This window comes from Lithobates pipiens, unplaced genomic scaffold (genome assembly GCF_037356315.1).
Source record: "Lithobates pipiens isolate NorthernLeopardFrog02 unplaced genomic scaffold, aLitPip1_a1.2 Scaffold_27, whole genome shotgun sequence".
Taxonomy (NCBI): Eukaryota; Metazoa; Chordata; class Amphibia; order Anura; family Ranidae; genus Lithobates; species Lithobates pipiens.
Window position 1 is genome coordinate 136,651,866 of NW_027507788.1, and position 982,040 is coordinate 137,633,905.

Consider the following 982,040-nt stretch of genomic DNA (forward strand, 5'->3'; position numbering starts at 1 on the left):
CTCGTTTCGCCGAGGTGGCCGCCACCAGGAATGCAGTTTTCAAGGTGAGTTCTCTGATGGAAAGAGCCTTACTGAGAAGAGAAAAGAATCCCAGCACTAGAGGCAGATCCCATTTAGGGAATCTGGGCTTTCTCTGGGGCCTCAATCTTTCTGCGCCTTTGAAGAACTGCTGGATAAGGGCATGCTTAGCCCACAGAACCCCTGTAAATGTGGAAATAGCCGAGACTTGAACCCGAAGGGAGCTAACTGATAAGGGTAAGCCCAAGCCTGATTGCAGGAAACCCAAAACGTCTTGAACTGTGGGTAAAACGTAGGAACTGGTTCTGGAGGACACATAAGATAAAAATTTGGTCCAGATCCGTTCATACATCTTATTAGTACTTCTTCTCCTTGCACTTAAGAGGGTGGAAAAGGCTTCCTAAGGACACCCCAGTGCTTCCAACCTTCCCCTCTCAAGAACCAGACCCTCAACTGAAGGTGAGGCGGACATGGATGGAGAATCGACCCCTGGGAGAGCAGGTCCCCTCCGGACGGAAGAGGAACTGGGTCCTGAAAGCTGAGGAGGGATAGGAGAGGAAACCAAGGCCTGTTGGGCCAATGCGGAATTATTGCCAACACCTCCACTTCTTCCCATCTGAGTCTCTTCAGGAACTGAAAGATAATTGGAGGGAAGGCGTATGCCTTGTGGAACCACCACTGCTCTGTTAGGGCATTTATCCTGTAGGCCTGCTGATCCTTGAACCTTGAATAAAACCTTGTTAGCTTCCTGTTGAAACAGGAGGCGAAGAAATCCACTTCTGGAGACATCCCCAGGGATAGAACACACTGAAACACATCTTCGTGAAGGGTCCGCTCATTGTTGTCCAAGTGGACTCGTGATAGAAAGTCTGCTTGGACACTGAGAACTCCAGGCACATAAGCTGCTGTTAGGTTGGCCAGATTCCTCTGGGCCCAACGCATTATTGGATCCACTTCCCTCAGCAGAGACCGACTTCTGGTGCCCCCTTGCTTCCTTACGTATGCGACCGCAGTCGTATTGTCCAGCCTGAGGACTACGGATGCACCCATTATCAGATGCGGAAATGCCAACAGCGCTAGGAAGGCTGCTCAAAGTTCTAACACATTTGACACTATTCCCCGAGAGGGAAAGACCCCAAATGCCCTGAGCCACTTCCGATAGACAATGTGCCCCCCAGCCCTTATTGCTGGCATCTGACGTTACTGAGATCCATTTGATTGGAAAAAGAGAGTGGCAATTCAATAGATTCTCCCGACGAAGCCACCAGAGGAGGGAACCTCTCATGGTCTGAGTAATTTCGCTGGACTGGACCTTTTCTCCCGACCATTGGCGAAGAAAACCCATTTGAAAGGGACGCATCCACCACTGTGCCCCCTTCACCATCGGTATAGTAGACACCATGGTGCCTATGATCTTTAGGCAATGAAGAGCACTGAGACGAGACGAAGAGAGAGCGAGGTGGATCCTGTCCCGTACTACTGCAATCTTCTCCTCGGGCAGAGAGATGGTACCTTTTGCCGTATTGAACAGGGCGCCGAGGAACACGAGAGACTGTGTAGGAACTAACTGGCTCTTCTCTAAATTCAGGAGCCACCCGAGTTCCTTGAGGGTTGCAATGACTTGATCCCTGTGTTTCAAGAGACAATCCTTGTCCTGAGCAAGAAGAAGCAAATCGTCCAGATAATGATGAATCCGATTTTCCTGACTCTCAACCATGCTACAACTGCTAGAAGGACCCTCGAGAATGTGCGAGGAGAGGTTGACAGACCAAAAGGAAGGCAGGTAAACTGTAAATGAAGCTGGCCAATGGAGAAACAAATAAACTGTTGGAACTCTGTGGCCACTGGGATGTGAAAATAGGCGTCTTTGAGGTCTATTGAGACAAGCCAGTCTCCTGGCTGCCCTGAATGTTGAATCGTGGACAGCGTTTCCATTTTGAATTTCTTATGAAGCAATTTAGACGCGTCAAGTCTATTACAGGTCTCCACGTACCGTTCTTTTTCTGGACCAGGAAAAGAGGGGAGTACATTCCCAAGCCGCGTTGATCGTCTGGAACAGGAATAGCAACGCCTTGATCCAACAAAGATTTTATGTAGGTTAGAAGAATTTGTCTTTTTTCTTCCAACTCTGAAAGGATGTGGGAACACACTTGAGTTTGGGGACACTTCTGAACGACCACGTGTGCCCGGAGGAGACCGTCTTGACGGTCCAAAAGTCCTGGATCAAGGCCACCCAGACGTGCCGAAAGCGGAACAAACGAGCTCCTACCCGGACCACCTGGACGGGCACGATCTCAAAAGGAGTTAGTAGGCTCCTTTTCCCCATCGAACTGCCCTTTGCGAATTTTTTGAGAGATGTCTGTCTGGACCTCCAAGATCTGGAAAATTCCCGTCCAGGCCTGTAAGTGCGTGCCTCCCTGGCAAGATCTTGACCCTGCTTTCCTGGGAACAATCTCCTTTGATTCTGCAGGTGCCTATCCTGGGGGAGAAATCCCGACCTACCCCCAGTGGCTCGAGTCATAGCACTATCCAGCTTATTGCTGAAAAGGGAAGAACCATCAAAGGGAATACGGCACTAAACCTGCTTAGAAGCAGGATCGGCTAGCCAAGGACAGAGCCACAGGGCACGCCTGGCAATTACAGAAGAGAGCATAACTCGAGCCACCAGTCGGATAATATCGATCGAGGCCTCTCCTAAGAAGGCTGAAGCTAGTCTTAGTTCTTGAATGGGAGAACTCTTGGTCAGATCTTCAGAAACATTCCTGAGCGTTTCATCAACACTATTGGACCAAACTTCCATCGCTCTAGACAGAGCCGCTAAGGCCAGGGTCGGCTTACAGGCCATGCCAGCCGTAAGATAGATCCTCTTCAGGTCAGAATCAAATCTCCTATCCAGAGTGTCCTTACCTTAGAAGGGAAAAGTCTCTGAATTTTAGATAGAAGAGAATTCTTTTTCTCTACCTTACTCCAATCATCCGAGATCACTTCTCCCAACTCTGAGAGGAAAGGGAAGCTAATACACTCCTTCTTTAACTGCTTAAAAAACTCTCTTTGTTTCGCCGGGGCCACTACCGGCTCCTCCCAGTTCAGTGTTTCCTTGATAGCTTTGACCAAGGGAGGGAGCAGGGCAAAGTCAAAACCCGAACCAGACTCTTCCTCCTCAGATTCACTCTCTGAGAGGACAGCAGACGGATGGCTAGGCAACGAGGAATCCCATGTGTCCTGGGCCTGAGCATCCCTCCCCGGAGACCTTGGAGACTCTATGGGAGACAACTGGGGGGCTTCAAATTTCTTTAGACTGTCCTTGACCAATCTTTCCACCATAGACCTCAGCTGTTGGTCAGAGTCACTCCTTTCACCTGTCGCTTTAACATAACAGGCATCACAAAGGGACTTGTCAGCAGGAACCTGCGTCCTGCATCCCCAGCATAAACCTTCAGCTGCGTTACCTGGGCAGGCTGTTGAAGGGCGGGAAGATTCCCGGCTATGGAGACTGGATCTCGCAGGAGAATCATGTCGTCTGGATCTGGAAGAGGAATGCCGGTGGTGGGATTTAGACGAATCACTTCCTCGGTGAGAACTCCGTCGCTGAGTAGACCTAGAAGGGCTGAAAAAGGGAAAACCCCAGCAGTGTTAGTGGAACATTCCCTAATGTTCCACTGTCGCCCCCCCCCCCCCCCCGGCAGGTAACCCTAAAAAAAAAAGTACCTTCTCCGAGAGGGCTGGCCACTAGCAGGCGGTGAGGTATCCAAAGGATCCATCAGGGCTGGAGATAAAACAGCCTTAATTAAACACAGAAAACAGCTGAGGAGGCAGAGATAAACTGACCTTAACAGAGACACATACCTAATGCTGAAAAACCAGGGCTCAGGAATGGCACTGCAGGCCTTACAAGTATCCCAGAATCACTGCAAGTTGTTCTCTGTTTTTAAAACTGCCGCCTTAATGACGTCACGAATTTCGTCATAAAAATGCTAGTGCGCATGCGCGAAGCCCGCAACGCGCATGCGCAAACCAAGCCTCGTCCTCGCGCCGGTCTCGCGCATGCGCAGAACAACCGAGCGGCGAACGAGGAAGTAACTGGCCGGCTGGAACGCAAGGAAACCAGCCGCCCAGCAAGCCAGATACAGCGCTGTGCGGTGTATGGGGAAAGAAAAGACACTGCAAAACAGCAAAGAAACACACAGAACTGACACAGAAAGGCTGCCATGGAAAAAAAAACAAACAGCTCACCACTCCTGTAGACGGACACCAGCCGAGGTAGGTCCCCACACATGCCGGACTTCTGGGAGGAGGGGGGGGGGCGAAAGTCACCTGCTAGTAGCTAGGCTCACGACTAATCACGCGGCTTCACCTGTCAGTGACCAGGCATACACCTCTTCAGCGCCTCTTCCATATGCCCCTTTTCCATACTCCGCTAGTAGCTAGAGCTTATTGGAAATATGCGACTCCAAGTCGCTCGGCCGGTCTGTATCGCAGAAAAAAATGCAAGTCTTCAGGGTAAAAAGACACATGTTAGGTCCTATGGAGGAGGACAAAAAAAGAACACGGCCTCTGGCAGGGAGCAAAGATTTATGGGAGTATCGTCCTATAGGGTAATGGAGGCGGGACTAAACCCACACGTAGGCTGCCATGGAGTCTGTCAGGAAAGAGGCATTTGAATCGATGCTGCATCATCCACCTAGGTGAGTGTAAATATGTGTTTTTTTTAATCCCAAACTTCTCTTTGAATCAAAGTTCGGGCAGTTCTGTCCATTTGGCTGCAAGTTATGTCGAGCTAAAGTGCTCATAAATGTACTTACCCTTTTGGAAGTTTTCATGTTTTTTATCATACAGTCACAATTGTAATTCATTTTTTTACAATGATCAACAGAAAAGCGAAAGCAGATTTCTGCAAAGTGATTTAAATGTATTAAAATTAATAAAATACAAAATAACTGAATACATAAGTATACTGTCTATTCAGGATAGTAATTAGTAGATTCACCTTTAGCAGTAATTATAGCCTAAAGATTTTGTGTCTACGTCTTCCTCAGCTTTGTAAATCTGAACATTGCCTTTTTTTTAAGCTAAAGTTTAATCTGCTTATATTTGCATTCCCTGGTTCCTTTTCATTAGATACCTTATGTAAGACCCAAAGAGGTCATCACTGGGGTTCAGGTCCGCTCAGCACAGGACCTGGAAGCAAGTGGAGATCGCTGTCCAGCAGTGCCCTCTAGAGTGATTTCCAGTTTTCACAGGAATCCCACAGGTATGGCACATACATACATGTATTGGTTCAAGCTGGACCCATGTAACTATGAAAACACTACCATGACTAAACTTCAGATGCATAGTTTGATTTTAGTGATCCATTAGTAGTAGAGCACTAGATCAGATTTCAGAATACTGATGTAATGGTATAATCAGAGCATGAGAAAACCACAGTACTAATATATCACACTTCAGTAAATGGTTGTTTAAATAAGATGTTGTTGAAGATGTATGAAACACAAGAATTCACACATATGCTTTTGCACTGCTTTCTTTTATTTAGCAAGCAAACTATTTGGAGCAGTTGAATTCCTTTGAGTTGGTTTTCTTTGCATCCCTATATCCATAATGGAAGGTTACTAGTAGGCTGAATTTTGAAGATAGTCTAGAAGAAAGTACAAGATGAAGACTACAGAAAAGAATGTCCATCACAAGGCACTTCAGGGATGGCCAGCAATTATCATGGCTGCTCATTTCCAGCGTCCTCCAACACGGCCTTTTCCTGCCCCTTTCTTGCTGTATGTGTAAAGAAGACATAATCAGTTAAAGATATTCAATTTTGTTTTCAAATATTCTAGCAAAACTGTGCCTATTTTAGAATGACTGAAGTTGGGGATATCACAAACAATGTTAAAGTGTCTTAGCAAGCATGATGTGCAGGAGATTATTACAGAGGGTCAGGGCCGTCTTTAAGGCAGGGCAAAAGGGGCAGCTGCCCTGGGCCCTGTCATTGTTGTGGTGCCCAAAGCAGCTGCCTCATACTTGCCAACTATCCCAGTTTACATTCCCTTGTCCTTTGAGATTTTAGTCCTGTTGTTGTGTACAGACGACTCACCTGCAGACCCTGTGTTTACATGTAAATAACCAGCATTCATATGTAAATAGAAGTGACATGCATATGTAAATAGCTGAGACCAACGGCATTGATATGTAAATAAGGCAACATTCATATGTATATCGTGCCCCCTGCAGAGAGGAGATGATGTGCTGTAACCTACAGCAACCAGTGAGCAGTATTACTGTACAGTAATCTCTAGCAGCCAATCAGCAAGCCGAAATCTTGTGCTGTAACCTCTAGCAACTAATCAGTGAGCCAAAAGGAGTGCTGTAACCTCTAGCAACCAGTCAGTAAGCAGTAATGATATGCTGTAACCTCTGGCAAACAATCGCAATCGCTGCTTGATCTGATACAGTAAACTGATTTTAAGTCTAGCTCCTATTTATTGTATGTCCCAGAGAAGGTGTAGAGCGAAATTGCATGGTGGGAGGGGGGCCCTAAGCAAATTTTTGCCCAGGGCCCAATCAATATTAAAGATGGCCCTGCAGAGGGAATGATGGCAAGCAGTATGCATAGAAGTGGATTGGATAAAATCTAATTGAGGGCAGTATGTTCAGGGGGGAAACGCAGAGGGTATGATGGGGAACCAATGCATGAGAGAGATGGTGGGAAGAGATGGCTGTGACAGTGCACATAATGTACAGATGGGGTGTTTGTGACTTAAAGCGGAGTTCTGCTTAAAAAAAAAAAAAAAAAGAATTAAAAGTCAGCAACTACAAATACTGCAGCTGATGACTTTTAATAATAAGACACTCACCTGTCCAAGGTCCAGCGATGAGGGGGAACAAAGCCCCACTTGTTTCCCCCTCATCTCTGCGGCGCCGGCATTGTTACTCCGGGCGCCATGCGCAAGCCGTGTGACGTGTCGTGACTGGCCGGGCAGTCATCTGGGACCTGTGATGTGTCCCAGATGATTGCCGAGAGGGAGGGGGGAGAGGTTGTCTCCCTTCTGATGCCATGGTGCACCGGGAGGAAGTGCGAGCTGAGACCCTCTAAAAAAAAGGGTATCCGCTCCCCCCCCCCCCCCCCCAAAAAAAAATGGCATGCCAAATGTGGCATGTCAGGGGGTCACCTTCCCTTAAAGCGTGAGTTCCATTTTTGTGTGGAACTCCGCTTTAAGGAAAAGGGAGGGTAGAGTAGTATATGGTACGTCATTATTATTTGGTATATATTTTTTAAAAGGTAACATTTTTTATTGAGTTTCACGCAAGCACCAGATTCAGTGCACTAGTGAATCGCACTGCTTATACACTCTTGCCAATACCTGCCTGGGTCAAAGGTCCCTCCCCTCTCCACTGTACACACTGCTACTCTGGAAGTGAACTGCTAGCCCAAGGACATCACAGGGAAGAAGTATGTACAAGGGCTGCTGCTTCTTACATCTAGGCTTCTCCTGTAAGGCAAGCCAGGCACCTGAGCATGTTGTGTGTCTAAGGCCGCGTACACACGGGCGGATTGTCTGCCCAACTTAGTCCGCTGAATCGTGTTTCAGCGGACAATCCGCTCATGTGTGGGCTTCAGCTGACTTTTTCAGCGGCCAGTCTGACATACTGAGTCTTTTGGAATTTCCGTAATTTTGTCCGTCCAAACTTGGTTTTGTCCGTCCAAACTTGGTTTCAGCGGACAGTCCGCTCGTGTGTAGGCAAGTTGGACGGACTAAGTATGGCGCATGCTCAGAAAGGATTTACACGGCCGAAGGTTGCATTGCAGTGTATTGGACGTCGTTTTTCTAGTCCCGTCGTACGTGCTGTACACGTCATCGTGCAAGCTTTCAGCGGACTGTCTGTTCATCGTGTGTGGTCAAGTCCGTTTATTCAAATGTTGGACGGACTGTCTGTCGGATTGTTAGGAACTTAGTTGGGCAGACAATCCACCTGTGTGTACGCGGCCTTACTATAACAATGCCCACCTGCCACACTGCTCCCCCACCTGTCAAACTGCCCCCGTCCTGTCAACCTGCCCCCCACCTGTCACACTGCCCCCCCACCTGTCAATCTGCCCCGCTATTATCACAGGGCCCCCCCACCTGTCACCCCCACCTGTTACACTGCCCCCTCTTATGACACTGCCCCCCCCCCCAACCTATCACACTGCCCCCCACCTGTCACAATTCCCCCACCTATCACACTGCCCCCCCACCTGTCAAACTATCCCCCTCTTATGACACTGCCCCCCACCTGCCATACTGCCCTCCCATCTGTCACAGCACCCCATCACCTGTCACACTGCCCCCTCTTATCACACTGCCCCCCTGTCACACTGCCTTCCTACCTGTCACACTGCCCCACCACCTGTCACACTGCCCCCCACCTGTCACACTGCCCCCTCACCTGTCACACTGCCCCCCTACCTGCCACACAGCCCCTCTTTTATCATACTGCCCACATCATATTGTCCCCGTTACACTGTCTCAAGTCACACTGTCCCCTTGTCACAATACCCCCCTGTAATACTGTCCCCCTCCTGTAACACTGCCCCTCCATCATTCTGCCCCTTGTCACACTGCCCCCTTCTGTCATTTACCCCTCTCCTGTAACACTACCCCCTTCATACTGCCCCTCTCTTGTTACACAGCCCCCCTCCTTTCACAGTGCTCCCTTATTACACTTCCCTCCTCTTATCACACTGCTTCCCTCTTATCACACTGCCCCCCTCCTGTCATACTTTCCAGGTACCTTTTTCCTGTCACACTGCCCCCCTCTTGTCACAATATCCACCTGTTATACTGCCCCCATGATATTGCCCCTTCTTGTCACACTGCCTCCTTCCTTTCACAGTACCCCCTCTTATCACACTCTCCCCTCCAGTCACACTTCTCAGATACCCTTATCCTGTCACACTACCCCCTACCTGTCACACTGCCCCTCCCACCTTTCAAAATACCCCCGTCATACTGTCTTCTCCTGTCACATTTCCCCCATAATACTGCCCCGTCACACTGCCCCCTGGTCACACTGCCCCCCTCCTGTCACAATACCCCCCATCATACTATGGGTCAGGGGCCCTTCATGGGTTCTTGCACTGGGGCTCTGAAGGTTCTAGTTACACCTCTGACTTCACCCCAAAGTATTTGAACTCATCTACCTAGCGAAGTGTTTGTCTTGCCTTTTGGTTGTGAGGGTGTAAGCAGGAACCACAGGGATTTATTACAGTTAATTGTTATCCCCGAGCCAAATCCAAAAATAATGCTTCCTGCAGAGCTTGGCATTGACGCTTTGTAAGCTCCTCCATTTACTTCTAATGAAATGCACCATAAGCCAGCCGTAAACGCACTGTAAACACCCCTGTGGCATTTACAATGGGTTCAAGGTGCAACTGAAAAGTGTTAAAAGTGGTAGTTTTTTCCATTTTAACCTTTTAAAAAAAAAAACATCACAGGGCGTTTGAGGAGTGTCGCTTAACTTGACTGTGGATGCTTGTGCAACATGTCAAAAACCCTCATTAATGCTATAGGTGTGTTAACACATGTCAAAGGCTGGTTTTGAATTCAACACCTGTGTGAAAGAGCCCTTATACGCAGCTCGGTGTGTGTCTACTCTCTTGCAATTGCGATGCTGATACACATGACTTAACATTATCATGTAGAGCAAGTAAGCAGTAAGCTTTCAATAATGTTGACAGGAAAAAGGCTCTTCTGTAAAGGACAGCTGAATGAGTGCAAAAAACATCCAGTACTTTTCTCTTTTTATAGTTCAGGAAGGATACTGGGTACTGGAGGGACCATCCCTTATGCTGGCACTGATACAGGGAACAGAGGTGTGTATGCTGGGGACAGGATACAGAGGAACAAAAACACTGCTAGAGCATGCTCTGTTCAACTAAATTTAGCACTAGAGACAGAATTCACCATGTCAGAGTGAAAGTGACGATTAGCTTTAATCCTACATGGAATATTATATAGGACAGGATTCTTGCACAAACTTTAAATGTATTGATAACCATACTTGTGCAGATCACTTACTGAGATCTACTCCAATAAAATATACAGAGATTTTTCTTATTTAACACAGTTAAAGTCATGCTAAACTCTGGTTTTAAAAAATCCATTCAATTATGGATTAAGCCTCTTCCAAATCTCCAGATTCCTTTCATTTGCAGCTGTGATCTGACTTTCTGTTAGAGGGTGTCTACATTTGTTCTCCATGATTCCATTATAAATAGGAAGGAAGGGACTAATGCCCTGTACACGCAGTCGGACTTTCCGACGACAAAATCCGTCAGATTTTTTCCAACGGATTTTGGCCCAAACTTTTCCCGCATACACAAGGTCGCACAAAGTTGTCGGAAAATCCAATCGTTCTGAACGCGGTGAGGTAGAACATGTACGACGGGACTATAATGGGCCAGTAGGCAATAGCTTTCATCTTGTATTTTATTCTGAGCATGCATGGCAATTTGTCCGTTGGAATTGTCTACACACAATCGGATTTTGTTGTTGGAAAAAGTCAGATGGAGCCCACACACGATCAGCTTTTCTGACAACACCACCCGATCGCACATTTTCTGTTGGAAAGTTGGACCGTGTGTACAGGGCATAAGGCATGTACTGTATAGTGTAGGCAGAGCAGTTCACACGACTGTGACCAATGAGTACTGCTCATTCCAAACAAATGGAAAGGAGGGAAAAAGGAGAGTTTTAATGCCGTGTACACACGAGCGGACTTTTCAACATCCAAAGTCTGAAGGACCGAGTCCGTCAGACTATCCGATCGTGTGTGGGCTGCAACGGACTTTTGATTCACCAAAGTCTGACGGACTTTAGAATATGGAACATGCTTCAAATTTTCCCGAAGGAACTCAGCCGGACCCGGTCCCCTTCGAAAACTCCGCTCGTGTGTATGCTACTCCGACGGACTAAAACCGACGCTAGGGCAGCTATTGGCTACTGGCTATGAACTTCCTTATTCGAGTCGGGTCGTACGTCATCACGTTCGAATCCGTCGGAGTTTAGTGTGATTGTGTGTGGCCAAGTCCGTTCGGCCGAAAAGTCTGTCAGAACTCCGTCGGAATTCCAGCAGAACTCCGACGGAACTCCTTTGGAAGTCTGTCGGACTTAAGTCCGCTCGTGTGTACGGGGCATAAGAGTTCATAAAGCACATTACAAGGAAACAGAAAAACACAATAAGAAACAGTTTAATGAAAAATGGCTTAGAGGTATGCATTTGTACTGATTATTTTTGGAGAATAAGGATATTGTTTAGTGTCATTTTAGAGAGTAAGTAAACTTCCATTTTTGAATTTTACTTATAAGTAAGCCTTACCTATAGGTAGTGTAAATATCCCTTAAACATACACCATTTAGGAGATATTTAGTGTACATGCAGCCAGTGATATCACTGGCGCATGTGCTCTGAAGGAATGGCCACCCGTGGCGTTCCTTCAGAGCCCTGTGCCTTGACCGCCAACTTCCGCCTGCAACCGTCGACTTCCGCGAGCAAGAGTCCGCGAACCCGGAAGCAAGACAGGTGAAGATAGAAGAGGACTAAAGCAATGACATTGCATTGCTGGAAGGCTTCGTTTTCAGGTAAGTTTAACATAATGTACTAGTATGTGATGCATACTAGCACATTATGACATTACCTTGCAGGTAAAAAAAAAAAAAGTCCAGCGGTTTACATCAGCTTTAAGGCTCATTCATTGCTTTATATCCAACTTCTGTGCACGCTCAGCACTGACTGATACATTTTGGTGCTCTCCTAAAAGAGATGTGAGGACTTGTATACAAATCTGAGGCAGCCATTTATATCGCTATCCACTCTCAGATATGCACTGCTGCGTTACACACACCATGGCCCATCTCATTAAAAATAATTAGGCTGTGTGCCATAAAGTTCTTCTTGATTGCAGGAAAACAGGTCAGGGGGCTTTGACGGGTAACATGACCAGGCTATCTGCCCATCTTTTTGTTGTTTATAGTCAATTATTATTATTAGTCAATTAAATGTGCAGCGCTTTTTTTTAAGCAGTGGTATGGCTGCCATGCCCAAAGTTCTTTGACAGCAAATTGCATTAAAGTCAATGGGGGGCAAATTTTGATGGTGACTTTGGAGCGCTAGGAAAGCTATTTTTACTAAAATTGCACGAGAAGCCGGACACAGCTGAGAAGGATGTTTGGCACTGCAAGAAAAAAACGTTTGTAATGCAAGGGTGGGGGGGGGGGTATTTTTTATATGCCTATATGAGAACAAGTTTAATGCTAATGCAGCACACTCTAGCTAGTGAGTGCTAGGAGTGAGGGTTTTTGACAGGGTAGGAAAACTTGGGCAGGCCTAGCTGTTGGCTAGGCCGGTTTGTTTTCATTCTGGGCTGTGAGTGGCTCAGGGAGAGAGTTGGGCGACTGACAGGTGGCATCACCATCACCTCCCTCTTCCTTCTAGAAGGTCCTGGAAAGAAAGGAGGGGAGGAGAGGTGGGGCTGCCTGAGGTATCTGGGGAGCCTTGACCAATCCCCAACTTGGATTGGCAGGGGACAGGTCTCCTTACATAGCTGTGGTCAGCCTAGCTGGGGAGGCGTTGTCGAGTGGAAGAGCTGGAGTGAGAGGGTGTGGAGGCTGTCAGGCCTATGGGGAGTTCCCCAGGCTGAGGGGGGGTGTGACCCTAGGCTGAGGCACAGGTGCAGGAGTGAAGAGATCCCGGAATCAGGGGCACATGAGAGAACAGGAGAGAGGACAGCGGGAGAGAAGTCTCCAGGAGTCTCCGGGAGGACTACGGGTCGCAGCCAGGAGGACTGGTGAGTGAGCACAGTCAGGAGGACGGGGGAGGCACGCCTGAGAGAACTGGAAGATTGCAGTTTGAGAGATGGGTGCAGAACCAGAAGAGAGGGCTGTGGGAAGGGCAGTGGAGAGGGGTCTTAGCAGCCAGGTTGGCTTGCAGGGCCTGAAGAGAGCTATCTGGGAGTGGTAGCTGAATAGAGGACAGCTAGCATCTGGACTATTCTACACCACAGGGGCCTGAGGTCACTGCCCACAAAAGGCAGTTCAGTGAGGCCTGGCAGAAGTAGCATCAGGCCTACCCATTCAGTGCTAGCTGGTCCGGAGGAGTGATAGTCTGCAGCAAGGGAAGTGCTGGTGGAGGAACAGTCTGCAGCAAGTGAAGTTCTGGAGGAGGAACAGTGCTCAGCAAGCAAAGTGCTGGAGAGAAGATTGAGGTGTATGTACATGGAGTGTACATAGTAGTCCCAATTGATGGATCTACAATTCACAACTGATTGTTCTGCAAGCCACAATTGATTGACCTACAATTTACAATTGTATGTTCTGAAATCCTGGGCATCCCCCAATAAAACAAAACAAGCTATGGACTGGTCTGTGTTACTGAGTGACTGTAAGATGGCCATTGGGCTGTGCAGGGTGACGGGTGAAACACAACTTTCAGCAACCCCCAAGGGGGCATGGCTACACTTGTAGCCGAGTCGTTCCTCATAGCTGATGTCCTCTAGTCCCTTATTAGCTTTGTTGCCCTTCTGTGGACTCTCTCCAGTTCCACATCCACAGAGTTTTGTAAAGTGGTAGAATTATTGTTTTATCTCTTGAGTAAACATACTTAGACATATTCTGAGTTTTTCTGAGTGAATACGCCCCAGAGCTGAGATCAGAAACTTCTCTCAGTCCCATTAATCACAGCTTCATACTTTTGCTTCAGGACACTTTTTACTTCAGGACATTTGGGAATTTAGCAAAACTGGAGCAGAGAGTACCCAGAGCAGCTGTGAATGGCAACTGATCAGCTTCCATTTTTAGACTACCAACATTATTATTGTGAATCCTTCTAAAATTTAGTGCTCCTATTAATTTCAGAAATATATGTGATCACATATTTTACAAGCCTTAAAGTGGTTGTAAAGCCGCAATGTTTTTCACCTTAATGCATTTTTTACCCTGCAAAATAAAAGCATAATGGGCTAGTATGCAAACAATGCGATCGTGCCTTTTCTTTAGTGCGCATGCACCGATGATGTCGACGCAAGCGTATATGGTAAATATCTCCTAAACTGTGCAAGTTTAGGAGATATTTCCAGTACCTACATGTAAGCCTTATTATAGGCTTACCTGTAGGGAAAAGTGGTGCGTAAGGGCTTACAACCAATTTAAGATGGAAAGCCCTCTGTAGTACAGCTCCCCCCAGATTCCCCCTTTTTTCTTACCTGAGCCCAGTACAATCAAGCGATATGTACAGGTGCAGCGGCTCCAGACGCTGTCTCTCTCCTCATTGGGCAGATTGATAGCAGCAGGAGCCATTGGCTCCCGCTGCCGTCAATCAAATCCAATGACACTGGAGCAGTGGACGCAGCAGCGGGACTCGGGAGCGAGCCAGCACGGGTGTCCCCAGGAAAAGTGGCTTTCCGTGGGGGCACCCAATGAAGTGGAGGGGCCTGAAGCATCGGTGGGGCACCTAGGAAGAAAAGAATCGGGGCTGCTCTGTGCAAAACAACTGCACAGAGCAGGTAAGTATAGGCATATTTGTTATTTTTATAAAAGAAAAAAAAAAAAGAGGGTTTGCAACCTCTTTAACATATTTCTTCAACCTCATTGTGATTTTTACCTGTGGAGATAGCCAGACCCTGTGCGCAATGTGATGAGACCCGCATTACCAGGCCTACATACACAACACATTAGAGAATCTTGCTGTTACCTGTAAGTTATGCCTATTGTAATCCATTTACCATTTAATGCTTTATGGTAGTCCATACTTAATCTTTGGTGTTATTTATGAGTTCAGTTGCTGATGTCAGGGCTGTCACCATATAGTGCTAATGATCATGAAGATACTTTCTGTATGATATGGGTATCAGTTTTTAACAAAAGATACAATAGCAGGTGATTTCTGTAGGTTGCATAGAGCTGTTGTTCATGATTCATGTCCCCTACAGTTCTCATAGTAATATAAAGCATGTGATTCACATAGATTTTACATAGGGTTAATTTTTTACTCGTATATGCTCCAGGTGGACTCAGGGTTGCTTTGCTAAGTGGATGGCAACCATTCCTACTTAAATATTCTATAATTTTTTTATTGGAACCCTAATGCCGCGTACACACGGGTGGACTGTATGGCGTACTTAGTTCGTCATACAATCCGACGGACAGTCCGTCGTACTTTCGACTGAACGGACTTGACCACGCATGGATGCACAAACAGTCCGTCGAAAGCTTGCGCGATGACGTGTACAGCACGTACGACGGGACTAGAAATAGGAAGTCCAATACACAGCAAAGCACCCTTCCGCCGTGTAAATCCTTTCTGAGCATGCGCCATTCTTAGTCCGTCGAACTAGCATACTGACGAGCGGATTGTCCGCTGAAACCAAAGTACGACGGACAGAATTTAGAAAAATCCGAAATTCTTAGTACGCCAGACTGCACGCTGAAAAAGTCCGCTGAAGCCCACACACGAGCGGACTGTCCGTTGAAATGTGTTTCGACGGACTAAGTATGCCATACAGTCCGCCCGTGTGTACGTGGCATTGGACTATTCATACTATTTTTTTTTTTCTACTGTTCATGCTTGTAAGCCCTTGTACACACGGTCGGACATTCCGACAACAAAATCCGTCTGATTTTTTCTGACGGATTTTGTCTGAAACTGGTGTTGCATACACACGGTCGGACAAAGTTGTCGGAAAATTGATCGTTCGTAACATGATGACGTTATTTAGTTACGACGGGACTACGTTCAGGCTAGTAGTCAATAGCTTTGATCTAGGAATTTGATCTGAGCATGCATGGTACTTTGTCCGATCGGAATTCTCTACAAACGGTCGAACAAAGTCCGATCGGATCAGGTTGTCGGAAAGTTTTTATATCCAGCTCTCAAACTTTGTTGGCCGGACATTCCGACGGAAAAAGTCAAATGAAGCCCACACATGGTCGGATTATCCGACAACACGGTCCGATCGGACATTTTCCGTTGGAATGTCCGACCGTGTGTACAAGGGCTAAAACATGCTCGCTCATAGCTGGCATATTCTATAAAATGTGTATGTGGTCCATAAGGGAATATGTATTCTCCACATTGTTTTCCCTTATATTTATGTGATATTATTACATCCCCTTGGGGAAGACCGCCTAACTCTACCTAGAAATTATTTCTTGTTGCCAGTATTTTTCTAAATGTCCCATCCTCTGCAAAAGTAGATTTCCTATGCTCCTATAGTCTGTCCCTCACCACTAGAGTGATAGGGCTGAGACATGGATAAGGCAGCCCATACATTAGTCATTTTTCCATTCAACCAGGGATTGAACAAAAAAATTACCTGAATCGTTCCCGCAGAGTTATTGTATTTTGACATCAGGGAGTCTTCAGAATACACTGATATGTGCTGCCGGCTATATCCAGCTATACTTAGGCCAGTGTGTTTCAAACGTTATTTCCATCAAGGCACCCTTTTAAATTATAAAAAATCTCAAGGTACCCTTTAAAATTATGGACAGTCTCGATTCTAATAGTTTTACATAATGCAGCAACATCCACATGTAGGACACCCATTGTTAGAGGTGATTTATTCTTCCAAAGAAAATACACTTTTGCACACTTGTACTGACTAGTATTCCTATGTTTCACTTCTGCCTCAATTTCTCCCCATCAGTCAGCTAATGTGACCCCCAGTGCTGAGGGAAAGAAGCACAGGAGGGGGTCAAACAAGGATGCTGTGGAGGCAACAGACATCCTCCTTATCAACTGATGATGTCATTGGTTGTTAGGATGCCAGTGTCTAGAGAGTCATAATAGTGCATAATGAAAACCTGTGGCTTTGTGTGACTAAAAGACAGTCCTGATCCACCTGCTGGTTTGTATACACTTTTTGATCATTTTTTAGGCATTTTACCAAGGCACCCCTGAAAAAACCTCAAGGAACCCTGGGGTGCCCGGGCACCCTGGTTGAAAAAGGCTGACAAAAATCAGCTCCCACTCTGCTCCTTCATAACTCTGCCCATCTTCAACCCTGTTCCCCGAAGAACAATTGAAAGCAATTGTAATCCCTCACCTTGTAAAACAACCCATTCGGTTTAAAATAGAAATAATAGGCAAAACATTTGTGTATACTAGAAGTACCTTTTTTCCTCCTGTTTTATAAGTGATCATATTCCCTCTGTTCTCAGCTGCATAAGAGCTGGGGGGGAGGAGAAGCAGCAGCACACTGATCTTCCCAGTGAAAGGTTGAGTTCCCAGCATGGCTAGAGAACTGACAATGGTGTGCTCTCATGTCTAGTGTGGTCAGTGTTTAATACGAAAGCAGAGAGACTGGTAGGAACACCAGGGAGTTCACAAAAAGGAAGCAATACAAAGAGAACAGGATACTTTTTAATAGAAGTACATGGTACAGCAGGCACATATCAGAAATATAAAATGTTGGGATTACATTCTCATTTAAGTGAGAAGATACACTTGACTAAAATATGCCTGCAGCCTTAAATATTGTGTTATTGGACAGCAATGCATGTTAGTATGTTATGCACTGCTCAAAGGCCAGAAATCATTCAGCCTCAATAAACCTGCAATTAATATGCTCTAAAAGAAGGCTAACACTACTTACAACTTCTGTGCATGGCTGATGCGATTGTAGAGGATATTAATCTAGAAGAGAAGCATAAAATATGATTATCCTAGAACTGCACAGTTTATTAATGTGTGTATTTTTAGATGTAAATAGTAATCATACCTCATATCTCTGAGTTTTCATTTTCTCCATAAGATCGAATTTATCAGATTCCAGTTGATACATCCAGTCTAACAGCTCCTTAGCTTGTTCCCTGTCATTTAAAAGAAGACACTGTTGAAAACTGTTGTTGCTCTGCAGTAGAAACACTACTAAAGATTCTTCATTTGGTTTTTAAAGTGTCTCTAAAGGCAGACATTTTTTTATCTTAATGCATTAAGATCAAAAACCTTACGTGTTCAGCAGCCCCATCCAGCCCCCCCCTAATACTTACCTGAGCACCATCCACCACAGAGACTGAGGAATATGAACACAGGGGCTGCTGGGGAATGTACAGTGGTGTGAAAAAGTGTTTGCCCCCTTCCTCATTTCCTGTTCCTTTGCATGTTTGTCACACTTAAGTGTTTCGGAACATCAAACCAATTTAAACAATAGTCAAGGACAACACAAGTAAACACAAAATGCAATTTGTAAATGAAGGTGTTTATTATTAAAGGTGAAAAAAAATCCAAACCATCATGGCCCTGTGTGAAAAAGTGATTGCCCCCTAAACCTAATAACTGGTTGGGCCACCCTTAGCAGCAACAACTGCAACCAAGCGTTTGCGATAACGTGCAATGAGGCTTTTACAGCGTCCTGGAGGAATTTTGGCCCACTCATCTTTGCAGAATTGTCCTAATTCAGTTACATTAGAGGGTTTTCGAGCATGAACGGCCTTTTTAAGGTCATACCACAACATCTCAATAGGATTCAGGTCAGGACTTTGGCTAGGCCACTCCAAAGTCTTCATTTTGTTTTTCTTCAGCCATTCGGTGGTGGACTTGCTGGTGTGTTTAGGATCATTGTCCTGCTGCAGAACCCAAGTTCGTTTCAGCTTGAGTACACGAACAGATGGTCGGACATTCTCCTTCAGGATCTCTTGGTAGACAGCAGAATTCATAGTTCCTTTTATCACGGCAAGTCTTCCAGGTCCTGAAGCAGCAAAACAGCCCCAGACCAACACACTACCACCACCATATTTTGCTGTTGGTATAATGTTCTTTTCAGGGCTCGAGTCCTGCGGGAACGCGTGGGAACGGCGTCCCCGCACTTTTTTCACAGCAGGAACGCCGTTCCCTTTGCAGGACCAGAGCCGCCCGAGGCTCTAGCACAGTCTGCTAGCTGCTTTGTCTTCACAGAGCTGACATCGGAAGAGCAGCACAGTGATGCACGGAGGGGAGGGGCTGGCTCAGTTAACTGATTGGTTAATAGAACTGCTCTGCATTCTATCAACCAATCAGTTAACTGGGGCAGGTCCCGCCCTCTGTCCATCCCTTTGCTGCACTTCCGATGTCATCTGCTGTGTCCTGTGTAAGGTAAGACAGGGAAGAGGGCACTGTTATGAAGGAGGGAGGGGGAAAGTATCAGAAACAGAAAGGAATGAGGAGGGGTGATATAAAAGGGAGGCAGGGCAGGAATGTGAAGGGGGGTTCTACAAAGGGGGTGAGGACAGGAATGTAAAGGAGGTGCCATAAAGGGGCTGAGGACATGTTTAAATTTTAAAACTAGCTACTTGGTCATCTTCTGTACTATGTCGCATTCGCAGTCTGATCATCTCCTGTAGTATGTCGCATTCGCAGTCTGATCATCTCCTGTAGTATGTCGCATTCACAGTCTGGTCATCTCCTGTAGTATGTCGCATTCGCAGTCTGATCATCTCCTGTAGTATGTCGCATTCACAGTCTGGTCATCTCCTGTAGTATGTCGCATTCGCAGTCTGATCATCTCCTGTAGTCGCATTCGCAGTCTGGTCATCTCCTGTAGTCGCATTCGCACTCTGGTTATCTCCTGTAGTCGCATTCGCAGTCTGATCATCTCCTGTAGTCGCATTCGCAGTCTGGTCATCTCCTGTAGTCTCATTCCCGGTCTGGTCATCTCCTGTACTATGTCGCAGTCTGGTCATCTCCTGTAGTCGCATTCGCAGTCTGGTCATCTCCTGTAGTTACATTCGCAGTCTAGTCATCTCCTGTAGTTACATTCGCAGTCTGGTCATCTCCTGTAGTTACATTCGCAGTCTAGTCATCTCCTGTACTATGTCGCATTCGCAGTCTGGTCATCTCCTGTAGTCACATTCGCAGTCTGGTCATCTCTTGTAGCATGTCGCATTTGCAGTCACTGTATTTTATGTGAAATATATATATGCATATGAGCGTATCTTCTTTTTTTTTTTTTTTTTTTGGTAGGGGAGTGGATCTTGGGTGGGAGTTCCCACACTTTTTTCCCCAGGACTTGACCCCTGGTTCTTTTTCTGAAATGCAGTGTTCCTTCTACGCCAGATATACTTGGACACACACCTTCCAAAGAGTTCCACTTTTGTCTCATCGGTCCACAGAATGTTGTCCCAAAAGTCTTGGGGATCATCAAGATGTGTTGTGGAGAAATTGAGACGAGCTTTGATGTTCTTTTTGCTCAGCAGTGGTTTTCTCCTTGGAACTCTGCCATGCAGGCCATTTTTGCCCAGTCTTTTCCTGATGGTGGAGGCATGAACGCTGACCTTAACTGAGGCAAGTGAGGCCTGCAGTTCCTTGGACGTTGTTGTTGGGTCTTTTGTGACCTCTTGGATGAGTCGTCGCTGCGCTCTTGGGGTAATTTTGGGCGGCCGGCCACTCCTGGGAAGGTTCACCACTGTTCCATGTCTTCGCCATTTGTGGATAATGGCTCTCACTGTGGTTCGCTGGATTCCCAAAGCTTTGGAAATGGCTTTATAACCCTTTCCAGACTGATAGATCTCAATTACTTTCTTTCTCAATTGTTCCTGAATTTCTTTGGGTCTCGGCATGATGTGTAGCTTTTAGGCCGGGTTCACACCGCTGCGATGCGGGAACGCAGCGAATCCGCGGCGTTTTCCGCATCGCATTACTCCCGCCAGCAGTTCACACTGCCCTATGTGGACGGCTGGGAGTGTCAATGATATGTTAATGACACCCCCAGATCCGTCCGCATATCGCAGTGCGATCTGCCGACTCGCACAGGAATCGGATCGCATGGTGTGAACCCCCATGCGATCCGATTCTGTTGCGGACCAAAAAAAGGGTCCCGTGCGAGTTTGCTGCGGGAGCGATGCGAATTCAGCCATACTATCTGTATGGCTGTACTCGCATCGCTACGGAGATCGGATGTGATTTGCGGTGCGAATCACATCCGGATCTCCCCCCGCAGCAGTGTGAACCCAGCCTTAAGGATCTTCTGGTGGACCTTACTGTGTCAAGCAGCTCCTATTTAAGTGATGCCTTGATTGTGAACAGGTGTGGCAATAATCAGGCCTGGGTGTGGCTAGAGAAATTGAACTCAGGTGTGGACAACCACAGTTATAGTATGTTTTAACAAGGGGGGCAATCACTTTTTCACACAGGGCCATGATGGTTTGGATTTTTTTTCACCTTTAATAATAAACACCTTCATTTACAAATTGCATTTTGTGTTTACTTGTGTTGTCCTTGACTATTGTTTAAATTGGTTTGATGTTCCGAAACACTTAAGTGTGACAAACATGCAAAGGAACAGGAAATGAGGAAGGGGGCAAACACTTTTTCACACCACTGTAGTCCCCAAGGTGGCATGGTCTGGGCACAGAAGAGAGAAAGAGAAGGATTACATCTCCCAGGGTGCCTCGGGATTAGGGGGTGTGCATGGAAGGAGAAAAAAATATCTGGAAGACAATGCTGGGAGCGATAAGACTAGGAGGGTTGTAATAATGGACAGAGGAAGATGAGTACCAAGCTGATACCTGTGGTGGGCTGCTACTGTATTCTGTTCTAGGATCCCTGCATGGACTTTAATGCTGATAGCTCAAGTTGTGTCATGTTTTAGGTAGGGTGACCACATTTCCAAACTGCCATTTAGGGACACCCGCCTACCAAAAATCAGCTTGTGCTGTAGCAAATCACAGCACAGCTGGGGCGGCGGGTGCGCGCTTTACCCAGAAGCACTGATCACGCCCCTCAAAAAAGGCAGTTTCATTGCCACTTTACTCACTGACAGTACTTGTCCTGACCGGCCGAGATCGGTTTTACCTTGTTCCAACGCTGGCTCTACAGTGATTACATTCAAGAGGTGGGATTTGTGATTTCTCCAATCACAAGCAGGGGGTGGGGATTGTGCCTCTCTAGACATTCCTGGCCAGGACAAGTACTGTCAGTGAGTAAAGCGGCGATGTGGCGGTCTTTTTTGGGGGCATCAGATCAGCCCTGGGGGTGGGTGCCAGTGTCAGTTTCATTCCGGGACACTGTATTGTCATGGAATGAAGGTGCCTGGGAAAATGCGGGACTGTCCTGGGCAATTTGGGACGTGTGGTCACCCTAGTGCTAGGACCCATTATACATAGGCCTCGCATTCATGCCTGTGATAGTGACACTAAGGGGGCTGTCTGAAAGTTGGGCTCTGTGTGCAAAGGGCAAGATGAAGACTGCAGCTGTTCCAAATCTTGTGAGGGAAACAGATGATGTTTGTGATGTTTGTGATCCTACATGAAGAGGACCACTTGGTACTGGTGTGAGAAGATAACAAAAACAAGAGAAGGGCGCACCTACCTATTCCATTATAAACATTTATTAATCACTTGCTGCCCGCCATATAGCAAAATGACAGCGGCAAAGTGGTTACGATATCCTGACCGGACGTCACATGATGTCGCCAGGATATCAAGCCGCTGCGTGCCCCCGGGGGCGCGCACCGCTGCAATCATTGTTGTCAGTCTGATAGAGACTCTTTACCACGTCCAATCATGGCTTATCTCAGTGTAAACAGGAAGAGCCGTTGATCGACTTTTCCTCACTTGCACCTGTCAAGTAGAGGAGAGTCGATCGCCTGCTCCTCTGACGGGGGGGGTCTGTGCTGATTGATTATCAGTGCAGCCCCCCCAAGGATGCCCACACTGGACCACTATGGATGCCACCAGGACAATCAGGGATGCCAATCAGTGCCCACAATGGGTGCCAATCAGTGCCCACAATGGATGCCAATCAGTGCCCACAATGAACATCACTGATTGGCAGGCATTATTGTTTGGCACTAATTGGCATCCATCCATATTATCTATTAGTGTACATCTGTGCCACCTATCGGTGCCCATCCATGCCCATCCGTGCCACCTATCAGTGCCCATGTGTGCCACCTATAAGTGCCCATCTGTGCTGCCTATCAGTGCCCATCTGTGCTGCCTATCAGTGCCCATATGTGCCACCTATCAAAGACCATTCATGCCACCTATGTGTACCCATTAGTGCTGCATATCAGTGACACCTATCAGCGCTCTGCAGTGCCGCTTATCAGTGCCTATCATCAATGCCACCTCATCAGTGCTACCTCATTGGTGCCATCAGTGCCCATCAGTGAAGGAGAAAACTTACTTATTTACAAGGTTTTGTAACAGAAAAAAAAAAAACATTTAGTTTTTTCAAAATTTTCTGTCTTTTTTTGTTTAGCAGAAAATAAAAATCCCAGTGGTGATCAAATACCACCAAAACAAGACTCTATTTTTGGGAACAAAATGATAAAAATTTAGTTTGGGTACAGTGTTGTATGACCACGCGATTGTCATTCAAGGTGCGACAGCGCTGAAAGCTGAAAATTGGTCTGGGCAGGAAGGTGTATAAGTGCCCAGTATTAAAGTGGTTAAAGAATAAAAAGTGACACACAAGATACAAACGTATGTTGTATATACGCATGTCAAAGCATAATGTAAACAAGTTGCCTCTAGGATTGCTGAAATGCTCCAGAGATGCAAAGAGACCAGATGGCATCCGCGATGGCTAGGCTGACGCGTTTCAAGGGAGAGCCCTCTTCCTCAGAGGCAAAGAGCAAATGATCCACCATATATTTATATATGTTTAAATACACAGTCAGGACCATCCTCCTTAATAGGCCCACCCCTCATACATCACTGGTGGTGTGTGTCCCTCCAGGATCCAATTACAAATTGAGATCCACCCTCTGTGACAGGAATGACTCCAATATAAAAACATAGTAGTACATACATAAATACAGGTGGGCTTGAGAGGGGGCCCCAGGTGTGGATTTTGGCCAACAGTGTAGTGAGGAACTTTGGTCAGTTCTGGGTGGATCATCACTGGAGCAGGACAGAAGAATTGAAACAATTGATTGGCTCCACCAGAGGTGAGCGCTATAATGGCAAATAGATCAGCTACAGGGAGCCTAGAGCAATACTGGTGACTAGTCCTTTGCCATCTGCTTGCCTTTTCTGGACACAGCTTCCACAGTTGAGTTCCTCTTTATGTCCTTTTGGATATCCTTCATAAATAAGCACTATATTCTACTTAGATTTTACTAAAGTTCTTCTTTGAATGGACGAAAATATTAATTGATATAAATTTTATTTGCCAAGTGCTTTTTCCCAACTCCCTGCCTTATATAGTTACAATTACTACTGCAAATCATAATCCGCAAACAGGAAAAAAGTGTGTGGTTTGTTTGTAAAAAATTATTTGTTCTACCTGCAGGACGTTTAACCACTTCAATACCAGGCACTTAAACACCTTCCTGCCCAGACCAATTTTGAGCTTTCAGCGCTGTCGCACTTTGAATGACAATTGCGCGGTCATGCTACACTGTACCCAAATGAAATTTTTATCATTTTTTTCTCACAAATTGAGCTTTCTTTTGGTGGTATTTGATCACCTCTGCGGTTTTTATTTTTTGCTAAACAAATAAAAAAATACCGAAAATTTTGAAAAAAAAATGTTTTTTTTTTGTTTCAGTTTCAAAACTTTGCAAATAAGTAAGTTTTCTCCTTCACTGATGGGCACTGATGGGGTTACACTGATGGGCAATGATAAGGCGGCACTGATGGGCACCGATGAGGTGGCACCAATGAAGTGGCACTGATGAGGTGGCATTGATGGACACCGATATGTGGCACTGATAGGCGGCACTGATGGGTGGTCTGATGGGCGACACGGATGGGCACTGATAGGTGGCACAAATTGGCCCTGATAGCTGGCGCGGATTGGCATGGATGGGCATGGATAGGTGGCACAGGTGGGCATGGGTTAGTCGGCACAGGTGGGCATGGGTAGGCGGCACAGTTGGGCATGGATGGGCACTTATAGGTGGCATGGATGGGCACTGATAGGCGGCACAGATGGGAACTGATAGGCAGAATTGTATTATAATATATTGTACTAATGGATGCCAATCAGTGCCAATCAATAATGCATGCCAATCAGTGATTGGACACGGCTGATCACGTGGTAAAGAGTCTCCGTCGGAGACTCTTTACCGAGATCGTAGTTGCCTGACTGACACCCCGCAACAACGATCGCCGCGATGCGTGCCCCCGGGGGTGCGCAGCGGCTCATAATCCTGATCACGTCATATGACGTCCGGTCAGGATTATGCAACCACTTTGCCACCGTCTATTTGTTATAGGGCGGGCGGCAAGTGGTTAATTATAGCACATAGTGTAATTTATATTTTTCTTAATATATTAAGAGATCCTGTTGAGCTGTGTAGCTGTCACAGCAGTGCAGTAATGCCGCGTACACACGACCGGCCTTTCCGTCAGAATAAACTCTGACGGTCTTTCCAACGGAGTTCTGACTTAATGGACTTGCCTACACACGATCACACCAAAGTCTGTTTATTTAGAACGTGATGACGTACGGCGGGACTAGAAAAGGAAGTTCAGTAGCCAATAGCTGCCCTTGCGTCATATTTGGTCCATCGGAATAGCATTCAGACGAACGGTTTTCCCAATAGGTATTGATTCCATAGGAAAGATTTAATAACATGTTCTATTTCTAAGTCCGTCAGAATTTTTGAAGAAAAAAGTCAGATGAAGCCCACACATGATCGGAATATCAGATGAGATTATTTTGTCTGACCTTTTCTGACGGAAAGTCCGGTCGTGTGTACGCGGCATAAGTCCTGAAAGATACACACATAAGTACCTTAGCTGATTTTCATTCATGTGATCAATACATAAAGGTTTGTGTCTCTCGCTCAGCATCTTTCTCTTCATTTCACGTCCTGTCTGTCTCTTTCCTCTCTTCTGCTCTGCCTGTGAAACGAAGAAATTCATGTTACCAACAGAAAGGCATTTAAAAAGAACATGTGCTTTGCTCATGCAGCTTTATTGCCCCCAGCAGCACATACACATTCATCATAAAACAATAAGATACTGGAAGTCACAAGTGTAAATTAAGTGTATCACCATATGTAAGTCATCCATGGTTGTGTCATTTTTCATGTGCAAAGGTAAACTTATGCCCGGTACACACGATCGGACTTTCCGACAACAACAAAACCATTTATTTTAAAGTCAGACAACAAATGTTCGATGGAGCATACACACGGTTGAACAAGCTCACATTCAACATTTGTTGTCGGAAAATCTGATTGTGTTTACATGGCATTACTCTTTAAGTACAATGCTTTTTTTCAGAAGCCTGACACTTATTTCACTATTAATCTTGTAGACAGGTTTCCCCATTTAATTTGCGGCCACTCCCCTCAGGAGGTGTGTCCCCTGGGTTAGCCCAATCCTTTACCTTTGCATTTGGAGGGGAGGAGCTAAGTCAGGTATTTATGATCAGCAGAGACAGCAGGGTACAGCTGTAAAGGAGAAGTTCTTCCCCTGGGGGCCTGGAAAAGAAAAGTGGTTTGGTCCTAGGGCCTGTAAAGAACATACTAGCTTGTAAGTAGCACCACAGCACACCCTCTTGTACAGTTGGATGGACTTGTTGCTCTCATTGCCATTGTATGACTTTTATCTTGCAACTATTTGCCAATTTGTGGAATTTGTTTATATCCTGTGCAGTGAACTGTATACCAGCTTGTGGAACGGTTTATATCCTGTTTGATTGTTAAATAAAGTTTAAAGCACAGTCATGTAATGCTTCATCCTTGTCTAAGTCAACAAAGGAATTGTGATGTTCTGGGTTAAGCAACTATGGAGAGGAAGATGAAGATTTAGTTTCTGTGCAAACCTGGTCGGCTCAGGAGCAGGTGGTGATTAGTAAAAAGGAATCACCCTCCTAGTGGTGGCAGCTGACACCCTCCAGGAACACACACTAGGTAACCTGGGCCCCTGTGGACCACAGGCCACTGATCAATGCCATCTGACAGTGGGGAAGACTCCCGCCAAGAAAATACAATAGTACAGAGGGAATGATTACCCCATCCACCTCAAATGAGTGGATGGAGTAATCAGATTTTTTTTTTGTTCAACCCACTGGTTGAACAAAAAAAAAACTTAAACCATGTATGGCCAGCCTTACAGGTGCACTCAGATCTCAGTGTCTTAACAATAGATTTATATTAGATGATATCAATAACTTATGCCGCGTACACATGAGCGGACTTCTCATCGGACTGAACTCAGAAGGACTTTTCGACGGAGTTCCGCCGAAACTGCCTTGCCTACACACGATCACACCAAAGTCCGATCGTTTAGAAGGTGATGACGTACGACGGGACTAGAAAAAGGAAGTTCAATAGTCAGTAGCCAATAGCTGCCCTTGCGTCGTTTTCGGTCCTCTCAATAGGAACTGGTTCCGGTGGAAAGATTTGAAACATGTTCTATTTCTAGGTCTGTCAGAATTTTAGAAAGAAAAAGTCAAATGAAGCCCACACACGATCGGAATGTCCGACAGAATGATTCCGTCTGACCTTTTCTGCCGGAAAGTCCGGTCATGTGTACAGGGCATTAGAGACCCTCCAGACCAAGAAAGTACTGACACCTTAGACAACAGTCAAAAAAAGAAAGGAAAACGTAAAGATGAAAGAAATGTTCAGACCATGTTAACTTGCTACCACCAGTGCTTGTGCTTATTAGTAAAATGGGTAATACAGCTTGTTGGTATTTAACTCAGGGTTCCCAAATATTTTCATTGCTCATTTTGAATGCTTGTTAGCTTTTCATGGGCTAAGTTTCAAGAGATGCTAGCTATTTTTAAAGTGAGTGAGATGTTGGGAGTTCTCCAGTTATTTGCAATAGAGATTTTAGCTGAGAGCAGAAATATAAATAGCCTCTGGGAGCTGTGGGGTATATCTATGACCGATTCATTTAGTAGTGCATAGTGAGAGTTTTTTTGTGATTTGTAAGCCTGTGACTCTGGGAATAAAAGCAAAGAAGCCATTACAAAATCTCCTAAACTTAGGGCCTTCCCACCATATATGAAACAATGTAACCCGATGGTTGCAAACTTTAAAACATAATAGTGAGAACACTGGGAAGGGATCAGGTACCATTGTGTTAGTTTCTTCAAGTTCGCTTCAAGATCTGTGTCCTAAGCCATCATATATAATAATAAGCTTCCAATAAAAGCCAATATATTGTGGAAGTTCCTCCTCGCTGACCCTCCTCTTGTGTACACAATTTCTCAAAGGGGTTGAAGTGTGGGGTGTCAGATGGTTTAACAGAATGCAAAGAATAGAAAATCTGGTGATGCCTAAAGGTTTATGTTTGGCCCATGTCACTTTATCCAAACAGCTTTTAGTTGTCAGGGGTCCCTTAGGGGTGATATAGTCTCTAATCGATATATAGACCTTTATTCAGCCACCATTAAAAGGCTTTGGAGTCTAGGCATGCTGGAAAAATTGGATTATTAAAGATGGATGCCAGCGGGGTCGATTTGGATGTAAAAGTGTCAGATTTTTTTTGAACTGCTAATGGAAGAGAGGACAGAGGCCTCTGATGCCATTTAAAATACTTACATACGGAGCACAGGGGGAGCGCTCTCTGCTAGGGGAGATGAAGATCCGATAAGTAAAAGTTCTTTTACTCTCCCTTGTAATAAAGTGCAAGGGAGAATTTTCAAAATTACCCAAGTTGGGCTTTAAGAGTACTTACCATTTGCTAGGGGGAGATCATTTGTTAGTTGTTCAGCTGGGAAAAAAGATTAATTTCCAATTATTAAATTACTTATTAATTTAGTTTTATTAATGCCTTGCCTTCATGAGATAACCTCCTCCAAATTGTCCACCCATATTGGAAAGTACTTTTTTCTTCTTGGCGTCATCATCAGCACGTTTTTTGGCCTCTTCCTCTTCTTTTCTCATTTTTTCTTCCTAGGAAATAAGAAAATAAAATTGGGTGTATATTTTTCATTGTATGTGCATTATTAGAACAATGAGGGGGAGTAGAAAGAGATGCATGAACTTTGTACTCAGGTTTTCCTTATATGAAGTAGTTTGTCCCATTAATTTGGTTGTACCAATGGAAGCATCATAACAGTGTATTTAGAACATTTCCTTCTTCTTTGTTTATTTAATTGCATGATTAATTTGTGTTTAGTAATAGTGAAACTATAAAGGTTGTGAACATGGTTTACATTTTGCATTGCAACCAAATTTAGCTACCCAGTCCTTCAAGCCCAGTTTTGATCTCACCTTCCCCCTTCTCAGTTCCCTTCGCTTTGCACCCTTGGATGCCCCATAGCCAATATTTTTTTCTTGGTTTAATACATGGAAGTCTTCAGGAAGATTACATAGTGTTATGGTGGTCCTCTTCCTATTTGTCTCCTTTCTGACTCTTGACAATAGTCAATAAAGCAGGGATCACCAGTTATGAGATGATGTCATTTTTGCATCATTATACTGTGGTGGATGGGCCCATGATAACCTTCACCAAAATTAAGTGGTTTAAATGACACTGGATGGATTGAACCTGGAAGATTGAGGGCATCTAGGGGCCATCAGGAAATACTGCAGGGAGATAGGAGTATTGCAGTCAGAGCAATTTTTTTTTTATATAACTGAGCAACACATTTTTTTAGCTGAGTTGGGGTTGTATAAGTCAACTAGCCCTAACAATTTTATATCATCTGCTGAAAAATGCTTGATTGTGCTTCTGTACAACAAATAATCCTATAGGTTAGTTACACTTTAAATATATATAAAAAAGTCATATTTATATGACCCTAAATTTACATTTTTATATCAATGTATTTTTTTTTCATGAAAATGCTACTTTTGCTCTAAAAGGATCAATAATGTTAAGTTCTTACCACCTTCCTACCACCCACCTAAAACCAAACATACAGACGGAGGGGGTTGTACAAAAGGCGTAGCAAATTTAACATGGTTTGTCGAGTTGACAGGTGGATTGCCTCCCACATGCCTGGAAGCTGCTGCTTAGCCACGCTCTCCAAAATGATCCACACTTTTTAAGAGGTGGCTACAGTGTAAACCTAGCCTTACTGTTTGTTTAGAATATTTAAATATCTGCGTGTCCATTGCCAGCAGCAGATACATTATACTCCTCTACCTAAAGTGATTGTGTAGCACTACCCTGGTAGAAAGCTGCTGGAAAATTGCCCAATAGATTGCCCCGCAGCCAGGCACACTTTCACACTCACTTTTTGGCTCAATAAGGCTTTATGTACACTGCTGCTGGTAAACGGACATTAGGAGCAGTTGGGCGTTTTTTTTTCCAGCTGCCCCTGAACTTTCCTCTATGTTATCTTATCAGTACATGTACACATGGTCTTTATAGTCGTTTCCAGGGAGTTTAGAAGCATTTTTTGGAAAGCAAAAAAGCATACAGGAAGGATGTTCAGAGACATTTGAAATGCCAAACGCCTGTAACATCTTGTAAATGCTTGTAAACACAGTAACTCACGTTAGCCGCATTTCGTTTACAGGCGCTTTTAAAGAAAAATAATTTTTGACTATTTGAAGAAAAACAAAAGAACTCCTAAATGCAAACGCAGCTAAACTGACATTTTCAAACGTCGTTTACTATCTGTCCAGTTTAATCGTTCAGGGGAGGTTGTAAAATGTCCAGTGTACATTAAGCCTATCAAGCCCATATTGTTCTTTTTGTTGTTTTTATTTTTGGAATAACTGGGAAGGAATTGAGTGGGATAACAATGTGCGGGATAAGGACAGTAAATTCCTTTCTGAAAAGCTGAAGCAGAAGTCCCTGCAATAGTAAACTGTGGACTTGGCTTGTAGTAGAAGCAGTTAAAACAAGCTTCTTTCTTTAGAGCACCAAGAGTCTTCACAAAGAACTAGATATAATGAGCTCTTCAGGACACCAGCCGATGTCCCCTTTGGTCAAACACACAACTGACTCTCTAGCACAAGAGTGGTGACAGCAGCCCAAAAGTCTCTAAAATCTCTTACAGCAGTCTGTATTCACAAAATGTCCAGGGACAGTTGGTTGCCACCTTCCAACTTCCAAGCGACAACTTTGCCCAGTGATACTACTGTAAACTAGATCTTCAGCAGACAGCCCCACAGTCAGTGCTCGTCAGCATTCAGAGGCCTCATGGGTAGCAAGCCTTCCAGACTGGACTTCCCCTCTGCAGGCAAAGACCCAGCAGTTCTTTGTCTCAGAGTTTTTATACATGCTCCCAGAAGCATTCAGGGCAATCCTCTCTGGAATTGGCCAGGGCTGTATAAATACTCATACTGCTGTTTGCATTGCTACATGCCTATGGTCCAGAGACTTCTCCATTTATTTGAAAAGCAGTCAAACAGTCAAAACTAGCAGCAGCTGAAACACTGAGCAGACCTAACTAATCACATGCAGCTGCAGTGGTTACAGTGAGTAAATTTACCTAACACAACAATTACAGCCACACTGGTTACAAACGAAACTTACCTAGCAAACAAAAACACAGCTCCAATGGACACAGTGAGCCAGCACTAAATCTAACTAATCCTAGCACCTATCGAAGATGGGTGCTACAATTATAAAGGCTCAATTTTTTTTAAAGAACTAACATGTTGTACTTACCTGCTCTGTGCAATGGTTTTGCACAGAGCAGCCTTGAACCTCCTCTTCAGGAGTCCCATGCCAGAGTGTTCGGCTCTCCCCCCCGCCGAGTGCCCACCATAGCAAATGGCTTGTTATAAGGGGACTTGCGTGGGCTCGATCCTGAGCCACACTCAGTGTGTCTACTGACACACAGAGAATACCTCAGCCCCCCTACTCCTTGCTCACTTGCTATGATTGACAGCAGCAGATGCCAGTGGCGCCCACTGCTGTCTCTGAGTCTTTGAGGAGGGAGAGAGTGAAAAGAGCTCAGCCATTGTTCACAGCGCTGGATTGAAATCAGGTTTAGGAAAGTATAATTTGGGGGTGGGGAGCTGCACACTGAAAACTTTACCTTAATGTAGCTTTTAGAACCACTTGAAGCTACATCCTATATTCACATTGCCTGGGACTCCACCAGTAACTCTGGGTGCATAGTTACTCCAGTGTTCCACTTCGTGTTCCAGCAGCATTCAGTGAGCTCTACAGGTGTCTGAGATTAGGCCTCAGTTTTTGCACACATGAATAGACCTTCATCAAATGGTCTCACTAACAGCTCAGGGGGCCTCTTACCTTACATTCCTCGATGAGTCAATCGCACATGACTCCCCGCGGGCAATAGATTTGAGAAGCACGCCACCCTATGTAGCCATTTTGGTATGGCTGCTGTAAACTGAAGTTCTGATGCACTTACATCCCAAACCCCTTACTGATTTTAATTTTCATCTGTACTAGTACTTTTTTTGTTCAGTTGGACATTTCCCTTCTTGTTGCAGAACTTCACTAACCTCCCATAGAGCATAAATTGACCAGCAGATCGGGCCTATACTGAACAGCAGGAGCATAATTACTTCAATTGTGGTTGATGCATCTGGGATAACATAGCAGTCCTTCTCCTCAAGAGTATACCACGAGGCATTAGAATTCACTGGGAGTACACGATCCCTACTCCATGAACAGAACTCCATCGAGCAATCACATGGTCGTGTTGTTGTTTCTCACACCAAAAGAAAGGTACCGTATTACTCCAACTGTCTCTGAAGAATAACAATCTCCACCCTACAGCCTTCCTCCTGTTTAGAGGAAGATTTTCTCAAATTATAAACTAAATTACAGTGGGAGATTGGGGCCAAAATACTGTAAACACCCCTTATTTGTGCAGTTCTTGACTGTGCAAAGCAATCTGATATAGATCTTTTCCTATTGCAGGAGGCTGAGTGTAGGGCATTAATGTGACATGAAAAATATCAATCACTGAAGGGAAACTCAGTATACTCTGAAATACAGACTCCTAGTTATGTCCTTCTGGGTATGCATCCCATGCCAGGAGACTGTATGGCTCATCTTCCATTCTCAGTGCAATATTCATTTCATTCCCCTGCACACTAATTATTTTATAACAACACTGAACAAACACCCCAGCCCTCATGCTTGCAACTTTCCAAACTTTTAAAAGAATTATATTTTGATCCATGGATCAGCACACTCTTGGAGGTAGAATACCTTTTCACCTCAGGAGCCTTGGTTTTGTAAGGTAATACAAGTAATACATTCATAGAAGGGTCCTGCACTGTACTGCAAGACACAAATTTTAATGGTAAGAAAAAAAATCCTGTTTTCTTAGTCGTATAGTACTTGACACAGGACCTTTAGTCTTCGACCATGGGACATCTAAAAGCAGTCCAACTTAGGGGTAAGCAACACAGCAAACAAATGCCAACAGGTCAAGAAACATTCAACCGACTCAGACAGCAGCTTATAGCACCCTGCGTCCAAAACTGGCATCAGGAGAGCTGAATATCCATCTGGTAATACTTAAGAAATGTGTGAACAGGAGACTAGGTAGCAGCTTTGAATCTGAGACAGTTGCCTCCTGCTGAGATGCCCATGAAGCACTATTGGACCAAATAGAGTGCTATAAGAGCAACACTATCCTTTAGATCATAGACCCAAGATATGACTTGTCTAATCCACCTAGCAATGGTGAGGCAAGAAGCATGAACCCCTCCTGCGGATACCCTCAGGAAACACAAAAATGGAATCAAATTGCCTAAAACAGGCTGTAGCCAAGAGGGAGACTCTTACACCACATACTGCATCAAGGTAATAGAGAAAAAATATTTCAGAGTAGGACACAAGGGGGTAAAGGCAATGTCCTGGTTGAGGCAGAAGGAGGAAATCACCTTCAGAAGAAAAGAGCACATGAGCCTCAGGTCCTTAGCCACATGTGCTTTCAGACACTGCACACCAGGATGATGTTTGGGAATAGATAACATAGCAGAGACCAGAGGTTGCCCTGTCTTAGGCCGCGTACACACGCGGGGACTGTCTGCCGAAACTAAGTTCGTCAAACAGTCCGCTCAAACTTTTGAATGAACGAACACGCCCACACACGGCACTTTTTGAGCGGACAAATACGGCAAACTTTGTTCGTCGTACTAAGTCCGCGCAACTTTTGAAATGAACGGACTCGCCCACAAACGAGGCAACAGTCCGCTCATTTCGAGCGCGTGTGCAGGTAGGCGGGGCCCGCGACGGAGACGTTGCGGGCTCCGCCGCCTGGAATGTACTTAAAGGGGAACTCCAACGCCGAAAAAAATCGGCGTGGGGGTCCCCCCAAAGTCCACAACAGACCCTTGTCCGAGCACGCTACCCGGCCGGCCAGGAAAGGGGGGCGAGCGAGCGCTCCCCCCCTCCCGAGCCGTACCAGGCCGCGTGCCCTCAACATGGGGGGTGCCTTGGGGAAGGGGGGGCCGCGCGGCCCCCCCACCCCAAAGCACCTTGTCCCCATGTTGATGAGGACAAGGGCCTCTTCCCGACAACCCTAGCCGTTGGTTGTCGGGGTCTGCGGGCGGGGGGCTTATCGGAATCCGGGAGCCCCCTTTAATAAGGGGGGCCCCGGATACCGGCCCCCCACCCTATGTGAATGAGTATGGGGTACAATGTACCCCTACCCATTCACCTGTAAAATAAAAGTACCCAAAAAAAAAACACAACACACGAGATAAAATATTTTATTGCACAGCTCCGGGGGTCTTCCGTCTTCGGGGGTCTTCTCGCCGGACTCCTCCGCTATCTTCTTGTAGCTCTTTTGCTAGCGGAGGAGTCCGGCTTTCTTCCTCCCCGCCGCCGGCCTCTTCTCCCGACTTCGGGGGTCTTGTCCCCCTCTTCGGTTCTTCTGCCGGGCCACCGCGCCTTCTTATAGCTCTTTTGCAGGCGGTGGCCCGGTCTTCTGTCGCCGCCGCCTTCCGTTCTTCTGCCGGGCCACCGCGCCTTCTTATAGCTCTTTTAGAGGAGGTGGCCCGGTCTTCTGTCGCCGCTGTCGCCTTCCGGTCGCCTTCCGGTCGCCTTCCGTTCTTCTTCTTGTTCTTCTTGTTCTTCTTCTCCAGGAGATGTTGACACGTCGCTCTCTCCGGCCGGAATGCCAGAGCCGCGCTGTGCGGCCACTTATATAGTGACAATGGGGCGGTGTCACATGGTATATGTCACATGGGTTGGTCACATGGTGACCCCGCCCCCTTACGATGTCATAGCCCCCATGTGACATCAACCCATGTGACCAACCCATGGGAAAGCCTTTTTCTATTGTGGTTCCAAGTAGGTCCCCAGAGAGGTTCTAGAGATGCAGCCAAAAATGAATAACAGTAGCCAAACTGCCTGGGGGAATGCTTCTCAACCTTATGGACCATCTCTTCTTCGTCACCCAGCCTCCACCGTTCCTGCCCCAAGCTGGCTGCTTTATTCTCTCCAGTGGTATTGACTGTGGTCCCTGTGGGTGACTTGTCGGTCTGTCATTGGCTACAGTAGAATAAAGTGAAGGTTCTGGAGTGGCCATCTCAGTCTCCTGACCTCAATATCATTGAGCCACTCTGTAAAATCTCAAACATGCAGTTCAAGCAAGACAGCCTCATCCACAAATACCACAAAAGACTTCAAGCTGTCATTGATGTTAAAGGGGGCAATACACGGTATTAAGAACTGGGGTAAGTAAACTCAGGGTCAAATGATCAGGGTCATTTGGGTAGTTTCTGTTGTGATTAAGATTTAAAAAGAGTAAACCCAGTTGATAATAAATTGCTTCAGCCAAACACTAACCATGAGTTAAAGAAAAGTCTTTGTGTTATCATTCATATTCTCAGAAAAATGGCCAAAAATAAATAAATTCTGCCAGGGTATGTAAACTTATGAGCACAACTGTAAATACGAAAGGGATCCATATAGTGAACTTGGTGTCAAGTAATTCACTTTAAGGTCATTACAAAGGACAATGGGCACTTTTTACCTCTGGAGGAAAAGAGATTTAACCTCCACATATGGAAAGACTTTTTTTACAGTAAGCCTCTCAAGAACTAATTCTGGTCAGTTCAGTAGATTGCTTTCTTTTTTTTTTAAAGGGAGCTTGATGCATTTCTACATTAGGGATGAGCCGAACACCCCCCGGTTCGGTTCGCACCAGAACTTTCGAACGAACTTTAGAACGCCATTGAAGTCTATGGGACTCGAACGTTCGAAATTAAAAGTGCTTATTTTAACGGCTAATATGCAAGATACTGTCCTAAAAAGGGTTTGGGGACCTGGCTCCTGCCCCAGGGGACATGGGTCAATGCCTAAAATTTTTTTAAAAATGGCCGTTTTGGCGGGAGCACTGATTTTAATGACGATTAAAGTGAAAAAAAAGTGAAATATTCCTTTAAATATCGTGCCTGGGGGGTGTCTGTGGTATGCCTGTGAAGTGCCACGTGTTTCCCGTGTTTAGAACAGTCCCTGCACAAAATGACATTAAACGGAAATAACATCATTGAAAACTGCTTGCGGTTTTAATGTTATATCTGGTTCCTGCAATATGGTTGAAAATCATTGAGAAAAATGGCATGGGTAGCCCTCCCTGCCCATTACCAGCCCCTTTGGGTCTTGTACGCATAAGGGGAACCCCGTACCCATATTAAAAAAAGGAAATGCGTGTGGCCCCCAGGCCCTATATACTCAGAACAGCAGTATACAGGCGGTGCAAACAAGACAGGGACTGTGTAGGTTTGTTGTGTTAAGTTGAATCTGTTTGTAATTTTCAACTGGTACATTTTTAAAGTGTAGCTCCAGTCAAAAAAACTATTTTTAAGCTTTTTGGAAAACATAGGGAAGAGTTATCACCCCTGTATAATTTGTTTTGTCGTCCATCTTTTTTCATCTCACTTGCTGTTGTCTCCTTCCGTTTGCAAGTAGGAGATGTTTGTAAGTTGGATGTTTGAAAGTAGGGGCCTGCCCTATATGCTCTGCAGGAATGGCGGAACAAGGTGTTGGTTTTGCCACAACATTGTAAGCCCTCAAAGTGACTCTTGGTGGGCGCTGGAGCGCCCTGCTGTGAACGATTATATCAAGAATTGTAATTACATGCCATTGTTGAACAGTGGTAGAAAAATTTACCTTTGGTGGTTGTGGTGCTGGTGCCACAACACTATAAGTCCTCACAGTTACTCTGGGTGGGCACAGGAACAGGCCCTCCTGTGAAATATTATATCAAGAATTGTAATTACATGTCCCTGTTAAACAGGGGCAGAAAAATTGGGCCTTAGGCACTGGTGCTGGTGCCACGACACTGCAACCTCTCCCATATACTCTAGTTTTATTGCAGGAATTAGCCCTGCTGCAAAGCATTGCATCAAAAATTGTAATTAAACGCCCCTGTTAAACAGGGGCAGAAAAATTGGGCCTTAGGCACTGGTGCTGGTGCCACGACACTGCAACCTCTCCCATATACTCTAGTTTTAGTGCAGGAATTAGCCCTGCTGCAAAGCATTGCATCAAAAATTGTAATTAAACGCCCCTGTTAAACAGGGGCAGAAAAATTGGGCCTTAGGCACTGGTGCTGGTGCCACGACACTGCAACCTCTCCCATATACTCTAGTTTTATTGCAGGAATTAGCCCTGCTGCAAAGCATTGCATCAAAAATTGTAATTAAACGCCCCTGTTAAACAGGGGCAGAAAAATTGGGCCTTAGGCACTGGTGCTGGTGCCACGACACTGCAACCTCTCCCATATACTCTAGTTTTAGTGCAGGAATTAGCCCTGCTGCAAAGCATTGCATCAAAAATTGTAATTAAACGCCCCTGTTAAACAGGGGCAGAAAAATTGGGCCTTAGGCACTGGTGCTGGTGCCACGACACTGCAACCTCTCCCATATACTCTAGTTTTATTGCAGGAATTAGCCCTGCTACAAAGCATTGCATCAAAAATTTTAATTAAACGCCCCTGTTAAACAGGGGCAAAAAAATTGGGCCTTAGGCACTGGTGCTGGTGCCACGACACTGCAACTTCTCCCATATACTCTAGTTTTATTGCAGGAATTAGCCCTGCTGCAAAGCATTGCATCAAAAATTGTAATTAAACGCCCCTGTTAAACAGGGGCAGAAAAATTGGGCTGATGGCATCACCCAGAACCAGAAATGTTCTTCCAACATATCAGCGGAGGAGGAAGAGGATAGACAATCAACATAACAGGACAGTCACTCAGCATCAGCATAGGCAGTCTTGAAGGGATGTGATATTTAAAAAAAAAATGATTCGGTTACATCAGCTTCAGGTGCTTGGTAGCTGTGGGTGATCCAAGACTGATTCATCTTGATGAAGGTCAGTCGATCAACTGATTCGGTGGACAGGCGCACCCTGTGATCAGTAATAAAGCCACCAGCAGCACTGAAGGTGCGTTCCGAAAGAACGCTGGATGCAGGACAGGCCAGTAGCTCTGCACTTGCATACTGTGCAAGCTCTGGCCAGTGATCCATCCTCAAGACCCAGTAAGCCAGAGGATTTTCGGTGGGAAAGGTGTCCAAATCTGACCTTGCCCCTAGGTATTCCTGCACCATGTAAATCAGACGCTGGCGATGGTTGCTGGAACCGATCATACCTTGGGGCTGTAGACTAAAAAATTGTCTGAAAGCATCAGTCAGACGGCCACCTTCTCCACCGCTCCTTCTGACCGATGCCTCAGCAACATGTTGTCCAGGACCAGGAGTTTGTAATCTCCCAGTCTCTGGGAACGCGTTGCACAGACCTTTCTGCAAGGCCTCCCGGAGATGTCTCATCCTCTGCTCCCTCTGCGATGGCAAGATAAGGTCGGCAACCTTACCCTTGTACCGTCGATCAAGGAGAGTGGCCAGTCAGTAATGGTCCCTCTCCTTGATCCGAAGAATACGAGGATCCTTCCGCAGGCTTTGCAGGATCAGGGAGGCCATGCAGCGTAGGTTAGCTGAGGCATTCGGTCCGGAGACCTCTGGGTCACTAAGGACAACATGATCCGCAGCTACCTCCTCCCAGCCACGTACAAGTCCACGTGTTTCTTGGGACTGTAAATCATCCCTACAAGACTGCTGCTGCTGCTGAGTGCCAGCCTCCACCTCCATGCTGACACAATCATCCTCCTCCTCCTCTTCCTCCTCCTCATCCTCTTCCTGTGTGATGGGTGGCACAGCAGGAACACTGTCTGGATAAAGGGGGCCTTGAGAGGCAAGGAAGTCCTCCTCTTCCTGCCTCTGTTCTGCCTCAAGTGCCCTGTCCATTATTCCACGCAGCGTATGCTCCAAGAGGTGGACAAGAGGTACAGTGTCACTGATGCATGCACTGTCACTGCTCACCATCCTTGTGGCCTCCTCAAAAGGTGACAGGACAGTGCATGCATCCCTGATCATGCCCCACTGGCGTGGTGAGAAAAAACCGAGCTCCCCTGACCCTGTCCTGGTGCCGTAGTCGCACAGGTACTCATTGATGGCCCTCTGCTGCGTGTGCAGCCGCTGCAGCATGGCCAATGTTGAGTTCCACCTGGTGGGCATGTCACATATAAGGCGGTTCTTGGGCAGGTTCAACTCCTTTTGGAGCTCAGCCAGCCGAGCACAGGCATTAAATGATCAGCGGAAATGCACACAGACTTTCCTGGCCTGCTTCAGGACATCCTGTAAGCCCGGGTACCTGCCCAAGAACCGCTGCACCACTAGGTTAAGGACGTGAGCTACACAGGGCACATGGGTCAGTTGTCCCTGTTGGAGGGCGGAGAGGAGGTTGGTGCCATTGTCGCAAACCACCATTCCTGGCTTAAGCTGGCGTGGCGTCAACCACCTCTCGGCCTGCCCCTGCAGAGCTGATAAAACATCCGCCCCAGTGTGGCTCCTGTCCCCCAAACAAACCAGCGCAAGCACGGCATGGCATCGTTTTGCCTGCGTACTTGCGTAGCCCCTGGAACGCCTATGGAGCACCGCTGGTTCTGAGGACAGAGCACTGGAAGAGGCCATGGAGGAAGAAGAAGAGGAGGGGGTGGAGGAGAGAGGTGTGTCACAACCAATAGTAGCATTTTGGAGGCGTGGTGGCGGAACAACCTCCAACACTACTGCACCTTGTCCTGCATCCTTCCCAGCTGTCAGAAGAGTGACCCAGTGGGCCATGAAAGACAGGTAACGTCCCTGTCCATGCCTGCTGGACCATGAGTCAGTGGTAATATGCACCTTACCACTGACCGCCCTGTCCAGCGAGGCAAGGACATTGCCTTCCACATGCCGGTAGAGAGCCGGAATCGCCTTCCGTGAGAAAAAGTGGCGTTTGGGGACCTGCCACTGAGGAACCGCACATTGTACAAACTCACGGAAGGGGGCCGAGTCTACCAACTGAAAAGGCAGCAGTTGAAGTACTAGCAATTTAGCCAAGCTAGCATTCAACCGCTGGGCATGTTAATGGCTGGGAGTGAACTTCTTTCGCCGGTCCAGCAGCTGAGGCAGGGACATTTGCCTGCTATAATCGGACGTGGGTATACTGCTAGCAGAGTGCCTGGAAGCACTTGGTTGTGACACACCTAATTCTACACCTTCATTCCTCTCAGAGCAGGTTTCAGAGAGGACTGAAGGTCTAGTGGGGTTTGAGATGCCAGCTGATGAGGAGCAAGGAGAGGTCCGCTTTGTTCTTTGGTGTGGGTCTTTGAGGTACGCTTGCCAACGAGCTGCATGGCAGGTCAACATATGTCTGATCAAGCATGTGGTGCCCAAGCGGCTGATGTTTTGGCCACGCGAGATACGCTTGAGACATATGTTGCAAATAGCAGCGGTGCGATCTGATGCACTCGACTCAAAAAAGGCCCACACCAAAGAACTTTTAGAATAACGCGCAGAGGCAGCGCCCTGCACAGGCGGAGCTCTGCGGTGTGATTCAGTCGGTGTGCTGGCCCTAAGCTGGCCCCCGGAGGGCATCCTGCCTCGTTGGACATGTGCCTCCTCCTCCTCCTCCTTCTCCTCCTCCTCTCTCCTACAAGGCACCCACGTGGAGTCAGTGCCCTCATCATCCCCTCCCTCTTCATCGCTGTAGCAAACCTGGCAGTATGCTGCAGCTTGTGGAACATGACTGCCAGATTGCTGTCCTTCTTGAGCATCCCCTCTCTCTGCATTCACGCTACTGCCTTCCTCTAGCTGAGTGTCATCATCAGAGGCTACAAAACACCGGGCATCCTCCTGGAGCATGTACCCAACACTGTGCTCAAAGAGTTCAGGAGACTCCTCAGGAGGACGTGGTGGGTCTAGGGAAGGAGTCACTGATGATGACATTGAGACGAGGGAAGACGATGCGTTGGCAGCTGCTTTGCTAGTACCCTGAGACTGGGTGAGAGAGGATGAGGAGGATGAAGAGGGCTTGGTCATCCACTCTACCAAGTCGTTGGCATGTTGTGGCTCAACATGTCCAGCTGCCGAAAAGAAGGACAAGCGTGTCCCATGGCCACGTGCTAATGACAATGCACCGCGTCCATGACCAGCACTGTTGTCTCTAGGCACAGAGCCTGTGTGCCCTCTTTAATCGGCTCGCGCCTGTCTACCTCTCCTTGCTGGCCTTCCAGACATGGTAATGGCCTGAAGGGAGTTGGGTAAAACAGCAGTTGGGTAGTGTATATTGTGCTGGAGGCACACAACACCCACTAACTCCTGCAGATGCCTTTATTATAGAACACCAGCAATAAAGGGTAGATAAAGGGGTATACTGTACTGGAGGCACACAACACCCACTAAGCCCTGCAGATGGCTCTATTAGAGAACAGCAATAAAGGGTAGATACAGGTGTATATTGTGCTGGAGGCACACAACACCCACTAACTCCTGCAGAGGCCTTTATTATAGAACACCAGAGATAAAGGGGTATACTGTACTGGAGGCACACAACACCTACTAAGCCCTGCAGATGGCTCTATTAGAGAACAGCAATAAAGGGTAGATACAGGTGTATATTGTGCTGGAGGCACACAACACCCACTAACTCCTGCAGATGCCTTTATTATAGAACACCAGAGATAAAGGGGTATACTGTACTGGAGGCACACAACACCCACTAAGCCCTGCAGATGGCTCTATTAGAGAACAGCAATAAAGGGTAGATACAGGTGTATATTCTGCTGGAGGCACACAACACCCACTAACTCCTGCAGATGCCTTTATTATAGAACACCAGCAATAAAGGGTAAATACAGATGTATACTGTGCTGTGCTGGAGGCACACACATCTTCCAATAACTCCTGCAGATGGCAGATGGCTCAAATAGAGAAGAGCTACGTAGGTGGATATAGCGGTGTGTACTGGGTACAGAGCACGCAGACAGCACGCACAAGCTCCTAACACTGACTGCAAGCTCTATTGTAAAAGATAGATATATCGCTAGCTATATAGATGAGGTGAATATAGCGGTGTATACTGCGGTCAGGGCACGCAGACAACAACCACTACAGAAGAGCAAGATCGAAAAATCGGCCGATAACGATCGGTGTATACTGTGTTGAAGGTACACAGAACACCCACTAACTGCTTCAGACGCCAACACACTACACAAGGCCGGCGCGCTGGCGGCCTTATATAGTGTGGGGCGTGTACTACACAGCCTGAGCTATGATTGGCCACAGGCATCCTGCCTGAGGCCAATCATGGCTCTCCTCGCTGCCGACGCTGTGATTGGCCAAGCATGGGGGGTCACAGTGCATGCTTGGCCAATCATGAGCCAGCAATGCACTGCGCCATTGCAGTGCTTTGTGGGCCGTGAGCGCCACACGAATTTGGCGCGAACGGCCCATAATGTTCGGAATTCGCCGAACGGGCTAACAGCCGATGTTCGAGTCGAACGTATGTTCGACTCGAACACGAAGCTCATCCCTATTCTACATGCACAAAACAGAATTGGATACTCACATTTATAGGTAATAACATCAGATAGTGTTGATCCAGGGAATACCCAATTGCCTTTTAGGGGATTAGAAGTATTTTTTTTCTGCTGAAGAAAATTGCACAATGCTTAATAGGGGCTTTATGCCTTCCTCTGGATCAACTGTGGATATAGGATTCTATATATGAAGCCTTTCTGTTTTTTTCTATTTATTTATTCTATTTTTTTTATAAATATATTGGTTGCACTACATTACAGTACTAGTGTCTATTTTTCAACCAGACACACTATGTAGCATAACTATCACATGGAGGCATGAATCCTTGCAAATTAACTTGTTTTAATGTAATATAACCCAAACAGTCCACATGGTTGGTATAGCAGCATAGTTCCAAAGATATGGCAGAACTTGTAAAATTCTTCAGTCCACATTAATGGTATAAAGTCCCATCATAGGGTAAGTAGAAAGTAACTGTTCTCAGGGTGTTAGGTGGGGATTTTGAATTACTGACTCATCAGTTGTTAAGTCTGTTGTGCAAAGATTACTTTTCCCACAATCAGACTGGAGGCTTTGAGTTCTAAGCTGGGTTCCCCAAGGGAAAACACACTCTAACAAGCATCCACATCTTGTTTCAGCCTTGCCTTCTTCAAGACTCTCTCCTTTCTAAAGACCCTCCCTTCCTATAAATGCTATGGGAGAACTAATCCATGCCTGCAGGGCAACCATGCAGATTAAAGGGAACTAACCCCCCTCTACAGTCCATTTTGTGGCTGAACAGCCTGTGACACTTCCAGCTGCTGCAGTGTAAATAATAAGGTCAATGCTGTGATTATATATGCTGGGGTGTAGGCAGTGAAGGTATTGATGTGACTCCGGGGACAGGTGCTGATGTAAAGATCACCAGTAACCATGGCAGCACATAAAGTAACCACTGTGCTGCATTTGTCAAACTTAACCGCCAAATCATTGCTACCCGCCTGTATGTGTGCCACCTAGGTGAGCAGAGCAATGGCTGACTGAGGTTATAAGACTCTACAAAATGACAGTATAAAAATCTGTTATCCCATCTAGGAACAGGTAATCAATAGAATTAGGTAGGAAGCTGCACATTTACAGAGACTGGGTAAATGTTCACAGTGTGTCACCTCTATTGTCTAGGGAAGGGTTAATAGAGGTGCAAGGGACAATTAGAGGCATCTCCCATACTATGTTGTGTGCAAGACAGCAGCTAGATATTTTTATGTAGCATAATGCCCCATATTCAGCTCAATGAAAACCACAACCACTTTTTGCCATGGCGCATTGCATTTTCTTTTTCTTGCGCAAGGAGTCCCATCTTATGCACTTGCACACAAACTCAGTGCATTCAGAAAACATCCTTGTTTAAGAGGGACTTTCTACCAGTTATCCCCTGCCAAAGGAACTAATAGAATTTAATGATGACATAAATGAGTTTAATACTTCATTATCTGAAATAACGCATAATTAAATACTAATCCTTACAATTGTGTATATTGTTATAGTTTTGCTTACCGCCATTCTGGCTTGCCTCTCCCGCTCTTTTTCAGTTCTAAACCGTTGTTGCTCAGCACGTTCAGCCCTGCGATGTTCCTAAGTCAAATAGTTACATAGTTAAGCTAAAAAAAACAAAAAACTGTTCATCAAAAAAATTAGAAACCCTAACACCACAGTTAATCTAGAGCAGGGGTGTCAAACTCAATTTCATTGTGGGCATCAGCATTAGGATTGCCCTCAAAGGGTCGGTTGTATTTGTAAGGCTACATACATTTATCCTGGGCTTTTTTTTCTTAGAATAGGTGCAGGAACTCAACCAGACACCCCTCACCAAACCACATCAAATGGTGGGTGTTGCCATATTGCACTTCTAGTGGGAGGATCTTAAAGGATCTTAAAGGGACAATACAGAGTGCAGAGTTCAGGGGTGCGTTATGTACAGAATGCAGAGTTCAGGGGTGCGCTATGTACAGAGTGCAGAGTTCAGGGGTGCGCTATGTACATAGTGCATAGTTCAGGAGTACTCTATGTACTAATTGCAGGATTCAGGGGTGCGCCATATACAGGGGGCAGAGTTCAGGGGTGCGTTATGTACAGATTGCAGAGTTCAGGGGTGCACTATGTACCAATTGTACAGAGTGGAGGGTTGAGGAGTGAGCTACATACAGACTGCAGGGTTTAGGGGTGTGTTATGCAGAGTGTGAAGGGTTTTGGCTGACAAAAAAAGCCCTGGGTGTGAGGGCCACATGAAATGGCCTGGCGGGCTGGATTCAGCTTGTGGGCCTTGAGTTTGACAGAGTGATCTAAAGGAAGCAAACATAATTATAAAGTGTGGTCAATCCTCTTGGGTGATAGGATAAATCCATGGGTTAGTGCTTATATTTTGTGAATTTAGAAACGTATACTGTTTTTTGGAGGGGGAGCCGTGCAGGCTCACACATGTCAAATTGGGAGTAGCGACTGTGACCATGCAGCCATTGCCTCTCAGTTGACATGAATGGAACAGCCTGCATGGGGATGCATGGAATACCCATGCACCCCATGTGGACAAACACAGTCCTTGCACAGGCATGCACTATATTACGCCTCTGTGAATGACTCCTTAATATGCAGTATGTATTTTCACACCTTACTTCAGTGTAAAAAGTTGTGTAAAAAGTTGTATAAATTACTAGGTGAAAATTTTGACCCCCTTTTATAAAAACAGATAATACATTTGCCTTGTGCCATTTGGTACTAAGCTGGTCAGTAAGAAGTGTCTCTCTAAAATGAGAAACGATGTTCCCCAAGTATTATACTGTATCGATAGTTTATAGAAGCCCCAAATGCTTTGTTTAAGCTTGTAAAGGCACCCACCCAACTACACCACCAATTGAACACAGACCTAAGATTGACCCTGACCCATGAGGACTGGTACGGAATTTGGTCCAACATGGCTAAATGCTCCTTCAAAATACAAGTCTGTAACAGGATAGGTAATTAGCTAAATGAGTAACTGTAACTTTTAGTTCACTAAAGATGTGCACATTTAAGCAATAACGCAAAACAGGATCAGAATGTATACACTGCAGAATAATGCAAAAGAGATTATGAATGCTACACAAAAATGGACTCTTTAAAGCAACGTCTCTGTGGCTCTATCAGGGTAATGTGTGGCTGCATAGAATTGTCTTTATAAGACTGTAGAGAATCAGGGGCCAGATGTGGCCCTGGGCTTGCCTTTATCCAGCCCCGGGCGACCCTACTCCATCCATTGACACTAACGATGGGGCACAATTCCTTCTGCTGACACAGTGGGGCACTATTCCTTCCACTGACACATTCAAAAGGGAATAATTCCTCCCATCGACACCATATACTGATACCAGTCACATGAGAATTTTGGATGGCAGAATTATACAGAGGTGGATCTCCTTGTATCCCTCAAACTCAGATAACACATTTTGCAAGTTTGATGTGATTGCACATCCAAAGATGAGCATTATCTAATTGAAATGTCTGAACTACAATTTACTGATACTGTTTAGAGGTTTTTGGCTGCTTTTTTTGGCTGTTTTTTTGTTTTTGTTTTTTCGCAGCTTCTAAAAGAAATCAAAAGGCAGGAGTAGATTTGGCACTGATAACCCAAGTACTGTGTGTAAAATCCCACACACCAGAAGGTGGTTTGTTGAACAAAAGTTTTGGATTATCACTCCACACTGTGGTGGTGTATGGAGGGTACAGATTATGCTACATAATGCTGTGAGTACTTTAATGAATGTGGTTAGAAGTAGTATTAACTATACATACTATTCTATCTTTTAATCCAATCAATTCTTCCTCCTCCTTTTTGCGCTGCTCAAAATGGACGTCAATCAATGTCTGAAGTTCTAAAAGATCTTTTTCCATGCGTTTCCTATGGATGTCCTGTTGATGAAGAAATATAACATTATCATGTGAAATTCTTCTCCATGCTAACTTTAGGAAAGTTGTAATTATGATTTCCCCTTCTACATGCTGTGAAATTGCATATCTTGATATATGCTAACATTATTGGCCATTAAAAATCTATTTTTTAATATTGCGGAGGTGATATATTTTTGCATTTTACTATGTGCACTCAAAATAAAAAACACAGTTTTGTATAAATAAATAATTGCCACCAAAAATCAGTGACATGACTTATTAATAATTCATGGGGTCCCCTGTGTTGCTGGCTCATTGTTTCCTTGAAATTCTTCTCCATTGACACAACCCCTGCCACCATAATCTTCATAATCTTCCAGTGGAGGGTTAATAGAACTGAAGCAGTGCACTACTACTCGAGAGTGCCTGACAATGCCTGCTCTGATGCCCAGCTCCTCCATTCATAGCAGTCAGTACTACAGCTTCTATAAATGAAACATGATTTATGAATGGAGGAGATGGACCTTGCAATCATCAGCTTGTCCTCCATTCATAAGTCCTGTTGGCCTCACTTAGCAAGGTATGTGGCAATCTGCATAGAGGCAGTTTAAAGGCCTAAATCTTTCTAAAAATTATTTTTTAGATAGCCAATGGCCTGGAACAAATATGCCAGACTGATTTGTATACTTGTTCTAGGTCAGTGAATCAGAAAGTGCAGAAATTGAAGGCAACGCTTTAACATGGCAACCAGGTAACTAATATTTTCAGAAGAAGTTTAGGAATGCTGCACTTTACACGTGATCAGCACTTTCCCACTGCTTTTCTAAGGAGTTTGAATGGCCTTTATTGGGTTTTATTGGACAATGTGCTCACAAAAACAAAACAGAAACCTTTTTCTCACTAGTCAAGAAAATAGTAAACTGTTAAAAGCAGAAATCCATTTTGCTTCTATGGATATTGCACACAATAAAAATTAAAGGCAGTGTAAGCTTTTTAAATATTTATGTGGTTTTAACTAGGTACTGTATTAGTATAGTCATATTCTCTGTGCCAGTTGTTTGCCTTCCCTTGTAATGATGGGTTCATAGTTGTGACTTCCCCTTTGTCCGTATATTCATTCACCTAGCTCAATACAGTTCACTAAAGGGACAAGTAACTTCTTGTTCCAGGTCAGGCAATATCCTATTCATGTCTTGCCATTTCATCTGTGTTGCATCAAAAATGTAGGAGTGCTAATGAGATGAAACAATTCTCTTTTAGCATGGTGATCTCTCTGTGAATGCTCTGCCTTTTTGTTAATTACGAATTACTGCATCTGCACCAGTGCTAGACTGAGAAACCCAGGGATTGTGGGATATATAATTTCTTTACAGGAAGTGTCAGTTCTTAGACTACAGACAGAGGTCATGCACTATCCATGTAGGGTCATGCCAAATGTTTGAACACAAACAGAACATCTGACATCAGAATGTGAATATTTACTTTACTACAAGCTGTGCATACAGAGCAACACATGACACCATGAAACTACATGATCAGAAAATGGAGCTCTGCTAGATCACTTCATGCTGCCTCCTTTTAGGTATAGCTATGTAAAACAATAAAAATAAGTGCCTATACTGTTTAAAATCCAGTAATACACTATGGTTCATTTACTAAAACTAGGGAGTGCAAAATCTGGTACAGCTGTCTAACCAGCTTCTAACTTCAGCTTGTTCAGTTAAGCTTTCACAAAGAAACCTGGAAGCGGATTGGTTTCTCTGCAGAGCTGCACCAGATTTTGAACTCTCCAATTCTAGTAAATAAACCTCAGTGTCTCAACCTGCTCTGCACATGCTCAGTTGCTCTCTATTTTTTGGTACTATCCTTAAAGAGGAAGTAAACCCTGATGAGTTTACTTCCTCTTTCATTCCCTGCAAAGGTAAAGCATAATGGTCTACTATGCATCGCATAGTAATCCATTATGTGTTACTTACCTGACACAGGAGCCAGCAAAGTCACCGCTGTCCCCTGTAGTCCGGTGCATCCATCTTCTCGGTGGGTCTCGCTGCTCCGCCGCTGTCATTCGGCGAAGCCGCGATTACGTCACTCCCGCGCATGCGCATGGGAGCTGCCACGCGCGGCATATCACTCAGTACGCCTGCACACCGCTGTCTTTCGGCAAATATCTCCTAAACCGTGTAGGTTTAGGAGATATTTCTTGGACCTACAGGTAAGCCTTAATCTAGGCTTACCTGTAGGTCAAAGTGTGTTGTAAGTGTTTACAACCACTTTAAAGTGGTTGTATAGTCCTTTTTGGGACTTTTACATACAGGAAAGCCTCGCAATGCGCCGCTGATTGCAGCGGCGCATGTGCACAGGGGATTCTCGGCTGAAAGCCTGGCAGATGCCGGACCCTGCTGGGAAGGAATCTCCCACGCGCTTGCGCGGGAGTGACGATATTGCGGCTCCGACCACTCACAGCGCCGGAGCCGCGATACCCAGCAGAAACGCAGAGGGAACGTGTCAGCTCCCTCAGCGTGGATCGGGACAGATGTCGGGGGCCTCGTTCTAAGGTAAGTATTTCATAATGAGCTAGTATGCCGTGCATACTAGCTCATTATGCCTTTTCCTTTGCAGGCAGGAAAAAACAAACAAACACATCAGCGGGTTTACAACCGCTTTAAGGTTTTCTGCTTGTCAGGATCTCTGGGCTTCAGCAAAATGGCAGCCTCCGGAAAGAAGAATCAGGAACAATGCTGGAGGCAATTGTGTGTATACACTCATTTTGGTAGCATAATAATTAATGTGGGATGTATGTTACTTGCTAAAGAACATTATTTTTTAATAAGTTGTTATGGGTAAAGTTCCACTTTAAGTAATGGGACACATGGGTTAAAATCCCCAAATTCAGATTATTTAAAAACTTGTACTTGGCTGTTTTATAAAGAAAAATGATAATTACACTGAGAAAGATAAGTAGGTAGCCTTTTATTTACAGGTATGTAAATTAGTGCTTGCCTTAGAACATTTTCCCATGTCACAGGGTCTCCTTGAATCAAAAAAATGAAAGCCTTCATAAAGGATTACTTACATCAAAGTCAACTCGTTCTCCCTCTGGGATTTTTGGGGGGGCAAGCTGTGGCATCATTGGCCTGCTGTTTAAAATAAACAATAATTGTATAATGGGAAATCATTTTAATTTACAATGTTTAGGTTCTTAAAGTGAATTTTCATTTGATTTGTTAGAAATGCAGAAGGAAATGTGTTTTTAAAGGAAATCAGTCCATTCACACAGGGGCAATATGACTTCGAGGGAGACTTTGGGAGGCAACTTGGACATGACTTGAGTATGAATGACAGCACGACTTGAGGCAACTTACAAGGCAACTTGAAGTTGCTTCCAGGACAGGGGACTTTACCAGTGGTCAATCACATAATAATCAGCTCTGTGGGAGGGAGGGGTTTGCCTAGAAAACTATTTTTACTTCCTGGAAAGTTGCTTCAGTTAAGACAGGGGATCCGACTTGGAGGCAACTTCCATTGAAATCAATGGGTACAAGTTGCCTAGAAGTCGGATTGAAGTAGTACAGGAACCTTTTCTGAAGTCGGAGCGACTTCAGTAGTGTGCATTAAGATGGCTCTCATTCACTTACATTGATTTGATGATGTTACGTGACTTGAGGCAACTTGGGACGACTTCAAGTCGGATCCAAAGTTGCTCCTGTGTGAATGGACTCTTAGTAAGAAGGATATGCCTAAAAATGGTGTACACAGAATCTGGTGCAGCTGTGCATAGTAACCAATCAGTTTCTAACTTTATCTTGTTCAAATAAGCTTGGATAATAAAACCTGGAAGCTGATTGGTTACTATGCACAGCTACACCAGATTCTGTGTGCACCAGTTTTAGCAAATCCCACCGTGACTCATTTAGATACTGAGGCCTGATTTTCCAGTTCAGAGGCCAGTAAGGGGGCTCTCATTGGACAGGAGGATGGCAGTTGCTGGGGGCCCAGCTGTATAGGAAGGAAAATTCAGGTCCCAGAAACAATATAAAACTAAAGAGCAAAACACAAACACAAAAGTGATGTTTCTTGCTTATGATGATTTCTGCAATTGTTTTGGTGTATTTGCTGTTAGACAGGGATTTTACTTTTAAAATGGTTCCCTTCAAAAATGGTTTCTAGTCATCTACGTCATAACTGTACTTTGTATAATTTTATTTAATATCCCGAACAGACCACTGGCAACTTCTCTACAGGAGACTTTTTGTCTTGCTGCTTCAATGTCACGCCATATTCTGAATACCACTTGCTAATATGCCAACCCTTTATCAGTCTGACACCTGGCAGAGCTTTTGACCTTATGTCTGCTTCTTCTCACTCACTGTTCTATATATTCCTCACTATCACTTTGGAAGGGTGCCATTTTTAACCACTTCAGCCTTGGAAGGATTTATGCCCATTCATGACCAGGCCACTGTTTGCGATACGGCACTGCTTTACTTTAACTGACAATTGCATGGTCATGCGACATTGTATCCAAACAAAATTGATGTCCTTTTTTTCTCACAAATAGAGCTTTATTTTGCTTGTATTTGATGACCTTTGCGTTTTTTTTTTTTACTTTCTGCTATAACACATATCTAATAAAAATATGTAGAAATATGTAAAAAATCGAATTTCTTCATAAATTTAGACCAATTCGTATACTGATACATATTTTTGGTAAAAAAAATCCCAATAATTGCATATTGATTGGTTTGCGCAAAAATTATCATGTCTACAAACTAGTAATAGTGGTGATCAGCGATTTTTAGCGGGACTGCAACATTGTGACAGACAAATTGGACACTAAGTGACACTTTTTGGGGACTAGCGACACCAATACAATGATCATTCATAAAAAAATGCACTGGCACTATATAAATGGCACTGGCAGGGAATGGGTTAACATCAGGGGCAATCAAAGGGTTATATGTGTTGTGTGTGCTTTCTAACTGTGTGGGGGATATTCACACTAGACAAAGAGAGAGATCGTGTTCCTGATTAGTAGGAAATACAGATCTCTTCCTCTGTGACAAAATGATGGTCTGCCTTGATTACAAGTCCGCCGTTCTGTCATTCTCCCAAACGATCGCGGGTGACTGGATGCACTGATTGGCTTCTGCTGTATCCAATCACAGCTGGAGCGGGTTGCCGGCGGCTCGCGCCCCAGACCAGGAAGTGCGAACAACGTACAGGTACGTTGTTTCGCGCAGCCGAGCCCCCTTGCTGCAATATATGTGTGGTGGATGGTCCGGAAGTAGTTAAAGTGTAATTAAAGGAACTTTTACCTGGAGCCTATCCATGGCAGCATACGTATGATAGTAGCCCCTTCTACTTCTGCCCACAGGACCACTGCATAGCTATAAAAAGTTAACACCCACACAACAGCCCATTCCTTTTTTGTCCTCAATGAACTCACAGCCAGTGTGAAGAGAAGAAACACTTACCTGCCACCTTTGGTGGTTTTCCGCTCAGGTTCGGCCTCTTCTGTAAGCGCAGTCCCTGACCTTGGGATGCTAAATGCTCTGATAAGGCAAGGAGCCCCTTCTGTGGATATTTTGGGTGAAAAATTGGGTGCTAACTAGCCCCAAAAATAGCATTGCAGCCAGAACTTTGTTCCTCAGAAGAGCTGTCCTTGTCTGGAGCCTGCCTCCCAGAACAGAGTGGATCCATTGAACTGTGACACCGCATTTTCAAGATAAGTATGTTTTCTAATTTTTTGGAATTTATCTGTGAATGGCCTCATAAGTTGTGTTTTACATCTCCTCTCGGATGGGCTGCAGCTGCAACGTGTTCCAGTATGCAATCTAGTGGCAATTGTGGAAGAGAAAGATAAGTGTCTACATTCAAGAGAATAATGTATTATGCTGAAAAAGTAAAGTGGATAGAGCTCACATGGGGACCATCTTTGGTTTGGGCAAAAACTGCCCCAGTAACCATCTTGGAGCAGGACAAGACTACCTGGAAACCATCTTGGAAGTGGGCAAGGTGAGAAGTTTTCCAGAAGTAGGAGACAGGCAAAAGAGTTGAGGAACATGGGGTTAAAGATCCAACAGCTTACAGATAGGGCATTTGCACGCTTGGACTGCATGCCAGCACACTCATAGCCAAAAACCCTGCATCAAGGGCTATTTCCTACTACCTAGTGAATAGATATGTCTTACTCGTGTCTCAGGGTGACAATATTATTTTACCTGACTAAATGTCAGTGTTCTAGCTGCATAGGCTCACTGCATAACAAAGATCCACATGGTTCCTATAGGTAAAGGTCATCAGACCAGGTATTTGCTACTAAAAGAGTGCATTCAGGTGCTAACTGACCTCTCCCTTGGCTAAGGAACCCAGCCTGTCCCACTGACAGGATAATTTTGTGAGAGGAGCACCAGAAATCCAGTCCAAGGTAGAGAAAATTCTCTTCTATACTGCAAATGCCAGCACTATGGCCTAAAGTGTGTGTCAGGACCAGTGTTGGTCATCTTACTTTAAAAAAGTAATTAGTTAAGTTACAAATTACTTCTCCCAAAAAGTAATTGCGTTAGTAACTCGGTTACTACATTGGAAAAGTAATTAGTTACTCAGCAAAGTAACTGTGACAGGGGTGGCAGCGGTTGTACTTGAGGGGGTGGCAGCGGTGGTACTTGAGGGGTGGCAGTGGTGGTGGTGTACAGTACTTGGGGGTGGCAGCGGTGGTACTTGGGGGGGTGTAGCAGGAAGCGGTGGTACTTGGGGGGGGGTGGCAGCAGTGGTCCTCGCCAACCACCACCTCTGCCTCTTACTGATCCCATCCCCCACCACCACTGATCTCATCCCTACCGTAACCCCCACATCACCTCTGTTGTAGAAGTAATGGGGGGTGGGTAGGGATGGGATCAGTAAGAAGCAGAGGTGGTGGAGGACTTGGGATGGATCAATTGCACTGCAATTCCAATCGTCAGACAGTCACTTACTTGAATGCCTCCAGGGATGCCTTTCCTCATGGGGAGAGAGACCCTCCCCTTCACTCGATTGGTGTCAGCTGGTCAGCTGACTTCATTTTCAGTGTCCGCCCCACCTCCCTACATTCTCTCTCTCTTGATAGGCAGGCGGGATGGGGCGGTCCAGACAGTCTCTCTGAGTCTCAGCCTCTTCGCAGCTCAGCGGGTGAAAGCCACCCTCCCCGCAGCGGAACGAACGGCCAGGCAGCGCGGCCACGGTAGGCCTCCCGAGCGGTAGATGTAACTGAGGTAACGCTGCCCAAGTAATGAGAACTGAGTTACCATGAGGGGAAGAGTAATCAGTTAGATTACTCGTTACCCTCTAAAGTAACTGCGTTAAGTAACTCAGTTTATTTTAACTGAGTTACTTACATCACTGGTCAGGACTGCCTTAAAAAGGCAGACAGAAGCTCTCCGGCCCATTATGTGTAGCTGCAAAGAATTGCTGTGAATCCTGGGTAAAGCTGCATTTACAGAGTAAATAATGTGTCAAGCTTGCTTTAAAGAGGATGACAGAAGCTCTTCCATCCCACTATTCATAGCCACAAAGGATTGCTGTGAGCTTGGATGAAGTTGCCTTTACAAGATAGCGTGTCAAGATTGCCTTAAAGGGGTAGACAGAAGCTCTCATGCCCACTGATCATAGCTGCAAAGGATATCTGTAGGCCTGGGCGAAGTTACCATATCCACTGCATTCCAATACTATTGCTACCAACTGCATAAAGCCTCCCTCAGCAGAGAGCAGGCCAACTGCTGGCAAGGAAGAACAGAGAGGATAAGCTAGTACTTTATGTTCAGCCTAAGGCTTTGCCTCTGTTGCCCATTTTCTTTAAGGTAGGAAAGTTTACCATGAGTGGAGAAGAACCAGAGGGACAAGGTAAGAAACCAGAGCAGGCACAAGGTAAGAAACCAGACCAGGCTCAAGAAACTTGCTAAAGCATTTCCACTGTCGGAAGAAGTAGCCTGCATGGCCTTCCAGGGACAAATTTTCTTTGAGGCAGTCCAGGTCAACAGCATTAGAGATGTGGCTGAAGTTGAAATCTTGTCATTACTAGCGGAAAAAAGGCTAGAGTACAGATTGCAAGGTCTTTTTCTCCTTCTAATTGGTAATGAGCATCTTTTCTCCACTTGTGGTCTCTGCATATCCTCTGAAGGTTTTCAGGGTCAAGGTGTTTCTGCCCCAATTGTGGTGGCAAGCAGTTTAATATCCAAAAGTCCATGGTGGCAATATCTTGTATGTATCTTAAAGATGGTGCTGCATTGAGGAAGTCCCGCCCATAGGGACAATACGCGTGCGGACTGGAAGGCTCTGGCATCATTACAGCCACCTTTCAGACTTTTACTATGAGACGCTGTATTGTGTTACAAGCTTCAGTTGCTAGCACTGGGGATTCAGTGATTTATTTGAAAGTAACATTTTATTTGAGTAAACATTTTTTTAAGTACAAGCAGAGAGCACTATGTATGCCCTATTGATTTTGCATGAACAACAATGATATCTGCTACATACGTGAGGGCGTTGTTGTTGCCATATATCTGAGGCTGGATTACGATGGTTGGAATATCTTAGAGACAGGATCTCATCCTCTAACTGCCCCTGTAGGGAATGCTTGCATGACCTTTCTGTTAATTTAGAGGTTCAGTAAGGTGAGTGGCCTGTACTAATGGTGGTGAAAGCACAGATAAGGATGCACATTAACTATGGTTATATTCGAGCACCCTGACCACTACTGAGGACTTTTATCTTGCTTGTTGGTGCCTCTCTCTACGTTCACTTGGTGTTTAAGCTATATTTACTGGGACTGTCCATATATCACAGAACTGTCAGATATTATCTATATGAGTTTTTTAGAATTATTGTTTTTTTTTTTTTTAGCGCTGCACTATTTTTTATTCTATGTCTGTTCAAGGAGTGCAGTATATTGACCTTGAGTGTTCAGCTGCGTATGATAGGGGAAATTGATTTGTATTTGCACTGACTGAACTCACTTGCTTAGTTTTACCTTAAAGCTTTAGGCTCCATTTCCACTGGTGCGACTTGTCTTGCCACTTTGGACACATAAAGTCGCATGACAAGTCACAGCCCATTGATTTCAATGGCCCCCTTTCCAGTTTATGTGATTTAGGGTTGCAGCGACTTTGAAAAGTTTCCTGCGCTACTTTGATGCAACTTTAATCCAGAGACTGTAAAGTTGGATCAGAGTTGCACTCGGGGTCGCAATAGTGGAAAAGTTGCCTTGGCTGGGTTCAGATGCAAGTTTTCCATCAAAAAATACATACATTGCATTGCCTCCCTTTGCCTTTTCTGGCTTGGCAGGCATCAAAGATAATAAATGTTCCCATCCTTTAAGTAATTTTTGTGCTTTGCTTTTGGACCTATGCACTGCCATTCTGGGATCCTGCTCCTTGTCTATTGGTTAGCACCTCATGTATTAGGATGCTGGACCTAGTACAAGCCTCGGTGGCTTCTTGAAATAGTTTCACAGAGAGATCCTTAGATGGAGAATTATTGGTACAAGTTCTATCAAGCAACCTGACATGGTCCTCCAGATATTCCAGTAATTTGGATAGGTTCGGAGATCGTCACTGGAACTGACTCACCTTGGGAATGTCTGGATGGCCCTACTCACAGCTCAGGACAGAGTGTTTTTTCTCATTGATAACTTTACACACGCTAGTCTTAGATTCAAACTGTCTGTACCAGGAGCGATCTGAATCCCTACTTTTGTGGGAGAAGCCTAGAACTGAGGGTATCCTCATGGGTGGTAATTCCTTTGGCCTGGTTTCACCCCAGGTTTTTACAGGCCTCTGTTTTTCAAAGGACAATTTGAGTCAGTGGTCAGGTGATTTCCCTATTGCTGAGACTCAGGGGTCTGGCTCTAGATCAAGCACATCTTCTCTTCATGTTTTAAGGAATCACAATGGAAAGACACCTCAGACAGTGGACCATTCTGGGGGAGAGACCTAGACATCCTTGATATCAAGGGGGTTGGTTGTCTTTGGCGTCTTGTTTTCTAAGGTAACATCCAGAAGTTCTGGGCTGTTTTATATAATCTGGATCCATGCAGACAATGCCATAAAGGTGGCATACCATTTTCAGGTGGATTCAGAGTTTTGCAGTAGCAAAAGGCTAGATTGGTATCCTTGGCAAAAAGTCAGGCTCCAGCCTTATCAGGCAGACTGCATCTGATGGCAGTGTCTAAACTTATGAGATTGATTTCTACCCCTGGAGTTATTCCTGGTAGAGGACCAGGTAGGCAACTTCAGAGGTTGACTATGGGACCCCTGAGGTAAAACTAGAGGCTAGTGAGTTTTGGCTTAGGTGCAGTGGTCCTCTGGTAGGATGCTCCTGTGATTTTCAGTACTTCCTTATCTTGTTTGTCTCGCATGTATGGAATGGAAAATGTTACGGCTGATTGAGGCAGATGTGGTACTCCAACCTAAAAGGGGTGCTGGACAGTTGCTCTGAGGATTCTACTGTATCAGGATCATCTGTTCCCAAGGAATGTGTTTTGCCATCCAGCTTCAAACTGCTTTTGACAGCTTGATAATTGAAGCTGAAATTCCAAGACCGGGCATCATAGAGACTAGGAATCCCTTGATGCTAAGCAAGGAGGTCTACTACTACTTCATGTTAAATCTATTGCTAGACATGTGGCGATTGATTATGTTGGTGTAAGCCTCAGGACTTTCTCCCAAAAAGTTTATTTGCTGGACAAGTCCTCTCCTGCAGCTGGGCCTAGGTTAGATTTGGCTCTTAATATTGCTGCCTATGTGACTTTGTGGGATCTTAAGTAGTTTACTCATAGCCTTCTCTTGAGGAGGTGACTGTTTGAGGCTGGTGTCTGGCATGGAACCTTTCACAGGTTTAACATAAGACAAGGTTATTAGAAACCAGTTCTCCATTTTGCTATGGTTAGTTTCTATTGGTCTCCTCAAACAGAACATCCTTATTCAGTTCCTTGATCTGTGTCCAGTTCACGCAAAGGAAGTTTCCATTGCTTAGTTGGATGTGGTCAGGATGGAAAGTTTTATCTTTCAGCCTTCACTTTCCTTTTTTGTATTTCAAGATGGATCCTGTACTGATGCTTTGATTTCTAGCTCCGTCATGTCAAGTCGACTCAGCAGACCATCAACCAACTCCATGGTCTAGGATTCAGGTTTCATCCTGTACTGACAAGATGCACTCCTATCTAGCTTTTGGCTACAGACTAAAGTTTAACAGATTGGCAAGGCTGCTACCTAGGCTTCTATTCTCCCTTTCCCTGTGTTCTACCTCTACCAGGGGCTTGGGGCGATTGTGGCCAGATAAACGCACTTGTTGCAGGAGCATTTGGGTGATGTCTGTTGTACTATTTCTGTCTGCGCTGTAATTTTTGGGGCAGGCTTTGGGAGGTGCACTCGGGGGATTGTCCTGGGGATTTGAATGTTGGTGCAGATGGGAAGGGTATCGCAGATGGTGCTCAATTTGTTTTATACCAGGTAGACCTTCACCTTTATCTGAAGCCAGCTTCTCATATAAGAATCATTGGGGAAGCTCTTTGAGCTGCCGGAAGTTCACAGCCTTGCTGTTGTCATGGCATCAAGAGTCTGTGGGAATTTGCTTGTCTATCCCATAGTGAAATGTCAGCTAACATGGTAGGCAGGGGACCCAATCCAGTTCTCTTATGGCGCATTCTTTCAGCACTACTGATGGGCTAAATAGTCCTCACTACACCTGTTTTTGGCAGACAGCCAGTAGCTTACTCACTTTCTTATGATATAATTTGCTGAAGTCCCCCCCCCGATTAGCTGGTTATTGATCTATCAGACGTATGCTGCCATGGAGGCACCATGAAAACAGAAAATTGTATCCTACTTACTGTAATTTTCTTTTCCTGGTTCCTATCCATGGCAGCATAGCGAACCCACCCAGTTTGTTCCTAGCGATATACAAGGACTGGGCTGTTGTGTGGGTGTTACCTTTTATAGCTATGCACTGGTCCTGTGGGCGGAAGTAGGCGGGGCTACTATCATACGTGTGCGGCTACGGATAGGCACCAAGAAAAGAAAATTACAGTAAGTAGGATACAATTTTCTGTTTTAAAAAAAAAAATTGGTCAAAGTAAGACCTCCCTTAGTTTTTGTTTTTCTTGCCCTCTGTATTGTTGAGGTTTTCCTTTCACCAGAACAAGTGTCTCTATTGGAAGATTTCCCCTTTATTAGTATTCTGATGTCAACCTAAATTTGAGATTTTCTTTTTCTTAAAATAATAACGGTGCGTCAGACAAAACACAGAGAGTGAATCTCCCTAATGGGAACACAGACAGCAATAAATCTAATCCCTCTCCACTCCAAAATAAAAAATAAGCCTTCATTTACACTTTAATTTCAGCAGCCAGTTGTGCCACTTAGACGGGGGTTGTCCTTTTTCTTTTTTCTTTTTTTTTCTTTACAGAAAATACTCCAATTTATGGGATTTTTACATGGCAACCAATATAACCAGAAACATATTATATAAAAAAATATACATTTTAAATAATAAATAAATAAACTTCCATGGGGCTTGTAACATTCCATAAAAACATCAATGACAGTGTTTAACCAGATGTTTTTATAGGATGTTATGAGCCTCATGGAGGTTTATTTTAAACTGTGAACAATAACATTTTTATATATAGTTTTTTAAATATGTTTCTTGTTATATTGGTTGCCAACTGGCATCTCTGATCAAACACTGATTGAATTACCATTTTGATCATCCTGATATTTTTTTTTTACAGTGCTTCTCTAAATACTAAAATGCTGGCCATTGTGATAGGCCCATCCCTTTTAATATTTTACTTTTACATATTACATTTGTTATAAAAAAAAAGGATGTTTTAAAACAGTAATGGCTGAAGTGTTAATATGACTTTTACGATTTAACAGGACACAATGTACTGTGAGAGATGTACCTGTCACTTTAACATATTGACAAAATCAAATATTCTTACCTTGGCCTAGGGCGCTCCTCCTCTGTTTGAGAAAGAAAGAGAGATACATTTATTTCAGGATTGAATGCATGATATGTGACATTATTGTAGTATGCAAAACAAATACTTATTTTTATTACAGGTATTTATATAGTGCCAACCATTTACACAGCACTTTATTTACTGTATGTTCACATTAGTTCCTGCCCTCAAGGAGCTTACAATTTAGGGTCCCTATGTCACTTCAACATCATATATGCACACAAATGCTAGGGGGTCAATTTAGACAGGAGCCAATGAACCAACCAGCAATCTGTAGAGTGTGGGAGGAAACCCATAGAAGCACAGGGGGGGACATGGAAACGTCACGTAGGTAGTGTCCTGAGTGGGTTACCAACCCAGGACTCCAGTGCTTCAAGGCAGTGTTAACAACTAAGGGCTTTTTCACACGTGTTGAAAATAAGTGGTTGGGTCGTGTTTTTAATGCGTCCCGAGCGACTATCAATGCCACACAGAATTGTTACAATAGGGAGCGGATGGAGGTGTTCACACTGTAGTGTTAGCGTTTACATTGATTTGAGGATAAAACAAGGCTGCCCATAGAGTTTGGCAGGCGGTGATGCTTTGCAACTGCATCTTAAACACTCCGTATAAAGTGGATATAGAGAAAATGGACTTTAATGGCACGACACTACTCAAACAATAGGTAAAGTGGAGTTCTACACAAAAATTGAACTTCTGCTTTTCGCAAACCCTCCCCCTTCCGGTGTCACATTTGGCACCTTTCAGGGGGGAGGGGGAGCAGATACCTGTCTAATACAGGTATCTTGTTCCCACTTCCATGCATAGATACCCACGCCACCCTTGGGTATCTACACCACTTCCCGCTCCCCATGGGTCCCAGGAGACAGCAGGGACCAGTGATAATGAGCAGCGCGACCTGCACATGCGTAATAGGGAACCAGGAAGTGAAGCCGCAAGGCTTCACTTCCAGATTCCCTTACCGAAGATGGAGGCAGCAGCACCTGAGAGCCGAGGGACAGATCGGCTTCTAGGTGCCGACATCGTGGGCGCCCTGGATAGGTAAGTGTCCATATTTTATGCAAATACTGCAACTGCTGACTTAAAAAAAAAAAAGATGGAACTCCGCTTTAAAATACAAAATGTTTTATTTAGTAGGCAAAACATGATTAAAAATTATAAATTGGTTTCAACAATATTTTTTTCAACATACATAAATTTGTAACTGGTGACCACCATCAACACTCATCACTAAAATAGACCTACTAAGGTAGTTCACAACAACAGAGGTCATAGGAATTTTATCCTCAATTTCCTAATACCCAAGGGTGACCGCTCGACATGTTTCGCGACAACCACACTTCTTCAGAAGCTTAAGTGTTAAAAATATTTTTTTCTAGACAAAATTAAAATAGTACAATGACTATCACATAACATACTAAAAAAGTTTTGTACATAGTTTCCAATGGAAAGGGCTATACTCACACTATAATATACAGTGGAGGAGGGGCAGCCAGGCGGAAAGAACACCTCAGTTACCAATGGTGGATGAGGGAATTGAGGTATTCTTTCCGCCTGACTGCCCCCTCTCCACCTGCGCTTTTCATTGGTCACTGTGTACAACACTTTGTTAATATGTTGTTATGTGATATTCGTTGTACTGTTCTCATTTTGTCCAAAAAAAATATTTTTAACCCTTAAAGCGGAAGTAAATCCATCCATAAAACAGTTACATTTCTGGCACGTGCCAGAAATGTAACACTCCCATCGGTTGTACTCTCAACCAAACTGTCAAACTATCCAATGGCTGGTGTCATAACTGATCACATGTGCAGCATCATGGCAGTTGTAAATTAAACAGAGGCAAAGGTGGCTGCTTCCTTGGCTGAAACCCATAGGGGGGTTTACTTACACTTTAATCTCCTGAAGAAGTGCGGTTGCCGCAAAACATGTAGAGCGGGACCATCAACTGGACATCATTACCCCACACAGCAGTCACCCTTGGATATTAGGAGATTGGGGATATAATTTCCACGACCTCTGTTGTTGTGAAGTACCTTGGTAGGTCTATTTTACTGATGAGGGTTGATGGTGGTCACCTGTTACGAATTTTTGTATGTTGAAAATTTTTTGTTGAAACCGATTTATAACTTTTAATCATGTTTTGCTTACTAAATAAAACCTTTTGTATTTTAACTATTGTTTGAGTAGTGTCATACCAATAAAGTCTACTTTCTCTATATATCCACTTTATGCTGTCAAATCTAGGACAGGACATAGTGTACAAGGCTATGTCCACAGTGCCAATCTGTGCTGACATGCAATATTTACAGTGTGGTTGCAAAGCTTCAAAAGTGAACATATACCATTTAGGCCCTGTAAGAAAAAAAAAAAACACACACGGGCGTTCAAAAAGTGTTGCTTGACGCACCATGAACTCCTGTAAAACATATCCTAAATGCTCATTAACGCTATAGGTGCGTTAATGTGCTTGTAGGCTTCTTTAAACCCTAAGCCACTGTGCTATCCAAAGTGAGTCATGAATTGGTAAATGGAAGGATTTCTTTTTTCAAATTCTTTATTTATAAAAAAAACGACAGCAAGGTTACAGACACAGCAGTTGGAGTTAGCACAGAAAATGTTACATACATTTACAAGAAGCCCTATTTGGTCAGAACTTTATCATATCAATTCTTGTTAGATCTATATATATATTCGGCTTTTATCATTACAGAAATGGTTGGTGTAAATCATACAGTTCATAAATATCCAATGCCATTAGATCAAATGGAAACATTTAAGTATAGTTGGTATGAGACAAGAACGGTGCTTCAAAGCAAATAAAAGTTGGGTACATTGGGGTATAAGGGTATTAACTAAGGGGGAAACATTTAGGTAAAATCTCTGATTTGGAGTTTTCCACATTAGGAAAAAAGGAGGGGGTTCAGAGTAGCGCTAAATAGTAGATGGTGGGCATAAATGGAAGGTATTAACATGGCTCTGGTGCCAGATTTTACAAATTACTGACTGCTTATTATGCAAAATAATGTCAACATTTTCCTGTCCCTTCAACCATTAAAATCCTGTCAAATGTCTACAGCAGCATAATAATTTGTGTGGGCATTAACAGCGGTGTGTGTTGTAGTCTACAATTCTGTCTGTCTGTTTTGTAAATCGGTAATATAGTAATGCATGGCTAAACCCAAAAAATTTAATATGTTGCAGCCTGCCAGTCCATAGATGTGGTGGCTGCATTGTTTTTTTCTTTTTTTTCTTTTTCTTTTTTTGCTATGGTTGTGACTTAAACAAACTATCTACAATTTAACATAAGATATAAATCTCTGTATAAGAATGAGGTCTTGCAGGGACTTCCTGTTCATTCATAAACTGAAGCATAGCAAACACAGTTATGAAAGAACACTGTGATCACTGTTTTCATTCTGAAAAGGAACGGGCTGGTAAATGATATATTTACTGCCCCCCCCCCCCCTCCACACTCTCCATCCTGAGCATTGTGTTTTTTGCAGCAGCTGACAGGAAAGGAAAGAAAGAAAGATGGCAGCGCTGCAGGCGGTGGCACATGGGGGTGCTGGCCAGTGGCGGAGAATCCAATAGTGCACAGGAGGAGGGGGTGATCGGTGCAGAAGTGGGGGGGGGGTAGTTATAGGAACCAATCCCCTGTATGGTTCTCCATGCAGCAACTGACAGCCACGGGAGAGGAAGCCAGCTTTCAGCTACGGCATGGGGAATAAGTTCTTGTAATTGCTCTGCCCCCCATCCCTTAAAACCTAATGTGACTGGGTCTGGAGCACGGGTGGGGTTGCTGTTGGGACCCCTGTGGCCCCCGAAGCTCCTCCGGTAATAGGTTAAAGGAAAGATAACAGTATTTGGGATTTTGGTTCAATTTACAGGATGTTACAAAGACAATGCATCTGTGGCATAAACAACAGTTATTTTCTGAACCTTCCAAAATTGTAAATATAAACAATTAAAACTAATGCAGATACAATATCTAAGAACTGGTAATCTGCAATCAGTCTGCAATCTACAGTATCCAATGAAGTGTATTTCCACTTTTTTGGCCAAATGGGGATAATACCTACTTTATATTTGTAAATGTTCTGATTTGCGCAGCGCATCTTATCATTTTACTTGCTCTTTTTTGGAAATTCCAAAGTTGATGTTTTCCTCTTCTGTTTTTTATGTAGTGTTAAAAAGGGGTCTGGAGAGCTATATTTATCATAATTAGCCCAGTGTTAATAATTGGCCCTAGTGTTGCAAAAGGGGTCTGGAGAGTTATGGTTATCATAATTAGCCCAGTGTTAATAATTAGCCCTAGTGCTAAAAAGGGGTCTGGAGAATTATGTTTATCATAATTAGCCCAGCGTGTACTGTAAAAATCTTAATTTTCATTTGTAAATTAGAGGTACACACTGCACTGTCTTAACAAAGGATTATAAACCTCAAGTCTTGGTTGGCATATTGTATATTATTGTAAGGTTACCCTACTGCATATACCTCATTTGAAGAAACAATCATAAAGCAATGCCTCCCAATTTTGGAATAAATGGCAGAGATTCAATGTATAAAATGTCTTGGGTGCCATGAGTAGAGAAATGATGCAGTCCAGTAAAGCACAAAGTGCAGAGGTCTGGAAAAAGTGATGCAAAGAGTGCAAAGGTCAAGAATAAGTAACACACGGAGTGCAGAGGTCAGGAGTAAGTAATGCACAAAATGCAGTGGGCCAGGGGTAAGTAACACTAGTAAGTAATGTATTTGGGATTTATATATTTAGTAAATAGTGTGATCTTGCAGCTTGCAAACCATGGAATACACATATGCACACTCTATTACATACATATGGAAAATATACACACTCACATATATACACACACTCACATGCTGACCTTGCAGAGTACAGAGGTCAAGATTAGGAAATGCATCGAGGTCAGGAATAAGGAATGTACAGAATGTAGAGGTCAGGAATAAGTAAACAATAAGAGTACAGAGGTCAAGAATAAGTAAGGTCAGACATAAGTCAGGGCTTGACAAACCCTAGGCACCAGGTTGCATCCGCAACTTAGTATTTGGAATTAGTGGCCTGGTACCTGGGCTACACTGCGGCAGGTGTCTTGTCCCCATGCGGTCCCCACTCCCCCCCTGCGCACGCTGGTGCGCAGACTAAGATGCTGAGCCAGATGGTAATTAAGGCCGCTGCTTTGTGGTCTGCTGGAGTGAGATGCTTACATTCGCCGGGGAACTTGCAGCCTCTTTTGGTGGCTGGAGCTATGACAAGCAGTCACTGGTGGTGCTGAGGGCTTCCCCTGCCTGCTCTGCCTGCCCACCTCCGACATCTGCTTCCTAAGAGGCAAGAGGTTGAAGATGTTGCGGGCTTCATGTGGTGCCCTTAATGGCGAGTGGACAGGGAGTGTGGGGCAACTGGTTGGAACGGCCTCAGTTCCATTTACACCCCCACAAAGATGGAAACAGTTTTCATTAAAATAAATTTTTATTCTTTTTCATTCTCTTCAGTTTTACACTCTCTCCCTGTCATGCCACAGCCACACAGGCGAAGGCCCCTTTCAAGTGGGCTGTCTGATCAGGTCTGCCTGTCAGTTTTTGTAGGCGAACTTGACCCTCCAGTCTCCTCTATGGAGCGGCGGATGTCAGCAGACAGATTACCACTGACATCTGCCGCCATCCAATCTTATCCACCAAACACAGACGGATGGTGGTCCTATTTTCCATCCGTCCGGCGGATCGGATGCAAATGAACAGGCGGTCTGTTTCCATCCGATTACCCCATAGAGGAGAGTGGGACTGTGTCCGTGTTCACTCTGCACAGCTGAGCGGACATGGACTTGTCATCCGCCTGCTCAGTGGGGATCAGCAGAGAGATCCTCCACAAAGCAAGCGGGTTGCCCTTAGCAGAGGCACCCGTGTGAAAAGGGCCTAAGGTTGCATGAGTCAATGGATCTCCTATCGCCCCCACGTTGCTGCACTGTCCTTCCCTAGAGAGCCGCTGCCCATCACACCATCAAGCCTAGTATACTCGGGCCATGTTTAATAAAAGCTGCCTGGAGTATGCCAGTCGGTCCGACAAAAGCCAGCCATTCAGATGGCTTCTGTCGGATGAGCATGCTAATGCAGCAGCTGACCGGCTCTCATTGGCTGATGGCACTGACAGGAGTGTTCTGGAGGAGGGGCCGTCCCCCTGTCAGAACACAATAGCTCTTACCCCTTTCCCCAACCCTGATAAGTTAAATGAAAAAAAAATTGTGTGTACTAGGCTTTATATGCATTTAGTGGCCAGGTCATAGCCAGGCTGTGATGCTGCCTTTTTGCCTTGTGCCTGTGTCCTACTGGGGATGGTCCACATGTCTTCTGCTGTGTAAAGAGCCCCCCCGGCCTGCGTCCCACTATGTATCCTGGGCTCCACTTACCCATCTCTGGGATCAGGACTGGCATAGCAGGCGCCACAGGGTAGAGGGGAGGGAGGAGAACAGACACACATGTGCTCTCCTCCATATCTTGTTCCTGACCCAGAAGCGATGTATATGGCGATGTATATGGCGTCACTTCTGGATCCCTGTTGACAGACAAATTTGGCAAGCCCTGAAGTAAGTAATACACAAAGTGCAGTGGCCAGGGGCCAGGGGTAATAAGTAGTGTATTTTAGACATGTGCAATTCATTTAGTTCCAAATTAGTTTTTTAATGAATTTTGACAAATTAGTTAATTTTGAATTTCTGAATTTCCAAACTTTTCAATTTCCTAATTTCAAAATTTGCGAAATTATGAATTTACGAAATGTAGGAATTTACAAAATTATGATTTTACGAATTTCAAATTTACAGAATTTTCGAAATTACGATTTTCCAATTTTGGGATTTCCGGTTTTCCGAATTTTCAAATTTCCGAATTTCAGATTTTTGGGTTTTCTGATTTCCGAATTTTAGAATTTCAGAATTTCAAATTTCGGATTTCCAAATTTTCGAATTTCGGATTTTTGAATTTTCAAATTTCCAAATTTCAGATTTCTGAATTTCGGATTTTCGGCATTCTAAATTTCAGAAATTCAAAAATGTGAAAATCAGAAAAAAGAAAGAAAATCTGTTTAATTCTAAATAATAAATAAGTATTGGAATTCCCTTTCAAATTTGTCTGTTAGTGAACATAACAAGTACGAATTTATCCGAAGTTACAAATTATCTGAAATAACGAATGCCACATCTAACCAAATGGACGTAACAATCTAATAATAATAATAAAACCTTTTTATTATTACTAATTATTTATTATTAATTATTAATTTGTTCTGTTCCGTTTGTTTAGATGCGGCATTCATTATTTCAGATAATTCATAACTTCAGATACATTTCTACTCGTTAATTTAATAGTTAGTTATTAATTAAATTGATTTTCTTTCTTTTTTTCAGATTTTCACATGTTTGGACTTTCAAATCTTTGAATTCCCGAATTCCGAAAATTCGGAAATTCGGAGTTCCCGAAAATCCAAAAATTTGGAATTCCGAAAATCCAAAAATTTGGAATTCCGAAAATCCAAAAATTTGGAATTCCGAAAAATCTAAAAAATCCAAAATTCAGAAATTTGAAAATTCGGAAATCTGAAAATTCGAAATTCGGAAATCCAAAAATCGTAAATTCGGAAATCGAAAATTCAAAATTCGGAAAATCGAAATGTGCAAATTCCTGAAATTTCCAAATTCCGAATTTCCGAATTTTCAATTTTCAGAATTTCCGAAAAAAGCAAAAAAACTAATGAAATGAAAACGAAAATGAACAAATATTTTGTCAGTGCACATGTCTAGTGTATTAGGTATTTACATGTTTAGTACATATTTACATTTAGAGTGCACTTGCAGCTTGGCATTCATGGAATACACATACACACTCAGCCTTGGTTTGTGGTGGTAAAGCCCAAAAACAAGTATTTAAAGCGGAGTTCCACCCACTTTTGAGAGATGGTCTTATGCCCTGTACACACGATCGGACTTTCCGACAACAAAACCGGGGAATTTTGTTCGAAGGTTGTTGGCTCCATTTTGTCTTGCATACGCACGGTCACACAACTGTTGGCCAACAACTATGAATGTGGGAACGTGGTGACGTGGTGACATACAAGAAATGCGACAAGCAGAGAAAAAGGAAGTTCAATAACCAGCGCGGCTCCTTCTGCTTGATTCCAAGCATACGTGAACTTTTGTGCGTCGGACTTGTGTACAGTAGATCGGAAATTCCGACTACAAAGTTTTGTTGGTGGAAAATTTGAGAACCTGCTATCAAACATTTGTCCGACACCAAATGTCTGATGGAGCATACACACGGTCGGACTTTCAGCCAACAAGCTCACATCCAACATTTGTTGTCTAAAAATCTGATCGTGTGTACGGGACATTACACTAAAAACCACCTCTCCACCCCTCGTTTTTGGATATTCATTTTTTTAAATTTTATTCTATAGTACCTTTTATTGAAGTACAGCCTGTACTTCCGATTCATCTTTTCCTCGGCGCAGGACGTCATATCCTTTTGTGCAGCGAGCCCCCCCCCCCCTCTGTCTTCTGGGACCTGTGTGTGTCCCAGAAGACAGCTGGCCATTCACAAAGCACCGTGTGAATTACACATGTGCAGTAGGAAATAGGCAGTGAAGCCACAAGTTAGAATGGTGGTGCCTGCACCCAATCCGATGGACGGATCAGCCTTGGGGGCGACATCGCAGGCTGCCTGGACAGGTAAGTGTCCCTATTAAAAGTCAGCAGCTACAGTGTTTGTAGCTGCTAACTTTAAAAAAAAAAAATTGCGGGTGGAACACTGCTTTAATTTATTAGAGCTTACCAATTATTAGATGTGATGGCTGCTTAATTCTTTTTTTTTGTAGGCTATTTTCCTGTTGATTTGGCTAGTAAGGGCTTGCTTACATGAGTGGCACTCTCTACTGCCTTTCTGAAAAGCGATTCATGGTGAATTGCTTTTGAGACGATGATGAAGTGGCTGCCAGGCATTACTGCCACTTCCTAAATGCCTCTTTTTGTTCAGCTGTTTGCCAAGGCAGTTAACTCCTTGCCAGCTGCATTGTCAGGTGGCAGTGGAGCAAGGAGGGGTGCACTGTCCAACCTCACAGCTTGCCCTACACAGGACATAGGAAGATGGTATAAGGTGCAGCATGTGTCACAAATAAATACAAAATAATAAACATGGAAATGAGACTTAGTCTCTGATTTAGTACAACTGTGCTTGCCAGTGCTGACTTAACTATAACTACACTTGCTGCATACCTAATCCTGATCATGGGCTCAGAAAGTATTGAAGCCAGGGCCAGGCAACTAGCATTTTAAAATGGAAGTCAGTAATGGCATATTTCTCTCAGTCCTTTAAATGGGAAACAGACAATATAAAAAGGTTTTCGCGATCTTGACAGTGTAATGATCACAACAAGAAGGGGCAGATCTGTCATTGTTTATCTAGTATTCACTCATCTATGGAAGACTCATATCACAAACCCTAAAATGAAAGACTTTAAGACCAACTCCACCCGAAAACTGACATTTCAGGTTTAGACTGTTCTGGCAATTTGATTCACATGCTGATTTTTATATCTCCTGTACTAGCATTTCTGTAATGATCTGATACAACAGAATATAAAGATATAAGGTAGTTTTGATGTTTTACCTTCTATGTGTTCTCCATACTCTTCTGTAACATCAAGCAGACACATTGCAAAGCAATGATGAACATAGAAAGAAGCACAAGCATTTAACACAAGCAACAATCAATGCTGTCATAACAGATGTAAACAAAGTGTAAGCTAAGCAATGATATACAATGCAGTGACATGTAAGTATTAAAACTAATTTAAATGTAAATATGACATACACATATAACTGTAATGCCGCATACACGCGACCGGACCTTCTAGCAGACTAGGTCCGACGGTCTTCCCAACGGACTTTCGGTGGAGTTCCGACAGGCTTTCTGAACGAACAGACTTGGCCACACACGAACGGACTAAGTCCGTTTGTAAGTCTGTTAGTTTTGAACGTGATGATGTAAACGAGACTAAACAAGGAAGTTCAATAGCCAGTAGCCAACAGCTTCCCTTGTGTCGTATTTGGTCCGTTAGACCAGCACACAGGCGAACGGTTCTCCTGATTTTAGTCCGTCGGAATTGAGTCCGTCGGATAGATTTGAAACATGTTCTATTTCTAGGTCCGTCTGATTTTTTTCTTTGAAAAATGATCGGACTAGTCCACACACGATCGGATTGTCTGATGGACTAATCCCTTCAGACCTAGCCTGCCGGCAAATCTGGTCGTGTGTACGCGGCATAATTATTTCACTGCCAGGCCAATTCTTTTTGTTCGCGCGCACCTTTTTTACATGGAAAAAAAATTGATTTTCTGAATTCAATTGACCTTTGGTGACATTTTACAATTTATGTTGTATGAACTTTGAGCAACCTATATTTTCAGGAATAATTACACTCAAATAAATTTTAATGAACACACACACAGTAATCTCCAAAAGGTATTTTAAAAACTTAAAAGATGAAATGTTGTCACGTTCATGGATACCAAATATGTCAAGCCACAAAGAAACTACAGAAGTGATGACACCCTAAATTGTCAATACTTTAAAAGCATTTACAGTTAGTTTAGCTAACCTTAAATAATAGCCCTAGATTTGTTCCTCTCATTCTAGCATGTGTAGAGCTGGGTCGAACACCCCCCTGTTCGGTTTGCATCAGAACTCACGAACATGTAAAAAGTTCGTACCCGAGCCGGTTCCTGAACTTGAAAAATAAAAAGTCCCCATTTTGAAGGCTTATATGCAAGTTATTGGCCATAAAAAGGGTATGGAGGCCTGGGTACTGGTCTGGGGGACATGTATCAACGCAAAATGTTTTTTAAAATAATATTTTTTACAGGAGCAATAATTTTAATGATGCTTAAAGTGAAACCTTTGGGGTCCCCTTAGTCTGCCTGTAAAGTAGCACATCTGTACCGTGTATTGAAACTGCTGTAGCAAAACTGACATTTCTAAAGAAAAAAAAATGACATTTAAATTGTAGGCAATACAATACCATTTCTGGCAATACAAAAATGTAAAAAAAAACGGTGTGGTGCTCCCCCCAATCCATACCAGACCTGGCAACAAGTCATTCACCAAAAAAGTGTCAAAAAGAAATAAAAACACATACACACAGTTTTCAACAATTTCTTTATTAAAAATGTAAAAACAATGTTCCCCCATGTAGCTCCATCGTCAATCACACCGCCCGCCACCACCGCCAGAACTCAAAAAAAGGAACGCTCCACCCACGACGGAGGCTAACCGCTAACTACCTGCTCTACCGTTTGACAGCCCTTATATAGGTAAGGGGCGGGGCCGCCTGTCAACGTCACCTCGTGACACTGCCCCCAAGTGACATCACCAACTGGTGCATGCTCGTCGTGGGTGGGTCGTATTTTTTTTCTTTTTTCGTATCTGGCAGTGGTGGCAGGCATATTGAATGATGATGGATCTACATCAGGGGACATTGTTTTTTTCATATTTAATAAAGGAATTGTCAAATACTGTGTGTGTTTTATTTCTTTTTGACACTTTATTTTGATGAATGAGTAGGGGTACAATACAACACCCCATACTCATTCACATGGGGGGTGGGATCTGGGGGCCCCCCTTGTTAAAGGGGGCTTCCAGATTCTGATAAGCCCCCTGCCCAAATACCCCCACAACCACAGCCCACGGTCATGGGGAAGAGGCCCTTGTCCTCATCAACATGGGGATAAGGTGCTTTGGGGTGTGGGGGAAGAGTCCCCCTGCCCAAAAGCACCCCCCCATGTTAAGGGCATGTGGCTTGGTATGGTTAAGGAGGGGGGTGCTCACTCACTCCCCTTTTTCTAGCCTGCCAGGCTGCATACTCAGATAAGGGTCATGTATGGCTTTTGGGGGGACCCCTCTGCATTCACAAAAAAAATCTTGGCATGGGGATTCCCCTCAAAATCCATACCAGACCTAAATGAACAGAATGGGGATCTTTTAAAAATGTTTTAAAAAAATATTTTATTGTTTTGCAACACTTTTCAGAAGGGGCTGACAAGTTGCCAACACTGCACACTGGATCTCATAACTCTAAACCCAGAAGTGCTCAAAGCTAAATAAATGAGCACATGACAGAGACCAGGGCTGCATTCCTGTGTGTATATCACAGACCAGGGACAAATCAGTGAGTGTATTACAGAGACAATGCATACATTTTCTAATACAATGTGCTGGTGAAGGGCAGATACAGCCTTTTTGGCAAAATAATTGTAACCATAGCATTAGTAAGACCTCCTACTGAATAAGAAGTTCAGTTATGGGGACGAGTTCACAAAAAGTAAGTTCTCTAGCTCCATCACATCTGAAGCCCTACCCCTACACTGCAAGACCCATGTTATGAATCTTTCTTCCTTGTACTTATATTCAGACTTTAAAATAAGGAATGAAACAACAGGTAGCCTAGCTCAGTTGTTATGATTGTCCATTTTCTGCCCATATACTGTTATGATTGTCCACATTTTGTCACAATTGTTCATTTGTTGTCCATACAGTATATACCGTCAGGCTTGCATGTTTATTGTGCATATAATCCCAAACTTGCCAGTTTGTCAGGTTTACTATGTTTTTTTTGTCTATGGACTGTCAGTTGAGTATTGTTTGCTAAGAAGACCATGGTCCTAAGAGGAACATGGGGGTTGGGTGTACAAACATACAATATCACAGGAAATCACTGAAAGTAATGCTTACTACCCAGTATAAGTGTTGTGTCAAAGAAAACAGACACTAAACTGGGCAAACCTAATATATTATCACGCAGTGTGGTTGGCATGTAGGCAAGCATAAAATGGATTAACAGTGATAATAACAAATAGAAAAACATGATGCACAGATTGCTGATGTGGTACCACATCCATAAACATGTAAGAAAGAGAGAAAATTAAGAATAAATTAAGAATAAAATACTTTTTAGGTGCCATACTTAACTCCAAGAGAGTGAATACATGACTGATTTAAAATTCAAAACAATTTTATTCACAATATAATTGCTTAAACATTCCTATGGTGTGTCCATAAAAACATCTCAATACAGTTTCAAATTGAATATAAAAGGCTCCCTAAAAAAGGTGCTCATTCTGCTCAGCTATAGCCAACAGTTGCCAATAAAAAGTGGTATACATTCAATATAACAAATATCTTATGTCAGACTTCAGAAGACAATTTAGGCACTGGTCTCTTGGTGGTTTATCAATTACTGGCTTCCTTAGGAGACCATAAATGTAGCCAAAATGTTGCATGTATCCACATGGAAGGAATGACCCAGGTCACCTTAATGCATGTAAAGGACACATTGAAGTTTCTGTTGCTAATGGGAGCCCATAAAGGACAGTGCGTAACACTGTTTCAATAAATAGGCATCATACGAAAATAATATTTTTGGCTGATGGGCCCTCCTCCCGCAAAGCCGAGGACCGGGCAGCATAAGAAATACTTAATATTACGTTAGTTGGTCCAACAGTGCAGCTCCACAGCTCCCTAATACAACTGTAAATGATAATAACAATAAGGACTAGTCATAAGGTGACATTTGACATCCAGATCAGCATAAAAAAGTAGCATAGCCACCTGAAATGCAGTAGTGAGCAGTAGTAAAGTTTAATCTACATAGTGCTGAAACTATACCACCAGAGCGCATTTATGAAGGTGATGCTAGTCCTAGACCGACTAGGTATGCACTAAAAGAAAGAGGGGGCAGAGGACCAAAGGGAATTTGCAGAATAGTTTCTATGGAAAAGGCAATCCTTTGAGATGTTCTTCTGCTAGCTAATATTTGGCCTTTTTAAGAGCATGTGTGCACTTAACAACAATGGCAAAAAGCCCCCTCACCAGTCCCCGGGATGATGCAATGATTTCTTGCTGTCTCTCCCTGGAAGCCTCCAGTGATCAGGGGTGGGAAGCAAAGGGTGACTGCACACTCCAATCTCCCTGCAGCAGTGGTGCAGGTGCTATGATGTGGGCAGTGCTGTGCTGCCCCCAGGTGTCCTGTTTCCCAGTCTCAGGCTCAGATCTCCACTGGTATGCTCTCCCGCTGCCAGGTGAATATCCAGACAGAATTGCTCTCTCACTAACTCACTCTGCACTAAGAAGGAGAACTTTCCCGGGCAGTTTAATATAAATCATCTCTCCATTCATCCTGCTGCGCTGAGCCTATTGGGATCTGTAGTGTAAGGAGACTGGGCCTATGGTCTCAAACCACAACTCCCAGGATTCTCAGCATAGAAGTCTATGGGCTAGCTTTGCTTTAGCTCTCTCTATGGTGGCTGAAGGAGAAGCAACACATCAGTATTTTAGTAGAGGGAGAGAAGAATTAAAGGCAATGTTACCTTCTCCATATTGCTGTAGACCAGCACCTAGTAATTAGAACATGTTTTTTGTGATTTGGTACTTCCTTCCTATTCAGTGCTAGTGGTACATTCTTAGCTAGACCCTCCATATTTAGTTCCCTCAGTCAGCAAAGGAAAAAGGTATAGAAAGTACTTTTACAGTTCAAAAACTGGAAAAACAAACTCTTATGTACTTTGTGAAGTAAAACTGCATTGGATTCAACTTCTGTGTCTTGGACCATTAGGATGCCTGTGTGGATGGTGCTTTAATTAGCAGGTGACCATAAGGTTTGGACACACTGGGGCTATGGAGTTATGTCAATCCATAAGTGGAATTTGAAACAGAACAGTAAGAAGACAGATTTATAAAGCCTTTATACTCTCTGCTGCATTTGAGGTTTCCCTGTGCCTTAGTAAGTGTATAGCCTTATTTTGCCATATCATTAGAAGTAAATCTTTCTACAGTTTTTGAAAGTGGTGCCAGCATTGGAATTTTTTATTTTGAACAAGCACAAGAACTGTGGTTTCTATAACTATCTTTGCTGTTGGAATTGATGTGCTGTGATAGACTGTTTACTTTCTGTTCTGCACTAGCACCGGTTTTCTTGTCTGACTCTGCACACAGATATAGTTGCTCACATTTACAGCAACATATTTCAGCAAGGGCCTGTGCACACACTAGACATAGCCCTCCAAGATGGATCTATTTGCAGCAGGCAAAGATATTTGATAGACCAAAATGCACAATTAAGTTTTGACTGGTCCACTGTTCACTTCTCCTTAAGATTAATCTAAAATAATCATACGCACAACAAAATTATTTTTCGACTGGGTTGATACTTTTATTACTTAGGTATCGGCCACAGCTTGCCAACTGTAAATTAAACATCAAACCAGTAAACATCTATAGCCAACACCAGATCCCTTTAGCAGTGCTGAGTGGCAAATCTAAACTTTCCTTACTTATTAGGAGCCAATTCAACCCCCAGCCATCCAGGTTAGGCTCAGGGGGCTTACCAAGGGCTTCCTGCTACCCATTCAACTGACTCCATCAGCCACCTGCCACCTCAGCCGGCAAAAGGGATAACCGCCACCATCAGGAGATCGATGATTACCTTATCGACTCCCTGACCGCCACAAAGACAGAGCCCATTCATCCAGTCCTGTAGTAATCAATTGAACATGTCAAGGCCCACGTCATTTAGATGAACCCCATCTGCATGAAAAAAACAACGCCTACCCTCCAAATCTACATGACGAGCGACCAGGCCATTCCTTGACGTGGTAAACTTGGAAATAGCCCTATTCACTTTAATATGCACCTTGTCAAGGGCTCTGAAGTCCCTGGCATGACGCCAGAAAAAACAAGGGAGGATCTCCGACCAGACCAGAGAGCATGTGGATGATCAACCAAAAAGGCAGTCAAGTCATGACGCATTGCCCAAAGAAGTGCTCGGAAGGAAACAATCCCAAGGTCATTACCCTCGATATACAGCAGCAAAACATCTGTAGGTCCCTCCAGCATCACACGATTGTGAAGTAAGGGTAGAACCTTGGCCCAGAGCCTACCCCAGACCCCCAGCCACACCAATTTGACTTGGGATGTCGGGAAAACTCTACGAGCCGCCCAGAAAACGAAAGAACGTCCCATGATCCAGATCACGGTTTGCCGCTGACCTAAAAAGAAACAAAGCAAATACAACATAGTAACGTAATAATTCAACAGATGGAACCCAGAAGGCAGCAGCCAAAAACCCCACACCTCCTGATCATACAGAGTCGCCCTCTGAACTTATCATATGTCCATTCTGAAAAGCCTCACATATGTGCGATAGCGAGAAGACCCCCCTCTGGCCGAACCTCTGAACTGCATTACTGGACATGCCCAATTTGGCAGCCATACTCTCTGTCAGAAACCATTGCAGCCACACCTTAAACTATGCCGACCAGGTAGACAGGGCTAATGAACACTGAATAAATGTTCACATACCTGTTAGACAAGGGTCCATAACCAGTCTGCACAGGGGTCACTCTCCTCCTGTGCCTCTGGCGCCAATTTCCTGAAGCAGTCCCACTTGAAGTGAGAAAGAGCGTCAGCTATGTCATTAAGCAACCCAGGAACATGAATCGCTTTAAACAGCAAATTAAAATGCAAACAAGAACAAATTGTCTCAATAGGTTTACCACAGTAGGAGAAGAGGTCGACAAAGTAATGAAAGAGGAAACCACCCCCATGTTGTCAGAATGAAATAGCACCGATTTATTGCAACCGCAATCTCAACCACCACCACTAAGGGAAAGAGCTCTAGAAGTGTCAGGTTTTTTGTAAAACCTGCATCAACCCAATGCTGAGGCCATGCAGCCGCACACCATCTATCTACAAAGAAAGCCCCAAAACCCAAGGATCTTGCCGCATCAGTGAACAAATTACAGTCCGCATTAGTCTGGGGGAACTCCAGCCAATAAGAAGTACCATCAAAGGTACCCAAAAATTGTGCGGCTCCCGAACCTCCACCATGGCCAAAGACAAACGGCGTGAGAAAATTCAGCCCACCGACAATATTCTGCAAGAAAAATTTAGTTTACCAAGCAGCGATTGCAACTGTCATAGGGTGACCTTTCTAACCTGCAACGCTAATTCGATGCTGACGATCACATCCGAGATTTTGTCAACAGGCAAGCTACAGACACCCTTGACAGAATCAATTTCAATTCCCAAAAATGTTATGACAGTGGAGGGTCCCTCCGTCTTGTCGGGGGAGATGGACACCCCAAATTGTGCAAAAATGCATGTGAGACTAAGCAGCGGGAGCTCACAAACCTGCGAACCGCAAGGACTGATGCACAGGAAGTCATCAAGATAATGGACTACATAATTGAATCCTGTGTGAACCCTGACAACCCATTCCAGGAAGGAGCTGAACAACTCAAAATACACACAAGAAATAGAGCGAACCATCGGAAGGCACCTGTCAACAAAATAGGCCCCATTGATGTGACACCCCAGAAGGAACAAGCTGTCCGGATGAACTGACAAATGGTGGAAAGCTGCTTCAATATCTGTCTTTGCCATAAGTGTGCCCGGCCCCAATGATTTAACTAAAGAGAGGGCTGCCTCAAAACATGTGTATGAAACAGAGGAGAGATCTTTACTAATGCCTAATTTACCAAACTCCTTCTTGGGGACCACCTCCAAAGGGCATACTACCAAATTGGGAAGAGGAGGCTCAGAAAAAGGGACTGCCATACGGCCTAAAGCAACCTCCTTGGCCAACTTCTTAGGGAGAACCACAGGGTGTTGTCTAGCAGGTTTCAAAGGGGAGGATGGTAATGTGGGAGGGAGGTCGCAAGGGATACAAAAAAACATGATCAAAGCCATGCCCCAATAGCGCAGTAGACTGCCTGTCAGGATACCTATCGAGCCAGGATCGAATCGCCTCGATGTTCACTGGCAACCTCCCCTTTTCCAGAGCTGTCTCCTGGTTTACGGAACAAGCCCTTCCTTTTTTGAGACAGCGACTGATGGGGTGGTTACCTCCACATCCTGAGTATTCATGCCGGAAGCGGCAAGTAGAACCCCACTTGCAATGGGAATCATTAAAAAACCAGAAGGTGTCTCTTTTAACAGTTCAATGGGCCCCTGCTACTGCAGAGGTGGTGCTCGACTGAAAGGGAGAATCCGCAGATGTATTGGTATACACACCTCCTTTATAATTCATAACTAGCATGAGTATTCAAGTAGCAGAATTTAGCAGTACTGATTGTATAAGACTGTATCAGGACTGATGGTAGCAGACTGGAGCTTGGGTAGCACTGAGCACTGAAACATTGTGCTTGAACAGAGACAGTGTCTCCCACTTGAGCTTAAACTTCCTGGTGACATGGTCAAAAGAACCTAAGGAATACCTGAAAGTGTCCATGTGACTATGACACTGCTCCTTCTTCCAAGGTCTCCCCACTGCAAGGGTCTAGTTTCAGAGGGAACTGACAATGTAATTTCCATACAAGGTGAGGAGTGTAAACATCAGAAGCTAAGGTCCAAGAATGTGCCTCTGGGCTGTATCCTTTTCAATCCAAGAAATAATACAACTTGAGCCTGTAGATTTAGATTTTGGAAAGTAGAATTTGTTGAAATTGAAATTGAAATTTGCTGATCTTGGGTACATTTTGTGGGTTTGTGGAACAAGTGTTTTTCTTTGAGGAATAGAACATTTTCTGAGGGAGTTTTCTGAGGGAGGTTGGGACAGTAATGAGGTCAGGGCATCCCAAAAGCTGAATTAGAAAACACAATGGCACCCTTACTATGCTAAACTCCACTAGTCTGCAACACAACATGGATTTAAATCTTTTGTCAGTAGCATCAGCAGTCTATATATATCACCCACCATATATTCCTTTAAACCTTCTTATCAGAATAGAAGCAGGCAACAATCAATCAATTAAGACTTAACACGGCTATATTCCGAGATGAGGAATGCCAGTTAAGCACAGAACTTCTTCTTAGGGACGCTCATTAACAGGGTATATCATGAGTGATCTTGTTTAAGAAGAACTACTATATTGTAAAACACTGAACTATCCTTGCCTGGTACGACTTGTGTGTCTTACAAACATTTCTTAAAAATTAGAATTGTTGACGTAGATATTTGATTGGTTTGTGTTTCCATTTAAATACAAACACGTGGTGCAAGCAATTTTGATTGTTATTGCAGGTTAATCGCGTAGCTAATCAAACCTCAGTGTTGATCACTCTGTCTGCTGGCTTTTAGATTGTAATCCAGCAAACTGGAAAATCTCTGTGCCGGATAAAGCTAAGAGTCCCATTATATACTGGTGACAGCATGTTGGGTTTAACGCCATGTCCTTCACACATTAGATGCAACACAGCAAGTTCTGACCTGTCATTTGTCACATTTTTGTGGCAGATTTTTGTCACAGCCAGTAGCCGTGTGGCAGAAATGATGGGCTCTTGTTTAGAAGTTTCTAGATTCTGAGAATCAAAGGAACGAGAGAGAGAGCGAGAGAGCATAATTTTTGGTATTGTTTGAACCAAGTATGTACAGAATGACAAATGTAAAGTGAGAAAATAAATGGCTTGTCTTGGATAGATATAACAGGCAGACTGTAAGTACTGTAGGTTGAAAAGAAAGCACAGGGGAGCATCTTGCATTACACACTCTGCAACAATATGGCCCAAACCCCCACAAAAAAAAAAAAGATTGGCTTTCAGGAAGAAAGATTTGGCAGCATCAGGAAGGTGTAACGCTGATCCAGCCAGAAAGGCTTGTTTCAGGGCATCAAAAGCTTCCATGGCCTTAGGAGGTCAGTTTTTGGGATCGGCAACTTTATAGGTTAGGGTGGTTATGGATGCTACCAGTGAAGAATAACCCTTGGTAAAAAAAGATAATAATTTGCGAAGCTCATAAATAATAGGGAGGCTTTTAGACTAGCAGGACACTTTGTTGGGATCCATTCAGTGACCATTTTTGGAAACCAATGTTCTCTGAAAGGGCACCTTGTTGGTATCTATTCAGTGGCCATTCTTGGCAACAATGTTCCCACTTCCCAGAAAGAGCATCTCCTGATGGTTGAAGAAGCACTTTTCAGATTTGACATAGAGCTCATTTTCTGCAGTTGTTGCATAACCATCCGCAAGTGATGACAATAAACAGAATATTGCTTAGATATACAAAATATTTGAAGACGTATCGGATGACTGCAGGAGCACAAACTAGAGGACATTACAAGGTATTCATAAGCCCACCCCTGATGTTGAATGCAGTCTTCCATTCATCTCTCTTCTTTATTTAGATCAGGTTGTAGGCCCCCTCAGGTCTAGTTTGGAGAAGGTCTCCCCGCAAATCAAACATGTCTTTCAAACCCTGGAAGTCTATACAGGACTCTAGTGTCCTGTCTGTCTTAGCAACAAAGGAAAATCCTGCTGGCAAGGTTTATTTATAAATGAACCAGTGTTACAAATGATGTCCTGTAGGAGGGGCGAAATGCGTTGACACACTTCCGGTTCACGCTAACTATTCATGTAATTTTCCCCTCCGTGGACAGCACGCCAACCAGCGCTAGACTTGGATGTTGTTAATGATGCCTGTTTTTTGCCAGTTATCCTGTAAGTGGCGCCTAGTTTGTGCTTTATACTTTTTTAAGTGGTATTTCGTTTCCTCTCTGTCTCCCCATTTATGGAGTGTGGCAAATTCTCTCTGGTATAAAGCAATTGCTCTGGAGGAGCCTCTAAGCAGCCATCATTCATACCCCAGATTAATAGACCACAGCCTATTTCGACTGCAGACTGGAAAGCTGAGGGTCCAATATTTCTGGTGAGTGGGGTCACCGAAGGGGGAGTGTGGCACCTCACACTTTACAAGTTTGGAGCACCGTTGCACTTTATTCAATCATTATGTGAGCACCAATCACTTTATAGATTTGTGTGTATTTTATGTTTGCTTATTGATTCATATGGCACAAGCCATTATGTCATTGAATTGTTTAGATTAATATATATTCTGTTAGCGCTGTTTTATATTGTTTCACTAAACCAGTTTATGGTTAGCGTATGCCACTGCAGACAGTAAATGCCCTGGATAACATATGTGGCAACTTACAGCAGGACTAAGTATGCAACGGTTTACCTGTGCAGCACTCCTTTGAGCTTCTTGCTGGTGTATGGGGCCCACATTAAAGCAGGGGGCAATTAATAGCCAGGATCAAAAGAGGTGTGGAGGCAGGTTTCAAGATGAGGACCAGATCTAAGGCTAGGGGTGCCCCAATGAAGTTGGCTACAACTACACACAGGTTAAGAAAACCTCTGCAGGCTTTTGGGTCACCAGAGTAACATGTGTAATGGTACCCCCATGGGGGCTGCTGATTGACTTTATATCCCACTGGCTACCCCGACTCTGCAGATCCTCTCTTACCTCTGACACCTTGGGCTCCATTCTGCAATGTGACGTTAGCAATGAGAAACTCACACGATATCACTGAACCACTCAGAAAAGTTTACTGAGATAAGTAATGGAACACAATAAAGAGCATGAATGAACATAAGTTATGATTAACAACGGTTATCACTTAATGCACATATACAGAACTTATAACCTTATAACCACCTTAAAGAGTATATGTGAACAGGTGCACAGAGGGATAGGTACTTTAATATCTTCAAGACATATATTAAATACCTTCCCACTGAGGCCTCAACATACAGACCAAATGCAATATATAATCTATACATCCAGGAACAAAGTGTAAAATCTAACATATACACAAATGGCTCCTCCTAGGCTATAATTCAGAGATCAACTTGTGAGTAGAGATGGACGAATTTCCGACAGGACGTTTTGCGAATGCGAACCGCGAACGTGGCCGAAAGTTTGCGAACCGCAAAGTTTGCGGCGGGCCCCATTGACTTCAATGGCAGGCGAACTTTAAAAACCTACAGGTCATATTTCCAGACACAAAATAATTACTAGCTGTGCACACATAGTCCCACCACATGGCCACTGACATAACACATGTATGAAGTGAATCTGGGATCGACAACTACAAGCATTCTTTTTTTATATGTGAAATTTTGACAATTCAGGACTCAGAAGCGCATGAAGGCAATGGAGGAGAGGAAGGGTCAGGGTAGGCTATGACAAGGGTGCAGGAGATGATCACCAGCACTGTGATATAGAGCACTGATACCAGCACCGTGATTGAGTGCACTGACACCACACCAGCACCGTGTAGCTAGTGATTTGCAGACTGCACCTCAGTCCCTACACTGATAAAGGACTGCTGCAGAATAGGGCAGCAGTCAAGTATAATATTCTTTCTATATTTGGAAGAAAGTATATTATACGTGTACAACCCTATATACTGTACACCTATACCAGTCCTTAAAAGGACCTTTGTGGCCCTAATAGTAATAGCTAGCTAGTGATTAAACTGACTGTCCCTGCTGCACACAGCGTCCTGTCCCTCCCTGCACTCACAAAAGACAGGCTGCTGCAATCACCAACACAGCAGTGCACTCAACCCTATATACTGTACACCTATACCAGTCCTAAAAAGGACCTTTGTGGACCTAATAGTAATAGCTAGTGATTAAACTGACTGTCCCTGCTGCACACAGTGTCCTGTCCCTCCCTGCACTGACAAAAGACAGGCTGCTGCAATCACCAGCACAGCAGTGCACTCAACCCTATATACTGTACTACACCTATACCATACCAGTCCTTAAAAGGACTTTTGTGGACCTAATAGCTAGCGATTTGTGTCACTACAGTCTCTCCCTGCTCCACACAGCCTCCTGTCCCTACACTGAAATAAGACAGAATGTAAAATGGCCGCCAGATCAGGTCTATTTATAAGGTAGGGGGAATGTCCAATTGTCCATGTGCTGAAATGTCTCAATTAGCTGTCCTGTACCCCATGATGGATGTGTCATCATGGGTCAAAGTTCTTTCACACTGTAAACACATATATCCGCCGGGGGCGAACAGCGGCAATACTCCGCCGATCGGGTGAATCGCAAACACGCAAAATTCGCCACGAAACGACCGCCGTGTGACAGTTCGGCCATCCCTACTTGTGAGTAGAGGAGCAATGCTTAGTAAAAGAAGAAAACGGTGAAAGTTCTTTTAACTCCAGATATCTTCAGCTAGCCTGATGGTTAAACTGCAGTATAATGTTGTAATTTGTAATCCACAGAGACAAAAGGAAAGAAATTACTGTAGAACAAAAGATGTGCTGATGATGGCTTAACTGAAGAAATATCACCACTTGTAGACTCCTCTTTACATGTGAGTACAATACAGTACTGACCTTATAGCACAGGGGAGAAAGACAAGGCCCCAAAGTCCAGCTGTATGATGCCTATGAAGAAGTAGATTCAGCTCTGTGGAACTACAAGTCTCACCAGTAGTAGAAATAACTCACTCAGTAACACTGTAATCTCTACTGAAATGGGCAGGTGCCCTCTCACCGCAATAGGCTCTATCCAGAATCCCCTCCTGGTATCTCCGTCTGGTGAAGATGGCGCTGCCACGCCATGCTGCAACACCCGATGGGCTGAAGTGCAGGTGGCTTCCAGTTGCTCTGAAGCACTGGCCGGTCCGCTTGCTAGAATAGCAGGGCTGTCCTCCAAGATCTCTCAGAGGTGGAGAATCACCTTTCCGCTGTATAGGCCTCAGTCTCTCACTCCTGGTCACACACAGACCTCCTGCTGGAAAGTGTTGAATGATGTCCAGAGAGGCTGAAAACAGGCCGCGCCTGTCCTTTTATCACGCCTCCCAGCAGGCAGTTCTGAGCACTTTGCATTGTCTGTCCTGTAGTTCAGGGCTGATTCAGCTACAGAGTGACTTCCTCCTCCAAACGACATCTCCCACAATACTTTTCTGCATTTCTTCTCAAGAGTGAGGAATAATCCGAACAGAGTCCAGCAATCACTAGGGGGAGCCAAACTCATTTGCAAACAAAAACTAACTGTTCAACTATAATGACTATAGTAGCAAACCCTTGGCTACACATGTATGTGGAGGAAGATGCAGGGTTAAAGGTGCAGATTTAGGCAGAGATAGTGTATGAAGGGAAGTTAAGGGCGGTGCTGGCAGTTTGCGTGAATTGTTGTACTTCCAAATTGACAAAGGGATATTCCATAGGATCACCAGCTGGCAGAAGCACATGGGGTTGATTTACTAAAACAGGAGAGTGCAGCTCTGCATAGAAACCAATCCGCTTCCATTCTTTTTTTTTTTTGTCAAGGCTTAATTGAACAGACTGAAGTTAGAAGCTAATTCACTACTATGCACAGCTGCACCAGATTTTGCACACTCCAGTTTTAGTAAATCAACCCCTGTGTCTGACTAGAGCATGCTGTCACAAACTGTGGGTATTGATCCATATCTCAAGTTGTCTTAGAGCATGGAAGTAAACCTTACCTCAGTACTACTGCTGTCCCTGTGGGTGGAGTCAACCTGCCTGGTAGAAGAGCTGCACTGGCAACAGGACTGTTGCAGGACAGTACTAGTAGCTGAGTGTATCGTTAGTGACTTTTGAAGGACTGTTTGAAACACACTATAGTAGGATTGACCATACCTACACTGACTGACCTACACATACACTGACATTTACATACTCTGACCTACCTACACTGACATTAACATACACTGACATACCTACATTGACATACCTACACTGATATTTACCTACACTGACTGACCTACACATACACTGACATTTACATACACTGACCTACCTACACTGACTTGCCTGACCTACATACACTGACTGACCTACACATACACTGACATTTACATACACTGACCTACCTACACTGACTTGTCTGAACTACCTACACTGACTGATCTACACATACACTGACATTTACATACACTGACCTACCTACACTGACATTAACATACACTAACCTACCTACACTGACATACCTACACTGATATTTACCTACACTGACTGACCTACACATACACTGACATTTACATACACTGACCTACCTACACTGACATTTACATACACTGACCTACCTACACTGACATTAACATACACTGACATTAACATACACCGACCTACCTACAGTGACATTAACATACACTGACATTAACATACACTGACCTACCTACACTGACCTACCTACACTGACATTAACATACACTGACCTACCTACACTGACCTACCTACACTGACATTAACATACACTGACCGACCTACACTGACCTACCTACACTGACATTTACATACACTGACCTACCTACACTGACCCACATACACTGTCTGACCTACCTCAGCCCTGGTGTGCAGTGTCACAGCAGCCAGTCCTCAGAGGAAGAGGAGAAGAGGAGAGGAGAGCGGCTCGCCCGAGCGCCAAGCGGGGATGTGGCGTGGTAGCCGCTTTGTAATTCCCGCTTTCTGGAGCCAACAGTGCCTATGATGGATGTCACACATCCCGTGGTCCCGTCATTGGACCAGTGGGACGTCCATCATAGACATGCAGGCTCCAGAAGGCGGGACCTGCTACTGCACTCGGCCGCACTTGGCCACACTCGGCGGTGCTCGGTATCAGAATGGTCCCAGCGCTCACCGCGGCGCTCGGGGCTAGCAATGGAGATCCTGCAGAGCCTCCCCCTTGCATCAGGGTCTCCAGAGAGCCCCCCACATACATCAGAGTTCCCAGAGAACCCCCCTTACATTAGGGTCCCCAGAGAGCCTCCCCCTTAAATCAGGGTCCCCAGAGAGCCTCCCCCTTAAAATCAGGGGTCCCCAGAGAGCCCACCACTTACCCCTGCAGAGACTCAGGGCTATGGGCCCCAGATTCAGGGCTATAGCCCCAGAAGCCACCCCCTAGTGACGCCACTGCAACTGTCTATGGCCAGCTTAAAGCCGGGTACACACGGGCCGAATGCCAGGAGACATTTGAGGGTTAAAAAAAATAACAGCCAACTTTCGGCCTGTGTGTATGTCGGTCTGTCTATTTGGCCAGCTTCTGTTGGATGAGCATGCTGGAAAACTAGCACCCGACTGACTCCCGATCAGCGATCTCATCCAATGGCATTCCCACATCAGAACACAGCAGCTCAGCGGGGGAGATCGCTTTACCAATGTCGGATGGTTGGTACAGCGGCTCTGTCAGCTGTTAGTGTGTACTCGGCTTTGGGCCACTTCATATAATGTAACATATATATGCTAAAAAATCCTTTATGGTGATAACATTTTTCCAAACCATTTGTCTAAAGAGAAAGATTTAACAAAAGGTTGGAAAATCATTCCAACAAGTATCTAATTTCTGTTGGAAACAGGCAATTGTTTACATGTCTAAAATGCTACAATGTAATTCAAGTTCAATTAATATTTTCTGAGTATTCTTTATACATTCAAAGAGTGTCTGCTCAATCTTCCCCATAAGGGTGACATATATAGCCACCTTTAACCCTATTAGTCTGCTAAGAGAGTTTTTATACTTTGCCTACACAGCCACTTTTAAAAATAAATCTCTACAAAATGCAGTGAACGTGTGTAAAGTGCGGTAAAATACAGAAACCAATCAGAACTACTTTAATCAGATCACTAAAATATAATATCAGATTGATTCCTATTACTGGACTTTGCACAAAAATTACATGGTAAAACATAAGAGCAAATATTGATTTCTACGATCTCTGGCTACGGCTTCTTCAGAAATTGCAGGAACAGCAAAAACACATATGGTAAATTGTTTTTGCAGACAGCTTAGAAGTCAAAGCATACATGCTCTAATATTTCAAATGACACTCTATTTATACAACAGCAATGACATGCAAACAAACTGCCTTTTGCTACAGCCAAATAATAGAAATTTTGACCCATCAGTCTAGGGCAGCTGCTGCCATTTTTCTGCAGCCAAGTTCCTATGTTTCTCTATAGTTGAGTCTTTTAGCTTCCATGTCCTATGCACAAAAACATAGGAACTGGGGTGTAGAAGAAAGGTGTGTATGTGTGTGTGTGTTTGTGTATATACAGTATCTCACAAAACCTCACATTTTCATGTGACAACACTGAAGAAATGACACTTTGCTACAATGTAAAGTAGTGAGTATACAGCTTGTATAACAGTGTAAATTTGCTGTCCCCTCAAAATAACTCAACAAAAGTGAGTACACCCCTAAGTGAAAATGTCCAAATTGGGCCCAAAGTGTCAATATTTTGTGTGGCCACCATTATTTTCCATCACTGCCTTAACCTTCTTGGGCATGGAGTTCACCAGAGCTTCACAGGTTGCCACTGGAGTCCTCTTCCACTTCTCCATGATGACATCACAGAGCTGGTGGATGTTAGAGACCTTGTGCTCCTCCACTTTCCGTTTAAGGATGCGCCACAGATGCTCAATAAAGAGCTGTACACTCACTACTTTACATTGTAGCAAAGTGTAATTTCTTCAGTATCGTCACATGAAAAAATATAATAATTTTTTTTCAAAAATGTGATGGGTATACTCACTTTTATGAGATACTGTGTGTGTATATGTGAATATATATATATATATTGAGAGGAACTGACAAACAGGACTGTCAAAGTTGTGTAAATGTCCCCTGGGATTGTCACCTACACATGGTGAGAGGCTTGTTTGTGATTGATATGGGGCATACAAACTTCCCTTTCTTTCAAATTGTAATAAGTCCTGTACAGGGTCATGGAGCCCTGAGACTTTGTAGAGCTTTGGGTGGAAAATGCCTCCATTCCTAGTCTGAAATCTTACCTTGTAGTAGGACCTCTTATTAGTCTCAGCTGTGGACAGGCCTTTATATATGTGAACGGACAGAACAAAACATCTCACAGTCTTTACTCTCCTAGTAAATTAGCCTCACTGTGTGTAAAAATATGTGTAACCTCACCTTCTTCTTCCTGTTCCTCTTCTTTTTTAATCGCAAGAAAGAAACAAAAGAAAAAAAAATAATAATTCTGTTTTATTGTTGCTTTTATAAAATTTAGGTGGGGATGAGCAGTAAAACTGAAAAGGTGTTTTGGAAAAACAACTGTTAGTAAAAACTATAGAAAAAGAAAAATGATTACAAAGAAAAACAATTGTAATGGATTCAAATGAGACCAACGCTGTGGAATAAGTGAAGGTAGAAGTGTATTTTGCCTGTTCCATTCTTTATAGTCAATATGTGGTCTGTCAAATACAAAATCAAATGAAATTAGACAGAGTGGAATGGGATGTACCCGTACTGCAGGGGCAATGTTCTATTCAAGTCTATGGGACATTAGTAGACAGGCGCTGGCATCCTGGCAGGAGATTTTTACATGTGGGATGTAGAGGGGCTGCCATCACCATCAGAGGTAAGTACCTGCAGGGGTGGGGGGGGGGGGGGATGTGGTTTAGCTTAGTTTATTAAGGGGGCTAGAGGGCAGGACTGTGGGATTTTTTGATAAATACAGAACTTGCCATTCAAGAATGCTGTTTTAAACCCATGACAAGAATATTACATAGGTTGCTCATGCTTAATGTTTCTTCTAAAAATGTATATCATTATTATACAGGATTTATATAGCACCACCAGCTTGATCAGTGCTTTACAATATAAAGGGAGACAGTACAATTACAATACAATTCAAGATGATGAGAGCCGAGGGCAAGGAGGGCTCTGCTCGTGAGAGCTTACAATCTAGTTACCTGGCTTCCATGCCGATCCAAAAGCTCCACTGCTTCCTGAGTCACTGACTCAAGAATTTCTTACCTCTTTCTGAAACCTATTTTACAGAATGCATGTTCTAGGTCTATGACTCAAAAACTGTTGACAACAGACAAAGACAGCCAATACGTATTTTTTTTTAGAAGTAGGCATCCCTGAAATTTACTCATGTCGGGGGTCACTATTAAATGCTAAAAGGGTGTGTACAGTTATTTCAGTTGACTTTTTTATTTGAATGTAACCAGCCTAAAGTAAGTAGCATTACTGTGCAAATGCCTTAAAAGCATTTGCACGTACATTATATTGCTCATTACCCATGAGCACCGTACTTCCTGTCTGGCAGGTCAGTGGTTATGCTTCATCACTCCTTTCTCAGTGCAAATATATGGGCAGCTGTTTACTGAGCGTAACCGATGCCACATACAGTAAATTAAGCTTAACCACTTCAATACTGGAGACTTTCTGCCTGGGCCAATGATCAGCTTTCAGCACTGTCCCACTTTGAATGACAATTGCTTGGTAGTGCAACACTGTACTCATATGAAATTTGTATCAACTTTTAAAAAAAGATAAAGCTTACTTTCGATGGCATTTAATCACCACTTTTTTTTATTTTTGGCTAATCAAGCGAAAAATGCATAAAATTTTGAAAAAAACATTATTTTTCTTAGTTCCCGCTATAAAAGTTTGCAAATAAGCCATTTTTCTTTTTCACTAATGTGCACTGATGAGGCTACATTGATGAGCACTGATGAGGCTACACTGATGGGCACTGATGAGGCAGCACTGATGGGCAATGATGAGCACTAATGAGGAGGCAATGATGGCCACTGATGAGGTGGCACTGATGGCCACTGAGGAGGCGGCACTGATAGGCACCGATGAGGAGGCACTGATGATGCTGCTCTGATAGGATGCCCTGATGGGCACTGATAGGCTGCACTGATTGGGTTGCACTGATAATCAGGGCACAGATGATCAGTGACCTGATTATCGGTGTAAATGATGTGCTGACAGGCTTGCCAGTTAGCTGCTCTCCCTCCCTCCCACAGACAGAGTGAGTTTACAAATGATCAGCTGTGATTGGACACAGCTGATCACATAGTAAAGGGCCGGTGTGAGTAGTCCCTTACCCTGATCTGTGATTAGCTGTGTCCTAAGGACACAGCATTCACAGAGTGCACCTGATGCTCACTGCAGGAGGCACGCAGAGGGCAGGGATTTGGGAGGACATTTATGGACTCCCTCTCAGAACTGGACAACTGAGCTGTGGCCGTCTTTTGGCTTTAGCACGTTCGGGAACTGGTTATTTAACAGATCTGGCTATATACAATCCAGAACACAATAGTTAATAATTGATCCTCCATTGTGACGGTGGGCAGGGGATCGTCTCCTCGCACCCGCTGTCACAATTTTAAACAGTGCGGTTGTGCAGGGCTTTGCCCAGCCATTTCATTCATTCACAGGGTTCTGTGAATGAATGAACTACAGGTCCTGTCTGCCACTGTAGAAGTTGAATTGTAGTTCTCAGAGAACTGAGAGTGTGCTGGTGAGTGCCCTTGTAGTTTATTGAGTCTTCCTGTATTTCAGTAACTATCTGCACATACAGCAGGCACCTGTACTGAGTGTCTGCAGGAGCTTGACATTGCAAGATCACGAGTGCAATGCTCTCCGGATCCTTAAGAAAAAATGAAATGCTCTTTATTTTCCTTTTTTTACCTGCCAAAATTATTATTATTATTTATTTATTTATTTATTTTTAGAAAAGTGAACTTATGGGCTGAATGGACTGTTCAGTCTCCCATTAGCTGACACTTCTTCTTTGCACTATTTTCCCCTCATTCTGCCAGAATAGACCTAACATTTAACTTGTCTTTAGAAGTAATAAAGTTATAGATACAGAAGTGTGACAATGGCTTGACCTAAGATAGTCAGAATATAAAGTTACCAGTCTGTCAGCATAATAAATAAATATTGTGTACATTGAAAATGAATACATGAGCAGGTAAATGGGACAAAAAGCAAACTTACCCTCTTGCTGTTCCCTATAGGAGGAAAAACAAGTAGATAAATTATCACACGTAGGTATCCATAAGTATGAAAACAAATTAAAAGGAAAAACATACACTGTTCCCTTGTCAGAAGACAATAGCTCAGCAGGGAGATCGCTGTACTAACATCAGATAGTTGGTACAGCAAGCTCCCCCTTAGCTCCTCAATTTTTTATTGTTTAGCCCGCTAAGTTGAACAACAAAAAAGGAATAGTGTGTACCAGGCATAACTGTTCCCTAAAACAAACTCCTTAATCCAGGAACTTGAGGTGAGCGTGTATGTTAATCATCTATGTTTAAAAGTTACAGTACATTCCAAGTCTCTTTTTTTTAGCAAAGAAAACTAAAGAAAGCCTTCTATGACTTCAGAACTCAGAGTAATTCAATATTTGTTCCTTATAAGTATCTGATTCCTGTTTTTACCCAAGACCACCCAACATTTCTGTTATTTCTGAATACATTAAATATTTCACCAAGCCCCTACTTAATTGGCGCCTGTCATAAAGAATGCATATTCTTTCTGGTGACACCCAAATCTGGAGCCCCATTATTCTAGGACTGCTCTGGCATAGAGCTCATAGTATATTGCCAACTCTACTTGCCTATTGAACTATTAATCCCTTTAAAATCTCTATCTCTAATTTAAAAGGTAAACAAATAAACTATAAGGTCTAAAATTGTAATTTATTTACCATCAATAATTCTCAGTTTGATTTCAGTATGCAAGGTTGAGTGGTAAAGTGCTATAGTAGTGTTCTTCTAATAAATATAAATCATTTATGTTCATAGGTATAACTCAGGGGTGAGTAAATATCAATTCACAAAGTATTTATAGCCTTAAGCAGCCCATAGATTATGCAATTTTCTTTCTATCCACCATGGGTAGAAGGAAAGAAGACTGCTTGATTCCTCCATCAACACATTTAGTGTTGATGGGGGGAATAACTCCTGCCCCGCTATTGTGTTCTGACAGATTGGTTGCGCTGAATTTATTTGATGGATCAACTTCAATACAACCAGTGTGCACATAGATGGGTCAAATTTTGGCCTGTCCCTGCTGAACCAGCTGAGATTTAATCCATCAATGGCTGGATTTACTCCAAAGATATTATTCTAACGCAGAGTTCTCCATGAATTAAACAAACTAGGCATATATGGCAGTTCAGTTGCTGCTTGTAGCAAAAGACCTACATCAGCGTTTTTTAACCCTGTTAAGGAAACCTCCATTCATGGCTTTCTGTCGCTCCCAGCCCTAATGATTGGTGGGGAACCATAGTGAAAGGGAAAAGCCTGTATGTCAGGGCTGGGCTCAGCCCTTCCTTCTCTGAGCTGGTCGCTCAGCTGTCGACTCGACTAATTTCCAGCTCCTATCTCTCCACAGTGGCACACCTGTTGATGATATCCTGCTCGTCAGTCCTGCCTACTTAAGACCCCTTTCACACTGGGGCAGTTTTTAGGCATTTTTCAGGCGCTTTAGCGTTAAAAAAGTGCCTGTAAAGAGCTTGAAAGAAGCCTCATCTGCAATCCCAATGTGAAAGCCCAAGTGCTTTAAGACCCCTTTCACACCAAGGGCGTTTTTCAGGTGCTATAGCGTTAGAAATAGCACCTGCAATCCGCCCTAAAACAGCTGCACCATTGTCTGTAGTGTGAAAGCCCGATGCTATGGGCGCCATGGTGTGAAAGGGGTCTAAGAGCCCTTTCACACTGCCAACGCCCGAAATCAATGGGAAGCGCCTGAAAAGCATCTGCAAAGTGCCTGCAAATCGCTGGCAGCAGTGCTTTGTGGGTGCTTTTAGCCCTTTATTTGGCCACTAGCAGGGGTTAAAAGCACCCCACTAGCGCTTGAAAAACGCTGGTAAAGCGCAGCTAGTTTAAGTGGCACTTTACGAGCGTTTTTCGGGCTTGGCAGTGTGAAAGGGCTCTTAAAGCACTTGGGCTTTCACATTGGGATTGCAGTTGAGGCTTCTTTCAGGTGCTTTACAGGCGCTTATATTAATGCTAAAGTGCCTGAAAAACGCCATAGTGTGAAAGGGGTCTCAGTGTGAAAGCACTCGGGCTTTCACATTGGGATTGCAGATGAGGCTTCTTTCAGTCGTTTTACATGTGCTTTTTTTAACGCTAAAGCGCCTGAAAAACGCCCCAGTGTGAAAGGGGGTCTAAAGTGGATGTAAACCCGAAAAAAAAATCATAATATAGAGTATTCAATTTTCTATAATTTGAGCCCAGTCTTGCTACAAAGAGTTAATCCAGCTCTGAGCAATCTCTTTTATTGTTCAGTGAGATAAATCTTGACAAACAGAGAAAAACTTTGTCAAATCCTCCCCCTTTGCATTGAGTGACAGGTGATTTACATATCCCCTGCACTAGTCTAAGAGACATGCATTATTTTTTAATTCCCTCCCACTCCTTTCTTCTGCTGCTCTGCAAGGATTGGCTGTTCCACATCTCAGCATGATTTGGCATGCTGAAGTCATGTGGGGACTTTTCTGGGTTTTGACTTGGATGTTAGTGATCATAGCAGAAGTTCAGTGTAAGAAGTACACAGGAGAAAATGCATGTTGATAAAGGGAGTGTAGAGGTGGGCGGGGAGTCTACTGACATCACGACTCCACCCACTGAGCCCTGGAAAACAGACCCACCCACAAAATCTGCAGTTTTTCGGGTCTCATAGCAGACAGAGGGGAGACATTTGACAGATAAGTATACATGCAGGAGGCATGTACATCCTTCTAGATAACCAATATTGCAGTAGTTTGGAAAGGATGAGAGTGGGTTTAAATCCACTTTAAGCTGTCCAGCCCAGATGATCTCTGCCTTCACCTTTGGTCACATTTCTAGAGACACTCTCCTGTGTTCCTGTTAAAGACTTGCTCGGCTGACATTCCTTCTGGCTCCAGATTCTGCTTGCTGTTCTACTACTATGCTCATCTCTGGCTCCCTGATGCTTTGGCTTGTCTGACTATTCATTCCGGTTCTAGAACTCTGGCTATGTTTTGACTATGTGACTCTGTTTACCTTTTTTTATTATGATTAAACAAGTGAGATTTAACTGTACTTCTGTCTCAGTCTGATTCATGGTTTCTGACACTGTAGCAGTCAGCCTTGAGACTTCACCATGTTTTGGTCAATACTTGGCAATACAGAACACTTTTCTGAAGTGCACACCTGCCCTAATCAAGAGTGTTTAAATAGACTAGTGGACATTCAGCCTGTTTGCTTATGCCCTAGATTCAGGTCTGTCTGACTTTTGCCTGGTCATGTCTTGGATTAGTCCTGCAAATTGTTAGCACTCTATTTGTATACCCAGTTTGCCTGTGCTTGTTCTGATCAATGGCCCAACATCTCTGCTGATGTCGGTTACTGCTCTGCCTACATGTCAGTAATGTGGAGTCTGTTTAGGATCAATATAGTTGATCAAACCATATACATGTTGGCTTTGCTATTGTCTGCTCTATTCTTTAAGCATCTTATAACTTACGCTAATCACTAAAATGTTTATTATACTATACATTGTGCCTTGGTAGTTGTGTATTTAGGCAGGCTTATAAAGTTACCAATAGTTATGCTTTAATGACAAAGACATGTAAACATAAACTGTTGAATATAATCTCAGAGACCTATTGTACCAGAGTTTAAGTTGTCAGCATTTATTTTCAGATACTGAAGGTAAACCAAGATCTTATGTGGCTATAAAAAGGTGACTTACTCATAATCCACTTCTTCTGTGTCAGACATGCTGTCAAGCGCTGAGCTCACCTGTAGATAAATAACTAGAGTTCAGAAACTCACAATTTGTTAAGGATGATATCATTATACATACATCACAATAAAACAAGTACTGAACAAAATCTACAATATTTTATTGTATCAAACAACATTTCTAGAATTAAAGTGGTTCTAAAGGCAGAATATTTTTTTTATCTTAATACATTCTATCCATTAAAGTAAAAAATCTTCTGTGTTCATCTCCCCTCACACCCCCTGATCACCTGGCAGGAGACATCAGGTTTTAGCTTCAGTTAGGGTCAGCGTCAGTCCCAGGCAGCGTCAGATTTGTGCCAAAAGCGCTAACCCATGCATGCACCATACACCTCCCTTACTAGTATAGTGTCTGAACGGATCAATATCTTTTATTTTGATCAGAACTATATTAGCTTTCCCAGTAGTTTAGGTGTTCCCAAAAATGCGGCGTTAGCAGGATCAGCCCGGACACTTGCTAGCACCTGTGCTTTGCCCCTCCGCCCAGCCCAACCCAGCCCACCCAAGTGCAGTATCAATCGATCCCTGCGTAAGCTAAAAAATTTTTTGGTAGCGATTGAAGCAGGCTCTGACAGTCAGGTGCTCTTTTGCTTGTGAGTCGCGCTAGTGGTACCTATAAATTTAAAGCCAAAATGTCCAAACAGAGGTACACTAGTGAAGAGGCCTACACATTGCGGAGAATGACAGATGAGAGCAATGGGGAGGCAGCCTCACTGTCAGGACCAGTAGAGAACAGTGGTACCCTGACAGATAGCTCTGATGACAGAGTAGGGGTCCCTGCTAAGGTCAGGCGTACCCGACCCCGTTCTTCTGGCTCTCGTATGGAGCAGAGAACCAGCACTAGTGCCGCTCATCCTTCTGGTGAACTAGCAAGCACCAATGGCCTAGTACATCCTGGTCGTAGACAAACCAGCACTGCAGTATCATGTGGTGACACGGGGAGTCCCATAAGTGTAGTTCAAGCTGGTGCAGTGGCTAGCACAAGTAGTGTCCCGCAGCCACCAAGATGACAAAGCCCATGAGCCCAAAGTGCCCTTTTGCCAATCCTGATTGGGAGCCCACCATTTCTGCAGTACTTCCCTCATTCACTGGCCAACCCGGAATTCAGGTGGAAACAGTTAATTTTACCTCACTTGATTTTTATTCACTGTTTTTCACAGAGGATCACTATAGCTCTATTGTGGACCGAAGCAATTTGTATGATGGTTACTTCATCACCACTAATCCCCAGATTATGCTAGAGAATGGAAACCTATTATGGTTTCTGATTTTAAGATTTTTCTGGGCCTATCCCTCCTCATGGGCATAACGTAAAAATGCGAGTTGCAGTCATATTGGTCCACTGACCCAATTCACCATATGCCCGTGTTCTCTGCTTCCATGACCAGGGCGCGATACGGGCAGATCTTGCGGTTCATGCCTTTTAATGACGATGAACTCTGTTCTCGGGGTGACCCTGAATTTGATTGGCTCCACAAACTTTGGCCCCTGATAAACCACTTCAACCAACAATTTGCAGCCTTGTTTACTCCCAATCAAGTTATCTGCGTTGATGTCCCTGATTACGTTTTCTGGCTGCTTGTCTTTCAAACAGAATCTCCACAGCAAGCATGCCAGCTTTGGGGTCAAGATGTATAATCTCCGTGACAGGGCCACAGGCTATACATATAGTTTTATGGTTTACAAGGAAAAAGACAGTCACATGGACCCCCCCCCCCCCCCCCCAACTGCCGAGACTACATAGAGAGTACTGGCAAGATTGTTTGGGACTTGGTGTCACCCATATTCGGAAAGGGGTACCACTTGTACGTGGACAATTATTACACGAGCGTGCCACTTTTTAGTTACCTGCTGGATTGTGAAATTGGCACATGTAGCACCGTGCGATCTATTCACCGGGGCTTCCCCCAGCGGCTTGTAGAATCACAACTTAGAGAGGGGGAGAAAGCCTGCTTGAAGTGTAATAATTAGCTTGCATTGAAGTGAAGGGATAATTGGAATGTTTTCGTTCACGCAGATACAACTGTCCAAATTTCAACGGCGACTGGTATTGTTGAGAAACCCCTCTGTGTCCATGAATACAACCTTAATATGGGAGGGGTGGACTTCAACGACCAGTTGATGGCGCCTTAATTAATTGCCCGTAAGGCCAGACGCTGGTACAAAAATGTGTCTGTACACCTATTTCATTTGGCTCTGCTGAACGCTTATGTGCTATACAAAGTGTCAGGACAAACTGGATCCTTCCTTAAATTCCAGGAAGAGATTGTCACAGCGCTTCTGTTTCCAGACAGTGCTGTGTCCCAACTTCTCAATGCAAATGCATACATTTTCTGTATGCTATCTCTGGTACCCCTACCCAACGAGCCCCGCAAAGAAGATGTGGTGTCTGTAGGAAACGCGGATATAGGAGTGACAGCCACTATTATTGTCCCTTATGTCCTGCTCGACCTGGTCTTTGCATCTGTGAATGTTTCCAACTCTACCACACACTAGTGGAGTATTAGTGTAGGGTACGGCACTGCACAGGGCACACTTTCACAGGGTCTCCAAAGATGCCATCGCATTTTGAGAGACCTGAACCTGAAACCGTTACAGTTACAAATAAAAGTGTAAAAAAATATATATATACTGTATATACTCATGTATAATCCAACTTTTTTCAGCACATTTTTTATGCTGAAAAAGCCCCACTCAGCTTATACTCGAGTGAGGATCTCCCGCTGTCATGCAGTCTTAACTGTTCGGCGGCTGTCCACTGTAAAAAAGCCCCGCCTCCTCATTCGTGATAGACAAAACACTGAACACTGATACAATGCTGGGAAACTGAATCAGTGTTCTGTCTATCATGGATGAGGAGGAGGCGGGGCTTTGTTGCAGTGAACGGCTGCCGAGACTCCATCTTTTTGTGTTAAAATTAGGTGCCTCTGCTTATAATCAGGTCGGCTTATACTCGAGTATATACGGGTATATATATATATATATATATATATATATATATATATATATATATATATATATATAATTTAAAAAGCCAAAAATAGTTGTAGTTTTATTGTTCTTCTCTCTCTATTGTTCTCTCTCTAGTGTTCTGCTCTGTTTTACTGTATTTTATGCTTAACTGCAATGTTTTAGTGTTACTATGTTTTATCATGTTTGTTTTTCTTGTCTGTTTACTGTGTTTTATTGTTAAACATTATTTTCTTTTCAGGTACGCCACTGATTTATTTACAGTATCTTGACAGCAACAGCGTTTGCTCTCACGACACGTAAATCAGCGACTCCATCGCTGTAGAAGGGGATTTCACCACCACAGTTAAAAAAAAGAGCATATATGCGAAGCATGGGGGCAGGGATGGAGGGGCGATTTGCCCCTAGCATTAGGGGCGGATTGCCCCCATGCTTTGGCATATATTTTTTACTCTTTTTTTTGGCACAGATTGTTGTTATTTTATTGAGTTAACGTTTTATTGTTACCATTGTTTGCTCTTCAGGTAGCCCATTCAGCTGCAACACATATTTATTTATTTTGACAGCAACAGGGTTTGCTCTCATGATATGTAAATCAGCGACTCCAGCGCTGTAGGAGGTGATTTTACCACCACAGTTAAAAAAAAAATGGTGCATATATGCCCATCATTATATTTGGTTGGATGCAGGGCGGTATTCTAATGGTGGGCATATCCACCGATCCATCCCTTTTTCGTTCAGCCCATAGGTTGCATGAAAAAAAAGAACATTACAATATATGTCCAACAAGGACCAGTGACTTACTGGTATTGAGAGGTTATGAGTGATTATACATGAATGATGCCTTCAGGTTCTTTTCAGCCGGCGGTCGGCTTTCATGTAAAAGCAATCCTAGTGGCTAATTAGCCACTAGACTGCTTTTACAAGCAGCAGGAGGGAATGTCCCCCCCCCTCCCAGGCGTCTTCCATGGTTTTCACAGGTTCTCCTGTCCCACCAGGAAACCCGAGAATGCAGCCAGTGGTTCCGCCAGCTGACCACAGAGCTAATCAGAGACCAGAATGGCTCCAATCATCTCTATGGCCTAAGAAATTGGAAGCTATGAGCATTTCATGACTTCAGTTTCACTTGATATAAACAGTGCCATTGGGTAATTGGGAAAACATCTTATCTCACTAATCTTGGTGTGGTCAGATGCTTTGACAGCAGAGGAGACATCTAGAGTCTAATAGACCCCAATTTTCTTCAAAAAATAGTACCTGTCACTACCTATTGCTATCATAAGGAATATTTACATTCCCTGTGATAACAATAAAAATTATAAAAAAAAGAAAAAAAAAGAAAGGAACGGTGTAAAAATAAAATAAAAAAAGCAAAATAAATAATTAAAATAAAAAATGGCAAACGCAAACGTCAGTCTTGTGTCGTATGTAAACAGCAATTGCACCATGCATGTGAGTTATCACTGTGAACATCAGATCGAGGGCAGTAATTCTAGCAGTAGACCTCCTCTGTAAATCTAAAGTGGTAACCTGTAAAGGCTTTTAAAAAGGTATGATTGTCACCACTGCACAGTTGTGCGCAATTTTAAAACATGTCATGTTTGGTATCTATGTAATTGCCATAACATCATCTTTTATATTGTACCAAACATTTGGACAATATAGTGTGTTTTAGTGCATTACAATTCAAAAAAGTGCAAAACTAACCATTTTAATCCGTAAGGCCTTTTCTATAACAAAAATACTTAATGTTTTGAGGTTCAAAGTAATTTTCTAGTAAAAAAAAATATTTTTATATGTAAACAAAAGGTGTCAGAAAGTTCTTTGTCTTCAAGTGATTAGAAGAGTGTGCCAAAAGCTTCTAATGTTGTGCATAAAATGCCAGGACAGTTCAACCCCCCCCCCCCCCCCCAAATGGCCCCTTTTTGGAAAGTAGACAACCCAAGCTATTTGATGATAGGCATGTTAAGTCCATGGAATATTTTATATTTTGCCGTGCTGCCATTCATGTCTAAACCGCTGGCAACAAAAATGAGTACACCCCTAAGTGAAAATGTCCAAATTGGGCACAAAGTGTCAATATTTTGTGTGTCCACCATTATTTTCCAGCACTGCCTTAACCCTCTTGGGCATGGAGTTCACCAGAGCTTCACAGGTTGCCACTGGATTCCTCTTTTACTCCTCCATGACGACATTACGGAGCTAGTGGATGTTAGAGACCCTGCGCTCCTCCACCTCCTGTTTGAGGATACCCCACAGATGCTCAATAGGGTTTAGGTCTGGAGACATGCTTGGTTTGTCCATCACCTTTACCCTCATCTTGGAAGTGTGTTTGGGGTCATTATCATGTTGGAATACTTCCCGGCAGCCCAGTCTCTGAAGGGAGGGGATCATGCTCTGCTTCAGTATGTCACAGTAAATATTGGCATTCATAGTTCCCTCAGTGAACTGTAGCTCCCCAGTAGTGGTAGCCCTCATGTAGCCCCAGACCATGACACTCCCACCACCATGCTTGACTGTAGGCAAGACACACTTGTCTTTGTATGCCTCACCTGGTTTCTGCCACACACGCTTGACACCATTTGAACCAAATAAGTTTATCTTGGTCTCATCAGACCACAGGATATGGTTCCAGTAATCCATGTCCTTAGTCTGCTTGTCTTCAGCAAACTGTTTGCAGGCTTTCCTGTTAATCATGTTTAGAAGAGGCTTCCTTCTGGGATGACAGCCATGCAGACCAATTTGCTGCAGTATGCAGCGTGTGGTCTGAGCACTGACAGGCTGACCCTCCACCCCTTCAACCTCTTCAGCAATGCTGACAGCACTCATATGTCTACTTTCCAAAGACAACCTCTGGATATGACGCTAAGCACGTGCACTCAACTTCTTTGGTCAACCATGGTGAGGCCTGTGCTGAGTAGAACCTGTCCTGTTTAACCACTTGCTTACTAGGAACTTTAACCCCCCTCCTGCCCAGACCAATTTTCAGCTTTCAGCGCTGATGCACTTTGAATGACAATTGTGCGGCCATATAACACTGTACCCAAATGAAATTTTTATCATTTTTTTTCCCCACAAATAGAGCTTTCTTTTGGCAGTATTTAATTACAGCTGGGAGTTTTATTTTTTGCTAAACAAACAAAAAAAGATGCAAAAAAATATAAATCATGTTTCATAGTTTGTTATAAAATTTTGCAAACAGGTAATTTTTCTCCTTCATTAAAATGCGCTGATAAGGCGGCACTGGTGGGCACTGATAGGCTGGACTGGTGGGCACTGATAGGCTGCACTGGTGGGCACTGATAGGCACAGTTAAGGCGGCACTAATAGGCACAGATAAGGTGGCACCAATAGGCACAGATAAGGCAGTACTGATGGGCACAGATAAGGCGGCACTGATGAGCAAAGATGGGTACAGATAAGGTGGCACGGATGGGTGGCACTAAGGGGCACTGATAGGTACCACTGATAGATGGGACTGATGGGCACTGATAGGTGGAACTGATAGGTGGCTCTGATAGGTGGCACTGCTGGGCACTGATGGGTGGCACTGATGGGCACTGGTAGATGACACTGATGGGCACGGATATGTGGCACCTGTGCAGACATCGCTGTAACAGCTTCCACTTGAATTGCTGTGTGTTCCCATAGCTCGCTGTCACATACAGCCCCACCTCCTGGCCCGGGTACTTTGATTTACGTCACACGTCCCGGGATTGGACAGATGATCTGTCTATCAAAGTACCCAGGCCAGGAGGCAAGGCTAGAGCTGTATGTGACATCAAGCGTCGGGAATACACGCCAATGTGAATGAAAGCTGTTACAGCGATGTTCCCCGCTCTTTGATAATCCGGCCATCTGTTTTCAGCAATCACTGGGAGAAGGACTCCCATTCAACGCTGCCTGTTGGCACTGCTCGCCCACCCGCTCCCAGGCAGCCTACGCTCACCAGCCATCATTTTCCACTGCCTAATGTGTGTAGGTGAGTGGAAAATTTGAGGGCTGCTGTATGTTTGTGTGTGTATATCTTAGAGCTGCACTATTAATCGTTAAAATATCGCGTTTTGGATTCAACCCCCCCTCATGATCTTAATCCGGCATTTCCATGATTCTTTCATGTAACAAGTGCGGAGCTGTTCTCTGCTCACTCACATCTGTCAAAAAACAAACAACCATTCGACAAATGTTTATCAACATTGCTCCGTGCTGAGATGAAAGGAACAATTGTAACATTTAGTTCCTTTAGATCAAAGGAATAATCTTCGGTCTCTAAATTAGGTCAGTTTACCACTTAAAGCTGAGTTCCACCCAAAAGTGGGACTTCCGCTTATCTGCTTTCTCCATATTTGGCACCTTTCAAGGGGGGAGGGTGGAAATCGTACCTATTTTTGACAGGTGCCCTTCTCCACACCGGGGAAACACAGCACCGTCCCTCAGAAGTTCGGTCCCTTTCCTCCTTCCTTCGCTGCTTGGCCGGTTCGTGCATGCACAGTAGGGTAACGGCTGTGAAGCGGAAAGGCTTCACTGCCGGTCTCCCTTACAATGAATGGCGGTGGCAGCACCCGACAGCCAATCCGAAAATCAGCTGGGGTGTCGACATTGTGGGCTCCCTGGACAGGTAAGTGTCCACATATTAAAAGTCAGCAGCTACAGTATTTGTAGCTGCTGACTTTTATTTATTTTTTCCCCAGGTGGAACTCCTCCTTTAAGACTAAGCCTTTTTCTGACACTTGTTGCTTACAAGTTAAAATCAGTAATTTTTTGGTATAATGTGAAAGAAGATGTTACGCTGAGAATCGTGATCTTTATTCAAATTTTTTCCAGAATTGTGCAGCTCTAGTATATATATATATATATATATATATATATATACACACACTAGAGCTGCACAATTCTGGAAAAAATTTGAATCAAGATTTTTTTTCTTTAGAATAAAGATCAGGATTCTCAGCGTAACATCTTCATATATATATAGTAGATTACCACTGATCCAAATAAGCAGTGACTCTATAATTAAAAATCCCCAAAATCAGAGCACAAAGTTGTGTTTTATTGTTAAAAAGCTTATTTGGTAAGGGATCTGAATTTGGCATTAAAGCAATCCTAAAATCTCAGCTTACCATGGGGCTAGACACAAAGAAAGATTAGTCTGACAGCTGCATTAAATGTCAAGTTTATTTTGAAGATGTGTTATTGCTATTGTAATATGCTCCGTTGTAATCTCACATCTCTTTATATATATAACGCATTCCATTCTCCTGTGTGTTTCAGTGATGATGTAAGGTTTATTCATCAACGCCTACTATAAACCCATGATTCATATCATCAAATTGTTTAACAAAGCTAGTATGATCATCTTACCAAATCATTTGTTCTAGCAGAACATATATTTTTAGTACACAGGTTATATCAGTGATCTGCTGTACTTTAATCCCAAACTGAACCTGGTATGTAGCTTCGCTGTCTCCTTGCCCAAGTCCTGATAAGGCCCTGGCTGTTGCTTTTGCATTGCAGTATTCTCGGTATATTGCCGCTGTGCTTGTGGAAATGCCCTTGTTTACTCCTTGATAAACCTTTTTGCTGCCAGAGCCATGTTTGTGTTTTTTTGCATGTTTTAAAAAAAATTAAGGCCCAAAGATTACCAAAAAAAAACAAAACATTATATATTTTATGATACCCTGGAGAATAAAATAGTGGTAGTTACAATTTTTTAGGTCGCACAGTATTAACACGACAGTTTATCAAGTGCATGTAAAATTTCAGTAAAAAATACACTAATGTTAATTTAGAGCTAACACAAACGCAATATATTACCCATTTTTGGTAAAATGTAAAAGATGAGGTTGTGCCAAGTAAATAGATAATCAACATGTCGAGTCCTAAAAATGCATACAGCCATAAAATTGCAACAAACTTTGGTACCCTAAGTTTTCCACAGGGAATGCTTTAAAAGCCACTACAGGTCCTGTGTCACTTTCACTGGCTGAGAACCTGCACTTCATTTGTTTCAACAGAGAGCAGGTGAGACATCTTTAACCAATTCCCGACCAGCGCACGCCGATGTACGTCGGCAGAATGGCACAGGCAGGCAAATGGGCGTACAGGTATGTCCCTTTAAATTTGCCGCCCTGCCATCGGGAGCGCGTCGCCGGTTGGCGCGCTCCCGTGCTGGTCGGGACCCCCGTGAGTCCGATCGTGGGTCCCGCGGACTCGATCGCCGCGGGCATACCCACGATCGTCTCACGGGGCGGCCGATTGAAGAAATGCCGTTGGAAACATAATTTCTCTATTCTGAATAGCAACTAGTGACGCTGATCTCTGCTCCATGTGATTGGAGCAGAGATCAGTGTTCACTAAATGAAAGCCCATCCCCCAACAGTTAGTAACACACCCCTACGAACACTTAACCCCTACACTGCCACCCACTGGTTAACCCTTTCACTGCCAGTGTCATTTACACAGGAATCACTGCATTTATATACAGTGATTGCGGTATAGATGACAATGGTCCAAAAAATGTGTCAAAAATGTCTCATGTGTCTGCCGTAATGTCGCAGTCACAATAAAAATCGCTGATCGCCGCCATTACTAGTAAAAAAAAAATATTAATAAAAATGCCATAAAACTATCTCCTATTTTGTAAACGCTATAACTTTTGCGCAAACCAATCAATAATCGCTTATTGGGATTTTGTTTACCAAAAATATGCAGAAGAATACGTATCGGCCTAAACTGAGGGAAAAAAATGTTTTTTTATATATTTTTGGGGGATATTTATTATAACAAAAAGTAAAAAATAATGCGTTTTTTTCAAAATTGTCGCTCTATTTTTGTTTATAGCGCAAAAAATAAAAACCGCAGAGGTGATCAAATACCACCAAAAGAAAGCTCTATTTGTGGGAAAAAAAGGACGTCAATTTTGTTTAGGAGCCACGACGCACGACCGTGCAAAAGTCAGTTAAAGTGACGCAGTGCCGAATCGCAAAAAGTGGTCTGGTCTTTGACCAGCAAAATGGTCCGTCTGTAAGTGGTTAAAGACCCCTGATGTCTAATTAACAAAAACTTGTCATGAAAAAAGGCATAACATAGGGGACTTTTTTCCCCCATGTGATGAAAAATAATGTTTACTGAAAAAGAAAATGTATAAAAAAAATGTAAGTTACACCCAAGCACTTAACCCCCCAAAATAATCTTTGGTCCCCACATACACGCACCTAAAACATTGATTTCATTACACAGGTTGCACATCATTGCACATGCCGGTATGAGAGCTAAAACTCTTGATCCAATATTTTGTATTTGCAACATCACTACGACAGAGGTTCATTCAGTAAGACAAGGAGGAAGAGGGAGTTGCCATGAGTAATCACAAGGAAGAACAGCAACCATTCTTTGGCATGGTACCTGGTTAGGTGATAGGTCCTCTGGTGCTCTGACTTCCTCCCTAGCTGCTAGTCATCGGGAGTGGACTAGCGTTATGAAGATCAATGGCCTGATCACTAGGTATGGGAAGAGACCAGTTAAGTGTGAGCATGCATGAGGTCTGTGTGTGTGCTCTGTGTGACCCCATTCTGTTACTGGGACTGAGGTAACAGAGGTATGCTGACTGGTGGAGTGGGCAGAGGCTCAGCCTGTCTCTCTAAAAGAAAAACATATATCACTACACCATATATCACTACAAGTGTGTAGGACATGGAACGAAGCAGCTTATGGAGGAACATCATATTTTTTGTAGTACACACATGTGGTTCATCTTTGGGTCGGAGAGCTGCCTTGATGTTTGACTCTTCACATGACCATGGCCATGCCTTATCCTGGGCATTGGTGAGCATGCCTTCGGGTAAAGTTACCGTGCAGGGGTTATTGACCCAGTTCAGCTCAGAGTAGCACGGGTGTTCCACCGGACCTCCCTATGCCTGGTACTAACCCCCCCCCCCCCCCCCCCCCGCCCCCTTACATGTTCTTTAAGCAGCAGGACAGCTGCTCAGAATGAGTCCCCATGAGATTGCTTATACCGTAATATATATCCTATAAAGCCTGTGCCTCCAATGCATAGGAAAGTCGGACCCTAGCTCTCACACACCTACCTCTCCTTTGGTCTGACACACCCTATTAAAGAATATTGTTCCTGGGGGGGCATGTTTGAGAGTTATGCTGCTGCTTCAGAGATCACTTATCATTTTCTCAATAAATGCAAAGCATTCTCTGATTGGACAAGATGTAAAGACAGTTGAGGATCTCACACTATGCACCTTGTCCAATAAGAGAATTGTTTGCATTCATTGAGAAAGTGCAAAGTAATCTCTGAATGGTGCCCATGTTCAGTGGCCGAACACCTGTGTTCAGAATGCAGCAGGGTGGATGATTGACATGGGTCCTCAAAGCAGGTGAAGATCACTGGAGTAGTCGTGTCTATTTCAGTCATTTCCAGCTTCTAGAGGGATCCCAAGGGTATGCTATATGCATATTTACAGTGGTCCAAGCTGGACCAATGTAACTACAAGTATGGAACAATATCCATACCTGAAATTCTTCTTTTAGACCCCTTTCACACTGGAGGGTTTTTTCAGGCACTTTATCGCTAAAAATAGTGCATGTAAAGTGCCTGAAAAAAGCCTCAGCTGCAATTCCAGGGATAAAGCCCGAGTGTTTTCACACTGGGGTGCTGCACTGGCAGGACGTCAAAAAAAGTCCTGCAAGCGGCTTCTTTGCAGCGATGTAGGAGCAGTGAATACACTGCTCCTAAAGTTCCCCTGCCCATTGAAATCACTGGGCAGTGCCACCGAACCGCCGGTGCTTTGCAGGTGGTTTTATTTATCTGGTCACCTACCCTTTTTAACCGCTTGCCGACCGCCTCATGCCAATATATACATCGGCAGAAGGGCTCTTACAGGCAGAATCACATACCTGTACGTTGCCCTTAAAGAGGCGGCCAGCGGGCACGTGTGTGCGCCCGCGGCAAGCTTTGTGAGTTGGGTTGCGGGTTGGATACCCGCGATCGACGCACGGGGAGGAAGAATGGGGAGATGCTAATGTAAACAAGCATCTCCCCGTTCTACCTAGTGACACTGTCACTGATCTCTGCTCCGTGTGATCGGAGCAGAGATCAGTGACATGTCATACACAGCCACCCCCCCACAGGTAGAAACACGTCCCTAGAACACACTTAACCCCTACATTGCCACCTAGTGGTTAACCCCTTCACTGCCAGTGTCATTTACACAGGAATTAGTGCATTTGTATAGCACTGATTGCTGTATAAATGACAATGGTCCCAAAAATGTGTAAAAAATGTCCGATGTGTCCGCCATAATGTCGCAGTCACTATAATAAAATCGCTGATCGCTGCCATTATAAAAAAAAATATTATTAAAAATGCCATAAAACTATCCCCTATTTTGTAAACGTTATAACCTTTGCGCAAACCAATCAATAATCACTTATTGTATCGGCCTAAACTGAAGAAAAATATTTTTTTTTAGATATTTTTGGGGGATATTTATTATAGCAAAAAGTAAAAAAGAATGTTTTTTTTTTTAATTGTCGCTCTTTTTTTGTTTATAGCGCAAAAATAAAAACTGGGGTGATCAAATACCACCAAAAGAAAGCTCTATTTGTGTGAAAAAAAGGACGTCAATGTTTTTTGGGTGCAACGTTGCACGACTGCGCAATTGTCCGTTAAATCGACGTAGTGCCAAATCGCAAAAAGTGCTCTGGTCAGGAAGGGGGTAAATTCTTCCGGGGCTGAAGTAGTTAATGAGGTAGTGTAGAGCAGTGCTTCTCAATCTCAGACCTCAAGTGCCCCCAACAGGCAATGTTTTGGGAAATTCTCTTATATAAAATAGCCGTCCAAAATACCAAGGCATTGACTCTGATTTAAAGCACCTGTGCCAGATAAAGGAAAAGCTGCAAACACGGGATGTTGGGGGTACTTGAGGACTGAGGTTTAAACCTCTGGTGTAGAACACATTGGTTTACAAATTACATTTGAACTGTCCTATTGAAAAAACCCTTACTACAGATAAAAATGGTTAGATAATTTATAAAAAAAACATCCATGTTCGTAGCATAGTCTTAACCTTCTTATTAAAATTCCATTTATCTGTTTAATTTAATGGAAATCACAAAGGTAATTGTTATGTACATCACCTTTTTTATTAGCGAGTAAAGGTGCTAATTAAGCAGTTATTTTTAGTTGTTTGATATGCAAATTATTTTGGGCATGTTGCTTGCAGTCTTAGCTGAAAATAGCAGATGACTGTATACTTCAAAAATGTCAAAAGTGAGGAGACCATCCACTTCTGTTTATTTCTATGTGTGTTCTTCAGAGTCTGCTACTGCTGGTTAACCACTTGCTTACTGGGCACTTAAACCCCCCTCAGTCCCAGACCAATTTTCAGCTTTCAGCGCTGATGCACTTTGAATGACAATTGCGCAGGCATACAACACTATACCCAAATGAAATTTTTATCATTTTTTTCCCACAAATAGAGCTTTCTTTTGGTGGTATTTAATTACAGCTGGGAGTTTTATTTTTTGCTAAACAAACAAAAAAAGATGCAAAAAATAAATAAATCATGTTTAATAGTTTGTTATAAAATTTTGCAAACAGGTCATTTTTCTCCTTCATTGAAGTGCGCTGATGAGGCGGCACTGATAGGCTGCACTGGTGGGCACTGATAGGCTGCATTGGTGGGCACTGATAGGCTGCATTGGTGGGCCCTGATAGGCTGTACTGGTGGGCACTGATAGGCATAGTTAAGGCGGCACTAATAGGCACAGATAAGGCGGCACCGATGGGCACAGATAAGGCGGCACTGATGGGCAAAGATAGGCACAGATAAGATGGCACGGATAGGTGGCACAGATGGGTGGCACGGATGGGTGGCACTAAGGGGCAATGATAGGTACCACTGATAGATGGGCCTGATGGGCACTGATAGGTGGCACTGATAGGTGGCTCTGATAGGTGGCACTGCTGGGCACTGATGGGCGGCACTGCTGGGCACTGATATGTGGGCACTGGTAGATGACACTGATGGGCACGGATATGTGGCACTGGGGTGCAGCACCTTTGTTGAGGCAGATTGTGGGCACTGCTGGGTGGCACTGTGGGCACTGCTGGGTGGCACTGCTGGGTGGCACTGTGGGCACTGCTGGGTGGCACTGTGGGCACTGCTGGGTGGCACTATGGGCACTGCTGGGTGGCACTGACGGGGGGCACTTATTTTTTAATGATCTTTAGTGATGAGGGAGCAGGTGGGCACTGGCAGGGGGCAGGTGGGCACTGGCAGGGCTGGCCGTGATCGGGACTGATGTCCCGATCACGGCCGCCGGTGATCAGCTCTTTTTTTTTCTCCTCGCGCTGTCAGCGCGAGGAGGAATAATAGCCGATTACCGGCTCCATTATATATCACATGATCAGCTGTCATTGGCTGACAGCTGATCACGTGATAAGGGGTCGGGATCGACCCCTTGCTCGGATCGGTGATCAGGCGAGTCTCATAGACTCGCCAATCACAGAGCGCGCCGCGTGCCCCTCAGGGGGCGCGCAGGCCGCTCGTGCACGGGACGACGTCAATAGACATCGTCCCGGCAAAGGAGATCCGCGCTGTAGCCGTCATTCGGCTATAGCGCGGGTCTCAAGTGGTTAATGACATGTCTTTAAAGTCATTATAAATCTTCCTACCTGCACCTTGTATTTTTCACCAGCAGAGGATGTGCAATGATCGTGTCGTTTCATTTGTTACCCTGTACACGCAGTCTTAAGTAGAGTAAATCTTCACATTCTGGTGTCAGAGGTTTCAGTTTGTGTTTAAACATGGGGTGTGCAACATGGCACAGCACAGGTTAATACATGAACTCTCTCTCTGTAGTGTGAAAATTGACACTTCCTGTGAAAAAACGACATATCCCACAATCCACTTTCAGAATGTACAAATACATATCTGCAAATGGAGTTGGAGATCTGGTCAGGATTCATGGTGTCCTCAATACCGAGAAATACAAGCAATTACTTTTCCATCATGCTATACCATCAGTGATTGGCCTCAGTGTGTGATTGGCCCCAAATGTATTCTGCAGCAGGACAATGACCTTAAACATATAATCAATGTCATTAAGAACTATCTTCAGTGTTTATAAGAATAAGCACCCCTGGAAGTGATGGCTTGGCCCCCCACAGAGCCCTGTTCTCAACATCATTGAATTTGTCTGGGATTACAGGAAGAGACAGAAGGATTTGAGGTAGACAACATCACAGGAGATCTGTAGTTGGTTGGAACAAATACCTGCCGAGTTCTTTTAAAAACTGTGTGCAAGTGTACCTAGGAGAATTGATGATGGATTTAAGGGAAAGGGTGGTCACACTGATCATTCAGGTGATCAGGTGGTCATTCAGATTTCTCTTCTGTTCATTTACTTTCCATTTTGTAGATAAAAATAAACCATTAAAGTAGAAGTAAAGTCATTTTTTTGCCTTGTACCTACAGGTAAGCCTATAATAAGGCTTTAAAAACTGTAAAACAGTGCAGCGTAATTCTTGAAAGTCCGTAATAAATTCCTAAATATATACAAAGTCCAAGTAAGTGCATGTGAGAACAGCACAAATCTTATTCAGTGCGGTGAAGAACAAGACGATATATCTGGTGATAGTGATCCCTCCACTACAGATAAAATGGCCTCTCACCTCATATATTCGACCTGACACAGGTCACAAAGCAGTAAGCAGATCACCAGGCAGTAAACACACACTCTGGATACCGTCCTCGAATCCACACTTTTTGTATTTAATTTGGTACTCCACAGCATAAATAAAACAGAGGGAAAACGATCTAATGCTCTCTGTCTGTGCATTTATTTGTAAAAGGATATGAAAATCTACTCAAATTCAGCAGCACTCAGATCCGAGTGGCGGCGCATAAGCATACAATGTTATCAAACCAACAAGATGGCCATGGGTGACATCACAGGTGACGCCTGACTCCCATACGCGTTACGTCTGTGGACGGGACTTCATCAGCGCGGGGAAGGATACACGTAGACGGTCTGCATTGTATATATGCTGTCATGGTAACCATCAATAAGCAAATTCATCTCCCGGATAAAGCAGCCCAATCACAGCTTGTATCACATAGAGAAAACCTCAATATGCACCAGGGGAACGATTAACTGAGAGATGAAATAACAGACAGAAATAGAGTGCATAAAATTATAATAAGGTTATGTCAATAAGACTGGCGGTAATTTAACAATATATAGGGAACAGTTAGATCCTCATAAATACATTAAACAAAGTGCACACAGATCTCAATTCTTTTAAAAGAAACACATACAATGGATAAAGGAGCACGCTACCCAAAATTTAAAAATAATTTTAAAATAAAAATGACATCAATCCACGACCATCTTCCTGATTTAAAAAAACAGACACATAAATAGACAATAAAAATTCCATATAACATTAAAAATTGATACAAAAAATTCATAAAAAATTCATAAAAAATTCATACAACACTAAAAACTTCATGCAGCACTAAAAATTCCAGAGTAAAGGTTAATACCACCTATCTATTGGAAATAAAGCAATTGAGGTCAAAATGAACATTAATCCCTGCAGGTGACATCACCTTGGTCTCATAAATCCAAAAAGATTCCCTGCGACTTAGCTGGGGGATGTACTGACCTCCTCTTCAATGTCTAGGGACCTTCTCAATACCCCAAAACTTTAGACATTTGGGGTCTCGTTGGTGACACATTCTAAAATGCCTAGACACACTATGGGTTTTAATTCCCCTTTTAATATTACTAATGTGCTCACCTATGTAATGCTCTCAAAGTATGACCAACATACTGCAAACCACAGTCGCATTTGAGCATGTACACCACACCAAGTGATACACATGTAATGAGACCCTCAATCTGATACTGTTTGTGTGTAAACGTTGAAATAAAATATTTTCGCTTCTTAATATTATTCCTAGCATTCCTGCAAGTGGCACATCTGCCACATGCATAAACACCAGATAAAAATCTGAATAACCTGTTATCCACTAACTTAGGCGTATCTACAACTCCTGGTGCTCAAAGCTAAGGTGCTTTACGATAAATGAATTCAGGTCGATTTGGAAGCACTGGGCCTAGTATCCCATCATATTTCAAAATTGGCCAATTTTTTCAAACTTCTTGTATTGAATACTATAATCCATTACCATTTTAAATCCAGCAGTACCATCCTGAACATTAGAAATCCTGTCTACAGTAAGCCTTGTCCTCTCAATTTCAGAATTAATCTCAGAATGTGCATATACTTTCTGTCTAAAATGGGTTGCTAAACCCTGGGACTGAGATAAAAACTCATCCTCCGATGTACAGTTACATTGGAGCCGGATAAATTGTCCTCTAGGAATGTTGCACAACCATGACCTGTGGTGGCAACTATTTAGAGGAATATACGCATTGCGACCGGTGGCTTTAAAATGGTTTCTGGTTTGAAAGCAGTCATCTTTCTTAAAAATTTCCAAATCTAAAAAGGTAATCTGTTGTTGGTCAATATTCCAGGTGAGCTTAATATTTTTGATGTTACTGTTTAACCACTTTCAGACCGGACCATTTTGCTGGTAAATGACCAGAGGTCTTTTTACACTTTGGCACTGCGCTGCTTTAACTGGTAATTGCGCGGTCATGCAATGTTGTACCCAAACAAAATTTGCGTCCTTTTCTTCCCACAAATAGAGCTTTCTTTTGATGGTATTTGATTGCCTCTGCGATTTTAATTTTTTGCGATATAAACGTAAAAAGACCGCAAATTTTGAAAAAAAATGATATTTTCTACTTTTTGTTATTAGAAAAATCCAATAAACTCAATTTTAGTCATACATTTAGGCCAAAATGTATTCAGCCACATGTCTTTGGTAAAAAAAAAGTCAATAATTGTATATTTATTGGTTTGCGCAAAAGTTGTCACATCTACAAACTAAGGTACGTTTTCTGCAATTTACGCAGCTTTTAGTTTACGACTGCCTATCTCATTTCTTGAGGTGCTAAAATGGCAGGGCAGTACAAAACCCCCCCAAATGACCCCATTTTGGAAAGTAGACCCCCTAAGGAAATTGATAAGAGGCATGTTGAGCCCATTGAATATTTAATTTTTTTGCCTCAAGCGATTGAATAATGACAAAAAAAAAAATTTTTTTTTTTTTTTACACAAAGTTGTCACTAAATGATATATTGCTCACACATGCTATGGGCGTATGTGAAATAACACCCCAAAATAAATTCTGCTGCTTCTCCTGAGTACGGGGATACCACATATGTGGGACTTTTTGGGAGCCTAGCCGCGTACGGGGCCCCGAAAACCAAGCACCGCCTTCAGGCTTTCTAAGGGCGTACATTTTTGAGTTCACTTCTCACTACCTATTACAGTTTTGAAGGCCATAAAATGCCAAGATGGCACAAAACCCCCACAAATGACCCCATTTTAGAAAGTAGACACCCCAAGCTATTTGCTGAGAGGCATGTTGAGTTCATGGAATATTTTATATTTTGCCACAAGTTGCGGGAAAATTACAAACTTTTTTTTTTTTTTTTTTTTTTTCACAAAGTTGTCACTAAATGATATATTGCTCACACATGCCATGGGCATATGTGAAATGACACCCCAAAATAAATTCTGCTGCTTCTCCTGAGTACGGGGATACCACATATGTGGGACTTTTTGGGAGCCTAGCCGCGTACGGGGCCCCGAAAACCAAGCACCGCCTTCAGGCTTTCTAAGGGCGTAAATTTTTGAGTTCACTTCTCACTACCTATTACAGTTTTGAAGGCCATAAAATGCCAAGATGGCACAAAACCCCCACAAATGACCCCATTTTAGAAAGTAGACACCCCAAGCTATTTGCTGAGAGGCATGTTGAGTCCATGGAATATTTTATATTTTGCCACAAGTTGCGGGAAAATTACAAACTTTTTTTTTTTTTTTTTTTTTTCACAAAGTTGTCACTAAATGATATATTGCTCACGCATGCCATGGGCATATGTGAAATGACACCCCAAAATAAATTCTGCTGCTTCTCCTGAGTACGGGGATACCACATATGTGTGACTTTTTGGGAGCCTAGCCGCGTACGGGGCCCCGAAAACCAAGCACCGCCTTCAGGCTTTCTAAGGGCGTTACAGTTTTGAAGGCCATAAAATGCCAAGATGGCACAAACCCCCCCCAAATGACCCCATTTTGGAAAGTAGACACCCCTAAATTTAGGGGTACACTAGTGAGACTAGGTAATAAATGGCGGGTGCCCTGAAACTATAAAAAAATAACTAACCAACCAGCGTCACCTGTAACAGTTATATGGTGATCACTGGTGAAAGGGTTAACTAGGGGGCAATCAGGGGGCTTTATGCGGTAGTATATGGGGGTCCCTGGCGCTATAAAAAGCTGCGGCGAACCTAAATACCTACCTGCCTAACTAGCGTCACCTGTGACACTAATACAGCGATCAGAAAAACGATCGCTTATTAGGCTGGGTTCACACTGGAGCGATGCGGGAACGCCACGAATGCGCGGCGGGTTCCCGCATCGCATGCCTCCCGGCGGCAGTTCACACTGCCCTATGCGAACTGCTGGGAGTGTCAGTGAAATGTTAATGACACCCCCAGATCAGTTCGCATATCGCAGTGCGATCTGCAAACTCGGATCGCATGGTGTGAACACCCATGCGATCCGATTCTGCTGCGGGCCAAAAAAAGGGTCCCGTGCGAATTTGCGGCGGGTGCGGCGGGTGTGGCGGGTGCGGCGAATGGCTGAACTCGAATCGCACAGAGATCGGATGTGATTTGCACTGCAGTGCGGTGCGAATCACATCCGTTCTCATAAACCGCTGCAATGTGAACCCAGCCTTAGTGACACTGGCGACGGGGGGTGATCACGGGGTTAAACCTTTATTGGGGGGGTTAGGGGGGTACCTTAGAACTAAAGGGGGCTAACCCTAACTGCCCTAACAGTTATTAGTCACAAATGACACCCGCCGGGTGATCAGGGGGTTAAACCTTTATTAGGTAATAAATGGCGGGTGCCCTGAAACTATAAAAAATAACTAACCAACCAGCGTCACCTGTAACAGTTATATGGTGATCACTGGTGAAAGGGTTAACTAGGGGGCAATCAGGGGGCTTTATGCGGTAGTATATGGGGGTCCCTGGCGCTATAAAAAGCTGCGGCGAACCTAAATACCTACCTGCCTAACTAGCGTCACCTGTGACACTAATACGGCGATCAGAAAAATGATCGCTTATTAGGCTGGGTTCACACTGGAGCGATGCGGAAACGCCGCGAATCCGCGGCGGGTTCCCGCATCGCATGCCTCCCGGCGGCAGTTCACACTGCCCTATGCGAACTGCTGGGAGTGTCAGTGAAATGTTACTGACACCCCCAGATCAGTTCGCATATCGCAGTGCGATCTGCAAACTCGGATCGCATGGTGTGAACACCCATGCGATCCGATTCTGCTGCGGGCCAAAAAAAGGGTCCCGTGCGAATTTGCGGTGGGTGCGGCGGGTGCGGCGAATGGCTGAACTCGAATCGCACAGAGATCGGATGTGATTTGCACTGCAGTGCGGTGCGAATCACATTCGTTCTCATAAACCGCTGCAATGTGAACCCAGCCTTAGTGACACTGGCGACGGGGGGTGATCACGGGGTTAAACCTTTATTGGGGGGGTTAGGGGGGTACATTAGAACTAAAGGGGGCTAACTCTAACTGCCCTAACAGTTATTACAGTCACAAATGACACCAATGCAAAAAAAAAAAAAAAAAAAAAAAAATGACATTGGTGTCACTGTGACTGGGGGGCAGGGGTAATTGGGGGGGTGATCGGGGGGTAAAGGGGGGGTGTGAGTGTGCCTGGCATGTTCTACTGTGTGTGGGATGTGTTGGTGCAACTCACTGATCCGCTCTCCTCCGTGTCGGAACGAAAAATACCGACACGGAGGAGAGAATACATCACTTCCTCTCCTGTGTTTACATTACAGGAGAGGAAGTGATGTCACGGGGGATTCCTATTCGTCGGGAGCGATCGCGAGGGGGTGGCCATGAACGAATGGCCGTCCCCTCGTCCGGGATCGCTCCCGCACGAATACCGACCGCCGCAGGCACCGGGCGGGGGCCCGATCGGGCCCCCGACCCGCGGGAGGCAAGGGACGTACATGTACGCCAATATGCCTGCCCGTGCCATGCTATCGACGTACATCGTCGTGCGGCGGTCGGCAACTGGTTAATTTATCCATGAATAACTGTAAACTAGACATATCACCTTCCCAAACATCACTAAATCGTCTATATACCTCTTGTAACAAGGCAATTGGGGTGGGCGATCGCGGAATACCACGTCTTCCTCCCAGTGGGCCATAAAAAGATTGGCCACACTGAAAGCAAAACTCGTGCCCATTGCCACACCATGTGTCTGTAAATAATACTCCCTATTAAACTAGAAATAATTATTTAGCAGACAAAACTTAAGACTCTCTAACAGGTTTAATATGGAGTATTATTTACAGACACGTAGTGTGGCGATGGGCGCACGTTTTGCTCCCAGTATGGCCAATTGTTTTATGGCCCACTGGGAGGAAGAGGTGGTATTCCGCGATCGCCCCCACCCACAATTGCAGGAGTGACGTCATCACGTGGCAGCCAATCAGATGGCCGGAGGACATGAATGAAGATCAGGTAAAGATGGAGGCCCCGGGGGCGTGGCCTGGACGGAGACCGAGATGGCTGCCTAACTTGGGAGCTCCCGCATTCCGGGGACGTTTTAGCTGCACATACGGGAGCCTACCACCCTTCCCTGCTATGCACAGATCCACCAGAAGCTCGTCCGTCTCCCGCACCCCTAAGGATCCCCAGACCCCACAAGGGAGGCACATTCCGGAGATCTTTCGGTCTCAGAAACACCAGGCCCGCGTGCTTCTGCAGGCCCAGTCCCCGGCCTCGCCTGACGAACCATCGCCTGCTACCATGCCTGGAGCATCCTTGTCTGCGGCCGGAGGGACTCATCCGCCGAGCCTCCTGGATCTGGAGAAGGTGGCACAGGACATTAAATGTACAGTGACAGCGGCGATTGCAGATCTTAAGGCCGACATCCTTGCGGTGGCCCACCGCATGGACAACGTGGAACAGACCACACAGACGCATGCTGCCGCCATTCGCCAGGTACAGTCTGCTTATGATTCCCAACTTGCCCAAGTTTTTGAGCTTCACAGGCATGTCGAGGACCTCGACAATCGGGGCCGCCGGCACAATATTCGGGTGCGAGGGATCCCCGAAACCGTCGAAACTGACGCCATCCAGCCAACACTATGCGCCATTTTTAACGACCTCATGGAGCGACCGGCGGACTCCCCCATAGACATGGAAAGGGCGCACCGTGCCCTCCGTCCTCCACCCAGAGACTCTGAGCCCCCCAGAGACATAATTTGTTTCCTTGTGAATTTCCCCCTCAAGGAAGAAATACTCCGCAAGGCACGTATGAGAGGCCGTATACTGTTTAATGGAACTGAGGTGAAGCTGTTCCAGGACCTTTCGCAAATCACCCTCCAGAACAGGAAGGCATTGCGACCATTACTGGAAGCCCTGCGCACCAGGAACATCCAATATCGTTGGAGATTCCCCTTTGGCCTATCCGCATCCGCCAGGGGGCGCTCGGCTCTCCTCCGTACACCTGAAGACCTGCCGGCTTTTTGTGCTCAACTTGATCTCCCTTTTGTTGAACTTCCAGACTGGTATTCCATCTTCTTCCCAGCTGAACCTTGGAGGCCGGTGACGCTCAACCCTTCACCGAAAGCGGTTCGTCAGCGATCCCGTCATCGTAGGCCTGGACCGGTGTCGCCGAATGCCCGCCCGGTACGCCGCGACCCACGTCAGCGCAGCCCCTCTCCTCCGTTAATGAGAGGGGAAGATTTGGTGGAATGAGGAACTCTGTTGCTGCCGAAGATCTGCCGTCCGTGAGTACCACACCAGCCTCTCCACCCCTCCTTCCCCGGGACCTGCCTTGTTTCTCCCTCTACCCCCCCTTCCGTTCTCACTGACGGCCCGGGTTGTTTGTTTTACCCACAAGATCCCTTCGTTCTCTGACCTTGTGCCTATCCTCGAAGTTGTCCTTCAGCCCCTCCGAACGACTCCACCCGCACGGACCACCGTCTAGTTACTTTGTGCCCGCTGCTTGCCACTACTGCCGACTCGTTTTGACCCTTCGTCTCGACCCTTTGGAAATCCGAGGGGAGACTGGATTGACCTATAGCTTAAATGTCGCTGGGGACGGCGTTCCCTTCGTATAATGCGCAGTGGAGACCTTACCTGCATTGACTTTATCGTGCCTCCGCCTCCTCTCCACGCGCAGCTCCCGGCAATAGACTTAATGCACAATGTTCCTGCGATGGATTCGTTCGTTCTTCTCTGCCGCTCACTCCCCTTCCGAGAACCTGTGACACGAAGCCTTTCACGTCTCCCGAGGAACTGCAACATGCGCCTTCCTACCCACTAGCTATTGGCTGTCCTGTGATCTTTTCATTTGCACCCATCACCATACCTGGAAGCTTGTGGACCCTGAACGCCCCCATCTGCTGGGCTCTCTCTGGAGAAGATCTCTAATGGATATGCCCTGGCATACACCTTACCCTCTGGATGGGGCTACTGCACCGAGGGGGGGGGGGTTGTTGGGGGTTTTCTCCCCCCCCCCTTCCCCCCCCCTTTTTTTTTTTTTTTTTTGGTTCTTCTTCTTCCCGCACCCCCTTGAACTGGCTGGTGCATGGACTTCTTTCACCTTGGCCGGCTTCCGGCTTTCCTTTTTTGTGCTCAATTTGTAAGGCGATCTAGGCTGTTTGAATGTTAGCTGAACTCTCTTCCATGTTTTGTTTGCAATTACTGCATGATATTATGTTCACAGTTTGTTCCTGCTGTTTCCATATGTGGTCCTCCCTTAGGATCCCCCCTTTCTCTTGGTAGGCTCCCCACTACGCTCGGGCCCACCTTGCAATAGGTGGAGTCCCCCTCACCTCCACTCTCCCCCCCAGGACGCGGCCATCCTGCGATCCCCGCCTGTTCTACAGTCCCCACACAGCGGTCTCTTTGAAGACCAAGCTGACATACCGGAATCCCCCCTCCACCCCTTTAGGTGGGTAGCTGGTCTAACCCTACCTCTGGTTATCCCCCCTCCGGATCCCCACCCTTGTCTCCTTTTTCTCTCCTCCTCTCGCTTCTTTTCCGGCTCTTCCTTCCCCTTTCTGCCCTCCTTGTCTTCTCCTCTGTCCCCTCCCGGCCCTCTCTCTCGATCTCGCTTTTCTAAACCCCCTCCCTTCCCTTTCTCTTTCCTCCCCTTCTTGCCCTTCTCATCCGCTTTCTCTTAGGGGTGTAGCCCCCCCTCTATCCCTACCCCGTCTAGATCCCTACTCCTACTGACCCCGGGTACGGGTCTTGTTTCCGTTTGCCTCTGATGATGCGGCCCTCTCCCCCGATTAGTAGCCCTCTACAGCTGAAATGTGTATCCCTTAACGTGAAGGGCCTAAACTTACCGGAAAAGAGGTCCCAGGTGCTCTCATCTTTAACCAAATTCAAGGCTCACTTTATTTTTTTGCAGGAGACGCACTTCCGCTCCGATGCCATTCCGAAACTGTCTAACCACGTATACCGGTCTGCCTTCCATGCCACCAACCCTGTTGCGAAATCAAAGGGCGTCTCTGTCCTTATCTCCAAGCATGCCAATTTCCATTTGACTGACTCCCTGGTGGACCCTGAGGGCAGGTACGTGTTTCTCAAAGGTACTTATGCATCCACGCCAATCACGTTGGCCAATATCTATTGCCCCAACGAACACCAGGTCACCTTTTTCCGCAAAACTTGTGCCCTTCTGTCCTCCTTCCGGAACGGAATGCTCCTTCTGGCGGGGGATTTTAATGTACCCCTAAACCCTCTCCTAGATACGTCCACCGGAACCTCATCGTTGCCCTACAAGGCCTTACGCCAGATTAAAGCCCAACTGCAAGCCCTGTCCCTCCACGATGCGTGGCGCACCCTCTATCCCTCGACTAAAGACTACACTTACTTCTCGGCCCCCCACCAAAAATATTCCAGAATTGACTTTCTCTTCCTGTCCCAAGCCGACCTCCCCTTCCTGCACCATTCCTCCATTGAACCCATGTTCCTCTCTGACCACCATCCCATTACGCTCACACTATCTTTCCCCGAATCTTGCCCTAGGACAAAAATCTGGCGGTTCAACCCGTCCACTGTTAAAGACTCCCTCGCCCTGGAACGCATCCGCACACGTCTGCAGCTCTACTTTCAGGAGAACTCAGGCTCGGTAGTCTCCCCGATCTCCCTCTGGGAGGCGCACAAATGCGTGATCAGGGGAGAGTTGTTGGCCTTGTCCTCGCAGGCCAAAAAACTTCACCAGGAACGTGTATCTTCCCTTATGCAATGGCTGAACTTGCTCGAACTCGCCCATAAACAATCTCAGGCCCAATCCACCCTCCAGGACCTGATCCAAACTCGCACTCTAATCGCGGAGGAGTTGGGCAGACGCGCTAAGAGGCGATACATCCTTGGCCAACGAATCTTTTATGAACATGGCAACAAATGTGGCCGTCTCTTGGCGCGCTCTGTTCAGTCCGCCAAACTGTCCCCCACTGTACACAACCTACGGTCCTCTAAGGGCCCCCTATTGACTAAGAATGCTGACATCGCAAAGGAATTTGAAACCTTTTATACCAAACTTTACAACCTCCGACCGCCCCGACAGTCCCAGACTACGCGTGACACACACAATGCCCTTATTACGGAATTTCTTTCCCTCCATGGCCCTAAATCTATCCCCCCCCAATGCGTACAGTCTCTAGAGGCGCGGTTTTCGCCCCTTGAGCTGGATGCTGCCCTTAAACAAATGAAAGTTGGTAAAAGCCCGGGTCCTGATGGGTTTTCCCTTCAATACTATAAGACTTTCCAAGATGTCCTTTCCCCTAAACTACTCCACACGTTCAATGCCTTAGCTGATCCATCTGCGCAACCAGGTGAGATGTTGAGAGCTCACATTTCGGTAATACCGAAGGAAGGCAAGGACCCCCTTCTACCGTCTAGCTATAGACCAATCTCGCTACTAAACGTAGACATAAAAATCTATGCGAAGATTCTTGCCAACAGACTGCTGCCCTTGATTCCTGACCTCATCCCTAATGACCAGGTGGGTTTTGTCCCGGGTAGGGAAGCCAGAGATGGCACCACCCGTGCTTTAAATCTACACCACTGGCTCACCTCGTCCAAGACCCAGGGCTTTCTGCTCTCCCTTGATGCCGAGAAGGCGTTCGATAGAGTGGCCTGGGACTACATGCAAGCAGTCCTGACATCCATGGGACTGGGGGACCGCATGCTCGCTTTCATCATGGCACTGTATTCCGCCCCCACTGCGGCGGTGAGAGTAAATGGCCACCTATCGAACGCCTTCCCCATCACCAATGGCACCCGCCAAGGCTGCCCCCTCTCCCCCCTAATTTATATCCTTACTCTGGAACCCCTCTTAAACAAACTCAGGACAAACCCGGATATCAGGGGGGTGGCGGTGGGGGACAGGGAATATAAGGTCTCCGCGTTCGCTGATGACGTTTTGCTCTCCCTGACGTCCCCGCGTACCTCCCTGCCCTCTCTACTCCAAGACCTTGAGGCCTTCGGGAGAATCTCCAACCTCAAAATTAATTATACCAAGTCTCAGGCGTTAAATGTCACCCTGCCCCCTTCCGAAGTCACCCATTGTCAGGACGCCTTTCCCTTCAAGTGGGAACGGACCGCGATCTCCTACCTAGGTATTAAACTCCCGCATCACCTCCCGGACCTTTACTCTCTCAACTTTCATGCTACTTTGATCCAAACCCAAAACTATCTTAAAGATTGGCAACATTTAAACGTGTCATGGTTTGGCCGGGCGGCCTTGCTTAAAATGATTGTACTACCTCGCTTCCTTTACCTATTCCAAACCATCCCTATAGCCCTGCCCCATTCTTTTTTCTTATCTTATCGGCAGATGTGCTCTACCTTCTTATGGAAAGGTTCGCCCCCGAGGATCAAATATGCCCGTCTTACGTTACCCAAATCAAAAGGTGGTATTGCCCTCCCGGACCTTTACAAATATTATGTAGCCTGCCATCTCACTAGAATCGCAGACTGGAACATTCACTCCCGCGACAAACTTTGGGTTCTTTTAGAAAATGCCTTTTCTCCTATACCTATCCACCTTCTTCCCTGGTTGCTCCAGTCACAATGGCCCCCGGCGCTGGCCAGGCACCCATTTATCCACACCTCCCTGTTACTTTTCAAGAAACTCCCTGTTGGCTTAGATTTTGCTCCGACCCCGGGCCCCTTGACCACGCTACGAGGCAATCCGGATTTCCCCCCTGGCAATTCACCCACATTTCTTCGGCGAGAATGGCCTTTCGAGGACGTTCTGGCCTCTCACTTCTACCCAGGGGGTAAGGTTGCCTCCCATGCCACTCTCGAGAGCCTCTCCAAGTCCTCCTCCTTTCCATTCTGGACATATCGGCAAATTCGCCACTTTCTTTCCACCCGAGATGCGCCTAATTGCTGGACGAGACGACTCACCCCCTTCGAGGACTTGTGTAATCGCAAGACACCTCAGAAGCACCTTATCTCCCTCCTGTATGCTCTCATTTCGGACCCAGGTGTCCTGGACCTCTCCCCATCACAATCCTCCTGGCATAGGGAACTAGATACTTCCCTGTCACCCGGAGATTGGACGAGAATTCATGAATATGCACACGGTGGCTCGATGAATGTTGCTGTCCAGGAGAATGGATACAAAATCCTCACACGATGGTATAGGACCCCCTCTCGCCTCCACAAGTTTTCCCCCGCCGTCCCAAATACCTGTTGGAGATGCAATGCTGATGTTGGGACGATGATTCACGTCTGGTGGACTTGCCCAAGCCTCCAACTATTTTGGAGGGAAGTCCACAGACTTATCCTGGCAATTACCACCTATAACCTGGATTTTACACCGGAGCAGTTTCTTCTCCATCACACGTCCCTGTCTAAAAAAAACTACTATAAATCCCTAGCTATGCACATGGTCAACGCCGCAAGATTGTGCATCCCCAGACACTGGCGGACCACACACACCCCAACTCTGGGTGAGTGGTTTGCCACTATCTCCAGGATTGGTGACATGGAAGAGCTGATTCATATTGCGCAGGAAAGGACGGAGAAATTTTCGATCACCTGGGCCTGTTGGTCACACTTTACCACTACCGCAGATTTCAAGCAACACGTTCCCTCCTCTAGTGCCTAAACCCATTCCCGGGCTTCTGGAACCTTCCCCTGCTCCCCTCCCCCCGATTGATTCTGGCCGAGGGGCTGCACCCCCTCCCCTCTTTTTCCTCTTCCCTCTCCTTTTCCTCTCCCTCTTTATTTCCCTTCTTGTCATGTCTTTCCCTTTCTTTCCTCCCCCTTCCTTCTCTTTTTTCCTTTCTCCTTCTCTCACCCCCCCTCTTTTCTTCTCTCCCCCTTCCGTTACCCCCCCCCCCTGCCTTTTCTTCTCTTTCTCCCTCTCCCTCATACCCGGCTGTGCCGTTTCCGCCATAATTGACCCTTCCCCTCCGCACATCTACTATTGGGAGGTCTGGACGCGTGCTGGTCGCCGTCCGACTTCCCTCTCCTATCGCCTGTGCTCATGAGTTGTGACACTTGCACTTACCATAAAAGAATGTTGGAACGGACTCCTTCCCCCCTACCTATTACTGGGTTTACCCAGGAGATATTTCCTGCCCTTTCGTAAGTCTTGCCTTGACTTGTATTGTAAGCTAAGCTTGTTTTGCTTATGCATGTTTGTACCTGCCTGTGTTATAACCTTAATAAAATCTTTATGGAAAAAAAAAAGATGGAGGCCCCTTCAACAGTGACAGCGCGCCGCTAGAAGGCTTCGTGCACATTATGCAATTATGCAATTGTCTTACAGGGTTTAAAAAAAATGCAGTTTACTACTACTTTAACACTTATATTTTTTGAAAGCGTTCCTAATTAATACAGCATTTTCACACCTGTAACGTTTGCACAGTAATATATATATATATATATATATATATATATATATATATATATATATATATATACACACTATATTAACAAAAGTATTGGGACGCCTGCCTTTACACGCACATGAACTTTAATGGCATCCCAGTCTTAATCCGTAGGGTTCAATATTGAGTTGGCCCACCATTTGCTGCTATAACAGCTTCAACTCTTCTGGGAAGGCTGTCCACAAGGGTTAGGAGTGTGTCTATGGCAATGTTTGACCATTATTCTGAAAGCACATTTGTGAGATCAGGCACTGATTTTGGACAAAAAGGCCTGGCTCACAGTCTCTATAATTCATCCCAAGCGGTTCTATCAGGTTGAGGTCAGGACTCTGTGCAGGCTAATCAAGTTCCTCCACCCCAAACTTGCTCATCCATGTCTTTATGGACCTTGTGTAAACGCAGGCATTCCAATAATTTTGGTAATATAGTGTATATACAGTATATATATATATATATATATATATATATATATATATATAAAACACGCACACACCAAACAGCACGGTTATAAAAACAAAAAATCTGATTAAAAAGCTACATACTTTATAAATTACAGAAAATTGAGCCAAAACCATTACCAGCATGGATCCAAAATCTTTAACAAAATGTGAAATGCTTTTGCTTGCACTAGCAAAACTATGCCATTTGTTAAAAATCAAAAAGATGCCTAATTCCTAAAACATTTGCTAGTGGTATAGACGTACAGTATAAGTACATACTTCAGCAGTCTGTGAAATGCAATGTATGGCACAGTATACACAATTTGTTTTACTTAGTGTGCTCTTATATGTGCTGCAGCCGTTGGAGAGTTGTACAGTTACTGTATCCTTCTGGCAGTCAGTGTAGAAGTGCACAGGTACACTGACAGGGATGATGATTATTTACACGTTAGAACCTATTCGATAAGGCAGAGCAAAGAGCAGTGATGATGGGCAAAGCCTGTTTCGCGTGGACTTCTACTTGTACAGGAGCAGCAGGAACATTAAGGTTTGGCAAAGCATTCGCAGAGTTTTCAGATGCTTTTGAAGCTTTTAACCACTTGGGATCCGCGCTATTGCCAAATGACGGCATTAGCGCGGACCTACTTTTCCGGGACTACGTCTATTGACGTCGTCCCGTGCACGAGCGGCCTGCGCGCCCCCTGAGGGGCGCGCGCGGCGCGCTCTGTGATCGGCGAGTCCATGAGACTCGCCTGATCACCGATCCGTGCAAGGGGTCGATCCCGACCCCTTATCACGTGATCAGCTGTCAGCCAATGACAGCTGATCATGTGATAGAACGGAGCCGGTAATCGGCTATTATTCCTCCTCGCGCTGACAGCGCGAGGAGAAAAAAAAAAGCCGATCACCGGCGGCCGTGATCGGGGGATCAGTCCCGATCACGGCCAGCAATACAAGCGACCACCTGCCCCCTGCCAGTGCCCACCTGCCCCCTGCAGTGCCATCCTAAATAAAAGTAAGTGCCCCCCGTCAGTGCCACCCAGCAGTGCCCATAGTGCCCACAGTGCCACCCACAGTGCCACCCACAGTGCCACCCAGCAGTGCCACCCACAGTGCCACCCACAGTGCCCACAATCTGCCTCAAATGTGCTGCACCCCAGTGCCGCCCATCAGTGCCCAGCAGTGCCGCCCATCAGTGCCCAGCAGTGCCACCTATCAGAGCCACCTATCAGTGCCACCTATCAGTGCCCATCAGTCCCATCTATCAGTGGTACCTATCAGTGCCCATCCGTGCCACCCATCCGTGCCACTTATCCGTGCCACCTATCCGTGCCATCTTATCTGTGCCCATCTTTGCCCATCAGTGCCGCCTTATCTGTGCCCATCAGTGCCGCCTTATCTGTGCCTATTAGTGCCGCCTTAACTATGCCTATCAGTGCCCACCAGTGCAGCCTATCAGTGCCCACCAATGCAGCCCATCAGTGCCCACCAATGCACCCCATCAGTGCCGCCTAATCAGCGCACTTCAATGAAGGAGAAAAATGACCCGTTTGCAAAATTTTATAACAAACTATTAAAACATGATTTAATTTTTTTAATTTTTTGCATCTTTTTTTGTTTGTTTAGCAAAAAATAAAACTCCGAGCTGTAACTAAATACCACCAAAAGAAAGCTCATTTGGATACAGTGTTGTATGACCGCGCAATTGTCATTCAAAGTGCATCAGCGCTGAAAGCTGAAAATTGGTCTGGGACTGAGGGGGGTTTAAGTGCCCAGTAAGCAAGTGGTTAAAGTACAATTCAACTCCAGTGCGTAATGTTGAACACAGACCCTAATGGGACTGTTGATTGTCACTTTAATCAAGCTGCTAGCAGGCTTCAGCAAGTTTTCAACAAGATGTGCTGAAGTCAGCTAGCAGCTTACTTAAAATTGCAATCAATACTCCTATTAGGATCTGTGTTCAACATTTACAAACTGGAGCTTCAACAAAGCTTGCTGAAAGCTCTGCATATGCCTTGTCAAATCTTGTTGTTCACACTGCTCTTATACAAGCTGAAGCCCTTATGAAACAGCCATAACAAGTAACTGCCAAGAATATTCCACTCTTCATTGGGTTACAGTAGTCCAGGCTAGGGAATAAGACTTTTAATTTGTACCTACTGGCTATTATATTTTACAAATTAATTTTACCTTATTATATCCAAATTTGCTTGTTGAGAGCAACCAAAAAGCAAGGATATTTAATTAGTCTGAATATAATAAAAAGTTGTAGCTCAGTAAGGTTTTTTTTCTGGGTATCTGTCCATTAATACACTTTGTACTATGTAACTTCATAAAATCAATTGTCAAAGATGGGAACAAAGGTATCATACTCATGGGGTAGATGGGCAGTAGCAGCAACTGTATTTTTAAAAGAAAATTTAAATCTAAGGAATAAAAGGGGATCATTGCATCATCATATACATCACATACTAGCACATTATGAGAAACTTACCTTAGAACAAAGCCCTCCAGCGCTGAAAGGGCTGACATCTTCCCCTGGTCTTTCCTTCTGGGTTCACGGACTCCGGCTACATGAGTGGCCAGAAACGTGATGACATCACTCCCGCGCATGTGTGCGGGAGCCACCGTTTATGGCATGGGTTCTGAACATCTGGCACTGTATGCTGGACCTTCAGAGCGCATGTGCCAGTGACGTAATTGGCTACATGCACTCTGAATATCTTCTAAACAGTACAAGTTTAGGAGATATTCACTGTACCTACAGGTAAGCCCCATTATAGGCTTACCTGTAGGTAAAAGTGGCCTAGCAGAGTTTAACACCACTTTAAGATACTTATTAGTTCTTTGGCCAAAATAAGCTAAGAGCAGATATGATGGGGAAAAAAAATACATAAGCGCCATGTAGACATGCATTGCTGCATTTATCAAAGCTTCACAACATCACAGACAGCTAGAATTGACATGATCACCATTACAGACAGGCAGCTAGAGTTTTCAGAGAGGAAGATTAGATATGGTAGTCTCCGTATTTCTCTTAGCACAGCTTTCCTTTATATGTCTGGAATGGGTATATTTGTGACATATATGAGCTCTTCTCGGCATTATCAACCCAGAGAAACATTAAGGGGCAGTTCACACAAGATGCAGTTCCGTGCAGTTCCGTTGTTTTTGCACCAATACAGTCAGTTCTGGTCAGTTTCCGGTTCTGCACCAGAAACTGACCGGAAACTAACCAGAACCTGACTGCACGGTGTGAACTAGAGCCATTGGAATACATGGAAAACACTGTGCATGCATTTTTAGTGCAGAAAAAAAGCGCATGGAACTGAACGGAACTGCGTCTGTTGTGAATTGCCCCTAAAAGAGGAAATATTTCAACCCGACTGCTTGCATCATTAGCGATGATCTCCTCATATGATCATTTGTACAGCTAACGATGTTGTAAAATATACTTTACAGTGTTTCAATATCCAAAAAGTTTTGTTGTGCTTTGTTTCAGAACTTTATACATAAAACGTGAATGACAAAAAATGGCCATAGATAATGTAATGATCTGTCAATACTTTGAAATCATTCATTTGCTTCACATTACCTGTACATTTGTCATTAATCTGAGCCTATAAATATGACATATACATAAATTACAGTATACATGGCATATACATAAATGTCAGTATATTTTATGTATTATAATTATTAAATAATTTTGCTAACATTGAGAATTTTAAAAGATATAATGCTCATTAACTTACCTACTGGATGTATTCACAGTGGCAATGGAATTAACTGACAAAGAAGGCACACTAATTCCAGTTTTGTAGTTGGGCTGGCCTCAGTAAGTGTAAGAATTTAGTGGGAGAAATCAGACACCCCTGTTCTGTATACTGAGATTGTATTGGATCAGTGGGATCTCCAGTAACAATGAAGCTGCATGTGCTATACTATTTATGTCATCAGAATCCAATGATGTGATTAAACTTGAAATAGAAAAAAAAACATTGAAATGTAGGCTTCAATGGCAATTTCATCTAACTTTCTGAGCATTATGCCCTGTACACACGGTCGAATTTACCGACAACAAAATCTGTCAGATTTTTTCCAATGTATTTTGGCCCGAACTTGTCTAGCATACACACGATTGCACAAAGTTGTCGGAAAATCCAATCGTTCTGAATGCGGTGACATAGAACAGTTACGACGGGACTATAAACGGGCCAATAGTTTTCGTCTTGTAATTTATTCTGAGCATGCGTGGTGCTTTGTCCGTCGGAATTGTCTACACACGATCAGAATTTAAACGATCAGATTTTGTTGTCGGAAAATTTTAGATCCTGCACTCAAATTGTGTTGGAAATTGCGTTGCAAAAAGTCCAATGGAGCCCACACACAATCCGATTTTCGGACAACACGATCCGATCGCACATTTTCCGTCGGAAAGTCTGACCGTGTGTACAGGGCATAACATTGTATAGGACTGCAGTGAATAAAAGTGTGTGTGTGTTTAGTACAATTCAGTTCTTGAATTTTTCAATATATTTGAGCAGGCAAACATAAAATCTCCATCAGATAGTGATAGCACGGTAAAGGTCATACACAGTATCTCAAAAAAGTGGGTACACCCCTCACATTTGTGTAAATATTTTATTATATCTTTTCATGTGACAAAACTGAAGAAATTACACTTTGCTACAATGTAAAGTAGTGAGTGTACAGCTTGTATAACAGTGTAAATTTGCTGTCCACTCAAAATAACTCAACACAGCCATTAATGTCTAAACCACTGGCAGCAAAAGTGAGTACACCCCCTAAGTGAAAATGTCCAAATTGGACCCAATTAGCCATTTTCCCTCCCCGTTGTGTCATGTGACTTGTTAGTGTTAAAAGGTCTCAGGTGTGAATGGGGAGCAGGTGTGTTAAATTTGGTGTTATCACTCTCACTCTCTCATACTGATCACTGGCAGTTCAACATGGCACCTCATGGCAGAGAACTCTCTGAGGATCTGAAAAAAATAATTGTTGCTCTACATAAAGATGGCCTAGGCTATAAGAAGATTGCCAAGACCCTGAAACTGAGCTGCAGCATGGTAACCAAGACCATACAGTGGTTTAACAGGACAGGTTCCACTCAAACAGGACTCGCCATGGTCGACCAAAGAAGTTGAGTGCATGTGCTCAGCGTCATATCCAGAGGTTGTCTTTGGGAAATAGACATATGAGTGCTACCAGCATTGCTGCAGAGGTTGAAGGGGTGGGAGGTCAGCCTGTCAGTTCTCAGACCATATGCAGCACACTGCATCAAATTGGTCTGCATGGCCGTTGTCCCAGAAGGAAGCCTCTTCTAAAGATGATGCACAGTAAATCCTGCAAATAGTTTGCTGAAGACAAGCCGACTAAGGACATGGATTACTGGAACCATGCCCTGTGGTCTGATGAGACCAAGATAAACTTATTTGGTTCCGATGGTGTCAAGTGTGTTTGGCAGCAACCAGTCAAGCATGGTGGTGGGAGTGTCATGGTCTGGGGCTGCATGAGTGTTGCCGGCACTGAGGAGCTACAGTTTATTGTGGGAACAATGAATGCCAGCATGTACTGTGACATACTGAAGCAGAGCAGGATTCCCTCCTTTCTGAGATTGGGCCGCTGGGCAGTATCCCAACATGATAACGACCCCAAACACACCTCCAAGATGACCACTGCCTTGCTAAAATTTTGTTGCCAGCAGTTTAGACATTAATGGCTGTGTGTTGAGTTATTTTGAGGGGACAACAAATTTACACTGTTATACCAGCTGTACACTCACTACTTTACACTGTAGAAAAGTGTAATTTCTTCAGTGTTGTCACATGAAAAGATATAATAAAATATTTACAAAAATGTGAGGGGTGTACTCTCTTTTGTGAGATACTGCATGTGAACAAATGACACAAAAAATTAACACGGTGTATCCATTTTCATTATCTAAATAATGAAAATACACATTTCTTCCAAGGAAATTAGAATCAGGTTATACATAAATGATTGTAGCCTGAGATAAGAAGAAGACCACCCTTATACCCTTGATCCAGACATCCCTGGAGTGTAGCACATAATGGTATGGGTGCCAAAAGTCCAGTCCATTGAAACTTCCTTCAGGAGGAAGACTTGGCTGTGAGGCAGACAGGAAAGTCCCTGGGAGCAGGTAGAGCAGAGGGCAGCTGTCTGAGATACTGAAAAATACACAGTAAGCTGGATGCAAGGTCTGGGCAGGTGGTGGACAGTAGCTGACAGTTAGTTAGTTAGTTAGTAAGGTTGAATAAAGACACCAGTCCATTCAGTTCAACCTGAGTGAGTGTCTACAATTTTCCCTATCCCTGTACATTGTACACTCACATTGGTCCCTACCCTCAAGGAGCCCACAATCCAAGGTCCCCATTCATATACTAGGGCCAATTTTGGACAGAAGACAATTAACCTACCTGCATGTCTTTGACAGGAGACAGCAGAAATGGTAGAATGGAGAGTTGTGGCCAAGAAGCAAGTCATGGTCACACCAAAAGGTCAGCAGACACAAGCTGTACTAGTCGAGGTCAAACTAGTAATCAGCAGAGACAAGCCATTGAACGGAACTAGCTAAGGTCAATAGCAGGAAAGCAGGGCAGAGACAATTCCAAGGGAAGGCCAGGTCAGCAAAGGGGAAGCAGATCTAAAGAACAGGTTAAGGGTTTGCAGGGTAGCAGATGAAGTATTCAGTAAGTTCCTAACTTAGCTCTGTTGCCTAATTAGACCATGTGGCACTAAGACTGGGATTAGATTTGCATGTCCATGCAGTGTGCCCACATGAGTTAGTGTGATCGTGTGAATTAGTGTGTTTGCACAAATATGCATACACACACAGTACATTCTAGCAAGACTACAGTTTTCTATTGGACATACAGGCAAAGACCAGGCCTTCTGGAACATTGTGCAGAAGAGTGATTAATCAAAGGTAGAGTTGTTTGGTCACAGTAACAGTAGATATGTTTGCCCTAAGCCAAAGACATTTGGTGAAAAGAACCTCGTAACAACTGTGAAGCAAGGTGGTTGAAATGTTATGGTCTGGGGTTGCTTTGCTGCTTCAGAACCTGTTCAGCTTGCATGCATTCAGCTATACATTCTGCATGTTGAAGTGTGCTTGATGAGAACACTGTCACGTACCTGCCTGATGAGCCTGACGTGCAATGGGAAGGCTTCACATACAACCCTGGCTCAAGGGCCACCAGTGTTGCCATAGTGGCCACAAGAGCCTGACAGTGTATGGGTGCCTGGGTCGTCTTCGGTGTAGCAGATGTGTCACCAGGATGGACCAGCAGGTTGAATGGCAGGTGTTGTCAGTTAAGCTAATGCAGCAGGAAACAGGAACACAAAGCAGGCTGGTAGGTGCAAAGCTGAGGAGACATGCGTGGTTAGACAAGCCAGGTTTGGTAACAGATGATCAGATGCAGATACAGACAACAGGCAGAGAATGGTCAGGATACAAGCAGAGTTCAGCAACAGGATATCGAGCAGTAGAGAGGTAATCGTAGTCAACAAGGCAAGCCAGGGTCAGGGTAACAGAGAGCAAACGTAGTCAGAGTGAGCCGGGTCCACACAGGAATCAGAATCAGGATCTCAGGAATAGGTTTCACAGTTGAAGCTTTGGGGATAATAGCTCAGCGGGACTAAGTGCATAAACTGCTTAAACTTGAAACCAAAAGATCTTTATTTATAAGCAAATCAAAAATAAGGCTTTCTTCGGCACATAGGATAAAAAATATAAAACAAAGTCCGCTTATCTTCAGCATAAAACAAAGTCCACTTTATCTTCAGCACAAAGCAAAAATTAAAGAAAAACACATACAGTTTTGTAGCCGAGTCTTCGCCCCAGAATTTTGAGAGTCTTATCGAATCTTTAGCAGCCTCCTCACCACCACCTCTTCACTACTTCCTGTCTTTTATGAGTTGTTTCCCAGAGGCCTTTAACCCCCTGTATGCTGAATCCCTGTGGTCAGGGAGGGAGGCTCTTTCCCACCCGAATATCAATTCAGAGCCCCCCAAATTCTGGGTCCCAACTAACTTTCTATTAATATAGAGAGGACTGCGAGTCAGTCCTCTCCTGATTGACTAAACCCGGAATTCCTCACCCATTCTGGGTGACCCCCTGAAGTCTACCGTGACTCCATTAAGGGGGCCAAAACCCGAATACTGGTGCTACATAGCACCCGTCCAGGACCCAACCTTGGCATCCTGTACAACAGGTACAAGCTGCAGATCAGACAGCAAAGTCTCTGTGCAGCTGGGAGGTTTAAATAGGAAGTCTCTGCAATTACTCTGTGCTCTTGTTAACCCCTCGGTAACCACTGCAGTGGTGGTGAGTCCAGGACAAACACAAAGCCATCTGTCCAAAAGTTGAAGCTGAGCTAGAAATCAGTCTTTCAAAATGTTAAACAAAATATTAGCACATTGTGTCAAACTGGCTGAAAAGGAAGAAATAGAAGGTTATGTTTTGCCTTAGTCAAAGCCTTATTTGATTCCTACTAAATTTTTTGTAAGGGGATTTTGAAACTGGCAATTTACGCAAGGAAAACTACAAACATCTTGCGACTGAAACATTTTTACGAAGAGAAGTGGACCAAAATTTCACAAAGATGATGACAGAGACTGTCAGGCAATTATTAAAAATGATAAAGAAATCTGCTGAAATGGCAATACCAGCTTCTGATGACAAGGGTGTACTTGCATTTTCAACAGTACAACATTACATCTATTAATAATGAATAAATAATTGTTGAATAAATTACTGAAAAGACAAATTTGTTCTTGTGTTTTTATTTAAGTATCACCTTTATCTGTAGACACTGTTTTAATAAAGATCTAATGTTTGCCTGTTCAAATATGTTGAAAAAGTCAACAGTGTACATATGTGTACTTCATTTTTCACTATTGACTAAAAGGAAACCTGTACTGAAGAAAATATGAAAGCTGCCGATACTGACTCATTGACTACCACTCCATTCAATACTTTCCAATTATGGCTCCCATGTTTTGTTAGCTTAGCAGGAACACGGGTTTAGTTATAAAAAAAACACTACAAAAAAACAGTGTCACCATTCACCAAGGTGAATTTACAATTTTTATTTTTTAAGAAAATATTATTGAAATCACAGCATGAATTTGAAAAAAAAACTTTTAACCTGTTAGAATAGGTGTTCCTTTTCGGAGACTTCCCCTGCACACAGCGGCGCCTCAAATTGTCCTGACTATATTGTGCATGCATAAGTGTTAGAAGAAAATTTGAGGCAGTCCAAAAGACCTGGCCAAGGTAATAACATAATTAAGGATCTTATTAAAAAAGTAGATGGTTTAGGCTACACAGCACAAAGCAATCGGATATGGTAGATTGCAGTAAGCAAGGTAAACAAGGTGGTAGACTGCACAAAACAGAGCACGTAATAAATGACAGCTACTGTACCAGGCAAAACAGGCAGTAAGTGACAGAAAGCACATCAGGCAAAGTAGGCAGTAAGTGACAGATGCTGTACAGGCAAAGTAGGCAGTAAGTGACAGATGCTGTACAGGCAAGCAGGAAGTAAATTACAGAGAAGGCAGATTAACGCCAAGCTGAAGGGTAATTCATGGATCGCTCATGACAAATGGCATGATCAGGGACAGAGTGGCACCAGACTAAGTGCAGCATTAAAATCAATGATTTATTTTAAAAGGACAAGACAATTGGCAACTCACAAGATGGTTAACAGAACAAGCATTTAGGGCAAATAGCTTCTCCGGATGTCCGTCCCAAAGCTTTTCCGGATCGTCCTAATTCTAATCTAATGATCTGGAGAAGCTTTCGGATGGACATTTTTACCCTAAATTCTTGTTCTATTAACCATCTCGTGAGTTGCCAATTGTCTTTTAATGCTGCACTTAGTCTGGCGCCACTCTGTCTCAGTCTAAACTTTTATGGACTTCCTTCATGGACTGAAATAAAAAAATGTTATGCTTTTACATGATGTGCTTTATATTTCCCATCCTTTCAAACCTGTAATTGTCTGATTCTATTATTATTATATTGTATGTGTTTGTATACATCCTCTAGCGCCACTATACATCCTCTATTCCTTGTACTTAAAGCGGAGGTCCATCCTAAAGTGGACCTTCCGCTCATCGGAACCCTCCCCCCCTCCGGTGCCACAATCGGCACTTTTCAGGGGGGAGGGGGGTGCAGTTACCTGGATAATCCAGGTAATTGCACCCACTTCCGGGATAGTTCTCTGCGGAAAGGGGCCCCTTTCCGCAAGTGCCCGCCCTTTCCCGCAAGTGCCCCGCTGCCTGCTGGGAAACACACAGATCCCAGAGGCAGCGGGGAGCGTCCTTATTGCGCAGCGCGATTCGCGCATGCGCAGTAGGGAACCGGGAAATGAAGCCGAAAGGCTCCATTTCCTGATTCCCATACCCAAGATGGCGGCGGCAGGACCCGACAGGCGACCTAGAGATCGGCTTCGGGTACCGACATCGCGGGCGCGCTGGACAGGTAAGTGTCACTATTTTAAAAGTCAGCAGCTGCAGTATTTGTAGCTGCTGGCTTTTAAAAAAAAAAAAAAACGCGGAGTCCCGGTGGACTCCCGCTTTAATGACATGATCATATTGGCAGTCAAAAACAGGCCGTTGGCTGGTTTAGCTCCCTGGAATCAGCCAATATTTAAGACACATCGCCATATCTGTGCACTTCAAATTTAATGAGGTAGGTACAAAGTCTTCATCCAGGAGAAAAGAAGATAAAACAAAGAACAACTCTGTTAAGATGGGACTTTAATTTATAGATCAACATCATGGAGGTGTTGAGCAGGGGGTGATGTTAACTTGTGTGTGATGTCATTGAGAGGACAGACAGCCTGCATGCTCAAAACATTGAAGGAAGAACCCCAACTTTGTGGGGGCTAAAGTGTCTAGTTACTGCTGTCCCATTAAGCAACTTCTCTCAGAGTACCTAAGGGTGAGAAACAGTGCAATTTTTATTCTCTAGGTATGTCCGGGAGTCCTGGAAATTGCGGGAGCCAGCAATTAAAGTGGCCTGCCTTACTACTTTTTACAGAGCTTGCACTACTTCTCCCTCACAATGCTTTAATTAGATATTTAGAAATTTCACAGCTATAAAAAAAAATTTCAGCCTTGGGCTTGGAAACTAAATTGAATCTGTCCACCAAAGGGTAAAGGACAAGCTCACCATTCCAAGGAAATTAATTTTCGAATTTTTTTTTTTTTATAAATTCTTTATTTATGCTGGAAACATAACAGTATATAGAATAACAGTATAGTAACAGTTTTGCATACCCCCACGCAGGGGATAACACAATTATGTAAGCAGTGGGGGGGGGGGGGGATCAATCTCAGTCCATTGGTACCAACTGGAAACTTAAGTGCTCTCAACTGTCGGCCGAGGCCTCCGCATGCCAGCTAGAGAACTAAGTCTCCGTCGCAGCAGCGTTTCGTGTCTTCCATACTAACAGTTTCGAAATTTTCACTTTTCGAAAATTTTAATCAGGATGAGGAAAAATAATACTTAGCAATATGAAGACCGGAAATGCTATTGCTAAACTAGGAGTTAACAAAGAGATAATGTACTGCTACAAGGGTAAGTATGATTCTGTTAAAATCGTGTCTGTTTGAAGGATAGCAACTAATGCCTGTGGTTTGGATGCCTGTGTTAAAAGTTACAGAAATTCTTAATAGCAGAGCCAGCCCTAGAGCTCTGTCACATTTTTACAGCTGCCTGCCTCCCTGTTCTGAATATTCACACTCAATTTCTTTCCCAGATACCACTGTAATGGATGCCACTGTAACAGAAGCATAAACTTAATATGTTACAGATGTCATGAGAACAAAAGTAGAGAGGAATATCTGCTCTGTTGACTCTCAAAGTAGGATTTCTACTCACTTAATTTTGTGCCACTAAGATAGCTTATGTGGTCAAATCTTCCCAGTGGGAACATAATAAAAAACCTGAGAGAGGTTCTAACCCTTCACACCTTTGTCTAAAACTACAAAAAAAATAAAAAATTTGGATGCAGTTTCACCTAAAAAGAACAGAAATAATCTTTCCCATGGTTCTGTGTCTGTGCACCCACTTTGTTCCAATAGACAACAGTGAGACTGCCAAACACCTGTGCATCCTCATGCCGGAAAACTTGGCCCTGTCCAGGGCACAGATTAATTTAACCCGTGTAAACGAGGCCTAAAAGGAATTAGCAATAAAAATGATAGGAACAATAATGTTTTTCCAGGTTACATGCTTCAGTAGCTGATAACATAATGTAAATAATGAGAGATCCAATCATTTTTTTTAGACATTTTGATGGTCAAGAAGGCTTCTGGGAGCCACGTGATCTTCACAGGACCAATCAGAGACACTCTATTGTCTCTTAGAGACATCCCATTTCCTCTGGTATAAAAGAAGCCATCCTTTCAGGTTTTCTTACTCACTGTGGTTGAGGAAAATGGCCCTGTAAGGAGAGTTTTTTGCAATTGTAGGAAAAAGTGTGTTGGGGATAGAGTGAAGGCTAGAGTATCAGCATTTGTTGTTTATGACAAGGTTTTCCCACACATGCATAAAATACTATACAAGCAGAAAATACCCAAGCTCAACCGCACAATTAAGAAATACTGTACAAATAATTATTATATATAATTTTTAAGGTAAATTACTATACTATCAAAAACTATACTCAAGCATGTGGCTTAACGGACAAATTAATGAAGTTTGAAGTTATAACTTTAAACCACTAATTTCACAGTAAATAGATAAGTAATAATTTATTATCTTATAACATATAGCATAATAATATATGATTTAGCTTGTACCTTTTCAACAGCAGCAGATTCACATTCTACCTCTTAACTGTGTGAGAAAAACATGGCATTATGGGTAAATCTTATACACATAAACACATGTTTTTCCTTGTAGTTATGAGGGTGGGGCTGGAAGGAAGCATTTGTCTTTTAGACACATGCCCCCCTTCTATGACACTGCAGTGAGAGGCCAGCCTCCACTGCAGAATTTTCTTAACCATAATCTTGTATTTAAACTGGCTTCCCTGTATGTAGCTTCTGACAGGCTGCATGAGGAGCCCCGTATCTCTGGAAACATAGATGATAGGAGCCCTAAATTTTGTCCAGTGGTGGAATAGTACTGACTTCAGCTAGCTACCCCCACCCCCCCCCCAGGTCCATGAGCTACGACCCTCGAAGTCGATCATTTTTTTTTTAATGGCAGGCGAAGCACTGCCTCACCTGCCTCCCATGACTGCACGTCCCTGGAAGACATAGGCTGTCTGCATCCGCGGCTGTACATTCGCAAGTAATCACTGCTTGAGCAATTATATGCAAGAGCCCCCAATTAGCTGTGGGAACTTTGGCCATTATTTTCAATACTTTTGCCTGCAGCTGTTCACCAGGAACCCCCACTGGGTCTTCCACGTATAATCGCTAAAGCCCCTTTTCACTCATGTGAATTACATTTTGTAACTGTTTACTTGGGAAACAGCACCAAACAGCAACAAACACATTAGTTATATGTGATTTTGTGTATCTCATGTCCTGCAGACCTATCATGCCCCCTTTATTGGCAACACGTATTGCCCTGAGCAGCTATCTTCTGATGTTGTAAGGTTAACCACCATAGTACCTGTCACTGTGAAGAGCTATACTACTTACCTGCCCTCTTCTGCCCTCTCTTCCATTCAGAGATCTTGAACTACTTTTTGCCCACAACACATTGTATTCTGCGAATTGAGGAGTGTATGAATGATACGATCTCCACTGCCCAGTCTCTCAAAGGCAGAGAGGGAAAAAGGGAGCAGGCAAGGAGTCCATCTCTTCACACTAGCAGTGGCTGCTGTTAACCCAACAGCACCGGAAGATAACTGCTCAGGGAAATATCTGACAGCTAATGAGTGGTAAGCTGCAATATATTACATTTTTGGTTTTGGGTTTAATACAGCTTTAAGAATGCTGGCAGATGCAGGCACTGCCAAGTCTTTAACACCCAGTGACGCCAGTCGCCCCATTCACTTAAATAACCGTCAATCCCCACCACATAAGTGAAGGGGTGGGATAGTTTAAAAATAAAACAGCGTGCGATCCCCCCTAAAAATCAAGACCAGACCTTTATCTGAGTATGCAGCCTAACTTGCCAAAAAAGGGTTGGAAGAGCATGCACCCCCTCCCTGGAACATACCAGGTCACATGCCCTTATTATGGGGGGTACCATGTTGATGAGGACAAGGGATGTTGCCTCACAACCCTGGTTCAGTGATTTTGGGGAATTGCGGACAAGAAGCTTAGTGATATCTGGAAGTCCCCTTAACAATAAGGGTGTCCCCAGATACCGCCCCCATGTGAATAAGTAAGGGGTACATAGTACACATACTCATTCACAAAAAAAAAATGTAAACAATAAAGAAAACACACACATTGTTTTTGGCAGGTCCTTTAACCACCTCCCGCCCGCCCTATAGCCGAATGACAGCCTTAGAGCAGGCGGGTTCCTTCGCCTGGCCGTCCCTGGACGGCCTTGTGCTTACTTCCACAATGCGCGCCGCCGGGGGCGCGCATCGCGGAAGTATTGTATTCGCCGTGTCTCCCGGAGACAGGCAAATACAGATCGCCGTGAATGGCCAATCAAAGCGGCTGTTCACAGCGCGATCGCAGCTGCCAATGGGAGATGATCTCATATGTAAACATATGAGATCATCTCCCATTGCCGTGTCTCTCCCTCCTCACACAGAGACAGTGTGTGAGGAGGGAGAGCGATCTGTGTGTCAGCCCCAGTGCCATGTGTCAGCCCCAGTGCCATGTGTCAGCCCCAGTGCCATCTGTCAGCCCCAGTGCCAGTGCCATCTGTCAGCCCCAGTGCCATCTGTCAGCCCCAGTGCCAGTGCCATCTGTCAGCCCAGTGCCATCTGTCAGCCCAGTGCCATCTGCCAGTAGTGCCAGTGCCGTCAGTGCCACCTGCCAGCGCCAGTGCCTGCCGTCAGCCCCAGTGCCGTCAGCCCCAGTGCCGCCAGCGCCAGTGCCACCTGCCAGCGCCAGTGCCACCCGCCAGCCCCAGTGCCATCCGTCAGCCCCAGTGCCATCCGTCAGCCCCAGTGTCGTCAGTGCCATCAGCCCCAGTGCCGCCAGTGCCGTCAGCCCCAGTGCCACCTGCCAGTGCCAGTGCCACCTGCCAGCACCAGTGCCACCTGCCAGCGCCAGTGCCATCCGTCAGCCCCAGTGCCATCAGCCCCAGTGCCGTCAGTGCCGCCAGTGCCACCTGCCAGCGCCAGTGCCACCTGCCAGCGCCAGTGCCATCTGTCAGCCCCAGTGCCGCCAGTGCCACCTGCCACCACCAGTGCCACCTGCCAGTGCCACCTGCCACCTGCCAGTGCCACCTGCCAGCGCCAGTGCCACCTGCCAGTGCCAGTGCCATCCGTCAGCCCCAGTGCCGTCAGCCCCAGTGCCGTCAGCCCCAGTGCCACGTGCCAGTGCCACCTGCCAGTGCCACCTGCCAGCGCCAGTGCCACCTGCCAGCGCCAGTGCCACCTGCCAGTGCCATCCGTCAGCCCAGTGCCATCAGCCCCAGTGCCGTAAGCCCCAGTGCCGCCAGTGCCACCTGCCAGTGCCACCTGCCAGTGCCACCTGCCAGCGCCACCTACCAGTGCCAGTGCCATCTGCCAGCCGCAGTGCCATCTGCCAGCCCCATTTGCCAGAGCAATTAGCCAGAGCAAATAGCCAGCACCATCTGCCAGTGCCATCTGCCAGTGCCAGCCCCAGTGCCATCTGTCAGCGACATCTGCCAGCCCCATCTGTCAGCCCCATCTGCCAGCCCCATCTGTCAGCCCCATCTGTCAGCCCCATCTGCCTCCAGTGCCATCTGCCTCCAGTGCCATCTGTCAGTGCCACGTGTCGTCAGTGCCACGTGTCGTCAGTGCCACGTGGGGTCACTTTGTGGGCATTTCCATTGTCCTGGTGCTCCAGGGCCTTCAAAACTGTAATAGGTGGTTGAGAAATAAGATGTGTAATTTATGCTCCTAGAACGCCTGATGGTGCTATTTCAATATTGGGCCTCTGTATGTGGTCAGGCTGTGTAAAAGTCTCACACATTTGGTATCGTTATACTCAGGAGGAGTAGTAGAACATATTTTGGGGTGTCATTTTTGCTATGTACATGCTATGTGTTGGAAATGTCTTATAAATGGACAACTTTGCGTAAAAAAAATGCGTTTTCATTTTTTTTCCACATTTTCCCAAAACTTCTGGAAAAAAAATGAACCATTCAAACGACTCATTATGCCTCATAGATTATACGTTGGGGTGTTATCTTTCCAAAATGGGGTCACTTTGTGGGCATTTCCATTGTCCTAGTGCTCCAGGGCCTTCAAAAATGTAATAGGTGGTTGAGAAATGAAATGTGTAATTTATGCTCCTAGAACGCCTGATGGTGCCATTTCAATATTGGGCCTCTGTATGTGGCCAGGCTGTGTAAAAGTCTCACACATTTGGTATCGTAATACTCAGAAGGAGTAGCAGAATGTATTTTGGGGTGTCATTTGGGGTATACACATGCCATGTGAGAGAAATAACCTATTACATTGAAAATTTTGTGAGAAAAATAAAAATAAAAAAATCTTCATTTTGCAAAGAATTGTGGGAAAAAGATGACAACATCAAAAACCTCACCATGCATCTTAGTAAATACCTTGGAATGTCTATTTTCAAAAAAGGGGTCATTTGGGGGGTATTTGTACTTTCCTGACTTGTTCGGGTCGCAAGAATTTAGATAGGCCACCAGTACATCAGGTGTGATCAATTTTGTGCGATTCGCACCACAGCTTGTAGACTCTCTAACTTTCACAAAGACCAAATAATATCCACTAATTTGAGTTATTTTTACCAAAGATATGTAGCAGTATAAATTGTGGCCAAAATTTATGAAAAAAAAATTATAATTTGCAAAATTTTATCACAGAAACAAAGAAATATGCGTTTTTTTTCAAAATTTTCGGTCTTTTTTCATTTATAGCGCAAAAAATAAAAACCCCAGAGGTGATCAAATACCACCAAAAGAAAGCTCTATTTTTGGGAAAAAAAGGACACAAAATTCATTTGGGTACAGTGTTGCATGACTGAGTAATTGTCATTCAAAGTGTGAGAGCACCAAAAGCTGAAAATTGGTCTGGTCAGGAAGGGTGTTTAAGTGCCCAGTAAGCAAGTGGTTAAAGTGGAATTAAACAAAAAAAATTAAAAAATAGCTGGCAGGTAGGATTTTTATGACAGAAGAAACCCTGTCGTCAGCAGTTCAGTGTACATTTAAGGTACCACTCTGTGAAATCCGTGTGCATGTGCAGGAGGGACATCATTGTGGCCTGGTCAGTCAAATGGCTGAACAGAGCAAACGTTCTAAAATTATGTACATACTAGCACATTATGGCAAAAAAGTCCCTGGGACCCATGTACTCTATTTAAAAATATAGCAGAGTTTAACTCTAAAAAAGTCCCACAATGTACATCCACTTTTAATCATGTCATCCCACAATGTAGATCCATGTCAATCATAAACCTTGCTAACTTGCCAACATCCTGCCTGGTGATGCACATCTTGTCCCTTTGCTTCACTTCTGCTTAATGACAGGTCCAGCAGATGACAGTGCCTTGAAAAAGTATTCATACCCCTTACAAGTTTAGCTTTGCACATCTAAAGAGTGAAATTGCTACCCTTTCTTCTTTGCAAAATAGCTCAAGCTCAGTCAGATTGGATTTAGGGGGTTATTTACGGGCAAATCCACTTTGATCTACAGCGACTTTACTTCCAAGTACACTTTCAGTGCACTTGCAGTGCAAAGTGGATTTTTCTTTAGTAAATAACCCCCTTAGAGTGTCTATGAACAGCAATTTTCAAGACTTGCCACAGATTCTCAATTGGATTCAGGGAAGGACTTTGACTGGGTCATTCTAACACATGAATGCTTTGATCTAAACCAGTGGTTCTTAACCGTGTCCTCAAGTACCCCCAACAGGCCATGTTTTGGGAATTGCTCTTAGATAAAATACCTGTCCAAAATACCTAGCGATTGACTCTGATTTAAAGCACCTGTGCAAGAAAAAGGAAAACCTGAAAACATGGCCTGTTGGGGGTACTTGAGGACAGGATTGAGAACCACTGATCTAAACCATTCCATTGTAGCTTTGGCTGTATGTTTAGGGCTGTTATCCTGCTGGAAGATGAACTTCCACCCCAGTCTCAAGTCTTTTGCAGACTCTAACAGGTCCCCACAACATAATGCTGCAACCACCATGTCTAACGGTGAGGATGGTGTGTTCAGGGTGATGTACAGTGTTATTTTTCTGCCACACATAGCGTTTTGCTTTTAGGCCAAAAAGTAAAATTTGGTCTCATCTGACCAGAGCACCTTCTTCCTCATATTTGCTGTGTCCCCCACATGGCTTCTAGCAAACTGCAAATGGGACTTCTTATGGCTTTCTTTCAACAATGGCTTTTTCTTACCACTCTTCCATAAAGGCCAGATTTGTGGAGATCCAAATCCTGTGGACAGATTCTTCCACCTGAGCTGTGGATCTCTGCAGATTCTCCAGAGTTACCATGGGCCTCTTGGCTGCTTCTCTGATTAATTCTCTCCTTGCCCAGCCTGTCAGTTTAGGTGGACGGCAATGTCTTGGTAGGTTTTCATTTGTGCCGTACTCTTTCCATTTTCGGATTATGGATTGAACAGTGAGCTGTTCAAAGCTTGGGATATTTTTTATGCTTTAAACTTCTCCACAACTTTATCTAACAAATCTCTGAGGGCTTCACAGAACAGCTGTATTTATATTCAGATTCAATTACACACAGATGGACTCTACTAATTAGGTGACTTCTGAAGGCAATTGGTTCCATTAGATTTTGGATAGAAGTATCAGAGTAAAGGGGGCTGTAAATGCACGTCACACTTTTCAGATATTTATTTGTAAAAAAAATTGAAGACCATTTATCAGTTTCTTTCTACTTCACAATTATTTTCCACTTTGTGTTGGTCTATCACATAAAATGGAATTTGGGGTGAACCTAGCACTATTTTTTTAAGGGCTCCCCACAAAATTTATTTCAGACCTGAATGGCCTCATATGAATTATAGGGGAACACCCATGCAGATTATTTGTGGGTGTTCACCTTTTACATTTAGAGCAGACCCTCATCTAGGATAATGCCTGCCATAGATTGATCGAAATTTGACCAGTTCAACAGGAACCTGACAAATTTTCATCAATGTATGGGCAGACTGGAAAAACTGCAAAATACAACCGAATGTTCTTTGATAAAACGTTATTACAAAAAGGCACAACTTGAGCATATTAAGCACTCTTGCATTGCGCAGAATGCAGATAAAAGAAATGTGTTGTAGGTCCCTCAGAAACATAAGAGGCCATTAGGAAATAACCCTCCAGCAACTAACAAAAATGGAAAAATCACTTTTTGTGAAACGAAGTTCTTAAAAATTATTGTGTTTTTTTGTTTTTAATAACTCTTTATTGGTGAAAGCTGAGTTGCAAAAATTGCTTCACAAATCAAACCATGCATTACGTTTCTTTACAGTATTTAAAGCGTAGTGCTGCTAACTAACCGGTAAGTGGCAGGAAATCATTTTGTTTAAGACGTTGTTGATCTTTTTCTTGTGTTGGAAACACCATCAGCAATTTGTCAAATCTTTCAAGTGGCCCCCTTTATAAGAATAGTGTGGTAATCATTTTGTCTGCATTGTATGCTCTGTGTTACAATGATGGAATGGTGAAAGCGTTTGTCAAGCCACATTGTCTAAAAACTACCGGGATGGCACTGTAACTGGAGTCCAGGCAGCTGCTGGGCAGAGTGTAAATTTAGCTTGTAGCATGGATTCTGATAATGTTGGAGGATTATGAAAATCCAAGGAGCTTAGTTTTCTTTATCAACACTGGCCCAATTGACAAGTTTTTCAAGTACAATCACATACTAGGAAAACTTTGTGGTTACATCATGGAGTGCAACTTAGAAGTCCATAAGTGATGAACTGTGACTACGCAATTCAGCGTAAATGCTTGTATTCTTCCTTTTTTTTTTTTTTAGGTGTTAGGAGTTGGGAAGGAGACCCTTGACAGTTTTTTTACTCTGTTTCTGTCCCATCAGGAAGATTTCTAATTACTTCCTGTCTCAAAGACACAATAATTAAGAAGAAAAAAATATTACAACCTTCTTAGAAGGTTATGGCAAGAATAGATCTCCATTAGAAGATTTCCCCTTTCTGTCCTTCCTATGAAAGTTCTGACATTTAAGTTCCCCATTACTTTCTGTACCAGTGTCAATAGTAAGTAGGACATGTATTGAGGGAGGATACCTCACAGCAGAGATGAGCGAATCTGCCCATGTTCAATTTTCTGGGGTTCGGAGAGCCCTGTTTGAAATTCAGTGAATCTAAACTCAATCCCATTAAGTCTATAGGAGCAGGATACTGTCTGGGATACCTTAAAATGAAATTCCAGGCAAAGCTTCACATTCTGACTAATCTCTGTAAGAAAGATGTATATATTTACCTATTTACAGGCTGCTTAGGTCTGGTCAGGTGATCTCCCCTGTATCAGACAGTGACTGCTGTAGGGGAGAGAATGCTAAATAATGGTTGTTTATGCCTGGCAGCAGTGATGTCGCCCAAAGGCACCTATGGCCCATCTGTTGTTAGCACTCCCTCCTCTCCTCTGCAACTGCCATTGGCTGATATAGGGAAGATCACATGACCAGAGAGCAGTGGCCTTTAAATAGATAAATATACAGATCTTTAGTCAAAATAGTTGTTAGGCGGTGGGAAGGGCACATTATTAAGAGTAGTTAGGATTTGCTGGAATTCTACTGTAAACGTATACATAGTGCTACGAAACAGTACAACCTTTCACGGACAGCCTCAGTGACGGCTTACTCTGGCAGTGGAATTGATTTTTGCAGTCAGCTTGGTTTACATAGAGCAACAGTGGCACCCTAAACTGATTCATTGCAGTAAAAAAGACTTTTTCGGCTAATGTTTGTAGCTATACATCATTTTTCATCAAGCAGCATTGTGCCTGTTTTGTCCGGGGTATAGAAATTAGCCAGTGATTTGCTCAGAATGTCCATATTCTTTCTCATGCAAAACTGTCCTGCCACTGGTCAATTTTTTATCAAACTCTCATTAACAACTAAGAGACCACAGATGATGCAAAAGTGTAAAATTGGCTTGCAGCAGGACAATTTTTTGAGCAAGGCTCAGCTCAAATTTTAGGGGGTGTGGCCGTACTGGGCATGTGAGTGGACCCACATTATGGAGCTTCGGATCCTCTCCCTGCCCGCTTTACCACTCAAAACTGGCACTGATTGACTCAGCTCCTTGTCAGCTATCCAGTAGTACCCTCTCATCCACATCTCCTTAAGCCATGACAAGATTTGCAAAATAATTATAGAAAGAATTACAGCGGCAGAAAGTTGCATCAGTGACTTGGAAGACAAACTTCCTCCCCTGATTGCTGAATCCTGTTCAACCACTCGTTTAGCCCACAACAATAGAGATAATGCTGATGACATTGAAACCAGGCTGAGATGCATTAACATTCACATTGTGGGCCTGCTAGAGACGGTGGAGGGTACCGAGTTTGTTGATAAGTGGCTGCTGGACACTTCTGGCAAAGATGAGTTTACACTCCCCAGACCAATTCTGGCTCACCATCCCCACTGCCGTGACAGAGAAAAGACACTACGCCTGGCGAGAGAAAGACCCAACATTCAATGTAATGGGACAAAGGTCTTCTTTTACCCTGACTTTTCTGCTGCGGTGCAACGCAAAAGAGCCAAGTTTGTGAATGTCAAGCAAAGGCTGCATCACTTGGGATTTCTGGATGCCATGCTATACCTGGCTCGCTTGTGAATCACTACTCGGGGTCTGGCATACTTTTTCAGTACAGCAACAGAGATGGTAGATTGGCTAGATGTGAGTGAGCCCTCACTGCGGGCACAACAATTGGAGAATGCAGATACTTTACTGCAGATTCTCTACTACCACTGCAATGCTGATCTGCACCTGGATGCCTAAGTAGTGTAAGAATGCCCTGGCTGGTGATGTAAACAGGTTGTTTTTTTTCTTCTCTGCTCCTGACTACCTATATAAGTATATAAGTGTATTTCCGAAGAGAAAGAGACTTCACCAGTATGATGATACCATTGGAAGCTATCTGCTGGGTGGTACATTATTTTCCTGGCTGTTTTCTGTTTTTTTGCAGCACAGTTGTGCCTCACCAGACTGTTTTTTGTTTATAATATTGTTTTTTGCTGGAGATGTCCCATAACTGTTTTACTCTGGTACTGCTGGGAATGCTTTACTCCCCATTGAAATTCCTATCTGGGGTTCCCCTCTAAACTTGCACTGACATTGGTTCCTGGTCTTTTTTTGCCTATCTTTGCTAAACCATTGATAATGCATCAGTGGTAACTTGGAATGTCAGGGGCTTAAATAGCCCCTTGAAAAGAGAAATGGTGAACTCTGCCCTAAGCAAGTATCACCCAGCAATTATTGGGATGCAAGAAACACATCTTAAAAGAGACACTTTGTGCTGTCTGTGATACTCCTGGGTAGGACACACATATCACTCAACTCACACATCCTATTCCAGGGGTGTGAGTGTGTTAGTGCATAAATATTTTGATTTTCAGGAATTTCAGTCAGCAGTGGACACTGAAGGCCATTATATATTTCTCTACTGTGGATTGTATATGATCACTTGTATAATATCTGTGGTATATATCCCTCCTTCATTCTCCACGGTGGTTCTGAAGGAGTTTATGTCCTTTATGTTGACTCGATGTCCCTCTTTACATGATGGGGACTTTGACGGTATTTTGAACCCTAGGTTGGATAAACATCCCCCAGCTTCCCTGGATCCCACAGTTATTACCTCTTGTATCTCTTGATCTTCCCTCTTAGATTTTTAGCTCTAAGGAGCAGGGCCCTCTGATTCCTACTGTATTAAAGTGTATTGTATTTGTACTGTCTACCCTCAAGTTGTAAAGCGCTGCATAAACTGTTGGCGCTATATAAATCTTGTATAATAATAATAATTATTATTATTAATTAGGGGAGCTACCTTGTTTCGCTTTATTGCTGAATTGGGATGGGTGGATCTGTGGCAGCTGAAATACCTATTTAACCCTCCAATTTTCCTGCTTCTCTAAAACACATGCCTCGCTTTCCTGCATTGACCTCTGTCTAAATAAGGCATCTGCTTTCCCCTTAGTGTCTATAATACAGTATGACGCTAGGTGTCGGAGCATTTTCCGAGGGTATTGTGGCTATCGGCTCAACTACACAATACCTTGCTGAAGGCCCCGTGGCACCTGAATGCTTTCTGGTTGAAAGGGCTCCCATCTGGCAATACCATCGAACAAAATTATAGAAAGAAAGATTTTTTTTCAAGACAATGCTCCATATGAGGATGGGTTTGACGGATGGGACGCTTTTAAGCCTGGGTTCACACTGATGCGAATTTACAGCGGGTTTGATGCGTTTAGGAACACACAGATTCACGTAAGTCATGTAAAAAGCATAGTATACCATGGCTTTGGTTCACATCCATGCGTTGCCAATTTGGTGCAAGAAAAAAAAGGGTCCTGTGCCTGTTGACTGCATGTGTGATGCAAATTCCTATGGTGCAGTGAGAATTTTATCTTCATAGGCTTCAACTGAACTTGCAGTAAACTCGCAGCACATAATACACATCTCTGCAAATTGTTCACTGTCTGCCTCCTGAAATTTGCGGAAAAATCATGGTAAATTCACTCCTGTCCACCTCAAATGCAAGGTAAAGTCGCAACTTTACACAGGACATAAAAACTGATCAAATTCGCAGTACATCGCATTGCAGTAGTGAGAACCTAGGCTAAATGTTATCTAAGGGGTGTCTTTATTTTGGCTATAAATGCTATCAAAATTGGCACTAAAGAACACAAACTGAAACTGACTAAGCACGTCCGGAGGTTAGGATAGAAATATATATCCAACCCTACAGAGCATTCCAGAGCATCCTGGTTATCTGCCCAAGATTCCTTGACCAATTTGATTAATTAAATTTTCAAGGCAGAGAAAAAATGTTTTATGAAGAAGGGAAGCAGACTGGTCATCTCCTTGCCAAGCTGTAAATGTTAGTTCCCATTATCGGGGCACTAAAACTTCCCTGGTCAACACACCGAATACTGTTATGAGAGAGTTGCTTTTTATTTGAACCTTTATGCCTCCGAGATGTCCTACATGCAAGAGGATATTCTGGGATATTTACGGTCCATTCAACTGTCTCAATTATCAGACTCCATGGTCCCAGCAGTCACATCTAGATGCACTGTTTACCTTAAAGGAGCTTTAGGAGGCGACCAACCAGTTCATTTCCTTCGGGTTACCGCTAGAAGTGTATCAAAAATACTTTGAATTTCTTTTGCCAAGGCTGTTAGAGATCTATAACGAAGCTCTTGATCGACAACAATTACAATAATCCAGGTTTAGGGCTAGTATAAGAAAGCTAGGCCCAAATTTTACTAGACAGTAAATTTATTGTAGGGCTACACCAGGGACTTCTTTCCAATGTGTTTGCAGCTTTCTTTGCTGGTGTACACCTTTGCACTGGACTAGCTTCCAACTTTCCTTGCTGTACCCATAATCAGTCTTTAACAAGCTGTTTAACTTCATGCAGGCATTGTTTCCTCCCAAGAATCCAGGAGGTTGGAGTGTGTTCAAGTTCTTATGTGGGCTCTGTGACCCATAGGTCTATGGGTCGCACAAGAGTATGGTCAAACACAACATGGAAGAGTAGGAAGCCTGTTAAGGAATGTGTAATGTGTGGTTGTATTTCCAGACCAGACTTTGGTTAAGTAATGGTTTAATTTCCTTACCTAATCACAAGCTAAGCCTCTCAGCAGTTACATCAGGGTGCAAATGAACCACTTACATGCCCCAATGCACTTTGGGTCATACGGGATAGTGACGTTTTAATGGCTAGTGAGTGGCACCATTGTTGGAAAATATACTTTTGAAAAAGGGGATCTTCTGTGGATAAGCAAAGTGAAGGTAGAAATGCCTCCACACCATCTGGGTAGTACTTGGTAATGCCAACGCAAACTTGGTAAAGTGGTCCACCATAGGATTAGTCAAGGGGGAACATTATTTTGCAAAACAGTATAACATCTCTCATAATGAGATGTGGGCCACTGATTTCTGGTCACTGCTTTGATCTTTCTTTAAAAATAGGCCACTACCATAACTGTAATGCCTCTATTAGGGGGGCAACCAATGCCTTTTCTCTTGGTGTCCCTGCACAGATAAAATCTTCTACTACATGGATGAGGTTCAACTGAGACCCACTCTTATGCTGCATACACACGATCAAACTTTCCGACAACAAACCGTGGATTTTTGTTTGAAGATCGTTGGCTCCAACTTGTCTTGCATACACACGGTCACACAAATGTTGGCTAACAATTACAAATGTAGTGACGTACAAGACTTAAGGCGAGCCGATAAAAAGGAAGTTCAATAGTCATGTGTTATCTCCATTATGAATGCTAGTTTTACAAGACCAAGCGATTCCAGCTCATACTTGATTCCAAGCATGCGTGAACTTTTGTGCGACGGACTTGTGTACACACGATCAGAAAGTGAGACAACAAAGTTATGTTGGTGGAAAATTTGAGAACCTGCTAGCCAACATTTGTTGGCGGAAAGTCCGACAACAAATGTTCGATAAAGCAATCAGGATGACTGGGGGTTGGGACTTTAAATGAAGCAGGCAGGTGTAAAACATTTAAATTCATTGGAAAATCAATGGTAAGTTGCATGAGGGTAATCATGAGTACACCAAGAAGACCAATATATTCCATTCAATGGATAAACATACAGAAATAACAATTGACCACTAAAAATACAAATCACATATTACAAGTGATCATTACGTAAGTAAAACATATAGTTGGCATAAAACATGGCATATAGTAGCTCTATGCATTTCGTGGATTCATCCACTCTTCAGGAGCATGCACGTGGAAAACTGAATGCTGTAGTATAATAATAAGAATATCTGTAAGGTCTGACCCCGTCACGGAAAGCAGAGATTAAAATAAAGTAATTAGAATTAATATTGGCTAGGATAAACCCCCCAAAACCACTCTCAAAAGTACTTACATTGTCTATATCTATGCAGTAGCAATGTGCCAAAATGAATCAGAATAACCCCATATGGGTATCACTGGTGGGAGCTGAGGTGGTTAAGGCAGACCAGGACTGGACAAAGATGGTTTCCAAAAAAGGAAATTCCAAAAATTAATCATGGTCAACAGTGACCATATGTGCTAAAAATAAAAGAAACAAATGTTCGATGGAGCATACACACGATCGGGCTTTTAGCCAACAAGCTCAAATCCAACATTTCCTGTCGGAAAGTCTGATCATGTGTACGCGGCATTAGGCATTCCTCCAGTCAAATTAGGGATTTCTATCTCTTCAGCTTCTTCATTCACATCTTTGGTCTTTGGATGGGGAGTTGTTCCACTCCTCCTGGCAGCAGGGTATTTTAGTTTGAAGGGTTTGACTGTGTATGGTTGGGGTAGTTTCTCTTGAGATGGCCCAAATCAATTACCCAGCATGGGGACTTTAACAAGGGACAAAAAGGGCAGCTCTGGGCCCTGTCATTGTCAGGGGGCCCGCCAAAGAGCTGCTCCTTGAGCCAACGCTGCCCGCAAATTGGGGTCCCATGATAATACCACTGATCGCAGAAATGCATCGCTGTATTCCCCAGCCAGTAGGGCAGAGGTGGGGCTGGGGCCAGGAGCTCCACTGCCGTTCTGGCCCCGCTCCATTCAGCCTGTATGCTCAGAGCTGAGATTGAAATAGGAGCACCGAGAGACACACCTGCTGACATCTTCGCGTCCCACCCCCAGACCTTTGCAAGCCCTGCTTCTGGACCACTGAGGGCCCCATGCCTTGTCCTCCGAGGGCCCTGCACCTGGACCTCTAAGGGCCCCACACCTGGACCCCTAAAGGCCCCGCACCTGGACCCCTGAGAGAACCTTCCCTTGATCAATGGGAGTGGGTGATGAGCCTGGCTGGCTAGGTAGGTCCTTCTCCCCATAGACTGCTTGTTGACTGTTATCCTAACCTTGACCTGTTGTTTATGAACAGTATAGTTGTCCACTGCTGATAGGTATAATTTTAAAATGGTTACTTAGTTGATCACCTCCTGTACTCTGGTCTCTGGTTATCTCCTGTATAAGATCCACAGTCTCAGGTTATCTCCTGTATTAGATCCACAGTCTCTGGTTATCTCTTGTATTAGATCTGCATTGTCTGGTTATCTCCTGTATTAGATCTGCAGTCTCTGGTTATCTCCTTTGCTAGATTTGCAGTCTCTGATTATCTCCTTTATTAGATATACAGTCTCTGGTTATATCCTGTACTAGATTTGCAGTCTCTGGTTAACTTCTGTATTAGATCCGCAGCCTCTGGTTATCTCCTGTACTAGATTTGCAGCCTCTGGTTATCTCCTGTACTATATTTGCAGTCTCTGGTTATCTCCTGTAGTACTTCCCTCAGTGAGCATGACCTCTGTATTGACTGACACCTCACCTCAATGTCACTCTTACCCAAAATACATCCACCTCTCTCCAAACCCAACACCCCCCCCCCCCCCCATAAACCAGACCAGACTATGTTTGGAGTAAATGGCTGACAGGCCTTGATTTATTAAACCAAAATATATATATGTAACAAAATATAACTTTTAATAAATAACCATAATTAACATGTAAACAACTTTCCTGTAAAACTGTATCCTGGGTCATAGCCTAAATAGACCCTACTGGTCACTGCACATAACCTTTAACCTCTTGACCTCCAGACGGAAACCCCTGTCTCGGAGGCTATACCCAACCAATGCAGTGACCTACCCCTTTTACTCTTCCCGGTTAACCCCATGTAACCGTGAAGTACAAATCCAACCACCCCCATCACCATGGATGGGTACCACCTATTTTCCACCTGCACCACTTGACCTTCTCAACTGACCCCAAAAAACTGCCAACCCACCTAATAATACCCCGCTGAACATCCCTGAAAAACAAAAAGGGGAGGGTGGGTGGGAATCACTTCCTCCTCCGCTCTCCGACTGCCCCTGGCTTCCTCTGCCCCGTGACTGTAAAACGGCAGGCTCCGCCCACCGCCCCGCCTACTCTAGTCTTCTTAAAGCGGCCACTCTCCTTACCCACATTAAAACGGCGACAGTGCATTCAAAGCAGCTGTCATGCCGTCCCTACGCCCACATCCTGCTGCTGCGGCTCCGTGGACGTTCTGTAATGATGTGCAATAACCGCTAACAATAAATGAGCAAGCAAAAACGATGTGTTGTAACCTCTAACAACCAGTCAGTGATCAGTAATAATATGCTGTATCCTCTGGCAACCAATTGCAATTGATGCCTGATCTGCTGCAGTAAACTGATTTTAAGTCTTACTGCTATTTGTTGTAGCGCTGACATCATTTTTTATTGATGTTATTATACATGCTTTAATGTGAGGTATATGGACATTACTGTGGTTTCGCACTAGAGCCATCTAGTGGCCAAATATGGGTAACACACCTGTTTATGATTTACCTCAGAAAAACCTAGACTTGTACAGGAAGTGACTGTTTTGGATTTTGAAGGTTGACCTCCTTACCCAGGAGTCCGTGTGTGACCTACCCATGAACACTCTCTTACCCAGTGCATGCTGGGTAGGGGATATAAGGGACAGCTGCGGTCATTTTAGGTCTCTTGGGACCACGCTGCCTGCCTGTGCGGATCTGTGAGGAGGTTTCCGGGAGACAGCTGCAGATAGTCACTGCAGATTGCAAACCTGCTTGTTTGCAAGGTTATTTGACGGAGCCTGAGAGCTGGTGATCAGATTGACGAGGCCCGGAGATGCTTATCGGAGTATCGGAGGACCAGATCCTGTCAGCAGAGTGACACAGAGCATCTGCCCAGCTAATACAGAAGCAAGCTACAGTTGCCGGATCAAAGTCATCACCCAGAACTCCGATCCAGTTGGTGAGCTGGTTACAGCCCACCGTTTGTTAATTTGCTGCACACAGTTAGACTCACTTACAGGCCTCGCTGGAACCTGTTGTTCCACGGAGGCGTAACAGAGCAACTGACATTGAGCAGGCTTGAGGCCTACTTCACTTTAGTTCCCAAGCTTTGTGTATAAGTTCTTGGAGTTATACCTGGAGTACCTTAAGCTAACTCTTACCTACCTTTTGGATTACAAATATCAGAGGAGTCATTTTAGCTAGCGAAGAAAGAAGAGTACTTTAAGTGAGGCCTCACGTATAACTTTAAAGTAGCGGGAGCTCCCAGGTTTAGATACATAGAAATATATATATATCTTTCATATTGCATTTGTCTGTTGATTTATATTGTACTGACATCCTACGTTGGGATGGCAGTACAATCTCCGTAACCACCTGCTTTAATATACTATATAATAGACTATGCTGCATGCTGCTGTTTGGATGGCCAGGCCTCGTGATCAGAACGAGGCTTGGTTATGACACAGGACGGATGCTAATTTATGCCCAAGATGTGGAAAATCTTTCATATCCAAATATTCAGTCTCGCTTATATTTTGGATATTTGGCGGGCATCTCTGATGGGGATGATGCTATATGTAAGGATAATAAATATACATGGAGGAGTTTTTAATATATACACTTCCGGAACATGTGACCGGAAGTGGCAAGTGCTTCCGGGGTCATTGGTTATTTTGGGGTCATTTTGTATTTATAAGCGATGCTGTTTGGGGGGGTCCACACCCCAGAGGACGGCTGTTTAGTTGAAACGCGTCGGGTGGACCCCCTTACAGACATCGCTACTTTCTGACTATGTTATTACGATTGAACCAAATGTGAGTGTAATTTTATTATTATTTTTTAATAAATTGGATGTTAAAACGGTATCACGCTATGCTAGTTTTCTACTTCCATGGTCTTTGATACCTGAGCCCCCTATTTTCGTGGGATGAGCACTATAGGAGGATCGCTACGGATGATTTCATGACCTGAAGACTTGCGGGAGATTACATACTAGATGTATGATTATCTGGTTTGCTAACCTACAGGCCCATATGACTCGAGAGGCGTAAGCCTTCCTCTGAGTCCACGTCATTTGGTAAGCCTCCTCTCCCCTTCTTTATCACGGTGGTGGTGGTATTATTCTACACATCAGAAGTTGAATTTCACCTTTTTTCACGTCACCTCAAGTTTGGAATTGTGATTGATATTACAAATTTCAAGGACTGTTAGACGTTCACTTGATGGACTATATATGTTAAATTAATTTTATTTACCTTAATCTTTTGTGTGCATGAGGTTCATGCACTCTTCCACCTGGGAGTAAGATCTCTTAATATACAACGGAATTTACACATAATTTCTTTTTTTTTAAGTGTATGTAATTTTCTTTGCTTGAATTAGTGCCTTACTGGTTCATGTGGTTTGTTGCCACCTAAGCGCCACACTTTTTTGTTTTAATTTTTGTATGTTACTGTGTAGTCTTCAGTAGTGTTGGCAGCTTGGTAGAACACATCTTTTCACAGCGCAGTATTTTTTTACACCTATATTGCATTTGTCTGTTGATTTATATTGTACTGACATCCTACGTTGGGATGGCAGTACAATCTCCGTAACCACCTGCTTTAATATACTTGCAGTAAAAATATTTCTGGTGCCCAGTTGTGTGGCGTGCTGTTTTTCCCCACCAGGTGGAGCCAGAGGATCCTGAGGTTATTATACAGGTACTTTACATTGTTTTATATTGTACTGTATTACATTGCACCACAGCTGTGCCAAGGGGATTGAGTCAAGTTAGTGGGGTTTCTTGGTAGAGTGCAGGCCCAATTCAAACCAGCAGCTCTTTTAGGGGTCAGCGCTACATCGTTATATGTCTAAGAGCAGTTGGGGGCCCAAGAAAATGTTTGCCCAGGGCACAATCAATATTAAAGATGGCCAGCCTCTAAGGCAGTGTTTTCCTTATCCACAACAGGGAATCCCCCCTTGCCCTTTAGAGGAGTATTCCTGTTTGTGTTTAAACACAGATAACGCTCTTTGGAGCTGAGCCATCCCTTTTGTCAGTTTCCAGATTACCAACTCACATGGAGAAGTCTGTTTGATTGCATGTGGGTCTATTTGTTTCTCACCTACAATGGTCATAGGTGCATCCAAGGCTGTACCTCTAGCTGACATGGTAAAACTTCTTGTAAGAGTTTACAGTACTTTAAATTAGGATTGATTTTACCTTTCCTTTGCAAGGTTTCCCTGATCTTGTCAGACAGCAGTCTATCTACCAAATTTTCCTTTATCCATCTTTCAATACCACCCAAGTCTTACTTGGACCCTTTCTCTAAGGCCTATTTCTGCTGCAATGTCTTGCAATTTAAGGACAGTGGCAGGGCAATGTAATGAAACTGTTGCTAAATGCAGTGTGTGAATTGGGCCATAGGAAAGCATTGTGTGAGTTTAGCTGTGGTAGATAACTTGATCTATCCGCAGCTAAATGCTGAATTCTATCCACCCGTGCGAAAGGGGCATTAAAACGTCAGTTTTGCCACATTTGCATTTAGAAGTGTTTAAAAAAAAAATAGCCAAAAATGAAAAACGCCTTTAAACGAAACGCGGCTACACACGCGTTACCGCATTTAGCCATGTTTAGCGAATGAAATGCCTCTAAACGCTTCTGAAACCATTTTTTTTTCATTCCAAAAAAAGCCTCTAAACTCAACTGCCCAGAAACTACTATAAATGACCCTGTGTAGATGTACTGATAAGATAACATAGAGGAGAGTTCAGGGTCAGTTGAAAAAAATGCCCAACTGCTCCTAAACGTCCGTTTAGCAGCAACAGTGTACATGAGGCCTTAGAGACACAGGGATTGTGGGATGTGTAATTCTTCACAGGAAATGTTATTTCTCAGAGTATACATGAAAGTCATGTGTTAACCTGTGCAGTGCCATGTCGCATACCTCTTGTTTGAGCACAAACCGAAACTTCTGACACAGGAAAGTGTAGATTTTCTCTCTTATAATAAGATCACAATATTGCGGGTGGGGGGAATTCATGTAAATAGCATGCGTTCCTACACTCATAGCCAAAATGCTTTGTTCTTTAGCACGGCGGTCGCAAACCAGTGGTCCGCAGACCACTGATGGTCCACGAGAAAATGTTGGTGGTCCCCAGAGGCTCTGCCACAAATCAACATTGTGGCTGATGTATATAATCCAGTGTTATTTCCATTGTTGTTCTCAATGTGCGCTGAAAGTTAATACTGTCAGCGTGCATTGATACCCGATGCCACCTCTGTAGTTTTGGCTCCTGTGCTCCTGTGAACTCAGAGGGAGGCACCAGGAGTATTGCAGAAAGCAGAATGTGAAGAAGGAGGGGACTTCCAATGGCAGCGCTGATCACAGGCTGTGGGAGGGAGCATGGAGCTCGAGGACATGGCTGAATAAGGCGGTAAGATCCAATGATGTGTCTGTGTAAGGTGTGATACAGAGTGCGGATTGGGGGGGGGGGGGGCAGAGAGCCAGAGCATTGTGTGTATAAGACAGCAGTGTAAGCCAGTGGGAGGGGGGCAGAGAGCTGGAACAATGTGTGTATAAGGCATGTAAGATTCATATTAGTAGTCCGCGGGAAATTTTAAGTTGTGGTCTGTGCAGCTCATTTTCAGGTGCGTGGCACTGTATGCTTCTGTGCAGCTGCCCTGCAGATGCGCGTTTTGTAAAAATGGTCAGGGATCTCTTTCCTGCGTTTCCCATAGGTACAGCAGCCTTTTCTTTATCTGTTCTAGTGTTACAATATGGTTAAAATAATCTGCCTCTTTATGTGTAACTTAGCAAAGCATAGACTTGTACATTGTGGAAACAAACTTCTACCAGAGTCAATGAATGAAAGCAGACCTTTGTAATAAAGCAATATAGTATATTGTATATGGGATGTTTATTTGTTGGTAACTGTCCAATTTTTCTCCTTCTCAGCTGTTTGATGAAGACAATTGCACTGTGCTCTTTGCAGGCAGAACGCTGACAATGGTTGGTATGTGGACTGTGCCCAGGGGAACTTTCAGTACCTTACAGAAGGCTTTTCATAGTCAACAGAGTTAATACTCTGCTAAACTGAACCAGTGGACCTCATTGTCATAGAATGAGGGTCCTGGCTTTTGTTCAGGCTTTACATGGCATTGTAGTGATATAAGTTTCCAAAAAAACTGCTGCAATAGGAACAGGATCATTTTCAGTAGGATTATAACCCATATTTAGACATATACTATATTGTCAAAAGTATTGGGATGCCTGCCTTTACACGCACTTGAACTTTAATGGCATCCCAGTCTTAGTCTGTAGGGTTCAATATTGAATTGGCCCTTTGAAGTCAGGACTCTGTGCAGGCCACTCAAGTTCCTATACCCAAAACTCGTTCATCCATGTCTTTATGGACCTTGCTTTGTGCACTTGTGCGCAGTCATGTTGGGACAGGAGGGGGACATCCCCAAACTGTTCCCACAAAGTTGGGAGTATGAAATTGTTCAAAATGTCTTGGTATGCTGACGCTCAAATGCTGCATACACACGATTGGAAATTCAGCCAGCAAAAGACCGATGAGAGCTTTTGGTCGGAAAATGCGACTGTGTGTATGCTGTATTGGACTTTTGCTGGCCAAATTCCAGTCAGCAAAAGATTGAGAGCTGGTTCTCAATTTTTGGTTGGAAAAAGTTCCCATCAGAAATTCCAATCGTCTGTAGCAATTCTGATGAGCAAAATTCCTATGCATGCTCGGAAACAATTGAATAAGCATTGAACTTCATTTTCTCGGCTTGTCGTGGTGTTGTACGTCACCGCGTTCTTGACGATCAAAAGTTCAGCAAACGTTTGTGTGACCGTGTATATGAAGCCAAGCTTGAGCGGAATTCCGTCGTAAAAAACATCCAAGATTTTTCAAACGGAAAATCCGCTCATGTTTATGGGGCATAAGAGTTCCCTTCACTGGAACAACCCCTGAAAAACAACCCCACATCCAGGGCTTGAGTCCTGCAGGAACACATGGGAACTTTTTCTACAGCAGGAATGACATTCCCTTTGCACTGTGGCTGCAGGGGGCCGACCCTGCCCTCTCTCCTCCTCTTGTGTTAAACATGATGTCCCTGTCAGTGGCGGAGTGTAGCATGTGTAGTACTGCAGCAAGGGTTAATAGATCATTGGGCACTCGCCGAGCTCATGCTGTTCACCGCTAGATTGTTGGGCTCTGGCTGGCTGACATGGTTCTACACCTCCAGGCAGCATTAAACACAGCAGGAGCATTGCCTGTAGTCCAGCCCACCCTGTCAGGCAGCACTGAGCACACTGGGAGTGGTGCCCATAGTCCCGCCCACTACTCTCTAGCGGTGGACGGGACTATGGGTGCCGCTCCCACTGTGTTCAATGCTGCCTGGTGGTATAGAACCATGTCAGTCAGTCTGAGCCTGACAATCTGACAGTGAACGGTGTGAGCTTGGCGAGTGCCCAATGATCTATTAACCATTGCTGCAGTACTACACACGCTACACTACGCCACTGAGAAGGACAGCATGTGTTTAGATTTTTGCAAATTCCCATTGGCTTGCAGCGCTTCCCACCTTGGGCTTGGGGGAAGCTGCAATGATGGGCAGGGTGAGGATGCATTGATGGGCACAGTAAGGCTGCAATAATGGGCACAGTGAGGCTGCATTGATGGGCACAGTAAGGCTTCTATAATGGGCACAGTGAGGCTGCATTGATGGGCACAGTAAGGCTGCAATGATGGGCACAGGTGAGGCTGCAATGATGGGCACAGATGAGGTTGCATTGATGGGCACAGGTGAGGCTGCATTGATGGGCACAGGTGAGGTTGAATTGATGGGCACAGTAAGGCTACATTGATGGGCACAGTGAGGCTGCACTGATGGTCACAGTGAGGCTGCATTGATGGGCACAGTGAGGCTGCATTGATCGGCACAGGTGAGGCTGCATTGATCGGCACAGGTGAGGCTGCATTGATGGAGCACAGGTGAGGCTGCATTCATGGGCAGAGGTGTGGCTGCATTGATGGGTACGGAGAGGCTGCAATTATGGGCACAGTGAGGCTGAATCGATGGGCACAGCGAGGCCGCAATGATGGGCACAGTGAGTCTGCATTGAACCATTATCACACATTGTGTTTTTTTTTTGTTGGTATAGCACGTAGGTTAAATTATTTTGTTGTTAGATCTGTTTTCCATATTTATTTTTTTGATGCATGTGAATTTTGGAGGTATCCTCGTAAACTGTCACTTTACAATAAATATTGCACTTTATTTATTAAAAAAGGAGTGCGTATATTTACACACAATTCCCACACTTTTTTTCCCAGGACTTAACCCCTGCCCACATCATAATCCCCCTTCCAACAAAGATTTGGACCAGTGCACAAAGCAAGGTCCACAACGACATTGGACAGCAATTGCCTCCCAGGATGATCTGCAGATGGCAGATCATCCTGGGAGGGAATTGCTGTCCAACAATTCGAATCTAAGGAGCATATCTATAGTTGGGGATACCGGTATTTTTATACCGTTAGGTCCAACTGTTGTGGACCTTCCTCTGTGGATAATTTGGGTGCAACTCTTTAACATCAATACATAGAAGTCCAGGTTTCCACCAGAAGTTTGGGCATCTTGACTTAATTGTAGATGGATCCTGAAGGATGTAGTTCTCTATAACATATCCCTCTCTATGGTATCATCATATGATCTTTGCTTTTATCCAGCCACTTGTGGATTATCCATATCAGTTCAAATGAAATGTACAGTGATTATATGCTTATGCGAGATAAATGAATTCTCTTGAAGAAGCCCTATGATGTATGGTGAAACATGTTGAGATGTTTCCGCATTGCAACTGTTTATTTTCATTTTGTGCTATTTCTTTACTAATTTCAATTATGTATTGGCCACATTGTTGCAGCGTGTCTGACATACAGCAACTCCGACCTAGGTAAAGAGTCTCTGACAGAGACTCTTTACCACATGATCAGCCATGTCCTACCACATGATCAGCCATGTCCAATCACTGCTAATCACGATGTATACAGGAAAAGCTGTTTATCCTCACTCGTGTCTGACAGACGCAAGTAGAGGAGAGACGATCTGTGCGGATTGTTTATCAGCGCAGCCCCCCCTTGTATGCCCACCCCAGGACCACCTGAGATGCCACCAGGATCACCAGTGCTGGCCAACACTGATGACCACCAGGATGGCATCCCCGGTGGCCATGGATGGCAATGTGTGCGCACACATGATGCCAATCAGTGCCCACCAGCAATACCTGCCAGTGCCTCCTAAGCAGTGATGCCAATCAGTGACATCTATCAGTGTCAATCAGTGCCACTCAGTGTCCACCAGTGTCACCTATCAGTGCCCATCCATGCCCATCAGTGCCCACCTATCATTGCTCATTAGTGCTGCCTATCAGTGCCCATCAGTGCCACCCATAAGTACCCATCAGTGCCACCTTTTAGTGCCCATCTGTGCTGCCTATGAGTGCCCATCAATGCTGCATATCAGTGTCACCTATCAGTGTCCATCAGTGCCTCCTATCAGTTTCCATCAGTGTTGCATATCAGTGCCCATCAGTGCCACCTCATTAGTGCCACCTTATGGTGCTCATCCGTGCCACCGTATCAGTGCCCGGCAGTGTAGCCTCATCAGTGCCCATCTAAAAAAAAAATGATAACATTTATATACAGTATTGCATGGCTGAGTAATTGTTTTTCAAAGTGTGACAGCACTGAAATCTGAAAAATAGCATGGGCAGGAATGGGGTGAAACAGTCTGGTCTTGAAGTGGTTAAAGGGGGGTGGTGTAAGGTAGGATTTTTACCCCCTGGTGGAGGTTTGTTTTCAGCTATTTTTCACATCCTATTTGTATCCTCTGACTTTACCACAATCACTTCATAGTACCACTGTTATTTTGGTGTCAGATAATCTGGTTATATCCTGTGGTTCAGTCTGATTAGACCATATTTTGACAACATTTTTACAGCCTTTGACTGTATAGTATATTTAAAGCCAAAACTTTTCTCTTCAGTTTTGGATAGAGTAGGAATATTGATAAAGCCCACCAGTTTTTTTAATTATTGTGTCACTGAGACGATTTTCCTTCCCTTTCTGTCCTGTTGACACCATAGTAAGTGTAAGAAAATCCCCTCTTTTAGATTTTTTTTTCTCATTTTGGGGTTGATTTACTAAAGGTAAATAGACCAGGACTCCTGGACTTAAATGAGGTAAAGCTTCAGTTTGCAAAGAATACCCAATCATGTGCAAGGAAAGTAAAAAAAAAAAAAACAGCATTTTTGCTTGCACATGATTGGATGGTAGAAATCAGCAGAGCTTCTGTTCATTTACTAAGCTCTGGAGCAACTGCTCTTGCAGAGTGCAACTGCAGTCTATTTGCCTTTGGTAAATCAACCCCTAGGAGTCTATGGGGTTGATTTACTAAAACTGGAGAGTGCAAAATCTGGTGCAACTGTGCATGGTAGCAAATCAGCTTCTAATTTCAGCTTAACAAATAAATAAAACCTGGAAGCTGATTGGTTTCTATGCAGAGCTGCACCAGATTTTGCCCTCTCCAGTTTTAGTAAATCAACACTCTTGCGACTAGGGAAGGGTTGAACACCGCCCGTTTTGGTTCGCACGAGAACATACCAAACAAGCACAAAATTTGAACACTGTTAAAGTCTATGGTACACGAGCATGAATAGTCAAAAGTGCTAATTTTAAAGGCTTATATGCAAGTTATAAATGCAGTATATGCAACGGCTGTTTTTTCGAAAGCAGTGATTTTTTTAATGCTTAAAGTGAAACAATAAAAATTAAATATTCCTTTAAATATCGTGCCTGGGGGGTGTCTATAGTATACCTGTAAAGTGGTGCAGTTTTCCTGTGTTTAGAACAGTACCAAAATGACATTTCTAAAGGAAAAATTGTCATTTGAAACTACTCGTGGCTGTAATGAATTGTTGGGTCTTGACAATGTAGATAAAACGAGCATGGGATCCCCCCCCCCAGTCCATTACCAGGCCCTTTGGGCCTGATATGAATATTAAGGGGAACCCCGAAACCAAAATGAAAAAAAAATTGCATGGGGTCCCCCTAAAATCCATACCAGGCCTTTCGGGTCTGATATGGAAATTAAGGGGAACCCTGCGCCAATTTTTTTTTAAAATGGCATAGGGTCCCCCCCAAAATCCATACCAGACCTAGCAAAAAGTAAAAAATAATGCATTTTTTTCAAAATTGTCGCTGTTTTTTTGTTTATAGTGCAAAAAATAAAAACCACAGGGGTGATCAAATACCACCAAAAGAAATCTCTATTTGTGGGAAAAAAAGGATGTAAATTTTGTTTGGCAGCCACGTCGCACAACCGCGCAATTGTCAATTAAAGCGACGCAGTGCTGAATCGCAAAAAGTGCTCCGGTCAGGAAGGGGGTAAATTCTTCCGGGGCTGAAGTGGCAGAGGCGTATCTAGTGAAAAGGGTGCTTATGGCAAGCACTGAAACTGCACCCCTGTCAAAACATTTGAAACCCATCTTTCAGATAACCTTAACAAAAAAAAACAGCTAACAAAACTACAAGTCAAGCTCTTTAATCTTTCCATTAACAAATTATATTATATACAATAGTGTAGTATATCCTCCTCTGTCCAATTCACCCCCCACAATGGTGTAGTGCCCTGACCTTCCTTTCTGTAGGGGAGTGCCACTGCCCCCGAGTCACCAAGACCGTCACCGAGTGCCTTGCCTTTCTTTGATCTTCCATGATCCATCCCTCCTGCCTCCATCACACCATCCCTCCTGTCACCATCACACCATGCCTTCTGCCTCCATCACACCATTCATCCTGCCTCCATCACACCATTAATCCTGCCTCCATCACACCATCCCTCCTGTCACCATCACACCATCCCTCCTGCCTCTATGATCCATTCCTCCTGCCTCCATCACACCATCCCTCCTGCCTCCATCACACCTGCCTCCATCACACCATCCCTCCTGTCACCATCACACTGTCCCTCCTGTCACCATCACACCGTCCCTCCTACCTCCATGATCCCCCCATCCTGCCTCCATCACCTACTCTATGTATTACCTTAAGATGTGCCTGCCTGCCCTGGGCTGGTCCGTTCGTGCTGTGGATGCCTGGCCTGGGCTGTCACGCTCATGCTGTCACTCTGTCCCTGACTCTCTGGATCGTCAGGACACTCAGACCACTATGAGGGCTCCTCCGTTCCTCCTGCACCTCTCGCCTCTTGCTCCTGGTGACTGTTTTTAAATTCTGGCATGCTTGGCGGGATGCACCATGACATCACTCACCTACCACCAGTAGTAGCACGCCGCCTAGCCTCTGTTATGTCTGCCCTCGGGACTGGGTGGCCCTGCCCACTGGCCAAATACTGGATCGGATTGAGCTGCTCCGGAGACTGCTGAAAAATGCGGCGGCCGCGGTTGGCAACACTGCTTGCTGCCCAGACACTCACGAGCATCCCCCATGGCACTTACCATATGTGCCATACCCTAGATACGCCACTGTGAAGTGGTTAGGTATTAAAACTCACTGCTGCCGAAAAAATGGACGGTTTTAAAAAACGATTTTGCATTGATACATGTCCCCTGGGGCAGGACCCAGGTCCATAAACACTTTTTATGGCAATAACTTGCATATAAGCCTTTACAATGAGCACTTTTGATTTTTCATGTTAGTGTCCCATAGACTTTAACGGTGTTCCGAATTTTCCCCGAACACCGTATTTTGTTCGGTGTTCGCAGAACATCCGAACAACCAATGTCCGGCCCGAACTTATGCTTGGTCTCAACCGTTCGCCCATCCCTACTTGTGACAGTGGCTACTGGTACAAAATGAGAGGGCGAATCTCCCAAGGACACAAACAGCAATAAAATCTTGACATAGGTTCTAACATTTGCCCAGTCAATTTAAAAGTAAAAAAAATAAATAAAAGCTGCTGTATATGAGCCACAAAAATGCAAATTTTATATTTCATTTTATCAGCAAATAATATGCTAGGATGTAGCAATATAACAAAAGAAGGCAAAATGTATTTTAAACAGTTTATTTGTTAATGACAAAGAGACAGAAGTGGTGTGTAAATGTAATTTGGAAAAGGTGAGTTTCTTTTATAATGATCACTAAATATAAAAAATGGTAAAAACACCTCCACGAAGGGGCGATGGGTCCTGCAGGATGATGTTGACGATCCATCTTCTGACCTGAGATAAACATACAACAATGTATAAAGGTTTATGCAATGCTGGCATATTCTACAGTTCCTTAAGATGATTTCCTAAACAAGAGATCCAAAATAATTTGCAATATGTGTCCGCCCTTCTTCAAGGAAGTTGTTCTAAATCTGTGCATAAACCAACTACAGACAGCTAAGAGAAGTAGAAGGTCATGCAAAGCTTTCGTTCTTTTTGAAGTTGTAGTAAACCGCATAAAAAAAAAAATAGGCACCGGGCAGTAGTGATCAGCTGAATATACCATAGATGGACTACGGATAGGTCCAGAGAACTTTACTAAAGTGTGGCTGCAGAATCTGAACCCCATTAAAGCCAAAAGGAGGCAAATTTGTAGAAATCAGTAATAACCTTTTTTTTTAGATTAATAGACCAGGGATTATCAAACAAGTGGTGGGAGGCTGGGCACTGCTCTGGGGAATATGTATCATAGCAAAAACAATTTGTAAAAAAATGTATTTGGTAGGGAGAAGCCATTTTAATAATGCCGGAAAAGAAATATTATGCCGCATACTCACAACCGAACTTTCCGGCAGAAAAGGTCTGACAGTCTTCCCGACTGACTTTCAGCGGAGTTCCGACGGATTTCCGAATGAACGGACTTGCCCACAAACGAATGGCCTAAGTCTGATTGAAAGTCCATTCATTTTGAACATGATAACGTAAGACGGGACTAAAAAAGGAAGTTCAATAGCCAGTAGCCAATAGCTTCCCTTGTGCCGTATTTGGTCCGTCGGACCAGCACACAGACGCACGGTTTTCCCGATAGGAATTGAGTCCGTCAGACAGATTTGAAACATGTTCTATTTCTAGATCCATCTTATTTTTTTAATGAAAAACAATCAGATTAGCCCACACACGATCGGACTGTCCGACGGACTGATTCGTTGGACCTAGTCTGTCGGAAAGCCCGGTCATGTGTATGCGGCATTAGACATGCAAAATTCCTTTAAATAACATGGCTCAGGGATGCCCTTAACCCGCTTGTGAACTGACTCATCTGTACGATATATACAACCTACTACAGCAAAACTGACATTTACAGAGAAAAATAAATGAAGTTTAACCACTTGGGATCCGCGCTATTGCCAAATGACGGCATTAGCGCGGATCTACTTTTCCGGGACTACGTCTACTGACGTCGTCCCGGGTACGAGCGGCCTGCGCGCGCCCTGAGGGGCGCGCGCGGCGCGCTCTGTGATCGGCGAGTTTGTGAGACTCGCCTGATCACCGATCCGTGCAAGGGGTCGATCCCGACCCCTTATCACGTGATCAGCTGTCAGCCAATGACAGCTGATCATGTGATAGAACGGAGCCGGTAATCGGCTATTATTCCTCCTCGCGCTGACAGCGCGAGGAGAGAAAAAAAGCGCCGATCACCGGCGGCCGTGATCGGGACATAAGTCCCGATCACGGCCAGCAATACAGCTGACCACCTGCCCCCTGCCAGTGCCCACCTGCCCACCGCAGTGCCATCCTGAATAAAAGTAAGTGCCCCCCATCAGTGCCACCCAGCAGTGCCCATAGTGCCCACAGTGCCACCCACAGTGCCACCCACAGTGCCACCCACAGTGCCATCCAGCAGTGCCACCAACAGTGCCACCCACAGTGCCCACAATGTGCCTCCAAGGTGATGCACCCCAGTGCCGCCCATCAGTGCCGCCCATCAGTGCCCAGCAGTGCCGCCCATCAGTGCCCAGCAGTGCCACCTATCAGAGCCACCTATCAGTGCCACCTATCAGTACCCATCAGTCCCATCTATCAGTGGTACCTATCAGTGCCCATCCGTGCCACCCATCCGTGCCACTTATCCGTGCCACCCATCCATGCCATCTTATCTGTGCCCATCTTTGCCCATCAGTGCCGCCTTATCTGTGCCCATCGGTGCCGCCTTATCTGTGCCTATTAGTGCCGCCTTAACTATGCCTATCAGTGCCCACCAGTGCAGCCTATCAGTGCCCACCAATGCAGCCTATCAGTGCCCACCAATGCAGCCCATCAGTGCCCACCAATGCAGCCATCAGTGCCGCCTAATCAGCGCACTTCAATGAAGGAGAAAAATGACCCGTTTTCAAAATTTTATAACAAACTATTAAAACATGATTTTTTTTTTTTTTTTTGCATCTTTTTTTGTTTGTTTAGCAAAAAATAAAACTCCCAGCTGTAACTAAATACCACCAAAAGAAAGCTCTATTTGTGGGAAAAAAAATGATAAAAATGTAATTTGGGTACAGTGTTGTATGCCCGCGCAATTGTCATTCAAAGTGCATCAGCGCTGAAAGCTGAAAATTGGTCTGGGACTGAGGGGGGTTTAAGTGCCCAGTAAGCAAGTGGTTAAAGAATGTGTAAACCCAATATTTCATATTCCTTATATGTCCCTGCTGTACCATGTACTTGTATGAAAAAATATCCTGTTCTCTTTGTAATGCTTCCTTTGTGTGAAATACCTTGTGTTCCTGCCAGTCTCTCTGTTTTCCTATTAAAAACTGACCACACTAGACATGAGACAGTTTTCTAGCTGTGCTGGGAACTCAGCCTCCTCTGCACAGCACGCCTCACCTGCATAGCCATTTTCTGGGAAGCTCAGTGTGCAACCAAAGGGTCCCTGCCCCCACCTATAACTGGCCTTCACAGCAAGGAGCACATGGAAGGGCAGACACATGAAAAAAAAAGCTTGGTGTGCTGCTGTTTCTTCTTCCTAGCTCTTATGCAGCTGAGAACAGAGGGTATGCGATCAATTCTAAAGAAGGAAAAAAAAGGTATTTATGTTTTTATTTTAAACTAAATGGGTTGTTTTACAAGGTGAGGGTTTACACATACTTTAAATTGCCTGAAAATGACAGCTCCTGTCTGCTATCTTATGTTTGTAAACAAACAGCCAGGGTTTTACTACTTCTATACCAGACCCTTATCATAGATATGATAGTATGACATTATTGGGGGACACCATGCAAAAAGTAAAAAAAAAACAGGTTCCCCCTAAAAATATATACCAGACTCTTATCCTTGATGTGATTCTAAAGATGTCCAGAAATCTCCATACATTTTAAAGCCATTAAACCCTATTTTTTTTGCATCCCATTCTTGTTTGTGACTAGTTATTTCCCATTTGTATGCTGCCATTCAGTTATTCTGGAAAACAGAAAATTGTTATGAAATATTTACCGTAAATTTCCTTTCCTGATTAATTCCATGGCATTTGTGTGCTACCGTGGAGTTAATCAGGAATGGAAAATTAGGGTAAGTATTTGATAACAATTTTTCGTTTTCTTGGGAGACTCAAGCCCCATACACACTATCAGATTTTCTGCTGATTTTTGTCTTCAGATTTAAAAAACCCAGGTAGTAGACTGCCTGATTGCATACACATTGAAACTCCTAAGGTTTGACCTCATATTATATGGTTTTGGTAAATCTGAAGGAAAAAAATCTGCAGAAAATCTGATAGGCCGCGTACACACGCGGGGACTGTTCGCCCAACTTTGTCCGCTGAACAGTGCTTCGGTGGACAGTCCGCTCGTGTGTGGGCTTTCAGCGGACAGTTTCAGCGAACAGTCCGCTGAACAAGGTTTTTCGGAAATTCCGAAAAACTGTCCGCTGAAACTTTGTTTCAGCGAACAGTCCCCTCGTGTGTAGGCTTGTTCGTCAAACTAAGTTCCGCGCATGCTCAGAAAGGATTTACACGCCGAAAGTTATAATGCAGTGTATAGGACGTCGTATTTTTCGTCCCGTCGTACGTGCCGTTCACGTCATCGCGCACGGTTTCAGCAAACTGTTCGTTCGTCGTGTGTGGCCATGTCCGTCCATGCTAATTTTGAGCGGACTGTTTGCTGAAACTGTTTGACGGACAAAGTTGGGCGAACAGTCCCCGCGTGTGTACGCGGCCATAGTGTGTATTGCTCCAGAGTACTTGGAAGAAGACAAATAAAGAAAAAAATATGAAAAATGTACAATGGACAAAAATACATTAGGATATTAGTTTCAGAAGCCACCAGATATCTGGTATACTCTGCATCCAGCTATGATTTCTAAAAATGCCAAACAATTCAGATATGTTTTTGTTTTATAAGAGCATTCTGGACATTGTTTGGTGTTCAGATTTCTCCCAGGAATGTAATATTTTGCTCATGTAATCCCTGCTGTTGTCTGAATTTTTTTTTTTAAATGACAACAATGGACTTAGACTTATCATGTGACTATAGCATGACTTATTATTCAGGTAGAAAAGCCTGCAGGATTTAAGAAGTTAGTGGAATTATTGTGTGAGTTTAAGTACAGATAGCAGCTGTGACACTGCAATTAAATTTTCTGATATATTTGCAATATATTGCATGCACCTAGGCAAGGAAAGTTGGACTTACACTTTACAAAAATACACGAAAATTTGATTATATTTGCTCGAGATTTGGCTATTTTTTGGGGATTGTACACAATCGTCCTATAGCACGTGTGTACTTCATTAATTGTCAGTATAAATGATCAAGCCAAATGTAATAGAGAATTGGAGTAATTGAGCTGGAGTAAGTCATTTTACATTTTTAAGAGGCCATGATATGCAATAACACCTGAGAAAAGCAGAACAATGTAGGAGTGTAGAGAATCCAGCAAGGGACTTGAAGTTAGGCTGTGGTGGGTGCTACCATGTACAGGCCTACACCATCCTGGGGACCAAACACATGATGGTGTACTTGTTGATGGCCATTATACTGACACCATGCCAGCAGTTAACATCTAGTATTAAGCTATTTATTTTGCTACCCTCTGTTTTATTTTCCCATTAAATGCCTGCTTGCCATTGCCACAACCACCAAACATTCTGAATGGTATTTCATTTAGGGAGGTCTCAAACTTTCGGCCCTCCAGCTGTTGTGAAACTTCAAGTCCCTTCATGCCTCTGCCTGTGGGAGTCATTGTAACTGTCAGCCTTGCAAAACCTCATGGGACTTGTAGTTTCGCAACAGCTGGAGGGCCGCCAGTTTGAGACCCCTGGATTACAGGCTACATAATTAACTGTTTAACTGTAATGGTACCTTTTTAGGACTGCACAGTGCCAGAGGATTCAAATTTCTTTTTCCTGCCCTCCATTCCGCTCAGGGCATCAACATTTTTTCTCCAGTCACCAACTTCCAGTTTATCCTGTGTGACACAGGGAAACACAGATATTGTTCTCAATAAAACATAATAAGTATAGGTAACAGGCCAGGTGTACATCCACCCATATCCACATTTTATTTTTTTATTTTTTTTAGATACTGTAAGTTTTTTAACATTTGTTATAATGCATTTTCACAATTAATTTGGACAATACGGTGTGAAAATTCACAGAAAAATAGACAAGCCCCATTTTTCAAAGCCCAACACACTGCAGAGATCTGAACATGCCTTATTCAATAACATTGTTTTTTATGACACAAGCAATGTTTTGCTTTCCAAAGCATGCCTTCTGTCTGCTCAGGTAGAAATTAACCCCCTGTTGGAGCATATTGGACCATACTTTAAATATGCTTTTTTTTGTTGCTTTTCTTTGGATCAACTGCAGTTATAGGATTCTGTATATGGAGGCTTTTTATTTATTTATTTATTTGTTGTGTTTTTTTTTTCTGTTGGTTGAACTAGATGGCTGTGTGTCTTGGGTAGATCGGATCTGTACTAAGGGGGAACTATATTGGGGGGCTGTACTAAGGGGAAGAGATCTGTACTGGGGGAGCTATACTAAAGGGGGTAGAGCTCTGCACTGGGAGGAGATGTAGTTAGAGGGGATCTGTACTAGGTAGGAAGATCTGTACTGGGGGGGGGGGGTGATTTACTAAGGGGAGAGGGTAGATGTACTAAGGGGCAAGATATGTAGAGGGGAAGCTGTACTTTAGGGGAGATTTGAAGTGGAGAGGAAGATTTGAAAGTATTTGTTGAGAGATTTAAGGTCCAGAATAGGAGGAATACCTTAGTCGGGCCTTGGTATGAATGAAAACCTGAGTCTGTGTTGTAGGGGGTACTGGCACAACTACTCCCTAGGACCAGAGATGGTTCATGGCATTCTGCAAATCTGACTTTTCTTGGGCAGTATTGGTTTATTTGAGTTAAGAAACTGGTGCGAGGGTAGAGTTTTTACTTTACTTTGTTTTCCTTTGAAATCAGTGATTGAACCCACAGGGCTGGGATTCTAGAGAAAGGCAAACTGTAACAGACACCCCCCACTCTTAGAATTGACAGCGTATCTTCATTGGTAAGTGGGATTTGTGGAAGATTTGGAAGGCTTTGTGGGTCAAGTCTTGCGCCCAAATCCCCTGGTCTCAGCTCAGGCTAATCTATACTTTCTCCCCAGTGCACATTCTACCTCATCTGCTCCACAAGATAGAGCAAAAGAAGGAGATGGTGGTTTTCACTCAATCATACTAGCCCAGAAGAACCTGGTACACAAACATACTAGGACACGGCTTCTGGCCTCTTCCCAACAGGCCAAACCTGCATCAGGGCCCCCTGCTCCATCCTGCTTCACAAACCCTGGCTTTAACAGTATGGCTATTGAACCCCTGGGGTCAGAGTCTTTAATTTATACCTTGCAAAAAACAAGAAAAGCCACTGCTAAAAAAGCTCTACTATTGTACCTGGAAGTGCTGGTGTGAACAGAGGCACTTAAATCCCAGAGATTACTATGTGCCTGCATTCTGACCTTCCTAAAATTAGGTCTTCACCAGAACTTGGCCTTAAGAACTCTGAAAGGATAGATTTCGGCTTTGTCCATTCTTTTAAAAAAAAAACTTCTGGCTTTGCTCTCCCTTTTTAAAACTTTTATTAGCGGTGTATCTTAAGTCAAATGCCCTTGAAGTGCCCACTACTTTGACATATTTAGACATCATGGTGCCATAAGCATATAGAATTATGTACACTCTTTTGTAAAGTTTCACTTTTTTTCCCTCAGTTTAACTAGAACAAGAATCTGTTATATTGTACAGCCGCAGCGTATCCAACAAAAGAAAGAGATGTGGCCTCTGCAGTGCTTCAATTCACAGATTTGCTAGATGTATCCTTAAGTATCAAAAGATGGCAATGCAAGGAAAATGTACAAATAAAATAACTATAACTTGTACGTTGTTACCATTTCTAATGGCAATAACTGCTTTATGGAAAATTTAGCTCTGCAAACACACAGCCATACAACAATACAACACTTACCTTATCTGTTTCATCTTTTTTGGCTTGCTTCACTTGTTTGAGGTTGGCCCTTAGATCCATGGCTGCCTTGTGTTTTGTGCCCAGAAGTGCTCGCATCATGGCATCAGCTGACAAGCGTACCCTTCGCAGTGATGGGCGTTTGAACTTCCCTCGGAGGTCCAAAATCTTCCGATTCAAGTCCTCAATCTGTAAAATAAAAAAGGCAACATTATTTGAGATCAGAACTATAAGTTTCTTTTTACTTAAAAAGACATCGTCACTTGCTAATTTAGGGCAAAATTAGAGTATCCTCTGATAGTCCACCCCTCACCAATCCACTCTCCCTCACTGGTCCCTGCTGCCAGAGTATACCCTAAGTATGCTCCAGTGTTGAAACTTACAATAGTGGATGACGCCACTGCCATCACCTGCGCTGACTGGAAAAAAAAAAAAACTACCTCTAGCAACCTACTTGAGATAGAGGGTGCTACAGAGTAGTTGAGTGACTTATGTTAAACTAATTGGTTCATTGGTGAGTTTTCCATTGTAATGGAGATGACTGTGTAAATGATACCTCTTACGCGGTGCAATGGAACATTTTGTACCAACATTGTGAACTACTCTCAATAAATAGCTTGTTTGTTTATTCTGCAAAGTCTGATCTAGTCACCTAATGAAGATAAGCTTGTGTGTGCCATCTCAGTGTGTGTAATGAGGGGAATAATGTGTAATTAAACCAGAGTCTATACAGTATATAACATCAGTCTACAAAAGGAAGATCAGATCATTACTGAGGGGGATGGGCTATCAGGATATAGTGTTGCTTTACCCAAAAAGGGTAAAGTGTTAGTGGGGGAAATTCAATAAAGCTGCTGTGACACTTTTCTGGCGTTAATCCCTCTAGTTTCTCCTCCCTTCCTCTGCTTTCTCCTTTACCTTTGGTCTCTCTTGTGTTATAATTTGTTCCCCTGACCTAGCAATATTCTATAATAGCTAGTTGTATGTTTGTCATGCATTTTCTATTTTTAGTTGTTGGTTCATGTGATTGTCTTCAGGCCCACTGCATGCCCCCCCCCCCTTCTGCCGTGGGGCAGTTGTGTTGGCTAGTCAGCCTTGGCCATCTCCAGACACTGGTCCTCGTTGGAAAGGTAGCTTGTGGTCACCCCATGCAATATTTGCTGTTGTATCATTAATTATGTATTTTTTGTTTGATTGTCTTTACAGTATATATGCTTTATTATAGATAGTATCTCACATTATTCCTCCTGAAGAAGTGGTTTGTTCACAAAACTTGCAGAAGACTCACCATATACTGAGGATCAACTAGATCTTATACCTTCAGTTTTTCACATCTCTGAAGGTACAATATGACCAGTAAAATTTGATTTTATATGTTTAATACTATTTGGATTGACATATGAGTTTAAAATCTCATAAATCGGGGGGCACGGCTGCATTGTATTCCGGGAGTTGTAGTCCGCGCTCAAGCTCCCAGTGTGTGGCGAGAACTTAGAACAGTGCAGCCAGGAAACTACAATGCTATAATTATTTTTCTTTTTAAATTGAATGGTTTATTTGACCTATGTTATATTTGAACATGCTTAACCACTTCCGGACCGCCCGCTGTTAATTTACGCAGGTCCTTTGACGTTAAATACCGTTGTTATGGCAGCAGATAGCTGCTATAACCCCGGTATTTTCTTCAATGGCGGGCGGTCCGCTTTAGGATAAAAGTGGTCTCTGCAACGGATTCACCATGCGATCACTTTTATCGGTGGTGGGAGAGGTGCCACTGTGTCCCAGTCCTCCCTGTTTCTTTCTGGAACCATTGGTAGCAGCAGGGACGATCCGATGCTGTCTCCTGAGAGGCAGGAGGTCGAGGGAATATTGGCCCCCACTCGAATCAATGCCATTGGATGACCGAAGCGATCTCAAGCGTCACTTCCGCCTAATGGCCTTAAAGGGACAATATTTTTGTCATTGAAAAAAAATATATTTTTTAAATGTGAGATCTGAGATCATTTTGACCCCTGATCTCACATTAAAAAGGTCCTGTCATGCTTTTTTCCTATTACAAGGGATGTTTACATTCCTTGTAATAATAATAAAAGTGATCCAAACATTTTTTTTCAAAGGGATAGTGTAAAAATAAAAAAATAAAATAAATAATAATAAAAAAACAACAAAAAAAAAATGTAAAGTGTGCTCGCGCGCAGAAGCGTACGCATAAGTAAGTCATAGGGCCATAGGGTCCTGCATCTGTCAGTCAAACTCCTGTGTTGAGGAAGCAGAGGTGTGGCTTACAAGCGCTGTGTGCATCCATAGATTCCTGGCTCAGGAGAACGCCTGCATGGGTGTCCCCATAGCACACAGCTGCAAAGATTAGCTGAATATATACTGCTGGTGGAAGGATGGACTTTACTTAATTTTCACATCTTGAAATTAGCACTTGGCACTTTGATAATTATGAGCTCCATATTGTGGTCGATATGTAATTATGACATAAAAAAACAGTTTCTTGTGCACATCAGCTATCTCACAAGAACAGAAACATGGGAAGTTGCAATGAGAAAAGCAGATATGAAACTTGGACTCCTTTATATCATAAAAAACAAAGGCCCTTCTGGTAAGCACTTCCCCTCAGGATGTGGTTGTAATTTTAAGAAAGACAGTGTGGCATCATTTTAGAATGAGACATAGATAAAGTTCCCAATTTCAAATTGAACCTCTCTCCACATTCATGACACAAAAACATTAGTGCAAACAGTTGTGAATTTTAAGTTAGACTAATTAAAATATAGCGTATATTGTATGTTTGTATTAGGTGATAGCGGTATTAGGTGAAGACAAAATAGGGCTTCTTTAACCACTTAAGACTCGGAAGATTTGCTCCCTTAATGACCAGGCCATTTTTTGCAATACAGCACTGCATTGCTTTAACTGAAAATTGCGCGGTCGTGCGACGCTGTACCCAAACAAAATCAATGTCCTTTTTTCCCCACAAATAGAGCTTTCTTTTGATGGTATTTGATCACCTTTGCGGTTTTTATTTTTTGCGCTATAAACAAAAAATGAGCAACAATTTTGAAAAACAAAAAACAAAACAGCAACATTTTTGACTTATTGCTATAATAAATATCCCAAAAATTAAAAAACAAAAATAAAATTTCTTTATCAGTTTAGGTCAATATGTATATGTATTCTTTTACATATTTTTGGTAAAAAAAAAAAATCACAATAAGTGTAAATAGATTGGTTTGCTCAAAAGTTATAGCGTCTACAAAATAGGGGACATATTTATGGAATTTTTATTATTTTTTTTTTTAACTAGTAATGGCAGTGAGCTGTGATTTTTAGTGGGACTGTGACATTGCGGCGGACAGATCGGACACTTTACAGTTTTTTGGGAACACTGACATTCATACAGCAATCAGAGCTAAAAAAGGCCACTGATTACTGTATAAACGTCACTGGCAGGGTAGGGGTTAACACTAGGAGGCGATCAAGGGTTTAAGTGTTCCCTGGGAGGTGTTTTTAACTGTTTGAGGATGGGACTGACTGGAGAAGGAGGGAGATCGTTGTTCCTAATCACTAGGAACAGACGATCTCTCCTCCCCTGACAGAACGAGGATCTGTTTGTTTACACTGACAGATCCCCGGTCTGCCTGTCTCTGGAGCGAACGCAGGTGGCCGGTGAACATCGACTCCGCCAGACCCACTGGTTGGCTCTCCCACTAATGAATGGGCACACATGCTCGACATACAATGACGCAGATTCTTGCAGGGGAGCCAACTTGCCGCAGTACAACTGCAGCGGATGGTCTGTAGCTAATTAAAATGGTTCTAAAGTAAAACTGTTTATAAACCTAATGTATTCCCTGCATTAAGATAAACAACACCCCACTATCTGTTCCCCCATCATCCCTAAACAATTTATTGATTCCTCTTACCAATCCTGTGCTGTCCTGGGTGTAGCCCCGCTCTTATTGGTCTTACAGATGTCACTGAGGGCAGCAGGAGCCATACGGTTCTGCAGCTGTCAGTCAAACTCCTGTAGCTTACTAGCGCTGTGTGCATTCATACACTCCTGGCTCAGGAGCACGCCTGCATGGGTGTCCCCATAGCATACAGCTTGCTAAGGGGGCACCCAAACAAAGAAAGAGTGGACAGCGCTGGTGGGGGACTCAAGAAGAGGAGGTAAGGGACCGCTCTGTGCAGTATTGTTGTACAGAGCAGGTAAGTAAGACATCCTTTTTATTTTAATGAAAAAAAATGATTTTATTTTTATCTCTTTAATAAGGCAATACAAATAGCAAGCCTAATATAGAAAATGCAGCAATCAATAGTCATAAGCAAGTTTACATTTTATTGAAACTAAATCAATTAAGAAATTATTTTAATTCATAGCCAACAATTTTATGAAATTTTTTTATAGCATCAGTTTTTGGTAGTTCCTTACTGCCTAAGACCTAATTCCATGAGTGTTGTGTAAGCTACCAAACATCCCTCCAAACCTTGTGTCTGGTAGAGTGTAAAGATCCCAAAGGTTTAATATGCAGCTATACAGCATGTGGGCATGGCATGGCATTACTATTGCATATGAACTGCAAATGCCTTATGATTTCTATCGATTTTCTCCATCTGGCCCCCTACAATACAGAAGTCCAAATACACTATATTGCCAAAAGTATTGGGACACCTGCCTTTACACGCACATGAACTTTAATACCATCCCAATCTTGTCAAGTCTGTAGGGTTCAATATTGAGTTGGCCCACCCTGTGCAGCTATAACAGCTTCAACTCTTCTGGGAAGGCTGTCGACAAGGTTTAGGAGTGTGTCTATGGAAATGTTTGACCATTCTTCCAGAAGCGCACAGTCTCCACTCTAATTCATCCCAAAGGTGTTCCATAGGGTTGAGGTCAGGACTCTGACCTCAACCCTATTCCTCCACCCCAAAGTTCCTCCACCCCAAAGTCACTCATCCACACTATATTGCCAAAAGTATTGGGCCATTCCTCCAAATCATTTGGTGGAGGGGGGATTATGGTGTGGGGTTATTTTTTGGGCTTGGCCCCTTAGTTCCAGTGAAGGGAACTCTTAAGGTGACAGGTTAAGATATTACACAGAAAATATGTTACTGGGCAGATCACCAGGTGAAGTAAAGATTCAAATAAACTAAAAAAGAAAAGTAATGCTGTCACCACATTTGAAGGTTGGCAAGCTGTAATATAACTTTTGTTTTTGGATTTTAGGGATTTAATGCATATTTTAAATGTAAGTATTTGCCATGGATATTCAGGGGCCTTTAAAAGCAATTTATATCAAAACTATAGCCAGTTATGAAGTGTTTCCTTCTATGCATCCCAGCAAATAACATAATGTTAAAGTGATGCCATTTTTTGGCCATCTCAAATACCTGAGAATGCAAGCATTTAAAAAATGTTGGGTTGTTTGATAAACAGATCTGTTTCTTTCTATATACAGTATATCGAACATGTTATATTTTACTGTTGCTATTTAATTTCTGTGTTTGTATCATTTATGTACTATAGTGTGAAATATTCAATTACATATTAACTTTCTCTATTTACATTTATTAGACAGAAAGCAATGTCCAGCATAATGCAAGCTTGTAAACCAAGCAATATCGCCATCTTGTGGTTCATTTCCAGAATAGTTACACATTGACAGGTAAAATTAAATTTCCTATTCTATGTATGAAAATGGTAACCACACACACAGATGTTAATAGATTACGATAGATAAAGCCTCCTTTTTTATTTGCAGAGTATTTTTTAACTATGAAGATGTTTGATTTTGTATATTTGTAAGAGAGATCAACAGAATATCCTGCAAGGTAACTTTCCTTTTTTTTCTACTGTTCTTTTTTATAAATTGTATCTTTATTAAGATTTTTTTTTTCAATATCAAAAAACAAACAAACAAACAAGCAGGTAGTAAATGTCAAGCCAGAACACCATGGTATCCCAAAAGAAACAGATTAATAGAGATGGGAGAGGATAAAGTTCAACATCTATATTTAAGAGAGTGCCAGATAACCAGAGGGTGATAGAACAGTTTCTGGGTTAAGCTCTGAGTGATCCCACAAGTCCCAATTTTTTTTTAAATTGAGGAAGTGTATCATGAACTGTTGCAGTTAGGTGAAAAATTCTGCGGATGTATTCCAATATTTGCAAAGTCTGTTGAAAACCATCTCAGGCGCATAGCCCTTTTTGCTGCCAGAAGAATATAGGCAACTCATTTTTGGGGTGTGTCCAGGGATGCCACGGAACGGCAGACCCAGAAGAAACTGGATCGGGTCCAGGGGTAGAGTGATTTCAAGGAGTTTCTGTAGATGGGCATTTATAGAATCTGTTAGAAGTTTTTGAGTTAATTAATATTTTAAGTGATAAAAGTTTCTGAACAAAAAATATGATACACATGAATGTTATAATGTAATGCTAGTCTTTGAAGGTCACAGGGACATAGGACAGAGAGATATGGTTCTGCTGTATAGGTACTTCTATTTTTGAGTTACTATGTCAGGACAATCAGTGGTGTTATATAACTTAACTTTAGACTGAAGCCATATAAGAATGGGTGTTATTCTAGGATATGCTGACATAACATTATGAAACAGTTAAAGAATGGATAATGGTTGTATGGTAGGGAGGGAAGGAGAGGAAGAGAGGTGGGAAGAGAAAGAACTCTACACTTTGGAGAATGTAACATCATATGTCCCTTCCTCCTTCTGAGGCCATCACCATGCCATATGTTACCAGATGTCAGTTGTCTTTGCTTATCTTTCTGAACAATAAAACAACTCTTCTTGAAGTATTGAATGAACAAAGGATTCTTCAATTTCTACTAAGAAACTAATTCCTAATAGTACGTTGGAAAAGCGGCCTTGGATAAAGACACATACATTTCTCCTCTACACACCCTTTAGGAGAAAGGACACTGACATATTACACAAAGACTTTGCTATTCATCCAGAAACGTCCCTGTGAGTATAATAGAATACTAGAATATGTAGATTTTAGATATTTCTACATTTCTTTCAGAAGCCCAAAAAGATTGGATAATGGGGCGCTCCCAAAAAATGTGAAAGTGGGAGCCAGTATCTTCCCAGCATCGCCAACACACCCAGGGCGTCATGGGGTCGTATCTTTGTTAGATCTCTGGGGTGTAAGATCTCTGGGGTTCTATACCAAAAAAAATAAGTATTTTATATGTCGTCTCTCTGTTCCACACATCTTGAAGATTTGGAAGCTGTCTCCCATACCTTCTGCTATTGCGGAAGTTGAATAGGCTGCTTAATAATCCAGGACCATTTCTGCATGTAGAAATGATACGTGTTAGTGAGTGAGAGAGCTTCATGTAGATATCTATAGATATCATAGATAAGATGGGTTTGGTATGGGCCTTGGAAACACAAAAGTTCAAATGGGGTGGGCTTGTCCAAAGTTAAATCAGAGCCTTTAGAGAAAAAGTCGCGTTTAAATTGAAGGTATGAATAGAGTGTGTGGGTGAGTGGATGTACCAAGTTTCGGAGCTGAAAGATTCCAGCCTGTGTCCATGGGAGCATTCGGGTGTAGGAGAGGCTATTCTACTGTTCTTTTGTACATGTTTTATTATTTTTTTAATTCTGTTCTAACTAAAAGGCTGCATGCAGTATACATAATTTGCTGTAGGATATTTTACAGAGCCTTGTAAACTCCAAAAACACTAATAAAAACCTGATTTTAGACTCAGTCCCTTTTCTAATGTAGAAAAATTAAAAAAATATGAAGAGGAAAAACTCCTTCAACCACTCACTGGACTATATGCAAAAATGTATAATATACTTCATTCTATTTAGTTAAAGTTAAAATAACACAAAAAAACCCCACACATACAAAAACACACATTGGAAACATATGCCCATCTCTCTCCAATACTGATCACTCATACTCATAATATACAGTATATATATAAATGTCCTGTAATGTTACTCTGTAAACACAATAACGATGGTAATAATGGTGTTGGTGAGTCCAATGTGATTATCCAAATGGAAAGTAACTGTATAAATACTTTCGTAAACCAATGAATGAGCTGGTAAATCCAATGTATATCTGTATCCACTGAAAAGATAGTCCTCAAAAGTGACCAGAGTCCCAGAATCTACTTAGAGTATTTACTGCAGAACCCAAATTAATACCATATATTTGCTCTTCAGATTCTCACAGGGCACTGTAATCCAGAGGAGAATATTTTACAGAACATACATGCTTCCTTTAGATATTGGGATTATGACCCAATGTAAATAGCCCAACATAGGCTTCAAGGCTGTAAAAACCTCCCTTGCACCCCAGCGGGAGCTTAATCCATCAAGACCACGGACACGGAGGCTTACGTTTTAAAAAGACTTGAATAATCATGTATCCATAGCTCTGGTCCATAATGTCCACAAGGTTACACAGGGACTATTGCAACCTCCATAAAGCAAAGGCTGGCTCAGGTCAAGATAGAACAAGGGACATATGCATATAAATGATACTTATATCAGTCCATATTGGAACAGCGGGGAGAAGCTGGTCTGCTGAAAGGACTTTGCCTGACTGGTTTTACTGGATATGGACCGGCTGCTTCAGAGGCAGCCATTTTATCTACCTTATACATAACCTTATACATAACACGTATGTGTTTAGTACAGCCAGTGAATATACTGAAATGTTGATGCCAAGACCATTGTCAATAAAAGGAAATTAATAGGAAATCCAAGATTTGACAGTTGTCCCCAGATAAAACAATGAAGGTAAATCTTCCAATGGGAACATTTATTCCACTGACAACTGTCTAAGAGTGGACATTTTCATCACCTTTTAGAGATTTCCCTTTAGTTCCTGTTGTGTCCTTAGGACACAAACAACCAAAACGAATCAACTAATAGGGGTATTAATTCACCCCTACTCCATCCAAAACTGGAAAAAAAATGTGTGGGCAATACACGCACTTTAAAGCATATATAAATATTTAACCCCTTTCTATTCCCACCACAATTGCATTCTGGAGGCCATACAAATTTTCTAAATGTAGGCTGAACTGAATGGGGTGAACTGAATTCAGTGAAACAGTTTAAATTAGCATTCTGCATAATACCAATACAAATTGACAGGTTAGCACTTCAATATCTAAACAAAATATATTGCAGTTTTTAATGGCAACCTGTACATTCAATGTATGAATTCTTCATAGGATCCTTGGATACCAGTGGTCAGTACAGTAGCCATATTTTATACACTAGCCAGTCAAGTTTAGCCAGAAATATAATTATTGGGATGCAAATTGAAGCAGATTGAAACATGTTGAGATGTTTGGAAAGGTACATCAAATGATATTTGTTAAATACATTTAGTTTACCCAAATGTTTTATAATGTTAAGCAACTCCAATTTGCACTGCTACAATCCTAAATCAAATTTTTTTCCTGTAAGGACTGATGTATTAAGTTAGCATGTACCATAGCTAGGGCAACCAAATAGGGGTACAGAGGCAGTCCCATCTTATTCTACTCTTTCTATGAAAATATCTGCAAATTCTGTTTCTGGCATGAATATAAGCAACTGAAGTAGCGTACAAGAGAGACATCCATGAAAGAAAGCCAGGCCAAAATTATATGTGAACAGCCTGAATGTAGCGACATTCAATAGAGTTGACGGCCTTTATGGATGTTAAGTGACATCAATTCCGCTGATTGTCATTACCCCGATCAACCCTTTGGTAAAACCATAATCGAAAATTTAAATCATTTAATTGTTGCAGTTGAAGCTTTTAATAATAGTTTTGATTGATTTGTTCAGTAGCTTTTGTGACTATAAGCTAGATTGAACTTGAATTTTTTGTTAAAAAAATGAAAAAAGACCGAAAATTTTGTTTTATATTTTGTTCTAAAATTTTGAAAACAGGTAATTTTTCTCCTTCATTAATGTACACTGATGAGGTGGCACTGATGGGCACTAATAGACTACACTGATGGGCACTGATAGGCTGCATTGATGGGCACTGATAAGGTGGCACTGATGGGCACTGATGAGGTGGCACTGGTGGGTACTAAGAGGTGGCACTGAGAGGTGGCAATTATGGCAATGATGGAGGGCACTGATAGGTGGCACTAATAGGTGGCACTAATAGGTGGCACTGATAGCTGGCACTGATAGCTGGCACTGATGGTCACTTATAGGTGGCAGTGATGGGCACTGATGGGTGGCAGTGATGGACAGTGATGGCCAAAGGTAGGTGACACTGACAGGCAGCACTACTATGTGGCAATGATGAGGCATTGATTGGTACCACTGGTGGGCATTGATAAGTGGCACTTATTGGTGACACTGATATACACTGTGGGGCACAGATTGGTGGCACTGATATGCACTGTGGGCACTGGCAGGTGGCACTGGAAGATGGCCCTGATGGGTACAGATGAAGTGGCTGTGCCTCTTCCTCCTTGGGACTGATGTCCCTTACACAGCAGCCAGTGATCGGCTTTTTTTTCTCCTCACGCTGACAGCTTCTGTTTACATCTCGTGATCAGCTGTCTTTGGTAAGGGGGTCGGGATCCGATCTGTGACTCATTGACTCGAGGATCACAGCATGCACCTCGTGTGACCTGCAGGGGGCGAATGGGGAACGTGCAAAGGGGGAGGACGTCTATTGACGACCTCCTTGTAATGTAGGTCCACTCTGTAGCGGTCATTCGGCTATAGCGTGGCCAGGAACTGGTTAAACGCTGCCTATGGAGATTTTTAAGTACCAAGGTTTGTTGCCGTTCCACGAACATGCACAATTTTGAAGCATGACATGTTAGGTATCAATTTACTCAGTGTAACATTATCTTTTACATTATAGAAAAACATTTGGCTAACTTTACTGTTTTCTTATTTTTTAATTAAAAAACATGTATTTGTTCTGAAAAATGCGTTTGTAAGACCGCTGCACAAAAGCAGTGTAACGTAAAGTACTACAACAATCTCCATTTTAAACAACAAGTGTCAGAAAAGGCTTGGTCCTTAAGTGGTTAAAGGGGTTTGGTTAAATAATGCCTGAAATTTTATATTATAGGTTTTGTACTATTATATTTTAAAGCTTAACTTTAACCATAACAAGTTGATAAATGTTTTTTTTTTTTTTTTAGCAAGGAACATACATTTCACATTAATAGTTACTGTATGTTACCAAAATGAATGTGTGCTGTAAATTGCCTCCAGCATTGCTCTTGTTTCTTCTTGCTGGAGGCTGCCATTTTGGTAAAGCCCAGTACCCCTAAACAGCAGTACATTTTTAGGCTGTCAGCAGATCTGCCTTTTACAAATTCAGCACAGTGCCTAAAAATAGAGAGAAACTGAGCATGTGCAGAGCAGGGTGAGACAATGTATTCCTTGATTTTACACAGTATAGGCACATATTTATAATGTTTTACATACTGAAACCATACCTGCAAAAGGGGCCAGCCTGAAGTTATCTAGCAGGACTTTATGTTTTGACTAAAGTTCCAATTTAAGTTCAGGTCAACTGAAGGCATGCACAAGGCAGTACTAAATATAAACTCCTGCCTATACACCCCTGGCTCTATACCTGTTATAGATATAGCACTGTCCCTGTAGGGCATGCTGAGTGTTGACTTCTTAGGCCTCTGGCTGGTTACCACCAGCTGGTTGCTGAGGGTTCCCACTTGGTCGCTAGGGGTACCCGCTTGCCCCACCCTTCTGTTGCTTGCTTGTTACTCAATGACCAGTCCAGGGTATTTGTGTTTTTGTATTTTATTTTGGAACGTGGATGGGAGAAGGGATTAGTGGCATACTCTCACTTGACCTCACCGGATTACTTGCGGAAGCAGTCACACTACTTTAACCATACTGTCATGATTATGCAGTGATTTTCCCGTGTTTGCTTACCTCACCTCATGTCTTCAGCCTACGAGGCCAGCCACTTCCACCTGGTGGTTTTTATAACCTCTCCTCTAAGCATGGCTCCACCCCAGGCCCTATCAGGGAGCCCTATATTAACCTGTGCACTGCAGGCCATCAGGGCTGATCAACCATTGTGTATTCCTTTGTGTGTTAGCTTCCTGTTTCCTGCCGTGTGCTCTGCTACTGGTTTCCGTTACCGACTTCAGCGTGTTTTGACTATCCCTGTTTGCCTGTGATCCTGACCTTTTGGCGTGCCCCTGACTATTCTTGTCTGCTTGTGGCCCCAACCTTGGCTTTGTCCCTCACCATCCCTATCCTCCTGTTGCCTACTGTGGGTGTGAGCTGGGGGACCCTGGGGGTCACGACCTGGAGCCAGTTGCAGCCAAGTCCATCCTCACCACCAGAGGGGCTGGTGAACGCCTGCTGGCTCTTAGACTCCGCACCCCAGGGAATCTTACGCTCTAACCCCAGTGGGATCTGTCCCCCATCTGCAGCAGTCAGCCGTAGGGTCCACAACCTTGCGGTGCACTCCTGATCCCTACGGGGTGCATCTGTCACCTCGCCTCAAGGTGACCTGACAGTTTGATCAGCCATGGACCCGGCTGACGTGCCGCTTCCTGCAGATGATCCATTGCAGAGCTTAGTTCGGCGACTTGAGACCCAAGAATCGCATCAGACCCAGGTAATGCGATTCCTTCAGGATTTGGCATCCCGTGTTGAACAGGTTCAGGCCTCATTAGGACCCCCGGTTCAACAACCTCAACCGCTATCTGCCGCTGCACCTATCGCATTAGTCGCAGCCACACATTCATTATAACTACCAGCTCCGGTCCGTTTCTCTGGGGACTCCAAGGCTTGCAGGGGGTTCCTTAGCCAGTGCACAATTCATTTTGAACTTCTGCCCCAAAACTTCCTATCCGATCGGGCAAAAGTCACATATATCATATCCCTCCTGTCCGGCGAGGCGTTAGCCTGGGCCGCCCCTCTGTGGGAACTGAATGATCCAGTGGTTTCTAGCCTGTCTGATTTCTTGAAACTTTTTCGGAATATCTTCGAGGAACCGGGTCGTGTCTCCTCAGCGGCTAGCGCTCTTTTACGTCTCCGTCAAGAGTCCGCGTCTGTGGGACAGTATGCTCTTCAGTTCCGTATCCTCACAGCTGAATTGAGCTGGAATAATGAGGCCCTAATTGCAACCTTTTTACATGGCCTCCCTGATAGAGTGAAGGATGAATTAGCAGGAAGATCCCTTCCTGCTGATCTGGACAGTGTCATCACCTTGTGTAACCAGTAGACATGGGCACCGTCAATAAATTTGTTTCGTTCTGTTCCGTTTCGTAATAAAATTAATTCGTACTTCGTATTTCGTGTCCGAAATTCCGTTCTGTTTTGTACGAAATACGAATTGTCGTTAACGTGTACAAACGTTCTTTACGATGAATTTAAAAGCAAAAACATTGCTCATTATGCTTATTATGACTTGCAAAAGACTTCTGTGATAGAAGTCAATGTAAATTGCCTGAAGACATCAGTGAAGGATTTTCATCCTCTCTGGGCAGGCTGCCAAGAAAAGAACAAAATGATACAATGTTTCTTCTTCAATGGGCTGAACTCCGTGTGTAGAAGTTCTCAGTTTAATCATTTAAAGACTAAATCTTTTCTGACACTTGTTGCTTACAAGTAAAAATCCAGTATTTTCTGCTAGAAAATCACTCAGAAGCCCCAAAAATTACATATATATTTTTTAGCAGAGACCCTAGGGAATAAAATAGCGGTTGTTGCAATATTTTATGTGACGCGGTATTTGCGCAGCAGTCTTTCAAATGCAAGTTAGCCCTTTTTTTTTCCGGTGGACCTCTAGGGAGCAGTGACATTAGCAGCGTGACATACAGCAATGACACCTGCACCGTGATAGAGAGCACTGACATCAGCAGCGTGACATACAGCAATGACACCAGCACCGTGATAAAGGGCTAACTTGCGTTTGAAAGACCTCTGCGCAAATACCGCGTCACATAAAATATTGCAACAACCGCTATTTTATTCCCTAGGGTCTCTGCTAAAAAAAATATATATAATTTTTGGGGCTTCTGAGTGATTTTCCAGCAGAAAATACTGGATTTTTACTTGTAAGCAACAAGTGTCAGAAAAGATTTATTCTTTAAATGGTTAAACTGAAAACTTCTACACATGGAGTTCAGCCCATTGAAGAAGAAACATTGTATCATTTTGTTCTTTTCTTGGCAGCCTGCCCAGAGAGGATGAAAGTCCTTCACTGATGTCTTCAGGCAATTTACATTGACTTCTATCACAGAAGTCTTCTGCAAGTCATAATAAGCATAATGACTGAGATCCGGAATTTGTAAACAAAAGTTCGTATTCCGTACAGAATTCGGACGCACGGCAATTCGTATTTCGGATCCTTCCGAACGTACGAATTTTGAGAAATTCGTACGAATTTGGAGATTCGTGCGAAACGAATCGCACATGTCTAGTAACCAGATCGATATTCGCTTTCAGGAGAGGGCCCTGGAAAAAAGACGCCAGCACTCCCCGTTCTTTAGGCAGTCTGAGCCCCCAGTCCCTTCTCTTCGATCCGAGGCGTACCCCCTGCCTGCTGAGGAACCTATGCAGTTGGGCCGGACAAAGTTATCTCCCAAAGAACGTGCTAGGCGCAGAACTCTGGGCCTATGCCTCTATTGTTGGGTCAAAGGTAATTTCCGTGATACTTGTTCTCTTCGTCCGGAAAAACGCTCAGGGCTAAATACATCTGGAAGGTGGAGTATTAGACCCTGAAATGTCACCTTCACCTTCTCGTCTTCTCCTTTCCGTGTTGCTTCATGACGATGCTTCCTCTCGTTCGGTCTCAGCACATCTGGATTCCGGAGCCGCTGCCAATTTCATGGATTGGGAAACTGCATCCTCCATGAGACTTACCCTTTTGCCCCTTACAACGCCATTGGTGGTCTTGGCGATTGATGGCACTGTTCTCCCAGGGGGCCCTATCCGATTCCAGACTCTTCCTGTTAAGATGTCAGTAGGGACACTCCACCAGGAGTGGATATCCTTCCTTGTCTTACCTAAGGCTTCATCTCCTATCATATTAGGTCTTCCTTGGTTACGACTCCATTCTCCACACGCTGACTGGTCTGCCGGTCAGGTCCTGGCTTGGGGTTCCTCCTGTTCCTCTTCCTGCCTACTCAAGGGTACCCCAAAGGAGAAATTTCCTGTTACCAACATCCCAGTATCTTCTGCTCTTCCCGCTGTATATAGCGATCTCTGGGATGCGTCCTGCAATAGTCGGACTGATGCACTCTCTAGGTCATGTGGTACTCTGGATGAGGGGCCCACCTATGAACCTGAGTCGATCATTCACTCCAGTTCGCATAACCATTTACCTTTGCCTGTCCCTAATTTCCCTTGGACGCACAGCCAGACTAACTTGTCTGCAAGTTCCACAGTTGCTATGCCCTGTGATGCGATTGAGATGGTCGCTACACCTGACAATACTATTCAGTCGACCCCTTCACCAGTTATGCCAGTCCAGCCCATGCCCAATGAGCTTCCTGCTTCTTGTTTAGCACCTTCGGTGACCTGGCCTCACCCTACTGCTACTATGTCCGTTCAAACCCGTTTAAGAGGCTCAATCCATCCTTTGGATAGAATACCTCATTCGGCCAGGAGGGGTTTTCAATCTTTTTCTCAGGGTTCTCTGCATTCTGTTTGTGTTGCAGCTACTCAGCTTGACTCTTGTGACATGTCACTTTCTAACCAACATGACCTTAGGGATCCACTGACCTCTGCCCAGTCTGGTGGTCCTGTTATGGATGCCCAGCTCATCTTTAAGGGTGTGGGGGTCCCTGCTCAGACTCCTGATCTTCTCATGCCCTTACCCATTCCTTAAAAGCCTTTTGTCCTCAAGTCCTCTTGTCCTCTCCCTACCTCTGTTTTGGTCTCTGAGGATAATCTAAAATACGAGGTTAGTCAAGTTTTGGATTCCCGGCTCCGTAAAGGCATTCTTCAATACCTTGTACTTTGGAAAGGGTTGGGTCCTGAGGAGAGGTCTTGGATCACTGCATCTGAGGTCTTTGCTCCCTGTCTGTTAAGGAGGTTCCATCTGGAGTTTCCCTTTAAGCCTGGACCCAGACGGGGGAGGGGGAGGCCTCGTAAGAGGGAGGGTACTGTCATGGTTATGCAGCGATCTTCCTGTGTTTGCTTACCTCACCTCATGTCTTCAGCCTAAGAGGCCAGCCACTTCCACCTGGTGGTTTTTATAACCTCTCCTCTAAGCATGGCTTCACCCCAGGCCCTATCAGGGAGCCCTATATTAACTTGTGCACCGCAGGCCATCAGGGCTGATCAACCATTGTGTATTCCTTTGTGTGTTAGCTTCCTGTTTCCTGCCGTTTGCTCTGCTACTGGTTTTCATTACTGACTTTGGCGTGTTTTGACTATCCCTGTTTGCCTGTGATCCTGAGCTTTTGGCGTGTCCCTGACTATTCTTGTCTGCTTGTGGCCCCAACCTTGGCTTTGTCCCTCACCATCCCTTTCCTCCTGTTGCCTACTGTGGGTGTGAGCTGGGGGACCCTGGGGGTCGCGACCTGGAGCCAGTTGCAGCCAAGTCCATCCTCACCACCAGAGGCGCTGGTGAACGCCTGCTGGCTCTTAGACTCCGCGCCCCAGGGAATCTTACGCTCTAACCCCAGTGGGATATGTCCCCCGTCTGCAGCAGTCAGCCGTAGGGTCCACAACCTTGCGGTGCACTCCTGATCCTACGGTGTGCACCTGTCACCTCACCTCAAGGTGATCTGACACATACAGCCAAATGTAAGGATGGGAGTAAGTGTTCTTGCACTCACTAGCAGCAGACTTGATGCACTACATTATCTTCAGGATACTCTCTCTAGAATCCCCTTTACTGACACCTGTCCACCAACTCTGCTAGCTGAAGGAGGTGGCCCTCACTCGACAGACCCCAAAGACACAGATCTGTCCTCACAGTAGGCAGAATCAGATTTTTCCTGGTGTCTTCCTTCCAGTCAGATCTGCAGGACCTCCGGGTTCAGCTTCTATCTCTCTCTAGCCCCCTGAGTCGACCACCCAGGGCCATACGACCACCTCCACAGAGGAGAGGGCAGCCACCCACTCCCTCCTGGATTCTGTTCTCTGCCTCAACTAACTCTGACCACATGTGCCCGGGCTTTAAATACAGTATCCCAGCATGCAATGCAGCACTTTTCCTCTGCCAATGGCCAGGACTGTTACAAAGCCTGTGCACTCACTTGTCAGGTCTCCTCTCACTGTCCAATATGCCTCCCTATTGGACTAGTGAGGGACAGTCAGAACAAACTGAGCTGCACCTGAGTACAATGAGCAAACCTAACCAATAGATCCTGCTCCCTAGTAGGCAGAGAGCACTCTACAAACCAGCAGGATAAGTACATGTGGAAGTCACCTCGGCGGATGATACTGACTCACCCAAAGCACAGGGTCTTAGCACTAATCAGCCCTAACCAGAGCTCCTGATGGTGGGGATGGGTTTTGCAGCATGCTATTGCAAGGCCACAGTCCTCAGCATTGCCCCAACCAGGAGGTAAAAAGCATTTGTGGAATTCAAATTACAAGTAGTAAAATAAGTACATTCCAACTGGTAATAGTGGTGTAGCGCCACCCCCGCAAAGGGCCACTAATGTATGGGTCTTCTGTCCCACACCAGTGATGGCTCACCCTCCCCAGCATCTCAGTAACACTAAAACACGGTTTAAACTTTTAGCTGGGCTTTATTAGAACTAGCAAAAAGCCCTAAAAAGAGATAAACTGATTAACAGAATACAAATATTAAGTGCAATAATATACTACAACTTCTCAGTAAAGGAAAACAGGATTTGTGTTCATTCACTAACCGCCAGTGGGAGGCCTTGCCTGAAATGCACTGAATGAGTGGTGAACAAAACTGTACAATACAATACAAAGAATAATGTTCAAAAATTTCCCAAAAGTGATATTACTGACTAGTGATGGACGAACTTCCGACGGGACGTTTCGCGAACGCGGACCGCGAACGCGGCCGATCGTTCGCGAAACCGAACGTTAGCGGCGGGCCCCATTGACTTCAATGGGAGGCGAACTTCACAAACCTTTAGGTCAAATTTGCAGCCACAAAATAAGCAGCGTGACATTAAGCACTCACACCAGCACCGTGATATACAGCACCGACAGCAGCACCGTGATAGAGAGCACTGACATCAGCAGCGTGACATTAAGCACTCACACCAGCACCGTGATATACAGCACTGACAGCAGCACCGTGATAGAGAGCACTGACATCAGCAGCGTGACATTAAGCACTCACACCAGCACCGTGATATACAGCACTGACAGCAGCACCGTAAGCAGCCCCAGGAGGAAGTCAGCACAGCACAGGGATGGTGTGATCCCCTCATAATGAGCATAGCACAGGGATGGTGGGAGCACCTCAAAATATGCACAGCAGAAATACAGTCCCAGGGGGAAGTCAGCACAGCACAGGGATGGTGGGAGCCCCTCATAATTTGCACAACAGAGGTACAGCCCCAGGAGGATGTCAGCACAGCACAGGGATGGTGGGAGCCCCTCATAATAAGCAGCCCCAGTAGAAATATGACACCGCTCAACCTCTTCAAAGAGGAGGGTGCAGGCATATAGTACGGTGTGCTTTTTTTGGACAAGGAAGTGAGCCAAATGAAGAAAGAAGGTCTCTGTGCTCGATTAAAAAAATAGTTTATAGACATATACATGGTCTACTGGTCACATGTGTTAAATTCCTCCGAGATCCATGCCTCATTCATTTTTAGAAATGTGAGGTAGTTAACACTGTCGTGAGCTAGGCGAGTACGCTTATCGGTCACGATCCCCCCTGCTGCGCTGAACGTCCTTTCGGACAGGACACTGGATGAGGGACAAGCCAACAGTTCCATTGCAAATTGGCCAGAGGTCAAGCCTGCCCACCCAGTAGTCCAGGGGTTCATCACTCCTCAGAGCGTCCACATCGGCCGTTAACCCGATGTAGTCGGACACCTGACGGTCTAGGCGTTCCCTGATGCTGGATCCGGATGACACCCGTCGATGGGTCGGCTGAAAGAATGACCTCATATCCGAAGTCACCAGCACATCTTCAAACCGGCCTCTTCTTGCAGGTGCTGTTGGATTGGTACCCGCAACTCCTTCTCTGGGAGTGGGAATTGCTCCTCTGCCAGCGCACGCATAAGCAGAATGCAGCATTTCTCGAAGCAAGGCCTGGAAGTGCTGCATTCTGACAGCCCTCTGTGACGGCGGTAACATTTCTGCCATTTTGTGTTTGTACCGGGGGTCTAAGTACGTTGCCACCCAGTACTTGTCCTTGACCCTTATGCTTTTTATACAGGGGTCCCTATTAAAACACTGGAGCATGAAGGCCCCCATTTGCACTAAAGTGGAAGCGGTGTGGTGGCCTGGCTCCTGCTCATCATCCAGGATAATGTCGTCCTCTTCATTCTCCTCTCCCCATCCACGCACAACAGGGATCCCAGAAAGGTTTAAAGCAGGGGTCTCAAACTGGCGGCCCTCCAGCTGTTGCAAAACTACAAGTCCCATCATGCCTCTGAGTGTGGGAGTCATGCTTAAAACTGTCAGCCCTGCAAAGCCTCATGGGACTTGTAGTTTCACAACAGCTGGAGGGCCACCAGTTTGAGATCCCTGGTTTAAAGCATGCTCTTCTTGCTCCTCCTCATCCGCCCCGGCACCATCCTCCTCTGACTCCTCTTCAGACTCCTGTTGTTGACTTGTCTCAGATAGAGTAGCCCCCCCTGGGAATTCATCCAGCATTGTGACTTCCTCATCTTCCCGCTCCTGCTCCTCCACAGCTTGATCAATGACACGACGCAATGCACGCTCCATAAAGAAGGCATAAGGTACCATGTCACTGATGGTGCCATGGCTGCGACTGACCAGTTTGGTGATCTCCTCAAATGGGCGCAGAAGTCTGCATGCGTCGCGCATGAGCAGCCACTGGCGTGGTGAAAAAAAACCCAGCTCCCCAGAACCGGTTCTTCCGCAGAGTTCATACAGGTAGACGTTAACTGCACGTTTCTGCTGGAGCAGCCTATCAAGCATATAGAAGGTTGAGTTCCATCGCGTCGGGCAATCGCAAATAAGATGTCTGACCGGCAGATTGTGTCACCGCTGAATGTCAGCAAGGCAAGCCATGGCCGTGTAAGATCTTCTGAAATGGGCCGAGATTTTCCTTGCCTGCCGCAAGATGTCCTGGACCCCAGGGTATTTGACAAGGAATCGCTGCACGACCAAGTTTAAGACGTGTGCCATGCATGGCACGTGCGTGATTTTACCGTTTCAATGCGCTAAGCAGATTGGCACCATTGTCACACACCACTTTACCAACTGTCAAATTGAGCGGTGTTAGCCACTGATCTGCCTGTGAACGCAAAGCTGAAAGGAGTGCCGGGCCAGTGTGGCTCTTGGCTTCCAGGCACAACAGACGCAGCACGGCATGGCAACGTGTCACCTGGCATGTCGAATAGGTTCTGGGGAGCTTGGGTGGCGCAGCGGAAGAGAGGCTAGCAGCGGAAAAGGAGGAGTCAGCCGAGGAGGAGAGGGAGGAGGATGGAGTAGGAGGAGGAGGAGAAGAAGAGTCAGGCCTGCATGCAATTCGTGGCGGTAAAACCAAATCTACACAGGTGCCACGGGTTACATGCTTGACGGCCATCAGAAGGTTCACCCAGTGGGCAGTAAAAGTGATATACCTTCCCTGCCCGTGTTTGCTAGACCACGTGTCTGTGGTCAGATGTATCTTGGCACCGACACTGTGTGCCAGAGATACATTCACTTGCCGCTGAACATGGCCATATAGCTCTGGGATGCCCTTCTCTGAGAAATACTTCCTTCCTGGGACCTTCCATTGTGGTGTTCCAATGGCCACAAATTTGCGAAAGGCCTCCGAGTCCACCAGTTTATATGGCAGTAGTTGGCGGGCTATCAGTTCTGACAAGCCAGCCGTCAACCTTTGGGCAAGAGGGTTATCCGGCGTCATCATTTTTTTACGCTCGAACATTAGGCCCACGGAAGCCTGCCTTTTTGCAGAAAAACGTGAGCTTGGCGTGATGGGAGGTGGAGTGGAGGACAATTGTGAGGAGAGGGAGAAGTAGAAGACGAGGCTGGACGGTGAGAGCCTGCAGTGTGGCTTTGTGTGTTGCGTTGCTCCCACTGGGCTCTGTGATGGCTGCTCATGTGCCTTCTTAAGGCGGTCGTCCCTAGGTGAGTGTTGGGCTTACCGCGACTAATGCGTTGACTGCAAAGATTGCAGATGGCAACGCTATTGTCAGCAGCAGACACCTTAAAAAAAGCCCACACTGCGGAGCCATGTGCCGGTGTCCTGGGAGCGCCAGATGTGACCATACATGGTCGATGACTCGCTCCTGATACATTTGCAGTCTGCTTTGTCCCTCCTGTGCAATGTAAGTTATTCCTGCTTCTCCTCCATATCTGCTGGTCCATATCTCCCTCTGAACTCCCTTCCTCTTCCTCTCTTGTGGGCACCCACGTGACATCACTAGACACGTCATCATCAACGTCACCTTCCCCACCCCTATAAGTAGAGATCTTGGAGTAGGCAGCAACACCGGGGACCAACCTCCTCCTTGGGCTGATCTGGGTACTGTCGTCAGACTGCTGAGTAGCGGTTGTTGCTACCTCCTCTTCCTGATCCAATGCCAAGAGTGGCTGCGCATCAGAAATGTCCTCTTGATATGGATCGGAAAATAATTCCTGTGACTCAAGCGGAAGGTATGTGGTGGTGGTGGTGGTGGTGGTGTTGTTGGTGGTAGTGTCTTTGGGGGTGCACATAGCAGAGAGTGAAGAAGAGGGCGCAGATCGGGAGGATGAGGAGGGTGCAGAAGAGTAAGGCTGAGCGAGCCACTCAACCAAGTCTGGTGCGTCCTTTAAAGTAATTGAACGCACCTTCTGCAACTTCCCACTTTGGCTCAAGCCTGTTGCTCCTGCCCTACCCCTACCCTGCCTCTTCCTCTGCCTGTCATTTTTTAAATGACCCTGTGACAAAACTCTCAGTCCCTATACCAATGAAGGACTGCTGCAGTATAGGGCAGCGGTCAGTTAGCAGTAGTGCACCTCAACCCTATGTATTGTGGACCTATACCAGTCCTTATAGAGTAGCAGACTGTACCTCACTCAACCCTATGTACTGTAGCACCCTATACCTTACCAGTCCTTATAAGAACTTTTGTGGACCAAGTAGGTTGTGTGTGAATGATTAGCAGACTGTACATCAGTCCCTATACCGATGAAGGACTGCTGCAGTATAGGGCAGCGGTCAGTTAGCAGTAGTGCACCTCAACCCTATGTATTGTGGACCTATACCAGTCCTTATAGAGTAGCAGACTGTACCTCACTCAACCCTATGTACTGTAGCACCCTATACCTTACCAGTCCTTATAAGAACTTTTGTGGACCAAGTAGGTTGTGTGTGAATGATTAGCAGACTGTACGTCAGTCCCTATACCGATGAAGGACTGCTGCAGTATAGGGCAGCGGTCAGTTAGCAGTAGTGCACCTCAACCCTATGTATTGTGGACCTATACCAGTCCTTATAGAGTAGCAGACTGTACCTCACTCAACCCTATGTACTGTAGCACCCTATACCTTACCAGTCCTTATAAGAACTTTTGTGGACCAAGTAGGTTGTGTGTGAATGATTAGCAGACTGTACGTCAGTCCCTATACCGATGAAGGACTGCTGCAGTATAGGGCAGCGGTCAGTTAGCAGTAGTGCGCCTCAACCCTATGTACTGTGGACCGATACCAGTCCTTCTAGAAAGGCAGACTGTACCTCACTCAACACTATGTACAGTAGCACCCTAGACAGACCAAGTTACCAGTCCTTATTTATAAGGAGCTTTGTGGAACAAGTGGGTTGTGAATGATTAGCAGACTGCAGCAGAAGGGCAGCAGTCAAGTATAATATTCTTTCTATATTTGGAAGAAAGAATATTATACGTGTACAAGCCTATTACCATACCACTGATACCAGTCCTGAAAAGAACCTTTGTGGAACTAATAGTAACAGCTACTGTTTAAACTGACCCTCACTGCCTGACACACTGCTTCCTTCCTGTCCCTATACAAACTGGCAAAACAGAGGAGACTGGAACTATAACTGGTTACTCGAATAGCACTTTTGTGGACCTGATAGTAACAGCTAATGATGATGATGACTAATCTGGCTGTCCCTAAAATAGCAGCAAACACAGGGCTCTGTCCCTTTCTCTAAACTGAGAAAAGACACTCAGGCTGCTGCAAGAATCAGTAGCACAGCAAACCTATATACACCTAACACCTATACCAGTCCTGAAAAGAACTTTTGTGTACCAAATAGCTATCGTTTTATCTGTCCCTGCTCCAAACAGCAACCTTTCCCTATAGTGACAGAAGAAAGAATATAAAATGGCCGCCGGATCGGGTGTATTTATAAGTTAGGGGGAATGTCCAAGTGTCCATGTGCTGTCATGTCTGAATTGGCTGTCCTGTACCCCATGATGGATGTGTCATCATAGGTCAAAGTTCTTTTACACATTAAACACGAAAGTCCGCCGGGCGAACGACGCCAATAGTCCGCCGAACGAGCGGACCGCGAACGTCCGAAATTTGCCGCGAAACGACCGCCGGGCGAACCGTTCGGCCATCACTATTACTGACTATAAGATCCTACCTAGGTCTTGTAGGTTCTAGCTTACCACTGGCCAGTGGGAATTCTATTCACACAAACACAGGGGTATCTTCGCAAAGTGTCACAAAGATTAACAGATGTGGAGATCCACCTTCAGATAAAGCTGCATTAACAGTAAATAGGACCTAGCAGCTAGATTCACATACACAAGGATGGCAGAAGATCTCTCACCATTAGATGCACTTGATATATCTTCCTTCCAGCAATTGGTAGATTGATCGCTGTCTCAGTTGACTGGACGGTGATGGGAACAACACATGCCACAGAAACCTCCAAACAGTATAATGATGATGATTGCTGCAGCACTGAAATTGGTCTCTAGATTTCTCTGCACTGTTAGCACATCTTCAGTAATCAGGCAGAATAACACACTGCAAACTCCCCTCTCAAGTGTGCACCTTCCTTTAGGAGAGTCACAGGCTCTGGAAGTGCTCAAGAGATAAACACATGGGATACTTTTTTCTGTCTGCCTGCCACAATGGCCGTCTGTCTCTCCTCCTGTGTCCTCCTCTCTCTCCCCCAATCACAGCTCTCCTGGGCAGCTATCCAATCCTGTCTTTCATTGCTTTTGTTGTTAGGGGTGGGCTTCTTTCTTAGCTACAGCAGGACCCAATCTGCCTTCAATCCTGCAGCTGTACCAAATAGAGTCTCTCCTTCTGCTATCAGTTTAGCCAGAAAATGCAATGCAATGTTTCAGAGAGCAATATTCTGCATATATTACAGGGGCAATACTAAGCCTGTGCTACATCCACCCCCTTCTAAAAAAATGTTTGGTCCCCCAAAGAGAGAGATGAGTGCAGTTAATAATAACATAGCATTTGTACAGTAACCTTACACATGGACCAACAAATTAGGCCTATGATCTTAGGCTGATTTTATGACATTTCCTAACAAATGCATTAGGTAATGGGACCTGCCACCAAAGTGTGTTAGGCGATGGGTTGGGGACATCGGTCACTGGTACCACCATAGAATGTGCCTGAGAATCAGGAAGTCTGTGAACAGTGGGAATAGCTTCTTCTGAGCTTGTTCCAGGGGTGTCATATGTTAATCTGAGTGGGGGTCTCACTGTTCTCTTAGCAGCTGTACCCAATAGAGCCTCTCCTCCTGCTATCAGTTTAGCCAGAAAATGCAATGCAATGTTTCAGAGAGCAATATTCTGCATATATTACAGAGGCAATACTAAGCCTGTGCTACAGGGGGCTTCTGCAACTTTCACTTAAAACAGTGTTCCACTTGTTTTTAAGTTGATTAAAAGCCAGCAGCTTCAAAAAGTGTAGCTGCTGACTTTTAATAAACAGACACTAACCTGTCCCATGGTCCAGCGATGAGGCCATCCGAAGCCTCGTTTGTCTCCCTTTCCTCGCCGCGGCACCAGCATTGCAAGTGTGGGCACTAGTGATGGCCGAACGGTTCGCCCGGCGGTCGTTTCGCGGCGAATTTCGGTCGTTCGCGGTCCGCTCGTTCGCTCGCCTTTTCCCGTCGTTCGCCCCGGCGGACTTACGTGTTTAATGTGTAAAAGAACTTTGACCTATGATGACACGTCTATCATGGGGTACAGGACAGCCAATTGAGACATGACAGCACATGGACACTTGGACATTCCCCCTAACCTATAAATACACCCGATCCGGTGGCCATTTTACATTCTTTCTTCTGTCACTATAGGGAAAGGTTGCTGTGTGGAGTAGGGACAGATAAAACGCTAGCTATTTGGTACACAAAAGTTCTTTTCAGGACTGGTATAGATGTTAGGTGTATATAGGTTTGCTGTGCTACTGATTCTTGCAGCAGCCTGAGTGTCTTTTGTCAGTTTAGAGAAAGGGAAAGGACGGTGTGTGCTACAGGGACAGCCAGATTAGTCTTTCATCATCATCATCATCATCATCATCATTAGCTGTTACTATCAGGTCCACAAAAGAGCTATTCCAGTAACCACTAATCGTTCCAGTCTACTCTTTTTTGCCACTTTGTATAGGGACAGGAAGGAAGCAGTGTTGTCAGGCAGTGAGGGTCAGTTTAAAGACTTGCTGTTACTATTAGTTCCACAAAGGTTCTTTTCAGGACTGGTATCAGTGGTACGGTAATAGGCTTGTACACGTATAATATTCTTTCTTCCAAATATAGAAAGAATATTATACTTGACTGCTGCCCTTCTGCTGCAGTCTGCTAATCATTCACAACTCACTTGTTCCACAAAGCTCTTTATCAGGACTGGTAACTTGGTCTGTGTAGGGTGCTACAGTACATAGGGTTGAGTGCAGTACAGTCTGCTGTTCTGTAAGGACCACTATCGGTCCACAATACATAGGGTTGAGGTGCACCACTGCTGACCGCTGCCCTATACTGCAGCAGTCCTTCATTGGTATAGGGACTGAAGTACAGTCTGCTAATCACTAACACACAACCTGCTTGGTCCACAAAAGTTCCTATAAGGACTGGTAACTTGGTCTAGGGTGCTACAGTACATAGGGTTGAGTGCGGTACAGTCTGCTGTTCTGTAAGGACCGCTATCGGTCCACAATAGATAGGGTTGAGGTGCACCACTGCTGACCGCTGCCCTATACTGCAGCAGTCCTTCAGCAGTATAGGGACTGACGTACAGTCTGCTAATCACTAACACACAACCTACTTGGTCCACAAAAGTTCCTATAAGGACTGGTAACTTGGTCTAGGGTGCTACAGTACATAGGGTTGAGTGCGGTACAGTCTGCTGTTCTGTAAGGACCGCTATCGGTCCACAATAGATAGGGTTGAGGTGCACTACTGCTGACTGCTGCCCTATACTGCAGCAGTCCTTCATTGGTATAGGGACTGACGTACAGTCTGCTAATCACTAACACACAACCTGCTTGGTCCACAAAAGTTCTTATAAGGACTGGTAACTTGGTCTAGGGTGCTACAGTACATAGGGTTGAGTGCGGTACAGTCTGCTGTTCTGTAAGGACCGCTATCGGTCCACAATAGATAGGGTTGAGGTGCACCACTGCTGACCGCTGCCCTATACTGCAGCAGTCCTTCAGCAGTATAGGGACTGACGTACAGTCTGCTAATCACTAACACACAACCTGCTTGGTCCACAAAAGTTCCTATAAGGACTGGTAACTTGGTCTAGGGTGCCACAGTACATAGGGTTGAGTGCGGTACAGTCTGCTGTTCTGTAAGGACCGCTATCGGTCCACAATAGATAGGGTTGAGGTGCACTACTGCTGACTGCTGCCCTATACTGCAGCAGTCCTTCATTGGTATAGGGACTGACGTACAGTCTGCTAATCACTAACACACAACCTGCTTGGTCCACAAAAGTTCTTATAAGGACTGGTAACTTGGTCTAGGGTGCTACAGTACATAGGGTTGAGTGAGGTCACACCATCCCTGTGCTGTGCTGACTTCCTCCTGGGGGTTCTTATTATGAGGGGATCACACCATCCCTGTGCTGTGCTGAGTTTCTCCTGGGCCTGCTTACTATGAGGGGATCACACCATCCCTGTGCTGTGCTGACTTCCTCCTGGGGGTTCTTATTATGAGGGGATCACACCATCCCTGTGCTGTGCTGAGTTTCTCCTGGGCCTGCTTACTATGAGGGGATCACACCATCCCTGTGCTGTGCTGACTTCCTCCTGGGGGTTCTTATTATGAGGGGATCACACCATCCCTGTGCTGTGCTGAGTTTCTCCTGGGCCTGCTTACGGTGCTGCTGTCAGTGCTGTATATCACGGTGCTGATGTCAGTGCTTAATGTCACGCTTCTGATGTCAGTACTCTCTATCACGTTGCTGCTGTCAGTGCTGTATATCACTGTGCTGATGTCAGTGCTTAATGTCACGCTTCTGATGTCAGTACTCTCTATCACGGTGTTGCTGTCAGTGCTGTATGTCACGCTGCTGATGTCAGTGCTTTATGTCACGCTGCTGTCAGTGCCCTCTATCACGGTGCTGCTGTCAGTGCTGTATATCACGGTGCTGATGTCAGTGCTCTCTATCACGGTGCTGCTGTCAGTGCTGTATATCACGGTGCTGATGTCAGTGCTTAATGTCACGCTTCTGATGTCAGTACTCTCTATCACGGTGCTGCTGTCAGTGCTGTATATCACTGTGCTGATGTCAGTGCTGTATGTCACGCTTCTGATGTCAGTACTCTCTATCACGGTGTTGCTGTCAGTGCTGTATATCACTGTGCTGATGTCAGTGCTGTATGTCACGCTGCTGATGTCAGTGCTCTCTATCACGGTGCTGCTGTCAGTGCTGTATATCACGGTGCTGATGTCAGTGCTTAATGTCACGCTTCTGATGTCAGTACTCTCTATCACGGTGTTGCTGTCAATGCTGTATGTCACGGTGCTGGTGTTAATGCTTTATGTCACGCTTCTGATGTCAGTACTCTCTATCACGGTGCTGCTGTCAGTGCTGTATATCACTGTGCTGATGTCAGTGCTGTATGTCACACTTCTGATGTCAGTACTCTCTATCACGGTGTTGCTGTCAGTGCTGTATGTCACGCTGCTGATGTCAGTGCTTTATGTCACGCTGCTGATGTCAGTGCCCTCTATCACGGTGCTGCTGTCAGTGCTGTATATCACGGTGCTGATGTCAGTGCTTAATGTCACGCTTCTGATGTCACTACTCTCTATCACGGTGTTGCTGTCAATGCTGTATGTCACGGTGCTGGTGTTAATGCTTTATGTCACGCTTCTGATGTCAGTACTCTCTATCACGGTGCTGCTGTCAGTGCTGTATATCACGGTGCTGATGTCAGTGCTTAATGTCACGCTTCTGATGTCAGTACTCTCTATCACGGTGTTGCTGTCAGTGCTGTATGTCATGCTGCTGATGTCAGTGCTCTCTATCACGGTGCTGCTGTCAGTGCTGTATATCACTGTGCTGATGTCAGTGCTGTATGTCACGCTTCTGATGTCAGTACTCTCTATCACAGTGTTACTGTCAGTGCTGTATGTCACGCTGCTGATGTCAGTGCTCTCTATCACGGTGCTGCTGTCAGTGCTGTATATCACGGTGCTGATGTCAGTGCTTAATGTCACGCTTCTGATGTCAGTACTCTCTATCACGGTGTTGCTGTCAATGCTGTATGTCACGGTGCTGGTGTTAATGCTTTATGTCACGGTGCTCATGTCAGTGCCCTCTATCACGGTGCTTTTGTCAGATGCCTCTATCACGGTGCATGTGTCATTGCTGTATGTGACGCTGCTGGTGATCATCTCATGCACCCTCTTCTTTGCCTACCCTGGTCCCTGACCTTCCCTCTCCTCCATTGCCTTCATGCGCTCCACAGTCCTGAATTGTCAGAACAATTTCCCAAATAAAAAAAGAATGCTTGTAGTTATCGATCCCAAATTCACCTCATACATGTATTATGTCATTGGCCAGGTGGTGGGACTATGTTTTCCCTGCTAATAATTACCTCGTGGCTGCAAATTCGACCTAAAGGTTTGAAACGTTCGCCTCCCATTGAAGTCAATGGGGCCCGCGGCGAACGTTCGGTTTCGCGAACGGTCGGGCTCGTTCGCGGTCCGCGTTCGTGAAACGTCCCGTCGGAGGTTCGGGCCATCACTAGTGGGCACCTAGTGGTGACAGCATGTGGCTTTGCAGCCGGATGCGCACTGCACATGCACAAGTCACTCTGCGCCTTCTCAGTCCCAGAAGATTGCAGGAAGGGAGGGGGAGAGGAGGAGTCACCTAGACGGCAAGAGCAGAAGTGGGAGCTGGGTACCTGTCAAAACTAGGTACCCAATCCCCCCCCCCCCCCCCCCCAAAAAAAAAATTACCAGCCAAATGTGACATGTAAGGGGGCGAGGAGTGCTTAAAGCGGAAGTTACACTTTTAGGTGGAACTCTGTTTTAAAGTACCTAGTATCAGTTATATTTTTCCTATGCATGTATGCTAAGCATTATGTAAGTACAGGGGTTGGACAAAACTATGTAAACAAGTATGGTAAAATAACAAAATCCTTACCTAATATAATGTTGGACTGGGAATTGACAAATATAAGTATTATATAAGACATAAGACAAATATAAGGACAGTGGATAATGGAATTTGATACCACTCTTCATGTGGGTTACAATCCTGGGCAATGTCCTTTTGTTTCTTTTGGTCAGTTGGCCATGTTGACCGCACTTATCAGACGATGTTTTGCCAGAAACGGTATATGCCATCATAACCTGTGATACTGTACCTCATGACACTGCAAATAAATTAGCAACTTCAACAATTTACCCTCTTTGAAACCCAAAAGGCTCTGACACGACTCCCTATTTCTAGCAGCGCATGCTGTGAATGATGAAAGTGGGGCTTCTCACCTGTTAGCTAGGCGTCTCTTCACACAGCAGAAGCAAAAGAATGTTACATCACTTCTGCTTTCAAAGCAATACATGCAATCACTTTCACACCTGCAAATCATGTAGTGTTTCCATATTTTGGTCCACCCCTTGTAGAACACTTACAGGTATATAATATCTCTTACAAACATCACAATACAGCTTCTTCTGCTAATATGCTGGCCTAAGGATGACACTGTAGTCTTTATGTTCTTGGTTGCGTGTTTACAGGTTGTCTCCCACAAATCTCCTGTTTGCTGCAGCCTCTCACTAGACAATTTTAATGCTACAGAGCAGGGATGGATTGACAACTCATGGAGCCCCTGGGCAAGAGGAGATTATGTGCAACTCAAATGCATAGTCGTGCATATAAATATAGTCTGCATGGAGGTTCCTGGCTTCTTTCCATAGAAGCCGCTGGGAACTTCCAGGTTTAAAAGAGGCTGCCACAATTTTTTTTTCCTCACAAAACCAAGATGGTTGCCACTTTTTTTCCCCTGACAAATCATGGAAAATCTACTGACAGCTCATTTCTTACTAAGAACCTGGAATATGACAGAAACTCCTATTAGAAACTAAGAGGGGGTGCAGGGATAGAGACATAAGGGAGGAAGGGGGGGGGGGCAGATGAGGGGAGAGCAGGGATAGGAATGGGAGGGAGAGAGAAAAGTGGAAGAGTAGGAGAGAGGTTCAGAAGGAGAGAGAGGGAGGGGGAAAGAAGTGGGGAGAGAGAGAGGGAGGGGGGAGAGAGGGGGTGTGTGAGAGAGATGAAGATGAGAGACAGAGGGATGAGAGAGGGGGTGAAAGAGAAAGGGGGGAGAGAAAGGGAGGAGGTGTGAGAGAGAGAGGGGGGTGAGAGAGAGAAAAAGGGTTGTGTAAGAGAGGGAGGTGAGAGACAGGGGGAGAGAGAGAAAGAGGGGTGTGTAAGAGAGGGAGGTGAGAGACAGGGGAATGAGAGAAGGGGTGAGAGAGAGAAAGGGAGGTGATAGAGAGAGGGGGTGAGAGGGAGATAGGGGTAGGAGATAAAAGGGGAAGTAAGGAGAAGTGAGAGAGACAGAAGGGGGTGAGAGAGAGAGGGGCTGAGAGAGAGAGAGAGATAGGTTTAAGAGAGCGAGGGGAGAGAAAGGAGGGGTAAGAAAGAGAGGGAGTTAGAGAGAAAGCGAGAGAGGGACTGAGCGAGAGGTAGGGTGAAAGACGGAGAGGGGGGTGAGAGAGAGAGGCTCCTCTATTCACGCCATCCTACACCATGAGACCCCACATGTACACTGCTGTGTCTTCTGACTGCAGGTGTTCTGTCAGATTAGCAAACCTTGTAGTGGTGGACACATGCACTGCTGGCGGAAAGTCACTTCCATTACCTAATCTGATGTGTCACCAATTCTGGTGGAACACCGGCTTCATCACCAGATGTGTCTAGTAAGGCATGAAAGCCGAGACCATGATTCGCTCCGCCAGTACATAATGTGAGAGTTACATCCGGGATCAGAGGCCGCCACCGACTCCGCTTCCCTCCCTGTCACTAGCATTCCCCTGCTGGTTGGGTAAACGCTTCTTCCACCCCCTCATCTGTTCCCATCCTGGGCTCCCCTCACCCTCCCATTAAATATACTGTGTTGAGCTTCTAATGGGGCCCCCTACTGACTCTGAACCCTCGGGCAGTGCCAGAGTGCCTGAATGGTCAGTCCGCCCAAGTAAAGGAGTCCCTATGAGTTAAATAACTAGGGGAAGGGAAACTGAGAAGAATCGTTTGTTGCCTGCAAAAAGCACTTTTTAACGCCTAAACAGTCAAATGACTTAAAATTAAAAACTGTTTTTTAGGGATAAAAGGTACATTTTGTAAAGGATACTGTTTCTTTATATTTTATAACATGTGTATTGACATACAACTATTCAAGCAGATCTGTAAAGTTACAATGCAAATAAATGCAATTTTTATGGCTTTTGGCACTAATTTCTCATCAAGTTATTGTTTTCTGAATGAAAGATTGTACAGTACCTCAATAATACTTTTATTCACTTTAGCTTCCATGTCATATCTTTCTTCATCCACAACATCAATCCTGGCGTGAAGCTCTCTGCACATATCCTACAAGAACGACAATGTAAAATAATTATATAACAGCACAATCACTTCTGCTTTTATCTAAAACAAAAGCAGGAGGATGTTTTAATATGGCATCCCCAAGTATTATATCTCAGCTTCATTATCCCATTTGTATACATTCTCTCCCTAGAACACATGTCAAACACAAGCTGCAGGCAAATCCGACCTGCCAGGCCATTTCAAGTGGCCCTCTTACCCAGGGCTTTTTTTCAGCTGGAACATGGCAGAACTATCTTCTGTCGCCTCTAAATCTCGCCCTTTGCTCCCCGTTCAGCACCGTCACTTGTAAACACAGAAGCCTTCTGTGTTTACAAGGACAACTTTCCTCTCGGTGGCTCTCACAGATCCCTTCCTGCCCTGCACTCACTGAGGGGACAAGGGAGATGCAGGTGCAGTGTGGGATGAGGCCAGGGCCGTCTTTAATACTGATTGGACCCTGGGCAAAACTTTTCTTGGGGCCCCCCCATGCAGTTTTGCTCTCCACCTGCTCTGAGACATACAATAAATAGCAGCAAGACTCAAAATCAGTTTTCTGAATCAAATCAGGCAGCTATTGCGATTGTTTGCTTAGGTTACAGTGTATCATTACCGCTCACTGACTGGTTGCTAGAGGTTACAGCACACATTACGGCTCACTGATTAGTTACTAGAGGTTACAGCACATGATTTCTGTTTGTTGATTGGTTGCTAGAGATTACTGTGGATATGACCTCAGGGGGCATGATATACATATCAAGTCCGCCGGCCACCGCTATTTACATATAAATGCCGCCGCTATGTACATATGAATGCCGGTAATTTACATGTAAACACAGAGTCTGCAGGTGAGTCATCTGTACACAACAATAGGGCAGAGCATTAGTAGCAGCACTTCACACTCAGATATTGGGACACAGCACAGGACCAAAACCTCAAGGGACGAGAGAATTTAAACCAGGATGGTTGGCAAGTATGAGGCAGCTGCTTTGGGCCCCACAACAATGACAGGGCCCAGGGCAGCTGCCCCTTTTGCCCTGCCTTAAAACGGCCCTGGATGAGGCATCACGTAGTAAATATTGAAGAGAAAAATTATATTTAGGGACTTTAAATGATCGCATGGCCTGGTAGGGCCAATTGTTCCATCCCTTGGGACTTTAAATGAAACTGTGGCCTGGTAAGGTCACACATTTCCATCCCTTGTCATGTCAAAGAAGGGGGAGCAAAGAAGTGGGACTTTATATGATGCACTTGGTTGCAAAAGAGGTAAATTGATAAACATATTGGAATTTTTATTGATTGCCCTGAAATACAACTAAGCATAGCAGGTAGATACACATAACAATAATATAATGGTAATGCACTAATACAGTACATAAAGTCATAAAATAATATCACATACTGTGGCAACCAAAAACCTTCCAAAATTCACCGAAATAAATATTAAATAAAGAAGTAATGTCTAGTTATACTTGCAAAGCCTATGAACTCCTTGGTTCCATAATAGAATATTAAAGGTAAACTTGGTATTCAGATAGTGTTGATTGAAAGAATAGTGTATGGCAGCTCTTTTGCAACCACATGCCTCATATAAAGTCCCACGTCTTTGCTCCCCCTTCTTTGGCATCACATAGTAAGTTGAACTGGGATGCCCACCTGTGTCTGGGGTGCACCGATGCTGACCGATGATCTCCCTGCAGGCGAGAGAGAGGCAGAGCCGCCGATAATGCTGGGGGGCGGGGTTACTAGAGCCAGGCTGGGTAGGGGAGATGTGAGGAAGCTTTTTGGGGTGGGGGGGTGTGGAGGGAGATATGTGCAGAGGTTGAGGATGGAGAGAGTGGAGCAGAGGTCAGAGCCAAAGAAGAGTGGAATTGGACAATGGACAGCCTATGAAAGAGCTGAACTCTGCACTCTGTATGTAGCACACCCCTTAACCCTGCACTCTGTACACAGCACACCAATGAACTCTGCACTCTGTTCATAGCACCTGGAGAAAGTGCCATAAGGGCAGCCAAACTGATAAGAGGCATGGAGGAGCTCAGCTATGAGGAAAAATTTAAGGAACTGAATTTTTTCTCTCTTGAGAAGAGAGAATTAAGGGGGGATATGATCAACATTCATAAATACATAAGGGGTCCATATAGTCAACTTGGTGTTAAGCTATTCGCTTTAAGGTCATCACAGAGGACAAGGGGGCACTCTTTACATCTGGAGGAAAAGTGATTTAATCTCCAAAAACAGAAAGGCTTCTTCACAGTAAGAGCTGTCAAAATGTGGACTAGACTCCCTCAAGAACCGGTTCTGTCCAGCTTAGTAGATTGCTTCAAAAAAAGGCCAGGATTATTTCCTAAATGTACATGATATAACTGGGTACTGACATTTATAGGTAAAGCTGATCCAGGGAATAGCCGATTGCATCTTGGGGGATCAGGAAGGATTTTTTTCACCTGCTGGAGCAAATTGGATCATGCTTTGCTGGGTTTTTTTTTTGCTTTCCTTTGTATCAAATATGGGTGAAGGATTGTGTATACCAGACTAACTATGTAACAGTGACAGCAGAGCTTACATATCACAATACAAGGAAGTTCCTATTGCCTCATTGCCTACTTTAGACAAATTCAACTGTGACAGACAATTTTTTCTTAATGCTTCCATTTGTACCTGAGTAATAAAGTCACATTTACCCCATAGACTATAAGAGCTTTTGTTCTAAGAAAGGATTATCTATCTTTTTACAGCTCATTGGCCAAATTTTAATACGTAAAAACCTTTGTGGAGTTGTTCCTGAATGACAGACTGATCTTCTCAGGGATTACCTGGTAATGTATTGTCGTTGTCAAGAATCATTTGGCTATATAAAATGACTTCCACATATGTCTAAACTTTTAAGGTAATAGCAAAATTTCTCATTTTCAATTACTTGGAAACATCAGGAATCACCTCAAGACAAAGACACCAAACTTTAAAAAAAAAAAAAATGCAGAAAAAGGTATTTTAAATAATACTTTATTTTTTCAGTTTTGGACTAGATCATTTAAGAGTGCTTCCTTATTTACTGTATGTATTGTGTGTGTCTATGTACTGTGTGTATATATACTGTGTATTATACATATATGTATGGTTCCAAGGGCTCTCAACCCTGAAATATCTTATTTATTATTACCATTCTTTACCTGAAGCTCAGAAATTGACAATCCAGAAAGTTGAAGAGGTTCACAGCGCTCAGCCAAGACTCTCTCTTTCTCTTGGGCTCTAGCTTCCTCTTCCTGTTCCATCTCATGCTTAGCAATTTGAAGCATCAGACCCTTAATCAAAATAAAGAAAATTTTACATTCTCTTATTGACTAGTTAGAGAAGGCATATAAGACATGCACAGGGGGTGTGCTGGATGTGCCTGGGCACACCCTTATCACCCCCTGCACATTAGCATTATCTTTCTGTGTGCCAGCAGGTAGATGGGAAATATCTCCCTCCCGCCATTTATGAGGGCTACCGTACTTCTCTTTCACTGTACTGGCTCTGCCATAAGAGAGAGAGTGTGTGTATGTGTGGGTGTGTCTGTGTGTGTATGTATATAAATATATATACAGTGCCTTGAAAAAGTACTAATTCATACCCCTTAAAAATTTTCCACATTTTGTCATGCTAATTTTATTGGGATTTTATGTGATAGACCAGCACAAAGTGGCACATAATTGTGAAGTGGAAGGAAAATAATAAATGGTTTTCAATTTTTTTTACAAATAAATATCTTAAAAGTGTGGCGTGCATTTGTATTCAGCCCTCAAGTCAATACTTTGTAGAACCACCTTTGCTGCAATTACAGCTGAAAGTCTTTTTGGGTATGTCTCCACCAGCTTTGAGCATCTAGAGAGTGACATTTTTGCCCAATCTTCTTTGCAAAATAGCTGCCAACGGGACTTCTTATGGCTTTCTTTCAACAATGGCTTTCTTTTTTGCCACTCTTCCATAAAGGCCAGATTTTTGGAGTGCATGGCTAATAGTTGTTGTCCTGTGGACAGATTCTCTCACCTGCGCTCCTCCAGAGTTACCATTGGCCTTTTTGGCTGCTTCTCTGATTAATGCTCTCCTTACCCGGCCTGTCAGTTTATGTGGACGGCCATGTCTTGGTAGGTTTGCAGTTGTGCCATACTCTTTCCATTTTCAGATCATGGATTGAACAGTGCTCGGTAAGATGTTCAAAGCTTGGGATATTCTTTTATAACCTAACCCTGCTTTAAACTTCTCCACAACTTTATCCCTGACTTTTCTGATGTTCTAGTGTTCCTTGGCCTCCATGATGCTGTTTGTTCACTAAGGTTCTCTAACAAATCTCTGAGGAACAGCTTTATTTGTATAGAAGTGATTTCACAAAGCTTTACTCACCCATTCCCCATTGAGAAGCAGACATAAGACACTACCTCCAGTATCTTTGAACAAATATTAAAATACTCTCCGATTATAATATACATAGTTTACTCCAATATATACAAATAAAATCACATTACCTTCAACTGCAGTTTCCGGGATGCAGTAATCTTTGGTTTTCTCTGTTAAAATAAATCACATTTGGTTCATTATTTAGGCAGTTTCAATAACACAGTAATATGCAATTTTTAAATGGAAAGCTATATTAAACATGATTGGTGGTCAAACTAAGAAGAGCCCTCTTATTTTTTCAGTCAGTGGGAGAAGGGTCCTCTTACATAGGTGGCCAGTGGAAAAAATACCCCTATTGTGGGTCAGAGTAGTTCCCTGTTACGTTGATGATCATTGGTATCATTGATTGCTTATATGATAGACAGAAACGTTAATGGGAATGCTAGCAATCATAGAAGGAGCCCTAGGCTTCTGCATAGCTCTGGTTAAAAAATGCTGGTTTTGCATCTGTAAACTGAAACCACTAAATCAACCTGGTTATCAATCTCCTGCAGCTAAGTAAATATTACATTTTTTGTTTTTATCTGCATTGCATTGCACTCGTATTTGATTATTTGCTATGAGCTCCATGCATTTTTTTCCTGTTAAATAAAATATGTGAATCATTGCCCAGGACAGTTAGTAGACAAAGCACACATTAGGGTTCAAGTCCAGACTAGCAGTCCAAATGCAACCCATAAGTACCATTCAAGTTTAATTTCATGGAGGTCATCTCATTCCTCATTCTTTTACAGCACTGTACTCAATAAGCTTGATAAAGAGTTCTAAGATGTAAATGCTACAGATTAGTACTGGTATTACAGAATGAATACCAGTTTATCAGGAAAAACATTTGATTACTGTCACATAGGATAGAAATGAGAATACTTTTAAAATTAGCAACACCGTTCGGTTCTCATGTATTACCAGGCTGGAAGCTGTCTTGACTTGTTCGAACAACCCTTTTAAAAAGACAGATTTATTTCCAATAGGCACTAAATAGCAATAACAGAAATGTATGTATGTATGTATATATATATATATATATATATATATATATATATATATATATATATATATATATACACATTAGGGCTGTGGAAATTAAAGATTAATTCCTTGATTAATCGATTAATTTTTTTGATCAATAAAAATTCTTTTGATTGGTACTCACCTCTCTGCTGGCTTCTGGGTCTTCAGGGAGTTCCGTCGGAGATCCAGTGACGTCATGGACATTGACGTCACTGGACTCCTCCCCCCTTTCCCAAGTGCCTCCGTCTGCTAACGAAAGGAAGGAGGAGTCCAGTGATGTCGAAGTTCTGATTGAAAGTAACCGTACGGGGGAGGAGCTATTTAAGCGGTGAGCACTTAGATCTTTTCTTTCTACCTATGACCTGGCGTCCTTGCTGAAATCTAAGGAGATGTGAGAGAAGTTTATGGTGCATGTTAACCCTTTTGATACCCGCTTGCATGACCACCTGTTTGCACAGGGGTCCATGCCATAAGGTGAGAGTGATTAGTTAGACCGGAGGTGGAGGGATTGTCACGCAACTGTGGGGAAAAAAAATTACGTCAGTGCTACAGTTTTAATTTAAAATGCATTTGTGTGAACTGTGAAGTTAAGTCATGGATTGTGGAAACTAACTAGTGTCGGGTGATTGTATATAGTGTATACCACATTTACCACTGACTAATGGAGAGTTGCAATGCAAGGAGATCAGCTAAAAATAGTTGGATCTGTATGTGCGTTATAATTAATCAAAATTAGTCAATGAATCGATGAAAAAAAAAAAAACAGGAAAATTTTAATCAGTAACAGCCCTAATATTATATATATATACTGTATACACACACACAGCACAATTTGTACAATTTGCTGCCCCCGTTTTGTTACAATTGCATGCATTGCATGTGTAGCACCCTGATGTTTAGACAGAGTTGCTATCAAATTTAGTTGTCAGGCGATAGTTGTCTTGGCTAATTGTTAGAAGATTCTCTTCTGTCACTGGGTGTCACTATAGTAGTGACATTAGACAAGACAGGGGCTTTGAAAGCTCAGACATAAATGGGATGGGTTGTCTCAGCTAATTGGCAGGGATGTTCTTTGGTCCCTTGGCCTGCTGGGAGAGCCTATTTATTTAGGTGGAGCCAGGTTAATGGGGTTCTGTGCCACCTGGATGGCTGTCTGGGTGAACTTGTGTAGTACTCCCCCAGGCTGCTGGGGCAGAAGCCTGAGACCTATCCCAGAGACATCTGGCTGCTAGGCTATCTGTGGCCTATCCAGAAGCAGGAGAGCAGCATAGGGTTGGGACTACTTGCTTGCAGTCCAACCAGAATAGCGTTTCAGCCGGACAGAAGACCAACTATGGTCAGAGGTAGAAGGGGATGCTGTCGCAACTAAGGGACTATCCACCTTTTTACTGGAGACCACTGAGTAATCTGAAGTCAGTACCAGAGCAGTTTTCTCACCAGTTGGGGACAGTGAAGATGTGGGAAAGCTTCAGTGAGTGCCAAACCAGGGACCCAGCTGGACAGCAGAGGTGATGCTTGCGGAGCATCAGAGGGGGCCAAGCAGGGGTGACGCTTGAAGAGTATCTGTGAGTGCCAAGCCAAGGACCCAGCAGGGATGCGGGGTGACGCTTGAGGAAGATACTGAGTGCTAAAAGTGGAAGAGCTCAGGGGATCCAGTGGCTATGGGAGTTTGTTGAGTGAAGATACACAGTGAGTGATTGTGGAGTAAACAGAGAACTGTTTGTGTTGCCAATAGTTGAATTTACTATCATGAGTAACTACTACAAGACTGTTGTCATAGGAGACAGCGGTTCTACCTATGCAGAAGTGGTGTCTGGCTGGAGGCCTTCACCTGTATAGCTGTCTTCCTATAGAAGTCTCAGAGCCTGGCAATTATCATTGCATCTACTTAAGGGTGTCCTGTCCCTAACCCTCTCTCCCACTGTTCTGTTCAAGAGACAATAAATCTCTTTGCATTCAAAAAGTGTCTGTCACCCAACATTTCATCTTGCATTACACCCACCATGCCTTGCAAGCCACTCTATACAGAAGGATGTCAGCTGTCCTTCACTCTGGAGGTCACCATTATGCTTCAAGGGACTCGGCACTTTGCTACACATGGCATTATTCGAAAGATTCTATACCTGATGCCCACATACTGTATATCATAATTTCCTGTTTGTTGCCATGTATTGCTACAGCTGCCTGTTTGTAGCCTATGTATCTTCATTTTCACATATTGTTGTTTGATGCCCATGTATTATCAGGATTGCAATTTATGTCCATGTATTGTCAAGTTAACATTGTTTTTTTTAAAGGAAGATATTACTATAATTTATTCATCTGTAGGTCTTTGTTATGAAACCATGTTAATATTATTCACATATTTTGCCCCATCTACTATGTGCACTATTACATCCTTTTATTTGTTGCAACATACTACTTACTAACTGGATGCAAAGGTAGCTTGGGGGGAGGGGGGGGCATCACAGGGCATGCAAAGCAACATGGAAAGGTTTTCAAAAGGTGGCTTATTTTTTTAAACACATTTCAACTAAGCAGGGCCACAATGGGTAATTAGAGACCCATTTCATTGAAATTTTGTCAAAGGCAAAATTAGTAATTTTACAATGAAATATATTTTGCTGCAATCATATTTCTCATTACTACCCTGGAATAGGGAACAATGTCTTGCCTTAGCATGTGGCTCGGTGGCATAGGAACGGTAATTGGCTGATGATTTGCGTCGGATAAGTGGTGGCGCAGTGACAGGAGGAGGCGCAGGCTCTTTCTCTACAACTTCTTCTTCTTCATACTCTTCTTCCTCTTCTTCATACTAGATGGGAAAAAGTGTTGGATCTCTATTATTTCCATGTTGGTATATTGGAATAAATATAAATAAATAAAAAGCGATATCACAATACTGAAAGTCCTCTTCTTATGGTGGAAGTGCTGGAAGCTGATGGAGAGTTTGCTGAGAGCTGGATGGAGTGGTGGAAGGTGATGCACGAGCACCAGAGTGATTGTGGAGCAGGTCACTGGTTAAAAAGCACTTTTTTGCAATCACAGTTTTATGCACTTTGAATGAACTTTGGAACTGCTTTGGAAGATGCACATGAGAAGATGTATTTTTAATTGGACATTATAATATTGCACTTTAGGATTAATGTACTTTATTATTGCACTTTAGTTTGATTCACTTTATGTTCTGCATGGTAGCAAAGAATCATATATGATAATGTGGCAGATACTGTGAAAGAGAGATACCCCTGGGTGGGGTGAGTGGTTTGGGTGAGTGCAATACCTATAGGAGCACCATAAGGATCACAAAGGCATGGATTTGAAGAGCACCTGTCACTTTATATTTGACAATTTGGATTAATTAATGGACAATATATGATCGCAGATTATTAATTTAATTTTCACATGAATTGTATATAAGCACAACATTATTTAGCATATGTGTATTACTAGCACTAGATAACACCAGTGAAGCACTTTGCACTTGCCACTTTATGCACATTTATATTTATTTCTTGATGCAAATTTATTGTTTTCCATTAATTGAACTGGGAGTTTGTATGTTTACACTTGAGATATAATATAGGGTCATATAGAGTGTCACACTGTTATATCCTAACTCATGCTGATATTCCACCCTTGAACAGCGCCATACCTGCCCTTCTTCATTTTTTCACTTAAGTATAACACTGCATAAACTGTGTGGATATGCGTGGGGGCAGCATCCAAAGTAATTTTTTCGGTGTGTGGCGTAGAGGAGATAAAAATTATAAATACAAAGTTAAATTATATTTTCTGGTTGGATATATTACACCAATATTGTACAATTTTGATACACCTGTAGAGGGCCCATGCACCCTGAGGGGCCTGGGAGTACTGAGGGACCCAGGCCCCAAGTTCTGTCGCTGTCAAAATATTGGTTGCTAGGACGATCTGGCTTCTAGCAACCAGTGACATAATGCAGAGGCCCCAGCATTCAGAGCAGAGGAGAATGCAACTTTCTCCTCCTAGTGCTCAGCTCCACCTCAGCTTTTACAGCTTCTGCACCCCTGCTCACAAAGGGAACTGAGTCTGACTGAAAGGCTGTCTGTTAGTGAGGGAGCCAGGCAGAGATGGAGGGACAACGAATGGCAGATGCTGAAGGACAGATTATAGAGGGAGGGAGGGAAAAGGGTGCAGGAGGAGGAAGCGGCCGGAGGGAGCAGCTGAGAGGCCACTGCATAAGTCTTGCCTTTTTGAAATTCTGGCCCATCATTTTAACACAGAGACAACCATATTTTTCAAATTTACAAAAAAGTTTCACCTGCAAAAAATCCAAGCTGATCACAGACAAAAAGAGTCCCATTTTACACCATACAATAATAATAAATACGGATACAGTGGTGTGAAAAAGTGTTTGCCCCCTTCCTCATTTCCTGTTCCTTTGCATGTTTGTCACACTTAAGTGTTTCGGAACATCAAACCAATTTAAACAATAGTCAAGGACAACACAAGTAAACACAAAATGCAATTTGTAAATGAAGGTGTTTATTATTAAAGGTGAAAAAAAATCCAAACCATCATGGCCCTGTGTGAAAAAGTGATTGCCCCCTAAACCTAATAACTGGTTGGGCCACCCTTAGCAGTAACAACTGCAACCAAGCGTTTGCGATAACGTGCAATGAGGCTTTTACAGCGTCCTGGAGGAATTTTGGCCCACTCATCTTTGCAGAATTGTCCTAATTCAGTTACATTAGAGGGTTTTCGAGCATGAACGGCCTTTTTAAGGTCATACCACAACATCTCAATAGGATTCAGGTCAGGACTTTGGCTAGGCCACTCCAAAGTCTTCATTTTGTTTTTCTTCAGCCATTCGGTGGTGGACTTGCTGGTGTGTTTAGGATCATTGTCCTGCTGCAGAACCCAAGTTCGTTTCAGCTTGAGTACACGAACAGATGGTCGGACATTCTCCTTCAGGATCTCTTGGTAGACAGCAGAATTCATAGTTCCTTTTATCACGGCAAGTCTTCCAGGTCCTGAAGCAGCAAAACAGCCCCAGACCATCACACTACCACCACCATATTTTACTGTTGGTATAATGTTCTTTTTATGAAATGCAGTGTTCCTTCTACGCCAGATACACTTGGACACACACCTTCCAAAGAGTTCCACTTTTGTCTCATCGGTCCACAGAATGTTGTCCCAAAAGTCTTGGGGATCATCAAGATGTGTTGTGGAGAAATTGAGACGAGCTTTGATGTTCTTTTTGCTCAGCAGTGGTTTTCTCCTTGGAACTCTGCCATGCAGGCTATTTTTGCCCAGTCTTTTCCTGATGGTGGAGGCATGAACGCTGACCTTAACTGAGGCAAGTGAGGCCTGCAGTTCCTTGGACGTTGTTGTGGGGTCTTTTGTGACCTCTTGGATTAGTTGTCGCTGCGCTCTTGGGGTAATTTTGGGCGGCCGGCCACTCCTGGGAAGGTTCACCACTGTTCCATGTCTTCGCCATTTGTGGATAATGGCTCTCACTGTGGTTCGCTGGATTCCCAAAGCTTTGGAAATGGCTTTATAACCCTTTCCAGACTGATAGATCTCAATTACTTTCTTTCTCAATTGTTCCTGAATTTCTTTGGGTCTCGGCATGATGTGTAGCTTTTAAGGATCTTCTGGTGGACCTTACTGTGTCAAGCAGCTCCTATTTAAGTGATGCCTTGATTGTATACAGGTGTGGCAATAATCAGGCATGGGTGTGGCTAGAGAAATTGAACTCAGGTGTGGACAACCACAGTTATAGTATGTTTTAACAAGGGGGGCAATCACTTTTTCACACAGGGCCATGATGGTTTGGATTTTTTTTCACCTTTAATAATAAACACCTTCATTTACAAATTGCATTTTGTGTTTACTTGTGTTGTCCTTGACTATTGTTTAAATTGGTTTGATGTTCCGAAACACTTAAGTGTGACAAACATGCAAAGGAACAGGAAATGAGGAAGGGGGCAAACACTTTTTCACACCACTGTATACTGTCCACTGAGGATTTCTGAGGACTTTAGGTCCATCGAGTTTGTTATTTGTTCAGGTAACAAACCACATCTAGGCCATTAAAAAAGCAGAACAATTCACCAATAGGTGTTTAGGCATCTTGAAATACAACTTTAAGGCACAGGAGAAAATGTTTTGGTTTACTAAAAACAATATATTTTCAGTATCAATCGTTTTAATTAGTTATCACATCTGCAGGAGAAATATAGATTAATAAAAAAAGCTTACGACTTTCTCTGAGTATTATGTAAATGACTTGTGTTATAAAATACAGACAGATCAATGGTCCTGAGGCATACTGAACTTCAAAGACAAGCTCATGCAAACTACTTACTGTTACTTCTTCCCTGCAAGAGAGAAAAAAAATAGCATTAGAAATCAGAGTTGCTCAAGGACCTTACTGTAATAAGAAAAAAAAAAACTTCCTTTAAACTTGCTAAAGAGACGTAAAAGAGAACTTAAAGAGTAACTTCACTTTTGTTGAGAAAAAAACAATCCCATCTAGTTGATCTATGTAAATTGCAAAGATTTTAAGAAACTTTGTTGTAGATGTCTGCAGATTGTTATGCAGGCCATACAGGAATCAATTTCTTAACAAAAGTTCTTTTAAACATCAGAAATTGAGTGCGTTTTGTGAACCATTGATTTTTAAATTCGAGCAACCAAGCCTTCAATTTCACCTTATGTTCTACAGAAAACAAATTTTGTGGCTGGGAACCTTCTTTTCTTTCCAGGTCACAGCTCATTCTCATTTCTTTTATGATTACTTTTCTCACGCAATTCTTCCATCATTGATTCATTCACAATCAAATGAAATTCATTTGTTTTTCAATAAATTTCCAACGTGCCCGATCACTCAAACTCGATGGCTGCACGAAAATTGGCCGTTGCTGCGGCCCACTAATGGTGCAAAGTTTGACAAAAAAAAAATTCTTAATTTTTGTAAGAAAATTATTTTGGATGTCAACCCATGTATGGCTGGCATTAGCCCTTGTACACACGGTTGGAGATTCCGACGGAATGTGTCCTATCGGACCGTTTTGTCGGATATTCCGACTGTGTGTGGTCTCCATCGGACTGTTTCCGTCGGAGCATCCAACGGACCAAGTTTTCCAACTTGTTGGTAAAATTTTCTGACAAAATGCTCCGATCAGACATACTCCGATCATGTGTAGAGAATTCCGATTGGACAAAGTGCCACACATGCTCAGATCAAATTCCTACACCAAAGCTATTGGCTACTTGCGTGAACGTAGTCCCGTCGTAACGAAATAACGTCATCACGTTCTGAACGATCGAATTTTCCGACAACTTTGTCCGACCGTGTGTATGCAACAGTTTTGGACAAAATCCGATGGATTTGGTTGTCGGAATGTCCGACTGTGTGTACAAGGGCTTAGACAATGTCAAATGCACAGTTACCAGAAGATTAGAAAAGTTGCATTGTCTGCATCACTTTAGAAATGATTAGGGAATTTCTCAGCAAAAATGTAATTTTTGTTGCAGAGGAAGCATAAAAACTGACCTGAATCTTAGTGCAGAGTTCTTCACACAAGCAGGAAATGACAAATGGCAGTGTACAGAACACCTCCAGGTTGCCATATTGAATTGAATTTTACAGAAAATTACAGCAGCGCAGTTTAAAAAGGAAAGTTATTTTTATTAATGCTTGTGAAGCACTATTCTATGCTCTATTAATTTTTTTATTTGTTATATTTTTGTCCATGAAAGTAGAGTCACCCTTTAAGCAACTATAAATCTACATAACAGTTTGATTGTTTTTCTACATTTATCTGGTTTAAAAGTCATTCATCCAAACCTGATATTTCCATTTTTGCTAAATGTCAGTGGGCTGATTCAATAAACATCTCTTATCTCTCTCCAAGTCTAAGACTGGTTATAAATAGCACACAATGAAGTTTACTGCAGGGTAAGATTGATTTTACTACAGCAGGAGCAGTGAGAAAGGTGGGGCGGACACACATTTTCTGGGTAAATGACCATGCTGGTTTTTCAATAAGATCTAAGCAGCCAACATGTGGTTTAGTGCTAAAGAGAAATGCTAATACTTTGCGGTCAGTTTGATTTTTTGAAACTTTACATATTTATTAGCTGGTTTTGTATAGTTTTTTTTTGTTTTGTTTTTTTAGTAAAAATGTTTATTTTCCCAATATTCGCTTCAAGATGCATCCATAACATTCACTTTAAAAAGCATTCTATGGTTTCCTATAGGGTTATGCTCAGAGGTTTTAAAATTAAAGCAGTAGTAAACAAAAAAAAAAAAAGAAATTACCCCTGTAAGTTAAGAGGATAATGTGCTAGTATGCACCACATACGAAGGACTTACCGTATATACTCGAGTATAGGCCGACCCGAATATAAGCCGAGGCCCCCAATTTACCCCCAAAAAAACTGGCAAACTTATTGACTCGTGTATAAGCCGAGGGTGAGACATGCCTGTCCATCCCTGTGTGTGTGTCCGTCCATCCCTGTGTGTCCGTCCATCCCTGTGTGTCCGTCCATCCCTGTGTGTCCGTCCATCCCTGTGTGTCCGTCCATCCATCCCTGTGTGTGTGTGTGTCCATCCATCCATCCATCCCTGTGTGTGTGTGTCTCCATCCATCCATCCATCCATCCCTGTGTGTGTGTGTCTCCATCCATCCATCCATCCATCCATCCCTGTGTGTGTGTGTCTCCATCCATCCATCCATCCATCCCTGTGTGTGTCTCCATCCATGTGTGTGTGTGTGTGTGTGTGTGTGTGTGTGTGTGTGTGTGTGTGTCCAGCCTACCTTTGTCCCGAGCCTCCGTCCCGTGCCTTGCCTCCTTGCCTCCGTCCCGTGCCGTGCCTTGCCTCCTTGCATCCGTCCCGTGTCGTGCCTTGCCTTGCCCCCGTCCCGTCCCGTCCCGTGCCGTGCCGTGCCTTGCCTTGCCTCCGTCCCGTGCCCTCTTCGTCGGCGGCCATTGTAAAATTCAAAAGCTGCGCCGCCGCCTTCGCCTGTGATAGGCGGAACACTGAATTTCCCAGCAGCCTGTGTTCCGCCTATCACAGACGTCGTATCATCCTCGTCCGTAGTACGAGGATGATACGATGTCCGTGATAGGCGGAACACAGGCTGCTGGGAAATTCAGTGTTCCGCCTATCACAGGCGAAGGCGGAGCCGGAGGCGCGGCTTTTGAATAGAATGGCCGCTGTCTGTCTGCTCGACACGCTGATCGAGCGGGCAGACAGCGATGACTCGAGTATAAGCCGAGGGGGGCACTTTCAGCCTCAAAAAAGAGGCTGAAAATCTCGGCTTATACTCGAGTATATACGGTACCTTAAAACAGATCCCTCCAGCGGCTTCCTGTCAATTCTGACAGGGCTTCCGTCTTCATCTTCCTTTTGGGGCTGCGGGCTCTGGCCGTTTGAATGGCCGAGCCACGATAAAGTTGCTCTGGCACATGGCTGTGGCACTGCTTTCTCAATAAACGGCATGCCGGTCATTGAGAGCGCAGTGCACATGCGCCAGTGGCATCCCTGGCTACTACCAAAGTAAATATTTCCTAAACAGTGCATGCTAAGGCCTCATTCACACCTATGCATTTTCAGTGCTTTTTGCATTTTGAAGATTTGCACTACAATCCAGGTGTTACATTACCTACAGGTAAGCAGTATTATAGGCTTACCCGTGGGTATAAATAAAAAAGGATACTTTACTGCCACTTTAAACAAAGTACATTCATACAGAATATGTACAGTATCTCACAAAAGTGAGTACACCTCTCACATTTTTGTAAATATTTTATTATATCTTTTCATGTGACAACACTGAAGAAATTACACTTTGCTACAATGTAAAGTAGTGAGTGTACAGCTTGTATAACAGTGTCAATTTGCTGCCCCCTCAAAATAACTCAACACACAGCCATTAATGTCTAAACTTCTGGCAACAAAAGTGAGTACACCCCTACTCCAGGACAACATCACGGAGCTGTTGAATGTTAGAGACCTTGTGCTCCTCCACCTTCCATTTGAGGATGCCCCACAGATGCTTAATAGGGTTTAAGTCTGAAGACATGCTTGGCCAGTCCATCACCTTTACTCTCAGCTTCTTTAGCAAAGCAGTGGTGTGTTTGGGGTCGTTATTATGTTGTAATCCTGTCCTGCGGTCCAGTCTTCAAAGGGAGGGTATGTCACAGTACATGTTGGCATTCATGATTCCCTCAATGAATTGTAGCTCCCCAGTGCCGAAATCACTCATGCAGCCCCAGATCATGACACGCCCACCACCATGCCTGACTGTAGGCAAGACACACTTGGCTTTGTACTCCTCACTTGGTTGCCAAAAACACATGCTTGACACCATCTGAACCAAATAAGTTTATCTTGGTCTCAGGACCACAGGACATGGTTCCAGTAATCCATGTTCTTAGCCTGCTTGTCTTCAGCAAACTGTTTGCAGACTTTCTTGTGTGTCATCTTTAGACAAGGCTTCCTTCTGGGACGACAGCCATGCAGACCAATTTTATGTAGTGTGCTGCGTATGGTCTGAGCACTGACAGGTGACGCCCCACCCCTTCAATCTCTGCAGCAATGCTGGCAGCACTCATATGTCTATTTCCCAAAGACAACCTCTGCATATGACTCGCACGTGCGCTCAACTTCTTTGGTCGACCATGGCGAAGCCTGCTCTGAGTGGAACCTGTCCTGTTAAACTGCTGTATGGTCTTGGCCACCAGGCTGAAGCTTCAGGGTCTTGGCAATCTTCTTATAGCCTAAGCCATCTTTATGTAGAGCAACAATTCTTTTTTCAAATTTTCAGAGAGTTCTTTGCCACGAGGTGCCATGTTGAACTTCCAGTGACCAGTACGAGAGAGTGAGAGCGATAACACCAACTTTAACACACCTGCTCCCCATTCACACCTGAGACCCTGTCACATTAACGAGTCACAAGACACCGGGGAGGGAAAATGGTTAATTGGGCCCAATTTGGACATTTTCACTTAGGGATATACTTACTTTTGTTGTCAGTGGCTTAGATATTAATGGCTGTGTGTTGAGTTATTTTGAGGGGACAGCAAATCTACACTGTTCAAGCTGTACACTCACTACTTTACATTGTAGAAAAGTGTAATTTCTTCAGTGTTGTCACATGAAAAGATATAATAAAATATTTACAAAAATGTGAGGGGTTTACTCACTTTTGTGAAATATTGTTTTTTATTTTCTTTCCTCAAGATAACATGATAACATGACCCACTCCAGTGGCTCTATAGTTTATGTCCTTCCAAATTTGGGTTTGCCTCTCCTTTAGATTTGCCAACAACGATGTAGTGCAAGGTTCTGCATGACTGGATACATATATAGATGGAATAGTTTAGGTAGGTCCTGATATATATACCCACACCCAAACCTAGTGGTGTACCATTCATTATGAGACAGCATGACACCACTTCCTTCATCTTCTTGGCATTCCCAATAAGTGTTTAAAGGACAGACAGTCCAAGTTACTGGGTAAGTAAAACTTTGCAGATTCGGGTGGAGGTCTGGACTGGAGCCCTCAAAGTCGCTGGTATACACCAGGGCAAGTTGTTTCTAATCCCAGGGCAACTGGGCAAGTGACCAACAGGATTTGCGAATGCCATTCCTGAGAGAGCGGCCCCAGGAGCAATGGGTGTCCGAGTTTGATAGGCTGGTCCAGCAGGAGATAGAGCTGAACAATCAATATTGGGCCCTGTAATGGCATGCAGAGCAGCAATACTTAGGAGAGACAACAGAATTCTCTCCGGAGGGATATGACTTTAGCGGCCCTGGATTGCTGTGGGAGAGTCCTACAGATGGTATTGTGTTTGGCGATGAAGGGGAACCTGCCTTTGAGAACCTGTGAGAATACAGAGAGGCTATGCTCGGTCTTGCAGGGGCCTCAGAGCTTAAACCTGATTTGGAATATTTGCTAAGGAAAGAACAGCACCTGGAAAGGGCTTAAAGGGAACTGCTAGAACACGTTCAGTAGCATGTCCAAAAATTACCAGCGGAAACTCCAGAGATTGCTGTACCCAGAGTTGAAGTGCTGACAACAGGGCAGAGCTCTGCTAGCCTCTGTCCAGCATTGATAACATCTTCTGGGTACCACAGACAGGAGATGGTGAACTCTATACCCAGACGCCAGTTCCAGAGACTGGGAATTTAATAGATTTTTCTGCTGAGATGGAACAACCCAGTGAGCCTCTAGCAGAAGAGCTGGCATCAGAGAATAGCGCTGTTGACCTCTGCCCACAACAATCAACTCTGCAGGAGCTCCAGGGGGACAGTGTAATCATCACCTCACAACTGCAGTTTGAGCTGATATCGGTGGATAGGACTGAGGTCTCCACTGATAGCAACCCAGCAGAACAGCTTGCAACAGGGCAGATTGCTGCTGGCTCGTGCCCTCAACTAACAGAAGATAGATTTCCTGTGGTAGTGGATGGCACTGCGGTCTCAAAAGGCACAACCCCAGAAAAAGGTCTGACATTGGGACAGGAGGATATCAGCCTGGTTCTGCAAACACTGGGGGATTTTCATCTAGTAAAAGTGGATGGGACTACAGTCTCCACCTGTATACACTGGGGATGCAGGGTAGCCGGCCCAGATCCCCAACAGCATGATGGAGTGAGCCCAATCACTCTGTCTTCTCTCCAGCGGCTGAAAGAACTCCAGGGGGAAGGAACCAGTCTGCACTCCTCCCCAGCAGTGGGTATGTTCTCCGAGAGAGGCAGAGGTTGGCAGGGTGAGTAATGCTCTGTTCAGGACAATTTGTTTGGGGTACTGCCTGCATACAGGCATTGGGGGACTGGAACTACGCATTAACTTTGAAGGCAACCCATTTGGGGTCTCCTCCTGTGTTAGTCTCCTGTCAAAAGTGGAGATATGTGACGAGAGTCACTTTGGGCGGGGGGGGCTTGTGGAACCCAGCTTACCTTGGAGAGCTATGGCAACCTATTTTACAGTTCCCCTGGGCCCTCTTATGTGTAAGTCACCCCGTGTGTATTAGGTGTACAGAGTGACCAAGAACCCCAGTCGGGTCTGTCCTAACCAGACTCCCAGTACAACCACAATGGACTCCGCATTTACCCCACCCTGAGTCATTATGCAGAGAAGGGGGGATTGTCCCCTGAGTGAATATCTCTTTGTACCTGTGTTTGAACAAATAGCCATATGTTTCTTACCACCCTACACTGAGTTACTAATGACTGGGTGGGCTAAGGGATCTTGGATCGTGCTGGTACTGGGCAAGGGAAGTTTATATGGCGGATATACTCCTCTTGAGTACGGGGTCCGTCACATTTACCATAAAGGTGACAGTAAATGACAAATACAAAAAACAAAGTAATACTTACCCATCAGACATCTTTACTTCTTCCCTAGAGGAGAAAAAATAAAATATGATTGAGGAATTTTTACAGCGTACATTCATGACAAATTTGATATTTTAACCACTTCAGCCCCAAGCCTCTTTTTACACTTGTTGTTTAAAAAGTTAAAATCATTTTTTTTGCTAGAAAATTACATAGAACCCTTAAACATTATATATATTTTTTTCTAACACCCTAGAGAATAAAATGGTGGTCGTTGCAATACTTTCTGTTACACCGTACACCAGTGGTCATCAACACTGTCCTCATGGCCCACTAACAGGCCAGGTTTTATGTATTACCTTGGGGAGAGGCAGACTAGAATAGTGAAATCACTGAGCAGCAAATTATATCACCTGTGATTTATTTCAGTTATCTTTCAAACCTTGCCTGTTAGTGGGCCCTGAGGACAGGGTTGATGACCACTGCCGTACACTATACTAATGCCACTGTGACAGGGGGTGAAAGGGATAACTTGGGCGTGATCAGAGGGTTAAACCTTTATTAGGGGGCTAAACCTACCTGGACCTAGTACTAACTGCCCTAACGCTGATTAGTGACACAAGTGACACCAGTACAGTGATCAGTGAAAAATCTGAAAACTTCACTTTGTGACACAGTGACAGGGAGTGAAAGGGTTAACTGGGGGGGGGGGGGAATCAGGGGTGACAAGTGTGCCTATGTGTACTGGTGTTAGTGTAGTGTTGGTGCAACTCACGGTTAGATGTCCTCTCTGTTCTCTCTGGAACCGATAAGGGCTCCACAAGTGAAGGTGACATCACTTCCTTTACCTGTGTTTACATCAATATGGGGACAGGGTGCTTTGGGGGGGGGCTACTCCAAAGTATCTTCCCCATGTTTAGGGCATGTGGCCTGGTATAGTTCAGGAGGGGGGGTGCCTGCCAGCTTGTGTGCTCAGATAAGGGTCTGGCATGTATTTTGGGGGGACCCAATGGAGGAAATGAAAATACAGTTGTTAGGTGTGGGTAGAGTTGGCTTCTCTGAGGAGAAAGGGACCATCTAAAAGCTAATAGGGTAGGAGATAAGCGGACAGATTGGGGTAAGGCTTTTCATAGGATTGAAGAGGCTTTGGAAAAGTCCTGGAGGGGAGCAGGAGGTCCTGAGAAGAACGAAGAGAATGAGTAGGTTGGTATTTAGAGACTAGGCTAGTGATGTAGCTAGGGGCTAAATTGTGAATGGCTTTGTAAGTAGTTGTTAGTATTTTGAATTTAATTTGTTGGGTGAGTGGAAGCCAATGGAGGGATTGACAGAGAGGGGTAGCAGGCACAGAGAGATTGGTAAGGTGGACGAGTCTGGCAGCAGCATTCACGATGGATTGAAGAGGAGATAGACTAGTTAGCCAATGAGAAGGGAGTTGCAGTAGTTGAGGCGAGAGATGACCAGCGAGTGAATTAAAGTGGTTGTAAACCCTTTACAACCACTTTAAACTACAGGCAAGCCTATAATTAGGCTCACCTGTAGTTACACTGGATATCTACTAAACCTACACGGTTTAGGAGATATGCCTGTATTTGCATGAAGCAACACTGAAGCAATATGTATGTGCCGTTGCTTCAGTTGTACTGTGCCTTTCCCGGCGGCTCCCGCGTGGGAACGACGTCATCACGGCTCCGGCCAATCACAGTGTCAGAGCCACGATACCCGGAAGTAACCCCTCGGGGAGATGTCGGTCGCCGGAGCAGTGAATGAGAGCCGCTGTGGGCGCGTCGATCTCAGGTAAGTAATTCATAATGAGCTAGTATACTATGCATACTAGCTCATTATGCCTTTGTCTTGCAGGGTTTTTTTTTTCAGTTTTTTTTCAATAGGGTTTACAATCACTTTAAGAGCTTTGTTGTGTCATTGGCTAGAAAGGGGCGTATTTTTTGGAGATGTTGCGGAGGTTGAGGCAGCAAGATTTGAACAGTGATTGGACATGGTGCTTAAGGAGAGTTCAGAGTCCAGGACTACACCTAGAACCTTGGTATTTGGGGATGGGCTTATAGTTGTGCCATCAATTTTGACAGAGAGATAATGGGAAGGGAAAGGAGCCTATAGGGGAGGAAAAAAATTATAACTTCGGTTTTGGATAGATTGAATTTGAGGAAGTGGTGTGACATCCAGACTGATATATCGATGTGAAGTTAAGAGCTTAACTACGTAACATATCTTTGCTTTTGTAATTTAAACTGGTAATGTCCAATTTTCCATGTAGGGTAGGGATAGGGGAAAAACATGGTAGAAGTGGGAAAATCTGACAGGGGTAGAGAATAATCAGGATAGAAATGTGGGGTTCTATATGTGTACTAATTTGCCAGAGAATAAAGAGGAAATTTAGAAAGTGGTGGTGGTGGGTGGGGGGGGGGGGGGATTGGGGTAGAAGGAGGGGATAAAGAAAGTGGAAGAAAAATAGATTCAATTAAAAATGAGCAGGCAGAGATTTATAGAAACATGTATACATGTATCCTTCGGGTGAAATTTAGGACGCTAAATGGCAATTTAGGTGTCTTCAAACATAAGGGCTTTGCCTTCCTCTGAAATTGTGAAGCCTTTCTAGTAAAATCAGTTCTTTTGTCTAATTGTCAGTGTCTATTTTGGGAAGAGATAATCAGGTCCTCCATTTTTCTTACTTCCTCCACTCTACACAGCCCAAAGGATATAGAAGGGGGAGGGGGGCAGTCTCTGTTTAGAAGATTAGGGAGAATAAATGTTTTATACATTTTTGTGGGGATGGTGCAGGAGAAAAAAAAAAGGTCATCCGGAAGGACAAAATTTCTTTCATCTTAATCCAACAGTGTTTCAGCTTCAGGTGGGATCATAAAAACTGTTTTTAACTATAAATGATCAAATTGGCAAGGTGGCAGGAAAATCAACAACAAACAAGTAGGTCCACACCAGAACAGAAGATGATGGATTAAAAGTTATCAAAGATAGGTATTTAAATGTAATAAAATGGCTCAATACAGCCGTTTAGTATAGATTCCAATAATCATGGTTTATGATTTTTGATTCGCAATTCTGAATGTCTCCACCAGGGGTCGTGCAATCCGGGTTTAGCTTAGTGCTGGAGGACATTCATTAGTTGCGTTCTTTTATCCCCTTTTTTTTGTTTAGTTCCATGTTTTTAGGTCTAGTATAGGTCTCGGGCTGCCAGGCAACTTATTTAAAAAGTTTTTTGCCATTAATAAAAGTTTTTTTAGTCAGTTATACTATATGGGTTTATAACCCTATAACTCGGCGCAGTATTGGCATGCTTTCCCACAGCCAATATGGCGCTGTTTGGCCATTTCCTTGCATTCAAAACGAGGCGTGGTTCTATATAATGCAGTTAGTCAGTGTATCGCCCTAACCCCCATTGAAAACGTTTGCGTATGACGAAACGTGTCTGGGAGGGCATGCAGTGATGTCACTGCATCCATTTGAAGGAGGAAGGGTTTTTGGAATGCCGGCCGGCGTTTTCCTTTTTTATGCTTTTAACTGTTTGTAAGTACAACTTAATTTTATAATAAAACATCTTGTGTTACTGTACTATGCTATGGTCCCTCTTTTTTTATATACCCTACGATCTTATGGACCACAAGACATACGGAATAAGCCTAGCACGTTGAACGCCCTGAGAAGCTTTCCTGAGTTTTCCAATTTGGATGTTAAAGGCCACGGCTGGGCTATAGCCAAACACTGTTTGTGCTTGCCCTCTGGTAAGCGGCTTTGCATTCGGTGGTGGTTTTCACTTAATTGCGGATCACGGTGGTGTTTTTACTTCCATTATATCAAGGGACACATGTTTACTAAGAGACTGTATTGAGCCGTTTTATTATGTTTAAATACCTATCTTGGATAACTTTTAATCCATCATCTTTTGTTCTGGTGTGGACCTTGGTGGACTTATTGGTGGACTCAGTGTTTTTGCTATTCTTTTTTTGTTTGCTGTGTTTATCCCATTCACACTGCAGCCTACCAGTGTTTTTTTTTTTAATTTTAGGGATAGCGTAGTTTTTTTTGTATACCACAACAATAAACAGGTGACTAGAATCCTACCACTCCACCTTCCCCTTCCTCCCTTAAGCTCCCTCTTTCCTACGTCTCATTTCTGAAAAGGTTTATAAAGTGTCCAAATGTTATTGAAAAGTCTTAATTCATGCTGTGTTTAAGTCTTCATTCACACTGTCATCTAAGATGAACTATGGATGGAGTATTGACTATCTCAAGGGAGACCTGGCAGCAAACTGGTCTTCTTAAGATCACAATGAAGATCATGAGGTGGCTTTTGGATTGGGCAAAAAATACCCCAATGTAAGAATGGCTGCCTTAAACTTAGTGATGGGGAGAGACTGTCTGTACATTTATAGAAACCACAGCACCTCCATCTACAGTGCCTTGCGAAAGTATTCGGCCACCTTGAACTTTTCAACCTTTTGCCACATTTCAGGCTTCAAACATAAAGATATAAAATTTAAATTTTTGGTGAAGAATCACCAACAAGTGGGACACAATTGTGAAGTGGAACAAAATCTATTGGATATTTTAAACTTTTTTAGCAAATAAAAAGCTGAAAAGTGGTGCGTGCAAAATTATTCAGCCCCTTTACTTTCAGTGCAGCAAACTCACTCCAGAAGTTCAGCGAGGATCTCTGAATGATCCAATGTTGTCCTAAATGATTGATGGTGATAAATAGAATCCACCTGTGTGTAATCAAGTCTCTGTATAAATGCACCTGCTCTGTGATAGTCTCAGGGTTCTGTTGAAAGCGCAGAGAGCATCATGAAGACCAAGGAACACACCAGGCAGGTCCGTAATACTGTTGTGGAGAAGTTTAAAGCCGGATTTGGATACAAAAAGATTTCCCAAGCTTTAAACATCCCAAGGAGCACTGTGCAAGCGATCATTTTGAAATGGGAGTATTAGACCACTGCAAATCTATCAAGACCTGGCCGTCCCTCTAAACTTTCAGCTCAGAGAAGGAGAAGACTGATCAGAGATGCAGCCAAGAGGCCCATGATCACTCTGGATGAACTGCAGAGAACTACAGCTGAGGTGGGAGAGTCTGTCCATAGGACAACAATCAGTCGTACACTGCACAAATCTGGCCTTTATGGAAGAGTGGCAAGAAGAAAGCCATTTCTCAAAGATATCCATAAAAAGTCTCGTCTAAAGTTTGTCACAAGCCACCTGGGAGACACACCAAACATGTGGAAGAAGGTGCTCTGGTCAGATGAAACCAAAATCAAACTTTTTGCCTACAATGCAAAACGATATGTTTGGCGTAAAAGCAACACAGCTCATCACCCTCAACACACCATCCCCACTGTCAAACATGGTGGTGGCAGCATCATGGTTTGGGCCTGCTTTTCTTCAGCAGGGACAGGGAAGATGGTTAAAATTGAGGGGAAGATGGATGCAGCCAAATACAGGACCATTCTGGATGAAAACCTGTTGGAGTCTGCAAAAGACCTGAAACCGGGACGGAGATTTATCTTCCAACAAGACAATGATCACAAAACATACAGCAAAATCTACAAAGGAATGGTTCACAAATAAACGTATCCAGGTGTTAGAATGGCCAAGTCAAAGTCCAGACCTGAATCCAATCAAGAATCTGTGGAAAGAGCTGAAAACTGCTGTTCACAAACGCTCTCCATCCAACCTCACTGAGCTCAAGCTGTTTTGCAAGGAAGAATGGGCAAGAATTTCAGTCTCTCGATGTGCAAAACTGATAGAGACATACCCCAAGCGACTTGCAGCTGTAATCGCAGCAAAAGGTGGCTCTACAAAGTATTAACGCAAGGGGGCCGAATAATTTTTCACGCCCCACTTTTCATTTATTTATTAGTTTAAAAAGTTTCAAAAATCCAATAGATTTCGTTCCACTTCACAATTGTGTCCCACTTGTTGGTGATTCTTCACAAAAAATAAAAATTTTATATCTTTATGTTTGAAGCCTGAGGCAAAAGGTTGAAAAGTTCAAGGGGGCCGAATACTTTCGCAAGGCACTGTATCTGAAAGTGATAAGAAAAAAGCTCTCCATGCGTTACAGAACCATATTTTGCCTGCCCGAAACATCATATATGACAGATACCTTTCCAATACCACAGATCAAGATAAGTCAGGGAAGATAGTCCAACATGTGTCGAGGCTGAGGCAGCAAGATACTTGTGAGAAAAAAAGTTCACCCCATCATAAGAGCAAATTACAACTGACTATAAAAATGTGTTCCATGGCCTGGGATGTTTATGAGGAGAATATCATTTGGAGGTGGATACAACTGTGACACTAGTGCAACATGAGCCACGTAAAGTGCCAGGTCCAAGAGAACCTTGGAGTACTCAAAAAGGTAACAGTACCAACAGCATAGATAAGCGCTACACAGTAGTTGAAGTTAAGAAGCTAAAAGATTTGAATAAGGCACTAGAAAAAAATTGAAGTTGGGGGCTGAATATAGTGTGAAATAATACTGCCAACATCCCAAATATTTAGAACGAACAATATACAAATCAGTGCAAAAGTGCGCCTCTGGCCCCATGGACAGCTCGGTGGGCCTGATGGCGCCAACTGCACAGCATTACATTGATCGGAGGACATGGTTCCTCCCCAATCAAGATGGGATGTGCAGCCTCTGCCTTGATGGTTCTGGCAATTTATTTCACTCATGACACAGTGTCCACGTGGTAACGTATGTCCACTCTGTGAATTTTGTGTTTTAAGCGACCTTGTCATTTACTATTTGATGGGTCCATGTTGGTTCTTTGGATAAATTTTATCTTTCACCATATATACTACTTATTGAATTTACTATCAGCACCCTTTTATAGCCTGCTATCCAATAAAATGCTGAACTCCCGTATTTGCTGTATATATAAATAAATACCATACATATCGACCTTCCTCCATCTAAATATATTTACTTGTGCTAAGGATTCATGTTTTTTTTTTCCTGCTGTCATTCTCTGGAAGTTCCTCAAACAAAATATATGTCATGACCAATACAGGCCTTGACCTACAGAATTGCCAGGGCCTCAAATATGCTGCATGTCTGGATAAGAGTTCTAATTACAGAATTGCCATATTTGTTTAGTGATACAGTGAATAGAGCTATCACAGTTCTTAGTGTTACCTTTCAAACTTCCTTTTACATCCCCATATTTGGTCCAGCCGGCAGGCTTTAAAGCAGAAAAGAGATAAGAGACATCAAGTTCCTGCTGTGTTTATTTTATCTGCTAAATTTGGTGTTCTGGATTCCTTGTTAGTGTGTACAGCCCATGGGGCACTGATGCCCTTTGAATGGCTGATAAGTCTGTGACTACTGATCATAATTTAAAGTGTAATTCCACTTTTTCAGACGAATTGGGATAACAACTATTCTATATTTGTTACATATTCCCATTACCATTGCATAACCTAAAAACAAAATTAAAATGCTGGTTACCGTTTTAAGTGTTTTTTACATAAAAATTCTCTCCCTGCTTTCTAATGTTTAGAAGGGGTCTGTAGGGTAATGTTTAACAGGATTAAAGTGGTTGCAAAGCCTTAAGGTTTTTCACCTTAATACATTTAATGCATTAAGGTGAAAAACCTTCTGTGCTGCAGCTCTCCCTGGACCCCCCCCCCCCTTTTTTTGCTTACTGAGCCCAATCCGATCCAGTGATGTGCATGAGCGCAGCAGCTCTAGCTGCTGTTGCACTCCTCATTGCACAGATTGATAGCAGCGGATAGCCAATAGAGCCACAAAAGAGCCATATTAATCAGTAGAGAACTTTAATGGCGTGTACACATGACCGGTTTTCCCTTCGAAATAAACTCCAAAGGTTTTTTCAGACGGAGTTCTGACAGAGTTCCGCTGAAACTGTTGTATGTACACACGATCACGCCAAAGTCCGATCCGTGATGTACAACACGTACGACGGAACTAGAAAAAGGAAGTTCAATAGCCAGTAGCAAGCTGCCCTTGCGTTGTTTTTGGTCCTTCGAAACAGCATACAGTCAAATGGTTTTCCCGGAAGGAATTGGATCCGTCGGAAAGATTTAAAACATGTTCTATTTCTAGGTCTGTCAAAATTTTTGTAAAAGAAAAAATTTGGATTTTTTGTACTCACCGTAAAATCCTTTTCTCTGTAATTCACCGACCGACACAGCTCCTCTCTTAGCCATTGGGTTGTTATGCCCACCACTAGGAGAATACTAGGCATTACTTGTTATGTAACACTCAGAACTTTCCAGTTCCGCCCAGGGGGAGGTCCCTTGGGCAACAACCCTCCAGCCTGCCATGCAGTCATCAGTACATCAACAAGTAGTATAACGTAATGGAAAAAAGGAGGGGCGGGTGCTGTGTCGGTCGGTGAATTACAGAGAAAAGGATTTTACCGTGAGTACAAAAAATCCTATTTTCTCTTATATTCACCGACACAGCTCCTCTCTTAGCCATTGGGACATCCCCAAGCAGTGCCAAACGAGGGGTGGGAAAACAGCATAGAAAACTTCATCCACCGTGGCAAGTGGCAACTAGTGAAACTTTACCTACAAAAAACAGTTCGTGGAGAAATCCACCACAAAACCAGGGTACCCTCAACAGGAGTGACTACCCACAACCACACCAAAACTGCGGAATGTAATGCAACAGCACATTAACTTAAGGGTACTGCATTTTTATCGAAAAAACGGGAAAAAATAAAATATATTGCATATTCAACTGCAACTATACGGCCGCCTGCAAAACTTTGCAGCCAAAACAGGCATCAGCCGGTGCACTGACGTCTACCTTGTAAAACTTGGTAAACGTGTGGACAGATGACCAGGTCGCCGCTTTACACACCTAAGCAACAGACGCTTGGTGTCGGAAGGCCCAAGACGTTCCGATTGTCCTTGTGAAGTGGGCCGTGACCAGAAAGTGGGGCACCTGTCCCTTCAATCTGTTTGATCCACCTGGAAATGGTGGCCGACGAGACCGCCATGCCTTTCTTTAGACCAGCCACCGAAACAAACAATGAGTCTGACTTCTGAAAGGGAGCAGTGGCAGACAAATACACCTTTAGCGCCCGAACCACGTCCAGAGCGTGAAGGGCCACTTAGGGTGTTTCGGCTTAGGACACAGACATGGTAATACAATGTCCTCATTGATATGAAAAGCCAAGACCACTTTTGGCAGAAAAGATGGTTGCGGACGCAACACCACCTTATCCTTGTGGATAACCAGATAAGGCAACTTGCAACACAAGGCCGCCAGTTCCGAAAAGCTCCTGATCAATGTAATGGCCACTAAAAAGACCACTTTCTGGGAAAGAGTCAACAAGGGAATTTCTCTGATGTTCTCAAACGGCGGCTTCTGAAGTGCCGATAACACCAGGTTCAGATCCCACGGGGATAACGGTGGACACACCGGAGGAACTACATGTCGGACCCCCTGAACATAAGTGCTCACTAGAGAGTGAGATGACAGGGGTCGCTGAAAAAAGACAGCCAAGGCTGATATTTGCCCCTTAATGGTGCTTAACGCCAATTTCTGGTCTACTCCTTGCTGAAGAAACAGCAGGATCCTGGATATAGAAAAGGAGTGCGGATGCCATCCTTTCTCTTCACACATGGGGATGTAAGCCTTCCAGGTACGATGATATATCTTCTGAGAAGAAGATTTCCGTGCCCTCAACATAGTTGGGATCACAGAGTCCGTCAGACACCGTTTCCTCAACAACTGGCTCTCAATAACCATGCCGTTAAAGCCAGCGATGGTAAAGCAGGATGGAGAATCGGACCTTGAGACAGAAGGTCCTCTCGTAACGGCAGTCACCATGGGGCGTCTGCCACCAGGCGCACTAGGTCTGTGTACCAAGGCCACTGAGGCCAATCTGGGGTGACCAGAATCACTAGGATTCGCTCGACTTCTACTCTGTGGAGCAGACGTGGTAACAGTTTCAGTGGCGGAAAGGCGTAGATCAGCTGGTACCGATCCCACGGAGCCACCAACGCATCTGACGCATCTGCTCACGGATCTCTTGTCCTGGATACAAATCTCGGCACCTTCCGATTGAGACGGGAGGCCAGAAGATCCACGTCTGGTGTGCCCCACCTCAGGCACAGTAGCCTGAACACCTCTGGATGCAACGCCCATTCTCCTGGGCCTAGCATCTGGCGACTCAGATAGTCCACCTGCCAGTTCTCCACTCCCGGGATGTAAATGGCCGACAGGGTTGGCACGTGTCGCTCTTCCCACCGAAGTATGTGAGTGACCTCCCGTGTGGTGGATGAGCTTCTTGTTCCTCCTTGGTGATTGACGTATGCCACAGCCGTGGCGTTGTCTGACTGGATCCTGATCGGACGCCCCTGTAGTCTCATCGACCATGTGGAGAGGCACAGCCTGATCACTCTGAGCTCGAGCAGATTGATCGGCAACTTGGATTCTTCTGTCGACCAGAGGCCCTGAGCTGACTGAACCCCCATCACTCCACCCCAGCCAGATAGGCTGGCGTCCATTGTGATCACTGTCCACTTCAGAGGTAGGAATGACTTTCCGGACTGAATCACCAGGGACCTCAGCCACAAGTTCAGGGAATCTCTGACTAACTGGCTCGCCTGGATCTGTCGATCCAGGGACAACTGAGATTTGTCCCATTTCATCTCCTTCTGCAGGACTCTGGTGTGGAACTGGGCATATGGTACTGCCTCAAAGGAGGCTACCATGAGTCCCAGGACTCGCATGCAGAAGAGGAGCGACGACCACTTGCGGTTCATCAGCAGTTTTACAGCGGATCTGAGAGTCTGCAGTTTGTCTGAAGGGAGAAAAACTCTTGCTTCCCTGGAGTCCAGCAGCAAGCCCAGGTACTCCAGATGCTGGGTTGGTACAATCACTGACTTCTTTAGGTTCAACAGCCACCCAAATTCTTGCAGGGTCTGCATGGTGATTGCCATATCCTCCTCTAATTCTGAGGTGGAAGATGCCCTCAGAAGGAGATCATCTAGGTATCCCGCTATCGCGATCCCACTTTGCCGCAGCAATGCCAAAATTAGAGCCAATACCTTGGTAAAGACTCGGGGGGGCTGATGCCAGACCAAAAGGAAGAGCCACAAACTGGTAGTGGGCTTCCCAGACTGCAAATCGCAGAAACTTTTGATGCCAAAGGCATATGGGTATATGCAGGTACACATCCTGGATGTCTAAGGATGCCAGGGAGTCCCCTTGATGGAGTGCAGCGACTACTGAGCGAACTGATTCCATTCTGAACCTCTGCACTTTCACAAATTGATTGAGGGCTTTTAGGCCCAAGATTGGACATATCCCTTCCTTCTTGGGAACTACAAACAAAACCGGTACAACCACCCCGCAACTCAGCAGATCCCTTACTGCCCCCAAGAGGGCCTCCCGGTGAGCCGGGGATACGGGTATGCTGGAGGGGAAGAATCTGTTTGGCAGCCAAGAGAGAAACTCTATCTTGTAGCCTGAGGAAATCAGATCGCAGACCCATTGGTTGGATAGTCGAGAGGACCACCGGGCTGAAAACTCCCAAAGGTGACCCCCAATCCGAGACATGGGTGGGGGCAAACCTTCATGTGGTAGCACTTTTTTTCGAAGGCTTGTTAGGCTTGCGGTTCCAGGGATGTTTCTGTCCTTCTTGTTGGGCTGGGGATGTGTAGCCGAAGCTCCGGGCGGACGAAAAAGAAGTTTCTGAGCAGAAAAATAGGGCCCTTGCCTATGGCGTGGCTCCTTAGCCTTCCTGGCCTGTGGGAGTAGGGTACTCTTACCACCGGTGGCATTTTTAATAATGTCATCCAACGAGGCTCCGAAAAGCCGGTCGCCAAAAAGGGAAGATCTGTCAGGGCTTTCTTAGATGCCTGGTCAGCAGACCAGAATTTTAACCAAATCAGGCGCCTCAGAACCACCGCTGAAACTGAAGCCCTGGATAACAGAGGAAGAGTATCCACGGCACAAATGTACTTAAGGCCTTGCACTAGTTGGTCTGCTAGTTCCACGCAGACAGGAGAAGCCTGTTGCTCTCCCAACTCGCGGTGCAACAGTTTTGCCCACTCAGTGTCTGCGACACAAGTGCGGATGCCAGTACTGGTCGCATGGCGGACCCCACCACCGTAAACAAGGAACGAGCCACTGCCTCGGCCTTCCTGTCCATGGGATCCTTAAATGCAGGCGTCCCCTCGTAGTTACTTTATTTAACCTGGATACTGGGGGGTCCACGACCGGAGGAGCCGACCACTTCTTGGGAAGGCTCTCCTCAAAAGGGGTAACGCACCACTATGGATTTGGGGACCGAAAAGCTCAGTTGCAGGCGACCCCATTTCTTGTAAATGAACTTGTCAAAATAAGTCAGATAGGGGAACACCTTAGGTGAACGGGCTGGCTTACGGGACCCAAAAGGGACCGCTACATCAGCAGAGGGATCTGCTGGCTCCTGAATCTTCAGAGTATCATGCACAGCTGTGATAAGTGCTCCAACAAGCACTTTGTCGTGGACGGACCCGGACGGGGACTCATCTTCACTGTCCGAACGGTCCTGGTCAGCGACGTCTGACAAGACAGAGCAGGGGTCACCAGCCTCAGCAGGGCCAAGTCTGCATCAGAGCTCTCCCCAAAGGACCCTTTTGAACACGTGCTGCCTCCATCTTGGCAACGAACGAATTGAGGACCGCCGTCAGGGTGTCCAGGGGCACTGCGCAGTCCGCAAGTGACCTGGTTGCAATTTCCTGGATTTCAGGGGAAGAAACCAGTTTCTAAAGCCATGCTGACCCTACCCTGTCTGCCACCCGAAGGGGACTTAGGACAGTGACAGTCCCACCCTCCTTACTGCTGCTGGCTGAGGGGCTCTTTTCCGCAGGACTCACCTCCCTGAGGGGTTCTGCACTATCCAGAAGGTAGTGCCTGTAGTCTCTGTGGGCTCCCAGGTGCAGAGGAGACAGTGTCGGTGGAAGCAGCTGCAAATGGCGCTGAAACCGCTCTGAAGTGTGCTCAGGCTTCAAGAAAATGGCCACCCCACGTCCAGCATAAGGACATAAAACACAGGGAAAATGGCCGTTAGAGCACAGGAGCACATGCCACCGCTAGAGAACACTAAAACACGTGTTCAGGTTTCAAGAAAATGGCCGCTGGCGTCCTTTATAGGGAAAATCACAAGGAAAATGGCCACCGAAACCCAGGAGAGCATGCTTTCCCTTGCCCACACCTAAGATGGCCGCCGAATGCTAGAGCCATGAGGGACAGGGAGAAATAATGGCGGTGAGTACAGCGCTGCACAGAACACCAAGGACATGAAAAAACAGGACCCAGGACTCAGCCAGCCAGCGCCACCCCCCCAGGTGAGAGCCCCCTGAGAGAGCCCCTGCACAGACACACACACACCTCTCAGCAGCATCCCCTGGGGGGAGGGGGAAAGGGACAGGGAGAGAAGTGAGGGACCCCTGAATTGACCTGCCAGGGAATGCCCAGCTGCTCAGCCCCACCGAGGCAGGGAGAGCTGTACTTACCAGTTCTGCAGAGCTGGGAGACATTCCATTACAGACCCACTCACTGATCAGTACAGGGTGGCTGCTGGCCCGGTACACTGTGACGCAGACATCAGTAGCCCAGTCATATGTGTGCCCCGGAGCATAAAAGCTCACCGACCACCTCTGGAGCTGAGGTTTCGTCGTGGCCTGCCTGGGGAGACTACAAGAATAAGAGTATCCAGCCTGTCACCCAGCCGGCTGTTGACAGCAGATCACAGGATCAATTATCTTGCACAAAAAGTCAAGCTTCTGCAGAAAAAAGCACGGACCGATGGGCCCGCAGGGTTTCTAGGTCTTTCTCCTTCACTAGGCAAAATAAAACTGATGACTGCATGGCAGGCTGGAGGGTCGTTGCCCAAGGGACCGCACCCTGGGCGGAACTGGAAAGTTCTGAGTGTTACATAACAAGTAATGCCTAGTATTCTCCTAGTGGTGGGCATAACAACCCAATGGCTAAGAAAGGAGCTGTGTCGGTCAGTGAAGTATAAGAGAAAGTCTGATGAGGCATACAAACGATCGGAATATACGATGAAAAGATTCCGTCTGACCTTTTCTGTCAGACATTTCGCTGGTGTGTACATGGCATAAGAGTTTTTGTAGTTGTGCTACTGTGTACACAACGTAATTGTTACCACAAAACCAAAACTTTTGTAGAAAACAAAGAAAAATTTTTTTGAAGACTCCAAAGAAGAAAAAAAGTGCTTAAAAGGTGTATAGAATTGAACTGGCCCTACAATTCACCTTTGCTGTCTTTGTCGGGCCATAACTACTTTCCGCCTGGTAATATGGGCCCTCGCTCACACTTTTCTTGGAGTCTTGGGGATAAGACTCTCCTCCATCAGTTCACTGGCCCCTCCGGTGTTCTCCCACTCTCTGTCATCATGGGGGAGTTACCTATCTCATTCATGGACCGCTGGAAATACTGTCGGCCTGACGGCCTTTGTTCGCTCCCTTCCTAAACCTCTACGTTCCATAAATGACCTTACGCTTCTAGAATCTGCTTTCTCAGATGCCTTGCCTGTGGAGAAACCTGTCTTATTTTTATCACACGTTGCTATCCCTGGAGTCTCACAAGACCCCTACTTTTATCCGAAACTGGGAGCTGGATCTGGATAAGGAACTCACTCCTACCCAAGTGTCTAACATTCTTACCATGGCACACACTGCTTCAGGCTCCTCCAAAACATCTGAGATGACCTACAAGCTGCTAACCAGGTGGCACTACACGCCTGTGACACTACATCAGTTTTTCCCCCAAACCTCCCCGCTCTGCTGGAGAGAGTGTGGTGAGCGAGCCTCTCATGCTCACATCTGGTGGTTTTGTCCACGAATACGCCCGTTCTGGCTCGCAGTCCTGTATTGGATTAAGCACATTCAGGGTCGGGAGGTCCCTAATGATCCATGGTATGCTTTGTTTCATTGTTCGGGTGAGCCAGCAGGCTCATATAAACGCTCTATTACACCCCATCTCCTCAATGCTGCGAAAACTCTTATCCCGCGGTATTGGAAGCAGAGGAGGATCCCTACGCTCCACTGCTGGCTGCTCAAGGTCGATCAGCTATATTACATGGAAGACTTGACACTCTCTCTGAGAGGCAAGTCTGACCTCACCAAAAAAATATGGGCCTGCTGGGTCGCCTTCAAGTACACCTCTGTTTATGCGGATATTGTATCTCAACCTGTGTGATGTAATGTAACCGTGTCTTAGTAAAAGAAGCCTGTTTTAATCTCTAATCTTCAATCTGATGGTTGGGGCAGTAATTAGACTCTGCTGAGGCGAATGGACAACCCCCCCCCCCCGCTTTCTACTTTCTAGACTTTTCTTCTCTCTTTTTCTGAGCTTGTTCTCCTCTCAGAGCTCACTAGACTCTTATAGATAAAACTGGAAGGAGTTATGTGCACTTTTTGAAATGTTAATATTGGAGTCTTAATGCATTAAGTGTGGTTACTGCTGATGCTAAGGAGACTCTCTGAGGTACTTAGTACCTTGTGGCTATGGATACCCCCCGCTTTGTGAGGTGGGCCATCGAGACCTTGTCTGCTGTTTCCTCTACTTTTGTTTATGGCATTGCTGTTTATACTACTCCTCTGATAATTTGTTTGTGATGAGTTGTGTGTGCTCCTTTTCATTAATAAAAACTAATAAAAAAAAAAAAAAAAGGTGTATAGAATTGGAAAAGTAAAGAGTCAAAGGAACAATATAAACTTTTTGTAAAATATAAATATAACGTGGGGAGTTGAATGAGTAATTTTTTTTTTAAAGCAAATATGAAGTGAGGAGATTGTGTGAGAAACTGAAGCATGTATAAGTGATAAGAGATTCAGGTTTTATGTTCATTCAGATCTTCATATGAATGTTTCCTCTAGTAAGTCATCAATTTGTTTTGTTTTTTAATTCATATTAAATTTTTATTCTGAAGGCCCTCATTAATGAACATAAACCAAAATCTGGATGAACATCTTTTTCCTTTAAAAATATATCATTACAATATTCAAGAGGGCCTGTCACTTTCCAGGCCGGTTTGTGCTCTTGGCCTTAAAAAAGTTTGAGCATCACTGTCTTAGTAATAGTACTGTGCTTCCTGCATGATAACAAGTTATCATATACAAACAGAACAGTGCCTTAGTAAATGTTGGAAAATTAACTGTTAATCAGTTATAGCTCAGTGGAATAAATGAAAATTATATAAGTGACTTAAAGTATAACTTTACCCATAACAGCTTGATGAAAAATAATGTTCTTTAGCAAGGAACATACATTCCACATTAAGAATTATGCCACTAAAGGCTGCCACAGAGCCCCTGAACAGCAGTAAATCATAAAGCGGAACTAAACCCATTGATTTAACTGTTTCAAAAAACAGGTACATTCCAGGAATGCCAGGATTGCTAACTGACACATTTGTTTGTGTCCTCAACCAAACTGTCAAACTATCAAATGTCTGGTGTAATTACTGATCACATGTGCAGAACCATGGCAGTTTCAGATCAAACAGAAGCTGCTTCCTTGGCTGTCAGCAGATCAGCCTCTACAAACTCAGCAGTGCTTAAAAATAAAAAGCAACTGAGCATGTGCAGAGCAGGGTGAGGCTGTGTATTACTGAATTTTAAACACTATAGGCACCTATTTGTAATGTTTCACATAGCTATACCCACAAAAGACGCCAGTCTAAAGTCATCTAGCAGGACTTCATTTTCTAACTAAAGTCCCGCTATAAGTATTCTTTATAACTCTGACTCCTCAAGGTCATTAAAGTTATTGTAAGGGTTTGTTTTTTTTGTTTTGTTTTTTAAATAACAAACATATCATATTTACCTCCACTGTGCAGTTCGTTTTGCAATGGCCCCTTCTTCTGGGGTCCCCCGGTGGCTTTTGCAGCTCCTCCCCACATCAGATGACCCCCTAGTAGAAGCTTTCTCCCGAGGGGGCTACCATGTGGGCGTGCTCCAGAGTGCAGCATTTGCACCCCCCCGGGGCCCGCGTCATTGGATTTGATTGACAGCAGTGGGAGCCAATGGCTGCGATGCTATCAATTTATCCAATCAGGACACGAGACACTGACCGGAGCTGGTGTACTCGTTCCTGTCACGCAAATTTTGTGGATCAGGTAGGTATAAGGGGGGCTTGGGGGGCACTGCTACATTAAAAAATGTTTTTCACCTTAATGCATAGAATACATTAAGGTGAAAAATGGCGAGGGTTTACAACCCCTTTAACCACTTCATTACCGGGGATATAGTCATATGACATCCTCAGATGGGATCTCCCATCCTGGGATGGGCGTCATATGACGTCCTCGGTTACTTGCTGCTCCTGTGGGTCCCCAGGGGCCCACAGTGTGGCGATCGGGGATGAGATGTGTCCCTCAGAAACAGCCCATCCCAGATCCGAACAAACATTGGAAGTTTGCTTTATACTTGCTAATAAGGTGGGTAATTCCAGTGAGCTTAATGTTCCTATCGCACCTATATCCGCTAGCTTATACCCCCCAACCTTTTAATGACCCGTCTTTCTAGGCTTTATGTGTATTCCGAAGCTGCTGCTTATCAGCTCGTAGAAGTGATATATACTTGATACACTTCCTTGCTGCTTCGGGATTGGATACACTAATCCCAGTGTTTGGCAAGCATAATACATAATGCACTCCAATATGAAGTCTATATGGGTCTATGGATATCTCTGGCTCCTTACCTTGCCCTCCTTGTTCTTTTGCCTTCCCTTTCCTATATTTCCGATATCATCATATTTGACAAAATATCTGATATACAGCTTTTTCCCCCCTCCATATAGTCAAATCAGACTGAATGACAATTAGGTAACAATGAAATATATAATTTATATTTTTGCTAAATTACTGCCTCATGTTGTCCCGGTAAAGTCTGCCATGCTTTGATGGAGTTTGTAACTCATTCAGTCCTTTTATACAATAAAATGATGTTGGCATAGTGGGGGGTCTCTTTGTAGGCTTTTAACATACATTTCCGATAAATACTACACTATGGAGACTTCATCTGTCTCCTGGTGAGCTTTATTTACTACAACTACATCTGCATGGTAAGAGTTGCTGAACAGCCTTCCCCACAACAGATGGCGGATCTACACTGAGTGTGTATTTGCTGCTGTAATGGCAGACAGGTTTTCCGGTGAGTGTCCATTTAGCAGGGGATCAGTGGATGATTTTGGAGCACTGTACTGGACCACCTCTTCACTTTCCAAGTACATTTTTGTGCATATCTTTGCACTGAACTACTGTGTTTCCACCAATAAGTTTATATTGCTAATCCTATCATGGGGCTGTGCATTTAAATCTATATTTGTTACTACATTGTTTTTTATTGTTGATTTCCATCCACAAGATTGGACTTATATATATTTTTTTTCACTTTAGTATTTTTCACTTTAACACTTTTTTGTACTTTATTTCAATGCTGTCCATTTACAGTATAACACAGTATTCTCATCTCATCGCTGTTCATTTACTTTTGGCGCTACACACTTTTTCTCAAGATTATTTATAAGTTTGGTATATTACTTATCTGTGTCAGCTGCCACTCCTCCACAGCCCAGAGATACATCTTTTTTTTATTACTAATAATATGCATGAGATATTCAGGTCCTACACTGGCACTTAGCAATAAAGACTGACAAGTAGGCCAACATAGGGAAGCACTTTACTAAAAATTGATTATTAAAGCTGTTTCAAGTGACAAATTATTAATACATTACTTCCTAAAATAGAGCTAAACCCTAACCTAACATTAACCTTTTACTGACCATGTAACACTTATGTGTGGTGGTAGGGAGGGATTCCAGCACAGTGACTGAGTTATTCTGGACAGCTTCCGGTCTCTGTTTATGATCAGAAGCCAGCAGGGTGGGCTCCTGATTATATGACCACTGTGACAGTCAATCACACTGATCATATGATTTGGAAATCCATCTCGTCCCTCAGCTTTAGGACCCAATAAAAGGGCTGCAGGGAGGGGGCAGGAAAGGCTTAAGTTTACTAAATCAATATCATTTTATATCTTTTTTTTCCCCATCTTAGTGCTTCTAATTTCCTACAGTTTCTTTCAACTACTACAACTGTCTACATGTGCATCAACATCATCTGTCCATCTTTCCAAAGGACCCTTCCTGATAGTAACAACAATGGTCCATCCATGCAAAATTTATGCTGGCACAGCTGGATGTAGGCTACAAGTCTCTATATGGGCTGCTTGCAATAGGTTGACAATGCAGGAACAGTTGATAGACAGTTACCGCAATGTAAAAGACAGGGGGTGCCTGAACAAGGACCTTCATGGCAGGATCACTAAGTACCAATTTAATAAAAGCTGTACATTGAAAATAACTTTATTTTTTTTTTATGATATTTTAGTGATTTAGAGAGAGAGACAGAGAGAAATAGAGATATAAAAAAATTAAAATTAATTATCTATATAATTTATAGTAATGTTAAGTTTATTATTTGTTAATATATTGTCATCATCATCATCTATATGAACTATTATTTTAATAATCTATCTATTGAGGTGATTAACTACTTCAATTGTAGCCTAATTATTCATTCTTGTACAATTTTTTGAATGCTTCCAATAATAAATACTAATCTATAATTTTCCATTCGTTTCAGATGAATAGTGATTTGAAATCAATGCTTAGAATTTTTTTTTCTAAACATAAGTTGGAACAGGAGATATGAGTACCAGTATGTGTTTGTTTTTATGTATGTGCGTGGGTGCCTACAACATAAAAAGAACACCATCAGACTATGCAATGCTAGATTTACATCTGATCCAAGATAACGTAAACTTTAATGTCCAATTTTTTTTTTTTCATCTTGTGAATTTTTTTTTTAATTCAGCTATTAAAGACAGTTGCATTTTTAGTACAATTATCTTTTTTCCACATCTTGTCCCTTTTTTCCAGCAATGCTTTTAGTATATGTTTTGCTTATCAATAGCACCACTACCCTTCACTGTGCACCCTGCCTGGCACTGAACATGTGCCCTGTGGTCAAAGATCACTTCAACAGAAAGCTACATCCCCAACTGGATTGCTTTTCAAATATTTGGGCAAACAGGTATAGCAGAGCAGTACTGCTAATATACAGAATTTGCTAGGGGTGGTAAGGGAAGGGGGTTATAAATTAATCGTACAGAACTTTCACTTAAGCCTTTAAAATTTCAAGGGAAAAAAATCTATGCTTAAGGTTTCTTTCACACTGTTCAGTTGGAAAAACACATCAAAAACGCATATACAAAAAAAAAAACAAACAAAGCATGATCTAATTCCCTCCAGTGGGGGAAAATAAATTCTGTTGCAATGCTAATATTTCTTAAAATCTTGTGTAATTCTAAAACAATTAAAAAGGTGGTTTTAACAGGACATGGTGAATTTGTTATTGGTTAATTAATCACAAAAAAAAAAAAAAAATCTTATTTCCTCGCTCTACCAGGTCGCACAAATTTGCTGCATTATTTTTATTGTGAGAAACAGAATTTTCTTACTAATGTAAGGTTACCATTGACAGTTACCATCTACATAATCAACTTCAACTTGTTGATTGCGGAAATAATAGCTAAATTGTAGTCTGGGACCTGTATGTACCTGTACAGAATATTTCCTAAAGCCCCATATACACTATCAGATTTTCTGCTGATTTTTGTCTTCAGATTTACCAAAACCATATAATATGAGGTCAAACCTTAGGAACCCTTGCACTACATGGTTTTGGTAAATCTGAAGACAAAAATCAGCAGAAAATCTGATAGTGTGTATGGGGCTTAAGACAGCCTTTGCACACGCACACGGAATATAATTGCTGAAAGTAAGTTGTTCTCTATACTGTTATTCACTATATATTTTCTAATCCAAAATAAATTATGATAAACTTGAAAAAATAAATACATTTAGTGGTTTCTTTCTAATTAAAGTGACTGCTGGTTTTACCTGTATATCTCAGAAGGTCCAGATAGTTGTATAAGGTATGTTCTCTTTGAAGGATTCCAGGAGAAAGAAGCTGAAGCCAATAGATCAGAACCTCTTATAATGATTTGGAAAGCAGATCTCTCCTTGTAAGGTAAAGGCAGTAAGATCTCTTCAGCTTGTTATCTTGCTGGCTTCCTTATCACACTCCATTATGCCAGAAATTCCTTTGTCCTCTATAGCAGGACAAGTTGTGATGACAAGGAGCCATTTTACTTTATCAAAAAAAAAATACCGGCTGCAGAATAGAGCAATACTCACACTGTATAAAACATTTTCAAAGGACATTAGAGATCACGGCTTAAATGGAAAGTAGCCATTACAGTGAGCTTACGTTCCGGGTTATTACAAAAATGTACTTGTAATTTGTGGTGTGACTATTTTTGTATTCATATCAATATACAAATTTGCACTTCATCAGGTTGACTCTATAAGCCCGAACATTTCCTGGGCATTCTGGTCTCTCATAACTAACAGCAGTTTTGCCCTGAGGATCATATATTGTTTATTTTGCCACAAAGGGGAAAATAACTAGTCCCTTATCCAACTACCCAAGTGGGATTCATTTTCTGGATCAAAATATTCAGTTTTTTTAACAGCTCTGTAAATTATTATTATTATCAGTTGTAAAAAAAAGATTTTAATTTGTATCAATTATTATTTTTATTTCATTTGTTTGTCGACTCTAGAAAAGAGGTAAGTAACCGCTGAGAGTTGGAGATCTATCTGCGATTCTCTGATTGGATGAGGTGGAGAGCATGACAGCTTTTTGAGATGAGAAGGAGGGACACTTATTAGCAAAAGTATGTAGACATAGGACACACCCCCTGCCATGTCCTGTTAAGACCCCTTTCACACTGAAGGTGCTTTTCAGATGTTTTAGCGCTAAAAATAGCGAGTGTAAAGTACTGAGTCCAGCCCAGAGTACCCAAGTACCTGTCACAGCCCATCAGAGTACCCTGAGTACCTGTCACCAGTCAATAAGAGTACCCAAGTACCTTTTACCAGCCCAGAGCACCTGAGTACCTATCTGCAGACCATTAGAGTGCCCGAGTACCTGTTCCCAGCCCTGAGTACCTATCTACAGGCCATCAGTGTACCTGAGTGCCTGTCTCCAGCCCAGAGTACCCGAGTACCTATCTTCAGCCCATCAAAGTATCTGAGTAACTGTCTCCAGCCCAAATTACCTGAGTACCTATCTCCAGCCCATCAGTGTACCCCAGTACCTATCTGCAGCCCATTAGAGTACCGGAGTACCTGTCTCCAGCTCATCAGAGTACCCGAGTACCTGTCTCCAACTCATTAGAGTACCCAAGTACCCATCTCCAGCCCAGGGTACCCAAGTACCTATCTGCAGACCATCAGAGTACCCCAAGTACATGTCTCCAACCCAGAGTATCCGAGTTCCTACCTGCAGCACATCAGAGTACCTGAGTACCTGTTTCCAGCCCATTAGAATCCCAGAATACCTATCTGAAGCCCATCAGAGTACACGAGTGCCTGTCTGCAGCCCATCTGAGTACCCGAGTACCTGTTTCCAGCACCATTAGAGTACCCAAGTACCTATCTGCATCCTATCAGAATACCCAAGTACCTATCTGAAGACCATCAGAGTACCTGAGTATCTATCTGAAGCCCATCAGAGTACCCGAGTACCTAACTTCAGCCCATGCCTCATAGAATATAGGTTGGGGATGTTTGCTTTCCAAAATGGGGTCATTTTGTGGGTAATTCCACTGTGCCGGTGCTCCAGGACCTTCAAAATATGATAGGTCATCAGGAAATTAGATGTGTCATTTATGTTCCTTGAACACCTGACGGTGCTCCCTGCATGTTGGCCCTCTCTATGTGGCCAGGCTGTGTAAGGCTGGGTTCACACCCCACATCCAATTTGCATAGCTGGAGATTGTGACTGGCTCTCTATCACATATCTCTGGGGCAGCTGTGGAGTGCAATGCACACAAACGCTGTGTGTCTTCAGCTCAGTTTCAAGGCCAAATTCACGCAAAGATTTGTTTCTGATTTGTCCCTGAACCAGAGAATGGAGATGCACAGCATTCCTGTGCGTTCCGCAGCTGGTTCCAGTGTAAACCCAGCCTAAAAGTCTCACAGATGTGTTATGGCCATATACAGAAGGAGTAGCAGAATGTATTTTGAGGTGTAATTTTCGCTATGTACATGCTGTGTGTTGGAAATATATTATGAATTGACAACTTTGGGTAAAAACAAATACGTTTTAATTTTCCTTCCACATTTTCCAAAAAACTTTTGGAAAAAAATGACATGTTCAAAAGACTCCTTATGCCTTATATAATGTACATTGGGGAGTTTTCTTTCCAAAATGGGGTAATTATGTGGGTAATTCCATTGTTCTGGTGCTCTAGGACCTTCAAAAGTGTGATAGGTAGGAATGAAATTAGATGTATAATTGATTCTCCTATTTTGTGTAAAAAAAAAAAAAAAAAGTCTTTGTTTTCCCAAGAATTATGTGAACAACTTGAAAAAACCCACCATGCCTCTTACTAAATACCTTGGACTGTCTACTTTTCAAAAAGGGGTCATCTGGGGGGTAGTTGTACTGCCCTGGCATTTTGGGGCCTCAAGAAATGAGATTGAGAAGGGTGTCAATGAATCAGGTGTGATCAATTTTCAATGATTGGAACCATAGCTTGTAGATTCTATAACCTTCACACAGACTAAATAATATCCACTAATTTGGGTTATTTTTACCAAAGATATGTATAAATTTTGCCCAAATGTATGAACAAAATGAACTCATTTGCAAAATTTTATAATAGAAACTAAAAAATGTGTTTGTTTTTTTTCAAAATTTTCGCTTTTTTTCACTTATATCGCAAAAAAAAAAAAAAAACAGTGGTGATTAACCACTTGCTTACTGGGCACTTAAACCCCCCTCAGTCCCAGACCAATTTTCAGCTTTCAGCGCTGATGCACTTTGAATGACAATTGCGTGGGCATACAACACTGTACCCAAATGAAATTTTTATCATTTTTTTCCCACAAATAGAGCTTTCTTTTGGTGGTATTTAGTTACAGCTCGGAGTTTTATTTTTTGCTAAACAAACAAAAAAAGATGCAAAAATAAAATAAAAAAAATCATGTTTTAATAGTTTGTTATAAAATTTTGCAAACGGGTCATTTTTCTCCTTCATTGAAGTGCGCTGATTAGGCGGCACTGATAGGCTGCATTGGTGGGCACTGATGGGCTGCATTGGTGGGCACTGATGGGCTGCACTGGTGGGCACTGATGGGCTGCACTGGTGGGCACTGATGGGCTGCACTGGTGGGCACTGATGGGCATAGTTAAGGCGGCACTAATAGGCACAGATAAGGCGGCACCGATGGGCACAGATAAGGCGGCACTGATGGGCAAAGATGGGCACAGATAAGATGGCACGGATGGGTGGCACGGATGGGTGGCACGGATGGGCACTGATAGGTACCACTGATAGATGGGACTGATGGGCACTGATAGGTGGCACTGCTGGGCACTGATGGGCGGCACTGCTGGGCACTGATGGGCGGCACTGCTGGGCACTGATATGTGGCACTGGGGTGCAGCACCTTTGAGGCAGATTGTGGGCACTGTGCGTGGCACTGTGGGTGGCACTGCTGGGTGGCACTGTGGGCACTGCTGGGTGGCACTGTGGGCACTGCTGGGTGGCACTGACGGGGGGCACATACTTTTAATAAGGGCGGCACTGCAGGGGGCAGGTGGGCACTGGCAGGGGGCAGGTGGGCGCTTGCATTGCTGGCCGTGATCGGGACCGGCGATCGGCTTTTTTTTTTTCTCCTCGCGCTGACAGCGCGAGGAGGAATAATAGCCGATTACCGGCTCCGTTATATCACATGATCAGCTGTCATTGGCTGACAGCTGATCACGTGATAAGGGGTCGGGATTGACCCCTTGCACGGATCGGTGATCAGGTGAGTCTCATAGACTCGCCGATCACAGAGCGCGCCGCGCGCGCCCCTCAGGGGGCGCGCAGGCCGCTCGTACACGGGACTACGTCTATTGACGTCGTCCCGGAAAAGGAGATCCGCGCTGTAGCCGTCATTTGGCTATAGCGCGGATTTCAAATGGTTAAATACCACCAAAAGAAAGCTCTATTTGTGTGAAAAAAATGATAAACAATTTGTTTGGGTACAGTGTTGCATGACTGAGTAATTGGCAATCAAAGTGCGAGAGCACTGAAAGCTGATCTGGGTGGGAAGGGGGGTATAATTGCTCTGTATTAAAGTGGTTCATGACACTGGCTGGGAAGGGGTTAACATCTAGGGCGATTATTGGGTTAAATATGTGCCGAACAGTGCTTGGTGCATTTACTGTGTGCTGGTTTTCCTAAGGGATGTGCCGTTTTTAATTCCCTGTTTTGCAGGTAAACAAAAACCTGCCTCTGAGTGAGTACACTAAGATAAATCAGGGTTCTCAGAGCACCCCTTACATCAGAGTTCCCCTTTACATCAGAGGCCACAGTGTTCCCCCTTACATCCGAGTCCTCTCTGTACATCGGAGTACTCAGTGTTCCCTCTTAAATTAAGTTTCCCAGTTTAGAGTCCCCAGAGTTCTCCCTTACATCAGAGTCTGCAGAGTCCCCCCTTGCAATGAATGAGAACTCAAGTTCAGATGTAAAAGAGGAACTCTGTACACTCAGATGTAAAGGGAGACTCTTGTTATTAACGTCATATGATTAGAAATGTTATTTAATAGCAAAATATATGTACTGTATAGTTCATATTAGAAAAAAAAATGTCTGTGTGCCGATAAAGTGTTTGGGTTTGACTTAAATAAAAAGGTGGCAAACCTAATCGAGCGCCGGCCGCTTTCATCAGCCAGGTCGATATGATGGCAGCCCTGCGCATGCACATTAAAAATTTCAGTTCAAACTACTCCCCCCGTGCATGCCCCTTGGATGTGATGTCACTACGGTGTGTCAAGTCTGTGCTGGCACCCAGATGACAGTGGCAGGAGCCAGCTTAGGCTTCTGTTGTATGTACTTGGTACTAGTGCTGGTGAAACACTTTTTAATGTTTGTAATTTGTTATTTTTTATTTCTACATATGACCTGTACATGAGGCTCTGTTCACATGTCTGCATTTCTGAATTGCATGTGGATTCGCTGCGATTCTGCCCACGATTCGCAATAGAGGCAAATCCCAGGACGCCTATACATACCCAGTGCATTGCCCGTCGATTTCAATAGCACCCCAAATGCAGGGCGATTTTCCTGCAATTCGTCAGGTGACAAACAATCGTAGGACTCCTGTCACCCAAAAGAAGTACATGAGCTTTTGGATGATGGCCGTCCCACGATTCTATTTGCGCAATTTTACCACAATTGTTGCCCCCATATGCCTAGATGTGAACGGAGCCTGAGGCCGCGTACACACGCGCGGACTGTTCGCCCAACTTTGTCCGCTGAACAGTGTTTGGGCGGACAGTCCGCTCGTGTGTGGGCTTTCAGCGGACAGTTTCAGCGGACAGTTTGACGGACAAGGTTTTTCGGAAATTCCGTAAAACTGTCCGCTGAAACCTTGTTTCAGCGAACAGTCCGCTCGTGTGTAGGCTTGTTCGTCAAACAAAGTTGCGCGCATGCTCAGAAAGGATTTTCACGCCGAAAGCTATAATGCAGTGTATAGGACGTCGTATTTTTCGTCCCGTCGTACGTGCCGTTCACGTCATCGCGCACGGTTTCAGCAAACTGTTCGTCCGTCGTGTGTGGCCATGTCCGTCCATGCTAAGTTTGAGCGGACTGTTTGCCGAAACTGTTGGACGGACAAAGTTGGGCGAACAGTCCGCGCGTGTGTACGCTGCCTGAGTGTATTTCGTTCCCCATTCTCAAACTCATTTTCAAAAAATTGTAGCAAAGAATTAGATCACCTTGGGGTGTCTCCTTTCCAAAAGTCTTATTTCAGGGTTTTTGTGCTATTCTGGTATTTTTATTTTAAAGTGGAACTTTTGTCAGAATATAGAGTCCTGCATGATCAGTTCAGGCTGGTCCCTTTTGCAGGTATAGCTATGTAAACCATAAAAAAGGAATGTTTATACTGTATAAAATCCAGTAATACACTGTCTCATCCTGCTCTGCACATGCTCAGTTGCCCTCTATTTTTAGGCGCTGTTAGGCCAAGGTTCACACATATGCGATGCAGGAACCACCGCGATTCCTGTGCTGGTTCCAGCATTGCATCTCCCTCGCAGGCAGTTCACACTGCCCAATGCAAACCGCTGCGAGTGTCAATACAAAATTAATGACACCCCTCAATTGGTTCGCAAATCGCAGTGTGAACTGTGAATTCAGACAGGAATCGGATCGCATAAGTGTGAACACCCATGCGATCTCATTTCAATTTGTAGAAAAAAAAGATTCCTGCCCCTTTTTTGTGCAAATGTAATGGGAGTTCTGCCATACAACTGTATGGCTGAATTGATATTGCACAGACATTGCATGCGGTCAGCACAGCAATGTGGTGCACATCACATGCGATGTCCCTGTTTGCAATAGCGTGAACCCAGGCTTAGGCACTGATGAAATTGCAAAGGACAATCTGCTGACAGTGTTAAAGTGTAATTGAACCTTCCTATCCTTAAGCCCTGGTTCACATTGATGCAATTTGGCATTCAATTGGACATGTCAAATCACATGCCAAATCGATGGCAGCGTCCGATTTGACACCGCACTGATTCGCAAAAGTAGTTTCTGTACTACTTTTGTTGATTTCTGGGTGCCATTTCCATTGACTGTTTACATCGGCATCTCCCCGTTCTGCCTAGCAACAAGTGACACTGATCTCTGCTCCCTGTGATTGGAGCAGAGATCAGTGATCTGTAAAAGACAGCCACACCCCCCACAGTTAGAAACACACCCCTAGGACACACTTAACCCCTACACTGCCACCTCCTGGTTAACCTCTTCACTGCCAGTGTCATTTACACAGGAATCAGTGCATTTATATAGCACTGATTGCTGTATAAATGACAATGGTCCCAAAAATGTGTCAAAAATGTCCCATGTGTCCGCCATTATGTCGCAGTCACAATAAAAATCACTGATCGCTGCCATTACTAGTAAAAAAAATTTTTTTTATAAAAGCGCCATAAAACTATTCCCTATTTTGTAAACTTTTGCACCAACCAATCAATAATCGCTTCGATTTTTTTCGCTGCGATTTTTTTACCAAAAATATGTAGAAGAATACGTATTGGCTTAAACTGAGGAAAAAAAATGTTTTATATATTTTGGGGGGTATTTATTATAGCAAAAAGTAAAAAAAATAGCATTTTTTTCAAAATTGTCGCTCTTTTTGTTTATAGCGCAAAAATAAAAACTGCAGGGTTCATCAAATACAACCCAAAAGAAAGCTTTATTGGTGGGAAAAAAGGACATCAATTTAGTTTGAGAGCCACGTCACACGACCGCACAATTGTCAGTTAAAGCGACGCAGTGCCGAATCGCAAATAGTGCTCTGGTCTTAAGCCAGCAAAATGGTCCAGTCTGAAAGAACATTATTATTTATCAAGTTTTTGGTGGGTAAAGTTCCACTTTAAGTTGAAGGGGTTAGTTCTGCTTTATGATTTACTTCTACTCAGGGGCACTGGGCTTCAACAACAGCTTCCAGTAAGAAGGAACAGGAACCATGGTGGAGGCAATTTACATTTACAGCACACACATATTTTGGTAGCATAATTATTATTGTGGGATGTATGTTCCTTGCTAAAGAAAATCTTTTTTTATGACATTGTTATGGGTAAAGTTTAGCTTTAACAAAAGATGAGGAAAACTGAAAAAAAAAATGTTTGATCTGCTTTCATTTTATAGTAAAAAAAACAAAAACATGATTATTTAATGCCACCAAAAGAACACTCCAGTTGTCCAAAAAATAAATGCTAAAATTCATTTGGATGCAGCATTGCAGGGTAGAGTAATTGTCAGTCAAACTTTTAGAGCTCTGAAGACTGGAAATTACCTGGTACTGAGGAGGTAGTACAGCCTGGTATTTAACCACTTTCGGGCCGCCGCACGCCGATATACGTCCTAACTTTGAAGAGGGATATCTTTGTTATGGCACCAACTAGCTGCCATAACCCCAGTATCCTCTTCTTCAGCCAGCGGTCCGGTTTCCGATAATGGTGGTCTCTGTGGCAGATTCACCTTGAGATCACTTTTATCGGTGGCGGAAAAGGGCACCCCGCCCGCTGTGCTCCGGTGCCCTCTGCTGCTTACCAGAACCATCAGCTATGGCGGAGGTGATCAGGTCCTTCTGCTGGCTGGGCATGGAGATGAGTGAGGGGAAGATGGCCCCCACCTGTCTCCATACCACTGCAGGGCGGAAGCAACGTCAAAACGTCACTTCCACCCACAGCTCTTAAAGGGACAATTTTTTTTATTTATTTTTTAAATGACAACATTTTTATTTATTTAATTTTTTATTGCATTTTAGGGTCCTTTCACACGGGACAGATCCGTGGTGATCCGGCCCGTGAACATCCGCTTGCTCAGCGGGGATCGCTCCGTTTATCCCTGCTGAGCCGGCGGATGACAGGGCGGTCCCTGCACACTGTGTCAGATCTCTGCTCTCCTCTATGGGGGATCGGATGAACACAGACCGTCTGTCGGTGTTCATCCAATCCGCTCTGCAGATGGATAGAAAAATAGTGTAGCACTAACCCCCGAAGGAGCTGCTGGTTTGATTGGGCTTACCGTTACCTTCTTCACCTCAATTTGTGTCTAGGGGTTCCCATGGTAGATGGCCCAGAAACTTTAGAGACTGACGACAGATCCGCTTAACCACTAGAGATCCGTGCTATAGCCAAATGACGGCTACAGCGCAGACCTCCTTTGCCGGGACTACGTCTATTGACGTCGTCCTGTGCACGAGCGGCCTGCGCGCCCCCTGAGGGGCGCGCACGGCGCGCTCTGTGATCGACGAGTCTATGAGACTCGCCTGATCACGGATCCGAGCAAGGGGTCGATCCCGAGCCCTTACAACTTGATCAGTTGTCAGCCAATGACAGCTGATCATGTGATACAACGGAGCCGGTAATCGGCTATTTTTCCTCCTCGCGCTGAGCCGATCACCGGCGGCCGTGATCGGGACATCAGTCCCGATCACGGGCAGCTTACCAGTGCCCACCTGCCCCCTGCCATCTCAGGAATAAATAAGTGCCCCCCGCCAGTGCCACCCATCAGTGCCCATAGTGCCACCCAGCAGTGCCCATAGTGCCACCCAGCAGTGCCCACAGTGCCACCCATCAGTGCCCCAACAACGGTGCTGCACCCCAGTGCTACATATCCGTGCCCATCTGTGCCATCTACCAGTGCCCATCAGTGCTGCCCAGCAGTGCCACTTATCAGAGCCACCTATCAGTGCCCCTTAGTGCCACCCATCCGTGCCACCCATCCGTGTCATCTTATCTGTGCCCATCTTTGCCCATCAGTTCTGCCTTATCTGTGCCTATTAGTGCCGCCTTATCTGTGCCCATCAGTGCCCACCAGTGCAGCCTATCAGTGAAGCCTATCAGTGCCGCCTCATCAGCGCACTTCAATGAATAAGAAAAATGACCTGTTTGCTAAATTTTATAACAAACTATTAAACATGATTTTTTTATTTTGCATCTTTTTTTGTTTGTTTAGCAAAAAATAAAACTCCCAGCTGTAATTAAATACCACCAAAAGAAAGCTCTATTTGTGGGAAAAAAATGATAAAAATTTCATTTGGGTACAGTGCTGTATGCCCGCGCAATTTTCATTCAAAGTGCATCAGCGCTGAAAGCTGAAAATTGGTCTGGGCAGGAGGGGGGTTTAAGTGCCCAGTAAGCAAGTGGTTAAAGGGATTTTTATTTGCAAAAACTTAGTTAACGAACAGTCTCTTAGTATAGGATCAGAGGGTTAGAAGGAAAAGTTCAGGTACTCTTATGCCGCGTACACACGACCGGAGTTTTCGAGGGACTAGGTCCGGCGGACTTTCGGCGGAGTTCCGATGGACTTTCCAAATGAGCGGACTTGGCCACACACAATCACACCAAAGTCAGACGGATTCGAACGTGATGACGTACGACCGTACTAGAATAATAAAGTTCATAGCCAGTAGCCAATAGCTGCCATAGCGCCGGTTTTTGTCCATCGGACTAGCATACACACGAACGGATTTCTCAGTCCGGCGGAGTTCCGGTGGAAAAATTTAAAACATGTTCTATTTCTAAAGTCCGCTGGATTTTTGGCAAGCAAAGGTCTGATGAAGCCCACACACGATCGAATTGTCCAATGGAATGAGTCCGTCGGACCTTTGCTGTCAAAAACTCTGGTCGTGTGTACATAATATGCGGCATAAGTGTCAAAGTCAATAATAAAGAACTCTCTTACTTTGACTAAATCCAGAGAATAGCCATTCACAGCTGAATGTTCACTGGATAGTCTCTCTATCTAAAGGCCTAGCAGCCAACAAGGTGCTTAAAGTGGAGGGCCACCCTGAAAACAAAAAAATATTAAAAATTACAAAAAAATATAAAAAACAAAAAATGAAAAAAATTTTTTTTTTTTACTTACCAGAAATGCCTGTTGCTAGGCACTTTCTCCTAATCTTCCTCTTCCTCCTCCGCGGAGATCTTCTGTCTTCTGTCTTCGTCGCGGCGTCTTCTGGGTAATGGGTCGCGCTGTGTTCTGGGAACTGTGTGTTCCAGAACACAGCGCGTCCCATTCAGAAAGCGCTGCGGGACTCGCGCATGCGCAGTAGGAAACGGGCAGTGAAGCCGTAAGACTCCACTGCCTGTTTCCCTTACAAGGAATGGCGGCGCCGGGACCCGAGAGCTGAGGGACGGGTCGGCCTCGGGCGGCCGACATCGCGGGCGCCCTGGACAGGTGAGTGTGTTGATTAAGTCAGCAGCTGCAGTGTTTGCAGCTGCTGACTTTTTTTTTTTTTTTTTCGTATAACCGACCCTCCTCTTTAAATCAGGAACAAGTCTCTGCCACAGACATTGTTGTAGAACATGCAGGAATAAATCTCTGCCACAGACATTTTTGTAGAACATGTAGGAAACTAGAACTTGTAGAACACTCATGTGATACCTGGATCTTTCAGCCAGTTTGGCGATACCCATAAGATTGGATTCACTTAGGTCCCTCAGCCTCACCAGGCTCTTGCTAAGAAGCCAACCTGTACGTGGCCTTCTTCTGAGTCCTCCCCTGGATAGCTACGAAGTTGCTGGGCCTCTCCACAACCGGTGACCACCTCGGAATCCTTTCTTTAGTTTCCTTGCCTCGGGCTAGCCAGCCCCGAGACATAAAGTCGGGGGGTTCCCCCCCCTCAGGCTATAGCCTTCCTGGGGGCTGGTCAGGAGGACCAGGACCATTGATTCAGACTATACTTCTGGACCGGAACCCCCGAACCATATGACAATATGACATCCACATCTTAAGTACTCTCTCCCAGAAAGCACAGCAAGAGTGACGCTCCCATTGGGCGGGCTCTGAGAGAAATTAACCTTAAAGCACCCAACCAGACTGTGGTTCCATGCCTGCCAGAAGAGACAGTACCCCCGGTGGCCAGGCTGAACACCCTATAGTCCAGTCAAACTGCAGTTTAGGTGTAACCTTAAATTTCAAAAACATAGCGCGTGCTCTTCAGGAGCCGGCGCTACAATAGGATTTTTCTCCGTCTGCAGAATTGGACCATAGCGGGGACGGATGATATTGGGTGTCAGCGGATGCTCCACTGACACCTGCTATCCCATAGGGATGCATGTATGTCCGTATTTTATCCGCAAACGGATGGATGAAATACGGACATACGGTCCGCACGTGTGAAAGGGGCCTTAGTGTAAATATGAGATCTGAGGTCTTTTTGACCCCATATTTAAGAGGTCCTGTCATGCTTTTTTCTATTACTTTTTCTAATAATAGGAATAAAAGTGACACAATTAAAAAAAAAAACAGTGTAAAAAAGAAAAAAGAAAAGGTAAAATAAAAAATAAAATAAAAAAACATTTTTCAACACGTCCCGCCGAGCTTGCGTGCAGAAGCAAACGCATACGTGAGCGAGAGCAATAATTCTAGCCCTAGACCTCCTCTGGAACTCAGAACATGTAACCTGTAGAATTTTTTAAACGTGTCTATAGAGATTTTTAAGGGTAAAACTTTGTCGCCATTCCACGAGCGGGAGCAATTTTGAAGCGTGACATGTTGGGTATCAATTTACTCGGCATAACATTATCTTTCACAATGTAAAACAAAAAAATGGGCAAACCTTACTGTTGTCTTTTTTTTTTATAAAAAAAAAAAGAGTATTTTTTCCCAAAAAAGTGCGCTTGCAAGTTCGCTGCACAAATACTGTGTGACAGAAAGTATTGGAACGACCGCCATTTTGTTCTCTAGGGTATTAGAAAAAAATGTATAATTTTTGGGGTTCTAAGTAATTTTCTAGCAAAAAAACAAAACAGTTGTGAACTTGTAAACAACACATCTCAGAAAGAGGCCCGGTCCTTATGTGGTTAAGAAGGCTGTTTGTAGGAGTTGATTGCCTGAGCTCAGGAGGTTGTAATCAGAGAGACAGATGAGGGATGTGTTGGAGGAGCTGCAGGAGACAGTTTATTAAGCCCTGCTAAACAAGTCCATGTCCAGTTCATTGCGGTGCGGTTATGATTATAAGCGGAGTCATTAATAAACACAAACTTGTTATATTCTATTGTCACTGCCATAGAAACAACAGGCGCAAAACAGTCAGCAGCCCAGCGTCACCATGGCGACACCAAAGCTTGACGGCACGCAGCCTAGCATGATAGAACCCATTGCTTTACAGCCGGCTCCTCCTATTGCTCGCCGTCCCTGTCAATTATAGATACTCCCTGTTTATTGGACGGCTGTCGGCTTTGTTAGGGTGACCTGTAGGAGGATGAATTGGTCATTTAAACGATTGGTCGGAGCGGTGTAGTGTTATTATACTTGTATTGGGTGTGTGGAGTCCACATATCGTTTGGTGTGTGAGTATATGTGCGGTGTAGTCCTTCTATAGGGGGTGGGGTGACTGACTGCTAACATCTATCATTATTTCCAGGCTCCATGGCTTCTGGAGGGAGTGGAGAAGTTTATCCGACTCTATGGGGCTTCAGTCCTGCCTTGGACCTGCAAATGCATTGTAAGTCCAATTATCTACTTCTGTGCGCTGCTTGTAATGAGAAATAATAGGTCTGTATAGAGTGATTACACCCCAGGCTCCTGGGCTCACTGAGCGTAGACTGTGCGATGTGAGTGAGCGTCCGGCGCGTACACCATATGCGATCTGATTGTACCACCTCCTTTACATCTACCATGTGGTGCAAGAGGTTGCTGTGATTAGGGATGAGCTCAGGTGTGTTCGCACACTCCACATGCAGAGTCTGCCGGGAATTCGGCACAGCTCTGCGCTAATCACAGGCAATGAGAAGTTTCACGATCTGTGCGTGGGGAAAATGTCTCAATGCCTGTGATTTAGCGCCGTGCTGGCTTCCTGACAGTCTCTGCATGTGGAGTGTGCGAACACGCCGGAGCTCATCCCTAGCTGTGATACTAGGTGAAAAGATTGGGTTGTTTTCATCCTCCAATTACATCGCTTTGGCAGCTCTAAGGCCATGCCTCTGAAAAGTGATCTGTGTTTGGATCACCCTTTAGTAAACATTTGACAGGCCATGATGCCAGTTTTAACCCTCTAAATGCTGCACCAGTGCGACATTTTCAGCACATCCCTCTTCCCCCTGGTTGCATTTAGCAGGCAGTACCACCACCAGGAGCGTTGCTGGGTCTACAAAAGATCTGGGGTTAAATAGAGACCATAGCAGTGTAATAAAGGAAGTCATACACTTGGGCGAGCATACAAGTGTGTGTGTGTGTGTGTGTGTATGTATGTCCCTAGAGAGCCTCCCCTCCCCTTGGTGACCCCTGCAGAGACTTGGGGCTATAGCCCCAAAAGCCACACCCTAGCAACGCCACTGACCACCACCATCGTCGAGAGCGAGAGAGACACAGGCGCATGGGAACACCCTGGGTGCTGCCTTTGCAGCTTCAGGGGGTGCTAAAAACTTGTCTCAAGCCAGGGCCGGTGTTCTGTCCAAAAATGTCTGCCTATCGAATAGTGTCCACCCCGTACTGCGCAAGCGCTTGCGCAGTACGGAGCACAAGGAGATTTGGAAAACCTCCAAAGATGAACAGCGCATAAGGACATAAGGCTGCACATAGAGGGCCCCTCGTGGGCTCGCTTCGCTTGGCTCTTTTTTTTTTTTTTTTTTTTTATTCTAACTCTGTCCACTTGGATGGTGGGGCTTTAACCTGGACTTGCGGTGCAGGCGCCGTTCATCTTCGGATATGTTCGGAATCTGCTTGTCATGTGTACTGCGCATGCGCAGTAAACAGCGGACACTATCTGACGGGCGACAGTATTTGACAGGACACCAGGACAAGGGGTGGGTACCATGAAGGTAATTTTGAGGGGGGGTGGCAGGAGGTAAGAATTGTTCTGGAGGAGATGGGTGAAGATTTGGGTGGGATTGGGCTACAAAAGGTAATATGATGGGGGATTTGTGCTAAGATCGAAGTTTGCACGTTAAGTCTAGTAGTGGGGGTATTTGTGCTGTGAAGGGAGAGGATTTATGCTAAGAGGGGGAAGGGGTGGTGGGGTGTGGTTGGGGGTATTTGTACTGGGGGCATATGGGGAGAGGGAGGATTTGAGCGGGGGGGGGGTGTTTAAAAAATCTGCCAGGAGGGTGCATTTCAGCAGAATCTGTACTGGGAGGAAGGGGGGAGAATGCAGACTAGTGCTTAGAGGGGATTTTAGCTGACCCACCCAAATCTAAAGGCAACGTTGTACAGATTGTACAATCAGACTGTATAGTATATGGCCATCCTTGCAAATGATGGTTTCTAGAGAAGGGAGACTGGCAGATTTATAAATGTATGCTTTCAGGCTGAATATAATTTTGTAGGCCATGTAAAAGTTAAAGCGCCCTTAACATGGACATTCACATTGGAGAGTCTTGTCATGCAATTTGACTGGTCAAATCGCATGACAAGTAGAAGCTTTTGCCGGCAATTGCACTGTTCAAATCGGTGCGACACCGACTTTGCAGTGCCGCACACATTTTGCATAGACGTGGCTTGCATAAAGCCGCACAGTTGCACTGATATCTGGCTTTTAAATTGTTTCAGATGAAGTCGCACGGTTTCAAAGCCGAAGTCAATGTGAACGGGGCCTCAAGCTTGATTTAACAGATTTGGACTGAACTACGATGTATGTCTATGGGCGGGCAGAGTTCTTCTCCCCTTTCCCGGCCAGTGTCCCAGAAGGCCGTGGGACCATTCCCAAAGCACTGGGTGAAAAGCGCAAGGCGTCAGATGGCTGCCCACAGTTAACATGCCAGCACTGAAGACTGGTTATGAGGACCGCGGTGGATCCTGGGACAGATGAGTGCTTGTTAAAAGCCAGCAGCTACAGTTTTTGTAGCGGCTGACTTTTAATTTTTGCATAACCTCCTCTTTAACCTCTTCCCTCCAATGGTACGCATATATGCAGCCTCTTGGTGGGTGGGCTTTAATGTCGTGAGACCGCGTATGTGACCCTATGTAAACACTTTTATGTGCCGTCGTCAACTGGGACCGGAAAGCTCCATTTTCACCCCCTTCCTGCCCAGGCCGTTTTTGAGCTTTCACACTTTGAATGACAGTTGCGCGGTCAGGCAACACTGTACCCAAATACATTTTTAATCCTTCTCTTCACACAAAGAGAGCTTTCTTTTGGTGGTATTTAATCATTGCTGGGTTTTTATTTTCTACTAATTTTCTCCATTAAATCAATCTCTGGAGCTATTACCTTTTGTATCAGCACCCCCTCCCTTTAGAATATAAGCTCCTATGAGCAGGGCCCTCCTGTACCTTTTTGTATTGTACTGTAATTGTGTTGTCTCCCCTATACATTGTAAAGCGCTATGTAAACTGTTGGCGCTATATAAATCAATAATAATAATTTTTTGACTGTACTGATGGGTGGCACTGACTGACATCACTGATGGACACTGGGGGCCTTTAATGTAATCAGGGCACAGATTATCAGTGCCCTGCTTGCCTGTCCGGATGTCCCCTGCGAGGAGCTGCCGCTGATTGGTTCTCCTCTCAACACACTGGCATTGTGAGGCGATGAGACAATTGCCAGCATTTACATGCGACCGGTTTACATATACTAAAGGCAGTAGGTTTTTTTATGGGCCATTGGCTCCTGCTTCTGTCAATCAGTCAGTGGGCCAATGGGGAGAGAGCAAGGGTGGCCGAGCTGCACTGTGTGATTGTTCATGGGAGCATGGCTTGGGAGCGAGCCTGCACAAGTGCCCCCATGGCAAGAAGTTTGCTATTGGGGAAGGGTGTGGGGGGTGGTCTGGAGTGAGCAAGGACTACCAGCTGGGCCCCATAAAGAGGACTAGGGCTGCTCTGTGCAAACTGCTACCCAGAGCAGGTAAGTATAATATGTTTATGTGGGTTTTTTTTTTTTTTTATCACAGCTTTTACAATCCCTTTAGCGGCACGCCACATGAGGTACAATTCTCACAGGATTCTTGCACGTTAAACATGCATTTTAAAAATTGTGTTAGGCCCCTTTCACACGGAGCGGATCAGTAATGATCCGCCCCGTAATGATCCGCTCGCTCAGCGGGGATCGCTCCGTTGTCCCCGCTGAGCCGGCGGCGGACAGGGCGGTCTCCGCAAACTGTGCAGGGACCGCCCTGTCAGCTCTCCGCTCTCCTCTATGGGGATCGGATGAGCACAGACCGTCTGTCCGTGTTCATCCGATCCGCTCTGCAGACGGATAGAAAAATAGGATTTTCCTCCGTCTGCAGAATCGGACAGTAGCGGAGGCGGACGATATCGGGTGTCTGCGGATGTTCATCCGCAGACACCCGCTATCCCATAGGGATGAATGTATGCCCGTATTTCATCCGCAAACGGATGGATGAAATACGGACATATCGTCCGCATGTGTGAAAGGGGCCTTAAGCTTGTCCCTAAAAAGGAGCAGGAACTTTTTTGGACAAAAAAACTCCCTCATAGGGCAGCCTATTGAAGTGAATGGGCTGCTTTATGCGCGATATGGCTCCTCCCCTCTTAGGAAACCCGCCTTCAATTTCACAATTTAAGCCTCCTCCTCTCTCCGTTCCTCAGTTATGGTGTTTCCTCCGGTGGGGAGACACCGCTAAGGAACCTTAGCCTCAGTTTCGCCAACTGATTTAGCTATCTGGAGCGGAGCTCTGGCCCCGCTCGGCAGTCCGATCGTCTATCGGACTACTTTTGGCAGTTCGGTCAGCTAGGGAGCTGGATTTTCGTACTGACCATACACTCTAAACTTCGCTTGGGGAAAGCAGGAAGTTTGAAAGGTCCATCGTTCGTTCACCCAGGAGGGTGCTACAACAGGATAGGCAGTCCGGTCGGCTGGGGAGCTGAATTTTTGTACTGACCTTTTTTACACGCACTCTAAACTTCGCTTGGGGAGAGCAGGAAGTTTGGGGAGGTCCATCCCTTCGTTTCGCCCAGTGGGGCACTGCAACGAGACGTCCAAGGTCCCCCTGTGTTTGCAGTCGGCTTGGAGCTGGAGGCTGGACCGGATGATGGGCGACGTCAGTTCTGGTGGGAGCGGACATCTCGTTGGATCCGCGTCTTCCGGTTCCGGACGCGGTCGTGAATGGGGACCAAGCGTTCGGCTGGTGCAGCCTCTCTTTCTAAGTTGTACAGGCAGCTGTTGGAGGCACGTTCGTACCACTCTTCCTCAACAGGAGAATGTCCGAAGCAGAGTCTTCAAGAGCTCCTGGGGTTAACGGCACCAGCCACTCAAAGGTAAGGGGAACCCTGGGGAGGTGTTCCCTTACTTTATAACCAGTAGCTCCACTGGTGTTTTTTTTCCCCCTAGGTGGTTGGGGGGAAGGGCAGTGCGTCTGGGATCCAGGTGGTGATTGATCCTAGGGGGGGGGGGGGGCACTCCCGGTGGTCCTCTAAGTAGCGCTGGTGTTTCTTTTCTTTTTAAATTTAATGCTGCTCTCTCTTTTTTTTATTTCTGTGTTTCAGAAAGACACGAGTAAGTCCCCCCATGGTTCTAGGTGGGAGTATCCTTCATGTAGAGCCTCTATGGGGAATTTCTGGTTCAAGGCACTTTGTAAGGAGTGTATTGAAGGGTTGGTTAGGGAGCAGGCAGCAGAACAGGGTGCAGATCTGGCGGCTTCTGTGAAGGTTCCAGTGGCCTTGGCCCCAGAGCACTCTTTCACCAACGCAGCAGAGTGTTCCACCTAGCCCAGTGGATGTTCCTCCCGCGGATAGGGAGAATCCAGAGGGTTCCAGAGAGGAAGTTGAGGAAGAAGCTGACAGTGCCATCTCAGACTCTCAAGGGGAATCTGATGGTGAGGGCTTGGATGGGGAACCCAAAAGAACCTCACGGTATAAACTTCCCCTGGATGAAGTGGATAAGCTCTTGGGAGCTATTCATACCACTTTAGGCATACAAGAGAAAAAGAAGGCATTGTCACTCCACGATCAGATGTACTAGGGTCTGGGGGAAGCGGGTGTTCCCGGTTCATGACGTCTTGATCAATACCATCAGGAATGGCAGGATCCCGAAAGAAAACCTTTCTTTTCTGGTGCATTAAAACAAAGGTTTCCTTTGGCGGAAGAGGAGGCTCTTGTCTGGAATAAATCTCCCAGGTTAGATGCTGCCTTTTCTCAGATGTCCAGGCACACTGATCTGCCCTTTGAGGACATGGGAGTACTTTCAGACCCTATGGATTGAAGGATGGATTCACTTCTGAAGAAAGCCTGGGATTCTTCATAAGGAAATCTTAAGCCTGACATGGCAGCCACAGTGGTGGCTCGTAATATGGAGTATTGGCTTACCCAGATTAATGCGCATATTGAAGCAAGGACAGCAGAGGAGACTATTCTATCCTCCTTCCCATGCTGCTTAAGGAGATAGCATACACTGCGGATGCTTCGGCTCAATCCATGCAAATGTATGCAAGGTCCTCGGCTCCAAAGCAAAGCTCTGTGGAATCCCTTTTACAGGAGACCTGCTGTTTGGGCCAGGTCTTGAAGCAGTTCTAGATCGCACGGCTGATAAGAAAAAGGCCTTTCCCGTTAAGAGGAAATATGGGGAGCAGTCAAAAAAGGGACTTCCTCCCACAGTGGGAGATGATCACCTCCAATCAGTTTGTGTTGGGGATCATCAGAAGAGGTTACCGTTTGGAGTTTTCAGAGCTCCCCCCTTTGAGACTCCTTGTCACCGAGCTGCCAAAATGTGCCCTTCTTTCCTCTTCAGGAGCTAGAGGAACAGGAAGTGGTAGTACGGGTCCCAGCAGGATAGACGGGCAAGGCTTCTATTCTCACATTTTTGTGGTTCGCAAGCCTTCGGGAAAGTTCAGGCTCATCCGGAACCTGAAGCTTCTGTGTGTCTTAGTCACCTACAGAAGGTTTCGGATGGTCTCAGTTACTTGGTGAGGGCACCTCTTCCACCAAACTGTTTCAGGGCATCGATAGTTTTAAGGATGCATACCTGCATATTCCCATCGCAGAGAGCCACCAGCGTTTCCTCTGGCTGGCAGTGAGAACCTCAGTAGGGGTGCTACACCTTCAGTTCAAAGCACTTCCCTTTGGGCTATCCTCTCCCCCCCCCCCCCGTATCTTCAATCAAAGTGATGGCAGAAGTTCTGGCATTCCTGCATCTCAGGGGAATCTCGGTGATCGAGTATCTCGATGATCTTTTCCTGTTTGCCCCTTCTCTGGCGCAGTTGATTAGGGATCTACAGGTAGCAAAAGACCTGTTGGTGAGCCTGGGTTGGCTTCTGAACCTAGAGAAATCCAACTTCATTCCTTCCCAAAGGGTCACTTTCCTGGGGTATGTGTTGGACTCAACAGAACAAAAGGTCATCCTTCCCTTAGAGAAAATCCAAAAGGTAGACAAAGCGCTGTTGTTTCTCCAGGGCAGCCATCAGATCTCGGTGAGGAAGGTCATGTCAGCCTTGGGCTTGCTAACATCCATGCTCCCAGCAGTTCAGTGGGCGGGGTTACATTACCGTCCTCTGCAACTATTCATCTTGAAGGTTTGGGACCACAGCCAGGACTGGACTCTCTAGTTTCGGTTCCAACTCGGGTAAAGAAGTCCCTTTGGTGGTGGAGAAAGGGCGCAAATTTGTCACAAGGTCTAGAGTGGATTTTACCAATATCCAGGGTGGTTACAACCGATGCGAGCGGCTCAGGTTGGGGTGCGCAACTAGACTCCCGTTTGGTACAGGGTACCTGGGAGAGGAGAGAGTCAAAGAGATCCTCGAATTGGAGGGAGCTGAGAGCAGTAGAGCTGGCTCTTGGGACCTTTCAGAGAGAACTCCGGGGACATCATGTCAGGTCGGACAATTCCTCAGTAGTGGCTTACGTCAACAGGCAGGGGGGCACCAGGAGCGGATCCTTATGGGCCCTAGCAAAAGCCATCCTCAGGTGGGCCAAAGAAAATGTCCTGTCCCTTTTCAGCGATCCATTTGAAAGGAGAGCAAAATCAGGTAGCAGGTTTCCTCAGCAGGAGTACACTGAGAGAAGGCAACTGGGTTCTCAAGCAGGACGTTTTCGAAATAATCACCCAAAGGTGGGGGATTCCTTCAATATACCTCTTTGCCTCACGGGAAAACGCGAAGGTAGCCATCTTCTTTTCCATAAACGGGGGAGACGGGGAGTTGGGGGTGGACGCACTAGCACAGAGTTGGGGATTCTCCTCCAGGTGCTATGCTTTCCCCCCTCCCGTTCTGATTCCTGCAGTGTTAAGGAAGTTTCAGGCGGAGAACACTACCCTTATTCTAATCGCGCCACACTGGCCCAGGAGGCCGTGGTTCTCCGTTCTGAAGGGCCTGTCTGTGGAACCCCCCTGGATTCTCCCAGTCCAGGAGGATCTCCTTTCTCTGGGTCCAATCTGCTGTCCTCAGGTAGAGCGGTGGAACCTTGCAGCTTGGCTACTGAGGAGGAATTGCTGAAGGGCAAAGGTTTCTCGGATCGTTTAGTAGCCACTCTAAGTTGCAGGGAAAAAGGAAACTCGGACCATTTACTTGAAGGTATGGAGGCGGTTCAATAGCTGGTCCTCAGAGAACTCCTTCAATGTGCGCAGCTCGGCAGCCGTTCTAGAGTTCCTGCAGGCAGGGGCAGATAAAGGTTTAGCCCTTGGAACATTGAAGGGTCAGGTATCTGCTTTAAGTGTATTTCTGGAAAGGCATCTAGCATCAGACCCTTGGATAGTGAGGTTCTTTAGAGCCTTAAGTAGGCAGAGACCCGTTACAAATTCCCCCTTCCCAGTTTGGGATCTTTCATTAGTTTTACAGGTTCTCACAGGAGAACCTTTTGAGCCATTGGAATCTTGCTTGTTAAGATTGATCACTCTCAAAACAGTGTTTGTTTTGTGGCGATCACTACGGCAAGGAGAGTGAATGAACTCTAAGCCCTTTCTGTTAGGTAGGCTTATGTGGCAGGGGGGTTAGAACCCCCAGTGGGGATTAGAGCACACTCAACCAGGGCAGTGGCAACTTCTCAGGCAGAGGGGGCTGGGGCTTCTCCTGAACAGATCTGTAGAGCTGCGACATGGTCCAGTTTTTCTACGTTCGTGAAACACTATAGACTGTATCTTCTGTCAGCCAAAGACCAAGCCTTTGGTTGTAAAGTGCTGCAAGCAGTGGTCCCACCCTAAGGTAAGGTGCTCGCTTATCCTCTCTAAGGTGGCTGTCCTGAAAGACGGACTTGGGGAAAAACTGAGTTACTTACCGGTAACATCCTTTTCCGGGAGTCTTTCAGGACAGCACCGGTTCCCACCCAGGTTTTTGGAGATCTTCGGAAACTCATCACATGAGACCGTCAGGTAAGCTTAAAAGTTTGCTTGTTTGATGTGTTCTTGTGTCTCCCCAATTGGCCGTAGGTACTCTGGAAGAACTGAGGGACGGAGGGAGGATGAGACTTAAATTGTGAAATTGAAGGCGGTGTTTCCTAAGAGGGGAGGAGCCAGGGTCTCTCTAAGGTGCCTGTCCTGAAAGACTCCCGGAAAAGGATGTTACAGGTAAGTAACTCAGTTTTTTTTTTTTTTTTGGTTGATAGTAGATGGTATGGTAGAAGTTCTGGCATTCCTGCGTCTCAGGGGAGTCTCGGTGATCATGTATCTTGCTGATCTTCTCCGGTTTGCCCCTTCTCCGGCGCAGTTGATTCGGGATCCACAGGTAACAAAAGACCTGTTAGTGAGCCTGGGTTGGCCTCTGAACCTAGAGAAATCCAACTTAATTCCTTCCCAAGGGGTCACTTTCCTGGGCTAGGTGTTGGACTCAACAGAACAAAAGGTCTTCCCTCCCTTGGAGAAAATCCAGAAGGTAGACAAAGCACTGTTGTTTCTCCAGAGCAACCGTCAGATCTCAGTGAGGAAGGTCAGGTTGGGCTTACTGACATCCACGCTCCCAGCAGTTCAGTGGGCGGGGTTACATTACCGTCCTCTGCAACTATTCATCTTGAAGGTTTGGGACCACAGCCAGGGGTCTCGGGACTCTTTGGTTTTGGTTCCAACTCAGATAAAGAGGTCCCTTTGGTGGGAAAGGGAGCAAGTTTGTCACAAGGCCTAGAATGGATTTTCCCAATATTCAGGGTGGTTACAACCGATGCGAACGGCTCAGGTTGGGGTGCACACCTAGACTCCCGTTTGGTACAGGGTATCTGGGAGAGGAAGGAGTCAGAGATCCTCGAATTGGAGGGAGCCGAGAGTAGTAGATTTTGTTCTCAGGACCTTTCAGAGAGGGCTCCGGGGACATCATGTAAGAGTCAGGTCAGACAATTCCTTGGCAGTGGCTTACGTCAATAAGACAGGGGCACCTGGAGCAGATCCTTATGGGTCCTAGCGAAAGCCATCCTCAGATGGGCCGAAGCAAAAAGTCCTGTCCCTTCCAGCGATCCTTTTGAAAGGAGAGCAAATTCAGGTATTATATTTCATCAGCAGGAGAACACTGAGAGAAGGCAACCAGGTTCTCAAGCAGGAAGTTTTCGAAATAATCACCCAAAGGTGGGGGATTCCTTTGATAGACCTCTTTCGCCTCGAGGGAAAACGCGAAAGTAGCCATCTTCTGTTCCATAAACAGGGGAGATGGGACGTTGGGAGTAGACGCACTAGCACAGAGTTAGGGATTCTCTAGGTGCTATGCTTTTCCCCCCTCCCGTTCTGATTCCTGCAGGGTTAAGGAAGTTCAGGTGGAGATTACTACCCTTATTCTAATCACACCTCATTGGCCCAGAAGGCCGTGGTTCTCCATTCTGAAGGGCCTGTCTGTGGAACCCCCCTGGATTTTTCCAGTCCAGGAGTGTCTCCTTTCCCAGGGTCCAATCTGCTGTCCTCAGGTGGAACTTTGCAGCTTGGCTACTGAGGTGGAATTGCTGAAGGGCAAAGGGGTCTCAGATCGTTTAGTAGCCACTCTCCTAAATTGCAGGTAAACAGAAACTCAGACCATTTACTTGAAGGTATGGAGGCGGTTCAATAGCTGGTGCTCAGAGAACTCCTTCGATGTGCACAGCTCTGTAGCCGTTCTAGAGTTCCTGCAGTCAGGGGCAGATAAAGGTTTAGCCCTTAAAACATTCAAGAGTCAGGTATCCGCTTTAAGCGTATTTCTGGAAAGGCATCTAATATTAGACCCTTGGATAGTAAGGTTCTTTAGAACCTTAAGTAGGCAAAGACCAAGCCTTTGGTCGCCCTTTTCCCAGTTGGGATCTTTCATTAGTTTTACAGGTTCTCACAGGAGAACCTTTTGAGCCATTGGAATCTTGCTAGTTAAGTTTGATCCCTCTCAAAACCGTTTTTTGTGGCGATCACTACGGCAAGGAGAGTGAGTGAACTCGAAGCCCTTTCTGTTAGGGCACCCCTTTTTTATTTTTTTATTTATTTATTTTTTTCCCCGGAACGTTTGGTTTTTAAGACGGATCCGCCCTTTTTACCTAAGGTAGCCTCTACTCTTCATAGAGTCCAGGAGATTGTGCTACCTACTTTTTGTTCAAATCCAGTGAGAGAACAGGATAGATTGGATGTTAGAAGATGTGTCTTTCGTTATTTAGATTGCACAAGTCAGTTCAGGAAGTCTGAGTCACTTTTTGTGTCTATTTCAGGGGCTAGGAAGGGTTCCAAAGCCTCTAGATGTATGATAGCCAGATGGTTAAGGTCAACCATTGGGCAGGCTTACGTGGTAGGGGGGTTAGAGCCCCCAGTTGGAATTGGAGCACACTCAACCAGGGCAGTGGCAACTTCTTAGGCAAAGTGGGCTGGTGCGTCTCCTGAACAGATCTGTAGAGCTGCAACGTGGTCCAGTTTTTCTACATTCGTGAAGCACTATAGATTGGATCTTCTGTCAGCCAAAGACCAAGCCTTTGGTCGTAAAGTGCTGCAAGCAGTGATCCCACCCTAAGACAAGGTACTCGCTTATCCTCTCTAAGGTGGCTGTCCTGAAAGAAGAACTTGGGAAAAACTGAGTTACATACCGGTAACATCCTTTTCCGGGAGTCTTTCAGAACAGCACCGGTTCCCACCCAGGTTTTTGGAGATCTTCGGGAACTCATCACATGAGACCGTCGGGTAAGATTAAAAGTTTGGTTGTTTGACGTGTTCTTGTGTCTCCCCAGTTGGCCGGAGGTACTCTGGAAGAACTGAGGAACGGAGAGAGGAGGAGGCTTAAATTGTGAAATTGAAGGCGGTGTTTCCTAAGAGGGGAGGAGCCAGTGTCTCTCTCTAAGGTGGCTGTCCTGAAAGACTCCCGGAAAAGGATGTTACCGGTACGTAACTCCGTTTTTTTTTTTTATAGCGTTAGCCATGCTGGAGAACCTGCTTAACCCCCCCCCCAACAGCCAATCACAGCAGAGCCATACCCTTTCACACGGAGGCCCTTTGCAGGAGCTAAAGTGCTAAAAATAGCACCTTCAAAGCGCCCCGAAAGAGCCGCTCAGTGCACTCCAGTGTGAAAGACCTGAGGGCTTTCACACTGGAGTGGTGCACTTGCAGGACGGTCAAAAAAGTCCTGCAAGCCACATCTTTGGAGCGGTGTATTTAGTGCTCCTAAAGCGCCCCTTCCCATTGAAAACAACGGGGCAGCGCTCCAAACCTGCCTGCAAAGCGCCGCTGCAGCGGCACTTTGCGGGCGGTTTTAACCCTTTTTTGGCCATTAGTGGGGGTTAAAACTGGCCCGCTAGCGGCCGATCAGCGCCGCTAAATATAGTGGCACTTTACCGCCAACGTGCTGAGCGCCCCAGTGTGAAAGGGGCCTTAGGAACCATCCAGATCATTAGAACTCTGACTCTTAACTCTATAGCTGCTGTTGACGAGTGCCATGAGCCACTGGTGACAGCCTCCTAATCCCTACAGCGCAGCAACCATGGCAACCATTGGCAAAATTTAAAGAAACCTTAACAACTGGTAATGTTGCCACCTTCAGCAACCTGTGATCGTAGCATTGTAACTCCCAGCAATGATGATACTATTGTTCTATCAGCCCTTGTTGGTACTTTCACCCATAGATGTCAGTAAATGCCATACCTCCCAACTTTTTGAGATGGGAATGAGGGACACCTATCATGCCCCCTTAAAGGAGAATTGCACAAAAAAAAAAATATTTATATTATAATTTTTATCCACTACTATTCCTTTTTATATTGGCTTTTGGAATTTACAAATGCAGTAATTTAGGAATCTGATGAAAGGTTTAGTGCTGGAAAACACTTTTTGATAAAGTGCATTTTATATACGTCCTATATATATCAGACAAAAAATTAGGGACATTGCTCCAAATTCGGGACAGGCCCTCGAAATCCGGGACAGTTGGGAGCTATGGTAACCACTCCCATAGCCCTAACCAACTAATGACAAGTGTCAAAACATACAAAACTATTAAGTGATAAGCCAGTACAAACTGATAAAAGCACCATAATAACATCTAGCGCAGTCATAATGCCTTGAAACCAGGAGGAACCTCCATACTTTTGTAACTTCTAGTAACCAGTAATGCAACCCCTGGCTACTCAACACAAATGACGTAACCTGTATCAACCTTTTGCCAGCAGTGCCATAACCTCCTAATTACTATGCATAATGATGCTCTAGAGTACTGTTATCCATGTTACATTTTATGTGGACTGATAGCCCTGTGCAGAATATATATTATAATTCTTCTTCTTTTTTTTTTTTTTCCTACATTTTTGACAAACTGTTGCTTTTATTGTTGGGAGTACAGGAGTCAAACAAGAAGTTCTGTACACAGTTGTTCACAACCACTAGCTTGGGAGCCATGTGTGGATGTAGATGGTCTCCATGATGTTGCCTGCATTGATGTCTAAAACATGATGCGTTGCATGAGACCACTTTTACAGACAATATAACAAAGGGCGTGTTCACATGGTAGCTAAATTCAGTAAATTCAGGTTGTGTTCCAAATGGTCTTTGAGTGTCTACCATCCCTTTTTAAATATGTTTAATTTTGAATAAACAAGCCTATGTTCAATCATGCATCATTGGGCGGCACAGTGGTTTAGTGGGTAGCATTTTCGCCTAGTAGTAAGAAGGGTCGCTGGTTCGAATCCCAACCACAACACTACCTGCCTGGGTTTCCTCCGGGTACTCCGGTTTCCTCCCACGCTCCAAAGACATGCTGGTAGGTTAATTGGATCCTGTCTAAATTGCCCCTAGTATGTATGAATGTGAGTTAGGGACCTTAGGTTGTAAGCTCCTTGAGGGTAGGGACTGATGTGAATGTACAATGTATATGTAAAGCACTGCGTAAATTGATGGCGCTATAAAAGTAATTGAAATAATAAATAAATGTGTTTTTATGTCTTATATTGAGGTTATGTTTCTGTATGTTTGCTATTTAATAGTGGTTTTGGACCACTAGAACTTTACTTTGTGATTTTGGCATCTTCCTCTGTCCTCCCCCCCCCCCCCCCCTCCTGTTTAGTGCTAGTTAGTTTAGTCTTAACTAGACCCTCCTCATTTTTTCTGTGTCCCCTTAGTCAGTGTTGGTTATTTAGCAAATATAGGGCTCAGGAAAGTCAGTGGGGTTGATTTACTAAAACTGGAGAGTGCAAAATCGGGTGAATCTCTGCACAGAAACCAATCATCTTCCAGGTTTTGAACTCCAGTTTTAGTAAATCAACCCCATTATCTTCTTACACTTCAAAAAACTGAAAAATGGTCTGTACTGCAATTAGCTGAAATTTGTTTGAACTTCTGTGTCTTAATGAAGCGTTAACCACTTCCCGACTGGCGCACGATGATGTACGTTGGTGTACAGGTACGTCCATTTGTATTTGCTGCCCTGCCATCGTGTGCCCACCGGTCGGGACCCCCGTGAGTCCGGTTGCGGGTCCTGCAGACTGGATTGCCGTGAGGATACCCGCAATCTCCTCACGGGGAGGCTGATCGGGGAGATGCCAATATAAACAGCATCTCCCCATTCTGCCTAGCAACAAGTGACACTGATCTCTGCTCCCTGTGATTGGAGCAGAGATCAGTGTTCACTAACACACAGCCACGCCCCCCACAGTTAGTAACACGCCCCTAGGACACACTTAACCTCTACACTGCCACCCCTGGTTAACCCCGTCACTACCAGTGTCATTTACACAGGAATCTGTGCATTTGTAGAGAACTGATTGCTGTATAAATGGCTGGTCCCAAAAATGTCCGCTGTGTCTACCATAATATCTGTCACAATAAAAATGCTGACCGCCGCCATTGCTAGTAAAACATTTTATTTTTATATATATATATATATATATATATATATATATATATATATATATATATATATATATATATATATATATATATATATATATATATAATTGCCATAAAACTATCCCCTATTTTGTAAATGCTATAAATTTTTGCTCTTCTATATGTAGAAGAATACGTATCGGCTTAAACTGAGGAAAAAAAATTTTTTTTTTTTTTTACCGTATATACTCGAGTATAAGCCGAGATTTTCAGCCTCTTTTTTGAGGCTGAAAGTGCCCCCCTCGGCTTATACTCGAGTCATCGCTGTCTGCCTGCTCGATCAGCGTGTCGAGCAGACAGACAGCGGCCATTCTATAATTCAAAAGCCGCGCCTCCGGCTCCGCCTTCGCCTGTGATAGGCGGAACACTGAATTTCCCAGCAGCCTGTGTTCCGCCTATCACGGACATCGTCTCATCTTCGTACTACGGACGAGGATGAGATGATGTCCGTGATAGGCGGAACACAGGCTGCTGGGAAATTGTGTTCCGCCTATCACAGACAGGGAGGCGCGGCATTTGAACAGGGGAATGGGCGCCGACGAAGAGCGGTGATCCTGGGACGGGACCGGACGGAGGCTCGGCTCGGGACGGGACGGGACCGGACGGAGTCTCGGGACGGGACGGGACCGGACGGAGTCTCGGGACGGGACGGGACCGGACGGAGGCTCGGGACGGGACGGGACCGGACGGAGGCTCGGGACCGGACGGACGCTCGGGACACAGGTAGGCTGGACACACAAGGCCACACACACACACACACACACACACACACACACACATGGACACACACAGGGATGGATGGATGGACACACACACACACAGGGATGGATGGATGGATGGATGGACACACACACAGGGATGGATGGATGGATGGACACACACACAGGGATGGACAGGCATATCTCACCCTCGGCTTATACACGAGTCAATAGGTTTCCCAGTTTTTTGGGGGTAAATTGGGGGCCTCGGCTTATACTCGGGTCGGCCTATACTCGAGTATATACGGTATATATATTTTTGGGGGGTATTTATTATAGCAAAAAGTAGAAAATAATGCTTTTTTTTTTTTCTTCAAAATTGTCGCTCTATTTTTGTTTATAGCGCAAAAAATAAAAACGGCAGGGGTGATCAAATACTACCAAAAAAAAAGGACTTAAATTTTGTTTGGGAGCCACGTCACACGACCACACAGTTGTCAGTTAAATCGACGCAGTGCCTACTCGCAAAAAGTGGTCTGGTCTTAAGCCAGAAAAATGGTCCGGTTTGAAAGTGGTTAAAGTGGCTGTAAACATCACATATGATATATGAACAAAGCACGACCCTCTATAGCAGGGGCACTGAATTTAAAATTCACGGGGGTCCAGACAGTAAAATCTTCCAGCGGAGGTCTGAGTGTCCATATTGGTACTATGACTCGGATCCTTCACATCACATCCTCCCATGCACATCGCAATCATTTTTATTGTTCTTGCAGAGACCTAGTTTTTCTAGTGCAGAAAAACATAGATCAAGTGTGAACAAACCCTTACATCAGTCAGTTTCCTCAGCCCCTTCCTCACAACACAGACCCCCTTTTACATCAGTGCTCTCCGTCCACCTACCCAAATTGCTGGCTGATCCATCACGTAATCCACTCTCCAAGTTCTCACTGAGTTCTGAAGAGTGTAAGTTTAGCTCTCCGCCCCCTGTTTTTTGAACTCTCAAACTGAGACATTCAGCACTTGGACAGGTACAACTCATGCAGGAGGATTTGTTTCATCTCTCTGTCACACAAGGACAGTCACTTCACTGGCTATATGTAAGGGTTGCAAGCACTTTAAGCTGCCTGTGAATGGAGCCGAGTCAGCAGGTTACTATTCCATGCAGGCAGACTGGATCTAAGGAAATATATCCGTGCATAAATTTACTTTTGAAATAAAACCACATCCATAGAAAATTGGGCATCCTAAACAAACTTGCTGTTGCAGAATTATAGATTAAATTCAGTGTTTTTTTATTTATTTTTCTCCCCACTCAGGTCGGCAGAGTACCCTTCAGTACCTGACTACTTGTGATGACATCCCTGAACTAAATATTCTTCTTGTTGGATGTGGTGATGGAAGACATCTTCTCAAAACAGTCTGTCAGGCTCGCAGGTGGCCACATCGAAAACTTCATGTGAGTTAAAAAAAAAAAAAATGATATACAATATACAATGGCTTTAGCGTTTTTTAAAGGGACTGTAACGTAATTTCTAGCTTGAAATTACTGTGTGTGTGTGTGTGTGTGTGTGTGTTTGTACCCTCCCCCCCCCCCTCTCTGTGTAAGGCCAGAAATATGTAGCGGTGCCCCGTGGGGTCACTACACGTTCTAGCATCCACACATTTCACCCTGCTGGTCAGACATCTGTTTTGGCACCCTTTTCCAGACAATGAACATTCTCTTGCTTGTTTTTTTTGTTTTATTAGGGGATTAAACTGGGATGGGGAAAGGGACATGGGATGCCCAAATGTTGAATACTTTTTCAATGAAATCAATATTGGTTGAGTCTAAATTTTGACAGTCTCTTCCTCTGCACATCTCTTCCAGCACACTACTTGAGATCACTTGCTTCACTTCACTGTCCAAATCGAGGTTCCTGTTACCATTGGCACATGGCTAGGCCTCACTCTGAATAAGTCCTGACATTTTTATAGTAGCCTATTACAGGCAGGGGTCTGCGTTCCCCTTTGCGGTAGCAACCGTTTTAGTTGAGAAGAATAAATGTGCTAACTGACACTTGGTGGATATATAGGAGGCTTGCCCCCTGCCAATCCTAGTTGGGGATAGGTCAGGGTTCCCACATACACCCCATATTACTCCAGCTCCCTGCCCTGCCTCTTTTCCAGAACCTTCTGAAAACCAGAGGAGGCTCCCAAGAGCTGACGCACATTTCGGTCACCTGCTGCTACACTAAACCACTCCCCTGCCCCCAGATCAAAAACAAACTGGCCTAACTCACAGCACAGTCCTGCCTAAATTTACCTGCGCTGACAGTACAAAACAAACCCACTACTCTAGCGCCTACCTACCTAAGGTAGAGGGTGCTACACATACATAGTTCGAATTTTGAAAGCTGATTTTCATGCAGCCATCAAATTTGAGTAATCGAGCATGTTGAAGATAGATAGATAGATAGATAGATATATTATTTTTTTTTTTGAAAACCGAACTATTTTCTAATCGCTGATGGAAGAATCATGTGAGAAATATGATCAAAAAAGAAATGTGCAAGAAAAGATTCCCAGCCATGAACACTTTCTATAGCAACATGAGGGGAAATGGAAGGCTTGTTTGTTTGAATTTCAAAATCAATGATGGCACCATCAGATTACCAAAAGAACTAAATTTCTATAATTTTTTATTTATTTATTTATTTTTTTTTAAGAAAATTTGTTAAATTCGACCATGTATGGCCTGCATTGCACTTGCATTTATGAGGTAACTATACATTAGGGCTGCAACTAACGATTATTTTCATAATTGATTAGTTGGCCGATTATTGTTTCGATCGATTAAATCAGTTAATAACCTTTAAAAAAAATAGTTTGGTGTATAATTTGGTTACTATGTCTGCCTTTAAAAAAAAAAAAAAAAAAAAAAAAGTCTCAGTGGTAAATATAAATAACCAACTATATGGTTAGGGAGCAAAATATCTAATCCACTCTGAGAATAACAGACATAAGAGATATACTGTATATACTATTAGAGAGTGAATCTGGTAAATATCATCAGACTCAGATCATTTTTTTTTTTTCTTTTTTTTTATTTTTTTTATAAAAACAAAGTCTTCCTTCAAAAAAACAAAAAAAAAATGTTATTTTAAGAACGTTCTATTTTCTAATCACTAGTGGGTCAAATCGACGTTCATTTTCAACCACAGTGATGGGAAAATTTGGAAATAGAAAACTGCTTGGTCAAAGAAATTTTCAGACAGTGTATGCGATTTTTCATTCAGAAATTACATTAATGTTAAAAACAAGTGAGAATTTCAAGCATTCTTTCATTGGCTCGGTACACACCTATGCAGTTTGCGTTTGATCTGTTTCTGCTGTGCGTTTTGATTTTTGCACATGTGATTTTGCTGCGTTTTTTTTTTTTTTTTTTTTTTTTTTTTTTTTTTTTTTTTTTTTTTTTTTCAGACTAAATACAAATTGCTGCAAAAACGCATTACATCTCTGTAGCTTCTCTATTGATGTATATTGAACCAAAAAAAGCACAGTTTTTTTTTTTTGCGTGAACGTGTCCCATAGGAAATCATGTAAATGAACTGTAGTGCGTTTCTGCAAAAAACACATAGATGTGAACCAGGTCTAAGACTTTTAGTAACATAATGGGGTTAAAAAAACTAAAATTAGCCCTTTTTATAGTACAAAAAAAAGCAGATAATCACTACTGTAAGGGGTTAATTTTTTTTTTTACTGTAGAACTGTGAAAGTAATATTTACATTAGCAATTATTCTTTTTGTACTATAAAGGGCTCCTTTTTTTACCCCATTATGTTACTGGCCGATTAATCGATTATGAAAATAGTAATCTATTAATTTCATAAACCGATTAGTTGGCGATTAGTTGTTTCAGCCCTGCTATACATTTATTAATACAGGTGAAGGCTCTGCTTCTCACAGTGTAGTGCTACACAAAAAGATTGTGTTAGGCCAGCCATACATGGGTAGAATTCTGAAAGCATTTTCTTTCAAAAATCTTTGTTCGAATTTTGCACCATTAGTGGGATGACTTTCGTGCAGCCGTTACATTTGCGTAATCGGTCATATTGGTAAAACAAACAATTTTTCTAATCCATTATGAGGGAATCCTATGAGAAATGCAGGGTGGTTCATAAAGAAGCATACAGTTTCAACGCGCTATGAAACAGGAACATTGTAAGCAATTTTATGTTACCTGTAACAGAATTGTAGAGAAATGTTTTTTAGAGACAGTCATAGATGTTCTATGTGTGCATCCTTGGTCACACGACACACATCGAGCTGGTACTTCATTTCTGCTCAAACATGAGTTAAGATATCTTGATCAAGTGCAGTGATGGTGGTTGTGATGCGCTGGTTCATCTCCATTAGATCAACAGGAAGGGGAGGGACAAATATCTTGTCCTTTTATGTACCCCCCCACAGGAAAAAGTCACAAGGTGTTAAGTCAGGACTTTTGGGTGGCCATTAGGTCAGTGGCATGTTTGTAGTCCGCAGCTCATCCAATCTATCGGTGAGGAAGCTGTTCATTGAGGTAATCTCGTGCGTCACCTTATTAGTGTGGTGGTTCAAAATACAGTTGGAGAATAAATTGTCACTGTTATCCTGCAACTGTGGCATCAACCAAAGACTTAATATATAGATTTTCCCAAGTCCGTCTTTCAGGACAGCCACCTTAGAGAGACCCTGGCTCCTCCCCTCTTAGGAAACACCGCCTTCAATTTCACAATTTAAGTCTCATCCTCCCTCCGTCCCTCAGTTATGGTGTTTCCTACGGGAAGGAACCTTAGCTAAATCAGTCGGCGAGACTGAGGCTACTTTATCTGGAGTGGAGGAGACAGGGGTCTCTCTGGCTCCGCTCGGCAGGCCGATCGTCTATCGGACTACTTTCGGCAGTCCGGTCGGCTGGGGAGCTGGACTTTCGTACTGACCGTCTTCCACGCACTCTAAATTTCGCTTGGGGAAAGCAGAAAGTTTGGGAAGGTCCATCCGTTCGTTCGCCCAGTGGGGCGCTGGAACAGGATGTCATAGGTCCCCCTGTGTTTGCAGTCGGCTTGGAGCTGGAGGCAGGACCGGATGACGGGCGACGTCGGTTCTGGTTGGGGCGGACATCTTCGTTGGATCCGCGTCTTCCGGTTCCTGACGTGGTTCGTGAAAGGGGACCAAGCGTTTGGCTGGTGCAGCCTCTCTTTCTAAGTTGTACAGGCAGCTGTCGGAGGCACGTTCGTACCACTCTTTCTCAACAGGAGAATGTCCGAAGCAGAGGCTTCAAGAGGGGATAACAGCACCAGCCACTCAAAGGTAAAGGGAACCCTGGGGAGGTGTTCCCTTATAACCAGTAGCTCCACTGGTGTTTTTCCCCCTTGGTGGTCGGGGGGGGGGGGGGGGAAGTGCGTCTGGGATCCTGGTGGTGGTTGATCCTGGGGGGGGGGCACTCCCGGTGGTCCTCTAAGTAGCGCTGGTGTTTCCTTTCTTTTTAAATCTTATGCTGCCCTCTTTTATTTCTGTTTTTCAGAAAGCCACGAGAAAGTCCCCCCCATGGTTCTAGGAAGAAGTGTCCTTCATGTAGAGCCTCTATGGGGGATTCCTGGTCCAAGGCACTTTGTAAGGAGTGTATTGAGGGGTTGGTTAGGGAGCAGGCAGCAGAACAGGGTGCAGATCTGGCGGCTTCTGTGAAGGAGCTTTCTAGTACTTTCCAGTCCTTCAAAACGCTCTTCTCTAGTTTCCAGTGGCCTCAGCCCCAGAGCACTCCTCCACCAGCGCAGCAGAGTCTACCACCTAGCCCAGTGGAGGTTCCTCCCGCGGGTGGGGAGAATTCAGGGGGTTCCAGAGAGGAAGTTGAGGAAGAAGTTGACAGTGCCGTCTCAGACTCCCAAGGGGAATCTGATGGTGAGGGATTGGATGGGGAATCCAAAAGAACCTCACGGTATAATCTTTCCCTGGAAGAAGTGGCTGAGCTCTTGGGAGCTATTCCTACCACTTTAGGCATACAAGAGGAAAAGAAGGCATTGTCACTCCATGATCAGATGTACAAGGGCCTGGGGGAACAGAAAAAGCGCGTGTTCCCGGTTCATGACGTCTTGATTGATGCCATCAGGAAGGAATGGCAAGATCCCGAAAAGAAAGAAAATCTTTATTTTCTGGTGCATTAAAAACTAAGGTTTCCTTTTGCAGAAGAGGAGGCTCTTGTCTGGAATAAATCTCCAGGTTAGATGCTGCCTTTTCTCGGGTGTCCAAACATACTGATCTGGCCTTTGAGGACATGGGGGTACTTTCAGACCCTATGGCTCGAAGGATGGATTCACTTCTGAAGAAAGCCTGGGATTCATCACAGGGAAATCTTAAGCCTGCCATGGCAGCCACAGTGGTGGCTCGTAATATGGAGTATTGGCTTACCCAGATTAATGCGCACATTGAAGCAGGGATGGCAAAGGAATCTATTCCTCCTTTCCCATGCTACTTAAGGGGATAGCATACATTGCGGATGCTTCGGCTGAATCTGTGCGAATGTCTGCAAGGTCCTCTGCTCTGACCAACTCAGCCAGGAGAGCCTTCTGGCTGAAGACATGGCAGGGGGACAATGCGCCCAAAGCAAAGCTCTGTGGGATCCCTTTTACAGGAGACTTGCTGTTTGGGCCAGGTCTTGAAGCAGTGCTAGATCGCACGGCTGATAAGAAAAAGGCCTTTCCCGTTAAGAAGAAATATGGGGAGCAGTCAAAAAGACTCGTCCTCAGAAAAAATTTGAAGCCCCTAGAACTGATTGGCAGAAGAAAAGTTGGGGCTGAAGGGCAAGGGGCGTGGGGGAGCGATTTTACGCCCTCCTGAACAGCCCAAAAAGTCTCAATGACAGGGTCACAGTGTGAGGAAGGTTGGGGGCCTTCCTCCCACAGTGGGAGATGATCACCTCCAATCAGATTGTGTTGGGGATCATCAGAAGAGGTTACCGTTTGGAGTTTTCAGAGCTCCCCCCTCTGAGACTCCTTGTCACCGAGCTGCCAAAGTGTGCAGAAAAATTGTCTGCCCTTCTTTCCTCTCTTCAGGAGTTGGAGGAACAGGAAGTGGTAGTACGGGTCCCAGCAGGAGAGACAGGCAAGGCTTCTATTCTCACATTTTTGTGGTTCGCAAGCCTTCGGGAAAGTTCAGGCTCATCCTGAACCTGAAGCCTCTGAATGTCTGTCACCTACAGAAGGTTTCGGATGGATTCTGTTTACCCGGTGAAGGCACTTCTTCCACCAAACTGCTTCATGGCATCGATTTTAGATTTAAAAGATGCATACCTGCATATTCCCATCGCAGAGAGCCACCAGCGTTTCCTCTGGCTGGCAGTGAGAACCTCAGGGGGTGCTACACCTTCAGTTCAAAGCACTTCCCTTTGGGCTATCCTCTCCCCCACCCCCCCCCCCCCCCGTATCTTCAATCAAAGTGATGGCAGAAGTTCTGGCATTCCTGCGTCTCAGGGGAATCTCGATGATCTTTTCCTGTTTGCCCCCTTCTCTGGCGCAGTTGATTAGGGATCTACAGGTAGCAAAAGACCTGTTGGTGAGCCTGGGTTGGCTTCTGAACCTAGAGAAATCCAACTTCATTCCTTCCCAAAGGGTCACTTTCCTGGGGTATGTGTTGGACTCAACAGAACAAAAGGTCATCCTTCCCTTAGAGAAAATCCAAAAGGTAGACAAAGCGCTGTTGTTTCTCCAGGGCAGCCATCAGATCTCGGTGAGGAAGGTCATGTCAGCCTTGGGCTTGCTAACATCCATGCTCCCAGCAGTTCAGTGGGCGGGGTTACATTACCGTCCTCTGCAACTATTCATCTTGAAGGTTTGGGACCACAGCCAGGACTGGACTCTCTGGTTTCGGTTCCAACTCGGGTAAAGAAGTCCCTTTGGTGATGGAGAAAGGGAGCAAATTTGTCACAAGGTCTAGAGTGGATTTTACCAATATCCAGGGTGGTTACAACCGATGCGAGCGGCTCAGGTTGGGGTGCGCAACTAGACTCCCGTTTGGTACAGGGTACCTGGGAGAGGAGAGAGTCAAAGAGATCCTCGAATTGGAGGGAGCTGAGAGCAGTAGAGCTGGCTCTTGGGACCTTTCAGAGAGAACTCCGGGGACATCATGTCAGTCAGGTCGGACAATTCCTCAGTAGTGGCTTACGTCAACAGGCAGGGGGGCACCAGGAGCGGATCCTTATGGGCCCTAGCAAAAGCCATCCTCAGGTGGGCCAAAGAAAATGTCCTGTCCCTTTTCAGCGATCCATTTGAAAGGAGAGCAAAATCAGGTAGCAGGTTTCCTCAGCAGGAGTACACTGAGAGAAGGCAACTGGGTTCTCAAGCAGGAAGTTTTCGAAATAATCACCCAAAGGTGGGGGATTCCTTCAATATAACTCTTTGCCTCGAGGGAAAACGCGAAGGTAGCCATCTTCTTTTCCATAAACAGGGGAGACGGGGAGTTGGGGGTGGACGTACTAGCACAGAGTTGGGGATTCTCCTCCCAGGTGCTATGCTTTCCCCCCTCCCGTTCTGATTCCTGCAGTGTTAAGGAAGTTTCAGGCGGAGAACACTACCCTTATTCTAATCGCGCCACACTGGCCCAGGAGGCCGTGGTTCTCCGTTCTGAAGGGCCTGTCTGTGGAACCCCCCTGGATTCTCCCAGTCCAGGAGGATCTCCTTTCTCTGGGTCCAATCTGGTGTCCTCAGGTAGAGCGGTGGAACCTTGCAGCTTGGCTACTGAGGAGGAATTGCTGAAGGGCAAAGGTTTCTCGGATCGTTTAGTAGCCACTCTCCTAAGTTGCAGGGAAAAAGGAAACTCGGACCATTTACTTGAAGGTATGGAGGCGGTTCAATAGCTGGTCCTCAGAGAACTCCTTCAATGTGCGCAGCTCGGCAGCCGTTCTAGAGTTCCTGCAGGCAGGGGCAGATAAAGGTTTAGCCCTTGGAAAATTGAAGGGTCAGGTATCTGCTTTAAGTGTATTTCTGGAAAGGCATCTAGCATCAGACCCTTGGATAGTGAGGTTCTTTTAGAGCCTTAAGTAGACAGAGACCCATTACAAATTCCCCCTTCCCAGTTTGGGATCTTTCATTCGTTTTACAGGTTCTCACAGGAGAACCTTTTGAGCCATTGGAATCTTGCTTGTTAAGATTGATCACTCTCAAAACAGTGTTTTTTGTGGCGATCACTACGGCAAGGAGAGTGAATGAACTCTAAGCCCTTTCTGTTAGGTAGGCTTACGTGGCAGGTGGGTTAGAACCCCCAGTGGGGATTAGAGCACACTCAACCAGGGCAGTGGCAACTTCTCAGGCAGAGGGGGCTGGGGCTTCTCCTGAACAGATCTGTAGAGCTGCGACGTGGTCCAGTTTTTCTACGTTCGTGAAGCACTATAGACTGGATCTTCTGTCAGCCAAAGACCAAGCCTTTGGTTGTAAAGTGCTGCAAGCAGTGGTCCCACCCTAAGGTAAGGTGCTCGCTTATCCTCTCTAAGGTGGCTGTCCTGAAAGACGGACTTGGGGAAAAACTGAGTTACTTACCGGTAACATCCTTTTCCGGGAGTCTTTCAGGACAGCACCGGTTCCCACCCAGGTTTTTGGAGATCTTCGGGAGCTCATCACATGAGACTGTCAGGTAAGATTAAAAGTTTGCTTGTTTGATGTGTTCTTGTGTCTCCCCAATTGGCTGTAGGTACTCTGGAAGAACTGAGGGACGGAGGGAGGATGAGACTTAAATTGTGAAATTGAAGGCGGTGTTTCCTAAGAGGGGAGGAGCCAGGGTCTCTCTAAGGTGCCTGTCCTGAGACTCCCGGAAAAGGGATGTTACCGGTAAGTAACTCAGTTTTTTTTTTTTTTTTTTTTTGGTTGGAGGTTCTTTTCCAAATCGTGATCAAAAATGCTGTTCCACAACAGTTAGACTCTGTTTTGCTCAATTCGAGAACCCAAAACGCCTTCACTGCAGACGCTTCAGTTTTTGACTGACTAGTCACGTGACACATACGCGCTGTCGTCTACATCACTTTTCTCAGTAGTGGGACAAAAAAACGTTGACCGAACGGTTCGCCGTTTTAGTCCGTGTCTTCAACTGTTACAATTTCCAGATGCTGGAAACCAGTATACTTTTATGAATCTCCCTAGTCAAAAAAAAAAAACGCGCAAGAAAAGCAGATTTCTGGCCACAGATTTCTTTTTCTGTAGCAACATGAGGTGACATTGAAAGCTTGGTTGGCCAGATTTTGAAATCAATGATGGCACCATCGGATCACAATGTTTGAAGGAAAATTGGTTCGGAATTCGACCCATGTGTGGCCTGCATTCGTTTTGCTGTTCCTTTCTACGGTGGAAGTCGACCAGTAACAAAAAATATGCTCCTTTTTTTTAAAATGTTCCTGCATGCATCATAGTGTTTGTACGATTTTAAATACAATACTTAAAGTATTGTCAAAAGAAAACTTTTTAAATCTCCTAAGGGACACTCTGAACACAGATCAAATCCATGCTGTAGATTGTAAATTAAGTGATTATTTTGTTAGGCCTTTTTTACTAGTAAAAACAGTTGTCTGAGCTGTAGTTTTACCATGCCTGGTCACTCGCCTAAAGTGTAAAGCCCTGTTCACACCAGAGCAATTTTCTGATTGAAGCTTGTAGCTCTAAACTGCTCAACAAGCCCAATCCCATTTACTTCAATGGCCCCTGTTAAATAGGGCGCACAGAATTGAAGCTGACGGTTCTACCCAGTTACCCTAGAGAAGACTGGACTGTCCCTGATCATCTCTATGGTCTAATACAGGGGTCCCTAAACTACAGCCCTCCAGTTGCTCAGGAACTATTCCCGTCATGTCTGTGAATGGCAGAGTTTTACAATGCATCATGGGAATTGTAGTTCCACAGCAGCTAGAGGGCTGGCGTTGGGAGATCCCTGGTCTAATAAGCCGGAAGTTACAAGTACTGTCACTTTGGATTTGGCAGGACATAAACAAGCCATTAATGGCTTGTGAAAGCACCCAATCTTAATTTAATCAGATGCTTTTAAGGGCAGAGGAGAAACGTAATAGACCTCAGTTGCCTTAGTAAAGTGGACCACTGCCCATGCTGTCACAGAAGATGTTGTCCATCCCTTGTGATGGCAGTAAAGGTGATTTAAAAACAACACATTTAGTGCAGATCCTGAACAAGAGCCCCCCGAATTTGAAATGGAGATAAATGTAAATTGTTGCTGTGTGCCTAATTAATTTTGCTTTCTCTAAGGCTGCTTTCACACTGGGGCGGGAGCAGCGTCGGCGGTAAAGCGCCGCTATTTTTAGCGGTGCTTTACCGTCGTTTTAGCGGCGGTGTGCGGGCGCTAGCGGGGTGGTTTTAACCCCCGCTAGCGGCCGAAAAGGGGTTAAACCCGCCCGCAAAGCGCCGCTGCAGCGGCGCTTTGCCGGCGGTATTGTCGCGGTGTCCCATTGATTTCAATGGGTAGAAGCGGTATAGGAGCGGTGAATTCACCGCTGCAAAGATGCGGCTAGCAGGACTTTTTTCACCGTCCTGCCAGCGCATCGCTCCAGTGTGAAAGCCCTCCGGCTTTCACACTGGAGTTAAAGGGGCTGTTTTTTTTCAGGCGTTACACAGGCGCTATTTTTAGCGCTGTAACGCCTGAATACCGCCCCAGTGTGAAAGCAGCCTAAATGAGAATGCTGTATAAACAAACTAGTTACAGTTCTTGGAAAACATTACAGGAGACGGAGTGCTACAAATATGCATACAACACACATGCTGCTTTGGGAATTAGATTTTTCAGGGGTCCCTCAAACTTCCCTATTTTTGGCATGTCCTGTGCTTGCAGCCTCCTAGTATGCAATGATTTTGGGATGGTCACCAATTCCAGGAGGTCATGGGGTACTCTATGCCACATGTTCTTCGCTGCGTCACCAGGGAAGGTGACTGTTTCTTTTTTTGCAGCCACTCCCCTAATGATGTGGCACATGTGCATTATCCTGGGGTTGCTGTACAACCTAGAAGAGACAACTGGCCCTCCTGGTAGCATCGGAGAATGGCAGCATGGGACAGGGTGTGTGCTGCGGCGAAGAGTAAACTCTGCGAGTATGTTTTTAGGGAACAACCTGGTTATGCAGATGGAGAAGAAGCTTTATTCATTATTTTTATTCATTTGTAACCTTATTAGGAAGGCTGTGTGTGTCTGACCAACATTAATTTAGAGTATCTCGTAGCAGTTTTAATTTTTGACCCTTTTTTTTTTTATTTATTTTTTAACAATATATAAACGTACTTCCCACAGTAAAACCTTGGATTGTGAGTAACTTGGTCTGCGAGTGTTTTTCCAAAATGAGCAAATTTTTTTTATTTTTTTTATTTTTTTTTTTAAATAAATTTTAACTTGATAAACAAGCGAGGTCTTGCTATATGAGTAGCGTCATGTCGGCTCCGTTCACACTGCTGCGGGTTGGGATCTAACTTGTGAGTCTCTAAGTTGCGTGATGTCTGACATCCCATTTTGGTCAATGAGGGATGTTTTTAATTAGCACTAAAGTTGCTCCAACTTTAGAAAAGGTTTCTGTACTACTTCAAGGCGACTTCTATCCAACTTGTACCCATAGACTTTAATGGAAGTTGCCTCCACGTTGGATCCTTATCTTAATTGATGTGATTTGGATGCGACATTACAGGAAGATTACCCAGGCATTCCTCGAAGTTGCCTCGCAAAGCTGACTTTCAGGTTGTGGCAGTGTGTACCTCCTCTTCTTTTATACTCTGAGGCTCCTGAAGTGCAGGTTCATTTTTGTTTTATTTTTACAGTACACTTTATACTGTATTTTGTATTGCTGTAATACATTTTTTTTTATATGAATAATTGGTTGTGGAACAAATCATTATTTCTTATGGGGGGAATTTGCTTCGATATACAATCACAAGCATGTTTCTGGAATGAATTATGCTCACGATCCAAGGTTTTACTGTATATTTAAATAAATCCTCATTGTATGCTCAACACCATTTTGTATTGCTCTTTGAAAGCTGTTCATGTCCAGCATAATTTTGGTTTATTAAAATATATATTTTTTCTTATTTCACTTTCCAGTTCTTCATAATCGAGAGTGACCTGGAGCTGTTGGCTCGGCAAATGTTGTTTTTGACTTTAGCACTGGAAACGTCAGAACAAATGGGTTTACAAGGTAAAATTGAGATGTACACGTCAAATCAAAGTCATCTGTGGTCCAGGTAAAATGAGCTACAAAGGTCATCCTATGCACATTTCACAACGCTTGCTCTTCAGGAATCCAGTCAAGGCTCCTATAAATAAATAAAAAAAAAACATACAATCCTCCCAGTGCCAACATCCTCCCACCCCTTCCCCTTCCCCTTTTTTTTTTTTTTTTTTTTTTTTTTTTAGACCAACAGTGTCTTATCAGTCCCCTTCACATCATCCTATATCTCCAATAAAACCTTTTATTTGAAATATCTTTCCTTTTTTCATGGTGTGAGTGCTGTTGACTGCTGGTCATCTTTTCACAACTTCCTGGATTCCCTGCATGCTTTTCAGCTTCTCCTCTGCTGTTTGCAGTGCTGGGACAAGGTCATCCAGGGCAAAGATAGCAACCTGTGTGCCCCCCATCCCGATGTGTACTTGCAGTTACCATCTCATTCTCCAGTGTGGCACACGCTGGGCATGGAAACAGCTTCTCCGTCTTCACCCTCTCTGGTTATGTGATGTCACATCACAAGTGGAGACAGGAAGAGGGGCAGTCTGTCCCCCACTCTGAGACTGAGGTGCTCAGCTCATAGTTCAAGTTGTACAGTCAGGTAAAAGACATACTGGGTGTTATTTACGAAAAGAAAATCCACTTTGCACTACAAGTGCACTTGAAATTGCACTGAAAGTGCAGTCACTGTATATCTGAGGGGGACATGCAAGGAAAGTTAAACAGCATTTTGGCGTGCACATGATTGCATGCTAAAACAAACAGCCCCCCCCCCCCCCCCCCGTTTCAGGTCTACCTCTCAGATTAACAGCGAGTGCACTTTGCACTTGTAGTGCAAAGTGGATTTGCCTTTCGTAAATAACCCCCACTGTATGCCTTTTCTGCATCAAAAATCAAGCTTTTTTTGCCAATTTTCCTCTAAAGTTCCACTTTCATTTCACAAAAAAGCCAAAAAACAAAGCCTGTGCTCCTTTCTTTTAAAATGATTCCTAGCTGCTATATAAAAAGGACAAATGCTATTGACTACATAATAGTTAAAAGAAAGGGAAAAAATAAAAGTGCTTAAACACTAAAATAAGGGCTGGTCAGTGTGTACTATAGTGTACACCTGTACAAGGGCTGTTTACTTGTATGGGGATGTACAGGTGTTGATTGTGCCCCCTTCATGGACACAGCCACTGCTCCCAATTCGATGTGGGTGCATGGCTCCAAATGCAGCAGGACGCCCTGTATCAATGAGGCCTAATGTGCTTTAGCATACATATAAAATCACTATCGTGATATGGTTGCTTGCCCAGCACTAAGGATGATGCGCCTCATGGACACAACACCCCACAGTGCAGCTTGTTTACACTTGTTGCAAGGAATGCTGCTTCTCTGAAAAGCGATTCAACTTTCAATTGCTTTTCAGAGGCGTTTGCCAAGCAATGTGTTAATCTCCTAAATGCAACACTACTGTACTGCAAATGCAGGCATTGGATGCAACTATGCAGAGGTTGCAGCATGGCCCATTCACCAGGTTGAAGGGTATACTGAAGGTGGGAGGGGGTATAATTCTTGATGCACCCTCAAAGAATCACTGGCAATCGAACACCCCCAGATGCAGATGCAGCTTAAGGGGGAGAGGAAGGGAGTGGTTAAAATGAGGCTCAGCCACACCTGCAAAGTGGAAACGAGCCCTAATAGTAAGCTCTTAGCAGAGGCATAAAGTATAGTGCCTCCAACATCCAATAGCACAAAGTAACGTTAGGAACCATTAAAGTCCCCTGAATACTCCTTAATTCAGCAATCAAATTGACAGTGCTCAGAATAATAGCAGAACAAAACCTGCAATACTACAGTATACTGGTTTAGACCCAGCATGACTATTTCTGTCCCCACCCACTACCTGCAGTGCTTCAGCATTCTTTCATTATTCCAGGTCTAGCCCTGGCATTTTTTGATAGCTTATGGCCTGCCCACCACCTGAAGTGCTTGCTTCTGTATTCTTCCATCATTACCCAGCATTTTCTGATGGCTTCTGTCTCTGCCCACCACCTGTCAGACCTGTAGCACAAAGTCTAGGGAAAGTGCTACAAAAGGTGGGCATGGACAGAAACTGTTAGATATTTTGCCAGTTAATCGTGATGAAGGAATATTGAAGCAAGTGCTGCAGGTGGTGGCTGGGCCGGCCGGCAGGCGGGGACTAGTCCCGGATTGATAAAAGAATACTGAAGCATTCGCGGCTGCGGAGAGACTGCATTGACTTCGGCAAGGTCATTTGGGTGACAACCACACCTGTCACTGAGGTGCAGGAAGAACTGAATCTCCCGCGCCCTCCTCAAAACTCTGCCCAAGGCAGGTGCCCCCTCGGGCTGCAACCCCCCCACGTACTGCCCCTGACTGTTTCCTTTCAATTTCCAAAGACTTCATATCTAATGGTACCTTACTGCCTGCAAGCAGTGATTCCTGTACTGACTCCGCCTCCTGAAACTCCTCCTTTTCTGGGCCTTTTGTAGTTCAGAAGGCAGGCGAATGTGTGACGCAGCAGTGCCTAATCTTGGGGAATAGTGAATGTGTCACAGAATGCGCCATTGGCTCCCACTGCTATTAGTCAATGAGCCAATTAGTTGAAAGAAGTGGTGGGGCCAAATCGTAGCTCTCTGTCTGAATGGACACACAGCAGCGGCTTAGGTGCCCCTATAGTGTGCTGCGGGGGCACTCAGCAGGAGGGAGGGGCCAGGAACGGTGAAGTGGGACCTGAGAAGAGGATCTGGGCTGCTCCGTGCAAATAAAGTATAACATGTTTGTATTTACCCAGCTCTCATTAATCTGAACAATCTTAAAGTGATACTAAAGTCTTTTTTCTTTAAAAATAACAATGTGAAAATATAGTGGGGTGTTTTTTTTTTTTTTTTTTTTTTTTTTTTTGTTTGCATTTAAAACTTTTTTTTTAATGCTTCCCATATTTCTGTCTACAGAAAAGTGTGAAATGTTTCTTGAGCTTTTTGGAAATAGCCTTGTTCGTAGTAAGACTGCCGCCTTCCTGCAAGAGAAATGTGGAATGTTTATTCGTTGTGTCACCGATCCAGAGTACCAGCAAAGTGTCCTTCCACAACTGGACATGTCATCCATCAAGGTGTGTCTCGCCTCTATGTGGAATTGTAAAAACAAAAAATTGGATATCTTGATTGTAATTTGATTTTAATTTGTAAGGGTTTATTTTAATTATGGGGATCTGATGGATCCCGAATGTCCTATTCTGGCACTATCCACTGTACAGGTCTCTATTTATTTCTCCAAATTATGCCCCTGTGTCACATTATTTTTATTTTTTTTTTCAATGCAGTTGGTGACCTACATATGGTCATTTAGCCCTGGTTCTCACTGATCCTTTAGCGGCAATGGGACAGTTCTTATCGGTGCCACTCAAGTCGTTCCGACTTAGAAAAAAAAGTTTCCTGCACTACTTTGGGACGACTTCAACACGACTTGTGTTGACTTCTGTTAAAGATGTAATTCGCAAGCCCCACAGGGATGTTGGCCTCAGTCGTGCTGGTGTGAACCGGCACTTGAGGTCCCATTACAGGTGTGGTCCATTGTGCTAACCATCGGGAAACTCTCCCCAGGAAATGCATCGCAGACTTACAGTGACAAGGTCACAGAGGGACAGATATCGCATCCTACCCAACTTTTACAGAAGTGAGAAGAATTTTATTTTTATTCTAAAACGTATAGCAAATGTTTGATAATTAGTGCTTTAGTTCACTAAATGCAGTTCAGTTTTGGGTTAAATGTACTTTTTCGTCCATTTGAATTTTGGGTGGATTAACAAAATATAGTGATTGATATTTTCATGCCTTATTAGGAAATCTCGCTGGAGATAATGAATCCGTTTGAATACAACAGCATTTATTTTTCCTCTTAGATGGAAATCTGTCTTGGACCTGTTTTCAAAACAACTTGGCTGTAATGTTAAGTTATCCCCTGACAATCATTTGTGTGGTCCACTCCGGTCAGCGGTGGTTTAATGATTTGGTTGCCATTGATGGATTGAAATTCCTCAGGTTCAGCAGGAAATTTTTAGATGCATTTCTGCAACCCTGAAATGTCATGCTTTCATATCTGATGTTTTCAGTGTAGTATGTTGTACTACTCCGTCCCCTTATTTCTCTTGATCCCTGAGCCATTAGCTTTCCCTAACAAAGTGACAATTGGGGGGGGGGGAAATGGAATTAGCGAGTGCAGAACACAAAGTACTTTCATTTGCAGATGAAAAATTGTAGGTTTACAACTTTACAACTAGGTTGCTTAAAATCTTGTCCCCTTCTGTCTTTTTATACAACAAACTAATGTTTAGATCTACTACCACTAGATACTGCAGCCTAATGCTCTTATTTTTTATATAACCCATTTTAACACTTTTATCATGGTCCTTCCCCATTTATTTATTTTATTTATTTTAGTTCAAAGAGCGGGATGAGCTGGAATACATCTTTAAGTTCTGGCAGTCTCCAGAGCCCAAGCTCTTTCCTATTGAACGGTACTGGGATGTTAAGAATCGTCAGTATTTGGGAAGAAGGTATGACTCCAGAAGAGGCGCCTATGACTGGGATTTAAATATGAAGCTACATGACCATGGGGTAGGACTCTTTCCGATGTTGTTTTTTAAAAGAGTGTGTGTGTGTGTGTATATGTGTATATGTATATGTGTATGTGTATATATATATATATATATATATATATATATATAATTGTGTGTGTGTGTGTTTTTGAAAGGCCACAGATCCATGGACCAGCTGTGGAGGAGAAAAAATCCTTTTGAACTTTGAGCTATTTTCTGTTAATATTTTCTTGACTGCATAATACATAAAATCTGCTATGGACCACTTCTGCCAGCTTTCTTAAATTTGCTTTATGGTGTGTGGTTTTTTTTTTTTTTTTTTTTTTGTAGGCTGTAACGATCAACGCTATTGATTATAATCGTTGGAGAGAAAACGGCGTTGCATTTACGATACGTGAAGGAAACTATGATGTCCCGAATAAAACCTTGGCTTCACAAATGATAGTGACGCACGTGAGGAAAAACACTTGGCCTCTGTTATGCATTAAGCTAATTTTGCACATTGTCTTTCCAGTAGGATTTGCGAAATCTCCTAGAAGCCTTTGTTTACAGACAAATGTCGGACTTCTTTTTTTTTTTTTTTTTTTTTTTATGTGTTTAGGCCCTTTAAAACTGTCAAGCACTTGGGTGTTAATATTTCATAGGCCAGAATAATCTTTTCTGCCCATTGAAATGAATTAATGCTAAAGCGCTATTTTGCACTAGCGTGCGTTTACACGCATCTAACTCCAAAGACATGCTGGTAGGTTAATTGGCTTCTGTCCAAAATTGGCCCTAGTAAATGAATGTGATTTGGGGACCTTGGCTTGTGGGCTTCTTGAGGGTAGGGACCGATGTGAATGTGTGGAGTGCTGCGTAAATTGATGGCGCTATATGGGAACCTTTTTTACGTAAATATAATAGATGAGCATTTTAATGAGACACACTGTACAGGGCTAGGGACAATTGTAGACACGCATCCACACTCAGCAAGCTCTCCTGCTTGGTGCAAAGGGTAATATACTGGTGCACAAGATACTAGTTAAACATGTAACTAGAAGGAAATTAAACCAATCGGTTTATAAAGTACATGGAGTAAAGGAGGCAACTGCCAAATTGGCACGTATAAGGTTGAAAAGCAGTCGCTAATGGTTAAATCTCTTCTCAGGAGTGAAGCCGACTTTGGGAAAATACCATAAAAACAAAAACTCTAAGTGCGATATTTATTGAATGCAAGGGCATCTGTGGGTAACGATCCAACGGGAAGTCACCAGTGTCTCCAGAGAAGGATGGAGGAAGATCACTTGACAAAGGAGTGCTGTATGAGCCTTGCGCATGCTCTGAAACTCATTGTGGTTTCCTTTTCTCTGGTGACGTCACGCGCTGACCGGTGTCCGTGATCCCAGCTGCTCTCCATTCAACTTTACTTGGATGTACTGGCCATCTCTCTGTCATGCTGCAGTCTTCCTCCATCCTGCTCTTGAGACACTGGTGAATTCCCATCGGATCGTTACCCACAGATGAGCCACTTTATTATTTCCGTGTGAGTGTTCATTTGGCTGACTGCTCTTGCATTCAATAAATATTGCACTTTGAAGCGTTCTTCTGTGTTTTTTTTATTTTTTTATTTATTCTCCTGCTTAATGTGGTCAGTTTTTTTTTTTTAATAGGAAAGCCAAGGGACTTACAGGAATACCAGGGATTTCACACAGGGGAAGCAATACAAAGAGAAAAGCATGCTTTCTCATGCAGGGACATATAAGGCATTCAAAGTGCTCAGATAACAAACGCTTTAACCTGCGTGGAGTTTATGGTTGATAGACACAGTGACGCATTGTAGTAATTTAACTTCTATAAAAAGCACCATGTCATTTCTAGCGCTGTGGAAAGGTCCGTGCTCGAGGTTACTGGGGAGATATAACTACAAGTCCATACATAGCATACGGCATAGAGACTGAAGAGAAGAGCTTGCTGAAGACTGCAAATGGCGTACATACAAAGGTTTGTTTCTCTTGATCTTCTTTTTTAATTATTTTTATTGTTGGTGGAGCTAGAAATGAGGAGGAAAGGATACAAAGCATTTATTTATTTTTCTCTTCTGCTGGTTTTAAAAGCAGTGTTAAACCCAAAAATTGTATTCTATTGCAGCTTGACAATCGTTAGATGTGTTGGCTGCATCTACTTCTCCCTCCCCGTGTTTTCACTTGGTGATCTGGTCAGTAGACCACCTCCTGTATTAGCGAGACACAACTCTGGAGCAATAAGAACAGGAGGAACAGTATCACTGTCAGTCTGGGGCAGAAGTTATAATTGCAGCATACGGTTGTGTGTTTTTTCTTTTTTTTTGTTTTTTTTCCCCCCTTTTTGGGACAAAAGTCTTCCATGAATAAATATGATCATTTTATTCACCCCTGCCAGTGTTAAGTGGTTTGTCTCATCCATGTAAACTGATACATTCTGTTGGAGAACTTGAGTATTTTTTTTTCTCTTAGGTTTAATACTGCTTCAAGGGATTCAAGAAGATGTATGTGGGCCAAAAAAAAAAAAAATCAGCAACTTTTTATAACTTTCATATAAGGCCCCTTTCACACAGACAGACAAATCGGGTCCACCTGTCAGTTTTTGAGGTGGAACTGATCAGACCATATGTTGCTCTCTATGGAGCGGTGGATGTCAATGGACATGTGTCTGTTGACATCCGATTCTGTCCACTTAAAACAGACAGATGAGGTCTTCTGGTTGATTGGATGACAGGCCATTTGTTTTCCATCTGACAGACCTTAGAGAACAGTGGGTTGTGTTCATGTCCACTCTACATCAGCGGAATGGATAAAGGCTTGTCATCCACCTTCTCAGCAGGGTTAAGATAGGTCCACTAGTGGACTCCAATAGTGTGAAAGGGGCCTAAGGGTTGAGTAGTTGGATCAATGTCACGATAATAGAATAGCTAGTTGCTTTCTGACAGTTTTGATTGCCAGGATATGAGTCTTCCCCCATTGATCTTTGGAAGTTGCCTCGTTTAAAAAAAAAAAAAAAAAAAAAAAAAAAAAATGGTTTCAGAGTCAAAGAAGCTCCTGCCTGGTCTAAACAGCTAATTTCGGCAGTGGCTGCTTGGCTATGCAGTTGGGTGAATAGTAGTTGACAGATATGTTTGTGTTTGATCTAGAAGAGAGTTTAGTGGGACTTTAATGAGGAATAAAAGGGGCCGTTCAAATCCCCTCTTCCATCCCGGTTCAATATATTAAATAAAAAGGCACAAATGACGGGACTTTAGGTTTTAATTGGTTCAAATAATCACAAAATATTCATATTAATTTGGTTCTATGCGTTTTGCTATATATTAATAATTTTACAATTATACAATTCATTAGAAAAGATTGCACAATGATTGACATTCCAACAAGAAGTTAATGCATATATTATGAGATACATACATACATACAAGATAATTGAGACATGGTTTTATAAAATTAAATTACTAGCTGTACAAACATCTCTAAAATACGCAGACATTTTTTGTTAAAAATGCAACGAAACAGATGAAAAAGGAACGACCATCAAGAGTATTCATACGTGTGTACACTCGGTTGTTATCTCTACGCGTTTCAAGGCCTTATAGCCTATCATCAGGAGCAAAACCGTGGTAGTGATCTATGAATGAATAAAGGATATATGATATTTTGGATAATTGAGTTCAAGGGGGGAATCTCCCTTGTCTGGGTTGGCCCTTTTGTTTTTTTTTCTTTAATATCCAAATATCGTATGTCCTGTTTTCATTCATGGATCACTACCACGGTTTTCTCCTGATGATGGGCTATAAGGACTTGAAACACGTAGAGATAACCGAGTGTACACACGTATGAATTCTCTTGATGGTCGTTCCTTTTTCATCTGTTTTTATTTTATTGTCGGCGTATTTTAGAGATGTTTGTACAGCTAGTAATGAAATTTTATAAAACCATGTCTCAATTATCTTGTGTATCTCATAATATATGCATTAACTCCTTGTTGGAATGTCAATCATTGTGCAATATTTTCTAATGAATTGTATAATTGTAAAATTATTAATATATAGCAAAACGCATAGAACCAATTAATATGAATATTTTATTATTTGAACCAATGAAAACCTATTTTTGATTTAATTTACTCCTATATTGCTCCCGTGTGCTTCATGGGGAAAAGTCCCCTCATTTTGTGTCTCTTTATTTAATATATTTATATGGTAAGTTCTTGCAATCCCTAAAAAAAACTAAACGGGGGTGGGGGGAGAGATTTAAGTGGGGATTGGGGCTGGGGTAGGATTCGGATGTATAGTGTGGAGTAAAGAGGGTCGCATCCCGTTTTCTGTATTCCTGCCCTCTCTCCATTGATGGATTAATAGGAAGCAGTTCAACTCATCGCTATTTGTAACTGAAGGGTGTGTGTGTGTGTGTGTGTGTGTGTGTGTGTGTGTGTGTGTGTGTGTGTGTGTGTGTGTGTGTGTGTGTGTGTGTGTGTGTGTGTGTGTGTGTGTGTGTGTAATTTTTTTTTTTTTTCCTGTCTTGCACAGACTGCTCAAGATCTGTCAAAATTCAACATCACAGCAATGTTTCATGAGTTGGTCACTGGACAGAAATACACTCCATCAGTACTGAGTAAAGATGAGGCTGAAGACAACAGTGCTTGCAATGTATCTACTAGTCGTGAAACTGAAGCTACTATCCAAGAAGAAGTCACGGAGGAAAAAAATGGGAGTACAGACTGTGAGGATTTCGGCCAAGTTTCTAGTAGTTTTTATTTTTTTTAGTCTATAGAAAATGGTTTGCATCTGTGCTAGAACAAGGTCACTTTGGCAGCTAAAGTTACATATTGGGCTGCAACAAAGCAGAAGTTCATCTAGTTCAACAAAGTGCACTCCTTTGACCCACAGGAAAAGAATGGTCAAAAGAGCTTGGCTTCCACATTTTCGCATCTCTTTTCCTTCAGATGTAACAAGTGCCCCCTTGTTCTCCTGTAATGACCAATTGCACCCCATTGCCGGCAATGGAACAGTTCAAATGGCTACGACTCATTTCTCCATGACTTTGAAAGTCCTGCACTACTTTTTTTTTTCCCCCAATTTCATTGCAACTTGCATAGACTTCTCTTACACGAAGTTGCAAGCCACAATAAAAACTGAGGAGCAAATTGCAATGATCTGCGGCTTTGAAATTGCTCCGAAGTAGCGCTAAACAATTTTGAGGCTTATGTTTGGTATCTATTTACTTGGTGTAGAAAGTTTTCTAGGGCTGATCATTTGCAGGTATTTGCCGCTTGAGCAATTGCGTGCAAGCAGCTGAAATTCGCTGTGGGAGCGGTCAGCCTTCCATTGCTTTCAATGGAGCTTCTCCTCACCGTTAATAGCCAGGAACCTCTGCAGGGTCTCCCGCATGTAGTTGCCAACAGCTCCATTCGAAAGTTTTAAGTTGGCCCTAAAATTAAAGTTTTTAGGACTGAAAATTAAAATGAGTTCACAATCCCAAACACAATATATAAATTTTGTAGTGTGTGTGTATAAAATATATATTATAATTTTTTTTTCACACAATATAAGTACACCGGTTTATCAAATGCATATTTTCAGTATAAATGCGCTAAAGTCAATTTTGGTGCAAAATCTAAAAGGTTGTACCAAGTAAAATTGCAAGCATCCATAAAACAGCAACACACTTCACACAAAATTCGCAAGTGTGATTGGAGCCTAATGTGGGCAAAAAATGGCTCTGAGGCAAAAGGAGTGAGTGACCCGAGGCATGAGTAGTTTGAAAACTGTAGTTTTGGAGATGAGGTATACTTATATTTTGTACATTTTAATTGCTTCTAGATTTTATGAAGATTGACAACATTGAGATCCATTTTCTGCCTCTCAGCTGGGTCAATGAACTTCACAGGAGAAGCAAATTCCTTAATCTTTTCAACCTGGTCTTCTTCTCTTGCAGGTAATGAAACCAGTTGAACCTGCAAGTTTTTGGGCTTTGCCATATGTCCTTTTTATTGTGTTTCACTTTCCTTTTTTTAGTATGTTGCTTTGAAATTATTTTTTTCAACCATTACAGTATGATGGCGTGTTCACAATTTCATCCATCCTATCAAGTAGAACAGTTAGTAGTAAATCTGTTTTCCAATTATTATAAATTTTATGTTGGCATTATACAATTTGGCCATAATGGATTTTGGGTGGGTTTTTCGTACCGTTCTGAGCTGGCATACCACTCGGTATACCTGTGTGATGGGCCTGCAGGATGCACAGGTTTTTCCGTGCAGCCCTGTGTCCTGATCCATACACCAGACCTGCATAGATGTACGCATGTGGAGGTCTGTGCTTCAGACACCTACCAATTATTTAAACAGGCTGCCTACAATGGACTGCATAGAAAGTGTGTGTGTGTGTTTGTCGCGGGGTAGAAATTAAATGGACCTGTATGCTTTCCATACATTCTGATTGAGAATTCACTAAAGATGTGAGGAAAATTGCTATTAGGTGGACCTCTCCTCACCCTCCAACTATATCCGATAGGAGATGGATCTATTCAGACCAAATATCCAATGAGAGGCATGTTTTCTTTGAGGAATTTATCTATAAGAGGTTTGATACTATTTGGAATCAATGGCTTGACCATATGGATATGGGACTGAGTTAGGAAGTTACCTTTTTGCCACATAGATGTATGGATAGGGAAGGTGTGTGTGTGTGTGTGTGTGTGTGTGTGTGTGTGTGTGTGTGGGTTTTTTTTTTTTTATTTTTTTTTTTTTTTTTTTTTTTGGTGTAACATGTTGTGGTATAAAAGAATAAAATCTAATCTTAAAAGTAAGGAAACCATAAATCCTGAACCATCGGTCCTCTAGTTCATTCCTCTTTTGCAGCTGGTGGATTTTAGGGCACTGCTGATTATAAACTTAGTGATAATAAACTCGGAGCTAAAATATATTGCAGCTTCCCAATCATTAGTTATGGCGGCGTCCTCATTTTTTTTTTTTTTTCTTTTCCAAGGCGGTTTTCCCCCTGGTGATCTGGCCAGTAGCACACCTCCTGTATTATGTATTAATGAGACACCACTCTGACGAAGGAGCACAAGAGGCACAGCAGTATTATCAGTCTGGGGGGAGGGTAGTGATAAATGTATTTGCAAATTTAAATACATAAACAAACTGAAGACCAACTCCTGCTCACACTTTATAATCAGTACAAAGAGAAAATGCTCCACCACCAAATTAAAGACAACAACTAAGAATAACGGGCATGGGACTATATATATATTTTATTTGATTGTGCCTTTTGTTTATGTATACAATGAATATTATACATTTTTAATTTATAAACTATGTTTACTTGGAGGTGAGCATACAGAGTCCCACAGGCATTTTATTCCTTCATACACGTTATCAGTTACAGCAAATGGGTGTGGGGTGTTTTATACCCCCGAAAAATTTTTAAAAAAAGGGTTCGCTTTTATGTATTCATATAAGGTTTTATATGAATACATAAAAGCGAACCTTTTTTTTTTTTTTTTTTTTATTTTTTTTCTTTATTTTTTTTATCCTGTCGTCCTTGCAGAGCCACTAGCTGATGTGTGTTCATCTATGTTGGAGCTGCGTGCAGCCCATAGAAGTGGATGTACACACAGTGGCTGCACGGACACAATCACATTTCAACGTTTTTCTGTGTTGGGTCCACACTCCCGCTCCTTCCTTCCTTCCTTCCTCATGCAGCCGCTTCATGTGCATCTACTTCTGCACACATGAGCCAGCTGCTGAAGCCTTGTCAGCAGTGACGCAGTGCCACTGGAGGGCTTTGTTTTCAAGGAAGTCTTTCATAATGTGCTAGTATACAATGCATACTAGCACATTATGGCTTTACCTTGCAGGGTGAGTGTGTAGTGTGTTTGTTTTTATTTATTAATCTTAGCTTTTTTTTTTTTATGCATTTTGCATGCTTTCATTGGTATTTATATAGAGCACCATGTACATGTTTCTAGTAGCCACTAGGTGGCAAAGTTTACCTTTTTCTGTCAGTCTGCTCATTTGCTGTACAGCAATCCACCTGAAATATATTGCATTGTGAGCTGTATGGTGCTTAGTGATTAGCACTCCTGCCTTTCAGCACTAGGGTCCTCGGTTCAAATCCCAACCACAACACTACCTGCATTGAGTTTACAATTCTTCCTTGTACTTGAGTGAGTTTTCCCCCCGGGTACTCCATTTCCTTTTACACTCCAAAGACATGCTTGTAGGTTGATGGTTGCTGTCTGAACTGGCCCTAATTTGTATGTATGCGAGATTGGGATCTTAACTTTGTAAGCTTTCCAAGGACAGGGACTCATGTGAATGTTCAATATGTAAAGCACAGTGTAAAATTGTTGGCGCTATGCCTGTAATTAATAAAATACATTTCCCCTTAACTAGTTTTAATTGGCTGCTTTCCCACGACTTAAAAAAAAAAAAAACAACAAAAAACAATTACACTGACATGTTGTAGTCAGTGGAGATGGCAGGAGAATGAAGGTAGTACTGAATAAATGCCTGTGTGCCCAGATTTTAAATTTTCACTATTTGGATTGTATTAGCAGCTTAATACAGCTTGGGAGGTCGTGAGCATGATGGTAGAAGGTCACAAACTTCTCATTCATTTCAATAAATTTGATGCACTTGAAATCATGATACAGATGGAAAAATGCATCAACTCTAAAATGCTTGGCTTACAGTCAAATGGTTTTTATAATTATTTTTTTTTTTTTTCTCCCTAGCATGGTTCATTATTTGAATGCAGACTACAAGCTGATTACTGCCAGAAAAGCAACACTTATTGTGGAACTTACAAAGTAAGGAGATTTATTGTTCATCTCTAACTTCAAGGTTTGCAGGATGAGGTGTTGCCAAAGACAGACCTGGCTTCATGACTTGCTTTGAGCATGAGCAGGCTCCATGGTCAGCCATCTTATTCCTGACTTATCAACCTAGTGTGTGACTGGCTGTCCTAATTCAAGCAGAAATTGAATGTAAACCCTAACCAAATGCTTGCATCTTTCACCACTTTTTTTTTTTTTTTTTTTTTCTATCCTTTTGTTGCATCCCACCATTTAACTCATGAAACCCAGAAGAGGGAAAGCAGAAGGACCAAAAGGTCCAACAAGCCCACTTCTATATATAAAAAATTTCCGGATCCCAGACCGGATACCTTCACTGTATGAGAGCCGCCGTTCTCCTAGCTCTCATAGCAGCAGTGCTGGAAGTACAGCTTTGGCTTCACTTTACAACCTGATTTTTTTATCTTGCGCATAAGCAGCATTACTACTGATTTGGATCCACGTTTTATGTTGTGGCGTCACAGCATGCAGCATTTTGATCTTTTAAGGCAGGGTTATCAAACTCCTTTTTAATTGTGGGCCGCATCAGCATTATGGTTGCCCTCAAAGGTTTGTATCTGTAAGGCTAGATGTTGAGCACTCCACCTCCCTTATGTCAGATGTCAAGTTCCCCACCCTCTTACATCTGTGTGCACCCCCTTACTTTGTGCTGCTGCTGGGAAGAAGAGTGCAGTGTCTGAAATGCCTGAGAGTAGGGGAGGTGGAGAATAGGGGGGTGCTGGGCCTGCACAGAAAGGCGCAGGATCTGTAGGAGGCATTCTGTCCCCTCTGCTGAAACAAACAAGGAGGGGGGCAGACAAGGAGGGTGCCGCAGCCCCAAAAGAGGTGTGAGGGCCACATGAAATGGCCTGGTGGGCTGGATTTGGCACCTGGGCGTTGTTTGACACATGTTTTTAAGGAGTCAAATGCTGCTACTGTAGTGCACAGGAACAGTGCTGGGCCCAAAGGAATGAAAGAAGACTTCTCACCATGCTCATATGCCTGCAAGATGAAAGTAAAACTACTTTTAGTTTGTTGGCCTTCAGGGTTTTTTACTCCCTGCTTTTCTAATAACCCTGCCATTAGATGATGGGGTTGTTTTTTTACTCATTTGGGGGAAGACAATGAGTTGAGTGGGCATTTTGTTCCTTTTGGGTTCTTGGGTTTTCTTACAAATCCCAGACTAGTTCTCAGTGGGCTTTCTTCAGTTCTGTATATAGTAAATACATAATTTAAAAAAAATCTCTGTATAATGGACCAAGACCAATGGCTTACAAACTAGCAGTCACAATTTGTACACCGTTGAGTTACAGCTATGGCTATTGTAAAAGGGAACATCTATCAACTATCACACTAAGTTGTAAATCTCCAACGTTTGCTGCTGTTCTTTTCCAAGTCAGAAATATTCAGCTACCTACTATGTTAGAACCTTTGGTTATGTAAAAAGGATTGAAAAAGATTTCCAGGCATGGCGCCTCTTTAACTCATCCAGTTGGAGCACTTTGCATGCAATAAGATATAGCAATTTTTGAATGGGGCCTGTGCCCAGCGGCAGAGCACCTGTGTTTAGAATGCAGCAGGGCAACTGCTGGGTACACAACTCTAAAGCAAGTGAAAAATGATTGGGGTAATGATTGGGGTAATGATGTCTGCTGCAGTGATTCCAGTGTTTAGAGGGGTGCCACAGGCTTGGTAACTGCAGTTACATTGGCCTACGATGTAAGAAATGCCGTACCTGAAATTCTTCTTTTTAAAATGTTTTTGGGAGTATTTTGTTCCTATAAAAGACTCGTGAGCTCAGTGAATAGAAAAGAACCCAGATCAGTGGTCAGCTGCTTACAGCATATGTATGTCTGTCTCCCAGCATAAAGGAATGACCATTCATACATGACCCAAATATGATTTATTGCTCCGTACGACATCGACCACATCAAACGCAGCATGCGGCAATGAACAATTTGTGGACTGCAGCTGAGCATAAATCTCTATATGGAAAGGGATGGTCGGCACTCAGGATGACCTCCAACAAATGGTATTCCTTTATTGAAAAGACATATACAGCACTTTAAAACGGCCTACACATTTTGGACGTTTGTCATTAGTCATGTTATGACTAAGCACTAATATCAAAAGCGTGTAGGCTGTTTTTACAGTGCTGTACATGTCTTTTTCAATAAAGGAATACCATTTGTTGCAATAGTGGGTAAAAGATAGTGGGAAAGCTGCTAACGCTCAAACCAAGTTAATCGTGAAAAGTGAATCCAAAAAGTGTAGCGCTAATGTGTAGCAAGAAAAATAAGATCATACACCTCTCAAGATGTAATGAAAATAAATGGTGTGAAAACTACAACAAAAAACACGAGTGTGCAAACGCATGAAATGCATAGGAACACTTCACGCTAATAGTCCATAGAATAGTGAAAGTGAAGAGATATCTTCTTGTTCAGGTGATACCAAACAATCAAAAGCAGAGCAAAACAACTTGTCTGTAGTCGCTCTCAGCGGTGCTTCAATGATAAATAAGTAAACACTCTTACCCACTGTGGTGGACGCACCTGTCGTATGACAGTGAGTCAGAAAGGCTCGTAATCCAATAGGGGCTGAGGTTGGTGCTGTACCCGGGAAGAAGTTGGTTCAATTTGGTGTGGGATCCACAACTTTTGATTACAAGGCTCCACAAACCGTTCTCGCGACGGGTAGGTATAATTCCAAGGCAATTCCTCAACCCCGAAAAAGCATGCAGACGGCAAAAAAAAAATGAAAAAGGAGGGCTCCAAATAGTGTGGGTCAAACCAAGAGGTTTATTAAAATGTCATATAAGGCAAAATTACAAGGTAAAGGTGATCCCAAATCAAAAAAAGGAGCGTAAAAGCAATGTGGGCTGTCGGACGCGTATCGACACTAAAAGGTCTTCAACTGGGGGAAATCTCTGACCCCTCACATTGCTATTGAATGAATACATTTCCCACACAGTGCTCCAGCCCGGAAGGGCGGGGCTGGCACACAAAAAGTACAAATAACACATATTTATAAATATATGAATTCAATGAAACGAAGTGTGTGTCTTAAAATTAACAAGAATTTGTTAAAATACAATAAGATCAATTGCTTGTATCAGATTACGAAAAATGTATTTTTATCAAGAGATTGGGTATCCTGGAGTGCACTCCAAGCCTCATTTCCAATCCTATCATGTGACGCAGCTCAACCTATAAAAAAAGGTTATGGTTGGTGGTAATAACTGCGCAAAAATATGCCGTACTTAGCCTGATGACAGGTGGAGTCAGTGCGCATACCTGTACGAAAGACTTACCACGCCTATTCCCATTGGGGATCCATTAGACCGAGTGACGGCGTCATTACTAACCACACGGACGCACTCGTGCAATGTGCATCCTAGCATGGTTATCACGTGGCACCCGAATATGCTGTCGCACATGTTCATGATCACATGATACTCCTCCACTGGGGATATGACGTTCGATCACATGACATGGTTCACCCATAGTCGTGTGATGTACATTGGCCTTGTAAACAGTCATGTGATGGGATGTCACATGACTGTCTCCGCTTGCTTTCTACGAGCCTAAAATAAACCCTAATTACGGGTAAGGAATCGTCGCTGCATCATCGTGACAATTGCAACACATGTAAAATCTGGAATACCGTTGGCTGTGGGCAGACCTTGCGCCACATTAAGTTAATATTTAATAAAGGGCATCCATAAAGGCCCCAACTGCTGTCAGAGTGCCTACAAAAGGTAACCGGCAGCAGGAGGGGTCGGTCATTTCTCTCTACGAATTTGAAAAACCATCTTGAAAAAAGAGAGATCAAAGGAATAAGAAACAGAAGCAATACAATCGGTTCGTCAATGATTATAAGGCCAATCTGGTCTTTAATTGGCAGAAAAAAAAACTTATTACTGACCAAGCTACATCTGACAATACTGTGCCAATGGAGCGTTCAGTGCCTATACCTTACAATCCCGATAGGAGGTTAATTTACGAGCCCCCTCCCCCTCCCTCCACTCCTGCACCCCCAGGGAACAGGTTTGTACACTACCCAGAATAGGACTCGGGATGCCCACCACCAGGGTGACGAGGTACGGGGTAGAGATCCATCATACAATAGAGGTAGGGGCAAGTTTAATCGAGTTAGGGTTAATCTGTATGGGAACAAAGGAGGTCCCCATCACCCCGGATATCCTGGAGGGTCACCTAGAGTCTGGCAAGATGATAGATCAAGGTATTATGGTAGAGGTGGATATCAACAGTGCACCCACACACGCCTATAATCGATATGCCCCTCTTCGTGATGAAGATTCTTATGACGCACACCAGGACTCTATTCTTATATGAATCGGGGAGAGGAGGATTACTCCAGAACTCCTTATTATAATCATGATTACCCAGAGCAATCCCAATACCAGGATTTTCACAGGCCCACCCCAATCACTCAGGAAGCCTAAAACCAAACGAGGCGCCAGAGGGGGGTGATGCCTCCAACAGAAAAAGAGAGAACTCCGTAGGAGCAGGCATTTTCAATCTAAGCACAGTGGAACTATCTGATGATAAAAAAACGTGCCTTGGATAAAGGTCTTAAATTCATCCCACCTAGAAAAATGAATACATTTTCCACATGTTATACGTGCAGAAATATATTCGGAAGCTAAACATCCAAAGACATTTTTTTAACTTTTACCTTTGAATAATTCCAATGGGGTTAATCCGAGTAATAATACACACTCTCTGGATTATCCAATCCCTCTCCTTTTAATCCACCCAGCAATACAGCTCCTGCCATTAACGTTTTTCGCAAATTTAGTGGTAGACGACTTTGGTAGTTTGCCTAACAAAAGAATTCATCAGGACCCGTCTATTCAGATGGGTTTAAAAAAAATCTCATCATCCGCCCCGCAGACAAAGGGGGCGGCATAGTTGTACTGGATAAAGATATGTACATTGGAGAAATTAATAGATTACAGGACTTTACCACTTATAGGCCATTACCAGGAGATCCTACTTCCAAGTATAAGAAGGCCTTAATTGAGATTGCAGATGAGGGTTTTGCCCTTAATATCTTGAATAAAAAAGAAAAGGAATTTTTGATTCCACTAGCACCACGGATTCCAATAATATCAATTGCCCAAAATCCATACGAACTCTGTTAACCCTCCTGGCCGCCCCATTGTAACCAGGATGGATTCCATTACATTCAGGATTGGGAAGTATATAGATCACTATCTCCAACCTTTGGTGAAATTGATCCCGTCCTACTTGAAAGACACTGGAGACACAATCAGATTACTAGAAGGGGTCCAATACCATAAGGATCTTATTCTGGTAACTGCGCATGTGTCTGCTCTATGTCCATCCATATCGCATGATTTGGGCCTTTCAGCAGTGGAATTCTACCTGACTAAAAACTCAACTCTTCCTCTTATACATAGGAATTACATCATGGAACTTTTAAGACTTTCTACTGAACACAACTACTTTTGGTGCTGTGGGCCAGGTACATAGACGACATTCTCCTATGGAGGGGAGAGAGTGCTTCTCTCGATGAGTTTATGGCTGTCCTCAACAGGAATGACTGAGGTATCATTTTGAACTTTGAGACCAGTATTACAACTATACATTTTTTTAGATTAAGAAATTACAACTATTAATGACTGTCTGGAGCTTAAAACCTTTTTTTTAAGCCAACGGACAGGAATGGTTTTACCCCGGTAGATGCCACTATCATCAGTGGCTCCGATCTGTTCCTCAAGGTCAATTTCTTCATCTTAGACAAAATTGTACGAGAGAGAGTGATTTCCTTTCCCAGTGCCATATTCTCTGAAAGAGATTCATAGATAAGGGCTATAAACCCTCGGATTTAGATGCGGATATTGGTGCTGTCTCTATGGTAGAACATGCCACTCTTTTGGAAACCAAACCCAAAACCATTAAGGATGATCTTGACGCCATCCCGTGCCCGAGCAGCCTGCGCGCCTCGCTCTGTGATCAGCGAGTCTGAGAGTCACTGGATCACAGATTGGAGTAAGGGGTCGATCCCGACCCCTTACCATGTGATCAGCTGTCAGCCAACGACAGCTGATCATGTGATGTGTAAACAGCCGGCAATCTGCAATTTTTTTTTTCTCCTCACGCTGATGGCGTGAGGAGGAAAAATTTAAGTCTATCACCGGCGGCCATGATTGGGACATCAGTCCCGATCAGGGCTAGCTGCTACAGATCCTTAGTGCCCACCTGTGCCACCTAGCAGTAAGCAACAGTGCCACCTATCAGTGCCTCAACAAATGTGGCACTAATCAGTGCCCATCGGTGTTGCCTACAAGTGCCCATCAGTGCCACCCATGAGTACCATCTATCAGTGGTACCTATCAGTGGCCATCAGTACTGCCTATCAGTGCCGCCTCATCAGCACATATCAATGAAGGAGAAAATTTACCTGTTTGCAAAATGTTATAACAAACTATGAAACATGATTTTTATTTTTTATTTTTTTCAAAATTTTCAATTTTTTTTGTTTAGCAAAAAATAAAAATCCCAGCAGTGATTAAATACCACCAAAAGAAAGCTCTGTTTGTACCATGTTTTATGACCGTGCAATTGTCATTCAAAGTGTGACAGCTCTGAAATCTGAAAATTGATCTGGGCAAGAGGGGGGTTTAAGTGCCCAGTAAGCAAGTGGTTAATTATGACCTATTGAATGTCCATTGTATCATGACATGTGGTATGTCCATCTTTGCTCCCCATCTATAGTAGCTTAGATATTGATATTTATTTATATAATCTTATTTTTCTTCCCTTCTGGAAAAAAATTAAAAATCCTTTTTATATTTTCTTAATGTATTTTTGGGATAGATTCGTTTTTCTTCAGTGAGGTCGCGTGACCAACCACTCCTGCTGCCAGGTACCTTTTGTAGACACACTGACAGCAGTTGGGGCCTTTTATGGATGCTTTTTATTAATTAAATATTAACTTAATGTTGTGCAAGTTCTGCCCACAGCCAATGGTATTTCAGATTTTTCATGTGTTGTAATTGTCACGCTGATGCTGCGACGATGCCTTACCCGTAATTGTTTTGTTTTTTCTTTGTTTTTAGTTTTTTTTTTTTGGCTCATAGAATGCAAGCGGAGACAGTCATGACTTTGTTTACAACAAGGCCAATGTAGTCACCGCCGTCACATGACTATGGGTGAACCATGTCATGTGATCGAACGTCATATCCCCAGCGGAGGAGTATCCTGTGATCATGAACATGTGACAGCATATTCGGGCACCACGTGATCACCACACTAGGACGCACATTGCACGAGTGCGTTTGCGCATCCGTGTGGTTAGTGATGGCGCCGTCACGCTGTCTAATGGATCCCCAAAGAGGAATAGGCGTGGCAAGTCTTATGTACAGGTATGAGCACTGACTCCATCTGTCATCAGGTGAAGCACAAGTATGGCATCTTTGTGCAATAATTATCCTCCCCTTCCCTTCCTCTTCCTCTTCTTCCTCCTCTTCTTCCTCCCTCTTCTTCCTCTTCTTCCTCCTCTTCCTTCTTCCTCTTCTTCTTCCTCCTCTTCCTCCTCTTCCTTCTTCTTCTTCTTCTTCTTCTTCTTCTTCTTCTTCTTCTTCTTCTTCTTCTTCTTCTTCTTCTTTCTTCTTCTTCTTCTTCTTCCTTCTTCTTCCTCTTCTTCTTCTTCTTCTTCTTCTTCTTCTTCTTCTTCTTCTTCTTCTTCTTCTTCTTCCTTCTTCTTCTTTCTTCTTCTTCCTTCTTCCTTCTTCCTTCTTCCTTCTTCTTCTTCCTTCTTCTTCCTTCTTCCTTCTTCTTCCTTCTTCCTTCTTCTTCCTTCTCCTTCTTCCTTCTTCTTCTTCCTTCTTCCTTCTTCTTCTTCCTTCTTCCTTCTTCTTCCTTCTTCTTCCTTCTTCTTCCTCCTTCTTCCTTCTTCCTTCTTCCTTCTTCCTTCTTCCTTCTTCTTCTTCCTTCTTCCTTCTTCTTCCTTCTTCCTTCTTCTTCCTTCTTCCTTCTTCCTTCTTCCTTCTTCTTCCTTCTTCCTTCTTCCTTCTTCTTCCTTCTTCCTTCTTCCTTCTTCTTCCTTCTTCCTTCTTCTTCCTTCTTCTTCCTTCTTCTTCCTTCTTCTTCCTTCTTCTTCCTTCTTCTTCCTTCTTCTTCCTTCTTCTTCCTTCTTCTTCCTTCTTCTTCCTTCTTCTTCCTTCTTCTTCCTTCTTCTTCCTTCTTCTTCCTTCTTCTTCCTTCTTCCTTCTTCTTCCTTCTTCTTCCTTCTTCTTCCTTCTTCTTCCTTCTTCTTCCTTCTTCCTTCTTCTTCCTTCTTCCTTCTTCTTCCTTCTTCCTTCCTTCTTCCTTCCTTCTTCTTCCTTCTTCCTTCCTTCTTCTTCCTTCTTCTTCCTTCTTCTTCCTTCTTCTTCCTTCTTCCTTCTTTCTTCCTTCTTTCTTCCTTCTTTCTTCCTTCTTTCTTCTTCTTTCTTCTTCTTTCTTCTTCTTTCTTCTTCTTCTTCTATAAAATGGAAATGAGGCTTGGCGTGCACTCCAGGACTCCCGATCTCCATTTCAAATTTGATAAAAAAAAATTATTTTTCTTAATCTGATACAAGCAATTGATCTTATATTCTAACCATTTCTTGTTAATTTTAAGACGCCTTTTTAGTTTCATTGAATTAAAAAAATTATGTGTGTGCCAGCCCCGCCCTTGGGGGGCTGGATCACTGTGTGGGAAATTTATTTATTCAATAGCAATGTGAGGGGTCAGATTTGTACCTGTGGAAGACCTTTTTAGCGTCGGACAGCATTTACTGCACCCTACTTTGCTTTTACGTTCCTTTTTTGTTTTGTGATCACTTTTATCTGGTCTTTGTCTTCTTACATAATTTTAATAAACCTCCTGGCTTGACCTGCACTATTTGGAGCCCTCCTTTTTTTTTTTTTTTTTTACGTTTTTATTATTATTATTTTTTTTTTTTTTTTTTGCTGTCCGTATGCTTTTATCGGGGTTTATGAGTAATTGCCTTGGAATTATACCTACTCGCTGAGAGAATGGTTTGTGGAGCCTTGGAATCAAAAGTTGGGGATCCCATATCAGATTGAACCAACTTCTTCCCAGGTACAGCACCAACCTTAGCCTCTATTGGATTACGAGCCTTTTCTGACTCTGTGTTGTATGACATGTGCGTCCACCACAGTCGGTAGGAGTGTTTACTCCTTTTATCTTTGAAGCACTGCTGAGAGTGACTACAGACAAGTTGTTTTGATTGGTGTCACCTGAACAAGATTTCTCTCCACTTTCACTATTCTATGGACTATTAGTGCAGTGTTCCTATGCATTTCATGCACACACTTGTGTTTTTTGTTTTTCACACAATTTATTTTCATTACATCTTGATAGGTGTATGATCTTATTTTTCTTGGTACACATTAGCGCTACACTGTTTGATTCACTTTTCATGAATACCATTTGTTGAATGAATGTCATCCTGAGTGCCGACCATCCCTTTTCCTATTCTGGAAAGTTGATGTCAGCAGCTTTGAGGTCTGAGCTCCAGACACAGCTGTTCTGTGGGAAGGTTGTAGTGCCCACCCAGTTGCAGCTTCAACTCTATATCCACCTTCTTTTGTTCTCTCTACACAACACCCCCCCCCCCCTTTCCGCAATCTGCTTCGGCCCTGCCTCACTTTGTCATGCCTACATTTCTTCCCAACTCCGTTAGTTAACACCTCTGCTTCACTTCTGCCGCTATGATTTTTTTGTATCCTGTTCATTCCTTTTTGTTTTCTGTATTCTGCAAAAAATAAGGTTGATCCTGCTGTTCTTTCTCCACCTTCTGTTATTGTCCTATAATTCAACTAGGAATTTTGCAGCTGTGGTGGCAACTCTGCACATCCTCAGTTTTCAGTGTGTTTCTATGCTGAGCATTTCCTCTTGATTACATCTGAGCAGTCCATGTGACTATAGAGTCACATATGTGGGCATATACAGTGCCTTGCGAAAGTATTCGGCCCCCTCGAACTTTTCAACCTTTTGCCACATTTCAGGCTTCAAACATAAAGATATAAATTTTTTTTATTTTTTGTGAAGAATCACCAACAAGTGGGACACAATTGTGAAGTGGAACGAAATCTATTGGCTTTTTGAAACTTTTTTTTTTTTTTTTAACTAATAAAAAAATGAAAAGTGGGGCGTGCAAAATTATTTGGCCCCCTTGCGTTAATACTTTGTAGAGCCACCTTTTTGCTGCGATTACAGCTGCAAGTCGCTTGGGGTATGTCTCTATCAGTTTTGCACATCGAGAGACTGAAATTCTTGCCCATTCTTCCTTGCAAAACAGCTCAAGCTCAGTGAGGTTGGATGGAGAGCGTTTGTGAACAGCAGTTTTCAGCTCTTTCCACAGATTCTCGATTGGATTCAGGTCTGGACTTTGACTTGGCCATTCTAACACCTGGATACGTTTATTTGTGAACCATTTCTTTGTAGATTTTGCTGTATGTTTGGGATCATTGTCTTGTTGGAAGATAAATCTCCGTCCCCGTTTTCAGGTCTTTTGCAGACTCCAACAGGTTTTCATCCAGAATGGTCCTGTATTTGGCTGCATCCATCTTCCCCCTCAATTTTAACCATCTTCCCTGTCCCTGCTGAAGAAAAGCAGGCCCAAACCATGATGCTGCCACCACCATGTTTGACAGTGGGGATGGTGTGTTGAGGGTGATGAGCTGTGTTGCTTTTACGCCAAACGTATCGTTTTGCATTGTGGCCAAAAAGTTCGATTTTGGTTTTATCTGACCAGAGCACCTTCTTCCACATATTTGGTGTGTCTCCCAGGTGGCTTGTGGCAAACTTTAGACAAGACTTTTTATGGATATCTTTGAGAAATGGCTTTCTTCTTGCCACTCTTCCATAAAGGCCAGATTTGTGCAGTGTACGACTGATTGTTGTCCTATGGACAGACTCTCCCACCTCAGCTGTAGTTCTCTGCAGTTCATCCAGAGTGATCATGGGCCTCTTGGCTGCATCTTTGATCAGTCTTCTTGTCTGAGCTGAAAGTTTAGAGGGACGGCCAGGTCTTGGTAGATTTGCAGTGGTCTGATACTCCTTCCATTTCAAAATATGAAATATGAAATATAAAAATGAAGGATCACTAGTGTCATTTAAATGTTACAAAGAAATTAACAGAATATGTAAAAAGGAAATCAAGGATGCAAAAATTCAAAATGAACGACGGATTGCAAAAGATAGTAGGACAAACCCCCAAAAATTCTTCAAATATATTAATAGTAAAAAGGTCAAGTCTGAGCATGTAGGCCCTTTACAAAATAATCTAGAGTTGGTGACGGGAAAAAGAGAAGGCTAATTTATTAAACCCTTTCTTCAGCTCTGTGTACACAAAAGAGCATGGGGGAGCGCATGTCCATAATGGGGGTGATGGTGACCCAGCCCCAAGTGATCCACAATGGCTCAAAAGTGATATGGTCCAGAAATATTTAGACAGAATAAAGGTGGATAAAGCACCTGGCCCTGATGGCATCCACCCACAGATCCTAAAAGAATTGAGCTCTGTAATTTCAGAGCCATTGTATCTAATTTTTAGGGACTCATTAATTCCGGAAATAGTCCCACTGGATTGGCGCAGGGCGAACGTGGTGCCTATATTTAAAAAGGGATCAAAGTCTTTACCAAGTAACTATAGACCTGTTAGCTTAACTTCTATAGCTGGGAAGATACTGGAGCGTTTAATAAAAGACCACATCGACGAGTTCTTGCTGAACAAAAACACTTTAAGCAGCAGACGGCATGGATTCATGAAAGACAGAAGTTGTCAGACAAATCTGATTTCTTTTTATGAGGAGGTAAGTAAAACCTTGGACAGAGGGGTGGCGGTGGACGTGGTATACTTGGATTTTGCAAAAGCGTTCGATACAGTTCCGCACACACGGCTCATGTGTAAGGTAAAGTCTACAGGTTTGGAAATATCAGTTTGTAAATGGATAGAAAATTGGCTAAAAGACAGAATTCAGAGAGTAGTGGTTAATGATTCTTACTCTGAATGGTCTAAGGTTATCAGTGGTGTACCCCAAGGTTCATTGCTGGGACCCTTACTTTTTAACATCTTTATAAAGGATATTGGGTCTGGGATCAAAAGTAACATTTCTGTCTTTGCAGATGACACCAAGATATGCAGTGGAATAACGTCCTTACAGGATGTCTCTAATTTACAAGCCGACCTCAATGCTCTGTCTAATTGGGCGACTATGTGGCAGATGAGGTTTAATGTTGATAAATGTAAAGTTATGCACTTGGGGGGGCTAAGAATATGCATGCATCATACATGCTAGGGGGAGTACAACTGGGGGAATCCATAGTGGAGAAGGATCTGGGGGTTTTGGTAGACCATAAGCTCAATAACAACATGCAATGCCAAGCTGCTGTTTCCAAAGTGAGCAAAGTCCTTTCTTGTATTAAGAGAGGTATGGACTCCGGAGAGAGAGATATAATTTTGCCCCTGTTCAAATCATTAGTAAGACCTCACCTGGAATATGCAGTTCAGTTTTGGGCACCAGTTCTCAAAAAAGGATATCGGGGAACTGGAGAAAGTGCAGAGAAGGGCAACCAAACTGATAAGAGGCATGGAGGAGCTCAGCTATGAGGATAGATTAGAGGAACTAAATTTATTCTCTTGAGAAGAGGAGAATAAGGGGGGATATGATCAACATGTTCAAATATATTAGGGGTCCATATAGTGAACTTGGTGTTGAGCTGTTCTCTGTACAGTCAACCCAGAGGACATGGGGGCACTCTTTACGTCTAGAGGAAAACTGGAGTTAGTACTTACCGGTAACTCCTTTTCCGGTGGTCTTCCAGGACAGCCCTTGAGAGATGGAGCTCCTCCCATCGACACAGGAAACACATTGCCACAGTTCAAAAGGCGGTCCCTCAGGTCCCTGGTCAGTCATTCACCAAGAACCGAAGGATGGAACTGAAAAACATATAAACCATAACAGGTAATAACATTAGTACATCACTACAATCAAATAAAGGGTGGGATCGTGCTGTCCTGGAAGACCACCGGAAAAGGAGTTACCGGTAAGTACTAACTCCAGTTTTCCCAAGTGTTCTTCCAGGACAGCCCTTGAGAGGATCCCCAAGTACTTACCAGATTAGGGGGGGACCACGGCCTGGTGGACTTTCCTCCCAAAGGCCTGATCCTGACTAGACATTAAGTCCAGTCGGTAATGCCTTGTAAAGGTGGAAAAGCTTGACCATGTGGCTGCTTTACATACCTGCTCCGGGGTGGCACCAGCTCTTTCTGCCCAGGATGCAGACAACGCTCTTGTGGAGTGAGCTTTAACACCCTCAGGAGGATCTCTATTCAAGGCCTTATACCCCTCTGCTATAGCTAGCCTAATCCATCTGGCTATGGTTACTTTTGAAGCTTTCTGTCCCCTACGCTGTCCGGAAAAAAGGACAAAAAGGGAGTCTGAGATTCTGAATGGATTTGTTATTTTAAGATATTCTAGAATACACCTCCTCACATCCAATAAATGAAAACGTTCCTCTTTCTCATTTGCTGCATTTTGACAAAATGAAGGGAGGACAATATCTTGGGACCTATGGAAGCTAGATGCTACCTTTGGTAAGAACCCAGGGTCTGTCTTTAGAATGACTCTGTCTTCTAGTATCTGTAGGAATGGTTCCCTGATGGAAAGTGCTTGGATTTCACTGACCCTACGGGCTGAAGTGATTGCCACCAGGAGAACTGTCTTAAAGGTAATAAGCCTTAGGGAGGCCTCTGAGATAGGCTCAAAGGGTGACCCCCAAGAAAGCTTTTAGCACAACTGCTAAATCCCAGGATGGGACTTTTGTGATTCTGACTGGCTTGCGTCTAGCGACTGCCTTACAGAATCTAGCGACAAAAGGATTTTCCTGTAAGCGTTCATCTAGGTATACACTTAAGGCAGCTATCTGTACCTTAATAGTACTTAGGGTTAAACCCTTGTTTACACCTTCCTGTAAAAACTGTAGAATATTAGCCGTATTTATGTCCCGGCTATTCAGCCAGCTATTGAATTTTTTCCAGACTTTTTTGTAAATAGCTCTCGTGACTGGTTTGCGACTCTGTAGTAAGGTCGCAATTACCTCGTCTGACAGGCCCTTACTCCTTAAGATTTCCTCCTCAGTAACCACGCTGACAGCTTCAGTGTGGCGACCTGCGGATGGTAAAGAGGTCCCTGCGACAGGAGGTCCTGTCAGTAGGGAAGTCTTAGAGGTGGATAATCTGTCAATTGTAGCAACGTTGTGAACCACGGTCTCTTGGGCCAAAAAGGTGCTACTAGAATCAAACAGGTTTTCTCCTTGAGGAATCTTGCTAGGACCCTCGGAATGAGATGAAGAGGGGGAAATGCATACGCCAGACTGAAAGTCCATGGAGTTTGCAAGGCATCTACCGCCAGGGGTTGATCTCCTGGGTTTAGCGAGAAAAAATTGGGAACCTTTGCATTTTTCTTGCTCGCAAAAAGGTCTACCTCTGGTTCTCCCCAGTGAGCTGTTATGAGATTGAATGCCTCTGGATGTAAGGACCATTCTTGGTTCGAAATCCTCTGTCGACTCAAGAAGTCCGCCTTGTTGTTCAGCTCCCCTTTCAGGTGAACTGCAGAAATGGATTCCAGATTGGCTTCTGCCCACTGGAGAATGCGTCTGGCTACCAACATCAAACGAGGACTTCTGGTTCCTCCTTGTTTGTTTATGTATGCTACAGCCGTCGTATTGTCTGAACGGATTTGTAGATGGTGACCCTGTATTGCGGGGTGGAAAGCTAGAACAGCTCTCAGGATTGCTGTTAGTTCTTTCCAATTGGAAGAGAAACATTTCTCCTCCGGGGTCCACTTGTCCTGGACCCAGCTTGAGCCTAGGTGGGCTCCCCAGCCCCAACTGCTCGCATCCGTTGTTAGTGTTGAAGTGATAGGAAGGACCCAATGAACCCCTTTGTTTAGGTTCTCCCTGTCCTTCCACCACCAGAGGGAGCGTTTTACCCTTGAGGGGATCAATACCTCCTCCTCCAGATCTCTGCCTTTTTAATTGTTCTAACAGAAAACCCTGAAGTTCTCTTTGATGGAACCTGGCCCATTGTACGGCTGGAATGGCTGCCGTCATAAGACCTAAGACCGACATTACTTCCCTCACCGTACACTTGGGGCTGCATTGAAGAAAAGATATTCTCTGCCACAGATTCAAAATCTTTTCTTCCGGCAGTATAATTTTCTGATCTACAGACTTGATCCAGTACCCCAGATACAGGATCTCTTGTGTTGGGGTTGTCTTGGATTTCTCCTGACTGACAATCCACCCTAATCGACTCAGACTGAGTTGAGTCAATTCTAGGTCCTGAGAAAGACTACTCTCTGAGTAGGCTGTTAGGAGCAGATCGTCTAGATAGGGGATAATTGAGACTGATTGAAGCCTCAGAGGAACTAAAGCCTCTCCGAGAACCTTGGTAAAGATTCTCGGAGAGGATGATAGACCGAAGGGAAGTGCTCTGCACTGAAAGTGGTAAACCTTTGTGTCTATCTGCACTGCCATCCGAAGGAATTTCTGGCATTCCTCCCTTATTGGAATGTGCAGATAAGCGTCCCTTAGGTCCAGGGTTGCCATAAATGTCTCTTTCTGCAGGAGATTCTTTATGGAATAAATGGACTCCATCCGAAATCTCTTGTAACGGATGGAGCGATTCAGTGGACGGAGGTTCATAATTAGTCTGAATCTCCCTGACTGTTTTCTTACCACAAAGATGTGCGAGTAAAAACCGTCCCCTTGTTCCTGAATAGGGACTGGTGTCAATACTTCTTGATCTACCATTTCCCCTATTAGTAAGGGTAAGGCCCTGGCCTTTTCTGAGTGACTTGGAAGCTTTGTCACCAGAAACTTGGAAGGAGGGTTGCTGTGAAATTCCAGCGCATGACCCCTTTTTATTATATTTAAGACAAACTCGTTCGAGGTTGTCTCTTCCCATTGAGGAAGAAATTTGCTTAATCTTCCTCCCACAGGAACCCTGACGTCACTGGGGTTTGGGATCCTGATTGGGGCGGCTAAACAGTATGCCCCCTTTTCCTTTCCCTTTATGTCCCGACCAATGTTTTTTGGGGGTTGAACTCTTCTCTGGTTTAGAGGGTTCCTTAAAGGGACGAAAAAATTTTCTTTGAAAATTTTTCTTTTTTGTGGGAAAGGTTTTCTTTTTGTCCGCCGTCCTTTCTAAGGCGGAGTCTAATTCAGGCCCGAAGACTAAGTCTCCTGTAAAAGGGACGCTGCACAGGCGGGTTTTAGACGCCGTGTCTCCCCCCCAGGTTTTCATCCATACTGACCTTGCTGCCACTGAAAGTGCTGCAGATTTAGCCGTAAATTTAACGGAGTCCGTGGAGGCGTCAGAGATGAAACTGGTGGCCTTAAAAAGCATAGGGAAGGATGTCAAAAGCTCCCCCCTAGGAGTGCCTGCCTTTAAGTGTTCTTGTAGTTGCGATAACCAGAACTCCAGGTTTCTAGCTACACAGGAAGTGGCTAGAGCTGGTTTTAAGCCTGCCATAGAGGCATCCCAGGCCCTCTTTAAGACAATGTCTGTTCTCCTGTCCATGGGATCTTTCAGGTGGCCCATATCCTCAAAGGCCAGATCAGCCTGCTTTGAGATTTTGGACAGAGGGGCGTCTAGTTTTGGATTTTTATTCCAGACCGCCTCTGGGCTCTCATCAAAAGGGAACCTTCTCTTAAGGGATTTAGGAAAGAAAACCTTCTTGTCTGGTTCAGACCACTCCTTAAGGACAAGGTCAGAAAGCACCTTATGTATAGGAAAAACCCTTGCTTTCTTTTTCCCCAGAGCCTCATACATTTGATCATGTCTGGATAACTGAGTTTCTTCCTCCTCAATTTCCAGCGTATCATAGATAGCCCCCATTAGCTCATCTACTTCCTCGAGAGATGATCTATATTTTGAGGCTTTAGATGCTGCTTGATCCTCTTCCTGACCCGAGTCAGTGTCAGAGGATTCGGGGCTAATCGACGTGGGGCTAGGCTCCCTGACCATACGGGGCTCTCCTGAGCTGGGTGTTGTAAGGCATGGTGAGGATGAGATTATAGTTGTTTTACTCGTGGAGGCAGCTGCAGCTGATCCCACGTCAGTGATTAACTCCCGGAGGGACTTAAAGGTCGACGCCATTTCCTCTTTAAAGGAGCCCAAAAACTTTGCTAAAGGGGAATCTGCCTCAGATTTAAGCAAGCTTGCAATGCATTGCTTGCATAGGGCTTTGTTAGAGCCAGAGGACAACCTATTCCCACAATTAGGACACTTTTTGCGGCCTGTCTTGTCTTCCCTTGGCATCTCTTTAGCCTGAAAATAAGAAGACAAAGGATTTCTTAGCGTCAGCACCATGTCCCTCTTAGAATCACCACTAACAAACAACCTCACTGTGAGTAAACCGCCACCGTGGGGCACTACAGGGCCCAGCCTACAAACACCACCACTCCACCAGAGTAATAGCATGCCCAGCAGCCTACCTGGGTTTGGCTGGTGCCTGTCTCCGCCGGAGTATCCTGGGGAATAGCCTCCATGGTCCCCCTCTGACGCTCCGAATCCCGCCGCTAATCCGGTATAGCTGGACGCTGGTCGGGCTTCACAGGCACAGCGCTGGCTCTCCCTCTCCTCCTTGTACCCTAGAGACCCGGAACCGGAAGTCTCGGCACGCAGTGATGACGCGGTTCCGCCGGAAGTGAACGCTCGGCGTCTCCGACCCCCTGCAACGAGGAGGGAAGATGGAAGGTTCCACTCACCACTCCTGGGGGAAACCGGCGTCATTCTGCCCCTGGCCACCTCGGCACTGGAAGGAGGAGGGTAACGGGTCTGCTCCGGTTCAGCTGGACGGTACCCGAGCCAAAGAAAAAAGGTATGGACCCAAACTGCAGCCATAAACCAGGACCCGGTCCCTTAGGCTTGCAGGTTCTCAGGCAGCCCCTGAGAGGGGCCTCCAGGTTCCTGGCAACATGTTCCTCCGACGGAGGAAACACAAATGACTGACCAGGGACCTGAGGGACCGCCTTTTGAACTGTGGCAATGTGTTTCCTGTGTCGATGGGAGGAGCTCCATCTCTCAAGGGCTGTCCTGGAAGAACACTTGGGAAAAGAGATTTCATCTTCAAGTACGGAAAGATTTCTTCACAGTTAGAGCTGTGAAAATGTGGAATAGACTCCCGCCAGAGGTGGTTCTGGCCAGCTCAGTAGATTGCTTTAAGAAAGGCCTGGATACTTTCCTGATGGTACATAATATAACTAGGTACTAACATAGGTAAAGTTGATCCAGGGAAAATCCGATCGCCTCTTGAGGGATCAGGAAGGAATTTTTTCCCCCTGCTGTAGCAAATTGGAGCATGCTCTGCTGGGTTTTTTTTGCCTTCCTCTGGATCAATTGTGGGCATAAAATTGGGTATTTGGATTGTACGATTATTTTTTTATTTTATTTGTTTTTTAAGGTTGAACTGGATGGACTTGTCTTTTTTCAACCTGACTAACTATGTAACTATGTAAAATGATCGCTTGTACAGTGCTCCTTGGGATGTTTAAAGCTTGGGAAATCTTTTTGTATCCAAATCCGGCTTTAAACTTCTCCACAACAGTATTTTTACGGACCTGCCTGGTGTGTTCCTTGGTCTTCATGATACTCTCTGCGCTTTCAACAGAATCCTGAGACTATCACAGAGCAGGTGCATTTATACAGAGACTTGATTACACACAGGTGGATTCCATTTATCACCATCAGTCATTTAGGACAACATTGGATCATTCAGAGATCCTCGCTGAACTTCTGGAGTGAGTTTGCTGCACTGAAAGTAAAGGGGCCGAATAATTTTGCACGCACCACTTTTCAGTTTTTTATTTGCTAAAAAAGTTTAAATTATCCAATAGATTTCGTTCCACTTCACAATTGTGTCCCACTTGTTGGTGCTTCTTCACAAAAAATTAAAATTTTATATCTTTATGTTTGAAGCCTGAAATGTGGCAAAAGGTTGAAAAGTTCAAGGGGCTGAATACTTTCGCAAGGCACTGTACACAGTGGTAAATGACAGCCCACCTTCTCCCTCCCCGTGCCCACTAACCACCTAAACACAACAGGGCGCTGGATAATACAAGGAGGCCTCGCCACCCTCCTTTTCTAAGACACAGGTTGGAAGTGCGTGACACAGCCTGTGCTTGACAGAATTTCGCCCACACCATTGTTTGTTTGTTTTTTTTTTCTCAAAATTAAGATATTGCATTTTAAATTTATACAGTACCTTGAAATGTTCCACATTTTGTCATGTTACAGCCAAAAACATAAATGTATTTTATTGGGATTTTATGTGATGGACTAACACAAAGTGGCACATAATTGTGAAGTGGAAGATAAATGGTTCAACTCCCCCCCCCCCCCCCCCCCCAACTATCTGAAAAGTGTGGCGTGCATTTATATTCCGCCCCCTGGGTCCATACTTTGTAGAACCACCTTTTGCTGCAAGTCTTTTTGGGTATGTCTCTACCAGCTTTGCACATCTAGAGTGACCACAGATTCTCACTTGGATTTAGGCCTGGACTTTTGACTAGGCCATTCTAACATGTGAATATTCTTTGCTCTAAACCATTCCATTGTCACTCTGACTGTAAGGTCGTTATTCTGCTGGAAGGTGAGCCTCTGCCCCAGTCAAGTCTTTTGCAGGCTCAGACAGACAGGTTTTCTTCTAAGATTGCCCTGTATTTGGCTCCATCCATATTCCCATCAACTCTGACCAGCGTCCCTGTCCCTGCTGAAGAAACTCCTCCCCTCAGCATGATGCTGCCACCATAATGTTTCACAGTGGGGATGGTGTGTTCAGGGTGATGTGCAGTGTTTTTTTTTTTTCTTGTTACTCCACACCTAGCATTTTGCTTTTAGGCCAAAAAGTAAAATTTTGGTCTCATCTGACCAGAACACCTTCTTCCACATGTTTGCTGTGTCCACCACATGACTTCTCGCAAAATGCAAATGGGACTTCTTATGGTTTTGCTTCTTGCCACTCTTCCATAAAGGCCAGATTTGTGGAGTGCACAACGAAATAGTTGTCCTGTGGACAGATTCTCTAGAGTTGCCATGGGCATCTTGGCTGCTTCTCTAATTTAATGCTCTCCTTGCCCAGCCTGTCAGTTTAGGTGGATGGCCATGCCTTGGTAGGTTTGCAGTTGTGCCATACTCTTTCCATTTTTGGATGATTGATTAAACTGTACTCCATAATATGTTCAAAGCTTGGGGTATTTATTTTTTTTATAACCTAACCCTGCCTTTAAACTTCTCCAACTTTATCCCTGACCTGTCTGATGTATTCCTTGGCCTTCATGATGCTGTTTATGCGCTAAGGTTCTCTATCAAACCTGAGGGCTTCACAGAACAGCTGTATTTATACTGAGATTAAATTACACACAGGTGGACTCTATTTACTAATTTGGTGACTTCTGAAGGCATTTGGTGCCACTAGATTTTAGTTAGGGGGATATACACATACTTCATTTTTATGGTATTGAATATAAAGCGGGCATTATCCTAATTTGGCTGCAAAAATTTTAATATTGTTTAAATTCTTGTTTTTGGGTTCCAATCTTTTTGCATTGCCATAAAAAAGCCAATTCTTCTTCTTCTCCTTTTTTTTTCTTTTCAGATTCATGGTTGATCTGCATGTGGACAAAGTAAAAAGCTATGTTACCATAGTGACCAAAGTTGCAAAGGAGGCTGGCTTTACAACTACTGAAAATATAGACTGGAAGAGAGATTATATTGCCACGTTTGAACGTTTGGAGGACTATGTAGAGGAGAAAAATGGACATTGAAAGTTTTTTGCTTATATGGTATTAGACTTGGACTTCTGAGGTTTTCTGCTAATGTTATTACCCACAGAATGTTAACAGGTTATTGAACAGACCATCCTTAGACTTTCATCTAGCACAGCTGATAGACCAAAGACCTTTTTTATTTGATGTATATAAAAACCAAATGTTCAGTTTCCCTGATTCCATCCTCTTGCAAGGAAATCCTGTAGCACAAAGCTGCAACTAAGCAGCACCTTCTGAAGCTGCTAGTTCCCTGGCTGACATGCTTATTCTTTTGGTTTCCATACTGACCTAAAACAAGAGTGGAAATGACTTTGCTTGTCAAATGTTCTGGGATTTAAGAAAAAGCTAAACCAGAGCTAGCCAGGTGACTAGTATGGATGTTGGCAGTGGCAGCCTATATTTTGTGCGAGTCCTCCTCCTTTTTCCAATTCTGGAAAATGGTCTTGTATTCACGCCCATTCAGTGCCACTACTCGGCTTATAAAATGACCTCCGACAGAATAGGGGGTCAAGAAACTCAAGAAATGCACACCTCCCAACTGCTTACATGCCACAGATCTACTATCCACTTGTGAAACACCACTGGAATAGTCAAGATGTGCACTCAGTGAAAATGGAGACCTCACTGCATCTGTTGAGGTTAGTATGCGCTTTATAGTGCTGGCACGTTAGAGAATGCAAAGGGATCATTTGCAACCACAAGTAATCCACCCACTGATGTAGTCAAAAGAAGAATTGTACAATTCTAAAAACCATCAAATAATAACATATAAAAAATGCTATCACTCGAGACAAGCCAGCAGTGACTCCAGTATGCAAAGCTCTGCCCAATGCATTTCGTCCTAAGTGATGTCATCAGGAGCTGCTGATAGCCCTTGATGTCCCTAACAATTTAACTCATTGGGTCGTGCTTTACATACTGACTTGCACAATGTTGGTTTGTCTCAAACAGCAGCATTTTTATGTAAGTTACTAATTGATGCTATTTTTTTTTATTGTACTAATTTAAATAAATGACATTATTGCAATACTTCTCTTTCATATGAAACACCAATGGGTGAATTACTCAGGGTTGTAGAAGTTCACATTTCCAACTTGCTGGGACTAAGTGTATTTTGACCTCTAGATGCAGTGAGGTCTAGTTTTGGTGAGTATGCATGCTGATTATTCCAGTGGCGGTTTCTATTATAAGATTTTATTTAAGGCTGAGCATCGATCAGCACATACAAATGTACTAATAAGTAATTACTGGCTCATCTGGCCCATATTTAATAAAATGCTTCCTTTTTAAACTGGGCCTTACACTACAAGCAAGGTCTTGCATTTTGTGTTTGCACTTCTCTCTCCCCACCCCACCACCCCAAAATTCCAACTCCCGACTTAGTGATGAAAACAAAAAACCTAAAGTCAAAAATGTTGGTTAATATACTGTAAATCCTTGACCACTAACTTGTATAGAGTATGAGGTGCTGTCGCCATTTTTTTCTTATGAGACCCAGGGAACATGAAGTGGTCTAAAGAGCCCAGTATAGCAGCATAAAGCCAACAGACATTTATATCCTCCTCCACTCTAAAGAAAGAGAGGTTTTGGCTGGACATTGTGATCCCTAGTTATTCCTCAGCTTAACCAAGTGTGTAAAATGGCTGTGCATAGTCAAACTCTGTAGGGCAGAGCCTGATCCCAGAAGTTGCATGCGGCAGCTCGTAACTATAGCTGTCTGCTAATCTGTTGAAATAACCAGAATTCTTCAGTTCCTTATGTGGTGCTATGTCAGTGCATTCTTTTCACCCAAACTTTGGCTATTGCTGGTTTTTGGGCATCTAAAGCCTTGTAGGGCATCCTATGCAGCGGGAAAATCTGCCACAGTAAAAGCTATGAAAGATGTAATTTTTTCTCCGTTCTTGCTGTGAGGAAAGTCTCTCTGGGGACACAGGCAGTAATAAAACTTCTAAAAGTAGAAAAAATGAAAATAAATTGGCTTTAGTTCTACTTTTATTGGAAGGCACCTCCAATTGCCCGAGCATTGCTTAGGTTTTCTTCCTATGCCCCCCAGGGGCCCAGACACCTAAGGAGCTCCTTAATATAACTACCATGCAGAGCTTGGAAGAGTAGAGTGTGTGTGTGTGTGTGTGTGTGTGTGTGTGTGTGTGTGTGTGTGTGTGTGTGTTCGGGATGATCTGGTCAAATGAAACCCTGCCTGTTTTAATTTGCTGTCGGTGTACAATTTGAGGCGCTTTTTTTGTTGACTGTCCCTGGAAAATGTAAAGCAAAAAGGTGATGAAACTGTAAATCTGAATAGGGGAAACATTGTTCTACATTTGTAATGTCTTGCAATGTACAGTTTGCATATGTATTTTGGATTTTCCTGGAAATTGTACCTTCAGTAAAAGTGACTAAATAAAACCACGTAGTGGAGCACAAAGTTTTGTGCTACTTGGGACTTAAAGCCATGGCCTCCGAAAAATTGCTGTAGGTAAAAACTAGTTTGGGAAGGCTACTGCTGACTAGGATAAGTGTGAGGACATTGGGGACCTCCTCATCTCTTCAAGAAATGTAAATTAGGGGTCTGCTCTCATTTTAAAGAAAACCTCCACTGAGAACCTTTTTAGTAGTAGGTTGAAAATACATTCTGGATATATTTTTGTACTACGAAGCTTATTCCATTTACTTATTGTTTAAATTATACTTTTTCCTGCAGTATATTTTGACGTTAACTGCATAGTTGTATAATGATGAAATATTTAACTTATAGTTGTTTAAATAAATTTTTATGCCCATAGGAAAAATACTTCTGATCTTTGAGGGGCATATAGCTTATGACTAAAAAAAAGTATTTATCTTCTTATTTATTATGTTGGTGGAATTGGGTTTTTTTTTTTTTTTAAATAATAAAATATTTTCATGTGAAACCATGTTCCTTTCATGTCTTAAAACAAATAAAAAAAAAAAGTATAAAATATTTCAATGAAATTCCTCCCATAGTGTACAAAATTTAGCCAAATGCATTTGCAAAACAAGGATGGACTAGAGGCAGTGAAAGGAAAGCTAAAGCAAGACCGATGAACATTCCTCCAAGAACCTAACTCCTGCCTTGGGCAGGAAAAGCAAGCTGCCACCATGGAGATAGAATACTAGAGCAACATGGTTTGAAACCAGAATGTTGGCGCAAGGAAGGCTCAGTTGGTACAGGGATGCAGGCATACCACTCTCCACACAGGTCTTAAACCAGGCTTGAGTCTCTGCATCTGGATGCAGTTGTGTGCACTCCATGACATCTACACCTGGTGTCCATACACACTTGCACACAGGCAATACTGGTGCTAATGAAGCTATCTAAAGCCATTCCTCTCCTTCCTTCTTGCCAGGTAATTGTCAGCTGTTCTTGCTCTGACATGTATACCTGTGAGCCAGCACTATTGATTCAGCTTGTTTCTGACTATTGTGATCCCATATGCTTGGTTGTGTAGATGGAAACCCATGGGCATAAGTGAAACCGTAGAAGAAGAAAAAAAAATTATCTTTGGGTTATTCACCTAGTCAAGTACATAAAAACCAAACCAAGAACTAGACAGACTATATCCACAGGTGAAAACTCTCTTGGAGCAAAACTCTTAACTGGTTTATAGTTGAGATGAGCAGTTCAGTGTGGTAGCTTTTTTTTCATTAGCGCTACTTAAAGTGAAAGTCCATGAAAAAACTAAAATCCCTTCTTCTATAGTATCCACCAGCATTCTAACACTAACCTCTCTACCCCTGAAAAGAAAAAAAAAATCGGTATACATTTTCTACAGGCAATCCAACCTGGGCTCCAGTGGCAGAAGCTCTGATCCCACGCTGAGTTGTCAGCTGGGGTTTCGCTGTGTGGGTGGGTGCAGAGGACACGTCCGTCAATGGAAGCCCCATAGTAACTCTATGGGTGATGTCCCTTCCCATTAATTTCACAGCCATTGTCAGATGTGTACTCTGCAGAGCTTCCCCTGCTGGAGATCAGGTTGGATCCTGCAGAAAAGGTATGTATACTGATCTATTATTTTTCTTTTCAAGGCTAGATAGGTTAGTGTTAGAATGCTGGTGGATAAAGATGCAGGGATTTTCTTTTTTTTTTCCATGGACTTCCATTTTAAGTTTTAACTGTGCAGCATTGTTCAACATCAGTTTTATTGGAGCTTGTGACTGAAAGGGACCACCTTTTAAAAAGGTGGGGAAAAAAAGCATATACAAGTCTGTTTGTTTGTTTCTCTGTGTAACGTCTGTAAGGCAGAGGAAGTCTTGTACATAACACAGCGTATAGAGTTTTGCTTTAAAGTGATTGATTGTAAAGTCTCGTTTAGTTATTTTTAATAGAAGAAAAAAAAAAAAAAAAACAACATGTTTTGCTTACCTGCTCTGTTGCAGTGGATTTGCACAGAGCAGCCCAGATCCTCCTCTTCCCAGGTCCCTCTTCTGTGCTCCTGGCTCCTCCCTCCTGTTCAGTGCCCCCACAGCAAGCAGCTTGTTATGGGGGTGTTGCAGCTCCCTGTATCTGTTCAGGCATGGAGCCCCGCCTCCTCTCATGATTGGCTAGCTGACTTTGGTGCCAGCCAATGGCTCTGCTGTTGTTTCTCAGCCAATCTAGAGGGAGAATATCATGTGGCTGAGACACTCATGGACTTCACTGGACAGTGAGGGATCTAAGGTAAGTGTTAGGGCGGCTGCTGCACACGGAAGGCTTTTTATAAAAGATTAAAAAAAAAACCTTCTGACTTTATAGAGATTGTAAAGTTTACTTGTGCAGCGGATCATCAAAAACGATGGAATAGCCTACTTCTGTTATGCTTTGTTGATTCAGCCTTCCTGATATCAGGGAATCTAGTAGATGACTCTAAAAGAGCACATAGGAGGGCACACATGGCTAGTGCATTTCTGAATTATCGTGTAAAGAAAAAAACGCAGCATACAGCCAAATACTCACAAAAATAAATGTGTACTCGTGTCATATGACACTAAATCTCAAACCAGTGAGGGAATAGCGTGGCCAAATGCACTGTAATGCTGCACTACCAAGCTGATGAATTTCGGGGGATGCACCCACTTCTTTATAGCTGTACGCTCTTTTACAGAGGCACTCTTGTATCACAATGGGTTCCTTATAGCTAAAGAGACTTGGCAACTTCCTTGGCTTGTCAGTTGGAGAATGTTCTTCCTGATGGAAAGTTGAAATGGGTGGTCTCATTTATAGGCCATATCATAATCTTTTAATATATACAAAAGCTTCAGTGTCTGTATTTATAACGTGGGCTGTGACACATCTTGTGAAAGGATCTGTTTTCTTATACAGCTGAATTACTGGTATATTGGACCCCCCCCCCCCCCCAAGACTTTTTGTGTAGGAAGCCTTCTTTAGTACAAATGGATTAGGCACAGATGTAATGCAGCCTAATTGGTAGCTATTGAAGGACCTAATGTTTGGTTTACAGTCCTTTTTCCATTACTGCATTTGGTGGTTTGTCTAAAGCTGGGTACACATGGATTGAAATTTGGCCAGTTCAGCAGGGACTTGACTGCTTTTGATCTGTGTATAGCCCTTTGTTTAACAGAAGGCAATCCTTAGGCTTGGTTCACACTAGTGCAGGCCGTGTTTGCCTAGGCATGATAGCCCATTCATTTGAATGTGCTGCATGAACTACAGAAAAAAAGGTGCATGCACCTTTTTAAACTGTGTATGCAGGGAAGACCATGCAGTTCTCATACTCCCAATTATGATGCGTGGGGGTGCCCCTCAAAATGAACGGCCGCTTGGCGGTTCTCGCAGGAGCATTGTGATTCGATGCGATACCTACAACCAGAACGCACAGTGCGGGCTAGTGTGAACCAAGCCTGAGACTGGCTTCGGATTAACTGTAAAGGAAAATGAGGTGTCCCCTGGATGCCGCATATCTAAGAAATCCTACAGAGATAGATGGAGTGGCAACCTCAGCCTGGATTCCGACCAGGCCACACCACTGTCCTGCTGATGGGGAAAAAAATAAATAAGTATTCGATTTATAAAAAAAAAAAAAGTAAAATGTCTGTTCACGCTAGAGCGATTTCTGCTCGCTTTCTGTAATGGCAATATGACCAAACCTAAGAGGATATACACGCATACATTGAGAAAAATATGCCAACTTTTCTAAACCTTCCCCATTGTAGGAAAAACAAAACAAAACAAAAACAATGGATGGAGGTGTACTTGAAAACTCCTAAAAAGAGAAATCTAGATTTTCCGCATTCAAGAAAACTGGAGGCACATTTCTTTTAAATATATAGCTTTCATTTATTCATTAACAGACAACGTTTCATTCAAATACATTAATATTAAAATATGTTCAAAAGGGAACCTTTTATAAATTACGGCATCACTGCTAGAACAAGAAACAAGAAAACCACAGGAGGAGAGATGGGTCATAAAGCTCTAGTTGGTTCATCCACAATGGTCCACCACATGCAACAATCTCAGTGTTTAATGATTTGCAGTGGGTGGTAAATTAAGAAAACGAGTAAACTGCTATGAGATAATGTACAAAGCCATTTAAAAGGTGGCTGAAAACACTTAACATACAATGTTTTATACCCCACAGTATTGATACCACAAGAAGAAATGATGGTCTGCAAAGTAAAGTAACCAGTGGCCGTAAATGTTTACTTTTGATTGGTTGCTTTAGATCTTATCCGAATAACTTTTTTTTCCATTTTAAAGATTTTTTTTTTTTTAACAAAAACATTAATGTTCATAGCGCAAGCTGATAAAAATACACATTTTTGGTGTCGCAACAGCAAGATTCGGTGTACTGAATGGATGTGGATGAACGTCTTCTAGAGCCTTATATACACAATGCTAAGCAGTTTTCTATTTCCTGACCTTGTACAATAAAAAACAGTGTTTAACAATAACAGCTTTAGAGATTGGTGCCACGCCTAAAAGAAAGATAATAAGTAAGAAAATGTAAAGAATAAGCTAGATTTAGAAGGCAAAATGACAAAAGAACAAATTAGGGGTCATTTACTAAAGTTTAATGTGGATTTGCCAAAATTGAGCCAACCTGTCTTTGTACAGTGAAGTGACATTGCATGTGTTCCTGCAGATAATTAACCCGTCATGCTCTATTGCAATAGTACCCACACGCGCACACACACCCTAAGCCTATGAAAGGGTATAGGAAGTGCAGATAGATACTAAACTTCCATTATCCTGAGCGAGGACTGACTACCATATACACACATTAATCATAAAGTAAGCATGCAAAGGCACTATATATGCCTCACTTAGTGCAGCTTAGTGGATTAGCTGGCAGTGCCATCAGCGCACTTTGTAATACTGCAGAAGCTGCTTGTCTGAGAGTCCTCATCTGAAAAGCAATGGATGTGGTAAAGGTGAGAAACAATCAGAGGGGTGCCTCTAAGTATATATTAAAAACACTTTATTATAAAAGCAATATCCACTCACATGGAAGTAAATGACGTTGGGTACATCTCTGGTATGAGCAGATGGGACTACAGGTAGCAGAGAGAGTGTTTCTACCTGGCAGAAAGCAGCAGGTCAGATCCCAGAGAAGATGAGGGCAGTGAGTCGTCTAATCCTGCAGAAGACACTGCCACAGCTCCAGAACTCCCGCCTGGTCACCACAAGAATGGAAGACGGCCGTGCGGTGACCAGACGGGAGTTCTGGAGCTGTGGCGGTATCTTCTACAGGATTAGACGACTCACTAGCCCTCATCTTCCCTGGGATCTGACCTGCTGCTTTTTGCCAGCTAGAAACTGACTCTCTGCTACCTGTAGTCCCCCCTGCTCATCCCAGAGATGTACCCAACGTCATTTACTTCCATGTGAGGGGATATTGCTTTTATAATAAAGTGTTCTTGATATATACTCAGAGGCGCCCCTCTCCTTGTTTCTCTCCTAGCCCTACTGGAATTTGCTTCTGGTCTACTTTGGTGGCAGCCCTGACAGACTCCCCTCATTTTTCTCCCCTGATACCTGCTGTTTGAACTATTATGGATATTACATGAGTAATATTGAGGTATCTGAGCATTGCGCTTTTTCCTTGTTAGATATGGTAAAGGTGAAGTGTCATTGGTTGGTATTTTCATATGCATACTATGATAAACAAAATAATTGAGAGAAGATAACATCTTGCTTACCATAATGTTATTGTTAATCCTTTTCAGATTAAGATTACCATTCATCCCCATTTTCTGGGCATAGGTCCCATTTTGAGGGGTCTGTCCTTAGGAAACAAATTGTTCCTGCCATTGTACCCAGGCACTTTATGAATGCTGAGCAATTATTTAAAGGAAGCTGCATCCATGTTATATATTTTTTCAGCTCCCAAAAAACTTTGACACGTAAAAGAGGCGCTCCATGATTGGTCCTTCTGGATGTGTACCCAGCCTGGGTTCATGAGCAAGTATTTATAAACCTTGATGCCATGTGTGACTGACAAGGTAAACAAGTGGCCTGAGCAAGTCTACCCTCACGCAGCATTTGGTAAAGAAAGGGCTATTGAAGGGCACAGCTGCTGCAGAATTTCCCAGAGCATGGTAGTGTGTGTGGTGGGCAGAGCGGAAACCTCTTTTAGTCAGGGCTACTGGCGTACATTTTTTTTTTTTTGTAATTTAATTATGGTTAATATTGTAATTTAATATATAATAATAAAAATACAACAATTTGTTGAACGAATTAACTTTACCCTGAATAATTTTTTGGTGCCCAAAAGTAACCTCTTTTGCAGTTTGAGTCTTTTCAAACTGTGTTTTTTCTTTTTCTGGTGTACATTGTATTTGTGTGTGTGTGTGTGTGTGTTGATTAGAGAAGCCAGGTAAGAACTGTCAGGATGTAGGCTGAAGTAGTGCTTGCATGGTGGAATACATTTGAGGGGCCCAATATTGTATAGCAGTATTGTAATGGACCAGTAAGGCTGCAAGGGTTTTAGGTTGTGTGATCAGACATATAGCAGACTTCAGCACAACCTCAGTTTGCTATATACAGTGGGTATAGAAGTTTTGAGGTCGGTAGTAAATAATGCAGAGTTCAGTAGTAACGTAGAGGTCAGTAACAGTCCAAGAATGCTGTACCTCCATTACGTTTCTTCTCTTCACCACCTCTACAAAACCTTATCAATTAACAGGTACGGTTGGTATAGAAAAGAAATGAAGGCAGGCAAAGTTTTTGTTTTATCCAGTTGTATTTACTAGTGCAAATTATAACATCCAATTTAAAGATATAACACCACCATGTCAGAAACAAAATGTAACAAACTCAGTTTGAGTCACTGAGTTGGAAAAAGGATCATCCCCCCTTATGTCAGTATTTTGTTGGACCACCATTTGCTTTAATTACAGCCTTTAGTCTGTTGGGATATGTCTCTACTAACTTTGCACATGTAGACTTCACAATATTTGCCCACTCTTCTTTGCATGACTGCTCAAGTTCAGTTAAATTTGATGGTAACCGTCTGGATTGCAGTCTTCAAGTCATTCCACAGACTTTCAATGGGTTTTAAGTCTGGGCTCTGACTAAGTCATTCAAGGACATTCACCCTTCTCTCCTTCAACCACTGTGTGGTCATTATTGCTGTGTTCTTTAGGTCACTGTCATGTTGGAAGGTAAACCTTCTTCTCATTGACAAATTTCTGGCACAGATTAGCAGATATTCCTCAAGAATTTGATGGCATTTTTCCCCATTCATTTTCTTCTATCCTGGACAAGTGCTCAGTCCCTGCTGCATGGGAACACCCCTATAACAAGATATTACCACCTCCATGCTTTACTGTAGGAATGGTGTTATTTGGATGGTGAGCTGTATTTCATTTTCACCAGACATATCATTTGGTGTTGAGGCCAAATAATTGTAGTCTCATCTGACCATAACACCTTTTTCCATGTGGCCTCAGAATCTTCAAGGTGCGTTTAAGGTGGTCAGATGACTACATTTTTGTTATTTGTACAAATATTGCAAAGTCCAGATATGCAAAGTTAGTAGAGACATATCCCAATAGGCTAAAGGCTGCAATTAAAGCAAAGGGTGGTTCAAAAAAATACTGATATAAGGGGGTGATCCACTTTCCGACTCAGTGCTTCTGTTTTTGATTTTATGTTTTCTGACATGTTGGGGTTATATCTTTCACTTGGATGTTATAAGTTGCACTAGTAAATACAGCTGTATAAAACAAAAGCTGTGTCTGTCTAAAGGTGGGTATGGTCAGGGTGTTCCTGGATTTAATTTTGACTATGTAGTAACCTTCTTCTAGACACATCTTTGACTATTCGTTAGAGGTCTTTAGATGGGTTGCAAGCTCAAGTCACAACCAGCCTCCAGAGCCCAGTTATAAATATACTTCTTTGACTGGTTCTTTATGATGCTGTTTTGGGGTATTCATTAGATTTGATCCCTGCATGTTAAGAGCTTGGGCAGATTGCATAGGGTTCTGGTTCAATCCAAGATGGACAAACCAGTTTTATGTAAGGACAGGTAAACAAAATTTTTATGGTCTTCATAAGAGGCTGGCGACAGATCGGGAGTAGATTTTTAGTGGTATCTGCACAGTGAAATATGAATTGTAAAACACTTTGTATAAAGGGCCTCATGTAACATGTTTGAATATGTTTGTTTTTAACTCATACAAAAAATTACTTTTGTTGTCAAAGTCTCATTAGCCCTTTCCACTTTCACACCAATAAACTGCTCCCACTATGAACTCTGAATTTCTACTGGTGAGTATTGGGACACCCTTTTGCTTAAAGAGGAGGTTCCATAAAAACAATAAAAAAATAAGTCAGCAGCTACAAATACTGCAGCTGCTGACTTTTAATAATCGGAAACTTACCTGTTCCAGGGTCCAGAGATGCGAGCGGATCGACGCCCCACTCGTCCCCCCTCCGCACAGCGGTGCAACTGTGGGCACCCAGCTGTAGCTTCACAGCCGGGCACCCACTGCACATGCGTGAAGCGGCGCTGCGCGCCGTGATTGGCAGTGCAGTCTTCTGGGACCTGTCAGGTGTCCCAGATGACTGACAGGAGGGAGGGGGCAGAGCTGAGCCTTTCCTGTGCTGAGGGGAAGTGATGTCACCAGCCCAGGCACTGAAGGAGGCAGACCATGAGGGACCCCCTAGCAACAGGCATTTAAAGGTGAGTTAAAATTTTTTTTTTTTTTTTTTTTAATTTTTAGGAATTTTAATGATTTTTTTTTTCTGTGGAACACCACTTTAAGTTAATCCACATATTTTTATGAAGAGAGGTACCAGAGTTTTGACTGTACTAACAATAGCTATCTCCAAGAAATGTACTACATGTGAAAAATTGATAGCCTAAAAGTTTGCTTTATACCTTAGCATCAAATTTGTAAAAGTCCTTAGAGAATGAATGTTTTTACAATGCATGTATTTTACAGCTAGCAAATAACCCCAATATAGAATAGAAACCATGGAAGCAAAAAAAACTAAGAAACCTAAAAGCAGACTATTAAAAGGGATAAGGATATTCATACGGTGAGTAAAAAGCAAAAATAATAAAAAAAAAGTATAATGTTAAAACAGGGATGATAATTTAGAAAGAGATAAGAAAGACAAAGTCAGTCTGCAAACTAGTGTCACAACAATGCCATCTTCACAAAATAATTATTTACGTATCAAAAAGATAAAATTTGGTCCACTAAATCTTGTACATAAAAATGTACCAGTTTTACCACAATTTTTGCCTTCTACAGAATCCCCATTAACATGCAGAATATTGTGGAAATTGTAATCCACAGCAACCAGTTAATCATTTATTAACTGCTATAAAGTGAAAGGTGAAATATGATTGGCTTTCATAAATTACTGCATTTTGCTTTTATTTTTGTTATTTAATAAGCTTGTATGTGTTGTTGTTTTGTGTTGGAATTGTGTACTATGATGTCATTGTTCTGTGTACTCTAAACTGATGAAAAGTAAGTGAAGAAGCAAACTGGTTACTGTGGTTTACTGCCATTTACAAGTCATTAATGCATTGCCTTTTTAAATAAATCGCTTCTACAAGTTTACTGTGCTAATGCAAGTGTAGAAACTCTACTCTTTACTAAGAAATGCTTTTCTTTGAATACATGAAATTTTAAATTCTGAATCCACAGCTAGTGCAAATATTTTCTCAGTCATTACTCAACTAGGGGGTTGATTTACTAAAGGCAAATAGACCATTTACTTTGCAATTATCCACAGAGCTTAGTGAATGAGGTGAAGTTTTGCTGACTTCCATCAACCTATCAAGTGCAAGCAAAAATTCAGTTTTTTATTTGCTTTGTGTTTGTTTGAGCTTTCTTTGCAAAGGGAAATTTCCCCCCATTCACTAAGCTCTGGGGAAAAACTTCCCTTGCAAACTTAACAGCCTATTTGCCTTTAGTAAATAAACTCCTATGTGTAATCTTGAAGTACAAACATAATTGCCAATGCATAAAATTAAGGACAATGCATAACTACATATAGAAAAATCGGAAATTTAGTGAAGAATTCCCTGCCCACATTAGCATACACTCTAAAGGGATTACATTCAAAACACGCATGTTTTTAGCTGAAAAGCTATTTTTGTACTTAACCCCTTGGCGCTGACCACACGCAAATATTAAACCTCTTGGCGTCTGGGCCTAGGCGCTGAGAGGCCGCACATTTGCTTGAATTGCGGTCAATACAGCTGTGCCGAGAGCGTGTGCCCTTCGGCGCCTCTTGATCGCTGCTAGCAATTGGGAGTTTTCAGATCGCGTGACAGCTGTGACAGCCAATCGTGTGATCTTAAACCCTGCCTCCTGGCATCCTAAACCTCTTAAAGGGCCAGGAGGTGCCAGCATGAAGAGGTTATGGTAATATTAGACCCAAAAAATTGCAAGCTTACCAATGCCTTAAATGTGGAGGCTGCAGTCCTTTTCTTCTTTTAGGCTCTGTTTGGATCACCTGGTGATTTAGCCAGTAACACACTTCCTGTCTTTGGGTGGCTCCACTCTGGATGGAGGAGAAAATGAAACCCCTTTGGGCAGCAGAAATCTGGGGAGAGGGTATTGTTTAGATGCACTAGCAGATTTAGATGGACTTGACTAAAAAATAAAGCATAACTAAATACATCGATTTAACGGTTTCTCAAAACAGATGTCTGTTACAGTTGCTTATTCTCACAACCAAGCTCTTATTCCATCAAATAGCTGCTGTCATAACTGATCAAACAGATGCTAAGATGGCAGCTTCCTTAGCTGTAAAGAATAGGAGGGTTTAGTTCCGCTTTAAAGCCAAACTCTAGCTAACACTTTATAGGCAGTTACAACAACAATTTTTTTTCGGGGTAAAGGTACCCCTGTCAGTGTTAAATGGTCCAACTGCCCCTTTTGCTCTACACCTTTGTCTGTTAAAGGAAGTTGAAAAATAATAGACTTACTGGCCAAGTCACCAGGTAGAAATAAAGGGAAAAAAGACTAAAAACAAACGAATGTGGCCAGGATTGTTAAGCTGCAAAATAATATGTATGTTTTTGGGTTTAATACCGCTTTTAGAGGGGAGCTATAGCTCAAATTTTTTTTTGTTTTGGATAAAATGGGGAAGAGTTAAAACCCCTGTCAGGATTGACTGCTTTCTGATGATGCCATTACAGAGATTTCCCCTTACTCAGGAAGGTGAAGGAAACACTTCAACAGTAATGCCACGTACACAAGATCGGACTTTCTGGCAGACTTGGTCTGGCGGATCAGAATCCATTGGACAATTTGATCGTGTGTGGGCTCCAGCTGACTTTTTTTTCCCCAAAAATCCGATGGACCTAGAAATAAAACATGTTTCAAATCAATCCGACGGACTACAAATCGGGAAAACCGTTTGTCTGTGTGCTAGTCCGACGGACCAAATGCGACGCAAGGGCAGCTATTGGCTACTGGCTATTGAACTTCCTTGTTTAGTCCCGTTTATGTCATCACGTTCAAAACGAATGGACTTTCGAACAGACTTAGTCCGGTCGTGTGTGGCCAAGTCTGTTTAGTTGGGAAAGTCCGGAAGTCCATCAAAGTCCAGTCGTGTATATGCGGCATTACACAGACAGAAAATGCTTAAATGTTATTTAAGGGAATGCCAGAACCCCATGCCAGCATTTTATTGTTGTTTCTTCCCTTGTTACAGATTTCCCCTCACTTCCTGTCTGGTAAAATGTTGTCCCCAGGGCAGGGATTGAGGGAAAACGGAGCCTGGATAACAGTACAAACACAACAGGATTTCAAATCTTTCCCCATTCTATCCAAACTAGAAATATACATTTTGTCTGGACATACACTGTACGATTTGCACATCCCGTTAATTAAAGCATTTCCCACATTTTAAAATTTCACTTTTTTTTCTAGCAAGTGCTCCCATGAAACAGATGCAGTTATTTCCACGTCAACTATTTCCAAACATATTTTAACAGATATGTCTTCCTCCTTATGCATATGACCTCTCATTATCTAACAAACAAATAAAATAGGCAGAGAAAACATCTAGATATTATACAGTAGGGATCTGATGGGATCAGAAGTATTTAAATGAGCTCTATCACCTAAATATCCTCTGCTACGTCCTGATCCTGAAACCAAACTCCAATTATCTGTGGTGCATTTCCCATCAGTCACAGTTGTGCCACAGCATATTTAAAAATGCAGACACAGTTGGGTTGATTTACTAAAACTAGAGATTGCAAAATCTGGTTCAGTTGTGCATGGTAGCCAATTAGCTTCTAACTTTAGCTTGTTCAATTAAGCTTTGACAATAAAACCTGGAAGCTGATTGGTTTCTCTGCAGAACTTTACCAGATTTTACATTCTCCAACTTTAGTAGATCAACCGCAGTTTAGTAATGCAGATTCTGCATTTCTGATCTATTTCCTAAGGTGGTGGAAATTTTTTTCCTGCAAAGAAATTTGCACGATTCCCCCATCAACTCAGTGTTGACAGGGCAATCCTTCCTGCCAAGCAGCAAATCCGGCAGGTTGGTTCTACCTAAGTTGATTGATCGATCAATCAACTTGGCACATTTAGCCTGCCTATTACTTGTTCGAATCTCGTATGGCTGGCATAAGTGTCTAAGGTGGAATGAAGCCCCTGAGAGAGCACAAAGTGATAACCTCATATGAAGTCACATGGTAGGAAGGGCCCTGTGGAAAGCATTGTCAGTGATTGCCTTGCACCTTTTTCAAGGGCTAACCAAGCTGAAAACAAATGAAACTTGCAAATGCTTAGAGAAACTTCTTAAAACAATGACTGGGAATCAATCCAATATGCTTTTTCATGTTCCCTGCTTTCAAAGACATTGTGCTTGACTGCTCTCCTACACATTTAGTTAACACTAATTGTTAAAGAAAAACAAAATATAGTGTTGATTGTCACAATCGGTCCTGTGCACCAAATGCACTTTTCAAAACCATTTATGTGTTAATGTTTATGTTATAGTGATACCCCAGCAATGATACCCTTGACAGCTTTAGAAAGAGGCATAATCCTTTCTCTCTCACCTCGACCCTCCAATTATTTCTTTAGGCAGTACTGACTACTTTAAAAAAGTGGCAGTGAGTAGCAGTTATAAAGTGGGTCCATTTTTTTTATTTTTTTATTATTATTATTACATATTCCTATTCCCTGCATTTCATATTTATTGTAATGGTGTCAGTTAAAACGAATATACTCTTGTCACTTTTTCTTTCAGAGACAAAACATACCCCTGGAGGCCCTTGTGCAGTGGCTGACTTTGGGTCACCCCACTTGTTTGAAACCTTTGGCATACAACGTACATTGAAAAAGAAAATGTAGTATAATTCTTTCTGCTCACTGGTTCATACCATCATGGATTTCCACTAGATGTCACCCCAGCAAAGTATTACCATTCTTTCACCCCACTTATTATTAATGAAGGAGCTAGCCAACAATCAAAGAGAATAGCATCCGTTAAAGCCCAAATGTTTTGCAAGGAAGGTCCTCATCCCTAAAAGTAAGGACCCGATAGCAGCTGCATCCTATAGATTCTCTGTTCCTAGGCCACTGTCCTGTAGTTAAAGGAGGAGGACTAAAATTCTATAATCAAACAGAAATCAAGGTTTTATAAAGTGGACTCGTCATTAATTATGAACATATAGTATTTCATAAGTTCTAAAAAATCTATATAATAGATAAATGTTCCTTGTACAATTCTGGTTTAATAAATTAATTTCATTTCAGATCCAAATATACCCTAGATCAGTGTTTCTCAACTCTAGTCCTCAAGGCACCCCATCAGGTCATGTTTTCAGGCTTTCCATTATTTTGGGTGATTTGATCAGTTTCACTACCTTAGTAATTACCACAGCCGTTACATCTGAGGGAAATCCTGAAAACATGACCTGTTCGGGTGCCTTGAGGACTGGAGTTGAGAAACACTGCCCTAGGGTATATTTGGATCTGAAATGAAATTAATTTATTAAACCAGAATTGTACAAGGAACATTTATCTATTATATAGATTTTTTAGAACTTATGAAATACTATACTATACTATATACTATAATGAAGTAGATATTGACAAATATCCTCAAGTAAATCAACTAATTCTTCACATGAATTGTGTGAATATTCACTTAAATTATCCAAATGTGAAAAACAAACCCCTGCTACTTCTTTCATCTGATTGTATCATTTAAGTAACTAATCATACATTATAATTTGTGTGAAGATTCACAACTTCTTTAGTAATTAAGCCCAAATAAATAGTTGTATTCTACTTTACATGTGATGAGTTGTCATTTTCCTAATATTTTTCCATAAAGACACACATAAGAAAGATATGTGCAATATTTTGCAGTTCACCACCATTTTATATGCTGCCCTAGCAGTTTTTATTGCGTTTCCACAGTTCTTTATGCAAACACTTGTATTGTTGGATATTCCTCTCTAATATCACTGGCAGTCTGTAAAATAAAAGTGAGTTCATCAGGTCCTGTGTTAAAACTGTAGAGAATAATGACCAACCAACAAAAACTGACTGCTGAAAGCAGGCTAGATGCTACATACAATTTTTTGTATTTTCCTTCTATATTTATAGATCAGCCCAAAGTGCCTACTTACTTAACCAAGAGGCTTTTGAACACTAACTGCTATAAAGAAAAGTGGAGTTAAAGTGTTACTAAACCCACAACAGTAAAATCAGGCTGTATATGTAGTAAAGCATGCTTGTTATACTCGCTGTGGAACCTAAGCGGTTAATTCTCTGCATTGTGTAAAAAGGCCGTTTTGATCAAGTTTTTTCTGATCCTCCCCTTTTACCACAATCCCCAAACCATGTCCTGATAGAACAGAGCCTTGGGGACAAGCTGTACATGCTCAGTTTAATGTGTATTGCTAGAGAGTGCATGTGATCAGCACAGGGCCAATCAGCATTGTGTGCAGAAAGAGGGTCGGGTTCCTGCCTGCCTCATGGGACAATCAGGGAGAATGAAAACTCTTCCTACAAGCTTTAACCAGACAATGATAAAAGTCACAAGGCTGCTCTAACTGCTGATGGGAAAAGGTATTTTGCAGTTTTTTTTTACTGAAGCTTTTGCATTTCCATGTTCTGTGGGAGACCAGATATAGAAAATGCAGGGTCCTGGGTTTAGTAACACTTTAAGTGAAGGTAAGTGTTTGCTATAGTGACACCCCTGCAATGATAACCTTGACAGCTTTAGAAGAAGGCATGATCCTTTCTCTTTCACATTGGCCCTCCAATTATTTCTTTAGGCAGTACTGACTACTTAAAAAAGTGGCAAAGAGTAGCAGTTATAAAGTGGGTCCATTGATTTGCTGCCCCTCCCCTAGTCGTATATTCCCATTGGATTTTTGCAGCAGGAGTGGCCTCAATCTTTTTTCTGCAATTGCCTTAATGTAACAATAACTAAGTAGGAGAGTAAAATCCTCCTGTAATGGTCATGGCAGGATTGAGCTGATAACTCCTAATGAAAAGGTCTTCCGCAGTAACTCCTGAAGATACACAAAGCTAACAAGCCTCTCAGTAGCATCTATCCATATACCAGTTTTGGATTGTCTGACCCACCTGACTACTTTCTTTGTAGTATACAAACATAGTAGAAAATACAGTATAAAAGAGAAGTAGTTACATCTGATAAAGTGTACTAATTGCACGTTTTACCACCACTGCGTAACTGAGGATCACTGCATTATATAAACATCTTATTCTTTTCTCATTCATAATGCTCAGTCAAACCCTTATTCTCGTTGGCATAAGGAAATAAATATAAGGGAATATAACAAGTTGCTTTATATTTTACATCTTGGTAACATTAATGAAAGAGTTTGCTAAAATAGAAATTTTCGTTTTGGATAAATGTTGATTAGTTGAATCACATACCTGTGTCTTATGGCTTTGAGAGATTCCAGTGGTAATACTTGTGCTCCTAACTTCTCAAGTCCAGAGACCTGCCATGGCCATTAAAAGTGGCTTTACTTTCCCTCTTTTTTTTTTTTTTTTTTCTTACAAAATGTAGCAGAAATGCAAAACTGAGAATCCTGCCAATGACAGCAAGAAGAAAGACTCCAAAGTGGAAAAGTATTTCATACCTTCACTAGGGAAATCTTGCTGCTGTCCAAATCTTGACCAAGAGACATAAAAAGCCAAATTCAACCAATGTATGTCTAACCACAGTGAAAGCATAATTTGTGATGGCTAAGCAGATTAACAAAGTCTACTTTTCAAGATGTTAATATCATACGGGGATGACATCCACTTTGGATTGTTTTCCATCAAGGAATCTATTTTGGTCCTCCATTTTGGTATGTGCCTTGAAATTCTGAGTTCAAGTGATACAGTATACAAAAATAGACAGTCAATTCAGATCTCTAAGAGATTTTTTTTTTCACGGTTTATGCCAAATCCCGTCAGGGTGCTGTTTTGTTGTAGGTAAAAGTATCCCCTAACCTGGCTGAATTTCAGGAAGAACAATCTTCGCAAAATCTGTTCTCAAATATCCTTTGTGTCCCTGATCATTCTCAACAAATAAACGTATCTAAAAGTTACATATTTTCTTCACCTGTAAGCTTTCTAAGGCAAAGTTTTTAATGCTATCTCGGTGAAAATTAAAAATTTCTAAAAATTTGTTGTAAAAATGCATACAGGAACCATACCGGTGCTTCTATGCTTCATAACCTATAAGAAAAGATTACTTTAAGTGATCAGTTCAAGTATTTTAAATTTTAATATTAACCAGCTGAGATATTTTGAAAAAGGATACTGCCTCTTGGCCAAGTCCTATAAATATTTTTAGTAATTTACAAATAACCACAAAACAGGAGGTTTCTCAAAGCTATTTCACAGCTACAGCTTTGAACAGGTATATACACACACAGCAGCATGTGGAGCTGTGCTTGCAGAAGCACCATCAAGCACCCACATACACTCCCACTAATTCAAACAGAAGAAATGCCATCATGAAGTCTTCAGTCCAAGGGAAGCATCCACTTCCTCCTCTGGCTGTAGAGTGTGCCACTGAGCAATTGGCCTTCTTGGATTGGCTAACATATCAGACCAATGACGCAACTCAGTTCCTGTAGCATTGCAGCCAACAAAGACCTTTCCAATAGCTTCATTTTTGCCAAGCTTGTCATAATCAAGCACCGTGAGGACGACTTGTACTTTCTGTGGACATAAAACAGGAGAATAAGGAAATAAAGTTAATAAACCATATGGTGTCCCTGAAGTCATTGCTGCTAATAGTGTCCCCTGAAATGTATCCATCCTATTCTGTGGCCAATGAGACACTTGTACATTAGACTCCAGTAAAACAATGATTTCTTTCTTGCCCAAGCATATAGATGCTTAATGCAGAAATGTACCTATAAACCACAGTTTAAATACAAATGAAAAGAAGTCTTAAAAATTAAAATGATTGTGATTCAGTGAAACTTAAAAAATTGCAAAAAAATTGAGCCAGAAGTCCCATTGACGTTAATGGGAATCCACCAAACCAGGCTTAAAAAAATTATGCATTATGGAGCGGCAAATAATGTAAAATTGTGTAGAATGGTTTAGGAAGTTCCTGCCAACCATGCCTGATGAAGCAATGGGGCGAAACAATGAAAAAAATGGGCTTCAGCCTGAAGAAATCAGAAAATTTTGCAGCTGCTCCTGGAAGCCATGGAAGGCCTTAACCATTGTGGACCAAAAAGATGATTTCAATGGGTTTAGGGGACATAACAGCTTTGGCAGGAGCGGTGGGAATATCTCCAGAAGACGTTTAAGCATCGAAAGTCCTAGGAATAGGAAAATATGGTTTAGAGTATGGGCTAGTAGGTGGCAGGAGCCTTGGGCTTGCAAGTTAACTACAGCAATAGGCATGAATGCATAAGTAGCGAGAACCACTTATTCCAGAAATTCTACCAGGAGTTTGGACCTGGTAGATGGAGGGAGCCTAGAGGTGGCATGATAACTAGAGCAGTATGCGTATGTGCATAAGTAGTCTTAGACACTCATTGAAAACATTGTACCAGAGATAGTAAAATAATACTCAGAGTTTGGTCCTGGTAGGTGCCCCAAACCTCTCTTTCTACACTGCCCTCTACCTCTCAGCCACAGTGAAGGGTAACACTGGATGGTTCCCTTTTTAAACCAGCAGAATAGGAATGTTTTAGCAACTCTAATTGGTCATGTGGAGGCCCCAGTAACTAATTGGAAGCTAAAATGAAAATTGGATTTTTGGTCCACTAAACTCATTACATTTGGTCTGAATCTAATGTTGTCTGCATTTTGGGATTAATTCTACTTGTAGAATATGTTCTCATGCTGGGTGGGGGTTCTATGATTGTGAAAGACCTGGGGCATCACTAGGTACTCAAAAGAGTCCTTGTACCTACATAATATGCTTTTAATTACTGTGCCATAATTGAGAGTATAACAGACAAGCATAATCATCAGCACAATCAGTTTTTAAAAATAAAACACTTCCATTAAATTTGCTTTTCTACACATAGTCTACCTTAAAAACAAATTTCATTAAAATAGTCAATGACTACTTAGCAACTACCTACCATTGAGACAATAAGAAAGAAGGTTCTGTCTTTGAATGAGGCCAATCACTATGTAGAGTAAGCACGTGGGATATAAAACACAGTATTGCTTATATGGGTTCCAACAAAAAAGGGGGGAGATTTGGGGACTTTGAATGAGAGATGTATACCAAAGTCTTAGCAAAGAACATTTTATTACACCTTGTAAGATCATATACAGCATACTGAATGACACAAAAAAAAATATTAATGCCATGGTGCTTGGCATATCATAAGGTAAAGATGAGTCCTGCACAACATGGGCCACTGGAAGGGCTGGATGGTATTGGAAAATCTAGAGTAAAACAATATAAAAAACAAAAAATCATTTGTATGGATTTTATGTTTTTTATATTGTTTTACTCTAGATTTCCCCCCCTTGATCTTACAAGGTATAATAAAATGTTCTTTGCTAAGACTGTTTTTTGGTATACATCTCCCATTCAAAGTCCCAAAAAAATTCCCCCCTTTTTTGTTGGAACCCATATAAGCGATACTGTGTTTTATATCCCACATGCTTACTCTACAGTGACTGGCCTCATTCAAAGTCCCGCCATCCAAACCTTCTTTCTTTTTGTTTAAATTTGGGAATGAGGCCAATTACTTCTGGTGCCTTGAACCACATCATTCTCTTTTGCCATTGAGACAATAAACACTTTGGTCAAAAGTATGTAATGTACAATATAGTATTGAGAAAATAAACACTTGTGTCAACATTATTTAATGTACAATTTAGCATAAATAGTGCAGAGGTAGGTAATTTAAAACATATTATATATTGTAGGGATCAGGAGTGCATAGCACACAGTAAGGTGTAGGTAGCACATAGAGCTTTGGAGTATGAGTATGTAATGCACACAGTGCAGGGGTCGTGTGTGTGCAGCATACTATGGAATGTAGGGGTTGAGGGGTATGCAACATACAGACTGCAGGGGTCAGGAGTAGGTAATGCACATAGTGCAAAAGTGACAAATACACAATGGACAGAGTGCAGGGGTCATGTGTGTGTACAGAAAAGAGTGTAGAAGTCAGAAGTATGTAATGCAAAGAGTTCAAAAATCAGGAGTGTGAATTTGCACAGAGCACAGGGGTCAGTAGTGCTTAATGCACAGAGTGCAGGGGTCAAAGGTGTGTAACAGTCAGAGTGTATGGTTCAGTAACACAGTGAGTGCAGATCTCCCCCCCCCCCCCCCAATTCCACCAGTTTACATCTCTGCCCCCTCCAAACCCCCTAGTGCACAACTTTCCTGTCCCTCTCACCCTACCGAATGCACATCTCTTCTGCTTCCAATGCCAACAGTAACACCTCTACTGCCTTTAGTAAAAATCTCTGTATACACCTTTCCCTTCCATCCCCCAAGGTCACACCTTTCCCCCTCTACATATCTCACTCCCTCTTACGTCATTTAGAATATCAGAATCCATCTCTGCCCCCTTCAACACCCACTCCAGTCTACACGTGACCCCTCCACCCCCCCAGTGCACATATTTATCCCCTCCATATCTCTCCCGCTCAAACTCCTCTGGAACACATCTCTGTCCTCTCCAACCCCCTGCATCTGCAACTTTTCTGGTACACTTCTTTGCACCCTCCACCCCAGAACACATCTCTCCCCCCTCCTACCCCCCAGTACACATCTCTGCCCCCTCTAACCCCCCAGTACATATCTCTGACCTCTCCAACCCCCCAGTACACTTTTCTCTCCTTTCAACCCCCTCCTTGTACACATGTCTGCCCCCTCAAATCCCCCCCAGTACACATCTCCCACCTCCACCCCCCAGAATACATAATTTCCTTATCCAACACCCGGTAGCAACAGTCCACAATAAATTAGTGCATACCTGCACTATACCATGGTCTCAGTTTTTTTATGCCTCAGATACTCAACTGTCTAACACATCAGAGCCGAGGAGGAGTTTGTGTCACACATCAGAGCCGCCAAACAGGCTTGCAAGCCTGCCATTAATTTTTTTTTTTAATTGCCGGAGGTCACAGCATTTTGGACTAGGGGCCCCTTAGGTGCCCGACACTCAACATCATAACACATTATTTATAGTTTTTTAAAATAAACATAGCATTCCAGTTTAATAATGTAGGGTATAATGTATTCTTTTTCAATAAGCCTATTAAACTCCTAAACAACAAATAATGAAAACGGAGAAACAAAACCTCTAGGCTTTAGAAAATATCTGATATATCAAAATAATTTCTGACTGCAGTGTTTTTACTGGTTCCCCACCTGGATTTGTTCAAAAGGAACTTCAAAACTGAATGATTCATTATAGTAGGGATTCAAGGTGTTTTTCTTAATAGTGGTCTTTTTCTTCTTTAATCGCTTGCCATTCTGCATGAGATGAATCTTCACATATGGATCTAAAAATTGAGTAAAAAATAAATAAACATGAAAATAACTAAATGGATAACTTCTAACAATTTTTTTTTTTTTTTTAGCAATTAGTCAGAAATTTTGCTGAACTCATTTTCATTTTCTCATTTTGGAAACATATGTTGGACTAATACCATTGTAGACCTACAGAGGCCATACTTTTATGTTTGGGTGGACTCCCTCTTAGCCCTTGTACACACGGTCGGACATTCCAACAACAAAATCCGTTGGATTTTGTCCAAAGGATTTTGTCCGAAACTGGTGTTGCATACACACGGTCGGACAAAGTTGTCGCAAAATCCGATAGTTCGTAACGTGATGATGACTTTATTTAGTTACGACGGGACTACGTTTAGGCTAGCAGTCAATAGCTTTGGTCTAGGAATTTGATCTGAGCATGCGTGGCACTTTGTCCGATCGGAATTCTCTACAAACGATCGGACAAAGTCCGATCGGACCATGTTGTCGGAAAATTTGTATGTCCAGCTCTCAAACCTTGTTGGTCGGACATTCCGACTGAAAAAGTCAGATGAAGCCCACACATGGTCGGATTATCCGACAACGTGGCCCGATCGGACATTTTCCATCGGGATGTCTGACCGTGTGTACAAGGGCTTACACTTCTTCTGTTTATTTAAAATTAGGTTTCTTCCTAAATGTTTGTATATACTTTTTACAACCCCCCCAAAAAATGTACATAAAAACATCATGCATTGATTTGCAGATCTCATAACCCATATTTTGTATACAATAGAGAATAGAAAATATACAGTATCAAATGTTTAAAATGAGAAAATGTACTCTTTTAAGTAAAAAATTTAGTCATTTTGATATTGATGGCAGCAACCCATCTCCAAAAAGTTGGGGGCAGGGTAATGTATGATGTAGTATCCCCTTTTCTTCTATCAACACTCTGAAAATGTCTGGAAACTGAAGTGACCAGTTGCTGAAGATTTGGGAGAGGAAAATTGTCCCATCCTTGCCTAATTCAGCAACACTGCTCAATGGTACACACTCAGCTTAACCACTTGGGTACCGCGCTATTGCAAAATGACGGCAATAGCGCGGACCCACATTTCCGGGACTACGTCTATTGACGTCATCCCGGATACGAGCGGCCTGCGCGCCCCCTGAGGGGCGCGCGCGGCGCGCTCTGTGATCGGCGAGTCCGTGAGACTCGCCTGATCACCGATCCGTGTAAGGGGTCGATCCCGACCCCTTATCACGTGATCAGCTGTCAGCCAATGACAGCTGATCATGTGATAAAACGGAGCCGGTAATCGGCTAGTATTCCTCCTCGCGCTGACAGCGCGAGGAGAAAAAAAAAAGCCGATCGCCGGCGGCCGTGTTCGGGACATCAGTCCCGATCACGGCCAGCAATTTAAGCGGACACCTGCCCCCTGCCAGTGCCCACCTGCCACCCGCAGTGCCATCCTGAAATAAAGTAAGTGCCCCCCTGTCAGTGCCACCCAGCAGTGCCCATAGTGCCCACAGTGCCACCCAGCAGTGCCCACAGTGCCACCCAGCAGTGCCCACAGTGCCACCCACAGTGCCACCCAGCAGTGCCACCCACAGTGCCACCCAAAATCTGCCTCAAAGGTGCTGCACCCCAGTGCCGCCCATCAGTGCCCAGCAGTGCCGCCCATCAGTGCCCAGCAGTGCCGCCCATCAGTGCCCAGCAGTGCCACCTATCAGAGCCACCTATCAGTGCCACCTATCAGTGCCCATCAGTCCCATCTATCTGTGGTACCTATCAGTGCCCATCCGTGCCACTTATCCGTGCCACCCATCCGTGCCATCTTATCTGTGCCCATCTTTGCCCATCAGTGCCGCCTTATCTGTGCCCATCGGTGCCGCCTTATCTGTGCCTATTAGTGCCGCCTTAACTATGCCTATCAGTGCCCACCAGTGCAGCCTATCAGTGCCCACCAATGCAGCCCATCAGTGCCCACCAATGCAGCCCATCAGTGCCCACCAATGCAGCCTATCAGTGCCGCCTAATCAGCGCACTTCAATGAAGGAGAAAAATGACCCGTTTGCAAAATTTTATAACAAACTATTAAAACATGATTTTTTTTTTTTGCATCTTTTTTTGTTTGTTTAGCAAAAAATAAAACTCCGAGCTGTAACTAAATACCACCAAAAGAAAGCTCTATTTGTGGGAAAAAAATGATAAAAATTTCATTTGGGTACAGTGTTGTATGCCCGCGCAATTGTCATTCAAAGTGCATCAGCGCTGAAAGCTGAAAATTGGTCTGGGACTGAGGGGGGTTTAAGTGCCCAGTAAGCAAGTGGTTAAACATTTCCCATGTTTTCTATTGTGAATCAAATTAGTTTTTTTGAGATTTGCAAATCATTGTATTTTGCTTTTATGTAGATTTTACACAGTGTCACAACTTTTTTGGAATAGGGGCTGTAACTCCCCTATTTCTGGAGTGCCAAGCTAGGACCCAGCAGGGAAGCGTGGGTGATGCTTGAGGGCGATACCGCCGTAAAGATTGTAGGAGATCAAGGGATTCAGAGTCAGTGAATCAGAAGGTCTAGTGAGAGACCGGGAGCTCAGTGTTGAACTACAAGAGACAGTTGTAGTGAAGCTGAAGGAACTGTTATGTTTGAGTTGGGAACTGTAAAACACTGTAACCATAGGAGACAGCATTCCTGTATGTACAGATGTGGCACCTTGCTGGGGCCTTTATCTGCACATCTGTCCTCCTATTGAAGTCTTGGCGATGAGCAACTGAATTTACAGCTACTTAAGGGTGTCCTGGCCCTAACCCTCTTTCCCCCAAAAATACAAAAAGGACTGTTAAGAGAAATAAAACCTCTTTTACATCCAAGAAGTGTCTGGCGCCCAATAACTTTGTCCATCTTGCACCCACTATGCCTCACAGCCCACCACATACAGAAGAATGTCAGCTATCTTTGGCTTGGAAAGTTCTCATTAAACTGGACAAGACCAGAGACCTTGCTACAGTATTTTTGGGGACATAGATTTGGTGCAACTTTCTATGCTAAGAAAACCATAGTACTGAACTGGACAGCTACAGTGGCCTTAGAAATCAATTAATAGAACCATCTGGTGCTGCCTCTTTATAGAATAGCTTACGAGGCCAGGGGATAGCACACTAATATTGATAAATTACAGAGGTAATGGGTCTCATGGCCAGGTACCTGAGAACCTCAGATCTAAGAATGAAACTCTCATACACCTCCAGACAAACACACACTAGTCACCTTAAAGCGGAGTTACACCCAAAAGTGGAACTTCCACTCATCTGATTCCTCCCTCCCCCTCCGGTGCACCTTTCGGGGGGGATAGGATTCCTGTCTTTGACAGGTATCATTTCCCACTTCCGGGAGCCTCAGCTGTGGCTACGAACATCATGGCTGGGGCCCCCTCCTCCTTCCCCTGTAGCCGGGCCAGTAGGAGAGAGGAGCGGGTTTCACACATGTACAATAGGGTTCCCGGCGTGAACCAGAAAGGCTACACTGCCGGGTACCCTTACCCGCAATGGTGGCAGCAGCACTCGACAGCTGATGGAAACATCAGCTGAGTTGCCGACATCGTTGGACTCCAGGACAGATAAGTGTCCTATTATTAAAAGCCAGCAGCTGCAGTATGTGTAGCTGCTGGTTTTTAATTTATTTTTTGGGCGGACCTCCGCTTTAACAGATTTCCTTTTATGAATGACACAACATGAAAAATCAATGTGAATCTTCTTTTACAACTTTTTTGACGGGTCAACAGCTTTCTGATATCTGCACAGAGCTGCTCGTTCTGTTTGGTATTGTCCACTCCTATGCCTATTTTGATAAAGGGTAACTCCACTTTCATGGGAAAGAAGTAGCAAATAAATAAAAAATAATATAGCGTGTATAATTGCGATGCAAATCATATTGTAATTGAATGTTATCAAAAATTACCTTTCCTTTTCAATGTGCAGTCGCTGTACTTTTCTATAAATGCAATACAATATGGCTACCTGGAGTTGTTCTGTGCACAAAGTGTATACTGACCACTCCCTAGAAACATAATTTCCTGCTTGTGTGATTGATTTACCAATTTTCCCAGAAGTCTGCCTAAGATACAAGTCAGATTTTAGGCATCCCCTGCAACAAAACTGTAATTTTTGGTTAGATATTTCCAATAGGAATACGTCTAAAGAGATGCAGGCCCAGCATCTTTCCTCATTAGTGTCCTGCAGTTGCCACAGCTGACTGATAATTAGGAAACTCCTCCCATTAGACCCACTTAGCCCAGAGGCACAGTCAAACACACAGGGATTTATTTATTTTATATTATATATATGATTTATTATTATTATATATTATTGAGTATGAAAGAGAAGAGAGGCACCTCTAAATGTAGCAATACGGTTACATTTAATGAAGGTACAACATTTAGCAACTCACATGGCTGATGATTAAAAGAGACACATCTAAGTATGTAGTCATCCAGGGTAAAGCTGTCCACATAGACCATCCTCCACACTGCCATCGACATCGTACCCTCCACGCTACACTCCACAAGTGCTTTAAGCCTCGTTTTCAGATGGCTCTACTACAGGGTGGTCTTCCCAGTCATGATTGCAGATTGGCAGCAATGAAAGCCAGCGATGTGGAGGATGGTCTATGTGGACAGCTTTACCCCGGATGCCTGCATACTTATACACCGCTCCTGATTGAAATCAATGAGGCAGCATGGCTATACCGCTGGAAAAGCGCCTCTGCAGAGGTGCTTTGCGGTGGTTTTTAACCCTTTCTGGGCCGCTAGCGGGGGGAGGTAAATGTAAATGTGCCCCGCTAGTGGCCTAATAGCACCACGAAATTGGCGGTAAAGCGCCACTAAAAATAGTGGTACTTTACCACCGACACACCTCCCGCCCCAGTGTGAAAGGGGTCTCAGAGGCGCCTCTCTTCTCTTTTTTATACTCTGCAACGCCTGCTGGATTTTGCTTCTAATCCCCTTGTGAAGGCTGCCATTGGATGGACATTTTATGGTTACACAAACTATCCCATTGCTATAATCTTTTTATATGTACTATAAACTGAAGGATTTATGAATAAATGGTTTCCATTATTTCTTATGGGGAAATTTGCTTTGATATACAAGTGCTTTGGATTACAAGCATGTTTCCAAAACAAATTAGGCCCGCAATCCAAGGTTTTACTGTACTACCTAAATTATCCAATTCATGTGTATCTAATTAGGCACATTCCCCTGTAGCCCATTCCATCATTGGATTTTTCCTCTGTGTAGCTTCCAGCTTCCAGGTTCCGCCATCGCTGCAGCAAATTTCCAGCACACATGTTGCTCGGCTTTCAAACAACATGTCACTTTTTTAGCTGCCGAGCCCCCCGGTGCCTCCTAAATGTCTTTCAAAGACTTTCCCCATAAACTCGGTGCTCCTGTGCACACTAGCAAACCTTAGCTTCTCCTGTGTTTCCAGTGCTCTTATACACTCTAGCAAACTTTAGCTCTTTCCAGAGCTAACCTCAGTGTATCCTATGTTTCTAAGAGCCCTGTGTAAATGTAGTATTTGCAGAGTTTACAACACTCCTGTGCATGCCAGGAAACCTCAGTGTCTCCTATGCTGCAAATGTTCCTGTGTACCCCACTGAACCTCTGTATCTCTAGTGTTCACTGCATATCCTATTCTACAGAGACCATATTCATGCACACTTCAGTGTTCCTGGTTAGGGATGAGCTTCGTGTTCGAGTCGAACGTATGTTCGACTCGAACATTGGCTGCTCGTCCGTTCGGCGAAATCCGAACTCTTGGTCCGTTCGCGTCAAAATTCGTGTGGCGCGCACGGCCCACAATGCACTGCGATGGCGCAGTGCATTGCTGGCTCGTGATTGGCCAAGCATGCACTGTGACCCCGCATGCTTGGCCAATCGCATCGCCAGCAGCGAGGAGAGCCATGATTGGCCACAGGCATCCTGCCTGTGGCCAATCATAGCTCAGGCTGTGTAGTGCACGCCCCACACTATATAAGGCCGCCTTTGAGGCGGCCTCGTGTAGTGTGTTGGCGTCTGAAGCAGTGGGTGTTCTGTGTACCTTCAACACAGTTACACACCAATTGTTTTTGGCTGATTTCCTATCTTGCTCTTGTGTAGTGGTTATTGTCTGTGCCCTGACCGCAGTATACACCACTATATTCACCTCACCTATATAGCTAGTGATCTAGCTTTAATAATAGAGCTTGCAGTCAGTAGTGTTAGGAGATAGTGCGTGCTATCTGCATGCTCTGTACCCAGTACATACCGCTATAATCCACCTACATAGCTGTTCTCTATTTGAGCCCAATTGCCATCTGCAGGAGTTATTGGAAGTTGTGTGTGCTTCCAGCACAGCACAGTATACATCTGTATATACCCCTTTAACTCTGCTGTTTTCTGGTTATTGTCTGCGTGCCCTGACCGCAGTATACACCGTGATATTCACCTCACCTATATAGCTAGTGGTCCATCTTTAATAATAGAGCTTGCAGTCAGTAGTGTCAGGAAATAGTGCGTGCTGTCTGCGTGCTCTGTACCCAGTACATACCGCTATAATCCACCTACATAGCTGTTCTCTAGTTGGGCCCAATTGTCATCTGCAGGAGTTATTGGAAGTTGTGTGTGCTTCCAGCACAGCACAGTATACATCTGTATATACCCCTTTAACTCTGCTGTTTTCTGGTTATTGTCTGCGTGCCCTGATCGCAGTATACACCGTGATATTCACCTCACCTATATAGCTAGTGGTCCATCTTTAATAATAGAGCTTGCAGTCAGTAGTGTCAGGAGATAGTGCGTGCTGTCTGCGTGCTCTGTACCCAGTACATACCGCTATAATCCACCTACATAGCTGTTTTCTATTTGGGCCCAATTGTCATCTGCAGGAGTTATTGGAAGTTGTGTGTGCTTCCAGCACAGCACAGTATACATCTTTATATACCCCTTTAACTCTGCTGTTTTCTGGTTATTGTCTGCGTGCCCTGACCGCAGTATACACCGTGATATTCACCTCACCTATATAGCTAGTGGTCCATCTTTAATAATAGAGCTTGCAGTCAGTAGTGTCAGGAAATAGTGCGTGCTGTCTGCGTGCTCTGTACCCAGTACATACCGCTATAATCCACCAACATAGCTGTTCTCTAGTTGGGCCCAATTGTCATCTGCAGGAGTTATTGGAAGTTGTGTGTGCTTCCAGCACAGCACAGTATACATCTGTATATACCCCTTTAACTCTGCTGTTTTCTGGTTATTGTCTGCGTGCCCTGACCGCAGTATACACCGTGATATTCACCTCACCTATATAGCTAGTGGTCCATCTTTAATAATAGAGCTTGCAGTCAGTAGTGTCAGGAGATAGTGCGTGCTGTCTGCGTGCTCTGTACCCGGTACATACCGCTATAATCCACCTACATAGCTGTTCTCTATTTGGGCCCAATTGTCATCTGCAGGAGTTATTGGAAGTTGTGTGTGCTTCCAGCACAGCACAGTATACATCTGTATATACCCCTTTAACTCTGCTGTTTTCTGGTTATTGTCTGCGTGCCCTGACCGCAGTATACACCGTGATATTCACCTCACCTATATAGCTAGTGGTCCATCTTTAATAATAGAGCTTGCAGTCAGTAGTGTCAGGAGATAGTGCGTGCTGTCTGCGTGCTCTGTACCCAGTACATACCGCTATAATCCACCTACATAGCTGTTCTCTATTTGAGCCCAATTGCCATCTGCAGGAGTTATTGGAAGTTGTGTGTGCTTCCAGCACAGCACAGTATACATCTGTATATACCCGTTTATCTCTGCTGTTCTATAAAAAAGGCATCTGCAGGAGTTAGTGGGTGTTGTGTGCCTCCAGCACAATATAAACTACCCAACTCCCTTCAGGCCATTACCATGTCTGGAAGGCCAGCAAGGAGAGGCAGACAGGCGCGAGCCGATAAAAGAGGGCAAGCAGGCTCTGTGTCTAGAGACAACAGTGCTGGTCGTGGACGCGGTGCATTGTCATCAGCACGTGGCCATGGGACATGCTTGTCCTTCTTTTCTGCAGCTGGACATGTTGAACCGCAACATGCCAACGACTTGGTAGAGTGGATGACCAAGCCCTCTTCATCCTCCTCATCCTCTCTCACCCAGTCTCAGGGTAGTAGCAAAGCAGCTGCCAAAGCATCGTCTTCCCTCCTCTCAATGTCATCATCAGTGACTCCTTCCCTAGACCCACCACGTCCTCCTGAGGAGTCTCCTGAACTCTTTGAGCACAGTGTTGGGTACATGCTCCAGGAGGATGCCCAGTGTTTGGTGGGCTCTGATGATGACACTCAGCTAGAGGAAGGCAGTAGCGTGAGCGCAGAGCGAGGGGATGCTCAAGAAGGACAGCAATCTGGCAGTCATGTTCCACAAGCTGCAGCATACTGCCAGGTTTGCTACAGCGATGAAGAGGGAGGGGATGATGAGGGCACTGACTCCACGTGGGTGCCTGGAAGGAGGGAGGAGGAGGAAGAGGAGGAGGAGGAGGAGGCACATGTCCAACGAGGCAGGATGCCCTCCGGGGGCCAGCTTAGGGGCAGCACACCGACTGAATCACACCGCAGAGCTCCGCCTGCGCAGAGCGCTTCCTCTGCGCGTTATTCTAAAAGTTCTTTGGTGTGGGCCTTTTTTGAGACGAGTGCATCAGATCGCACCGCTGCTATTTGCAACATATGTCTCAAGCGTATCTCACGTGGCCAAAACATCAGCCGCTTGGGCACCACATGCTTGACCAGACATATGTTGACCTGCCATGCAGCTCGTTGGCAAGCGTACCTCAAAGACCCACACCAAAGAACAAAGCGGACCTCTCCTTGCTCCTCATCAGCTGGCATCTCCAACCCCACTAGACCTTCAGTCCTCTCTGAAACCTGCTCTGAGAGGAATGAAGGTGTAGAATTAGGTGTGTCACAGCCAAGTGCTTCCGGGAACTCTGCTAGTGGTACATCCACATCCGATTATAGCAGGCAAATGTCCCTGCCCCAGCTGCTGGACCGGCGGAAGAAGTTTACTCCCAGCCATCCACATGCCCAGCGGTTGAATGCTAGCTTGGCTAAATTGCTAGCACTTCAACTGCTGCCTTTTCAGTTGGTAGACTCGGCCCCCTTCCGTGAGTTTGTACAATGTGCGGTTCCTCAGTGGCAGGTCCCCAAACGCCACTTTTTCTCACGGAAGGCGATTCCGGCTCTCTACCGGCATGTGGAAGGCAATGTCCTTGCCTCGCTGGACAGGGCGGTCAGCGGTAAGGTGCATATTACCGCTGACTCATGGTCCAGCAGGCATGGACAGGGACGTTACCTGTCTTTCACGGCCCATTGGGTCACTCTTCTGGCTGCTGGGAAGGATGCAGGACAAGGTGCAGTAGTGTTGGAGGTTGTTCCGCCACCACGCCTCCAAAATGCTACTATTGGTTGTGACACACCTCTCTCCTCCACCCCCTCCTCTTCTTCTTCCTCCATGGCCACTTCCAGTGCTCTGTCCTCAGAACCAGCGGTGCTCCGTAGGCGTTCCAGGGGCTACGCAAGTACGCAGGCAAAACGATGCCATGCCGTGCTTGCGCTGGTTTGTTTGGGGGACAGGAGCCACACTGGGGCGGATGTTTTGTCAGCTCTGCAGGGGCAGGCCGAGAGGTGGTTGACGCCACGCCAGCTTAAGCCAGGAATGGTGGTTTGCGACAATGGCACCAACCTCCTCTCCGCCCTCCGACAGGGACAACTGACCCATGTGCCCTGTGTAGCTCACGTCCTTAACCTGGTGGTGCAGCGGTTCTTGGGCAGGTACCCCGGCTTACATGATGTCCTGAAGCAGGCCAGGAAAGTCTGTGTGCATTTCCGCCGATCATTTAATGCCTGTGCTCGACTGGCTGAGCTCCAAAAGGAGTTGAACCTGCCCAAGAACCGCCTTATATGTGACATGCCCACCAGATGGAACTCAACATTGGCCATGCTGCAGCGGCTGCACACGCAGCAGAGGGCCATCAATGAGTACCTGTGCGACTACGGCACCAGGACAGGGTCAGGGAGCTTGGTTTTTTCTCACCACGCCAGTGGGGCATGATCAGGGATGCATGCACTGTCCTGTCACCATTTGAGGAGGCCACAAGGATGGTGAGCAGTGACAGTGCATGCATCAGTGACACTGTACCTCTTGTCCACCTCTTGGAGCATACGCTGCGTGGAATAATGGACAGGGCACTTGAGGCAGAACAGAGGCAGGAAGAGGAGGACTTCCTTGCCTCTCAAGGCCCCCTTTATCCAGACAGTGTTCCTGCTGTGCCACCCATCACACAGGAAGAGGGTGAGGAGGAGGAAGAGGAGGAGGAGGATGATTGTGTCAGCATGGAGGTGGAGGCTGGCACTCAGCATCAGCAGCAGCAGTCTTATAGGGATGATTTACAGTCCCAAGAAACACGTGGACTTGTACGTGGCTGGGAGGAGGTAGCTGCGGATCATGTTGTCCTTAGTGACCCAGAGGACTCCGGACCGAATGCCTCAGCTAACCTACGCTGCATGGCCTCCCTGATCCTGCAAAGCCTGCGGAAGGATCCTCGTATTCTTCGGATCAAGGAGAGGGACCATTACTGGCTGGCCACTCTCCTTGATCCACGGTACAAGGGTAAGGTTGCCGACCTTATCTTGCCATCGCAGAGGGAGCAGAGGATGAGACATCTCCGGGAGGCCTTGCAGAAAGCTCTGTGCAACGCGTTCCCAGAGACTGGGAGGTCACAAACTCCTGGTCCTGGACAACGTGTTGCTGAGGCATCAGTCAGAAGGAGCGGTGGAGAAGGTGGCCGTCTGACTGATGCTTTCAGACAATTTTTTAGTCCGCAGCCCCAAGGTATGATTGGTTCCAGCACCCATCGCCAGCGTCTAATTTACATGGTGCAGGAATACCTAGGGGCAAGGTCAGACTTGGACACCTTTCCCACTGAAAATCCTCTGGCTTACTGGGTCTTGAGGATGGATCACTGGCCAGAGCTTGCACAGTATGCAATTGAGCTACTGGCCTGTCCTGCATCCAGCGTTCTTTCGGAACGCACCTTCAGTGCTGCTGGTGGCTTCGTTACCGATCACAGGGTGCGCCTGTCCACCGAATCAGTTGATCGACTGACCTTCATCAAGATGAATCAGTCTTGGATCACCCACAGCTACCAAGCACCTGAAGCTGATGTAACCGAATAATTTTTTTTGAAATACCACATCCCTTCAAGACTGCCTATGCTGATGCTGAGTGACTGTCCTGTTATGTTGATTGTCTATCCTCTTCCTCCTCCGCTGATATGTTGGAAGAACATTTTTGGTTCTGGGTGATGCCAGCAGCCCAATTTTTCTGCCCCTGTTTAACAGGGGCGTTTAATTACAATTTTTGATGCAATGCTTTGCAGCAGGGCTAATTCCTGCAATAAAACTAGAGTATATGGCAGAGGTTGGAGTGTGGTGGCACCAGCACCAGTGCCTAAGGCCCAATTTTTCTGCCCCTGTTTAACAGGGGCGTTTAAGTACAATTTTTGATGCAATGCTTTGCAGCAGGGCTAATTCCTGCAATAAAACTAGAGTATATGGCAGAGGTTGGAGTGTGGTGGCACCAGCACCAGTGCCTAAGGCCCAATTTTTCTGCCCCTGTTTAACAGGGGCGTTTAAGTACAATTTTTGATGCAATGCTTTGCAGCAGGGCTAATTCCTGCAATAAAACTAGAGTATATGGCAGAGGTTGCAGTGTGGTGGCACCAGCACCAGTGCCTAAGGCCCAATTTTTCTGCCCCTGTTTAACAGGGGCGTTTAAGTACAATTTTTGATGCAATGCTTTGCAGCAGGGCTAATTCCTGCAATAAAACTAGAGTATATGGCAGAGGTTGCAGTGTGATGGCACCAGTGCCTAAGGCCCAATTTTTCTGCCCCTGTTTAACAGGGACATGTAATTACAATTCTTGATATAATATTTCACAGGAGGGCCCCTTCCTGTGCCCACCCAGAGTAACGGTGAGGACTTATAGTGTTGTGGCACCAGCACCACAACCACCAAAGGTCAATTTTTCTACCACTGTTCAACAATGGCATGTAATTACAATTCTTGATATAATCGTTCACAGCAGGGCGCTCCAGCGCCCACCAAGAGTCACTTTGAGGGCTTACAATGTTGTGGCAAAACCAACACCTTGTTCCGCCATTTCTGCAGAGCATATAGGGCAGGCCCCTACTTTCAAACATCCAATTTACAAACATCTCCTACTTGCAAACGGAAGGAGACAACAGCAAGTGAGATGAAAAAAGATGGACGACAAAACAAATTATACAGGGGTGATAACCCTTCCCTATGTTTTCCAAAAAGCTTAAAAATAGTTTTTTTGACTGGAGCTACACTTTAAAAATGTACCAGTTGAAAATTACAAACAGATTCAACTTAACACAACAAACCTACACAGTCCCTGTCTTGTTTGCACCGCCTGTATACTGCTGTTCTGAGTATATAGGGCCTGGGGGCCACACGCATTTCCTTTTTTTAATATGGGTACGGGGTTCCCCTTAATATGCGTACAAGACCCAAATAGGCTGGTAATGGGCAGGGAGGGCTACCCATGCCATTTTTCCTCAATGATTTTCAACCATATTGCAGGAACCAGATATAACATTAAAACCGCAAGCAGTTTTAAATGGTGTTATTTCCGTTTAATGTCATTTTGTGCAGGGACTGTTCTAAACACGGGAAACACGTGGCACTTCACAGGCATACTACAGACACCCCCCAGGCACCATATTTAAAGGAATATTTCACTTTTTTTTTCACTTTAATCGTCATTAAAATCAGTGCTCCCGCCAAAACGGCCATTTTTAAAAACATTTTAGGCATTGACCCATGTCCCCTGGGGCAGGAGCCAGGTCCCCAAACCCTTTTTAGGACAGTATCTTGCATATTAGCCGTTAAAGTTAGCACTTTCCATTTCGAACGTTCGAGTCCCATAGACTTCAATGGGGTTCTAACGTTCGTAACGAACGTGGGGTCCATTCGAAAGTTCTGGTGCGAACCGAACTGGGGGGTGTTCGGCTCATCCCTATTCCTGGTAGCCCTGTGCATTTTTTTGTGCTCCTGTGCTTTCAGTGACCCTTGCATCCCTATGCTTTCAGAGACTCCTGCACTCTTGTGCATCTAGTGACTCTTTCACCCCAGTGCTTCCGATATCTCCTGCACCCCTATGCATCATATGATCCTAGCACATCACTGTTTCCAGAGACTCCTGCAACCTTGTGGATCCGGTGACTTTTCCACCAATGCTTCTCAGAGACTCTTGCACTTCTTTGCATCCCATGACCCCTTGTACCCCAGTGCTTCTAGAGACTCTTGCACTCCAGTGTATCCACTCAGTAGTAATTGCACGGGTGTGTCAGAGTGCTGCAACCTGGGAGCTATCCTGTAGCACGGTCCATCACCCCCTACGGGGGTGCTTTAACCAATACCAGGTGGCTCCTTAACTCCTATGCCTCAGCCCTTCTTAGGGCTCGCTGCTTTGCTATACATATGGACATCTAAACGTGCCAGCACTCTGTTTCTTCTGAGCATCCAGTGTCACTCCACATCTCCTCAGCATCTAATCTTACTCTGTGTTTCCTCAGCATCTGATTACACTTTGTGTCTCCTCAGCATGCAGTCTCACTCTGAGCATTCTGTGAGTCTCTGTGTTCCCACAGCCTTCTGTGAACTTTCTAGACCTTCCGGTGTCACTGTACACTCTAGGTATCCAGTTTAACCTGCATCTCTGTTGCACCCTCACTGCCTCTCTCACCTGAGTCTTAAACTGAGCTAGATAGTGGAAAGACCATGCTCCCCAAAAAGAGCAAGAACACAATGAGTGAAACTGATTTTAACCTGTCCCAGGAATATAGTAGTGACATAAAATATAGGGTTGACAGACAGCCTGGTCTTCTAAGTAATCACGATGATTTAGAACAGGGATATGCAATTAGCGGACCTCCAGCTGTTGCAGAACTACAAGTTCCATGAGGCATAGCAAGAGTCTGACAGCCACAAGCATGACTCCCAGAGGCGGAGGCATGATGGGACTTGTAGTTTTTCAACAGCTGGAGGTCCCCTAATTGCAAATCTCTGATGTAGAAGATGTAGCTAAGATGATGTTCACACCTGTCCCTAAAAGAAGAACATTTCTGACAAGAAAAATTAAGAGTTAAATAACAAACCAGAAAGTCCTCCTACATCCATCTTCTTCAGGTTCTTGGCCTCCAGCACAATCACAGTGAGCTTGCCTGCTGTGGGCACATATCGCAGAGAGAAGCAGATGTCTCCCAACTTCTCTTGCTGTGACAAAATAAAATACAAATGTTAAAAAGTGACCATGCAATGATAAGCATCAAAGGCTAATAACAGTTAAGCTAGACATTTAGTTTTGAGCCTAATATAATGCCTGTCGACATCCCTCAATATTAACAAAAAGGTTTGACCCCCGTCAGAGTTGGTATATTAATGGTAAGCATTAGACCGTATTGTATAAAAATATAATTAATTTGTTTTTTTTTTAAATCATGAGGCAAAAAACATAAAATAATACACAGCATGGCTTTACATATAATAAAAAACGATTGGCGGAATCACTGAAGCTGCTGTTTTCTCCCTTCACCCGAAAACACCAGTTTAAGTGATTTTCTGACACTTTCATGTCTGTATTCAACCAGTCAATTGTTTTTTTATTACATGTAAAACATTGCTATGTTATGTTTTTTTCTACATTTATTTTTCCACGTGATTTAAAAAAATCATAAAATTGTATTTTTCATATAATACGGTGTAATGCTTGTCAATAAAATCCCAACTCTGACAGGGGTCAGACCTTTTTGTTGAGCCTAATATAAGAAATAAAATGTTAAAGTGGTTGTAATGTATAATTTTCTTAAATTTAAATAACAAACATGTTATACTAGCCTACCCTGTGCAATTGTATTGCACAGAGCAGCTCCAAACCTCCTTTTCTGGGTTCCCCTGCCTGCATTGTCTGCTCCTCCTCTTTGTGTCTTCCCCCACAGCAAGCGCTTGCTGAATAGTAGACATATGGGCTTGATCCCGAGCCCGGCTGTGTGTTCCCATAGACACATGCGGCATGGTTTGGACCCACTCCCAATCCCTCCTCACAAGATTTGATTGACAGCAGAAGGAGCAGAAGGAGCCAATGAGGAGAGGAACACTGACAAGCGCCGCTGCAGTTGGGCACAGCTTTGGATCAAGAAAGGACTCGACAAGTAGGCAGGTGAGAGGATGATACAATTACTGGGACATTTTTTACCCAATACAGGGAATGCATTTAAGTAAAATGCCCTGGCTTTAGAATCACTTCAAATATTTATTTCAATAGTACTCACTCCTCTGCTAATCTTAATTTGCATACAAAGAAACAGTATCACATACAGTATCTTACAGAAGTGAGTACATCCCTCACATTTTTGTAAATATTTTATTATATCTTTTCATGTGACAACACTGAAGAAATTACACTTTGCTACAATGTAGTAGTGAGTGTACAGCCTGTATAACATTGTAAATTTACTGTCCCCTCAAAATAACTCAACACACAGCCGTTAATGTCTAAACCGCTGGCAACAAAAGTGAGTACACCCCTAAGTGAAAATGTCCAAATTTGGCCCAATTAGCCATTTTTCCTCCCCCCGGTGTTATGTGACTCATTAGTGTTACAAGGTCTCAGGTTTGAATGGGGAGCAGTTGTGTTAAATTTGGTGTTATCACTCTCAATCTCTCATATTGGTCACTGGAAGTTCAACATGGCACCTCATGACAAATAAATCTCTGAGGATCTGAAAAAAAAAATTGTTGCTCTACATAAAGATGACCTTGCCAAGAACATGAAACGGAGCTGCAGCACGGTGGCCAAGAACATACAGCAGTTTAACAGGTCAGGTCCCACTCAGAACAGGCCTCGCCATGGTCGACCAAAGAAGTGCATGTGCTGAGCTTCATACCCAGAGGTTGTCTTTGGGAAATAGACATATGAGTGCCAGCATTGCTGCAGAGGTTGAAGGGGTGGGTCAGTCTGTCAGTGCTCAGACCATAAGCCACACACTGCATCAAATTGGTCTGCATGGCTGTCGTCCCAGAAGGAAGCCTCTTCTAAAGATGATGCACAAGAAAGCCCGCAAACAGTTTGCTGAAGACAAGGAGGCTAAAGGCATGGATTACTGGAATCATGTCCTGTGGTCTGATGAGATCAAGATAAACTTATTTGGTTCAGATGATGTCAAGCATGTGTGGCGGCAAGCAGTTGAGGAGTACAAAAACAAGTGTGTCTGCCTACAGTGAAGCATGGTGGTGGGAGTGTCATGGTCTGGGGCTACATGAATGCTGCTGGCACTGGGGAGCTACAGTTCATTGAGGGAACCATGAATGCCAACATGTACTGTGACATATTGAAGCAGAGCATGATCCCCTACCTTTGGAGACTGGACCGCAGGGCAGTATTCCAATGTGATAACGACCCCAAACATACCTCCAAGAGGGCCACTGCCTTGCTAAAGAAGCTGAGGGTTTCCAGACCTTAACCCTATTCAGCATTTGTGGGGCATCCTCAAACGGAAGGTGGAGGAGTGCAAGGTCTATAACATACACCAGCTCTGTGATGTCATCATGGAGGAGTGGAAGAGGACTCCAGGGGCAACCTGTGAAGCTCTGGTGAACACCATGCACAAGAGGGTTAAGGCAGTGCTGAAAAATTAAGGTGGCCACACAAAATATTGACACTTTGGGCCCAATTTGGACATTTTCACTTAGGGGTGTACTCACTTTTGTTGCCAGTGGTTTAGACATTAACGGCTGTGTGTTGAGTTATTTTGAGGGGACAGCAAATTTACACTGTTATACAAGCTGTATACTCACTACTTTACATTGTAGTAAAGTGTCATTTCTTCAGTGTTGTCACATGAAAAGATATAATAAAATATTTACAAAAATGTGAGGGGTGTACTCACTTTTGTGAGATACTGTACATCTTCAATTAACCATAATAGAAATAGGTCTCACTACCTCACTGTTGAACAAGCAATGTATTGAGGTGGGAGAGACAAGTATAAAGGAGTGTTGAATAAAAAAGGGTTCTCAAACAACTGCAGGGACCCTGTCTTAAACTGGACTATCTGTCCCCAGTCTAACTCTCTAAGTATGGATCAGACCAAAATGAGGGACAAATGAGGGGGAAAGAGGGACAGAGGGATATTTCTTGAAATCAGGGACAGTTGGAAGCTATGGTGTTTGTTATGTTTTGTCCAAAGTCAAGGACATTGTTTGCTCATGTCTGCTACTGGGGAGTGTTCTCTAGTAGACAGAGAGACGATACAATGCTCTAGGTTATGAATATATGTTTCACTTTTTGCACAATTAGGCTCTGGTCACACCACAGAGGTATGACTGAGTGTGCATGCTTTTTTTAATGTTCACACGCTTTGCGTTCAAGGCAGCTCATTTGATGGGCTGCCCTATGCACAAGAAGGTACCATTTTAAACATCTGCACAAACATGCATGGTAATGCCCGTGAGTTTTCAAGATGCCCGGGTTGCCATTAAAAATTACGGTAAATGGCACTGCCACACCACTGCAAAGGGGCTGCTCCTTTTTTGCGTTGAAGGAAAGTGTGGGATTTTGTGTGCGTTCCTGCATTGCACAGTTGTGAACAAAGTCATACTGAAGGTCTACTGAATCTGTATTAGCTTGCAGCAGAGATAGAAATAACACAAAATACAAGAGCAAAGGGGATTTTTGCTGCTGTTTTTAGGTATCCCATATGCCCAACTCCTCTCCCTTGTATAAATGAGCCAAAACAAATACCAAAAACAATATTGACTATTGAGTAGAAATCTGTTTTTATGCCATCACTGGTGAGTGTTTGGGTGCAGCTACAGGGCGAATCACCAGTAAGAAAGCTAGGAGGGCTTTCAAAATTCAGCAGATCCTTCGGGAGTCACTGTTATGCAACCATAATATCAAGCAGTGCTTGTGGAACAAAACACTCTAGGGTACTTTGTACTGAGCAGGTACATAAACATAAACACCCGAAAAGGTTCTCTTTAACTTGACCACTTTTGGTATGCTCTTTTTTATTGTTGAGATTTGAGTATCTAAACATACCTGGAGGGTCAAAAGCTATGTCACAGCTGGACCTTTTAGGTAAATGCTACACAGTTTGACTGGGTGAGCACTAATGACTTTTGTATAATAATTGGCAACATAACCCCATTATATTTTCAGAAAATCTACAGCCTTTTCTGTGCAGACACTGTCATTATATTGAAATGTCATGCTTTACCTGCTATAAGCCATGTAGAGAAGATGGAATTTTTCTGTGTGGCAATTCATCTTCTCAGAATGTCATAATGATAAGTCAGACCAGGAAAAACTCAGCTTCGATAACCCAATGCTATAGTTTACTATCAATTAGTATAAAGGGTTTAGACATAGGCACAAATAATCAGGGTGCCATATACAACATTTAAAATTAGCTGTTCTACCAATAAAAAGGAAAAAAATATATGTTAATTGTTATATCTGCCTGTGTTTTCGTTTTGGATAACTAAACAAGGACTATAACCCCTGTCAGGTTTATATTGCTTCCTCAATCCCTGCTGGGGTTATTCACCTCCCCATTTCCTCTGGGGACATATGTCTAAGAAGGGGATTCTCCTCATTTCATTAGAGATCTTATCTCAGGCCGCGTACACACGCGGGGACTGTTCGCCCAACTTTGTCCGCTGAACAGTGTTTCGGCGGACAGTCTGCTCGTGTGTGGGCTTTCAGCGGACAGTTTCAGCGAACAGTCTGCTGAACAAAGTTTTTCGGAATTTCCGAAAAACTGTCCGCTGAAACTTGGTTTGAGCGGACAGTCCCCTCGTGTGTAGGCTTGTTCGTCAAACTAAGTTCCGCGCATGCTCAGAAAGGATTTACACGCTGAAGTTTGCATTGCAGTGTATAGGACGTCGTTTTCTAGTCCCGTCGTACGTGCCGTTCACGTCATCGCGCACGGTTTCAGCGGACTGTTCGTTCGTCGTGTGTGGGCAAGTCCGTCCATGCTAATTTTGAGCGGACTGTCCGCTGAAACTGTTTGACGAACAAAGTTGAGCGAACAGTCCCCGCGTGTGTACGCGGCCTCACAGTTTGTCTCCAAACAGGAAATGAAGGGAAATCTCCAAATGGAACACAGTTGGCAAAAAAGAAAACAATAGGTCGGTTTCATCCTTTTTGCTCTATCGGGAACCCTTGTCAGATTCTGCCTAACTAAATCCTAAGGGTGGAGTTGGCTTTTACTGACTGAAAGGCTTGGCTTGCAATTGCTTTAAGAAAGAACTCTCCTTCTGTCACTCAGTGAAAGCAAATACTTACAGTACTATGCGTGGACCTCTGTAATGATACCCTCCTAACCAAAGACTCAAAAATGAAGTTGGAGCAACACCCATTACCACTACACCAATCAATGAATCAATAGGTTTACTAATGGAACAACTATTGAGTGCCCTTATTTCTACAGTTTTAAAACAAATATCAATATTGAGTCCTACTTAGTCTAAAGGACTCATTGAAATGTATAGCTCCAGCATTATTAATTAATTTAATAAACCACTCAACAAAAAGAATGTTACTAAACATGAATCTAGATCCCCTAAATTTGCAGAATAAAAACTGGTATTGTAATACGCAGAGATTCTAAGAGGTGCAGTATAGTTATTTAAAACAACACTGACAATATCCTCAAAGCCAACAGAATAATAAATGATCGAGATATGTACCCATTGCAGAGGATCACACATCAGTTTTTCAAAAAAAAATGTTATCATGTTCAATAGACAAAAATATACTAATAATTTTATCACTAAAGATGAATAAATGTCATTCAAATATCAAATCCTAATATTGCATATGATTACCATTTACTTAAGATAAACAAAACCTTTATCTAGCCTCAAGACAACTGATTATTTTGGATATAAACTCACTGACTAGTAATCTTTACATATGTAGATATACCACAAAAAGTCAAAAATATGATTCATAATCTTCCTTCATATATATATACAAGATTCCTTTAATGTCATAAATATCTTTAACGATATCACATGTAATGTGTTGTACAATCAGCTGACACTAGACGTCACAGCTTTATATTCTAATATTCTCCTTAATATAGGCTTAAAGGCAGTTAAACATTATTTAGATTTTCATCTACATACGTCAGAAACAATTGGGTTCATTTCCTACTAGAAGCATTTAAATTTGTTCTGACAAGGAGTTTCTTCACTTTCAAAGACCTGTTTTACTTACAAGTTACTAGAACATCTATGGGGACAAGGTTCGCACCAAATTTTGCACACCTAGTAATTGGTTGCCTTTAACAAGGGATGATTTTTTTTTTTTTGCAACCAATTTGGTGTGAACCTTTTCACCCATAAACAATTTGATTGACAAAATCGGCAGAGTGAACCAGCACTTATCCATGATTATGTTACCTACTTAAAGTCTAATGATGTGGGCCCTAAATGTACATCTTCTGTGACTGCTAAGGAGATAGAATCTAAGAGTCTAAGCATGAACCTGGGTAAACTCCACCATTAAGCACTATAATTTGTATGAACCTCTCGGCAATGCCATACTGGGTAATTACACTGACAAATCTAGAATATGTTTAATACTAATCCTATTCGATAGATTTATTAAGTTGTATCTTGTCTCTCTATCAACAGACTTTCTCTGAAGAAGACCCTAGTGGTTGAAACGCGTTAGAACTATAAATTTATTTTTTTGCTGTTACTAATCTTATACAGTATATTTATAGTTAGGTCTGCTTAGTGTATGCCCAATTGTCATTGTAATTTTTGTATGTACAAGTTTGGTTCTATTTATACCTTTTTATTTTAAATACCTGGGTGAAGCTCATGTTTTTACCACACAATAAAGTAATCTTTTTTATATAGTATGCTACGCTTACTGTTTATTGCTGCCTAAAAATCCCGTTGGTGGGGGAATTCGTTTTATTTTTCTGATTTATAGGGGTGAGCAGCACCCTTTTTGCTCTTGTTAGCAGTGTGTTCCTTCCAATACTATTCAAACTAGGTGGTTAAACACCCTTTTTCTTTTCTCGTCTTTCTTCTCTTTTCTCCCTTTCCTTTTCTTTTTCTTTTTCTCTCTTATTCACTCTTCTTTCATACTCCTTTTTCTTTCCTTGATCTTCCCTCCCCCGCAATTGAACACTCAAGGGTTTAAACATGAGCTTGACTTAGTAGTATTTTGATGTGATTGAGGTGTATATATATATATACTCTGTTTATGTACACAATATGTCCACAGTGAATATGAATATGTTTCAAGGTCATGAATGGGACACTTTGATGTTAGGGTATGAAACTGAGTTTGAGAAGAACGATCGAGCTGACACAGAGATTACCACTCTCACTTTTAAATTGATGAAATTACTTGAGAAAAAATCAGCACTGTTCTGGCATATAAAATCTTTTGATAGATACAACAAGGAGAAAATTAACCCTTTGGGCCTTCGGGTCCAAATCTTTCCCAATGTAGATTCAATTAGTAGTGAATGTAAAACTGAATGGGAGGCAAACTTGAATGCTTGCTCACAGCAAATGATGGTTATTCTCACCAATGAGTATACCAGGCAAATTGCACTCCTAGACAAGGAGATTTGTATCCTAGAAAAGGCCCTACAACCGTTTGCCTCTCATGCTCTATTTGTGGAATCCCGGACTAAACTCCGTGCTGATTTATCTTTCCACAATAAGAGCATTTTGGGCAAGAAGGAGGCCAAATATTGGAGGGACAAGTTTGCCTTCTCAGAAGGACGGGCATACAAATGGAATACGAATATACCATCTCATAATAATACTAGTGGGAAAGTGCATCCCGCTATAAGAAACACCACTAAATCTAAAGCCATGCCCAACTCCAATGAAGGAGCTAAATCTATGCAGAAACCTCGGGGTAAATTTAAAAGAAATAGAAGCAATAAGGATTCCCCGGAAGGAAATAGTAAAAAACGTATCACTGACAACATTCCAACAGAAAGTTCAAGTACATATAAGGAATTGCAAGCTATATCACATGCCGTGTTGGCACCATTAGACCCCCCATACACATATTTTGATGAGATGGCCGACCCCGTCTGCAGCAATGGGACATGTAATGAGAGAGGAAGGGAAATTATGCTATCATCTATGGAAGTTAGCCAGAAGGCTGACGTCACCAATACTAATGGGATAAGCAGTGGCAAGAATAGGGAAAACCATGTATCCGATTTGGAAACTGGTCAGAACTCTTTAAACCCGAAGCGGGGATTTCCCTCACCCCGACTAAACAAGGGAGTAGGAAACTTGGACGCATTTGTCACACGGATCCAAGCGAATCCTTCAGTGTGATCAACCTTTCGTCCTACGCGCTATCACCAGTGGAAACTGCGGTTCTGGCGCGTGGTTTAACATTTTGCCCACAAGAAAACTGTGATCCCTTTGGGACTATCACAGACATACAACTCTTTGCACGCAGGCTGTTGTTAAAGAGCCTGCACACTAGGAATGCTCACCTCTTTCCCAGGCCTGAACGAATCGGTCTCTTTTGCTCCCTTCCTAAAGGGGTTCTCCTCAGGGAGGACACAGTAGAAACCGGGTGTACCTGCCCCCTTTCTTTGTGAGCCCGTTCTCCTTTATGTTCCCTCTTTTTCTCCTCTCTAACTCTTTAGTAAGTGTCTAGGAACACCTCCTGACCATGCCCCTCTCATAAATTGTTGATAATCTCTAATTATTATGATTACAACCTAACAGGGTACCATGGTATAGTGTTCGCAATTGAACACCATATTTTTCTGTGATTCATTGTATAATTATGTTATCACTTCATTTTTGCTGTTTGTATATATTCTCTTAGCTATATATTTACTCTGTCTGTCCTTGAATAAAGACGTGCGTTTTCACGTCGGGACATGCATGCTATATGTGTATATGTAATAATCTGAAAAAGATGTTATTTTATTCTTGTCTTTGGTTAAGCAAATGGCTTCTTTTAGCTAATGGTGTGTTAGGATCGGTCGCCTGTCCCTTTCCCCCCCCCCCCCCCTTTTTTTTTTTTTTTTTTTTTTTTTTTTTTTTTTTCCTCCCCGCCTTCTACCCACACACCTTTATCCCATCCCTGTTCTGGGGGCCAGGGGAGGTATTGGACAGTAGCGACATATCCCCACATTGACCTGACCCGGGTTTATGCTTGTCCCCCACTTTTATGGTCCCTCCGCACATTGCTTCCAATGCCCTTCCGCTTTTATGTGGAGGAGGTGGTGTGTGGGGGCCGTTTTGCCTCTTTTGCGCGACTCCCCGACAAGGGTAGGAGGGACCCCTGTCTGTGCACATGCAGGGCTCTCTCCACAGATGTCTCCCTATATGACTGGTGCGGGCTGGTCCCGCCCAGCCATTGGAGACACGTATTTCCTTGTCGGTGGCGTCCCTGAACACTTCCGGACGTGCCTCACGTTCGTCTGACCCTTCGTACGGACGTGACGCAATCACGTCGTGCATTTGCGTCGGAAGTGACGTCGTTTCGGGGTCGCTTTACGACCTTCCGGGACGCCGGGGCGTTCACACGAGGTCGACCTGTTTAGGCGGCCAAGCAATAATAGGCGGTACCAGCCAATGGGTGGGCGGCTATGCCTGTGATGCAATCCCGGGGCACTATATAACACAGTACACTTGGCAGCAAACATCAGCTCCTGTACACAAACAAGGACTCTCGTACCTTTGAATCCCTGGTTGGTAAGTTTGATTATTTGCTAACCTGGCTGACATGCCCCCATTTTACTTAAATAAACTTCTGAAAAACTAGCTTTTCTAACAGCTAGCTCGCTTTATCATTCTATTTATTCTTAGATGGGGGTGCCCCTATGGACTAGGAGTTATTGACCGTATCTGGCACTCTTCCCGGGATAGTTTCCCAGCTGCTGTCTCCCCTTTTCCATTTTGGGAATCTTTTGTTCAGCCCAGCTATCCAGGTAACTGTTATCACTTTCAGTATAAACATGGTTTATCACATCTGAAGGGTTTTTTTTTTTTTTTTTTTTTTTTTTTTTTTGTCACCTTTCACCAGTTCAACATTAGCATTTCCATGCATTTTCATTTTCACCTCTATCCGTCACTAGCACCCCTATGCACTCCTCCCATTGTCACTCTGATTTCCTAATATGTTATCCCTCTAATTCTTTTCATCACACCAACACCCACACTTCTCACCTCATTATTCACTTCACCTGCACATCATTCACTCACTTATTCACTCCAGTCACCCAATATCGGGTTGTCATCACACACACTATTCCTACCATATGTCATCTCACGTTTGTTTTCTTTTGATTTCAACCACGTTTGTTGTTTCTGTTTCTTCTTTTTAATACGTGTTTGCCTTTTGAGTTTTGTTTTTCTTTCCCCCCCTTCCCTCCCCTTTCCCCCCCCCCCCCTTTTTTTTTTTTTTTTTTTTTTTTTTTTTTTTTTTTTTTTTTTGGATGTGAATACAGATATCTGGGGATATTCCCTTTATATGTACACAAATCATATATAAGATATCTCCATACCCCATATGTGGGTCTATATATATATAATATAGAATATAAAAAACAAATATATAAATATATATGTCTAATTGCGACTATGTTGGGATTTTCATCACAGGCGTGACTTACCATACAGGCAGGCTGCCTACGCTTGCACCTATTCCCTACAACCTTTGTGGGGCATAGGGTTTTGTCGTGTGACCGCTCGTGAGCCGCGCCTCTGGGCTTCCGACCCTCACCCCACTGCTGGATTCTGTGGCGAGATGCATGGACCATATATCTTTTGTAACTTGTGAAGGACGTCTAAGCATGAACCTGGGTAAACTCCACCATTAAGCACTATAATTTGTATGAACCTCTCGGCAATGCCATACTGGGTAATTACACTGACAAATCTAGAATATGTTTAATACTAATCCTATTCGATAGATTTATTAAGTTGTATCTTGTCTCTCTATCAACAGACTTTCTCTGAAGAAGACCCTAGTGGTTGAAACGCGTTAGAACTATAAATTTATTTTTTTGCTGTTACTAATCTTATACAGTATATTTATAGTTAGGTCTGCTTAGTGTATGCCCAATTGTCATTGTAATTTTTGTATGTACAAGTTTGGTTCTATTTATACCTTTTTATTTTAAATACCTGGGTGAAGCTCATGTTTTTACCACACAATAAAGTAATCTTTTTTATATAGTATGCTACGCTTACTGTTTATTGCTGCCTAAAAATCCCGTTGGTGGGGGAATTCGTTTTATTTTTCTGATTTATAGGGGTGAGCAGCACCCTTTTTGCTCTTGTTAGCAGTGTGTTCCTTCCAACACCTAGTAATTGGTTGCCTTTAACAAGGGATGATTTTTTTTTTTTTGCAACCAATTTGGTGTGAACCTTTTCACCCATAAACAATTTGATTGACAAAATCGGCAGAGTGAACCAGCACTTATCCATGATTATGTTACCTACTTAAAGTCTAATGATGTGGGCCCTAAATGTACATCTTCTGTGACTGCTAAGGAGATAGAATCTCTGGATTTAGTATTAATCAGTAGCGCAGGGAATCATGTTATAACTAAAACACATTTCAAAACTGTAGATATTAATAGTTAGCCTCCAATTTGAGTTCACACTATAAACCTTGGTTATGGAACTTGTATGCAACAAATAAAGTCTTTGAAGATTAAGCTACACTGATATATAATTGATATGAAGAACAGAAGTACCCAACAAAATGAATAACAGAAGCATTAGAGAGAGCAAAAATACTGACGTGTGATGAAACAGAAAAACAAGAAAATGCCATTTTATAACCTTTTTTAATGAACAACAAATAAATCAGAGATATTCTTAATAAATTCTGATTCCTACTACAACAGGATCCTTTTTGAAAGAAACAACTATTGAATAAACCCAACATTAATTTTAGAGGATCAAAGACCTTGGCTATTATCATTGCTCAAAACAAAATAAGACATGAAAAGTTAGACCAATATAGATCTGATAAAACAGCTTCAAATGTTCTCAAAAATGATGCCTATGCTGTGGATCCATTACTCATGGGAAAACTTCTATCTTTTTTCAATCTAAGAAGAAATCCTCGCAAATAGAAATGTATATGGATTGTGGAACACAATATGTAGTATTTGTTATTGAGTGCACAAAATGTCTCAACAAACTCAAGGTTTAATATTAAAAAACAACTTGCAACAGTATAGTTTATCAAGGCATTTTTCACAACATCGTATACATTATCCATCAGCTTTCAGGAAAACATTCATTTATAGTGTTCCAGAATCAACTATATATAACAGGTTTAATAAATTGAGTGACACTAAAAGAATGTGAATACCCAGATTTGGAACCCTCTGCCCAGATGATCTAAACCAGTGATTTCCAAACTGTGACCCTTGCCTTTATTCAACCCTTGGGGCACTATTCCTCCCAGTGCTACTAGACACTATTCTGCCCCCTGACACCATTAATGGGCACTATTCCTCCCCCTATTACCAAAGATGGGACACAGTTTACTCCCACTGATGCCAGAAAAAAAATTCTATTCCCGCTGGCCAAAGTATGAAGGACAGTAATTTGGCCCTTTGTTTAGAGAGTTTTGAGACCCTTGATCTAAATGAAAGCATTCATTCAAGCATTACAGTAAAATGATAGAAAGTTATTTATTTATTTTTAATTTATAATTTTTATTATTTTATTGTGTTTTGTCCTTCATTTAAGAATACTACTAGAGGGTCCCAGAGAATTGCTTGTCAAAACTTGTTACAACTCGATACATTTTCTGTTATGAGTTAAAGCGGTATAGCCCCCAAAACAAATATTTATTATATTACAGCTTACTGATCCTTAGGTGTGGTGGTTGAATTCGTTTTTTTTTCCCCCCTCTGTTTTGGCTGTTGATCTGGCTGGTATCGTACCTCCTGTATTGGAGTGGCTATACTCTGGATGAAGGAGCAAGAGAGACACCTCTGGACAGCAGCACTGTCAGTCTAGAGGGAGGGTATTTATGCAGTTACATGGTTAGGTTGACTAAAGACACCAGTCCATGCAGGTTAGTGTGTATGTGTGTGTTTGTATGTGTTTATGTCACTACCATTTCCCATGCCCCTGTATATTGCATTCGCTAAGAAGCCCATCTAAAAGTTTTTTGAATTTACTGACACTCTCCACTGACACCACCAACTGTGGAAGGGGGCTCTACAGCCTTACCTCCCTAACAGTAAGAGAATAGACATTGAATTTTAGAAGTATTTAAAAGGGACATTACATTCCACAGACATTGCACCAGTGGTAACTTTCATGGTGCTCCATAATCACTTCAGTCCCAGGCTAAATGGAATGGAAGCATGCAGGAAGAAGCAGCTGTGCTAACTAAAAAATACATTAGAGTGCACCCCACTAAAGCCTGCTCCCCCCTCTAATACACCCTAGCAGCAAAGCATGCTGGGAATGCTGTTACTACACATTGGAGGTTTTGAGAGCGGTCTTCTAGGTCGTTATGTGGCAATAAGTCAGGAAGGAGGAGGTGATTCACACACAGGATGATCACTCGCCCTGCATCATAGTATCCAAGCGATTATACTTTGTACAATGGCAGTGGTGGGATTCTGACAGCAGCAGTATTCCAGGAAATGTTTCAGCCATGCAGTGGCAATGAGTCAATGAGGAAGAGTGGGCACACACACAGAATGTACACTCTCCTGTGCCCCAATGTAAACAGATAGAGGTAAAGAGGTAAACGGGGGTATGATTTTGACAGGAGGAGGAGTGGCTGTAATTAAGGTAAGTGGGTGGGTGGGGGAGTATGTAAACAAGAGCATTTAAATAGCAGTGGTCACTACAATTTTAAGATGGGCCGAGCAGCAAGGCACCAGCACTGTTGGTCATGACACCTTAGTTTACAGCAGACAGTATGTGGCCAAGTAAGAAATCTGATTGAAAATCATATCACCACAGAGTGGTGCTGTGGATACGAAATTTATGTATATAATGTCACTTCCCGATAACTGGAGTTGTTAAAAAATTGGTTTGTGGATGATGGACTTTATAGGCATAACACAGGTATAGATTAAAAAATAAAATGTATTACAAAAACATACAAGATAATTACATAAAATTAATCGACTATTCAAAAGAGTGCCTTAAAGTTCAATCAGCACATCACCTATATACATATACAGCTATAATATGACACACCGCCTTCATATTTCCACATAAAGTATTGGAGAATGACTAGTTTGGTCCCCCATCTCTCGGAAATTACTGTATATGGTGGTGTGCTGTTAGGTATGCCAGGTATGTCTATACAGCGCACCCAGCGTACACACCTGTTAGTGAAGACATTTTTTTTCTGTCACAACGTGTTAGAGTGACAGTAGAGGTGGAAATCAGCTTTAACTGTGCAACAGCCACCCAATCATGCTTTATCCAGTGCTGTTTTTAAACTGCACTTGTTAAAAAAAAACAAAAAAAACAATTTTCGTTTAGAGGTAGTGAAGCAGTTAAGGGTCAGGAATGATGAAACCCTCCAGCATGGTGCTCATCTTTAATGGATTACCTTTTGACTGTCACTATTCAAGCTGTGTAACTTAGTATTTGTTCCAAAGTAAAGTGTCTAGCCATTGAAACTTCTGTGTCTTTTTATGGGACCTCGAGAAAAAGCATTCCAACCTTTGCCCAACTGGTTGTACAGCACAAGCTTTAAAAATAAAACACTGACAAACTCAGATTATTATGGTACCAGGGGCGGACTGACCATTCAGCCACTCGGGCACTGCCCGAGGGCCCTGGGCCACTAGGGGGCCCCATCAGGGTTGCCAGCCTCAGTAAAACCAGGGACAGTATGTAAAAATCTGTGTTTTGTTTTTTTACACCTGTCTCTGAAATGTCCCTTACTGACATCCTTTTGGTCTAAAAATCCCGAGATTATAGCTGCCCCGCCTCTCCGGTACCTTCTCAGCCAATCGAAACATGTCTGTGTATACTGTGTGATTGTATACTGTGTGTGTGTTTGTGTATATTATGTGGTCCCATAATCTCTGATTGCCTGGGGGCCCCAAAATCTCCTATTGCCCGGGGGCCCCATGAGTTGTCAGTCCGCCCCTGTATGGTACTGATTTAATGTTAAACTCCAGGCAAACATTTAACACACAGATAAAATATGTAAATGGAAGCTGTTTCGCCTACCAAAAGATTTCTATTTCTGTCCATCCAGTGATGAGGTTTACACAGCCTTAAAGAGCAGCACAGCTTGGTCAAAAAGGGCTGGAGACTCAATTAGGTTTTGTTCCTCCCTCCAGTCTGAGACTGGACACTGAAAGGAGAAGCAGTACCTTGATTAGTTCATCTCTATCACTCTGCTCTCTCATTCTATCAGCATGCTGCTTGATAGCACAGAAAACACTGCAGTACAACTGTCTCCTTGTGATGCCTGTCCCTCACCCAATCTGAGTGCTGCTCTATAGGGGATTACAAGAGGGACCAATGCCAAGTCAGTTCAAATATTTACAAAAAATTTAAAATAATACATTTATGGATGTGTTCATGAATCTTGTGCATTAATGAACACATTTTCACTTGGAGCTGTTCCTGCTGCTTGTCTGGTTTAAATGTTCAAAGCTACTACAGTTTAAAAAAAAAAAAACAATAAAATAATAGAGATCAATGTCTGAAATATAATTAAGCTTGCAGAAGAACGACTGTTAGGACATGGTTTATTTTTAACTGTCATTAGATCAATGGACATTTGTTGAACAACATACTCATTTGTAAGGTTCTAAAATAACCTGCCTGCGTAAAACAGCAACAGGAGACAAGAAGCTGATGCAAGCTATGTTTTTCCCTCCCTGGAGTAATAACTATGTTATTATAAAGCTCTTAAGAGACCCTTTTTAACTCTAAGAACACCTGTGCTCAATAGAGTCAATATGGCCTCTTGGTCACAAAATGCTAGGTATTATAGAAAATGAGGCAATAAGCCAGCACCTGGTGTTCCAGTTCTGAGGAGAGTTCTAGACCCACATTTCCACCTGGAGCGGTGATCCCCTTCCTATGTTCTAGAAAATGGTTTCAAACATATAAACATGTCAGATGTTTAGAAAACTCTAAAGGCTAGTATGGTTCCATGAGCACTGAATGTCCACAAGATGAAATCCAGCTGCTGCTTGGACCTATGTCTACTAACGCCCAATATTTTTATACGGTGTATCTTGAAGATACAGAGCACTATAAAGACCTCAGAAAAAAAAGATATTACAAAATACAAGAAAATTTGCCAAAGGTTTTGTCCAACAGGGAATGACAAGATTATTGTATCCAGGAGTTCCAGCAAAGGCTCATACAAATTGCTCAAAAAGCATATGCCCCACCAATAATTGACCAAGATCCAATGGAATATCCAATCATTAGGAACCCAGAAAATGCACAAAAGTGTTATATCTTCCCTGGGTAGACTGTCTCAGGTATCAAATGTTCTTCTGAAAAATGAAAGTATATTGTTTGACCAACACATTTGGATACATTACAAATTCTTATAATCCTGGAGGGTATAACCATTGCTATAGGGGTGAATTGAATTGTCCTTTACATCAAGGAACTCTAATCAAGCATTCAGCATGATCTAGTTTTATGGCCTCCACTATCTCCAGGTGCAGTAGGCAGCAGGAGGTAGTGGTGCCCATCGTATGCCAGACTGTAGCAGGGAGGGGACCACCTGTTTACAAGCAAAGCCCCCTCTATGTACCAAATATTTGCATGGCACAGCTACATAGATTATGTTATCATTATCTGGACTGGCAGAATGGAACTGGTGACATTATATCTCTTCTTGCACAAAATTAATGTAACTTGAAATTTACAATTAATGCCCTCTAATGACATGTATCCTTCTTGAATAATGAGATTCAGGTAGGTCTACCCTATATACAGGGGTGCATCTACCTTAAGGCAAACAAGGGGTTAACCTTGGGTGGCATTTTCAGGGGGGTGGCGCTCCCCCCAGGCTCCCTATCCCTGGCACTTCACCCCGCTACATTGATCCCCACTCCTCACATACCTGATGTCCTGCAGCTGTCAGCTTCCCTCCTCTGCCCCTCCGCCAACTTTGGGAGCTACAGGGCAGCCACAGAGGGCTCTGATTGGCAAAATAGATCTCGCCCTTCAGTGCCCCCCACTTCCCTGATTGCAGGGTACCCCCTCCATGCAGCTGCTGGCTGGTTCTCCCTCCTCCCTTTCCCGCCTGGTGCAGTCTTACCTAGGGGGCAGCACACAACCAAAATACATCAATGCATATTGAAAACGAATACAACTCTGCATGCCACTAGGGCATGACCATTCCCCCTGATACAGAGCATACCATACAGCCAATATTTAAGGCCTTTTTTTCTTGTTCCAGAAGTTGTTCCTTAATAAACCGATGGCATGTGGTTTTTAATCTGATCCCTTCATCACTTTCTTTCTATGCAGAGGTGTAACTAAAACATTCAGGGCCCTGGTGCAAAAAAACATGAAGAGCCCTTACCTCTGAGTAGGGATGAGCCGAACACACCCCGTTTCGGTTTGCACCAGAACTTACGAACAGACAAAAAATTTGTGTGAACATGCAAACACCATTAAAGTCACGAATGTTAAAAATCAAAAGTGCTCATTTTAAAGGCTTATATGCATGTTATTGCCATAAAAAGTGTTTGGGGACTCGAGCACTGCCCCAAGGGACATGTATCAATGCAAAAAAAAGTTTTTCTGGAGCAGTGATTTTAAGAATGCTTTAAGTGAAAGAATAAAAATTAAATATTCCTTTAAATATCGTGCCTGAAGGGTCCCCTTAGTCTGCCTGTAAAGTAGCAACTTTTTCCCATGTTTAGAAAAGTACTGCAGAAAAATGACATTTCTAAATGAAAAAATATCATTTAAAATTGATCACTAGTGTAATGTATTGCCAAATCCCGGCAAAATACATAAAAAATCATTTAAAAAAACAGCGGGGGTCCCCCCCACTTTGGGTCCGGTATTGATATATAGGTAAGCTCCATGCCAATTTTTTTCTTAAAATGGCGTGAGGCCCCCCCCCCCAAAATCCATACCAGACCAAAAGGGCCTGGTATGGAGGGGGGAACCCATGCTGTTTTTTTCTTAATTCTGTCATAGGTCTCCCCTTAACCACTTCAATACACTATATTATATATTGTATAACACACTATATACCCTGCACTGTATTATATATACTACACTGAGGGCACTATATACGCTGAACTGCAGTATATATACTATACGGACTGCACTATATACTCTGAACTGCAGTATATATACTATATGGACTGCACTATATACTCTGCTGAAAAATTGGGCCCTAGGTGTTGGTGGTTGCAGAACATGGTAACCCCTCACAGTTACTCTTGTTGGGCACAGGAACGGTTCCTGCTGTTGAATATTATTTCAGAGGCTGCTTGCCCTCTTTTAGTGGCCTGTGAGTGTCTCCCTCTCCTTGGAGGCCTTCCGGACATGATGGGTATTTTTTTAATATATAGAATTTACACTTTATATATAGGCTACGCTGAATGCAGAGTTTATATATATCAATCAAATACACTGCCTGTACTGACTGAATATAGAGATTACATTGTATATATAGACTATGATGAATGCAGAGTATATATATATATATATATATACTAGTCTGACTGTATATATACAGTATATCAAATACACTGCCACTAACTAATGAACTTGCCTGCCTAATCTAGCTCAATCTCTCTATGTCTGTCCACTATAACACACTATACGGGTGCTGTGTAAGCAGCCTTATATAGTGTGGGGTGTGGACTTAGTCCCCCTGAGTACCCTGCCTTTGACCAATTATGGCTCTTGCTGAGGAGCGTGATGTGGTTGGCCAAAGCATGCAGGTCAGGTGTATTCTTTGGCCAATCATCATACAACAATGCACTGCGGGCTTGAGGTGCATTATGGGGAGCTCGAATTTGCCGCTAACGCCCCATAAAATTAGCTGTTCGGTGAACGGGTGAACACCCGGTGTTCAAGTCAAACTTACATTCGACTCAAACTCGAAGCTCATCCCTACCTCTGAGCCCAGTGGCGGAACACCTGGGCCCGATCGTAAGTGCGTCCCTGGTATTTCCGCCACTGGTGTCAGTAGTTTTTTATTTTTTACCATTTTATTATTTCGTTTTTTACAATATTATATTTTACAATTTTTTTTACAATTTCTTTAGGAGCCCGGTTGGGGGGCTTTAGTGAGATATCAGAGCTCTAAACAGACCTCTGATGTTTCACATTTGAGACAGGAGATCTCTAAATGTTATGTTGTTTCGCCTGGACCTGTCCTCGAGGTCTGCGAGCTTCAGTTTTATTTTCTGAATTTCATCTGTGTGGTGATCATGTGCATCAAGGAGCTCGTTGTGAGCTTTACTCATGTCAGAGAGATGTTCTTCTGTCATGTCTGCTCTATCTTCCAGGCAGTCCAGCCTCTCATGTGCCTGGGATAGGGAAAGCTGCAGCTCCCTGTGGAGATCTTTCTGCAGGGTGAGCAGCATGGATTTTAGCATGCTTTCTGATACAGGGTTGTCAGTCACCGGTATGGTAGCCAGGGTGGACAAAGGGACTGGAGTAGCAGGAGCAGGGCCAGGGTCAGTGCCATGGTGCTTTTTAGACATGTGAGCTTTGTGAGGAGAATTACAGGGGGAGGAGGCCAGCCTCTTACCTCTCTCCTGTGGCATGTCCCCTGTGTTTAGCGAAGGAGGGGGTAGGCTATCCATCTCCTCAGCCTCCTCTCTGACATTCCGGTTTGCTGAAGATTGTTCGTGTGGCAGATTGCGCTGCGCTGGCTTGTGCGGAGCGGAGCCTGTGTTGTGGCCAGTCCAGTCAGCGCCATCTTGGCTTCCTCTGTGATCCATGCGGCCGAAATATTCGGTCATGCGGCGCGGTTGTGGTGGCGGATGGCGGCGTCCGGGCATGCCGCCGCGTGTCCCACAACCTTCCCCTCTCTTTTGAATGAGAGAGGATAGGTCGGTCGGTCCGAGGCTGATGTTTAAGCCTGCCGTGGAGCGGAACCCAGTATTCAAGTGGCCATCTCGCTCCGCGGCTAGCCACGCCCCCGACTGGGCCATTTTAACACACGTATATGCTTTGACGTAAACCATTCCATTGTAGCTCTGGCTTGATATTTGGGTCATTATCCTGATGGAAGATGAACCTCTGCCCCAGTCTTACGACTTTTGCAGACTCTAACAGCTTCTCTTCTAAGATTTCCCTATATTTGGCTCCATCCATCTTCCCATGAACTCTGACCAGCTTCCCTGTGTCTACTGAAGAAAAGCAAGCCCACTGCTGCATTGCTGCCACCATGTTTTACAGTGGGGATGGTGTGTTCAGGGTGATGTGCAGTGTTAGTTTTTTCCACATATAGCGTTTGGCTTCTGGGCCAAAAAGTTTAATTTTGGGCTCTTCTGACCAGAGCACCTTCTTCCACATGTTTGCTGTGTCCCTCACATGGCTTCTTGCAAACTACAAAAGGGACTTATGGCTTTCTTTCAACAATGGCTTTCTTCTTGCCACTTTTCCATAAGTAAATCCTGGTTTGTGGAGTACACGAGTAATAGTTGTCCTGTGAACAGATTCTCCTACCTGAGCTATGGCTCTCTGCAGCTCCTCCAGAGTTACCATGGGCCTCCTGGTTGTTTCTCTGATTAATGCTCTTCGTGCCCAGCCTGTTAGTTTAGGTGGACGGCCAGGTTTTGGTATGTTTGCAGTTGTGCCATATTCTTTCCATTTTCCGATGATGAATCAAACAGTGCTCCGTGAGATGTTCAAAGCTTGGGATATTTTTTTTATAACCTAATCCTGCTTTAAACTTCTCCATAACTTTATTCCTGACCTGTCTGGTGTGTTCTTTGGCCTTCATGATGCCTTTTGTTCACTAAGGTTCTCTAATAATCCTCTGAGGGCTTCACAGAACAGCTTTATTTGTACTGAGATTAAGTAGACTCTAGTTACTAACTAGGTAACTTCTGAATGCAATTGGTTCCACTAGATTTTAGTTAGGGGTATCCGAGTAAAGGGGGCTGAATAACATCGCACCCCACATATTTCAGATATTTATTTGTAAAAAAATTGAAAACCATTTATCATTTACCTTCCACTTCACCATTATGTGCCACTGTGTGTTGGTCTATCACATATAATCACAATAAAATACATTTATGTTTTTGGTGGAAACATGTCAAAATATGGAAAATTTAAAAAGGTATGAATACTTTAAGACACTGTATATGTCACCCCTCCTGTCCAGGTGTAGAGGGGAGCCGCACAAGCCCCCTGGAGCATGTGGCCGGGTCGCAATGGTGACCCCTGCAACCCCTGTAGTTACGCCTCCTGTTTCTGTGGCATATGTATTTATATAAGCTACAGTTAACTTCAAATTATGGAAAAAGACTAGAATGAGAATGTAAATTCATACACATATTCAAAACTTTAGAAAGTTCTCTAAATAGGGGCAGATTTTATGTCCCGTTATAATATAATTTTAATTAATTGTCTGACCTCTGGCAATAAGGATGGACAGTTCAAAAGGACGTAATCAGGTGATAAGCTCAAGGTGACAATAGTTGTACTTTATTGCTTCTGTGAACATTTCAAATAGACTGTCGTTTAAAGTGAGACTTGTGCCTGTAATCCTCATCTTTAAAGCTGGCCATAGCACCAGTGGGTTGAATAAACAAAATGTAAAAAAATTACTTGATTCCCCATCCATGCATTGGAGGTGGATGGAGGAGTCCTCCCCACTGAGCTAATGATTTCTGACAGCGAGGAGACTTCCCTGTTACCAAGTAATACTTCTAAACTCTGTAAGTAGACTAGAAACAAAATCCTGTGGCAGCTGTTGATAAAGGTATGTGATTACCATTTCAGCAGATGTTTCCTTTTGCTGACAAACTTTGTGAAATTATTCTGGAGAAACAGAAACAGCTGCTGGTTCAGGCATTTCGGCGGCTCCTGACCATATGGTATGGGTTGGGGTCTTTTCAGAGTCTGCACTGCCTTTGTGACATCAGCTGACAGCGGGCTTTAGCCCACTGTCTGCTGAAAATGGGTTATAGGAGTGCATAACTGAGTGCACTCTTGTGACCTACAGGTGAAGTATAGCCATAATAGCTTTGGTCTTACTTATCCCTTAAGCAACATTTCTTGTTTTTTTTTTTTTTTTTTTTTTAGTAAAGCTCTTCCTATGCAATTGGGCTGCTCTCACACTGCAAGGGTTAACTGCTCATTTATGTCTAGGGGACCAGTTAATGCAGTCTTACTTATCTAATTTCTTTTCTCCCACAGGCTGCTCTGCCTTGCTAGACTGCTCCCTATAACCTCTTTTCCCCTGCACTGTGGCAGTTAGATGCCCTCTGATGTCATAAAGACCAATACATAGCCCTGCATTGGATGTGAAGCTACTGATGGACAGTCCACTTCTTAAGCATAGGGAAGCACTGTTTTCTAGGGGAGCAGAGGATTGGGTACTATCCCCTAGACTTAAATCAACATTTAACCCTTGCATTGCAGACACAGCCCCACTGCAAGGGGGGACTGTAACTTTTCTCACAGTTGGGCTTTAAAGAGAATTCAGTACGTCAAGACCTACTGTCAGAATTCCACATTTCTGCCTTCATCTCACTCCTCCTTTTGTTTTCTACAATCTTGTAAAGTACATTTTTTTAAAAGGAATTTACAGTGCTTTTGGATATATTTTCATTATGATCTAAAAATAAAACATTTAAAAATATCCCATTCTTTTTTTAGTGTAGAAAATATTGCATGTGAACATTTTACATTTACTGTCTCCAGCCAGCAGGTAGAGCTCTAGGCTTCCTCCAAGCCTGTTTTCGACCTCTGTAAACCCTTGTTCTAACATATAGATCAGTAACTAACACCAACCTAAATTAGATTTAAAAGAGTATTTCAGCTTGAACTGAACCATTTTTAGTATTTATTTTTATTAAATAAGATTATTACATTGAATGTTATTTTTATTCTGCTTATTGTATTTACCCAAACAAACACAAATTAGCAATATCATTTTATAGTATATATATTTTTTTAATATGCAAGATTCGTTTGGGGAAAGCGTATGGTTCCCTTGCAGTTTAATATAATAATTTCCTGAAATACATGTGAGGAAGCTATGAAAATCACCCAGCATTGCATAATTGGCGATTAAGTCTGTAGTTACTCATAACACTGAATAAATATGGGAAAATCTAATGTCACAGCAGGGGAAAAATACAGAAAGTAAACTCCATAGGGAGCCTATTAATTTATAGGTAAATAAGGAATCATTGCTCACTGTGGATCCTGTAAATGAAAAATGTTGTGAGCAAGCATGTACCAGAGCTTATTTATACAGCAGGTGAAGAAAAGGACATAGGTTTTCTTTTATGTAATTTAATATGTGATTTAGAAGTGGATTGCTGTATGAATGACTGAATCTGTTTTTGGAGCAAGTGTTTGAAAGTTTCAGATTAAGATATGTACAATTAGGAAAGGCTTAAAAAAATGTATAGCAAATATAGTCTTGCACAGACAACCTTACATGCTTTTTTTCTCCAAATTATCCCTTCCCATCCTTGTCACAACACCAGACTTAGACCATTTATTCCCAGACATAGGGCAGCAAAACTTAACAAAAGCAGCAGGCTAACCATGTTTTACTATCACCATTAGTACCTCCAAAAGGTGGCTTGCATTTAAATTCAACCTATTTGCCCTCAGGTGAAGGTGAACAAGGTGTTACTCTTTACCCTTGTGATTTGGAAAAGATATCTTTACTATCCCATGCCGAGTCTCTATTTAAAAAAAAAAAATCCACTTAAGGTTAAAGTCTGGCAAACAAAGATACTTACATCTTTATCCTAGGGCTTCCAGAGCCAGAATTACATGGGGTGTGCCATCATTTATACATGCAGTATTTTCTTTATTAATCAACGTTGGTATTAAAAATATTTTTGTTAACATTTTTTGTTAGATAAATGTGAATTATTGCATATTTATGTTTTATATTATTTTAAGACTGCAGATGGAATTTTAGATTAATTTACCAGATTCCTTACTTCTTGCTGATAGGGGACCCAGCAATTTAGTCATTGTTAGACATTCGGGGTATATGCTGTGGCAGCAGTTTGGTGTGGGGGATACATGAAGGTTTGCAGTGGGGGTTACGCAGGGCTGTCTTTTTTTCCATTTGCCAGTGTAGGCATACAGAAGGTTTGGACACTGGCAAATTAAAAAAAAGACAGTCCCTGCGTAACCCCCACTGCAAACTGTCATGCCTCAGTTTTGCCAGCCAATGGGTCAATACCTGTGTCCCTCAATGGATTTCAAGAAAAAGCTTTTATAGTACGTACAAGAACCTAATCTTCTTTGTTGTCCATTACGGAACATAGGCATTTAGTAATTCTAATGCCACGTACACACGATCGGAATACTCATCGGAAAAAGCTCTGATGGTTTTTCTGTCGGAATTCCAACGGAATTGTTATGCCACTGGTGGCTATGTTTTTTATGCCTTGTGAACCGACAGCTGTTATATATGTCTCTCACTATATGTTCTGTATACTTTGTTCTGTTTTTTCTTTCTCAATAAAAACAAATAAAAAAAAAAAAAGTCCCCCAACCTAAAACTTACCCCCAGTAAAGAAAAAAACAGAAGGACATTTTTAAAATAGAATCCAATAGTACCAACTGTGAGGTAGCGCATGCTGCTTCAGCCGTACATGCCTTGCTCACAAAGTGAGCCTTCACAGACATGTGTCACAGCCTGTGCTAAGGTTCTGGACCCAGAAAGAGGCTAACTAACTAAGGTCTAGAAAACTGCCACAGTGCAGTGTCCATAGGTTACATTCACACCAGGCCAAAAGGCCTACTCACAGATTGAGTCTTCAGACACTGTGTCATATCTGTGCCACAGCTTTGGACCTGGAGTGTGCTCCGTGGCTAATAAACATAGTACACAAAGGTCTTGAAAGCAACACAAACAGAGTTTGCTCTGTGGCTAATAAACATAGTACACAAAGGTCTTGAAAGCACCACAAACAGAGTTGATTGCCCGAAGGCCACATTCCAAGGCAGCCCTGCAATCTACCAATTCAGAAGGATCCAGGTACTGCCTCCAAAACTATTATTGAGAATACATGCGACCCCTGGGTTACAAACAAGATAGGGTTTGTAGGTTTGTTCTTAAGTTGAATCTGTTTGTAAGTGTAGCTGCAGCCCAAAAAACGGTTAACACTCCTGTAATGTTTGTTTTGCTGTCTGTGACCCTGTTCATAAGATTTTACCTCACTTTCTGTCCCAATAACAATTGGATTTTGAAAATTTTGGGTTGTTGTAGAAACAAGCCTTGGTGATAAAGCATCAGTGGAGGTAACTTTTTCCAATAATAACTCTTTTGCCGCGTACACACGACCGGACTTTTTGACAGCAATGGTCCGACGGAACGAGTTCGTCGGACAATTTCATCTTGTGTGGGCTCCATCAGACCTTTGCTTGCCAAAAATTCGGAGGACTTTAGAAATAGAACATGTTTTAAATGTTTCCACCGGAACTCCGCCGGACCGAGAAATCCGTTCGTGTGTATGCTAGTCCGACGGACAAAAACCGACGCTATGGCAGCTATTGGCTACTGACTATGAACTTCCTTATTCTAGTCCAGTCATACATCATCACGTTCAAATCCGTCGGATTTTGGTGTGATTGTGTGTGGCCAAGTCCGTTCATTCGGAAAGTCCGTCGGAACTCTACCGAAAGTCAGTCGGAAAGACCGTCGGACCTAGTCCCTCGAAAAGTCCGGTCGTGTGTACGCGGCATTACAGGAGTGAATTTCCCTTCCTAGGGGTAGATTTCCTTCCTGTTGTCTCCCCCGTTTGTAAGTAGGAGTCGCTTGTAAGTCGGATGTTTGTAACTAGGGGACCACCTGTACACCAATTCGAGTGGCTACTGTGTATAGGATTTGCAGTTTTGACTAAAGACACCAGAGGAAAATAAAATTGGACATTTTCTCAGCAGATAAAAAGTTGTCCAATCTCTTAGAACACTATCAAAAAAGCTGAGGCATAATGGTTAGGGGCAGGGTGGGGTCAGCCATACATTTTTTTTCTGTAGGCAGTAGCATATAATCCAAATGCCTATGAATGACTGACTAAGTTCCTGTGTTCATCAATGGATGATAGATAAAAGTTTTTATTCCAATAAAGATACTGAAACCTGGTAAGGATCACGTGCAGACCCTTTTCTTATAATAGATGAGCACATATTAAAGTATGGTGTGGCAGCTGTGTCTCTACGCTCAAGTCTGGAATCATCGCTGGGCTCCCCAACAGCAGAAACTTATATTTTATTCTGTCTGAAAGGAGATCATTACTGCTGTACTGTAATTTTGCTAACCCAAATGCTTATATATTAATGTATATCGTAAAAGAAAATATAAAACATATCTGTTTAACAACTTATCAATTAAGAAATTGATTAGAATAAAACTGCCCCAGTGCCATTTAGTTTTACATTAGAGATGATTCACACTCCATTGTGAAGTGCTACCACACTGTATGTGCAAAAAGAAAAGATAAATTATCGGGCACGCATTAGTGCAGTAAGCCTAACCATATGGAGAAAAAAACACATAATAATAGTTGCACCCACAAGACTTTCATGTAAATTGGGCTTATCATGGTAACCAAGGCCCAAAACAGGTGCAATTCAAGTACTAATGTTGACACTCAGGTACACAAGGGATCCCAGACTGCCATTGCCATTACATAAATATCTGTGGACCCAAAAGAGGATGCAGAGGATGCAGCAGCTGAATTAAACAATTTATTTGTGTATTACACAGGTTTTTTTTTTAAGCATACCATTTTTTTACATTTAATGCACTATCCCTGTGCCTGCCTGTGCTTACATTTATATGGTGGTGATAGTGGGCGTTGTGCTTGTGACTACCATGCCGCTTAACAGTTGTTAGAGGACTTTACAGTCTGTCACCCTTAATGTACCCTGAGTGCTGCTTTCAATACCTAAAGTGTACCTGAAGTGTTTTGTCTTCAGTGACCACAATGAATCCAATTTATTTGGAAGTCTTATGAGTGCAACTACTATTGCATTTTTCTTTGTTTTCTCCAACCGCTTATGTTCACTGACCCAAGGTTGTGTCTTATTCTTTTTTGTATTTACACAGCTAGGTTATTTCCCTACTGTTATAACATTGCTGTTGCTACAGTAGTGCTTTGTGTAACACCGAACTATCCATCAAAATGTGCACATTTCTGTCTATCTATTGTAGGACTGACAAAACTCAAGACCAAATATTCTTATCTGAATGCCCAGTTTGGTAGCTATGATGGTGCCATATCCCGGAAAGTAGATACAGAAAGGAGGTTTATAGAAGGAACTTTTGGAAAGGCACTACTATGACAAATATATATAAAAATAGAAATATTTTTATTAAATACAATCTTAATAAACTAATAAAGAACATGCAACAATAAATGCAAAATTTGCACAGGATGATAGTACTTTCTTCATACAAGGAAAAGCTCTAGATCCCCCAAAAAATTGTGGGTACCCCAAAACCCTAGACCATTGGATGCTCAGTATAAATTGATTTCTATTTGTACAGTATGTACATTCATTTTGAATATGCTGCCAATGCACCCCAATACACCAAAAAACACACATGACTTTTTTAACAATACAGAACACCACAAAGCATGGTAGCCCGAGAGTGAATATGTTAAGAGGTTTTACAGAGACCTGGTGTGGCTGAGTAGAGATAGAATACCCTTGCAATTAATATTATGGCCCCTTTTACACTTTAGCGGTGGGTGCGCAAGCGGTAAAACTACGCTATTTTTAGCGGTGCTTTACTGCCAATTTTGCAATGCTTTTATCTCCCCGCTAGCGGCTGAGCGGTATAACCGCACTGCCCCATTGATTTCAATGGGCAGGAGCGGTAAAGGAGTGGTATACACACTGCTCCTTCACCGCTCCAAAGATGCTGCTAGCAGGACTTTTTTTAGTGTCCTGCCAGCACACCGCTCGGGCTTTTACACTGGAGACACAGGAGCGGCTCTTTCAGGGCGCTTTGCAGGCGCTATTTTTAGTGCTGTAGCACCTGCAAAAAGCCCCAGTGTGAAAGGGGTCTAAGACTTTTGTTAGAAAATACAAATTGTGTAAATCCTAATATTGAATGTCTCTTATTTGCTCCCTTTTTGTATGCTATATATATATATATATATATATATATATATATATATATATATATATATATAATATATGTTTGATATTTCAAAAATACCAGTTGAAAATATCAGAGAATCAGAGCTGTCAGAACTAGAATTTATGGATGTTTTTTTAACATTGTATCAAGTGTACAGGAGATCTTATCACTCCATCATCTTGATTTACAATTGTGGTATACAAGAGCCCTTGTTTTTTTTTGATAAAGGCGTCAGATTTTTTTTTAGCCTCCGCCAAATACACACCTGATACTTAAAGTGGAACTACATTGCAACTGAGCACCACAAAAAACACTATTTAATTCATTTTTAATATTCAAAGCAAATTCACCCTTCCATCAATGTCTCCGTGCTTTATTTTGTTGAGAAATCACTTTGAAAAACACTCCCCCTAGTATATCTAGCCATGGCCATCTTGAGTAAGGGCAGATGATTCATGTAACATTTACTTCCTGGAATCCATCTGCCCTTAACTCAAGCATGCATGCAGGAGAGTGTGTTTAGCTGAGAACCCCCCTGCCTCCTAAAGACTCCTGGAATGTATAACATCATTTGCCTAGGCAAGAAACCGGAAGGTAACAGAAGAAATGTAAAAAAATAAAGTAAATATATACTTTATCTATCTATTTACTAATGCTAGCAGCATGAGGATTAAAAATAATAAATGTTGATTGGGGGAGTGAGGTTACACTGTAAGGACATACAAATGGATGTCAGCTTAGCAAGACAATTGTGCCTTTCTCTTTATGGCTGCTTGACAGTATGCATTATGTGGGGGGTCTAGTATTTCTGGAGAAACAGAGGGTAATACAATGTTTTTCTTTTACATTTTAATTTAAAAAAAATTAAAAATGGAAAAATACCAGTGGATTGGCAAATTCAAACCCACCAAAACTTTAACAGTAGGAACTTTATTCACTTGTTCTCCCCACTAAAATGTTTTAACCATTTGCCAACCATATACAGTACATATACAGGAATACCCCACTTTTAAGTACACAATGGGGTTTATTTACTAAAGCTGGAAAGTGCAAAATCAGGCTCACTTCTGCATAGAAACCAATGAGCTTCTAACCCCAGCTTGTTCAATTAAGCTTTGGTAATAAAACCTGGAAGCTCATTGGATTCTATGCAGAAGTGAGCCTGATTTTTCACTTTCAGCTTTAGTAACTAAACCCCATTGTGTACTTAAAAGTGGGGTATGTCTGTACAGTGGCAAGGCGGATCTCCTATGTCAGATCATGTACCTAGTACGTGATCCATGCACCGGGCTAGGGAGCACACCTGTGCGTGCCCGCCACCTCAACTGTGCTGCAACACAAACCAATAAGTAAGTGCCGGCCGCAGACTGGTCGCTGGCACCCAACGATCAGCTCCAGAGATTACCAAAGACAGCCCTGTTTAAGTAAACAAACACAGGGCTCTCTTCTGACAGCAGCAATGTGCTGTTATATATTTCCTGTAAAGCACATTGCTTAGTAAAAACATCTCACACAGTACACAGTAAAATATGTGTCATGAAGGGGGGTAAACCTTCTGGAGCTGAAGTGGTTAATATTTAGTACTTACATTATTTTATGCTAAATTGTTTTACCATCGAAGCATTTTTTCATAGAAAAAAATGTCAAGGTTTTTACAATTGTTTCTTAAATAAGATGTGATGTGACTTACCTCTTCCTTTTCTGCTGATTGAAGGTCCTGCCACTCCTCAATGACATGAGCCAGATCGATAGTGTTCATATGTACACGGACCTCCCCAATGGCATCATGTTTTGAAAACCGGTCAAAATCATATACTGACATCACTAATGTCTTACCTCCCAGCTCTGCATAGGGAATCTGGAAAAAAGAGAAACATGAACAGGTGGATAATATTCCTTTGTGTATATAATATATTGTTCTCAGAAGCTAGCATGTGTTCAAATAATAAAATATAGTTTTCTTTTGCTCAGTGCATACTAAGGGACCAAACACACTATTCAATTTTCTGCAGATTTTTGTCTTCAGATTTACCAAAACCATTTAGTGCAAGGGCCTATCCGATTGCATACAAATTGAAACTCTTAGCCCCCGTACACACGGTCGGAAATTCCGACAGAAAAGGTCAGATTGGATTATATTGTTGGAAAATCCGATCGTGCTCAGATCAAATTACAAGACCAAAGCTATTGGCTACTAGCTTGAACGTAGTTCTGTCATAACGAATGAATGTCATCACGTTCCGAACGATCAAATTTTCCGACAACTTTGTCCAACCGTGTGTATGCAACACCAGTTTCGGACAAAATCCGTCTGAAAAAATCTGATGGATTTTGTGGTCAGAATGTCCGACCGTGACCTCATATTATATGGTTTTGGTGAATCTGAAGACAAAAATCTGCAGAAAATAGTGTGCAAGGAGTCTAAGGCCCTCACATCCAATTCGCATGACAAGAGAGTGTGAGGAGCTCTCAATGGAGCTGGTTCACACATCTCCGCAATGGCCGCAGAGCGAATTGCACAGGAGTTCTGTTCGTCTTTGGCCCTGTTTCAGGTCCGAATTCAGACAAAAATTCGGGCCAGATTCGTCCCTGAAATGAAGAACAGGGACGCATCAGACCCCTGCTGTGATCCGCATCCAAATTAGGTGTGAACCCACCTTTAAGGATCTTTAAAAGGCAAAATGAAAAAGCTGGATCTTCAGTCAAAACTCAAATATAAACTCTAAAGCTTCGTACACACGATCGGACTTTCCAACAACAAAACCGTGGATTTTGTCCAAAGGATGTTGGCTCAAACTTGTCTTGCATACACACGGTCACACAAATGTTGGCCAACAGTTATGAACGTAGTGACGTACTAGACGCACTGCGTGGTTATTCAGCTCTTTAGCACCACCCCTTTGGCTCCTTCTGCTAATTTTTTGTTAGTAGAAGTTTGGTGAGTGTTGATTCATGCTTTTCTTTACGCGTTTTTCATTTAGTGCTTTTCATTTCATGCTTTTCAGTTCGTTTCTGAACGGCCGTTTATCAACCAGACATGTTGCGGAATCGGAGGAGATAACACGATATTTATTATTGGCCTTGGAGTTATTGCTTTGACATTATTTTTTTGGTTGCATAATGATTTGATTTGGTAAATTTTCTATATTTTTGGATGCATAGAATTCACTTTTTGGTTATTTTTTATTGGCAGAAAGCATGTCTATTTTTTTTTTTAATGCACAATAAAAAAAAATTGTGGAGAATAATACTTGGCTATGTGTTTTACTTCAAATGACAGTTAGGGTGAAGGCAGTTACATTTTAAAAAACACAATGTAAAATTAACAAGGAACACCAGCATAGTTGTATCTTTTTTCTTAAAAACTATGGGATAATGGTGTTGTGGTAACTTGCCCAAAAAACAAAACAAAAAAAAACATAATAATATTATTCTTGATATCACTAGAAAAAAAAAGGCTTTGAAAATTTGTTTGCAAAAACTCCATCAGTATCACAAGCAAAGTAGCTTCATTATTATCCCATTAAAGAAGAAGAGAATGTGCGCTGCATTTGGAGATTTCATAATTTGCCACGTCACAAATGTTAATTCTCCATTATGAATGCTAGTTTACAAGACTGTCTGCTTCTGGGCATGCGTGTTTGTACTTTGGACTTTTGTCCGATGGACTTGTGTACACACGATTGGAAAATCCGACAATACACATTTGTTGGCAGAAAATTTGAGCGCATGCTAGCCAACATCTGTTGGTGGAAAGTCCGACAACAAATGTTCGATGGAGCATATACACGTTCGGACTTACTGCCAACAAGCTCACATCCAACATTTCCTGTCGGAAAATCCGATCGTGTGTACGCGGCATTATTCTATAAACAAGGATTCCATCTTGTATATATTTAGTCCACATACCATTCCCTGCACACATTCCTAATATTTATTTTAAAGGAAAAGTAACTGTCGTTACAAATGTTTTTGAATTACGGAACTAACTTCTAAATAACTGTAAATGTATGTGATTCTTGTATAATTTTATTAATATTAATAATTTCCAATTTGCGGTGTGTTAGAAAACACAAAGAAAGTGCAGAAGGTGTGGGATCTTTTCTCTACATTTATAAAATACAACCCAGTGGAAAGTGACATATCCTATTCAATTACCTATGGCTTATACGTATACCTTATACCTTATACCTATACCTATCTGAGATGATCCAGATGGATAATCTGCATTGTGGCATCATCTAATATGGCAAAACTTTCTTGTTTCTTGTTCTTCTTTATAATTTGTTACTTACAATGCAATCATCAGAAGAATTTTTAGTTTCTTCTCTTGCATAAGCAATACAACATTTTTAAAAATATTTTTGGATTGCCAAATTTTAACATTGTTAAATAAGGTTTCTGTCCAGTCTATTTCCCCATCTGTCTACCCTGTCTCCCCCAAACCCTATTTGTTCTCTTTTCAATATCTCAACATTGTAATTCTCTATAAGCTGAGACCTATTCCACATATTTTAGGCTCTGTTCACACCTAAACCGTCCGTGGATCGCACAGCAACGCTGTCGGTCCCTGTTCTCCATTTCAGGGATGAATCAGGGCAGAACCTTTGCCTGAATTTGGCCCTGAAACGGAGGCAAAGACGCACAGCATTTCTGTGCAGTGCGCTCCCCGAGATTTGTGAACCAGTTCCATAGAAAGCCGATCACATTCTCCTGTTATGCGAATTGGACAAGTTTCTTTTTTTAAATAATCAGGATGAGCATTTAAAGTGATATTCCTACCATCAAGTAGGATATATTAGTGCAAGCAGGTAAAATAAATTATGAAAAAAATATATATAAAATTTATGAAATTAATCAACTTGATAATTACAAATTCATTGCTGTTAAAATCTGTTAAAATCTACAGAATATGCAGATTTGGTATATTCACAGATGACTGACAGTCATTAAAATGGATGTAAACCCAATTAATTTAATTTGAGCTGGGCACATATATCAGCAGTATTTTCTTATCTCTCTTCATAGTACATGTCCCGTAGCTGTCTTCTGCTCCGTTCTTCTGTTATCAGCCTTATAACCCCTGACAAGTTCTCTGTCACATATGATAAAAGCAGCTGGAGTTTTGTGTTGGGGAGGATGCTGTAAATAGATTAGCAGAGTCCTGAACTATTCAACGAAGAGAGCTGAGAGTCTCTACCTATGAGGAGAGAGGATGTACGCATTTCCTCCAATGCATAGGATGCATTAAGGTGAAAAAACAAGAAGCTTTACAACCCCTTTAACCATGAATGATGGCCCCTAAATGTGTTCCTTGTTTGCATACATATGGGTATGTACAGAAGTACATTTTTAACTTCTTTTCATGTGTTTTATTTTATTTCATTTTATTTTCATTCTTAAAACTCTTTCCTTCTTTTTTTTTTACTTGCCATCACAGTGAGGCTTACAAACCCCTTATGTAATAGAAAAGCACAGGGGCTCTTTAAGGAGAAATCAGGGGTCAATTAGACTCCTTATGTCACCTCTGCACTCCTTTACATACTTAGTTAAAGCGGGATTCCACCCTAAAGTGGAACCTCCGCTGATCGGATCCCTCCCCCCCTCCGGTGTCACAATTGACACCTTTCAGGGGGGAGGGGGGTGGAGATACCTGTCAAAGACAGGTATTTACACCCACTTCCGGGCATAGACTCCCGTGGGAGTCTACGCCATTTCCTGCCCTGCCGCGCTGTCTGCTGGGACACACACGGGTCCCAGTGACAGCGCGGAGATTTCCTATTGCGCGGCGCAACTTGCGCATGCGCAGTAGGGAACCGGGAAGTGAAGCCGATTCGCTTCACTTCCTGATTCCCTCACCTAGAATGGTGGCGGCAGCAGCCGAGGGCCGAGCGATCGATCGGCCTCGGCTGCCGGCATCGCTGGAACCCGGGACAGGTGAGTGTCCATTTATTAAAAGTCAGCAGCTGTAGTATTTATAGCTGCTGGCTTTTAATATTTTTTTTTTGGTGGAATCCCTCTTTAAGTTGAAAAAGGTGTTGGAAGAACAACAGCAATCTGTTTACATACTGTGACTGTGTATATGCAATTATACCTCACTATCCAGCAGGTGGCGCTTCAGTATTATAGTGTGTTATCTATGGTAAGGTAATCAGAGGAAGTACCATCCTTATTGTGTTATATGCATTTGTTTGTTGTTCTCTTCCTCTCCATGCGAGTAAAGCTATCCTCTGCATACAAAAAGCTTCCTTCGCTTAATTGAAATACTCTGCACAATAAAAGATCAATCTAGTTCAGCCAATAAAAAATCTATTCCTACCTTTTGAAGCTAAATGACAATTCTGAACCTGGAAGTGCTCAAAGTTTGCTGCTTCCCAGTTCATTCTATTTAGGGGAGATTAGTGAATGGATGTCTGCTTTCCCTCTCCTTTCCCTGACATAACTGCAGTTTGTCATTGACATCCTGGCACCCAAGAGGAGAGAGGTGAGCCTGGAATGCATGGCTTAGGTGGGAAGCAGGAGGTCATGTTACTACACACTTGGAAGTGATTGGGAGGCTGTAAGAATCACTTCCACAATAGTCAACAGAGAAGATAGAAACAAACACCTGGCTGCTATACTTACCAGTGCTGCTTCTAATGTATGAGACCAGTGCCACATTGAGACTAGTGCCTGGTGGCTATGGTGCCCTATGCTATGGGCTATGTGGCCTAGTTCGAAATCCAGCCTTTGCCACAGCCCCTTCAACTACATCCACATCCTATGTACAGCATCAAGCAACTGCCAACAGTTTAAATTATTTCTGGTTTGCTTTTATAAATAATATTCCTAAAGAGAGAAACAGACAGAGAAAATACCTTAAATGTGAACGTTTCATTAAAGGTTGGGTTGAGAGTCTTGCGATGTACTTTCGTTTCATGCTTCTTCTTTTTGTCTGGGAGAAGAAAAACTTTGACGTAAGGATCAGATGTTCCACCAATATCCAATGCTGGAAGATCTGCAGCCTGTATAAGTCCCACAACCAACTGTAAAAAATAACAGAAGAAGAAAGACGTGTGTTATAACAAAGACCAGGAAGGAGATTGAGAAAAATGAGTAGCGTAGAGTAAAATAATTTGTGCAATTTTACATACCATGTTTCCCCAAAAATAAGCCTGGGTCTTATATTCATCTTGGCAACAAAAGACACAATAGGGCTTATTTTCGAGGTAGGTCTTAACATGTAATATGTTGTCTTCTCTCCCCCTCTCTCTCCCTACCTGACTGGGATCCCCAGTGTGAACTGAGTTAAAATGCTTGTAAAATCCTATAATCCACTCTATTGCAGTAGTATATAATGTATAATGTGTGTGTATTTGTAATATAATTGTGCCAAATTCCTTCGTTACACCACAGAAGACCTACATATGTCATCTATGTGACTTTATTTTGTGTGATTATTTATTCACCTGTAGTTTTTCATTTACATTTGTTGTATTTTTTTTACAATTGTAAAAATTTGATTTACATATGGAATATTGTTTTTTGTGAGCACTATTTATGGCGTGATAATTTGATGTTAAAGGTATAGGATCATGTTTAGAACACATTGAGGCAGCACAACACAGTTTGTTTCAACCGCATGCCGACCAGCCGCTGCAGTTATACTGCGGCAGCATGGCTCGGCTGCGCGAATCACCGTTATGCTACATCGGTAGCATAAACAGCCACTGGGGGGCGATTGCACACTGCCGGAGGCGCGTGCCCCCCACTCGCTCCTTGAGCCAATGCGAGTGCCTGGCAGTCTCGATCATCGTCGGGCCCCCGCGGTCGCTCGGGGCACATGGAGAACCGGCAGCTGTGTGTGTAAACACAGTTTCCAGTTCTCTAAGCAGTGAACTGACAGATCGTCTGTTCATACAGAGTATGGACAGTGATCCGTTAGTTTACCTGCAAAGTCCCATCCCCCTTCAGTTAGAACACAAACTAGGATACATATTAACCCCTCCCCTGCCCCCTTAGTGTTAACTCTTTCACTGCCAGTGATATTTTTACAGTAATCAATGCAATTTTAATCACACTGATCGCTGTATTAATGCCAGTGGTCCCACAAACGTGTCAAAATTGTCCGACGTGTCCGCCATAACGTTGCAGTCATGACAAAAATCGCTGATTGCCGCCATTACTAGAAAAAACGAATTATTAATAAAAATGCCATAAAACTATCCCTTATTTTGTATGTAGAGGCGGCTCCTGAAGAGCACGCGCTATGCGGTTTTTCTAAAATTAAAGTTGCCTAAACTGCAGTTTGGTTTGGGTGTAATTATCTAAATTGGCCCTTAGCATCAGTCTGACTGGACTGTGAGATGTTCAGCCTGGCCACAGGGGGCACTGTCTCTTCTGGCAGGCATGGAACTGTGGTCTGGTCAGGCGCTTAATTTACTCTCTCTCGGAGCCCGCCCAGTGGGAGTCGCGCTCTCGCTGTGCTTCTGGGAGAGGGTACATAAGATACAGATGTCATGTGGTTCAGGGTTCCGGTCCAGTATGATGTGCTGATTACATGGTCCTGGTCCTCCTGACCAGCCCCCAGGAAGGCTATGGCCTGGGGTGCGGATTCACCCGACTTTAATGCCTTGGAGCTGGCTAGCCCAAGGCACAGAAACTAAAGGAGGATTCTTTTTTTTTTTTTTTTTTGCACACATCAGCGAATTTCTCTATTGAGACATAAATCAACTTTCCGTTCAATATTGTCTCCTCATTTATTCACATCATTGTGGCATAATAAATATTTTTTCACATTATCATCGGAAAATAGAAAATTCTTTTCTTTTTTTTTTTTTTAATAGAAAAATACAAATCATTTATTCCTCATAACTCTTTATTATTTTTCCCCATCCCCTCCCCCCCCCCCCCCCCCACCCAATTCCCTAGTTATCTGTCAGTGTTTTTTTTCTTCCTCCTTTTATTCCTCCTCTTATATGGATTATGGTCTTAAATATTCTACATAGCTCCAGTTTTTTTTAAAAATCCCTCCAGCATTTCCATTTTATTTCTACAGCTTCTCTTTCGATATCCTCTCCACCAATTAGTTTTTCCATCTTATATGTCGCTTCGACCGCATCCACCCACTCCCACATCGATGGGGTTTCCTTTTCCTGCCATTTTTTAGGGATTAATTTTTTCGCTGCATTAAGGAGGTGTGGGATTATGGTTTCTTGATATTGTCTTATATTACTCTTTGTGGCGTGGAACAATATAATCCAGGGATCTGTTTTCAACTTTATTTTAGTTATCTCTCTTATTTTTTGTAAGATTTTCCCCCAGTAAGATAGAATTTTTGGGCATGTCCACCATAAATGTGCCATCGTGCCTTTGATTTTACAACCTTGCCAGCATTCCGCTGATCTTCCCTGCTGAAATTTTGCCATCCTATCTGGAGTATAGTACCATCTGGTAAGGCATTTATAGTTCATCTCAGCTGTTTTACTATCTTTTGCCGAACTATGTGTTAATCTCATTATTTTGCTTATTGTGTCCTGGTCACATTGTGTACCTAGATCATTTTCCCATTTTCTAATGTATGGCGGGACCTCCAGCTCTCCCAACGTCATCAGCAGTCCGTACATCCTTGAAATGATTCCTTTCGGATTATTTGTTGTACAGAGTCGCTCCAATTGCGTCAGCTCATTATCCGATCTTACTGGTTGTGGTAAACTGCCAATAAAATGAGTTAGCTGGAGGTAACGCCACCCGTCCATTAACATTAAGTCCTTGTGCTCTAATTCACCTCGTGTTATAAGTTTACCTCCTTTCATAATGTCTTTTATTTGTATATTTTCATTTTTTATCCAATTACCACCTATTTCTTTTATCCCCGGTGGAAATAATTCGTTCTCTTTCAATGCAATAAGCGGTGAGTTATAGTGTCCATTTAATTTTTTATACACCTCATTCCAAACTTTTAGTGCTATCCGTGTCATCTCATTTGTGCTCCCTTCTAAAACCCTATATTTTGGAGGATTCCACACTATTTTTCCTAAATGTGTCCCACTATATTTAAATTCTAAGTTAACCCACCTTTTCTCTTTACCTTTCTCTCGCACCCAATCTACAATTCTGGACAACACTATTGCCTTATAATAATTCAGCAAGTCAGGGACAGCTAGTCCTCCTCGCTTCTTCTCCTGTTTTAATACTGAAAAAGAGATCATGGATTTTCTATTTTTCCATATAAAGTTAAGTAATAATGATTTTAACTTTGAAAAATAGCCAGCAGGGATTTCGATCGGCATCATCTGGAATTTATATATAATCTTAGGGAGAATAACCATCTTCAGTGTGTGTATTCGCCCCAGCCAAGAAAGTGGTCTTTTGGAAAGTCGTTTAAGTTCATTTTTGATTTCGTTTAATAATGGGATGTAGTTTAATTGGTAAATTTTTTCGTACGAATTGGCCAGTTTTATTCCTAAATATTTCAAGTTTCCTCTCCATGTAAATTTACATTCATTTTGGATCTGCTGTATCTCTTGTTTCCTAAGATTAATATTCAATATCTCGGATTTTGTTTGATTTATTTTAAAATTCGACATTTCCCCATAATGTTCTAGAGCTTTGTTCAGTTTGGGTAGAGTATCCCTAGGGTTACTTATGTAAAACAATACGTCATCTGCGAAAGCTGCAAGTTTATGTGTTTCTTTTCCCACTTTAATTCCTGTAATTCCAGGGTTGTTTCGAATCGTGGAGAGGAGAGGCTCTAACGATAATATAAATAAAAGGGGCGATAATGGGCAGCACCGTCTAGTCCCATTTTCCATCTCAAAAGGCAGGGAAGATGTTCCGTTAATCTTTATGGTTGCAGTCGGGTGGAAATAGAGCGTTTTAATCCACTGGATCATTCTAGGTCCTATGCCCATTTTTTCCAGTGTTAAAAACATAAATCCCCAGTCCACCCTGTCGAAGGCTTTTTGAGCGTCCGTCGACAGTAGTAAGACCGGGGCATCTAGTTCCTCCCATTGAGTTATCAACAGGAGGGTTCTCACCCCATTGTCTTTACCTTCCCTCCCTGTTACAAACCCGACTTGGTCCGGGTGGACCAGATGGTTCATCAGAGTTTTCAGTCTACTTGCTAGTATTTTAGCAAACAGCTTAGTATCTACGTTTTGTAGTGATATAGGTCGGTAGCTAGAGCAGATCATCTTGTCCTTTCCTTCTTTTTGGATCACAGTTATTGAGGCAGTTAATGCCTCTTTACTCATTTCATAATTTAGCCCTAGGCCGTTCATATATTTACACAATCTTGGGGTCAGGATATCTTTAAACTTTTTATAGTAATTTATTGTAAATCCATCGGGTCCGGGGCTTTTCCCTGGGGCTGAGTCTTTTATGGCTTTATTTATTTCCTCCTCCGTGATGGGGCTTTCTAGATTTCCTTTTTCATTTTCAGTAATCTTAGGCAAACCTGCTTTATTTAGGTATTCATCTATTTTTCTTTTTATTTTATTTTTTTCTCCTACTTCCTTTTCTTTTTTTTTACTGCGTATAAACGTTTATAGTAGGTTCTAAATGTTTCTGCTATTTCTTTAGTTGTATATGTCATATCTCCATGTTCTGTTTGTATTCTTTCAATATAGTTTATAGCTTTTTTCTTTTGAAGGATTTTTGCTAGGTGTTTAGTAGGTTTATTACCTTCCTGATATCTTTCTTTAGCTAGTTGCCTAAAGATTCTGTTTGTTTCCTGTTCCATTAACTCATTTAGTTCTTCTCTTTTATTTCTTAATCTTTGCAAGGAATTTCTATCAGGGGTACCTTTTTTGTGTAGTTGTTCTATTACAAAGATTTCTTCTCTTAGTTTTTGTTCCTTAGTATTTCGATCTTTTTTTTTTCGCACCCCAGGCTATCAAGATCCCTCGGATGTATGCCTTGTGGGCATCCCTAAAGGAGTATTCTGAGGTGGTTGGGTGCCGTCTCCGGTTCGGGAGAGACACAGTGTACTTTCAGCATTCCAGGGGAGGACTCTTCAGAAGAACACCACGTACGGGTTGGTTTTCTTGGCAAGAGCCTGGAAGGGCTGAAGTAACCAAGATAATCTCATCTTGTGGATATCGCCAAGCAGCCTGAAAGATCCAGGTATCCCACAAGTGTTCTAAAGCTTAGTTTCCTACATTTCTACAACAACGTCTGTGGCAGAGACATTATCTTGTACATTTCTACAACAACGTCTGTGGCAGAGACTTGTTCCTGAGTAAGCACCAAGTTGGCTGCTAGGCCTTGTGAGAGAGGGACTGTCCAACCTGAGTGATCATCCAGCTTCAAGTGGCTATTCTCTGGATGCAATCAAAGTAAGCAAGTTCTTCAATGTGTTTTTGACTTTGATACTAAGAGTACCTGAATTTCCCTTCCAACCCTCTGATCCCAAGTTGAAAGACTGTTCAATTGTCTGAGTTTTGCAAATAAAGTCCATTCAAGAGGATCTATTGTCAGTCTCAAGTTACTGGGCCATCTACCACGGGACATACCCTAGACGTGCAACAAGGAGAACGCAGGGTAACGGTAAGCCCAAAAATAACCAGCAGCTCCTTCGGGGGTTAGTGCTACATGTAGATACTATAACTTTTGTATAAACCAATCAATATGCTCTTATTGTGTTTTTTTTTTACCAAAAATATGTAGAAGGATATGTATCGGCCTAAACGGAGTTAAAATATTGTTTTATTTATATATTTTTGTGGGATATTTATTATAGCAAAAACGTAAAAATTATGTGTTTTTTTCAAAATTGTCGCTCTTTTTTTGTTTTGTTTATAGCGCCAAAAGAAAATTGGGAGCTACGTCGCAGGACCGCGCAATTGTCAGTTAAAACGACGCAGTGCCAAATCACAAAAAGTCTTTGGCCAGCCAAATGGTCCGGGGCTTAAGTAGTTAATATTTACCTACTTGCCGCCCCACTCCTGCAGATATACTATGGTGAGAAAGGATAGGCAGGCTCAGTCGTGTATATATATATATACATGATTGAGCCTGCTTTGATTTATAAGTGGGCATGCAGTTTGCCTCTCCTGTGACCACTGTGTTACCAACAGTGATCAGTATGTAAAAAAACATAACCTCTGGCTTTCCATTCATGAACAGCTTGCTTACTGTTGTGATCTGTGATTGGACCAAAGCAATCACATAGTACCTGGCTACCTGACCTGTACCATGTGATTAGCTTAGCCAATCATAGATCACAATCAAAAGCAAGCTGTTCACGAATGGGAAGCCCATTCATGACAGCTAAAGCTATTGCTTATACAGTGAAAAAAAAAACTAAAAAAATAACGCTCCCAAATTTGTCAGACTGTCTCCAAATCTATCCACCTTTAGGCGATCCCTGAAAACGTTTCTCTTCAGAGAAGCCTATACTGCTTCTGCATAACAACTGTACTTTCATTTTCTTCATTAGTCCATCCATCATAGTTTTTTTTTACCCTTTCGTATCACTTGATCCTCCCTCCTAGATTGGACTGAGAGGGCTAAAGAATATGACCCGAACAGCATGGGCATGTGGCTCCCCCCCGGACAGATATAATATTTATTTATGAAAAAAAGTCATGTCACTTTAAGAAAAATGTACAGTAGGTCAGGCGGAAAAATAGGGTCAGGTAACACTGGAGTATAGATAGGGAAAGTCATTGATCCAACCAGGAAGGTTCAAAAGCTTACATGACCAGTGGGAACATTCTAGAAGTGTGACAAGGTTATATAAAGGGGTCCTCCGTGGGAATCTCCTCACAGCTGATAAGATTACAGCAACAAGCTCAGCTCAATTGAGCTATTATATTTTGTGTGATGGCTGTCCTGATCATGAAGACTCTAATGTGCCGAGTGCTGGAGCGAGCAGGGGACAGAGGAGGTGAAGAATGACTGAGAAGATGCCTGGAGTTGGGGGAAGAAGAGGACGTATGGCGGGAGCAGGTGCCTGAAGAGGAAGGACCGGCAGTGGCAGAGGTACCTGGCTTAATTAATGGAAGAGGCAGACCTGTAACTCGCAGCCCATGTCCTCGGCAGCAAAATCAGTGCTGCCCACTATAGCGTCCCCCCCACCTCAGACCCAAGGGAACCAGACATGGCACCGCCAGAAGACGTGGCTTCCAGTGTGGGGACCAGAAGAACCAGCCTCAGAGAGAAGAGGAGGAGGAGAACACTATCGCCTTCACCTCCCAAGAACAGAGGAAGGCGGGCTCAGGTATCAGAATCCACTGTGATGGCTGAGGAGGCAGTAGCTTCCACACAGAGCGACAATCAGTCAAGATTACCTCATACACAAGAGCAAGTGATACCTACTGTGACCACTGGAGGCTTTAAGAGAGCAGCAGCTGCTGAGTTCTCCTAGGCAAGCTAATGCAACAGTGTCATCTAGTGGTCAGGGTGAGTTGGCACAGGTTTTAAATAATATAATGGTTTCTATTAATAGGCTTAAAGTGGAGTTCCAGGCTTATTAAAAGTCAGCAGCTACAAAAAGTGTAGTTGCTGACTTTTAATAAACAGATACTTACCTCTTCCACGGTCCAGCGATGCGGCCGAACGGGGTGTCGCTCCTCTCCCCCTCCTCTTCGCCGGCGCCTCCATTGCCACTCTGGGCACTCAGCCATGACAACTTTTGGCTTCACGGCGCATGTGCGAGTCGAGTGGATAGGCGATCTCCTGGGACCTGTTGCGTGTCCCAGGAGATTGCCTAGAGGGAGGCGCCGCCTAAGGCGAAAGGAGGAGTCGCCTTGGCGGTCCCTGGGTGGAAGGAGGAAGTGGGACAGGAAGTCCCCCTTCTAACGAAGCCCCCCACTCCCCCCTAAAAAAATGACATGCCAAATGTGGCATGTAAGGGGGCGAGGAGAGCTTAAAGCGGAAGTTCAATTTTTGGGTGGAACTCCGCTTTAATGACAGCATTAACACACATAACAATGATAATGTTAATTACTGTAACGTATGGGTTAATGAATCCGGGAATAGTTGTGGAAATGTTTCTAATACTAATAACACTTCTTCTATTTCAGCAATTAACACCAATAACATTAATAGTTTCCGAGGTGAAATTAATATTAATAATTCTTGAAATGTCACCATTCGGGTATCATCTGTATGTTCAGGTAAAAGAAAAAATATGGAAAGGGCAGTTCATTGACATTTTGTCCTTACTGCCCTCAGCAAAAGAGTTTATTAACAAGCCTGACAAAAAATCTGAGGATAAATCTGAAGAAGATAGGCGTAGACTCGTGGCAAGGTCTTTTCATAATTGGGTGCAGACATTTAGCGTTTATGCCAGTGTGTTAGAAGAAAAACACCCAGAATACCGTAGCAGTCTTTTTCAACACCTTGAGCATGTGCTTGAAGCATATAAAAGCTTTGGTGGTTTAGGCTGGTACCAGTACGATGAGTATTTTAGACAAAAATTGTCCATATTTCATTTTTGAAATGGGGTAATAAAGATATAGATTTATGGCTAAACCTTATAGTGCCGCAAAAATTGGCTTAGTGTCCCATTATAAAAAGGGGTTACTATTTTACATTTAATGAGAATCAGTGCAAATGGTGGGGGGGGGGGGGGGGGGTCATGCAATAACAAGCATGAGTGCTCGCACTGCTCAGGCCCCCACTCATTGCTCAAATGTTTTAAAAGGAATACCAACACACACGGGCAAAGAGATAACTATTCAAAAAGCTTGCACACCGGTGAACCTACAAAACATGCAGCAATGGATGGAAATTTATCCAGACCAAGAGACAGCCAAGTTTTTAATTTAAAGTTTCTCCAGTTTTCCTTTGCCAGTTTTCAAAGGTATAGGATGCAAATTGGTTCATAATTTTAAATCAGTATTATAATTTCCACACATTGTTAAAGAAAAATTTGATAAATAAATTAAAGAGGGTAGAATAGAGGGACCATTCAATTTCCCTCCATTTAAAAAGTTTATAGTATCTCCATTAGGAATTATCCCAAAAAAGGATCACAACTAATTTGGCCTAATACATCATTTATCCTTCCCGATAGGTGCATCATTAAATGACAAATAAATGAAGACCTAGCATCCGTCTCATACTGTACATTTGAAGAAGCTGTTTGCCATATCAGGGAATTTGGGAAGGCTGCGCTACTCACGAAAGCTGATATTAAAGAGGAAGTAAACCCTAATGGGTTTACTTCCTCTTTCATTCCCTGCAAAGGCAAAGCATAATGGACTACTATGCATCACATAGTAGTCCATTATGTGCCACTTACCTGGCACAGGAGCCAGCGAAGTCACCGCTGTCCCATGCAGTCCGGCGCATCCATCTTCTCGGTGGGGTCTCGCAGCTCCTCCGCTGTCATTCGGCTAAGCCGCGATGACGTCACTCCCGCGCATGCGCACGGGAGCCGACACGCGCGGCATCTCTGTCATTGAAGATGCCGCGCTCAGTGCCTGTCTTCCGGCAAATATCTCCTAAACCGTATAGGTTTAGGAGATATTTCTTGGAACTACAAAGTGGTTTGTAAGGGTTTACAACCACTTTAAAGCAGCGTTTAGATTTCTTTCGATTAGCCCAGCTTCTTACAATTTACTTGGCATGGTTTTCGAAGACAAATTTTACTACTGTAATAGATAAGATTAAGAGTATCATGAAATGTCTATTCCAATATATATATATATATATATATATATATATATATATATATATATATAAATAAATATATGTACATGTTTTATATGCCTGACATATCAGCTTCAGTTTATCAGCCTTAAAGCGGGAGTCCGCCGGGAGTTCCGCCGTTTTTTTTTTTTAAAAGCCAGCAGCTACAAATACTGCAGCTGCTGACTTTTAAAATAAGGACACTTACCCGCCCAGCGCGCCCGCGATGTCAGCACCCGAAGCCGATCTCTCGATCGTCTCTTGGGTGCTGCCGCCGCCATCTTGGGTATGGGAATCAGGAAGTGGAGCCTTTCGGCTTCATTTCCCGGTTCCCTACTGCGCATGCGCGAGTCGCGCTGCGCAATAAGGATGGACCCGCTGCCTCTGGGATCCATGTGTTTCCCAGCAGGCAGCGGGGGACTTTCGGAAAGGGTCGTAATCTACGCCCCTTTCCGCAGAGAGCTATCCCGGAAGTGGGTGCAGATACCTGTACTGTACAGGTACCTGCACCCCCCTCCCCCCTGAAAGGTGCCAATTGTGGCGCCGGAGGGGGGGAGGATTCCAATGAGCGGAAGGTCCACTTTAGGGTGGACCTCCGCTTTAAGACATATTCAGATATTTTGCAAAGCTCACCCTTCCCTTGCTTGGGAACTGGACTGACTGCAACAGTTAACATAAGTTTGTGCCTGCTTCTGAGAATACATTCAAAATATAACAACATAACACCAACGGTTTAAAAAAGAAGCAAGAACATGGCCACTTCCTCATGGACGTCCCAGCTAAAGGCCAAAACTTTGTCACATATTTTGTCCTAATGTATTTTTATATTTGTGGTTTGTATGGTTTATTGCATTTTATTGAAAGCAGAAAAATCATGTTCAGGACTGTAGTTTACTGGCATTTCAAATGTCAAATGCTTTTAACCATGGTATAAATGCGTTTATAAGCATTTTTAAAGGGGAAACCATTTCTGATAATTTTTGAACATAGAAAAAACACAAATTTCACCACATGCTATTGCCTGCATCAATGGATGAGTCTAGTAGCGATGAACTCTAGTCTTCTCATGCAATTTTCTACTTCTTCGCAGCCTCAGCAACAGCAACATCAGGAGAATTTCTCACACATGCTCATGATGAGATCCATAGTGAAAACACAAAAAATAAGACAGCTATCTACAAGCAGACTGTTCTCTCTGATTTTCTCTCTTCTCTCGCAGAATGGCTGAAATTGTTAATAATTTACTTGCTTTTCATGCATTTTTGACATCTGGGAGGGTCTCCGGAGGGTATCTTTAAAAAACGCTTTTAACCTCAGATGCTCATAACCCCTGCTAAACTCTGTATGTAAAAGCTGTAAAATGGACAGTTAACAGCTGCCAAGTTTACAGCATTCAGAAACGGTTTTCAACTGCCCTGTGTACATGAGCCCTAAGAAACTGCCAAAGCTGCCACAGTACTTCTTCTTTGCCACATGATATCACCAATCTAGTGTGCTGAATGATGCCCAGCATCTTTCAAATCCCTTCCTGTAAACTCTGGTGGTCCTGGTCAGAATATGAACCTCCACAGAAGTAACGTGTGTAGTACATGGTGCAAGCAGGAAAGCTCAAGGCTATGGCTTCTAAGAAATGCATGCAAATATCCCTCTCCAAAAATGAGAAAAGGGATTATGATCAAGTGGCATTTTTTAATGTCAATACTTTAAGTTTTAGTTTAAGTTGTAGTGGTAGTAAACTCTTGGAAGAAAAAAAAGGTTCCTCCTAAAATGTAATATCATAATGTGCTTGTATGCACTGCATACTAACACATTAAGAAATACTTACCGATCTAGAGGCTTCCATCTTCACCTGGACCTCCTTCCCAGCTCACGGCTGCGGATGCTTAATTGGCTGAGCCATGATTACGTCACCTAAGTCTCGGCCACAGCACACAGCTCTGAAGGAACGGCATGGTTATGCCGTTCCTTCAGAGCGCATGCACCGGTGACGTCACCAGCTGATGCTCACTAGAATATCTCCTAAACAGTGCACGTTTAGGAGATATTCATTGTACCTACAGGTACAGGTACATTACAGTTAACTAATACAGCTTAGTTTAGACCTGGCCCAGTCTGGACAATGCTGATAAGGTCACCTTTATGCTTGCTCACCCCCAGCATGTTTACATGTCAATCACTAGATTAACTACATTGTGCAAAATATTAGTATTAGTGTTGACTATACCGACCTTGAGGATCTTAAAGCATTACTCAGCTTTGTTTTACCAAAATACTGACCAGTGTACCATCTTGTTTTAGCCTGCTGGGGCTGATCATCATGGGGCAGATAGTTCTGCTCAGCATGCCATACTGTAAAAACATTTTGCACATACCTGCCCATTTTGGAAATCATAATCCAAGGAATACTGCAGCTTTCCGAGTTTCTCCTCAGGCTTCTCTTCTTTGCCTTCTCCTAACAGAGATGGATCCAAATCCTCCACATCTGGCTGCACCTGCACAGAAAAATATAATTGCATTATTTAACTGTTTTATTATACAGAGAGGTAACAGTCGATAGTGGCAGTACCTACATAAACATGCTTCCCAAGCTGTGGATATCTTGATGCAAATCAGGTAAAAAAAAACGTATTTACATGGTAGATTAGTCAGATTAGTGGAAGGCAATTTCTACCTGGTTGCTATAGGTTACAGCTACTTTGTTATGATTTAATGAATAATCCCAACTGCCTTCCAAAAATAATTCTAATTTGTCTGGTTATATGAGACAAAGGTAGACAAGAAAAAAGATACGGTACTTGGAAATGATGGGTGGAAAACAAAGAGAAAGAGTTACCAAGGAGAGTAAACATTATGAACAGCACTATACACTGGTAAAAACAAAATTGAAGAGGACAAAAAATAATTAAATTTACAAAGAAAGGCAATTGCTCTGAAATCTGATACAACTCAAGAATTGCATTTCCTCTATGTCATATGGATACTCCACTTAATTCCATCTGCAAGAATGACCCTGACTCCTTTGGAATAATTATTACCCTTAGTAAGTTATGTCTCTTTTGCTGATTTTTCAGCTTGTAATTTAGGCTGCACGTAGACTTTAATCAATATTAATAAAATAGATGTGACATGATTGGTATAAAATATATATATAGGTATAAAGAATATATAAAAAAAAAAGAATATATAAAATTGGTATATATATAATTTGTACCTTAAAACTCCAGTTTTTGTTGGCTTTGGTTATTGTAGATTGGGGATGCAGTTAATTAAAGCTGCAGTTAAGCTGCAGTTAATGCAGCTAATTAAACATTTGACAGACACCTTATATGTTTTATATCAATAGTATGTGATAAACAATATACTACTTTGCATCTTGCAGAGAAAAAATGCCCTGATTAGAGATTAAAAATGCAGTATAAATGAATGACTACTGAATAAGTGCAATGGGGGTATTTATCAAAAGGTACGCCAGTTGCTCCATTTGTGCACAGTTCATAAATCTGTCACAGATGTGCAAGTGATTTATTATAATGACACACTTCATGTAACAAATGTGATACATTGAACATTATTTTGTCACATTATAGGAAATTGTGGCAGATTTGCCATACATTTTCCAACTTGTCATCTACCTGACTCTCCCCCTTAACTATTCAGACGAAGCCTTGTATGTCTTGATAAAATACAAAGCTTCCTGTGAGTGTGTTGAGCAGTGTTCAGCCAACTCAACTTTGTTTAGGAACAGGATGGGAAATCCCCGTACCACTATCAGAACACAGTACTGTATACTGTATGTAGCTGAAGCTGTATACAGTTTAAAGTGGTTGTAAACCCTTACAGACCACTTTTACCTACAGGTAAGCCTATAATAGGGCACGGTTTAGGAGATATTTACCATACCCGATTGCACCGACAAAATCGGCGCATGCTCACTAAAGAAAGGGCACGATCGTGCAGTTTCTATAGGGCCCATGCCATGACCGTTGGCTCCCGCGTGCTAGAAGAGGGGTGGAGATGGACGCGGCCACTAGCGGGGACATTGGGGACATTGAGGGCTTTGTTTGCAGGTAAGTGGCCCATAATGGGCCACTTAGTATGCGATGCATACTAGCCCATTATGCTTTTACTTTACAGGGGAATAAAGAGGAAGTAAAACCCATCAAGGTTTACTTCCTCTTCTTCTGTCGATCCCCTCCCCAGATTCAACAAAACCATGCCACTTGAGGCCAACCTTGAGGCCCTCAATTTGTATGCAAATTGGGCAGGCCCCTGCACTACATGGCTCCGGTAAACCCAAGGAAATCAGACAACAAAGTCGCACAGTGGGTATGGGTCTTACAGCTGCTACATCCCCCCTCCAAATCGAACAAATACCAACCACCCAGCCCCGAGGCTAATCGGATGCAGACAAGGCACCAGGTGGGCTAATTACCACCTCAATGAGCCACAGAACCTGTGCAATCTGCTGGCTCCAACCCCATAGACTATGAAACCTGTAACCAGTGACGCCTGTGCCGAGTAATGTCAGGCAATAACTGACAGCGACTCAGCGGCCCAGGTCTACAAATTAATTGTATGTTCGCAGATGAGGTGACGAACAAACCAGGGGGAACTTACGAATGCACTGACCTGGCTAACTACGAAAAGAATGCGGGATAGGGCACGAAACAAATCGCAACTTGCGTAAAATATGAAAAAGGTTTGAATCCTAACTGAAATAGAAAGCGAGACCCGCTGAGGAAGACTATGAACGGAGATGCCGTAACACACTGGAATCGAATGCACTGACTGGTAAGCATGAGGTGAACTGGGAAGAGCCAGCCTGGAGACATGAGGTATCACTAACTGGAACCGACAAAGACCACAGGTATACTTTAAATACACCCCGGGCTCCTTCCATAAATCCAGGCCACCATACTGGCCTTCCTAAATATATGTATATATATATATATATATATATAGTGACAAAGTGGGGTTTTGTAGCTCGGTATTGGTGCCGAAACATGCCAAAAATAGTCTTCAGGGCTTTCCTACCCACTTTTATTTAAAATAACATACAGGTATGTCTTCCCACGCAGGGGGTTCTCACCATCAATACAAACAAAACATAGCATTCAGCCTTCTGGCTCTCTTGGCAGCTTTACAGCTCCGATTAGTACCTATTGGTCTTCCTGACCATTAGTACCTTTTGGTCCTCCTGACCATCAAACACGTCCCAGTGTTTGTGCACAGATGTTGTACCTTAGCTCTGCGTCTTTTCTGGCAGACCTCTCTGCTACTTTCTCCCTCATGGACTCTCTCCCAGGCTCGGGCCTTGGTCTGTCCTGACCTGCACACCACAGTGCATATGAGCACCTATTACTGTTCCCTTCACACATTGACCCCCTAAGGAGGGTGGGGCTTTGAGCTCTAATTCTGGCTCTCATATAAAGCCAACACACATCTGTGCCATTTGTGTACCTGCTTTTTCCAAAAACTGGTGTAAACCACTATTTTAAACAGTGGCATGGGCCTGACCTGCCACAATATACATACAATGAGTCCCTTAGTACCAAGTGAGCATAACTGAGAGAGATGCTATTACATCCATCGCGGAGACTGCAGAGGAGACCACTTAGGAGCAGATGGATACTGCTTCTACCATTCTTTCGGAAGTCACCATGCCTCCATTGGAAACAGTAAAGCGCACAAAATCTTCCAGGAAGCCACGTAAAGTTCCGCCACCGAGTCCAGCTGGATCCAATCGGCGGAAGAAGGTTGTTGCGGATAAAGTCTGACCGTGAGTACATCCTTGTCTAATTATTTACTGGCAGAGGAATACAGAGATTCAGAGCTAGAGACACTGTCGGATCTAGAAGATGGGGACATATTTGGGGTACTGTCCGAAGAACTGTTGTGGGCAGGGGGAGATCGTGTGGCTGCCACTTGTGCAAATGTTACAGACTGGTTAGAGTTGACCTCCAGGAATGGAGTGTTGAACGTGGCGGTTCCTGTCACGGTGAGTGTGACTCTCCCAAAGCCTGTGAAACTGTCCACACTGAAAAGGGGCTCTGCCGTGCTGGTGCAGTGGTCCCCAAACTCCTGCATACCGTCTGGAGAGGGAAATGCTCATGGGCTGCCAAAACTCGCAAGGTCACAGAGACTGTTACACAAAAGGGTGGCTGCCGAGTATGGGTTGGAGTTTCCCTATGTCCCCAGGGATGTCATGACTGTGATTGATGAAAATCGCAAGGCTTGGTACGAAGATGATGTTTGGAACTACCTTAAGGTACCAAAGTCACTTCGGAAAATGGCCTTTTCACCAGAGCTTTATGACAAATTTCAAGGCTGTTTGTTACACTGGAGCTACGGTCGGCACATCTACAGTGATAAAATCATAATATGCTGACCGGATAAAGAGAGCGCCATTTACTTCATCACTACCGTTGATGCTCAAGGGAAAGATCTGACTTTACCTGACCCAAGGTTCTATTGGTGAGCTGTTCTTGGAGTCAAGTTTCAAAAAGTCTGCAGAAAGAAAAGGAGAAGAGTTTCCTTGTGTCTTTTAAAATTTTCAGTGTTTCTGCAATCCACAAAGACTCTGTGTGTTAGACAGGTAGTTCTACAGCAAAACGCATGTCAACTTCTTCATGCTTTTGGCCCAATGTGTTCACTTGTTAAAGGACTTGCAGTTACAGCGGCTCTGACCACTAGGTGGCATGAGTTAGCAGAAAATAGTGGTAGTGCACAGAGACTTTTCTTTTCACCAGTGATTACAGTGTGTTAGGAAAGATATTTCACATGCTTGTGAAGGAGGAAATTCCACTGTGACAACACCGGAATTTTGCCCTTCAAAAACTTAGAGTGTACAGTATTGGTTTTTGCTTTATGTTTCTTTTTCAGGATGCATCGAGATCGGCTATCGAGGTCATCGGAGGAGTCCGAGTGGGCTTAGATAGTTAGCTGGGTGGTATGCATACAGTATTCAATGTGTCATTGTGATAAGTGTTGATGTTTAAACATGTTTCCCTTTCTTTCCCTTCCCCAACACCTAAATTAAGAACTCAGGTGCTACTAGTTTTTTTGTTTGTTGTTGCATAGGATTTTTACCCTGGTTGTTACCTGGACGATGGGGACATCGTCTAAATGGCTGGGGGGATGTGTAGCGGATGAGATTTTGGACAAAATGTCATACGCATGTAAATTTAGTTTTTGTCTCAGAACAATAAAGGTTCTGAGGGTTGATTATGTAGGTGGGCCTCAACACCAGTCTGGCCAGGCTGTGTTTAGAAGTTCTGCCTGCTCATGTCTGGTTGGATGTTTGGGTATCGGCCTTCTCTGAGGCAATCAGTGGGCCCGCTGAGGAGTCTGGGAAGGAGGTACTTAAGCGGTGTGGGTCACATGGTGAGGGAGAGGTGTTCGTGAGACCCGTGGGGTCTGGTTCCAGGACAGGGGTGGCCCCATGAGGGGCCCCTGTCACGGGTTGTTCCACATCCCACAACATGTTTCTGTTAATGGTCCCTGGTAGACCCGTCTGGTTGGGGGTAGGGATCCGTCTGTTCCTGAGTCTCAGACCCGGCCGGAGCCCATTAAGTCAATGCCGCCCTGCAACGGGTTATGGCCGCTACACACACATATATACATATATATATATACACATATATATGTATATATATATATATATATATATATATATATATATATATATATATATATATATATATATATATATATATATATATATACAGGGCTCGACAAACCCCGGGCGCCTGGTCGCATTTGCGCCTAGAATTCGTGTCCTGGCGACTGGGGCAACGCTGCTGGGGTATCCCGTCTCCATTTGGACCCCGAACTCCGCCGCGCAATTGCATCGGGCCGCGCCGGCCAGTAATTGAGGCCGCGGCTTTGCGGCCTTCTAAAATCTTTCGGTAGTCTGGCGCCATCTTGTGGTGGATGTAGAAATTACACCCTATTCCAATAATGCTAATTCCTAATGGAGTGAAGCTCCCCTGCCTGTTTTTCACTGCCCGCCCATTTCCTTCCCAAAGTGAAGAGAAGGAAATGATTGCGGGCGTCATCTGGCGCCTTTTGCCCAACGGTGAGTGTGGTGGCTGGTAAATGGCTTCTCATTATATTATATATATATATTATTAATTAATTTAATTATATATATATATATATATATATATATCATTTTTTTTTTTTTTTGTAAAAAGTAAAAAAAAAAAAATTATTTTAATTAAGGAAAAAAAAAAGGGGGGGGGGGGGAGGCTGCGGCGCTATCTTCCCCTCACTCGTCTCCATGTCAGGCCAGGGACAGGTCCGGATCGCCGTTACCGACCTGGCTCCTAACTTTTTAAGCTGGCTCCTAGATTCCAAGCAAATTTGTCAAGCCCTGTATATATATATATATATATATATATTATAAATTCTACTTTCACTTTGCCACTGTGAAAATCCTTTCCTGCAAATACTGCCTGCCTTGACACCCTCCACCCTCCTCTGTTGCATATACCGCCAACTAAGATACTTTGTCATATTCCTAACCTTTCCCATTTTGGAAATTTTTGCACAGCAAGGCAAACAGAAAATAGAAAACAGAAGCAGTGAGTTAAAGCAGGATTAAACTCAAAACCAAAAATATAATATATTGCAGCTTACAAATATGATGTGTTGGCTACATTATTCTTTTCTCCTCTGCTTTCACCTGGTGATCTGGCCAGTAACGCACCTCCTGTATTAGACCCCTTTCTCACTGAGGCAGTTTTCAGGCATTTTAGTGCTCGAAATAACCTCTAAATAGCACCTGAAAACCACCTCCCATTCATTTCAAGTGTGTCTTTTCACACTGGGGCGATGTGCTTGTGGGACCTTAGGAAAAGTCCTGCAAGCAGCATCTGTGGGGCGGTTTGAGAGCTCTCCCAAATCGCTCTGCCCATTTAAATGAATGGGCAGCGCTTCCAAAGCGCCTGAAAAGCGCTTCGGAAATGCCGCAACACCGGTGTTTTTAACCCCTTCTTTGGAGTTAAAAGCGCCCTGCTGGTGGTCGAAAAGTGCAGCTTAAACAGCGTTAAAGCAAAATTGAAGCGAACCTTGTTTTGTCCATTTTGAGATAAAGGTTTTACATAAATAAAATCTGACCATTGTGAGAACCTATGTCAGTGGTCAATGATTTGTCTCATCCCTCTAACTGCTTGTTCTGTCGAAAAACAACAGATTTACTGGCAGGATCACCAGGTGAAAATAAAGAAAGCCCAAAAAAGAAAGCTAATGGAACCATCACATCTAAGAATTGGTAAACTGAAATTTAATAAATGTTTGCTTATCGATTTAATAATTTAATACCATTTTAAGGATTATAATGCAGATTCAGTAGAGAATTGTAGCTTGATTCATAAATGATAAGATGTTACATGTCAAAGACGGAGTATTGCATACTGTCCCACTCATTCTGTGCCTTCAGAACTCGCTTCTCACACGTTTGCCCAAGGCTACTCTAGTTGCTAGGTTACTAGCCCATAGCTGCTTTTGCTGCCTAGTGCAGGCACAGTACATACAATATCACCAATATGTTATATATATATATATATATATATATACACGTCATCAATATATTCCATACATGCATGAGAAACATGACATTATTAAAATGACTCACTATGTAACAATATGTTAAGACCCCTTTCACACCAGGGCTATTGGCGTAGAAATAGCGCCTGCAATCCGCCCAAAAAAAGCTGCACCGTTGTCTGTAGTGTGAAAGCCCACAGCGGTGCGCTGGCAGGACGTCAGGGAAAAGTCCTGCCAGCAGCTTCTTTGGAGTGGTTAAAGAGCGGTGTGTTTACCACTCCTCCACCGGACAGTGAAAAGACAGTGACAGCTGTCTATGGTGCATGCGCCGTAGACAGAGGCGCGCAGGTGCACTATCACCGTTAGCAGCATGCCACTGCTAATGACAATATGTCGTTAGTGGCAGCTCCCATGCGCATGCGCGGGAGTGACATCATCACTGCTCCGGCGCTGTGAGTGGCCAGAGCAGCGATACTCGGAAGAAGATGGATGCTCCGGACTACAGGGGACAGCGGTGACATCGCTGGCTCCTGTGCCAGGTAAGTGACACATAATGGGCTACTATTGGATGCATAGTAGCCCATTATGCTTTATCTTTGCAGGGAGACAAAGAGGAAGTAAACCCATCAGGGTTTACTTCCTCTTTAAGTGTTTAAACAACAAATGAGTAGAAGTAGGTGCTTGGGTAGATTACCACCATCCTGCACAAATGGCCTACCTTCAATAGGCGCAGTATTGATGCAAGTGAAATCAGGCTTGATGGCAAAAAAATAACCTTCCCTTAAAAGACAAGTATTTTTTACCAGTACCTCCTCCTGCATTATTTTTACCAGGTCGGTGGGAGCCCCAACTATCCACCCCCTCCTGATTTCCGCACAATAAAGTCTATAAAAGAGTATGGATGTGTAACCTATCCTCATACATCATCCACACTTTTCACTCTTGTGTCCAATACTGTTGTTGGATTACTGACTAACACAGCATGAAGGTGATACTCTGGTGGTGATAGAAACATAAACGAGTGAGGCATGATAGATGAGATGTACTTTAAAGCAGGGGTGTCAAACTCAATTTCATCATGGGCCACATCAGCATTATGGTTGACATCAAAGGGCCTATTATAATTGTAAGACTATATAAATTTATCCAGGGCTTTTTTTCTCAGGGACAGGTGCAGCAGTTGAACCATGCCCCCTGCCAAACTGCAGCAAACAGTAGGTGTGGCCAAATTACAGTGGGAGGCAAATAAGTATGGGGGGTAATAAATAAGAGTTCAGAGGTGTGCTATGTACAGAGAGTGCAGTTTCAGGGGTGCCCTATGCACAGTGCAGAGTTCAGCTGTGCGCTGTGTACAGAGTGCAGGGTTGAGGAGTGGCTACATGCAGAGTGCAGGGTTTAGCTCTTTCATAGGCTATCCACATCTCCCTCCACAGCCGTCATCTGTCATCTCCCCCCCCCCCCCCCTCCCAAAAAGCTTCCTCACATCTTACCTACCCGGCCCAGCTCTAGTACATTCCAGCAGTGCAGGCGGCTCTGCCTCTCTCTCACGCAGGGAGATCATTGGTCAGAATCTGTGCACCCAGTCACAGGTGGGGATCACAGTTCAGCATACCTTGTGATGCCCCATTCCATACTGCACCTGCATCTACATCTCCCTTGTCCCCATCATGAGTGAAGAGCAGGCTGGAATCTATGAGAGCTGCCAAGAGGAAAGCTGCAGACTGATCTCCTGTCTAATAGTATCTACACTGTTCTGGAGCTAAAGTTACTTGTCTGAGACAGCAGGAATTAGTGGAACATCTCCTTTTATTTTGCAATTAAGTAAAGACAGATACCATTACCAGATTACAATTTTTGATCTAATATTTCACAGAAGGCCTGTTCCTGTGCTCAACAAATGTATCTGTGAGGCTTTACAGTGTTGTGCCACCACCACCACCACCTAAGGCCCGATTTTCTGCCCTTGTTTAACAGGGGTATGTAATTACAATTCTTGATATAATATTTCGTAGCAGGGCCCGTTCCAGCACCCACCAAGAGTAACTGTGAGGGCTTACAGTCTTCTGGTACCACCAACACCTAAGACCCAATTTTCCGCAGAGTGTATAGGGCAGGCCATATAGTATACACAGGCGGGCCCCTATTTTTAAAAATCCGCCTTACAAACGACTCCTACTTACAAACCGAAGAAGACAACAGGAGGTGAGAGGAAATCTACCCCTAGGAAGGGAAATTCTCTCCTGTAAGAGTTAATATGGGAAAAGGGCATCTCCTCCACTGATTTATCACCAATCCTTGTTTCCCTTAACCAGTTGCCGACCGCCGCACGCCGATGTACGTCGGTACAATGGCACGGGCAGGCATAAGGACATACATGTACGTCCCTTGCCTCCCGCGGGTCGGGGGCCCGATCGGGCCCCCGCCCGGTGCCTGCGGCGGTCGGTATTCGTTCGGGAGCGATCCCGGACGAGGGGACGGCCATTCATTCATGGCCACCCCCTCGCGATCGCTCCCGACGAATAGAAATCCCCGGTGACATCACTTCCTCTCCTGTAATGTAAACACAGGAGAGGAAGTGATGTATTCTCTCCTCCGTGTCGGTATTTTTCGTTCCGACACGGAGGAGAGCGGATCAGTAAGTTGCACCAACACTCTACACACACAGTAGAACATGCCAGGCACACTCACACCCCCCCTTTACCCCCCGATAACCCCCCCAATTACCCCTGCCCCCCAGTCACAGTGACACCAATGTCATTTTTTTTTTTTTTTTTTTTTTTTTTGCATTGGTGTCATTTGTGACTGTAATAACTGTTAGGGCAGTTAGAGTTAGCCCCCTTTAGTTCTAATGTACCCCCCTAACCCCCCCAATAAAGATTTAACCCCGTGATCACCCCCCGTCGCCAGTGTCACTAAGGCTGGGTTCACATTGCAGCGGTTTATGAGAACGAATGTGATTCGCACCGCACTGCAGTGCAAATCACATCCGATCTCTGTGCGATTCGAGTTCAGCCATTCACCGCACCCGCCGCACCCGCCACACCTGCCGCACCCGCCGCAAATTCGCACGGGACCCTTTTTTTGGCCCGCAGCAGAATCGGATCGCATGGGTGTTCACACCATGCGATCCGAGTTTGCAGATCGCACTGCGATATGCGAACTGATCTGGGGGTGTCAGTAACATTTCACTGACACTCCCATCAGTTCGCATAGGGCAGTGTGAACTGCCGCCGGGAGGCATGCGATGCGGGAACCCGCCGCGGATTCGCGGCGTTTCCGCATCGCTCCAGTGTGAACCCAGCCTAATAAGCAATCATTTTTCTGATCGCCGTATTAGTGTCACAGGTGACGCTAGTTAGGCAGGTAGGTATTTAGGTTCGCCGCAGCTTTTTATAGCGCCAGGGACCCCCATATACTACCGCATAAAGCCCCCTGATTGCCCCCTAGTTAACCCTTTCACCAGTGATCACCATATAACTGTTACAGGTGACGCTGGTTGGTTAGTTATTTTTTTATAGTTTCAGGGCACCCGCCATTTATTACCTAATAAAGGTTTAACCCCCTGATCACCCGGCGGGTGTCATTTGTGACTAATAACTGTTAGGGCAGTTAGGGTTAGCCCCCTTTAGTTCTAAGGTACTCCCCTAACCCCCCCAATAAAGGTTTAACCCCGTGATCACCCCCCGTCGCCAGTGTCACTAAGGCTGGGTTCACATTGCAGCGGTTTATGAGAACGGATGTGATTCGCACCGCACTGCAGTGCAAATCACATCCGATCTCTGTGCGATTCGAGTTCAGCCATTCGCCGCACCCGCCGCAAATTCGCACGGGACCCTTTTTTTGGCCCGCAGCAGAATCGGATCGCATGGGTGTTCACACCATGCGATCCGAGTTTGCAGATCGCACTGCGATATGCGAACTGATCTGGGGGTGTCAGTAACATTTCACTGACACTCCCAGCAGTTCGCATAGGGCAGTGTGAACTGCCGCCGGGAGGCATGCGATGCGGGAACCCGCCGCGCATTCGTGGCGTTCCCGCATCGCTCCAGTGTGAACCCAGCCTAATAAGCGATCGTTTTTCTGATCACTGTATTAGTGTCACAGGTGACGCTAGTTAGGCAGGTAGGTATTTAGGTTCGCTGCAGCTTTTTATAGCGCCAGGGACCCCCATATACTACCGCATAAAGCCCCCTAATTGCCCCCTAGTTAACCCTTTCACCAGTGATCACCATATAACTGTTACAGGTGACGCTGGTTGGTTAGTTATTTTTTTATAGTTTCAGGGAACCCGCCATTTATTACCTAGTCTCACTAGTGTACCCCTAAATTTAGGGGTGTCTACTTTCCAAAATGGGGTCATTTGGGGGGGGTTTGTGCCATCTTGGCATTTTATGGCCTTCAAAACTGTAACGCCCTTAGAAAGCCTGAAGGCGGTGCTTGGTTTTCAGGGCCCCGTACGCGGCTAGGCTCCCAAAAAGTCCCACATATGTGGTATCCCCATACTCAGGAGAAGCAGCAGAATTTATTTTGGGGTGTCATTTCACATATGCCCATGGCATGCGTGAGCAATATATCATTTAGTGACAACTTTGTGAAAAAAAAAAAAAAAAAAAAAAAGTTTGTAATTTTCCCGCAACTTGTGGCAAAATATAAAATATTCCATGGACTCAACATGCCTCTCAGCAAATAGCTTGGGGTGTCTACTTTCTAAAATGGGGTCATTTGTGGGGGTTTTGTGCCATCTTGACATTTTATGGCCTTCAAAACTGTAATAGGTAGTGAGAAGTGAACTCAAAAATTTACGCCCTTAGAAAGCCTGAAGGCGGTGCTTGGCTTTCGGGGCCCCGTACGCGGCTAGGCTCCCAAAAAGTCCCACATATGTGGTATCCCCGTACTCAGGAGAAGCAGCAGAATTTATTTTGGGGTGTCATTTCACATATGCCCATGGCATGCATGAGCAATATATCATTTAGTGACAACTTTGTTAAAAAAAAAAAAAAAAAAAAAAAGTTTGTAATTTTCCCGCAACTTGTGGCAAAATATAAAATATTCCATGAACTCAACATGCCTCTCAGCAAATAGCTTGGGGTGTCTACTTTCTAAAATGGGGTCATTTGTGGGGGTTTTGTGCCATCTTGGCATTTTATGGCCTTCAAAACTGTAATAGGTAGTGAGACGTGAACTCAAAAATTTACGCCCTTAGAAAGCCTGAAGGCGGTGCTTGGTTTTCGGGGCCCCGTACGCGGCTAGGCTCCCAAAAAGTCCCACATATGTGGTATCCCCATACTCAGGAGAAGCAGCAGAATTTATTTTGGGGTGTCATTTCACATACGCCCATAGCATGTGTGAGCAATATATCATTTAGTGACAACTTTGTGTAAAAAAAAAAAAAAATTTTTTTTTTTGTCATTATTCAATCGCTTGAGGCAAAAAAATAAAATATTCAATGGGCTCAACATGCCTCTTATCAATTTCCTTAGGGGGTCTACTTTCCAAAATGGGGTCATTTGGGGGGGTTTTGTACTGCCCTGCCATTTTAGCACCTCAAGAAATGAGATAGGCAGTCGTAAACTAAAAGCTGCGTAAATTCCAGAAAACGTACCTTAGTTTGTAGATGTGACAACTTTTGCGCAAACCAATAAATATACAATTATTGACTTTTTTTTTACCAAAGACATGTGGCTGAATACATTTTGGCCTAAATGTATGACTAAAATTGAGTTTATTGGATTTTTCTAATAACAAAAAGTAGAAAATATCATTTTTTTTCAAAATTTGCGGTCTTTTTACGTTTATATCGCAAAAAATAAAAATCGCAGAGGCAATCAAATACCATCAAAAGAAAGCTCTATTTGTGGGAAGAAAAGGACGCAAATTTTGTTTGGGTACAACATTGCATGACCGCGCAATTACCAGTTAAAGCAGCGCAGTGCCAAAGTGTAAAAAGACCTCTGGTCATTTACCAGCAAAATGGTCCGGTCTGAAAGTGGTTAAAAACCCCAAATTTTCAAAATCCAATTGTCTTTGGGACAGAAAGTGAGGTGAAATCTTCTGAACAGGTGCACAGATAGCAAAACAAATGTTACAGGGGTGATAACCCTCCCTATGTTTTCCAAAAAGTTTTAAAATAGATTTTTTTGTAGCTGGAGCTACACTTACAAAATTTACCTGTTCCAAATTACTGACAGATTCTACATAAGAACAAACCTTCAGTCCTTGTCTTGTTTGCACTGCCTGTTACTGCTGTTTAGAGTATATAGGGCCCATCACCTTTTCTTTTTTTAATTTGGGTGCAGGGTTCCCTTAATATCCATACAAGACCCAAAGGGCCTGGTAATAGGCTGGGGGGGAGGGGGGGTACCACATTTGACTACAGCTCCCGGACACCCGTGAGAGCCACGCCACAGAGCAGCCCGAGTGGCCGAATGGATTACGGCTGCCACTGCTGCTCAGGGTGCTCTGTCTTCTGGCTGTGGCTGAGTGACATGCAGATGTGATGATGTTGTCGCCAGGGAAGACCAGTCTGTGTGAGCAGGAGGACTGTAACAATTGATCCAATGCTGGGACATTGAATCAGGGTGACATGTATCATAGGAGGTGGGACTTTGTTACAGTGGCCACTGGGATATTCAAATCGAAGGTCCGTGACAGAGCTCTGTGCGATCAGGCTGCATTTCATTGGCACTGGAAGGCTGAATTTAATTGGAACTGGTAAGGCAGCATTTAAATGGCACTGGTAAGGCTGCATTTCATTGGCATTGATAGGGTTTCATTACATTGGCAGTGGTAAGGATGCATTTCATTGGTAATGGTAAGGCTGCATTTCATGGGCACTGATCAGGCTGCATTTCACATACTGACTCCTACCACCATGTCCACTTCAAATCACTGAAGTGGTCATGGTGGTTAGTGTTCCTTTAATATCTCTCAGAAGAAGTTTGCGATGCGCCACCTTCCTGAAATTAGTTTTTGCAGGTTGGGATGTATGTCTGCTTATGGGAACAAACCACCACTGTAGTAGAAAACGTCTGGCCTACCCAAGAACAGGTTTTAAATTCAAGAGATACTTTTCATTTTTTATTTTTGTTTTATTATTATCTTTAACATATGCATTGTGTTAATGCTCTCCAGAGTCCAGGTTAAAGTGGTTGTAAACCATTAAACACAACTTTTACCTACAGGTAAGTCTATAACAAGGCTTACCTGTAGGTACTGGAAATATCACCTAAACTTGCACGATTTAGGGGATATTTACCATATACACTTGCGGCGATGTCATCGGCGCATGCGCACTGAAGAAAAGGCACAATCATGTTGTCTCTATAGGGCATGCGTGGGAGTGACGTCACGCGACTCTGGCCAGTCACAGAGACGGAGTCCATGGCCCCAGAAGGAAGAGGGGTGAAGATGGACACCACCACCAGCGGGGACATTGTGGACATCACAGGCTTCATTTGTGGGAAGTGCAACATAATGGGCTAGTATGTGATGCATACTAGCCCATTATGCTTTTACTTTGCAGGGGAATAAAGAGGAAGTAAAACCCATCAGGGTTTACTTCCTCTTTAAAAGATTTGAAAAAAGGCTACACAAGATTCTTCCATCTCAGGTGAGTTGTTTACATCACTGTATAACAAGAACTGGCAATTCCTTTTGTTTAGCTTTAAACAAATATGAAATCATACGTGAGAATTAAGAGACAAGTGTGCAGTCTCTAAGATTAATGCTTTTAATTAAACGACTTTCTTATGCACATATTTAAGAGCCCTTGTGTACACTTTATACAAACACAGACTCCCACAGGAAAATCAAAGGTACAGAGTCTCTCATCTAGGGCACAAATCCAACCTGTTACGGAGTTCTGATTGGTATGAATTGTACTTAAGCATAAAAGGTCTAAAAAGCAATTCCATGGTGAGAATTCATCCAATCGGGTTCTCCACTTACTTTAGTTTTAGATTTTAAATTTGATTGCTCGGAGAATTGGAACCTTTCATTTTGGCTCTTTAACAATATAAATAGATAACAAAGCTTTTATAGCAAGACATTTTTTTTTACAATAGTGTATTCATGTTCATATTGCCATGGTATCATTTATTACCATAATATACTGTAGTATTTTTTGCTATCACTGTACAAATTTAGGTTTAATAGCGTTTTGACCGAATCACACATCAATCAGATTATAAAATTGTAGCATGTATGACCATTATTACTTTGCCGAAACCTACCAGCATATTGTTTAAAATCACCTGGGCCTGGTCACTTATAAAGGGATTTCCTAAACGTAAAATTACATTTAAAGGATGCTTTTCATGAGAAAATTTGAGAAATAAAATGCCATGGGTTTACTTCTTTGATTCCCTGCAAAGGTAAAGCATAATGGACTACTATGCATCGCATAGTAGTCCATTATGTGTCACTTACCTGACACAGGAGCCAGCGAAGTCACCGCTGTCCCCTGTAGTTCCAAGCGACCATCTTCTTGGTGGGTCTCCGTGGGTCTAGCTGCTCCAGCGCTGTGATTCGCCGAAGCAGCGATGACGTCACTCCCGCGCATGCGCACGGGAGCCGACGCTCGCAGCATATCGCCGCGATCTGCGGCTTACCCAGTGCGCCTGCGCGCCGCTGTCTACGGCGCATGCACCGTAGACAGCGGCGGCTGTCTTCAGGTAAATATCTCTTAAACCGTATAGGTTTAGGAGATATTTCTTGGACCTACAGGTAAGCCTTAATCTAGGCTTACCTGTAGGTCAAAGTGGTTTGTAAGGGTTTACAACCACTTTAAGGTTAGTAACAATGAAGTATTAAAGTGATTGTAAAGTTTATTTTTTTTTTAAACCCCATTTATTTTAAAGAATCAGCATGACAATTCAAAATGCAGTACATAAAAGTGATTCTCGGGGGGGCGTGTCCGGAATGGCCGACTGAGAGGACGCACAGTGAGTGAGCTCCGGCCGAGTGCCCTGTTCTAATACTTTTATCCCTGCAATTTGGCTGCCCTGCTCGGTGTACCGCCGCACAACTGCTCCCTAAGGGGGATGACCAAAGGACGGAGCTCGTCGAACACCCGGAGGAGCTCCGCGGCAGCTAAATCTAAGCCCCGGACTGAATCGGGCCTTCTCACCGGGCCGCAGCCCCTGCAGCACATGGCGTCCCAGACGGAGGGTCCGAACCCTGCCTTGACGGACCAGTCCAACTTCGCTGCACTCATGCAGGCGATCGCGACCTGCCAAACCGCCCTGACGGGTAAGATTGAGTCCGTCCAGATGGATGTCGGATTGATCCGCCGCGACATGGATACCTTTCGCCCCCGGCTGACGGAGGCGGAACGTCGGGTGGGAGACGCGGAAGACACCCTGCGGGAACACTCCGGTGCCATCCGCACGCTGCTCACCAGGGTTAAGAGTCTGGAGAGCAGGGCAGAGGACTCCGAGAACCGGAATCGGAGGAATAACCTCCGTATTGTGGGCTTACCAGAAGGGGTGGAAGGTGCGGATCCCCAGGCCTTCACGGAGCGGCTGCTGCGGGATCTCCTGCCGTGTGCACAGTTCTCACAGTTTTTTGCGGTAGAGAGGGCAAATAGAATGCCTGCTACCCGGGGTCCCCGGGGAGCTCCTCCACGCGCGCTTATTCTCCGCCTGCTGAACTATCGAGACCGGGACCAGGTCCTACGGGAAGCGAGGAAGGCCGAGAACCTGCGCCATGCGGACACACGAATTATGATATTTCCGGACTATTCCGTTGATACGCAGAAACTGCGCCGCTCTTTTGACCATGTCAAGTTGAACTTGCGGAACCGCCGCATTAAGTACAGCATGATGTTTCCTGCCAGACTCAGAGTCCAAGACGGCGAGACGGTGCGATTCTTTACATCACCGGAGGATGCATCGCAGTGGCTGGACTCCCTGCCTAGGGGCTGAGGTGGCTCTGAGGTACCTCATGCCTCCTTCGTGTTATTGGACGCATGTTGCAACATATGCAGATACTACCGGGATTATTTGGCGGCTGCCACCACCTCTTGACTGCGGATACCTGGTGACTATTCCTCCTTTTTTACGCTCTTCCTACTGGACGAGGGGTGGGGGGCTCCCCGGTCTTAGCGGGGATTGGGAACTGTTGCTGTTCAAGGAATAAGGTACCCGGGGTTTTCTCCGCTTTTTTCTTTTTTGGATTTTTTAGTTTTCTCCTCTTTTCTTTACCGCATAATAATTTTTTTTTTTTTTTTTTATATATCTGGTTGGTAACGGGGTTTTTTTGGTTGAAGTATGTGCCCCCGATCTCGATCGGGAGACTTTCTAAACTTTGCAGGGATCGTCTATCCTGAAGTGACTGAGCTGGAGTCGGTGTGCTAGGACTAGACTCTCAGGGAGCTGGGTTTTACACGCACCCCCATGGTTGTTACCGGGATGCTAGGTTTTGGGTGTAAGGCACGCCGAAGTTTGGGGGGTGGTGTCGGGGAGGGGGGAGGAGGGGGGTGGGGGGGTGGGGGTTCTGGTCATGTTTTTATTCACAGCATATGGTTCATGTATAGGCTCATGCATGTATTGTATGTCATGTTTCAACATTGTTTTCAATTTCTGGTGGCTGACATGTCACTCCTTCTGCTCCACTGGTGGGGGGGGGGGTTCTGGTATAGCATAGGTCCTGGGTCCTTGGTGATAAGGGTAATGTGTAGTTCTCCGATATCTATGTTCACGGACTTGCCATGGCACCCCTGAAGGTTCTTTCCTGGAATGTTAGGGGGATGAACTCTAAACATAAGAGGTCCTTAGTTTTCACTTATATTAAGAAATATGCGCCCCACCTCTGTATACTCCAGGAGACGCATTTAGTTGGGAGCAAGGTGCTGGCCCTTAAGAAGCCCTGGGTGGGCTCGTACTATCATGCCACCTACTCTGTATACTCTAGAGGGGTCAGTGTTCTTGTGCATAGGTCCCTTCGCTTTACTCTCCTTGATCTCCATCTAGACCCAGGGGGGTAGGTATGTGGCCCTACATGCGGTATGTGAGGGCACGGAGGTGCTGATTATTGGACTTTATGCTCCCCCCGGGGCTACCATGGAGCTCATGCATCGGCTAACCCCTGTTATGGCGCTATACCCAGGGGCTGGGGTGCTGCTGGCCGGAGATTTCAACATGGCGCCTGATCCCTCGGTAGATAGAATGCAGGCTGGCGGGGCGGGGGACTCCCCACTGCTGCGGTGGATGGGGGTGTACGGACTGACTGATGTGTGGAGATGGAAGTGTCCGGATGTTAGGCAGTTCACGTGCCACTCTGCCACGCATGCCACTTTCTCCCGTATTGATCTAATGTTAGCTTCGGATACGTTGGTCTCTCGCACTCTGGGGATAGAAATCCTCCCTAGAGGCATATCGGATCATGCACCCCTGTTGATACAGCTGGAGATGGGTCTTCCACCTGGGATGGCCCTATGGAGGCTTTCGGGGTACTGGGTAACTGATGAGAGAGTGGCCCCGGAGGTGGCGGTGGAGTTGGGGACCTTCTGGGGACATAATAAAAACTCAGCTGGACCGCCTATACTGTGGGACGCATTTAAAGCCTTTGTTAGAGGGCAGAATCAAACATCCATACCCAGAGCTAGAAGAGATACCAGGCTGGCACTGGAGGTGGCGGAGGGTCGGGCGTTGAGACTTGAATCTAGTTATGTGCAAGGGGGGGATGAGGCGACCTATGCGGATCTCATGAGAGCTCATAGGGAAATCTCATTTCTCCGTACCGAAGCCACTAGAAAACTCCTTCTTAACCAGTCCCAACGCATATTTGAGCAGGGTGAGAGGACGGGTCGGCTTCTGGCTTGGTTGGCCAAGGAGCGGTCGAACGCCTCCCATATCGCCCATATTAGAGGGGAACAGGGGGAGCTGATTTCCAGCCCGCAGCTTATAAATAGTCGTTTTGCAGATTACTATCGAGCCCTGTACACTTCTAGGGCTACGGCCGCCCCCGAGGCTCTGGAGGACTTTCTCAACCGTATGGCCCTTCCGGTGCTCTCTGCGGCGGATCGTATTAGATTAGATGCCCCCATTACGCTTAAGGAGGTACAGACGGCGGTGGCTACACTTCAGTCGGCAAAGACCCCGGGCCCGGATGGGATTCCCGCGGAGTTCTACAAAACTAATGCTGAAATGGTGGTGCCCCAGCTACACGCCCTCTTGCTCTCCATGCTGAGGGAGGGGGGGCTACCGGCTACGATGTCCGAGGCAATCATTGTGGTGATTCCCAAACCTGGCAAGGACCCGGGTCTGTGCTCCTCCTACCGACCAATCTCACTACTTAATGTGGATGCTAAAATTGTCACTAAGATCCTAGCAACCCGACTTAATTCGGTCATTCTAACACTGATTCAGGGTGATCAGACGGGGTTTATGCCGGGTAAAGGCACCGACATAAACCTCAGACGTTTATATACTCACATCTCCCTAGCTGCTGCTGAGGACTCGCAGAAAGTCGTCGCCTCCTTGGACGCCGAGAAGGCGTTTGACTCGGTTGAGTGGCAGTTCCTATGGAAAGTCCTGGAGAGGTTTAACTTCGGACCCCAATTTATATCTTGGGTTAAACTGTTCTATAGTGCTCCCACTGCTAGGGTCCGCACTGACGGCCTACTGTCCGAAAGCTTCTCATTGGGTAGGGGTACTAGACAGGGGTGCCCTCTCTCCCCGGGCCTGTTCGCACTTGCCATTGAACCCCTAGCGGTGTTGTTGCGTGACTCAGTGGAATTGGGGGGGGCTGTGGGTAGGACCGGTGTGTGAAAAGATTTCGCTTTATGCGGACGACACTCTCCTGTATCTTCCGGATGCTTCCACTGCGCTGGACACGGCCCTTGGGCTCATTGACGAGTTCGGCTCCCTATCTGGGGTACGTATTAACTGGGACAAGTCTCTACTATTTCCCCTGTCTCCCGCTCCCCTGGTTGTATCTGCCCGTACCTCCTTGCGGACGGTAGATACATTTCGCTACCTGGGCATAGAGGTGCAGAGGGGGTCCAGGGAGTATCTCACGGATAATGTCTATCCTGTCCTCCAGAGCCTGATGGCTAAGTGCCAAGTGTGGAGGGCCCTACCCCTTACCCCGGTGGGGAGGGTCAACCTGCTTAAGATGAAGTTTCTTCCAAAGTTTCTTTATGTTTTTCGTAATACCCCAGTTCCGATCCCAAACTCCTTTTTCAAAAAGATAGATCAGGTGGTGTCTACCTTCGTTTGGGCTGGGGCGACTCCAAGGATAGCGCGAGCTGCCCTCCAGTTGCCTCTGTCCCGGGGGGGCCTGGCCCTTCCCTGCTTCAAGGAATATTACAGGGCGGCTGTACTGGTCACGGTGCGGTGGTGGTTCCAGCGGATCCGCTCTAACCCATCTGTTAATTTGGAGGCGGCGATTCTAGGCTCTCATGCGGAATTGAGTGCCTTGGTATACAGGGGACCGAGGGCTCACCCTGAGGTCACTACCCCTATGCGAACCACGCTTCGGGTCTGGGCTCAGGTTGCGGCTCGGTTGGACCCACCCGCCGCACTGTCGCCACATACCCCATTATGGGGGAATCCACGACTGAAACATCTCCAGTCGGTCCCTGACCCTGCTCTATGGACTAGATATGATGTCACTACTCTGCAACAGGTGATGCCTGGGGGCTCCCTTATTCCCTTTGATTCCCTTAGAGAAAACTGCCAATTCCCCTCCAGAATGATTTTTCGCTATCTACAACTACGCCATGCCCTTAGGGCTCAATTTCCTGCAGGAGTAATCCTGCACTCCAACAATGTTGAGAGATTTCTTTTGGCCCCGGATGCAGATCGTGTTCTATCGTCTCTCTACCTTAGGATCTCGGCGGAGTCGCCCGGAGGGGGAACTGGCCTCTTCCAGAAATGGTTGGCGGACCTCCCCACCCTGGCGACGGATGATTGGGAGGAGGGTATACAACAATATTTGCCACTGATGATCTCGGCTAAGGACAGGTTCATTCAGTTAAAATTTATCCACAGGGCATATTATACCCCGCAACGTCTAGAATATATCCGGGACACTCGGATAGGTGCCCGAAGTGTACCGCCGCAGTGGGCTCTTTTTTGCATGTGGTATGGGAATGTCCGGTTATCTATCAATTTTGGGAGGGGGTGGTGTGGGAGATCAACGAAGTCGGGAGCCTCTCTGTGGGCCTGGATCCGGTAGTCTTATTACTAGGTGTGTGTGACAGGGTGGCACCGAACATACATAGTCAGTTGTTTGTATTCTATGCAGCATTTTACGCCCGAAAGGCTATCCTCATGCAGTGGAAGAAGTCGGACCCACCTAGCGTAGCCCACTGGAGGGCCTTGATAGATGCTGCCCTTCCGTTGTATAAGCTTACTTATATGAGTCGTAAATGCCCCAAGAAATTTACTAAGATCTGGGGTTGCTGGGTACAGGAGTGAGGCAACAGCCTGTCCGCTCCTGTGCGCATGGTCCTTAGTTTTGTGGAACCCTCCCATTTCCGGAGGCCCCCCTTTTCCATCCTTCTTATGCATTGGAGTGGGAATCTGTGTTTCTGCTCGCTCTCTTGCCCTGGAACTCTGTGACAACTACATTTGAGTGTTGCTCCTCTAGATAGTGGCTCGGGCAGGGCGGAGGGGTGCTCCAGGGGCTGTGACTGCTGAATGTGTCTATATGAAACATGCTAATGTATGATTTTGCTGTGATGATTCTCTGAGTTTTCCTTTTGTTTCTATCTAATGCTTGATATGCTGTAATTTCTACAAAAAAAACGAGCTGTGATGTATTGGTGTATCCGTTTTATGACCAATAAAAACGTTTCTGTTAAAAAAAAAAAAAAAAAAAAGTGATTCTCAAAAAAATTTGAATATTTCAGTAATTCAATTCAAAAAGTGAAACTCATATTTAACCCTTTCATGACTAAGCCTATTTTTGGAATTTGGTGTTTACAAGTTAAAATCCATATTTTTTGCTAGAAAATTACTTGGAACCCCCAAACATTATATATATTTTTTTAGCAGAGGCTCTAGAGAATAAAACAGCGATTGTTGCAATATTTTATGTCACACGGTATTTGCGCAGTGGTGTTTTAAACGCAACTTTTTGGGAAAAGGGACACTTTCATGAATAAAAAAAAAACAAAACAGTAAAATTAGCCCAATTTTTTTGCGTAATGTGAAAGATAATGTTACGCCGAGTAAATAGATACCAAACATGTCACACTTTATAATTGCGCGCACTTGTAGATTGACGACAAAGTACGGTACCTAAAAATCTCAATAGGCGACGCTTTAAATTTTTTTTACGGTTACCAGGTTAGCGTTACAGAGGAGGTCTACTGCTAGAATTATTGCTCTCGCTCTGACGATCGCGGCGATACCTCACATGTGTGATTTGAACACCGTTTACATACGCGGGCGCGACTTCCGTATGCGTTTTCTTTGCTTCGCGAGCTCGCGGGGACGGCGGGCGCTTTGAAAAAAATTTTTTTATTTTTTTATTTATTTTATTTATTTAAAAAAAACTAAATTGTTTTAAAAAAAAAAAAAAATTTGATCACTTTTATTGCTGTCACAAGGAATGTAAACATCCCTTGTGACAGTAATAGGTGGTGACAGGTACTCTTTATGGAGGGATCGGGGGTCTAAAAGACCCCCCACCCCTCCTTTACACTTCAATGTATTCAGACCGCCGAAAACGGCGATTCTGAATACCGGATATTTTTTTAAAACCGGCGCCATTGGCAGCCGAGTAAACGGGAAGTGACGTCATGACGTCGCTTCCGTGTTTACGATGAGGAGACTGGAACGAAGCCGATTACGGCTTCGTTCCAGTTCCTCCCCAGCAGCCAGAGCCGACGGATCACTAATCGGTGCTCCCGATCGAGCGGGAGCACCGGTAACAGCGGCGAGAGGCGGCGGGAGGGGGGGATGTCCCCTCCCGCTCCTCCGGCATAACAGCCGAGCGGCTTTTAGCCGCATCGGTTGTTATGGCTGGAAAGCCAATCGCCCGCTGTAAAAAACGGTACCGGGATGATGCCTGCAGGTGCGGGCATCATCCCGGTATACCCCCCGGAAGCCGAGTACGCAGATCTGCGTACGCTCGGCGGGAAGGGGATAATATAGATAATATAGATTCATTACACACAGAGTGACATGTTTCAAGCATTTCTTTCTTTTAATTTTGATGATTAGGGCTTACAACTAGGGAAAACTCCAAATTCAGTATCTCAGAAAATTTGATTACATTCAGTAAGACCAATAAAAAAAAAAAAAAGATGTTTAATACAGAAATGTTGGCCTACTGAAAAGTATGTCCATGTACAGTATAGTATGCATTCAATATTTGATCGGGCTCCTTTTGCATTAATTACTGCATCAATGGGTGGCACACTGGTGTAGTGGTTAGCACTCTCACCTAGCAGTAAAAAGGGTCGCTGGTTCGAATTCCAACCACGACACTACCTGCCTGGAGTTTGCATGTTCTCCCTGTGCCTGCATGGGTTTCCTCCGAGGTACTCTGGTTTCCTCCCACGCTCCAAAGACATGCAGGTAGGTTAATTGGCTTCTGTCCAAAATTGGCACTAGTATATGACTGGGGACCTTGGATTGTGGGCTCCTTGAGGGTAGGGGCCGATGTGAGTGTGCAATGTACAGGGATAGGGACAATTGTAGACACTCATTCAGGATGGACTGGTGTCTTTATTCAACCTTAGTAACTATATAATGCAGCGTGGTATGGAGGTTATCAGCACTGTGGCACTGCTGAGGTGTTATAGAGGCCCAGGTTGCTTTGATCGCAGCCTTCAGCTTGTCTGCATTGTTAGGTCTGATGCCTCTCATCTTCCTCTTGACAATACCTTACAGATTCTCTATGGAGTTTAGGTCAGGCGAGTTTGCTGGCCAATAAAACACAGTGATACCATAATCATTAAACCAGGTATTGGTACTTTTGACAGTGTGGGCTGGTGCCAAGTCCTGCTGGAAAATGAAATCAGCAAATCCATAAAGCTGGTCAGCAGAGGGAAGCATGAAGTGCTCTAGAATTTCCTGGTAGAGGGCTGCGCTGGCTTTGGACTTGATAAAACACAGTGGACCAACACCAGCAGACAACATGGCTCCCCAAAACTTCACGCTGGACCTCATGCAACTTGGATTGTGTGCCTCTCCCTCTTACTCCAGACTCTGGCACCTTGATTTCCAAATGAAATGCTAAGAGGACTTTGGACCACTGAGCAACAGTCTAGTTGTTTTTCTCCTTAGCCCAGGTAAGATGCTTCTGATGTTATCTCTGGTTAAGGAGTGGCTTGAGACAAGGAATGCGAAAGTTGTAGCCCATGTCCTGGATTCGTCTGTGTGTGGTGGCTCTTGAAGCACTGACAGCAGCCATAGTCCACTCCTTGTGAATCTTCCCCAAATTTTTAAATGGCCTTTGCCTCACAATCCTTTCAAGGCTGCAGTTATCCTTGTTGATTGTGCACCTTTTCCTACCACACTTTTTTCCTTCCACTCAACTTTCCATTAATATGCTTGGATACAGCATTATGTCAACAGCCAGCTTCTTTAGCAATGACCTTTTATGACTTACCCTCCTTGTGGAGGGTGTCAATGACTGTCTTCTGAACAACTGTCAAGTCAGCAGTCTTCCCCGTGATTGTGCAACCTACTGAACCAGACTGAGAAACAATTTAAAGGCTCAGGAAACCTTTACAAGTGTTTTTTTTTTTTTTTTTTTGTTTACAAACAATTTTTAGTGTTTTGAGTTAATTAGCTGATTAGAATGTGACACCATGAGTCTACAATATTTAACTTTTTCACAATATTCAAATTTTCTGAGATACTGAAGTTTCACTAGTTGTAAGCCATAATCATCAAAATGAAAAGAAAGAAATGCTTGAAATATATCACTGTGTGTAATGGATTTATATAATATGTGTGTTTCACCTTTTGAATTAAATTACTTAAACTTTTTCGATGATATTCTATTTTTTGAGATGCACCTGTATAACAACACAAATAAAAAATAAAATAAAAAAGGTGATCAGCGCAAACTATATACCAAATATTACTACAAAGATGGAAAATCCTGTATTCTACTTCATAGATAAAGTGCAATAAATTAATAATTAAATCAATACTATTGGTGAATCCTAATGCAAATTGCTGCTGTGCATGCAATTATTTAGCTGCTGTGCAAAACAGCTACTGTGCAAACTACAAAAATAAATAATTTGCTGTGCATGCAATTATTTAGCTGCTGTGCAAACTGCTACTGTGCAAACTACAAAAATAAATAATTCGCTGTGCATGCAATAATTTAGCTGCTGTGCAAACTGCTACTGTGCAAACTACGCAAATAGATTATTTACTGTGCATGCGATTATTTAGCTGCTGTGCAAACTGCTACTGTGCAAACTACGCAAATAGATTATTTACTGTGCATGCGATTATTTAGCTGCTGTGCAAACTACGCAGATAAATCATTTGCTGTGCATGCAATAATTTAGCTGCTGTGCAATCTGCTACTGTGAAAACTACGCAAATAAATTATTTGCTGTACATGCGATTATTTAGCTGCTGTGCAAACTGGTGCAAGATTATCATAAAGTTCTGAGTATCAAATGATCCTTTGTGTACACCTTTAAGTGTGTAGGTGTACCAATACAGTCCTATTTATATTGAGTAGTGATACCCATAAAAGTCCATCCATAAACAGTAAACATGCAAATTAGTGCAAAAAGTGTTGGTGTGCAGCAATGTGACAGGCAAATTCTTCAGGTGACATCCACAGTGTACTCTTCATGTGCTCCACTCAGTGCTCTCTATGCGTTTACCTCTAAATGGGTAAGAAATGGCACTCAGATATTTCTAATGATGAGCCGTCCTGAGTGTGGTAACCAGGGATGATGTCCTTAAGAGTGCTGTATTGCAATAATGGCTCCCAGTTGGTTAGTTCGTCCGTTCATCCACGACAAATGAAAGTGGGGAATAAGCAGGAAGATCCCATAGCGTAATATGTCTCAAATAGGTTTATTTATGTTTAAAAAATGGCTACTTACAACAATGCTGAAAACGACAGGCAGATCAAACAATGTGCGGTGTTTCTGGCTTATTCCCCGCTTTCATTTGCCGTGGATGAACGGGCGAACTAACCAACTGGGAGCCATTATTGCAATACAGCACTCTTAAGGACATCATCCCTGGTTACCACACTCAGGACGGCTCATCATTAGAAATATCTGAGTGGCATTTCTTACCCATTTAGAGGTAAACGCATAGAGAGCACTGAGTGGAGCACATGAAGAGTACACTGTGGATGTCACCTGAAGAGTTTGCCTGTCACATTGCTGCACACCAGCACTTTTTGCACTAATTTGCACTTTTACTGTTTATGGATGGACTTTTATGGGTATCACTACTCAATATAAATAGGACTGTATTGGTAGACCTACACACTTAAAGGTGTACACAAAGGATCATCTGATACTCAGAACTTTATGATAATCTTGCACCATTTTGCAATATTTAGTGTTCATTCAATTATTATTTCATATTTAGCACCTGATGATGATTTGCATGATTTTGCACTATATCAACTGTTGGCTTTAATTATTTGCACAGCAGCAGCTATTGTATTCACTTTATGAATTTATGGTAATGTGTTGTGCATTTTTTGAAAATAATTTATTTGCGTAGTTTGCACAGTAGCAGTTTGCACAGCAGCTAAATAATCGCATGTACAGCAAATAATTTATTTGCGTAGTTTGCACAGTAGCAGATTGCACAGCAGCTAAATAATTGCATGCACAGCAATTAATTTGTTTGCATAATTTGCACAGTAGCATTTTGCACAGCAGCTAAATAATAGCATGCACAGCAAATTATTTATTTTTGTAGTTTGCACAGTAGCAGTTTTGCACAGCAGCTAAATAATTGCATGCACAGCAGCAATTTGCATTAGGATTCACCAATAGTATTGATTTAATTATTGATTTATTGCACTTTATCTATGAAGTAGAATACATATCAAACAAGGATTTTCCATCTTTGTAGTGATATTTGGTATATAGTTTGCGCTGATCACCACATTCAGATATTTTTCACTTTGATAGCACAAGGGAACCCCATTTTTCTGTATAACAACGTAGGGTACAATAAGTGAGACACTGCGTGACACTTTACATAAGCATAAATATGGTAAGGGTCCATGAACCTAATGAGTGCAAACATAAGCTAGGTGGCCATGCAGCAAATCCTCTCTACAAAGGTCATTCCAACCCTCCCCTTTTATTTACTTATTTTATGAGATGTAAACATTGAAGCCCAAGTCAATGGTTGAATAGGGAGAAAAGGTGGGGGGAGTAAAGAAAAAAAGGAGGGGCCTAAGAGAACCTACCTATTGTTGAGAAGCAAGAGGTGTTTGGTCTTTATAGAAAAAGTATGGAGTCCAGATTTTCCAATATTTATTTTTATGCTTTTTTAGTGTCATAGTCAGTAAGTAAATTAGTAAGTAATCAGAGAAAGCCATAAAATGTTGCCAACATCCCCACACAAAAACTTACATCATGACCCCCTCAGGTCAGAGGTTGACTACTTCAGCTGAAGGCGGAGTTTAAGTCCTTCTATGAGGGCCTCTACAACTTAGATGGAGCCCCCCCTGCAGCCTCCCCCTCCGATGGTAGCACAACCCCGCAGTTATACCTAACCTCCTCTGGCATGCCTTCGCTCTCTAGCAGTACAAGAAGAGCTAGAAGAGCGTATCACGATTGAGGAATTGTGTGTCGCTCTGGCCTCACCTCAACCTATTATAAGGCCTTTTTTGAGATGCTCTCGCGACCCCTGGCCTTGGCCCTTAATTCTATCATGGAAGGGGAGACACTCTGAGAGCCCATATCGCTCTGATTATTCCAAACGAGGGGAAGGATCCACTGCAGTGTGGAGACTATCACCTGTAAGCACCCCTGAACACTGATTTGAAACTGTTCCGAGTGTCCCCAAAACATGCCATGTGGAATACTTGTGCAGGCTTGATCTTAAGTTGAGCTGTGTGCGTCTACAGACATACACAGCACAGCTTAGAACCTCATGCCCTTGGTCCCTCCTAACAGGATTTGATTGACAGAAGCAGGAGCCGATGGCTCTTGCTGCTGCCTTCATGTCCAGTGAGGAGAGAGAGAGCAGAATTGGCTCAAGAACGGGCTCAGGTAAGTATTTGGAGGAAGGGGCTGGGGGGAGCTGACCACGAAAGGTATTTTGCAGAGAATTTATCAAGGTAACAAAACCTTAAGCCTTTACAACCACTTTGAAGCTAGGCACAGTCAGGGAACTAGCATCTGGAGACAGAGGTCAGCAATAGCCACCTTAAGATTCCACTCATAACATGCGTAGAAAGAATACGGTGAATTGCTGCCGTTGATGAGTATATTTGTTCCTCAGGAATTAGATAATATTTAAACATTTTTGTGGCTCATGATAGAAATTGCCCTACCTGCATAGACTTTTCAGAGGCTGGTAGCCACCCCCCCCCCCCCTCCATTTTTCAAAATCAACACATTTTCAACCAGTGTGCACTTTAATTAGCTTACAATTTCTGTTGCTGTTCATATTCCAACTATGTATCAAAGTCCTTTGTTAACTCCTCAGCTCTGTGTTAAACTTTGATGCATTATAAATAGGGTATAATAATGATAATTTATAACACCTGTATCATGGCCACCCATCGAAGTAATTGCATAGGCATCAAACTGCCACTGGGATCTGGCGGGCTGAGTCACATTATATGCACCAGCTTGCCATTTTATCTCAGAACACGGGTGTCACTGCAGCTTTCACAACATATTGCTAATTTACCGCTGTCTAACAAATGGTGACAGTAATGAGACATCACAAAGATGGATGAATAGTGGAAAACCAAATTTCCACTCCTCGGGGTATCATGGAGCAGAAGTCATCCAACTGGAGATGGCATCTGATACCAAAACAAAGGTCTCCATTCTTTATCTGAAAATACCTCTTGAAAGCATATATTCTGGAATTTCTCCAGGTATCCTGAATATCAAAATAAAAAGGCAAGCATTTTCATTTAGACACAATTACAATATCTGGGATGCATACAAAAAAAAAAGAAAAGAGGGAAAAGATTCCAGAGAATGTAAGTAATTTTATATAAAATAATACTGTACAGATATGAATACATGGAGAATACACTTTTTGGGGATGTGGTAATTTGCTATGGTAGACCATTACAATTAGTCTTATAGCCACAAGTTGTCTATCTGTCTCTGGCTTAAAGGGTCATTCTAGTAAATATAAAAAAGAAAAAAAATACAGCATAAACAATTGCTACACAAGCTATAATGTCATTTAATCTTGCGACCATACCCTGGCATTTCACCACCATGGGGGGCCCCAAGATGGCAGAAAGTAGGATCGTTGCAGAAAATTTAAAAGGGCCCCACAACAGGAGTACAGTGCACCGGTATCAGTGGAAGGGTCCCAGCCGGGGGTTGGAGGGCCTTCATGGTTTCTTGCACTGTGGCCCTGAAGGTTCTAATTTGCCTCTGAATTTAATGCTATTGAAAATGACCTTTCCTTAACAAAAAAAAAAAATTGTTTTAGGCATCCTCTGCAACAAAATCTAATTTTTGGTGAGATACTGGGGTTGGTTGCTAAAACTGAGAGTGCAAAATCTGGTGCAGCCGTGCATGGCAGGCAATGAGCTTCTAACTTCAGCTTGTTGATTTAAAGGGTAATTCCACTTTCATGGAGGAAAAAAATAGAAAAAAAAAAGAAAAAATAATATAGTGTAAATAATTGCAACACAAGTCATATTGTAATTGAATGTTATTAAAAATGACCTTTCCTTTTCAATCTGCAGCTGCTGTAATTGTCTGAAAATGCAATGCAATATGGCTACCTGCAGTTGTTCTGTACACAGAGTGTGTACTGGACACACCCCATAAACATAATTTTCTGCTTGCGTGATTGGCTCACCAGTTTTCCCAGAAGTCTGCCTAAGATACAAGTCAGATTTCAGTTATCCCCTGTAGCTAAAAATTTCATTTTTGGAGAGATACTTTCAATAGGAACACGTCTAAAGTGTTGTAGGCCCAGCAGATTTCCTCATTAGTGCATTAGTGCTCTGCAGCTGCACAGCTGACAGATAATTATGAAACCCCTCCCATTAGACTCACTTAGCACAAAGGCTTCAGAGAAACACAGAGGGATTTCTTTAGAATAACAAAAGGTAGGAATTTGCAACAAATGTTGTTATAATCCGTGCAAAGTACATAGATCCCCCAGAGGGGAATGTTTTTTTCAACAAAAGTGGAGTTATGCTTGTGGATCAGGGCTCGTGCAAGGATTTTTGACACCCTAGGCGAAACCTCACTTTGACGCCCCCCCCGCCCATCAAATGCAGCCTCACCAGTGCCCATCAATGTAGTCTCACTAGTGCTAATCAAGGCAGCCACACCAGCGCCCATCATATGCAGCCTCACTAGCGCCCATCAAATGCAGCCTCACCTGTGCCAATCAAATGCAGCCTCACCTGTGCCCATCAAATGCAGCCTCACCTGTGCCCATCAAATGCAACCTCACCAGTGCCTGTCAGATGCAGCCTCACCTGTGCCCATCAAAAGCAGCCCCACCTATGCCAATTAATGCAATGCCACCAATGTCAATGAATGCAGTCTCAGCAATGCTAATTAATGCAGTCTCAGCAATGCTAATTAATGCAGCCTCACCAGTGCCCATCAATGCCACTTCACCACTGCCAATCAATGCCGCCTCACGGGGAGGGACCCCTCGGTCCACACTTGGCACTTGGTAGATCAGTCAATATATACATATACACATTTGCAAATTGCATGTGATAATACAATCTCATATCTCAGCCAGCGACAGTTTTTACTCACCACACCAGCTGACAGTCTTTGGCTAAGCAAACTGCTTTGTACCCGACAACGTGACCCTGTGCTTGGTGTTCCTCGCTCACAAAAATGTTAAACTCTGCTGTGCCTGACTCAATCTGTGCCTCCTCAAGGCTCCACCTGTCACCAACCCCGGAGCACCCCCACCAGGCGCCACGTTATAGTCCATGAGTGGCTCGGCTCCAGTGACACTGCCAGGACAGACTAGGAGAGCAGCCCCCATATTATGTACATTTAGGAAAGAATCCAGGCCTTTTTTAAAGCAATCTACTGAGCTTGCCAGAACCTTCTTATTAACGATATACACTGTATTACCAAAAGTATTGGGACGCCTGCCTTTACATGAACTTTAATGGCATCCCAGTCTTATTTCGTAGTGTTTAATATTGAGTTGGCCAACCCCTTGCGGTTATAATAGCTTCAACTCTTCTGGGAAGGCTGTCCACAAGGTTTAGGAGTGTGTTTTTGGGAATGTTTGACCATTCTTCCAAAAGTGCATTTGTGAGGTCAGGCACTGATGTGGACGAGTTGAGTTGAGTTGAGAGGTATCTTGATATAGCGAGGTCTTACCTCAAAGGATTCCCAACGTGCTTGGCGGAGTCCCTGGAAAAACGAGAAGGCCTTGCTCTCAGTCTCCACTCTTATTTATCCCAAAGGTGTTCTATCGGGTTGAGGTCAGAACTCTGTTGTGCACACCAGTCAAAGTCCTCCACCCCAAACTCGCTCATCCATGTCTTTATGGACCTTGCTTTGTGAATTGGTCCAGATCATTTGGTGGAGGGGGATTATGGTGTGGGGTTGTTTTTCAGGGGTTGGGCTTCTGAATTCTTAAGGCATCAGCATGCTAAGGCATTTTGAACAATTTCATGCTCCCAACTTTGTGGGAACAGTTTGGGGATGACCCCTTAGGCCCCATTCACACCTGAGCATTTTGTAGCTTGAAGTCTGAAGCTACAAAATGCTGGAGGGGAAAAAAAACAATTATTGTCTATGGAGATGGTTCACATCTCTACTCCAAAACGCCTGAAGCCAGAAGCTACAAAATGCCTGAAGCTCAAACAAGTTCTGGAACCTTTTTTTTAGGCAGAGTTGGGTGTTTTTCTTCTTTTTACATTGGTGACCTTTTGCCCTGCACAAAATCATGGCAAAACACTGTAAAAAAAATGCTGCAGAAACGCCACAAAAATCACGGCAAAGTCGCTGTAAAATTGTGCGATTTTCTGCCTGAAAACACTACGCTCAGGTGTGAATGGGGCATTAGTGTTCCAATATAACTGCGCACCAGTGCACAAACAAGGTCCATTAAAGCAGAGACAGCAAGCCGGGCCTTCTTGTTCACATCAGTGCCTGACCTCACAAATGTGCTTCTGAAAGAATAGGTCAAACATTCCCATAGACACATTACTAAACCTTGTAGACAGCCTTCCCATAGTATGTTGAAGCTGTTAAGTTGAAGCTGTTATACAGTGCCTTGATAGAGTATTCATACCCCTTGAAATTCTACACATTTTGTCATGTTCAACTAAAAATATAAATGTATTTTATTGGGATTTTATGTGATAGACAAACAAAAAGTGGCACATAATTGTAAAGTGGAAGGAAAATGATAAATGGTTTTCAAATGTCTTTACAAATAAATATCTGAAAAGTGTGGCGTGCATTTGTATTCAGTCAATACTTTGTCTAACCACCTTTGGCTGCAACTGCAGCAGCAAGTCTTTTTGGGTATGTCTCTACCAGCTTTGCACATCTAGAGAGTGACATTTTTGCCCATTCTTCTCTGCAAAATAGCTCAAGCTTTGTCAGATTGGATAGAAAGTGTCTGTAAACAGCAAAGTCTTCCCACAGATTCTCAAAAGGATTTAGGTCTGGACTTTGGGCAATTCTAACACATGAATATGCTCTGATCTAAACCATTCCATTGTAGCTCTGGCTGTATGTTTAGGGTTGTTGTCCTGCTGAAGGTGAACCACTGCCCCAGTCTCAAGTCTTTTGCAGACTCTAAAGCCCCATACACACGAGAGGACTTATGTCCGACAGACTTCCGAAGGAGTTCTGTCGGAGTTCTGCCGGAGTTCCGACAGAGTTCTGACGGACTTTTCGGCTGAGCGGACTTGGCCACACACAATCACACTAAACTCCGACGGATTCGAACGTGATGACGTACGACTGGATTCGAATAAGGAAGTTCATAGCCAGTAGCCAATAGCTGCCCTAGCGTCGGTTTTAGTCCGTCGGAATAGCATACACACGAGCAAATTTTTCAAAGGGACCGGGTCCGGCGGAGTTCCTTCTGAAAAATTTGAAGCATGTTCCATATTCTAAAGTCCTTCAGACTTTGGCGAGTCAAAAGTCCGTTGCAGCCCACACACGATCGAATAGTCTGACGGAATCAGTCCGTCGGACTTTGGATGTTGAAAAGTCCGCTCGTGTGTACGGGGCTTAACAGGTTTTCTTCTAAGATTGCCCTGTATTTCACGTAATCCGTCTTCCCATCAACTCTGACCAGCTTCCTTGTGCCTACTGAAGAAAAGCATGCCCACAACATGATGCTGCCACCACCATGTTTTACAGTGGGGATGGTGTGTTCAGGGTGATGTGCGGTGTTAGTTTTCTGCCACACATAGTGTTTTGCTTTTGAGACAAAAAATTTAATTTTGGTCTCATCTGACCAGAGTACCTTCTTCCACACGTTTGCTGTGTCCCCCACTTTCTTCTTGCCACTCTTCCATAAAGGCCAGATTTGTGGAGTGCACGACTAATGGTTGTCCTGTGGACAGATTCTCCCACCTGAGCTGTGGATCTCTGCAGCTCCTCCAAAGTCACCATGGGCCTCTTGGCTGCTTCTCTGATTAATGCTCTCCTTTCCCGGCCTGTCATTTTGGATGGACGGCCATGTCTTGGTAGGTTTGCAGTTTTGCCATACTCTTTCTATTTTCAGATGATGGATTGAACAGTGCTCAAAGCTTGGGATATTTTTTTATAACCTAACCCTTCTTTAAACTTCTCCACAACTTTATCCCTGACATTTCAGGTGTGTTCCTTGGCCTTCATAATGCTGTTTGTTCACTAAGGTTCTCTAACAAACCTCTGAGGGCTTCAGAGAACAACTGAGATTAAATTACACACAGGCGGACTCTATATACTAATTAGGTGACTTCTGAAGGCAATTGGTTTCACTAGATTTTAGTTATCAGGTTAAAAGAGCCTGAATATAAATGCACGCCACACTTTTCATATATTTATTTGTAAAAAGTTTTGAAAACCATTTATCATTTTCCTTCCACTTCACAATTATGTGCCACTTTGTGTTGGTCTACCACATAAAATCCCCAAAAAATACATTGAAATTTTTGGTTGTAACATGACAAAATTTGGAAAATGTCAAGGGGTATGAATACTTTGTCAAGGCACCGTAGCTGCAAAGGGTAGACCAACTCAATATTGAACTCTACGTACTAAGATTCGGATGTCATTAAAGTTCATGTGAGTGTAAAAGCAGGCATCCTAATACTTTTGGTAAAATAGTGTATATATTTATTCTGTTTGTTTTAGAAGCAGACATCAGGTTTCTTTGAGTGTTTGAGTAAACACTTCTCAAACAAATGCTGTTGGAAACCTTTGCACAAGTTCTCCTCAAATATAACAGGAACATAAGTAATATTGTATGTAGAACAAATGTCAGTTGGCAGTTGAATGCTGCCATTGTCTTTACAGGGATATTGGGCAAACTATGCATTCAAGTAACCAAGGTCAACAATAGCATGACCTTTTGCCATATTTGACCTATGGCTTATATGATACAATAGTGCAATCTAGAGGTTGAATTTGGAAATGTTTCACCCATAGAAAGTTAATGTAAAGGAAGTAGTGAGAAAGGGGGCACACCCATATGGGTATGGTAAAACTTCCAAAATAAAAGGCCAGCAACATAAGCTGAAAGGGGGACTCCATGATGACATCAAGTAAGGTCTGTGCCAGAAACTTCATCAACTTCATTATGCTAGCACCCGATTTCTGCAATCACTCAAATAGCTAGGGCATGCAGACAATGCATTTTTTCTCATCAGAATATTGAGGGCTCATACACACTGCAGCTTAAAAAAAAAAGCTGCTTTTTAAGGCATTTTGAGCATTTATTTCTCTTAAGCCCCGTACACACGAGCGGACTTATGTCCGACAGACTTCCAAAGGAGTTCCGTCGGAGTTCTGCTGGAATTCCGATGGAGTTCTGACAGACTTTTCGGCCGAACGGACTTGGCCACACACAATCACACTAAACTCCGACGGATTCGAACGTGATGACGTACGACCCAACTCGAATAAGGAAGTTCATAGCCAGTAGCCAATAGCTGCCCTAGCGTCGGTTTTAGTCCGTCGGAGTAGCATACACACGAGCGGAGTTTTCGAAGGGGACCGGGTCCGGCAGAGTTCCTTCGGGAAAATTTGAAGCATGTTCCATATTCTAAAGTCCTTCGGACTTTGGCGAGTCAAAAGTCCGTTGCAGCCCACACACGATCGGATAGTCTGACGGACTCAGTCCTTCGGACTTTGGATGTTGAAAAGTCCGCTCGTGTGTACGCGGCATTAAAGCTTGAGGAAGCTTGTGCTTTTTTGCACGTTTTTATTGAGCTTTTTTGAGCATAAACTTTTTTTTTTCACAAACCCTCCCCTCAGCTCATTTTATCTTTTATTGTGCATTCTCAAGCTTACTTGAGCTTTTCTGAGCTTTTTTAACGCTGTTTTGGGCACTTGGGCATCTTTTCTGCTCAAATTCCGCTCAAAAACGCGAGTTTGGTGGGGGGGGGGGTCATGGACACATTGGCCAGCATAGGGGGGAGTCTCCAGACAGAAAAAAAATGAGAGCTCATAAAAGCTCAAAAGCCAGTAGGAGCAGCTTCTTTGAGATGCAGTATGCATGAGCCATGAAAGTGCCTAGTGAATTAGTAATTCAGAATCAGTCCTGCACAAGACATGATCCAAGAAAGAGCTATTCCTTCAGAGCAGACGCAGGTAGGAATCTAAAAAAAAGTTTGATAAAATCCCTGCAATGTTCAGAAATCATCCAGAGGGGGTTGTTGTTTTCTCAACAGAAGTGGAGTTACTCTGTAAGTACTTTAGATTATTGATCTGAAAAAAGCATGCAGCAGTCAGGGTCAATGTGAACTCAGAACTCCTAACCTGCATAATTGCTGCAACCTAAAGTTCAGTGAATCAGAAAGAAGTTCTTATTGATACTATTCTCCGCCTTACTTGCTTGGCTTTGTATAGTTTTGTGTGGACTGGCTTAACCACTTAAGGACCAGGCCTCTTTTTCAGATTCGGTGTTTACACGATTAAAACTGTTTTTTTTTTCTAAAAAATTACTTAGAACCCCTAAACATTATATATTGTTTTTTTTCTAACACCCTAGAGAATAAAATGGCGTCATTGCAATACTTTTTTTCACCCCGTATTTGCGCAGCGGTCTTACAAGTAGACTTTTTGGAAAAAATTCACTTTTTTGAATAAAAAAATAAGACAGCAGTAAAATTAGCCTATTTTTTTTTTATATTGTGAAAGATAATGTTACGTCAAGTAGATTGATACCCAACATGTCATACTTCAAAATTGCGCCCGCTCATGGAATACCGTCAAACCTTTACCCTCAAAAATCTCCATAAGCGACATTTAAAAAATTCTACAGGTTGCACATTTTGCGTTACAGAGGGCTAGAATTATTGTTCTCGCTCTACCGATCCCAGCGATACCTCACATGTGTGGTTTGACTACCGTTTTCACATGCGGGCGCTACTCACGTATGCGTTCCTTTCTTATTTATTTTACTTGATTTTATTTATTTTTACACTTAAAAAAAAATGGATCACTTTTATTCCTATTACAAGGAATGTAAACATCCCTTGTAATAGAAAAAAGCATGACGGGTCCTCTTAAATATGAGATCTGGGGTAAAAAAGTCCTCAGATCTCACATTTGATCTCACATTTGGACTTAAATGCAATAAAAAAAAAAATGTCATTTGAAAAAAATGTACCTTTAAGAGGTATGGGCGGAAGTAACATTTTGACATTGCTTCCGCCCTCCTATGGTATAGAGACGAGTGGAGGCCATCTTAGCCTCACTCGTCTCCATACTCAGCTGAGGATCACCTGAAGGTGGCACCTCTTCCACCGCCGATAACGGTGATCTCACGGCGAACTCGCCATGGAGACCACCATTATCGTACACAGAACCACTTCCTGTAAAGAGGGATATCTTGGTTGTGGCAGCAGCTGCTGCCGTTACCGAGATATCTCTCTTCAAAGTACCGACGTATATGTACATGAGGCGGTACTTAAGTGGTTAATCCCACATTGCTTGTACCAATTTTATACTTGACCATACAACGTTTTCTCCTGTTATTGTAACATATATATATATATATATATATATATATATATAAAAAAAACGTAGTGCTATAACCAAATAAGTTAAATACCAATGAACTGTGACAAAATTAATATATTAAATACATAAAAATTGAATAAAGAATCTAGAAGAATCTCATAAAGTCCACAAAAGTCCCAATAATTAAATCTTGTAAATCCGGGATGTAATGCTCTTTAAGTAAATTCAACACCGAACTGGTGTCACCAGCAACGACCACCTGCTTACCAGATTTCCAAAACCCACTTTCTCAAGAGAAGTTATGTAGTGCATATAGAATCACCTAAAAAAATTTAGATCAAAATCCCAAGAAACAAAAAAACAAAAAAAAGGAGGGGGACGAGTTTGGAAATGGAAGGGAGACAAAAGAATAAGTATGGGACTGGGATCTCATGCATTATTGATAAACGCATTGACATCCCAGTAAATCTTCAGGCTGTGTGGGACATAAGACTTAATCTCATAGATCCATTGGGTTTCCGGTTTGGATATCTCCCTTCTAATAACACTTCCTCTCCAATCAGGGACAAACTTGTCAATCTCTTGGGAATATGATATAAACTTTTTTTAGCTTATAGTATAGACTTTTAAGGTATGAACATTGTGCGGTTGCTTAACATTGAATATTTTAATTCATGTAATATTATTGATGTCTATATGCAATACTCTATATTTTTCTTATCAAGCAGTAATTTTGTGTTGTTTTCTAAATAACCACTAGATGGTGCATTTTGTGCCCATCATGGAGTCTTTAATTTGTTTATTTATTTATTTTTAATTATGTACAGTATCGGTCTCCACTTGGTTTATTTTGATGTGTTTTTATTTCCATTCCGGATAATTTTTAATGATGAGTATTTGTGGGCTCTAGAATTGTAAAGAGGCCTGACTTCACCTTTCTAGCCTTGATCTGTTTTATTTCTGACTAAGGTTTGGCCTCTGAGTCGACAGAGCTTGGTCCTGGATTACACAGGACCAGTAGCGATATTCAGATCAAGGCTTGAATTTAGTGGAATTGATGCTGTATTTGAGCTCAAATTGGTGTGAGGCTCTTAATGAGAACAAGGCTTGGTTTCTTGGCTTTTGTATATTATACATGGTGATGCCCTGTCAAGATGTCCTTTGATGAAACGCATTGAGCAGAGCCGACATCACTGCGGTCCTGGAACCAGAGGTCCTTGCCAGCAATGGTGATATCTTTTTAAGTGTGCATGTTTTTTTTTTAATGCAGGACTGTTCAACATAAGCTGATCTAATGATCATCTTCTGTATAGACACTGTCTTAGATTTGAACTTACATTTTGTGATTTCATTACTTTGATGCTCATTGTTTTCCTCCTTGGAGAAAATACTATAACTGAAGGCCTGCAGTGCAAGGATCCGCTTCTGCAGCAATAATTAACCTCCCTGGCGGTATGATTCAGTCTGGATTTAGGTGCTGAAAGCGGTACAATTATTTTGCATGGAAATTTGGCGTCTTATATTGTAGTCCTGTAATTCTTAGGAATAACGCTCTTAAATATGTTCAAACCAGAGTCTAGCAGACATCCCGTGTATGATAAAGTTTATAATATAATAAAGAATAATAAAAAATATTCAATAATGTAATCAAATCCTAAAACACTGAAAAAGGGACACTTTTTGGTTGCTATGGACAATCTCCAAATTCCAGGCAGAAAAAACAGTATTTATAATAAAAAAGTGCATGCAGGGCACTGTACAGACCACTAGGGACAAAGGGGGTGTGTAATTTTGTAATACAGTACTGTAATCTGTAAGATTACAGTGCTGTGTGTGTTTTGAGTACTTTTACTTTTTTGAATTTGCCACCGTTCTCTGCTCCCGTGCGCCGTAACGTCGCAGGGAACGGAGCTCAGCGGCATTCGGCACTGTGTGAATCGAGCGAAGGACAGCTCGCTCACACAGCGCGGAGGACATCGCTGGATCCAGGGGAAAAGGTAAGTAACCTCTCCCTGTATCCAGCGATGCGATCCCGAGTCTGGCTCGGGGTTACCGCTCCTATCAGTAAAATCCTAACCCGAGCCAGACTCAGGATTACCGCTAGGGGGGTTAATTCTCCTGTTGATTTTTGAGAATTTTCTCAAAAGTCATTCGATCACCAGTCTTGGGGGGGGGTATTGGGCAGCTCTGACATAATGAAGAAAAAACCTGTGTCTACTAAGATGGTTGCCTCTACTGAAAAACATGCAGAATGTAGAGCAAGGCATGATAGGTCAGCAGGGAAGTGCAGTCAGGGGAGGAAGGTGAAGCAGAGTCTCATCTGCCATGAACATAAAATAAAAATCGATTTGGAGGGCTTTAGCTCGCCGACCTGGGGTCATAGAATTCGGGCTCCTATGACCTATGGTTCCAGAGATATGGGGCTCCTTGCGCAGCCTGTCAGAAGCTACATACAGAGTGGCCAGTTTAAATACAAGCTGGCACACTCTGCAGCAGACTGAGAGGATGAGCTCACAGTGCCTCTCCTCACTTCTTGTCAGAGGCACTGAGCTTAATGGACAGCTTGGAGTCTTGGACCAATGGTAAAGTACCATTGGCCCAAGCTGTCCAATAAAAATGCTGCATTGGAGGCATGCCTATTACCGCAGTGTCATAGAAGGGGGGCATGTGTCTAAAAGATAAATGCTCCCTTCCAGCCCAGCCCTCTTAACTAGAAGGAAAAAAACAGGTTTATGGGTATAAGGTTTAACCATAATCCCATGTTTTTCTCACACAGTTAAGAGGGAGAATGAAAATCTTTTGCTGCTGAAAAGGTACAAGCTAAATCATATACTATTATGCTATATGTTATAAGATAATAATTTATTATTTATCTATTTACTGTGAAATTACCGATTGGAAGTTATAACTTCAAACTTCAGTAATTTGTCCATTAAGCCACTAGCTTGAGTACAGTTTTTAAAAATATAGTAAATTACCTTAAAAATAATATATAATAATTATTTGTATAATACTTACTTATGTTAATTAACCCCTTGCCGCTTCTGACACTTCTCTCCTACATGTAAAAATCACCCTAGGGCAGTGATGGCAAACCTTGGCACTCCAGATGTTTTGGAACTACATTTCCCATGATGCTCAACTACACTGCAGAGTGCATGAGAATCATGGGAAATGTAGTTTCAAAACATCTGGGGTGCCAAGGTTCGCAATCACTGCCCTTGGTAATAAAATGGTGGTTATTGTAATTTTTTATGCTACACAGTATTTTGAGCAGCAATTTTTCAAACGCATGTTTTTAGGAAATAAACCATTTCATGAATAAAAATAAAACAAAAAAAGCACTAAAGTTAGCCTGATTTTTTTGTAAATTATGAAAGGTGATGTTACGCTAAGTAAATAGATACCTAACATGTCACGCTTTAGAATTGCGCACACTTGTGGAATGGCACCAAATTTCAGTACTTTAAAATCTCCATAGGCAACGCTTTAGATTTTTTTTACATGTTACATGTTTAGAGTTAAAGAGGGGATCTAGTGCTAGAATTATTGTTCTCGCTCTAACGTTCGCAGCGTATGTAACCTGTGTGTATCTGGCTCTGATACTAGCCAGTGCCACACCAGCCATTGGCCTCATTGCACGTCCCTGAAAGTCAGTAATGTACAAAAGATTGGCTGCAAAGAGCTCACAGGCAATATGTGTGACTAGTTTTTTGCCTTCTGCTTGGCCATAGACAACAGGTCCTACTATGCTTTTACCTCTGTGTTTGCATAAGTACTTAATAGAAGGGAGAGGGACATGACTTTTACTGAATTTTCTGTACTGTTAGGTAGTCAAAAACCAAGCATAGAATTAAAAATACTTCATGATAGCCACAACAGGCAGAAAGAACAAGATATTTAAGAAATGTCCTGGCTCAAGTCCTCCACAACTAAAATAAGCCAATAAGTAATTCATGCACTTAGTATTGAACTTATATCCGTGCACAGTGAAACTAACCTCTAAAAGATATATATATATATATATATATATATATATATATATATATATCCTGTTTTATTTTTTCTAAATTGTATTTATTTATTTTTTAATATTTTATAAAGTGTTGTTTATTTTTTTTAAATACTATACTTATTTTACAGATAAATATTTATTAAGGGCCATTTAGAAGAGTCTGAAAGCGTGCTGGACTTTCTAATAAGAATATCCAGCATTTCCTTGATTTCCAGCAAACTACATCAAGGAAGGTAAAGGGGGAAGAAAAATAAAGAAGCTATTAAAACACTATACACTAAAACATTGTATATTAATAATATGAAATTGTAATATGGTAAAGACTAAGTTACCTTATCAATGTAACTCTTTCCCAAGTCTTTTACTTCCTTCATGTTAATCTGGGCTTTGACCTTGTCTTTACCTTTTTTGCCTTTCTTCTTTTTCCCAAAGCATTTCTTACAGATACAGAAACAGCAGCAGAGCAGAAGCAGGCCGGCCACAATCAGAATGGTAGCCAGAGCCCATGGAGGAACTGCAAGTGAAAAAATAGAAAACAAACATTTTAGCAATTACACAGTTCATTGCAAGCAAGTACTGCACGACAATACTTGTACATCTCTATACATTCTAAGTATTCCAACTAGGATACAATGCATTTGCACAACGCCAGAACATCCTGAAAGGAGGGTCTTGTGAAACCTCAAACTATACAGAAAGCATTAGGGCTTGTGTAATTTATGATTTCAAATATGGCTGAACTCAAAGAAATAGAAAAATAGTTTATTTGTAGAATATAAATATATCATTAGGCAGTTGATGCATAATCTGTGCTACATAAATTGTTTATAATTCTGCCAAAACTGTTTATACAGCATAGAGCAACTCAACTGGAGGAAGAGTGGGAAGACACCCATGGGCAGACTGAACATTCGGGCACTCGGGCACTGCCTGAGGGCCCCATGCCACTAAGGAGCCCCATCAGGGTTGCCAGCCTCAATAAAACAGTATGTAAAAATCTGTGTTTTTTTTAAAATCCCAAGATTATAGCTGCCTCCAGTACCTTTTCAGTGTGTGCGTGTGTGTATTCTGTGTGTGTATTCTGTGTGTGTATACTGTTTGTGTATATTGTGTGTCTGTGTGTGTATATTGTATGTGTGTGTGTGTATATTGTGTGGCCCCATATTCTATTGCCTGGGGGCCCCATAATCTTCTCCTATTGCCTGAGGGCCCCATGAGTTGTCAGTCCGCCCATGAAGACACCATTCCCACAAAGCCTTGGTTAGAGAGAGATTTTTTTTGCCTCTGGTGAAAGCAGCAAGAAGCATGTGGAAGGGTGACGCATGTCCAAAACAGCAAAAATAAATTCCCAGCTCACTTATCAGCCAGCTGGTAAGTGGGTTGGGAATTTTTGCATGTTGTTTTTTGACATGAAACATCTTATACTGGTCACTTGGGAAAAGGTTGCCGCTCAACCCAATGTGAGTGTGTTTCTGATGAAGCATGACTGCACCTTCTACTGCCAAGTTTGTTCAACAACCATTTGTTTTTTCATAATAGGCGATGCCAGTAAGCTTGGAACTACTCCCCAAGGGGTCTGTAGAGTTACATGTATAAGGCATGTTTAACAACAGATCAACATGAAGATGACCACAACTTCCAAACATTAGAGAGAAAGGGATGTAGCTCACAACATCCCCCTCATACTGCAACCAATGTTCTTAATGCTTTTTGTGTGCACAGACCATGCCCAGCAAGGTATGGTTAAAGCATTCACACACTCCATTCCCTTGTAGGGAATATAGGGTAGTGTGTGACTTTTTAATTCCACAAGGTGGCACAATTCAGAAATCACATTAGAATGGAAGTTAGGGATGTTTGATTTAGTGGGCACCAAAATAGAGAATTCTGAGAAGTGTTTGACAAACACAAAGGCATAATGATGCACTGAGAAAGTCTCAGCCATTGTGAAAAAGTCCATAGTAAGTAATTCAAATAGTGCTCTGGTGTTTACCACAAATGGATTTGTGTGTTTCTCTTGTCCCCTTTGAACAGTACAATTTGGGATTTCTTGACAAGCTTTCTGTACCCAGGTGAATAATCTAAGACAACAGAATTACTGAACATATGCTACAGTACATTCTTCACTGAAATATCGTCCATTGCAATGCAAGATCAGACAACTGCCTAGGGCAGATAACTCTGGGATCACCAGCTAGTAAATGTCCTTCTGCTCACTGTGTATTTGTACCTGTTGATACAAGAGATCATTGTGCTTCTGAACTTATCCAACTAACAATTCCTTTACCAATTCCATACCAATATCTCAGAAATGGAAAGGTATTGGGGTCTCTCTGTATCTCAGCTCACTACATCGAAGTAAGGTTGTAAGGTTGGCTGTTGCAATGTGTGTGCCTAGCGGGTGTCTACTTGCAAAGGACCAACCCCATACCCCCCCCCCCCCCCAGCAACTGCTCAATGCCCCTTTTAAGGTTGTTTATGGATACTGGGAAGGTTCATTGACATTGCTGTTTGAAAGCCAAGGCTTTAAATGAATGATGTTGTTAAATCAAGCTAGCCTTGCCACCCAATGCCATTTTAGTGCAGCTAGCTTGACCTTCTCCAGATAAACAAGTGGATTATTATAGATCTCCATTCATCCACCAAACAGATGCTCAGCAAACATTTTGGTTACTGATCATACCACTGCTAAATGACTAAAGTTTGATAGAACTATAAATGGCAAGATTGCATTCAATATGGCATAGACTCTGGCTAGTGTATTCTATTTCTCTTTCTAACCCTATATCATTCCTGAGCCAGTACAGGTCCCAAGCCTTGCAAACTTCCATCTGTATACACCTGAAAGGTTTTTTTTTTTCGTGATCAGCTTTTACCAGGCTATAGTCATTTTATTCTTTAGCATCCCTAAGGCTTTTATTTGAGCTACCTGCTATTTGGTCTCAATTAAAGGGAAGGTTTTACCCACACAAAGCTGCCTATGAGCAGCAGCAATCCAAGCAAAGTTCAGAATGAAGCATCTGTAATAACTGTCCTCTGGGAATGGGCCCCAGACCTCATTAAAAATAGTAGAAGTATTTAAATATCTAGGAATAAATATTACCTTGGACCCAGCTGAAGCCTTGGAAGCCAATATATACCCCATGTTGGATTATGTTAAGAGTAAACTGGGGATATGGATAAAATTACCCTTATCAATGCCAGGAAGGATACAGTTGATCAAATCTATCATATTACCCAACTGTTTATATGTGTTCTTGCACTCCACAGTAAGGATGCCTAAACAGATATTTAAAAAATAAAATTCCCAGATCACTAAGTTCATATGGGCACAGGGTAGATGTAAACTAAAACTCACAATGTTACAACGACCCAAAACAGCAGTAGGGTTGGCACTGTCAGATTTATATTTATATTATCTGGCAGGCCAATTAAAACACTTAAGAGTGTGGGTAACGCAGGAACAAGAAAAGGGGGTGGAACAATACTTATTAAGTAAGATGCAAGTAAATGATCTCTTGGCGGGTCTGGAAGCAACTGACTTGAGGAGGGTTGGAGCAAAAATTCCTCTTCTTATACTGGCTGGGTCAGTATGGAAGGAGGTAAAAAAACTAACAGGATTTATTGATATCCCGCCAGAAACCGCTTTGTGGATAACCCAACATTTGAACAGTTAGAAGCATTTGAGGATAGTACATTTTGGGAACAGAAAAAGGTAACAACAATTGGACAGATATATGATAAAAATACAACACAACCATACAACAACTTGTGTAAACAATATAACCTCTTGCGTAGACAGTTGTATAAGTATTTGCAGCTCCGACAGGTATTACGGGCACAGTTTGGAGGGGAGGAATTTAAAACTATCTAAAGATTTTCTCTACTGAAAAAAGTTATAAATAGACTCATTACAGATACAATTGAAGTATGTTTACTGGGATTATTACAAGAGTAGAGATGGTCCAGATACACCAAGATATTTTTGCAAGAGGTGTTCTTTTTTGCACGAAAACAGATTGGAAAAATGGATCCAGCTAATACCACCAATACCACCACCACTTAGCCATTGCATGAGAGCAGTAAATCAGTTCCTGCCACATGATATAATAATGTATGCGCAAAGGGGAAATGTGCAAAAATATGAAAATATATGGGCAAAGTGGAGTACATCATATATAACTATGGATATAGGAGTATATGAAAATACTGTATAGTGTGAATAATAGGTGGAAGAAAAGGGTGATAGTATGGATCTGAGGGAATGATATGAGAGTTAAGAATGAGTGAAGATGAAAAAGGAAGTATATGTAAATTTTTAAGATACTAAAGTAAAACAAAATGAAAAAGTATGTAAATTAATATGTAAGAAAAAATTGTAACAAAGTGTATTGAAAAAAAAAAAAAGATAAATCATTACACAGTCAAAGTTCAGATCTCCAAGATACTGCTTTATCAGTCTCTGAAAAGTACTGGGTGCATTGGTTAGGCTAAAGGGTGTTTGATTAAATTTGAAAAACCTCAGAGGCGTAATTAAAACAGTCTTTTTTTGCAGTTCTTCTCCTTGATGGGGAAATTTGCCAGCTTCCACTGACCAGGTCTAGTATTGAAAAGCAACAAGACTCAACTCCCAAACCCCAAGTAAATGAGAAAATCTACTACCCTTGGAAGGGGGTAGGCATTACGATAAGTACAAGCATTGACTTTTCCATAATCCATGCTGAAGCTTAAGTTACCATTCTTTTTCCAGATGATGATAACGGAAGCAAACCCAGGAATATGGTTTTCTTGGATCGTGATAAGGAGCTGGAGGAATATTCTGGTATCCTTCTCAAATAGGGCAGTGAATAGGGTGATCTATAGCAGAGATTTATCTGTAGTCGCCCAGCCCTTTAGCAAAAGTAAATGTATTTCTAAAAAATTTAGCTTTTACCAAGCTGCAAAGTCCATATCACAGTTTAAACCAATTCATCTCAATAGACGGGGTGCCTCCACAACTAGAAGTGAGTCAAGCTAAAAATCTGGACAAAGAGTTGCATATGGAGAACCAACAATTGTACATCTTGTGATAAAAAAGGCTTTTTTATTGCAAAGTTATCAAAATAAGAGCAACACTGGCCCACCCTGCCATACACCAATAAAATGGTTAAAAAATACAATTGTCACACAGAATAGGCACAGCAGGACCTCACACATTTGTGCAGATGGAAAGTAATGATTTTCCCAGTATGTTTCCTAGTGTTTTTCCACTCAAGATAGGGAGTCCTTGGTTGCTAGTGCACTACTTGTCACTAATAGGGCTTGTTGTAGGCTATATGCAACACTGACACCTCCTACACCCAATAATGCTAATGCTTTAGCAGCCTTTTAGGTTTCATGTAAACAGCCACTAGAGGGCCTCTGTGGGAAGCACTTGGATGACGGACTCTGAAGGGGACTTTTCTCTGCTTTAAATAGTACATCCAAACTGCGTCATTATGTCCTGAGGAAGCATAGAGTCATTATGCGAAATGCATTGAAGTAACAGGACACAGTAGGATTCCAAACCTCATCTTACATGCCACCCTTCTTGCTCTGACTGATGTGCAGCTTTGGAGGGTTGATACAGCTCCACTGAAACACAGCAGGAGTTCTTTCTGCGAGGCAGCTGGGAACAGAGTGAGCTCTTCGCTGGAGCCAGTGTTTGGAGCCATGCCAACGTGAGCCAGTGAATGGAGGAGGCTGCAGCCGCAAACACCTACACCAGGGAATGGTGAGAGCCTTTGGGCAGCCATACTACTTTTCCCTATACCTCACCGGGGCGGATATTGCCACTATCATAAGTGCCCAAAAAACTCGCCATCAATATATGACTGCGCTGTAATTAATCAGACAGGGAAGCGGTCTGCTTTGGAAAGTACTCTGTGTGACTGTTTAGTTCTGCTTTGCCCTTCAACAGTTCCACTCCAATCAGTCACTATTGGGGAGGAGAAGGACTGAGATCTTTGTTGCTGAGCGGCCATCCACAAACTTTCTGTATCACAAATAGATGATTTATGCCTGCTGCAAAAATGGGGATTTCTCTTTCTTGGGTTCATCTATAATGGATCATCCGATGTCTCTGTATGTGATGCGGGGAGGCTAATGACCTGCCCTGCGGTAGTCAAGTAGACACGTTAATGTGATACCACCACTAGCCACTAGAAACAAAGGTCAATTTGTCAGACTGCAGCTGATGGTTGTTTAAGCAAAAGTTTAACATGCATTCCCTTTTCAAACATGTATAATCCAGCCAAGATCCTTGACAAACAGTGGTGTCAGTGGAATAGGTGTCAGTGTTGCACATAGCCTACAACAAGCCCTATTAGGGACAAGTAGTGCACTAGCAACTAAAGACCACCTACAAGATCCCTTGAGTGGGAAAACACTAGGAAAACATACTGGGAAAATCATTACTTTCTATCTGCACAAATGTGTGAGATCCTGCTGTGCCTATTCTGTGTGACAATTGTCTTTTTTAACCATTTTATTGGTGTATGGTAGGGTGGACCAGTGTTGCCCTTATTTTGATAACTTTGCAATAATAAAATCTTTTTTATCACAAGATATACCATTGTTGGTTCTCCATATAGAACTCTTTGTTCAGATTTTTAGCTTTAGCAAAAGTAAACATATGCCATTTGCTCAGGCGTAATCTCTTACAAGGTAAGAGCGAGTTGTTCTAACAATAGGAGGAAGCAAGGGTCCTTCGAGTTTTGAATGGAATCCTGTAAATAGGCACATGCAGCCTCTAGGTCATAACAAGCTGTGGTGATTCTGTTCTTTGATATGAAGTAAAGATCTGCAAAAGCCAGTTGACAGGGTAGCTGAACAATGGAAGTCCCAAGATTGTATACCTAAACTAAGACCTTCCCACGATAGCCAGCTGACAGGGTGGCTGAACAATGAAGGTCACTAGATTAGATTTTATCTAAACTAAGACCTTCGCTCAATCAACATTAAACTTAATTTGCCACCTAGTTGCCCAATTAAACAGAGCATTAGGGTAGGAGATATCCCGTAAGGATGGTATTCCACTACATAGCTCGGTGTCATCTGCAAACACAGAAACAGTATTTTAATCCCAAATTTTATATAATTTTTAAATAGGTTAAAGAGTCCCAACACAGAACCCTGGGGTACATGTAGACCATTAGGAGTATGAATCAATAATCACTAATCTTTGAATATGGTCTCTTAGACAGTTTTCTATTCATTTAAAAACTGATTTTTCTAAACCTACAGACTTTAATTTACACATCAGCCGTAGTGGGGAACTGTGTCAAGCACTTTTGCAGAGTCTAATGCCCTATACACTTGACCAGTTTTCCTGTCGGAATAAACTCTGAAGGTTTTTCTGAAGGGGTTCCGACGGAATTCCGCTAAACTGGCTTGCGTACACACGATCACAATAGAAAAAGGGAGTTCAATAGCCAGTAGCCAATAGCTTCTGTCTCATACTTGCTTCAGAGCATGCGTCGTTTTTGGTCCGTCGGAACAGCATACCTGTTCTATTTCTAGGTTTGTCAGAATTTTGAACGTAAAAAGTCCAATGGGGCATACACACAATCTGAATATACGATGAAAAGCTCCCATCTGACTTTTTTTGTTGGACATTCCTCTCATGTGTACGTGGCATAAGTATACTAAACGGTATGCATAGCCACCCTTTTGTTTAAGTTTTTGCTTACTTCCTCATATAAAAAAAAGAAGATTTGTTTGACATATTTGGTCTTTCACAATTCTATGCTGTCTGTTGCTTAAATAAATTTGATCACTTTTTAAATATAGGCATCACATTGGCCTTGCGCCAATAGTGGTACTGAGAAAAGAATCTCTGATTTAAAAAAAACAGAACTTAAAGCAGTGGCGGCAGGTGCTCAAAATTTTTGGGGGGGGTTGCAAACAAAGTGAAAAATTCTGAAAAAAACCCCATCAATTGCAGCCTCACTGTACCATCAATCGCAGCCACTGTGCCATCAATTGCAGCCAATGTGCCCATCAATTGCTGCCACTGTGCCATCGAACGCAGCCACTATGCCATAAAATGCAGCCACTGTGACCATCAATTGCCCTCACTGTCCCATCAAATGCAGACACTGTGCCCATCACATGCCACCACTGTGCCCACCAATTGCTCGCACTTGGCCCATCAATAGCCTCCACTGTGCCCATCAATTGCTCCCAATGTACCCATCAATTGCCGCCACTGTGCGCATCAATTGCTCCCACTGTGCCCCATCAAATGCAGCCAATATGCCATCAAACGTAGCCACTGTGCCCATCAATTGCCGCCACTGTGCGCATCAAACGCAGTCACTGTGCCATCAAACACAGCAGCAATCCACTGTGACCATCAATTGCCCTCACTGTGCCATCAAATGCAGACACTGTGCCCATCAATTGCCACAACTGTGCCCATCAATTGCTCGCACTTGGCCCATCAATAGCCGCCACTGTGCCCATCAATTGCTCCCATTGTACCCATCAATTGCCTCCACTGTGCCCATCAATTGCCGCAACTGTGCCCATCAATTGCTCCCAATGTACCCATCAATTGCCGCCACTGTGCCCATCAATTGCTCCCACTGTGCCCCATCAATTGCCACCATTGCACCATCAAATGCAGCCACTGTGCCCCATAAAATGCAGCCACTGTGCCCATCAAACGCAGCCACTGTGCCCATCAATTGCCACCACTGTGCCCATCAATTTTCACCACTGTGCCATCAAAGGCAGCCACTGTGCCATCAAATAGAGCCACTGCGGCCCATAAAATGCAGCCACTGTGCCCCATAAAATGCAGCCACTGTGTCCATCAATTGCCGCCACCGTGCCATCAAACGCAGCCACTGTGCCCATCAATTGCCGCTACTGTGCCCATCAATTGCTCCCACTGTGACAATCAATTGCTGCCTCTGTGCCCATCAATTGCTCCCACTGTGCCAATCAATTGCCGCCACTCTGCCCATCAATTGCCCCCACTGTGTCCCATCAAACGCAGCCACTGTGCCATATCAAATGCTGCCACTGTGCCCCCCCCCCCCCGCCGGCCCACCATCTGCGCTTACCGGTCTCGGTGAGTCCTCGATGTCTTCTTCCATCCTATGCTATGATTGGACACCTGGCGTTCAATTACAGCGCCTGTTTCAGCCAATCAGGTGACGGTAACAGATCTGAGCACCTGATTGTCAGAGAGGTGGTTTAGTGTTAGGAAAGCGAATATTGATTCGCTTTTCTAACACAGCTGAGTGACCTGTGAGCATAGCGCTCGCAGGTCACCTTTTTTTATGCCTATTAGAGCCTATGGCTCTAAACAGGTGCTTCAAAAACACCCCCCCCGCCACTGTAATTGAGAAGCCCTGTGCCCAATGCATGAATCTATCTATTGGTGCTAGAGGGAGTGGCGCCCGTGCACCCTTATGGATGCGCCACCACTGGCCTAAAGTGTAAGTTCACCTTTACAGAAAATCTGTAAGGTGACCTTACACTGGACTCCCCCCTATCCCACCCAGTCCTGCTGTACCTGATTGGCGCAACCCCCGCTGTCAGACACCGAAAAGCCACTTCACCGGTCCAGGGATTTGGAACCCCCACAGCTTAATCTCATGTATGGATTACTGGCAGTCTACTAGGTCAGCACCTTCACATGGATGGTGCTGATCAATCAGAAGCCATCTAGCCTGTACTGTCAGCACTATGAGGAGAGGAGAGAAAGTTACCAGAACTTCTAATCCCCAGACCGGTGAATCTGTGTCTGACAGCAGAGGATTGCGACAGTCTGGTACAGCGAGACCGGGGGTCCAGTGTAAGGTCACCATACAAATTTTCTGTAAAAATGAACTAACACTTAACGTTTTTGAGGAAACATGGTGTACACCATCTTGTCCAGGTGCTTTATTCATCTTTATTTTGCCTAAATGTTTCTTCACCATATCAATTTTGAGCCATTAGAGTTCTTTTGGAGCTATGTCAGTATTATCTCCTTTATGGACCTTAGCTCCCCCATTTTCCTTTGTATACACAGAGCTGAAGAAGGTATATAATGAACTTGCCTTCTCTTTGTCCCCAGTCACCAACTCTAAATTATTTTGTAGCTTCTCTAAGTTCCTGTTTAACTCCCAGCAGTTATCCACTTCTTTGACTGAGGTATGGTCATCAAATGGTGAGGTAGAAGACATACCACTTCCACCATTTCAGTCTCATTGTTATTCTGTGTCTGTTGTCTGCTAAAAATTACTAATTATTCTGCAGCTGAGCCAGTTGGTTTGTAGAGAATGGATTTGCTTGAAAAGTGGCCATGCAATATCTAGTTCCACCAAAGCATTCATGCCCATACCACTTCTTCAAAACACTGAGTCACCAAAACCCCAATATGCTCAACAGTCTAATTTTATATCCACAGGGTCATCAAAATGACCCCCACCACCAGGATCTGCAGATTATTGGCAACGAGCATATTTTGCGAGACTTACTTGAAAAACAATGCCCTCCAGTGGTGCTCTGTCACCATTGACAGGGCTTCCATCTTTATCTGGTCTTCCTTGTGGGTTTGCATGCTCTGGCTGTTTGAATGACAGTGCCGCAATGACGTCACTCCTGGGCACAGCCACGGCACAGAGCTTTGGATTGATGGAACATTCACTGTGCTCTTGATTCAGAGTGTAGCGCACATGCGCCTGTGATATCACTGGCTGCAAAACAAGCAAATATCTCCTACAGGTAAGCTTTATTATAAGCTTACCTGTAGCTAAAAGTGATAAAGCGGAGTTTACTACTGCTTAAAGGTACAACCACAGGAGCTGAAAGAAGTGTACTAATTTAATAGAATAGGTCATTGGCTGAATGATCAGACAGGGACAGAGGCGGACTTACAACTCATGGGGTCCCCGGGCAATAGGAGATTATAGGGCCCTCAGGCAATAGGAGAATATGGGGACCCCAGGCAATAGATTATGGGGCCACACAGTATACACACACATACAGTATACACACACAGACACACAATATACACACACAGAATACACATACACATACTGAAAAGGTACTGGAGAGGCGGGGCAGCTATAATCTTGGGATTTTTTTTTAAAAACACAGATTTTTACATACTGTCCCTGGTTTTATTGAGGCTGGCAACCCTGATGGGACCCCTTAGTGGCATGGGGCCCCCGGGCACTGCCCGAGTGCCCGAATGGTCAGTCCACCCCTGGACAGGGACTAACTGTGTACACGAGGCCTAAGACTGTATAACAGAGAGTCTAGCTGAGAATTACTACATTCTGATAGACAGAAACTCTCTCAGCGAAGTTCAGGGCAGCTCTGGTAATCAGAATACACTGACAGCAATTGGAGAGGGGCTCACCACAATAGTCTGGCTTCCTTCACACAGGTTATGACAATGGAGGGCTGCACACCTGGTTGCAGATCACATGCCAATCTAGCTCTGCCTCATCAGGTGTGTTCTCTTTGGGCTGATAAAGGAGGAAAGCTGAGAAACGCATCTGCCCTGTGCATGTCCAGGAGGGAATTGTGGGAAATGAAGTGAAAGGGGCACATGCCTGCATCTGAACATGAAGAGCAGATGGCATCCTGCTACACTTCACCCCACTTGAACTTTTTGTCCCTTGCAGATTTTTAGACTATTCAAATTCATCCTGCACATAGTACACAGGGGGTCTTCCAAAAAGGGGTCTCTGGAAATGCCTTAGGGGAGGAGTCTTTGTTCCATTTTCTAGGGCAAAAGGTCCTGGAGAAAAGAGAAAATGATGGAGGAGCAGTAGGCAGCCACCATTGAACCTCTGATGACAGAGATGTTTGTGTCTCATGCACTGGGACAGGTTCTTTCATAATCACACTTACAGTGCCTTGAAAAAGTATTTGTACTCCTTGAAATTTTCCACATTTTGTCACGTTACAACCAAAATCGTAAATGTATATTATTGGGATTTTATGTTTATAGACCAACACAAATTTGCACAAAATTGTGAAGTTGAAGAAAATGATATGGTTTTAAAAATGTTTTACAAATAAATATCTGAAAAGTGTGGCGTGCATTTGTATTCAGCCTCCTTTACTCTGATTCCCCTAACTAAAGTCTAGTGGAACCAATTACCTTCAGAAGTCACCTAATCAGTCAAATAGAGTCCACCTGTGTGTAATTTAATCTCAGTATAAACACAGCTGTTCTGTCAACCCCTCAGAGGTTTGTTAGAGAACCTTAGTGAACAAACAGCATCATGAAGGCCAAGGAACACATCAGACAGGTCAGGGATAAAGTTGTAGAGAAGGTTAGGATTAGGTTATAAAAAAAAAAATATATCCCAAGCTTTGAAGCTTTGGAGCACTGTTCAATACATCATTCCAAATTGGAAAGTGTATGGCACAACTGCAAATCTACCAAGACATGGCGGTTACGTTTTTGGTCGTAACTTGACAAAATATGGGAAATTTCAAGGGGTATTTTCAAGGGGTATGAATACTTTTTCAAGGCACTGCATGAGCTTTTCTTTGACTCTCGATGGGTGTGAGGAAGTTACAGTGTAGACGTCTTGGTTTTTCTTGCGTTTCTTCTCTTTGCATAGAATGGCACGTCTGGAATGGGCCATTATGAGACAATTCCAGAGACTTTTTCCCATTGTGCTTGCTTGTGTGTGTGCTTTAAATCAGACTAGCCCTCTGTCCCAGGTTGAAGGTCAGACTCAAGACGCTTCTTACTCTTCATGTACATCTTTAAAAGAAAAGTACAGCCAAAGCTGCATAAGAAGGCATTTTTTTTCTTATATCTCTTCAGAAATAGTGTAAATGAGATCCATGGTGATTTCAGGCTCACTTCTCTTGATCTCTTGGCTGTGGAAGCATCCACACACAAATGGACAGTCGAACAACACATCTTCGGGGTTTTAGATGGGGAGTCATTTGCTGTCCTACTGCTTGACTTCTAACATTGTAGTATTCTAGTTTAATGGCCATGTATGCTTGAGTCAGTCTCCACAAAGAACGCAGTTTGACAGCCCCAGGACTGAATTAGTCTCATTGCCCACCTTAAATCCCTCTGAAGCAGCAGTGTTCACCTTCTCCACGAGGGTGGCAACCCCTTCTTGCCCCTTAGATGAGTAGTCTTTTCTGCACTTCAAAGTGGATAACTTTGTTCTGGAGCTGCAACATCCCTTCTGTCAATTTCTGGATGGCCTCCTCCCATGAAGCCATCTGTTTGGTTGCAGGTGAGTCTATTGATTTCCCACCGTTGACAGCCATGGTTGAGTTCAAGCCTGTATATCTATGCTACTGACCCTATGGCCACTTCTAACAGTTTGTGAGAATTCAAATTGGGGCAGCTTCTTTTTCTTGCAAGATTTCCCTGACCTTGTCAGACAGCAGTCCATCTAGAAATTGTTTCTTCAGCCATCCATCCGTATCACCCCAGCTCAAAAACTGAGGAACTTGTCTTCCCTGGTCCAGGAAACCAATGGGTTGTAGAAAATAGAGGTACAGGGGCATATGCCTACACCTATGCATGGTGAGTAAATAGGCGCTCTGCTACACTAATAAAGAATGATGTTACTTGTGTAGTGCAGAACAACAGGTTTTTATTGGTGTATTTAGCCTAAAGATCAGGATATCAAATATAAAATGGCAGTATAGGGACATAACCTTTTTATCCTCCATTGACTAGGTTTAATAACAATTAAATCTCTACCTCTACTTTACTCCTTGAAGTTATTTGTCTACTTCAGGTTTGTATAAGTAGTTCACCCTCTATAACCTCTACGGAGAAGTAGTTAATAGATCAAATAAGCTTTTAGCTCAGACAGAGACTTAACTCATAATCTCTAGTTTAGGAGAACATGGACCTATCAAAATGTTGTAATACCAGTATGTCCTGTGTTATAGTAGTTTGCAAAGGTGTTCATAACTTAATATTATTTTTACTCTGTTTTCTTATATACAGTATAGAAATAATAATAATAATAATAATAATAATCAAGACAAATTGATGTTTTTTAATATAGCATATTAATATTTACCATGTTTGTGAGCAATTTCTGTTTTATGCTGGGTATAATGTCTGTGAACTACACCATACAAAATTATGTTTTATATTTTATATTTCAGAAATTTCTTATAATTGAAAAGCAATTACATGTAAAATATGACCCCCCCTCCCGGGACTAACTTGACTTTGTGCTAATGAAAAAGGCTACAACTCTATTGCACGTTAATACCAGGAGGAAAATTTTAGGGTATTTATATTTATCCATTCTGATTAATAGAAACACTTTGCTAGTCCTCAATAAAGCCCCCTCGTATCGTTTGTCCCCCAACACATCTTGGAATGTATTCATTACACTGGCTGTGGAACAAAACAGGGGCACAGCATCAAGTTGAAAGAATATTACAGAAGAATACTGCAGAAACAAACCCTGCCCCAATAAACAGCACTCTCAAACAAAACTGGTGCAATACTTGTGATGGGCACTGACTGGGGGGGAGACAGTCTGTTTGCAAAGGGGACCAGAAACTAGGAAATAACTGACGCAGGGTATAGTGGAGAACATATGCATAATTCACCCTGTTGGTGACATTTTAAAATTGAAAATGGATATAGAGCATGTACACAATGAAATCAGACGATCCTTTACAGGGGTGAGTAAATCTGCCCAGGTTCAAAGGGCATGAGGAGCTTGCCCTGGAGCCCTGGCAAGTCAATTTTTAAAAAAATATACTATTTAGGGGGAAAGGGGGTGCAGCTCTTTAGAAAAAAAAAAGGGGCTTAAAGGGCAACTTCAAAAATACACAATTCCTTTAATATGCCTGAGGGATGCCTTAAACCTGCACGTAAAGTGGCACTCCTGTACGATGTATTAAAAGAAAAGTGACATTTCGAAATAGAAAAAATACAATCTTAATTGACGCTAACCCTATGTTCACATCTCTGCGTGTGGCTGCGGGCACGGGAATCGCATCAATTTAGGCACTCGCAACTACCCTGAGTGAAAATGCACTGCTCTGCGGAATTGCGTGGGGCTGCCATTTATTCTAAAAAAGATAGTCAAAAAATAGTCAAAAAGACCATGTAGCAAGCTATGTTATGGGGGCACCTGAGCAGGCTAGCTCCTGAGCTGCACGCCTATAAATGGACTGTGTCCATCCACACACAGAGCGTGACCCCTGTCCCGCCCCCACTCTCTCCTCATTGGCTGTGATTGAAACACATTACAGTCCATTTAATATGGTTTCCTATGGGTCACGTTCACATCTGTGCATTTTATGGTAAGGGCCAGGTACTTTTTTCTGTTTTTTGGTTCCATAGACCTCAATGGATCCAAAACGTGTATTGAAAAATGCAAAATACACCTGGAATAAGCAAACTGCAACCTGCATAGGTATGAACTAAGCCTAAGGGACAGTTCTGTGCAATAACATTACACAGAGTAGGTAAGTATAACATATTTCTTATTTAAAAAAAAAAAAAAAAAATATATATATATATATATATATATATATATATATATATATATATATATATATATATTTATATACAGTATCTCACAAAAGTGAGCACACCCCTCACATTTTTGTAAATATTTTCTTATAACTTTTCATGTGACAACACTGAAGAAATGAAACTTTGTACAATGTAAAGTAGTGAGTGTACAGCTTGTATAACAGTGTAAATTTGCTATCCCCTCAAAATAACTCAACATAAACCGCTGGTAACAAAAGTGAGTACACCCCTAAGTGAAAATTTCCAAATTGGGAACAATGTGTCAATATTTTGTGTGGCCACCATTATTTTCCAGCACTGCCTCATGCCTCTTGGGCATGGAGATCACCAGAGCTTCACAGGTTGCCACTGGAGTCCTCTTCCACTCCTCCATGACAACATCATGGAGCTGGTGGATGTTAGAGACCTTGCACTCCTCCACCTTCTGTCTGAGGATGCCCCACAGATGCTCAATAGGGTTTATGTCTGGAGACATGCTTGGCTAGTCCATCACCTTTACCCTCAGCTTCTTTAGCAAGGCAGTGGTTGTCTTGGAGGTGTGTTTGGGGTCATGCTTTGTGTCAGTATGTCACAGTACATGTTGGCATTCATTATTCTCTCAATGAACTGTAGCTCCCCAGTACCGGTAGCACTCATGCAGCCCCAGACCATGACACTCCCACCACCATGCTTGACTGTAGGCAAGACACACTTGTCTTTATACTCCTCACCTGGTTGCCGCCACACACGCTTGACACCATCTGAACCAAATAAGTTTATCTTGGTCTCATCAGACCACAGGACATGGTTCCAGTAACCCATGTCCTTAGTCTGCTTGTCTTCAGCAAACTGTTTTCGGGCTTTTTTGTGCACCATCTTTAGAAGAGGCATGAGAGCCATGCTGACCAATTTGATGCAGAGTGCGGCATATGGTCTGCGTACTGACAGGCTGACCCCCCACCCCCTCAACCTCTGCAGCAATGCTGTCAGCACTCATAAGTCTATTTCCCAAAGGCAACCTCTGGATATGACTCTGAGCACATGCACTCAACTTCTTTGGTCAACCATGGTCAGGCCTGTTCTGAGTGGAATCTGTCCTGTTAAACTGCTGTATGGTCTTGGCCACGAATCTAAAACTGTAGCTTAGTTTCAGAGTCTTGGAAATCTTCTTAGAGCCATCTTTAGCTAAAGCAACAATTCTTTTTTTCAGATCCTCACACAGTTCTTTGCCATGAGGTGTCATGTTGAACTTCCAGTGACCAGTATGAGAGAGTGAGAGCACTTTAACACATCTGCTCCCCATTCACACCTGAGACCTTGTACCACTAACAAGTCACATGACACTGGGGAGGGAAAATGGCTAATTGCGCCCAATTTGGACATTTTCACTTAGGGGTGTATTTACTTTTATTGCCAGCAGTTTAGACATTAATGGCTGTATGTTGAGTTATTTTGAGGAAACAGCAAATTTACACTGTTATACAAGCCGTATACTCGCTAATTTACATTGTAGCAAATTGTAATTTCTTCCGTTTTGTCACATGAAAAGAAAGAATAAAATATTTACAAAAATGTGAAAGTGTACTCACTTTTGTGAGATACTGTGTGTGTGTGTGTGTGTGTGTGTATATATATATAAAATCTATCATGCATATATAAAATATTTATATTGTTTACAATCACTTTAACACAGATGGCAAATGGTGATTTGACAGAGACCTGACAATTTAGGAAAGCACAACCTACAGCAAAAAGAAAACACATCTTCTGAGGAAGGTTAATGATTTGCTGGCTGAATTGGCAGAGACTGAGAGTGAAGAGACTGTTATGTTATTTCCACAGACAACTAAGCAATGCTGTTTTTTTCAAACATCTAAGCAATTCTATTTCCACAAGCAACTAAGCAATTCTTCTCTTTGTTAGGGAAGAGAAAACACCAAGCAGCAGTTGGGAAAATTGCAGATTTTAACAAAAATTTAAATTTTAGAGACAGCCATGCAAATGAAGAACCAGTTGCCGGTACATTTGCGAAGACCCCTCTGATTACAATCAAATAGGACTAACTAGGTAAACACGGACAAAACTACAAATTGTCCTAAACTAACCTCATGTACTAGATTGACATGGGACTACAGAACGAATACTATGAATAAGAGATTGTAGAATCTCTAGTCATGCCCTGTACACACGTTCAAACATTCCGACCACAAAATCCGTTGGATTTTTTCCGACGGATTTTGGTCGAAACTTGTGTTGCATACACACGGTCGCACAAAGTTGTCGGAAAATCCGATCGTTCAGAACAAGGTGACGTAAATCAGGTATGACGGGACTATAAAGAGGCCAGTAGCCAATAGCCTTCGTCTCGTAATTTATTCTAGGTATGCGTGGCACTTTGACCGTCAGAATTCTCTACACACGATCAGAAAAAGTCAGATCGGATTTTGTTGTCAGAAAATTTTAGATCCAGCTCTCAAATTTTTTCCATCGGAAATTCCGACGGAAGAAGTTCGATAGAGCCCACACATGATCAGATTTTCTGACAACATAATCTGATTGGACTTTTTCCGTCGGAATTTCGGACCGTGCGTATGGGGCATCAAAGCCTTAAATCCTAGTCATATGCCGCGTACACACGATCAGAATTCCGGCCAGAAAAAGACAGATGAGAGCTTTTCATCGGAAAATGCGACTGTGTGTATGCTCCATGGGAATTTAGCTGTCTGAATTTCCACCAGCCAAAAATGAATAGCATGTTCTCAATTTTCCAGACGGAAAAACTTTCTATCGGTAATTCCGATCGTGTGTATGCATTTCCGACACGCCAAAAATCACGCATACTCAGATTCAACTACGAGACAGAAGCTATTGGCTACTGGCTATTGAACTTCGTTTTTCTAGTCACGACGTGCGTGTTGTACGTCACCGCGTTGTATAAATGATCGGAATGTGATGTGACCGTGTGTAGGCAAGACAGCTTGAGCTGAATTCCATCGGAATTCCGTTGGGAAAACCATCAGAGCTTTTTCCGACGAGAATTCCGATCGTGTGTACGCAGAAACATGGTTGAAATGTAAAAAATGCTTAGGGCTCACACTGCCTGCATGCTAAACACCCTCATTTAGCAGGTGAATAACTTTCAGTTTTAGTTGCAGTTAGCTGCTGGGAGATACACATTTCAGCACATTGCACTTTGCGTTGCATATTTAACTTTATTTGAAGAGTCAAAAAGTGACACTTTAATAACATCAATAGAATAAAAATATACCAGCGCAAAAAATAATAATATAAATAAAATCTAACAGCTGCTGAACGCTCTAGGCAAATTTACAAAGAAATTGTATTTAAAGTATTTAGAGTACAAAGAATAGTTCAGTGCTAAATATCACAAAGGGTTCATCTCCTCATTTGATGAAATACATCAAGGATATATTCACTGAAAAAACATTTTTTAGTAATTCATGAAAAGATAAAATCAGGATTCCAAATAAAGTGACAATGTGCATCAATGAAGACTGAAATTCCACACCAAAAGTGTATCCTCCACCATAAGACATTCTGTGCCACTCACCTCAACAGTAGGACCCCCTGAGTCAACAAAGTATCAAAAAGGCTTTCCCATAAGGGCCGGTTCACACAGCGAGGCGCGGCGAGGCGTCTCCGACTTGCCTCGCCGCGACCTGCGGGGACCTCAGCGGCGACTTGCAGAGGACTTCTGTATAGAAGTCAATGCAAGTCGCCCCCGAAGTCGCCCCGAAGTAGTACAGGAACCTTTTTTCTGAGTCGGAGCGACTCGAGTCGCTCCTCTCAGAACGGTTCCATTGTACAGAACGGGGGCGACTTGCGGGAGCGAGGCGAGCCGTGTCGCCTCGCGTCGCCTCGCTGTGTGAACCGGCCCTAAGGGCAAAATCCTGGAGAGTAGCTATACACCGCTTCACAGTGCAAAGCTCATGGATCACCATATCAGCTCATATGCAGGGGATCCCCGCATCAGTGTCCCCGGTATATGCAAATAAAACAGGAAACATCTTGTGCTCTCTGCTAGCATATATTTAATAAAATTATAAAAGACATAAAAGGCATTTCCATTAAGTGACAGCCAACAAGCGTTCTGTCACATAAAACCACATGGTATAGATGGAATAACATGGAATAAGGAGACGGCCACAGGTGACGTAGCTCGCTTTTGCATGCGTATTGTCCCAGAGGGCAGGACTTTATCAGTGGTTCACACCTGTTAGCATATAATAAATATATGATAACAGAGAGCACTAGATGTTTCCTGATCTATTTGCATATACTGGGACACTGATGACCTTATGCTGCGGGACCTGAGAAAAGGAAGATCAGGGCTGCTTTGTGCAAAACCACTGCGCAAAGCAGGTAAGTATAAAATGTTTATTATTTGAAAAAAAAAACATGAACCTTTCTTATTACAGTACTTACTAGAGAAGTATGGGAATCTAAAAAAAAATGTATACTCACCTAGAAGAAAAGAAAAGAAAAAGAAGAAAAGAAAAGAAGACACTTTTATTTCGCCCCTCGAGATAATAGATATGGTTAACAGATTTGTCTTAATATAGTGTGGTATGGCACACTCATCACATCATAATATGCCACAGCCGCCCATCGCTGTTGGTGGTATAGCGAATATATAACCAGTGATTATGTTTAATGCCTGGTGTGTTTTTTTGAATATGTATATCCTGCTGACACTCCAGGAAGGGGCGTCAGTATTCGATTGTGGGGCGGTTCGTCCCCGCCCAGTCCTCCTTTATATTGCACTTCCTGCCCTATGCTCCTCTATCCCAGCTGAAGTCACTGGAAGTGATGTAACGCGTAGGATACGGAGACCGGAAGTGACGCTCGCACCAGAGCGGTCGATTTGAACTGTTTTGCTGCTAATGCTGCCTATTTACCCCATTTCGTTTGTGAGTAATTTTAACCTTTTAATAAAGTAGTGATTTTGAAAAACATACTACACTATGGTTGCTCTTATACTTATTCTATGAGCTATATTGGAACATCTTGCTGGAGTATATTGTGACGGAGATCTGAGAGTGACCCCCTGAGGCCCCCCCTTCCACCCCCTTTCCTGGGACTCCTGGTATATCCAAGAGGAGGCTGCATATACGCTATATTCCATATAGCGGGAAGGTAATTACCCAGTGTGCACACTTATGCGTGGAATCACTTATGTGGAGGAAGAACCTCTGAGACATTTCCCAGCACAGAATCACTTTAGATGTTTATGTGACATCATCACGGGACTGTGTTCACGTCATTAACAGCTGAATATAGTCCAATTTTTTGCACTCAGCACTTTCTGTTTATGGAGTTTTGTTCTATAGCTCGATTATTATGTTTTTTATTAATATTTTGTGTTACACTAAGCACTTTGCTTGCATTTTTTGCACTTTATTTTTGCTTGCTTGCATTTTTTTGCACTGTAGTTTTGCATTTTTTGCACTTTATTATTGTCACTAGTTTGCGTTTACGTAGCCAGTAACTGTTTATATTTCAGTCACTTTGGTTTTGCTGTGATGCACTCAGCACTTTCTGTCATAGAACTCTGATTTATAGTTAGACCACTATATGTGGTTTTGCACTTAGCACTATTTTTATATCATAGAGATATAAGTTGCACTTGGGATTGTGATAGTTATTATTGTGTACACACTGTTGCAGGCACTATTGATAGAAGAATTTCTACATTAGGATAAGAGTTCTCCCTTACTACTTTACCATACTAGTTTGAATATATACCATCTGACATATCTCCATCTGAATAATTAGCTCTATAACATTTTCATGTAAGGTCCCATTTTTTGGAAGCGCAGCACCACCATTTTTTCTTTTAGTCTATATACATGAGCTGGTGTCTCATGAAAGTGCTTGCGGCATCCACTAAATAAGATCATTCCTCACAAATCCCATTTAAGCGCAGGAGTCCATTGAATATTTACGTATACTCACCTAGGTAATTGGGGCATCCAATGAATGTTGCATTGCTACCAAGTCAGCTCTAAGACCAAGAACCAAGTGATCACATGACCACTGATTGCTCAGTTCTCAGTCATCAGTGTGCTCTCATTGGAGCACTGGGTTCTGGAGGGGACGGGAGCTGCTGGCTCAGTCTCCCAGTGGCACGCTGAGAGGCTGAGCCAGCTGCTGGTCAGGCATCTGGGTGGATCCTGACACTAAAGTCAGGATCCCTTCTAGAGTCTGGCCTGGCTGAATATGAGTCACAGGAGTGCAGAATTAAGTGCACTCCTGTGACCCACAGTTGAAGTAAGACCAAAAGAGCTTTGGCCCTATTTTTCCTTTAATTCCTTAGTTAAGTTCATCTAAATTTGTTGATGCACCTGGCCTGACTTAATGCACCTGACACTCCCCACAGAATGACAATGTGGGTTCTGGCAGTGTGATGTTTCAGCATTAGCCCCTCCCCAAGGAGCTGGTGCCATCATGCTGCCAGACCCGCTGGTGGTTCATTTGTATATTGCTCTTTGTTACATTGTACAATGTGAGTGCCTCTTTTATTACAAATAAATAAGTAATCTAGTTTTAAACTATTGAGCTTCTGTTATGTATATCTTTGACAGTATTGTGATACATCTCTGCTGGCGAGGTATGTGGTTCCCATCATCTGGTTTATATACATGACAGTGCGTTTGATCGATCTCTAATTTCCCTGAGTGTTATATAGACTTCCTATAATTATTATTGTTTTTATTACGGTAAGCCCTTGTACACACGGTCGGACATTCTGAGAACAAAATCCGTCAGATTTTGTCCGACGGATTTTGTTCAAAACTGGTGTTGCATACACACGGTCGGACAAAGTTGTTGGAAAATCCGATCGTTCATAACGTGATGACGTTATTTAGTTACGACGGGACTACGTTCAGGCTAGTAGCCAATAGCTTTGGTCTAGGAATTTGATCTGAGCATGTGTGGCACTTTGTCCGATCGGAATTCTCTACAAACGATCAAAGTCCCATCGGATCATGTTGTCAGAAAATTTTTATATCCAGCTCTCAAAGTTTGTTTTTCCGATGGAAAAAGTCAGATGAAGTCCACACATGGTCGGATTATCCGACAACACGGTCCGATCGGACATTTTCCGTCGAAATGTCCGACCATGTGTACAAGGGCTAAGAGGTTGGTGTTTCTGTGTGGTGGTGGAATTCGCAAGAAGTCGCAGAGGAACAAATGAATTATCAGCGGGGGACTTTTTACTTTATGCATTTACAATTTTGGCATTATATGCACATTTGTGGTGTTTGCACAATTTAAAGACTTTTATGGCAGACTGAGTTTTTAGGGCACAGCGCAACATATGTTTGGTATTATGGGAGGGTTATAAGCCCTGTAAAAAATGTTGCCATCTTTGTCCCATTGGGGAGATTTCCCTTCACTTCCTGTCCCATAGCCAAAACAGGAAGTGGAGGAAATCCCTCCAAAGTGAGGGAATCCTGGGGTGTCGCCAGAACTAGTGTGCCCATGGGAAGATATCCCCTCTATTACTTTTCTGGGGATAACCCAAAATTTGTGATTTTCATTTACTTTCACTTTTGGTAATAAGGGTGAACAGGACAAATAGACAGGGGGAATCTCCATAGTGGAGATACTGACAGCAATAAAAACCTGACAAGGGGTCTAATCCCTCTCCACTCTATACAAAATTGAAACACGTTTTGCCTTTAGGTATACTTCAATATTATTTTCCTTACTGTATGTGCTCAAATAATAAGAAAACAATAAAACTTGACATTTAAAAAAAAATGACTACTAATTGCTTCCTTACTACTGCCATTATTTTTAATGATTGCAGTAGAAGTAATCACAAGTGGTTTAAAGTGCAGCTGACATGCACATAATTAGAACATTCTGTTATATCATCATTTTACTGAGAATTTATACGTACAGTATGTGACAGGGATATGTACAGTATATGTACAGTATCTCAGAAAAGTGAGTACACCCCTCACATTTTTGTAAATATTTAATTATATCTTTTTTTGAGACAACACTGAAGAAATGACACTTTGCTACAATGTAAAGTAGTGAGTGTACATCTTGCATGTGTATATTTTCTGTCCCCTCAAAATAACTGAACACAGCCATTAATGTGTAAACCACTGGCAACAAAAGTGAGTACACCCCTAAGTGAAAATATCCAAATTGGGCCCAATTAGCCATTTTCCCTCGCCAGTGTCATGTGACTCGTTAGTATTACAAGGTCTTAGGTGTGAATGGGGAGAAGATGAGTTAAAATTGGTGTTATCGCTCTCACTCTCATACTGGTCACTGGAAGTTCAACATGGCACCTCAGGGCAAAGAACTCTGAGAATCTGAAAAAATGGATTGTTGCTCTACATAAAGATTGCCAAGACCCTGATACTGACCTGCAACACGGTAGCCAAGACCATACAGAGGTTTAACAAGACAGGTCCCACCTAGAATAGGCCTCACCATGGTCGACCAAAGAAGTTGCGAGCACATGCTCAGCGTCATATCCAGAGGTTGTCTTTGGGAAATGGACGTATGAGTGCTGTCAGCATTGCTGCAGAGGTTAAAATAGTGGGGGGATGAGCCTGTCAGTGCTCAAACCATACACCGCACGCTGCATCAAATTGGTCTGCAGGACTGTCATCTCCGGAAGGGAGCCTCTTCTAAAGATGATTCACAGGAAAGCCTGCAGTTTGCTAAAGACAGGCAGACTAATATAATAATATAATTATAATGGGAAAGGGAGAGAGTTTGGCGAGAAAATATTAGTACTTGGGGCACCTCATCCCAAAATATCTGGAGAAAGGGGGATGGCAAAACACGGGGGATTATTGCGGTGCCTAATGATAATAAAATATATCAGAGTAAAGTACTAAGTACACTATAGGAAAATTGAAAAGTGCGAAGTATAAATACAATACATGATTTAAAATAAAAAATATGTGTTCTTTATTTGATAGAAGAGTGATGTGAAATATATATCACCAAAATTGATTACACAACAGTACACGATACATCAATATAAAATCATTGTCTACACAGCATAGTGAGATCAAAAATTTATTCGCTGGTCAAGATAGTCCCAACATGTTTCGCCATTACAATGGCTTCTTCAGGGGAACCAATTTTTGACCCAAGGGGAGACGAATAAAGACCCTGGCTCACCTCCAAGCCCACAACTGACGGGAAACCCTCAGGGGGGTAAAAACGTCCAACTCTCTAAATCACCAATGGCGACAGATAGGTGAGGACGTTACGTGAAGTTGGGACACCGAAAATTGAAAGGAATATGGAAAAGTAGTACATGCGCTTACATCCAACCTAAACCAAATAAAGGGTTCTGTATTAGTTCAAGGACCAAACTTAATGATGGGTTTCGAACCAGGAAATCCAGCCTGAACAGAGGCTGAACACTGGACACAATGCTTAATGATAAAGCCCCTTATTCCAATGCACGCAGCAAGTCGGTGTCTCCACAGAGCCGGCCCTTAATTATAATATAAACACAGGGTCTGCTGGTGAGTCATCTGTACATGGCAATGGGGCAGAACTGGGCAACAACAACAGAACTTTACACTAAGATATCTGGACACAGCACAGGACTAAAACGTCAAGGGATAAGGGAATTTAAACTGGGATAGTTGGCAAATATGAGATAGCTGTTTTGGGCCCCACCACAATGATGGGGCCCGGGGCAGCTTCCCCTTTTGCCCTACTTTTAAAATAGTCCTGGGTACAACTTCCACAGAGAGGTTTACAGAGAGGTTTACAACCTCTTTAAGAAGTATTTTTTCAGTGCAAAGAATTTGGCAAATGTATATGGTGTATATTGCGTGTAGGTTAAAGCTTTATTAAAGTAGAACTATAGGCAAAGCAAATTTTGGATAGAGCAACCAAGGGTTATAAGCCAAGTTAGATTTTTTTCACCATCTGTATCTCAACCACTGGCCCGCAAGCCACATGTGCCCTCTGATGTGGCCCGCCACCTCCTGGTCTTGGATGGTGGGTCGGCAAACCCAGTTTGTGGGTTCCCGACCCGCCATCCCCAAGCATTAGTGTGAAGAACACAGCCAGAACTAGAGGAAGTAGAGCCGATGCTTCCTGTATAGTGCCAGCTCCTGCCACAGGCTGAGTGATACCAAAAATACTCCGCCTGTGACAGTTGCCGGCATGATACAGGAAGCATCGGCTCTGCTCTCTACTGCAGCCGCATGTTCCTGTCACACGGATGCTCAGAGATGGCGGGTCAGGAACCCACAATCTGGGACAGCAGCCACAAGGGATACCTCCAGTAGTACCCACCAGCAGTATCAGCCAGCAGCGCCCACCAGCAGTACCCACCGTCAGTACCAACCAGCAGTACCCGCCAACAGTACAAACCAGCAGTACCCGCCAGCAGCACCCACCAGCAGTATCCGCCTGCAGTACCAGCCAGCAGTACCCACCAGCAGTACCAGCCAGCAGTAGACACCAGCAGTACCAGCCAGCAGTACCCACCAGCAGTACCAGCCTGCAGTACCCACCAGCAGTACCCACCCTGGAGGACAGCCAGCAGCAGCCGCCAGCCATACCCGTCTGGGGAGCAGCAGCAGCCAGTGATACCTGCAGGAATCCTGAGGAAGAAGTGAATATTGAGGTCAGTTGAGGTGAAGGTAAATCCCAGTGCATCAGTGTAAAAGCAGCCTTGGGTCCCTTTCACAGGATTGGTCCGATCGGGTTCACCTTTGTGTTTTTCATGCAGACCGACATATTTTGCGTCCAACACATCTAATGATTGGTATGCATTGTCTGGTGGAATGTGGCTGTAGCTATCTGGAGGTCAAAAGACAATTTCTTATATTGAATGTGTTCATCTCGAGTGGTAGATGTAGTTTTCTCCCTAGCGGCCTTGGGTAGAGGTAATTGCCAATAAACCTGTGTGAGGTCCAAGCTGGTGACTAGTTGGAGCCTAGTCTTTCAATGAGTTCATCCACTTGTGGGCATAGGGTAGTTATCAAATTTTGAAAGTTGATAAAGTTTTTGAAAATTATTGCAGAATGGGAGAGTTCCATTGGGCTTTGGAACCAATACTTGACCATTCATGCTTCAATGATCCCCAGTGCAAACATTTCCTTATTTCACCTTCCTTGCAGCTTCAGAGAGAGAATAAGATAAGGTCTTACACACACCCTGGCACCAAGCTCAGTGATGATATAATGCTCTATGACAAATAATTACATACATAGCTCATAGGGTTGAATAAAGACATTGGTGCATCCAATTCAACCTGTGTGTGTGAGTGTGTGTTAATGGCACTACGAATTTCAATATCCCTGCACAATGTGTTCACTAATGCCGCGTACACACGATCAAACAAGCGGGTGGAAAAGTCCGGCAAACTCAAGTCCGCCGGACAATCCCCCCCGTGTGTAGGCTCCGGCATACTTTTTTGACCCGAAAGTACGGCGGACTTAGAAAGTAGTTTTGCACTCCAATCTTCCCGCCGGACTCGCATTTCGGCGGACAATCCGGCCGTGTGTGTGCCAGTCCGCCGTACTTTTGAAATGAACGGACTTTTCCCGCCTGGAGAAAAGTCCGCTCATTTCGAGCAGGTCTCCAGGTAGGCGGGGCCCGCGAAGGAGACGCCGCTGGCCCCGCCACCTGGTATGGACTTAAAGGGGAACCCCAACGCCGAAAAAAATCGGCATGGGGGTCCCCTCCAAGTCCACAACAGACCCTTGTCCGAGCACGCTACCCGGCCAGCCAGGAAGGGAGGGGCGAGCGAGCGCCCCCCCTCCTGAGCTGTACCAGGCCGCATGCCCTCAACATGGGGGGTGCCTTGGGGAATTGGGGGCCGTGCGGCCTCCCCCACCCCAAAGCACCTTGTCCCCATGTTGATGAGGACAAGGGCCTCTTCCCGACAACCCTGGCCGTTGGTTGTCGGGGTCTACGGGCGAGGGGCTTATCGGAATCCGGGAACCCCCTTTAATAAGGGGGCCCCCGGATACCGGCCCCCCACCCTATGTGAATGAGTATGGGGTACAATGTACCCCTACCCATTCACTTGTAAAATAAAGTACAAAAAAAAAACACAACACACAAGATAAAATAATTTATTGCACAGCTCTGGGGGTCTTCCGTCTTCGGGGGTCTTCTCGCTGGACTCCTCCGCTATCTTCTTGTAGCTCTTTTGCTAGCGGAGGAGCCCGGCATTCTTCTTCGTCGCCGCGGCCTCTTCTTCCGACTTCGGGGGTCTTGTCCCCCTCTTCGGTTCTTCTGCCGGGCCACCGCGCCTTCTTATAGCTCTTTTATAGCTCGGTCTTCTGTCGCCGCCGCCGCCGCCGCCTTCCGTTCTTCTTCTTCTTCTCCTTCTTCTCCTGGAGATGTTGACTCGAAGCTCTCTCCGGCAGCAATGCCAGGGACGCGCTGCGCGGTGACTTATATAGGGACAAGGGGCAGGGTCATCGGTTGATGTCACATGGGTTGATGTCACATGGTGACCCCGCCCCCTTACGATATCACAGTCCCGGAGGATGCTGGGACTGTCGCCATGTGACATCAACCCGTGTGACATCAACCGATGACCCCGCCCCTTGTCCCTATATAAGTCACCGCGCAGCGCGTCCCTAGCATTGCGGCCGGAGAGAGCTTCGAGTCAACATCTCCAGGAGAAGAAGAAGAAGAAGAAGAACGGAAGGCGGCGGCGGCGACAGAAGACCGGGCCACCGCCTGTAAAAGAGCTATAAGAAGGCGCGAAGAGGGGGACAAGACCCCCGAAGTCGGAAAAAGAGGCCGCGGCGACGAAGAAGAATGCCGGGGTCCTCCGCTAGCAAAAGAGCTACAAGAAGATAGCGGAGGAGTCCGGCGAGAAGACCCCCAAAGACGGAAGACCCCCGGAGCTGTGCAATAAACTATTTTATCTTGTGTGTTGTGTTTTTTTTGTACTTTATTTTACAGGTGAATGGGTAAGGGTACATTGTACCTCATACTCATTCACATAGGGTGGGGGGCCGGTTATCCAGGGGCCCCCTTATTAAAGGGGGCTCCTGGATTCCGATAAGCCCCCCGCCCGCAGACCCCGACAACCAACGGCCAGGGTTGTCGGGAAGAGGCCCTTGTCCTCATCAACATGGGGACAAGGTGCTTTGGGGTGGGGGGGCGCGCGGCCCCCCTTTCCCCAAGGCACCCCCCATGTTGAGGGCACGCGGCCTGGTACGGCTCAGGAGGGGGGCGCTCACTCGCCCCTCCTTTCCTGGCTGGCCCGGTAGCGTGCTCGGACAAGGGTCTGTTGTGAACTTGGGGGGGACCCCCACGCCGATTTTTTTTCGGCGTTGGGGTTCCCCTTTAAGTCCATACCAGGTGGCGGGGCCAGCGATGTCTCCTTCGTGGGCCCCGCCTACCTGGAGATGCGCTTGAAATGAGCGGACTTTCCTCCGCGTGCGTGGGCGAGTCCGTTCAGTAGGGCAGATAGTACGGCGGACTTAGTACGCCGTATTAGTCCGCTGAAAAAGTGCTGTGTGTGGGCAAGTAGCCCGTTCGGAAAGTCCGGCGGACATTCTGCCGGGAAGTCCGCCAGCAGTCTGGCGGGAAGTCCGCAAGACTAAGTCCGTCGGATAGATGGCTACGTGTGTACGCGGCATTAGAAACTCATATAATAGTTTTTTTTTTTTTTAATTATCTATACTCCCGGCTGACACCACAAACTGTGGATGGGCGATCCACATTCTTACCACTCCAACAGTAAAGAACCCCTTACGCAATTTAAGACTGAACCACTTATCATTGAACTTCATTGTGTGGTTGCATGTCTTTCTACAGGGAGAATAAGTACAGTATAATGTTTGTAGTCGTTCCTCATAACTGAGGTCCTCCAGCTACCTTATTATCCCTGTTCCCTTCTCTGGCCTCTTTCTACTTCACGGACATCATTCCTGATGATCGGTGTCCAAAACTGGACAGTATACTCAAGATGTGGCAGAGTTTTGTGGTAGACTTGTAGTTTAAAAAGGGTACCCTTTTTAGTGCATGCTTATAGCCTGCTAGCCTTGCTTACTGCAGCTTTGAATTGTGTGATTTGCTAAATCTGAGATCTACTAGGACCCCAAGATCCTTTTCCATCCTCAATTCCCCCCAGAAGTCCTCCCCCTAGTGACTAACTTGCATGCCTATTTTTAGCTCCCAAGTGCATTACATTACATTTTTTCAATATTAAACTTCATCTGCCATATAGCTGTCCACCCCTCTATTATAAATAGGTCTTCTTGTAAAGTTGCTTTGTATCTTCAGGACAGAGCCCTGGGTACTCACATATAGCAGGTATGTTGGGTTTGGGGTATTGACAAGACATTCAACCACATGGATGCAAAGGCATTTACCGTTTCCCTGTTTCTTCAGGGTTTCAAATACACATAGCATATACACATGGAATAGCTGGAAAAGTTTTCTTTAGTGAATTTGGTGTAAAATGTGGTGAATATTATGGGTCACCTCTCTAACTGTTTTTTAACCACTTTAGCCTTGGAAGGTTTTACCCCCTTAATGACCAGACCATTTTTTGCGATACATCATTGCTTTACTTTAACTGACAAGTGCATGGTCATGCAATGTTGTACCCACAAAAATGTATGTCCTTTTTTTCCCCCACAAATAGAGCTTTCTTTTGGTGGTATTTGATCACCTCTGCGGTTTTTATTTTTTTGCGCTATAAACAAAAAATTAGTGACAATTTTGAAAAGAAAAACAAGTATTTTTTACTTTCTGTTATAAAACATCCAATAAAAAAAAAAAAAAAAAATCAAGTTTCTTCATCAATTTAGGCCAATATGTATTATGCTACATATTTTTGGTAAAAAATCCCAATAAGCGCATATTGATTGGTTTGCGCAAACGTTATCACGTCTACAAACCATGGGATATATTTATGCCATTTTAATGAATTTGTTTTTTTACTAGTAATGGCGGCGATCAGCGATTTTTAGTGGGACTACAACATTGCGGCGGACAAATCTGACATCTAATTGACACTTTTACAAGGATCAGTGCTAAAAATATGCACTGTTACTGTACTGACACTGGCAGGGAAAGGGTTAATATCAGGGGTGGTCAAAGAGTTAAGTGTGTCCCTAGTTGGAGCTTGCTTACTGTGTGGGGGATGATTTGACTGGATGAAAACAGAGATCTGTGTATCTGCTTAGCAGGAACACAAGATCTTGATCTTCTTCCCTGTAAGAACGTCAATCTGCCTTGTATACATAGGGGATACATCCCCCAATAGAGGGGAAATCTTTCAATGAGGACACTAGTGACTTGGAGGACCCCAATGGATTCCCTTAACTTACAGGGATTTCCTCTCACTTCCTGTTTTGGTTATGGGACATGAAGTGAAGGTAAATCTCCCCAATGGGACATAGATGGCAAAAGAAATCTGACAGGGTTTATAACCCATCTGTACTCTATCCAAAATGAAAAAATAAAGTTTTGCCTATAATTCTGCTTTATTCTCCAAGGTCTTATTTACCAGGTCAAGCAAACCCCAGTGCTTCTGTCCATAAATAGTGATGGACGAACTTCCGACGGGACGTTTCGCGAACGCGAAACGCGAACGGGCACAAACGTTCGCGAAAACGACCGTTCGCCGCGGGCTCCATTGACTTCAATGGGAGGCGAATTTCGCAAACCTTTAGGTCGAATTTGCGGCCACGGGGTAATTATTAGGGGGTAGCACGTAGTCCCACCACCTGGACAATAGCATAATACATGTATGAGGTGAATTTGGGATCGATAACTACAAGCATTTTTTTTTTATTTGGGAAATTGTTCTGACAATTCAGGACTATGGAGCTAATGAAGGCAATGGAGGAGAGGGAAGGTCAGGGACCAGGGTAGGCAAACAAGAGGGTGCAGGAGATACAGAGCACTGACAGCAGCACCGTAATACAGAGCACTGACATCAGCACCGTGACATACAGCGCTGACAGCAGCTCCGTGACATACAGCGCTGACAGCAGCTCCGTGACATACAGCGCTGACAGCAGCTCCGTGACATACAGCGCTGACAGCAGCTCCGTGACATACAGCGCTGACAGTAGCTCCGTGACATACAGCGCTGACAGCAGCACCGTGACATACAGCGCTGACAGCAGCTCCGTGACATACAGCGCTGACAGCAGCTCCGTGACATACAGCGCTGACAGCAGCTCCGTGACATACAGCACTGACAGCAGCTCCGTGACATACAGCGCTGACAGCAGCTCCGTGACATACAGCGCTGACAGCAGCACCGTGACATACAGCGCTGACAGCAGCTCCGTGACATACAGCGCTGACAGCAGCTCCGTGACATACAGCGCTGACAGCAGCTCCGTGACATACAGCACTGACAGCAGCTCCGTGACATACAGCGCTGACAGCAGCTCCGTGACATACAGCGCTGACAGCAGCACCGTGACATACAGCGCTGACAGCAGCTCCGTGACATACAGCGCTGACAGCAGCTCCGTGACATACAGCGCTGACAGCAGCTCCGTGACATACAGCGCTGACAGCAGCTCCGTGACATACAGCGCTGACAGCAGCTCCGTGACATACAGCGCTGACAGCAGCACCGTGACATACAGCGCTGACAGCAGCTCCGTGACATACAGCGCTGACAGCAGCTCCGTGACATACAGCGCTGACAGCAGCACCGTGACATACAGCGCTGACAGCAGCTCCGTGACATACAGCACTGACAGCAGCTCCGTGACATACAGCGCTGACAGCAGCTCCGTGACATACAGCGCTGACAGCAGCACCGTGACATACAGCGCTGACAGCAGCTCCGTGACATACAGCGCTGACAGCAGCTCCGTGACATACAGCGCTGACAGCAGCTCCGTGACATACAGCGCTGACAGCAGCTCCGTGACATACAGCGCTGACAGCAGCTCCGTGACATACAGCGCTGACAGCAGCACCGTGACATACAGCGCTGACAGCAGCTCCGTGACATACAGCGCTGACAGCAGCTCCGTGACATACAGCGCTGACAGCAGCACCGTGACATACAGCGCTGACAGCAGCTCCGTGACATACAGCGCTGACAGCAGCTCCGTGACATACAGCGCTGACAGCAGCTCCGTGACATACAGCGCTGACAGCAGCTCCGTGACATACAGCGCTGACAGCAGCTCCGTGACATACAGCGCTGACAGCAGCTCCGTGACATACAGCGCTGACAGCAGCTCCGTGACATACAGCGCTGACAGCAGCTCCGTGACATACAGCGCTGACAGCAGCTCCGTGACATACAGCGCTGACAGCAGCTCCGTGACATACAGCGCTGACAGCAGCACCGTGACATACAGCGCTGACAGCAGCTCCGTGACATACAGCGCTGACAGCAGCTCCGTGACATACAGCGCTGACAGCAGCACCGTGACATACAGCGCTGACAGCAGCTCCGTGACATACAGCACTGACAGCAGCTCCGTGACATACAGCGCTGACAGCAGCTCCGTGACATACAGCGCTGACAGCAGCACCGTGACATACAGCGCTGACAGCAGCTCCGTGACATACAGCGCTGACAGCAGCTCCGTGACATACAGCGCTGACAGCAGCTCCGTGACATACAGCGCTGACAGCAGCTCCGTGACATACAGCGCTGACAGCAGCTCCGTGACATACAGCGCTGACAGCAGCACCGTGACATACAGCGCTGACAGCAGCTCCGTGACATACAGCGCTGACAGCAGCTCCGTGACATACAGCGCTGACAGCAGCACCGTGACATACAGCGCTGACAGCAGCTCCGTGACATACAGCGCTGACAGCAGCTCCGTGACATACAGCGCTGACAGCAGCTCCGTGACATACAGCGCTGACAGCAGCTCCGTGACATACAGCGCTGACAGCAGCTCCGTGACATACAGCGCTGACAGCAGCTCCGTGACATACAGCGCTGACAGCAGCTCCGTGACATACAGCGCTGACAGCAGCACCGTGACATACAGCGCTGACAGCAGCTCCGTGACATACAGCACTGACAGCAGCTCCGTGACATACAGCGCTGACAGCAGCTCCGTGACATACAGCGCTGACAGCAGCACCGTGACATACAGCGCTGACAGCAGCTCCGTGACATACAGCGCTGACAGCAGCTCCGTGACATACAGCGCTGACAGCAGCTCCGTGACATACAGCGCTGACAGCAGCTCCGTGACATACAGCGCTGACAGCAGCTCCGTGACATACAGCGCTGACAGCAGCACCGTGACATACAGCGCTGACAGCAGCTCCGTGACATACAGCGCTGACAGCAGCTCCGTGACATACAGCGCTGACAGCAGCACCGTGACATACAGCGCTGACAGCAGCTCCGTGACATACAGCGCTGACAGCAGCTCCGTGACATACAGCGCTGACAGCAGCTCCGTGACATACAGCGCTGACAGCAGCTCCGTGACATACAGCGCTGACAGCAGCTCCGTGACATACAGCGCTGACAGCAGCTCCGTGACATACAGCGCTGACAGCAGCTCCGTGACATACAGCGCTGACAGCAGCTCCGTGACATACAGCGCTGACAGCAGCACCGTAAGCAGCCCCTGGAGGAAGTCAGCACAGCACAGGGATGGTGTGATCCCCTCATAATAAGAACCCCCAGGAGGAAGTCAGCACAGCACAGGGATGGTGGGAGCCCCTCATAATAAGAACCCCCAGGAGGAAGTCAGCACAGCACAGGGATGGTGGGAGCCCCTCATAATAAGAACACCCAGGAGGAAGTCAGCACAGCACAGGGATGGTGGGAACCCCTCATAATAAGCAGCCCCAGTAGAAATATGACACCGCTCAACCTCTTCAAAGAGGAGGGTAGGGGCATATAGTACGGTGTGCTTTTTTGGGTCAGGGAAGTGAGCCAAATGAATTAAGAAGGTCTGTGTGCTTGATTCCAAAAATTGTTTATAGACATATACATGGTCTACTGATCACATGTGTTGAATTCCTCCGAGATCCATGCCTCATTCATTTTTAGAAATGTGAGGTAGTTAACACTGTGGTGAGCTAGGCGAGTACGCTTATCGGTCACAATCCCCCCTGCTGCGCTGAACGTCCTTTCGGACAGGACACTGGATGAGGGGCAAGCCAACAGTTCGATTGCAAATTGGGCAAGCTCTGGCCAGAGGTCAAGCCTGCCCACCCAGTAGTCTAGGGGTTCATCACTCCTCAGAGCGTCCACATCGGCCGTTAACCCAATGTAGTCGGACACCTGACGGTCTAGGCGTTCCCTGATGCTGGATCCGGATGACACCTGTCGATGGGTCGGCTGAAAGAATGACCTCATATCCGAAGTCACCAACACATCTTCAAACCGGCCTCTTCTTGCAGGCGCTGTTGGATTGGTACCCGCAAATCCTTCTCTGGGAGTGGGAATTGCTCCTCTGCCAGCGCACGCAAAAGCAGAATGCAGCATTTCTCGAAGCAAGGCCTGGAAGTGCTGCATTCTGACAGCCCTCTGCGACGGCGGTAACATTTCCGCCATTTTGTGTTTGTACCGGGGATCTAAGTACGTTGCCACCCAGTACTGGTCCTTGACCCTCATGCTTTTTATACGGGGGTCCCTATTAAAACACTGGAGCATGAAGGCCCCCATTTGCACTCAAGCGGAAGGTATGTGGTGGTGGTGGTGTTGTTGGTGGTAGTGTCTTTGGGGGTGCACATAGCAGAGAGTGAAGAAGAGGGTGCAGATCGAGAGGATGAGGAGGGTGCAGAAGAATAAGGCTGAGTGAGCCACTCAACCAAGTCTGGTGCGTCCTTTAAAGTAATTGAACGCACCTTCTGCAACTTCCCACTTTGGCTCAAGGCTGTTGCTCCTGCCCTACCCCTACCACCCCTGCGGAAGGGCCTGCCTCTTCCTCTGCCTGTCATTTTTTAAATCACCCTGTGACAAAACTCTTAGTCCCTATACCGCTGAAGGACTGCTGCAGTATAGGGCAGCGGTCAGCAGTAGTGCACGGCAACCCTATGTATTGTGGACCGATAGCGGTCCTTACAGAACAGCAGACTGTAACGCACTCAGGCCTATGTACCGTAGCACCCTATACCAAGTTACCAGTCCTTATAAGAACTTTTGTGGACCAAGCAGGTTGTGTGTTAGTGATTAGCAGACTGTACGTCAGTCCCTATACCAATGAAGGACTGCTGCAGTATAGGGCAGCGGTCAGCAGTAGTGCACGGCAACCCTATGTATTGTGGACCGATAGCGGTCCTTACAGAACAGCAGACTGTAACGCACTCAGGCCTATGTACCGTAGCACCCTATACCAAGCGTAGCACCCTATACCAAGTTACCAGTCCTTATAAGAACTTTTGTGGACCAAGCAGGTTGTGTGTTAGTGATTAGCAGACTGTGCGTCAGTCCCTATACCGCTGAAGGACTGCTGCAGTATAGGGCAGCGGTCAGCAGTAGTGCACGGCAACCCTATGTATTGTGGACCGATAGCGGTCCTTACAGAACAGCAGACTGTACTGCACTCAGGCCTATGTACCGTAGCACCCTATACCAAGTTACCAGTCCTTATAAGAACTTTTGTGGACCAAGCAGGTTGTGTGTTAGTGATTAGCAGACTGTACGTCAGTCCCTATACCAATGAAGGACTGCTGCAGTATAGGGCAGCGGTCAGCAGTAGTGCACGGCAACCCTATGTATTGTGGACCGATAGCGGTCCTTACAGAACAGCAGACTGTAACGCACTCAGGCCTATGTACCGTAGCACCCTATACCAAGTTACCAGTCCTTATAAGAACTTTTGTGGACCAAGCAGGTTGTGTGTTAGTGATTAGCAGACTGTACGTCAGTCCCTATACCAATGAAGGACTGCTGCAGTATAGGGCAGCGGTCAGCAGTAGTGCACGGCAACCCTATGTATTGTGGACCGATAGCGGTCCTTACAGAACAGCAGACTGTAACGCACTCAGGCCTATGTACCGTAGCACCCTATACCAAGTTACCAGTCCTTATAAGAACTTTTGTGGACCAAGCAGGTTGTGTGTTAGTGATTAGCAGACTGTGCGTCAGTCCCTATACCGCTGAAGGACTGCTGCAGTATAGGGCAGCGGTCAGCAGTAGTGCACGTCAACCCTATGTATTGTGGACCGATAGCGGTCCTTACAGAACAGCAGACTGTACTGCACTCAGGCCTATGTACCGTAGCACCCTATACCAAGTTACCAGTCCTTATAAGAACTTTTGTGGACCAAGCAGGTTGTGTGTTAGTGATTAGCAGACTGTACGTCAGTCCCTATACCAATGAAGGACTGCTGCAGTATAGGGCAGCGGTCAGCAGTAGTGCACGGCAACCCTATGTATTGTGGACCGATAGCGGTCCTTACAGAACAGCAGACTGTAACGCACTCAGGCCTATGTACCGTAGCACCCTATACCAAGTTACCAGTCCTTATAAGAACTTTTGTGGACCAAGCAGGTTGTGTGTTAGTGATTAGCAGACTGTGCGTCAGTCCCTATACCGCTGAAGGACTGCTGCAGTATAGGGCAGCGGTCAGCAGTAGTGCACGTCAACCCTATGTATTGTGGACCGATAGCGGTCCTTACAGAACAGCAGACTGTACTGCACTCAGGCCTATGTACCGTAGCACCCTATACCAAGTTACCAGTCCTTATAAGAACTTTTGTGGACCAAGCAGGTTGTGTGTTAGTGATTAGCAGACTGTGCGTCAGTCCCTATACCGCTGAAGGACTGCTGCAGTATAGGGCAGCGGTCAGCAGTAGTGCACGGCAACCCTATGTATTGTGGACCGATAGCGGTCCTTACAGAACAGCAGACTGTAACGCACTCAGGCCTATGTACCGTAGCACCCTATACCAAGTTACCAGTCCTTATAAGAACTTTTGTGGACCAAGCAGGTTGTGTGTTAGTGATTAGCAGACTGTACGTCAGTCCCTATACCAATGAAGGACTGCTGCAGTATAGGGCAGCGGTCAGCAGTAGTGCACGGCAACCCTATGTATTGTGGACCGATAGCGGTCCTTACAGAACAGCAGACTGTAACGCACTCAGGCCTATGTACCGTAGCACCCTATACCAAGTTACCAGTCCTTATAAGAACTTTTGTGGACCAAGCAGGTTGTGTGTTAGTGATTAGCAGACTGTGCGTCAGTCCCTATACCGCTGAAGGACTGCTGCAGTATAGGGCAGCGGTCAGCAGTAGTGCACGGCAACCCTATGTATTGTGGACCGATAGCGGTCCTTACAGAACAGCAGACTGTACTGCACTCAGGCCTATGTACCGTAGCACCCTATACCAAGTTACCAGTCCTTATAAGAACTTTTGTGGACCAAGCAGGTTGTGTGTTAGTGATTAGCAGACTGTACGTCAGTCCCTATACCAATGAAGGACTGCTGCAGTATAGGGCAGCGGTCAGCAGTAGTGCACGGCAACCCTATGTATTGTGGACCGATAGCGGTCCTTACAGAACAGCAGACTGTAACGCACTCAGGCCTATGTACCGTAGCACCCTATACCAAGTTACCAGTCCTTATAAGAACTTTTGTGGACCAAGCAGGTTGTGTGTTAGTGATTAGCAGACTGTGCGTCAGTCCCTATACCGCTGAAGGACTGCTGCAGTATAGGGCAGCGGTCAGCAGTAGTGCACGTCAACCCTATGTATTGTGGACCGATAGCGGTCCTTACAGAACAGCAGACTGTACTGCACTCAGGCCTATGTACCGTAGCACCCTATACCAAGTTACCAGTCCTTATAAGAACTTTTGTGGACCAAGCAGGTTGTGTGTTAGTGATTAGCAGACTGTGCGTCAGTCCCTATACCGCTGAAGGACTGCTGCAGTATAGGGCAGCGGTCAGCAGTAGTGCACGGCAACCCTATGTATTGTGGACCGATAGCGGTCCTTACAGAACAGCAGACTGTAACGCACTCAGGCCTATGTACCGTAGCACCCTATACCAAGTTACCAGTCCTTATAAGAACTTTTGTGGACCAAGCAGGTTGTGTGTTAGTGATTAGCAGACTGTACGTCAGTCCCTATACCAATGAAGGACTGCTGCAGTATAGGGCAGCGGTCAGCAGTAGTGCACGGCAACCCTATGTATTGTGGACCGATAGCGGTCCTTACAGAACAGCAGACTGTAACGCACTCAGGCCTATGTACCGTAGCACCCTATACCAAGTTACCAGTCCTTATAAGAACTTTTGTGGACCAAGCAGGTTGTGTGTTAGTGATTAGCAGACTGTGCGTCAGTCCCTATACCGCTGAAGGACTGCTGCAGTATAGGGCAGCGGTCAGCAGTAGTGCACGTCAACCCTATGTATTGTGGACCGATAGCGGTCCTTACAGAACAGCAGACTGTACTGCACTCAGGCCTATGTACCGTAGCACCCTATACCAAGTTACCAGTCCTTATAAGAACTTTTGTGGACCAAGCAGGTTGTGTGTTAGTGATTAGCAGACTGTGCGTCAGTCCCTATACCGCTGAAGGACTGCTGCAGTATAGGGCAGCGGTCAGCAGTAGTGCACGGCAACCCTATGTATTGTGGACCGATAGCGGTCCTTACAGAACAGCAGACTGTAACGCACTCAGGCCTATGTACCGTAGCACCCTATACCAAGTTACCAGTCCTTATAAGAACTTTTGTGGACCAAGCAGGTTGTGTGTTAGTGATTAGCAGACTGTGCGTCAGTCCCTATACCGCTGAAGGACTGCTGCAGTATAGGGCAGCGGTCAGCAGTAGTGCACGGCAACCCTATGTATTGTGGACCGATAGCGGTCCTTACAGAACAGCAGACTGTAACGCACTCAGGCCTATGTACCGTAGCACCCTATACCAAGTTACCAGTCCTTATAAGAACTTTTGTGGACCAAGCAGGTTGTGTGTTAGTGATTAGCAGACTGTGCGTCAGTCCCTATACCGCTGAAGGACTGCTGCAGTATAGGGCAGCGGTCAGCAGTAGTGCACGGCAACCCTATGTATTGTGGACCGATAGCGGTCCTTACAGAACAGCAGACTGTACTGCACTCAGGCCTATGTACCGTAGCACCCTATACCAAGTTACCAGTCCTTATAAGAACTTTTGTGGACCAAGCAGGTTGTGTGTTAGTGATTAGCAGACTGTACGTCAGTCCCTATACCAATGAAGGACTGCTGCAGTATAGGGCAGCGGTCAGCAGTAGTGCACGGCAACCCTATGTATTGTGGACCGATAGCGGTCCTTACAGAACAGCAGACTGTAACGCACTCAGGCCTATGTACCGTAGCACCCTATACCAAGTTACCAGTCCTTATAAGAACTTTTGTGGACCAAGCAGGTTGTGTATTAGTGTTTAGCAGACTGTGCGTCAGTCCCTATACCGCTGAAGGACTGCTGCAGTATAGGGCAGCGGTCAGCAGTAGTGCACGGCAACCCTATCTATTGTGGACCGATAGCGGTCCTTACAGAACAGCAGACTGTACCGCACCCAAGCCTATGTACCGTAGCACCCTAGACAGACCAAGTTACCAGTCCTGATAAAGAGCTTTGTGGAACAAGTGAGTTGTGAATGATTAGCAGACTGCAGCAGAAGGGCAGCAGTCAAGTATAATATTCTTTCTATATTTGGAAGAAAGAATATTATACGTGTACAAGCCTATTACCGTACCACTGATACCAGTCCTGAAAAGAACCTTTGTGGAACTAATAGTAACAGCAAGTCTTTAAAATTATCCTCACTGCCTGACAACACTGCTTCCTGCCTGTCCCTATACAAATTGGCAAAAAAGAGTAGGCTGGAACGATTAGCTGGAACAGCTCTTTTGTGGACCTGATAGTAACAGCTAATGATGATGATGATGATGATGATGAAGAAAGACTAATCTGGCTGAGCTGTCCCTAAAATAGCAGCATACAGCGCTCTGTCCCTTTATCTAAACTGACAAAAGAAACTCAGGCTGCTGACCTAACACCTATACCAGTCCTGAAAAGAACTTTTGTGTACCAAATAGCTAGCGTTTTCTCTGTCCCTACTCCACACAGGATCCTTTCCCTACAGTGACAGAAGAAAGAATGTAAAATGGCCACCGGATCGGGTGTATTTATAGGTTAGGGGGAATGTCCAAGTGTCCATGAGCTGTCATGTCTCAATTGGTTGTCCTGTAACACATGATAAACGTGTCACGAAAGGTTAAAGTTCTTGTATACATTAAACACGTAAGTCCGCCGGGGCGAACGACGGAAAAAGGCGTTCGAACCCGCGGACGGCGAAAGTCGGAAATTCGCCGCGAAACGACCGCCGGGCGAACCGTTCGGCCATCACTATCCATAAACCAATGTGAAAGGCGAGAACCCTGTAAATGTTTGAATAACCTCATGTATAGGAAGCATCAATGCTGGCAACAGGTCCTTTATGTTTCATTGTATCACCCTTATCAACATAGATTTCAAGGTCCTTACGAACTGTATGACCAGGCCGTCCATCTGTGAATGGTATACAGACATGTACAAATGCTTAATTTTGGGCAATCTGCACACATCTGCCATGAACTTTGACATAAACAAAGTGCCCTGGTCAGTGAGAATCTTCTGGAAAAAACTTGTTAATGTCAACACCAGGGCCGTCTTTAAGGCAGGGCAAAAGGGGCAGCTGCCCTGGGCCCTGTCATTGTTGTGGAGCCCAAAGCAGCTACCTAATACTTGCTAACTATCTTGGTTTAAATTCCATTGTCCCTTGAAGTAAAGGGGTGGAGGGTTGGAGTAGAGAGTATGGGGGAGGTTTGGGGTGCAGGGGTTAGCAGGGGTTTTAGGATGCAAAGGTGGATAAAGATGTAGGTCACGTGTAGACAGCCCAATTATTTGAATTATTTTGAAATGCGGAAGAAAGTCCCTAACGCTTTTTCAAATTCACACGGTTGCACAGCACATCAGCAGATGTGTGAGGAGGTCATTAACAATTAATGGCACTGCTGTGTATCTGCTAAAGGGCAGCACGTTTCTGTGGTGTCAGGAAAGTGATTTTGCATGCATTCCCAACACTCACAAATCTGAACGCAGGCTAAATGTTTCAGTTACATTGGTGGTCAGTGTAAATCTTGTCATTACATTGGGGCTTGGTGTAGAATCCTTTCATTCACACTAGTGGCCAGTGTGAAGGTCCCCCTTACACTGGTGGTCAGTGTAAATCCCTCCTTACATTGGTGGTTACTGTGAATGCTCCTAATACATTAGTGGTCAGTGTAAATCCCCATTACAATGGTGGTCATTGTAAATCTTCTCATTACATTGGGGCTTGGTGTACAATTCTTTTACTCACACTAGTGGCCCATGTGAAGGTTCCCCCTCCTTACATGGGTGGTTACTGTGTATGCTTCTATTACATTAGTGGTCAGTGTAAACTCCTATTACATTGGTGGCCAGTGTTGAAACGCCACTTTATACTGGCAAAAAAAAAAAACAGCATTGCCATTGATCAGAGGAGTTCTAGGATCCCTAGGAGTTTTCTGTCTATTGATGGGTCCCCTCACCACCCCAGTCCATGGTATGAAGGCAAGTGGAGAGCGAAATTGCATGGAGGGGGGCCCAAGAAAATGTTTACCCAGGGTCCAATCAGTATTAAAGATGGCCCTGGTCAACACTAAAATAAAAAAAAAAATCTATAACTTTAGATGACATATTTCTCAAGGAAGTCACCTCAGGGTACTGTGTGGCCTAGTCTAGGATGACCAAAATATTAGTGTTACGGGTTATGGAAGTATGACACTGGTGTGGTAAACTGTCATAAAAGACAGGACCATCCTGGTATGGTTGTGATATTATACCATGTCTAAAAAGAAAATTCTCATCAATTCTCAGAAACTATCTGAAAGTCAGAATCATTTAAAGTACAACAGTGCGAAAAGAGTCAGATATGAACACCAAAGGCTAGTGATGAGACTCAGTTTCAAGCCATTTGTCAAACCCAACATAAATCACAAATTGGAAACTTAAATCTGAACCCCTGTGAAGTCTATGGGGGACAAATCTGGACATTTTCAAGGCTAAAATGCAAGGGATTGTCAAACAAAGGGTCATAGGGATCTGATCACTGTCCTGGGTATGAAGGGAGTTCCATTCAGCAGGGAAAGTGTCCTCCTTATGCACTTTTAAGGGCGAATTTGAAAAATAAAAAACATAAATCCTTTGATTGCCTGCTTGAGAGATGTCCCTAAGCTGTATGTTATGTGATAAAGCAATACAATTTTCACAGAGAGCATCAACAACAGTGCATCTGGTATCACATAATTTGCAAACATAATACTTTCTTTTTACTTTTCCATTACTGCTTGGAGTTAATATAGCAACAGCAGCACCCCAATCTGATATTTTGAAGAAACACCACATTTGTAAACCAGTGGTAACAGGCATACATTGATCAGTGGGCATAGAAACCAAAACAGATCTAAAAGGTATACAGGAAAGTGTATTCTCTTAAAAAGCAATAAAGCTCAAAGTGGTAATAAACCCAATTGCAAACATTTATTATAGTGCAACTTCTTAGATGAGATGGCTGCAGTCATTTTCTTTTTTAGTCTTTCATCCTTCTGTTTTCATCTGGTGATCTGGCCAGTAAGTCTGTAGTTTTTAAAAGACATGAGCTTTCCAGCAGAATGTATCAGTTACAAAGATGAGGCAAATCAATTAACACTAGATGGGGTGCTTACAGTGATTGGCTTTACTCCATAAGGAAAAAAACTGTTGCTGTAACTGCTTTTAACCTCCCTGGCGGTATGATTCATTCTGGTTTTAGGTGCTGAAAGCGGTACAATTATTTTGCATGGAAATTTGGCGTTTTATTGTAGTCCTGTAATTCTTAGGAATAACTCTCTTAAATCTGTTCAAACCAGAGTCTAGCAGACATCCCGGGTATGATAAAGTTTATATTAAATAAATAATAATAAAAATTATTCAATAATGTACGATAATCAAATCCAAAAACACAGAAATGTGCTCATTTGCAGAGATTAGATTTAGTGTTTGATGACGAATTTCTGCACAAATCGCTATCGCTCAATTCTGCAAGTGATTATAATTTATTATCGCTGTTTTCTAGTGGGTTTAAAATCACTTTTGACATAAAGGGACACTTTTTGGTTGCTATGGACAATCCCCAAATTCCAGGCAGAAAAAACAGTATTTATAATATAAAAGTGCATGCAGGGCACTGCACAGACCACTAGGGACAAAGGGGGTGTGTAATTTTTTTTATACAGTACTGTAATCTGTAAGATTACAGTACTGTGTGTGTTATGTGTGTTTTTACTTTTTTGAATTTGGCGCCGATCTCTGCTCTCCGCTCCCATGCGCCATAACGTCGCAGGGAACGGAGCTCGGTGGCATTCGGGCACTGTGTGAATTGAGCGGAGGACAGCTCGATCACACAGCGCGGAGCACATCGCTGGATCCAGGGGACAAGGTAAGTAAGTCTCCCTGTGTCCTCCCTGTATCCAGCGATGCGATCCCGAGTTTGGCTCGGGGTTACCGCTTATGGTACTGAAATCCCAACCCAAGCCAGACTCGGGATTACCCCTAGGGAGGTTAAAGTGTTAACTGGAGTTTGGCTTCAATTTGTTTAGTGTATTTAAATCTGCTAGTACATCTAACACTCCCCTCCTCCTAGATTGACAATGCTGCTGTCCAAAGGCACCCTCTGTGCTCCTTCATCCAGAATAAGGGCACTCTAATACAGGAGGTGTGTTACTGGCCAGATCACCAGGTTAAAACAGTGGGGGGAAAAAATAAAAATAAAAAATAAAAATTTTGCGCCCACCACATCTAATGATTGGTAAGCCGCAATACAGTATATTACATTTTTGGTTTGGGGTTTAAAGTGGTTGTAAACCCTTACAAACCACTTTGACCTACAGGTAAGCCTAGATTAAGGCTTACCTGTAGGTCCAAGCAATATCTCCTAAACCTATATGGTTTAGGAGATATTTGCCCGAAAACGGGCACCGCTGTCTACGGCGCATGCGCCGTAGACAGCGGCGCGCAGGCGCACTGAACGCGGCAGTTCCAAAAATGGAGCTGCCGCATTTGTCGACTCCCGTGCGCATGCGCGGGAGTGACGTCATCGCGGCTTCGCCGAATGACAGCGGCGGAGCTGCGAGACGCCACCAGCAAGATGGATGCGGCGGACTACAGGGGACAGCGCGACTTCGCTGGCTCCTGTGTCAGGTAAGTGACACATAATGGGCTACTATGCGATGCATAGTAGTCCATTATGCTTTACCTTTGCAGGGAAAAAAAGAGGAAGTAAACTCATCAGGGTTTACTTCCTCTTTAATACCACTTTAAGTCCTCAACTTTGTAGAAATTAGCCAGTGGCACAATAGTTTGATGGTATAGTTTGTGTATGTCTTCTTTTACAGTTCCAAACTGCATGGTCTTAAATGTTCCATAAACAATCAAAACCAGGCCAGGACTGGGACAAAAAATAGGCCCGGGCATTTTGCATTGAGCAGCCCATGACATGTTAACCGGCCCCTTCCCCACTATCCTCCCTGACAGATCCCCTGAGAGGGAGAGGGGGTGAGGTGGGACCAGGAAGGAGCATGGGGGGATGGCGGAGAGCATGGGGGGATGGCGGAGAGCATGGGGGGAGGGAGAGAGTAAGGGGTTATGGCAGAGAGCATGGGAGGAGGTGGAGAGTATGGGGGGAGGTGCAGAGCATGGGGGGGTGGCAGAGAGCATGGGGGGGAGGCAGAGAGCGTGGAGGGAGGTGGAGAGTATGGGGGGATGGCAGAGAGCATGGGGGAGGTGGAGAGTATGGGGGGATGGCGGAGAGCATGGGGGGAGGTGGAGAGCATGGGGGGATGGCGGAGAGCATGGGGGGAGGTGGAGAGCATGAGGGGTGGCGGAGAGCATGGGGGTGGCAGAGAGCATGGGGGTGGCAGAGAGCATGGGGGGGAGGCGCAGAGCATGGGGGGAGGCGGAGAGCATGGGGGGGAGGCGGAGAGCATGGGGGGGAGGCGGAGAGCATGGGGGGAGGTGGAGAGCATGGGGGGAGGCGGAGAGCATGGGGGGTGGCGGAGAGCATGGGGGGAGGTGGAGAGCATGGGGGGAGGTGCAGAGTATGGGGGGAGGTGCAGAGCATGGGGGTGGCAGAGAGCATGGGGGGGAGGCAGAGAGCATGGGGGGAGGTGGAGAGTATGGGGGGATGGCAGAGAGCATGGGGGGAGGTGGAGAGTATGGGGGGATGGCGGAGAGCATGGGGGGAGGTGGAGAGCATGGGGGATGGCGGAGAGCATGGGGGGAGGTGGAAAGCATGGGGGTGGCAGAGAGCATGGGGGTGGCAGAGAGCATGGGGGGAGGCGGAGAGCATGGGGGGAGGCGGAGAGCATGGGGGGGGCATGGGGGGGAGGCGGAGAGCATGGGGGAGCAGAGAGCATGGGGATGGCAGAGAGCATGGGGGTAGCAGAGAGCATGGGGGGGAGGCGGAGAGCATGGGGGTGGCAGAGAGCATGGGGGGTGGCAGAGAGCATGGGGGGAGGTGGAGAGCATGGGGGGTGGCCGAGAGCATGGGGGGTGGCCGAGAGCATGGGGGGTGGCAGAGAGCATGGGGGGTGGAGATTATGGGGGGGAGGTGGAGAGCATGGGGGGTGGCAGAGAGCATGGGGGGTGATGGAGATTATGGGGGGGTGGCCGAGAGCATGGGGGGTGGCAGAGAGCATGGGGGGAGGTGGAGAGTATGGGGGGGTGGCAGAGAGCATGGGGGGTGGCAGAGAGCATGGGGGGGAGGTGGAGAGCATGGGGGGTGGCAGAGTGCATGGGGGGTGGCACAGAGCATGGGGGGAGGTGGAGAATATGGGGGGATGGCAGAGAGTATGGGTGCCTTGGAGAACATGGGGGGAGGTGGAGAGCACGGGATGGCAGAGAGTATGGGTGTGGTGGAGAGCCCAGGGGGGAGCAGCAGAGAGAAGCAGGATATGAGGAGCGGTGGGGGCGGCTGCATATAGAAGAATAATTCTCTCCATCCTCCTCCTGCAGTCTCTGAATGCTTCTCCTCTCCCTCTCGCAGGCATTCCGCTACTGCAGGAGGAACATGGAGAGAATTATTCTTCTATATGCAGCCGCCCCCAGCCCTCCTCCTATGCAGTTTACGGGGGGGTTGAACTCACATTTTCACCGGCTCCAAGGTGTCTGCTCTGGCTCCTCCTCCCGACACCAACGGCTGACCTGTACAGGCGGCCGCGCAGCTGCGCAGAGGCCGAAGGAGTCTCGTCTAGCTCCTCCCCCCGGCGCCGATGGCTAAACAGCCAGGCGGCTGAGGAGAGGCTGGATGAACGGCGCCAGCTCAATCCCCACAAGGACTTGCAGCCTGGTGGCTCCCGGCGGCCGCGGCCCACCGGGCAAGTGCCCGGTTTGCCTTATGGTCAATCCGGGCCTGATCAAAACAGATTGTACCAAAGCACTTTAAAACCACAATCCCACATTCCATGACCCCCTTCCCACCATTGAATCTTCAATTATTCCCCAAATATTCAAAATGTAGATTTTAGATACAGTATGTGTTTGTTGGAAATTGGCTAGCGTTAGGACAGTATTTGCACACCTGTATAGGCAGTAAATTGAATAAACTCTGCAGTGTGGGCCTCTGCTGCCAACAGGACTATTGTGAACACTTGTGCCAGGTCAGGTCATGTGTGACAATGGCACCATTCTGATGGCTTCTCTTTAGCTGGACAGTTCACACACATCTACATTACTAGGCACATGTCTTGAACATGGTGGTGCAGTGGTTAATGGGTAGATACCCTGCCTATCAATATGTACTGTAGCAGGACAGCAGAGGAAGAGGGTTGAGGCACTGGTGGTAAAACGGAGGAGGAGATTTGGGGTGCTGGCAGTGACAGACGGGAGGGTTGTGGTGCTGGTGGTGGTGAGGAGGGTTGTTACACTGGCGTTGAGAAGCAGGAGGAAATTTAGATTGGCTTCAAGATGGATGTTTAACCATTTTCTGATCTAAGGGGAGATTCATTCTTCCCAAGAGGGATCGCAATGTGCCCCACCCCAAGGTAGCACAGCAAAGAACCTCTTTGCTGCATCTGCTGAGAGTGGTTGGATCCACTGGCCTGTAGGCATTCATTAGGTGGGAACATGTAATAGGAAAAGGCTAACTGTCCTTCCATAAGGTGACGTTAAAAAAAAGAGGAAAGTTCTAGGACTTAACACCACCTTCACCCTATTCAAAATTAGGGAAAAAGAAAATAAGGCTGCCAGCTCAGGCACTGGTCTGGCAGAGATAATGGCTTCAAAGAATTCCACCATGTAGATGAGAGTAGAAATGTTTGAAATGTTAAAAAAAAATCATTGGGGATGTAGCTGTGCTGCTTATGAAGTAAGACACATGATACTTAACCTCGGCAATCTAATATTCTCCAGAATGATCCTTTAGCTACTATGTGACTCCCTAAAAGAGTTTCAGAGATCGTGGGTATGCTTGTCTTTTCTGCCTGCTGTGGCATGATCTCTAAAATCTACACAGCTGGTTAATAGGGTGACTCACGTTCAGTGTCACCTACAATTCAACTTCCTCTTCTCCTCTTCCTTTCTCTGTCAGGGTCCCCCAAGGTTCTGTTCTTGGACCTATCCTATGCTCGATTTACACCTCCTCCCTGGGTCAGCTGATAGCCTCCCATGGCTTCCAATACCATCTCTACGCTGACGACACCCAAATTTATCTCTCTATCCCTCAGCTCACTCTCCTCATATATCACTAATTTACTAACAGACATATCTGCCTGGATGTCAAACCACTTCCTCAAACTCAATCTATCCAAAACTAAGCTCCTACTTTTTGCTCCCCCGTATGCCCCTTGCCCTCATTTCTCTGACAAGATCGATGGCACAACTATCAGTCCATCCCTGCATGTAATCCTGGACTCTGAACTATGCTTTCGGCATAATCATGTTCGTTCAATCATAGTCCAAATCTTGCCGCTGCAACCTCTGCAACATCTTCAAAATACACCCCTTTGTAACCAATGACACAACAAAGCTCCTAGTTCACTTCCTGGTCATCTCTAGCCTCGATTACTGCAACTCTCTTTTCACTGGCTTATCTTTACATAGGCTGTCAGTCCATCTTGAATGCTGCTGCCATACTCATCCACCTTACCAACTGATTAGTGTCTGCTACGCCTCTCTGCTAATCCTTCCATTGGCTGCCACTCACCCAGCAAATTCAATTAAAAATACTAATAATAACTTTCCAAGCCATCTACAACTTGGTCCCCAGCTACGTCACTAACCTAGTCTCAAAATACAAACCTAATCCTTCTCTTTGTTCCTCCCAAGACCTCCTGCTCTCTAGCTACCTCATCACATTCTCCCATGCTCACCTCCAGGACTTTTTCCGAGCTTCTTCAATTCTATGGAATTCCCTACCCCAATCTGTCCGATTATCTCCTACTCTGTTTGCTTTTAGACAATCCCTGAAAACCCTCCCCTTCAGAGAAGCTTATTTTGCCCACACCTAACAACTGTACTTTTATTTTCTTCATGTGCTCATCCACCAAAGCTTTTACCTTATGTATCAATTGATCCTCCCTCCTAGATTGTAAGCTCTAACGAGCAGGGCCCTCTGATTCCTCCTGTATTGAATTCTATTGTAACTGTACTGTCGGCCCTAATATTGTAAAGCCCTGCTTAAAATGTTGGCGCAATATAAATCCTGTATAATTATAAATATAATAATAATAATAATGGGTCAGTGACTTGGAGGACTCCCTCCCTACGGCTTTCGGCTGAAAATGCCTGTCTATCTGCCCAATGACCATGAGATTCAGGTTCACTCTTCCAACTTGTGTGTGGTTGGTCTGCCTGAAAAAGGCTGACGTTGACAACCATAAGGCCTTCACAGAGTCCATAGTTATTCTCTTTGCTCTGCTGTTTGGAGCACCACCTTGCACCTTTATCGTGAAACTGCTAAATTATAAAGACCATGACTCAGCATGCCAAGCGGCCCAGGAAATGGGTCAACTTACTTTCTAAAATCTTCACAATTTCTCTTTATCTGGATTACTCCAGTGAGGTCCAGTTGCATAGATGCCTGTTTGAAGTGGCTAAAAGAAAGCTATGGGGATGGAACATTTTTCTATGCTAGAGTGTATTGCTCCAAGTTATGAATCTTAAACTATGGTAAGACATTTTTTTTTCAAACCCTGCTTGGCTAGAATCATGCCAACCCCCATAACCCTCCAAGATATTGAATAAAACCTATGCCAGGTTCATATTTTGTATTCAACGCCTCTTTATTCCTTGCTGTTGAACATTTCTGTTTTATATGTCACTTTGGAGCTTCCTTTTCAAACAGGGAGCATTGTAGTGGTGCTATTATGACAAGATTTTGCCTTAGCTTTTATCTCTGCAGAGTCCTGAAACAAGTGCAGTATTCACCTTCGCAATTTTTTTTTGCAATGTGTAATCCAATTTTACTTTTCTTTGCTGAAGGTCCTTCATGGCCTCTACAACAATTGGTGACTCAACCCATGGATTTCTCTCCCTACTGTGCATGCACTCAGCTAACCTTACCATCTATAAAACTGCTATAGTGTGGGAACTGTTGTGTCTTTGTTCAGCATTTAACCATAATCTCTTTATGTACATGTCCCTTTGAACACTGTCTGTAACACTCTGTGTCAGAACATTTGCTCTGGGTTGATACATTCAACACTCTTGTTAAGGGTATAAGTCTGTGTCAGTGCCCCACATAAAAGGTTTATACTTACTTGTTTGTTAGTTATGTGTCTTATTGTGTAAGGATGAGCCGAACAAACGAACACCGTTAAAGTCTGTGGGACACGAACATGAAAAATCATCTGATGGTGTGATAGAAGATGAATGGACATCGTGGGACATTTTTATTTTTTTATCTTTTAATAAAGGACTTGTTCCTAAGTGTCTCCTATCTTTATTACTATTTTTGACACTTTTTTGTGAAATGGTAGGGCTACAATGTACTCCTTACCAATTCACATTGGCAGGGCCAGGATCTTGGGGTCCCTTTGTTAAAGGGGGCTTCCAGATTCTGATAAGCCCCCCGCCCACAGACTCCCACAACCACCAGGCAAGGGTTGTGGGGATGAGGCCCTTGTCCCCATCAACATGGGGACAAGGTGCTTTGGGGGGCTACTCAAAAGCACCCTCCCCATGTTGAGGGCATGTGGCCTGGTACCGTTCAGAAGGGGGGGGGGGCGGATAAGGGTCTGGTATGGATTTTGGAGGGGGGACCACTACACAATTTTTTTTTACATTTTTGGTTCGGGGTTCCCCATAATATTCATACCAGACCCAAAGGGCGTGGTAATGGACTGGGGGGGGGGGGGGCCATGCCGTTTTTTTCAATTAGTTTTATCTATATTGGCGAGACATGACAATTCATTACAGCCGCAATCAGTTGTAAATTACTTTTTTCCTTTAGAAATGTAATTTTGCTGTGGTACTGTTCTAAACATGGGAAAACGGTGCCACTTTACAGGCATACTATAGACACCTCCTAGGCACGATATTTAAAGGAATATTTCATTTTTATTGTTTCGCTTTAAGCATTATTAAAATCACTGCTTCTGAAAAAACTGCAGTTTTTAACACTTTTTTTTTGCATTGATACATATCCCCTGGGGCAGGACTCAGGTCCGCAAACACTTTTTATGACAATGACTTGCATATAAGCATTTAACATGTGCACTTTTGATTTTTCATGTTAGTGTCCCATAGACTTTAACATTGTTCCACGGCTTTCTAATTTGCCATGAACACAGCTTATTGCTCAGTGTTCGCCGAACGTCCAAACAACCAAAGTTTGGCCCGAACTTATGCTCAGGTCGAACCGTTCGCCCATTCCAATTATTGTGTTCTCCACTTTTATACTCTGCAATGTTTATTTTTGGTAAATACTGGTATCCTATGCAATGTACACTTCTAATCAATGATAGGGGGTAAGTCAACTGTCTATTCTGAGTTTAAATATGAGGGGCTTCAATGACATCCTTAAAAGGTCCGCAATGCTTGCATTTATTATTGTAGCAAGGTCCCAGGCCTCCTTCAGTCTGATGAGAACCTCCAGGGCCAGAGATAGCTGACATCCTTCTGTATATGGTGGGTTGTGAAGCATAGTGGGTGCAAAGTAATTCATTGGGTGCCAGACACACTGAATGCAATAGAATCCTTATTTCTTCTAGATCAATTTTTCAAATTGTACAAGAACCTTGGCAAAAATACTTAACATCCAATGAGTTTTTAAGATAAGCAGGTAATAGAATTCTGGTCTCACTATGTGCCCAAAAAACCTTTAATTCTGCGGAAAGAACTTATTTATATGCTGTACATTGCAGGTTAGGCATTCTGAATGGGTTTATTGCCTTGGTTAAGTTGTTATATTATTTGCCCATGGCTGGAGTCTGTATGGTTGAACATCCCCTGCCTTTCGTCTTCAATGTCAAGGCTGCCCCATTGCCTTTACTCTTTCAAAAGGACCACTGGCAGCTTGAATATAGTCTTAACCCTGTATTGAATTTCTTATTTACATTCTGCAGCTTATAAAGTTGAAAAAATATAGTTACATACAGTATAATGGATAATAACTTCCGTGTTGTATGTGTGTGATTTTTATTCTCTAACAATTCCATAGCCCTGTATATTCTACTTTCTGAGGAAGACATCTAAAAGTTTTTTTGAAGTTGTCAACACTGTTAGCTAGTACTACTTTCAATAAAGAGCCCTTTCCACAATTTAAGGTTAAACCTCTATTCTTCTAACCTCAAATTGTGGCCTTGTGTCCTCTTTAGAGACCTTAGAGTAATGTTTATTACAGTTACTGGAGTCACTTTTGATATATTTGTACATTATACTCATATCCCTTCATAACCCTCTTGCACCTCTTCTCCAGAATGAATAACTGTAATCGATGTAATCAATCCTCATAGTGGAGGTCCTCCATCCATCTTGTTAACTTTGTTGCCCTTTGCTGGAGTCTTTCTAATTTAAGACAGTATTTTCTGGGGACCTGTCTTACTATTTACCAATAAAAATCTGTTTTAAATTTAGATTTAAAAAAAAACTACAAGGGACAATACTTACCATCAGTGTGATGAGTCCCTTGTGCAGCTGTCTCCTGGTTTAGGTGAAACCTTCCTCCTCCAATGCCCTCTCCACCATTGCTGCCATAATCTTCTTGTGCACCAGGGGGTTAACAGAACTGAAGAACTGACACTTGACAACATGTCGGAAAAAAAAAACATGCCAGTATACATGCCAAGTCTGCTCCCAATGTACTGCTCGCTGTGAATGACAGCTCCCAGCCCAACAGCTGAATGTAAACAAAGGCAGTGGGTACGTCTCTGTCTTTGTTATGTCATTAACTAAATATAGTTATCTCCATATTTAGTTAATGATGTTAATGATGTCACCCAGGATGGCCCACTCCTTTGTTTACATTAAAGAGGTGTTCTGCCCCCCCCCCAAAAAAAAGTAGAAATACTGTAGCTGCCACCGCCATTCCTGGTAAGAGAATCCGGCATTGAAGCCTTTCAGCTTCACAGACGGTTCCCTACTGAACATGCACGAAGAGCGCTGGCCTTTCTAATTGGCCCGGTGCTGGAGGAAGGAGGAGGGGGCCAAACTTCCAAGGGACAGTGTCGCAGCGCCATCTCCGGAAGTGGGGAAAGGGCACCTTTCAGGGGGAAAGGGGGACAGATAAAGTGGAAGTTCCACTTTTGGGTGGAACTCCGCTTTAAGTTGCAGGGTCAGGAACTGTCATTTGCAGTGAAAGGTCTCTTGGGAGTGCACATTTTTTTCTTCAGGGGTCGTCATATATTGTTTATCATGTTTGCCAGGGAACTACATGACTGGACATTGTTATTGACAATAGATTTACATTGTGGGACTTTTTTGTTTAATAATGGCTTTTGTCCTCGGTATTTGTGTTTTTCTTTCCAATAAAGGACTGTAAAATGTCAATGTATTTATTACGATTACATTTTTTTGTGAGAAAATAACCAGCGCTATTATATACCCCCTTACTTGTTCAGTGAGGAGTCTTCTTATTTCAAATGAAGCTTCCAGAGTCTCATAAAGCCCCTCTGCAGATTTCCACAACCACTATGACAGGAATGTAGAGAGTATCCCTTGCCCTCATCAACACTAGGATAAAGTGCTTTGACAAGGTACTCTCCCCATGTTAAGGGGATGTTGCCTGGTATGGTTTAGAAAGAGGGAACCCCTTCCATTTCCTGGGCAGCCAGGTTGCATCCTTGGACAAGGGTCTACTATGGATTTAAGGGGGGGCACCATGTATTTTTTCCCCTATGCTTTTCATGGGGTTCCCCCTTTAAATCCATACCCAATTCTCATAAATGATAAAGGTCTGGTATGAATGTTTTAGGGAACCCTGTGCAGTTTTTTTTATTCATAGTGTCCCACCTTATGTCCTGTAGCAGATCCCTATGTATGCATCTGGTATGGATGTGGAGGAGAATTCTGTCTGCCTTGCTTATACAGGTGCATCTATAAAAATGTAATATCATCAAAAAGTAATTTTTTTTGCAGTAGTTCAAGTCAAAAAGTGAAACTCATATATTTTATATAGATGCGTTCCACATATATTTCAAGCATTTTTCTTTTTTTCTTTTTGATGATTATGGCTTACAGCTAGTGAAAACCCGAAATTCAGTATCTCAGAAAAGTAGAATATTACATAAGACCAATAAAAAAAAAGATTTTTAATACAGAAATGTTGGATTACTAATATGTCTATGTAAGGTATAGTATGCACTACACCAATACTTGGTTGCATGAATTACTGCATCATTGTGGCGTGGCATGGAGTTTTACTTTCTGAATTGAATTACTGAAACAAATTACATTTTTGATGATATTGAAATTTTTTGAGATGCACCTGTAAATACAAAAGGAAAGATGTATTTTAGTGATTTAGTGATTAGCAAATGTCACTTGCTAAAGTACAGCCTACAGATGCACTCTTTCTTAGGCAGGTTTAAGACATCCCCTAAGTATGTTATTTAAAGGATTGTGCATTTTAATGGTGTCATTAGGCCTTATGAAAAGGGTTTCTTTTTTTTCTTTTTTTGCATTGGTACATGCCCCCCTTTGGCAGTGTCCAGCTCTCCATGCCCTTTGTTTAACAATCCGTAGCTTATTAGCCCTGAAATTAGACAGAATTCATTCCCAAAATTTGTCTCTCATTGACTTCAAAATCATTAGATGTTCAACGAACCCACTTTAACACAAATGCAAGCAAGTTCACGTATCACTAAAAGATAGACATCCAATTAAATTTCTAAGGTTCTCAGTTCTTTCAAGTTAGATTATATATTAATCTATGGTTTACCTAAAATCTAATATTACTACTAGGTCTAGCGGATGGATGACAATTACTTACCTTTACTTGCATGACCTTAATGTTAGTAAATGAAAGCACACAGAGAAGAAGGAAATTAATAAATGACCACATGACAGAATTGCTTGGATGAAATGAAAAAAAAAATCTATACAAAGCTATAATTTTGAAGCCTAAAATGTCTATCTACAATTAGCAGATACAGTGCCTTGCGAAAGTATTCGGCCCCTTGAACTTTTCAACCTTTTGCCACATTTCAGGCTTCAAACATAAAGATATAACATTTTTATTTTTTGGGAAGAATCACCAACAAGTGGGACACAATTGTAAAGTGGAACGAAATCTATTGGATTTTTGAAACTTTTTTAACGAATAAAAAAATTAAAAGGGGGGCGTGCAAAATTATTCGGCCCCCTTAATACTTTGTAGAGCCACCTTTTGCTGCGATTACAGCTGCAAGTCGCTTGGGGTATGTCTCTATCAGTTTTGCACATCGAGAGACTGAAATTCTTGCCCATTCTTCAAAACAGCTCGAGCTCAGTGAGGTTGGATAGAGAGCGTTTGTGAACAGCAGTTTTCAGCTCTTTCCACAGATTCTCGATTGGATTCAGGTCTGGACTTTGACTTGGCCATTCTAACACCTGGATACGTTTATTTGTGAACCATTCCTTTGTAGATTTTGCTGTATGTTTGGGATCATTGTCTTGTTGGAAGATAAATCTCCGTCCCAGTTTCAGGTCTTTTGCAGACACCAACAGGTTTTCATCCAGAATGGTCCTGTATTTGGCTGCATCCATCTTCCCCTCAATTTTAACCATCTTCCCTGTCCCTGCTGAAGAAAAGCAGGCCCAAACCATGATGCTACCACCACCATGTTTGACAGTGGGGATGGTGTGTTGAGGGTGATGCGCACTGGTTGGCTGTGTTGCTTTTATGCCAAACATATCATTTTGCATTGTGGGCAAAAAGTTCGATTTTGGTTTCATCTGACCAGAGCACCTTCTTCCACATGTTTGGTGTGTCTCCCAGGTAGCTTGTGGCAAACTTTAGACAAGACTTTTTATGAATATCTTTGAGAAATGGCTTTCTTCTTGCCACTCTTCCATAAAGGCCAGATTTGTGCAGTGTACGACTGATTGTTGTCCTATGGACAGACTCTCCCACCTCAGCTGTAGTTCTCTGCAGTTCTTCCAGAGTGATCATGGGCCTTTTGGCTGCATCTCTGATCAGTCTTCTCCTTGTCTGAGCTGAAAGTTTAGAGGGGCGGCCAGGTCTTGGTAGATTTGCAGTGGTCTGATACTCCTTCCATTTCAAAATGATCGCTTGCACAGTGCTCCTTGGGATTTTTAAAGCTTGGGAAATCTTTTTGTATCCAAATCCGGCTTTAAACTTCTTCACAACAGTATTACGGACCTGCCTGGTGTGTTCCTTGGTCTTCATGATGCTCTCTGCGCTTTCAACAAAACCCTGATACTATCACAGAGCAGGTGCATTTATACAGAGACTTGATTACACACAGGTGGATTCTATTTATCACCATCAGTCATTTAGGACAACATTGGATCATTCAGAGATCCTCGCTGAACTTCTGGAGTAAGTTTGCTGCACTGAAAGTAAAGGGGCCGAATAATTTTGCACGCACCACTTTTCAGTTTTTTATTTGCTAAAAAAGTTTAAAATATCCAATAGATTTCGTTCCACTTCACAATTTTGTCCCACTTGTTGGTGATTCTTCACCAAAAATTTTAATTTTATATCTTTATGTTTGAAGCCTGAAATGGTTGAAAAGTTCAAGGGGGCCGAATACTTTAGCAAGGCACTGTATTTGATTGAAAATGCACTACTACTGTTTATGCTTTGGCATGCCACTATATACCCGACAATGCCACAGAACATTAGAAGGATGTAGGAGAATGGAGGAAGCGGTGTCCAAGCTTGGACTTTCTAAATGAAACATGTAGGACCGTTTTATACACAATGCACTAGTGCTAGCCAGGACTAGATTTTTGCATAGCCAAAATATGTCCTAGAACAGCAGGGCTATCAGGAGCAGCACAAAGTTGACTATACATCACAATGCTTACTTGCAGTAACATATTGACATGTGTAAAACAAAGTTCCAGATAGCTGCCCTGCCTCTAATGCAATAATCAAAAGTCTGGATATTGGTTATTATGATCTATTAATTGTATCTTGTTGTTGGAGCTTAATTGCTCTGAGTAAGAAGCTCACTTGCACTGTTTAATTGGGCAACTATGTGGCAAATGAGGTTTGATGTTGATAAATGTAAAAATGTGTTTGAGGCTAAAAATATGCATGCATCTTACATACTAGGGTGAGTATAACATAGAGAATCAATGGTGGAGAAAGATCTGGGGATTTTGGTAAATCATAAGCTTAATAATAGCATCCAATGCCAAGCTGCGGTTTCCAAAGTGAGGAAAGTCCTTTCTTGTATTAAAGAGGAAGTAAACCCTGATGAGTTTACTTCCTCTTTCATTCCCTGCAAAGGTAAAGCATAATGGACTACTATGCATCGCCGTTGTCATTCGGCGAAGCCGAGATGACGTCACTCCTGCGCAAACGCGCACGGGAGCCGCCACACGCGGCATATCGCCGTTGACGGGTGCCGTGCTCAGTGCGCCTGCGCGCCGCTGTCTACGGCGCATGCGGTGCCTGTCTTTCGGCAAATATCTCCTAAACCGTGTAGGTTTAGGAGATATTTCTTGGACCTACAGGTAAGCCTTAATCTAGGCTTACCTGTAGGTCAAAGTGTGTTGTAAGGCCGCGTACACACGCGGGGACTGTTCGCCCAACTTTGTCCATCAAAGGCCGCGTACACACGCGGGGACTGTTCGCCCAACTTTGTCCGTCAAACAGTTTCGGCAAACAGTCCGCTCAAAATTAGCATGGACGGACATGGCCACACACGACGGACGAACAGTTTGCTGAAACCGTGCGCGATGACGTGAACGGCACGTACGACGGGACGAAAAATACGACGTCCTATACACTGCATTATAACTTTCGGCGTGAAAATCCTTTCTGAGCATGCGCGCAACTTTGTTTGACGAACAAGCCTACACACGCGGGGACTGTCCGCTGAAACAAGGTTTCAGCGGACAGTTTTTCGGAATTTCCGAAAAACCTTGTTCAGCGGACTGTTCGCTGAAACTGTCCGCTGAAAGCCCACACACGAGCGGACTGTCCGCTGAAACTTGGTTTCAGCAGACAGTTTCAGCGAACAGTCCCCGCGTGTGTACGCGGCCAAACAGTTTCAGCAAACAGTCCGCTCAAAATTAGCATGGACGGACATGGCCACACACGACGAACGAACAGTTTGCTGAAACCGTGCGTGATGACGTGAACGGCACGTACGACGGGACGAAAAATACGACGTCCTATACACTGCATTATAACTTTCGGCGTGTAAATCCTTTCTGAGCATGCGCGGAACTTAGTTTGACGAACAAGCCTACACACGAGGGGACTGTTCGCTGAAACAAAGTTTCAGCGGACAGTTTTTCGGAATTTCCGAAAAACCTTGTTCAGCGGACTGTTCGCTGAAACTGTCCGCTGAAAGCCCACACACGGGCGGACTGTCCGCCGAAACACTGTTCAGCGGACAAAGTTGGGCGAACAGTCCCCGCGTGTGTACGCGGCCTAAGGGTTTACAACCACTTTAAGAGATGTATGGACTCCAGTGTGAGAGAGCTATAATTTTACCTCTGTACAACTTATTAGTAAGACCTCATCTGGAATATGCAGTTCAGTTTTGATCATCCTTTCCTTAAGAAGGATATCGGAACTGGAGAAAGTGCAGAGAAGAGAAAGCAAACTGATAAGAAGCATGGGGGAGCTCAGCTATGAGGAAATATTAGAGGATCTGAATGTAGTCTCTCTTGAGAAGAGGAGATTAAGGGGGATATGATCAACATATACAAATACATAAGTGGTCCATATAGTGCACTTGGTGTTTAGTTATTCACCTTAAGGTCATCACAGAGGACAAGGGAGCACTCTTTATGCCCTTTTTTACTCTTTAGGAAAAAAGATTTAATATCCAAATCCGGAAATGTTTCTTCACAGTAAGAGCTGTGAAAATGTGGAATAGATTCCCTCCAGAGGTGGTTCTGGCCAGCTCAGTTGATTGTTTAAAAAAAGGCCTGGATTCTTTCCTTAATGTACATAATATAACCGGATACTAACATTAGGTAAAGTTGATCCAAGGAATATTGTACTGCCTTTCGGGGGATCAGGAAGGAATTTTTTTCCCCTGCTGTAAGCAAAGTAGATCATGCTTTGCTGGGCTTCCTCTGGATCAACTGTGGGTATAGGATTGTGCATGTGGGATTGCAACTTTTTTTATTGTTTTTCTATTGGTTTAACTAGACAGACGTGTGTCTTTTTTCAACCTGAATAACTATGTAACATATATACCAAGGTCCTAACCAGGACACTCTGGACAGGGTACTATATTGAAGAATACAATAGTAGATTCAAACCATTGATTTTAGAGTCCACGATGATCTTTTAAACCATAAACAGGATATTACGTTGTAAAAATAGCCAACATGTTTTGGGGAATAAGAACAATTCACCTTTCATTAGGAAGGTTTGACAATTGCTCTGAGTATCAAGCAAAATACATCTGCAAAAAGAAAACTAGGAACTTGAAACAAGGCTTTCTTGCCAGCTGTTGCATTTTGCTTGAAACTGAGAGCAATCAGAAAACTTCCTTAATAAAGGGGGAATACTTTGCCATCATCATTTTGGATTCTAAAGTCAGTGGTTTGATGCCATCATTCCTTTATTCCTTATACTATTTTGGTGCAGTTGGGCTGGGTCCTCATTGTTGCTGATCTTTCATGGTCTCATCATTTTTAATGGTGGGTCTGTACACCTAGAACTAAATTGCAAGCAGGGCCAGGACATCCCTTTGCATGTGTTACTGAAGACATTTTGTACATTGCACCAAGGCAGACCATTTGTTTTTAATGGGCTCTCACCATGCCTCAATTGAATAACAAAATGCATCTACACTATCTACACTGGAAATGCAGTGCACCACAGTGAACAACTTTGCATTGTAGTGTGCTATAGCACAGGTGCATATAGGTCTACTGTATATGTGTTTACAGATGCCATTCAGAATGATTACTGTACATGAATACTGTGCATTACCCGGGAGGTTTGAACATGGATATTAGCAATGCAAAGATCTGGAGTGAACATTAGAGTTTAGCCTACTCTTCTAGTCATTCTCTAGGTATACCACAGAGTGGCAAAACTACCAGCCAACTGGAATAGGATGGGGGTACATCACAAGGAAGTGGTTCCAAGTTGTTTGGGGGGGGGGCAGTAAATATAAATCAGTGCTAGTAGCAACAGTATTAGAAACTACAGGGTTGATTTACCAAACCTGGAGAGTACAAAATCTGGTGCAGCTGTGCATGGTAGCCAATCAGCTTCTAACTTCAGCTTGCTCAATTGACAAAAACCTGGAAGCTGAATGGTTTCTGTGCAGAGCTGCACTAGATTTTGCATTCCTTAGTTTTAGTAAATCACCCCCTGTGTATTTTCTGATGTACATGCATGTTTGCTTATTCTGCAAAATGCAATATGAGAATGCATCTGTTAGAAATGAGCCCTGAAATAAAAAATACCCCAGTTCTGTTGAAAAATGTCTCAATATTAGCCCTATAGGCAAATGACGGCTGCAAAGTGGTTTCAAAATCCTGACCGGACGTCATATGACGTGATCAGGATTCTGAGCCGCTGCGCTCCCCGGGGGCACGCATTGCGGCGATCATTGTTGCGGGGTGTCAGTCTGACACCCTGCAACTACGATCTCGGTAAAGAGTCTCCGACAGAGACTCTTTGCCACATGATCAGCCGTGTCCAATCAAGGCTGATCACAGTGTAAATAGGAAAAGCCGGTGATTGGCTTTTCCTCACTCGTGTCTCTCAGACGCGAGTAGAGGAGAGCCGATTGGCTGCTCCTCTGACAGGGGGGGTCTGTGCTGATCGATTATCAGCGCAGCCCCCCCGAGGAGGCCCACACTGGACCACCAGGGACGCCACCAGAGCACCAAGGATGCCCAGCACAAGGTAATCCTCCCTAGACCAAAAGGGATGCCAGTCAGTGCCCACAATGGATGCCAATCAGTGCCCATAATGGATGCCAATCAGTGCCCACAATGGGCATCACTGATTGGCATCCATTATTGTTTGGTACTGATTGGCATCCATTAGTACAGTATAACATAATACAATGCCGCCTATCAGTGCCCACCTGTGCTGCCTATCAGTGCCCATCCATGCCACCTATCAGTGCCCATCCATGCCCATCTGTGCCGTCTATCCATGCCCATCTGTACCACCCATCCATGCCAATCCGTGCCAGCTATCAGTGCCAATTTGTGCCACCTATCAGTGCCCATCCATGTCACCCATCAGTGCCACCCATCAGTGCTGCCTATCAGTGCCACATATCAGTGTCCATCAATGCCACCTCATCGGTGCCACTTCATTGGTGCCCATCAGTGCCGCCTTATCAGTGCCCATCAGTGTAGCCCCATCAGTGCCCATCAGTAAAGGAGAAAACGTACTTATTTACAAAGTTTTGGAACTGAAACAAAAAAAAATATATATTTTTTTCAAAATTTTCGGTATTTTTTTTTGTTTAGCAAAAAATAAAAACCGCAGAGGTGATCAAATACCACCAAAAGAAAGCTCTATTTGTGGGAAAAAAATGATAAAAATTTGGGTACAGTGTAGCATGATCGCGCAATTGTCATTCAAAGTGCGACAGCGCTGAAAGCTCAAAATTGGTCTGGACAGGAAAGTGTTTAAGTGCCCGGTATTGAAGTTGTTAATAGATGTTTACCGTATATACTCGAGTATAGGCCGACCCGAATATAAGCCGAGGCCCCCAATTTACCCCCAAAAAAACTGGCAAACTTATTGACTCGTGTATAAGCCGAGGGTGAGACATGCCTGTCCATCCCTGTGTGTGTGTCCGTCCATCCCTGTGTGTCCGTCCATCCCTGTGTGTCCGTCCATCCCTGTGTGTCCGTCCATCCATCCCTGTGTGTGTGTGTGTCCATCCATCCATCCATCCCTGTGTGTGTGTGTCTCCATCCATCCATCCATCCATCCCTGTGTGTGTGTGTCTCCATCCATCCATCCATCCCTGTGTGTGTCTCCATCCATCCACCCATCCCTGTGTGTGTCTCCATCCATCCACCCATCCCTGTGTGTGTGTGTATCCATGTGTGTGTGTGTGTATCCATGTGTGTGTGTGTGTGTGTGTGTGTGTGTGTGTGTGTGTGTGTGTGTGTGTGTGTGTGTGTGTGTGTGTGTGTGTGTGTGTCCAGCCTACCTTTGTCCCGAGCCTCCGTCCCGTGCCTTGCCTCCTTGCCTCCGTTCCGTCCCGTGCCTTGCCTCCTTGCCTCCGTTCCGTCCCGTGCCGTCCCGTGCCGTGCCGTGCCTTGCCGTCGTGTCGTGCCTTGCCTCCGTCCCGTCCCGTGCCGTGCCGTGCCTTGCCTTGCCTTGCCTTGCCTTGCCTCCGTCCCGTGCCCTCTTCGGCGGCCATTGTAAAATTCAAAAGCCGCGCCTCCTCCTTCGCCTGTGATAGGCGGAACACTGAATTTCCCAGCAGCCTGTGTTCCGCCTATCACTGACGTCGTATCATCCTCGTCCGTAGTACGAGGATGATACGATGTCCGTGATAGGCGGAACACAGGCTGCTGGGAAATTCAGTGTTCCGCCTATCACAGGCGAAGGCGGAGCCGGAGGCGCGGCTTTTGAATAGAATGGCCGCTGTCTGTCTGCTCGACACGCTGATCGAGCGGGCAGACAGCGATGACTCGAGTATAAGCCGAGGGGGGCACTTTCAGCCTCAAAAAAGAGGCTGAAAATCTCGGCTTATACTCGAGTATATACGGTATCTATTATTCACTGCTGCTAGTACTCACAATTGGAACATTTCTGTAGTTTAAAAGACAAGTTTGCTCTCCAAGTTGGGTGCTCACCGCCTGTTACAAAGTTACATTGTTTTGCATGGAAATTTGGCACATGATCGGACTTTCCGATGAGAAATGTTCAATGACAGGCTGTTGGCAGGAAATCTGACCGTGTGTATGCCCCATGGACAATTTCCACCAATACAAACAATGTTGGCTAGCAGGTTTTCAAATTTTCTGTGGACAAATGTGTGTTGTCGGATTTTCCGAGCATGTGTACACAAGTCCGTCGGCCAAAATTCCAAAGTACAAAAACACATGCTCGGAAGCAAGGATGAGCCAGAAGCTGTCGGTCTTGAAAACTATCGCTTGTAATGGAGAATTAACATTTGTGACATGGCAAATTATGAAATCTCCAAATGCAGCGCACAATTCTGTTCTTCTTTAATGGGATAATAATGAAGCTGCTTTTCTGGTGATACTGATGGAGTTATTGCAAATTAATTTTCAAAGGCTTTTTTTTTCTAGTGATATCAAGAATAATATTATTATACTTTTTTTATTTTATTTGGGCAAGTTACAAAAACACCATTATCCCGTAGTTTTTTAAGATTAAAGATACAACTATGTTGGTGTCCCTTGTCAATTTTACATTGCATTTTTTTAAATGTAACTGCCTACTCCCAAACTGTCATTTGAAGTAAAACACATAGCCAAGTATTATTCTACACAATTTTTTTATTGTGCATTAAAAAAAGAAAACAAATAAAATTAGACATGCTATCTGCCAATGGAACTTAACCAAAAAGTGCATTCTATGCAACCAAAAATATAGAAAATATACCAAATTAAATCATTATTATTCAATCAAAAAAAATAATGTCAAAGCAATAACTCCAACGCCAATAATAAATAACATGTTATCTCCTCCGATTCCGCCACATGTCTGAAACTAACTGAAAAGTATGAAGTGAAAAGCGCCAACTGAAAAGCATGAAATGAAAAGCACAAATTAACACTCACCAAACTTCTACTAACACAAAATTAGCAGAAAGAGCCCAAAGGGTGACGCTAAAGAGCTGAAAAACCACATAGTATGTCTAGTATGTTACTACGTTCGTAAATGTTGGCCAACAATTGTGTGGCAGTGTGTATGTAAGACAAGTTTGGGCCAATGCCCTTCAGACAAAATTCCACAGTTTTGTTGCCCAACAATCCGATCATGTGTACGAGGCTTTAGGAATAACTCACTTAAATCTGTCCAAACAAGAGTCTAGTAGACATCCTGGGTATTATAAAGTTTGAAGCACAAAATCATAAATTATAATATAATAAATAACTATAAATAATAAAAAAAAAATAATATAATAGTGATATTTATTTAATAATGTAATTAAATAAATAAAAACTGAAATTTGCTCAGTTGCTGAATTGTAGCTGTCACTACTTTCACTGTTTGATGACGAATTTCCCCACGAATCCCTATCGATCAATTCTGCAAGTGATTATAATTTATTATCGCTGTTTTCTAGCTGGTCTAAAAACGCTTTCGACGTAAAGGGACATTTTTTGGTTGCTATGGACATTCTCAAGTTTACAGGCAGAAAGAACAATAAATATAATATAAAACTGCATGCAGGGCACTGGACAAAGCATTAGGAACAAAAGGGATGTGAAATTATTTGATACAGTTATGTAATCTGTAAGATTATAGTGTACTGTATGTGTTTTGTGGTTTTCATTTTTTTCATTTGCCGCCAGGCTCCAACCCCATGTGCTCGCAGGAAACGGAGCCCGGCACTGTGATAGATCGAGCGGAGGACACAGCTCACACACACAGCGGGGAGACATCGCAGGATCTTGGAGACAAGGTAAGTAACTTTGCCTGGATCCTGCGATGCGCCGCTTTTGGTAATGAAAATTCACCCCGAGCCACACTCGAGAATACCGCTAGGGCAGTGAAGATTACACAAGTTAGCGGTGATACCTCATATTTGTAGTGTAATCACCGGTTACAAATGTGTCTGGGACCTACATATGTGTTTGCATTTATGTGTGAGCTTGGGGGATGAAGGTCCTTTAAAAGAGGTTTTTATTTAAATATTTATTTTGTTTATATTTTTTCACACTTTCCCTTAAAAAAACATTTTTTTTATTGACTTTTTTTGCTATCACAAGTGATGAATCTGGGGTCAGATCTCTCCTTTGCCCTCCAAAGCAAACGATCAAACAAAGATCAGTTTCATTGACTGCTTTACTAGCTGGCAGAAAGACAGAAACCATAAGTAACACAATCCTTGTCCCTTTTCATACATCATACAGTCAATTGGGGAATGAAAACCCCTCCTTCATCTCTATGGCCGTTGGGAAGGGAAAGCCTGGAAACAGCAGTACGCCCCCCTTTTGCCACTTGAAAAAGTTATTGAGTGGCTGTTCAGTCATTTCAGTAACTTTTACTTAAATAGTTCAACGTTGGAGCTAAATAATGATATCTGGATGATCACTGCAGCTGTATTCAGATTTCTGCACCACCAAAAGCATAAGTTGGTTGGGAAGTGGTTGAATAACATGTTTGAGGGATGCCTTAAAGCGGTATTAAACACCACTGGGATACTTGTATCTACAGGTAAGCTTAAAATAAATCTTACTTGTAGGTACAAGGAATATCTCCAAAATGTGCACTGTTTAGGAGATATTTACTGTTTCTACAGCCAGTGTAGCATATGTTGAAGGGAAGGGATACTCATGCCATAAGAGCTTTGTGATGTATGCGTGGGAGTGATGTCATCGCAGCTCACAGCTTGCGGCTTTACAGCTGGGTGCCCACTGTGCATGCACGTGCTGTACATCGTGACTGGTCGATGCAGTCTTCTGGGACCTGTCAGTGTCCCAGAAGACTGCGGGGGGAGGAGAACTTCCATTTCCGACTGCCTAGGTATATTTTTTGGGATGTGAATATTAATTTTCTGAATAAATGAATGAATAACTTGTATAGCGCTACATATGCAAACTAAATTGCCTCAGGGACTGAAAGTCAATATTTAGAATAATAAAGTTATTACTAACTAATAATAGCTAGTAATATTAGTAATATTAGTTATTACTAAAGGATATTGGAAAAAAACAGTCACTAACCCACTCACACACTTTACTATACTAGCTACCATCTAGCACATGTGAAATAGTTCACTAAATACTGTCAGTTAGTAAGATTACACAGAACAACAAAAGTATTAATCTGGACTTCCATGAACAGGTTGTAGAATTTACACCTAGACCTGACTTTCTCAAATTTTTCAATGCAGGGGAGCCCTTGAAATAACTTCCCAGTGTCAAGGAGCCCCTGCTAAGAATGACTATATCTACTACTCATACATTAGTGTGATGGTCAGTGGGAAGAATGCTCCTTAAACTTGTGGTCATTGGAAAGAATTGCCTTCTTTCAGATAGCTAAAATAAGTGGGACCTTATTTGAGAGACAGTCATTTCAATTTGCACAAGGAACCCTTAGCAACCTCTGAAGGAACCCTAGTTGAGAAACCCTGATCTAGACTATCAGCATATGCATAAAAAGGCATTTAAGAGAGTGGTACATTGGAATAGAAAACAGGATAAAGACAGATTTTTCTATACATTTTAAGTCTCACAGATATCGATTGCGCACAGGATGTATGTTTGGAGTAGAGTAAAGCCCCCCCAACACACCCTGGAGTTGTGCAAATGCAAAACAATAAAAGACCACTTCCTGAGAAACTAATTTTTTTTTAGTCAAAAATGAAGACATACCATCTTAAAAAATAAACCGCACAATTTAAATTTGTGAGCTTTTTTTTCCCTCAAGTCCATTCGTGCTTAAACAAGTATAAGACGTACACAGAGGAAATATTAAATGCTTAATGTTTTCGGGTATTGTAAACTGTCAAAAAACAGGAGGCTCACTGGATAATAAAGTAGAATCCACTGGTGTCCTGAGATTCAATAAAACAAATGAGCTATGTTCCTGTCTTTATTATAAGAGTTAAATAATTAAATAATGAGGATTACATTTGACAAAGAGTAAGTTTAAGATGTGGGTACTTATCTATAAAAACTACTGTATGCAATGTCGTTTCAGGAAAAAGTTTTTTGTAAAGAAAAAAATTATTATTTTTGTGTACCAATTCTTTTTTATAACTTATGTTGAGAAACTTTACGTAGGCTGGAAGGGGCTAAACGTTTTCCCTCCCTTGGGATTTTAAATATAGTACTGGTTGCATAGTTATAACTACAGATACTTTGAGAAAACATGATTACTAAAACTGTTCTTGGTAACCCAGACATGTGATGACTGCTATTTGATTTTTATCTTTGCCGCAATAAAGATGTTCTCAGATGGACATGTCCTACACCAATTCTTTGATGAAAAAACAGCACCTTCAATTGCCACTGTGCAGTGCATGCTGGTCGATCAGCAGCACTGTATCCCCGGAAGAGGATGCCTGTGGGCTTCACATGCCCACAGACAAGATGAGAACGGCCAAAAAAGAAGATTTAAACGTTTTTTTAAACAGAAAACTGACATCTTAACAGCATAACAACTGAAACAAGTGAGCTTTAATTTTAAATAATTGAATCTGTGACATTTTAGCAAAAAAACAAAAAAAAACGATTTAGGCAGTGGAACCCCGCTTTAAAAAAAAGCAAGAATTGGATTTTTTGCCAATTTTAGAAACTCTTATGTAAACCAAAATTGCAATTGATATTGATTTGTGCTAAAAAATAAAAACAGCAACAGAGCTGTCAGCTGTGTAACTTGTACTCCAGTATATAGCCACATAAAATGCAAAAAGTTCATAAAGAGTTCATATGCTATGCCTTGTAGCTCTGGAGAAGCAGAGAAGAGCACTCTGTGAACTAGAAAAGATCCAAATACAGGTCAAAGCACATGGGCATAGTGTATTATTTCAGTTTTATTGAAAAAAGGTAAAAGCCATACACTCACATTATAAAATCCTCATGCAGTAGCTTTAAAAAAGGAAGCTGTATTTATCTAGGAACTGTCGCTGCAACCACCAGCATGGATTGAGATCAGGCCCATGGATCACGAGAGTTGGAGAACATACTCCTCTTCGTCAGTCTCCCTCCTCTTCCTCTCGTAGAACTTTTCTTCCTCTGCTGCATAATCACAGGGTTCCTTTGCTTGGATAATGCATTTTGAGGAAAAGTATCCCCTTCATCAGCCTTGCAGCTAGACAGTTTAAGTGACTATATATGGATCTAGCTCTAGAACTTAGTGGTAACTGATTGTATGAATAACTAGTGCTGCAGCCTGAAAACTTACTACTGACTCACAGCTTAAAAAAGTTTTTTCAGTACTCTAAATTCAGTACTCTAAACTCTACATTATAACTACTCTGATCACATTGTGTGATAAAGGATACTATGTTAAAATCAGTATTTAAAAAAATGACTTAGAACCCCCAAACATTATATACCGTATTTATCGGCGTATAACACACACCGGCGTATAACATGCACCCTAATTATAAGAGGGAAGTTTAAGGAAAAAAACTTTTAGGAGGGAAGTTTAAGGAAAAAACTTACATTTTAAATGCCCATCAATGCAGCCACTTCAGTGTCCATCTGCAGCATTGCAGCCTTGCCATCCATCTGCAGCCTTGCCCCCATCCATCTGCAGCCTTGCCATCCATCTGCCACCTTGCCATCCACCTGCCGCCTTGCCCATCCAGTGTCAATCTGCAGCCTTGAGGGAACGAGCACCTCTGAGATACACAGAGCCGGATGTCCTGTGTACTCGGATCCTCTTGCAGCCCCGCCCAGTCCCACCCCTTGGCCCGGCTCCTATGATGGACATAACACATGTCCAATGGCGGGACTGGGCGAGACCGCGAGTGGAGGCAAGAGGAGCCGAGCCTAGCCAAGTACACAGTACGCTCAGCTATGTGTATTTTGGTGGCGCTCGCTTCTCTCCCTCTCACAGTCAGCGGGGATTGGCATATAACACTCACCCACAATTTTCCCCTGATTTTAAAGGGAAAAAAGTGTGTGTTATACACAGAAAATAAATACGGTATTTTTTTTAGCAGAGACTCTGGAGTATAAAATGGCGGCTATTGTAATATTTTATGTCACACGGTATTTGCGCAGCGATCTTTTTAACGCAATTTTTGGAGAAAAAATACACTTCACTGAATTTAAAGAAAACTAAACGGTAAAGTTATGCAAATTTTATTTGTATAATGTGAAAGATGATGTTACGCCAAGTAAATAGATAGCTAACACGTTATGCTTTAAAATAACACGCACTCCTGGAATATCGACAAACTAAGGTACTTAAAAATCTCCATAGGCAACACTTTAAACATTTTAAACGGTTACCAGTTTAACCTCCCTGGCGGTACGATTATTTCGGATTTTAGGTGCTAAAAGCGGTACCATTATTTTGCATGAAAATTTGGTGTTTTATATTGTAGTCCTGTAATTCTTATGCCGCGTACACACGGGCGGACTGTATGGCCTACTTAGTCCGCCGAAACACATTTCAGCGGACAGTCCGCTCGTGTGTGGGCTTCAGCGGACTTTTTCAGCGTGCAGTACGGCGGACTAAGTATTTCGGAATGTTCGAAATACTGTCCGTCGTACTCGCATTTCGGCGGACAATCGGCCCGTGTGTATGCCAGTCCGCCGTACTTTTGAAATGAGCGGACTTTTCCCGCCCGGAGAAAAGTCCGCTCATTTCGAGCGGGTATCCAGGTAGGCGGGGCCCGCGAAGGAGACGTCGCTGGCCCCGCCGCCTGGTATGGACTTAAAGGGGAACCCCAACGCCGAAAAAAATCGGCGTGGGGGTCCCCCCCAAGTTCACAACAGACCCTTGTCCGAGCACGCTACCCGGCCGGCCAGGAAAGGGGGGCGAGCGAGCCCCCCCCTCCTGAGCCGTACCAGGCCGCGTGCCCTCAACATGGGGGGGTGCCTTGGGGAAGGGGGGGCCGCGCGGCCCCCCCACCCCAAGGCACCTTGTCCCCATGTTGATGAGGATAAAGTATTTTATCTCGTGTGTTGTGTTTTTTTTGGTACTTTAATTTTACAGGTGAATGGGTAGGGGTACATTGTACCCCATACTCATTCACATAGGGTGGGGGGCCGGTATCCGGGGGCCCCCTTATTAAAGGGGGCTCCCGGATTCCGATAAGCCCCCCGCCCGCAAACCCCGACAACCAACGGCCAGGGTTGTCGGGAAGAGGCCCTTGTCCTCATCAACATGGGGACAAGGTGCTTTGGGGTGGGGGGGCGCGCGCCCCCCCCTTCCCCAAGGCACCCCCCCATGTTGAGGGCACGCGGCCTGGTACAGTTTAGGAGGGGGGGCGCTCGCTCGCCCCCCTTTCCTGGCCGGCTGGGTAGCGTGCTCGGACAAGGGTCTGTTGTGGACTTGAGGGGGACCCCCACGCCGATTTTTTTCGGCGTTGGGGTTCCCCTTTAAGTCCATACCAGGCGGCGGGGTCAGCGACGTCTCCTTCGCGGGCCCCGCCTACCTGGAGACGCGCTCGAAATGAGCGGACTTTCCTCCGCGTGTGTGGGCGAGTCCGTTCATTTCAAAAGTAGGGCGTATAGTATGGCGGACTTAGTACGCCGTATTAGTCCGCTCAAAAAGTGGTGTGTGTGGTCAAGTCCGTTCATTCGAAAGTATGACGGACTGTCCGTCGGATTGTCTGGCGGACTAAGTTGGCCAGACAGTCCGCCCGTGTGTACGCGGCTTTAGGAATAACTCTCTTAAATCTGTCCAAACCAGAGTCTAGCAGACATCCCGGGTATGATAAAGTTTGAAAAATGAAATCATAAATTATAATATAATAAATAACTATAAATAATTGTACCAAATAATAATATAACAATAATAAAAATTATTCAATAATGTAATCAAATCAAAAAATTTCACTAATTTACACTGAAATTTGCTCAGTTGCAGAATTGTCACTGTCATTACTTTTCAGTATTTGATGACGGATCTCCCCACAAATCGCTATCGCTCAATTCTGCAAGTGATTCTAATTTATTATCGCTGTTTTCTAGCTGGTCTAAAACCATTTTTGATGTAAAATGACAGTTTGGTTGCTATGGACAATCTCCAGTTTCCAGGCATAAAGAACAGTTTTTGTTATATAAAACTGCATGCAGAGCACTGGGCAGACCACTAGGGACAAAGGGGATGTGAAATATTTACATACAGCAATGTAATCTGTAAGATTACATTATACTGTATGTATACTGTGTGTTTCACTTTTTAAATTTGGCGCCGATCTCCGTCCCCGTGCGTCGCAATGCTCGCAGGGCACGGAGATCGGCTCCGTGATAGATCGAGCGAGGCACGGCTCGCTCGTACAGCGGGGAGACAACGCTGGATCCGAGGGAGAAGGTAAGTAAACCTCCTCCTGGATCCAGCGATGCGGTCCTGAGTCTGGCTCTGGGTTACCGCTAATGGTACAAAAATTCCACCCCGAGCCAGACTCGGGAAGACCGTCAGGGGGGTTAAAGTTACAGAGGAGGTATTTTGATAGAATTATTTTGAACTCTTCCTAACGATTGCGGCGATACCTTACATGTGTGATATGAACACTGTTTACATTTGCAGCTGCGACTTATGTATGCGTTTATGGGAGAGCTTTAAAAAAATAAAAAATTACATTTTATTTATTAATTTATTTTTACACTGTTCTTTAAAAAAAAAGTCTGATCACTTTTATTGCCATCACAAGTAATGTAAACATCCCTTGTGACAGTAATAGGCAGTGACAGGTACTCTTTATAGAGGGATCTGGGGTCCAAATGACCTCTACACTTCAAAGTATTAAAAATGCCCAAATCTGCCTTTTTGAATACTTTGGATTTTTAAAATCGGCGTAGTTGACTCCTGAGTAAACTGGACGTGACGTTGTTTCCGGGTTACTATATTAGAGACCTGATTGAAGCCAATTCTGGCTATGTTCGGATCTCCAGCAAGCCAGCGGACGTACCAACTGGTCACTCGGGTCATGGAGACCATGGCAGAGCGGCAGGGGTGGGGGGCATCCCATCCTGCTGCTTGTGATAACGGCCAAGAGGCTGCTTAGCAACATCGGTTGTTATCACAGACCATCTACTCTAAAAAAACAGCACTGGGGTGATGACTCTAGCCGCAGGCATTAGCCTGGTACATCCACTTCCTCAAAATGATGTACATAAATGTGTGGGAAATGGTTAAAAAAAAGCACATTCTTACATGAAAGACATCATTCATGTGGGGCATGCATAAGAGTACACCCATGGAGGGCCATGTTTTTCTACACGGGGAAGCACAGGTGTTCAATCCATTCCTGTGCAAGCAGTCCCATTGCTGTCAATTGGTACATGGACACACACAGCCACTGCTCACAATGTGACACCCATGCAGATGCACCCACATAATGTTACATTGGGAGCATCTCAAAGAATGCAATCTATAATATATATGTAGCACCCTCTACCACAGGTAGGTGCTAGAGTGAGAATTTTTGGTAGGTTCTGTCAGTATAGGTAAATTTAAGCAGGTCTATGCTGCAAGCTAGGCCTGTTTGTTTTTGACCTGGGGGCAGGGAGTGGTTAGTGTAGCAGTGGGTGTGACCACCTGTATTTTAGTTCTGAGGCTCCTCCCCTGCTTCCAGTGAGAATGTTCTGGAAGAGGGGCAAGGCCTAGAACTGGAGTGGCAGGCAGCTCATGTGAGGAGCCCTGACCAATCCCCAACTGGAATTGGCAGGGGGCAGTCTTCCATATAAACTAAGGTAACAGGTCACTGGGAGGAGTTGTCAGCTGGGAGAAGTGGAGAATGGAATACTAGACAGCAGCAGGAGGGCGCCCCCATCTGGGGGGGAGGGGGTGCACTGATCGTGGGAGGAGAGCGGTGAGAGAGCTTCACCCTTACACGGTCATGGGTGAAGTCCTCATCATTACACAGTTATTGATGAGGAGTTCCTGGAGCAGAGCAGCAGGAGAAGCTGTCGGAACGTACGGTCCGGTTAAGTTCTTCACCATGAACTCGGGGCAGAGAAAGGTCGGTGAGTGTACCACAGTGGAGTGCTGGATGTGGAGACATGCCAGGGAGTCTGTGAGGGAACTTCATCCTTACACGGTCATGGATGAAGTCCTCATCTTTACACGGTCATTGATGAGGAGTCCTGGAGCAGAAGATAGACTGCAGAGAATAGTGTCAAATCAATGCGGCCCGAGGGCGCAGGATTTGCAAGCTGGGCTAGCTGGGAACAGTAGTCCACCGTTCAGCACATGCTATTAAACTACAAGGCCTCAGGGGAGAGGTACTGCAGGCCTCTGGCCTAGTAGCTGCAACCAATCAGAGTCAGCATTAGAGACTATTCAGAGTGTGATCTTTTGCATATAGAAGCAGATGTGACAGGAAACATAATGTGCTACAGAATAAGTTTGTGCAGGAGGGAAGGGTTCCTGGGAGCAATAGTCTGCAGGAGTTACAGAGAGGAGGAGCAATGATCTGCACGGTGATGCAGGGAAGAGACTGTAGATGTTATATATGTGCATCATTTCTTCAAGGCTCAATTAAAGTTCTAATTTACAAATATGATGGCAAAGTAATTTGATCTATAGGCATCCCATATACCCTTTCCCCAACCAAGTTATATCAACCCAAGAAACAAAAACAAAACAAAGCAAATGACTGTTCATTGTCTCAGAAGTGATATATGAAGGTCGGGCAGCAATTCGATATGGTGGATGTTAGTAACTAGTGGCAACACACCGCTACATATATAATACAGTAAATATGCATGCAAACAAATATGTCGTTATCTAGGGGAGGAATAAATACAAGACATGTAAAAAATATATAAAAAATTATATATAAGTATAAATAGTACATGAATGAAAAAAATAAAACTTTTTTGTAAAACATCAAGAAAGTATAGGTAGTTACATGGCTACCACTTATACACATCAATTGTCCAAAAAAAAATGATCAAGAGTTCCCATAAAATGTGTGTAGGTGAATATGTCTGCTTTTTAAAGCTACTGCACAAGGATTTCAGCATGTGAATGTATCGCTTTTACCTTTGTAAATTAAAACTAAAAAATCATACTGTGCCAGTGCAGTTTCTCTTGTATTTAGATCTTTAGAAAATCATGTCTAGCTTCAGATGAACATAATATTAAAGGGTTAGTTCACCTTTCCAAAAATATTACCTATGCAGTCAAGGGGCACCTGTTTTTAAAAAAACAAGCTGTGAGCTTTGACTAAAGTTGAATAATGCCCTTGCTATAATTGTAGACTAAAAGTCCTAGAGTTGGCATCCCCCATCGTGCCTTGTTGTTAGACATTGCTAAGACACTCCTAGCCATTACTGCTTGCCCCCACCATAACAGGAGTGAGCTCTCACACCCTCACACATGTTTAGTCCACTATTTTCTCCAATGCTAAGCTTAGAGCTACTGCTAAGGGGGGCAAAGCGCATGCAAAAGGTTTTGAATTGGCTGATAGTGATTTAGAAAAGCCCTAGCAACAGGGCAGGACAAGATCATGCCATCTCTGAGATCTCTGTACCTCTTCACCAGGCTGAGGGAGGTACATACATTGGTGTACCTTTAAAGCAAAGGCATTATTTAACTTTGGTTAACTTTGTCCAAACCAGAAGTTCAGTTTCTTTCCAATAACCAGTTAAGCTTATAAAAGCAGATATTTGCAGTAAGTGAATTAAATGGAGTGGGTGGATATAGCACAGCATATATAACAGAGTCATCCAACAGGCAGTGACTCACTGCTCATTCAATGATGTGTAAATTCCAATCTAAGATACTGAACTTTGTAAACAACAAAGAAGTAAAGGAAGTAGTGGAAGACATGTGAAAAGGGAGAATAAAATTCCCCCTGCCTTCTTGATTAAAATTAAATAAAGTCAGTCTTGATCATACTGCACAGAGAAAAAAAATATAATAAAACACCACACAATTCTTTTTTAGGTTGCATTCACACTTCAGCGTTTTGAATTGCGGGCAGATTTGCTGCAAATCTGCCCGCGATTTGAAAGCGCCGATGTGTGAATGACAAATCGCGGGACTCGCATTTGAGATGCCATTCCTTTGAATGACACCTCAAATCGTGGTGCAGGTCTGCCGCGATTGTCACGCGATAAACCATGCTGCAATCACGGCAACACACATCGTGGGAAGCATGTCGCCCAAAATTAGCTCCTGAACTTGGATACAGCCTAAAGTCTCTAAACTGAGCTTTTCTTTTTAGGCTATACAGTATGAATCAGTATTTGTTCTTGTTTTCTTAGCTTATGTTGCCTGAAAAGACTAAATACGTGAAAATTGGATAGAATGTTATCCAATTGTCTATTACTGAAAGGTATTTAATTTTAGGAACATTTCCTAGCTTTAGTGGTCATTAGCAAGGTGTTTCTGTGAGATGTCTATTGAGCTGATCAAGAAGACCTTTTGCAGTGTTGATGAAGTACCTTTGATAAATTCCACCTCCCTTAATGCAGTCCACCTAGTGAAAGACTTACCGTACCTTTTTTAGCAATCTTTACTGTGCAGCCATGTCTGTTGCAGAAAACCCTTTAGAAGAAAAAAATTCCCAGTGGGTTCCTCCTTCCCATGCATAGCACGCCCGCATTTATTCCTCCAAGGCAGGGGTCTCCACACTTTTCAAACAAAGGGCCACTTTATTGTCCTTCAGGCTTTAGGAGGGCCGGATTGTGGCTAGCATGGGCAGAAAATGTCATGGGCCCAGCATCAGTGAGAATAAATATGGCCTCAGGGTTGGTGGTCATTAGGAGGAGGAGTATACCCCCAATTAGTAGAAGGAATAGTATCCCATCATTGGTATCGGTGGAAGATATAGCGCCCCATTGTTGGTGTCAGTGGGAGGAATTGTGCCCCAAGGGCTGGATAAAGGCTAGCAAAGGGCCACATCTGGCCCTCGGGCCACAGTTTGGAGACTCCTGCTCCAAAGGATGAACCAAACTCCGCTGGACAGTTGGTGGCCATAAAGGTGCAGTTGTTTTTAAAATTTTAATTTAATGCATTTAAATTAAGCATGCATATTACTTAATATTACTTAATGCATATTAAGTTAATGTCATTTCTTCTTTTCGTTCTTATATATTATTAATGGGTAAACTATGCAGGATTTGAGTCCATTTTGTATGCTTAAAAAGTGATGTATTATATCTATTTTCACTATATATTCTTACATATAGTAAAAACAGATGCAATACATAAAGTATGTGGGTTTTATAAAAACAATTTCAAAGAGCACTGTGAGTTTTTCTAGAAAGACAGCATAGCAGAAGCAACCTGTCTTAACCACTTCAATACCCGGCCATAGTCATATGACGGCCACAGATGGGATCTCCCATCCTGGGTGGACATCATATGACGGCCTCGGTATTGTGCCGCTCCTGCGGGCCCCCTAAGAAAACAAGAACAAATACTGATTCATACTGTATAGCCTAAAAAGAAAAGCTCAGTTTAGAGACTTTAGGCTGTATCCAAGTTCAGGAGCTAATTTTGGGCGACATGCTTCCCACGATGTGTGTTGCCGTGATTGCAGCACGGTTTATCACGTGACAATCGAGGTAGACCTGCACCACGATTTGAGGTGTAGGATTTTTCGACATGTATTATCAAACCACTCCCAACCTGCTCAATACCAATGTTTTTGTTAATGTATATAATTTAAGGGATGCTGGTGCCATTCTTTGTTTGTGTGCACTATTTCCTGGCCCAGTAATATTATATAAGAAACAAATGCTTTTGTTAAGTTTATCCATGTTCTGTCTGTTAATTTTTCTCGAGCTGAAAAAAATAGAGAAATTAAAAAAAAACGGAAACCTCGGATGGTGCCCCCTCATAAAATATACGTCACTGCAGAGTTTTCATGGCAGATGGTAAAGAGAAGTTAATACTGTTGAAAAAGTTGTTTTTCCTTAAATTATCCCCACTGCCTTCTGACTGCCATGATGGATCTCCAAAGTACGTATGTAATGTCTCCTTCCATTCTGTCCCTTCTCTAAATCTTTCCCTTTCATGATCATCTTCTCTTCTGCCCTCATCCCCATTCTGAGTTCTCAGTGGTCCATGAACATGCTCAGCCTCTTCTATTGATCTAAGTTGCCAACCGTCAGTATTTTTACTGGTAGCCAGTAACAGGAAAAGGTTGCCAGTAAAAAATTTGGGTCTGACACTCTGCATGCGCAGTTCTGGTCCAGGGCCAGCCGAGACCATCCAAGTGCCTGAAACAATGTGTTTGGACGTCACTGGTGGGGGGCGGTGAGTCTGGCCAAGGCGGTGCCTGAGCGTGTTGTGTGATGTCATGGTGCATGGGAGCCCAGCAGAGCAGCCGGAGCCTCGTGTGTGGGTCTGTGCGACGGGAGCAAGGCAAGATGGGAGCAGGACTGTCAGTGCTGTTTGGACTGGAGTGGACTGAAGGGACCACCTGGCATGGAGATAGACTGTCACTGTGACTCAGGAGGGGACATGTCGTGTTGGTGAGGTGTCATCATCATCCGTGCTGATGCACATTGCTATCAGTGTCACTGTGAGAGTCAATTTCATGTGTGTCCACCGCCCATTCTAATTTCTTGCCCTCCTGAGTCTTGTCCCTGAGCTACTTACTTACTATATTAAAAATAAAATAGGAAATATGTTTTTTGTCTTAATATCTTGATCTTAAATCACATTGCTAATTGCATAGTGTACTTATTTGTAGCCTAAATACTAAAATTTGCACTTAAAACTGTAATTTTGTAACTTTTGGTAATGCCAGTAAAAAACTTGGCTGTACCAGGTAAATTTGGGTGTTGTGTCAGTAAATTTCAATCTGGTAGGTTGGCAACCTGCAGTCAACTTCTGCTCTTCTTTACCTCATGGTATTCCATAGTCATTTATCACTCTTCTCATTTTTTTATTCCCTACGTTGATCAATGTGCACTCTGTCTTTTATTGCTCTCCGGCCCATCAGTTGGCACTGTGCTTCCTGTATATCCTCCCAGTCTACAGTTAGCTGCCACTCTTAATGCCCTTTATTACCCCCTGTCCATGGTCAGCTCTTCCTCTGCATCTTTACTCAATGGCTTTCACCCTCCCACCATGATCAGCTTCCACTCTATTCCCCCACAATCACTTTGAGTTAGTCAGCACACCTGACCAAATCTGTCTCCAGATGTAATATTGTCTGATTGAGCTGTAAGCCATACCAATCATGCACATTCATGGGTATATATGTGCTTGTTTTGAAGCGAAAACAATTTATACCGTAAAGTAACAAACCAACTATGAAAAATAACTAATGCAACTTTGTGAATTAAACCTATTCAAAAGCAGGTGTAGGCAATCTTTTGAGCCAAGCGTTATGAAAAATATTCAGAAGAAATTGAGAACGCCAGATATATAATGCAAAATGTCTATTTCACAATTTCAATCACAGAAAGGAATGTTTAGTAAGTAAATTGTAATGGGAATAATAGCAATAAATGAACAGCGAGGCTTTTCTGTAGAGTTTGAATAACCATAAACATCTGTGTTAGTGACTGCAATAATAACCTTGAACATTGGTGTCAAAGACAGCAATAAAAACCCCATCGTTGTTGTCAGTGGCTTTAATAATAAACCCTAGGGGTTGGTGTTAGTGCAGTGAAATATTTTTAGGATTGGTGTCATTGCAGCAAAAAAAAAAAAAAACAACAAAAACATGGATTGGTTTCAGTGCAGCAAAAGAAAGCCCAGGATGGGTGTCGGTGCACCACATATCTGCAGCAAAAACAGCAATAACAAGATTGTCAGTGCAGCAAAATAATAATCATAAAAAAAAAAAATGATGGTTCACTAAGGGTCAATAATCACCATACAGGACTCCTCTGTACACCTGGGGCCCCTCCATCACTAGGCAGGATCCCTATGTGCACCAAGAGCCACTTCATGACCCCCATACGACCTCTCTAGATACCAGGTGCCTTACAATCACCACGCAGGGCATCTCTGAGCACCAAGGGCCTTTCCACTGCACAGAACCCCTCTCTGCACCAGGGGCCCCTCCATCAGCACACTGGGCCCTTCTGCAGGGAAAGATCTTTGGGAGAGACTTCTATTACTCTACTGATGTATGCTCTCTACAACGTGAGTCTGTGTCTGACCAGACCTGATTGGGGTTGTGCCGGTCACATAACTAAAATAAATGTTTCATATGTGCAATTCAAATTAGATCATTATCAAATAACTGTTTTACAGCTCCTTATAAATTTTTATTGAATTTCAAATGTGTATTTTTGGCCAAAATATGGTATAGGCAGTCAGACATGATTGACACTAGCTTTCATTTTGTTCAGACGGGATCTGCATCCACGGCTCCTTTGTTTTACTTTACAGGTATTATTATATATATTTAATATTGCTTTATCTTAAAACGAAGTGTTTTTTTTCATTTCCTCTGAGTACTACTGTATATCCTACCCCTATAGCGTTTACCAATAGGAGGACATGGAGGAGAAGGGAGGGAGGGGAGTGTTATTTACCACTGTATACACACCCATATGTATGACTTTATAGTAATGTAGGCTGCACAGACAAGAAATGAAAAGCTTAGCTAAGTTGAAATTGAGCATGCTCTGTAGAGGACAACAGCTGATCTACACAATCTTAGACTGCAGTGGGGACATAGAGAAGATTGGAGGGATAGCTGAAGGCAGGATCAGCCAGGTATTTCACTCTACACAAAATAAATGCTTTGTGAGTATGAACACTCTTTTATATAGCATGTAATTAAGAGTTTGTCATAGTCTGGGTTTAGCTGCACTGTGAGTTTATTTTGTTAAAAAACTTGCCTCTGCTGTGTTCACCAGCTTCAAACTGCAGGTCACATGATCGTTGTCAGCTCCACAGCAATGCACGGACCTGCCGATGGGCATGTCCAGTGTCGGGGGAGTAAGTCAAAATCAGAAGTGACATTGCCGTTGAGGTCCTGTGATTCCATGGCAATGGAACACAATCAGGCTTAGCCGTAAACATCACATCCCCCTCCCTTTCCCCATCTGAGAGTTAGGATTGGTGGGGATTCTAAGTGACCATGGAAGATACAGGCACGCCTGTGTCTTTGGCGTGATGCCACAAGATGCAAATTGACTATGGTAGCTTGGATTGGCTGCCATGCTACCATGGCCAGTTTACTTGTAGAAGGAGCAGCACAGGCAGGATCCACAAGGTATATTACAGCATATATATATAGCAGGAAATACATTTTATTTAGAGACAGTGCAATGTTTTTTATTTTTGATTTTACAAACACTTTCACTAACTAGGTTATGTTAGAAGCTGATTGCCTCCATGCACAGCTGCACCAGATTTTACACTCTCCGGTTTTACTAAATTAGATACGTTGGGAGCTCACATTTAGGGTTCCTAAAGTATCTAATAATTGTGCTTTTGCATGCCATTCTGTGTACCAGAAGGAGAGACGTTATTCTCTCAAATGTCTTCAATATATTGAAGTTGCAGTCACTGTAGAAGCTCTAAAATTAGGGGCATCTCTGCTGATTTCTATTATCCAATCATGTACAAGCAAAAATGCTGTTTTTTATTTTCCTTGCATGTCCCCCTCAGATCTAAAGCGGATGCACTTCAAAGTGCTCTTGAAATGCACAGTGGATTTGCCTTTAGTAAATCACTCCATTGCCTCCAGAGCCCGAAAAAGCTGGCGGTGTGTATTTTTTTCTGCTTTTACCTGTATCATTTTTTACACATGAATATTTGCACTTTAAACTGGTTGTTTAATCACTTTTATATTGTTTGCAAATATAATATTAGATGGTAGTCTCATATAATGCCAACAATACCCATATTCTATGTAAATCTATCAATGCACAAGTCTATCTTCATTGTTAATTGTTATTCTTTCCATTGTTGAGTATTTGAAGGTTGGTGAATCACAACTGACGGTATTGGTGGTAAGAAACACCATAACAGATACACCATAAAATAAAAGTTGGGAAACAATGGTATATAATAGTAATCTGCAACAAGGGTCACAAAGAGCACACATATTACCTCCCATTTCCAAATTTTTACCAATATCCAGACATTATTTCTAATATTTTCTTTATTATTTTTTCTATCTGTATGCATTTTTAATTTAGGTGAAAAATATGGATGAATACAACAGCAGAGCGAGAAATGAACATGTGTGTTTTGCTATCATCTATTCTTAATGAATGTAGATAATTCAAATCAGTGCTCAGTAGAAGCCATATTAACTGGGAATGTATTGTTAAATTATTAAAAGCATAAAGCTTGTCTGTTTAATGCATTTTCAGTGCATCCCATTCACTGAGCCAAGCAGCTAATGCATCAAAGCAAGGATGATGGTGTGAAGATTCATTAATTTATATGGTTTTGGTCATTTTCAATTTTCTTTCTCTGCCAATTTGCGATGATACAGAGGAACCATTTAAATTATAAATCAATTTTACCAAAATGTTGAACATTTGATATGAGATAGTAACATTTCCAAACATTATTATTTATATATTCCATAATACTTGTAGTAGATGTCTGTTTCCCAACTTTCATGATTCTGTTGTTACTCCCACACATCTCCCACCCTCTCATTGATCCTTGGCATTCCTCTGCAGTTTAAGAAGTTTAAAGATACTATAAGAAGACTTGTGACTAGTGGCGGCCAGTCTATTAGGAGCGCACGAACACTGCCTCCTAATCTACATGCAGGGCTCCAGACACATGGATTCCAATGGGGGAGGTGTTTTTTTCTTGAAGCACATGATTAGAGCCAGAGGCTCTATTAGGCTTCAAAAATGGTGGGCTCGGGGCGCAGAGCACTGTGCTCCGAGGCCACCCAGTTGTGTGAAAATAGTGAATGAATATTTGCTACTGTAACACTGATTCTCCTCCCAGACAATCAGGAAGCGTGTCCATCACCCAAAGGGCCTGGTATAGATGGGGGGAGGGGGCATGCTGTTTTTTTCTTTTATTTTTAATTGCCGGCATTTTACATTTAGCTGTCTGTGGGGAAACCTGCTGACAGCTGAGGAGTCATTGGTTGTTAACCAGTTGCCGACCGCCGCACGCCGATGTACGTCGGCAGAATGGCACGGGCAGGCATAAGGACTTACATGTACGTCCCTTGCCTCCCGCGGGTCGGGGGCCCGATCGGGCCCCCGCCCGGTGCCTGCGGCGGTCGGTTTTCGTCCGGGAGCGATCCGGGACGAGGGGGCGGCCATTCATTCATGGCCACCCCCTCGCGATCGCTCCCGACGAATAGAAATCCCCCGTGACATCACTTCCTCTCCTGTAATGTAAACACAGGAGAGGAAGTGATGTATTCTCTCCTCCGTGTCGGTATTTTTCGTTCCGACACGGAGGAGAGCGGATCGGTGAGTTGCACCAACACTCTACACACACAGTAGAACATGCCAGGCACACTCACACCCCCCCTTTACCCCCCGATCACCCCCCCAATTACCCCTGCCCCCCAGTCACAGTGACACCAATGTCATTTTTTTTTTTTTGCATTGGTGTCATTTGTGACTGTAATAACTGTTAGGGCAGTTAGAGTTAGCCCCCTTTAGTTCTAATGTACCCCCCTAACCCCCCCCAATAAAGGTTTAACCCCGTGATCACCCCCCGTCGCCAGTGTCACTAAGGCTGGGTTCACATTGCAGCGGTTTATGAGAACGAATGTGATTCGCACCGCACTGCAGTGCAAATCACATCCGATCTCTGTGCGATTCGAGTTCAGCCATTCGCCGCACCCGCCGCACCCGCCACACCCGCCGCACCCGCCGCAAATTCGCACGGGACCCTTTTTTTGGCCCGCAGCAGAATCGGATCGCATGGGTGTTCACACCATGCGATCCGAGTTTGCAGATCGCACTGCGATATGCGAACTGATCTGGGGGTGTCAGTAACATTTCACTGACACTCCCAGCAGTTCGCATAGGGCAGTGTGAACTGCCGCCGGGAGGCATGCGATGCGGGAACCCGCCGCGGATTCGCGGCGTTTCCGCATCGCTCCAGTGTGAACCCAGCCTAATAAGCGATCATTTTTCTGATCGCCGTATTAGTGTCACAGGTGACGCTAGTTAGGCAGGTAGGTATTTAGGTTCGCCGCAGCTTTTTATAGCGCCAGGGACCCCCATATACTACCGCATAAAGCCCCCTGATTGCCCCCTAGTTAACCCTTTCACCAGTGATCACCATATAACTGTTACAGGTGACGCTGGTTGGTTAGTTATTTTTTTATAGTTTCAGGGCACCCGCCATTTATTACCTAATAAAGGTTTAACCCCTGATCACCCGGCGGGTGTCATTTGTGACTAATAACTGTTAGGGCAGTTAGGGTTAGCCCCCTTTAGTTCTAAGGTACCCCCCTAACCCCCCCAATAAAGGTTTAACCCCGTGATCACCCCCCGTCGCCAGTGTCACTAAGGCTGGGTTCACATTGCAGCGGTTTATGAGAACGGATGTGATTCGCACCGCACTGCAGTGCAAATTACATCCGATCTCTGTGCGATTCGAGTTCAGCCATTCGCCGCACCCGCCGCACCCGCCGCAAATTCGCACGGGACCCTTTTTTTGGCCCGCAGCAGAATCGGATCGCATGGGTGTTCACACCATGCGATCCGAGTTTGCAGATCGCACTGCGATATGCGAACTGATCTGGGGGTGTCAGTAACATTTCACTGACACTCCCAGCAGTTCGCATAGGGCAGTGTGAACTGCCGCCGGGAGGCATGCGATGCGGGAACCCGCCGCGCATTCGTGGCGTTCCCGCATCGCTCCAGTGTGAACCCAGCCTAATAAGCGATCGTTTTTCTGATCGCTGTATTAGTGTCACAGGTGACGCTAGTTAGGCAGGTAGGTATTTAGGTTCGCTGCAGCTTTTTATAGCGCCAGGGACCCCCATATACTACCGCATAAAGCCCCCTGATTGCCCCCTAGTTAACCCTTTCACCAGTGATCACCATATAACTGTTACAGGTGACGCTGGTTGGTTAGTTATTTTTTTATAGTTTCAGGGCACCCGCCATTTATTACCTAGTCTCACTAGTGTACCCCTAAATTTAGGGGTGTCTACTTTCCAAAATGGGGTCATTTGGGGGGGGTTTGTGCCATCTTGGCATTTTATGGCCTTCAAAACTGTAACGGCCTTAGAAAGCCTGAAGGCGGTGCTTGGTTTTCGGGGCCCCGTACGCGGCTAGGCTCCCAAAAAGTCCCACATATGTGGTATCCCCGTACTCAGGAGAAGCAGCAGAATTTATTTTGGGGTGTCATTTCACATATGCCCATGGCATGCGTGAGCAATATATCATTTAGTGACAACTTTGTGAAAAAAAAAAAAAAAAAAAAAGTTTGTAATTTTCCCGCAACTTGTGGCAAAATATAAAATATTCCATGGACTCAACATGCCTCTCAGCAAATAGCTTGGGGTGTCTACTTTCTAAAATGGGGTCATTTGTGGGGGTTTTGTGCCATCTTGGCATTTTATGGCCTTCAAAACTGTAATAGGTAGTGAGAAGTGAACTCAAAAATTTACGCCCTTAGAAAGCCTGAAGGCGGTGCTTGGTTTTCGGGGCCCCGTACGCGGCTAGGCTCCCAAAAAGTCCCACATATGTGGTATCCCCGTACTCGGGAGAAGCAGCAGAATTTATTTTGGGGTGTCATTTCGCATATGCCCATGGCATGCATGAGCAATATATCATTTAGTGACAACTTTGTGAAAAAAAAAAAAAAAAGTTTGTAATTTTCCCGCAACTTGTGGCAAAATATAAAATATTCCATGAACTCAACATGCCTCTCAGCAAATAGCTTGGGGTGTCTACTTTCTAAAATGGGGTCATTTGTGGGGGTTTTGTGCCATCTTGGCATTTTATGGCCTTCAAAACTGTAATAGGTAGTGAGAAGTGAACTCAAAAATTTACGCCCTTAGAAAGCCTGAAGGCGGTGCTTGGTTTTCGGGGACCCGTACGCGGCTAGGCTCCCAAAAAGTCCCACATATGTGGTATCCCCGTACTCAGGAGAAGCAGCAGAATTTATTTTGGGGTGTCATTTCACATACGCCCATAGCATGTGTGAGCAATATATCATTTAGTGACAACTTTGTGTAAAAAAAAAAAAAAATTTTTTTTTTGTCATTATTCAATCGCTTGAGGCAAAAAAATAAAATATTCAATGGGCTCAACATGCCTCTTATCAATTTCCTTAGGGGGTCTACTTTCCAAAATGGGGTCATTTGGGGGGGGTTTTGTACTGCCCTGCCATTTTAGCACCTCAAGAAATGAGATAGGCAGTCGTAAACTAAAAGCTGCGTAAATTCCAGAAAACGTACCTTAGTTTGTAGATGTGACAACTTTTGCGCAGACCAATTAATATACAATTATTGACTTTTTTTTTACCAAAGACATGTGGCTGAATACATTTTGGCCTAAATGTATGACTAAAATTGAGTTTATTGGATTTTTCTAATAACAAAAAGTAGAAAATATCATTTTTTTTCAAAATTTGCGGTCTTTTTACGTTTATATCGCAAAAAATAAAAATCGCAGAGGCAATCAAATACCATCAAAAGAAAGCTCTATTTGTGGGAAGAAAAGGACGCAAATTTTGTTTGGGTACAACATTGCATGACCGCGCAATTACCAGTTAAAGCAGCGCAGTGCCAAAGTGTAAAAAGACCTCTGGTCATTTACCAGCAAAATGGTCCGGTCTGAAAGTGGTTAAGGCTTCCTGGCAAGCTCCTTAACAGCCAGCTATTCTTCACACAGAATTCGGATCGGTCAATCAATTTTTGTCTGTTTCAAATTTGAATTGTTCAGCAAAATTGGAATTCGGTAGAAAATTAAGAAATTAAACTAAGCAAGTTTTTTTATTCTGCACGTCAAGCGACTTTGTAGAGCACAAACAAAACAATCACATTGGTCAAAACCAAAGTCGTACCAAAGTCACACTCATCCAAAGTTGCATCAAAATTGTATCAAAGTTGCATCAAGTTGCACTGTAAAGTCGCAATGAAAATTACACAATTTTGAAGGCGCACAAGTGTGAACAGTCTCCTTCTGTGCCACCCAGCAGTCACTAAGACTTCTGAGACATTGATTAGTATGACACCCGCTGACAATAAGGAAAAATTATATTTTCATTTGGATTTATAAAGCACCAGCAATACCTTCAGTTTCTAGAATGTGATTGCCACATGATAGATGAGCAAACTAAGTCTTTGTTTTCATGAGAAAATATTGTAAATACATAAGGGACCTTTAAAGCTATTTAACTAACACCTCAACCTTTCAATTTTACATGCCCCTTCAATAACCTTTCAGCATAGCTGCCTTTACATGGCTTGTGATTAATGTCCTCTCTAAGCTCAGGCTTCCTTTGAAACTACATAGTTGTAAAAAAATTCAATGTGACAGTCTCTCCTCCAGGACAAATGGAGATACATTGATTCTCAGCACATAGGATCCCAGGAAAAATGAATACTTACTTGGTAGTTTGCTCAGTTCATTCATAAATTTGTCCTTCATGTCGGAGAAGACATTATGCTTGGTTGATATATCTGTGCCATTTTGATGGGACTCCGGCAAGACTGTTGAATGCGTTGTCTGCTCAGATGCAAACTCGGCAGATCTACGCTCCTGGCTCATTCTGGAGCTGTGAAAAAAAAAGAAATAACAGTAATTAGGTGGATAACACATAAGAAAATATAATGTATTTGTCAATCTAATGTAACAAATGCATTCTGCCTAATACACAAAATGAGGAAGGAAAAAGGAAGTATTCTAATTAGTATTATTCAGGATTTAAATAGAGCCAACAGTTTGGCTATCAGGGGTGAGCTGATGGAAGAAGTGGAAGTACAGTTGTTCGGTGGAGGTGGGATAGGCTTCTTTGAAGAGAGCGATTTTCAGGGGTCGCCTAAAAGTGGACAGCATAGGAGATTGCTGGACAGATTGGTGTAGTGAGTCCTATAGGATTGGAGAGGCTCAGGAAAAGTCCTGGAGGCGAGCAAAAGAGGAGACGACAAGGGAGCTAGAGAGCAGGAAGTCTTGGGAGGAACGAAGAGAACAATTTGGTTGGTATTTTGAGACTAGGTTGGTGATGTAGCTTCGGGCCAAGTTGTGGATGGCTTTGCAAGTTGTTGATATTTTGATTTTAATTTGCTGCGTGAGTGACAGCTAATGGAGGGATTGGCAGAGATAGGTGGCAGATACTGAATAGTGGGTTAGGTGGACAAGTCTGGCAGAAGCATTCATGATGGACTGAAGGAGGGATAGCCTATGTAAAGGTAAGTTAATGAGGAGGGAGTTGGAGTAGTCAAGGTGAGACTTGGTTGGTGATGTAGCTGCGGGCCAAGTTGTGGATGGCTTTGCAAGTTGTTGGTATTTTGATTTTAATTTGTTGCGTGAGTGACAGCTAATGGAGGGATTGGCAGAGATAGGTGGCAGATACTGAATAGTGGGTTAGGTGGACAAGTCTGGCAGAAGCATTCATGATGGACTGAAGGAGGGATAGCCTATGTAAAGATAAGTTAATGAGGAGGGAGTTGGAGTAGTTAAGGTGAGAGATAACCACCATTTTGCCTTTGCAACATTCATAGCAAGAACCTTAGTCTCTGCACACCAGAAAACCTACCTAGTTTCTGCACAAACCTTTATTACCTTTCGACTTCTAGAACTTCTAGACTAGTTTAAATGTTATAAACTACAAGGGCATCCACAAATCAAAGTACCTTCTCAGGTTCCCCATACAAGCTACCACCTACACATGGTACATTTCCTGAAAACAAAGGAGCTGCAAGGCTTGAAATCACTTTGCCTAAGCCCCAGTACACACTGCAGTCCACACAGCTAGAGACTGTGTTGTACTACAGTTATTGGTGAGACTGTTTTATGTAACATATAACTCCTGGATTGCTCACCAGTTCAAAAGCCTGCCTTTTTAAAAACACAGTCTAGTTCAGCATTTGATGACCAGACTGTACACTTTGCAATAATATTTCCAAAGATGTCAATTCTGAGAACACAAAACTGTTCCCCCACCAGGATATAGAATGACAGACCCTGCTCACCGTGACATTAGACACCAGTTTTACAGCTCAAAACACACTGGGGATCAGTTTCCACAGGAACATAACAAAGAATCATTTGCTTCAATTTAACTAGTGAGTCAGACACCCTACGGCCCCATTATATACCGCCTTTATTATTAGAGTTTTTTGACATCTCAATTACCAGGAGAGAGTACTGTAATATTCATACTAGCTTCCTTCTAATATGTACTATAAAAAGCTACAGTAAAAATAAAAAATAAAAATACAAAACGAAGAAAGGTATAGGGTCCTGTAATGTCACAAAACTCATCCGTTACAGTATAAAGAGCCTGTTAGCCTCTAAAAACAATTTAAAAAAATACACCAAATACACCAAAAATAAACCAAAAGTTCCAAATGCCATTATAATCTCCTCTTTGGTGGCCCATGTCTCCTACCTTCCTTCTATTCTAGCACTGCACTCTTACTTATGACTTTGCAGCATTCAACACTTTCATTGTCAAGTGCTTGTGACTGCTTTCTCTGACCCAAATGTCACTACAGGTCTTGCAGCGATGCAGAGGTCAGAAAATAGCATTTTCTGCAGCATGGCTGTGACTCCCGGGTGTCTTGGATGCTGAAGAGACTGCAGAGCTGGACAGGGAGAAAAGGTAGAGGAAACAGACCGCAGTGAAAATAATGACTCTTTCTTGCACGAAACGAAGTCCCCTTTCACACTGGCACCACTCGTTTTAGCGCCGCTTTATCGATGTGTTAGCGGTGCTTTCAGGCTGCTAGCGTGCAGCTTTTAACCCCTGCTAGCGGCATAAAAAGGGTTAAATGCTCCCAAAAAGCATCGCTACCAAAGCGCTTTGCAGGCACTTTGCAGGCGCTTCAGCAGCGGTGCCCATTAATTTCAATAGGCAGGGGCCATGTAGGAGCGGTGTATACACCGCTCCTAAACCGCTCCAAAGGTGCTGCTTGCAGGACTTTTTCTAACGTCCTGCGAGTGCACCACTCCAGTGTGAAAGCAGTCGGGCTTTCACACTGGGGCTGCAGGGGAGGCATTTTTCAGGTGCTTTAGAGGTGCTATTTTTGGCCCTTTAGAGCCTGAAAAACGCCTCCATATACATTCCACATTAATATTTATACTATCACCGTGAAAAGGACTACGAAGCCCCCAATGCAATGTGGTCCCGCATTGCATTGTTGGAATAGCAGTAATTTTCACTGCATGATGCAGAGTGTTTTTACTTATGTATTGTGTGTTTTTTAATGAAGTGTTATTGGCGATTTTACACTATACGAGCCTGGTGCTCTACAACTTTTTATTTTTGGTAACCCTAAGACCCCTTTCACACCACACTGCCGATAGCGTGGGCGGTAAAACACCGCTATTTTTAGCGGCGTTTTACCGCCGGATTTGCGGCGCATTTCGGCCGCTAGCGGGGCGCTTTTAGCCCCCGCTAGCGGCCGCAAAAGGGTTAAAATGGGGAGCAGCGGTGGAGGAGCGGTAAACACGCCGCTCCTTCACCGCTCCAAAGAAGCTGCTGGCAGGACTTTTTTCTGATGTCCTGCCAGCGCACCGCTGTAGTGTGAAAGCCCTTGGGGCTTTCACACTACACACAATGCTGCAGCTTCTTAAGGGCGTTTTGCAGGCGCTATTTCTAACACTATAGCGCATGCAAAACGCCCTGGTGTGAAAGGGGTCTAAAATGGAGGAGCATCTGTCAGTGGAGGTTGCCTGGAGGATCCTGGCTAATATAGTCAGCGTTCACTCACATAAGCGATTCCTGACGTCTGTGATACCCACATGTGGGTTGAAAGGACACGTGGTGTTTTTCTTCTGTTTGGACTTCATATTTGGGTTCCAGAGATAAATGCTTGTGTTGCTGTATGCCAGAATTTATCTTGAATTAAGGTATATTATTTGGTGTTAGACTTTCCTTATTTTGGTGCATAAACTTTATATATTTTTGTATTTATTCTTTATGATATATGAACTAGCTGCACATTTATGTCTATAATTCACTTCATTTAAGGTAGTGTGGCACTTTATAGACATTCCCTTCTGATAAGAAGAAATCCAAGGTTGAAATGAGCAGTCAATTCAACATTAAACCTTTTCAAACCATGCACCTACTAACGCACCTGTGTCCCTAAACTCTTCATGACTTGGTGATAAATGAAAATGCAGAAATTTTATGACTGCAGTTAGCATATTTTATGAAGCTGAAATAAAAAGTGAAATTTCGGCCCTAAAATTACAACACAAACAATTTCTAGAATCAGCTCATGCAACAAAGTTCACACCAACCCACAAGGATTTACTGAAAAGTCAGAAGCAACCTGTTTTTGTACTCCAAAGTATTCTGCAGATGATTCTACAGAAAAAAACATTATCCAATATCCTTGAAATAAGCAGCAATCAGGATAAAATCTCCCATAATCCTTTATAAATGAAAGAAAAATCCAACAGTATAACTTAAAACTCTACAGTCTTCTCCCTGAACACCGTCCTTCCTTTCTTTTGAAGACAGTCAATAAGGCTAAATTCATATGGTTGTAGGGGTGCAGATAGTTTGCTGGACGAAGCAACACTCTGTGCTATGGCAGCATACAAACTGGCTGATTAACTCACTGCTCCTCCACCGCTCCTCCAACGCTGCTCCCCATTGAAATCAATGGGGCAGTGCTGCGATACTGCCGGCAAAACGCCACTCTGGTGGCATTTTCTAGGCGGATTTAACCTCTTTTCGACCGCTAGCGAGCCATTTTACTGCCGACGCCACCTGCGGCTCGGCGTGAAAGCCATCTGACAGTCTCTCTCTACACTAGGTGCTCCCTTCAGTCCACTCCAGTCCAAACAACACTGACAGTGCTGATCCCTGGCAGTCAGATAATCTTGTCTGCAGAAAATGATATTCTCTGACCTCTACATCTCTGCTAAGTCTTGTCCTGTGAGACCAGGAAGTGATGGGAACGGTACAGCAGCTGAGAAAGCGCCAGAGTGGTAACAAGATACAGGGAAAGCATGTGGGTGGTAGTGGGCTGTTTTTTACCTTAATGCAGAAAATGCCCTAAACCTGAACTTCATCTTTTGTTACACTTTACATAGTTTGTTTGTTGTAAGAAATAGTGTCATGTAGTATGGAATTCAGCTTAATAAAGTTGGCTTCTTTGAAATTTAGTTTTCTTGTCCTACCCCTGTATCTCTTTTTCCTATTTATTGCAAATGTAATTACTCTGTGTTCATGGTTTCCTAAGTTCTGCCTTATGCCGCGTACACACGACAGGACTTAAGTCCGGCAGACTTTCGACGGAGTTCTGACGGAGTTCTGACAGAGTTCTGACTGACTTTCCGAATGAACGGACTTGGCCACACACAATCACACCAAAGTCCGATGGATTCGAACGTGATGACATATGACTGGACTAGAATAAGGAAGTTCATAGCCAGTAGCCAATAGCTGCCCTAGCATCGGTTTTAGTCCATCAGACTAGCACACACACGAGCGGATTTCTGGGTCCGGCAGAGTTCTGTCGGAAAAATTTGAAACATGTTCCATTTCTAAAGTCTGTCAGACTTTTGCAAATCAAAAGTCCGCTGCAGCCCACACACGTTCGAATAGTCTGCCGGAATCATTCCGTCAGACTTTTGATGTTGAAAAGTCTGGTCGTGTGTACGGGGCATTACTTGTACATCTGCAATCATCTTTGTGTTGTTTGTAATTAGTAGGTCCAGAAGAGCATTTTTTTCTAGCGGAGTTTCCAACACTGCGTTTACTGTCATTGGAGTTTTCTACTTAAAGTAGAGGGCCACCCAAAAAAAAAAAAAAATGCATTAATAATCTTAAAAAAATAAATAAAAAAATAAAATAAAATTTTAACTTACCTGAAACCGCTCTTGCTAGGCAGTCTTCCTAATCTGCTTCTTCTTATTCCGCTGCGCTTCCTCCTCTTTAGTGAGTGGCCTCATTGCCTTCTGGGACATGTGTGTGTCCCAGAAACAATGGAGCCATTCACAAAGCGCTGCGTGACTCGTGCATGTGCAGTAGGAAATGGGCAATGAGGCCACAAGGCTCCACTGCCTGTTTCCCTTTGTTAAGATGGAAGCGCCGGCAGCTGATCCGATGTACGGAACGGCCTCAGGGCAGCAGACATCGCGGGATCGCTTGACAAGTAAGTGTTATTATTAAAAGTCAGCAGCTACAGTGTTTGTAGCTGCTGACTTTTAAAAAGAAAAAAATCTTGGCCGGAACGCCCCTTTAACTCATTTAGTTTGAAGATTATATTGGTCACTGTTTACCATTATCTTATAATAATTCTAAAATTATGTTTCAATACCTAGCATTTGACAGATATAGCCAGTATTTGGAGCGCTTGACTTTTTTTGTCTTTTGCATATTTGTTGCATTGGTTTCACAATTTAAAAAGATTCTAAATAAAAATTATTGAAGCACAAAACAATACACAATAAAAAAATAACGTAGCACAAGAAAACATTCAGACACATTTGGATATATGTAAAATGTAATGCCGTACATAATGGATGATTGCTCCCCTTTAATGTTCTCTTCATAAGAAAAAGACACTAAAATTATTTAATACATCTTGGATATTACAAGCCATGTCTTGACATTTGGTGCCTTTGGAAAAAGTTAAGTAATGCAACATGCAAAAGTGGTTATTATGCCATTCTAACCTGTATACACCATCAGCACTGCCTCCTATTGTAGTATCCCCCTCTGCGTGTGATTTATAAAAATAAATACTGCAAATACCTAATTTCACTGCAGAGATTGCGATCATATGACCAGCCAGCTTTCTCCTTTCCTCCTCTGAGAGATGCAGCAGGCGGGGCTGAGATTCCCCTACTGATGTCAATCTGGGGGGGGAGGAGGAGGGGGGGAGAGGAGAAGAGAGCTGACTGGTCATGTTATTGCAATCTCGGCTCTTATATAAAGTATTTAAAGCATTTATATTTATAAATCATTCACAGAGGGGGACACTGCAATAGGAGGCAGTGCTGATGGTGCATACAGGTTAGTGTTATGAGAGGAGCAGGAAGGGGGGGGGTCTCACACACAGACAGAGAAGGGAGGTGGGAAGAGGACACAAGAGCAGAGAGGAGAGCAGATAACAGGCTGCTGATGACGGAGGCACGTAAACTGACCACGGTGTCAGGGCTCACCAGCCATGGTACATCGTGGTCAATTTACAGAGGGGTGGGTAGAAACTGGTAGGAACAGACAGGTTTTTTAGGTGTTACAGGGAGTGAAATGACACAGTACAAGCACTGTGTCATATAACGTCCTTTAAAGGGGCAGGATCCTCTTTTGGGGGGATTTCTAGGCCTTAAGCTATGTATAGCTATGTATATTCAACAGGGCATTGCTAGTTTTATATGGAGAAGCAGATGCCCTAGAATCAACAGATTCATGGTATACACTCCTAAAACGAAGTATGGTCTGGGAAAACCGAAACTCAGTATTTATCACCACGCAGCAAAAATTGCCCACTTAGCACTTACCACAATTTAAGTAGTTCACCCTAATACTAAAATCTCTACATCTACTAGCATCCACAATCTAAGACTAACCTATCTAGTCCTGTAAAGAAGAAATCGCCATACATATCTTTTCTGAAGCCGCTCTGGTCCAGTCCTATGCTAAGCTGTCAGCAGTAGCTTCTCTGTGGAAGCGGGTGCAGAAGAGGTAACTGACAACGAAAGCCCCATAGTAACTCTATGGGTGATGTCATTTCCCATTAGTTTCCCAGCCATTGTCAATTGTCTCTTCTGCAGAGCTTCCAGTGCTGGAGACCAGACTGGTTCAGAAAAGGTATGTACAGTATAGCGATTTCTTCTTTACAGGGCTAGATAGGTTAGTCTTAGATTGTAGATGCCATTAGATTTACAGATTTTAGTATTAGTGTGAACTTCTACTTTAAAGACCCAACTACACACTTGGTTGATATGGAGGCATTGTCCTGCTCTGTAGGCTTGTTAGTGGCTCTGATCTGGATTCCTAGTAGCTTGTGTTCTCTAGTGTTATGTCCTACTTTCTCATGCTCCTTGGCTATATGGGATAGACATAAGGTGAGAAAAAGTTCTGCTAACTTCCCAAACCTTTGTCTCCTCTATTTCATAATCCAGAGTTTATCCTGGGACTATTCCCACACGTCTTTCGTTGGTGGGTTAATAAAGGCTTGTTGTGAGTAGGACATTTCTTATCAGGCGATAGTTTCCACCCTCTGAATTATTATAAAAGTAAACTGCCAATGCCTCCTTCAAAAATGGTGATATACAACCAGATTTCCTCTTACCTCAGGGATAAATTTACAAGAGTCAATTGTCCTTCATCCCTGATGTTATTTGAAAACTCCTGTAAAACTAGAGATCCGTTGAAGGGTCGAATTTGTAGACTTGGACTACAATCTCTCTTATATGGAACACTAGGAAAAAGACCTTAATATCACCTTCAACCTACAAGATTGACAAGACGTAGCAAGTAATCTTTCTATGATCTCTATCAACGCGGTCTTGGTGGAGCTAATTATAAAACTCTAATGAGATGTCAAAGACTAGCAAAGATGAGTGCATAGGCTTAGCCCCAGTGTTTCAGGAACTGCGGCCAGTCAGGCCCCATTGTTCATATTTTGTAACACGATTTTTGGATTAAGACATTTAATCTTTTTCAGTTAATGGTGTGAACATTTTTAGATCACCAGAGATCGCTCTCTTCCAGAAATTGGATAATGAATTCCGGAAAAAGTCTAACCGTTTAATTTCTTATATGATATTAGCTATAGCTATAGTGCTATTGGAACCAGTCGATGATAACATTTGACTATGTTAAACAAAAACTACACTGGATCATAATTAATGACAAATTAACACGCACACAACATAACAACCAAAATAAATTTGACAAGATGTGGTAACCATGGATGCAATGTGTTTTATTTACTAAAGGAAAAAAAGATTGTGCACTTTGTAAATGCAGATGCACTCTTTTTTCTTAGTAAATGTAAAATGCAGTTAAACCTCACTTTGTAAAGAATACCCAATCAGGTGCAAGGAAAAAAAAGAAAAAGCATTTTTGCTTGCACATGATTGGATAATGGAAATGTTTTTGTTTACTCTTTATTATCTAAACTGGTGCAATACCAGTTATTTACTACATCTCTACTCTCTGTTGTATACGGTTCACATGAATATTATGCTATATTTATTATGAGACCTCCATCTCCCCAGTCTAAGTGGGTGAGGGGTTACCAAGCAGTTCATATTGGTTTACCCTAGGCTATCCTTTTTTACTTATATTATCCGAGCCGGGATATGATGTAATATTGCTTATTGTTATGACACAGGTTCTACCCTGAAATCAGTTTCGCAGTGTCTGTTCTGTGCCCTCCTGGGGCCTTTGGTTAGTTGGATGTCTGTCTAGAACCTATAGTTTAGACAGGCATTTAGCAAAAGTGATAGTTCATCTGTACCTTACTTTTGTTTTTTTTCTGTTACGATGGAATTTGGTAAATATATTGTTTATTTGCTAAAAAACTGTGGTCTTGACCATTTCAAGGTAATTGGCTCCAGTGTCATTTTCAGATGAGGCCCAATTGAATGTCCCTTATATGTGTTCTTCATGCCTATGCTTTTTGGCAGTCATCATGTTTTTATCCACAGTCTCTGACAAATATTACACCTAATCTTATCCAGAAGTCTGTTACTATTCCAGCAAAGAAAGTGTTGATATGCCAGACTATTTTTGGATGGTTTAAGTCCCTTAGGTGTATATCTGTCTGCTACCAGACTTCCAGGCACAAACATGTCAACAAAACACTAGGTCACAGCTGTTGCTCTCCGACTGAGGAGCATAGACCTATGTAGGAGAAACATAATAGGAGAATATACTTGGGTCATGACAGAGATCTTTAAATCAATTAAAGGAATCAACCTAATTCACATTTAATTGAAAGTACTACGTAACTTAGACCAACACTGACCCACACACAGACTATAATTTTTGCCCTGTAAAATGATTTAGCTCACACTAAGCCCTTGTACACACGGTCGGAGATTCCGACGGAATGTGTCCGTTCGGACCGTTTTGTCGGATAATCCGACTGTGTGTGGTCTCCATCGGACTATTTCCATCTGAGTATCCGACGGACCAAGTTTTCCAACTTGTCGGTAAAATTTTCCGACAACATGGTCCGATTGGACTTTGTCCGATCATGTGTAGAGAGTTCCGATCAGACAAAGTGCCACGCATGCTCAGATCAAATTCCTACATCAAAGCTATTGGCTACTAGCCTGAACGTAGTCCCATAGTAACGAAATAACGTCATCACGTTCTGAGCGTTCGGATTTTCCGACAACTGTGTCCAACCGTGTGTATGCAACAGTTTTGGACAAAATCCGTCGGACAAAATCCGTTGGAAAAAATCAGACGGATTTGGTTGTCGGAATGTGCAACCGTGTGTACAGGGGCTAAGAATTCCAGTGTAAAACAAAATCTGTGGATGCAGTAGTTATTAAATCAATACATTTGTCAGCTACAGGTGCTTCAGCACACCTTATTTTATTTCCTAATATCTGTATTTTTTTTTCTTCTAAAGTTTGTGTCTAAACTGCTGTGCCTCTGAAATGCAATCCACTTTTCAGAAGCATTTGACAGAAGGTGACACCTCCGCGCTGCCTGTTTTACCCCATAATTCATGCACCAATGCACTGCAACCACATGCATGGCACACGGGTTGTTTGTGGCACTGCCCAATTTACTTGATTGGGTCAAGTTCAACAGCGGCACTGCCCGCTAAATACAACAAAAGCAATAGTTTTTTCCATAGTCACAATGCTTAACTTTGAACACTGTGACTTTGAACTGACTTTGCAGCTTGGGGGGGGGGGGGGGGTGCTAAAAACACAGCCACAAGTCTAAACAAGCCCTTAAAAATAATAATTATTTAATTATTTATTTAATTATCAACGGAAGTCTTCCTACCTCCTCTATCTGGTAGTCTTTATCGCATCCTCCAAAATTCAAAATACTAACAACTATGTACAAAGCCATCCACAATTTCGCCCCAGCTACATAACTAGCTTAGTCTGTAAATACCAACCTACTCGTTCTCTTCGTTTGTCTCAAGACCTCCTGCTCTCTAGTTCCCTCATCACCTCCTCCTATACTCGCCTCCAGGATTTTTTAAAAGCCTCTCCAATCCTATGAAATGCCCTACCCCCAATCTGTCTGCCTATCTCCTACTTTATTCGCTTTTAGATGATCCCTGAAAACCCTTCTCTTCAGAGAAGCCTACCCTACCCACACCTAACAACTGTATTTTAATTTTCTCCATCAGCTCATCCCTCACAGTTATTACCTTTTTGTTTCAACTAGACCCTCCTTTCTAGATTGTAAGCTGTAACGAGCAGGGCCCTCTAGTTCCTCCTGTATTGATTTGTATTGTAAGTGTACTGTCTGCCCTCATGTCGTAAAGCGCTGCACAAACTGTTGGCGATATATAAATCCTGTATAATCATAAATAATAATGGAAAACAATATTCACAGAAGTACCAAATATTCTGGATGGGAAGGAGATGGTAGCCCTGAAGAGGACAATGCTTCCTAAACAGCTCTAGGCATTCGTAGTTTTATCAGTTAATGTTCCTTTACACAGTCTATGGTCCATTCAGTGGGCATGTATAAGGTTTACCTGGCAGGATTCTATATCCAGAATCTCTCTAAAAAAAGCTATATTTTGCCCAAAGAGGAACTGATGATACCACATAATATCAGCTACTATCGCACATGGCAAATAGCCCCCCTGATTTCACATCACACAACTTCTAGCACCCCATTATGAATCAGCATTGAGGCATATCTTTTCATACCTTTGGTGATAGACACAGTTCTATAAACTGCTCCTGACCTCTGTAAACATATTACTAATAGTGCGCAAACATTGGTTGAAAATATTGGATTTCGTAAACTGTTATCACCCCATGTGTCCCTTGCAACTTTAGCAATTTCTTCCTCCAGGACGCGAAGAGCTACATTGATTTTTGTGGTGGTTTAAAGTAGGTTTTTGTCAGCTCTTGACTTGTTGACTATGTGTGATATATTAACCTCCCTGGCAGTACGATTATTTCAGATTTTAGGTGCTGAAAGCAGTACCATTATTTTGCATGGAAATTTGCCGTTTTATATTGTAGTCCTGTAATTCTTAGGAATAACTCATTTAAATCTGTCCACACCAGAGTCTAGGACATCCTGGGTATGATAAAGTTTGAAAAATGAAATCATGAATTATAATATAATAAATAACTATAAATAATTATACCAAATAATAATATAACAATAATAAAAAATATTCAATAATGTAATCAAATCAAAAACACTTAAATTTGCTCTACTTTTGTATTTGATGACAGATCTCCCCACAAATCCCTACTGTTCAATCCTGCGAGTGTTTCTAATTTATTATCGCTGTTTTCTAGCTGGTCTAAAACCATTTTTGATGTAAAGGGACAGTTTTAGTTGCTATGGACAATCTCCAGTTTCCAGGCATAAAGAACTGTTTTTATAATATAAAACTGCATGCAGGACACTGGACAGAACACTACGGACAAAGGGGATGTGAAATAATTACATACAGCAATGTAAACTGTATGTAATTACATTATACTGTATGTAATGTGTTTGTTTTACTTTTTGAATTTGGCGCTGTTCTCCGTCCCCGTGCGTCGCAACGCTTGCAGGGAACGGAGCCCGGCTATGTGATAGATAGAGCGGAGGATGGCTCACTCGTACAGCGGGGGGACATCGCTGGATCCAGGGGACAAGGTAAGTAACCTCTTCCTGGATTCAGCGATGCAGTCCCGAGTCTGGCTCAGGGTTACCGCTAATGGTACAAAATTTTCACCCTGAGCCAGACTCGGGAATACCGCCAGGGGGGTTAAGTTTCCCCTTGTTCAAATCCCTTCAGTTTTGTGATTATGTACAATCAACCTCTAAACACACCGGATTCACTTCCTGAATCTTACTCCCTTTGAAAACATATGTTCAAAGTATTTGTTATTCTTTGAAAAAGTAATTTGGTGAAGCGGGTCAATCGTGACATCAGACGCACTGCTGAGAGTACCTGCTTGGACATCTTGGATGTGTGCAGTGCATTGTTTCCGATTTATGTAAGCATATTGGTGTGGAATAAATGCTTCTAGCTGATAAAATACTACCTTCATTTAACTCTTTTTACATGATATTACCATTCATGTTGTTTGGGATTGGGAACACCTGTTGATAAAAACTATGGATTACTTTGAATTTCAAACCACATATATAGCCCTTTATACAGTGGGCAGCTGGTCTGGTAAAGTAAGAGTGGAAGCATAAATATACGTATTTTCACACAGAAAGTGGTTGGTTTGGCACCTTTTTACACAGAGGAATGTGAGCACATTTTGTTGTTGTTTAATATTAATATTTATAATGGTATTACACTATCACTGAATTTAGTTTTTTTGGTATTACGACACTAGGTAGTTTAACAGTATGGATGACTGATGGGAAGAAAGCGTTTAGGGAGGGAATTTTTCTATTTGGTAAGGTAAATTGTCCAAGGGGAAAATTTCTGCACAGATTGCACTAGGTGATAATAAAGCACACTCACCTATCAAATGTGAGCACAATATTTAGTTTTGGTTTGTGAATTTTTGAAAGGAACTATACTATCTATTTTTTGTTTTTTTGGTTAATCTTGCCTTTTTGGATATAACAAATAATCTGAGGATTTTTTTATTTTATTTGCCCCAGGGTTGAGGGAGGGGGGTAAGAGGGGAAGTTGAGGGTAATGGAATTTGATGATAATGTGTAGAAGGAGGTGGTGTAAAAAAAAACTCTTAACAAATTGTATGTAATGTTTTTATAAATGTGACATGTATAAAGATGAAAATGAAAAATAAAGAATATAAAAAACAAATAATCTGAGGAGGAGTGGAATTTGATGAAGTAAAGACACAACACACACGGATGGTTGTTCCCATCAAGCTTTAGTTTGACCCATATGTCATTCTATCTGGTGGGAGCATATAATAACCTTTTGGGCTATTTTGAACACTGGGACATATTACTTAAGCCCTGTTTTTATTTATATCTCACATAACAAAGTAGAACAATTAAAAAAGGTCTGGAATGTATAGATCCCTCATTATTTTGGGGGTGATTTCAATGATTCTCTATGGAATTTAACCCTCCATAGATTGATGCTCAACTGTTTATCCAGTCCCCCCTCCCCTCTCCCCCACTTTCCTCTCCACTACTCCACTACTTCACTACTCCACCACTCTAAAAACATGTGCTTGTCTTTTACTTTATAGTACACATCTTCCTTGCCTTGGAGAAGGCCTGAGGGGGGATGCATTGTTAGGGAACTCCCCTACTACAGTACTCAAACATTTTTGACAAGGGTACCCTACATCTACTGTTACCATAGTGCCCCTTTGAAAGAAATGCTCACCACTTATGCTGTAACTGGGACTGTATACAGTATATATTCTCGTCATGTGCAACACCTTGATTTTTATATTTATGTATTTGATGTCTACCCAAGATGTGTATCCTTATATGTTTGAAGTTCATTTAAGCTTTTGTGCTCAAAACTCAAAACTCTTTCAATAAAAATACTAAGTAAAAAAACTGTTTGCACAAAAAAGCACCTCACACAATCTTCCACATTTTCTGCACCCACCTACAGTATCTCACAAAAGTGAGTACACCCCTCACATTTTTGTAAATATTTTATTAAATCTTTTCATGTGACAACACTGAAGAAATGAGACTTTGCTACAATGTAAAGTAGTGAGTGTACAGCTTGTATAACAGTGTACATTTTCTGTCCCCTCAAAATAACTCAACACACAGCCATTCATTTCTAAACTACTGGCATCAAAAGTGAGTACACCCCTAAGTGAAAATGTCCAAACTGAGCCCAAAGTGCCAATATTATGTGTGGCCACCATTATTTTCCAGCACTGCCCTAACCCTCTTGGGCATGGAGTTCAACAGAGCTTCACAAGTTGCCACTGGAGTCCTTTTTCACTCCTCCATGACAACATCACGGAGCTGGTGGATGTTAGAGACCTTGCCCTCTTTCATCTTTCGTTTGAGGATGCCCCACAGATGCTCAATAGGGCTTAGGTCTGGAGACATGCTTGGCCAGTCCATCTCTGACACGTCGCATCTCCAATCGTGATAAGAAGCCTCTGGCAGAGGCTTCTTACCACGTGATCAGCTGTGACCAATCACAGCTGATCATCGCGAGAACCAGGAAGTGGCAGTAAATGGCATTCCTCGGTTTGCGCTGACAGGGAGAGACGATCGGAGGCTCTCCCTGTCAGAAGGGGGGGGTCTGTGCTGATAATCAGCACATTGATTATCAGCACAGCCCCATCAGATGTGCCAATCAGCTGTCAACCAGTGCCCCAATAATAAAGTCTTTCAGTGCCCACCACAGTGCCAATTAGTGCCTATAACAGTGCCATTCAGAGCCCACCACATTGCCAATCAGTGTCCATAACAGTGCCCAGCATTAATACCTGTCAGTACCTGCCCAATCAGTGCCGCCCATCAGTGCAGTGCCATCTATTAGTGTCCATCAATGCTACCTGTCAGTGCCAATCAGTGCCGCCTATCAGTGCCAATCAATGCCACCGGTCAGTGCCCATCAATGCCACATGTCAATGCCCATCAGTGCTGTCTGTCAGTGCACATCAGTGCCACATGTCAGTGCCCATCAATTCCACCTATCAGTGACACCTGTCCGTGCCCATAAGTGCCGCCTATCAATGCCCATCAGCGCTGCATATCAGTGCCACCTATCGGTGCCCATCAGTGCCACCTTATCAGTGCCAACTCATCAGTGCCCATCGGTGCCGCCTCATCAGTGCCCATCAGTGAAGGAGAAAACAAAATTTTATAACAGAAACGAAGAAAAACTTTTTTTTTTTTAAATGTCATCTTTTTTAGTTTGTTTAGCAAAAAATAAAATCCCAGAGGTGATGAAATACCACCAAAACAAAGCTCTAATTGTGGGAAGAAAATTATAAAAATTTAGTTTGGGTATCATGTTGTATGACCCCACAATTCAAAGTGCGACAGCACTGAAAGCTTGAAATTGTCCTGGGCAGGAAGGGCAAAAGTGCCTAGTATTGAAAAGTTTAATGGCTGTGTGTTGAGTTATTTTGAGGGGGCAGCAAATTTACACAGTTATACAAGCTGAACACTCTCTTCTTTACACTGTAGCAAAGCGTAATTTCTTCAATGTTGTCATATGAAAAGATATAAATTTAAAATATTCACAAAAATGTGAGGGGTGTACTCACTTTTGTGATATTCTGTATAGAACTTAATGTTTTCATATGTAACAGTGCGGTTCAGTTCATTTTGCAACAGTTTTCAGTGGCACAACATACGGTAAATACTGCACTGAAAACAGCGTACCGTTTTTTTTTATAATCATGCTCTCATATCTGTGTATGCAGCCTGCATGAATTTTACTACACGGTGCATGCTCTTGGCGCCCATTGAAATGACTAAAAATACCCTATAACATGCAATTCTAGCTTAGGTGCAAACTGGAACTAACTTTATTGAAAACTCCCCCTTAATTTACACGAAACAAAATCAGATACGAGCTTGATCACATTATCCTAAACAATGCAAACTTTAAACAGTAATATCATTAGTGCATCTAACAGTTCATAAACATAAACATATAAACATCCCACAATGGTTCAGTAACAAGGTAAAGTGCACACAATATTAATTACAGCTCCAAGAGGATTAGCAGACAGACAGAAGCAATAGGTGACTTAATTAAAAATGGGAATTCACACAATGGGGGATTTATATTATGAGAGAAAGACACCTTAACAAACAGATTTCTACATAGCAGGAGACCTCAGCATCAGGTTGTTTTAATCTGATTATAATCTTCTGCCTAGAGTCTAAATCTGGGTGGGGGGGGGGGGGGGGGTTTGAAGCAGTCATTGCTGGTTTGGGCACAGAAGCCCCAAATCTGTATGTGGGTCCTAGGTTCCGGAAGTCTGTGTGTTACGGGGAGACATGGACCCAAATCTGAAGCAAAACCACTCCAAAGGTCCTCTAGGCAAACACCACTCAAAGAATAAAGCCCCCCTGAAAGACCAGGGCCCATAGTCGGTAGGCAAAAGGCTACCCTGCAGTCAACTCCAAAGCCCCTGTCCCAGTTGGGTCTGTCACAATGTATATTAGAAACATATGTCAACACATAAATAAACAGGAAAATTAAAACCACATGCATTGTTTCACAATGTAAAGCCTAAATATAGCCCATAGGTAGGATATAGCACATCTCACAAAAATTAATTTTAAGATTTATATTGAAAATTTATTTTCAGAATTAATTATATAATTATACTTATAGGTAACAGCACAACATGCATCAGGTATGAATGTGTGTATATACAATTATTTAATACCAAAATGTAAGCATCTATACCGACCTATCAAAATTATAATTCACGTAACTAACAATTCGAAAAAGCTTAATTCTGTCTGGTTACCATGGGTGACTGGTAACAACTGTTCATGTGAGATAATCCTATAAACAAAGCAAATTTTAAACAATCAAGTAGATTTAAAAAATTAAAGGACTTACATTTATAAGGCTATATCCTTGGTTTTCAAACACTTAGATAAATATACTTCATTTTTATTCATTTCCAGTAAACAGGAAAAATATCAGGAGCCCACACGCGTCTGCAGCCATAGTCAATGTATATTACCTAGACACCGACAGACACAACAAGGTGTGACCTATTTCTGCTATATTTAGTTAGGTGTGCACCACTGATAAACAGCTAGTATATGTCTTAGTAGCAGTAGATGTAAATTACAAATACAGATCTCAGAGCAAAATTCCTAAATCTATTGATTAGAAATAGACAAACGTGCTTTTTGACTTACGAAATCAGAACTAATTAGACTGTCCCCATAATCTAACTTAGATCTGCCTTCATATAACAGGACCTATCTTCTAGAGTGCACCAGTAGACCCAAAACCTGTAGCGCTCCTGTATGAAAATATTGATTTTGTCTTGGATTTTGGACCTTTGGCCCACTGTCTTGTATCACCCATATTTCAGTAAGAATGAAGACAAGCTGCCTAGATACTCCCCAGCCACTGTGCTATATGTCTTGCTATTGTCTCTGCAACATAGCACTGTCATTTTTTTTCAGTATAACAACTGCCTTATCTCTGGAAAATGGTTTTGTGGTTTTGAGATGTTTCAATGAACTCTGTGTTGACATTTTATTAAATGTTTTACACTGTACAGTGTGGTACTAAAAAGAACATGACAAGTTATGCTCTGAAACTTGTTTTTCCACTGTTTGACAATTGATACAAAGTTGATGGTATAAGCTTTATTTATTAGTATATATCATTTGACAAAATTTAGAACTATGGTGTCTGCTCCTTCCACCACCAAATTGTGGCCTTTTACTGCTACAAAAAATCAGACTTTATTTTAGTACAAATTAGTCATATTGGGTTGCTGTATGTGTATGTAAGCCAAGTAATAATGAAAATGTAAATACAGTTATTACATATAAAATGTATGTGATGCCAGAATACAGTGTCACTGATGCTGCCCCAGAGAACCAAATCACAGCTTTAAAGTAATATTAAAGGCTTTAAAAAAAAAAAAAAGAAACATGTTATACTTACCTGCTCTGTGCAGAGATTTTGCACAGAGCAGCTGCAATCCTCCTCTTCTCAGGTCCCTTGTCAGCACTCCTGGCTCCTCCCTCCTGCCCAGTGCCCAGAGCAAGCAGCTTGCAATGGGGCACTCAAGAAGGCTTGCCCCTGAGACGCTATTCTGAGTGTCCATTGCCGCTCGTCCCAGCCCCCTCTCTCTCCTTACTGGCTCACAGGATGGCTACTGCTGCTGTCTCAGCCAATAAGGAATGCAGGTACCCAGAGAGCCAAGGCTTTTGTGTACATTACTGAATTGCAATGGGGCTAAGGTAAATTTTGGGGGGCTGCTGCACAGAGAAGGTTTTTTACCTTCATGCATGCATGAAGGTAAAAAACCTTGAGCCTTTAGGATTTGTGTAGTTTCATTGTCCTTTAGGTCACCTGAAAAGACTTGCTGTTGAACATTAATTTTTGAAATTCTTTTTTGCATAGGTACTTGTCTCCCCTGGTGGTACCCAACTCCCTGCTTCCTATGTATTACTTACCACACATCTTCAATTGGATGTATCCAAATATCCAAATATCAATAATAATGAATTTCAACAAATCCAAAATAAATTTTAATGAACAATAAAATTAATTCCTTTCATTCGGATGTTTGAAGAATCTGAAATAATGAATGATCCAAATGGATTTGTGAATAGCTTGTTGTTAAGGAGTGGGCGGCCGCCTTGTCCTTAACAACTATGACTCATCTGCTGTCAACGGGCTTCCCCACAAAGAGCAGAATGTAAACAAAACAGTCCGGAATAGCTGGTTGTTAAGGAGAGGGCGGTCGCCCACTATGACCCATCTGCAATTAAAAAAAAACAGCATGACACCCCCCCCCCCCCAATCCATACTAGGCAGGGGGAGTCCATGCCAAAAGAAAAAACAATTGTGGGTTCTCCCCCCCAAAATCCAAAATCCATACCAGGCCCTTAGGTCTCAGGCCTTAGGATTTTAAAGCAAACTCTATGGCAAAAAAAAAAAAAATTTGCAGGGCCCCCCCAAAATCTTTACCAGACCCTTATCCAAGCATGCAGCCCAGCAGGCTAGGAAAAGAGGGAGGAATGAGTGAGTTTCTCCCTCCAACCATACCAGGCCACATGCCCTTAACATGGAGGGCAGTTCTCTGGGGGAGGGGGCTCCCCCCCAAAGCACCTTATCCCCATGTTGATATGGACAAGGGTCTCCTAACCACAATCCTGGCCCGGTGGTTGTGGGGGTGCATCGGTGACTTATCGAAGCCCCCATTAACAAAGGTACCCCTACTCATTTACTCCAAAAACATTTCAAAAGTAAATAAAAACCCAGAGATACAATTTCCTTATTTAAAAAAAAAAATAGATCCAGCATCACTGATGATAAACGCTGACTTGACAAAAAAAAACCCCAAAACCCCAGAACCCCCCCCCTCCCCAAAAAACTTGCTGCCCGCAAAACACAAATTTTTACAAATTTTCTAATACCGGCTTTTCTTTGTTTACATTCCCTGCCGACAGCAGATGAATCATAGTTGCGTCCGCTGCTTAACAACCAGCTATTCAGGGCTGTTTTTTTTGCAACATACTGTAATGAAAATTTACGAATCAATTCAGAACAACGACTCCGAATTTATAAAACAAATTCTGAAAAGGAATCACTTTAACAAAACAAATATGATGAAACAAAATGATTTACTTAAAGGATACATTAACCTTTGGGAACATGTTACATGTTCCACTCGTTTTGTTCCCTGCAGCCACATCCCGCTGCTCTCCCTGTGATAGGGGAGAGGTTCCCTGTACTAGCTGTCACTTTTTGGAAGCCAGGTAGCCGTGCGAGGCTCCGCCCACACAGCCGCATTATTCATTCACAGAGCTCTGTGTATGAATGAACTACAAGTCCTAACATCCTTGGCGGATGTTGGCTTGTAGTTCTGAATAAACGAACACAACGCTGTTGAGCGCTATGTTGGTTCATTGAATCTTCCTGTCAGTGTGAAACGGCCTATCTGTATGATGTACAGGGCAAACAGCTCACACTGACAGGCCGCAGGAGACCTGCATGGCAGCAGCAATATGCTGTTTGGTGGTGTAATGTTTTCCAGGCTCCTAAAAAAAAAAAAAATAGTAAGTGAACATTTTTACCTGCAAAAAATGTGCCTTTATTATTATTATTTTTTTTTTTATTAACGTGACTGTATCCTTTGACAAATGAATTTGAAATGAAACAAATTATTTTTCTTCCGCGTATCTCTAGTATTGCAAGTGGAGTGGAAAAAGTAATCCTCACTGTTGATCTCTTTCTACATATCTAAACCACGTTGTTCTATTTTAGAAAGGTTAAGAGGCTGTAAAATAGGTTAGGAGGCCTGTGGAAGAGACATATCAGCTTGACATTTGTATTAATAATATTTTTGTCAAGCCATAGGGAAAGTGATGACAATTCATTGATGCTGGTCATATTGATTACATTATTAAAGTAATTGCTTAGAAAGTGGACGGAGAAAACAGGACTTCATATACGTCATATCATACATCTGATTTCCAGATTGTTGTCAGTGGGCTCATTTGGGGCTATGGGAATAAAGCAGAGGAAAAACAAGCTATTTGGAAGTTGGTGGGCCAAATGGAGATCAGTTTCCAGTTTTCTAGGTACTGGGTTAAAGAGGAAGTAAACTCTCCCACTGATGCTTCTTTTCATTTAGCCCATTATAATAAGTAATTATCAGACCATAGCCACTGTAATCCAGCCCAAATCTCATATTACTTACTGTTTAAAGAAACTTTAAAAAAACTTGTTTCCAGGGATTAGGCAGCGCCATCTTAAGTATTGTTTTCTGAGTCCACAGTGGATTGTATTTCCACCCTTACATTGAGTACTTCCTGTACTGTTAACCAAGCCTCCTTCTCAATCCAACATTTCTATGGCAACCCTGCTTCCCTGTTCATAGCTGACTGGTTTTATTTCATATTATTTACTTGTGCCGATTGTCTAATGTTTGCCTGTGTCAGTCTTATCAGCTTCAGCTGATTCTAGCCCTCCTCTGTAACGCAAAAAATGCAACCTGTAGAATTTTTTAAATGTCGCTTATGGAGATTTTTGAGGCTAAAAGTTTGACGCCATTCCACGAGCGGACGCAATTTTGAAGCGTGACATGTTGGGTATCAATTTACTTGGCGTAACATTATCTTTCACAATATAAAAAAATTGGGCTAATTTTACTGTTATTTTATTTTTTTATTCAAAAAAGTGAATTTTTGTAACTTGTAAGACTGCTGCGCAAATACGGTGTGAAAAAAAGTATTGCAATGACCGCCATTTTATTCTCTAGGTTGTTAGAAAAAAAAACAATATAAAATGTTTGGGGGTTCTAAGTAATTTTCTAGCAAAAAATAATGTTTTAAACATGTAATGTAGTCTGAAAAAGAGGCCTGGTCCTTAAGTGGTTAATGAGTATATTGACTATTTATTGAGTGTGTATAGTTTTAATATCTTTTTTTTCTAAAACAACAAAAATGTAGTGATGTCACTGTACCATGAAATAAACACAGAACATTACTCATACAACAGCCATTTAAGACCAATATTCATCAAGGCAGTAGAAACATGTCACTATTGTGGGTTTACTTTAAACCATTTGAAGTGAACCCACAATGGTGTGACACTGAATAGCTGTCACCAGTGTTACAACTGATAACTATATATTAAAGTCTATATATAGCTGATTTTTTTTCCTTTTTCCATGAGTAGGGTTGGAACTGTAAGAGACTCTGAGTGCAAGCATCCAGCTGCAGCAGGGATGACTAGATCAATGGGCTACACTTCAGGAAAGTGGAATCAAACCAAGTATGAATTACCAGTTCCGGGCTGCCCACCGCACATATACTGAGGCAGGGTGGCCCGGCTGCGCAAAACAACACACCTGTATGTTGTCCACGTGACCTGGTCTGAGGCGTGCCACTGGCAACCCGCTCCTGCTGTGATTGGATACAGCGGGAGCAACTCAGTGGGCCCGGTGCCCACGATGGCCGCCGGCATCCCGCAATCACTCCAGGGAATGACAGAACAGAGGTCTGCTGTTGTAAACAAAGCAGACCGTCTTTCTGTCAGACAGGAATGAAATGAGAACACAGATCTCTCTTTTCCTGCAGTGAGTTCATCCCCCACACAGTTAGTAAGCACACTGAGGAAACACAGTTAACCACCTGATCGCCCCTGATGTTAACCCCTTCCCTGTCAGTGTCATTTATGTAGTGATCAGTGCATTTTTGTTAGCATTGATCACTGTATTGGTGTCACTGGTCCCCAAAACATGTCACTTAGTGTCTCATTTGTCCAACGCAATGTTGCAGTCCCGCTAAAAATCGCTGATCACCATCATTACTAGTAAAAAAGAGAAAAAAGTCCCTAAATATATCCCATAGTTTGTAGACACTATAATGTTTGCAAAAAAAAAAAAAAAAATCAATATATGCTTATTGGGATTTTTTTACCAAAAATATGTAGCAGAATACATATTGGTTTAAATTGATGATACATTTTTTAACCAGGACTGAAAGTGGAAACAAGAGGAGCAGAGATGGGGGAACAGGATACAAGGTACAAGATACAGGATAAGACAGGGATTGGGATCAGGATAATTAGAAAGCAGGCATATGGCTAAAACAATGAAGTACTGATGTAAATCAGGGGGGGGGGGGGGGGCATTATATACTTTCCCAACATCCAGGATCAGGTGCAGCCAAATTACAAGGATCTGCTGGCTGTTGGGAGACACCCACTGAGGCATTTTTCAGGCGTTTTAGCGCTAGAAATAGTGCCTGAAAAACGCCTCCCATGCCTCCCTATTGTGAAAGCCCAAGTCCTTTCACACTGGGGCAGTGCGCTTGCGGGATGTTGGAAAAATCCTGCAAGCGCAGCTAAAACGACAGTTTGTTGAAATTCCTTCTCAATTCTAATGGTCAGATTTCCTACTAATGTATAATATATTTTCAACAAGGTGTTTAAACAAAAGATTATAAATATACTTCCTTGGCAGTATTGCAATTTTCAAATATATTTTTCTCTGCAAACAGTAGTAAAACAAATTCAAATAAATATTAGCTCATTACACATTTGAGAAGTGATTAATTACTTTGATAGGCATCTCCTTGACAAAGGTGTGAAGATAGAATAACTTCTCTCAAGGAAATGGAGATTAATATTTATACCTAATATACTGTACATGGATTCACTAATGTGCTGCTTCCACTCTCTAAGCATATTTTTGCATTTCCTGTCTTATGTAACATATTAAGATTTGTCCTAGTGTATGAGAGTTTCATGATAACTCAAGTTTTAAAGCAAAACACCACCAAATTTTTATTAATTTTTTTTACCTCCCAGTATGCGATGGTGAGCTCTATGGTGGCTGTAAATCTCACAAGCCCTAAATATTTTATTCACCCCGGTAAGGGGTATGCTATAGGGCCTCACTCTTTTCTAGACCATAATCCCCAAGTTTAACATTATTTTAACCTACAATTAAATTGCATATCTAGGGTTTCAAGAGTCCATTCAATAGCACTCAGGAACATGGGCACTTGTTACTAGCAAGTACCCTTCAGAGCTGTTGGGGCTTCCAAGTATTTTTTGGACATTTTATGGCTTTCCCTGACTTTTGACTCTTGAGACTTGGATTGACTAGTTCTGTTATAGTGGGCTCAGCCTGTACTCAGTGTCCCTTGGAAAACCGTGCAGAGATTCACATAACCTACATGAACCAGGTCTTGCGATAGAACAGGCTTGGTGCGTGTGCCCGCTTGGCCCCCTATTTCCCCTTGTGCTTGTTTTTGGGTGGAGGAAGTAACATTTCCTGCTTCCTTTTTCAAACACAGTGAAAATGAGTATGCAGCATTAAGGGAGTGGCTTGTGGCTTTGCCTTTGTGGCACCAAATTTTAATGATAAGCTAAATTTTAAGGTAAGGTACTAAAATGCTGTTGCATTGGATGTGGGTTCAGTGAACAACTGGGCAAATTCTAATAGAGTAATGTGTAATCCGATTAGTATTTAAACTCTGCAGAATGATGATCATTTATTTATTATGTTTCAGGGGCAGAGCTGCATATATACACTCTGCACCCTATTTTTTAATTTTAATGGTCCTAAGTTGTTTTAGTATTTTGCAACAATGCGTAGCGATCTCATATGAGAAGTTTCCACTTATAGCCTAGTTTCCACTAATTATAGCAAATAAATGTGTTGGCAATAACAATATCATCTGCACTGCAGCTTCCAACTCTAGGCAAGGACATATTGGGGCTTATTTACTAAAGGAAAATCCACTTTGCACTACAAATACACTGCAAGTGCACTTAGAAGTCGCTTTAGATATGAGGGGGACATGCAAGGAAAAAAAAATAGCATTTTTGCTTGTACATGATTGGGTGATAAAATCAGCAGAGCTTCCCCTCATCTCAGATCTTCCCCCCAGAACTAATGCGACTGCATTTCCAAGTGCAATTGCAGTGCACTTGTAGTGCAAAGTGGATTTGCCTTTAGTAAGCCTTTAACCTCCCTGGCGGTATGATTACCGTATTTCAGATTTTAGGTGCTGAAAGTGGTACAATTATTTTGCATGGAAATTTGGAGTTTTATATTGTAGTTCTGCAATTCTTAGGAATAACTCATTTAAATCTGTCCAAACCAGAGTCTAGCAGACATCCCGGGTATGATAAAGTTTGAAAAATTGAATCATACATTATAATATAATAAATAAATATAAATAATTATACCAAATAATAATAATAAAAAATATTCAATAATGTAATCAAATCAAAAACACTGAAATTTGCTCAGTTGCAGAATTGTCACTGTCATTACTTTTCAGTATTTGATGACGGATCTCCCCACAAATCGCTATCGCTCAATTCTGCGAGTGATTCCAATTTTTTATCGCTGTTTTCTAGCTGGTCTAAAACCTCTTTTGATGTAATGGGACAGTTTTGGTTGCTATGGACAATCTCCAGTTTCCAGGCAGAAAGAACAGTTTTTATAATATAAAACTGCATGCAGAGCACTGGGCAGACCACTAGGGACAAAGGGGATGTGAAATATTTACATACAGCAATGTAATCTGTAAGATTACATTATATTGTATGTAGAGTATGTGTTTTACTTTTTTAATTTGGTGCCGTTCTCCGTCCCCGTGCGTCGCAACGCTCGCAGGGAACAGAGCCCGGCAATGTGATACATCGAGCGGAGGATGAGCCGCTCGCAGTGTGGGGGGACATCGCTGGATCCAGGGGATAAGGTAAGTAAGCTCATCCTGGATCCAGCGATGCGGTCCTGAGTCTGGCTCGGGGTTACCACTAATGGTACTGAATTTTCACCCAGAGCCAGACTTGGGAATACCGCCGGGGGGGTTAATAAACCCCATTGAGCCTAATTATAAATCTGACCTTGGTTTCACACCATGTTCATTCTGACATGGAACTGAACAATATGAAGTGATTCATTTGGCAAGTACTTCTTTGTATCAAAGTTGAATTCCAGATGGACCAGGAACATAAGACCTTGATGTTTGCATAATTATGCTGCCTTGGGTCATGGTTCGTAGGACACTCGGCAGTCTGGGGCTTGGCTTTAAGCCACTAATCTCCCTTTAGTTTTACCATCCCCAGAAGGACAGTGTGTTTGAGGAATGCCTACCAAGAGCTCTATTTTGATGTCTATATGTACCTAAGTTTTGACCTCACTTTACTGGCCATATAAGTAAAAATGAAAATACAAACACTGATGTTAGTTTTTTAATATTCAAAATATTTCTTAAAATTATTGTAAACCTCAGTCATGGAATCTGAGCAAAGCGTATATATCTGTAGTGTTTACATACATCAGTGCCCTCCTCTGCATCATCAAGTGGACAGAACACAGATGGAGAAAATCGTAATACGAATAGAATCCAGCCTGTCACATGATAGGCCTAAAGACATCCGGAGAAGGTAAGAATATTAAAAAAAAGCATAACATACACTATATTACAAAAAGTATTGGGACACCTGCTTTTTCATGAACATGAACTTTAATGGCATCCCAGTCTTAGTCTGTAGGGTTCACTAACGAGTTGGCCCACTCTTTACAGGTTTATCAGCTTCAACTCTTCTGGGAAGACTGTCCACAATGTTTAAAAGTGTGTCTATGGTAAAGTTTGACCATTCTTCCAGAAGCGCATTTGTGAGGTCAGGCACTGATGTGGACCAGAAGGCCTGGTTTGCAGTTTCTGCTATAATTCATCCCAAAGGTCAGGACTTTGTGCAGGCCAGTCAGGTTCCGCCACCCCAAACTCACTCATCCATGTCTTATGGACCTGGTGCACAGTCATGTTGGAACAGGAAGGGCCAACCCCAAACTGTTCCCACAAAGTTGGGAGCATAAAATTGTCCAAAATGTCTTGGCATGCTGACACCTTAAGAGTTCCCTTCACTGGAACTAAGGGGCCAAGCCCAACCTCTGAAAAACAGCCCCATGCCATTACCCCCTTCCTCCAAATTATTTGGACTAGTACACAAAGCAAGGTCCATAAAGACGTGGATGAGCGACTTTGTGGTGAAGGAACTTAATGGACCTACACAGAGTTCTGATCTCAACCCAACAGAACACCTTTGGGATGAATTTGAGTGGAGACTGTGAGCCAGGCCTTCTAATCCACATCAGTGCCTGACCTCACAAATGCGCTTCTGGAAGAATGGTCAAACATTCCCATAGACACACTCTTAAACCTTGTGGACAGCCTTCCTAGAAGAGTTGAAGCTGTTATATCTGCAAAGGGTGGGCCAACTCAATATTGAACCCTACGGACTAAGACTGTGATGCCATTAAAGTTCATGTGTATGTAAGGGTAGGCGTTCCAATACTTTTGGTAATATAGTGTATGTTGGGGAAGCACCGAAGTGTAGGTAGCTAAGCGCAGAATTACACTTTCCAGAGGGCATGTGCAATTTTACCACTAAAATAACAATGCACAAAACCAGTTGCTGCCTCTTGACAATATATGAACCTAATGATAATTACTAGATACAGTACATGCAGGTTTTCATATATTGATATTCATCCCAAAGTAACATAATCTGCAGACAAAATTCCCATAATTTAAGTACAGCAGTTTAGTATTTGAATACTTTGAACGACCAGCTAATTATGCAAAAAAGTACAGAAAGGGCACCAAAGAGCACCAGAGTTGTTTAATTCTGACAGACTCCCAAACTCCGCTGGTTCCCAGTGTGCAGAATTTGCTTGCTACTATGGAAGATGCTGTCACTACAAACCTCCCACACAGACATCTTGCCAAGGGGAAAATGCCTTGCTTACTCTTCTGCATGCTAAGATTTCAAAATCCAAAAATTGTGCATTGTTTATTAGAAGCCAGCTCTGGCAGAATAGCAGAATGCCTTGCCAACAGCATTACGAAAAACACGGATCTAAAAAATACTTTTGCTTTCTTCGCGAGAAACCAGTAAACGTTAAACGTTTTTAAAAAGCAAAATGTTTCGTTCTTTATATTAGCATACACATTTACAGTAGAAATGAATTTCATATAGATTTTACTTGTCCAGCCAAAATTATTTTCAAGTCTTGGGCAGAGAAGAGAAGAATTAGATCCCCAGTTAAAAAGATTTTCAACAGACAGAAAGTGAGAGAAAAATCCTAACAGCAATAAAAAAAAAAAAAATATATATATATATATATATATATATATTTTTTTTTTTAGAATAGGAGAAAGCTGGAACCCCTTGTCAGTTTTTTATTGCTAGAAGGGTTGGGGTCCAGATGCAACTTTATTCTATTAAAGGTCAGGGGTACAATTTAAGAAATAGCCAACACTTTTTGAGGGTCTAAGTGTCCTCTTCATTTGGGCTAGAAAGACATTTTCTTATGATCTTTCTAGCCCTGATGAAGGGGGCACTTACACCCCTGAAACGCATTGGCTATTTCTTGAATTGTATCCCTGACCTTTAATGTAATAAAGTAGCATCTAGACCTCTTAGCAGTGTTGTGGCACTTTCAATCCTTCCTACATTACACTACAAGCCAAGGAGACTGCAGAGATCCTCTGGGGTGTACAACCTGCATTCACAGGAACCATATTATTTACACCAACAGTAATACCTTAAAGATGAACTGTCTGCTCACATAATTTGCAATTAAAACATCTTTGCCATTTTGAAGCTTCCCTCCAACCACTTTGCATATTATTTTATATATACAGTGGAACCTTGGATTCCATTCCAGGAGAATGCTTGTAATCCAAAGCACTCGCATAACGAAGCAAGTTTCCCCATAGAAGTCAATGGAAATTAAGATAATTTGTTCCGCATTGACTTCTATTACATGCAATACCGCATGTGGCCAGAGGTGGGGGGGGGGCACCGGAGAGCTTCAGAAATACTTGGGGACAGCTCAGCTGAATTCGGAAAGGCCTCGGAAACACTCGGGAACTGAGTATTTCAGAGTGTTTACGAGTATTTCCGAGTGGTTCTGAGTATTTCTGAACAGCTCCGAACCTCTCTGAGTGTCCCCGTTGCCCCCACACCTCTGGTACTGCACACCCCATTAGCTTGAATCCTGCTTGTTTTGTGAGACAACAGCGAGTCAGAATATTAAAAAAAAGTTGCTCTTCTTTCAAAACACTTGTTAACTGTGTTAACCAAGGTTCCACTGTACTGCCATTCTGTACTTGCCTAATATGCTTCAGAAATCTCCCTCCACTAAGTCTGGCTACATCCTTTATAACTGTGTGCAGCTGAAGCTGCTACCTGTTCACTTCCTGTATTTACACAGACACACAGAGGCACACCTCCAACTCTGCCCGCTCTCTTTGGTCCTCTTATGACTCATTCCCCTCCCTTCCTGGCAAACTCTAGAGTGAGAGTGAGAGAGAGAGAGAGAGCTGTGCATGATGTTATAAGCCTAGGCTTTTTACCAGAGAATAAACAGGAAGTGGGCTGTATAAGGTATTTACTGGCAGAAAAAAAAATGTTTAACTATCCAAAGTTAAAACAACAAGGGCAGAAGATTTAATAGATGGAAAGATGAAAAAATTACTGAAGTTCCACTTTCAGATAACAATACCAGTAACTAAACCTACGAGTCCAGCGCTATCTTTCCGGTTTCATTAACAGTTTTGTATTGCTGAATGTATGTCTTTGCCCATCAGTTGTATTGTTACCAAGAACCCTGCCATGTCACACACTGCTCAAATGACAAATAATATCACAAAGCAATCAGACTGTGCATGGCTCTGCTGTGTGATTAGGTTGCTTTTTAGCCCATTAGATGGCAGTACCCAATGGTGATACTAAGCTACACTGGGGCATATCAAATCAAAGGCCAACCAACTCAACTGAATCAACATTTAGTAGTGACATTATAAGGAGGGACAAACCACAACAGCTGCTTGAGAGTCCCCAGTTTCCTTAAAGGGTTAGTTCACCTTTACCAAAAAAACTGCCTATACAGGTAAGGGGCACCTTTAGATAAAAACAAACTGTGCAGCTTTGACCAAAGTTGAATTATCCTTTGCTTTAGGCCATTTACGTATCGTAGCCTTGTTGCTAGGACATTGCTAAAACACTGCAAGCCAATTCAAACCCTTTACATATACTCTCTTCCCTGCTGCAGTAGCTCTGAACTCAGCATTGCTGCACTGTAGATAGTGGACCAAACATGCAAGGGTTACAGAGCTTACTCATGTCATGATGGGGTGAGAAGTAATGACTGATAGTGTCTTAGCAGTGTTCTAGCAACTAATCAGAATGGGATGCTGCCATTTCTGGGAGTTTTTTTGGCCAGGGGATACGTTAATGGCCTACCCCTACAACAAGTTGTGAGGATATAGAGGTCTGATGAACCCCAAAATGTGAGGGGAGAAAAGGGGACTTGTATGAACAGCATGCCTCCCTTGTTTTCTTGAAATTTGGAAAAAAAAATAACAAAAATATTGAGATTTAAATATTATTTAGGCATTCATGGGAGGTGACATCTTTGGCACAAAAAAGTCCTGCTTAAAAGATGTTTGATATACCATTGGCTAGATAGAAAGGATGCAGAGATGTCTAAACCTCCACAAGTCTTCAAAACACTTTTAGCTCTCGCTCACATTGAACACGGCTTTGAAATCATACAACTTCATCTGAAATCGCACAATTTCAAAGCCGCATGTGACCTATCAAATTGCATGACAAATTGCTCCAATGTGAATGAGGCCTAAATGATTCTTGATGTAAATATTCTGGCAGAGCAGCTAAGCAATACACATCCTAAGTCTATTTTTTTGTAACCGTCAGAGCCAAACTTTACAAATAATCCATAATTCCTTTTGTGATTGAGTTACCTTCAGTAAAAATGGTCAAATTATTGTAGGAGAAGATACAATTTAGTTAGATACCAAAAATGCCTATATTACATGGGTCTGAATGCTAATGTTCTAAGTGAGACATGTATAATATCTATATTGTATTTAGTATCTAACAAATTGTTTCAATCATTTCACTCTGCTAATTATTGCTTGTTCTTGGGTTGTGAAATCTTGTCCAATGGAAATATAATGTATTATTAGATTACATGGCATTAAGGGTGTGTCCATTTAGCACAAAAAATACTCTCTACCCCCCTGGACTCTTTGGGTATTCATTCTATAAAATCCTCTTTAGGCTGGGTTCACACCGCTGCGATGCGGGAACGCCGCGAATCCGCGGCGTTTTCCCGCATCGCACACCTCCCGCCGGCAGTTCACACTGCCCTATGCGGATGGCTGGGAGTGTCAATGTTATGTTAATGACACCCCCAGATCCGTCGGCATATCGCAGTGCGATCTGCCGACTCGCACAGGAATCGGATCGCATGGTGTGAACCCCCATGCGATCCGATTCTGTTGCGGACCCAAAAAAGGGTCCCGTGCGAGTTTGCTGCGGGAGCGCTGCGAATTCAGCCATACTATCTGTATGGCTGAACTCGCATCGCTACGGAGATCGGATGTGATTTGCTGTGCGAATCACATCCGGATCTCCCCCCGCAGCGGTGTGAACCGGGCCTTAAGGACCAAAAAAAGATGGCTACATTTGCAGCTTTAAACTCTCATTTGACAACAAAACCACTATAGATACTGACAGTCAGTTTTTTTTTGAGGGCCTGTGACTCTTGAAAAAATCAGATCAAATTTACTCTGCAAGCGAATTAGCCTGCACAAAACCAAAGACCAGGCAAACTAATATTATGAATCCATTTCTGTGTTGCTTACGTATGTTTTGTATTATCTCTGTTACATTCTTGTCTGTGTGTGACAGCGAGCAATACAAACATCTTTACAACAAGAGGAAGTAAACCCAGACTAGTGGAGTAGGGATGTGCTGACCAACTTTGCCATCTTATCACAGTGGACAAGTGGTACTGCGTTCCCTTAAAGGGGTATACACCTACCTATCCTGGGAAGTGTCATAAGAGGAAAGAGTGACATCTGAGGCATTTTGGTACCCCTGGAAGTGTCCTTAAGCATTATGTGACATATGTGGCGTGGGTCATAGTCTGAAGGTGTGGGCAATACCTGCACCATGGTGGAGCATGTGTGTTTCTGAGCATTGGTGTGCAGCACTGGAGTTGTGGTGACACATCACATAAAGAAGGGAAGAATACAAAAATGTAATTCACATTGTGGACTTTGTTTATTCACTATTGAATGGGAGATTAAGTGGAAGTTCACATTTTATTGTGATTTACTTATATGAATATTTGATCATTTTATACATTTTTGTTAGTATATCTCACTATGGTTGAATTTTTTCACAAAATTTGTGTGTTCACAAGTGTAGCACCACAACACCACTTGATTTTTATTTATATGTCTTTGTACATGGGAACACATATTGGTTGCCAGCAGCATCATTCATTGTATTTTATTGTTTGATTGCCAGGTTCCGCAGGAGTGTTATATACATACTGTATATCTTGGCTCTTTTTTAGAGTCAAATATGTTTTTATTGCGTTTAACATAATATAATTACATACATATCGTTCAGATGTCAGTATTAAGAGTTAACACAAAATACAGCACATTTCTTTAGTACAGAACGTATCAGTGTTAATGAGAGTACCAACGTCCCGTCTTCAGCCAAAAACAAATAATGGTATCTTGTTGAAGTACCGGTAGGGGTTAGTACGGTTAAAGGGTGTGACATCTGATTGCGGGCCATTGGCTTGTTTTTATATAAATTGGGACTTTAGTCTCTTAATTGCTCTATTTAGATCAGCACATGTGAATATTTTATAGCAATGTGAAACGTAGGTCCTATATAAAATGTGAAAGTTGTATCATCTATTCATTAAAAGCAACGGTAATAACAATAATATGCACCACATAAAATTATATGGTTTCCATTCAGCTCGTGAAGAATATGATTTTATCTGGATTTTATTAAATCATGGTTGATCTATACTATGTAAGATTTTATTTTCCACTAATATTTTAGTCTATATTTTTTAACTAGATGACTTTAAGGTCTGAAAGGATAATTTGCCTTTAACTGTAGTCTGGACACAGGTGCTGGGATCAAGATCACATATTGGCCTCTTATCGTGTTAAAAAAAATAAAAATAACAAACATGCTATACTTACCTTCTCTGTGCAGTGGATTTGCACAGAGCAGTCCCGATCCTCCTCTTCTCTGTTCCCTTTTCTGTGCTCCTGGCCCCTCCCTCCTGTCGAGTGCCCCCACAGCAAGCAGATTGCTATGGGGGCACCCGAGGCGAGTCACTGCCCCCTGTGTCCATTCAGCCCCGCCTCCTCTCTCTTCTGATTGGCTGACTGAGAGCATGGGGAGCCAATGGCACCGCTGCTGTGTTTCAGCCAATCAGGAGGGAGAGTCTCAGATGGTCGAGACACTCGTGGACATCTCTGGACAGAGATGGGGCTCAGGTAAGTATTAGGGGGTGCTGGGGTGGCTGCTGCCCACAGAAGGCTTTTAGAATGCATTAAGATAAAAAAAAAAAAACCTTCTGACTTTACAACTCTTTTAATTCTGTGAGGTCAATGTATCTAGTGAAGTTTTTCAATTTGGATGGAGGCATGCTATTTGTATCTGATTAAAGTCTGAACACAAGCATATGATTGATCTGAAGCACCAATTTACTGGAGTCTGAAATGCACTAAATTTAGGTCTCTAATTGAAGCTCTTTAGTGTGGCTATGTTTAAAAATAATTCAACATGGAAATGTAAGGTGTTAAATTACACCTTTGGCCAGAGTTCACAAATTAAACTACTAGTCACATTTAATAGCAAGCACCTCCAGGTGCTTGTATATATAATTGTTTATTTGTAGAACAACCTGGGAGGTCAGGGGTAGGTGACTCACATTGGTTAGACCACCCATCACAGTGAGGGGTCAGTAGTGAGGCACAGGAGTTCGGAAGGGCATAACCAAAGCCTTTGTGAACAAAAGTTGTCCATATTCATGTATCACATCACCCAGGTATTTAATACTGCTCTGGGTACCTGGGGTGCATGCTACTCAGCCTAAAAAAAAATAAAGTGTCTCTAAAGGCAAAAAGGTCTTTTACCTTAATGCATTCTCTGCATTAAAGTGAAAAACCTTTATGTGTCTCTGCTCCCCCCTCAAATGCTTACTTGACACCACTTTCGATCCAGCGCTGTCCCCAATGGCAGACCCACTCTCCTCTCTTTCTGCTCCCGCTGATGTCATACGAAACATGTGGGGTAAGAGGGGCCATGTGACAACAAACATGCAAATTAGCTGTTTCAAGGCAACATCCGACTGTGTGTATGCTCCATCGGACAACATTTTTCGGTTTTCATCAGACTTTTGTTGGCTGTGCGAACGGACAAACTTTCTGGCAACAAAAGCCAGATGGAGCAAAGTCCGATCGTGTATACAGAAAACCATAGGACTTTTGTACAAAGTACAAACATGCATGCTCAGAACCAATGCAAAAGATCAGACAACAATACAGAAGTTGACCAAAGGTGGCGGTAAAGAGCAGAACACCCTTTGTACAAAAATCCACAGGAAAGTTTGTACAAAGTCCGATTGTGTGTATGAGGCTTTAGACAGTTGTAGCAATTAGTAAATTTCTCCTCATCTCTTGTCCTTGGGACAACTCTAATGTCCTGTACACACAATTAGACTTTCTGACAACAAAACCATGGATTTTTGTTCGAATTATGTTGGTTCCAACTTGTCCTGCATACACACGGTCACACAAATGTTGGCCAATAATTACAAATGTAGTGATGTACAAGACGTGAGTGATATCTCTATTACGAACGCTAATTTTACAAGACCGAGCGCTTCCGGCTCCGACAACAAAAATTTGTTGGCAGAAAATCTGAGAACCTGCTAGCCAACATTTGTTGGCAGAAAGTCCGGCAACAAATGTTTGATGGAGCATACACACCGTTGGACTTTCCGCCAACAAGCTCACATCCAACATTTGTTGTCGGAAAATCTGATTGTGTGTACGGGGCATTAAACTTTAGATTTTCCTCTCATCTTCTTTCTTGGTGACACAGACACCAATGGACAGTGATGGAAATCACATGGACAATGATGGAAACTTGACAGTGGTTCTAACCCTATTCATACTCAGACAGCTCCCATCCTCTTCACATATTAAGGCAGTTATTAGAAGAAAGCAACCACAATGTTTGGCATCCTATGGTGGAGTTTGTAAGTACTGGGAACCTCATACACATGATCGGACTTTGTACAAACTTTCCTGTGGATTTTTGTACAAAGGGCGTCGGCCATGAACTTGTATTGCATACACACGGCAGGACTTTTTCAGCCAACTTTCACCAAATCACGTGTTTTTTTCTGCTCTTTACTGCCACCTTTGGTCAACTTCTGTATTGTTGTCTGATCTTTTGCCTTGGTTCTGAGCATGCGTGTTTGTACTTTGTACAAAAGTCCTATGGTTTTCTGTACACACGATCGGACTTTGCTCCATCAGACTTTTGTTGCCGGAAAGTTTGTCCATTCGCAACAGCCAACAAAAGTCCGATGAAAACTGAAAAAGTTTGTCCGATTGAGCATACACACAGTCGGATGTTCCCTTAAAACAGCTAATTTGCATTTTTATCAAAAAGTCAGATCGTGTGTATGATGCTTTAAAGTGGTTCTAAAGGCAGAAGATTTTTTTTACCTTAATGCATTCTATACAGTAAAGTAAAAAACCTTCTGTATAAAACTCCCACCCCCCCCCCCCCAACTCCCTTTTGCTTACATGAGCCCCATCTTGATTCAGCAATGTGCATGAGAGCAGTAGCTCTTCTGGGTCTCTCTCTCCTCATTGGCTCACACAGCAGTTGAAGCCATTGGCTCCTGCTGCTGTCAATCATGGCCAGTGAACTAATGAGGAGAGAGCAGGGGGCGGGGCAGAGCCATACTCTGTATGTAATCGAACAATGTCTATTCAGAGGAGCGTAGCTCCTTCACAGAGGAAGCCTGCATTAATGCTTCCATAGCAAGGGGGGAGGAGCCAGGACCCCCGGCAGGGGACCTAAAAAGAAGAGGATCGGGGCTACTCTGTGCAAAACCATTGCACAGAGCAGGTAAGTATAGCATGTTTGTTATTTAAAAGGAAACCATTATATCACTTTAATGTCCCTGGCCTTTCCTTTTCATCTATTGGATTTTAGTTCAGTGAAATGAGCAAGAATACATTAATGGAAAGGATCCACAGAAAGAAGCATGAGGCTGCACTTTACCCAGCTGTATGGTTCAAATGAAACTACTTTCAGACCTCTACGGAGTTTTTCTGATATTTATACATTTTTGACCTATCTTCAGAAGATCCACAGAAGCTCCATGTGCCATTCGGGAATCCAAAGGGGCAAGAATAGTTCCTCTCGCTGCTTTCTCCCTTTTATGCTTTTTTTTATTCTACTATCTACATGTACTACTATACATTTTTTAACCACTTGGGTACCGCGCTATTGCAAAATGACGGCAATAGCGCGGACCCACATTTCCGGGACTACGTCTATTGACGTCATCCCGGATACGAGCGGCCTGCGCGCCCCCTGAGGGGCGCGCGCGGCGCGCTCTGTGATCGGCGAGTCCGTGAGACTCGCCTGATCACCGATCCGTGTAAGGGGTCGATCCCGACCCCTTATCACGTGATCAGCTGTCAGCCAATGACAGCTGATCATGTGATAAAACGGAGCCGGTAATCGGCTACTATTCCTCCTCGCGCTTACAGCGCGAGGAGAAAAAAAAAAAGCCGATCGCCGGCGGCCGTGTTCGGGACATCAGTCCCGATCACGGCCAGCAATTTAAACGGACACCTGCCCCCTGCCAGTGCCCACCTGCCACCCGCAGTGCCATCCTGAAATAAAGTAAGTGCCCCCCTGTCAGTGCCACCCAGCAGTGCCCATAGTGCCCACAGTGCCACCCAGCAGTGCCCACAGTGCCACCCAGCAGTGCCACCCACAGTGCCACCCAAAATCTGCCTCAAAGGTGCTGCACCCCAGTGCCGCCCATCAGTGCCCAGCAGTGCCGCCCATCAGTGCCCAGCAGTGCCGCCCATCAGTGCCCAGCAGTGCCACCTATCAGAGCCACCTATCAGTGCCACCTATCAGTGCCCATCAGTCCCATCTATCTGTGGTACCTATCAGTGCCCATCCGTGCCACCCATCCGTGCCACTTATCCGTGCCACCCATCCGTGCCATCTTATCTGTGCCCATCTTTGCCCATCAGTGCCGCCTTATCTGTGCCCATCGGTGCCGCCTTATCTGTGCCTATTAGTGCCGCCTTAACTATGCCTATCAGTGCCCACCAGTGCAGCCTATCAGTGCCCACCAATGCAGCCCATCAGTGCCCACCAATGCAGCCCATCAGTGCCCACCAATGCAGCCTATCAGTGCCGCCTAATCAGCGCACTTCAATGAAGGAGAAAAATGACCCGTTTGCAAAATTTTATAACAAACTATTAAAACATGTTTTTTTTTTTTTTTTTTTTGCATCTTTTTTTGTTTGTTTAGCAAAAAATAAAACTCCGAGCTGTAACTAAATACCACCAAAAGAAAGCTCTATTTGTGGGAAAAAAATGATAAAAATTTCATTTGGGTACAGTGTTGTATGCCCGCGCAATTGTCATTCAAAGTGCATCAGCGCTGAAAGCTGAAAATTGGTCTGGGACTGAGGGGGGTTTAAGTGCCCAGTAAGCAAGTGGTTAAACCCCTCATTTTTCTCCCCCTTTTTCTTTATTGTACAGTGCTTAGAACATTTTTGAACAGTTGTTTTTGTTGATAACATGATATAGTTTAACAGATATCAGTATCATGGTGATGTATATTTATTGTATATTTATACTGCTCAATATACTTAATCGTGACAATGGAATTTTGTAAACTATTTCTATCACCACTGTACTATGCCATTTATGCAATGTCTACTGCATGTATATTCCCAAGTCTTATTTTATTATACTACATGAAACATAATAAAAACGTGTTATACATAAAGATCTTCTCTTTTGATAATAATAAAAAAAAGGTTCTCATATTGGATTAAACATCTAGTTATAAACTCATTCATGCAATTTATATAATATAGAAATCATATCACATAATGCAAATCATAAAATATAATCAAATATATTGGCACTTTGTCTGGGTCTACAGCTCAGAAAGGGTTTAAAGGGATTTAAAGTTCAGCTACAAAACTTGATTTGTACAGAACATCAACGTTCACATAAATGGCAGTTGCTCTAATCAGAGATACATCCTGAGGGGGAAAGCTGCTGTGTCTGAATTAGAAATGACATTTTAACGGCTTATTCAGCTGGCTGTTGTTGACTGTAGATGACATGTGTACAGTCATTTCCTTGTGCCTAAAATTCTTCTGTCATCTTCTGCTTCCAGGGAGAAAAGGAGGGGTGAGCTGGCACTCCTGAATGGGATGAGTGTAAAGAGCAAAGGACAAGCTTCTTCTATGTATGAAAAATCTGTAACTTTTTATAATCCTATGTCAAGCTCTACTAAAATAATTACACAATGTTCCTACAGTTTAAATACATAATTCATGGTAAAGAACAGCAGCTTTAACCGCTCCAGCCCTGGAAGATTTTACCCCCTTCCTGACCAGAGCACTTTTTGCCATTCGGCACTGCGTCGCTTTAACTGAGAATTGCACACGTGGCACCCAAACAAAATTGATGTCCTTTATTTCCCACAAATAGAGCTTTCTTTTGGTGGTATTTGATCACCTTTGCAGTTTTTATTTTTTGCACTATAAACAAAAAAAGAGCGTCAATTTTGAAAAAAAAAACATCCTTTTTTACCTTTTGCTATAATAAATATCCCCCAAAAATATATATATTTTTTTCCTTGGTTTAGGCCGATATGTATTCTTCTACATATTTTTGGTAAAAAAAAATCGCAAAAGAAAGCGTATATTGATTGGTTTGCGCAAAAGTTATAGTGTCTACAAAATAGGGGATAGTTTTATGGCATTTTTATTTTACATTTTTTTAATTAGTAAAGGCAGCGATCTGCGATTTTTATCGGGACCGTGACTTCTGCAACTGAGTAAATTTCTGTGTTTTTGATATGATTACATTATTAAATATTTTTTATTATTATTATATTATTATTTGTTATAATTATTTATAGTTATTTATTATATTATAATTTATGTTTTCATGTTTCAAACTTTATTATACCCGGGATATCTACTAGACTCTTGTTTGGACAGATTTAAGTGAGTTATTCCTAATGCCGCGTACACACGACCGGACTTTTCGAGGGACTAGGTCCGACAGACTTTCGACGGAGTTCTGATGGAGTTCTGACAGAGTTCTGATGGACTTTTCGAATGAACGGACTTGGCCACACACAATCACACCAAAGTCCGACGGATTCGAACGTGATGACGTACGACTGGACTAGAATAAGGAAGTTCATAGCCAGTAGCCAATAGCTGCCCTCGCGTCGGTTTTTGTCCGTCGGACTAGCATACACACGAGCGGATTTCTCGGTAGGAACTGGGTCCGGCGGAGTTCTGTCGGAAAAATTTGAAACATGTTCCATTTCTAAAGTCTGTCAGACTTTTGCAAATCAAAAGTCCGCTGCAGCCCACACACGATCGAATGGTCTGCCGGAATCATTCCGTCGGACTTTTGATGTTGAAAAGTACGGTCGTGTGTACGCGGCATAAGAATTACAGGCCTACAATATAAAACGCCAAATTTCCAATACAAAACAATGTACCGCTTTGACATTCAAAAATCTGAAATAATCATACCACCAGGGAGGTTAACCGGTTCCTGACCGGCGCACGCCAATGTACGTCGGCAGAATGGCATGGACAGGCAAATGGGCGTACAGGTACGTCCCTTTAAGTTTGTCACCATGCCATCGCGTGCACGCGTCGGCCAGGACCTCCGTGAGTCGGGTCGGGGGTCCCACGGACTCGATCGCTGTGGGGATACCCGCGATCGCCTCACAGAGAGGAAGAACGGGGAGATGCTAATGTAAACAAGCATCTCCCCGTTCTGCCTAGTGACAGTGTCACTGATCTCTGCTTCCTGTGATTGGGAGCAGAGATCAGTGACGTGTCACAAGTAGCCACGCCCCCCAAAGTTAGAAACGCCCCAGGACACACTTAACCCTTACTCTGCCCCCTAGCAATTGTCAATTAAAGCGTCACACTGCCGCATCGCAAAAAGTGCTCTGGTCAGGAAGGGGGTAAAATCTTCCGGTTAAGAGGGGGCTGGGCAGCTGTGTTTGCCATAATTGACCCTGTCTACTATATGCAGGCAGCTCTTCATTATTGATTGTAAGTAGATTTGAATAATCTGTCCTAATAAAGGGTTTGAGATTTAGAGGATACAGTGCTACAGCTTTACGAAAGTCAGATAAAAAAAAAAAAATAACAAACATGTTGTACTTACCTGCTCTGTGCAGTGGTATTGCACTGATTCTCCTTTTCTGGGGTCCCCGGTGGCGATCTTAGCTCCTCCTCTTCTTTATATGTTCACCATTGCCAGCTGCTTGCTATGGGGAGAAATACTGTCTGCACGCTCCATAGACTTAAACAGCGGAACTTAGGCCCTCTTCACTGCATTTTGCTGACAACAGCAAGAGCCAATGGCTCCTGCTGCTTCTCGAATGCTGTATGAAGAGGATGTAAGGGGAGAATAGATGCAGCCATGCACAGTGCTGATCTCTTCTCCCCTTTTTTACTCTTCACACAGGTGAAGGGGGGCACAGGGAAGTTGAAAACTTTTTTTACCTTAATGCAAACAATGCATTAAGGTAAAAAACGTTTTTAGGTTTAGTAACACTTTAATGAGGACAGACTTGGGACAGGCTCACTTTAACATTCTTTCATGTAACATAGTACTTTTATAGACATCTCATATACACTGAGAAAAATTATAAATGCAACAATTTTGTGTTTGCCTCTATTTAACATGAGCTGAACTCAAAGATCTACAACTTTTTCTATGTACACAAAAGGCCTATTTCTCTCAAATATTGTTCACAAAACTGTCTATATTTATGCTAGTGAGCACTTCTCCTTTGCTAAGATAATCCATTCACCTCACAGGTGTGGCATATCAAGATGTTGATTATTGCGCAGGTGTGCCTTAGGCTGGCCACAATAAAAGACCACTCTAAAAGGCACTGATTGCTGCCACTGGTGAGCAATCATTGCTGGCACTGGTGGGCACTTATTGCTGACACTGTGGGGGCTTTATTGTAATCAGGGCACTGATGATCTTTTTTTATTTTTATTTGTATTATTCTTTAATAATATTACTTTTTTATGTATTTATTTATTTATTACAATATTAGTATTATTAGTATTATTTTTTACAATGTTTTAAAGGTTGGGGGCTTTGGTGAAATATTAGGGGTCTAAAGAGACCCCTGATGTCTCACTTTTGAGACAGAGAAATTGATTAAGGACAGATTCCCAAGCCCCCTTCTCTGTAGCATCATCTGCACTTGAAAGTACATGAATGGTAAGTGTCCTGTGCTGAGCAGCTTCCTATTCATTCATAAGCTGAAGCATAGTAAGCATAGTTCCATAAAGACCACTTTTGGTCAGACTTCTCTGGACAGTAGCTGGGTCCCACTGCTTTCAGCCAGTTCTATGCTGATGGCACTGCTGGACATCTTCTGATGTTGAAGGGAAATAAGCATGATGTATCTTTCATCTGTTGCATTACATTTTCTTGGCCAATCACTGCATCATTAGCTTTCTTTGTGCTTCTTCAAAAGAGCTTGAACAGCACATCTTAAAACCCCAGTCTGCTTTGAAATCTATGCCTGGGAGAAACCTTGCTGATGCAGTATGTGTCTTGTGCCTCGTTGCTGTGCTAGCGCATTGTCAAAATAAAATTTATTGAAGGATAAAAAACAGCAGATATTGTATTCCCAAACACGTTACCTACCTATTTATGTCACATGTTTGTGAGTATAATACTTGTTTTTTATTCTTTATTACATTTATTATGGTAATGTGCTAGGTCGGTGCGCCCTCTCTTTATTGTTGTTTTGAGGATCTTACCCTTCAAAATCCCTGACTTTGTGCAAGTGAAGAAAGTAAAGTGTAAGAGCCGGTTCACACAGCGGGCGATGCGAGGCGACACGACTCGCCTCGCCTCGCTCTCGCAAGTCGCCCCCGTTCTGTACAATGGAACCGTTCTGAGAGGAGCGACTCGAGTCGCTCCGACTCAGAAAAAAGGTTCCTGTACTACTTTTGGGCGACCTCGGGGCGACTTGCATTGACTTCTATACAGAAGTCATCTGCAAGTTGCCGCTGAGGTCGCGGCAGGTCGCGGCGAGGCAAGTCGGAGTCGCCTCGCCTCGCCTGCAGTGTGAACCGGCCCTAAGGCTGGCCATACATTATACAATTTTATTGTTTAATTTTCCTTTAGATTTACCAAAACCACATAATATGAGGTCAAACCTAAACATTTTTGATTTGTGTGCAATCAGGCTGCCACTTGCACTACATGGTTGAAGGTAAATGTAAAGGAAATTGAACAAGAAAATTGTATAATGCATGGCCAGCTTAAGAATTGATGCTGGTTTGAAGCCAAAGGGTAGTCACACTAAATATTGATTTGATTTAGATTTTTATCACTTGGTCACTTTGCACTTTGTAAATTGATAAAAATAAGCAATTAAAATTTATATTTTTAAAGGCATTCTTACTTTATATCAGTTCTTTACACCTGCCTAAAACTTTTGCAAAGTACTGCATGTGAATGGAAAATGTTGAAGTTCACACTGAGCTGCGGGAATGAAGCTGTGCAAATTCAGCTGAACTCGCACGATTTCACTCCCACATATCAGTCCCCATTTGGGTTGCGATCACAGACATCTGTGCAGATATCAATGGAAATCGCACCCTGAAAAATCGCAAAAAGTAGTACAGAAACTACTTTTTGCAATCATTGTGGCACGGCAAGTGTGGCATTGCACTGATTAGGATAGTGGCATTGCCGGAAATTGCCACCGATTTGACATGCGATTTGACATGTCAAATCGCACCAATGTAAACCAAGGCTCCCTATCACTTCAAATCCATAAAATTGGAAATAGGTGCTCCAGATTAGATGCCACTGGTTGAATGCAGCCTCTCCGTGGGTGGGCCTTGGCACGAGCAGTCGAATATTTGAGTGAATTTGTGTAAATATAGCTGTGCCGAAAGTGAGCACCCTGCACGCTCCTGCCACAGTTACCAGCGGCTAACGGAAGTGACTGGCTGTCACATGATCATAAACCCAGCCTCCCGGTATCCTAAACCTCTTAAAGGGCTGTGAGGCGCCAGCACCAAGAGGTTAAACCTCAGACATCCAGGGTCTGCTGTTCTTTTTGCTATTGACATGTGTTGTGTCATCATGCCAAGATTAATGGAGCTCTATGAGGCCCTTAGAAAGAAAGGTGTAAATTTGTCCAGGACTGGCCAGCCCAGAAAATTCAACCCAAGAACTGACAGTTTGGTGTTAAATTAAAGCGGAGGTCCACCCTAAAGTGGACCTTCTGATCATTGGAATCCTCCCCCTCTCCGGCGCCACAATTGGCACCTTTCAGGGGGGAGGGGGTGCAGATACCTGTACAGTACAGGTATCTGCACCCACTTCCGGCGTAGATTCTGCAGAAGGTACGCCCCTTTCCGCAGAATCTACACCCCTTTCCAAAAGTCCCCCGCTGCCTGCTGGGAAACACAAGGATCCCAGAGACAGCGGGGACCATCCTTATTGCGCAGCGCGACTCGCGCATGCGCAGTAGGGAACCGGGAAATGAAGCCGAAAGGCTCCACTTCCTGATTCCCATACCCAAGATGGCGGCGGCAGCACCCGAGAGATGATCGAGAGATCGGCTTCAGGTGCCGACATCGCGTCTCACTATTGCGTGTCACTATTTTAAAAGTCAGCAGCTGCAGTATTTGTAGCTGCTGGCTTTTAAAAAAAAAACGGCAGAACTCACGGCGGACTCCCGCTTTAAGTTTCCAAGAACTCCAGAATTTCATTATGGGGTGTTCATGCACCTCTTGCAACAGTTGGGTTCAAGTGCAGACATCTACAATCTGAGATTGCAATAATACTTCAATACTTCAATACTCTGCATGAGAGATGCATTAAGAAGAAGCATTTACTTTAGGGAATTTACTTTAGGGCCTTGGCAGCTTGAAGTCGTCAAGTCACCTATACATTCTGCATCATATTAAAATGTGCTTGATGAGGCCATCTGTCATCTGCCACCTGATATTAGTCTTTCAACACGATAATGATCCAAAGCACACTAGCAAATTCACAAAGGTCTGCCACATAAAGAAGAAATAGAGAGTTATGAACCACTCTAGTCAATAGTCCTAAATTGATTCCCATTGGAATTTTGTAGGGGGATTTTGAAAATAGCAGTTCATGCAAGGAAACTCACAAACATCTTGCAATTAAAGGGATTTTGCCAACAGTAGTAGTCATGAGATTATGTCAGAGACTGGTGGGCAGTGATACAAATCGCCCCCAAGAATTCACTTCTGCCATGGGGCTAAAATCAGCTTTTAATGTCAAGGGGGTAATTGTTTTTTTCCAAAGTACAGTAAAACCTTGGTTTGAAAGTAACTTGGTTTGAGAGCCTTTTGCAAGCAACATTTTTATATAAACTCGATATACAAGTGATGTCTTGATATACAAGTAGCGTCATGTCACAACAGGGTATAAAAGAGAAGAGAGGAAGCCTCTAAGTGTAGCAATATGGTTACATTTAATGAAGGTACAACATTTAGCAACATATTGCTACACGTAGCGGCAACTCTATTCTCTTTTATACTCTGTAGCTCCTGCTGGATTTTGCTTCTAATCCCCTTGTGGAGGCTTCCATTTGTGGATGGACATTTTATGGTTACACAACCTGGTCACATTGCTATAATCTTTTTACATGGACTATAAACTGAAGGACTTATGAACAAATGGTTGTGGAACGAATCATCTAAGTTTCAATTATTTCTAATGGAAAAATGTGCTTTGATATATAAGTGCTTTGGATTACAAGTATGCTTCTGGAACGAATTATGCTCGTAATCCAAGGTTTTACTGTACACAATTACATCTATTTCTATTTTTGTTGAATACATTTTTCTTGAGTTCGTATTCAACTTTATCATATTTATGTAAAGGCAATGTTTAAAGAAAGTCTAATGTTTGACTGTTCAAATATGTTGAAAAAGTCAACAATATACATGTTGGGACAAACAGCCACAGCTGGCCAAGGGCATGGTTCAGGATGGAATGTACACACCACCCATAATCTTGAGTTTTATCAGGTAGATGGGTTGGGTCCATGTAATCTGACTGTTGTTCAGAAGACAGGGGGTTAATAGCTGGACACACCCTTGTACACCTGATTAACAAAATGGAGTAATGAAAGGCTGGGGAAAGAAAGTGATTCAGTCTGTGCTATATATATTTACAATATAATGTACCTGTATAAATGGATGACGCATATGTATGTTTATATGTGTAAAACATACAGTTGTGCTCATAAGTTTAAATACCCTGGCAGAATGTATGATTTCTTGGCCATTTTTCAGAGAATATGAATGATAACACAAAAAAAACTTTTCTTTAAGTCATGGTAATGCCCTGTACACATAGTCGGACATACCGATAACAAAATCCTCCAGATTTTTTGTGACGGATTTTGGCTCAAACTTGTCTTGCATACACACGGTCACACAAAGTTGCCGGAAAATCCGATCGTTCAGAACGAGGTGATGTACAACATGTATGATGGGACTATAAAGAGGCCAGTAGCCAATAGCATTTGTCTCGTAATTTATTCTCAGCATACGTGGCACTTTGTGCGTCGGAATTGTCTACACACGATCGGAATTTAAACGATCAGATTTTGTTGTTGGAAAATTTTAGAACAAGATCTCAAATGTTGTGTGTCGGAAATTCCGACGGAAAAAGCCCAATGGAGCCCACACATGATCGGAATTTCCAACAACACTGTCCGATCGCACATTCTCCATCGGAAAGTCTGACCGTGTGTACAGGGCATTAGTGTTTGGCTGAAGCAATTTATTATCAATCAACTGTGTTTAATCTTTTTAAATCATAATGGCAATGGAAACTACCCAAATGACCCTCATCAAAAGTTTACATACCCCAGTTCTTACTATTGTGTATTGCACCCTTTAACATCAATGACAGCTTGAAGTCTTTTGTGGTATTTGTGGATGAGGCTTTTTATCTTCTCAGATGTTAAAGCTGCCCATTCCTCTTGGCAAAAAGCTTGCAGTTCCTGTAAATTCTTGGGTTGTCTTGCATGAACTGTACGTTTGAGATCTCCCCAGAGTGGCTCAATGATATGGAGGTCAGGAGATTGAGATGGCCAATCCAGAGCCTTCTCTTTATTCTGCTGTAGCCATTGATAGGTCGACTTGGCCTTGTGTTTTGGATCATCGTCATGTTGGAATGTCCAAGTACGTCCCATGTGCAGCTTCCTGGTTGAATAATGCAAATATTTCTCCAGTATTTTTTGATAACATACTTCATTCATCTTGCCAACAAATTTTGACTAAATTTCCTGTGCCTTTGTAGCTCACAAATCCCCAAAACATCAGCGATACACCTCCGTACCTTTCATCATAGGCCTTGTTGCCAAAAAGCAAAATTTTGGTCTCATCACTCTAAATGACTTTGTGCCAGAAGTTTTGGAGCTTGTCTTTGTGCTGTTTGGCATATTGTAAGCAGGATACTTTGTGGCATTTGCCTAGTAATGGCTTTCTTCTGGTGACTTGACCATGCAGCCCATCTTTCTTCAAGTGCCTCCTTATGCCGCGTACACACGAGCGGACTTTTCAACATCCAAAGTCCGAAGGACCGAGTCCGTCAGACTATCCGATCGTGTGTGGGCTGCAACGGACTTTTGATTCACCAAAGTCTGACGGACTTTAGAATATGGAACATGCTTCAAATTTTCCCGAAGGAACTCCGCCGGACCCGGTCCCCTTCGAAAACTCCGCTCGTGTGTATGCTACTCCGACGGACTAAAACCGACGCTAGGGCAGCTATTGGCTACTGGCTATGGACTTCCTTATTCGAGTCGGGTCGTACGTCATCACGTTCGAATCCGTCGGAGTTTAGTGTGATCGTGTGTGGCCAAGTCCGTTCGGCCGAAAAGTCTGTCAGAACTCCGTCGGAACTCCGTCGGAACTCTGGCGGAACTCCTTTGGAAGTCTGTCGGACATAAGTCCTCTCGTGTGTACGGGGCATTATTGTGCATCTTGAAACAGGCACACCATATGTTTTCAGAGAGTCCTGTAATTCACCTGAAGTTATTTGTGGGTTTTTCTTTGCATCCCGAACAATTTTAGTTGAATCTACCTGACCATGGTTTGGTTTCAACAGAACCCCTCATTTTCCACTTCTTGATTAGAGTTTGAACAATGCTGATTGGCATTCTCAATTCCTTGGATATCTTTTTATATCCCTTTCCTGTTTTATGCATTTCATCTACCTTTTCCTGCAGATCCTTTGACAATTCTTTTGCTTTCCCCATGACTCAGAATTCAGAGATGTCAGTGCAGCACTGGATAAAAGATGCAAGGGTCATTTGGGTAGTTTCTGTTGTGATTATCATTTAAAAAGAGCAAACACAGTTGATTGATAATAAATGGCTTCAGCCAAACACAAACCATGAGTGAAAGAAATGTTTTTTTTTTTTTTCTGTGTTTTCATTCAGATTCTCTGAAAAATGGCCAAGAAATCATAAATTCTGCCAGAGTATGTAAACTTATGAGCACAACTGTATATTATGTATATATACACACTAACCACTTATGTCAGGAAGTTTTTCTGACAACTGACATTAATGCTGTATTCTTTTCTCACCACTGACACTAGAGGCCTGTTTAGAATGGTGCATGCATACTGCCTGGGCTTTTTTTTATGACCACTGACACTGAAGCAAGAGCATTTTGTTTTTCTAAACACTAATGTCAGGACACAGCGGCATAACTAGAACTTCAGGACCCCTGTGCAAGAAATCATAAAGGGCCACCTGACCTCCTGCCTTGGCCCCCCCCCCCCCCCACACGGTGGCAGAACACCAGGGCCTGGTAGCAATTGCGACCTTTGTAACCATGGTAATTCCACCACTGGTGTCATTCGTTTTTTATTTTTATTTTATTTTTTGTTATTATTTTTACCATTGTAGTTTATTTATTTATACAATTTTATTTTTTATTATTTTTAACATTTTTTAGGAGTTCAGTGGCCTTGGTGAAATAAATATTTGATTTAAACAGACCTCTGAAGTTTCACCTTTGAGACAGAGAAAGGAGATTGAGGACACAGCCCTCAGCAGCACAAAATTAATGAATTTATTCACAAACTGAAGCATAATAAACTCAGTCGGAAAATTGGAACAGATCACTGACTCATTAAGACAAGGAAGGGACCCGGTAAATTACATATTTCAAGCATCAGGAGGGGCCAAGGGAGTACATAGGAGCCTGATCACAGCAGGAGGTGGATAGGAGGATCAGTGGGACAGCATGTAGAGAAAACGATCCCCTCCATTTTCCTCTTGCAGCCGCTAAAAGGCTGCAGGAGGAAAATGGAGGGGATCAGTTTCTCTATATGCCAACCCTGTCGCCCCTCTTATATAGGTGTACGTTCCCTCTGGATTATGGGGTAGGGTCACAATTGTGACCCATGTGACCCCTGTACATACATCCTTGTCAGGACATTTTTTACCAATCATTGGTGCTGCTCGTATTTTTTCTTCCCATTGTGACACGAATGCTAGGGCAATTTTTCTTTCCAACAACAGTAGGGCAAATTTTCCCTAACACTGAGGCCCCTTTCACACTGGGGCAGTGCAGGCATTGCCAAATTTTTAGTGCCGCTTTACCGTCATTTTAGCGGCAGTATTCGGCCGCTAGCGGGGCTAAAACTGGCGGTATAGCCGCACTGCCCCATTGATTTCAATGGGTAGGAGCGGTTTAGGAGCGGTGAATACACCACTCCTTTACCGCTCCAAAGATGCTGCTAGCAGGACTTTTTTTACCGTCCTGCCAGCGCACCACTCCAGTGTGAAAACCCTCCAGCTTTCCTACTGGAGTGAAAGGAGGCGTTTTTTTCATGCGCTATACAGGCGCTATTGTTAGCGCTGCAGTGCCTGAAAAACGCCTCACCCCTGTGAAAGGGGTCTAACATTGCATTTTTGCTTCTCACTGATGCTAGGGCATTTTTTCCTCACCACTGTCACTAAGACATTGTTTTCTCCCACACTGACCACTGACACTAGAGCTTTTTTTTTCTTCCAACTGACGTCCAACTTTGTGGTATTCTTCCGCAAATTGACACTAATTACATTACATATTCCTGACTAACGTTTTTATTATCTCAGCATTTTCCAAATTCTTCTTTAAAGTAGGCTCAGACTGAAAAGTATACAGTATGTAATAGAAGTGTTTCAATTTTTAAAAATTACATTTTGTTCTGAGGTGTGTGTCTGCAGGAGTGTGACTTACAATACAATAATTACAGAGTATTTTTTGGGTACAAAGACTGCAGTTTGAAGTTATACTGCAAGTAGCCCCTCTATTTACTTATGCCTCTTTAACTAGTTCCATCATTGTACACAAGATATGTGTAGCATGTTCAGTCTTTCTGCCCTGCTCCCCTATCCCGTACACAGCAATTTTGCTCTGATTTATCAAAGCCGGCATTGCTGTGTACACAGAGAAGTTTGGCAGCTTTAGTTATATATAAAAAAAAAAGCAATCTGACAGTGTTTATAAATAACACTTGCTAAGACAAGGAAAGATACAGTGTACCACATTGTTACTTTTATATAGTTCAGTTCATTCATCTGCAGATTACAGGAATAAACTTTGATCTGCAGATTAATAGTGGTTGTAAACCCTTACAAACCACTTTGACCTACAGGTAAGCCTAGATTAAGGCTTACCTGTAGGTCCAAGAAATATCTCCCAAACTTATACGGTTTAGGAGATATTTGCCCGAAGACGGGCACCGCTGTCTACGGCGCATGCGCCGTAGACAGTGGCGCGCAGGCGCACTGAGCGTGGCATCGCGATGACAAAGATGCCGCGCAATGTCGCGCGTCTCGGCTCCCGTGCGCATGCGCGGGAGTGACGTCATTGCAGCTTCGCCAAATGACTGCGGCGGAGCTGCAAGACCCACTGAGAAGATGGTGCGGCAGACTACAGGGGACAGCGGTGACTTCGCTGGCTCCTGTGTCAGGTAAGTGACACATAATGGACTACTATGCGATGCATACTAGTCCATTATGCTTTGCCTTTGCAGAGAATGAAAGAGGAAGTAAACTCATCAGGGTTTACTTCCTCTTTAAGTCAGTTAAAGCAACCTGAAAAGTAAAAAAAATATATATTTAAAAGGTTTCTCTATTTAACACCTTATTAACCTTTAGTTTACTCTAATCAGCACTATTTAATTCATTATTCTCTTCATACATTCAATGATTACTTTCCTACAATTTTTTTTTGTTAATTTCTATTTTATTAATATTTACATTTCTTTGCTTTTATTTGTTTTGTTCATTCATATATACACCTCTAACATAAATTTACACATTTCACATTTAGAAAAGCAAAAATTGGAAAAAAATAAAATTTTATTTCATTTGTAAATAACTTTGCAATGTTTTTTACTAGAATTATATACCCTGCTATATTATGTCATGAAAAAAACTGTTGCTGAAAAAACAGGTCTATAGCATAATTGTAAAAATTGCTCTGGTCCATAGGAGGTGAACAGATGTTAGAGGTGCAGTAGTTAAACCATGTCCAATATTCAGCACTATGTAGCTATATCTACTTTATGTGCACCACATACCCTTACTCTGTGCTGTCTCTTTTCTGGGATTCCAAAGTTGGGAAGTGTGGTTAACTTTAAAACTGTACAAAACGGTGATAGGTTGGTCATTAAATTTGATATTTAACATAGCTGACATAAGTTCGGTTACAGATAATTAGTAAAGCTCCATTGTGAGTCAAGGCAATGTTCAGTGTTGATGCTGAACGACTACTGCTGTTCTAGCATTGGTCTACTGGTTGACAGAATCCAATAAAGCTACTTTTAATTATAAGCTGCTTTGTCAATTGAGTCTTTGCCAGGACTACTAATCCAACGAATCTGCAAATTAAGGGAGATTGAAGGCAAACCAAAACTGATAGGGGTTTTAATCCTTTGTCTCTCTAGCAAAAAAAATAAAATAAATAAGTGTTGCTGAAAGTTTAGATTTCAAAGTTGTGCTACAGAAATGCAGTGGTGTTAGTGTGTCAGAGCTAATAAAAATTTATTTCTACGTAGTATTGAAATAAAACCAACATATGTGCAGTATATTTCTTCTCTGTTCTATACCTTTGTGTTCATTTTATTTAGTATTACTTCTATGTATGACTTCATTTGTAAGTAATTATACATTATATAACCCTTTGTTATGGTAACAAGAAAAAAGACTTGGAATTGGTGCATAAGGAACAATTAAATCCTTCCACAATTGTTTTTTTTATCTGTCCTGTCCATCCATCGGCTGTTTTATATGAGAAGTTCAGCGTAAGGTATAATGCACAATGCTATTTAAAAAAAAGAGAATCTGCCCAAATGTTTTATTAATATGCCCCTTTGACTTCTTGAAAACTGTCTGCTAAAAATTTTTTGCATCAATACACAGACTGTTGTTTACTTGTGTTGCCATTGTATGGATAGTATAACCATTTAATGCATGGAGTGCCTTAATTTTACTAATCATATATAGGTGAAAATGCTGGTTTAATGTCAGTCAAACATTTTTGTTTTTAATCATTTATTGATTTAACCATTTTATATGTAGCTGGTCACATAATCAGCAAGATGCTATGAACAACCACTCTTTGATACCCTCATGTACGTACACTATATTACCAAAAGTATTGGGACACCTGCCTTTACATGCACATGCTCTTTAATGGCATCTCAGTCTTAGTCCGTAGGGTTCAATATTGAGTTGGCCCACCCTTTGCAGCTATAACAGCTTCAACTCTTCTGGGAGGCTGTCCACAAGGTTTAGGAGGGTGTCTATGGGAATGTTTGACCATTCTTCCAGAAGCGCATTTGTGAGGTCAGGCATGTATTTCCCCACATGCAATTCGTATGAGAGAAGTGTGTGACTGGTACTCAACTGAGCAACCGCAGAGCGGATTGCACAAGGATCCTGTGCATCTTTGGCTCTGTTTTAGGTCCAAATTCAGGAAAACATTTGGGCCTGATTCATTCTTGAAACGGAGAACAGGAACGCACTGGAACCCTGCTGTGAGCTGCATCCGAACACAGTGTGAACCCAGCCTGAAAGTTTTGTTATTTGAATTGTTATGCAATTCTATGCATTCTGGAACACATCAGAAATCACAACAGTGTAAACCAAAGCTTATGTTATTGGATGCAAACAACAGAAAAAAAGCATGATTCCCACCTGTCATTTTAGACAGTCTCTCTTTTTGGAACTAAATCAACCTGATATATGGACCTATAAAAAAGTGTATTATTAACTACCAAAAGTGTTATGCCTTGTACACACTGTCGGACATTCTGCCAAAAAAATCCATCTGATTTTTTCTGACGGATTTTGTGCCAAACTTGTCTTGCATACACACGGTCGGACAAAGTTGTCGGAAAATCCAATAGTTCGGAACGTTTGTTGCGTACGATGGGACTACGTAGAGGCTAGTAGCCAATAGCTTTGGTCTCGTAATCTAATCTGAGCATGCATGGCACTTTGTCTGTCGGAATTCTCTACAAACGATCGGAAAAAGTCCGATTTTAGATCCAGCTCTCAAACTTTTTCCGTCGGGATTTCAGTTGGATGACAGATCGGCATCCGCTCCGTAGATGCAGAGCAGACTCAAAAACACCCCACTGTTCTCTATGGGGTGGTCGGATGGAAATTAATCACCTGTCCATTTCCATCAGATAACATCGGATCCGCTAGATGGATGGCAAATGGAGTCCCCATCCATCTGTTTTTAGCAGACTGGACTGGATCGGGTTGCAGGCAGGTGTAAACGAACACATCCATTTACATCAGCCTCTCCAGAGAGAAAAATGGGTGGTTACACTGGGCCCATCTGAAAAACGGACAGGCAGACCCGATGGGTGTGCTTGTGTGAAAGGGGCCTAAGGCCTTGTTCACACAGGGCATACGCAGCGTACCTTTACGGGGATGCACAGGTGTTCATCTCATTGATGTAATTTGGGATGTAAAAATTACACAAACTGAGCCGTTGCTCCCAATTTTATATCCATGTAGGTCTGCATGCATGTCCCTGAGCTCACACTGTCTGCGTTTGGGGGTCATGTACCCAAAGCCAGATGGATGTAAGATTGGGAACAGCAGCTATGCTTGTGCAGCCATTGCATCCCAATTGACATAAATGGGTCTGCCTCTACTGGGATGCACGGAACACCTTTTCATCCCTGTGCAGGTAAATATGGCCCTCCATGGGTGTACACTTTAGTATGCCACATGTAAATTATGCTTTAGTAGTAATTTAGCAGGATTTAGTAAGTTACTTTGTGTTAATGTGCACTATTAATGATTTTAGTGTATTTTTAGTGAAAATAGCGATATGATGAACATTTGCACAATTATTGTGGGCCCAAAAAATCAATAGCACTTTTTTTTATTCTACAGATCAAGTCCTATCGGGAAGTATTGTCTAGTTTGAGGGGTCTTTTCAAATTCTGAAAGCTGTAAGTGAAAAATGGTAACCTCTGGATTTTTTAGAGTAAATTGTTTTTTTTTATATTGTTTTTTATTGAAAAATGTTCACAATATAAAACAGGGTAAATAACTGTATACAAAGTACAAAAAGGTAAGTATAGGTACAACAAATAGCTGCCATAAATAGTTTTATATATTGTAATAATATAATGGTTGATTGTAATACTAAGCACATAGTGTGTTAGCGTGAAGGTATGCATTAAGATATAAAAAAACTTAGATAAGTAAAAATTTAAACTAGATTACGGAAGCCGGGAAACATAAAGGAAGAAAAATAATAAAGTAGTGAAAAAGCAAAACAAAAGGAAAATATGTGACGTTAAGCCAGGGTAATGGTTGGGTTCAGGTGAGATGGACAACCTTGAGTATACACTTAGGTGAGTTGGAGTAAATTGTTTTTATTTACAGTTTTGCGAACCTTCGGTTTTCACCATTTCACAAAAAGGTGCAATTTAAAATGTTCAAATATATTTGTTATTTATTAACTCAATACAGTTTTAACTTTTATATTTACTAGGAATTTAGCAGGACGTTTGTACATTTTGCCATGTATAAATCCCCTATTAATGATTTTAGTGTATTTTTAACGAAAATATTATTTTGCCAAACATTTACAATAATATCACGGTGCCTTCAGAAATTCTGAAAGCTGTAAATGAAAAAATAATGTTTTGTGTACATCCGATTTTCACTATTTCTTAAATAGGCACAATTTAAAATTTACAACTATTTGTTATTAACTCAATACAGGTCAAGCTTTTATATTTAGTAGGAATTTAGTAAAATGTGTTGTGTTTGTATCTGCTAATAATGATTTTAGTGGATTGTTAGCGAAAATATTGCTTTGGTAAACATTTGCGCAAATATTGTGGGGCCTTAAAAATCATAAGCACCTTCTTTTTAATCTACCGGTCCTATGCTTTCAGAAAATATATGGTTTTGGGATTCTTTAACAAACTCTGAAAGCTGAAAGGGAACAATGAATACCTTCAGATTTTTTGAGAAATGTGGTTATTTACATTTTTGCGTATGTTCAGTTTTCACCATTTTGCAAACAGGCGGCTTTAAAAAATTACAAATATTTGTTATTTATTAACTCAATACAGGTTAAGATTTTATATTTAGTAGGAATTTAGCAGGAATTTTGTAAAATTTGCTGTGTTTATATCTGTTAAAGATGATTTTCAGAATTTTTTTTGTGAATACATTGTTTGATAAACATTTGTGCAAAAATTGTGGGGCCTTAAAAATCAGTAGCACCTTCTTTTTAGTCTACTGGTCCTGTGCTTTCAGAAAATATATGGTTTGGGGGGTCTTTAACCTCCTTAGCGGTAATCCCGAGTCTGGCTCGGGTTGGGAATTTCATTACAATAGCGGTAACCCCGAGCCAGACTCGGGCTTGCACCGCTCGATGCAGGGGAGGACACAGGTAACGTCACTTACCTTGTCCCCTGGATCCAGCGATGTCCGCCGCGCTGTGTGATCGAGCCGTCCTGCGCTCGATTCACAGTGCCGAATGCCGCCGAGCTCCGTTCCCTGCGACGTTACGGCGTACGGGAGCGGAGAACGGCGGCAAATTCAAAAATGTAAAAAGACACAAAAGACACACAGCACTGTAATCTTACAGATTACAGTGCTGTAGTAAAAAATACACACCCCCTTTGTCCCTAGTGGTCTGTGCAATGCCCTGCATGCACTTTTATATTATAAATACTGTTTTTTACTGCTTGTAATTTGGAGATTGTCCATAGCAACCAAAACATGTCCCTTTTTCATTTTTTTTTGGATTTGATTACATTATTGAATAATTTTTATTATTCTTTATTATATTATAAACTTTATCATACCCGGGATGTCCGCTAGACTCTGGTTTGAAGAGATTTCAGAGCGTTATTCCTAAGAATTACAGGACTACAAAATAAAAGCCAGATTTCCATGCAAAATAATTGTACCGCTTTCAGCACCTTATTCCAGACTGAATCATACCGCCAGGGAGGTTAACAAACTCTGAAAGCTGTAAGGGAATAATGGAAATCTTCAGATGTTTTGAGAAATGTTATTTATACGTTCAGTTTTCACCATTTTGCAAAAAGGTCTTATTTAAAAATTACAAATATTTGTTATTTATTAACTCAATACAGGGTAAGCTTTTATATTTAGTAGGACATTTGTAAAATGTACTGTGTTTTTATTTGCTAATAATGATTTTAGTGTATTTTTAACGAAAATATAGATTTGGTAAACATTTGTGCAAATATCATTGTGCCCGAAAAATCAGGAGCAACAGCAATGTGTCATTTGTCTACTTACTTACTGATAAAAGGTTTCTTTCTTTCTCATGTCAAAATGTTAGAAGATACAGACTAGTCAGCGCAATGTTTTGTTCTGAAAGACAAGTCTACTTCCAAGTCTAAAATCAGTAGCACCTTATTTGTATTCTACTGGTCATGTGTTTTCAGAAAATGGTGGGTCTTTAACAAACTCTAAAAGCCGTAAGGGAAAAATAAAAAAGCAATGGAAAGATTGCAAAAATGGCCTGGCCACCTGAGTGTAAAAATGGAGCACAGGGCCTGGGAGTGAAAGGGTTATTGTAATATATTTGATTGTTCACTTTTCAATGCACTATATTCCCTTTATTGTTAGAGCAATATGTGATGCACAGGTCACCGTATACAATTTGTGAGTGCCGACTTCCTTTTATATTTGAAATTTATGCACTAAAGGTAGATCATTCACCTTTTTAAAGGGGCAGCTGCACAATTTCACTGCACATATAATGATTTACATTTGTCTCAAAATCACAATCATTTTTTGCACATGAATTTATCACGATCCATTTAACAGAAGGAGCAACAGCAATGTGTTATTTGTCTACTTACTGATAAAATGTTTCTCTCTTTCTCATGTCAAAATGTTAGAAGATACGGACTAGTCAGCGCAATGTTTTGTTCTGAAAGACAAGTCTACTTTCAAGTCTATAAAAATACATTGTTGATATGTACTAGTCAAGATAAAAAGTAATATCCTCATCCCTCGTGCAATCATGCTTACAAACACAGACTGATTAGTTTCAGTGGTATGTGTCCACACTCACATTGACTGTGTATTTACACTTGCCCAGAGATAAACTTGTGAAAAGCTAGGTAGGCCTGTTTATATTCTATTGCAGGTTCAGTTGGCTTACTCTGATGGTTATACAAATGGAGATTTTTCCTATTTGCTTGCTTGTCACTTCTGGAAACATTCTCAGAGCTGGGCCCCAGACCACACAATTGATCTTTAATGAGTATTGACAGATATGAAAATGAGTGCTTAACGTGGAAACCAAGAAATGAAACAGCAGTTACAAGGGCTCTGCCAAGTGCTGACTATAGACATGGAAATATCAGGAAGGATTGCATTTGTTGGGGCCTCCCATTTTTTTTTTACTTTAACTGTGAATTGCATTAGATAAGTAGTGGTCAACATTCTTTAAAAAAGGGGGCTCAGGTGTGTTCCCTGGCATTGCCAAAGGGCTACACATAACACGTGAATGTAATACTACACAAAGCTGTTGGAATCTACGAGTAAGAAACAAGAGACAGGCAAAGACTATCCAGCTTTCTACAAGAGATGGTCAGAGACTGTGAACATGCCATACTAGTTGTTGGAGACGAGCTTTAGGAGACACAGGAGGTGATTTACTAAAGAAAAATAAGCTACTTACTTTGCAAGATAATCTTCCCTCAGCTTATTAAATGTGGTGAAAATGCACTTTGCAAAGAAAATCTAATCACGTGCAAGGAAAATATAAACTATGGTAAAAATCAGCAGAGCTTGACCTCATTCACTAAGCCAACAGAAAATTCTCTTGTACTGTGAAAATTCCCTTGCAAAATGAACTGCCTATTTACCTTTAGTAATCAATCCCACAAACTGTTAACTCATCACATGATATCACTACTAATACAATGCAATAGAGAAACAGACAACTGTCTGAAGAGGCTCAGAGGGATGCACAGAAAGTGTCAAAAGGCCACAGGTGGCCCCTGAAATGCAAGTTGGGAACCAAGGCATTCAATAAATATAAAGCTGCCTCATTGTTTCATAGAAGTTATCTGCTACACAGTGCAAAATCTATAGAAAGTCTGTTATCTTATTGTAAAGTCCACAGCATTTCAGAAGAAAATTGGATTTTTGTACTCATCGTAAAATCCTTTTTTCTGTAATTCACTGACCGACACAGCTCCTCTCTGTAACTAAATGGGTTGTTTAGCCTGCCATTAGGAGAACTAGGCAAAATTGTTACACAATACACAGAACTTTCAGTCCTGCCCCAGGGGGCGGACCCCGTGCTAAGCAACCCTGCCCACTGCTCCCAGCAGCTTCAGTACGTCAACAAACAGTATAACGTAGAGAAAATGAGGGGTGGGAGCTGTGCCGGTCGGTGAATTACAGAGAAAAGGATTTTACGGTGAGTACAAAAATCCTATTTTCTCTTAGCCCTTGTACACACAGTCGGAGATTCAGATGGAATTTGTCCTATCGGACCGTTTTGTCAGATAATCCGACTGTGTGTGGTCTCCATATGGACTGTTTCCGTCGAAATGCTCCAATCGGACATACTCCAATCATGTGTAGCCTACTCCGACAGACAAGGTGCCACACATGCTCAGATCAAATTCCTAGACCAAAGCTATTGGCTACTAACCTGAACTTAGTCCCGTCGTAACGAAATAACATCATCACGTTATGTACAATCGGATTTTCCGCCAACTTTGTCTGACCGTGTGTATGCAACAGTTTCGGACAAAATCCGTCGGACAAAATCCAACAGATTTGGTTGTCAGTATGTCCGACTGTGTGTACAAGGGCTTATATTCACCGACCGACACAGCTCCTCTCTGTAACTAAATGGGACGTCCCCAAGCAGTGCCACACGAGGGGTGGGAAAAAACAGCATTAAAACTTCATCCATCATGGCAAGTGGGAACTAGTGAAACCAAACCCACAAAAAAACAGCAGTGTACGGAAAAAACATACCGCCAAAACCGGGTATTCTCAACAGGAGAAATCCCAACACCGCAACCTATTTGCAGAAGTATGCAACAGTGCATTAACAAACAGTACTGCGTTTTTATCGATAAACCAGGAAAAAAGCTCAATTGCAACTACACAGCCGGCTGCAAAACTTTGCAGCCAAAACAGACATAAGCCGATGCACTGACGTCTACCTTGTAGAACTTGGTAAACGTATGGACAGACGACCAGGTGGCTGCCTTACACACCTGAGCGACAGACGCTTGGCGTCAGAAGGCCCAAGACATTCCGATTGCTCTTGTAGAGTGGGCCGTGACTGGAAAGCCCCTTCAAGGCGTAGGCTTGGACTACAATCTGTCTGATCCACCTGGAAATGGTGGCCGACGAGACCGCCGTGCCTTTCTTTGGACCAGCCACCGAAACAAACAATGAGTCTGACTTCCAAAAGGGAGCCGTGGCAGACAAGTACACTTCACTTCAGAGCTCTAACCACATCGAGAGCGTGAAGGGCCACCTCTTTGGGGTGCTACGGCTTAGGACACAATGATGGTAATACAATGTCCTCATTGATATGATAAGCCAAAACCACCTTTGGTAGAAAGGACGGGTGCGGACGCAGCACCACCTTATCCCTGTGGATGACCAGATAAGGTGACTTGCAGGACAAGGCCGCCAATTCCAAAACCCTCCTGGCCAATGTGATGGCCACTAGAAAGACCACCTTCTGTGAAAGGGTCAACAGGGGAAGCTCCCTGACATTCTCAAACGGCGGCTTCTGAAGCGCCGACAACACCAGGTTCAAATCCCACGGAGGTAATGGTGGATGCACCGGAGGGACTACATGTCGTACCCTTGCTGAAGAAACAGCAGGATCCTGGATATAGAAAAGGAGCACGGATTCCACCCTTTCTCCTCACACATGGAGATGGAAGCCTTCCAGGTACGATGGTATATCTTCCTTGAAGAAGATTTCCGCGCCCTCAGCATAGTTGGAATCACTGAGTCCGACAGACCCCGGTTCCTCAGCACCTGGCTCTCAATAGCCATGCCGTTAAAGCCAGTGATGGTAAAGCAGGGTGAAAGATTGGACCTTGAGATAGGAGGTCCTCTTGCAGCGGCAGTTACCAGGGAGCGTCTGCCACCAGACGCACCAGGTCCGCGTACCAGGGCCGCTGAGGCAAATCTGGGGCAACCAGGATTACTGGAATCCCCTCGGCTTCCACTCTGCGAAGCAGATGTGGCAACAGTTTTAGCGGAGAAAAAGCGTAGATCAGCTGGTACTGATCCCACGGAGCCATCAGAGCGTCTGATGCGTCCGCCCACGGATCTCTTGTCCTGGACACGAATCTCGGCATCTTCCGATTGAGATGGGAGGCCAATAGATCCACATCTGGCATGCCCTATTTCAGGCATAGCAGCTTGAATATCTATGGATGCAATGCCCACTCTCCTGGGTCCAGGTGTACTTGTCTGCCGACTCAGATAGTCCGCCTGCCAATTTTCCACCCCCGGGATGTAAATGGCTGACAGAGCCGGGACATGTCTCTCTGCCCACCGAAGTATGTGAGCGACCTCCCGAGCAGCGGCTGAGCTTCTTGTTCCCCCTTGAATTTTTTTTCGATGAACAGAACTAAAAATATAAAATCACGTGATACATAAAAATAGCAATGTGGGGAGCAGACAACTGCTAGCCCTACGCGTTTCGACCTCAAAGTCTTCAACAGGGGCATGCCCCTGTTGAAGACTTTGAGGTCGAAACGCGTAGGGATAGCAGTTGTCTGCTCCCCACATTGCTATTTTTATGTATCACGTGATTTTATATTTTTAGTTCTGTTCATCGAAAAAAAAATTCAATAAACCATCATTGGTTGTATTTCACCATGCGAAGCGTCTTCTATGCTCTATTTCCTTTATGGTGAACTCTTACGGGACGTCTGGCATCAAGTTCGATCGCAGTGTTTGGCACGAAAATCCCACTCACCTTTCCTATCCATAGACCGTGAGGAACCCTGAGAGGAAAACACATCGGGTCGGTGTACTGGGGTGAGTGGCCGGAGCCCCCCCATAAGCTTGCAAGACACACTACTATAAGGTGGATGTGTCCAACCCATCTGGTAAGGGTAATTTTTCTTTCTACTTGCTTACAATTCAGTTCCAAGAGTCGCCAAGGGCGGAGAACGTAGCAGGATAATTCACCCTGAATGCCATCTGCGGACTTGCAATTTAGCTTGAGACGCACCAGAGTGAATAATTTTTTGGGACTGTTCTCAAATATTTCATGAACTTTTGCATTTACTTGCTTGTATTGTCAGTTATGCACATTATTTACTTCTTTCACCTATTTAAATAGGTGCCTTCAAGCGCAGCACTTATTGTATTTATGTTATGTGAACTTGGTTTGTTTGTGTGCTAGCAGCTGGGCTGTGTTTTTCACAGAAATTTTTGTAGTTTTATCACTTTTCCTTTCACTTGTTTTTGTTTGAATCAGCGCGGTGCTTTCTTTTTGTTTTGCATTTTTAATAATGTCATCCAACGAGGCTCCAAAGAGCCGCTCGCTAAGAAAGGGAAGATCCGTCAGGGCTTTCTTGGATGCCTGGTCAGCAGACCAGCATTTTAGCCAAATTAGGCGCCTCAGCAGCACAGCTGACACTGAAGCCTTGGATAACAGAGGGAGAGTATCTAGGGCCACGTCACAAACATACTTTAGGCCTTGCACTAGTTGGTCTGCTAGCTCCACGCAGACAGGGGAGGCGTTCTGTTCTCCCAATTCACGGTGCAAAAGTTTTGTCCACTCAGTCAGTGTTTGCGACACCAGTGCGGATGCCAGTACAGGTCGGACGGCTGACCCCACCACCGTAAACAAGGAACGAGCCACCGCCTCGGCCTTCCTGTCCGCGGGATCCTTGAATGCAGGAGTCCCCTCAACCGGGATTGTGGTTACTTTATTTAACCTAGATACAGGGCACTTCTTGAGAAGGCTTTCCTCAAAGGGGTAACGCACCACCAAATTTTTGGGGACCGAAAAGGTCTGTCGCGGGCAACCCCATTCCCTGTAGATTAATTTGTCAAAGTAAGTCAAATACGGGAACACCTTAGGTGCACGTGCTGGCTTGCGGGACCCAAAAGGGACCGGTACATCAGCAGAGGGATCCGCTGGCTGCTGGATCTTCAGGGTATCACGCACAGCTGTGATAAGTGCTCCAACTAGCGCTTTATCGCGCACGGACCCGGATGGGAACTCATCCTCACTATCCGAACGGTCCTGGTCAGCCTCGTCTGATAGGTCAGAGCAGAGGTCACCAGCCGCAGCAGGGCCCGAGTCTGCATCAGAGCTCTCCCCAGAGGACGGGGGTCAGGGGCCTCTTACATGCACCCTTCCTACCACACACCGCCCCTATCTTTGCAACAAAAGCGTCAAGGACCATGGTCAGGGTGCCTACGTGCACCGCGCCATCCACAGGTGACCCCGTTGCAATAGCCTGGATTTCAGGGGAAGAAACACCAGTTTCTGAAGCCATGCTGACCCTAGCCTGTCTGCCACCTGCAAGGGGACTTAGGACAGTGAAGGTCCCGCCCTCCTGCTGCCGCCGCGTGGGGAGTTATTAGTGCTAGACTCACCACCCTGGAGCCTCTGTGAATGCCACTAGCAGTGCCTGTAGTCCCTAGGAGGTTCCCAGTTGCAGAGCGGAGAAAACAGTGTCAGCAGCAGCTGCTTATAACAGTGGTGAAACGTTCTGCAGAGCTAGCTTCAGTGTTCAGCAAAGGAAACAGCAAGTGAGAGCACATGCAATGCTGCCACAAGAGAACTGCGGCGAAAAGAGCGCTCAGGCTTCAAGAAAATGGCCGCCAATGTAACTAATAGGTGATCCTAAAGAAGATGGCTGCTGAAGCTCACAAGCGGAATACAGTCATTCCCACATCCAAGATGGCCGCCGGACAGCGCCATGCGGAGACAGAACAAACCCAGAACAGTGCTGCCTGTCTACAGCCAGAACAACCTCCACATACCCTTTTGGGACCCCCCAGACCAGGCCCAGAACCAACGCCAGCCGCACAGAGCCCCCACAAGTGAGAATCCAGCGAACCCACACACCGCCCGCAGCCCATGCAGCCACCCCCCTCAGAGGGGGGAAGGAGGGGAGATAGGGACTTGGGAGAAAAGATAGGGAGGTGAGGTGACCCCCCAGGGAATGCCCAGCTCCTCACCCCACCGAAGCAGGGAGAGCCGTACTTACCAGTCCTGAAGAGCTGAGAGACATTCCATCACAGACCTACTCCTGCGCTTTTACAGGGTAGCTGCTGGCCCGGTATACTGTGATCCAGACAGCAGTAGCCGGTCATATGTATACCCCGGAGCATTGAAGCTCACCAACCACCTCTGGAGCTGAGGCATGTCTTGGCCTTCCGAGCCTTAGCTGCGGCCTGCACACGCTCGATGGCCAGACTGGGGAGACTACAAGGATATCATTAACCAGCCTGTCACCCAGCCGGCAGTTGATAGAAGATCCCAGGATCATTCATCTTGCGCAAAAAAACATCAAACATGCATCAAAAGAATAGACCACAAGGGCCTGCAGGGTTCCTAGGTCATTCTCCTTACTAGGCAAAATAAAAACTGAAGCTGCTGGGAGCAGTGGGGAGGGTTGCTTAGCACAGGGTCCGCCCCCTGGGGCGGGACTGAAAGTTCTGTGTATTGTGTAACAATTTTGCCTAGTTCTCCTAATGGCAGGCTAAACAACCCATTTAGTTACAGAGAGGAGCTGTGTCGGTCGGTGAATATAAGAGAAATTCCCATTTATTTCTATACCTGTAGTTAACATCATCACTGAGCTATTTTCCCTCCTCCTGATTTTTTTTGTTTAAATTCTTTATTTATAATGGCGCAAAACATTACATGAAATTATACATTTGATACAGGGAACACTTTAAGTATTTGCAAATATTGAAAATACACTGCAACTAAAAGAGAGGCAAAAAAAAATAAGAAAAATACAGTGTGTACAAAAAGGTACAATTGTCTGTAAGTCCTGCTTAAACAATATCTAGTAAGCCGACCTCGTAATTATGAGGCTCGGTGTTTCCCCGTACACAATTGAGTTTCTGTTTTTGTTTTTAGTAAAATAAGTAAGGGGTGCGACCTATTGGTCGCTAATCCTATAGAATTGCTATATAGTGGTGTTGAGTACTTTTTTTTTTTTTTGCATATTTGTCCCACTTAAATGATTCAAAAAGATCAATAAAAGATTATCAAACTATTTTAATATTACACAAAGATAACCAGAGCAAATACAAAATGTAGTTTTTTAAATGATGATTTAATTTATTATAGCCAACGCATTTCAGATGGGAAAATCGATCGCACGATGACTGGGCCCTGTGTACTGGAATTTGCAATCTGCTGTATTAGATGGACACAGTAGTCATGAGGGAAACGGGGCACACCTCAAGGGGCATGCACTGCGTGCCTAAGCCTGGTGCAAGCACATGATGTACATGTATGTGATTGTGCCTGCTTGTGCCAACCTGCCACAGTGTACTGTGACAGGTTGGCATATGGTTAAAGCATCGCCTATGGACAAATTTAGGTACTGTAGTTTGTCACCATTTCACAGGTGCCATTTTAAATCTTGACATTTTTTATATCTATGTACTTGACAGGAAGCATGGGCAGACAGCTATACTGAGTATCTACAGGAGCCTGGCATGGTACCTGTGATCTACTGATCAAGGGTGCAATGTTTTGTTAGCTGCAGTGTAAACAAATAAAAAAATGTCTACATTTTCTTTATCTGCAAAATCATGAACATTTTTTTTTTTTTTAAAGTGAACTTTAAATAAATTGCTCTTCCGTGGCTTATGCACTTCTACTATGCACTTGCATAGTAAATGCGCATGCACATTATTATGCACTTGCTGTACAACAGTCTTTCTCCATAGAGTCTCTTAGGACTTTTCCTGGAAGTGTCAGTTGGAATTTAGACCCTGACTCTGTATTTCTGCAGAACAAAGAACTCTATTCACTGCCCATATGGATGGCCCTCTCTAAATATTGGAAGCCTACAGAAGTCCTTTCTGATGATTGGAGGCCTATTTTACACCACTCAGAGAGCATCTGCTACTAAACTATAGTAGAGAGGTAGAGTCTGATCTCTTAAAGTACATATAAAGGCTCCTGTGTGACAATCTATGCCATGCTCAGCCTAATCCTCCTTTATTTGTTCATCACACATCCCCTTCCCAGGCAACTTAGTAGGTTTTAGGATTAGAGGAGGTATTGTGAATTCAAAAAGCAGTGGGCAGGACAAGGTGGGGTCAGGTGCTGATAGACAATCTATAGGCCTGTGAATTGGCAGTGATAATGCTGAAAGTCACGCCCCCTGCAGCATCTTTTCATCTCACTTTAGTAAAGGCAGGCATAGCCTACATGAGGATAGCAACTGCTCTGAATTCAGAAGTTGTGCCGCATCATTGTTACATCATCACAGGAGAAGTTGCATTAGGTAGACTTCACCTATCAGTGTTCATCAATGCCACCTATCAGTGACCATCAGTGCTGCCTATCAGTGGCTCCTCAGCAGGGCTCTGAGCTGAGAGCATCTCTCTCACACAGCCCAGATGCTCTCAGCTCAGAGTCCTGCTGGCTCCCCTCAACAGTGGCAGAATGCCAGGGCCTGGTTGCAAGTTTGACCTTTGTGACGGTGGTAGTTCCGTCACTGGTAGTGCCCTTGTTAGTGACCTTGCAGTTCATTCAGAACTGAAAGCTGTCACCTGCATCTGCAGATAGTAGTTGTACTTTGGGATAGTTGGAAATTACCTTGCGCCAAAAATATGTGTGTGCTAAATTTGTGAAAAATTACTTGGAAATAAAAATTAAAAATATGTGTATATAGCAGCAAACCCCAAACTGAATGATTTAATCACTAGTACAGATTGGAAATTGAATGATAGCGGGCGCTAATACATTATATCTTAAATTAAATAGCTATAATAGTGAATCGTGAAACACCTGCTCTAATAAGCATGAGTAGAGTGTGGTAATCTCTATAGATAAACCAAAAATACAGTGTTAAGATATCATAAGGGTATTAGGTATCAAACAATGATAACATTTCAACCATAAAAAAAGGCAAAAAAACTGTGTCAACAGTGATACAATATTGGAATATCAATCTCAACAATAAATCTTCATAAAAAATCCAATGTGATGAAAGATAGAGAGAAAAATACAAAGAAAAGTACAACAGGAGAAAAGTCTTTTGATATTGGAGATAAAGCGCTGCCACCTTCACCAAATATGTTGTCACCCGAAGTGCTCTACATAAGGGTGCCTGCTTATCAGATGATGTTGACCTAATTGTTAAAAAAGGTCAATTGCGCTTTACCAAGATTATGCTTACTACAATGTGGAGATCATGTACAGGGTCTGTACCTCTCCCCATATGGATATCACAAGCAGATTTGTTTTGGAAAAAAATAAAAAGGATCCAAAATAGTGTAATCCCATTTATTAAAATAATAAATGGGATTTGGCGTTTGGTTCGCCTTCCTCAGCCTGCCTCAATTCCCGGTTGCGGTAGTTCCGGATGGTTTCCCCCATCACCCTTCAACCACCAACAAATGAATTCTAGTGAGTACTTGGATCCTTCTGGGGGATCTATTTGCTACTTCTGTACCTATTTTAATTATATTGACCTATTATATCATTTTCATTTTAGAAATGTGGCATGTCTGCTCCTGATGAGTGGTCCAGAACCACAAAATGCATCGAGCTATCAGATATACCCCCCAGCCAACATTCTATCTTGTATATGGAATATTTCTCATTTCAGGAATTTTGAGGCCAGAGATCATGCAGGTATTACTGTACAATATGTGCTCATCTATCCAGTCATTGGTGGTCCCTTGGTTTTATTTAGCAAAGTTGTTCATACTTGTTCATACTATCTGTTATTACTTGCTTTACTTGTCTTGCCATATGACACTAGCAGTATGTATGTCGATCACTGTACCCAGTGCCAGTACAGTAAGGGCCGGTTCACACAGCGAGCCGCGGCGAGGCGTCTCCGACTTACCTCGCCGCGACTTGCGGGGAGCTCAGCGGCGACTTGCAGAGGACTTCTGCATAGAAGTCAATGCAAGTCGCCCCCGAAGTCGCCCCGAAGTAGTACAGGAACCTTTTTTCTGAGTCGGAGCGACTCGAGTCGCTCCTCTCAGAACGGTTCCATAGTACTGAATGGGGGCGACTTGCGGGAGCGAGGCGAGGCGAGCCGTGTCGCCTCGCCTCGCGTCGCAGTGTGAACCGGCCCTTAGTGTCTTGTCAAGTGCTAATATGATTATTTTGGTTATCCTTGTATATATTTATATGAACAATTAAACTATTTATGAATCCAGCCACTGTTGTGTTGCAAATCATGAGCTTCATGTAAAGTCCCAACCTTTCCTTTCCTTTGTTATTACGTCTTCACAAAGTCACTAGTAGTTGTACTTTATTCATTCACAGGATCTGTGAATAAATTAAGTGGCTGTGTGGGCAGAGTGGGTGTGGGGAGAAAATCCCTCACCCCTGTCATACCAAGTGGGGATCAGGGAAACTGGCGGCAGGAGATGGAACATGTTATACGTTCCACCCTAAATATGGGTGGCAAATGTAACATGTTCCAAAAGGTGAATTGGCCTTTAAGTGCTGCAGAACTTTTTTTTTTTTAATTTTTATTGGGAGGCCATAATTCTACTTTAAAGTCCCTTTTACAACCCTTTTCAACCTCTATTAATCTTAATTCTCTTCTTATCTTCTTAACTATTTTGTTTTTGCTATTTCTTCTTTTCTTTTTTTGTTTTAATTTGTAACACAGAATGCAAAACTGAAGAATAGGTAAACGATCAAATCACCCAGCAGTTTAGTAAAATAGCCCCAAAATCCACCCACACCCCGACAAGAGTCTTCCCACATTTCGACCAGTCCTTAGTCATAACACACTATTACATGTCTACCTTCTCCTATACACCCCTCCACTAACAAAGGATATAAATACCGTACACAGGAAAATAGGCAAAAGAGTGGATACACAATGGATACATCAGAAAAAATTTGATCTATTTGGCATTTTGCTAATTTGCTAAACAAAGTTACCATTTTTTTTTCATTTTCAAGGATATTTATTTTTGTAAAATCAGTGTACATATCTCACTCCCAATACAGACACAGATAATCATGTCAAACATTCCAAAAGTAATTTATGGTGCTATCAGTCTCTTCTAACTGGGTCAATTTAAATAGTCAATTCATCAAAATACAGAAGAGGGGCAGTTATGTTCTCTGTCTGTCCAAACTCCATTGTCCTTTTCTGAAACGAAAAAATGTACCTCTGGAAGTTATGGAGGTTATCAGAATTATTTTTCATTCTTCCTTACTCTTATGGGATATTTAAAGTGAATGCTGGTTGTAGTTATTGTAGAGTAGGAAACAAAACCTTTTTCAAAAATGTTTTTTTTTTTTGAACACTGTGGAAATAGGACTCTGAAGTCATCGATGTGGGGTCAAACCAGCAATTAGTTTGATATTTCACAATCAAAGGCAGTAACCTATCTATAGAAGAAGATTAGTAAAGGTGTGCCCTAGCTCTGACAATAAAACAAAAATATGTGTTGCTTTCCTTGTCATAGCGGAAATGAAAGCATACATAATAAATGTAATGTATTGTATGTTAGTAGTAATATAATATTTGTGGGACCTTGCTACTATTTAGATTGTAAGCTCCTTGAGGACAGGGACTGATGTGAATTTACAATGCATGTGTGAAGCGATGTGTAAATTGATAGTGCTATATAAGAATAAATAAATAAAAAAAATACTCATATTGCATCAGGGCCCAGATCACAGCTTTATATGGCTCTATTTGGGGCAAATAATGTATCCATAAATAAATCATTTCAGATTGTTTTTCCATTCCTATATAATAATTCAATTTTTTTTTAGTCAACTCCTATTTTAAAGCAACCTAAAAATCAGTTAATGTTCTGTGCCCAAGGGAGAACAGGTAATAAAGCTGCAGTGCCTGAAGTATTAATCCTACTCCATGTAAACAGAAATCCTGGAGGGTACGTAATAAAGATAAATGCTGGTTTAATATAAAATAAATTAAATGAAAGTCACAGTAAATGCACAATCACATTGAAGACTGATTAATCTTTTTTAAGATATTTTCTCCCCAGATGCTATTTTTCCAAGTGGATGATTTTATATTCTTTTCCTTAGATTAAAGAGTCTTGTGTAACTCACAAGAGGGGTTGTTGTCATGTAACTAGATACTCCTCGAAATCAACCAGTATGAGGAATCTTTAATATCCTCATTCATTTATTTGTGCACTTGGCACGGGGCTGACATTCAACCAGAATCTTTACAAGTGATCCTTAGTATAATTGAAAAGTGCTATTATAGTGCTAATATGCTAGGATGCGTATCATGGAAGATATAAGCTGTGCCTGGTGAAGATTCTGTATTAAAGGAACACTTGCTTTCCCTTTTCTTTCCACCCTCATTGTTTGTTAAATATATTGGTAAATGTGACCTTTATCATAAAAATGATAGTTCCCTGGCTGTTCTATTGGCTTCAAAACTTTCTGAAATATTGACCTAGAGCAAGAACTCTAGTGACAGCAATAAGCATGTGACAGGTCCCCTTTATGGAGAGATCTGAGATCTATAAGACAAATCCTAAATCCCTTCTCTGATCTTGATGTTTTTGAATGCTTTTAAGGGCAGTGTTTCTGAATGCTTTTGATTTTCCAAAAAGAACGGCGTAATAGTTTCCAAGTAAACCAGAAGTGATATCATATCATTACTTCCGGGTTACTATTATGAACAGCTGATCAAAGCCGATCCCAGCAGTTCCAGCCAGCTGGTTGCGTGTCACTTCACATTTTTAGCCAAAAATTTGCGAAACGTAAACATCATGAATCCCTATATCCATGGCAACTGAAGCTCAAACCACAACCCCAAGGCCGTGTTTACACTCATGGTTGAGGGGGCTGTAAAGACTTTTTCCACACCCCAACCACTTTCCCTTAAACTTCAAAGACAGTGGAGGGGAAGGGGTTTATATTTGCAGCAAAATGTATCCCCCTGTCATGCTTGGCAGGCAGAGCAGGGTTTAGAGATGAAATCAGATGTTAAATCTTTAAAGATTTAAAGTTTAAATCAGGAGGGGAGGTGGCGATATAATGCCCCCCCCCCCCTACCGCCTGTCCAAAGCCTTCTGAAGAATGATCCAATGCAGATTGCTATTCAGAGGGCAACACACGTGCAAACAGGGCCTAAATCAGTTGTAGTGGTGTCATATGGAGATAAAGTAGCATGAAGGGGCACAAAATGTATGTAGCACCCTTATGTTTAGGCAGGGTTGCTATTAAATTTATTTGCCAAGTGATAGTTGCCTTGGCCAATTGTTAAGAGATCAATTGATTTTGCCCTAATTCTGGAATTGCTGCACTTCTCTCTTTTTTTGCTAGGTGGCCGGGTATCTGGGGACATTAGATAAGACAAGGACATTGCAAGGACAGATTAGGAATAAATGGGGTGTCTCAGCCAATAGATTGTGATTTTCTTGGGTCCCTTGGCCAGCTGGGAGAACCTATTAATTTGAGTGGAGTCAGGTGATCTGGGTTTTGTGCCACCTGGACGGCTGTCTGGGTGGACGTGTGTTATATTGCCCCGGGCTGCTAGGCCAGAAACCTAAGGCCTATCCCAGGGACATCTGGCTGCTAGGCTGTCTGGGGGCCTATCCAGAAGCAGCAGAAGCAGTGTAGGGTTGGGACTGTGGGCTTGTAGTCCAACCAGAAGTATAAGTTCTGCCAGCCGGGCAACCAGGTGTGGTTGGATGTAGAGGGGAAGCAGTCACCACTAAGAGACCATCCACCTTGCCGCTATTACTGGTAAAAGCCAGCTAGCTATTAATTGCCACTATTACTAGTAAAAATAATAAAATCCCCCATTTTGTAGACGTTATAACTTTTGCGTAAACCAATCAATATACGCCTATTGCAATTTTTTTTTACCAAAAATATGTAGAAGAATATATATATCGCCCTTAACTGATAAAATTTGGATATATATCATAAGCAAACAGTAAAAAATATATATTTTTTTTAAACTGTCTCTCTTTGTTTATAGTGCAAAAAAAAAAAAAAAAAGCTTTTTTCCGATCAAATACCACCAAAAGAAATCTCTATTTGTGGGAAAAAAAGTACGTCAATTTTGTTTGGGTACAACGCCGCACAACGCAATTGTCAGTTAAAGGGACGCAGTGCCATATCGCAAAAAATGGCCTGGTCATTAAGGGGGTAAATTCTTCCAGGGCTGAAGTGGTTAACCACTTCAGCTCCGGACCAATAAACACCTTAAGGACCAGAGGTCTTTTTGCAATTTCGCACTGCGCTGCTTTAACTGGTAATTGCGCGGTCATGCAATATTGCACCCAAACGAAATTTGCGTCCTTTTCTTCCCACAAATAGAGCTTTCTTTTGATGGTATTTGATTGCCTCTGCGATTTTTTTTTTTTTGCGATATAAATGGAAAAAGAGCGAAAATTTTGAAAAAAAAAGATATTTTCTTCTTTTTGTTATAAGAAAAATCGAATAAACTAAATTTTAGTCATACATTGAGGGCAAAATTTATTCAGCCACATGTCTTTAGTAAAAAAAATGTCAATAAGCGTATATTTTTTGGTTTGCGCAAAAGTTATAGCGTCTACAAACTAGAGTACATTTTCTGGAATTTACACAGCTTTTAATTTATGACTGCCGATCTCATTTCTTGAGGTGCTAAAATGGCAGGGCAGTACAAATCCCCCCCAAATGACCCCATTTTGGAAAGTAGACACCCTAAGGAAATTGCTGATGGGTATGTTGAGCCCATTGAATATTTATTTTTTTTGTCCTAAGGGATTGAATAATGACAAAAAAAAAAAAAAAAAGTTGTCACTAAATGATATATTGCTCACACATGCCATGGTTATATGTGGAATTGCACCCCAAAATATATTCCGCTACTTCTCCCGAGTATGGGGATACCACATGTGTGGGACTTTTTGGGAGTCTAGTCGCGCACGGCACCCCGAAAACCAATCACCACCTTCAGGATTTCTAAGGGTGCAAATTTTTGATTTAACTCCTCACTACCTATCACAGTTTCGAAGGCCATAAAATGCCAAAATAGCACAAAACCCCCCAAAATGACCCCATTTTGGAAAGTAGACACCCCAAGCTATTTACTGAGAGGCATGTTGAGTCCATGGAATATTTTATATTTTGCCACAAGTTGCGGGAATATTACAAACTTTTTTTTTTTTGCACCAAGTTGTCACTAAATGATATATTGCTCACACATGCTATGGGCATATGTGAAATGACACCCCAAAATACATTCTGCTGCTTCTCCTGAGTACGGGGATACCACATGTGTGGGACTTTTTGGGAGTCTAGTCGCGCACGGCACCCCGAAAACCAATCACCACCTTCAGGATTTCTAAGGGTGCAAATTTTTGATTTAACTCCTCACTACCTATCACAGTTTCGAAGGCCATAAAATGCCAAAATAGCACAAAACCCCCCCAAATGACCCCATTTTGGAAAGTAGACACCCCAAGCTATTTACTGAGAGGCATGTTGAGTCCATGGAATATTTTATATTTTGCCAAAAGTTGCGGGAATATTACAAACTTTTTTTTTTTTTGCACAAAGTTGTCACTAAATGATATATTGCTCACACATGCTATGGGCAGAAGTCAAATTACACCCCAAAATAAATTCTGCTGCTTCTCCCGAGTACGGGGATACCACATGTGGGGGACTTTTTGGGAGCCTAGCCACGTACGGGACCCCGAAAACCAAGCACTGCCTTCCGGATTTGAATATAAAATGCTACCAAAAAACCTGTTAGCGATGGCAGGGATCAGGCCTGACTCTGCGATCGCTGCAGTTATGTGTTTAGTGTTTTGTAAGTGACAGTGATCGATCGATACTGCACTTGGGTGGGCTGGGCAGAGGGGCAAAATGCAGGTGCTAGCAGGTATTTGGGCTGATCCCGCTAACAATGCGTTTTTTTGGAACCCTAAACTGCTGGGGACGCTAGTATAGATCTGATCAGATCAGATATTGATCTGTTCAGATTCTATACCACTACGGGAGGTGTATGCTTTGCGTGTGGGTGTTAGCGGTACTGGCACTAACCTAGCGCTGCCTGGGGCGACGCAGACCCTGACCCTAAAACCTAATTGATATCACCCGCCGGGTGATCAGGGGGTTAAACCTTTATTGGGTAATAAATGGTGGGTGCCCTGATGCTATAAAAAACAAACTAACCAAAGTCACCCGTAACACTTATACGGTGATCAGTGGTGAAAGGGTTAACTAGGGGCAATCAGGGGGTTCAAATTTTTATTAGGTAGTATATGGGGGTCCCTGGCGCTATATAAAAACCTGACGGGGAACCTAAATAACTAACTGGCTAACCAGCGTCACCAGTGACACTTATACTGTGATCGCTGGTGAAAGGGGGTGAAAGGGTTAACTAGCAGCAATCAGGGGGTTAAAACCATTATTGGGTAGTATATCGGGGTACCTAGCGCTATAAAAACCTGGCGGTGAACCTAAAAAAATAACTAGCTACCTAGCGACACTAGCGACACTAATGCAGCGTTCAGAAAAATTATCGCTTAGTGACACTGGCAAAAGGGGGTGAAAGGGTTAACTAGCGGAAATCAGGGGGTTAAAACCATTATTGGGTAGTATATCGGGGTACCTAGCGCTATAAAAACCTGGCGGTGAACCTAAAAAAATAACTAGCTACCTAGCGACTGTAGCGACACTAATGCAGCGATCAGAAAAACGATCGCTTAGTGACACTGGCAAAAGGGGGTGAAAGGGTTAACTAGCGGCAATCAGGGGGTTAAAACCATTATTGGGTAGTATATCGGGGTACCTAGCGATATAAAAACCTGGCGGTGAACCTAAAAAAATAACTAGCTACCTAGCGACACATGCAGCGATCAGAAAAATGATCGCTTAGTGACACTGGCAAAAGGGGGTGAAAGGGTTAACTAGCGGCAATCAGGGGGTTAAAACCATTATTGGGTAGTATATCGGGGTACCTAGCGCTATAAAAACCTGGCGGTGAACCTAAAAAAATAACTAGCTACCTAGCGACTGTAGCGACACTAATGCAGCGATCAGAAAAACGATCGCTTAGTGACACTGGCAAAAGGGGGTGAAAGGGTTAACTAGCGGCAATCAGGGGGTTAAAACCATTATTGGGTAGTATATCGGGGTACCTAGCGATATAAAAACCTGGCGGTGAACCTAAAAAAATAACTAGCTACCTAGCGACACATGCAGCGATCAGAAAAATGATCGCTTAGTGACACTGGCAAAAGGGGGTGAAAGGGTTAACTCTAGGGGCAATCAGGGGGTTAAATCTTTATTGGGGGGTGATAGGGGGCTACCCTGGACCTAACACTAACTGTCCTGACAGTTTTTACTGTCACAACTGACACTGAATGCATTGATCAGTAAAGAAATGATCAATGCAATCAGTGACACTGTGACTGGGGGGGGAGGGGGGGCGATCGGGGGGGGGATCGGGGGGGGGGGTTGTGTGCCTGTGTGTACCTACATGTCAGTGTAGTGTTGGTGCACACTTACTATTAGTCTTCTCCTCGTAGTCCGGTCAAAAAGACCGCCCCGAGGAGAATGACATCACTTCCTCCTTCCTGTGTAAACAATACACAGTGGGAGGAAGCTTCTCATTGGCCAGGAGCGATCCAGAGGGGGTGGCCGAAAACCAACGGCCATCCCCTCATCACGGAGCGCTCCTGGAGCGAACCGGACCGCCGTAACCAGCGGGAGGGGGTCCGATCGGACCCCCCACCCGCTGGAAGGCAATCACGTACATCTACGTGATTGTGCCTGCCTGTGCCATTGTGTTGACGTACATTGGCAATACGGCGGTCCTGAAGTGGTTAATGAAGGTACAACATTTAGCAACTCACATAGTTAATGATTAAAAGAGGCACGTCTAAGTATGCAGGCATCTGGGGTAAATCTGTCCACATAGACTGTCCTCCGGATCACCGGCTCTCACCACTGTCAGTCTGTAATCGTGACCAGGAAGACTATCCTGCAGTAGAGTGATTTGAAAGCCAGGCTTGAAGCGATGACCTCAATGGCGGTGCGGGGGATGGTCTATGTGGACTGCTTTCCCCCGGATGCCTGCCTACTTAGATGTGGCTGTTTTAAGTATCAACCACATGACTTGCCAAATGTTGTACCTTCACTAAATGTAAGCATAATACACTTGCCGTGCACACACAATTCGAAATTCTGAGCGTTTGTAGCAATTCCGACGAGAAAAATTCCTACGCATGCTCAGAAACAATTCGAAGCATGCTCGGAAGAATTTAACTTAATTTCCTCGGCTCGTAGTGTTGTACGTCACTGCGTTCTTGGCGGTTGAAAGTTCAGCAAGCTTTTGTGTGACCGTGTGTATGCAAGCCAAGCTTGAGTGGAATTCCGTCGGAAAAACCACCCTAGATTTTTCTGACGGAATTGAGCTCAAGCTTGCATACACACGGTCACACAAAAGTTCGCTGAACTTTCGACCGTCAAGAACGCAGTGACGTACAACACTACAACAAGCTGAGAAAGTGAAGTTCAATGCTTCCGAGCATGCACCGAATTTTTTCCAAGCATGCGTAGGAATTCTGCGCGTTGGAATTGCTACAGACGCTCAGAATTTCCAATCGGAACTTTTTCTGACCGAAAAATAGAAAACCTGCTCTCAATCTTTTGCTGGAGGGAATTCCAACAGCAAAAGTCCAATGGAGCATACACACGGTCGCATTTTCCAACCAAAAGCTCACATCGGGCTTTTGCTGGCCGAATTTCCAATCGTGTGTACAAGGCATAAGAGGTGCATGTGTTCTTTTTTATACTCAGTTGTGACATGTTGCTACTTGTATATCAAGACATCGCTTGTTTATCAAGTCAAATGTATTTAAAAATTTTGCTTGTCTTGCAAAACGTTCTCAAACCAAGGTTTCACTGTATTACTATACTGTATATCCCATTATCTAATATCTACAAATTACTGAATTGTTAGGTAATACTAGTTTTGTTTATTATACCATTCTAATGTAGTGTAACCCTGAAATTCTATTAAAAGCATCTTAGGCCTTCACAATTAAAGTGGTTGTAAAGACAATTTTTTTTTTAAATAACAAACATGTTATACTTACCTCCACTGTGCAGCTCGTTTTGCACAGAGTGGCCCCGAACCTGGACTTCTGGGGTCCCTCTGCGGCTGTCTCAGCTCCTCCCCGCAAGAACGAACCACCTTCATGCGAGCTCTCCCGCATGGTGGTTAGTTCTTGCAGGCACGCTTCCGTGATACGTCCGGCGGCCCCCTGGCGCACTGCTTCATTGGATGTGATTGACAGTAGCGCGAGCCAACGGCTGTGCTGCTTTCAATCCTTCCACTCTAGCCAATCATTTGGGGATTTGCTTTTTGGTAGATTTTCCACTCTAGCCAATCAACGGCCAGGCTGAGGAGGACATCGGGGGCAAAGAGGATATCGGGGGCGAGTGCAGCATGTGAGTAAAACGAGGGGGGGGGGTGGTATTGTCAGATGTTTTTTCACCTTAATGCATAGGATGCATTAAGGTGAAAAAGCGGGAACCTTTAGAACCCCTTTAACACTGCACACTTGCTGTTTAATACAAAGTATCTCCAAAGGAACAATTATACAAGAAATATTTTGTCATTGTGAAGTAATCCTCCATGCTAGGCTGTAATCACTGAGCAGTGACGCTTCTTTTAATGGAGGTACATCAGTTTAAACTAAGCTTTTGCCATCTGTCCTATCCTCTACTTACAAAGGCAGAAAAAAGGGGGCATAAATCAGCAAGGAAAGAATACAGGAAGGATTTAAAGGCATGGCTAGGCTTTGTTTAATGAGCATGGCATCTGTTTTGCTTCCATGGTTTCAGCTGAAAGACAAGTAAAGGTAGATTTAAGAGATTTAGGTTCAGCAGCAAAAAAAAGTAGATTTTGAAGAGAACCTGTGAGACTGACTGTTATCTGGCACAGAGCAGACTTCTATCAAATGCTGGAGGCTTTCACTATCCATCAGATTTTTTTTAAATATCATTTTGTATGACGCTGCCAAGGGATTCTCTGCCCCAGCGCTGTTTCCTGGAGACAGCCAATGACATGGTGGATAATAACCTTGACTTTGACAAATATCAGATGTCCTAATAGTCTTCCTTTAACTTAGAAATTAGCTTTTTTATATTCCATATTACCCACTTCAGCTCCTGAAGGTTTACCCCCTCTTCCTGACCAGGCCATTTTTTGCGATATGGCATTGCGTTGCTTTAACAGACAATTGCGCGGTCTTGCGATGCTCTACCTAAATAAAATTGATGCCTTTTTTTACCACAAGTAGAGCTTTCTTTTGGTGGTATTTGATCATCTCTGCGGTTTTTATTTTTTGTGCTAGAAACAAAGAACGACTGTTGAAAAAAAAACATTATTTTTTACTTTCTGCTCTAAAACATATCCAATAAAAAATGTAAAAATTAAATTTCTTCATAAATTTAGGCCAATATGTATTCTGCTACATATTTTTGGTAAAAAAAATTCAATAAGTGTATATTGATTAGTTTGCACAAAAGTTACAGCATCGATTTTTTTTTCTATTTTTTTTTTTTGCTAGTAATGGCGGCGGTGATCAATGACTTATAGCTTGACTGCAATATTGAGATGGACACTGTCACTGTACTGACACTGGCTGGGAAGGGGTTAAACATCTAGGGCAATCAACAGGGTAAATGTGTGCCTAGACTGGGTTTTGGTGTACTGTAGGAGGTGCTTTTACTAGGGGAAATAATCAATTTTATTCCCTGCTTTGCGGGGAAAAAAAATCAATTATTAATAATTAGTACCGGTAATTACTAAATCCATGACGATTGCCGGGTGTCGGCGGTAATCCATTGGCCGGCACCCAGTGATCTATGTCTTCTGTGTTTAATCACAGCATGGCCGGGTCGCTGGCGGCATGTGCATGTGCCCTCTACTCAGAAGTGACAAACTACCTACATGATCTGGCGCAGCCGAGTCACCCAGCCGTCATATATCTATGTTATACAGTCGGCAAGTGGTTAAATTGCACAAAAGCACTCATTTATAGATGAAGGTTCCCTGCTTTGCAGCATTTTTACATACAAGAGCTATTGTTATCGCTTCTGAATGATACACTGAGCAGAACCTGGCTGTCACGCTGAGAGATGCTTTTTTTGGCTGTAATCTGCAATGCTCAGCAATCAATATAACTGTTTGGTCTCACTCTAAGGCTCCTGAGACCTGCGCTGCTTGGCTGTGACTTTGAACACTTTTTGGGGACCAGTGACACTAATACAATGAACAGTGCTTAAAAAATGCACTGTCACTGTACTAATGCCACTGACAGGGAAGGGGTTAATAGCAGGGGCAATCAAAGGGTTAAATGTGCTCCTAGGAAGTGCTTTCTAATTGTGGGGGGGGGGGGGTTGCTTTGACTGGGAGAAGACAGAGATACGTGTTCCTGTCAGATCTCCATCTTCCCCTCTCACAGAACAGCAGTCTGCCTTGTTTCCTCAGAGCAATAACATTGGGTCCGCCGGACTCGCTGATTGGCTACGCAGTGATTGGTCTGGGGTGCCGGTGGTGTAGGAAGGCTGTCCTGCCACAGTATATCTGCCTGGGGTGATCCAGAAGTGGTTAAAGCAGTTGTAAACCACAGATGTTACAGAAAAAAACCTTCAAGGCAATGGAATAATGTACTAGTATGCATTGCATACTAGCACATTATGAAATACTCACCTTGGAACAAAGCCCTCCAGCGCTGTAATGTCACCACTGAGAGGGCTGACATGTTCCCCCTGTTTTTCTTCCGAGTTTGCATGCTCTGGCTATGTGATTGGCCAGAGCCGTGATTATGTCACTCCTTCGGTTCCGGCATGAAGTTCTGAAGTTCCGGCAAGGTCAGCGATGTCACTGGCTGCATACAGGGTGAATATCTCACAAATGGTGGGCGTTTAGGAGATATTTAATTTACCTACAGGTAAGTCTTATTATAGGCTTACCTGTAGGTAAAAATGACCAAGCAGGGTTTACAACCCGCTTTAATGGACCTACAGATACTTGGAATAGAGTTTAACAGACCTGGAGAAATACTTACTGTTGTCCCCATTCCAGTGATCTTCACTGTGCAGCCCTACTTGGAGACACCTAGCTTTTCCTTCTAAAGCATCCCAGCTGGGTCCACTTCATCCTGCACATTCCTTATTAACTTCAATATAGAGAACCTGACTCTGCAGGACAGTTGGAAGCTGCCATAAGTGCCAAATAAATGGGGCACATGATGCACATGTGCAGCATGAAGAGGAACTGGCATAGTAAAGACTGATACAGAATGGATTTCTCCGGGTGGGCTCTTCTTGGAGCAAATAAAATATGAGGTCTGGAAAGTATCCAGCCATGTAATTGAAAAATAGAGACATTTATTGAAGAAGATATAACATAATGAAAGATTGTACATAAAACAATAATGACACAGTCCCCCTTCAAAGATACTTCCATTGGGACAACTGGGCCATTGTTTCCAGGTAATAGCTGTGGACCAAAGATTCAACTTTCCTTCTTGAGGAAATCTGGTTCATTAGTAGCATTTTGAAGCAAGTCACTAGCAACTGCAGCACAATGTTCCTTCTGCTCTGGTAGCAGAAGCTGTAGAACAAATGTTGCCACTTTACATAGTTCATGCCAAGATCCTGTGTCAAAATCTTGGGCACAGTTGTTTTTGGAATCACCAGATCAACTTCCAGTTCTAGCACTGTCCGTGGCCAATCTTTCTTGATTGCAGATTACACATTAAACATTGTCAGTGTTTCTGCTTGTTAAAGGCCTTCCAAAACGTGGATCACTTTTCAACAGATTCTTGATCATCTTTGAAGCATTTTTGCCACACTTTTATTTGCGTTGCACTCATTGCATCTTTCCTAAAAGCCTTCTGAATCATCCAAATAGTTTCTTTGGAGTAATGTTCATGTTTAATGCAAAATTTGAAGCAGATGCTTTGTCTATTCACTTAGTCATTTTGAATGCGGTGGCCACATAGTACACATGCTCACTCAACATTGTCTAGCGCCCCCCACTGACTAGTACAGTGAAGTCGCCATTGTTCACTCATGCGTATTCCAATCCACTCTCCTTAGCTGCTAGGTTACATCGATGTCACACAAGCTGTTCTCGTTATGTCAGCAACATCTGGATGTTTTCTGGTCAGACCTTGCATCTATTGCAGCTTACCAGTCTTTAGATGTGGTAGCTGCATTCGTTTTTGGTGTCATGCTTCCACCTCATCAAAGAATGCTTTGCATTCATTGAGAAAATGCAAAGCATTGTCTGAATGGGATCTGTGCTGAGCGGCTCACCTTCTGTGTTCACAATGCAGCAGGCCAAAATGGGAAGCAAATGGAGACCACTAGAGTAGCAGCATCTATTAAAGTGAAGGCCTCTCAAACCCCCTAGAGAGAAGAAGGCTTGACTGATGGAAGCATGGCTATACAGTGGGCATTGAACTAATAATAATTAAGTGGCTGCACCAGGGATGTGAGGTAAAGTGACTACAAGGACGTGAGGTGAAGGAGTGAAGTTTGAACTCTAGAAAAAGGCTACGTTGAGGAGTCCCACTGACCTGAGGAAATTCAGCCTTTAGAACAGTTGCCTGCCCACCCATCCACCCTGTCACAGCTTTATTGGTGGCTGAACTTTGCCAGTCTAATGCCTGTTTGGCACTCATGGTGAGGACAGGCCTTATAGACTTTGCCAGGTTATTGTTTACATTGGCTCACTGTGACTGGTTATTTGTTATGTCTGAAATTTTCAATAAAGCTGTGGCCTTGCCTTTTTACTATTTAATCAGCCTCTGTGTCATTTTGGGGCAAGACATGGTTAAAGTTAATATTGACTGAGCCTATGCTTCACAGCAGTCATGGTTTCCAGGTTCCAGTGGGATCCCACAGGTATGGCATATACAAAGGCAAATCCACTTTGCACTGCAAGTGCACTTGAAAGTGCACTAAAAATACACTTGGAAGTGCAGTCGCTCTAAATCGAAGGGGTAGATCTGAAATGAGTGGAAGCTCTGCTGATTTTATCATCCAATCATGTGCAAGCTAAAATGCTGTTTTTTATTTTCCTTGCATGTCCCCCTCGGATCTACAGCGACTTTACTTCCAAGTGCACTTGCAGTGCAAAGTGGATTTTCCTTTAGTAAATAACCCCCATAGTTACATTGGTTCAAGATGGACCAATTCAACTACTGGATGTAAAAATAGCCAAACCCGGAATACTTCTTTAAAGCTAACAGACAGCAACAAATTTGCATGTATGAAAGAAAAGGTTAAAAAAAAAATCATTGCTTGGCATGATGTTGCTTTGAAGAATGGTTTTCCTTTTCCTTGCACACAGAGCATTCACCCAGACTGGGTTTGTGAACTGCGCTGAAACACAATCTCCCCAAGCAGTGATTTTTATTTTTTTTCAGACTCTGGATCTGAAGCAGCTAAGAGGAAGAGAGGTTGCTAGGCAACCCGTCTACCACAATCCTCTATCAGCTCAAAGATGATAAAAGAGGCAAAGTGACAAAAAAAAATCGTATTTTTTTTTTTTCAATAAAAAAAAACAAGACATTATCAGAACTTAAAAGGAAAGTGAAATAAACATAAGTTGAAAAACAGGGATATTTGGAAGGAAAAGGGGGAGGGAACAGACAGAAAGGAAAGCGTGGCATAGTAACATACCAGAGATGAGAGGAAGACTGAAGGAATCCAATTATGTTATCAAGTTCAATCCCCAGAGCTGTTCTAGTTTTCACAAGGCTTTAAGGTTCAGCCCTGCTCAAACAGCACATACAATATCTCTTATTACTAACTGAATTGCCTCATTAGGTCCCAGCTATGCTCCCCCGGCCCTCTGTCCATCATAATAATGGAGGATTTAAGAAAAGATGGTAACCTTTGTCAGACCAAGAAATTCATTTTAGTTCTTGCTTTTCTATCATATATATAAATTGGCCAACCTAAGGTGTGCAATGTTATGATTGGATTCCATCTGACACAGAGACTTGGTTCCAATAAGGGTTCAGAAAGAGTTAATGTCATTGTCAAAGCTTGTTTCCAGATCTGCTAATTTCGTATGTCAAGAAGTGCAATGGGAATGAGTAGATATTACAGCAAGCTCTGACGATCTCCCTTCCAGGGTTTTCCTCAAATATACTGTGGCATTGGTGTAGGTGGCTATGACAATGGTAGAATAAGTATTGGGGCCCATTAACATGGACTTTCCAATGTTAGGTTATTAGGCGGATGTCATTGGAAGCTCCATGCAGGTATCTGGGCGAGTGGATGTAAACTGACTTGTTTAAACCCACCTACCTCTAGTTGCTGCATACACACAATCGGAATTATAGTCGGGAAAAGCTCTGAAGGTTTTCCCGACGAAATTCCGACTTGTGTTGCCTACACACGGTCACACCAAATTCCGACAGTCAAGAACGTAGTGACGTACAACACTACGACAAGCCGAGAAAATTAAGTTTAATGCTTCCGAGCATGCGTCAAATTGTTTCTGAGCATGCGTAGGAATTTTGCGTTTCGGAATTGCTACAGATGATCGGAATTTCCGATCAAAACTTTTTCCGTCAGAAAAATTGAGAACATGCTCTTAATCTTTGCTGGCCGAAATTCCGCCAGCAAAAGTCCGATGGAGCCTACACACGGTGGCATTTTCCAATCAAAAACTCTCATCAGTCTTTTGCTAACCGAATTTATGATCGTGTGTACGCGGCATAAATCTGTCAAGGAACAAAAAAAACCCTCAGAAAAGTCTGTTTACATCCAGACGGCCAAAGAGCCATCATGGATCCGCCACTCTCCGGGGTCAAAATAAGAACGCAAACTGAACCGGCACAGATATCACAAACCTGACCCCGTAAGCTCTGATTCAGCTAATGTACTATGGCAGTAGCAGAGTTTTGTACTGTTTTAGCCAAGCGTTATCCCCTAAACAGATATAGACAAGATGAAGAAAAATAATATAATACATTTCTTATATATATTTAGCACTAACACATTACATGGTGATTTATAAAGTATAAAAAACCTTCCATCTGTCATAGATGGGCAGAGCCTCAGAGAGTCTGGGGCCATGGAGCGCCATAGAGGGAGAGACTTGAGACTATGAGAGCCCACAGAGAGGTGAGGGGAGGGAGCCTGGGGGGATCAGAGGACAGATATCAGGCACACATCAGGCAGAAGAGTGAGAGGCAGGGCAAAGTGGGAGGCAGAACTGTCCTGTGTCTATGCCAACCTACAGTTGGTCTTATTTACTGTCAGTTTCCCCATCTAGGAACTGGCGGTAATAATTTTTGAATTTGTTGCAGCACTAGGGACACAATCTACAGGCCACACAAATAAGAATTATCTGAACATGTGTCGATTACGTATATGAAACAATCACAAGGTTTTCGGGATTTAGGCGCCAGAGTGTTTAAAGGGGTCATCCCATCAGAAAAGTGCTGTAAATGCTTTACTTAAAGCGGAGGTGCACCCTAAAGTGGACCTTCCGCTCATCGGAACCCTCCCCCCCTCCGGTGCCACAATCGGCACCTTTCAGGGGGGAGGGGGGTGCAGTTACCTGGATAATCCAGGTAACTGCACCCACTTCCGGGATAGCTCTCTGCGGAAAGGGGCGTAACTTACGCCCCTTTCCGCAAGTGCCCGCCCCTTCCCGCAAGTGCCCCGCTGCCTGCTGGGAAACACACAGATCCCAGAGGCAGCGGGGAGCGTCCTTATTGCGCAGCGCGATTCGCGCATGCGCAGTAGGGAACCGGGAAATGAAGCCGAAAGGCTCCATTTCCTGATTCCCATACCCAAGATGGCGGCGGCAGGACCCGACAGACGACCTAGAGATCGGCTTCGGGTGCCGACATCGCGGGCGCGCTGGACAGGTAAGTGTCACTATTTTAAAAGTCAGCAGCTGCAGTATTTGTAGCTGCTGGCTTTTAAAAAAAAAAAAAACGCGGAGTCCCAGTGGACTCCCGCTTTAAAGCAGGACTAAATACAAATTTACTAAATCATATGAACAGGAAAGTTATTTATAGCAAGAGTCTGTTTGGCAGTTAAATAAACCTACCTGCCTGCTCGCAGTCCTCTCTACAATACACACTAAACTAAGAATGCGTATCTCACATTAAATTTCCAGCACAGTGCCAATGTGCCAAGATGAACTTCTCTGCATGCGTGGGATTTACGTCATCCCACACTAGCCAATCAAGGCAGCGGAATAAGTTGGGGAGAAGATGCCAGTGCCAGCCAGGGACCTCACAGATGTCAGAACGTTGGAAAGGAGAGGAGTACCTTCGCCTTTAGTTCTGATTTTCTTCCCCCCAATGTAGGGCCAGGCTATATATGTTTAAAGGGGTAGTTCACCTTTATCCCAAAACTGCCTATGCAGATAAGGGGCATCTGTAGACAAAAATAAACTGTGCAGAAGTTGAATAAAACCCTTGTTATCAGTGTAGGTCATTTACATACTGTACCCTTTGATGCCTGACTGGAATACTCCCAGGACATTGCTAAGTGAGGCCTACTCATCACTGCTCACCACCACCATCACAGGAGTGAGCTATGAAATGCTAAGCTCAGAACTACTGCATCAGGGGAGAGAAAGAGTATGTGAGGGGGTTTGAATCAGGGAAAGAGCTCACTCCTGTGTTTTTGAAGGTGAGCAGTGATGACTAGGCCTCACTCAGCAATGTCCTTGGAGTATTTAGCAATGTTCTGGGAGTATTCCAGTCAGGCTTCATAAGGTATGTAAATGGCTTCCATCTATAGCAAGGGTATTATTTATCTTTAGTCAGAGCTGCACAGATTGTTTTAACCACTTCCCGACCACTGCACACAAGGATATATATGCTAGCTACCGTAGCTGCCATAACCCCAGTATCCTCTTCTTCAGCAGGAAGTCCAGTTTCCAATAATATAGGTCTCTGCAGCAGATTCAGCGCAATATCAATTTTATCAGTGGCAGGAGAGGGCCCCCCCTCCCGCCGCTCTCCGGTGCCCTCCGCCTCTTACTGGAGCCATCGGCAGCGGGTCCTCTTCCATGTTAGGTTTGGAGACGAGTGAGGGGAAGATGGTCCCCACCCGTCTCTATACCATTGCAGGGCAAAAGCGATGTCAAAATGTCACTTTAGCTCTTAAAGGGACATTTGTTTTTGTTTTTTCAAATTACATTTTTATTTTATTTTTTTTACTGCATTTTTGTGTAAATATGAGATCTGAGGTCTTTTTAACCCCAGATCTCATATTTAAGAGGTCCTGTTTTGTAAAAAAAACAGTGTAAAAATAAAAAAATAAAAGGTAAAATAAATAAGAAAAATAAATACAATTTTTTAAATATGCCATATCCTGTCAAGCTCGTGTACAGAAGGGAGCACATATTTGAGTAGCGCCCGCATATGAAAACGGTGTTCAAAGTACACAAATGAGGTATTTCTGCGATCGGTAGAGTGAGAGCAATAGTTCTAGCCCTAGACCTTCTCTGTAACCCAAAACATTAAACCTGTAGAATTTTTTAAACATCACCTATGGAGATTTTTAAGGGTAAAAGTTTGTCCCCATTCCACAAGCGGGCGCAAATTTTAAGCGTGACATGTTGGGTATCAATTTACTCGGCGTAACATTATCTTTCACAGTATAAAAAAATTGGGCTAACTATACTGTTGTCTTATTTTTTAATTTAAAAAAAAGTGTATTTTTTTTCCCCAAAAAGTGCGCTTGTAAGACCGCTGCGCAAATAAAGTGTGACAGAAACAATTGCAACGACCACCATTTTATTCTCTAGGGTGTTAGGAAAAAAATGTATAATGTTGGGGGGGGTCTAAGTAATTTTATAGCAAAAAAATATGTTTTTAACTTCTCTGAAAGAGGCTTGGTCCTTAAAGGGGTTGTAAAGGTAAATATTTTTTCACCTTAATGCATTCTGTGAATTAAGGTGAAAAAACATCCGACAGTGCCGGCGCCCCCAGCCCCCCCGTTTTACTTACCTGACCCCCCGAAAGTCCCGCGCTCGCCCCCGACGTCCTTTTCGCCGCTCAGCCTGGCCGCTGATTGGCTAGAGTGGATGGCTTGGGGGCGTCTCTTCTTAGTTCACGGGCCGCTCCGTGCAATGGGAGGCTGACGCATGGAACCGTGCGTCAGTGGGGGCGGAGTCACAAGGTGGCCCCACCCTCCGTTATAACAGAACTGTCAGAAGAAGAGAAGCGTCACACAGCGGGAGCCTCCCATTGCGTGGAGTGGCCCGTGAACCAAGAAGAGATGCTGTGGAGGAAGATGCCGGACGAGATCACCGGAACAAGAAGAAGCGGATCGGAGGAAGAAGAGGATCGGGGGAAGAAGATGGAGGAAGAAACCGAAGGATGAAGAAAAGAAGAAGGAAGAAGACCAGAAGAAAGAAGATGAAAGAAAACTTTAATAAAGGAATTGTCAAAGACCGTCTCCTGTCCTTTTTAACACTTTTTTGTCACTTTTTTGGTGAAATGGTAGGGGTACTTTTGTACCCTCTTACCATTTCACACGGGGGGGGGGATCTGGGGGTCCCCTTGTTAAAGGGGGCTTCCAGATTCCGATAAGCCCCCCGCCCGCAGACCCCCACAACCACCGGGCAGGGTTGTGGGGATGAGGCCCTTGTCCTTATCAACATGGGGACAAGGGGTGCTTTGAGGGGCTACCTCAAAGCACCCTCCCAATGTTGAGGGCATGTGGCCTGGTATGGTTCAGAAGGGGGGCACTCTCTCGTCCCCCCCTCTTTTCCTGCGGTCTGCCAGGTTGCATGCTCTGATAAGGGCCTGTTATGGATTTTGAGGGGCAACCCCATGCCATTTTTTTTTTGGGCGAGGGATTCCCCTTAAGGGCCTGGTATGCTCTTGAAGGGGAACCCATGCCATTTTTTTTTTAACATTAAAGTCGTGTTGTAAGTCACGCTGTGATTCACACTCAAGTCGTGTCCAAGTTGCCTCCCAAAGTCGTGCTGGAAGTCGTGTTGCCCCTGTGTGAATGAATGGACTGTTATGATACAAGTTCAATAGACACAGATAGTTATTGTTAGAGTCACATCGAATCACCTATCTGTATCGAACTGTGTCAAAACGAAAACGAAAATAAAGCATTTATGACGGATCTTTGGTTTTTCGGATTCTGTGCTTTTGTTATCGTTTGTCAAAACGATAACGAAAATACCTTAAATTCAGACGAAAATCCATTCGGACGAAAACGAATGCACATGTCTACTAATTACTGTATAAATATCAATGGCAGAGAAGGGGTTAACACTAGGGAGCGATCAAGGGGTTAAATGTGTTACCTAGGGAGTGATTCTAATTGTAGGGGGAGGGGACTCACAAGGGGAGGAGACCGATTAGTGTTCCTCTGTACTGGGAACACTCGATTGGTCTCCTCTCTCCTAACAGGATGTGGATCTGTGTGTTTACACACACAGATTCACGTCCCCCGCTCTGCTACCGGGAATTGCGGGTGCTCGGCGGACGTTGCGGCCGTCAGGCACGTGCATCGGCCCCCGAGAGATAGTATGCTCCCCCTAGACGGCCAGGAAGCCAATGATGTCATATGACGGCCGCCCAGGATGGGAGATCCCTCCTGCCTCCATTTGACTATGGACGGGGTATGAAGTGGTTAAAGACTAGGGATGAGCCGAACACCCCCCGGTTCGGTTCGCACCAGAACTTGCGAACGACCCCCGCGTTCGGTACGAACGTTAGAACCCCATTGAAGTCTATGGGACTCGAACGTTCGAATTGGAAAGTGCTAATTTTAACGGCTAATATGCAAGATAGTGTCCTAAAAAGGGTTTGGGGACCTGCCTCCTGCCTCAGGGGACATGGGTCACTGCAAAAAAAAGTTTTAAAAACTGCCGTTTTGGCGGGAGCACTGATTTTAATGACGATTAAAGTGAAAAAAAAAAGTGAAATATTCCTTTAAATATGGTGCCTGGGGGGTGTCTGTAGTATGCCTGTGAAGTGCCACGTGTTTCCCGTGTTTAGAACAGTCCCTGCACAAAATGACATTAAACGGAAATAACACCATTTAAAACTGCTTGCGGTTTTAATGTTATATCTGGTTCCTGCAATATGGTTGAAAATCATTGAGAAACATGGCATGGGTAGCCCTCCCTGCCCATTACCAGCCTATTTGGGTCTTGTACGCATATTAAGGGGAACCCCGTACCCATATTAAAAAAAGGAAATGCGTGTGGCCCCCAGGCCCTATATACTCAGAACAGCAGTATACAGGCGGTGCAAACAAGACAGGGACTGTGTAGGTTTGTTGTGTTAAGTTGAATCTGTTTGTCATTTTCAACCGGTACATTTTTAAAGTGTAGCTCCAGTCAAAAAAACTATCTTTAAGCTTTTTGGAAAACATAGGGAAGGGTTATCACCCCTGTATAATTTGTTTTGTCGTCCATCTTTTTTCATCTCACTTGCTGCTGTCTCCTTGCGTTTGCAAGTAGGAGATGTTTGTAAGTTGGATGTTTGAAAGTAGGGGCCTGCCCTATATTATAGCGGTATGTACTGGGTACAGAGCACGCAGACAGCACGCACTATCTCCTAACACTACTGACTGCAAGCTCTATTATTAACCACTTGTTAGCCCAATGTTTGCATAAAGTGAAAGATGAAGTTATGCTGAGTAAATAGATATCAAACATGTCACTCTTCAAAATTGCACATGCCCGTGGAATGGCGCCAAACGTCGCTACTTAAAAAATCCCCATAGGCGACGCTTTAATTTTTTTTTTACTGGTTACATGTTTTGAGTTGCAGAGGAGGTCTAGGACTAGAATTATTGCTCTCGCTCTAACATTCTCGGCGATACCTCACATGTGTGGCACATGCGAGCACATGGGGACATGGGCGCTTTAATTTTTATTTTATTTTTTTATTGTTCATTTTACTTTATTTATGTTAGTTTGACATTTTTTTCTACAAAAATATATTTTTGATCACTTTTATTCCTATTACAAGAAATGTAAACATCCCTTGTAATAGGAATATGGGGTGACAGGTCCTCTTTACAGTGAAATCTGGGGGGTCAATATGACCCCACATCTCACCTCTAGGCTGGGAAGCCTGAAATAAAAAATAAAAAAAAAGATTCTGGCTTTGATCGTACTGGCGAGTTGGTAGAAGCACCGGAGGGCGGTGAGGGGTGGGGGGCGTCTATGGCTGGGTATTTCAGGGTATCACCGAGTATGGCTGGGTATCTCTGAGTATGGCTGGGTATGGCAATTTATGGCAGGGTATTACAGAGTATTGGCGGGGTATTGGCGGGGTACTACAGAGTAATAGCAGGGTACTGCAGAGTATTGGGGGGTACTACAGAGTAATGGCGGGTACTGCAGAGTATTGGGGGGTACTGCAGAGTAATGGGGGTTACTGCAGAGTAATGGGGGGTACTGCAGAGTAATGGCAGGGTACTGCACTGCAGAGTAATGGCAGGGTACTGCAAAGTATTGGGGGTACTGCAGAGTAATGGCGGGTACTGCAGAGTAATGGCGGGTACTGCAGAGTATTGGGGGGTACTGCAGAGTAATGGGGGTTACTGCAGAGTAATGGGGGGTACTGCAGAGTAATGGCAGGGTACTGCACTGCAGAGTAATGGCAGGGTACTGCAGAGTATTGGGGGTACTGCAGAGTAATGGTGGGTACTGCAGAGTAATGGCGGGTACTGCAGAGTATTGGGGGGTACTGCAGAGTAATGGGGGTTACTGCAGAGTAATGGCAGGGTACTGCACTGCAGAGTAATGGCAGGGTACTGCAAAGTATTGGGGGTACTGCAGAGTAATGGCGGGTACTGCAGAGTATTGGGGGGTACTGCAGAGTAATGGGGGTTACTGCAGAGTAATGGGGGGTACTGCAGAGTAATGGCAGGGTACTGCACTGCAGAGTAATGGCAGGGTACTGCAGAGTATTGGGGGTACTGCAGAGTAATGGCGGGTACTGCAGAGTAATGGCGGGTACTGCAGAGTATTGGGGGGGTACTGCAGAGTAATGGGGGTTACTGCAGAGTAATGGGGGGTACTGCAGAGTAATGGCAGGGTACTGCACTGCAGAGTAATGGCAGGGTACTGCACTGCAGAGTAATGGCGGGGTACTGCAGAGTAATGGCAGGGTACTGCAGAGTATGCACTGGTATTGCAGAGTATTGGCAGGGAATTGAGGGGTTAAATTCGGTGAGCAGCGATGTGGGCACTGCAGATGCAACCCACATCGCTGCTGACACCGATCTCTTTCCCCTCCGCTGTACCGATCGGTACAGAGAGGGGAGGGAGGAACAGGCGTCATAACATGACGCCGGTTTGTTTCCAAGTGATCACTCCGTCATTTGACGGAGCAATCACGTGGTAAACGGCCGCTATGAGCGGCCGTTTACCGTGATCCGTGATGCGACCCGGCGGTCACGGATGCTCTCGAGTGCGCACACCTCGGGGCACGTGAGAGCAGAATTCTGGGAGGCCGTTAATTAACGGCCTCTCAGAGTTAAACAACCGCCCTGAAGCCGTTAATCGGCAATGGGCAGTTGTTAAGTGGTTAAAGCTAGATCACTAGCTATATAGGTGAGGTGAATATAGTGGTGTATACTGCAGTCAGGGCACAGACAACAACCACTACACAGCAGCAAGATAGGAAATCAGCCAAAAACGATTGGTGTGTACTGTGTTGAAGGTACACAGAACACCCACTGCTTCAGATGCTAAGTAACACACTACACGAAGCCGCCTCAAAGGCGGCCTTATATAGTGTGGGGCGTGCACTACACAGCCTGAGCTATGATTGGCCACAGGCAGGATGCCTGTGACCAATCATGGCTCTCCTCGCTGCCGGCGCTGCGATTGGCCAAGCATGCGGGGTCACAGTGCATGCTTGGCCAATCATGGGGCAGCAATGCACTGCGCCACCGCAGTGCATTGTGGTCCGCGCGCGCGTCACTCGAATTTTGACGCGAACGGCCCAAACGTTCGGAATTCGCCAAACGGCCGAACAGCCAATGTTCGAGTCGAACGTACGTTCGACTCGAACACGAAGCTCATCCCTATTAAAGTCCTTTACAGCTCATCAATAGAGTTCACCTTGAAAGAATTATGTTCCTACTTCAGCATGTGGAGTAATACCGAATATGTGTGGAACAACCATGATTTGTTTGTGTGTGTATGTAGGGGGGAGGTTAGAGGGTTTTCAATTTTTTTTTGTTTTATTAATTTTAATAAGCTTTAGCTTTTACTTTTTTCATTTAACTTTATTGTTATAATAAGGAGGCTCGTGATCCCCCTCATTGATAGCAGGTAACATATCCTTTCTAAGTAGACATCAGAGGATTAGTCCATTGATGTCACCCACTCACTCTGCCTAAGCTGACCAAGCACAGACTGTGCTGAGCAGGCATCTTCCCTGGCAAGAACAGCCAGGGTTTAAAAAGCTCTGAACTTGGAAGTGCTCACAGTTGAGCGCTTCTGTGTTAATACTACACAAGGGAGATCAGTGAACACCCAAATAACTTTGAGAGAGAGCTGGCTACAGTGGCCTGTAATTTTGTTTTTTATATGTCAACGCTGCCATTGTCATAGTTATGGCATCTGCAGAAAAAGAGTTCAAGCTTCCCCCTCAGTGTTAGGCCTCATGCACACGAGATGCTGTTAAACGCGTGTTCAGAGGCAGTTGGACACTTTTTTCAACTGCCCCTCAACTCATTCAATGTTATCCTATGTGTCCATGTACACAGTCTCGTTTTTTGCCGTTTTTATGCAGTTGCGTTTAACCTCGTTTTTCCAGAAGCAAAAAAATGGGTTCAAACACAAAAGTTTCCACAATTCAGACGCAAAACGCGGCAAAACGCTGCTACCGCGTTTTGCCGCGTTTTAGTTTATAAGCGTTTTTAAAGGTGACCTATTTTTTTTACATGAAAAATCTCAAAAATTATTGCAAATGATGAAAAACCATTAAAAAATATTTTAAACAATTGCAAGTGGACAATCCACAACTTGTGGCAAGTGACATGGAAGGTGGCAGGTGACGTGGCAAGTGGACAATCCACAACTTGTGGAAAGTGACATGGCAGGTGGCGAGTGACGTGGCAAGTGGACAATCCACAACTTGTGGCAAGTGACATGGCAGGTGGAAAGTGACGTGGCAAGTGGGCAATCCACAACTTGTGGCAAGTGACGTGGCAGGTGAAGTGGCAAGTGGACAATCCACCACTTGTGGCAGGTGACGTGGCAGGTAACGTGGCAAGTGGACAATCCACAACTTGTGGCAAGTGACGTGGCTGGTGACGTTGCAAGTGGGCAATCCACAACTTGTGGCAGGTGACATGGCAGGTGACGTGGCAAGTGGACAATCCACAACTTGTGGCAGGTGATGTGGCAGGTAATGTGGCAAGTGACATGGCAAGTAGACAATCCACAACTTGTGCCAGGTGACGTGGCAAGTGGACAATCCACAACTTGTGGCAAGTGACGTGGCAGGTGAAGTGGCAAATGGACAATCCACAACTTGTGGCAGGTGATGGGGCAGGTAACGTGGCAAGTGGACAATCCACAACTTGTGGCAGGTGACGTGGCAAATGGACAATCCACAACTTGTGGCAAGTGACGTGGCTGGTGACATGGCAAGTGGACAATCCACAACTTGTGGCAGGTGACATGGCAGGTGATGTGGCAAGTGGACAATCCACAACTTGTGGCAGGTGACGTGGCAGGTAACGTGGCAAGTGACGTGGCAAGTAGACAATCCACAACTTGTGGCAGGTGACGTGGCAAGTGGACAATCCACAACTTGTGGCAAGTGACGTGGCTGGTGATGTGGCAAGTGGACAATCCACAACTTGTGGAAGGTGACGTGGCAGGTGACGTGGCAAGAGGACAATCCACAACTTGTGGCAGGTGACGTGGCAAGTGGACAATCCACAACTTGTGGCAAGTGACATGGCAGGGAGCAAGTGACATGGCAAGTGGACAATTCACAACTTGTGGCAGGTGACGTGGTAAGTGATGTGGCAAGTGACGTGGCAAGTGGACAATCCAAAACTTGTGGAAGGTGACGTGGCAGGTGATGTGGCAAGTGGACAATCCACAACTTGTGGCAGGTCCCGTGGCAAGTGACATGCTAAATACAAGTACACTGCTGCTCTCACAGCTGCTGCTACTCACTCTGGTCTCACAAAATTGCTGAAATAGTTAATAATACTGTTTTTTGAGCTGGGGAGGGTCTATGATGTTAGCTTAACTAAACGCTTCTAGACGCAAATGCCGTAAACGCGGTAAAATGCTGCTAAATCGCGGTAAAAATCACGACAAAACAGGCGTTTCTAAACGCCGGTTTCAGCTTTTAAAAACATGTGTCCAGCAGAGTTTGCATCTGCGTCTCGTGTGCATGAAGCCTTACCCAAGTAGTAAAATATTTACCATAAGCTCGGCTCCTGAGATCTTCCTTGTGTGGCTTTTTTTTTATTACTAGCCCTTTATGATAAACAACAACGTTCAATTGTTTTCATTTCCACTCCATAGTAAATTACCGTCATCAGAAATAAATCACAGTTTATCCTGTTCTGATCAATAATCACAAAACACTGAGCCAGAGGTCAGGCTTGAAAAAAACATAGAAAAAAATTGCTGATTTATCATCACTGTTTTTTTACACGTTGCTCTGGAAACACAAAATGTGTTCAAAGATAATAAATAGGTCTACAAAAAATTAAGTGTATTGTAGTACTGTACTTACTTAGAATAGCACCAAAAGTACAAGCCTATATGAAATAGTCCAAAGAAAAACAATAGGAAGCAAAATGTAGTGAACATAGCAAGCAATTGTTGGTTGCACTGGCTTGACAACAATTAAAAGGGAAAGTGTACAATAGCAAAGGCCTGGAAGAAGCCTGCTGTCTCATTTGCGGAGGTGAAGAGCATCCTAACTAAAGATGACTAGTATTCTTCATGACTCCCACGCCAAGTTCCTCAAAGTTTGGGACCCGTGGTGGTCCTACGCTCTTTTCACTTTGCACCCGACCAGCCTAGGCCTTGCTAACTGACCTCATCTAACCTCCCGACCTGGGGGTACCCTTTTCCTTTCCCTACCCAATCTGCCCGCTCTGCACCCCCTTTCTTTCTCCATCTTTCCTTCTCCTCCCTTGTATCCCCCCTTCACCACTTATCCCCCCCCCCCCCCACTCTTTTTAATTTTTCTTTTTTTGTGTGTGTGTTTTCTCATTTTTGTTCTTTGTTTTGTATGACCCCGATTTTAGTTTTGTTTTCCAAATTTTGGTGAATTACTCCACGTCTTAACCTCTGAGCAATTAAGCTCAGTTACCCTATATTGACCCCTGGCCTCGGCTGGAGGGCCATTGATGTTTGACAATTCCCACTGTCAAATATGCTTCTAATGCACACTATTAAGCTGAGCCACGTTATGTTTATTGTTTACTTCCCCTGCGTGGGATTATTACAGTTGTTCTCATTTCACAAAAATCTCAATACAAAAGATTGTACCAGAAAAGTGAAAACATATTTTTTGCAGTGCTAATTTTTATTTTGTGATATAATATTCATAAGAGAGAATCTCTTTAACGAGTCTCACCTGCCTTCTATTTAAGCCAATGAAGCACATTTTCTTGGCAACCGGAAGTGACGGTTCGACATATGGGGAGGCGGAACATCAGAAAGCAGCTGACCGCCATCATCTACCAAATACTAATAACAGCAAAGGAGAAACCAGCACATAGATCCTAAGCTATGCATACAAATATGTAATTCAGCAGTAAACAAGTTGGAACCCAACATGAGATATCAAATTAAACAGGTTAGAAGGGTGAGAGATCAGAGAAGCCTGTTATAGGAGACAAAGTGCAGACTCAAGCGTTGCCAAAGGTTGGCACAGATCCAAAACCGAATTTTTTTTTATATACCATTTACTGCAGTTTTCCAGTCTAGCAGTAGCTCAATAAGTACAGAAAATAACTGTTGATCTTGCCAGAAACACTGTGTCCTTGTCACTTTCTGTGATATGACGTGGAAGTAAAAACGGTGTTACTTTTCTTGTGTAAACTACTAATCCATTAACCCCGGCAATGAAGACGACCAAATACAAACATGTTTGAGGTCCAGTCTAAATGACAACAATGGATTTTTCCATAAATGCAGTGGAGGAGTGAGCGTAGCCAAAAACGAATGCAGGAACCTCATACCCCAAACTCATTTTGGATAAAGAAAATCCCTGCCAGGACTTTTTTTTTATCTATGTCTCATTGGGAAGATTTCCCTTCACTTCCTGTCTTGTAGACACAACAGGGAAATCACCTTTTAGACAGCTGTCACTGAAACAGTTATCCCTGTTTAAATATTCTGGTGTCAAACACAAACTTTCCCCAGCAATGGACAAATACAGAGAGCAATAAACCCCTCAACACCCTATCCAAAACTGAAAAAAGTTTTGCCTTTTAGATACAATTTACATTTTGTACATGCAAGTTTGCATTCCACTGGGACTTTAAAAGAAGCACGTGACATCTAAATAGTAGAAATCAATACACATGATTCCAATTTTATTAGTCCAATTATAAACAGATCTGATAGAAATAGTAGAGTAGCATAAATACAATATCCACATAGATTTCAATAAATGAATTCATAGTATAAATGAATTGAAATGTGACGCATGATTGTAACAGAGCTGTGTTCAAGAATTCAACGTGTTTTGTGGAACAACCTCCACTTCTTCAGGATGCTGGGTGCTTGTAAAACAGCTCAAGGGTGGACATGGTGGTGCTGTGGAGAGGAGGCTCCTGGGGACTTCTGTCCCAGGAACTGTGACAGGGTGACCTGTGGGGACCAAAGGCACTGATAGAGGGCAGGCGGACTGCAAGAAACGTATAAGCCAACATAGTGTAATAACACCCACAACATTTAGGGATGGAGGCTCATGATTATAGATGTTGCTCCAAGTGACAATTTTCCTACACATTACATTTTGTTTTCAGTTTAAATAAACTTTATGTATAATTCAAGACAGAATTTTTTTTTGTTTAGATTTGGACTGAGTGTCCCATTTTTTAGATGGCAATAAACCTAAGGTTGATAAAAACCCTCCGTTTCTCTAGCCAAATTGTAGTTGCATTTAGTTCTACTGCAGACTTTTTCAATCAGGGTGCCTTCAAGAGGAATTAAACTCAACCACTCTGATGCTTCTTTTCATTTAGTCCATTATAATAAGTAATTATCAAACTATAGCCACTGTAATCCAGCACAAATCGCATATTACTTACTGTCTAAAGAAACTTTAACAAACTTGTTTCCAGGGGTTAGGCAGCGCCTTCTTAAGCCCACAGTGGAGTGTATTTCCTTCCTTACTTTGAGCACTTCCTGTACTGTTAACCTCCTTCTCAATCCAATGTTTCTATGGCAATCCTGCTTCCCTGTTCATAGCTGACTTGTTTTATTTCATAGTATTTACTTGTGCCGATTGTCTAATGTTTGCCTGTGTCAGTCTTATCAGCTTCAGCTGATAAGACTGCAGTAATGGCCAGGTTTACAATGCATGCGATGTCACATGGGCACATGGGGTGTAGGAGGAAGCTCTGAGTGATTATGCAGCCTCCTGGGATATCAGTGTTGTGCTGTAGGAAGTCCTGATAACAGATAGACAAGCACATAGAGAGTGTGCCGTAAATCAAGGGAGATCTGGGCATGCTCAGTGACATCATTCTAAATAACAAAAAGGATTACAACAATACTAAGCAAGTAAGGAGATATCTACAATCAGTATTCATTAGGGTTTTTTTATGCTGATTTACATGGGACAAAGTTGTGGGGGAGAGTTTACAACCACTTTCAGGTTTCTTGAGGGGGTGCCTTGCCAAAATGAATACAATTGCCCAAAAATGGTATACAAGCCAATGCGTGGGTCAAGCCTGCCTTTTAGTTACACAAAGCCACAGGTTTTCATTGTGCACCATTGTAACCTTCTAGCCACTGGCATCCTAACAATGATGACATTCCTTGTTAAGGAGGACATTGGGCGCCTGCATCCTTGTGTGTCCCTGGCTCCTGCCATACTCCTCTCCATCAGCACTGGGGGTCACATTAGCTGAGAGAGGGAGAGAAACTGAGGGAGAAGAAAAACATGGGAATACTAGTCAGTACCAGTGTGCAAAGGTGTGTGTGTTTTGGAAGAATAAATCACCTCTAATGTTGGGTGTCCTACATGTATGGATGTTGCTGTGTTATATGAAACGTATTCGTTTTGTTTTTTACATTTTAGAATGGGGTGCTTCAGGATTGTGCATCATTTTAAAGGGTGCCTTTATTATGGATTGGTAAACCGTTCATGTTGACATACTCTATATAACTAACTAAAAGGCAATAGAATGCTTATGAAAATTGATAGCTTCCAATATATTTTTTCATTCTAAAACAAGCAATGCTAAGTAATGTGTAACTTCAACACTTATAGATATGTATTACATCTCCAAGAGAACACAGTACTGGCTTTGACAATAATTATACCTTGTTCTCAAGATGATTGGTGCCATCTTTGCTCAGGCATCTAGTCAGCATCTATTGTTTCAGATGTTTTCACACCAATCAGCTCTGTGCTGCTGCCACTGCCAGTGACTAGCCAGTATAAAAACCTATCACACACACACAGCTTAGTCCCTCTGCTGCCACTCATCCTGCCACCTGACAATGTAAAAATTCACCACACGCACATACATCAATATTCCCCTGCTGCCTCTTACCATCCGACCTAACAGAATATTACAATGAACAGAGCGATAATTGCGAGAGGGAGATGTGCGCCCTCCATGCTACAGCTGACTGAAGACATCCTTCTCCCAGAATTCTTCACTCAAGCAGAACGAAGACCCCCACTGACACCATTGCCCCTCACTGATGTGCATTTTGCAGACGTTTTTAGGTGTTTCAATTGATTTCAACGGGCCTTCACATGTGTCATTGGGGGTTATTTACGAAAGGCAAACCCACTTTGCAATACAAGTGCAAACTACAAGTGCAAAGTACACTTGAAATTGCACCGCAAGTGCACTTGGAAGTGCAATCGCTGTAAATCTAAGGGGTAGATATGAAATGAGGGGAAGTTCTGCTGATTTTATCATCCAATCATGTGCAAGTTAAAATGCTGTTTTTTTATTTTCCTTGCATGTCCCCCTCGGATGTACAGAAACTGCACTTCCAAGTGCACTTTCAGTGCAATTTCAAGTGCACTTTGCACTTGTAGTTTGAACTTGTAGTGCAAAGTGGATTTGCCTTTCGTAAATAACCCCCAATGTGTCACAAAAGTGAATGAACTTTTTTTTTCTTTAAAGGGTAACTCCACTTTTGTGAGAAAAACAAAATTGCAAATAAAATAAATAAATAATATAACATTTTACAATTGTGACACAAGTCATATTGTAACTGAATGTTATTAACCACTTGCTTACCGGGCACCTAATCCCCCCTCCTGCCCAGACCAATTTTCAGCTTTCAGCGCTGTCACTCTTTGAACAATAATTGGACGGCCATACAACACTGTACCCAAAATTTTTATCATTTTTTTCCCACAAATAGAGATTTCTTTTGGTGGTACTCTGGGGTTTTTTTTTTTTTTTTTTTTTTTAAAGAACGAAATGTAAAAAAAAAAAAAAAAAATGTTTTATGTTTTGTTAATAAATTTTGCAAACAGGTAATTTTTCTCCTTCATTGATGTACGCTGATGAGGCTGCACTGATGGGCATTGATGAGGCTGCACTGATGGGCACCAACAGGTTGAACTGATGGGCAATGATGAGGCTGCACTGATGGGCACCGACAGGCTGCACTAATGGGCACTGATGGGCACTAATAGGCAGCACTGGTGGGCACTGATAGGGGGCACTGGTGGGCACTGATAGGTGGCATTGGTGGGCACTGATGGGTGGCACTAAAAGGCATTGATATGTGGCACTGAAGGGCACTAATAGGTGGCACTGATAGGTGGCAGTGATGGGCACTGATAGGTGACAGTGATGGGCACTGATCGGCACTGGTAGGTGACACTGATGGGCAGCACTGCTAGGTGGCATTGATGAGGCACTGATTTGCACCACTGATGGGCATTGATAGGGGACACTTGTGGGCATTGATAGATGGCACTGATTTCTGGCACTGCTATGCACTGATTCATGGCACTGCGGGCACTGGCAGGTGGTACTGGTTGACACAGATGAGGCGGCTGTGCCTCTTCCTCTTCGGGGGCCAATGTCCCTTGCACAGAAGCCAGTGACTGGCTTTTTTTTCTCCTCATGCTGGCAGCGTACGGAGAAAAAAACAATTACCGAACTTCTGTTTACATCACATGATCAGCTGTCATTGGCTGACAGCTGATCACATGGTAAGGGGCCAGGATCAACCCCTTACTCCGATCTGTGATCACCCGAGTCTCATTGACTCAGTGATCATGGCACATGGGGAGCGTGCAAAGGGGAGGACATCTATTGACGGCCTGCCGGCAAAGTAGATCCACTCTGTAGCTGTAATTTAGCTATAACACGGATCTGAAGGAGTTAAAAATTACCTTTCCTTTTTAATCTGCAGCTCTGTAATTTTCTGTAAAATACAATGTAATATGGATATCTGGAGGCGTTCTGTGCACAAAACGTCCCCCAAGTATGTAATGTCCTGCTTGTGTGATTGGCTTACTTATTCTCGCAGAAGTCTGATTTAAGGCTACTTTCACACTGAGGCTCTGGGCGCGCGGGGCGCGCTGGCGGTAAAGCGGCGCTATATTTAGCGGCGCTTTACCGTTGTTTTAGCGGCGCTTTTTGGCCGCTAGCGGGGCAGTTTTAACCCCCACTAGCGACCGAAAAAGGGTTATAAGCGCCTGCAAAGCGCCGCTGGGTTTGGAGCGCTGCCCCATTGTTTTCAATGGGAAGGGGCGCTTTAGGAGCGGTAAATACACCGCTCCTACAGCACTCCAAAGATGCGGCTTGCAGGACATTTTTCATTGTCCTGCAAGCGCATCACTCCAGTATGAAAGCCCTCGGACTTTCACACTGGAAAGACAGCGGCGGCTGTTTGAGGATGCTTTGCAGGCGCTATTTTTTTTTTTTTTTTTAGAGCCTGCAAAGCGCCTCAGTGTGAAAGGGGACTTAGATGTTAAAATCCCTGAAATGTACACAGATAACCCAGAGGGGAATGTTTTTTTTTTTTTTTTTTTTTTTTTTATCAACAAAAGTGGAATTATATAAAACATACTGCAACATAGCACAGATATCTAAAAAGGCACCAATTAAAACAATGCATGTGTGCTATTGTGCAGTATAACAGGTGTATTATACTGCATCGGTGTAAACAGGCCTTTACCAACTGATGTGCTCATCAACTGCTTTTTAATGGTGAAATTTAAAGCCCAACTTCGGGCAAACAAAATGCAAGGTTAACTGCTCATTTATGTTTAGGGGAACAATAAAAGGAGATATACTTACCCAATCCTCCGCTCATCCCTGCAGCTAGACCAGTCCCAGCAGTATCTGCACCCCCTTGCTCCACCCATAAATTGTCCTGACATTATCAAGACCAGATCAGGGTCCACAGCTCTGAGGACGCCGAGGGAAAGTCAAAGAGCGCTGCCTGCAAGAAGAGCGGAGGATCATGCAAGTAATGTTTCTTCTCTCCCGCAGACAAATCAAGATTTTAATCCATGCTGTGGGGCTGTGATCATTTTTTTATTTGTCCAGAGTTGGGCTTAATAGGAAATCACTGGTTAGAAAGTGCACTTTAATTTTATGATGTCAGCATTATAATAAGAATAAAAGCAATGGTTATTTTCGACAAACCAGTATAAGCTTACCTTAAAAATCTGCTTTTATGTTGTGAGCGCTACCTGTCTGCCATCTTGTTCCACAACTTCCTGGATTGCCTACATGCTTTTTAGCTTCTCTTCTGCTGTTTATTTTCCATTTCTAAAGGACTAAATATCCCACGGTTCCTTGCTGCCTGCAAACTGAGATTCCTGTACTGACTCCGCCTACTGAAACTCTTCCTCCCAGTACCTCTGTAGCATGGCTTCTAACTGTCCCTGATTTAGACTGAAAATCCCTCTGTCCCTCATTCCTCCTCACTTGTCCCTCATTTTGGTCTGCTCTGTATAGTTGTATAAAAAATGAACAATGTATCTTTCAAAACGTGTCTCATAGTGCTAAACCTTCCATACAAATTTCTAAATTTCCACATTTGCAAATGTAGCAAGGTCTCTGGCCTTGTCCAGTCTAATGAGAACTTTCCAGGCCAAAGTTAGCTGACATCCTTCTGTATATGGTAGGTTGTGAAGCATAGTGGGTGCTGGGTGGACAAAGTTATTGGGCGCCAGACACTTTTTGGATGTAAAAGAGGTATTATTTCTCTTAAAAGTCCTTTTTATATTTTTGGGGGGAAGAGGGTTAGGGCCAGGACACCCTTAAGTAGTTGTAGATTCAATTCGCAGACACAGAGACTTCAATAGGAGGACAGCCGTGCAGGGAAAGGCCTCAGCAAAGTGCTATAGATCTGCTCATGCAGCAATGCTGTCTCCTATGGCAACAGTCTTTAACAGTTCCTAGCTCAAATGTAACATTTCCTTCAGCTTCACTACAACTGCCTCTTGTAGTTCTTCCACTGAGCTCCCGGTCTCTCACTAGACCCTCTGATTCACTGACTCTGAATCCCTTAAGCTCCTCCAATCTTTGCGGTGGTATCTCCCTCAAGCATCACCCACGCTTCCCTGCTGGGTCCCTAGCTTGGCACTCCAGATACTTCTCAAGCTTCACCCCCACTGACTGGCTCGGTCCCTGGCTTGACTCACATGGCTGCCCTGCAAGCGTCACCTCCGCTGTTTGAGTCCCTGACTTGATCACCACCTGAAGTTTCCCGATTCTCCACCGTGCCTGTTGGGTGAGAATACTGCTCCGGTACTTGGTTCAGTTATTCACTGTGGTCCCTGGTAATAAGTTGGCTGGTCCCTTTGTGGCGATAGCTTCCCTTCTACCTCTGACCACTGAAAGGTTCTCTGGCCGGCAGAACCATCACTTCTGGTTGGACTGCAAGCCGCAATCCCAACCCTGCACTGCTCTCTTACTTCTGGATAGGCCCTCACAGCCTAGCAGCCAGAAGCCCCCAGGATAGGCCCAATCTCTGGCCTAGCAGCCCAGGGCACATGACACACGTCCACCCAGACAGCCGTTCAGGTGGCAGAGAACATAGATCACCTGACTCCACCCAAATATATGGGCTCTCCCATATCTCAGGCAAAGGGATTTAAGAAAACCCCTGCCCATTGGCTGAGATACACCATATACCCATAACCTGACCTCAAGTTGTCCTTCTCATTTCTAATACCACTAAGTGCCCGTCCACCCAGTGGTAGAGGAGAAAAGTACAACCAGGTCAAAATTAGGGGAAAAAAAATCAATGAATCTCCATCAACGACCAGGGTAACCACTGCTAGCAAGTAAATGTGTGAGGAGCTCCCTGACTAAACCCCAGGGTGCTACACACATTTCAAAAGCTAGTATAAATGAGTAGTGGTAAAAAGGCACTTGGGAGTTTAATAAATATTAATTTTGTATAATTCACCTTTAAGGGGGCAAGGCAAGGGGTATGTCCTATGCCTACATACTTTTGCTAATGGGTGCCCTTCGTTCCCATATCAAAACATTGGGACTGAGGTATGTCTGTAGTACAGAAGAGAGGCTCTGTGAAATGCCTAACACCACAGTGCCTACTCATAGGGCATATAGAATAGAATTCAAGGAAGTAAATATGTGGGAACTTTGCAAAGTAAGTGTACAAACTTCAAGATCATTCAGAGTAATAGGAGTAGGCTGGAAATAATTTAAATACAATGTGGAAAATAATTTATGATTTTACATTTTGACTATAGATGTATTTTAATTCAAGCAAACTTGTAAAGTTTCTGACAGGTCCACTTTAATAGAATCTATTGTTGAACGTTAGCAAGAAAATAGAGCATAGTAATGTTCTAAATGCACATTCTTTTTATTTTTTGCCTACATCTGTCACAGTTCAGCATCACATCAATGTTTCATGAGCTGGTCACTGCATAGAAATCATTTCTGCCAAATCGGAGAAAAGGTGATGCTTGTAACATATCTTCTGGTCTGATGATTGAAGCTACCATCCCAGAGGAGGAAGCAAAGGCCAACGGAAATACAAGAAATGAGGATTCCAGCCAAACTCCAATTATTACTTAACTGGAGGCTATCAGATACATTCGACGGCAGTCAGACATGCGGGCACAATCCGGCTGTCCTCAGGCATCACTGTCAATTGCCAATTTGTGTTTAGACTTTTGGAGAGAAGTGTGACATGCAAGCTGTAGACACCTCTGCTACCAACTTGTAGTGGGAGAACAATTAACAGAGGAGCAAGCTTTTTAAGTCCGTTCAATCACCATTCTCCCAATCAAGCAGCGATGACTGATGTCCCATAGACATCTGAATATCTCTGATCAATGCAACTAATTTTCAGCCAGTTTGGACAAGTGTCCCCTGATATCTATTGGCCCTTTTTTCTAAATATAGACTGTACACACAAAGAGATACAATGGGCACAGAGCAAAAACCATAACAAAAAATGTAATCTTATTTTTCACATATTTTTCTGACAACTAAAGTAAAACTATAGCAATTATTTTAAAGTGCTCATTTTGTATTATTTTTTTTTTAAATAAAAAGAATTTTCATTACCATTTGAGATTGGCATAAAGTAGCAATATCAGTGGTGACAAAGACATGCACCTATGTTGTACATATTCAGCCATAAGACAGAGTCTCTACAATATAGCATACCCAGAAGGAATGTATTACTGTATATAGACAATTGGTAAGCTATCAAATTGCTGAAGACTATGACTAATGAAATGAGAGACCTAATCACAGAATGTTTGCAGGAATACCTAAAAAAAAACATAGCAAATTCATATACTTAAGAGTATAATCATTGAGAAACTATAAAATCCAAAAGTAAAAAGTTGTGTGCAGTTTCAAATGTAGGAATATTTGCAACCTAAAGAGGAACTTTAGTCCCCTTAATCAAGGCTCTACGGGTGCCACCATTTTTGATTGACCAGCACAGATGCATCTAAAGGGCTCTACCAGGTCCCGAAGGCCAGGCATCCTCACTAGGGATGGGCTTTAGGTTCGGGTCGAACATGAGTTTGACTCAAACTGTGAAGGAATGTAATGTACATAATGATAATCAGAAAATGTCTATTTGCTTATGTGTATACATGTTTCTATGCAACTCCTTACTTATTATGTAGTATATAGATTGACTCTTAAAGATGGCGTCTACCCCCTACATCCCACACGTTAGAAGAATGCATTTGAGATAACAGAACCAGCTTCAACCAAACTTCAAGCATCAAGTTTCTCCATTTCTCTTGTATTTTAATCAATGAGATGTACCAGTTAGACTGACATAGCAATTACGTATCTTTCTGTATAAAATATTAACACCGCCCACGAATAAATCAGAAGTTAGAAGAAGTAACCGAGCTGAACGTGTCTCAGAGAGTGTTTACTTCTAATGTGCATGCACATTTATATTTTTTAATTAGAAATAGCAGCAGATAACCTTGAACTAGACTGTAGTTCTTATCCATTTCAAAACATTGGCTGTTCGCCTTATTTGCCAAATAGCGAACAATTTGGCGTGTTCGCAGCAAATTCGAAAGCCGTGGAACACCTTTTAAAACTCCATGGGAGAAATCAAAAGTGCTCATTTTAAAGGTTAATATGCAAGTTATTGTCATAAAATGTGTTTGGGGACCTGAATTCTGCCCCAGGGGACATGTATCAATGCAAAAAAAAGTTTTTAAAATGGCCGTTATTTTCGGGAGCAGTGATTTTAATAATACTTAAAGTGAAACAATAAAAGTGTAATATTCCTTTAAATTTCATACCTGGGGGGTGTCTATGCGTAAACGGTGACCCCACCCCCCTCTGACAACATGGGGGAAAGCCATAGGGAAGTCCCCTTGCATCAGAAGGGGGTGGAGTTACTGGTTGGCCCCGCCCTCTGTTATATAAGAACTGTCACCTCAACAGAAGCATCACACAGCGGAAGACTCCCACTGAGGCGGATCGTACGGAGGACGAAGCGGAGAAGAAGATGCTGGACAAGAAGACCTGAGGAAGAAGCGGAGGAAGATAGAGGAAGAAGCGGGGGGAGAAGAAGATGGAGGAAGAAGAAGAACACTGAAGGAAGACCAGAAGAAAGAAGATGGAAGAAGAAGCGGGGAAAGAAGAAGAAATTAATAAAGGAATTGTCAAAAAACGTCTCTTGTCTTTTTTAACATTTTTGACACTTTTTTTGTGAAATGGTAGGGGTACATTTGTACCCCATTACCAATTCACACAGGGGGGGGCGGGATCTGGGGGTCCCCTTGTTAAAGGGGGCTTCCAGATTCTGATAAGCCCCCACCTGCAGACCCCCACAACCACCAGGCAAGGGTTGAGAAGATGAGGCCCTTCTCCCCATCAACATGGGGACAAGGTGCTTTGGGGGCTACCCCAAAGCACCCTCCCAATGTTGAGGGCATGTGGCCTAGTACGGATCAGGAGGGGGGGCACTCTCTCGTCCCTCCCTCTTTTCCTGTGGCCTTCTACATCGTGTGCTCGGATAAGGGTCTGGTATGGATTTTTGGGGAGACCCAACGCTATTTTTTTTTTAATTTGGCACGAGGTTCCCCGTAAAATCCATACCAGACCTGTATTTTGGTGTGGGGTTCCCCTTAATATCCATACCAGACCTGACATTTATACAGCGATCAACTTTATAAAAATGCATTGATTACTGTTGTAAATGACACTGTCAGCGAAGAGGTTAACCACTAGGGGGCAGTGAAGGGGTTGTGTCCTTGGGAGTGATTATAACTGTTAGGAATCTGGGCTTTAATACACAGGACAGTGATCACTGCTCTTAATGACAGAGAGCTGTGATCTCTGTCCTGTCACTAGGCAGAATGGGGAAATGCTTTATTTACAAAAGCATCTCCTCTTTCCTCCTCTCTTTCTCCTCTCTGTGACACGATCGTGGGCACCAGGCGGACATTGAGTCCACCGCCCACGATACCACTTCTTAAGGGGGACATACCTGTATGCCCTTCTGCCTACCAGCGCCATTCTGCCGACGTACATCGGTATACGCTGGTCTGCAAGCACTGGTGTGGCTAGTGGTCAACGGTCATGGACACTGTACTGTGAAAAAAAAAAACAAAAAAAAAAAACTGCTGCTGATCTCTTGGGGAAATAGCGTGCTGGCTGCAACATGCAGCCTTTGTTTACATGTGTGGTCACTGTAACTGATCACAGCAATCACATGGGTTAAGTTCATTTATTTGAACCCTGCTCTGTGATCTGCTGTGTCTGGAGCCTGCAAAGCACTGTAGTGGTGATCACTGGATCACAGGTGCAATGTCAGGCTCTTTCAGACTCTTCCTCCAGCTCCCCTCTCCATATCAAGGTACAGGCTTTCAGTTGGAGAGCTGAAGGAAGTGTCAGTGGACTACGAGTGTGCACTTGCATTACATTGAGAACTACAAGTCTGTCTGCCCATGTGGAAGATGGTACTTGTAGTTCTTTCCAGGGCTTTTTCTTCTCAGAGAATAGGCAAAGGTACACCCACTTTTCGAGTCACCCGTGGTCTCCCATGCCTACCCACCTCTCAGTACAGCCCCTTTTAGAGAATACAGCTAGTGGGCGGGCCCTAGGGAATGTTGGCGGTCAGACCTGGGGGGGGAGGCCTAAATGTATATAAGGGGCCAAAAAATTTGTGATGGTTGCCCTGACTCCAGCAACAACAGATCCTCCAAGCAACAATAGATACCCCCAGCACAATAGACCCCCGGCAACGGTAGATCCACCCCAGCAACAATAGATCTCTCAGCAGTCAGCATCAATAGAGCCTCCAGCAGCCAGCAACAATAGACCTCTCTAAGTAACAACTGACCTCCCAGCAACAATTTACACCCCCAGAAACAATAGACCTCCTCACCAACAATAGAACCCACCAGTGACAATAGCCCCCCCCCCCCCCCCACAGCCGGCGACAGCAACAGTAGACCATCCAACACATACATTCAGTGCTGGAGGTGCAGGAACTGCTTTCTTGATGAAAAACACCCTGTTTCTTTCACTCACAGATGTCTGTGAATTTATGATATGGCTGTGTGGCCTTGGTGCCATGTTACATGTGACACCCTGAAAATGTTACAGTTAGACTGAACTCAGTTGGGTGGTTTATTTGCAGCAACCCTCCTTTTCTTTTTGACATTTCTTGCTAAGAAAATTGCAATTATTTGTTATGGAATTACTAACTTGCTAATTATTCAGCGATATGCAGATCATTTTCTCAGTGATTGAGTTTTAGCAGTGTTTCATGATGACGACAAGATTGCCAGTGACAACCGCTCTTCATTTACCTCTATGGGCTTAGCTATGAATTGCTGATGGAGAGAGATTATTAGCAGAGCACTGTAAACTGCAAGTTGTTGTACTGGCTTAAAGTGGTTCTAAAGGCAAAAGGTTTTTCTCCCTTAAAGAGAAGTATGTTTATTTTTATTTTTTGCAGAATCTTACTTACTTGCCTAGGTGGATGCTGCAGCTGTCCTCCGCCGGCTCTAACACTAAGAACTGAGCAATCAAACACTGCTGATCACTTAGTTCTCAAAGCTCCCTGAGCAAAGAGCTGGTGACTGTCAGTCACCGGCTCTTTGCTCTGCGCCCCCCCCCCCCCAGCTCACTGGAGCGCTGGGCTGTGGAGGGGGTAGGAGCGGCCAGCTCAGCCTCTCAGCAGGTCACTGAGAAGCTGAGCCGAATGCTGGTCCAGGCATGTGGACAGATCCCAACTTCATTGTCACTCACGATTTCTCTGTGAAGTCAGCCGACAGCGTGCTTCAGCCCACTGTGTGCTGTAAATGGATCACTGGAGTGCAGAACAAACTGCACTACTGTGGTCTACAGGAGTACAGCCAAATGAGCTTTGACGGTACTTCTCCTTTAATGCAATCTTGGCATTAAGGTAAAAAACTTTCCAATACCAGCTCCCCCAGCTCTCCTGCCTTTAACCACTTTCAGACCGGACCATTTTGATGGTCAATGACCAGAGGTCTTTTTACAATTTGGCACTGTGCTGCTTTAACTGGTAATTGCGCGGTCATGCAATGTTCTACCCAAACAAAATTTGCGTCCTTTTTTTCCCACAAATAGAGCTTTCTTTTAAAGGTATTTGACTGACTCTGCGATTTTTATTTTTTGCAATATAAACGTAAAAAGACCGCAAATTTTGAAAAAAAAATGATATTTTCTACTTTTTGTTATTAGAAAAATCCAATAAACTCAATTTTAGTCATATATTAAGGCCAAAATGTATTCAGCCACATGTCTTTGGTAAAAAAAAACGTCAATAACTGTATATTTATTGGTTTGCGCAAAAGTTGTCACATCTACAAACTAAGGTACGTTTTCTGGAATTTATGCAGCTTTTAGTTTATGACTGCATCTACATCTCATTTCTTGAGGTGCTAAAATGGCAGGGCAGTACAAAACCCCCCCAAATGACCCCATTTTGGAAAGTAGACACCCTAAGGAAATTTGAGAAGAGGCATGTTGAGCCCATTGAATATTTTATTTTTTGCCTCAAGCGATTGAATAATGACAAAAAGAAAAAAAAAATTTTTACACAAAGTTGTCACTAAATGATATATTGCTCACACATGCCATGGTTATATGTGGAATTGTACCCCAAAATACATTCTGCTGCTTCTCCTGAGTACGGGGATACCACATGTGGTCGACTTTTTGGAAGCCTAGCCGCGTACGGGGCCCCGAAAACCAAGCACCGCCTTCAGGATTTCTAAGGGCATACATTTGTAATTTCACTCCTCACTACCTATCACAGTTTTGAAGGCCATAAAATGCCAAGATGGCACAAAACACCCACAAATGACCCCATTTTAGAAAGTAGACACCCCAAGCTATTTGCTGAGAGGCATGTTGAGTCCATGGAATATTTTATATTTTGCCACAAGTTGCGGGAAAATTACAAACTTTTATTTATTTATTTATTTTTTTCACAAAGTTGTCACTAAATGATATATTGCTCACACATGCTATGGGCATATGTGAAATGACACCCCAAAATAAATTCTGCTGCTTCTCCTGAGTACGGGGATACCACATGTGTGAGATTTTTTGGGAGCCTAGCCGTGTACGGGGCCCCGAAAGCCAAGAACCGCCTTCAGGCTTTCTAAGGGTGTAAATTTTTGATTTCACTCCTCACCACCTATTACAGTTTTGAAGGCGATAAAATGCCAAGATGACACAAAACCCCCCCAAATGACCCCATTTTAGAAAGTAGATACCCCAAGCTATTTGCCTAGAGGCATGTTGAGTCCATGGAATATTTTATATTTTGTCACAAGTTGCGGGAATATTACAAACTTTTTTTTTTTTTCACAAAGTTGTCACTAAATGATATATTGCTCACACATGCCATGGGCATATGTGAAATGACACCCCAAAATAAATTCTGCTACTTCTCCTGAGTACGGGGATACCACATGTGTGGGACTTTTTGGGAGCCTAGCCGCGTACGGGGCCCCGAAAACCAAGCACCGCCTTCAGGATTTCTAAGGGTGTAAATTTTTGATTTCACTCCTCACTACCTATCGCAGTTTTGAAGGCCATAAAATGCCAAGATGGCACAAACCCCCCCAAATGACCCCATTTTAGAAAGTAGACACCCCAAGCTATTTACTGAGAGGCATGTTGAGTCCATGGAATATTTTATATTTTGCCACAAGTTGCGGGAAAATTACAAACTTTTATTAAATTTTTTATTTTTTTTCACAAAGTCGTCACTAAATGATATATTGCTCACACATGCCATGGGCATATGTGAAATGACACCCCAAAATACATTCTGCTGCTTCTCCTGAGTACAGGGATACCACATGTGTGGGATTTTTTGGGAGCCTAGCCGCGTACGGGGCCCCGAAAACCAAGCACTGCCTTCAGGATTTCTAAGGGTGTAAATTTTTGATTTCACTCCTCACTACCTATCGCAGGTTTGAAGGCCATAAAATGCCAAGATGGCACAAACCCCCCCCCCCCCCCCAAATGACCCCATTTTGGAAAGTAGACACCCCTAAATTTAGGGGTACACTAGTGAGACTCACAGGTAAAAAAAGCACCTAGGCTGTCAGCGACTGTATCAAAACGCTACAAAAAAAACTGTTAGCGATCGCAGGGATCAGGCCTGACTCTGCGAACGCTGCAGTTATGTGTGTTGTGTTTTGTAAGTGACATTGATCGATCGATACTGCACTTGGGTGGGCTGGGCTGGGCTTGGCGGAGGGGCTAGACGCAGGTGCTAGCAGGTATCTGGGCTGATCCCGCTAACAATGCGTTTTGGGAAACCTAAACTGCTGGTGACGCTAATATAGATCTGATCAGATACTATATTACTAAGGGAGGTGTATGCTTTGCGCGTGGGTGTTAGCGGTACTGGAACTAACCTGACGCTGCCTGGGGCGACGCAGACCCTATCTGACCCTCAAACCTTTATTAGGTAATAATGGCGGGTGCCCTGAAACTATAAAAAAATAACTAACCAACCAGCGTCACCTGTAACAGTTATATGGTGATCACTGGTGAAAGGGTTAACTAGGGGGCAATCAGGGGGCTTTATGCGGTAGTATATGGGGGTCCCTGGCGCTACAAAAAGCTGCGGCGAACCTAAATACCTACCTGCCTAACTAGCGCCACCTGTGACACTAATACAGCGATCAGAAAAACGATCGCTTATTAGGCTGGGTTCACACTGGAGCGATGCGGGAACGCCACGAATCCGCGGCGGGTTCCCGCATCACACTGCCCTATGCGAACTTCTGGGAGTGTCAGTGAAATGTTAATGACACCCCCAGATCAGTTCGCATATCGCAGTGCGATCTGCAAACTCGGACAGGAATTGGATCGCATGGTGTGAACACCCATGCGATCCGATTCTGCTGCGGACCAAAAAAAGGGTCCCGTGCGAGTTTGCGGCGGGTGCGGCGGGTGCGATGCGAATTCAGCAATACTATCTGTATGGCTGAACTCGCATCGCACAGAGATCGGATGTTATTTGCACTGCAGTGCGGTGCGAATCACATCCGTTCTCATAAACCGCTGCAATGTGAACCCAGCCTTAGTGACACTGGCGACGGGGGGTGATCATGGGGTTAAACCTTTATTGGGGGGTTAGGGGGGTACCCTAGAACTAAAGGGGGCTAACCCTAACTGCCCTAACAGTTATTACAGTCACAAATAACACCAATGCAATAAAAAAAAAAAAAAAAAATGCAATTGGTGTCACTGTGACTGGGGGTGCAGGGGTGATTGGGGGGGGTGAAGGGGGGGTGAGAGTGTGCCTGGCATGTTCTACTGTGTAGTGTAGTGTTGGTGCAACTCACCGATCCTCTCTCCTCTGTGCCGGAACGAAAAATACCGACACGGAGGAGAGATTACATCACTTCCTCTGCCTGTGTTTACATTACATCCCAGATCGCTCCTGAACGGATTCCGACCGCCGCTGGCACCGGGGGGGGGGGGCCCTATCGGGCCCCCCACCCGCGGGAAGGCAGGGACGTACAGGTACGCCCATATGCATGCCCGTGCCATTCTGTCGATGTACATCGTCGTGCGGCGGTCGGCAACTGGTTAAACACGTACCTGAGTTCTCTATCAATCCAGTGCTGTACTCATCTGCAGCTCTTCTCTCCCCTCTTCCTGTATCAAATCCTGTGACAAGGAAACAGGGGGCATGGCTGAGCTGCTCTGTGTTTGTATGTAGCTACACACAGCCCAACTCAGAAGCACATGAGCACCACAGTACCCGCCTGGGGCACATAGAGAAGTGGAGGAGTGCATAGCGCCTGCGTGGGGACCCCAGAAGAGCAGGCAAGTACCAGCTAGCTCTATGCAATACCTTTGCACTAAGCAGGAAAGTATTAAATGTTTATTATTTAAAGAAAAAAAAAACAGCCTTTACAACAACTTTACCTTGTAGCTGTGACAAACTGCTTCTTAGCCAGAGAGGCTAGCAATTAAATCACTGGCTACAGACGGCTGTTAATTGATGGCCTTAGCAATTTGTAGTAGCAATTAATCCCTGATCCAAAATGAACCATCTGACATGGCTCTAATGCATAGATGGCAGTAAAGGACGGTTGGCGCCCTGTCGCCACTCTGCATATCTAGTAATATGGTTTTGAAGTGAGTTTGTCTTTTGTGCACTTTAAATGTGCTTTTTGTTATATTATAATAATTATATATTAATTATATAATTTTAGTAAATACTTCAGATTGTAAAGCTCTTTGTATTGTTTGTGGTCCTTTGTAAAGATCTGAGGATTGTTTATGGCTAAAAGAAAATGAAAGCGGCATTTATGCAGGACTCAAACATTTCATTCTATGTTTATAATGTTTAGTTACCATTAAAAAGGATGCATGTTTCATTATTTAGTGATGCGTTGAATCAATTTCCTGCAAACATTAAATAGTTCTCTATTGCTTTCATCCGGCCCTGGTGCTTTAGTCCTTTGAGTCTGGCATATGTACATCTAAGGCATATATATGTTTCGGCCAGATCTGGATTCTCCCGACCGGTAATTAAGCTGTGCTTGTTTCTACACTGTTTAAGGTTTCCATAGCAACTGGGATTTTTCCCAGTCCTACATGCTTATGTTAACAGGTCCACCCACGCAGGCAATGGGAATAATAAATAAATAAATGTCAAAATTGCGTTAAAACAGTCAGGCACTTTTACAACTCGATTTTTTTATTTTAGTTATTTATTTGCTGCTTTAGCTTAGTAGCTCTAAATTGTTGACATTATTTTTACAGGTGAAACATTTAAAGTAGTGTGTCATGCTTGTAAGAGAATGAAAGAGGAAATTTACTATAGTGGAACAGTGAAAGACTTGATATTAAACTAAAAATTCTGTAACATTTTGGTTCTAATAATTTGACAATCTTACTAATTTGAAAACCCTTTTGAAAGCAAATGTTGAATTCTTCACTTGGAGTTAGACAGTAATAAGGAGAAACATTTGTGAGCCTATCATACACTTTTGTGTTTGCCCCTATTTATCATGAGCTGAACGACTTTTTCTATGCACACAAAAGGCCTATTTTTCTCAAATATCGTTCACAAATCTGTCTAAATCTGTGTTAGGGCTCTTTCACATGGACGATCCGTTCAGGTCCGCCTGTCAGGTTTTTAGGTGGACCTGAACGGATGCTCCATAGACCTCTATGGAACGTCGGATGTCAGCGGTGACATATCCGCTGACATACGACCAGCGAAGTGTGACTGGGGAAAAACCTACTTTTCCATCCGTCATCGGATCGGATCTGGTGACGGCGGACTCTGCGGTCCGTCTTCATCCGATCTCCCATAGGGGAGAGCGGCGCCCTGACAGGTCCGTCCCTGTGCAGTATGCAGAGACGGACCTGTCATCTTCCTGCTCAATGGGGATCGACGGAGCGATCCCTGCTGAGCAAGTAGATGTCCACGGGGTGGATCAGCACGGATCCGCCCCATGTGAAAGAGCCCTTAGTGAGCACTTCTCCTTTGCCTCACAGGTGAGGCATATCCAGATGCTGATTAGACAGCATAATTATTTCACGGGTGTGCCTTAGGCTGGCCACAATAAAAGGCCACTGTAAAATGTGCAGTTTTATTGTTTTGGGGGGGGGGGGGGGTTCCAAATACCAGTCAGTACCTGGTGGGACCACCATTTGCCTCACGTAGTGCAGCACATTTCCTTTGCATGGAGTTGATCAAGTTATGATCCAATGGTGGTCCATTATTCTTCAATGGCTGTATGAAGTTGCTGGATATTGTCAGGAACACATTGTCGTATACACCAATCCAGAGCATCCAAAACATGCTCAATGGGTGCCATGTCTAGTGAGTATGCTGGCTATGCAAGAACTGCAATATTTTCAGGTTCTAGGAATTGTGTACAGATCCTTGCAACATGGGGCTGTGCATTATCATGCTGCAACATGAGGTGATGGTCATGGATGAATGGCACAACAATGGGCCTTAGGAGCTCATCACGGTATCTCTGTGCATTCAAAATGCCATCAATAAAATGCACCTGTGTTTGTTGTCAATAGCATATGCCTGCCCATACCATAACCCCACTGCCACCATGGGCCACTCGATCCACAATATTGACATCAGCAAACCGCTCACCCACACGACGCCATAAACACTGTCTGCCATCTGCCCTGTACAGTGAAAACCGGGATTCATCCGTGAAGAGAACACCTCTCCAAAGTGCCAGACGCCATAGAATGTGAGCATTTGCCCACTCAAGTCGGTTACGATGACAAATTGCAGTCAAGTCGAGACCCCAATGAGGACGATGAGCATGCAGATGAGCTTCCCCGAGACGGTTTCTAAAAGTTTGTGCAGAACATTTTTGATTATGCAAACCAAATGTTGCAGCAGCTGTCCGGGTGGCTGGTCTCAGACGATCTTGGAGGTGAAGATGCTGGATGTGGAGATCCTGGGCTGGTGTGGTTACACGTGGTCTGCGCTTGTGAGGCTGGTTGGATTTACTGCCAAATTCTCTGAAATACCTCTGGAGATGTCTTATGGTAGAGAAATGAACATTCAATTCAAGGGCAATAGCTCTGTTGGACATCCCTGCAGTCAACATGCCAATTGCACGCTCCCTCCAAACTTACGACATCTGTGTGCTGTGTAATAAAACTGCACATTTTAGAGTGGCCTTTTATTGTGGCCAGCCTAAGGCACACCTGTGCAATAATCATGCTGTCTAATCAGCATCTTGATATGCCACACCTGTAAGGTGAATGGATTATCTCGGCAAAGGAGAAGTGCTCACTAACACAAATTTAGACAGATTTGTGAACAATATTTGTAAAAAATAGGCCTTTTGTGTACATAGAAAAAGTCATAGATCTTTGCGTTCAGCTCATGATAAATAGGGGCAAACACAAAAGTGTTGCATTTATCATTTTGCTCAGTGTATATTTGTAAAGTACGGGTTGTGATTAATCATTTTATTGAAAACAAAAATGGCAAATATATTAGCTGCCAACAAGATCAAGGGCAATTTTGTGTAAAAAAATGGGGACATGCTTTATGTCATTTGACACAGCAATTTGTGTGATGATCTGTGGCTTAAAGTGCATGTCACCAGCACACCACAGATCTTTTAAATGATGTTCAAACATTTATTTAGATGATCACAGAAGTGCAATATTTCAAGGCCATGCAGGACCCCTTTGTCACATATCTGTTGGGGGTCCTGCATGGCCCCAAACGCACTTTATTTCTGAGATGTGATCATCTGAATAAACTACCGTACTGACCATTAGTTTCATTAAGTGCCGGCTTATTTTACTGGTCTCCAGCTGGAAACGACATCACTGTTTACCTCTTGCCTTTTCCAGGAATGGCAAAGGGAATATTATACATGGTCTGCCTAGTAGGGCATCCTACAGTACATAAAGTGTTGGTCAATTTGCAAATTGAGACCCTTTGTCCTGCTTTTGTCCTGCGGAGGAGCAACAATGCGAATGTGCATGTTTCTTTGTATTGCAGTCATATGACTGTGATACAGCTAAAGTAAATTTGAGAAAACACCATTATATGTTTGGTATGTGTTCCCATTCACAAAGCATACCTAAAAATATAAAAAAATATATATATTGTGTATCTTTCTAGGTGTTTGGAGCAGGACTGGAGCAGGAGCAGACTGCAAGCCACGTAAAATCCAGAAGGCCAGCTTCTACATAACTGGATCTCTGTTAGGACAGTTGGCATTAAAATCTAGCTCACAACTGGTAATTATATCAGCTAGCACAGTATAGACAGGGTTAATTATGGTAAACATAAACTCCCCAGCCCCCACTGCATTGCAGCACAAACAATCCCTAATTTATCCCAGTTTAGCTGCAAGAGTGGAAATATACTTTAAGTGGTAGTAGACCCAAAAACAAAAAAAATTACTATATTGCAGCTTACCGATTCTTAGATGTAGTACTTGTATTCCTTTTTATTTATTTTTTAAGCCACTAGTGCATTAGTATTGGTAGCAGCTGAAGGTCTGAATACGCCACTATTTAATCTTTCATTTTTTATAACCATTTTATAACTATTAAGGAAAATTAGATAAACGTAACAACTACGTATTTACTACTGAGATTCAGCTTGTGGCCCTGCTTTACACCTGAGGCATCTCATTAGATGTATCCAGGACACTATTAACACTGAAGCAGATATATGCTACAATTACTGTGATAGGAAAAGAGACTGAGAAAAAAAATGCTTCCAAAAACTACTATTTGTAGTGTCAAATGCTTGGTATGTCATTATTGAACTGAACATATCCCCTTCAGGTATAGTTTTTATGAATTTTATGGTATCTTTTAAGTGCAGCCCATGGAACCCAAGAGCAGGCTATAGTTCATATATATATTGCCTGGAGCAAGACATGTTCCGTACGCAGTATAAACAGGTAGGCATAAATCTTTAACATTTATATATGTACACTGTGATTAATTACAGATATCCAAAAAAAGTTCCACCAAGCATACATAAGGCAACACCATGCATGCATACTTGAAGAAGCACTTATCCCCCGTACACACGATCTGAGCCTTCGTTGGAAAAATCTTGGATGGTTTTTCCGACGGAATTCCGCTCCAGCTTGGCTTGCATACACACGGTCACACAAAAGTTCTCTGAACTTTCGACCGTCAAGAACACGGTGACGTATAACACTATGACGAGCCAAGAACCTGAAGTTCAATGCTTCCAGGCATGCTTTGAATTGTTTCTGAGCATGCGTAGGAATTTTGCGTGTCGGAATTACTACAGACGATCGGAACTTCCGATTGGAACTTTTTCCGTCTGCAAAATAGAGAACCTGCTCTCAATCTTTTGGAGCATACACACGGTCGGAATTTCTGACCAAAAGCTCTCATTGGACTTTTGCTGGCGGGATTTCCAATCATGTGTATGGAAATTAACACTTGTTTTTCTAAAGCCCCATACACACGATCAGATTATCTGCTGAGTTTTTCCTTCAGATTTACCAAAACCATGTAGTAGAAGGGCCTGCCTGATTGCATACACATTGAAACTCCCAAGGTTTGTCCTCATATTATATGGTTTTGGTAAATATGAAGGAAAAACTCAGCAGATAATCTGATAGTGTGTATGGGGCTTAACTGTATTTTATCCATGGGGAAAGATTCATTAGTACGCGGACTCCTACTGAAATGGCATTTTTCTGGAAATAGAGAAATATGAATTTGTCTAATTTATTTACAGCAGAGGACTGTGTGGTTCCCCAGATGTAAAAAAGCTGTAGGCCCTGCTGTATTTCCCTGCATACACTTCATTTGCTTGGTGGTTCAGTTTCTCACCCAAAAAATCTTTTGACTTTGGTGCATTTGGCCATTTTAATGCATTTTAAAGCTAACTTGGTGACCTGGTAATCTGGGAACTTCCTTTGTGTGCCTGTTTTCTGGTTCAATAACTTTTATTCAATTATATAATTGAAACAAAGTAACAAAAAAAAAAGTCACCTAGTCTGCCCATACAAGGGCTAGGACTGGCGACATAAGGAAGAACAAACATACAGAGGATGAAGAAAGGAGGAGGAACATCCTCCACAGACAATCTCGGTGTAATATACATACAGTAGGTAAGTCCCTGTAGTTAGCAAAATTAGCCAGGCCATATAAGCTAGCAAACCACATTGTGATTAGTCTTGAGCACAAGTGAAAGTCTATAGCGGGTCTATAGTGGGTCTAGAAGCCCATCAAGAGTGGTGAATATTAGCTCATTATGCCTTTTCCCTGAGCCCTTGTACACACGGTCAGACATTCCGACAACCAAATCCGTTGGATTTTTTCCGACGGATTTTGTCCGAAACTGTTGCATACACACGGCCGGACAAAGTTGTTGGAAAATCTGATCATTCAGAACATGATGACGTTATTTCGTTACGATGGGACTAGGTTCACGCTAGTAGCCAATAGCTTTGGTGTAGGAATTTGATCTGAGCATGCGTGGCACTTTGTCCGATCGGAATTCTCTACACATGATCGAACAAAGTCCGATCAGATCATCTTGTCGGAAAATTTTAGCGGCAAGTTGGAAAACTTGGTACGTCGGATACTCCGACGGAAACAGTCCGATGGAGACCACACACAGTCGGATTATCCGAAAACCGGTCCGATTGGACACATTCCGTCGGAATCTCCGACCGTGTATACAAGGGCTTACAGGTGTAGAAAAAAAAAAGTCAGTGGGTTTACACCCGCTTTAAGACTGACATTGAGAACCACTACATACCGGTATCTTGGTGAATGTATACATACATTATCTCCTTCTTTTCACTCTGCCCTCTTCTACTCATTACATGTTAATATTATACCTTACTGCCCACCCGATATATTGTTTTGGAATTGTAAAGAATTTTAATGCCACTTCATCATAAGATTTTGATAGACAGACATACCATAAAGAACATAATCTAGTGACCTCCCACATTGGACTAAAGCAGGAAATTTAACAGAAGATTAAAGGTAGAAACACCTGGCTGTATATGTCATTTTCATGCTTCCCTTCCACACAGTAAACACCATCTAGAATATATACCCCTCATCCCTCTGTCCCTCTTGCCTTCTCAGCTGTCCCTCCCTTTGGACAAATATGTAGGACTCTATAATAAATGCAATATGTAAAAGAGAAGTATGGCCAAAGCTTTTTCAGCCATATTTCTCTTGTAGGTCACAGGATTGCACTCACTCAACCTTGCACTCCTGTGGCTCAGAATTGGCCAACAGCGGTCTAAAGCCAGCTGTCGGCTGATGTCTCAGAGCCACTCCAGACTCTGGGTCAATCCCGACATTTATTGTTGGGATCCCTCCAAATGACTGATTGGCAGCTGGCTCAGATTCTCAGCATGCTGCTAAGAGCCTGAGCCAGCCACTCCTGCCCTCTTCCCAGCCCGGCCTTCAAAGCATATATAAAAAAGAAGTACATCTCCCTTAGTAAAGCTATCCAAGCTATCCATATGGAGCAGGCTGCACAGACCCAACATCTGAAAGAGAGGAAAAAGCAGTACGACTTCATAAACCACCACTCCAAGCTCTGATCTTTATGACTTCCTTATGGACACCAGTATATTGCTGATACTACCAAATTGGAATTAATACCGGTAAATCAAAAACAAACATGTTTTAGCAAGGAGATAAAAATAACAGGCTACCGTATTAGCACTTATTATTAATATTATTATTATACAGGATTTATACAGCGCCAACAGTTTGCGCAGGGCTTTACAACATGAGGGCTGACAGTACAGTTACAAAACAATTCAGCACAGGAGAAATCAGAGGGCCCTTATGGCCAGAAATTGATAAACCAATCACAGCCATACTGATATTCTCTATGCCAAACCATGGCACAGTTACTACTCCAGATTACTGACTACATTTTCTAAATCTCTTTGGACTACCACCCAAGCTCTAAATTATGTTGTGTCATTTCCCCTTGGTGACTGCTTCCAGTCAGCGCTACGTACCACGCTGCGCTCCAACGCTCTGCACAGCCATCTGCTTCCTCTTACTCTGCCCCCCAGGTTCCGGGCATTCCCCAGCCACACTGTAAGGTCTGCTGAGAACATGAGCTCTGCAGACACCTCACCAGCACCGTGGAAGTTTCCATGTACCTTTGATGTGCCTGTTACTACTCTTTCACCACATGAGTGGATATTGTTTTGCATTTACTAATAAATTAATTTTGAGATACTGCACTTAGAGGCACCTGTCCCTTCTTTACATTTTCTACATACTATGCTACTTTACATACACAATTTTGTCTACATGTGTCTAAACACAATCTCCTAAGGGCATGTACACTACAGCTTCTCAACTTTGGCGTTTTTTTTTTGCCAAAGCTCCTAAACTCAACTCCATAAAAGCCTATGTGTCCATGTACATATAGGCTTTTACAAGAGTTTAAAAGCTGCTGTGGTTAGGGGAGATTTAACCTCCCTCAACCTCCTTTTCCTGAACACAGAAGAATCGTGTTCAGGATAAGAACGTTTTAACCGCTGGCTGCAAAACAGACTAGGGTGATCATGAGAAATGCAAAACGCTGCAAAATTTAGCCACAATTTCACAGCAATTTTGCAGCGTTTCGCATTTTCCCCACTATCAATCTAGTCTGTGTGTACAGTACACAAAGCCTTACTAGACACTATAGCTTTGGGATGGCTCTAAAATCACGAACCTCTTCTTCTTGAAGCTGAAATCATAGAAGATGAGACCGTTCTGGCCATTGGGTCACTTCCTAATAAAAAGGTCTGGCTTGGTATGCGTTTTGGGGAGGGGGGGGGTCACATTTTTTTTACAATTTTCCCACCAATTTGTTTACATTTAACTGTCCATGGCTGACATCTGAATGTGCTCTGTGTAACACTATAGTGTTAGGCTATTTTTTCTCTTAGTTGAATGTTCTTTAACTTCTATGATCGTGTGTTACATTCACCCTTCAAAAGGCAATAGAAACTGACATTTCACATGTTAAGCCCCATACACACTATCAGATTTTCTCCTGAGTTTTTCCTTCAGATTTACCAAAACCATGTAGTAGAAGGGCCTGCCTGATTGCATACACATTGAAACTCCTAAGGTTTGACCTCATATTATATGGTTTTGGTAAATCTGAAGGAAAAACTCAGCAGAAAATCTGATAGTGTGTATGGGGCTTTACAAACATTACAGATAATATTAGTGATTTTTGTGTGAACGCTGAGACATTTGCAAAGCTATTTTTTTTATATTCATAGATTCTAGTGTTTTTGTCCTTTTTTCTTTTGTACTGTTTTTTTATAAGCCTGTTTTTCATGATTTTATTTACATTACTCTTTAAAAATATTTTAAACATTTTCTATTAGATACTACTTTCCTGTCAATCAAGGACATTGAAATGCCTCTAGGATTTGCAAGAGTTGTAGAATCTGCATAATCTAGGTCCAACAGCAGCAAATATAGGAGCCTCTAATAAACAGGGATTAAAGATCCTAAATCTGCACTGACAGATGGTATGGAACATGTCTTCACTGCAACCTTTTAGGGCCGATCAGTTTTTGATAAGTAACTGGAACATGCATGTGCACATAATGTGTGTCAACCCGTCATTGTTGCATGCTTGTTTTGTGTGCATCGGGTACAAGGCCGCCTTTATTATGGATTGGACCCTGGGCAAACATTTTTTGGGCCCCCCATGCAAATTTGTTCTCCACCTGCTCTGAGACATACAAGAATCAAATCAGGCAGCAATTGCGATTGGTTGCTAGAGGTTACTGTACATCAATACTGCTCACTGATTGGTTGCTAGAGGTTAATGGACATCCTTACCACTCACTAATTGGTTGCTACAGGTTACTGCACATTATTACTGCTCACTGATTGGCTGCTAGATGTTACTGCATATCCTTATTGCTCAATTATTGGCTGAAAGTGGTTAGTGCACATCATTACTGCTCATTGATTGGTTGCTAAAGGTTACAGCACATCATCTCCTCACTGCCTGCACACCATGGACTGGGGAGGCGAGGAGACCCATCAATAGACAGAAAACTCCTAGAGATCCTAGGAGTCCTGGAATCAATCGCAGTGCTGGGGGAAGGGGGGTGGGTGATAGGTAGCAATGCTGGGGGGTTGATGGGATCTGTGGCAATGGTGTGGGGGAGGGGGTGGGATTATTTGGGAGGCAGTACACTGTAGCAAATTTTTAATCATGTACAGCAAAGCTGGACATCTTTGGGGAATTTGCAATGACCCCCAATGTGATGGGATTTTCACTGACCACCATGTAATGGGGGATTTTACGCCACCCATCAATATAAAGAGGGATTTCTACACTGACACTAATGTAATAAGAGCATTTACACCAACCACCAGTGTAAGGGGGAATTTACAGTGACAACCATTGTTGAGGAGATTTATACGGACCACCAATGTAAGGTGACATTTCTACACTGACCACCAATGTTAGGGGGGAATCACAATGACCACCAATGTAAAGGGGTATTTACAATGACCAACAGTGTAAGGGCAATTGTGCACTTACCACCAATGTAAATGTACACTGATTACCAATGTAATGAAGAATTTACACTGACAACCAATGTAATGGTGGATTTTTCATCAACAACCAATAAAGGGGGATTTCTACACTGGCCACCAATGTAAGAGGGTGATTTACACTCACCATCGATTTAAAGGGGGCTTCTACATGGACCACTAATGTAAGTGAGTATTTGAAACTGACCACAAATGCACGGTTGAATTTTCTTTTACAGATTACCAATATAAAGAGGAGTTTCTACACTGGCCACCAATGTAATGGGGATTTACATTGACCACTAATGTAAGGGGGGCCTTCACACTGGCCACTAGTGTGAATGAAAGGATTCTACACCAAGCCCCAATGTAATGAGAAGATTGACACTGGCCACCATGGTAACTGAGACAAAGTAAACAAAGGAAGATTGAAGGATTGAAGCCTGAGGAAGGGGAACGCATGTCCCGAACGTGAAGCACCTCTCGCTGATCCGACATGGAAGTGATGTTGGTCCCTGCACACCGCCGATTGCAGTCCCCACCATTTTTTTGTTTATAGCGCAAAAAATAAAAACAGCAGAGGTGATCAAATACTACCAAAAGAAAGCTCTATATGTGGGAAAAAAAGGGAGTCAATTTTGTTTGGGTGAAATGTCGCATGACCGGGCAATTGTCAGTTAAAATGACGCAGTGCCGAATTGCAAAAAGTGCTCTGGTCAGGAAGGGGGCAAAATCTTCTGGGGCTGAAGCGGTTAAACTATGTAGAGGGTTCTCTTTACTGTAAGAGCGGCAAGGATGTGGAATCCACTTCCACAGGCAGTGGTCTCAGCAGGGGGCTTCCATAATTTCAAAAAACTATTAGATAAGCACCTGAACGACCCCAACATACAGGGATATACAAGGTAATACTGACATATAATCACACACATAGGTTGTACTTGATGGACTTTTTTCAACCTCGCCTACTAGGTAACTATGTAACTCAAGTGTCTGAATACTGGACCACTGAAAAATTGTACAAAACATTGAGTGCTGTTCCTTTAAATAATGAATTTGTCAGTATATTTGATCACAAAGAATAAAATTATCTAGATACCAACATAAGAGATGGTGTAAACATAAATGTGTTACTCTTAAAGCGGAAGTAAACCGTTGGAAAAAAAACCCCCAAAAAACAAAAAAACCTACAAGACAATAGCATAATGTGCTAGTATGCATCACATATTAGCACATTATGAAATACTTACCTTAAAACTAAGCCCTCGCAGCGTAACCTGGTCACCGCTGAGGGAGCTGACATGTTCCCTCGGCACTTCCTCTGGGTTCGCAGGCTCCGGCACTGCGAGTGGCCGGAGCCACGATGTTGTCACTCCCCCACAAATGCGTGCTGGAGCCTTCCGTTCTGGCAAGGAGCTCTGAAGGTCCAGCATGATACGCCGAACCTTCCGAGCACATTAGCCGCTGACGTCAGCAGCTGCATGCAGGGCGAATGTCTCCTAAACCGATTTAGGTGATATCTATTTTACCTACAGGTAAGCCTTATAATTGGCTTACCTGTAGGTAAAAATCACCAAGCGGACAATACAGTCGCTTTAAAGTAAAAATAAAAAATGTATCAACATAGGCAAATGAACATATAAAAATAATGTGTATTAATGAATCATGTGCATGAATATATAATTAAATATGAAAGTCCATCATGCATTTTATTTGTATACAAAAAGTCCAATATGAACATGCAAAATGGTAAAGTGCTCTGTGCTTATGGAAAAAAATCCCACTTCAAAGTGCTCCAGTTTGGATCTCGAATTATAAAGATCAAGCAAGCATGCACTTCAGCCCCACTATGAATAATTTCAATGGTAAGCTATTCCTCCTGTGGCACTATCGCTGGTAAACTGAACTGAAATGTTCCTTAGACTCACAGAGCCGCTCACCACTAAGGCATAGGCTATTAACAGGGAGAAGATTCATAGTATAAAACTGTTTAGCTAGACTTTATTTTAAAATCAAGGTTACACTTACAAAAAGGCAATGAATTACAAGCAGTGTATGAAACAAACTGTCACCCGTCTCGCTGGCCGCGATGACTTCACATGTAAAGTTCAGCTTTTTTTGCACAAGGACCCAAAACAGTGCTGAAAACTAAACGTGCATCAAGGTGGAGTGCTGGCACCACCGTTGGCTCACAACATTATCAAGCAATATGGCATGGCAGTGGAGTCACTCTCTATCACCACCCACTAAAGTAAAGAGGGCATGAGCACCAACCCACAAGCCCAAAATATTGCACTGGGAAGGCCATTCACAAATCCCAAAAAGGAGTAAAAGTGGAATACGCTAACATGGCCACAGTAGAATGCCTACTTGCTATAGGTTAGGTTAAATCGTTTCTATGAAAAATGGTAGTTGTGAAAATAGGCATTTTTCTAGCATATTTTATACATCAAATTGATTCATATTTTAGATGTTTCACAATCCTCTTTAGCGTGATAACTTTTATGGGTGCATTTACACAGCATATTGAATGTCATTTTACAGGGAATGAAAGACTGATAATTGCTGTATGCTTCTACACATAATAATGATTTTTTTTTTTTATCTAGAAAGGTTTAGAATAACTACGGTACTTTGCCTACTGAGAGTATATGACAAGATTGTATTACATTTTATCTAGCTGCCCTGCAGGTCGCCAAAGTGCAATGAATATGCGACTTATATGTCACACATACGGTATACATCTTGTTCTAAAAGTCTTTATTATAGTAAGTGAATATGTGGCATACAGAGCATACATTAAACATTTAGAATTCATCCTGGGATTAAATAAAAATACATTTGAGAACAGACCCCCAGAGACATTCTACATTTACTGTATGAATTGATTCCCAAAACCAGAGAATGGCAGAGCAATCATTTCAATGTGATGGGGTGTCAGAGAGTTTTATGACATTGGTTCTAAGCATGAATGGGCTTATGTTATACAGTTAGGTCCATATATATTTGGACACAGGCACAATTTTAGATTTTTTCACGTATTCACCATAACATATTCAAGCTATAGTTATATACTGAAAGTGCACACTCTCAGGTTTAATTTGAGAGTATGTACATCCAAATTGAAGGAAGGGTTTAGTCATTACAGCTCTTAAGAATATCCACTCCCCTTTTTCAAGGGACCAAAAGTAATTGGACAATTGAATCAAAAGCTATTTCACGGCTAGGTGTGGGCTACTCCTTTGTTATTTCTCCATCAATTAAGCAGATAAAAGATCTGGAGTTGATTCTAAGTGTGGTATATGCATTTGGAATATATTTCTGTGAACCTACATCATGCATTCAAATGAGCTGTCCATGCAAGTGAAACAGGTCATTGTAAGGCTTCAAAAACAAAACAAATCCATCAGAGAGATAGCAGCAATATTAGGAGTTGTCAAATAAACAGTTGGTACATTCTGAAGAAAGAAGAACGCACCAGTGAGCTTAGAAACATAAAACACCTGGATGTTTATGGAAGACAACAGTGGTGGATGATTGCAGAATCCTCTCTATGGTAAAGAAAAACCCATTCACAAAATCCAGACAAATATAGGTATCATTGTAAAAGTCTAAAATCAAGAGAAGAGTTCACAAGAGCAAATACAGATACAAGGTGCAAACCATTCATAAGCCTGAATAATAGAAAAGCCAGATTAGACTTTCCCAAAAAAATCTAAAAAAGCCAGACCAGTTCTGCAAAAGCATTCTTTGGATGGATGAGACTTAGATTAATCTGTACCAGAATGACGGGAAGAAAAAAGTATGGAGAAGGCTTGGAACAGCTCATGATCCAAAGCACACATCATCTGTAAACATGGTGGAGACAGTGTGATGGCATGGGCATGCATGACTTCCAGTGGCACTGAGTGATTGGTGTTTATTGATGATGTGACAGAAAACAGAAGCAGCTGGATGAATTCTACAGTGTTTAGAGATATACTGTCAGCCCAGATTCAGCCAAATGCAGCAAAGTTGACTGGACAGCGCTTCACAGTACAGATGGACAATGATCCAAAACACACTGCAAAAGCAACCCAAGAGCTTTTGAAGGAAAATAAGTGGAATATTCTGCAATGGCTGAGTCAATCACCTGATCTCAACCCAATTGAGTATTTCACTTTCTGAAGGCAAAACTAAAAGACCCACAAACAAAGAACAACTGAAGACTGCTTCAGTTAGAGCCTGGCAAAGCATCAGAAAAGAAAAGAGGAAATCCAGTCTTTGGTAATGTCCATGGGTTCCAAACTTCAGGCAGTCATTACCAGTAAAGGATTCTCAACAAAATATTAAAAATTAACATTTAATTTATGATTATATTCATTTGTCTAATTACATTTGAGCACCTGAAAATGGGGGGACTGTATATAAAAATGGTTGCGGTTCCTAAAATTTGTACTTGATATGTATGTTGAACCTCTTGAATTAAAGCTGAAAGTCTGCACTTCAAATTCATTTGGATTGTTTCATTTTAATTTAATGCTGGTAGCATACAGAGCCAAAAGTATGAAAATTGTTCCTGTGTCCAAACATATATGCACCTTACTATATATTAGTACACTCCAATAGTACTTTATATTACTGCATCTCAACTGACTGATCAGTTTTCTGCTGAATGGCTCTAAGTTACTTTCTTGACATGGCTGTCCCTTTTCCCAACACCTTATAGCTGACATAATTCCCAATTGTTGTCCCTTAAAGCGTTACTAAACCCACAACAGTAAAATCAGTCTGTATATGCAGTAAAGAATGCTTGTTATACTCACTGTGGAACCTAAGGAGTTAATCCTCTGCATTGTGTATAAAGACTGTATGATCCTGCGTCTCTAATCTTCTATAACTGACTCCAACCCATCTTGTGATAGAACACAGCATTAGGGGACAGACTGCACATTGGTACACAAAGAGGTCAATGCTATAACTATGAAACATAATGGTAGGTATTTTTGTAGGGCCATTCAGAAGATGAAGATTCAGGATACCAAATATAGGCAGTATTGAATTGGGGCATGTGGGGTCCAACTGAGGGAAACAAGAGGTATCCTCAGACCTCTTTAGACCTTAGGGTCTTGCAACAAAATTGGTGGCTCATGGACCAGATAACCTTGCTCCTTCTGACAAATGCTGAGTGATTCCTTTCTCAGACTCATATTTCATTGAGAATTACCTGGGTTTTTGAGTTTTAGTTGTTTATTAAGTTAATATAAAGTTATAGACAGTATATGTCAATGGACTCTGCCACTCCTTAGAGGACCAAAGGTTCTCTAGAGGGGGGAGTGTGAAGCCAGGTGCTTGGCTCAGAATGGAGAGTTAAAGTAACACTCTCTGTAGCTGCTGCCCTGTGGTGCTGAACTGGATGGAGCTGGATGAATATATTACAAAGCTCAAGTGGCTAACTCTGATAGCTAAATTACTGTGTTTATTTACATTTCTTTGTTTAACCACCTCCAGACCAGCCGCCACAGTTTTACTGCAGCAGGTTGACTTGGCTGGGCAAATCGACATTACCTTATGTCTTTTCGCCTTTTGGCCACTAGGTGTGCCCGGAGTCCATGCGAGTGCCCAGCGGGCACGATGACTGCTAGGCACCCATGATCACTTGTGACAGAGCAAAAACCAGGATCTGTGTGTGTAAACACACAGATCTTGGTTCTCTCAGGGGAGAGGAGACAGATCGTGTGTTCATACTAAATATGAAGACCGATCTCTCTCTTCCCCTAGTCTGTGCCATCCCCCTACAGTTAGAACACACCTAGGGAACGCAGTTAACCCCTTGATCGCCCCCTAGTGTTAACCCCTTCCATCACAGTGACATTTATACAGTAATCAGTGCATTTTTTATAGCACTGATCTCTGTATAATTGTCAATGGTCCCAAAAATCCAATTTGTCTGCCACAATATCGCAGTCCGATAAAAATCGCAGATCGCTGCCAGTAAAATTATAATAATAATAATAAAAATGCCATAAATCTATCCCCTATTGTGTAGACGTTATAACTGTTGCGCAAACCAATCTATATACGCTTATTGCTAATTTTTTTACCAAAAATATGTAGAGGAAAATATATCGGCCTAAACTGAGGAAAAAAAGTGGGATATTTATTATAGCAAAAAGTAAAAGATGTGTTTTTTTCAAAATTGTCACTCTTCTTTTGTTTATAGCGCAAAAAATAAAAACTACAGAGGTGATCAAAGACCGCCAAAAGAAAGCTCTATTTGTGGGTAAAAAAGGACGTCAATTTTGTTTGGGTACAACGTTGCACGACCACGCAATTGTCAGTAAAAGCAACGCAGTGCCATATTGCGAAAACTGGCCTTGTCATTGAGCAGTCAAATCTTCCGGGGGGCTGAAGTGGTTAAACCTCATGGAATTAGAAAGTTCAAAGTGAATATCCAGTAGGTTTCTCTCTCAAAGAGTCTCTTGAATCATTCTCCTCTCCTTGAGATTGATTTGATGGCTCACACTTGTAAACCCTGAGATTATTTTTTTTGGTGGATTTAGGCAAAGTGACGTAGGATGCTGTGCTTAATGCTCGCTTCTTCCACAAACCAGACCCAGCATGCTCCAAATGCGTGCATGCTATTAGCATCATCACACCGCGACCTGGGACTCCAAGACTACGCCTTGCCGACCTCAGCCTGGGACACTGGAATCCACCGGCAACGCCAGACAGGACTGTACAGCGCATAAGGATCACCCCTTCTGGAGCCCCATCGCCTATTACATTGTCCATCCGGACTTCTCCATTAAGATGTGCCTGTTTTTAACCAACACAGAGTGAGTGCATTTCTACTACAATTAATAAAGCATGTGTTATATTACTGCACTTAGGTTGGCACTGCTTGTTTCTCTTTTTTTGTGCCTCCCCTCCGGTGAGCACAGCACCAATGTGGTGCAGACTCCCAGCCCACCAGTATTCAACCTTGTCCACCGGCTCCCACGACAGGCACACTACCTCATATGGAGGGGGGAGGGGAAGAGGGAGGTTACCAAGGGACCTCCAGGGCTAGCAAAAGAGGGTGCAGGGATAGAGGGACCGACTAACCTGGGGAGGGGCCCGCGTCCACCACAAAAAAAAGGGGAGAGAGGGACCTTTACTCACCATACCAGGACCAATGCATCACTCCAGACAGAACCTCCTCGACACCGAAGTGGGGGGCTGTCGGCCATGAGGGACACTGCGACTCGAGCAGAGACCCAGTCGTATGCGATCTCGCTGGACGTTTAACTCGCAGGGCCAACTCTCGACCATTGCTGCGGTCTGCATGTGCTCACTGGCCAGACTGGGGTGACCACTCCATCAAATGTCCAGCCCGTCACCCAGCCCGGCAGTTGATTGTAGATCTCACCAGAAAAATCCAGCAGAAAAAAAATAATTGCCAGGACAAGAGATCCCAAGGGGGAAACTAGGTCCTTAGTCCTGACTAGGCAGAAAAAAAACTGAAGACCTGTGGCCCATGGGCGTAGCCAAGTCTTTTGTCTGCCTAGTGGGCGATATAACTCTGGTTCTGAATAAAGAAGGCTGTGTCTGTCAATGAACGAAAGAGAAATATATTTGTATGACAATTTAAAACAGTTTATTGATATTATTTATTTATTAATACTCTATATTCCAAAGGCTGTTTTTTTGATAGGGAGGTCAGGTGGAGGATTTCCGTGTTTATAGATTTTGGGGATATGGTAGAAGTATGGAGTTTAAAATACTTTTTTCTCTGATTTCTCCGTCAGTATTAACGGCTCAACTATCAACTTGTTCCCCCACGCCAAGGTCCTAGGTGTAATCCTGGACTCCCCAACTAACCTTTTGGCCCCACACCCTTTCGCTATGCAAAATTTGCCACCTCAACCTATGCAACATCTCCAAGATACACCCTTCCTAACCAATGTCAGCACAAAGCTGACTTGATGATGACATTGTGATTTCTGGATATTGTTTTTAGGGTCTTGTGTTCCATGGATGTGAGATTGGTGGATATGGGCCTGTGTTTTTTGGTGTTAGGGTGGCATATGGCTAATAGGTCTGAGTAGACAACTTAGTAAAATGATTCTACGGGTGATACCTGAAAAATTTGAATATTGTGCAAAAGTTAATTTTTTTCACTAATGCAACTCAAAAGGTGAAACTAATATATGAGATAGACTCATTAAATGCAAAGATAGATAGTTCAAGCTGTGATTTGTCATAATTGTGATGATTATGGCTTACAGCTCAAGAAAACCCTTCAAATCCACAATCTCAGAAAATTAGAATATTGTGAAAATGCAATATTCTAGGCTCAAAGTGTCCCACTCTAATCAGCTAATTAAGTCATAATTCATAACACCTGCAAAGGGTTCCTGAGCATTTAAATGGTCTCTCTGGTTCAGTAGGAATCACAATCATGGGAAAGACTGCTGACCTGACAGTTATACAGAAAAACCATCACTAACACCCTCCATCAGGAGGGAAAGCATCAAAAGATAATTGCAAAAGAAGTTGGATGTTCCCAAAGTGCTGTATCAAAGCACATTAATAGAAAGTTATGTGGAAGGGAAAAGCGTGGAAGAAAACGGTGCACAAGCAGCAGGGTTGACCGCAGCCTGGAGAGAATTGTCAGGAAAAGGCCATTCAAAAGTGTTGGGGACTTTCACTGAGACTGTGTGTGGTGGCTCTTGATGCACTGACTCCAGCCTCAGACGGATCCTGGACATGGGCTTCAAATGTCGTATTCCTCTTGTCAAGACACTCCTGAACAACAAACAACGTCAGAAGCATCTTACCTGGGCTAAAGAAAAACAGACCTGGTCTGTTGCTCAGTGGTCCAAAGTCCTCTTTTCTGATGAGAGCAAATTTTGCATCTCATTTGGAAACCAAAGACCCAGAGTATGGAGGAAGAATGGATTGGCACACACTGCAAGATGCTTGAAGTACAGTGTGAAGTTTCCACAGTCTGTGTTAATTTGGGGAGCCATGTCATCTACTGGTGTTGGTCCAATGTGCTTCATTAAGTCCACAGTCAACGCAGTTGTCTACCAGGAGATTTTGGAGCACTTCATGTTTCCTTCCACAGACGAGCTCTATGGGGATGCTGACTTCATTTTACAGCAGGACTTGGCACCTTCCCACACTGCCAAAAGCAGCAAAACCTGTTTCAATGACCGTGGGATTACCGTACTTGATTGGCCAGCAAATTCGCCTGACCTGCACTCCATGGAGAATCTATGGGGCATTGCCAAGATAAAGATGAGAGGCATGAGACCAAACAATGCAGAAGAGCTGAAGGCCGTTATTGAAGCATCCTGGTCTTCCATAACACCTCAGCAGTGCCACAGGCTGATAGCTTCCATGTGACGCCGCATTGAGGCAGTAATTGCTGCAAAAGGGGTCCAAACCAAGTACTGAGTACATATGCATGCCTATACTTTTCAGAGGTTCAATATTGTTTTATGTACAATCCTTGTTTTATTGATTGCATGTAATATTATAATTTTCTGAGATTGTGGATTTGGGGTTTTCATGAGCTGTAAACCATAATCATCACAATTATGACAAATCACAGCTTGAAGTATCTTGCTTTGCATGCGATGAGTCTATCTCATGTATTAGTTTCACCTTTTAAGTTGCATTAGAGAAATAAATTAACTTTTGCACGATATTCAAATTTTTCGAGTATCACCTTTATATAGGATCCTTTGGCATGTGTAGGATTAAGAGGTTTTTCCTTGGAGTCGTCAATGTATTTTGCCTCAAGGATGGCAAGTGCATCAAGGTCACAAAGAGTAGTCATGCCCTCTCTGAGCATCCCACAACATCACTTCCAGTCTGCTTGCGGTCCATGGACTTCCATTTGGTTGCATGGACACGTTACACTACCCCGACAGTGGCAGTTCTTTCTTTCATCAATTCTTGGATGGTCTACCTGCATAACAAACAAACCTACCTCCACCGCCATTATCTCTTAACATGCCCTACAGCTTTCCTATGTGAGATGCCATTTGTTTTGTGCTATCCCATATCACTATATTTCTGCACTTAGTTTAGCCCCCTGGTGTTTCCTTAACTTTTTCAGGCATTGAGCATCTACCTACACTTTGTGCCCACGCAGGCTGCATCCTCGTGCCATACTTTGCTGAGAGTCCCAGTCAAGTTTGGTGATGTTTGATATTAGGCACATTTCAACTGTCCCCATGTAAGTTGCCACTCTATTTTTTAGAATAAATGTACTGTATCTACTACACTTAGATTGTGCACTCTGCTGTGTTTATTTCCTGTAAGAGTCCACAAGTTAATTTACCCACTATGCCTGTTACAGGGTACTATGTAATAGAAAGACAAATAATATATGATACAGTTTTTTTTTTCATGATATTCAAAATTGAGTTTAGAAAAACTCCGGCAGACTTCAATCTCTAATTCCCAAATTAATTCTCTACCAGGACACTGATCTAATTATTACTGATTAATGGAATATCACAAAAATCAGACTGACTGGCTCTGTCTTTACTTATTTTATTCAGCAACATGCTCTGCTATATTAACTGTTCTTACCTCAGAAAGATGACAAAGATGGGAATATAGTGGTCTGCATATACTGTACACAATACTTTATAATTACAAAACTATCACATATAGAAAACAGAATTTAGAAATATGAACCCTAAACCTCATAAGGATCTGAATGAGGTTGAAAATTAAAGACCCATACCCTTCATAAATAATGTCAAGTTATTTACTAAGATTTATGCTAACAGACTCTCACAATCCATTGTTAAGTACAACTGCAAAGACCGCTGGTGGTAAGCCATATTTTGCAGGCAATGGCTGGTGTTGGCACTTCAATCATCATGGCACCATAGTTTATATGGTATCAGGGTGATTGAAGCGCATTGTTTCTATTGTTACATTCTAATATATATAATAAAGTGGTTCAACTCACCATAATGCAGAATCAGTGGGAGCCCTGGGAGTGTCACTTGTCCTATCTCCTGCCACCAGATGCAGTGTGACACTTACCACTGTCACCTGTCACCAGATGCAGAGTGTTACTTGCCACTGTCACCTGCCCCCAGATGTGGATTGTCGCTTGCCACTTTCACCTGGCAGCAGATGTGGATTGTCACTTGCCACGTCACCTGCCACCATTTGCAGATTGCCACGTCACCTGCCACCATTTTTAGATTGTCACTTGCCACGTCACCGGCCACCAGATCTGATGTGGATTGTCACTTGCCATGCCAGCCAGTGCCACCAAATATGCATTAATGCTGCATTGGTGGCAGGCTGTCAGCACTTGTCCATTTAGTGGGGGCAGGAGAGCGGTGATGCTGGGCGGGCAGTGATAAATTATATAATCTTGCTGCTCCCCACCACACCTCCGACACTGAAGCAAGGGGGTCAGGCTGCAAAGCAGAGCTCCACCGATGACCGGAAGCACATGACTTCCAGTCCACCGCACTGTAAGGGCGGAAGAGCGCTGATGTGTGGTAGGTAGTGAGAGATGATGTCATTTCTCTGCTCCCTGCCGCACCTTGCTCCCACATTGAAGAGGCCCAGCTGTGATGAGTACTGATGTGGAGCGGGCAGAGAGAAATGTCATCTCTGCTTATCCATCCGCTCACTTCTCTACCTCTCCTCCGCCTGTCTCATGCAGGCAGCCCACCCGCCACAGCAGCCAGGGCCACGACCCGCTGGTTAGGCAGGGACCCTGCGGCAAGAGACTCTGGGCTATGGGCCCCATATTCAGGGTTATAGCCACCCCCTAGTGATGCCCCTGATCATTATTATTATTTTGCGTTGCCATCAGAACAGTAGTAGAAGGGAAATCTTTTAATTGGGACACTAGTTCTGGAGACCCTGAGGAGGGAGCCAATTGCTCCCACTGCTGCCACTCTGTCCTATGATCAGAGAAAAAGAGGAGAGAGACACAGCGCTAGGGCACAGCACTGGATCGAGATTGGGTTTAGGTAAGTATTTAGGGGGATCCTAATAACAGAAGGTTTTTTTTACCTTAATGCAGAGAATGCATTAGGTAAAAAAATCTTAAGCTTTTAGAATGACTTTAAACATTTGTACCAGCACAGCAATCAACGCCTACTTCACCTATATCAGAAAATATTTTGAGTGGGCACAAGTAACCGAAATGACTCTCACTGTGCCCTCTCACATTATACCGAATGCCCCCTGGGAAAGTATTGCAATTCATATCTTTGGAGCACGAACATATGAACATCAAAATAGACTGCCTGGATACATTGATTGGTAAGAATGTACTGTGCTGAATGACTAATTCCACATGAATGACTTGCATAGTATAGCACGCTTAGTAGGTATTGTCACTGCTGCACCAGCCCATTTCCACCATGCTGATAGATCTTTTAAAAACTGAAAGGCAAATGTTTCAATTTTCTACAGAAAATAAAGAAACACACTTTTTAGTGCAGGTGTGTTGCCTCCACCAGTCACTCAAACTGGGAAGATGATTGTGGCAAGTCTGGAGGTGCTCTCTATGGGTGGCAATAGACAGAAAGATATATCACTGAGAATGACAGAAAGGAGGATATCTGCCCGTCCTTCAGCAAGTTGTTGAATTGTTGCAACCCATTATGGTGCTCACATTACAATAAGAGTGACTCATATGGATTATACTGTATATTGCAGCCTACCAGTCCTCAGATGTGGTTCCTGCATCAGGTTTAAAAAAAATAAAAATAAAAAAATAATATATATATATATATATATATATATATATATATATATATATATATATATATATATATATATATATATATATATATATATTCCCCTATGACTAACACTCTTGCTGTCCATAAGTGACTACTCTCCCCCCTTCACTGTATCTATGGAGGGAGTCAAGATTGCCACTCAAGCTGGACTGTTTATATGTTAATCTCTAATACACAAACAGGCAGGGGGTGGGTGTGCTGATGGGATTAGTAGTTTACATAATAAATATAACATTACTTTTGTCCTTGGCACAGCAAATGAGAATTGACAAGGACATTGCATTTCTGAAAAGGTCAACTGGTATTTTTTGCACTTGCCACGGCTTACAATAAGAGTGTACAAATGTCTTTAGATCTACCAAGATCTAGCCACCACATCTAAGGATGTTAAACTGCGATCAGAGCCGTCTTTAAGGCAGGGCAAAAGGGGCAGCTGCCCTGGGCCCTGTCATTGTTGTGAGGCCCAAAGCAGCTGCCTCATAATTGACAACTATCCCAGTTTAAATTCCCTTGTCCCTTGAAGTTTTAGTCCTGTGCTGTGGCCCGATATCTCAGTGTGAAGTGCTGCTACTAATGCTGCTCAGCTCTGCCCTATTGTTGTGTACAGATGACTGACCTGCAGACCCTGTGTTTGCATGTAAATAACTGGCATTAATATGTAAATAGTGGCGGCATTACTAAGTAAATAACTGGGAGCGATGGTATGTTCTTTATGGGGAACATTACCTGCTAATATTGGGTCAGTTATGGCCACCCTATGATGCTATTAATAATTTCTGTTATTCATTCGATATAGTCCTTAAAGTGGTTGTAAAGCCTAAACATTTGTTACCTTATTCCTTGCATTAAGGTAAAACATGTTTAGGTGTCAGCATCTCCCCTCAACCCCCCCCCCCCCCCTTTTTACTTACCTGAGCCCTCATTCAATCCAGTGCTGTGCACATCTGCAACTCTTCTCTCTCCTTACTTCTGGGTATTACTGGCTTTGCTGGGGCACCGAAAGCCATTGGCTCCCAGTGCTGTCATTCAAAGCCAGTGACGAGAGAGCGAGGGGGGTCGAGTCCTGCTGTCTGTGTTAATGGACGTAGTAGCGGGAATTGGGTGCGGACATGCACAAGTAACCCCATGGGAAGCGGCTTCCTGCGGGGGCACTGGACAGAGGGGAGGGACCAGGAGCGCTGACGGGGACCCAAAAAGAGGAGGCTCTGTGCAATTTCATGGCACAGAGCAGGTCAGTATAGACATGTTTGTTTTTGTTTTTTTACCTTTACAATCACTTTAAAACACAGATGCTTTTAAACATGACCAAGTAGAAATTATATGTGTGTCATTTTGGGAGGCGGAGCATTATATATTGACAGGCGTTCTGCCTCACTTTTTCATAATTTTTCAGTGCTGTATTAAACTGCATCAGGTTATTATTGTTTTGTAGTATACTGCCATCTACTGGTGGTTTTGGGCCACTATAACTTGTTTACTTATGTGAGCTGGTATCACCCTCTGTCTTCCCCTCCTGTTTACAGCTAGTTGGTTTAGTGCAATCTATGCCATCCCTGTATCTTCCATGTTACCTCAGCGTCTGTGTTTCACAGAGACAGGGCTTAGGAAAGGTATAGGCTTTTTACACTGCGAAAGACTGAAAAACATTATCTGGACTACAATCAGCTGAAAAAAATGACACTGAACACTTTTTATGGAAGAGAGTGTTACTAAACCCAGTAATATGAAAATAGTTCTATATCTCCCCCTCCCCACAGTGCCCACAGCTTATAAATCTTATTTTTACATTAAAATACTGCCTGCCACTATATACCTTTTTGGCTGATCTGTATACCACGGTCACATAATAAACTGCAGGGATTGCCTGAGTGCTGAGTGTACAGGTAGGAGGATGATCTTACTGTTGTGGGTTTAGTAACATTAATGCCCCATACACACTATCAGTTTTTCTGCTGAGTTTTTCCTTCAGATTTACCAAAACCATGCAGTGCATGGGCCTGTCTGATTGCATACAAATTGAAACTCCTAAGATTTAACCTCATATTACATTGTTTTGGTAAATCTGAATGAACAACTCTATTATATTCTATAATTAAAACATATTTGCCATTCTGGAGCTTCCCTCCAACCACTTTGCATATTTTATATATACTGTGATTCTGTACTTGCCAAATATGCTGCAGAAATATCCCTTCACTAAGTCTGGTTGCAACCATTTTAACTGTGGGCAGCTGAAGCTGCTGCTCATTTACTTCCTGGATTTACACAGACACACAGAGGCACACCTACAGCTCTGCAGCTTTCATTGGCCCTCTTATAACTCAACCCCCCTCCCATCCTGGCAAACTTTCACGAGCGTGTGGGAGAGCTGTGTATGATGTCATAAGCCTAGGCTAATGATCAGACAAGAAACAGGAAGTGGGCTGTATAAGGTATATACTGGCAGAAAAAATAAATATTTTACTATCCAAAGTTAAAACATCAAGGGCAGAAGATTTAATAGATGGAAAGATGAAAAAATAACTGAAGACCCGTTTTAAGATGCTTGTGGCTGATGCCAAGTCAGCAGGTGATACTGTCTGGACAGACTGGGTCTAAGGTGGTATATTAATGGTACTGGGTACTGGGTCTAAGATGGTATATTAATGCATACAGTGGCATTTGAAACAGGTGTGGTCCAGTCTGTGCCTGGAAGTGTGACAGAGCCCTTTCACACTGTGCCGCCCCAGGCATCAGCGGTAAAGCTTTAATGTTGTTTTAGCTGCGCTATTTGGCCGCTAGCTGAAAATCTGCCCGCAAAATGCTGCCACAGCGGTGTTTTGCCAGCGGTATAGCCGTGCTGCCCCATTGATTTCAATGGGGAGGAGCGGTGAGTTCACCGCTCCTTCAGTGCTCCAAAGAAGCTGCTGGCAGGACTTTTTCTAAACACCCTGCCAGCTCACCGCTCCGGTGTGAAAGTCGTCGGGCTTTCACACTGAAGTGAATGGAGCAGCTATTTTAGGGCGGTTTGCAGGTGTAATTTTTAACTCTATAGTGCCTGCAAAATGCCCCAATGTGGTCATAATGATTTAGGGCAGAGAAGCCCCAAGTCCTAAGCAAGCAGATTCCTCTGCACCAGACACAATTATTTAAAGAAACGTTTGGAGTTTAGGGAATGTGCCTTTAATATTACAAGGTGTACAAAGTATATGCTGTATTCCCAATCAGTCACCAATTCTTTTAAAAAGCTCTATGCAGTATTTTGTTCTCTATTCTTCTCACTTCCATTGTTTTGCACAGTTTAGCTGTAATTGCAATCAGTGTCTTTTTAGTCCCCTCACCCCTTCCCCTCTATATCTTTCTCTCACACCAAGGCACGCTTTTTTAGAACATGCAATTTCTTTCACTGGTTTCCACCCACGCTTTGTCACTTCTCACTGAAATGCATATGTAAGAACAGATACGTGCTTAATTTATACCTAATTATTCCTTCTATTATTGTTTTTTGTCCAGTGGCCCCTGGCTGCTTGTTATTACTATAGTGACGCACACACATTGACCCCTAACAATATTTGTCAGGTGACACACACTTGGAGCTGCTTTTTTAATTTTTGAATGTCTGAGGTCTTAATTTTGCTTCTTTGTAATCCATTTTGTATTTATTTATTTTTATTCATCTCATAGTGAGTGGGCAGCACTTCCGATTAGTCCTCAGGTTCTTATTGTGTAGTCTTCAGGCCTCAAGCAAACAGTAAACACAATACAAAGTCAAATACCGCACAATAATAAAGGGAAGCGTGGTAATCCAGCATATAAAAATTGTGTATGTAGTTTCCTCAGCTGATAAAGGAATGTAAACTAGAAATCAAAACAAAAGTGGAGCACATCTAAAACCCCTTTCACAGTGAGGCAGTTTCCAGGCATTTTAGCGCTAGAAATAGCGACTGTAAAGCGCCTGAAAACTGCTTCCCATGCCGCCCGGGTGTAAAAACCTGAGTGCTTTCACACTGGGGCGGAGCACTTGTGGGACATTCGAAAAAGTCCTGCAAGCAGCATCTTTGGGGCGGTTTGAAATGCCCCTGCCCATTGCAATGAATGGGCAGCGCTTCCAAAGCCATCTGAAAAGCGATTTGGAAGAGCCACAACACGGGCGTTTTTAACCCCTTCTTTAGGGTTAAAAGAAAACATTAGAGTCTGAAAAGTACCGCTTAGACAGCGGTAAAAACGCCGCTAAAAGGTGCAGAGCTTTACTGCTAATGCACGGGCGGCCCCAGTGTGAAAGGGGTCTAAGGCCGCGTACACACGCGGGGACTGTTCGCTCAACTTTGTCCGCTGAACAGTGTTTCGGCGGACAGTCCGCTCGTGTGTGGGCTTTCAGCGGACAGTTTCAGCGGACAGTCTGACGAACAAAGTTTTTCGGAAATTCCGAAAAACTGTCCGCTGAAACTTGGTTTGAGCGGACAGTCCGCCCGTGTGTAGGCTTGTTCGTCAAACTAAGTCTCGCGCATGCTCAGAAAGAATTTACACGCCGAAGGTTGCATTGCAGTGTATAGGACGTCGTTTTCCAGTCCCGTCGTACGTGCCGTTCACGTCATCGCGCACGGTTTCAGCGGACTGTTCGTTCGTCGTGTGTGGGCAAGTCCGTCCATGCTAATTTTGAGCGGACTGTCCGCTGAAACTGTTTGACGGACAAAGTTGAGCGAACAGTCCCCGCGTGTGTACGCGGCCTAAGAGTATTAGCAAATAAGAAGGTACATTGGAATCAATGTATGCAGCTCACATTGGCAAGTGGTTAAAAGAAAACATCAACTTGTGTCCTGGCTGACAAGCATACACTCACTGGCCACTTTATTAGGTACGCGAGGTATTTCTTGGTAAGAAATTGCTCAGCCAATCACATAGCAGTAAATAAATGCATGTAGGCATCTAGATGTGGAGAAGACGACTTGCTGAAGTTCAAACTGAGCATCAGAATGGGGAAGAAAGGGAATTTAACCACTTCAGCCACGGAAGGATTTAACCCCTTAACCACTACAATACAGGGCACTTTCACCCCCTTCCTTCCCAGCCCAATTTTCAGCTTTCAGCGCTCTAGCGCTTTCAGTGACAATTGCGCAGTCATGCTACACTGTACCCAAATGAAATTGTTATCATTTTGTTCGCACAAATAGAGCTTTATTTTGGTGTTATTTATTCACGACTCGGTTTTTTTTTTTTTTTGCGATATAAGCGCAAAAATAGCGGAAATTTGGAAAAAAAAACATATTTTCTTTTTTCTATTTGAAAAGAAATCCAATAAAATCAAATTTTGTCATAAATTTAAGCCAAAATGTATTCTGCTACATGTTTTTGGTAAAAAAAATTCCGTTAAGTGTATAATAATTGGTTTGTGTGATCACGGACATATGTACGCAAATGATCATGTACATATGTGTGCAGGTGATCACGTACATATGTGTGCAGATAATCATTGGGACATGTGATTTTAGTGGGACATATGTGGGGGACATGTTTTTATTATTAGGGACATGTGTTTTTATTATTTGGGGACATGTATGTTTTGGGGACATGTGTGTTTTGGGGACATGTGTGGGGACTGTGTTTGTATTGTGTGGTGTGTTGTGTGTTTACACTACACTGATGATCAGTGAGTAAAAAGCTGTAAAAAGCAGCCCATACTCACTGATCATCAGCCGGCTGCAGCGTTCTGCTCTCCTCTCCTCAGCGGTGACTTCCGTGTGAGGAGAGGAGAGCCGATTGCCTAGCAACCGGCTGTTTGTTTACATCACATGACGGCCGTGATTGGACACGGCCGTCATGTGATCAGGAGGGCCAATCACAGAGCCCTCCTGCCGATCTGAGATGTGCCGTGTCCGGGTGACACGAGCTCATCGGGATCGCGCCGCTGCGCGGGCGCGCGCGCGCGCGATCCCGCTACTCCTGAAGGATGTTCCTGAACGTCCTATCAGGAGTAGACGGCTCCCACCCGGCCGTATATATGCATTGGCTGGGTGGGAAGTGGTTAATGGCTAAGCCATTTTTGCAATACGGCACTATGTCACTTTAAAGCGGGAGTCCACCGGGACTCCGCGTTTTTTTTTTTAAAAGCCAGCAGCTACAAATACTGCAGCTGCTGACTTTTAAATAGTGACACTTACCTGTCCAGCGCGCCCGCGATGTCGGCACCCGAAGCCGATCGCTTGCTCGGCTGCCGGGTCCCGCCGCCATCTTGGGTATGGGAATCAGGAAATGGAGCCTTTCGGCTTCATTTCCCGGTTCCCTACTGCGCATGCGTGAGCCGCGCGGCGCAATCCGGACGGTCCCCGCTGCCTCTGGGAGCTGTGTGTTTCCCAGCAGGCAGCGGGGCACTTGCTGAAGGGGGCGGGCGCTTGCGGAACGGGGGCGTAACCTACGCCCGTTCCGCAGAGAGCTAGCCCGGAAGTGGGTGCAGTTACCTGGATTATCCAGGTAACTGCACCCCCCTCCCCCCTGAAAGGTGCCGATTGTGGCGCCGGAGGGGGGGGGGGATTCCGATGAGCGGAGGTCCATTTTAGGGTGGACCTCCGCTTTAACTGACAATTGCTCTGTCCCGCGATCACGGGTGGCCAGCGGGCATTGAGTCCAAGGGACCCGCACGTGTGCTCCCCCGGCGTGCAGAGGGCACGCGCCCACACTATCTCATGAACGGACCGATGCTCAGGTACATCAATTTGCGCAGCCATGCCGCCTTGTTGCAATATATCTGTGGAAGAAGGTTGGCAAGTGGTTAAGTAACTTTAAACATGGCATGGTTGTTGTTGCCAGACAGGCTGGTCTTAATATTTCAAAACTGCTGAACTATTGGGATTTTCACACACAACAATTGCTAGGGTTTACCCAGAATGGTTGGAAAAAGAGAAAATATCCAGTGAGCGGTAGTTGTGTGTACAAAAATGCCTTGTTGATATCAGAGGTCAGAGGAGAATGGGCAGACTGGTTTGAGATGATAGAAAGGCAACAGTAACTCAAACAGCCACTCGTTACAACCAAGGGAGACAAAATACCATCTCTCAATGCACAACCTTGAAGAAGATGGGCTACAGCAGCAGAATACCACACTAGGTACCACTCCTGTCTGCTAGGAATGGGAAACTGAGGCTACAATTCACACAGACTCACCAAAATTGGACAATAGAAGATTGGAAAAATGTTGCCTGGTCTGATGAGTCTCGATTTCATCTGCGACATTCAGATGGTGGGGTCAGAATTTGGCGTAAACAACATGAAAGCATGGATCCATCCTACTTTGCATGAATGGTTAAGTCTGGTGGTGTAATGGTGTGGGGGATATTTTCTTGGCACACTTTGGGCCCCTTAGTACTAATTGAGTATTGTTGAAAAAAGCCACGGCTTACCTGAGTATTGTTGCTGACCATGTCCATCCCTTTATGACTACAGTGTACCCATCTTCTGATGGCTCCTTCCAACAGGATAATGCACCGTCACAAAGCTCAAATCATTCCAAACTGGTTTCTCGAACATGAGAATGACTTCACTGTACTCCAATAGCCTTCACAGTCACCTGATCACAATCCAATAGAGAACCTTTGGGATGTGGTGGAATGGTAAATTCGCATCATGGATGTGCAGTTGAGAAATCTGCATCAACTGCGTGATGCTATCATGTCATTGTGGACCAAAAACTCTGAAGAATGTTTCCAACACCTTGTTGAATCTATGGCATAAATAGGCAGTTCTGAAGGCAAAAGGGGGTCCAACCCGGTACTATTAAGGCCGCGTACACACGGGCGGACTGTTCGCCCAACTTAGTTTGTCAAACAATCCGACAAACAGTCCGCTCAAAATTTGCATGAGCGGACTTGACCACACACGATGAACGAACAGTCCGCTGAAAGCGTGCGCGATGACGTGAACGGCACGTACGACGGGACTAGAAAAACGACGTCCTATACACTGCAATGCAACCTTCGGCGTGTAAATCCTTTCTGAGCATGCGCGGAACTTAGTTTGACGAACAAGCCTACACACGAGCGGACTGTCCGCTCAAACCAAGTTTCAGCGGACTGTCTTACGGGAATTCCGAAAAACTTTGTTCGTCAGACTGTCCGCTGAAACTGTCCGCTGAAGCCCACACACGAGCGGACTGTCCGCTGAAACACTGTTCAGCGGACAAAGTTGGGCGAACAGTCCGCCCGTGTGTACGCGGCCTTAGGTGTACCAAATAAACCAGAGAGTGTAAGTAGCAGAAATCCATAGTAAATTTCCAAGAGATTTGTAAAAACTCGCTCAACATCAGTACTGCTGGATATTGGGAGTCCACAAAGTACAGAGTAAGGAGGTGACTCACAATAACAATAGATAAGCTAAAGTCCCAAATTTATTAAAACAACAACAAAACGTAATGCATTTCATAGAATGTATTGCTCCCTCTTCAGGAGTTGATACATACTAAACATTTGTTTATCTATTGTTATAGTGCCCAGTGGGAGATGGGAGGAACAACATTGCTCAGTGGAGGATGAGGGGAAATAATGTTGCCCAGTGAGGGGTGAGGGAGGGCAGTGGTGTCTATCAGAAGGGTGGGGGAGAACAACAGCTCCATGCAGGGAGTGGAGGAGAACAATAGTGCCCAGCAGGCAGTAGGAAGAACAATAGTGCCCAGTAGGAGGTAGGGAGTAACAATAGTGCACAGCAGGGGGTGGAACAAAACAGTACTGTCCACCTGGGGGGAGGGGGGAGTGTGTATAAACAACAATTCTCAGTGTAGCCCCAACCCCGAAGGAGCCACTTGGTAAATTTGTGTTCTCTGATCTCCACCTCAACCCCAAGAATGACCTCAGCTCCTCTGGCACACCTGGTTAAATTAAATTACTGCAAACACATTTAAAGACATGTGGAAAATACTGTTATCCTGGCTGTAGATTATCACCAAAAACAGACACACACCTGGTAGTGATAAACAAATTGAATATATTATCATGGTTTAAAGCATATGGAAGCTTACAACACTGTTTAACATTTCTGCAAAGAGTGAATACATTGGAAAAGACAACCTTCAATACTAACAACTGTAAATTTAGAAAAGGGCAGTAATCTATATGCCCATAACACAGACGCTGAGAGGGAGGAAATAAGATCTATCAACTTCTCAGCTCCTTCTGGGCCACAAACACCATTGAAAGTAACAATACAAAAAGAAGAAATGGTTAACAGGTACAGTAAGCACAGTTCAGTAGCGTTACAGGTCGTAAGTTGAAGGGTACTAGTGTCTTCTGCTAGCAAACCTTGGGGCCCTTTGTAAAGAGAGTAGGTTTAATCAATCAAAAGTGAGACAGTAATCCTCTAGGAAATCCTGTTAGGTAGCGGTTTGTAAGAACAGAATGGCTAAAAGGAGAAATTGCATTACAACATGCCTGCTACATCAGCAATGAGTGGGGAGGAACAATAGTGCCGAGCAGGGGGTGGGGAAGGGCAATAATACCCAATGGGAAATAACACTGATGCCCAGCATGATGAGAGTCCCACCCTGTTGCTCTCTCCTTCCTCCTTCTTCCACCAGGGCTTCACATACTCTATCGGGCAGGAGATCAGAGTCGACATAGAGCTGGAGCAAGAGTTCTGGTAACTGACACCAGAAACACCATTAGATGATGGGATTGTGTTTAAATGCCAGCATGGTTGGAAGATATGTGATGCTGCATTATATGGCATAGAAAAAAAAGTGGAATTGTCTCATCACTCTTCTCAGGGTACCACCTTAATGAGGTCAGAGAACACCGTAGCACCAATACCCCCACACCTTGCGCCAGTACCACACCTTCCTTCCACTGCTGACCTGTACCAGAGTACCTGTATTGATAAAACCAGAACTCAAGCAGGTAAATGGAAAAAAAATATTAATGACACCAGGGCATAAGAAATCATGTTGCCAGGAAACCAACTAGAAAATATCTCCCTAGAGACTCAAACGTTGTGCCCATCAGCTCCCCTGACTATCAGATGCCAAACTTACTGCACTGTGCAAGGAGGAGAAAGGAGCACTGTCTCTGTGCTCTGCGTCATGTGACCTTTGTAAGAATTGTGGGAAATCAGAGGAAGCGCACTGTTCCAAAGCATAGAAAAGAAACACAACAATCTCCACAAAACGGTGTCAATTTAAACTCTTCTCTAAACCTAAAAAAAATTATATATGGCAGCTTATAAGCATTTTAAATGAAATGCCTACATTTGTTTTTATTTTTTAGTAATCCTGCCTGTTCTTGGCTACACTCATTCTTCTGCTGTAGTTACGGAGGAAGCCATGCCTGGCTGGACCTTAAACGTGTCTGCCTCCGTTCTTCTCCATTACATAGAGGCTGTTGAGGTTTACAGTTAATGAACAAAAGCTAAGCTTCATCCCATTGCAACGTGTGTGTTGGTGGGAAGGCAGGGAGTATGGGCATTGCAAGGGGAGTAAAAAAATAAAACTTTTCCCCAGTGATAGGCTTTAAAGGCTTCAACAAAGCTGCTTGAACCATCTCAAAAGCTATGCAAAAGCTTGCTGTACACACTACTCTCATACAAGCATCTAACGTGTACACACATCTCATGTCATATTGTTTGATATACCAATTATTTTGCTCTTCTGACTGTATTTAAGAAAAATCAAGGCACGTGTGTATATTTTGTTAAACCACTTTCACGTTCTTAAATACAATCAAAGAAGAAAAGGCCAGATAGGTTGAACATTTTGCATTAATAACATGAATAGTAAATTACAAAGTGGTAGTCAGTTTTGGACAGTCTGAAAACTATATGGTACAAACGTTTTACATTTAAAGCATATCAATGGTCAAAATGTACCATCATATATTCATTTCTGAATTTTATGTGTTTTATTATTTCTAGCCTACTCCTAATTTTTCTTAACTACTCTAAAGTTTGCAAACTTACTTTTTGAAGAGCCCCACACATTTAATTCCTTGAATTCTGTAACATATATTCACTTTGGCCTGTGAGTAGGCATAGTTATGTCATAGAATTCCCACAGCCTGCCTTCTAAACTACAGATGTGTTGAAAGGAGGAGTTTCCAAAGGCGGAGTCAGTACAGGCGGTAAGGTACCATGGGATATGTAGTTCTTAGAAATAGAAAGTAAACGGCAGGGGAAAAGCTGTAAGGCATGCAGGGAATCCAGGAAGTTATGGAAAGAGATGGCCAACAGATAGGCCGCACTTTTAACATAAAAGGAGATTTTTCAAGTAAGCATATATCGGATTGTCAAAACTATTAAAGCTATTGTTTGTATTGGTATTACAATGCTGGTGTTATAAAAATTAAAGTGTATGCTGTAACCATAAAACTCCTTTAATAACCCACTATATGGCATATCCAAAGTGTCAGGCCTCCTTAATGGAGACCTCCCCTATTTATACCTTTGAGGAAATAGAGAAGAAATACCACCCACCCAAACAGCTACAATTTACATGTTTGAGGATGCTCCACTTCCTAACCAAACATTCCATCCCCAAACGTAACCTACATCCAAAGGCGTAGAGTTTCTACACCCTGGCCATGCCCAAGGAAAGAGGGATCTCTCTTTTCTATATCATCCTCCAGGATAAAAACATATTTTGTAAATCCAGTTCCATGTTGAAATGGGAGAATGACCTCCATACTTCCTGCTCTCCCTCCCAATGGCAGGTCGATTTCAGATCAATTCTTATAGCAACTCACTGTACTAATCATGCAGATAAAATTACCAACAGATGGTACTACACTCCAACAGATGATACTACACTCCATTTAGACTGGCGGGATTCCCCTCTATGCTGGCGCAACAGAGTAAGGAACTTATTCCATATTCTTTAGGACTGCTCTAATCTCACTAGCTTCTGGAGGTCGATGTTCCAATTACTAGCCACTTGCACTGTGACATTAGTAAGTCCAACACCTACCCTGACCCTACTAAATATTGAGATAGACCTCTATCCACCTTCATACCAACAGGTAATTTCCCACATATTACTAGTAGCACGTTTTGTGGTACTTAGGAACTGGAAATCAACTCTAGTTCCTAATCTCTGGTGAGACTGATCAATTATAACTATAACTTTGAGTGCCTATTGACCATGAACACTGAAATATGATGCCTTCTCCAAGTCATGGAGCATCTGGATAGAAAGGCGTTTGGCTCTCCTCAGTATGGCTACAAGATAGTAATGAACGCTGTACCTTAACCTTTGTATACAGACTGTTCTTTGAGACTTGTACTGTACTTTACCCACTGACCGTTTGTATTTTACTTATGTTAACTCAATAAAAATGTATTGAACCAAAAAAAAAAAGCGCCTTTAACAACATACCACATATAAAATATATTAAAGGTTCCAACACACTGTGTTGCAGTGTTCTAAATACATCCCTAAATGCCTTCTGACAATTTTTGGGTGAGTTTAATTACTTATGAATTCAAAGCCAGTAGACATGCTAGTCCTCCTTGGATGCTGGTTCATATTATGCTTCAGGACATCTCTCTGGACATGGTGTTGATTCTTACAGACAAAACCCAGAAAAGGATTCAGGCCAACTCTGTATAAGCAGAACTACTTTATTAGTCACTTACATAAACAAACACAAGTAAATTGTAATGGCTGTACAGTATATCCTGATATTTTTTCATTTTAGTAGTAGAGGGAGCAACAACTGCAACGTTTTGATAAAGAAAACGGTCACCTCCACTCCAAAGGCATATGAACTGCTTTAAACAGCCCATACACAGAGCTAATTTTTTTGCAACCATGGGTCACAGTCAATGTTGACATGGGAACCCCTCCCACTGAGCCATTGTATTCTTCTGGTGGGGGGGAGCTGTCCCTGCTGCAAAAAGACAGTGATTATTGCTAGCAGCTATGCAATCCGCTAGTAATGATCACATGTAAAATCTGGCAAGCGTGTTATACCAAAGTTGATAGACTGATCAACTTGGTACATTGAGCTGCCCATACATGGTTTGAATCTTTGCCGGTTCCTGCTGAACCAGCTGAGATTCAGACCATCTATGGCCGGCCTTGGCTCCTTGAGAGGTGAATAAAATAAGTGCCAGTTTGGCACGATACTGGTGCACTATTTTCAGGTGCACTCACACAGGCAGTTTTAACCAAGCCGGGCATGGTTGACACCCTTGGTCTGGTTTGTGTAGTGTGAGTGCTCCAAACCATGCCTGGGAATGGTTGAGTGTATTGTGCTCAGAACCACTTGGAAAATGTGGTCCCAGACATTGGTTATTTGTGGTCCAGTACGGTTTGCTTCAACGTGAGTTCAAACTCTGCCAGAGCACAGAACTCTCCATGGATGATTGAACACAGAAGCAGGAATTACTTTGGTCTAGTTGGTAGGGGCAATGATGTAAGTGTGCCTAGGAAACTTGCTTAGATCAGTGTGCATGAAGACCAGTGGGAGAGTGAGGGCAATTGGGCTTGGGCATGGTTGAATTCAACTATGCCTAGTGTGATTGCATCCTAAGACAGAGAGTAGATGCAGCTATCTAAAGGACAGTACAGTGTTTATAAAATGCAGCTTCCTTTGGAATATTCTCTGCATAAGGCTGCAGAAAACACTTTGTGATAGGAGGACAGCTCTGTCACATAACCACCCACCAAATCTAATCTTAGCGCAAACTAAGAATATATTAACGTGTGTTATGCCGAGTACACATGATCAGAATTTCGGCCAGCAAAAGACCGAAGAGAGCTTTCCATCGGAAAATGTGTGTAGGCTCCATCGGAATTTCGCTGTCCGAATTTCCGCCAGCAAAAAATTATTAGCATTTTCTCAATTTTCCGATCATGTGTATGCAATTCCGACACGCAAAAACTCACGCATGCTCAGATTCAACTACGAGATGGAAGCTATTGGCTACTGGCTATTGAACTTCCCTTTTCTAGTTCCCTCGTACGTGTTGTACGTCACCGCGTTGTTGATGGTCGGAATTTGGTGTGACCGTGTGTATGCAAGACAGCTTGAGCGAAATCCCGTTGGGAATTCTGTCGGGAAAACCATCATAGCATTTTCTGACGAGAATTCCGATCGTGTGTACACGGCATGAGTCAACTTTACAGTAATTTTTTTAATGGGCTCTCTGCAGATTTATGCCATAATATGCTAGTTTGTACAGCCTTATAGCACATTATAGCAGACTTACCTTTGAAATAAGGCCTTCCAGCGCTGAGCTATCAGTGCTTCTGTCACTTCTATCTTTGCCCGGTCTTCCTTTCAGGTATGCGATGTCCGGCCAATTGAGTGGTCAAGCCATGCTGAAGTGAGTCGCGTGAATATGTCACTATCATGCCACGGCGCTCTCTGCATTCACAGCACAGACAATGTGCCCTGAATGCAGAGCGCACTGTGCTTGTGTAATAACATTCATGGATGGAGTAGATGTGAATATCTCCTAAACTGGCACTAGGAAATATTCACAGTACCTACAGGCAACACCTATTATAAGCTTACATGTAGGACAAAATTAAAAACTGGACCTCAATACCACTTAATATCACTTCACATTTTCTAACCATATTCTATCTATATTGTCCCAGATTGCAGCATAATGTACCAATTTTCATCAGAAAAGGGTATAAAACACACTGGAGAAAGTAAATTTTTGGGAGAATCCAGGCAGTACAATATAAGGTGCATTTACTCACTAAGGCCTGTTTTCAGTTTTGCAGGAACACTATAGTCGATTCAACATGGTTTCCTATGGGTCATGTTCACATCTGTGTACTTTATGGAAAGGGCCAGGGACTTTTTTCTGTTCTTTGGCTCCATAGACTTCAATTGTTCAAAATGTGTATTGAAAAACTCAAAATGCACTTGGAATATGCAAATCGCAACCTTCATAGATGCGAACCAGGCCTCAATATATTTTCTTTCTCCATCTGTAATGAGCTCAAGAGACACTATGGATCCAGAAAGTGATGTCACCATATACAGCATCTGTATATAGAATTAAAGGCACCCACAGGGAAGTGGAATAAACATGCATGATCACTTCTGAGTCACTGCAGTCATGAATATGTAAGACCTGAAGAGGACGCTAAAGGCCTTTTCTATGTATAGGATGGAAAGAGGTTGCATAATTCTAACCACTTTAATACTAGGCACTTTTACCCCCTTCCTGCCCAGGCCAATTTTCAGCTTTCAGAGCTGTCGCACTTTGAATGACAGTGCGTGGTCATGTAACACTGTACGCAAACAATTTTTTTTTAAAACAAATAAAGCTTTAACTGACAATTGCGCAGTCATGCAAAGTTGTGCAAAAACTAAATTGATATCCTTTTCCCACAAATGGAGCTTTCTTTTGGTGGTATTTGATCACCTCTGCAATTTTATTTTTTTGCGCTCTAAACAAAAAAGAGCATCAAGTTCGGAAAAAAAACAATATTTTTTACATTTTGATATAATAAATATCCCCCAAATTTTTTTTATCAAAAAAAATTCTTCCTCAGTTTAGGCTGATGTGTATTCTTCTACATATTTTTTGTAAACAAAAAATCATAATAAGGGTATATTGATTGGTTTACACAAAAGTTATAACGTTTACAAAATAGGGGATAGATTTATGGCATTTTTATTTTTTTTTACTAGTAATGGCGCTGATCTTTTTATCGGGACTGTGACATTGTGGTGGACAAATAGGGCACTTTTGACACTTTTTTGGGACCATTGACATTTATACAGTGATCAGAGCTAAAAATAGCCACTGATTACTGTATAAATGTCACTGGCAGGGAAGGGGTTAACACTAGGGCGTGATCAAGGTGTTAAATGTGTGTCCTAGGGAGTGTTTCTAACTGTGGGGGAAATGGGGCTGCCTGGGGAAGCAAACTGATTGTTGTTCCTAAGCACTGGGAACAACTGATCAGTCTCCTCACCCCTGACATAATGGAGATCTGTCTATTTACATTGATAGACCTCCATTCTGTCTCTGTGTGGAGCTATCGTGGGTGCCTGGCAGACATCGCATGTGCATCGGCTCAGTCGTCACGCCTCAGGTGCGCACGCACGCCTCCTAGTGGTCTTGAAGCGGCTGACGTACAACTATGACGGCTCGCCCAAGGGAGCAAACCTGCTGCAGTATAACTGCGGCGGCTGGTCAGGAAGCAGTTAATCAACATTGGGTTTTTCTTATTTTTTGCTAAATAAACAAAAAAAAATTGAAAAAAAAACATGTTTCTCTTTGTTTGGCCCCTTTCACACTGACGATTCGTTCAGGCCCGCCTGTCAGTTTTTCAGGCGGACCTGAACGGGTGCTCCATAGAGCTCTATGGAGCGTCGGATGTCAGCGGTGACATGTCCGCTGACATCCGACCCGCTCCGATCCGAAAAAGTGTGACGGAGGAAAAAGCTATTTTTCCATCCGTCTGCGGATCGGATCGGGTGACGACGGGCACTGCGGTCCGTCATCATCCGATCTCCCATAGGGGAGAGCGGCGCTGTGACAGGTCCGTCCCTGCGCAGTGTGCAGAGACGGAGCTGTCATCTCCCTGCTCAGCGGGGATCGGCGGAGTGATCCCCGCTGAGCAAACGGACATCCACGGGGCGGATCAGAACTGATCCGCCCCGTGTGAAAGGACCCTTTCTGTTATAAAATTTTGCAAATAAATAATCTTTCTTCATGAATTTAGGCTAAAGTGTATTCCGCTACATTCCTTTGGTGAAAATAGCCCAAGTCAGTCTATATTATTTAGTCTGTAGGAAAATTATACAGTCCACAAATAATATATATCTGAAAACTGATCAATTCTGATGTACCGACAGCCGTTTCTTGAGGCCCAAAAATGTCAGTACAGTACAGATATCCCTCAAATGACCCCTATTTGGAATGTAGAAAGTCCAAGGTATTTACTAAGAGGCATGGCAAATTTTTTGAAGTTTCACTTTTTTGTCATCGCTGTTTGGAAAATGAAGAAATATATTTTGTTTTTTTTCATCAGTGCAGTACAGCGTCATCATATAATAGGTGTGATGTTGATCAGGGACACTGACTGGTGAAAGTACATAAAAAAAGAATAATACATTTTTTTTCAATTTTTTTATTTTATTTTTGAACACACTTTGAGCAGAGCAATATAATGTTACTATAATAACACTGTACTACTCCAGGAAAGTGATCAGTATTTTTTTTACACTCTGTTTACACTGAATTTCATTGCTGTATGCAAGTATTTTACTGAATGAAAATTCAGATTCATTCAGGGGGTTTTGTTGCGATTAGCTGTGATTGGCCACAGCTGATCACATGGCACAGATGGTCTGTGATTAGCCCAGTCTGTACCATGTGATCACTGTGGCCAATCACAGCTAGCAACACAATTATATAGAATGGATGGCTTGAAAGAAAGCTATTCATTGTTTACAAATGTCATGTTACCTGCTGTGATTGGTTACAGCAGTCACATGTGATCAATCTAAATGTATTGAAATTTTCATACAAAATGATAAAACAATAGATAGTATACATATGCCAAAAACAATCAGAAAAACATACTGCAATAAAAATTGTACATAATATATGACATATAACATAAACATCCCACAAAAACCTTTACCAATATGTTGCATTAACTCATAAAAATGTTGTTGGGTATAGTATACGAACAAGAACCTGACTCTAATAAGAAAGTGTGCTACCCTGGACCACTCAGATTGCTGGGCCCCTAAAAGGGATAGCCATGTCAAATCCTCCTAGTAACAACCAAATTGTAGTCTGTGGTCTACTAATCCCAATCCTCAACTTCTAAACGGGTATCATGCACATAACATGAAAATATATAGATAGATCGTTAGATAGATATCTCTATATATCTATCTCTATCTATCTTATATATATATATATATATATATATATATATATATATATATATATATAGATAGATAGATAGATATATAGATCTATCTATATATAGATACAGTTGCAGAAAAAAGTATGTGAATCCTTTTGGAATGATATGGATTTCTGCACAAATTGGTCATAATGTAAACATTCACAGGTGGGAAAAGTATGTGAACCCCTAGACTAATGAGATCTCCAAGAGCTAATTGGAGTGAGGTGTCAGCCAACTGGAGTCCAATCAATGAGATGAGATTGGAGGTGTTGGTTACAACTGCCCTGCCCTATAAAAAATACACACCAGTTCTGGGTTTGCCTTTCACAAGAAGCAAATGATGTCTCGCACAAAATATCTCTGAGAAGACCTACGATTAAGAATTGTTGACTTGCATAAAGCTGAAAAGGGTTATAAAATTATCTCCAAAAGCCTTGCTGTTCATCAGTCCATGGTAAGACAAATTGTCTATAAATGGAGAAAGTTCAGCACTGCTGCTACTCTCCCTAGGAGTGGGCGTCCTGTAAAGATGACTGCAAGAGCCCAGCGCAGACTGCCCTATGAGGTGAAGAAAAATCCTAGAGTGTCAGCTAAAAACGTACAAAAGTCTCTGGCATATGCTAACATCCCTGTTAGCGAATCTACGATACGTAAAACACTAAACAAGAATGGATTCCATGGTAGGATCCTACAGAGGAAGCCACTGCAGTCCAAAAAAACATTGCTGCATGTTAGTGTTTGCACAAGAGCACCTGGATGTTCCACAGCAGTACTGGCCAAATATTCTGTGGACAGATGAAACCAAAGTTGAGTTGTGGGGGTTATTTACAAAAGGCAAATCCACTTTGCACTACAAGTGCACTAAAAGTGCACTTGGAAATGCAGTTGCTGTAAACCTGAGGGGTAGATCTGAAATTAGCGGAAGCTCTGCTGATTTTATCATCCAAACATGCGCAAGCTAAAATGCTGTTTTTTTTCCTTGCATGTCCCCCTCTGATCTACAGCGATTGTACTTCCAAGTGCACTTTCAGTGCACTTGTAGTGCAAAGTGGATTTTTACATTAGTAAATAACCCCCTATGTGTGGAGAAAAAGAGGCACAGCACACGAACATCAAAACCTCATCCCAACTGTGAAGTATGGTGGTGGGGGCATCATGGTTTGGGGCCGCTTTGCTGCATCAAGGCCTGGACAGATTGCTATCATCAAAGGAAAAATGAATTTACAAGTTTATCAAGACATTTTGCAGGAGAACTTAAGGCCATCTGTCCACCAGCTGAAGCTCAACAAAAAATGGATGTTGCAACAGGACAACGACCCAAAGCATAGAAGTAAATGAACAACAGAATAGCTTAAACAGAAGAATATACGCCTTCTGGAGTGGCCCAGTCAGAGTCCTGACCTCAACCCGATTGAGATATCGTGGCATGACCTCAAGAAAGTGATTCACACCAGACATCCCAAGAATATTGCTGAACTGAAACAGTTCTGTAAAGAGGAATGGTCAAGAATTACTCCTGACCGTTGTGCACGTCTGATCTGCAACTACAGGACATGTTTGGTTGAAGTTATTGCTGCCAAAAGAGGTTCAACCAGTTATTAAATCCAAGGGTTCACATACTTTTTCCACCTGCACTGTGAATGTTTACATAGTGTGTTCAATAAAAACATGGTAACATTTAATTCTTTGCGTGTTATTCGTTTAAACAGACTGTGATTGTCTATTGTTGTTACTTAGACGAAGATCAGATCACATTTTATGACCAATTTGTGCAGAAATCCATATCATTGCAAAAGGATACACATACTTTTTTTTTTGCAACTGTATATAGATATGTATCTATATATAAAATAAAAAAATAAAAGCAAAAAAAAAAAAAAAAAAGAAAGACATAGAAAGGTTAAACGGAGGAAATAGTTAAGCCTCGTACACACGTTCCGATTGTTGGCCAACCGAGCGCCTGATTTTTGTCCAAAGGGCGTGTGCCAGGAACTTGTCTTGCATACTAATGGTGCACAATTGTTGGCCAACAAACATGAACGTAGTGACATACTACGGGGAATTTCAGCTCTTGAGCGCCACCCTTTGGGCCCCTTCTGCTAATTTTGTGTTTGGTGAGCACCGATTTCGAGCATGTGTGTTTGTACTTTTGTGTGATGATACGAAAATCAAACAACAGACCGCTGTCCGTCGAAAATTTACTAGCCCGCCGTCTAACATTTGTTGACCGAAAGTTGGACAACAATTGTCAGAAGAAGCGTACTAACGGTCAGATTTTAGGAAAGACAATCCCCTGCCAACAATCGATCGCGTGTACGAGGCTTTAGAGTATAGCGACCAGGAATATGCACTCAGACCTCACCTCACTCATCCCTCAACTCTAAACCAGGTTTGGGTCTTACTATGAACCTGCAAGGATATTTAGCATTTTGGAAGACTCCCTAAACAACTTCCAAGGGAGCTAATTTTGACAACATTGTTCATATGTGTCAAGTTCTCGTGACAGGAGTGCCTCCATCCTCTCAAAATGGTCCATCTCTATAACCCACGCAATCAGAGATGGAGCATGTGCAGCAGTCACATGGTACCGGCAGTGGGCCGTCACAGTAATCAATCATCAGCTGTGTCCAGTGACAGGGGACATCATATGATGTCGGTGAGAGCCAATCCCTGGCCTCATCCATCAATAGGCCGGGGGGTTAACCGGTTAATTCAAGCGACGGATCTCTAACATTGCCGTAGCTCCAAGGGAAGTATTTCTAAAACTCTTTCAGCATTTGCACAGTCATCAAGAATAATCCCTGTAGTGTGTCTAATATGTTTATTTCCTATGATCATCAGCTCCAACTAGAGGCCATAATGCAGTGTTTTCCTAAGATACAGTACCTCAATCAGGAAAAAAACACAGTATGGCTAGCAGAACAGAGAATCAAAGGAAATAAACATATTAGACACATTATGGAGATGATTTATGATGGCTATGCAAATGCTGATACAATTGCACAGGGATTTTTTTTTAAACAGACCCCTAAACTAACCCCCTTCTGTTGTTTGTTCACCTAAGGGCTCATTCACATGGGCTTTCCATGCAGACCTATGCAGGTTCATGCATGTAGCCTTTCAAAATCAATGACAGGCCACTGGCTGCATGGACCTGCATGGATCTCCACATGCATTCCTGGGTGTACATTTCTGCAGGTCCGATACATGGATCAAGACACAGACAGATTGTGTTCTGATCCATGCATCAGACCCACATGGATGTACACTCCGGGGTGCACATACAGATCCACGCAGCTGGTGGCCTGTTATTTCAACAGGCTGCCTGCACAGGTCTGGTTGGAACACCTGTCCCATCATGCTCTAATAAGGACGGCCCCTTTACGCTGGTGTATGGATCGATACGCTTGTGTGAATGAAGCCTTATATCTGTTGCTGGGAACGGTCACACTGCCTCCACGCATTAGGTCCTGCACTGAAAATTACTGGTGCCAGGTGTTAAGAATTACTTGTCTAGACATACAGTATACAATTCCCAATTTGAACCTTCTCATTTAGAACTGGTAACTACTGTATGATCTCATGCAATATGTACCTTTAAATGGCTACCTCATAAATGAATACATCAATACAAATAAAATACCCATACTAATGCCCGGACACACGATCGGACTTTCCGACAACAAAACCATGGAATTTTGTTTGAAGGTTGTTGGCTCCAACTTGTCTTGCATACACACGGTCACACAAATGTTGGCCAACAATTACGAACGTGGGAACGTGGTGATGTATAAGACATACGGTGATGTATAAGACCTACGGCAAGCCGTGAAAAAGGAAGTTCAATAGCCAGTGCGGCTCCTTCTGCTTGATTCAGAGCATGCGTGAACTTTTGTGCGTCGTACTTGTGTACACACAATCGGGAAATTGTTGGTGGAAAATTTGAGAACCTACTAGCCATTTGTTGGCGGAAAGTCCGACAACAAATGTTTGATGGAGCATATACACGGTCGGACTTTTAGCCAACAAGCTCACATCCAACATTTGTTGTTGGAAAATCTGATCGTGTGCACGGGACATTACTCTTTAACCACTTGCCTACTGTGCACATTTACCCCCTTCCTGCCCAGGCCAATTTCCGGCTTTTAGCGCTGCCACGCTTTGACAATTTGACAAACGGTAATGCAATGCTGTACCCAAACAAAAAAAAAAAATTGAGACAGATAGAGCTTTCTTTTGGTGATATTTAATCACCACTGGGTTTTTTTATTTTTTTGCCAAAAAAATTTAAAAGTGAGGAAATTTTGGAAAAAATTGTTTTTCTTAGTGTCTATTATAAAAGTTTGTAAATAATAAATTTTTCTCCTTCACTCAAGTGTGCTGATGAGGCAGCACTGAAGGGCACTGATGAGGTGGCACTGATGAGAAGGCACTAATATGCAGCACTCATGGGCACTGATTGGCTTTACTGATGGGCACTGTTGGGGCTGCACTGATGACCATATCTCCCCTGTGAGGAAATTCTGCTAATTGGCTCTCCTCACATGCTTTCAGCATGAGAAGTGGAATGCTGGTAACCATTTCCTTGTTTACATGTGATCACATGTGATTGGACACTGCTGATCAAATGGGTACAGAGCCTCATCATGGGGCTTCACTGAAAATGGTGATGCGCTGTGTTCCAGGATAGGAGCGTACCACTAGGGTTGCCACATCATCCCTTTAATCCAGGAAACATATGTATTACACAGGTTCTGAGGCTGATTTAAAGAGGAGGGCCACCTTAAACAAAATATATTAAAAGTCAGCAGCTACAAATACTTCAGCTGCTGACTTTTAATAAATGGACACTTACCTGTCCAGGGTGCCCGTGATGTCGGCAGCAGATGACAAGCAACCGCTCGTCTCTCGGAAGTGGGTGCAGATGAGCCATCCTCTGTCAGGGATTAAATAAATGAAGCATTGTGGCTTCACTGCCCGGTTCCCTACTGCGCATGCACTGGTCCCCGTTGTGTTCTGGGAACTGTGTGTGTGTGTGTGTGTGTGTGTGGGGGGGGGGGGGGGGCGGGGGGCATCTGCGGCTAGCTGTGGCTAGCTATTCCCGGAAGTGGGTGCAGATACCTGGATTATACAGGTATCTGCACTTCCCTCCCCCCTGAAAGGTGCCAATTGTGCCACCAGAGGGGGGGAGGAATCCGATTAGCGAAAGTTCCACTTTAGGGTGGAACTCCGCTTTAATGCAGATAAGGCACCAAGTGAGTTTTTTTTTTTACCATCTTAATCAACCACAGAACCTGTGTAATAAATGTGTGTCCTGGATGAAAGGGATGATGAGGCAACCCTACGCACCACTGGTCACCACGCCACGTGCCCCCTGTGGTTGTGCATGTGTGGTGAGAGTGGGAGGATGTCATATAACATCCTCCTAGAACAAGAGAGTTTCCACCTGCCTGTCATTGGACAATACGGTGGGTGGGAGAAGGTTAAAATGATTTTACATTCCAACAGTAACATAAATAAAAAAGGTTGAAGTAAAGAAGTGAAGGAAACCTGTAAACTAAGTAAAACCATGTACACACGGGCTGAATATCGGGCAAAATCAGCCATTACAATAAAAACCAGAAGACGTTCGTCCTGTTTGTCCGACAGTCAATCTCAGAACCAGCTTCTGTCCAACGAGCATGCTGGAAAACCAGCAACCAATTGACTGGTGTGTTCTGGGGGGGATGTCAGAACACAATAGCGCATTGCATAGTTAGTACAACGACCTCTGTTTTTTTTTTTTTTGGTTCAGCCTGCTGGATCGAATGAAAAAAATAACATAACGTGTGAACTTCTTCACATTACTGAAGGTATACAGAGATCCGCACTTTTGTATTCCAGTTCTGTTCTCTGACATTTAATTGAAAATTGGCATGCTAAGTGCCTAGTGCCTCTCCTGCTATGCCACCACATGACTTGCACAAACATAAGCAGGTCTTTGATGGAGGCCCCGCTATTTAATTGCACACGGGCAACAAAAATACATGGCTCCTGCAATTTTATGAGCCTTCCCAGACCCATATTGTGCAATTTTGTGTAATTTAATAGAAGACGTGACTGCTGGGGCAAAACACTTGGATGCGTGTAATAATAAGAGCTTTAATGGGGAAAGGACTGGTTTTGCCACACCCATCCACCTACTCACTGTTTCCTAAATCCCATCCATCACCCAAGTATAGAAATTAGATCAAGAGAAAAGGACGGATTATCCTCCAGGCTTGATGAAAATACAGCACAGCTGGATGTGAGCTGCCACTATGTTTTTTTCAGCTATCAGTGCATTAGAGAAATCAACCTGTGTCGCCTGTTGAAGCTTATTTTGTAGACAAGCAAGGAATAATCTCTATGACAAGGATGTGCAGACCCTGTCATTTAATCTGCGGCTAAACTACTTCTCCTATGACGCCGAAGAAAATTTGGCCAACAGAGATTATTGCAGTTTTGCTCTTTATGTATATATATATTTATATATATATATTTATTGATGGTTTTTATGATGTGGGTTTAATAACATAGGTAAGGCACATAGGGTGGCAAATAAGCAAATAATCAATTTTTTAAGCATTGCAACCTACGGTAATGCCTCTTCATACTGCCAGCAGTTGATGAGTAAGGTACTTTAGGGCTTGACTCAAAATGAAGCTATGTTTTGTTAGGGTATCACACCCAACTATGACCTTGTTTACACTAGAGATTGGGGGCAGTAAAACCAGATGGTTGAGGGACTGTTATAATACCACCCCCCCCCCCCCCAATCACTCAGCCCTGTGATGCAAAGTCAGCGGCCAGGGGTGTACACATGCCGTGGGTGCGTTGCTTTCAGTATCTCCCACTAAACATGACCCATTCTACTGAATGAGGGTGCCCATTTGGGATGAATTAGAGCGGAGACTGCAAGCCACGCCTTCTAATCCGCATCAGTGCCTGACCTCACAAATGCGCTTTTGGAAGTATGGTCAAACATTCCCATAGACACACTCCTAAACCTTGTGGACAGCCTTCCCAGAAGAGTTGAAGCTGTTATAGTTGCAAAGGGTGGGCCAACTCAATATTGAACCCTACAGACTAAGACTGGGATGGTATTAAAGTTCACGTGTGTATAAAGGCAGGTGTCCCAATACTTTTGGTAATATAGAGGACCTGTGTGTGGAATACTGCTGTTTCCCAGTAGCCCACTTATTAATGCACTGTATGACCATGTGCTAACAGCTTACATATTTATTTTAGTTATTTGAGGAGCTGACACAGGTTCTCATCAAGAGTGCTTGACTATGCCCGCCCTTTCTGCCCAGGTCCTTCATTCATAGAACATGTACTACATTTTCTATGAATGAAAAATAATCCATGAATGGAGGGGGTGGATCTATGAATCATCCGCCTGTGCTCCATTCATAGATCATGTAGTAATGGCTTCTATGAATGGAGGAACTGGACAGAAAGGGTGGGCAAATTTGGGCACTCTTAATGAGACCATGTGACCTCAGTTCTCTTAACCCTCGCCACACTGAAAAATGACAGCAGTGGGGCAGGGGGAGCATTGGAGGATGAAGGATTTCTACTGAACTAGAAGACAGAAGCACAATGGATAAATCACGCTAAAGCCCCATACACACGATCAGAAATTCCGCCAGCAAAAGTTGGATGAGAGCTTTTGGTCAGAAATTCCGACCGTGTGTATGCTCCATTGGACTTATGCTGGCAGAATTCCAGCCAGCAAAAGATTGAGAGAAAGTTCTCTATTTTTCAGTCGGAAAAAGTTCCGATCAGAAATTCTGATCGTCTTTACAAAGTCCGACCTGCGAAATTCCTACGCATGCTCGGAAACAATTCGACGAATGCTCGGAGGCTTAATTTTCTCAGCTCATTGTAGTGTTCTTGACGGTGGAAAGTTCAGAGAACTTTTGTGTGACCATGTGTATGCAAGCCAAGCTTGAGCGGAATTCCGTTGGGAAAAAAACATCCACTTTTTTTTCTGATGAAAAATCCGCTCTTGTGTACAGGGCATAAAGGTAACTAATGTCCCCTATGCTTAGCCTGAATTTTTTTTGTAGGTAAACTCAGGCTTTAAATAGTCTAAGCCCATGTTCACACTGGGTCGATTTGGCATGCGATTTGACATGCCAATCAGACATGCCAAATCAAAGCCTATCACCGGCATTGGCACCGTCCAAATAGGTGCGACACCGACTTGGTGGCTCTGCACCGATGCCCAAAAGTAGTTTCTGCAATACTTTTGGGGACTTTGGGGGCAATTTCAATAGACATCTGCTCATGAACCCGCACAGATGTCTGTCCGATCGCCCCCTGAACTCGCACTAAAATGCCGGTTTGAAATCGGGTGAGTTCAGCTGAAATCACCCGATTTCAAACCCGCTCTCAGCGTGAACCTGGGCTTGTGGGGAACCATAAGATATTCGAGACATACAGAAAAAGTTGAGATTTGCCTTTAATCCAGCTTTCTATATCTCTGGGTAGTACTAATCAAACTGACATGCAGTTTTCAATGCTAATAATTTTTACTTATGCATTTTTTTTTCCAGCATGATCTCAGTCATTCAGGTTTTTTACAGGCACGTTTTTTTTTTTTTTTTTTTACAGGTTTATTTTATATTATTCATTATCATGCATAAATCTTTAAAAAAAAATTGTTCCTTAAAAATTAGTATTTGAGATTCACTTTGTGAATAAACATCAATCTTTTCTATCGTAGGCTGAGTAATATCTCATTAAGGAGTAGTGCACTATTACAGCATACAGAATATAAAATGTGTTCCACTTATTACTGCATGAATCATATACAAACACAGTTTAGTAAAGAGGCCCAGTAATTACATATTGATATTGAATGTCTATGGCAGTCATCTCCCAGCTGTTGCTTGCTGCTAGAGATTAAGGCTATTTTCGGTGCTATAAGAAACTTGTGCAGAGGATTCTGATTTGAGTGGCAGTTATTAAAGCTGACAGAAGGCAGGCCTTCATACCCAAGCAAAATAAGATAGACACTTCAGAGATGCAAAAGATATGCATGGCTTCCGCTGAAAATGACAACATTCTGTAATATTCTACATATGGAGCTTCCTAAAAACAGATTATATATTAGGTATTTTTACCAAATTCTCTACTTACTGTATGTCAGGATAATTCTATAATGCCGCGTGCACGTGACCAGACTTTTTCGACGGACTAGGTCAGACGGAATGAATCCGTGGGATATTACGATCGTGTATGGGCTCCAGCTGACTTTTTTTTCCCAAAAGTCAGACGGACCTACAAATAAAACACGTTTCAAATCTTTCCGATGGACTTGAGTCCGGTCGAAAAATCTGTTTGTCTGTATGCTAGTCAGACGGATGAAAACCGACGCTAGGGCAGCTATTGGCTACTGGCTATGAACTTCCTTATTTTAGTCCGGTCGTACGTCATCACGTTCGAATCCGTCGGACTTCAGTGTGCTTGTGTGTGGCCAAGTCCGTTCATTCGGTAAGTCCGTCAGAACTCCGCCGAAAGTCCGTCGGGAAGAGCGTCAGACCTAGTCCATCGAAAAGTCTGGTCGTGTATACGCGGCATAGGGCCCATGTAAAAAGCAGTAGTATAGCCTGACTATAGTTTAAACCTCTTCCGCCCAGTTACAATATTCATAAAATAGTTGAACGTTTTTGGCTAGAGCCACACACATTAAGGTAAACATTTAATAAAAATACTAGGACTGCATTGCTAACCTGTTAACCCGATAGTTGTCTGGCTATTATGTTGGCACTCTGACTTCAATACCTGAAACAGGCATGCAGATCAGATAGATTGGATAAAAGGTGAAAATAATTATCTGCAAGCAGCATGTATTTATAAAAAGAGAGGAGGGCAATAGCAGACCCTCTCACTCTTCGTTTTTTAACCGCGTCAGCCCCGGCAGATTTTACCCCCTTCCTGACCAGAGCACTTTTTGCATTTTTTTTTAACTGACAATTGTGCGGTCATGCGACGTTGCACCCAAACAAATTTGACGTCCTTTTCTTCCCACAAATAGAGCTTTCTTTTGGTATTATTTGATCACCTCTGCGTTTTTTATTTTTTGCGCTATAAAAAAAAGAGCGTCAATTTTGAAAAAAACTATTTTTTTTTACTTTTTGCTACAATAAATAACCCCCCAAAAGTTTAGGCCGATATGTATTTTTCTACATATTTTTGGGTAAAAAAACACAAAAAGCAAATATTGATTGGTTTGTGCAAAAGTTATAGCATTTACAAAATAGGGGATAGTTTTATGGCATTTGTATTATTCATTTTTTTTATTAGTAATGTTGGCGATCTGTGATTTTTATCGGGACTGCGACATTATGGCGGAAACATCGGACACTTTTGACACTATTTTGGGACCATTGTCATTTAAACTGCGAACAGTGCTATAAAAATGCACTGATTACTGTGTAAATGACACTGGCAGTGAAGGGGCTAACCACTAGGGGGCGGTGAAGGGGTTAAGTGTGTCCTAGGGAGTGATTCTAACTGTGGGGGGGATGAGCTTCCAGTCACATGACGGTGATCACTCCTCCCGATGACAGGGACATGATCGCCGGTCACGCAGGCACGGTCAAGCTGTACGCAGCGCGCGTCTGCTTTACCCGCCTCTTAAAGGGGACGTACAGGTACGCCCATTTTCCCACCACTGCCATTGTGCCGACGTATATCTGCGTGCAGCGGTCGGCAAGTGGATGTAAACTTTTAGATATACCCAGCGAGGAGTCTATCCTCAGGTAATGCGCAGAGTTAAATCAAATCCTCCTACATAAGTTGTACTAGTCTATCTACAATCCTTTCTTCTCTACAGCTGTTCAAAGTGCTGAATTTTAAAGCTTGCCTGAGAGTTCAGAAAAAAAGGAGACGGAGAGCTGAAGCTACACTCTTAGAGCTCAGTGAGGAGAGCTCTGAGAGCTGATTGGATTGGGGGGAAGGAACACACCCCCTTCACACAGCACACTGGAACAGACCCAAGGCTGTCACTTTGCTGGAGCGCTCCCTCCCCTGTCACCATTTTTCTCTTGGTGGGGTGAAGCAGAGGAATGAAGCAGCAGACAGAAATGACAGTTAGTGCTCTGAATTAAAACAAGTACACATTATAGAGGAATATGCTTTTTCATATTTCATGTCTGAGGTTTACATCCACTTTAAGGCTCCTTTTACACAGATGGCCAGCGGATGGTATAAACAGACGTTTAATCTGCATTTGTACATACAATTGGATGTGATTGTATGGCTGCAATGCATTGTGGCGTGGAAATGTTAATGCTACATTCAGAGTGTGACAGGCAGCACCACCCGTCACACTCTCCCATGTAAGTCAGTAAAGTATCTCACCAAAACTAAAATTCATATTGCAGGGGGTGCTTGAAATATGACTTGTATCATAGCGCAAACTTTTCGAATCAGTGAGCCAATCACATAAGCAGGCAATTACATTTCATATCCTTTGTTCTCGGCAGTGCATAGTCACATGGTTATTAAGTTTGAATAAAGATACCAGTCCATCCAGTTTAACCTGAGTGAGTGTCTACAATTGTCCCTATCTCTGTACATTGCACACTCACATCGGTCCCTACCCTCAAGGAGCCCACAATCCAAGGTCCCCATTCATATACTAGGGCCAATTTTGGACAGACGCCAATTAACCTACCTGCATGTCTTTGGAGTGTGGGAAGAAACTGGAGTACCTGGGGGAAAGCCACGCAGGCATAGGGAGAACATGCAAACTCCAGACAGGTAGTGTCGTGGTTGGAATTCGAATCAGCGACCCTTTTTACTGCAAGGTGAAAGTACTACCAACTACACCACTGTGTCGCCCTAAGAAATTGGATGGGCATCTCAAAATGGGAACATGAGCAGGTTGTGCAAAGCTGATTGGCTGTGTGGTGGAATTACCACTAACGCCACCAAACAGTCATTGAGTTGTGGACACCCACTTGTGTTCTTCTTTTGACAAATTAATCCAAGAGGTTATACTACAGTCCATATCAGAAGCCTAACAACCAAGTCTGAGCCCTGATAAATGGGGGTTATCTGGCCTCCAAAACACAATTGCTACTTTAGTTCCACCGTTTATAACTTTACTGTCAAGAATAAAGGATATGACTCTTGAATTGATTGGCTGGTGCTTAGTTTTCCTTTTAGGCAAAGTTGTCATAACAATAAAATTACCAACCAACACCCCGTACCATAGAGGAGTATGTGATATGTCACCAGCCTCCCCACACTACAGGCTTGGGGCCTGCTTGGCCAATTGCCAGCAATAAGTGCCTGTGAGAGAACGATGATGTGTACAGCCTGCCTTTCTATCAATGTAAAAAAGTATCATATGTACTAACCACAGAAAAGAAAGCACTGTGTCCACCAAGGCCTATTTATGAGATTCCATCTTTCATTTCCGGAACACGAAATCCAGTAGAAAGTTAGCATCTGATTGGTGGCTATGTGCAACACTGCCATGCTTTTGCTTCCTGGTCTCTCATAAAAATCATCAGGCTTCTTTTTTCAAAGTATAAGAAAGAACAGACTGTGATTCCCAATGCAGTTGATTACTTAAAGTCTCTTATTACATTGCATGTTAGAGAAAGAAACAGAGAATCTAATTGCCTATTATGGTGAACAGACAACCTTTTCACTCGCAATGAGAGCTTATCTGAATAATAAGTGCAACCCTGTAGGCTAAAGCTGCCCATAAATGGTTCCTGTTTTTTATTTTTTGATTATCCAGCCAGCTGATCGAAAAAAAAACATAAAACAAAAAAACAATTGTCTGATGCATACATTTGAGACAGGTGAGGGAATCCCCCCTCGGCGCTATTGTATTTTAGCAGTGGAGGAGTCCTATTGGCTTCAAGAGCTGATGAAGCGAAAATTAACCAACAATCCCATCCCAGAGGAGTTGATCGATCACTAGATGACCTCCTCTTGAATGGAAACGCTGTACCCCCTGAATTTTGACCCATACATGGCCAGCCTAAAGTGTTATTAAACCCAACAGAAAAATCAGGCTGTATATGCAGTAAAGCATGCTTGTTATACTCACTGTGGAATTTAAGGGGTTAATCCTCTGCATTGTGTAAAAAGGCGATTTGATTCTGTCTTCTCTGATCCTCCCCTTCTTTCACAGTCCCCAATCATCTGCTGATAGAACAGAGCCTCTTGGGCAAGCTGAACATGCTCAGTTTGGTGTGTATTGCTAGAGACTTATTTTTTTCTTGGGAAGGTGCATGTAATCAGCACAGGACCAATCAGCACTGTCCAGACAGAGAGACAGGGGTCATGCAGCCTCATAGGACAAGCAGGGGAGAATGAAAACTCCTCCTACCAGCTTTAACCAGTGCTTGGCAGGACACTGATAGAAGTCACAAGACTGTTATATACTGCTGATAAGAAAACGTATTTAGCAGTTTATATTTACTAAAACTATTGCATTTCCATGTTCTGTGTGTTCTAAGTATTAGCACACTGAACATACAGTATAGTGAATATGCATTTTAATGAATGATCACATTATTGGGTGAAAAGAAGAAAAGTTTGAAATGTGTCCTCAAGACAGAATAATTCAAAAAAGGTGGTGAACTTAAATGAAGTTCTACTAAGAGGGTTCTACTTATTATGTTTGTTTTTTATGAGATAGATAGCGGGTTTTGTACTGTTTAGATATTTGTGTTTAATTTCTATACATGGTACATTGGTACACCTATGTATGGATACAGCACACAGTACGTACAAGTCAGGCTTTTATGTCTTTTTTTTGTTTCTCACATTATTGGGTGCGTCTTTATATGTTACATTGTATTTATTTATTACAAGTATATTATTTATTACAAGTATTTATATAGCGCTGTGACTTTAGGTAGTGCTTTACATACTCTACATTCACATCAGTCCCTGCCCTCAAGAAGCTTTCAGTCTAATCTCTATATATCAGGCATACACATACTATAATAATACACACACGCATATACAGTATATATGTACAATAATACACAAACATAGATTGGAGCCAATTAACTTCTCAGCGTGTCTTTGGAGTGTGGGAGGAAACCGCAGTACCTGGAGGAAACCCACACAAGCAACACCCACACAAATAGAGCTTTCTTTTTTGGTGGTATTTGATCACCTCTGTGGTTTATATTTTTTGTGCTATAAATAAAAAAAGAGCAACAATTTTGAAAAAAAAAATATATATATGTTTTTCTATAATAAATATCCCCCTTTTTTTTTTTTAAACAAATTTCTTCATCAGTTTAGGCTAATGTGTATTCTTCTACATATTTTTGGTATAAAAAAAAAAAATTACAATAAGCATATATTAATTGGTTTGAGCAAAAGTTACAAAGTCTATAAAATAGGGGATAGATTTATTGCATTTTTATTACTTTTTTTTTATTACTAGTAATGGCAGTGATCTGCGATTTTTAGTGGGACTGTGATATTGCGGCGGACAGATCGGACACTTTTGACACAGTTTTGGGACCACTGACATTTATACAGCGATCAGTGCTATAAAAATGCACTGATTACTGTAGAAATGTCACTGGCAGGGAAGGGGTTAACACTAGTGGGCGATCAAGGGGTTAAATGTGTTCCCTCAATGTGTGTTCTAACTGTGTTGGGATGGGACTAACTAGAGGAGGAGACATATCGCTGTTCCTAATTACTAGGAACAAAGATCTGTCTCTCCTCTCCTGTCAGAACAGGGATTTGTGTGTTTACATACACAAATCCCCATTCTGGCTTTTGTGTCCGTGATCGCATGTAGCCAGCGGACATCAAGGCATCACGTGCATCGGGTCCCCCCGCCGTGTGCACAGTAAATTTGACTTTAGTAAATTAACTCCTTTGTGTACATGGACACAATGGGGTTGATTTACTAAAGTCAAATAGACTGTTCACTTTTCAAGAGCATTTGCTTGGATATTCTTTGCAAAGTGAGAGCAGCTGCACTGTGCAAAGTGCACAGTCTATCTGCCTTTAGTAAATCATCCCCATAGGCTTTTAGTAAATCATCCCTATATGCTTTTATTAAAAGCGGCGTTCCGCCCCTTTAAAAATTTAAAGTCAACAGCTACACATACTGTAGCCACTGACTTTTAATATTAAAACACGTACCTGTCCCGGAGTCCAGCGATGTCGGCACTGCAGCCAATGTTTACATCTGCTGGTCAGTGCTGCCGCCGCCATTGTGGGTATGGGAGCCCGGCAGTGTAACCTTATGGCTTCACAGTCAGGTCCCTAGTGCGCATGTGCAAATCGCGCTGCACTCTCTTACTGGCCCGGCAGGAGGGGGGCCGAGCTGCTGACGTAATTCGCCGTGGCCTGGTCTTCCGAAAAAGGGGACAGGGTATCTCCCCCACAAAAGGTGCCAAATGTGGCACAGAGTGTGTGTAAACACACACTTCCCTGTTCTGTTCTGAGAGGAGGGACAGATCGTGTGTTACTATTAGCTAGGAACCACGATCCGTCACTTCCTCTAGTCAGTCCCCTCCCCCTTCAGTTAGAATCACCCCCCAGGGAACACAGTTAACCCCTTGATCACCCCTAGTGTTAACCCTTGATTGCTGTATACCATATTTATCGGCGTATAACACGCACCCCAAGTTTAGGAGGGAATTTTAAGGAAAAAAACTTTTAGGAGGGAAGTTTAAGAAAAAAAACTTACATTAAAATGCCCATCAATACAGCCTTGTCAGTGTCCATCTGCGGCCGTGTCCATCATTGTAGCCTTGCCCAGTGTCCATCTGCAGCCTTGCCCAGTACCTTTGCAGCCTTGCCAGTCTTTGCAGCATTTCCCCCGTTTTAAATTTGGTGCCGATGGAGAGGAGCGAGCGGAGCCAGGATACAGAAAGCCGAGTGTACTTCGGCTTTACTCGGCTCCTCACGCAGTCCCGCCCACCTCCACTGATTGCGAGAGGAGCGAGCGCCGCTGACCAGTGGCGTAACTAGAACCTTCAGGGCCCTGATGCAAGAAACCATGAAGGGCCCCCCTGAACCCCAGCCAGGGCCCTTCCCTCCGAGACCGGCGGTGGAACTCCAGGGTGTGGTCACAGGTATGACCTTTGTGAGCACTGTAGTTCCACCACTGACATCAGTAGTTTTTTCTTATTATTATTTTTTTTAATTTTTAGGTGCCCCATTGGGGGACTGTCCTTAGGCAGGATGGAGTCCCCGTCCCCAGAAGAGATGAGGTCCTTTTCTCCAGGGCAGATGAAGTTACTGCCCCCAGGGGAGAAGGGGTCCCTGTCCCCAGGGGAGATGGGGGTCCCTGTCCCCATGTGAGAAGGGGCCCCTGTCCCCAGGGGAAGATGCAGGGGGTATGTAATGTTGTGTGGAGGATGGGGTCCTCTCACTCACCATGACCAAGCTGCAGGCCATGCACTCATCCATGTTGGCCTGGGCTCCATCTAGTGTGCTGGACGGGTGATCAGCATATCTCCCAGAAAGACCTTTCATCATCTGTGTATGACGAGGGAGGAGGGGGGCTGGCAGACAAGCCTGCAGTGTCCTCCGGGGAGCCGGTGTTTTGGCAGATAGTGTCCTGCCATCATATAGCGTCCGCCCTGTACTACGCATGTGCAGTACGGGGCAGAAGAAGCTTTGGAAAATCTCCGAAGCTGAACGGCGCCTGCGCCGTGAGTGGAGGTGGTAGCCCCACCATCCAAGCGGACACAGGGTTCGGAAAATTAGAGGGCCCCTCGAGGGCGAGCTTTGCTCGCCACGCTTCGGGCTCGGCCTCGCTGCGCTCGGCTCTTTTTTATTCCTACTCTATGTCCACTTGGATGGTGGGGCTAGAACCTGGACTCACGGCGCAGGCGCTGTTCATCCTCGGTTATTTTCGGAATCTGTGTTGCTGTGTACTGCGCAAGCGCAGTACACAGCGGACACTATCTGATGGGGGACCTTATATGATGGGACACCGGCTCTCTTAGAGCTGCACTGCATCTGTGTGCTTAAAGTTTGTTTACCCGGGAGAAGTATGCAGTGCAGTGTGGGCGGGACGCTGGCTGGGGAGAACAGACATCGGACTGAGTGGCAATGCATGGAGCAGGAGAGGGATACTCTGAGGAGACGGCCGAGGACACAGGTCATGTGGGGAATGCACAACTAAAGAGCAGCCAGTGCGATAGTCGAGCATGGAGCTCTGCTAGTCACCCTCCACCTCCAGCCACCCGTGTGCATGGTGCACTGGTACCCCTAGCTGCCTATGCTGCTGCCGGCCATATGTAGAGGGGGCTGCATGGGCCCCCTGCAGCACAGGGCCCAGTTGCGGTCGCGACTGTTGCACCCCCTATAGTTACTCCCCTGCCGCTGACATACAGAAAGTCGAGTGTACTTCGGCTAGTCTCGGCTCTGCTCACAGTCAGGGGCAGGACTGCTTTCTGTATCTCGGCTCCGCTCGCTCGTTTCCATACAATCAGCGGGAGATCGGCGGGGATCTGCGTATAACACGCACCCACGTTTTCCCCCTGATTTTAAGGGGAAAAAGGTGCGTGTTATACACCGATAAATACGGTAAATGCCAATGGTCCCAAAATTGTGACAAAAGTGTCTGATGTGTCCACCATAATGTCGCAGTCACGATAAAAATCGCAGATCGCCGCCATTACTAGTAAAAAATAATAATAATAACAATTATATAAATCTATCCCCTATTTTGTAGACTCTATAACTTTTGCTCAAACCAATCAATATACGCTTATTGTGATTTTTATTACCAAAAATATGTAGAAGAATACATATCAGCCTAGCAAAAGGTACAAAATATTGGGGGTTATTTACAAAAAGGCAACTCCACTTTACACTGCAAGTACACTTGGAAGTGCAGTCGCTCTAAATCTAAGGGGTAGTTCTGAAATGAGGGGAAGCTCTGCTGAATTTATCATCCAATCAGCTAAAATGCTGTTTTTTATTTTCCTTGCATGTCCCCCTCGGATCTACAGTGATTTTACTTCCAAGTGCACTTGCAGTGCAAAGTGGAGTTTCCTTTAGTAGATAACCCCCCCATTGTGTTTTTTTCAAAATTGTCGCTCTTTTTTTGTTTATAGCGCAAAAAATAAAAACCACAGAGGTGATCAAATACCACCAAAAGAAAGCTCTATTTGTGGGGAAAAGGATGTCTATTTTGAATGGGTACAGTGTTGCAAGACTGCGCAATTGTCTTTTAAAGCGACGCAGTGCCGAATTGCAAAAAATCGCCTGGTCATTCAGCAGCCAAATCTTACGGGGCTGAAGTGGTTAAGAGCAGCAGTGTGCATGAATCTTACTGCTCAAAATATTGTTTTCAAGATTGTTCGTTATCTTCCCTATTAGATGGTAAACAAACCTTTAGTTTCTTGGTAAAGACTTACATCCCAAATCAAAGGATGAATGCCTCTGTGAATAAAATAAACCATTGTAAATGTATCACCATATTCATGTACAATATATGCACCATATATAGCATCTTTGTTACTATGAAAAAACTCTGACCAAACAGTTTTCATAAAATACTGTGATTGGTTCTCATCAGTAACAGCAGGATACAAAGTAAGGCAGCCGGATACCTCATCATATCTGGATGATTACAATGTGTTTTCTAGATGTTCCAGAAGAGTCATATCAAGCAACTAAAGTTAAAATGGAGATATCGGTCATAATAATTCATCACTAACATAAACCGGACAACTGTTCTTGTTTAATTCCAATATACACTCACTTTATTAGGTACACCTGTTCAATTGCTTGATAACACAAATTGCTAATTAGCCAATCACATGGCAGCAGCTCAATGCATCAGTGCGGTGCGCTGGCAGGACAGTGTGTTTACCGCTCCTCCACTGCTGCTCCCCATTGAAATCAATGGGGCAGCGCTGTAATATCGCCGGCAAAACGCCGCAATTGTGGCGTATTGCCAGGGGTTTTAATCCTTTCTTGGCCGTTAGCGGGGGGTAAAATCGCCCGCTAGCGGCCGAAATGCACTGCAAATCCGACGGTAAAACGCCACTAAAAAAAGCGGCGTGGTGTGAAAGGGGTCTTAGGCCCCTTTTACATTGGGGCGGTTTTCAGGCGCTACAGCGCTAAAAATAGTGCCTGTGTAGCGCCTGAAAAAACCGGGCCCTTTCACTCCAGTGTGAAAGCCGGAGGGGTGCATTAGCAGGACGGCGAAAAAAGTCCTGCTAGCCGCATCTTTGGAGCGGTGAAAGGAGCGGTGTATTCATCGCTCCTAAACCGCTCCTACCCATTGAAATCAATGGGGCAGAGCAGCTATACTACTGGCAAAGAGCCGCTGCTGCGGCGTTGGAGGCGGTTTTGACCCTTTTTCGGCCGCTAGCGGGGGTTAAAACCACCCCACTAGTGGCCGCAGACTGCTGCTAAAACGAAGGTAAATCGCTGCTAAAAATAGTGGTGCTTTACCACCGACGCCCGCACCGCCCCAGTGTGAAAGGGGCCTAACGCTGCATCTGCACAGGTGTGTAGCCATGGTGCAAGTCCCAGTGACAGGAATCCAATAGCTGATTTTTGCAGCTGGGTTTGACAGCTGTACACAGATACTGTAGCTGTTGCTTGCTGAGGCCATACACTGCAATGGCAGGCTACCAGCGGCCATGACTATTAATGGCGGGTCGCATAGTCAGCAATCACCTGCGGTAATCATGGATTGGTGCACACAGAAGAACATTCCTAAAATGAAAAATTTCAAATGAAATCCTACTAGAGTATGGCCAGCTTTAGCTCTGAAGATCATAGTTCAGGTACTTCCCGTTATTGAATGACATCTCTCTGTCCTTCTAATGGAGACAACAAGTCCCACTTTAACACACATTATGCATTGCTGTAATCATTAGGAAGCCAGACCATCACTGTAGAGTGAGCACTTAGATCGTAAGTTTCTGCAAAGAGGCTGCCAGAGAGTAACAGCACTGAGATGAATAAAGGTGAAAACTAGTTGTCTGTTGTCTCTAAAGCTGGGAGCACACAGATCGAAATTCAGCTGGTTCAGCAGGGACTGGCCGAATTTTGATCTGTATATAGTTCTCCTGGTTTGTCAGAAGCTGATTGTTAGGTATGCTAAAAAAAGCACCATGCGATTTCTCTCCAGCTGCATTTAAAAAAAAAAGGTACAGGAACCTTTTTCGTGCATGAAATGCAGGCATCACAGCCACATAGATGTGAACCTAGCGGGTTGCTTACTAAACATGGACTTAAGCCCCATACACACGATCAGAAATCCTGCCAGCAAAAGTCCAATGTGAGCTTTTGGTCAAAAATTCCTACTGTGTGTATGCTCCATCGGAGGTTTGCTGGCAGAATTCCAGCCAGCAAAAAGATTGAGAGCGGGTCGGAAAAAGTTCAGATTGGAAATTCCGATCGTCTGTACAAATTCCAACACGCAAAATTCCTACGCATGCTCAGAAACAATTCGATGAATGCTCAGAAGCATTGAACTTCATTTTCTTGGCTCGTCGTAGTGTTGTATGTCATTCTTGACGGTCGAAAGTTCAGAGAACCTTTGTGTGACTGTGTGTATGTAAGCCAAGCTTGAGCGGAATTCTGTCGGAAAAACCATCCAAGTTTTTTCTGACGGAATTTCTAATCGTGTGTATGGCGCATAAGTCTTTGAAAGCACCTCAGAACTGACTGAATGATACTTAAAGATGAAGTTTAAAGTGGTATTAACTACCTGCTGACCAGCCGCCATTGCTATACAGCGGCAGGTCAGCTCCCCTGTGCGAATCACCGTAGCTGTATGGCGGACGCTTTAGGGGGTATAGGGGGCACATGCCCGTCGTCGTGTGACGTAGGAGCCGATGTGCGTGGCCGCGATGTCTGCCGGCCGACCACAATCGCTTCTGAGAGAGACAGAACGGGGATCTGTCAATGTAAACAGACAGATCTCCGTTCTGCCGGGAGGAGAGACAGATCTGCTGTTCCTAGGGATTGTGAAGTGAAAGGAAAATTATAAATGATTTTCAACATTTTTTACAACGAAATATGTGAAAAGTGTGGCGTGCATTTGTATTCAGCCCCCCTGAGTCAATACTTTGTAAAACTGCCTTTCACTGCAATTACAGCTTCAAGTCTTTTTGTGGATGTCTCTACCAGCTTTGCACATCCGGAGAGTTAAATTTTTGCCCATTCTTTGCAAAATATCACAAGCTCTGTCAGATTGGATGAAGAGTGCCTGCGGACAGCAATTTTCAAGTCTTGCCACAGATTCTCAATTGGATTTAGGTCTGGACTTTGACTGGGCCATTCTAACACATGAATATTCTTTGATGTAAACCATTCCATTGTAGCTCTGGCTGTATGTTTAGGGTCGTTGTCCTGCTGGGAGGTGAACCTCCGCCCCAGTCTCAAGTCTTTTGCAGACTCTAACAGTTTTTTTTCTAAGATTGCCCTGTATTTGGCTCCATACATCTTCCAATCAACTCTGACCAGCTTCCCTGTCCCTGCTGAAGAAAAGCATCCCCACAACATGAAGGAGTGTTCTGGGTGATGTGTAGTATTAGTTTTCTGCCACACATAGCGCTTTGCTTTTAAGCCAAAAAGTTTAATTTTGGTCTTATCTGACCAGATCACCTTCTTCCACATGTTTGCTGTGTCCCCCACATGGCTTCTCACAAACTGCAAACAGAACTTCTTATGGCTTTCTTTCAACAATGGCTTTCTTTTTGCCACTCTTCCATAAAGGCTTCCTTCTTTACCCACTGCCCGGCGTATAGTAAAATTACCGCAGGTGGGAGCACTTATATGACAGTGCCCCAGAACCGCCGCACTCGTGTGCCCGCGCAATTGTGTGGTGAGGAGAGCCAATCAGCAGAGAAGACATGTACAGGTAATCAGGGCACTGATCATCAGTGCACTGATTACAGTACAGCCCCAGTAGTGCCCATCAGTGACTCCAATCAGTGCCCATCAGTAACACCAATCAGTGCCCATTAGTGGTACCAGTCAGTGCTGTCTTTCATTGTCCATCAGTGCCTGCTCATCAGTGTCACCTATCTGTGCTGCCTATCATTGCTCACCAGTGCCACCTATCAGTGCCACCTATCATTGTCAATCAGTGCAGAATATTAGTACCTCCTCATCAGTGCCACATAATCAGTGCCCTTCAGTGCTGTCTCATCCGTGCCTATAAGTGCTGCCTCATCAGTGCCCATCAGTGCAGCCTCATCAGTGCCGTCTTATCAGCGCACATCATTGAAAGAGAAAAATTACTTATTTACAAATTTGACTGACAGAAAATAAGAAAAAACACTTTTTTTCCCCCAAATATTTTGGGTCTTTTGTTTTAGCAAAAACATTATAAACCAACATTTAAATGCCCATCAATGCAGCCTTTTCAGTGTCAATTGCAGCCTTGCATTGCAGCCTTGTCAGTCATTTGCAGCCTTGTCAGTGATTTGCAGTCTTGCTAGTGTGTTTGCCGTTTAAAAATGCCCCCCTAGAGATACAGAGCGGATGTCCTGTGTATCTTGGCGGCGCTCGGCAGTTCTCGGCCGTTCTCAACGGCCTTCGGCTATTTTCGGCCGCACTCGGACGTTCTCGTCTATTTTCGTCTATTTTCGGCCACCCTCAACCATTCTCGGCTGCTTTCAGAAAGCCGAAAGCCGCCGAGAGCAGCCGAGTGCGGCCGAAAATAGCTGAGAATGGTTGAAAATAGCCGAGAATGGCAGAAGATAGACGAAAATGCACGGAAGCCTCAGAGAGCGGCAGAAAGGGATGGAAACAGCGGGGGATCAGCATATAACACGCACCCCCGATTTCCCCCTGATTTTAGAGGGGAAAAAGTGCGTGTTATACGCCAATAAATACGGTAAATACCAACAAAAGAAAGCTCTATTTGTGTTAAAATAAATGATAAAAATGTCATATGGGTACATGACAATTGCATGACCGCGCAATTGTCATTTAAAATGTGATAGTGCTTAAAGCTGAAAATTGGCCTGGGCATGTAGGGGCTGAAAGTGCTCAGTAGGTAAGTGGTTAAGAAGTTTTACGGCATCTGCCAATGTGTACCTTCTATTGGAAATGCTAGTTGCTTGCCTATCTGCGCCACTGATCCAAAGCAAGGGAACTCAAACTTTGTTGCATGCTTGTAAAATTGTAAGCCGTATCAAAAATTATTTTGAGGTAAATAATAGCAACTCCAAATATGTGGCATATTTTGTGTCACCGCCCCATCTCTCCACCTCATCCAATTAGAGAACACTTTGCATTCAATGAGAAGATGCAACACAATCTCTGAATGGCGCACAACCTCTTGTGCTCACAATGCAGCAGGGAAGTTGCTTGGCACAGGAGCCAGGAGCTAGTGGAGATCACTGGAGAAGTGCTTTCTACTACAATGATTTCCAGATTCTAGAGGAATCCCACAGAAATGGTATATGAATGAGCTACAGTATATTGGTGCAAGCTGAACCAATGTAACTGTACAATATAGCCTGGAATTCTTTTATAAAGTATAATTAAAGGCAAAACTTTCTTCTAGTTTTGGATAGAGTGGAGAGGGAGTAGAATGGCTGTCAGTTTTTATTACTGTCTGTGCCCCTCGCTAAAGAGATTCACCCTCTCTATTGGTCCTGTTTACCATTATCATCGAAAGTGAAAGTAAAAGAAAATCCCAACTTTTGGGTTGTCCACAGAAAAGTAACAGAGGAGAAATCTTCCAATGGGGACACTAGTTCTGGTGAACTGAGTATCCCCAAGGAATTCCCTTAACGCAAAAGGAAACCATGGCTGTTAAAAAAAACAACAACCCTGTAAGGCAATTGCATAATGTGATAGTATGCAATTACGTACTAGCACATTATGCAATACTTACATTGGAACAAAGCCTTTCAGCGGCACCAGGTCACCGCTGAGAGGGCTGACATCTTCTCCTGGTCTTTCTTCCAGGTTCACGGACTCGACCTGTGTGATTGGCCAGAGCCATGTTGACATCACAGCATGCACACGGGAGCCTTTGGTTCCAGCACAAAGCTCTGACGGTCCGACATATGTTGAGTGCATGCACCAGTGATGTCATCGGCTGCATCCAGGGTGATTATCATATTCATTTTACCTACAGGTAAGCCTTATTATAGGCTTACCTGTAGGTAAAAATCACAAAATGGGCTTTACTGCCACTTTAATTTGCAGGGATTTCCTCTCACTTCCTGCTTGGCTATGGGGCAGGGATACTAACCCTCCTGTACCTTATTCAAAATGAAAAAAGAGTTTTGCCTATAGTTCTACTGTCAAGTTGTATGCTGCAAGTGCACTTGAATTATTGTATTTTGGATTGCACTCAAGACAAGGACTGCAACAAGTGGGCCCCGGGACCCATGCTGCATTCTGCAGAGTGACAACACAGTGGGATTTCCTGGAGCAACCTCTCTTAGTGCTAGTCTGTGCCTACCTCAGAGCCGTCTTTAACGCAGGGCAAAAGGGGAAGGTGCCCTGGGCCCAATCATTCTTGTGACTGGGACCGGGACACCTTCCCCTTTTTTACCCGCGCTGCCCCTTGAGCCCCATACTGCCGGCAAATAGTTGATAAGTGGGTTCGGGAGGGCCCAAGAAAATATTTGCCCATGGTCCAATCAATATTAAAGATGGCCCGGGGCTACCTCCACAGAAACAATGGAGATGGTTACATTTCTGTAATGTTTAAAAAAATATCGAATGCCCAAGTACTTTGCTTTTAATATCGGTTTATACAATGTGTAAGAGGTAATCTTGCAAGCTGTCACAATGCTTGTGAGGTGGACTTGGTACCCAACCCTTTTCTCTGAGAATTTCACAGGCCACTGCTTGCTTCCACTGAGTAAGCTAGACTACATTTTCTTGGGCTGACATTGAAAGATATTTGGAAAATAATGAGTCCACAGAGATTTAGCAAGTAAGCTTGCTAGCTGTAAAGATAAATACTCTAATAACAGTTTAGGAATTTGGAGTTTAAATTCAAGCTTTTTTTCCTGTAATTTAATTAATGGCGTCCTATTCCATTTTAAGTCGTATATTATTTTTACATTTGTATAGCTCTGGTTAATCAGATTTTTTAAAATTATGACTGAAATCTGGTCAGTACCAATCCTAGAAACTTGTATGATCTTCCATTCAAACTTGGGCACTACCATGGCAAAACATAAAAAATTTAAAAAATAAAATAAAAAAATTGAATTAAAAATAATGGCACCTAAAACACAGTGCAGTTTTGCCATGATTATCGCACAATTTATCACGTGGCAATCGTGGCAAATTGCATTACGTGAAGCTCTCCTTGGCACCTGAACCTGTGTTTTGTGATTGTAGTGCGTTTTGATATGGCAGGCAGAATCACATTGATTCTGCTGCAATCCCAAAACACCTAGGTGTGAATGGAATCTTAAGCCTAGTACACACGGGTCAATTGTCAGACAACATCGGCTGGTTGAATACAAATCAGACAATATTCGACCCATGTCTATGGCAGGCAGTCTGAGAAAAGCCAGCTGTTCGGCTGGCTTCTGTCTGACGAACATAGTGAAAAACCAGCAGCCGACCAGCTCCCGATCAGTGATCTGAGCTAATGGCTGAGAGCGCTGACCGGAGTGTTCTGGTAGGGAGGCCGCCCCCCTGTCAGAACACTATAGAACAGCAGGGGAGATCACTGTATTAACATCAGACTGTTAGCACAGTGGCTCCGACTTGAGCGGTCAGCTTTTCTGCAGGTTGAACGAAAAAAACTAGTAGTGTGTACCAGGCTATGATCCCGGTTTACATTGATATGAATCTGATGCAGATCAGATGCGTTCTGAAAAGCATAGATTTGCATGGCATCTGAAAATACATTGTTTTCTATGAAGGACATTCACATCTATGCGATTTTGATCCAGTTAAAAAAAAGGGTCCTGTGCGAGTTTGGGCAATGCGTTCCAAACTTGCACAGCATAGAGTATAGTGGCATTCTGAGATAACTGTTACATAGGAAGATAGATTTGTATAGAAGTGGATGTAAGACAGTTTTAGAGAAGAGGACGGACAGCATTTTTAGCATATGAAGGCAGATTGGAAATTGCAACAGTATTAAACTTGCTTTGAACAAAAGGGTATTCATAATTGTATCCCTGAATCGTATCAGAATTGCATCTGAATCCCACCTGAACCACTGCAAAACTACCTTTGACAATCATATACTCCTTATTTAACCTCTTCCCGCCCTGCATATAGCTGAAAGACGGCTACAGCGGCATGGGCCCAAATTGACGGGAGGGCGTACATGGACATCCTCCCTTGCATGTGCTGCATGCGCACCCCCTGCAGGGCAGCACACTCTGTGATCAGTGAGCCCATGAGACTCGGCTGATCACAGATCAGAGTAAGGGGCAGATCCTGGCCCCTTACCAAGTGATCAGCTGTCAGCCAATAACAGCTGATCACGTGATATAAACAGAAGCCGGTGTCTTGTCAAATAGGGTCCTCCATCAGATGCTGTCCCCTGCGTACTGCGCATGCGCAGTACACAGGAACACAGATTCCGAAAATTGCAGAGGATGAACGGCGCCTGCGCCGTGAGTCCAGGTTCTATCCCCACTATCCAAGTGGACATAGAGTTAGAATAAAAAAGAGCCGAGCGCAGCGAGGCCGAGCCCGAAGCGTGGCGAGCGAAGCTCGCCCGCGAGGGGCCCTCTAAAATTCACAACCCTATGTCCGCTTGGATAGTGGGGCTACCACCTCCACTCACGGCGCAGGCGCCGTTCAGCTTCGGAGATTTTCCGAAGCTTCGTCTGCTCCGTACAGCGCATGCGCAGTACGGAGCGGACACATATTGATGGCCAGACTCTATTAGGCAGAACACCGGCAATTGGCTTTTTTCCCCCTCATGCTTACCGACTTATGTAAATGGGACATCAGTCCTGCACATTCCACACCCACTGCTGCTAAGCAGTGTCCACCAGTGCCACCTAGCAATGCTCACCAGTGCCACCTATCAGTTCCCATCAGTGCTGCCAATCAGTGCCTCCTCATCAGTTGCTTATTACAATGTCTCCTACCAGTGTCTATTAGTGCCCATCAGAGCCACATATCAGTGCCCATCAGTGCCACCTATCGGTGCTCATCGGTGCCACCTATTAGTGCAGCCTCATCAGTGCCTCCTGATAAGTGCCCACCAGTGCTACCTCATCAGTGCCACCTATCAGCGCCCATCAGTGCCACCTTATCAGTGCCTATCAGTGCCCATCAGTGCAGCCTCATCAGCGCACATCAATGAAGGCGAAAAATTACCTGTTTGCAACATTCATAACAAACTATGAAAACTGTTTGTTTTTTCTACATTTTTGATCTTATTTTGTTTGTTTAGCAAAAAATAAAAACCCCAGTTCTGATTAAATACCTCCGAAAGAAAGTTGTATTTGTGTGAAAAAAAAATGTTAAAAATGTAATATGAGTATCATAACCGTGCAACTGTCATTCAAAGAGTGACAGCACTGAAAGCTGAAAATTGGCCTGGGCAGGAAGGGGGTTTAAGTGCCCAGTAAGCAAGTGGTTAAAGCCCATCTTGGGGGAAAGATAAAATGGTACCACCTTGTAGTTGGTCTGCTTTTTTGCTGACCCCTAGTTCCAACAAGCATTTAACCCCTGCACAGCAGGACAGCCCCACAGCAAGGGAGAATTTTTTCTTTCCCTAAAGTTCTGCTTTAATATTAAGGTGTTAATAAAGGCTGAGGCCGCGTACACACGGGCGGATTGTCTGTCCAACTTAGTCCGCTGAACAGTGTTTCAGCGGACAATCCGCTCGTGTGTGGGCTTCAGCGGACTTTTTCAGCGGACTGTCTGACGAACAAAGTCTTACGGAATTTCCGAAATTTTGTCCGTTCAAACTTGGTTTTGTCCGTCCAAACTTGGTTTCAGCGGACAGTCCGCTCGTGTGTAGGCAAGTTGGACGGACTAAGTATGGCGCATGCTCAGAAAGGATTTACACGGCCGAAGGTTGCATTGCAGTGTATAGGACGTCGTTTTTCTAGTCCCGTCGTACGCGCTGTAGACGTCATCGTGCACGCTTTCTGCTCATCGTGTGTGGTCAAGTCCGTTCATGCAAATTTTGAACGGACTGTCTGTCGGATTGTCTGACAAACTTAGTTGGCCAGACAATCCGCCCGTGTGTACGCGGCCTAAGTCTAACTATTCTTAAAATGGAACTGAAGGCTTGTTTAGAACAGACTTAGGCCGCGTACACACGGGCGGACTGTCTGGCCAACTAAGTCCGTCAGACAATCCGACAGACAGTCCGTCCTACTTTTGAATGAACGGACTTGACCACACACGATGAACAGACAGTCCGCTGAAAGCTTGCGCGATGACGTGTACAGCACGTACGACGGGACTAGAAATACAACGTCCAATACACTGCAATGCAACCTTCGGCCGTGTAAATCCTTTCTGAGCATGCGCCATACTTAGTCCGTCCAACTTGCCTACTCACGAGCGGACTGTCCGCGGAAACCAAAGTTGGACGGACAATATTACAGAAATTCCGAAAGATTTAGTCCGCCAGACTGTCCGCTGAAAAAGTCCGCTGAAGCCCACACACGAGCGGCCTGTCCGCTGAAACACGTTTCAGCGGACCAAGTCCGTCAGACAGTCCGCCCGTGTGTACGCGGCCTTAGACGAGGCAAAGTTCTATCGTAGAAGAGACGTTTAGGCTACTTTCACACTGAGGCATTTTTCAGGCGCTAAAGGGCTAAAAATGAAAACCGCCTCCCCTGTCTCTCCAGTGTGAAAGCCAGATTGCTTTCACGCATGAGCGGTGCGCTTGCAGGAGAGGAAAAAAATCCTGCAAGCAGCATCTTTGGGGCATTGTGGGAGCGGTTAATATACCACCCCTAAAACGCCCCTGTTATTGAAATCAATGGCCAGGGCTGCCCAAGCGCCCACAAAGCGCCTCAAGAGAGGCACTTTGCGGGCGCTCTTAGCCATTTTTCAGCCGCTAGCGGGGTTAAAAGTGCCCCGCTAGTGGCCGAAAAGGGCAGGTAAAACTACGGTAAAGCACCACCCCGCCCCAGTATGAAAGTGCTCTGAATGTCTCTTCAGCGATTAAATACACCTACTTGTCTATTCACTGTCTTGTTTGGCATGTGTAACTCAGCCTACATTGCAGGCACAGATATCTGTATGGTGGGATGACTGAATCCAACACATATGCAGGGGTTACATCATCCGACACCCACTAGTGGAGAAGCCCAAAGGCCAGCACCCCTGATAGAAGATGATGGCAAGGGTTCCAGACTGTTGGAGAGTAGGTAAGTCTAGTTCCACTTTAAAAATCCCCACCCCCCTCCCTCCCTCTTTTTTGAATTGGTTCTGGTTTGATCATGTGACTTCAGCTCCCCGTGTAAGGGAGCACTCAACAATGACTGTGAATTCTTGGAGCTGTGATGTCCCCCATAAGCTTCCATGGCCTACCCATTGTTGCTGCTCCATCCTCTCCCCTGCAGCAGCCACTCTCTGACACAGGGAAGCTTGGGCTGCTGGATCAGATGAAAAATAGATAAGCACACACACATCTTTTTTAAACAGGATAGTCAGGATAGGTAACAGGTGGGTGGGCAATATTTTGGCAGTGTTAATTCTGCACACAAAAATGTTTTCCTAATAGTTTTTGTCAGCTGTATGTTTTCAGTAACGAAAACAAAATTAAAATAACATTAGAATTAAGTCAATTGATGAAAACTTTGATGAAAATTAATTCCAGTTTTCTTTTAGTTAACTAAAATTTCCTGTAAATTTGGTTGACTAATATCTAATGTATTTAGATAAATTGTATATATTTGGATTGAGGGAGTGCACAGTGCAGGTTGCATTACACATTGGGGATGCAGAGGAGACCTGTATGGGGGGATGGGGAAGTAAACGGGAGAGAGGGAGAGCACAGTGTAGGTGCATTATATTTTGGGGCTAGGGAGATGACCAGTATGTGGGGATGGGGAAGTAAATGGGAGAGAGGGAATACACAGGGAAGAGAGCATTATATTTTGGGGATAGGGAGATGTCCTGTATGTGGGGATGGGGAAGTAAATGGGAGTGAGGGAGTGCACAGGGCAGGGTGCATTATATTTTGGGGATAGGGAGATGACCTGCATGTGGGGATGGGGAAGTAAATGGGAGTGAGAGAGTGCACAGGGCAGGGTGCATTATATCCCCTACGGGGATAGGGAGATGACCTGTATGTGGGGTTGGGGAAGTAAATGGGAGAGAGGGAATACACAGGGCAGGGTGCATTATATTTTGGGGATAGGGAGATGACCTGTATGTAGTGATGGGGAAGTAAATGGGAGAGAGGGAATACACTAGGCAGGGTGCATTATATTTTGGGGATAGGGAGATGACCAGTATGTGGGGAAGTAAATGGGAGAGAGGGAATACACAGGGCAGGGTGCATTATATTTTGGGGATAGGGAGATGACCTGTATGTAGGGATGGGGAAGTAAATGGGAGAGAGGGAATACACTAGGCAGGGTGCATTATATTTTGGGGATAGGGAGATGACCAGTATGTGGGGAAGTAAATGGGAGAGAGGGAATACACAGGGCAGGGTGCATTATATTTTGGGGATAGGGAGATGACCTGTAGGTGGGGATGGGGAAGTAAATGGAAGAGAGGGAATACACAGGGCAAGGTGTATTATATTATGGGGATAGGTAGATGACCTGTATGTGGGGATGGGGAAGTAAATGGGAGTGAGGGAGTGCACAGGACAGTTTGTAGCAAATTGTTTCAGAACTCCCAGGCAGCAGGTATACAGAGGGAGCCTGCATCTCTCAACCAATACGGCTTTACATTAGAGTAAGGGGGCTGGGGCGTTAACAGACAAGTGGAGCTCCAAGGAAAGTGGAAGTTCAGGTGGGTACTGGAGATTTTAGTTGACTACAAGAGCAGGTTTACCTGTTTGATTTAACTTTTTATACAGTGTATCGGTTGTCCTCTAAATTTTTGGAATTTTTGGTACAGTCGATAATAATGAAATAAATGTTTTTTGTTGTTGGTTGTTTTGTTTATTTGTATATGTTTGTTGTGTAAAAGGAAAAAAAAAATCAAAAATAAAATCTGATTTAAAAAAATGTATTGGAGATTTTATTCACCTAAAATACGACTAAAACGAAAACAATTGAGATGATTAAAATACGACTAAAACTAAAATGACATTTTAGTCAAAAGACTATGACTAAAACTAAATTGAAATTTGACCTCAAATTAACAGTGTATCTTAGTTAGCGTTATCTTTCACTTTAATGTATCACAGTCAACCACAATCTTCAAAATCATTTTGAAGTGTTGTGAAATCACTTTATTGTGTCAGCTGCAATTTTGCAAGTGGGGAGTATACAAAGGGATATTGCACTGATTGTGTCTTGTTTTATAACCACAATCTTCTGCGATTAAAATGCATATAATGAGCAACTCAAGATGATGTTATCAAGCAACCAACTTTGAAGATTTCTTTCCTTCTTGCTGGCCTCACCACATACGCAGAGCAGCACCATAGGAAAAGCAGCAGGTAAAGCTGCTCTACGGGTTAATGATATAATCTACCCATCAGAAAGGTCGGTGTCATGTTAGACTAGTGATGGATATTCTTTGAGAGAGACAGATTAACTGTAAAGCCTGTGTGTATCCCATGCATTAGGTGTGCTGTACTATCCCCCATCACACTGTCAAAGCCAACAAAAATGGCAGTTATCTTCACTTATAAGACAAAGCGTATCCAGACCATGCTGGGTTGCTTGAGAAGCTGCAGGTCTCAGCTTGCCTCTGTGGCAGATGTGAAACTTCCAGCACCAGGAATCCCTGGCAATCCTTGGCTTGTGGCTGTGCTACAAGTGGAGAACCACAGGTTGCCTTGCCTATCAACAAACACATATTTATTAAAGATGCTGATACAGTAAACACACACTTGTCATCTACAAGCTATGTAAGACAGTAAAAAGGCCAACGTCGACGGGTGCAACCTGCAATAACCCGTAGTAACCGACTTTAATTGCTTTTTATCTGTGGGAAAAATAAGAGATGGTTGCTCCGGGTTAGTACAAAGGTTGGTGCACTTTATACATTGATCCTTGTCTTAGCCTGGTGGTAAGGCACACCCAGCAGCACATAGAACTGTGTAAACACTGCCATATTAGCTACAGGCATTGAGTCTTATTAACCCCCACCCAACTCATAATCCATCACAGATCTGCTGGAAATAATATGTGCATTATAAAGGATAGATCTGTAAGGTAAGTCCTGAGAAAGGCACAGTGCACATCATCCAAGACTTTTCATCACACTGGCAGAGAAGTGAGAGCAGTGTGTCTTACCTTGTCTCTCCTGCCCAGAGTTCTTCTCTCCCCTCCTGTAAGCCTGGCAGTCAATGGAGGGCAAGGAAGAGAATGAATGCTGAGGATCACTATGATGAGAATCACTGTGCTGAGGATCACTATGATGAAGATCTCTTTGCTGAGGATCACTATGATGAGGATCACTATAATGAGGATCACTATGATGAAGATCTCTTTGCTGAGGATCACTATGATGAAGATCTCTTTGCTGAGGATCGCTGAGCCCAGTTTCTTTGTGTGGCTGGAGGTAGCTGTCCCCGGTGCTGAACAGATCAGTGAACAGCACGGACTTGTTTGGCTAAGGTGGAGCCCCAGCGAGATGGGGAGGAGGAGGAGACACACAGCCAGGGACCTTCTTTATTATAAGGACTCTTCCATCTGCCTGGAGGAGGCGGGGGGCTGGCAATCAATGACGTTGTCAGAGCTCCCCCCCCCCCCTGCAAACTGTTGCTAACAACTTCTGTGCACTACCTGTGTCTGTACACTGCCCCTGTGTTCACATGGAGAGTCCCTACTCTGGGGACACCTTGTCATCATCAGCCCTCCCTACACACCACCATCACATAGATAAGTAGAATACAATGTCTGATCACCAGGATAATACATGCAGGGAGGAAAGCCCTGCACAGCCAGCCTGCCTATTTATAACACTGGAGATTAGTGGTGGGGAACAATAGATTCCTCCATTCACCCCCCCACTGCTTCAACATATGATTAATAAATTACATCCAATGTGCAGTGCAATTAGTGGGAGGTTATAAAGTGAAGACTTCCTAACAATTAAAGAGGTGACATTTAAATTATAATTAAGGCTTTCCACATGTCAGAGAAGAAGAAGGGGGCCGCCTGTGTTCTCTGCTGGAGTCACAGCACTAAATCTGCACTTTCTCTACAGCATGGTGACACTATTCTATACATTATACAGCGTGGTGACACTATTCTATACATTATACAGCATGGTGACACTATTCTATACATTATACAGCGTGGTGACACTATTCTATACATTATCTATACAGCATGGTGACACTATTCTATACATTATACAGCATGGTGACACTATTCTATACATTATACAGCGTGGTGACACTATTCTATACATTATACAGCGTGGTGACACTATTCTATACATTATACAGCATGGTGACACTATTCTATACATTATACAGCGTGGTGACACTATTCTATACATTATCTATACAGCATGGTGACACTATTCTATACATTATACAGCATGGTGACACTATTCTATACATTATACAGCATGGTGACACTATTCTATACATTATACAGCGTGGTGACACTATTCTATACATTATACAGCATGGTGACACTATTCTATACATTATACAGCGTGGTGACACTATTCTATACATTATCTATACAGCATGGTGACACTATTCTATACATTATACAGCATGGTGACACTATTCTATACATTATACAGCGTGGTGACACTATTCTATACATTATACAGCATGGGGACACTATTCTATACATTATACAGCGTGGTGACACTATTCTATACATTATACAGCATGGTGACACTATTCTATACATTATCTATACAGCATGGTGACACTATTCTATACATTATCTATACAGCATGGTGACACTATTCTATACATTATACAGCGTGGTGACACTATTCTATACATTATACAGCGTGGTGACACTATTCTATACATTATACAGCATGGTGACACTATTCTATACATTATACAGCGTGGTGACACTATTCTATACATTATCTATACAGCATGGTGACACTATTCTATACATTATACAGCATGGTGACACTATTCTATACATTATACAGCGTGGTGACACTATTCTATACATTATCTATACAGCATGGTGACACTATTCTATACATTATACAGCGTGGTGACACTATTCTATACATTATCTATACAGCATGGTGACACTATTCTATACATTATACAGCGTGGTGACACTATTCTATACATTATACAGCGTGGTGACACTATTCTATACATTATCTATACAGCATGGTGACACTATTCTATACATTATCTATACAGCATGGTGACACTATTCTATACATTATACAGCGTGGTGACACTATTCTATACATTATCTATACAGCATGGTGACACTATTCTATACATTATACAGCATGGTGACACTATTCTATACATTATCTATACAGCATGGTGACACTATTCTATACATTATACAGCGTGGTGACACTATTCTATACATTATCTATACAGCATGGTGACACTATTCTATACATTATCTATACAGCATGGTGACACTATTCTATACATTATACAGCGTGGTGACACTATTCTATACATTATCTATACAGCATGGTGACACTATTCTATACATTATACAGCATGGTGACACTATTCTATACATTATCTATACAGCAGGGTGACACTATTCTATACATTATCTATACAGCATGGTGACACTATTCTATACATTATACAGCATGGTGACACTATTCTATACATTATCTATACAGCATGGTGACACTATTCTATACATTATCTATACAGCATGGTGACACTATTCTATACATTATACAGCATGGTGACACTATTCTATACATTATACAGCATGGTGACACTATTCTATACATTATCTATACAGCAGGGTGACACTATTCTATACATTATCTATACAGCAGGGTGACACTATTCTATACATTATCTATACAGCATGGTGACACTATTCTATACATTATACAGCATGGTGACACTATTCTATACATTATCTATACAGCATGGTGACACTATTCTATACATTATACAGCATGGTGACACTATTCTATACATTATCTATACAGCAGGGTGACACTATTCTATACATTATCTATACAGCAGGGTGACACTATTCTATACATTATCTATACAGCATGGTGACACTATTCTATACATTATACAGCATGGTGACACTATTCTATACATTATCTATACAGCAGGGTGACACTATTCTATACATTATACAGCATGGTGACACTATTCTATACATTATCTATACAGCATGGTGACACTATTCTATACATTATCTATACAGCATGGTGACACTATTCTATACATTTATCTATACAGCATGGTGACACTATTCTATACATTATCTATACAGCATGGTGACACTATTCTATATATTATCTATACAGCATGGTGACAGTGTTCTATACATTATCTATACAGCAGGGTGACACTATTCTATACATTATCTATACAGCATGGTGACACTATTCTATACATTTATCTATACAGCATGGTGACACTATTCTATACATTTATCTATACAGCAGGGTGACACTATTCTATACATTTATCTATACAGCATGGTGACACTATTCTATACATTTATCTATACAGCATGGTGACATTATTCTATACATTATCTATACAGCATGGTGACACTGTTCTATACATTATCTATACAGCATGGTGACATTATTCTATACATTATCTATACAGCATGGTGACACTGTTCTATACATTATCTATACAGCATGGTGACAGTGTTCTATACATTATCTATACAGCAGGGTGACACTATTCTATACATTATCTATACAGCAGGGTGACACTATTCTATACATTTATCTATACAGCATGGTGACACTATTTTATACATTTATCTATTCAGCAGGGTGACACTATTCTATACATTTATCTATACAGCATGGTGACACTATTCTATACATTTATCTATACAGCATGGTGACACTATTCTATACATTTATCTATATAGCATGGTGACAATATTCTATACATTTATCTATACAGCATGGTGACACTATTCTATACATTTATCTATACAGCAGGGTGACACTATTCTATACATTTATCTATACAGCATGGTGACACTGTTCTATACATTTATCTATACAGCATGGTGACACTATTCTATACATTATCTATAAAGCATGGTGACACTATTCTATACATTATCTATACAGCATGGTGACACTGTTCTATACATTATCTATACAGCAGGGTGACACTATTCTATACATTATCTATACAGCAGGGTGACACTATTCTATACATTATCTATACAGCAGGGTGACACTATTCTATACATTACCTATACAGCATGGTGACACTATTCTATACATTATCTATACAGCAGGGTGACACTATTCTATAAATTATCTATACAGCAGGGTGACACTATTCTATACATTGTCTATACAGCAGGGTGACACTATTCTATACATTATCTATACAGCAGGGTGACACTATTATATACATTTATATATACAGCAGGGTGACACTATTCTATACATTATCTATACAGCAGGGTGACACTATTATATACATTTATATATACAGCAGGGTGACACTATTCTATACATGTATCTATCTACAGTAGGGTGACACTATTCTATACATTGTCTATACAGCTGGGTGACACTATTCTATACATTATCTATACAGCAGGGTGACACTATTATATACATTTATATATACAGCAGGGTGACACTATTCTATACATTATCTATACAGCAGGGTGACACTATTCTATACATTTATCTATACAGCATGGTGACACTATTCTATACATTATCTATACAGCAGGGTGACACTATTATATACATTTATATATACAGCAGGGTGACACTATTCTATAAATGTATCTATCTACAGTAGGGTGACACTATTCTATACATTATCTATACAGCAGGGTGACACTATTCTATACATTTATCTATCTACAGCACAGTGACACTATTCTATACATTTATCTATACAGTAGGGTGACACTATTCTATACACTTATCTATCTACAGCAGGGTGACACTATTATATACATTTATCCAGGGGTCAAGTCCTGGGGAAAAAAGTGTGGGAACTCCCACCCAAGATCCACTTCCCCACCAAAAATAATAATAATTATACTCTCATATGCATGAACACTTCAAAAGTGGTATTTTTCATCCAATTTTCGTATTGTGTGTATGAAGCTTAAATGTTAGTACATTAAAAAAAAAAACAATCCTCAATAAACATAAATACGGTAATTCTCTGAATAATCAGCATTCCTTCAATTGTGCTTCCATGCAAATGTGAACATCATGTTCCAATCTTTATTGGGGAATTTTAATTTGTATATAGAGTGTTTATGTGGTGAGTTTACACTTTTCATTGAACAGAGTTTGGATAACACAGGGTTAAACGGAAAAGTCATAAATTAACTGTACATTATCTGGACAGAATGCTTGGGGAGATAGTGATGTGTTCCTGCTTAGGAGATGTATGTTAGCTTGGGGGGCGGAAAACTCTGCAGGGCTCCAACACACACTCGCTGCTATTCCAACCCTTCACCTATTTCCACATAAACTGCCCTCCTGGCATTAAACTTTTCCAGGTATTGTGTTCAGCTTACCACCCCAAACTGATGTTCCTCCCTCGGCTTACCTCTCTCCCTGCATGTCCTGTGAGCAGAATAGCTGTGCTCCTCCTCTGGGTTTTCTCATCATATGACACTGAAGATAGAGGAAGGGGGGATTCAGCGGGACACACAGAGAGAGTATGCAGGAGACTGGAGGGGGGGGGGGGAGATGAGGAGACAGAAAATCAGGAGGAGCCAGAGGGGAGGAGCGCATCACGAGAGGTCTGACTATATAACAATCTCTTAGCAGCAGGGGCCTGATCTAACCGTCAGCTAGCTGTGATTGATAGGTAGATCGAAGAGGAAGCTGTCATGGGGCCCCCTACTGGCAATGCCTGAATGGTCAGATCACCCCTGGTGTGTGGCGCTTACTATCGCGAGCTGTGTCGGTGGCTGCTGGTGTATCACCTGCCACACAGCTCACATACTTCAAAGTCTTGCAGGACTAATGGGAATGCTAATGGGAACTGAGTTCCTGTTGTGGAAAAAGTACAGGAACTCCGTTCCCATGCGTTCCTGCAGGACTTGAGCCCTGCATTTATCTATCTACAGTAGGGTGACACTATTCTACACATTTATCTATCTACATCAGGGTGACACTATTCTATACATTTATCTATCTACATCAGGGTGACACTATTCTACACATTTATCTATCTACATCAGGGTGACACTATTCTACACATTTATCTATCTACAGCATGGTGAAACTATTCTATACATTTATCTATCTACATCAGGATGACACTATTCTATACATTTATCTATCTTCATCCGGGTGACACTATTCTATACATTTATCTATACAGCAGGGTGACACTATTCTATACATTTATCTATCTACAGTAGGGTGACACTATTCTATACATTTATCTATACAGCAGGGTGACACTATTCTATACATTTATCTATAGAAAGGTGACACTATTCTACATTTATCTACAGTAGGGTGGCAATATTCTAGACATTTATCTATACAGAAATGGTGACACTGTTCTAGACATTTATCTACTGCAGGATGACATTATTCTAGACATTTATCTATACAGAAATGGTGACACTATTCTGGACATTTATCTACAGCAGGGTGACACTAGTCTAGACATTTATCTACAGTACAATGACACTATTCTAGGCATTTATCCATACAGCAGGGTAACACAATTCTACTGTAGGGTGAGACTATTCTAGACATTTATCTACAGCTGAGTGACACTATTCTAGACATTTATCTATACAGTAGAGTGACCTTATTCTAGACATTTATCTACAGCAGGGTGACACTATTCTACACATTAATCTTCAGTAGGGGCAATCGTGGCTGGTGCTCACAATTTTTTGGGGGGCCGCAAACAAACTGAAAAATACCCTGCATCAATTGCAGCCTCGCTGTGCCCATCAAATGCAGCCACTGTGCCCATCAATTGCAGCCATTGTACCCATCAAATGCAGCCACTGTGCCCATCATATGTAGCCACTGTGCCCATCATATGCAGCCATTGTGCCCATCATATGCAGCCATGTGTCCCCATCATATGCAGCCACTGTGCCCATCATATGCAGCTTCTGTGCTCATCATATGCAGCCACGTGTGCCCATCAAATGCAGCTACTGTGCCCATCAAATGCAGACACTTGTGCCCATCAAATGCAGCCACTTGTGTCCATCATATGCAGCCACTGTGCCCATCATATGCAGCAATTGTACCCATCATATGCAGCCACATGTGCCCATCATATGCAGCCACTGTGCTCATCATATGCAGCCACTATGCCCATCAAATGCAGCCACTGTGTCCATCATATGCAGCAATTGTGCTCATCATATGCAGCCACGTGTGCCCATCATATGCAGCCACTTGTGCCCATCAAACGCAGCCATTTTGCCCACCAAATGCAGCCACTTGTGCCCATCAAATGCAGCCATTTGTGCTCATCATATGCAGCTACTTGTGCCCATCATATGCAGCAATTGTGCCCATCAAACACAGCCACTGTGCCCATCATATGCAGCAACTTGTGCCCATAATATGTGGTCACTTGTGCCCATCAAATGCAGCCACGTGTGCCCATCATATGCAGCCACTTGTGCTCATTATATGCAGCCATTGTGCCCATCAAATGCAGCCACTGTGCCCATCAAATGCAACCACTTGTGCCCATTATATGCAGCCACTTGTGCCCATCAATTGCAGGCACTTGTGCCCATCATATGCAGCCATTGTGCCCATGAAACGCAGCCACTGTGCCCATCAAATGCAGCCACCTGTGCCCATCAAATTCAGCCACTTGTGCCCATCAAATGCAGCCACTTGTGCCAATCATATGCAGCCACTTGTAGACATTTATCCGCAGTAGGATGACATTATTGTAGACATTTATCTATATAGTAGAGTAATGCTTTTCTAGACTAGAGATGGGCAGAACACCCCCCCTGTTTGGTTCACACCAGTACTCCTAAACAGGGAAAAAATTTGGCCCCGTGCCGCAAACCCCAATGAAGTCTATAGGACCCCAACATAAAAAATCAGAAGTCCCCATTTTGAAGGCTTATATGCAAGTTATTGGCCATAAAGAGGGTATGGGGTCCTGGGTACTACCCTGGGGGACATGCATCAATGCAAATTTAAAACAAAAAAACATTTTTTTTTAAGGAGGAGTGATTTTAATGATATGAAACAATAAAAATGAAAACTGCCTTTAATTATAGTGACTAGTACATTGCCTAGTACATTGTATAGAAGCTGCTGAAGCAAAACTGACATTTTTAAAGAAAAAAATGCTTTTAAATGTACTTTGCAGCTCTAAACTATTGTCGGCACTCGGCAATACAAAAAAAAACCTGCGTGTAGTTCCCCAACCCCAGTACATACCAGGCCCCTTTGCGTCTGGTATGGATTTTAAGGGGAACCCCATGCCATTTTTTTTTTAAACAGCATGGGGTCCACCCAAAAAACATACCCTTATCCGAGCATGCAGCCCAGCAGGTCAGGAAAGGGGAGACGAGTGAGTGCCCTCCTGAACCATCCCAGGCCACATGCCCTCAACATTTGTTTCCACATTTTTCTATTGCTGGCAATGGTATTGTATTTCCGGCAATTTAAATGTCATTTTTTTTCTTTATATGTCAGTTTTGATGCAGCAGATTCTATACACGGTACAGATACGCCACTTTGAAAATAGTGCCTGGAGGGACCCCTTAGTTTGCCTGTAAAGTGGCACCCCAAAGCACCTTGTCCCCATGTTGATCATTGGCATCGTGATTAGGGATGAGCGCACGGTTTGAGCGGTATATAATATTGACTCAAACATTGGGTGTTTGCCCGTTCAGCGAATACCGAACATTATGGGGCATTTGCGGGAAATTTGAGTGCCTGCGGAATGTGCCATAATGAACAGCGAGACCGTCAATGCACTGCACCTCACCTGCATGCTTTGGCCAAACACAGCGTGCTCTGCTGTGAGAGACATGATTGGCCAAAGGCAGGGTGCTTTTATCTAATCATGGTTCAGGGGGCTGAGCCTACGCCCCATACTATGAATGAGAGCAGAAAAATTACATTTGTAAAGGAAAAAATGGCATTTAAAACTGCTTGCAGCTGTTATGTATTGCCGGATCCTTCAGGTCTGGTATGGATTTTAACCACTTACGGACCGCCCACCGTCGATATATATTGGTACTTTGAAGAGGGAAATCGTTGTTGTGGTAGCAGCTAGCTACCATAAACTCGGTATAGGTATCAGGAAGATGGCCCCCACCGTCTCCATACCATTTCAGGGCGGAAGCGACATCAAAACATCACTTACGCCCATAGCTCTTAAAGAGACATTTATTTATTTTTTATTTTTTACTATTGAATTTTAATGTAAATATGAGATCTGGGGTCTTTTTGACCCCAGATCTCATATTTAAGAGGTCCTGTCATGCTTTTTTTTCTATTACAAAGGATGTTTACATTCCTTGAAATAGGAATAAAAGTGACACCATTTTCTTTTTTAAAAGAACAGTGGAAAAATAAAAAATAAAAGATAAAATAAATGTGAAAAAAAAACATTTTAATCGTGCCCCGTCCCGCCGAGCTCACATGCAGAAGTGAACACATACGTGAGCAGCGCCCACATTTGAAAACGGTGTTCAAACCACACATGTGAGGTATCGCCGTGATTGCTAAAGTGACAGTAATAATTCTAGCCCTAGACCTCCTCTGTAACTCAAAACATGCAACCTGTAGAATTTTTTAAACATCGCCTATTTTTAAGGGTAAAAGTTTGTCACCATTCCACGAGCAGGCGCAATTTTTAAGCCTGACATGCATGGTATCAATTTACTCGGCATAACATTATCTTTCACAATATAAAAAATATTTGGGCTGACTTTACTGTTGTCTTATTTTTTAATAAAAAAAGTGTATTTTTTCCCAAAAAAGTGCGCTTGTAAGACTGCTGCGCAAATATGGTATGATAGAAAATATTGTAACAACCACCATTTTATACTCTAGGGTGTTAGAAAAAAATATATATAATGTTTGGGGGTTCTAATTCATTTTATAGCAAAAACATCTGTATTTAACTTGCAAACACCATATCTCAGAAAGAGGCTCGGTCCATGGTTAAGGTGAACCCTGCGCCAAACAAATTTTTAAAACTGGTGTAGGGGCTTACTCAGGAAGATCATTCAGCGCTTACTTGGATTTCTGGTCCTCAGATAGAAATCCGGAAATGTTCCCCCACCAGCCTCACTGTGTTCCCCTTATGGTGACAAGATAATCCAGCTCACTGTCTCTGATGAGTCCTCAGAGTTAAAAAAATGTTTTTAAAGTCTATTTACATTTACATGGGTGATGTGATATGTTGAGTTTGTGCCAGACATAGCATTTTATTTTATGGCCAAAAAGTTCAACTTTATTCTCATCAGAGCAGAGCACCTTCCTCCATACATTTTAGGAGTTGTTTGGTTAGTGGTGCCTCTTGATTAGGTGTTGCATCCTCTGGGGCCTTTCAAAAAGGTGTGTATAGGTAATGACTAGGGATGAGCTTCGTGTTCGAGTCGAACGTACGTTCGACTCGAACATTGGCTGTTCGGCTGTTCGGCCGTTCGGCGAATTCCGAACGTTTGGGCCGTTCGCGTCAAAATTCGAGTGACGCGCGCGCGGACCACAGTGCACTGCGGTGGCGCAGTGCATTGCTGCCCCATGATTGGCCAAGCATGCACTGTGACCCCGCATGCTTGGCCAATCGCAGCGCCGGCAGCGAGGAGAGCCATGATTGGCCACAGGCATCCTGCCTGTGGCCAATCATAGCTCAGGCTGTGTAGTGCACGCCCCACACTATATAAGGCCGCCTTTGAGGCGGCCTCGTGTAGTGTGTTACTTAGCATCTGAAGCAGTGGGTGTTCTGTGTACCTTCAACACAGTACACACCAATCGTTTTTGGCTGATTTCCTATCTTGCTGCTGTGTAGTGGTTGTTGTCTGTGCCCTGACTGCAGTATACACCACTATATTCACCTCACCTATATAGCTAGTGATCTAGCTTTAACCACTTAACAACTGCCCATTGCCGATTAACGGCTTCAGGGGGGTTGTTTAACTCTGAGAGGCGGTTAATTAACGGCCTCCCAGAATTCTGCTCTCGCGTGCCCCGAGGTGTGCGCACTCGAGAGCATCCGTGACCGCCGGGTCGCATCATGGATCACGGTAAACGGCCGCTCATAGCGGCCGTTTACCACGTGATTGCTCCGTCAAATGACGGAGTGATCACTTGGAAACAAACCGGAGTCATGTTATGACGCCTGTTCCTCCCTCCCCTCTCTGTACCGATCGGTACAGCGGAGGGGAAAGAGATCGGTGTCAGCAGCGATGTGGGCTGCATCTGCAGTGCCCACATCGCTGCTCACCGAATTTAACCCCTCAATTCCCTGCCAATACTCTGCAATACCAGTGCATACTCTGCAGTACCCTGCCATTACTCTGCAGTACCCCGCCATTACTCTGCAGTGCAGTACCCTGCCATTACTCTGCAGTACCCCCCATTACTCTGCAGTAACCCCCATTACTCTGCAGTACCCCCCAATACTCTGCAGTACCCGCCATTACTCTGCAGTACCCGCCATTACTCCGCAGTACCCCCAATACTCTGCAGTACCCTGCCATTACTCTGCAGTGCAGTACCCTGCCATTACTCTGCAGTACCCCCCATTACTCTGCAGTAACCCCCATTACTCTGCAGTACCCCCCAATACTCTGCAGTACCCGCCATTACTCTGCAGTACCCGCCATTACTCTGCAGTACCCCCAATACTCTGCAGTACCCTGCCATTACTCTGTAGTACCCCCCAATACTCTGCAGTACCCTGCTATTACTCTGTAGTACCCCGCCAATACCCCGCCAATACTCTGTAATACCCTGCCATAAATTGCCATACCCAGCCATACTCAGAGATACCCAGCCATACTCGGTGATACCCTGAAATACCCTGAAATACCCTGAAATAACTAAAATAAATAAAGTAAAATGAACAATAAAAAAATAAAATAAAAATTAAAGCGCCCATGTCCCCATGTGCTCGCATGTGCCACACATGTGAGGTATCGCCGAGAATGTTAGAGCGAGAGCAATAATTCTAGTCCTAGACCTCCTCTGCAACTCAAAACATGTAACCAGTAAAAAAAAAATTAAAGCGTCGCCTATGGGGATTTTTTAAGTAGCGACGTTTGGCGCCATTCCACGGGCATGTGCAATTTTGAAGAGTGACATGTTTGATATCTATTTACTCAGCATAACTTCATCTTTCACTTTATGCAAACATTGGGCTAACAAGTGGTTAATAATAGAGCTTGCAGTCAGTAGTGTTAGGAGATAGTGCGTGCTGTCTGCGTGCTCTGTACCCAGTACATACCGCTATAATATAGGGCAGGCCCCTACTTTCAAACATCCAACTTACAAACATCTCCTACTTGCAAACGCAAGGAGACAGCAGCAAGTGAGATGAAAAAAGATGGACGACAAAACAAATTATACAGGGGTGATAACCCTTCCCTATGTTTTCCAAAAAGCTTAAAGATAGTTTTTTTGACTGGAGCTACACTTTAAAAATGTACCGGTTGAAAATGACAAACAGATTCAACTTAACACAACAAACCTACACAGTCCCTGTCTTGTTTGCACCGCCTGTATACTGCTGTTCTGAGTATATAGGGCCTGGGGGCCACACGCATTTCCTTTTTTTAATATGGGTACGGGGTTCCCCTTAATATGCGTACAAGACCCAAATAGGCTGGTAATGGGCAGGGAGGGCTACCCATGCCATGTTTCTCAATGATTTTCAACCATATTGCAGGAACCAGATATAACATTAAAACCGCAAGCAGTTTTAAATGGTGTTATTTCCGTTTAATGTCATTGTGTGCAGGGACTGTTCTAAACACGGGAAACACGTGGCACTTCACAGGCATACTACAGACACCCCCCAGGCACCATATTTAAAGGAATATTTCACTTTTTTTTTTTCACTTTAATCGTCATTAAAATCAGTGCTCCCGCCAAAACGGCAGTTTTTCAAACTTTTTTTTGCAGTGACCCATGTCCCTTGAGGCAGGAGGCAGGTCCCCAAACCCTTTTTAGGACACTATCTTGCATATTAGCCGTTAAAATTAGCACTTTCCAATTCGAACGTTCGAGTCCCATAGACTTCAATGGGGTTCTAACGTTCGTACCGAACGCGGGGGTCGTTCGCAAGTTCTGGTGCGAACCGAACCGGGGGGTGTTCGGCTCATCCCTAGTAATGACAGATCATGTGACACTAAAGCCGCGTACACACGTAGCCGTCTGTCCGACGTACTTAGAGCCGTCTATCCGACGTACTTAGTCTGGCGGACTTCCCGCCAGACTGTCCATCGGACTTTCCGAACGGGCTACTTGCCCACAAACGGCACTTTTTCAGTGGACTAATACGGCGTACTAAGTCCGCCGTACTATCGGCCCTACTGAACGGACTCGCCCACGCACGCGGAGGAAAGTCCGCTCATTTCGAGCGCGTCTCCAGGTAGGCGGGGCCCGCAAAGGAGACGTCGCTGGCCCCGCCACCTGGTATGGACTTAAAGGGGAACCCCAACGCCGAAAAAAATCGGCGTGGGGGTCCCCCCAAGTCCACAACAGACCCTTGTCCGAGCACGCTACCCGGCCGGCCAGGAAAGGAGGGGCGAGCGAGCGCCCCCCCCCCTCCTGAGCCGTACCAGGCTGCGTGCCCTCAACATGGGGGGTGCCTTGGGGAAGGGGGCCACGCGGCCCCCCCACCCCAAAGCACCTTGTCCCCATGTTGATGAGGACAGGGGCCTCTTCCCGACAACCCTGGCCATTGGTTGTCGAGGTCTGCGGGCGAGGGGCTTATCGGAATCCGGGAGCCCCCTTCTTCTGTCGCCGCTGCCTTCCGTTCTTCTTCTTCTCCTGGAGATGTTGACTTGACTTTCTCTCCGGCCGCAATGCCAGGGACACGCTGTGCTGCGACTTATATAGGGACAAGGGGCGGTGTCACATGGGTTGATGTCACATGGGTTGGTGTCACATGGTGACCCCGCCCCCTTACGATGTCACAGTCCCGGAGGATGCTGGGACTGTCGCCATGTGACATCAACCCATGTGACCAACCCATGCGATACCGCCCCTTGTCCCTATATAAGTCGCAGCGCAGCACGTCCCTGGCATTGCGGCCGGAGAGAGCGTCGAGTCAACATCTCCAGGAGAAGAAGAAGAAGAAGAAGAAGAAGAAGAAGAAGAAGAAGAAGAAGAAGAACGGAAGGCGGCGGCGGCGGCGACAGAAGAACCGAAGAGGGGGAACAAGACTCCCTAAGTCGGAAGAAGAGGGCGGCGGTGAGGAAGAAAGCCGGACTCCTCCGCTAGTAAAAGAGCTACAAGAAGATAGCGGAGGAGTCCGGCGAGAAGACCCCCGAACACGGAAGACCCCCGGAGCTGTGCAATAAATTATTTTATCTTGTGTGTTGTGTTTTTTTTGTACTTTATTTTACAGGTGAATGGGTAGGGGTACATTGTACCCCATACTCATTCACATAGGGTGGGAGGCCGGTATCCGGGGGCCCCCTTATTGAAGGGGGCTCCCGGATTCCGATAAGCCCCCCGCCCGCAGACCCCGACAACCAACGGCCAGGGTTGTCGGGAAGAGGCCCTTGTCCTCATCAACATGGGGACAAGGTGCTTTGGGGTGGGGGGGCCGCGCTGCCCCCCTTCCCCAAGGCACCCCCCATGTTGAGGGCACGCGGCCTGGTACGGCTCAGGAGGGGGGGCGCTCGGTCGCCCCTCCTTTCCTGGCCGGCCGGGTAGCGTGCACGGACAAGGGTCTGTTGTGGACTTTGGGGGGGACCCCACCCCGATTTTTTTCGGCGTTGGGGTTCCCCTTTAAGTCCATACCAGGTGGCGGGGCCAGCGACGTCTCCTTTGCGGGCCCCGGCTACCTGGAGACCCGCTCGAAATGAGCGGACTTTTCTCCGGGCGGGAAAAGTCCGTTCATTTCAAAAGTACGGCGGACTGGCATACACACGGCCGGATTGTCCGCCGAAATGCGAGTCCGGCGGGAAGATTGGAGTGCAAAACTACATTCTAAGTCCGCCGTACTTTCGGGTCAAAAAAGTATGCCGGAGGCTACACACGGGGGGATTGTTTGGCGGACTTGAGTTTGCCGGACTTTTCCCCCCCCTTGTTTGATCGTGTGTACACGGCATTAGAAACTCTAAGTGCAGCAAAAAATGTGACGGAAAATACCGCTTGAAAGAGCACTGACTCAAATGAAGAAAAACAAACCCAATCAGTAACTGAACAAAGTTTACCCAAAACATTTGGAGTAATAGGTTTACGTGGCTCCGTTTAAAAAAAAAAAAATTACATGAAGGTAAATTATTAAGCTTAAGAAAAAATTCAACTCCCGTACTCTACTGTACGTATGACCATGAATATTGCTAAGTAAATAAAAAATTCAAAATGAGCAACATTAAACCTTCAGAAAAAGAATCCAAAGGTTCTTGGATAGAATTCAAAAAGGAAAACCATATTAACCAGGCCGATTTATATCCAGCCCAGGTCGAAGGTGCCACGGAATTCCTAATACACTCAGATAGGGGCTTTAAACAAGGTCCCAAAAATTGGGTAGACACAGCATTCCCACTTGGTCTGCATCTGGAAACAGCTGGAAGAAGCGATCCATCTATAGGCGAGATAACGAATCCGCCAAGTCATTGTCCTTTCCAGCCACATGAATTGCTTTCAACCAAATACTAAAATTTAGACATTTGAAGATCATAAGGCGCAAGAGGACAATGATCGGTGGAGACTTGGATGTTAAGTAATTAATGGCATACATAACTCCCTTATTATCAGTTCTGACCAATATCCGCTTATTTTTAAAATAAGGACTCCAAATTTCCAGGGCCACAAGAATTGGGAATAATTCTAAGAGGACTATGTTTTTCAAACAACCTTTGCCATGCCAGCTGGGACTCCAACGTTCTCCACACCAATGGGATTGCCAGACTGCAGCAAAACCAAAAGACCCAGCGACATCAGTGAATAGAAAAAAGTCTTTGTCCAAAATAAATTCTTCCTGCCACATAGCCCTACCATTAAAATGTGTAAGAAATTGCAGCCAAACTACTAGTAGATCTTCCCTCATATCATGTGTAATTTTAATATGAGAAAATGGGGATTTTAAACCAGAAATTGCAAGATATAATCTTCTAGAGAACACTTTCCCAATTGGCATAATCCTAGATGCAAAAGGCAAAAGACCTAGAAGTGACTGCATTTCTTTTAAACACAATTTCTTTTTGCGAATCACAACCAATAACAAAGTCCTAAGCTTGTTTACTTTTTCCTCAGGTAGCCGAAACTCCATAAAATTTGTATCAATAGTGATACAAAATAAATCCAGACAAGTTGAGGGCCAAGCCATCTTTTTCAAAGGCTAAAGGAATACCAAAGTGAGAACAGATTTTAAAAAATAACTCATAAAAATATAAAATTATAATAATAAAAAACAACAGTCAGGAGAATTGGCCGGGCCTAAAAAAAAAAAAATTCATATAAGTAATGAATTATAAATTTGAAACCGGATTCTGTACTAACCACCCATTCTAAAAAAGTAGAAAATTATTCAAAATAAAAACAAGACAGCGAGCAACCCATTGGTAAACATGCTGCAGACATTTTTTTAAAAGCTTAGTTTTCCTACATGTTCTACAACAACGTCTGTGGCAGAGACTTATCTTTGTATAGTCTACAACAACGTCTGTGGCAGAGACTTGTTCCTGAGTAAGCACCTTGTTGGCTGCTAGGCCTTGTGAGAGAGGGACTATCCAACTTGAGTCTCTGGATGCAGTCAAAGTAAACAAGTTCTTCATTATTGACTTTGACACTAATGCCCCTTACACACGATCAGACTATCCGGCGACTTGGTGCGGCGGACCAGAGTCCGCCGGACAATCCGCCCATGTGTGGGCTCCAGCGGTCTTTTTGTTCCCAAAAGGACTGTGTTTTGTTCCCAAAAGGGCTCGGATAAGGGTCTGATATGGACTTTAGGGGGAACCCCCACATCGTTTTTTCAGCGTAGGGTTTCCCCTTTAAGTCCATACCAGGTGACGCCGCTAGCGAGGTGTCCATCGGCGAGATTGACTTCCTGCGCTAGTTCCATCTACCTGGAGCCAGGTTCAAAATTTATTTCAAAAGTCCGGTCGTGTGTGGGCAGATCCGCTTGTTCGGAACCAGTGGTTTGTCCGCCGGACTAAGTCCGCCGGATAATCCGATCGTGTGTACGTGGCATCAGAGTACCTGAACTTCCTTTCCAACCCTCTGATGCCATTTTAAGAGACTGTTCATTGTCTACATTTTTGCAAATAAAATACATTTAAGTGGATCTGTCGTCAGTCTCTCAAGTTACTGGGCCATCTACCACGGGACACCCCTAGACGTGAAGTGAGGAGAAAGAAGGTAATGGTAAGCCCAATCTAACCAGCAGCTCCTTCGGGGGTTAGTGATACATACACATCATCCTTGTTTGTCCTTCCCCTGCCCCTTTATGACAGCACTAGGGTCACATTATTTGAGTGAGGGAGAGAAACTGAGGGAGAGGAGAAACCAGGGCTCGAGTCCTGCGGGAACGCGTGGGAACGGCATCCCTGCACTTTTTTCACAGCAGGAACGTCGTTCCCTTTGCAGGACTAGAGCCGTCCGTGCCGAATGAGATGTATGCAGAGTAGTGCAGGAAGCGCCTGTCTGTAATAGGTTCTCTCTCTTGTCACTCAGCGCTGTTCGCTCCCTGGCGGCCCCTCCTCTCTTCTCGTCGTTCCCCATTGGCTTGTGACATCATCTGGGATAGACGAGAAGAGAGGAGGGGCTGCCGGGGAGCGAGCAGCGCTGCATGATATGAGAAAGAACTTACTACAGACAGGTGCTTCCTGCACTACTCTGCATACTGGCAAGTAAGATCCCCTCATGTGCCCTGTAATTTGTCCCCTGATGTGCCCCCTGATGTGCTCTGTGCCCTGAGTGCTATGTGCCCCATGCCCTAATGTGCCCCATGCCCTGATGTGCTATGTGCCCTATAATGTGCCCTGATGTGCTATGTGCCCCATAATGTGCCCTGATGTACTATGTGCCCCATAATGTGCCCTGACGTGCCCCATGCCCTGATGTGCTATGTGCCCCATGCCCTGATTTGCCTTATGTGCTATGTGCCCTGATGTGCCCCATAATGTGCCATAATGTACCCTGATGTGCCATGTGCCCCGTGCCCTGATGTGCCATGTTCCCTAATGTGCCCCATGCCCTGATGTGCTATGTGCCCCGTGCCTGATGTGCTATGTGCCCCATAATATGCCCTGATGTGCTATGTGCCCCATAATGTGCCCTGAAGTGCCCCATGCCCTGATGTGCTATGTGCCCCGTGCCCTGATGTGCTATGTGCCCCAATGTGCCCCATAATATGCCCTGATGTTCTATGTGCCCCAATGTGCCCTGATGTGCCCATGTTCTGATGTGCTATGTGCCCCATAATGTGCCCTGATGTGCCCTGATGTACCATAATGTTCCCCGATGTGCCATAATGTGCCCCGATGTGCCCCGTGCCTTGATGTGCCATGTGCCCTAATGTGCCCCATGCCCTGATGGGCTATGTTCCCCATAATGTGCCCTGATGTGCTATGTGCCCGAATGTGCCCCATGATGTGCCATAATGTGCCTTGATGTGCCCCAATGTGCCCCGAGCCCTGATGTGCCCCATGCCCTGATGTGCTATGTGCCATGTGCCCTGATGTGCTATGTGTCCTGTGCCCCATGCCCTTATGTGCCCCGTGCCCTTATGTGCCCTGTGCCCTGATGTGCTATGTGCCCCATAATGTGCTCCGATGTGCCATAATGTACTCCGATGTGCCATGTGCCCCATGCCCTGATGTGCCCCATGCCCTGAGGTGCCCCGTGCCCTGATGTGTCTCAATGTCCAATTTTTTTTTGGGTGGGGGAGTGGATCTTGGGTGGAAGTTCCCACACTTTTTTCCCCAGGACTTGACCCCTGGGAGAAACATTGACATACTAGTCAGTACCAATATGCAATATGTATTTGCTTTGGAGAATAAATCACCTCTAATATTAGTATCCTATGTGTGTGGATGTTGCAGTGTTATGTACAGTAACACTGTTAGTTTAGTTTTTTACATTTTAGAATGGAGTGCCTTGAGATTGTGCAGAATTTTAAAGGGTACATTGACTGGAAAAGGGTTCAGAAACACTCTGTTAAGGTGACAACTGAGTCACAAAGTTTTTGTTATTGAAATGCATTGTTCTGCAGAATCTATTATCAGATGATTATATCCTGTCATTATTAGACTGCAGAGAGTTGAGACTTGCAGCAGCCACCAATGCACCCACGTTAGCATTGTCACGCAACAGATTGTTGCCAACACACGACCTCTACTGGTCAGAGGAGAGAGATGCACATACATTCTGACAGCTTGTTGAGCAGTGCTTCTTGTTACAGGTCGGATGACAGGCTGGGCTGAGAGCAGGCATACACATATGTAATGCTCAATTAGTTAGTTGATTACCTGCTAATCGGATATGTCTGCAGTGTGTCAGCCTTCTCTGAAGGGCTTTACATTTTCTCCTCCTAACTATACAACAGAGATCTCTAATTTTCTGATTGAGATTCACCAATTTATCCCCATGATCTTGTTCACAGTATAATTATTTTTTAAGAATCATGATTTTTATTACTATAAGCTTATATTTAGGATTTGTCATCCCTTTTTGTCACAGTGATTATGCTCACCAGGACTTGCAAGGGCAAATTTCCACAGCATGGGACATAGACACAGGACAGTGCATAATGGAAGCGTAGCAGCATCACATATAAGTTATACACTCATAAAACAACATATTCCAACTTAAAATTGTAAAAAGAATTGATAAGTAAAATTCCTTAAAATAGTCCCATACACAGAACTCCCCTACTGTGTATAAAATAAGTGACAGTTCATATATCTTCTTCCAGCGTTTTCGTTGCCACCACCTCCAGATAAAGTGCCTGCTCACCTCCAATATCTGACCCCACTACAGAGTCATATTAGCCTTAAATCAATTCCAACTCTGGGTAGTATAGCAACACTCCTCCTACTCCCGTCACAGAGTAACGCTACTTCACCTCTTTTCTGTGATTTTGGCTCAGGCTTGATTCTCCAAGTCGGATTCTGGGGTACCCTACTAGGACAGGAGGCGTACAAACTAAGTCGTCATCCAAAGCTTTGCACAATCCAGCAAATTTTGGTGTTCCCCCAAACTGGACGAACAGCCAATGTTTGGCCCGAATTTATGCTTGATCTGAACCGTTCGCCCAACACTACTGAGCACATAGGCCACACCTGAGTCATTTGAAATGGTTGAATTGTGTCATTTTACAACCTGTATGTGCCTTTGAGATATACTGTTTATATCAGAGTTTCAAGTCTTTATTTCTTGTGATTCCTAAATGCCTGAAAATGAGACAGACTAAGTCTCTACACTGCTGATGTTTGCCTTTATTACTCTGGAGTATTATTACTGTTGTTTTTATGACCATAGCCACTTAGTAAAGATACTTTCTGGTCTTCAATTGTTTGTGTCTATTTACTATTGTCTTGCAGTATGCCAGAGGGGCTGAGACTGTTCAGACAGCTTCTTCGAGAATGGCGCTATATAGAAACAAATTATTAGTAACAAAAAATTGCACATATCATAAATTCTTCACAATCAGCATAAAACTTGGATATGGGCAGCACAGGGCTGTACAGCAAACATCAGCAGTGTAGAGACTTAGTCTGTCTCATTTTCAGGCATTTAGGAATCACAAGAAGTACATGCATTTGTCAAATGGCGAATCACAGAACTACTTTAAGAAAAGATTTTATCCTTAGGCCAGCCACAGGCGCACCAGACTACATCATGCATGCATTAGTGTGTTGTGGTGCCCTTTACTATGAGTGGCACCCAAACATACTAAAGCTGGCCATACTTCATACAATTTTCTTGTGCAATTTTCCTTTAGATTTTCCAAAACCACATAATATGAGGTCAAACCTAAACACTTTCAATTTGTATGCAATCAGGCAGGTCCTTGCACGTCATAGTGGAGGGTAAATCTAAAAAATGTAAAATTGGATAATGTATGGCCAGCTTAAGGTTAAGTTCACATTGCATTGGATGACTATTCCAGCTCAGTCCCACTGCATGACAAAGTGTAGCCAGGAGCTGGCTATTATGCCTGCAATTCAGAGACAGTGTGCAACGTTATTATTGTAGAGCTGTCTCCCTCTAGTGATGACTGGACTCTATGTGTCATTTCCTTTTTAGATAACACTGAGAGCAGAGCAAAGCATTGTGGGATGTGTAGTTCAGAATGCTGAAGTTTCAATTCCAGCGGGACTGGTCTGAACTACGATTACAAGAATGCTGAGAGGACTGAACAGACTTCTGGGAGAGGTTATAAAAGGGCTGGCTGAAGCCTTCACTGTTCTCTTGGGACACTGGTTTGAATCTGTCAGCAGGAGCTCTGTGTCATTGTGAGCTGCTGCTGAGTTGTGCCCTACACATCGGGGAGCCATTCTGCTGCATCCAGAGGGACCTCTGTGACAGCATCGCTTCTCACCTATAGCGGACCAGAGGATGTTCCAGGTTATCCAGCAACACCTGCACTTCAGATCCATATAGGCCACGGCATGGTGTGGCGGACACCATGCACTATTCCCAGAGACAGGATCCAGAGGGAGTTCCTTAAAGAGTCCTCTTCATCACCTGCATTGTTGCCAGCAGCTTCTTTGACCAGTGTGTTCAGCAGGCATTTTCCCATTCCCAGACACTGCATATAGACATCACTTATCTAGTCCAGCTTTCTGGTACCTGTAGTGCCACTAAGAGTCACTTTATACACTCTTATGAACACTGTATGCAGACATCCATGCCTGTTCACCTGTTACCACCTGCAACCTCATTGGATACAAAAATACTAAACCCTATACCTATAGGAAGTGAAAAAAGGATACATCCCAAAGCAGCCAAAATTATCGTGCTTTATGATCAAGGATTACCCTACTCATACTACAAAGCTAGCCGAAGACCCACTGGAATTCAAGGAGTCATCTGTCGCCCCTTTATTCTCTCCTTATTTGCTCAAGTCACTAAATTTGCTTAGCCTAAAGAGTCTGCTCTCTCTCTCTCTTGAAATTCAACTTAAGGGAGCCAGCCAGTTTGCACACAATAGTTTGTATATTGTTTGTCATGCTATGGTAATGTTGTTGGCCTGTGGGCTGAGGAGACAGAAGGGAGTGAATCGGACTTAAGGAATAAAATGCCAGTTCCATACCCTTCTGCTGACCTGTTCACATTTTCTGTGATTGATTTAAGGTCTACTTAAATTGGATTAAACTAAGCTTTTAGTATCTCTTTTATCACTGCAGGGTTTTAGAGAACTCAATATAATTTCATAAATAGTGTTGCATTGTTCTGATAAAAATGCCCTTGCCATTTACAGTGTTGTGTTTTGTATTGTATTGTGTCTTTTTCTATCACAGTAAACAAATCTGAACTGTGCTATTGGTATTGTGTAAGTCTCTTATTATTGGTGACAGTGGGTCAAAAATGACCGAACCCAGGGTGTCAGAGGTGATGGAGGATTTACAGAGTCGGGGCAACTAGTGGGATACAGCTTCTATCAGCGGCCCTTATGGGGGTATCGCTACATTTGGGGGCTCATCCGGGATACCCAATCTGGGATGCCCGGAAAGTCAGGTGACGAGTCCAGGGTAGAAGAGAAAATTGACTCGGTCACTGCCGCTGACTGGGGTCGAGAAGATGGAGCTGACCACAGTACTGAAAGTGCACGGCATTGGGTGGACTGACAGAGAGACAATTGATGAGGAAGGCTGCCCTGGAATAAGGGTCTTATCTCCTAGATGATTTTGATGATTATTACACTTATGTTCCACTACAGTGGCGGGACAGTGTTCCAGCTGAGTTTCAGCAGAGTGTTGTGAGTTTGGCTGAAGGCCTAGAAGCTCAAGTAATACAATCGCTGCCAGCAAGTGACCCAGAGGAAGACCTTTCCCAGCTGGCAATGGGGAGCCCAGCCTCAGAAGTTGCAGATGGCCAAACTACAGATGGTCCTGTTACCGATGGTCTGACTGCAGAAATGCCCCCTGATTCTTTCTACGCTTATATGAGTCGATTGGTAGAGAGCTTGATAAAGAGTCACTCCATTTCTGCTCATCAGGAGTACCGGAAACTGCAATTCTTCTTGGGGCGTACTCCCACCCCAAGGGGGAAGAAGAGTTTGACAGCTGGATGAGTCAAGCTATACAGGCAATAGAAGAGTGGAATGTACCAGAGGCAGTGAAGAGACAACGGATCAGTGAAAGCCTCCGGAGTCCAGCAGCTGATGTTATCCGAAGTTTGAAGAGGACAAAACCAGACTGTGTGGCTATGGATTACATTGAGGCCTTGTGTACAGTTTATGGGAGAGTGGAAAAACTACCTGATCTAATGTACAGGTTTGAACATACCCACCAGTGTCGAGGAGAGAGGCTGTCTGACTATGTCGCCAGAGTGGATTGAATCTTGCATCAGATTATCTTGAAAAAGGGATTGATCCTCGGGTAGCTGATGAAGTCAGACTTGAAAGGATTCTGCAAGGGGCTAGGCCAAACTACCCAATTGTGCTCTGATTGTTGTTGAAAGGAACACAAGGGGCCCTCACTTGTCAAGAGTTGATGAAGCTGGTGAAAGAGGAAGAAGCTTTGCTTGATGAGAAAATTCAAGGGTCTTGAGATGTGACGAAGGTTTCCCCGAAGGGCGAGAATTAGCAGCCCAGCCAACTCAGGTGGATACTGGCATTTAGGAAGAGGAGAGTGATGAGTAATCAGACTGGGGGGGAGCTCCCTAAGGCTCCTGTGGCACAATCCACGCCCAAAGTTACTCCTGTTAAGTTGCCTGTACAGGTGGCTCAAGTTCAAGATCAGATCCAACAGGCCCTGATGTATGTTATGGAAGCCAAAGCCAAAGCTTAGGCCAAAAAGGCTGATACTCGGAAGTGTTTTAAGTGTGGGGAGTCAGGGCACTTCAAGGTGCAGTACTCACAGAAAGAAAGGAATGCAGAACTTATTTCAGAACTCTTGAAAGTGCTACAAACATTTTTCCTGAATCAGAATGCCGGAAAATTTCAGGTGTCTCAGTGAGGGAGCCAGCTGGGAACCCCCGCGAAGAAACAAAGCTCTAAGATGGATAAAAAAAGAAAGATTAAGAAGAGATTCCAGAAGAAAGGGCTGGGGTCAACAGGTTTGTCACCCCTGCAGTCAAGAAACCCGTGGGGACACAGGCACAGGAGGTCAATGTTTTGCCATCACCTAGGGCCATTGTTAAGTCCTCTCAGAGTAAGGCTAAGTAAGATTACAGTTCAACCCTTAGTGGAAACAACCTAGAGAGCTTTTGAGAGAGATTAGTGGGGCCACCCACCACTAGATACTCTGTACAGGTAGAGGGTATCTACACTAGGGCTCTGTTGGATACTAGACATGTGCGATTCGTTTCGTACGAATCTCACATTCGTACGAAGTTCTCAAAATTCGTACATTCGGGAGGATCCGAAATACAAATTGCAGTGCGTCCGAATTCTGTACGGAATACGAACTTTTGTTTACGAATAACAGATTTCGGATCAGCGTTTTTGCTGCGTTTTTTACCGCGATTCGCAGCGTTTTTTACCGCGTTTTTCAGTCATTATGCTTATTATGACTTGCAGAAGACTTCTGTGATAGAAGTCAATGTAAGTTGCCTGAAGACATCAGTGAAGGACTTTCATCCTCTCTGGGCAGGCTGCCAAGAAAAGAACAAAATGATACAATGTTTCTTCTTCAATGGGCTGAACTCCGTGTGTAGAAGTTCTCAGTTTAACCAAAGACTAAATCTTTTTTGACACTTGTTGCTTACAAGTAAAAATCCAGTATTTTCTGCTAGAAAATCACTCAGAAGCCCCAAAAATTATATATATTTTTTTAGCAGAGACCCTAGGGAATAAAATAGCGGTTGTTGCAATATTTTATGTGACGCGGTATTTGCGCAGAGGTCTTTCAAACGCAAGTTAGCCCTTTTTTTTTCGGTCGACCTCTAGGGAGCACTGACATTAGCAGCGTGACATACAGCAATGACACCTGCACCGTGATAGAGTGATCTGACACCAGCACCATGATAGAGAGCACTGACATCAGCAGCGTGACATAAAGCACTGACACCAGCACCGTGATATACAGCACTGACACCAGCACCGTGATATACAGCACTGACACCTGCACCGTAAGCAGCCCCAGGAGGAAGTCAGCATAGCACAGGGATGGTGGGAGCCCCTCATAATAAGCAGCCCCAGGAGGAAGTCAGCACAGCACAGGGATAGTGAACTTTACAAACCTACAGGTCATATTTGCAGCCACAAAATAATTACTAGCTGTGCACACATAGTCCCACCCCATGGCCAATGACATAACACATGTATGAGGTGAATCTGGGATCGACAACTACAAGCATTCTTTTTTTATATGTGAAATTCAGAAAATTCAGGAATCTTGAGATAATGGAGGCGAGGGAAGGTGAGGGTAGGCAAAGAAGAGGGTGCAGGAGATGATCACCAGCACCAGCACCGTGATATAGAGCACTGACACCTGCACCGTGATAGAGTGATCTGACACCAGCACCGTGACATAACACATGTATGAGGTGAATCTGGGATCGACAACTACAAGCATTCTTTTTTTATATGTGAAATTCTGAAAATGCAGGAATCTTGAGATAATGGAGGCGAGGGAAGGTCAGGGTAGGCAAAGAAGAGGGTGCAGGAGATGATTCTTTGCCTACCCTGACCTTCCCTCGCCTCCATTATCTCAAGATTCCTGCATTTTCAGAATTTCACATATAAAAAAAGAATGCTTGTAGTTGTCGATCCCAGATTCACCTCATACATGTGTTATGTCACGGTGCTGGTGTCAGATCACTCTATCACGGTGCAGGTGTCAGTGCTCTATATCACGGTGCTGGTGCTGGTGATCATCTCCTGCACCCTTTTCTTTGCCTACCCTGACCTTCCTTTGCCTCCATTATCTCAAGATTCCTGCATTTTCAGAATTTCACATATAAAAAAAGAATGCTTATAGTTGTCGATCCCAGATTCACCTCATACATGTGTTATGTCACGGTGCTGGTGTCAGATCACTCTATCACGGTGCAGGTGTCATTGCTGTATGTCACGCTGCTAATGTCAGTGCTTTCTAGAGGTCGACCGAAAAAAAAAGGGCTAACTTGCGTTTGAAAGACCTCTGCACAAATACCGCGTCACATAAAATATTGCAACAACTGCTATTTTATTCCCTAGGGTCTCTGCTAAAAAATATATATATAATTTTTGGGGCTTCTGAGTGATTTTCTAGCAGAAAATACTGGATTTTTACTTGTAAACAACAAGTGTCAAAAAAGATTTAGTCTTTAAATGGTTAAACTGAGAACTTCTACACACAGAGTTCAGCCCATTGAAGAAGAAACATTGTATCACTTTGTTCTTTTCTTGGCAGACTGCCCAGAGAGGATGAAAGTGCTTCACTGATGTCTTCAGGCAACTTACATTGACTTCTATCACAGAAGTCTTCTGCAAGTCATAATAAGCATAATGAGATGTTTTTGCCTTTAAATTCATGGTAAAGAACGTTCGCACGAAAATTCGTATTTCGTACGAAACAGAACGGAATTTCGGACACGAAATACGAATTACGAATTAATTTTATTACGAATCGAAACGGAACAGAACAAAACAAATTTTTTGACGGCGCCCATGTCTATTGGATACAGGGGTACAAGTTACGTTCCTGTACAGAGATTTCTATGACAAGTACCTGAAACACATTTTACTACGCAATCTTGAAGAATTATAGATTTGGGGGAATGGAACTGCCAAATGCCCGTATGATGGATACATTCCCATTTAGCCTTCAGACCAGCAGCTGTGGGGAAGGCAGAAGCGTTTGATACATTAGCTGTTGTGTGCTCCAGGCCACCAGGGGCTGGGTGGAATTCCACACTTATCGGCATCAACACCGATTTGGTGAGGAGACTGTTGTCCGTACTGGGAAAAGATGGTTCCATTCCCGATAAGATTCACACTAAGCTACTTCAAGCTTGTCGACATGTAGGTAAGGAACAGAATGTTCCTGCTGGGAGTAGGACATCTGTGGAAACAGGAGACCAGGGAAAGAGTGTTGCAGCCTGGATAAGTGCTTGAAAAATGTGTGTATATACTGTGCTGTGAGGTAATAAAATTGCAAACCAGCAGCCAACACAGCTCTAGACAAAAAGCATGAAAATACCAAACAAAAAATGGATAAATGTAGAAGCACCATTTTTTATGTGAACTCCTGGAAAGAAACACCACTGCCACCGTGAAAAATGGAGGAGGCTTACCGGAACAAATGAACTTAGCTGGACTTATGTGCCCCAAGTCTCACAAGGCTTGTACACTACAACTGGCCCGGTAAGGGTAAACGGTCCTCCGTCTCAACCAAAATAGCGGAACGTCAAAGCGTCAATCCCAAATATTGGGTAATTTTCAGAAGCATCAAATGGAAGGCAGGATGGTAAAGGCGTGTATAAGACCATGTAAATAAAGAGCTAACATAGCGCGATACCGTTACAGGAAAAGGAAGTTTTAATGTAAAAAATATGTACAATACTCACATTTCAGGAGTATGAAAATGGCATGTAAACAAAAGTTAAGCGATATCTGCAAGGAAGTCCACCCAGCACGTTACCACCATGGAGTTGTCATCTGGGGTGACTACCAGATGTTTCTTTCACTTTCCAGGAGTTCACATAAAAGGGGTGCTTCTACATTTATCCATTGGACCCTCTTTTATTGGACTATAAGGGGACTTACACGTGGGGAAATAGTTATGGATTAATTACCACACACTAATATTGACTTTTTTGGTTTATACAATATATATGATTTAAATTTCATATGCTGTATATCTTTCGACATTTATACATTTATGTTTTTTATTATTGCAGAATAGAGCTACACAATTTTTTGTCTGGATAAGTGCTTGCCTGAAGGCTACAGTCAAGTTGACCTTGGATCAACCTGACCCCTATGTTGTGTTAGAGATTGATGCACAGGCTCATGCTGCTGGAATAGAGATGGTCCCTGAGTTAGTTCCCACTAAAGATTTGTCTCAAACTGAAAAGAAGGTGCCGATCACTTTCTTACAGATCATCCATGCCCTAAGGGCACGTATGCTAGTGGGGCGAGTGAGTGCAGCCTTCCCTGTACACCCTGAAGAGGCCATTGGGAAGGAAGATTGTCAGGAGATGCAGAAGGAAATCCAGCATTGTACGGAAGCTTTACCCCCTGCATGGCAAAAAAGAATGAAATTACAATTGGCCAGATGGGAGAAGATTTTCTCAAAAGATGATTTTGATGTAGGGTGTGCCAAGAGCGCTCAGCATCAAATCTGGTTACAAGAAGACAAACCCTTTTGAGAGTAAGCTTGGAGAGTCCCCCTTAGTGACCTGGAAGACCTTTGGGATCAGTTGGCCAAGTTGAAGAGTTCTGGGGTTAATCAAGAGTCCAGAAGCCTGCATGCATCCCCTATTGCGGTGGTGAGAAAGAAGAATGGGTCACCGCGTATGTTCATCGATTACCGGACTTTGAATCACTGCACTGTTTCTGATCAGTACACCACTCCTCGCATTGAAGATGCCCTTCAGTGTTTTACTGGAGCTAAATGGTTCAATGTACTTGACTTGAAGTTTGGGTATTACCAGATCCCCATGCACCCTGAAGACAAAAAATGACTGCATTCATTTGCCGTTTGGGTTTCTATGAGTTTACTCGAATGCCTCAAGGGTTATCAGGGGCCCCAGCGACCTTCCAGCGGTTGATGGAAAGAACAGTGGGAGACATGAATCTAATAGAAGTACTAATGTATATGGATGATATCATTGTGTTTGGAAGGACTTTAGAAGAGCATGAAGCTTGGTTGGAGAAGGTTTTTACACAGCTCCATAAAGCAGGGTTGAAACTGTCGTTGGAAAAATGTCAGTTCTACAGAACTTTACTTTTACGCAGGGCTGCTATTAGGGGGGTACAGCCCATACACCTGTAAGGGGCCCCGGCATCCCTAGGGGCCCGAGCGGGGAACGTTTCTTTTGGTACTTTCCCTGTATATCCTCTGAGAACAGATGCCACAATGAAGCTCTCTGTGACAGACGTTGGCTGCTTATCACAGCAGCACACCTAGCCGATGGAATGGGGCTCCTCCATTCTGACCAGGGGCGGACTGAGGGCCCAGGGTAAGTGGATGGGGGGTACACTTGCCACTGAGGGCCAGCACCTTCTAAATACATACACTGTGCTGGTGTTCTGTCGATAGAACACTGGTGGTGTATGTATTTCAAATCTACAAAGCTCCTCCTGTCCCTGTGAGATCTCTGACTCAACTCCCCCCCCCCCCCCCCCAATCACCAGTGCAGTGTGCTGAGGGGGGTGGAGCTCACTTTAGCTACTGCTGGTTGGGATGTCTGCTCACACTACGGGGAGGAGGTGAGAGGAGAGGAGTAAAGTCTCCTTGGAAGAAAAGCCAAAGTTTCTGTAGGATTTTTTTGTAGGTTAGTGCATCGATAAGGAGGCTCAGAGGATAAAGTGACAGTGAGTGTGACAGATATCTCCCAAGCTAGCACACAGCCCTATCTATATAACATCCCCCAGTCTCTATGTCCAGATAATGTGAATGTCATTTTTGACCATTCATGTAACCCTGTGTTTATGTGGTGAGTTTACACCTCTGATTGTACAGACTCAGAGCTTGGATAACACAGGGTTACATGAATTGTCATAAATATGACAATATCTGGACATACAGAGTGCTAGGTGCTGGATTATATAGATATATATATTTATATCTTATAACAGGACAATGTTTTCTTTGAGTACCAATTTTGTATTATATAACTTGTATATATTAGTAGATATTATAAACATCCCTATCTGACTATATCTCACCCCTACTCCTCCGAGTTTGCATTCTCCCCGAGACAACTTCATATATCCAGCTGTAGGACATCACTTGGACCCTTATCTACCCAACATCATTCCCTGGTCACCCCAGACTGCCGTCAGGAGGAGGACCTAGAATGGAGGAAGAGGAGGACATGGGATGGCGAAGATGGGTCTGCAAAAGGAGGACATGGGATGGGGGACAAGGGACTGGAGAAGGAGGAGGTCATGGGATAGCAGAAATGGGACTGGAGAAGGAAGAGGACATGGGATGGAGGAGATGGAACTAGAGAAGGAAGAGGACACGGGATGGAGGACAAGGGACTGAAAGAGGAGCACATTGGATAGAGAAGGTGGAGGACAGGGGATGGAGGAGATGGGACTGGAGAAGGAAGAGGACATGGGATGAAGGAGATGGGACTGGAGAAGGAAGAGGACATGGGATGAAGGAGATGGGACTGGAGAAGGAAGAGGACATGGGATGAAGGGGATGGGACTGGTGAAGGAAGAGGACATGAGATGAATGCGAAGGGACTGGAAAATGAAGAGGATATGGGATGAAGGAGATGGGACTGGAGAAGGAAGAGGACGTGGGATGAAGGAGATGGGACTGGAGAAGGAAGAGGACGTGGGATGAAGGAGATGGGACTGGAGAAGGAAGAGGACATGGGATGGAGGAGGGGGACATGGGATGGGGGAGAAGGGACAGGAAGAGGAGATTATTAACCATCTTCCAGTCTTTAACAGGAACAAAGGAAAGTGTCTCCAGAGATGTGACCAAGGCAAAGGCAGAGATCATCTGGACTGGACGGCTTATGTAGGCAGGACTGATAAGCAGGATATCATCAACAGGTGAGTCACTGTGGAGAGATAGGAGCTGGCAATTAGCCGACAGCTGAGCGGCCAGCTCAGAGAAGGAAGGGCTGAGCCCAGCCCTGACAGGGGGAGGAATCAGATAAGTTGACCTTCTACTTTTGTTATTAAATACTAATTTATCCTTATGTTGGCTAAGCATGTTTGTGTCAAATCTGCTTGCAATGTTATGTGTAAAGCAGTTATTTCTTTTCTTAATCCACCGTTTCCTTCCAACCCAGAGCAATGGCCGGATGTTGCAGCCCAGTTCCATCATCAGTGGGATTTTCCCAACTGTGGTGGTGCTATTGATGGCAAGCATGTCCAGACTGTACCACCACCCAACTCTGGCTTCTATTATTTTAACTATAAGGGCTTTTGCAGCATAGTCATGCTAGTTGTAGTGTCTGCCAACTACGAGTTCTTGTATTTGGATGTTGAGAAGAACGGCCGCTATTCACAGAGGAGTGATTATATAGACAGAGTTCTACAAGCGGCTCCAGAATGGCACCTTAAACTTGCCACCTTCTGAGGAGAATGTTGGGGGCCTGATTTTGTTTTTATGGCAGATGAGGCCTTTGCTCTGGGGGGAGCAATTCCCTATGAGGAACCCCACCCCAGAGCAGAGAATCTTTAATTACAGGCTCTCTCATGTCAGAAGGGTGGTCAAAAACGCCTTTGGCATTCTATCGAGTCGTTTCAGGCTGTTTTTGACTACAATAAACTGGGTACTCTACAAGATAAACCAGGAGGAATGCTACCAGCTACCTAGCCTCACTGCCAAGTGATGTGGACCCCTCAGGGGCATGCCCAGCTGAAGCTCATCCATCTGTTGGCGTGCTGACAGCTATTGAAAATGCCCATGCTGGATTGCCCTCACAAATTGCCTGAGATTTTTAGCAGAAATACCTGGAATATGAGGTGGGTAGAGGGGCAGGGCCTGGTAGCAAATTGTAGTTGATCATTTATAATTTTTTTTGTAGATCATAAACTCATATTTCATTTGAACTAAACATAACTTAATTGCTACATAAGGTGACAATATCTTCTTTAGCTAATTATTATGGTGTGCTGTGGGTCTGCTACACACACACACACAATGTTTTTGTTCTTAATGGATCTAATGCATGAAGTTCAAAAACATTATGCCTTTACAATTCCTTTAATGTTTTTGGAGGCCTAAAAATTGCAGGAGTTGCCCACATTTAAGAGCACATTGTCACTGTAACTACAACAACTTACGCAATACACTGGTATTGAGCAATGAAATAATAAACCACACGTCGTCTTGTAAAAAACATTTTACTCAAAGCACATTCACATTTAAGGTTTTAAAGCAAACCAACATCTTGGTGTATAACATGTATGTTTTGCATTATTTCTCCTTTTTTTCTGGCTAAACAGGCATGTTCTAAAACATTAGAAACACATTCCAAACTCAGTAACTTAAAAGTTTGGTAAGGTGAAGGCCAATACACCCAATGTGACACTGCACAATTCCAAATAAGTTAAAACAGCAGCCAACACGCTAAAACAAGGATATTTTAGCCAAAAATGTGTAAAATATAAAGTGCAGCACTAAATGTGACAAATTATGTGACAAATTATCATATGCAAAAAGAAAAATACCCCAGATGATGTCCTAGCGGACGAAACGCGTCGGGAGGACTCTACCATTGCCTACTTTTTATTGACATGCTTCTTAATGACTACTTAAATGTGAGTTCATTACTTTATTTTTATAAAAAATTTTATTTTAAACGGTATTATGTTATTTTGGCTTTATCCTTCCATTACATGCTAATTTTGGTTGATGTCGGAAATGTCTCTTCAAATATTGTAATCACACATGCTCAAGTATTGGAGAAAGGGCTACTTCCATAGTGAGACCCAGTAGATTGGAGATTGCCAAGCCAGTGCCCCAGAACCTGGAGCAATAAGCGATTTGTGACCCCTTGAACGTATGTTTAATTGGGTCATTAATGTCTGGCAAGCCTGCATTCTTTATGGTGACGGTATGAGCACAGCGGTGAATTTGTTGGATGCACCTTTTTGGAGGTTCCTCAGATTATTCTTAGCTCTTTTTGGGACTTTATTCCATGCACAACAGATTTGAGATATGGACTATATTTAATCACTTCATGGATTATTTTCACAATAAGTTAATGTTTGTATAAATGCTTGGGTGTATTTAAATGTTATAGAGGGTTTCTCATATACTCTCTTATACATATACATAACTTTTTTTCCAAAGTGAAGGCCAAACAAGACATTAGTATCCCAAGACTGTGTGAATGTTGCCTTCCTCAGATGGGGTGATCTCACCCCTCTAAAAGACAACATTTTAAGGCATAACTGTTAAATGTCCCCTATGATCTCCTGCCTAAAATGTGTACACAGGTTAGTTTCTAAAGCCACAAGACACACAGTGGGGGTTATTTACGAAAGGAAAATCCACTTTGCACTACAAGTGCACTTGGAAGTGCAGTTGCTGTAGATCCGAGGGGGACATGCAAGGAAAATAAAAAACAGCATTTTAGCTTGCACATGATTGGATGATAAAATCAGCAGAGCTTCCACTCACTTCAGATCTAACCCTCAGATTTACAGTGACTGCACTTTCAGTGCACTTTCAAGTGTACTTGCAGTGCACTTGTAGTGCAAAGGGGATTTGCCTTTCGTAAATAACCCCAGTGAGTCAACATGTGCTATCTCCCATCACGGGGTATCGGGGTATCAATGGACACGTTTCAGGGGTGCAACCTCTTCTTCTGAGCTACTTTAGTTATGGGGAAAGGGTTGCACCCCCAAAATGTGTCCATTGATACCCTGTGATGGGAGATAGCACATGTTGACACACTGTGTGTTTTGGGTTTTTTGAAAAATAGGTGTATGGAGCTACACACGTGGGATCATGGGGGAAATAAGAATGTTAAAACCCAATTTGGGGGCACCTTCAAATTTTGGGTTTTAGGTTCTAAAAAACACATAAACATTACAATTCACATTAGTTAGAGTAGTGTTTCCCAACTCTCCTCCTCAAGATGCAAACCCAGGTCATGTTTTTGAGATTTCTTGAATTTGGCACCGGTGATGTTGTCCTTTTCACTGTTCGTAATTCTCACAGTAATTTTTAGAAAAGTCTAGAAAACAGGACCTGGTGGTGCACCTAGAGGAGTGGAGTGTAGAAACACTGAGTTCTGTCCATAAACTTTCACATTTGAAAGTCATAAAAACATGGTAATTTGTAAAAGGGCAAACAGGAGCTAACAAGTGGAACAATAAACTTCAGACCAGGCAAAAGGAAATTAAAATTAGGCAAGCATGTACACAAAATCTTTTATTCTTCACTGTAAAGCAATGGCAGCCTCCTTGATTTGCTTCAGTTCCTTCAAACAATGCAACATATCTGCACTCTTTCTGCCAATAGTACATCTTGGAAGATCATGACCTATTAAGAAGAGTAAAAAGTATTAAGGGAACGATGATCAAGTGGCTGAGGCCTTACATAGTAAGTTATGGTAAAGTTACTAGTGAAATTCAGGAAATACTTACCTACCCAGTCTATTGTTGCTTGCAACCTGCTTGCCCTTCAGACACCTACACTACTAGGAATTAACACACTGCAACTACTCTATAATCTTGGCCCTGGTGCCTGGGTCTACCACACTCAGGCACCTAGCAACACTGCCAAATCCTTCCACCTCTTCCTTCTCCATGCTAATGTTTAAGCACTACATACTTTGCTAATGTGTGGAGTGGGTGTTTGGTTTGGACATCTAAATGCTCGACATGTATACACATTTGAAGAAAGATTCCAAGAATACTTACTTGTGCAAACAAAAGGCTCCCAAATACTTTCTTCCTCTTCTGGATCGCCTGGACCCTCACTGTGACTTGCGTCAGGGGATTTGATGTCCAAAATGGCAATGTCTGTGCTGGAAACTTCCTAAGTGAGCTGACCACTCACTTTCCTCTAAAAAGGAACAATACACCATTCAATGAGCCACCCAATCACATCTGTTTCTAGCATCCATTTTGCTACATTAGTTGACCAACCTTGCACTTGGTCTGATGTCAATGTTTGCTCTGGACTAGTGGACTCCACCATGCTGCACTATGTTTTTTTTTCTGTGAAAAATGCATAGAAAAGGGAAGGTGATGGCATTTTCCAGAGGGCAAACACTTGACAAGTGCCAACATTGAAAAAGTCCTGCAGTTGCCCCCCAACCCTCCTGTCTCCTATGGGATACAGGATATATGATGACCATCCTAGCAGGCATGACTCTGTGTGACTGGGAGCCCCGAGGGGCTCTCTTCTACCCATGTCTACACTAGCAAGGCTGCATCAATGGGCACTGATGAGCCAGAAAGTGTTCTTTACCCCTTAAGTTTTGCCCTAAGCCCATGGCCTTTGGGCCACCTAGAAACATCCCTGTTGGTGGCTAAATGAGTGTATTTGAAGTTGGCACTTATGTTTTTGGGGGGGAGATGTTGATCCCTCCTCTGTTGGGGCCTGAGCGAGGGTATCCTCCCTTCATCCCTTGCGCTGGCTTGGCTGGAGCCTCCTTTCTTGGTGTTTCCCTGTTGAAATAAGAAAAAACAATATGTTCCAAAAAAAAGGGAATGTCAAAAAACATGACCAAATAAGAATGTTCATATATGCTTTATATTTACCTTCATCTTTGGAATCCCAATCATACAAAGATTTTAGAAAAACTTATATAGAATTCTCTAGAGCTACTTGGAGAAAGGACATATACAGACAGCTAATTTACACATATACATAGAGTTTAGATCCAAATATTGTTCATGGTGTTTGAGATCAGACCATCGTTTTCCGATTTGGTTCTTTGATCATTCCACCGAAAATTCGCACTGCAAAAGGACGATGACCTTCTCCAAAATTATATCCTTTCGGCTGTTGGGCCTTTCGTAGCTGCGCAGCTTGCAGTCGTAATGCGCACCATCTCCACCATCTCACCCTTGCTCATGGGGGTTTCTTTGTGCCTCCTATGAGCTCCACCACCGCGGGGTTGGCTGGAATTCCCCGAATACACCATGTTGTCCCTCCCGAAAGTTCCACCGTGTGTGTCCCATGCAGAAGAGAGATGGTCACGCCCCAGCGTCATGAAGCACTAAAAGTGGAGTTTGACACATGCGCAGTTTGTATAAAGCCAGAACGCACAGTCGATGGAACAGCCATAGGAACGATCTTGGAGTGGAGGACAAGCAATCGCCAACGCAGGAAAGGAGACATAAAACGAAGGTACAATTAGAAAATGGGGCTTAGGTGGGTAGTGACCTATACTGCTTAGATTGAGGCCTATATTGGGACCAGCTCATGGGTTAAGCCAGGCATTATGGTTTGTCTTGTGTTCTGTCTTGCAGGCATCATATCATTTATCATGACGGATAAATTTACTTTGCCTGAATTTCTCCCCCAATTCATTGACCTGTACAGGGATCTGCCCAGTCTCTGGAAGGTGAAGAAAAGAGACTACTCAAATAAAACATTGAGGAAGGCAGCTTTGGAGAAACTGGTTGAGTTAGTCAAACCAGGGCAGACACCAACTACATAATTCAAACGATTGCTAACCTGAGGAGTACATTTAAAAGAGAGCTGAACAAGGTCCTGGAATCTGAGAGATCTGGAGCAGCAGCAGATGACCTACTTATTTGTCCCCAGGCTGTGGTATTATAACAGCCTGCGGTTTTTGACAGACCAGACAGAAGCCAGGCCATTGCTGTCTACGCTCCCTTTGACATCTGGGGTCCGCACAGGTCCTGCTGCACAGGATGAATATGTGGAGGAGCCCACCTTGACCCAGGTATAGCATTGTTGAACATATTTGTATCCAAAAATACAATGATGATAACTAGACGTTATTGGGAAAATATTTCCACCTTAACAAAGTGGTTTCCATATCAATATACAGTAGTCACCAAAAATGATTTGAACAAGAACTAAAAATCCTGGGTTCAGAATGATAGTCTTTTCTATTTGTCCACATTCAATTTGCAACAGTGAGGAGAACAAAATTGTGTGTGATTAACCAGTTCCCAAACGGCGCACGCCGATGTGTGTCGGCAGAATGGCATGGGCAGGCATATTGGCGTACTGCATCTCCCCATTCTGCCTAGCAACAAGTGACGCTGATCTCTGCCTCGTGATTGGAGCAGAGATCAGTGTTCACTAACACAAAGTCCAGCCCCCCACAGTAAGTAACACGCCCCTAGGAACACTTAACCCCTACACTGCCACCCCCTGGTTAACCCCTTCACTGCCAGTGTCATTTACACAGGAATCAATGCATTTGTATAGCACTGATTGCTGTATAAATGACAATGGTCCCAAAAATGTGTAAAGTAGTAAACTAGTAAAAAAAAATTATTAATAAAAATGCCATAAAACTATCCCCTATCTTGTAAATTATTTTTTTTTACCAAAAATATGTAGAAGAATACGTATCGGCCTAAACTGTGGGAATTTTTTTTCTTACAGATTTTTGGCCGATATTTATTATAACAAAAAGTAAAAAAGAATGCTTTTTTTTTCAAAATTGTCGCTTTTGGATTGCAGTCCCACCATTTTTTTGTTTATAGCGCAAAAAATAAAAACCGCAGGGGTGATCAAATACCACCAAAGGAAAGCTCTATTTGTGGGAAAAAAAGGACGTCAATTTTGTTTGGGAGCCACGTCGCACGACCGCGCAATTGTCAGTTAAGTGATGCAGTGCTGAATCACAAAAAGTGCTCTGTTAAGGAACGGGGTAAAATCCTCCGGGGCTGAAGTGGTTAAAAACTATGGCATAATGGTGCTGTGGTAACTTGCCCAAAAAAAACAAACAACAGGCATTATAATAATATTTTTGATATCACTAGAAAAAGAAATGCATTTTAACCTCCCTGGCGGTATGATTATTTCTGGTTTTAGGTGCTGAAAGCGGTACAATTATTTTGCATGGAAATTTGCCGTTTTATATTGTAGGCCTGCAATTCTTAAGAATAACTCACTTAAATCTGTTCAAACCAGAGTCTAGTAGACATCCCGGGTATGATAACGTTTATAATCTAATATAATATAATATAACGTTTATAATATAATAAATAATGATAATAAATAATAATAAAAATTATTCAATAATGTAATCAAATCCAAAAACACTGAAATTTGCTCATTTGCAGAATTGTCGCTGTTATTAGATTTAGTGTTTGATGACGCATCTCCCCAGAAATCGCTATTGCTCAATTCTGCAAGTGATCACTTTTTGGTTGCGATGGACAATCTCCAGGCAGAAAAAACAGTCTTTATAATATAAAACTACATGCAGGTCACTGGACAGACCACTGGGGACAAAGGGGATGTGTATTTTTTTATACAGTACTGTAATCTGTAAGATTACAGTACTGTATGTGTTTTAACTTTTTTGAATTTGGCGCTGATCTCCGCTCACGTGCGTCGTAACGTCGCAGGGAACGGAGCTCGGCGGCACTCGGGCACTGTGTGAATCAAGAGGAGGACGGCTCGCACACACAGCGTGGAGGACATCGCTGGATCCAGGGGATAAGGTAAGTAATCTCTACCTGTATCCTCTCTGTATCCAGCGATGAGATGCCGAGTCTGGCTCGGGGTTACCGCTCGTGGTACTGAAATTGCAGCCCGAGCCAGACTCTGGATTACCGCTAGGGAGGTTAAAATACACTTCAATAACTTCATCAGTATCACCAGCAAAGCAGATTTATTATTATCCCATTAAAGAAGAAGAGAATGTGCATTGCATTTCGACATTTCATGATTTGCCACGTCACAAATTCTAATTCTCCATTACGAATGCTAGCTTACAAGACTGACCTCTTCCAGCTCATTCCTTGCTTCCGATCATGTGTGTTTATACTTTCGACTTTTGTGTGACGGATTTGTGTACTGACCATTCGAAAATCAGATGTCAAACCGTTGTCCGCCTTAAATTTACTAGCCTGTCATCCAACATTTGTTGGCTGAAAGTTGGACAACAATTGTCAAAGGGAGCATACTAACAGTAAGATTTTAGGACAACAGTCTGTCTACAGACAATCCCCTACCAACAATTATACTGTGTGTATGAGGCTTAAAGTTGGCTACACATACAATTTCCTTGTACAATTTTCCTTTTGATTTACCAAAACCATATAATATGATATCAAACCTAAACACTTTCAAATTGTATGCAATCAGGTAGGCCCTTGCACTATGTACATGGTTTTGGCAAATCCGAAGACAAAAATCTGCAGAAAATCTAATGGTGTGTATGGGGTCTTAGTGAAATAACCCCTGGGAGTTTTATAGAGCCCAGAATAGAGTTGCCACCTTATTCATTTAAAACTGAACACATATTAATTACATTAAGGTTCTGTGGCTGATTAAGGTGGTAATTACACTCACTTGGTGCCTTATCTGCATTAAATTAGCCTCCGAATTTATGTATTTCATATGTTTGCAGGTTTAAAGGGATGAGGTGGAGACTCTAGCTGGAGAGTCAGTCTGGGAGGACTGTGGAAGATTAGCTAGAAGGGTTAGTAAAAAGGGCAGCTGCAGCCAGGTGTGCTGGCAGTGCTTGAAGAGGTGGTGCTGGGATCAGTAGCCACATGAATGTAGCTGGACACTGGAACTTTTTCTACACACTAAATGGGCCTGTGACCCCTGCCTATAAAGGGCCTTTGTTTGATCTGGCTGAGTGTCTTGTCAGATCCGTCGTGTTTCAGCTAGGCATTGGTGGCCCTCCATTAGGGACGCATGGGCACCGCCCCCCCCATCCACACATCCGGTCCCCTAATCTACATGCAGGGTGTCAGATGCATGGATTCCAATGGGGGGGGGGGGCTTTAAGCATGTGATTAGAACCAGAGGCTCTAATAGGCTTCAAAAAAGGGTGGGCGCAGAGCATGGCAGTTGTGTGTCACTAGCGAATAAATATGCAAAGAAGGAGAAGACCCGATGGAAGCCCTCACCCACCGCCTGCCGTAGTGCTGCCGGCCCCAGGCTGGGTGACCAACACTGTCCAGGGGACCGGGAGGGGGGGTTGTTTGCCGCCCCCACCAGCCGCCACTTCAGCTAGGCCTGAGTTGTATCTACAAGCAAGATTGTCAGGAGGAAGAGAGAAGTGTATATAGCTGTATATAGGAAGAGTTGTCCCTGAAGAGTTCTAAAGTCAAGTCATAATTTTCCTAATCCCTATTCAAGTTGTATCTCCTCAAATAAAAAACAAAGTGCTGGACTGTTTACTGACTCTAAGTGTGCCTGTGAAAAATGTGGTGTGCCTGGCTGTGCAGGGTGGGGAATCCCTATTCTACTTACGGATCATTTGGGGGTGCGCTACATACAATATATGTGTAAAGTGCTGTGTGAATTGACATTGCTATATAAGTACCTATAATAAAACAATACTTTGCAATCAGAAGGTCCAGCAACAGGCAGTATTTTTACTGGCACTTTTCTCCTGCTAGTAAATGGCTGTGACAGGAAAATGTTGTCAGTAAAAAATATGGCTCTGATGCTCAGCTTGCGCAATTCCGGTCCAAAGCAGGCTGAGACCATTCGAGTGCCTGCTACAGTGTGTTCGGGAAGTGCTGGCGAGGGGTGGGTCTGGCAGAGGGGGTGCCTGAGCATGTTGTGTGATGTCATGGTGCATGGGAGCCAAGCAGAGCGGCCGGAGCCTCATGTGCAGGTCTGCGGGATTGGAGCAAGGCAAGACGGAGGTGGGACTGTCAGTGCTGTTTGGACTGGAGTGGACTGAAGGCACCATCTGCCATGGAGAGAGACTGTCACTGTGAGGATGGGACGTGTCGGTAAGGTGCACATTGCTGTCAGTGTCACTGTCAGAGTCAGTTCCGTGTGTGTGTGCTGCCCATTCTAATTTCTTGCCCTCCTGTCCTGTCCCTGAGCTACTTACTATATTGAAAATAAAATAAGAAATATGTTTTTTTCTTAATATCTTCCTTAAATGACATTGTTAATTGCATATTGTAATGGGTTGTAGCCTAAATACTGCAATTTTCACTTAAAACTGTAATTTTATAACTTTTGGAAATGCCAATAAAAACATGGCTGTGCCAGTAACTTTTGGGTGCCGTGTCAGTAAATTTCAATCTGGTAGGTTGGCAACACTGCTTTCGGGAGTTCTATAAACCTGCAATTAGAAAATCAAAGAACATTTTGAGAGATTGTGGTTATAAAAATTAAAAGAAGAAGGATGAAAAGTGTTTCTCAAATGAACAAATTTCCAACAGTGAATGTGATTGTCGTTCAGAAAAAAGTCAATTCGATAGAGAAGCAAATGAGATTTACTTTCAAGCATGTCTTAGAATATTCTGAGAATTTTCATGTGAATGTTTGCTAGAAAATCTACTAGTGTACAGCCAGCTTTAGGAACATACACCTGAGGACCTCCAAGGAGAGTCAAAGTGTACACACCAAATAGTGAGCACCACGCAAACAGCTGTAGAGTCCAAAAATCGAAAGCTTATTAGTCCTTGTTTGGAATGACACCAGATGCTAGAGCCAGCTCCGGAGGTTACAAGTTCTCCTTCATCGGGGCTTTGAAATCTGTAAAGGACTAGAGGACAGGACTCTTGGGAAAAAAATTTTTTTTTCGTTTAATTCTCCTTGCATGCAATTGGGTATTCTTTGTAAAGCAAAGCTTCACCTTATTTACTAAGTTCTGGAGTAACTGCACCTACAACGTTCACAGTCTATTTGCCTTTAGTAAGGCAGTTGTAAACTGAAATGTCTTTCATGACAGGTGAACTTGGAAAACAAATTATCTTTAGATCTCAAACAGTTTACATAAGCAAATATTACAGGCCAGTGCTAGTAGCTAAAGTAAATTTTTTGTTCCTGCCACAGATCCTGTATAATAATAGACTCTCTGCCAAACCCATTTTTTTTTAAATTTAGGCTTGTAACTTGTACAGTATAGGATTTCATATCATCTGTGCCCAGTCTTGGCACAAAGAGTTAGTCCAGCTCTGGGAAATCCTCTTATCTTTTTTCAGTGATATAAAAACTGACACACAGAGAGATACCAGTCAGTTCTTCCTCCCTGCTGTGAGTGACAGGTGATTTACATATCTCATGCACGAGCCTAAAGCCTTGTACACACGATTGGATTTTCCGTAGACAAAACCTCTGACTTTTGTCCGAAGTGCTTAGGCCAGGTTTGTCTTGCATACAAACAGAAAGGAATTGTCAGCCAACACACACAAACGTAGTTGCATACTACATGGTTTTTCAGCTCTTTAGCCACCCTTTGGGCTCCTTCTGTTAATTCCGTGTTAGTAGAAGTTTGGTGAGTGTTGATTTACACTTTTCATTTCGTGCTTTTCATTTTGCGCTTTTCAGTTTGTTTCTGAACGTCCGTTCGTCAGCCAGACATGTTGCGGAATCGGAGGAGATAACGTGTTATTTATTATTGGCTTTGGAGTTATTGCTTTAACCCAAGTCCAGTCCAGGATCAGGAGAAGGAGGATTTCTTTCTCATTCGTCCACAGAATATTTGCCTAAAAGTCTTAGGGATAATCAAGATGTTTTTTGGTAAATGTGAGATGAGCCTTTGTGTTCTTTTTGATCGGTAGTGGTTTTGGCCTTGGAACTCTACCATGGATGCCATTTTTACCCAGTCTCATTCTTAGACCCCTATTCACCCTGAGGCATTTTTCCGGTGCTTTTGGGCTAAAAATAGTGCCTGCAAAGTCCCTGAAAAACCCTCCCCTGCAGTCCCGGTGTGAAAGCCAGAGTACTTTCACACTGGGGCACTGCGCTGGCAGGACATTAAAAAAAGTCCTGCAAGCAGCATCTTATATACACCGCTCCTCCACCGCTCCTGCCCATTGAAATAAATGGGCACTGCTGCTGAAAGTGCCTGCAAATCACTTTGGCAGTGGTGCTACACGGACACATTTAACCTTTTATTCGGCCCCTAGCGGGGGTTAAAAGTGCACTGCTAGCAGCTGAATAGTTCTGCTAAAACGACAGTAAAGCCATTAAGGCCCACCTGTCCCAGTGTGAAAGCAACCTTATTTTTGAATTATGAACACTAATCTTACCTGAGACAAGTGAGGCCTGCAGTTCTTTAGATGTTGTTTTGGGTTCTTTTATGACCTCCTGGATGAGTCAGCGTCATGCCGTTGGAGTAATTTTTGTAGGCCGGCCACTTCATTTGTGGATAATGGCTCTCCCCATGATTCACTGGAGTTCCAAAGCCTTAGAAATGGCTTTGAAACCCTTCCTAGATGGATACATGTAAATTACTTTGTTTCTAATCGGTTCTTGAATTTTTGTTAGATTGTGGTATTTAACCCAAATACAAACTACAAACATTTATTATAATGCAGCTTATCAATCATTAGATTAGGTGGCTGCATTCGTTTGCCTTTAAAAAAAAATGTGCCTCTGTTTTCACCTAGTCATCTGGCCAGTAACACACCTCCTGTATTAAAGAACCTACACTCTGGATGAAGGAGCAACATAGACACCTTTGAATTGTGAGATTATCAGCCTGGGGAAAGGAGAGTGTTAGATGTCAGGAGTCTAACTACAGGGGTCGCCATTGTGACCCAACTCCATGATCCAGGGGGCCCATGCTGCTCCCCTCTACACCTGAACAGGAAGGGTACCATATAGAGGAACCAGTGCTCTCCATGTTCCCCCTGTAGCTACTGAATGCCCACTTCTCCTCCATGGCTGCAGGAGGAAAATGGAGGGCATCAGTTCCTCTATATGCATCCTCTCCTGCCCAACTTCCTTCTGCTGCCTGCAGGCCCCTCTACTCTCTCCTGGCCACCCTGCGATCTCCCCAGAAATTTCTGTGCTCTCTCCCACACCCCCGCTCTTCTCCAGTCCCCCTTTTGGTGTTCTCCCATCCCACTGTGCTGCTCACTGATGCCAGTGCTCTCTACTGCCCTCCTTCTCCGGTCCCCTTGCTCTCCATCACCACCCCCCCACTCTACTCCAGTCCCTCCTGTACTGTCTCCTGACTCCTTCCCTACAGCGCTGCTAGGTTTCCCCCTCGCCTTTTTCAATCAGCTGCTGTGGGGGATGTGTCAGGATGGAGAGTGGGGAGGAACCTGGTAAATATGTAATTTACCATTCCCTTCCATGTCTGAAATGACAGAGTCAGTGATTGGTACCAAAGTGTAGTAAGCTGTAAACTGTACAGAGCTATTCCTGTCCACTCATTCTATGCAGCTGAGACTACAGAGATGGGCATTGAGGGCTGTGTCCTCAATCTCCTGTCTCTGTCTCAAAGGTGGAATATCAGAGGTCTGTTTAGACCCCTGATATCTCACCAAAGCTCCCATATGGGCCTCTAAAAAAACAGTAAAAAATGATAAAAAAATAATATTGTAAAAATAATAATAATAATAATAAAAATGTAAAAAATAAAAACAATACAATAAAAAAAACTACTGACACCAGTGATGGAATTACCAGGGTCACAAAGGTCGCACTTACGTTCTGGCACTGGGCTTGGAGGTAAGGGGGCCCTTCATGGTTTCTTGTACCAGGTCCTTGAAGGTTCTAGTTACGCCTCTGTCAGAAGTACTAGCAGACCTAGAGGTAGTAACAAGTTGAAGTTAAACCCAGTGGTGGCTAGTTCTCAATATTTGGAGGGGGGGAACCAATAACAACCCCCCAGTGGGAGATGGACAGGGAGGCGGTGATCCCATACCACCACCCCCCCGCGGGAGACAACAGGAAGGTGGCGATCACCCCCCTTGTGGGAGACAGACGATCAGAGGCCTCCTTACCTTAAGAGGCAGATGACAGAGATCCGGGGTAGGGCTGCTGCTCCTTGCTCCGGGGCCGTTGCTTCTCCTCCCAACTGAACAGGAATTGGGTCCTGAGACTTGATTGGCTGGGAGTTCTAAGACACCTTACCTTAGGAGGCAGATGGCAGGGGTAGGGCTTCTGCTCCTCGCTCCAGCCACTCGCTCTGGGCCATTGCAGCTCCTCCCAGCTGAACAGAAAGTAGGTTCTGAGACCTGATTGGCTAAGACTCCTGGGCAATTGGGTCTCAGGACTAGGGATGAGCTTTGTGTTCGAGTCGAACATACGTTTGACTCGAACATCGGCTGTTTGCCCGTTCGGCAACTTCCGAACGTTATGGGCCATTCGCGCCAAATTCGTGTGGTGCTCACGGCCCACAATGCACTGCGCCATCGCAGTGCATTGCTGGCTCATGATTGGCCAAGCATGCACTGTGACCCCGCATGCTTGGCCAATCACAGTGCCAGCAGCAAGGAGAGCCATGATTGGCCACAGGCAGGATGCCTGTGGCCAATCATAGCTCAGGCTGTGTAGTACACGCCCCACACTATATAAGGCCGCCAGCGCGGCGGCCTTGTGTAGTGTGTTGGCGTCTGTAGGAGTTAGTGGGTGTGTACCTTCAACACAGTATACACCGATCGTTATCGGCCGATTTTGCGTTCTTGCTCTTCTGTAGTGGTTGTTGTCTGCGTGCCCTGACCGCAGTATACACCGCTATATCCACCTATATAGCTAGCTATATTTATCTTTTTTAATAGAGCTTGCAGTCAGTTGTAGGAGATTGTGCGTGCTGTCTGCGTGCCCTGAACCCAGTATACACTGCTATATCCACCTATATAGCTAACTATCTTGCTCTTTTTAAATAGAGCTTGCAGTCAGTTGTAGGAGATTGTGCGTGCTGTCTGCGTGCCCTGAACCCAGTATACACCGCTATATCCACCTATATAGCTAGCTATCTTGCTCGTTTTAAATAGAGCTTGCAGTCAGTTGTAGGAGATTGTGCGTGCTGTCTGCTTGCTCTGAACCCAGTATACACCGCTATATCCACCTATATAGCTAGCTATCTTGCTCGTTTTAAATAGAGCTTGCAGTCAGTTGTAGGAGATTGTGCGTGCTGTCTGCTTGCTCTGAACCCAGTATACACCGCTATATCCACCTAATTGAGCCATCTGCCATCTGCAGGAGTTAGTGGATGTTGTGTGTGCCTCCAGCACAATATACACTACCCAATTGCTGGTTTTCCCATCTCCCTTCAGGCCATTACCATGTCTGGAAGGCCAGCAAGGAGAAGCAGACAGGCGCAAGCTGATAAAAGAGGGCAAGCAGGCTCTGTGTCTAGAGACAACAGCGCTGGTCGTGGACGCGGTGAATCGTCATCATCAGCACGTGGCCATGGGACACGCTTGTCCTTCTTTTCGGCAGCTGGACATGTTGAGCCACAACATGCCAACGACTTGGTAGAGTGGATGACCAAGCCCTCTTCATCCTCCTCATCCTCTCGCACCCAGGCTCAGGGTACTAGCAAAGCAGCTGCCAACGCACTGTCTTCCCTCCTCTCAATGTCATCATCAGTGACTCCTTCCCTAGACCCACCAGGTCCTCCTGAGGAGTCTCCTGAACTCTTTGAGCATAGTGTTGGGTACATGCTCCAGGAGGATGCCCAGTGTTTTGTAGGCTCTGATGATGACACTCAGCTAGAGGAAGGCAGTAGCGTGAATGCAGAGAGAGGGGATGCTCAAGAAGGACAGCAATCTGGCAGTCATGTTCCACAAGCTGCAGCATACTGCCAGGTTTGCTCCAGCGATGAAGAGGGAGGGGATGATGAGGGCACTGACTCCACGTGGGTGCCTGGTAGGAGAGAGGAGGAGGAGGAGGCACATGTCCAACGAGGCAGGATATCCTCCGGGGGCCAGATTAGGGGCAGCACACCGACTGAATCACACCGCAGAGCTCCGCCTGTGCAGGGCGCTGCCTCTGCGCGTTATTCTAAAAGTTCTTTGGTGTGGGTCTTTTTTGAGACGAGTGCATCAGATCGCACCGCTTCTATTTGCAACATATGTCTCAAGCGTATCTCGCGTGGCCAAAACATCAGCCGCTTGGGCACCACATGCTTGACCAGACATATGTTGACCTGCCATGCAGCTCGTTGGCAAGCGTACCTCAAAGACCCACACCAAAGAACAAAGCGGACCTCTCCTTGCTCCTCATCAGCTGGGATCTCCAACCCCACTAGACCTTCAGTCCTCTCTGAAACCTGCTCTGAGAGGAATGAAGGTGTAGAATTAGGTGTGTCACAGCCAAGTGCTTCCGGGCACTCTGCTAGCAGTACACCCACGTCCGATTATAGCAGACAAATGTCCCTGCCCCAGCTGCTGGACCAGCGAAAGAAGTTCACTTCCAGCCATCCACATGCCCAGCGGTTGAATGCTAGCTTGGCTAAATTGCTAGCACTTCAACTGCTGCCTTTTCAGTTGGTAGACTCGGCCCCCTTCCGTGAGTTTGTACAATGTGCGGTTCCTCAGTGGCAGGTCCCCAAACGCTACTTTTTCTCACGGAAGGCGATTTTGGCTCTCTACCGGCATGTGGAAGGCAATGTCCTTGCCTCGCTGGACAGGACGGTCAGCGGTAAGGTGCATATTACCGCTGACTCATGGTCCAGCAGGCATGGACAGGGACGTTACCTGTCTTTCACGGCCCATTGGGTCACTCTTCTGGCAGCTGGGAAGGATGCAGGACAAGGTGCAGTAGTGTTGGAGGTTGTTCCGCCACCACACCTCCAAAATGCTACTATTGGTTATGACACACCTCTCTCCTCCACCCCTCCTTTTCTTCTTCCTCCATGGCCTCTTCCAGTGCTCTGTCCTCAGAACCAGCGGTGCTTCGTAGGCGTTCCAGGGGCTACGCAAGTACGCAGGCAAAACTATGCCATGCCGTGCTTGCGCTGGTTTGTTTGGGGGACAGGAGCCACACTGGGGCGGATGTTTTGTCAGCTCTGCAGGGGCAGGCCGAGAGGTGGTTGACGCCACGCCAGCTTAAGCCAGGAATGGTGGTTTGCGACAATGGCACCAACCTCCTCTCCACCCTCCGACAGGGACAACTGACCCATGTGCCCTGTGTGGCTCACGTACTTAACCTGGTGGTGCAGCGGTTCTTGGGCAGGTACCCGGGCTTACAGGATGTCCTGAAGCAGGCCAGGAAAGTCTGTGTGCATTTCCGCCGATCATTTAATGCCTGTGCTCGGCTGGCTGAGCTCCAAAGGGAGTTGAACCTGCCCAAGAACCGCCTTATATGTGACATGCCCACCAGGTAGAACTCAGCGTTGGCCATGCTGCAGCGGCTGCACACGCAGCAGAGGGCCATCAATGAGTACCTGTGTGACTACGGCACCAGGACAGGGTCAGGGGAGCTTGGTTTTTTCTCACCACGCCAGTGGGGCATGATCAGGGATGCATGCATTGCCCTGTCACCGTTTGAGGAGGCCACAAGGATGGTGAGCAGTGACAGTGCATGCATCAGTGACACTGTACCTCTTGTCCACCTCTTGGAGCATACGCTGCGTGGAATAATGGACAGGGCACTTGAGGCAGAACGGAGGCAGGAAAGGAGGACTTCCTTGCCTCTCAAGGCCCCCTTTATCCAGACAGTGTTCCTGCTGTGCCACCCATCACACAGGAAGAGGATGAGGAGGAGGAGGAGGAGGAGGATGATTGTGTCAGCATGGAGGTGGAGGCTGGCATCAGCAGCAGCAGCAGTCTTGTAGGGATGATTTACAGTCCCAAGAAACCCGTGGACTTGTACGTGGCTGGGAGGAGGTAGCTGCGGATCATGTTGTCATTAGTGACCCAAAGGACTCCGGACCGAATGCCTCAGCTAACCTACGCTGCATGGCCTTCCTGATCCTGCAAAGCCTGCGGAAGGATCCTCGTATTCTTCGGATCAAGGAGAGGGACCATTACTGGCTGGCCACTCTCCTTGATCCACGGTACAAGGGTAAGGTTGCCGACCTTATCTTGCCGTCGCAGAGGGAGCAGAGGATGAGATATCTCCGGGAGGCCTTGCAGAAAGGTCTGTGCAACGCGTTCCCAGAGACTGGGAGGTTACAAGCTCCTGGTCCTGGACAACGTGTTGCTGAGGCATCGGTCAGAAGGAGCGGTGTAGAAGGTGGCCGGATCACTGGCCAGAGCTTGCACAGTATGCAATTGAGCTACTGGCCTGTCCTGCATCCAGCATTCTTTCAGAACGCACCTTCAGTGCTGCTGGTGGCTTTGTTACCGTTCACAGGGTGTGCCTGTCCGCCGACTCAGTTGATCGACTGACCTTCATCAAGATGAATCAGTCTTGTATCACCCACAGCTACCAAGCACCTGAAGCTGATGTAACCGAATAATTTTTTTAGAAATATCACATCCCTTCAAGACTGCCTATGCTGAGTGACTGTCCTGTTATGTTGATTGTCTATCCTCTTCCTCCTCCGCTGATATGTTGGAAGAACATTTTTGGTTTTGGGTGATGGCACCAGCCCAATTTTTCTGCTCCTGTTTAACAGGGGCGTTTAATTACAATTTTTCTAAACAATAAATTTTTATTCAGGTTTTTCACAGGGCATAAAATATACAAACTGACTTTCGTACATAAAACATTTTGTTATAACAGTCCGCTTCAGAAGGAGACAATAGAGACAGATTCCATTTACAAAGTAAGTGCGAAAATAGCAGGAGAATGCGATACATTACAAACACACATTGCTATGCAAATATTATCTCCATTAACTAGGACCGTATTGCCCTCCTACTGCAGGTGCCCCTTGCAGGATCTAACTGCACCCCCAAAGGAGAGCCCGGACAGATCCATTGTACAATCGTGTGTCGTGCAAAAAAAAGGGAAAAATCCAGCAACATGCATTACCATTACTCCGCAGGTATAAGAATTACTCAAAATGCAACAGTGCTGACTCCCTATGATATCTACTACACATCATAAAGAAAGTCATAAAATAAACAGGAAAAAAAACAAAACCATAACAGGTAGGGAAGAAAGGGGGGGGGGGGGGAGGACGGGGAAGGAACCCATAACTAGGTTCCAAAGCAGGATGCTGCCATTCGCCAAAAGGCGTTGGTTGTAAAAGAAAAAGGTAAGGTGTATTACATCAATTGGCTATGGTACATTAGCCTTATACCAGTCGCACCACGGTTGCCAATTATTTAGAAAAGCAGTACGTTTGCCCGATGCCGATGCCAAGATTAGCTCATAGTTATAGTGAATAGCGAGAGTCCGAATGACCTCTGGGACATCCGGAAGGTGAGGGGCTTTCCAAATCCTGAGAAGTACTAATTTAGCGGCCAAGAACAAGTGGGTCGTAAACTGTCTAAGTGAAGGCGGAATATCTTCTATCCCTACATTAAGCAATGGCAAGGCAGGGGAGGGGGGTAGTATGATTCCGGTGACCTGACGGAATATTTCAAAAATTCTCATCCAAAACCCAGCTAATTTACTGCAGGACCACAGTACATGGAGGATAGTCCCCACTTGGGAGCAATTCTGCCAACACAGTGAAGAGATAGAAGAGTTGAACTTGGCTAAACGGTACGGAGTAAGATACCATCTTTGCGTAGTTTTGTGCGCTAATTCCCACAGGGAGGTGCATTTGGTGGCAGAATATGTGCGGTGGATAGCTAAACTCCATTGCTCTTCGGAGATAGGGATACCAAGATCTCTCTCCCAGGCCAACATGGGCCCAGTCTTTTCTAACAAAGATTTGTCATCAAGAGTGTTATAAAATAATGAGATCCCGCCTTTTTTCTCGCTCCCAGTGTCAAGATACTGTTTGACACGCCAATGAACCTTATAAGGTGTAATATGTTTGCCGGTAATGTAAGACTGGACTCGATAGTAGTTAAAGTATTCCGAGTGCGCTAGTCCGTACTCCTCTTGCATTTTTGCAAAGGGTTTAGGCTTGGATTCACTAAACAGGTCGTGAACCCAATGGATTCCCGAGTTATACCAAGTTTGCAAGGAGAGCTCCGGGATTAGTAATGTTAAGATTGATATGGGTATTTGTATTGTGGAGGATAGACCACTCCGGGGTTGTGTAGAAACCAGTAGTTTCCATGAACGCAGGGATGCCAACACCGGGAGCGGAAGACCAGCCGGCGTCCGCGCCAGGTGCGGGAATGCCAGGGCGAAGTTTCTCAAGTTGTTACCCGGGACACAATGCTGCTCTATTGCCCCCCACAGCGAGGATGGTTCGTTAGCAAACCAGTCTCTCAGCTGAGCTAAGATAGCTGCTCTGTAATAATCCGCCAGCACAGGCAAGCCGAGACCCCCAGCTTGTCTAGCTTTACTCAATTTTTTGAACGCGCTCCTAGCTCTCCTACCCTCCCAGAGAAATCCTGAGAGCATAGTCTGTAGTTTACTAAAAAATTGGTTTGTAACGGGAACAGGGACCTTCCGGAAGATATAAATCAGCTGGGGCAATATTTGCATTTTGAACGCCGCAAGGCGTCCTGACCAGGAGAGAATATGTTTACTGAGGATTTGGAGACCGGACCTCAATTTGTCCACCAAGGGAATATAATTAGCTTTAAAGAGTTGGTTAGGATGGGGGGTTAACATAATCCCTAAATAAGAAATCCCCAAATCTTGCCATAGAAAAGGGTAAGTATTCTGCAAGAGCTTCCTTTCGTGTAAGGGAATCCCCAGGTCCAGAACATAGGATTTGGATGAGTTCACTTTGTAATAGGAGACTTTACTAAAATTATCGAGAATCTTGGTAACATGCAGCAGAGAAGCCGATGGTCTAGAAAGCATTAAAATCACGTCGTCTGCGAAAAGTCCGATCACGTGTTTGCGACCATTGATTTCGAACCCATGAACATTAGGGTCTTGTCTGATGCACGCAGCCAAGGGCTCAATAAGCATATTAAAGATCAGGGGGGATAATGGACACCCCTGTCGGGTGCCATTCGTAATTTGGAAAGGCTTCGACATCATTCCAGAGGAGTATACCCTAGCTGAAGGAGAGGTGTAGAGAGCCAATATGGCTGATAAAATATGGCCGGTAAAACCAAATGCACCCAGCACCCCAGACAGATAACCCCAATGGACCCGGTCGAACGCCTTCTCCGCATCCAAAGCAAGGAGCAGAGAAGGCGTTCGCCGAGCCCGTGCCAAATCAATTACATTTATAACACGCCTCATGGCGTCCGAGGTCTGTCGCCCCTTAGTGAAACCCGATTGGTCAACATTAATGATAGTAGGTAGCATCGGCATCAGGCGTAGTGCCAGCATTTTAGCATATATCTTTAGGTCATTGTTTAACAAGGATATAGGCCTAAAATGTTGAGGAACCTTCGGGGCCTTGCCCAGTTTAGGCAAAGTCACAATAATTGCTTCCAACATTTCTGGCAGGAAGAGGGCAGAGGCAGCAGCATTCTCATAGACCTTGAGAAGATGGGGACCTAGGACAGCCTTGAAAATCTTATAATATTCTCTGGTCAGCCCGTCAGGACCTGGGGATTTGTTGCTTGGTAATATGTCTATAGCCCTACACATCTCAGTAAGCGTGAAAGGCAGATTCAGGCTATCTAGCTGTTCAGGAGTTAAAGTAGGGATCTTTGCTGTTGCTAAGAACCTCGCTATATCCTCCCTAGAAGGCTGTGGGGTAGAACTATCTTTGCTCAGATTGTAGAGAGATTCGTAGTAATCGCTAAAAGAATCAGCTATCCTTTGCGGATCATATTCCCTGTTATTAGTCTTGGGGTTGAGCAAATGAGGTATCTTCGATTTAAACCATTGTCCCTGAAGTCTACGCGCCAAGGCCTTCCCGGCCTTATTGCCCGTGGAATAGAAGGACAGTTTTAACCTCTGCTCCATACGCTCAAACTTGTGCAATAACACGAGTCTGAGTTCATGCCTCAAACGTCCTAAAGCTACATGGTAAGATGGAGAGGGAGTGGTTTTGTTCAGATTTTCTAGAATTGTAATCTGATTGAGAAGGTCGTCTGTCTGCTTCTGCCTCTGCCTCTTTAACCGCGCCCCCTGCTGAATAAAAATTCCACGAATAACCGTCTTATGGGCATTCCATACTGTGACAGGAGAAATCTCAGGGGTAGCATTGATCTGAAAATACTCAGAGAGGCGCTCCTCCAATAAGCGTTTGGTAGTGGGGTCTTGCATTAGTTGGGAATTAGCTCGCCACAAATAGGTGGCGTTGGGGGGATTTTTATCTGCGATAGTGATCAGCACTGATGCATGATCTGACCACGTGATTGAGTTAATTTTAGTGTGCATAATATTCTGGAGGAGCCACCTATCCGAGAGGAAGAGATCAATCCTACTATAAGAACGATGCCGATGAGAGTAGAAAGAATAACCCCTCTCATCCGCATGTCTACAACGCCATACATCAAAAATATCATTGGTTCTGAGGAAGTTGTTCAGAGAGTAAGATTTTCTAACGGAAGCACAGGTTGAATCCATCTTGGGATCCGGTACAATATTAAAGTCTCCACATAACAACAGTGCTCCTTGTCGAACTTTATCTACTTTCCTCATAAGTCTGTTCAGGAAGCGGATCTGACGGACATTAGGCACATAGACATTCACTAGTGTATACCGAGTATTGTTAATGTCGCACACTAATATGATGTATCGACCATTAGAGTCGGACAGTTCCTGGTGCAATGTAAAGGAGACAGTATCTCTAATAGCTATCATGGTGCCTCTCTTCTTCTGCTGGGCGCTAGATAGAAAATAGTGTTGGAAACCTCTTGAGGTGCATTTGGGAGGGGAATCTTTATGGAAGTGCGTCTCCTGAACACAAAGCACATCACAGTGCGATACCTGGGCCTCTTTCCACAGAGAAAATCTCTTAGCCGGGTGATTTAGCCCGTGGGCATTGACTGACATGATGTTAAGCGGCATGACAACAATAAAATCTGATCATTGTAAGCACCCTTGTCAGTGATAAATGATTTGTCTCAACCCCCTAACTGCTACATCTGAATGACAGACGTAATGGCTAGATCACCAGGTGAAAATAAAGAAAAGAAAAGCCTAGAAAAGAAAACTAAGGCTGCCATCAGAAGAAAGAACTGGGTACACACCGCTCACAAACCACCTGCAGGATCTGATATGCTGCTGAATGAATCCGAGTGCCTGCCTGGTCCGCAGCCAGAGAAATCCAAGTGAAACAAAGAAGGGTGACGCATCCAGGAACTAAAAGCAATGAATTTATTTGAAGATCCAAAAAAATCAAGGACCATGACACACAATGATCCAAAAGATCGTCAGTTGACGCGTTTCACACCAGTCACCACATCTAATAATTGCCAAGCTGCAATATAATAAAGGTTTGCTTTTGGGTTTAATACTGCTTCAATATTTATTAAAAATTTTAAAAGTATTATTAAAGATTTTTTTCAATTGCAATGTCTTTGATCAAGTCCCCAAAATGAACTTAATGTAACAAATCTGCTTCTATAGTTAGGAAGGCTTTCAGCCTGTCTTGTTGTCTTGTTGTTTTATTGGGATTTTTAATATGCTTGAGGTGAGAAAATGAATTTAGAGGGAAACCTCTGTGGTGCCCCTTTCCCTTGGTGGCCTAAGCACATGCTCATTTTGCTTAATGGTTAATCCAGCCCTGTCTAATTGGCTCTGAAACAAGGCCTGTCTATTTTCCCTCTTGACTGACTTTCATCCAGGCTATCTTATATGAATAGGCCATGCTGAGCAGAGACGGCAGCTTGTGACCTCGATAACACAGCTATCTATATAGTTGCTAGGCAACTCTTACAAAAATCATCAATGTTCCTAAGTCCTTTATATAGAAAAGAGTAGAAGACATTGTATGATATTGTTGACAATGTAGTTCATGTCTTTTTCCATATTTTAAACTCAAAGTAAAAATCCGATTTTTTTGTTTTAGAACAGAAAGCTGTAAAACGTAATTTCAACCAGAAACATATTTTTCCCTTAAAATATACCTTAGTAATTCCTTAAGCATATGAGTTTTAGTGAACCCGGGGCTAAATTGGTTAATGCGTGTGTAGTAACCCACCACCCCAGTGCTAATATGCCCTTTGATTGGATCTTATGCCTAAAAAAGTGACCTTTGTGCACCCCTTTCTCCCTTATTGTTCACTAGTTAGAAATAGTATATAGTATACAGTATATGCTATTGTTTAAATAACCCTCAAAAACAGTGAGGTAAGACATAAACCAAACTTAGTGCAAAAGAAAAAAAAAATGCCTACCAGAGCATCAAACCCAAATATGGCATGTAAATTGAGGAAAAACTATAATGATAAATAAATGTGATATATAAAAATATATATGTGATATACGGTATGCGATATATATAAAAATCTTGAACCTGACTAGATATAAAAAATACTGAAGTAAACACCCTACTAACACACAAAAATGTAGAAAGACGGGGGGAAGGGAACCTTCCTTATCAAACCTGATTACTGTGCACGTACGATATGTGTTTTTTTTTATAGGCAAGCAACAATTATCTCGGATGGTTTTTGAAATGTTATACACTGATACTTTTAGAAGCAACTTGTTTTTGTCTGCCCTATTCTCACATAGTTAGTCAGGTTGAAAAATTACCATCTAGTTTGATCAATAAAAAGGGAAAAAATACAATACCATATACACAATTCTATACCCACATTTGATCCAGAAGAAGGCAAAAAAAACAAACAATAAAGCATGATCCAAATTGCAACACCGGGGGAAAAAATGTGTTCCTGATCCCCAAGAGGCAACCGGATATTCCCTGGATCAACTTTACCTATGAATGTAAGGCCGCGTACACACGGGCGGACTGTCCGCCCAACTAGGTTCGTCAAACAGTTTGACAAACAGTCCGTTCAAAATGAGCATGAACGGACTTGACCACACACGACGAACGAACAGTCCGCTGAAAACTTGCACGATGACGTGAACGGCACGTACGACGGGACGAGAGATTCGAAGTCCAATACACTGCAATGCAACCTTCGCCGTGTAAATTCTTTCTGAGCATGCGCGAGACTTAGTTTGTCGAACAAGCCTACACACGAGCGGACTGTCCGCTCAAACCAAGTTTCAGCGGACAGTCTTACGGAAATTCCGAAAAACTTTGTTCGTCAGACTGTCCGCTGAAACTGTCCGCTGAAGCCCACACACGAGCGGACTGTCCGCTGAAACACTGTTCAGCGGACAAAGTTGGGCGAACAGTCCGCTCGTGTGTACGCAGCTTAAGTATCCAGGAAAGAATCCAGGCATTTTTAAAGCATGCTACTGAGCTAGCCGGAACCAGTTCTTGAGAGAGTCTATTCCACATTTTCACAGCTCTTACTGTAAAGAATCCTTTCCATATTTGGAGATGAAATCTTATGTCTTCCCCCTTGTCCTCTGTGATGACCTTAAAGTGAATAACGCAACACCAAGTGCACTATATGGACCACTTATATATTTATACATGTTGATAATATCCCCCCTAAGGCTCCTTTCACACTGAGCCGTGGGGGGCGTTGCTGGTAAAGCAGCGCTATTTTGAGTTCACCACTCCTTAACCTCTCCAAAGAAGCTGCTGGCAGGACTTTGTGATGCCCCACCAATGCACCGCTGGAGTGACAGGAGCCACTTTTTTCAGGGGCTAAACAGGCACAGTTTTTAGCTCTGTAGCGCCTGAAAAACGCTGGCAGTGTGAAAGGGGCCTTAATCTCTTCTCAAGAGAGAATACATTCCGTTTCTCTAATCTTTCCTCATAGCTGAGCTCCTCTATGCCTCTTATCAGTTTGGTTGCCCTTCTCTGCACTTTCTCCAGTTCCACAATATCCCTTTTAGAGAACTGGTGCCCAAAAATTAACAGAATATTCCAGATGAGGTCTTATTCATGATTTGTAAAGGGGCAAAACTATATCTCTCTCCCTGGAGTCCATACCTCTTTTAATACAAGAAAGAATTTAGCTAGCTTTAGAAACCGCAGCTTGGCATTGCAAGCTGTTATTAAAGGGTAACTCCACTTTTGTTGAGAAAAAAATATTCCCTCTGGGTGATCTATGTACATTGCAGAGATTGTAACAAACTTTGTTGCAGATTTCTACCTTTTGTTATTCTGAATAAATCACTGTTTGTTCCTCTGTGCCAAGGGGGTCTAATGGGAGTGGTTTCATAATTATCAATCAGCTGTTCAGCTACAGAGCACTAATGAGGAAAGCTGTTGGGCCTGCATCCCTTTAGACATGTTCCTATTGAAAGTATCTCACTAAAAATTACATTTTTGTTGCATGGAATGCCTGAATCTGACTTGTATCTTAAGAAGACTTCTGGGGAAATTGGTGAGCCAATCACACAAGCAGAAAATTATGTTTCTGGGGAGTGGCCAGTACACATTCTGTGTACAGAACAACTCCAGGTGGCCATATTGCATTGCATTTTTTCTGAAAATTACAGCGGCAGCAGATTGAAAAGGAAAAGTAATTTGTAATAATATTTAATTACAGTATGCCCTTGTACACACGGTCGGAGATTCAGACGGAATGTGTGCGATTGGACCGTTTTGTCGGATATTCCGACTGTGTGTGGTCTCCATCGGACTGTTTCTGTCAGAGTATCCGACGGACCAAGTTTTCCAACTTGTTGGTAAAATTTTCCGACAAAATGCTCCGATCGGTGCCACGCATTCTCAAATCAAATTCCTACATCAAAGGTATTGGCTACTAGCCTGAACATAGTCCCGTCGTAACGAAATAACGTTGTCACGTTCTGAACGATCGGATTTTCCGACAACTTCGTCCGACCGTGTGTATACAACAGTTTCGGACAAAATCCGTCGGATTTGGTTGTCGGAATGTCCAACCGTGTGTACAAGGGCTTAGACCCGTGTCATGATTGTATACGCTATATTAAATTTTTCTTTATTTGCTATTTTTTTCCCCACAAAAGTGGAATTAGCCTATAAGCCTATGATCTACCAAAACCTCCAAATCCTTCTCCACTATGGATTCCCCCAGTTGTATTCCACCTAGTACAGTGGTGGCGAACCTTGGCACCCCAGATGTTTTGGAATTACATTTCCAATGATATTCAACTACACTGCAGAGTGCATGAGCATCATGGGAAATGTAGTTCCAAAACATCTGGGGTGCCAAGGTTCAACATCACTGCCCTAGTACGTACAGTTGTGCTCACAATTTTACATACCCTGGCAGAATTTATGATTTCTTGGCCATTTTTCAGAAAATATGAATGATAACACAAAAACTTTTCTTTCACTCATGGTTAGTGTTTGGCTGAAGTCATTTATTATCAATCAACTGTGTTTACTCTTTTTAAATTATAATAACAACATAAACTACCCAAATGACCCTGATCAAAGGTTTACATACCCCAGTTCTTAATACCGTGTATTGCCCCCTTTAACATCAATGACAGCTTTAAGTCTTTTGTGGTATTTGTGGATGAAGCTCTTCTAAGATGGTAAAGCTGCCCATTCCTCTTGGCAAAAAGCCTCCAGTTCTTGTAAATTCTTGGGCTGTATTGCATGAACGGCACGTTTGAGATCTCCCCAGAGTGGCTCAATGATATTGAGGTCAGGAAACTGAGATGGCCACTCCAGAACCATCACTTTATTCTGCTGTAGCCAATGACAAGTAGACATGGCCTTGTGTTTTGAATCATTGTCATGTTGGAATGTCCAAGTACGTCCCAGGTGAAGCTTCCTGGCAGATGAATGCAAATGGTCCTCCAGTATTTTTTGATAACATACTGCATTCATCTTGCCATCAGTTTTGACCAAATTGCCTTTGTAGCTCACACATCCCCAAAACATCAGGGATCCACCTCCGTGTTATACAGTAGGAATGGTGTACCTTCGATTATAGGCCTTGTTGACTCCTCTGCAAATGTAGTGCTTATGATTGTGGCCAAAAAGCTAAATTTTGAGCTCATCACTCCAAATGACTTTGTGCCAGAAGGTTTGAGGGTTGTCTCTGTGCTGTTTGGTGTATTGTAAGCGGGATACTTTGTTGCACTTGGTAGTAATGGCTTTCTTCTGGCGACTTAACCATGCAGCCCATCTTTCTTCAAGTGCCTCCTTATTGTGCTTCTTGAAACAGCCACAAAACATGTTTTCAGAGAGTTCTGTATTTCACCTGAAGTTATTTGTGGGTTTTTCTTTGCATCCCATACAATTTTCCTGGCAGTTGTGGCTGAAATTTTAGTTGGTCTACCTGACCGTAGTTTGGTTTTAACAGAACCCCTCATTTTCCACTTCTTGCATTATAAGCAAACAGATCACAGGTGAGGATGGTTACCTCTAATAGCCATTCAAACCCTTTTGTGTCAACTTGTGTGCATGTTATCAGGCAAAAATCACCAGGATATGTAAACTTTTGATTGGAGTCATTTGGATAGTTTCTATTATGATTATGATTCAAAAATAGTAAGTAATGTTGATTGAAAGAAACAATTTTGTGTTTTTATTTATATTCTCAAAAAAAAAAGTCCAAGATTTTATAAATTCTGCCTTGGTATGTAAACTTATTATTATTATTATTTATTTATATAGCGCCAACAGTTTACGCAGCGCTTTACAATGTATAGGGGAGACAACACAATTACAGTACAATACAAAAGGTACAGGAGGCCCCTGCTCATAGAGCTTACATTCTAAAGGGAGGGGGTGGTGGTACAAAAGGTAATAGCTGCAGAGAATGATTTGATGGGGGTGGCTCGGGGACAGTTAGGTGGGTGTGGGATGAGCACTTATGAGCTCAACTTATGAGCACAACTGTATAATGCATGCATATTCTTAGCCTCGAAGTGCATAACTTTACATTTATTAACATTAAACCTCATTTGCCACACAGTTGCCCAATTAAACAGAGCATTGAGGTCGGCTTGTAAATTGGAGACATCCTGTAAGGATGTTATTCCACTGCATAGCTTGATGTCATCTGCAAAGACTGAAATGGTACTTTTAATCCCAGAACCTACATCAATTTTAAAACTGCTGGACATGACTTTAAAGCCCTGAGTAACCCACAGGCTTACTTTAGAAATGCTCTTTGCTGCAAACAGACTTAATAAAAGCCAAACTGCAAGGTAAGCAACTTAAGATGCCTACACATAGCTACTTCATGCGCTCGTGTAGCCTTTGTGTAAATTTGTATTTAGAGTCCCTCCTTATAATGGTATAGTTATACAATGTGATAATAATAATAATAAAGAAAATGTAGTAGGCATGACTCATCAGATCATGTTTTCTTCCATGTTAGTTTGTTATATATTTTTTTGCCAGTTTGAGAGAGGTCAATGCACTAAGCAGAAATATATTGCTCCAGGGATACTCTGGCCCCAGCACAGCCCTTGGTTTGTGGCAGCTTATTCCATGAACTGTGATCTGCAGAAGAATCTCTGAATGCCTATCTTTTTTTTTGTCTACACAGTGCCAGAAAACATCTCAGCCTTGAAAAGCAAAAAAGTAAATTGTGCCTTTATAGTATAGTTAAAATCAGTTTACAAAGAGCTGTAAGACTAGCCATATCAACTGGTCTGTTTTTGAAAGATTTGAAAAAATTATCTGTGTATTCTGTAAGAAAATTAATATAAGTGAATGAACAATAAGAGCATATTTTGCAATTAAAATTTATGTAAACCCTCACCAATAAAAATAAAAGACAAAATATGTATGTATATATTGTGACAGAGCGAGACCCTGTCACTGTGAAAATTGAGAAGAATATAACACAGGATTCACATTAAGGGCTAAGACGAGGTTTCGAACTATCACTTCTGAGCAGAGAAAGTAGTGTTTTTGCTTTTTTCCGGATTCTGTAGTTCTAGATCAGAACCTTCAATCCTGTGTCTGAATTTTACCAGATGCCCGCAGCCTGTCTGAGTACCTAGGTGTGCAGGGTCAATATATACTCAAACTTGAGGATGGCTCAGGACTCACAGTTTGGAGACAGCTCCCAGTGTGGGAGACAGAAAGTCTCAGCCAGGGTTCAGAGGAGCCCCAGCCAGGAGTAAAGAGACAAGAGGTTTCACCCAGGGTTCAGAGGTGACCCAGCCAGGAGTAAAGAGACAGGAGGTTTCATCCAGGGTTCAGAGGTGACCCAGCCAGGAGTCAAGAGACAGGTGGTCTCACTCAGGGGTAAGCGAAGCCCCAGCCAGCAGTCAGGAGACAGGAGGTCTCAGTCAAGGGTGAGAGGAGCCCCATCAAAGAGTCAAGAGACAGGAGGTATTACCCTGGGTTCCAGCCAGGAGTCAGTAGACATATGGTGTCACTCAGGGGCAAGAGGAGCCCCAGCCTGCACTCAGGAGACAGGAGGTCTCAGCAAGGGGGTCAGAGGAGCCCCAGCCAGGAGTCAATAGACAGGAGGTTTCACCCAGGGTTCAGAGGAGCCCCAGCCAGGAGTCAAGAGACAGGTGGTCTAACTCAGGGGTAATAGAAGCCCCAGCCAGCAGTCAGGAGACAGGAGGTTTCACCCAGGGGTCAGACGTGCCCCAAACAGTTTCCAGAAGACAGGAGGTTTCGTTCCAGGAGTCAGATGGGCTCCTATTGAGGTGTCAGGAGAAGCCCTATTCAGAGGCAAGGAATAGGCCATGCAAGAGGGTGCGGCGACTAAACGCTAAGAGAGCCAAGTGAACCTGCAGAGCTTGACAACATAGTCAGAGGGACTGGCAAGAAGATCAGTGGTGCTGCCAACAAGGGAGCCAGGTGGCCTAGTATTTTCTTTTGACTGTTCATAGTGATGTGGAAGAACCTGTGATGTCAATGTAAATTTTCTGTTTTATTTAATAAAATTGGGCTGCCATGCCCTTAAACACAGTTTGGACTGGCATAACCCATTGGAAAAGCAGCTACCATTTGAGTATAATCTCCCCAATACCACAACATATCCAGTATCTCACAAAAGTGTGTACACCCCTCACATTTTTGTAAATATTTTATTATATCTTTTCATGTGACAACACTGAAGAAATGACACTTTGCTGCACTGTAAAGTAATGAGTGTACAGCTTGTATAACAGTGTAAATTTACTGTCCCCTCAAAATAACTCAACACACAGCCATTAATGTCTAAACCGCTAGCAACAAAAGTGAGTATAGTGAGTAGTGAAAATGTCCAAATTGGGCCCAAAGTGTCAATATTTTCTGTGGCCATCATTATTTTCCAGCCTTTTTGTAGCTCCCCAGTGCCGACAGCACTCATGCAGCGCCAGACCGTGACACTCCCACAACCATGCTTGAGTGCAGAGTGCAGGCAAAACACACTTGTCTTTGTACTCCTCACCTGGTTGCCACCACACACGCTTGTCACCATCTGAACCAAATAAGTTTATCTTGGTCTCATCAGACCACAGGACATGGTTCCAATAAGCCATGTCCTTAGTCTGTTTGTCTTCAGCAAACTGTTTGTGGCCTTTCTTGTACATCATCTTTAGAAGAGGCCTCCTTTTGGGACGACAGACAATTTATGGTCTGAGCACTGACAGGCTCACCCCCCCACCCCTTCAACCTATGCAGCAGTGCTGGCAGCACTCATATACCTATTTCCCAAAGACAACCCCTGGATATGACGCTGAGTATGTGCGCTCAACTTCTTTGGTCGACCATGGCGATGCGTGTTCTGAGTGGAACCTGTCCTGTTAAACCGCTGTATGGTATTGGCCACGGCACTGTAGCTCAGTTTCAGGGTCTTGGCAATCTTCTTATAGCTTAAGCCTTCTTTATGTAGAGCAACTATTCTTTTTTTCAGATCCTCAGAGAGTTATTTGCCATGAGGTGCCATGTTGAACTTCCAGTGACCAGTATGAGAGAGTGAGAGCGATAATAATTCGGCCCAATTTGGACATTTTCACTTAGGGGTCACTTTTGTTGCCGGTTTAGACATTAATGGCTGTGTGTTGAGTTATTTTGAAGGGACAGCAAATTTACACTGTTATACAAGCACTTACTACTTTACAGTGTAGCAAAGTTTGGAGAAAAAGGCATAAGCACAAGAAACTCCCAAAAGTTTAAATGTGCCGTGCCAATATGTGGAAGGACTGTCTCGATACCATAAGTAAAATTTAAATTTTATTACATAACAAAGGAAAAAATACAAATACACATATAAATATTAAAAGAAGAGAAGTTACAGAGCCTAGAGATGCTTCATAACATTCATATAGGTATACAACCATAATACAAAGGCATCTCCAAATCTTTGTTGTACAGGAGAAGCCAATACTCCAAGAAGGAAGTTTATGCCCAAAATTGATAGCGATGTTATTCTCTCTCAACTAGTTTCGTGAACATTAGTCACTTCTTCAGGAGATGTTTGGGACGTATCTATTTTTTATTTTTTTTTGAAAAGGAACGTTTATTGAGTATATAAAATACATAGGATGACAGTAACACATATGGGGTGAAACATGCACCAAATATATGGATAAAACAGCTGTTAACAATAGCATAGGCTGAGAAAACAGTTCTTTGCTTACAAGTTTAACAGTACATTAACAAAAGCAGTGCGGTGTGTTCAGAGAGAGGGGGAAGAGAGGACCTCAGAGATTGGGAGTCACAGGTAAATCCACATCACAGCTTGAGCAAGGTTGTTCAGAGGGGGGGAACATGAAACCATCATCTTGGGGCGGGGGCCCCACCTTCAGCTACAGGGGCAACAGGGCTCGCCGGGCCGACCCTGAGTAGGTTTAGGAGGCATACTAGCTACAGGTTACACTAGGCGGTACATGTATCCGAATCCCCCACCCACTTATCCCATATCTTGGCAAACTTGCCCGGGCAGCCCCTATGCATATACAGCAATTTTTTATAGGGGAGAGTGGCGTTGACAGCCGCCTTCCATTGCCAGGCAGTGGGGGGGTGTTGAGCTCAACCAGGTGCAAGCTATCTGCAGTCTGGCAAGATATAGAGTCTCCTGCAGGAAAGTAGTCAGAATCCTTGTCTCCTCAGGTACGAGGAGAATCCCCAGCAAACACTGGCGGGGGCAGAGCGTCAGTGGGGAGCCCATTTGGTCGTGGAGGAAGTCAACAACCTGTTTCCAGTAAGCCTGCAGCTCAGGACAGGACCAAAGGAGATGGTAGAACGTGGCCTGGGGATCACCACATTTAGGGCATGCCGGATCGTAGCCAGTTCTAAATTTGGACAGTCGCCCAGGGGTTAGATATGACCTGTGCAGCATGTAAAGGTGTGTAAGTCTGTCTGAGAGTTTAGGAGAAACCAACTTAGGGGTGTCTAGCGCAGTTTGCCAGTCCGCGTCCTCGATAACCCCCACGTCAGCCTCCCATCTAGCCTTAAGTCGGTATGCACGGACGGTTGCCCCCGGCGTGAGTAGGTTGTTGTAGAAGAAAGAGATCATTTTCTTAGGGTCGTTTCCTAACACCGCTGTTGTTATCGGGAGTGTCTCAAGCCTGGGGATAGGGGAGCCGAATTGGGAGTTAAGGGCATGGCAGAGCTGAATGTATCTAAAGAACATTCGATTAGGGAGGCTGAAGTCATCTTTGAGGGCTTGGAAGGGTCTGACATTTCCATTGGTAATGACCTGGGACAGAAAGATAACGCCCCCGGGCAGCCATAAAGAGCGGCCGGGGATTGTAGATAGTTCGGGGAGTAGTGGATTATCCCAAAGGGGGGTGTGGGAGTGAAACCTGGGGGCCCCAGTAATGGACGTAGCCTGCTGCCAAATCAAGCAATGATGGGACAGCATCTTCCCCCCCCCCGGGGCGGATAGTCCCCAGGGGCCACGCATAATGAGACGGAGTGGGTGTATGACCGGAGCCGAGTGGGGGGAGCATACCAAGATGGCGTAGCGATCTCTGTCAATCTGATTGTCTGTCAAGGCCGAGGTTAAGGGTCATATTGAAGTCCCCTATCCAGATTACCGGTACTGTGGGGAATTTGGTCATAAAAGTGAGGCCCTCTTGCAGGGCCTGAAACTGGAAGGGCGTGGTATGTAAAATGCCATGATAAGCAGCGTCAGACCACTCACAGTGGCATGTAAAAACAGAAATCTACCTTGTGGGTCTGAGCGCAGGTCATGTAGCTGGAACTGCACAGTTTTAGCAATTAAAATGGCTACTCCTCGGGAGTGGGATGTGTGAGGGGCACTGTACATCCAGCCGACCCAGGGTTTTCTGAGCGCCCTTTGGGATTGTCCTGTGAGGTGAGTCTCGACGAGGATCGAGATGTCTACCCTCAGGCATTTAAGGTGAGTAAGGACAGCCAATCTCTTGGGTTTGGTGCCAAAGCCCCTGACATTCCAGGTTGCAAAATTAAGCGCAGCCATGGAACATGCAGGTATGTGTTGAGCCATTGCTGGCCCCCAAAATGGAAAGTACGGGCAGGCAGGGTGTTAGGACAACCACTGGATCCTCCAGGGATAGTATCCACATATACAAGAACATAGTATCCACATATACAGCTGTAAATAACACAGTACAAAACCTAAATAACCATTAAAACAGTTGTAACAATGCCTACATTGGACCAGCGGGGCAGAACAGTAAAACGGTCACTCGCCGCAGCCGCGGTAGTGACTGCTGGCCAGGGAAACAAAACATTTGTGGGCGCAATTATAACAAACTGCAGAGCAGACAGTGTAACAGGTTGTAGGGGGTATATCTTCCAGAGCAAGAGTCAGCAGGTCGTCTGAGAGACCAAGTGGAAACATATCATGGGGGGCAGTCAGGGGGAAAAGGTGAGACCATGGTGTGCAAAAAAGTAGACCAGAGGGGGTGGCGGGTGGGTACAAAAATAAAAATAAGGGGTCCAAGCAATACAGGGGTACCTCCGTATGTGCCAGCAGGAATGAAGAGGGACGGGGGGGGGGGGAAGAAAGCAAAAGTGGAGTGGAACAAGGGCAAAGGCATCGCGCCCCGATGCAAGTCCCCCCGCATGATCCGCGCCATCATCACACAGGCGTTCGCCATAGATAGGGCGAAGGAGAGTGCGCCCACCGGCCACCACCCAATCAGCAATGCAGAGGTGACGGGCAGAGTAGGGGGTAGCAAGAGCTGTATGTCCGGGGCACAGAGGAAGTTCGGTGGTGGGCACCACATAGGTCAACAGCATAGCGTTCTCCCAGACAGGGGGTGACAGCAGCAAAGGTGGCGGCAGTTCAAAGGATTAGTGGAAAAAGAAGGGGGGGATACAACAGGTGAGAGTGGGGGTCACTCACGGTTGTTGAGGTGGATAGGTATGCACTCCTCAGGGGCTGCAGTGGTCATCTTTGAACAGGGCCCTGTGCCTCTCCCTGTTCCAGCCACGAAGAGGCCGCAGCAGGGTCTTCGAAAAAATATGTCTTGCCCTCGCGGGTCACCCGGAGCCGAGCAGGACACAGCATTGCATATGGCAGGTGGCGAACTCGCAGCTGGCGTTTGACCTCGGTGAATTGCGCTCGACTCCGCTGGACCTCCGCCGAGAAATCCGGGAACACCGCCACCGTAACATTGTCGACCGGTATATTTCCCCGTTCGCGGGTGAGGCGAAGCACCGTATCTCGATCCCTGTAATTAAGCAGCTTAGCAATAAAAGTCCGCAGGGGTGCGCCGGCTGGTGGCGGACGAGCCGCCAGGCAGTGCGCTCACTCGATCACGAACGTGGAGGAGAAGGATTCCCTGCCGAAGGTTTTAACGAGGAGATTTTCCAGGTACGTGGGAGGATCGGAGCCCTCCGAACGCTCCGGGAGACCCACGAAGTGAAGGTTGCACCTGCGAAGTCTATTTTCCATGTCGTCCTGTTTATGAAGGACGACACTGAGCTGGTGTTGTAAACGCTCCACCGAATGTTGTAAAGAAGGAATGTCCGCCTCCACGTGGTCCACTCTTCGTTCGGCCTCGGACACCCTGTCCCCCAGTTTCTGCAAGTCATGCCGAATATGGGAGATGTCCACCTTAACCTCCTCTATCTTGGTAGTGAGGGCGGTTTGACAGGAGGAGACGGCCTCGAGGATCTTGGCGGTGTCGTTCGTGGGAGGCTCCTCCGCGATACGAGCAGGGCCGGCGCCATCTTGCTCTGACGCATCCTGGCCCTCGTGGCGGAACTTAGCCAGCTTGGCGGCCACCTCGGAGGAACTTTTAGTCGGCGACATGAGGTGTAGATTAAGCACAAGGTCCCCGGGCTTCGTTGTAGTAATTAGCGAGGATAAATCCCCAAAGGATATGGTAGAAGGATAAAGTCTCAGACGGAGCTCTCACTCAACACGTCCTACACCATGAAGCTCCAGGCCATGCCCCCTGGGACATATCTATTTTAGGTAGACAATAATTTTCAATTAAAGAAGGAGGTACAATACAAACAACATAATAATCATATATTGGTTACAGGGAGTTTTCTTCAAACATTAACAAACAGGGAGATGGGGCTTACCAATCAGAGACCCCAAGGTGCGCACAGCTGGGGTGGCGCCCAGCTATCAGCTAGGCTAACCACCCTGGGGGCGGACACGGGAGGTTCAAAAATTATTAAGGCAGAGCAAGCTGTAACAAAAATAGTAAAAAAAATCACGGTTAACGGTAAGTAGGGTAAAAGAGAGGGGGGGGGGGCATTGTGCTTGCCTAGGCAGGCACAGTGATACGAATTTAAGAAGCCCCAAATGGAATACCAGCAATACATAAAGATAATAAAGAATACAACCTACCCGGCCATGAAGGACCTTTGATCCACTAGGTAAATAGATTTAGAAAGTTAGGCCGCGTACACACGCGGGGACTGTTCGCCCAACTTTGTCCGTCAAACAGTTTCAGCAAACAGTCCGCTCAAAATTAGCATGGACGGACATGGCCACACACGACGAACGAACAGTTTGCTGAAACCGTGCGCGATGACGTGAACGGCACGTACGACGGGACGAAAAATACGACGTCCTATACACTGCATTATAACTTTCGGCGTGTAAATCCTTTCTGAGCATGCGCGGAACTTAGTTTGACGAACAAGCCTACACACGAGGGGACTGTTCGCTGAAACAAAGTTTCAGCAGACAGTTTTTCGGAATTTCCGAAAAACCTTGTTCAGCGGACTGTTCGCTGAAACTGTCCGCTGAAAGCCCACACACGGGCGGACTGTCCGCTGAAACACTGTTCAGCGGACAAAGTTGGCCGAACAGTCACCGCGTGTGTACGCGGCCTTAGAGGTGCCCCACGGTGTAGTTATAATTGCCTAAGCAGGATGTATATATAGGCGGTCCAAGGATGAAATTCCTAGGAGCAGGAGAAGTTGTTATTGGAGATTGCTAGCCTCAAATTTGTAAAAGAAAATATAACACGGGTCCGTTGGGTGCAAGTCCCAATTACCTGTAGGTTGTCTCAGCAAAGTGTCATTTCTTTAGTGTTGTCACATGAAAAGATATAATAAAATATTTACAATGTGAGGGGTGTACTCACTTTTGTGAGATACTATATATTAAAAAAAAATTATAAGTACTTTTTTTCTTTTTTTATAAATTATCACATAACCTTTGTTCTTTGCTGCATGTGAAGCTCATAGAGTTAGGTGAGGAGAGAAATCAGCAATTGGATCTTCTCAGTGAAAAGCTGTGCAGGGTGGAGTGTCAACACAAGTCTGATCACTGGAGGAGAGCAGGCTGAGTTCCCAGCACTGCCATAAAACTGACCACGCTGTGCGCTCATGCCTAGTGTGGGTTCATACAAGTACATTGTACAGCAGGCACATACCAGGATTATGAAATGTTGGGGTAACATATTCTTTAATCTTGTGCTTCATGTGAATTATGTTTTAATTTTAAAATAAATCATTATCTTAGAACTTACAGTGATACTAAATACATACTGTTTAATTGACATCATGCCTTCTCTTTCTGTATATTTATAATGACACTGTACTTATTTTAATAAAAAAACTCTAAGTACATTTTTTCCTAAGATTTATACCGATGTCACATAATTTCCCAGCCTGTTCGTAGGGAAACAGTGGCAGGAGGAACGTCTAGTCCTCTGCTGCTGGTCACATGTTTAAAAGCTTTTGGCATACAGAGTAAAAATAAATAATTAATATCAATAAACTGTTTTAAATTGTCATACAAATATATTTTTGAAATCAAATTTTTTTGGTGTGGTCAGATTTCTGACAGTCAGAAGCTGTTTCACACCCCTCAAGCCTGTGCCCTAAAATAAGAGGGAGGTGAAGCCTCCATCAATCAAGACATAATATCCTGCCCCCACTGTGTTTAGAAGGTTAGTGGGCTGTCAGTTACTAATGTGTATATGTCCACATGTGTGACTCTATAGTAACATGGGCTGCTTAGATGTGACAGGGAGGGAATATTCAGGGTAGAAATACACTGAAAACTGAGCATGTGCACTAGATACTAATAGAAGAAAAAATGGTTATTTAAATATAAATGAAAACTATGAGAAAGGGATTAAAATAGGAGAGGGCTGTAGGCTTCCAGGGGACACTAGTTAATAGGAAGTAAAAATATGTAAAGAAAAAAAAGGGGGTGTGGCTGGAGAATCCTCAGAATATATAGCAACCCATCCCAACAAATATTGCAAAAAATGGGTAAGATGAGGACAGAAAGAAGGTTTTTATAGCGGTGCCAGATATAGAGAAATATAAGAATATTCCAAAGAAGTTCATAAAAAAAAAAAAATAGAAAAGAAAAGAAAAAGTATATATATATATATCCATTAAAAAATCTATTTACTTTATTACATATACACATATATACAAAAAGGCTATCAATACATATACATTCAAGGGTGTGAGCACATACGGCACATATATTTGAATTGTAGGATAAAAGAGCAGGCCAAGATGTTATGAGGGCCAGTGGGTAATACAGTTAATCAATTCCTACATGTTTCGCCAAAGCATTGGCTTCCTCAGGGAAGTGATATAAGCCTGTGCCAAAATAGTAGATTCTAAGTAAAAAAAACAAGAAAAGAATATGAGATCTATACAATGAATAACAATAATATATCTACATTTTCTAGATGCATGACATGGCTATATAGTTCCCACACACCTGGTAGGTCCTGGTAGGTCCAATATGTATTGATACCCTTTTTGTACATATGTGTATATGTAATAAAGTAAATTGATTTTTTTTATGAACTTCTTTGGAATATTCTTATATTTCTCTTTATCTGGCACCGCTATAATCCCTTCTTTCTGTCCTTATCTTACCCATTTTTTGCCATGTAAAGAAAAAAAGCAAAGTAGAATAAAGTATGGGAATACAGCTCCAATAAATCTAAAGTAATGCAGGTTCCAATAAATGCGAAACAAAAACCATTTATGTAAATAGGTATGGAGAAGTATTTAAGGCAGAACTTCACTCTCTCAATCAACATTGACTATTTTTAAACCTTATGCTCCTACGTTGTAGCATTAATAAATAAATAGGAACCTTTTATGAATTTTATGGGTTTTATGAGTAAGCACTGTTTACCCTGAAATGCGCCAACATCTATTTTCGCTTGTGCTGCATACTCCTTATACTGTGATGTTTTTACTTTGTATCTTTTGAAATGCATCAATAAAAGCAATCAATGTCCTGGCAGAGTGCTCGGCTGTACATCTTCATTTCCTGCTATATAATTTTTACTTGTTTTTACATTTCTTCCTGGTTTCCAGTCCTAGGCAAAAGTCATATATTCAGGAGGGGAAGACCTGTTTTCTCAGCTAAGTACACCCTCTTGCCTACATGCCTAAGCTAAGGGCAGTTTCCAGGAAGTAAACTCTACATGAATATTCTGACCTTACTCAAGATAGCCACAGCCAGAAATGCTAGGTTGTGTTTTTCAAAGTGATTTTTCAGGAAAAATAAAGCACGGTGACATGGACAGATGGCTTTGTATATTAAAAATGAATTTAAAGAGGGATTCCGCCCAAAAAAAAATATTAAAAGCCAGCAGCTATAAATACTACAGCTGCTGACTTTTAATAAATGGACACTCACCTGTCCCGGGTTCCAGCGATGCCGGCAGCCGAGGCCGATTGATCGCTCGGGCCTCGGCTGCTGCCGCCGCCATTCGAGGTGAGGGAATCAGTAAGTAAAGTGAATCGGCTTCACTTCCCGGTTCCCTACTGCGCATGCGCGAGCCGCGCCGCACAATAGGAAATCTCCGCGCTGTCACTGGGACCCGTGTGTGTCCCAGCAGACAGCGCGGCAGGGCAGGAAATGGCGTAGACTCCCGTGGGAGTCTATGCCCGGAAGTGGGTGAAAATACCTGTATCTCCACCCCCTCCCCCCTGAAAGGTGTCAATTGTGACACCGGAGGGGGGGGGGGGTTCCGATCAGCGGAGGTTCCACTTTAGGGTGGAATCCCACTTTAAACAAAATGAATTTGATGTAATGTGAAGATGGTGCAAAAAAAAAAAACTAAAATAAAAATCAGCAGCTACAAATACTGTAGCTGCTGACTTTTAATATAACGACACTTACCTGTCTAGATATCCCACGATGTCGGCACCCCTAGCCGATTCGTCAATCAGCTTTGGGTGCAGGCGCCGGCATCTTCACTAAGGGAAACAGGAAGTGAAGCCTTTGTGGTTTCACAGCCTGTTTCCTACTGCACATGCGCGAGACGCGCTGCTCTTTATGAACGCTGCTGTCTTCTGGGACCTGTGTGTCTTCCAGAAGGACCGGGGGGGGGGGAAGGGGCTCGAAATTTTCTAGATCGCTGCGACTGCTGTGAAGCAGTCTTACTCAAAGGTGGGAGCGGGTAGCTGGTTTTGACAGGTATCCCCTCACCCCCCCAAAAGTGCCAAATGGGGCAGTGGAGGGGGGAAGGGTGAGAGCAAGCAGAGCTTCCCCATTTTGGGTATAAATGCTCAATCAGTACAGTGCTATTGATGTATCGTTGAAACATTCACAAAACAAAGTATCAATTATGAATTTAACAGAAACAAAAAGGTAAATAAAGAAGCCTAAAGTGTTAATATAAATAATAAGAAGGCCCAATAAACATCCAGTAAAAGTGCAAGATGAAATCTGAAATCTTGTATTCAAACACACCCACTGAGTCTTTATTTATGAATAAATTAAATAGTGTTTTTAATATAATCAAATACAGGGGCTCCGATTGCCACTAGTGCTACCTGTGTTTCTCTTAATCAATATAAGGCTGCTGCCCCTTTAATAGTCTTACTGCTCTATATTAATATAAAAATATATATAAAATAAAAAACAAAGAAAGGTGCTGCCCCTTTAAATCTCACTATAATATATGTGTAGCAAAAATCCAATTATAGATTAAATATGTAAGCATTGTGAAATATAATAACATATTAACCACTTCAGCCCTGAAGGATTTGCCTTCTTAATGGCCAGGCCATTTTTTACGATACGGCACTGCGTCGCTTTAACTGACAATTGCGCGACATCAGTGCTGTCTATTAGTGCAGCCTCATCAGTGCCTCCTCATTAGTGCCCATCAGTGCAGCCTCATCAGCACACATCAGTTAAGGAGAAAAATTACCTGTTTGCTAAATTTTATATATACCTAGTCTTTTTTCGTTTATTTAGCAAAAAATAAAAAACACAGTGGTGATTAAATACCACCAATAGAAAGCTCTTTGTGAGAAAATTCAATAATAAAAATGTCATATAGGTACAGTGTTTCATGACCGTGCAATTGTCATTCGAAGTGTGACAGAGATGAAAGCTGAAAATTGGCCTGGGCAGGAAGGGGCTAAAAGTGCCCAGTAGGCAAGTGGTTAAGATAACAAGGTAACACATATATTGCTTTGTTTTTTTGTTAGAACAAAAAAATGTTGTCTTGCAACATTTTTTTTTTTTCGCAATCCTTGGACAATTAAACATAAAAAAAAACTAAACAGCCCGACAAGTAGAGATTTTACCCACTTCTCCATTCCGCACCAGTCCTATGCTAGGATAGACCACATTCTATTGCCTACATATTTACTGCCCAATCTTATCAACTCCAAAATTATAGACACTGCCCTCTCTGACCACTCTATAGTCACTATCACTATGCAGAACCCCATCCATAAAGCTAAGCATTTCCACTGGCGACTTAATGAGTCAATATTAACAGAGCCCTCTAGGGTGGCCGACATCAATAAAGCGCTTCTTGACTATTTCGATCTCAACAGGACGGAAGGGATTTCAGCGGAAACCTTATGGGCTGCCCACAAAGTCTCAATAAGGGGGAAAATTATCCAAATAGCATCACAGATCAAACGTGAAAGAGAGGCTGACATTCGTAGGCTTGAAAACACATATGCTGATCTCAGGGCCCAACACAAAAGAGATCCCCACAGAATCCCTACCTCTCTTCTAGATTCAGCTAAGCTTGAGCTAAATCTTGCCTTGACGGCGAGGGCTGAGAAACATTTGAGATGGATCGGGGCCAAATTTTACTCACATACAGACAAATTGGGACGAATGCTAGCCAATAAACTTTCTCCAAAAACGAGGTGCAGGACTATCCCCAAAATCAGGACTCATGATCACATAACCACTTCTGACCCTACTAAAATTATATCTGCATTCCGAGAATTCTATGCCAAACTGTATAAAGACGACTGTCAGGGTCTCCCCAGTCTTACCTCTAACTTTTTGGACTCGTTACCCATTCCATCCCTTTCGGAGGAACATAAAGCAATTATGGAAGAGAGGATTACCGTAGAAGAAACCTTAGAGGTGATAAAGAACTTAAAGTGGTGCTCCGGCCAAAATTACACTTTTTAAATAAAAATATCCCTATAATACACAAGCTTAATGTATTCAGTAAAGTTGGTCTGTAAACTAAGGTCCGTTTTGTTAGGTTATTACAGCATTTTGAAAGTTTATAAACTAGCAGCAGACCGTGGCCATCTTAAGTGTGGGCATCTGAAGCCAGACTGTATTTCTTCCTGGATTTCAGCCTCTCAGATCTCGCACATGCTCAATGCTGCACAAGCAGTGTAATAGGTTTCAGGTCAGGTTTCCATGGCAATGGCAGTGTTAGAGGAAGTTGCCACCCATATCTATGCAAACCCCTCCTCCCTCCAGGAACCAGTAAATATACTGCATGTACAAGGAATATTATTCAAGAAACACACACACTATATATATATCATGTTCTGTACATATATACACTCAGCGGATACTTTTTTCTGTACAGATTTTCATTTAAAAAAAAAAAAAAAAAAAAATAATCTCAGCAACACAATTCATTTATGCATCTAGATGTATTGAAGACGACTTTATGAAGTTCAAACTGTGCATATTAATTTTGAAAAATGGTGCTTGAGTTTTGGTGTTAGGCCCCTTTCACACGGGACGGATCAGTAATGAATCCAGAACATCAAATCGCAACACCCAAGCACATCACATCTCCCCCAGAACATCGAATCGCATCACCCCCAGCACATTGCATCACCCCCAACACTTCGAATTGCATCAGCACATCGAATCGCATCGCTCCAGCAAATCGAATCGCATCTCCCCCATCACATTGCATCTCCCCCAGCACATTGCATCACCCCCAGCGCATCGAAACGCCCAAAGCACATTGCATCACCTACAACACATCGAATCGCATCATCACATCAAATCGCTTCGCCCCACCATATTGCATCGAAATGCATCGCCCAAGCACATTGCATCGCCCTAGAACATCGAATCGCATCTCCCCCAGCATATCAAATCGCCCCCAGCACATCTCATCGCATCGCCCAAAGCACATTGCATCACCCCAACACATCAAATCGCATTAGAACATCGAATTGCGCCGCCCCCAACACATCGCATCGAATCGCATTACCCAAGCACATCACATTGAATCGCCCCAGCACATCGAATCGCATCTCCCCCAGAACATCGAATCGCATCACCCCCAACACTTCGAATTGCATCAGCACATCGAATCGCATCGCCCCAGCACATCGCATTGCCCCAGCAAATCGAATCGCATCTCCCCCAGCACATTGCATCTCCCCAGCACATTGCATCTCCCCAGCACATCGAATCGCCCAAAGCACATTGCATCACCCCCAAAACATCGAATCACATCAGCACATCGAATCGCTTTGCCCCACCACATCGCATCAAAACGCATCGCCCAAGCACATTGCATCGCCCCAGCACATCGAATCGCATAACCCCCAGCACATTGCATCACCCCAGCACATCGAATCGCATCACCCATCGCATCAAATCGCATCACCCAAGCAAATCGCATTGAATTGCCCCAGCACATCGAATCACAACACCCCCAGAACATCGAAATTGCATCACCCCAGCACGTTGCATCACCCCCAACACTTCGAATTGCATCAGCACATCGAATCGCATCGCCCCAGCACATCACATCGCCTCAGCAAATCGAATCGCATCTCCCCCAGCACATTGCATCTCCCCAGCACATCGAATAGCCCAAAGCACATTGCATCACCCCCAAAACATCGAATCACATCAGCACATCGAATCGCTTCGCCCCAACACATTGAATCCCATCGCCCAATCGCATCGCATCTCACCAGAACATCGAATCGCCCCAAAGCACATTGCATCACCCGCAACACATCAAATCGCATCGCCCCCAGCACATCACATTGCCTCAGCTCATCGCATCTCCCCCAGCACATCAAATCGCATCACACCCAGCACATTGCATCACCCCCAGCACATCGAATCACATCGCCCAAAGCACATTGCATCACCCCCAACATATCGAATCGCATCAACACATCGAATTGCATCGCCCAAAGCAGGTGGGATGGGATGAGGTGAGGTGGGGTGGGATGAGGTGGGATGAGATGGGATGGGATGAGGTGAGGTAGGATGGGATGAGGTGGAGTGGAATGAGGTGGGATGGGATGAGATGGGGTGGGATGGGATGGCGTAGGATGGGATGGCATGGGATGGCATGAGGTGGGGTGGGATGGGATGGCATGAGATGGGATGAGATGGGATGGGATGGGATGAGGTGGAGTGGGATGAGATGGGATGGGATGAGGTGAGGTAGGATGGGATGAGGATGGGGTGGGATGGGATGAGATGGGATGGGATGAGGTGGGGTGGGATGGGATGGCATGAGGTGGGGTGGGATGGGATGGCATGAGATGAGGTGAGGTGGGATGGGATGAGATGGAATGGGATGGGATGAGGTGGAGTGGGATGGGATAAGGGGGGATGGGATGAGGTGGAGTGGGATGGGATGGGATGGGATGAGGTGGAGTGGGATGGGATGGGATGAGGTGGAGTGGGATGGGGTGGGATGGGATGAGGTGAGATGGGGTGGGATGGCATGAGGTGGGATGGGATGGGATGGGATGGGGTGGGGTGGGGTGGGATGGGATGGGATGAGGTGGGGTGGGATAAGATGAGGTGGGGTGGGATGGGATAAGGTGGGGTGGGATGGGATGGGATGGGATGAGGTGGGGTGGGATGGGATGAGGTGGGGTGGGATGGGATGGCATGAGGTGGGATGGGATGAGGTGAGGTGGGGTGGGATGAGATGGGGTGGGATGGGATGAGGTGGGGTGGGATGGCATGAGGTGGGGTGGGATGGGATGGGATGAGGTGAGGTGGGGTGGGATGGGGTGGGGTGGGATGAGGTGGGATGGGGTGGGATGGGATGAGGTGGGGTGGGATGGCATGAGATGAGGTGAGGTGGGATGGGATGAGATGGAATGGGATGGGATGAGGGGGAGTGGGATGGGATGGCATGAGGTAAGGTGGGGTGGGATGGAATGGCATGAGGTGAGGTGGGATGAGATGGGATGGGATGAGGTGAGGTGGGGTGGGATGAGATGGGGTGGGGTGGGATGGGATGGCATGAGGTGGGGTGGGATGAGATGGCATGAGGTGAGGTGGGGTGGGATGAGATGGGGTGGGATGAGATGAGATGGGGTGGGGTGGGATGAGATGGGGTGGGGTGGGATGGGATGAGGTGGGGTGGGATGGGATGGCATGAGGTAAGGTGGGGTGGGATGGGATGGCATGAGGTGGGGTGGGATGGGATGGCATGAGGTAAGGTGGGGTGGGATGGGATGGCATGAGGTGAGGTGGGATGGGATGGGATTGGTGTATGTGGAAGTCCTGCAGATCTCACTCATGGCCAATAGAGTAAGTGTTCCTGCTCCAAACCCTGTATCCATCTGTTACTGTGTGTGTTCTTTCACAGACCTGCTCGGTGATAAGACTCTCCACTGCTAACCTCCCCCACCTCCTGTTCACTGCATCGCCAGATGCTTCTTTCTTTGCAGTGTACGAGGGGCGCTTGTACCTGCAAGGGAAGCTTGGGTAACGATGGCAACAAAAGCCTGGTTGCCCTTGTGTAAAATGGCGCCGGGCGTTGCCGTGCATCGCGTCATTTCCGGTTTTGAAATAACGCGATGCTACGGCCCAGCCCACACCTATTGCCTCCTGGGATTGATAAAAAACATCTCCCAGGAGGCATAGCGGACGGGGATGACGCGCTCAGGCCGCGGCCGGAAGCAGGAAGTGAAGAAGAAATTTATCAATAAAACGGTGAGGTTAAAAAAAAATAAAAAAATATATGCCAAATGTGTTTAAGGGGACAGAGAAGCAGGGGATGCAAATGACTTCAAAAAGAGGGTGGAGCTCCACTTTAAAGAAGGGCTCAGCCCCTGGCCCGGATGGTTTGTCGGTGCCCTATTATAAGTCTTTTGCTGAGACCTTGGCCCCTTACATGACAAATTTCTTCAACGAAAAGGTGACTGGCTCTCCTCTAAACCCTGACTTAAACTCAGCTTTCTTGACAGTGATTCCAAAACCAGACAAAAATCCAGAAGAAGTAAGTAATTACAGACCCATTTCGTTGATAAATAACGATCTCAAAATCCTCACTAAAATACTCGCAAATAGGCTAAACTCCTTTATCCGAGCGTATGTCCACAAAGACCAGGTCGGCTTCATTCCAGGCAGACAGGGCCCTGACCAGACTAGACGCACCATAGATGTGATCTCCATTCTCCAATCGAACTGGCCCGGGGGCCCCAAACAACAGGGAATGTTACTTTCATTAGATATACAAAAGGCCTTCGACTCTGTCTCATGGCAATACCTTTTTAAGCTCTTGGAGCGATGGGGGTTTGGAGAACGCTTTATGGGACTGGTTAAAGCTCTATATTCTACGCCCTCAGCTATTATCAAATCACAGGGATACCTATCCACCCCTATTAAGATTGCTAGAGGTACTAGGCAGGGGTGCCCTTTATCCCCATTACTCTTCGCAATTGCGATCGAGACATTAGCAATAGCGATCAGGACGAATCCTGACATTAAAGGGGTACTCTGTGGGCAGCAGGAACACAAATGCGGACTGTTCGCTGACGACTTAATACTCTTCATCACCTCTCCCCTTATCTCCCTACCGAATTTATGCAATACCTTGTCCTCCTTCGCGAAAGTTTCAGGCCTGGAAGTAAATTTTTCTAAATCCCAAGCCCTCAATATCTCCCTCCCCCCAACTATGGTGGCTTTACTTAAATTAAATTTCCATTTTGACTGGAATGATCAGGCCATTAAATACCTCGGCATAAACCTTACTCCCAAATTCGAAACTCTATATGAGAAAAACTATCCCTCCATGTATCGCAAACTCGAACAAGATTTAAAATTTTGGTCCACACAAAATATCTCCTGGCTGGGTAGAATTAATGCCATAAAGATGACCTTGATGGCAAGACTCTTGTACCTATTCAGAGCTCTCCCAATCCCGATACGGTCGGACCACCTCCGATCTTTTCAAAGTAAGGTCCTGAAATTTATCTGGGGAGGAGCAGGCTATAGACTTCCCCAACAAACGCTTTATTTAACGCGTAAAAAAGGGGGCTTCGGCCTCCCGCATCTACATAAATATTTTCAAGCTGCCAGCCTCGCGCAACTCTCAGTGATATATTTTAATGGGGAGAAGCCTGACTGGCTACAAATAGAAAGATTCGCAACCCCGCTCAATACTCTAGACTTTTTACTCTGGACCTCACCTAAATGCAGACCTCCAATTATGGCTCCTACACTCTCCCACTCCTTTGCCTTATGGGACAAATTAAAGCTGAACCCAAATATCATCTCTAGCATGACCCCTCTGTCACACATCTTCCGGAATCCCAAATTTAGTCCTGGGCTAGAGATCCAAGCCAATGGTGGCTGGATAAAAGGCTGTACCGAATAGGCCACTTTTTTTCCACCAATGGGCCAATTTCTCTCGCACAATGTATTAGCAAACTGGACCTTCCGAGAACGGAAAGGTTTAGATTCGGACAAATCAGTCACTTCCTACACAGCTTATGGCTAGACAAATCAAATCCCCCTCGTTTCTCTGATTATGAGCTCTGGTGTGGTCAAGCGGTGGAACAAAGGGGGGGGGATATCCATCATCTACGCTTCACTCCTACACCCCTCGGGAAAGTCCTCTTATATGATAACCTGGGAGGAAGATCTTCTGTTTCAATGGAGCCTGGAGTCTTGGCAATCTGCCTTTTCCATGGCCTTCAAAGGAATAATAAATACTTCCCTAATGGAAGCAAGCTTAAAAGTAGTCTCCAGATGGTACCGTACCCCCGCGAGACTAGCTAAGATATATCCTTCGGCCGACCCCTTGTGTTTCAGGGGCTGTCATCTGTTGGGCACAATTGCACATGTATGGTGGGAGTGCCCTAGAATTAGACATTTTTGGAAAAAAATATTCAACATTATCAAAAAAGTGACCGGACACGAGCTCTCCAGGCTCCCCGAAATTGCCTTACTGAATAAGCATCTTCCTCTCATCTCCAAATATAAGCGGAAGCTGATCCACTTTATCCTACTGGGGGTGAAAATGACCTTAGCTAAATCTTGGAAACAACCTGGGGTCTCCGTTAGGCTAGCCATCAGAAAGATCTCTTGGATTATGTCCCAAGAAAAATTAGCGAGCTCCCTCATGGACACGAAGCAAAAATTTGAACTAACCTGGGAGCCTTGGGCCCACTATGTGGGGATCTCTCTTGTTCCTGGGATCCCCTCAGTACAAACACTAAATTAGAGTGACCACTGAGAATATTCCGACTACTATTTCCTTTCTCTTCCTTGCTCTTCCACCTTTCCTCTTCTTTTCCTGTCTTCTCGGAGGGCTATCCTCCATTCCCCTCAGGGATACTGATTGACCTCAACAACAATCCCCCTTAGTCGATCGTAATTATGACGGGGGGAGTCTGGGAGCTCTCGCCCTTTAAGGGGGGGGCCCTGTTCCTGTGCAGTGTGCTCCCAATAGGGGCACGGGGACAGGTTATCCCCCGGCAACTGGCCCAGGCTGGGTTCATCCTGGGCACTCGAGCTCATCTAGCCTTGGTTTAACACGCCTTTATCTTAATTTTAGCGGACTCCCTAGAGGTCCCCTCCACACCTTTGGGGTAGGGACGTATGTTTAGACCCGATAGAGCTGTCTCTCTATAGGCGTTTTTTCTCCTTTTATATTCAAATCCTATTCTTCCTTAAAAGGTTTAGAAGGTTGACTTTATTCGTTTATGGAATTTCGATATCACATTGTTGTTATTCGAGCTTTATTTGTAATATATGATGTTTCGGTATCACTGTATTCTTCTACTTTTACACAAAATAAAATACTTTGAAAGTAAAAAAACTAAACAGTGTCCGGTGACCAATGTCAGTTCAAAAATAAATGGTTTTACTGCAGATAAAAAGTGTGCATTTTATTTTGTAATTTGTCCTGTTTAAAATTACTCTAAAATGAAAGCATTACAAAGTTATTTACACATTAAATAACGTGTTTGTTTGTTTTTTCCATTTTGCACTTTTTTAAATGTGAAATGGATAAATAAATGGTAAATGTGTAAAAATATTAACAAACTAAAAAAACAGAAACAAAAATCAATTCTTAATAAAATAGAAATAAACAAAAAATCTGCAGAAAAGTAATGATTGAATCGTTATGGGACTTTTTTTTTTAACCAGCATCCTGAAAGGGTAACTTCCTTCCCACTCAGGTATTAGTCAGCATCAGTCTCTACTGGGTCATTCTATCTAAATCCATTTACCTGGCTTTTCTGCTCGCCCACAAATGGTGTTTTAAGAAGATAGAGAATCAGTAAGCATGGAGAATCTGCTCACAATATGATCACGAGGGAGCGCAGATGCTCTGCTAAGTTTAATAAAGTGGACTGTTCCCTGTGGTCTGCGTTTATCACAAAGGACAAACTGTTGGGTTTATGTTTAACCTTCCTTTATTGGTTTAGCATGATCTGTAAGCAGTGTTAACCACGTCAGTCCCGGAAGATTTCACCCCCTTCCTGACCAGAGCACTTTTTACAATTTGGCACTGCGTCAGTTTAACCACTTTCAGACCGGACCATTTTGCTGGTAAATGACCAGAGGTCTTTTTACACTTTGGCACTGCGCTGCTTTAACTGGTAATTGCGCGGTCATGCAATGTTGTACCCAAACAAAATTTGCGTCCTTTTCTTCCCACAAATAGAGCTTTCTTTTGATGGTATTTGATTGCCTCTGCGATTTTTATTTTTTGCGATATAAACGTAAAAAGACCGCAAATTTTGAAAAAAAATGATATTTTCTACTTTTTGTTATTAGAAAAATCCAATAAACTCAATTTTAGTCATACATTTAGGCCAAAATGTATTCAGCCACATGTCTTTGGTAAAAAAAAAGTCAATAATTGTATATTTATTGGTTTGCGCAAAAGTTGTCACATCTACAAACTAAGGTACGTTTTCTGGAATTTACGCAGCTTTTAGTTTACGACTGTCTATCTCATTTCTTGAGGTGCTAAAATGACAGGGCAGTACAAAACCCCCCCAAATGACCCCATTTTGGAAAGTAGACCCCCTAAGGAAATTGATAAGAGGCATGTTGAGCCCATTGAATATTTTATTTTTTTGCCTCAAGCGATTGAATAATGACAAAAAAAAAATTTTTTTTTTTTTTTTACACAAAGTTGTCACTAAATGATATATTGCTCACACATGCTATGGGCGTATGTGAAATGACACCCCAAAATAAATTCTGCTGCTTCTCCTGAGTACGGGGATACCACATATGTGGGACTTTTTGGGAGCCTAGCCGCGTACAGGGCCCCGAAAACCAAGCACCGCCTTCAGGCTTTCTAAGGGCGTAAATTTTTGATTTCACGCCTCACTACCTATTACAGTTTTGAAGGCCATAAAATGCCAAGATGGCACAAAACCCCCACAAATGACCCCATTTTAGAAAGTAGACACCCCAAGCTATTTGCTGAGAGGCATGTTGAGTCCATGGAATATTTTATATTTTGCCACAAGTTGCGGGAAAATTACAAACTTTTTTTTTTTTTTTTTTTTTTTCACAAAGTTGTCACTAAATGATATATTGCTCATGCATGCCATGGGCATATGTGAAATGACACCCCAAAATAAATTCTGCTGCTTCTCCTGAGTACGGGGATACCACATATGTGGGACTTTTTGGGAGCCTAGCCGCGTACGGGGCCCCGAAAACCAAGCACCGCCTTCAGGCTTTCTAAGGGCGTAATTTTTTGAGTTCACTTCTCACTACCTATTACAGTTTTGAAGGCCATAAAATGCCAAGATGGCACAAAACCCCCACAAATGACCCCATTTTAGAAAGTAGACACCCCAAGCTATTTGCTGAGAGGCATGTTGAGTCCATGGAATATTTTATATTTTGCCACAAGTTGCGGGAAAATTACAAACTTTTTTTTTTTTTCACAAAGTTGTCACTAAATGATATATTGCTCACGCATGCCATGGGCATATGTGAAATGACACCCCAAAATAAATTCTGCTGCTTCTCCTGAGTACGGGGATACCACATATGTGGGACTTTTTGGGAGCCTAGCCGCGTACGGGGCCCCAAAAACCAAGCACCGCCTTCAGGCTTTCTAAGGGCGTTACAGTTTTGAAGGCCATAAAATGCCAAGATGGCACAAACCCCCCCCCCCCAAATGACCCCATTTTAGAAAGTAGACACCCCTAAATTTAGGGGTACACTAGTGAGACTAGGTAATAAATGGCGGGTGCCCTGAAACTATAAAAAAAAAACTAACCAACCAGCGTCACCTGTAACAGTTATATGGTGATCACTGGTGAAAGGGTTAACTAGGGGGCAATCAGGGGGCTTTATGCGGTAGTATATGGGGGTCCCTGGCGCTATAAAAAGCTGCGGCGAACCTAAATACCTACCTGCCTAACTAGCGTCACCTGTGACACTAATACAGCGATCAGAAAAACGATCGCTTATTAGGCTGGGTTCACACTGGAGCGATGCGGGAACGCCACGAATGCGCGGCGGGTTCCCGCATCGCATGCCTCCCGGCGGCAGTTCACACTGCCCTATGCGAACTGCTGGGAGTGTCAGTGAAATGTTAATGACACCCCCAGATCAGTTCGCATATCGCAGTGCGATCTGCAAACTTGGATCGCATGGTGTGAACACCCATGCGATCCGATTCTGCTGCGGACCAAAAAAAGGGTCCCGTGCGAGTTTGCGGCGGGTGCGGCGGGTGCGACACGAATTCAGCCATACTATCTGTATAGCTGAACTCGAATCGCACAGAGATCGGATGTGATTTGCACTGCAGTGCGGTGCGAATCACATCCGTTCTCATAAACCGCTGCAATGTGAACCCAGCCTTAGTGACACTGGCGACGGGGGGTGATCACGGGGTTAAACCTTTATTGGGGGGGTTAGGGGGGTACCTTAGAACTAAAGGGGGCTAACCCTAACTGCCCTAACAGTTATTAGTCACAAATGACACCTGCCGGGTGATCAGGGGGTTAAACCTTTATTAGGTAATAAATGGCGGGTGCCCTGAAACTATAAAAAAATAACTAACCAACCAGCGTCACCTGTAACAGTTATATGGTGATCACTGGTGAAAGGGTTAACTAGGGGGCAATCAGGGGGCTTTATGCGGTAGTATATGGGGGTCCCTAGCGCTATAAAAAGCTGCGGCGAACCTAAATACCTACCTGCCTAACTAGCGTCACCTGTGACACTAATACGGCGATCAGAAAAATGATCGCTTATTAGGCTGGGTTCACACTGGAGCGATGCGGAAACGCCGCGAATCCGCGGCGGGTTCCCGCATCGCATGCCTCCCGGCGGCAGTTCACACTGCCCTATGCGAACTGCTGGGAGTGTCAGTGAAATGTTACTGACACCCCCAGATCAGTTCGCATATCGCAGTGCGATCTGCAAACTCGGATCGCATGGTGTGAACACCCATGCGATCCGATTCTGCTGCGGGCCAAAAAAAGGGTCCCGTGCGAATTTGCGGCGGGTGCGGCGGGTGTGGCGGGTGCGGCGGGTGCGGCGAATGGCTGAACTCGAATCGCACAGAGATCGGATGTGATTTGCACTGCAGTGCGGTGCGAATCACATTCGTTCTCATAAACCGCTGCAATGTGAACCCAGCCTTAGTGACACTGGCGACGGGGGGTGATCACGGGGTTAAACCTTTATTGGAGGGGTTAGGGGGGTACATTAGAACTAAAGGGGGCTAACCCTAACTGCCCTAACAGTTATTACAGTCACAAATGACACCAATGCAAAAAAAAAAAAAAAAAATGACATTGGTGTCACTGTGACTGGGGGGCAGGGGTAATTGGGGGGGTGATCGGGGGGTAAAGGGGGGGTGTGAGTGTGCCTGGCATGTTCTACTGTGTGTGGGATGTGTTGGTGCAACTCACTGATCCGCTCTCCTCCGTGTCGGAACGAAAAATACCGACACGGAGGAGAGAATACATCACTTCCTCTCCTGTGTTTACATTACAGGAGAGGAAGTGATGTCACCGGGGATTTCCATTCGTCGGGAGCGATCGCGAGGGGGTGGCCATGAATGAATGGCCGTCCCCTCGTCCGGGATCGCTCCCGAACGAAAACCGACCGCCGCAGGCACCGGGCGGGGGCCCGATCGGGCCCCCGACCCGCGGGAGGCAAAGCACGTACATGTACGTGCTTATGCCTGCCCGTGCCATTCTGCCGACGTACATCGGCGTGAGGCGGTCGGCAAGTGGTTAACTGACAATTGCGTGGTCATGCAATGCTGTACCCAGACAAAACTAGCGTCCTTTTTTTTTACCACAAATAGAGCTTTCTTTTGGAGCTATTTGATCACCTCTGCTGTTTTTATTTTTTGCACTATAAACAAAAAAAGAGTGACAATTTTGAAAAAAAAACAACAATATTTTTTACTTTTTACTATTTACAAATATCCCCCAATTTTTTATTTATTTTTTAATTTCTTTATCAGTTTAGGCCAATATGTATTCTTCTACATATTTTTGGTAAAAAAATTGCAATAAGCATATATTAATTGGTTTGCACAAAAGTTATAGCGTCTACAATCTATGGGAAAGACTTATGGCATTTTTATTATTTTTTTTACTAGTAATGGCGGTGATCTGTGATTTTTTAGTGGTATTGCGACATTGCGGCGGACAGATCAGACACGTTTGACACATTTTTAGGACCATTGCCATTTATAGAGCTATCAGTGCTATAAATATGCACTTATTACTGTATAAATGTCATTGGCAGGAAAGGGGTTAACACTAGGGGGCAATCAAGGGGTTAACTGTGTGTTCTTTCATCTAACTGTGGGAGGATGGGACTGACTAAGAGAGATGATAGTTCGCTGTTCCTACTTAGTAGGAACACACAATCTGTCACCTCTCCTCTGACAGCACAGGGATTTGCGTGTTTACATACACAAATCCCCGCGCTGGCTCTCGTGCCGTTGTTGCAGCTTATAGCAGCAAAGATAAACTGACTATTGTTTCTGTACTGAAACAGATTTGAGACTATCCTTTAATGTTTTTTTTTTTTTAATTACATTATATCTTTATGCAATATACTTCTGGTTTTACAGAAAATACTATTATTTACAGCAGTACTGTTGATAACATAGACACTGCTTTTGTGAAATTTTATTATAAAGGTTACAGTTTTAAAGTAACATCAAACAGCATTTTTTGATTTAAAATAACAAATATGTTATAATGACCTGCTCTATGCAATGGTTTTGCATAGAGTAGGGTTGCCACCTGTCCAGGATTCACCTGGACAGTTTGGGTTTGGAATCATGCATCCGGGTTTCAGTCTGAAACCGGACACATCATTCAGTCTGGACTAAGGCTTCCCAGCAGGGTTGCTGGTTGCAGTTGGCTAAGCTAAGAGTGTCTGTTACACTCTCTTTCACACTGCCCAAAGCCAGCACTAAGAATCCCCACCCCCCACAAAAACACACAGATGGGAGAGGAGAGGGGGCTTGATCTGCACCCCTCTCTCCTGCCCCTACCCCACTGCCCTTTTTGGAACGGGTGAATACTTTTGTGCTGCGCATCAACGCCACGTGACACACACCATGCGTGCAATGTATTTTGAGCGTCACGCTGGTGATGTTTTTTTTCATCTGCAGCCAGTGGGAGGGGTTTCTGACGCCTACGCCGAATGACATTGTCATTCTGGCAATGGCGCCCTTTTCCTCTCTTGGCACGCAAACGTGGCATTAGGTAGCATTTGGATGTGCGGGCCTTTATAGGCCCCACTTGGGGCTGGTTGTCCACATTGATGGCTTGTTTTTATTACTAGGCTAGCACTCATTCAATGCACGCCTAGAGGCGATTCAGTTCGCATTGTGCGCTATACAAGTATTTCATTCATTCATTCATTCACAACATGGTTGCCCTTTAGTCCAACACCAGGTAATATAGGCAGCTATTTAGATATAATTGCATCACATAGTACTCATCCAAGTACAGCAATCATTAACTATTTTTATATTTCTCTTAGAAGATACTTTTGACATGGCGGCTGTGAGTACTTTTTAACCACTTTCAGACCGGACCATTTTGCTGGTAAATGACCAGAGGTCTTTTTACAATTTGGCACTGCGCTGCTTTAACTGGTAATTGCGCGGTCATGCAATGTTGTACCCAAACAAAATTTGCGTCCTTTTCTTCCCACAAATAGAGCTTTCTTTTGATGGTATTTGATTGCCTCTGCGATTTTTATTTTTTGCGATATAAACGTAAAAAGACCGCAAATTTTGAAAAAAAATGATATTTTCTACTTTTTGTTATTAGGAAAATCCAATAAACTCAATTTTAGTCATACATTTAGGCCAAAATGTATTCAGCCACATGTCTTTGGTAAAAAAAAGTCAATAATTGTATATTTATTGGTTTGCGCAAAAGTTGTCACATCTACAAACTAAGGTACGTTTTCTGAAATTTACGCAGCTTTTAGTTTACGACTGCCTATCTCATTTCTTGAGGTGCTAAAATGGCAGGGCAGTACAAAACCCCCCCAAATGACCCCATTTTGGAAAGTAGACACCCTAAGGAAATTGATAAGTGGCATGTTGAGCCCATTGAATATTTTATTTTTTTGCCTCAAGCGATTGAATAATGACAAAAAATAATTTTTTTTTTTTTTTTTACACAAAGTTGTCACTAAATGATATATTGCTCACACATGCTATGGGCATATGTGAAATGACACCCCAAAATAAATTCTGCTGCTTCTCCTGAGTACGGGGATACCACATATGTGGGACTTTTTGGGAGCCTAGACGCGTACGGGGCCCCAAAAACCAAGCACCGCCTTCAGGCTTTCTAAGGGCGTAAATTTTTGATTTCACTTCTCACTACCTATTACAGTTTTGAAGGCCATAAAATGCCAAGATGGCACAAAACCCCCACAAATGACCCCATTTTAGAAAGTAGACACCCCAAGCTATTTGCTGAGAGGCATGTTGAGTCCATGGAATATTTTATATTTTGCCACAAGTTGCGGGAAAATTACAAACTTTAATTTTTTTTTATTTTTTTTTCACAAAGTTGTCACTAAATGATATATTGCTCTCACATGCTATGGGCATATGTGAAATGACACCCCAAAATAAATTCTGCTGCTTCTCCTGAGTACGGGGATACCACATATGTGGGACTTTTTGGGAGCCTAGCCACGTACGGGGCCCCGAAAACCAAGAACCGCCTTCAGGTTTTCTAAGGGCGTAAATATTTGACTTCACTCCTCACTAGTGATGGCCGAACGGTTCGCCCGGCGGTCGTTTCGCGGCGAATTTCCGACTTTCGCCGTCCGCGGGTTCGAACGCCTTTTTCCGTCGTTCGCCCCGGCGGACTTACGTGTTTAATGTATACAAGAACTTTAACCTTTCGTGACACGTTTATCATGTGTTACAGGACAACCAATTGAGACATGACAGCTCATGGACACTTGGACATTCCCCCTAACCTATAAATACACCCGATCCGGTGGCCATTTTACATTCTTTCTTCTGTCACTGTAGGGAAAGGATCCTGTGTGGAGTAGGGACAGAGAAAACGCTAGCTATTTGGTACACAAAAGTTCTTTTCAGGACTGGTATAGGTGTTAGGTCAGCAGCCTGAGTTTCTTTTGTCAGTTTAGATAAAGGGACAGAGCGCTGTATGCTGCTATTTTAGGGACAGCTCAGCCAGATTAGTCTTTCTTCATCATCATCATCATCATCATCATTAGCTGTTACTATCAGGTCCACAAAAGAGCTGTTCCAGCTAATCGTTCCAGCCTACTCTTTTTTGCCAATTTGTATAGGGACAGGCAGGAAGCAGTGTGTCAGGCAGTGAGGATAATTTTAAAGACTTGCTGTTACTATTAGTTCCACAAAGGTTCTTTTCAGGACTGGTATCAGTGGTACGGTAATAGGCTTGTACACGTATAATATTCTTTCTTCCAAATATAGAAAGAATATTATACTTGACTGCTGCCCTTCTGCTGCAGTCTGCTAATCATTCACAACTCACTTGTTCCACAAAGCTCTTTATCAGGACTGGTAACTTGGTCTGTCTAGGGTGCTACGGTACATAGGCTTGGGTGCGGTACAGTCTGCTGTTCTGTAAGGACCGCTATCGGTCCACAATACATAGGGTTGCCGTGCACTACTGCTGACCGCTGCCCTATACTGCAGCAGTCCTTCATTGGTATAGGGACTGACGTACAGTCTGCTAATCACTAACACACAACCTGCTTGGTCCACAAAAGTTCTTATAAGGACTGGTAACTTGGTATAGGGTGCTACGGTACATAGGCCTGAGTGCGTTACAGTCTGCTGTTCTGTAAGGACCGCTATCGGTCCACAATACATAGGGTTGCCGTGCACTACTGCTGACCGCTGCCCTATACTGCAGCAGTCCTTCAGCGGTATAGGGACTGACGCACAGTCTGCTAAACACTAACACACAACCTGCTTGGTCCACAAAAGTTTTTATAAGGACTGGTAACTTGGTATAGGGTGCTACGGTACATAGGCCTGAGTGCAGTACAGTCTGCTGTTCTGTAAGGACCGCTATCGGTCCACAATACATAGGGTTGCCGTGCACTACTGCTGACCGCTGCCCTATACTGCAGCAGTCCTTCATTGGTATAGGGACTGACGTACAGTCTGCTAATCACTAACACACAACCTGCTTGGTCCACAAAAGTTCTTATAAGGACTGGTAACTTGGTATAGGGTGCTACGGTACATAGGCCTGAGTGCGTTACAGTCTGCTGTTCTGTAAGGACCGCTATCGGTCCACAATACATAGGGTTGACGTGCACCACTGCTGACCGCTGCCCTATACTGCAGCAGTCCTTCAGCGGTATAGGGACTGACGTACAGTCTGCTAAACACTAATACACAACCTGCTTGGTCCACAAAAGTTCTTATAAGGACTGGTAACTTGGTATAGGGTGCTACGGTACATAGGCTTGAGTGCGGTACAGTCTGCTGTTCTGTAAGGACCGCTATCGGTCCACAATAGATAGGGTTGACGTGCACCACTGCTGACCGCTGCCCTATACTGCAGCAGTCCTTCAGCGGTATAGGGACTGACGCACAGTCTGCTAAACACTAACACACAACCTGCTTGGTCCACAAAAGTTTTTATAAGGACTGGTAACTTGGTATAGGGTGCTACGGTACATAGGCCTGAGTGCGTTACAGTCTGCTGTTCTGTAAGGACCGCTATCGGTCCACAATACATAGGGTTGCCGTGCACTACTGCTGACCGCTGCCCTATACTGCAGCAGTCCTTCATTGGTATAGGGACTGACGTACAGTCTGCTAATCACTAACACACAACCTGCTTGGTCCACAAAAGTTCTTATAAGGACTGGTAACTTGGTATAGGGTGCTACGGTACATAGGCCTGAGTGCGTTACAGTCTGCTGTTCTGTAAGGACCGCTATCGGTCCACAATACATAGGGTTGACGTGCACCACTGCTGACCGCTGCCCTATACTGCAGCAGTCCTTCAGCGGTATAGGGACTGACGTACAGTCTGCTAAACACTAATACACAACCTGCTTGGTCCACAAAAGTTCTTATAAGGACTGGTAACTTGGTATAGGGTGCTACGGTACATAGGCTTGAGTGCGGTACAGTCTGCTGTTCTGTAAGGACCGCTATCGGTCCACAATACATAGGGTTGCCGTGCACTACTGCTGACCGCTGCCCTATACTGCAGCAGTCCTTCATTGGTATAGGGACTGACGTACAGTCTGCTAATCACTAACACACAACCTGCTTGTTCCACAAAAGTTCTTATAAGGACTGGTAACTTGGTATAGGGTGCTACGGTACATAGGCTTGAGTGCGGTACAGTCTGCTGTTCTGTAAGGACCGCTATCGGTCCACAATAGATAGGGTTGACGTGCACCACTGCTGACCGCTGCCCTATACTGCAGCAGTCCTTCAGCGGTATAGGGACTGACGTACAGTCTGCTAAACACTAATACACAACCTGCTTGGTCCACAAAAGTTCTTATAAGGACTGGTAACTTGGTATAGGGTGCTACGGTACATAGGCTTGAGTGCGGTACAGTCTGCTGTTCTGTAAGGACCGCTATCGGTCCACAATAGATAGGGTTGACGTGCACCACTGCTGACCGCTGCCCTATACTGCAGCAGTCCTTCAGCGGTATAGGGACTGACGTACAGTCTGCTAAACACTAATACACAACCTGCTTGGTCCACAAAAGTTCTTATAAGGACTGGTAACTTGGTATAGGGTGCTACGGTACATAGGCTTGAGTGCGGTACAGTCTGCTGTTCTGTAAGGACCGCTATCGGTCCACAATACATAGGGTTGCCGTGCACTACTGCTGACCGCTGCCCTATACTGCAGCAGTCCTTCATTGGTATAGGGACTGACGTACAGTCTGCTAATCACTAACACACAACCTGCTTGTTCCACAAAAGTTCTTATAAGGACTGGTAACTTGGTATAGGGTGCTACGGTACATAGGCTTGAGTGCGGTACAGTCTGCTGTTCTGTAAGGACCGCTATCGGTCCACAATAGATAGGGTTGACGTGCACCACTGCTGACCGCTGCCCTATACTGCAGCAGTCCTTCAGCGGTATAGGGACTGACGTACAGTCTGCTAAACACTAATACACAACCTGCTTGGTCCACAAAAGTTCTTATAAGGACTGGTAACTTGGTATAGGGTGCTACGGTACATAGGCTTGAGTGCGGTACAGTCTGCTGTTCTGTAAGGACCGCTATCGGTCCACAATAGATAGGGTTGACGTGCACCACTGCTGACCGCTGCCCTATACTGCAGCAGTCCTTCAGCGGTATAGGGACTGACGTACAGTCTGCTAAACACTAATACACAACCTGCTTGGTCCACAAAAGTTCTTATAAGGACTGGTAACTTGGTATAGGGTGCTACGGTACATAGGCTTGAGTGCGGTACAGTCTGCTGTTCTGTAAGGACCGCTATAGGTCCACAATAGATAGGGTTGACGTGCACCACTGCTGACCGCTCACCTATACTGCAGCAGTCCTTCAGCGGTATAGGGACTAAGAGTTTTGTCACAGGGTCATTTAAAAAATGACATGCAGAGGAAGAGGCAGGCCCTTCCGCAGGGGTGGTAGGGGTAGGGCAGGAGCAACAGGCTTGAGCCAAAGTGGGAAGTTGCAGAAGGTGCGTTCAATTACTTTAAAGGATGCACCAGACTTGGTTGAGTGGCTCGCTCAGCCTTACTCTTCTGCACCCTCCTCATCCTCTCGATCTGCACCCTCTTCTTCACTCTCTGCTATGTGCACCCCCAAAGACACTACCACCAACAACACGACCACCACCACCACCACCACATACCTTCCGCTTGAGTCACTGGAATTATTTTCCGATCCATATCAAGAGGACATTTCTGATGCGCAGCCACTCTTGGTATTGGATCAGGAAGAGGAGGTAGCAACAAGCGCTACTCAGCAGTCTGACGCCAGTACCCAGATCAGCCCAAGGAGGAGGTTGGTCCCCGGTGTTGCTGCCTACTCTACTTATAGCGGTGGGGAAGGTGACGTTGATGATGACGTGTCTAGTGATGTCACGTGGGTGCCCACAAGAGAGGAAGAGGAGGGGAGTTCAGAGGGAGATATGGACCAGCAGATAGGGAGGAGAAGCAGCAATGACTTACATTGCACAGCAGGGACAAAGCAGACTGCAAATGTATCAGGAGCGAGTCATCGACCATGTACGGTCACATCTGGCGCTCCCAGGACACCGGCACATGGCTCCGCAGTGTGGGCTTTTTTTAACGTGTCCGCTGCTGACAATAGCGTTGCCATCTGCAATCTTTGCAGTCAACGCGTTAGTCGCGGTAAGCCCAATACTCACCTAGGGACGACCGCCTTAAGAAGGCACATGAGCAGCCATCACCGAGCCCAGTGGGAGCAACGGAACACACAAAGCCACACTGCAGGCTCTCACCGTCCAGCCTCGTCTTCTACTTCTCCTTCTCCTCTCTCCTCACAATTGTCCTCCACTCCACCTTCCATCACGCCAAGCTCACATTTTTCTGCAAAAAGGCAGGCTTCCGTGGGCCTAATGTTTGAGCGTAAAAAAATGATGACGCCGGATAACCCTCTTGCCCAACGGTTGGCGGCTGGCTTGTCAGAACTCATAGCCCGCCAACTACTGCCATATAAACTGGTGGACTCGGAGGCCTTTCGCAAATTTGTGGCCATTGGAACACCACAATGGAAGGTCCCAGGAAGGAAGTATTTCTCAGAGAAGGGCATCCCAGAGCTATATGGCCATGTTCAGCGGCAAGTGAATGTATCTCTGGCACACAGTGTCGGTGCCAAGATACATCTGACCACAGACACGTGGTCTAGCAAACACGGGCAGGGAAGGTATATCAGTTTTACTGCCCACTGGGTGAACCTTCTGACGGCCGTCAAGCATGTAACCCGTGGCACCCGTGTAGATTTGGTTTTACCGCCACGGATTGCATGCAGGCCTGACTCTTCTTCTCCTCCTCCTACTCCATCCTCCTCCCTCTCCTCCTCAGCTGCCTCCTCCTTTTCCGCTGCTAGCGTCTCTTCCACTGCACCGCCCAAGCTCCCCAGAACCTATTCCACATGCCAGGTGAGACGTTGCCATGCCGTGCTGCGTCTGTTGTGCCTGGAAGCAAAGAGCCACACTGGCCCGGCACTCCTTTCAGCTTTGCGTTCACAGGCAGATGAGTGGCTAACACCGCTCAATTTGACAGTTGGTAAAGTGGTGTGTGACAACGGTGCCAATCTGCTTAGCGCATTGAAACAGGGCAAAATCACGCACGTGCCGTGCATGGCACACGTCTTAAACTTGGTCGTGCAGCGATTCCTTGTCAAATACCCTGGGGTCCAGGACATCTTGCGGCAGGCAAGGAAAATCTCGGCCCATTTCAGAAGATCTTACACGGCCATGGCTCGCCTTGCTGACATTCAGCGGCGACACCATCTGCCGGTCAGACGTCTTATTTGCGATTGCCCGACGCGATGGAACTCAACCTTCTATATGCTTGATAGGCTGCTCCAGCAGAAACGTGCAGTTAACGTCTACCTGTATGAACTCTGCGAAAGAAACGGTTCTGGGGAGCTGGGTTTTTTTTCACCGCGCCAGTGGCTGCTCATGCGCGACACATGCAGACTTCTGCGGCCATTTGAGGAGATCACCAAACTGGTCAGTCGCAGCCATGGCGCCATCAGTGACATGGTACCTTATGCCTTCTTTCTGGAGCGTGCATTGCGTCGTGTCATTGATCAGGCTGTGGAGGAGCAGGAGCGGGAAGATGAGGAAGTCGCAATGCTGGATGAATTCCCAGGGGGGGCTACTCTATCTGAGACAAGTCAACAACAGGAGTCTGATGAGGAGTCAGAGGAGGATGGTGCCGGGGCGGATGAGCAGGAGCAAGAAGAGCATGCTTTAAACCTTTCTGGGATCCCTGTTGTGCGAGGATGGGGAGAGGAGAATGAAGAGGACGACATTATCCTGGATGATGAGCAGGAGCCAGGCCACCACACCGCTTCCACTTTAGTGCAAATGGGGGCCTTCATGCTCCAGTGTTTTAATAGGGACCCCCGTATAAAAAGCATGAGGGTCAAGGACCAGTACTGGGTGGCAACGTACTTAGACCCCCGGTACAAACACAAAATGGCGGAAATGTTACCGCCGTCGCAGAGGGCTGTCAGAATGCAGCACTTCCAGGCCTTGCTTCGAGAAATGCTGCATTCTGCTTTTGCGTGCGCTGGCAGAGGAGCAATTCCCACTCCCAGAGAAGGATTTGCGGGTACCAATCCAACAGCGCCTGCAAGAAGAGGCCGGTTTGAAGATGTGTTGGTGACTTCGGATATGAGGTCATTCTTTCAGCCGACCCATCGACAGGTGTCATCCGGATCCAGCATCAGGGAACGCCTAGACCGTCAGGTGTCCGACTACATTGGGTTAACGGCCGATGTGGACGCTCTGAGGAGTGATGAACCCCTAGACTACTGGGTGGGCAGGCTTGACCTCTGGCCAGAGCTTGCCCAATTTGCAATCGAACTGTTGGCTTGCCCCTCATCCAGTGTCCTGTCCGAAAGGACGTTCAGCGCAGCAGGGGGGATTGTGACCGATAAGCGTACTCGCCTAGCTCACCACAGTGTTAACTACCTCACATTTCTAAAAATGAATGAGGCATGGATCTCGGAGGAATTCAACACATGTGATCAGTAGACCATGTATATGTCTATAAACAATTTTTGGAATCAAGCACACAGACCTTCTTAATTCATTTGGCTCACTTCCCTGACCCAAAAAAGCACACCGTACTATATGCCCCTACCCTCCTCTTTGAAGAGGTTGAGCGGTGTCATATTTCTACTGGGGCTGCTTATTATGAGGGGTTCCCACCATCCCTGTGCTGTGCTGACTTCCTCCTGGGTGTTCTTATTATGAGGGGCTCCCACCATCCCTGTGCTGTGCTGACTTCCTCCTGGGGGTTCTTATTATGAGGGGATCACACCATCCCTGTGCTGTGCTGACTTCCTCCTGGGGCTGCTTACGGTGCTGCTGTCAGCGCTGTATGTCACGGAGCTGCTGTCAGCGCTGTATGTCACGGAGCTGCTGTCAGCGCTGTATGTCACGGAGCTGCTGTCAGCGCTGTATGTCACGGAGCTGCTGTCAGCGCTGTATGTCACGGAGCTGCTGTCAGCGCTGTATGTCACGGAGCTGCTGTCAGCGCTGTATGTCACGGAGCTGCTGTCAGCGCTGTATGTCACGGAGCTGCTGTCAGCGCTGTATGTCACGGAGCTGCTGTCAGCGCTGTATGTCACGGAGCTGCTGTCAGCGCTGTATGTCACGGAGCTGCTGTCAGCGCTGTATGTCACGGAGCTGCTGTCAGCGCTGTATGTCACGGTGCTGCTGTCAGCGCTGTATGTCACGGAGCTGCTGTCAGCGCTGTATGTCACGGAGCTGCTGTCAGTGCTGTATGTCACGGAGCTGCTGTCAGCGCTGTATGTCACGGAGCTGCTGTCAGCGCTGTATGTCACGGAGCTGCTGTCAGCGCTGTATGTCACGGTGCTGCTGTCAGCGCTGTATGTCACGGAGCTGCTGTCAGCGCTGTATGTCACGGAGCTGCTGTCAGCGCTGTATGTCACGGAGCTGCTGTCAGCGCTGTATGTCACGGAGCTGCTGTCAGCGCTGTATGTCACGGAGCTGCTGTCAGCGCTGTATGTCACGGTGCTGATGTCAGTGCTCTGTATTACGGTGCTGCTGTCAGTGCTCTGTATCTCCTGCACCCTCTTGTTTGCCTACCCTGGTCCCTGACCTTCCCTCTCCTCCATTGCCTTCATTAGCTCCATAGTCCTGAATTGTCAGAACAATTTCCCAAATAAAAAAAAAATGCTTGTAGTTATCGATCCCAAATTCACCTCATACATGTATTATGCTATTGTCCAGGTGGTGGGACTACGTGCTACCCCCTAATAATTACCCCGTGGCCGCAAATTCGACCTAAAGGTTTGCGAAATTCGCCTCCCATTGAAGTCAATGGAGCCCGCGGCGAACGGTCGTTTTCGCGAACGTTTGTGTCCGTTCGCGTTTCGCGTTCGCGAAACGTCCCGTCGGAAGTTCGTCCATCACTACTCCTCACTACCTATTACAGTTTTGAAGGCCATAAAATGCCAAGATGGCACAAAACCCCCACAAATGACCCCATTTTAGAAAGTAGACACCCCAAGCTATTTGCTGAGAGGCATGTTGAGTCCATGGAATATTTTATATTTTGCCACAAGTTGCGGGAAAATTACAAACTTTAATTTTTTTTTTTTTTTTTTCACAAAGTTGTCACTAAATGATATATGCTGCTTCTCCTGAGTACGGGGATACCACATATGTGGGACTTTTTGGGAGCCTAGCCGCGTACGGGGCCCCGAAAACCAAGCACCGCCTTCAGGCTTTCTAAGGGCGTTACAGTTTTGAAGGCCATAAAATGCCAAGATGGCACAAACCCCCCCCAAATGACACTGGAAAGTAGACACCCCTAAATTTAGGGGTACACTAGTGAGACTAGGTAATAAATGGCGGGTGCCCTGAAACTATAAAAAAAATAACTAACCAACCAGCGTCACCTGTAACAGTTATATGGTGATCACTGGTGAAAGGGTTAACTAGGGGGCAATCAGGGGGCTTTATGCGGTAGTATATGGGGGTCCCTGGCGCTATAAAAAGCTGCGACGAACCTAAATACCTACCTGCCTCTAACTAGCGTCACCTGTGACACTAATACAGTGATCAGAAAAACGATCGCTTATTAGGCTGGGTTCACACTGGAGCGATGTGGGAACGCCACGAATGCGCGGCGGGTTCCCGCATCACATGCCTCCCGGCGGCAGTTCACACTGCCCTATGCGAACTGCTGGGAGTGTCAGTGAAATGTTAATGACACCCCCAGATCAGTTCGCATATCGCAGTGCGATCTGCAAACTCGGATCGCATGGTGTGAACACCCATGCGATCCGATTCTGCTGCGGACCAAAAAAAGGGTCCCGTGCGAGTTTGCGGCGGGTGCGACGCAAATTCAGCCATACTATCTGTATGGCTGAACTCGAATCGCACAGAGATCGGATGTGATTTGCACTGCAATGCGGTGCGAATCACATCCGTTCTCATAAACCGCTGCAATGTGAACCCAGCCTTAGTGACACTGGCGACGGGGGTGATCACGGGGTTAAACCTTTATTGGGGGGGTTAGGGGGGTACCTTAGAACTAAAGGGGGCTAACCCTAACTGCCCTAACAGTTATTACAGTCACAAATGACACCCGCCGGGTGATCAGGGGGTTAAACCTTTATTAGGTAATAAATGGCGGTGCCCTGAAACTATAAAAAAATAACTAACCAACCAGCGTCACCTGTAACAGTTATATGGTGATCACTGGTGAAAGGGTTAACTAGGGGGAAATCAGGGGGCTTTATGCGGTAGTATATGGGGGTCCCTGGCGCTATAAAAAGCTGCGGCGAACCTAAATACCTACCTGCCTAACTAGCGTCACCTGTGACACTAATACAGCGATCAGAAAAATGATCGCTTATTAGGCTGGGTTCACACAGGAGCGATGCGGGAACGACATGAATCCGCGGCGGGTTCCCGCATCGCATGCCTCCCGGCGGCAGTTCACACTGCCCTATGCGAACTGCTGGGAGTGTCAGTGAAATGTTAATGACACCCCCAGATCAGTTCGCATATCGCAGTGCGATCTGCAAACTCGGATCGCATGGTGTGAACACCCATGCGATCCGATTCTGCTGCGGGCCAAAAAAAGGGTCCCGTGCGAATTTGCGGCGGGTGCGGCGGGTGCGACACGAATTCAGCCATACTATCTGTATGGCTGAACTCGAATCGCACAGAGATCGGATGTGATTTGCACTGCAGTGCGGTGCGAATCACATTCGTTCTCATAAACCGCTGCAATGTGAACCCAGCCTTAGTGACACTGGCGAGGGGGGGTGATCACGGGGTTAAACCTTTATTGGGGGGGTTAGGGGGGCACATTAGAACTAAAGGGGGCTAACCCTAACTGCCCTAACAGTTATTACAGTCACAAATGACACCAATGCAAAAAAAAAAAAAAAGCAATTGGTGTCACTGTGACTGGGGGGGCAGGGGTAATTGGGGGGTGATCGGGGGGTAAAGGGGGGGTGTGAGTGTGCCTGGCATGTTCTACTGTGTAGTGTAGTGCTTGTGCAACTCACCGATGCTCTCTCCTCGGTGCCGTAACGAAAAATACCGACACGGAGGAGAGAATACATCACTTCCTCTCCTGTGTTTACATTACAGGAGAGGAAGTGATGTCACCGGACATTTTCATTCGTCGGGAGCGATCGCGAGGGGGTGGCCATGAATGAATGGCCGTCCCCTCGTCCGGGATCGCTCCCGAACGAATACCGACCGTACATGTAAGCCCTTATGCCTGCCCGTGCCATTCTGTCGACGTACATCGTCGTGCGGCGGTCGGCAAGTGGTTAAAGGAGATCATATTCTCCAACTAGATTGTTCCTATGGTGTCCCCCACCCCCCCCCTTAAAGGCAGTGACTTAGATACTCTTATGTTTCTTTTCAGATAATAAGACATTGCTGCTCCTGAAGAGTGGATATAAATACGCCACAAAACGCGTAAAAAATAAGCCTAAGTATATGCAATGCTTAACCGATCACGTATCTCATTTTTATTCATATGGACATTTGTAGTGCTATCAGTGATTTCAAGCATATAGGACATTTTTGGTTGGTGTGGTCTATGTCTCTACACACTGTCATGTAATTCATGTTCCTAATATGTATATATATATATATATATATATATATATATATTATTTTTACTGTTTTATTATGCATTTCTTATATGAATTTTCATGATTTACATTAAATATGCCGTGTTTGACCCCTTATTGGTGACTGCATGTTTCACTTAAAGTCTCACTTTGCTTTCCCCCCTTTTTTTTCAATGAACCTGGGATGGAGGCTAGAGACACTATTACGTCTCTGCCTCATTTATAGTCCCACCTCCTTCTTTTTTCTGCCTACCCCTCATTGTCTGCCCAGTGCCCACACTCCAATACCTGGTGCTGTGTCTCAAAAAAGAATAGTGGGGGGTGGAAATTGGAAGTCTAGCCGCCTCAGATACATCTGGATGAGACGTGCTGACTGCCAAGGGGCAAGTGAGCACACCATCCATCCATCCCTGTCTGTGCATGAAGTCTCCCCCCTTCTCTCTCATGCCTCTGAGTGAGAACACTAAGGTAAATCAGGGTTCTCAGAGCACCAATGTTGCCCTTCACACCAGAGACCACAGTGTTCCCCCTTCCAGCAGAGTCCTCTCCGTACATCAGAGTGCTCAGTGTTCCCCCCTTAAATCAGGGTTCCCATAGCATCCCTTATAGTCCCCAGAGTTCTCCCTTACATCAGAGTCTGCAGAGTCCCCCCCCCCCTTACAGTGAAAGGGAACTCTGCGGACTCTGATGTAAAGGGGAACTTTTGTTATTAACGTCATATTTGTTATTTAATAGAAAATTATATGTATAGTTTATACTATAAAAAAAATTGCTGTCCGCCGCCAAAGTGTTTGGGTTTGATTTGAAGAAAAGGTGGCAACCCTAGCACAGAGCAGCCTCAATCTTCTTCTTCTGGGGGCCCCTCACTGGCGCTCCTGGCTCCTCCTCTTCAACAAGTGCCCCATAGGAAGCTGCTTCAGTGAGTGCCCCATAGAAAACTCCTTTGTCACCTGTTCTCTTCAACATTTACATCCGCCCACTCCTCCAAATCATCAGATGCTCAGACCTCTGCTTCCACTCTTACGCTGATGACGCACAACTTTATTTCCGGATCAATGGAAAAAAAGATCACCAACAACAACTTGAAAACTGCCTAAAATCAATAGAGGACTGGATGACCACTAACTCCCTCCAACTCAACCAATCAAAGACAGAGCTTCTTATCTTACACCCAAATCATAATCCCGCAAACCAAAACCTCCTGGTATCCACCCACCGTCTTTGGGCAGACTATCTCCCCAAAGACCAAGGCCAAGAGCCTCTGGGTTATTTTAGATGCACAAATGTCAATGGATGCGCAAATAGGATCTGTAGTCAGTGGATCTGACTACTTCGCAGACTCATCCCTTTTATCCCAAAGAATGACAGAGCAGTGGTAGTTGGAACAATCATTAATTCACGACTGGACTACGCAAACTCGCTTTACATAGGATTAGGGATGAGCTTCGAGTTCGAGTCGAACTCATGTTCTACTCGAACATTGCCTGTTCGCCTGTTCAGCGAACAGTGAACAATTTGGGCTGTTCGCAGCAAATTCGAAAAGCCGGAACACCCTATACAAGTCTATGGGAGAAATCTAAAGTGCTCATTTTAATTTCAATAGATTTTTATTGAAAGCTTAAATACAATAACAAATTATATTTTAATACAGTGCACAATTGTATTATAAAAGTCAATAGAGTACCGAATAGACAGAAAATAAACCCTGAGAGTTATTGAGCGAGGCAGAGCAGTATAAGATATCTGGTGAGAATCAGGCAAAACTTGAAATAAAAACTTCTTACGTAACAACATCTTCATAGCAATAGAACCAATGGTTCCAGAGAACCCATATATGAACTTTGAGAACGAGCCTCCTGGATCCAACACCCCACATGGGAACTTGCTGTGTCGGGACCCCTGAGACCCCACCTAACCCAGGATCTGGATTCCATGAAACCTCCTACTGTAAAATAAATATCGGTAAATGAATTCCCCGAAATGGAGGACAATGAATAATTTTAAACTAAAGATAACTAATCCAAGTGAACCAGATAAGATTATGAAAATCAAGATACAGATCTGAGGCTAGAGGTTTATGATCTTATTGAGGGTTTAAACCTCATGATGTACCTATACTAGGCCTGATAAGAAGCACTAAATCATAGGTAAAATATAACCAAAAGAAAGAAGAGAGAAAGAGAAGAAAAGAAGGAAGGAAAAGAAAAGGAGACAGATAAAAGATAGCTAAAAAGGAAGCGGGTCTCTCTCACCCTACAGCAGCCTGGAGTCCCTGGTCAAGATAGACACTTAGAGGTATAATTTATCCAAGGATCCCATATCGCTGTATGTTTGTCTACCGTATCAAGGAATATGCTTACTGTTTTTTCTTGTACCATGATCCAAGAAATTTTCCTTTTGACCACTCTCAGGGAAACCGTCGTTTTTTTCCAAGCCCTGGCAATAGTGATTTTAGTTCCGACCAGAATAAATCTAATGAGTTGTTGAGTTAATTTCGGGACCCCTGCAAGGGGAAATTGAGTAAAGCTATTTGAGGTGTTTTATGAACGGGGAAGGTTGTGATCTTCCGTATGATGTGGAAAACCTTGTTCCATATATTCCTAATTTTCGGACAATCCCACCAGATATGTAACATAGAGCCTATATGGCCACAATTTCTGAAACAAAGGGGTGAGGCATTCGGATAGATTGTAGCTAGTCTCAGAGGAACCATGTACCATCTCATAAGAATCTTCAAGTTAGCTTCTATGAGAGTCGCATTCAGAAAGCCTTTGGAGGCCATAAGAGACGCCGTATGCCACTCCTCTAAGGACCATTGTTGTTGTAGATCTGTTTCCCATGCCCGCATAAAAAGTGTTTTACCTTCCGCCCTGGCAAGAGCGCGATAGATCACCGATATTCCTCCTTTCTGCTCCATGGCTTGTCCACACCAAAGTTCGTATTCAGTGATAGAAAGAGGGGGGTCAGTTGAAGGCCATAACGACTTTAGAAAATGGTAAATTTGATTAAATCGGAATCTTTCAGTATCGGGCAGGTGATGTTTTTTAATATAGTGTTCCAAAGAGAAAGGACCAGAGGGTGAAATAAAGTGGCCAATCCTATATAAACCTTTATCTAGCCACCAACGGAAGGCCATAATATCCTGCCCCGGAAGGAAGAGGGGATTCCTGAAAATGTGGGAGAGTGGTTTCCAGTGTGAAGTGATAAAATGATTATTTTTCAAAGAGTCCCAAAGTGCTATGGAGTGGGAAAGAGTAGGTGCCATCACGGCTGGTCTGGACTTAGGTGCGCTCTAAAGGAGGTAATCTAAAGTATGGTTAGGGACCGCCTGTCTCTCCATGTGGACCCAATCTGGCAGAGAAGTTTTAAAGTAAATAGTAGATAATTGTGAAAGTTGCGCCGCCTGATAATATGAAAGGATGTTTGGGACCCCTAGACCCCCTTGATTTTTATTGCGGAAAAGCGTATTTTTAGAGATTCTGTGACCCTTGGATCCCCAAATAAATTTCAGGATTCTAGACTGAAAACTACGAATGCGGTCCTTAGGGACAGGGATAGGTAATGACCGAAAGAGATACAATATTCTTGGAAGAAGCGTCATTTTAACTGAATTAACTCTTCCCAGCCAGGATAACTTAAGGGTATCCCAGAAGGCCAGATCTTCCTCTAGCTTTCGGAATGTCTGGGGGAAATTAGCTGAGTACAATTTGTCAAATGAAGCCGTAAGGTGTATCCCTAAGTAAGGGAGGTTCGATTCCGACCAATCAAAGCGGAAAGTATGTTTAAGGTGTGAAACTAGTGTAGGTGTAAGGTTGATATTAAGCACTAAGGACTTGGCATAGTTGACCCTTAACCCAGAGATATCGCCAAAATCATTAAGGAGTTTGCATATTACTGGGAGCGAGGTGGACGGAGAGGAAATGAAAAGCAAAACATCATCAGCAAATAGAGCACACTTGTGTGTTTTCGGTCCACAGCTTATACCCTTAATATCAGGGTTCGCTCTAATTGATATAGCTAGTGTTTCAATGACCATGGCGAAAATCAATGGAGACAAGGGGCACCCCTGCGTTGTGCCCCTGAGGATCGAGAAGGGGTTCGAGAAATATCCCTGCATCTTTATTCGAGCCTCTGGATTCGAGTAAAGTGCGTGGATGATGTTCATGAAAGATTGTCCAAATCCCCACTTTTCAAGCGTGGGGAACAGGAACGACCAGGAAACTGAGTCAAACGCCTTCATTAGATCCAGTGAGAGGAGACACCCCTGTTGAGGGGGACCCCCGTCCCACTTGGACTGCATCAGTGAGATTATGTCCACGGCCCTCCTTATTTGATCCGGGCCTTGTCTCCCCGGGATAAAACCCACTTGGTCAGCATGCACGTAAAAGCTAATGAATTTAGAGAGACGATTAGCCAAGAGCTTACCGTATATACTCGAGTATAGGCCGACCCGAATATAAGCCGAGGCCCCCAATTTACCCCCAAAAAAACTGGCAAACTTATTGACTCGTGTATAAGCCGAGGGTGAGACATGCCTGTCCATCCCTGTGTGTGTGTCCGTCCATCCCTGTGTGTCCGTCCATCCCTGTGTGTCCGTCCATCCCTGTGTGTCCGTCCATCCATCCCTGTGTGTGTGTGTGTCCATCCATCCATCCATCCCTGTGTGTGTGTGTCTCCATCCATCCATCCATCCATCCCTGTGTGTGTGTGTCTCCATCCATCCATCCATCCATCCATCCCTGTGTGTGTGTGTCTCCATCCATCCATCCATCCATCCATCCCTGTGTGTGTGTGTCTCCATCCATCCATCCATCCATCCCTGTGTGTGTGTGTCTCCATCCGTGTGTGTGTGTGTGTGTGTGTGTGTGTGTGTGTGTGTGTGTGTGTGTGTGTGTGTGTCCAGCCTACCTGTGTCCCGAGCCTTTGTCCCGAGCCTCCGTCCCGTGTCGTGCCTTGCCTTCGTCCCGTCCCGTCCCGTCCCGTCCTGTCCCGTGCCGTGCCTTGCCTTGCCTCCGTCCCGTGCCCTCTTCGTCGGCGGCCATTGTAAAATTCAAAAGCCGCGCCTCCTCCTTCGCCTGTGATAGGCGGAACACTGAATTTCCCAGCAGCCTGTGTTCCGCCTATCACGGACGTCGTATCATCCTCGTCCGTAGTACGAGGATGAGAAGATGCCCGTGATAGGCGGAACACAGGCTGCTGGGAAATTCAGTGTTCCGCCTATCACAGGCGAAGGCGGAGCCGGAGGCGCGGCTTTTGAATCATAGAATGGCCGCTGTCTGTCTGCTCGACACGCTGATCGAGCGGGCAGACAGCGATGACTCGAGTATAAGCCGAGGGGGGCACTTTCAGCCTCAAAAAAGAGGCTGAAAATCTCGGCTTATACTCGAGTATATACGGTAGTTAAGATTTTAAGATCGTTGTTGATCAAAGATATGGGTCTATAATTAGACACGCAACTGGGGTCCTTCCCAGGTTTGGGAATAACCGTGACAAAAGCTGAATTTAGGGCTTTATCCAGGGGAGAGCCAGATCTGAGGTGATTAAAGAAGCGTGCTAGATATGGGGCAAGAGTTTGCGAGAAATGTTTATAGTAAGGCACCGAGAATCCGTCTGGCCCCGGTGCCGAATTTGACTTAAGGTCCTTAATGACTAAAGTGCTCATTTTAAAGGGTAATATGCAGGTTACTGTCCTAAAAAGTGTTTGGGGACCCGGGTCCTGCCCCAGGGGACATGGATCAATGCAAAAAAAAGTTTTAAAAACGGCAGTTTTTTCAGGAGCAGTGATTTTAATAATGATTAAAGTGAAACAATAAAAGTGTAATATTCCTTTAAATTTCGTAGATGGGGGGTATCTATAGTATGCCTGTGAAGGGGTGCATGTTTCTGGTGCTTAGAACTGTCCCTGCACAAAGTGTCATTTCTGCAGGAAAAAAAGTCTTTTAAAATCACTTGCGGCTAAATTGTCGGCTCCCCGTAATACAGAGAACACTCAATGAGTGTTCTCTGTATTAGCCGACAATTCATTCATTCATTGATAAAAAAAAAAAAGTGTGGGGGTTCCCCTAAATTCAATTACCAGGCCCTTCAGGTCTGACATGGATATTAAGGGGAACCCCGTGTCAAATAAAAAAAAAAAATGATGTGGGGGTCCCCCTAAATATCCATACCAGACCCTTCAGGTCTGATATGGATATTAAGGGGAACCCCGCATCAAATAATAAAAAAAATTTGACGTGGGGGTCCCCCTAAAAATCCATACCAGACCCTTTATCCGAGCACACAACCTGGCAGGCCGCAGGAAAAGAGGGGGGGACGAGAGAGCGACCCCCCCTCCCTCCTGAACCGTACCAGGCCACATACCCTCAACATTGGGAGGATGCTTTGGGGGTCTGTGACCCCTCAAAGCACCTTGTCCCCATGTTGATGAGGACAAGGGCCTCATCCTCACAACCCTGGCCGGTGGTTGTGAGGGTCTGCGGGCGGGGGGCTTATCAGAATCTGGAAGCCCCCTTTAACAAGGGGACCCCCAGATCCCGCCCCCCCTGTTTGAAATGGTAAGGGGGTACAAAAGTACGATTACAACTGATCCAAAACACGACGGCAAGACTGATAACAGGGAAAAAACCCTGGGAATCCATCTCTCCTTCGCTGAGGAGCTTACATTGGCTAACGGTAAAAAATCGGATCACGTTCAAGACCTTTTGCCTCACGCACAAATGCGTGCATAGAGAAGCTCCGCAATACCTAATGGAGAAAATAAATCATTACACACCAAACTGCAGTCTTCGATCACCGAACAAAAACCTCTTTGTCGTGCCCAAAGCCCGGTATAAATCCAAGGGGGATCGGAGATTCGCTGTCCAAGGTCCTTGGCTATGGAATGCTCTACCAATCAACATCCGCCTGGAAGAAAATCACCTGGCTTTTAGGAAAAAACTCAAGACCTTCCTCTTCTAGCTGATGATCAAAGCTTGCCACAGCACCTTGAGGCGATTCAATTCGCATTGTGCGCTATACAAGTATTTCATTCATTCATTCATTCAAAGCTGCTTCCTCCTGGGACCATGATGAGGGTTCGCTCTTGAGCACCTTGTCTACATCCATTGACAGTGCAGCTCAGCTCTGCCGCCTCCCTCATCGCAGAATTTGAATAACAGCAGTGGGGAGCAAATGCTCCCACTGCTATCAATCTGTTTATTGAGCAGGGAGAGCGCAGAGAGAGATGCTGCTTTTGGGCACAGCACTGGATTCAAATTGGACTCAAGTAAAAAGGGAGGGCTGGGGGAATATATGCAGCAGAGAAGATTTTTTCCCCTTAATGTATAGATTGCATCAAGATAAAAAAAAAAACCCTAAGGCTTCAGAACGACTATAACTGCTTGCCAACTGTATAAAGTATATATACGGTAGCAACTTGGCTCTCCTGTGCAAAATCACATACCTGTATGTGATTCTGCACTTCCAGGTCTGGGGAGCACACATGTAGTTTTAAATAGTTGGTTCACCTTTTCCCAAAAAATTAATAGGTGAACTAATTCAAAACACCCTCCCCACACCCTGACCCCTTGCTGCACTTAGCTTCTTTGATGATTATATTCTACTGCCCATGCCAGACCGTGTGGCAATTTAGGCATTTTAAAAATGCAGTACACAGCCCAGAGGCTCACAATGGTGAGCAGTTATTGGTCAGAAAATGGCATACCACTGTGCTGACCAATAAAATTATTTCTGAGCGCTTCTTGTTCCAGGACAATGTCCAGGAAGAAATGTCTTCATCTAAATTTTTGCTCACTTCCTCATAAAAACAAATCAGACTTGTTTGATTATTTTCTAGTAAAAACTCTTCTACGTGGTCTTTTATTAAACTGTCAAGTATTTTTACTGGTCATTCTCTAAGCATGGAGATGGCGGTGTTGAATTTTGATCTGAAATTGTTCCGAAAAGCACTGGGCTCTGCAGGATATGGGGCCAACTGTCAGGACTATTGGAAAGAGACTGGTTTAGTGAATAACTTGGCTATATTGGAGCTTTCTGCTTTGTGAATGGAGTTTTGGGGTCAGATTTTCAGAACAAATGTGTAGTGGGCAGCAGATCCCCCTTTCCCCTGCCAAGCTGTTGGTGTGATTGAAGAGGCAGCAGTCAGATAAGGCTGCAGACTTTGTGTCTGTGTGAGTACAGGCCTGCCCCACTCACCCCTATTATTTGAGATCTGTGTGCTGAGTTATAGAAATGCTGCTGGCTGCAGGCTCTGTTGTGAACTTCTCCTCATTGCTCGCTCTGCTCTCCTCCCTCCCTTCTGGCTGCAGGATCGGATGCAATGAGGGTAAAGGAGAGAAGGAGCAAATGGAAGCCTCAGAGAGAACTTGCTGGGCAGAAGCCGTGGATTCTACGAGTGTAGTCTCAAAGGGGCGCAGCACCACCCTTGTCTTTGAGAGGCAGTTTTGGACTTCATTTTCCACAAATCCCAGCTGCTAGTTTTGGTGATCTTCAATCGTTTTTCCAGGCCAAGTTTTAGGTTTCAATCATCTTTGGGTATTAAGGTGTTCCTATCTGTCCTCCATGAAGGAATATACCCTTCATTAAAATAGTCTTTGTGGCACCAGAAGGGACAGGAGTGCAGGATTTAAGGCTTGGCTGTAAGTTTCCTCTATCTGTACTTGCTTCCAGCCTTGATGTAAACCCAGTTTGTCCAATTGAACCAAGATCATCCAGTTGGCATTCACATCAACCAGCCAAATGACCTGCAAAGTCTCCAGAGCCCCAACCCCCTACCTCTCTCTTTTACAGTTGTCATATTCATGTAATCTGAACAGGAAGCAGTGAGGAGACTGAACCTTCACCTATTTACTGTAATAAGCTTAACTACACATATGTAAAGAGCCTAACTGTGATATTTCCGATCAAGTGTGCTTCTGTGCCGATATTACGTAATCTCTTTAAGATTGTCACACCTAAACCTAACAACACTGTCTCATTCCAGGCAACTCAACTGAGTGTCCTCTTGCACAACTCAGTTATATAAGATTGTGATGTTCAACCTCTCTTGGAGGAGTGCAGTGTTGCGCTTCATCTAGCCCATCACCGCAAGACCTGTCCGGCTAGGGTGTCCTCACCAGGAGCACAGGCTCATGCTGGCATAGCTCCAAAGGTCATTTGAGCACACATAGAACCAGTTCCCCCACAAACGGGGTTTTTAGGCAGCAAGAGACAGTAATAGAAAGCAAATGGAAATAATATAAAAGGTATTTTAATAATCTTTGATAAAAACAAACATGAGCTTCACCTGAACACTTATATAACAGACAAAATCATGTATAAAAAGTACATATAATGTCGCATGGAAGTATAATAACAGACACAGCTACATGTTACACTGTATAGGTTAGTAACAGTGAAAGCATAAATCTAACGCGTTTCGACCCTTGAAAGGGTCTTCTTCAGAGATGGTGGTCTGTTAAAGGAAACACAAAGTTACACTGAATAAATACATCCGGTGTTATGCATGTTGGGAATATCCAATATTAATTTAATATGGTTTACCCGATGATGTACTTCCAGGTGGATAAGGTAGATTATAGTACTTCGAATAGAATTCCCCCAGAGGGCAATGTCTCAATTTCCTTTACACATCTGGAGTGGTACCTGGTCCATATATGTCACCAGAATGCCAGAGGGAAGGGGAGGCAGCGTCACAAGCTCACTGACGTTACTCACGGGAGGTCACACTAATGCCTTGCCCCCCAGAAAAGAGAAGAATCCGGGGGGTAGGTGCGAGTAAGGGTACCCAGATGATGTGGTGAGTCACACCTGCAGCAAAATCCCAACAACAGGCAAAAATTAAAAGCGAGGATTATTTGACATTGGAAACATGGGGTGCACATATGGTATGAGGTTAATAATGTCATATCCTCATTATGTGTACAAAAAGTATATATACACATGTATATGTGCACCCCCAGTTGTCCAAATATCCATATAAGGTGCTTTCTAAACAGGGCGGAGAAAGAAACAAGGAGACCATGCCTGGAGGTATCTAAGTTGCCTGGGGAAAAAAAAGAACAAGGGAGGGGGAAAAGTCAAAAATGGGTGAATGCGTTGATGAGTGCTGCTGTGTGAATCATAATGACAAGGAGGGGGGGAGGGGGAAAGAAGTGGACCATGGTGACGAGAAGGGGGGGGGGAAGGGGGAAGATGGAAAAAGGGGGAAAGGAGTGATGAACGGTGAACTGGAGAAAAAAGTGGGAGTATAAACACTCAAGCAAAGAAAGGAAAAATGCACTAAAATAGTGGGAAAAGAGAAGAAGATGTAAATTGTGAGACAAAGGAGACCACATGTGAAAATATGCAGAATAAAATACATAGAAGTGAGGTGACGGCAAGCAAGGAACATAACCGATGAAAGTATCGAGTGCATAAACGAATGTGCATGCATAAAAAGTGTGTGTGTGTGATAATGGTGTGAGAAAGTGCCGAGCAGATATATTGGCCTCATTAGAACAGCCAGGCCAGTGGTGAGATTGTTACCTGGATTATAAGACCTGGTGGGAGATTATTCCAGATGGTAATGAGGAAAGGACGGCGACTTGAGCGTTAGTCCACAAGGGGTAACTGGCGCAGTCCCTGACTTGTGTTTTCTAGAGTCACCCGATCTGTAAGTTAGTTCGATCAGTCCACATACCAATCAACTATTATAAAAGCTTATTTGGTACAATACATCACCAAATGCAGGTCAAATAAAGAGGAAAAATCATACTCACCAAACGACAGGTAAAGGTTTCTTTCCCCCTGAGCGAATATACACTTCCTATGAAGAGGGATATGTATTTAAAGCCTGAAGATAGGCTGCAGGTGCGTACCGCCCACCCATCAGCCGGTATACGCCCAAACGCATTGGCCGCCTGAACAGGATCAGCCTCGTGTGGCCGCCCCGGCGTCCTGGAAGACCGGAAACCGGCCCCGAAATGACGTCACTTCCGTCGCAAACGCGTGGCGTCACCGCGTCACGCACATCCGCTAAAACGTGCGGACGTGCGTGAGGTGTGCGCCCGGAAGTGTCCGAGGATGCCGTCGGCAAGGGATTATGTGTCCCCCAACCCTGGGCGGGACCAGCCCGCCCATTCAACAGGGGGGGAGGGACCAGCGGAGAGGCTTGTCCGTAATGTCCAGACCAAAGCCACTCCTACCCTTGCCGGGGAGTAATGGCAGGGGGCAGACCCAATCCTCTCCTCCTCACCTTTAGGCTGTAATCTGGCGAAGGACCATTTTTAGATTACGGGGAAAGGAGACATATGCTCAGTGGAAGGAAAAATTAGTTTGTTTGAAAAAATTAGGTGATGTCTAATGCCGAGACTAGCCAGATCCATCCCAAGCACCCACCGAGGATCTTCAGGGCTGATAGTGGGATGGGGAGTGAGGAAGTGAGGAACATGGGGAAGGGAAAAGGGGGGGGAAAAAAAAAAAGGGGGGGGGGAGGGAAGATCCAATGGTGGGGGAAAAGGGAAGGCAGGTGGCAGGTCGGGGCATAGCATCACAAGAAGCTAAGTAGAGTTCACCAATCAAATTATGTAATTATATAATACTTCACATGATTTAATATGCATCTATTAACATGCAAATGCATGTCTCTATTAGGAGCTTGAACAAAGCAGATATGCAAACTGTAACAAGATATACATCAATTGGAACACATAACCATATATGCAAATTATAGCAAGATATACATCAATTAGAACACATGACAGTTAGACATATGGCTTTTCTGGGTAACTGGTAATGTAAAGATACATTTCATTACAGAACAGCCCTGACTGGCCTATTGGCAGACACGAAAAGAGACTTTGAGATGTGGTAGTGAGAAGAAAGGTCCAGGTAGGGTAGAGGAGAAGACCCCATTGCAGGGCAGAAGGAACTTTATTGTGTCCTTCCAGAGGAAAACCCCTTAAGAAAGGGGGCGAAAGAGATCGATTCATTCAAACCTGGGGCAGAGGTGGCATCCAATTTATGTATCCAACTCTGTTCCCGTTGCAATAAGATCTTGTTCCAATCCCCACCCCAGGCCGGTATGTGTATGCGATCTAGGGCAACAAATGTGAATTTCGGCATTCTATAATTGTGTACTGTTACAACATGTCGACCAATTGGCAAATAGTAATTGCCAATTTCCATACTGTACACATGTTTGGATATGCGGCGGTGAAATTCCTGTTTCATTTTACCCACATAGTATGCCCCACATTCGCATTCCATGAGATATACTATTCCACGTGTTTGACAGTTTACAAAATGAACGGGTTGAAAGGTACCGCCGTTCGGTAGACGAAAGGTCTTATCCCGTCTGATATGCTTGCAGCATGAGCAGTGACTGCAAGGAAAAGAGCCAAAAACTGAACAGTGTTTGGATCTCTTTGCCGCACTCATATACTCACTTTGCACTAATTTATCATGTAACGATGAGGCCCTTTTGAAGGAAATGGAGGGACGTGTGGGGACAAAACGTCCAATTCTGGGGTCATCTCTTAAAATAGGCCAATATTTCTGAATAATATTGTAAATGATGTTATGTTGTTTGGTAAAGAGCATCGTAATCCTGGGTAAGTCCCCCGTGGGGTCATCGCGTGTCTTTTTGGAGAACAAGAGATCTTTACGGGGTAGAGTTACCACCTTATTAAACGCCCTGCGTAGGCATGAGTGGCTATACCCGCGTGCTAGGAATCTAGTCTGGAGTTTATAGGCTTCTTCTCTGAAGAGACTGTCATTAGAGCAGTTTCTGCGAAGACGCAGGTACTGCCCATATGGTATGGACTGTTTTAAAGCAATGGGATGGAAACTATCGGCATGTAATACTGTGTTTCCCGCAGTACTCTTCCGGTACAGTGATGTATATATAGAATTTTCTGGAGTGCGGCCTATGATGACATCCAAGAACGTAATATTCTGGGTAAGTCCCCCGTGGGGTCATCGCGTGTCTTTTTGGAGAACAAGAGATCTTTACGGGGTAGAGTTACCACCTTATTAAACGCCCTGCGTAGGCATGAGCGGCTATACCCGCGTGCTAGGAATCTAGTCTGGAGTTTATAGGCTTCTTCTCTGAAGAGACTGTCATTAGAGCAGTTTCTGCGAAGACGCAGGTACTGCCCATATGGTATGGACTGTTTTAAAGCAATGGGATGGAAACTATCGGCATGTAATACCGTGTTTCCCGCAGTACTCTTCCGGTACAGTGATGTATATATAGAATTTTCTGGAGTGCGGCCTATGATGACATCCAAGAACGTAATATTCTGAGTGTCATAAGTCATGGTAAATTTTAAGTTGTATTTGTTTGTATTGATACAGGATTTAAATTCCAACAAAGCAGTCTCTGATCCCTCCCAGATGATGAGGACATCATCAATGTACCGGCGCCACATAGCGATGTGACGCGTGTACCCGACAAGGCCCCCATCATCCAGGAGGGATTTTTCCCACTCCCCCAGGTACAGATTGGCGTAGGCCGGGGCACAGCAAGTACCCATGGCCACGCCCTGCACCTGGAGGTAGTGGGAATTGTTGAACAGAAAAAAATTGTGATGTAAAATATAGTTCAAACCGTTCACGATAAATTCATTCACCTCACATGCGTATTTACCACTGGTTTGGAGTAAACTGCACCACAACAAGGTGGCAATGTTATCAGTAATGGGGAAAAAAGATGCAAGAATGATGCTGCACTCTCTACCCTGTACTCCCTGCCAGTACAGGACAACTGCTAAAAGCGTTTTTTGCTTGTAGAGAACACTGTCAGTCCTGTCCTGATGCTTTACATTCAAACCTGCACTTACATCATCGCATTCATTGGTGTTACAGGCTAACAGGTCCTGCTGTCTGCCCACCGCAAAGGGGTATACCTTCTACCTATATTTTTTGAGGGGAAGATTTGTTGTTATGGAAACATAGGAACCTACCTAGAAAAGTTACGTCAGAAAAAAGACTACGTTCACCCTCGAGTTTGCCCCATTTTTCTTGATATATAGGATTTCGGCTTTTTTTTTCTTTTTACACCTGATGTATGGAGGAACTCTGCTGGAAATACCTAATGTAAGGAGGGACTGTTAGGGGACACCTGATGTAAGGGAGGCTCCACTGGGGACATCTGATGTAAGGAGGGGCTCCACTGGGGACACCTGATGTAAAGGGGACTCCGCTGGGTGACATCTGATGTAAGGGGGACACCCAATGTAAGGGGGACACCACTAGGTTCACCCGATGTAAGAGGGACTCAGTTGGGGGACACTTGATGTAAGGAGAGACTCTGCTGAAAAAGCCTGGTTAAAAGAGGGACTCTAATGAGAATGCCTGATTTATGGAGGGACTCTGCTGGGAATGCCTAATGTAAGAAGGGACTACGCTGGGGACACCTGATAGCATCTGGTGGCAGGCAATGTGGCAAGTGACATGCTCAGGGCTCCAACTGATCCAGATCATACACGTGAGCCTGGAGGGAGCCTAACTCTCCATAAAGGAACAGGGATGCACTGGACTCCCAATGTGCCTTTAAGGAGGGGTGGGCTTCCCTTCAGGCTCACCTTTCCTCTGCCTATCCATTATAATGCGCATGCGCTTCCACTGTGGAGGATCTCAAAATTTAGAGTTGGGACTATAGAAAATACCGGGGTGCCTTGACGGGGCTCTGCAGAATACCTTTATATTTGCAAATGTGTGCAGACAAAACCCCTGTTTTTAATGCATACTGCTAGACAGGATTATTCAGTTGTTTGCAGGCTGGCTGGTAAGTTGAGCTGGGAATTTCTCTGGTTTCCTTTTGCATGCGTTACCCTTCCATGAGCTCCTTGCTGCAAAGGCCGGTTATAGGTAAGGGCAGTGGCCATTTGTTTGTACTGCTGCCCCAGCGTACCTGCACAGGCAAGAATCCATAAACAGCCACAGTGGCAAATCTCCAGAGCTGGTGTTCTTCAGGGAGGACTAAAGGTCTCAGCAGCCCCAAGCATGTTGGCGGGTTCCTCAGGCAGGCAATCTTCAGTGATGACAGTCAGGATAGAAGGTGGCTGAAGGCAGAGAGGAGCAGAGCCCCTCTGGGTGGGTGGTTGCTGGAGGACAGGGTTACATCTCAGCTGTCAGCCTCCCCTGTTTCACATGTGGCTGGAACTGGTCTAGGCAGAGTCCCCCTCCTGAATTTATGAGCTCAGGGAGGGAGCAGAGCCCAGTAGAAGCACAGGAAAGCAAGAAACCGAGAAAAAACATTAACCCTTTCCTCCCAGCCAAGGAAGCAGCTGTCTAGCATTTCAACCTGCTTACAGGTGTTTTTAAGAAAATTAGCGAAGCACATACAAGAGCATGTTCGTAATATTTACATGGGATTTAATAAATACTATCTTTCCAGGCATTTTAAATCCGATAAAAATCCGATTGGATTAAGATTTTGGGGGATTATAAAGTACAAACCCCATAGAGGGTCCAATAAAATTAGGAAGTTCAATCAAATGGAATTGAGGTGAATTTATGAAATTGGTACACTGGTTCCTAGGGGATTAAATGTTGATTTTGAATGAAAGGGTAAGTTCATCTGTAGAAACAGTTTATATGTTGCACCTGTTTTAGGGTGGAACGTGAAACATATTCCAACTGCTGCAGCTGTTCTCTGACCCACCGCCTCTAGTAACAGTGAGCCAGGGATTTTCTCCCTGAACTTGCTGTCACAATTTTTTTTTTAAATGTGGATTTGCAGGGCTCCACCCAGCCGCATCATTCATTCACAGTGTTCTGTGAATGTACAAACTACAGGTATCAACAGCCTTTGTGTCTGTCAGCTTGTAGTTGTCAATGAACTACCAGGGCTCTGTTGAGCACTCTAGGTAGTTCATTGTTTCTTCCTGTTATTGCGTAACTGCCTGCTCATACGAGGTACAAGCAGACAGCTTATATCCACTTGCCGACCGCCTCACGCCGATGTACGTCGGCAGAATGGCACGGGCAGGCATAAGCACGTACATGTACGTGATTTGCCTCCCGCGGGTCGGGGGCCCGATCGGGCCCCCGCCCGGTGCCTGCGGCGGTCGGTTTTCGTTCGGGAGCGATCCCGGACGAGGGGACGGCCATTCATTCATGGCCACCCCCTCGCAATCGCTCCCGACGAATGGAAATCCCCGGTGACATCACTTCCTCTCCTGTAATGTAAACACAGGAGAGGAAGTGATGTATTCTCTCCTCCGTGTCGGTATTTTTCGTTCCGACACGGAGGAGAGCGGATCAGTGAGTTGCACCAACACATCCCACACACAGTAGAACATGCCAGGCACACTCACACCCCCCCTTTACCCCCCGATCACCCCCCCAATTACCCCTGCCCCCCCAGTCACAGTGACACCAATGTCATTTTTTTTTTTTTTTTTTTTTTTTTGCATTGGTGTCATTTGTGACTGTAATAACTGTTAGGGCAGTTAGGGTTAGCCCCCTTTAGTTCTAATGTACCCCCCTAACCCCCCCAATAAAGGTTTAACCCCGTGATCACCCCCCGTCGCCAGTGTCACTAAGGCTGGGTTCACATTGCAGCGGTTTATGAGAACGAATGTGATTCGCACCGCACTGCAGTGCAAATCACATCCGATCTCTGTGCGATTCGAGTTCAGCCATTCGCCGCACCCGCCGCACCCGCCACACCCGCCGCACCCGCCGCAAATTCGCACGGGACCCTTTTTTTGGCCCGCAGCAGAATCGGATCGCATGGGTGTTCACACCATGCGATCCGAGTTTGCAGATCGCACTGCGATATGCGAACTGATCTGGGGGTGTCAGTAACATTTCACTGACACTCCCAGCAGTTCGCATAGGGCAGTGTGAACTGCCGCCGGGAGGCATGCGATGCGGGAACCCGCCGCGGATTCGCGGCGTTTCCGCATCGCTCCAGTGTGAACCCAGCCTAATAAGCGATCATTTTTCTGATCGCCGTATTAGTGTCACAGGTGACGCTAGTTAGGCAGGTAGGTATTTAGGTTCGCCGCAGCTTTTTATAGCGCTAGGGACCCCCATATACTACCGCATAAAGCCCCCTGATTGCCCCCTAGTTAACCCTTTCACCAGTGATCACCATATAACTGTTACAGGTGACGCTGGTTGGTTAGTTATTTTTTTATAGTTTCAGGGCACCCGCCATTTATTACCTAATAAAGGTTTAACCCCCTGATCACCCGGCAGGTGTCATTTGTGACTAATAACTGTTAGGGCAGTTAGGGTTAGCCCCCTTTAGTTCTAAGGTACCCCCCTAACCCCCCCAATAAAGGTTTAACCCCGTGATCACCCCCCGTCGCCAGTGTCACTAAGGCTGGGTTCACATTGCAGCGGTTTATGAGAACGGATGTGATTCGCACCGCACTGCAGTGCAAATCACATCCGATCTCTGTGCGATTCGAGTTCAGCTATACAGATAGTATGGCTGAATTCGTGTCGCACCCGCCGCACCCGCCGCAAACTCGCACGGGACCCTTTTTTTGGTCCGCAGCAGAATCGGATCGCATGGGTGTTCACACCATGCGATCCAAGTTTGCAGATCGCACTGCGATATGCGAACTGATCTGGGGGTGTCATTAACATTTCACTGACACTCCCAGCAGTTCGCATAGGGCAGTGTGAACTGCCGCCGGGAGGCATGCGATGCGGGAACCCGCCGCGCATTCGTGGCGTTCCCGCATCGCTCCAGTGTGAACCCAGCCTAATAAGCGATCGTTTTTCTGATCGCTGTATTAGTGTCACAGGTGACGCTAGTTAGGCAGGTAGGTATTTAGGTTCGCCGCAGCTTTTTATAGCGCCAGGGACCCCCATATACTACCGCATAAAGCCCCCTGATTGCCCCCTAGTTAACCCTTTCACCAGTGATCACCATATAACTGTTACAGGTGACGCTGGTTGGTTAGTTATTTTTTTATAGTTTCAGGGCACCCGCCATTTATTACCTAGTCTCACTAGTGTACCCCTAAATTTAGGGGTGTCTACTTTCTAAAATGGGGTCATTTGGGGGGGGGGTTTGTGCCATCTTGGCATTTTATGGCCTTCAAAACTGTAACGCCCTTAGAAAGCCTGAAGGCGGTGCTTGGTTTTTGGGGCCCCGTACGCGGCTAGGCTCCCAAAAAGTCCCACATATGTGGTATCCCCGTACTCAGGAGAAGCAGCAGAATTTATTTTGGGGTGTCATTTCACATATGCCCATGGCATGCGTGAGCAATATATCATTTAGTGACAACTTTGTGAAAAAAAAAAAAAGTTTGTAATTTTCCCGCAACTTGTGGCAAAATATAAAATATTCCATGGACTCAACATGCCTCTCAGCAAATAGCTTGGGGTGTCTACTTTCTAAAATGGGGTCATTTGTGGGGGTTTTGTGCCATCTTGGCATTTTATGGCCTTCAAAACTGTAATAGGTAGTGAGAAGTGAACTCAAAAAATTACGCCCTTAGAAAGCCTGAAGGCGGTGCTTGGATTTCGGGGCCCCGTACGCGGCTAGGCTCCCAAAAAGTCCCACATATGTGGTATCCCCGTACTCAGGAGAAGCAGCAGAATTTATTTTGGGGTGTCATTTCACATATGCCCATGGCATGCATGAGCAATATATCATTTAGTGACAACTTTGTGAAAAAAAAAAAAAAAAAAAAAAAGTTTGTAATTTTCCCGCAACTTGTGGCAAAATATAAAATATTCCATGGACTCAACATGCCTCTCAGCAAATAGCTTGGGGTGTCTACTTTCTAAAATGGGGTCATTTGTGGGGGTTTTGTGCCATCTTGGCATTTTATGGCCTTCAAAACTGTAATAGGTAGTGAGGCGTGAAATCAAAAATTTACGCCCTTAGAAAGCCTGAAGGCGGTGCTTGGTTTTCGGGGCCCTGTACGCGGCTAGGCTCCCAAAAAGTCCCACATATGTGGTATCCCCGTACTCAGGAGAAGCAGCAGAATTTATTTTGGGGTGTCATTTCACATACGCCCATAGCATGTGTGAGCAATATATCATTTAGTGACAACTTTGTGTAAAAAAAAAAAAAAAATTTTTTTTTTGTCATTATTCAATCGCTTGAGGCAAAAAAATAAAATATTCAATGGGCTCAACATGCCTCTTATCAATTTCCTTAGGGGGTCTACTTTCCAAAATGGGGTCATTTGGGGGGGTTTTGTACTGCCCTGTCATTTTAGCACCTCAAGAAATGAGATAGGCAGTCGTAAACTAAAAGCTGCGTAAATTCCAGAAAACGTACCTTAGTTTGTAGATGTGACAACTTTTGCGCAAACCAATAAATATACAATTATTGACTTTTTTTTTACCAAAGACATGTGGCTGAATACATTTTGGCCTAAATGTATGACTAAAATTGAGTTTATTGGATTTTTCTAATAACAAAAAGTAGAAAATATCATTTTTTTTCAAAATGTGCGGTCTTTTTACGTTTATATCGCAAAAAATAAAAATCGCAGAGGCAATCAAATACCATCAAAAGAAAGCTCTATTTGTGGGAAGAAAAGGACGCAAATTTTGTTTGGGTACAACATTGCATGACCGCGCAATTACCAGTTAAAGCAGCGCAGTGCCAAAGTGTAAAAAGACCTCTGGTCATTTACCAGCAAAATGGTCCGGTCTGAAAGTGGTTATAGACCGTCTGCAGGAGTCCTGCTTTGCACCCACAGTTTGCTGATCTACTTTGAAGGCTCCTAGTAAAAAATAAAAAAATAAAAGAAAATGCACATTTTTTTTTTTTTTTGCCTGCAAAAATATGTGCAATTATTTATTCATTTTTTTTAACAAAGGTTAACTTATCCTTTAAATAGTTTCATTGAGGATTTTTAGTAAATGTGAAAAATGTTGCTACATTGTGCAATAAAAGGAGTTGCCACAAGATGGCGCCTAATGTTTTATTTTTATTTTATCTTATCAAATCTTTTTTTTTTATCGATTTTTCTGTGTTTTTTTAAATAGTTTTTTTTCTCTGATTTTTTAGTGGTTTAGGTTTTAAGTGTTTTTTTAAGATTTTTGTTGGTATTTTTTGTATTATATATATTTTACTATTGGTGTCATGTAAAATGACAGCATTGTATTCACATATTGGGAGCTATTTTTTTTTCCGGATACTAGTAATTTGAATGTGTTCATTTATTATTGGGCATTATAGACAACTTATTGACAGCTTATTATTAAGAATGTTTTTTTGCTTGACCCCCCTTTTTTTTGGCTTATTTTATATGGTGGGCTCTGTGTATGTGGTCTTTAAAGTGATCGTAAAGGCACATTTATTTATTTATTTAAATAACTGTAGCGATGACACTTTGGACAAAGTGTCTGTCATGTACAAATTTAGTTTTTGCCTCAGAACACTAATGGGGTTCTGAGGGTTAATTGTGTAGGTTTAACTTTGACATCAGTTTGGCCGGGCTGTGTTAGCCCTTGTGCACACGGTCAGACATTCCGACAACAAAATCCGTCGGATTTTGTCAGAGGGATTTTGTCCGAAACTTGTGTTGCATACATGCGGTCGGACAAAGTTGTCTGACAATCCGATCGTACGTAACGCGATGACGTTAATTTGTTACGACGGGACTACGTTCAGGCTAGTAGCCAATAGCTGCACGTTGGACCTCTCTATGTGGCCAGGCTGAAATAAAGTCTCACACATTTGGTATCGCAATACTTGGGAGGAGTAGCAGAATGTGTTTTGGGGTGTAATTGGAAGTATGCATACGCTGTGTGTGAGAAATAACTTGTTATGACAATTTTGTGTAGAAAAAAAATAAAAATAATTTCTTCATTTTCCCAATTGTGGGAAAAAAATTACAACTTCAAAAAACTCACTATGCCTCATACTAAATATCTTGGACTGTCTACTTTCCAAAAAGGGGTCGGTTGGCGGGTGTTTGCACTTTCCCATTTCAGGGCCTCAAGAGATGGTATAGGCCATCAGTGCATCAGGTGTGTAGACTCTATACCTTTCACACAGACCAAATAATATACACTTATTTGGGCTATTTTTACCAAATATATGTAGCAGTATAAATTTTGGCCCAAATGTATGCACAAAAATTACTTGTCTGCAAAATGCTATCATAGAAACTAAAAAAGGTATTATTTTTTTTCAAAATTTTCACTCTTTCTTTCACTTATGTCGCAAAAAATAAATAAAAGCAGTGTTGATTACCCTTTTAAGCCCTAGAAGGATTTGCCCCCTTAATGACAGGCCATTTTATGCGATACAGCACTGCGTCACTTTAACTGACAATTGCACGGTCGTGTGATGCTGTACCCAAACAAAATTAATGCCCTTTTTTTTCACACAAATAGAGCTTTCTTTTGGTGGTATTTGATCACATCTGCGGTTTTTATTTTTTTGCACTATATATAAAAAAAAGAGCGTAAATTTGGAAAAAAATTCAATATTTTTTTACTTTTCGCTATAATAAATATCCCCCCAAAAAATATAATATAGCAAACAGTATGTGGCGTTCACAGGAAATTTGAGCGCTGCGGAATGCCCCATAATGCACTGCGAGATCGTAGTGCATTGCTGTATGATGACTGGCCCAAGCATGCACCTGACCTGCATGCTTTGACCAATCACAGCTCGCTCTGCACTCGGATGGATAAGAGGATACTTGACCTTAGTGATAATGTGTCAAATGGTAAAACTAAAATGTAAAACTAAAATGTCTGAAATTACTTGTGGTGATAATGGGTTACTGAGGTCTGTAACTGCTGACAGCAAAAGTCTTCATGAGTATAATGAAGTGCCACCCGAGCAAGGTGGTGAAGTTATGATATTGCATCCTGTTGTGTTTAAAAATGTTTTGCCACAGGTTAGTTTAAACAAAAGTGATATGTGCAATGTGCCTGCTGTGGAGCCACTCTGTCCTGTGTCTCCTTTGGCAGTTGAGTGGTACTGCATAGTATCTTCAATGCAATTTCTGTACCTTCAATGCAGGCTAGTACATTTAAGTGGCTCTCTCCTCTAACCTGCCAGAATGGATGGAGCCGGGATGGGAGGTATCGGTGGATGGATGGAGCCAGGATGGGACTGGGGGGGGGGGTGGATGGAGCCAGAATGGGATTGGGGGGGAATGGTGCTGGGATGAGATGGGGGGGGGGGGTGAATGGAGCCGTGATGGGATAGGAGAGGGTGAATGGAGCTGGGATGGGATCAGGAGGTTGGATGGAGCCGGGATGGGATTGAAGAGGGTGTATGGAGCAGGGATGGGATTGGAAGGGGTGAATGGATCCTGGATGGGATCAGAGGGGGCGGATGGATCCTGGATGGGATCAGAGGGGGCGGATGGATCCTGGATGGGATCAGAGGGGGCGGATGGAGCCGGGATGGGATCAGAGGGGGTGGATCTAGCCGGGATGGGATCGGAAGGGGGTGGATGGAGCCAGGATGGGATTGGTGGGGAATGGATGAAACTGGGGTGGAGGATATTTACTAGGGTGTGCTTTGGGAAGGAAGAGGAATTGAGCTGGGGGGTCAAACTTCAAATCTGCCCCCTCCTTCTATTTCTAGCATTGGTTCTAACCAAAATCAAACCCCCCAGCACATATCCTCTAACCCCCACCCCCCTCCCTAAAATCACTCCTAGCAGCATAGATGTTACCTGTGAATGCCCACCTCCCAAACACCATTTCCGCCTCCCTTGCAGTATTCCTGTTGTTACTTACAGTACCTTAGCCCCAGGCAGATGCCTTGGAGCGGTGTCCCTGCTCCTCTGGGTCTGTGTACTTGTAAGGAGGAGGCGGCTATAGTCCGGTCTGCAGTAAATGCAGCCGGTGGGGAGAGATGACTGTAGCATGCGGGATGGTCGGATCCCGGCACCCTCTCTCTCTGCCTCACTCCCTCCTCCACTCTCTCTGCACATCGAGTGCAGCTGAAGAGGTCCAAGAAGTAGCCAACTACTATAGAGGAAGTCACTTAACTTTTTGCTAACACCCACCTAACCTCCTGCCCCCTGGACCTTGTTCCTTCTCAAATACTAAAGTCTCCCTCTGACTCTATCCTACACTCTTTAACTCATATCTTCAATCTCTCCCTCTCTACTGGCATCTTCCCCAACCCTCTAAAACATGCACTAGTCACTCCCATACCAAAAAAGACCTCACTGGACCCAACCAATCTTAACAACCTAAGACCCATCTCCTTACTACCTTTTTCCTCCAAACTCCTTGAACGTTTAGTCTACAACTGACTGAGCAACCACCTCATTGAGAATAACCTTCTTGATCCCCTTCAGTCGGAATTTCGTCCACAACACTGTAACTGTAATGTCTGCCCTAATTTGGTAAGCTCTGCCAAACTGTTGGCGCTATATAAATCCTGTATAATAATAATACACAAAAACCCAGGGGCACTTGCAACTGAACTTTCCTACAACATTCATCTAGAGGTATCACGTATTAAAAAAAAATAAATAAAAAAAAATATATATATAAGAGCTAAGTCATTAAATCAATATGAAATGAATAGTGAATGTGAAACATGTGCAATCACATAATTGTACATAGAATCATAATACATAAAGTCCACCAAAATGTATATACAGATAATCAAGTGACACTTAAAATCTTCCATGAATCCCCTCATGAGTTTCACCTCCACTGCTAAAAATCCGCCTCAAGAAGAAAGAAAGACTCCAAATCATAGGAGGCCTAAGATCCCTTTCACACTGGAGTTGCGTCACATTATCACTAAAACTCTGCTTGTTTTAGCTGCACTTTAGCGCTGTTTAAGGTCCGCATTTCAGGCGCTAGCAGGGTGCTTTCAACCTTAAAGAAGGGGTTGAAAACACCCATGTTGCGGCGGTTCCAAATCGCTTTTCAGGCACTTCAGAAGCACTGCCCATTCATTCTAATGGGCAGGGTGTTTTGGGAGCGCTATTTACAGCGCTCCCAAACCACCCCAAAGATGCTGCTTGCAGGACTTTTCATAATGTCCTGCAAGTGCAGCGCCCCAGTGTGAAGAGTCACACTGGAATGAATGAGAGGCGGTTTTCAGGCATTTAGAAGAGGCTATTTCCAGCACTAAAGCACCTGAAAACTGCCCCAGTGTGAAAGGGGTCTAATAATGCTCTTTGATTTCTGAGGACCTTTGCAGTAATCCTGCACAGGGATCGGGGAACACCAGGGTACACCAGCAGGGATTAACCATCAGGAGATACAACATGGGGTTGAAATGCTAACCTGTAACAAGATGGAGTCACCAGAAACTATTTTCACATGACTTTCAAATGAATAAAGCCGCGTACACACGATCAAAAACAATCTGATGGAAAAGTCAATCCGCTCGTGTGTAGGCTCCAGCAGACTTTTTTTACCCAAAAGTCCAGTGGACTAAGAAAGTAGTTTTGCACACCAATCTGTCTGCCGGACTCGCATTTCGGCGGACAATACGGCCATGTGTGTGCTAGTCCACCGTACTTTTGAAATGAACAGACTTTTCCCGCCTGGAGAAAAGTCCGCTTAGGAGGGGACCCCCACGTCGTTTTTCGACGTAGGGATTCCCCTTTAACTCCATACCAGGTGACGCTTCCTTTGCTGGTCCCGGCTACCTGGAGCCGTGCTCAAAATGAGCGGACTTTCCTCCGTGTGTGTGTAGGCAAGTCCGTTCATTTCAAAAGTACGGCGGATAGTCCAGCGGACCTAGTCTGCTGAAAATGTCGCGAGTGTGGGCAGGTTCGCTCGTTTCGGACAGTCCGGCGGACAGTCCGGCGGTTTGTCCGCCAGACTAAGTCTGCCGGATAGACTGATCGTGTGTATGCGGCATATAAGTGAACTGTTTACCTCTTGTTGTGTTCTGAGTTCTTTCTCCTCTTTTAGCCTTGTCTAGACAATGCAGGAATGAGAGGAAGTCTGTAATGCCCCGTACACACGAGAGGGATTAAGTCTGACAGACCTCCAAAGGAGTTCCGCCGGAGTTCCGCCGGAGTTCCGACGGAGTTCTGGCGGACTTTTCGACCGAACGGACTTGACCACACACCATCACACCAAACTCCGACGGAGTCGAACGTGATGACGTACGACTGGATTCGACGTAGGAAGTTCATAGACAGTAGCCAATAGCTGCCCTAGCGTCGGTTTTAGTCCGTCGGAGTAGCACACACACGAGCGAATTTTTCGAAGGGGACCAGGTCCGGCGGAGTTCCGTCGGGAAAATTTGAAGCATGCTTCATTTCTAAAGTCCGTCAGACTTTGGCGAAGCTAAAGTCCGTTGCAGCCCACACACGATCGGATAGTCTGACGGACTCGGTCCGTCGGAGTTTGGATGTCGAAAAGTCCGCTCGTGTGTACGGGGCTTAAGACTAGGTCCAGGATGGAAGCCAATGTTACTGATGTGTGGGATGATGGTTAGAGGCAGGGGGATAGGAAAAAGATCTAAGGCCTTGTGCCTTTGGCTAAGCTCCTTTATTTTATATTATGGGTTGCTTTCATATTATTTTTAATTATCGCTTTGGCTAATATATAGCAAATCAATTAGTATACAAGCATCATGTATCCGCAGTTATCACCATTTTTTTAATTTATGTGACAATGTACAATGTTATCGCAGATAATCAGAATTTCCCCTTTTCCGATGGATATGTGCCTGAGATAGAGAATAGTAAGAATTAAGGTAGACACTATGTAATAGACAGGATACGTAATATGTGTGTTTTTTCCTGTACTTTGTCACTTTGCCTTTGATGCTCTATGACCCTGTGCACACTGCTGTTTAATCAGTAAATCATACGTAGACTGAAGATATATCTGTGTGGATGGCCTTCATTGCAAGGCTATTCTTAACACCAGCATCTCTGCTCAACATGTGTCATAATTCCTGTAAGAAACCAGCAACAAATGCTCCGTAGTTTAAAACTGATTGTTTTATTAAGTTCAAAGAAAGTTACTCACATTTACAAATATGCAAGAGACACAGCAAACAATGCATTTCATCAAGGGGGGTGGGGGGTGGCTTTATCATCAGGCCCACTCTTCCACTTTGCAAAGGTTCTGATTCTCTTAGTCCCATTTCACCCTGCCAGCGGGCCGCGTTAACGTAATTTTAGCGTGCATTTCAGTGCTTGTAACCCCCGCTAATGGCCGAAGAAAGGGTTAAATGTGCCTTAAAGGCGCTGCTGCCAAAGCGCTTTGCAGGTTCTTTGGCAGCGCTGCCCATTCATTTCAATGGGCAGTGGCAGTGGAGGAGCAGTGTATACAGTAACGGCTGGTGAAGTTTTAGGATGAGGGGCGCCAGATCCCAGCCCTTCCTTTGACACTTTCATGAATTAAAAAAAAATTAAACAGTAAAATTAGCCCAAGTTTTTTGTATAATGTGAAAGATGATGTTACGCAGAGTAAATAGATACCAAACATGTCACGCTTTATAATTGCACGCACTCGTCGAATGACAACAAATTATGGTACCTAAAAATCTCAATAGGCGACGCTTTAAAAAAAAATTCCGGTTACCAGCTTAGAGTTACAGAGGCGCAGCGATACCTCACATGTGTGATTTGAACACCGTTTACATACGCAGACGCAACTTCCGTATGGGTTTCCTTTGCTGTGTGAGCTCGTGGCGATGGGGGCGCTGTAAAACATTTTTAGTTTTTTTTTCTTATTTATTTTAAAATTAATAAATTGTTTAAAAAAATTAAATAAAAATGTTATCACTTTTATTGCTGTCACAAGGAATGTAAACATCCCTTGTGACAGTAATAGGTGGTGACAGGTACACTTTATGGAGGGATCGGGGGTCTAAAAGACCCCCGATCCCTCCTTTGCACTTCAAAGTATTCAGATCACCATTTTCGGTGATTCTGAATACTGTATTTTTTTTCTAAACCGACGCAATTGGCAGCCGAGTAAATGGGAAGTGACGTCATGACGTCGCTTCCGTGTTTACAATTAGGAGGCTGGAATGAAGCCGCCTACAGCTTCATTCCAGTCTGTCTCTAGCCGCCAGAAGCAGCGGATGTTCGTTCGGGGCTCCCGGTTGAACGGGAGCCCCGGTAATAGTGGCGGGAGAGGGAGACGTCCCCCACGCTCCTCCGGCATAACAGCCAAGTGGCTTTTAGCCACATCAGTTGTTATGGCTGGAAAGCCGATCGCCCGCTCTGAACAATGATACCGAAATGATGCCTGCAGCTGCGGGCATCATCCCGGTATAACCCCCGGAAGCCGAGTACGCACATCTGCGTACGCTCGGCGGGAAGGGGTTAAAGGGCCAGTATTAAAAAAAGAAAAAATTTCTGACATTTTGTTTTTTCTTTCCGGACTGCCTGGATGGGGGGCAGCGCCCATGCACCCCCTATGGACGAACCACCACTGGATGTATACATGCCTCCTAAACCGCTCCAAAGATGCTGCTTGTGGGACTTTTTCTAACATCCTGCAAGCACTCCGCCCCAGTGTGAAAGCACTCAGGCTCTCACACTGGGGCTGTAGGGGAGGCATTTTCAGCCACTTTGCAGGTGCTATTTTTAGCCCTTTAGTACCTGAAAAACACCTCAGTATGAAAGGGGTCTTATTAACCTAACAGGTTTGGCTCAATGTCCTGCATAGAGAGGGCCATTTTGCATAACCCCTCAAGAGAAGTCTATGCAGGTATTCAGAACTATAAAAGGTGAAGTCTAGGCAAAAGCAATGTTTTGATTATGAATAAATAATGCTCTGAATTTTATCCTCATCTACAGTACCTTTGCCAAACAGTCTCGCTTTTAGGCTAGGTCTCCTTGGACATGACAAGAGGGCATTTGGCAGGAAAGCCTGACCCCTGCCAATGGCCTTCACAGCTCCAGACCCATACGGCAGTCATTAAACTTTGAGTGCGCATGCAAAATTTGGGTCATGCCATTGTCTTAGACCTTCCAACACCACCACCACAGTTGGCAAAGTGTTCTGATTACTGTAGAAGAGAAGCCTTATTTGTACTACTGTAGAACTCTTTGAAATGGTGCAATGTGCATTATGGAATGACGTTTCTTTTATATTTGCTTGCTTTACAATTGTATTTGATATATCATTGTAATGGCTATTGAAAAGCATCTATGGAAATAACTGTTTTTTTCTAAAAGCAAATGTATAGTAATGAAATAGATAGCTACATACATATCACAAATCATTCATAAAGACATGGAATGACATATTACTTACAGTATGAATATTAACCTAAAGTAGGTAATGTGGTACATCTTTGTTTTTGGAACCCAACAAAATGTATCCCTGAAAAGCTTTATACATTAAAAAGAAACAGTCAAAGCTTGAATTACAACACTGGATCCTGTAGATACCACATTTTCCACCAAATAAACATAAGATCTGCTAGGCACTGTTCTCCAGAACAGGATCATCAAGCCAATGTACGAGATGGCACCTCCCATCGAGAATCTGGAGGTGGCTTTGTGCTACCTTAAGACCAGCTTTTTTTTATTACAGCACTGTTTGTACTATTTTAATAAATATCTTCATGAATAGATTTACACTATGAGGTGTGTTTGCCCTTTTATTTTCTTATGTCCGGTGAATTGGAGGTGAAATTTATCCTGGTGGAAGTGGTCATACATTTTAAAGGCATAATTGGGCTCCATGCAATTATAATCAAGCGTTGTTTGGCGTCTCTGAATAGAGGGCCGAGTATTTCCAGTAAGCCTATTTTGTGTGGCACTTGGTGGAAGAACACACATGTGATGCTGTTGACAGGCTGGATAAATCTACTATTTGCACAAGTTGGATACGTAGGGGAAGAGATATATATATATATATATATGTATATACACACACACACATACAGACTATATTACTAAAACGATTGGGATGCCTGCCTTTACACACACATGAACTTTAATGGCATCCCATTCTTAGTCCGTAGGGGTCAATATTGAGTTGGCCCACCCTTTGCAGCTATAACAGCTTCATTCAACTTTTCTGGGATGAGAAGGTCTGGCTTGCAGTCACCGCTCTAATTCACCCCAAAGGTGTTCTATTCGGTTGAAGTCGGGACTCTGTGCAGGCCAGTCAAGTTCCTCCACCCCAAACTCTCTATGCATGTCTTTATGGACCTTGGTATGTGCACTGGTCCAAATCATTTTGGGGGGGGGGCTGGATTGTGGCATGGGGTTGTTTTTGGGGTTGGGCTTGGCCCCTTTGTTCCAGTGAAGGGAACTCTTAAGACGTCAGCAAACCAAGACATTTTGGACAATTTCATGCTCCCAACTTTGTGGGAACAGTTTGGGGATGGCCCCTTCCTGTTCCAATATGACTGCGCAACCAGTGCACAAAGCAACATCCATAAAGACATTGATGATCGAGTTTGGGGTGGAAAAAGTCCTGACCTCAACCTGACAGAACACCTTTGGGATGAATTAGAGCGGAGACTGCGAGCCAGGCTCTCTTTTCCACATCAGTACCTGACCTCACAAATGCACTTCTAGAAAAATGGTCAAACATTCCCATAGACACACTCCTAAACCTCCATGTTTTGTAAGTATTTGTAGCTGCTGAATTTTATTTCTTTTTCTAGATTGAAGTTCTTCATTATCTGCATACTTGTTCTGGTTAATGACTCAAAGTATTCAGATAAGAAGATCAGAATGACAGCCAGGCAGCTAGCATTTACAGAATGAGAAGTCAACGAACTCCATGTTTTAGCCAGAAGGTTCACAATATGCTCTGTTATAAAGTGCGCAAGCGGGTGCATGTTGTGTTTAGCGGTTCGATACATTGTTACCATTTTTCACACTGTTTACTTTTTTCTATTTTAAATGTATTGATATTTCATGACATTTCATTCAACTCTATGCACTGCAGTGTGGTGATGTGTTACTCTGCACAAAAATGCCTACATGCTGCATTTTCACACAACACACACAATCATCTGATATATGTTGTGAGCAGGGAATTGTGATCAACGCAGCTCAATGCTTCTCATGCGAACAAGCACTAGTACTCTGCTATGTTATGCCTTATCCTAAAATGGCTTATTAAATAGATTGAATGTAGCAGAACGGTAAAGCTAATAAAGCCTCTAATATCATTTTCTGTAACAATACAGCAAGTTTGGTATATTTTTAGATATTTGTAGATCTTTTTACTTGCGTTAACTGGTCACATGACCTGTGAATGTCCTGTGACCGGCCTCTCATCCAATAATGTAGTCTTCTCTGCTGCATTAAGCAATGGCTTCAAATGGTAGCATTCCCATTATGTGTGTGTGTGTGTATATATATATATATATATATATATATATATATATATATATATATATCTGAGTTTACAGCTCTTCTACTTTGTCACCAGCGCTGGACATCTCATTTTCTTCCACCACAGGCTCTGTGTTCATTATCACCATCTACAAAAGAAACATTGTACTATTAGAATAAAAGTGCTGTAAACAAAATAGTGGAGAATAATATATTCATTACAATTACTGACATCACTGGTCAACAAAGGTATACAATATACGGTATCCACATTAAATAAAGAATATACCTAATCTATGCCAGTGTGACTAACCACCACTACTGTAGCTATACCAAGACCTGTGTAACAACCGTATTCACAGACGGATGATTCATTGGATTTAAGACCCTTAGGCCGCGTACACACGGGCGGATTGTCTGCCCAACTAAGTTCGTCAGACAATCCGACAGACAGTCCGTTCAACTTTTGAATGAACGGACTTGACCACACACGATGAACAGACAGTCCGCTGAAAACTTGCGCGATGACGTGTACAGCACGTACGACGGGACTAGAAAAACGACGTCCAATACACTGCAATGCAACCTTCGGCCGTGTAAATCCTTTCTGAGCATGCGCCATACTTAGTCCGTCCAACTTGCCTACACACGAGCGGACTGTCTGCTGAAACCAAGTTTGGACGGACAAAATTACGGAAATTCCGAAAGACTAAGTCCGTCAGACTGTCCGCTGAAAAAGTCCGCTGAAGCCCACACACGAGCGGATTGTCCGCTTAAACACGGTGCAGCTGACTAAGTTGGGCAGACAATCCGCCCGTGTGTACGCGGCCTTATTGTGGAAGTTTGGTCAAAACCTAACTAAGCTTTAACCTACCCCCAGCCCCATTCTATGTCCTATACTAACTACCCTGTTAAAGAAAGATGTGCTGAGTGCACTCTGGTCCAGTCACATGATCAGCTCTCAGCGCCAGCTTTAGGGGAGAGGAGGGACAGTGGACAACAGATACCCCGTAGTAAGTCTATGGGTGACATCAGCACCCAGGCATTATAGATGATGTCTCTGCTCTCTTCTCTCACCTGAAGCTGGGTAGGGTAGTTAGTATAGGGCTTAAAGTAGGGGTTGGAGCAAGTTTAAAGTGTATGTAAACCCTCACATATACCCAGTGATGTGAACAGCCTCAGATGATCACCCGATCGAATCATTCCCTGCAGCTATTACCTTTTGTACCACCCCCTCCCTTTAGAATGTAAACTCTACAAGCAGGGCCCTCCTGCACCTTTTGTATTGAACTGTACTGTAATTGTGTTGTCCCCCCTATACATTGTAAAGCGCTGTGTAAACTGTTGGCACTATATAAATCGTGTATAATAATAATATAATAATAATGATACACAGATAAGAAACAAATCTCAGTACATACGTTTTACTTGTATTCTTCAACTTTCTAGACTGTTTAGAAAGTGCACATCATGTTAAAATTTTCTATTCTTGTTCCACCACTCGGTGGGGATTCTTGGCATACACTGGCTGACAGCTGATTGGAGGAAAGGCACACACACCCCTCTCCACATAGGCAGAGGAAGGAAGAAATTTGCAGAGCTGTGATGTGAATAGACCAACTGTCTGCTAATATACAGGCCTTAGGGCTTTGGAGATTGATAAATAAACACTACAGATAGATGTGCCAAGGTCAAATTTCATGAATCAGGTTTTTTCAGTCTAATCACCCATTAAAAATTATGGACAGTCTCGAGGCACCCCATTCTAAAATGTAAAGACTATTCTAATAGTTTTACATAATGCAGCAACATCCACACAAGTAGGACACCAAACGTTAGAGGTAATTTATTCTTCCAAAGCAAATATACTTTTGCAAATTGGTACTGACTAGTATACCAATGTTTCTCTTCTCCCTCAGTATTTCACCATCATTCAGCTAATGTGACCCCGACGCTGATGGAGAAGGCAGGAGAGGGGGATACAAGAATGCTGTGAAGGAGAATGACATCCTCCATATCAATATGTTATTGCAATTTTGCTAACGAACTGTAAAACTTTTTCACTGGGCATGGGGGTTGAAGATATGGATAGGTTTGGGATTTGTGAGGGCTTGTGGGTAATAGAGGGGCACTGCCCAGGATTGGGAGAAGAATGAAAAATAACAGTTGAAAAAGGAACCAGAGGGAAAACTTCCAATTGTAATTTCAAGATGATAAAAATTCAATCAAAAAGATTCTCTTAGACCAACAAACAATTTATTTTGCGCTGTCTAACCTCTGCATACTCAGACTGTTCTGCCTGAAATCTACGGGCAGGTGGAAGCGCAGGAAGACTTTCTTCAGTTTTCTGGAATACGTTGAAATGGATCACGAGAATGACACCCAGAAGAATTAGGACAAGTGCTGAGATAAAGATCCGTATGATGTTCATAGTTGTATAATCAACTTTTTGGAAGAGAATAGAACATACATCATTAGGTACATATTTATTATCATTACACTTTTATATTAGGACATTGTAAAAAGCAATAATGATGTGTGATGACCCATAATAACCAATTGTTTTTCACTTTAAAATCAAGGATGCTTTAGATTGGCTGCTATGAGTTACAGCACTCTAACTTATTAAATAACTGGATACATTTTTAGAACATATTCATAGTAATAGTAATTATGTCAACTCATGTAATGAAGGGTGTGTAAAGGGGCAAGTTTTTTGGAATGTTGTTTAGAACTCACATATAGACACAGATTTCTAAATTTTGACAATCTTTTTAACGGCAAAACCACAATACTGGTGACAAGTTTCCAAGCTGCATCTGGTAACAAAAAGCCCTTGGAAGATGGAATATTTATATGTACAATGTAATCCTCATTTTATAGTAGTATAGCTAGACAAGGCTGGCTCCTCATAGTGCCTTCTCATAGAACCTACTTGAAGGGGGTTTTGGCACTGCCCTATCTCCACGATAATTTTAATCTGACCCACTCATTGCTCTATATCAGGAGAGGAGAAGAAAAAAACAGGCTTTGTATGTTTCGCCCAGTAATGTAATAAACTGTGTAGCTGGGACGATCAGTTTGGGAGATGGAAATGACCATTTTGATTGTGGCACATGCATAACTTTGAAGAATATGTACAATTCTATAGGACTCTACTCGAAACCATGAACAATAGGACTGAACCATTTGCATTTTCCTAACTCTGCTGCAGTGTAAAAGATAGTTTCATAAAATTAAAATAAAATGAAAGTGTGTGAAATAAGAAAAGTGTTTCTTGTCTAGAGCAATCAATGTGATGTTTCCTTTCATTGTTTTATACTGCAATAGTAGAATTAAAGGAAACGTGTAGGGCTACCCATGATTTTTTGGGATCTAGAATTTTTCTTTTGTTTTTTTGTATGAAGAAAGTCCTATCAACCTGTGCAAACTTTGCATTTACTGTGGCATGTATTTTATTAGTGTCTTAAGATTGTATTTAATACAATTATATTTGTATTTTTATATATTTGTCATAGTTGTGCCTTTCCAAAGGTCGCCATCATAACCCTCTTTTCTGTGTCTATTTACCGGGATATGGCACCATCATGGCTACCAAACTGGGCATTCAGATAAGAATTTTTAAAGGATAAGTTCACTTTTAAAAAATAAAGAAATGCACATTTTTTAAAGGTAAGAAAAATGTGCATTTATTATTATTATTAATATTATTATTTTTTTTGAGCCTGTAAAGCAAGCATCTGCTGATCACTGGTGCCATGCAGGTCTCCTGTAGACCTGTCAGTGTATCTGTGTGCCTGTACATTACATACAAGCAAGCAGATACACTGACAGGAAGATTCAATGAACTACCGCGGTGTAACACGGCACCATGGTAGTTCATTGAGAACTACAAGCGCAAAGGATGTCGGGACTTGTAGTTCATTCACACACAGAGCTGTATGAATGAATGATGCAACCATGTGGGTAGATGCATTTAATATGTTACTAAAGGTGAATTTATCCTTTAAAGTATATCCTAAATTAAGTCTCAGTTCAGATTCAGTATTGGATAGGTTAGGGAAAGGTTAGAAGCCATCAATTGTCTCAATTAGTTGTCTTACTGTTTCATTGGAAAAACCTACCTCCACTTTCAAGACATCTCTCCAGGGTTTATCCTCTCTTAGCCCTTGTACACACGGTCGGAGATTCCGTCGGAATGTTTCCGATCGGAGTGTTTTGTCAGATATTACCGACTGTGTGTGGTCTGCATCGGACTGTTTCCGTCGGAATATCCGTCGGACCAACTTTTCCAACTTGCCGGAAATATTTTCCGACAAAATGCTCCTATCGGACATACTCCGATCATGTGTAACCTACTCCGATGGACAAAGTGGCACGCATGCTTTCGATCAAATTCCTAGGCCAAAGCTATTGGCTACTAGCCTGAACGTAGTCCCGCCGTATGCGGCTTACGTCACTGCGTTCTTGGCAACCGGAAATTCCGACAACTTGGTCTGACCGTGTGTATGCAACATCACTTCCAGACCTCGTCCGGAATTAATCCGTCGGAATAACTCAGACGGATTTGGTCGTCGGAATCTCCGATCGTGTGTACAAGGGCTTAGACAGTTATCACCTGAACAGATTTGGAAAACTTCTCTATTCCTTATCCAGTGCAAATTATTGGACTGCCTATCATTTTCTGCCCCATGATAATGGTCACCAAAACTAATACAGGATGAATCTCCCCAGCAAGGAGACAGGTGGCAATAAAATCCCATCAGAGTACCTAAGCTTTACCTAGTCTATGCTAAACTTAAAACTGAACTGCAATAATTTGGCCACTTTCTAAAATGTGCTGGCTTCCTATGGGTTAAGTCCAGTGAAGAGCATGCCACTTCATGGGCTTATTTTTTTGATTTACAATATACATTTTTATTGAGCTATTGCGAAACTTCCAATGTTTCTTTGCTGGACCTGCTGGTCTCAGTGCCACCAACTGCAGAACCCCATGCAGCTGCTCTGTTCACCCATCCCTCTTCCTACCCAATCACGGAATGTTTTGTATTATGTCAACCTATTCACAAAATACAAAGCCATCTGTGAATGGCAAGTGGAGGGGGGGGGGTCACGCAGAGCTGCTGTGTGTGAGAGAGCAGTTTTTTTTTTGTCTCTCCAGTGTCTCTCCAAAATTGTCAGTTGCAAATAAAGAGACCTTGTTGGAAATAAACCAGCACATTAGCTAGCACATTATAGAAAATGGCTAAATTTCAGGAGTTAAGCTATAAAAGAAAGTTTTGACTTCCACATCCGTAATTAGGGTGTAACATGTTGCTAAGCAACCTCCTACCCCAAAGCATCCCTCCACTTCCCATGACAGCATGCAAGGGTTCTTCTCCCTCACAGCAGCTGTCAAATTTGAAACCATCACTCATTCAGAGACTTGGTGATCATCGCACTTGTAGTCCATTAACACTTCCTCCAGCTCTCTAGTGAAAGCCCATATAGAGGTATAGACAGAGAACTGGAGGAAGAGTTTGCAGGAACCTTACACCAATGATTCACTGCTCATGGGTACAAGGCTTTGCATGCTCCTGTGAAAAAAATAATAAATGCACATTTTTTTTCCAGCAAAAATATGTACATTTATTCTTTTATAAGGTGAACGTAGCCTTTAAAAGGAAAAATCTGGCAGGTTTATATGAATTTGTAGAATGGGTCTTATTTCAAGCACTGAAAAACAAACTGATTTGCCTTTTAATTGCTGTTATATTATCCTCTTAGTCATTCTTTACATTTCATACAAACCATTGTAGTACAGTGCTTTTACATACCTCGCCAGATAAAAACTGGCTTACTAATGGCAGAAAATGCAAGGTTGCTGCCTATCTTCATCGCATAGACACAGTAGTATTTCTTCTGAGTATGGTCAGGACTTGTGATGTTAAAGGTGACCTGGTTTGCTACTACACCTTCTATTTCTTCTTCAATACCTTCACTGCTGTTCAGCAGCTGAAACCACATCCTTTTTGGAGTTACCGGTGCTTGGCATGTGATCTTGGCAGTTTTGTTATTTCCTCCATACTCTTCCCACCATGCTGAAGGGCTGTCAAGACCTGATAGAGAAAAGCATTATGAATATTATATGTAACTAATATCCTTAAAGTGAATATTTTACTCTACTAGGACTGTCATTTGGTGCCAAACTTAGTAATGGCATTGTAATTAACACATCTGCCCATTTTTTCAGGTATTCTGACTTTACTAGCTGCATGCTAGTGGCTCAGAAAGTACTGAAGCTGAGCAGGACAGCCAGGCAATTAAATTAGAATTTTCAGAACGAGGGCCTTCTTTCCTTTTCTGTATGGAGGTATCCTTTGATATGATTCTAGATAAGGGTTTAACATATGCATTTAAACAATAAAAACATTTTCAATAATATCACAGATTAAGTATATGCTAACACTTAAAGTGGAGTTCCACTGGTTGTTAAGTATATTTGTGAGTGTGCATGCGCGGCGCTCTGTGATGGCCGCGTGAACACAAAGCTCTACATCGCACCATCCCGCCCGCTCACCTAGCAGCCAAACACCGCCAGCCACAGAGACCGGACCAAGAGCGGAGGTGCCCGCTAGCATAGGGGCACACTCCGATGCACAGAGGGACGGCGAGGAGAGGACTGGGAGCCCACTTTGCGGTCCTCCCGGGAGCGACAGAGATTTCCAAAATGGCGGCGGAGCGGCCGCCTCACGAGGCCCACACAGGATCTGCAGGCTCCTCTCCATGGCGGGACAGATTACATGAGGAGGTATGTGGTGGGGCTCAGTCGCAGGCACCCCATGGAGGTCCATTATACCCTGCCACCAGAGTGTCTCTTCTAAATCAGACACTGGAAGATATACAGGGACTGTCCCCCTCAGGGGCTCATTCACCCAGGCACACTATGGCTTTCCAGGAGGCAGCACAGCTTCTCCCTCAACCACCTCAGGCATCTCAGCCCCAGGACATTACGCTTTTATTTTCTAAATTTGCCGAAATGCTAGACAAGAGACTTTCCCAGACAGCATCTAGAATTACTGCTGACATTAAAGCTGATCTCCAGATGCTGGGATCCCGCATTGAAAGTATTGAACACAAAGTAGATACCACAATTGATCGAGTGAACCAGAATTCTGATCGATTTCAGGAAATGCACAATCAACTTGAAGGGGCTTTGGCCAAAATTGGTGATTTGGAGAATAGGTCCAGAAGATTTAATTTCCGGATCAGAGGTCTGCCTGAGTCCGTCACAGACGTCTAGGAGGCAGTTCATTCACTCATCAAGACCCTCATCCCTGACATCAGAGCTCACAGACTGGAACTGGACCAAGCACACTGTCACGGTCTCGAGTCAGGCTCAGAGGCCAGTAGCTATAGCAGAAGGGCAGATATTCACACAGGTCACCCTGGCTGATGACACGGGTTCACCTGAGGTGCGGGGTCTAAGCACTAACCAGTATTCACCAGAGCTCCTGAAGGTGGAGATAGGCTTGGCTGCGTGTTAGTGCCAGGTCGCGGTCCTCAGGATAGCCCCACCAGGAGGTGAGAAAGTCATGGTCTGTTAGCAGATATAGCAGGTAGGGATTAAGCAGAAGCGTAGTTGAGAAACAAGCCAAAAGTCGGTAACAAATAGTTGCAGGTTGGGATTCAGCAGAAGCGTAGTCCAGGAACAAGCCAAATGTCGGTAACGAATGGTAGCGAGGATACGGTCAGCAGCAGGAGAGATAGGAGCAAGATATTGGCTGGTGAAGGCACAATATTCTGGCAACCAGGAAGTGCAGAGACATGGCTTAAATCAGGAAGTTCATGGGAGGAGCAAAGGGTTCAAGGTTCAAGGCAAACAAGATTCAAGACAAGATCATTCAAGGAATTGTCCAAGGAGCTGTCCAGCATTCCAGGTGGCTCAGCAAGCAGCGTCCCTGCCAGACACCCCAGAGGTCCCAGGTTCAAGCCCAGGTCCTAACAGTATTCCCCTCCTCCCAGGATGTCCTCTGGACATCTTAGGGCTGGGTTTCTGTGGAAACATCTGGTGGATTTCCCTTGTTAATCTAGGGGCATGAACATTCTTTTCGGGCTCCCAAGAATTTTCTTCTGGCCCATATCCTTCCCATTGAACCAAATATTGCAATTTGTTCCTGGAGATCCTGTGGTCAAGAATTTTTCCCACCACAAATTCTTCTTCACCCTGTACCTCAACAGGTGGAGGAGGAGGATGAATTCTTCCAGAAAAAGTATTTTCATGAAATGGTTTGAGTAGTGATATATGAAACACAGGGTGAATCTTCATATTGTCAGGAAGTTTTAGGCGAAAAGTGACCGGGTTGATTTGAGCAGAAATCTCAAAAGGTCCCATAAACTTTTGACCCAACTTAGCACATGGAACTTTGAACTTTTAAATTTTTGGTAGATAACCAAACTTTCTCACCTACTTGAAAAGTGGGAATAGACCTACGATGTCTGTCAGCAGCCTTCTTGTAATATTCCTGCGCCTCCTTCAATGTATCAGTCAATTTCTCCTGGATCTCATGTAATGAAGTTAGTCTGTTGGTAATAGCAGGAAATGAAGTTGAGATGGGGAGATCAGGAATAAAAACTGAATGATACCCGGTGTTTAGGAAAAATGGGCTTTGGGATGTGGAACTATGTTTAGAGTTATTATAAGCAAACTCTGCCGTAGGAAGGTAGTCCACCCAGTCATCCTGAAGATAACTCACAAAACATCGAAGGTATTGCTCCAGAGTTTGATTGGTCCTCTCGGTCTGACCATTCGACTGCGGATGAAAAGCCGAGGACAGATTAACTGTTATACCCAAAGCTGAGCAAAAACTTCTCCAAAATTTTGAGGTAAACTGTACCCCTCTGTCAGACACCACATCATCAGGAATTCCATGAAGTTTAAAAACTTCTCTAACCATTACCTCAGCAGTATGTTCGGCGGAGGGTACCCCTTTAACTGGAATAAAATGAGCCATCTTAGTGAGACGGTCAACGACTACCAGAATGGTAGTCATCCCTTTTGAAAGAGGAAGGTCAACCACAAAGTCCATAGAAATTGACCCCCATGGTCTTGATGGAACAGGTAGTGGTAGAAGTAACCCCAGAGGAGAAGATCGAGGTGTCTTATTGCGAGGACAGGTTAGACATGAAGCCACAGAACTCTTAACATCTTTCTTGTACCCAGGCCACCAAAAGGAACGTGATAAGAGTTCTTCTGTCTAAAGCCCCGTACACACTATCAGATTGTCTGCGGAGTTTTTCCTTCAGATTTACCAAAACCATGTAGTAGAAGGGCCTGCCTGATTGCATACACATTGAAACTGCTAAGGTTTGACCTCATATTATATGGTTTTGGAAAATCTGAAGGAAAAACTCAGCAGACAATCTGATAGTGTGTACGGGGCTTTAGAAACCCCAAAATGACCAGCAAGTTTAGAGTCATGTACCAACCTGAGGGCTTCTACCCGAACTGATTCAGGTACATAGAGGCAATGCGCTTGAGTCCAAAAACCATTGTTGTACTTGAGGTTAATGTCCTTAGGAGGATTATTAAGAAGTGGGTCATTCTCATACCCCTCCTTGAGAAGTTTAAGAAATGTCTTCAAACTCATGGCCCATAGAAAGTTCTTTTGAGGCAGGATTGTACATTCAGGGGTGCTTTCCTGGAGAGGCCCAGACAACATCCGTGATAGGGCATCAGCCTTACCATTCCTTGACCCAGGGCGGTATGAAATAACGAAATTAAACCTGGAAAAGAAAAGGGTCCAACGTGCTTGTCTAGATGACAACCTTTTAGCAGACCTAATAAATTCAAAATTTTTATGATCGGTAAGAACAGTTACAGGGTGCTTAGCTCCTTCCAGCAGATGCCTCCACTCAGAAAATGCTTCCTTAATTGCCAGCAGCTCCTTGTTTCCAATGTCATAATTCATCTCGGCTGAAGACATCAGTCGAGAGAAATAAGCACAAGGATGAAGCTGCATTTTTTCTCCCATTCTGTCAGGAAGATCCTTCTCACAGGCGTCCGAGCGGCGTAAGTCGCATGAGATCTTCTGTGCAGTTTCAAGAGCGTTACCGCGATCAGCGGTGCGCGCGTGCGCGCAGGAGCACGCACGCGGGTGCGCGCGCGGCCGTTTGACGCAATAGGCGCCAATAGCGCTATTTAAACTGGATCCTTGCTTCACTGCCTTGCTGCCTGATCAACAGCATTCCCGTGTTTCCTGGTAACCTGTATCTGAACCTGCATCCGTATCCTGATCCGTATTGAACCCGGCCTGTTCCCGACTCTGCTGTTTGCTGCCTGCCCCCCGACTTTGGCTTTGTACCCGACTACTCTTCTGGATTCCGTTTCTGTACCTGATCTGCTCGCCTGTGCCTGACCTGGACTGTTACACCATCCGTCATCTGTAAGTTGTCTGTTCACCGCTGCTGTACTACAGGACACCTCCCAGTCTTCCACCATACCCGGCTGTTACTCCCTCTGCGCTTGTTGCCTTCTACCTCTTGCTGCAGACTACTGGACTCTTCCCACTTCCCACAGTATCCCGTTTGCACCTGCATCCGCTGTCGGACTACAGAACCCCTCCCGTTGTTCGCTGTACCCTGCGATCACTTGCATCCCGTTGCCGGACTACAGGAATCCTTCTGCTGTCTGCTGAACCTTACCTTTGCCTGCATTCCGCTACTGGACTATAATACACCTCCACCATCAACGGTCTGCTGCTTCTTACATCTACCATCCAGTCAGGCACTTGTGCCCCTCTGTGCTCCCGAGCCCCTGTCATCACTACCAGGGTCTCTCGAGTCAGAGGTCTACGAGAAGCCACTCCCTGCACTCCGGGCTCTGCCTTAAGGTACGTGACACATTCACTGAGAAAGGATAGCTCCCATAGCAGAATTAGAAGCATCAACTTCTACGATGAAAGGTAGTTCTGGATCTGGATGTACCAGTATTGGTGCAGAAGTGAAGAGAGTTTTCAGTTTACTAAAGGCAGCCTGTGCCTCAGGTGACCACAAAAAGGGCACCCCTTTCTTTGTCAACTATGTAATTGGAGCAATTACCTTAGAGAAATTCCTTATAAATCTTCTGTAAAAGTTGGCAAATCCAGCAAATCGCTGTATCTCTTTAACATTCTTAGGGGTGGGCCAATCCACCACAGCTTTGATCTTATCAGGATCCATGCTTACCCCTTCAGAAGAGATAATGTATCCCAAGAACTGGATCTGAGTTTGTTCAAACTCGCATTTCTCTAGTTTTATGTAAAGTTGATTTCGCCTTAATCTCTCGAAAACAATACAGACTTGCTTGCGGTGTTCTTCCAAAGTATCAGAGAAAATGAGAATGTCATCCAAATATGCTATTACAAACTGATCAAGCAAATCTCGAAAAGCATCATTAATAAAGTGTTGAAAAGTTGCAGGAGCATTGCAAAGCCCAAAGGGCATGACCAAAAACTCAAAATGTCCATATCTGGTTCTGAAAGCAGTTTTCCATTCATCTTCGGGACGAATGCGGACAAGGTTGTATGTCCCCTTTTAATTTGGTAAAGAGCTTGGCAGAGCGGAGTCTCTCAAGCATTTCTGGAATCAGTGGGAGTGGATAGCGATTCTTAATTATGATCTTATTTAAATCTCTGTAGTCAATACACGGACGCAGGGTGGAGTCCTTTTTCGTCACGAAGAATAAGGCTGCGTCAGCAGGAGAGGTTGAGTGTCTGATAAAACCCTTCTCAAGATTCTCATTAATCCAGTCCCTGAGCACTTTCAGTTCAGGTTCTGATAAAGAATAAAGGCGACCAAATGGTATTTCTGCCCCTGGAAGCAATTCAATGGGACAATCATAAGAGCGATGAGGAGGCAGCTGATCTGCATTCTTTTTATCACAAACGTCCCGAAACTCAAGATATTGTGGAGGTAGCTTGTCGTATGACTGGATAGTTGCCAAAACTGCTTGTAAATCTTGGGTTGGTGGAGGGCTTATTTGATAAGATTCTTGCAATGGTCAGATGTAAAGCTTAAAGAACGTGTCTCCCAGTTGGTGGAGGGATTATGGATAGAGAACCAAGGAATGCCCAGGATAATAGGGAACTTGGGTGATGTAATCAGCTCAAAGCTTATAGTCTCCTGATGGTCAGTTTCAATTAGGAGTTTAAGTGGGATTGTCTCGTGGGTAACAGGGCCTGAAGTCAAAGGTGAGCCATCCACAGTTTCCATATCAATTGGGGCAAGTTTATTTCTTATTTGAATGTTATTACTTTGGGCAAATTCGATGTCGATGAAGTTTCCCCCAGCCCGAGTCCAGCATAGCAGAGCAAGGTATTTCATTGCTTTCAACAATAAGCTTTATAGGGATGACAAAATGAGTTGATAAAGAATTAACTTTATTTGCTTCCTGAATCAAAGGAGAGATGGACTGAGAAATTGAGTTTATTTGTTCAGATACTGTAACATCCGTTGCTGCAATTGTTCTTTTAAACTCATTGGGACAATTAACTGCGTAATGTCCAGAGTCTCCACAATAAAGACATACGTTTTCTGAACGTCATCTTTCTTTCTCCTGAGTAGTAATAGATATTTTAATAGCATCCACCTGCATAGGTTCAGGAGTGTCAGAATCAGGAAAAACTCTTGGACCCTTAGGAGGATACTGAGTAGTAGAAAAACGCATGCCACCATTACTGTCTAGGATTCCCAGTCTCTCCTTTCTCCTGTCAGTCTTTCTCCTGTCAGTAAGTCTCTGATCAATTCAAATACATAATTTAATAAAAGCTTCGAGGTCATCAGGACTTTCTACGCTGGCAAGCTCATCTTTTACTTGTTCCGAAAGTCCTTGACGGAACTGACTCTTTTGTGCTGCTGGATTCCAATTGGTATCTGAGCTCCAACTTTGGAATTCAGTTGTGTACTCTGCAACAGAGCGTCTTCCCTGCCGTAAATTGTGCAATTTTGCCTCAGCAGTAGCACAGCGGTTAGGATCATCGAAAACTTGGTTCATCACAGTCACAAAAGAATCAAAATTATCCAGGATGACATCATCTTTCTCCACATAAGGGGAGGCCCAGGCTAAGGCTTCCTCAGTCAGGAGGTTGATAATAAACAGCACCTTTTTCCTGTCAGAAGTGAATGCAGCAGGTTGCATCTGAAAGTATATACGACATTGATTAAGGAACCCTCTATAATGGCAGCAGTCTCCGCTAAACTTGAGTGGTAGGGGCGTTCGTGCATTAGTTTCTATGGCAGCAGTATCTTGGGCATGAAAATCCCGCAATTGTTTGTGTAGATCAAGGATTTCCTCTTGTAGACCTTTCACTTCAATTTGTAACTCAGAAAATTTTTCCTGGTAGTTAACACCAAATGTCTGCAACTCAGCGATTTGAACCCTGAGAGGAGCCACGGCAGCTGCTACAACAGCCTCCATGTTTTTGCCCAGAATATTCTGTCACAGTCTGGAGTCAGGCTCAGAGGCCAGTAGCTATAGCAGCAGAGCAGATATTCACACAGGTCACCCTGGCTGATGACACGGGTTCACCTGAGGTGCGGGGTCTAAGCACTAACCGGTATTCACCAGAGCTCCCGAAGGTGGAGATGGGCTTGGCTGCGTGTTAGTGCCAGGTTGCGGTCCTCAGGATAGCCCCACCAGGAGGTGAGCAAGTCGGGGTCTGGTAGCAGATATAGCAGGTAGGGATTAAGCAGAAGCGTAGTTGAGAAACAAGCCAAAAGTCGGTAACAAATAGTTGCAGGTTGGGATTTAGCAGAAGCGTAGTCCAGGAACAAGCCAAATGTCTGTAACGAATGGTAGCGAGGATACGGTCGGCAGCAGGAGAGATAGGAGCAAGATATTGGCTGGTGAAGGCACAATATTCTGGCAACCAGGAAGTGCAGAGACATGGCTTAAATCAGGAAGTTCATGGGAGGAGCAAAGGGTTCAAGGTTCAAGGCAAACAAGATTCAAGACAAGATCATTCAAGGAATTGTCCAAGGAGCTGTCCAGCATTCCAGGTGGCTCAGCAAGCAGCGTCACTGCCAGACACCCCAGAGGTCCCAGGTTCAAGCCTAGGTCCTAACACACTCAGAGCTCTGGGCCTCCCCCGCCAAGATGGCCTCCTGCATGATATAGTGGTCAAACCGCATTACTTTAGTGTCAAGGAGGAGGTCATGAGGAGGGCCCGGACTTTGCTACAGATACAACTCATGGGACATCAGATACAACTCAATGCTGATATTTTGCCCTTCACCATCCAGAAGAGGCGATCCCTTAAACCACTTCTGACGGTCCTGACACAAAAAAAATCAAGTACTATTGGCTCTTCCCATTTGGCATGAAATTCGACTTTAATGGTAAACCTTTCCGTTTCACCTCACTCCATGAAAGGGAACATCTTCTACGAAAACTCGGACTCATCCCCAAGGATCCGCCTTCCCCCATGCAGACCTCCTTGTCTGGAATATCCAAACATCCGCCGCCATCTAGCCCTCTTACCTCCCTCTGGATATTGCCTAGGCACAAGAAAGCTAAAGATGGACTCCCTCCCTGAACTTGAGAAGATCCTGTATCACACTTTTTGACTTGATTTTTGGGTCTGATCCCTCCGTGACCCCGGCTTTGTTGCCAAATTGAAACATCTCCCCCACCCCCGTTAAAACTTTTTTTTTTTTGGTTCTTTCGCCCCTGGACTATACGGTTCGGACCCAAGACCATTGTTCTCTGATGACACTTCTCACCTTATACGAGTCCTCCTCCACATCCCCTTACCCCTCCTCCCCCCCCCCCTTTTCCCCTTTTTTCTTTGCACATTGCAGAAGAAAAGGCACTGGTACTTTGCAGAACCAAAGTACAGATTTGACTGAAATACCATCCCTTATTTTTTTTGTTTCTTTCCCCTCCCTCATTGCTGTTATTTTTCTCTTTTGTTGGGCACTGGTCCCCCACGAGGGGACCAATCTTGAGACTCAGGGGCAATGGTTTTCTATTACTTAGGTTCATTAGATGGCCCTTTACATAGTTTTTTTTTTTTACCGATAAATTTTTATTGGAGTATTCAGAAAAATACAACTGTTAACCAAAGTGAAATAAGCAGTATTGACAAAATATGACATTACAACTTCTTAGAACATGAAACGGCTAATGTGTGTCACATACTTTAAGTCCAGGAATTCACTAAGCACCGTGGTAAAGAATATGTCAAATACCAAAGGTGGCTCGTGCCAGTATTTCGCTTTTTAATTGGGTGGAGGGAGGGGGTGACTCCACCCGGACACCCCGAAAGGGTGCTGGACTGTGTCCGTGTGGAGGCAAACCCAACCCCCCACAATATATTCCAGACAATTGTATTAAGGTTTGTGAGCATACACATATGTCAATGGAAATAAAATAGAATCTGAATGTGAAAAAGAAAACCCAATACTATGTTGAAAGGGCTACACAGTATAACAAATTCTATTAACTTATGAAGCGCAATAATATAAACCTTGAGGCTCTTATGTATATGAAATGCACGAGATCATTTTGAGCTGTACCCGGGGCTTATCTCTTAACCGAATGGGTGGGGGAGATCAAGGAGTTTATCCTCCTTAAGTACTGAAAGAACGTCTTCAGAATTAAGTTCTGTTGTGAAAAGGAATTCTAGTTCCCTCCCTGAGGATTAATTAGGCTCCCTGGTTCTCCAAGGTCAGGGATCTGTCAGATAAGGGAACAATAATAGAAATATAAGGGGAAAGGGTAAAAGAAAGGCAGTTTAAGAGAGAAATAGGATGTCTGTCCGTTAACTCCGTACCCTCTACCCAGCATGGTGTGTGAGTGATTTATATTCAGGGGTAGAAAGGAAGTGGAACCAGCAAGCCCAGGTGGAAGTGAATTTTTCTGGTTGGTCATGAGCTTGATGAATCAAGTCTTCCATTTCCGCCGTTTTTCGAACTCTCGCCAGCCATTCTACAATTGTGGGCGGATCGGAATTGCGCCATTTGGTCGGTACGCATAATTTGGCTGCATTTACCATGTGCATTGATAATGAGTGAAAGTATTGTTTTTTGGGAATGGAGGGCAAACCTAGTAGAAATTGCGAAGGTCGGAAGGCCAAGTCAAAGGTAGTAACCTGTTTAATCACTCTGTGGACTTCTTTCCAAAACGGTTGTAATTTAGGGCAGGTCCACCAAATATGTAAGAAAGATCCCACTCCGTCTAAGCAGCGCCAACACTGAGGGGAAAGGTGCGGAACAAAACGTTGCATCTGGAGAGGTGTCCTATACCATCTGGAGATTATTTTAAATGCGTTCTCCTGCGTGTGAGCGTTCAAGGAACCTTTATGAGCCAGCTTGAATATAGTTTCCCAATCTTCTACAGAGAAGGACTGGGACAAGTCACCTTCCCATTTTTGTTTCAATCTATCTGAAGCCGATTTAAAAGGTGATAATAATAGCGAATAAATCTGTGAAGTGAGGTGACGTTGTGGTTCTTTCAGTGTGCAAAGTTGTTCGAATTGGGTTAAGGGGCGTGACCACTGAGAAGGAGATGGAGCTGTTTGGAGGAAGTGTCTTAATTGAACGTATGACCAAAAGGGAACAGAAGTCGTCTGTGTCATCGCTACTAAGGATTCGTACGATCTCAATTTATCCCCCTCATAAAAGTGTCGAACTTGCAAAGGGTCCTGAGGCCAGACCTCCTTCAAGAAGTTTGTCTCCAAGCCTGGGACAAAGTCAGGGTTCCCTCTTAAAGGTGTTAAGGGGCTTTGAAGAGAGGACACAGCATATTTCGTGAAGCATTCTTTGGCTGCTTTTAACGTGGGGTAAATCAGAGAATGGTTTTGTATGGTGGGCGGTGTGTATTTCGTAGATATCCAAGGAAGTGATCCTAACAACGATGGGATCAGGGAGTTTTCTAGTTGCACCCAATCTTTCCTCTGAGAGTGTAAGTTCCAATCAAGGACCCTGGTGAGATGGCTAGAGAGGTAGTATTTGTAAATGTCTGGAAGGCCTAGTCCTCCCTCATTCTTAGGGATGGTGAGTTTCAAGAAACTAAGTCGGGGAGATGACTTTCCCCAAATAAACGACATACAAAGTCTACGTAGGGAGGCGAAGAACATCTTCGGGATGGTAATGGGGAGAGCCTGCAAGAAGTATAAGACCCTGGGAAGAACATTCATCTTAATTATGGCCACGCGCCCGAACCAAGAAAATAACCCTCCCGACCAATTGGAAAGGTCTTTGGTGATATTCTGTAGTAGCGGTAAAAAATTTGAGGCGTACCAGTCTTGAATAGATGTTGTGAGGTGGATCCCCAGATATTTGATTCCATGTGTACTCCAAATAAATGGAAATTTAGCTTTGCACTGGTCACAGGTCTCTTTTGAAAGGGTTAGGTTGAGAGCAGTAGACTTCGAATAATTAATTTGGAGGTTGGACAGAAGATGGTAGTGTTGTAGTGTATTGAGCAGGGCAGGAATAGTGGACAGGGGGTCCGTTAAAAACAAAAGTACATCGTCCGCAAAGGCCGCTGTTTTATACTGACGGTGGTGTATTTGGATCCCTTTTATTGCCTGGTTCGCTCTAATGCAGTTGCGGAGGGGCTCGAGAGTAAATATAAAAATTAATGGGGAGAGCGGACAGCCCTGACGGGTACCGTTTGCGATGGGGAAGGCGTTTGACAGGTGACCATTCACTCTCACTTTAGCTGTAGGATTAGAGTAAAGAGTCATGATCAGGTTTAACATTGATGGTGGTATGCCCAAGGATTCCAACGTTTGAAACATAAAATCCCAGGCCACCCTGTCAAACGCCTTCTACGCGTCGAGGGACAAAAAAAAACCTGGGAGTCTTTGGGATTGTAGCCAATGTTGAACGTTTAGAGCCTTGATTGTATTGTCCCTCGCTTCCCTGCCGGGTATGAATCCAACCTGGTCTAGATTAATGGATTGAGGGAGCAAAGGGAGTAATCTGTTAGCCAAAATTTTTGCGAACCATTTTAAACTTTACATAGTTTTAATACAAGCCACTACTACAGGTCTATATTGTAGCTATTTCACTAGTTTATCAGATTGACTGGCATAGGTGTTCATTTTTCGGGCTATTGCAAGCTGTTTGGTTGGTGTTGCAGGGGATGGGGCGAGCCTCCTGCGCACCTAACCTATGCATGGTGAGGCCGACCCTTAGGGTCTGGCCTCCCCTCGTCTGGGCATTTCCTCCTTAGTGGGGACAACATTGATTGTTTCCTTAGGTGGGGTGACTATGTCTCCACCCCGACCTCAAGACCGTTCTTCCTCTGCGGCTCTTTCTTCTCACTATTCCTCTGTTCTTTACCTCATCTTTTCCTTCTTTCAAGCAGCTCCAGAAGTGGCCTCTCTCACCCGTGATGTACGCAGAGAAGTATGGCATTGCACATGCAATCCTGGCCCTGCAGATGGCTACTAGCACGAAGGTAGGTGTTTGGGGTTCTCCGACCTCCTCTCCCTTACTGCTCCATGGCTAACCCACCTCCCCGAAGCCCGGCCCTATGCATAGCCTCCCATAATGTGCAGGGTCTTAATTCTTCGGTAAAGCGGAAAAAGATTTTCCAGCATTATCACGCTCAAAAGATAGATATCTTATTCCTACAGGAAACTCATTTCCCTAAATCCTACCAGCCCTCCTTCATACATGCCAAATTCCCCAGATTTTACTTAGCTAACTCTGACAACAAAACAAGAAGGGTGGGACTGTTCTTTTCAGGTAGGGTTCAGTTCTTCTCGGTCTCTGAATTCAGGGACCCAGGGGGCAGATTCCTACTCATTAAAATACTCATTGATGAACAGCTCTACACTCTCATTTCTTACTACACACCAAATAAGGGTCAAACGCAGTTCTTCCAAACTCTCTTTTGAACATTAGCACCGCTTACGGAAGGCGTGGTCGTTTACGGAGGTGACTCCAACCTAGCTTTTGATTCTGGAACTGATAAAATGCGTCCCCCAGGGAAGAACCTGCTTCGCCCGACCAAGCAGAGTCTAAAGGTAGCCAGGCAATTATATCATTACGGCTTGGTGGATATCTGGAGGGAAATTAATCCTACGGCTCGGAATTTCACTCATTACTTACCACCTCATTACTCACCACATTACTCACACCAAACCTTTGCAAGAATCGATAATTTTTTCATTCTCCAACAACATTTCCCGCTGGTGCACCGGGCGGTCATCAGGGACTCTGCTTGGTCGGACCACTCCCTCGTCCTCATCTCACTACGTGGTGGCCCAACACCACGCTCTGGTTTTAACTGGAGACTGAATGCCTCCATTCTCAGCGACCCCGTTCAAGCTCGGGAAATAGAAAGACACATACAGGATTATTTCCTTCTCAATGACGTGGACAGGATCTCCCCCTCCTCGCTCTGGGCTGCGCACAAGGTCACCATCAGAGGCCACCTAATCCAGATCTCCTCCAGACTGCGTAAGGCCCGTAAGGCAAATATAGACAAGCTGGAAAGGGAATTTTCTTCCCTAAGCAAGTGCATAAATCCAACCCCTCGTCGCTTTCCGCTGACAGACTTGAGGCGGCCCGTACAGCCTTGAACTTGGCTCTCACAGCTATTGCTGAAAAGGACCTCAGATGGGAGGGAGGACGCTTTTACCACCAAAATAACAGACTCTGAACAATGCTTGCGAGACGGCTAACCCCTAAAATCAGACTCTTTGCGCTTCCCAAAATAAATATGAGGGATGACACCCTCACTCAGAATCCCCAAAAAATCATGGAAGCATTCCATGACTTCTATCTCACCTTATATAGCAACAAGGGGATTAAGTCATCCCCCAATGCTATTCATTCCTTTTTGGAGTTGGTGCAAATCCCCACACTAAAGGATCAACACCGGGAAGAGCTTGATTCCTCGATCTCAGCTGAGGAAGTGGAGGGGGTCATTAAAAATCTCAAGACTAATTCAGCCCCGGGCTCTGATGGCTTCTCCGTCCCATACTACAAACATTTCTCCCAGACACTAGCCCCATACCTAGCATGCTTCTTTAACCATCTTAGGGCCGGTTCGCCCCTGGATAAGGCCATGAACGCCGCTTTTGTAACAGTCATCCCTAAACCATGAACTATAGGCCCATATCTTTGATCAATAATGACCTTAAAATCCTGACAAAAATCTTAGCCAATAGACTATCCAACTTCATTAGCCTTTATGTTCACGCTGATCAGGTGGGCTTTGTCCCGGGGCGACAGGGTCCTGATCAAATCAGGAGGGCAGTAGATATAATCTCGCTCCTCGGTTCGATATGGAACGGGGGCCCTGCTGAATTTCTGAACATTATAAATGCACTATACTCGACCCCAGAGGCCCAAATAAAAATGCAGGGATATTACTCAAGCCCCTTCCCTATCCTATAAAGCACAAGACAGGGATGCCCTTTATCTCCGCTGATCTTCGCCATGGTCATCGAGACACTGGCTATTGCTATTAGAGCTAATCCTGACATCAAGGGAATTCACTGTGGTCCAAAAATGCATAAGTGCGCCCTCTTCGTGGACGATGTCTTACTTTTTTTTATCATCCCCGACCACCTCGCTCCCACTTATTTGCAAGCTATTTGATGATTATGACGAAGTCTCTGGTCTGAGGGTCAATTATTCCAAGTCCCCAGCGCTTAATATTAACCTACCATTTACACTTGTATCACAACTTAAGAATAGTTTCAGGTTTGACTGGATGGAATCTGTAATCCCATATCTGGGGATACACTTGACAGCAGCTATGGACAAACTTTATGCAACTAACTTCCCCTCGACGTTCCGCAAACTAGAGGAAGACCTTGCCTTCTGGGACACACTCAACTTATCCTGGCTAGGTAGGGTAAATTCCGTCAAAATGACCCTACTCCCACGTATCCTGTATCTCTTTAGGTCCTTACCTATTCCCATCCCTAAGGACCGTCTCCGAATCTTTCAATCCAAAATTATGAAATTCATTTGGGGATCCAAGGGACATAGAATTTCTAAAGGAACCCTATTCCGCAACAAAAATCAAGGTTGCCTGGGAGTTCCAAACATCCTTTGGTACTACCAGACAGCCCAACTCTCCCCACTTTCCATTATCTACTCTAAATTTGTCCACCCGGATTGGGTTCATATGGAAAGGCAGGCTGTGCCTAGCTATACCCTTGACTACCTTCTTTGGTGCCCATCCAGGAACAGGCTGGCTATACTGGCTCCCACTCTCTCCCACTCCCTCTCACTATGGGACTCCCTAAAAGCAAATCCGCACTTGACCTCCCACTGGAACCCCCTCTCTCATATCTTCCGGAAACCCCTTCTTTCCTCCTGGCCAGGATATTAAGGCCTTTTGCTGGTGGTTAGATAAGGGGTTATACAGGATTGGTCACTTTATGACCCCGCCGGTCCTCTTTCTCTAGCTCACTGTATTGGTAAACTTAATATACCAGGAAGGAAAGGTATCGTTTCCAACAAATTTTCCACTTCCTCAGGTCCTTGTGGCTCTCAACCCCTAACTCTACTTCCATAACTGAATATGAACTCTGGTGTGGCCAGGCCATGGAGCAGAGGGGGGGGGGGGGGATCTCGGTGATCTATCGTGCACTTGCCCAAGCAGACTCCAAAACACTTTTCATGCGAGAATGGGAAATTGATTTACAACTGGACCTTACAAGAATGGCATAAGGCATCGGATACTGCCTCAAAAGGCTTACTTAACGCAACACTAGTTGAGGCTAACTTAAAAATTCTATTGCGGTGGTATATGGTGCCTTTGCGACTAGCAAAAATCAATCTGAGTGTCTCTCCCCTTTGTTTCTGCGACTGTGGTCACATTGGCTCTATGTTACATATTTGGTGGGACTGCCCAAAACTTAGGAACTTGTGGAATAAGGTGTTCCAAATCATTAGGAAAATTACAACCTTACCCATCCACAAAACACCTCAAATTGCTTTACTTAATTTCTCCCAACCGGGAGTTCCTAAATTAATGCAAAACCTCATCCGGTTTATCCTTATTGGAACCAAACTGACAATTGTTCGAGCCTGGAAGCAGCCCATGGTGTCATTGAGACTAGTTAAAAGAAAGATATCTTGGATTATGGCTCAGGAAAAATAGTAAGCATCTACCTGGATACAGTAGAAAAGCACACAGCGATGTGGGACCCTTGGATTAAATACACCTCCAGATGTTTACGTACATCGAGGACACCGAACTGATTGCGGGTGAGAGAGTTCCACTTCAGAGGTAGCTACTTCCTAACTCGTCTTCACTCCTTTCTCCTTCTCTCTTCCTTCTCTGCTCTCTGTTCTCTCCTGTACCCCCTCATTTCTCCCAAAATTCCCTCATTTAAGTACAACATGGCGCTTCATCAACTTATAGGGATACCAGATCGGAAGCCTTTATACCAAGTGATACATTGTCATTTAATCTCCTCTCCTCCTACGTGGCTTACTTAATTAATTTCTCTTCAGCTGTGGTTATAGGATGCAGGTTTGCCCAGGAGCACTGCTAACTGTAGTTTGTTTTGGAAGATAGCTGAATAGATGTTTTAAGAGCTTCAGGGTAGCGGAGCCTTCTAGGAACCGGCACAGTTAGATCCCATTTGGGGTTCTGGGGCTGGGAGGCTTGCCCTTTGAACAAAGCAATGTTGACAGGGGAGGAGACCTTATCGGTTTGCAGTAACTAATGTTTTTACAATGTTATACTTCTTGGATAATTCTCATTCTAGTTTACACCCGTCGGAACTGTTATGTTGGCATTGGTCACTGTATCCATAAACTGTTCTCACTGAGCACTATGTTACAATATGTACCACTGAGCATTGTTCTTGTTTTGTATCACTACTTTTCACACCCAATAAAAATTTATTGAGGGACAAAGATTAGATTTGCTCGGAGAGACTGTTGTTTTTTGTCATTGTCTCAATGGGCTAATCTCCCAAGCTTGTGTGGGGATTGGACATCACACTTTATCAGACATCGAAGGGGTTAAAAACCACCTCTAGACAATCTACATTCCCTTCACCTACCACAGCTCTGAAATTTTAAAAGCCTGGGCCTATGCAGCTGCCTTTACTCATACTTAGAATAACAATTGCTATATTTTCTTACTCTTTATATGCAATTTACAAGAATAATGTGATAATATTACCTATAACTTTTATCATAATATTGTCACTGGTATAGGACTGGATTTGTGTTTCGTTGCCAGGTTTAGTCCTGAAATCACATGCATATTGGCCAATATCTTCCTTTCCTGCATTTCCTTTAAAATACGAAAATGGATTATTGTCACCATCTTTCAAAAATGCACCATTCTTGTAAATAGCAATTTGCACGTTGGGATAGGGAGTAGCACATGTTATTGTTATGTCCTCTCCTGGTCGTACAATTTTCCGGGGTTTCACTGTAATTTGCGGTGCTGGGTATTTGTCTGCAAAGATGAGAAGGAGATTAAAGTAAGAAACTCATATTAAGCATACACAAGAATACACAAAATAAAGTTGTAAATATAGTATAACTGATTAATTTCATATTCCAGGCAAAAATAGTGTCATCTGTGCAAAAGGCTTATACCACTATGTTGTGTTGAGTGAAGTCTGAGTTTATAATGTCACTTTGTGCTTGACTATTTACACAAGCATTTAGCAACTAATTATTAATCATCTGTTAAGTAATTTGTTTCATTAAACTTAAAGGAGTTGTAAAATGTTGAGGTTATTCACCTTAATGTATTCTATGCATTAAGGTGAAAAACCTTCTGTGCTGCAGCTGCCCCCCAGAGCCCCCCTTTTACTTACATGAACCCGATCATTCCAGTGAGAAAGAGCCCAGCAGCTCCAGCCGCTGTCTCAGGTCCTCATTGGATAGATTGATAACAGCAGGAGCCATTGGCTTCAATCAAATCCAGTGACACGGGGCGAGTCCTGCTGTCTGTGGCAATGGACACAGCAGCAGGACTTGGGAACGCGCCGGCACGGATGCCTCCATGGAAAGCGCCTCTCCGAGGGGGCACTTGATGAAGAGGAGGAGCCTGGAGCGCTGTCGGGGGACCCCAGAAAAGGAGGATCTGGGCCGCTCTGTGCAAAACCCTTGAACAGAGCAAGTATGAAATGTTTGTTATTTTAAAAAAAAACCTTCACAATCACTTTATTGTTTATTTATAGATGAAGGGTTAAAACACCTGTCAGTTAATTTTTTTCTCTGTGTACCATTAGAAGATTTCTGCTCACTTCTTGTTCTGGTGACAACTAGAGATGGGCGAACGGTTCGGCCAGAGCATGAGTTCGAGCCCAACGTTTGTTTGTTCAACTGTTTGCCGGACACCCAAAGGGCCGGGGATGAGGCCCTTGATGGGGACAAGGTACTTTGGAGTGGGTATCTTTCAGGAGGGGCACACGGTACCTCCCCCCTTTACTTGCTTGCCAGGCTGCATACTCGGATAAGGATCTGGTATGGATTTTTTTTCTTTATTTTTTCAATAGCCAGGTGCCGGCAATTGTAACTGCGAGTAATTTTAAATGGTATTTAACTTATTTTTTTCCATTGTGCCCATCTCTACTGTCAAATACACCCAGTGACGAGGGAGTGGGGGGCTTGGGAGCGAGCATGCACAAGTGACCCAATAACAAGTGGCTTGTTATTTAGGGGACTTAATGGGCGGGGGGGGAGCCAGGAGCAGCGTTGAGGGACCCTAGAAGAGGAGGATCAGAGCTGCTCTGTGCAAAACCACTGCACAGAGCAGGTAAGTATAACATGCTTGTTATTTTACTGTAAAGGAAGAACTCACAGCGCTACCCCTTTAAACTCAGTGCTTGTTAAACATGTAAGTGTGCTACATTCAATAATTACATAAGCACAATAATAGTGTTACCAACCAATGCAATAGTACTCCAGGTATCTCAATATTATGCTTCAAATGTAACACCAGTATTCTATGTATTCAACTAAAAAATACTTGTGCAAAAACGACATATAAAATAATAGTCCAATATTATTCTAAATATTAATTTAGTGCATTATTAAAGTGCAGTCTCTTGTGCCAGTGATATAACTTCTTATAGAAGTGCAGACACCATGCTGTGCCAGGAAAAACAAAGGAAGGAGGAGAGGAAAGCATAATAAAGGAACACACAGGAGCCCGAGAACATCTGCCTGACAATATCTTCAACAAAAGCATTTTTGACTCGTATGCTTTAGGGTCCACATCCTCTGATTAGTGAGGGCACAGGACAGGGGAGCACAGCATGGTGTCTGCACTTCTATAAGACATTATATCCCTGGCACAAGAGTCTTCACTTTAATAATGCACTAATAGTTGGAATAATATTGGATTATTATTTTAAATGTTGTTTTTCTACAAGTAAGTATTTTTTTGTTTAATACATAGAATACTGGTGTTGCATTTGAAGCATAATATTAGTGATATCTGGACTACTATTGCATGAGGAGGTTGACACAAATGCGGACGTACAGATCCGCCTGTCAGTAGTTTCAGGTGGATCTGAATGGTTGCTTCATAAAGCTCTATCATCTGATCCGCCCGCTCTGATCCGCTCCGCGAAATCCAGACAGATGGGTGTCCTATTTTCCATCCGTCTGGCGGATTGGAACGGATGAAAATGGACAAGCAGTCCGTAATCATTCGATCCCCCCATAGGGGAGAACGGACTCTCTGACAGATCCTTCCCTGCACAGAGTGCAGAGACGGACTTGTCATCCACCAGCACAGCGTTGATCAATGGAGTGATCCCCGCTGAGCAAGCGGACTAGTGAAAATGGACAGCCCTGTGTGAAATGGGCCTTAACGGACTACAATATTACTATAAGGATGTGGGGGCTAGGGCAGATTTCAAAAGCACTTCTAGGCCAGGTTGGAGATCCCTGTATATAAGGCTGCTTCCTTGATCCCCAGGAGAGGTGTACCTAGCTAGGAGGTGTCTACAGAGAACACAGTCCTGTGAGTACTGATGACCCTTGGCAGAGGAGAGACTAGAGGGAGATGGCTGTAAGATGCTGCACATGCTTTCACTGGTGATTACTGCTGATTGTCCACTTTATGTGATTGACTGTGTATGCTAAGTGACTCAGGAATGTATGTCCTAGCGATGTGACTGTCTTGCCGTTCCCTGACAACATCTGTAAAGTGCAGTAAAGCTAACTTTTTTGTGGACATTCCTTCAGTAATTAATACTGTATAGATGTCTCTGGCCAGGAATGTTGTCAGGGGGCCTATGGCAGCATCAGCAGTTGGGATTGGGTTCTAGCAGGGCTCAAGTGGGGGAAAATCCTTGTGCCTGGGCACCAAATCTAGCCAAACACAGAACTCTTCTTTCACACTTACCTGAGTCCATTCGATACAGATCAGTTTCATCTACAGCAGCTCTCCTTCTCTCCTCCCGGTTCTCATAGAGATAGCAGTGGAGCCATTGGCTCCTGCTGTGTCAATCAAATCTTGTAAAGAGGGAGTGGAGGGGGGGTGCTGTATGCGTCTATAGATGCACACAGCCAAGCACAGGACTGAGTGGCTTGCTATGGGATCACTCAAAGAAAAGGAGGAGCGGAGAGCACTGGCGGTAGAACCCCAGACTAGTAGGTTCAGGGCTGCTGAGCAGCTAAGTATAACATGTTTTACATTTTAAGGTAAAAAATTAGGTTTAGAACCACTTCATGTAAGCCTTTATGAGTGCTGAAAATGTTTGTTATGCCGATCTTTTGCCTGTGGGTAAATCTCTACACAATTGTTCTTTGATTATTCTCTTTCACCTGAGTGAAAGTGAAGAGCAGGTTAGATCACTGCAGTGCTAACTACTTTCAGTGAAAATGGGAAGAACCAGGAATCCATGAAAACAATACAGGACCTACACAATGGGGGTTATTTACTAAAGGAAAATCCACTTTGCACTGCAAGTGCACTTGGAATTAAAGTCACTGTAGATCTGAGAGGGACATGCAAGGAAAATAAAAAACAGCATTTTAGCTTGCATATGATTGGATAATAAAATCAGCAGAGCTTCCCCTCATTTCAGATCTACTCCTTAGATTTAGAGCGACTGCACTTCCAAGTGCACTTTCAGTGCAAATTGGATTTACCTTTTGTAAATAACACCCGATATCTCCCAGATTCAGGTAAACTATCCCTCAATGTTGTAGTATGGATGGACTATCCTAGGAATAAAACCTATTTTTTTTTAATACCCCTTGAAATGTGAAGTGTAGACAAAAATCTTGTGGAAGTTAGTAAATGTATTATATAAAAAAAACAATTATCAGTGTTAAACATTTATACATTACATATCACAGTGGATTATAGATAATCTATTTACCGTTAACATATATATACTGAGGCTCACTGGGCTCAGAGAAAACATTGTTCGAACTGTATTTGCAGGAGTAGAGGCCAGAGTCACTAATTTTTAGATCTTCAACAACAAATTCTGAATTTTTTTGACTTCTTGTGTTTTCATTCTGATCTTTCGTCAGGTAGAACGTTTCTGCCTTTGTCCAATTTTTGCAATGGAAACGAACCATGCCACCAATCACAATGGCATCATCTGAATAAGTTGTAGTCACTTCTAAATATGGCTTGCTCAGCTGGTCTAGAAAAAAAGAAGAAATCAATATAAAATTGCATCTGCATGTATTTCCAATGGATATAGAGATAAATATGGTGTCTTCATACGAGGTTCTGTAGATGATGTCACAATGTCACCCTCTGGTTTGGGTGGTCCCCATGGGCGCCTGCAGAACTTTTTTCGGGGGGGGGGGGGGGGGGGGCATCATTTTAGGGTCACTCATGCACCGCCCCTTTTTGACAATGTCATTATCATTTTCATGGACAGAGTCTGCAGACATAGTAGAGTCCCTAGGATAAATAATGGATAATGGCCAACAGGCCCTAATACCAGACCTAGAAAAACTACAGCAGTGATCCCTCTGGCTGGATGGTCGCTCACTCTTGGTTCCCCGGGGGCGACTCTGGTCAGTAGTTTAGTATGTCTGTTCCCTGGTAGTGGCTCAGCCTTTCTCTCTCTGGTGGTGCCTGGCAGCGTGACTCTCTCTGATGGCGCTGGACAGTATGTCTCTCTCTCTGGTGGCGCTGGGCAGCGTGGCTCTCTCTCTGGCTTCCGCCCAGCGCTTTGTCCGGTAGCACTCTCTCCCTCATCTTTTTTCCAGGCTGCAGTCTCTCAATCTCTCTCTTGATTGAGCTGTAGCCTGCTCCCTGTGGAAAATGGGGCCATCAATTTTTGGGACTACATGTCTCATGATGCTCTTCCTCTCCTAGTCTCCTTTGATTGGCCCTCAGTTATGGCCAGTAGAGAAGGAGCAGCAGGAAGCTGGGCGGGGAACCTGCTGAGAACCTCTGTCTCTTTTCCCTGACAGGAGAAAGGAGGGCGAGCAAGGAAAACCTCTGACAGCCCGCAGCTCACCTTTCTCCTGTTACAATGGCGCAGAGTTCTCTGCTGGACTCAGCAGGGAAAAGAGCTCAACCAAAGTCACACTACATTGATGAGGAGGCTTGCCCCTACCTGCGGACCCCATGGTGGTCCCCTATTAATAGTCAAAGCTTCAATAGTCCTTTAGGCAGAAACGGATAAGCCAATATCCAGCGAAGACTGCAGGTTGCAATGAAACAGTTGAAAACACTACATTAAAAAAAAGGCTGCACACTGAAATCCATGCATAGCCCCCCTGGCGTCAACGGTTTCTAGTAAACTTAGCTTTCTTGGGTAGTAGTTTGGCCTAGGCGAATTTGTTGTTTTCTCAAATGTTTTTTCCTTTAGGTTCAGGATTGCTGTTGTTCTCTGCTGCTGCCACTGGGTGCTACTGGCACTCAGGGCAATAGTAATGGGGCCAGTGAGATTTTGTGCTATTGAGCATTATGTCCCCTCTGGCTACCACTGGGAGGTTCATGGCCAGTGGTGCATGGAGGCTATAAATGTTTGAGGAGTGACCTGGTGAGGTCTCTTTCCCCCAGCTGTGGCCTGGGGAGGTGTGTGCAGTGTTCGAGGTACAGTATCCATGGTGGCAGAGACAGAGGATGGAAGTCCTGATGGGGGAAATGTCTGCCCTGAGAGGATCCTGGAACTCCCTTAAAAGCAAGCGAAGTCTGGTAAAGCCTGAAGCCCTGTTGCCAGTAAAGACTTATACTAACTCTCTCTCCCTGAGAGTCAGAGCAATAAAAATGAAGAAAAAGGACTAAAGTGACTGGTGCCAATCTTTGTTGTGTCTATCTTCAATGGCCATGGATCCACCATGGGGTAATGCTAGCCCACTGGGGGTATGTTTTCTATATATTCTTACACGCCTCAGGATTATGTGATATGATCTACCCCTTTGTTGTGTTTTTTTTAAAGCTGAACTCTAGATAGTTTATTACAATTGCACATTCCATTAAAAATAATGAAATGTATTTAACAGTATGAGTACCTGACTCTATGCTAATTCCAGCCTTCTGACATCTGTTAAATAATGTACAGAGGAACACCGCTACAGATTAAGCCTGAAAGCCAAATCCCCCAATCCGCTCCCCGCCACAGCAGTCCAGAAAACAGAAGTAAGTGGCTGCACTCTGCACCAGGATAATGATGATTATTTATTCCCAAACTGACAGAAAAAACAGCCCTGGAACATTGACGCGTTTCACACAGCAAAGTGCTTGATCACAACTTCTCTGTGTGAAATGCGTCAATGTTCCACTGTGCTTGTCCTGTTTATTCTGTAAGTTTGGAAAGAAATAATCATCATTATCCTGGTGCAGAGTGCAGCCACTTTCTTCTGTTTTCTGTCATCTGTTGCTCTTCAGCAAATCATCTTCTACTGCATGCACACGTGCTGATAACAAGATGACATAGGAGAACAGTGGTTGAGGACATAGCGAGTTGTCCAGGCTGCAGGCAGTAAGTTGACAAAGCTATTATCGTTAATTAGAAGAAAGAGTTATTATGTCATTATTCTGACTGTGCTGTCAGGCAGAGCTTCATGAATCAAAAGTGAATGAACAGAATTAGCAATCCTTATTCACTTTGTAAGGGGGATCACAATTGCCTCTGTGTTGGTGCCTAATTGCTAGAGCCGCCACCCTGCTTCTTCTGGAACAGGACAGTGACCCACTGCTAGTAGTTAGTGGCCTTCACCATATTGTGTCCAACTTCTAGCCAGAGGCCCACCCACAACATCCCCAGCCATAAGCCTTTATATTTATAATCAAGGAAAGGTCCACACAAGAAGTATATATTCCGCACTTTACTCTCCAAAGATGGCAGTGACATATAGCATCACTTTGACATACTAACAGAACTCTTCGGCACATGTTGCCATACACAAGAGCAAACCTTCTGTAGCAGTTATTCAGGTGCGTAAGTTCATAATTATTAAGCCATCTTCCCCTTACTTTTTCTTGGCAGTACCACAGTGTTGGGACTGGCCTTTCTGTATACTAGAATCACTGCATTTTTCTTCATTCAAACCAAGATTAACAAGTAGTATACCAGCATCTCTCTCTATGTCCCACTCCATAGCTTTAACTAGTTGGGTAAGCTCCCCGAAGTTACTCTCTCACTCTCAGACAATGTTAATTATCGCTAAATGTCTCTGAGAAGTGCCACATCCAAATAGCTAAACAAAAGAAAAATGATCCCCTGACTGGATTTTTAAGTCACTATGATTCCCTTATGAGTAGAAAAATATGCATTTTATCAATAGCATAATTACACCATAAGATACAGAATAAAAATAGGCAGAATGTTAACAATAATGCATATAAGTTTTAACAGTCACCAAAACGATTGACAGTATTTTCTTATAATTCACCTAAGGCGTTTCATAGTTTTCCAAAACTTCCTTCTTTGGGGGTACGTGAGAAAGTCAATCATGTGACTATAATATATTAACAAGCAGTGTAGTTATAAGTTAACTCAGTTAAGTTAACTAAGTTATATGTTATACTTATGTAGCGGCCATAACCCTCGATAGGACGGCTTTGACTTTTGGGCTTACCGGTTACCTCCGCTTGGCTTGTTCTTCCACATCTAGGGGTTCCCAGGGTTAGTACCCAACAACTTTGGATGTTGACACCCTAAAAGTCCTTTAGAAAGGTTTTTATTTGCAGGGGTAACATCCAACAAACACAGTCTCGTATGGGAACAGAGGACAAGGTGAATAAACTCAGGCACCTTGAACTGCTAATCACCAAAAAGTCTCTAATACAACCCAGAGAGTAGCCACTCGCAGCTGGGCGCTTCAAGGCTGAAGAAATCTCTAGCCAGAGATTATGGCAGTCAACACTTTGATCCAGAATTTACAAAGTCTTTGACTTTGAATAAAGCTTTCAACCAAAAATGAACAGGAACCCTTTCCTCAGTACCTGGAACGTTCTCTCCCTGGCAGTACTGAAAAAGCGTGAATTCGTTAGTGTCCTCGACAACCCAGCAACTAGGCACTTCTTGGGATGCCAGCTTGTTGCCCTCCTCCAAAGAATCCTCCCCAAATTGCTTACACGGGCTGCGGTGCCCCTCCAAGTTGAGAGCACACCCGGATGCATTGAATCCTCCTTCAGTTACTGCACCTCCGACCAGCTGGTTTCAAGACTCGGGAGCAGATGGATCCTTACCCCAGACCATGCGGGTCTAATGGGGCTAGTCACCATGTTGTGGGGTGGCACACGCTCCTGTGACTGGGACCCCTCGCGGGGCTACCCCGATCCAGCTACAAGAACAGGAAGCAATGGCCTCACGAACGACTCCTGAACACGTGACTTGAACATCTTAAGTACCCTTCCCTAGACTCCTCAGCGGGACCAGATGCACCCACTGATTGGCTCCGGACAACGCTGATACCTAAAACCAGGCCTGGTTCTAGGCCTGTCATGTGCACCTAACTGTACGCATGACCAGGCAGAACTCTAACACAGCCCAGCCAAACTGATGCCAAAGTTCAACCTACACAATCAGCCCTTTAGAACCCCTTTACTGTTCTGAGGAAAAAACTAAATTTGTACATTGCAGACACCTTGTCCAAAGTGTCGCTGCTACATTTACATGTTTTCTGAAAACTGTCATATGCAAAACATTCCACAAAATATTAAAAGCAATAAGAGAGTTGAGCGGAACTGTCTCTTGGATATGCCCGTCTATGGTTTTTAGGTGTCACACTAAATGTGGATATACTTGCTGGGGAGTGGCCAGATCAACCCGGGAAGAGATTAACACCTAATAATGCTGAAGTCGCAGAGGGGCGTGACCCTGTAGGTAGCAGCAATTAAGATGTTTGTATATTTATTATAGCTTTGTCTGAGACTCACACATTAACCATACAGAAAATGCTAAGTTTCTTAAATGTCATACATTCAAATGAGAGGATTAGTGTTGTTCATTCGCAGACACTAAGTGTAGCACACTGCAAAGCAAGTGGCCACTAAAATCCGAGTATGAAAAAAAGAGGGGGAGATAGAAAAATTCTTCTTAGGAAAATCATCTATGTGTGAATATGATATCTGATAGACTGATTAGGGCTGCTTAGCTTCCTGGGACACGTCATTGACCACATCCGATCTCACAACCAGTCATGACCACAAATTATGTAATAGCTGCACAAAGTAAGAATAGTTAGGTATAGGGTTTAGGACTGTAATACAAATACTCATTGTGGATTATGCACCTGAGTTTTCAGACAGTGAACACAAATTTCAAAGTTAAGGATAATAGCATCAACTATATATATATGTAGGCTTGCAATAAATATTGTGTCCACTAGGTGGCCTCGTTCTGACTTGACAATCAGACATAATTAATGGGCAAGATTGGATAAACCATAAACCATTAAGATATACACTTTAAGAATTACTGGCACTGTGAAGTTAAGGATAATAGGATCACATATATATCAAATATATATATATATATATATATATATATATATATTTATATTATATAGGCTTGCAATAAATATTGTGTCCACCAGGTGGCCTCAATCTGACTTGACAATCAGAAATAATTAATGGGCAAGATTGGATATACAGTTTAACCACTTCAATACCAGGCACTTATACACCTTCCTGCCCAGGCCAATTTTCAGCTTTCAGCGCTGTCTCAATTTGAATGACTACATGCTACATTGTACCCAAACAATTCTTTTTTATCATTTTATTCCTACAAATAGAGCTTTCTTTTGGTGATATTTGATCACCTCTGTGATTTTTATTTTTAATAAATAATTAATTAAAAAAGACCGAAAATTTTGAAACAAAAAAGTTTTTCTTTGTTTTTGTTAAAGTGGTTGTAAACCCTTACAACCAACTTTGACCTACAGGTAAGCCTAGATTAAGGCTTACCTGTAGGTCCAAGAAATATCTCCTAAACCTACATGGTTTAGGAGATATTTGCCGAAAGACAGGCACCGCTGTCTGAAGGAGGATTCAAGGCATCCGGGTGTGCTCTCAACTTGGAGGGGCACCGCAGCCCGTGTAAGCAATTGGGGGAGGATTCTTCGGAGGATGGACAACAAGCTGGCATCCCAAGAAGTGCCTGGTTGCTGGGTTGTCGAGGACACTAACGAATTCACGCTTTTTCAGTACTGCCAGGGAGAGAATGTTCCAGGTACTGAGGAAAGGATTCCTAGGGTTTTTAGTGGCCACTTGCTTGACAGTGTGCTACACTTAGTGCCTGCAAATGAACAACACTAATCCTCTCATTTGAATGTATGACATTTAAGAAACTTAGCATTTTATGTGTGGTTAATGTGTGAGTCTCAGACAAAGCTATAATAAATATACAAACATCTTAATTGCTCCTACCTAAAGGGTCACGACTCACGCGCCTCTCTTTGACTTCAGCATTATTAGGTGTTAAGCTCTTCCCGGGTTGATATGGCTACTCCCCAGCAAATATATCCACATTTAGTGTGACACTTAAAAACCATAGACGGGCATATCCAAGACACAATTCCGCTCAACTCTCGTGTTGTTTTTAATATTTTGTGGAATGTTATGCATTTGACAGTTTCAGAAAACATGTAAGCATACATGTTATACGTATTCACTACTAACAATTTATGTTGCTATTTTTCATGTTGTTATTAAGGTTGTATGCCTCAACTGCTTGTTAATATATTCTAGACACATGATTGACTTTCTCACATCCCCCGAAGAAGGAGATTTTGAAAAACTCTGAAACGTGTTGAGAGAATCAAAAGAAAATACTGTCAATCGTTGTCAATCGTTGTGGTGACTGTTAAAACTTTTTGCATTATTGTTAACGTTTTTTTTTTCTGCATCTTATAAAGTAATTATACTATTGATAACATTTATAATTTTATACTCATAATGGAATCATAGTGCCTTAAATGTTCAGTCAGGGGATCATTTTTCTTACTCTCTCACTCTCAGGTGTCTAGTACTCACATCAGAGAACACTTAGCCTGGCCTAAATGGCCTTTTGCAGCCTGCTAACATTCAAATAGAGACTGTAACAAGAGTCAGGGTGGCTCTTCTGGGTGTTAAACTACTTCCCCCAGGTTTTAGCCCCATGGGGGGCCCTTGGCAGTAGCTGAATACATCCATTTGGCTGTGGGGTGTTTTGCTCCCATATCAACTCTCTCAGCCCCTCACATGGAGGCACTTATATAGGCAATAACAACATCAATACAGGAAGGCTTTCTCTAAAAAGGAGACCTAGCCCCCTATTTGTCATAATTCCCTATTGCCACGCTATTTTGGGACAGACCCTTCTAGTGGCAGACTAGCTAACTGCACCTGTCTACAAATTCACATATTCATATTTTGACGGTATATTTAGCTGTCTTATTGGAGTTTAGATTTAATAAGCAGCCTACTGTTGATTTACAAGTAAAGTGACTGGGAAGTGTAGTTCTTAATAACTTTATCTAAATTTTCTCTGTTAGTGTTCCATAATCACAAGACTTTGCTACATGTTTTGTACTTGGTCACATAACTGTCAATTGTTTCCCTCACTTCTTGTGTAGTTTGTTTAAATTTCTAGTGCATCTTTCAAAAGTAATATGTTTTATTTGACTCGAAATCTGTTAATAACAGTGTCATAATTTGAACATTCCTCCATTCCTACTAGGGTTTCAAAATGTCCTGAATGTCTGGTCCCACCGGGTGCAACAGGAGAGCTCCTTGTTACTCCAAATGCTGAAACATTGCAATGAAAACCATTTTTTTCCCCGTTTGTCCAGCAAAGATTAGTGGGCTCTTCGAGCATCTCAGGTGGTCTAATTACAGGCAAATTGAAAAACCTTAAAGCGGAGTTCCACCCTAAAGTGGAACTTCCGCTCATCGGAGCCCTCCCCCCCCTCCGGTGTCACAGTTGGCACCTTTCAGGGGGTGCAAGATACCTGTCTAAGACAGGTATTTGCACCCACTTCCTGTCCCAGCGCACTGCCTGCTGGGACACACACGGGTCCCAGAGACAGCGCGGACCATTCCTATTGCGTTGCACGACTCGCACATGTGCAGTAGGGAACCAGGAAGTGGAGCCCCAACATTTCACTTCCTGATTCCCTCCTCGAGAATGGCGGCGGCAGCAGCCGAGAGCCGAGCGATCGATCAGTCTCTGCTGCCAACATCACTGGACCCTGGAACAGGTGAGTGTCCATTTATTAAAAGTCAGCAGCTGTAGTATTTATAGCTGCTGGCTTTTAATATTTTTTTTTGTAGGTGGAATCCCTCTTTAATTATTCTTTTCTCCAGTACATAGTGTATGACATGGGCAACTAAGCCAATAGGATTCTTATTTTATTTTCCAGCCAGACATTACACTACCTGAATCACACTTTGCAGAAATGCGGATGAATCATACAAATGTACAAGTTCATGCTGCGCATAGTTTAAAGCCCGACTCTGACTCTGAGCAATTTGTACATTTAAATTACTTGGGCCTTAGGCAATAAAGAAACAGAAAGTAGTTGAGGCTGCAATACCTACCCTAAAATCCAGAGCCGTTGCCTCATTCATTAATTTACGCCACAGGATGTACTTTAAATACATTGTTGTCATGGCCTCACCTCTTGTGGGTGCATTACCACAGCGCTGTTCATTCATAATGCAATGATGCAGATGGCTGCACTGACATATAGTTACATAGTAGGTGAGGTTGAAAAAAGAAACAAGTCCATCAAGTCCAACCTATGTGTGTGATTATATGTCAGTATTATATTGTATATCCCTGTATGTTGTGTTTTTTTTTTAAACTATCGATGCTCCTCGCTGAGACCACCGCCTGTGGAAGGGAATTCCACATCTTTGCCGCTCTTACAGTAAAGAACCCTCCACGTAGTTTAAGGTTAAACCTCTTTCTTCTATTTTTAATGAGTGGCCATGTGTCTTGTTAAACTTCCTTCCGCGAAAAAGTTTTATCCCTATTGTGGGGTCACCAGTACGGTATTTGTAAATTGAAATCATATCCCCTCTCAAGCGTCTCTTCTCCAAAGAGAATACGTTCAGTGCTTGCAACCTTTCTTCATAACTAATATCCTCCAGACCCTTTATTAGCTTAGTTGCCCTTCTTTGTACTCGTTCCATTTCCGGGACATCCTTCCTGAGGACCGATGCCCAGAACTGGACAACATATACTAGGTGGAGTTGATCCCCTTTATCGCATGACAATATTCTGTTTGCTTTGTTAGCAGCAGCTTGGCATTGCATGCCATTGCTGAGCCTATCATCTGCTAGGACCTCCAGGTCCTTTTCCATCCTAGATTCCCCCGGAGGTTCTCCCCCCAGTGTATAAATAGCATTCATATTTTTGCCACCCAAATGCATTATTTTAACATTTTCTACATTAAACCTCATTTGCAGTGTAGAACATATTCTTGTCAGCTACACTTTAGGTCTCTGGAAACTGCCAAGCCAACCAATCTAAAAGATTGGCAGAGGAAGAGGACCCATCGTGTCACATGACTGGCCAGGAGACAGATCAGAAAAAGGTACAGTAAGTATATAATTTTTTTTTTATATTTCCTACTCACTGGAAAACCTCTATATGGGGAGGGGGTATGATTTTGGGAGAGGGGGACCATGGAGCCCGGAGTTGGGCTTTGAGATATTGTTACTGAAGAAATACAAAATCTTTATCAAGCCTTTCAGCTGGGCATTGCCATGACAGGTGATGACCATTCCTAGCAAAGAGGCTTATTAAGCATGAGAGGAAAAGGTAAAGCTCAGCTTTTTGACATACAATGCCTTGAAAAAGTGTTCATACCCCTTGAAATTTTCCACATTTTGTCCTATTACAACGAAAAAATGTGAATGTCTTTTATTGTTTTTTTTTTTTTATGTGATAGACACACGAAAAGTGGCACATAATTGTGAAGTGGAAGGAAAATGATAAATGGTTTTTAAAAAAAGAATTTCAGCCCCCTATACTTTGATACCCCTTACTAAAATCTAGTGGAACCAATTACCTTCAGAAGTCACCTAATTAGTAAATCGAGTCCATCTGTATATAATTTAATCTCAGTATAACTATGGCTGTTGTGTGAAGCCCTCAGAGGTTTGTTAGAGAATCTTAGTGAACAAATAGCATCATCAAGGCCAAGTAACACACCAGACAGGTCATGGATAAAGTTGTGGATAAGTTTAAAGAAGGGTTAGGTTATAAAAAAAAAATATTCCAAGCTTTGAACATCTCACGGAGCACTGTTCAATCCATTATCCAAAAATGGAAAGTGTATGGCACAACTGCAAACCTAACAAAGACATGGCCATCCACCTAAACTGACAGGCCCGGACAAGGAGAGCATTAATCAGAGAAGCTGCCAAGAGGCCCATGGTAATGCTGGAAGAGCTGCAGAGTTCTACAGCTCAAATGGGTGAATCTGTCCACAGGACAACTATTATTCGTGCACTCCACAAATCTGGCCTTTATAGAAGAGTGGCAGGAAGAAAGCCATTGTTGAAAGAAAGCCATAAGAAGTCCCATATGTAGTTTGTGAGAAGCCATGTGGTGGACACAGCAAACATGTGGAAGAAGGTGCTCTGGTCAGATGAGACCAAAATTTAACTTTTTGGCCTAAAAGCAAAACGCTATGTCTGGCGGAAAAGTAACACTGCACATCACCCTGAACACACCATCCCTACTGTGAAACATGGTGGTAGCATCATCATGTTGTGGGGATGCTTTTCTTCAGCAGGGACAGGGAAGCTGGTCAGAGTTGATGGGAAGATGGATGAAGCCATATACAGAGCAATCTTAGTCTGCAAAAGACTTGAGACTGGTACAGAGGTACACCTTCCAGCAGGATAACAGCCCTAAACATACAGCTAGATCTACAATGGAATGATTTAGATCAAAGCATATTCATGTGTTAGAATGGCCCAGTCAATGTCCAGACCTAAATCCAATTGAGAATCTGTGGCAAGACTTGAAAATTGCTGATCACGGATGCTCTCCATCCAATCTGACAGAAATGGAGCTATTTTGCAAAGAAGAATGGGCAAAAATGTCATTCTCTAGAAGTGTAAAGCTGGTAGAGACATACCCAAAATGACTTGCAGCTGTAATTGCAGTGAAAGGTGGTTTTACAAAATATTGACTCAGGGGGCTGAATATAAATGCACACCACACTTTTCACATATCTGTGTAGCCAAGGGTTTGCTAATATAAGGTATTACAGTTGTTATTGTTTTAAATGAGTTTGGCTCCCTCTAGTGTCTTCTTAAAGCTTTTAGGACTTTCTTTTAATTCCTGAGAAGGAAAGCAGCAAGGCATTGTGGGAGATGTAGTTAGGAGGAGGAAGTGGCTCTGTTAGCTGGATCAGCCCTGAACTACAATATAGACAATGCAAAGCACGCAGCATTACATGCTGGAAACAGTAATAAAAGGATCAGCGCGGCCATCGCTCAGCCTCTCTGGACGCCATTCAATACCTGCTAGCAGGAGGTCTGTGTGTCACCAGGAGTGAGAGACTGCATCCTGCACAGTGCGGAACCAGATCGCCAGCCTCTGAGGTATTTCAGAGTACCATCGTACCAGCTAGCAAGTGGATCCGTTTGCAGTTCCAGAGCATCTGGAAGTTTCCTGCACATCAGCCATCCAGAGTAACGGTAAAGCGTGGCGGTGCCATCTTTTCATCAGACATCAGGAGGGGAGTCTGGACAGAGCCTCACAGCCTCTGAGTCTATTGTGGTGAGAGGGCACCTGCCCATTTCAGTAAAGTGCACTGTTTGCTGAGTGAGTTCTTTTACAGACTGCCGGTGAGACTTGTAGTTCCACAGATGTGAAGCTACTTATTCACAGGCAATGTGATTATTCAATCCACAGTTTCATGTCTAAATTGATTGTTACCAACTGTTATTTATTGTTTGTGTCTATTCACATGGGTAGCCAGTGGGGTATAGGGTCAATCAGCAGCCCTCACGGGGGTACCACTACATTTATTTGTAAAAAAATTGGAAAACTACTTATCATTTTCCTTCCACTTCACAATTATGTACCACTTTGTGTTGGTCTATCACATAAAATCCCAATAAAATACATTTACATTTTTTTGGCTGTGGAAATGTGGAAAATTTCAAGGGGTATGAATACTTTTTCAAGGCACTGTATGTTTTTAGATACTTGATGATAGTTTTCAGATACTTGATGTTACAGTACCAAAGGGAGCTGATTCTAAAAGCTCACAATCCACCCATATCCGTGGCTTCAGGTGTTGTTCTGGTGGGCTGATAGAGCTTATCATTGCTCCCCTGGAATAAACAGACAAGCTAGTCACACTTCAATGACATCAGCTTTCACAAAGCTTTATTGCTCCAGGACAAGATCACAGAAGAGTCCACCAAGACTAAAGCCTGGTTTGGGTGATAAAAAACTGTCAGCTCTGGTCAGAACACTCCGATCAGCACTCTCTGCCATTGGCTGAAAGCACCGATTGGGAGCAGGTCAGCTGCTGGTTTTCCAGCATGCTTGTCCGACAGACGCCAAATGGCCGGCTTTTTTGGGACAGGGTGGCATACACACGGGCCGAATGTTGGATGTTTTTTTTTTAACCAGCCAATGACTAGCGATTTTCAGCCAGTATGTATGGGGCTAAAAGCCTGGTACACACTAATATTTTTTTTCATTCAACCCAGTGGCCTGAGGAGCTCAGGAGGAGCTCCACCACTGAGCTATAGTGTTCTGACAGGGGAATACCCCCCCCCCCCCCCTCAGCAGAACACACCGATCAGTGCTGTAAGCCATTTGCTGATCAGCAGACCTTTTATGGGCCTTTTTCCCTCAGACTAGCTGCCGTACACACTGGCTGAATATCGGACACTTTCTATGCTGCCCTACATTCGGCCCTTGTGTACTAGGCTTAGATCTCACTATGACATTTTTCACCCAAAAAAGCCTAATTATAGAGATGCTCAATGATAACTGCTCAGGTTTGTGGCAGGTTTATTTTAAAGTGATATTAAAGTCTAGTTTTTCTTCTTTTTAAATAAAGCTTAAACTTACCTTATATTGCACAGAGTGGTCCCTTACCTCCTCTTTGGCAGTCCCGCGCCAGTGCTGTCCACTTTTCCCTGCACTGGGTTCCTCCTTAGCAAGCCTGCTGCTATGGGGGACCCCTGCAGGTGTGATCCCAAGCCAGGTTTTGTGCTTCCAAAGATACACATAGTAGCAGGAACTTAAAGCTGGCTACACATCAGGGTGGATATAAATCAATGATTTAAAAAAAAAAAAAAATCAGATTTTTTTTTATAAATTTAAATCAGCTTTTTTTTTTTAATCAATTTTTTTTGATTTTTATCAAATTAATTTTAATAAAATGCTTTTGGACTAAAAATTCAATCTAACGATAGTTTCCTTTTTAAGCTACATTAATAATTTAGTTTATTCAGCATGAAATGGAGCTTAGTTATGCAGCATGAGAATGTATATTCTGCAATGTTTACATTTTTGGTAAACTCATTTAATGAATCCAAGCTCTGCAAGCTGAGATAACATGCACTGCATTGATGCATTCACACAATTTCACAGTAACCATGAGATAAAACAAAGTTCAGGAATATTTCTGTATCCCATTTTTTTTTTTTTTTCAAATAAATGTAGACTACAGACTGTATGACTGAATCAGTTCTGATATCGCTGTTTTACTAACTTGACAGCTTATTATTCTAAATAGGAAACCTTCATTTTGTTTGCAAATATTAAAGATTCTAACTACCAGCAAGAATAAGTCCTTACATTTAAAGAGCTCTTGTCATTTTAGATCATGGCAGTGCCTGTTAGCGGGCATCCACTCACCTGCTGCTGCCACATCCCTCACCTTGTAGTGTCACTGCCTAATCACTAGCCATCCCATTAAAGTGAATGGGACTGTCGGTGAGTCAACAGCGGGTCAGAGGAGGAGTCGCTGCAGGACAGAGATGACAGTTGCTTTTTAAAAATTATGATTTAAATCAAGCCATTTTACTACTGATTTTAATTGACTTAATTTAAATCAAATCCAACCTGCTACACACTATACAATTTTCTTGTACAACTTTCCTTTAGATTTACCAAAACCATGTAGCGCACCCCCTAAAGAGCCGCAGATGAACTGGGACCCCCCCCCCCCCACCCTGCACAGCCAGGCACATCAAATTTTCACAGGCACTTCAGAGACAGAGAACAGTTTGTGACTTTGTTTTTTGTCATTTATTGGGGGTTAATAACTTGGATAGGAATGGGAGGTTATGGGAGGCCCACTTGACTCTAGAAAAACAGTAACATCTTAGGCCCCTTTCACACATGGTACGGATCCGTGATGATCCGCCCCGTGAACATCCGCTTGGTCAGCAGGGATCTCTCCGTTGATCCCCGCTGAGCTGGCGGATAACAGGGCGGTCCCTGCACACTGTGCAGGGACCGCCCTGTCAGCTCTCCACTCTCCTCTATGGGGGATCGGATAACCACAGACCATCTGTCTGTGTTCATCCGATCCACTCTGCAGACAGATAGAAAAATAGGATCTTCTTCCATCTGCAGAATCGGACCATAGCGGGGACGGATGATACCTGGTGTCAGCAGATGTTCATCCGCAGACACCCGCTATCCCATAGGGATGCATGTCCATATTTCATCTGAAAATGGATGGATGAAATACGGACATACGGTCCACATGTGTGAAAGGGGCCTTAAGGGGTACTCTTCCTATATACAGCTTATATACAGCTCCAACCTCTTCCTCCAGCACACATTTGCTTGCACACCCCAGCTGAATCACTGTTTGGATACCTGACAAAACTCTGAGTCAGATGTTTGAGCTATGGCCCATTACAAGCAGGAACCCGAGGCCCCTTGTGGTGTAGAAGAAATACAGTGACACAGCTTGAACATTTCCTCCTGGGGCTACTGATCCCAGCATCCCCTCTTCAGGCACTGCCAACCCACCTGGCTGCAGCTGCCCCTTTCACTAGCCCTCCAGGCTAACTTCTCCACCACAGTCCTCCAGACTGATACTCACCAGCCCACCCGGCTGACTCGCAGGAGATCTCCCAGGGAAGGGATGAAGACTAATACACACCGCTGTCTTCAGGGAGAACTGGCTACATGTGGCAGTCTCCCCCCTTGTAAGTTTGCAGTAATGCTGACCTGCTCTTGCTGTTCTCTCTCCTTGCTTCCAGGGCCCAAGGTCACCCCCCCCCCCCCCCGACTAGAGGGCACCCCTGAGGACCACCAACAGCCTCCTCAGCACTCATTCTCCATCTTCCACCTGACTGTCCCTGCGGGCATGACTTTTGCCTATTTATGAGGTGGCCTGTCCCCTGCCAGCCCTTTTACTGGGGATTAGCTGAGACACTCATAAATAGTACAAACAGCTCCTCCTAACCTCCACCTATTAGCTCTAGAAGTTTATACAACTCTCTAGATCAGGTGGAGGCACCAGAGGAGCTGTGAGGATGAGTCACCCACCACCGACTCACCGGACCCTGACCCAGATTCACAACTTAGGCTTAGTCTTGAGCTAAATAAATTTACCTACGCTAACAAACCTACACTAACAAGGCTACACTAACAAACCTACACTAACACCTAGCACACACTAGAGGGTGCTACAGCCATATAATATGAGGTCAATCCTAAACACTTTCAAATTGTATGCAATCAGGCAGGTGCACTACATAGTTGAAGGTAACTCTAAAAGAAATTGAACAAAAAAAATGTAGTGTATAACCAGCTTAAGGATTTACAGCCCTCAGTTTCTCCTGTGAAACAAAGAAATGAAGGAAGCAGTGGTGCAGACAGGACCGCACTGGAGTGATGAGAGGTCAGTCAGATAAGTGTTTTGGGAGGGGGTGGGTAGACCTGTTAGTGGGAAATTTTTTACAAAAAAAAAAAACATTTTGACGTTAGAACCATATTAATATTTTGAGCTTTATTAAAGGAGTCCAGCCAAAGCTTGTTTGGCTGTACTTCTCCTATGAATCACAGGAGTGTAGTTCGTTTTGCAGTCCTATGACCCGTTTTTAGCAGAGAGCGGTCTGAAGTCTCTGCTGACATCACTGCTGTCAGTCCAGGTACTGCATCATCATGACCACAGAGTTGGGATCTACCAGGTGTCTGAACTGAAACCCAGCTCAGGCTCTCAGCGAGCCACTGAGAGCCTGAGCCGGCCATCCCCACCCCCTCCACAGCTCAGCGCTCCAGTGAGCCAGGAGAGGCAAAGCAGAGAGCTGTGACTGACAGTCTACAGTTCTCTGCTTGGGGAGCTCTGAAAACCGAGCAATCGGTGGTGTTTGATCGATCGGTTCTCAGTGCACAGGCGCTGGGGGACAGATGCAGCATCGAACCAATGCTGCATCCACCAAGGTAAGTATGATTCCTAAAAAAAACTTTTACTTCTCTTTTAAGCTTTTCCATTCATTCAGATTCTATTAGACCTTTTACGTTTTCATGTCATATGACTGCAAACAATAATTATAATACATATGTTCACATCAATAAATGGCAATTTATCAATGGAATTTACAAATAGATGTAAATTTATTATGTATGAATGAGATAAATCTATAAAGTGTATGTAAATCCAATAACTAAGGCCCTTGAGGCACTTCTAAACTGCCAGTAAAAAACTGAGCGCTTTGGAAGAGCTTTTCAGGCACTTAGAAGAGCTTTCCATTCATTTCAATGGAGAGGGATGCATTTTCACCGCCCTGGCATTGCACCACTCCAGTGTGAAAGCATTAATTGATGTGAATGGAAATAGGTCTTCATGAGCTTTTTCAGGCGCTTTTTTTAGCGTAAAAGGGCCTGAAAAGCGCCTCAGTGTGAAAGGGATCTAACATATATTAAAAAAGTGTTTTTTAACAAACATTATACGGTCAAATCCATTTTTGGCATTATCAGGAAATTTAGACTGAGAAATGACATGGAGTCATCACTGGAGTACATGCATATAGACAGAAAAAAAACTGCAAAGAGGCTGCAGAATATTATTAGCCTAATGCTGCGTACACACGATCAAACAAAAGTCCGGCAAACTCAAGTCCCCCATGTGTAGCCTCAGGCGTACTTTTTTTACCCGAAAGTACGGCGGACTTAGTAGTAGTTTTAGTAGTTTTAGTACTTAGTTTAGTACTGGGCCCCCCCCAGGTCCACATCAGACCCTTGTCCGAGCACGCTACCCGGCCAGCCAGGAAAGGGGGGGGCCGAGTGAGCGCCCCCCCTCCTGAGCCGTACCAGGCCGCGTGCCCTCAACATGGGGGGTGCCTTGGGGAAGGGGGGCTTATCGGAATCCGGGAGCCCCCTTTAATAAGGGGACCCCCAGACACCGGCCCCCCACCCTATGTGAATGAGTATGGGGTACAATGTACCCCTACCCATTCACCTGTAAAATAAAGTAAAAAAAACCACAAGATAAAATAGTTCATTGCACAGCTCCGGGGGTCTTCCGTCTTCGGGGGTCTTCTTGCTGGACTATCTTCTTCTAGCTCTTTTACTAGCAGAGGAGCCCCGGCTTTCTTCCTCACCGCCGCCCCCTTCTTCCGACTTCGGGGGTCTTGTCCCCCTCTTCGGTTCTTCTGCCGGGCCACCGTGCCTTCTTGTAGCTCTTTTACAGGCGGTGGCCCGGTCTTCTGACGCCGCTGTCATCACTGTCGTCGTCGCCGCCTTCTGTTCTTCTCTTCAGATGTTGTCTCGTCGCTCCCTCCACTCACAATGACGGGGACCGGGCACGCGGCGACTTATATAGGGACATCAGCAGATGATGTCCCCGCCCATTATGGTGTCACAGTCCCAGAGGATGCTGGGACTGTGACATCATAATAGGCGGGGACATCATCTGGTGATGTCCCTATATAAGTCGCCGCGCGCCCGGTCCCCGCCATTGTGAGCGGAGGGAGCGACGAGGCAACATCTGAAGAGAAGAAGATAAGAACAGAAGGCGGCGACGACGGCGGCGACAGAAGACCGGGCCACCGCCTGTAAAAGAGCTATAAGAAGGTGCGGTGGCCCGGCAGAAGAACCGAAGAGGGGGACAAGACCCCCGAAGTCGGAAGAAGATGGCGGCGGCGAGGAAGAAAGCCGGGCTCCTCCACTAGTAAAAGAGCTAGCAGAAGATAGCGGAGGAGTCCGGCGAGAAAACCCCCGAAGACGGAAGACCCCCGGAGCTGTGCAATAAACTATTTTATCTTGTGTGTTGTGTGTTTTTTTACTTTATTTTACAGGTGAATGGGTAGGGGTACACTGTACCCCATACTCATTCACATAGGGTGGGGGGCCGGTATCCGGGGCCCCCTTATTAAAGGGGGCTCCCGGATTCCGATAAGCCCCCCACCCGCAGACCCTGACAACCAACGGCCAGGGTTGTCGGGAAGAGTCCCTTGTCCTTATCAACATGGGGACAAGGTGCTTTGGGGTGGGGGGGCTACGCAGCCCCCCTTCCCCAAGGCACCCCCAATGTTGAGGGCATGCGGCCTGGTACGGCTCACTCGTCCCCCCCTTTCCTGGCTGGCCGGGTAGCGTTCTCGGACAAGGGTCTGATGTGGACCCGCGTTGGGGTTCCCCTTTAAGTCCATACCAGATGGCGGGGCCAGCGACGTCTCCTTCGCGGGCCCCGCCTACCTGGAGACGCGCTCAAAATGAGTGGACTTTCCTCCGTGTGTGTGGGCGATTCCGTTCATTTCAAAAGTATGGCGGATAGTACGGTGGACTTAGTACGCCGTATTAGTCTGCTGAAAAAGTGCCGTGTGTGGGCAAGTAGCCCGTTCGGAAAGTCCAGCGGACAGTCTGGCGGGAAGTCCGCCAGACTAAGTCTGCCGGATAGTCTGCTACGTGTGTATGCGGCATTAGAAGCAAAAGAGTAAATAAGGATGAAAACTAGTGTTTTTTTTTGCAAAAATGTCAACTTTATGAAAACGAGTGCTTTAGCAATCAAATATTCATTCATGTAGTAATTTGCATCATATTGGTCACTCCTATTTCATCTTAGCACCCCACAGATCTCTGGTCCCACCATACGGTGAGTACCCTTACACTTTCAACTCACAGTCTTTATCACTCACCACCTTTTCACTTTCCTGGGTTTTTCATCCCTGTTCACTCTGAACTTCACATGGCACCTATCTTCCCCAATACCCCACTCTCTTTTCTACCCATTCACATTCATTCCTTCTCTTTGGTTCACCCACCACTTTTCTCTCTAGAGTGTCTCATGGTCCTGTGTCTCCCTGATGGGTGCCTGTGTTTGTCGCCGCGGCGGGGGCGCCTGCCTCAGCTCCCTGCTTGCAGTGTTCCTGGATGGCTCACCACTCCTGGCCCTTCACCACCAACAAGCATATCCTAGTGAGTACTTTGATCTTTCCGGGGGATTTATCTGCCCCTCCTGTACCCGCTTTAACCATGTTGACCCACTATATCATTTTAAATTGCAGAAACATAACATGTCTGCTCCTGATGAGTGGTCTAGAACCAAGAAACACATCAAGCTACCAGACATCTTCTATTCACCAATTTCATTGTATATATGAATTATTCCTTATAACAGGAACTTTGAGGCTTGAGACCAGGCGGGCATTACCGTGCAATAATTGTTTACCCACTCTGATATTGGTGGTCCCTTGGTTTTATCCAGCAATGTTGTTTGTACCAGCATTATTACCTATTTTACCCATCTTGCCCTTCGATACTAGCAATTTGTATGTTGATCGCTGTGTTTATCACTGCTATTACACTGCTATTACTATTCTAGATATCTTGCCAAGTGTTAATAGGACATTGTTTGATACCATTGTTTGTATGTGAATCATTAAACAGCTTATTTACCCACCATTTATGTTTTGTTTTTCAAAACCATTGGCTTCATTTAAAGTCCCAATACTTTCCTCCTTTCTCGCTAGCGATTTGCCTGTGTATTTTTAAAATTTATAGTCATATTGATAGGGATGGAAATACACAACCTTACCAGGCTTCAATTTTGGTTCAAAGTCCCAGATTCCCCTCCCCTTATTTCTCATATTCATTCATGTAGGATTTATTTTAATGTATTATGATATTAGATGGCATTGCATGTAATAAGATAGAAAACTTTTTTAATTTCATACTCACCCACTGCACCCGTTTCTTTCATGAGCAGAATACAACCTAAAAAATGAAATTATTTCAGATTTTAGAAATAACATATATAAAACAGTGTACAGTCAACAGTATATACAGTTGTACTCAAGTTTACATACCCTGGCAGAATTTATGATCTCTTGGCATTTTTTCCAGAGAATATGAATAACACAAACTTTTCTTTCACTGATGGTTAGTGCTTGGCTGAAGCCATTTATTATCAATCAACTGATGGCAACAGGAACTACCTAAATGACACTGATTAAAAGTTTACATACCCCCGTTCTTAATATCGTATATTGCCCCCTTCAACATCAATGACAGCTTGAAGTATTTTGTGGTATTTCTGGATGAGGCTCTTTATCTTCTCAGATGGTAAACCTGCCCATTCCTCTTGGCAAAAAGCCTCCAGTTCCTGTAAATTATTGGGCTGTCTTACTTGAACTACACGTTTGAGATCTCCCCAGAGTGGCTCAATGATATTGAGGTCAGGAGACTGAGATGGCAGCTCCACCTTCACTTTATTCTGCTGTAGCCAATGACAGGTCAACTTGGCCTTGTGTTTTGGACCATTGTCATATTGCATCTCGAACAATTTTCCTAGCAGTTGTGGCTGAAATTTTAGTTGGTCTACCTGACTGTGGTTTGGTTTCAACAGAACCCCTCATTTTCCACTTCTTGATTAGAGTTTGAACACTGCTGATTGGCATTCTAAATTCCTTGGATATCTTTTTATATCCCTTTCTTGTTGTATACAGTTCAACTACCTTTTCCTGCAGATCTTTTGACAATTCTTTTGCTTTCCCATGACTCAGAATCCAGAAATGTCAGTGCAGCACTGGATGCAAGATGCAAGTGTCTGTCAGGAGTCCAAAAACTCATTGACCTTTTATATACACACACACTAATTACAAGCAAACAGATCACAGTTGAAGATGGTTACCTTTAATAGCTATTCAAATCCCTTGATGTGAACTTGTGTGCATGTTATCAGGCCAAAATCACCAGGGTATGTAAACATTTTATCAGGGTAATTTGGGTAGTTTCTGTTACCATTATGATTTAAAAAGAGTAAACACAGTTGATTGATAATTAATGGCTTCAGCCAAACACTAACCATGAGTGAAAGAAATGTTTTTGTGTTATCATTCATATTCTCTGAAAAATGGCCAAGAAATTATAAATTCTGCCAGGGTATGTAAACTTATGAGCACAATTGTGTAATATATATATATATATATATATATATATATATATATATATATATATATATATTATCTCATTATTGTACATTTGTAAGGAATGAATTAAGGATCACAGTCAAATCCATATTTAGTAATTAAGTGGTCCCATAAGCAATAATAATATGTAGACCTGAATTCAGTATGAGACAAAGAAGGCTGGAGTCTAAAGCCTCGTACACACGATCAGATTTTCAGACGACCGTTCGTTCATTTTTTTCTTGCATGCTAGTTTCATGTCGAAAGTGAAGAGGGTACTCACCATAAGAAAATTTTCATATGACAAAATACAACTTCAGGAGTGATGTCATGTGTTGAATAGTTTTGTATGTATTCTTTCCTTTCTGAGCATGCTCAATCTTGCTCTTACGTTTTTTTTTTCGTATGAAAACCATACTGATTCAATGAAAATTGGATGTTGAGTTCACATCTGACAAAAATGTTATAGTCTGCACATCCAGCTTTTGTCAGACGAAAATGAGAAATCAGCTGTCGAAAGCACCGTACTAACAATTCGAAAATAGGCAGATCGTTGGTCGGATGAAATCTTTCTTCCGATTTTCGTATCGTGTGTACAGGCCTTAAGAATAACAAAATGTGCACAGCTGCTTTTTTTCCATCCTAATCAATAAAAGAATATATGAGATTTTAAAGGGCTTCATATTTCTAGCAAATATATGTATTTATTAGCCATTTTAAGGTGAACAGACAAGGTATTGTCAAAAAAGGCACTTGGAGCTGGCAAAAAATAAATAAATTAATTAATTTACTTAGAAAAGAGCTCTTTACGCTTTAAATAAATAATAAAGCTCAAGCCATCAACTTTATCTTTCCACAAACTAATCTATTAAACTGTGGCCAGTTTAATAACATATATTAGTGACCTTCTTTTTTTTGCCACACTACAAGTTTAACAAAACTTCAAAACAGATCACAAAAGGATTTACAAACTTCCTCCCATCCCATGCCTAATTACTCCCACAATGTTCAAAAGATGGACCTGAAGTATGTGTTTAGGAGGAATTGGGTAGCATCAGACCAGTATAACCCATATAATCCTTGTGGAAATTTACTGGCCTGGGTTGCCTCAGAGTGGCAGATTCCCTACCTCAATCTTTTTTTTGTTTTACATATACTATTTTTTAACATGGTTTTTCCTATTTTTTGGTATTGCTTTAGGTATGTTTGCAATACTTCTGCTTTTTCAAGTGTAATCTCTCTTCTACCAGGTACTCAGTAGCCAGTTGTGAATTTTTTTTTTTCATATTTTATTTATTTCATTATAGTCAGGGCACTGGAAGCATACCAGCAGGGCAAAAACCTACAGCCTCAGACTGCCCACAGGCAAGGCAAGCCTAAAAGGATAGCTAGAGGTACTACCACATGGTAGTAGGAGGTGTCAAGCTATTGTTAGAGTATTGTATTGTTCGAGTATTGCTAATGTGAACTCTTCCCTCACACTCTCCTACTCTGCCCTTTTCCTTTACTCAACTTCATGGCCTAGGCTGTCCCACATTAGTTTATTACTACTTAATACCTGTTTTTTAATGTCTGATGTTTTTTGTTTGCCAGCCCTTTATCTGAGCTACTCTTGTTTTTAATTCTAGCACATTGTTGGATCAGCAGACCTCCAAAGCTTGGTACACATCAGCAGTTTTTTTCTGTCCAACCCAGCAGGCTGAAGAAAAAAAACCCAAAGAGCTCAGGAGGAGCCACTGTACTAACCGTCAATGTTAGTACATCCACCCCCCCTTCTGAGCTATTGTGTTCTGACAGTAGGACACTCCCCCTCCTGTCAGAACAAACCGGTCAGCGCTCTCAGCATAAGTGCCAATCAGTCATGTCCCTTCGACAGAAGCCAACCAAAAGGCCAGCTTCAGTCAAGCTGGCTGCCGTACACACTGGCAGAATGTCGACTGGTTTCTATTGAAACGGCCGATGCCACACAATATTTGGACTGTGTGTATGGTCCTTACCCTTAACACAGGCATCTTATACTATCAAATGGTTTCTGTCTGGCATTGAAAGATTATCTAGTTACAGTATCTCCCCAGATAGAATCTACATGCATCTTTACTAGGAGGTAAAATAACTAATGATTGATATGTTATTTGATATGTCTCCTTCCATTGCTTATTAATCATTGCCCTGAATGTTGCCAGAGGGTTATATTCCCCTAATGTGGAGGTACTTCCCAGGAGAAGTTGCTGTATTGGTAATGCTGTACATCAAAATGCGTTCAACACCCCCATCAAATCATTCTCTGCAGCTATTACCTTTTTTACCACCACCCCCTCCCTTTAGAATGTAAGCTCTACGAGCCGGGCCCTCCTATACCTTTTGTATTGTACTGTAATTGTGTTGTCCCCCCTATACAGTGTAAAGCGCTGCGTAAACTGTTGGCGCTATATAAATCGTGAATAATAATAACTAAATTACACAGAAGAAAATGTGTGTTGGTTCCATTTTCCTCCTTACACGGTGTTCCATGTAGTATACTCTTTAGTGTGAAAGATGATCAGAGTATTATTGTTCCAGGAGTCACTGGTAGGAAGTTTTTTTTCTGCTGTTTCCAATCATCATAGGTCTGCAGCATCAGTCAACCCTCTACAAAAGACCAATATCTTGGAAAAATTAAAGCTAATCAACAATTGGAACATGTTTAATACCCCAAAATATGAACAGATCAGAAAATCTAAATGGGTACAAAAGCTGAAGGTTATGTGGTTCCCATTTATTTAATATTTTTAAGAAGATGCTTATGCCGAGCACACACGATCGGATTTTTCGATGGGAAATGTTGGATGTGAGCTTGTTGGTTGAAAGTCCCACCGTGTGTATGCTCCATCGAACATTTGTTGGCGGACTTTTCCCCAACAAATGTTGGCTAGAAGGTTCTCAAATTTATGTCGGACTTTCCGATCGTGTGTACAGTGCACAAATCCGTCGCACAAAAGTTCACGCATGCTCAGAATCAAGTACGAGCCAGAAGCATTCGGTCTTGTAAAACTGGCGTTCCTAATGGAGACATCACATTCGCCACGCGGCAAATTATGAAATCTCTCAATGCAGCGCATTCTCTTCTTTATAATGCTATAATAATAAAGTTGCTTTGCTGCTGATATTCACAAAGTTCTAACAAACTTATTTTTTATTCTTTATAGTGATCTCCTGAATAATATTTGTTTTTGTTGGGTTTTTTTTTCTCCAGAATACTCTTTTTTTTTTTCTCTAGTGATCTAGTGATCCGTGTGCGCGGGAGTGACATCATCGCTGCTCCGGCCAATCACAGCGCCGGAGCCACGATACCCGGAAAGAAGATGGACGCTCTGTGGAAGAGGGGACAGCGGTGACATCGCTGGCTCCTGTGTCAGGTAAGTAACACATGATGGGCCACTATGTGATGCATAGTAGCCCATTATGCTTTACCTTTGCAGGGAAACAAAGACTTCTTGGCCAAAAGTGTTTGCTTATGACCCCATGTTTTTATCATGTCTGCTTTTTAGCTTGTTAATTTTTATAGCCGCTACCTTTTCAATGTTTAAAATCTTTTCAAACCCCCCCAAAAAAACTCTTTGTATTACAAGAAATAAAATCTTTGAAGGAGACTTTTTTCAAAATGTAAACCAAACAAAAAAACAGAACCCCTGATTTGCAGCAGCAGACCATAGTTTGCATATATAAATATAGTCACAAAAATACGGGAAACTGTTTTCTGAGCAACATACAAAATGTATTGCACGATCGCACAAAAATATAAAAACCACTGTAAACAAATCCACATACAGTATATTAGAAGCCTTCCTTTGTCCTGCTTTTATATATACTAGCAAAGTTATCCCAAAAGATTTTCAAATACAATGTTACAGTTCTCAAATAATATACAGTCTCAAATGCTATGAACATACTTCCAGTGAGGTTGTAATCATCAAAATGGGCATCAAATGCCAAGAAATGTCCTCTGGGCCTGTAAAAATTCAGAGGATGGCGTCCTCATAAAAATAATCATATTTCTGACGCACAGCAGGCATACAGCGTATATTTCGGTGTGCATATGATTTCTGATAAGGTACAATAGGTATATATCCTAGTATCTGCCAATAATACAGAAACCCTTACTTTAGCTCTGATGCAAATGTCAATTAGTAAGTATCATAGTATCATACTATACAAATGAGAAAGCTATAATTAAGTCCGTCTCAGCTACCTGTGAAAGATATTTAGAGGACAATGAACCCTAAACCATCCAATAGTATATCACAGATGTCTGATCAAACAGCGTAGCTGGAGTCTGTGCTTCAAATATGCATCTGATCCATAAAGTTTGAACAACTGGATGTAGAAGGCTGAACTATAGACATCCAACATTCACACCATAATGTGGTTGAAGATCGGCTCCAGTGGAAATGAAACTCCTTGGCTAAGATGACTCATGTAGAATTTTAATATGTTTATGGAACTCCAATGAGCCTGGTCTTTTGCATGCTGCAAATGCACTAGTCTCTAGGCATTGTAACAGACAGCTCAAATCTTACTTGTACGAATGCTGTCACATGCATCTCAAACACAGGCATAAGATCCTGGCAAACTCAAATCAGTAGAAAAATTCTAAATATTAGATTGTAAGCTCCATTGGCAAGGCCATTCTATTCCTTCTGTATTAAACTGTATTTTAGATGCACTGTCTCCCTTTATATTGTAAAGTGCTGTGCAAACTTTTGGCGCTATATAAATCCTGTATTATAATTTATAATTCTGTATTATAATATATTTTACTAACAAGAGATATCCACCAATAATCCATCCTCAAGTGGAGAGCTGGCATATCAGGCAGAAGATAAACCCCAAGCCTTACTGGTCTTGCTGGTCTCTGTTGGCTTTGTCAGAGGGAAGGTTTAGTGTATGTAACTCCCACGGGTCCTTAAGGAGAAGTGTGAAAGGAGTTCTCATGTTGGGCAGATGCCAATGTAATCATTTCTCACAAGTGACTCACAATTGTACACAATAACAATATCTCCTTAAGGGAACACTTTGAGAGTGATATGCACAAGCTACCGTAAATAGTACATAGCATATTATTTGCATAGTAACTTATTTTAATTATTTTATGTGGTCATTCTTTAGCCATCATATAGACATTTTTTTTGTTAAGAGTAACCCTGTTCAGACAATTTTTCTCTTATTTTGATATTTCAAATCCAGCAATCAATCTGTTCTCCGTAATAATCCCACAATCCAAAATTGTTTATTCAAACGATAGTCATCCAACGTTTAAAAAAAAAAAAAGCATAAACAAAAGAATAAAAAAAGAACTAAAGCTTAGGCTATTGTTCAGTTCGGGACGATTGTTTGCTCCTAACTTCCAAATCCATCTTGTCTCTTTCGATAATACCAGTTGATCAAAATATTCTCCACATGGATTTTTAAAAACTCCTTCCATCACCCAACATTTTAATCAATCTCTCCATTATGTTTAAGGGTGAATTGTCTTGCTACAAAAGATCTGAGATCAAATGTGGTAACAAATCATAAGTATCATAAATATGATTATAGAGGCATTTTCTGAGGTATCTAATTGTCTTTCCCACACGAAAAGCTCCACAGTTGCAGGTCAGCCCATATACTACTTCTTCCATTTCACAATCAATGCACCCCTACACCCTCTCTGTGGACAAACAAAGGGTTCATCCTTCTTTTATGTATTACCAGAAATCATACCTTCTACATTTGGAGTCCCTATCACCAGCTCAATATTACACCCCTTGTCTATAGTTTTTATTTCTATCACAGGATTTCTTAAAAGTTCCTGAAATTCCCTCTGTTCAGATTTACATAGGTTATCATTATTATTTTGATCACAGATTCAACTGTCTTATTCCTGTGTGACAAAACACTATTCCTGGCAGGGGACAAGGAGGGGAAAATTATTAGAGTGTGTAAATGTACTTATTCCAAATACTCGGTGGGTATTCCTAGATCTCCACCAAGGGCAAATCTAAGTTCAACCTCCATGGATTCTGTGTGCTCTCTTCCCAGAGATCTACCAGATCCCTCAGGTTACCCTGAGAGATGGTACTCATCTCAGCTTACTTAGGACCAGTCCTCAAAGGTGCCACACAGATGACCTCACCTTTTTAATCGTGTAACATTAGCAGAATAAGTTTGCAGGCAAAGAGATAAATGTCCTTAACTGCCTCAAAGCAATTGCTTTTAAAGGACAGACATGCAATGTTCAAATAAGGGCAGGTTTATAATTTTTAATTCCTTTTCTTCACTCTGTTGGTCAAGTATTAATCTATTCCACATATTCTGGAATATGGGGTCATTTGTGTTGCTCCCACCAGTTGGATCTATCTGTGTGAGTTGTCTAACGCCCCACCTTCCCCATCCTTCTATATTGACATTCCCCATTGTAACCCTGAAAAGGTCCAAATGTATGTCTCCTCCTCCTCTGAGCCATATTCTGTTTGGCAGATATTGTGATGAAAGGTCTCTATCTCTTCCATTGCACTGTGTTTGTGACTGGACCTGCATAGTGCTATACTCTATCTTCTGTATACATTTCTCATCTTAGTTCCTCCCCTTCACCTCTTAGACTGGGAAAGAGGTTTCATATATCCGCCCAGTGATTCAGACTCTGATAGGCTACTGTCCTCTTTTGTGGAGTAGTCCCATTCAGTATTCCTAAATTGTCTATTAGGATAATAAAATAAATTCTATCTGCATGCTTTGCCAGCAACATAGGTGTACCTATACCTTTACAATTTTGAGTTCTTTCCTGACAATATCGCCTTATTAAACTTGTCTGTCATCACAGATCTCTTTCTCTTTCAGTATAAACAAGGTATGCTGTTTCAAAGTGTCAAAGATTCCATTGCAATATCAATATCCATATTGATCATTACTAGTTGTTGTCCATAAAATTCCATTAGCAATTCCATCATTACTTTGTTACACTTTTGAAGGTTTGCTTTACATCTTTTTCTGAACTCACCGGTATCTCCTGAATTTTGGGGAAGCTCTATATTCAGGACAAATGCCCTCTTCCAAAGATTTTTTTTAAGACGCAATGTTCCCCCAAGTCCTAGATTTCTTTCCATAAAGATCTTTTAGTTTAAACATCAATCTCAGAAGATCCCTTTCCTGTAGACTGTCCTAAATAGTACTGCCATCTTGTTGTATTTGCTAAAGCATATCTTCCCAAAAGGCTGAATCCATCTCAAAAGAATGTTTATAAATTTCTCTAAATTAACCTGTTACTGCCGTGTAACACATTTGTGTGGCAGCAAAAAGGTGGTGGGCTTTAATGCCCACACACTACGCGGAGACCGTGCTGTCAAAGACAGCTGTTTGTCCCCACTAACGATTGGTAGCTGGTGGGACCAGCTCCTGATCATGTGACCACTGTGCCAGCCAATCATACTTGGCATGTGCTCACTGATCCTTCCAGCTCCTCTGGCATTCAGAACCTTTGATGAAGGGACGTGGAGGCTGGCAGAAAGGTGTTAAGTAATATGTGCAAACTGTTGGCGCTATATTAATCCTGTACAATAATAATATTATCAATAAATGGGAGGGACTAATGCCAACTTACATTTCAGTACTATAAATATCTATCAGGCAACTAACAAGAGGCATCCAACGGGATATGTGGCATAAAAATGAAGGAACACTATCATTGTTTAAATGTTACAAAGAATATAACAGAATATATAAAAGGGTAACCAAGAATACAAAAATTCGAAACGAACGACAGATTGCAAAAAAGTAGGACAAACCCCCAAAAATTCTTCAATTATATTAAAGTGATTTTTTTTAGTCTCGTTTTTTTTTCTCTATAAAATTGATAAACATGTTATACCTAACTTCTCTGTGCAGTGGTTTTGCACAGAGCAGCCCAGATCCTCCTCTTCTTGGGTCCCTCTTCAGCTCTCCTCGCTCCTCTCTCCTGCTGTGTTTCAGCCAATGGGGAGGGAGAATCCCGGATGGCCGAGGCACTCATGGACATTGCTGAATAGAGAGGGGGCTCAGGTAAGTATTAGGGGGTTCTGAGGCGCATAGAACACAGAAGGCTTTTTATCTTAAAGCATAGAATGCTCCAACTTACAAGCCAACCTCAATGCACTGTTAAATTGGGCAACTATGTTGAAAATTAGGTTTAATGATGATAAATTTAAAGTTATGCACTTGAGGGCTAATAATATGTATGCATCATACATACTAGGGGGATGTACAACTGGGAAAATCCATAGTGGAGAAGGATCTGGGGGTTTTGGTAGATCAAGACCAAACAAAGTCCTTTCTTGTATTAAGAGAGGTATGGACTCCAGAGAAAGAGAGAGAGAGAGAGAGAGAGAGAGAGAGAGAGATCATTTTTCCCCTGTACAAATCATTAGTAAGACCTCATCTGGGATATGCAGTTCAGTTTTGGGCACCAGTTCTTAAAAAGGATATCCGGGAACTGGAGAAAGTGCAGAGATGATGAACCAAACTGATAAGAGGGATGGAGGAGCTCAGCTATGAGGAAAGATTAGAGGAACTGAATTTATCCTCTCCTAAGAAAGGGAGATTAAGGGGCATATGATCAACATGTACAAATACATAAGGGGTCCATATAGTGAACTTGGTGTTGAGGATTGCCCCCTTGTCTTCTGTGATGACCTTATTTACAGAGGATTGCCCCCTTGTCCTCTGTGATTACCTTATTTACTTTAAGGTCATCACAGAGGACAAGGGGGCAATCTTTACATCTAGAGGAAAAGAGATTTCATCTCCAAATACAGAAAGGTTTCTTCCCCGTAAGAGCTATGAAAATGTGCAATAGAGGTGGCTCTGGCCAGCTCAATAGATTGCTTTAAAAAAGGCCTGGGTCATTTCCTAAATGTACATAATATAACTTGGTATTAACATTTATAGGTAAAGTTGACCAGTAAGGATTTTTTTTTCCCCTGCTAGATCAACTGTGGGTATAGGATTATGTATATGGGATTGTACGATTTTATTTTTTAATTGGTTGAACTAGATGAACTTGTGTCATTTTTCAACTTGACTAACTATGAAACTATGTAAGGATAACTAGTAGGCCGCGTACACACGGGCGGATTGTCTGCCCAACTTAGTCCGTGTCCGTGTTTCAGCGGACAATCCGCTCGTGTGTGGGCTTCAGCGGACTTTTTCAGCGGACAATCTGACGGACTTAGTCTTTCGGAATTTCCGTAATTTTGTCCGTCCAAACTTGGTTTTGTCCGTCCAAACTTGGTTTCAGCGGACAGTCCGCTCGTGTGTAGGCAAGTTGGACGGACTAAGTATGGCGCATGCTCAGAAAGGATTTACACGGCCGAAGGTTGCATTGCAGTTTTTCTAGTCCCGTCGTACGTGCTGTACACGTCATCACGCAAGTTTTCAGCGGACTGTCTGTTCATCGTGTGTGGTCAAGTCCGTTCATTCAAAAGTTGAACGGACTGTCTGTCGGATTGTCTGACGAACTTAGTTGGGCAGACAATCCGCCCGTGTGTACGCGGCCGTAGAGTTCTCAGTAATCAAAATGTAAACACAAACAAAAGACAGAACCCCTGATTCGCAGACTCAACAGATTACAGTGTACATATCTAAATATGTCACAAAAATACAGGAAACTTCTTCTTGCATAATAAAACAAATGTATTGCACATACAAATATATAAATATAAAAACCATGGTAAGCAAATTCACATGCAATATATTAAAATCCTCCCTGTATCCTGCTCTCATAGATACTGGCAAAGTCATGTAAAAAGTTTTTATAATATAATATACAGACTTAAAGAGGAAGTAAACCCTTACTTCCTCTTTCATTCCCTGCAAAGGTAAAGCATAATGGACTGCAATGCATCGCATAGTAGTCCATTATGTGTCACTTACCTGACACAGGAGCCAGCGAAGTCACCGCTGTCCCCTGTAGTCCGGCACATCCATCTTCTCGGTGGGTCTCGTAGCTCCGCCGTCACTCCCGCGGCATATCGCTGTTGACCGCGTGTAGGTTTAGGAGATATTTCTTGGACCTACAGGTAAGCCTTAATCTAGGCTTACCTGTAGGTCAAAGTTGGTTGTAAGGGTTTACAACCACTTTAAAGAGAAAGAAAACCCAGTAACTTATCTTGTCTTTTTTAAAATATATAAATGGTGTTAAACATTGCTAAGCCATACATAATTAAATTTGTCATGAAAAAGCTTTGTAAATACCGTTTTTATCCATTTCATTATAGGCTCTTTCAGTTTCGCCCATGCCATTAATCCTCCTGTATGCTGAAGCTTTTGTGGGCGTCATTTCTGCCCTTAGTTCGTTTCCCTGAGGAAATCTTGCACATGCGCCATAGCATCTGAACCAAGCCCCAGCTACTGCAGCATCATGAGACTTTGCTCTGTGCCGTTCTCATTGTCAGCTAATGACCCGGCAAGTAGAGGAGACAGAAATGGTACACATTGTGTGCCGTTAAAGGATATACACAGTGCACAAGCGTGGGACACGTCACAGCTCACTTTATATCTAAACCAAAACTGTGGATGCACTTTCACAGGCAGCGATTAGCTGCCTGTACTATATAGATTAAAATGAGCTAAAGTAGTAGAGGAGGGTTTACATCCACTTTAAGTAATCTCCAGAAATAAGGATCTAAAGCATGAATCCCAAAGTGTCCAATAGTATATCACAAATGATAAAACAGCTTAAGGCCTCATGCACACAAGACGCAGTTAAACGCGTGTTCAGATGCAGTTGGACACTTTTTTCAACTGCCCCTGAACTCATTCAATGTTATCCTATGTGTCCATGCACACAGTCTCGTTTTTTGCCATTTTTATGCAGTTGCGTTTAACCTCGTTTTTTCAGAAGCAAAAAATAGGTTCAGACGCAAAAATGTCCACGTTTCAGACGCAAAACGTGGCTAAACACGGCACCGGCGTTTAGCCGCGTTTGCGTTTTTAAAAGAACCCAATTTTTTGGACTTGAAAACTCAGAAATATGATCTGAGAATTACATTTTGTGACTCGAATTTGAGGGCCCATATCTGAGGGCCACTTATTACCAGGGACCCCAAATTCGGTATACAGTCACTGTGGATCTAGCACTATAACATATCCAAATTTGAGGATCCTATCACCAAGTAACCCCGAGATAGGGGGCCCCAAAATCGGGTTGCAAAATGTCATGCACTTTTCTGCATCAGAGATACATGGCCTCAAAGTCAACTGTGACCATCTGCGGCAATGTAATTTGGTCATTAGGGTTGGGTGTTATGGTAAGTGGTTATCCTTTAGGGTTAGGGTTATTGTTTAGGATTAAGGGTTGGATTAGGGTTAGGGTTGTTTAGGGTTAGGGTTAATGTAAGGGATAGGGTTAGCTGTTAGGGGTAGGGTTAGTGTTAGGGGTTAGGGTTAGTGGTTAGTGTTAGAGTTAGGATGAATGGTTAGGTTTAGGATTCTGGATATTTTAATAAGGCATTAAAAAATATTATACTACCATATACAGCAGCAAAGAATTAAAATATATTAATCAGTACATATTTCACGATAATAATATATAAAAAAATTGGCCAAATAAATTTTAAACAATTATAAAAAATCAAATTAACATAGATTTGCTTTTAAATAAAACTATTTGAAACTAGAAAAATGAATAAAAACATATATTAAGATTAAAAAATAAATAATTAACTATTTTAATATTGTTTTATATTAGAAATAATGAAAACATGTTAAAAATTGCCACAAGAAAATTTTAGATATTTAAAAAATTGGATAATTTGCTATAAATAGACATTATTTTTTTTTTTAAATAAAGGACAGAGAAAAAAATTCATCTGTACATCTATAGATAAATATATACACATACCTGATCGTTACCAACAGACGTTCCTCTGGTAACACACTGTTTCCCGTATTGATGTCCATGAATGCCATACCAGGTCGTACTTTTTCTAAGAGCAGATCAAATGTGACAATGGACATCCGGCTAAAATTAAAAAACTTGTCGGGGTAGGTACGCAGCTGCACATACAGTTTTGTGAAATATCCAACGGACATTCGCTGTCCCATCAACGGATGGGTCCAATATCGACGAGCTCTGACTCTGGACCTCTCACGAAATTTGCGACGACGTTGCTGTCTCATCAAGAGCAACATCAGGAGCATTTCCTGACATATATTCAATATGGGATCCATTTCAAAATATATACCACAGAAAGAGAGGCAAATGCAAGTGTCCAACTGCTCTCTATGCTGCTGCTGCTCACTCCGATGAAAATAGCAGAAATAGTTAAAAAAAACATGCTTTGAGAGCTTGGGGAGGGTCTACATGATGGTATCTTTATAAACACTTATAAACGCAAATGTGGCTAAACGCGGCTAAACGCGGCATGCAACCGCGGCAAAACGCGCGTTTCTAAACACGCGTTTCAGCTTTTTTTTAGCAGAGTTTTCACCTGCGTCTCGTGTGCATGAGGCCTAACTGGTTTCTGTGCTTCAAAAGATGATGCACAGACATCAGATGTGACAACAGTCATCCTATGCACATGAGATTTGAACTGTCTCTTTAAATGACTAGTGCAAAGGCAGTTGGGACTAGTGCATTTGGAGTGTGCTAGAGGCTGGGCTCATTGGAGTTCCATGAATATAATAAGATGCTACAAGAGTCATCATATTCAAGACATTTGATTTTCACTGAAGCTGATCTTCAACCACTATGTGTACATGTCATTTGTCTGTTATTCGGCCTCTAATATCCAGTTGTATGCACTTTATGAGTAAGATACTCTTTTGAAGTGTAGATTCCAGCCATGCTGTTTGGTCATCTGTAATATACTTTTGGACACTTTGGGATTCAGTGTCCTCTAAATAACTTTCACAGCTAAATGAGGCAGGCTGAATTACGGTATATCTTGCATGTTTGCATGGTAATACATGGCTAACTACACTGCATAAGAGCTAAAGTAAGTGTACATATCCTGGCGGATACCAGGACAAACACACACGATCAGAAAAAAATATATATTTAAACTGAAATGTACCTTGTGTGCCTGTCATGTCTCAGATATCAAATTATTTTCATGAGACAACCTGCCTCTGAATTCCAGAGGTCTAGTGGACATATATTGGGTACTGATGGCCATTTTGATGGTTACAACCTCACAGGAAGGCCATTTATACCATTTGAAAATAAATGGTGGGATTGCAGCATTTATCTATACCCTTGCATAATGATAGTGAAGTCATAACCTGCATAAATTCTTTGGATTCCCTTTTCTGGAAATTTACTGGCTATTTAAATTCATGGAGGATAACTAGTTTCAGTGGAGAGGTGGTCAGGAGATCAAGATGTGTAATTAGGGAAGGAGTTAAGGCAAAGATGAAGTTTGTAGAGGCTACTGTGGGGTATATATTTTCCATGTGTAATGTAAAAAAAAATACAAATGTTATTAAATGACCAACATCAATAAAAGCAGTGCATACAGTATAGTCATGGCCATGGATGTGCGTAAGGCATCCTAATATTGACAATGATTTACTGTGATCATATTCATGTTTTCTACATGTTTCACCGTATGGCTTCTTCAGTTAAGAACGTGAAAATTAATTAACCGGTTCCCGACCGCTGCACGATCGCGCCCCCATCTGCCCACGGCGGTCAGGTTCGTTAGGGGAGTGATCAGTCGCCAGACCAATGATTTATTGTCTGGACCTGGTGATTGCTCCTAACAAGTGAAAACCTTCCCCTGCCTGTGTAAGTGTAAACACAGACAGGGGGAAGTGATATCAACTCTCCCCCTGGGGTCTTTTCGATTCCAGTGAGAGAGAGAGAGGACATCTAACTGTGAGTTGTACCAACAGTACACTAACACCAGTACACATAGGTCCACTTGCCCCCCCCCCGATCCCCCCCCCCCCCAAGTTAACCCTTTCACTCCCTGTCACTGTGTCACCAATTGCAGCTTTCAGATTTTTCACTGATCACTGCATTGGTGTAATTTGTGACTGAAATAAGTGTTAGGGCAGTTATTAGTAGCCCTCGTTAGGCCTATGTTACCCCTGAACCCCCTATTAAAGGTTTAACCCCTTGATCGCCCCTCCCAGTTAACCCTTTCACCCCCTGTTGCCAGTGTCACTAATCGATCACCGTATTTGTGTCACTGGTGATGCTAGTTAGCCAGTTAGTTTCACTGTCAGGTTTTAATAGCCTCAGGTACCCCCATATATTACCTAATAAAGGTTTCAACCCCTTGATTGTCCCCTAGTTGACCCTTTCACCTCCTATCACCAGTGATCACCGTATTAGTGTTACGGGTTTGAAATCCACAGATTTGATAACTCAGTGATTTCATTTTTTGTATTTGAAGTTGTCTCCCCTAATCTTAGGGGTGGTGACTGGGACAATGCTATCTTAAGGGCCGAGACTTACTGGATTGAAAAGTTTTCTGCTCTTAATCCTCCAGGGATTAATAAGGTCAACTCCTACAGACCTTTTCTGTAGGCGTTGATCCCATGGAACCAATTGGTATCCCCAAGGACCTCATGGCGCTATCCCTGTCTCTCATCATACAATTCTTAAGATTCTTGTTTGATCCTTCTATTGGAGGTCCCCATTCTCTTTGGTGACACTAGCTAGCCAGTTAGTTTCACCGTCAGGTTTTTATAGCCTCAGGTACCCCCATGTATTACCTAATAAAGGTTTTAACCCCCTGATTGTCCCCTAGTTAACCCTTTCACCCCCTGCCACCAGTGATCAGTTTGTTTTTGCATAGCATCAGGGCCCCCGCCGTATATTACTGAATAATAATTTAACCCTCTGATCACCGGGTGGGTGATATAAGCTAGGTTTTAGCATCAGTCAGGGTCTGTGTCGCTCCAGGCAGCATCAGATTAGTGCCAGTAACGCTAACACCCATGCACACACCATATACCTCCCTTAGTAGTATAGTGTCTGGACTGATCAATATCTGATCTGATCTGATCTAATCTGATCAGATCTATACTAGCGTCCCCAGCAGTTTAGGTTTCCCAAAAATGCAGTGTTAGCAAGATCCACCCAGATACCTGCTAGCCAGTGGCGTACTAAGTGTGGGGCGGGGGGTGCCAGGCCAGCGCCCTCCCCCTTCGACTGAAGAGGAGACAGCGCCGCGGTTTAGACTGACCACAGAGAGAAAGCTGCGGGCGGCATTGCAGGGGGAGGTGCGAGCAGCACCCGAGTGGAGTGACATCTGCTGGCAGTGATCCAGGACCGGCGCAATAATCCCCTTCTCTCTGTGGTTGCGTCGCGCCGTTCTGATCAGTCTCGGGCAGCGGCTGTCATTCATAGCCGAGCAGAGTGAAGCCGCCTCCCCCTCCTCCTCCATGCACAGCACTGTGTAGACATACAGGAGGAGGGGGAGGCGGCTTCACTCTGCTCGGCTGTGAGTGACAGCCGCTGTCCTCTATAGTGCAGAGTAGCCTTGCATGCTGGGACTTGTGGTCCTCCTTGGTAATGCAGTGCAGCCTTGCATGCTGGGACTTGTAGTCCTCTATAGTGCAGTGCTGCCTTGCATGCTGGGATTTGTGGCCCTCCTCTGTAGTACAGTGCATGCTGGGACTTGTAGCCCTCCTCTGTAATGCATTGCAGCCTTGCATGCTGGGATATGTAGTCCTCTTATTTGGTGGGGTCTACACTGAAGATGGGGGGTCTGTACGGTAGGGAGGGGGGTCTGTACTGTAGGGGGTCTGTGTAACATGCAGGGGGTCCAGAGCTGTGAGGGGCTGTGTGATGTAAAGGGATGCAGAGGTGCAGTTGTGGAGAGGGGGGTACAAAGTAGTGACAAAAAGATATTGAAAGATGCAGGGGGCAAAGTGAGGTGTTTTTACATTTTAAGGTGGGGGGGGGGGGGTGCCAGGCATAGGATCCACCCCAGGTGCCAAATGCTCTAGGTACGCCCCTGGTTTATGTTTATGTGCTTGCTTAAAGTGGTATTAAAGTCAAATAAAAATCAAATAAAAATCTTAAATCAGATAAAAATAACATAACTCACATGCATTTGATTTTTTTTTAAATTTCCATCTTGGACCTTCCCATTTCAATTGTCCCTTGACCACCCTTCTATATTCCCATTCTCTGTGCCCCCTGTGCCTCCGGGACCTATGGAGTCCTGTGTCAGATTCTACAGCATAGTTTACTACAACTCTCCAGGTGGCCATTGAGAGTACAGCACACAGCCAGTGCAAGGGACACAGAGACACTGTCAATCATGGCTGTGGAAGAGGCGGAGAAGCATGAATTTTCTCTGCATCTCTCTTGCACTGACTGGCTAGAGAAGTATATTTCTAGTCAAAACATTTTTTTGTTTAGCTCTGGATAGCGTGTGGATGGGTTGGAACCTCTGTCAAGTTTTTATTGTTATCTGTACCCCTGCAGGTGGATTTGTCATTACCATTTGTCCTGGTGAGAGGTGATCATTGTCACTGGGACAGAAAATGAGGGTCAATGAGGTTACGTTCAGTGTGGAATACCTGTCCCAGTGGCATCTGTCTAAGCCCTTGTACACACGGTCGGACATTCTGACAACCAAATCGGTTGGATTTTGTCCGACGGATTTTGTCCAAAACTGTTGCATACACACGGTTGGACAAAGTTGTCTGAAAATCTGATTGTACATAACGTGATGATGTTATTTCGTTACGACGGGACTACGTTCAGGCTAGTAGCCAATAGCTTTGGTCTAGGAATTTGATCTGAGCATGCGTGGCACTTTGACTGTCGGAGTAGGCTACACATGATCGGAGCATTTTGTCGGAAAATTTTACAGATAAGTTGGAAAACTTGGTCCGTTGTATACTCCGACGGAAAGAGTCCGATGGATACCACACGCAGTCGGATTATCCAACAAAACGATCCGATAGGACACATTCCATCGGAATCTCCGACCGTGTGTACAAGGGCTAAGAAGGGATTTCTCCTCAACTTATGTATTTTGCATTTATTTTGTAGTATTGTAATATGCCTGATTAAACAAATCAGATGACTTCTATGTTTTATCTTGCATAGAATTCCTCAGTGTCAGTGCACCCTAAGTACCGTATATACTCGAGTATAAGCCGAGATTTTCAGCCTCTTTTTTGAGGCTGAAAGTGCCCCCCTCGGCTTATACTCGAGTCATCGCTGTCTGCCCGCTCGATCAGCGTGTCGAGCGGACAGACAGCGGCCATTCTATAATTCAAAAGCCGCGCCTCCGGCTCCGCCTTCGCCTGTGATAGGCGGAACACTGAATTTCCCAGCAGCCTGTGTTCCGCCTATCACGGACATCGTATCATCCTCGTACTACGGACGAGGATGATACGATGTACGTGATAGGCGGAACACAGGCTGCTGGGAAATTCAGTGTTCCGCCTATCACAGGCGAAGGCGGCGGCGCAGCTTTTGAATTTTACAATGGCCGCCGAGGCGCCGACGAAGAGGGCACGGGACGGAGGCAAGGCAAGGCACGGCACGGGACGGGACGGGACGGGACGGGACGGAGGCAAGGCACGGCGGCGAGGCACGGAGGCAAGGAGGCAAGGCACGGGACGGAGGCTCGGGACAAAGGCTCGGGACACAGGTAGGCTGGACACACACACACACACACACACACACACACACACACACACACACACACACACACACACACACACACACACACACGGATGGATACACACACACACAGGGATGGATGGATGGATGGATACCCACACACACAGGGATGGATGGATGGATGGAGACACACACACACAGGGATGGATGGATGGATGGATGGAGACACACACACACAGGGATGGATGGATGGATGGACACACACACACACAGGGATGGATGGACGGACACACAGGGATGGACGGACACACAGGGATGGACGGACACACAGGGATGGACGGACACACACACAGGGATGGACAGGCATGTCTTACCCTCGGCTTATACACGAGTCAATAAGTTTGCCAGTTTTTTGGGGGGTAAATTGGGGGCCTCGGCTTATATTCGGGTCGGCCTATACTCGAGTATATACGGTAACTGAACTTCTGCTTTCAGTTAAGAAAAAACATTACACAAAGACTGATATGAGTCATTGTGATGTTTTGTATTTCATTCTTTTTATTTTTTCCTTTTCCTTCCTTTTTCTCATTTGAAGTAGTTCTTGTTGGTCTATTAGATTCCCGATATTGCCATATGAACCATGTACATACACAAGCATCTATCACAGCACCTATATTAGATATTTCTAAAGCCCCATACACACTATCAGATTATCTGCTGAGTTTTTCCTTCAGATTTACCAAAACCATGTAGTGCAAGGGCCTGCCTGATTGCATACATATTGAAACTCCTAAGGTTTGTCCTCATATTATATGGTTTTGGTAAATCTGAAGGAAAAACTCAGCAGATAATCTGATAGTGTGTATGGGGCTTAACACTAGAGGCAGAGAAATAATTTTAGGGCTTTAACGTTTATGTACAGATCAAACGCTTTTCGTTTTGGATAGAGTAGGGAAGGATTACAATTCTGTTAGATTATTTTATGCCATCTATTTCTAAACCTGGAGGCACTACTGGACATAAAAGAAAGTTATCAATAGAACATATTTCCCCATTGCATAATTTGCCCTCATCTCCTTGCTATGGTGACAGCTCAGTATTTCCCTAATTTTCAGTACTAATGGTCACCCAGACAAATAGAAAGATTACGTATACACAGCAGGAACACAGACAGCAACATAAACCCAACAGAGGGTCTAGCTCCTCACCATTCTTTTCAAAACAAAATAAAAGGTTTTGCATGGAAATTACTCACTAAGGGGGAGAATCTATGGCGGAATCATGGATGGAAAATGATCTGGGTGTCTTAGTAGAGCACGGACTCAACAATAGCATGCAATGTCAAGCTGCAGCAAGCAAGGCTAGCTGACATCATGCATTAAAAAATGGTATTCACTCAAGAGATAAAACTATACTTTTACCACTTTACAAAACTCTGGTTTGGCCGCAATATGAAGTATTCTCTCCAGTTCCGGCCACCAGACCTCAGGAAGGATGTGCTTGAGTCCACAGAAGAGAACAGAGCCAATAAGGGGACTTGGTAACCTCAGTTATGACAAACAACTACAATTATTTAACCTATTCTCCCTTTGAGAAGAGATGCTTAAGAGGAGATATGATTGCAATTTACAAAATATTCAAATTGTGACTGTATCATGGGGAAAAAATACTCAACGGTTTCTAAAGAAGACATACAGCTACACATTTAAGTTGGACAAGAAGCAGTCCAGCCTTAAACTGCTTAATCAGTTCTGGACCAGCCGTCGCAGTTTTACTGTGGCAGGTTGATCCAGCTGCGCAAAATCACCTTAGTATATGTGATGCGCGCGGCCAGCCACGATGATTGGATTCGATCAGGAGCTGATTAATCCCCAGGCCAATGATATCTGGGCCTGGACCTGGTGATCGCTCCTGGCGAATGAGATCCTTCCCCTGCACCTGTAAGTATAAACACAGCAGGGGAAGTGATGTCATCTCTCCTCGTGTCAATCTTTTCGTTCCAGACCGAGAGGAGAGAGCATCTAACAGTGAGTTGCACCAACACTACACTGACACCAGGTCACATAGGCACACAATTCACCCCCTGATCACTAAAATCAGTGTTAGGGTAATTAGTCTTAGGCCCAGATAGGTCTAGGGACCCCCCCCAACCCCCCATAAAGGTTTAACCCCCTGATGACCCCCTGTCATCTGTGATCACAGTATAAGTGTCACGGGTGATGCAGTTTAGCTAGTTTATTTTACTGTATTTTGCTGTATTTTACCCAATAAAAGTTTAACCCCCTGATCACCCGGCGGGTGATCAAAGTAAGGTTTTAGCATCAGATAGGGTCTGCATCTCCCCAGGCAGTGTCAGATTAGTGCAGTACCACTAACATCCACGCACGCACCATACGCCTCCCTTAGTAGTATAGTGTCTCAACGGATCAATATCTGATCAGATCAGATCTATACTAGCGTCCCCAGCAGTTTAGGGTTCTCAAAAATGCAATGTTAGCGGGATCAGCTCAGATACCTGCTAGTACCTGCGTTTAGCCCCTCCGCCCAGCTCAGCCCAGCCCAGCCCACCCAAGTGCAGTATCAATCGATCACCGTCAATTACAAAACACAAAACACATAACTGCAACGTCAGGCCTGATCCCTGCGAATGCTAACAATTTTTTTGGTAGCATTTGAATCAGTCACTAACAGTCAGGAGCTTTTTTACCAGTGAGTCTAACTAGTGTACCCGTAAATTTACAAAAAGTAGAAAATAATTTTTTTTTCAAAACTTTCGGGCTTTTTCCGTTTATATTGCAAAAATAAAAATTGCAGAGGCAATCAAATACCATCAAAAGAAAACTCTATTTGTGGGAAAAAAGGACACAAATTTTGTTTGGGTACTACATTGCATGACTGCGCAATTACCAGTTAAAGCAGTGCAGTGCCAAATTGTAAAAAGTCCTCAAGTCATTGAGCTGCCAAATCCTCCAGGGCTGAAGTGGTTAACGGGTTCTTTACTATTAGAGCAGTAAGGATGTGGAACTTCATTCCCGCTGGTGTCACTAAGGAGTATAGATACATTTTAAAAAAACATTTTTTTGTGTTTCTTAGTGAACTTGTAAGGGTTAGGCGGGTGATGTTGTGGTCATGCTAGGAGGCTATGCTAGGTAACCTGAGTCACTGCCATACACATGCGGTACCTTTACTTAAGCCACGCTTACAACCCAGTAGATGAAAAACATGAACAAACTCTAGTAAACGCTCTTAATGTATTAAGGATCACCACGGTCACCTGTGCATTTAGGAGGGACACACATTGTCAAAGCCCTCTCCATCCATTCAGCGCATTACCCCCACTTCACTCCTAGTAATAGCATGGGGTCCCTCTGTGCACCCAGCCCAGACTCTACATGTACACCTGACTTAACCTAAAGCTCACTTTTCTGTACCTGTGCACAGGATGAAGGCCCCGGCAGTGCAGATCAGCTCCTGTTGCCATTGGAGAGCCGACAACATTTCCCTCACTGCAAGAGTCTATCCCATCCACCACAGGCAAACGCCTAACGACTGGCTGCATGTGAAACCCTCACCCACCCTTGGCAACCACTTGTGTCTTCATACTGTAATAACTCTTTGTACTGAAGTCTAAGCCCTTTTACACACGGTCAGAGAATCCGTCGGAATGTGTCCTATCGGACCGCGTTGTCGGATAATCCGACTGTGTGTGGTATGCATCGGACTGATTCCGTCAGAATATCCGTCGGACCCAATTTTCCAACTTGTTGGAAATATTTCCCGACCAACTGGTTCGATCGGACATACTCCGATCATGTGTAGAGAATTTTTATCGGACCAAGTGCCACGCATGCTCAGATCAAATTCCTACATCAAAGCTATTGGCTACTAGCCTGAACGTAGTCCCATCGTAACTAAATTACGTCATCACGTTCTGAATGATCGGATTTTTCGACAATTTAGTCTGACCGTGTGTATACAACAGTTTCGGACAAGATCCGATGGACAAAATCCGACGGATTTGGTTGTCGAAATCTCCGACCGTGTGTACAGGGGCTTAGACTGTAAGCTCTAATGAGCAAGGCTCTCTGATTCTTATTATATTAAATTGTATTGTAATTGTACTGTTTGTTTGTCCTTATGTTGTAAAGTACTGCATAAACTTTAAGCTCTATATAAATCCTAAATAATAATAATGTCTTTCATACCTCAAAGTATTTTAGTCACCTGAGCTGTAGAAATGCGCCGGTTACTTGCATTACACCCATTGAGTAACTTCAGACCAGTTGGGAACAAGGTTTCAAAAGCTTTACTTGAAAAAGTGCAAAATATTAAAAAGTCCAACATGCGAGAACAGTCTTTCTTTCTACATTCCTAATCCAACTCACCACTCATGTGCTACCCGGCTAACATGCAAAGGATGTATAATCAAGGGGATCCATCAGTGGCATTCCCCAGTGACTGGTGTCTTCAGGAACAAACTGTAGGGTCCCAATGACCTCCTACATCACGGTAATTTCAAAAGTTGGTGAAATTCTCTTGCTTTGTCTCTCTCCTCTTTGGGCTTTCTGCTCCTGACCACTGTCCCTCTCTCATAACACAGTTTCAGTGGGTTGGACCCAAAGAAAACCAACCAACCAAAAGAACCGAGAAAAACATTAACCCTCACCCTCCGGTCCATGGCAGTACCTAACTAGATTAATTTCAACCCACTAACCAATGCAATGCTCAACATACAGGGATATAGAAAATGGTAGTGAACACACACATCCTCAGGTTGAACTGGATGGAACAGTGTCTTTATTGAACCTTACTAAATATGTGACTACTCTATGTCTCTACATAGGCTTTAACCTCCTCGCGCCCGCCCTATAGCCGAATTACGGCCGTAGAGCAGGCGCGTTCGTTTGGGCGGTCGTCCCTGGACGGCCTGATGTTTACTTCCGCAATGCGCGCCGCCGCGGGCGCGCATCGCGGAAGTTCTGTGTTCGCCGTGTCCCCCGGGGACAGGCAAACACAGATCGCTGTAAACGGCCAATCACAGCGGCCGTTTACAGCGTGATCGGCGTGTCCAATGGGAGATGATCTCATATGTAAACATATGAGATCATCTCGCAGCGCCGCTCTCCTTCCTCGCACAGACAGTGCGAGAGGGGAGAGATGAACGGCTGCAGCGGCAGCCGTTCTGATTCCGGAAAAAAAAAAAAAAAAAAAAATGAAATAAAAAGTGCCATCCGCCCCCAGCAGTGCCATCCGCCCCCAGCAGTGCCATCCGCCCCCAGCAGTGCTATCTGCCCCAGTGCCATCCACCCCAGTGCTACCTGCCCCCAGTGCCATCCACCCCAGTGCTACCTGCCCCCAGTGCCATCCACCCCAGTGCTACCTGCCCCTAGTGCCATCCACCCCAGTGCTACCTGCCCCCAGTGCCATCCACCCCAGTGCCATCCACCCCAGTGCTACCTGCCCCCAGTGCCATCCACCCCAGTGCTACCTGCCCCCAGTGCCATCCACCCCAGTGCCACCTGCCGTCAGTGCCACCTGCCCCCAGTGCCACCTGCCCCCAGTGCCACCTGCCGTCAGTGCCACCTGCCGTCAGTGCCACCTGCCGTCAGTGCCACGTGTCATCAGTGCCACATAGTGCCATCTGTCATCAGTGCCACGTATCAGTGCCATTTGTCATCAGTGCCACCTGTCAGTGTCACGTGCCATCTGTTGTCAGTGTCACGTGTCATCAATGCCACTTATCAGTGCCATCTGTCATCAGTGTCACGCGTCATCGGTGGCATGTATTAGTGCCATCTGTCATCGGTGGCACATATTAGTGCCACGTATTAGTGCCATCTGTCATCGGTGCCACGTTTCAGTGCCACGTGTCATCAGTGCCACGTATTAGTGCCACGTGTCATCAGTGCCACGTATAAGTGCCACGCGTCATCAGTGCCACATATTAGTGCCATCTGTCATCAGTGCCACATATTAGTGCCATCTGTCATCAGTGCCACCTGTCATCATTGCCACGTATCAGTGCCATCTGTCATCAGTGTCACGTGTCATTGTCCTGGTGCTTCAAAAGTGTAATAAATAGTCAACAAGTTAGATGTGTAACTTATGTTCCTAGAACACATGATGGCGCTACCTGCATGTTGGGCCTCTCTATGTGGCCAGGCTGTGAAAAAGTCCCACACATATGGTATTGTAATACTCAGGAGGAGTAGCAGAATTTTTTGGGGGGTGTCATTTGTGGTATACACATGCCATGTGAGAGAAATAACCTATTACAATGACAATTTTGTGGAGAAAAAAAAAAAAAAATGAAAAATCTTAATTTTGCAAAGAATTGTGGGAAAAAAATGACAACATCAAAAAGCTCACTATACCTCTTACTAAATACCTTGGAATGTCTACTTTCCAAAAAGGGGTCATTTGGGGGGTATTTGTACTTTCCTGACTTGTTCGGGTCACAAGAAGCGAGATAGGTCACCAGTACATCAGATGTGATCAATTTTGTGCGATTCGCACCACAGCTTGTAGACTCTCTAACTTTCACAAAGACCAAATAATATCCACTAATTTGGGTTATTTTTACCAAAGACATGTAGCAGTATAAATTGTGACCAAAATTTATGAAGAAAAATTAATAATTTGCATAATTCTGTCACAGAAACAAAGAAATATGCGTTTTTTTTCAAAATTTTCGGTCTTTTTTCATTTATAGCGCAAAAAATAAAAACCCCAGAGGTGATCAAATACCACCAAAAGAAAGCTCTATTTGTGGGAAAAAAAGGACAAAAAATTCATTTGGGTACAGTGTTGCATGACTGAGTAATTGTCATTCAAAGTGTGAGAGCACCGAAAGCTGAAAATTGGTCTGGGCAGGAAGGTGTTTAAGTGCCCTGTAAGCAAGTGGTTAATTAAAGTATAATTAAAGGTGATTTTGTTTTAGTTTTGGATAGACTGGAGATTAACACACCTGTCAGATTTGTATTGCTATCCTTTCCCAGTTAGAGTGATTAACCTTCTCTATTTGTCATCTTTACATTTATTACTGAAAGTGAAAGAAAATCCCACATTTTAGGTTGTCCCCAGAACTACTGACACCAGTTCTGGTAAGCTGGGCAACAAACAATGATTCCCTCACTTTGGAGGGATATCCTTTCTCTTCCTATTTTGGCTATGAGACAGGATGTGATGGGAAATCTCCCCAAGGAGACACAGATGAAAACGGACAAGTTATGACAGATAATCCTCCATTAACCTAACCAAAATGAAAAAAAAAAGGTTTTTCCTTTAGTTCTACTTCAAGGTTTGATTTTAAACTGAGAAACTATAAATGTTTTAATGCATTGCCTTTTTACAGTTTTAGGTAATGTGGTTTCTCATGGGTTGCAAAGCACATGTGATTTTGAGGTTAGATATATTTTTTTTAACTCAACAGAGTTTCATTATTAATATTTTGATTAAAATGTGGAGATTATTTTGTGAAGATTATTTTCTGGAGATCATTTTGAGTTTGTGTGCAACAAAATATTTTTTCACTGGAAATACACTGGAGACTTCATAAACATGCACAAATATTATGAAACAGAAAAAAAAACACAGCACCATCTTGCTTAAACATGTTACATTTATATGAGATTTTAATGATTGTGTTCAGATCTACAGTACTTTAAGAATATGTAAATACTTAAATCTCCCTAGCATGGTCAAAGTTTTGCTTTAACCGCTTACCACCCACCCACTGTCAAATGACGTCGCCCCAGAACTGGTGCTCAGCAAGGTGATCGCTGATGTGCCCTGTTGCTAGGACACGGCGTGATCCCCGATCTTGGTAAAGAGCTGATCACACAGCTTTTTAACCATGTGATCAGCTGTGTCCAATCACAGCCAGTCACATGTAAACACAGAAGTGCTAGTGATCAGCTCTCATCGCCACACAATGACAGAGTGTGTGGTGAGGAGAGCCAAGTAGCATCTCCTCACAGGGAACACAGATTATCAGTGCCCAAATTACAGTAAAGCCCCCAGTGCCACCAATCAATGCCCATCAGTGCCATCAATCAGTGCCCATCAGTGCCACCAATCAGTGCCCATTAGTGATGCCAGTCACTTCTGCCTTTCAGTGTCCATCAGTGCCTACTCATCAGTGCTGCCCATCAATGCCCACCAGTGCCCATCAATGCCACCCATCAGTGCCCATCAGTGTCGCCTATCCATGCCAAATATCAGTGCCGCCTATCCTTGCCACCTATCAGTGCCACCAGTGCTGCTCATCAGTGCCGCCTATCAAGGCTCATCAGTGCCATCAATCAGTGCCCATCAGTGCCACCAATCAGTGCCCATTAGTGATGCCAGTCACTTCTGCCTTTCAGTGTCCATCAGTGCCTACTCATCAGTGCTGCCCATCAATGCCAACCAGTGCCCATCAATGCCACCCATCAGTGCCCATCAGTGCTGCCTATCCATGCCAAATATCAGTGCCGCCTATCCTTGCCACCTATCAGTGCCACCAGTGCTGCCCATCAGTGCCGCCTATCAAGGCTCATCAGTGCCATATATTAGTGCCACCTATTAGTGCCCATTAGTGCGGCATATTAGTGCCTCTTCATCAGTGCCACCTACTCAGTCCATAAGTGTCACCTCATCAGTGCTCATAAGTGCCACCTCATCAGTCACCATCGGTGCAGCCTCATCCGCACACACCAATGACGTCAAAAAATTGCTTATTTAAAAAATTTACTGACAGAAACTAAGAAAATGTTTTTGCTCTATTTCCTTTTTTTCTGTAAAAAAAAAAAAAAAAAAAAACAGCAGTGATTAAATACCACCAAAACAAAGCTCTATTCGTGTAAAGAAAATTATAAAAAAATGTATTTGGGTACAGTGTTGCATGACCGCGCAATTGTCATTCAAAGGGGGACAATGCTGAAAGCTGAAAGGAAAGTGGTTAAAATATAATTTTAGCCAAAGCATTTTTGAGATGAAATAGGGAAGCATTAGAACTCCAGTCAAGTATTTTTTGCTCCCATGGTTAGGTACATTCCCCTTATCTGTTTGTCCTGGTTACAATTTTTACTGAAACAAAGTGATGGGGAATCCAACATTTAAGACTTGTCACCAGAAGAAGATGTGAGGTTAAAGACTAAGTTTTTCTTCTTCTAAATTCAAGCTCCCTATATGCCAATATAGCAATAATGTATTTATCTAGCAAAAATAAGACAACTTTTTCCATTAATTTTACGCTGGCTTACCTCACTCTTCATAACTGTTTAAACACACAGCTCGATTACTTCTGCCTTACTTCCTGGACAGACTTTAGGTCATGACACAGGAAGGAGTTGACCAGCTGAGGGTAAATGATGCAGGGTGTGTGCTTATGAGATCAGCTGGTCAACTGCTTCCTGTGTCATGGCCTAAAGTCTGACCAGGAAGTCAGACTTTAGGTCATAGGATACATAGGGGAGTTGGAATTTAGAAAAAAAAGGTGAAAAAAGGTGAACTTAACCTTAAGATTCCTTTCACATTAGGGCGGTGGGGCCTTAGCAGTAAAGCGCCGCTAGACCTAGCGGTGCTTTACCACTGTTATAGCGGCACGTTTCGGCTGCCAGTGGGGAGCTTTTAACCCACACTAGCAGCTGAAGAAAGGGTTAATAGCGTCCGTGTTGTGGCGCTGCCTAAGCGCTTTGCAGGCACTTTGGCAGTGTTGCCCATTCATTTCAATGGTCAGGGCGTTTTGGGAGCGGTGTATACACCGCTCCTGCGCCCCCCCAGAGATTCTACTTACAAGACTTTTTTTCCTTGGGCTTGGGCTTTCACACTGGGGTGGCTTGAGAGGCACTTTTCAGGTGCTATTTTAGAGCTAAAACGCATGAAAAGCGCCCCAGTGTGAAAGGGGTTTTAAACCTTCCAATGGTGATAATTTTTCTAATGACAACCCTCAAAGAAGAGATTTTGGTTCAGTTTAAAGAGTTTACCTCCCACTTCCTGTTTTAACCTGAGAGCAGGATGTGAAGAGAAATCATTCCAATGAGACAAAGCAGGAAAAAAAAAAAACTGACAGGAGATGTAGCTCTTCCCAACTCTATCCATATATCCATATACTTTAAAGCTGAATTCCAGGCAAACGACTACATTCAGTCCTGAGATTTACACTGGTCTATTCCCCAGTACAGTCCCAGCTAGCTGGGGAGGTGACCTGACTGTTTCATGCTGCAATTTCACTTTCACTTGCAGGTCCTCTTCTCACCCCCATCCTGTGACTGGACAGTGAAAAGAGAAGCAGAACACTGATGAGCTCAGTTCTCTGTGAGGCCGCGTACACACGGGCGGACTGTCCGCCCAACTAGGTTCGTCAAACAGTTTGACAAACAGTCCTTTCAAAATTAGCATGAACGGACTTGACCACACACGACGAACGAACAGTCCGCTGAAAACTTGCGCGATGACGTGAACGGCACGTACGACGGGACTCGAAAAACGACGTCCTATACACTGCAATGCAACCTTCGGCGTGTAAATCCTTTCTGAGCATGCGCGGAACTTAGTTTGACGAACAAGCCTACACACGAGCGGACTGTCCGCTCAAACCAAGTTTCAGCGGACAGTCTTACGGAAATTCCGAAAAACTTTGTTCGTCAGACTGTCCGCTGAAACTGTCCGCTGAAGCCCACACACGAGCGGACTGTCCGCTGAAACACTGTTCAGCGGACAAAGTTGGGCGAACAGTCCGCCCGTGTGTACGCGGCCTCACTGCTCTCTTTTTCTATTAGTATGTCCCTTGCTCTGCCACAAACCTATTGGTTCCTTGTGCTATTTCTCCCTCTCCCACTCTAAAATCTGATATGCAGTAGACTGTAAGATGCTAGTACCAAGGTATATACTTCTATTGCTTGCATTTAAAAAAATACATTTAATATACATTTAATGATGTATTAAAGTGGTTGTAAAGCCTTACAAACCACTTTGACCTACAGCTAAGCCTAGATTAAGGCTTACCTGTAGGTCCAAGAAATATCTCCTAAACCTATGCGGTTTAGGAAATATTTACAAAAAGACAGGCACCGCTGTCTACGGCGCTGAGCATGCCGGAGATCACGGCGATATGCCTCTCGCGTCGGCTCCCGTGCGCATGTGCGGGAGTGACATCATCACGGCTTCTGCCAATCACAGCACTGGAGCAGCGAGACCCGGAAGTCACTCCGGGATACATGGCAGCGGTGAAGATAAAGGAGGAGGACCGCTTCGGGGGCTTCGTTCTCAGGTAAGTTATTCATAATGAGCTAGTATGCTATGCAAAATGGTATAGTATGCTATGCATACTAGCTCATTATACCTTTGCCTTGCAGGTTGCATTTAAAAAAAATAAAAAGTGCCTTTACTTCCTCTTTAAGAACTTCACCTCTCACATTTTCTTGCTATAGGCCATTATTATATCTTCAATTAAGGCTTCAAAGGCTTTACTTGAAAAAGTGCAAAATATTAAAAAGTCCAACATGCGAGAACAGTCTTTCTTTCTACATTCCTAATCCTAACTCAGGCTATGCGCTGCTCCGGCTAACATGCAAAGTTAGAGTCCATGTATAATCAAGGGCAGTGGCGGCTGGTGCTCAAAATTTTTGGGGAGGGGGTGCAAACAAACTGAAAAATTCAGAAAAAAACCCCATCAATTGCAGCCTTACTGTACCATCAATCGCAGCCACTGTGCCCATCAATTGGCGCTACTGTGCCATCAAACGCAGTCGCTGTGCCATTAAATGTAGCCACTGTGCCAATCAATTGCTGCCACTGTGCCCATCAAACGCAGCCACTGTGTCCCATAAAATGCCACCACTGTGCCATCAAACGCAGCCACTGTGCCATCAAATGCAGCCACTGTGCCCCATAAAATGCAGCCACTGTGCCCCATAAAATGCCACCACTGTGCCCATCAATTGCCACCACTCTGTGCCCATCAATTGCTCCCACTGTGCCCCATCAAACAAAACCACTGTGCCATATCAAATGCTGCCACCAGCCCACCGTCTGCACTTACCTGTCTCGGTAGTACAGTTCCTCAATGTCTTCTCCCATCCTCTCTTCCCGTCCTCTGCTATGATTGGACACCTGGCTCACTGTTTACTTTCTAGAGGTTACAGCACATGACTTTTGCTTGTTGATTGGTTGCTAGAGATTACTGTACATCAATACTACTCACTGATAAATTGCTTACTGGACATCTATACCACTCACGAATTGTTTGGATAGAGGTTACTGCACATTATTACCGATTGGTTCCTAGAGGTTGCATATCCTTACCGTTCAATGATTGGCTGCAAGAGGTTAGTGCACAGTATTACTGCTCACTCATTGGTTGCTAAATGTTACAGCACATCATCTCCTCGCTGCCTCCTGCACACCATGCACTGGGGAGGTGAGGGGACCTATCAATAGACAGAATAGACAGAAAACTCCTAGGAATCGTAGAACTCCTGGGATCAGTGGCAGTGTTGGTGGGGGGTGTGATCAGTAGCAATGCTGGGGGGGTTAATGAGATCAGTGGCAGTGGTGGGGGGGGATTAGTTAGGAGGCAATACACTGTGGCTGATTCTTAGTCATGTAGAGCAAAGCTGGAAATCTTTGGCAAGTATATAGTGGGCTATTCTAACAAAGTAATGGGGAATTTACAATGACCACCAATGTTAGGGGGGATTTACACTGACCATCAATGTGAGGGGGGATTTGCACTGACCACCATGTAATGGGGGATTTTCCAACACAGGGAAAAGAGGGATTTCTACACTGACACCAATGTAATAAGAGCATTTACACCAACCACCGGTGTAAGGGGGAATATACAATGACCTCCATGTAAGGTGGGTTTAAGGTAAACCAGACCTCCACCACTAAAAGGCCAGTGTGGATACTGCGGATACTTACACATTGCACACGTGCTAATATTCACAAGCAAAGGACCAACATAATACCCACAATGCCAGTTCATCGCGCACGGGTATGTGCACGTTTGCACATTGGTGGCGCGTGCACACGCCAATTAGCACTTGGCACCCAGTGGCCTATTTAAACTGCTCTGTCACTGCAAACAAGTGGTGGATGATCTTCAGCTCCTTCCTGACCCACCAAGTCCTGATCCGTTGCTCCTGTTTGTTCGTGTATCATCTTTGGACTTCCCCTCTGCTTGCTCCTTTACTCTGTTACCTGGTATCCTGACTTCAGCCTGTTTATTGGACTTGATCTGCCTGCTGACTTGGTACCAGATTGCTGTTACCCAACCTTGGCCTGCCCATCTGGACTTGCTTTTGCCTGCTGATTCGGTACCCTGCTGCCTGGTTGTTGCTGACTACTGCTCTTCTCCTGGTCTAACAGCAAAAATAGAAATGTATCAGAACTGGAGTATTGTCAGATTGCTGCCCATCATACTTTTTTATTCTTACTATATATATGTTATACATTTATACATAATGAACTCCAGTTCTAATACATTTCTATTTTTGCTGTTAGACAATACAGCCTGCATTAAATGAGCCCCTGAAGAAGGAATCGTTTCTGAAACATGTTAGGATCTCTGAATCTCTATATGATTGTTTGGCCTCCCACAATGAGACCAGCCATCTGATTCAGTATTTAGCTGTATATTGTATTAACATGACCATTGTTTTTTGTTTTAATATTACTGTATGCAAATTAGAATTTTTGTAATTTAGTATATACGCTCTATACTCTTGTATTCGACTACATCCTTAGCCCATAAAATCCCCGGGGCACCCCTCTTTTGCTTTTTCTAAAGAATTTACACTGACAACCAATGTGATGGGGGATTTTACATGAACAGCCAATAAAGGGGGATTTCTACACTGGCCACTGGCAATTTAACCACTTCAGCACCAGAAGATTAGGTTGCTCAATGACCGGAGCACTTTTTCCATCTTGGCTCCAAAACGTCCTCTCCGATCAGGTGAAGGTAGCCTATATTATATCTCTCCTGTCCAGCAAGGCATTAGCCCCTCTGTGGGAACTGAATGATCCAGTGGTTTCTAGCCTGTCTAACTTCTTGAAACTTTTTCAGAATATCTTCGAGGAATTGGGTTGTGTCTCTTCAGCGGCCAGCACACTTTTACGTCTCCGTGAAGAGTCCGCTTCTGTGAGACAGTACGCTCTTCATTTTCGTACTTTGACTGCTGAGCTGAGCTAGAATAATGAGGCCTTAGTTGTAACCTTTTTACATGGCCTTTCTGAGAGAATGAAGGATGAATTAGCAGGAAGAACTATCCCTGCTGATCTGGACGGTGTCATCACCTTGTGTAACCAGATAGATATTCGCTTTCAGGAGAGGACCCTGGAAAAAAGACTCCAACACTTCCTGGTATTTAGGCAGCCTGAGCTCCCTGTCCCCCCTCTTTGACCCGATGAGCACCTTCTGCCAGCTGTGGAGCCTATGCAGTGGGGCCAGACCAAGCTATCTCCATAAGAACGCACTAGGCGCAGAACTTTGGGCCCGTGCCTCTATTGTGGGGCCAAAGGTAATTTTCGTGACACATGCTCTCTTTATCCGGACAAACATTCAGGGCTAATACATCCAGAAGGTGGAGTATTGGACCCTGAAATATCACCTTCACGTCTTCTTCTTTCTGTGTTCCTTCATGTCGGCGCTTCCTCTCATTCGGTCTCGACATATATGGATTCCGGAGTCGCTGGCAATTTCATGGACTGGGGAACTGCATCTTCTGTGAGACTTACCCTTTTGCCCCTCACCAAGCCATTGGTGGGATTAATGGCACTGTTCTCCAAGGGGCCCTATCGGCTTCCAGACCCTCCCTGTTAAGATGTCGGTAAGGACACTCCATCAGGAGTGGATATCCTTCCTTATCTTACCTAAGGGGTCAACCCTTATCGTTTTGGGTCTTGCTTGGTTAAGGCTCCATTCTCCACACATTGACTGGACTGCTGGACAGATCCTGGCTTGGGGTTCTTCGTGTTCCTTATCCTGCCTACTCAAGGTTGCCCCAAAAGATAAACGTCCTGCTGTCACCATCCCAGTATCTTCTGCTCATCCCGCTGCATATAGCAATTTCTGGAATGTGTCCTGCAATAGTCAGGCTGATTCTCTCTAGGTCATGTGGCACTCTGGATGAGGAGCCCACCTGTGAACCTGATCTGATCATTGACTTCAGTTTGCATAACCATTTACCTTTGTCTGTCCCTAAACTCCGTTGAATGCACAGCCAGGCTAACTTGTCCACAAGTTCCACAGTCACTATGCCCTGTGATGCGATTGAGTTAGTCACTACACCCGACGATGCTAAACAGTTGGCCCCTGCACCAGTTTTGCCAGTCCAACCCATGCCCAGTGAGCTTCTTGCTTTCTCTTATAAAGGACCTTCTGTAATCTGGCCTCACTCTACTACTACTACATCCATTCAAACCTGTCTAAGTGGCTCAATCCATCCTTTGGATAGACTGCCTCATTCAGCCAGGTGGGGTTTTCAACCTTTTTTTCAGGGCCCTCTGCATTCTGCTTGTGTTTCAGCTATCCAGCTTGACTCTTGTGACATGTCACCTTCTAACTAACCTGGCCTCAGGGATCCACTGACCTCTGCCCAGTCTGATGGTCCTGTGCTGCTCACCTTTAAGGGTCTGGGGGACCCTGCTCAGACTCCTGATGGTTTTCTCATGCCCTTACCCATTCCTAAAAAGCCTTTAGTCCTCAATAAGTCCTCTTGTCCTCTCCCTACTTTGGTTCTGGTCTCTAAGGATAATTGAATGTACAAGGTTAGTCAAGTTCTGGATTCCTTGCTCTGTAGAGGCATTCTTCAGTATCTTGTACATTGGAAAGGGTTTGGTCCCGGGGAGAGGTCTTGGATCACTGCATCTGAGGTCTTTGCACCCCGTCTGTTGAGGAGGTTTCATCTGAAGTTTCCCTCTAAGCCTGGGCCCAGGCGGGGGAGGGGGAGGCCGTGTAAGGGGGGGGGGGGGGGGGTACTGTCATGGTTATGCAGTAATGTTTGTCTGCCAGCTTACCTCTCCATGTGTTCAGATTAAGAGGCCAGCCGCTCTCACATGGCTGCTTAAGTAATCTCTCCCCAAAGCATGGCTCCACCCCAGCCCCTATCAGGGAACTCTATATTAACCTGTGCACTGCAAGCCAGCTCTGCTGATCAACATTTTGTGTTTAGCTTTCATGTGCGACTTGCTGTGGCATCTACGTCTGATTCCAGTTACCGATCTTGGCTTGTTCTTGAATCCTGACTATCGATACCTGCTTGTTACCTAGATCTTTGGCTATCTCCTGACTATTCTTACCTGCTTGTTGCCCCGACCTTTGGCTTTCTCCTGACTATCCTTTGTTGTTGCTGTTTTCTGCTTCCACTCTGCCTCCCTTTAATCTACCGTGAGCGTGAGCTGGGAGGCCCTGGGGGTCGCGACCTGGAGCCAGACTGAAGCAAAATCCAATCCCACCACTAGGGGCTTCTGGTGAACACCCGCTGGCACTTAGACTCCGTGCCCTGGGAATTCTCATGCTTTAGCTCCCAGTCTGATCTGTGTAGGTACTACAGAGTACTTGCTCTCCTGTATACCCTAAAGCTCCATCCGCAGCAGTCAGCCATAGGGTCCACTACCTTGCGGTGCACTCCAGACCCCAACGGGGTGCATCTGTCACCTGGACTCTGGTGACCTGACACACCCTTAGGTTGAACTGGATGGAACAGTGTCTTTATTGAACCTTACTGAATATGTGACTACTCTATGGGTGTTATTTACGAAAGGCAAACCCACTTTGCACTGAAAGTACACTTGGAAATGCAGTCGCTCTAAATCTAAGGGGTAGATCTGAAATGAGGGGAAGCTGTTTTTTATTTTCCTTGCATGTCCCCCTCAGATCTACAGTGACTTTAATTCCAAGTGCACTTGAAATGCAAAGTGGATTTTCCTTTAGTAAATAACCCCCTATGTCTCTACATAGACTTTAATTAAAGTATAACTACAGGTAATTTTGTTTTTAGGTTTGGAAAGATTGGAGAGAGATTAACACATCTGTCAGATTTGTATTGCTGTCCTTTCCCAGATAGAGTGATTAACCTTCTCTATTTGTCATCTTTACATTTATTACTGAAAGTGAAAGAAAATCCCACATTTTGGGTTGTCCCCAGAACTACTGACACCAGTTCTGGTAACCTGGGCAACAAACAGTGATTCCCTCCCTTTGGAGGGATATCCTTTTTCTTCCTATTTTGGCTATGAGACAGGATGTGATGGAAAATCTCCCCAAGGAGACACAGATGAAAACGGACAAGTTATGACAGATAATCCTCCATTAACCTAACCAAAATGAAAAAAAGGTTTTGCCTTTAGTTCTACTTCAAAGTTTGACTTTTAACTGAGAAACTGTAAATGTTTTAATGCATTGCCTATTTACAGTTTTAGGTAATGTGGTTTCTCATGGTTTGCAAAGCACATGTGATTTTGAGGTTAGATATATTTTTTTAACTCAACAGAGTTTAATTTTTAATATTTAGATTAAAATGTGGAGATTATTTTGTGAAGATTATTTATTTCCTTGGAAATTAACTGGAGACTTCATATAAATGTGCACAAATGTTGCACAAATATTATGAGACAGAAATAAAATGCAGCACCATCTTGCTTAAACATGTTACATTTATGTGAGATTTTAATGATTGTGTTCAGATCTACTTTAAGAACATGAAAATACTTAAATCTCCCTAGCATGGTCAAAGCTTTGCTTTAACCAGTTGCTGCCCACCTACCGTCAAATAACGAAGGAGCAGTGCTGCTCTCGTTCTGGGACAACGTCATATGACGTCGCCCTAGAACGGGTGCCCAGCGTGGCGATTGCTGTCATGCCCTGTTGCTAGGACATGGAGCAGCCCCGATCTCTATAAAGAGCTGATCACACGGCTCTTTAACCAAGTGATCAGATGTGTCCAATCACAGCCAGTCACATGTAAAACACGGAACTGCTGGTGGTCAGCTCTCATTGCTTTACACTGTGTGTGGCGAGGAGAGACGATTAGTGGCATCTCCTCGCAGGGAACACTGATCATTAGTGCCCTGATTACAGTAAAGCCCCCCAATGCCACCAATCATTGCCCATCAGTGCTACCAGTCAGTGCCTATTAGTGATGCCAGTCACTGCTGCTTTTCAGTGTCCATCAGTGACTGCTCATCAGTGCTGCCCATCAATGCCCATCAGTGCCACCTATTTGTGCCAAATATCAGTGCCGTTCATCTGTGCCACCTATCAGTGCCTACCAGTGCTGCCCATCAGTGCCGCCTATCAGTGCTCATCAGTGCTGTATATCAGTGCCACTTATCAGTGCGGCATATTAGTGCCTCCTCATCAGTGCCACCTAATCAGTGTCCATAAATGTCACCTCATCAGTGCTCATAAGTGCCACCTCATCAGTGCCCATCAGTGCAGCCTCATCCGCGCACATCAGTGGAGGAGAAAAATTACTTATTTACAAAATTTACTGACAGAAACTAAGAAAGCATTTCTATTTTTTATTTTTATTTTTGTAAAAAATAAAAAAAAACAGCAGTGATTAAATAACACCAAAAGAAAACTCTATTTGTGTAAAGAAAATGATAAAAAAATGTTTTGGGTAAAGTGTTGTATGATTGTCATTCAAAGTGCAACAGTGCTGAAAGCTGAAAGGAAAGTGGTTAAAGTATAATTTTAGTCAAAGCATTTTTGAGATGAAATAGGGAAGCATTAACACTCCAGTCAAATATTTTTTACTCACCTGGTTAGGTACATTCCCCTTCTCTATTTGTCCTGGTTACTATTTTTACTGAAACAGAAAGTGTCAGGGAAATCCAACATTTAAGACTTGTCACCAGAAGAAGATGTGAGGTTAAAGACTAAGTTCATCTCTTTTTTTTTCTTTTTTTTTGTCCAGCTCCCCTATGTGCCAACATAGCAATAATGTACTTATTTAGCAAAAAATAAAACAGCTTTCCATTAATTTGACACCGGCTTATTTCACACTTTTCATAGCTGTTTAAACACACTGCTCAATTACTTATTTCTAAACTTCCTGGACAGACTTTAGGTCATGACACAGGAAGGAGTTGACTAGATGAGGGTAAATGATGCAGGGTGTGTGCTAATGAGATCAGCTGGTCAGCTGCTTCCTGTGTCCTGATCTAAAGTCTGGCCAGGAAGTCAGACTTTAGGTCATATGGGAGCTGGAATTTAGAAAAAAAGAAAAGGTGAACAAAAGTGAGCTTAGCCTTCAGATCCATTTAACACTGGGGCAGTGCGGCCGTTAGCGCTAAAGTACCACTGTTATAGTGACACTTTTCAGCTGCTAGTGTTTTTTTTTTAACCCCCACTAGTGGCCAAAGAAAGGGTTGTTGCGCTGCCTAAGCACTTTGCAGGCACTTCGGCAGCGCTGCCCATCCATTTCAACGGGCAGGGTGTTTTAAAAGTGGTTTATACACTGCTCCCAGACCGTCCCAAAGATTCTGCTTGCAAGACTTTTTTTCCCATCCTGCAAGTGCACCGCCCCAGTGTGAAAGCACTTCGCTTTCACACTGGGGTGGCTTGAGAGGCACTTTTCAGGTTCTATTTTTAGAGCTAAAACGCTTGAAAAGCACCCCAGTGTGAAAAGGGTCTTAACCAGTTCCCGACCAGTGCACGCCGATGTACCTTGGCAGAATGACACGGGCAGGCATATTGGCGTACAGGTACGTCCAATCTTTAATGCCACCCTGCCATCGCGAGTGCTGGTCGGGACCCCCATGAGTCCGGTCACAGGTCCCGCGGACTCGATCGCCGTGGGCATACCCGCGTTCGTCTCACGGGGCGGCTGAACGAGGAAATGCCATTGTAAACAGCATGTCCCCGTTCTGCCTAGCAACTAGTGACGCTGATCTCTGCTCCATGTGATTGGAGCAGAGATCAGTGTTCACTAAATTAAAGCCTAGCCCCCAACAGTTAGTAACACACCCCTACAAACACTTAACCCCTACACTGCCACCCACTGGTTAACCCCTTCACTGCCAGTGTCATTTACACAGGCATCACTGCATTTATATAGCAGTGATTGCTGTATAAATGACAATGGTCCCAAAAATGTGTCAAAAATGTCCGATGTGTCCGCCATAATGTCGCAGTCACAATAAAAATCGCTGATCACCGCCATTACTAGTAAAAGAAAAATATTAATAAAAATGCCATAAAACTATCCCCTATTTTGTAAACGCTATAACTTTTGCGCAAACCAATCAATAATTATTGCGATTTTTTTTACCAAAAATCTGTAGAAGAATACGTATCGGCCTAAACTGAGGGAAAAAAATGTTTTTTTTATATATTTTTGGGGGATATTTATTATAACAAAAAGTAAAAAATAATGTGTTTTTTTCAAAATTTTCGCTCTATTTTTGTTTATAGCGCAAAAAATAAAAACCGCAGGGGTGATCAAATACCACCAAAAGAAAGCTCTATTTGTGGGGAAAAAAAGGACATACATTTTGTTTGGGAGCCACGTCGTACGACTGCGCAATTGTCAGTTAAAGTGACACAGTGCCGAATCGCAAAAAGTGGTTTGGTCTTTGACCAGCAAAATGGTCCGGGGCTGAAGTGGTTAAACTTTCCAATGGTGATACTTTTTCTAATGACAACCCTCAAAGAAGAGATTTTCTTTCAATTTAAAGAGATTTCCTCCCACTTCCTGTTTTAATCTGAGTGCAGGATGTGAAGAGAAATCTTTCCAATGAGACAAAGCAGGAAAAAAAAACTGACAGGAGAGTTAGCCCTTCTCAACTCTATTCATATATCCATATACCTTAAAGCTGAATTCCAGGCAAACAACTACATTCAGTCCTGAGATTTACACTGGTCTATCCCCCAGTACAGTCCCAGCTAGCTGGGGAGGTGACCTGAATGCTATGCTGCATTTTCACTTTCACGTGAAGGTCCTCTTCTCACCCCCATCCTGTGACTGGACAGTGAAAAGAGAAGCAGCACACTGAGCTCAGTTCTCTGTCACTTTGCTCTCTTTTTCTATTAGTATGTTCCTTGCTCTGCCACACACTTATTGTGCTATTTCTCCCTCCCCCACTCTGATATGCAATAGACTGTAAGATGCTAGTTCCAAGGTATATAATTCTAATGCTTGCATTTTAAAAAATACATTTAATATAAATTTAATGATGCATTAAGCACTTCAGTGCTCGCATTTTATTGCTATAGGCCATTATTATATCTGCTATTGTCATTATATATTGTTTATTAACCACTTCATCCCCGGAAGAATTTACCCCCTTCCTGAACAGGCCATTTTTTGCGATACAGCACTGCGTCACTTTAACTGACAATTGCATAGTCGTGTGACGTTGTACCCAAACAAAATTTACGTCCCTTTTTCCCCACAAATAGAGATTTCTTTTGTTGGTATTTGATCACCTCTGAGGTTTTTATTTTTTGAGCTATAAACAAAAGAAGAGTGACCAGTTTGGAAAAAATGCAATCTTTTTTTACTTTTTGCTATAATAAATATCTCAAATGTAAAAAAATATATATTTTTATTTTTAAAAAAAATGCAATACGTGTATATTGATTGGTTTGCGCAAAAGTTAGAGTGTCTACAACATAGGGGATATATTTATGCAATTTTTATTATTATTATTTTTTTTACTAGTTATGTCAGCGATCAGTGATTTTTATCGGGACTGCGACAGATCTGACACTTTTTTGGGACCATTGACATTTATACAGCGATCAAAGCTAAAAATAGCCATTTATTACTGTATAAATGTCACTGGCAAGGAAGGGGTTAACACCAGGGATGATCAAGGAGTTAAGTGTTTCCCTAAGGAGGTGTTTCTAACTGTAAGGAGATAGGACTGAATAGGGGAGGGGCCAGATCGTTGTCCCTACAGACGATTTGTTTCTCCTCCCCTGTCAGAACAGGGATTTGTGTGTTTACACACACAAATCCTCATTCTGGCTCTCTTTCCCATGACTGCGGGTGGCCGGCAGCACCCACCGGCCATGCTCATCAGGCCCCCCGCCTTGTAGTGGGTACACTTGCCTGCTATGGCTCTTAAAGGAGCTGCCTTATATATATTCTGCCACCATATATGTACAGGAGAAGGTCGGGAATTGGTTAAAGACAAACACACTCAGTGTCCTTAACTGATTAATGATTGCAGAACTGCATTCATTTTTTTGTCTTTTATTTTGTCTTCCGTAGCACACAGAACATGGAATTGCAATTATTTTTGTAAACATAAACTGCTAAATACCTTTTCTCATCAGCAGTATATAGCAGTCATGTGACTTCTGTCAGTGTCCGGCCGAGCACTAGTTAAAGCTTGTAGGAGGAGTTTTGATTCTCCTCTGACTGTCCTATGAGTCTACATGACTCCTGACCCTCTGTCTGGACAGTGCTGATTGCCCCTGTACCGATTACATGCACACTCCCAAAACAAAAACTCTCTAGCAAACACATCAAACTGAGGATGTGCAGAGTGCCCCCAAAGCTCTTAAAGAGGCAGTAAACCCACTGAATTTTTTTTTTCTAGACCTGTAAAGCAAAAGGCATAATGAGCTAGTATGCACCACTTACTAGCTCATTATGAAATACTTACCTTAGAACGAGACGTCAGTATCTCACCCGATCCATGCTGAGGGAGCTGACATTTTGCCTTGGGGTGTGTTCTGGATTTTGCGGCTATGGCGCTGCGAGTGGCTGGAGCTACAATGTCGTCACTCCCGCACATTTGTGCGGGAGACTTCTTTCTGGCAAGGTCCGCCGTCTGCCGGACTTTCAGCTGAGAATCCCCAGAGCACATGCGCCACTAAAGTCAGCGGCTCATTGCAAGGGGAATATCTCCTAAACCGTACAGGTTTAGGAAATATTCTTATTACCTACAGGTAAGCCTTACTATAGGCTTACCTGTAGGTAAAAGTTAAAAAAATTACTATACAACCACTTTAATATTATGTGGCATGGGTTGCATGCAAAATTTTTTTTTACGGTTCTGTGAGTGGAAACACTTGCATTGTGTCATACGTAACAATTTTTTTACTAATGTGGATGGTGGATGGTGAGCCTTCCTTCTCTGGGGGGTCCCCAAATCTTACACTGACAAGTTTGGATATTGCAGACTAAAAAAAAACAACAAAAAAAAAACACATTAAAGTGCATTCATGTACTCAGTTCCTTACACCTGAAACACTACAAATAGCAATATTTTCTTATGCCATAGCATATTCTCCACATGACAGAACTATCCTTACGGATTGTCTGATCTGGTATTAAGAACTGCACCGTGGAAGGTTGGCATGTATCCCATTCCTTAAAGGGGTTGTAAAGGCAGAGGTTTTTTTTTATCTTAATGCATTAGGATAAAAAGACTTCTGTTTGCAGCAGCCCCCTAAACACTTACCTGAGGTCCCTCTCTGTCCAGGAATGTCTCAGCTGTCCAGATTCTCCTTCTTGCTTGTCTGAGACACAGCAGCACCATTGGTTCCCGCTGCTGTCAATCAAAGTCAGCTAGCCAATGAGGGGAGAGAGGGAGTGGGGCCAGACCAGGGCTCTGTGTCTGAAAGGACACAAGGAGCTGTGACTCAGCTCGGGTGCCCCCATAGCAAGCTTCTTGCTGTGGGGACATTCAACAGGAGGGAGGGGCCAGGAGAGCCAAAGAGTGACCCGTGAATGAGGAGGATCCAGGCTGTTCTGTGCAAATCCAATGCAACAGAGCAGGTAATAAGCCCTTCCTTCTCTGAGCTGGCCGCTCAGCTGTCGGCTAATTGCCAGCTCTTAGCTCTCCACAGTGACTCATCTGTAGATGATATCCAACTTGTTATTCCTGCTTACTTAAGCCATCCAGTCCAGATGATCTCTGCCTTCACCTTGGTCACATCTCTAGAGACGCTCTCCTGTGTTCCTGTTAAAGACTTGCTTGGCTGACATTCCTTCTGGCTCCAGATCCTGCTTGCTGTTCTACTACGCTGTTCTCTGACTCCCTGACATTTTGGCTTGTCTGACTATCCGTTCTGGTTCCTGTACTCTGGCTGTGTTTTGACTACGTTTACTCTGTTTACCTTTTTTTATTATTATTAAACAAGTGTGATTTATCTACTTCTGTCTCAGTCTGATTCATGGTTTCTTTCTGACAGTAGGCGAAGGCCATGAATTCAGAAGATGCAGTCAATCCAATTTTTGGTAATATTTTTTCCAGATTGGATGAGCAGGATCACTGCATGGATCCATTTGACATGGCATTACACACACTCCTGAGTCGCATGGCTCACTCGAGTTTGTGGCTTCCTTTAAAAGAGTATTTGACGTTCCCGCATGCTCCATTTCTGCTGCCAAGTGCCTCATGTCCAAACAGAGTATGAGAACTGCTGTCGATTACGCCATTGAATTCCGTACTCTGGCAGCAGATGTATGTGTATGTATGTATGTGAATGTGCATGTGTTTATCAGTGGTGGTGCATCCAAAAGGGTGCACAGGTACCGCCCCCTCTCTCCAGCCACCCCCTCTATGACCAATGGATAGATTTGTGCATAGCATAGCAGGAATCTATCCATGGCCACCGCTGCCACCCCCATATTTAGGTGTCTGGTCCCTTTTGAAGTGCCGGACGCCTGAATTACAGCAGCGGGGGGTGTTTATGCAGCACCTGATTAGAGCCATAGGCTCTAATAGGCTTCAAAATAGGTGAACTGCGAGCACCATGCTTGACGCTCACAGTCCACCCAGGTGTGTTAGAAAAGTGAATTAATATTGCTGACCACCAGCAGCAGAGCTGACCACCAGCAGTTCCGTGTTTTACATGTGACTGGCTGTGATTGGACACATCTGATCACTTGGTTAAAGAGCCGTGTGATCAGCCTGGTGGTCCTCCGAGGGGGAGGGGTCATTGAGGAGGGGATACTGTCAAGGCTGGGCTTGGTCACATCTCTAGAGATGCTCTCTTGCGTTCCTGTTAAAGACTTGCTTGGCTGACATTCCTTCTGGCTCCAGATTCTGCTTGCTGTTCTACTACGCTCATCTCTGGCTCCCTGATGTTTTGGCTTGTCTGACTAACCATTCTGGTTCTTAAATTCTGACTATGATTTGACTACATTTACTCTGTTTACCTTTTTTTATTATTATTAAACAAGTGGAATTTAACTGTACGTCTGTCTCAGTCTGATTCATGGTTTCTGACATATAGGAAAAAAAAAAATCTAGCCTTTACAATCACTTTAAAGTACCAGATCAGTGTGCTTGGAGAGCATAGGAAATGTAAAAGTAAAGATCTTGCAATTCCTGTTACATATCTGAACTCAACGCTGATTCCTGGCCTAGGCCGACAAGCACTTTGCAGGGGGGCAGCACGGAAAGAGTCCCTGCACTGTCCCTGACACTGTTAGTGTAGCACCAGTCTTATGGGGCGGACTGGGCCGAGAGACAAATTAGTCTAGGTCCCCTGTAAAGCGGCCTCACTGCTCAATGAGGCTGGCATTCCACAACTGTGGGGGGTGCTTCTAATTTTGACCGTCCTCTCATCCTGGCCCACAAACCTTCCTCACTGTGCTATATGTTTTCTGCTGCACCATTGGCATGGTTATATCTTCTTAGTCCTCTCCATAAAATTATGAGAAATTTGTGCTTAAACTAGAACTATAAGCAACACTTTTTTTTTCATTTTGGATAGGTGAGGGTTATAGCCCCTGTCAGTTTATTTTTTACCATCCCTGTGCCATTGCAGAGATTTTGCTTTACTTCCTGCCCCATAACCAAACAGGAAGTGAGATGAAATATATGCAAATTAAGGAAATACATTGCCTCCCCCCCAGGCCCTCAGAACTAGTGTTCCCACTCGAAAATTTCAGGGCGGGTCTTAAACGGTAAGGGGTGGAACAGGTGGGTCATATTTAAATTAGGGGGTGCATGAGTTTAGTCAGGCCTAGGGCAGCACAAAACCTAAATACACTACTGCTTGCACTACTCCTTTACAATTTTCCTTCCTGACACAAGATTACTTAAACCACTTCCTGACCATCCCATAGCAGATTTATTGCTTCAGAGCAGCTGTTCTGTGCAGAATCACATACAATGGGGAAAATAATTATTTGATCCCCTGCTTGCCCACTTACAAAGAAATTGAGGGTCTATCATTTTTATCATAGGTGTATTTTAAATGATAGAGACAGAATATCAAACACAAATCTAGAAAAAACAATTGTTGGCAAGCACAGAAGTAAAATGTTTCTTGTAGTTGGTTACCAGGTTTGCACACATCCCAGGAAGGATTTTGATCCACTCTTCTCTAAATCCTTAAGTTTTCTTGGCTGTCAACTCAAAGTTTCCCCCTCTCCTCCCTTCACACTGGGCTTAAATACTGCTGTTGCCATTTCCTCCGTGACTTTGATAAAGTGCAGGCGCACAAAACATGTAGTCACAGTAACCCAGTAGTGCGCGTTCCATTGTGCATCACGGGCTTCCTGGGTCCTTTGTAGGGATGAGCCGAACACCCCCCGGTTCGGTTCGCAGCAGAACTTTCGAACGGACCCCACGTTCGTTACGAACGTTAGAACCCCATTGAAGTCTATGGGACTCGAACGTTCGAAATGGAAAGTGCTAATTTTAACAGCTAATATGCAAGATATTGTCCTAAAAAGGGTTTGGGGACCTGGCTCCTGCCCCAGGGGACATGGGTCAATGCAAAAACAAGTTTTAAAAACGGCCGTTTTGGCGGGAGCACTGATTTTAATGACGATTAAAGTGAAAAAAAAAAGTGAAATATTCCTTTAAATATGGTGCCTGTGGGGTGTCTGTAGTATGCATGTGAAGTGCCACGTGTTTCCCGTGTTTAGAACAGTCCCTGCACAAAATGACATTTAACGGAAATAACACCATTTAAAACTGCTTGCGGTTTTAATGTTATATCTGGTTCCTGCAATATGGTTGAAAATCATTGAGAAAAATGGCATGGGTAGCCCTCCCTGCCCATTACCAGCCTATTTGGGTCTTGTACGCATATTAAGGGGAACCCTGTACCCATATTAAAAAAAGGAAATGCGTGTGGCCCCCAGGCCCTATATACTCAGAACAGCAGTATACAGGCGGTGCAAACAAGACAGGCACTGTGTAGGTTTGTTGTGTTAAGTTGAATCTGTTTGTGATTTTCAACTGGTACATTTTTAAAGTGTAGCTCCAGTCAAAAAAACTATTTTTAAGCTTTTTGGAAAACATAGGGAAGGGTTATCACCCCTTTATAATTTGTTTTGTCGTCCATCTTTTTTCATCTCACTTGCTGCTGTCTCCTTGCATTTGCAAGTAGGAGATGTTTGTAAGTTGGATGTTTGAAAGTAGGGGCCTGCCCTATATGCTCTGCAGAAATGGCGGAACAAGGTGTTGGTTTTGCCACAACATTGTAAGCCCTCAAAGTGACTCTTGGTGGGCGCTGGAGCGCCCTGCTGTGAACGATTATATCAAGAATTGTAATTACATGCCATTGTTGAACAGTGGTAGAAAAATTGACCTTTGGTGGTTGTGGTGCTGGTGCCACAACACTATAAGTCCTCACCGTTACTCTGGGTGGGCACAGGAAGGGGCCCTCCTGTGAAATATTATATCAAGAATTGTAATTACATGTCCCTGTTAAACAGGGGCAGAAAAATTTGGCCTTAGGCACTGCTGCTGGTGCCACCACACTGCAACCTCTTCCATATACTCTAGTTTTTTTGCTGGAATTAGCCCTGCTGCAAAGCATTGCATCAAAAATTGTACTTAAATGCCCCCGTTAAACAGGGGCAGAAAAATTGGGCCTTAGGCACTGGTGCTGGTGCCAACACACTGCAACCTCTGTCATATACTCTAGTTTTATTGCAGGAATTAGCCCTGCTGCAAAGCATTGCATCAAAAATTGTACTTAAACGCCCCTGTTAAACAGGGGCAGAAAAATTGGGCCTTAGGCACTGGTGCTGGTGCCACCACACTGCAACCTCTGCCATATACTCTAGTTTTATTGCAGGAATTAGCCCTGCTGCAAAGCATTGCATCAAAAATTGTAATTAAACGCCCCTGTTAAACAGGGGCAGAAAAATTGGGCTGCTGGCATCACCCAGAACCAAAAATGTTCTTCCAACATATCAGCGGAGGAGGAAGAGGATAGACAATCAACATAACAGGACAGTCACTCAGCATCAGCATAGGCAGTCTTGAAGGGATGTGGTATTTCAAAAAAAATTATTCGGTTACATCAGCTTCAGGTGTTTGGTAGCTGTGGGTGATCCAAGACTGATTCATCTTGATGAAGGTCAGTCGATCAACTGATTCGGTGGACAGGCGCACCCTGTGATCGGTAACAAAGCCACCAGCAGCACTGAAGGTGCGTTCCGAAAGAACGCTGGATGCAGGACAGGCCAGTAGCTCAATTGCATACTGTGCAAGCTCTGGCCAGTGATCCATCCTCAAGACCCAGTAAGCCAGAGGATTTTCGGTGGGAAAGGTGTCCAAGTCTGACCTTGCCCCTAGGTATTCCTGCACCATGTAAATCAGACGCTGGCGATGGGTGCTGGAACCAATCATACCTTGGGGCTGCGGACTAAAAAATTGTCTGAAAGCATCAGTCAGACGGCCACCTTCTCCACCGCTCCTTCTGACCGATGCCTCAGCAACACGTTGTCCAGGACCAGGAGTTTGTAACCTCCCAGTCTCTGGGAACGCGTTGCACAGACCTTTCTGCAAGGCCTCCCGGAGATGTCTCATCCTCTGCTCCCTCTGCGATGGCAAGATAAGGTCGGCAACCTTACCCTTGTACCGTGGATCAAGGAGAGTGGCCAGCCAGTAATGGTCCCTCTCCTTGATCCGAAGAATACGAGGATCCTTCCGCAGGCTTTGCAGGATCAGGGAGGCCATGCAGCATAGGTTAGCTGAGGCATTCGGTCCGGAGTCCTCTGGGTCACTAAGGACAACATGATCCGCAGCTACCTCCTCCCAGCCACGTACAAGTTCACGTGTTTCTTGGGACTGTAAATCATCCCTATAAGACTGCTGCTGCTGCTGATGCTGATGCTGAGTGCCAGCCTCCACCTCCATGCTGACACAATCATCCTCCTCCTCCTCTTCCTCCTCCTCATCCTCTTCCTGTGTGATGGGTGGCACAGCAGGAACACTGTCTGGATAAAGGGGGCCTTGAGAGGCAAGGAAGTCCTCCTCTTCCTGCCTCTGTTCTGCCTCAAGTGCCCTGTCCATTATTCCACGCAGCGTATGCTCCAAGAGGTGGACAAGAGGTACAGTGTCACTGATGCATGCACTGTCACTGCTCACCATCCTTGTGGCCTCCTCAAACGGTGACAGGACAGTGCATGCATCCCTGATCATGCCCCACTGGCGTGGTGAGAAAAAACCAAGCTCCCCTGACCCTGTCCTGGTGCCGTAGTCGCACAGGTACTCATTGATGGCCCTCTGCTGCGTGTGCAGCCGCTGCAGCATGGCCAATGTTGAGTTCCATCTGGTGGGCATGTCACATATAAGGCGGTTCTTGGGCAGGTTCAACTCCTTTTGGAGCTCAGCCAGCCGAGCACAGGCATTAAATGATCGGCGGAAATTCACACAGACTTTCCTGGCCTGCTTTAGGACATCCTGTAAGCCGGGGTACCTGCCCAAGAACCACTGCACCACCAGGTTAAGGACGTGAGCTACACAGGGCACATGGGTCAGTTGTCCCTGTCGGAGGCGGAGAGGAGGTTGGTGCCATTGTCGCAAACCACCATTCCTGGCTTAATCTGGCGCGGCGTCAACCACCTCTCGGCCTGCCCCTGCAGAGCTGACAAAACATCCGCCCCAGTGTGGCTCCTGTCCCCCAAACAAACCAGCGCAAGCACGGCATGGCATCGTTTTGCCTGCGTACTTGCGTAGCCCCTGGAACGCCTACGGAGCACCGCTGGTTCTGAGGACAGAGCACTGGAAGAGGCCATGGAGGAAGAAGAAGAGGAGGGGGTGGAGGAGAGAGGTGTGTCACAACCAATAGTAGCATTTTGGAGGCGTGGTGGCGGAACAACCTCCAACACTACTGCACCTTGTCCTGCATCCTTCCCAGCAGCCAGAAGAGTGACCCAATGGGCCGTGAAAGACAGGTAACGTCCCTGTCCATGCCTGCTGGACCATGAGTCAGCGGTAATATGCATCTTACCGCTGACCGCCCTGTCCAGCGAGGCAAGGACATTGCCTTCCACATGCCGGTAGAGAGCCGGAATCGCCTTCCGTGAGAAAAAGTGGCGTTTGGGGACCTGCCACTGAGGAACCGCACATTGTACAAACTCACGGAAGGGGGCCGAGTCTACCAACTGAAAAGGCAGCAGTTGAAGTGCTAGCAATTTAGCCAAGCTAGCATTCAACCGCTGGGCATGTGGATGGCTGGGAGTAAACTTCTTCCGCCGGTCCAGCAGCTGGGGCAGGGACATTTGCCTGCTATAATCGGACGTGGGTGTACCACTAGCAGAGTTCCCGGAAGCACTTGGTTGTGACACACCTAATTCTACACCTTCATTCCTCTCAGAGCAGGTTTCAGAGAGGACTGAAGGTCTAGTGGGGTTGGAGATGCTAGCTGATGAGGAGCAAGGAGAGGTCCGCTTTGTTCTTTGGTGTGGGTCTTTGAGGTACGCTTGCCAACGAGCTGCATGGCAGGTCAACATATGTCTGGCCAAGCATGTGGTGCCCAAGTGGCTGATGTTTTGGCCACGTGAGATACGCTTGAGACATATGTTGCAAATAGCAGCGGTGCGATCTGATGCACTCGTCTCAAAAAAGGCCCACACCAAAGAACTTTTAGAATAACGCGCAGAGGCAGCGCCCTGCACAGGCGGAGCTCTGCGGTGTGATTCAGTCGGTGTGCTGCCCCTAAGCTGGCCCCCGGAGGGCATCCTGCCTCGTTGGACATGTGCTTCCTCCTCCTCCTCCTCCTCCTCCCTCCTTCCAGGCACCCACGTGGAGTCAGTGCCCTCATCATCCCCTCCCTCTTCATCGCTGTAGCAAACCTGGCAGTATGCTGCAGCTTGTGGAACATGACTGCCAGATTGCTGTCCTTCTTGAGCATCCCCTCTCTCTGCGCTCACGCTACTGCCTTCCTCTAGCTGAGTGTCATCATCAGAGCCCACCAAACACTGGGCATCCTCCTGGAGCATGTACCCAACACTGTGCTCAAAGAGTTCAGGAGACTCCTCAGGAAGACGTGGTGGGTCTAGGGAAGGAGTCACTGATGATGACATTGAGAGGAGGGAAGACGATGCGTTGGCAGCTGCTTTGCTACTACCCTGAGACTGGGTGAGAGAGGATGAGGAGGATGAATAGGGCTTGGTCATCCACTCTACCAAGTCGTTGGCATGTTGTGGTTCAACATGTCCAGATGCCGAAAAGAAGGACAAGCATGTCCCATGGCCACGTGCTGATGACAATGCACCGCATCCACGACCAGCACTGTTGTCTCTAGACACAGAACCTGCTTGCCCTCTTTTATCGGCTCGCGCCTGTCTGCCTCTCCTTGCTGGCCTTCCAGACATGGTAATGGCCTGAAGGGAGTTGGGTAAAACAGCAGTTGGGTAGTTTATATTGTGCTGGAGGCACACAACACCCACTAACTCCTGCAGATGCCTTTTTTATAGAACACCAGAGATAAAGGGGTATATACAGATGTATACTGTGCTGTGCTGGAGGCACACACAACTTCCAATAACTCCTGCAGATGGCAATTGGGCTCAAATAGAGAACAGCTATGTAGGTGGATTATAGCGGTATGTACTGGGTACAGAGCACGCAGACAGCACGCACTATCTCCTAACACTACTGACTGCAAGCTCTATTATTAAAGATAGATCACTAGCTATATAGGTGAGGTGAATATCGCGGTGTATACTGCGGTCAGGGCACGCAGACAATAACCAGAAAACAGCAGAGATAAAGGGGTATATACAGATGTATACTGTGCTGTGCTGGAGGCACACACAACTTCCAATAACTCCTGCAGATGGCAATTGGGCTCAAATAGAGAACAGCTATGTAGGTGGATTATAGCGGTATGTACTGGGTACAGAGCACGCAGACAGCACGCACTATCTCCTAACACTACTGACTGCAAGCTCTATTATTAAAGATAGATCACTAGCTATATAGGTGAGGTGAATATCACGGTGTATACTGCGGTCAGGGCACGCAGACAATAACCAGAAAACAGCAGAGATAAAGGGGTATATACAGATGTATACTGTGCTGTGCTGGAGGCACACACAACTTCCAATAACTCCTGCAGATGGCAATTGGGCTCAAATAGAGAACAGCTATGTAGGTGAATTATAGCGGTATGTACTGGGTACAGGGCACGCAGACAGCACGCACTATCTCCTAACACTACTGACTGCAAGCTCTATTATTAAAGATAGATCACTAGCTATATAGGTGAGGTGAATATCGCGGTGTATACTGCGGTCAGGGCACGCAGACAATAACCACTACACAACAGCAAGATTGGAAATCAGCCAAAAACGATCGGTGTGTACTGTGTTAAAGGTACACAGAACACCCACTGCTTCAGATGCCAACATACTACACATACTACACGAGGCCGCCTCAATGGCGGCCTTATATAGTGTGGGGCATGCACTACACAGCCTGAGCTATGATTGGCCACAGGCATCCTGCCTGTGGCCAATCATGGCTCTCCTCGCTGCTGGCGCTGCGATTGGCCAAGCATGCAGGGTCACAGTGCATGCTTGGCCAATCATGAGCCAGCAATGCACTGCGCCATCGCAGTGCATTGTGGGCCGTGAGCGCCACGCGAATTTTGACGCGAACGGACCAAGCGTTCGGATTTCGAACAGCCAATGTTCGAGTCGAACGTACGTTCGACTCGAACACGAAGCTCATCCCTAGTCCTTTGCCTCTGGCCTGGTGCTGATGTCACCCAGCGCACCCAGTTTCCTTGGCTCTGCTTGGCTCTCCCAGCCTGCACAATCTCACAGCAGCTGCTGCAATTCACCACCTGAAGCCGAGTTAGGTTTGCCCAGGCCACCAGCTTCAGACACCACAGCGTTTAGCACAGCGTTCCCCTGCACACCACAGTCCCATCCTCCTGGATGCAGGTATAGTGTGGCCACGAGTCTGCAGGGAGTGGATTGCAATCCTCCTCACCGAGTCTCCATCCATTTCTACATGACTCAAGGCGCCCCTTACCATGTTTGACCAGCAAGCCTTTGGATGACATTAAGCCCTCCCCACCCAGATGATACCAGTGGTATTGTTTGCTTTTAACATTATTACTTTGAACACACATCTACATGGCTGTGCATTGTAGCATTTGAAGCTTTTACAGTTTCTTGCAGATTTTGTTCATCCAGCTCACAATATAATACATTTGTTTTTTACTCAACTTATGTCTTTACATGTATTTTTTGGAAACCCATAGAGCTCTGCTTTGTAGTTTTTTTCTTCTTGAGCCACTCCTTGTTGCCTTGGCGGTATGTTTAGGGTCATTGGCATGCTGAAAGACCCATCCATAACCCATCTTCAGTGTTCTGGCTGAGGGAAGAAGGCTCTCATCCAAGATTTTGCCATACATACATTATCCCTGTCCATTGGCCCCTCAATGCGGCAAAGTCCTTTAGCAGAGAAACAGTCCCATAGCATAATATTTCCACCTCCGTGCTTGATTGTAGGGATGGCGTTCTTAGGTTCATAGTGAGCATTTTTCTTCCCCCAAACACGGCGAGTCCACCTTCTCAAGAAGGTACGTGTACAGTCATGCCAATGAACATCTAAATGACTCAGAGAAGGATTGGGAGAAAGTGCTGTGGTCAGATGAGACCAAAATTGAGCTCTTTGGCATTATCTCGACTAGTCATGTTTGGAGGAAGAAACATGCTGACTATGACCCTAATAACACCATCCCTGCAGTCAAGCACGGAGGTGGAAACATGATGCTTTGGGGCTGTTTTTCTGCTAAAAGTACAGGCTGACTTTGCCGCATTGAGGGGCCAATGGACGGGGCCATGTATTGTAAAATCTCAGATCAGAACCTTCTTCCATCAGCCAGAACACTGAACATAAGTCGAGTCTTCTAGCATGACAATTAACCCATAACATACCACCAAGGCAACAAAGTAGTGGCTCAAGAAGAAGCACATTATGGTAATGGTGTGGCTTAGCCAGTCTCCAGACCTTAATCCTATAGAAAATTTATGGAGGGAGCTGAAATGTAGAATTGCGATAGCCAAGAAACTTTAAGAATTTAGAGAAGATCTGTAAAAAAAGAGTGGCCCAAAATCCCTCCTGAGATGTGTGAAAACCTGGGCACCAGCTACAAGAAATGTCTTACTTCTTTTCTTACCAACAAGCGTTTTTTACATCAAGTACTAAGCCATGTTTTGCTTTGGGATCAAATACTTATTTTACTCACAGAACTGCCACTCAATTTATAATATTTGTATCATGAGTTTTTTTTGTGGATTTTTGGTTGATATTCTGTCTTTATCATTTAAAATACACCTATGATAAAAAAAAGATAGACTCTTCATTTCTCTGTAAGTGGGCAAACTTACAAAATCTGCAGGGGACCAAATAATTATTTTCCCATATACATGTTTTTATTATGCACTGCCAGGCGCAGGGCGTGCCACGGAGGCGCTGCTTCTGCTGTGATTAGTCATGGCAGAAGCCGATCAGCAGGTGCCAGCCAATGGATGTCTAACATAACCCACTGATCAACAAGAGGAGAGGCTGGGCAGCACTCTGCATATGTAAACAATGCAGAGCTCTGGCCTGACAGTGGAGATGTGATGGATTTTATTTCCTTGCAAAGCAAAGCATCCCCAAAAGTTTCAGTTAGTGTCAAATTGTCCACCGAAATATCACAGTCCCGCTATAAGTCACTGGCCGCCGCCATTACTAGTATAAAAAATAAATAAACAAAAATACCGGTATATATCTCATAGTTTGTAGACACTATAACTTGTGTGCAAACCAAGCGATATACGTTTATTGGGATTTTATTTTACCAAAAATATGTAGCTGAATACAGATTAGTCTAAATTTAAGAATAAATTTGATTATTTTTTTTTTGGATATGTTTTATAGCAGAAAGTAAAAAGTATTGTTTTTTTAAAAGTTGTCAGTCTTTTTGTTTATAGCACAACAAATTAAAAACTCAGTGGTGATAAAATACCATCAAAAGAAAGCTCTATTTTTGGGAGAAAAATGACATTTCATTCAGGTACAGCGTTGCTTGATCACGCAGTTGTCAGTTAAAGTAACGCAGTGCCAAAAAGCAAAATGGTCTGTTCATGAAGGGGTAAATCTTCCGAAGGTCAAGTGGTTAAGAAATGTGATTGGTTTCCAAATGATCTATTATGTGATAGACTCAAAGCAATACTTTGATGATAATACGTCCAGTTTCATCTCTGACTCCTGTCTATGGAAAGCTCACATTGCCCATAGAAAAGGAGCTTTTATTTAAACTGCATCAGCATAACAATGTACAGTACACATTTAGCAAAAAAAATTAACTAGGCAAAAAAAAAAAAAAAAGTACCCCTCCACCCAAATGTGAGTTAAATGTATCCACTATGAGAAACTATAATGGAATGAAACATAAGCCTTACTAAATTAGTGGAGAGGCAGCTATCCTGCAGATACAGAACCCTGAATGTAACAAACTTTACAACGTGTTGGCCAAACAGCTTCAAAGATGACCTCCAGACATGAATAAATGACACAAATATATATATATATATATATGCAGATGTGCTGACAAGGACCATCATGACAGGAGGAGAGACCTAACCATTGACGGCCTGTCCATAAGGGCCGCAGTGGTACCACCCCCCTAAAGCATGGATTTCAATTTTTGTTTTTTTTAAGCACGCGATTAGAGCCTGAGGCTCTAACTGGCTTCAAAATAGGGTGGGTGCGGAGTGTAGAGAACCCACCCTGAGCCCACCCAGTTGTGTGACAATAGCAAATTAATATTCGCTATTGTCTTCATAATAATTTTCCCCGCCATTTAGGAAGCAGATCCTGAGACCCGATTGGCCAGGGAGTCTTAGCAGCAGCCCCAGAGCGAGGTAGTAGTTGGAGCAAGGAGCAGTAGCCCTACACCAGATCCTCATCATCTGCCTCCTAAGGTAAGGCCTCTGATTCCTGTCCATTTCCCGTGTGGGAGGGTGATCAGCACCTTTCCGTCTGTATCCCGTGGGGGGGGGTCAGCACCTTCCCGTCTGTCTACCGCAGGGGGGGGGGGTTGGTGTTGGTTTGCTGCAACCCCCCCCCCCCCCAAAAAAAATATTGAGCACAGGCCACAACTGGGGCTAACTGAGCAAAGGCATGACCTAAACAATGTAGAGTAGAAATGGAAGAATCTGCCAGGGTTCAAGTAAATCAAAATTTTAGCAAATCCTGTCTCAAATTTGGCGACCTGAACTTAGCGGCAAATGCCACTGAAGTCTATTGGGGAGGAATCCTGTTAATAAATTCTGACCATTTTAATAGGTGCAATAGTGAAAAGAGGGAATCTTGCCATTGCCTTGGGGAGACATGTACTACCTAAAAAATGTTTAAAAAGAGGCTCGGAGGGTAACAATTAAATACACAAATCGTTTAAATACAATGTTATGTTTTGTTACAGAATAGTACGATTCTCAGAGACAGCCTCAGCAACGGTGTACAATGGCAGCACATATTTGATTGTGGAATAAAGCTTGTTTTTCTTTTACTGTTAACTTGGCTTACATACAGCAAACCCAAAATGATTCATTGCAGTTTAAAAAAAAATTAAACAAATAAATTTGCACGTAGTTTTAACAGTGACATATGTGTTTTTCATTAAATGGTAATAGTCCTATTTTGATCGGCAGATATAAATTATCCAGTAGCTTGCTGAGGATTGTTTTTGCTGATGCAAAACCATCCTGTCCCTGGGAAATTTATAACAAACTGTTATCAAAAATCTAAATCAGAGATGACACAGCAGTGTAAAATTAGCAAATACCAAGACTGTTTTAACCACTTCCCTAACAAAGCAATTTTATTTTTTTATTTTTTGCACGCACCTATAAATTAACATTTTTTGCTAGAAATTTCTGTAAACCCCCAAAAAGCATACATTTTTTGAAAGCAGAGACCTTAGAGAATAAAGAGATGGTTAAATGCACAGTTATTTATGAAATGCATATTTTCAAGAAAAAAATAAAAAAAAAATAGCACCTGCATAGCGCCTGTAAAGAGCCTCTCCTGTCTCTCCGGTGTGAAAGCCCGAGTGCTTTCACACTGGAGCAGTGTGCTTGTAGGATGGTAAAAAAAAAAAGCCCTGCAAGCGGCAACTTTGGAGGGCTGTAGGAGCGGTGTATACACCGTATACAGTGTATAAAGTGCCCCTGCCCTTGAAATCAATGGGACAGCGCCGCCAAACTGCCGCCAAACTGCCGGCAAAGCATCACTGCAGCTGCGCTTTGCAAGCAGTTTTAACCCTTTCTTGCCTGCTAGCTGGGGTTAAAAGTGCCCCACTAGCGGCCAAATAGCTCCGCTAAAACGACGGTAAAACTTTACTCCCGACGCCTCAATGTGAAAGTAGCCTACATGAATATAAGTGCAAAACAACACACAATATTATACCCAATTTTTTGGTAATATATAAAATATTGGGTTGTGTCGAACAAGTAGATACCAAACATGTCAAGTCTTAAAATTGCGCACAAATGTGAAATTTAAAAAACTATGGTCACACAATTCTTTATAGTCAATGCTTTAAGAGCCTTTAAAAGCCTCAGTTTAAAGTTAACCATAAATTGTGACCCTAGAATTACTACCCTCATTTGACGTTTGCAGCAATAACTCACATGTATTACACAATGGTTGTGTACATACATACATACTCGCCCCACTCTGTGCCTTTTATATGGGGTGTGTGTGGTGGTGACAGAGCTGCTTTAAAACTTTTTTTAATTATTGCTATCACAACAGGGCTTGTTAGCTTCCTGTGTAAGAGCATGGGCAGGTAATGGGTCCTTTTTATGTATGTGGGGGTCTATTGGATCTCCAATGTTTCCTCTGCCCTCCAATGTAGGGCACTAGCCGAGGAATGACAGCTGTGACCTTTGAAGTGATGTAATGCATGCCACTTTCAGGTCATTAGTAGTACGAGAGATCAGGAAAAGGATGTTCTCCATGTTCCTCCTGGAAACAGTTTCCCATGTTTCAGGGCTCCCAAAACGTTTTCCCAATCCAATCCTAGATGATGCCTTTTACAGTGAAATGCGTTAGGACACAGGAGTTGAGACATTACCACGTTCCAGGCCTGCAGGTGTATCCCGTGGTCAGATTATCTTGCTACCTCTAGACTATACTTCTAAACATGTAAGTGCAATATTTCTAGTTTTAATTAAGACTGTGGATATACTGTGCGATGAGTAGTGATGGACGAACTTCCGACGGGACGTTTCGCGAACGCGAAACGCGAACGGGCACAAACGTTCGCGAAAACGACCGTTCGCCGCGGGCTCCATTGACTTCAATGGGAGGCGAATTTCGCAAACCTTTAGGTCGAATTTGCGGCCACGGGGTAATTATTAGGGGGTAGCACGTAGTCCCACCACCTGGACAATAGCATAATACATGTATGAGGTGAATTTGGGATCGATAACTACAAGCATTTTTTTTTTATTTGGGAAATTGTTCTGACAATTCAGGACTATGGAGCTAATGAAGGCAATGGAGGAGAGGGAAGGTCAGGGACCAGGGTAGGCAAACAAGAGGGTGCAGGAGATACAGAGCACTGACAGCAGCACCGTAATACAGAGCACTGACATCAGCACCGTGACATACAGCGCTGACAGCAGCTCCGTGACATACAGCGCTGACAGCAGCTCCGTGACATACAGCGCTGACAGCAGCTCCGTGACATACAGCGCTGACAGCAGCTCCGTGACATACAGCGCTGACAGCAGCTCCGTGACATACAGCGCTGACAGCAGCACCGTGACATACAGCGCTGACAGCAGCTCCGTGACATACAGCGCTGACAGCAGCTCCGTGACATACAGCGCTGACAGCAGCACCGTGACATACAGCGCTGACAGCAGCTCCGTGACATACAGCGCTGACAGCAGCTCCGTGACATACAGCGCTGACAGCAGCTCCGTGACATACAGCACTGACAGCAGCTCCGTGACATACAGCGCTGACAGCAGCTCCGTGACATACAGCGCTGACAGCAGCACCGTGACATACAGCGCTGACAGCAGCTCCGTGACATACAGCGCTGACAGCAGCTCCGTGACATACAGCGCTGACAGCAGCTCCGTGACATACAGCGCTGACAGCAGCTCCGTGACATACAGCGCTGACAGCAGCTCCGTGACATACAGCGCTGACAGCAGCTCCGTGACATACAGCGCTGACAGCAGCTCCGTGACATACAGCGCTGACAGCAGCTCCGTGACATACAGCGCTGACAGCAGCACCGTAAGCAGCCCCAGGAGGAAGTCAGCACAGCACAGGGATGGTGTGATCCCCTCATAATAAGAACCCCCAGGAGGAAGTCAGCACAGCACAGGGATGGTGGGAGCCCCTCATAATAAGAACCCCCAGGAGGAAGTCAGCACAGCACAGGGATGGTGGGAGCCCCTCATAATAAGAACACCCAGGAGGAAGTCAGCACAGCACAGGGATGGTGGGAACCCCTCATAATAAGCAGCCCCAGTAGAAATATGACACCGCTCAACCTCTTCAAAGAGGAGGGTAGGGGCATATAGTACGGTGTGCTTTTTTGGGTCAGGGAAGTGAGCCAAATGAATTAAGAAGGTCTGTGTGCTTGATTCCAAAAATTGTTTATAGACATATACATGGTCTACTGATCACATGTGTTGAATTCCTCCGAGATCCATGCCTCATTCATTTTTAGAAATGTGAGGTAGTTAACACTGTCGTGAGCTAGGCGAGTACGCTTATCGGTCACAATCCCCCCTGCTGCGCTGAACGTCCTTTCGGACAGGACACTGGATGAGGGGCAAGCCAACAGTTCGATTGCAAATTGGGCAAGCTCTGGCCAGAGGTCAAGCCTGCCCACCCAGTAGTCTAGGGGTTCATCACTCCTCAGAGCGTCCACATCGGCCGTTAACCCAATGTAGTCGGACACCTGACGGTCTAGGTGTTCCCTGATGCTGGATCCGGATGACACCTGTCGATGGGTCGGCTGAAAGAATGACCTCATATCCGAAGTCACCAACACATCTTCAAACCGGCCTCTTCTTGCAGGCGCTGTTGGATTGGTACCCGCAAATCCTTCTCTGGGAGTGGGAATTGCTCCTCTGCCAGCGCACGCAAAAGCAGAATGCAGCATTTCTCGAAGCAAGGCCTGGAAGTGCTGCATTCTGACAGCCCTCTGCGACGGCGGTAACATTTCCGCCATTTTGTGTTTGTACCGGGGATCTAAGTACGTTGCCACCCAGTACTGGTCCTTGACCCTCATGCTTTTTATACGGGGGTCCCTATTAAAACACTGGAGCATGAAGGCCCCCATTTGCACTCAAGCGGAAGGTATGTGGTGGTGGTGGTGTTGTTGGTGGTAGTGTCTTTGGGGGTGCACATAGCAGAGAGTGAAGAAGAGGGTGCAGATCGAGAGGATGAGGAGGGTGCAGAAGAATAAGGCTGAGTGAGCCACTCAACCAAGTCTGGTGCGTCCTTTAAAGTAATTGAACGCACCTTCTGCAACTTCCCACTTTGGCTCAAGGCTGTTGCTCCTGCCCTACCCCTACCACCCCTGCGGAAGGGCCTGCCTCTTCCTCTGCCTGTCATTTTTTAAATCACCCTGTGACAAAACTCTTAGTCCCTATACCGCTGAAGGACTGCTGCAGTATAGGGCAGCGGTCAGCAGTAGTGCACGTCAACCCTATGTATTGTGGACCGATAGCGGTCCTTACAGAACAGCAGACTGTACTGCACTCAGGCCTATGTACCGTAGCACCCTATACCAAGTTACCAGTCCTTATAAAAACTTTTGTGGACCAAGCAGGTTGTGTGTTAGTGATTAGCAGACTGTACGTCAGTCCCTATACCAATGAAGGACTGCTGCAGTATAGGGCAGCGGTCAGCAGTAGTGCACGGCAACCCTATGTATTGTGGACCGATAGCGGTCCTTACAGAACAGCAGACTGTACTGCACTCAGGCCTATGTACCGTAGCACCCTATACCAAGTTACCAGTCCTTATAAGAACTTTTGTGGACCAAGCAGGTTGTGTGTTAGTGATTAGCAGACTGTACGTCAGTCCCTATACCAATGAAGGACTGCTGCAGTATAGGGCAGCGGTCAGCAGTAGTGCACGTCAACCCTATGTATTGTGGACCGATAGCGGTCCTTACAGAACAGCAGACTGTACTGCACTCAGGCCTATGTACCGTAGCACCCTATACCAAGTTACCAGTCCTTATAAAAACTTTTGTGGACCAAGCAGGTTGTGTGTTAGTGATTAGCAGACTGTACGTCAGTCCCTATACCAATGAAGGACTGCTGCAGTATAGGGCAGCGGTCAGCAGTAGTGCACGGCAACCCTATGTATTGTGGACCGATAGCGGTCCTTACAGAACAGCAGACTGTAACGCACTCAGGCCTATGTACCGTAGCACCCTATACCAAGTTACCAGTCCTTATAAGAACTTTTGTGGACCAAGCAGGTTGTGTGTTAGTGATTAGCAGACTGTACGTCAGTCCCTATACCAATGAAGGACTGCTGCAGTATAGGGCAGCGGTCAGCAGTAGTGCACGGCAACCCTATGTATTGTGGACCGATAGCGGTCCTTACAGAACAGCAGACTGTAACGCACTCAGGCCTATGTACCGTAGCACCCTATACCAAGTTACCAGTCCTTATAAGAACTTTTGTGGACCAAGCAGGTTGTGTGTTAGTGATTAGCAGACTGTACGTCAGTCCCTATACCAATGAAGGACTGCTGCAGTATAGGGCAGCGGTCAGCAGTAGTGCACGGCAACCCTATGTATTGTGGACCGATAGCGGTCCTTACAGAACAGCAGACTGTACTGCACTCAGGCCTATGTACCGTAGCACCCTATACCAAGTTACCAGTCCTTATAAGAACTTTTGTGGACCAAGCAGGTTGTGTGTTAGTGTTTAGCAGACTGTGCGTCAGTCCCTATACCGCTGAAGGACTGCTGCAGTATAGGGCAGCGGTCAGCAGTAGTGCACGGCAACCCTATGTATTGTGGACCGATAGCGGTCCTTACAGAACAGCAGACTGTAACGCACTCAGGCCTATGTACCGTAGCACCCTATACCAAGTTACCAGTCCTTATAAGAACTTTTGTGGACCAAGCAGGTTGTGTGTTAGTGATTAGCAGACTGTACGTCAGTCCCTATACCAATGAAGGACTGCTGCAGTATAGGGCAGCGGTCAGCAGTAGTGCACGGCAACCCTATGTATTGTGGACCGATAGCGGTCCTTACAGAACAGCAGACTGTAACGCACTCAGGCCTATGTACCGTAGCACCCTATACCAAGTTACCAGTCCTTATAAGAACTTTTGTGGACCAAGCAGGTTGTGTGTTAGTGATTAGCAGACTGTACGTCAGTCCCTATACCAATGAAGGACTGCTGCAGTATAGGGCAGCGGTCAGCAGTAGTGCACGGCAACCCTATGTATTGTGGACCGATAGCGGTCCTTACAGAACAGCAGACTGTAACGCACTCAGGCCTATGTACCGTAGCACCCTATACCAAGTTACCAGTCCTTATAAGAACTTTTGTGGACCAAGCAGGTTGTGTGTTAGTGATTAGCAGACTGTACGTCAGTCCCTATACCAATGAAGGACTGCTGCAGTATAGGGCAGCGGTCAGCAGTAGTGCACGGCAACCCTATGTATTGTGGACCGATAGCGGTCCTTACAGAACAGCAGACTGTAACGCACTCAGGCCTATGTACCGTAGCACCCTATACCAAGTTACCAGTCCTTATAAGAACTTTTGTGGACCAAGCAGGTTGTGTGTTAGTGTTTAGCAGACTGTGCGTCAGTCCCTATACCGCTGAAGGACTGCTGCAGTATAGGGCAGCGGTCAGCAGTAGTGCACGGCAACCCTATGTATTGTGGACCGATAGCGGTCCTTACAGAACAGCAGACTGTAACGCACTCAGGCCTATGTACCGTAGCACCCTATACCAAGTTACCAGTCCTTATAAGAACTTTTGTGGACCAAGCAGGTTGTGTGTTAGTGATTAGCAGACTGTACGTCAGTCCCTATACCAATGAAGGACTGCTGCAGTATAGGGCAGCGGTCAGCAGTAGTGCACGGCAACCCTATGTATTGTGGACCGATAGCGGTCCTTACAGAACAGCAGACTGTAACGCACTCAGGCCTATGTACCGTAGCACCCTATACCAAGTTACCAGTCCTTATAAGAACTTTTGTGGACCAAGCAGGTTGTGTGTTAGTGATTAGCAGACTGTACGTCAGTCCCTATACCAATGAAGGACTGCTGCAGTATAGGGCAGCGGTCAGCAGTAGTGCACGGCAACCCTATGTATTGTGGACCGATAGCGGTCCTTACAGAACAGCAGACTGTACTGCACTCAGGCCTATGTACCGTAGCACCCTATACCAAGTTACCAGTCCTTATAAGAACTTTTGTGGACCAAGCAGGTTGTGTGTTAGTGATTAGCAGACTGTACGTCAGTCCCTATACCAATGAAGGACTGCTGCAGTATAGGGCAGCGGTCAGCAGTAGTGCACGGCAACCCTATGTATTGTGGACCGATAGCGGTCCTTACAGAACAGCAGACTGTACTGCACTCAGGCCTATGTACCGTAGCACCCTATACCAAGTTACCAGTCCTTATAAGAACTTTTGTGGACCAAGCAGGTTGTGTGTTAGTGTTTAGCAGACTGTGCGTCAGTCCCTATACCGCTGAAGGACTGCTGCAGTATAGGGCAGCGGTCAGCAGTAGTGCACGGCAACCCTATGTATTGTGGACCGATAGCGGTCCTTACAGAACAGCAGACTGTAACGCACTCAGGCCTATGTACCGTAGCACCCTATACCAAGTTACCAGTCCTTATAAGAACTTTTGTGGACCAAGCAGGTTGTGTGTTAGTGATTAGCAGACTGTACGTCAGTCCCTATACCAATGAAGGACTGCTGCAGTATAGGGCAGCGGTCAGCAGTAGTGCACGGCAACCCTATGTATTGTGGACCGATAGCGGTCCTTACAGAACAGCAGACTGTAACGCACTCAGGCCTATGTACCGTAGCACCCTATACCAAGTTACCAGTCCTTATAAGAACTTTTGTGGACCAAGCAGGTTGTGTGTTAGTGATTAGCAGACTGTACGTCAGTCCCTATACCAATGAAGGACTGCTGCAGTATAGGGCAGCGGTCAGCAGTAGTGCACGGCAACCCTATGTATTGTGGACCGATAGCGGTCCTTACAGAACAGCAGACTGTAACGCACTCAGGCCTATGTACCGTAGCACCCTATACCAAGTTACCAGTCCTTATAAGAACTTTTGTGGACCAAGCAGGTTGTGTGTTAGTGATTAGCAGACTGTACGTCAGTCCCTATACCAATGAAGGACTGCTGCAGTATAGGGCAGCGGTCAGCAGTAGTGCACGGCAACCCTATGTATTGTGGACCGATAGCGGTCCTTACAGAACAGCAGACTGTAACGCACTCAGGCCTATGTACCGTAGCACCCTATACCAAGTTACCAGTCCTTATAAGAACTTTTGTGGACCAAGCAGGTTGTGTGTTAGTGATTAGCAGACTGTACGTCAGTCCCTATACCAATGAAGGACTGCTGCAGTATAGGGCAGCGGTCAGCAGTAGTGCACGGCAACCCTATGTATTGTGGACCGATAGCGGTCCTTACAGAACAGCAGACTGTAACGCACTCAGGCCTATGTACCGTAGCACCCTATACCAAGTTACCAGTCCTTATAAGAACTTTTGTGGACCAAGCAGGTTGTGTGTTAGTGTTTAGCAGACTGTGCGTCAGTCCCTATACCGCTGAAGGACTGCTGCAGTATAGGGCAGCGGTCAGCAGTAGTGCACGGCAACCCTATGTATTGTGGACCGATAGCGGTCCTTACAGAACAGCAGACTGTAACGCACTCAGGCCTATGTACCGTAGCACCCTATACCAAGTTACCAGTCCTTATAAGAACTTTTGTGGACCAAGCAGGTTGTGTGTTAGTGATTAGCAGACTGTACGTCAGTCCCTATACCAATGAAGGACTGCTGCAGTATAGGGCAGCGGTCAGCAGTAGTGCACGGCAACCCTATGTATTGTGGACCGATAGCGGTCCTTACAGAACAGCAGACTGTAACGCACTCAGGCCTATGTACCGTAGCACCCTATACCAAGTTACCAGTCCTTATAAGAACTTTTGTGGACCAAGCAGGTTGTGTGTTAGTGATTAGCAGACTGTACGTCAGTCCCTATACCAATGAAGGACTGCTGCAGTATAGGGCAGCGGTCAGCAGTAGTGCACGGCAACCCTATGTATTGTGGACCGATAGCGGTCCTTACAGAACAGCAGACTGTAACGCACTCAGGCCTATGTACCGTAGCACCCTATACCAAGTTACCAGTCCTTATAAGAACTTTTGTGGACCAAGCAGGTTGTGTGTTAGTGTTTAGCAGACTGTGCGTCAGTCCCTATACCGCTGAAGGACTGCTGCAGTATAGGGCAGCGGTCAGCAGTAGTGCACGGCAACCCTATGTATTGTGGACCGATAGCGGTCCTTACAGAACAGCAGACTGTAACGCACTCAGGCCTATGTACCGTAGCACCCTATACCAAGTTACCAGTCCTTATAAGAACTTTTGTGGACCAAGCAGGTTGTGTGTTAGTGATTAGCAGACTGTACGTCAGTCCCTATACCAATGAAGGACTGCTGCAGTATAGGGCAGCGGTCAGCAGTAGTGCACGGCAACCCTATGTATTGTGGACCGATAGCGGTCCTTACAGAACAGCAGACTGTAACGCACTCAGGCCTATGTACCGTAGCACCCTATACCAAGTTACCAGTCCTTATAAGAACTTTTGTGGACCAAGCAGGTTGTGTATTAGTGTTTAGCAGACTGTGCGTCAGTCCCTATACCGCTGAAGGACTGCTGCAGTATAGGGCAGCGGTCAGCAGTAGTGCACGGCAACCCTATGTATTGTGGACCGATAGCAGTCCTTACAGAACAGCAGACTGTACTGCACTCAGGCCTATGTACCGTAGCACCCTATACCAAGTTACCAGTCCTTATAAGAACTTTTGTGGACCAAGCAGGTTGTGTGTTAGTGTTTAGCAGACTGTGCGTCAGTCCCTATACCGCTGAAGGACTGCTGCAGTATAGGGCAGCGGTCAGCAGTAGTGCACGTCAACCCTATGTATTGTGGACCGATAGCGGTCCTTACAGAACAGCAGACTGTAACGCACTCAGGCCTATGTACCGTAGCACCCTATACCAAGTTACCAGTCCTTATAAGAACTTTTGTGGACCAAGCAGGTTGTGTATTAGTGTTTAGCAGACTGTGCGTCAGTCCCTATACCGCTGAAGGACTGCTGCAGTATAGGGCAGCGGTCAGCAGTAGTGCACGGCAACCCTATCTATTGTGGACCGATAGCGGTCCTTACAGAACAGCAGACTGTACCGCACCCAAGCCTATGTACCGTAGCACCCTAGACAGACCAAGTTACCAGTCCTGATAAAGAGCTTTGTGGAACAAGTGAGTTGTGAATGATTAGCAGACTGCAGCAGAAGGGCAGCAGTCAAGTATAATATTCTTTCTATATTTGGAAGAAAGAATATTATACGTGTACAAGCCTATTACCGTACCACTGATACCAGTCCTGAAAAGAACCTTTGTGGAACTAATAGTAACAGCAAGTCTTTAAAATTATCCTCACTGCCTGACACACTGCTTCCTGCCTGTCCCTATACAAATTGGCAAAAAAGAGTAGGCTGGAACGATTAGCTGGAACAGCTCTTTTGTGGACCTGATAGTAACAGCTAATGATGATGATGATGATGATGATGAAGAAAGACTAATCTGGCTGAGCTGTCCCTAAAATAGCAGCATACAGCGCTCTGTCCCTTTATCTAAACTGACAAAAGAAACTCAGGCTGCTGACCTAACACCTATACCAGTCCTGAAAAGAACTTTTGTGTACCAAATAGCTAGCGTTTTCTCTGTCCCTACTCCACACAGGATCCTTTCCCTACAGTGACAGAAGAAAGAATGTAAAATGGCCACCGGATCGGGTGTATTTATAGGTTAGGGGGAATGTCCAAGTGTCCATGAGCTGTCATGTCTCAATTGGTTGTCCTGTAACACATGATAAACGTGTCACGAAAGGTTAAAGTTCTTGTATACATTAAACACGTAAGTCCGCCGGGGCGAACGACGGAAAAAGGCGTTCGAACCCGCGGACGGCGAAAGTCGGAAATTCGCCGCGAAACGACCGCCGGGCGAACCGTTCGGCCATCACTAGCGATGAGCCTTCTTTTTTGGGGCACCTCGACCATCGAGCATAGGATCCATGCCTGACTTTGAGAATGAGATTTGGCTGTTTAAAGGATACCCCCTTATCTCATGCTTATCATGATTTCCTATAATCTAGAGATCATGATTATCTGGTAAGAGGCTAATGCTTCTTTGAGCACTGGTGGAACAAGGAAGCACTTTATGAATTTTTAACACTTAGCACTGGGAGCAGCGCACTTTATATTTATATTTTCTTTTTGGAATTTGATATGAACATTTGCTTTTCATTCATAATTTCATAGATGTTTTCATATTTTTAAAAAATGTTGGGGATATTTATATCACATGTTTGATTTACACCATGTCTATATATATTGTGCTGATTAATTGATTATTAAAGTGATTGTAAAGGCAGACTTTTTTTTTTTTATCTTAATGCATTCTATGCATTAAGATAAAAAGCCTTCTGTGTGCAGCAGCCCCTCTCAGCTCCCCATTACTTACCTGAGCCCCACCTAGATCCAGCAATGTTGTGGGAGTTTCTTGGCTGCCCGGGACTCCCTCCTCATTGGCTGAGACAGCAGCGGGGTGCCATTGGTTCCTGCTGCTGTCAAAGTCAGTCAGCCAATGGGGAGACTACAACGGGCCGGGCTGCGGCTCCATGTCTGAATGGACACAGAGCTGTGGCTCTGCTCGGATACCCCTATAGCAAGCTGCTTGCTGTGGGGGCACTCAATAGGAGGGAGCAGGATCCAGGCTTCTCTGTGCGAATCCACTGCACACTGCGCCTGCGCGAGCCGACGTACAGTGACAGCGGTTTGCTCAGGAGAACCAACCTGCCGCAGTACAACTGCGGCTGGTGGTTGTTAAGTGGTTAATTATATTCAATAAAGTCCAGCAGAACATTCATATTCCCCGCTATAAGAAACAATGCCGTTTCAAGACTGGAGTGCAAAAGCAGTATTGTTGTTGCACATAAGATTTTATGTCTCCTTCTAATAATATTTCATGAATAAAAATATTTATTTTCTTAATAGTTTGATGAATTACACAGATCAAAAGATTTATTTATTGGTTGTATATTGAAGAATTTCACGGTTGTAAGCATCAGAGACGCAAGGGCATCTTTTCCTTTTAGTGACACCACAGATGTAGAGGGATTTCTATCTTTCTGTGACACCACCAACACAGGGGCATTTTGTCCTCATGCTGATGTCAGGGCATTTCTTTCCACATAACTTTCAACCCCATATTTTATTTTGGGATAGAATGTTACATATAATTTGGTGAGGCATTCTGTATCCCACACCCTAAACCTCCACCCACCTTTCCCAGGAAGGATGGGGGGGGGGGTGGCACCATTTGGCGTCTTTGCCTTGGGCACCACATGACCTTGTCCCCCACACTGGCAAGTAGACAAGGAGTGCCTGCAAAGAAGCTACAGGAGATTTGAATTACTGAGATGCAGCAAAGGATGAAAAAAAAAATGAAAAGTATTTTATCGTTAAAAATTGCTTTAGATAACTACATATCAAGCTATACTCTGGGCTGTAGAAACCTTTTTTGTTTATTTAAAAAACAGCAGGGGTCACCTATGACATTTTTTTTTTTCAGAGAGACTTTTCAGAGAATTTTGCTCACCTTGAGCAGAAATATATCTCCTTGTGTAATTCAAGGGGCTTAAATACACTTAAAAAAAGAATCTTCAAATCATGTACCAAAAATTGAATTTTGGCATGCAAGGAACAACATTTTGGAAATCAAAAAATAATAATCACTATTAAAAAGGAAAAAGTAATGTCTATTTTTTTATCAGCAATATTTATCCTAACATAGTTTCAGTAGTTTATCCTCACTTAGGGGCATGCCTTTAAATGGTGTGTTAGTTACAGGGGCGTCTTAATCCCCTTACATACTATCAGATTTTCTACAGATTTTTCTTTCAAAAACCAAAATCATATAATATAAGGTCAAACCTTAGGAGTTTCAATTTGTATGCAATCAGGCAGGCCCTTGCACTACATGCTTTTGGTAAATCTGAAGATAAAAATCAGCAGGAAATCTGATAGTGTGTATGGGGCTTTACAAAGCCCAAATTCCACTTACTTTGGTGACTGGGATGTGCTGGTGCAGCATATATGTGTTTTTTATGCAATTGCAATTGCAATTGCATTAAGGTCTATGTGGCTAAATTCACACCAAGTCACACTACAGAAAGACATTCAGCATTTTCAAGAATGGACATGTGAAAAATTGCATAGATGTAAAGAAACATAGGAAAAGATTGACATATCTGTAGGACAGACAACAGATGCACAGATTTGAACAATAGGCTTTATATCCTTTTGTTTGCAGTGGACAACTTTTGATTGATGCTTCTGAAATAAAATAAGATTTGATTAAGGCTCCGTTCACATCTCCGTGTTCCAAATCTTGGGCGGAATCGCAGCGGAATTCGCAACATCGGCAAATTGTGGGACACCCGTGCCTTCCCCGCGCATTGTCGGCCAATTACAATAGCACCCCAAGCACAGCACAATTTTCCCGCAATTGGTCGGGCGACAATCGCAGTAAAATCGCATGAACAGAATTGCGGGATGCATGTTGCCTAAAGGAAGTACACGACCCACAATTCTATTTGCATGATTTTACCACTATTGTTGCCCCAATAAGCCAAGATGTGAACAGAGCCTTAGGAGTTAATAAATAAAAACAAAAAAAAAAAAAACATGGCGATTAATCTGCTACAGCCAAAGAGAATTTAGTATCAAAAAGGTAACTGGACTCGCAATGTAACAAAGTGAACACTTTTCCTATGATGAAAAGATTAAACACCCTGGTATGTATCCCTCAACTTTTTGAGATGATAAAAAAGGGTGACCTTTTAGTATACAGTGTGTAGACAAAGGACACGTCCCTGCCACTGCCCCGGTTACCAGAACCACAAAGATCTAATATGCAGATAATTGGCTAAACCACACAATTTTTTTCCTTTATATTGGCTTTTCAAAATAACAAATGTAGTAATACATGTATAGCTAAATGTATAGCAGATGGATAAAAAGTTTGATGCAGAAATACACGAATGGTACTAAAATAGTACTGTACATTTTGTATAGAGATGTACACATTGGAGAAAAAAGAGGGACAATTGAGGCTGTATGAGGGACAGAGGGATTTGGTCACAAAAGAGGGACAGTCCCTCCAAATGAAGGACAGTTGGGAGCTATGCTGGTATGTTGGCTCCTTTTTTTTTGCATGCTAGTCTCCATATCGAAAAATAAAAGGTTAATCAATTTAATAAAATTCTAGTACGACACAACACAACTTCGAGAGTGATGTATTGTAATGTATTATTTTGTTTCCGAGCATGTGCAGCCTTTCTCTTCTGATTTTTTTAGGGACCAAAACTGTACTGATTAAACTAAAATTGTACGATCTGGTACCGTACAAGAAAAATGTTCATGTTTGTCCCTTCAGATAATTTTGGATGAATTGTTGTGATCAGCTCTCGAAAGCTACGTACTAAGTATCAGATTATCGTGCGATCTCTTCAAAAGCGTTTTTTTCGTCCGATTTTCTGATTCGTGTGTACTAAGCTTTACTCAAAGGAATGATACCCAAATATTTGGTACAGGCATATAATAGATAGGCTGAGAACATCGTGTGTTAATATACAGTACAGCTCCTGATGTGTTGAGGTCGTATGCAAATTCTACATTACATCAGTTTGAGGGAAATGGACAGACCAAATGTTTGTTAGGATGCAATTCCTGTTGTTACAGTGTATAGCATGAACAAAGATTCAAAAGAAGTACTATTGTGTTATGGTATGGTATTAAAAGTACACGTATAGGTGCCTGGAGAGAGGAATAACTTGCGAACATCTGCATACCAGTCTAGTCACATTAACCATATACATGGTTTAACGATTTGACTTACCAAATGATGATACTAAATAAAAAGTTAGAACCCCATAATAACAAACATCCCTCACAAAAAAAAAAAAAAATTCTGTAGCAACATATAATATATATTATAAACCCCTTTATTTACAGCCTCCAAAGATATACGGTTACATTTTTGTGTCTCTGAATCGCCATCAGTCAGTGGACTTGACTATCAAATTAAATTAGAAATTCAACCAACACTTTTTAATCAGTTACAGCAACAGTTGAGTTTTTTTGTCCTTTTGGGATAAAGGTTTTACATATATATATAAAAGTGAATAATTTTACACACCCCCGTCACACTTAAGGCATTCTAATAAAGTTTAGAATTTCTCAACCCTGTAACTGCTACTTTTGCCGAAGAGCTTGCTCTCTTAAAAAAAAAAAAAAAAGAATAATAGGAAAAGATTCTATATAGTGTGGATGAATGAATCTCTTGCTGTGGTTATTATATTTTGACAGCCAGTGCCACCACTGTCAAAATACCCAAACGGAGCTGAAGGTGGGTGGATGCAGCCGATGTTCCGATGAAAAAATTTCAGGAGGTTCTTTCAACAAAAATTGATCAAAAAATTTACTTTTGTCAAACAGTACAGGGCTGGAAGATCTGCCCACTGAGGGAATTTCATCCAATTCCTAAGGTACCAACCATAATGTGCACAGAGGATAGCCAGATTTACTGGTCAGATCACTAGGTAACAAAAAAGAAAAAAGAAAAAGAGGCCTGAAAAAAAAAAAAATAGTATAACCAACCCATTTGAGTATTAGTGAGCTGCAATATATAACATTTTTGCTTTTCGGTTTGATATGCTTAAGTCTGGGAAATTAATAAGAATTTCAGCTTTTTAGAGGACTCCTGTTCTCTTTCATTTGTTTTTACAAGTTATTTATTCTCTGTTGCTTTTAATTTACTTCACCTTTTTCCAGCGTTGTCCTTATATGTTTATTATTATTTTGTTATCTCATTTTATAGCACATTTCATGATCCACCTATTACTGTAACTGTTTCTTATTGTCAAAATGTAATTTTGACTCTAATAAAAATATAACCAAAGAAATTATGTTTTCTACATGAAAATTTAGCTTCTAATTACAATATAGGTGTTTTCTTTAATTGATTTTTTTATGTAAATATATATTTAAAAATATACTCACTAATAATGGTCCTCAGGAACATCATGGTAGGACGTGTTTTCCTTACACTCATTATTACAATGTGTGATTACTAAGGAGGAACACACAACTTAAAGCATATATTACATCTGAAACTACTGCATTGCTTAACTGATTTTAAACTCCTCCTTCCTCTTCTCAGCAATTACTTAAACCATTTTTGGACATATATACATTCTTATAATCTTGCAGCTGCTTAGGAAACCAAATCTAACTCTAAAAAAAAAGGTGCGTGGATGTGTGTAAACTGCATAGTTACATTTTTTATAAGGTTGAAAAAAAAGTTATGGGTTCATAGATCCTTTGTGTGTGTTTGAGTGAGCTGTCACACCTAAACAATGTTCTAAAACTTCTAACTGCCATTTACTGGACAGCTTGAGCTATTAAAGAAAGCTGAAAAATAACACAGATTTTAGTTCAGTCCTCAAAAAAATACAAAAAATTCCTCCATCCACGCTACCAATAAATTGGCTGCTGTAGTTATTATCTTTTGAAAGCCAGCCCGACTATCAACACACCTGAAAAGTGGATGCAGCCAGTGTTCAGATGATAATTTTCCAGCAGGCTCTTTTGACAAAAGTTGATCGAAAGTGCAGGATTGGCAAAGGCCAGCCACTGAGAGAATTTGTCTGGTTTCTCAGGTACCAACCAAAATTTGCACAGAGCTTGGCCATCTTTACTGACCAGATAACAAGGTGAAAATATAGGAATAAACCCCCGTCCCCCCCCAAAAAAAAGAAAACCAGTGCAACCACCACATTTAACCGGTTCTGGAGCAGCTGCCACAGTTACACTGTGGCAGGTTGGTCCGGCTGCGCGAAGCATCGTAGCTATACATTGCACACACGGCCGGCTGGTAGCGTGACAATCAAACTCGATCCAGAACCGATCAATCCCTAGGCCCAGGCCAATGGTATCTGGTCTGGACCTGGTGATCGGTCCTGGCGAATGAAATGCTTCCCCTGCGTGTGTAAGTGTAAACACAGCAGGGGGAAGTGATGTCATCTCCCCTCGTGGAACTCTTTTCCGTTCCAGAGAGGAGAGAGAACATCTCACAGTAAGTACACCAAATCTACACTAACACAGGTTTACGTAGGTACACTTGCCACCCCCTGATCACCCCCTGATCGCCCTCCCCCCCAGTTAACCCCTTCACCCCCTGTCACTGGGTCACCCAGTGCAGTGTTCATATTTTTTTTTTTGATCACTGTACTGGTGTCATTAGTGACAAAAATCTGTATTAGGTTACTTAGTGTAGGCCCAGATAGGTCTAGGGACCCCCCTAACCCCCCTAATAAAGGTTTACCCCCTGATTGCCCCCTGTCACCAGTGATCACTGTATTAGTGTCACGGGTGACGCTGGTTAGCTAGTTTTTTTTTATAGCGTCAGGGCACCCGCCGTATATTACCTAAATAAAGGTTTAACCCCTGATCACTCAACGCAAATACTGTGTGAAAAAAAAATTGCAACACCCACCATTTTAATCTGTAGGGTCTTTGCTTTAAAAAAATGTATAATGTTTGGGGGTTCAAAGTGATTTGTCTGACCGTGTGTATGCAACACCAGTTTAGGACAAAATCCGTTGGAAAAAATCTGACAGATTTTGTTGTCAGAATGTCCGACCGTGTGTACAAGGCATAATAGTAACTTATTCTTATTTAAATATTTCATTTTGACTCTAATAAAAAATATAACCGAAGAAATTATGTTTTCTAAATTAAAACAGCTTCTATTGACAATAAACGTGTTTTGCTTAAAAAAAAAACCCAGTAAAGTGGCAAGCATTTGCAGAATATATCCTATTAATCATACTAATCATGATGCTAAGGAAGATCATGGTGGGACACGATTTCCTTACACTCATTACAGTGTGTGATTACAAAGGAGGAACACACAAGTTAAAGCATATAGTACATTTGAAACTCCTGCATTGTTTAACTAATTTCAAACTCTTTCTTTCATGATCCCCCTATTACTGTAACTGTTTGTTATTGTCAAAATGTCATTTTGACTCCAATAAAAATATAACAGAAGAAATTGTGTTTTCTACATTACAATTTAGTTTCTAATGCCAATATAGGTCTTTAATTGATTTTTTTTTTATATAAATATATATTTAAACATATACTCACTAATAATGGTCCTCAGGAACATCATGGTAGGACGTGTTTTCCTTACACTCATTACAGCGTGTGATTACAAAGGAGGAACACACAAGTTAAAGCATATAGTAAATTTGAAACGCCTGCATTGTTTGATTTCAGACACTTTCTTCCTCTAATCCACACTTCCTTCAGGCACACGTTCTTGTAATTTTGCAGCTTTTTAGGAAACCGAAACTAACTCTAAAGCCCCATACACAGATTCAGATTTTTTGCAGATTTTTGTCTTCAGATTTACCAAAACCATGTAGTAGAAGGGCCTGCCTGATTGCATACAAATTGAAACTCCTAAGGTTTGACCTGATATTATAGGGTTTTGGTAAATCTGAAGGAAAAAATCAGCAGAAAATCTGAATCTGTATATGGGGCTTTAGGGCCATGTATATATACATAACACACTATGCAGCACTGATATATATGGAAACAATAGTATTATAAATATATGAATTGAATAAACACTATATATATATAACATAACTGTCTAAAGCATAACAACATATAAACACTATAAATAAAGTGCTCGTGCTTCGTGATATTGCACTCCTAAATTAGGTTATTTAACTAAACAGCAACAGTCCGTATATATGAAAATAAAGTGCTCGTGCTCCGTGACGTTCAATTAATCCTTGATGAGTGTTTAAACTAAACAGCAAAAGTCCATATTAACATCAACTATGTGATAATTATGTCTTCATGCGTTGTGCACACACAGCCCCCACCGGGTGTAACCTCATCTTAGAGGCTTAAAAAATAAGTCTGTAATTGATAGCAATAGCTTGCAGAGATCCACTGTTGCTTCCTTTATCCTATGCAGGTTTATGGGACACTTGTATGGAACACGGGACACTTGCTACTTCTGATAATAACCCAGCCCAGAGGTCCCTATTTTCTCCTGGTATGTTCAGAGACTCTCCTCATATACATCACATGCAGGAAATCACAGAGGCATGCAATAGCGTGATAACGTTTAAAAACTTTTAAATGCAAACAGAACTCCACATATATACAACTCACATTTCAAATAAATAAAAAATGCCTTTTAAAGTGCTATAGTGCTGAGGGGTGAGAAAGTCACCTGTGGTCCGGTTCTGCAGCCCCTGTTTTCATGGCGTTCCCCCTGTCCTACGCCAGCTCTGCAACACTTCCTGGTACCTCTCTCGTCAGCCCATCAAGCTCCACCTACTGGTTTTGTCACAGTTTCCTGACTTCCTCTGGGAAAACCTTTAGGCTTTCAAAATCTAACATCCAAACAGCACCACACTGTATGTATATAGGCTTACTTTATTGCTAAAATTACTGTGAAATTCAAGACGTAGCTGGGTGTAGTAAGATGTCTGCTGCCTTCTTCTGACTGCAGGTGTTCTGTAGAGTAGAGCAAAGTAGATTTGCGACCAACTGTGGATAAGACCCCTTTCACACTGGGGCGTTTTTCAGGCACATTAACGTTAAAAAAAGTGCCTGTAAAGCGCTTGAAAGAAGCCGCAACTGCAATCCCAATGTAAAAGCCCGAGTGCTTTCACACTGAGATCCCTTTCACACTGGGGTATTTTTCAGACGCTTTAGCGTTAAAAAAAGCACCTGAAAGAGCCGCAACTGCAATCCCAATGTAAAAGCCAAAGCCCCTTTCACACTCAGGCGCTGCGCTGGCAGGGCGTCAAAAAAAGTCCTGCAAGCAGCTTCTTTCCAGCGCTTTTGGAGTGGTGAATACACTGCTTTTAAATCACCCCTTCCCATTGAAATCAATGGGAAGCGCCTGAAAAATGTCTGAAAAGCGCCCGAAAAAAAGCGCTTTTGGCAGCAGCGTTTTGTGAGCGCTTTTAACCCTTTATTTGGCCACTAGTAGGGGTTAAAAGCGCCCCAAAAGGGGTTGAAAAATGCTGGTAAAGCACTGCTAGTTTATGCGGCGCTTTACGAGCGTTTTTCGGGCGCTGACATTGTGAAAGGGCTCTTAAAGCACTTGGGCTTTCCCATTGGGATTGCAGATGAGGCTTCTTTCAAGCGCTTCACAGGCGCTTTTTTTAACGCTAAAGCGCTTGAAAAACACCTGAAAAACGCCCCAGTGTGAAAGGGGTCTTACAGTTGATAATTTCTATTCCTACCCATAGCAGAGGTTTAGTGGGTTTCATAACACGAATTGAGCTAACTGCACTTTGCACTTTATAGTAGTATTTACTAGAGTTGGGAAGCCCCATCTTGATTTTGGGAGTTTCAGAGTATGTTGGAGGATTCAAGGTTTCAAAGTGCCCCAGATGTTTTGAGCTACGTAACCTTGTAAGAATCACAGAAATTTGGGGGGGAGGGGATGGGTAGTACTTTAAAGAGGTAGAGCTTGTGATTTCTACAGGTTAATCGTCAAACCTGATAGTTTAGCAAAGCCATCTAGTGTTGGCAAGAAATTAATGGGGATGTCAAGAAGAGGAGAATATCGTCCGTATAGATGTGATGTTTCCCCCCTAATTCTGTGCCTTTATTTATGAGAAAAGAGGGTGTGACGGACCCCCGTACTCAAAATGTCTGCCGTAAATGCTTCCTCTATCCGGTACCACACAATCCAATGCACTTTAGCCCACCCAGTCACCAGACAACACCAGTGTAGAATGTCAACAAACTGATTTATTATCACACATGGACACAACAGATAAAATAACACAGAGACTCTTTTCTTCACCCTTGGAAAACAGGGTGGGCTTAAACTGTCCAATGACAATAGACACACAGGTCAGGTGTGTTCAACTTCTCATCGGTAAACAGTCTTATCAGCAGGGAGAGCTGTTGGAGGAATCCCCCCTCCCTCCATAGAGATAAACATCCCATAATATCCAAGGCAGACAGACACAATAGAACACTGAAATACAGCCACACCCCAAATGATCACAGCAAAGAGTCCACAACAAAATGAGACAATATACAATTCACAGTTCCTTGTAACTCCACAGATACTGCTGTTAGTGCTGGGCAGAGCACAGTGAAGTTTGGCCCTAATACCAGCTCTTCTGCTGGGGGCTCACCAGGTTGTTCTTCCTCAGCAGAAAAGTCTATCAAATCCCTGTCTCTGCAACTGGTGTCTGGAGATAGAGGCTCACCATCTGTCCGTGGAACCAAGAAGATGCTATTGGTGCTGGGCAGAGGTTAGCAGAGCTCTGCCCTGTTGTGAGCACTTCAGTTTTGGGGATGTCAATCTCCAGATTTTACACTGCCGACTCTCTGGCATGCTGCTGGACAGGCACATTCCTCCATCCAACCTCGTCTTGTGCAGAAACAGGTTCGTCAAGGTCAGTCAGCACTTGCTGCATCCACCATAAGACCTCCGTGTCCATAGCTGTGGGGGCAGGTGGGCAAAGCACACTGTTACTATGCCACCTTGCCAACTCTTCAACCAGGATTTCAGAGCTGTCTGCTAGTGTTTCCTGATAGTCCCAGGCAAAGGAAGCCCCACCCTGCTACTGAGCAGAGTCTATCAGCTGTCTGTAGGCGATCTTCAGCTCCCATTCTTGAATGACCAGAAACTCTAAAACTTCCTGTGCCCAGAGCACTTGCGAGACATTCAGTCCTTGCTCTCTGTGCTCCATTATTTCCACCAAACGCCACTTCAGATCACTCCCAAAGTCGGGGTCCTCTGACAGCCTCCAGTACAACAATCCCAGACCATCATAGTCAAAGCCTTCCATGGGGCTGTCATCCGCTGTTCATGGGCACACTTGGGCTACATACCACCGGAGGGCTCTGTATCTCTCGTCTAACCGCATTTCTGCCTGGATCAGCCTGCTTAACTCAGCTGTCCACTCCTGGTTCAGTTGTTCCCCCAATAACAGCATTCGTACTTCATACTGAGACCAGTACCTTACATGGATGGAGGGGAGACTTTTCCCTGGTGGTGCTGCTTGAGAGCTAGCGCTTTCTTCCAGAGAATCATACCATCCCAGCAGTACCGATACTGGTCCTCTGTGCTGTATCCGCATCTCTCGCAACCTCCTTTGGAATTCCTCTTCCATGACGATTTATCTGTACCTCTCCTCTCCTGCTATGCAGACCTTGGATCCAGGTGATGGTTTGGATGTATTCGCAGCAAGGAAGCATGATCCCACCGCTGCCAGCCAATGTGACGGACCCCCATACTCAAGATGTCTGCCGTAAATGCTTCCTCTGTCTGGTACCACACAATCCAAGACCCTTCAGCCCACCCAGTCACCAGACAACACGTAGAGTGACAAACAACAAACTGATTTATTATCACACATGGACACAACAGATAAAATAACTCAGAGACTCTTTCCCCCACCCTTGGAAAACAGGGCGGGGTAAACTGTCCAATGACAATAGACACACAGGTCAGGTGTGTTCAACTTCTCATCAGTAAGCAGTCTTATCAGCAGGGAGAGCTGTTTGAGGAAACCACCCTCCCTCCATCGAGATAAACATCCCATGATATCCAAGGCAGACAGACACAATAGAACATTGGAATACAGCCACACCCCAAATGATCACAGCAAAGAGTCCACAACAAAATGAGACAATATACAATATATACAAGATTGAGTCCGATTAGTACAGATCAGACTGGATTTCTTATTCACCTCACAAAGAGTATTGTTCCCTAAAAATCCAGGGCCCATAATTGGAATGCAAGAGACCAGCATTCAATCCTCTCCAAAAGCCTCTGTCCCGGATAGGTCTGTCACAGAGGGCATCCCTGTCTAGTTCCTCTGCATTTAGGGAATGAGGTGGCATCTGTAGCCAGCATATTTCAGGTATGCCTTAGGCTTGTCGCATACAGGGGCCACCCAAGATAAAAAAGTGGGGGCCAAAACTCCAGCAGTATAAGACATACTGCAAATATGACCAGGTTATCACATCAAATTTTTTTTCCGATGTTAAGAAAACAAGACAGGGTGGTATATGTTGAAAATGTGCCACCTAGAGTATGGGTCCTTAACAATAAACTTTGCCACTCACTTGACATAGGGGTATGAACCACATCTGATCCTTATGGACCAGAGATCCCATGATAGGGTTGATGTGACTAACAAGAATTTTAGCCAAATATATCCAGATTAAGGAGGGATATTGGCCTATAAATATTATTGTCGTTGCCCAGTTTGGGGAGCAAGGCTATAATCACTGTAAGGGTTTCCATCTGGAAAGATTGCCATTCTAGAAGGGAGTTGAAGGTGCTAGTGAAAAGAGGAGATACCTCTTTGTTGTTCAAGAGGGTCATGTTGCCCCATCAAGAGCTTAGGTAATTTGAGAGTGTGCCCTTGGGTTTGTGAGATTTCCCTCTCAGCTGGACACAGTTGTGACAGGTGCAGGGCTGGACTGGGACAAAAATTTGGCCCTGGACTTCATCCAGACCAGCCCACTTAAATTTTGCAAACAAGCACAAAAACAGTATATAAAACTATATATAACTAACAATTGTGCAAAAAAACATAAGTAGCATAACATAAGGAGTCCTCAATAACCTCTTTTATTATTTTCCTTATTCTCCTCTGTATTTTTCTCATCTTTCTCACATCACTGCGTGAAGTGCAAGCCGTGCAGCCATTACTTTGTCACTGAAGCCGGCCCACTGAGCCATCGGCCCACCGGGAAACTCCCTGTAGTCCCAATGGCCAGTACATGCCTGGACAGGTGTCTGCGAAATTCTTGGAGCACTTAGATGGGGTTGCTTGTGTAAACATTGTTGGAAATCTTAAGGACGATAGGTTTATGTGTGATTCCGTTTCCTAAGAGCCAGGGCCAAGCGTGTATCAGGTGTTTTAGCATTAATGTAATATTTGTGCTTTGACCTAAGGGTTAGCTTTTTAGCACACTCTGTTAAAAACAATTCTAATTCTATACAGACCTTATCTAAGAGGATCATTTTAACGGATGTGGGATTGGGCTGAAAAGCAGAGAAGTGGAATTGTCAATGTTCTGACGAAGGAGGTGTCTTTCTTTTTTAACCACTTAAGCCCTGGACCATTTGGCTGGCCAAAGACCAGAGCACTTTTTGTGTTTCAACACTGCTTTGCTTTAACTGACAATTGCACGGTCGTGCGACGTGGCTCCCAAACAAAAATGACGTCCTTTTTCCCCCCACAAATAGAGCTTTCTTTTGGTGGTATTTGATCACCTCGGCGGTTTTTAATTTTTTCGCGCTATAAACAAAAAAATAGCGACAATTTTGGTTTACGCAAAAGCTATAGCCTTTACAAAATAGTGGATAGTTTTATGGCATTGTTATTAATAATTTTTTTTTATTAGTAATGGCAGCAATCAGCGATTTTTATTGTGACTGCAACATTATGGCATACAGATCGGACACTTTTGGCCTGATTTTGGAAAAATCTATTTTAACGATTTTTTTTACATACTATGACCACAGCCACATACGGTAGTGTTACCATAATGACACTGTACTACTCTGGGAAAGTGACCAGGATTTATTTATTTTTTTACATTTTGTTTGCTTATAACAGTGATGATCACTTTTGCTTTGCTTACAAACAATTTTTATTATAAAGGTCAAAATCAACTACAATCGTATAAAAACAGATATATCAATGTTACATGGTACATATTCAAATAAGATTGAAGCCATATAGAAAATGAATAATAGCGGTACAAATGTTAAACTAGGATGTATTTGTCATGAAAAATAGTTAGACGTAAAAAAGTACAATCCTGGTATATAGAGTAGCTTAACATTATATGAGTAATTCAGATAAGCAAAGGACTATAAAATGGGGCAAAGGTAACAACTTGCTGAAAGGATTAGAGCAAAGATATCTCCCAATAAATCCCTTTTTTTTTTTGTTTAATATGCAGAGTGTCTTAAAGTGTATGATGAATGTGATCAGATAATTTAATCATTTTCATTCTATTAGAGAAATGGCTGTCAAACTACATACCAGATGGTATATGACCCCCGGTTAGGATACACTGTTTCTGCCCCTTAGTTCCTCCTGCCTGCTCCAGGGGTTGCCCAGATCATGGTCCCTTTGTACAGATTTTTTGGAACTGTACATTTTTGCAGCCATTGTGCCAACAGACCACCACACAAATTACACAATTAGCAGGTAAAACAATCTCATCTCAGATGTGTCAATTATTTTCCCCTGTACCAGATTTACCCACCTCATATGTTAGACTAATACATACCCTTTTTAGTTCTATACAATGGATGTTAGGGTTTAATTGGCATAGTACATCTGTTCCCTGGTCACAGGTGATCACTTTTCTAAGCAATCATTTTTTATAAATAGCATCCATTCATTCATTGTGTACTATTGTGAAATCTTTGATTGGCCCCAGCTATCAGATGATACAGATGCACTGTGATTGGTCCTTTCTATACCTTGTGATGACTGTGACCAGTCACAGAAATCAGCTCAATAGTACACAATGAGTGGCTATGAATAAAAGCCATCCATTGTGTACAACTGTCATGTGATTGCTGTAATTGGTCACGCAGCAGGTGATAGGTCACAATGCAATGTGGCCCCTAGGGTGTGCGTCACTGAGAGGGAGTCATATGATGTCCAACCAGGATGGGAATTTATGCTGATTAGGGATGAACAAATACAGCACGGAGAGGCTTCTCCATTTTGTGCAGCTTTTTTGGGTGACATAGGAAAACACCAATCCTTTCTATTACATGCTTATGAGAGACCTTTAAGCTGTATCTGGTGTTACAGAACAGTATGCTTGTCTCATGCAGCCTCAACGACACCATATTCTAGCATCACATATTTAGCATGTGTAAATCATTTTCTTACTTTTACATTTTTTTTCTCAAATTCAACAGTAGCACCCCATTCTGATTCATCAATGCTTGTAAAAACTAACCATATTCATGATGAGGGTCTAGTATGGATGTCAAAAGAAGGGGGACACAATGCAAAAAAAAAAGTGTGGGGTCCCACCCAAATTTCATAACAGACTTTTTATGTCTGGTATGGCTTTTAAAGGGAAACCGCACACAAAAATTAAGAAACAAAAGCTTGGGGTTCCCTCTGGCCAGCCGGTAGTTAAAAACCCTCCACTCCATTGAAGGGAACTGTGGAGTCGAAACAGAAAAAAATAATTTAAGTACTTTTGCACATAACATTGCAAGCATATTAAACAAAAGTATTCTTGGCTGATATCAGTATAACATATTTTTAAACGAGTATTTCAAGACAAAAATCTAAGGTCCACTTATATCATTTGAGGTGACTTTGGGAGCCCAAAAAAAGCCTCCAGCACTCTGCCTGAAGTTAAGCGCACACATAACATTTGTACACATTTTAGGGGGTGTTTTGGGTAAAGCACTACAATGGAGCTGACAAAACACATTGTTAAGGGACTAGGCTATATGTGTATATGGGCCCAGGATAGCATGCTGGGGAGGTTAGTGATGGCAGGTGTCCTGAAACATAATATAAGGGGTGAGCAAAGCCAGCAGATGGTGAAAAACAGGGTCCATCATCCTTAGAAAATTCCTGAAATCATCAGGATTATTCTCCTGGATCTCATGCAGCAGAGGCATATGAGAGAATTGGTCACGCTGGAGTAACCAATTCTTGGTCCATGAACTCCTCTTCGCCCTATTGATGGACTGGGCTTGGGTCAAAGTATAAACCCCAAACAAGTACGTACTCGCAACATGGTTTCAAAATGGTCAGCAGGTCAGAACAAACTTAACAGAACGCACTGAAGAACAGCAAGGCCTGTGAAGAGAGAGCTGAAAATCAGCAACGAGTGGACAAGAACGCACTGAAAAAACAGATAGGAATTGACTGCACGCACTGAAAACCAGATACACACCCACAAGCAACAAACTGAACAGCAGTAAAACTGCAAAAGTAAAAGTAAAAAAAAAGTAAAAAAAAAAAAGTAAAACTGCAAGTAAAAGTCTGAAAAAGCTGGAGTCTGAAAAGCACAAATTGTCTCTAACCAAACTTCTATTAACACGAGATTAGCAGAAGGAGCCCAAAGGGTGGTGCAGTGGATATTGAACATCCTTTTTCTAGTCCCGTCGAATGTGCTCTTCGTCACCGCGTTCTTTACGATCGGACTTTGGTGTGATCGTGTATACGCAAGACAGTTTCAGCGGAATCCTGACGGAACTCCGTCGGAAAAACCTTCAAAGTTTATTCCGGTGGGAAAACTGGTCATGTGTACAGGACATTACATGTATATTGTATCCCTGCAGCGGAGGAGGAAAGATCTAAGGGATTTGCCAAGTTCTTTGAAGACTGCCTGCACTACTTGACCCACCACTTAAACCTCTTGAGCTCTGGAAACAGAGAAAAGCACCACTGCTGGGTTTCTGGCATCTCTGGCCAACAAGTAGGTTTTTAAGTTCTAAATCTGTCCAAGATTTTGTTGAATGATATAGCATTATTTAATAGTAGAATGATATACCTTGCTAGCCTCACCAAAACTGTGGCAACAAGCTGGATGTATTTAGTATTGCTTAGAGATAATTTTCGGGTCCACTCTGCCCCAGTTCTCTAGCTATGCTGGGAACTCAGTGTACTCTCCTCAAATGATCAAACTTGTCCTAACATGTCCCCGCTGCACAGCCATTCACTGGGAAGCTTAGTGTGCTGCTGCTTCTCCTCCCCCCATCTCTTATTCAGCTGAGAACAGAGGAAATTGTTTACAAGATGATCATTTACTAAACACTTCACATGTTGTCACAACAGAAACCCCAGGTGAACCTCCTTCGTGGCAGTAGATAAATACATGCCACCTTGGAGAGGAGGATCCACCAAAAGGGGTGTTTCTCAGATGGAGGTCAGGTGGATTTATGAGTTGAAGTCTTTTGTCTCCAACGGTATGAACATGGATTGGGACATAAATGCTTTCATCAATAACTCTTGATAGGTCTCATGTTTGTTTCTCTTCTACATACTATAGAAATATATCTGCATTGTTTATCAATATTTTGTTTTGGACATTATTATCATCAACTGAGTTGGGGTCCCTTGCAGAAAGAGCATAGTCATATGCCCTTGTCTTTCCCAAAGATACTTTTTATTATTTTTTTAAAAAAAATTTTTATTTTTTTATACAACATTTTAACATATATATCTTTTCTGATATTTTCCCATGTTTTATTACATGTTTTTGTATACAGTGCCTTGCGAAAGTATTCAGCCCCCTTAAACTTTTCAACCTTTTGCCACATTTCAGGCTTCAAACATAAAGATATAACATTTTAATCTTTTGTGAAGAATCACCAACAAGTGGGACACAACTGTGAAGTGGAACGAAATCTATTAGATCATTTAAACTTTTTTAGCTAATAAAAAACTGAAAAGTGGTGCGTGCAAAATTATTCGGCCCCTTTACTTTCAGTGCAGAAAACTCACTCCAGAAGTTCAGCGAGGATCTCTGAATGATCCAATGTTGTCCTAAATGACTGATGGTGATAAATAGAATCCACCTGTGTGTAATTGAGTCTCTGTATAAATGCACCTGCTCTGTGATAGTCTCAGGGTTCTGTTGAAAGCGCAGAGAGCATCATGAAGACCAAGGAACACACCAGGCAGGTCCGTAATACTATTGTGGAGAAGTTTAAAGCTGGATTTGGATACAAAAAGATTTCCCAAGCTTTAAACATCCCAAGGAGCACTGTGCAAGCGATCATTTTCAAATGGAAGGAGTATCAGACCACTACAAATCTTCCAAGACCTGGCCGTCCCTCTAAACTTTCAGCTCAGACAAGGAGAAGGCTGATCAGAGATGCAGCCAAGAGGCCCATGATCACTCTGGATGAACTGCAGAGAACTACAGCTGAGGTGGGAGAGTCTGTCCATAGGACAACAATCAGTCATACACTGCACAAATCTGGCCTTTATGGAAGAGTGGCAAGAAGAAAGCCATTTCTCAAAGATATCCATAAAAAGTCTTGTCTAAAGTTTGCCACAAGCCACCTGGGAGACACACCAAACATGTGGAAGAAGGTGCTCTGGTCAGATGAAACCAAAATCGAACTTTTTGCCCACAATGCAAAATGATATGGTTGGCGTAAAAGCAACACAGCTCATCACCCTCAACACACCATCCCCACTGTCAAACATGGTGGTGGCAGCATCATGGTTTGGGCCTGCTTTTCTTCAGCAGGGACAGGGAAGATGGTTAAAATTGAGGGGAAGATGGATGCAGCCAAATACAGGACCATTCTGGATGAAAACCTGTTGGAGTCTGCAAAAGACCTGAAACTGGGACGGAGATTTATCTTCCAACAAGACAATGATCCCAAACATACAGCAAAATCTACAAAGGAATGGTTCACAAATAAACGTATCCAGGTGTTAGAATTGCCAAGTCAAAGTCCAGACCTGAATCCAATCGAGAATCTGTGGAAAGAGCTGAAAACTGCTGTTCACAAATGCTCTCCATCCAACCTCACTGAGCTCGAGCTGTTTTGCAAGGAAGAATGGGCAAGAATTTCAGTCTCTCAATGTGCAAAACTGATAGAGACATACCCCAAGCGACTTGCAGCTGTAATCGCAGCAAAAGGTGGCTCTACAAAGTATTAACGCAAGGGGGCCGAATAATTTTGCACGCCCCACTTTTCATTTTTTTATTAGTTAAAAAAGTTTCAAAAATCCAATAGATTTCGTTCCACTTCACAATTGTGTCCCACTTGTTGGTGAATCTTCACAAAAAATAAAAAATGTATATCTTTATGTTTGAAGCCTGAAATGTGGCAAAAGGTTGAAAAGGTCAAGGGGGCCGAATACTTTCGCAAGGCACTGTAGATATTACATCCAACCAGACCAGATACCATCCAGTCTATTTGAAGACATGTGCACACTGAAATATTTTGTTTTGGAATTTTGTTTTCGCCCGAAAAATACATTTATTTAGTTACTCACGAAATTTGTTTTTATTCATTTCGTTTTTTGTTAAAAATTGCAATCGTCCAAAAATCCAAATTAATTAAGGTCGAATCTGTCATTGAAGGCTTATGGTGTCCGTCGAAAATGTTCAAAGAAGATTCGACAGAGCAGCTAAACTGTACGACTCTGTATAGTTTACCTGATCCATCGAATCTTCTTAGAACTTTTGACAGACACCATAAGCCAAAGATTCGACGTTTGTATGTTTTTCGCTGCTTTGTTGAAACTTTGTCGTTCATGTTGAATGTATATAGATCAAACAGAAAATGGACTGGTGATAGTGATCACTGATCAGACAGGTAACAAGATAGGGTATATTGAATCTATATAGAATCTCAATGTATAATATAGAATAATATAAATCCCCCCCCCCACAACACGGGCAGCCTCTGAGGCTATTACAACACTAGCAACACTAGTATCACTATCAAGTTCACAGAACTAACACAATAGCAGCAAATTATTATGAAAAAGTTAAGTTGATTTCTAGCTTGCTTCACTATTGTTCTGCTTCTGTGCTTATGCTTAAATTGGTTGTATGGTCAATTTTTTTACTTTTACCTACAGGAAAGCCTATAATAAGGCTTACCTGTAGGTAAAAAAAATATCTCCTAAACCTGTACGGTTTAGGAGATATTCCCCTCGGTATGCGCCGCTGACTGCAGCGGCGCATGCGCACAAGGGGGTTCTCGCCGTGAAAATCCGGCAGCGCTCGTCCGGCCGGACTGAAATCTGCGCGCGGGAGTGACGATATCGCGGCTCCGGCCACTCACAGCGCCGGAGCCGCGATACCCGGAAGAGACGCCGAGGGAGCATGTCAGCTCCCTCGGCGTGGATCGGGCCAGATGTCGGGGCCTCGTTCTAAGGTAAGTATTTCATAATTTCATAATGAGCTAGTATGCGGTGCATACTAGCTCATTATGCCTTTTGCTTTGCAGGTTTAAAAAAAAAAAATAAAAAAAATTTGCGGGTTTACTACCGCTTTAATTGCTAAATCATTTAGGTTCTCTGACAAACAGACCAGCTAAGATTGACTGTCTTCTGAAATGATTCAGTCTGTGTGTCTCTCTCTGCTAGCAATCGTAAGTGAAAGTAAGTTGGCTGTATGTGTGTACTTAGTTCTAGCTATTTTACTGCTCCTCCTCTTTGGTTACAATCAGCCAATAACATTCATCATCATCATTGTTTTTATTTTACTTCCCCCACCCAATTCCAGCAGCGAATCTGTCGAATCTTTTCTCTCTCTGTCAAATCTTTTCTCTCTATGTCAAATCTTTTCTCTCTATGTCGAATAATCCTGGACTAACAGAGTTAAGGTTAGGCACATTCAACCACAGGTTCGATAGACACAGATTATTATTGTCAGTGTCATGTCGAATCTCCTATCTATATCGAACTGTTGTCACAACGAGAACGAAAATAAAGCATTTGTTTATGTCGGATCTTTTGTTTTTTGGATTCTGCACTTTCGTTTGTTAAACCGATAACGAAAATACCTGAAATTCGGACGAAAATGCATTCAGACGAAAACTAATGCACATGTCTATCTGTTTGGGACATCAGAATGATTTATTATTGTTTTGAATATTACTACCTCATTGGCCATACATACACTGAGCAAAATTATAAATGCAACACTTTTGTATTTGCTCCTATTTATCATGAGCTGAACTCAAAGATCTAAAACTTTTTCTTTGTACACAAAAGGCATAGTTCTCTCAAATATTCACAAATCTGTCTAAATCTGTGTTTGTGATCACTTCTCCTTTGCCGAGATAATACATACACACACACACATATATATATATATATATATATATATATATATATATATATATATATATATATATATATATATATTATATTTATACCTCACAGGTGATAATTATAATTATTGCACAGGTGTGCCTTGGGCTGGCCACAATAAAGGCCACTCTAAAATGTGCAGTTTTATCGCACAGCACAATGCCACAGATGTCGTAAGTTTTGAGGAAGCATGCAATTGGCATGCTGACTGCAGGAATGTCCACCAGAGCTGTTGCCCTTGAATTGAATGTTCATTTCTCTACCATAAGCTGTCTCGGAGTGCCTTTCAGAGAATTTATCAGTACAACACAACTGCAGACCACGTGTAACCATACCAGTCCAGGACCTCCATATCCAGCATCTTCACCTCCAAGATCGTCTGAGACCAGCTACCTGGACAGCTGCTGCAACAATCGGTTTGCATAAACAAAGAATTTCTGCACAAAAAAGGCTTGGCTATTTGGTTTGCTTTTAAGGTGGCCATTTTTTACTCTCAGAACGAGGCTTGGTCATCTTTTCTGACATAAGGGAGGCCATATTGATTGGCAGCCTGACTGGATTAGTAGAGACAGCTGTGCCCTTTCTGCTCTGAACAGTATATATCTGCATTGTGATGGACATGGACTCCATGCCCCAATGATGTCACCTCTGACAAAACATGTAGGGCAGAGTCCATGTCTGATGTGAGCAAGCAAGCCAAATCTGTTAACTAGTGGACCAGTTCCCAGGAACGTTTGACTTTCATATGCTGGCTTTTATCTGGATTCCTGTAAGTTCTTAGCATCACTTTGTCTTAACCCCCCTAGCGGTAATCCCGAGTCTGGCTCAAGGTAGGAATATACTGATAGGTGCAGTAACCCCGAGCCAGACTCGGGATCGCTTCGCTCGATGCAGGGGAGGACACAGGGAGAGTTACTCACCTTGTCCCCTGGATCCAGCGATGTCTTCCGCGCTGTTTGATCGAGCCGTCCTGCGCTCGATTCACAGTGCCGAATGCCGCCGAGCTCTGTTCCCTGCGGCGTTACGGCGCACGGGAGCGGAGAACGGCGGCAAATTCAAAAAAATAAAAACACACAAAACACACACAGCACTGTAATCTTACAGATTACAGTGCTGTATTAAAAAAATACACACCCCCTTTGTCCCTAGTGGTCTGTGCAGTGCCCTGCATGCACTTTTATATTATAAATACTGTTTTTTACTGCCTGGAATTTGGAGATTGTCCATAGCAACCAAAAAGTGTCAATTTTTTAGTGTTTTTGGATTTGATTACATTATTGAATAATTTTTATTATTCTTTATTATATTATAAACTTTATCATACCCGGGATGTCTGCTAGACTCTGGTTTGAACAGATTTAAGAGCGTTATTCCTAAGAATTAC

The 982,040-nt window shown here is 43.7% G+C and overlaps 5 protein-coding genes and 1 long non-coding RNA gene across 17 annotated transcripts; 2 read left to right on the forward strand and 4 right to left on the reverse strand.

Moving 5' to 3' along the window:
* Window positions 1–5,526: 5,526 nt before the first annotated feature.
* TNNT1 (troponin T1, slow skeletal type) lies at window positions 5,527–127,422 on the reverse strand. 8 transcript variants are annotated; one of them, XM_077457530.1, is made up of 14 exons: window positions 127,305–127,422; window positions 93,959–94,008; window positions 90,233–90,246; window positions 87,401–87,421; window positions 69,265–69,288; window positions 59,572–59,593; window positions 49,669–49,729; window positions 46,500–46,616; window positions 44,229–44,306; window positions 28,715–28,831; window positions 25,711–25,820; window positions 17,768–17,858; window positions 17,642–17,682; window positions 5,527–5,787 (listed from the first exon to the last, which is right to left on the reverse strand). In XM_077457530.1, exons 2-14 carry the CDS (start codon window positions 93,985–93,987, stop codon window positions 5,742–5,744), a joined length of 771 nt encoding a protein of 256 aa, XP_077313656.1. In that variant the 5' UTR covers window positions 93,988–94,008; window positions 127,305–127,422; the 3' UTR covers window positions 5,527–5,741. The 8 variants fall into 8 exon arrangements, with proteins under 8 accessions (XP_077313656.1, XP_077313655.1, XP_077313659.1 ...); XM_077457529.1 differs by having other exon boundaries at window positions 49,669–49,732; XM_077457533.1 differs by lacking the exon at window positions 69,265–69,288.
* Window positions 127,423–163,793: 36,371 nt separating this feature from the next.
* TNNI3 (troponin I3, cardiac type) lies at window positions 163,794–243,210 on the reverse strand. Of its 2 annotated transcripts, XM_077457539.1 has the most exons (10): window positions 243,065–243,210; window positions 222,115–222,138; window positions 215,087–215,099; window positions 211,406–211,546; window positions 207,789–207,830; window positions 206,454–206,585; window positions 203,197–203,286; window positions 171,167–171,352; window positions 169,024–169,129; window positions 163,794–163,966 (listed from the first exon to the last, which is right to left on the reverse strand). In XM_077457539.1, the coding sequence occupies exons 2-9, from the start codon at window positions 222,123–222,125 to the stop codon at window positions 169,028–169,030; spliced, it is 717 nt and encodes a 238-aa protein (XP_077313665.1). In that variant the 5' UTR covers window positions 222,126–222,138; window positions 243,065–243,210; the 3' UTR covers window positions 163,794–163,966; window positions 169,024–169,027. The 2 variants fall into 2 exon arrangements, with proteins under 2 accessions (XP_077313665.1, XP_077313664.1); XM_077457538.1 differs by lacking the exons at window positions 215,087–215,099; window positions 222,115–222,138; window positions 243,065–243,210 and adding an exon at window positions 213,035–213,107.
* Window positions 243,211–255,913: 12,703 nt separating this feature from the next.
* DNAAF3 (dynein axonemal assembly factor 3) lies at window positions 255,914–321,602 on the forward strand. Of its 3 annotated transcripts, none has more exons than XM_077457541.1 (12): window positions 255,914–256,097; window positions 256,172–256,252; window positions 272,943–273,082; window positions 284,710–284,803; window positions 287,791–287,948; window positions 289,276–289,452; window positions 289,764–289,886; window positions 291,291–291,413; window positions 293,965–294,157; window positions 295,258–295,372; window positions 298,178–298,252; window positions 318,985–321,602. In XM_077457541.1, the coding sequence occupies exons 2-12, from the start codon at window positions 256,177–256,179 to the stop codon at window positions 319,151–319,153; spliced, it is 1,443 nt and encodes a 480-aa protein (XP_077313667.1). In that variant the 5' UTR covers window positions 255,914–256,097; window positions 256,172–256,176; the 3' UTR covers window positions 319,154–321,602. The 3 variants fall into 3 exon arrangements, with proteins under 3 accessions (XP_077313667.1, XP_077313666.1, XP_077313669.1); XM_077457540.1 differs by having other exon boundaries at window positions 255,915–256,093; XM_077457543.1 differs by having other exon boundaries at window positions 255,928–256,068.
* Window positions 321,603–335,645: 14,043 nt separating this feature from the next.
* Window positions 335,646–717,381, reverse strand: LOC143934165 (synaptotagmin-1-like). The gene is made up of 9 exons (XM_077457544.1): window positions 716,917–717,381; window positions 531,855–532,021; window positions 445,809–445,990; window positions 403,987–404,106; window positions 391,852–392,019; window positions 386,685–386,852; window positions 356,814–356,931; window positions 342,453–342,586; window positions 335,646–338,806 (listed from the first exon to the last, which is right to left on the reverse strand). Exons 2-9 carry the CDS (start codon window positions 532,012–532,014, stop codon window positions 338,597–338,599), a joined length of 1,260 nt encoding a protein of 419 aa, XP_077313670.1. The 5' UTR covers window positions 532,015–532,021; window positions 716,917–717,381; the 3' UTR covers window positions 335,646–338,596.
* Window positions 366,191–367,735, forward strand: LOC143934166 (uncharacterized). The gene is made up of 3 exons (XR_013263221.1): window positions 366,191–366,426; window positions 366,541–366,662; window positions 367,336–367,735. It is a non-coding gene; the product is annotated as an uncharacterized LOC143934166 (long non-coding RNA).
* Window positions 717,382–841,528: 124,147 nt separating the features above from the next.
* LOC143934167 (immunoglobulin superfamily member 1-like) lies at window positions 841,529–967,081 on the reverse strand. 2 transcript variants are annotated; one of them, XM_077457546.1, is made up of 7 exons: window positions 966,945–967,081; window positions 893,374–893,409; window positions 873,169–873,441; window positions 868,995–869,276; window positions 851,680–851,961; window positions 848,139–848,308; window positions 841,529–846,012 (listed from the first exon to the last, which is right to left on the reverse strand). In XM_077457546.1, exons 1-7 carry the CDS (start codon window positions 966,994–966,996, stop codon window positions 845,935–845,937), a joined length of 1,173 nt encoding a protein of 390 aa, XP_077313672.1. In that variant the 5' UTR covers window positions 966,997–967,081; the 3' UTR covers window positions 841,529–845,934. The 2 variants fall into 2 exon arrangements, with proteins under 2 accessions (XP_077313672.1, XP_077313671.1); XM_077457545.1 differs by lacking the exon at window positions 966,945–967,081 and adding an exon at window positions 964,794–964,875.
* Between the last annotated feature and the right edge of the window lie 14,959 nt (window positions 967,082–982,040).

Excerpts from the sequence above, each read along its gene's own strand:
- LOC143934167 (XM_077457546.1), bottom strand. The coding sequence starts at position 966,996 with ATGAGTGTAAGGAAAACACGTCCTACCATGATGTTCCTGAGGACCATT. Across the intron at positions 893,410-966,944 it reads GTTCCTGAGGACCATTATTA|GTTGTATTCTGCTCATGAAA; the intron begins GTGAGTATATGT and ends TTCATTTTTTAG. Across the intron at positions 869,277-873,168 it reads TCAGTATATATATGTTAACG|ACAAATACCCAGCACCGCAA; the intron begins GTAAATAGATTA and ends TCATCTTTGCAG.
- LOC143934165 (XM_077457544.1), bottom strand. The coding sequence starts at position 532,014 with ATGAGCCAGGAGCGTAGATCTGCCGAGTTTGCATCTGAGCAGACAACG. Across the intron at positions 404,107-445,808 it reads GAAAGAGTTACATTGATAAG|GTGCAGCCAGATGTGGAGGA; the intron begins GTAACTTAGTCT and ends TTTTCTGTGCAG. Across the intron at positions 392,020-403,986 it reads ATGATTTCCAAAATGGGCAG|TTGGTTGTGGGACTTATACA; the intron begins GTATGTGCAAAA and ends TATTTTTTACAG.
- TNNT1 (XM_077457529.1), bottom strand. The coding sequence starts at position 93,987 with ATGTCTGACACAGAAGAAGTGGATTATGA. Across the intron at positions 46,617-49,668 it reads GAGAACGAGTTGACTTTGAT|GACATCCATAGGAAACGCAT; the intron begins GTAAGTAATCCT and ends CTTCATCAACAG. Across the intron at positions 17,859-25,710 it reads ATGAATGAAAATCAGCTAAG|GGAACAAGCTAAGGAGCTGT; the intron begins GTACTTATGTGT and ends TTTAAATGACAG.
- DNAAF3 (XM_077457541.1), top strand. The coding sequence starts at position 256,177 with ATGGCTTCTGGAGGGAGTGGAGAAGTTTATCCGACTCTATGGGGCTTC. Across the intron at positions 273,083-284,709 it reads GGCCACATCGAAAACTTCAT|TTCTTCATAATCGAGAGTGA; the intron begins GTGAGTTAAAAA and ends TTCACTTTCCAG. Across the intron at positions 289,887-291,290 it reads CACAAATGATAGTGACGCAC|CGCTGTGGAAAGGTCCGTGC; the intron begins GTGAGGAAAAAC and ends TGTCATTTCTAG.
- TNNI3 (XM_077457538.1), bottom strand. The coding sequence starts at position 213,076 with ATGGGACTCTTTTTGTCTGTGATCAGCTTGGATTTTTTGCAG. Across the intron at positions 211,547-213,034 it reads TCAGCTTGGATTTTTTGCAG|TATGAAGAAGAGGAAGAAGA; the intron begins GTGAAACTTTTT and ends TTTCCCATCTAG. Across the intron at positions 207,831-211,405 it reads CCACCGAGCCACATGCTAAG|AGAAAACCAAAGATTACTGC; the intron begins GCAAGACATTGT and ends TTATTTTAACAG.